At 36.5% G+C, this 1,082,500-nt stretch overlaps 3 protein-coding genes and 1 non-coding gene across 8 annotated transcripts in view; 3 read left to right on the forward strand and 1 right to left on the reverse strand.

Annotated features, from left to right (window-relative positions):
* Positions 1-6,896: 6,896 nt before the first annotated feature.
* On the forward strand, positions 6,897-604,133 carry LOC150101286 (phosphatidylinositol 4-phosphate 5-kinase type-1 alpha-like). 2 transcript variants are annotated; one of them, XM_090401030.1, is made up of 19 exons: positions 6,897-7,572; positions 38,018-38,055; positions 55,190-55,348; positions 100,256-100,386; positions 117,784-117,901; positions 145,440-145,592; positions 153,874-153,933; positions 173,141-173,380; positions 178,999-179,079; positions 243,642-243,711; positions 261,427-261,562; positions 273,562-273,694; positions 326,957-327,044; positions 343,880-343,942; positions 447,393-447,536; positions 461,311-461,542; positions 570,895-571,088; positions 578,946-579,034; positions 603,977-604,133. In XM_090401030.1, the coding sequence occupies exons 1-19, from the start codon at positions 7,470-7,472 to the stop codon at positions 603,977-603,979; spliced, it is 2,235 nt and encodes a 744-aa protein (XP_090257156.1). In that variant the 5' UTR covers positions 6,897-7,469; the 3' UTR covers positions 603,980-604,133. The 2 variants fall into 2 exon arrangements, with proteins under 2 accessions (XP_090257156.1, XP_090257157.1); XM_090401031.1 differs by lacking the exons at positions 570,895-571,088; positions 578,946-579,034; positions 603,977-604,133 and adding an exon at positions 491,810-492,115.
* Positions 547,378-547,484, reverse strand: LOC150101287 (U6 spliceosomal RNA). The gene has a single exon (XR_016549107.1). It is a non-coding gene; the product is annotated as a U6 spliceosomal RNA (small nuclear RNA).
* Positions 604,134-691,141: 87,008 nt separating the features above from the next.
* Positions 691,142-920,090, forward strand: LOC150101288 (COMM domain-containing protein 4). Of its 4 annotated transcripts, none has more exons than XM_090400287.1 (8): positions 691,147-691,440; positions 732,460-732,531; positions 755,753-755,818; positions 770,305-770,344; positions 819,225-819,344; positions 845,183-845,263; positions 901,538-901,714; positions 919,923-920,090. In XM_090400287.1, the coding sequence occupies exons 1-8, from the start codon at positions 691,420-691,422 to the stop codon at positions 919,961-919,963; spliced, it is 618 nt and encodes a 205-aa protein (XP_090256413.1). In that variant the 5' UTR covers positions 691,147-691,419; the 3' UTR covers positions 919,964-920,090. The 4 variants fall into 4 exon arrangements, with proteins under 4 accessions (XP_090256415.1, XP_090256413.1, XP_090256414.1 ...); XM_090400288.1 differs by lacking the exon at positions 691,147-691,440 and adding an exon at positions 691,574-691,711; XM_090400289.1 differs by lacking the exon at positions 755,753-755,818 and having other exon boundaries at positions 691,142-691,440.
* Positions 920,091-1,032,469: 112,379 nt separating this feature from the next.
* The window catches only part of LOC150101289 (uncharacterized), a 144,896-nt gene continuing 94,865 nt past the window's right edge, over positions 1,032,470-1,082,500 (forward strand). Inside the window, exon 1 of the mRNA XM_090400862.1 lies at positions 1,032,470-1,032,731. Within this exon, the coding sequence (XP_090256988.1) occupies positions 1,032,662-1,032,731 (70 nt within the window). The 5' untranslated portion in view covers positions 1,032,470-1,032,661. The remainder of the gene's footprint in view (positions 1,032,732-1,082,500) is intronic.

Below are 1,082,500 nucleotides of genomic sequence, written 5' to 3' on the forward strand. Positions count from 1 at the left end.
ATTCCACTTACAAGAGATTGGGAAGTTCAGGGAGTTAATCGAATGACTGATGAATTCTGCTGAATATGCATCCTAACTTGCCTCAGCATGCTTTACTTGTCAAGTTCTTTTACCTTAAATAGTGCTATGCTGTAGCTGCCCTTCGGGAATTTAGAAAGCTTCGTAACCTGATTAAATCCTATGGTAGCAGTAGCACTGAGAGCTATGATTAAGAAGTTTGAAGAAACTGGATCCCTAGGAGTTAGACCTGGCAGAGGATGGAAAGCAGTGCAGGAAGTGTGAGCATATCGTACACCAAATGCAATTTGTTATACACAAGAAAGGTCAGCACATTGAAAATTGTGAATGTGGTCCAGGGGACCCTGATTCTGACGAATTAAACATTATTTCCTGCGAATTCAATCACTACATTAATTTCTGTGTCTCTCGTTGTTGTTTTAGTTTAATTATTATTATTATTATTATCATTGTAACGAGCCATATATCCAGCTGGAATGAGTAACTCAGCTGTTGCTTACATCATCGAAATGTTAATATTCCATTTTATCTGCCTTTAATGTAATTATCTGCTTGTTTTTGGCTCTGCCAGGGCCAAAATTTTCCCTATCGGCGACATTTGGTGCGAAATCTTTTTTTTTTTGGCGGAAATCATCTTCCCATGCCATCAGAAGCCTGAATATAAAATTTGGTCTCATTCCGTTTATTCATTTTAGCTACAGATGAGCCTCCGAAAAGGGAAACTTCCTTTATGGTCACTCTGTACAAAGATATATACAAAAAAGACCGACAGAAACATAACACACCATAACAACAGAACTATCAAAAAAAAACTACAGTTTCAAATTGGAGTCTGCGCTTTAGTTCTAGCTACATTTATACGCGTGCGTGTGATCTCGCACGAACGCCAGCACGGAATATTAGAGCTATGCGAATCTAAAAATTGTAGCTAAGGTTGTTATTTATGTGGGCAGAATGAAGGGTGATTTCTTTTGTCTTCAGGTTAGGTCTTTCAAATTCATCGTAACATTTGTGAATATTAGAAGTTTGATTCCAGTCTATTTGGTGTTCGGGGCCTTCATCAGAGTTTACAGAGAACAAGACGTGGCTGGCGAGGGTTTTGGCTCGGATTCCATTATAAGAGATGTCTCTTTTGTGTTCTTCAAGATGGAGAAAGATTGATTTATCAGTTTTTCCGTAGTAAGGTTTACTACAACTACAAATAATTCTGGATAGTCCCGGGGACTGAAGATGGTGATGTTTTCTTTTGGCTGACTAAGGATAGATCAGAGTTTTGGTAAAGTAGAGAAGCAAAACACGTTTTGATGTTGAAGTTTCTCAATACTTTTTGGCGGGAAACCATTATTGACAAAGGTCTTTTTGAGGAAATTAAGTTCATTTTGAAACTCTTGGTCGTCTGATAATAAGGATCTAGTCCGATGTGCAAGAGTAGATATAATGCCATATTTCTGTGGAGGGAAGTGGTGAGAGGATGCGTGAAGATATCTATCTGTATGTGTTGGTTTCCTGAAGAATGAAATTTTAATATTATGAGTACTCCTGGTTAGCTTTATGTCTAAAACAGAAAAAACAATTGTTAACTTCTAGTTCAGAGGTGAATTTGATGTTCTGAAGAAAGTTATTTAGATGATCTAAGAAAACATTGAGGTTGTTGGGGCCGAGTTTCCATATAAGAAAAACATCTTATATATCATCAATACAACGAAGCCAGATTTTAGGTTTCAGTGTGGCGGAACAAATTGCTTTTTCTTCCAAGTCTTCGAGCAATATGGGTCAATTCAGGCTACTTCAGATTCGAAGACAAAATATACAAACAAAACACCAGTCTAGCCATAGATAATCCGCATTCCCCGGTGTTAGCAATCATATTTCTCGAAGACTTGGAAGAAAAAGCAATTTTTTCGACGAATCCGTTAGAAGTTAAAAATTGTCTTTCTTTTTCAGACATAAAGCTAACCAGGAGTAATGATAATATTAAAATTTCAATCATCAGGAAACTACACATACAGATAGATATCTTCACGCATCCCCACACCACTTCCCTCCACAGAAATATGACATTATATCTACTCTTGCACATCCGGCCAGATCATGATTATCAGACGACGAAGAGTTTCAAAATGAACTTAAGTTCCTCAAAGAGACTTTTGTCAATAATGGTTTCATGCCAAAAAGTATTGAGAAACTTCTTTTTTACCGTCGTCAACAAACTAATGAAGATTCTACTAACCCCAGAGCTTACATCTCCTTCCTTACATTAGTTCCCTCTCCCCCAAACTGTCTAGAATTTAAAAAAAGTTCGACATCAAAACGTGCTTCTCTGCTTTACCTAAACTCCGATCTATCTTTAGATAGCCAAAATAAAAACATCACCATCTTCAGTCCCCAGCACTATCCAGAATTATTTATAATTGTAGTAAACCTTACTACAGACAAACTGATACACCAATCTTTCTCCATCTTGAAGAACACAAAAGAGACATCACTTATAATTAAATCCGAGCCAGTGCCTTCACCAGCCACGTCTTGTTCTCCGTAAATTCTGATGAAGGCCCCCAACACCATATAGACTGGAATCAAACTTCTAATATTAACAAAAGTTACGATGAATTTCAAAGACATAACCTGTAGTCAAAAGAATCACCCTTGATTCTACCCACATGAATAACAACCTTAGCTACAATTTTCAGATTCACATTGTTCTGTTATTCAGTGCTGGCGTTCTCGCGAGATCACATGCACGCGTGATCTCGCGTGCGTGTGATAAATGTAACTAGAACTAAAGCGCGGACTCCAATTTGAACTTAACTGTAGTTTTTTGATAGCTCTATTGTTGTGGTGTGTGATGTTTCTGTTTGTCTTTTTTGTATATATCTTTGTACTTTGACACCTGACGATGTTGGCTTACTAACGAAACTAGTTGTGTCCGCATTAAACTTTTATTCTTAATTATCTCTGGGATAAAGTTATTAAAATTATTGAACATGTTCATAAACCGAGTCAATTTGCATACAAATATACATATATATATATGCATACAAATATATATTTTACTAATATATATATATATATATATATATATATATATATATATATATATTAGTAAAAATGACTAAATATAAAATTTAAAATTTTTCAGTGTTATAAAATGCTAGTATCATACTTAAGTTCAAGTCTAGTCGCCAACTGGAGGAACATTTTCTAAGCCTTTCTTCGACCGGTTCACCAGTTAGTCGATCTCTGACATGGGCAAGCGGATTTTTCCTCCCAGAAACTCGTTTTTTTTCATCCCGTAAACTCAAGAAAATCGACCGTAGAGATGGCAGCCCTTGTTTGTCCCTCTTCATCGGTGGCTGTTATAATTAATGATAGACATGGGCCAGTTATCTCTGATTGGCTACTGGTGGAGATTGAACTGCCCATTCAGTCTCCAAAAAGCTAGATAGGGTATAAAGGCCTCATTTACTCCCTTTAATGGAATAAAAGGCATTAGCTGATTTTTTTTATATACATACATCTCAAGGCCCACCTTTCCTAATTGGGTTGTGGGGGCAACAGCTGCAAGAGGAACTTCCAATGGTCACGATCCTCTGCCACCAAGCTCAGGTGTTGTCTAGTGGGATTCACAAACGTGTCCATCCAAGGTTTTGGATATAATCTATCCAGCGAGTCCTTGGCCGCTCACCCTCTGCCTTGGCAAAGAGGGCCTGCTGAGGGAGCCTCCCTTGTGGCATTCTGACCAGGTGCCCATACCAACGTAACTGTGATCTGCCAACATGGAGAAGCAGTGGTTGAGTATTGAGAGTTTCCCGAATTGCAGAGCTTCTGACTCTGCCGAGTCCTGTCAGTCCCGCAACCCCTCGAAGGAACCTCATTTCAGCCACTTGGATTCGTTTCCGCATTCTTTTGGTCATTACACAACTCTCATGACCATAGGTGAGGATGGGGGCATAGACGGTATTGAAGACAGCCAGCTTTGCCTTCTGGCTTAAACCCTGTTTCAATACTACCGAACGGCCAGGCTCCAGCAATATTGAGCTTGCTAAGCTAATTCGAGTATCTAGCTCTACGTCCCATTTTCCATCATTCGTGAATATGGACCCAAGGTATTTAAACTTCTCCACCTGCCTCATTGAGACTCCACTTACATATAGAGTGCACTGGGATGGTGAGGCCACAATTGTTTCAGTTTTGGCAGCACTGATCTTCATTCCGGCGTCTGCGCAAACAGCTACAAACCTATCCTGAGTCCACTGGAGGTCATCTGTGGAAGAGCTAAGCAGAACTAGGTCATCTGCAAAAAGCAGACGTCCAATGCTACATCTTCCAATTCTGACACACTCACTGCCTCGGCGCTGTGCCTATCGATCTAGTCCATAAATATTATGAAAAGGATGGGTGATGGAACACACCCTGGCAGAGGCCAATGGAGACTGTGAAAGGTTCAGACTTTGTGCTGTTTACCCCGACGCAAAACTCTGGGCATTCATACATGGACTTGATGGCAGCTAATTGTTGGCCATCCACTCCATACTCCTGTACTGCTTGCCAAAGCTTATCCCGTGGAACCTGGTGATATGCCTTCTCCAAGTCCACAAAACATGTGTAGACATTCTTGGCATATTACCAAGATTTCTCAAATACTTGCCTTAAAGTGAAGATTTGATCACTTGTGCTTCTACCAGGAAGAAAGCCACATAGTTCTTTCTGGAACTTTGACTCAACTATGCTCCTGCACCATCTTTCCAAGCACCTGGCATACACTTTCCCAGGCAGGCTGAGGAGAGAGATGCCACAATAATCACTGCAATCCTTCTGGTCACCATTCTTGAAGACTGGTATCATTATGCCTGTCTGCCATTGCTTTGGTGCTCACCCAGATATCCAAGCAGCCTGACACACTCGAGTCAGCCAGAGAACACCATCTCGATTTAAGGCTTTTAGCATTTCTGCCGAGTTTCATCATCGCCAGCAGCCTTGCCCAATTTTAGCGATTTTATTGCTAAATGGAACTCTTCTGCTGTGAGACTAGTCATTGTCCCGATCTGCACCTCTTGGATGTCTGCAACTGCTCGGCCACCCGGGTTAAGAAGGCTCTCAAAGTATTCCCTCCATCTGTGGAGGATATCCTTCTCGGTTGTTCATTTTCTTTAATATAATTACTCAAAATTGCACCTATGATCTTAAACTAGATGTGCAAACGATAGCAACGTGCAAAATGTGTTTACTGTGCAGGAAAAGTGCAGTAATTTTTAAAATACATGTGCATTCAATAACTAAAACACCTGCCATTCCAAATTAGTTCAGATAAAAAATATATCACACCTGGATGGATGTCTGAACATGCAGAATATTGAATGGTTAGAAGAATAAATATTCTTAAATACTGTGCCATTTCTCCATAACTATTCTTAAATATTTTGTTCTTCCTAATAACTATTCTAATTATGAATAGAATAGTTAATAGAAACATGTAAATAGTTTACTATAAATATTAGTTGGATATAACTGTTAACTGTATCCCTAAATATTCTTGAATATGGTGCTCTTTCTCCCTAACCATCCTATCCCAGTTTATTATTATTATTATTATAGTTATAGAGTAGGTGCCATCCCTTATGATTCATGAGGGATGGCACCTACTCTATAACTCTCCATCTCCACCACTCAACCTCATCCACCAACTGCATCATCTACACCAACGCCATCTACTGTCCATCACCACCACTATTATTTCTCACAGACAATCATAAATATCCATGCCCACAGTGGGATTCAAACCCAGACCCTTTTGGCTTGAGAGTAGGGAGTTTTGTAACAATTAATATTCCATCTACAGAACCTGTAGTAAGAAAGAACATTAATAACTCTATAAATAAAAAAAACAGCTAACGCCTTTTATTCCCTAAAAGGGAGTAGGCAAGGCCTTTACACCCTATTTAGCTTTTGGAGACTGAGTGGGCAGTTCAATCCCACCGTTAGCCAATCAGAGATAGCTGGCCCATGTCTTTCACTAATTAATGCAGCCACTGCAAACAAGTGCCTCCATCTCTTGATGCTTAATCCTAGTAGGATATGTTATTGTCTGAAACAATGTGGATACTTCGGTCGATTTTCTTGTGTTTATTGAAGGTTGCCCGTGCCAGAGATCGACTAACTCGGGAACCGGACGAAGATAGGCTTAGAAAAAGTTCCTCCAGTTGGTGACTAGACTCGAACCTAGGTCTAACTTCGAGCGGCCAAGCGCAGGGATGCAAGCGTCATTATACTGAATAAAAAATTTCACAATGCTAATTATAATCGAAATAATGAATAATACATAAACTATTTCATTTTTTCCCCATATATCGGAATGACATGAAATAGGATTTCAAATTTTCTTCCTAGAATTTTCTCGCGATTAATTTTCCCCGCGATGAATTTTTCACGTGATGAATTGTCTCGAGATGTATTGTCCGGATGCGGTCACTAATATCGTTATCTTTGCACCTGGAAAATATGCCGTCGTTATTTTCTCGTTAAGCATTCCTCTTATCATCGAATCCCCATACAGTACTATCTCTTTTTTCTCCAGTTTCTCGCAGTTTTATGCTTTTCCAATTTGTTTAAGCTTTTGAGTGGACTTATTATTTTTTTAAAAACAGTCAGTAGCTGTCTTTTCTGTATTTAATTATTCTCTAAATTAATTATTTAATTATTCTATGAAAAATATTCTCTACTCTTGGCAGCCCTGCTTGGTCACAAATAGTATTAAAATTATCAAATAGCACGAAAATATCACTAAAAAGGAGTGATATTTTCGTGCTTTGTGGATTTTACAATGATGAAATAATTAATACTCGTGATGGCGAAACTTGTCACGAAGCGTCACACAGATTGGAAGCGCTTTTCGGATGTCGTGATGGAAAGATTTGGCGAATGTGCAGGCATCTTTTATGATGTCTGAAAAATGGTGTTACATGCGAATGATCTATGTTGTAATATATACATAAGATACAATAGGACATTATCCGCATGAATAGATTAACGTATTGCAGTTTTTTTTTTTTCCTAGAAAGCACGACAATTATAATAAACATTTTTATGTTTAGAATTATGTTTTTTTTTTAATTTATTAATTGGCCAACTTTAATTCTGTATAATATCAGAAAGGAATCAATGTTAAATAACATACAGTATATACAAAAACCTACACGGAATTCAATAATTATTTATCATCCAGTTACTTATTACTTATTATCCGATTCTTAAAAGTTCGAGTGTGGTTCGCATGCTGCGCCGTACTCCCCGTAATGTTCTTGTTTAGGTTGAGTTCACTTTTCAAAAATAATTTGCTTTGTTTTTAACATGATATGAAGTATAATCGTTTTGAATGGACTGTTATCACGAAGGGAAAAAAATACATTATAATTTACATCTCATATAATTGGACGTAATCAACGAAATCTTGTATGTCACTTAAAATGGCTTCTATACCCAATGATGGTGATCGTGGGGAAGTAACTTCAGCCTGTGGAGCATTGTCGTCAAAGGAGGAGGATGTTTTGAAACCAGGTAAGATTTTAGCAGATAAATAACAAAATATTCCTTGGTAACTCTCACACAGTGGATTAATTTTTATCGAACCGATATCACATTAGTGAACCTATATTTTAATTAGTTTCTAAACTTTTTGCATAACATGATATTATTTCGCATAACTGGCAATCACAGTCACCGTATTTTGTAATTTACGGTTAGGAATAGACAAGTTTGTTAAATTTTAACATTTGCAGAATTGGCATCATATTCCAAACCTATTTTTAACTCTTCAACTCAATTCTGTGTAGTGGTTATTATAGTGCAGAAGGATGCTGTTTGTGTAACACTATTTCTGACGATGACAAGAAATAGTGTTACATAAACAATGTTATATATGTCAGAAAAATAACAAAATAAATCTTGCATTTATCATAATTTGTGTATAATTTCAAAAGTAAAAATTTATTATAGTTTCAAAACGAAGTGTTTATTTTTATTTTTTGGATAGATTTTTGTTTTGGGAAGGTTTCGGAGGGGGGGGGGGTTCAAAAGGATCAAAATTTTTAGGTTTGGCCATAGCATCAGAAGATCTCATTGTGACTGAGGTGTCATGCTTGCTCCAAGCTGGTATGAGTGACTTTATTCTTCTGACTTGGAAGTTGAAAAGGCATGCAGAAATATCAATAAGGAAGGAATTTATGCAAACTTATAAGGCAGGTAATTAAAAAAGATATAGAAACCAGCTTGAGACAATATGATAATAGATGGAAGAATTTGAAGGAAGAGAAGTCAGTAGTATATGGGAGCTAGTAAAAAATAATGTTACTAAAAAATAGCAAATTGAATATCTTGAGTGAAAAAGATAAAGCAGTTTGTAGTAAAATGGATGACCAAGGAAATCAAACAGGAATTGCAGATGAAGAAGTAAGGAGAGAAAAATATTAAAGGAGTCTATCACTGTGATCCAAGGAGCCTTTTGCTATGGTGGGCAATAGGAGGAGAAATGTTTGTGGATGAATGATCTTGCTGGGTGGAATAGGTTAGGTGACCAATGCAGATTATGTAGTTGAGCTGTTTAATGATCACTTTATTAGGTATGTTTCTTCCTAGTAAAGCTGATTTTATTCCTAGAGGGACATGGAGAATCGAAGGATTAGAAGTGAATGAAGAAAATGCATTCTGAATAAAGAAATAGATGTCAGTAAGGCTAGATGGGATTTGTAGGGAGTGTACTAAGAAACCATTCCATTAACTTGATTGTGTAATGAAAGTCTTGCAATGGGATAAGTTCTTAGGGAATGGAATGAGGGTAGAATTGCAGGTGGCATTGCATAAGGATGGTGGTTCAGATATTCATAGCACAGAATTGGGCAAATGAGGTAATATTATTTATGAAGGCCAGCATAAGAAACATTTTTGCTTTAGTAATCTGGTTTCCTTTTATAATAAAGTAACAATATCAGTAAATGAGTAAGGCATTCACTGTCATTTTTTCTGAATTTTGCAAACATATTTGATATGGTGCTCAATAATAAGTTGTTATTATTAATACGTTACACCTCCAGGGAGTCCAAAGACTCATTGAGGGATTGAGGAAGTTAATACTGCTTGCTTTCAAGTTAAACATTGGAAGAATGATGAGGCATCACACTCTTTGATTGGAAAATAACCGAGTTCAGTTCTCATTGAAAGAGGAATCATATGGCTCTTTTCAATTGAAGGTAAGTTAGCCAATCTCATACAGAGATAGTAGGTCTCCCCTCCCCAGAAACTTTGGTTTTTCATCCTGCATAAAGACAGACTGGCCCTAGCACACCCACTGGCAGTTTAGACAAAATGTAACATTAGTAGCAGTAGATGACACTGTGTGCAGTTGGGATTACTGCATAGTGTATAGATAATGGCATTTGGAGGATATTATTATTATCACATTGTTGATGGAGTTAGCTGACTCATCATGGAAAATTCATTCAACTGACAACATATTGAACTTTAAAATACTTAACAATACCTGCATTCATCACAACATGATCTGGTAATGCATTCTGTTTGATCACGGTTTTCCCTGTAAAAAATGTATTCCTCGCACCCTTCTTCACTGCACTTTTATACACCTTCCAGGGATGGCCTCTGGTTCTTTCCCTTTCACCTGCTACTCTTTTTATAATCCCATCTGTATTAATCAGATGTCTGTGCGCTTCGCAACCATATACCTAGGGAAGGAGTGCCTTATGTTCGATTCCTGTCAGAGACATGAGGAGCTGAAGGATCTTCTTCAGCCATAGCCAAGTTAGCCGGTCTTGGATGTGGGCAGCAGGGTTTTTTCCCCAGTTTATCCAAAACAGGCAAACCGGATCCTTGAACATACAGGATACAACCATAGAACATATAGATGAAGACAGAAGAGGAGATGGTCATCATCTGTCTTAATTCACCACCATTAGATATTCATGGCTCAGCCATGAGTGATCCAATGGTCCATTAAGGACTACGGGAGAGGATAAGATTAATCAGATAAAATCCTCACTGAATTAAACATCTCTATCATATCAATTGAATGTCATTCAGTTGATATGTGGAGATGAGTGGGATGTCTGGAGAGAGAAAAATGGAACTGCTAAGAAAAGAGATGGAAGGGATAAAGACTGAGTTGAAGAGGGTGAATGAAGAGATTAGGAGACTGGAGAGGTTGGCTAGTGTGAGAAGGGTAAGAGAGGAAGGGAGAGAGATGGGGAATAGAGGTAATTGGAGAAAGTTGAGAGAGAGGGAGAGCAGAAGCAAGGGTTATAGAAAATAGAAATGAGAGGAAGGAAGGAGGGAAAATGGGAGAGAAAGGAGAGAGCGATTGGAAACAGTAAGAGTTAAGGACGATGGTGAGAGAAGGATGAATTAATCTGTTTAACATATGAAGTATGGTGTGACGATTACGCTACTCGGCAATAAGGAATGATGGTGGATTCAGCTGCAGTCGTAAGTGGCGTATCACCAAGTCCTCCGCCATTTAAGAACTCTATTATAAACAATATCATAAGGGACTTTGTGGCATGCAGTAATTGCGGCATGTATGCGTCTTGGGAATTAGATATGTGGCTTGTGAAAGAGAGCGGAGAGCGTATGTGCGCAAAATGCAGGCAGTGGGAGGAAATAAGTGCATTCGAAATATCAATATCCGACCTTGCTGCTCCAGGAACGGGGAATGAATGTAAGAAGACAAGTAGTGTGATAGGAGAGAATGAAAAAAATATATATTTGAATGAGAAAATAATAATTGATAGTGTGGAAGGTGTGAGTGACTGTGAAAGTTTAGGAGATGGTTTTGTTTGGGAGAGTGAATTCAGATTAAGAGTGACTGACCTGCAGAGGGAGATAGATGAGCTGAAAGAGGAGGTGGAATGTCTTGTGAATGAGAGCAGAAGTATGAAAGATAAGATTAGGAGAATGGAAGAGATAAATGCAAGCCAAATCAGAGTAAGGGAGATAGAGAGAGAGAATTTTGGGAGTGTTAGAAGAGGAGAGAAAGGAAACAGAAGAGAGGGAATGAGTGATAGGTATGTGGGTGCTAGAAGAAGAGAGAATGGAAACAGTAGAAGAGAGGGAATGAGAGAGAGGTATGGGAATGCTAGCAGACGAGAGGATGGAAACAGTAGGAGAGATGGAATGAGAGAGAGATATGGAGGTGCTAGAAGAGGAAAGAATGGAAACAGTAGGAGAGATGGAATGAGAGAGGTATGGGAATGCTAGAAGACGAGAGGATGAAAACAGTAGGACAGAGGGATATGGAAGTGCTAGAAGTGGAGAAAATGGAAACAGTAGGAGAGAGAGGGAATGAAAGAGGAGGAGAGAATGGAAACAATAGGAGAGAGAGAGAGAGAATGGTAAGTGGTATAATGTATGGCGACTCAATGATCCGTGGTGTTCAAGATAGGATGTGTGAGGAGTGTTTGCCAGGAAGAACAATAGAAAGTGCAGATGTGGTAGCCCTGCAAGAGGATTTGAATAAGCTAGATAGATGGGCAAATGAATGGGGGTGTCAGTTTAATGTGGAAAAATATAATGTCTTGAGGTTTGGGAAACATCGATGGGATGCTGTATACTCTATGGGAGGAGTTATACTGGAGGAAGTAGGGGAGACAAGAGATCTGGGGTTGATGATTGATAGAAACCTGAAGTTTAGGGAACATATTGCAAAAGTGGTGAAGGTAACATAGAGGATTGCTGCAATTATGAGAAGGGCACTGACCTGCAGAGATAAGAGGGTTATCATTTCGTTGTATGAGACCCTGATCAGACCACACTTGGACCATTGTTCTCAGATCTGGTCCCCAGGATTTGAAGACGATAAATTAACTGTGGAAAGGATATAAAGACGGATGACAAAGATGGTTTCAGGACTGTACAAGGATAGTTATGAGGATCGTCTGAGGGAATGTGGACTGCAGAGTTTGGTGGATAGAAGAAGGAGAGGTGATATGATTGAGACTTTTAAACTATTGAGAGGTGGTTACAGGGTTGACACTGGGGAGTTCATTTGCTTGGTTGAACATCAGGAAGGAGTGATGACAAGAGGCCATCCCTGGAAGTTACGAAAGGAAACTGTGAGCAAGAGGGTGAGGAGTGGTTTCTTTGTGTGGAGGGTGGTTGAACCATGGAATGCATTGCCTGATGGAGTGGTGAGAGGAGCGAGAACAGTCAATGAGTTTAAGGAGTGGTATGATAGACTTTGTGTTTCTTGGAAGGGGGGACCTCCCCTCGATGAGTCTTGACAGACTTTATGTTCTTAGGAAGGACCTCCCACGATGAGTCTTTTGACTCCATGGAGGCCTGAATTATAATAATAATAATAATAATTTAGATCAGTAGTTCTCAAACTTTTTCAGACTGCGGCAAACTTGAAAATTGAAATTTTTGTTGCAGTATACCCGTAATCTTTGCTGGACTTTTGTGTAATTAATTGTAAGTTTATAGTATTTTACAGTTTGTACAACATTGACTACTGTACAGTCCTCTGTACTTGTTGATGTAATTATTGTCATATTGTGGATGGTCAATTGGTGGCACCTTAGTTCAGCATTTACAGTAAAATATATTAATGTTACATAAATATTTCAATATTAGGCTGGCGAAAGTTTTCATACAGTGTGGTATGAAAACTTGTGATTTTTTCGTGAGATAATTATAGTGTAGTGTTTAAAAATTTTTATCTTGTGGCACATTGCTTCACCTTGTGGGATATTATAGCACACTTGCACAGTATGTGGCAGCACAGTGCTAAAGACATTACTGCTACCAAGGTCAACTAGGCAAATCGTAGTTCAAGAAATGTCTTGAATGGCAGTGGTGGGTACAGGGCCGAATTTAGACTTGCTGAGGCTCCCTTCTGTTTTAAATTTCATCAGCTGGTCTCAGAAAAATTTCTTAATGATTTCTTGTGAAAACATTCTGAATTTCGTAAAAATCGGTTGACAGTTAATTTATTTTGAAAATGAGCCCTCCCCATTCAAAAATATAGGGCTATTTTTGAATTTCTTTTGATATATTTGAGTTTGTCTTAATGACTTGTGTGAACATTTTGAATTTCATTAAAATCGATTGACAATAATAATCTAATTTGAAAATGAGCCCCCCATTCAAAAATATAAGTGTCTTTTTGAATTAATTTTAATAGATTTGAGTTCATTTTAAAAAGTTATGTGAACATTTTGAATTTCATAAAAATTGCTGGGAAAGAGACCACAAAAGGTGGTCCAGGGGGCCTCCCCCTGGCTAAGGGGAGAGCCAGCCGAACCTTTGTTAGTAATTATAAATATATATTTTTATTTTATATCGATTTTAATGGTGTTTCATTCTTGGGGTGGGGGGGGGGGGAATAAAATAATATTGCATATACATACACTTAACTTTTCAAAATGTATTTTTCTTTTTCAATTTGTTTTTTAATAAATTTTAACTTCACTTGAGAATTGAGAAGACACAGAGAAACAGAGAGCAAACGAATTGGTTGCCATTCACAACAGAAATTAACATTTTAAACTTTTAAAATGTGTTATATTTATTTTTTCTATTTTGGAACTTTGTAGTTTAAATTTTAAAAATAATGTAATCTTTAATTCTTTTGTATTGTTCTATTGTATTATTTTTTTGTATTATTCTACTTTAACTGAGAAAAGGCCCCCTGGGGGCCTTTTCTCAGTTAAAGTAGGGAAAGCCGAAAGACAATGACCTTGGGGCAAGCCCACTTGGAAGGACTATTTAAGATTAAAAGTGGTCAAAAATTATTGGATAGATACTCTTTGAAGTTAGCCGACATTTTAAAAACTCTCAAATAAATGCTTTTGAAAAAAAAAGAAGACAAGGATTTTGTAAATTAATAGAACTTAGGTAGTAAGACAGATAAAGAGGAAGGTTTCTAAATCTATTGAGTGAAGAGGACCAATCGTTCGATGCTGTTGGCACACTCTCCCTCGATGAGTCTTTGGACTCCCTGGAGGTGTCAAATAATAATAATAATAATAATAAAATATCTCAATCACTTTTACAATGCACCAAAATTATTTTAATGTTATATTTTGTATATTTAAAATTATTTGGAAATTATCATCGTGATATGTCTGACTTCATTTGAGTGATTTTTTACGAATATTTTATCAATTTTTATATTTTTTTGTTTTTTTATTTGAGGTCCCGGCAGATTGCGAGGCCCTAAGCTGTAGTTTTTTCAGCTTATACATAAATCCAGCACTGGGTGGGTATATATGCGAGTTGAACTCCTAAGAAGTGTAATGGGCTCAGTAGTTGCGATGGTTAACTATATTAAAACTAGATCAGTTAAGACTAGACTTCTCAAAGTCATGTGTAAGGAAGCAGGAACTCGTAATGAAACGCTAGTCCTTCACATTGACATTCACAGGTTGTCCAAAGGCCAGGTACTCTCTAGATTTTATGAACTGAGGAATGAGTTATTAGAAAATTTTGCTACAGAGATACCTGAATTTGTCACTCTGATTAAAGAGGGACATGGTGTTCAAAAGTTGTGTACCTGGCTGATATTTTTGGATATTTAAACTGCCTTAATGTAAGTATTCATTGGAAGGGAAAAAATCTCTTTATATCAAGTGACAAGCTGAATGGGTTCTTAAAAAAAAAAAAAAAATAAATAAATAAAATAAAATATGGAAGGTGAAAGTTGAAAACAGTGACCTTGAAATGTTTCCCCCCTCACATTTGATGCTGATTCGGAGGTTACTTCCTGCTTGGTTTTTGGCTTATCCTCCAAAACATCTGTTGGTTTTGAAGGATAAACTAAAGTAAATATTTTCCTTCCTTCAGTGTGAATGAATACAATTGCGTCTGCAGTCCCTTTTCCAGTACTACTGCAGACACAAAACATCTATCATTAAAAGAGGCAGATGAGATAGCAGAACTTCAGGCTGATTGAATTTTTTAGCTGAAGTTTAGAGAAAACACTATTTCAGTTCTGGAATTTGGCAAAAAAAAAAGATTTTTTAGTATTATTGGAATATGCCCTATTCACACTAGTACATTTTTTGACAACCTACTTGTGCGAGCAGGGATTTTTCTCATTCATCTCATCTGCTTGGTAATGGGTTGAGTCCACTAAGAAGAAAGGTTCTCCACTTATCACGATCTTTGGCAATCTTGGTCATGACTCTATAGCTGGGCAGATGGGAATTTTCTTTCAGCAACTTTATCCAAGTACTTCTTGGTCTGCGTCTAGGTCTTTTACCTCCTATATATATCCATTCAGAGCTAAATATGGCATAAATATTCTATGAGGGGGGCCATTCTCTGAATGTGACCAAACCACCTCAACTGATGCTTAGTGGTTGTATCTATTATATCATCTGGGAAGTTTAAATCTATTCTGACTTGATCATTGGTCTTGTGTTGCATCCAGTGGGTGTTGTTGATTTATCTGAGGCGTTTCATTTCAGATAAGTTTCTTGATGGTTGTTGAGTTAATCTCCAGGCTCTGAAGCATAAGTAGCTGAGAGGTTGATAATTGTATTATATAATTTTAGTTTTAGACTTGTTGGGATTTTTTTATTTTTCCATATTTTATTTAGTTTATTCATACTGGTCCAACCAAGGTTTGACCTGTGTTTTACTGTTTCCATGTTGTTGAGGTTACTGGAAATGAGACTGCCAAGATAAACATATTTATTAACTTGTTCCAAAGGATGATTTTTGAGATTTATAGAAATATTTTCTTCTTCTTTACCTATATTCATTATTTTTGTTTTATGAAGATTTATTTTCATACCATAGGTTTTACAAGAATCATTTAAGATATTAATAGTTTTTTCTAACTGTGGTTTAAAATCTGCTAGGATAATGATATCATCAGCATATTTGATGTGATTAATGTTGGTGCCATTGATTTTTACACCTGGTTCATCAGCTATGGTTTTACAGACTTCTTCTAGGAAGATGACAAAGAGTTGAGATGAAAGAGGGCAACCCTGCATTACACCTTTCTCAACTTTGAAATCCTTAGTTTTAATATTGTCTGTTTTAACAAAAGCTTTAATGTCTCCATAATAATTTGTAATGTTAAAATATCTGATTCTATTCTTACATTCTTTAAAATAGTGATCAATTTGTTTCCATTAACTGAATCAAAGGCTTGCTTGAAATCTATAAAACAACAGTATATGGGCAGGTTATATTCCCAATATTTTTCTGCTCTATTATTAATTTTGAAGATGTGGATCAATGTGGCCTGAATCCTGCTTGATTTTCTTCTCTGATTTTTTCTGTAAGCACCTGTGTTCTCTTTTGAATAATTCGGATGAATAGTTTATAACTATGACTTAAGTGTTATGGGTTTGTAATTTTCACATATTCTTTTGTCTCCTTTTTTATGAATTGGTATAATAACTCCTATTTTCCAGTCAGTTGGAATTACTCCAATATAAAGAATTTGGTTAAATAATTTCATTAAAAAGTTAATGGCTTCCTTGCCACCATATTTCCATAGTTCTATAGATATTTCATCTTTGCCCATAGCTTTCGAGAGTTTCATTTGGTTCATTGCATTTATAATTTCTGCTGCAGATATGGGTGGTGCATTTTCATATATCATCTTTTCTGTTATACTTTCCTTCTCATGTTCTTTCTGAAATAATGTTTGATAGTAGTCTTTCCAAATTATTTTAATATTTTGTATTGATCCAGTTTCTAGATTGTTTTTATCTTTCATTGTTAGTGGTTTATCTTGTTAAATTATTTTATATCTTAGTTAATTCTTTTATAATTTTATATACAGTTTTTTATCATTTCTTTTATTAGCTTCTTCACACAGTTTTACTTTTTCCTCCAACTAATCATTTTTGGCAGATATCCACATTTTATCGATTTTGTTTTTAAGGTTCTTATGATGTTATATATTTTCTTCTGTATTTTTTATATTTAATATATGCTTTGCTGCTCTTTTTTCTTCTACAGTATTTAAAATTTCAGGGGTTAGCCATTCATGATTTGGTTTTGCTGTTGTTCCAAGTATGTTTCGTGCAGTATTGATAATAATTTTTTTACCTTGATTCCATGTATTTTTTATATTATCATAGGTTAATCATCTGATCTCATTTCCTATTAGTGTTTGATAGTTTTCTTGCACAAATTTTCACTTTCACTTTTGACATGTCCATATTGTTGACAAAAGCTTGTGACTTGCGGTACTTAAATTTTAGTTTTATTTTTGCCACAAGCAGTTCATGGTCAGTGTCGAAATCTGGAATTTTTAAAGTTCTAACATTTTGAACTCATGATTTCCAGTTACTTTTGATTAAAATATAACCAATACAGTTCTTTGTTGTACCATCTGGTGAGGTTCCATGTGTATTTACTTCTAGCAATGTATAAGAAGTATAAGAAACAAGGCAGATGAAATGGTTGCACTAATTGCGTCTGTTCACCCAAAGATTGTCGGAATAAGTGAGACATAGTTAGATGAGGACGACATCCTGACAGGAATAGAGATGGAAGGGTATGATATGTTTCGTGAGGATAGAAGGGGTAAAAAGGGAGGGGGAGTGCTATTGATGATAGAGAAAGAGTTATGTCCATACAAGGTAGAGATGCAAGAGGGAAATAGGGCCAGTGGTTTTGAGGCAGTATGGTGTGAGATAGAGGTGAATAGAATCAAATACTTGGTGGGATGTTGTTATAGACCTGATAATGTGGATGGTGGTGATAGTGAAATGTATAGTCAAATTAGCCAAGCAAATAAGAAAAGGGTGATCATTATGGGTGATTTTAATTATGGCAGTATAGACTGGAATGAAGAGATAGCAACTGGAAGTAAAGAAAATGAGTTTCTGAGGGATAACTACCTCAGACAGTATGTAACAGAAGGCACACGAGGATTAAGAGTCTTGGATTTGGTCATCTCATCAGATGATGTAATTATAAATGAGGTGTCAAATCATCCACCAATTGGTGAAAGTGACCATGAGGTGATTACCTGGGTGGTTGCCAGCAGTGCAAGGACCCCTGTGAGAAAAGGGTATATGTGGAACTACAAGGGGGGGGGGTGATTATGAAGAGCTCAGGAGACAGCTTGCAGGTGTAGCATGGAATGAGGAGATAGCTGAAAAAGAGATCAATGCAGCTTGGGAGATTTTCAAAAACTATCTAGTAGATGCAATGTCCAAATGTATTCCAAGGGTGAGAAGGTTAAATAAGGTAGGTGTGAGATGGATGAATAAAGAGATTAAGCATGCAATACAGAGAAAAAAAGGCATTGTGGAGGCAGCATAAGAGAAGTGGAAGTAACCAATTTCATGAGGTCTATAAAGACCAGGCAAGGAGGGTGAGTTGGTTGGTGAGAGTAGCTAAAGAGAGGTATGAACAGCAGTTAGCTAATGAAGCCAAAAAGAATCCTAGGGAGTTCTTTCGATATGTGCTCATCAAAAGAAAGAATGATTATCGAAGGATGACATTGATTGGAGGAAATGGTATAAAGACAACTGTTGCAGAATGTGTGGTGGAGATACTTAATGAGCAGTTCATAAAGATCTTTCAATCTTGTGAATGTGACTTCATGGAGAAATTGAGAGCAGTTGATGATGGGGAGGAGAGACTGACTGTAAGTGAGCAAGAGGTGTTTGGGGAGTTGAGTAAACTAGATGTAAATAAGGCTGTGGGACTTGATAATATATCACCGCGTATTCTGAAGGAATGTGCCAGAGAGTTGACACCTGCCTTGACATATTTTTTTAATACGAGTCTTGCACTTGTTCAAGTCTCTAAAGAGTGGAAGGAGGGCAAGATTGTGCCACTTCATAAAGGAGGTGATCGAACTCAAGCATCAAACTATAGGCCTATCTGTGTGTCAGGTGTTCTGGTTAAGTTGTTGGAGAAGCTTGTGAGAACTAGGATCCAGAGTTGGGTTGACAACAATGGTATAATCTTTGATGGACAGCATGGATTTGCTAAAGAGAGGTCGTGTTGTAGTAATCTACTTACTTATTACAATAAAGTGACTGTTTCCTTAGACAGAGGAGAAGGATACACAGTAATATACTTGGATTTTGCAAAAGCTTTTGATAGAGTGCCTCATGATAAGTTGACAGTCAAACTAGAGCAGATGGGGTTGGATATTAGATTAGTGCATTGGATTGGAGACTGGCTATCTGATAGGTATCAACAAGTTGTGTATGGGGGTGCAATATCCAGGAAAAGGAAAGTCACTAGTGGAGTGCCTCAGGGATCTGTTTTAGGGACATTACTATTTAACTTGTATATTAATGATATTGGCGAAGATTTGGAATGAGATATTCAGTTGTTTGCGGATGATGCAAAGTTGGGACGAACCATAAAGAGTAGTGAAGATGTTGTGGCCTTGCCAGAAGACTTGAATAAATTGAGTGATTGGGCAAGCAAATGGGGATGTGAGTTCAATTTTGCAAAATGTAAGGTTTTAAAATTTGGAAAACAAAGAAGGGATGCAGAAGTTATGCTTGGTGAGAATATATTGTTGGAGGTAGAGGAAATAAGAGATCTGGGGGTGATAGTGGATAAGGATCTAAAATTTAGGGGACACATCACCAAAATTGTGAAGACAACACAAAGACTTCTGGGAATGATGCGGAGGACACTGACGTGTAGAAGTAGGGAGATTCTTGTTCCATTGTATGAGGCTTTGATTAGGCCACACATGGACTATTGTGCCCAGATTTGGTCACTGGGTTTTCAGAAGGATGAAGAAATGTTGGAAAGGGTCCAAAGGTGACTGACTAAGGTAGTTTCTGACCTCTGGAATGTTGAGTATGAGGAAAGATTGAGAAGATGTAATTTGCAGAGTCTGGTGGAGAGAAGGAAGAGGGGAGATATGATAGAGACCTTCAAGTTGGTAAGGGGTTGTTATAAGATCAATGATGGAGAAGTTCTACAGAGAATAGTGGGATATCAGGGGAGAACCAGAGGTCATCCCTGGAAACTGTATAATGAGGGTGTGAGTAGGGGAGTGAGAGGCAGATTTTTTTCGTGCAGAGTTGTGAATGATTGGAATTCCTTGCCTGAGAGTGTGGTGTCTGCAAGGAGTTTGAGTGTGTTTAAGACACGGTATGATGTTGTGTGTGTGTGTGTGTGTGTGTGTGTGTGTGTGTGTGTGTGTGTGTGTGTGTGTGATAAAAGGACCTCCCAGATGAGTCTTTGTCTCCATGAGGTCTTGGAGAATGATAATTATATTAATTTGTGGGAAGGTCTATGGAAAAAAAGAGTATTGTAGATAAATAGATTATTTGCTTTACAAAATTCTAGTATTCTTTCTCCTCTTTTATTTCTATTGTCCACTCCAAACCTGCCCATCACACCCTTCATGCCTGGGGTGAACTGCCCAATCTTGGTATTAAAATCTCCCATCAATTAATATATCTTTCTTATTAGTCTTGTCTATTAAATGTTGTTACTTATCGTAAAAAATGTTGATTTCTTCATTCTTGTGACTGGCCTGGGGCATAGATTTGAATAATTATGAAGTGAACATATTTCTCTTTACCTTTTAGTCTGATAGCGATCATTCTTGGGCCATGGGGTTCTATGTCCATGACTGGATTTTGTAAACTGTTATTCACTAGGATGGCAATCCTCTGTGTATATTGTTCTTTCTGCCTGAGTAGAATAGTTTTTCCGAATTCAGATTTATAACTCCTTCTCCTGTCCAGTGGGTTTCAGCCAAGCCCATAATGTCCCATTTAATCCTAGCAAGTTCTTTTTTCATCAGGTTTGTTTTCCAGGTTTTAGCAGTGTTCTTATATTTAACGTTAGGAGATGAGAAACTCTATTGACTGAAGTTTACTTGTTCGTCTTATATTAATACATAAAGCTGTCAAAAATATTTAATACCTATTTTATATTTCTTCTTATTTTCCCGTTTTGATAAAAATATTGTTTGTTGTTTTTTCTCACAGCCAGCTAATACAATTTTTTAGCACACTCTTTGATTAACACTGATTTAAGGTATACAGAGTACAGTGCCAGAATAGTGCTTGCCAGGTGGAATGATAATGTGACAGTGAAGAGAGCTGAAAATGTAAAGGAGTTGATAGTAATGGTTGGTATGAATGACTTCAGAGATAGCATAAATTTGTAGCACGAGATTTGAGGTTGATGCTAGGAATATTGCAGCAAAAATATGTCCAAGGAAAGATAATGAGCATGCTGCTTCAGTATGATAACGCAGGCGGGAGGAGAATAACAGGGTGGGCTAGAACAGCATAGTCCAGAAACCTTGCTCTAGAGACCAAACATGAAACTTTTTCAGCCACTTCAGGCCTCCAATAAGCGGGATTGTGGTCTCACACTGGGTGATGAAATTCATCTTCCACTTAAATGAATGAGATGATAGCAAGAATTTGTAGGAAGCAAGATCTGCAACGTGTGAATGCATGGAGTACATTTGAGGTTAGAAGAGAGCCATACACAAGTGAAGGATTACATTTGAATGCAGAATGCTGGCATGGAGAGGTTATTGTTTTCTGGTCAAGTGAATATGTCAGGGAAGGGAAATTAGAAATGCAAGGGTGGAATGTAATAGGGATGGCCTCATGTGGGGATAGTAGCTTGAGAAATGAGAGGTTATACACTACATTGCTGAGCCAGATGGAATATGAGTAGTGTAATAATTGCTATAAGAATACTAACAATAAACTGATTTTTCTGTATAAAAATGCTAGTAGCATTAGGAATAAAGGGAATGAATTTGTGGCATTGGTTGACCCATTTTCTGCAAAGATTGTTGGTACTAATGAAACTTGGTTAACTGAGGAGGATGTTCTAACAGGGATAGAAATCCAAGGATATAGCCTATTTCAATAGAATAGGAAAGATAAACATAGTAGTGGAGTGTTACTCATGATGAGATGAATTTTGCCCTCAGGGTGGAAATAACACTAATGGCTTTGAGAGTACACATTTATAGGACAAGATCTTTAGCAATATTCACTGCAGACCAGTGAATATAACTGATTATATTCCCTGGTCATATCATCAGAATATTTGATTGTGACTGAGATATCATACTTGTTCCCAGTTAGTGATTGTGATCCCTGACTTGGAGGATGAATAGACATGTAGAGGTGTCAAGGCATGAGGAATTTCTGTGGAATTATAAGGTAAGCAACTATCATAGACTTCAAAACCAGCTTGCAGCAGTACAGTGGATGAAAGGGAGTTCAGTAGTACATTGGAAGTAGTACTTAAGAAAAAATAAAATTGTTGACAGCAGTGGCAGATTGTATACTTCAAGTGAAGAAGATAAAGTGATTTGGAATCAAATGGATGAGAAGAGAAATAAAAGTGGAATTACAGATGAAAAAGAGATTATGGAAGACATATGATGAGAGAGGTGGTGAACAATTGTCTGAGGAATATAGTGCTCAATCTAGGAAAGTTGACTGGTACTGTAACTAGAGAAAAATTAGAATATGAGAGGAGACTGGCACTGCAATCCAAGGAGCATACCAAGCAGTTTTTTCATTATGTGGTGAGTAGGAGAAAAAATGATTGTTGATGGATTACCTTGCTGGATGGAGATGGTACTCAAGTAACCAATGCAGATGGCATAGTTTGAGCTGTTTCATGATCACTTTATCAGTGTGTTTCATCCTGGGACAGCAGACTTTATTCCTAGAAGGATAAGGAGTAATGGAGTGTTAGAAGTGAATGAAGAGGATGTACTCTGAATACCGAGTATGCTAAATGTCAATAAGGCAAGGGGGACTAGATGGAATTTCACTACTTGTTTTAAGGGAATGCACTGTGAAACTGACTGTGCCATTAACTTGATTGTTTAATGAAAGGTTCCTGGAAAGTAAGAAGAGGGTAAAATAGTGCTATTTGCATAAAGATGCTGATAGAATGGAGGTATCAAACTACAGGCTTTTGTATTTCTTCTGTGGTTGTTTAAGATTCTGGACAAATTTGTAAGATATGTAATAAGATATGAGATTTGTAAGATCTCATATAGAGAACTGGACAGAGGGCAATATTATTTATGAAAGCCATCATGGATTGTTAATGGGTGCTGTTGTTTTAATAATCTGGTTCCTAATCCTAATTTACCCTCACGTGTAGATCTACACATTTTACCATGTAGGCATGCGGAACTGAAATCCTACAGAATAGGTTGGTTGCTCCTTATTCCTGGAGGTGTCCTGGTGTCCTATGTCTGTAGAAGTGTGTGTTCACGGGGCCAGTTTGCCTGTTCTTGGGGATGAAAAACTCAAGTTTCCGGTCAAAAAAGCCTCCTACCTCCATGTGAGACCAGCTAACTCACTTTTAGTTGAAAGAGACCAGATAAAGGTTCCTTACATGACTGACAAGAATCGAATTCATGTATTTCTGACCAATATTCTGGTTACCTTTTGACAGGATTCTAGATGACAAGTTGGGTTTTAAGTTGCAACATATGGATTTGAATATCAAGTTAGTACATTGGATTGGTAACTGACTTCTGATAGATATCAGCAAGTTGTATATGAGAATGGCACTATCAGGGATCAGGAATGTTAGAAGTGCAGTTCTACAAGGTTTAGTACTGGGACCATTACTGTTCATTCTTGATGTCAGTGATATTATCACGGTACTACAGGGAGATATTCACTTAGGTATTCAGTTAGATGCTCAGATATAATGGAACTACCAACCTGTTATGACTACTGCCACTGTCCTCCTCAATACTGCAGCAAACCTTTGTCTGTTTTCGCAACCTTTGCTGTACATCCTCTGAAATTCAAATTTCTATTCATGATCATCCCAAGGATTCCTAGCTCTCTTCATTTCTTCCAGTATGGATTCGCCAAGAGTAATGAAAAAAAATTCATATCAATATTCATTTTCCCACTTTTCTAGCTTCCCCCATGCAGTCATCATGGGAGACCCACACTAACATCACCACTGTTACTAATAACTCTCCATATCTGCACATCTTCTGTAAAAGAACTGAGTGACATCATGATTATCATCATCAGATCTCCATGGAGTCGAGATGGATCGCTGCAGATTCCACTTTCGCACTCACAGCTCATCATATCTTGACTTAAATGCATTTACTGTCTCTTCACTCACCATACTTTCAACCAGTGCATTCCTATCACCGATCACTCTCCATGCAAAATATACTCCTTGCATCCTCCTTATACAGCTTTTTTTTATTTTATTTTAAACGTTGAGCCCATACACAATGATCAACCTATAGTACATTAGTACCAAATATGGATAGTGGAATGAGAAAGGAGGAACTTGTTCACATTTGATTTAAAAGACTGTGAAGGGATGTTGAGCAGCAGCTGCACGTTCCAACGAGCTTAGTACTAAGTGGAGGAATTATTGATACTATTTCAGATGAACATTTCCCATGGAAATATTTGTAGAATACACATATTGTGTAAACCAAATGTCTTTGTGAAAGTGGGGGGAATGAGTTTGTAAGAGATAGGTCATTAATAAGTCTAATTGCTCTCTTCTGTATTGAGTCAAGCATTTTGAGAGAGCTTTTAGGGACCCACCCTATTTATGAGAGTCAATAGCTGTTCAGGGGTGTAACATCTTGAGCAAAAGAGAAATCCCAGTTTTTTACAAGCTGAGGATGTAATGGTTGTGATGTGTTTATGCTTTCTGCTCCAGGTTTCTGCTTATATTTATGCCATCTCTGCTTACAGAGTTGACCTCTTGTTCTGCCCATCTCCAGACATTCTATGAAAAATATTATCCACATTAATCTGGTAATTATCCCTTACCAACTTATATGTCTTGACCATGTCTCCCTCTTCTTTCTATCTGCTAGGTTGTAATTTGCATTTTCTCAATCTGTCCTCATACTCCACATACCAGACACTAGAACCAACATAGTCAATTGTCTCTGAACCCTCTCCAAGAACTCATCATCCTTTTGATCAGACGACCAAATCTGTGCACAGTAATCAGCTGATCAAAGCTTTGTACAATGGAACCATAACATTCTTACTTCTGCATGTCAGTGTTCTTGCATCATTTCCATAATCCTGATGTGTTGGTTTTCTCATAATTTTAGCAAAATGCCCATGAAATTTCAAGTCTTTACCCACCATCACCCCACCACCACCCAGATCTTTCATCTGCTCTAAGATATCCTTACCAGTCTAAAACTCTACATCCCATCTTTTCTTCCCAAATTATAAAACCTTATACTTTGCTACATTAAACTGACATACCCACACACTCATTCAGACTGTCTACATCTGCTCTACTTCTCGTAACTCTCCCCAACTTGGCATCATCCATAAACAACTACATATCACATTTAAGCCCCTTCCAGTGTAATTTATATAGAAATTAAGCAACAGTGGCCACAAAACAGATCCTAGGGACACACCACTAGTTACTTTCCTCTTCTGAGATCATCATGTATCATCTCCATCCAGGAGGTTGACCACGACGTCTCTCCAACAACTTCATTTTTGCTCCAAGTAATTCTTTGCATTCCTTGTTCCCTCTACCATTCCTTCCAGGACTGCTTTTTTTATAGGCTGTCATGTCTTATCAAATTTTCGAAATATTTGGCCTTTCTTCTTTTGATAGTTTTAAGAAGACTTCTTTTTTCTCCCATCATTTGTAGAACTTCTACATTCATTTTCTTCTGAGTCCATAATACCTTCAGAATTCTTCTTAAAATCCACATCTCAAAAGCTTTAAATTAAAGATGGCAAGAAATTATATTCCTGGTTTAATCCTTTATCTAAGTGTAAGCAAAGTTGGCACCTGAAGTAATTTCATAACTGTGTACATTACTACCATATATGGGTAGTGGGTTGGGAAAGGAGGATCTTGTTTACATTTGATTTAATACTTGTATATAGGCTAATGACTTCACATCACTTGCCTTAGTGTCCCATAATGCAATGCACATATCCTTATGAACATGTGTAATGCTATGGGAAGGGTCACTACCCAGACCAGTTTTGATCTTTACTCTCATCAGTGAGAGCCAGACCAGGAAGTGATACCGAGGTTGAAATAATGATGAATCATATTTCCAAATGCAAGTATTCAAAAGGTGTCACACCTTATTAATGAAATACTCTGGATTAGAAATAGACGTTGAAAGTTTTTTCGCTTGGTTATACTATAAATTAAAAATACCAAGAAATTATATTCTTGGCATCTTTAATTTATAGTATAACAAAGTGAAAAAAATTCTTTCAACATCAAAAGCTTTAATTTTATATTCTGCTTCCTTTAATATGTCCATGTCTCAGCCCTATACAATAGTATTGACCATATATAGTATTTTGCCAACCTTATCCTCATTTTTATGCTCAAATCTTTATCTGTCAGGACATTTTTCATTGTGTTGAATTTCTCTCTAGCTATTTCAATTCTTTTTATTTCTCTTGTACTTCTTCCATCTTCTGTTATTTATTAAGGTGCCAAGATACATAAATTTGTTTACTTACTGAATAGATATGTCATCTATTTTGATATCAATTTTAGGTGTTGTCTTTTCCCCGTTATTGCTATTGTCTTGGTTTAATTGGGATTAAAAAGCAAACTATATTCTTCACTCATGACTCTTACTTTAATAAATTTAGTTTAATCCTTTATCCAAGTGTGTGCAAACAAAGTTTGCGCCTGAAAGTATCTTCAGGACTGGGGTAAAGTGGTACAACACCGGGCAACTTCTTGCAAAGGTGGAGCAAGCTACCAACACTCCTATCTCAGTATCTTTTTTTCATCATATATTTTTTCATCAGACTCTTTGTTGATTAGATTTTCTATATTTTTTGTATTTTCTGCCAACAGAATTGTATTGTCAGCATATCTTAAATTGTTTATGTTCCTTCCTCCTGTTGACACTTCAGTTTCCTTGTATATTTGTTTCTTCAGTATATAAATTAAAGCGTATCGGGGATAGTATACATCCTTGTCATACATCTCTTTAAATTGTAAATTCTTTAGACATCTCATTTAGACATGTCATTGTTAACTCATATTGCTGCTGTTTGTTCCCAGTATAGATTTGTTAACAACCTTATATCTTTTCCATCCATTTCGACTTTATTGAGACATCTGATCAGTTTCATATGGTTGATTGAATCAAAAACTTTGGGGTAATCTACAAAGCATATATAATAGTTATTGCCTCTATTTATTTCTAGATATCCTTCTGTTATTGTTCTTAGAGTGAAAATACTATCTCTTGTTCCATTTTTTTATTTGAATTCAAATTGATTTTCATCTGTTTCCCAGTTGAATTTTCTTTTGTTTCTTTGCAGAATAATTTTTATCAGTAATTTAGTAACATGACTCATGATGCTAATTATTCTATATTCTGAGCATTCTGTAGCATTGTGCATTTTTGGGGGTAGAAGATACTGTCTCAGCTCTTTTGGGAGATTCCCGTGTTATAAATTTGGTTGTATACCATTGTCAAAGCATTTATGCCTATATCATTGAGAGCTCTTAACATTTTGCTGGGATTTCATTGCTTCTTGCTGTTTTCTTGTCATTTAATCCCTTTATTGGATTATGGACTTCACTAGCAAGAATATCAGAACCATCTAGGTTGTTTGTGTTAGGCTTTTCTTCTCTATATTCATAGTACAGTTGCTCTGTGTATTCTTGTCATCTTCCTAGTATTTCCTCCTTATTAATGATAGGTTTACCATCTTGTGATTTTAAGATATTACTCCCCATGCTTTTCCTTTTCTTATATGTTAGTTTATTTATCTTGTTGTATAAGCCTCTTTCTTTGTGTGCATAGCTAGTTCTTTTATCGCTCTGCATTTATCTGTATACCAGGCTTCCTTCACTTTCCTGCATTCTTTTTTTATGAGTTTGTTTATTCTGCAATTATCATTCTGCATTTAGACACATAGCCAAAATTGTGAAGACAACACAAAGGTTTCTGGGAATGATGCAGAAGACTTGACTTGTAGAAGGATTCTTGTTCCATTGTATAAGGCTTTGATTAGGCCACACATAGACTATTGTGCCCAGATTTGGTCACTTGGTTTTCAGGATGAAGAGATGTTGGAAAGGGTCCAGAGGTGCCTGACTAGGTAGTTTCTAACCTCTGGGATGTCGAGTGTGAGGAAAGATTGAGAAGATGCAATTTGCAGAGTCTGATGGACAGGAGGAAGAGAGGAGATATGATAGAGACCTACAAGGTAGTAAGGGGTTGTTATAGGATCAATGCTGGAGAGGTTCTACAGAAAATAGTGGGAGATCAAGGGAGAACCAGAGGTCACCCTCGGAAACTGTATAAAGAGAGTGTGAGTAGGGGGAGTGAGAAGTAAGTTTTTTTCATGCAGAGTTGTGAATGATTGTAATGCCTTGCCTGAGAGTGTGGTGTCTGCAGAGAAGTTGTGTTTAAACCACGGTATGATGAGCTGTGTGTATGATAAAAGGACCTCCCAGATGAGTCTTTGACTCCATGGGGTCTTGGGTAATAATAATAATATTCTCTTATAATCTGGTTTGTTCCTCATCATTCTTCTTTCATTCGTCATGTTGAGTATTTCCTTAGTCATCCATGGTTTCTTTTCAGATTTGTTTATCTTAAGTAATATCTATTTTGATGTTTCTTGGATGTTTGTTCTGAATGCATCTCACTTCTGTTGAGCTCTTTCCTTTGTTACACTTATTACCATGTATATTATTCACATTTTTATTGAATTCAGATGCAAATTTATCTTTTATACTGGCTTCTTTAAGAGTACCATGTCATATTTTAGCTGTCTTGCTCATTTTTTATTTTATTTTTTTAAATTTTAATCTTGCTGTTACCACTACTAGATTATGATCTGAGTTAATGTCTGCTCCTGGATGTCTTTGCTTGTTTGATGAAATTTTTAGATCTGTTCTTTATCATGATGTAGTTGATTTTGTTTCTTGTAGGTCTCAAGGACTCTTCCAAGTTTAAATACTTCTTGGATGGTGTTTGAATATTGTATTAGTTATCACAAGGCAGTTTTCTTCACAAAACTGGATAAGTTTGTCTCCTCTGTCATTTTTGTGAACCATGTCCATAATGTCTCATGCATCTTGAAGTTTTTACTGATCCAACTTTGGCATTGATATCTCCCATTATTAGTAATACATCATCTGATTTTGTTGTGGAAATTGCCTCTTGAACTTGCTTGTAAAATTCATTAATTTCATTCTCTTGGTGTTCTGCAGTAGAGTCACATACTTGAATTATGACTATATTAAAAGGTTTAGCTGCAGTTTTCACCATTATTATTCTATCATTAATGAGCCAGTAACCCAGTATGCAGTTGGGAGTGTTGTTCTTCATCACTATTGCTACAACATTTGTATGTGACTATAATGGAATTATAATGCTTTTTTTTCTTTGAATTTTTCCTGTTTCTTTCTACCTTACTTCACTTAGTTGGATAATCTTATATTTTCATATTTTCCAATTCTTGGAGGAGGTCAAGTTTTCCGGATTGATACAATGTGTTGATATTCCATGATGCTAATCTTAAGATTTTACCTCTGCATCTTAGAAAGGCCTCATCTGTTGATATCCTCCCATTGGGTTTGGAATAGCAACATCATATATTGCACTAGCAATACATTTTCACACTCTTCTTCCTGGTTTTATCTTGGGATGTAATGGTTGCAGGGTTCCCAATCATTACTCCATTGCTTTCCATATTCTTGGTGTCATTCATGGTTGACTATGGGGTATAAGGAAAATGCAGTGAGGACCCTATTTCTTCCACATTATTGTATCTAGGCCACTCCTAACATGTAGTATAGTCACCTTTTGCAACTGCATCTATGTGATGAACAGATGTTGCTTTTGGTACCTCCTCAGGTGTGCACGTACTTAATGGTGGTTTGGCTCACCATGTTATATTGCCATTGTAGGATGGCAATATAACATGGTGAGCTGTAAGTTGAATAATCTTGCCGTGAATTATCCCATCATCCCTGGTAGCAATACTGCTGTTGGTCTGCAACTGCTTATTCATCTGGTTATCTAGCTTATTTTGCAGCTAGCCTTTCTAATTGAAGGCCTTCCCACTATCTGCCACCTGTGGTTGCATTTGGTAGTAGTCTGCTTTGCCCTGAACTGGGATATCACTCCCAAACACACAAACTGCTGATATCTATGAGACAGCTAGTCTCCAATCCAATGCACTGATCTTTCATCCAACTCCATCTCTTTCAATTTAACTACTAGCATGTCATGTAGGCCTTCTAAATATACTACTGTATATGATTTCCCCCTTGTTATCTTGTTGTATTTGTCACTTTTTATAATAAGTAAGCAGATTGCTAAAACATGACCTTCCCTTAGCAAAACCATGCTGTCCATTAAGCGAATTCTGCTGCTCCGAGTTCTGAATCCTTCTCCTCACTAGCTTCTCCAACACCTTAACCACAAATCCAGACAAGCAGATTGGCCTATAATTTGAGGCCCTAGTCATATCAGCCCCACCCCTTTATGAAGCAGAACAATTTTGCTGTCTTTCCACTCCTTTGGAACTTGGAGGACCAACTAAGAATCATGGTAAAAAGGTAAGTGAAAGGTGTTGTTAACTACCTGGAACATTCCCTTAAAACACTCTGCCATACCTCTCTCTCTATGAGAGAGAGGTATGGCAGTGCTAGAAGAGGAGAGAATGGAATGAGCGAGAGGTATGGGAGTGCTACAAGAGGAGAAAATGGAAACAGTAGGAGAGACGGAATGAGAGAGAGAGAGTATGGGAGTGCTACAAGAGGAGAAAATGGAAACAGTAGGAGAGACGGAATGAGAGAGAGAGTATGGCAGTGCTAAAAGAGGAGAGAATGGAATGAGAGAAAGGAATGGGAGTGCTAAAAGAGAAGAAAATGAAAACAGTAGGAGAGAGGGAATGAGAGAGGTATGGGAATGAAAGAAGAGGAGAAAATGGAAACAATAGGAGAAAGGGAATGGTAAGAGGTATAAAGTATGGGGACTCAATGATCTGTGGTGTTCAAGATAGGATGCGTGAGGAGTGTTTGCCAGGAGGAACGATAGAAAGGGTGGCTTTGGCAGTTAAGAGAGGTGAAAGGGTGGATGAGATGATTGTGATGGTTGGAACAAATGACTTGAGTGGTGGTATAAATAGGGCAGCGAGAGATGTGAGATTCTTGCTTGAGGTGGTACGAAAGAAGACACAGAGAGGAAAGATAGTGTGTGTGTGTTGGCCTTGGTATGATAATGACGAACTGAGCAGAAGAGCGGTAATATTGAATGATATAATAGCTAGAATGTGTGATAAGAGAGGACTGGAATATGTGGATGCTTGGAGTGCATTTGAGAACAGAGAGGAATTGTATGCAAGAGACCACTTACATTTGAATGAGAAAGGGCATAGGCATCTGGAGAGATTGCTGTTCTGAAAAAGTTAGTTTGTCTCAGGGAGGATGGTAGCAGGGTTTGCCTCTTGTGGGAATAGGTACTTGGGAGAAGGGGACGACGTCAGGTAACACTGAGCTCAGTGGAGTATAGAGGGGATAATGCTGGGTATAGAAACAGCAGCATTTATATGCTATATACTAATGCCAGGAGTATCCGGAATAAGGGAGAGGAATTGGTGGCGCAGATAGCATCAGCCTGGCCAAAAATTATTGGGATCACTAAGACATTGTTGACAGAAGAGGATATAATAACAGGAATAGAAGTTGCTGGGTACAGCATTTTTCAGCAGGATAGGAAGGGAAAGCATGGTGGTGGAGTACTGCTTATGATAAGTGATGACCTATGACAAAGGCATTTGATAGGGTGCCACATGATAAGCTGATATTTAAGTTGCAGCACATGGGTCTGGATGTCATATTGGTCAACTGGATTCAGGATTGGCTGTCTGATAGGTATCAGAGAGTTGTCTATGGTGGGGCAGTTTCAAGGAAGCAGAGGGTTACAAGTGGGGTCCCACAGGGCTCAGTGTTGGGACCTATATTGTTTAGCCTTTATATCAATGACATTGTCAGTGATATAAAATGTATGGTCTTGAGGTTTAGGAAACATCGATGGGACACTGTATACTCTATGGGAGGAGTTATACTGGAGTAAGTAGGGCAGACAAGAGATCTGCGATTGATGATTGATAGAAACTTGAAATTTAGGGGACATATTGCAGAGGTGGTGAAGGTAACGCAGAGGATTGCTGCAATAATGAGAAGGACACTGACCTGCAGAGATAAAACAGTTATCATTCCATTGTATGAGACCCTGATCAGACCACACTTGGACTATTGTTCTCAGATTTGGTCCCCAGGATTTGAAGGGGATAAATTAACTGTGGAAAGGATACAAAGGCAGATAACAAAGATGGTTTTAGGACTGTACAATGATAGTTATGAGGATCGGCTGAGGGAATGTGGACTGCAGAGTTTGTTGGATAGAAGAAGGAGAGGTGATATGATTGAGACTTTTAAACTGTTGAGAGGTGGTTACAGGGTTGACACTGGGGAGTTCTTTCGCTTGGTTGAACAGCGGGAAGGAGTGATGACAAGAGGCCATCCGTGGAAGTTACGAAAGGAAACTGTGAGCAAGAGGGTGAGGAGTGGTTTCTTTACATGGAGGTTGGTTGAACCATGGAATGCATTGACTGATGGAGTGGTGAGAGTTCGAACGGTCAATGAGTTCAAGGAGTGGTATGATAGACTTTGTGTTTCTTAGGGGGGGGGGATCTCCCCTCGATGAGTCTTGATAGACTTTGTATTTCTTAGGAAGGACCTCCCACGATGAGTCTTTTGACTCCATGGAGGCCTGAATAATAATAATAATGAAAGCACGTGATATACAATCAAGTCCCATGGCCTTGTTAACATTCGGTTTACTCATATACTCATCAAGTTTACCCATTTAACATCAGGTTGCTCATATATATCCTGCTTACTTATCATCAGTAGTTTTTCTCCCATTTCCATTCCGCTCAAGTTCTGCATTATGTTACAATCACAAGGATGGAATACCTTTAATGAACTACTCATATAATACCTTCACTGTATCCTTCTGAGTGTTTATCATTCTCCTATTATCACTGACCAACATCATCCTCTCATAATCATTCTTCCTTCTACTGGCCACATATCAAAAAAAAAAAAAAAAAAAAAAAACTCACTAGGATTTCTTTTAGCCTCATTTGCTAACTGCTGCTCACACCACATTTAGTTGCTTGTTTTTTGTACTACTGATTATTGCCATTCATCTTATGCTGTAGCCATAATTCCTTTTTCTTCCAGATTGCATGCATCATCTCTTCAGTCATCCATTTTATGCCTACCTTATTTAATCTCCTTACCTCTGGAATACACTCAGTCAATGTCTTTGCCAGATAGTTCCTGAGTAGGGACCAAGCAGTATTGATTTTCTTCCCATCTGATTATGGCAAACTCAGAAGGTGGCTTGCGCTGATATCATGCTTCTTATATTATACTTGTCAAGAAATTATGTTCTTAATCCTCATTTAATCCCACAAAAAAAGTTTTTACATGTGAAGTATCTTCATGAGTACTTGTATATAAAGGCTATTGACTTCACATCAATTGCCTCAATATCCCATCCAGAATGCAACAGTCTTCTTTTATGGGAACGGTCACTCTTTCATGTAGCGCGCGCGCACACACACACAAAAAGTTATTTTTGCTTCATCTGAAACACTGTGCCAAACTTCAGCCATAACCTGAGCTCACCAAGAGCAGTATCAGGAAAATCAACCTTGCACCAAGCATCTACACAGACAAAATCTGACAGCATGCCCCCTCCCCCCAAAGAGACCAGGAGGAGCTGTTCTGTTCTCAAGGCAGTTCCCAGATGAACATTATTAAAATGCTATCAGTGGGAGCCAAACCCAAGAAAATACCAAGGTTAAATCAATTCCAAACTCATATAGTTTCTACTATTATTACATGACACCTCCAGAGAGTCCAAGGACTCATTGCGGGAGGGCAATCTACTCCACTTCGCTAAATACATCTGACCCTCTTCATTACTATTTAACTCTCCTACTATGACACTACTACCATCAATGCCATCTACCACCCATCATCAACAACAGTATTTTTTCTGTAAATTGCATGTGTCCTGAAGGCTGATTTGTCTGTGTGCAGGATGAAAAATGTGAGTTTACAGGAGCAAAAACCCTGTTACTTCCATATGAGATTGGCTAACTCACCTTCAATTGAGAAAGCCCATATAATGATTCTCCTCGTCACAACGAGAATCAAACCCAATTCTTTTCCAATCAAAGGGCATATAAGTAGCAAAATGGTCTATCACTGTACTATTAAAATATTCTGAATCAGAAATTGCTGTAAAAAGTTTTCACTTGGTTACAAAGTATATTTTACTTGATAAGAATTTCTATTCTTGTTTAAATCCTTTACCAAAGAATAAGCAAAGTTTGTGTGTGAACTATCTTCATGACTAGTCTTCTTATTCACGACTAAATGTCAAAACTAGTCTGGGTAGTGACCCCCCCATAATGTTTTTGCATTATGGGATACTGAGGTAATTGATGTGAAATCAGTAGTCTTTGTATACAAGTGAACTAGTTATGAAGATGCTTCACACACAAACTTTGCACATGGTAAAGGATTAAAATAATATAATTTCTTGGCAAGTATAATATACTTCATAAACAAGCAAAAACTTTTTTGAAGCTCCACTTATATCCTTTCAGTATCCCAAAACTGATCCCCTGTCGTTATCTACATAAGCCAAAATATTATGACCACCTCTACTTAGTAGTGTGTTGAATCTCCTTTTGCCAAGATAATCTTATGCCCATCTTGGCATTGATTCTAGACATTGAAGGTGTTTTGAGGTATCTGGACCAGCTAGACAAAATAATGTCCCAGAGAGAACCGTTAGCAAATGCTGCATTCCACATGATCCTACAAATGTTCAGTAGGATTCAAATCAGGAGGATTAGCCAGGGAGGTGCACAGAATGTTTGGATATGCTCTTTAAACCATGTGTGCACAATGTGAACTTTGTGAGGTGTAGCAATGTCTTGCTGGAATAGTCCAGATCCATTAGGCCACATTATCATCATGTTTGGAAATACCTGCTTTGAAACAATATCTAGGTAATTCATGTCAGTATGGTGTGTTCAGTGGGGAGGTGAAAAGTGCCAGTGATGTTTATGAAAACAATTGCCATACCAGTATACTGCCACTACTGGCTTGTCTCTTCAAACTGTGAGTTCTGTTTGCAGCTGTTCACTTGCACGGTGGCAAGGTGGAGCAGAACCTTGACTCATCAGACTAGGCAGCTCTCTTCTTGTCATTTAGCATCCACTCACAGTGCTCCAGTGGGTGCCCACCATAGGTGAAAATGTTGATGACGATCAGTTATAATGGGCACATGCACAAGTTTTGAGCCTACTTTTGAGTCTTATCTGTAAGTGTCCATCCTATTGTGTGCTCCAGGCACATATCTCTGTTTACCTGGATGTAGACTGCAGTTAACTGAATTACTGTCAACTGTCAGTCAGCTTGGCTATTACATGCAAAACGATATTTAATTCTAGTGTTCTCCCTTTATTGACACTCTGAGCAGATATCTGCCTGTTTTTAGACCATTTCCACCACATCTTCACTACAGTGGACCTTTAACAGCTCACAATGCTAGTGGTTACTGAGATGCTGCCACCTACCTTCCACCATCCCCTTTCAAACTTCAATGTCTCCTTTTCCTCTATTCCACTGGCTTCATACTCATGAACTGATACATGTGGCCTGTGCAGTGTTTATACAGGGTGGTTCAAAATTCCACGTACAAACTCTGAAGGGAGATAGAGAACATCAAAATCAACCATATTCACATAGGAAAGCATTACCGGAAATGCCACCCAAAAGTGATAGGTGGCACTGTTTGCCAGTGCTCCAGGTAAGCAACTGGGAGCTTCCTCATTCAAGCTTTCGACGTCATATGAAGAACATGTGTCGTTTTACAAACGTTGAGATGGCAGACATGCACCTTGTTTACGGGTTAGCTGACGGTAATGAATGAGCCGCTGTACGAATGTATCGCGAAAGGTATCCAAACAGAGGTGTACCGCATCATCAAATGATTCTGATGCAGATGTTTGTGCATTTGCATCAGAATTTGTGTGACTATAGCTCATTCAAGGATCACAGGCATCATAGTGGGCAGCCATGATCGACGCAAAATTCCACCATGGAAGAGGAGGTGTTGCATGCGATGGACAATAATCCAGAGACAAGCACACATACCGTTGCCTCTGCTATAGGAATATCTTGATCCAGTGTATTGCGTGTTTTGCACTCTGAGTCCTTACATCCATTTCATCTGCAACAGGTCCAGTTAATATTATCCTCGACTTGTGGAATTCGCATAGTGGTTTCTGCAGAAAAGTGCTGTAGACCTGGATTTTCCAACTTGTGTTTTGTTCACGGATGACGCTTCATTTACCTGCGAAGGGGTCTTCAATCACCACAATGCTCATGTGTCGGCAAATGAAAACCCACACGCTGCACGATCACATGCTGCACAACAACGCTACGCCAATAATGTATGGGCAGGTATTGTTGCTGACTGTTTAGTCAGACCATACCTGTTACCACCCCGACTGGACTCCCAGAAGTATCAGACCTTTCTGGAAGAAGTTCTGCCAGATTTACCGAACAATGTTCCAATGACTGTGCGTCGGCAGATGTGGTTCCAACATGATGGGGCTCCAGCCCATTTTGGCATTTCTGTGCATCAGTATTTGGACAGGTCCTTTGGAGCTTGATGGATTGGGTGTGGTGGACCTGTTGCATATCCCCCACACTCAGCTGATTTATCGAGCATTGATTTCTTTCTGTGGGAGACCCTTAAAGCCATGGTGTACAAAACAGCTGTTGCCTCTGACACGGACCTCGTGGCAAGAATTGGCATTGCCGCTGCTCCAGGTATTTTTGAAAATGTACGGCAATAAATGCATCGTTGATGTTAGGCTTGCATCACTGCTAATGGTCGTAACTTTGCGCACCTGATGTGAAACCAAATTACGTATCCAACTACTGTTGAACTGTTCAGTTACGCCTAATAAAGTTTTTTACTCTACTTACTGCCTTTTGTTATTTCTGTATCTTTGTGTCCCTGTTAGTACCTTCTGGTGACATTTCTGGTCATGCTTTCCTATGTGAATATGGTTGATTTTGATGTTCTCTACCTCCCCTCAAAGTTTGTACGTGGAATTTTGATCCACTGTGTGCATGCTTGCATGCATGCATGTGCACCTGTTCTGAGGTATTACATCATTCTTTGTGCTGAAGGATGCATCCATTTGCAGTTATGGAGGTGATTTGAATATTTTGGTTCTTGAGTATGTATATGTGGAAGAGCAGTATCAGTACTCCATATATACAACACTTTGAATATCTGTTAGAAAGCCAGTTTCTAATCCTTGGAATATAATACTAAATCCATATGCTGCAACTTAAATACCAACCATGGAGCACCTTATCCATTGCCTTTGCATAGTCTTGAAAAATGACAGTGTCTTTCCCTCATCCTCTACCCTTACGTTGTTATTAAAGTCAGATAGATTACTAAAAATAAGTGCATCCCTGAATAATATTGCTCTCATCTTCACAACTGCATACACAAGCTTGCACCAGTTTATCCAGAATCTTAATTATCACAGAAGAAACAGAAATTAGTTTACAGGTTTATACTTCCATTTGACAACCATCCTTATTTTCTACATGCAGTCTGCACAGGGGTGCATAGATTGTGTGTGTGGGATTTGCATAAAAAATTAATACTGACAGTTAGTAGAAAAGCATTTTTCAAAAGTATTGATTCAGAAAAATTTTTTTAGATAAGCTTTTTTTTATAGGTAGATAATTGCAGTATTCTAGTTATGTATTTTCATTATTTTTGTTGCATTACTTTAAAATATGCTTTTTTTATTATTTTATATATATATATATATATATATTTATTTATTTATTTATTTTTTATTTTTTCTTCCTCGAGATGAAGAGACCATGAAATCGAGGCCACCTCCTCTGGATGTGAGTAAGATCTTCTGTATTGCTGCATTATAGTAAACTCACAGTACTAATTGTTAGATAGTTAATTTGAAACTTGAGTTTTTTTGTTTTTTTTTTAGCTGTTTAATAAAAATTTGATTTTTTTTCTCTCAACACATCTAGCAGCCAGGATTATCAGTTACTTCCAGTTAAAGTATTTTTTGAATTACAGCATGGCCCATCCTAAACTATATTGTGTTTAGGATGGGATCAGGTGCACTGGGATGGCAAGCGGAAGAGCTATGATTGGCAAAACGTTCTACTTTTCTTTAAACACTGGATTTGCCACACTGAATTGCTTAGATACTTCATTGTGTCTAAAAATTTCTTCATAATGTTGATATGAGTAGATTCCTGGGTCATTGGTGTTCTCAAATAATTTTTAATCAGTTTAAGCTTGGAAAAACTTCTTTCCGCACTTGCTACACTTGTTAGCATAGCGACGCCGCCTACCGCAATATGGCTGAACGAACGCCCTTATTAAGCCACGCCGTGAGACAGGCTGCCTTTATTCTATACCCTGTCGATGCTACTGAATAGATTTATTGTGGGGTTTGTCCCCTTATTAGGAATAGACTTAATATGTAGTGATTTATTTATTTATTATAGCATACTAATATTTGGGTTCGAGTCTACACCAATCAACAACCAATCAACAAGGTGATTGGTTGTTGAATTTTGTGCTCGTGTAAAATTGGTGATTTTTATCTGTTTCATTGTGGTTTTCTATTAGAAAATCAGATTTTTTGTTTTATAGTGTATTAGTGTAGATTTTTGTATTTTTAATGTATTTAGTGTTTTATAACATATTTTTGTTAAGATATTACAATAATAAATATAGTTTCAAGTGGCACCAAAAATGCACAAGAAATATAATGCTAAGAAGAGCAGCAAAGTCAAGAATGAGAAGGCTTGCTTCACTAAGGAGATTCTTGAAGATATTGAGGAGGATCTTGAAAAGAATTAACCTCCAAAATTGCAAAGTCATCACCCACCCATTACCATCAGCCTTGTGGAACCCCATTATTGTGTATGTGATGGAGCAGAGTCTCAAAAAAGGAGGATAACCAGTGACTTTCCCTAGGATTCTGCTATTGGGCTCTTGCTGTCTAATTTATTTATAAATGATATATCTTGTGGACTGACTCTGGATCTTCAAATGTTTGCTGATGATACAAAATTGGGGAGAATTATAAGTGGCACTTCTGATGTTAATTTTCTTCAAGAAGATTTGAATAGACTACTTCCAATCAAGAATCTTCATGTTTGGCATTGAAGCTATCGCTAATCCTTCCTTTCCTTGATCATTATTGCATCATTATTAGTATTTAGGAAAATGTCACTTGTTTTTGTCTTCTTTGTCTCAGTAATGCCAGTTATGTCCATGTGATAATTTTCCAATTCTTCTGCAAGTTCGATTTCCTTTTCATTAATAATCCTTTTATTGATTGTTCTTATCTTCAGTTCTTCTGATGTTGGGTTTATTCTTCATCTAGTTGAGTTGGAGTTTGTTCCAATAACTGACTTTTCAATGTTCATCAGCCAGTTAAACATCAGGGGGGGCCTTGTTTAACTGGTGACACCCCAGCCAGCATGAAATCTCATAATGTTGTACCATCATATGCAATTATGATTTAAGCCAGTAGAGAGTACAATTTGGTCAGCTAAGTCCCAAATCTCATTCTCATTCATTCGGTACCCAGTAGATACCTACTAACAGGGTGCACCATATGAAGGTGAGGATTGGACATAACCCCAGTCGATTTTCCACATTCCTGAAAGACCTGCACATCACCTGAAAGGTGATGTTGTAGGTCTCCTCCTAGTTAATTGGCTTTGACCCTTAAGCGAGCAGGATGTAATAATAATAATTTAAATGCACTTCATCCCAGCATCCAATTAGTGTCATTATTATTATTATTTAGAAATAAATAAGCAATTAGTCTTTTTATATCTTTTAATTCTTTGTCGACAAGATAGTAGCCTACATTTTTCATTTTTTCGAAAGAAGACTTATACAAGTCTTTATATCTATGTTGAATCTCATCACCATCCTTGTCAAAAGGCTGGAACTATTAAAACATTACTACACCATGCCCATTCTTTGTGTTCTTCAGACAAACTGCTACAGAAAGAATTACATCTTAATGACACCTTTTTATCTAATTTTTTTTAAGGATTCTTCATCAAAAGAGCTTTTTATATTTATGAAGAAATAACTCGCATTCCTATTCCTTATATGCATGGCATTAGTGAAGACGTAGTGAAAGTTTTAAAACCTTATTTCAGATGAAAAGGAAGATCTGCTTTTATATGGCTGGAAGAACACAAGTCTTATATTTAATACCATGAACAGGCTTTACTTGCAGAGCATGCTATCGACACTAAACATAGAGTTCAGTGGAACAAGATAAGAGTTCTTTGTAAAAGTAATTTCCTCATAGAATGGCTTTATAAAGAAATGTGTGAAACTTTACTTCACTGTCGTAACTTAAACAGATCCAATGGTCTATGTCTGTCACCTTTGTGGGAGATAATAATTTTTAAATTAGCTAATCTTTCCTAACTTTATTTGGTCTAAATATATATAATTTTTTTTAATAAGTTAGAAAAAATGTTGACCTTTTGTTTAGCTTTGCTTGTTAGGTGGCACTTTTAAAATTATCTGTTAATGTTTAATTGCCCTTCTGTGATCTTGTACTGTTGATGCCTATGATACTTAGGTGAAAATTCTATATTAATAAAGTTTTTTACATGTGTTTTCTTCTGGTTTTGTAATTCTTTTTAGATTTTTTGCATGGAGAATGACGAATGAGTGGAATGGATTGCCAGAATTAGTTCAGTTCCCTGACAGTGAATGTTTAAGGAGAGTATGATATGTTTTGTGTGTATAGTAATAGTAGTTAGTTTGAATCTCTCACGATGAATCTGTGCACTCTACAGTGATTATTATTATTACGTAACACCTCCAGGGAGTCCGAAGACTCATCGAGGGAGGGCACCTACTCTACAACTCTCCGTCTCCACCAACTGCACTAATCCACCAACCACGACTGCCTTCATCATCTACACCAACACCATCTACTGCCGACCACTACTAGTATTTTCACAGACAATCACAAACATCCATGCACACGGCAGAATTCAAGCCCCTGCAACCTTTTGGCTGGAAAGCAGATACACTAACCTCTTGACCAACCAGGTCAGCAGATGCCGTATAATAATAATGATATCAGAGCTTTGTCTTTGCCTTGGTGATCTGCTTTTCAGTCTAAATATTGTATCCTTATTCAGAAACGTTCCTTTTGATGAAACACTTAACTTCTTCATAGTTTTTCTGAAAAAAAAAATTTCAGCCTGTTTGACTTTGTCATTCATTCTAGCTACTTCACATGTCAAAATGAACTTTACCAAGAAATTGAAGAGCCTAGCAATGGGTAGTCCTTTTTTTCCCACACTAGCTAACTACTCCATTGAAAGTTTTGAACAGTGTATATTGAATGGCATCCTTCTTAAGCTGTCCTTATGGTACAGATATGTGGAGGATGTTTTTGTGGCTTTGCATAGGTCCCATACAGACCTACAAGAGTTTGTTAATAAGATCAACAGCTCCACCATCGTATAAAGTTCACTCTTGAGTTGGAAGAGAATAGTTGGATTGCCTTTTTTGATCTCTTATCACTTTGTGAACCAGATGAACCTGAATACTGAGAAGCCTTCACTTCTCAGTATTCAGAAACAAAAACACATAGTGGACTTTACATTTATCCTCTTTCACACCAACATAATTGTCAAAAATCTGGCACCATTAAGATTTTAGTGCATCAAGCACACACTTGTTGCCCCACTGAATTGCTGCTCTCCCAAGAAATAAATCACATCAAGTCCACCTTCCTTACTAATGGTTTTACCAAATCATATGTTGACAAGGTAATAAATAATTATAGAATTTCTTTGTCATTTTCCTCTCATCGAAATAGTGATGCAGAAGTGGGACATCGTGTCCCCATTCACTATGTTAAAAGTGTCTCAGAAGATATAGCCAAAGTACTCAAATCTGTTGGCCTACATAGGTCCTTCCGTCTTATCAACAAGATATCTACTTTTCTAGGCTCAGCTAAAGATAAACATTTTCCTTTAGACCACCCTAGTATGTATCAGATTCTTTGCCAGTGTGGATTATCATATTTTGGCCACACAGGTATATCTGCAGCTGCATTGTGATGAACATTTAGACTATGTTAAGTTCGCTGAGACAGAACAGTTGGGACTTGCAGATCATGCTATCATCAGAACCTTAATTTTCTTCAAGAAAATTAAGGCTCTCCATAAAAGTAATAATCTCTTGGAATGTTTATACTAAGAGACTTGTGAGAACTTGCTGCATTGACCAAATCTAAATAGAAATGATGGACTTAAATTATACCTCTTATGGGAAATAGTTCTTCACAAATTCCAGGATCAACTTTTTTAATTAAAGATAATTAAAGGTAACTAAATAAGAACATATGTGTGTGTGATTTTATTTATTTATTTATTTTTAAAATCTTGTTAGTTATTTTTAATAGAACCTTAATATAATTAGACTGTGATGCTCTACATCATGTACGTGAAGTTTGCACATGTCATTGTTTAATATAATGGTTTCTGTTCTTGTTGTTTAATTTGAATCATACTGAAGATATCCTTGATACTAGGATAAACATTTTATACTAATAAAAATATATACATAAGGTAAATCATTTTATGTTATGTATTAATTATGTGTTATGTTCCTATATGTCATGTTATTACTGCACTGTTGGTCAAAAAATGACTTCTTTGCAAAGTATAACTGGCTAAATTATCAAAATAAGGACTTGGATACAAGACCGTTGTTTCGATATATGCTGCTCTGAAATTCATGAAAACATGTAAATGTTTTTTTAAGGTGCTTTTTAATGGTTGTGATACAGTTTATTGCCCTACAAGCTTGTTCCTAGGTTTTACCTTAGTTATTGGGTTACAATAGTCGATGTGGATGTGCGTTATTGTAAACAATTGGAAAGGAACTCTTGGAGTAGAAAAGAAGATGGGCATGCAGATTTCTAAAGGAATGGCACAACAATGAAGTTGCCTGTTGTGGTGAAAGTAGACAGCAACAGTTTTCCTACATTTCCTACGTTTAAAAAGGAAAATGTAACAATATAGGTAAATACTTTTTTAGTTTTCTTTTTGTATTCTTTAAATCTCCAATTTTTCCTACTAGCAAAGAATGAGCACTGGCACCTATTTGTTTACAAACAAAAAAAAAAAGCACTAGTGCCCGTTATCACTTTGTAGAGGAAATCTGGACTCGTCTGTAAGCACTGTGACCTCATTGGTCTTGCATGCAGTTGATGTGGAGCCTGGTCCATTTTAAAAACATTCTCTTTTGTTGCACAGGGAGTAGGGGCATTCAAACTATCAGTCACCTTGCATACAGACTATCTTTCTGCACACAGTGGAAAGCAGATATGTTCCTGTAGCTGATGTGAGGTCAGATCATAGCTGATTTGGGGTAGCACTCCTGTTTCATCGAGCAGATAATCAGAGGTATCAGTTACCCACTGTGGTTGTAGCCCATGGTCTTCCTTCACCATATCTCTGGAATGCTGTTTGTGACTGTTAGAATTGGTTCCACAGTCTGTGCACCATGCAATGGCTACCTCCCCATTACTTATGCTGTCTTCTAGTTTTACAATGCCTCAATACACGAACTCATCAGTTAAATAATATCTTGTGGCCATATCCAAGAATTTTGCTATCATAAAATATTTTGTTCTCAATCCAGAAGCAAAATGGAAAACCATTCTAAAATGCCTGCTTTTATGCTATGGCTCATTTGCATATACTGCTGACATCGCTTCTCTTTTGTATACGACAGTCAGACTCAGCATCATTTTTTACATAGCGTACAGACTTTGGTGTTGTTTTTTTTTCCCCTTTCCCTCCAAGTTATTGTGATTTTTCTCTTTATTCATTAAATTATGGAAACTGGTGTATAATCTCTGCATGTCTTTCAAACCTCATTTCAAGCTGACTTTCCTTCTGCACTTCCCTAAGAATCCACTTCCTTTCATCTTTGTTCTAGGTTCCCTGTTCTCACAGTTTATCATGTAGTCATACTGGGAGTACCAACATTGACCCAGGTGAACATAAGAAATACATCTGTCACCACCACTGTAGTCAGATCTAGCTGACCATCCCTGCACAGGATCAGATAGACTGTGCATCTTCACAACAAATACACACTTAAAATACTCCATTTAGAACCAGCAGATTTAAAAAACACCAATATTCTAAATAAGAATGGCTGTGTTAAACTTTCCAAAATTTGGGAAGTTTAACACAGCTTTAATTCTTATGCCTCCCAACCCAGCAGCTAAGGCTTGCCAACAGCACCCATAGAGGGGTGCCCCTCTTAGGAGTTTAGCCAAAATTAGCCTAATCTCTTCTCCTTATTGTGTGTGTGTGTGTACGCGCGCGCATGCTGTTAACAATATTAACACGTTCGCTGCCAACCACGAGTATACTTGTATGTCGATTTACCGACCTCGTATGTCAAACACGTATATTAACCCTTAATATATTTACCTTAATTTGGACCCTTGGATTCTGAATAAAGCGGAGAGCATGTCTGGGGGCATGGTAGAAGGGAAATAATTTCAACTAAAATATTGTATATTATATGTGTGCCTCAGATGCCAACTACGAATATACTCGTATGTCGATTACCACCCTCCTATGCCAAGCACGAGATAATCCGTAGTATAACACGTAATTTGTAAATCAATTTAAAACTAATAAAATCGGTAAAAATAAAAACCAATCAATCAATAAAATAAAAAAAACAATTTATTCAAATTAAGAATGGTACATTTTAAAACAATTTTCCACGCACAATGGTGGTTTTTCCTGGCAAACAGGACAATAATAAACGTGTTTTGCGTATTCGTTTGTTTCGTGTACACACACGCCATGGCTTTGTCGGGCGATTCTTTTTTTCTCTTGGTGGTAAAATTTCCAAATAATGAAAATCCCGATTCCTCCTGATATTCTCTGATGCTGTAAGCTCATCCATTCCAACAAAAACTGAGATAAATTGATCTCTAAATTTTAACGTAGTCATTGCATTTCCAGTAATCATGTTATAAAATTTATGCGCATTTTGAATGTATACCTCAAAAATGCGTATTGCCAATTTCTTTGGCCCTCTTATTGTCTTTCGTAAGGTGGAATAGTAAGAAAGCATTTGATCAGAAAGATCAAATGCTTTCTTACTATGACATCCCCAAATTATAATCCCCAACGATGTTTTGTTTTAATTGAAATTTACCATTCTGATTTTGCATTTCAACCATTTCAAATTTGTGCATATTTGAAATGGAAAGAACTTCCCTCTTATCCTTCCATTTGCTGACTACAACAGGACCTCTTCTTTAACAGACAAATTTCCCTTTCTTTAGTTTCTTCTGAATAACACATGGTGGATTGTTTTTCCTATTATTTACCAGCATTCCACACGTACGATTTTCTGTCGGTAAGTGATTCCGTCAGAGCTACAGAATTATAAAAATTGTCCATATGCAATACATAACCCTTTTCTAAATATTCTTCCATCAAGTGGAATATGATATCATGTGTGTGACCCATTTTCGCTAAAGAGGATTCTGATTTTGCTGTATAAATTTTTATTTTTATCACCAAGCCATTTCATTCGCATAGTTCATAGAATTTCATGGCATATTTATGTTTTTTGTTTTTTATGTATTGCCGAAACGCCATTCTATCGCGCCACAACACCATTGACTCATCAATACAAGATTACTCGTAGTTGGCATATGAAACAAAATTCTGTCTGATAACTGAGATAAATTGATCTCTACGAGAGATCAATTTATGATCTCTCGTAGTGCCGGCTACGAGATTACTCGTAGTGACCTTGAAGACGCAAAAAGGGCTTAGCGTGTGGGAACAAACTATGCCTGAGGAGCGTGGCAGCGAACGTTTTAATATTGTATTCCTGAAGATGTCTCTCTGACAGAAACAGAGATGAAATATATGTGTATACTCTAAATGATGAACTTAATGTTGGGAAATTAAAATAATTATTTCTAACACGGTTGTAGTCTCCATAATTTGTCCAAAGTGAATGCTGATCACCGTGTAACACTAAAGGAAAGGATATTTATTTCTCTGTTCTGTATTAATTCGATTAACATTGGCATTGAACCCATGGGCATTGATAATGACAGCTATGGTTCCATAGGACTCTGTGGGAGAGCCATTAATGTATTTTAGTTATAGATATATGTATTATCTGACTGGTTTGCCCTTTTTGTTAGAGGAAATACCTTGCTCGCCTTCCATGAACGCTTCCGTTGCGCCATGACGTCATCGTAGGCAGCTGGCTAGCAACCTTTGAACCTTTGTTCGCACTTAGATTTTACATTCTTACACGGTATAATTTAGACATCAATAATTTTAACAATATAATTCTATTTTGACATACAATTTTCTCCTTAGCTTTACTTCTTTCTAAGGTAATTGTAACAGGTTTTCTTTTATATTTTTCTTAATTAACCAATAGTGCAAGCATTTCTAGCTCAGAATTTTGTTTCTTGTTAAATCTTGAATGAATGACTTTTTTGTTGAAAGAGTCCCCATTCAAGATCTAACAAAGGTCCCTCCTTTTTGTAAAAAAATTTTTCCACCAGAAAATTTTTTCTTACTCTTCCCTCATTTCTCTGGGTATGACTCTTCCATTTTGTCTAGGTCTCAGTGAGTATCTGAGGGGAGGGTCTTGGATCCTCTCTCTGTAATCTGCCCCCCCTTTCCCCCCTTGATTCTCATGGTGGGTATCCTCCCTGAGATTTCTATCTAAGCCTTCTCTATCTCCGGCATGTCTGGAGGTATTCCTCAGTTATATTCTGTTCTTGCTCTTTGTTGTTATCCTTTCCCACAAGTGAGTGATTTCTGGACCAGGTTGTTTTCTTGTTTGTTTTTCTTTCCTTTTCCCCTTCTTGACTTCTTCGTCCACCCCAGATGTTTTCCAGGGAATTGCCTAGACAGACTATCCTATCCAATCTACTCTTATACAACTTCAACCTATCAGAGTGGACGATCAAAGTTTTTCCTTTTTTTCTTGTTTCCTTAATCTTGTAGATGACCAGCAACAGTTTTTCTATTATCTCATAGGGTCCATCAGCACCTCTTCCAAAATTACCTCCTCTCCTCCTTGTTGAGTTCTGTTCCAATAGAACCAGATTTCCCAGATTTAGATCCTTGTTCTCAATCTGTTAGCATACATCCTGGCACGTTGGAAGTATATGTTGCTGGATTGAGCTACTAGTTCGTATGCTAACCTGTTCTCTTGAATAAGATTGTTCAGGTATTGGTCGATGTCTGAGAATCCTGTATCAGCAGTGGAGCATCTGAAATCACTGGGGAAAGGGGACTCAAAACCATATAACACAACTGCAGGGGTCTCCCTGGTGGCAGCGTGGAGGGCTGTCCTGCAGGCAAAGAGTGTGTGTGTGCGAGGTGAGAGTCCCACTCTGAAATCTGTCCCTCTGTCAGCTTAGACAGGGTAAGTTTCAGAGTGTGGTTCATGCTCTCACACATTCCATTCTCTTGGGGGTGATATGGGGGTAGTAAATAGCTTCTTTATCCCCAGTAACTTACAGAGCTGTAGCATCACTTCGGCGGTGAAATTTGTGCCTTGATCCGACAGGAGCGTCTCAGGTGTTCCATATCTCGAAATTATCACTTTGAATAGCTTAATCGCCACAGTCTTCGCCGTCTGATCTTTCATGGCTGTGGCTTCGGGGAATCTGGAGAACATGTCAATTATGACAAGTATATATTTATTCCCCTTTGAGGTAGTGGGGAGTGGTCCTACTATGTCCATAGCCACAGCCTGAAAAGGGCTTGAGGGGAGGGGGAAAGGTTGGAGAGGCACTTTGTCAGTGATGGGTGATTTTTGTTGACATAGATGACATGATGATATGTATGTCTCAATATCACCCTTCATCTCCTTCCATAGATACCTGTCCATCACCCTCTTCCAAGTTCTGTGTATGCCTTGATGGCCAGCTAGGTCCATGTCATGAAAGGTGTACAACCCCCAAGGGATCATGACACTTGGGACAAGAATCCTTTCTCTCCACTTTCCGGTGATGTTTTGATTAGATAACAGAAGGCCATCCTTGTTGATGATATGGAGTCATAGAACCTTTGACTGTGTGATAGAGCCTGTCCTTCTGATAGCCTTTTGTGCATTCCCCCTAAAATTGATAGAGATCCCCCTTCCCTCCTTTTCTCTTTTCTTCCATTACCATCACAGGGTTCATCCCCTCCGTATCTATACAGCTGTTCTCGTTAGGGTTGGGGTCCAGTGATCTGGATAAATAGTCAACTACTACGTTTTTCTTTGCCAGGAATATAACTAACTTCCATGTTGTATTCCTGCATCTCTAGGAACCAACGCACTATCCTCTGATTTTTGTCCTTCATTGAGGAGATGAAGGATAAGGGTTTGTGATCTGATCTGAGGATAATGCACTGTCCCAACAATAAGTATCTGAACTTTCTAAGGCTGCACACGATTGCCAGGGCCTCTCTCTCTCTATAACGGAGTAGTTCTGTTCAGAGGACGACAATCTCCTACTCATAAAGGCAATCGGCCTAAAACTTTCTCCCTCAGTCTGTTCTAAAACAGCGGCAATGGTGTTGCTTGAAGCATCGGCAGCAAGAAAGAATGTCTGTCCCATCTTGGGATGAGTGAGAACCAGTGCTGAAACCAGAGCGTTATTCAAAGCTTGGTGAGCTCTCTGCTGCCCCTCCCTCCATGTGAATTTTACTCCCTTTTTCGTGAGCTTTACTATGGGGTCCATTAACTCAGAGCGATGGAGAAGAAATTTCCTATAGAAATTCACCATTCCCAGATATCTCCTGACTTGTCTAACAGTGGAGGGAGGATTTGCCTCCAAGACAGCACTCACATTCTCCTTGGAAGGTCTTATTCCTGTGCGACTCACTATGTGTCCAAGGTACTTGACCTCCTTTAAAAAAATTTACATTTGGAGCACTTGAGTGACAAGCGGGCTTCTCTCAGTCTTTGTAGAACTCTCAGTAGAATTTCCTTGTGTTCGGCTATTGTGGACGAGTAGATCAGCAAGTCGTTTTGGAAGCACAGGATACCCTTGCCCAATACATCAGATAGCAGGGTGTTCATGAGGCTATGAAAACTCATGGCTGAGTTCTTTGCTCCCTGGGGAAGATGGCACATTTGGTATTTTTGCCATTTAGTAGTGAAGGCAAAATACTGTCTGTCCCGCTTCCTAAGGGGAATTTGGTAGTAGCCAGAGTTTAAATCGAGTTTAGAGAACACCTTTGCTCCCTCCAAGCTGACCAGCAGCTCCTCTATCGTACACATAGGGAAATCAATAGGCGCGGTGACCTTATTAATCTCCCTGAGGTCTAGCACGAACCTTAGATCACCATTGGATTTTTCGACAAGGATAAACGAGCTGTTCCAGTGAGAGTTCGACTTCTCAATAATTCCTGCCCTTTCGTATTCTGCTAAGAGATTATCCAATTTGTCCTGGTGTTTCAGAGGAGTCTTGTACTGCCTTGTATATATAGGAATTTCTGAAGTGACCTGTACGGAGTGCTCCACCACATTTGTGCAGCAGAGGGAAGTGAATCCCTCTGTGAACACTCTGGGGAAATTTTTGTAGCAGGTGTGGAAGAATACTCTAATTTCTTCCTTGACTAGTTTAGAGTGATGCAGATCCATTGCATTGTGTGTGAACCTTTCCTTCCATTCATGATTATTGCTTGGGCTACCTACTTCAACCTTCATGGTTTCATTCACATTGTTTTCCTCCTCGGAGTTGTGACCGGTTCAGAAGGTTCTCCCACAAAGAGAGAGAGAGTTTGGTTTCCGAAGTCACATGCAAAATTTTCAAAAAATCCAGGCCCAGAATAACCTGATTGCTTAGGTCCTCCATCTCAGGTAGCACTAATAGTTCGTGAGTGAGATCTAGGGGAAAACAAGGTATAGATATTTGCGCCTTTACTTTTATTCTGGAGCACAATTCTATCCTTGCTATGCCTATTAGAGTGCGAGGGTTTTCAAGCTCTATGAGATTCTCGGGACTAACGGGATCAAATATTTTAAAGATTGAGTGAGGAACAACCGAAACTTGCGCACCTGTGTCTAATAGAATTTCACATGGTGTTCCCTCAATGAGTCCTCCGACCATGGTCAGGTTTCCTTCATTCTGTGTCTGTGGTGGGGGTGACACTCTGCATCCTAAGTGGTTCATATTTTTTTTCCAACTTTGTGAATGGATCCTCTTTTCTCTTTGAATTTTCTTCCTCTGATTCTCTTGTTATCATTTTCCTCATCTCATGGGCCTGATCCAAGTCTTCCAATACCCTCTCCCTTTCTTTAGCTGCTTTATAACACTCATCTAGGTCCTTTGCCATTCTTACGCAAGTATTCTCTTGAAGTCTGAGCATGAGCCCCGATTGGAATTGTTGGAGTGCCAACCATTCAACATGGGCTTCCCCCTCGGGTGATGTCTTTAATTCGCGAGTGATTGACAATATCCTGTTAAGGAAGTTAGTTACTCCCTCCCCTTTCTCCTGCAAGCACTTGTATAAGTTTTTTAGCATTTGATTATTCCCTTCCCTTTTAGAATATTTGAGGGAGAGTATCTCTCTAAACTCCTCATAGCTTAGGGTCCTTCCTAGAATGGGGTGTGATTGGAAGAATTTCTTTTCTTTCCCTATCAGGGAGCCATGAAGCAATGCTAGAAGTTGGAATTTGCTCCATTTACCCACCCTCCTAAGCTCTTCAGTGTATTTAAAGAACGATCTCACATCGTCTGTGTTTTCTCCAGAGAACTGAGGAAATATCTGTTGAGGGTTTATGGTCCTAAAGAATTCCGAATCAGAAGCTGAATTGTTTGACTGGGAGCTCGACGGAAGAGACATACTTGTACTATTAGTTTACACTGTCTTACAGGTTAAATTTTCAAAGTTCCCTTCCAAAATTTCCTGCTTGCTGTGCATAAGACTAAAGACCACCTCACTGTGATAGGTCAATTTGTTTAAAAAAAATTTTTTTTTTTCAGGACCTAATCACATCCTACCGGCTGCTGTGCCATTGTTATGATCGTGGTGGTTCTTTGTGTTCTATCTTAAATCCTTGTCATACTAACTAAGCCTGAAATCTCTAACTTATCTCTCTGGGGCTGCTTCTCTATTCGGAGCTCTGACAAAATTTATTTATTTTGGCTGCGCCAGCCAGAGTCCTAGTACAGAAGAATTCTTGTACAAAGAAACTTTCCCAGAGTTTAAGTATTACCTAATCTTATTAAAGTATTAAGTGCCTATAGAAACTTCAACATTGCAGTCATGGCCTAAACTTTCTAAACTTTCTTTAATTCCCCCTTATTCACAGGTTCGAACTTTAGTGGTAATTTCGATCTCATGCTCAGACAAACTCAGACTTACATAGAAAAAACATGTTTATTAATTATCACAATTTCATACAATAAACTTTTACATGTCAAGGTATGTCATATCAGAATTCTAATTCATTAGCTGAGCTATAAGGAACACATTAATTGTCAAAATACTCTTTTACATCTATAGATTAAGTAAGCATATATTTATCATGAAACAGTAATTCAGAATTTTAAGTAAAACTTGCTAACAAAGGTAAATTCACATTCAACTAAGTGTTGCATACTCTCAGGCTTTTAGACTACTAGTCCAATATGATTAGATTAACGCGTTACTGAGCACAAAAGTCACTTAAAAGTTCTCTTTCTTCTCAATTAGAAATCTGTTCTTCTCTCTTTGCCCCAATACTAATCGTTACAAGAATAAGGAATTTACTGTATTTTACCAGTGTCCTGAGAGGATATCGCGCTTCTTTTCGTCCTTTGTAGTCAGATGTCTTTCTGCTTTATCGAGTCGTGTCCACGTGGAGGTTACGCTGATCGACGGAAATCGCCATTCCTTGCATTTTGCCGTATATACGCTCGTCTACTGGATCGATATCGTCATCTCGGCCGTCCTTTTTGAGGAACTTATTCAGCTGATTCGCATTGGTAAACTTTTACCGATGGCCCTAGTTGGTGTCTGCCATCAGCTCACTTATAGCATGCCCGACTCCTTCAGCTAGCAACCGGGAAGGAGAATACTTCTGGCACCATCGATTGGTCAGCGCTCTGCTTGTCCACACGAGAAAACGGGAACAGAAAAAACGGGGGGTTCGAACCTGAGTGAACTCGCTTTTTATTCTTCTGTTTAGCACCCTCTTTTTGTAATGGAGGATCTCTCACTGTGCTCTCCTATTCGCCCCTACACGATTGCATCACACTTCTGCTCCTTGAAGAGCGCTCATTTTGCCGAACACGAGTTCGGCTCGCCTTCCATGAACGCTTCCGTTGCACCGTGACGTCATCGTAGGCAGCTAGCTAGGAACCTTTGTTCGCACTTAGATTTTACATTCTTACACGGTATAATTTAGACATCAATAATTTTAACAATATAATTCTATTTTGACATACAATTTTCTCCTCAACTTTACTTCTTTCTAAGGTAATTGTAACAGGTTTTCTTTTATATTTTTCTTAATTAACCAATAGTGCAAGCATTTCTAGCTCAGAATTTTGTTTCTTGTTAAATCTTGAATGAATGACTTTTTTGTTGAAAGAGTCCCCATTCTTAGAACATCAGCCCAACAGCCAAGACTACTACCCAATTTAGCCCACTAGGTGGTACCTTTTAGGACTCTAGGACTGACTTCAGTTGTCTTCAGTCATATTAGTCATAGTGCCTGCATGCATATATCATTAATTTTATGTTCCCTGAAGATGGTAACATAGCATTACCGAAATATAGGAAGTATTAAATAAAGTTTTTTTAATTAATATAACAGTATACGTTGGCTTTCCCTAAAGAATTGACAGTTATGTATCACCAACGTATAAGTTTTTCTACAAGAATTATATGTACACATGCTTAGATATTATTTTTTTTTAAATTGCATGTGTGCCTAGTTCAGTTGATCCCGTTGTTTTTATCTGGCTATTTTGTGACTGTATATAATGAGGGATTCTATTCTTCATATACCTTCATTATTGTTTAATTTTTTTAAATTTCCAGCTGCATTACACTGATGAATCCACGATTTTCTTATTCTTGAGTATTCTTCACTTAGGCAGGTTCTTCTCTTAGTAGCAAAAACTTTCCTTCCACTGTCTTCTGTTCTGAGCCTTCTCTTTCAAGGTTGTGCTGAATCTCCATTCAACATCTCATTGAGCATTGTTTTCCCTTACTCTTCCTCTGGATCTTTTTCCGTCCATTTCTCCTTCAATGCCATCTCTGATGATTCCATTTCCTCTCAGACATGTCCGATCCAGTTTCCCTTTCTTCTTTTTATCCTCTTTAACGGGCTTCTTTCTTCTTCTACTCTTTTTAAGATCTCTTCATTAGTTATTTAATCTGTCCATTTAATTTTTTCCATCTTTCTCCAAATCCACATCTCAAAGCTTTCCAAAATCTTAATTTCTTCTTTCTTCAATGTCCGAGTTTCAGCTGCATAGAGGGCAACACTCCACATATAGCATTTTATTAGTATTTTCTTTAGGTTTCTATCCATTTTACTTTCCTTGCTATTTTCATTACCTTTGTTTTTCTTATGTTTATTTTCATTCCATAATTGATACCAGATTCCAGTAATCTGTTCAACAGATGTTGTAGTCCTGTTTCAGTATTTGATAATAATGCCTTGTCATCTGCATATGTTATTGTAAATATCTGTCTACCTCTAATCTTTATTCCTTCTTCTGAATTCTCCAGTGCTTCTGATCCACAATACTTGAATCAAAATATTTGTAGTTAATCTGTCTCAATTAAATAACTTTTAATAAAGCTCATTTCCAAATTGAAGTTTACTTTCTTCATTATTTACATTTTATGTATGTGGGTGTCGGTTTAGTGTAAGGTCTTGAGGTTTGGGAAACATCGATGAGACACTGCATACTCTATGGGAGGAGTTATACTGGAGGAAGTAGGGGAGACAAGAGTCTGGGGTTGATGATTGATAGAAACCTGAAATTTAGGGGACATATTGCAAAGGTGGTGACGGTAACACAGAGGATTGCTGCAATAATGAGAAGGACGCTGAACTGCAGAGATAAAACAGTCATCATTCCGTTGTATAAGATCCTGATCAGACCACACTTGGACTATTGTTCTCAGATTCGGTCCCTAAGATTTGATGGGGATAAGTTAACTGTGGAAAGGGTACAAAGGCGGATAACAAAGATGGTTTCAGGACTGTACAATGATAGTTATGAGGATCGGCTGAGGGAATGTGGACTGCAGAGTTTGGTGGATGGAAGAAGGAGAGGTGATATGATTGAGACTTTTAAACTGTAGAGAGGTGGTTACAGGATTGACACTGGGGAGTTCTTTCGCTTGGTTGAACAGCGGGACGGAGTGATGACAAGAGGTTATCCCTGGAAGTTACGAAAGGAAACTGTGGGCAAGAGGGTGAGGAGTGGTTTCTTTACATGGAGGGTGGTTGAACCATGGAATGCATTGCCTGATGGAGTGGTGAGAGCGAGAACAGTCAATGAGTTTAAGGAGTGGTATGATAGACTTTGTGTTTCTTAGGAAGGACCTCCCACGATGAGTCTTTTGACTCCATGGAGACCTACAGCAAATATTACTTTTATATATGATCTTCTCTAGTAAGTAGATTAAATGTCTGGGCTAATGAGGCCAGCGTGTTGAAACATTGCTCTCAGATCAATGAATCTCTTCATCAGAAGTATTACGATGTAAATATATGAATATATTTGGAATATGGATATTTTAGGTAGTGCCATACTAAAACGACACACCCAGACTTTGTTACTTCATAAGTTATTGATCATATTCAAAAATTTAAGGTTTCCTAGTGTAAACATTGTTTTCCTACTTTTGGATAAAATATATATTTCTTCTTCTTTTTAATAAACGTTTTTTTTATTTTTTCAATTTCCTTTATTATTTGGTTTTTTAGGTACCAGCAATACATGAATTTTGTCAGAATCATGGTCCCAAAACTCCAGTCACTGCCCCCCAAACACCAGGAATGTCTGGAGAAAAACGGAGGACAGATAAAGAACGTAAAATTGGACATAGGCGTGTTGATGAGGAAGGCCAGATAACGTATAAAAAGGTATGCTCTTAAGATATAACTGATAGTATGGTTATTTCACATATATTTGGTTAACACTTTGTTTAGTCTTCCTGAGATATAGTGTACAGTTCTGTTGGTGATGAGCTATACATGGTGTGTCTGTTAAGTAATGAAATTTAATTTTTTACAGGATAGCCCTTTGAATAAAAGTAACAAACATGTTTATAGTTTTGACTGCTTTAATATGTTGTAATCAGAGGTGCAATTTCCAGTTGGGTGTGTTGGGTAATGCAACAGTTTTTATGTAGCAACCGTTGAAGCGTGTGTGTGTGAGTGGAATGTGTCGGAAGTTGCATCGGAAGTGTGTCTGTTAAGTAATGAAATTTAATTTTTTACAGGATAGCCCTTTGAATAAAAGTAACAAATGTGTTTATAGTTTTGACTGCTTTAGTATGTTGTAATCGCAGGTGCAATTTCCAGTTGGGTGTGTTGGGTGATGAAACAGTTTTTATGTGGCAACCGTTGAAGCATGTGTGTGTGTGGGTGGAATGTGTCGGAAGTTGCATCAAGGTGCTACAGTAGTGTACCAAGACATAAAAAAAAAGTTTATGGTGATGATTAATGGTTGATGGAATATGGATATGATAGGTGAAAGTTTATTATATAATTTCATTTAAATAAATATTAAAAAGAGTTGCTGAAAGGGGACATCCCTGTCGGGACTCCTTGGTTTATCTTTCTTAGATACGATAGTTCATAATTTAATGTTATTGTATTTGATTATTTCCATATATACTTATGATAGCTTTTAGAATATTATTGGTATTTGTCTTTCTTTTAATATGCTAAATAAAGTACTTCTTTTAACTTTATCAAATGCTTTTTCAAAGTCAATGAAAGAAAGTTGATTCCATCAGCAGGAAAGGTCATGGCATCGGTGTTTTCGGATGCTAAAGGCATTTTGTTTATTAATTATCTTGAAAAGGGTAACACAATAACTGGGGAATGTTATTCCGATCTTTTAACCAGACTAGGCATAAAAATTCGTGAGAAAAGACTTAGTTTGCAAAAGAAAAAAAATCATCTTTCATCAGGACAATGCACCTGCCCACAAAGGTGTTTGGGCAGCGGGAAAATTAAGGGATCTACACTATGAATTGTTTTAACATCCACTCTATTCCCCAGATTTGGCTCCCTCTGACTATCTCTTCCCCAAACTAAAACTCTTCCTCGCTGGGTAGTGTCTTTCTTCGAATCAAGAGGTGATTACAGCTGTAGAGAGGTAAGTTGAAGATCTTACCGAGAACCACTACATTGACAGGATAATGGTGCTGGAGCATTGCTGGAATAAATGTATTAGTCTTAAGGGAGATTATGTTGAAAAATAAAAATAATTTTGAAATTATAAATTCGTTTTTTCATTGTTAGGTCAAAAACTTTTCAGACCACCCTCATATTACATTAAAATTTTCAGTTGTCATGGTTTCTTTTAATTTCTTTCTTTCTTTCTTTTTTTTTTTTTTTTGTATCAGTGATTACTGCTATTTGAAATTTTTTTTCCATTTAATATTTGATCTAATTTTATTTTTTTATATGCTGTTCCTCTTACATTCCAGTTTGCTATATGTATTATATTTTATTGTTTACATTTTCGTTTTACCTTTTCCATTCCAGGATTGTTTTCCATAGATTCATTTAAATTTTACCTTTCTCTGTTGTCTTAAAAGTAGATTAATGTTCTCCATGTCTGGTTACTAGCCTGATGATGGATAGTCCAGTGGTAGGGCTGCTTCCTTAAGGCTTCTTATCTAGCCTTCTTCCAAATTTAAACTCGTAGGAGGAATAGGGTATTTGAAGGGGGAAAGGATGGATTTTAGAGGGTGACAAAAAAATGTTCCAGAAATGGAAAGATCCTATAGCCTTTGAGTATTCTAATAGCATAAGGGTCATAAAATAAAAAGAGTTGTCTGATAAGGCCTTACAGAAAAGATTAAAGTGAGTGGATCTTCCTCAAAGTAGAGGAAGATGAGAATAGATCCAGGACCTTGGGAGTGGCACTGCCTTTACAATCAAGATGATTGCAAGGGAAGATGACCCTGTTGATCCACGAGTCATTATTCAATATATTATGACCACACCACCATATCTGGTGGGCTCCCCTATCTGTCACTCAGGGGATGCACTCTCTAGAGGTTATGTCCCCCCCCCCCCCCCCAAAAAAAAAAGAGGGACTCTTTATATCATGTTGTTCCTTGGTATGGGAAACTCTGAAATTTCAGCTCATTTTTAGTTTATTTTTTTAATTTTTTCAATGCATGCATTTATAAATGTATTTAAGTTGGATATCATCATTGCCCATGGGTCCAATGCCTGTTGGTGTCAGATGCTTGTTTCACCATTCTTTGTCATTTCTCTCTGTTAATTGCCAGTAACTCAAATCCTGCAAACTGACTCATTCCACATCAATCGGTCACATCATCTACATCTTGGCCGTCCTCTTCTATTTATACTATTCATTGTACCAAGCATGAAATTTTTTTGATGTTTTTATGTTTATCCTTTCTGCAGATATGTCCAAAAAACTTTAGTTACCTTTGAATGCTGCATTAGATTCCCTTAGCAGTTTGTGATGCCTTTCTTCATTTGTTGCCTTTTGTACCCATCCAGTTTGTAGAATCTATCTATAAAATGCTCTTCTTCTGAAAGTCAATATTCATTTTACAGTAGTCTTTGACTATTACTCACGTCTCACAACCATAAAGAGCACTCGTGAATATGCATGTTTCCAGCAGTCTCATCTTTATGGGAAGGCTCACTGATTTATTTTTTTTTTTATATCTTGTCCATTGGTTTGCTGTTGCTCTTGTTATCTGAGATCTTATCTCTCTTTTTTTTTTTTTTTTTTTTTACAGTCTAAATCATATCGCACCTAGGTAATTGAAGTTCCTAGCCTCTTCCAACTCTTATCCTTTGAACTTTATTTGCTTTTTCATCCTCTTCTCTCTGAATATCATTGTGTTTGATTTATCGATATTCATTATCAGCCCATATCTCTTTAATTCTTCACTACTTCAGCACTATTCTTTCTAGTTCCTCTTGATCTTCTTCAATAATGACTGTGTCATCTGCAAATCATTAATTGTTTGTTTTCATACCTTAAATTGAAATTCTCCTTTATGACATAAAAAGCATGATAAAGATTCTCGGGGATATTTAGTCTCCTTGTCTTCGTGTGTCTCCCTCTTATTGTCTGGAATCATTGTGGCTTGTTATATCCATACTTTTTTAATGAATAGCTGGAGAAAACCACATAAAAAATAAAAACTAGTTTCACATGAACCTGTTGTGTACTTACCTCTTCAAATTGAGACAAAAAACATAGAGATATGTTACAAAGCGATTTCTGAATTACAAATGTTATTTTTTATTTCAACATACGACAGATATTGAGTGAAGTATTTGATTTCATTAAAGTGTTTTTGCTTTTTTATGTGGTTTTCTATGGTTAATTAAAATAGTATGGATACAACAAGCCATGAGAATTTCAACTCTTTAATATGTACTCATGGTTAGTATTATTATTATTACGTGACACCTCCAGGGGCTCAAGGACTCATCGTGGGAGGGCACACTACTCTACTTGGCTAGTGTGCCCTCCCACAATGAGTGGGAGGGCACACTGACCCTCTCCACTACTACTTAATTCTCCAACTACGACACTACTACTACCATCAATGCCATCTATCGCCCATCATCACCAACAATGGTATTTTTTGTCTGTAAATTGCATGTTATGAAGGTCAATTTGTCTGTGTGCAGGATGAAAAATATGATTAGTATATTTTTAATTACTTCCTAAAATTTGAAAGGCTGCATATTAAACAAAAGAGATTTCTAAACAGACCAGATTTTCTCAAGAATACAGAGATAATGACATTACCCTAAGTTTCTAAGAATTTATAATCACTTAAGCACAAAAAATTTAATATTATCTAATAGATAGACTAATTACAATTAAAGCAGAAAACTCAGCTAAAAAACAGAATCTTCTATTACAAAAGAAGTTCACTAATATCTTAAAAAAATAAATTTGATCAACAAACAACATTGCCAGCAAACAAAAATAGTAATCAATCATTATATGAAAAAAAAAACCTATATTGAATTCCTGAAGATTGAGTAGACATCTTCCATATTAGAATGGCAGCAATTCTAATTCAGTCTTAAGCCACTACCTAGAAATATCTCTAAAGCTGAATACAGTGCTTTAAAAGATCTTAGAAAAAATAAAAATATCATAATATTAAAAGATGATAAAGAAAATGCAACCATAATTTTGGTTTCAAATGATTACACAAACAAGATGAATGATCTACTTAACCATGCCAATACAGACAGCTTTCTGTCTGTTTGCCAATATATATATATATATATATATATATATATATATATACACACACACACACACACACACACACACAGCTGGATAATAACCCAGATAGACTAATCACAATAAGACTAATGATTTAATGAGATCTTTGTAACTGGCCCAAAGAAATCAAAAAACAAATTATGTCAAAACATTCCATTATTCCATATATGTATAGCACTTCAATAATCCATGAGATGGGCATTCCACTTAGACTCATAGTGGATGCCAGACATTACCTTTGTAAATATCTGACTAGCCTGCTTTTGCACTACATGTATGGAAAAACTCATTTTATAAAATAATAAAAAAAAAAAAAGGAAAAACTTCTAAAGATTTTATAAAAAAAAATAACATAAAAGATATTAAACTTTAGGCAGATGTTAATAATAAGAATAACTTAATCCCCCAGACATCTTTGCAACTTTGGAAGTAAAAAGCTTATTTACCATCGTTCCAAGAGGAAGAAACAATCTTAATACTAGAAGGCATCTTCCCACCTGATATTGTTAAACTTTTCGAACATTCTCTAGAGAAAACTCTTCAAATTCCAGGAGCCACTATTTTGAAAAGACTGAAAGTTTAGTTATGGGCTGAGCAATTTCTCCATATCTATCTAACCTATACATGGAAAGGTTTGAACAAACAGCTATTGAGAGATTCCATACCAAACCAAGTTTATGGTAAGATATGTGGATATTGTTTTCATCATTTGGCCAGGATCAGAAGAAACTCCCCCCCCCCTTAACTTCGTGAGTTCCTTAACAGTTTAAATCACAAAATCTAATTTACATCAGAAATAGAAAAAAGGTAGATCCATTTCTTTCCTGGACGTTCTCATCTTAGTTGAAGATCATAGTAACCTTACTTTTGAAATATACAGAAAAAAAATTGAATACTGTCAGTATCTACATGCCAGTTCCCACTACCACCACCTCGTACAAAAATGAGACATCATCAAAACCCTTAAAGAGAGGAGAGGAGAGGCATTATGATATGTATTGAAGATAATAAAAAAAAAATGACGATATAGCTTATATTGAAGACATTCTTCAAAAAAAGTGGTTACACATCAGAACTATTAACAACATCTTGAATAAGCCATTGCATGCTTCAAGACAACAGCCCGATGACTACAAGGGTCCAGTTTCTTTACCTTATTTCAAAAATATTACAGAAAAAATAGCAAAAATCTTGCATCATAACTTTAAAGTTGCCATTAGACCTCGACAAAAAGTCTCCATGACTTTAAGATCTCCAAAACAACCTCATTAGCCTGTGAAAATAATATATCTATGTAATATAAATTAAAGATGCCAAGAAATTATATTCTTGGTTTAATCCTTTATCCAAGTATAAGCAAACAAAGTTTGCACCTGAAGTAACTTCAGGACTGGACAACTTGTATATAGAGGCTAATGACTTTGCTTCACGTGCCTTAGTATCCCATAATGCAAAGCACATATCCTTATGGACGTATATAATGCTATGCATTATGGGAAGGGTCACTACTCAGATTGGTTTTGACCTTTATTGAGATCTCATATTTTAAGTCATATTTTAATATATGAGTAGTCAAAAGGTGTCTCACTTTATTACCAAATTTTTCGATAGATATCGCATGTTATCTATACAAAAAAGTCTAAATTCATTAAAAATGAACATGCGCCGTATACATTTGGAAGGTATGAGAGGTAAATCAAATGTAATAACAAAACTAAGATTATTATTACTTATATATACTTATATATATAGAAGTATTATTACTTAATATTTATTGAACATTACACTATTCAAATCCAAAAAATTCTTCATCAGACTCAATATTGAAAGAGTCAATTGCATTAAAAATTTCGTTTGGTATTTCTTCAGCTTTATAATCATTGTCACCGGACACCACTGCATTCCCTTGTGCTTTAATGAAACCATTTCTAACACAGTTTTCACTTACAGCAGTCCAACTTTCTACAATCCATGTAACTATATCTTTATATGATGTTCTTTTCATCTGTCCTGTTTTGTTATATTCATGGATGTCATTAAATTGTTTCTCTTCATAAATCCAAAAACCCAAGATGGGTAGGCCTTGAAATCCTTTTTATTGTTTTGCGCAATTCTTTTCGATTCCTGCAACACACGGACATTAGATATTCTCATACCTTTAGCTCTTTCACTAATAACCCAATCAAATATATTTTTTTCTATGGTTGTCCACAAGCACCTTCTAAACCTTATAGAACGTTCCTCGTATGTAAACATTTCAGGACTGTTTCAGCCTTTTGCCATTCACGATCACTGCTTTCTCCAACACTGAACAATCTACCAGCTTCACAATTCCCTTTTTCCTTTGCTACTTCTATCACTTCAAGCTTGAACTGTGCTGTGTAGGATTTTCTCCTAGAAGTACTTCTGTCTTCCATAGGTAATTCAGATCTAATAACAAAATATAAACAAATAATGATTTGCTTTATGAAATATTTTAAAACAGGATGTATGGAATAATTTTGGGTCACACAAAAAGTCGTAATGTCACAGTGCTCCCCAGTAATGTGAAAATTGTAAAATTTCGAATTAAAAAAATTGACCACTGCTACTAGCAACGCATGTGCTTATAAAGAATTCCTCTGTCCTCTGTCTGTACTTCCTAATATTCTGGATTAGAGATGGGTCTCGCTCCCACAGATGAGATCTCAATAAAAGTCGAAACCGGTCTGAGTGGTGACCCTTCGTATAATGCATAACATTATACATGTCCATAAGGATATGTGCTTTGCATCATCATTATTATTATTATTATTATTACGGGTATCTCCATGGAGTCAGTAGACTCATCGCGGGAGACCCAAACTAGCAAAACAATATCTGTCATATCTCTTCTTGAATTCATTTACAGACGAAGAGCTCACAACTAAGTCAGGCAATGAATTCCACTCATTCACCACCCTCCAGGCAAAAAACCTTGTTCTGACACCTTTGTTAACCACACTCTTCTTTAATTTCCAGAGATGACCTCTTGTTCTTCCATCACTATCACACAGCTGAAACATTTCCCCTGCATCAATCCTATAAAAACCTTTTAGTAATTTGAATGTTTCTATCATATCCCCTCTTCTTCGCCTATCAACCAATATCTGCAATCCACAAGCTCTCAATCTATCAATGTAGGGAGCATTTTTTATATCACTCACCAACTTGGTCACTCTTTTCTGAACCCTCTCCACAGCCTCCTCATCTCCAAGGAATCCAGGTGACCAGACCTGAGCACAGTAATCCAAATGTGGAAGTATCAATGCTTTATAAAGGGGAATAATAACCTCTTTATCTCTGGATGTCAGTGTGTTCCTCAACAACCAAGTAATCCTATGTGCAATCTTGGACACCTTAGCAATGTGTCCTCTGAACTTCATCTCCCTATCTACCAATACCCCTAAGTCCCTAGCCTCATCAATCTCTTAGAGTACCTTTCCATCGATGTAGTACACAGCTGGTAATCTTTTAATCCCAAAATGCATGACTTTACACTTTTCCACATTGAACTGACATCCATTTTCTTTTGCCCATTTTACCAGCTTATTTAAATCCTCCTGCAAACTTTCAACATCAGCTTGATTTTTTATTGCACTACACAACTTTGCATCATCAGCAAACAACTGAATATCTCCCTTTAAGCCGTTTCCTATATCATTTATATACAAATTATGGGATACAAAGGCAAGGGATTATTAAATACTTAAGGAATTGGCAGCATATGCTAGAAATATAAATTAAATCAAACTTTAATATATACTTTCCAATATTTCGGCAACGTCACGTTGCCATCTTCATGGGAACTTAAGATAAAGACACGTGCACATAAGTACTACACAACAGCAAATGAGAAACGAAGCGAGGAAGCTAACATTTTCCTAAAGTCCTAATGGTGCCCCCCTAGCGTGCTATATTAGGTGTTCTTGGCCTTTGGGCTGAAGTTCTCCTGATGTATGTTTCCCAAATTTGGGGCAGTCTCATGCATCCAAATTTGTTGAGGTTTGGCATGTTCCTAAGGGCTGGGGCTGATTCCATGAATAGTCTTTCATATTTGAACTTGCTGTGGTGTATTACTATGGCTTTCTTCCACTTTATTCTGTGACGAGTATCCAGAGCATGGTCTGCAAGCCTAGAGTGGCTGTACTGGTGAAATCGGATGTAGTCCTTGTGTTCTGAGATTTTGATATTTGCTGTCCTTCCTATTTGTCCAAAATAGGATAATTTACAGCTGCAAGGGACCTGGTATACACCAGGTAGGTCTAGAGGAAGTGGTTGGTCTTTAGTGGAGTGGATAAGGGATGCCAATTTTCTATATGGTCTGTAACAAGAGGTCAAGTCACGTTTTTTTAGGATTTTGTTGATTTTTTCCGAGGTGCCTCGGATGTAGTGAATGGTGATGGATTTATAGTAATCTTTTTTGTGAATGGGGGGGGGGGGTTGTGGATAACTGGTTTCAGTATTTTTTTGGGGGGGGGGGGTAGCCATTGGCTGAGAAAATGTTAAGGATGTGATTTAGTTCAATGGTTAGGGCTTTGTCATTTGAACAGATTAGTTTAGCTCTGTTGTGTAGTGTCTTAATAACTCCGTATTGTTATGGGGGGGGGGGGGATTGTTGGTGAATGTATCTGCCTGTATGGGTGGGTTTTCTATAAACCGAGAAAACCAAGGTTCAATCAGGTTGGCTGGTGACTAGTGTGTCTAGGAAAGGGAGGCTATTGTTTTCCTCTTTTCCACATGGCTCGGATATGCTCCTCTCCTTTTTAACACAAACAACCAACACCCTGGAATCAAGTTCACCCTGGAAAAGAGGGGACACCATCAGGACTTTAGGAAAACGTTAGCTTCTTCACTTCGTTTCTCATTTGTGTTGTGTAGTATTTGCGTGCACGTGTCTTTATCTTAAATTCCCATGAAGATGGCAACGTGACGTTGTCGAAATATTGGAAAGTATATATTAAAGTTTGATTTAATTTATATTTCTAGTATATGCTGTAAATTTCTTAATTATTTAATAATCATATTTAACCAGCGTATAAATGTATTTCTATTCTTGTAGAAATCTTCCCTTTCTACAAGAATGAATAAGGCAAATGATGCAAAGTGATTCGTCTCTATATATGAGATGCCCAGTCCTGAAGTTACTTCAGGTGCAAACTTTGCTTACACTTGGATAAAGGATTAAACCAAGAATATAATTTCTTGATGTCTTTAATTTATAGTATAACCAAGTGGAAATACTTCCAACATATATATGTAATATATAAAATCTATTGTAATTGAGGTGTTTATTACATTGGGCACATACATGGCAATCTGGAGAAATCTGTCAAACAAGAACATATCAATGATGTGTAAAAGGAAACTAGCTTATAAATCTGGACTAACTTTTCATAGCAACCAATAAAAACCATCAGGTCAGTTGGCATCTCACAAAAATGCTCTATATAGAATTCACTAAATCAACTCTGGTTGAGAAGAACAATAGAGAATGTGACTATGGCGAATTAAGTGAGGTGAAAGAGTGGATAACCTCATGATATGAATGACTGGAGACAGTGTGAATTGACTAGCAAGAGATTTGATGTTTATACTTTAAGTTGTATTTCAGAAGAGTGTGAGAGGGAAGATATTTTGTTACCTAGATATGATAATGTGGAGATCAGGAGAAGAGCATCAGTAATGAATGGCATGATAGCGAGAATATGTCAAAGGAGAGGTTTGGATTACATGGATGCTTGGAGTGCATTTGAGGATTGAAGAGAGCTATATGTGAGAGATAGACTGTATTAGCTGTTTTGAGTATATATTTGGTATATCTTGTGTCTTTGTACTATGTTACGATAATGAATGATTGTTGCAAGTCTGTTTGATATGTTGTTGCCCAGCCTGTCGCCATTCAAGAACTACATTTTATTTCACATTCCACAAGAACTTCATAAAATTTAGAAGATGGGAACTGCTTGGTGACATATGTCTTGGCACATCTCTTCAGTGGCTTCAGTAGCAGTGTATCAGAAATGTGTGAATGCCGGAAGAGAGATGTGTAGTGTGATCAAGGCTAAGGAAGATGAGCATCATGTGAAAATGAATATATTAGATTTAGAGAATGGCAATGATTGGGTAGGTGAGTATCCAGTGAAAGAGAGATAGAGAAGAAGTGGAATGAATGAAAAATGAGTTTAGAAGTGTGAAAGAAGAGAGTTGGAGACTGGAAAAGCTAACGTGCGTCAAGCGAACAAGGGGGGAGAGAAACAGTAGGAGTACAAGGGAGACGAGAGAAATTTAGAGGAAGGCAAGATAGTGCGTGAGTTAGGGATGGCGAGATGACAGAAAGACAGTTAAGTCAGAGTGCACTTAGATCACTTGTTGGAGGAGATCAATTAAGTGATATTATTATTATTATTAAGGGACACCTCCAGGGAGTCAGGGACTCATCGATGGAGGCCACATACTACACGCACCAGCTATCATACTTATTCTTGAATTCATTCACACTGCTTGCACTCAAAACTTCCATTGGCAATCCATTCCAATCATGCACCACCCTATGAGAGAAAATTCTAGCCCTCACCCCATTCTTAGTAGCATTAATTCTCAGCTTCCATGGATGCCATCTTGGAATCCACACCCTGATGGCTCCCGACTTTTTCCTATGGGGTTACCTGAAGGTAAAAATGTATGTGAACAAACCCCAGACATTCCAACAGTTGAAGGAGAACAATGGAACACACTGTAGAGAAAGCATTGCTCTACCTATCTTTGCATCATCAGCAAATAACTGTATGTCACTTGGCAAATCCTTCCCAATATCATTAGTTGAACAGTCTCTTCTGCATCTGTAACTCTCATGCCATCATGACCATCTTTCATATTTATTCTTTCTTTTACTTGCAGCATATTGATAGAATACTTGTGGGTTATCTTGAGTTCCTTCTGTCACATGTGCTGCTTGAGGAAGTTGTCCTGCAACACTCAGTAAATGCATTTTAATTATTCTCATGAGATTCTACTGCTACCCACTCAATGTTTGGATAATTAAAGTCTCCCATTATGATTACTCTTTTTGTGCTCATCTTTTCTATTTGGTGATTCATTTCTTCATTACTAGCAACCAATCCACCAGGTCTGTAATAACACCCTGCTGTGTAATTGATCTTGTTAGGTTCCTCCTCACACCAGATGGCTTCAAACTCTCTGCCACATGAAATACTGTTAGTAGTATTATAAAATATATGCATGTTTACAAGAATATTATTTAATTTGCCAAATATTTCAGTCTGAATATTACAGACCATCTTCAGTGGCTACATAGGAATAGTTTTAAAAAACAAGGTGGAATAGAACGAGCCGCATGATGTCATATTGCTAAGTATTAAAGGAGTAAACATTTTTTATCAGAGTCATGATTAAATTAAAGATATTAATTCAGAAATTTATGTAATAATCTTAAATAACATTAGACTAATATAGGAAATTAAAAAAAAAAAAGTGTTATCCTGATTCAACTTTCCCAAATTTTTGATACAGATATATAGTCGTTACGATTCAAGTTAGGATGTTGAAGTAAGGCCTCCACACTTTCTTTAAATAAACGTTCAAATTTATAGTGACATCTGTGTAGGAGGAGAGTCTTGGACCAAAGGATGTTGTGGCTTATTTCTATTCCGTGCTGAGCTAATCCAGATTTCTCGGGTTTTTTGGGTTGAAAGGATGATTGATGCTCTTGATTTCTTTTTTCTATAGAGCGTCCAGTTTGTGCAAAGTAGGAAAGATTATATTTTATAATCCTAATGTCAGAAGTATCTTTAAAGAATCAAACTGTTAGTAGTAGTACTATAATCATAGGTCTCAACATTAACTGGATTCAAGTCATCTGACATCATTAGCACCATATCCCCCTCTTCTCCTATCCTCTCTAACCTCCCTAAAAATACTGTACCCTTTACACTCGATACCAGTTAGTATGTCTGTTTCTGATAGCCAGGTCTCACTAATGTCTACAATCTGAGGATCAGCATATTCACTAAGGCAACAAACTCTACCCCTTTGTTTCTGGTACTTTTAGCATTTGTGTACATACACAAATATAGTGCCTTATTAGTGCCGTCATTAACACAGTTATATAACATTGTCACTCTTATCATATTCTTACCATTCCGCCCTTTATAATTTAGTTTCCCTGGCTCTCTGTGATAGATCTCATACCAGTTATTAATTTTTCTAGACTCCTGATACCAAACGTATTCAGGTGTAGGACATTCTCTGTTATACAAATCTAATCTTCCCTCAAACTCACTCCACACATCCAAAAACTCGCATCCATTCCTTCCAAACTGCCTATGCATCGAATCGTTTGCCATCATATCCCTTCTTTTTAATTCATTTTTATCATATCGAAGTAAAATACTGACGATTTTCACTTCCTTACTCTTCACTCTCGCTTCTTCCAACAACCTTTTCATGTCCTCTCTCGTACTGAGAGAGTATGAGAGAGGACATGAAACTTATCGCTAGTTAAGTTGTTGGTACCTACTACAATTATGATCTCATTTATTTTTCTTTTCTGTTTTTGAATTGCTTTCTTTATATTCTTAATTTTCCCTCCAGGAAAACTCTAAGTTATAACTCACTCATCAATAGCATGTTTTATTATAGAGTCACCAGACCAAATAACATCTTTCTTTTTACAAGCAATGTGATTTACCTGATTTCTGTTACTTCTTGACTTACCTGTTTCTGTGCTTTGTTGTTTCTTATTATGCTGCTTAATTTCTTTTTCTCCCCTATGCTCATTTAAACTCCTCTTGACCTTTTGTAATTCCCAAGACATCTCTCTGATGATTTGCTTTATTTTGCTATTCTGCTGTCATTTCCCCTGAGAGCAATCCTCTCTCTCCAGATGCGTACATCTTTCAGGCTCTAGATGCCTACATATGAGAATAGAAATGAGAAGGAGAGACAGAGAAGAGGAGGTAGCCAAGGGGTGGAGAGATGTCAGGAAGGTAGCTGAGAATGCAAGGAGAGAAAGAGAGGACAGAGAGTGAAGGATGCAGATGAAGAAATGAATGGAGCAGTAAGAGGAGTAATGTATGGAGATGCAATGATTCAAGGCCTGCAAAATAGAATTCTAGAAGAGTGTTTGCATGGAGGAATGATAGAGTATGATAGATTACAGCTGTTAAGCAAGGTGAAACAGTGGATGAGATGATTGTGTTGGTGGGTACAAATGACCTGTTACGGGTCAGGTCATTTGTACTCACAATTTGCAATGATTCAAGGCCTTCAAAATAGAATTCTAGAAGAGTTTGCATGGAGGAATGATTACAGTATGTGTGATTACAGCAGTTAAGCAAGATGAAACAGTGGATGAGATGATTGTGATGATGGGTACAAATGACCTGATCCATAACAGGACAATTACCCCATGGACAACCCCCCCCCCTGGACAATAACCCCCTCTGTTTAAACCTCCCATATAAAACAATCCCCGAACATTACCCCCCCCATATAAAAATAAAATTCTTTAAATAAAATTTCCTTGACACAACAAACAATACAAAAAATTATTTGAAAAAATAAATAAAAATTAAAACAAAAATTTATTGGACACAACAAAATATGGATACAAATTTAAAATTATACTAACACCTAATATGCACATTTTAGGATATAGACAGAGAAAAATTAATTCATTTAAAATTTGAATCTTTTACAGGAAATGTAGTTTAATATTATTAATTATGCATTAATACTTAGAAAGTAAGGTTGTATGGTATCCCACGTAGATAGTCCATGATGCTGCGATCATGGTAGCTGCAAACTATGGTAAGAATCTGTGCATTTGAATCAGCATACTTTCTCGGAATTTGTGATGGATGACTGGCCAACATTTGGGCTGCATTTGAATGAGGAAAGATGTAGGCATCTGGAGAGAGGGTTGTTCTCAGGGCAAATGACAGTATTATGCAAAGAAACTGAAGTTGTCAAGATAGATAGAAACAAGGATTGCTAATTGTGGTGATACACTTGGGAGACCTGAGAATGCTAGGGATAGAAGAATAATAGGTATAGAAATACTGACAATTCATTCACGTTTCTTTATATAAATGCCAGGAGTATCAGGAATAAAGGAGATGAATTAGTAGATTTGATAGCCTCAGCCAGTTTAAAGATTATTGGGATCAGTGAAACACGGTTGACAGAACCATGTTTCATTTCTATTCCTGTCAGATACTGACAGGAATAGAAATAGAAAGGTATAGTGTATATTAGTAGGATAGGAAGGACAAACATTGTGGGGGAATATTACTTATGATAAGCGATGAATTGTGTCCTCTCATAGCTGATTTGGAGGGAAATGTAACTAATGATTTTGAGATTATATGATGTGAAGTGGGAAGAATAGGATATTTGCTGAGATGTTGCTATAAGTCAGGGAATACAGAGTATGAAGGATATGTACTAACAGGACACTGACCAGCAGCGATAGAAGAATTGTCGTTTATTTGTATAAAGCCCTGATCAGACCGCATCTACTTTATTTTGTTCAGATTTCGTTGCTGAGATTTGAAGGGGATAAATTAACCTTGGAGGGAGTGCAGAGGCTGATAAAGTATGATATCACTACAGTGTTTGCTGTGAAGATAGACTAAGTACATGCAGACTATAGAGTTTGGTTGATAGAAAAAAAAGTTTATATAATTGAAACATTTTAACTGTTAAGAAGAAAAAGGAGCAAGGACAAGGGTCATCTCTGTTCGTGGGATGCATTGCCTGATAGAGTAGTGTGAGCACAAACTGTGAATAAATTTACGGAATGAAGTGATAAACCTTGAATTGTTTAAGATAGGACTCCTAAGATGAGTCTTATGACTCTAACGAGGTTCTGAATAATAATAATAAAGGATCTACTCGTTACTGAACTAGGATATGAGACAAGGTATGCTATATCTAGCAGTGAACTGTACATGATTTCTCTTTCCTACATTCAGCATGTGTTAAAATAAAAAATAATTCAGAAATCTTTTTATATTATTTGTGTTTTTTGTCGCAGTTTGAAGTAGGTATGTACGAAACTGGTCATTGATTTTATTTAAGTGATTTTACTTTTTTACATAGTTTTATCTAGTTATTAATTAAAAAGAATGTACTCCTTTATCTCACATATGATTTAACATTAAACCATCTTCCTGTACCTTCTTCAGTTTTAACTGGGTAATCACAACCCAAATGTAGACTATATTTGCCGACGTATAAGACGCACCGATGTATAGGACGCACCCCCTTTTTTGTTCACATTTTTTAGGGAAAAAAACTTTATCACTGAATATTATAATGAATTTACAGTATTTCAAATATAAAGTAATACATAGGTCTACTTTCAACAAATACCTAATCTAACTAGGAAAGAGTATCCACCTTTTAATCGTCAAAATCCAGAAATTCATCTCCAGAGCTAAATGAAGAGACACTTGAAACTTCTTCTAAATCAGAATCTGAGTCATCATACAACAAATTGTCCTCTGTACCATCCAGTGCATTACTAATTCCACACTTCTTAAATGATTTAACCACTGTCTCAGTTTTCACAGCATCCCATGTAGCTTTGACCCACTCACAAACTTGCGAAATGCTAGGCCTCTTCCTGATGACATAACCTCAAAATCTGAAGACTGCATCCAGCTGTTCCACCTCTCCTTCATAAATCCCTTAAATAGTTTATTAATACAGACATCTAAAGGTTGAAGCTGACTAGTTAGACCTCCTGGAATTACAGCTGAGTTTTCAATTCCTTGAGTTTATTTGTAACATCGTCTGTTCTGTGAGAATGAAACTGATCCCATACTAGCATGGCAGGCTTCTTCAACAGTCCACCAGTTCGCCTAGACCAAATTTTATCTATCGATAACTTCATTCTTCCTCCATCCATCCAGTCTTTTGCGTGAACATGTACAAACACTCCTTTAAGCAGTTTTTCTTTGGGGTAACATCTTCCTTTTAAAAATCAATAGCGGTGACAGTTTTGTCCCATCAGCATAACAGGATAAAACAACCGTGTAGTGAGTTTTTTCGTGCCCCTAAGTTTTAATAGTAACACTTTTAGTGCCCTTAGAATCGTCAGTTTTGTTTGAGGGCACATCAAAAATCAGCAGAACCTCGTCCATGTTTCCTATTTGCTCATGTTCAAAATTTTCTCGTTTCCTTGCATTAATGACAAATCGATGAAATTCAATCATTTTTTCTTCATATTCAGCTGGCATCTTTTGTGATATTTTTGTTTTAGTCTGCATACATAGCTGGATTCTCTTCATGAATCTTGAACACCATGATGTTCATCCAGTAAAGTTGGCGATCCCTCTATTAGTGGCTATCGCTTTCGCTTGATGAATAATCATTTTTGTAGTGGTCTAAAATCCAAGTATTCAGTTCTGCCTCAAGTTCTGGCCATTTTGCAGTTCCACTTCGTAGGTTATGTTTACTGTTAGTTGCTTTTTTTAAATCCTCTTCCTGATTCCACCAAGTTCTTATCATTTTCTCAGTTTTCTCATCAAATTCAATGTATCTGCGAAATTCGAGATCGTAAAACATTCCTATGGTATCACTGAATAAGGTACAGAGACATCTGCAGGCTGTGCAGTATGTTTCTCAATAAACAGTGCAATTAGAGACAACTGGGATAAAAATGGCACTAACTAATGAATTGCATGCCCCCCCCCCCCCACAGAAAATGCTGTATGACTCAAGCAAAACCATATGTTGCTAGTGCAACATATGGTTTTGTTTGAGTGAATGTGTTAAAACGAAGAAATATATAGTGAATGTGTTTCAGATATTATATAAGAAATTCGGTTGAAGAGAATTAGCATTTCAACTCAACTGTCGGCTTGTCTTTGTCATTTAGTAGCATGATCGTTTGTTAATACCGCACCAATCATATGAATGCGGATGTCTGAAGTTTGAGAAACACTGCTCTATGTAACTGGAATGCTCTCACACACACACCGCAAAGAAGCAATAAAGAAATCGCGTAACTCGGAACAGAGAAAATTTCCAGAAATGAAAATAATAGAAAACTGAGTATCGGTGTATAAGATACACCCTGTTTTTCAGACCTGTTTTCAAAGAAAAAAAAACTGCATCTTATACGCAGGCAAATACGGTAAGTATTGCTTCATATAATGTCCCCCCTTTACACCATGTGACTGTATTGTTTTTGAACAGCTTCTCTCTTGGTACATTGTTATATGCTTTTTTACAGTACTTAAATACACATCCTTGTATTCCCAGGATTTCTCAACCATTTGTCCTAAAGTGAAAATCTGGTCCTGCCAGTTTCTGTGATAATCTCTGATTCCTGTGATAATCTCAGTACTCTTTCCTCCATTTTTAAGCTTTTTCAATAACTATATTGAATATATAATTTTTTTTCAATAACTATATTTGTATATTTTATCACCTTTTATTTATTTTTATTTATATTTTATTTATATTTATTTTCTTTGCTTTTACCAAAGTTTTCGCATGACTTTTGTTTAGCTAGTTGTAAACATTGCTTTGCTTTCTTATATTTTTTCGTCTCTGTTTTATAAGATCACATGCTGTGACTTACTTGCCAGGAACTTTTGATATTCTTTCTTTCTTTCTTTTTTTTTTTTCCCTTGACTGCTTTTGTAACTTTCTTCCTTACTCTGTCATGGAGTTCTGATTTTTCTGGGTTTGCAGACAACCTGACCACATGCCTCTTTGGCTGTCATTCAGTTTTCTTCTGTGTTTGCACTGAATCTCCAAGCTTTGGTTCTTGTTATTCAATCTCTCATTTGAATAATGTTTGTGTATTTGAGTCTACAGTTCACCTGAAAGTTGCTCAACTTTGATTCATTTTAAAACTTTCTTACACTCTTATTTTCAGTGTGAAATTCATTTTTATTCTCTTCAACAGTAAATGTTGATCATTTCCGATTTCAAATCCTCTGCATACTCTTATGTCAGAACAGACATCTAGCTGTACTCCTAGGGACTAAACACATCAAATATAAAGAAATCGTATCAACTACAAACAGCAGTATAAATAGTAACACAGAGGCTCAAGCAGTCAAGATATTTCTACCAAAACGCATTATTACAATAGTCAGTGCATATCACCCAGATAACACAGACATAAATACAGAATTACTTCAACAACTAAGTCAAACAACGTCTGACACAAAGATCCTTTTAGGAGATCTAAATGCCAAAAGCCCAACTTGGGGCTCCCCACAACTAGATTGGAAAGGAGCACAATTAGAAGACATAATTGATGATCTAAACTTTGAGATCATAAACAACAGACAAAATACATATCTGTCAAAAACAGCAGGCATAGAACCAACATTAGACATCACAGCAGTAGACTATGAAACTGCGAGTCTTACCTAGTGGAAAATACTAAAGAATGCCATCAGTGATCATAGACCTATTATCACAACCATAAATTTGCAGTTAGACCAAAAACCACAGACAAAGAGATCTTGGAACTTTAGATAAGCAAATTGGACTAAATACACCCAACTATTAGAAACATATTGCACTGGCACGCCCACTAGTAAAGAACTTGATCAGCAACTACTAGAACTAACTAACAACATATAGAAAGCAGTAAAAAATTCAATTCCCAGAGATCTCAGGAAAAACAATTGTTTTCCATTTTGGAAAGAACACAATATCAGTGCTATGATCACTGAAAGAGATATTATCAACGAACAGCTAAAATAAAATAATACAGAAGACAACAGAAAGAAGTTAAGAGAATTAACTCAAAACATAGAAGATGAAATTTCTAATTGAATGATATATTCACGTAAACACAAGAAAGATATTTATTTAACCAAATATTTCAGTCTGGAAATAGCAGACCATCTTCAGTGGTATTACAAGAACAGTTTAAAAAAATACAAGCTACAATACTAACAATAGATCGTTAAAAATAGAACACGGCGCGTGATGTTATATCACTAAGTATGAAACGGAATATTTTGAAGTAGAGACATGATTGAAAAAAAAAAATTTAACGAGTAATCTTGATTAGACTTTCCCAGATTTTTGATATAGATATACAGTCATTACGATTCAGGTTGGGACGATGGAGCAAGGCCTCCACGCTTTCCTTGAACAAACGTTCGAACCTATAACGGGATCTATGTAAGAGGCGAAACCTGGACCAAAAGATGCTATGGTCAGTTTCAATCCTGTGTTGAGCCAATCCAGACTTTTCGGGTTTGTTGTGAAGAATGGAGGATTGATGTTGGATTCTTTTTTCAAGAGAATGTCCAGTCTGTCCAAAATAGGAGAGATCACAGTTGCAAGGAATTTGATAAACTCCAGGAAGAGATAAAGCCAAGTAGAAGGAACGGCCATGGGAAGTCCTCTTTCTCCAGCTTTAGCCAACTTTTATTTTCCCTCAACCATCTTTTTGGGTAAGATATATAGATGACATCTTTACTATTTGGCCTCACAGCAAAAACTCTTTACCTTCTTTTTTAAATAGTATTAATTCCTTGCATCATCGTATAAAGTTTACTATAGAAATAGAAGAAAACAACCAGTTATCTTTTTTAGACGTTCTCCTCATCCGGTCACCTTAATATTCTTACAACTACAGTATACAGGAAACCAACGTTCACGGGTCGTTATATTCTTAAAGAATCAGCCCATCATCCATGTCAAAAAACAGGAATTATAAAATGCCTCATCAGAAGAGCCAAAACTAATTGTTCTACTTTTGATTATCTACAGAAAGAACTTTCTACTATCCAACAACACATGAAACTCGATGGCTTTTCTGAAAAAAGTACTCAACATCTTCTCAATTCTAATAATCCTCCACAATACAAAAAAGTTTCAATACGTCGAGTGCCTATACGTTATATCTCCGATATTTCAGAACCTATTAAAACTGACCACAGCATCCTTTGGTCCAGGACTCTCCTCTTACATAGATCCTGTTATAGGTTCGAATGTTTGTTCAAGGAAAGCATGGAGGCCTTGCTCCATCGTCCCATTGGTAGAGCCTCTGCTACTAATGGCTCAGTTAAGTAAGTTTGAGCGCGGTTAGTAGTTGGAAGGGGACCAATCGTTCGATGCTGTTGGCACACTCTCCCTCGATGAGTCTTTGGACTCCCTGGAGGTGTCAAATAATAATAATAATAATAATAATAATATCTATATCAAAAATCTGGGAAAGTCTAATCAAGATTACTCGTTAAATTTTTTTTTTTTCAATCATGTCTCTACTTCAAAATATTCCATTTCATACTTAGTGATATAACATCACGCGGAGTGTTCTATTTTTAACGATCTATTGTTAGTATTGTAGCTTGTATTTTTTTAAACTGTTCTTGTAATACCACTGAAGATGGTCTGCTATTTCCAGACCAAAATATTTGGTTAAATAAATATCTTTCTTGTGTTTACATGAATATATCATTCAATCTTATGTCACAAGTATCCTTAAAACAGCAGAAATTTCTAACTGCAAGCAAAAAAAGTGGGAAGAATTCTGCAATAGACTAGATCCAAGAAAACACTCACAACACTGGAACATCATCAGATTATTAAACAACACAACACTTCTGGATACTGACCACTCTTTAAACACAGCAGCAACAAACAAACAGATTGCAAATTTATTTGCCAAACATTACTCCAATGCAAGCAAATACAACAAAGAAGACAAAAAGTGCAGGAAAATTGCAAAACAACTGCTAATACAATCCAGAACCTATCCCTCTGAAGACGTCTTTACTCAGGACCTCACAATGACAGAATTAGAAACAGCAGTTAGTCAAATTGACTCTGACAAATCACCTGGAATTGATCTTATCTTTGGACATATGATTAAAAACATGGGAAAAATAGCCCAAAACTGCCTTCTGAAGATATTTAACACCTCTTGGAATGCAGGTAAACTACCATAAATCTGGAAAACATCAGTCATTATCCCTTTACTAAACCTAACAAAAACCCTAGTGACTATAGCCGCTACAGACCAATCGCTTTGACTAGCACTCTCTGTAAACTAAATGAAACAATAATACATACCAGACTTATGAATTGGCTCTTAAAAAATAACACGATCAACTGCGACCAAACTGAATACAGGTCTCAACACAGTACAGAAGATCAATTATTTTTATCTTTGCCAATCAGTCATAGATGGCTTTGAAAAAAAAACACCAAAGAAGACAACAGCAATATTCTTGGAACAAAATGTTATATTCAGGCAATAACAATCAAGGAAAAGAAGGAGTAGCCATAGTATTCAACACAAAATACGAGGCTAATCTTCTTGAATGGCAGTCAGTCTCAAGTAGAGTAATGTGGGCAAATATGAGAATGGGGAACTGGACAATGAGACTTATTTGTGCCTATGGTCCCACAGAAGGTTCTACTAAGGTAGAAGTGGAGGAATTTTTTGAGGCTTTAGAAAAAGCAACTGACACAATGAAAAAGGAAAAGTTGGTCCTTGTTGGGGATCTAAATAGTAGAGTAGGAAATGATTGTGAGACATACAAAAATATTTTGGGAAAATTTGGAGAAAAGAGCAAAGCTAATAATAATGGCAAATATCTGTTGGATTTCTGCTCAGGACATGGACTGGTTATTACTAACACCATGTTCCAACATAAAAATGTGCACAAATTCACATGGAGAGAAGAGGCAAGGAATAAGAAAAGTCTCACTGACTATTTTATTGTTGATAGTGATGTTTTCTCCCTGGTGCAGGACACCAGAGTGTACAGGGGATTTGAAATTGGAAGGGATCACTATTTAGTCTTGAGCAGGATAAAATTGAATTTCATATTGAAAAGAATAACATGTAAGAAAGTTTTAAAGCGAATAAAAGTTGAGCAGCTCTCAGATGTAAACTGTAGACAAAAATACAGAAATATTATTGAAAAGAAAATGAAAGAGTTTGAGAACAGGAATCAAACCTTGGAGATTCAGTGGCAAACTCTGAAGGAAACATTGATTGATTCTGCCAGAGAGGCATGTGGTGAGGTTGTGTGCAAAGATAAAAAAATCAGAACTCCCTGGTGGACACAGGAAGTTAAAGAGGCAGTGAAGGAAAAGAAGAAAGCATATCAAAAGTTCCTGGCAAATAAGTCAGCTTTTACTCTTACAGAATACAGAGACAAATGTAAGAAAGCTAAACAGTGTGTAAAACTAGCTAAACAAAAGTCATGGGAGGACTTTGGCAAGAATATAGAAAATAAATATCAAGAAGGTGGCAAAATATTCTGGAGGTTGTTGAAGAAGCTTAGGAATGGAGGAAAGAGTGCTGTAAAAGGAATTAGAGATGATAAAGGTGAAATGAAAACAGGAGAAAAAGATATCCTTGAAGTATGGAGTAATTACTTTGAAAAACTGCTAAATGAAACAAGCAGTGATGACAGCACAGTGATAAAAAACACTGACCAGGCATGCAGTCAGGAATACATATCCATACTTGAAGTAGAAAAAGCAATCAAAGGCTTGAAATGTGGAAAGGCAGCAGGAGTAGATGATATTCGACCAGAAATGCTGAAGTATGGTGGTATAAGAGTCTTACAGTGGCTGCACTGCATAGTTCAGAAAGCCTGGACAGAGGGACGAATTCCCGATGATTGGAGTAGAGCTCTCATAGTACCCATATATAAAAAGGGAAATAAAACTGATTGTGAGAATTACAGAGGTATTTCCCTACTGAGTGTTCCTGGCAAGATCTATGCAAGTATACTTGAGAAACAGTTGAGAAGAATTGTGGAAGAAAAGCTTGGTGAAGAACAAGCTGGATTCAGGCCAAATAGAGGCTGTCAGGATCAGATCTTCACTTTACGACAAATAGTCGAGAAAGCATGGGAATATAACAAAGATCTGTATTTAAGTTTTGTCGATTTGGAAAAGGCATATGACAAGGTGCCAAGAGAGAAGCTATTCAATACGCTGCAGTTATATGGTGTCAATGGGGCATTATATCAAGCAATACTTAGTCTTTATTTGAGTTGTGAGTCAGCAGTTAGAATTGAAGGAAGTACAGGAACATGGTTTAATGTTAAATCTGGTGTGAGACAAGGATGTACATTATCCCCTCTGTTATTCATTATCTATATGGATCACATTATGAAGGAATGTGGTATTAAACCTGATATCAAAATTGGAGATGTCAATGTCAGCTCTTTGCTTTATGCAGATGATGTTATACTTCTAAATAAATCCGCTACAAGTCTGCAAGATTCTCTGACTAAATTGAATAACTGTTGTAATAGATATGGTATGAAGGTCAGCAATAAAAAGACAAAGACAATGAAAATAGGCAGAATCATTGAAAATGTCAACTGTGTTGTGAATGGAGAACCTGTGGAACAAGTAAAACATTTCAGCTATTTAGGCACAATTTTTACTGAAGATGGTAAACTAAATATAGAAATAGACAACAGAATCAGCAAAGCTGGTATCGTGGGAAGTCAATTGAATAAATTCATATGGAATAAGAAAGAAATTAGTCGGAACACTAAATTAGCTGTATACAAGACTGTGTTCAAACCAATTTTAACTTATGGATCTGAGAGCTGGGTCAGAAGTAAAACACTTGACCAAAGACTAGAGACCACAGATATGAGAGTCCTGAGAAAGATTAGAGGCGTGAACAGATGGCATCAATGGCAATATCATATTAAAAATGAGGATATTAGGAAAGAACTTGACATTGTCAGCATCCAGGAATGCGTTAGCAGAGCTAATCTCAGATGGTATGGTGACTTAAATAGAATGGGAGAGGAAAGATTAGCAAAACAAGTGTTCTCTGCCAGGTTGGCAGGAAAACGACCCAGAGGAAGACCAAGATATAGGTGGATTGATACGGTACAAAGTGCCTTAGACGATAGAAATATAAGATCTGATAATGTTGGAGTCTTGACAAGTAACAGAGTGATTTGGAGGAAAATTGTAGATAGGAAATTTGTAAAGATGTAATTTTTTCATGTAGTACTGTCATATCCTGTACACCCCTTGAGGGTACATGGCAGGAATTTGATGATGATGATGATATTCTTGGATCTCGTAGCTATCTACAATCACGTCTGGAGACAAAAGTTAATAAAAATTGCATACGATACTGGAATAAGGGGGAATCATTAATTTGGATTTCAGATTTCATAAAAGGAAAAAAAATGAAAGTAAAAGTTAATGGAATTTATTCCAACATGCTTCGAACTTGGGCTGGAGTTCCACAAGGTTCTGTTTTAAGCCCACTCCTATTTCTCATCTATATGAACAATATTCATCCTTACATAATAAATGTCACAAAAATAGCATGCTATGCAGATGATATAGCAGTCAGGCACACAATCAGTAATCCTCAACAATCTGAAAAAGTCCTAAATAATTCAATAAAAGGCTTAGAAAGATGGGCAAAGGAACTTAAACTACAGATAAACCCAGAAAAAACAAATCTGAGTATCTTCTCCTCTGATAGAAAAAATAGACACAATTACAACTGCCAAATCGAAATATATAATACCAAAATAGAAAAAACAGTCTCCAAAATATTTAGGCCTAACCCTAGACGCTGAACTGAGATTTACACTGAACTGAGAAAAACTTGACAGAGTACAATCAAGAGCAGCAAAAATTATCGTATGTGCAGTCTCATCCACAAATAATTTAAAAGCTCAACAAGAGTGTGGGCCTCACATACTAGAAGACAGAAGAAAACTCTCAACAGTTAAATTCACTAACAGAATCAGGAGCCACCAACAGGGATCACATCTCACTCAGGACTTTCGATGCCTGGACAAGAAAATCAAGACTAAAGAGGTCATCTATGTTGCAATATGATCAAGAAATTAGAAAACAGATTGACTTAGAGCATCCATTGAAATAAGCAAAGAACCATTCTTTTCCACTATTCTACCAAAAAAACACAATGATAAACTTAGATCTCCTCAAACCTTGTTCAAAAAAGGATTCACAGCAAGAAAATAAAACGACTAGACACTATACATCACTTAAATAATCCAAACCATGTCATTGCCTACACTGATGGATCATCTCATGAAGGACTCAACCAAGGAGGTTCAGGTTTTTTTTTAACTCTACCTGGAGGCAAGGAAATGTAAATCAAAACCACAGCTGGCAAAATGGCTTCAAACTTCACTTGTGAATTAACAGCCATACAAACAGCTCTCAAATTATATCTCTCAAATCAAAACAGAAGGAATAACCATTCTACAGCGACTCAAAATCTGCACTTGAGGCATTAAAAAATGGAAAAACAAAACTCACACAGGAAATTCATGAACTACTAACAACCTTAAATTTGAAAAAGAAGAACTGCACACTGCATTGGATACCAGCTCATGTAAATATTGAAGGCAATGAAAGAGCAGACCGACTTGACAAAGAAGCAGGATACTTACCTCAAAAATTACACCCACTACCACTAACTGATGCTAACTCCGTTGCCAAAATAAGATTGGTAAAACAAACTATCAAGAAGAAGAATGAAATTAATGAAAATAGAGAAATAACCACAATCATCATCATCAGACTAAGGACGGAACATTTCAAAAACATGAAAATTCAGCCAGACGGTAGTAGGAGTTATGAAACATGCAAGAACTATCCAGGACTTGAATTAACACCTGGCAGCATATTTATTCTTGTCCAGCAATTGCTGCTACTCTACAGAAAACTGACAATAACCCTAGAGAAAAGCTCTATTCCATCAAAGTTCAATAGATTGCCAAAGTAGTTCTACAGATCCATGGTCATATCTAGAAGCTCTTCAGTGGAAATCGACAACAACAACTCTTGTGTCCTGAGTCAGCGAATAAACATCACTATCAACAACAATATAGTCAACGAGACTTTTCTTATTTCTTGCATTTTCTCCTGAATTTGTGAGCATTTTTATGTTCGAACATGGTGAGTAATAACTAGTTGTCTTGAACAGAAATCCAGCAGGTACTTGCTATTATTATCAATGTCTGGTTCTATTTGTCTGGTAATCACTTCCTGCTCTACTGTTCAGATTCCCAACATGGACCAAATTTTCCTTTTTTGTTGTGTCAGCTGCCTTCTCTAATGCCCTGAAAAATTCCTGTGCTTCTTCATTTGAACCTTCTGTGTAACCTAGGCACAAATAAGTTTTATTGTTCACTTCCCCATTCTGATATTTTCCACATCACTACTTGATTTTGCCTGCCATTCAATATGAGAATTCCTAGAAACATTAGGATGATGAAGAGATGGGATCAGTAACAGCATCATATTGAAATTTAAGATATTAGGATGGAACTTGACATTGTTAGAATTCAGGAATGTGTGAGCAGATATATTCTAATGTAGTATGGTCACTTAATCAGAAAAGAAGAGGAAGGGTTAGCAAAACAGGTATAAGATGTCAAGATGGCAGTAATAGATCCTGGAGGAGGACTAATATCTAGGTAGATTGATGCAGTCAGAATTTTCTAGAAAGTAGAAGTATAAATTACGACAATATTGGACAATAGTGTGAGAAGTGGTGGCTTAATTTGAATGAAAATTGTTGATAGGAGATTAGTAATAATGTAAACTTAATCATGTAGTACTTACTGTTATCTACATTGCTTGATAGTACACATCAGATAATTGATAATCTGATGATGGCGAGGCAGTAAGGAATTGCATTTCTTGAAAGAATTACAGTTCTACATTAATTAAATAAGTAGTCTTGTTTGTTTTTTTAGTCTCTTTTTCATATCTGCTACTTTTGTAGTATTTTTATTTATAATTATATGATGTGGTTAACTGTTGTAAAAATGAAGAGTTCATTTAGTAGTGATGAAGAAATGTACAAGCAACTTCAGTTAGTGAACAACAAAAGGGTGATATGGTGGGTGATTTCAATTATGGTGGTATAGATTGGAATGAAGAGATAGCACTTGGGAATAAGGAAAATGAATTTCTTGATTGACAACTATCTCAAGCTTTTTCAATAACTATTTGAATATTTTTCCAGCTGACTTACTTGCTATGAACTTTTGATATGCTTTCTTTCATTCTTTTTTCTTTAAAGGAGATGCAAGGATCAAGAGTTTTAGATCTGATCATTTCATCAGGACATTTCACAGTTTCCTCCAGTTGGTGAGAGTGATCATGAAGTGATCACATGGGTTGTGGCTAACCATATGAAGACTTCTGTGAGGAAAGAATATATGTGGAAATACAAGGGTGGTGATTATAACGAGCTTAGGAGACAGCTTGGAGCTATAGCATGGAATGAAGAGTTGAGCAGTAAGGAAATAAATACTTCTTGGGAACTGACAAAAAAATACACGTCATCATCAGTGTGTGAATATATTCTGAAGGCCAAAAGGCTGAATAAGGTAGATGTAAAATTGATGAACAACGGGATTAAACATGAAATCTGGAAGAAGAAGAAGAAACTTTGGAGGCAACACAAGATGAATAATAGTAATAATCAGTTTCATGAGGAATATAAAGGGCAGGCCAGGAGAGTGACTCAGTTGATAAGGACAACAAAAATGTAGTATGAGCAGAAATTAGCAAATTAGGGCAAGAAAAACTCTTGTGAGTTGTTTCAATATGTAGCAAGTAGAAGGAAGAATGATTATATTAAGATGTTGTTAATGAATGAAAGTGGGAGATTGGTGGCTGCTGCAGAGCACATAGTTGAGGTGTTCAATGAGCATTTCATAAGGTTGATGTTTCATTCTCTGTGTAAAATCAGAAGCAAAGTGTAGAGAATATAATGAGAGAAGACTTAATGGTGAGCAAGCAAGAGGTATTGGGTTGGCAAATAAGTTCGTTAAGTTTATGCATTAGTACAAGTTTACACCGCTTCGCCTGTCGCTATTGTGCAGTTGAAAGGTGACATTTCACGTAATGTTTCAGTGAATTTTCGTTCGGCCTACTTCAGTTGCGTGTGTGTAACATATTTTTAGAAATGGAAGGAAATAAGGTAATTACCGGCATATTTCGCTTTTTTATTTCAAAATAGGCAAACGAGCTGCAGAGTCCCATAAAAAAATATGCAGCGTATATGGGGATGGTGCCTTAACAAAACGCGTATGCCAGAAGTGGTTTCTCAAATTCTGTTTTGGAGATTTCAACTTCAGTGATGCGCCGTTCGCCAGACTGAGGTTGATTCAAGTGTTGTGAAGGATATTGTTGACAAAACTCTGTCACAGTGCGGGAGATTGCTGCAGTACTGAACATATACCATATAAGCGTTGAAAAATATTTGCACAAGCTGGGATATGTTTCAAAACTCAATGTTTGGGTGCCACATGAATTGACTGCTCGCAAATCCATCTGTGATTCGTTGCGTCGTCGCCAAGAAAATGACCCATTTCTGAAGCGGATGATTATGGGAGATAAAAAATGGGTTGTGTATGATAACGTGGTATGTAAAAGATCATGGGGGCACAAGAGTGAACTGCTGCAAACAACCTCGAAAGCAGGATTGCACCCAAAGAAGATCATGCTCTCTGTGTGGTGGGATTATAAAGGTGTTGTCCCCAATGAGGTGTTCCCATCAGGCTGAACGATTGATTCAGCTGTCTATTGCTCACAGCTAACGCGACTGGCCCATGCAATTAGCACAAAATATCCTGAATTGACAAATCAGAAAGGAGTTGTCTTTCACCACGACAATGGCAGACCCCACACATCGTTAACAACCTGGAGTAAATTGTTATGTCTTGGGTGGGATGTTTTGCCATATCCTCCGTATTCACCGGACCTGGCACCTTCCGATTACCACTTATTCCGATCGTTGCAGAATTCTCTAAACGGGAAAACCTTCGCTAATGAGGAGGCTGTCAAAAAACACCTGGATCAGTTTTTCGCCAGTATACCTCAGGAGTTTTATGAACGTCGCATAATGAAGTTGGGGGACAGATGCCAAGAGGTCATTGATAAAGAGGGTCAATATATAACTGACTAGTATGTATCGTATATATTAAATAAAAGAAAATAAAAGAGAAGTCAGAAAAAGACACAGAGAATCATGGGACAAATTTTTTTTAATTTAGTACATGATTTATATAAAATAAGAGCCAAACTATATAAGATTTTTAAACACTTAAATACATATACTAAAGAAAACATAAAATTAAACACTGAATTGAAATTAGAAGAATTTCTAAATTTCTACACAGAATTGTTGACAGATAAATATTTTAAAAAAGACAATTGACAAACATTTAATGAAAATGAAAAGGAAATAACTAAAGAAGAATTAGAAATCAGCCTGAAAGAAACAAGAAGTGGAAAATCACCTGGAGAAGATAAGCTAGGTTCAGAACTATATAAATATGCGGGAACAAGATTCAGAGAAAGACTCCTATTATTCTTAAATAAAATTTATTCAACTGGTAACCCCAATAGAATGGAAAAAAGCAATTGTGATTCCTATCTTTAAAAAAGGTAATAGAGTTGACCCTAAAAACTATAGAGGTATAAGTATACTAAATTCCTGTTACAAAATATATTAGCAGAATTTTAAATAGCAAACTAATGAAATATTCCAAGAACTTTATTTTAGAAGTACAGAATGGATTTAGAAAAGGACGATCATGTCTAGACCCAACCTTTTGCCTAAAATTAATAATAGAGAAAAGAAGAGAATACAATTTAGAAACACATATCGCATTTATTGATAGTATGTCAATAAATATAAAATTTATTGACATATTGTCAAAATGTCAAATGCTTTTAACTATGTCAGAAAGCATTTGACAAAGTTAATAGAAGCATTTTATTTAACATATTAAAAGTAAGACAAATACCAAATAATATTCTAAAAGCTATCATAAGTATATATGAAAATAATCAAATACAAATATGATTAAATCATGAGCTATCATATACAAGAGAGAGAGATAAACCAAGGTGTCTGACAGGGATGTCCCCTCTCAGTAACTCTTTTTAATATTTATCTAAATTAAATAATTATAAAATGGAATAAAAATTTCCATCGAGGTATTAAACTTTCTCCTACTGTGAACTTAAACACTCTCCTTTTTGCCAAAGACCAAATAATAATTACAAATTCTGAAGACAACTCACAGAAAGTTATTTTATTATTATTATTATTATTATTCAGGCCTCCAAGGAGTCAAAAGACTCATCGAGGGAGGTCCTTCCTAAGACATAAAGTCTGTCAAGACTCATCGAGGGGAGGTCCCCCCCCCCTAAGAAACACAAAGTCTATCATACCACTCTTTAAACTCACTGACCGTTCTCGCTCCCACCACTCCATCAGGCAATGCATTCCACGGCTCAACCACCCTCCACACAAAGAAACCACTCCTTACCCTCTTGCTCACAGTTTCCTTTCGTAACTTCCACGGATGGCCTCTTGTCATCACTCCTTCCCGCTGTTCAACCAAGCGAAAGAACTCCCCAGTGTCAACCCTGTAACCACCTCTCAACAGTTTAAAAGTCTCAATCATATCACCTCTCCTTCTTCTATCCAACAAACTCTACAGTCCACATTCTCTCAGCCGATCCTCATAACTATCCTTGTACAGTCCTGAAACCATCTTTGTCATCCGTCTTTGTATCCTTTCCACAGTTAATTTATCCCCTTCAAATCCTGGGGACCAAATCTGAGAACAATAGTCCAAGTGCGGTCTGATCAGAGACTTATACAACGGAATGATAACCCTCTTATCTCTGCAGGTCAGTGTCCTTCTCATAATAGCAGCAATCCTCTGTGTTACCTTCACCACCTTTGCAATATGTCCCCTAAACTTCAGGTTTCTATCAATCATCAACCCCAGATCTCTTGTCTCCCCAACTTCCTCCAGTATAACTCCTCCCATAGAGTATGCAGCATCCCATCGATGTTTCCCAAACCTCAAGACCTTACATTTTGCTGCATTAAACTGACACCCCATTCATTTGCCCATCTATCTAGCTTATTCAAATCCTCTTGCAGGGCTACCACATCTGCACTATTACTAATAATCCTTCCCAGCTTCGCATCATCTGCAAACAACTGAATATCCCCTTGCAATCCACTGGCAATGTCATTGATATAAAGGTTAAACAATATAGGTCCTAGTACTGAGCCCTGTGGGACCCCACTTGTAACCTTCTGTCTCCTTGAAACTGCTCCACCATACACAACTCTCTGATAGCTATCAGGCAGCCAATCCTGAATCCAGTTGACCAATCTGACATCCAGACCCATGTGTTGCAACTTAAATATCAGCTTATCATGTGGCACCCTGTCAAATGCCTTTGCTAAGTCTAAGAAAATTGCAGTATATGCCTTTCCCTCATCTAATGTTCTTGTAACTTTATTATAAAAGGCTAGCATATTGCTAAAACAAGAGCGCCCTTTCACAAATCCATGTTGACTCTCACAGATAACATTACCCTCATCTGCCCAGTGCTGTATACGGTCCCTCACTACTTTCTCCAAGATCTTAACAACTACTGATGACACACAGACTGGTCTATAATTAGACACTTCCAGTCTGTTACCACCCTTATGCAATGGCACTATCTTACCTTCCTTCCATTCCCTGGGCACCTTTGCCAAAGCCAGACTTTCATTGAAAAGCCATGTTAAAGGCACTATCAATTCCCTAGCACATTCTCTCAAAACTCGTGGTGAAATACCATCCAGTCCCACAGCTTTACTGACATCTAGAGTACTTAGTATCTGAAACACGCTCTCCTCCTGTACCTCCAGACCTCGAACCAGTCCTATCCCTCTAGCATTAAAACTGACTCCTCTAGGATGAAATACTCCAATAAAGTGTTCATTGAACAATTCCACTATGTCCTCTGCATCAGTCACTCTATTCCCATTTTTATCCCACAATATCATTCTTCCACAGTCATTTCTCCTCCTACTGGCCACATAGCTAAAAAATTCTCTAGGAATTTCTTTGGATCTTAGGGCCAATCTCCTCTCATATTCCAGTTTTGCTTTCCTTACCACACTAGTCACTCTTCAGGCCTGTGTTTTATATTCCTCATGCATCTCTTCACCTGTCTCCTTATATCTCTTCCATAGCCTCTTTTTCGCATGCAATTCCTGTTTAATATTGTTTGTCATCCACTTTACTCCAAATTGCGTCCTCCTCTTCTTCACTCGTGGTATACAACTTACCATTGCTGATAACAAATATTCTTTCACAATTTCCCACGCACTAGTGATATCCCGGCCTTCCAATTCCTGCCTCCATGAAACTTCCCGAAGTTGACGTCTAAGACTATTATAATCACCTGCCTTATAATTCCACATAAGTTCCCGTCTCTTTGATACTCCTGCATGTCTATTCATTTTCTAAGTCAACACCATATGGTCACTCTCTCCAACTGGTGGGAGAGACATCAACTCAGTTATTATCAACTCTTCTGATGCTATAACCAAATCCAATTTTAGATCTAAATGAGATAGCCAAAGATTATGGTATGATAATATCAATAGAAAAATCAAAAAATATGGCCTTTAAAGGACAAGATCCAGCAAGAACTAAGATAATAATAGATAACAAGATCTTAGAACAGGTGAATTCATCTAACTACCTAGGATGTACGATCACATATGAAAAAGATATAAACGTAAAAATTTTTTACTTTTATATTTTCATATGTGATTATACATCCTAGGACAGGTGAATTAAATTAATTCACCTGTTCAAAGATATTGTTGTCTGTTATTATCTTAGTTCTTGTGGATCTTGTCCTGTAAAGGCCATAGTTTTTGATTTTTCTGTTGATATTATAATACCATAATCTTTGGCTATCTCATTTAGATCTAAAATAACTTTCTGTAAGTTGTCTTCAGAATTTGTAATTACTCATGATTTAATCTTATTTGTATTTGATTATTTTCATATATACTTATGATAGCTTTTAGGATATTATTTGGTATTTGTCTTTCTTTTAATATGTTAAATAAAATGCTTCTTTTAACTTTGTCAAATGCATTTTCAAAGTCAATAAATGCAATATGTGTTTCTAAATTGTATTCTCTTCTTTTCTCTAATATTAATTTTAGGCAAAAGGTTGGGTCTATACATTCATTCTGTTCTTCTAAAATAAAGTTTTCAGAATATTTCATTGGTTTACTATTTAAAATTCTGCTATATATTTTGTAACAGGAATTTAGTATACTGATAACCTGTATAGGTTTTAGGATCAACTCTATTACCTTTTTTAAAGATAGGAATCACAATTGCTTTTTTCCATTCTATTGGGGGGTTACCAGTTGAATAAATTTTATTTAAGAATAATAGGAGTCTTTCTCTGAATCTTGTTCCCGCATATTTATATAGTTCTGAACCTAGCTTATCTTCTCCAGGTGAATTTCCACTTCTTGTTTCTTTCAGGCTGATTTCTAATTCTTCTTTAGTTATTTCCTTTTCATTTTCATTAAATGTTTGCCAGTTGTCTTTTTTAAAATATTTATCTGTCAACAATTCTGTGTAGAAATTTAGAAATTCTAATTTTAATTCAGTGTTTTATTTTTATGTTTTCTTTAGTATCTGCATTTAAGTGTTTCAACATCTTATATACATTGGGTCTTATTTTATATAAATCATGTACTAAATTAGAAAAAATTTGTCCCATGATTCTCTGTGTCTTTTTCTGACTTCTCTTTTATTTTCTTTTATTTAATATATATTATACATACTAGTCAGTAATATATATATATTGACCCTCTTTATCAATGACCTCTTGCCATCTGTCCACCAACTTCGTTATGCCGCATTCATAAAACTCCTGAAGTTTACTGGCGAAAAACTGATCCAGGTGTCTTTTGACAGCCTCCTCATTAGCGAAGGTTTTCCCGTTCAGAGAATTCTGCAACAATCGGAATAAGTGGTAATTGGAAGGTGCCAGGTCTAAAGCCTTTCTTTAGTATACTGACTTCCATATGTGTTAAAATATGGTCAGAGAAGTTAAATACAAGTTTGTTGTCTTGAAGTTAGTCCTTGAATTACAACTTCTTTCATATAGAGTATTAAATTTATTGATTTGCCTTTTTTTTGCTGATTAATGTCTGGCATCACACATGCTCCATGTGTTTGACGTAATGCATCTTTGGAATTTGTATAACATTTAGTACTCATTTATGTTTCTTTCTTGACCTGTTTTAAGTTATTTTTTATCAACTTATGTATGCCTAGATGAAGCCAACAGTCAAGTTGGCGAAATGAGTTCTGCTAAATGTGTTATTAAATTCTTCGGCCAATATATTATTATTATTACATGACATTATTACATTATTATTAGTGGACAGAATGGACTCCCTCCAGGGAGACCAAAGTCTCATCGAGGGAGGGCACCAACTCCACAACTGTCCATCTCCACCACTCAATCCACCAACTGCAACAGATCATAGCTACTTTCATCATTACACCAATGCCATCTACTGCCTACCACCACCACTGATATTTCCATAGACAATCACAAACATCCATGCCCACGGCAGGATTCGAACCTGCAACCTTTTACCTGGAGAGCGGATACGCTATCACTCGGCCAACCACAACACTACTACCATCAACTCCATCTATTGCCCATCATCACCAACAACAGCATTTTCTGTGTGTAAATTGCGTTTGTTTTGAATGCCGATTTATCTGTACATGGGATGAAAAACCTGAGTTTCTGGGAGAAAAAAACCCTGCTACCACCGTATGATATCAGCCAACTCACCTTCAATTGATAAAGCCCATATAAGGAATCTCTTTATCACAACGAGAATTGAACCCAGGCGTTTTCTAATCGAAGGGCACAATGGTCCGCTATTCTTCCAATTGCTCTACGGCAGCTATATCCCAGTCTAATTTTATTATTGAATTCTGTCCACTATTTTGACTGCTGTTTGGATTCTGGTGTGTAATGGTAAATCGAAGTCTCATCCATAGTAATAAATCAATGCACAAAATCAGTTTTATTCTTGATAAAATGGTCCAAGCACCATTCAGAGATTTTCATTCGAGTGCGTTTTTGATCTGGTGTGAGCAAGCACATCACTCATCTTGCGCAAAGCTTTTTCATTTGCAATTCTTCATGCAAAATATATCCTACATGTTCTTTTTGAAATGCCTATAGTCACAGCAATTTCACCTTCTTTCAGTCACCCGTCATCCAATACCATATCATGCACTTGATCAATGATTTCTGGTGTTGTTACACTTTTTCGACGTCCTTCACATGGATCGTCTTCAAAGCTGATATGACCATGTTTAAACTCGACAGCTCATTTTGTAATTGTCAAAAATGAAGAAGAGTACCCATAAACTTTTATGAACTTTGAATGAATTTCTTTCGCTGTTAAACCTTCTTTTACAAAGAATTTTATAACTGCACGATACTCAATTTTATTCATTTCAAGGGATACAGACAACACTCTGCTGAGGTTAAGACTTTTTCTACAAACTTTTTTAAATAACGAAACCTGTGGTGTGATCATAATTTAAAGAAACACACTTATTAACCACAGTGAAAATTATTTAATTGTAAATATTTCATCCTAAGTATCTTAGGACATCATCAGTACAGTAGTTTAAGAAGACTGTTCCATCGCTTCGTCTGTCTTTCGCAAGCCTACATTCTCAGGTCGCTACATTCACAATTCTTCCGCTCATCATCATCCATCTCAGAAATCTGGCATTATTAAATCACTAGTTTCCAGAGCACACAAATTCTGCTCCTCTGAAGAATCTTTAAACCAGGAATTAGAAGAAATCAAAAATACAGCCATCCTAAATGGATGTAATCCTAAAACAACTCAAAAAATCATCAGTCACTTCTCCACACATCAAACCAGACAGGTAGAAGTCCATAGGATTCCCATACCTTACGTCAAAAGGCATCTCCGAACGTCTTTCTAAAATTATGAAGAAATACAATTTTGCCACTACTTACAAACCTGTCAACCAAATTTACTACTTGTTAGCTTCTCCCAAAGACAAACTCTCACCTTTGATGTTGCCTGGCGTTTATGAGATTCCATGCTCATGCAAATTGTCTTACTTTGGACAGTCAGGTAGGTCTGTTCAGAAACGCATCTTGGAACATCAAGACCACATTCGTCTTTTTAAACCACAGAAATCTGGCCTCTCTCTACATGGAATTGAAAATCCAAACCATAGGATCCATTGGGAAAAGTCGAAACTTTAAAAAAAAACGTTTCATTTTCTTGACAAAAAAGCTCTGGAAATACTTTTATTGGGATTATATTGATCAAGTGCATATAACAACAACTAAGTTATACCAACTAGTTTCACCAACTAAGTCTGTCGACATCTTCAGGGTACATAACTGATGTATGGCACTAAAAAGTAAAAAACTGTTACAAACTATAATCAACCGATTCCAATTATATTAAACAAAGAACACAGCGCGTACAATACATTCATAGAGCGTGGATGATATCACTTGTTGTTATTTAGGAACGTTCTATAGTTGGCACTGTAATTCAGTTCTGGCGAGTTGAAGGATCTGATAAGGGTCTTCCAGATCACGGGCAAGATTAGTCCTTGGTTCCTGTTAAGGTTTTGTATACAGCGGGCACCTGTTGTGGCCTCCTTAAAAATTCGGGAGTCGAAGTCCTCCTCCATGTAAGGAATTGTGCTTCTATCCCACTCTATGGTATGGTTCGTTCTTGAGAAATGAAAAGCTAATCCCGATTTTTCTTCTCTGTTATTATTGACGTCACCTATGTGTTCTTTTTGCCTAATTTCAAGGCTCCTTGAAGTTTGGCCAATGTAATTCAAGCCGCACGAGCATGGTATGTTATAAACTCCAGCATATTTGGAGAAAGGATGGCTATCTTTTGGAGATCTTAAGAATTGTCTAATTGTTTCTGTGGGTTTAAAGGCCACTCTTATTTTATGTGGTCTAAGGAGTCTAGCAATCTTATTGGAAACTGTCCCCAAGTATGGAATGACGATGGTAGAAATATAACATACATCATCTTGTTGTCTTTGTCGGGGTTCAGAGAAAAGTATCTTGTGGACGAGTGTTCGTGGAAATCCATTCATGGTAAGGTTGGTGGATATCAGGGATAGTTCTTCCTGGAGGTCTTGTTGATCTGTTGTAAGGAGAGAGGCACTGTTCTTCAACATATGTACAATACTAAGTTTCTGAGAAATGTGGTGTGAGGAAGTGAAATGTAAATAACGTCCTGTATTGGTAGGTTTGCGGTAAGCCCTAGCCCATTCTATTCGCCATCATACCTATCCGAAATATATCTTAATATTTCGTACACAAGAATGGAGAATGTAAACGATATCAAGGACGCCATTCAACAGCTAAACAAAGATATGTCACTTGACATTCTCAAATTCATCCTTAAGAAATTTGATACAGACTATCCTGGTTGCTTGAATCTCTTCACTCAAGTAAATGACACTGAAGATGATGATTTGGACATAGAAGAGGACATTACACCTGTTCTACCTACAAAGATTCCCCGACAGTTCGATTGTTCTCATGAGGAACAATCTAATAAAAGACGCAGAACATCGGGAGGTGAATTGGAAGATAATGTAACAACTCAACAAAATCAGATCTCCCAAGACAGAAAAGAAAAGGTCCCTCCAGTTATCCTTCGAGATAAAGACAAATGGACCTCAGTCTCAAGATCCCTAGGAGAACAAAATATCAATTTTTCCTGGGCAAGAAATACTGAAGAGGGTGTAAAGATCCACCCTACCACTGTCACTGATTATTGCTTGATGACGAAAATGTTTGAAAACTCCAAACTGCCCTTCCACACCTTTGCGCTAGCAAGCGAGAAGAACTTTAAGGTAGTTCTAAGAGGAGTGGCTGAAGGCATCACAACTGATGAGATCACAGCTGACCTCATCAATCAAGGACTGACTCCAACCAAAGTCAGTAGAATGTTAAGGTCAGATAAAACACCAATGCCACTGGTGTTGGTCGTAATCTCCAACACACAAAAAAAGCATCTATGAAGTAACGGACATCTGTAAGCTTAAAATCACAACCGAACCTCTAAGGAAGAAGGCATCGGCAGGGCAGTGCCACAGATGCCAGAGGTTCGGGCATGCCCAAAAACTGTGCAGAGCTGCATATAGATGCCTAAAATGCGGTGAGGGTCATCAAACCAACTCCTGCACCAAACCCAGTTCGACACCTGCCTGTTGTGCCAATTGTAGAGGACCACACCCCTCTAATTACAAGGGTTGCCTTTTCCATCCATAAAACCGTGGATCATTAAGAAGTAACCATGCTCCACCAAGAAATGACACAATGCACATCCAAGCAGTTCGCCCTCCAGATCATATTACCTCACATTCGACAACACAGGAAGGCACTCGACCCTTAACCATGTCCAAATCATATGCCGAAGCGGTAAGAACTCAGACTTCTTCATCGCAAGAGCGAACAAGCTCTAATCTCACATCAGCTTTAACCTCGTCACTTGCAACAATGCTGCATGAATTTAGCAAAGCAAGCACCTCACCATCCTCCAGAAAAAGATTCTACCTAGAAATCCAATCCATATTAACAGCTCTCTATAATGTTTAAAAAATTTAAACCAAATTCTCTCATGATAACAGCATGGAATGCCAATGGCTTAACAAACAAAATTCTTGAGCTGCAAGAATTTGCAAAAAGATACAATCCAGACATAATCTTGATCAGTGAATCCCACCTCAGACCATCAAACAATCCAAAACTAAGAGGTTATATTTTACACAGGACAGACAGACTTAACTCTAGTGGAGGCAGAACAGCTATTTTTATCAAAAATTATTTAAGCCACAACTCGCTGACCAACCCCCAAACTCTAAACCTTGAGGTGATGGGTGTGGAGGTGCACACTAATAACGCTGGCAAACTCAAAATCTACGCAGCGTACAATCCTCCCAGTATTCCACTATTGACAGCAGACTTAGACTCCATCCTTGGCTCCACGGATCCCATAATTATAGCTGGAGACCTTAACTCCAAACATACGGCCTGGTTCAGTTCGTCAATCAACACCAAAGGCTGTACCTTATACAACTACACATTACTCAACTCATCAATAGTAGCTGGACCCACTGAGCCCACCCACTACAGCCCATCAGGAAGTTCTGATGTATTAGACATAGTTATCCTCAGAAACATCAAATATCAATACCAGCTGGAGACAGTAGAAGAGCTTAACTCAGATCATAATCCCATCCTACTCAGGTTAGGACTTCAAGACCAGCTCTCTCCCCATCATTCTTTCATACCATGGGACAAGCTCTCTAAGGTTCTTCCAATCCACATCGGCCCTCCCCCTGTCATTCGTAAAAAAGAAGAAATAGATCAAGCTGTAAACAATTTAACTAGGCAAATCAACACAGCAATAGCATCAGTCACTCAAACCACTGTCTTCCACGCTCCTAACTGGATCCCAGAAGAGATAATGGACCTGATTAGGGCCAAAAACAAGGCCAGAAAGCGATATCACAACACCAGAGCCCCATAGGACAAATCAACCTTAAACACTTTGAACAGACAGGTTCGAGAAGCCCTCCAGGTCCACAGGAACTCCAAATGGGAAACCAAACTGAAGGAAATCAACCCAGAAGATAACTCCATGTGGAAGTTTGTAAAATCTCTTCGTACCAAAAGACAACCACTTCCCCCTTTAAAGACCAATCTTGGAGTTGCACACACAGATGAAGAAAAAAGTAGAAGCCCTAATTGACAATCTGGAAAATCAATGCAGCCCATCTTATGCAAACTTAAATATCAATCTTATTTACAAAGTTCATCGTAAAGTTAGAAATGCACTAAGTCAGCCTAAGGATGATTCAGAAACCATCACCCCCACATCTCCAACAGAAATAATAAATATCATTTCCCATCTGAAGAATAAAAAGGCCCCCGGCCCTGATGGCATTATCAATAGAATAATAAAGCTACTCCCACGGAAAGCCATAATTCATCTAGTTAATATTACCAATTCCATTTTAAGATTCTAATACTTTCTCTCTGATTGGAAAATCGTGGACATTATACCTCTGAAAAAACCTGGTAATAACCCACAACTTCCGCAAAGCTACAGGCCCATCAGTCTTCTTTCCTGTCTTGGCAAAGTAATAGAAAAGGTCATCCTATCAAGACTACAATCAGCAGTGGACCAACAGAAAATAATCCCAAATGAGCAATTTGGGTTTCGCAAAGCTCACAACATGGTGCAACAAATTCACCTACTAACAGAACATATCACTCATGGCTTTAACTGGCACCTTTGTACTGCTGCTGTATTTTTGGATGTTGCCAAGGCCTTTGATAAGGTCTGGCATCAAAGGCCTTATCTTCAAACTAATTGAAAAAACAATATCCCAATTAAACTAGTGAAACTCATATATTCATATATCAATGAAAGATACATGCAAGTAAAACTCAACGGAATTGTTTCTTCAAGGCGCAAAATCCTGGCGGGAGTACCTCAAGGTTCTCTTCTGGCCCCAATACTTTTCACAACTTACATGGCAGATATTCCTCTCAACCCAAAAACAACTACTACGGCTCTTTATGCCGACGACACCGCTATTCTAGCTAGATCGCACAGCCCTCACCTAGCAATCACTAGACTCCAAGAAAGTATCAATGAGCTAGCAAACTGGTTTACCAACTGGAGAATTCAAGTAAACCCCCTCAAAAGCTCAGCCATGATGTTTTCAAGAAGAAAGATCTGCAACAAAGAAGACATCCTGCTCTCTGGTCAAAAGATCACATGGCAATCAGAGACCAAATATCTTGGGGTATTGATGGATAAGAAACTCCTTTTCAACAAACACATCAATCTCATTTGCTCCAAATCTTCCAAAGTCATAGCTCAGCTCTACCCATTGATCAACCGCAAGAGCAAATTGAACCTACATAATAAATTGCTTCTTTACCGGATGGTAATACGTCCAGTCATTACCTACGCCTCACCAGCATGGAGTCACACTTCAAGATCAAACATTTCAAAATTAGAGAATCCAAAACAAATGCCTTAGGATGATCCTGGATGCACCGTGGTTCATCAGAAATTCACAAATTCACCGAGAAACCGGCACTCCATACATCTCCTCCCTTCTTCGTGATCTTACAGAAAAATTCTTCGTGAAGTCAAGTTCACATTCAAACCCACTAATCGTGCAAGCTGTCAATTACAATGAGACCTGATTACTACAAACACAAAAGACCGAAGGCTATTCTTCTCTCAACCGATCATAGCTAACACTACTGCCCTCAGAGGGCGAGCTTAATTGCTCACAAATCTCCCATTCCCAAATAACTCTCATTACAGATAAAGGGGAATATGAAAAGCACTTCTGCTTCACCCATCCTGTCAGTAATGTCAATGGTCAATGGCTGGTATCTCCACTTGGGCCTGGCTCCCACTGAAGAGACCTCAATAAAGATCGAAACTAGTCTGGGTAGTGGCCCTCCCCTTAATGCATAACATTAGGCATATCCGCAAGGAGATGTGTTTTGCATTATGGGAGATACTGAGATAGGAGTGATGGTATCTTGCTCCACCTTTGCAAGGAGTCGTCCTGGTGTTGAACCACCTTATCCCAGTCCTGAAGATACTCTCAGGCACAAACATTGTTTGCTCACACTTGGATAAAGGATTAAACTAAATTTATTATACTCTAACCAAGTGAAAAATAAACTTTCAACAGTTATGAAATTCAGTTTTATCCTGCTCAAGACTAAATAGTGATCACTTCAAATTTCAAATCCTCTGTACACTCTGGTGTCCTACCAGGGAGAAAACCTCACTATCAACAATAACATTGTCAATGAGACTTTTCTTATTCCTTGCCTCTTCTCTCCATATGAATTTGTGCACATTTTTATGTTGGAACATGATGTTAGTAATAACCAGTCCATGTCCTGAGCAGAAATCCAACAGGTATTTGCCATTATTATTAGCTTTGCTCTTTTCTCCAAATTTTCCCAAAATATTTTTGTATGTCTGACAATCATTTCCTACTCTGCTATTTAGATCCCCAACAAGGACCAACTTTTCCTTTTTCATTGTGTCAGTTGCTTTTTCTAAAGCCTCAAAAAATTCCTCCACTTCTACTTTAGTAGAACCTTCTGTGGGACCATAGGCACAAATAAGTCTCATTGTTCAGTTCCTCATTCTCATATTTGCCCACATTACTCTACTTGAGACTGACTGCCATTCAAGAAGATTAGCCTCGTATTTTGTGTTGAATACCATGGCTACTGCTTCTTTTCCTTGATTGTCATTGCCTGAATATAACATTTTGTATTTATTGCTCAGTAATACAAAAAATACAAAAGATCTCACCAGTTTTTGTATTTTTTGTTTCAGCCACCCCTATTATGTCGATCTAGTACTTATCTAATTCCTCAGCTAGCTCCATTTCTTTGCCATTCAGGCTTCTTATGTTGATAGTTGATAGTACTGATCTTGAACTCTGGTGATGTTGAGTTGAGGTGTGTTTGAGGATTTGTTCCACTAGCTGACTTCTTATTGTTTGTCCTGGTTCTCTGACAAAAACAATGGGGGCCTTGTTTAACCGGCAATGTCCCAGCTTGCATGAAATTCTGTCATGTTGTACCATGATTTTATTTGTGGTTTAAGCCAGTAAGAATACAATTTGGTTTTCTAAATCCCTAATTGCCAACCCATCCTTGTTTGTTCAGTATCCAGGTAGTTACCTAACAGGGTGCACTACGAGAAGTTTGGATAACATATAAAACTGTCAAAAAAGCACATCCTTAGATTGCCTAGAGTACCTCGCATAAGTGACACTTATCTTAGCAAGAAAGTAAATATAACTTCAAAAGCTAACAGGAAATCCTAGTGTTCCCCCCCCCCCTTTTAAATGTCTATGTTTAACTGACTCATTGAGGGAGGCCCTAAACATCATGTCAAGAACATTTGCGCAGTATCTATCATACTTTGCTTTGAAACTCATTCACACTCATAGCACCTACAACAGACTCTGGCAACCCATTCCAATCATTTACTACTCTCCAAGCAAAAAACCTAATTCTGACATCTTTGCTAACTACACTCTTACTTAGTTTCATTGGATGGTCCTTAGTTCTCCCACCACCACACCTATTCTGAAAAATTTCCTCTGAATCAATCTTGTAAAATCACCTCAGTAATTTGTATGTCTCAATTATATCACCTCCCCCCCCCCCACATCAACTAGTTTCTGTAATCCACAAATCTTCAACCTGTTCTCATAAGGTTCATTCCATAGACCTGCTACCATTTTTGTCACTCGCCTCTGGATCCTCTCCACTTTCTCCTCATCACCAAGAAACCCTGGCACCCAGATCTGCATGCTGTAGTCAAGATGGGATCTTTTCAAGGCTCAATAAAGAGAAACAAACCTGCTTTTCTCTGCTTGTCAAAGTATTCTTCAGTAACCAAGTGATCTGATGAGCTGCTTTAGCCACTTTTGCTGTGTGCCTACTTAACTTTAACTCAGTTTCCTGGAGTAAAGTTCCATCAATGTGGTTTTTTTTTAATTAGCTCAACCAATATTCTGATTGGTTGAGCTAATTAATTATTAATCTTACTTGGATTTTTTTAATATAAATTTATATTTGCTATTATTCTTTCAATTTAATTTAATTTTATCTTTTACTTTTTTATTTTTCTACTGCAAGTATACATAGCTGAGTGGGGAGGGTTAAGTAATATGTTGCTAGTTGCTTTAATGCAGTAGTTGTATATAGCTATATCCATTCTTCAATATGAACTTAATGTGAAAATTCTACAGTTTTATTATGAATTAAAAAAATTTTTTTTTTAATCTCAAATAGTTGTTGACTCCATAAATTGTGTATTAGTGCTGTTCACCTTGTAATTTCACTGAATGAAAAAAAATTATTCCAGATTTCTCATCAGAGCAGTATCTTAAAACTTTGTATGTTCACTTAAAAGTTGTTCACTATCAGTTTTCATCTCGCACAAATTTATCACTCTTATTTGTTATGCTACTGTTGCATAGTATTTGGTCCAATACAGACAATATTTTACTGACGAGATTAATGTGCCATTTTTCACATCAGTGCAATACTACTGTCTGTGGAGAAGTTGAATTGTGGACTGTACAGGTATCAAAATATGACACTCATTTACAATTCAGGGTGCAGATGTTTCTGAGATGATAAAGATGCATCACACTTCTGTAAAACACATGTAAAATTGTGTATACCTGCCATGATGAAACAGTAGAAGAAGCGTTTATTTTTGTTAATTTAATATGTCTTTTTCTGAGGTTATCTTCATTTGGCTTTGGATGTTGAGACAATTTGCATTGCTTAGACTGTTTATGCAACAGCTATATATATATATATATATTAAAAACATTATTGATGTACATTCATACACACACTGTCTCTCTTACAGTACATGTCTGTCTGCAGTTATCTTTTCTGTAGGATTTGATTTTGGAAGACACATTTTTAGGAGTTACTTTTGATTTTATTAGATTCAAACTACACAGATTATGGGATCTATACAGCTTGGCATTGGGTATGCTGTTGGTAGCCTGGCATCTAAACCAGAAAGAGATCTTCTTATGCAGGATTTTGCTATGGTAGAAACAACAGCATTTACTCGGTAAGCACTATCTGTGTTCTCAATATAATAGTTATTATACATTTAAAGCCATTTTTTAAGTAAACTGTGGAGTTTATTTTACATATTGTTATTTGAACAAATTTTTATTTTGCAAGAAGAGTTAAAATGGAAATATTGCTGATTATCTGACAAGAATGACTTGTAAATGTTAGTTAATATTCCTTTGAACCCTGACCAATCCTATACACCGCAACCCATCTTTGCTTCCCAAATTTTAAAATCTTACACTTTCCAACATTAAACTGACATTCCCACATACTTGCCATTCAGTCTATTTAGGTTCTTTTGCAAAACTGCAACATCTGCTCTTCTTCTCATAACTTTCCCCAAATTTGCATCACCTGCAAACATCTGTATATCACTTTATTATGCTCTTTCCAATGTCATTTACATACAAATTAAACAACAATGGTTCCAAAACAGATCCTACCCTGGGGCATGCCACTGGTGACTTTCCTCTTCTGGGATATTACTTCCTCCATACACAACCTGTCGATACCTATCAGACAGCCGATCTCCAATCCATCACACTAATCTCCTATCCAACCCTATTGGTTCCAATTTAACTATGAGTTTGTCATGTGGCAATCTATTACTGAAAGCCTTTGCAAAACCTAAATATACTACTGTATATGCACTCCCCTTGTTCATTATATTTGTCACCTTGTTATAATAAGTAAGCAGATGCTAAAACATGATCTTCCTTTATCAAAACCATATTGTTCATCAAAGGGAATTCTACTGCTGATATGTCACTAACTTCTCCAATACTTGACCACAACCAAACAAGCATATTTCAAGCCTGTAATTCGAAGCCTCGGTCTTATCATCCCCTTTACGAACTAGAACAATTTTCAACCTTTTCACTCCTTTTGAACTTCGACTAATCTAGGATTCATGTTAAAAATGTATGTTAAAGCTGTTTTTACTCCCTCAAACATTCCCTCAAGACACACTGTGACATACCATCAAGTCTTGCCTTGTTGACATCAGGTTTACTCAGTTGCTCATATATATATCCTGCTCACTCACCAACAGTGGTTCCTTCAACATTCCCACTGCTCTCAAGTTCTGCATTATGTTATAATGCAGAATGGATGGAATACTTTAATGAACTACCCATTAAACACCCACATGGAATACTTTAATGAACTGCCCACAGTATTTATTATCCTCTCATTATCACTGACAACATCATCATCATCATCCTATAATCATTCTTCCTTCTACTGGCCACATATAAAAAAAAACTCTGTATGATTTCTTTTAGGCTCATTTGCAACATGCTGCTCGTTCTGCACTTTTGCTATCTTACTAAGTGAGTCGCCTTCCTTGCTTGCTCTTTGTACTCCCCATGTAACTGATTATCTCCACTCATCTTGTGCTGCTTCCACAATGCCTGTTTCTTCCAGATTGCATGATTCACCTCTTTAGTCATCCATTTTACACCTCTCTCTATGTTCACTGGGCATCTACAGATGCCGTATGGTCACTCCGATGCTCGATGATGTTCCACACCAGGCCTCGCCATGTAGTCCTGTTGTTTGCTTTTCTGGCAGCCTCAACTCTCTGAAGATCAGTCACTCCACACACGCCATCCATCCATCTCATTGATGGTCTACCTCTGCCTCTTTTTCTGGGAACTTTACCTTCTATTACTGTTCTGAGAAGTCCTCCTTCCATCCTTTGTATGTGTCCAAAATATTTTAACTTTCTTCTGTCAATATCCTTAAGGAGCTTTAAAGTTCTACTAATCCTTTCTAACACCTATTCATTTGTATGCCTTTCAGTATGTGATATCCTCAACAGCCTTCTGTAACACCACATCTCAAAAAGCAGATATCCGTTTCTTATCTGACTTATTTAGGTTCCAAGTCTTGCATCCATAAGTCGCTGTTGAAAAAACAACTGCATCTAAAATCCTCAACTTTGTTCCCATGGAGATAGATCCATCCTTCCAGATTTTAGACAGGTCTCTGACTGTTGTTTTAACCATTCCTAACCTTTTTCTGACATCTTCTGAACAGCAATTCTTTACATTAATAATGGATCCCAGGCACTCAAACTTGCTGACTTCCTCAATTCTTTCTCCATTAAGATACACTTGTTTCTCAAGAGCTTCTCTGTTTGTTTTTCCTTTGAGAACCATGATCTTTGTCTTGCTAGAATTGAGTTGAAGTCCTCTGTTATTACTGATCTTGTTAACTTTGTCAAGAATTAGTCCTAGTTCTTCCATGTCATTACAAATTAGTACTGTATCATCAGCGTACCTCAGATTACTGATCAATCTACCTCCTATCGTAATTCCTGTCCTGAGCTCATCCAATGCTTCACGCATGATGTCCTCTGCATATATACTAAACAAGTGAGGAGAAAGTAAACATCCTTGTCTAACTCCTTTTCCAACTTGAAGCCAGTCAGTCAATCCAACACCTGGCTTCTTGCTCCTTATACAAGTTGGCTATCAACCTGATAGTGTTGAGGAAAACCCATTCTTTTCGTTACTTCCCACAGTTTCACATGCTCAACACAGTCAAAAGCTTTAGAGTAGTCTAAGAAACACATTACCAGAGGGAGTCTGAATTCTTTATATTTTACTATGATCTGTCTAAGGCAAAGGATCTGATCTCTGGTGCCCCTACCTTTCCTAAAACCTGCTTGTTCCTTGGGCATCTCTGCCTTAACTTTGGCCTCAATCCTATTTAACATGATCTTTAATAAAATTTTGCTTGCATGAGATATCAAACTAATAGTTCTATAATTCTTGCATGCCTTCTTATCACCTTTCTTGTGTAGTGGTATGAAAACTGACTTCTTCCAGTCTCTAGGCCATGATCCTGTCTCCCATATCCTTGTAATCAATCTATGAAACACTCTTATCCCTCCATCCCCTGTGGCCTTAATTATCTCTGCTGGGATTTTATCTGCATGTGGGACCTTATTGCTGTTGAGCTGCTTAACTGCTCTTTCAACTTCATGCCTAAGTGGAGGAGGTTCCAAATCAAAATTTTCTTGGTGGGAGGACTCCACATTTTCTTTATCCCCTCTGCTGTACAGTTCCTCACAGTATTCTTTCCATCTGTTTTTGATTTCCAACTCTTCTGTTAGTAATGATCCATTCATGTCTTTGATGACATTCAATTTAGGCTTAAACTTGTGCTTTAAGTCACAAACTAAATAAAACATCCTTTTATAATTATGCCGTCTCATCTGGAACTCTATTTCTTCACATTTATTAGTATAGAACTTTTCCTTGTCCTGCTTGCTGGCTCTTCTGATTTCTCTATGTAATCTCTTGTATTCTTCGGTCCCTGTGTCTCTTTGTTTTTTTTCCAACTTCCTTCTTTTGATTAGTTCTCATGTTGAATCTGATATCCATGGGTCTCTTGGTTTTCTTATTGGGCCGAGATACGTCTTCGCTGTATCCTGTATTATCATCTTGACTCCTTCCTAAAGCATTTCTGGTGAGATTTCCTCATTGGTCTCCAAAAAATCATCCAGCTGAGTTGATGTTTCTTCTGTGAATCCACTAGGAATTACTCTAACATCCAATCTAGTGGAATGTGCCTGACCTGGAAGTTTTCGGAGTCTTAGTCTTACTTTGGCTCTTACCAGCTGATGATCTGTACCACAATCTGCTCCAGGACAAGTATGCACATCACAGATGCTTGTCTTCCACCGCTGGAGAGCCAGGATGTAATCAATCTGGTGCCTTGACCTATCAATGTTAGATGTCCAAGTATAGGTCTGTCGTGGATGTTTCTGGAAGCAGGTATTGGTAATAACTAATCTGTTAGCACAGGCAAATTCCAACAGTCCTTCACCATGGGTGTTACGTTCACCCAGACCAAACATGCCACACTTCGGCCTGACTCTCATACTCTTTCCCAGCCTACCAAGTCTCCTAAGATGTACAGTATGTCTCTCCTTGGTAGGCAGTCCAAAACAGTTTGTAAGTTTTCATAGAATTCTTCACTCTTCTTCAGGCCTATCTGTGTGGCCCGAAGAAGAGAGTGAAGAATTCTATGAAAACTTACAAACTGTTTTGGACTGCCTGGTTTTGATACATTGGTAGGCTGAGCCTTAAGTCTAATGGACAGCTCAGGCTTCTTGCCTGAGCTGTCTTCAGTATCACAGCTACCCCATGATGTTTTGCATCACCACCTGAGTAAATAACTAACTTACCATCTTGTCTTTTGAAGTGACCTTCTCCATTCCATCTGGTCTCTGTAATTCCCAAGATGTGAATTTTATACCTATCCATCTCTTTACAGACAATCTCAAGAGTACCAATCTGTAAACCCCGGACATTCCATTTTACACCTACCATATTTAATATCCTGGCCTTTGGAATACACTCAGTCATTGCCTCTGCCAGATACTTGAGTAGAGACCAAGCAGCATTGATTTCCTTTCCACACAATTTCTCATTCCATGGTATTGCTGCAAGCCACCTCCTGAGTTTGCCATAATCACCTGCCTTATAGTTCCATATATAACTCTTTCTCACAAAAAAAAACATGATATCAAAATTGGAGATGTTAATGTCAGCTCTTTGCTTTATGCGGATGATGTTATACTTCTAAATAAATCCGCTACAAGTCTGCAAGATTCTCTGACTAAATTGAATAACTGTTGTAATAGATATGGTATGAAGATCAGCAATAAAAAGACAATGAAAATAGGCAGAATCACTGAAAATGTCAACTGTGTTGTGAATGGAGAACCTGTGGAACAAGTAAAACATTTCAGCTACTTAGGCACGATTTTTAGTGAAGATGATAAATTAAATATATAAATAGACAACAGAATCAACAAAGCTGGAATGGTAGGAAGTCAATTGAATAAATCCATATGAAATAAGAGAGAAATTAGTCGGAACACTAAATTAGCTGTATACAAGACAGTGTTCAAACCAGTTTTAACTTATGGATCTGAGAGCTGGGTGAGAAGTAAAACACTTGACCAAAGACTAGAGACCACAGATATGAGAGTCCTGAGAAAGATTATAGGCGTGAACAGATGGCATCAATGGCAATATCATATTAAAAATGAGGATATTAGGTAAGAACTTGACATTGTCAGCATCCAGGAATGCGTTAGCAGAGCTAATCTCAGGTGGTATGGTCACTTAAAAAATGGGCGAGGAAAGGTTAGCAAAACAAGTGTTCTCTGCCAGGTTGGCAAGAAAACGACTCAAAAGATGACCAAGATATGGGTGGATTGATACAGTAAAAAGTGCCTTAGACGGTAGAAATATAAGATCTGATAATGTTGGAGTTTTGACAAGTAACAGACTGATTTGGAGGAAAATTGTAGATAGGAAGTTAATAATGATGTAAATTTTTCATGTAGTACTATTATATCCTGTACACCCTTTGAGGGTACATGGCAGGAAATTGATGATGACGACTAACTCCGTATCTACAATTTTACTCCAAATCAGTCTGTTACTTGTCAAGACTACAACATTATCAGATTTTATGTTTCTGTTGTCTAAGGCACTTTGTACCGTATCAATCCACCTATATCTTGGTCTTCGTCTGGGTCATTTTCCTGCCAACCTGGCAGAGAACACTCTCCCATTCTGTTTAAGTGACCATACCACCTGAGATTAGCTCTGCTAATGCATTCCTGAATGCTGACAATGTCAAGTTCTTTCCCAATATCTTCATTTTTAATATGATATTGCCATTAATGCCATCTGTTCACGCCTCTAACCTTTCTCGGGACTCTCATATCTGCGGTCTCTAGTCTTTGGTCAAGTGTTTTACTTCTGACCCAGCTCTCAGATCCATAAGTTAAAACTGGTTTGAACACTATCTTGTATATAGCTAATTTAGTGTTCTGACTAATTGCTCTATTATTCCATATGAATTTATTCTATTGACTTCCTACCATACCAGCTTTGTTGATTCTGTTGTCTATTTCCATATTTAATTTAATATCTTCACTAAAAATTGTGCCTAGTAGCTGAAATGTTTTACTTGTTCCACAGGTTTTCAGTTCACAACGCAGTTGATATTTTCAACGATTCTGCCTATTTTCATTGTCTTTGTCTTTTTATTGCTGACCTTCATACCATATCTATTAATACAGTTATTGAATTTAGTCAGGGAATCTTGCAGACTTGTAGCGGATTTATTTAGAAGTATAACATTGTCTGCCTAAAACAAAGAGCTGACATTACCATCTCCAATTTTGATTTCATATTTAATACCTTTTCTTCATAATGTGATCCATATAGATAATGAATAACAGAGGGGATAATGTATATCCTTGTCTACACCAGATTTAACATTAAACCATCTTCCTGTACTTCCTTCAATTCTAACTGCTGACTTACAACTCAAATAAGACTAAATACTACTTGATATAATGCCTCATTGACACCATATAACTGTAGTGTATTGAATAGCTTCTCTCTTGGAACCTTGTCATATGCCTTTTCCAGATCTACAAAACTTAAATACAGATCTTTGTTATATTTCCATGATTTCTCAACTATTTGTCGTAAAGGGAAGATCTTAACTAGACAGCCTCTATTTGGCCTGAATCCAACTTGTTCTTGAGCAACCTTTACTTCCATAATTCCTCTAAACCATTTCTCAAGTATACTTGCATATATCTTACCAGGAACACTCAGTAGGAATAAACCTCTGTAATTGTCACATTCAGTTTTATTTCCCTTTTTATATATGCATACTATGAGAGCTCTACTCCAATCATCGGGAATTTGTCCCTCTGTCCAGGCATTCTGAACTATGCAGTGCAGCCACTGTAAGACTTTTATACTACCATAATTCTGCATTTCTGGTCAAATATCTACTCCTGCTGTCTTTCCACATTTCAAGCCTTTGATGGCTTTTTCTGCTTCAAGTATGGATACGTATTCCTGACTGCATTCCTAGTCAGTGTTTTTTTATCATTGCTTGTTTCATTTAGCAATTTTTTGAAGTAATTACTCCATACTTCAAGGATATCTTTTTGTCCTGTTTTCATGTTACCTTTATCATCTCTAACTCCTTTTACAGCACTCTTTCCTCCATTCCTAAGCTTCTTCAACAACCTCCAGAATATTTTGCCACCTTCTTGATATTTATTTTCTATGTTCTTTCCAAAGTCCTTTCATGACTTTTGTTTAGCTAGTTTTCCACAGTGTTTCACTTTCTTACATTTGTCTCTGTATTTTCTAAAAGCACAAGCTGACTTATTTGCAAAGAACTTTTGATATGCTTTCTTCTTTTCCTTCACTACCTCTTTAACTTTCTGTGCCCACCATGGAGTTCTGATTTTATATCCTTGCAGACAATCTCGCCTCATGCCTCTCTGGCTTTATCAATCAGGGTTTTCTTCAAGGCTTACCACTGCATCTCCAAGGTTTGGTTCCTGTTCTCAAACTCTTTCATTTTTTCTTCAATCATGTTTGTGTATTTTAGTCTACAGTTTCATGTCTGAGAGCTGTTCAACTTTTATTCGCTTTAAAACTTTCTTACATGTTATTCTTTTCAATATGAAATTCAGTTTAACCTGCTCAAGACTAAATAGTGATCACTTGAAATTTCAAATCCTCTGTACACTCTGGTGTCCTGCACCAGGAAGAAAACCTCACTATCAACAATAACATAGTTAATGAGATTTTTCTTATTCCTTGCCTCTTCTCTCCATGTGAATTTGTGCACATTTTTATGTTGGAACATGATGTTAGTAATAACCAGTCCATGTCCTGAGCAGAAATCCAACAGGCATTTGGCATTATTATTAGCTTTTCTCTTTTCTCCAAATTTTTCCAAAATATTTTTGTATGTCTGACAGTCATTTCCTACTCTGCTATTTAGATCCCCAACAAGAACCAACTTGACTTTTCGCTGTTCACCAGGGAACCAGGGCGAACAGCGAAATAATGGAGGCCTTGTTTAACTGGGCGATGCCCCAGCTGGCATGAAATTTTGTCATGTTGTACCATCGTTTTGTATTTTGGTTTAAGCGAATAAGAATACAATTTGGTCATCTAAATCAAAAATTGCCAGCCCATCCTCGTCATTTACCCAACAGAGTGCACCACGAGAAGGTGAGGATTGGGCATTAGGTCAGAAGCTCTGGTCGGTTCCCTGCATTCCTTTAAAGGCTATGTGTAGGTCTTCTCTGTTATACAGCTTTCACCCTTAAGCACCCCAAACTAGCATTGTACAGTCCTGAAATCATCTTTGTTATCTTCCTTTGTACCCTTTCCACAGATAATTTATCCCCTTCAATCCTGTGGACCAAATTTGAGAAAAATAGTCTAAGTGTTATCTGATCATGGATTCATACAACGGAATGATAACTCTTTTATCTATGTAGATCAGCATCCTTCTGAATATTGCAGCAATCCTCTACAGGTGCACAGGTGGTGAGGTTACCTCGCCACCTTTGCAATATTGCCTTTGAATTTCAATTTTCTATCAATCATCACCCCCAGATCTCTTTTCTCTCCTACTTACTCCAGTATAGCCCTTCAAATCAAGTATGCATCCTGCCATCATTGGATCCCAAACTTAAAGACTTTATATTTTCCTGCATTAAACCTACTCCCCCACTTATTTGCCCATCTGTCTGGTTTATTGACATCTTCATGCAGGGCTGTTACATCTGTACTATTAATGATAACCCTTTCCAGCTTCACATCATTTGCAAACAACTGAATATCTCCTTGCAATCGTCATTGCAAGGAGATTGACAATGTCCTCGATATAAAAGTTGAACGATACAAGTACGGGTTACAAGTGGGGGTTCCCTGTGGAACCCCACTTGTAACCTTCTGCTTACCTGATATTGCCCATACACAACTCTGATACCTATCAGACAGCCAATCCAGAATCCATTTGTCTAACCTGACCAAACCCATGTGCTACAACTTAAATATCAGCTTATCATATGGCACCCTGTCAAACGGCATTGCACAATCCAAAAAAGTGGCAGTATATGCCTTTCCCTCATCAATTGCTCTTGTCACTTTATTATAAAAGGCTAGCAAATTACTAAAGATAGAGCGCTCCTTAAGAAATCCATGTTGATTCTCACAGATAACATTACCCTCCTCTGCCCAGTGCTGTATATAATCTCTCACTAATTTCTCCAATACCTAAACAACTACTGATTACACACAAACTGTCCTATTAGGTACTTCCAGTCTGCTACTGCCCTTGTGCAGCAGCACTATCTTACCGTCTTTCCATTCCTTGGGTACCTTTCCCGCAGCCAGACTTTTACTGAAGAGCCAGGTCAATGGGCTGTCAGTTCTTTAGCACATTCTCTCAAAACTCGTGGTGAAATACCATCCAGTATTTACCACAGCTTTACTGATATTCAGAGTACTCAGTATTTGGAACACACTCTTCTTGCACCTCTAAACATTGAAAGTGCCTTATCCCTCTAGTATTAAAACCTTCTTCTCCAGAATGAAATACTCCATTAAAGTGCTCATTGAACAACTCCACTATGTCCTCTGCATCAGTCACTCTATTCCCATTTTTATCCCTCAGTGCCATTCTTCCACAATAATTTCTCCTTCTACTGGCCATATAGCTAAAATAATTCCCTAGGATTTTCTTTGGATCTTAGTGCCAATCTCTTCTCATATTCCAGTTTTGCCTTCCTCACCATACTAGTCACTCCCCTGGCTTGTCTTATATTTTTCGTGTATCTGCCCTCCACCCCTCTCCTTATATCTCTTCCATAACCTCGTTTTTCAACTGGAGTTCCTGTTTGATATTGTTTGTCATCCACTTTACACCAAATTGTGTCCGCTTCTTCGCATGTGGAATACAGCTTACTATTGCTGCTAACAAATATTCCTTCACAATTTTCCAAGCACTAATGATATCCTGGCCTTCCAATTCTTCCCTGCATGGAACTTCCCCTAGTTGATACCTAAGACTATTATACCCACCAGCCTTATGATTCCATATTCCCTTTTCTTTGATACTCCTGCATGTCTTTTCCAAGTCAAAACCACATGGATACTGTCTCCAACTTGGGGGGGGGGGGGAAGAGATGTCATCTCACTGATCAGCTCTTCTGATGCTATGACCAAATCCAAAACTCTTGAACCTCTTGTTCCCTCTATTACATGTTGCCTAAGACAATAGTACCTTTAGAATTATAGAAATTCCATCCCCTTATTACTACATGCATATTCCTCTCCCAGCTTATATTGCTGTAGTTAAAATCTCCCATAACCATCATTCTTCTTGCACTTGCCAAGATCAACTGCCTAAACGTCTCCTGCTCCTCACCCTCTGTGCTCCTTGGTTTGTAGCAACCCCCCCCCCTAAATATCCTGTCTTGGCCACTTGTGCCTCACACTATATTCTTTCAAAACTATTAGTGTCACTGCCATCTAAAGCCTTCACTCTTAGAGGACAAAAGTTATCACTTATCATAAGCAGTACTCCTCCACCACATTTTCCTTTCCTATCCTGTCGAAAAATGCTGTACCCTGCCACTTCAATTCCTGTTATTATATCATCTAATGTCAACCACGTCTTAGATATCCCAATAATCTGTGGCCAAGCTGATGCTATCATCGCCACCAATTCATCTCCTTTATTTCAGATACTCCTGGCATTAGTATAAAGCATAAAAATGTCACTGCTTCTGTACCTGTCATTATCCCCTCTCGAATCCATTGGACTCGGTGTTACTTGATGTCGTACCCTTTCCCCCCAAGCACCCATTCCCACAATGGGTCACTCCTGCTTTCATCCACCATGGGAATTCTGGTTTCCCTGCATTGACACAATGACTCGTTCAGAAAACAGCAATCTCTCCAGATGCCTTTGTCCTTCCTCATTCAAATGCATGCGGTCTCACGCATGCAGTTCCCTTCTATCCTTATATGCCCTCCTAGCATCAACATATTCCAATCCTCTCTTCTGATGCATTCTGGCTATTATGCTATTCAGTATTATTGCTCTTCTGCTCAGCTCGTTACTATCTTGCCTGGGAAACACACACACACACACACACACACACTCTCTCTCTCTCTCTCTCTGTGTTTTCATTTGTACAACCCAAGCAAGAATCTCAGATCTCTTGCCGCGATTTACATTGCCTCTCAAGTCATTTATGCCCACCATCACAATCATTTTATCCATCCTTTCACTCCTCTTAATTGCCCTATCCACACTTTCTATCATCCCTCCAGGCAAACACTCCTCTAGCATCCTATCTTGCACACCCGGATCATCGAGTCTCGATACATCACGCGTCTTACCTCTTTGTTCCCCTACTTACCTGCTGTCTTGGCATCACTGTCTCCCTGGTTCCAACACTCCCTCACATTTTTCTCATTTCTTCTTTCTAATTGTTTCCATTCTCTCCTCTTCTGTCATTCCCATAACTCTCTCTCACTCCCTCTCCTGCTGTTTCTATATTTTCCTCTTCTATCATTCCCCTACCTCTCTCTCATTCCCTCTCTCGCACTGTTTCTATTCTTTCCTCTTCTATCATTTCCCCAAACTCTCTCTTTCACTTCTACTCTGATTTTCCTTGCATTCATCTCTTCCATTCTCCTAATCTCATCTTGTTCACAAGACATTCCACCTCCTCTTCAGCTCTTCTAATCTCTCTCTGCATCTCTACAAGTTAGTCACTCTTACTTGCCATTCATTCTCCCAATCAAGACCATTTCCGAAAACTTCGCAGTCATTCAAGCCTTCCACACTCTTGACTCTTATTTTCTCATTCATATCTCGCTCGTGATTCTCTCCTATCATACTACTCATCTCTCGACATGCATTTCCCATCCCTGACTCAACTAGCCTGGTTGTCGAAATTCATTGATTTCCTCTCATTTTGCACATATATGTACTCCCCCTTTTCTCACCCGTCACATATTCAACTCCTGGGACTCATACATGCAGCAAGCACTGCATGCAAGAAAGTTCTTTATTATGTTACGTATAGTAGAGTTCTTAAATGGCAGAGGACTTGGTGACATGCCATTTGTGATTGCAGCTGGAGCCACCATCATTCCTTACTGCCGAGGAACTACTAAACTAATCATTAATTATTTATAAACTTTATATAAACACTGTATTATATATATATATATATATATATATATATATATATATATAATTCCGATGACTCGAATTTTGAAGACTCGACACTCAGGGTAGCCCCTGAGTTTCAAAATATTTTAAATAACTTGACAAAAACGTTACACAAAAATGTTACAAAAAAAGTTACAAAAAACGTTGCACAAAAATGTTACAGCCGACGTCACATCCGTTGCCAATTTCAGCTTATCATTTTATAATATAGAGTAGATAAGCGCTATATTCAACTATACTAAATAGCAAAAACTTATCTTCTCTTCTGCTGCGTATGTGCCGACTCTGACCTCACCTTCTCTGTAACCCAAAAAATAACAATAATTAACAACGAAACTCCAAAAGCAGAACCACTCAGAACTGCAACCAAAGTGATCACTTCATGGTCACTTTCATCAACTGGAAGAAGATGTGACACTTCATTTACAATATCTTCTGATGAGATAATCATATCCAAGACCCTTGATGTGCATGTGACCTCTGTTATGTACTTCTTAATGTATTTATCCTGTAAAAACTCAATAAATTTTCTTTGGTTCCTGATGCTGTCTCCATTCCATTCTATATTACCATAATTGAAATTGCCCTTAATGATCATCCTTTCCTTATTAGCCAGATCAGTTTGTCTAAACATTTCCTTCACACTGGCTTCCACATCCAGGTCTATAGCAACACCCTACTAAACATTTCATCCTGTCAACTTCCACTTAACACCTTCAAAACAACTCTCACTATTTGCTCCTTGCATCTCCACCCTAGATGGGAACAACTTTTCTGCCATCATCAGTAACATTCCTCATCCCTTTTTGCTTTGTCTTCATGAGAGACTGCGAGGGTGATCTGAAAAGTTTGCAGCCTAACAATGAAAAACGAATTTATAATTACAAAATTATTTTTATTTTTCAATATAATCTCCCTTAAGGCTAATACATTTATTATCCTATCCCTCTAGTGGGTCTCAGTAAGATCTGCAAAATACTCCTCTAAAGCTGGAATCACCTCTTGATTCGAAGAAAAATGCTGACCAGTGAGGAAGAGATAGAAGTGAGAGGGAGCCAAATCTGGGAAATAGGATGGATGTTCCAACAATTCATAGTGCAGATCCCTTAATTTTTCCATTGCCAAAATACCTTTGTGGGCAGGTGCATTGTCCTGATGAAAGATGATTTTTTTCTTCTGCAAACCGGATCTTTTCTCACAAATTTTTTCATCTAGTCTAGTTATCCGATTGGAATAATATCCCCAGTTATTGTTTTACCCTTTTCAAGATAATTAATAAACAAAAGGCCTTTAGCATCCCAAAACACTGATGCCATGGCCTTTCGTGCTGATGGAACCGATTTTGTCTTCTTTGGCGCTGAACAACCGGCTTGTGTCCACTGTTTTGACTGCTGTTTGGATTCTGGTATTGAATCGAAGTCTCATCCATAGTAATAAATCGATGCACAAAATCAGTTTTCTTCTTGTTAAAACGTTCCAAGCACTGTTCACAGATTTTCATGTGAGTGCGTTTTTGAATTGCTATGAGCAAGCACGGCACCCATCTTGCTCAAAGCATTTTCATTTGCAATTCTTCATACAAAATATATCCTACATATTCTTTTGACATGCCTATAGTCTCAACAATTTCACGCTCTTTGACTCGCCGGTCATCCAATAAGATATCGTGCACTTGATCAATGATTTCTGGTGTTCTTCCACTTTTTTTTTTGGACGTCCTTCACCTGGATCATCTTCAAGGCTGATACTGCCATATTTAAACTCGGCAGCCTATTTCTTATTTGTTAAAAATGAAGGAGAATGGTCCCCATATACTTTTATGAACTTGGAATGAATTTCATTTTGTGTTAAACCTTTTTTTATAAAGAATTTTATAACCACACGATACCCAATTTTATCCTTTCTTTTAGTGTTACACGGTGATTAGCATTCATATTAGAAATTATGGATTTTACAACCATGTTATAAATAACTTTTAATTTCCCGACATTTCAATCTTCATATTAAGATCATCATCTGGAGCATATACAAATATACAGAACAAGCTGAGTTACATTACATACAGAAAGCTAGAGCAACAATGATTTGATCATAGGTTATTTTACTGGCATGACCTCTAGTGAAAAAAAAAAATATATATATATATATTTTTAAATTATTTAGAAACTACGTCAAGCTAAATTCTATTTATGATAACATGAATAAACATTCTTTCTTATGGATAGTTTTCTTTCAGTAACAATGATGTCCTATTTTTAGCATTACAATTGTTATTTTTGATTTAGGATCCTGGATTAACTACAGTCCTGTTTATAGTTACTCTTAGAGAGGAAGGTTTCGTGGGTCTAATGTGTGCCTTCCATATGTTTGGGATTTTTAGATCATCACTATTGTTCACATTGGGGTGGTTGATAATAATCTCACAGGCTTCCTTAAATTTGCGTTCATACCATGTTCTGGTCTGATGTAGACAACTAGTGATTTTTCAGTCAATTCTATGTAAGGTGTTCAGGGCATGATCAGAAAGGCCAGCTTCACCATAATTATTATATTTAATGTGTCGTTTATGTTCTTTTTGTCTGATAGGAATTGTGCTTTCTGTTTTCCCTATATAAGGTATGTTACAGGTGCAATAAATATGGTATTCTCCAGGGTGGGCCAGCAGAGGGAGTGGTTCTTTGGATGAGTTGAGTAAGCTTTTTAATTTTGCAGGAGGTTTAAAGGTGGCTTTGAGGTTGTATTTTTGTAGTATTCTGTTTATTTTATCTGATGTCCCTTTAATGTAAGGAATGGTTATAGTTTTTATTTTAGTCTGGTTTGTCTTTGTTTTTTATTGAGGTATTGTAGTGAATTTTGTTAATAGTGTTTTGGCTGTACTCATTTTTTTGAAAAGTATTGCTGATGACTTTAAATTTGTCTTTCAGTGCATATTCACTGGAGCAGATCTTCAGAGTCCTGTTTTTTAGAGTATTAATGATACCTAGTTTTTGTGTTGGGTGGGGGTGGTAGGAGTTTATGTGTATATATTGGCCAGTATGTGTTGGTTTCCAGTAAACAGTGAAGGCCAGAAGTAAGATGTGTGACAAGTGTATCTAGAAACAGAAATGTGTTCTGTTTTTCAATCTCAATTGTGAACTGTATGCGTTTGTGTTGTTTGTTTTAGGTGGCTAAGGAATGTGTCTAGTGTCTGGCAGCCATGGGACCAGATTGCAAAATCATCATCAATGTATCTAAGCCAGACTTTAGGTTTTAAAGGAGTGCAATCTAAAGCATGTTGCTCAAAATGTTCCATATAAAAGTTAGCAATAAGGGAGAATAATGGCGAGCCCATGGCTGTGCCTTTTTTTTTTTCTAGGTAGAAAGCATTTTGCCATACAAAATAACCAGAACGTAATACATGTGCAAAGAGTGCTGTGATATCTGGAGGGAATTTGTTCTGTAGAAGAAGGATTGTGTCATTGATTGGGAGACATTCGTAAAGAGGGCAGAGATTTCAAAACTGACTAGTAAATCATCTTTTTCTAATGTTGTGTCTTTGATAATGCTTATGAAGTGTAGTGTGTTTCTGATATAGGAGGGGGGAATGACGTACCAACTCCTTGAGTGTTACCACTAATTTCTTGGCTAAGTGATAATTTGGGCTATCTATCCCTTGGACTATCGGCAGAGTGGTGTGATTTCTTTGTGTATTTTCGGTAGCCCATAAATTCTTGGGGAATGAGCGTAGTGTGGAAATAGTTTTTTGACCATATCTTCAGGCCATGTAGTTATTGACTTAAGTAGTTTCTCTGTTTTCTTTTTTATTCTATTGGTTGGGTTCTAGTTAGCGAGTTGGTATGTATTATTGTCCAAGACTAGCAGATTCATTTTTTCTAAGTAAGTGGTTCGGTTTAAAATAACAGTGGCACTTCCTTTATCGGCTCTAGTTATTAAAATGTTTGGATTCGATTTTAATGATTTTACCGTTGTTAATTCTTGTTTTGTTAAGTTGCTTGTTATTGTTTTGTTATGATTTAAAATGTTGGCAGTGTCTAAACGTATTTTGTCTGCTATGTTATTTGAGATGAATCTTAAGCCTTTTTTTCAATATTATTAATAAATTCCAGTTTGTTTATCGATCTGGGTACTATCGCAAAATTTAGACCTTCGTTGAGTACTGAGTTTACATCTTTGTTTAAAGCGTGGTTGGATAGGTTGTTGAGGCTATGGTTGAGGCCAAGAACTTTTCAGACCACCCTCGTACATATCCCTCATTTCTGTTCCTCTAAGAATGTCATCCTCTTTCAACTATGTCTCATTTATACCAACAATTTTCAATGCTACAATTTCATTCCCCTTGTGTCATATTCTTGTAGAATTTGTAAACATAGACATTAGCTTGTTTGTCCTACTAATTCCTCTTCTTGGACATGACTCCCCCCCCCCCCCCCCCATCTTTCATCTACTCCTGAAACCATCATCTATATATTTCATTCAGATTCCCCCATCCACCTTGACTTCCCCTGTATCCTTGTCTACTCTGTGTTTCTTCTCTCTCATTCTCTTCACTTGTGCCACTCACCTCTCCATTCACAAACTGCCTACATTACTGTCCTGCTTTTCCACAACACCTCTTGCTTCTCAGGTTGTACATTCACTTCAGGCATTCTTTCTTGCAGCAATAGTTTCTCAAACTGACTCGCATCAAATTCATTCAAATGTATCCCATTCCTTTTATATAGCTCTCTCCATCCTTAAAATTCATCTCACACATTCACAAAGTGAACTTCTTTCTCCTTACACAACTCTGCTAGCATACCATTCATAATCTTCACTCACCTTCTCAACTCATCATTATCATACCTGGGCAATACGCTGACTACCTTACATTCCACACCGTTATCTTTGACTCTCCTTACAGCCTCATGACATCCCTCCTTACATTCTTTTTGTTACCAGTCAAATCATTCATGCCAGCTACCATTATCAACTCTTTTGTTTGCACACTCATTGAAAAATTCATAAAAGAAGAATGTGAAAGTCGTAGAGAACATTGCAGGAATGTGAAGTTGTTTTCTGCTTATGCATGTTATGATATTGAATATATTGCTGGCAAGTATTTTTTTTTTTTAAAGGATGGCTAGTAGGAAGCATATAGAAGTGACTTAAAAATCATAATTAATATTATAGAAAATTCCATTCTTTGCATAATCCGCAGTGTTTTACATTATAATTTTTATTACAGTCAGAAGAAATATGTTTCATTTTTAAAAATTTATGTAGATTTGATTTTCTTTAGTGATGGTACCAACATGACTCCAGCCCATCATTATAGTGATTTCAAATTCAAGGCTTATGCACCAGTTGCCTTTCGTTATTTTCGGGATCTCTTTGGAATACAGCCCGATGATTTTCTTGTAAGTTTGAGAATTTGAGAATTATCTGAAGGTATAAAACTCAGGAATTTTTCTGTGATAATTTATAAATTTTGCTCACTTTAAAAATTACACATATAGACAACTCTTATAGGAAACATCATTTATTATGATATCACCCAATTTTAAGAAACTCTTGAAAAGTTCTAGCCAACACTGCAACATCATTAAAGGAAATTTACTCTTATTATCATTATTATCCTTATAGAGAGTCAAACAACTCATCACAGAAGGGTAATTTTGAGAAACTGTGCCTTACCTATTATATCTCACTCTCTGAATATGTTAACTGAAGCCACTCTCAAATATTCTACCTGTAGTTTATTCCATGCATTCACTAAACGCAATCAGAAGAACTTGGAACAACCTGCATACTTCCTGACACCATCCTCCCTTGGCTTCGAAGGATAACTCCAGGTTCCACTCAAACCTGCAATAACTTAAATATTTCACTTGTGTGTGTGTGTGTTTGTGTATGTGTATATATTTACTGTGATCCTCCCCTTACTAAACTGTATGTTTCTGCCATATCTCTTCCATTCTATATATTATTCACTCTGAAGTTTCCAAAATTTGTCTGCATATATTGAGCAATTCCACAAGTCAATTACCATCTTTATGAAAGCCTGTTGGATCTTCTTGAGAGTCTCCATCTCTTTGGAATCCAGTGGACCACTTTTATGCACAGTACTCCAGATTAGATCTTATCAAAGACTTGTAAAGTGTCCAAATAAATTCATGACCCCCCCCCCCCTTTACAAGTTAGTGTTCTCTTCAATAAGTTTTAAAAGAGGTATACCGTGAGTAGACATATTGATACAAAATTAATAACGGAAAAAAACTCACGTACAAAGATTATTTAATAGTATAATTTTTGCCTGTGTGTCACAGGCATCTTCAGTACATTAAGCTCAAATTAAACAATAACTGACAATTCCAAAAAGCGCCACCTAAGTAGCTGGTGTAAGATAACTAAAAAGGTCAATAACTTGCCTAAAAAATAAAAATAATAAAAAATAATAATAATAAAAAAAAAATAAAATAAAATAAAAATAAATAAATAATAAAAAAAAAATTAATACAATAAAAAGTTAGGAAAGATTAGCTGATTTGTAAAGTAAGTACTATCTCCCATAAAGGGGATAGACGTAATGGGTAACAGCAGTGAGTAATCCTCTTTCTCCTGCTATCTCCAATTTCTTTATGGAACATTTTGAACAACGCATCTTTGACAACATTTCTCCCACACCAACTCATTGGTTCAGATATGTCGATGACATTTTTGCTGTATGGAATGGCTCTTCGGATGAACTTCAACAATTTCTCACTAAGTTAAACGCATTTCATCCTAGGATCAAGTTTACCCTAGAAGTAGAATCAAATAAGCAGTTAGCCTTTTCAGACCAGATCTTCTAATTCTTCGCCAACCAGATGATAACGTACATTTCTCAGTTTATAGAAAGACGACTCATACAGGCCATTATATCCATGCGGAATCTCATCACCATCCCAGTCAAAAGGCAGGAACTATTAAAACACTGGTTCATCGGACCTACTCCTTTTGTTCTACGGACGATCTTTTACTGAAAGAACTACAATACATAACTTCTTCCTTTCTATCTAATGATTATAAGAATTGCTTCATTAAAAGAACTTTGAGTATGTCTTCCTCTTCAAACACAGAGGAAATAACGCGCATTACTATCCCTTATGTACAAGGCATCAGTGAACGTATTGCAAAAGTTTTAAAACCACTGAATATTTTTGTTGCCTTTCGACCGTTTAGAAAAATCTCCACCTTTCTCACTTCTCCTAAGGACAAGTTTCCACGTCTTAATCATCCAGATTTTTACCAGATTCCGTGCTCTTGTGGATTATCTTATTTCGGACAAACGGGAAGATCTGCCTCTATTCGGCTAGAAGAACACCAATCTTATATTGAATACTTTAAACCTGAAAAGTCTGGACTTGCAGAACATGCCATCTTCACTAGACACAGAGTTCATTGGAGAAAGACAAGAGTTCTTCACAAAAGTCAGTTTCTCATGGAACGCCTTTATAAAGAAACATGTGAAACTCTACTTCATTCTCCTAACTTAAACAGATCCGACGGCTTACGTCTATCCCCTTTATTGGAGATAGTACTTTACAAATCAGCTAATCTTTCCTAACTTTTTATTGTATTAATTTTTTTTATTATTTATTTATTTTTATTTTATTTTATTTATTTATTTATTATTATTATTATTTTTTATTTTTATTTATTTATTTATTTTTTATTTTTAGGAAAGTTATTGACCTTTTTAGTTATCTTACACCAGCTACTTAGGTGGTACTTTTTGGAATTGTCAGTTATTGTTTAATTTGAGCTTAATGTACTGAAGATGCCTGTGACACACAGGCAAAAATTATACTATTAAATAATCTTTGTACGTGAGTTTTTTTCCGTTATTAATTTTGTATCGAGTGTTCTCTTCAGCATTGAAGAGAACACTCGATATTATCCAGTGAAATGAACTCGATATTATCCAGTAAAATGCTTTAACCACGTTCGCAATGTCATCCCCAAAATTTTTTCTCTGTTTTTTTCTCTGTTCACCATAAACTAAAGTCTATAGTTTCTTCAGCTACTTGCAACAAATTTCCATTATTATAGTACTCTGCTTGAAATGTCCTTGTTCCCAGTGGATAATTTAGCACTTAAAAAAACCATTAATATCTGCCATTAATATCTGCCCGTATTATTATTTACTTTAAGTCAGTCTACAAAAATTTTAATAGTTGGATATGTCACTTGCTCCAACTTTGCATGATTAGAAAATAACTGGCTTGGTGAAGAACAAGCTGGATTTAGGCCAAATAGAGGCTGTCATGATCAGATCTTCACTTTACGACAAATAGTTGAGAAATCAAGGGAACATAACAAAGATCTGTATTTAAGCTTTTGTAGATCTGGAAAAGGCATATGACAAGGTGCCAAGAGAGATGCTATTCAATACACTACAGTTATATGGTGTCAATGAGGCATTATATCAAGCAGTATTTAGTCTTTATTTGAGTTGTAAGTCAGCAGTTAGAATTGAAGGTAGTTCTGGAAGATGGTTTAATGTTAAATCTGGTGTGAGACAAGGATGTACATTATCCCCTCTGTTATTCATTATCTATATGGATCACATTATGAAGGAAAATGGTATTACATGATATCAAAATTGGAGATGTTAATGTCAGCTCTATGCTTTATACAGACTATGTTATACTTCTAAATAAATTCGCTACAAGTCTGCAAGATTCCCTGACTAAATTGAATAACTGTTGTAATAGATATGGTATGAAGTCCAGCAATAACAAGACAAAGACAATGAAAATAGCCAGAATCATTGAAAATGTCAACTGCGTTGTGAATGGAGAACCTATAGAACGGTAAAACATTTCGGCAACTTAGGCACGATTTTCAGTGAAGATGGTAAGTTAAATCTGGAAATAGACAACAGAATCAACAAAGCTGGTATGGTACGAAGTCAATTGAATAAATGCATATGGAATAAGAGATACAAGACAGTGTTCAAACCAGTTTTAACTTATGGATCTGAGAGCTGGGTCAGAAGTAAAACACTTGACCAAAGACTAGAGACTGCGGATATGAGATTCTTGAGAAAGATTAGGGCATGAACAGATGGCATCAATCGCAATATCATATTAAAAATTAGGATATTAGGAAAGAACTTGATAATGTTAGCATCCAGGAATGCGTTAGCAGAGCTAATCTCAGGCGGTATGGTCATTTAACACGTTCGCTGCCACGCTACTCAGTCATAGTTTGTTCCTGCACGCCAAGCGCTTTTCGCGTCTTCAAGGTCACTACGAGTAATCTCGTAGCCGGCTTATCAGACAGAATTTTGTTTCATACGCCAACTACGAGTAATCTCGTATCACTCCCATCTTCAAGGTCACTACGAGTAATCTCGTAGCCGGCTTATCAGACAGAATTTTGTTTCATACGCCAACTACGAGTAATCTCGTATCACTTCCAGCTATATATTACATGCGCTGATGACGGTGTTTATTGCATCTAGTTCAGTTTTAGTTTCTAGTCTCTAAGAACCTTCAATTTCGCCATGACCAGTAAAAGAAAACTTACTGATATAGAAGTGGAAGCTTATGCTAATATGAGCGATGATGAATTTCATGAAATATTTGGTTCCGATTCCGAAGATGATCCTACAGACGACTCTAGCGGTGACTCCGATGATGAAGAAACTTTTGAAGATGAAGATAGCAACCAGCCAAATGCATCAACATCAACTTATTGGGAAAATTCAGAAGAGGAGCCCACACAATTTGACTTAGTTGAAACTGCAGGTTTTAAAATTGACACTAGAAATTTCAGTATCAAAAGGTTAGTTGAACTTTTCTTTTCTGAAGAATTATACGAGGGATTAACTCACGCTTGGCATACGAGGTTGGTAATCAACATACGAGTATACTCGTAGTTGGCTTGTGAAGCTCATATACGAACTACGAGTATACTCGTAGTTGGCATCTGAGGCACATACACAATATACTATATTTTAGTTGAAATTATTTCTCTTCTACCAAGCCCCCAGACATGCTCTCCGCATTATTCAGAATCCAAGGGTCCAAATTAAGGTAATTATACAAAGGGATAACTCGTGTTTGGCATAGGAGGTCGGTAAATCGACATACGAGTATACTCGTAGTTGGCTTGTGAAGCTCATATACGAACTACGAGTATACTCGTAGTTGGCAGCGAACGTGTTAAACAGAATAGATGAGGAAAGATTAGCAAATCAGGTTGTTCTCTGCCAGATTGGTAGAAAAAACGACCCAGTGGAAGACCAAGATATAGGTGAATTGATACGGTAAAAAGTGCCTTAGACAATAGAAATGTAAGATCTGATAATGTTGGAGTCTTGAAAAGTTACAGACTGATTTGGAGGAAAATTGTAGATAGGAAGTTAGTAATGATGTAAATTTTTCATGTAGTACTATCATAACTTGTACTATCATAACTGAGGGTACATGGCAGGAATTTGATGATGATGATGAAAATAACTGGATATAGCCCAGTTATATATAATCTTGAAAATAACTAGAATGTCTGGTATAATGCAATCTGGAGGGAATAATAATAGTAACAAAAACAGTGAAAAGTGGCTCTTTATACAAATGATATGATAGGTGTGTTAGGGACAAAGGAGATGAATTGGTGACATTGATAGCCTCAGCCTGTTCAAAGATTATTGGGATTAGTGAGACATGGTTGACAGAGGATGACATATTGACAGGCATAGTAGTAGCAGGGTATAGCATATTTCAGCAGGATAGGAAAGGTTGATGCTTTATTGAAGTTGCTTTATTGAAGTATTGCTTATGATAAGTGATGAGTTGTACACTTTCAAAGTGGAAGATTTGAAGGGAATTGGCACTAATGGTTTTGAGAGCATATGGTGTGAGGTGAAGGCAGACAGAGTAGGATATTTAGTGGAACATTGCTTATAAACCTGGGAACACAGAGGGTGAAAAGCAGATGTTTAGGCATAGATGTTTAGTTTATCAAGTTAAAACAACTGATCTGTGGGCGATTGTAACTATAGTATTAATTGGGAAGAGCACATTGCATGGAGTAGTAAGCGAATGAAGTTCTGGAATTCTTGAGGGACAGATGTCTTAGACAACATGTAGAATTAACACAAGGTTCAAGAGTTTTGGATTTGTTCATAGAATTGAAAGGATCTGATTGTAACTGAGATAACATCCCTGCCCCCATTTGGAAAGACTGATCGTGTAGTCTTAACTTCTGGGATGAATAGATATGCAGAAGTATCTAGGAGAAAGAAATTTATGTTGGAATCATAAAATAGGTGATTATAATAATCTTAGAAATCAGCTTGGAGCAGTTCCATGGATGAAAGAATTGGAAGGGCAGGATATCATTAGTGCATAGGAACTAGTGAAGAAATATTTATTAGCAGCAATGTCATGTTGTATACCTGAAGTGAAAAAGAGAAACACAATTTGGTGTAAAGTGGATGATAAATGATATCAAATGGGAGCTGCAGATGAAGATGAGGTTATGAAAGAAGTATAAAGAGAGGGGTGTGGAGCAGATGTATGAACAGTATAAGACTCATGCCAGGAAAGGGACTAGCATGGTAAGGAATGCAAAACTTGGTGATTAACCCTAAGATTCAAGAAAAATCCAAATAAATATTTTCTTATGTGGCCAGTAGAAGGGAAAGCAATTGTGAAAGAATAGCATTGTTAGACAGAAATGTGAGTAGAGTGACTGATGCAGAAGATATAGTGGAGTTGTTTTGTGATCATCTGATGTGGGTATTTCATCCTGGAAAAGAAAGTTTTGTTACTAGAGGTATGGGAGAGGGTTCAAGGTTTAGAAGTGCATGAGGAGTGTGTTTCAAATACTAACTACTCTGGATATAAATGAAATAATGGAACTAGATAGGATTTTGTTATATGTTTTGAGAGAGAGTGTTCTAAACAACTAACAATTCCACTGACTTGGCTTTTCAGTGAGTATCTACTTGTGGAAAAGTTGTGCAAGGATTGGAAGCAGAGAAAGATAGTGCTACATTGAATAAAGGTAGTGGTAGAATGGAAGTGTCAAACTATAGACCAGTTTGTGTTTCTTATGTAGTTAAGATTTTGAAGAAATTGTGAGAGAGCATACACGGCATTGGGCTGATGCTGACGAGGATAATGTTACTTGTGAGGGTCATCATGGATTTGTTAAGCAACACTTATTTTAGCAATCTGATTGCTTTTTGTGATAAAGTGATAGGAGTAGATGATAACAGAAAGGCATATACTGCCATTCTTTTGGATTTTACAAAGACACTCGATAAGCTGATATTTAAGTTACAGCATATGGGTTTAGATGTCAGATTAGTGAATTGGATTGAGGATTGGTAAAAAAGAAACAGAAAGTTACAAGTAGGATTCCACAGGGCTAGAATCTGAATTGTTTCACCTATATATCCATGACATTGTCAATGAAGTGCAAGGGTATATTCAGCTTTTTTGCTGATAATGTGAAGTAGGGAAGGGTTATTAGTAATAGTGTCAATGTTGTAGCCATTCAGGAGGATTTGAATAAGCTGGACAGATAGGCATCAATTTAATTTGACTAAATGGAAGGTCTTGAAATTTGGGATCCATTGATGAGAAACTACATACTCTGTTGTTGGAACTATATTAGAGGAAGTGAAGAAGACGAGGGACCTTTGGATGATGATTAATAAAAACTCGAAGTTTAGGGGGATGCGTTCCAAAGGTTGTGAAAGTAACCCACAAGATTGCTACAGTACTGAGGATGACCTTGACTAGTAGAGATAGAAAAACTGGTGATTCCCTTATATAAAAATCCTTATCACATCACATCTGGATTATTGTGCTCAGGTTTGGTCACAGGAATTTGAAGGAGATAAATTAAACTTGGAAAGGGTCACTAGATAAGAAAAGTGATATCAGCACTGTACCATGTGATGTTATGAGGATAGGTTGGGTGCATGTGGACCACAAAGTTTGGTAGATAGATATGATTGAGGAATTTAAACTGTTAAGTTGTAATTACTAGATTGACACTGGGGAGTTCTTGTGTAAAGGTGTGAGGGACTTCTTTTACTCATTTATCACTTGCCAGATGATGTCCTTGTTTCAACCAGGATTTAACATGCAGAATAGCATCAAATTCTTCTATAGATTTTCCCATTAAATTAATTGTCATTAAATGACTTATTGTCTCTCTTAGTAGAGAATTTCTTTTAACATCAATAATGTTATTCATTGCACTGAACCCTCTGCCAGCTTCAGCAATTACATTCAGAATTCTTTTAGCTCTCAAAATACTATTCGTAATCATCCCCCTTTTGAACACTTGATAAGCTGATATTTAAGTTACAGCATATGGGTTCAGATGTTAGATTGGTGAATTGGATTGGGCATTGGCTATCTGATAGATACTAGAGATTTATATATGAAGGAGTGGTAAAAAGGAAACAGAAAGTTACAAGTAGGATTCCAGAGGGCTTAATACTAGAATCTGAATTAAGTTAACGGGATAATAAATCCCTCATTATTTTAAAGCCGGATACGAAACTCGGAGATAGAAATCTAAGAGTTTCATGCCGAAGAACTATCGGCGAGTCCAAGCATAAGTACAACACTAGGGCAACTTGGAGCAAAGGTGGAGAAAGATCCGTCACTATCCTTAATATTTTTTCATAATGTTTATACGCAGCTCCTAGGAGATGTATTACTGTTTTTCATTATGAGGAGAGGTTACTACCCAGACCGGTTTCGATCTTTATTGAGGTCTCATCAGTGAGTATGTAGACTTGGAATACCAAGGTTTAAGTGAACCGAACTTACATATAATACCCCTACTAACGAATTGCCAGACCGGTGTACCCATATATTATTATTACTACGATAAAGAGCCAAGAGGCTATTTTTCCGGTGGCGTAAATTGAGTTAAGGGGATAATAAATTCCTCATTATTTTAAAGCCGGATACTAAACTCAGAGATCGAAATCTAAGAGTTTCATGCAGAACAATCGGCGAGTCCAAGCGTAAGTCAACACCTGGGTAGTACAACACTAGGGCAACTCGGAGCAAAGAGCAAAAAGGCTATTTTTCCGGTGGCGTAAATTAAGTTAAGGGGATAATAAATCTCTCATTATTTTAAAGCCGGATACGAAACTCGGAGATCGAAATCTAAGAGCAAGTTCCATCACTTCCTTAATATGTTCTCATAATGTAAAACGCAACTCCTAGGAGATGTATTACTGTTTTACATTATGAGGAGAGGTCACTACCCAGACTGGTTTTTGACCTTTATTGAGCTCTCATCAGTCAGTAGGTAGCCCTGGAATACCAAGGTTTAAGTGAACCGAACTTACATGTACCCCTACTAACGAATTGCCAGACCGGTGTACCCATATATTTTTATTACTGCGATAGAGCCAAGAGGCTATTTTTCTGTTGGTGTAAATTAAGTTAAGAGGATAATAATAAATCCCTCATTATTTTAAAGCTGGATCCAAAACTCGGATATCGAAATCTAAGAGTTTCATGCCAAAGAACTATCGGCAAGTCCAAGCATAAGTTAACACCTGGGTAGTACAACACTAGGGCAACTCAGAGCAAAGGCCTAAGAGCTGCATTTTACATTATGTGAAAATATTAAGGACAATGACGGAGTTTGCTCCACCTTTGCTCTGAGGTGCCCTAGTGTTGTACTACCCAGGTATTGACTTACGCTTGGACTCGCCGATAGTTCTTCGGCATGAAACTCTTAGATTTCGGTCTCTGAGTTATGTATCTGGCTTTAAAATAATGAAGGATTTATTATCCCCTTAACTTAATTTACGCTGTCAGAAAAATAGCCTCTTGACTCTTTATCGTAGTAATAATAATATATGGGTACACTGGTCTGGCAATTCGTTAGTAGGAGTATGTGTAAGTTCGGTTCACTTAAACCTTGGTATTCCAGGTCTACCTACTCACTAATGAGACTTCAATAAAGGTCAAAACCGGTCTGGGTAGTGACCTCTCCTCATAATGTAAAATAGTAATACATCTTCTAGGAGCTGCATTTTACATTATGAGAAAATATTAAGGAGAGTGACGGAACTTGCTCCACCTTTGCCCCGAGTTGCCCTAGTGTTGTACTACCCAGGTGTTGACTTACGCGTGAACTCGCCGATAGTTCTTCGGCATGAAACGCTGAGATTTCGATAGAGTTCGATCTCCAAGTTTCGTATCCGACTTTAAAATAATGAGGGATTTATTATCCCCTTAACTTAATTTACACCGCTGGAAAAATAGCATCTTGGCTCTTTATCGTAGAATCTGAATTGTTTCACCTGTATAGTCAGTGAAGTGCAAGGGTATATTCAACTGTTTGCTGATAATGTGAAGTAGGGAAGGGTTATTAGGAATATTGTTGATGTTAAAAGTTGTTTACTGAAACGATGTATTTTATGATTTTATTTAACTGTTTTAGTCTATTTTCACTTTCAGTCCATGGTGCTTCACAAATATCATCCGGCCAAGTTTCAGGATTTAATAAGTTAAAACAATTCAAAAGATAATTATACTTTTCATTGTTATTGTCAAACAACAAATGCATTTTCCTATGTTTTTACCTAAACAATCAAAAAAATTTTCTCTCGAAAATACAATTCGTGTTTTATTAGCTTCAAATGGAATGTTGTACTTTTTCATTTTAATAATATCTTCTGCTTCTTTTTCATATGTTCCTTTATTTAATTTTAAATGTTCAATTTGATTTATTGTCCACCTTATTAATCTGTCAGCTCTAATAACTGAAACATTTCTTTCCTTCAATGCTGTAGAAAATATAGAAATTTCTTCTAGGATGTTGTTTATTAATGCTAAATCTTTCAAAAAGTTTTTGCTTTTAAAATATGAAACTATTCCAATTTCATGATTTTGACTGAAGTGAATATACCAGGCCTCGCATGATTTTCAAACTGCTTTTGCAGTCTTAGCATTACAGGCTGCCCATCAAGGTCCAAATATTCTCCCTATTTTAAGTATTTCAGTTCCAAGTTCCTTAGAAACACTGTTTAATTCTTCATCATCATCCCCAAATTCCTGCCATGTACCCTCAACGGGGTGTATAGGATATGATAGTACTACATGAAAAAAATTACATCATTACTAACTTCCTACCTACAATTTTCCTCCAAATCAGTCTGTTACTTGTCAAGACTCCAACATTATCAGATCTTATATTTCTATCGTCTAAGGCACTTTGTACCGTATCAATCCACCTATATCTTGTTCTTCCTCTGGGTCATTTTGCTGCCAACCTGGCAGAGAACACTTGTTTTGCTAATCAAGTTAGGTAAAAATGTCTGGAGTTTCAGAAAAACTGAAGAAAAATTTCCAGGCGTTTGCATTTGGTATTGTCTAGCTCATCACTTCAAATAACTGGTGTTTATTTGAAGTATGATAATAAACATAAAGTTTATCAAGAAAATGTCTAAAGGTGTTTACTCTTTTTACATCTTTGATTGTATCATCTAGAGACAACTCAATGTGATGAGCTAGACAATACCAAATGCAAACACCTGGAAATTTTGCTTCAGTTTTTCTGAAACTCCAGACTTTTTTATCTAACATTACACTGGCACCATCTGCACAAAATCCGATAAGATGTAAATGTAAATATTTTTCATTAAAACCATGTTTTTCAAGAACCAAAGTTAAAGTTTTAAAAATTATTTGTGATGTTGTTCTTTCTAACTCGACAAGATCGATAAAAACTGCTACGCCATCTTCAAAATCTTGAATTTCAGATTTAAATTAAACTACTAAAATGCTTTTGTGTGAAATAGTTGAAGCTTCATCAATAATAATTGAAATTTTACAACCTGAATATATCAGTTTTATAAAAATATTTCTTATTCTGTAGAGATATACTTTGCAACAAGTGGAACTATAAATCTTGAATGTAATGCATCTCCCAAATCTACGTGTTTTTTTTTGTTTTTAAAGCTATTAAATTTTTAAAATCACTGAATGGCTTATTGTTTTTAATTATGAAATAGACAGCATTAAAAATGTTTACTGTACTGTTTAAGTACTTTTCATTAGTTACATCGAAAGTTTTTGAAATAATTTTTTTTTCTACTGTTTTGATTATTTCTTCTGCTTTTTTGTGTGATGCAGAGTTGTTATGTTCTTTCAATTTTTTTCTGATTGGTGATTGTGAATTTTCTTTGTTTGACCCATGAGCTTTGACAGAACATGATTTCCACTCTACTGAAATGTGTAAATGTTTAGCACTTTCACTCCTCTATGTGGGACACCTGTTTATGGTGGATTGCACCTCCCAGTTATGGTACTGGCCCTTTTCATTCTTCCTGTTTTTCTTTACTTTTCTTCCCGTATTCTTTCTCTACTTTTCTTCCCATATTCTTTCTCTACTTCTCCTGAGTCTTTTTTACTATCCTTTTTTCCAGACCAGCTAATCACTGAACAGCTTCCTCCCACTGTAGACAATGCCCTATATGTTGATGACTTTTACTGGCACTCTGATAATATGAGGGTAATTGACAGCAAGCAATTGATCATGTTTCTCTTTGGGCTCTTAGTAATTGGCTCAGGTTTTCAACAGAAAAAAGTGTTTGTGTACACTTCTATCAAAAGCTCACTCTTCACTCAAATCCTGAATTAAGAATGGGACGAACTGTTATTCCAGTTCTTTGGACTCTTTGACAGAAAACTTACATTTCTGGCACACATTCGTCAACTAAGAGAAAAGTGCAAGAGAGTGTTGAACCTCCTTCGCATCAACTGAGTGGAGTGCTGGTCGATCTTCATTGTTCCGTCTTTATCGTGCACTTATACGTTCAAAGCTGGATTATGGGTTCTACAAGACAGAGTAACCCGTGATGGTTGGATTCCATCCATCATCAGAGTATACAGATAGTATTGGTGCCTTTTACACATCACTCACTCAGTCTTTATGTTGAATCAAATGAACTGGCTCTACCACTTTGACGGAAACAGTTGTCTCTTAACCTGTTAACATGCAAAGATGTCTGTGACAAGTCTTTTGTTTATTGCACTAAAATTGATTTTGACGTATTGAAGACGTTACGAAGTTTGCGTTAATTTCAAACGAATTTAGAGTAAACATTCAAAGACGTCTGTGACACGTATTTTGTTTATTGCACCAAAATTGATTTTGACCTATCGCAGACATTACGAAGTTCGCGTCAATTTCAAACAAATTTAGGGTGTTAGGCAGTGAATATATATGCATATAAGCTCTATTCACTAGTTAGTTTGTGTTGCAATTTATTATCGTCCTTAATATGTCTGCAAATAATTATAATTTGTTAGCCGAAAGTGATATTGAAAGTGGAGAGGACAATTTGGATAAAAACAGCGAGACAAATTTATATCATCTAAGTGTTCGCATTTTTGACTTGTCAAGTGACAATAGCAGTGGAAGTTTAGTTTGAGGCAATTCGTAAAAGTTTGAGACTGATATCGTCTAGTAGCGATGATTCCGATGTAACAGAAAATGAATGGAATTGGCAAGAAAAGGAAAATATTCCTATTATAAAACCATTTTCCTAAATTCCCGGCTTCAATGCAATTGCGTTGTTAAGATTTGGTGCAAATTTAACACTCTGATTTCTTGCCCATGGTTCAAGAACTGATACCTTTGTTGGCTGAGCTGCTGTGTTTCCTGACATTATTATCTCCAACCAGACTCCACCTAATTGCAGCAATTATACAGCAGAGTTACATGCCATTCAGCTTGCATGTGCATATAAAAGAAAACTGCTACCAAAAGTGTATAATATATACAGACTCATTGAGCTCTTTACAGGCTATCTCCACTCCTATGCATAATCCACATCTAATGCTGTATGAGGTGTTACACCTGATGTACAAAATGAAAATCCTTAATTTTGATGATTAGTTTTGCTGAATTCTCAGCCACATTGGAATTAAGGGAAATGAGGCTGCAGATGTAACTGCTAAATCAGCTTATACTTTCTCCACATACTGTTTGACAGTACTACCATATACAGACTACAGACAGTTTATAAGATCAAAGCTAATTGCTCAGTGGCAGTCATCATGACAGGAAGCATTTATAAACAAATTATATGACATTAAGCATTGGCATTCTGGTCAATGTAAAGAGAAGAGAGGAAGTTGTTTTTGCTAGGCTCCGCATAGGTCACAGTCATCTTATGCGTTCCTATTTACTGAAGGATGATGACCCTCCCTTGTGTGAAAAATGCATTACATGTCTCACTATTTGTCATATTCTGGTGGAGTACCAGCAATTTACACAAGAGAAGAAGGAATTTTTACCTATCTAGTCAAGCCATATACACTCAGGCAGATGCTAATAGACTCAGGCAGATTGCATGATTTTTTAATTTTTTACAAAGAATCAATTTGTACAAACACATTTGACTGTAATTTTGTTTATATGTAGATACCGTATTGCTTAACTTAACTTTTGTACATACATGGTATGTGTGAGTTTATATTTTTGACTAATTATGTATTGCTGTAGCCCTTGATCTTGCATATTTGTGTAACCTTGTTGTAATTTTGTTTATATGTGGGTACCACATTACTAAACTTAATTTTTATGCATGCATATTGTATAATAATTGCTTTTTGACTATTTATGTACTGTTGTAATTTTATCTGTATGTAGAATACTGCATTCCTTGTCTTGGTTTGTACATGCATTTTGTTTATTAACTTGTATTGTTGACCATGTACTGCTGTAACTTTTGACCTTGTGTGTTGCTGTGCCCTCTGCAGTATTTCTGTTTATATGTAGATGCTACATTGTGGAACTTAATTTTTGTACATGCATATTGTTTACAGTTTTCTTTAACTGTTTATGTATAGCTGTAACCTTTACTATAGTGCAGTATGACCTTTGTTTTTGTGCCAAATAAACTATGAACCAAACCAAACCTTAGCACTTTCAACATTTAACGATTTTACGTTTGAACACCACTGACATCCCACATTTTCATTGCTAACAATATTAAGCCACTTGTATTTGATTTTAAAATAATTCAGTTGCTTTTCATTCCAAAAATGTAATAAACTGTCACCATCTTGAACTGATTTCTGTGCGGCATCACAAGATGTTTCAGGTTGTTCTGATTGTTGTTGAGTTTCAGAGGTATCATAATTCTCTATTGTTTGGTTCCTAGCAGATGTTTGTAAATGTTTCGCTTGTTCAGAATTCGAAAAATTTTCAGGTTGCTGTTCAGTGTCATTATTGTTTACTTTTTTAGATTTGCTTAAAAAAGTCATCCAAAAAATGCTGCCTTTTAATTCTGAGGGTGAAGCAAAGAAAATTTTTAATAATTGATTATAAATTGAAATTAATTAAAAAATATCGTATTTGAACAGTAAATCTTTTTGCACATATATACCATTATGACACCTGGTCGAGATGTCAGTTTTGAGCATGTTTGAACTTGTTGGCAGTTGAAATTTGAAAGTGTGGGTGTTTGTAAATAATGTAAAAAACACACTGAGTATGTCGCCATGCGAGCAGTCAAATGAAAATGCTGTACTTAGTCACCACTTGTGACTAAGTGCTGATTGTACACACACTGATAAATCGTACTCTGGTGTTCTCAGTGGGTTTTTTCCTTAAATCTATGAATATGCTTTTTTTTCTTTATTTTTATTTATTCGTTTAATTAAATAATGGCATTACAATAAAATTAAATAACACCTTTAACAACCGATATGGAAACTTGAAAATTTTAACTGTATGGAGAACTTTGAAAATTTTAACAACTGGTATGGCTGTACCTACTGGCTGAATATCACCTCTGATATAATTGATGTAAAATCAATACTTCTGCATTTGCTTTTCTACACAATGACCAGTTTGTCCAAAGTAAAGAAAATTATAATCATGCCAAACTTGTTAAATGCCTGGAACTTGTTAAATACCTCCCTTAGAGGAAGGTAACTAAGATGAGAGTTTATTAATTGAAAGAATGTTGGTATTAAGCTATATTTCTTTAAGATACTTGGAATGGGGTCAGAGATGTAAGGTACCAGAACTGTTTGTACAATTTCTTGTTTTCTTGGAGTTAGTGTATAGGAATCGCAGATCTGTTGTAGTTTTTATTTATTTATTATTTTTTCTTTCTTGAGAACCCATTTTTGAGCCTAATATTCTGGATGTTACACTTTGGAGGTCCTGGGTGGGTTGGAACAAATAACATCTGCATCATTTAGTAGATTCTTATATTAAATTATATTAGATTCTTAAAGTTCTCAAACTGTTGTGTATGGCAAATCTAAATGTCTTGCTATAACACATGCATTGCATGAACCTACAGCATTTTCATTTGACTGCTCAAAAGTTGAAGTTGCAGCATCTTCAGTCATTTGCAGAATTCTGATTTGGACCCTCTGCCTGGTTGAACTGTCAAACTGCCTGTCTCTTCAAATTGACAAACCATATGCCACACCGCATTTCATGTCATTCGGCCTTTTTGCAAGTCTTTAGGTATTTGTACTTGTGAAGTGCTGCTCCAGCATTCCCCATTCCTATAGAAACACTTCACAAGCAAGGCATGTTCAGTTAAAGTGAGACTAGTTGCACAAATCTAATGATTATAGAGTCAGTCTTGCTCCTACTGCTTTATGACTCATGAGGTATGCAAAATTCACTATCTTTGCTTGCTCACAGCACCATATTTCTCCTATTGGTCATTTTTTTTTTTTAACTTTTTTTTTTTTTTCTCCCAAAACTTCTACCCTGTGATTGGATTAAGCTACCTACCAATTTTGAGGATGTTTTCTGTACTGGTTCTCCTACATATTGTTCTGAATAGGGATACTTTAATTTGAAACACTCTGTACCATAGATACTAGTCCTGATGGCATCTACTCAGTTGTACTCAAAAATTGCACTCCAGGACTAACATCTGTCCTGTATTGTCTCTACAGTCTTTGTACTTAGCTTATATTTATCTCTGTATCAAGATATATATATATATTTTTTTCACATCCATAGACGATGGTCACTCCTGTACCTCACCCGTCACTGGCATTTGGGAGTGACGTCTTCTGCTAGAATAAGTGGTAGGGTGCAGATTCCCTTTCCACCCAGAGTTTCTAGGACAATCACAAACATTCATGCCCAAGGCGGGATTCGAACCTGCAGCCTCTTGGCTGGAGAGTGGACACGCTAACCACTTGGCCAGCCATGCCGTCCAAGATATTATTATTATTATTATTATTATTATAGAAAAGCTTGGTGAAGAACAAGCTGGATTCAGGCCAAATAGAGGCTGTCAGGATCAGATCTTCACTTTACGACAAATAGTCGAGAAAGCATGGGAATATAACAAAGATCTGTATTTAAGTTTTGTCGATTTGGAAAAGGCATATGACAAGGTGCCAAGAGAGAAGCTATTCAATACGCTGCAGTTATATGGTGTCAATGGGGCATTATTTCAAGCAATACTTAGTCTTTATTTGAGTTGTAAGTCAGCAGTGAGAAATGAAGGAAGTACAGGAAGATGGTTTAATGTTAAATCTGGTGTGAGACAAGGATGTACATTATCCCCTCTGTTATTCATTATCTATATGGATCACATTATGAAGGAATGTGGTATTAAACCTGATATCAAAATTGGAGATGTTAATGTCAGCTCTTTGCTTTATGCAGATAATGTTATACTTCTAAATAAATCCGCTACAAGTCTGCAAGATTCTCTGACTAAATTGAATAGCTGTTGTAATAGATATAGTATGAAGGTCAGCAATAAAAAGACAAAGACAATGAAAATAGGTAGAATCATTGAAAATGTCAACTGTGTTGTGAATGGAGAACCTGTGGAACAAGTAAAACATTTCAGCTACTTAGGCACGATTTTTACTGAAGATGGTAAATTAAATATAGAAATAGACAACAGAATCAGCAAAGCTGGTATGGTGGGAAGTCAATTGAATAAATTCATATGGAATAAGAAAGAAATTAGTCGAAACACTAAATTAGCTGTATACAAGACAGTGTTCAAACCAGTTTTAACTTATGGATCTGAGAGCTGGGTCAGAAGTAAAACACTTGACCAAAGACTAGAGACCGCAGATATGAGAGTCCTGAGAAAGATTAGAGGCGTGAACAGATGGCATCAATGGCAATATCATATTAAAAATGAGGATATTAGGAAAGAACTTGACATTGTCAGCATCCAGGAATGCGTTAGCAGAGCTAATCTCAGGTGATATGGTCACTTAAATAGAATGGGAGAGGAAAGATTAGCAAAACAAGTGTTCTCTGCCAGGTTGGCAGGAAAACGACCCAGAGGAAGACCAAGATATAGGTGGACTGATATGGTACAAAGTGCCTTAGACGATAGAAATATAAGATCTGATAATGTTGGAGTCTTGACAAGTAACAGAGTGATTTGGAGGAAAATTGTAGATAGGAAATTTGTAAAGATGTAATTTTTTCATGTAGTACTGTCATATCCTGTACACCCCTTGAGGGTACATGGCAGGAATTTGATGATGATGATGATAAAAAGTTTGCCCTCATACTGCCAACTGATTACTCTCACCTCAATCCTCTCCAAAATAACGAAGAAAGTTATGATGATGATGATGGTGGTGGTGGTGAAAACTACCTAGAGACCCCAGTGTGGATTTCATCATTCTAGATCTCTAGTGGATCTGTGCCATATAAAGATGCTGAAGTCTGCTCAGTGATTGCTGTCATTTGGTCTAATTTCTACCCTCTGTAACTGGAGCAGCCATCTATCAGCTGTACATAAATAATGACCTACTCTCAATCACCAGTAATCATATTCACAGCTTTGCTAACAATAATGCACTCTTTTCATTGTTCGACATGCTATGCTTACTCTTATCCTGTGTCAGGGTTCCAGAAATATGACATAATCTACTATCCACAAAAAATCTTATATGCACCTAATTTTTGCTTCCTCTGGCCTGATTAGTGTATCTGCTCTCTAACAGGTTGCAGATTCGAATTTCACTGTGGGCATGGATGTTTGTGAATGTCTTCAGGTGGCAGATGAATTTCATTGTCCAGTGTGAAACCACCATCCTGTTTATTGGAGGCCTGAAGTGGCTTGAAAAAGTTCCATGTTTGGTTTCCAGAATACAGTTTCTGGATCAGGTAAAAAATAAAAATCCCCCCCCCTCCAAAAAAAGGAATATATATATATATATATATATATATATATATATATATATATATATATATATGCGTGTGTGTATATATAAAAATCAATTATTAAAATAGAAAAAAAAATCCTTAACCCATCTACTATAGTATCCTATAGTACACGAATGTACTATAGGTTCACAAATAAACCCTTCATGGGTGGAGCTACATGAAAGAAAGAAAAAGGCATCAGCCTACTTTATATAAATGTTGTTATAGGTTATGTTTTAAAAAACTAAATGTTATGAAGAGAAATAATAAAATTCACAAAAACAACGAGAAAATAGGTAGCACTTTCGACATACACTTTGACTTGTCTTTGCAAGATAATTTATTTTTTAAATAACCGTATTTAAAGCCTTTTCATTATGTAAAATGCTCAAGTATTTAATTACACTAAGCTAATTCATGTTATATCCTATTCCCTCAGCCATACAGCTGGTTGGGGTAGTTATATGCTACCATACTGGACTGGTTTGCCTGTTTTGAGGGATGAAAAACTTGAGTTACCAGGAGAAAAAACTCCCCACCTCCATATGAGACCGAGTAACTCACCTTTAGTTGAAAGAGACCAGATAAAGGTTCCTCATGTCACTGATGGGAATCGAACCCAGGTGTTTCCGACCAAAGGGCTTCATCTATACTGAATGAGCTATGGAGGCTTGAATTCATGTTATAAGCTGTGAAAATAATTTTAGGATAATACTATATTATAATTGTGAACTTAAGAGTTTAAAGGTATTTGAAGAATGCGATGTATAGATGTACTACATTATTTGATCGAATTGCGACAGTTTTAATTTTTGCATTGAGAATTACCAATTTCATTAGCTTAATTATTATTTCAATTACTAAATTAATGAAATTATATTGCAAGAAAAGCATCATTAATTCTTTTAAACACTAGATTTGTCTATTAAAAATATCAGGCATACTGTATATACGTGTAAGGTTAATATTGAATTGAATGAATGTGTTAATTTGAGTATAAATTTATTTATTGGAAATGATCACTGTAATTTCATTTAAATGTATTCATGATATGAATAACTTGTTTTGTTTGAAGTATGTGGTATTTAATACTGTTTTATCATGTTGGAGGCTTAATGGATTGTATACAGCATTCAGAAAGGATTAAAACAGAATTTAATACTTCCTATATTTCGTCTCAGTCACCAAGACATCTTCAGGGATTACAAAAAAACTAATGTAACATCTACACAAATACCATACAATACTAAGCCCAATCACATAGGTGACTCTGAAGTCCTATCTAGGTAGAGCGCCCTCTAAGGGCAGTTGTAGGTGGCCTGGAATGTAAGGTGGGATCTCTGATGATAAGTGTTTCCCAAATCTTGGGAAGCTTAATCCAATTGTATTTATTAAGATTTGGTTGATTTCTGAGAGCTGCTGCTGATTCTAAAAATAGCCTCTCTTTTTTAATTTGTTGTGGTGGAGCATGGTGGTTTTTTTCCATGAGATCCTGTGGGTTGTATCCAAGACATGGTCAGCCAGGCCTGATGATCATAGTTGTGATTGCAGATGTATGACTGCAACCACAAACTGTTCCTCCAGGTGAATGGTTGCTGATGTGCCTGTCTGTCCAAAGTATGCCAGCTTGCAGGAACAGGGTACTTCATAAACTGAGAGAGGAGGGAGCTGATGTTTTGTAAAACGGATAAGGGTATCAAGTTTGCGGTGGGGCTTAAATGCTGTGTGTAGGTTGTACTTTTTTAAAATCTTGGCTATTTTTTCCAATGTGCCACCGATGTATTGTATGGTGATGGTGATGGCATTTCTAAACTCTTTCTGAAGAGAAGACTGGGGAATGGGGGGGAACTGATTTTTTTTTAATACTGTGATCTTTTAATACATCCGTGGCACATCGGAAAAAATAGCCAAGATTTTAAAAAAGTTCAACTGACACACAGCATTTAAGCTCCACGGCAAACTTGCTATCCTTATCTGTTCTACAAAAGATCAACTCCCTCCTGAAGATGTCTCAGTGACTGAGACGAAATATAGGAAGTGTTAAATTCTGTTTTAATCCTTTCTGAGTGCTGTATACAATCCATTAAGCCTCCAACATGATGTTCTCACAGCACTTGATCCTCTACACATGGATTCTAATACTGTTTTCAAGTGAAGTGCCATAATGATAACACATAATGGCGGTTAATTTTTCTTGCTTCATAACTGAAATGAAAACTGAAAGTATGACACATATGCATGGAGTGAGAAAAATTAGGATTTCAGATCCAGAAGTAAAACTGTTTTAATAAATTCGTTAAGACTTCTATGATGAAGTAACTTGACAGTGAATGAAATGTTTTAAAATGAAAGAAAAAAAAAAAAAAGTGTAAATTATTCAAATATATTTCAAATGCATTTAGAACAAAGCTGAAAATTCACTTGCCATTTCTCTCTGATAACTTGCCTATGTTTAGTAGACTTCTGGATTTCAGATCTCTCTCTCTGCACCAGCATTACTCTATCCTTTCCTTATATAAACGCATTCCATCGGTAAGTTCCTCAGTCTTCAAGAAACTAGCAGTCTTTTCTGATCACGATGCTACTTTTCACCTATCCAGCTTCTAATTTCGTGCATATCCCAAATCTGTCCATCCTCAGAATACTCTTCACATGTTTGTTGGTAGTGCTGCTGCTCAGAGGAGAGCGATTCAGCTGATAGAATGTCTCCTTCACTGACTCACTTCAGGCACTTTCTCGCTGTTTTGGCTCTATGACCTCTGGAATAGCCATCTTTATGAAGTACTTACAGATGGGTGGTGGTTATTAACAGTATAAACAACTCTCGAAGACAATAAATAAATAATTTATTGAATTTGCTTATATATCACTGGATTTCTAACTAGCTTCTTCAGACCACAAATTACAACTCTGGCAAACACACAACACTCAACCAGGTAGTTGTGGAAACAATTCAAATTATAAGAGGAATTGTCTTATAATCACTTGTCTCCCAGCTCTTTGGCATATTAATGCAAACATACTCGTTGAAGTTGGCGAAGTACTTGATAGTTCATACTGATTCTAAAAATTGTCTCTCAGACCTATAGCAACTTATATCCAGAGCATGGTCTGCCAGTCCTGACTTATCATACAGATTATTGTGGATGTAATTATATGTTCTTCAAGGCAGATGTTAACACATCTTCCAATCTGTCCAAACCATCACTTGAAAAAACTCCAACAGCAGAATACATCCTAGCTGCAACAATGACCTGATTACATAGTAGTGAATTTTAGTCACAGCCGCTTACAGAAGATGCTGTCACTGCCATCAAATGAAGTCAATTTTACCATCACTCCTAGACAAGTGCCTGTGTTAGAAATCACAATCAAATATGATTGTGGTATATACACACTATCTCCCACAGGGGCTAATTGCATTCATTTGTACGTGGTAAGAATTTTGACAAAATCCAAACATCTCAAGAGCAACATTCCACCTAAAGAAATGTTATCTTTAAAAACTCAATAAAAAAAAAAATCATTATAAACAATGTAACATACCTCTGACATTTCAAGTTCCTTAGTGCTGAATAAGAGTTTTTACTCTCTTAAGGTTTCTGCCTGGTCTCTGAAGAGAACCAACCAGTTTGAAACATATAGACAGTTTGGCAGTGTCTATGTCTTTTAAGTAGTCCACACTAAGATAAATTGGGGATGCTTAGGAATGTTTTCCAGCAAGCTCTCTGGTCAACTTATGAAACTTTCATATTTTCTATGTTTGGCTTTGAAGTAATGCTAGATCTAATATCCACTTTGCTTATGTTATTATTATAACCAAAGCAGATTTGGGTGATGTCATTGCTATTATGATTAAAATGGAGTATAATAATTAAAAAAAAAAATGAGCAGTCTTCTTAAAAGCCCATTTACATACTAGATTATAGATCTGGATCCTACCAAATCTCCAAAATAAAAAAATTGTCCAAATTATTGAAAACAGTTACTCATTAGTCTATAGAAATTTCCAGAAAACTAAAACCTTGTCTTACCAAACTATCTTGTATACATATTGGGCACCAAAACTTTATGAAATTAATACCTTCCCTTAGTCAGTAGCATAGCTATAGAAGAGACATATTGCAGCAGCAGAACATGTATGGGAAAGTGGCTGGAGGAAGTAAATTAAGTGAACCGCTCACTTCTGTATATAATCAGGCATTCTGAGAAAGTTTTCAGTGCACCATCCCAAATGTGGGAACAGTATTCTGAAATTGCATGGATTTGTGCTTTATAAAGTGTCAGGAGTGAGCAAGAGAGAAGTACTCTCATGTTTTTTGGAGGCTGAAGAAGCTGTGAGCCTGATGCATTTATGCCAGGATAAATCAGATGTGAGAGTTAACTGAAGGTGAAAAAACTAGTACTGGTTAGCAAAAGGAATATTGTGAAATATGAGATAACGAGCTGCTTGGCCTTTCTTCCTAGAAATGAGAGAAGATTGCATTTTGGTTGGATTAAAATTACCAGATTATTCTCACCCAACTTAAGAATGGAAAGGAGATCAATGTTATAAAATATTTGTTAAAGATGCTCTTGAAGCATAAGTTGACCAATACAAGTTTTGAAAATAAGCAAGAGGAGTAGAGATTACTTGCATCAGCAAAGCAATGAATAGGATTGGATGTCAGGGAGATGAAGATCATTCATCTGGAGATGAACTAGCTGAGGGAGGATATGCATTGCACAGTCACCAGCCTTTAATAAGCCCAAATTCTCCAACCTTCATTAAAACTTATATTCACTTTAATTTTAACTTTAATTAAAGAAATAATCTAAAAGATTCAAACATTCGTGGTTAGCTTTGATATTATTCATTATTTACCACTGTACCATTAACTTTGAGGCCCTTGCATTATTAAGCATTATTTCCATTTTCTGTTGGCATTTTCTACAAACTGGAATTGGCATTGGTAATTCTCCTGTATATCTCTTAAAACATTATGTTGGAGGTTTAATGGATTTTTTACAACACTCAAAAAGAATTAAAATAGAATTTAATACTTCCTATATTTCGTCCTAGTCACTAGGACATCTACGGGGATTACAAAAACAATTAATGTAACATGCACACAAAAACTTACACTACTAAGCCCAACCACGTGGGTGACACTAAAGTCCTATCTAGGTGGAGCGCCCTCTAAGGGCGGTAGTAGGTGGCCTGGAATGTAAGGTGGGACCTCTGGTGATGAGTGTTTCCCAAATCTATGGAAGCTTAATGCAACCGTATTTATTAAGATTTGGTTGGTTTTTGAGAGCTGCTGCTGCTTCTAAGAAAAGTCTCTATTTCTTGAATTTGCTGTGGTGGAGCATGGTGGTTTTCTTCCATGATACTCTGTGGGTGGTGTCCAAAACATGGTCAGCCAAGCCTGAATGGCCATAGTTGTGTTTAACGATGTACGACTTGTGTTCCTCCAGGTGAATGGATGCTGATCTGCCTGTCTGTCCAAAGTACGCAAGCTTACAGGAACAGGGTACTTTGTAAACTCCAGGCAGAGAGAGAGGAGGAAGCTGATCTTTCGTAGAACGGATAAAGGTAGCAAGTTTGCGATAGGGCTTATATGCTGTGTGTAGGTTATACTTTTTTAGTATCTTGGCTATTTTTTCCGAAGTGCCACGGATGTAGGGTATGGTGATGGCATTTTTAAAATCTTGTTGACGGGGAATGGGGGAGGAATTGATTATTTTTTTTTATCTCTCTTAGAAAACGTTTTTCCCTCTGACATCTTAGATCTCTTTTCCTTTGCCATCAACTGTGGGTATTTCTCTTGGAAGAACAAAATCTACAAGCAGATAGAGGGAACCGTCATGGGTTCCCCCCTCTCATCCCCCCTTGCCAATTTCTATATGGAAGATTTCAAAAAACGAGCCATAGACTCAGCCCCACTCAAACCTTCTATCTGGCTAAGATATGTAGATGATATGTTCTCTATTTGGCCTCATGGCCCAGACATGTTAGGCTCCTTCCTCAGTCATCTCAATAGCCTACATCCAAGAATCCAGTTTACTATGGAAAAGGAAAAGAACAATTGTTTACCCTTCCTAGACACCTTAGTCACACGCCTGCCTAATGATACACTTGCCTTCACTGTATACAGAAAACCCACACACACAGGCAGATACATTCACAAACTCTCCCACCACCACCCCTCACAACAATATGGCATCATGAAAACTCTTACCAAGAGAGCCCACAATCTTTGTTCCAGTGGAACCGCCCTCACTACTGAGCTTAACCACATACACAGAACTTTCCGGTCCAATGGCTATAGCGAACACAGTATCAAAAAAATAATCAATGCCTCCCCCATTCCCCGTCCCTCTCGTCAACAAGATTTTAAAAATGCCATCACCATACCCTACATCCGTGGCACTTCGGAAAAAATAGCCAAGATACTAAAAAAGTATAACCTACACACAGCATATGAGCCCTACCACAAACTTGCTACCCTTAACCGTTCTACGAAAGATCAGCTCCCTCCTCTCTCTCTGCCTGGAGTGTACAAAGTACCCTGTTCCCGTAAGCTTGCGTACTTTGGACAAACAGGCAGATCAGCATCCATCCGCCTGGAGGAACACAAGTCGTACATCGTTAAACATAACTATGGCCATTCAGGCTTGGCTGACCATGTTTTGGACACCACCCACAGAGTATCATGGAAGAAACCACCATGCTCCACCACAGCAAATTCAAGAAAGAGAGACTTTTCTTAGAAGCAGCAGCAGCTCTCAAAAACCAACCAAATCTTAATAAATACGGTTGCATTAAGCTTCCGAAGATTTGGGAAACACTTATCACCAGAGTTCCCACCTTACATTCCAGACCACCTACTACCGCCCTTAGAGGGCGCTCCCTAAAAGTGTGGGTGACACTAAAATCCCATCTAGATAGGATTTTAGTGTCACCCACGTGGTTGGGCTTAGTAGTGTAAGTTTTTGTGTGCATGTTACATTAATTGTTTTTGTAATCCCCTTAGATGTCCTAGTGACTAGGACGAAATATAGGAAGTATTAAATTCTATTTTTATTCTTTTTGAGTGTTGTAAAAAATCCATTAAACCTCCAACATAATGTCCTCACAGCACTTAAGCCTCTACACAAGAATCTCTTAAAACGTGGAACAGCTGTTCATCATTCCTCTGCAATTGATCTCCAAACACATATAACAAATTTTCTTCCTGTTTATTTTTTCTTCTAATGCTGTCTTTTAGAACAGATTTCTCTTGCTTTATTTTTCCTAAAGAGCATAGTATGGATCTTCAGATCCAGTGTTATCATTTTTTTTCTTTCTCTTTCTGATTTTTTTGATTTCTTTCTCTTTGATTTTCTGATTGATGTGTCAGTGGAATTGGTAAATAATATGAAATTGATAATTGTGAAAATTAGCAATTATTAATGGAACTTTTTTTAAATAAATTTTTTTTGTGACAGCAAAGATTAATTTGTTGATGGGATAAAATGATCTTGAATAATAATTGAATTATTCTAGTCCTTACTGAGAGCAGTTCAACATCTTATAGTGTACAGAATTATCATTAAAAAAAAAAAAAAACTTTATTTTTCATATACATGCATATACAGAAATAACAAAAATCAGATCACACAAATATCCTATTTGATCAACCTATAAATATAGATATAAAGAGAGGGTCCACCAAGGTGATGTGATCTCTCCAAATCTATTTACCAGCACTTTAGAATATATTCAAAAAAAAAAAAAAAAAAAAAAAATAGACCTAAATGGAGGAATAAGCATAGATGGTGAAAAACTGCAAATCCTTATGTTTGCTGCTGTTTAGTACTGATATCCCACAATCCAAAAGATCTAGAAGAAATGGGTGAAAAAATATACATAAACAATAGTGAGATAGGCTTAGAAATGAATCTAGAAAAAACAAAATGGATTAGAAACATCTACACAAGTGACAGTCACCTATGTATAAATAAGATCTGTATAGAACAAGTTGACTCTTACAATTACTTAGACAAACAATAAAAATGAATAACGATTTATCTGAAGAACTAGTAAAAATAAAGAAAGCTGCATGGCTATCATTTAACAGACTCAAAAAGACACACTTACTGATCCAGATCTTGACATCTCTGTGAAGGCAAAATTATTTAATAGTGACATTCTTCCATCACTCACATATGGATCAGAAACATGGAATACAACAAGAAAAGAAGAAGAGATGCTCAGGATAACTCAGTGTGCAATAAAACATAGGATTTATAACATCAGCAGAATGGAAGATGTTGAGAGAGATCAGGCATAAAAGATATGCTAACTGCAGTATACAAAAGCAAGATGAGATGGGTAAGCCACATATCCAGACTCAGGGATAACAGATGGACATATAGAATACTCAATTGACAACCAAGAATAAACAGAAAACCAGGAAGACCACCTACAAGATGGGAAGACCCATTAGTGAAATCTATGGATATAACATCGAAGAGAGAAGATCGAGATCGTTGAAGGCATCTTTGTGATGATCTGCACTCATGGAGAAATCCTGAACGAAACACAGGTCCATCAAGGTAATACAGGTATAGCTTATTATCTCTTACTTTTTTTTTATTTTTGATGCTAGTTGCATTTTAAAAAGTTAAATTAAGAGATGATACTGGAAATAGTTGTCATTATTGAAGTATGGAAAATTTTTTAGCTTTACTTATGTTTACTTATTATTTTGACAGTTGTCAATCTGTAATGAACCCTTGCGGGAATTAACAAATCCTGGAGCAAGTGGAAGTATATTTTATCTTTCAAATGATGATGAATTTATAATAAAAACTGTGCAATATAAAGAAGCAGAGTTTTTACAGAAACTTCTTCCAGGTTATTATATGGTAAGGATTATTTTAAGAATTGGTTCATTCATTTTCAGGAATTGTTTACATGTAATTTCATTGAATTGACAGGTGTTCACTATACCTGTCAATTCATTAAATGTTTATTATTATTATTACATGATACTTCCAAGGAGATCAAAGACTCATCGAGGGAAGGCACCTACTCTATAACTCTCTACCGGTATGGAAAGGCTTATGTGTTCATTGCACATGTTGATTTGATTTTAATGGTATAGATGTGAACACAGATTGATAAGAAAATAACTATTTATTGACTTAATTGCTAATATTTTGCTGTAATTCTTGTAGCAAGGCTTATACGTTGGTCATACATAACTGATAATTAACTTAAGGAATTTACAATGCATAAAATGGATATTAATTAAATTTCACCAGTACAGCCACTCTGGGCTTGCAGATCATGCCATAGGTACCCGCCATAGAATTCATTGGAAGAAAACTAAAATAATACACTGCAGCAAGTTCAAGTACGAAAGATTATTCATGGAATCATCAGCAACTCTAAAAAACGTTCCAAACCTCAACAAATTTGGGTGCATGAGACTGCCCCAAATTTGGGAGAACTTACATCATGAGAACTTCAGCCCAGCAGCCCAATTAGCCTGCTAGGGGCACCATTAGGACTTTAGGAACAATATTAGTTTCTTGCCTTCTTCCTCATTTGCTTTTGTTAGTGCCTGCATGCACATACCATATTTGTATGTTTGTTCCTGAAGATGGCAACGTGATGTTGCTGAAATATTGAAGGTATTCGTTAAAGTTTCCTTTAATTAATATCCATTTTATGCATTGTAGATTCCTTAAGTTAATTACCAGTTAGATAATATTTCGCTGTTATTCTATCTAGCATCTTCATAGTACACAAAGTTTGTTACAGTAGCGAGATCAGATTAGACATTGCAAAGAAAATTTGTGTTAATGAATCTTGTAGAAGAATGAGTTATATTCAGGTGAAATCCCATTCTCAATGGAATTATAAGAGTCAGATAGTGAAGTATTCTTGGAAATGTAACAATGATATATATTTATTTTAGTTGATCTGGAAAATACATATAATCAAATGGAAAAAAAAAAAAAAGATAAAAACTGAAACAGTAGTTATATGGAGTAAATGGGATATTATTCTGAGCAGTACATGTAATTTTACTTAAGTTGTAAATTAGCGGCTGGAATTGAATGAAGTACACTAAGGTTTGATGTCATATCAGTTATAAGACAAGGATGCATGCTATCCCTGCTGTTATTCGTCATCTATGTATATCACATTATGAAGGAAAGTGGCATTAAACTTGATATCCAAAATTGGAGATAAATTCAGTTCTTTAATTTATGCAAATGATGTTGTATTTCTAAATAAATCCACTGTAGGTTGTCACTATTATTTGGTATGAAAATCATCAATAAAAAGAAAATCTGTGAAAATAGCAGAAAAATGGGAAACATCAGCTGTGTCCATATTATAATGAGTAAAATATTAATGATATTTAAGACAGATGCATTTAATTCCCATCTTCAGTTTTTATTGAAGATACAAGAGATGAATCACAGGTAACATGAAGCTAATGTCTCAAACAAGGCGTCCAAAGGTGCCAAGCCTCCTGGACCACTTACAATACTATGATGATTACAAAACCTAAAAAGCTCCATGGCGGCTCGATCGTTGCCCGGAATAACAAGGATCGCATTGCTTGTTTGGGTGGAGGGCAAACTTCGAAAAATAATTTACAGTCCCCTAAATAACACTCTTTCAAGATATGTTTCCTAAACATAGAAGGACTATCTAAATCCAAAGCCCAAGTCATTGCCAAAGACAAAGCAATTGACGTCTTGGCTCTCCAGGAAACCCATGTGCCTGACACAGTGCTCAATAGACTAAAGATCCCAGGCGTAATTCTCATGTCTTATAACTGCCATCCCAAGCATGGCCTGGCCTTAAGGACATACCCCAACGTGTACCTGATACAGAATACTCCATACTCCAAGTTCAAAATACCACCATCTACAATCTCTACAAACCACCGTTGCAATCCTGGCCTGATCAGATGGACCGGCCACCACCTGCTATCTATGTTGGTGACTTCAACTCTCATCACACCATGTGGGGCTATTCCTCTAACAATTGGGATGGTGATAATCTAGTTAACTGGATGGATACATATAACCTGTATTTGATTTATGATGCCATGCAGGAGGGCACTCTCCACTCAGCCAGATGGAACAGAACCTACACCCCAGATCTGTGCATAGTCACTAAAGACTCTGAAGACCACCTAAATTCTGAAGACCATCCTCAACAAAGCCAACAACCAAAACCATCCTCAATAAATTCCCTAATAGTCAGCATTGTCCTACATTAATAGATACAGGCACATCAATCCCAGTCATTAGTGGAACACCAATCGTTAGATGGAACCTTTGCAGGTCCAACTGGAATGCATTTCAGAAACAAATCGAGCAAACCATTAGAGCAATTCCACCCACTCCTAATTGCTATCCTAGATTTGTTAAACTAATCAAAACTGCAGCCAAAGCCTCTATTCCTAGAGGCTACAGAAAACAATATATCCCATGCTGGAGTAGAGAAACTGAAGAACTTTTAGCCAAATACAAGGAAACTGAAAACCCAACTGTTGCTAAGGAGCTCATAGCAACTCTGGATAAAATGGATCTCATTTTATCCAGAGTTGGAAAAGGAAAGATGGATCTCAATCATCCATGAACTCTATTTCACCACATCTAGCTGGAAAAGCTGGTCACTTCTGTGAATATTAGGTGGGGCAGAACCAACAACAAACAAAACAACAGAGATAACTCCTGATCAAATGGCTAATCATTTATTGAAACCTCCAAGATACGTCCCAGCTCTATCAGGAAAATTGCTGTGCAAACTTCCATCAGACAAATCCTGAGGATGGGACCCGAGCTTCCTGAACTTGTACATCCAGTATCTCGGGAAGAGGTACAGGTAGCCTTCAAACTCACCAAGAATGGCAATGCTGCAGGAGTGAATGGTATCCTCCCTGAGTTTCTAAAACATCTTGGTCAAAAAGGTCAAATATGGCTAGCCGCCCTTTTCTCAGAAATTATAATGACTGGTAAACTACCAAATCTGTGGCAGGAAGCCAAAATAATTGCCATGCCCAAACCAGAGAAAGATCCAAATGATGTGAAAAATCTACGACCTATCTCCTTGTTTTGCTCCACCTTTAAGCTCTTTGAAAGAATTCTCCTTAAAAGAATTTCATCACTCATCGAAAGAGCACTCCCGATTGAACAAGCTGGCTTCAGGCCAGGAAGAAGTTACTGTGACCAGGTACTGGCCCTGACAACACAGATTGAAGCAGGCTTCCAGAAGAAACTGAAATCTGAAGCCACTTTCATTGACCTAACATCAGCTTATGACACAGTCTGGATCAGGAGCCTCCTCCTAAAGCTAGGAAATATAGTAAGGTGCAAAAAAACTTTCCAGTTTTTTTAATCCATTCTCTCCAAAATAAGCAAAAAAAGGAAAAAAAAGCAGGCCCAGATTCTTTCACAACGGTCTCCCACAGGGCTCTGTGCTATTCCCTTTACTTTTTAACATCTACATGTACGACTTTCCACATACCAGCTCAAGCATATATGTACGCTGATGACCTAGTGATCCTACATCAATCTACCTCCTTTGCAAACCTGGAATCAACCTTGAACACAGACCTGAACATCCAGGAAGAGTACTTCAAGCAGTGGTACTTGAAGTCAAATCCAACAAAAACTGTGTCCACAGTATTTCACCTGAACAATGCTGAGGTGATTCGATACCTCAACCTTTCTTTCTGCGGAAAAATGGTACAACTCGAGCCTTACCTGAAATACCTTGGAGTGAGCCTGGACAGAAGCCTAACCTATAAAAGGCACATCACCAACTTATTCAACAAAATTAAAATGAGAAACAATATCATTTCAAGGCTTGCTGGAACAACCTGGGGTTGTGGTGCAGAAGTCCTAAGGTCGTCTGCACTAGCCCTCGCATTCTCTGCAGCAGAATATTGTGCCCCTGTCTGGGAAAGAAGTGCACACACACACTAATATTATAGACACCCAGCTAAACTCTACCATGCACACAATTAGTGGGACATTGAGACGCACCCATCTCTCCTGGCTGCCTGTCCTATGTAACATTGCTCCACCAAACATACGGAGAAGACAAGCCTCGATTAAAGAATTTAATAAAGCAAAGAGCAACCCACTCCTGCTCCTGCACCAGACTCTCATAAATCCACCTGGTCTTCATCTAAAATCTAGAAAGCCTCTCTGGTCCATGGACGAACTCTCTTCAGCTGCCCTGCCATCAACACCTGACATGTGGAGAGAAATACTGGTCCAACAATCTCTCAACAAGCAGCTTCCTGGTAGAAGATCCCTGTGCTCTGCAGCCTGGTTTTGCTCTTCCTAGGAAGATTTGGTCATCAGTCAACAGGATCAGAACTAACCAGGGCAGATGTGGCTACCTACTACATAAATGGGGGCCGTTAGACCATCCTTATTGTGATTGTTCTCCCATGGCCCAGACGATTACTCATATTGTGTACGATTGCCCAAGGCACCAATTTCACGATGGTGGCCTACAAGACATCCACAAGGTGACAGTGATGCCTTGGATTAACTTTCCAGACTGGACATTGATCTGTAGTTGTAATTACTTTTGCTTTTTTTTAAAAATGGAAGACTTCAAAAGCAGTTTGTGCCTTCTATGTAATGAACTTTTACATGTTAAGATTTTCATCATTTGTTTCTGGATATTGTGATTGTACATTTCACTTGCCAGTTTCACAAAGCAATATGCGTAAATAAATAAATAAATTGAAGAAGCAAATTAAATATAGTATTGAATATCAAAATATACAAAGTTGTGAATGAACTGTTCTTCAGAGCCATGAAATAAATGTATTTATTTATTTATTTATTCGTATGGCATGAATAACAAAACATGCAGTACAATACACTTTCACTTTAAAAACATAAAATTAAAAGTCAAAAGTCATTTTAAAAACCAATAAAATTAAATGGTTACATCCATATTGGTCAGAAAGTTCATAGCTTCGGGTGTAGCACTTAAAAAGTCCAATTTGTCTCCTGAATATGCTCTGAGATAACACTGAGTCATAATATGGTCCACAGTTTGTCTTTGAGCTTTACAATCACATTGCGGGGATGGTCATTTACCCCATTTAAAAAGCATGTCCGCACATACACCATGATCAGTTCGTATTCTATTAAGCTGAGTCCAGGATTTTCGTGGGAGGTGTGAGCAAGCATCAAAACTTGTAATTCTTTGAGAGAAAATTTTGTGATGTCATCTGTCTGGCTCTCCCACTGTTCTTGCCACTTTTGCTTCAGGTCAAAGTTAGATAGTAGTAGTAGTAGTTGGGCTAATTGTAGTGGTGGATCTCTTGATCTCAGTCATCGTACACTTAAGTCTGGGAGATCTAAATGTATTGGTAGGGCTGTGTTCTCCAAGATTTTCTTATACTCCTGTAAGAGAGCCTTAGTCCTGCTCAGATTCGGTGGAACAATGTTGCTAAGAGCTGGAAGCCAGTGTGTGGGTGTTGATTTAATTGTGCCAGAAATCAGTCTCATTGTATTATTTAGTTGGCTATCAACAAGTTTAACATGTGTGCTATTTAGCCACACTGGTGAGCAATATTTGGCAACAGAGAAAACTAGACCAAGAGCTGTAATCCGCAGATTATCAGCTGTTGCTCCCCATGTTGTGCCTATTAGTTTTTGTATTATGTTGTTACGGGTTCTTAACTTAGCAGAAACATTTGTTAGGTGTTGCTTGTAAGAGAGTGTGTGGTCCAGGGTTACGCCCAAGTACTTTGGAAACTTAATGTCATAGTAAACATCCTAAAGAAATAAATCTATATGTATATAAATGGAGAAGTGCAATTCAGTCTGTGAAGACTTTTCCAGGTGCAGACTGTGGAACAGACCATGAATTATTAGTGGCTATGATACACGTGAAATTACAGAAAACGAAAACAACACAAATGTCGATCAGATATGATCTTGGAAACATACCAGCTGAATACAATATTAGTATACAGAACAGATTCAACATACTCAATTTGTGTGAAAGAGAACCAGATGAACTATGGGAAAAGATTAAAAGATATAATTAAAACAGAAACAAAGAAGAATTTCCCCAATAGTTTGTAAGAAGAAGGAGAAGAAATTTAAATGGCTGTCAGAAGATGCCATCAAAACTGCTCAGGAAAGGAGGAAAATGAAGGCCACAGGAAAGTTGAAGGAAGTATGGCATTTGAATGCAGAGTTTCAACAACAAGCCAGAAAAGACAAGGAAAAATACTTTAACCAGGAATGCCAACAAATAGAAGACCAGAACAAGAAAGGAAAAACAAGAGATCTTTTCAAAAAGATCAGGGAACTGACAGGGAATTTTAATGCCAAGGTGACATTATTGAAAAGTAAACACAAAGGATATCTTACAGAAGCTGCAGACATCAAAGAGAGATGGAAAGAGTATACAGAATCCTTTACAGAAAGGACTCCAAAATTACTGAGAAATTTGAAGAGCAGGATTATACACAGGAACCAGTACCACTGGAGAGTGAAGTGAGGTGGGCACTGCAACAGCTATCCAGTAAGAATGCACCAGGAGGGGGATGGAATACCTATTGAGCTGCTCAAAGCTCTGGGAGAAGAGGCAGTTAAAATTTTGTACCAGCTCTATGTCAGTGAATTTGGATCACAACTACATGAGCTAGGGAGTGGAAAAAATCAGTTTATATATCTCTATTGAAGAAAGCCGATGTAAGAGAGTGCAAAAATTACAAAACTATAGATCAGATTGCCAATGTGAGATGGATAATAGAAAGAGCACAGGAACATCAAAAGAATGTCTACCTTTGTTTCCTTGACTATAGTAAGGCTTTTGACTCTAGATCATGTGAAACAATGATCTACAGAGTCAAAATGTGTTAAGAACAATGGGAGTAGCAGAGCATTTCGTTATCCTTCGAGGAATCTTTATTATGAACAAGAAGCTACTGTCCAAACAGATTTTCGAGAAACTGAGTATTTCACAATAGGTAAAGAGGTGCAACAAGGATGTATTTTATCTCCGTACCTGTTTAACTTGTACAGTGAATACATTTTAAGAATGGCAGGGCTGGAGGAGTCTTCAGTTGGAATTAAAATTGGTGGAAGAAATATTAATAATTTGAGGTATGCGTGTGATATTACCTTGCTAGCAGAATGCAAAGAAGAAGAATTGGAGGAACTTATTATGAAATTTAAAGAAGAAAGTGCTAAATATGGCCTTAAACTTAACCTCAAAAAGACAAAAGCTATGGCAACATGTGAACTTAATGATTTTGAAGTAGATTGGGAGAAAATGGAAGCAATTAACAATTTTGTGCTCCTAGGATCCCAAATTGATAAAGATAGTTATTGTACTGAAGAATTTAGAAGAAGATTATTACCCAGAAAGAAAGAACAATGACAAATTTAAGCAAGATCTTTAAAGATAAAGATATTAGCCTTGCAACAAAAAATCAGAATCGTGAAAGCAATGGTATTCTCTGTAGTACTGTATGGATGTGAAAGTTGGACCCTGAGAAAGCGTGAAAGAAGTAAGATGGATGCCTTTGTATTATGGGTTTGGAGGTACTTACTAAGAATACCATGCACTGCAAAGCAAACTAATAAATCAGTGATAGACAGAATAAAGCAATATTGCTCCCTCAAAGTTATGATCATCAAGCAAAAATTATCATATTTTGGGCATATTATGCAATCAAATGACAGTCTGGAGAAGATGATGCTTGGTAAAGTTGATGGAAGCAGGAGAAGAGGAAGACCAAGAATTAGATGAGTGGATAGAGTTAAAGAAGCAGCTGGAATGCACTTGGAAACCTCTGAAAGATATGGTCAGGGATAGATCTGAATGGAGAGTGTATGTTCATAGAATCACCAGGAGTCGAAAACAACTCAATGGAACATAACAACAGCAGAACAACAACAACAAAATTTCTTTTAATTGAACCAGTGTTTTGTTTCATTTCTAATGCAGTATTTCGATTGCTTTAGCTTGGAATGTTAAGATGACATTAATTTACTGCAGTTATTTTAATATTTTATTTGATATGTTGAAATATGTAATGCCAGTTAATATACTGTAATTTAACAAAGTTTATAAATATTATTTTCATTTATTTTCATTTTTTTTTCTTTTCATGTTTTTTTTTTGCAGAATTTAAATCAGAACCCTAGAACACTCTTACCCAAATTTTTTGGTCTATACTGTTATCAGGTATGAATTCTTCTGCAATTTGAATTTTTTTTACTTTTACTATATATATTTTATATATATTTATGAAAAAAAAAATTATACAGGTAATATCTGCTTACTGTAATTAATTGGATAATAAAAACATCACAGTAAGTGAATTTCATGATTAGCATATTGTTTTTAATATCATCATCATCATCGTGCGTATCAAGGATTTAGGCCTAGCATGGTCTGTTCCGGCCTTAGAAGTCAACGTTAAATCGTTTAAGAGGACGATCTGGTTTTCTTTTTCATAATGGCTTGTACTTTAAGGCTTGTTTTGGTAATCTTTCTATTTTCATTCTTTGAACATGTTCCATCCATTTATGTTTATATTTTTTAATTTTTTCTATTACTGGTTCTTGGTTTGATTCTTTCATAATTTCTTCGTTTCTTTTGTGATCAAATAGGGCATACTTTGCAATTTTTCTCATAAACTTCATTTCTGCTGTTATTAATCTTTGTCTTTTTGTTTTATTGTCCAGATTTTGCATCCATACATTCAGACTGGTAGGGCTAATGTATTGTATACTTTTAGTGTGGTTTGTTTTTGAATTAGGTTTAGTTTAAATATAGAGTTAATTACACCTGTTATTTTTAAATATTTTGCAATTTTAACGTTTATATCTTTTTCATTTTCATCACCTGTTCTAAGATCTTGTTATTTATTACTATTTTAGTTCTTGCTGGATCTTGTCCTTTAAAGCAGCGCTTCCCAAACTGTGGGCCGCGGCCTCCTTGGGGGCCATAGGTTTTGTTGAGGGGGGGCCGAGAAATAATGAAAACAAATTTAAAATGTTTTAAGACTAAGTAGATTTTTTTATTTTAAAAGAAACGTATTTAACTTTTATTATTTCTTTTTTGTTATTTTTTATATTTTAATGGAAAAATGCACACATTGGTGTTGGTTCACAAACTTTGCTTCCTTATTTCGGCGCTTAATGAATATTAGTAAATATTGCTTATTCATATGTTTCATTTCAAAGCAGTGGTTAATTGTATTTACTTCGAATGCTCTCCAGGGAAGCTCCAAATCTTCCTGTCCCCTTTCATCACGCGTTCGTAATCAGGGACTGTTGATATTGACTTTATATACATATCAAAACTCATTTTATATTATCACTGTCATCCGAGCTAGTTTTCTGTTACCAATAAAAGTTTCGCATATACTTCACACATGAAAAAAAGCTTAAACAAGTTCATTGGAGAGGGCGCTAGTGGGTCAAGCGCTACGGACGTGTTTTGAAGAGCTCCTGATTCAGATAAGTTTTACTAGGAATAATTAAGTATATATGCGTAATTGTTTAAGTAAGAGCGGTTGTAAACATTGTACGCTACCGATATTATTAGTGTGGGGTTTTTTTTTTGCTTAAACTAAATACGAAAACGTATTATAATATTAGACCTAGTAACCTGCAGAGAAAAAAAAAAAAAATGGCAGCGGCATTGTCATTCCATGATTTTAATTTGGATTTCAGTCGGTTCGTTAAGTGTGAGGTCTGTTATATGTATTCCTTCGATTACATAAATGATTTGTGGATGTTTAGTGCGGATGGAAGAAGGGTGTGTGCAAAATGTGACCTGAACGAGGAATTGATGAATGCGAATATGAAGTTGATGACAGAAAATGCTAGTACCGATTGTGTCGTGAGTGCACGTTTGAAAGAGAAGGATGGTGAGCAAGAAAGGTAAAAAAATGTTAAAAAATCAGGAAAAAAGAAAAAGAGCGATTTGATAACCGTTTTAACGGATGTTAAAAGGGACGAAAGTGAGGCGGAAAGAAACGAAATTGAGAGAACGAATGAAAGTAGAAATGGCGTGATGCAGAAATCGCAAGTAAAAAAATCGAAAAAATGAATGATAGCGAAAAAAGAATGACTGATGGCGAAAGTTGGACGCATGTTGGAACGAAAGTACTGAACCAAAGAAAGATGAATGACAGTAAAAGTGAGAAGAATGATAGCGAAAGTTGGACGCATGTTAGTCCGAAAGTACGGAAACAAAGAAAGATATGTGAGAGTGAAAGTGAGAAGAATGATAGTGAAAGTTGGACGCATGTTGGACCGAAAGTACGGAAACAAAGAAGGATGAATGAGAGAGAAAGTGAGAAGAGGGGGTCGAGAGTTAGAAAGTTAGAAAGATTTAATGATAGAGTGAATGTGTCGCGAGGTTTGGAAGGTGAATTGGATTGGATGAAGCAAGAAATGAAATGGATGCGGAATGAAATTAAGAGAATTCAGGTCAAAACTATTAAAATAAATCATGATGGCATGAAAGAGTTAACAAAAGATGAGCAAGTGGCGTTGTATGGCGACTCCATTATTAAAGGTGTGCTAGAGGATAAAATGCACAAGGTATGTTTTCCAGGCGGTAAAATGAGTAGAGTGATTGAGGCATTGAATATGAGGCGGGAACGAGCAAAAGAGTTAATTGTCTTAATTGGTACAAATGATTTGAGAGAGAACAAAGAGCATGTCAAAATGAATGTCAGGAGACTGCTTGGAAAGATAAAGGAGAATAGTGTGACAGGAAGGGTGGTCAGTGTGTTGCCTAGGTATAGGCAACAACACACGATGGGAGTACAGTTTGTTAATGTGTGGAATGAGTTTGAGGGACGAAGTGAGCTGTATGGGAGCGATGGACTGCATTTGAGTGGTTATGGTGTGAGTAGCTTGGAGAGACTGCTGCTGGAAAGTGGAGAAGTGAATAGAGAGAATGAATCAGATCGAGAGGGGAGTGATGTGGAAGAGCAGGAGAGTGAGACAGGAGAGATTGAAGAAGTGGAAATGAATGGGGAAGTGAGTGGTATGAGTATAGAAAATGAGAGAATTGGTGTGCAAGAGGAGCAGGGAAACGGGGAGGCTCAGGGTGGACAGCGATACACAGTGTGAGAAAGGTGGATGCTCCAAGAGGAGGTGAGAGCATGTGTAGGCAGGAAAGTAATGGGATGATCAGGGATCAAAAGGAAACAGATGGAATTGCAAAGGGTTCTAAAATGAAGAGGCAGAAAGGGAAATGGTCCCAGTCCAGCATGGAGAGATCACATCGAGTGAGTGGTATCAGTGGAACTAGCTGTAGATCCAGAAATAAGTTGTTGTGTTTGTATACCAATGCTAGAAGTATAAGAAACAAGGCGGATGAAATGGTTGCACTAATTGCGTCTGTGCACCCAGAGATTGTCGCAATAAGTGAGACATGGTTAGATGAGGAATACATCCTGACAGGAATAGAGATGGAAAGGTATTATGTGTTTCATGAGGATAGAAGGAGTAAAAAGGGAGGGGGAGTGCTATTGATGATAGAGAAAGAGTTATGTCCATACAAGGTAGAGATGCAAGAGGGAAATGGGGCCAGTGGTTTTGAGGCAATATGGTGTGAGATAGAGGTGAATAGAATCAAATACTTGGTGGGATGTTGTTATAGACCTGGTAATGTGGATGGTGGTGATAGTGAAATGTATAGTCAAATAAGCCAAGCAAATAAGAAAAGGGTGATTATTATTATGGGTGATTTTCATTATGGCAATATAGACTGGAATGAAGAGATAGCAACTGGAAGTAAAGAAAATGAGACAGTATGTAACAGAGGGCACACGAGTAATAAGGGTCTTGGATTTGGTCATCTCATCAGAGGATGTAATTATCAATGAGGTATCAAATCATCCACCAATTGGTGAAAGTGACCATGAGGTGATTACTTGGGTGGTTGCCAGCAGTGCAAGGATCCCTGTGAAAAAAGGGTATATGTGGAACTACAAGGGGGGTGATTATGAAGAGCTCAGGAGACAGCTTGCAGGTGTAGCATGGAATGAGGAGTTAGCTGGAAAAGAGATCAATGCAGCTTGGGGGATTTTCAAAAAATATTTAGTGGATGCAATGTCTAAATGTATACCACGGGTGAGAAGGTTAAATAAGGTAGGTGTGTGATGGATGAATAAAGAGATTAAGCATGCAATACAGAGAAAACGGCATTGTGGAGGCAGCATAAGAGAAGTGGAAGTAACCAATTTCATGAGGTCTACAAAGACCAGGCAAGGAGGGTAACTTGGTTGGTGAGAGTAGCTAAAGTGAGGTATGAACAGCAGTTAGCTAATGAAGCTAAAAAGAATCCTAGGGAGTTCTTTCGATATGTACCCAGCAAAAGAAAGAATGATTATGGAAGGATGACATTGATTGGAGGAAATGGTATAAAGACAGCTGTTGCAGAATGTGTGGTGGAGATACTTAATGAGCAGTTCATAAAGATCTTTCAATCTTGTGAATGTGACTTCATGGAGAGATTAAGAGCAGTTGATGATGGGGAGGAGAGACTGACTGTAAGTGAGCAAGAGGTGTTTGGCGAGTTGAGTAAACTAGATGTAAATAAGGCTGTGGGACTTGATAATATATCACTGCGTATTCTGAAGGAATGTGCCAGAGAGTTGACACCTGCCTTGACATATTTTTTTAATATGAGTCTTGTATTTGGTCAAGTCCCTAAAGAGTGGAAGGAGGGCAAGATTGTGCCACTTCATAAAGGAGGTGATCGAACTCAAGCATCAAACTATAAGCCTATCTGTGTGTCAGGTGTTGTGGTTAAGTTGTTGGAGAAGCTTGTGAGAACTAGGATCCAGAGTTGGGTTGACAACAATGGTATAATCTTTGATGGACAGCATGGATTTGCTGAAGGGAGGTCGTGTTGTAGTAATCTACTTACTTATTACAATAAAGTGACTGCTTCCTTGGACAGAGGAGAAGGATACACAGTAATATACTTGGATTTCGCAAAAGCTTTTGATAGAGTACCTCATGATAAGTTGACAGTCAAACTAGAGCAGATGGGGTTGGATATTAGATTAGTGCATTGGATTGGAGACTGGCTATCTGATAGGTATCAACAAGTTGTGTATGGGGGTGCAATATCCAGGAAAAGGAAAGTCACTAGTGGAGTGCCTCAGGGATCTGTTTTAGGGCCATTACTATTTAACTTGTATATTAATGATATTGGCGAAGATTTGAATGGAGATATTCAGTTGTTTGCAGATGATGCAAAGTTGGGACGAACTATGAAGAGTAGAGAAGATGTCATGGCTTTACAAGAAGACTTGAATAAATTGAGTGGTTAGGCACAGGAATGTGGATGTGAGTTCAATGTTGCAAAATGTAAGGTTTTAAAATTTGGAAAACAAAGATGGGATGCAGAATTTATGCTTGGTGAGAATATATTGTTGGAAGTAGAGGAAATAAGAGATCTGGGAGTGATAGTGGATAAGGATCTAAAATTTAGGGGACACATCGCCAAAATTGTGAAGACAACACAAAGAATTCTGGGAATGATGACAAGGACACTGACGTGTAGAAGTAGGGAGATTCTTGTTCCATTGTATAAGGCTTTGATTAGGCCACACATGGACTATTGTGCCCAGATTTGGTCACCTAGTTTTCAGAAGGATGAAGAGATGTTGGAAAGGGTCCAAAGGCGACTGACTAAGGTAGTTTCTGACCTCTGGAATGTCGAGTATGAGGAAAGATTGAAAAGATGTAATTTGCAGAGTCTAGTGGAGAGAAGGAAGAGGGGAGATATGATAGAGACCTACAAGTTGGTAAGGGGTAGTTATAGGATCAATGGTGGAGAAGTTCTACAGAGAATAGTGGGAGTTCAGGGGAGAACCAGAGGTCATCCCTGGAAACTGTATAAAGAGAGTGTGAGTAGGGGAGTGAGAGGCAGGTTTTTTTCGTGCAGAGTTGTGAATGATTGGAATGCCTTGCCTGAGAGTGTGGTATCTGCAAGGAGTTTGAATGTGTTTAAGACCCGGTATGATGAGATGTGTGTGAGATAAAAGGACCTCCTAGATGAGTCTTTGACTCCATGAGGTCTTGTTTAATAATAATAATAATAATAATAATGTGGGGAGATAGTAACTCGCTTGCAGTGGTAAACAACACATCCTCCTTAACAGTCACTATACTGCAGAGGCAATAAAAACAAGTACTTTTATTATGCCAGTGAATAAGGTATGAGCAGTCGGTGTAATATATTTCTCAACAAATAGTGCAATTAGAGACAACTTGGATAAAAACACACTAATTAATGAATCACATGTCCCCTCATACAGAAACTATGCTGTATAGACGGAAACAAAACCATATGTTGCATGTACAATCACAGAGTCTAACTAAAAACTATTGTTATTAATTAGATGTGCATGAGTTCGATTTCCCAAGGCAGCAATAAAATTCAACCGAATGTGTTAAAATTCGTAAAAGTGTTAAAACTAAGTAATATATATATATATAATGAATGTTATGGCAGTTTCACATATGGAATTCGGTTGAAGAGAGTTAGCATTTCAACTCAATTGTCAGTTATACTTTTATCTTTCGGTTGCGCGATCTTTTGTTAATACCGCACCAATCATATGTACGTTTTAATAACCTGCCTTTGCTGTCTGTTTCGCGTTTGGCTTAATTACCGTAAAGGGAGAAAAGTCACAAAAGAGAAAAATGTTCCTGGTCCGAGGATTCCCTTATTCAGGTTATATTCACTAATTTCTTGTTATCAGTGTCTGTGGTGTGCCAGTATCGGTAAGTGGTGATATTATTTGATCTATTCTACGTTAAAAAATTTAACCCTGAGATGGATAAGTGGCTGATAAAAAAAAAAAAAAAAAATTCCTGCGAACAATCAGAAGAAGCAGAAACAGACTAAAAAAAAAAAAAAAAAAAGACAGTATTTCATATTTTACCAGAACAGCCCGCATCGTCTTCAGAACCAAACGGTAAGAGGCAAATAATGTAATATTTGCATTTGATTTTTGCAATATTTGCTGTGCATGTTTTGTATTGAATATAAATACAATAAATATTATAATAATATATCTCTCTATTACGATTTTTTTTCGAGGGGGGCCGTGAAATATGTTAATTTTTCCAAAGGGGGCCCTGACAACCAGAAGTTTGGGAAGCACTGCTTTAAAGGCCATAGTTTTTGAATTTTCTGTTGATATTATCATACCATAATCTTTGGCTATCTTATTTAGATCTAAAATAGCTTTCTGTAAGTAACCTTCAGAATTTGTAATTATTATTTGGTCATCGGCAAAAAGGAGAGTTTAAGTTCACTGTAGGAGAAAGTTTAATTCCTTGATGTAAATTTTTATTCCATTTTATTATTATTTCATTTAAGTAGATATTGAAAAGAGTTGCTGAGAGGGGACATTCCTGTTGGACCCCTTGGTTTATCTCTCTCGTATATGATAGCTCATGATTTAATCTTATTTGTATTTGATTATTTTCATATATACTTTTGATAGCTTTTAGGATGTTATTTGGTATTTGTCTTTCATTTAATATGTTAAGTAATATGTTTCTTTTAACTTTGTGAAATGCGTTTTCAAAGTCAATAAATGCAATATGTGTTTCTAAATTGTATTCTCTTCTTTTCTCTGTTATTAATTTTAGGCAAAAGGCCAGGTCTATACATGATCATCCTTTTCTGAATCCATTCTGTACTTCTAAAATAAAGTTTTCAGAATATTTCATTAGTTTGCTATTTAAAATTCTGCTATATATTTTGTAACAGGAATTTAGTATACTGATACCTCTATAAGTTTTAGGGTCATCTCTATTACATTTTTTAAAGATAGGAATCACAATTGCTTTTTTCCATTCTATCGGGGGAAAACCAGATGAATAAATTTTATTGAAAAATAATAAGTCTTTCTTTGAATCTTGTTCCTGCGTATTTATATAGTTCTGAACATAGCTTATCTTCTCCAGGTGATTTTCCATTTCTTGTTTCTTTCAGGCTGATTTCTAATTCTTGTTTAGTTATTTCCTTTTCATTTTCGTTAATTGTTTGCCAGTTGTCTTTTTTTAAATATTTTTCTGTCCACAATTCTGTGTAGTCATTTAGAAATTCTTCTAATTTCAATTCGGTGTTTAGTTTTATGTTTTCTTTGGTATCTACATTTAAGTGTTTCAAAATCTTATATACATTGGGTCTTACTTTATATAAATCATGTTCTAAATTAGAAACAAATTTGTTCCATGATTCTCTGTCTTTTTCTGACTTCTCTTTTAGCTATGGCTCTTATTTTTTTATATTCTATTTCATCTTCTAATCTTTTACTGCTTAACCATTTGTGATAGGCTTCTTTTTTCTTTTTGATTCTTTCTTTGATTGTATCATCCCAGATTTTCAGTTTTTTCCTTTTATTGAATTTTTTGGTCTTTCCTAAGCTTTCATTTGCTGATGCATTTAGTATCGTTTTTATATGAAGTCAATCTATTTCTATTTCTTCATTTTGTTTTATTTTATCTAGATATTGGTTAATTCTTTCTTTGTTTTATTTTTTTTTATTATAGCCATATTTTATATTTTATTATTATAGCCATTGTACATTTGTGTCATTCAATAGTCGAGTTTTATAAACAAATGTTTCAAATTTTCTTCATGTTCTTGTTACTTGTAGCAATTTAGGTGGTAATCTTAATTTTATTTTAACAAGGAAGTGGTCACTGCTTATTTCACATCCTCTGTGAACTCTAACATCTAGTGAAAATTTGGATGTCTTTTCATTTAATATAAAATAATCCAATATTGATTTCCATCCTCTTGCTGCCCAAGTATATTTATGTATGTCTTTATGTTTATAGAAGGAATTCATTATTTTTAGGTTATTATAAACTACAAAGGCAATCAATTTTTTACCATTCTTGTTTAGAGTATGTTCTCCGTGTATTCCTATATTATTATTAATTTTCGTGTTTCAAATTCTTGCATTTAAGTCTCCTGCTAAAATTACATAATCATTTTTATTTATTTTATTATATATGTTTTGTAGCTGATCATAAAAATCAATATTATCCTGTTTTCGTCCTTCTTCTGGGGCATATAAACCAATTATTGTTAAATAGCCTCTAACTATTTTTATTCTATCATTCTTTCATTCCATAATTTATAATGGTTTAACTGTTTTGAAAGGGAGTTATGAATCCAAATCATGACTCCTGCTTGTGCTCTTTGGTCTCTGTTGACTCCACTGTATATCACATTAAAATTTTCTGTTCTTAGTTCCTTTTAATTTCTTTTTGTTTTCAGTGATTACTGCTATTTTAAAATTTCTTTCATTTAATAGTTGATCTAATTTTATTTCTTTATATGCTATTCCTTTTATATTTCAGTTTGCTATGTGTATGATATTCTGTCATTTCCATTTTTGTTTTACCTTTTCCATTCCGCAGTCATTTTCCATAGATTCAATCCGATTATCTTTTTCTGTCAGCTTACAAGTAGAATTATGTTCTCCATGTCAGGGGACTAGCCTGACGATAGAATAGGTCAGTGGTAGGGCTGCTACCTTAAGGCTTCTTTACTAGCCTTCGTCCAAATTTAAACCCATAGGAGGAATAGGGTATATTGAAGGGGGAAAGAGTAAATTATAGAAGAATTCTAGTAAGGTTTATAGAGAGGGCATAGTTGTAAGGCCAGAAATGAAAAGCCCCCATGGCCCTCAAGTGTCATAAAATAAGAAGAGTTGGCTGATAAGGCCTTATAGGAAAGATTAAAGTAAGTGGATCTTCCTCCAAGTAGAAGAAGACGATAGATCCAGCTAGGGGTCCATGGAGTGCCACTTCCCTTACAATCAAGATGTTTGCTACTTATGGTCCTGTTGGTCCACGAGTCCTTATTCAGTATATTCGGACCATCCCACCATATACACACACACACACACACGGTGGGCTCCCCTATCCGCCACCCAGGGGACATGCTCTCTAGGGGTTACAAGGTCCCCCTGAGAGATGTTTTTTAATATGGATGTAAAAAATAATAAGTCAATGCTACATTGATGACCTTTCTTTTTCAAGAAAATATGTATGCAGAAATAAAACAACTGTAAAATGCACTTGAATAGAAATTTGAAAAGTTCAACAAACATTTAAATGAAAAAATTTATTTTTGGAAGTCCATAAAAAAACATAAAAATAATAGTTAAACACCTACTAACACAGCTATCCATTGCATTTTAATTAAAAACTAAAACTTGAAAAATACTAAATTTGTTTGCAAAACAGTGATTTGTTTACCTTTCTCAGCTTATTTGATATGAAATTTTACATTTAAATCCATTATCTGTTTAGAGTCATTAGTTTTTCCTTTGTTTGAAAATGATTTCTTGTTATCACATTCAATAACTAGGTAACCATTTCACCTATTTAAAAAAAAAAAAAAAACTTATATGTAGAATTATTTCAATTTTTTAAAATAATAATTACTTGAGAGTTTTAAAATCTTCAAGACAGACGAAGCATGCATGTCTGTCTTGAAGATTATATTCTGGGATATAATATATATTCTGGGATAATTGGCATTTTCTTCAACTAAGAAGTTTCTTAATATCCTTTGAGATTTTCTGACTTCTGAAATGTTGTGTGTCCACCTTAACAAAATTAATTTCCATTAACTTTCATGAACAAACTGAACTTCCATGGATGCCCTCATGTTCTCTCCCAACATTCCATATAATGAAAAATTTCACCACTATATCCTATAACACCCATTTGAAAGCTTATAGACTTTTATCATATCACCCTTCTTTCTCTTACTAACCACAGTCTTCAGTCCACACACTTGCAATCTGTCCTCATAATCTGAATTCCATAATCCTGATATAATCTTTGTAACTCTTCTTTGCACAGCTTCTTTATCCCCTTGGAATCCAGGAGATCAAAAAATGTGCACATGTATTCCAGGTGCAGTCTTATCAAGACCTTGTAAGTGAGGCAAAATGACTTCCATATCATTATTGTTGGAAGTTTTTTAACTTGGTTATGCATAAATTAAAGATGCCAAGAAATTATATTCTTGGTTTAATCTGTAAAATCTCTCATGATATTACTTTGTAACTTATGTTCGTTTTTACATATGGTTATACTATAAATTAAAGGTACCAAGAAATTATATACTTTGTTTAATCCTTTATCAAAGTGTAAGCAAACAAAATTTGTGCCTGAAGTATTTTCAGAACTCAGTTCTGAAAATACTTCATGCACAAACTTTGTTTGCTTACACTTGGATAAAAGATTAAACCAAGTATATAATTTCTTGGTATCTTTAATTTATAGTATACTCGAGTGAAAAAAACTTCCAACTATCTCTAATCCAGAGTATTTTGATAATAAAGTGTGACACCTTTTGGATACTCGTATATGAAAATAAGACTTCTGCATTACTTCAACCTTAGTGTCACCTGTAGGTCTGGCTCCCACTCGTGAGACATCAATAAAGGTCAAAACCAGCATTATACATATATAAGGATATGTGCTGCGCATTATGGGATACTAAGGCAAGTGATGTGAAGTCATTATCTTCTATATATGAGTTGCCCCAGTCCTGAAAATACTTCAGGTGCAAACTTTGTTTGCTTACACTTAGATAAAGGATTAAACCAAGTATATAATTTCTTAGTATGTAATTTCATTTTTACATGTTTTTTGTTTAGGAGAATATACTTAAGTAATGTTAATTTTTGACTGAAATAATCTTTTCTGTAATAATATTGTATTGAACCTCTGTTAAAATAATGTGCCGCATGACATCATCATATAAGGCTATTAAGTAATGTTAGATCAGTAAGTCTAATGCTAAGATTAGTGAAGAATTCTGAGAATTTCCAAAGATGCATGAAAGATGCCATCATGTCCAAAGGCCAATACGTGACACTTGCTATGGTTAGAGAATTCCAAAGACACATGAAGAATGACATCAGCATGTCCGAAGGTCAATACATGGCCATTTTCGAGAGACACTCGCATGCGCACGATGGAGGCCCGGGCCTATATATAAGGCAAGTCATGGGAGGGGATTTTGTCTTAAGGAATATTGTGTCGATCGTCTCGATGCAGTATTTTGACACAAAGGAAGGAGCTGTACATCACTGCCATGTTAAGGGTCCTATAAGGCAAGGCATAGTTGACAATCCAAACAAGGAAGAAGTTTAGTGGGAAAACAGGAATGAGTGAGCAAGTGGAAAGAAGAAGACTTACGTGTGAACTAAAGGTTAATGTGAAAGACTGTGCTCAGCAAGAATTGTAAGTAGTTGTAACACTGAACAAGAATGTATGTCAAGTGTCTATGTTTCTGAGATATTGTATATTAATCTTGAATTAGGCTTAACCAAGGTATGCCTTATATTCAGTCAATGCTATGCTAGATTATGAATTAACTTAGAACTAAGGTTAGATTAGAATGAATTGAGACTAGCAAGAGTATTGTAATGACATTGTATATCTTTGTGAATGTGAATCTTTTTGTAAATAATTCCTTTTGTCTTCATTAAATGGTTTGTGAAGAACACATCGGACTGATTCTGTCAGTGCACTATCCTAAAAAATTTGAACTTTCATAAGATAGAAGTTTATGGAATTTATAATTAAGCTATTAGTAAGGCTTAATTTATAATTAAGCCTCACTAGTTTAAAGTAAGGATATATAATAAGGGGGAAATATAAACAATATCTGCTTTGTCTTTGATTTAAGATCTTATACTCTCGCACTCAAAATATAGTCTAACTGGCACCGTCTTAAAACAAATAAATTTATTAGACTATAGAGCATTGGTTCCCAACCGGTGGTACCCTTGGGGGTATGTGCTGGGCCATTCAGAGGTACATGAAAAATAATCAATAATGGCAGATTTTCCACTATTTCCACTATTTTACATTACATTTTACATATTTCTGCTATTTTAAAAACAAGGGGTACAATTTATAGAAATGGGTTTAAGAGGGGTACACAAGTGGAAAAAGGTTGGGAATCACTGCTGTAGAGTGTGGGAGATAAGATATAGTAGTTATACATGTATGGCGGCAGCCGATAGTTAAAATCTTATACTCTCACACTCAAAATATAGTCTAAATGGCAGTCTTAAAACAAATAAATTTATTAGACTATAGAGCATTGGCTCCCAACCGGTGGTACACATACCACTGATTGGTACGTGTAAATATGTGTAATATTATATATTATGGGAAGGGTCAAAACCCAGACCGCTTTCAAACCTTCATTGAGGTCTCATCAGTAGGATCCTGATCCAGAAGTGATACCAAGGTTGAAGTAATGCAGAAATCATATTTCCATATATAAGTAGCCAAAAGGCATCACACCTTTACTAAAATACTCCAGATTAGAGATAGATGTTGTAAGTTTTTTTCACTTGGTTATACTATAAATTAAAGATGCTAAGAAATCATATTCTCAGTTTCATCCTTTATCCAAGTGTAAGCAAACAAAGTTTGTATGTGAATTCACTTCACGACTGTGCTACTTGTATATAGAGGCTAATGTCTTCACATTAATTGCTTTAGTATCCCTGACCCAGAAGTGATACCAAGGTCGAAGTAGTGCGGAAGTCGTATTTCCATATACAGTTAGCCAAAAGGTGTCACCTTATTGCTGAAATAATCTGGATAAAATACAAATAATCCAGTCGTGAAGTGACTTCACGCATAAACTTTGCTTGCTTACGCTTCGATAAAGGATGAAACCGAGAATATAATTTCTTGGTAACTTTAATTTATAGCTGGACAGGTCGAGATGTAGTTGCCAGATTAAGAGAGATACCCTGGTCCTCAGATTGTAGGGTTTGCATGAGGCTGGTTATCTTGCCAAGTAAAAAAAATCCGTAACTCAGATGCTTCAACTGGAAAAGTCATTGGCCAGAAACAGTGAAAATGACCGAGGTTAACAATTAGTTATCTCAGATATTTTAAAAATAATCACTTGGAATATGCAAAGCATAACAACCAAGGAATTAGAATTAGCAAAACAACTAAAAACTAAAATGATTAATATAGCTGTGATGACAGAAGCATAAAAGAAATTAAAGGGAACAAAAGTGAATGAAAGTATAATGAAGTGGACCAGCATACCAGAGCTTGGAAAATGGAGTGGCCATTTTAATTGATAATAAATGAAAAAATAAAATACGATAGCACAATTTTGCAAATGATTGAATTATAACAGTTGAATTGAAAACAAATAGAATCTACTTAAATATCATAGGAGTTTGAAAGTTTTTTAGAGATGCCAAGAAATTACATTCTTGGTTTAATCCTTTATCCAAGTGTAAGCAAATAAAAATTTGTGCATGAATTAACATCACGAGTGGGCTACTTGTATATAGAGGATAATGACTTCACATTAATTGCCTTAATATCCCATAATTTAATGCACATTTCCTTACAGACATGTAGAATGCTATGCATTATGGGAAGGGCCACTACTCAGACCTGTTTCAACTTTTATTGTGGTCTCATTATTGGGAGCTAGACATGTCTATAAGGGTATGTGCATTGCATTATGGGATACTAAGGCCAATAATAAAGGATACTAATGCGAAGTCATTAGCCTCTGTATACAAGTAGCCCAGTTGTGATGTTATTTAATGTGAAAATTTTAATTTCCTTATGCTTGGAAAAAATATTAAACCAGGAATAACATCTTGGCATCTTTAATTTATTATTGCACCTTAAGAAGTTAAAAAAAGAGGACTCTGAACAATTTTATGGGCAACTACAAAAACAGTTATAAAAATATAATAAATATGACTAAATATTAATAGCAAGAGATCGTGATGCTAGAGTTGGAGCATTACCATCAGGTTCGATCCTATGTACTATCTGGCGGCCATCCTGCTGAAAACTGTTTTACACCTGTTCCCTCAAATTTTTGCAGAAACTAGCCCCCTAATTGAAAATGATAACATTGTAATGAGTATGCCCTGCAAGACCATCACCCAAGCTGCAAAGGGGGGGGGGGGGAGAGAAACCAGAGGCCCAACCGTGGGGATGAAACATAGCAGAAGCCATTTCACCTGTCCTACTGGACAATGAAAGACATCTACAACCTAGAGGTCTAGTTGGCATTTCCCCACAACTAGGGAAGATATGCATTTAAGGTGGCAATAATCACCTTGTCAGAGCTCATTTGTGGAAATGGGGCTCTTGCAGGCCATTACCATGGGAAGGTGGGGATGACTTGTGGTATGCATATCTCCACCTGCTCAGGATATACAAAGGTCTTTAAGTGGTACAAGGCACTACTTTTTTTTTTTTTTTTTTTTTTTTTTTGCCTGTTGGCATGGATCAGCTGACCTCCATTAGGGCAACATCTGGTTGATCGCACAATTGTGTTCCATCCCTCGAACTGTCGGCATTCAAAGTTTAAATTCAAATAGTTTGAACCACGAGGTCAGAACTCTAACCTAAATTTCATCATCATCAAATTCCTGGTATGTACCCACATGGGGTACATATTATTATAATAATATCAGGAATTATCAAGTATTATGATAATAGTGCTACATGCAAAAGTTACACCATTACTAACTTCCAATCAGCAATTTTCCTCCAAATTAATCTGATATCTGTCAAGACTCCAAAATTATCAGATCTTATATTTCTATCTTAAAGCATGCTTTAATGTGTCAATCCATCTACATCTTGGTCTTCCTCTGGATCTTTTTCCCGCTAGCCTGGCAAACACTTGTTTTGATAATCTTTCCTCTCCCATTCTGTTTAAGTGACCACCTGAGATTAACTCTACTAACACATTCCTGAATGGTGACAATGGAAAGTTCTTTCCTAATTCATTTTTTTTAATGTGATACTGCCATTGATGTCATCTATTCACTCCACTAATCTTTATCAGAACTGTCATATCAGAGGTCTCCAGTCTTTGATCAAGTGTTTTATTTTTAACCCAGCTCTCAGATCCATAAGTTAAAATTGGTTGGAAAAGTCATCAGATAATGACCTCCTTTGTGACACACACCTAATTTAACATCAAACCATCTTCCTGTACCACCTTCAATTCTAACTGCTCACTTATACCTTAAATAGAGACCATGTATTACTCGATATAATATCCCATTTACACCATGTAACTGTAGTGTTCTGAAGAGTTTTCCTCTTGGCATCTTGTCATATGCTTTTTCCAGATCTACAAAACTTAAATACCAGTCCTTGTTTATATTCCCAAGATTTCTCAGCTATTTGTCTTAAAGTGAAAATCTGATCCTGGCACAACCTCTGTTTGGCCGGAATCCAGCTTGTTCTTCACTAGACTTCCCTTCCACAATGGTTCTTAGCTGTTTCTGAAGTATATTTGCATAAATCTTACCAGGAACACTCACTAATATCTCTGTAATTCTGACATTCAGTTTAAGCCTTTATCTATTATTTATAGATTACTCCAAGGCCTCTGACTGTATGAGGTGGGATATTTTATGGGATATCATGCAAAAATATGGAATACCAAACCATCTAGTAACCCTCATAAAGAACTTATATCAAGGAAATCAAGCAACAGGAACTTTATATATGCTTTCTTCTTTTCTTTGAATGCCTCTTTAACTTCCTGAGTCCTACATTTCATTCGTCTCATTAAACTTTTTTTTATTATTAAAAATTTAAATTTCATAATTTTTCTTTACATGAACTGATAGGCATAGAACAAACTGGTTTCCGAGGAAACTATTCAACAATAGACCAGATTTTCACATTGCACCAACTAGCAGAGCTCAGCTGGGAAGACCATAAAGAACTATATTGTTGTTTTGTGGACTTTAAACAAGCTTTCGATAACATCAACAGAGAAATCCTTAAAGTTCTACTAGAAAAAGCAATAGACAAATATATAATACAGTTTCTGATAAAATATTACTCTAAGACAAATGCAATAATTAAAAAGGACACACTCACAGCAGAACCCAAAGAGATCTAAAAAGGAGTAATGCAAGGATTCCCATTATCCCCGTGCTTATTCAACATATTATTATTATTATTAAACAAGACCTCATGGAGTCAAAGACTCATCTAGGAGGTCCTTTTATCTCACACACATCTCATCATACCGCGTCTTAAACACATTCAAACTCCTTGCAGACACCACACTCTCAGGCAAGGCATTCCAATCATTCACAACTCTGCACGAAAAAAACCTGCCTCTCACTCCCCTACTCACACCCTCTTTATACAGTTTCCAGGGATGACCTCTGGTTCTCCCCTGATCTCCCACTATTCTCTGTAGAACTTCTCCACCATTGATCCTATAACAACCCCTTACCAACTTGTAGGTCTCTATCATATCTCCCCTCTTCCTTCTCTCCACTAGACTCTGCAAATTACATCTTTTCAATCTTTCCTCATACTCGACATTCCAGAGGTCAGAAACTACCTTAGTCAGTCGCCTTTGGACCCTTTCCAACATCTCTTCATCCTTCTGAAAACCAGGTGACCAAATCTGGGCACAATAGTCCATGTGTGGCCTAAAATATCTAGATGAAGTTGTAAAGAAGGCAATAGACAATGAGCCTGGAATCAATGTCAATGGTTTATACATAAATAATATCAATTATGCAGATGATCTCGTCCTTATTGCAAGAATCCCAAATGAACTACAAAGGTTGATAAACAAGCTAAACGAAACCTGTAAAACATATGAAATGACTATAAATATACAAAAGACAAAAGTGATGAAAATAGGGAGGAACAGAACTACCATCTCAGCCACCCTAAACGGAGAACAAGTAGACAACTTCATATATCTTGGATCAAAACTAACAGAAACAATAGAAACTCAGACACAGAATAGCGATAGGATGGACCGCCATGGGAAAATTACAGAAAATCTGGAAAACAAATAAGATATCTAAGCAAGCCAAAATCAAATTATACGAATCAATAATTACACCAACAGTCATCATTGGAGCAGAAGCGTGGACAGTTAAGAAAAGGGAGGAGAAAAAAACTGCTGGCATTTGAAATGAAATGCTTAAGAAAAATAAATAGAACAAGTTGGATAGAAAAGAAAACAAACGGCACAGTCAGACAAGAATTATTGTATAAAAAGACAATAATAGAAAAAATTAGAAAACAACAACTGAGATGGTTTGGCCACACTGTATGCATGAACGCAGACAGACTTCCTAACGTCCTCCTAATCAGTACTTTTCCAACTGAAAAAAGAAGACTCGGAAGACCAAGAATTACCTGGCTGAAATTAATAAAGAACATCTCGGGATGCAGAACATATAAGGAACTTTTTCGAACTGCAAGGAATAGAGAAGACTGGAAGATCCTGTTCAAGAGAAGACTCAACCCGTCTTAGACGGAAGAGAAGAAGAAGAGAATTTTTGTTTCTACTGTATAGCTAAAAATGTATATCTTCTTTCACTATGCGTTATTCTCGCTTCCTATGCAGGGTCCATGTGTTACTTAGATGTGACTTCTTAGTACCACTCCCAACCGACCTGTTGCCTAGACTGCCGCTGGGGGGGGATATATTTTTGACTGTAGTAGTGAATGTTTATGGGGCCGGTTTGCCTGCTTGCGGGATGAAAAACGCCAGATAAACTGGCGGAAAAAACCCTACTGCCCATGCCCAAGACCGGCTAACTTGGCAATGCCTGAGGAAGATCCTCAAATTCCTCATGTCTTCGATGGGAATCGAACCTGGGACACTCCTTCCCCAGGCATATGGTTGCGAAATGCAAAGCCACTAGGCTAACCGCACGGACCATAGTTAAAAATGTATGTAATAATTAAAAAAAGCTTTTTAATTATTTATGTTTTAATGACATATTATTATAACTTCTCCCAATACTCTTACTTGAGAGGGAGTATGTCCGTGTTAAAATTTTTAAAAAGCATATTTGGTTACTGAAAGGTAGGACAACACTGGTGTATGCGATAGTGAGGGTTGACTTGAGTGTGGTTTCGCTTTAATAATAATGACAATGGTGCATTTGTAGTAAACTAAAAATTAATTCTGTATTATTGATTTATACCAATTTATAGAATTAATTAATTCTATAAATTGGTATTCACAAGTAAAACTTTATAAGCATTTATAATCTTAAGGATATTTGATATTAAACTAAACATATTTGGTCGTTTATATAATTCAAATACAAATTTATTTATTAATTACTGACCATTTACGAAAAACAAAATTACATTAGAGCCTACCAGTTTTGGCTTTTTCGGCCGTTTACGGAGACATCTCCGTAAATGCCTTGAAAAAGCCAGACAGTTTGCTGGCGAAACTGGTAGGCTCTAATGTAGTTTTGTTTTTCGTAAATGGTTAGTAATTAATAAGTTTGTATTTGATATTATTTATCATTTAACTTGTTTTTTTTTTTGTTTAGTGTGGAGGCAAAAATGTAAGGTTGGTTGTGATGAATAATTTGGTACCTTCTTCCATTAAAATTCATCAGAAGTATGACTTAAAAGGCTCCACTTTCAAGAGGAAAGCAAGTAAATATGAACGAACAAAAGAATCTCCAACTTTTAAAGATTTAGATTTTATTGACCATCATCCAGATGGAATTCTCTTGGAAGCTGAGACATACATGGCATTGGTAAAAACAATTCATAGAGATTGCAGAGTAAGTATTATAATTATTTATTAGAAATAATAATTTTTAAAATAAAAATGATTACATAATTAGATGTTATCTGGGTTCCGTAGGCAGAGGTCAGTGCATTTTTGACTTGTTGCATGCTAGGATTGGGTAAAGCAGTCGAATACAACACAGTTAAAACTCGGCATGCACTTATTATTTACCAGCTCTAACAATCTGTGGTGTAATGAATATTATGGAACGATTAATTCCCCTTCATTATTAATAAAATTAAATGAATAAAATGTATGATTATAGATATATTATTGTTGTATTTATTATGAGTATATTCCCATTATTAAGATGAATATTATACTTAGCGGACCATGTGATTGTGAGCTCACAGCTAATTCATTTTTTTAATATTGATTTAGTGATATTTTGATAATTACAATGATAAACACAAGTGTGTTTATTTTTTATTGATATATTTATACCATATACAATAGATAAACTATGTTATTGGGGTGCTGATGCAAATGAAAACAATGTCAGCCAAGATCATTCTGTAGGGGTTTTACATGGGGGATTTTGTGTAATATAGGGTGTGTGTGTGTGCGTGCGCTATGGAATCTACTTTTCTTGGAATCAGCAGCAGATTTCTTAAACCAAGCTAATCTTAATAAATATGGATGTACTAAACTTCTTAAGATTTGTGAAACCTTAATCCTTAGGCCTTTCACCCAGCAGCTAGCCTTAGCTGCTGGGTGGGAGGCCTAAGGATTTAAGGCTTTTAGTCTAATTTTTTCTGCTTATTGTTTTTACTTCTTTTTATGTGTGCTTATATGACTTTGAGATTATATCCAATCTGTCTGCTTGAAAACTATTTCGGGTAGAAATAGACCTGTCATATATGGTTTAATGGCTTCTCATTATGTAGTTGTATATATTGCCAGCCTGGTTGGCCGAGTGGTTAGCGTATCTGCTCTCCAGCCAAAAAGCTGCGGATTCGAATCCCACCGCAGGCATGGATGTTTGTGATTGTCTGTGAAAATACTAGTGGTGGTGGTCGGCGGTAGATGGTGTTGGTGTAGATGATGAGGACTGTTGTGGGACAGACATCCATTGACCTCACCCAGCACTCCAGTTCATTCCACAGATGTTCAGTATGGTTGAGATCAGGGTTCTATGGTGACATTCATGTCCATGAACCATGCAGTTACAGCAGCAGCCTTATCACACGAGCATTGTCTTGCTGAAAGAGACAGTGATCACTTCTTTAGAAACAGCCACAAAGTAGGAAGCATTGCATTGTCCAGAATGTCCTGATACTTCTCAGTGTTCAGTGTTGGTGGCACTACAAAGAGAGGTCCAAGGCCAAACCATCACATCACTACCTCTGAATTTCATAGTTGGGGTTATGCATTCTGGTAAGAGGTATTCACCGCACATCTGCCACACCCCTCCATCTGCATGGTAGAGAGTGTAGTGTGATTCGCTGCTCCATAATATGAGCTTTCTAAGCTCCCACATCCCACTGTACATGTTCTTTGCACCACTGAAGACGACGCTGCATTGTTGGTTCTGGTAATGGGGACTTGCATATCGAGGTCCTACCATGGAAGTTCATATTGTGAGCTTCGGTTCTCAATATTTTCGTGCAGATTCACGTTCCAGTTGATGCCTGGAACTCTGCATTGAATGTTTTGACTGACGAATGGTGGTTTTAACATATTTTCCTTTGTAGCATCCTATGGTCAGGTTCGGTAAGTGTTGTAGGTTGTCCACTGCAGATAGCACTTGTGGTTGACACCCTGTGCTTCCATCTCAGTATGGTATCACTGATTGTTGACCTTGGATCACCCAATTTGTCAATAATTTGCCAAACAGATAGACCTGGAACATGGCATCCTATTTTGCAGGCCTGTCTGTATCTTTCCAACTCCATCAGTTCCCTTCTAGCAGCCATTTCACCTAGGCACTGTTGCACTGACTTGGGAACATCATGTTCCTCCAATTTATACTGGCTTCAAACACGTAACTTGTTACATGTCACGATGCACCTTGCCCATGAGGGTGACCATTGACTTCTTTCCAAGCAGTGTATAAACAGATAGAGGAAACAACCATATGCCCTTCCCTCTCTTCCCCTTTAGCCAATTTCTTTATGGAACATTTTGAAAAATATGCCATTTATATACAATTCCCAAACTCAATGATCAGTTCTTTAATGGATGCATTAAAGAACCATATCTCAGAACTCGCCACATGGCTCAGACACATTAGATTCCTTCCTCCTTCACCTCAATAGCCAAAATCATAGAATCCAGTTCACCATAGAAAAAGAAAATGATAATGGCATGCTTTTTCTAGATATTCTAATATCAGGTTTTTGCAGTGGCACCCTTTCTATTCTCAGTTTATAGAAAACCCATCCACTCAGGTAGATACATAAACTTTTCTAGCACCCCCCCCCTTCTCAACAGTATGGTATAAACTAAACCATTCTCAAAAGAGTCTCCAACTTCTGTTCCAGCCAAGCTTCTTTGTCATCTGAACTCTCCTTTATTCTCTAGAACTTCCTAGCCAATGGTTACCATGCTAAAAAGATTAACAAATTGATTTTCTCCTTTCTCTTCACATCCTTCTCATCAAGCAGACTATAGTAATGCTACTACTTACTTATCCACTTTGTGCCTCATGGCTCATAAGGCTGAAATCCATTTCTTTATAATACTTTTGTCTTAAGCCATCAGTTTTGCTTTTCCCCAGGTTTTCCTGCTAGCCATTCTCCTTTAAATTTCCGTCATTCTCTGCCAAGTTAATTTAGGTATTTCTGTTTTCTTTCTAGGATCCATATCAAGGCCATGCTAAGAATCTCCCTGCTGTCCATTCTCAGTGTGTGTTCAAACAATTTCCATCTGCATTATTTCTTCAATGATTCTTTTTCGGACAATCAGCTTATACACTGGTATCCAAAACCTAAGGACAAACTATAAATTATATTACAGAGCCAGGTGGAGTATGAGGAGAGTAATAATGTTATAAGAAGGACAATACACTGGTTTTTCTGTATACAAATGGTAGGAGCATAAGAATTGAAGTGAATGAGATAATGGCCTTGATTGACTAAGGCTCTCCAAAGGAATGATCCATATGGATTTCTTGAGGGACAGTTGTCTTAGGAAGCATGTGGTTAATGGAACATGAGGATTAACAGTTTTGGATTTGGGCATAGCATCAGAGGATCTGATTTTGACTGAGATGACGTTCTTTCCTGCTGTTAGTGAGAGTGACTTTGTTGTCCTGATTGGAGGATGAATACAGTATTAAAGGTATTAAATTTAATACCTCTACTAGATGTAGAGGTATTAAAATGGAAAGAATTCGTGTGGAATTATTAGAAAGGTTCAGCAGTACAGTGAGTGAAAGAATTTGAAGAGGAGTCAATCTTTGTCAATGATATTGTCACAGGACTACATGTCCCTGTAGTCCTGTGATGTGAAGCTTGGGAAAGTTATTAGTAATGCTGCTGATGCTTTGGTTCTTCAAGAGGAATTGAATAGGCTGGAATGGTGGTTAAACAAATGCAGATGTCATTTTAATCTAACTAAATGTAAGGTTTTAAAATCTGGGATCTGTCGATTTAATTCTTCATACTCACTTAGTGGAATTATACTGTAAGAAGTCTATACTATACTGTAAGATTAGCAAAACAAGTGTTCTCTGCCAGGTTTGCAGCAAAACGACCCAGAGGAAGACCAAGATATAGGTGGATTGATACGGTACAAAGTGCCTTAGACGATAGAAATATAAGATCTGATAATGTTGGAGTGATGACAAGTAACAGGCTGATTTGGAGGAAAATTGTAGATAGGAAATTAATAATGATGTAATTTTTTTTTTTCATGTAGTACTATCATATCCTGTACACCCCTTGAGGGTACATGGCAGGAATTTGATGATGATGATACTGTAAGAAGTGGCGGAAGCAAGGGATCTTGGGGTGATTGTGGATAGAGATTTGAAGTTCTGAAAACATACTGCAAAGGTTGTGAAGACATCTCAGAGAATTGCAGCAGTTTTGAGGAGAACATTGACCACCAGAGTGCTCATCTCATTGTATAAATCAGACTACATCTGGATATCTGTGCTCATATTGAGACATTTTAGCTGTTGAAGACTTTTTTTGTCCTGTCACCACTGAGGAAGGAAATTTTTTATATTGTAGAATGAGGGAAAGGAGCAAGAATACAGCCATTCCTGAAAGGTGGTGAGTAAAATAGTAAGAAGTAAGTTTTTTGCATGGAGATTGATAGAAGCATGGAATGCATTACCTGAGAGGGTGATGAATGTGCAGACTATGGATGAGTGGTATGATAGACTTTATGTTGACCTCCCATGATGAATCTTGTGACTCCATGAAGGTCTGGAAGATAATAATAATGATAATTAACCATTGCTTGCATTCTACCTTGTAATTAGCTATCGGTACCACTGATGATGGCTTGAAATATTTATTGTGAAATATATGGCTTTAATTAAAATGTATTACTTATTCCTTGTGTTTTATGTGTTAATTAAAGGAAACCTCTCATTATACAAGTATATTTTAAAGAACAGTGGAATATAAACTGTAAATTTGTATAAGTTGATGACTGATGTACTAGTATGTGAACATGGTGTATGGGAGATGTGAATCTGCTAGATTTAAGGTTACCAGTGGTGTAGTCTATGGATTTGTTCTTGGACTGACAAGAGATATTCAGTTGTTTGCTGGTGATATAAAGACAGGCAAATTAATCAGAGATGCTACAGTCAGATATACAACACCTGCGGAATGATTTGAATAAAGTGAAACTGTGGGCAAATGATAATGACTATCAATTCTATGTTGGTAAGTGTAAAGTCATGTACTTTGGTATGATGAAATATCAAATGGCATATAATATTGGTAAGATTATTCTACAACAAAATGATTGGATTAGAGATCTTGGAGTTATGGTGGATAGAAATTTGAATGTCAGAGGTCACATAGCAAAAATTGCAAATACAACTCAGAGGAGAACTATAATATTGAAACAGTTATTGACATGTAAGAATAGTGATATTCTTACATGTCAACATAATCTGAAGTCATTTTGCCTCATTACAATGCTTTGCTATGACTGCACTTGGACTACTGCATGCAGCCAAGATTGTAAGAATTTATTTCAGAGGACAAAACTGTTAACACTTCAAAAAGTGTTGCAGCATCTCTGATAAGGTGGCCAGTAAAAAATTTCTTTAGAAATGATGTAATAGGGATTTTATACACTACATGAATACTGCTTTGCAACAGTTTTGGAGTTTCAAAACATAAGTTTGCACTATTCTCTTTGCTTGGCACACAAGATGAGAAGTGGAGGTAATACGAAAGTACCTTATTTGTTTTGTAAATTGCGCAAAGAGATGGGAACTATTTTGAAGTGAAAAGAATTGAATGACTATATTAATTACTAAATTATAAGTATCATTAAAAATATTTTGGAAACTTGAATAAGGCAATAAATTTATATATTGAAAGATACAGAATATTTTAGTAGATTGAAACATAGTTCAACACTTAACAAAACATTTAAGTATATTAAAATAAGGTGTTTTATATATTTTTTCTAACATAGGTGTTAGAAAGTTTCAAAATTATGGATTATAGTTTATTATTGGGGATTCATAATCTTGATCATGCAGTGAAGGAAAAGCTGGTAATTATTTTTTATTTATCTTGGACTTTTTAAGATAATTTAGAATATGCATTATATATTGTTACGTCGTTGTTTTCTTAAATATTTTACCTCTATTGTTCTCCTTGTGCCTACTGAGATCTGGCTTCTAAACTGATTTTCTGAGGCCATTTCTCTTTTCGAGCTCTGACGAAATTTATTTGTTTATGCTGCGCCAGTCAGAACTCTAGGATAGAAACTCTTATCTGAAGAAACTTTCCCAGAATTCAAGTAATACCTTATATAGATTAAGTAGTTAGGTAGATTGAGTTCTCAGTATATAGTCATGGCCTTAACAATCTTAAATTTCCTCCTTTTTCCTCTAAACATAGGTTCGATATTTTCGTGAGTGGTAAAATTCAATCTCTTACTCAGACAAACTCCAGGTGTACATGGGAAAACACAATTATTATTTATCTAAGAACATTACAATTTAAACAAACATATAATCAAGCAAATCAAGGTTAATACTAAAATACAAGTAAAGCAGGGTAATAATAATCAAACAGACAGGCTATTCAAATACAAGAGATCTGGGGTTGATGATTGATAGAAACCTGAAGTTTAGGGGACATATTGCAAAGGTGGTGAAGGTAACACAGAGGATTGCTGCTATTATGAGAAGGACACTGACCTGCAGAGATAAGAGGGTTATCATTCCATTGTATAAGTCTCTGATCAGACCACACTTGGACTATTGTTCTCAGATTTGGTCCCCAGGATTTGAAGGGGATAAATTAACTGTGGAAAGGATACAAAGACGGATGACAAAGATGGTTTCAGGACTGTACAAGGATAGTTATGAGGATCGGCTGAGAGAATGTGGACTGCAGAGTTTGTTGGATAGAAGAAGGAGAGGAGAGGTGATATGATTGAGACTTTTAAACTGTTGAGAGGTGGTTACAGGGTTGACACTGGGGAGTTCTTTCACTTGGTTGATCAGCGGGAAGGAGTGATGACAAGAGGCCATCCCTGGAAGTTACGAAAGGAAGCTGTGAGCAAGAGGGTGAGGAGTGGTTTCTTTGTGTGGAGGGTGGTTGAGCCGTGGAATGCATTGCCTGATGGAGTGGTGGGAGCGAGAACGGTCAGTGAGTTTAAAGAGTGGTATGATAGACTTTGTGTTTCTCAGGGGGGACCTCCCCTCAGTGAGTCTTGACAGACTTTATGTCTTAGGAAGGACCTCCCTCGATGAGTCTTTTGACTCCTTGGAGGCCTGAATAATAATAATAATAATATATCACAAACATGAATGTCGGTATAGATTACTGCTACTAACAACCCATACGCATTAAACTTGGTCTAGACAACTTATAAACTTAGACTACCAGTCAAATTCGATTAACATAACACAGGAAACTGTCTCAAAAATCTCTCTCTCTCTCTCCTTTTCTAAACTCTGTCCATTTACATCTTTGACACCAATAGATAACACAAAAGGGAAGATTTGTACATTACCACCTTGTTAGATGATTTCTTGATCCTTCCATCTGTTCTTTGTTATAGATTGTTGCTCTGTACGATGGATTGCCGCCACGTGGGAGTCATGTGCTCGTCTAGAATTAGCCACTTGTTTCTTCTGGGCTTACGAACTTTTTGCGTCAGCGCTTCTAACACGATTTACCTTCAAAGGAATCCTTTGCTGCTTTCTCATCAGGTAGATCCACACCGATGGTCTAAAACTCAAACACTGCCATCATCTCGTGCTATATTTTCTTTGATTCGCATCACTCAGCAATAGGAAACATGCTGCCACTTTGCTGTCTTCACACATCTTGTCGAGTATCAGGCATGCTGATCTGCGCGGGAACTTTGAGCAGGAGACCCACGGGGAGGACACACGCGACCAGGGATCACCACAGAAACCAGGAGAAAACCATAAAAGAAAGCAAAAGGAATATCTTTCTCAACGATGTGAATCCGTTTTAAACCCCATTATAGCGCCCTCTTTCCGCACTCCAAACTTGTCTACGCCGCTCTCCCATTTGCTGTCACCTTCTTGCTGTATGCGCATCGCTTTTTTCAGGGAACACGAATTTCTTGCGCCTTCCACGTATGGTCTAAAACTCACATCGCTCGTTAGATCATCATTGGTGGCCAAACTGCAACCTTTGAACTTTCTCGTTCACATGGTGATATACAACTTTATTCATGGCATATTTTAACATTGATGTTTTTGACAAATTAAGATTCCATCTGTTTTAGACAATAACCTTAAACATAGTACAATTTAATATTTATTTCCTCCTTCTATTTCATTTTAATTTAAGATTCAACCTCTTCTTTTATATTTTAATTCCTTTGTAAGCAAAGTTAATATCTACATCTTCACATATTATGTCTGTTTTGTCAAGAGTACAAGTGTGCTTTTGCTTGATATTGTTCTCTTCTTAAATCTTGAATGGAGCGGTTCTATTCTTGATAGAGCTATCATTCAAGATCTAACAATATATATATATATATATATATATATTCTATTATACATTATTCATACTACATATTAGTTTCATACTTTACTATTGAATGGATTTGTGAATAATGAAAAATAAATAAAAACACACAAAAAAAATCTAAAATTAAAAAAAAACAACTAATAGATAGCCCTTAGTATAATAACGTGTTATAGGTATGCAACTTTTCATGGGTGGGTAGTTCTATGAGATATTAAAAAAAAAAAAAAAAAAAAAAAGTAAACAAATTCTTACATAATGCTTTACAGATGCTGAGAGGAGATCTCCACATAGCTTTTAAAAGAATGCGGAGAACCAACCAGGGCTTCTGACCTAATGTCCACTCCTCACCTCCTCGTGTTGCACTCTGTTGGGTATCTACTTGGATACTGAACGAACGAGGATGGGCTGGCAATTTGGGATTTAGCCAACCAAATTCAATTCTTATTGGCTTAAAGCAGTATACAAAATGATGGTACAGCATAACAAAATTTCATGCCAGCTGGGGCATCATCGGGTTACACAAGTCCCCCACCCCCACCCCGTTGTTTTCGGCAGGGAACCAGAGTGAACAGTGAAAAGTCAGCTACTGGAACAAATCTGAAAACAAACCCCAACTCAACATCACCAGAGTTAAAGATCGGTACTATCAACATAAGAAGCCTGAATGGCAAAGAAATGGAGATAGCTGAGGAATTAGATAAGTACCAAATCGACATAATAGGCATGACTGAAACAAAAAAGACAAAAACTGGTAAGATCTTTGAGCAATAAATACAAAATGCTATATTCAGGCAATAACAATCAAGAAAAAGAAGGAGTATTCAACACATAATACGAGGCTAATCTTCTTGAATGGCAGGCAGTCTCAAGTAGAGTGATGTGGGCAGATATGAGAATGGGGAATTGGACAATGAGACTTATTTGTGCCTATGGTCCCACAGAAGGTTCTACTAAGGTAGAATTGCAGGAATTTTTTAATGCTTTAGAAAAAAAAGCAACTGACACAATGAAAAAGGAAAAGTTGGTCCTTGTTGGGGATCTAATTAGCAGAGTAGGAAATGATTGTAAGACATACAAAAATATTTTGGGAAAATTTGGAGACAAGAGCAAAACTAATAATAATGGCAAATACCTGTTGGATTTCTGCTCAGGACATGGACTGGTTATTACTAACATCATGTTCCAACATAAAAATGTGCACAAATTCACATGGAGAGAAGAGGCAAGGAATAAGAAAAATCTCATTGACTATCAACAATAACATAGTTGATATTATTGTCTTATTATCTTAGACATGTTTTCTCTCTGGTGCAGGACACCAGAGTGTACAGAGGATTTGAAATTTCAAGTGATCACTATTTAGTCTTGAGCAGGTTAAACTGAATTTCATATTGAAAAGAATAACATGTAAGAAAGTTTTAAAGTGAATAAAAGTTGAACAGCTCTCAGACATGAACTGTAGACTAAAATACACAAACACGATTGAAGAAAAAATGAAAGAGTTTGAGAATAGGAACCAAACCTTGGAGATGCAGTGGCAAGCCTTGAAGAAAACCCTGATTGATAAAGCCAGAGAGGCATGAGGTGAGGTTGTCTGCAAGGATATAAAAATCAGAACTTCATGGTGGGCACAGAAAGTTAATAGACAACAGAATCAACAAAGCTGGTATGGTAGTAAGTCAGTTGAATAAATTCATATGGAATAAGAGAGAAATTAATCGGAACACTAAATTAGCTGTATACAAGACAGTGTTCAAACCAATTTTAACTTATGATCTGAGAGCTGGGTCAGAAGTAAAATACTTGACCAAAGACTAGAGACTGCAGATATGAGAGTCCTGAGAAAGATTAGAGGCGTGAACAGATGGCAATATCATATTAAAAACGAGGATATTAGGAAAGAACTTGACATTGTCAGCATCCAGGAATGTGTTAGCAGAGCTAATCTTATGTGGTATGGTCACTTAAACAGAATGGGTTAGGAAAGATTAGCAAAATAGTGTTCTTTACCAGGATGGCAGGAAAACGACCCAGAGGAAGACCAAGATATGGATGGATTGATACAGTACAAAGTGCCTTAGACGATAGAAATATAAGATCTGATAATGTTGGAGTCTTGACAAGTAACAGACCGATTTGGAGGAAAATTGTAGATAGGAAGTTAGTAATGATGTAAATTTTTCATGTAGTACTATCATATCCTGTACACTCCTTGAGGGTACATGTCAGGAATTTGATGATGATGCTTTACAGATGTCCCCTATTTTATAAATTTGTGGGAACATCAAAACACAGTGTGCATGTTGTATAAACATATGTATTATTATTATTATTGTTATTATCTAAGACCTCCAGGCAGTCAAGGACTCATTGAGAGAGGCTATAAATCACTCAAACCAACTGTCATACCTTCCCTTAAATTCATGCACACTAGATACACTCACTACCCCTAAAGTCAGATTATTCCACTCACTCACTGCTCTGTGAGAGAAAAACCTAACTCTTAGCCCTTCTTGACTGTGAACAAACTTAACTTCAATGGATGCCTCTGTGTTCTCTCTCCAACTTCCATATAACAAAAAATTTCATCAGAGCTATCCTGTAATATCAATTCAAAAGTTTGTACACTTCTATCATATCACCCGTTCTGTTTACTGTTAACCAATATGTAATCCACATGATTGCATATTGGTTAATCATAATCTAAATCCCATAATCTGGATAAAATCTTTGTAACTCTTCTTTGCACCCTTTCCACAGCTTCTTTACTTTCTTGGAATCTTGGAGACAAAATCTGCATGCAATAATCCAGGTGTGGTCTTATCAAAGCCTTATAAAGAGGGAAAATGACTCTCTTATCCTTAGATGTGAAAGTTTGCTTCATCTCAATTATCCTCTGAGTTGTATTTGCAGCTTTTGTTATGTGATCTTTAAACTTCAAATTCCTATCCACCAAGATTCCTTACCTCCTCAGTTTCTTGTAGTTTAACTCCGCTAATGTAATATACTGCTGGAAATCTAATCACACCAAAATGCATAAATTTGCACTTACTAACATTAAACTGACAGCCATTTTACCAAATTTATAGCCTATTCAAATCATTTAGTAAGTGTTGGATATCAGTAGCATCCCTGATTGTCCTGCCTATGCATCATAGCCAAACAATTACACATCTGATGTTAGACCCTGCCTGATGTCATTAATGTATAGAGTGAACAATAATGGCCCAAGGACTGAAACCTGAGGTACACCACTGGTCACTTTAAATCTGGCAGATTCACACCCTCCGTGTACCACTTTTTGATATCTGTCTGTCGTCCATCCCCTGATACAAGTCAAGAGTTTATATTGCAATCCCATATTCTCCACTTTATGCAACAACCTTTTGTGTGGTATCCTATCAAATGCCTTAGAAAAATCCAACATTATCATTGTGTATCTATTCCCTTTATCCAACTTTGCTGTAACATTGTTATAAAATATTAGCAAATTGCTAAAACATGAACTTCCTTTAGTAAACCCATGCTGCTGCTTGCAGAGTATAACGTGTTTGTCTACCCATTTCTGTATGAGAGTTTTACCAACTTCTCTATAATCTTTACTACCACACCAGAGATGCTGATAGGTCGGTAGTTAGACACTTCAGTTTTTGCCACCCTTGTACAATGGAACTGTCATACATTCCTTCCATTCCTGTGGTATCATTCCTGAGCTGAGACTCAAGTTATACAAACATGTGAAAGGCATAGCAATTTGGCTGAACATTCCTTTAGCAAATGGGCTGATATTCCTTCTGTCCCTATAGACAAATTCTTATTCAGGTTATGAAACAGCTCTTCAACTTCATTTTCATGAACCTCTTACTCTTCATCCAATGCAGCAGTAGCACTGTGCACCATGTTACATACACCTCAAAGTAAGCACTCATTAACTGAACAATCTCATTAGCTTCCAACACTCGAGTATCATCTGCATTCAATAAAGAAGTTATTCTTCTTCATTCATTCATTCTTTTGCTTGCTGCATTACAATAAAATTCTTTGGGATTGCCTTTTACTTGCATGGCCAATTTCTCTTCATACTCCCATTTAGCTTTTTGCTCAATACTCATTACTTTTCTGGCCTGTGCTTTATGTATTTCATAACTCCTCTCACTCTTATTTTCATTATGTTCTTTCTACATCATCTTCTTGCGGATTTCTTGCTTAATAAGGTTGCAAATCCATTTCACTCTCAACTTATTTATTCTTCAAACACTAGGAATACATTCAGATACCGCCTCATTTAAGCACTTTGTCAAAGATTCCCATGCATTACTGACATTTTTCCCATTCAATAACTGATACCGTTGGACAAAAGATAGTATTCTCCTTAGTTGATCATAATTTCCAGCTTTGTAATTCAGCATTAGTACAATTAGATGCTTCCCAAGAAAGCACAGCATGATCACTGTCACCAACTGTTGGTAAAATAGCCATGTTCTTGACAGATACCTCTTGTGATGCTGTGAGCAAATTCTTGAATGAGTATCTTTGAATGTATATCCATTTTTGAATGGGTTTTGTGTTGGACATTTAGAAAATCTTGTTTGCTGACAAAGCACAGAATCGAGATGAAGTTAGAGTGTAGCTAAGAGTCAAAGAGAGATTGTGATAGAACAGAAGGAAGATGGATACAAGGTTGAAGATGTGATTATGGCAGGACAAGGTGAAGGTATGCATAAAGACAGAGATGAGAGGGATGTGAATGGAAATGACAGTCAGATTCAGGGAAATGGGAGCAGTCAGATTAAAGTGACAGGAAAGTATAATATAGTGATTGTGTTAGAGGAATGGCTTCAAAAAGAATTTGGTTGCTATGCTTCCACACTAATGTAACAGGTCTTGGAACTTAGGGAACTGAGTTTTTTTGCAGTGATTAAGTCAGTATTCTCAATACTGACTCAATCACTGGGGGGGGGGGGGGTATCCAGGTGTAATTGAAACTTAGTTGTGTGAGGATGATGTGCTGTCAGGAACAGAAATGAAAGGATGTAGAAATTTGCAGAAGGAGAGGAAGGTGAAAAGGGAGGAGGAGGCTGGGGAAATATTGTTAATAATAACAAGGGAATTGTATGTACAAAGATGGAAAGTTGAAAATAGTAGATATGAAGATTTTGAATGTGTGTGACATGAAGTTGAAATTTTTAGAGTAGTATGTCTAATTGGATGTAGTTCTAGGCCAGATAATTTAGAGAGCACTGATTGTTTAAATCATTAGGCATATTGGTTGAGCATGTAAAAAGAAGGTAATCCTAATGCAAGATTTTAATTATAAAAAATGTGGATTGAAAAGTATAGTGTATGGGAATGAGGAAAGTAAATTTGTTGAATATCTGAGGATTAACTCTTAAAGAGTATGTACCAGAAGTAACTCGAGGTTCTGGAGTATTAGATTTTGTGATCCTTAAAGCATATGGTTGTTATAAGATATCAATACTGCTGCTGGTTGGTGAGAGTGATCATAAGATACTGATTTGGGAAGTGATGAACAAGAAAGAGTGACTGTCAAAAAGGAATATACACAGTCTTGAAATAAATTCTGTTACAAAACTTCTGCACATCCCTTGCGCTATGCACAGAATTGCATGAGTCCTGTTCCATTAGTGGTGCTTTGTACAGGCAACATTTGCATGTTTATCAGTAGAGAGAGAGAGAGTCGTCTAGCTATACAGATTAACATGCATTGGGGATATTGGTGCTATTACAGCTCTACTGTAACAGCACCAATCACCAGTAGCACTTTGCAAGGTTGGAATGAAGCCACCTGTTTTCAATATGCTAAAAACACTTGGGATCAGTAGGATGTTTGTGTATTGGACTATTAATTGTTATAATGAAACAGAACTGCCATAGAACAGGTCAACCATGCTGCATTAGGAAGCAACAGTTTGTGAGGGCTGTGAATGCACTCCTCCATAATCCTGTGAGAATGCAGAAAGTGATGTGGCAACAGAGAACGATGTCACCTGTACTAACTGATGAAATGATAGCCTGTTGTTGTTCTTCTGGACACTTCCTAACACCACAACTTATGTGACAGAGATTGGTAAAATCCAAGGTACTTCTCCAGCAGTACGTAAACAACAGTTACAGATATATCCTCTTCACAGATGAGAAGATTTTCACAATTGAAGAATTATAGAAAGTTTTTTACCTTGGGTATAATATATGTTAAAGATGCCAAGCTATTTTAAACCTAGTTTTACTCCATTTCCCAAGTAAGCAAACAGACAAATAAGTCAAGTTTGCGCCTGCATGTATTGCAAGTCTAGGTGACCCACAAAGTAGTACAAGTCTAGGCAACTCGTGGTAAAGGTGGAATAAGCTCTGATCACTAACTATTCTTAATATTTACCCTTAATGCAAAGCCCATCTGCTTGAGGAGATGTATGATGCTATGCATTAAAGGCAAGGGGCCACTACCCAGACTGGTTTCGACCTTTATTGAGGTCTCATCAGTGGGAGCCAGGCTTAGAAATACCAAGGTTAAGTAATACAGAGCTTATAAGTATTTTACCAAAACAAGTTACCATAAAGTGCTTTGACCTTATTAAATAAAAATCTCAGGATGAGAGATAGATGTAGAAAGTTTTTTACCTTGGCTATAATATATGTTAAAGATGCCAAGCTATTTTAAACCTGATTTTACTCCATTTCCCAAGTAAGCAAACAGACAGATAAGTCAAGTTTGTGCCTAGACTTGCAATACATGCAGGCACAAACTTGACTTATTTGTCTGTTTGCTTACTTGGGGAAATGGAGTAAAACCAGGTTTAAAATAGCTTGGCATCTTGAACAATTGAAGAGTTGTTTAACCACCAAAAACAATCAGGTATATGCTGTGATGGTCACACAGCATGTGCCATAGTACCCAGGATTCAGAGAGATTATCATCCCCCCCATATCACTGATGGTTTGGTGGGGATGACATATTGGGGGGGGGATATCCAGATTACATTTCTGCTTGAAAGGAGTCAAAACTTCTGCCAAAGTGTATCAAGACACCATGCTGGAACCTGTGGTATGGTCCCTGAAAAACACCTTGTTTCATAGTAGGCAGTGAGCCTTCCAACAGGACTCAGCCTCTGCACAGAAGGCGAGGACGACACAACAGTGGTTGGAGGCGAATGTGCATGACATATCACCATCTGATTGGTTGTCTGGAAGTCCCAATCTGCATTTGTCATATTGTTGTCGGAGCTGCAAGAAACGACACCCCTAGCATCGGCATCCTGAAGGTTGATTTGGAGCGAGCAGTGGCAGCATTACCATTGGATGTTGTATGTGCCACCATCGATATGTGGCCTCACAGACTTCGGGTGTGTGAAGACAAAAGTTAAATATTTCAAACATTGAGTGCTGCTTATATGCATGTTACACCCATGTTCATAGAAACTGCATCACCTTACATAAATATAGTTTTTAGTAGCTAAATAGTCATTTTCATTGGTTTATCATTAGATATTTTGTTGTATTGCATCATCTATCATTCCCATGGGCTTCTGCATAATGTAATAGTTGCTGCTATTTTGTCAGTATTTTTTTATGCTATAAATAGACAGCAAGATCTAGTTTTTGCATATTCGTGCTGAAATTGCTGTGGCCAGTTTCGTGTAGTTAATACCTTGCATATCTACGGTGTCATGCACATCCATCAGGCTTTGAATAGAGATGGCTCTTCCTCTCGTGAAATAGCTAAATGGTGTCCTGTAGTTAATCCACTCTGTTTACAACTGCTGTCGAAAGTGGAGGAAACCGGATCTGCTGAAAGGAAGAAGGGGACAGGAAGAAATTCACTGTCTACACCATGCCAAGATTGAGTTCTAAAGCGGATCTTCCTCAAAAATCACCTTGCGTCATTCGGAGAACTGAAACGGGACTGGGAAGAACAAAGGAGTTGGCATGCTCTGTAGCTGTCAGGAGAAGACTCATTTGACTGGGACTGATAGCCAGACACCTTGAAAAGAAGCTCTTGTTAACCAAAAAAATGAGATTGGCTGAATTAAATTGGTGAGTTGATCATTCCAAATGGACCTCTGATCAGTGGAAAAAAGTAATTTTTTCTAAGAAGAAAAACTTTAACCTGCAGGGTGCCAATGGCAGACAAACAGTTCGAAGATGATCAGGGGAAAAATTCAACCCTGACTGTCTGGTGTCAACAGTCAAATTCTCAGCCACTCAGATGATCTGGGCTGCATTTTATATCATGGTATTGGTTGCTTGCATTTCACAGAAGATTCAGTGAATGCACAAGTCTACCAGAAAATTTTAGAAGAATTGCAACCTGCTATCAGAGACCACTTTACCGTAATGATGAACTGCATCCTTCAGGATGAATCTTCCTCTTGTCGTAGGGCAAAAAGTTTAATGCTATTATAATGTACCATACTAATTGTACCATATTACTAAAATGTATGACACAAATTGCATTTAGTACTCTAAAAAGCTTTAGTTTTTGTTTCAGGTTAATAAGTGGCTTAATGAACACTCAATTCAGGGACTACTGTGGCCAGGAAACAGCCTAGATCTCAACCCCATTGAGAATTTGTGATATCAAATTCTCAATGGGGTTGAGATCTAGGAGCTACAAGAAGCCCTTATAAGGGTATGGAACCATGAAATGACAGTTGTATCCATCAGGAAATTAATTTTGTCAATTCCTTGCTGATGCCAAGCTGTAATAAAGGCAAGAGGAAGGACTCACGAAGTACTAAATAGCAAAAAAAGTGAACTTTTAATTTTGAATGTTAGTAAAACTATGTAGTTGAACTAAATTTTGATACCTGTGAAAATATCACAGGTTTTTCCAGTGAAAATATCACAGGTTTTTCCAGTGAAAATATCACTGTTCACTCTATTTTGAAATATTTGCAAATTGTCAAATTTGTTGTCGTTTCCTAATTATGTCACATCTTATACTAAAAAAGAGCCAAACATTAATCAAAAATAAAAATGTTATATTACTTTCTTCATTACTTGCAACAATTATTGTGTTATAATCCCTTTTCAAATAGGCATTCAAATTTAATTACCAAAAAAAAAATAAAATAAAATAAAATGACTACAGCAGGTGATGCGGTTTCTGTGAACACGAGTGTATATATGTGGTTTGTATGCATTGTTTTCAAGTTGTAACAGTATTTATGGCTTGACTAGCTATATGGAATTTTAACGTAGGTGATTATGAGAAGTTCTGTAGTCAACTAGCATCAGTATGTCAGGTTGATGAGCTGTGCAGGAAATATGTTGACAGAGCAAGAGAATTGAGAATGCAATATCTGACAAGTAATGCCCAACTGCATACAGTAAAATCATGCAAACTATGTTGGAAACAAAGTTATGGAGTGGGTGCAAGACAGTCAGTGGTGATCAAATGCATGAAATGTCACATTTGTAGACTGCTCTTTATACAAGTGTGGAAAAGAAAAAGTACAGTATGAGAGAAGATCAGCCAGTCAGACCAAGGATAATTCAAGGAAATACTTTTTGCTGTATGGCAAGCAACATATGGCAAGGTGAACACTGGTGGATAGATATTGTAGCAGAGTGATCAAACAAAGGATGTAGTGTATATCATATTGGTGTAAATGATACTGTGTATCATGTAGAAGGGAGGTAAGTATTGTGAGAATCAGAGGTATATGACGTGTTGATTGGGTTGGAAATTAATAGGACTACAGGAATGAATGATATCACCACTTTTTTCAGGCGTTTTGCAAAAGAATTAGCTATGCCCTTGACCTGGCTAATTAACGAATCTTGCAATGAGTAAAGTTCTTAAGGATTGGAAAGAAGGCAAATGGCATCACTCCATAGGTATGATTCTGGATCAGAGGTTTCCAGTTATAGGCCAGTCCATATATCTGCAGTTGTAAACAAGGTATTGAAGAGATTGGTTAGGAATAGAATACAGGATTGGATTGATGGACATAGGATTCTTTATGATAGTCAAAATGGGTTTGTAAAGGATAGGTCTTGATTTTTTACTTGCATTTTTTTGATAAGGTAACAAGCATGTCAGATAAGGGAGATTCATATACAGTGATATTCCTCGGTTTTCCAAAAGCATTTGATAGATTATGTCATGACAGGTTGGTGTACTAGCTGCATACAATGGAAATGGATAACAGTGTCTCAAATAATGAGGATAACCATTAGTGTGGCCCAGGGTTCTGTTCTTGGGCACCTGCTTTTTAACTTATCTGTTAATGATATTTCATGTGGATTGACTGAGGATCTTCATTTGTTTTGCTGATAATGCAAAGTTGGGAGAGAATTATAAGTAGCACTGCTGATGTTATTTCCCTTCAGGAAGACTTGAATAGACTTCTGACTTTGACAAAGGAGTGGGGTTGCAGTTTTAATATTAATAAGTGCAAGTTGTTGCATTTTGGAGTTCAGAAATATAAGGCTCTGTTCTATATTGATGGTGCTGTACTGCAGGAAGTGGATGAGATTCAAGATCTGAGAGTGATAGTTGATAAGTTGACTGGAGTTTATAGGGCACATTGCAAGTGTAGCAAGGACTACACACTATATTGCTTCTATGATAAGGAGTTTACTAATATGTTGGGAGAAGGAACAGTTCTGCTGATGTACAAGCACTGGTCAGATACTTGGACTATTTGTGTTCAGATTTAATCAACTACTTTTCATTGTGATGTGGAAACATTAGAGAAGTTCCAGAGAGGAGTGAGCAAGGCAACATCCGAACTCTAGAATGTTGGTTATGCTGAGAGGTTAAAGGAATGTAAATTACACTATTAATATTTATAGGTATGCAAATACTGCCTTGTGAATTTTCCTGCATTGTCAACATCTGTTCTGGACATAGGATTCTTTCTGAAACTTTTCTGGACATAGGATTCTTTATGAAGATTTTCTGGACATAGGATTCTTCTCATCTCATCTACCCAATGCACTGATGCTGACTGGCTACAGATCTTCCTATAATCACCTGCTTTATACTTCCACATATATCAATTTTTTGCAGTAACCTTTTCTTGTTTTACCACTTCCCAAACAAGTACCTTGTGATCACTTTCACCAACTGGCCACAGTGTCAACACCTCATTAACAACTGCATCTTGTGAAGTTATCACCAAATCCAAAACATTAAAGCCTCTAGTTGCTTCACTCACATGCTGCTTAAGATATATCTCTCTCAGAAATTCAACAAACTCGTTCTATTTGTTCCTGTACACTATCTCCTCCTTCCATTCCTGTAATTAAAGTCTCCCATCAGGATCATCTTCTTTTTACATGTCCAACTAATTTGCCTGACATTTCACAATCAGTATTCTCTGCATTCCCTGGCCTATAACGGCATCCTATCAAGATATACTAGCCTGTTAATTTCAACTTCACACCACACAGATTCAAAATCTGTGTATGCACTATCAACTTCCACACTTTGGGGACACAATTCCTCTGCAATCATTAACTGCATCCCCCCCCTTCTTTTCACATATCTCTTCTTGACATCCAAGTTTTACTTATTCCAATTATCTTTGGACATACTGACTCAATCAATGTAACAAACTCAGCTCTCTTGTTTCCAATACTCCATACATTTGTGTAAAATTGTTATATTAACAATCCCCTCTGTCTTTGAGGGCTGCTATACCATACCTCTCTCTTCAGTCTGACCACTCCCATTTCTCTGATCCTGACTCTGATTTCCATTCCTACCTGTCTCATTCTCACCTTTATGCATTCCATCACCTTGTGCTGCTGCTGCATCCACATCTTCAACCTTGTATCCATTTTCCTCCTGTCATACAATCCATTTTCCTCCTGTCATACAATCCATTTAATTGTGCTATCCTGTTTCACAAGTAGACTCTGATCATTTACTTTTTTGACTCTGTGCCTTCTCAGAAAACACTCGCCTTTCTAAATGCACAACACCAGACTCATTCAGATGCAATTCATCAACTTTAAATCATTCCAACTTTCCTTCAAATTCACTCCACAGATTTACAAATTTGAACCTCCTTTGCCTCACACAACTCAGCCATTTTACTATTCATGTCTCTGTCAACATTCTTTTTTTCTCAAACTAAGTCATTTTTGCCCATGACACTAATGTTTATGCCCAATCTTTCCTTTTCTGCAAAATATCAGTTATATGCTTCATTGTTCCACCCAGAAAGCATGTTTTATGCATTTGATTAGCTATCACAATTCTAATGATCAAGTCTCCATACAATGATATATGGCTATCCTTTGACTCTTTCTTTATAGTACTAACTTCCTTTTTCGCATTCTCATCAGCTAATCTCTTCTTTAGATGTTTCATTTCACTTACGCCTGCCTAAGCTCTTCTGGTACCATCCCTACTCTTGTTCCCATTTCTAATCACTCTAATCTATCAAGTCACTTTTCTACTTCAACCACAAACTGCTATGCTACAACAGATTCCCGAAATATCTGGGCATCACTCTGGATAGAACACTATCTTTTAAACCACATCTTATTAACACAGCATCCAAGCTAAAAACAAGAAACAATATACTTAAAAAAACTATGTGGAACAATTTGGGTGCCTCAGCAACAATGCTTCACTGCACTGCTCTTGGCCTCGGTTACTCTACAGCTGAATACTACTTACCCGTATTCAGTGGTGAGCTATGGAAATTTTAACAAAGGGCTCACATCGTCAAGCAAAAAAAAAAAAAAAAAGCCGTATTTCACACAAAAACTTATTAATACAGGTTGTGTACAAATGCCATTCAAAAAGTATGAGGGGACAATCAACCTGTAAAGGCTATAATTTTTAAACAAATATTTCATGATCTAAACATGAAATATTTGCACACAGTCATCTGTGCTAATTTTTTACATAAGAAAAACATTTTTTAACTATCAAAATATACAATAATAAGAATAAAATCTTTTATAATCGCATATGCAATAGTCGTATTTTTTATAAGCAAAATAAATTTGTTTTGTTTGCAATATAAGTTTTTATAACAAGCAATCTATAAATAATAAATATCATCTAAACACAATAATATTGATTTCACGGTATGATATGAACACAGATGGATAAGAAAATAACTATTTATAGATTATTAGCTTCGATTATTAGATTATTTATAGATTATTAGCGAAATATTAGCTTCTAAGTTAACTTAGAAGCTAATATTTTGCTGGTATCCAGTGAAATATTAGCTCCTAAGTTAATAAATATATCCAGCATCTTCAGAGCACACAACACAGTGTTGTGTGCTCTGAAGATGCTGGATATAATACTTATTAACTTAGAAGCTGCTATATTAACACAGAGCACACAACACAGTGTTGTGTGCTCTGAAGATGCAGGATATAATACCAGCGATGTTAGCTCTAAGTTAATAAATAGTTATTTTCTTATCCATCTGTGTTCATATCATACCGTGAAATCTATTGCAACATGTCTGACGAACACATAAGCCTATCCACGCGTACAATAATATTGAAATACGTTATATTTCTCTTTTGTTATTATACTTCAAGTGATAATCAACGGTACCAATTAAGGGGCATTATTTTATAGTCCTATTTATTTATATATGATTACCAAAGTGAATTATTTGTAAAATGGTAACTACAGTAAAACCCCTTTTTTTACACTTTTTAGGGGACTGATGAAAAAAAGTGTAAATAGCAGGAAATGTAAAAAAATCATTAAAAAAGGCTAAAAGATGACTTACTGCTAGTATGTGAGTCTACATACTAGATTACAAAATTTAATAACTGAAAATAAATGAATTTACAATTACTTACATTTATCTGTTTAAAAAAAATCTTTAATTGTTGATTGTTTTTTCTTTTTCTGCACTCTTATAAGTTCCGCCTGCCTCTCCACAGTGTATAAGGCATTAAATGCCCTATCGTCTCCTGATGCACTTGCAATATACCACCTCAAAACAGAGATAGCTTTCATTGCTTCTTTACTAGTAGGGACGGAAGGTTCTTGATCACAGTCTTCTTCAACCACTTCTTCCTCTTCACCAAGGTGGTTGGAAAGGATGTCCTCTACACTTGGTACCATTGATGTGATCATACCAACATCAACATAGTCTTGAAATGAGGAAGACTCATCCATCACATACCAGTTGTTGAGTACTGACATATCTTCTTCCGACCTGTAGTTGTTCATCCTCTTCTCTAAACGTAACTCCTACCTCCCGGAAACAGTTGGATATGGTTTCAGGAGTAATATGCAACCATGCTTTGGCCACATAATGCATGGCATCAAGGATTGATATGGTCATTTGTTTTGGGTCCATACCATTATCATGCATAAACACAGCTTTTTTCAACAAGCATTTTTCTATATTTCTATTTAAATGCATGGATGATGCCCAGATCTAATGGCTGAAGCTCACTTGTACAATTAGGGGGAAAGAACGCTAATCTAATGTTTCTGAGCTGCAGATCTTTAGGGTGTGCAGGACATTTGTCTAGCAGTAGTAGTATTTTGCAGTGATTTGTCCCTATTTTAGCATCCAGAACATGCATAGTGGATGTGAAGATGCTGCTGGTCATCCATACTGTGCTATTGGCATCATACTTAGTAGGCAGATTTTTCACGTTCTTAAAGCATCTTGGCTTTTTAAATTTACCTATTACCAGTGGAGGTAATTTTTCTGATCCATCAGCATTGACCATGAGCAAAACAGTTACCCTCTGCTTGCTGAGTTTTCCACCATGACACTTCTCTCCTTTAAAACACAATGTTTTACTTGGCAGAATGTTATAAAAGAGCCCAGTTTCATCAACATTGAAAATATTTTTTGGTTCATAGTCCTGAATAATAGTCTTTAGTTCATGCTTCCACTGGTTTGCAGTTTCCCCTGCAACACTTACTTTCTCCGCACACTTGATTATACACAATATTGTGATGAGTTTTGAAATGATCAATCCATTCATTTGACGCAGTAAAACCATTAATCCCCAACCTTGCAGCAAATTCAAGGGCTTTCGCTCGAAGTATAGTACCATCGACTGGAATACCCGATGCTCTCGTAGAAACAAACCACTCCTCTGCAAGTTTATCCAATTCATCGTATGTCGATGTCCGGATATATTTTCGTTTTTTTGACAAAGCTCCAGATTGCTTTGCATTGAGTTCAATGCTTGACCTCTTTTTTACTATAGCGTTCAAAGTGGACACGGAGAGACCAAGATCTTTTGCTAATTGAACACGTGTTCTGGCATGCCAATCTACATGTCGCAGAATTGCCATCTTTTCTTCTACCGAAATACATTTTCTGTCTTTTTTCTCCATGTTACTAACACGGATAATCTACCACTGCAACTTGCAAGGAACTATCACATGCTAAATTACTTGCCAGAAATTTTGCAATATCAATTCGTACTGTGATTGAAAAATCACAGTATCACTCATCACTACTGCAAGCGTTTCATTTCCGCCATCACTGTGGTTGAACGCTTGCATCACTACAGCCGAAAGCAATGCCACCTGAGAACAGAAATGCGCAGATTTCCACAGAAATCTATTCGAAAATTGGTATTGCCACCCGAAAAAAAAAAAAAAACCAATCACGGGAAATAATGTCCACATCAAGTTGTTAATGGCAGGAAAACAATATATCGTGAGAATAGGCCTTAATACGGGACCAACGGAAAATGACGTAAATGACAGGAAAACATAAAAACGGGTTTTACTGTATAATATTTTATTTAATAAAATCACTTTGTTAGGTTACCGTATGAGTTTGTTGCTAAATATATTTCAAAAAATTATTATTATTATTATTATTTTTTTTTATTTTATTTATTTTATTTTTTTTTGAAAAATAAAAAAGTAAATAATAAGAACAAGGGACTCGCAAATTTGAGAAAAATTTAACAAAGGGCTCAGGCGAGCCCCTTATAGCTCACCACTGCCCATATGGCTGAACAGCGCCCATGTGTATTTGGTTGATGTCCAGCTTAACACCACTATGCACCTTATTTCTGGAATTGTAAAATCAACCCCAACCTATTGGCTCCCAGTGCTAAACAACATCCTGCCCCCACACATCTGCAGATCCAACTTTCTTCTACATGAATACAGCAAAATTATGGAAATCCGAAATATTCCAATCCATGAAGACATCCCACCCCTAGAAATAAACAGGCTAAAGCCAATCTTAACAGCAAAAAATTTTGCAGAGACAAGTTTCAACATGAAGGCAAAGTGGAAAGAGTCCTGGTGTAACACTTCAACAGGGATCTTCCATGAATTAGTGGACCCAACACAGATACCTTTGGGTTTTGACCTACCTCAGAAAACTTGGTCTGCCCTTAACCGAATCCGCACCAACCATGGCAGATATGCAGACCACCTTTACAAATGGGGCATGATTGCCTCACCCAGGTGCAACTGTGGATCACCCCGCCAGACAATTAATCATATTACAGCAGAATGTGTCCAACGTTCATACAGTGGAAACCTGTCAGACTTCATCCATGCTACACCAAGTGTAGTTGACTGGATAATCAACTTAGACATTCAGTTGTAGCCTATTCTTGAGTGTCTCTTTTATGACCGTATTATGTCTTATTATTGTACATATGTCTATTACTATGTCCATATATATACTAAGGATTAATGTACTGTAACTTTTCATGTGTGAGCCATACGCTAAATAAATAAATAAATACTCAAACAGTCCACCAATCTTTCACATTTTTTGGTGCATATACGAGGGTGGTCTGAAAAGTTCTTGGCCTGACAATGAAAAAACCGACTTTATAATTTCAAAATTATTTTTATTTTTTAACATCAATCTCCCTTAAGACTAATACATTTATTCCAGTGATTCCGGTTCCATTATCCCGTCCCTGTAGTGGTTCTCAGTAAGAGCTGCAAAAAACTCCTCTACAGCTGCAATCTTGATTTGAAGAAAAATGCTGACCAGCGAGGAAGAGTTTTAGTTTTGGGAAGAGATAGAAGTCAGAGGGAGCCAAATCTGGGTGGATAAGGTGGATGTTTCAACAATTCATTGTACAGATTCCTTAATTTTCCCATTGCCAAAACACCTTTGTGGGCAGGTGCATTGTCCTGATGAAAGATGATTTTTTTTCTTCTGCAAACTGGATCTTTTCTCACGAATTTTTTCGTATAATCTGGTTAAGATAGGAATAATATTCCCTTGTTATTGTTTTACCCTTTTCAAGATAATTAATAAACAATATGTCATTAGCATCCCCCAAACGCCAGTGCCATGACCTTTCTTGCTGACGGAACTGACTTTGTTTTCTTTGATGCTGAACAACTGGCTTCTATCCACTGTTTTGATTGCTGTTTTGATTGTGGTGTGTGCATATGTGTAAATTGATGCACAAAATCAGTTTTTTTCTTAAAACTGAGTTTTTTCCTTTTGTTTTATTAGTTGATCATTAATAAATTTAAATAAATTTATAATAAATTAATAAATAAAAGATATACACAAATTGTCAGCAATTTTCACCAGCTATTCTGTCTAGCTTCTTCAGGACAGGTAAACACTATAGTGCCATCATACCTAAAAAAGAAATAAAAAAGAAGAATGGAGTAACACAGTCAAATCAATTAAAATTAAAATTGATGCATAACATAAGCGTGGTGTCTCAGTCAAATGCTTAGAAATTTTCGAAGACATCTCTAATGGCATAAATAGGAACGTTTGCAAATATTCTTGACCGCATGGTTCAAAATAGTTATGACAAGGTTTTTCTAACCAGTAAAAAATTGCAAATTAAAAAAAATTCAATTCACTTTATGAAAGAAAATACAACTCATGAGCAAGTCTCCTGGATGAAAAAGTTATTTTCAATCTTACAAACTACACACATTATCAAAACCAGAATCTGATATACTAAAGAAAGGTCTCAACTTCCCTATCATTCCAGATCACATTCCAAAAATTGTTTCATGAGCAACATAGAAAAGGCACTTTCTTCATTCTCAGAAACAGTAGCAAATGATATCCAATTAAAAAGCACTATCAACCTCCAAACCATCAAAACTTAATATAACTCCTTCTGAGAAGCAAGCCCTCTCAAACCTAAAGAAGAACAAAGATATAATCATCCTAAAGGCAGACAAAGGCAACTCGACAGTTATTTTGACCTCTCAATACTACATAATGAAGATCACTGATTTAGTTTCAGAAATGTCAACCTATCGCATATTAGATGCCGATCCAACTATAAAAAAAATCAAAAAGAGACTAATTTCCTAATATGGAACATGACTAGGTGGCCTTCGGGCTTACAACAAAGTCTGAAATCTCTACACCAACTGAAGGCACGCTTATATGGAGCACCAAAAGTGACAAAATTGGAGTTCCGCTCTGCCCGATCATCGATGATAGAAATTCTCCTACATATCTACTAGCTAAATATCTAGCCGGTTTTTTGAAAGATAACATAAAAAAATCGGATTCTTTTATAAAGTATTCTAATCATTTCACTGAAAAATTAAAAAGCATCACTATCTTAAAAACAGACATACTTGCAAGCCTAGACGTGGTTTCGTTATTCACCAACGTACCTGTTGAAGAAGTTATTAAGATCATAGAAAATCTCTATCCACATGACACAGCTCAGCTTTTTTGCTATTGCCTCAAATCAAATTATTTCAAAGTGAATAATGCAATTTATGAACAACTTGCTGGCTTAGCCATGAGCAGTCCCTTGTCACCTCCCTGCACTGATCTGTTCATGGAAAAACTAGAAACTGACATCCTTTCCAAAGTAAATCCAAAGCCGTTGGTTTGGTCGAGATACATAGATGATGTTTTCATTATTTGGAAAGACATAGAAAATACCTTATTTGATTTCCTTACAAAAATAAATTCCTTCCACCAAAAAATAAAGTTCACGTTAGAGCTGGAAAAGAATAATCAATTGTCTTTTCTAGATACACTAATAAAGAAACAAGAGAATGGACAAATCCAGCTCACAATCTATTGAAAACCTGCAGACACTGGACGTTACCTGCACTTCAAATCGTCTTGCCATTTTGTGCAAAAACTTAGCATAATACATATGCTTAAAAATAGAGCAACCAATATTATCTCAGAAGAAAAAGATCTCCATGATGAACTCACTCTCATATCTCAAACACTAGTAAACAATGGTTACCGAAAAAATATAATCAAAAAGATTCTTCATAGGAACCATCCACAGCAACAACCTCCTGTCACGCAATATACATCGTCCATCGTCATCCCTTATGCAGGCTCAGTTTCAACAAAAATAGCCAAACTCATGAGGTCTTTCAATGCCAGAGTTGCTCTCAAACTTATCAAAACTATACACCACATTTTAAGATCTCCTAAGGTCATTAATGCCTTCTTCAAATATGCAGGTGTATACAACATCCCATGTTCCTGTGGATTAAATTACATAGGCCAAACATCAAGAAGCCTGGAAATTTGAAAAAAAAAAAGAACATATAAGGGACATGAACAACAACAGAACAGACACTTCAGGATTAGCCCATCACTTCTCGATCTCTAACCACACCATCGATTGGGATAATAGCTCCATGCCTTATATAGAAGAAGATTTTCGATGTAGAAACTTCAAAGAAGCTGCAGTTATACTCCGTTCTGGAGAAAATCTAAACAGAAATCAAGGAATGATTCTGAAAGACATCTGGAAAAGCCTAATAAATTCACTTAGCTTACCAGAATTTCATTTCGCCTAAAACTTTACAACACGCTTAATAAACAATGACTGAGACACCACACTCCATGCTTATGATGTTACACGTCAGTTTTAATTTTAATTGATTTGACTGTTACTCCATTCTTCTTTTTTACTAGTAAACGTTATTGTACCGTCATAAAATAGTCAGACAGAATAGCTGGTGAAACTTGTTGACAATTTGTGTATATCTTTTATTTATTAATTATGGTCAACTAATAAACCAAAAGGAAAAAACTCAGTTTTAATGTTAAGTGACCAAATACAAAACAATAATGAACAGTTTTATTTTTGTTAAAATGTTACAAGCACTGTTCAGAGATTTTTCATGCAAGTGCGTTTTTGATCTGCTGTGATCAAGCACGGCACCCATCTTGTGCAAAACTTTTTCATTTGCAATTCTTCATGCAAAATATATCCTACTTGTTCTTTTGAAATGCCTATAGGTTTAGCAATTTCATGCAATTTGACTTGCTGGTCATCCAATACCATATCGTGCACTCGATCAATGATTTCTGGCGGTGTTACACTTTTTGGACGTCCTTCATGTCGATCATCTTCAAGGCCGGTACGACCATGTTTAAACACTCGGCAGCCCATTTTTTAATTGTCGAAAATGAAGGAGAAGAGTGCCCCTAAACTTTTATGAACTTCGAATGCATTTCTTTTGGTGGTAAACTTTCTTTTATGAAGAATTTTATAACCAAACAATACTCAATTTTATCCATTTCAAGGGATACAGACAACACTTTTGCTTCAGACAGCTGTATAAAACAATCTACTTGATAGAATAACTTGCAATTTCACATGTATGCTTATGACAGATGTACCAACGTAGAAAAAAAAATCTTGCAGATATTGTTGCCATCTGTGGCTGAGGCCAAGAACTTTTCAGACTACCCTAGTACAACATAGAAATTTTCACGATGCATCCACTGCAAAAAAATTTAAGGCAGAGCTCGATCTTTGTACCAAAGCCTTCCATGGTGCTGACTTGCATTTCTTTATGGACATCGTTTTCAGAAGCATAATCAGTACAAACAAACAAATAGCAAAATGCAATATAAACGACAAAAAAATTCCAGCAACAACAACAACACTATTGAAAGAAACTTGTTTCCAAACTGGAAAAAAAAAAAAAAAAAAATGCAGCACAATTTGTGATAAAAAGCCACACTATAAACTAATTAAAAACACTTTTTAGCACAACCCAATCTACCACTATGTTCACTCGTGACACTAGTGCCAATACAGGAAATATAGATGGAAATGAGCAGATGTTCAGGCAAATTAGTTCGGCAACTGCAAAGTGAGTGATGATATATGGGACTTCAACTTTAGCCGCAGACTAGACAGATGGAGCAGCATACAGTACATAGGGAACTGAATTATTCCATTTCTTGAGGAACAACTGTCTTAGGCACATTGTGGTGAATCATATATGAGGTTCAAGGATTTTTGGACATGGTCATAGCATTAGAGAAACTGATCGTAATGCATTCGCTGTTCCTTTGTTTGGTGAGCATAACCATGCAGTCCTGACTTAGTGGAAGTATATGCATGTAGAGATATCAAGATGGAAGTAATTTGTGTGGAATTATAACACAGGCAAGTGTTGTATCCTTAGAAATCAGTTTGGAGCAATAAATGGATGAAAGAATTTGAAGGAAAAAGAGGTCAGTGGTGCATGGGAGATAACAAATTATTGTCAGCAATGGCATATTTTATACCTTGATTGAAGATGATAAAGCGATTTGGACTAAAATGACTAAATAATTTAAGCAAAAATTTGTCAATACAAAAGAGATTATTATAAAGAGAGAGGGGGTGGAGAACAATTACATGAGGAATATAAGACTCAGGCTTGGAAGGTGATTTATTATGTAAATTACCTTGCTGACCACAGGAGTTTCCATGTGTGACTCCTTGTTCTCTTCCTTTCTGCCATGGCCTGCACGTCTTTGTCAATCCTCTAAAACTTCTCTAATAATTTATATTAGAGAAGTTTTAGAACTAATCTTTGTAACCCAGAGACCTAGCCTTTCCTCATTGGGAGAATTCAATAGTTCATCCACCTCTGGATCCTCTTAATCACTACCTCATTCCCAAGGAATTCAAGAGACCAAATCTGTATTCAGTGGTGCGGGTGAGATTTTATAAAGGGGAAAAATATCAATAATAACCTCATATCCCTGCTTATCTGTGTTCAACATCAAGTAATCTGACCACCTTTGCAATATGCCTGCTGAATGTTATCTCTCATTGTTTACACTCACCCCCAAAACTCTGGTCTCATAAATTTCCTGTGATCCAGATCCATCAGTACAGTCCACAGATTGGGATCTCTCTATCCTTTCTTCATACTGCTTGTCTATTTAAGTCATCTACAGGATCTGTGCATTTTTTTTTATGTTGCTTCTACCCATGCAAGGTTATTTGCAAACCTATACTCATTGCACACATACATATTTGCTATGTATTTGTGTGTATATGTATATTTGCTATACATATTTGCAAATCCTTAATCCATTCACAGTACAATATGTACTGTGAATGGGTTAAGAATTTTTTTTTCAATTTTTATAAAATAAAAATAAATCAGCTAACACCTTTTATTCCCTTATAGGGAGTAGGCGAGGCCTTTATACCCTATTCAGCTTTTGGAGATTGAGTGGGCAGTTCAATCTCCACCGGTAGCCAATAAGAGATAGCTGGCCCATGTCTATCACTAATTATAGCAGCCACTGATGAAGAGGCTGGCAAACAAGTGCTGACATCTCTTGGTACCTAACCCTAACAAGATATGTTAACGTCTGAAATAATGTGGGTGCTACGGTCAATTTTCTTGAGTTTAAGGGATAAAAAACCCGAGTTTACGGGAGGAAAATTTATCAATTTTATATATTTTTTATATTTTAATTAATTTTTTTTACATAGTCTGGAAACCCTGCTCTAAGAGACCAAACAAAGAACTTTTTTTAACCCACACAAAGGCAACACAAAACCAAGTGAAATACATAGATGAAAGACTAAAGTACTAACTAGGTGGTGCTCTGTGGGCATGCACCTATTGGCAGCCTGTGATATTAACTGATAACTCAAAGTATTAGTATTTCCCATATTTTGGATAGTTTTATTGGAGCTATATTCAAATTAGGCTGATTTTTTGAGAGCGGCAGCAGATTCTATAAACTGTCTTTCTTTTCTAAATACCATTTGATGGAGCATGGTAGTCTTTTTATAATTGATTCTATGAGCTATATCCAAAGCTTGATTGACCAGACCACAGTCATGATTACAGATGTATTTTTTGTTCTTCCATGTGGATGGTGGCTGATCTTCCTACCTGTCCATATTAGGCCAGCTTGCAGAATGGGGAACTGTATATACACCATGAACTGAGAAAGGATGGACTTGTTCCTTAGTGGAGCAGATATGGGTAGCTAGTTTTAAGTGGGATTTTAAAGTAATGTACAGGTTGTATTTCTTCAAGATTCTGGCATTTATTATTATTATTATTATTTTTTTGATGTGCTTCAGACATAGGGGTTGCTGATAACATTACTCAAATCTTCCTGAAGATAGGGAAGAGGATTGGGGAAAAAGATTAATTATTATTTATTTATTTTGAAACTGTTGGAGCTGTAGCCATTAAACAAAAAGTGCAGTGTATATGATTGAGTTCTCCTGTAAGAGAGGCCTCATTAGAACAAATTATAGGCTTACAGGTTAAATTATAGGTTATAGGCTTTGTTGGTTAGTGTTTTAATGATAGCATATTGTTGAGAGTTGGGGTTGGTGGGAAAGTTTATGAATGTATCTGCCTGTGTAAGGTGGTGTACTGTATACTGAAAAGTACAAGTTACCATTAGGTAGGTGGCTGATCAAGGTGTCTAGAAAGCTGGACTATTATTATTTTCCTTTTCCACTGTAAATTGAATTCTTGGGTGAAGACTATTGCGATGATGGAGAAAAGTGTCTAATGTGTCTGGGCCATGAGACCAAATAGAAAATGCATCGGAAGTGCTGAGTCAGGAGGTTATTTTTCAAAATCTTCTATGAAAAAATTGGCAAAGAGGGTGAGATGAGAGACCCCAGTGAATACATTCAAAAAATTGATATATATTTATTTATTTCGCATATAGGGAAAAATGCAAGAAATTATTGAGCAAAACTATATGCAGATTAAGAATTCAGTTAACCAATCCCGAAGACTTCAGGGAACGAGTGTATTGGGCAGTCATCAGTGATGTGATGCATAGTCAACACAGCACGACACACAAAAGGGTAACTGTGAAATTCCCCACAAATGTAATAAGTCGGCACAGCAGCTTTGTCCAGTCCTAAATCTGTTTAGCTGTTTCCAGAGTTGTCGTGGTAGATTGAATTCTGGAAGTTTGATAGTTGGATCTGTGATCATGTACTTGTTTGTAGTTTGTTCCCATGTCTTCACCACCACCACTCCTGGGGACCATCATCTGGCGCCATGTGGGAGATCTGGAGGTAAAGCAGAAAGCTGGAGGTTGAGAGATATGTTGATGTAGAGAAAGTACATGTCATTTTCTTTATTTTTTTGATGGTAGCTTCTTCTCTTCTGAAGCATGGAGGAGTGATGTGGGAAAGAACACGTGACCATGGGACAGGAGTAGATGTGCCTGTCAGCTTGATTATGATGTTGTTCTTGGAAGATATCTTTAACTTAGTTTTTTGCAAATACTTTTGGTAAGGTATACACTATAGTCAACTTTGACACCAAGTAACAAAGAGTTACTTTCACAGATTAGAGTCGTCTTGCAGACGTTTATTTCTAGTTTTCTATGAGCCTACTTATTTCTAGTTTTCTATGAGCCTACTGGTTGTTTATGTTGAAAGCAGAAACAGCAGTTTTGCTGAGATTAAGAGATAGTCTCCAGCTTTCAAAGCGATTTTGTAGTCAGCTCAAATCTTTACTCAGTGTTTCCTCAAGGCCCTGGAAGGTACTCTCTTGGGTCGCAATAGCTATGTGATCAGCATAAGTAAGCTTACCAAAGTTTTTTTCACTTGGTTATACTATAAATCAGCGATTTTCAACCAGTGTGCCGCGAGATTTATGGAAACAAATTAATTGAAAGAAATAATGTCATAATTTGCACATTTATTTATTAGTGTCTGGTCTTCCATTTTCTTGTGTGTGTAAATTAATCAAAATTATGCCTATTATTTTTTGCCAGATCATCAAAAAAATTTAAAGAATATATTTTTAGTGTGCCACAGAATTTTAATAATTAGTCTAGGTGTGCCATGTTATGAAAAAGGTTGAAAATCACTGCTATAAATTAAAGATGTCAAGAAATTATATTCTTGATTTACTCTAAGTGTAAGCAAACATTATTTTCTTGCACTTCGATAAAGAATTATATATCACAGATCTCTTTTCCTGTGCGCTATCCAGAATGGATAGATCTTGAAAGAATAAAATTTATAAACAGATACATGTACCTCTCACCACCCCTATCATATTTTTTTCATGGAAGATTTTGAAAAACAAGCTCTTGATTTTGCCCCTCTCAAGCTTTCTATCTGGTTGAGATATATAAATGATGTGTTTTCTATTTGGCCCCATAGTCCATGCACAGTAGACGCTTTCCTCTGTCACCTTAATAGTCTTCACCCCAGAATCCAGTTTACTATGGAAAAGGAAACTAATAATAGTTCAGCCATTCTAGACATGCCTACCTAATGGTAACCTGACCCACTCACATGGACGGGTATGTTCACAAACTCCCAGAATATGGTATCGTTAAAACACTAACTATAGAGCCTATAACAGAATCCTAAAGAAATACAACCGCTGCAGTACTTTGAATCCCCACTTAAAACCAGTTGCCCTTATCTGTGCCACTAAGGACCGAGTCCATTCTCCTTTGTTCTAATGAGGTCTCTCATTACAGCAGTACTTAATCATATACACCTAACCTTTCTCTGCAATGGCTATGGTTCCCACAGTTAAAAAATAAATTAATTAAAAATAATCAATTCTTTCCTCAGTCTTATATTCAGAAAGATTTTAATAATGCTATCACCATCCTCTATGTCTGAGACATCTAAAAAATAGCCAGAATCCTAAAGAAATACAACCTCTGCAGTACTTTAAAGCCCTACTTAAAACTAGTTACCTTTATCTGTGTCACTATGGACTGAGTTCATTCTCCTAGCTCAGTTCCTGGTATATATCCAGTTCACCATCCAAATGGAAGAACATAAAATATACATCTACAGTCATGACTATGGTCAATCTGGACTTGGAGAACATGCTTTGGATAAGCTCATATAATCAATTGGAAAAAGTTCGCCATGCACCATATCAGTAAATTTAGAAGAGAAAGATTGTTTCTAGAATCTACTGAAGATCTTAAAAGTTAGCCTAATCATTTCTGTTTTTCATTACAGAATTTTCACAATTTCTTTTCAAATATTTGCAAAACATATTTATATATCTAGTATTTGTTTCACTCTTCCATTGAGATCTTCAACAAGAAACCAGTTTTGTTTTTGTTTTTTTTTTATCTCAGCTGTCCTCCTTAATAACTTTAAAAATGTGCAATTTGTTGTTCAGTGAACAGTCTATTGTATAAACAACAAATAGGGACAAATAAGCTACCTTCATTTATCAGTTTTCCTTAATTTTGAAAATTTCCTACATTGCTACTTAAGTTTGCTTGTTATTAAAAATTTTATCTTCGTTTTGTTTTATTTTTAATGGGGTACGCGTAAGGATTGAGAAACCGGTTTGACATTTCTCTTGAAGAGTTGATGTTGTAGTTGTTTGGGACCACTTAACTTTAAATCAGCCTAATTTGAATAAATTAGGCTTTATAAATATGGTTGCATACAACTTCCCAAAATATGGGAAACATTAATACTTTGAGATTCCAGTTGACATCTTAGGCTGCTGACAGGTATCCATAGAGGGTGCTCCACCTAGTTAGAATTCTAGTCTTTTATCCACATGTTTCAGTTAGTTTTGTGTTGCCTTCGTGTGTGTGTGTGTTACGTCTCATTTTGTACTCCTGATGATGTTTCTGTAAATGAGGTGAAACATTGGAACCATTAAATACTATTTTTAATCTTTTCCTAGTGCTGTTTCATTCCATTAAACTTTTATCATGGATAGTAGCAGTATGGCTGGCTAAACCAGATGTATCTTTTCTTTTGTGGTCAACATCTGCAACATGTTCCTTCTTTCACACCTCAAATCCAGGGCTTCTCTGTTCTATGTAACCCAATTCACACAAGTATCAAATCCTATACACTCATGGATATTTGCAGTAAGATGTGCTATTTTTAGGAGACCACAGGAGGGTATGAACAGTTTGAATTGGTTTAAAAGTTACTCTGATGTTGGGATCTTGAAAACAGATGCTGTTTTAATTTATAAGATTCCAGTATATGTTATTGTGATGGTGTCACTTTATTGAATATTCTAGTTATCTGGAGCTGAAGGGTTCCTAAATAAAATCCTTTCAACTGCTTTCTTGGAATAGCCATTGAGAACAAAGAAATTAGAGAGCGTCTGGAGTTCTGTCTTGAGTCGGTGATCATTTTGTATAATAGAAATAGTTCTCTTCTTTAGTTTGTGGATTTCAGCTATGCTTCATTTAGAAGATAACCTGTATTATTATTAACATCTGACCTCTATCAAGGTAGAGACTTATTTTGGGAGGTTCAAACTGTTACACTCAAAACTCATCCAATTAAACTGATTCAATGCGTCTACATTGACAACACACTCATGCAATGCATTCCACTCACCAACCACTCTATATGCAAAGAACTCTACTTCACACTCCTCTGCTTACACCTTCCTTATATAGTTTTCAGCAATGGTCACATGTTCTGTTCCCCTCTCTCATTCTATGAAAAATCTCTTCCATGTCAACTAATAACAATTCCCGACTAACTTATATGTCTCAATCGTGTCCCCCATCTTCTTCCTATTCATGAGGCTTTGCAGTTTGTATTCTCTCAATCTGTCCTCGTACTCCATATTCCAAAGACCACTGACCACCTTTGTGAATCTTCTCTGGACTCTTTCTAACATATCCACATCACCATGAAAACCCAATGACCTCTGCATAGAAATCTCTACATAATAAACCATATGAGACTTGATCAAGGCCTTATACAGTGGCATCATAACCTCTTTATTTCTGCATGTCAGGGTGCTCTGCATCATTGTCATTATCCAATGTGATATCTTCACGACTAGTGCAATGTGGCCCTGAATTTCAGGTCCTTGTCCACTACCACTCCCAGATCTCTCATCTCCTCTATCTCCTTTAAAGTTTCCCACCAAGTGTATATTTTGCATCCTATCATTGCTTACCAAATTCTAAAACCTTACACTTTGCACATTGAACTGATAGTTTCACTTACCTGCCCATTCATACAATCTATTCAAGTCATCCTGTAAGGCCATAAAATCTTCTTGACTCTGCATTGCTCTCCCCAACTTTTGGATCATCTACAAACAGCTGCATATCACCATTTAAACCCATCCTAATATCATTATTATACAAATTGAACAATAATGGACCCTGTGGCACACGACTGGTAACCCTCCTACTTTGGGACACTGCACTCCATTTACAACTTTCTGATATCTGTCTGATGGCCAGTCACCGATCCAACTCGCTAGTCTGTTATCCAGTCCCATTTCTTTCACATGATTTAACAGCTTGTCATGTGGTAGTCTATCAAAAGCTTTTGCAAAATCTAAGTATATCATTGTATATGCCTCTCTCTCTTTGTTTTTTTTAGTTACATAATTAGTAACTGTTATTCAGATTTCTGAAGGAATCTGTTGCAGTCATCCATTTGCAAGGTTCACTGAATAAAAACCAAGGATTGACACTAAGTGATATATGAAAATCTCTCATTAAATATTTCCACATTAGAGATTTAAATTTTGCCAATAATCACCTTAAATGCAGACAGCTAATACATGCCACGTGTTTTTATGTATAGTCTAGCACAAACTTACCTCTTTTTTCATTGTAATGGTTTTTCAGCATTTAATCAACTTTGTGACCTTTGTATTTATATCTGTTTTGATGTGTCTAATCCTGCAGTACTCTTTTAAGTGCCAACTAATCAGTTTATTTAAGTAATGACTAATTAATTCCTTTGTTGGTATGTATCATTTTTAGTCATTAAACTTTCTTTCATCAGAAAATGAACAGGGGTGGCTCGTGCATAGGCACTGCAGGACTACAGCACTCCCAATTTTTCTCGATATATAAATATATTTATTAATTTATTTATATTTGCTTATAATATTTAATTTTATCATCAACAATCCTATACAATACTCTTATTTTGTATAAAAAATAATAAAAATCCATCTTGTAGCACTTAGGAGAGCGAAGGACACTAGCAGCACTGTGTTTACCATAGTGTCATATTGCTATATGCACGTCATAGTGAGATGCGAGCTATTAGTTCGCACGCAGTTCCATTTATATGCAGTTTGCGCCAGTAGTAGAGTGTTTGTAGTGCTTGTTGTGTTTATTCCGTCTCTTTAAATATTTGGACATTACAATTAAAGACATAACATTTGTTATAGTTTTTATTTTAGAACATTATTGGAGTTATTGACAATTATGACCTCAGAATTTTTAAGTAATTTTGAATTATACTAAACTGTATAATTTTATTGATAATAAACAACATTTTTTCATGAAGCAAAACAAGAAGAATATAATTTATTTTTAAGTCATTTTGAATTATACCAAACTGTATAATTTTATTGATAATAAACAATATTTTTTCATGTTAAATTTTTTAAAAATTTTTACCATAATTTTGATATTTTATCCAAACACATATACACTATACTTACAGTGTGTATGTATATTTCGAAAGTTGCAACACCCTCACGATTTCGAGCCACGAGCTTCCACTGAAAATGAACTTTTTCTAGTAGTGCTATTGTAATATCCTGTTGCTGGCTGTCTTCTTATTCAGCGGCATCTGCGTGTGGCAATATACATTCATCTGCTGTTAAAGGAACGAAGTATGATCAAGAGGAAGGTAGTTGAAAAATGAGGGAGGTAGAGAGAGATGTGGGAGAATTATTGGTGAGACAAGGAGTATGTGAACTTTTTGAAGAATCCATTTTTTTTTATATTATTAAAGGTGGGCAGAGAATACTTTGGGAGGGGATGAAAATAGAAATTTTGGGGGAAGGGAAAGGATGCGATGGGATAAGATCAGGGTATGACTCTTACATTTTTTTATCCCATTACATCCTTCCTCTTCCCCTTGCCGCTGAATAAGAAGACAGCCAGCAACATCCTACAAAGGTATGTCTGAATTATTCCTCCTATACATTCTTCATATATCTGTCTATGTAAAACATCAGTAATGCCCTAAAATTTGAGTAAAAAGCCAATGACATTATAAAAGGGACACTCCTAAACAAAAATAGGCTAAATAGCCATAAAAATAATATTTTCTTAGAGGAGTAACATGGGAAATTTCCCAGAAATAATACATGTTTAATTTAAGTCTCAGCTCTGGTCAAGTCTCATAGGAGTGGAAGAAATTCAAAATAGTTATTTTGCATAAAGGCAGCTACAAAGACAGTAGTAGAAAATAGTAGGCCAGTCAGCATTTTGGGAGTGGTGGTAAAAAAGTATTGCAAAAGTAGGCCAAAAACAGAATTCAGGAAGGGATGGATAAAATATGATACTTTCTATAAGGGGCAGTGTGACTCTCTTAAAGGCCAGTTTTGCTTTAGTAAGTTATTAACTTTTTATAATAGAGTAACAGCTGAGTTGGATAAAGGAATTAGCTACATGATGATACTGCTGAATTTTGCAAAGGCATTTGACAGGATGTCACAGGGATTGCTGTTATGCAAATTAGATCAAATGGGAGATAGATATGCAACTGATGATATGATACAAGAGTGACTGACATACAGATATCAAAAGGTAGTGTGTAGTCCAGAAGAAAGCAGGTGACTAGTCGTGTGCCACAAAGCTGTGTGCTTTGACCATTATTGTGTTTTTAAGAAATGTGTCTTTAAGAAAAGGATAAATTGGGTTTAAAAGTTTCTGGTCCATGTAGAATACTGAATAAGATCTCACCTATGACATATAAAATAGTATACAGTAAATGCACACTTCATCTTCAGCTGCTCCCATTTTTATGTGGGGTCGCTATTTTGTCTTCTCCACTGGTTTCTATTGTAGACTGCATCTTTGTTCAGGTTCTTCTCCTTCAGATCTTCCTCTAAATTATCTTTCCACCTCTTGGTCTTCCTCTTCCTTGTATTTCCATCATCATGATACTTTGTCTATCGTATTTTTCATTTTGCCTCATTACATGTCCATACCATCTTAATTGCACTTCTTGTATTTTGTTTATAATTGCAGTCACTTTTACAGTACCTCTGCTGTGTTCATTTCTCACATGATCTTTCCTTTTTATTCCACACAGCCATTGAAGCATCCTCATTTCTGTAGCACTAATCTTGTTTTCATTGGACTTCTTCATAGGCACTGTTTCCATTCCTTATAACAATGTAGGTCTCACTACCATTCTGCATATTTTTCCTTTCAGTTTCACTGGAACTTTTCTATCACACAAAATTCCTGATATTTCTTTCCATTTCTTCCATTCTACCTGAATTCTGTTATTGACTTCCCTTTCCACTTCACCTTGACCTCTCCATTCAGTACCATATATTATTCTTCAATGTGAACATTTTGACCACACACCAGATATTCAATTTTTCTTCTACTAAATCTCAGTCCTCTTTTTCTAATAATCTGTTCCATTTTATCAGCTTTTGTTCAACTTCTTCTGTTGTTTCCATGCACAGTACAATATCGTCTGCATATAACATATACCAAGGTGCTCTCTCTGACTTGCTCTGTCAAAGTATCTATTACTACATATCTATTAATTATCTATTAATTTATTTATTTAATGATAATTAGATATTATTAAATATCTAATTTAATAATATCTAATTAATTGCGAGCACTGTATTGATGTGATGTGATGGGAGACCACATTCCTTATTGAGGCACTTTCTTTTCTCTTAGACTCCTCCATATCTCTTTTCTAGGTACTGTGTCATATGCTTTCTCTAGATATATAAAAATGACTTGTAGTGGCTTTGTCCTTCCATGTGCACTAATAATTTAAAATCATATTATTCTGATAGCATTATTCTGAACTTCTCATATTTTGTTTTATTTACCTAATGAATGTTTCAGGTAAGATTTATGCAAGCATATCTGAGATGAGACTTTGCTGGTGCAATGGTTGTATAATGGACACCATTATAAACAATATGAAACATAATTGCGAGCACTGTATTGATGTGATGTGATGTGATGGGAAACCACATTCCTTATTGAGGCACTTTGACAATCTCATTTTGACCTGGTGTATTTGATCATTGGTTTCATGTACCCATTTGTTATTGAATTAATTTATTTAATTACAGTTTTTGTGGGTGTTTCTTTCACATCTGATATCATACTTCTTTTAACTGAATTGCCTAAATTTTCATCATACATTTTTTTGAGTTATTTCAGCTTTTCTCTTTGTTCCTTAATTAACAGAAACCTGTGTGTGTGTGTGTGTGTGTGTGTGTGTGTGTGTGTGCGCGTGCGCACACATGCCCCTTAATACATACTCAAGTTTGACATAAAATTACATACACTGTGTGTTTTTGTGTATATGTGTGTGTGTGTGTGTGTGTGTGTGTGTGTGTGTGTGTGTGTGTGTGTGTGTGTGTGTCACTGATTACTAATATTAAAATCCTGCTGTGGGCATGGATGCTTGTGATTATCTGCGCAAATACTAGTGTTGGTGGGTGGTAGATGGCGTTAGTATAGTTGCAGTGGTGGAGACAGTTGCAGAGTAGTTGCCCTCCCTTGATTTTTCCTTGAAGGTATCACGTAATAATAAAATAATTAAAAAATAGTGAAATAATTAGACAGGTAATTACTTAAGGCAAAAATACATAGGAAATGTGTATTTACATGATGCAAGAAGAATAAAAACAGTGTTACAAAGTGCATACTTTTTTACTGCCAGCAACATTGACAATATTAGAAAACAAAACAAAACAAAAAAAAACATTTAAGCACCATTTGCAGAGCAAAGTATTCATAAGGTGCAAGTACATGAAAGAAAATAAGCCAATGCATAAAAATATCTTTATATATATATATATATATATATATATATATATATATATATATATATATATATATATATATATATATATATATATGTGCAAACAAATTGGTCATGTATAAGAAACACTTGTAAACACTTGGTCATGTGTTTACAAGTGTTTTTATATATAATGTGCATAATATATACATACTGCTTTTTTTGGGGACAGTATGAAGCGATACGGCACACCTGCACTTTTATTAACAGTAATGTGTGATATATGGATGCAGTACTTTTAGAAAATTTACATTTAATATTCAATAACTTTTTGCACTTTTACTTAGTATGCAAATAAGCTTAGCTATTTAATGAAATTTACATTTTCACTGTGTCTCCTATTTACATATTTACTACTTAAAGCTTTTCTTATATTTGCTACGTAAAAATTTTATTAAAAATTACCATTTTATATACTTGAACAATAAATTTATTCCAGATAAACTTATGTTATGTACTTAATGTTTTTTGGAAGAACAAGTATATAACAGTTTATTCAGAATAATTTATTGTATGAGTACATAAAGAAGTAAAATGTATATGATAATTTGTAATAAAATTTTAATAATTCTATGTTTTTGAAAGAACTAGAAATTATCACACTACGAGATAACAACATCATTAATTAATTTTTTTTTGTTTTACGTCCTTTTTCAGTTTTCCTGCTAGCAAGGAACGAGTACCAACATCTGTTGTTTTAAAAAAATCACAAAAAAAAACATATATTCATATATATTACATTAATAGAATAATAGTGTAAAAAAAAAAAATCAACAGTTGCCTGTTTATAAGTGATCACTGTGAATGAAAAAAAGAAATGTGAGAATGCGAAGGACTTCATATCATCCTTAGAATAGTCTCTTGCAGTTTGAAAGAACTAAGAACTTGAAATGAACAGTTTTTTGTATCATTTCAGAGGATCCTGTGGCTAGAAGAAATGCTTTGTATTCTGTAAATCAGACCTTTCAGATCGAAGAAATGAATTTAATATTGTATAGTCAGTCTAGCTGAGATATTGCAGGAACAATGTATTTGATGAACTCTCTCATTCATTGAGAAAGAAATTTCACTTTGTTGGAAGAATAAAGAAATCTGAAATACTTTAGATATTGGAAAAAGATATTCTCTTTATCTGATAAGGTCTGTCAGTTAGGATAGTAATTATCTAATATATATATATATATATATATATATATATATATATATATATCTATATCTATTGTATATCATGTGTCTGTGATCGAAAGTAACCAAACGAATATCATTGTATCTTCAGCTTAATGATGATCCACTTAACTCCCACTTAATTTACTCTCATGACTGTAGGTGTATAATCTGCCATTACTTCCCTCATACACTCCTTTACCACTTCTCGTGCACTATCAACATCCGCCCCCTGCAGTTTCACATGCCATGGCACCGATCCAGGCAATCTCCTAAGTTTGTCATACTATAATTCTGCATATACTCACTCTTAATTAAAAGTTCCAGATATTTAGCCCCTTCCCAGGTCAAGCCCATATGATCACTCTCACCAGTTGGTAGGAGCAACATGGTCATATTGATTAAAGACAAATTACTAGATCTAGCACTTTCAAGTCTTTAGTATATTCCATTACATGCTATCACAGATAATTATTCCTTAGTAATTGCATAGTAATTGCATAAATTCCATTTCCTTCCTCCCATCTATCCTGTCCTCATTCTAATCTGTGTTCTTATAGTTGAAGTCCCCCATATTAATTACCTGCCCTTCACCCATTAAGCCTATTTGCCAATGCTTACTATCTTCATCATCTTTTCCATTCCCTGGTCTATAGCAGCATTGAACTGTATATTTTGTTCTTCTGGCCTCTATCTCACACCAGATAGCTTCAAATGTGCTATTTTCACTGCTCTGCAGTTGATCTACTACTATCTTTGGTTGCAGTTCATAGGCTATCATCAATAACATTCATCCTCTCCATTCTTTTCTCTATATCCTTCCTTACACACTATATCCTTCACATTCTATCCCACTAATCTTCTGTCAGCCATGTCTCACTAATGCCAATAAACTTTGGCCAGGATGAAATAACAAATGCTCCACATAACTCCCACTTGTTCTGAATGCTCCTGGGATTAATGTACGAGGGTGGTCTGAAAGGTTCTCAGCCTAACAATGAAAAAACGAATTTATAATCTGAAAATTATTTTTATTTTTCAACGTAATCTCCCTTAAGACTAATACATTTATTCCAGCGATGCTTCAGCACTATTATTCCATCCCTGTAGTTCTCAGTAAGATCTACAAAATACTCCTCTACAGCTGCAACCACCACTGATTCGAAGAAAAACGCTGACCAGAGAGGAAGAGTTTTAGTTTTGGGAAGAGATAGAAAGCAGAAGGAGCCGAATCTGGGGAACAGGGTGGATGGTCCAACAATTCATAGTGCAGATCTCTTAATTTTCCCATTGCCAAAAACACATTTGTGGGCAGGTGCATTGTCCTGATGAAAGATGATTTTTTTCTTCTGCAAACCGGATCTTTTCTCACGAATTTTTTCGTCTAGTCTGTTTAAAAGATTAGAATAATATTCCCTGGTTATTGTTTTACCCTTTTCAAGATAATTAATAAACAGAATGCTTTTAGCATCCCAAAACATTGATGCCATGACCTTTCGTGCTGATGGAACCGACTTTTTCTTCTTTGTCGCTGAACAACCGGCTTCTGTCCACTGTTTTGACTGCAGTTTGGATTCTGGTGTGGAATGGTGAATTCAAGTCTCATCCATAGTAATAAATCGATGTGCAAAATCAGTTTTATTTTTGTTAAAACGCTCCAATATTTTTAAACATGGAAATATTCATGAATTATCGTTAATTTTCACATATCGAAATCTTTCAACAATTGGAAAAGAGAATACCGCTGTTTATGACCGATCATAAAAATTGCTTGCAAGCTGATTGCAACGATGGGTGCCGTATCTTCTGTTCTCAAAACTGAAAAAATTAACATCTGTGCTGCAAATGTTAGTGACCAATTAGCAAGGAAGTATAAAGAAATTTTTTCCACTAAAATTGAAGATCAAGGTAGTCTGTATCCGGTTCTCAAATCTAGTAATACTGAATACTTTCTTTGCAAGTTCGTATTGTATGGTGAAAGTTTCGAAACCATAGTGCCGTGATTTTTTAAAAATAATAGGCCTGCAGATTTAAATTTTAATATGAATAAGAGACAAGGGATTTGTTTAATTTTGGTATTAAGAAATCTCTTATTGAAGGTGTTTGTGATGCAACAGATAGTGAGTCATCCACCACCAGCCTACAAAGCGATCTCCAAGATGTACAAAAGGAGGGGAAAACTACCAGCACACATGAGAAAAAAATCTGTATTCACTCATAAGTACTTATAATAATATAAATTTTTGGTGAGCAGAATGGGATGTCAGTGAAAATCAGCACAAATCAATTTAATGATGTTTATGTTTAATCGATGTTTAATTATTAATTAATAATTAATGAACAATTACACTGTCCAACACAATTTTTGCTAACTTTTATATGAGACTTGTTTTTTACTAATTTGGGTGCGCTGATTTCAAATGTTTTGTTTTGCTAGTTTGGGTCTCCCGCGATGAGTCTACTGACTCCATGGAGATACCCGTAATAATAATAATAATAATAATAATATCAAACCCATTTTTCTCTATCACGTCAAGTTTTTCCTCTATAGCATTTTCTTTTTGCTAATTTGTAAGTTTTTGATAGTTTTAAGGAGGCAGTACTATTTAGAGGATCAAAAAATCGATTTTTTAATATTATTTTCTGAAAGTATGTACTTTTAAAAATCTGTTCCTAACTTTTTATCAAGAAATTCGAAAAATTCCCGAAGATATAGGCTATTATTCAAAGTGGTGTATAGATCAGAATCGGAGCGCTCACTGCTCTCGCTTGTTAGTAAACGAATAAATGCGTAAGAACCTGCAACGGCAAGTACTGGCGCTTTGAATGTGTGAGAGTGGCCGATAATTAGATACATAACTACTTAACAATATTCATTAAAAATTACAAGAATATTTATAAAAAAATAATAATTTTACTTACACATGAGTTTCAGGGAATATATTTTTGTTTGTAGCAATTTCTGCTGTGTGTTCTTTTTTGGCAATCCCTTTGAATACTCCAACAGTAGTCGGCCATCATGTGAGAATCCCATCTTCCTTGGTACCGATCTTCCATAGTTTTCAAGTCTTGATGAAATCTTTCACCTTGTTCATCGCTTACAGCACCTAAATTTATCAAGATGACTGTATAGGAAATGAAGCTTTATGCTCATGTTGCAACCTAGGTGCTGGAAATTTTCAAGCATTGTTTCCACTGGATCTTTGTAATTGCACGCTTTTTTGTTTCCAAGAAAATTATTCGCGACCATTGTAAATGAAGTCCAGGCCTCTTTCTCAATTTCGTTCATAGAGTTGATGAAATTTGGGTCTCTCATTAAAGTTCTAATTTGCGGTCTATCAAATACACCGGCTTTAATTTTTTCATAACTAAGTCATGGAAATTTTTCACATATGTATTGGAAACAGTCACCTTGTAAATCTAAAGCTTTAACATACTGCTTCATAAGACCTAGTTTGATGTGTAGAGGTGGAAAAATGATTTTTTCTCTGTCGATTAAAGGTTGATTTATAGCATTCTGTTCTCCAACATTTAAGGATATTCTAAGAGGTCAATGTTTCTGACTCCAGTGTTGGTTTCTAGCTCGACTATCCCAGAAGCATAGAAAACACAGAAACTTTGTATATCCTCTTTGAAAGCCAAGTAAAAAGTTCACCATTTTAAGATCCACACAGATGATCCAATTATGGTCTATATATTTTAATAACTTCAGAACCTTTTTAATGTCCTCATATGTTTCCTTTAATTGGACTGAATAGCCAATAGGAATTGAGCCATATACATTCCCATTGTGTAGTAAGACACACTTGAGACTTCTGCTTGAACTGTCGATCAATAAACGCCACTCATTTGGATGATATTGTACAACACTCATTTCAGTTAGTAAACCTGACACATTGTTACAGTAAACAAACCCACACATGTTTAAAATATTGTACAAGATTACTTTCCCTGCTACGATAAAAAGTTATCTTCGTATCTTGCTCCAGTAAGTTTTTTTCATTTAATCTTGAAGCTAACAATTCCGATGATTCCTTTAATAGGCCCAAATCTTACTAAGTCATTCAATTCCGCTTGAGTAAAACGTTGCGGTCCAGAACTAGAAATTAAATTTTCATTGTCTGAATCAACATCCTGGTCTTGCTCCTCAAGAACATCTGGCATATCCTGATCATGCTCGTTCTCAAGTAAAGGAAGTCCTTTATAAATTGGCACGGCTATTTCATTGGAATGAGCAACTGGCCGAATTGCTGAGTCGAGATTTGGATACACAATTTTTTTCTTATTCTTCTTATTATAACCAGAAGTCTGAACTAAACAAAAATAGCAATCATCTACGTGATTTTTCGGTTCACACCAAATCATTGGAATGCCAAAAGCTAATTTTTGGCGTTTTCCCTTGCTCCACTGTCGTAAATTTTCTACACATGACTTACACACTTTATTTGGAGCCCATGACTTGTCCTGATCTGCAATTTTTACATCAAAGTATGCAAAGTATACTTTCTTAATGAAATCAGTGATATTTGTCCTTTGACTGGGAACAGTAAAGCTGCCACAAATGTAGCAGAAGGAATCTACACTACTTACACAATTTCGAGTAGTAGACATGATGTATTTTCTTCACTGCTGACTAACATGCAATTAACAAAACAAAAAAAACCAGAGACTTTATTGAAACGTTATAAGCGCTCATCATATTTTCACGATCGATTAACAATTGACTGATTTCGATCGTTCTTTGTCCGCTATGACGCATATAGCATTCATTTGTTTTAGGCAGTTGCCATCACCTACTTTTCATCACCTAAATGTATTAGGTCGGTTATCGGCCTCTTTCGTATTCAAAGCGCCAGTACGTGCCGTTGCAGGTTCTTACGCATTTATTCGTTTACTAACAAGCGAGAGCGGTGAGTGCTCCGATTCTGATCTGCACACCACTTTGAATAATAGGCTATATCTTCGGGAAGTTTTCGAATTTCTTGATAAAAAGTTAGGAACAGATTTTTAAAAGTACATACTTTCAGAAAATAATATTAAAAAATCGATTTTTTTGATCCTCTAAATAGTACTGCCTCCTTAAAACTATCAAAAACTTACAAGTTAGCAAAAAGAAAATGCCATAGAGGAAATACCTGACGTGATAGAGAAAAATGGGTTTGATATTTGAAATCAGCGCACCCAAATTAGTAAAAAACAAGTGTCAGATCATAATCAGCAGAAAAAATTTTTTTTTTTGTTGGCCAGTGTTATTAATTAATAAAAATCAGCTAAATTAACAATTAATCAATACATTACAAAATAACCAAGGTGTTCCATGAAAATATCAGGATTTGTGAAGTGTTCTGTCATAGGAAAAGTTGCAGTACTATATCATGCACTTGATCAATGATTTCGGGTGTTTTTACACTTTTTGGACGTCCTTCATGGATCATCTTCAAGACTGGTATGACCATGTTTAAACTTGGCAGTCCATTTCTTAATTGTCAAAAACAAAGGAAAAGAGTGCCCATAAACTTTTATGAACTTCGAATGAATTTCTTTTGGTGTGTTAAACCTTCTTTTACTAAGAATTTTGTAACTGCACAATACTCAATTTTATCCATTTCAAGGGATACATACAAAACAGTTTCGTTTCAGACAGCTGTATAAAACAAACTACTTGATGGAACACCATACAATGACTGCAATTACAACAAGACCTCATCATCGTGAATCTATCGTCACTCACCTTAAGCAAAGAAGCCACGAGTGCTTTAAGTCGAGGGCACAACTTTGCCATAACTCCAAAGCAAGTTCCAAATGCCAAAATAATGGCGTCCATCGAACGAGGAATATACGACCTGCCTCCAACAATAGCTAACAACATACGTTTAGATGTGGCCAACATCCTAATCAAGTCCAAGCCTCCCAAAAATAATATCCCACATAAGAAATTCATTGCTATAAAAGAGCTACACAACAACAGCCAGATTACCATAACAAAATCAGACAAAGGAAATGCAACCGTGATGATGGACACAACTGAATATGAAAACAAACTGCACACACTATTACAAGATCAGTCAACATACAAAATTATAGATCGCAATCCCACCAACACATAAAAGAATAAGGCACGAAAATTATTGAAAAAAGTCGCTTCCTGGCCCAAAGACACAGTTAACAAACTCAAACCTTTCCATATTAAGACACCGAGGATCTATGGAGCACCAAAAATTCATAAGCAAGGCACATTCCTACGCCCAATAGTGGACAGTATAAATAGTCCCACATACAAACTGGCTAGACATTTAGCGAAGCTACTAGCCACTCTCACAAACAATTCTCTCTCCTTTGTCAAAAATTCAGCACACCTAAAAAGCATCTTATAACACTTACCCTAAAAAGCTCAGACTTAATAGTAAGCTTTGACATCACTTCACTATTCACAAATGTACCACTAATAGAAACCCTCAATCTACTGAAGTCACACTTCCCCCCTGATATAGTTGAACTATTCAAATTCACAATACATGCAGGATATTTCACACGGAAAGGGAAAATATACAAACAAATTGATGGGACAGCCATGGGCTCCCCCCTTTCCCCCCTAGCCAACTTTTACATAGAACACCTGGAAACACAAGCAATCAATACAGCCACTCTCAAACCAACACTGTGGCTACGCTATGTTGACGATGTGCTTGCTATTTGGCCACATGGCCCTGAGACATTGAAAACATTCTTAGCACATTTAAATAGCCAACATCCAAAAATCCACTTTACTATGGAACTGGAAGCCAACAACTGTCTGCCCTTCCTGGATACACTCATCACACGTCTCCCAGATGGTTCCTTATCATTTTCAGTTTTTAGAAAACCCACACATACAGGTAGATACTTACACAAACAATCACACCATCATCCTTCTCAACAATATGGCATATTAAAAACGCTAACCCATAGAGCGAGAGCAATCTGTTCCAATGATAAGGCTCTTACTGCTGAACTGACTCACTTATGCCACACCTTCTTGGCCAACGGCTACAATCCACATAAAATAAACAAAATACTAAACACTCCTAAGAAACCCCTCCCACCATCCACCACAGAGAACTATAACAAAACAGTCACCATCCCTTACACTATGTTGGAGGTTTAATGGATTTTTTACAACACTCAGAAAGAATTAAATTAGAATTTAATACTCCTATATTTCGTCTTAGTCACTAGGACATCTACGGGGATTACAAAAACAATTAATGTAACATGCACACAAAAACTTACAATACTAAGCCCAACCATGTGGGTGACACTAAAGTCCTATCTAGGTGGAGCGCCCTCTGAGGGCGGTAGTAGGTGGCCTGGAATGTAAGGTGGGACCTCTGGTGATGAGTGTTTCCCAAATCTTCGGAAGCTTAATGCAACCGTATTTGTTAAGATTTGGTTGGTTTCTGATGCTGATCTGCCTGTCTGTCCAAAGTACGCAAAGTACAGACAGGCAGATCAGCATCCATCTGCCTGGAGGAACACAAGTCGTACATCGTTAAACACAACTATGGCCATTCAGGCTTGGCTGACCATGTTTTGGACACCACCCACAGAGTATCATGGAAGAAAACCACCATGCTCCACCACAGCAAATTCAAGAAAGAGAGACTTTTCTTAGAAGCAGCAGCAGCTCTCAGAAACCAACCAAATCTTAACAAATACAGTTGCATTAAGCTTCCGAAGATTTGGGAAACACTCATCACCAGAGGTCCCACCTTACATTCCAGGCCACCTACTACCGCCCTTAGAGGGCGCTCCACCTAGATAGGACTTTAGTGTCACCCACGTGGTTGGGCTTAGTATTGTAAGTTTTTGTGTGCATGTTACATTAATTGTTTTTGTAATCCCCGTAGATGTCCTAGTGACTAGGACGAAATATAGGAGTATTAAATTCTAATTTAATTCTTTCTGAGTGTTGTAAAAAATCCATTAAACCTCCAACATAATGTCCTCACAGCACTTAAGCCTCTACACAAGCATCCCTTACACATCCGAAAAGATCTCAAGAATTCTCAATAAACATAAACTACGCACTACATTCAGACCATGTAGGAAATTAGCCACCCTCATCCGCTCACCCAAGGACACAGCATTCCTCCTTTATCACATCCAGGAGTCTACCAAGTACCCTGCTCATGCAATCAAGCCTACTACGGTCAAACAGGAAGAACTGTGAACATCCGCATCAGCGAACATAAAAGATACGTCCGGAATTATCATTTTGGGAAGTTGGGCCTAGCAGACCAAGCTCTGGATACCCCTGCACACAGGATCAACTGGAAAAACACAAAAGTACTACACAGAAACCCATATAAATCAGAAAGATTGTTCTTAGAGGCGGCAGAAACCCTAAAACACACTCCAAATCTCAACAAATATGGCTGTATTAACTTGCCGAAGATCTGGGAGACAGTCATATTAAGAAAAAACTAGCACTTTTCTAGGACTCTAGTAATATATGATAGCTTTTTTTTTTTTTTTTTTTCAGATAGAGGCCGCCAAAATCAGGACTCTAGTCTTTGTGTTTCTGCTACAATTTTGTTTAAGTACACCATGTTGTTTTAGTCTCGCGTATTGTGACAAACAGTGTTTTTGTGCTCTGAAGATGCTGGTTATAACACCAGCGAAATATCAGCATTAAGTTAATAAATTAATGATTTACTTAGTTTCTGTGTTCTATTATACCGATAAAATAATAAACAACTTGATGGAATGAATTGCAATTTCACATGGATGCTTATGACAGATGTACCAGAATAGAAAAAAAAAATCTCTCGCCAATAGTGTTTCCATGTATGGCCGAGAATTTTTCAGACCACCCTTGTACATAAAGTGCAAAGTCCCACTATCCTTATTTGGGTTTATTACCAGTGGTACTAACTTAGGGATTTATACACATTCTTATACTTAACTAGCTCACTCATATCTGCATATCCACTCAACAGCTCCCCCCCCCCCCCAAAAAAGCTTTAGTTTTCCTGGTTTTGCACATTCATCTTTCACTTTATTCAACAACACTTTTTCCAGACTCTGAACAAAAATCCATTCGGATGCAAACTATCCTTTTGCCCAACAAACTCACTCACACATCCACAAACTCGACATTCTTCTTTCTGAATAACCTACGTATCAAGTCATTCTCTATTATGGCTCTCTTTAGCTCTACTCTGTCATACCTCTTCAACAGGCTCACTATCTTAGCTCTCTCTTCCTTTCTTTTACTACTCCCAGTAATACTTTTGTGTCCTCTCTCTCATGCCATACTATTCTCCTTTCATATGATTTGTTCCAGCCAAAACGATCAAATTTTTCTCTTTACCCTTTCACTTTTCATCTATTAGCCTCACTAACATCTCTAATTTTTGCACCTGGAAAGCACAATTTTGTCAATTTCTGATCAGTAACACCTCTTATTTGAATCGCCATACAAAACTCTTTCCTTAATTTTTCGTTCTCTCTTAGTCCAGCACATTTCTCTTATCTTGCACTTCTTTCTTTTGAAATCAGCTGATCTACTTCCAGATGTTTCTGCATTCATTGCGGCTTCCTGTGCATCATTCCATAACCAAGCTCTCTCCCTTATTACAGCATACTCTTCATTCTTTACATCTGTCATAATACTATTCTTTTGATCAACGCTTTTACTCTTTCTCTCAGTCATGTCACTTTTAACTTCTCTTTCAATTCTATCTGTTATTACATCACACACACATTTTCACATGTATTCTTAGTTCTGTCCACTACTTCAGTCTCGTGACCTGACTTTTGATCCTCGCTTTCATAGCATTTTTGACACACTTTCCCACCACTATCTCTTTCAAACCATATTCCATTTGCCTTTGATAATGCATACATCTCTTAGACATTGCACAATATGAAGTCCCTTTTGGTTAAATTCTTTACACAGTGATGTCTTGGATTCCATTGTTCTGCTTCACAATGATGCCATGTGCTAATTATGTAACTTACCTTCTAAAAACGACTGTATTAACTATATTTAAAACAAAACTTTTAATTTAAATCTAATTAACCCCACAATACAGTCTAACCTAACACAATTTTTAACTAATATCACTATTTTTTTAAAATTAAACAACTTATCTTTCAGAGCTCTCCATACACAGTCCTGTTGGAATTGGTCACGTTTTAAGAATTACTATGCATCAGCTGCTTGGTGGTCAGTTATCATGCGTTATTTGCCAATTTCAGAAGCATCAGAAATGAAGTTGATAGATTTCAAGCCTTGGTAAATGATATGGGACCAAAAATTACTGACATTAGTGAGTCCTAGCTAAAAGACGATATCCTTATAGGAATAGATTATGGTGGGTACAGTGTATTTAGGGAGTACAGACAGGTTGCAAAAATGTGATTTATTATTACAATTGTACAACTTAATTGTTATCTCCTTTACCATACTCCCCTCCTCTATCTATACACCGTTGCATACGAATTTTCCATTGTTGGAAGCAGTGCTGCAAGTCATCAGGTGCTGTCTGCTTCAGTAGCACTTCCATTTTCTTCTTTACCTGCTTTCTCCTTCACTGACTGAAAATTCCGAACTTGCAGGAGAAGATCATCACATGTGATAAGTCATGGATTTTCCAGTACGATCCAGAAACAAAGAGACAATCAATGCACTGGAAAACTCCCACGTCACCAAGAATGAAAAAATAAGAAAGAGCAAGTCAAAACTGAAGGCAATGCTGATAATTTTAAAAAAATTTTTTTTTTATATCAATGGCGTAATAGTTGAATGGATACCAGAGGGTCAGACAGCTAACCAACATTATTACCTTGAGGTTCTGGCCAAGCTGAGAGATCGGGTCTTTTCCTCCTCACTTGTTCTCTCAGAACGAGTGAAGAACAACACTTGGATACTGCTTTACAGACATTGCACTGTGGGATGGAGCTTTGTCCTGATGGAGAATCCAAGAATCACCTTCCACAGATTGGGTCTCTTCAATAAACGAGTGAGGAAGAATGAGTCTCTTCTTCCTCACTCGTTCTCTCAGCTTGGCCAGAACCTCAAGGTAATAATGTTGTTAACTGTCTGACCCTTTTTCCAAAGTTAAAATCTGTATTGAAGGGCACCCATTTTCAGTCAGTGGATGAGGTAAAGGAGTAAACAACAGCGTCACTGAAGCAGATAACACCTGTAGCATTGCTTCCAACAATCGAAAATTAGTATGCAATGGCATGTAGATAGAAGAGGGGAGTATGTTGAATGGGATAACAATTAAGTTGTACAATTGTAATAATAAATGACATTTTTGCAACCAGTCTCGTTATTAATAGCCACACCTTGTATACACATCTGAAAGCTTCCTTAAGCATTTGGTTCTGCAACATTTTTTGAGGTTGAAGCAAAATTTGATCACATTCTTTGCTCCTTGAAAACTGCCATTTCAGTTGGAGAAGAAAATCATTGAACCACTAAAACGTAATGTTACATAAACACACATCATCCAAGAATGCATCTTCTCAGCTTGCCAGCTGTTGGCATACTGATTCACAAAGCACACTGCTTGCCCCTTATAGCAGAAAGCTGTACTGAACCAGTTTCCTCACACTATTCAAATTCCCCAAATTTTTGGGTAGCATCTCGGTGTCAGTAAATGTAAAGTCATTCACTTCGGCATGATTAGATATCCAATGTCATATTATATTGGTGGGATTAGGCTAGAAGAAACTGATAGGCTAGGGATCTTGGAGTGTTAATAGATAGGAAGTTGAAGTTTAGGGGCCATGTGGCAAAGATAATTGCAATGCTGAAACGAATGTTCACATGTAAAGATAAGGATGTTATTTTACCTCTTTACAAGGCCTTAATAAGACCTCACTTGGGCTACTGTGTGTAGGTCTGGTCTCCTGGCTTCTGTTGTGATTCTGATATATCGAAGAGAGTACAAAGGAAAGTGTTAAAAATGATATCAGGATTGTGGAATACTGATTATGAGGACAGATTGAGAATTTGTAGACTGCAGACACTAGCAAACAGGAGAAAGAGGGGTATTATGATTGAGACTTACAAACTTCTGAAAGGTCATACAGAATTTCAATTTATGGAAGGTGGGGAAAGGACAAGAGGGCATCCTTGGAAGCTCTAGCCCTCACACCGCCAAGTGGGGGGGGGGGGGGTGAGGACTAGATTTTTCTCTCAGAGGGTGGTGCATGATTGGAATGGATTGCCATTGGATGTTGTGAGTGCAAGCAGTGTGAATGAATTCAAGAATAAGTATGATAGCTGGTGTGTGTGTAGTATGTGGCCTCCCTCGATGAGTCTCTGACTCCCTGGAGGTCTCTCTTAATAATAATAATAATAATCTCATATGTGTCTTCTGCAAATGATATGAAACTGGATATGTATATCTGCTGGCGAAGGAAGGCTTCCTGTAAGTAGTAAATGGAAAATTGACTAAGGTGTCAATTACTATGGTATCCAGGAAGGTAGAACTATTGCTAGATTTATGTTCAATGGTGCACTTGATGCAGTTATATAAGAAGTTTATTCTATCCAAAAACTGAAGTAATTATGTTTCAGAGTAAGACCAGATTGTAAATATATCATCAACAAAGCATAGCCAGATATGAGGTTGAGGAAAAATGTTACAAGGTTGACTTTCCAAATGCTCTATGAAGTAATCAGCCAAAGGAGATGAAATAAAATTGCTCATGGTTATTCCTACTATTTGCTGATACAATATGTTCTGCTATGTAAAGTATTCTGCATTAATGGCAGATGAAGCAATTTAACAATATCCTCAGGGAAATCACCTTGTAAAAACGGAAGCATTTCTTTGAGAGGTAGTACGTTTGTAAATAGATAAACCACATTAAAAGACACCATAATTTCAGAGTACAACAAAGAAATATCTTTAATTTTCTCCTTAAAGTCAATATTAATGTAATTTTAATATAAGAGTTGGTTTGGCCAGTGAAGTTTTGAAGAGGATTTGAAAGGTATTTAGTAAAATAAGTTGGAGAATCGAAATAGTCAACTATTGGACATAATGTATAACCTGATTTGTGCACTTTGGGAAGGCCATGGATACGTGTGCGACAAGGATGATGTTGCAATTTTTCAAAGTGGTAGCATCTAAAGAATATGTTTGGTCTAATAAGTTATTTGATTTGTTTATTTGGCTATTTATCTGATAAATAGGCAGTGCACCGAGATAGAAGAATTACAAAATAGGAACAAAACCAGAGAAGCATTCCTGAAAGTGAAAGAACTTAATGGAAAAGCAAAATGTACACAGTCTATTAACACCAAGGACAAAGATGGAAACATAATCATTGATAAGGAAAAGATAAATGGAAGATGGGTGGAGTACTTATCAGATCTCTATGATGATGATAATGGTAACATGTTAGATGATTCATGACATCTTAAGTTAAATGTAACAACAGATACCACTCTACCGACAAGAAAGGAGATAGAACACAATTAAGATTCTTCCTAATAATAAATCCCCTGGGTGTAATAATATCCCAGCTGAGCTGCTGAAAGCTTTGACTGGCAATAACTATTTTGTGGAATCCATTCAGTACATCTATAAAACAATAGAATTACATGAAGTTTTTACAACATCTATCTGCATACCAATTCCAAAGAAAAATAATGCACAAAATTGCAAGGATTACAGAACTGTGAGTCTAATATCCCATACATCTAAAATTATTTTAGACATTGTTACAAAGAAATTGAAAGAGCCTTAATTGGTGAATTGAGTGAACAACAGAAAGGCTTCAGAAGAGGAATGGGAACCATTAATGCTATATAAAGATACTAATATAAAGATCAATTGAAAGAAATAGGAATATTTACATATGCTTCATAGACGTTCATAAGGCGTTTGATTGGGTAAAACATAATAAAACGTTCAATAACTTAGATAAATTAGACATAGAAGATCATGTACTTAATATAATAATCATTATAAAAATGATTTGCACCAAATAGAAAATCCAACCATTTAACTGAGGCTTCCATAGTGAAAATAAACAGAGGTGTTAGACAGGGTTGTATCCTTTCACCAAATCTATTTAATATCTACAGTGAGACAATGACGAAAAAGATTGAAAAACAAAATATAGGAATTAGTATCAATGGTATAAAATACAACAATCTTAGCTATGCTGATGATACCATTCTAATAGTAGAAAACACAAATTAATCAAATTACTGCAGCTACTAATTGAAGAAGGTAAAGAGTTTGGATTAGATATAAATACAAAAAAGACCAAATTTATGAAAATCTCAAAAGAAAACAGATCCGAGCCAGAAATATTCATAAGCAATATGAAAATTGAACATACAACAGAATACAAATATTTAGGCACCTACTTTACTGCAGATGGAAAGCAAGATAAAGAAATAAAAATAAGAACAGCTAAAGATGCATTCTAGAAAAATAAATATCTTCTCAGAAGTTCTGTGGGTATTGAGACAAAAAAAAGAATGATAAGAACATTAGTGTGGCCAGTTTTTACATATGAAGTGAGATCTGGATATTCAAGAGAGTAAGACAATAGATAATGGCCTTTGAAATGTGGTGCTATAGGAGAGCTCTGAAAATCCCATGGACAGAATATGTGACAAATACAGATGTCACATATTCTAATATGTGACATCTGTATTTGTTTTTTTTCTGTCTTTTGTGATTTTGTCTCTGTGTTTTCATTCTCCTGTAGGAGAATGAGAACACAGAGATCTTTATTACAGGAAATGATCAGAGAAAGATGAGATTGGCAGGACATGTACTGAGAGGTTCAGCAGGACAGGATTCGAACAGTTTTAGAAGGAAAAAATATGGGAAAAGGATCAAGAGGCAAAAAATGAAGGACATGGCTTGAAGATATAAGATCATGGACAGGATCACATGGCTATGCATAAAGAAAAAGGAAAGTCACCAACAGAGAGAACTGGAAGGACATGGTGCTGCACCCTCACTGAGGAAGCTACATGAAGAAGAAGAACATCTATTAAAACAGTGGCCTTACCTTTGTTGGTTTTGTGAGGACATTGTTAATGTTTTGGCAAAGGGAATGAAGTGCACGTAGTTGTTCTGATAGTGGAATTTTCAAAGAAGGAGGTTTTGCTTTGTATAACATAGGAGTGCACGCTCTGAGGGTGCTTGTGTGGCAAGAGAAGTAGTGGTGTGTAAAGAGAACTCCAGTTTCAGATAAGTTTTTTTGAAATTATTAATTGTATATAAGTGTGTGTTCATGAGTAAGAGTTGCCATAAAGGTTGTGTGCTTGTAGTGTTATTAATGTGTGGGATATTTTGTCTAAATTTATTTACAAATTTGTTGATAGCTTAGTAACCGGCAAAAGAACGATTGTGGCACCTTTGTCATTGTAGGAACTTAACTTCGACTTCAGTCATTTTGTGAAATGTGAGGTGTGGTACATGTACTTGTTTGATTACATTGATAAATTGTGGATAATTAAGATGGATGGAAGGAGGGGGTGTGTGAAGTGTGAACTGAATGAAGAGTTGATGAGTGCTAATATATTGATGAGAGAAAGTGTTAGTAGTGAGAATGCCATGAAGAGAATGAGTGCTCGTCTGATAGAGAAGGATGGTGTAGAAGAACGTCAAAAAAATGTTAAAAAATTATTGAAAAAGAAAATGAGTGATCCGAAAAACTTAATGGATGGTAAGAAGGAAGAAAGTGATGCAAATATGGCAGAAGGCAATGAAATTGAGAGAATGAATGAAAGCAGAAATAGCGTGATAAAAAAGTTAAAAAGCTTGAAAAATCAAAAGAATGAATGACAGCGAAAGTTTGGTGCAAGGATCGGAAGTACAAAAATTCGTAAGAATGAATGAGAGTGAATGTGTGATGCAAAGTTCGAAAATTTGAAAGAATGAATGACAGAGAAAATGTGACACAAGATTCTTAAGTTGAATTGGTTTGGTTGAGGCAAGAGATGAAATGGATGCAGAATGAAGTTAAGAAAATACGAGAAATGTTCGGGAGAGTGAAAATGAAAACAAATCATGCTGGTATAAAAGAGGTAATGAAAGACCCATGAGTGGTGTGGTATGGTGACTCAATTATTAAAGTGTGTTGGACGAGAGGATGCACAAGGTATGTTTTACTGGAAGTAGAATGAGTAGAGTGATTGATGCATTGGTTATGAGAAGGAAGCGAGCAAAAGAGTTCATAGTTTTAATAGGTACAAATGACTTAAGAAAAAAGAGCATGTCAGATTGGATATCAGGAGGTTGCTTAGAGGGATAAAAGAGAATAGTGTGATAGGAGAGGTAGTAAGTGTGTTACCTAGGTATGACAGTGGTAAGGTGAGGCAGAGAGCAAGGATTATGAATGATTTGTTATCTGAAATGTGAGAGGAGAAAGGAGTGCAATTTGTTAATATGTGGAATGAGTTTGAAGGACAAAGTGAACTAAGAGTGATAGACTGCATTTGAGTGGTTTTGGTGTGAGTCGCTTGGAGAGACTGCTGCTGGAAGGTAGAGAAGTGAGTACAAAGAATGAATCTGATCAAATGGGAAGCGATGTGGAAGAGCAGGAGAGATTGAAGAGGTGGCTATGAATGAGGAAGTGAGTGACATGAGTATAGAGAAGGGTTTGCTAGACGGACAGGGAAATGGGGAGGTTCAGGGTGGACAGGGGAACACAGTGTGAGAAAGGTGGATGCTCCAAGAGGATGTGAATGCATGTGTAGACAGGAAAGGAATGGGATGACTTGGGATCAAGATGAAAAAGTCTTGATCCCAGGAGAAAAGAGGGTTTAAAAATGAATAAGCAGAAAGGGAAATGGCTTCAGTTGATCTTGGAGAAAGCATATCAAATGAATGGTATCAGTGGGGAACTAGCTGTAGATCCTGGAATGAGCTGCTGTGTTTGTATACAAATGCTAGAAGCGTAAGAAGCAAGGTAGATAAAATGGTAGCATTAATTGAGTCTGATCACCCAAAAATTGTTGGAATAAGTGAGACATGGTCGGATGAGGATGACATCCTGACAGCAATAGAGATGAAAGGTATGATGTGTTTCGTGAGGATAGAAAGGGTAAAAAAGGGAGAGGGGAGTGCTGTTGATGATAGAGAAAGAGTTATGTTGATACAAAGTAGAGATGCAAGAGGGAAATAGTGCCAGTGGTTTTGAGGCAGTATGATATGAGATAGAGGTGAATAGAATGAAATGCTTGGTTGGTTTTTGTTATAGACTTGGTAATCTGGACGGTAGTGACTATGAAATGCATAATCAAATTAGCCAAGCAAATAAGAAAAGGGTGATCATTATGGGCAATTTTAATTATGGCAGTATAGACTGGAATAATGAGATAGCAACTGGAAGTAAAGAAAATGAGTTTCTGAGGGACAACTACCTCAGACAGTATGTAACAGAGGGCACACAAGGTTTTAGATTTGATCATCTCATCAGAGGATGTAATTATAAATAAGGTGTACAATCACCCACCAGTTGGTGAGAGTGACCATGGAGTGATTACCTGGGTGGTTGCCAGCAGTGTGAAGACCTCTGTGAGAAAAGGCTATATGTGGAACTACAAGGGGAGGTAATTATGAAGAGCTCAGGAGACAGCTTGCAGGTGTAACATGGAATGAAGAGTTAGCTGGAAAAGAGATCAAGGCAGCTTGGGGGATTTTCAAGAACTATCTAATAGAAGCGATGTCTAAATGTATTCCAAGGTCAGAAGGTTAAATAAGGTAGGTGTGAAATGGATGAATAAAGAGATTAAGCTGCGATACAGAGAAAAAGGGCATTATGGAGGCAGCATAAGAGAAGTGTAATAACTAATTCCATGAGGATTACAAAGATCAGGCAAAGCAGGTGACTTGGTTGGTAAGGGTAGCAAAAGTGAGGTATGAGCAGCAATTAGCTAATGAAGCCAAAAAGAATCCTAGGGAGTTCTTTTGATATGCAGCCTTCTTCTTCTCTTCCGTCTAAGACGGGTTGAGTCTTCTCTTGAGCAGGATCTTCCAGTCTTCTCTATTCCTTGCAGTTCGAAAAAGTTCCTTATATGTTCTGCATTCCGAGATGTTCTTTATTAATTTCATCCAGGTAATTCTTGGTCTTCCAGGTCTTCTTTTTTCAGTTGGAAAAGTATTGATTAAGACGTTAGGAAGTCTGTCTGCATCCATGCGACAGTGTGTCCAAACCATCTCAGTTGTTGTTTTCTAATTTTTTCTATTATTGTCTTTTTATACAATAGTTCTTGTCTGACTGTGATGTTTGTTTTCTTTTCTATCCAACTTGTTCTATTTATTTTTCTTAAGCATTTCAAATGCCAGCAGTTTTTTTCTCCTCCCTTTTCTTAACTGTCCACGCTTCTGCTCCATAGATGACTGTTGGTATAATTATTGCTTCATATAATTTGATTTTGGCTTGTTTAGATATCTTGTTTGTTTTCCAGATTTTCTATAATTTTGCCATGGTGGTCCATCCTATCGCTATTCTGTGTTTGATTGTTTTGAGTTCATCTATTGTTTCTGTTAGTTTTGATCCAAGGTATATGAAGTTGTCTACTTGTTCTTATTGTTCTCCGTTTAGGGGGGCTGAGATGGTAGTTCTGTTCCTCCCTATTTTCATCTCTTTTGTCTTTTGTATATTTATTGTCATGTCATATGTTTTACAGGTTTCATTTAGCTTGTTGATCAACTTTTGTAGTTCATTTGGGGTTCTTGCAAGAAGGACGAGATCATCTGCATATTTGATATTATTTATGTTTAAACCGTTGACATTGATTCCAGGCTCATTGTCTATTGCTTTCTTTACAACTTCTTCTAGATATATGTTGAATAGGCATGGGGATAATGGGCATCCTTGCATTACTCCTTTTTGGATCTCTATGGGTTCTGTTGTGAGTGTGTCCTTTTTAATTATTGCATTTGTCTTAGAGTAATATTTTATCAGAAACTGTATTATATATTTGTCTATTGCTTTTTCTAGTAGAATTTTGAGAAGGATTTCTCTGTTGATGTTATCGAAAGCTTGTTTAAAGTCCACAAAACAACAATATAGTTCTTTATGGTCTTCCCAGCTGAGTTCTGTTAGTTGGTGCAATGTGAAAATTTGGTCTATTGTTGAATAGTTTCCTTGGAAACCAGCTTGTTCTATGCCTATCATTTCTTTGTAGGTGTTTTTTAATCTATTTTGTATAATTCTTATGAATATTTTATAGGTGTGAGGGAGTAAATTGATTGGTCTGTAATTTCTGCAGTCTCTTTTGTCTCCTTTCTTGTATATTGGGATGATCTTTCCAGTTCTCCAGTCATCTGGGATCTCTCCTGTTTGTAGTATTTTATTGAATAGGGTTGTTAAATATTCTATTGATATGCTGCCTCCATATGACCACTGTTCAGTAGGGATAGTATCAATGCCTGGTGCTTTATTGTTTTTCATCTATTTTATTTCGTATCTAACTTCTTCTTGTAAAATTTTTGGGTGATCATTATTTTCTTCTATTGTTGGCATTGTAGTTTTGTTTCCTTGGTGGAAGATAGCCTTAAAATGGTTTGACCAGATTTTTCTTATATATTCAATATTCCCGGTTTCAGTCATCTTGTTGTTCATTATTGTTACTGCTTTTGCTGAGAATTCCTTTGTAATTTCTCTTACAGTATCATGGAAGACTTTTAGGCTGTTTTGTTGGTATGCTTCTTGGCATTTCTTAGCTTTTTCTTCTAACCATTTTTCTTTGGCTTTTTTGCATAGATTATCAACTTTATTTTTTAGTGCTCTGTATTTTTCTCTATTCTCTTCATTGTTTTGTTGGTTTACAAGTATCTTGGCCTCTCTTTTCTCTTCTATGGTAGCTATGATTTCTTGGGTTATCCACTGTTTGTTTATTTTGGGTTTGGAACCTAGAGTGTCTTTTGCAATTGATAACACTGTTTCTTTTCCTTCTTCCCAGAATTTTCCGTTGTTCTGTAAGATGGAGGGTTTTAATTTCAAGCACATCTGTTCTAAAAATCGACTTCTGCTTGAGCTATCTTTTAGTTTTGATAAGTTGATGTTTTTCCTGTTGAATTTTATCTTCACTTTGGCAGTTAATATTTCGTGGCCAGTGTCAAAATCAAAACTTCTTAATGTTCGTACATTATTTACTGATCTTTTCCATTGTTTGTTTATGATAATATAGTCTATGCAGTTCTTTATATTACCATCTGGGGATGTCCATGTATATTTATTATTAGGGCATTGATAGAACAATGTGTTTGTAATCATTAGATCGTTTGCTTTACAGAAGTGGAGTAATTGTTCTCCTCTGTCGTTAAGCTCTCCGTATCCAAATTTCCCCATCACATCTTTTTTGTCTGCTGTGAACTGTCCTATTTTTGCATTAAAATCTCCCATCACTATCATGAGTTCTCTATTTTTGGGATTATCTATTTCCTGTTGTAGTTCTTCATAGAAATTTTCTATTTCTTCCTCTGAATGGTTACTGTCTGGTGCATATATTTGGATTATTTTAATTGTTTGACCTTTTTCTTTTGCTTGAAATTTGGCTGTTATTATTCTAGGGGACACTGGGTTTATTTCAATTACTGAATGTGTAAGTTTCTTTTCAATTAGTAATGCAACTCCTTCTCTGTGTATGTTATATGATATGCAGCCAGCAAAAAAAAAAAAAGAATGATTATGGAAGGATGACATTGATTGGAGAAAATGGTATAAAGACAGCTGTTGAGGAAGATATAGTGGAGATACTTAATGAGCAGTTCATAAAGGTCTTTCAATCTTGTGAATGTGACTTCATGGAGAAATTAAGAGCAGTTGATGATGTGGAGGAGAGATTGACTGTAAGTGAGCAAGAGGTGTATGGGGAGTTGAGCAAACTAGATCTTAATAAGACTGTGGGACTTGATAATATATCACTACATATTTTAAAGGAATGTGTCAGGGAGTTGACATATGCCTTGACATATTTTTTTAATAAGTCTTGCACTGGGTCAAGTTCCTAAGGAGTGGAAGGAGGGTAAGATTGTGCCGCTTCATAAGGGAGGTGATAGAACTCAAGCATAAAATTATAGGCCTATCTGTGTGTCAGTTGTTGTGGTTAAGTTGTTGGAGAAGCTTGTGAGAACTAGGATCCAGAGTTGGGTTGGCAACAATGATATTATCTTTGATGGACAGCATGGATTTGCTAAGGGAGGTAGGTCATGTTTTAGTAATCTACTTACTTATTACAATAAGGTGACTGCTTCCTTGGACTGAGGAGAGGGATACAAAGTAATATACTTAGATTTCGCAAAGGCTTTTGATAGATTACCACACGATAAGTTGATAGTCAAACTAGAGCGGATGGGGTTGGATATTAGATTAGTGTATTGAATCGGAGATTGGCTATCTGATAGGTATTAGCAAGTTGTGTATGGGGGGGGGGGGGAGCAATATCCCAGAAAAAGGTCACTAGTGGTGTGCCTCAGAGGTCTGTTCTAGGGCCATTGCTGTTTAACTTGTATATTAGTGATATTGGCGAAGATTTGGATGGAAATATTCAGTTGTTTGCAGATGATGCAAAGTTGGGACGAACTATGAAGAGTAGAGAAGATGTCATGGCTTTACAAGAAGACTTGAATAAATTGAGTGGTTAGGCACAGGAATGTGGATGCGAATTCAATGTTGCAAAATGTAAGATTTTAAAATTTGGGAAACAAAAATGGGATGCAGAATTTGTGCTTGGTGGGGATATATTGTTGGAGGAAATAAGAGATCTTGAGGTGATAGTGGATAGGACACATTGCCAAAATTGCGAAGACAACACAAAGACTTCTGGGAATGATGTAGAGGACACTGACTTATAGAAGTAGGGAGTTTCTTGTTCCATTGTATAAAGCTTTGATTAAGTCACGCATGGACTACTGTGCCCAGATTTGGTCACCTGGTTTTCAAAAGGATGAAGAGATGTTGGAAAGGATCCAGAGGTGACTGACTAAGGTAGTTTCTGACCTCTGGAATGTTGAATATGAGGAAAGATCGAGAAGATGCAATTTACAGAGTCTAGTGGATAGGAGGAAGAGAGGAGCTATCATAGAGACCTACAAGTTAGTAAGGGGTTTATAGGATCAGTGTTGGAGAGGTTCTACAGAAAATAGTGGGAGATCAAGGGAGAACTAGAGGTCATCTCTGGAAACTGTATAAAGAAGGTGTGAGCAGGGGAGTGAGAAGCAGATTTTTTGCATGCAGAGTTGTGAATGATTGGAATGCCTTACTGGAGAGTTTGCTGTTTACAGAGAATTTGAGTGTGTTTAAAGCACAGTATGTATGATAAGATGACCTCCTAGATGAGTCTTTGACTCCATGTGATCTTGTGTGATAATAATAATATCTATCCTATCCTATCCTATCCTTCTTCTCCATCTAGGATGGGTTGAGTCTCTTCCTAATGAGGGGTTACTGGCCTGTTAATGCAGCCGGTTCGCCACTCCTCTGCTGCATCCCCTAAGAGTGATATTCATGACTATCCGTGTGTGTTCACGGGACCGGTTTGCCTGTTTGTGGGATGAAAAACCCCAGATAAACTGGGGAGAAAAAACCTGCTGTCCATGCCCAAGGCCGACTAACTTGGCTATGGCTGAGGAAGATCCTTATGTCGTCGACAGGAATTAAACCTAGGATACTCCTTCCCCAGGCATATAGTTGCGAAGCACATAGCCATTAGGCTAACCCCCGTCGACATGTTTTTTTTTTTTTTCTACACCTGCCATAAAATCTAAATTAGGTATGCATTAAGATGATAATGCAAAATCTAGATATTTTGCTATCTAGATACTTAACTCTTCATGGATTAATTAGTTCAATTTATAACCCATTTGTTATAGATTGAATAAAGATAGAAATATAAGATCTGATAATGATAATATTGGAGTCTTGACAAGTAATAGACTGATTTGGAGGAAAATTGTAGATAGGAAGTTAGTAATGATGTACATTTTTCATGTAGTACTATCATATCCTGTACACCCCTTGAGGGTACATGTCAGGAATTTGATGATGATGATTGTTATAGATGGCAGTTGAATGACACAAGGGTTTCTTTTTTCTAAAATTTCAAACTTGTAAATCAAGTTTTGGACAGAGTAAACTCCTTGTACAGCTACATCAAGTTCACTATTAAACCCGAATTTAACAACAATCTTCCCTTCATTTGGATACCTTAGTAATCCATGACCAGCAATATTGAATTTTCCATCAACAGGAAACCTTCCTTCACTGGGCAGATATATCCACTCAGCTTCACATCATCATTCATCACACAAGATTATAAGATTACACAAGAAAAGTTTTGTACACAGAGCACCTACAATTTGTTCATCGGACTCCCTGATATCAAAAGAATTAAATAACATATGAATTATATTGTTGTCTAATGAATGAAAAGAAAACACCATCCAGAAAATAATTGAAAATTATGATCCTTTAGCCACACTACAATCAGATGTGATGAAGGCTTCCAGAAAAATAGCAAGGATTCTCCACAAATACAAACAAACAAACCAGCATGAAAGTTATCTTCTTTCTTTCCACCTATTAAAGATAAATGGCCTCCACTATCCTTATCTTTCAAGTACAATGTCCATGTCGACTTTGCTATTTTGGGCAGACTGGCCATTCTGCAAAGATCAGAATCAAAGAACACCAAGATTATATAATATTTCTACAACGAGAACGTTCAGGCCTTACTTCTCATACCATAGATACTAAGCATAGATTTCACTCGATGAGACAGATATTACACTATAGTAGATTTAAATTCGATCACCTATTCCTTTGAAATATGCACAATACTATGTTATTGCCCTAATCTTAACAGAACAGACTGCATACATGACTCCAAGTTTTGGGAAAGTAATCACCATAAATTGTTCATAAAGATTTTATTATTTATTATTATTATTATATTTTTTTTCCCCAGCTGTGATTGGGACACTTGAAAGTGTGACTCATGCTGTTTGAATGTTGAATCATTTAGAATGTTGTAATCAATTCTTTTGCTCTATCCCTGAATGATGCTCATGTCACTAAGTGAAATATATAGATGTTAATAAATTCTAATTTCCCTTACATGTGTTAAACTGTTATTTGAAAGTATCATTGTCTGCTACTCATTTCTGTAAAATGTGTATGTTTATTAAATTACTTAAGGAAATTACAACGTACAAAGGATATAAATTAAATTAGACTTTAATCTATAATTCCAATATTTCTGCAACATCACATTGCCATTTTCACAGGAACTTAAAATAAAGACACGTGCACCCAGGCACTACACACAGTAAATAAGGATGAAGCAGGAAACTGTTGTTTCTCCTAAAAGTCCTGATGATGCCCCCTAGCAGGCTATGTAGGTATTCTTGGCCATTGGGCTGAAGGTCTTCTGATGTAAGTCTCCCAAATATGGGTCTTCAACTGTCCTACTTTTACTTCGTAAACTTTACTGTATAAAAGTTTATTTCATAAACTTTACACATTACTACATAAACTTCAACTGTCCTACTTTAGCCAAACAGACAGGACAGCAAATATCAGAATTTCAGAACATAAGGACTGCATCTGTTTTCACCAGTACAGCCACTCTGGTCTTACAGCCCCTGCTCTGGATACACGCCACAGAATACGTTGGAAATATGTCTCGGTAATACACCGTAGTAAATTCAAATTTGAAAGGCTATTCATGGAATCAGCCCTAAGAAATATGGCAAACCTCAACAAATTTGGTTGCATGAGACTGCCCCATTTTTGGGAGACTTACATCAGAAGACCTTCAGCCCAACGGCCAAGAATACCTACATAGCCCACTAGGGGGGCATCATCAGGACTTTTAGGAGAAACAACAGTTTCCTGCTTCGTCCTCATTTACTGTGTAGTGCCTGCGTGCACGTGTCTTTATTTTAAGTTCCTGTGAAAATGGCCACGTGACATTGCCGAAATATTGGAATTATAGATTAAAATCTAATTTAATGTATATCCTTTGTACGTTGTAATTTCCTTAAGTAATTTAATAAGCATGCATAATCAACGTCTAAGCCTTTCTATGAGAATGTAAAATGTCTAGTTACAGATTTAAAATTTATGCTTACCTGAACCTCACACCAAATGGCCTCAAAGCCATTATCATTACTGCTTTCTTTACATTCTATATTTGAGAGGACACAACTCTTCTGAAATCTTCGTAATGCTTCACTTCATTATCTCTCTTTTTTTGTGTTTTCAAAAAATGCTATAATAATCATATTGTATTCCCATGAATAAGGTTTCTAAATTCTCAACATATTTCAATCTCTGGGAATTGGGAACAGGAAATGGGCTCCCAAGAATGTAAAAAGAGTTATTTTATTTATTCTTCTAATTATCCAAAATTATAACTTTCCATTACTTTGTATTATTTCTGTTTCAAGCTTCTACTGAAGTACAATTTTCTTTGAAAATTAATTCCATTTTTGATTTCTCAGATTGTATTATTTCATTTTTATTTGATATAACATAAAAATCCTCATTATCCTCATATAAATATGAAGTAATACTAAGACAATCTTTATGTTTAAAAACTTGCTGTTTAGTTTCTTTCAAAAGCTTCTTACTCAAAACAGAATTTGGTTTTCCAAATTACAAGAGAGAAATCTAAAAATTCCATTGCTTGTTAGTAGATTTACTCATGATTGTGTATTCTTTAGCTGCATCTCTTATGGGTTTTAAACAATTTAATGTATTTTCAGCATTTTTTTTAATACTTTTCCTTCTCATAAAAATTAGTCAGCCATACTTGCTAATATATTCCAGTGAGTTTTGTAGCCTGTTAATGACTTATAATTATATAATTTCTCTCTTTATTATTTATTTTTTGCAAAATAGAATTTCTTGTTTGAGAATATTTAATCAATTTTAACACTTTTCTTATACTAGATATTGAAGTGGAAATATCATCCTGTAAGGCTTGTTCTCTGTTACAAGAGTCTACTTTTATTACTGTTATTATCCCAAGACCCCCAAGGAGTCAGACTCGTTGGGGTCTTGGGATAATAACACCTAGGAGGTCCCTTTGTCTCACTCACTCACACATACACACACACACATCACATCACGCGCCGTGCCGTAAATACATTCAAATTCTCTGCACACACACCACATTCCTGGGCAGTGCATTTACTCCCTTGCTCACATTTTCCTTATGCAGCTTTCAGGGATGAAATCTTGTTCTCTCCCAATCTCCCACCACTTTATGAAAACCTCTTCAATGTTAATCCAATAACAACCCCTTACCAATTTGTACATCTATATCACCCCTCTTTCTTCTATCTACTCTGTAAATTGCATCTTCTCAACCTTTCTTCATATTCTACATTCCAGGGATCAGAACTATCTTAGTCAGTCATCTCTAGACCCTTTTCAATATCTCTTCATCCTTTTGAAAACCAGGTGACCAAATCTGTGTACAGTAGTCCATTTATGGCCTATTCAACTAAACACTGATCTAAGCACCATATCTAAACTCTAAACATCAATCTAAACACTGATCTCCATACCGTCCTTCAGTATGGGCAAGGATAGCCTAATTACCTTCCATGCAGCCAAAATGCAGTCCAGCCTTTTCTCTTTCAAAAGGTGTCACAGCTCCCCTTCCATCATCCTCAGTACTCAACAACATGAGCTTTCTCTCCTTGGACTGACATTTATCTCCAACCTTTCTTGGCACAAACACATCACATCAATAGCTTCTTCAGTTTCTTAGAAACTATGCATTCTTTTCTGTTCAAGAAACTATATATAAATTCCAAATCTGCTCATCCTTAGAATACTGTACATGCATTAGGGGTGGTGTACCTAAAACCTCCTTAAAAATTCTTGATGCTCTCCGGAGGAGAGCAATTTGGATGCCTCTTCTCTCACAGGCTCACTTCAACCTCTATCTCATAGACTGAGTTTCAGCCTGTGTTTCTTCTATAGGTACTTCCATAGTCGCTATTCCAGTTGAAAAACATCATTCCTCCACTTGCTGTTAAGGCTGTTAAAAAAACAAGCTCAGCTGCTGTCCAACATCCCTTTACAGTGCAACTGTAAACTCATTGAACCTGCTTCTCCTCTTCCTCAGTTATTTTGTCTACCTCTGTCTTTTGGAACAGCCTTCTTCATGAACAGCCTTCTTCATAGAATCTCAATAGGTTTCTTCTATCTCAACACCTCATCTTTCTACACCTCACACATGGCATTGATGTTCTAGAAGTTCTTGTACCTTCTCATGTGTGGGATTATAAAAAAAAAGCCTTATACAGTGGAACCAGGATCTCCTTACTTCTACAAGTCAGCATCCTTTGCATCACTACCAGGATTCTCTGTGTTGTCCTCACAATTTTAGCAATGCATCCTCTAAATTTTAGATTCTTATCCACCATGACCCCAAGATCTTTTATTTCCTCCAACAATATATCCCCACCAAGAGTAAATTCTACATCCCATCTTTGTTTACCAAATTTTAAAACCTTACATTTCGCAACATTGAACTGTTATCCTTACTCCCATGCCCATAATTATATTAGATAATTATATTCAGCCACAAAAAAAGTGATCCATCATCATTGTTCTTCAGATATTTTTTTATAAATAGCATAGCTGAAAATTGATCTCATAGATATGTAGAACTATCCCAGACATTATTTGATGTGATTCTTATCATTCTGTTTTTGGTTTTATTTCCCCAAAATTTTGGCTTTAGGTATAGCCTTGGTATATAATCATTTGGTATAGCCTTGATCAGTTATTTGCCTGCTAGTTTAAATCATAAAATTGAAATTATAAAGATATCAAATTTGTGCTGTGCACTGATTTTCAAAAGAATGTTATTATTTATATTATTAATAATAATAATATATATATATATCTATATTTAAAATTCTTATAGGTATATTATTTATCCATCTCTTTCAGGATCAGAAAACAAAATCTATCAGTGAGCAGAAAGCACATGCAGTTAGTGAAGGTGATATTGCAAGTACTGGTAGGTTAAATTTTAACCTGGTGGCCTGTCATTGCCAAGTGTCTTGATATTCTTTCTATAAACCTAATTTGTTAATGAAAAGCTAGTTAAATATGCATGCATACCTGTAAACATTCTACTTTCCCTGAATTTATACTTCCGAACTCTCACTGAACAACACGTTCTCAAGACTTCTTCTCTTCAAGGATTAGGCATTTGCCTGTTCATGCTTTGCTGGTCTTCCTCTCTCCTTCCCTTTGGTCTGTATCTATCCACCTCTTTTGGTAACTGATATCTTTCCATTTCTCTCTATATTCCTTGATCTTTTCATTTCTTTCTTTCTTTCTTCTTGTAATGGATATACTTTGTATGCTTGTTCTATTTCTTGTTATTTCTTATTTATTTCATTTCTCCATTTTGCTGATATTTCTATTTTAGTGACTACTAAGTAATGATCCTAAAAATTTCACTTCCTCTGTAAAATTGTACGTCTCTCACTTGTGGAGGTTGTTTCTAGTTAGTAAAGATATAAGCAGTTATAGTTCTTGTTACTATGCCATTCCTAGTTTATTTATTTATATTCTTTTTTTTTTTTTTTTTTTTTGAAAAAAGTATTGGTTAGTTTAAAGTAATTGAAAGTACAGACTTCTGTATTATACTTTATTAGTTTTGACTTCTGTATTGAGGTCATCATCAGGAAAACATACTAGCTACATGACACTGCACTATACAAAAGTAAGATGAATCTAAATGTTTGTTAATCATTTACCCTAGCCTGATCTCAGGTGGAAAAAGTAATAATAAAAATAAATAAATAAATAAAAAATGAAACTACATTAAAGAATTTCTAAAGTCCTCTCGTATTGAGATATTCTTCTGTTTGGGGTTGTTCTGGTTGCTATATGGGTTAAAGATGGGTCCTACAAATTCTTGAAATAATTAATCCATTTTTGTTCAGATTTTGGGTGATGTTTCAGCATTTCACAAGCTTCTTTGAATTTTCTTTCAAACCAGATTTTGGTGCCTTTCCAGTCAATTCTGTGGCATATTTGGAGTGCATGGTCTGATAGGCTTGTTTTAGCATAGTGGAGATATTTATGGTGTTTGTGTTAATCTTTTCTGATTGGGATGGTGCATCATCCTCTTTCCCCTATGCAAGGTAGATTATAGGTACATTGAATTTTGTAAACCTCTGGGTGGGCAAAGTATGGAAGAGGATTTTTGGAAGAGTTAAGTAAATAAAGTATATGTATATAAATGCCTAAGTAATTTTTCTGGGGATTTGAAGGTTGTCTTAATATTGTATTTAAGTAGTGTTCTATTTTTTCTGAAATGCCCCTAATGTAAGATATGGCTATGGCATTCTTGTAATCTTTTTTGCTTTTAATGGCATTTTTATGGAGGATCTTGTGAAACTTTTTTTTATTGTAGCTATTTTTTACAAATGTTTAGTTAATAATTTCAAATTCTTGTTTCTGAGCTTGCTCACTGGAGAAAATTGTTAGGGCTCTGTGTTTGAGGGTGCTGATGACTCCTAGTTTTTGTGTTGGATGGTGATATGAATTTTTATGTATGTATTGGCCTGTATGTGTGTAGGTTTGCGGTAGACTGTGAAGGAGAAGTAGCCTGAGGAAATACGTGTGACGAGCGGGTATAGAAAAGGAAGAGCGTTGTTTTCAGTTTCAGTGGTGAATTGGATATGTTTGTTGAGGTGGTTAAGAATGTATTTAATGTGTTTTTTAGTCTGTATTTAATTGAATGTATCACAGCCCTCTTTAAATTAAATTTAAAGAGGGCTGTGATATAGGGTGGAAATATGTTCTGTAAGAGAAGAATATTACTATTCTTCTCTTATAGAACATATTTCCACCTGATATTATGGCCTTCTTTGCCCACTTATTCTCCTCTGTGTATTTCTTGTGGCAAAATAATTTTTACCCACAAAAAGAAGGTACAGCCATGAGCTTACCACTTTCCCCACCAATAGCTAACTTTTACATGGAAGGCTTCAAGCAATGAGCTCTAGATTCGGTCAGCCTAAAGTCTGACTCAAGATATGTTGATGATACTTTCGCCATTTGGCCTCATGGCAGCAAAACATTAAATACATTCCTAATCTATCATACTATCTGCTCTACTAACATTCGCTTTGTTCTTGTCCCCTAACTGCCACTCGCTGTTGAAACACTTAATACACACTCGCTAACCTGTTTCACTCTCCTTCCATGAATTCTTTGATTTTTATGATGAATACATCTCACAGACACTGCACTGTACAAAATCACGGAAATTCAAATCACTTGACAATAATGTCTTCACTGACCTTATTCTACCATTATACTGACAATATCATACTTAAAAAATAAATACATATAAAAAAAAATGTTTACTTGCAAAAATAACTCAGTTAATCTCAGACCCATATAAAACAAATTAACATAACTATTAGCTATTAATAAATAAAACAAATTATGCTAACTAGTTCGAGTAGATCACATAGTAGAAACAGATTAAATTCTACTGCTTGGCCTGGAACTCCATACACCTGGGTGCTTTTAATTGTGTCTCATTCCTACTCTGAGCCTGTTATTGATAATGCAGAAAAATATCAGATAGAGAAATAGGCCTCCACCTGTTGATTAAGGTATGATTTCTATTAGGTTTTGAAATGAGGTCAGTATGTCTTGCTACAAATTCACTTGGTATGTAACCTGTACCAAGGACAGAGAGAGAAGAATTAAACAGTTTATCTAGAATGGAAAGAATAAAATTCCAGACCTTGTGGTTCTATCTCAAGACTATCAGATCCTGGAGATATTTCCTTGTCTGGCATTCTTTATAGGTTGTGGTAACTTCAGATTCTGTAATGGGTCTGTTGTGCCCATCTTGGATATGAACAGGAAAGCCATTAATGTTCCAAGAGTTATAATTTCCCACAGTACTGTTGTCTTGTCTTAAAACAGATTTCTATAGTGTTTTTGAAAGGAGTCAAAGATGCCTTGAGTGGTGGATGTGTCTTCACCATCCACACAGATTTAGGTGATTGTCCTTTCTCCATGAAATTTAGTGAACTGTCTCTTGAAGAATGCAGCTGAAGGGCTATCTGCCTTAACAGACAGCCCTTGTTGTATTATTTTAAAATTTCTTCTTCCACTCTTTTACATTGAAAAACTTCAAAAAATTGTTTTATTTGCATTAATAAATACATAGTTTATGCAGCAATACCTCTTATAATATACTATACTTTTGTACTTTTGCTGAAATGATTTTCATTCTACCAAGCCCCCGGATGTGCTCTCCACTTTATTCACAAGCCAAGGATTCAAATTAACGTGCTTATACTACGGGTTAACTTGTGCTTGGCATTGGAGGTCGGTAATTGACATACGAGTATATTCGTAGTTGACTTGTGAGGCTCATATACCAACTATGAGTTGTAAAATCATGTATTCAAGGAACTTTATTCAAAAACCTCTTGTATACCGATTTTACTGGTAAGCAAAATTCACTAAAAATACTTGTGGATAAATAGAGAAATTTTCATATTTTTAATTTGGAAATAATATTTTTTGTATATTACTGAATATTGTCATCTCAAAGAGTTTTATAAAAGAACAGAAAAATAAGTGCAAGATTAATTGTGTCTAAAAAAACCTCTTAGTCACCGGTAATTCCAGACGGATTAGGGTATTAACAAATGACCTGTAGCAACCTGAAACGACCGAGAAGGGTTGCTGGTGCAGACCACTGAAGTACCAAGGGGCGATGATGTAAGCGAACCCCAAGGTCATCAGAGCCAGATAAATAGCGGGTTGTGATGGCAAAAAAGGGAGTTCAGTGTGGCAATTCAGTTTGGTTCCTGGCAGGGCAGCTCGTGGAGTTCGAGTTCGTCCAGTCCTGTTCCCGGGTCAGCGAGAAGTTTCGAGGTCACATGGGGTTCCGACCAGAAGTTACAGGTTACAGAAGTTGACGAAGTCGTGGAGTCGAGAAGACCTGAAGTTGCGATGTACAGTACGGCAGCAGAGTTTCGATAACATCTTGGGAAATGATTTCTAATCGCCATCGGAGACCTGCGTTCCTGATAGTAAATGTTGAGAAAGCGATGTGATTAAAATAAAGGGTTTTAGAAGAAATTAGATGCCGAGTTTTCATGCTGCCAAGAACCAAATGTTCGCCGATATTAAGAGTAAATCTCATGAAATCTCAGAGATGATATCCATGTGCAGTACTAAAGTCGAACGATAACAGAAGGAGATGATTTCAGGGATCATTCAGAAAAGACCAGACATCTGTTCAAAGTAAAATCTTTCCTTTGTTTACCTAGAAATAAGAAGATTATGACGGTAATTTAATTAAGGGATTTGTTTTATAGTGATACTTGAGGACTTTAGGCCTTATGCTGATAGTTGAGATATTTTGTGTTATGTGAGAGGAGGTCTGGTTAAAAATTTAAGGTGAAACATCGTGTATTCAATGTTATAGCTATTGCCTAAGCCTGCAGAATGTTATGTAAGATTAATCTGAGTATAACCAAGTTTAACGAGAGAAAATTATAGTCATGTGGTCTTACTAGAATTGAATATGATGAGGAACTAAATTGTAGACATAGTCATTACTTGTAATTTGAAGCATAGAAGCTGATTTACTTAGAACTTAAAATTGACCCGTTGTACATTTCATTGATGTTAAATAAATTGTTTTCTTGTTTAAATAACTTGCCCGATTTCTGAGTCCAATGCACTACTCATTAAACTCGAATCTGTGTGAGCCTTAAGGTAGATATTGTAACAACTGCATAACAGAAAATTTAAGGTGCTAGATTTAATTAGAATTAAGAGAGAGGGGTTTCGTGTTTTTTACTGTGTGTTATTCTTTTGTCAACTTAAATCCGAAAGGAAGATTGGCATCTGATATTCCTCGTTTGAAAACAAGAAACAGAGTCTTGAAAATTGGAACTTGTAACGTGAGAACATTATATAAACTATGGAATTTTGACAACACCTTATACAGGAAATAAAAAGACTTAAAGTTGATGGATGGGAATCAGTGAAACAAGATGTCCTAACATGGGAAAACTAGAAAAAGATGGCTTTACATTTGTATATTCTGGTGGAGAGAAGCATGAATATGGAGTGGGTTTCATGATTAAGAAAGACATCTTTAAATCTATAATGGGGCTGTGGCCCATAAACAAAAGAATAATACTTATTAAATTAGCCACAAAGCCTTTTAACATCATAATTATCCAGGTTTATGCCTCTACGATGACTCACAATGATGAAGAAATAGAAGATTTTTATAATAACTTACAAAAATCTATAGAATATGTAAAATCAAATGAAATACTCATAGTGATGGGTGACTTGAATGCAATGGTTGGAGAAGGGGAAGAAAATCCAGTTCTGGGAAAATTTGGACTAGGCGACAGAAATGAAAGAGGTGAGAGATTGATACAATTCTGCATTCAAAACAACTTGTGCATAATGAATACTTTCTTTCAACATCCAAAGCGCAGACTATATACTTGGACAAACCCAGATAACTCTATAAGAAACCAAATAGATTTCATAATGATAAATAATAGATACAAAAATAATATAACCAACATAAAAACATACCCAGGTGCTGATATAGGTTCAGACCATAACCCTGTTGTGTCCACTTTAAAAATTAAGCTTAAAAAACATTTCTAAAAACAATCATACTGAAAGACTTGACTTCACAGCTCTGAATATACCTGATAATATAATGGTGTTTAACTCAGAAATTAGATCATGTAGGATATAAAACAGAAGACAATATACTTTGTAACACAGAGGAAATTGAAAAAAGGTGGTCAAATTTTAGAAGTGCAATATATAAGACAGCTAACGAGGTTATCCCAAAAATTAAATACAATAAGAAAAAACCCTGGATGACTGAATCAGTACTAGAACTTATGAATGAAAGACGAAAAAAGAAAAATACACAACAGTATAGAATACCCAGTAAAATTATAAAAAATGAATGCAGGAAAGCTAAAGACAAGTGGCTAAATGAAAAATGTAAAGAAATAGAGGAACCAGACAAGAAACACAATAGTAAAGAAATGCATAAATCAATCCAAGCCCTGACAAATAAAAAGAAAAATTTCAACCATAATCCTTGTATAAAAGATCAAAATGGAAAAATGCTACTACAGACATAAGATATCATAAAAAGATGGAAAGAATATGGAAAAGAACTGTTTGACTCTGATCGCACAGACGCACCAGATATACAAAATATGGATGGTGAACCAATTACATATGAAGAAATAGAATACGCTCTAAGTCAAATGAAAACAGGTAAAACACCAAGCCCTGATCAGATCCCTGTTGAATTGTTAAAGAAAGTAAATGAAAACACACTTAATGACCAAAAGGTTATTTTTAATAACATCTATGATACAGGATACATCCCTGATGATCTAAGGAAATCCTTCTTTGTCACTATTCCCAAAATTCCAAGAACTTTTGAATGTACAGAATATAGACTAATAAGTTTAACAAGCCATGTTACAAAATTACTACTGAGAATAATCCTAGAAAGAATAAAAGGCACTTTGTCAGTAGGAATAGAAGACACTCAATCAGGTTTTCAAAAAGACAAAGGTACAAGAGAAGGAATCTTCAATTTGAAAACATTATGTGAAAGAAGCCTTGACAACCAGAAAAGCATATATCTTTGTTTTATTGATTACACCAAAGCATTTGATTCAATAGATCACAATAAATTAATACATATCCTACAGAATAATGGGTTAAAAGATCTACGTATAATTACAAATATATACTGGAATCAAATGGCCTCAATAAGATATAAAAATACATATTCTGGCAACTTTTAAATCAAAAAAGAAGTAAGGCAAGGATGTGTCTTATCACCCTTACTGTACAATATAGTGAGCAAGTTTTTAAAAATATTTCAGAACTGAAGGGTGTAAAAGTCGGAGGTAGGAACTTCAACAACTTCAGGTATGCAGATGACACAGTTCTTATAGCTGAATCTGAAGATGATCTTCAAAACGTAATCACAGAAATTTACAACAGAAGCTTAGACATGGGACTAATTATTAACCTAAAGAAAACAAAGTGCATGATTATATCAAAACAACCAATAAATAGAAACTAAACATAACTCTTAACCAAAAGAAAATTGAACAGGTTCAGTCTTTTATATATTTGGGACAAATGTGTACAGACAGAGGAAATTCCCTTAAACAAATAAAAAGAAGAATAGAGATAGCAAGAAAAGTCTACTGATATGAAAACTGTTCTAACATCCAGAGATTAATATAGACACAAGATAAAGATTAATAAAATGCTATATCTGGTCAAGCCGTCTCTCTACAACAGTGAAACTTGGACTCTAAATAAAGAAGCAGAGAAAAAATTAGAAGCTTTCGAAATGTGGACCATCAGAAGAATGTTGAAAATACCATAGACAGAGAAAATGAAAAACGAAGATGTTTTAAAGAAAGAAAAAATGAAAAGAACATTAATGAAAATAATTAAAGAGCGAAAACTTAAATAGTTTAGACATCTAACTAGACAAGAAGGCATTCAGAAATTTATATTAGAAGGGAAATTGGATGGAAAAAGAGGGAGAGGTAGACCCAGGAGAATGTGGTTTGAAGACATTAAGGACTGGACTCGCTTGAATTACCATAAATGTTCCAGAGCAGCAAAGAAAGATAAAGGTTCTGTGACATGGTTGCCAACCTCCTTCTAAGGGATGACACTTGAAGAAGAAGATTCTTTTGGAGGGAGATTCAACTCCTACCCATGAATTTGGTGGCGCAGCTAGAAACTAAATAAATTTTCCAAATTCAGTTGAGAATAAACACCAGTAGGTCAGACAAAGAGATTGGCTTCAGCCTGAGGCAGTTTCTTTGTTCTGTAAGTTTTGCACACACGAGCTTTAATATTTGCTGCCATAAGTCAGAAGTATAATAAGGGTCAAGAAGAGCTTTAAACGAGATGACTATAGTTTTTTTTACAAAAGTGCAGAAGACAAGATATAATTGAAGATTTGATAACATATTTAAAATAGCTACATATTTAACAGAGTATACTCGTAGTTGGCAGCGAATGTGTTAACTAGCCTGGAGAAATCCTCGTGCATTTAATGAGATAATGCAGAAGGGAGATAATATAATTAATGAAGTGTCACTGGTAAGTTTTTAATGTCTCAGTTTTGATTAGCAATATGTCTGATCTCCATACAATTAAAACATTTAGCCTTGGGGCAGTTTTTACCCACAATGGAGATACTGTCTCTGTACTACTCTGGAATAATTCACCATAACTCGAGTTGCACTGATGTTGACAAAATTTGGTACAGGTGTCTTCATATCCATTGTGAAGGTGACCTCACCAGAAAAATAGTTTGGATCTTCTGATATACCCTTTCATATGTCACTGATTTTTATCCCATTTCGAGAAGATCTGGATAAGAATTTCATTACTGTTTTCTGTATATTCCATTGGAAATCTCTCCATTTTTACTCTTTCAACCTGGCTTCCTTCATTACAAGAATTATTGTGCTATCTTGGAATGTAAAACACTGTAGCGTAAATATACGTCGTTTGCACCATTGTAAAATTATATTACTCTTATTTGTTTTTATACTTATTCACAATTCTATACTCAGTATTTTATATAACTTTAAACTCTAATTACTCTACTTATTATACAGTCGTAACTCCGTGTTTTTCTAATCCGTTGCTTAATATTGTCTCTACAGTAATCCTTTTCCTTAACCTTTTGACCATCTCTCTTCTCAAGGTTGTAACTATGGTATTCACGTGCACATAATTTTATAACTCGGGAATTTGGCTTAGGCTAGAGACGAATTCCTTTGTTATAACAGGAAGCGTATTTCAATATTGACTTCTGAAAATTTATTTTTTATTTCGACTGCACCATCAGAAATCGTAGATAAGATTTTAATATCCTTCCTAAAGAAAAACACTTCGCTTAGCATGGAAATATTTCTAACTCTCAACACTCTCAACACACTAACGTAAAACTCTATTCTGCAGTTGTGGCAGACTATCCCCTTAGATCATATAGGTTCGATTTTTATGAACAGTACATTGGTATGCAGGTATAAAGGTTAATACTTGGCACACAAAGTAATTCTGACTCTATACTTCTCATTAACTTTAGCTTAGATCTTAACTTATTCAACCTAGTTCCACAATCTTTCACTATGTACACAGACTATGGTAATAATTGTACCTACATTTAATTCATATACTAGAAATGACCTACAACGCTATACAACAGGCAAGTTTAAACATTCGGTAACAATAAACGCTATCTTATCTCACAACTAAGCAGGTAAAATCTCAATATTTAGCTAATAGCCTTCAGTCCTGAAGTAATATTAACAAACAAATTCACTAGAGCAAGAGCAATCTTTGCTACAATTCCTGCATTTTGTTAATCATATATATATATAGAAGACCTTACTTGATATTAAATCATTTAGTCCACATCAGTAGATCCTTGAGATCATTACCATCTATTTCATCCGATATTTCTTTTCACACACGGCACTTTGTTTTTTCTTGACTTCGATGGGGCACATTTACTGGCAGCAGTCAGCAGACACCTTGGCGGCTTGAAATTCAGAACTCTTATTTCACTGCTTAAACGACCCATCTCACATTTACGGATATCTGTTGGCTGGAATGGGTCCCTTGACCTAGAAATGATGGGACATACAGGAACTGAGAGCTGGAACAGAAAACTGGGTAAAAGCTTGCTTATCCAGCGACGACCATCAATAACAACCTCTCCTGTTTAACCGTCCACTGGCTACCTACGATTGACTTTCTCCGACAAACTCCCACTATGACAACTGACCTTCCCTGACCAAAACGTACTGCGTGACCTCCTAGTGACGACGACCAACGACTTTTGCCTTTGATGTCTCCCCCCTTTAAGGCTGCTCCATATACCTTGAATTTTGCTACCCTTTCATTGCCTTGGGTATTCACATGGGTCTGCACCTGCCACCTTTTTTTGTCGCTTCATTAAGGCGAGAAACCCCGTACATTATTGACTTTCATAAGAGTGATAGCCTTAGGTCTTATTTTTAATCTGTCTGGAATATTTCTTTGTCTTAAACATTCTATTATTACAATTCATTTATACATATTTTTTCTTTGTTCTTTGTTGTTATACAGTAATTCAACAGTTAGATATTTACAAAAATTACAAGCAAATCAATCTAATTTATATTCCTAAGTAAAATCAGTATAGAAAGAATTTAATTAAAAATTTCTGTCTATACAAGATTTTACAGTAGTAGTTTATTCCTTGTTTCTGCATCTTTAACTACAATTAAATATTTCCTACAACTGTATGGTGTGAAAGAATAAATCTTGCTAGCATGAACTATCTCTTTTAAAACCTTGTCACCTATCTTTGGAATTTCAATTCCTAGAGTTTGCACTCTTGAAGGAATTGGAATCATTGAAGTTGTAAGACTGAAAATTAAATAATCCTGTGATATAGAAACAGTTCTACACTTACAGCCAAAATTAATCCCATAATGCAAATATTAACTGCAGTACCATCAATCTTAATATTTACTTATATATTCCAGTGCTAGTAGGAGAGGAGAAAAATTACTAGCACCAGTCCAAAAAATTAGAATATCAAAGTGAAAAGCAATGGAAAGAAAACTATAGTACTTATCTTGCCAAAATCCAAAGTGTCATCAGTGGAAGCCAGACCCAAAAGAGATACCAGGGTTGAATTAATATATTTCCCATATACAACTATTGAAAAGGTGAACATCATATTATTAAAAGACTCTGGATTAGAGCTAGTCGTAGTAAGTTTTTTCGCTTTGTTTTAAGTTAAGTTAAACTTGCCAAGAAATTATATTCTTGTTGGAAGTTTTTTTCCCACTTGGTTAGACTATTATAAATTTAGTTTAATCCTTTATCCAAGTATAACCAAACAAAGTTTGCCCCTGAAGTATCTTCAGGACTGAGGCAACTCATGGTAAAGGTGGACCAATCTCTCATCACTACTTGTCTTAGTATCACCCATAATGCAAAGCACATCTCCTTGCAGACATTAAGGGAAGGGCCACTACTCAGACCGGTTTCAACCTTTATTGAGGTCTTGCCAGTGGGATCCAGACCCAGTGGTGGAGATACCAACTTGTTAGCAATGGAGAAGTTATCTTTACCTATACGAGTTGCCAAAACCGGTTTCAACCTCAATAAAGGTCAAAACCGGTCTGGGTAGTGGCCCTTCCCTTAATACATGGCATTATACATGTCCTCAAGGAGATGTGCTTTGCCTTATGGGAGATACTAAGACAAGGAGTGATGAGAGCTTGGTCCACCTTTACCACGAGTTGTGTCAGTCCTGAAGATACTTCAGGCACAAACTTTGTTTGCTTACACTTGGATAAAGGATTAAATTAATTTATTAGATCAGCTGCGCTACCTTAAGGGTCAGTTGCTGCAGTATCCAGGTATTTGCTTATGCTTGGAATCGGCGAACTTTATATAGTTTCTACTATATTCGGCATGAAACTCTTTGAGTTTCTTATTCGGCTGAGAAACGATATGGGATGTAATATCCCTTAACTTAAACAAGTCATATGTCACCGAATTGAAGCCTTTGGCTCTTCGTATATCTAATAATTTATTAGGACACCTCTCGGCGATACTCATAGAGGGGTTGTAAGTTCTGTTCGCTACAAACTTGATATTAACTAGGTCTACCTACTCACTGATGAGACCTCAATAAAGGTTGAAACTAGTCTGGGTAGTGACCTTCTCTCATAATGTAGAACAGTAATACAGCTCCTAGGAGCTAAGTTCACATTATGGGTAAATATCAAGAATAGTGATTGGAGCTTGCTCCACCTTTGACATGAGTTACCTCAGCTGCACTACCTTAAGGGTCAGTTGCTGCAGTATCCAGGTATTTGCTTACGCTTGGAATCGCAAAACTTTATATAGTTTCTACTATATTCGGCATGAAACTCTTTGAGTTTCTTATTCGGCTGAGAAACGATATGGGATGTAATATCCCTGGAGACTGATTTCTGGGAGAAAAATTCCTGCTACCTTCTTATGAGATCAGCTAACTCATCTTCAAATGAAAAAGCCTATATAAGGATTCCCCTTGTCATGATGAAGATCGAACCCAAATCTTTTCCAATCATTCCCTGCGTCATTAATATACTAACTGAAAAGTAGTGCTTCTTGTACAGAGCCTTGAGACACTCCATAGGTGCTGCCATTCACCTAGATTCCACTCCACTATATACTACTCCCTGATATCTGTCTGTCTTTCAGGCACATTCTCTACCCACCCATGCCACCAGCTTCATATCCATTGTTATTTGTTGCAACTTATCTAATTGTTTTGTATGCAGTATTCCATGCAAATGTATTTTTCACGTCCAGCAGTATCATGGTATCATTATTCCTTTATCTATTTCTGCTATCACTTTATTATAAAATGTGAATAAATTACTAAGGAAGGACCTTTCTTTTACAAAGTGTGGTGAGCCCACTGTACCGTGTCATATTCCTATCCACCCATTCATGAATTTTTTCTTAATCAACTTTTCCAATCTCTCAGGAGTGGTGATGTGTTACAACTAATTGGAGGCCACTTTTATGTAATGGAACTATCGATTTGAAGGCAGATGGTCCAAGATTTTTTGTCCTTTTATAAGTTTGTCCAATGGAACACTCATCCGGTCGGACATTTCGTCCAATCTCAACTTTTCCGGTCAGACATTTCTTACAATCTCAATTTGTCCCATCGATGTCAACTAACTAACCTAACCTAATGTGTGAGGGGATGTTGTATATTGTCTTGCGCTCTTCTCTTTTGTGTCAACTGACTATTATTGCCAGCTGTGTCAACTGACAAATCTACTGCTGTGCTAACTCACTAACCTGACTAACCAATGTGTGAACTAACCTAACCTAACCTAACGTGTGAGGGTGGACTATGCAGATTGTCTTGTGCCCTTCTCTTTTGTGTCAGCTGACTATTATTGACAGCTTTGTCAACTGACTAACCTACTACTGTGCCAACTGACTAACCAATGTGTCAACTAACTAACCTAACCAATGTGTGAGGGTGGATCATGCATATTATCTTGCGCCCTTCTCTTTTGTGTTAACTGACTGTTATTAAAACGTTCGCTGCCACACTACTTCGGCATAGTCTGTTCCCGTATGCCAAGCAATTTCACTTCTTCAAGGTCAGTACGGTAATCTCGTTGCTGGCGGTAAGCGTCATATGAGTATACTCGAAGTTGGCTTGTGCAGAGCATATACCATCTATGAGTATACACAGTTTTGCTGCTCGCTCCACAAGCCAAGCATTTTCACTTCTTCAAGGTCAGTACGGTAATCTCATTGCCCACGGTAAGCGTCATATGAGTATACTCGTAGCTGGCTTGTGTAGCTCATATACCAACTACGAGTATACTCGTAGTTGGCAGCGAACGTGTTAATGATCACAAGTTACTTATAACTCTTTGGACAAATAAGATTGGATGAAATGTCCTACTGGATGAGAAAAGTAATAGACGAAATGTAGGGATTGGATGAGATTTGCATTGGATGAAAATAATTGGACGAAATGCCCTGAAACCGAACTATCGCGCTCTGTTCCACGAAACTTTGCTAGAGCTAAAACTTAGATTAAACAGCTTTGTTAGAGGCACTGCTAGTACTCTTGTACATTCTTGTACAAGAATGTACAAGTACTCCTGGCAACCACTGGTTCATCTATTTGTTGTTCTCACATCAGTTACTAAGTGAGCACATGCAAAGCACTTAGTATTAACTGAATAACTGGACTATTTGTTCTGCTTCTGTCACTTTCTTTCCTTCCATCAGCTTTGATTAGTTTTCCCTCCTCAATCATTCATTTTCTTACTTGATGCATTGTGATAAATCTTGTTTGGATTTATTTTGGCATGCGTAGCTAATTTTCTCTCATAATCCAATTTATCCTTCCTTAACAGTAGTGGCTCATGGCTTGAAATCGTGGGGCTGCTGCAACTTTCAAAATATACATACACGCTGTAAGTACAGTACGTGTTTGGATAAAATATCAAAATTATGGTAAAAATTTAAAAAAAAATGAAACATGAAAAAATATTTGTTTATTATTGATAAAATTATACAGTTTAGTATAATTCAAAATTACTTAAAAATAAAATTGTAAATCCATTCCTTTAATTACAATTAAAGGAATGGATTTACAATTTTTGGGCATTACAATTAAATCCTTTAATTGTAATGTCCAAATATTTAAAGAGACAGAGTAAACACGATAAGCACTACGACACTCTACTACTGGCGCAAACTCTATATAAACAACAGTGGAACTGCGCGATGGACAGTGCCACATTATGCTAATAGCTCGCATCTCACTATGATGTGCATATGCTTGCGCGCATAATAATATCACACTGTGCTAGCGTCCTTCGCCCTCCTAAGTGCTACAAGATAGATTTTTATTATTTTAATACAAAATAAGAGAATTATATAGGATTGTTAATGATAAAATTAAATATTACAAGCAAATATATATAAATTAATAAATATATTTATATATCGAGAAAAAATTGGGGGTGCTGCAGTTCCGCAGTGCCTATTCACAAGTTGCCCTTGTTCCTTACCATACTAATATCCCTTCTTATCTGTGCTTTGAACTGCTCACATGCTTGTTCTGGGCTTGACAAATTAAGCAAAATTCTACTTGGCATGCAAAAAATTTACTCACCCAAGGTCCACATCTTTTTAAATGATTTGTCTCACTGTCAGTAGGAGTTCCATAAACTGTTCAGTGGTGTTGCATCAGTATTTTTTTAAAGTTTAAAAAAAATTTAGTTTTGTCCAGTCTGTAGCTATTTGCCACCTGGCAAAACATCTGCTTACTTGTGACAAGTGCATGAGTGGTCCGATTAAACAAGGCCCCCATTGTTTTCACCAGGGTGAACAGCGAAAAGCCAGCTACTGGAACAAATCTGAAAACACACCCCAACTAAACATCACCAGAGTTAAAGATCAGTACTATCAACATAAGAAGCCTGAATGGCAAAGAAATGGAGCTAGCTGAAGAATTAGATAAGTACCAGATCGACAAAATAGGAGTGACTGAAACAAAAAAAAGACAAAAACTGGTGAGCTCTTTCTGAGTAATAAATGCAAAATGTTATATTCAGGAAATAACAATCAAGGAAAAGGAGTAGCCATAGTATTCAACACAAAATACGAGGCTAATCTTCTTGAATGGCAGGCAGTCTCAAGTAGAGTGATGTGGGCAAATATCAGAATGGGGAATTGAACAATGAAACTTATTTGTGCCTATGGTCCCACAGAAGGTTCTAAAGTAGAAGTGGAGGAATTTTTTGATGCTTTAGAAAAAGCAACTGACACAATGAAAAAGGAAAAGTTAGTCCTTCTTGGGGATCTAAATAGCAGAGTAGGAAATGATTGTGAGACATACAAAAATATTTTGGGAAAATTTGGAGAAAAGAGCAAAGCTAATGATGACAAATATCGTGCATGCTGCTCACCGTTTTTCTTTACATTCTTTTTTTTCCCAGCTCTTGTTTTAAATCACTATCCATCCATTTAACCCCTACTTAGTTTATCCTCTTAACCCTGGTATGTAGATTGATGTTGCTTCTCTCAAACATTTCCTTACTTCCTTTGCAATACTGACATTCTTCATATGTCATGACTCTGCTCTATGCTGCCTCCTCCTGAGTTTGTCTCGATCTCCAGCATTGTAGTTTCAGATAAACTGTTTCTTGTCTGTTTCCACATGTTTAGCAAGTGCTCAGAACAACATTCCCAACTGAGGCAGAGTAGCTACCATAGTTATGGATACATCTTCCTTCTGGTAATGGATATATCAAATTCCACACTCTCAGAATGCTGGACTCTTCCATCGCTATTTATTCAGGTAATTATCCTGTAATAATTTAAGGGATATGAATTGTGTTACCTGTATGAATTCCATTTCCACTTTGCTTTTCTTCCTTCCAAACTATATCCCCATAGTTGTAGTCCCCCATATAAATTGCTCAGCCTGCACTCATTGTGCTAATCTGCCAATGCATGCTACCTGTGTCTTTCTCTGGATCCCTCTGGGTCTATATAGCAACCAATAATATGTTCTAGACTTTTGGCTTCCATCTCACACTAGACAGCCTCAAATGAACATCTGTCTCAGACCTAAAATCCTCCTTAACTTCTATTTTTGTGATTGAAGTTCTTCATATATCATCAGTTGTACCCCTGCTTTCTTATTCCCCCCCTGTCTTCTCTAAAAATACAATACCATTTATGTTTTATCCCTGTAACTCTATCATTTTATGTTAACCAGATCTTGCTGATAATTTTTTCTCAAGCCTGGCTAACCGATGTCAAAACACACATCTCCTTTATTTTAGATATTTCTCACATTCGTATACATCATTTCAACATTCCCTTGGGCCCATAGTTACTCTTGTGTAATGTCATTACCAACCAATTCATTTTGAAACCTAGAAGATTTTACCTGGCCATTCGTGATCATTTATGTACTCACGTGCAATGTCTAGCCAGCCATGGGACAAATAAGTGTGAGTGCACAAATAATAGTGAATCATTAGTTATGTTGCACCACCCTCCCTTCCCAATGCTTCTAGTTTCTCTGATTTTGCACATCCAGTGTTTCACTGAAGAAACTTTAACTTTAGTTATATAAGAAATGAAGAACACTTTCTCCAAATATCTGACTCATAAATGATTCAAATGCCATCCATCTGGCATATACAAGTTCTTTCATCCATCTAATTCACTCCATACATCTATAAACTGCACAATCTTCTCATTTACTCATTAGTAATTATTGTCCTTTTTTCAATTCAGTATTTACTTTCTCGCTCTTTTTTGGTTTCTTCTGACAACTCTTTCATGTCTACTCTCATTGCAATTTTTTCACCTTTCAAATTATTCATGCCTGCCAATACAATCAACTCTCTCATTTCTTCCCTCTGCAGATCAATAGCTTCACTAATAGTTTTGATCTTCACATCTGGGGAAACATCTTTCTTCACATTCTAATTAAGTACAACTGTTATCATAGAATCTCTATACAATACTTTTCACTTTCTTGCTCTTTCATACTTTTTCCCATTCAGTTTTACTTTCATTCTCCCTACTGTGCTACATGCCAGATATTTCTTTTAGTCAGTTCAGCTCATGTTTTATTTTGTGAGCACACTAAGGGTGTTAGGACTGGATTATTTGCTCGGAAGGTGGTGAATGGGTGGAACAGATTGCCAGAGGTGGTTGTGTGAGTGCTTTGTCAATGGGAGAGGTATGATAGGTGTAGTGTGAATAATGGATTTCTACAATAAGTATTCTGTCTCCATATGAAGATACCTGTGCAATAATAATACATTATTAGCAATAATGCAAAATTAATAGTTAGTAACATTCACTAAATGTGAATTTGCTCTTCCTTCTACCTATGATGTTTAGCATGTTCAGGTTTGCCTTTCATATTTATTACTTTCCACAGCATTTCATTTCATAATTCACTGATATCCTATTGGCCAGAATCAGGTGTATATCATGTATATCATGATATACACCTGATTCTGGTGTATATCATGATATACACCAGAATTTCTTTTCTTTTTTTTAATAGGTTCTCAATCACAAAGCTCAGGAACAAATTTAACTCGAAGCAAATCCATAAATAGACAAAGACTAGCAGCCTTTTCAACAGCAATGGAATCAATACAAGCTGAAGCAGAGCCAGTGGATCAAGATGAAAATGTTCCGTTAGTTTTCACAGTTCTTTTCTTAATTGCATAATATTTTATAACTATATTTGCAAATATTTCTCCTAATTCTTCTTCTTATTATTATTATTAAACAAGACCTCATGGAGTCAAAGACTCATCTAGGAGGTCCTTTTATCTCACACACATCTCATCATACCGGGTCTTAAACACATTCAAACTCCTTGCAGACACCACACTCTCAGGCAAGGCATTCCAATCATTCACAACTCTGCACGAAAAAAACCTGCCTCTCACTCCCCTACTCACACCCTCTTTATACAGTTTCCAGGGATGACCTCTGGTTCTCCCCTGATCTCCCACTATTCTCTGTAGAACTTCTCCACCATTGATCCTATAATAACCCCTTACCAACTTGTAGGTCTCTATCATATCTCCCCTCTTCCTTCTCTCCACGAGACTCTGCAAATTACATCTTTTCAATCTTTCCTCATACTCAACATTCCAGAGGTCAGAAACTACCTTAGTCAGTCGCCTTTGGACCCTTTCCAACATCTCTTCATCCTTCTGAAAACCCGGTGACCAAATCTGGGCACAATAGTCCAAGTGTGGCCTAATCAAAGCCTTATACATTGGAACAAGTATCTCCCTACTTCTACATGTCAGTGTCCTCCGCATCATTCCCAGAAGTCTTTGTGTTGTCTTCACAATTTTGGCGATGTGTCCCCTAAATTTTAGATCCTTATCCACTATCACCCCCAGATCTCTTATTTCCTCTACTTCCAACAATATATTCTCACCAAGCATAAATTCTGCATCCCATCTTTGTTTTCCAAATTTTAAAACCTTACATTTTGCAACATTGAACTCACATCCCCATTTGCTTGCCCAATCACTCAATTTATTCAAGTCTTCTTGCAAGGCCACAACATCTTCACTACTCTTTATGGTTCGTCCCAACTTTGCATCATCTTCAAACAACTGAATATCTCCATCCAAATCTTTGCCAATATCATTAATATACAAGTTAAATAGTAATGTCCCTAAAACAGATCCCTGAGGCACTCCACTAGTGACTTTCCTTTTCCTGGATATTGCACCCCCATACACAACTTGTTGATACCTATCAGATAGCCAGTCTCCAATCCAATGCACTAATCTAATATCCAACCCCATCTGCTCTAGTTTGACTGTCAACTTATCATGAGGCACTCTATCAAAAGCTTTTGCAAAATCCAAGTATATTACTGTGTATCCTTCTCCTCTGTCTAAGGAAGCAGTCACTTTATTGTAATAAGTAAGTAGATTACTACAACACGACCTCTCTTTAGCAAATCCATGCTGTCCATCAAAGATTATACCATTGTTGTCAACCCAACTCTGGATCCTAGTTCTCACAAGCTTCTCCAACAACTTAACCAGAACACCTGACACACAGATAGGCCTATAGTTTGATGCTTGAGTTCGATCACCTCCTTTATGAAGTGGCACAATCTTGCCCTCCTTCCACTCTTTAGAGACTTGAACAAGTGCAAGACTTGTATTAAAAAAATATGTGAAGGCAGGTGTCAACTCTCTGGCACATTCCTTCAGAATACGCGGTGATATATTATCAAGTCCCACAGCCTTATTTACATCTAGTTTACTCAACTCCCCAAACACATCTTGCTCACTTACAGTCAGTCTCTCCTCCCCATCATCAACTGCTCTTAATCTCTCCATGAAGTCACATTCACAAGATTGAAAGAAGTCACATTCACAAGATTTATGAACTGCTCATTAAGTATCTCCACCACACATTCTGCAACAGCTGTCTTTATACCATTTCCTCCAATCAATGTCAATGTCATCCTTCCATAATCATTCTTTCTTTTGCTGGCTACATATCGAAAGAACTCCCTAGGATTCTTTTTAGCTTCATTAGTTAACTGCTGTTCATACCTCTCCTTAGCTACTCTCACCAACCAAGTCACTCTCCTTGCCTGGTCTTTGTAGAACTCATGAAATTGGTTACTTCCACTTCTCTTATGCTGCCTCCACAATTCCCTTTTTCTCTGTATTGCATGCTTAATCTCTTTATTCATCCATCTCACACCTACCTTATTTAACCTTCTCACCCGTGGTATACATTTAGACATTGCATCCGCTAAATATTTTTTGAAAATCCTCCAAGCTGCATTGATCTCTTTTCCAGCTAACTCCTCATTCCATGCTACACCTGCAAGCTGTCTCCTGAGCTCTTCATAATCATCCCCCTTGTAGTTCCACATATACCCTTTTTTCACAGGGGTCCTTGCACTGCTGGCAACCACCCAAGTAATCACCTCATGGTCACTTTCACCAATTGGTGGATGATTTGATACCTCATTGATAATTACATCCTCCAATGAGATGACCAAATCCAAGACCCTTAATCCTCTTGTGCCCTCTGTTACATACTGTCTGAGGTAGTTATCCCTCAAAAACTCAAAAAACTCATTTTCTTTACTTCCAGTTGCTATCTCTTCATTCCAGTCTATATTGCCATAATTAAAATCACCCATAATGATCACCCTTTTCTTATTTGCTTGGCTGATTTGACTATACGTTTCACTATCACCACCATCCACATTACCAGGTCTATAACAACATCCCACCAAGTATTTGATTCTATTCACCTCTATCTCACACCATACTGCCTCAAAACCACTGTCCCCATTTCCCTCTTGCATCTCTACCTTGTATGGACATAACTCTTTCTCTATCGTCAATAGCTCCCCCTCCCTTTTTACTCCTTCTATCCTCACGAAACACATCATACCTTTCCATCTCTATTCCTGTCAGGATGTCATCCTCATCTAACCATGTCTCACTTATTCCAACAATCTTTGGGTGCACAGACGCAATTAGAACCATTTCATCCGCCTTGTTTCTTATCCTTCTAGCATTGGTATACAAACACAACTCATTTCTGGATCTACAGCTAGTTCCACTGATACCACTCACTCGATGTGATCTCTCCATGCTGGACTGGGGCCATTTCCCTTTCTGCTTCATTTTAGAACCCTTTGCAATTCCATCTGTTTCCTTTTGATCCCTGATCATCCCATTACTTTCCTGCCTACACATGCTCTCACCTCCTCTTGGAGCATCCACCTTTCTCACGCTGTGTATCCCTGTCCACCCTGAGCCTCCCTGTTTCCCTGCTCCTCTTGCACACCCATTCTCTCATTTTCTATACTCATACCACTCACTTCCCCATTCATTTCCACTCCTTCAATCTCTCCTGTCTTACTCTCCTGCTCTTCCACATCACTCCCCTCTTGATCTGATTCATTCTCTCTATTCACTTCTGCACTTTCCAGCAGCAGTCTCTCCAAGCGACTCACACCATAACCACTCAAATGCAGTCCATCGCTCCCATACAGCTCACTTCGTCCCTCAAACTCATTCCACACATTAACAAACTATTGTTTTATTTATTGTTTTTTTTATCTTCAGTTTCAACAATTGAAACATTTTTAACAAATGATTTTTAGCAAAAATACATAATTAAATGGTAAAATGATTTTCTGAATTAAAAATGATTTTTAGACAAGAAATTAGGTCCATCAGATTCTTTATTCTGGTCATAAGAAATGACCTGAATACAGATGTGGTTGCTGCTGTAGGCCAGAACATATAAAGGAGAAAGTAGATGGCTTGCATTGTCAAATTAGCATAATGAGTGCAGGTTGAATAATTATTATGGTGGACTTCAACTATGTGGATAATCAGGTGGCAGTGAGAAGAGAGGAAGGAAGCGAAGGAAATGATACAGCTGCTAAGAGATAATCATACAACACTTAATGGAGAGATCATGAGTTGGAGTGCTGGATTTGACCATAGCATCAGAGAAATTATCATCATTGTTACACTGGTTACAACACCCCTCCACCTGGGAATGTGACCCGGGAGATCTGGCAGTCTCCCTGGTTCACCTGGGAGATTGCCAGACATGCAGAATTTTCTGTTCAGAAAGGGTATTTGTGGAAATAGAAAAGTGATTATGACGAACTGAGAGATTAGCTTATTGCAGTGACATGATAAGAATTTGGAGAGGGAGGATAGATGTTAGCAGTGCATGGGAAATAGTTTGCAGTGTGAGGAAACCACCATTAAAGTATATACCCAGAATCATCAGGAAGATAAATCAGGTAGTCATCAGTTGTTGAATAGCATAATTAAGCAGGAGTTGCAGTAAAAGAAAATGTTGTGGAGAGGATGTAAAGAAAAAAAGGTTAGCAAGCTCATGAGCACTACATGGCATAGGCAAGAAGGGGTGTCCGGTATGAGTCAATATGTACCAGTATGGGTGATCCAAAGATTTCTTTAGATGCCAAAAGAAGTCTTAGTGAGTTCTTTTGCTGTGTGGCAAATGAAAGGAAGAATAACTATAGAAAGATGACTTAAACAAATTCTCATGGTAGGGAGGTAACAGATGCAAACGAAATAGTTGAGTTACTTGATTGATCATCATTTTGTGAATGTTTAATATTGGGTAGATATTTCAGTGCTAGATGTGATATTTGCTGATGCAGAATTGAGGTTGGTGGACTGTAGGTGTTTAGAATATTGCGGAGCCTGATTGCAAACACAGCCATGGGATTAGGTGACATTATCAAAGCACATGTTACAAGAATGTGCAAGGGAATTGGCACCTCTCTACCAGACTATTTGAGTTCCAGTTCTGGAAGCATACCAAAGGATTGGAAAAAGGACAAAATTGTTATTTTTCCAGTCTGTATAATGGAGACTCCAAGACAAAAGTTACAAATTATAGGCCAGTGAGTTCTCAGGAATGGTCACTTTGGTTTAGGAGAAGTTGGTAAAAGATACAGAAATATGATACTTTATAGGGACAACATGGTTTTGTGAAGGATAGGTCTTGCCTTAGTAGTGTGCTTACTTTTTATAATAAAGTGGCAATTGAGTAGGATAAAGAAAATGGCTGCTCATTGATACTTCTGAAATTTTCTGAAGCATTTTATGATAATTCACATAGAACTGTCTTGCATAAATTGGAGCAAATGGAGATGGATATGAAGCTCATGATCTGGATAAGAGGAGTAGCTGATGGACAGATACTAAAGAATGGTATATGGGAGAATTGCTTCCAGGAGAATGTAGGTATTTAATAGTGCATTTAGTCATCTGCATTCAATTTGTACATCAGTGATACAGAGAATGATTTAAGGAGAAATATTCAGTTGGCTTCCATCAAGGGTCAGCTTTAAGTCCGTTTCTGTTTAACATCGTGATGGAGATCGCGATGGAGGAGGTGAGAGAAGATGCGCCTTGGACAATGTTGTATGCAGATGACATCTTGCTGTGTGCAGATTCAAGAGAAGAAGTGGGAACTAAACTGGAAAGATGGAGAAAAGTACTGGAAGAGAGAGGTATGAGACTGAGCAGAAGTAAGACAAAGAAGAGATGGAGGGAGCTGGTAGAAGAGGACTTGAGGATGAAGAACTTGGATGTGGTGACAGTCCAAGACAGGAGGATGTGGAGGAGACTCATCATCAACAGTGACCCCACTTAAGTAGGAGAAGCTGCAGAAGAAGAAGAATTCAGTTGTTTAATGGATACAAAAGCTCATTTGTTGGCAGTTCATGTTAATTTATTTAATGGTATTAATTCACAACACAAGAATGCGAAGAAAATAAGTAATATTTATTTAACTTATTTGTTGATATTTCCCTGATATCGTATCCATCATCTTGAGAACACAAAAACAGTCATAGCACATGAACAGCAATAATTGAGTTAACAGTAGGACCAGTTGAAAAAAATTGTAATGGACAACACAAGGAACTGAAGTCCTAATTGGTGCCATCTATTGTTGTATAAAGAGAGAGAAAAACGAGTATTAATTTGATCTTAAAATGACTGCCTCCCAGATTTTTGGTAAATTGATCAGCCATACATGTTGAGGCTTGGGAAATGTTTTAAAGCTGCTGCTGATTCTAAAAACAGTCTCTCTCTGACTTAGAATGACTTATATGTAACACTTGTTTTCTTCCATTTGATCCTGTGTTAAGGAGTATCCAAGGCATGGTCTGCTAGTCCTGACTTGCTGTGATGATAGTGCTGAATATATTTATGTTCTCCAAGGCAGAACATAAATACATTCTTCCGTTTCAATAGTTCTTCCTGGAACTGATAAAGGAGATAGAGTTTGTCTTTAGGTGAATGGATGAGAGTTGCTAATTTGATATATGATTTAAATGCAGTGAAGAGTTAATATTTATTAAGCATTTGAGATATCTTTTCGAATGTGCCCTGAATGTATGGGATGATAACAATTTTTCTGTGCACTTGCATATTAGGCGATGAAGGAGGTGTCTTAGGAGCATTATAGCCATCAAACTGAAGAGGATAAGATTGTTAGAAGATGGAAAGAACACTTTGATGAGATTCTAACTGTAGACTAGAAGTTCCATACTTAGTCATTGAATGGTTTGTTGACCGATACATCCAAGGGCTATAGATAAGGTGTAATACCACCAGGAATAATGGCCACATCGGTCTTCATCCAAAAGTTGTTTTGCTATTTCAGTTCTTAAGTGTCTGTGGAAACTATCCGACATGAGGAGAGCAGGGAGTCAAAATAAAGCCCCTGGTAGTTTGTCTCAAACTCTTCAAATTCAATGTTGAGCCATTGTCCATCCACCCTTTTTCTTGAACTCTTGCATGAATTTCAGGGGGAAATTTCTCCTTCGGCATTGTTTTCCTTTTTTATATTATCTATGGAGGCAACTTTCTTCCATCTGCAGTAATTGCGAGTATGATGGTGCATTGCTGTTTTTCGCTTACAGTAGTGCACATTATCATGCTTTTTTCACTTTTTTCTGGTATTGTTGTTTGGTGTGGCATGTCAGAAATATCTGGAACTGCCATAACAACATTCACTTTCTATTTCTGTGTGCAAGGTATATGCAAAACTTTTTAATTTATTTTTTTGTAGAATAAAATCACAGGGACAAAATATATGCAAGGGTGAGTTATATTTGAGTAAATATGGTAATTTGTTTTTTTATTTATTTGTCCAGTATCTCTTGTCCAAAATTTTGATTTTCAGTTTCACGTTCTAGTTCGATAATTTCACTATTCAGATTTTCTCTTTTATATGCCTTCAAGATATTATTTCTATCTTTTTGCTATCTCTTTGTTACTTGTAAGTAACTTAACTTTTTTGTCTCATACTACTTTACTTTTTGTTTAAGGATTGAACGCATGTGTAGCAATTATCTGCTCTAACTTGCCAGTTCTATCTGCTTTAATTTTTTATTCAAGTTCTTTACATATTTCTTCTATCCAGTTTTCCTTCTTTTTTTTTTTTTTTTTGTAATTTTCCTTAATCTTGTTGCTCTGTCTTCGATACTATTCTTTACCTTCTGTAGTCTTCTTTTTCCTTGCTTTATTCCATTTTTCTATTAGAACTAAGTTATTCCATTCACATTTATATATATATAAGCATATTTGACAAAGTAAAAAGATATATACTGTTTGATATATTACAGAGAATAAATATATCTAATATTTTACTACATGCAATATTGAATATATATAAAGATAAATTGTACATATTTGGTCTGATGTATTAAAATAAAGAACTTTTATTATTAAAAGACCAGAAGATAAATGATAAAATATACAAAGAGCCAACAAGTTTCACTAGCCACTGTCTAGCATTATCAAGGCTGAACTGGTGTGAAAACAAATGCATTAAGTTACATTTAAAACATACACTTTAGTAACTGTTAGGCCGTTACATTTGATCATTCGTGTTTGATGGCGTGCATGTGTTCGAATGCTTCAGTCAGAATCCGGTACATGACCACGTGTTGTGTAGTTTTTTGCATATTGTAGTTCTGTTGAACTGAGAGAGATGATGAGATTTTTCCATATGTCTTTAAGAATAATACCTTGATTTCTATTTAAATTATTGCCTGTGCATAGTACCACAGCTGCTTCTTTTAAAGTTCTGTGTCTGTAGTCATTCTCGATGTAAGGCATAGACCTGTTTTTCCAATTTATAACGTGATTTGATGTTGAGAAATGATGAGCTAAACCAGATGTGATGATTCTATTATGATTGAAATCCACCACATGTTCCTTCTGTCTTATTTCAAAACTTCTAGAAGTCTGACCAACGTAAGAAAGGCCACACGTGCATGGAATTTCATATACTCCAGGAAATTTGAAGAAAGGCCTCATCTTTGGGTGATCTTAAGATTTGTCTGATCATGGTAGTTGGTTTAAAAACCACTCTGATGTTATGAGCTTTTAACATTCTCGCCAATTTTGTGGAAACTGAATTAATATATAGAATGACAGCTGTGGACACATATTGGGGCACCGTAACACGTTGTTGGTGGTTGTCTTTAAATAGCCATTTGTTTAAATTGTTAGAAGGGTATCCATTAAGAGATAGAGTGTTAGCTATTAGTGACAGTTCTCTCTGTACATCTGCTTCTTTTGAAATAGACCTTAAGGCTCTATTACAGAGCATGTGAATGACGCTGTGTTTTTGTGATCTATGGTTGGATGAATAATGTAGATATCTACCTGTATCTGTGGGTTTCTTGTAAATGGACAGTTGGATATTGTTATCTTCTCTCCTCACTAGGATGTCAAGAAAAGGAAGTTCTTTGTTATTTTCTAGTTCTATAGTGAATTTGATCTTATTGTGTAGCGAGTTGATTTTGTTTAGAAACACAAGAAGATTTTCCATGGTATCCTTCCAGATGATGAACACGTCATCGACATATCTCCACCAAATTGCCGGTTTTGGTAAAATGGTGGAAAGAATATCCTTTTCAAGTTTTTCCATAAAAAGGTCTGCACATGGTGGTGACAGGGGGCTACCCATGGCTAGACCTTCTGATTCTTTGTATACAGTGTTGTTAAATTTGAAGAAATTTGATTTCAGGCAATGATGAAACAACTGTGTGATGTCTTGAGGGAAAAGATCTTTCAGAATGTTGACTACCTCTACGATCGGTACGTTAGTGAATAAGGACACTACATCAAGACTAGCCATAATGTCCGTTTCTGATATTTTAATACTCTTGATTTTTTCTACAAAATGTTGAGAGTTTTTAATGTAGGTCTCTGTGTGTCTAATTGTTCCTTTCATTAATTTTGCCAGATGCTTTGCTAGTAAGTACGTAGGTGAGGATCTTCCATCAACTATTGGACGAAGAGGTACGTTTTCTTTATGAATCTTGGGAGCTCTATAAAGGCGTGGAGTAATAGGATGTAATGATTTAAGTTGTTTTTTAAGCTCATCCGACCAACTGGTCATAACATCAGAGTGGTTTTTAAACCAACTACCATGATCAGACAAATCTTAAGATCACCCAAAGATGAGGCCTTTCTTCAAATTTCCTGGAGTATATGAAATTCCATGCACGTGTGGCCTTTCTTACGTTGGTCAGACTTCTAGAAGTTTTGAAATAAGACAGAAGGAACATGTGGGGGATTTCAATCATAATAGAATCATCACATCTGGTTTAGCTCATCATTTCTCAACATCAAATCACGTTATAAATTGGAAAAACAGGTCTATGCCTTACATCGAGAATGACTACAGACACAGAACTTTAAAAGAAGCAGCTGTGGTACTATGCACAGGCAATAATTTAAATAGAAATCAAGGTATTATTCTTAAAGACATATGGAAAAATCTCATCATCTCTCTCAGTTCAACAGAACTACAATATGCAAAAAACTACACAACACGTGGTCATGTACCGGATTCTGACTGAAGCATTCGAACACATGCACGCCATCAAACACGAATGATCACATGTAACGGCCTAACAGTTACTAAAGTGTATGTTTTAAATGTAACTTAATGCATTTGTTTTCACACCAGTTCAGCCTTGATAATGCTAGACAGTGGCTAGTGAAACTTGTTGGCTCTTTGTATATTTTATCATTTATCTTCTGGTCTTTTAATAATAAAAGTTCTTTATATATAAAGATAATAAAAAAAAAAAAATAAACGAAGAGTTGTCTGAAAAACAATCTATAAACCAAAGAGTAAGACAGGGATGCCCTCTGCCTCCAACACTTTTCAATATTTACATTAATGAAATATTAATACAGTGGAACACCTTAAACAATCAAGGTATAGAAATTTCATGGAACAACAAAATAAATATGCTATTATATGCAGATGATTAGGTAATAATATCAGATAAGGAAGACAATTTACAAAGAGCAATATATAATTTAAACATTATAGTAGAACAGTGTGGAATGAAAATTCCAAACAGTTATAGATAACTATAGATAAAACTAAAACAATGGCACTTTGTGGACAAACTCCAGTTAGAAGCAAAATAGGTATTAATAATAAAATAATAGAACAGATAAATACTTTCAGTTAGCTTGGATGTGAAATGTCATATGAAGGAGAAAAAGACATAAAATTAAAAACTTCAAAATTTTTACAGATTATAGGCCTGATAAATAGAACACTCAATCCAAATATAGTACAAAAAGAAACACACTTGGAAATATACAATACTTTAGCAGTGCCCACATTATTATATGGCAGTGAAATTTGGGCAATAAACAAACAAGATAAACAAAGAATAAAAACATGTGAAATGAGATTTATGAGAAGAACTGCAAAATGCACATTATTAGATCAAAAAAGGAACAGAAACATTTTAATAGAACTAAAAACAAAATCAATAGAAGAAAAACTAAACAATTATAAACAAAAATGGATTGAACATGTAAACCGAATGGCCAACACCCGACATCCTAAACAAATACTAAAATATAAACCAATTGGAAAGAAAAGGCAGGGTAGGATATTGGATGGATAATGAGACTAGAACAGACCAATATGGTCTATATCTGTAATTAATGTTATGATGATGACATTTATATATAGGGTTTGAAAAATGCACTTGTCTGACATTTCACAAATTTTAGTTGAAAAGTAAAAAAATTAGAAGAGGGAGTTTCAGTTTGATCATCAGTTTAATTGTAAATCCAGTTCTGTGGTGTATTTTATGTATACTTTTTTTTTTTTTTTTTTTTTGTATATTTGCCTGATTTATTGTGAACTAATGGGGCATGCAGGTCATTACAAACACTTTTTCTTTTTTTTTTTGTAATTGATTATTACTGATTTTGTCATAATGGAATATGACCGCTAATAGGGTAGGATACACAAACATCATTTTATCTTTAGAAAGTGCTCTGAGCTACCTCAAAGTAGCCAGCCAATCATGACAAGGTAAAATTAATGATGTAAAATTAAAATCAAGTATCCTTAAAACAACAAGGTAAAATTAGATGTACAGCAGACAGTAGCAGTTCATTTATTTTGTAACTGTGGATGGAATATGCAGGATTTGAGTGAATAAGAAAATTGGGAAAGTTCATTAAGAATTATTACATATTCCTTTTTGAATTTTCTTAAATGATATAATTTTTTTATATTCATTCTATAAATGCAACCTAACTGTACTGATTGGTTTTACACTTGTCACTGCTTTGTGAATGACTGATAACTGAGAAAACATATATTTCATGTTTCCTTAGTTACCTATGATGACACATCACTGATAAAATGTATGAAGTTTTCTTCATGTCTCATAGACTGATAAACATATTAATATATATAAGTAATCAACAGTTTAACTTCAACACTGGTACACATGGTAAAAATTTGTGTGTGTGTGTGTGTGTGTGTGTGTGTGCGCGTGCGCGTGCGTGCAAATTGGCCACAGAACACAAAAATATAATTAGTGGGCTTCACAACAACTGACACCTAGCTGGTAAGCCAGCAGCCTGTTATATATATGATATACTGTAAAAAAAAAAAAAAATCAATATCTGAGATCCCCCCCCCCCCCCTCAAGGCCATTCTGTGATGATAGTCTTTTATATTTGGAATTTCTTTTACTCTGGACATTTTGTTCAGTATTTCTAGACATCATGTTTTTATAAAAGATATTTCTTTCTTATTTTGATAATTTTTCTCTCATTAGACCAGGTGGCATACCAGCTAGAAATTGTAAAGGAGAACGTCTGCTGTTATTTATGGGTATAATTGATATTCTTCAAAGTTACCGATTAAAGAAGAAGTTGGAACATACTTGGAAGTCTATGCTACATGATGGAGTAAGTGTGATATACACACACACTTTTTTTTTGTTGTTGTACTTATTAATTTTTTTTCGGAAATACAGCTTATTTTTCAAAGAAAATAATTTAAAAACAGTAATCAAATGAAGGGACAGTATATTCAGTCTACATAATTATTTATTTCATAAAATTAATGCAAAATATATATACATATATATATATATATATAATTATTATTGTGGATAATAATGATCATTCTTTCATATATATATATATATATAATTTTTTTAGAAAATAGATATCAGGGATATGAGAGAATTGCTACAGTAATCAATAATAAATGCAAAGATAAACATTATTATTATTATTATTATTAAACAAGACCTCATGGAGTCAAAGACTCATCTAGGAGGTCCTTTTATCTTACACACACATCTCATCATACCGTGTCTTAAACACATTCAAACTACTTGCAGACACCACGCTCTCAGGCAAGGCATTCCAATCACTTACAACTCTGCACGAAAAAAACCTGCCTCTCACTCCCTTACTCACACCCTCCTTATACAGTTTCCAGGGATGACCTCTGGTTCTCCCCTGATCTCCCACTATTCTCTGTAGAACTTCTCCACCATTGATCCTATAATAACCCCTTACCAACTTGTAGGTCTCTATCATATCTCCCCTCTTCCTTCTCTCCACGAGACTCTGCAAATTACATCTTTTCAATCTTTCCTCATACTCAACATTCCAGAGGTCAGAAACTACCTTAGTCAGTCGCCTTTGGACCCTTTCCAACATCTCTTCATCCTTCTGAAAACCCGGTGACCAAATCTGGGCACAATAGTCCAAGTGTGGCCTAATCAAAGCCTTATACATTGGAACAAGTATCTCCCTACTTCTACATGTCAGTGTCCTCCGCATCATTCCCAGAAGTCTTTGTGTTGTCTTCACAATTTTGGCGATGTGTCCCCTAAATTTTAGATCCTTATCCACTATCACCCCCAGATCTCTTATTTCCTCTACTTCCAACAATATATTCTCACCAAGCATAAATTCTGCATCCCATCTTTGTTTTCCAAATTTTAAAACCTTACATTTTGCAACATTGAACTCACATCCCCATTTGCTTGCCCAATCACTCAATTTATTCAAGTCTTCTTGCAAGGCCACAACATCTTCACTACTCTTTATGGTTCGTCCCAACTTTGCATCATCTGCAAACATGTGAATAAGATGCAATTTTAGGTGAAGTTATGTGGGCCTGTTTTCAAATATGAAGTCTGCAGTCACTCTAAAGGTACCAGTATTAAAAAGTGGATATTTTTGAGTCATTATAGTGGGCAATTAATATAAAAAAAATCTGGTTCCTATTGTAGACCTAACCACTACAGTTTGAATCCCAGACAATTTTAGGAAATTTGAATAAAGGACAGGGTTAATAATAATGGTAGTCTTCTCAGGATATGAACAAGCTATTGCTACTTCATGTTTCAACATAAAAATGTGCATAAAGAACACAATAGAAAAGTTTTATGTTATTGTAGATAATGATGTTCTCAGTCTAAAATACAAGAGTGTGCAGGTAATTTGAAATGGAAACCATCTTAACTTTCTATAAATGATATTTTAACTCATTAATTATAAAAAATCAAAATTATTTTCCCATTGCTGACAGAAAGGGGTAATGTGTAATGCCCAACACATTGCTGGCATTCACAGCACATTCACTGCACACTCTCTATTCAAAAATATTACTCTTCACTCTCGTCTTCGATACTCCTGTACACAACTTCTGAGAAATGACTCTCATTGTCTTCTCTTCATCCTCTGCTCTATGCATAATCCATTCATTATTAATCTGAAAAAATACTCTCACCAGCTTAAATGTCTTTATCATATCACATCTTTTCTACCTATCCACTAAATTCTGCAATTTACATTTTCCTTATCCTCTCAATTATATTTGACAAGAAATTATATTCTTATTTATACCTAGGTGTAAGCAAACAAAGTTTGTGTGTGAATTACCTTCATGTCTAAACTACTTGTACATAGGACCTGTTGACTTCACTGCAAAAAAACATTATAAGAACAGCCAATTCCCTAGACTGGTTTCAACCTTTATTAAAGTGAAAAAGTAAAAGAAGGTGTTCATCATAGATCTAGAGCAGTATAGGGGTGCAAAAGTGCCCTGAGGGAATTAGGAGAAAGAAAGAAAAGACAGATGGATAATAGGAGGGATAGGGGAAAAAATGCCTCATCACTTTTGTACTTCCATGTATCCAAAGACTATCCTTTTTCCTTCTTCACTAGTTTTATATAGTGAACATCCAAAAGACCAATTGAAATTAAAATCGAGAGATGACTGGTATGAAAATGGTTAGGTTTATCTAAGTTAACTGCCTTTGAGTGTAAAAATGTATATAATGTACCTGAGCCAGCACTAAGGACAAAAAAATGGGAATGGGACATTTAGAATAACGCATCAAGATAAGGGTGGGACAAAGGGATCACTGCATTTCATGTATACTAATGCCAGGAGTATTAGGAACAAGAAAGAAGAATTTTTGGCCTTGATTGGCTCTTCCTGGCCACAGGTTATTGGCATTAGTGAAACATGGCTGACGAAAGATGATATAGTTAGTGGGATAGAATGTGTAGGTTATAATGTGTTTAGGAGGGACAGAGAGAATAAAATGGTGTGAGGGGTGTTATTGATGATAGCTAATGAACTGCAGCCAAGGAGAATTGAAGTTGTATTGCAGGATAGTGAAAGGAGCTCATTTGAGGCTATTTGGTGTGAGATTGAGACTGGCAGAATAAAATATACAGTTGGGTGCTGCTATAGACCAGGTGATGGAATAGATGGTGGAGATAGTATGCATAAACAAATTGATGAAATGAGTGGAAGGAGGGTAATTATTATGGGGGATTTTAATTATGGTAACATTGATTGGAAGGAGGAGAGGACACATGTGAGGAAGGAAATGGATTTTATTCAATTATTAAGGGATAACTATCTGGGACAGCATGTAATTGAAAATACTAGGGGTGTGAGAGTGCTTGACCTGGTAATAGCATCTCACAATTTGCCTGTAATGAATACGACCATGTTGCCACCTATTGGTGAGAGTGATCATAAGGTCTTGACCTGGGAGGTAGCTAAAGGTGTGGAATTTTTGATTAAGACAGGGTATATGTGGAATTACCGTGCTGGCAAGTATTACAAGCTTAGGAGATTGCTTGGATCAGTGCCATGGCATGTACAACTGGAAGGGCTGGACGTCGATAGAGCATGGGAAGTGGTCAAGGAGCATTAACAGGAGGTTTTGGCTGATTGTATATCTAGGATCCGAATAGTAAAACAAGTAGGGGTTAAATGGATGAATAACACTATTAAGCTTGAGCTGCAAAAAAAGAAACAACTGTGGAGGGAATTTAAAGAAAGGGGTGACCTGCAGGCACACGAACGGTATAAAGTGCAGGCCAGAAGGGTAACGAGTGTGGTAAAAACAGCAAAAGCCGATTATGAAAGGAAACTAGCTATGCAAGCAAAAGAGAATCCCAAACAATTCTTTCAATATGCTGCAAGCAAGAAAAAACTGCACATGGCAAAATGATTTTAAGCAATGACGATGGTAAGGAGGTCACTAAACCAGTCGATATAGTGGAGTTACCGAGCACGCACTTTGCAAAAGTATATCATCCAGGTGGTGACATTGAAAAAATGAAGGAGCCATTAGTTTATATGGGAATTGTGATGAATGAAGTGGAGGTGAATAGTCTGTTACAGAACCTTAATGTGAATACATCTGTGGGATTGGATGGTATACCGGCATGGGTCTTGCGTGAAGCGGCTAAGGAATTATTAGTGCCCTTGACCATGTTGTTTAATCTGAGTCTCGGGTCTGGTTTAGTCCCGAAGGCGTGGAAAGAGGGGAAAATAGTTTCACTGCATAAAGGAGGATCCAAGACTATGGTTGCAAATTACCGACCGATCAGCATGTCAGGAGTTGTTGTCAAGGTCTTGGAGAAAGTAGTCGAGAAAAATACAGGAATGGATTGATGAAAATGAGATACTGTACAGGGGACAGCATGGCTTTGTAAAGGGTAGATCATGCCTGAGTAACTTGCTCAAGTTTTATAACAAGGTGACGGCTGAACTGGATAAGGGAAATGGGTTTACAGTGATACTGCTGGACTTCGCAAAGGCATTTGACAGGATACCACATGGAATTCTAATCTGTAAACTACAACATATGGGAATGGATATAGGGTTGGTGAGATGGATAGGTGGGTGGTTGATGGAGAGATATCAAAGAGTGGTTTATTCAGAAGTGGAGTCCAAAAGACGTCCTGTGAATAGTGGGGTGCCGCAGGGTTCTGTTCTTGGACCACTGCTGTTTAATCTGTTCATTAACGATATAGGGAAGGATCTAAGTGGAACAGTTCATTTGTTCGCTGATGATGCAAAGTTGGGGAGGGCGATAGTGAATGCAGAAGATGTCAAAATCTTGCAGGATGACTTAGATAGATTGCAGTTCTGGGCTAAGGAGAATGAATGTCAATTTAATGTGACAAAATGTAAGGTTATGCATTTTGGGGTGAAAAGATTAGCAGCAGTATACCACATGGGTGGAACTGTACTCCAAGAGATTGATGAGGCCAGGGACTTGGGAGTGTTGGTGGATAGGGAGATGAAGTTTAGGGGGCACATTGCGAAAGTAGCTAAATCAGCTCATCAACTCACTTGGTTGTTGAAAAATACCTTAACGAGCAGAGACAAGCAAGTTGTTCTGTACCGAGCCTTGATAAGACCTCATCTTGACTACTGTGCCCAGATTTGGTCACCTCAGTTCCTTCTTGATGGGGAGGAGGTGGAGAGGATCCAGAGGTGAGTGACTAAGATAATAACAGGTCTATGGAATGAACCTTATGAGAACAGGTTGAAGATTTGTTGGTTGCAGAAACTGGTTGATAGGCGGAAAAGGGGAGATATGATTGAGACTTCAAATTGCTAAAAGGATTCTATAAGATTAATTCAGAGGATATTTTTGAGATCAGGACTGGTGGTGGGAGAACTAGGGGACACCTATGGAAGCTGGGCAAGAGTGTGGTTAGCAGTGGTGTTAGAGCTGGGTTCTTTACTTTTAGAGTGGTAAATGAGTGGAATAAGCTGCCAGAGTCTGTTGTGGGTGCTATGACAGTGAGCAAGTTCAAGGCAAGGTGTGACAGATACTGTGAGAATGTTGTATAGTTGTGTGGACATGATGTTTAGGGCCTCCCTCGATGAGTCTAAGGACTCCCTGGAGTAGCCTGAAAATAATAATAATAATAATAATAAAAAAGTTGGTCTTCACTGTCTGAGATTGCTCTCCAGTCATCCTTGGAGTTGCCCATAAGACCACAGTGAACTAAGAGGATAGATCCATGTGAAAAACCTCTCATAATAAAAATAGACAGATTTGTTTGTCCACCTGGTAAATATTGAATAATGTGGAAGGTCTACATTACTTATCCAAAAATTTGGTATCTCCTAGAATGCTTCTTTCTAAACATAAAATTCATAAGACTGAACAATAAATAACTATCAGATTTTAGGGAAAGACAACGTATACTATAATATTAATTGAAAATTTTAATTAATACTTCCTATATTTTGGTAATGTTACATTACCATCTTCAGGGAACATAAAAAATAATATGTGAATGCAGGCACTAACACTAAACAAATTTATTTTTTATGTTCTAAACTTGAGTGTGCGCAGTTAGCCTAGTGGCTGTGCACTTCACAACCATATGCCTCGGAAGTAGTGTCCTAGGTTTGATTCCCATTGGAGACGTAAGGAGCTGAAGGATCTTCCTCAGCCATAGCCAAGTTAGCTGGTCTTGGGCATGGACAGTAGGGTTTTTTCCCCAGTTTATCCTGGGGTTTTTCATCCTGCAAAGCAGGCAAACTGGCCTTGGAAACTCAACACTACAGGACATAGGTTACACCTGGGCATAGGGCTGACCATCTTATCCTGTGAACGGTTTGAGCTCCGATGATTAATAAACCCTCGACACCACAAGGTAAAAAAGGGAAAAGGAAAATGAGATGTTGTAAACTTATTTTTTATGTTCCCTGAAAATGGTAATAACATTCCTGAAATACATTCCTGAAAGTATTAATTAAATTTTTTAATTAATATTGTTGTATATGTTGTCTTTCCCTAAAATCTGACAGATATGAATCACAAACGTATAACTTTATCTACAAGAACTGAACAATAAAATTTCAATAATACAATACTATAAAGAATTTGCATGTCACATTATTGGTTTTCAAACTGTGTTTTTTCCTAACTTTCCATAAATGATATTTTAACTCATTAATTATAAAAAAATCAAAATTCTTTTCCCATTGCTGACAGAAAGGGATAATGTGTAATGCTCAGTACATCGCTGGACATTACACATATTGAAGAAAATATTGTTGCCAGCATTGGCAGACTGTATATATCAAGTGACGAAGTTGGAGTCAAATGGATGACAACAAAAATGAAAGTGGAATTGCAGAAGAAAAAGAGATTATGTAAAATATATATATATAGAGAGAAAGGTGGAGAACAGTTTCATGAGGAATATAAGGCTCAGGCTAGAAAAGTAACTAGCCTTCTTTTTACTCTTTAGCACCCTTCTGCAATCTCACAGTTCAACAGTAAGGTTACTTGAATGGCAGGCAATTTCAAGTAGTGTGATGTGGACAAATATCAGAATGGGGAACTGGACAATGAGACTTATTTTTGCCTATAGCCCCACAGAAGGTTCTACTAAGGTAAAAGTGGAGGAATTTTTTGAGGCTTTAGAGAGCAACTTTAAAGCAACTGACACAATGAAAAAGAAAAGGTTTGTCCTTGTTGGGGATCGAAATAGCGGAGTAGGAAATGATTGTCAGACGCACAAAAATATTTTGGGAAAAATTTGGAGAAAAGTGCAAAACTAATAATAATGACAAATACTTTTTGGATTTCTGCTCAGGACAGGACATGGACTGGTTATTACTAACACCATGTTCCAACATAAAAATGTGCACAAATTCGCATAGAAAGAAGACACAAGGAATAAGAAAAGTCTCATTGAGTATGTTATTGTTGATAGTGATGTTTTCTCTCTGGTGCAGGACACTAGAGTGTACAGAGGATTTGAAATTGGAAGTGATCACCAGTTAATCTTGAGCAGGATAAAATTGAATTTCATATTATTATTATGTGACACCTCCAGGGAGTCTAAAGACTCATCGAGGGAGAGTGTGCCAACGACATCGAACAATTGATCCCTTCCAACTACTGATTGTGCTCAAACTTGTTAACTTTTTGTGTGAACAGAGGCTTTACCAATCAACCAACCTTAGCTGGCATTATTGAAAAGAAGAATATCCAAGAAAGTTTTAAAGCAAATAAAAGTTGAGCAGCTCTCAGATGTGAACTATAGACTGAAATATACAACAATATTCAAGAAAAAATGAAAGAGTTTGAGAACAGGAATCAAACTTGGAGATTCAGTGGCAAGCTCTGAAGAAAGCATTGATTGATTCAGCCAGAGAGGCAAGTGCTGAGGTTGTCTGCAAGGATAGAAAAATTAGAACTCCATGGTGGACACAGGAAGTTAAAGAGGCAGTGAAGGAAAATAAGAAAGCATATGAAATGTTCCTGGCAAATAAGTCAGCTTGTGCTCTTAGAGAATACAGAGACAAATGTAAGAAAGTTAAACACTGTGTAAAACTAGTTAAACAAAAGTCATTGGAAGACTTTGGTAAGAACATAAAAAATAAATATTAAGGTGGCAGCAAGATATTCTGGAGGATGTTGAAGAAGCTCAGAAATGGAGGAAAGAGTGCTGTAAAAAGAATTACAGATGATAAAGGTGACATGAAAACTGGTGAAAAAGATATCCTTGATGTATGGAGTAATTAGAAAAATTTCTTTGAAAAATTGCTAAACAAAACAATCAGTGACAGCACAGTAATAAAAAAACACTGACCAGGCATGCAATCAGGAATACATATCCATATTTGAAGTAGAAAAAAACATCAAAAGCCTGAAATGTGGAAAGGCAGCAGGAGTAGATGATATTCGACCAGAAATGCTCAAGTATGGAGGTATAAAAGTCTTACAGTGGCTGCACTGAATAGTTCAGAAGGCCTGGACGAAGAAAGACGAATTCCATATGATTGAGTAGAGCTTTCATAGTATCCATATATATAAAAAGGAAAATAAATCTGAATGTGAGAATTACAGTGGTATTTCCCTACTGAGTGTTACTGATAAGATTTATGCAAGTATATAATTGAGAAACGGTTGAGAAGGATTGTGGAAGGAAAGCTTGGTAAAGAACAAGCTGGTTTCAGGCCAGATAGAGCTGTCAGGATCAGATTTTCACTTTACGACAAATAGTTGAGAAATCATGGGAATGTAACAAAGATTTGTATTTAAGTTTTGTAGATCTGGAAAAAGCATATGACTAGGTGCAAAGAGAGAGAAGCTATTCAAAACACTACAGTTTTATGGTATCAGTGGGACATTATATCAAGCAATATTTAGTCTTTATTTGAGTTTGTCGGCAGATAGAATTGAAGGAAGTACAGGAAGATGGTTTAATGTTAAATATGGTGCGAGACAAGGATGTACATTATCCCCTGTGTTATTCATTATCTATATGGATCACATTATGAAGGAAAGTGGTATTAAACATGATATCAGAATTGGAGATGTTAATGTCAGGCTCTTTGCTTTATGCGGACGATGTTATACTTCTAAATAAATCCGCTACAAGTCTGCAAGATTCCCTGACTAAATTGAATAACTGTTGTAATAGATATTGTACTAAGGTCAGGAATAACAAGACAAAGACAATGAAAATAGGCAGAAGCGTTGAAAATATCAACTGAATTTTGAATGGGGGAACCTATAGAGCAAGTAAAACATTTCATCTACTTAGGCACGATTTTTAGTGAAGATGGTAAATTAAATATGGAAAGAGACAACAGGATCAACAAAGCTGGTATGATAGTAAGTCAATTGAATAAATTTATATGGAGTACGAGAGAAATTAGTCGAAACACTAAATTAGCTGAATACATGACAGTGTTCAAACCAGTTTTAACTTATGGATCTGAGAGCTGGGTTAGAAGTAAAACACTTGATCAAAGACTAGAGACCGCAGATATGAGAGTCCTGAGAAAGATTGTGGCATGAACAGATGGCATCAATGGCAATATCATATTAAAAATGTGTATATTAGGAAAAACTTGACATCGTTAGCATCCAAGAATGTGTTAGCAGAGCTAATCTTAGGTGGTATGGTCACTTAAACAGAATGGGAGAGGAAAGATTAGCAAAACAAATGTTCTCTGCCAGGTTGGCAGGAAAAAGACCCAGAAGAATGCCAAGATATAGGTGGATTGATATGGTAAAAAAGTGCCTTAGAAGATAGAAATATGAGATCTGCTAATGTTGAAGCCTTGACAGGTAATAGATTGATTTGGAGGAAAATTGTAGATAGGAAGTTAGTAATGATGTAAATTTTTCATGTGGTACTATCATATCCTGTACACCCCTTGAGGGTGTACAGGATATGATAGTACTACATGATGATGATATCAGTTTTTTTTTAATTTGCCTCTGCACCTTCTCCCAGGTCAGTTTATCTCTCTTAAATCCCAGTCTTCATATATAAGCACAGAAAAATGGATTGTCTGATCAGGTTTTATACAATTGAACCACCATGCTTCTGTCCCTGTTGGAATGTAACCCACAACAACCTTTGTGATATGCATCCTAAACTTCAAATTTCTATCAGTCATTACCTCAAGATCCCCTGTCTTATCCACTTTGTCTAATAAAGTTCCACCAACAGAATCTGTAGCTTCTCATTAGTGGATCACCAACTTCAAGACCTTACATTTTGTTGCATTTAACTGATATTCCCATTCTTGTGTCCAGCTGTCCAGCTTATTCAAAACCTCTTGAAGGGTCATCTTCAAGTGTATGTGTAACTAGTAACATTTTCCAGCTTCACATCATCTGCAAACATCTGCACATCCCTTTATAATACACCGACAATGTCATTCATATAAAGGTTAAACAGAAGAAGTCCCAGTACTTAGCTGTATAGAACCCCATTTGTGACGTGCTTCCTTGACACAGCTCCCCCTCATGTACAGTACTTTGGTAAAACAATCAATCGACAATCCAGTTTACTAATGTGATACCTAATCCCATTAATTTATCATCACCTTATTATCTAGATCATCTTATTATGTGGCACTATGTGAAATACCTTTGTGAAATCAAAAAACAAAACAAAAAAAAGCAGTATATGCCTTTTCCTCGTCAACCTTTCTTGTTTATTATAAAAGTCAATCACATTAGTAAAATAAGAGTGCCTCATAGCAAATTCATCCTGACTTCAGAGATAACATTATCCTCATCTGCCCATTGCTGTATACGATCTCTCTCTAATTTCTCTGAAATTATAACATCTACAGAAATACAAATAGGTCTATAGTTTGACACTTCCATTATATCATCATTCCTTATTACATAAGGAATGATGATATAATGGAAGCCTCTTACCCTCATTCTACTATTTGGGCACCTTTTCCATAGCTATACTCTAATTGAAAATTCAGGTCAATACAACTATCAGTGCCTTTGCAAATTCTCTTAAAATGTGTGGCAAAATCCCACACAGTGACATTGCATTATTGATGTTCAGAGTACTTGGCATTTGAAACACAAAACACACACATTTCCTATGCACTTTTTAAACTTTGATCTCTCTTATGTCTCAAGTAATAAAACCCACCTTTCCAGGATGAAATATCCAATAAAGTGATCAATAAGCAACTCCACTGTTTTCTGTATCAGTCACTCGATTCCCATTTTTGTCCAACAATGATTCTTCTGGTAATCTCTCCCCTTACTAGTGAGGTCACAAAGGAATTTCTTAGTATTTTTCTCAGATCACAGGGCTGCGCTGTTCTCATATTCAGGTTTTGTCTTCCTTACTTTCCTGGCATGACTCTTATGTTCCTAATGCAACTACTCACCATCTCTCTCTCTCTCCTCATACTTTTCCCCCCTAATCTCTTTCATCTGCAGTTCCTGTCTTATTTTATTAGTCATGTGCGTTACATCAAATGTTGTTCTCTTTATCACTTGAGGTATATACAACTTGGCATTGCTGCTAATGAATATTTCTTTACTAGTTCCATGTACTGGTGATATATTGCCCTTCCAATGATTCCATCCATGTAAATCTCTCCCCAGCTGATTTTTGCATAAATTCCTTTCTACATGATATTTCTGAATGTTTGTTCATCCACCAAGGGAACTCTGCAGTCATTTTATCCAGCTGGGGGGGGAGGGGTTACAATTTCAGTTACAATCAGATCTTCTGATGCTAGAACAACCAAATCCAAAACTTGACCCTTGAATTACTGCAACTATGAATTCATCTATAGAAAGAATGTCTAAGAAATTTCTTAAGAATTCCTGAGGTTCCCTCACTACTACATGTTGTTTCCTCTTCCCAGTTTATGTTTATTTAGTTAAAATCACCCATGATGATTACTTGTTTTGTACATGCCAAACTCAACTGCCTAAACATCTTCTGCTCTTAACGCTTTGTGTCCCCTAGTTTATAGCAACATCCCACCAAATATCTTGTCCTATCACCATATGCTATCATAACCATTAGTTTTGTTTCCCTCCAAATCCTTCATTCTGAGAGAACTCAGCTCATCACCACCATAAGAAATTCTCTGTCACTGTGTTTGCCCTTCCAATCCTGCCAAAATATGCAAATATGCTATACCCTTCTACACCTATTCCTGTCAGTGTATAATCTTCTGTCAATCATATTTCATTGATTGCAGTAATCTTTGAACCAGCTGAGGATATGAATATGACCAATTCATTTCCTTTATTCCTGATGATCGTGGCATTTCTACAACAAAGAAACATCAATGCATTGTCCATATGGCTATGTTTAGTATTATTTTCTCCAGACTCATTTATACTCTTCAACATACCATACATTCTCCATTTCCCAGGCAACTTACACTTCCGCTCCTGTACACTCTCAGCTCTAGTTTCTATGCTCTCTGACTCTGAGTTGCCTATAGAACAACAATTTCTTCAGATACCTGCATCCTTCCTTGATCGAATGCAATACAACTCTCACACAGGTCTCTTCTATCCTCAAATCCACTGCAATCATCTATGTAATTCCAAACGTGCTCTGCTCCTCGACTCACTTTATCATGTGTGAGTTACACATGCATACTCTTCCCTCTCACGCTCTTCTTCTGTAAAGTCTCAAACATTAACGTCAGATCTCTCACCACTCAGTTCACATTGCATCTTAGGTCATTTGTACCTACCATCACTGTTATCTCATCCACATTTTCATCTCGCTTAATTGCTAAAGTCATGCTCTCTGTTGTTCCTCCAGACAATCTCACACAAGCATTCCTCTGGCTCTGTTTTGAACTCCATGAATTATTGAATCTCCATACATCACACCTCTCACTGATCCTTCCTTCCTTGCTTACCTGCATACCTCACGTTCTCTCTTTTCTCCATCCCTGGCTCTTGCTTGCACTATCTCACATTCCTCTCATTTTCTCTCATTCCCATAACTCTCTCACTCCTACTTTTGTTTGTTTCATATCAGTTAGTTCTTCCCAGTCTCTTAATCACTTTCCTCACTCTTCTTTTTTTCTCATTTTTCATACCTTTCGCTTCTCTCTCAGTTTGTATCTCTCTCTCTCTCTAAGCATCTTATTCTAGTTCAACATTTACCTACAAGGATATGACAGTCAGAACAGGTAAGGTAGGAAAGGCTGGGGAGTATTAGTATTATTAATGATTACAGGTAGAAATACAATTTTATTAATACAGACCAGTATTTTACAATAAACATTTATTAAAACCTACCAGTTTCGCCAGCAAACTGTCTGGCTTTTTCAAGGCATTACGGATATATGAAAGTAAATGCAAATTAAAAGGAACATAAAAAACGTTGTAAACCAAACTAGTATTTATGGTTACACGTTTCGCGTGACAGAGATGGCTTATTGTTCTTATTCATTATCACGCATACGTGTTTGTTGTAGACTTGTAATGTGATTACTGGCTAGCTGTAGTTCAGATTGATTGAGAGAGAGGATCAAGTTTTTCCACGAACTGTTTAGAATTATGCCCTGATTTCTGTTGAGGTTTCTGCCTGTTATTAGTACTATTGCGGCTTCCTTAAATACACAATGCCTGTATTCGTCATCTAGATATGGCATGGAGCTGTTTTGCCAATCTATCGTGTGGTTAGACGTGCAGAAATGATGTGCTAAGCCGGAAGAGATGCTTCTGTTGTGGTTTACATCACCAACATGTTCTTTTTGTCTAATTTCTAAACTTTGTGAAGTTTGTCCGATGTAGGCAAGACCACAGGAGCAGGGAATGTAATATACTCCTGGATATTTGTAGAACGGAACTTTATCTTTTGGAGATCCTAAAACTTGTCTGGTGTTGTTGGTTGGTTTGAAGACCACTCTGATGTTGTGGACTCTTAGTATTCTTGCTATTTGATAAGAAATTGACTTGATGAAAGGTATGACTACAGTAGAAACGTGCTGACGGTGGGATTCTTCTTGTCTGGGGTTGTCATTGTATAGATATTTTTTTATGATGTTTTAAGGATATCCATTTTGTGATAATGTGTTGGCTATTAGTGAGAGTTCATTCTGTGTATCCTCCTCTTCTGATATAAACTTTTTGGCTCTATGTTTCAACATGTGGATAATACTCAGTTTGTGTGACTTGTGATGGTTTGAAGTATAGTGAAGATATCTTCCAGTATCTGTGGGCTTTCTGTAAATGGATAATTTGACACTGTTAGGTTGTTTTTTTTATCAAAATATCTAAAAAATGCAGTTGGTTGTTGTTTTCTACTTCCAGAGTGAATTTTATCTTGCTATGTATTAAGTTGATTTTATCCACAAACATTTTTTAGATATTTTGATAAAAAAACAACCTAACAGTGTCAGATTATCCATTTACAGAAAGCCCACAGATACTGGAAGATATCTTCACTATACTTCAAACCATCACAAGTCACACAAACTGAGTATTATCCACATGTTGAAACATAGAGCCAAAAAGTTTATATCAGAAGAGGAGGATACACAGAATGAACTCTCACTAATAGCCAACACATTATCACAAAATGGATATCCTCAAAACATCATAAAAAAATATCTATACAATGACAACCCCAGACAAGAAGAATCCCACCGTCAGCACGTTTCTACTGTAGTGATACCTTTCATCAAGTCAATTTCTTATCAAATAGCAAGAATACTAAGAGCCCACAACATCAGAGTGGTCTTCAAACCAACCAACAACATCAGACAAGTTTTAGGATCTCCAAAAGATAAAGTTCCGTTCTACAAATATCCAGGAGTATATTACATTCCCTGCTCCTGTGGTCTTGCCTACATCGGACAAACTTCACAAAGTTTAGAAATTAGACAAAAAGAACATGTTGGTGATGTAAACCACAACAGAAGCATCTCTTCCAGCTTAGCACATCATTTCTGCACGTCTAACCACACGATAGATTGGCAAAACAGCTCCATGCCATATCTAGATGATGACTACAGGCATCGTGTATTTAAGGAAGCCACAATAGTACTAATAACCGGTGGAAACCTCAACAGAAATCACGGTATAATTCTAAACAGTTCGTGGAAAAACTTGATCCTCTCTCTCAATCAATCTGAACTACAGCTAGCCAGTAATCACATTACAAGTCTACAACAAACACGCATGCGTGATAATGAATGAGAACAATAAGCCATCTCTGTCACGCGAAACGTGTAACCATGAATACTAGTTTGGTTTACAACGTTTTTTATGTTCCTTTTAATTTGCATTTACTTTCATATCTCCGTAATGCCTTGAAAAAGCCAGACAGTTTGCTGGCGAAACTGGTAGGTTTTAATAAATGTTTATTGTAAAATACTGGTCTGTATTAATAAAATTGTATTTCTATTATAAAAACGACCAAAAATGTATACTTTAAATGATTACAGGTGTGAGAGAAGCAGATGACAGCAAAACAAAATACACAGTTGGGTGCTGCTATAGACCAGGATCATTTAATGATAACTGTGAACTGCATAGACTTATTGATACTATTGCCATCAGTGATTTGAATCTTATTGGCACTACTGCCACAGGGGATTTCAGCCATGAGAATATAGATGGAAGAGAGAAGAAATCATACTTTGAAGTATATGAATGATAATCACCAAGTACAACTAATATTACATTTTGATAATTGACTTATCATAAAAAAAAAATTCTAAATTAGATAAATTTGGAAATTAGATTTTAAGATTATAATTAGAGAAATTATCTAATGTATCTAATAATATATAGGCAGGATTAGTATGGCAAATGCAGAAGTGGAGTATTAGTTATGGAAGGTGTTATGTCCTCTCAGAATGGAGGATTCCAAGGAAAATGTGACGAATGGTGTGAAGTCGAGATTGGCAGGAGATAGTGCTTCAGAAATGGGTGATTTTCAGTTTGTTAATGCCAGTGGTGTGTTCTAGGATGGAGAAAATGTTAAAGACCTACATATAGATTTAACATGGGTAGTTTAGCAGATGGAGATGATTTGTCTGATTGCCGTGATTAAGTGTGTGAATGGCAATTGAAAGCAGAATATGTGAAGAGAGAAATAGAACTGCAGAAAAAGGAGATGGAAGGAATGAAGAGTGAGTTGAGGAGGATGAATGAAGATCTTGGGAGGATAGAGACGTTTGCTAGTGTGAGAGGAACAAGAGTAGGTGTAAAAGAACAGCATCAGAGAGCAAGGAGAGAGGAAGGCAGGAGAATAGGACAGAGAGTAGAAAAGAGGAAATTGCAGAAAGATGAGGGAGTGTGGAAGAAAGGGATAGAGAGGAGAGAGGGAGGAAGAAAAGTGGGAGAGAAAGGAGAGAGAGATTGGAAATAATAAGAGTCAAGTATGCCAGTGAGAGTGGGATGAATGAATCTATTCAGTGTTATATAAATAGATCAGATGATGCAGGGTGTTCACAGGAGTGTATGCCTGGTAGAACAATAGAGAATGTGGCAATGGCAGTAAAGCTGGATGAAAATGTAAGGAGATGATAGTAATGGTTGGGACAAATGACCTGAGATGTTGTGTGATTCAGGCAGCATCAGATTTCAGTATGATGTTGCACTATGTTCAACATCATACTGTCCTGTGCTTATCCTATTTCGGCTTTTCCATAGGTGACGTGGAAGCTCAATCCCTTTCAGATTTTGGTTCGGTAGGATATACTTGTTTAAGTCTGGTGGCAATTTTTCTTTCCAAGTTTCTAGCCATTTTGAAGAGCCATATCCGCTCTGGTGATGACGATACTTTTTTCTTTACGTAGTTTCAGGAGAGCTGTACGTTGGGCATATGATAAATTACTTTTTGGCGGCGAAGTTTTTCATATGCCCAATAATTTATCATATGCCCAACGTACAGCTCTCCTGAAACTACGTAAAGAAAAAAGTATAGTCATCACCAGAGCGGATAAGGATAATGCCACAGTCGTTCTTAATACCAGTGAATACAATCGTAAAATGAACATTATCCTCCGCGATCGCGCTACCTACATCCTGCTAGAACACGACCCCACAAAAACACAAGTTAAGATACTAAAAATCTTACTCAAAAAAGCATCTTCCTAGCCCCCTGACGTCATCAAAAAACTTAAACCTTTCCGCTCCCGTCCCCCCCGAATATACGGTTTACCAAAAATCCACAAACCCAATTCCCCACTTAGGCCTATAGTAGATGCCACCAATGCACCTTGCTATAGACTATCTAAACAGCTGGCCAACTCTCTGATCCCCTTCCTATATAAAAAAACTCGATCCACTTTAAAGCCCTCACAGAAAATTTAACCTTGAATAAGACAGACATATTGGTAAGCTTTGATATCTCCTCTTTGTTTACCAATATTCCCTTAATTGACAACCTTATCTCTCTTAGAAAACGTTTTTTCCTTTGCCATTAACTCTGGGTATTTCTCTTGGAACAACAAAATCTACAAGCAGATAGAGGGAACTGCCATGGGTTTCCCCCCTCTCACCCCCCCTTGCCAATTTCTATATGGAAGATTTCGAAAAACGAACCATAGACTCAGCTCCACTCAAACCTTCTATCTGCTTGTAGATGATGTGTTCTCTATTTGGCCTCATGGCCCAGACACGTTAGACTCCTTCCTCAGTCATCTCAATAGTCTACATCCAAGAATCCAGTTCACTATGGAAAAGGAAAAGAACAATTGTTTACCCTTCCTAGACACCTTGGTCACACGCCTGCCTAATGATACACTTACCTTCACCGTATACAGAAAACCCACACACACAGGCAGATACATTCACAAACTCTCCCACCACCACCACCCCTCTCAACAATATGGCATTATTAAAACCCTTACCAAGAGAGCCCACAATCTTTGTTCCAGTGGAACCGCCCTCACTACTGAGCTTAACCACATACACAGCACTTTCCTCTCCAATGGCTACAGCGATTACAGTATCAAAAAAATAATCAACTCCTCCCCCCATTCCCCATCCTTCTCATCAACAAGATTTTAAAAATGCCATCACCATACCCTACATCCGTGACACATCTGAAAAAATAGCCAAGATACTAAAAAAGTACAGCCTACACACAGCATATAAGCCCTACCGCAAACTTGCTACCCTTATCCGTTCTACGAAAGATCAGCTCCTTCCTCTCTCTCTGCCTGGAGTTTACAAAGTACCCTGTTCCTGTAAGCTGGCGTACTTTGGACAGACAGGCAGATCAGCATCCATCCATCTAGAGGAACACAAGTCGTACATCTTCAAACACAACTATGGCCATTCAGGCTTTGTTGACCATGTTTTGGACACCACCCACAGGGTATCATGGAAGAAAACCACCATGCTCCACCACAGCAAATTCAAGAAAGAGAGACTTTTCTTAGAAGCAGCAGCAGCTCTCAAAAACCAACCAAATCTCAATAAATACGGTTGCATTAAGCTTCCGAAGATTTGGGAAACACTCATCACCAGAGTTCCCACCTTACATTCCAGGCCACCTACTGCTGCCCTTAGAGGGCGCTCTACCTAGATAGGACTTTAGTGTCACCCACGTGGTTGGGCTTAGTATTATTTGTTATTTGTGTTTATGTTACATTAATTTTTTTTGTAATCCCCGTAGATGTCCAAGTGACTAGGATGAAATATAGGAAGTATTAAATTCTATTTTAATTCTTTTTGAGTGTTGTAAAAAATCCATTAAGCCTCCAACATGATGTCCTCACAGCACTTAAGCCTCTACACACGTATGCTAGCAGCATTAGTAATAAAAGAAATGAGTTTGTGTCAATGATTGACTCAGTCTCTGCAAAGGTTGTTTGCATCTGTGAAACTTGCTTAACTGAGGATCTAATAACAGGATAGAAATTGATAGATGTAGCATATTTTGGCCTGATAGAAAAGGTAAATGTGTGGTGGTGGAGTGTTATTCACGATAAGAGATGAATTGTGCGCTCTCAGGGTGGAGACCCTCAGTGGAAATAACACTAATGGCTTTGAAAAAATATGATGTGAAATGAACATTTAGAGGATAAGATATTTAGTGGGATGTTCCTACAGACCAGGGAAGATAGATGGTGATTAGTAGGAAATGTTTAGGCAAATTAGTTTTGCAAGTGCAAAGCAAGTGATCATTATGTGAGACTTCAACTTTAGTGATATAAACTGGGCAGAGAACACAGCATGCAGTAATAAGGGAGCTGAATTTTTGGGGAACAACTGTCTTAGTCAGCAGTACAATGGATAAAAGGATTTAAAGGAAGAGGGATCATTAGTGCATGGAAAATACTTAAGAAAAAATTGTTGAGAACAATGACAGATTGTATACTTTGAGTGAAGAAGATAAAGTAATTTGGAGTCAAATGGATGACAAAACGAATAAAAGAGCAATTTCAGAAGAGATTATCGGAGGCATGTAAAGAGAGATGTGGAGAGTAGTTGTATGATTAATATAAGGCTGAGGCTAGGAAAGTGACTACTATTGCAAGGAGACAAAAATTAAAATATGAGATGAGACTGGGACTGTAATCCAAGGAGTTTTTTTGCTACATGGCGAATAGAAGGAAAAAATGACAGCGAATGGATTATCTTGCTGGGAGGAGATGGATATCGGGTGACCAAAGAATATGATATAGTTGAGCTATTTCATGATCACTTTATTAGATTGTTCCATCCTGATACTACAGGTTTTATTCCTAGAATGATAATGAGGTGGTGAAGTTTTAGAAGTGAAGAAAGAGGATGTATTCTGAATATTGAATACACTAAATGTCAATAAGGCAGGGGTACTAGATGGAAGTTTACCATACATTTTAATGCATATGCTATGGAATTGACCTGACTGTGCTATTAACTTGATTGCTTAAGGAAAGTCATGCAATGGGGCAGATTCTTGGAGAGTGGAAGGAGCGTAAGATAGTACCATTGCTTAAGGGTGGTGGTAGAGTTGAGGTATCAAACTATACACCTGTTTGTATTTCTTCTGTAGTTGTTAAGATTTCAGAGAAATTGGTAAGAACTCATATACAGAATTGGGCAGATAAGGGTAATGTTATTTATGCAGGCCAACATGGATTTGTTAAAGGGCGCTTTTATTTTAATAATCTGGTTACCTTTTACAACAGAGTATCAAAAGCAGTGGATGAAGGTAAGGCATAAACTATCTTTTTTTTTTTTTTTTTTTTTTTTTTTTTTTTTTGACTTTTCCAAGGCATATAACAGAGTGCCTCATGACAAGTTGATTTGTAAGTTGCATCATATGGGTTTGGATATCTGGTTAGTGAATTGGATTGGCTCTTTTAGATTGGATGCTTTTTATTCACTTGGTGGAGTTATACTGGAAGAAGCGGAGGAAGCAATGGATCTCGGGGGTGCACACATGGATAACAAAAATGATAGACTGAGGGCATGTGGACTGCAGAGTTTGGTGGATAGAAGGCAAAGGGATTTGGGGATATGTTCGAGACTTTTAAGCTCTTGAGGGGTTATTATCATATTAACAAAGGAGATTTTTTTCATATAGTAGAATGAGGGATAGAAGCAAGGAAAAGAGGCTAATCCCTTGAAGTTGCAAAAGGAGGTGGTGAGTAAAAGAATAAGTAAGTTTTTTGCATGGAGGAGTGGTAGGAGGATTAATGCATTGCCTGAGAGGGTGGTGAATGTGCAGACTGTGGATGATTTTATGGAGTAGTATGATAGATTTTGTGTTCACTAATGTTGACTTTCCACGATGAGTCTTGTGAAACAGACGTATATATATAATATGTGTCTGTTTCACACATATACACAAAGAATACACACACACAAAGACAAGCTATATTACATTTCAAACAGTGTGCCAAAATGACAATGATTTGATCAACTGTTATTCTACTGGCTTGACTTCTAGTGAGGGGGGAAAAAACTACATCAAAGTTACAGCCTATTTATTACATACCCAGATACCAAATTCAAGTTAGTACTTTTAATATAGCAATAGAGGTTGCCCGATGAATAATTTTACACACGCTGTGTTAAGGCTAAGATCCTGAATTAATAGTTGTAATTATAATTTAAAATAAATTCTTAGAACCAAATGTTATGTCAGTAGAATATGGGCCATTCATATTATTATTATTATTATTGTTGTTATTATTATTATTATTGCTTGACACCTCCAGGGAGACCAAAGACTCTTTGAGGGAGGGCACCTACTCTACAACTCTGTATACACCACTCAATACACCAACCACAATGAACTGTCACCAACGGCATCTACTGCTCACCACGACTACTAGCATTTTCACAGACAATCACAAACATCCATGCCCATAGTGGGAATCAAACCCGCAGCCTTTTGGCTGGAGAGCGGATATGCTAACCATTTGGCCAACCAGACCGGCATAATCTTGGTATTTTTAAAAACTATTATTATTGTTAAGATTAGGGTCATTGATAAGAATTTTATTATTGAATTATTGATTATGCCACCTCTGTTGCTGTATTAAAAGTACGGTATGGCGCAAGAAAAACAGTACTCAATGACTGCAATACGTTATGGAGTAAACAGATGTATGAATTCAAAAATATAATAGCAGAATAACTCACATAAAATTTTATTTAATAGTATAATTTTCACCTCTATATCGCAGGTATTTTCAGTACATTTATAAAGCTTATTGAACAATAACTGACAATTCCAAAGGGCTCCAGTTAAGTAGCTAATGTAAGATAACTAAAAAGGTCAATAAATTTCCTAACTAAAAAAAAATATATACATATATATATATATATATAAATATATAAAAATAGTCGAGTCTAAGGAAATTGTTATGGACCCTCATCATATAAACAGTAACTTTAGTTACAATATACCGGACTCATTCACCTCTACTATCAGATTCTGGCGCACTCGTGAAGTCACATGCCACAGATGCCTAACAGCAGAACTTTAACATGGACTGTAGCTCCAGTTCAAAGTTAACTGAAGTTTATAATAGTCGAAATTTAATGACACAATGTTTCTTTATAGTGATTTTTATTTGCTTTTTGTGTTTCTTAACGCCTGAAGAAGTCAGCCTTCCAATTTATTGACAACACAACGAAACATGTTGTGTTGTGAATAAATTTAATTGTTTGTTCTAACTCTCCGATCTAAGTCAGTTTATAAAAATATGTATATATATATATATATATATATATACACACAATAAAGAGCTAGGAAGGATTATCTGATTTATAAAGTACTATCTACCGTAAAAGGCATAGACGTAAACCATTGGATCTGTTTAAGTTAGGAGAGTGAAGTAAAGTTACACATGTTTCTTTATAAAGCCGTTCTATGAGGAACCGACTTTTGTGAAGGACTCTTGTCTTGTTATAATGAACTCTATGTCTAGTGATGATGGCATGTTCTGCCAGTCCAGACTGCTCAGGTTCAAGATATTGAATATAAGACCGGTGTTCTTATAGTCGAATAGAGGCAGATCTTCAATTTACAATGTCTGAAGGAAATTCTTATTACAGTAATTCAATGCTTTCAGATAAAGGAACATTTCTAAATAAAGAAACAACATCTAAACTGATCATAATATCCGAAATGTTCAAATGAAAATCTGAAATTTTATTTTTGAAATCCAAAGTATTCTTTATAAAAGTATCAGTTCTTCTAGTTGAAGAAGTGAGCAAATTTGATAGGAATTTTATAAATGGGACAACCTATACAATCAACCGCTGGCCTCAACGGAAAACCTGGTTTATGAACTTTTGGAAGACCATACAATCTAGGTGGACGACTGAAGAGTTTTAATTTTTTTTCTTTTAACAGAATAGTGTTAAAAGGTTCAGCTGTTAAAACCGATTCTAGAGTGTTCTTGATGTCCACAATTTCTCTATTTAAGAGAGCTAGAAATTTTTTAGCTTCGTGCAGCTGATAATTTAAAAGAGACCTACCAGCTTTTAAATCAATCCGATGAGCTCTTAAGGACCTAAAAATTTCTTTTATTTTACAGCAGGTAGGAATAATCTGAGCTATCTTACAATGCTTTAGGAATATTATTCTGTTAATGAATTTATCCTTCTTTACCAATACTTTACCGTATCTGGCACATTGTTTGGAAGTAGACTCTCCGTAAAGTCTTGAACTATGTTTTATTAAGGAAATACCATGAGCAGACATATGAATTCAAAAATTTAATAAGGGAATAATTCACGTAAAATATTATTTAATAGTATAATTTTCACCTGTGTTTCACAGCATCTTCAGTATATTTATAAAGCTAATTGAACAATTACCGGCAATCCAAATCGAGTCACCTAAGTAGCTAATGTAAGATAACTAAAAAGGTCAATAAATTTCCTAACTAAAAAAAAAAAAAAAAAAAAAAAATTATATATATACACACAATAAAAATTTAGGAGAGATTAGCTGATTTATAAAGTTCAGAAGTTCAGAAGTATTTGATCCTTATCCCAAAAAACAGCCAACAGGTTACGTTTTGAATGTGCGAAAATTCTTTTTAATGCCAAGCCTCCTTGTCGTAATCTATCTTACTCTGAATTTAAAGTACTGAAATCATTGAATAATAATTTAATTATTATGAAAGCTGACAAAGAGAAGGCTGTAGTTATTCAAGATAGGAAGGAATATGAGAGAAATATGTCTCTATTACTCCGTGACTATTCAACTTATAGGCGCCCCTTACATCAGATCCTACCTGGAGCCAATTGAAGAGACTTAATTCTCTTATAGATAATGTATCTACATGGGATGAAGATCAAAAAAAAAAAAAAAAACTTAAAACCTTCTTTGGTCGTCCACCTAGATTGTATGGTCTTCCGAAAGTTCATAAACCAGGTTTTCTGTTGAGGCCAGTGGTAGGTTGTATAGGTCGTCCCACTTATAACATCTCTATCAAATTTACTTCTTCAACTAGAAGAACTGATACTTTTATAAAGAATACTTTGTATTTCAAAAATAAAATTTCAGATTTTCATTTGGACATTTTAGTTATTATGATCAGTTTAGATGTTGTTTCTTTATTTGCAAATGTTCCTTTATCTGAAAGCATTGAATTACTGTAACAAGAATTTCCTTCAGACATTTTAAAAATATTTGATTTTGTAATACATTCTGGTTATTTTTCCTTTAAAAACAAGTTGTATCAACAAATTGAAGGAACAGCAATGGGACAATTCTCTTTCTCCTGATATCGCCAGCTTTTTTACGGAGCACTTTGAACAATGTATTTTTGACAACATTTCTCCCAGACCTACTCATTGGTTCAGATATGTCGATGACATTTTTGCTATCTGGAATGGCTCTTCTGATGAACTTCAACAGTTACTCTCTAAGTTAAATGCACTTCATCCAAGGATCCAGTTCACCCTAGAAGTAGAAGCAGTTAGCCTTTTTAGATATTTTAATTCTTCGCCAACCAGATGGTAGCTTACATTTCTCAGTCTATAGAAAGAAGACTCATACATGCCATTATATCCATGCTGAATCTCATCACCATCACAGTCAAAAGGCAAGAACTATTAAAACACTAGTTCATTGGGCCTACTCCTTTTGTTCTTCAGACGATCTGTTACAAAAAGAACTGCAATATATTATTTCCTCCTTTTTATTTAATGGATATAAGAATGCCTTCATCAAAATAGCATTGAGTAGTTTGTTAATATGTCTTCCTCTTCAAACACAGAAGAAATAATGCGCATTCCTATCCAGTAGTGAATGTATCGCAAACAATTTAAAACCACTGAATAATTTTGTTGTCTTTCGACCTTTCATAAAAATCTCCATCTTTCTCACTTCTGCAAAGGACAAGCTTCCACATCTTAGTTATCCAGGTGTCTCACAGATTCCTTGCTCGTGTGGAATATCTTAATTCTGACAAACAGGAAGATCTGCCTCTACTTGCTAGAAGAATACCAGTCTTATATTCAATACCTTGAACCTGAGCAGTCTGGACTTGCAGAACATGCCATCATCACTAGACATAGAGTTCATTGGAACAAGACAAGAGTCCTTCACAAAAGTTGGTTCCTCATGGAATGGCTTTATAAAGAAACATGTGAAACTTTACTTCACTCTCTCCTAACTTAAACAGATCTGATGGTTTACTTCTATGCCCTTTATGGTAGATAAATCAGCTAATCTTTCCTAACTTTTTACTGTATATATATTTTTTAGTTAGTTAATGTATTGATGTTTTTAGTTATCTTACATTAGCTACTTGGGTGGCGTCCTTTGGAATGTTCTGAAGATGCCTGCGTTACACAGGTGAAAATTATACTATTAAATAATATCTTACTTGTGTTATTCCGTTATTATATTTTTGAATTCATATGTCTGCTCACTGTATTTCCTTATTAAAACATAAACAGGTGTCGAAGTTCAGTGCTGTTATTTTTTTTCTTACACGATATCATATTAATATGAATTTTGTCTCTGAGGATGTTATAAATAAGATATGGATGTAGCTCTGGTATAGTCCCCCCCCACACACACACACTTGAGGTCAACCAGTTGAATAACATTTGATCAAACCATTGTCGCTTTGGCATGCTGTTTGAAATGCAATATGGGTATAATCTGGATGATGACCTTAACATGAAGACCGAAATGCTGGAAAATTAAAGGGATTATTCTTAACATGGTTGTAGTCTTAATAATTTTGTCAAAAAAGTTAGTCAAAAAAGACTGCGAATAATTGAATGTAAATGTGTGAGACTGTAGGAGTGTAAGCATGTACTAATTATGAAAGAAAAGTGCGATTATGGAAGCAAAAGAAAGGAGGAAGGGAAATGAAATTTAGTGAAAGTGGGAAAATGAAGCGATGGAACCAAACGAGTGGAATTGATACTGCTTGGGATCGACATCATCTGTTCATTGACTCCACAGATTCCATATGGTCACTCCAATGCTTGGTGATGTGCCACACCAGTCTTTGTAATGTGGTCCTGTTGTATGCTTTTCTGGAGGCTTCAGCTCTCTGAAGACCAGTCACTCAACACACACACCATCCATCCATCTCACTGATTTTTTATCCCCTTCCTCTTTTTCCAGGAACTTGACCTCCTATTACTGTTCTGAGAAGTCCTCCTTCTATCCTTTCAATGTGTTCAAAGTATTTTAACGTTCTTCTGTCAATATCCTTAAGTTTTAAGTCCTTAAATACATTGAATTCTATTGATCTTTTTCTAACACCCATTCATTTGTACACCTTTTCAGTATATGATATCCTCAACAGCCTTCTGTAACACCACGTCTCAAAAGCAACTATCCTTTTCTTATCTGACTTCTTTAGGTTCCAAGTCTCACATCCATCAGTTACTGTTGGAAAAACAACTGCATGCAAAATCCTTAACTTTGATCCTGTGGAGATAGATCCATCCTTCCAGATTTTAGATAACTCTCTGAATTTTGTTTTAGCCATTCCTAATCTTCTTTAGATCTTCTGAACAGCAATTCTTTACATTAATAATGGATCTCAGGTACTTGAAGTTGCTGACTTCCTCAATTCTTTCTCCATTAAGATACACTTATTTTTTCGGAAGCTTCCCTGTGTGTATTTCCTTTTATAATAACAGTGGACTTCATCTCAATCCTAGCAAGACAACCATAATCTTTGTCTTGCTATAATTGAGATGAAGTCCACTGTTATTACTGATCTCATTAACTTATTCAAGAATTTGTCCTCATTCTTCCTTGTCATTACAGAGGTACCATCAGCATACCTCAGATTATTGACCAATCTACCACTTATCCTAATTCTTGTCTTGAGCTCATCCAGTGCTTCCCGCATGATGTTCTCAATATAGATCCCCTTTTTAGTGATCGGCACCCCCCTTGAATCTAAAAATAAGTTCTCACACCCCCTTGAAAAATGTGTTTCTATTTCTTTATTTAGGAAATTACATCTATTGGAAGATAATTTATTTATTGAAAAATGAACACTTACATTTTCATATACATACAAATCAATATCTCAATTTTTAATGCTATATTGTTGTTGTTTATTCATAATAATACTTTTGAAGCGAGGCTCCTTTTTTGAAAGCACCACGCATAAGTCATCACTTGCATTTAAGCGATTTCTGGCTTTTGTTTTTATGTGCAAAAGTGATGAAAATCCCATTTCACACAGGTAGGTGGAGCAAATGGTAAAAGTGTCTGCAATGCTGCTTTTGCCAGCTGTGGATAAGGTTCTAACTGTTTACACCAGAATGGTTCTAAGTCCAGTTTTTCAAATTCCATTTGAGTACGTGCATTGGCTCATATTTCAATATGATCATCTTTTATTAAATAGCTGTCGTCCATCGAATCTGGGTCAAATAGATGGATCCAGTATCCATCTCTGAACTTTGCTAATATTTCCCGTAGTAGAGTATTCATGAAATGATTCACTCAATTGTTGGAAGTGTATTGCAATTTCAGGTATAATTATTATTTTCTCATTTTCCAGAACGATGGAATCAAGCAAAGGAAAGTTTGCAAAATTCCCATTTTCAACTCGACATTTCCAAATTTTTAGTTTTTCAATAAATGAAGATAATTTTTCACTAGCTGTTATTATATTCTTACCACATCCTTGCATTGATGTGATTAATTCATTCAGGTGGCTAAATATATCTGCTAAGTAGGCTAGGCGAAGTATTGCTTCTCTTTTTTCAAAAGCTTTAACTAAATCACAGTTTTGGTTAGTAAGAAACTGTATAATTTCCTCGCGCAATTCAAAAACCCTGCTTAGCATGCTGCTCTTGGAAAGCCACCGTACTTCAGTGGGATGAAGACACAGTATGAACAGCACCGATTTCTTCACACCAAGCACGAAAGATACGATGATTAAGCGCTCGTCCTCGGATATACTTCACTAAATTTACTGCAGTAGTTAAGTGTTGTTTTAAATTCTCTGGCAAAGCTTTCGATGCAAGTGCATGACGGTGCAACATGCAATGCGCTATTGTAACTTGCGGGATTTTTGTCTTGATGTATGAAAAAATTCCAGAATTTTTGTCCAACATTGCATGGGCACCATCAGTGCAAATTGAGCCTATCACATTCATTGGTATTTGATGTTTCAAAAAAAAAAGTTTTTAATATGATTGAAAACATCAATTCCTTTTGTCGTCAATTCCAGTGGCTCACAAAATAAAAATTCCTCCAACATTTCTTTTTTCTTAATGTATCGAACAAATACCAACAACTGACTGCAATTATCTACATCGGTTGACTCATCCAGTTGAATACTCAATTTTAGAGGACTGGCTTTGATATCTTCTACTACGTGCAGTAAAATATCAACACTGAGATCTTGAATGCGTGATCGAATCACATCATTCATTAACGGAATCTGCTGAATTTTCCTTTGTGCTTCAGAACCCAATACAATTTTTGCAATTTCGAGTGCACATGGTTTTACCAATTTCTCAGCTATTGTATAACCTTTTGTTTTCTTAGCACACAGATATGCCACTTGATAAGAAGCTTCTAACAAGGGCTTTTGAACTGCCGCAACGTCAAATTTTGTGATAGTACCGCTGGTATCAAATCATGCCTTCTTATACTTCAAGATGTTAAGAGTATGGCCTCCAGATTCACCACCATGCTGATTGTTGAAATGCTTTAACAACTTTGATGGTTTAAGATTGGAGTTTGAAAATATTTTGGAACATAAAATGCATTGTGGTCGTTGCTTACCATCTTTTTCTGTTGTACAAGTGAATCCAAAGCAACATAATCATCTTTCCATTGGCGTTTTTTCGACATAATTAGGGTTACTACAATCATTTTTGAAAATTATGGAGACAACTACCGTGTTTTAGTAAAACTTTAGTTTAATATAACTAAACTCTACATTCGACGTTTCGACCTTTATATCAAGGTCATCTTCTGGAGTATATGTACTATATACAGAGAACAAACTACACTACAATCTATCTGGTTTGTTAAAGTTACTGACCAGCCATTACAATTGTTGGCCTGACCTCTAGTGAAAAAAAAAAAATAAAATAAATAAAATAAAATAGAATGTACATCAACGCTAGAGTCCTATTCTTAATATTATATGTTGGTTTTGTAGAATTACATTGGGCACAACAACAAGTTCTATGTGTGTGTGTATATATATATATATATACATTATGGAAAATACTAAGAATAGTGATCAGAGCTTTACCCACCTTTACAATGAGTTGACCTGTATTGCACCACTTTTAGACTTGAACTATGTTTCAGGTGCAAACTTAACTGTTTGCTTACTTGGGATTAGGAGTAAATTAACCAAGTTTATAAAATTACTTGGTAACCCTAATATATATATATATATATATATATATATATGTTAAGGATACCAAGCTATTTTAAACCTGGTTTTACTCCATATCCCAAGTAAGCAAACAGACAAACAAGTCAAGTTTGTGCCTGCATGTGTTGCAAGTCTAACTGACCCCACACGTAGTGCAAGTCAAGGCAACTCATGGTGAAGGTGGATAAGCTCTGATCACTATTCTTAATATTTACCCTTAATGCAAAGCACATCTCCTGGAGGAGATGTATGATGCTATGTGTTAAAGGCAAGTGGCCACTACCCAGACCGGTTTCAACCTTTATTAAGGTCTCATCAGTGGGAGCCAGTCTTAGAAATACCAAGATTTTAGTAATACAGAGCTTATAAGTATTTTACCAGAACAAGTTACCATGAGGTGTTTTGATCTTATTAAATAAAAATCTCAGGATGAGAGATAGATGTAGTAAGTATTTTACCTTGGGTATAATAAATGTTAAAGATACCAAGCAATTTAAACCTGGTTTTACTCCATTTTCCAAGTAACGAAGAGTTGCCTTGACTTGCACTACGTGTGAGGTCACTCAGACTTGCAATACTTGCAGGCACAAACTTGACTTACTTGTCTGTTTGCTTACTTGGGAAATGGAGTAAAACCAGGTTTAAAATAGCTTGGTATCTTTAATAAATATTTACAATCTGATTATACATGCATATTCCAACCAGTTGGTGTTGAATGGTTTCTAATACTAGCTAGAAGTTGGCTAGAGTCCTGCCTTATGCTGGATCTTATGTATTAGGTAGGCTGAATGTGTGCCATCCAGATTCTTGGAATGTTCATGCTGCCATTGTTGTTGATATTTGGGTGGTTTATCAGAATTTTGCAGGATTCCTTAAATTTCCTTTCGTTCCAGGTTTTTGTATGGTGTAAAGAGCGGGTGCTTTTCCAGTCGATTTGGTGTAAGGTGTTGAGTGCATGATCTGAGAGGCCTGCTTCACCAAAATGGTTATATTTAATGTGTCTTATGTGTTCTTTCTTACGTATAGGGATTGTACGTCCTGTTTCACTAATGAACGTAAGTTACAGGTGCAGTAGATGCAATAGACTCCAGGATGTTCCAAGGGGAGGAGAGGATCCTTAGAGGAATTGAATATGCTTTTAAGTTTAGTAGGTGGCTTAAAGGTAGCAGGTGGCTTTAATGTATGGGATAGCTATGGTTTTACTGTAATCTAGATTCTTTTTTGTTGATGTTTTATGAAGTATTTTTTTGATAGTATTTTTGTTATAGCCATTATTTATGAATCTGTCGCTGATGATTTTTAGTTCTTGCTTCAGGGCTTGCTGGTTAGAGCAAATTGTTATGGCCCTGTTTTTAAGGGTGTTAATGATTCTGTATTTTTGTGATGGGTGGTGGTATGAATTAGCATGTATGTATTGACCCGTGTGTTGGTTTTCGGTAGACCGTGAAGGATAGACTGCCTGATGGGAGATGTGTGACTAGTTTGTCTAGGAATGGGAGCGAGTTCTGATTTTCAATTTCGATGGTAAATTGTATGCATTCATATTGTTTGTTCAGGTTGCTAAGGAATGTGTTTAGTGTTTGTCACCCATGCGGCCAGATAGCGAACACATCATCAAATATCTAAGCCATATTGTAGGTTTTAGAGTGGCGGAATCAAGAGCCCTTTGCTCAACCTTCTTTTTGTAGGTAAAATTTGTTTTCCCACACGAAGTAACCGGACTGTAGTACGTGGGCAAAGAGAGCCATAATGTCGGGTGGAAATTTGTTCTGTAGTAAGAGAATTGTGTCATTGATGGAGACATTTGTGAAAAGGGCAGAAAAGTCAAAACAGACTAATAAGTTGTCTTTGTCGAGTGTTATGTTTTTAATTTTGTTTATAAAGTGTTGTGTGTTCTTTATGTAGGCGGGGGAATGACCTACCAAGTCCATGAGTGTTGACGCTAATTTCTTGGCTAAGTGGTAACTAGGGCTATTTATTCCTTCCACAATAAGGTTGGAGTGGCACATTTTGTTGTGTATTTTTGGGACACCATATTTTCTGGGGGGGGGGGTGCTGGCGTAGTGGGGTATGATTTTTTTAACCATGTCTGGTGGCCAAGTGGTGACGGACTTGAGTAGTTTCTCTGTTTTATTTTTTATCCTGTTTGTTGGGTTATAGTTTACCAGCTTGTAGGTGTTGTTATCGGCTACTAGTTGATTCATCTGAAGTATGTTTGTTGACCTGCCAAGGACGACAGTGGCATTGCCTTTATCCGATTTTGTTATTATTATGTCTTGGTTGGCTTTTACTGATTTTATTGCTGCTAGTTCTGTTTTTGTGAGATTATTATGTATAGTTTTCTTATTGTTAAAGACATTACTAGTTTCTAATCGTATTTTATCGGCTATATTGTTGGGTAGAGACCTGATGCCTCCTTCTATGTGGTAAATGAAGTCCAATTTCTTTATCATTTTAGGTGCTATTGCGTAGTTAAGCCTTTATCCAGTAGCACAAGTTCGCCACTGTTTAATGTGCGGCTTGATAGGTTGATTACATGGTTCTTGCTTGCTGGTGGTTGGTCGCTCTATGTCTCCCTAGTTTGCTGTTCATTGTTGGAGTTGTTTACCAGGGTGGAGATCTCCTGATTGGTTGGATTCTTGTGATTATTATTATTATTACGGGTATCTCCATGGAGTCAGTAGACTCATCGCAGGAGACCCAAACTAGCAAAACAATATCTGTCATATCTCTTCTTCAATTCATTTACAGACGAAGAGCTCACAACTAAGTCAGGCAATGAATTCCACTCATTCACCACCCTCCAGGCAAAAAACCTTGTTCTGACTCTCTTGTTAACCACACTTGTCTTTAATTTCCAGGGATGACCTCTTCTTCTTCCATCACTATCACACAGCTGAGACATTTCCTCTGCATCAATCCTATAAAAATCTTTCAGTAATTTAAACGTTTTTATCATATCCCCTCTTTTCTGCCTATCAACCAACCTTTGCAATCCACAAGCTCTCGATGTAGGGAGCATTTTTTACATCACTCACCAACTTAGTCACTCTTCTCTGAACCCTCTCCACAGCCTCCTCATCTCCAAGGAATCCAAGTGACCAGACCTGAGCACAGTAATCCAAATGTGGAGGTATCAACGGTTTATAAAGGGGAATAATGACCTCTTTATCTCTGGTTGTCAGTGTGTTCCTCAACAACCAAGCAATCCTATGTGCAATCTTGGACACCTTAGCAATGTGTCCCTTGAACATCATCTCCCTATCTACCAACACCCCTAAGTCCATAGCCTCATCAATCTCTTGGAGTACTGTTCCATCAATGTAGTACACAGCTGGTAATCTTTTAATCCCAAAATGCATGACTTTACACTTTTCCACATTGAACTGACATCCATTACCTTTTGCCCATTCTACCAGCTTTTTTAAATCATCCTGCAAACTTTCAACATCAGCTTGATTTTTTATTGCACTACCCAACTTTGCATCATCAGCAAACAACTGAATATCTCCCTTTAAGCCATTTCCTATATCATTTATATACAAATTAAACAACAATGGCCCAAGCATAGAGCCCTGAGGCACACCACTGGTCACCTGCCTCATCCTGGACTCGGTTCCTCTATACACCACCTTATGGTATCTCTCCCTGAGCCATTCTCCTATCCATATCACCAATTTAGTATCCATTCCCATCTGCTCCAATTTGCATAACAGTGTTCCATGGGGTATCCTGTCAAAAGCATTAGCAAAATCTGAACGTGCCACTGTGTAGCCAGTTCCTTTGTCCAAATCAGATGTCATTCTATTATGAAAAGTTAATAGATTGCTAAGGCAGGATCTAGCTTTAACAAAACCATGTTGGCCTCTATAGAGTATCATATCCTGATCCACCCTATGATAAATTTAGTTTAATCCTTTATCCAAGTGTGTGCAAACAAAGTTTGCACCTGAAAGTATCTTCAGGACTGGGGTAAAGTGTTACAACACTGGGCGACTCCTTGCAAAGGTGAAGTAAGCTACCAACACTCCTATCTCAGTATCTCCCATAATGCAAAACACATCTCCTTGCAGATATGTATAATGTTATGCATTAAGGGAAGGGTCGCTACCCAGACTAGTTTCGACCTTTATTGAGGTCTCTTCAGTGGGAGCCAGGCCCAAGTGGAGATACTAAGGCAGAAGCATTAGCAAGGTCATCTCCTCCTATAGGAGCTGCCAAACGGTGTGCCACCTTTTTATTAAATTACTCTGGATTTAGAGAAAGATGTTGAAAGTTTATTTTTCAATTTTCAAACTTTGTTTGCACACACTTGGATAAAAAAATTAAACTAAATTTATTATAGTCTGACCAACTGATCCACCCATTCCTGAATTTTGTCTTTAACCTACTTTTCCAATACTTTTACCACTACTCCTGAGATGGTGATTGGTCTATAATTAACTGCCGCAGTTTTGAGCCATCCTTATGCAAAGGAACCACTTTGCCTAACTTCCATCCCTAGGGACCATACCAGAGTTCAAACTTAAATTAAATATCCAAGTAAGGGGGGGGGGGGGGTTGACAATTTATTTGCACGTTCACGCAACACCCGAGCTGATATTCCATGGAAACCTAGAACAGTGTTTGCATTTAAATTTTGCAATATATTAAATACCTCTGATTTCTTAGCTTCTATTCTCACATTAGTTATTGCTACAGGTACAGAGATATCCTCACTTGGGTGATAGACTTTTGAAAAGTGATCACTCGGTAACTCGACTATTACATCTGATTTTTCACCTCAATACCATCAGCACCCACTAAGGTTATCCTTCCAAAGTCATTCTTCCTTTTACTTGCCACATAGCGGAAGAACTCTTTGGGATTACCCTTGATCTCTTTGGCTAAGGACTTCTGATAATCTGATTTAGCTTTTCTTACTATGCAGGTTACCTTCCTAGATTGAGCCTTGTACTGCTCATGAGTGTACTGATCGCCTTTCTCCTTGTAAATTCTCCATAACATTTTCTTTTTTTGCAGATCAAGCTTGATACTACTGCTCATCCATCTAACGCCTGCCTTGTTTGACTTCCTGACCATGGGGACACAATCTGATATTGCTTTCCTCAGATACCAGCTGATTATATCCCATGCACTGCTAACATCTTTCCCCTGCAATATGTTTTGCCATGGGATGGCTGCAAGCTCACTCCGAAGCTTGTTATAATTGCCTAACCTGTAGTTCCATATATATACCCCTTCTTTACAGAAAAATCCACAGATTTTGCAACTTCCCAAGTCAATACCACATAATCGCTTTCACCAATTGGAGGTAACGAGGACATATGCATATATCCTCTGAACCAATAACCAGGTCCAACACTCTCACACCACGTGTCCCTTCAGTTCTGTGCTGTTTCAGGTAATTATCTCGTAGAAGAGGTACGATCTCCATTTCCTTTTTGCTACGTGATATTTCCTCCATCCAATTGATATCACCATAATTAAAATCCCCCATAATAATCACTAAATCTGCACTCGTTGCACTGATTTGCTGATGCATGAATTCAATATCTCCCCCTGTACTCCCTGGCCTATAGCAGCATCCAACTGTATATTTGGTTGCATTTGTCACTATTTCTCACCAGACCCCATCAAATGAACTCTCATTCACATGTCTATCATCTTGATATACTACTTTCTTTAGCTGCAACACATCAGCTATCATTAAGTGCACCTCCCATTGTTCTATCTTCTCTGTCCTCCCTGAAAATACTGTACCCATCACATTCAATTCCATTGACCACATCTTCTACTGACAGCCAAGTTTCACTAATGCGTACAACTTTTGGTGATATTGCAATGACTTATGCCAAAAATTCTTCTCTCTTATTTCGAATGCTTCTCGCATTGCTATACAAAAATTGCAAATTCCCTCTAGTTCTTCTTGTACCAACTTTAGAACTGATATATGTCACTAATTTCAGTAGTCCCATGCCGATTTTTATCCCCTCTCTTCTGCAATTTATTCTGCGAATAAGGATAAATAAATATACATTCAGTGCTAAAGGTTCTCTCTCTTACACTCAACCTTTTCAATATTTGTTTCCCTGCCCAATTACTTCATCTTGTTCAGAAAACAGTAACTTCTTCAATTGCTTATGTCCTTCCATGTTCAGATGTAGCCCATCTCTAGCATACAACTGTCTTTTTCCTTCAAACACACTCCAAACATCAACAAATTCCAGACCTCTTTTTTTGCACATTCTTGCAATCAAATAATTCATTATCATCGCTCGTCTACTTAACTCGTAATTGTCAAAACGAGGCAACACACACACTATCCTCCCATTGACACTTTTCCTCTTCACAATATCTAACAATGTTCTTAAATCTTTTGCTACCCGATTTATACCACCACTCATTTCATTTGTACCCAACATAACTATCATCTTGTCTGCTTCATGCCCTCTCTTTATTGCTAAAGCTACTCTTTCTATTGTCCCACCAACCAAGCATTCCTCAGGCATACCACTCTCCATACCCTTAATCATAGAATCACCATATATCTTACCACTCTTAAATTCATTGAAGTCCACACAAGCATCACTCATGGACTCATTTTCTACGCTATTCAGCAAGACTCTCCCAGTTTCATTACTCAACGCTCTTTTACTTCCTCCCCCCCCACTCTCATGACATCTTGTTTCTTCTTGACCTCTTGTGGTTTTGTTGACTCCCAATCACTCCCATACTATTTATTACTGCATCATTCAGCAAAGACTCACCCATACGTAATCCTGTTCTAGTTACTTCAGCTAAAGTAATCTCTATAGTCCTAATTTTTCTGTTTAACACATTAAACTCAATTTTAACTTCCAATTCCTCATGCAGAAGATTGTCATTTTTCATTTTCATGAACTCCTGCCGAAGTTCTTCCGCTACGGTCCCGATGTCAGCTTCCATTCCTAAAACCTCCAGCCTATCCCGACACTTCTCACATATGTCGACATTTTCGTTCTTCTCATTTAGCCAGACAGACCATAGATCCTTCACATTCTTCGGCGCATACATTTAGCAGTTTCCGCAATGCATCCATTGCGAAAAATCTAACGCTGAGCCAGCCTTTCGTGTAGAAGTAGAAGTCCTGCGCACCACTGACGTACGTTTCTTGTCGGATGCCATCTTTACACATTGAAGTAGTGAAACAAACGGCAGCGAAAACACAATATATACAACACAGTTCCAAACAATAACACCACTGAACGACACTTGTATCTAACCGATGCACAACTGCAGCTCAATTTGAGATAAAAAGATAGGCAGCCATATTTCGCCATTGTTTCAAACTGTGAAATTTGGCCTTGAGTTTTTCTTTATTATTTCCAGACTATATTTTGCCGAATTGGCAGTAATTTTTTCCAGTATTTGTAGAATATCTGGATTTATATAGCTCAATAGTTCAGATTGCAATTTTGAAACTAAATTTTGAGTTTTTGGTAGGTTTTGGCAGGCTGTTTGTATCTGTTCTCTAAGCATTACTTTCTCTGTGCGGTCATATATATGGGATGCTTAGCAGATGTAAATTTGTTTTTCAACTTGATGCAGATAGGAATAAAGTTATTATCTCTGCATCTCTTTAAAAAGGCCAGTTGATTGATCAGGAGGGAAGTACGTATCTTTAACGTACCGTACCGATTGAACAGCTTGTGGGTATCATTTCCATGGATGATCTGAATCCTTTCTTTTAGGCTTGCGTGGTGATCTGAGTACATTTTTGAAAATTATAGAGACAACTACCGTGTTTTAGTAAAATTTTAGTTTAATATTACTAAACTCTACATTCAATGTTTCGACCTTTATATCAAGGTCATCTTCTGGAGCATATGCACTATATACATAGAACAACCTACACTACAATCTATCTGGTTTAAAGTTACTGACCAACTGTTAGAACAATTGTTGGACTGACCTCTAGTGAAAAAATAATAATAATAATAATAAATAAATAAATAAAATAAAATAGAATATACATCTACATCAATTCTAGAGTCCTATTCTTAATATTATCTGTAGGTTGTAGAATTACGTTGGCACAACAACAAGTCTGTGTGTGTGTGTGTGTGTGTGTATATATATATATATATATATATATATATATATATATACACATGAAAGAATGATCATTAACTAGGTTAACATACATATATTTTAAAAAGAATTGAATGACTAGAACCGAGATTTAAGTAAAAAGGTTTTAATATAAAAACACGACTAGTTTTGGCTTGTACCAGCCTTCATCAGGTGACATTATAAAAGAAAGAAAAAAGAAAAAACACTAAAACACTGAACCTTAAATAAACTATGAACATCATAGAGAGTCTCTATACATAATTGACATTAAATTGTTGTGGTTGTATTTAAAGCTGTTCTTTCATTTGTTGTATTGTTGGGAAAGTACGTGCTAGTAGCATCTTGTGAATGCCAGTACATGATTACAACTGAATGACCATCTGAGAGGTTGTAGCTCAAGTTGTTATTTAGATGAACAGGATTGAAGATGATTTCCCTAGATTTCATGATTTTTCTCTCTAGTTCATCATTGCAACTGAAGATGTTAGTAGATTTTTCGGGTTAGTAGAATTAGCGTCGACACTCAAGGGGTTGGTAGGTCATTCCCCCTCCTACATAAAGAACACACAACACTTTATAAACAAAATTAAAAACATAACACTCGACAAAGACAACTTATTAGTCAGTTTTGACTTTTCTGACCTTTTCACAAATGTCCCCATCAATGACACAATTCTCTTACTACAGAACAAATTTCTGCCCGACATTACGGCTCTCTTTGCCCACGTACTATAGTTCGGTTACTTCGTGTGTCAAAACAAATTTTACCTACAAAAAAGAAGGTACAGCCATGGGCTCCCCACTATCCCCCCCCCCCCCCAATCGCTAACTTTTACATGGAAACTTTTGAGCAAAGGGCTCTTGATTCCGCCACTCTAAAACCTACAATATGGCTTAGATACGTTGACGATGTGTTCGCTATCTGGCCGCATGGGTGACAAACATTAAACACATTCCTTAGCCACCTGAACAAACAAAGGATGAACTCTCTTCAGCTGCCTTACCATCAACTTCTGACATGGGAGAGAACACTTGTCCAGGTCTCCCAACAAATGGCAGCCTGGTTTTGCTCTTCCTAGGAACATTTGGTCATTTGTCAACAGGATCAGAACTAACCAGGGCACATGTGGCTATGTACTACACAAATGGAAACTGTCAGACCACCCTTATTGTGATTTTCACCCCCATAGTCCAGATGATCACTCATTTTGTGAGCCACCAATTTCATGGTAACCTCCAAGACATTCACAAGGTGATGTATGAGGGCCTGGATTGGCTTTCTGGATTAGTTTGACCTATAGCTGCTTTGTATCCTATTTTGCTATAAGAATAAATAAATAAATAAAAACTGCTCTTAAATTTCATGCCTAAGTAGAGGGGAGGTTCCAAAGCAAAATTTTCTTGGTGAGATGGCTCCTCCAGATTTTTGTTATCCACTGTTGTACAGTTCTTCGTAGTATTCCTTCTATCTGTTTTTGATTTCCAATTCTTCTGTTAGTAGTGCTCCATTGTTGTCTTTGGTGATAGTCAATTTGGGCTTAAAACTTGTGCTTTTGGTCACAAACTAAATGAAACATCCTTTTATAATTGTGCTTCCTCATCTGTACTTTTCTCTCTCTTTCACATTTATTAGTATAAAACTTTTCCTTGTCTTGCTTGATGGCTCTTCTGACTTCTTTATGTAATCTCTTATATTCTTCAGTTCCTGTGTCTTTGTTTTTCCAACTGCCTTCTTTCGATTAGTTCCCATGTTGAATCTGATATCCATGGATTTCTTGATCTTCTTATTGGGCTAAAATACTTGGCTCTATCCTGTATTATCACCTTGACTACTTCCCAAGACATTTCTGGAAAGTTCTCCTCACCAGTCTCCAAAAAATCATCCAACCAAGTTGATGATTCTTCTGTGATCTCACTAGGAATTACTCTTAACATCCAGTCTATTGGGATAAGCCTGAGTTGGAAGTTTTTGGAGTCTTAGTCTTACTTTGAATTTTGCTAGCTGATGGTTTGTACACAGGACAGGGATGCTCCAGGACAGGTATGCACATCAGAGATGCTTGTCTTCCACCACTGAAGAGCCAGGATGTAATCAGTCTGGTGCCTTGACCTATCTATGTTAGATGTCCCAGTATAGGTACATCATAGGTGTTTCTGGAAGCAGGTATTGATAATAACTAATCTGTTAGCATGGACCAATTCCAACAGTCTTTCACCACGTGTGTTACGTTCACCCAGACCAAACATGCCACACTCAGGCCTGACTCTCATACTCTTTCCCACTTTTACATTAAAAGTCCTGTAAGATGTAAAGTATGTCTCTCCTTGGTAGGCAGTCCAAAACAGTCTGTAAGTTTTCATGGGACTGACAGAGTGAAATTGCCAAAATTCAAGATTTGAAGAATGATTTGTTCAAAATGAGAAATTAAATGAGGAATATGCATAATGATATTAAGTTTTGTGGAAAGGAATGAAAGAGTGTAAATGGACATAATGAATGAAAGTTGAGAAAGAGAGGAACAATCTCACATTGCTATTCTCAAATGACTTGAGAATAGCAATGTATGTAAATTTCATTGGTGTGGTTAATGAGAAAGAGAGGTCATTCGCAACGTCTGTTTTCCAGAATGGTGAATGAACAAGACAATTGATGGTTTGATTATGAGAAGTAAACAAGCATGAGTTCTTTAGTGATAATTGTGGGAACAAATTATTTGGTTGGAAATAAAGAGAATGTAAAGATGGATATCTGGAGGTTATTGAGGAGAGTGAAAGGTTGTGTGTAGCCAAGGTAACAATGAAAAGTTAAGATGGAAAGTGAGAATCATGAATAGTATGCTGGCAGAGCTGTGCAATGAAGAATAGGTTGCAGTTTGATCATGTATTTGAAGGAAGAATGGATTTGTACAAAACTGAATTGGTGCAAGTCAACTGGAGAGAATGTTGCTAGGAGGAAGTGAAGTGAAAGATCAGGAGAGTAGAACAGATGAAACCAAAGTGCTTGTTAATGGTATTAGCAGTAGTGTGAGAGATCATAGGACAATACGAATGCAAGAGTGACAAGGAAATGGGGATGAATGAGGGAAACAGCATAGTCAAAGTGAATGTTGGAAGTGGTAGTAAATGTGTGTATGGGCATGATCAGCATTAGAATGGAATGATCTGGGATATGAAGGGAACAGATGATTGTGAAAAGATATATAGGTTAAGTGGTGATAAATGCGATTGGACATAGGGGAGGTATGGTTGGGAAATTACAGCCAACAGATGTCATGTCTAGGACTGATTATAGACCTAAAAGCAAACTGCTGTGTTTATTTATGAATGCAAGAAGCAGAAATAAGGAAGATGACATTGTTTCACTGAATGAGTTTATTCACCCAAAAATTATTGGAATAAGTGAAACATGATTAGATGAGAATGATATCTTGATGGGCAATAGAAATGGAAGGGTAGAATGTTCCTGTGAAAGGACAAGAAGGGAAAGCAAGTGCTGCTGATGACAGCAGGGAAATTATGTGCACACAAGGTAGAGATGCAAGAGAGAAATAGTGTTAATGGATTTGAGGCATATAAGTGCAAGGTTAGTTGGATATGTTGCTATAGGTCAGGGAATGTGGAGGGTGGTTGTGATGAAAAAATGTATAAGCAACTAGGGTAGGGTAATCATTATGGGTGATATAATTATGGTAATATAAGTTGGAATGAAGATATAGCATTTGAGAATAATGAAAATGAATTTGTTAAGTTCTTTTGAGAGAGTGATCATGTAATGATTACCTCAGTGGCAGCTAGCCATATGAAGATTTCTGCAATGAAAGGATATATGAAACTACAATATGAGTTATTATTAAAAGATTTGGGCACAGCTTGGATCTATTTCATGGAATAAGAAGTTATGTAGGAAGGAGATAAATGTTGCTTAGGTGTTGACAAAGAGAACTTTAACAGCATCAGTGTCTGGGTGTATTCTGAAGATCAAAAGGCTGAATAAGATAAATGTTAAATGGATGAACAGTTAAGCATGAAATATGGAAAAAAGAAGGAAGCTTGCATTGAATAATGGTAACAGTCAGTTGTGTGAAGGGCACAAAGAGCAGGCCTGGAAGATACCAATTTGGTAAGGATAGCAAAAATGCAGTATGATCAGTTAGCAACCAGGGCAAGGAAAATTGTGGGGAAGTTTTTTCAACATGTGGCAAGTAGAAAGAAGAATGATTATAGATTGAAGATCTTAATGTGTGAAAATAGTAGATTGGTACCTGATGCAGAGAATGTAGTCGAGGTATTCAGTGAGCAATTTATCAGTGTTTTATCCTTATTGGTGCGAAATCTTTAGAAGCTTCGATGTAAAGTGAGGTGAAGACTTACTAGTGAGCAAGCAAGAAATATAAGGATTTAAGTAAACTTGACATCAATATGGCAATATAACTTCATGATATATTGTCATGTGTATTAGCCTTTGCTTGCCTATTTAATAAGTCATGCAACAGCACAAGTCCAAAAGGATTAGAAGGGAGGTAAAATCATTCCACTACACAAAGATGGTGTTAAGGCTAGAAATTATTGGTTGATCTGTATAACTGGAGTTGTGCTTAAGGTGTAGGAAAGTTTGGTGAGAGTTAAGATATAGTAGTGTTTTTCATAACACTAGTATTCTCTGAGATTATCAGCAGATGGGTTAGTTAAAGGGAGGTCATGACAAGGGAGATATATATACAGTAGTATACTTTGATTTTGCAGAGGCTTTGATATATTGCCACTCAACAAATCAGTGACTAAATGGACCACATGTGATTGGATGTTAGATTAGTGAGTTAGATAGATGACTGTCTATAAAATATGTTTCAGTAAGTTGTGTACAGGAGTGCAGTATCCTGAAAGAGGAAAGTCACTAGTATTTGCATCACAGGGGTCTTCTTTTGTGCTATTGTTGTTAAATAAATGAATAAATCTACTAACACCTTTTATTCTCTATAGGAAGTAATCAAAGTCATTTTAGGTCAACTTTTAGACTACTAATGGGGCAGTTCATTCTCCACCAGTAGCCAGTCAGAGATAGCTGGCATAATATTTGCATTTGATTTTTGCAATATTCGCTGTGTATGTTTTGTATTGAATATAAACACAATAAATATTATAATAATATATGTCTATATTATTATGATTTTTTTTCAAGTGGGGCGGTGAAATATTTTAATTTTTCCAAAGGGAAAAATTAAAATTATTTTAATTCCCTGACATCCAGAAGTTTGGGAAGCACTGATCTACACCAATGCCATCTACGCCCACCACCACTAGTAATTTCACAGACAGTCACAAACACCCATGCCCACAGCAGGCTTCGAACCTGCAGCCATTTGGCTGGAAAGCAGATACACTAACCACGCAGCCAACCAGGGCAGCAATATTTACATGAAAGAAAACAAATTCTTATTCGCAAAGCCTCACAAATAAGAGGATACATCATTGGAGGTGCTCTGATCAGCATTAAAAAAATAAGGACTGAGGTTTATTATGACCTGTTAGAACAAAAAATTATGTGGGTTGATGGAATATGCTCTATCCATATTTTTGAGTTAAGGGTCAAAGATGTATAACTGAGAGGTGACCTCCACATAGCCTTTAAAGGAATGTGAAGAACTGGTCAGAGCTTCTGACCTAATGTCCAATCCTCGCCTTCTCGTGGTGCACCCTGTTTAGCATCTACCTGGATACTGAACGAACAAGGATAGGCTGCCAATTTGGGATTTAGCTGATCAAATTGTATTCTTATTGGCTTAAACCACAATATAAAATGATGGTACATCATGACAGAATTTCATGCCAGCTAGGCTGTTGCCCCATTAAACAAGGCTCCCATAGTTTTTCCCAGCAGGGAACCAGGCAAAAACAATGGAGCAAAAGTGAAAAGTCAGTGTTATGTACTTTGTTTTATATATATATGTTGTCTGTCTGTGGTCTGTGTGACTATGTGAATTCCTTATTGTTATATCTCTGTCTTTACTTTAACTTTACAGTTAACATTAAATTTTTTGTATCACTTAATATCAGATATTCGTTTGCCGACAAATTTGTATTGATTAAAGACTGCGCCAGCCAGCAACTAAACTCTGATACATTATCCAAGAATACTTAAAGAAAATGTAGGGATCATGAAGCATGCAGTCGTGGTCCCGATTCTTATACCACTATTGGTTTCCCCCTTAATGCACGGTACGTAAGTTTTTAAACGGTAGCTCAATCCGCAGAAAGGATGACAAACTCATTTGATTGTATATAAAGAAACACATTTATTATGGCACAAAGACAACTATACATGTTAATTAAATCCTTAATCTTAAAAGAGTCTGGGTTCCCTTTACTTAATTAATCACATCCATAATTTCTATGTTATAGTCCCTTACTTGACATAAATTTCTCACTTCTATACGTACATCTATTCTCAGACTCTTATAACTAAGTTACCTAATATTATCACACATGTAATATTGCATATATACACAAGACAACTCAATAATTCTGACATGAACTTCTCTAGGGTAATACTTCTTATTCTTACTTAATCCTCCCTCCAAAATTTTTTAGCTAATATTTAATTACGTTCTGACCATATAATATTACTGTCCTAAATAATGGTCAAAGCTGTATAACTGAGAGGAGACCTCCACATAGCCTTTAAAGGAATGCGGAAAACCGACCAGGGCTTCTGACCTAATGTCCAATCCTCACCTTCTCGTGGTGCACCCTGTTGGGTATCTACTTGGATACTGAATGGACGAGGATGGGCTGGCAATTTGGGATTTAGCCGACCAAATTGTATTCTTATTGGTTAAACCAAAATATAGAATGATGGTACAACATGACAAAATTTCATGCCGGCTGGGGCGTCGCCCGGTTAAACAAGGCCCCCTTTGTTTTCGCCAGGGAACCAGGGCGAACAGCGAAAAGTCAGCTACTGGAACAAATCTGAAAATAAACCCCAACTCAACATCAATAGAGTTAAAGATCGCTACTATCAACGTAAGAAGCCTGAATGGCAAAGAAATGGAGCTAGCTGAGGAATTAGATAAGTACCAGAGCGACATAATAGGGGTGACTGAAACAAAAAAGACCAAAACTGGTGAGATCTTTCTGAGCAATAAATACAAACTGTTATATTCAGGCAATGAAAATAAAGGAAAAGAAGGAGTAGCCATAGTATTCAACACAAAATACGAGGCTAATCTTCTTGAATGGCAGTCAGTCTCGAGTAGAGTAATGTGGGCAAATACGAGAATGGGGAACTGGACAATGAGACTTATTTGTGCCTATGGTCCCACAGAAGGTTCTACTAAGGTAGAAGTGGAGGAATTTTTTGAGGCTTTAGAAAAAGCAACTGACACAATGAAAAATGAAAAGTTGGTCCTTGTTGGGGATCTAAATAGCAGAGTAGGAAATGATTGTGAGACATACAAAAATATTTTGGGAAAATTTGGAGAAAAGAGCAAAGCTAACAATAATGGCAAATATCTGTTGGATTTCTTCTCAGGACATGGACTGGTTATTACTAACACCATGTTCCAACATAAAAATGTGCACAAATTCACATGGAGAGAAGAGGCTAGGAATAAGAAAAGTCTCATTGACTATGTTATTGTTGATAGTGATGTTTTCTCCCTGGTGCAGGACACCAGAGTGTACAGAGGATTTGAAATTGGAAGTGATCACTATTTAGTCTTGAGCAGGATAAAATTGAATTTCATATTGAAAAGAAGAACATGTAAGAAAGTTTAAAAGCGAATAAAAGTTGAGCAGCTCTCAGATTTGAGCTGTAGGCTAAAATACACAAAGATTATTGAAGAAAAAATGAAAGAGTTTGAGAACAGGAATCAAACCTTGGAGATTCAGTGGCAAACTCTGAAGAAAACATTGATTGATTCTGCCAGAGAGGGATGTGGTGAGGTTATCTGTAAGGATAAAAAAATCAGAACTCCCTGGTGGACACAGGAAGTTAAAGAGGCAGTGAAGGAAAAGAAGAAAGCATACCAAAAGTTCCTGTCAAATAAGTCAGCTTGTGCTCTTAGAGAATATAGAGACAAATGCAAGAATGCTAAACACTGTGTAAAACTAGCTAAACAAAAGTCATGGGAGGACTTTGGCAAGAATATAGAAAATAAATATCAAGAAGGTGGCAAAATATTCTGGAGGTTGTTGAAGAAGCTGAAGAATGGAGGAAAGAATGCTATAAAAGGAATTAGAGATGATAAAGGTGACATGAAAACGGGAGAAAAAGATATCCTTGAAGTATTGAGTAATTACTTTGAAAAACTGCTAAATGAAACAAGCAGTGACAGCACAGTGATAAAAAACACTGACCAGGCATGCAGTCAGGAATACATATCCATACTTGAAGTAGAAAAAGCCATCAAAGGCTTGAAATGTGGAAAGGCAGCAGGAGTAGATGATATTCGACCAGAAATGCTGAAGTATGGTGGTATAAGAGTCTTACAGTGGCTGCACTGCATAGTTCAGAAAGCCTGGACAGAGGGACGAATTCCCGATGACTGGAGTAGAGCTCTCATAGTACCCATATATAAAAAGGGAAATAAAACTGCATGTGAGAATTACAGAGGTATTTCCCTACTGAGTGTTCCTGGCAAGATCTATGCAAGTATACTTGAGAAACGGTTGAGAAGAATTGTGGAAGAAAAGCTTGGTGAAGAACAAGCTGGATTCAGGCCAAATAGAGGCTGTCAGGATCAGATCTTCACTTTACGACAAATAGTCGAGAAAGCATGGGAATATACAAAGATCTGTATTTAAGTTTTGTCGATCTGGAAAAGGCATATGACAAGGTGCCAAGAGAGAAGCTATTCAATACGCTGCAGTTATATGGTGTCAATGGGGCATCATATCAAGCAATACTTAGTCTTTATTTGAGTTGTAAGTCAGCAGTTAGAATTGAAGGAAGTACAGGAAGATGGTTTAATGTTAAATCTGGTGTGAGACAAGGATGTACATTATCCCCTCTGTTATTCATTTTCTATATGGATCACATTATGAAGGAAAGTGGTATTAAACATGATATCAAAATCGGAGATGTTAATGTCAGCTCTTTGCTTTATGCAGATGATGTTATACTTCTAAATAAATCTGCTACAAGTCTGCAAGATTCTCTGACTAAATTGAATAGCTGTTGTAATAGATATGGTATGAAGGTCAGCAATAAAAAGACAAAGACAATGAAAATAGGCAGAGTCATTGAAAATGTCAACTGTGTTGTGAGTGGAGAACCTGTGGAAAAAGTAAAACATTTCAGCTATTTAGGCACGATTTTTACTGAAGATGGTAAAATAAATATAGAAATAGACAACAGAATAAGCAAAGCTGGTATGGTGGGAAGTCAATTGAATAAATTCATATGGAATAAGAAAGAAATTAGTCGGAACACTAAATTAGCTGTGTACAAGACAGTGTTCAAACCAGTTTTAACTTATGGATCTGAGAGCTGGATCAGAAGTAAAACACTTGACCAAAGACTAGAGACCACAGATATGAGAGTCCTGAGAAAGGTTATAGGCGTGAACAGATGGCATCAATGGCAATATAATATTAAAAACGAGGATATTAGGAAAGAACTTAAAATTGTCAGCATCCAGGAATGTGTTAGCAGAGCTAATCTCAGGTGGTATGGTCACTTAAACAGAATGGGCGAGGAAAGATTAGCAAAACAAGTGTTTTCTGCCAGGTTGGCAGCAAAACGACCTAGAGGAAGACCAAGATATAGGTGGATTGATACTGTACAAAGTGCTTTAGACAATAGAAATATAAGATCTGATAATGTTGGAGTCTTGACAAGTAACAGACTGATTTGGAGGAAAATTGCAGATAGGAAATTAATAATGATGTAATTTTTTCATGTAGTACTATCATATCCTGTACACCCCTTGAGGGTACATAACAGGAATTTGATGATGATGATGATGATAAATCACACAAGCAGTTTGGGCCTCAGCCTCCTGTTCGCCTGGAGTCTAATATGCTTTCTTCTCAACCGCAGACAAAAGTGTCCAAATTGCAGACTGTTCTTATAGCACCACACGGAAAAAGCATGTTTCCTTAAATTCTGCTTAATTACTCCACGGTTACTTTAATCCAACATTTAACATAAGAAAATCTTACGCTCACCGTTCTTGCCTTGAACTGGATATTCTGGTCTGCTTACAGTATCTTCACTGATGGAGGCCTTGCTATTCCTTTGTTTCCATACGAACCGAAAACACTCATACACAGATTTGAACACTGACGTTGATCTCATCAGTGGCTCTTTCTTCTTATGGATCTGGATACATTGTAGTTGCAGCCTTGGCCCACGTAGCATACATAGCAAGGGGGGATTCTTGCTACATGTGGTGGCAAGCTCTACACAGCTCTCCGACAGGGAACTAGGTGCTGACATGCTTTAGTTATACATATTTACTTGGCAATTTATGCATAATTTCATATTATAATTCATTTACAACTATTCTCTATTAAACTCGTGGGTTATTTTAACACTGTTCAGAGCTTACACACTTGGTATATACATGTTCTTGGGACATTAGTCGGTACATTTCCCATCCGGAGGCATAAGCATGTCCTTATCCACTTCTTTCGAGATAACTTAATGTTGGGTGGGGAAAAAAAGGCGACTCATCATTTTTTTCCAACACCACATCAGCTACTAGAACAAATCCGCCCCAACTTAACATCACCAGAGTTCAAGATTGGTACTATCAACATAAGAAGCCTGAATGGCAAAGAAATGGAGCTGGCTGAGGAATTGGATAAATACAAGATCGACATAATAGGGGTGATTGAAACAAAAAAGACAAAACTGGTGAGATCTTTCTGAGCAATAAATACAAATGTTATATTTAGGGCAATGACAATCAAGGAAAAGAAGGTATAGCCATAGTATTCAACACTAAATACGAGGCTAATCTTTTTGATTGGCAGGCCATATCAAGTAGAGTGATGTGGGAAAATATTAGAATGGGGATCTGGACAATGAGACTTATTTGTGCCTATTGTCCCACAGAAGGTTCTACTGAGGTAGAAGTAGAGGAATGTTTTGAGGCTTTAGAGAAAGCAACTGACACAATGAAAAAAAAAAAGTTGGTCCTTGTTGGGGATCTAAATAGCAGAGTAGGAAATGATTGTCAGACACAAAAATATTTGCGGGAAATTTGAAGAAAAGAGCAGAGCTAATAATAATGGCAAATACCTGTTGGATTTCTGCTCAGGACATGGACTGGTTATTACTAACACAATGTTCCAACATAAAAATGTGCATAAATTCACATGGAGAGAAGAGGCAAGGAATAAGAAAAGTCTCATTGACTGTTTGATTGTTGATAGTGATGTTTTCCCACTGGTGCAGGACACTAGAGTGTACAGAGGATTTGAAATTTGAAGTGATCACCATTTTAGTCTACAATAGATTCACTTCCTTCTGGCCACATTATGAAAGATTCCTTCATAATTTCCTTGGATCTCAGAGCTAACTCTTTTCATAGTGAATAAGGAAGTTTTGCCTTCTTTACCATGCTAGTCACTTTCCTGGCCTGAGTCTTATATTGTTCATGCATCTGATTTCCACCCCCTCGTTGTACTTCTTCCATAACTTCTTTTTTTATCTGCATTTCTTATCTGATGTCATTAGTAATCCACTTTATACCAAATTGTGTTTTGTCTTACACTCAAGGTATACAACTTGGCATTGCTGTTGAAAGTTTATTTTTCACTTGGTTAGACTATAATAAATGTAGTTTAATCCTTTATCCAAGTGTGAGCAAACAAAGTTTGTGCCTGAAAGTATCTTCAGGAGTGGGGTAAGGTGGTACAACACCGGGCAACTTGTTGCAAAGGTGGAGCACACTAACATCACTCCTATCTCAGTATTTACCATAATGCAAAACACATCTCCTTGCTGATATGTATAATGTTATGCATTAAGAGAAGGGCCACTACCCAGGCTAGTTTCGACCTTTATTGAGGTCTCTTCAGTGGGAGCCAGGCACAAGTGGAGATACCAGGTAGAAGCATTAGCAAGGTCATCTCCACCTATAGGAGTTGCCAAACAGTGTGCCACCTTTTTATTAAATTACTCTGGATTTAGAGAAAGATGTTAAAAGTTTATTTTTCACTTGGTTAGACTATAATAAATTTAGTTTAATCCTTTATCCAAGTGTGAGTAAACAAAGTTTGCACCTGAAAGTATCTTCAGGACTGGGGTAAGGTAGTACAACACCGGGCTACTCTCGTTGCAAAGATGGAGCAAGCTAACATCACTCCTATCTCAGTATCTCCCATAATGCAAAACACATCTCCTTGTGGATATGTATAATATTATGCATCTTTCTCTAAATCCAGAGTAATTTAATAAAAAGGTGGCACACCATTTGTTAACTCCTATAGGTGGAGATCATCATCATCATCATACGTATCAAGGATTTAGGCCTAGCGTGGCCTATTCCGGCCTTAGAAGTCAACATGGAATCGTTTAAGAGGACGTCCTGGTTTTCTTTTTCCTAATGGCTTGTACTTTAAGGCTTGTTTTGGTAATCTTTCTGTTTTCATTCTTTGAACGTGTTCCATCCATCTATGTTTATATTTTTTAATTTTTTCAATTACTGGTTCTTGGTTTAGTTCTTTCATAATATCTTCGTTTCTTTTGTGATCAAATAGGGTATACTTTGCAGTTTTTCTCATAAACTTCATTTCTGCTGTTGTTAATCTTTGTTTGTCTTTTTGTTTTATTGTCCAGATTTCGCTTCCATACATTAAGACCGGTAGGGCTAATGTATTGTATACTTTTAGCCTGGTTTGTTTTTGAACTAGGTTTGGTTTAAATATAGAGTTAATTACCCCTGTTATTTTTAAATATTTTGGAATTTTTATGTTTATATCTTTTTCATTTTCATAAGTGATCATACATCCTAGGTAGTTAAATGAATTCACCTGTTCTAAGATCTTGTTATCTAATACTATTTTAGTTCTTGCTGGATCTTGTCCTTTAAAGGCCATAGTTTTTGATTTTTCCATTGATATTATCATACCATAATCTTTGGATATCTCATTTAGATTTAAAATAGCTTTCTGTAAGTTATCTTCAGAATTTGTAATTATTATTTGGTCGTCTGCAAAGAGGAGAGTGTTTAAGTTAACTGTAGGTGAAAGTTTAATTCCTTGATGTAAATTTTTACTCCATTTTATTATTATTTCATTTAAGTAGATATTAAAAAGAGTTGCTGAGAGGGGACATCCCTGTTGGACCCCTTGGTTTATCTCTCTTGTATATGATAGCTCATGATTTAATCTTATTTGTATTTGATTATTTTCATATATACTTGTGACAGCTTTTAGTATATATTATTTGGTATTTGTCTTTCTTTTAATATGTTAAATAATATGTTTCTTTTAACTTTGTCAAATGCTTTTTCAAAGTCAATAAATGCAATATGGGTTTCTAAATTATATTCTCTTCTTTTCTCTATTATTAATTTTAGGCAGAAGGCTGGGTCTATACATGATCGTCCTTTTCTAAATCCATTTTGTACCTCTAGAATAAAGTTTTCGGAATATTTCATTAGTTTGTTATTTAAGATTCTGCTGTATATTTTGTAACATGAATTTAGTATACTGATACCTCTATAGTTTTTAGGGTTCTCTCTATTACCTTTCTTAAAGATAGGAATCACAATTTCTTTTTTCCATTCTATTGGGGGGATACCAGTTGAGTAAATTTTATTTAAAAATAATAAGAGTCTTCCTTTGAATCTTGTTCCTGCGTATTTATATAGTTCTGAACCTAGCTTATCTTCTCCATGTGATTTTCCGTTTCTTGTTTCTTTCAGGCTGATTTCTAATTCTTCTCCAGTTATTTCCTTTTCATTTTCGTTAATTGTTTGCCAGTTGTCTTTTTTAAAATATTTGTCTGTCCACAGTTCTGTGTAGTAATTTAGAAATTCTTCTAATTTCAATTCAGTGTTTAATTTTATGTTTTCTTTGGTATCTGCATTTAGGTGTTTCAAAATCTTATATACATTGGGTCTTATTTTATATAAATCATGTTCTAAATTAGAAACAAATTTATTCCATGATTCTCTATGTCTTTTTCTGACTTCTCTTTTAGCTATGGCTTTTATTCTTTTATATTCTATTTCATCTTCTAATCTTTTACTGCTTAACCATTTGTGATAGGCTTCTTTTTTCTTTTTGATTATTTCTTTGATTGTATCATCCCAGATCTTCAGTTTTTTTCTTTTATTGAGTTTTTTGGTCTTTCCAAAGCTTTCATTTGCTGCTGCATTTAGTATCGTTTTTATATTAAGCCATTCTATTTCTATTTCTTCATTTTGTTTTATTTTATCTAGATACTGGTTAATCCTTTGTTCATATAGCCATTGTACATTTGTGTCATTCAATAGTCTAGTTTTATAAACAAATTTTTCTTTTTCTTTCTGTTCTTGTTACTTGTAGCCATTTAGGTGGTAATCTTAATATTATTTTAACAAGGAAGTGGTCGCTGCTTATTTCATATCCTCTGTGAACTCTAACATCTAGTGAAAATTTTGATGTCTTTTCATTTAATATGAAGTAATCTAATATTGATTTCCATCCTCTTGCTGCCCAAGTATATTTATGTATGTCTTTATGTTTATAGAAGGAATTCATTATTTTTAGGTTATTATAAACTACAAAGTCGATCAATTTTTTACCATTTCTGTTTAGAGTGTGTTCTCCATGTATTCCTATATTATTATTAATTTTCGTGTTTCCAATTCTTGCATTTAAGTCTCCTGATAAAATTATGTAATCATTTTTATTTATTTTATTATATATGTTTTGTAGCTGATTATAAAAATCAATATTATCCTGTTCTCGTCCTTCTTCTGGGGCATATAAACCAATTATTGTTAAATAGCCTCTATCTATTTTTATTCTGGCTTCTATTATTCTTTCATTCCATAATTTATAATGTTTTAACTGTTTTGAAAGGGAGTTATGAATCCAAATCATGACTCCTGCTTGTGCTCTTTGGTCTCTGTCGACTCCACTGTATATCACATATATAGGTGGAGATAACCTTGCTAATGCTTCTGCCTGGTATCTCCACTTGTGCCTGGCTCCCACTGAAGAGACCTCAATAAAGGTCAAAACTAGTCTGGGCAGTGGCCCTTCCCTTAATGCATAACATTATACATATCCGCAAGGAGATGTGTTTTGCATTATGGGAGATACTGAGATAGGAGTGATGTTAGCTTCCTCCATCTTTGCAACGAGTTGCCCGGTGTTGTACCACCTTATCCCAGTCCTGAAGATACTTTCAGACGCAAACTTTGTTTGCTCACACTTGGATAAAGGATTAAATTAAATTTATTATTGGCATTGCTGCTAACAAATCTTTTTTCATTGTATTAAACATATTTTGTTTGTGTAATCCTGTTTGATCTACTAGTTTTGCCAGTCCTTTGGATGTCTGCAGAACTGAACCAGCAAAGGTTGGTCAATTGGTTAGAGCCTCTGCTGTTAATGGCTCACACAAAAAGTTAAGCAAGTTTGAGCACGGTTAGTTGTTGGAAGTGGATCAATCATTCAATGCTGTTGGCACACTTTTCCCTCGATGAGTCTTTGGGCTCCCTGGAGGTGTCAAATAATAATAATTATGAAACTAATTAAGCCTACCCCTCTTCCAAAAAAAAAAATATGCAGATATAACTCTTATTCTTTAAGAAACTGCCATGTGATAGTGTATAAGACATAGTTGGCAATTCTGGTGACTCAAATAACAGTAATAATAATAATAAACCTCCAGATAATACCTGAAAGTTATGAGTCGAAAACCCACTAGGTATATTTTTATAAAATGTGTTTATGGTAAAAAATTGTCATTACTTGATGTTGCATTACCAGTTTCTATTGAAGGCTTATTATTTAGTTCGTGTGTGTGTGTGGGGGGGGGTAGAAAAATATTTTTAGTCTCTATATTTGTATAATACTAATGGTATGAACGAATTATAGATTCCTAACTTTTCATGGGTGTGACTACTTATGCTAACAGGTGCAATAAAAAAAAAAATTTTAAATGGATAGTTTTGCATTTACTGTTTCATTACTGTTATTAAAAGTCATTTATTAAATATAATAATATAATGCTGTCATTTCAGGATACAGTGTCTGTACATAGACCTGGATTTTATGCTCAGAGATTTCAAGATTTTATGGGGAAAATTGTATTCAAAAAGATTCCCTCATGTAAGAAATATTTCACTGGTAATCGCAAAAAAAAAGAAAAAAAAAGTTACTTTGTTGAAATTTTTTTCTGAATCATTCTGAATTAATATCAATTAACCAAAAAAGCTCATGTGGTTTTTCATAATAAAAATTAAACAACTGCAGAAATTTTCAATCGGAATTGCCTATTTTGCATGTGATTGTCTAGTGCCAAAAAAAAAAAAAAAAGAGGTGATAATCGCTTAGAGAAATGTCAGGAGAATATGGAGGGAGTATATCTCCCATAATAGCACTTACTTCTGATTAACTAGTCCTAGCTGTTTCTAAAGTAACACATCCTACACCCACTCGAGTTGTGTTGAGTAGATCTCGGCCTCAATTGTTTGTCCTGCAGCGAGAAACTTGTAGTCGATAATACCAGCTCCATTTCACCACTCCCAAGCATAGTCTTCTGGGAATGAAGCGGTGCCTTTGAAGTGTGCGGTACTTGATCGGTTGGTGACAACAATGATAAGTTTGTTTCCTGTTAGAATACAAGATCCGTTTTTCATTACAAGTGAGCAAGTAATCCAAAAATGGCTCAATTTTATGACATGAAAAAGTGAAGAACAAATTGATAGCCTTTGAAGTTTATTGTCATCTAATAATGCATGTGAGACCTATTTGCTTAGCTTCCATGATTTTCCCACTTGATGCAAGTGTAAACAAATTGTTTCACCATTCCCATTAAACATTTGAGAAAGTTTTTGACATGTTAATGTGGAATTATTTTCAGCAGTGGCACTCAATTCTTCATTATCTTCTCGAATGTGATGCGTCTTCAAGTGATTCATCACCAGAAACAAATGTTTTTAACCATTTCTGTGCAGTATATTCTGCTATTGCACCTTTTCCAAATGAAACTCATATCTTATGAGATGCTTCTGAAGCTTTTGAACCGAGTTTAAATTCATAAACTACCAAAAACCACACAAACATTTTTGGTTATCTAATAACCAAATCAATAGAAACAATAGAAAACAATAGTAACATGAAGGTCCTAAGTAAGAAGGTCCCAAACTTACAATGAAATAGACTTCTTCCTCTCCAACAGAAGATATATAATAAATAATACCGAAGTGCTTAATAGATTTAACACTGGAAGTGACCACAGACTAGTAAGGGCAAAAGTATGGATCAACAAAAAATGGGAACGGAATAAGCTCATAAGAAAAAAGTACAATTTAGTGAATCTACAAAACCTCTACCACAATAAAAGCTGTTATAGAGAATCACTTAAAAAATGAACTGTAAAAGTTAAACACAGCTACTACCATCGATGATGCTAATGAAATATTAACAAAATATATCTTGAATTGTGCACTAGAAATAGGAGGTGTAAAAAAGGCACCAAGGAGAGGAAAAACTAAGACAGGAAACCTTAGATCTGATGAAGAAAAGAAGAGATATGAAAAGAGATTTGAATGACACCAATAAAATAGAATATATGGAAATTTGTAAAAGGATGAAACATGAACTTAGATTGTATAAGACTAGGAAAATTAAAGAAACAATAGAAAACAATAGTAACATGAAGGTCCTAAGACAAACATTATCAGTTGGAACAAAGGAAATAGCTGCTGTAAGAGGAAAAAATGGTGAACTGATAAAAAATAGAGATGCAATAATCAAAAGAATTCAGGAATTTTATACTGAACTTTATGAAGACAAAGACCGGGACATCCAAGAATCATCTATGGATTACTCAAGTGAGGAAGAACATGATGCCCCTGAGATCTTACAAGGTGAAGTGGAAATGGCACTGCGGGAGATGAAGAATGGAAAGTCCCCAGGAGAAGATGGAATTATGGTAGACTTCTTAAAACTGGGAGGAAGCTCTGTCATCAAACAATTGAGTAAACTCTTCAATTAATGTCTAAAACAGAGAAAAATTCCGAAAAATTGGAACAATTCATTTCTAATATTAATTTTTAAAAAGGGCAATAAGGAAGAAATTAAAAACTACAGACCTATAAGCCTACTCCCCACCATATATAAAGTTTTCACAAAAATTATAAATAATAGAATAAAACCTAAACTAGAGGGAATGCAATCCTGTGAACAAGCTGGATTTAGGAAGAATTACAATACTTTAGACCATATTCACACATTTAGACAGCTCATTGAAAAATCAATTGAATACAATAAACCCTTATGTCTGGCCTATATAGACTATGAAAAAGCATTTGATTCAGTTAAAACAACACTAAAAGCACTTGAAACCCAGGGAACTGAGAAACTATATATTGAAACACGAAAACATATTTACAATAATGCAACTTCTGTAATTAAATTATATAAAAACAGTGAAAAGTTCCCAATACAAAAAGGCATCCGGCATGGTGACACCATATCTCCCAAATTATTTATAGCTGCACTAGAGGAAGGCTTTAGAAGCCTTGATTGGGAAACAAAAAGAATAAACATTAATGGAGAAAGGCTGCATCATCTGAAATTTGCAGATGATATTGTCCTGATAGCAGATAATCTTGAAGATCTGGAAGAAAGGCTAAATCAGCTAAACGAAGCCTCCAGAGAAATTGGATTAAAAATAAATAGAGAAAAAACAAAATAATGATGAATAAATACATAAACCATAGAACTATCAAAGTTAAAAACCATGAAATAGAACCAAGAAATTGGCCCAAATATACATACTTCATATGTATATTTGGGCCAATTGTTATCCTTTGAGGAGTGCCAAAGAAAAGAGATTGAATGAAGAATTCACCTTGGATGGATGGCTTATGGGAAAATGAGAGACATATTCAGAAGTGACATCCCTATGAGTCTAAAAAGGAAAGCTTTCGACCAGTGCATACTTCCTGTCTTCCAACATACCTCCTCCAACATATGGAGGAGAAACATGGACTTTAACAGAAGCCCTAAACAAAAAGCTGAGAACAACACAACATCACATGGAAAGAAGTATGCTAAAAATAACATTAAGAGATAGGAAGACAAATATCTGGATAAGATCTCAAACAGGTGTCATGGATATTGTAAAATACATTAAACAGGCTAAGTGGAGATGGGCTGGCCATATTGCCAGATGCAGTGACGGGAGATGGACTAGAAAAACAACAGAGTGGAGAACAATGGATGGAGCAAGACAAAGAGGGAGACCGAGAAGAAGGTGGAGAGATGAACTGGAACAAATTGCAGGAGTGAGATGGATGGGAGAAACAGAAAATTGAGTGATCTGGAAAATCATGGGGGAGACCTTCGTCCAGCAGTGGACAGAACCAGAAGGTCGAAGAAGAAGAAGAATAACTTCTAATGATTCTAAGTTATTAGTATATTTAAGTTCATAATTTTTTTAAAGTTATTAAATTATAGATTTAATAACTTAAATCTGTGTCTTAACTAAATTGCACACGACAATTTAAATAGCAGCCTCAATGCATGTGTAACCAGATACAAGTACAGAAATTGTAAATAGGCCAAGGCTCAATTTTAGCACAAAAAATTATTTTATTTTTTTTTTGGCACCAAAAAAAAAAAAAAAAAAAAAAGAGAGAGAGAGAGACTCATAGAAATCTAACATATGAGTATGTAAAGTAGCTTCACAACTTTTAGAGAATGATTTTATCATCCATTTACACCAAAACAACTACACTAGAGAAGATAGTTCAGTATTGGTGTTATACCAGACCTCCTTGTACTCACAAGAGTTATTGTCATTACCTGGTTAAAACTTAACACATTGAGTTCTAGTGTACTCATCACTTGGCAACTACTGTCTTTAGGAGAAATATTATTATTATTATGGGCTACTCCATGAAGTTCTTAGACTCATCGAGGTAGGATCTAAACATTATTTCAACCATTATCCAACATTTCCGTAGTATCTATCACACTTTGCTTTGAACTCATTCACAGCCATGGCACCCACAACAGACTTTGGCGACCTATTAAATTCATTCACCACTCTCCAAGCAAAAAACTTCTTTCATAAAACACCCTTGCTAACTACACTCTTACTCAGTTTCCAAAGATGGCTCTAGTTCTCCCGCCTGTTCTGAAAATTTTCCTCTGAATTATTCATTTAAAAACTCTTCAGTAATTTGTATGTCTCAGTCATATCACCCCTTTTCTGCCTGTCAGCCAGTTTCTGTAACCCACAAATCTTCAAGCTGTTCTCGTAAGGTTCATTCCATAGACCTGCTACCATCTTGGTCACTTGCCTCTGTATCCTCTCCACCTCTTCCTCATTGCCAAGCCACCCTGGTGACCAGATCTGCACACAGCAGTTAAGATGGGGACTTATCAAGGCTCGATAAAGAGGAATGATGACCTGCTTGTCTCTACTCTTCAAAGTATTCTTTAGTAACCAAGTAATCTGAGGAGCTACTTTAGCCACTTTTCCTATATGCTCTATAAACTTTAACTTCCTATCCATTAACACTCCCAAATCTCTACTTTCGTCAGTTTCCTGGAGTACAGTTCCATCAATGTGGTATACATCTGGTAATGATTTCACCCCAAAACGAATAACTTTACACTTTGCCACATTAAACTGACATCCATTCTCTTTTGCCCAAACTGCCAGTCTATTCAAATCATCCTGCAAAATTTTAACATCATCTGTATTAACTATTGCTCTATGCAATTTTGCATCATAGCAGTCACAGGCCTTCTTCTGGACTGTACTCCTGAAACTACTCTCTAATATCTCTCCATCAACCATCTTCTTATCTACCTCACCAACCTTATATCCATCCCCATGTGCTGCAGTTATCCTGTCAGAAGGCAACTTCTTTTGGCAACTCCTATAGATAAAGATGACCTCTCCATTGCTTCTGCCTTGGTATCTCCACCTCAGGGTCTGGCTCCCACCGACGAGACCTCAATGGGGGTCGAAATCGGTCTGTGTACTGGCCCTTCCCTTAATGCATTGCATCATACGTGTCCACGGGGAGATGTGTTTTTGCATTGTGGGAGATGCTGAGATGGGAGTGATGATAGCTTGGTCCACCTTTGCTTCTAGTTGCCTGGTGTTGCACTACCTTTCCTCAGTCCTGAAGATATTTTCAGGTGCAAACTTTGTTTGCTTGCACTTGGAAAGGGGATTAAACTAAATTTATTATAGTCTAACCAAGCGCAAAATAAACTTTCAACATCTTTTTCTAAATCCAGAGTAATTTAATAATAAGGTGGCACATCTTTTGTCAACTCCTATAGGTAAAGATGACCTCTCCTATTGCTTCTGCCTTGGTATCTTCACCTCAGGGCCTGGCTCCCACTGACGAGACCTCAATGGGGGTCAAAATCGGTCTGGGTAGTGGCTCTTCCCTTAATGTATACGTGTCTGTGGGAAGATGTGTTTTGCATTGTGGGACATGCTGGTATGGGAGTGATGATAGCTTGGTCCACCTTTGCTTCGAGTTGCCTGGTGTTGCACTACCTTTCCTCAGTCCTGAAGATATTTTCGGGCGCAAACTTTATTTGCTCGAACTTGGATAGGGGATTAAACTAAATTTATTATAGTCTAACCAGGTGCAAAATAAACTTTCAACATCCTGTCAGAAGCTTTTGCAAAGTCCAGCAGTGTATCACTGTAAACCCATTACCTTTATCTAACTTGTTTATCTTTTATAGTACAGTGACAGCCGAGTTGGATAAAAGTAATGGTTAAATGGATAAAGGTTAGATAAAGGTCTATTCCTGTATTTTGCTATTGACCAACTTTTCCAGTACCTTTACAAGGTATTATTGGAAACCCTGATGTAACAACTTACTTACTGATCAGCATATTAGCCTCCTTTATTCTATGGAACTATTTTTACCACTTTCCATCTCCTTGGGACTAATCCAGAGACAGATTAAACAACGTGGTCAAAGGCACTGACAATTCCTTAGCACCTTCTCATAAATGTTGAGCTGGTATACCATCAAGGTATACTAGCTTGAGTTTTATTCTGTTTTCACATCAAGTTTCTAATATGCTATGCACTTCTATTTCATTTACCTTGGTTCCCATATAAGCCTTTGCTGCTCTCGTTACTACAATCTCCACCTGCTGGATGATATACTCTTGCAAAGTGTTCATTGAGTAATTCTACTATTTCAACTGATTCAGTTACCTCCCTACCATTGGCATTCATTAAAATCTGCCATAAACATTCTTTCTTTTTCTTGCAGCATATCAAAAGAACTGTTAGGATTTTCATTAGCCTGCACTGCTAATTTCCTTTCATACTCTGCTTTTGCCTTTCTTACTGTGCTGGTTACCCTTCTGACCTTTTTTTTGTACTGCTCATGTGCCTGATGATCAGCCAAGTAATTCCATATATATATATATCCCCCCTCTTAACTAAAAATTCCACACATTTAGCCACTTCTCAGGTCAAGATCACATGTTCAGTCTCTCATCAGTTGGTGACAACGTTGTCATACTGGTTATAGACAAAGCAACATATTGATTATAGCAACAGATTCATGACATTCATTACAGAGCCTCAATTTCCATCTTTTTTATTGGCGAACTTTCGCTAAAAATTACAAATCTGAAATCTCATGACATTAGAGGGCCTTCAAACCCATTAGGAAATCTGTTATGCTTGCCCAAGGACCATAACCCTTTCAGCAAACATCCTGGAGTTTACGATATTCCATGTTCTTGTGGCCTTAATTACATAGGATAAACATTGAGAGTTTAGAAATAAAACAAAAGGAGCATATTGGTGATGACAATAAAAACAGCAAAGACGGCTCAGGCCTGGCATTCCATTTCTCCCACACTCACCACAGCATTGAATGGCATAAGAGTTCCATGCGGTAGTAGAAGAAAACTTCAACTACCGCAACAACAAAGAGACTACAATAGTAATCGACTCAAGGTACTCTAAACAGAAACCAAGGAATGATTTTGTGTGACATTTGGAAGTCATTCATTAGATCTTTAATTTTTCTGCAAACTATCGAAAACACCTGCTAATCAGTGACTAACCATGTGCGGAATCCATGCTCCACGTGTTTCTGTTGTACTTGTATTCTTGTGAAATGGTTTTTTCATCACTGAAAAAACGCAATCGGTGTTTTTTTAGTGATGTATTGATTCGTATTTAACGCTTTTTGTGTATTTGTATTTTCATCCCAACCCAGATGAAGCCATTAACTTAAGCAGTGAAACTAGTAGGATTGTTAAATCTTTACAACCCATAAACCCAGTGTTAGTCATTTTTTAATTACGTTAGTTTTTTTGGCTAAAAATAACAACATACTTATTATATATGTTTATTTTATGCACATATGTGCACACGTCTAACAAGCAACAGACTAACACATGCTGTGAAATGGTAATCTGTTAATCCAGTATCATGCACTGTTACAAAAGGCTTACCTATGCTATAAGGAAGAGGAGACAGTTCACTGATAAGGAAGAAGAGTTCTCAATACAACTGTAACTTCCTCAAGCAGTATGTGACAGAAGGAACTCATGGTCAAAGAGTGAGATTTGATTATAATGTCAGAGAGCATTTCGGTTAAAGATGCAACTATTCTGCTTCTGGTTAGTGACAGTGATCATACGGTAATGACTTGGGAAGTGTGACTAAGTTTATGAATGTTCCACTTAGAAAAGGTTACATGCTGAACTACAAAGCAGGAAATCATGACCAACTGAAGAGTATACTGAGTTCAGTGGAATGGGATCGGTTGCTGGATGGGAAGAAATCAACAGTGCATGGGAAGCATTTAAAAACAGTACTTACATGATGCGATATGAGAATGTATCCTGAGAGTTCATCATCTTCGTATTCCTGCCATGTACCCTCAAGGGGTGTACAGGATATGCTAGTACTACATGAAAAAATTACATCATTACTGACTTCCCATCTACAATTTTCCTCCAAATCAGTCTGTTACTTGTCAAGACTCCAACATTATCAGATCTTATATTTCTATCGTCTAAGGCACTTTGTACCGTATCAGTCCACCTATATCTTGGTCTTCCTCTGGGTCGTTTTCCTGCCAACCTGGCAGAGAACACTTGCTTTGCTAATCTTTTCTCTCCCATTCTATTTAAGTGACCATACCACCTGAGATTAGCTCTGCTAACGCATTCCTGGATGCTGACAATGTCAAGCTCTTTCCCAATATCCTCATTTTTAATATGATATTGCATCGATGCCATCTGTTCACGCCTCTAATCTTTCTCAGGACTCTCATATCTGCGGTCTCTAGTCTTTGGTCAAGAGTTTTACTTCTGACCCAGCTCTGAGATCCATAAGTTAAAACTGGTTTGAACACTGTCTTGTATACAGCTAATTTAGTTTTCCGACTAATTTCTCTCTTATTCCATATGAATTTATTCAATTGACTTCCCACCATACCAGCTTTGCTGATTCTGTTGTTTATTTCCATATTTAATTTACCATCTTCACTAAAAATCGTGCCTAAGTAGCTGAAATGCTTTACTTGTTCCACAGGTTCTCCATTCACAACACAATTGACATTTTCAATGATTCTGCCTATTTTCATTGCCTTTGTCTTTTTTATTGCTGACCTTCATACCATATCTATTACAACAGCTATTCAATTTAGTCAGAGAATCTTGCAGACTTGTAGCGGATTTATTTAGAAGTATAGCATCATCTGCATAAAGCAAAGAGCTGACATTAACATCTCCAATTTTGATATCATGTTTAATACCACTTTCCTTCATAATGTGATCCATATAGATAATGAATAACAGAGGGGATAATGTACATCCTTGTCTCACACCAGATTTAACATTAAACCATCTTCCTGTACTTCAATCAATTCTAACTGCTGACTTACAACTCAAATAAAGACTAAGCATTGCTTGATATAATGCCACCACTGACACCATATAACTGTAGTGTATTGAATAGCTTCTCTCTTGGCACCTTTTCATATGCCTTTTCCAGATCGACAAAACTTAAATACAGATCTTTGTTATATTCCCATGCTTTCTCGACTATTTGTCGTAAAGTGAAGATCTGATCCAGACAGCCTCTACTTGGCAAGAATCCAGCTTGTTCTTCACCAAGCTTTTCTTCCACAATTCTTCTCAACCGTTTCTCAAGTATACTTGCATAGATCTTGCCAGGAACACTCAGTAGGGAAATACCTCTGTAATTCTCACATGCAGTTTTATTTCCCTTTTTATATGTGGGTACTATGAGAGCTCTACTCCAATCATCGGGAATTCGTCCCTCTGTCCAGGCTTTCTGAACTATGCAGTGCAGTCATTGTATGACTTTTTTACCTCCATACTTGAGCATTTCTGATCAAATATCATCTACTCCTGCTACCTTTCCACATTTCAAGCCTTTGATGGCTTTTTCTATTTCAAGTATGGATATGTATTCCTGACTGCATGCCTGTTGAGTGTTTTTTACCACTATGCTATCACTGCTTGTTTCATTTAGCAGTTTCTCAAAGTAATTACTCCATACTTCAAGGATATCTTTTTCTCCCATTTTCATGTCATCTTTATCATCTCTAATTCCTTTTACAGCACTCTTTCCTCTATTTCTAAGCTTCTTCAACAACCTTCAAAATACTTTGCCACCTTCTTGATATTTATTTTCTATGTTCTTGCCAAAGTCCTCCCATGACTTTTCTTTAGCTAGTTTTACACAGTGTTTAGCTTTCTTACATTTGTCTCTGTATTTTCTAAGAGCACAAGCTGACTTATTTGCAAGGAACTTTGGATATGCTTTCTTCTTTTCCTTCACTGCCTCTTTAACTTCCTGTGACTACCAAGAAGTTCTGATTTTTTTTTATCCTTACAGACAACCTCACCACATGCCTCTCTGGCAGAATCAATGAATGTTTTCTTCAGAGTTTGCCACTGAATCTCCAAGGTTTGATTCCTGTTCTCAAACTCTTTCATTTTTTCTTCAATAATCTTTGTGTATTTTAGTCTACAGTTCACATCTGGGAGCTGCTCAGCTTTTATTCGCTTTAAAACTTTTTTACATGTTATTCTTTTCAATATTAAATTCAATTTTATCCTGCTCAAGACGAAATAGTGATTACTTCCAATTTCAAATCCTCTGTACACTCTGGTGTCCTGCACCAGGGAGAAAACATCACTATCAACAATAATATAGTCAATGAGACTTTTCTTATTCCTAGCCTCTTCTCTACATGTGAATTTGTGCACATTTTTATGTTGGAACATGGTGTTAGTAATAACCAGTCCATGTCCTGAGCAGAAATCCAACAGATATTTGCTCTTTTCTCCAAATTTTCCGAAAATATTTTTGTATTTCTCGCAATCATTTCCAACTCTGCTATTTAGATCCCCAACAAGGACCAACTTTTCATTTTTCATTGTGTCAGTTGCTTTTTCTAAAGCCTCAAAAAATTCCTCCACTTCTACCTTAGTAGAACCTTCTGTTGGACCATAAGCACAAATAAGTCTCATTGTTCAGTTTCCCCATTCTCATATTTGCCTACATTACTCTACTCGAGACTGACTGCCATTCAAGAAAATTAGCCTCATATTTTGTGTTGAATACTATGGCTACTCCTTCTTTTCCTTGATTGTCATTGCTTGAATATAACATTTTGTATTTATTGCTCAGAAAGATCTCACCAATTTTGGTCTTTTTTGTTTCAGTCACCCCTATTATGTCAATCCGGTACTTATCTAATTCCTCAGCTAGCTCCATTTCTTTGCCATTCAGGCTTCTTACGTTGATAGTACCGATCTTTAACTCTGGTGGTGTTGAGTTGGGGTTTGTTTTCAGATTTGTTCCAGTAGCTGACTTTTCGCTGTTCGTCCTGGTTCCCTGGCGAAAACAACCGGGGCCTTGTTTAACCGGGCGACGCCCCAGATAGCATGAAATTCTGTCATGTTGTACCATCATTTTTTATTTTGGTTTAACCAATAAGAATACAATTTGGTCGGCTAAATCCCAAATTGCCAGCCCATCCTCGTTCGTTCCATATCCAAGTAGATACCCAACAGGGTGCACCACGAGAAGGTGAGGATTGGACATTAGGTCAGAAGCCCTGGTCGGTTCTCCACATTCCTTTAAAGGCTATGTGGAGGTCTCCTCTCAGTTATACAGCTTTGACCCTTAAGCACCCCCTAGAGGCAGACATAGCTTATAATTTAAATTTAGAAATGCTTATAAACAGTTTTATTGTGCGATATCCCCATAGAGCAAATATTTAATTAATATTATTATGTAATCATTTTACATTAATGTTTATCTTATAATAAAAACAAAATAGCAATTGGAAATTTTCTTATATTTTCTTATAGAAGATATGGATGTGAGTTTTTAGATGTGTTTGATTGCAGAAAAGATTTGTATAAGAATGATGGCCTGCACTTGAATTCATTTGGCATCAGAAGCCTGGAGAAATTAATTCTTGGTATGAGACTTAATGCAGAGAGTCAGGGAAACTAAATCATCAAGGGAGGAATGGGAAAAATGTGTGTGAGAGTTCAGCTATGGTATACAAACGTGATAAAGATATAAATGCCTTTGAACATGGTTATGTATGTGGCGTAGGAATGGAAAAATATGCTTTGGTTCAGACATTTTAAATATGTCTGGAGAGGGAAAAGAGAAAATTCTAGAACAAGACCAAATACATTGCTTATCTAATCATAAGAATAAGCTAGGTCGTAATTTATTATGTCTATACACAAATGCCAGGAGTATTAGAAACAAAGGGGTTGAGTTTGTTGCTTTATTGAATACGATGTGGCTTAAGATTGTTGGCATTAGTGAAACCTGGCTATCAGAATCAGATATGGTAAGTGGGATCAAGTGTAACGGATATAGTATTTTTAGGAATGACAGAAGAAATAGGAGAGGAAGAGTGCTACTTACGATATCAGATGACTTAAGTCCAGTTAGTGTAGAAATACAAGAAAACAATGATGGTAACAATGTCCCATGTAGCGATGAGTTTGAGTCTGTTTGGTGTGAAGTGGAGGTTAACAGAATGAAATATATGGTGGGGTGTTGCTACAGACCTGGCATCTCAGTTGTAGGGAACGAAGAATTGCTTCGCCAAATTAGCCTTATGGGTGACTTTAATTTTCCAGACATTGATTGGGTAGAAGAGAAATCTCATGATCAGAAAGAACAGGAATTTATTGAATTGTTGCAGGATAGCTTTCTCGAGCAGCATGTGAAAGAAGTAACTCGAGGTCAAAGAGTGTTGGATTTGCTCATAGCGTCAGAAGGGAGCTCTGTCAAGAATATAGCTATTTTACCACCAATTAGTGACAGTGATCATACTGTTTTTTCTTGGGAAGTATCTACTTGTATTGAAGCTCCAATTAAATCAAGCTACATGCTGAGTTACAAAGCTGAAAATTATGATCAACTTAGAAGAACATTATCTTTGGTTCCATGGTATCAGTTACTGAATGGAAAAAATTTCAGCAATGCATGGGAATCTTTGAAAAAGTCCTTGAATGAGGCGGTATCTGAATGTATCCCTAGTGTTCGAAGAGTAAATAGGTTGGGTGTGAAATGGATGTGCATCCTTATTAAGCTAGAGATCCACAAGAAGATGATGATGTGGAAAGAGTATCGTGAGAATAAGAGTGAGAGGAGTTATGAAATATATAAAGTTCAGGCCAGAAAAGTAACGAGTATTGTGAGAAAAGCTAAAACGGAGTATGAAAAGAAATTGGCCATGCAAGCTAAAGGCAATCCAAAGGAATTTTATCGTTATGCCTCAAGCAAAAGAAAGAATGAATGTGGAAGAATAACTTTATTGAATGCAAATGGTACACGAGTGTCAGAAGCTAAGGAGATTGCTCAGTTAATGAGTGCTCACCTTGCCAAGATATATCAACCAGATGTATGTAGTATAGTGCACAGTTTTATTGCTACGTTGGATGAAGAGTTAGAGGTTCATAAAAATGAGGTTGAAGAACTTTTGCCTGGATAAGAATTTGTCAATAGGGACAGATGGAATATCTACCCATTTGTCAGCTGAATTGGCTAGGTCTTTTACACATTTGTATAACTTGAGTCTCAGCTCAGGAATGATACCACAGGAATGGAAGGAATGTAATATAGTTCCATTGCACAAGGATAGTGCAAAAACTGATGTGTCTAACTACCGACCTATTAGTATTTCTGGTGTGGTAGTGAATTATTTTAGAGAAGTTAGTAACAACACGCATACAGAAATGGGTAGACAATCATTCTATACTCTACAGGGAACAGCATGGGCTTACTAAAGGAAGGTCATGTTTTATCAATTTGCTCATATTTTATAACAATGTTACGGCCAAGTTGGATAAAGGAAATGGATACACTATGATAATGTTGGATTTTTCTAAGGCATTTGATAGGATACCACACGATAGGCTGTTGCGTAAACTGGAGAATATGGAATTGGAACATAATCTAATGACTTGTATCAGGGGATGGTTAACAGACAGATATCAAATAGTGGGTGTGAATCTGCCAGTTTTAAGATAACCAGTGGTGTACCTCAGGGTTCAGTCTTTGGGCCATTATTGTTCAATCTATACATTAATGACTTCAAGCAGGGTCTGTCGTCAGATTTGCAATTGTTTGCTGATAATGCGAAGATAGGCAGGGCAATCAGGGATGCTACTGATATTCAGCAGTTACAAAATGATTTGAATAGACTGGAAATCTGGGCAAACGAAAATGGCTGTCAGTTTCAGTTTAATGTTAGTAAGTGAAAAGTTATGCACTTTGCCATGATTAGAGATACAGCAGCATCTTATCTTGTAGCATAACAGCGGGGTTGGCTGTCAGTTTCAGTTTAATGTTAGTAAGTGAAAAGTTATGCACTTTGCCATGATTAGAGATACAGCAGCATCTTATCTTGTAGCATAACAGCGGGGTTATGCTACAAGAAACTCAAGAGGCAAGGGATCTTGGTTTATTGGTGGATAAGAATTTAAAGTTCAAAGGTCACATAGCAAAAGTTGCAAATACAACTTGGAGGATAATTTCTATGCTGAAGCGAACCTTGACATGTAAGGATAAGGAAGTAATTTTGCCTCTTTATAAAGCTTTGATAAGACTACACTTGCATTACTGTGTGCAGATTTGGTCTCCTGGATTCCAAGGGGATAAAGAAGCTGTGGAAAGGGTACAAAGAAAAGTTACTAAGATTATATCCTGATTATGGGATTTAGATCATGAGGACAGATTGCAAGTATATGGATTGTAGACTCTGGTTAACAGGAGAAAGAGGGATGACATGATAGAGGTCTATAAACTTTTGAATGGGTGTTATAGCATTTTAAATGATGAAATTTTTCATTATATGGAAGGCAGGGAGAGACCACGAGAGGTATCCATGGAAGTTAAGGTTGTTCTCAGTCAAGAAAGGAGTAAGAGCTAGGTTTTTCTCTCAGAGAGCAGTGAGTGGAATAATATAAGGGAAGGTATGATAGCTGGGTTGGGTAATTTACAGCCTCCCTCGATGAGAAGGACTCATCGAAGAAGGACTCCCTGGAGATCTCAGATAATAATAATAATAATATTTTTGTCTTATAATCCATCAGGGGTGGTATTTAATTGTTTGCCTCAGGGCACGATCTAATCTGGCGTCGGCCCAGACTGCAGTCATTGTGCATTTCATTAGTGTATTTCATGCTGGTAAATACTGTTTCAACAGGCAGAAGGCTGGCAAACATTAGATAAAGAATTAGAGGTGTAGAAAATGTTCCTTGGTTAGACGTTAATGAGGCTGTGGAATGGATGACATATCACCTTGTATTTTAACAAATTTCTAAAAGAGTTAACCATTCCTTTGATCTGGTTATTCAGTGAAGTCTTGCATTGGAAAAGGTTGTTAAGGAGTGGAAAGAAGGTCAAATATTACCACTCAAGTCACATAGTTTTAGGACCAGTTATCAACTAGTCTACATATCTGCAGTTGTGATCAAGATTTTTGAAGAAACTGGTTAGGAATTAGAATAGAGGATTGGGTTGATGGACATCAGATTCTCTGTGACGATCGACATGTGTTTCTGAAAAGCATGTTTGCTTTTATTTTATGATAAAGTGACAGATTTGTTGGATAAGAGAGATACATATTCAGCAGTATTCTTGGACTTTGCAAAGTTAGGTAAAAGGATTTCTGATGTTAATTCTCTACAATAAGATTCTAATAAACTTTTGGCTTGTAAATGAGTGGGGTTGTAATTTTAATATTAATAAATGCAATGTGCTGCATTTCAGGGTGCAGCACCTTGGGATTCGGATTCTTGGGGTGATGATAAATGGTGAACTAAAGCTCCAGTGGCACTTTGCAAGTTTTACAAAGCCTGTACATTGCTGGTGTGATAAGAAGAAGCATTGACATGTATAAGGAGATGCATTTGTGTAAGGTATTGGCTAGACCACATATGGACTATTGTGCTCAAATTTGGTCACCTAGTTTTTATTGTGATCTGTAAACACTAGAGAGAATCCAGAGACAAATGACCAAAGTGATATCAGGACTTTGGTATTTTATCTATGCAGAGCAGTTGGAGGAATGCAGCTTGCAAAATTAGGATGGTAGGAAGAAAAGAGGATGTGATGGAGACCTTGAAGTTAATGAAGGGATTATAAAAAGAGTGGAAGGTGAGATGGGAAGAACAAGAAGCCATCCCTGGAAGTTCATAAAGATGCATTGAAGGGTGTGAGGAGTAGATTTTTTACATAGAGACTGCTTGGTGAGTGGAATGCATTGGAAGAATGTGTTGTTGTGAATGAAGATTGTGTCAATGATTTCAGGGTTCGAGATGATAGACAATTTGATAGTAATGTGTGTCTCCCATAATAACAATAATAAACTCACAAAAAAATCTGTTCTTAAAAACTCTTCTATGTATATTTTTTGCTAATATTGATGTTGTATGCTCACAAATTCTGCATCTAACTTCTAAATAAAACTCATATTTTAGGTGATTCATAGTTCCCACCTTACTTTCTACACTATAAATGTAGAAAGTTTTTAACATTTATTATACCCAAGGTAAAATACTTTCTACATTTATATCTCCTCCTGAGATTTTTATTTAATAAGGTTAAAACACCTTATGGTAACTTGTTCTGGTAAAATACTTATAAGCTCTGTATTACTAAAATCTTGGTATTTCTAGCCTGGCTCCCACTGATGAGACCTCAATAAAGGTCGAAACCGGTCTGGGTAGTGGCCTCTTGCCTTTAATACAAAGCATCATACATCTCCTCCAGGAGATGTGCTTTGCATTAAGGGTAAATATTAAGATTAGTGATCAGAGCTTATTCTACCTTTACCATGAGTTGCCTTGATCTTGCACTACGTACAGGTCAGCTAGACTTGCAACACTTGCAGGCTCAAACTTGACTTGTTTGTCTGTTTGCTTACTTGGGATATGGAGTAAAACCAGGTTTAAAATAGCTTGGTATCTTTAACATATATATTAATTATTATTATTATGGGCTACTCCAAGGAGTTCTTTAATACGTGAAATGTACTAAAGGACTGTATATGAAATGACAAGAAATAGAGAAATTGAATAAAACAATTTTTTTGAAATATTATTATTATATATATATATATATATATATATATTATATTACTGTGTATAAATGCATGGTAATATTTCAAAAAATGTGTTTTATTCAATTTCTCTATTTCTTTTCATTTATTGTATTTATATAAATAGTAAAATTAATTTAAAATAAAAGTGTTATTTGGAGTTACTCTTATCTTATTGCTTTGGTATAATGCTGCTTAATGATTATATGTGTTCTGTATTACTGTGTTTCTGTTTTATAACTTTTTTTTCTTTCTCTAAACTTATTTTCCATAATCTTCACATTTTGTGGGTTACTGTCATCTAGTGGATCTTCCTGAAATCAAAGGACCTCACCGCAAATTTAGAACCTTAGTATCTAGTGTTATAGGTATGAACTTATTATTCCTGGTAATTTGTACCCACTTGAATAGACTTTCTATATAAATTTGTTACTTATTTTTAAGAACAATGCTGTAATGTATTGTGAAGTCATATTGGAATTATTTTATTTTATTTTTTTCATTTTAAGAAACAAGCATCTTTTCAGTCTTAATTTTAAAAAAAATGGAAAAAATTTCATTGAGAAGTACACATAATTAAATTCAGTAAAATTAATATTTTGGTATATATAATTTTATGCATACTTCTCTATGAGACTTCAGTGCCTGTATTAGTATATCTACTTGTTTTCCTTAACATATTAATAAACACAGCTGCTTTCTGTTTATTGCATTTATACAGCTCCTATAGCAAGGCTCTACATTACTCTTATGATATCCATTTGGTCAAGTAATTGGGCAGACATGACACAATAAGTTACCTAGATGTAATTTCTAGTAAAATGTTGGTGGTATAGTGCTCCCCTTCTCCTCAAAAGTATTATAATAGACTCTTATTATAGCAAACATGTGGGAATCACAAAAATAATTTATTGCTGTAAAGAAAGTTCACTATAACATTATGTCTATAGGTTTGGTCTTTGCTTTTTGGCAGTTTATTATAGTGTGTGAGTTTGTCATGAAGTAGTATTGGCTGTATTGAGAGTCCATTGTATAAGTGCTGTTAATGAAGAGAGGGACTTCTGAGTCATGTTATGTCTGTAATCCAGTTCATTCTGCAAATGTGTTATGTGTTATTAGGATCACATCCAGTTGTCTGATGGCAACTCTGACACATTTACTGTTATTCCCCTCAGACCTTGTAATTACAGTCATTACTTTGTTACATAGCCATTATTGTGATGGAAAGTTTAAATGCCACTATCATAAAATTGCAACAATGTAGAATGTGTCTAATTGTCCAGATGATGAATGTAGCACTAACAGTCATGATTCCAGAACTCCAAGCACTATGACCAGTGTAACTAACACACCAAAAGATGTAACCCAACATTATTATGCTGCCACCTTCAAACTTATTGTTGTGATAACACACTTAGGTACAAAGTATTCTCCTGACATCCTCCATACCCAAAAACATTCATATTCATTATACTGAAATACAAGGATTGTTTGAAAAGTTTGGTAATTTCAAATAGACGGCGACACAATTTGTTCATTCATACCAGTGTCAGCACATATCATCTTTTTCATGACCCCTGGCAAAATTTTAGCAGGTGCGATGCATTGTTCTTATTTGGCAAACATTTAAAATGATTGTTTGCATTTTTCATAAAAATGGAGAAAAATTAGTTTAATGCAGTGATAAAACACTTTTATTCGAAGAAGTGGATGGGCGTGCAGAACAAAGCCGAGTTAGATGCAGTTCGTGGGGACTCTGCACCAGCATTGAAGACTATTTATTTTTGGATAAATGAGTTTAAATGTAAGTCCATCGAAGATGAAGCGTGCACTTTGGATGCCTGACTAAGGTCACTATGAAGGAAATGATTGACAAAATCCATAGTCTTATTATGGAAGACTGCCAAGTGAAAGTGCATGAGATTGTTGAGATTGTAGGCATATCAACCGAATGGGTGTATAATATCCTTTACGAAAAATTGCATGTGAAAAAGCTGTGTGCATGATGGGTGACTGTCAATCAAAAATGCATGCGAAAAGACATTTCAACTAGTGTTTGGTGATGTTTAATCACAATTTGCAGGATTTTTTTCATCCATTCATGAGTGTACACGAAACTTGGATCCACCACTACACAGCTGAGGCCAAGCAACAGTCAAAACAGTGGACAGTGCCTGGTGAAAGAGCCCCCAAAAAAAGCGAATATCATTTGGTCAGCTGGGAAGATGATGGGCATTGTTTTTTGGAATTCCCAAGGCATTATCATGATAGACTATTTGGAAAAGGGCAAGACAATAATAGGAGTCTATTGTGCGTCATTGTTGGACTGTTTTAAAGAAGAACTGAAGGAAAAGATCGGCCAAGATTGGCACACAAAAAAAGTGCTCTTTCATCAAGACAATGCACTGTCCCACACATTGGCCATCGCAATGGCAAAATTGCACGAATTGAGGTTTGAAATGGTTCCTCATCACTGTATTCTCCAGACTTGGCCCTGTGTGACTTGTTGTTCCCAAACTTAAAAGTTTGGCTCGGTGGGAAAAAATTTTCTTCGAACGAGGATGTCATCAAAGCTGTCAATGACTATTTTGCACAATTTGACAAATCCTAGATGTGAACAGTAGACTAAAATGCACAAACTTTATTCAAAAAAAAATTAAAGTTTGAGAACAGGGATAAAACCTTTGAGATGCAGTGGCATAATCTGAAGAAAACATTGATTGATTCACCCAGAGAGGCATATGGTGAGGTTGTCTACAAAGATAGAAAAATCAGAACTCCATGGTGGACTCAGTATGTTAAAGATGCAGTCAAGGAAAAGAAGAAAGCATATTGAAAGTTTCTGGCAAGTAAGTTATCTTGTGGTCTTAGAGAATACAGAGGAAAATGTAAAATAACAAAGCAATGTGTAAAACTAGCTAAACAAAAGTCATGGAAAGACTGTAGTAAGAACATAGAAAATAAATATATGTATGAATAAAAAAATATTAAAAAAATTTTTTTTTAAAAATAGGAACGTGACAAAATATTCTGGAGGCTATTGAAAAAGCTTAGAAATGAAGAGAAAAGTACTGTAGAAATCAGAGACGATAAAGGTGACATGAAAACTGCAGATAAAGATTTTCTGGCTGCTTAAGTGAAAGCAGTGGCAGCACTGTAATAGAAAACACTCAACATGAATACAATCAGAAATACATATCCATACTTGAAATGGAAAAAACCCATCAAAAATAAAACATGAAAAGGCAGCTAGAATGGATGATATTCAACCAGAAATGTTCAAATATGGAGGTACAAAGTTTTGTAGTGGCTACACTGCATAATCCAGAACTACTGGTCAGAGGTTCAAATTCTGGTTGAACTTGAGTAGAGTTCTCATAGTACCAATACCATTCTATACCAATAGTACATGGTACCAATCTGTAAAATGGAAATAAAACTGAGCATGAGAATTAGAGAGGTATTTGCCTACTGAGTGTTCTTGGTAAGATTTATGCAAGCATCCTTGAAAAACAGCTAAGAAAAATGGTGGAAGGAAAGCTTTTTGAAGAACAAACTGGATTCAAGAAAAATAGAAGTTGTCAAAATCAGATTTTCATTTTAAGACAAATAGTTGAAAAATCTTGGGAATATAACAAAGATTTGTATTTAAGTTTTGTAGATGTGGAAAATTGATGTGACGAGGTAAAAGGAAAGTGTTACAAAATGTTACACGTTATATGGTATAAATGGGACTTTATATCGAGCACCGCATAGTCCCTGTTTGAGCTGTAGGTCAGCAATTAGAATTGAAGGAGGTACAACAAGATGATTTGATGTTAAATCAGGTGTGTGACAAGGATACACATTATGAAGGAAAGTGGTATCAAACCTGAGATCCAAATTGGTGATGTTAATTTTAGCTCTTTATGCAGATGATGTTAAAATTTGGTGTAAAATGGATGACAAACAATACTAAATAGGAACTGCATGTGAAGAGATTGGCCATAAGATACAAAGAAAATCCTAGGGAATTTTTTACCTATGTGGCCAGTAGGAGGAGAAATGATTGTGGAAGAATGACTTTGTGGAATAAAAATGGGAATAGAAGGACTGATGCAGAGGACATAATGGAATTGTTCAATGAACACTTTATTGGTGCATTTCATCCTGGTGGAGTAAATTTTAATACTAGAAGGATAGGGTAGGTTCGAGGATTACAGGTGCAGGAGGAGAGTGTGTTTCAAATACTGAGTACTCTGGATGTCAGTAAAGCTGTGGGACTGGATGGTATTTCACCACGGGTTTTGAGAGAATCTGCTAAAGAACTAACAGCTCCTTTGACCTAGCTTTCACTGAAAGTCTAGCTACAGGAAAGGTGCCCAGGGAATGGAATGAAGGTAAGATAGTGCCATTGCATAAGGGCAGTAGCAGACTGCCCATATGCAATGACACTATCTTACCTTCAGTAGTTGTTAAGATCTTGAAGAAATTAGTTATGGAGACCATATACAACATTGGGCAGATGAGGATAATGTTATCTGTGAGAGTCAACATAGATTTGTGAAGGGGCGATCTTGTTTTTGTAATATGCTAGTGTTTTATAATAAAGTTGCAAGAGCAGTAGATGAGGGAAAGGCATATACTGCCATATTCTTGGATTTAGCAAAGGCATTTGACAGAGTTCCACATGATAAGCTGATATTTAAGTTGCAGTACATGGATTTGAATGTCAGGTTGGTCAACATTCAGGATTGGCTGTCTGATAGGTATCAGAGAGTTGTGTATGGTGGGGCAGTTTCAAGGAGGCAGAGGGTTACAAGTATGTTACCACAGGGCTCAGTAGTAGGACCTATATTGTTTAATCTTTATATCAATGACATTGTCAGTAGATTGCAGGGGGATATTCAGTTGTTTGCAGATAATGTGAAGCTGGGAAGGGTTATAAGTAATTGTGCAGATGTGGTAGTCCTGCAGGAGGATTTGAATAAGCTAGACTGATGGGCAAATGAATGGGGTTGTCGGTTTAACAGCAAAAATGTAAGATCTTGAGGTTTGGGACACATCGATAGGATGCTGCATACTTTATTGGAGGAGCTATACTGGAGGAAGTAGTTGAGACAAGATCTGGGGTTGACGATTGATAGAAACCTGAAATTCAAGGGACATATTGCAGAGGTGGTGAAGGTAACACAGAGGATTGCTGCAATAATGAGAAGGACGCTGACCTGCAGAGATAAAATAGTTATCATTCTGTTGTATAAGACCCTGATCAGACCACCCTTAGACTATTGTTCTCATATTTGGTCCCCAGGATTTGAATGGGATATATTAACTGTGGAAAGGGTACAAAGGCAAATAAGAAAGACAGTTTCAGTACTGTACAATGTTAGTTATGAGGATCGGCTGAGGGAATGTGGACTGCAGAGTTTGGTGCATAGGAGGAGGAGAGGTGATATGATTGAGACTTTTAAACTGTTGACAGGTGGTAACAGGGTTGACACTGGGGAGTTCTTTCGCTTGGTTGAACAGTGGGAAGGAGTGATGACAAGCGGCCATTCCTGGAAGTTACGAAAGGAAACTGTAAGCAAGAGGGTGAGGAGTGGTTTCTTTGCTTGGAGGGTAGTTGAATCGTGGAATGCATTGCCTGTTACAGTGGTGAGAGCAAGACCGGTCAATGAGTTTAAGCAATGGTATGATAGACTTTGTCTTTCCTGGGAGGAACTTCCCATGATGAGTCTGGATAGACTTGTGTTTCCTAGGAAGGACCTCCTACAATGAGGCTTTTGACTCCTTGGAGGCCTAAATAATAATAATAATATATCTAGTACAAGTCTGCAGATTCCCTGACTAAATTGAATAACTGCTGTAAATTTGGTATGAAAATCAGCAGTAAAAGGACAAAAACATTGAAAATAGGCAGATATATTGAAAACATCAACTGTATTCTGAATGGAAAACCTATAGAACAAACAAATTATTCAGCTATTTAGGCATATTTATTAGTGAAGATGGCAAATTAAATGGAAATAGACAACAAAATTAGCAAAGCTGGTGTGGATAGGAAGTCAGTTATTATTATTATTCTTCAGGCCTCAATGGAGTCAAGAGACTCATCGTCGGTGGTCCTTCCTAGGAAACACGAAGTCTATCATACCACTCCTTTAACTCATTGACCATTCTTGTTCTCACCACTCTATCAGGCAATGTATTCTACAGTTCCACCATCCTTCATGAAAAGAAACCACTCCTCACCCTCTTGCTCACAGCTTCCTTTCGTTACTTCCAGGGATGGCCCCTTGTCATCACCCGTTCCAACTGTTCAACCAAGTGAAAGAACTCCCCATTGCCAATCCTGTAACTGCCTCTCAACAGTTTCAAAGTCTCGATCATATCACTTCTCCTTCTATCCATCAAACTCTGCAGTCCATATTCCTTGAGCTGATCCTCATAACTAACATAGTACAGTCCTGAAACCATTTTTTTGTTATCCCTCTGTATCTTTTCCACAGGTAATTTATCCCCTTAAAATCCTCGGGACCAAATTTGAGAAAAAATAGTCTAAGTGTGGTATGATCAAGGTCTTATACAACAGAATGATAACTATTCTATCTCTGCAGGTCAGCGTCTTTCTTAGTATTGCAGCAATTCTCAGGGTTACCTTCACCACCTTTGCAATATGCAAAACTGAATTTCAGTTTTCTATTGATCATCACTCCCAGATCTCATCTCCCCTGCTTCCTCCAATCTAGTATGCAGCCTCCCATCGATGTATCCCAAACTTCAAGGCTTTACATCTTGCGGCATTTAACCAACGCCTCCATTCATTTCCCCATCTGCTTAGTTTTTATTCAAATCCTCTTTCACGGCCACCACATCGGGGGGGGGGGAAGCTTTATGCATGCATTGGAGGCAAAGTATGAAGCCAGAAGATTGGCTTTTCCTGTGATTGATGATGCAATAGAGCCATTTGGGTATAATTAGGATGGGAATAGTGTTGAACAAAAATTACGATAAGAGACCAAAAGGCTCAGCTGAGGTTTGGACAGGTTGCAAGTTTCCTGTTTTGTGCTCTTTCAGACTCTGTTCTGGAAGCATTAATTATTTAATTAATTAATCTCTGGCTTTGTCAATTTCCTGAAGTAGAGTTCCATCAATGAGATATAATGTTTTCACCTGAAAATGCATAACCTTACACTTTGCTATATTAAACTGACATCCATTGTCTTTGTCCAGACTCTCAGTCTATCCAAATCATCCTGCAAAATTTTAACATCATCTGTATTAACTATTCCTGTATCAAAATTTGCATTATTGGCAAACAACTGAACAGCTCCTCTCAGATCCTTTCCTATATCATTAATGTACAAATTAAACAGTAGTGGCCCCTGAACAGAGCCCTGTGACATGCCACTAGTCACAGGCCTTCTTCTGGACTCTACTCCTGAATAAACTACTCTCTGATATCTCTCCTCTTATCAATTTCATGAACCCTATATATCTATTCCCCATATGCTGCAGTTTACTGATTTGAATTCCATGTGGTATCCTGTCAAAGGCTTTTGCCAAGTCCAGCAATATTACTGTAAATTCATTACCTTTATCCAACTCAGCTGTCATCGTATTATAAAACATGAGCAAGTTACTGAGACATGAGCTATCCTTCACAAAACCATGTTGCTCCTTCCATTCAGTATCCTATTTCCATCCATTCATGTATTTTGCTCTTGACCAACTTCTCTGGTACGTTGTCAACTCCTGATATGCTCATTGGTCAGTAATTTGCAACATCATTCTTGGACCCTCCTTTATGCAATGGAACTATTTTCTCTCCTCTCCATCTCCTTGGGACTTACTCAGAGCTGAGACTTAGATTAAATGTGGTCAAAGGCACTGACAATTCCCTGGAACCTTCACCTAAAACTCGAGCAGGTATGCCATCAAGGTATACCAGCTTGAGTTTAATTTTGTATTCATATCAAGGTTCTGTAATATGCTATGCACCTCCCTTTGCATTTACCTCAGTTCTCTTTAAGTAATGAGATATACGTAATGAGAGAGGCAAAGTTCCCTTTGCCTCTCAAATCTAGGTTTGCAGTCTGCCATTACTTCTCTCAAACACTCCTTTATCACTTCCCATGCACTAAAACTAAAACTTTTCTTCCAGTCCCCTGCAGTTTCACATGTCATGGCACTGATCCAAGCAATCTCCTAGTCATGTAATTCCACATATACGACCTGTTAACTGAAAATTTTACTCATTTAATCACCTCTCAGGTCAAGACCATATGATCGCTCTCACCAGTTGGTGACAACTTGGTCAAATTGGTTATAAACAAATTCTCAGGTGTAGTTACTAGACTGAGCACCCTCAGACCTCTAGTATATTCTATAACTAGATCAAGTTATAGGCATGCTGTCTCAGGTAATTATCCCTTAGTAACTGCATAATTTCCATTTCCTTCCTTCCTTCTCCATCCATCCTATGTTCTCATAGTTCAGATCCCTGATGATAATTACATGCCCTCCATTCATTGAACCTGTTGTCAGAAATTCATTAGTCAGAAATTCAGGATGTGTCCATCCTGAATTTCTGATTAATAGCGGGCCAAATACTATAAAATGGCTCTGTGAATTCTTTTCTGATATATTATTGACTGGCCGACTACCTAGCCAGTTTAAGAAGTCAAAAATAGTTGATATTCTTAAACCTGGAAAACCACCCCAGGAGGCAAAAAGTTACAGACCTATTGCTTTATTGAGTTGCACCTATAAAATGTTAGAGCGCCTTCTGTACAACAGATTGTCCATACCAATTATGCAGCATGTCCCGATTGAGCAAGCTGGTTTTAGAGAAAAACGTGGTTGCTGTGATCAACTGCTCACTTTAACATCATACATAGAAGCTGGATTTCAGAAGCAAGAGAAAACATCAGCTGTCTTCTTGGACCTAACAGCAGCCTATGATACGGTATGGCGTGAAGGTCTTATATACAAATTTCTTAGCATTGTCCCATGTAAACGGACTGCACACTTAATTTCCTCCATACTCACTGAACGTTTCTTTCAAGTTATATTAGGAAATAAAATGTCCCGACAACGAAAACTTAATAATGGTCTTCCACAAGGGTCAGTATTGGCACCCTTACTTTATAACCTATACGCATATGACTTGCCTGCTACCATCTCACGCAAGTTCTGTTATGCTGATGACACTGTAATTGCCATGCGACACAAAAACATGAGTCAGGCTGAAGACGTACTTACAAAAGATCTAAGATCTGAAATTATAGGTGAATATTATAAAAAATGGAGGCTCCAGCTCAATCCAGACAAAACAGAAGTATCAAGCTTTCACCTTAATAATCACATGGCAGATGTCACTTTACATATCTTCTTTGAAGGATGTTTACTACGACACAATAAGTTTCCAAAGTACTTGGGCGTTACCCTGGACTGCACACTCTCCTACAAGCAACACCTAACAAACGTTTCTGCTAAGTTAAGAACCCGTAACAGCATAATTCAAAAACTAATAGGCACTGTGCAGGACTAAGGCTCTCTTACAGGAGTATAAGAAAATCTTGGAGAACACAGCCCTACCAATACATTTAGGGCTCCCAGACTTAAGTGTGCGACGATTGAGATCAAGACATCCATCACTACAATTAGCCCAACTACTACTACATTCTAACTTTGACTTGAAGCAAAAATGGCAAGAACAGTGGGAGAGCCATACAGATGACATCACAAAATTTTCTCTCAATGAATTACAAGAAAGTTTTGATGTTTGCTCACACCTCCCACGAAAATCCTGGACTCAGCTTAAATAGAATACGAAATGGTCATGGTGTATGTGTGGACATGCTTTTTAAATAGGGTAAACGACCATCCCCACATTGTGATTGTGGAGCTCAGAGAAAAACTGTGAACCATATTTTGACTCAGTGTTATCTCAGAGCATATTCAGGAGACAAATTGGACTTTTTAAGTGCTACATCCGAAGCTATGAACTATCTGACCAATATGAATGTAACCTTTTAATTTTATTGGTTTTTAAAATGACTTTTGACTTTTAATTTTATATGTTATTAAAGTGACAGTGTATTGTACTGCATGTTTTGATATTCATGCCATACGAATAAATAAATTGAGCCTGTTTGTTGATGCATAATGAACTCTTTCACTTGACCCTTCTGCACTCTAATAGCCACATTAACATTATTAATTTTTGCACCTGGAAAGCACAGTTTTGTCAATCTCTTGCAGTTGCCACCTCTTATTATAGAATTGCCATACAAGATTCATGCCTTGATTTTTCCTTCTTTCTTAGTGAATCATTCAATTCTCTTCTCTCGCACTTCTTTCTTTCTGGTATCAACTGACCAACCCACCAGACATTTCTGTATTTGTTGTTGCTCCTGCACATAGCTTATTACAGCATGCTCTTCATTCTTTACATCTGTTAAACTACTATTCTTTTGATCAACACTTTGACTCTTTCTCTCAGTCATGTCACTTTTAACCTCTCTTTCAATCCTATCTGCTATTACATCACACGCATTTTCACATGTATTCTCAGTTCTGTCCACCACTTCAATCTTGCGACCTTCATTTAAGGTCACATTATCTGCTCTACTCCTCATAGTTCATCTCAACTTTGTGTCATCTGAAAACAACTGTATATATATATATATATATCCCCATTCAAATCTTCCTCAGTATTATTAACATACAGGTTAAACAACAGTGGCTCTAACTTAGACCCCAGAGGCACACCGCTATGACTTTCCTTTTCCATTATATTAACTCCCCCCCTCCCCATAAACAACTTGTTAATACCTATTAGCCAATCTCCAATCCAATGCACTAGTCTAATATCCTATCCCATTGGTTCTAGTTTGACTATCAATTTATCATGCGGTAATCTATCAAAAAAAACCTTTGTATAGTCTAAGTATACTACTGTGTATCCATCTCCCATGGCTAATGCTGCTGTCCTCTTCTCGTAATAAGTCAATAGATTACTAAAACATGACCTTCCTTTAGCAAATTCGTGTTGTCAATCAAAGATAATGCCATTGTTGTCAACCCAATTCTGAATCCTGATTCTCACCTGCCTTTCCAACACTTCAACCCCAATGCGGGGTTGAGCTACACGGGCCTGTGTAGCTCAGTAGCAGTGGCGTTTGCACTTTACGTGCTTGACCGCACGACGAAAGACTTGAGCTCGAACCTAGTCGCCAAATACAGGAACATTTTATAAGCTTTTCTCGAACAGTTTTTGAGTTAGTTGGTCTCTGGAATGGCAAAAGTTTTGAGAGGGCGCTAGTGGGTCAAGCGCTACGGACGTGTTTTGAAGAGCTCCTGATTCAGATAAGTTTTACTAGGAATAATTAAGTATATATGCGTAATCGTTTAAGTAAGAGCGGCTGTAAACGTTGTATGCTACCGATATTATTAGTTTGGGGTTTTTTTCTTGCTTAAACTAAATACAAAATCGTTAATATTAGACCTAATAACTTGCAGAGAAAAAAAAAAATGGCGGCGGCATTGTCATTCCATGATTTTAATTTGGATTTTAGTCGTTTCGTTAAGTGTGAGGTCTGTTATATGTATTCCTTCGATTACATAAATGATTTGTGGATGTTTAGTGCGGATGGAAGAAGGGTGTGTGCAAAATGTGACCTGAACGAGGAATTGATGAATGCGAATATGAAGTTGATAGGTATTAGTGAAACATGGCTGACTGTAGATGATATAACTAGTGGGATTGAATGTGATGGGTATAGTGTGTTCAGGAATGACAGAGAGAATAAAATGGGGGGAGGAGTATTGTTGATGATAACTGATGAGCTCCAGCCAAGGAGAATAGAAGTTGAATTGCAGGATAGAGAAAAGAGCACATTTGAGGCCATTTGGTGTGAGATTGTGGCTAGCAGAACTAAATATACAATTGGGTGCTGCTATAGACCAGGTGATGGAAAAGATGGTGGTGACAGTATGCACAAGCAAATAGAAGAAATGGGTGGAAGGAGGGTGATTATTATGGGAGATTTCAACTATGGTCGCATTGATTGGAGTGAGGAGAGGACACACGGGAGGAAGGAACTGGATTTTATGCGGTTATTAAGGGATAACTATCTGCGACAGCATGTAATGGAAAATACTAGGGGTCAGAGAGTGCTTGACCTAGTAATTACATCTGAGGATTTGGCTGTAACAAATATGACCACATTGCCACCAATCGGTGAGAGTGATCATAGGGTCTTAACTTGAGAGGTGGCTAAAGGTGTAGAATTTTCAATTAAGACAGGGTACATGTGGAATTATCGGGCTGGAAAGTATGACAAGCTTAGGAGTTTGATTGGTTCAGTGCCATGGCATGTACAACTGCAAGGACTAGAAGTTGATAGTGCATGGGAGGTAGTTAAGAAGTGCTTGCATGAAGCAATGGCTGACTGTATACCTAGAGTCCGAATATTAAATCAAGTAAGGGTTAAATGGATGAATAACACCATTAAGCTTGAGTTGCAAAAAAAGAAACAACTATGGAGGGAATTTAAGGAGAAGGGTGACCGGCAGGCACATGAACGGTATAAAGCACAGGCCAGAAGGGTGACGAGTGTGGTAAGAAAAGCAAAAAAGGATTACGAAAGAACATTGGCCATGCAGGCTAAAGAGAATCCTAAACCGTTTTTTAGATATGTAGCAAGTAAAAGGAAAAATGTACATGGCAGATTGATTTTAAAGAATGCCGATGGTAGGGAGGTAACTGAATCAGTTGAGATAGTTGAGTTACTGAGTGAGCACTTTGCAAAAGTATATCATCCAGGTGGTGACATTGCAGAAACGAATGTACCAGTAGATTATACGGGAATTGTGGTGAATGAAGGGGAGGTGAGTAGTCTATTGCATAACCTCAATGTCAATACATCTGTGGGATTGGATGGTATACCAGCTCGTGTTGTACGAGAAACAGCTAAAGAATTGTCAGTACCCTTGACCATTTTGTTTAATTTGAGTCTCGGGTCTGGGTTAGTCCCGAGCGGGTGGAAAGAGGGGAAAATAGTTCCACTGCATAAAGGTGGTTCCAAGACTGCTGTAGTAAATTACCGACCGATTAGCATATCAGGAATCATTGTCAAGGTCTTAGAGAAAATAGTCAAGAGGAAAATACAAGATTGGATAGAAGAAAATGGGATACTGTATCGGGGACAGCATGGATTTGTGAAGGGTAGGTCATGCCTCAGTAACTTGCTCACGTATTATAACACAGTGACGGCTGAACTGGATAAGGGTAATGGGTTTACGGTGATTCTACTGGACCTTGCCAAGGCCTTTGACAGGATTCCACATGGAATTCTAATCAGTAAATTGCAGCATATGGGAATGGACATAGGGTTGGTGAGATGGATATGAGGGTGGTTAACGGAGAGATATCAGAGAGTGGTTTACTCGGGAGTAGAGTCCACAAGACGGCCTGTGACTAGTGGTGTGCCACAAGGATCTGTTCTTGGACCACTGCTGTTTAATTTGTTCATAAATGATATAGGAAATGATCTGAGAGGAACTGTTCATTTGTTTGCGGATGATGCGAAGTTGGGTAGGGCAATAGTGAATGCAGATGACGTCAAAATTTTGCAGGATGATTTGGATAGATTGGAGGTCTGGGCTAAGGAGAATGGATGTCAGTTTAATGTGGCAAAATGTAAGGTTATGCATTTTGGGGTGAAAAGATTGGCGGCAGTTTACTGCATTGGTGGAACCGTGCTCCAGGAAATTGATGAGGCACGAGATTTAGGAGTGTTGGTAGATAAGGAATTGAAATTTAGGGGACACATTGCAAAAGTGACCAAAACAGCTCATCAAATCACTTGGTTGCTGAAGAATACGATGACAAGCAGAGACAAGCAGGTTATTGTTCCTCTGTATCGAGCCTTGATAAGACCCCATCTAGACTACTGTGCTCAGATTTGGTCACCTAGGTTTCTTCTTGATGGGGAGGAGGTGGAGAGGATCCAGAGGCGAGTGACCAAGATGATAGCAGGTCTGTGGAATGAACCGTATGAGAACAGGTTGAGGATTTGTGGGTTGCAAAAATTGGTTGATAGGCGGAGGAGGGGAGATATGATTGAGACATTCAAATTACTGAAGGGTTTCGTATTAATTGTATTAATTTGTAATGATTTGAGAGAGAACAAAGAGCATGTCAAAATGAATGTCAGGAGACTGCTTGGAAAGATATAAAATTAATTTCTATAAAATTAATTCAAAAGATATTTTTGAGAACAGGGCTGGTTTTGGGAGGACTAGGGGACATGCATGGAAACTGGGCAAAAGTGTAGTTAGTAAAGGTGTTAGAGCTGGGTTCTTTACTTTTAGAGTAGTGAATGAGTGGAATGCGCTCCCTGAGTCTGTGGTGGATGCTGTGACAGTGAATGAGTTTAAGGCGAGGTATGATAGATACTGTATGAATGTCAAATAGTTGTGATGAATATGATTTGGGGCCTCCCTCGATGAGTCCAATGACTCCCTGGAGTTGCCCGTAATAATAGTAATAAAGTGCTAGTACCGATTGTGTCGCGAGTGCACGTTTGAAAGAGAAGGATGGTGAGAAAGACAGGCGAAAAAATGTTAAAAAATCAGAGAAAAAGAAAAAGAGCGATTTGGCAACCGTAACGGATGTTAAAAGGGACGAAAGTGAGGCAGAAAGAAACGAAATTGAGAGAACGAATGAAAGTAGAAATGGCGTGATGCAGAAATCGCAAGTAAAAAAAATCGAAAGAAGGAATGAAAGTGAAAAAAGAATGACTGATGGCGAAAGTTGGACGCATGTTGAAACGAAAGTAGTGAACCAAAGAAAGATGAATGACAGTAAAAGTGAGAAGAATGATAGCGAAAGTTGGACGCATGTTAGTCCGAAAGTACGGAAACAAAGAAAGATATGTGAGAGTGAAAGTGAGAAGAATAATAGTGAAAGTTGGACGTATGTTGGACCGAAAGTACGGAAACAAAGAAGGATGAATGAGAGGGAAAGTGAGAAGAGGGGGTCGAGAGTTAGAAACATAGAAAGATTTAATGATAGAGAGAATGTGTCGCGAGGTTCGGAAGGTGAATTGGATTGGATGAAGCAAGAAATGAAATGGATGCGGAATGAAATTAAGAGAATTCAGGTCAAAACTATTAAAATAAATCATGATGGCATGAAAGAGTTAACAAAAGATGAGCGAGTGGCGTTGTATGGCGAGGTATGTTTTCCAGGCGGTAAAATTAGTAGGGTGATTGAGGCATTGAATATGAGGCGGGAACAAGCAAAAGAGTTAATTGTATTAATTGGTACAAATGATTTGAGAGAGAACAAAGAGCATGTCAAAATGAATGTCAGGAGACTGCTTGGAAAGATAAAGGAGAATAGTGTGACAGGAAGGGTAGTCAGTGTGTTGCCTAGGTATGATTGTGGTGAAATGATGCGGAGAGCAAGGATTATGAATGATATTCTGGCTGAAATGTGTGAGGAGATGGGAGTACAGTTTGTTAATGTGTGGAATGAGTTTGAGGGACAAAGTGAGCTATATGGGCACGGTGGACTGCATTTGAGTGGTTATGGTGTGAGTCGCTTGGAGAGACTGCGAGAAGTGAATAGAGAGAATGAATCAGATCGAGAGGGGAGTGATGTGGAAGAGCAGGAGAGTAAGACAGGAGAGATTGAAGAAGTGGAAATGAATGGGGAAGTGAGTGGTATGAGTATAGAAAATGAGAGAATGGGTGTGCAAGAGGAGCAGGGAAACGGGGAGGCTCAGGGTGGACAGGGATACACGGCGTGAGAAAGGTGGATGCTCCAAGAGGAGGTGAGGGCATGTGTGGGCAGGAAAGTAATGGGATGATCAGGGATCAAAAGGAAACAGATGGAATTGCAAAGGGTTCTAAAATGAGGAAGCAGAAAGGGAAATGGCCCCAGTCCAGCATGGAGAGATCACATCGAGTGAGTGGTATCAGTGGAACTAGCTGTAGATCCAGAAATGAGTTGTTGTGTTTGTATACCAATGCTAGAAGTATAAGAAACAAGGCGGATGAAATGGTTGCACTAATTGCGTCTGTGCACCCAGAGATTGTCGGAATAAGTGAGACATGGTTAGATGAGGATGACATCCTGACAGGAATAGAGATGGAAAGATATGATGTGTTTCGTGAGGATAGAAGGGGTAAAAAGGGAGGGGGAGTGCTATTGATGATAGAGATGCAAGAGGGAAATGGGGCCAGTGGTTTTGAGGCAGTATGGTGTGAGATAGATGTGAATAGAATCAAATACTTGGTGGGATGTTGTTATAGACCTGGTAATGTGGATGGTGGTGATAGTGAATTGTATAGTCAAATAAGCCAAGCAAATAAGAAAAGGGTTATTTTAATAATCACCCATTATGGGTGATTTTAATTATGGCAATATAGACTGGAATGAAGAGATAGCAACTGGAAGTAAAGAAAATGAGTTTCTTTAGTTTTTGAGGGATAACTACCTCAGACAGTATGTAACAGAGGGCACAAGAGGATTAAGGGTCTTGGATTTGGTCCTCTCATCGGAGGATGTAATTATCAATGAGGTATCAAATCATCCACCAATTGGTGAAAGTGACCATGAGGTGATTTCTTGGGTGGTTGCCAGCAGTGCAAGGACCCCTGTGAAAAAAGGGTATATGTGGAACTACAAGGGGGGTGATTATGAAGAGCTCAGGAGACAGCTTGCAAGGGTAGCATGGAATGAGGAGTTAGCTGGAAAAGAGATCAATGCAGCTAGGGGGATTTTCAAAAAATATTTAGTAGATGCAATGTCTAAATGTATACTATGGGTGAGAAGGTTAAATAAGGTAGGTGTGAGATGGATGAATAAAGAGATTAAGCATGCAATACAGAGAAAAAGGGCATTGTGGAGGCAACGTAAGAGAAGTGGAAGTAACCAATTTCATGAGGTCTACAAAGACCAGGCAAGGAGGGTGACTTGTTTGGTGAGAGTAGCTAAAGAGAGGTATGAACAGCAGTTAGGTAATGAAGCTAAAAAGAATCCTAGGGAGTTCTTTCGATATGTAGCCAGCAAAAGAAAGAATGATTATGGAAGGAAGACATTGATTGGAGGAAATGGTATAAAGACAGCTGTTGCAGAATGTGTGGTGGAGATACTTAATGAGCAGTTCATAAAGATCTTTCAATCTTGTGAATGTGACTTCATGGAGAGATTAAGAGCAGTTGATGATGGGGAGGAGAGACTGACTGTAAGTGAGCAAGAGGTGTTTGGGGAGTTGAGTAAACTAGATGTAAATAAGGCTGTGGGACTTGATAATATATCACCGCGTATTCTGAAGGAATGTGCCAGAGAGTTGACACCTGCCTTCACATATTTTTTTAATACGAGTCTTGCGCTCGGTCAAGTCCCTAAAGAGTGGAAGGAGGGCAAGATTGTGCCACTTCATAAAGGAGGTGATCGAACTCAAGCATCAAACTATAGGCCTATCTGTGTGTCAGGTGTTGTGGTTAAGTTTTTGGAGAAGCTTGTGAGAACTAGGATCCAGAGTTGGGTTGACAACAATGGTATAATCTTTGATGGACAGCATGGATTTGCTAAGGGAGGTCGTGTTTTAGTAATCTACTTACTTATTACAATAAAGTGACTGCTTCCTTGGACAGAGGAGAAGGTTACACAGTAATATACTTGGATTTCGCAAAAGCTTTTGATAGAGTACCTCATGATACGTTGACAGTCAAACTAGAGCAGATGGGGTTGGATATTAGATTGGTGCATTGGATTGGAGACTGGCTATCTGATAGGTATCAACAAGTTGTGTATGGGGTGCAATATCCAGGAAAAGGAAAGTCACTAGTGGAGTGCCTCAGGGATCTGTTTTAGGGCCATTACTATTTAATTTGTATATTAATGATATTGGCGAAGATTTGGATGGAGATATTCAGTTGTTTGCAGATGATGCAAAGTTGGGACGAACCATAAAGAGTAGTGAAGATGTTGTAGCCTTGCAAGATGACTTGAATAAATTGAGTGATTGCGCAAGCAAATGGGGATGCGAGTTCAATTGCAAAATGTAAGGTTTTAAAATTTGGAAAACAAAGATGGGATGCAGAATTTATGCTTGGTGAGAATATATTGTTGGAAGTAGAGGAAATAAGAGATCTGGGGGGGTGATAGTGGATAAGGATCTAAAATTTAGGGGACACATCGCCAAAATTGTGAAGACAACACAAAGACTTCTGGGAATGATGTGGAGGACAGTGACGTGTAGAAGTAGGGAGATTCTTGTTCCATTGTATAAGGCTTTGATTAGGCCACACATGGTCTATTGTGCCCAGATTTGGTCACCTGGTTTTCAGAAGGATAAAGAGATGTTGGAAAGGGTCCAAAGGCGACTGACTCTGGAATGTCGAGTATGAGGAAAGATTGAAAAAATGTAATTTGCAAAGTCTAGTGGAGAGAAGGAAGAGGGGAGATATGATAGAGACCTACAAGTTGGTAAGGGGTTGTTATAGGATCAATGGTGGAGAAGTGCTACAGAGAATAGTGGGAGATCAGGGGAGAACCAGAGGTCATCCCTGGAAACTGTATAAAGTGGGTGTGAATAGGAGAGTGAGAGGCAGGTTTTTTTCGTGCAGAGTTGTGAGTGATTGGAATTCCTTGCCTGAGAGTGTGGTGTCTGCAAGGAGTTTGAATGTGTTTAAGACGCGGTATGATGAGATGTGTTTGAGATAAAAGGACCTCCTAGATGAGTGTGACTCCATGAGGTCTTGTTTAGTAATAATAATAATAATAATAATAATAATAATGCCTGGCTCACAGATTGTCTTATAATTTGTTGCTTTAATTCTGCCACCTCTTTTATGAAACAGTACAATGTTGCCTTCCTTCTACGTCTTTGGAACTTGTGAAGGCAGATGTCAACTCCTGACACATTCCCTCAAAATATGTGGTGATATATAGCATCTAGTCACCTGAAGTTTGCTTAATTCCCCATATAGTTCTTCTTTCAGCAGGATGAAAGACTGTTATGAGCTACTCATTAAATATCTCAACTATAATTACTATACTAATGGTGGCAATGGGTTGTAGATGGCATTGGTCTAGATGATGATGGTAGTTGCGGTTCGTAGTAGTTGGTGGAGACATAGAGTTGTAGAGTAGGCGCCCTCCCTCGATGAGTCTTTGGATTCCCTGGAGGTGTCATGTAATAATAATAATCCTCCACAGCAGTTGTCCTTATACCATTTTCTCTAGTCAGTGTCATCCTACCATACTCATTCTTTTTTTGCTGGCTACATGTCGAAAGAACTCCCCGAGGATTTTTTTGGCTTCATTAGCTAACTGCTACTCATATTGAACTTTTGCTACCCTTACCAACTGAGTCATCCTCCTTGCCTGTTCTTTGCATTCCTCAAGGATTTGTTTATTACCACTCCTCTTATGTTGCCTCCACAATGCCTTTTTTCTCTCTAATGCATGCTTAATCTCTTCATTTATCTATTTCACACCTACCTTATTTAACCTTCTGACCTTTGGATTTTATTTAGATATTGCTTCTTCTAGTTAGTTTCTTGAAATTACCCAGGCAGCATCGATCTTCCTTCCACCCAACTCCACATTCCATGCTACAAATGCAAACTGTCTCTTGAGCTTCTCATAATCAGCATCCTTCTATTTCTTCATATATCCTTTCCTCACAGTGGTCCTCATGGCTGGCTGGTTATCACCCAGGGAATCACTTCGTGGTCACTTTCACCAACTGCAAGGAGATTTGACACCTTGTTTATAATTATATCCTTTGAGATGATCAAATCCAAGACCCTCAGTCCTCGTGTTCCCTCTTTTGCATGCAGCCTGAGGTAATATTTCCTAAAAAAACTTGAGAAACAAATTTTCTTTACATTTGGTTGGTATATCATTATCCCAATCTATTTTGCCATAATTAAATTCAGTCATTATCATCACCCTTTTCCTATTTGCTTAGCTAATTTGCTTATACATTTCATCCTCCTTACCCTCCTCATTACCAGGACTATAGCAACATCCGACTAAGTATTTCTTTCTATTCATCTCTATCTCACATCATACTGTCTCAACACCACTGCCATTATTTCTCCATTGCATCTCTTTGTATGGACATAACTTTTTATATCATCAATAGCACTCCACTTACCTTTTGACCCTTTCTGCAAGAAATACATCATTCCCCACCATCTCTATTCCTGTCAGGATGTCATCCTCGTCGAACTGTGTATCACTTTTTCCAACAATTTTTGGGTGAATGAACTCAGTCAATGCAACCATCATGTTTCTGATACCTCTAGCATTCATATACTAAATAACCACTCATTCCTGGATCTATAACGAGTTTCACTGATACCACTTATTACTTGTGACTTCTCCATACATTCCTCTAGTTATTTCTTTTTCTCCTTACTCATCCCAGAAACGTCTTCAAATCCAACTGTTTTCCCTACATCCGAGCTCATCCCTTTCTCTTATTTGTCTATACACACATTCACATCCTCATGGATTATCAATCTTTCTCACGATGTCCATCCTGAGTCTTTCTGTTTCCTGTTTGTCCTGTTTGGAGAAACCACTTCCTTCCAGCAGTGGTTTCTCCAAATGACTCACACTAATATATTTTAGTTAAAACATTTGGGTTTAGATGTCATGTTAGTGAGTTTGTTTGGAAATTGGCTGTGTGATAGATATCAGAGAGTTGTGTAGTTATAGAGCAGTATGAAGAAGGCAGAGGATTACAAGTGGGATTCTGCAGGGCTTAGTACTGTGACATGTATTGTTTAACCTGTGTGTGTGTGTCAGTGACATTGTCAATGGAGTGTAAGGAGATATTAAGTTGTTTACTGATGATGTGAAGTTCATGAGGATTATTAGTAATAGCAAATGTGGTAGCCCTTTGGGAGGATTGGAATAAGCTGGACAGATGGGCATATTAATGGAAATATCAGTTTAATGCAATTAAATGTAACATCTAAAGTTTGGGATCAATCAATTAGAGGATGATTACACTGTTGGTATAGCAGTACTAGAGGAAGTGGAGGAGGCCAGGAACCTTGGGGTGATGATTTTATAAAAACATGAAGTTTAGGGGACCCAGAGATGGTGAGGTATCCCAAAGAAGTGCTGCAATACTGAAAAGGATGCTTAGTAGCAGAGATAAGAAAGTAGTGATTCTGGTGTGTAGGAAGCCCTGATCAGACCTCATCAGGATTACTGTTCTCAGATTTGGGAAATGAGGTGGATAATTTATCCACCTCATTTCCCAGTAAATCGTGTAAAGGATGCAGAAACAGATTAAAGAAAAAAAATGATATCAGGACTGTGCTAGTTATGAGGGTAGGCTGAAGGCAATTGTACTGCAGAGTTTGGTAGATAGAAGAGAAGTGATGTTATTGGGACATTTAAACTGTTAAGAGGTAATTACAGGTGTAGAAAGTATTTTTAACTTGGGTATAGTTATGTTAAAGATACCAAGCAATTTTAAACCTGGTTTTACTCCATTTTTCCCAAGTAAGCAAACAGACAAAATGTCAAGTTTGCGCCTGCAATATATGCAAGACTAGCTGATCCCACAGGTAGTGCAAGACCAAGGCAACTCGTGGTAGAAGTGGAGCAAGCTCTGATCACTAATCTTAATATTTACCCTTAATTCCAAAACACATCTCCAAGAAGGGGATGTATGATGTTTTGTATTAAAGGCAAGGGGGCCCTTGCCTTTAATACAAAAGTTTGCAGGTGCAAACTTGACATTTTGTCTGTTTGCTTACTTGGGAAAAATGGAGTAAAACCAGGTTTAAAATTGCTTGGTATCTTTAACACAGGTAATTACAGGGTTGACATGAGAAGTTCTTTCCTATGGTAGAAGAGGACGAAGGAATGAGGAGAATGGTCCATCCCTGGAAGTGTTACAAAGGGAATTGGTAAGAAGAGGGTGAAGAGTGCCTTTTTTTTTTTTCCCCCATAAATAGTAGTTGTACCATGGATTGCATACTTGATAGGGTAGTGAGAGCATAAATGGTGGAAGAATTTAAGGAATGGTATGATAAATTTTTGTTTAAGGAGGTATGTTGTCTAGGATTGGCATCCCACGAAGAATCTTTCAACTCTGTGGAGTTCTGAATAATAATAATAAACCTAAAACTACAGCTTAAAAAACATTTTACATATCCACCGGAATTTGTAATCTGAATTGAAAATCTAAAAGTATGTAGAAGCAACAAAAATTAAATGAGCAATGAGAAGGATAAACATTATGGATAAACATTAATTTAAAAATCCCACTTTGTTTAAAGTCTAGGTACGTTAAGTACTCGAGATCATAAAATTAGTACACATGTACAATATAGTACATGCATCGAATAGTTGATTTCATTCACTGTATCATTTGTTATCTTCTAATTGAAATAGACAATCATTCTGGCCTGGTTAGCATACCTGTTCTCCAACCAACAGGCTGCGAGTTTGGAACCTGCCACAGGCATGGACGTTTGTGATTGTCTTTAGGCGGGAGTTGAATGTCATGCCTGGTGTGAGACCACTGTCACACTTATTGGAGGCCTGAAGTGGCTTGAAAAAGTTTCATGTTTGGTCTCTAGAGCAGAGTTTGCAGACTATGTAAAAAATTAATGAAAAATACAAAAAAAAAAATATATATATATATAATTGATAAAATGGCAGGGGGGAATATCCCTAGCCTGCCTATGGTACAAAATGTACTATAGCTTAACAAATAGCCTTTTGTTCGGTGGGAGCAACATAAAAAAAAAGAAAAGAAAAAAAATTGACCTGCTATTTTACATGGAGTAAAAACCCAAAGCATACCAAGCTGAAATGAAAAGCAAATCTTTAAAAATAAAATACTTCGAAATGATTTCGGATGGGTAAGAGATAACACAACATTGAAATGGAGAATACAATATCAAGAGGTGTACTAACTGATGAAATTAAAGATTACAGACTGAGATGGCTTGGACATGTGGAGTGAGTGAGGTGAGAACCATTAAAAATAATAGCCCGAGGTCTTCCTGCAAGAAGAAGACCCTTCACAATCTCTTGATGATAACATCCAAAATTTGCTTCTTGAAAATGGGAATCGTAGATTGGAGCAGAAAAACTTAAAACAGAAAAGATTGGAAGAGGATGCTAACCAAGAACCTTAGAGGTTTGATAAGCTGGAAGAAGAACATCTAAATCCCCGGAAGTTATTTAAATATGTAATGAAGAAAGGAGTGAGGAGTAGATTTGTTACATTGCAGTTAGTGAGTGTGGAATGCTTTGCTGAAATGTATTGTGGATGCTGGTAATGTGAATTTGTGCTCAAGGTTCAGTATGGAAGATATGTTGCTGGTGGAGTAGGACTTCTCATGATGAGTTGTTGACATGCAGGTTTGTTGTTGTTGTTAATAATAATAGTACAAATATGTCTGTTTTAAAGAAAACATTGCACTCACCTTGCTTATTTAATCAACAATCTACAAACTTATTTTTGGTCTGTTTTAAAGAATTTTTTCATTTTATCTCTACTGCAGTGTTTCATAAACTTTCAGTACTTGTGTATACCCCTTTTAAAATTTTGTTAAAAACCAGCATATCTCCTTCTCTCAGGTGAAGGCAGTTTGGGAGAAGTTATAATAATATTTCATTCAAACATGAATAATTATAAAGGTATTTATTTTTTTAACATATGTATTATAATGAATTATAAGCATGTGAAATAATTTTGTAAATTAAAGCCTCTGTGGTATGAGGACATGATGAGATTGTCTGAAGAGACATATTTTACTATTAGTGTGGTTTAATATTGGCATTACAATTTCATAATAAATGCATTCTTGGTTATATAAATCCAGTACGCATACAGTAAAATCAAAAATTGTGAAATTTAAATTTTCAATAATAAAAAAAGTTTCAGATGAATGAAACTGTTTCTCTTCAGAAGGAGTTTGGTGAAATCTGGGGAGAAGAACCTTATGACACAAATATGATTAAACATGTATAGATGCATGTATGGTGATGGAAGAACAATCACTGAGGACAGTAACAATTTAAGATGCAAATGATTCCAAAAGTTAGTGGAAAGTTCTGACCTCATGGTTTGAACTATTTGAATTTTAATGCAAACAGTTCATACCATTCAGTTGGAATATTATCATTGAGTCAATCAGAAGCAGTTCCTAACAGAGGTCAGTCAATTCATGCCAGGAGACATTTTGTTTAAAACTGTTTAGGATTTTTTTTTAATTATTGAAGTTAATTATACAATAGACCTGCACCTATCTGGGCAATGCAGTGACAAATATATAAAAGTAATCAAAATGAAAGTGCCTTATATACCTTTTGTATACCACACTTTGGGAAACACTACACTACTGTATGATATTATAATTTAAAATTAAAAACAGTGGTACAGTTACTTTTTATATTTATCAATTAAACAAGATAAGACCATTAAAATTAAAATAATAATAATGCTAAAATTCAGAATCTATAATTTGCTAATTTTTTTCAAAGTGATTTTCTTTTCAAAGTGATTTTCAAAGTTTTCTCCTTTTTTGACATCTCAAAAAAGGAGAAAACACGAAAGTGAGGGAAAGTAATGAAACTGGGAAAGTCATGCTGAATAACATAGAAAATGAGGCCGTAAGTGATGCTTGTTTGGATTTGAATGAAGTTATGAGTGGTACAATATATGGTGATTCTATGATTAAGGGTATGGAAAGCGGTATGCCTGAGGAGTGTTTGGTTGGTTGGTGGAACAATAGAGAGCGTGACTTTAGCAATAAAGAGAGGGCATGATGCAGAAAAGATGATAGTTATGGTGAGTACAAATGATCTGAGTGGTAGTATTAATCGGGTAGCAAAAGATTTAAGAACATTGTTAGATATCGTGAAGAAGAAGAAAAGCGTCACAGGGAGGATAGTGTGTGTGTGTGTGCTGCCTCGTTTTGACAATTATGAGTTAAGCAGACGAGCGATGATAATGAATGATATGATTGCAAGAATATGCAAAAAAAAAAAGGTCTGGAATTTGTTGATGTCTGGAGTGTGTTTGAAGGCAAAAGACAGCTGTATGCAAGAGTTGGGTTGCATCTGAACATGGAAGATCACAAGCGTTTGAAGAAGTTACTGTTTTCTGAACAAGTTGAAATAATTGGGCTAAAATTGAAAAGGTTGAGTGTAAGAAGGAGAAACTTAGTGAATGTATATTTGTTGATGCTTTTTTTTTTAAATAATTTGAAGAATAGAGTGGATAAAAATCGGCATGGGACTACTGAAATTAGTAGAATGTATATCACTTCTAAAGCTGGTACAAGAAGTAAAGGGAATCTGCAATTTTTGTATGCTAATGCAAGAAGCATTGAAAATAAGAGGGAAGAATTTTTGGCATTAGTCAGTGCAATATCACCAAAAGTTGTAGGCATCAGTAGGCAAGGTTACCAGCATCAGTGAATCTTGGCTGTCAACAGAAGATGTGGTTTTTACTGGAATTGAATGTGATAGGTATATAGTATTTTCAGGGAGGATAGAGAAGATAGAACGGGGGGGGGGAGTACTGTTGATGATAGCTGACGAGTTGCAGCCAAAGAAAGTAGTGTATCAAGAGAATAGACGTGTGAATGATAGTTCATTTGAGGCGGTGTGGTGTGAAATAGTGACCAACACAACCAAATATATAGTTGGTTGCTGCTATAGGCCAGGGAGTACAGGGGGTGATATTGAATTCTTGCATCAGCAAATGAGTGCAAGGTTAGCGATTATAATGGGGGATTTTAATTATGGTGATATCATTTGGGAGGAGGAAATATCACATGGCAAAAAGGAAATGGAATTCATACACCGCCTAAGAGATAATTACTTAAAACAGCACATAACTGAAGGGACACTTGGTGTGAGAGTGTTGGACCTGGTCGTTGGGTCAGAGGACATATGCATAAGTAAGGTGTCCTCGTTACCTCCAATTGGTGAGAGCGATCATGTGGTATTGACTTGGGAGGTTGCAAAATTTGTGGATTTCTCTCTTAAGAAGGGGTATATACGGAACTGTAGGTTAGGTAATTATAACAAGCTTCAGAGTAAGCTTAGAACCATCCCATGGCCGAACATATTGCAGCGGAAAGATGTTAGCAGTGCATGTGATAAAATCAGCGGGTATCTGAGGAAGGCAATATCAGAATGTATTCCCATGTAAGACAAAAACAAGGTAGGTATTAGATGGATGAGTAGTGGTATCAGGCTTGATATACAAAAAAAAAAAGAAAATATTATGGAGAATTTACAAGGAGAAAGGTGATCAGTATGCCAATGAGCAGTACAAGGCTCAAGCTAGGAAGGTTACCAGCATAGTAAGAAAAGCTAAATCAGATTACGAGAAGACCTTAGCCAAGGAGATCAAGGGTAATCCCAAAGAGTTCTTCTGCTATGTGGCAAGTAAAAGGAAGAATGACTTTGGAAGGATAACCTTAGTGTGGTGCTGATGGTATTGAGGTGACCAATTCAGAAGTAATAGTAGAATTACTGAGTGATCACTTTTCAAAAGTCTATCACCCAAGTGAGGATATCTCTGTATCTGTAGCAATAACTAATGTGAGAATTGAAGTTAAGAAATCAGAGGTACTTAGTATATTGCAGAATTTAAATGCAAACACCACCGTAGGTTTAGATGGAATATCAGCTCGGGTGTTATGTGAATGTGCAAAGGAAATGTCAACGCCTCTTACTTGGTTATTTAACTTAAGTTTGAACTCTAGTATGGTCCATAGGGAGTGGAAGGAAGGCAAAGTAGTTCCTTTGCATAAAGGTGGCTCTAGGATTGCAGTAGTTAATTACAGACCAATCACCATCTCTGGAGTGGTGGTAAAAGTATTCGAAAAGTTGGTTAAAGACCGAATTCAAAAATGGGTGGATCAGAATATGATACTCTATAGGGGCCAACATGGTTTTGTTAAAGGTCGATCTTGCCTTAGCAATTTATTAACTTTCTATAACAGAATGACATGTGAGTTGGACAGTTGTACTTCTGGATTTCGCTAAGGCTTTTGACAGGATACCCCATGGAATACTGTTGCGCAAATTGGAGCAGATGGGGATGGATACTAAACTGGTGATATGGATAAGAGAATGGCTCAGGGAGAGATACCAGAAAGTGGTGTATGGAGGAGCAGAGTCCAGGATGAGGCAGGTGACCTGCAGTGTGCCTCAGGGCTCTGTGCATGGGCCATTATTGTTTGATTTGTACATTGGAAATAGCTTAAAGGGAGATTCAGTTTTTCCCTGGAAATTAAGGAAAACTGTGGTTAACAAGGGTATGAGAACTAGATTTTTTGCCTGGAGGATGGTGAATGAGTGGATTGCATTGCTTGACTCAGTTGTTAGTTCTTTGTCTGTAAACGAATTCAAGAACAGATATGATAGATATTGTTTTGATAGTTTGGTCTCCTGCAGTGAGTCTACTGACTCCATGGAGATACCTGTAGTAGTAGTGGTAATGATGATAATGATAATAATAATAATAATAATAATAATTACTGGCATTTTTGTAACATTTGGCATTATTAGATACTTTAGATTTTCTTTGCATAATTCCTTACTGTATTTGTGATGAATGACAAGAAATTGTTAAGTTTTGATGAATGAGCATTTGATCAAACAATTCCAAGTCCATTTATGATTTGTGCATCTGTCCATTTTGTATCTGAATTGCTAAGTAACTTTCATTTATTTTAATTGAGATTAATTTTGATTAGCAGCTTCTTTGCTTGTAACAATCATTTTTGTAACATTTGTGTCTGTTTGTTATATGGCTCTGAAAGTGGCTGTACCAGTGGTATAATTGGGCTTCTGTAATATTTGTCCCTTATCTGTGTTGTTAAACTACCACAAAATATCTTGCATATCTTTCAAACTGTTGATAGGAGAAATTTTTGAAAGCTTTTTTGTTAAATATTTTTCTTATCACCTTTTTTCCATTATGACATTTGCCTTTCAGTTGAAAATATTTACTCTCAGATTCTGTATCAGATGTGGGGAAGCAGCAGGCGAGTTTACTAATCTCATAGAGAGAGAGAGAGGTGACATGGTTTCTTCTCTCATAACCTGAATTTTTCATTTTACTAAATAGGCAAACTTGCTAATGAACACATGCATGGACTAGACATAGTCTTGGTTAGTTTGGATGTAATTCTCACCAGCCAGTGTTTTTCCAAATTTATTTGACAAGAAATTATATTCTATTTTTATCTTACCCAAGACTGTGAAAACAAAAATGTACATGACATGTGATATATCTTCATAACTAGGCCACTTGTAAATGGAAAAGTTGATCTCACACTACCTTTTAGGACCTATAAAAATGACATGCATTATTGAAGGTGACTATCCCTAATGGGAAGTGGTGACTGACACCTTTTGCTCTGGTTAGCAAAACCGATTTGATGTGTGGCTCCCCACTTTAAAAGAGCATATTGAATAATGTGGAATCTCAAGAAACAGTGGATTTTGAGGATTTAATTTATTAATTTTCATTGCAGTATTAATTTACTGTTTTGACTTTCTTGAACAAAAAAAAGAAAAAAGAAAACAGATCTAAGTTGGGATTGTTACTTATAAATATTACAACATAAATTCAAATCTTAAAGGCAGACCAAGATCCACATATCATCAATTTTAAAAATTTAAATTTCTTAGCTAAAGTTTAACTATAATGTTAAAAAAGAAGGGGTGGTTTATCTTTATTTAAATTTTTTTTCCTTTTTTCTTTTTTTATTCTTTTCTTTTTTTATTTTTTATGATGAATCATGCTTAAGCAGTTATAACATGATAATATGCAGATTTTTAAATATATATATATTAACACAGTTTGAGTCCCACCTGCAACTTTTTTTATGGCATCTTAATTACAATGTTGTAAACAAATTCATGATGTGGGCGAAGATTTTTTTAATTTTTTCATTTAATTTTTTTTTTTTTCTACCTAGAAATCTGTACAACGGCAGAGATTGTTGCAAGCATTATATGAAGTGTTTTTCAAATAAGAATATGAACCAACAAAACTTAATTTAGAACAACAACAAGTATGAATTGATGCTATCCTAGAGAAACATAATAAAAAGGTGCGTTTCATAACAGTATTCTTGTAGTTACATTCAGGTATCGCAGCAGTTGAATATATAGATAATTTTGACTTATGTGTTGTTGACACTTTATTTATTGTTGTTTTGTAGGATATAATTTTGTCATGTTTCTGATCATTTTACCTAATATTGCAAATAAAAATGAACTCACTTTTATAAAAAAAACTAAATTTTTATAGCTTAACAAATATTAGGACAGATCTCAAATATCAAATTGGATTAAAATCCTTCCAGCAAGCAAGGTTTTCAAGGATGTATGGGGGTGGTGGTAGGGAGGGTTGTAAATTACAGACACTTGTGCATTTTGCAAAATGCACCCAAACACAGTTCTAGGTTGATCTGTTTTCATATCCCATATGCTTGTGTGGACCCCTTGGATGCATCCATGATCATTTTTATATGACAAAGCAATGGTTAAACATGGCCCAAAATTTTTATATATGGTTCTTTTTCAAATCAAAAGTGAAATTTTATATTTCACGGTGAATATTTTTTTACTCTGAATTCCTGTGTGCTTTATTATTTTTTGGGAGAGTCGTTTGCATTGTTTTGCATCTAAAATATACGATTTCATGGACTGAACTACTCGGATTCATCTCCTGTGCCTACATGTACTTATGTATGAATGGATGGAAACTAAGTTCTAAAAGAAAACATTCAAAAGATGGATTGCAATAAACATTATCACATCAGGTTTGAGATCCAAGGCAAAAAAGTAATGTGTAGCTAAATTTATACATCATCAACACAGTGCTAATATTGACCTAAAATGTCATGCCTCTGACTAATTAATATTCATATGCTTTAACTACCAGCTGTGGTCTACACTGAATGAATAATTGCAGTAATTCATCCAAATACATTTCCTAGGAATTTCAAGTAGTAGCACTATCTATTCTTGTGTATTTTTTTTTATTAAACATTGACAGTTGAAATAATACTATTACAAAATATATACAAAAATGCCAGTTGACTTTTAAATTAGTATAGAGAAGTGGTATTGCTCACAACTTATGTAACTTTTTACTGTAAACAAAACAATAAAATCTTTATTCACAAGTGGAAGACTTCGATGCTATTCAATGTGGTAATTCTGGTTATTGTTCTCTCCGAAGACACCACTAACAAATGAAATGCAATAAGTCCTTATAATTAATTTTCTTTATAGTAAACTTGCACATTATTAGTTTTGCTGATGATTTGATGTTCATAGCCAAATCATAAATAGAACTACAGATTATGGTTGGAATACTATTCTGGTATAGATGTTTAGACATTGGTTAATACTCTTGTTGATGTTTAATAATTAACTAACTAAATATGTTTATCTAATTAGATTATAAGCCAAGGCATCTTTATAGGCACAAAGAAAAACTAAACATGTACATATAGGCATATCAACAGGAAGGCATATATAGAGTGATTTCAAAAGGCTGGCTCTTATAGTCCTAACTGGCACCCTCTCTAGGTGCACTGGTGGAATCTTGCTGAAGGTCTCACAGTGATAGTCCCAAATTTTTGGCAGTATGATGCAGCAGATCCCAAGAGCACTCGCTGTGATTTATATTTGTTTCTGTATAAGAGTAGATTTTTTTCACATAGTCTGCTGATCTGTATCTATGGCATGGTCTGCCACTCTGGAAAGGATGTAGTTGCAGATGATGGATATATTTTCCGTGTTCTTCAAGGTGGATATTAGCTGTTCTTCTAGTTTCTCTGAAGTGTTTAAACCTGCCAGAACAAAGGATACTGTAGACACCAGGATGATCAAGATGGTGAGATTGGTTCTTTTGATGAGCCAAAAGGGCAACTAAATTTTTGTTATGGTTTGAAGGAGGTCTGTATGTTATATCTTTTAAGAATGTGTGCAGTTTTTTTTCTTTGGTGTCCCAGATGTAAGGGATGACAATGAATTTTTTGCATTCTGGATTTTAGGTATGGGGGTGGGGTTGGGTTTGGTGGCTAAGTGCAGGATGAGCTAAATGCTGCCCTCTCAAACTCACAATATGGCTACACTATTTAACAGTGTATTTTCCATTTGGCCACATGGTGGAGGTGTATGTCAGAAACATATTTAGCACACTTCAACAGCCAACACCTGAGAATCTGTTTCACATTAAAAAGGATGACTATCTGCCCTTCCTGGACATTCTAATCACCCTCCTTCCCAGGATGGTGATTAGATCCTTATCCTTTGCACACACTTGGATAAAGGATTAAATTAAATTTATTATAGTCTGACCAAGTGAAAAATAAACTTTCAACATCTTTCTCTAAATACAGAGTAATTTAATAAAAAGGTGGCACACCTTTTGGCAGCTCCTATAGGAGGAGATGACCTTGCTAATGCTTCTGCCTGGTATCTCCACTTGGACCTGGCTCCCACTGAAGAGACCTCAATAAAGGTTGAAACTAGTCTGGGTAGTGGCCCTTTCCTTAATGTATAACATTATACATATCCACAAGGAGATGTGTTTTGCATTATGGGAGATACTGAGATAGGAACGTTGGTAGCTTACTCCACCTTTGCAAGGAGTTACCCGGTGTTGTACCACTTTACCGCAGTCCTGAAGATACTTTCAGGCACAAACTTTGTTTGCACACACTTGGATAAAGGATTAAATTAAATTTATTATTATCTTATCCAAAGGATCCTTATCCTTTTCTGTCTAGAGAAAACATACTCACACTATAAGGTACATCCATCATGTTTCACCACTGTCCCTTGAAGGAATATGGTGCTATCATAATCTTTGCTAATTGAGATAGAACAACCCTCTCCACCAAATTTAATGATATTTGTGATGCATTTTTAGCTAATAGTCCCCCCCCCCCTTCACCAAATTAACAGAGATCTATTATCCTCCAAAACCCCAATCCCTCTCTCCCAAAATCCAGAATACAAAAAATCTGTTCTTTCCCCCTATATCTGGTGCGGCTAAGAAAAAACTGCATGCATTCTTAAAAGATATAAGATACAGACCTCCTTCAAGCCATACTAAAAATTAGCTGGCCTTATCTGCTCATCTAAAAATTTACTCACCATCTTGATCATCCTATCCTAGTGTCTACAGTATCCCTTGTTCCTCCAAGCTTGAACACTTCAGACAGACTGGAAGAACGGCTAATGTTCACCTTGAAGAACATATAAAATATATCCATCATCTGCACTACAGCTCTTCTGGGGTGCTAGACCATTACATAGATACAAATCTCACTGAATCCTATGGAACAGTCCCTCTCTTTACATAGAAATAGATACAAATCAGAGCGAGACTGTTCACTTGGAATTTGCTTAATCACTGCAAAATTCTCCAAACCTAAAATTCAGCTGCATTGCAGTGCCAGAAATCTGGGAGACCATCACTGTGAGACCTTTAGCAAGATTCCACCTCACTCTTGAGGGTGCCAGTTAGAACTGTAGGAGCCAGCATTTTGAAGTCAGTCTATGTTTGCCTTCTTGCTTGTGTGCCTGCATGTATGTACTTAGTTTTTTTGTGCCTATAAAGATGTCTTGGTGACCAAGGGGCAAATTATTGGCTTATAACATATTAGCTAAATAAATTTAGTTAGTTAATTATTACTTTTACACATGTTTTCTCTATTAAACATCAGCATGAGAGTTGAAATATCATCAAAAAGAGTCTGAATAATTGTTTAGTATTGACTACAACTAAAACCAAGTAAAAGCAGCCCTCGGTTTATACCTCAGTTCCGTTCCTGAAACAATGGGTGTAAACCGAATCGGCATGAAACAAACCCAATTTTAATAGGAAGTATGAAGTTATGTTCTGTGCAGTCAAAAAATATGCACATGAAGTATGTGTAACATCATTATATTTAAAGCTTTGATAATACATACATATATATTTGTTAAAATAAAATTATTAATAAAGAAAACAAAACAAAATTATATACAAAAAATATGAAACTTCTAAAAGATATTACATATTTCTGTGTTGAAGCTCCTGGTTTCGGATCACCTGCATTTTATTAAAAAAGTATCCAGTGTTAACTGGCTAGATTTTCTTTTTCTTTCATTAAGGAGTTCAGTGTAAGGTCGAATAGAATCGATTACACTCCTTTTTATGTTCGCACTCCGTTCCCAATTGTGGTCCATTTTGCAGAGTTCATCAGTCAATGTCTCTATGCTTGCAAGGATACGCTATAAATCGACCGTTTTCATATCTTTCAGAGGAGCTTCTTCGTTTTCTTTATCCTCCTTTGGATGTTGATTTAATTGTTTGGCTAATTCTTTTAAGTCTTCATTGGAAAGTGGTTTATCATGGCTTTCTAAGACTTCTGTCACATCTTCAACTGTAATATCGTACAATCCCACCTCTCGCGCAAGCTTGGTAACATCTTCAATAACATTCTCCTCTTGCTGTAATTCCTCGAAGTTGTGCATAAATGCTAGAAGAAGTTTTCGCCATGCTCCTTTTAAACACTGCTGACATGTCGTTCCAAGCTGCCTCGATGTTGTTAATGCCCTTCAAAATATCGAATGACCGCCAATCGTCTTTAATAGTTTTTCCCTTAAGTGTCCAAGACTCTTACCATTTCCATAAATGTTATATGGAAGTAATAGTCTTTGAAGATTGATATAATCCCCTGATCCATCAGTTGCAAAAGCGATGTTGTGTTTGGGGCATGCAAACAACTTTGACATCCAATGGTGTTCTTACTTCAGCAAGGTTTTGAGGATGTCCAGGGGCATTATCCAAGAGAAGCAATGCCTTGACTGGCAAATCATTTTCTTTACAGAAGCGAAGCACGGTAGGACAAAAATAATTTGTGTACCAATCTATAAAAACGTCTTGTGTAACCCAAGCTTTCTTGTTCCATTTCCAGTAGACTGGCAGCATGGCTTTTAGACCCTTGAAGGCGCATTGTGTCTGTGAATGGTACACCAACATTGGTTTAAGCTTCAAAGTTCTGGAGACATTTGCACCCAACAAAAGCATAAGTCTATCTTTTGCAGCTTTAAAACTTGGAGTGGAACGCTCTTCGCAGGAAATGAAGGTGTGTGATGGCAATTTTTTCCAGTAGAGCCCAATCTCATCAACATTAAAAATGAGATCAGGAGAATAACTTCCTTGTTCTATACAGTCTTGAAATTCTTTAGGAAAAGCAGCTGCTGCCTCACCACATAACACAAGACTAAGATCCTGACATAGCTTCCTGACAACAGTTGAACTACCTAAAAACCTCCCAGAGACAAGACTTCAACAATGGCTTGCACTATATCCTGAAGATAATGCTGGTATTTCAACAGCCAAACATCTTCCACATGGTGCCCACTTGGACTGGAATACTTGGAAAAGCCTAAACAGACTCCGGACAACAGGACGCTGCAAGCAAAACCTCATCAAATGGGGCTACCTCACTGGCCCAGACAATTGTGAGTGTGGGACAACCCAGTCCATGGAACACCTTCTTTCTTGTCCCTTTCTTCCATCGCCTTGTGCAAAAGAGGACCTTATATCCTGCACAGAAAGAGCAGTTGATTGTGCAAGATACTGGAGGAACATCTGACCATGTTTATTGTATATAAGTTATGTATTGTTTCCTTTTTTTCATATTTAATTATTATTCCTTGTATAATTCACCTACCAAATCTAAGCTAATCTCATTGTAATGTATCCTAATTTGTTGTAAATCATGTTGTACCACTTACTTACTACTGTACTACTTGTGTTTGGATACGAAACAAAATTTGACACATAATTTGACACTGTGGCACTTACTTCGAGACTTAAATCTCATGAACCAACCTTTGCTTCCTAAAAATGTTTCTTCACCTCCATCTGTCTTTTTAAGATCCTCAAAAATTGTGTTTGCTTTCTTTCTCAGTTATAACAGCCTGCATCAGAGGAATGTTTTTCTGATTCAAGTCATCCACCCATATCGATAATAATTTTTCCATTTTTCCATAAAGTTTACCCCTGCTAAAATGTACATGCTTTCCATTTAGTGCTGCTGTACATTGTTGCGTAGACTGTTTTATTCTATCTGCATTTTTCATAATTGTAGTAACAGTCGATGGAGGTAAGTTCATACTTCTACAGACATTAGCACGTGTCTGCCCATCTTCCATTCTTCGAATCGCCTCCATCTTCTTTTCCAGTGTGATTGATTTCCATGCCTTCTTAACACCAAGTTCTGCTAATTTTTCTGCACTTCTATTATCAGACATGGTATGTAATTACGTACTTTATCAATTTAAATACGTATGTACGTAAAAAAATTAAATAGAACAATTAGGTAGATTCAACATTAAAACTAGGTTTGATACATATACATCATAGTAGGTCTTTAAACACTCAAACACTAGAGTGCCTGCTAGCGTCGTTTCTCAGTCAACCACACTATAGTAAGAAAGCACTCGCAGGCAACCAGCGTTATTGTGAATTGGCGTAAATTGAACCGCCGTAAACCGAGGGCTGCCTGTATATGTTTTTTTTTTTTTTTTTTTTTTTTTTTTTTTTTTAAGTTAAGTAGTATATCAGTGGGATTGCATCCAAAATGTGAAAGCTTATATTCAGGAGTAATGATTACCAAAGATGGAACAATAGTTACAGTAATGAAATCAAGAATAGTTGTGACAAAAGAAGCATTTTGGAATACTAAATTACTAATGACTTTACAATAAATAAGCAGATAGGATGATTAAAATCCTATGTGTGGTTAAACATTGAATCATGGATGTGAGATGTGGACATACACAAAATTCATAGTCAGGAAATGTTTGACATATAGTGTTTTAACCACCCAAACAGCCACTGAAATAAAACATGTGCTCATGTATCCATACTGTTTCTATAATATTAAAAGGTTATATTGATTTCAGTAGGCACTTTTCATCCATGTAATTATAGACATATGTACATGTCAGGGCCAGTACCGTTGTTAAGCAAGCATTGAAGATTTCTTAGGAGGAGGAAAAAAAAAAAAAAAAAAACTAATGAAGAGGTGTTGAAATTAACAGGAGTCAAAAGAGCACTTGTGCAAGTCCTAATGAAAAAGTGCAAGATGGCACAGGACACATAAGATGATCATCAGAAAAAAAAAGTTTTTGGAAAACATTGGAAGGTAAATTTAGGGAGAATCCTTGTAGATGAAGAAATTTTTGCATTGATGATTTAAAAAATAGATAAGAGTTGTCATGACACTAAAAGGATAGCAGAGGAACATACACTCTAGCATACCATGATTATTATTATTGTTATTACATAACACCTCCAGGGAGTCCAAGGACTCATCGAGGGAGGTCACCTATTTTACAACTGTCTTCACCACTCAATACACCAACCACAATGAACTGCCACCAACGCCGTCTACCTCTCACCAAGACTACTAGTATTTCACAGACAATCACAAACATCTATGCCCATGGCAGGATTCGAACCCACAGCCTTTTGGCTGGAGAGCAGATACACTAACCACTGGGCCAACCAGGCTGGCTTGATTGATTATTACTTGATTATTGATGGCTTGATGATTACTAACCAAAAAATTGGAGAAGCTACTTGAGAGAGAAATTTGCACAAGTTCTAACAATATCATTTCTCTTCAGCATCTTTATTATTATTAGTGAGGTGCTTAAGGATCAAAATTAGATAACTGGGAGAAGACCTCCAAGTATCCTTTTGAGGAATGCTCAGAGCCAAACAATGATTCTGACCTAATGTCCACTCCTCACCTTTACATGATGCATGCAACCTGTTAGATGCATCCAAAAGAAAAGTTGTTCTAAATGCTACAGTTATCTAATGTAAATGGTACATTATATCAAGTAATACGTACTCTATATTTCAGTTGCAAGTCAGCAGTTACAATTGACAGTGGTCTAGGAAGATGGTTTGATGTTAAGCCAAACCATCTTCCTGTGCTAAATTTAATGTTAGACAAGGGTGCACTTTAACTCTACTGTTATTCATTGTCTATCTGGATCATATTATGAAGAAAGCAGCATTAAATCTAATATCAGAATTGGAGATGCTATACTGCTAAATAAATTCAGCTCATGTGCACAGGATTCCCTGAATAAATTGAATAACTGCAGTAATAAGTTTCGTATAAAATTCAACAATAAGAAAGAAAATGAAAATAGGTAGAAACATTGAAAACATCAACTGCATCCTGAATAGAGAACCAACGTAACAAATAAAACATTTTAGCTATTTAGGCACAATACGTTTTAAAAGAGATATACCATGAGTAGACATATCGATACAAAATTAATAATGGAAAAAAACTCACTTACAAAGATTATTTAATAGTATAATTTTCGCCTGTGTGTCACAGGCATCTTCAGTACATTAAGCTCAAATTAAACAATAACTGAAAATTCCAAAAAGTGCCACCTAAGTAGCTTGTGTAAGATAACTAAAATGGTCAATAAATTTCCTTTAAAAAAAATAAATAAATAAATAAAAATAAAATAATACAATAAAAAGTTAGGAAAGATTAGCTGATTTGTAAAGTACTATCTCCCATAAAGGGGGATAGACGTAATCCGTCAGATCTGTTTAAGTTAGGAAAATGAAGTAGAGTTTCACATGTTTCTTTATAAAGGCATTCCATGAGAAACTGACTTTTGTGAAGACCTCTTGTCTTCCAATGAACTGTGTCTAGTGAAGATGGCATGTTCTGCAAGTCCAGACTTTTCAGGTTTAAAGTATTCAATATAAGATTGGTGTTCTTCTAGCTGAATAGAGACAGATCTTCCCATTTGTCCGAAATAAGATAATCCACACGAGCATGGAATCTGGTAGACACCTGGATGATTAAGATGTGGAAGCTTGTCCTTAGGAGAAGTGAGAAAGGTGGAGATCTTTCTAAATGGTCGAAAGGCAACAAAAATATTCAGTGGTTTTAAAACTTTTGCTATACGTTCACTGATGCCTTGTACATAAGGGATAGTAATGCGTGTTATTTCTTCTGTGTTTGAATAGGAAGACATATTAAAACTACTCAAAGTTCTTTTAATGAAGCAATTCTTATAACCATTAGATAGAAAGGAAGAAGTTATATATTGTAGTTCTTTCTGTAAAAGATCGTCTGAAGAACAAAAGGAGTGGGCCCGATGAACCAGTGTTTGTTACCATCTGAACCAGATGGTAACCTACATTTCTCAGTTTATAGAAAGAAGACTCATACAGGCCATTATATCCATGCGGAATCTCATCACCATCCCAGTCAGAAGGCAGGAACTATTAAAACACTGGTTCATCGTGCCCACTCCTTTTGTTCTTCAGACGATCTTTTACAGAAAGAACTACAATATATAACTTCTTCCTTTCTATCTAATGTTATAAGAATTGCTTCATTAAAAGAACTTTGAGTAGTGTTAATATGTCTTCCTCTTCAAACAGAGAAGAAATAACGCACATTACTATCCCTTATGTACAAGGCATCAGTGAACGTATAGCAAAAGTTTTAAAACCACTGAATATTTTTGTTGCCTTTCGACCGTTTAGAAAAATCTCCCCCTTTCTCACTTCTCCTAAGGACAAGCTTCCACATCTTAATCATCCAGGTGTCTACCAGATTCCATGCTCTTGTGGATTATCTTATTTCGGACAAACGGGAAGATCTGCCTCTATTCGGCTAGAAGAACACCAATCTTATATTGACTACTTTAAACCTGAAAAGTCTGGACTTGCAGAACATGCCATCTTCACTAGACACAGAGTTCATCGGAGAAAGACGAGAGTTCTTCACAAAAGTCAGTTTCTCATGGAACGCCTTTATAAAGAAACATGTGAAACTCTACTTCATTCTCCTAACTTAAACAGATCCGACGGCTTCTGTCTATCTCCCTTTATGGGAGATAGTACTTTACAAATCAGCTAATCTTTCCTAACTTTTTATTGTATTAATTTTTATTTTTATTTTTTATTTATTTATTTTTTTAGGAAATTTATTGACCTTTTTAGTTATCTTACACCAACTACTTAGGTAGCGCTTTTTGGAATTGTCAGTTATTGTTTAATTTGAGCTTAATGTACTGAAGATGCCTGTGACACACAGGCGAAAATTATACTATTAAATAATCTTTGTACGTGAGTTTTTTTCGTTATTAATTTTGTATCGATTTAGGCTCAATTTTCAGTGAAGATGGCAAATTAGATATGAAAATAGATAACAGATTAGCAAAACTGGTATAAGGGAAGTCAATTGAATAAATATATATATATATACAAAATTAGAAAGAAATTAGTCAAAACACAGTACATAGGAGACAGTATTCTCAGACCAATTTTAACTTATGAATCTGAGAGCTGGGTTAGAAATGAAACACTTGATCAAAGATTGGAGAGTAGTTAGGAGAGTTCAGAAAGAAGATTGGGGAGGGGTGAGCATCAGTAGCAATATCATATAAAATAAAGGAGGATGTTAGGAAAGACTTTGACATAGTTATCATTCAGGAATGTGTTAGCAGAGCAAATTTCAGGTGGTGTGGTCACTTAAACAGAATGCGAGAGGAGATGGTTAGCAAAACAAACTTTCTTCACACGATGGTAGGAAAAAGACCCAGAGGATAAACAGTGATATAGGTGGATTAACACAGTAAGAAGTGCCTTAGAAGGCTGAAAATATAAGATCTGATAATATTGGAATCTTGATGAATAACTTTGGAAGAAATTTGTTGCTAAGAATTTAGTGAAGATGTAACTTTTTCAAGTAGTACCATCATAATATCCTGTGTATCCCTATCAGGAATTTGATTATTATTAGTAGTAATAGTAGTAGAATACCGGCTCTTCTAGTGAGTCCATGGACTCATCAAGCAAGATCATATAATATCATGTAATAGGTTTTTATTTATGTCTCTCCTTCAACACATCTGCCAAAGACGCATTGAAAACATCCAACAGTAGCATATGTATCTTAGCCCCTACACTTCTGTTCACTTCTACCTGTACTGTAAAAAGATCAGGTTTTTCTCACTCCTGTCATTGCATATGCACAATTCCATATGCCTAATATTATTTTTATTACCTAACTTCCTGGACTCATTGCAGGAGATCACTATTTTCAGTCTTCGCTTCTTTCACACTATCTAATTGTACATATTCTCTGTACCATCTTGTCTGCCTTTTTGGCAAAAAATTTACTTTCTGAAAAATCCTGATACATCAGTATGAGACCAGCTCACTCATCTTCCTTGAAAAGCCCATATAAAGATTTCTTGCTGCATCATGACAAAAATCGAACAAAGATCTTTTTGAATTAAAGGATGCATGTTCAATAGCACTACAGACAATCAGATATCGTCTTGATTTTCAGTTACTACATATTTTTAGCTGTATTTTTGTAGAAGTCAGATGACCATATGCGATCACATTAGTCCAGATACATTGTTATCAAACCCTTTGAAAGTGGAAGAAGATTAATTTCTTTATTCTTACAAGTTAGTGTTCTCTTCAGCATTGTAGTTATTTATTTAATGGATGACATCTTAGCAGTATGGTTCCTAGACTTTAACTCTGTACATGTTTCAGCTCTGTATCCATTTTAACTTTATACTAAATTAACTCTCTATACGTTACAAAAAGAAATCGTCATCATTGTGTTGTTCTTCAGTCCATGGACTTGTTGGCTGTAGCACCATTCCTGCCATTTGTTCTTCTCTTCAGTGATTCTCTTTATTTCTCCATGTCTTCTTGTTCCCAAATCTTCACATAGTTGTTTGATGAAGTTCATTCTTGGTCTATATTACCCAGAATTTTCCCTTCTGTTACTGATTTAAAGAAATTGTTATGCCTTAGTAGGTGTCCTCTCCACCTGAATCACCTCTTCTTTATGGTCTTCAATACGTTGTTGTTGCTTTTCTTTTCTTTCCAACTCGCTTTCATTAATTGTCTCCAGCCACATCTCGAAGGACTCTAGATATTTCTGATCTTGTTTAAGAAGTGTCTTGTTTCCAATGCCTATAATGTGACTGGCCAGACAAAGGTCTTTACTAGTCTTTTTCTTAGTTCAATGTCAATTTGCTCTGATGTGAGAGTATGTAATATTTATCATAAAATGCTTTTTTTGCCTGTGCAATTTTTGATTTCACTTCTTTTGTGCAATGTGCATCTTCTGTGTTAGATTTTCCCAAGTTTTGAAAGGAAGTTACTTATTTAATAATGAGTTTATCTTCTATTCCGATGTTCACGGTATGGGATTTCTTTCCTATTATCATTGCCTTTGTTTTCGTGAAGTTTATTCTCTTGCCATATTCAGATATCTTGCTATTTATTTCTTTCAGCATTTTCTCCAGTCCATTAGAGCAACTAAGCTTGCTCTAATGGACTGGAGATTATTATTGCTTAGTTGTCTTCAAATTTAATAACATTTACTCTTTTGCCGTTTATCACAATTCCATACTCTTATTTAAAGCTACCCTTATCATTTTGTCTGCAATAATGTTAAAAAGGGTTGAGGAGAGTAGGTATCCTTGTCTTACACCTCTCTCAATTTTAGCTGATTCTGACCATTCCTCATGCAGAGACACTACTGCTGCTGCTTTTTGATGTTTAAACAGTTGCCAGATCAACTTTATTATTTGTTCTTCTACTCCTATCTCTCTCTCTCTCTCAAGAATGGGAAGAGTTTATGCCGTGAGACCGTCAAATGCCTTTTTGTAGTCTGTAAAGCACATATACTAGGTGTCGTCCTTGTTCTGGCATACGACGCCCGAGGTGCCTTAAGGCCAAAATTGCATCTCATCTTCTTTTTCATTCTTTTCTGAAACCAAATTGGTTTTCTTCAAGATAGGTTGCCTGATTTTGATTCCAGTCGATCTTTTATTATTTTTAGGAATATTTTTGATGTATGACTTAGTAAGCTTATTGTTCTGTAGTGGGTACATTCTATTGATTTAAGTCTTTTTAGGGATGGGCACCATCAGAGAGCATAAAAGGTCTTCTGGCCATATTCCTTTCTCAAAAATATCAGTGATCAGTTGGTATACCTTGTCTTTTACCTGTTCACTTGCTTCCTTAATTAGTTTGATTGGTGTTCTATCTATGCCTGGTGCTTTAGTCGTTGCATCGGTTGTGAGTGCATTGTTGAATTTGTCATGAGTAATTTGCATTATATTGTTTATGAGTTTGCCTTTCCTTTCTGGCAGTTGCAGGAGTGGTTTTGTTTCTTTATACAATCCTTGTACATCATATTCTTGCCATCTTTCTTCTTTATCTCAGGGTTTGTTATTGGGTTTTCCTGTTTGTCATTTAGCACAAAAGTGGTTATACTTCTGTGTTTCTGTGTAATATTCTTTATCTTCCTGTAAGTTATATCACTTATCTTCCTAGCTTCTCTATTCTATTTCCTTGGTTGTTGACTGCACCAGTTTTCTTTAGCTTTTCTGCATTCTCTGTCCCCTTCATTTATCAGTTTTTTATGCATCATTTACCCTGCTGTTGTATTAATATTTTTCCATTTTTGTCTTTCTTCCATTTTACTTTCCAGAGTGTGTCATTATCTGTAGTTCCCAGTTCTTTTTCTTGTTTAAACTTGTTTATCTGTTTGTTGGTGCAATCTCTGAATCTTTGTTTAATTTCCTTTTCTTTTCGAATTTCAGATTCCATTTCTTTCTAGTTTTGGGTGTTTTCCATTTTAGTCGGCTTTTCATCGTTACTAGGTTGTGGTCAGATCTTATATCTTCTCCTGGGAAAGATATAGCTTTCTGAACTTGGTTCTAGTACTGCTGTTTTACAATGATATAGTCAGTTTGAAATCTTTTTTTTGTCCCAACGTTTGGTTTCAAACCAGGTGTTGGTGATTATAAGTTTTCTTGTTTACAAAAGTCTGTTAGTCTTTGTCCTCTTTTGTTCCTTGTTCCAAGGCCAATTTCTTCCATTTCTTCTTCTCCAACTGTGATATTTCAGTCTCTCATTATCACTACATTTTCTTTGGTTTTCGCCTTTCTCAATAGTCCTTCGATTTGTTTGTAGATTTCTTCCACTTCATTGTATCCCAATGTTGGCATATATACTTAGATTATTATTATCAGATCCACTGGTTTGGCTGATAATCTTGCCATCGTGACCTTTTACTGATTACCTCTTCTTCCATCAGTGCTTTGGTTACCTGTTTATCCATTAGAAATGCTAGCCTGCCCTGTCCATTTTTGCTACCTGTATGAATTACTCTGTATTCATCATCATCATCATCATCATCAAATTCCTGCCATGTACCCTCAAGGGGTGTACAGGATATGACAGTACTACATGAAAAAATTATATCATTACTAACTTCCTATCTACAATTTTCCTCCAAATCAGTCTGTTACTTGTCAAGACTCCAACATTATCAGATCTTATATTTCTATCGTCTAAAGCACTTTGTAGCGTATCAATCCACCTATATCTTGGTCTTCCTCTGGGTCGTTTTCCTGCCAACCTTGCAGAGAACACTTGTTTTGCTAATCTTTCCTCTCCCATTCTATTTAAGTGACCATACCATCTGAGATTAGCTCTGCTAACGCATTCCTGGATGCTGACAATGTCAAGTTCTTTCCTAATATCCTCATTTTTAATATGATATTGCCATTGATGCCATCTGTTCACGCCTCTAATCTTTCTCAGGACTCTCATATCTGCGGTCTCTAGTCTTTGGTCAAGTGTTTTACTTCTGACCCAGCTCTCAGATCCATAAGTTAAAATTGGTTTGAACACAGTCTTGTATACAGCTAATTTAGTGTTCCGACTAATTTCTTTCTTATTCCATATGAATTTATTCAATTGACTTCCTACCATACCAGCTTTGCTGATTCTGTTGTCTATTTCTATATTTAGTTTACCATCTTCAGTAAAAATTGTGCCTAAGTAGCTGAAATGTTTTACTTGTTCCACAGGTTCTCCATTCACAACACAGTTGACATTTTCAATGATTCTGCCTATTTTCATTGTCTTTGTCTTTTTATTGCTGACCTTCATACCATATCTATTACAACAGCTATTCAATTTAGTCAGAGAATCTTGCAGACTTGTAGCGGATTTATTTAGAAGTATAACATCATCCGCATAAAGCAAAGAGCTGACATTAACATCTCCAATTTTGATATCAGGTTTAATACCACATTCCTTCATAATGTGATCCATATAGATAATGAATAACAGAGGGGATAATGTACATCCTTGTCTCACACCAGATTTAACATTAAACCATCTTCCTGTACTTCCTTCAATTCTAACTGCTGACTCACAACTCAAATAAAGACTAAGTATTGCTTGATATAATGCCCCATTGACACCATATAACTGCAGCGTATTGAATAGCTTCTCTCTTGGCACCTTGTCATATGCCTTTTCCAAATCGACAAAACTTAAATACAGATCTTTGTTATATTCCCATGCTTTCTCGACTATTTGTCGTAAAGTGAAGATCTGATCCTGACAGCCTCTATTTGGCCTTAATCCAGCTTGTTCTTCACCAAGCTTTTCTTCCACAATTCTTCTCAACCGTTTCTCAAGTATACTTGCATAGATCTTGCCAGGAACACTCAGTAGGGAAATACCTCTGTAATTCTCACATTCAGTTTTATTTCCCTTTTTATATATGGGTACTATGAGAGCTCTACTCCAATCATCGGGAATTCGTCCCTCTGTCCAGGCTTTCTGAACTATGCAGTGCAGCCACTGTAAGACTCTTATACCACCATACTTCAGCATTTCTGGTCGAATATCATCTACTCCTGCTGCCTTTCCACATTTCAAGCCTTTGATGGCTTTTTCTACTTCAAGTATAGATATGTATTCCTGACTGCATGCCTGGTCAGTGTTTTTTATCACTGTGCTGTCATCACTGCTTGTTTCATTTAGCAGTTTTTCAAAGTAATTACTCCATACTTCAAGGATATCTTTTTCTCCTGTTTTCATTTCACCTTTATCATCTCTAATTCCTTTTACAGCACTCTTTCCTCCATTCCTAAGCTTCTTCAACAACCTCCAGAATATTTTGCCACCTTCTTGATATTTATTTTCTATATTCTTGCCAAAGTCCACCCATGACTTTTGTTTAGCTAGTTTTACACACTGTTTAGCTTTCTTACATTTGTCTCTGTATTCTGTAAGAGTAAAAGCTGACTTATTTGCCAGGAACTTTTGATATGCTTTCTTCTTTTCCTTCACTGCCTCTTTAACTTCCTGTGTCCACCAGGGAGTTCTGATTTTTTTATCTTTGCACACAACCTCACCACATACCTCTCTGGCAGAATCAATCAATGTTTCCTTCAGAGTTTGCCACTGAATCTCCAAGGTTTGATTCCTGTTCTCAAACTCTGTATTCATCGCTTTGAAACTTTCCTTCATCTTTCCATCTTGTTTCAGTTATTCCTATGATATTTATTATTTTTTTCTCATTTCATTTTTCAAATTCTCCAGCATTCCTGCTCATAGTAGGATGCATGCATTGCATGTGGCTATGTTGATACAAGGATTTCACATGCTAACCTCCTGAGAGTTCTTGTCATCTCTCCTGCTGGGTACTATGCTTGTTGAGGTCACAGTCCCATAGTTGCCAGTTTGCATATCATTTATAGGCATGCTTCTATGTGCTACTTTACTTGAGATTACTAATGAAGTGGTTTCCCCTTGCCTGCTTCGCGTGCAATAACCATCTAACTTGGCTATGTTCACTAGCCATTGTCCTTGTAGAAAGTCTTCTGCCTGCTGAGTGGAGATGATAAGCAGTTGGACTTCTGTTTGGCCCCTCCTCCTCATCTTCTCTGTTGCCAGTCCACCATCATATGAGTACTTTTATGGCAGTACTGGCTTGCCGTAATGTAGTACTGTCCTTGGCCTAATGTGAGGTTTTGAGCGAGATGGTGTTTTCACAGCAGTTCCCATATGCCCTGTTAGTGACTGCCACTGTTGGTATGTGGCTACTTATTTGTCAGGTTTCCCTGCTTATCTTGCATCTAGCCTTTATATCTAAAGGTCACTCTCCTGGGGACACACCTTGTAGCAGTCAGCTCTGCCTAAGGCTCTTCCAGAAACAAATATGTTTTTGTAAGATTATGTTCATCTGTTAATCAGGTATAACTAATGAAAGTATTTTCTTCCTACTTTCATGCCTCTGCTTTTCATTCGGTTTGTTAAAACTTAAAACATAAGCAGCAGCTGTCTGACATCCTTTCACAGTCAAACTACAAACCTTCTGAACCTGCTTCTCCTCTTCCTCTTTATTTCATCTACCTCTGCTCTTCTCTGGATCAGCCTTCTCAATGAGTATTCTTCTAAAACTATAATCTCCAGTTTATCAAGAAAAAATGTAGTAGATGCCTGCTTTTTCACCATGACCTATATATTGCACTAATGCACCACAACTAATGTTCTATCACCTTTTTTTTCTTGTGAGATATACATATATTTATAAGTGTATGTGTGTGTGTGTGATTGCCAAGCTGATGGTGGTCATTCAGGGAATACTTAAAATTGAATTAGTTCAAATAACTAGCCTGAGCTGATTACTAAAAATAATTCTGCCATTTTTGAGCTCATCTTTACCATACTGTCATTTTTCTCTCTTTCTCATTACAATCAAAACTTTCACTTCACCTTAATGCACATCTAGCTTCTCTGACTACTTATAGTCATTATATCACTGACCATCGATTTCTACTTAATTTCAATTTCACATCATTTCAATTGTATAATCCATGCTCAAGATATAAATCCTTTCTCCCATTAAAATTACCTCTACCTCACCATAGTAATACTAATGAGTATTACTATAGTAATACTAAGTAATACATAATACATAGTAATTACAACTGTAGTAATCTACAGTATTTCCATTCCTTGCAAACATGCTGTCATTTTTTTAAAAATGTATTTAACTGACTGCTTTAAAATCTAAAATACAGTCAGTCCTCTGCTTATGACAGGGTTTGATTCCAAAGATCCCATCAGAAGTCATTATATGAATCATAAGTTAAATGCATGCCTGAATGCTAGAATGTGTAAGACTGCTTCTTTATATTTTAAACTCATTTTACTTTTTGTTTATAGTGAATAATACAATGCACAAACTATAACATAAAATTACTTTATACAGTACTCTGCTGTAATAAATAATGAAACTTTACTGTACAGTGATTCTATGCACTTATGTTAAAATAATCAGCCGGAAACACAGGAATAAGAGTAACTCTTCAAATTCTTTGGGTAGTTCATTGGAGAAAGCAGGAGAGGTGAGGCCATCAGCAACAGAATCTTTGTTGAAATTCTCGAATTTCAACAAAGCATTCTGAGGATGGTTTCACCATGCAAAATTTGTGGAAGATCTAGGCTCATCTTCAGGAAGTGACAGCAAGAGTGGACTTTTAAAAATTTGTACATTACATTCAATTTAGTCTCCACAGTTTTCTTTTCTTATTTTCTACATATAATTTTTTTATAACAATCAACTACAGCTTTCATCTTTCGGTCTATTTTGCTAAATCTCTCCTTGTTTGGGGCCCATTTCTCCAAACAACCAAACTGCCTTATTAAATGAGGCAAATTCCTCTGCCCATATTTTCACTAATTTGGGGGGGGGGGGAATTGGCTTCTTGTTCTGCTTTTTTTCTCTCTTCTTGTGGAACTCTTCTGTGTTTCTGGATCTAGGGTTGTGAGTTCTTCTTGCACTAGCTGTTTCTCATCTTTGTTCACCTCTAACGTGAAATCTTCAGCTAGCTGCATTATCTTGTCACCAGTCTCTTGACAAAGGCTTACAAGAATGCATGAACATATATTTTCAGCAGCTTCTTACAAACACCATTGATATACTCTGCTGTCACCTCATTTCATGCTGCATTTACATTCTTTTACAATATAAGATATGATATTCCTTCCAAAAGTCTTTGAAGAAAATTTTTTCACCCTCAGTAGCAGCAATAGCCTGGAAAAAAAAAATTTCACAAATAATATATCTTGATGGTGGCAATAACACCCCAGTCCATGGGTTGCAGGAGTGAGGTGGTTTTCATTGAAATTGTCAATGAGATGGAATGTCATAAATCAAGGACTGTCTGGGAGATAGTAAAAAAAAAGATGAGTATTAAGAGAGGACTTTTTCTGGATGTATCTTTACTGATTCCAGTTTTTAAGGTAAAATTTATTTTCTTTATCATGTTTCTAACTGTAGTTATATTCATAATGCCAGACCAGATCTAACATGTTGTTGGATAGATTGCCGTTATTTAAAGAATTCCTTATTCATAGCATAGTGAAGATATGAAGATGTGGAGGAATGATCTACATTGTTTTGACATGAGATGGTGAACATTGGCTAAAGACAGACAAACCAAAACATTAAGGGCATAAAGGACTTTATATTGGCTTTGAACTTCAAGAACATGTTCCCTCTTTTTGTAATGTTCAATCCCCCTATATTATATCTAAGATTTCGCAGCTCTCCAACAACTCAAAACTTCCAACAAGCAAAATACCCTGATGACATTGACACAGCCTACATAATATTATATTATATATATATACATAATATACACATATGGTGTATATTATATACAACATATTATGGTATACATAATATATACCACAAAATTTTATCCTTTTACTCTAATGACACAGAAATCCCCTTACTCCATCCTGACGTCCTGTAAATCTATTTCATCTTCATCATATGTTTGTGTATTTTATGTTTTTCTTTCAAGATCCTTATTTTTTGATTTTTAGAGAAACCTGTGGCATAGTAAATAGAAATGACTGCCTTTCTCTCTCAAAGATCTGGGAGACTTTTATCTTATGTAAAAAACCATTTATCTTAATAGGTTAATTTGTTATTTTCTATTATTTCCTAGCACGTAGCAACAATTGTATTTTAATAGGTGATCCACTGAATGTTTTGCTTATCCATTCCTATTACTATAACAGACACTGAAGATGTACTATTAATTTTAGTGCGAAATATCTGTCCTTTTACTAATTAAAGATATCACTGTGGTTTTTACATCATCATCATCATCAAATTCCTGCCATGTACCCTCAAGGGGTGTACAGGATATGACAGTACTACATGAAAAAATTACATCATTACTAACTTCCTATCTACAATTTTCCTCCAAATCAGTCTGTTACTTGTCAAGACTCCAACATTATCAGATCTTATATTTCTATCGTCTAAGGCACTTTGTACCGTATCAATCCCCCTATATCTTGGTCTTCCTCTGGGTCGTTTTCCTGCCAACCTGGCAGAGAACACTTGTTTTGCTAATCTTTCCTCTCCCATTCTATTTAAGTGACCATACCATCTGAGATTAGCTCTGCTAACGCATTCCTGGATGCTGACAATGTCAAGTTCTTTCCTAATATCCTCATTTTTAATATGATATTGCCATTGATGCCATCTGTTCACGCCTCTAGTCTTTCTCAGGACTCTCATATCTGCGGTCTCTAGTCTTTGGTCAAGTGTTTTACTTCTGACCCAGCTCTCAGATCCATAAGTTAAAATTGGTTTGAACACAGTTTTGTATACAGCTAATTTAGTGTTCCGACTAATTTCTTTCTTATTCCATATGAATTTATTCAATTGACTTCCCACGATACCAGCTTTGCTGATTCTGTTGTCTATTTCTATATTTAGTTTACCATCTTCAGTAAAAATTGTGCCTAAGTAGCTAAAATGTTTTACTTGTTCCACAGGTTCTCCATTCACAACACAGTTGACATTTTCAATGATTCTGCCTATTTTCATTGTCTTTGTCTTTTTATTGCTGACCTTCATACCATATCTATTACAACAGCTATTCAATTTAGTCAGAGAATCTTGCAGACTTGTAGCGGATTTATTTAGAAGTATAATATCATCCGCATAAAGCAAAGAGCTGACATTAACATCTCCAATTTTGATATCATGTATAATACCACTTTCCTTAATAATGTGATCCATATAGATAATGAATAACAGAGGGGATAATGTACATCCTTGTCTCACACCAGATTTAACATTAAACCATCTTCCTGTACTTCCTTCAATTCTAACTGCTGACTCACAACTCAAATACAGACTAAGCATTGCTTGATATAATGCCCCATTGACACCATATAACTGCAGCGTATTGAATAGCTTCTCTCTTGGCACCTTGTCATATGCCTTTTCCAAATCAACAAAACTTAAATACAGATCTTTGTTATATTCCCATGCTTTCTCGACTATTTGTCGTAAAGTGAAGATCTGATCCTGACAGCCTCTATTTGGCCTGAATCCAGCTTGTTCTTCACCAAGCTTTTCTTCCACAATTCTTCTCAACCGTTTCTCAAGTATACTTCCATAGATCTTGCCAGGAACACTCAGTAGGGAAATACCTCTGTAATTCTCACATTCAGTTTTATTTCCCTTTTTATATATGGGTACTATGAGAGCTCTACTCCAATCATCAGGAATTCGTCCCTCTGTCCAGGCTTTCTGAACTATGCAGTGCAGCCACTGTAAGACTCTTATACCACCATACTTCAGCATTTCTGGTCGAATATCATCTACTCCTGCTGCCTTTCCACATTTCAAGCCTTTGATGGCTTTTTCTACTTCAAGGATGGATATGTATTCCTGACCGCATGCCTGGTCAGTGTTTTTTATCACTGTGCTTTCATCACTGCTTGTTTCATTTAGCAGTTTTTCAAAGTAATTACTCCATACTTCAAGGATATCTTTTTCTCCTGTTTTCATTTCACCTTTATCATCTCTAATTCCTTTTACAGCACTCTTTCCTCCATTCCTAAGCTTCTTCAACAACCTCCAGAATATTTTGCCACCTTCTTGATATTTATTTTCTATATTCTTGCCAAAGTCCTCCCATGACTTTTGTTTAGCTAGTTTTACACACTGTTTAGCTTTCTTACATTTGTCTCTGTATTCTGTAAGAGTAAAAGCTGACTTATTTGCCAGGAACTTTTGATATGCTTTCTTCTTTTCCTTCACTGCCTCTTTAACTTCCTGTGTCCACCAGGGAGTTCTGATTTTTTTATCCTTACAGATAACCTCACCACATCCCTCTCTGGCAGAATCAATCAATGTTTTCTTCAGAGTTTGCCACTGAATCTCCAAGGTTTGATTCCTGTTCTCAAACTCTTTCATTTTTTCTTCAATAATCTTTGTGTATTTTAGCCTACAGCTCAAATCTGAGAGCTGCTCAACTTTTATTCGCTTTTAAACTTTCTTACATGTTCTTCTTTTCAATATGAAATTCAATTTTATCCTGCTCAAGACTAAATAGTGATCACTTCCAATTTCAAATCCTCTGTACACTCTGGTGTCCTGCACCAGGGAGAAAACATCACTATCAACAATAACATAGTCAATGAGACTTTTCTTATTCCTAGCCTCTTCTCTCCATGTGAATTTGTGCACATTTTTATGTTGGAACATGGTGTTAGTAATAACCAGTCCATGTCCTGAGCAGAAATCCAACAGATATTTGCCATTATTATTAGCTTTGCTCTTTTCTCCAAATTTTCCCAAAATATTTTTGTATGTCTCACAATCATTTCCTACTCTACTATTTAGATCCCCAACAAGGACCAACTTTTCCTTTTTCATTGTGTCAGTTGCTTTTTCTAAAGCCTCAAAAAATTCCTCCACTTCTACCTTAGTAGAGCCTTCTGTGGGACCATAGGCACAAATAAGTCTCATTGTCCAGTTCCCCATTCTCATATTTGCCCACATTACTCTACTTGAGACTGACTGCCATTCAAGAAGATTAGCCTCGTATTTTGTGTTGAATACTATGGCTACTCCTTCTTTTCCTTGATTGTTATTGCCTGAATATAACATTTTGTATTTATTGCTCAGAAAGATCTCACAAGTTTTGGTCTTTTTTGTTTCAGTCACCCCTATTATGTCGATCTGGTACTTATCTAATTCCTCAGCTAGCTCCATTTCTTTGCCATTCAGGCTTCTTACGTTGATAGTACCGATCTTTAACTCTGGTGATGTTGAGTTGGGGTTTGTTTTCAGATTTGTTCCAGTAGCTGACTTTTCGCTGTTCGCCCTGGTTCCCTGGCGAAAACAACGGGGGCCTTGTTTAACCGGGCGACGCCCCAGCCGGCATGAAATTTTGTCATGTTGTACCATCATTTTTTATTTTGGTTTAACCAATAAGAATACAATTTGGTCGGCTAAATCCCAAATTGCCAGCCCATCCTCGTTCGTTCAGTATCAAAGTAGATACCCAACAGGGTGCACCACGAGAAGGTGAGGATTGGACATTAGGTCAGAAGCCCTGGTCGGTTCTCCGCATTCCTTTAAAGGCTATGTGGAGGTCTCCTCTCCTATACAGCTTTGACCCTTAAGCACCCCTGTGGTTTTTACATGTTACTTTATTATTTATTATTTAATTTTAAGATACTTACATTCCTTTTTTGCCTTTTTTTATCCTTTGTAGTTTTTACATTCTAGTTTTTGATCTTTTAATAATTCATATTAAATTTTGCAAGTTTTATGGTGTACCAATAATATCACATCATTCATTACCTAATTTATTTTCATCGTTAATAATATCCAATTATTTATTTTTACGCTTTTAAACCCTTTTCATATCTCAGTTTTAAAATTTTAAAAATCAATTTAGCTCCCCTCTTGCTATTTTGCCTATTAATTACCACATTCATTCATCACTATCTGCAATATTCACATCAAATTTCACAGATCGTTATTGTTAAAAGCAAAACAGAGGTAGGCAATATATGCGATCACTTCATAAAATTGTTGTTTTAATTTAATTAAAACATAGGGGTGCTTAAGGGTCAAAGCTATATAACTGAGAGGAGACTTCCACATAGCTTTTAAAGGAATGTGGAGAACTGACCAGGGCTTCTGACTTAATGTCCAATCCTCACCTTCTTGTGGCACACCCTATTAGGTATCTACCTGGATACTGAACAACTGAGGATGGGCTGGCAATTTGGAATTTAGCAGAATTTACCAAATGCATTCTTATTGGCTTAAACCACAATGTGAAATGATGGTTATATCATCATGACAGAATTTCATGCCAGCTGGGGCATTTCCGGGTCCGCATCCCCAATCGAGTAATCAGTGTTGGATCGAAAAATCAGTTACTGAAAACAAAGACAAAAAAATCAACCTCAGGCCTGTAAAGAATGGAATATCAGTTGGTACATCATGGAATGTCCGTACACTCTGGGCAACTGGAAAATTGCAGTTGCTTCAAGAAGAAATGAAGAAGTACAGATGTGATATATTGGGTATTTCAGAAATGAGATGGACATTGTCAGGGGAATCAAATGGTGGAAGAGTTCTCTGGTCAGGAAATGAAAGTAAGCATGAAGCAGGCATAGGTTTCCTGCTAAGTAACAATGCCTGTCAGGCAATGATAGGATACAAACCAGTTAGTGAAAGAATAATGGTTGCAAGATTCAGTGCCCAACCATTTAATATCACAACCATTCAAATTTTAATTTTACAGGGATCGCAAACTAGTAATTGATGAGGTGCTGAAGCAGATATACTCATCATTGGAGGAGACTGGAATGCAAAGATTGGCAAAAATAACACAGGATGGAAAAAGGTTATGCTAAAATTTGGATATGAAAAAAGAAATGAACGTGGAGAGATGCTTCTGGAATTTGCCACGGATAACAACCTGACTATTTGCAATACCAAATTCCAACAAAAAGATTGTCGTAAATGGATGTGGCGCTCCTTCGATGGCAAACACAGGAATATGATCGACCTGATATTAATAGACCAGAAATGGAGAACCTCAGTTCAACAGTGCAGATCATTCTAAGGAGCTGATATTGATTCGGACCACAGTTTAGTGATTGCGAATATAAAACTGAAACAGAAGTACAAAGGAAAGTTCCAAAAAGCTAGAGACATCTCAAAACTAAATGGAGACATGCTAAGAACAGCATATCAGAACATATTGGAAACTAAGCTTAAGATTGCAAGTGAAAAACAAAATATAAATACAAGAGCAGAACGACTACAGTGCTAAAAAAAGCAGTAGAGGAAGTAATTCCTGAAAGAGAAAAGATCAACAAGAAATGGATAACTCAGGAAACCCTAAAATTGGTACAAGAGAAAAGAGAACTGAAACTTAAAAGAGATAATTCAGAGGCAGCAGATGAGTTATACTGTCAAAAATGCAATAAAGTACGGAAAGCAGCAAGATCTGATCAAGCTAAATGGTTTGAGGACCAGTGCAAAGCTATGGAGAACACAAAACTAGAGAGGTCTACAAACTTATAAGAAATGTCAATAGGAAGTGGCAAACAAGATCAGTAGTAATCAAAGATGAAAATGATAAAGTATTAATGGACAAGACAGAAATCATACACATATGGACAAGATATTGCAGTGAACTATATAAAAATCAACTAAATGATACTGCAACAGAAGTAATCAAAGAACTAAAAGCAATTTCTCCACCAGCAGAGATCTTTGAAAATAGCATCTTGGAAGAGAAGGTGAATAAGGCTATAAAACATCTCAAGAACAACAACAGTCCTGGAAATGACAACATAATAGGCGAGATGCTAAAATATGGAGGAGAATCAGTTGTGTAAAAGAAATACATCAGGTATGTAATGAAATATGGAGATCAGGATATGCCCCCCGAAGAGTGGAAAAAATCAGTTTTGGTTGTTCTTCATAAGAAAGGCAGTGCTTTAGATTGCACCAATTACAGAACTACTGCATTAATGAGTCATCTTGGCAAAGTGTTGATGAAAATACTAACAGAACGCCTGAAGGGGCATATGGAGGCACATCTTCCGGATGAGCAAGCCAGATTTCGACACGATCGAAGTACAGTGCAACAAATACTCACACTAAGACTAATAGCAGAGAAAGCTCGAAGAAAGAACAAAACGATATATTGCTGTTTCGTGGACTTCCAAAAAGCATTTGATAATATTGACCAAAATATAACATGGGCTGTCTTGGAATCCTATGGTGTGGACAATAAATTGATCCGCCTACTGAAAGATATAAACAGCCAAGCACAAGCAAAAATCAAGATAGCAGGTGTGACTGGAGATTGGTTTGCCACTAGTCAAGGCACAAGACAAGGGAACCCAATATCACCAATCATCTTCATCACACATCTGGAAAGAACACTAGATAAGATTAAAGAAGAAGGTGGAGGCATTTCAATAAATGGCATGAGAATAAACTACCTCTGCTTTGCAGATGACATCGTCCTGATTGAAGAAGACGTAGCAAGGTTGGAACAGACATTGCAAACACTATACACAGAAGGAAAAAGATAAAGACTAAATGTCAACTTTGAAAAAACAAAAACAGTGATATTCGGACAATAGGAGTTACTGAACAGAGTTACGATAGATAGATTTCAACTGGAAAATGTGGAACACTTCACATATCTTGGATGCCATATGACACATGACTTGGACCCCAAAAAAGAGATAAAAATTAGAATAGCCAGAGCAACAACTATTTTAAAAGCCATGGACAAAATATGGAAGAGCCAAGCTATAAAGATGCAAACTAAACTGCGCATTGTAGAAACCTGTATCTTCAGCAGCATGCTCTATGGATGCAAGGCCTGGGTAATCCTGAGAGAATCTGAAAGGAGGATATTGGCATTTGAGAGGAAGTGCTATAGAAAGATATTGAGAATAAGCTGAATACAACCAAAAGAAAACCTGATTCAAAAAATAAGCAAAAGGAAACTACATCTATTTGGCCATATATGTAGAATGAATGATGAGAGAAAACTAAAAACGCTGCTGTTTGGAATAATTGAAGAAAAGAACAAAAGAGGAAGACCAAACAGAGAATGAGGCGATGACATCGTCAAATGGTGTGGAAACTCTATACACAAACTGAGTCATCTTGCACAAAATAGAATGCAATGGAAGAATCGTATCAAGATGGCAGCAGACACCTACGGGCATTAGACCCATGGTTGTTGATGATGATGGGGCATTTCCTGGTTAAACAAGGTGCCAGTTGTTTTTGCCAGGAAACCAGGGCCAACAATGAAAAGTCGGGTACTGGAACAAATCCTGAATAGTACTATCAACATAAGAAGCCTGAATGGCAAAGAAATGGTGCTGGCTGAGGAATTGAATAAGTACCAGATTGACATAATAGGGATGACTGAAATAAAAAAAACCAAAACTGATGAGATCTTTCTAAGCATTAAATCATCTGTTTTGTATATATATATTCCTGAGCAGAAATCCAAGAGGGATTTGTCATTATTATTAGCTTTGCTCTTTTCTCCAAATTTCCCAAAATATTTTTGAATGTCTGACAATCATTTCCTACTCTGCTATTTAGATCTCCAACAAGGACCAACTTTTCTTTTTTATTGTGTCTGTTGCTTTCTCTAAAGCTTCAAAAACTTCCTCCACTTCTACCTTAGTAGAAACCTTCAGTGGGACCAAAGGCACAAATAAGTCTCTTAGTCCAGTTCCCCCATTCTGATATTTGTCAGCATCACTCTATTTGACATTGCCTGCCATTCAAGAATATTATCCTCATATTTAGTGTTGAATAATATAGCAACTCCTTTTCCCTGAGTGTTATTGCCTTAATATTACAAAATGTTATCTTCAGGCAATAACATTCAGGGAAAAAGAGTAGCTGTATTATTCAACACTAAATATGAGGATAATATTCTTGAATGGCAGGCAGTATCAAGTAGAGTGATGCAGACAAATATCAGAATGGGGAACTGGACAATGAGACTTATTTGTGCATATGGTCCCACAGAAGGTTCTACTAAGGTAGAAGTGCAGGAATTTTTTTGAGGCTTTAGAGAAAGCAACTGACACAATGAAAAAAGAAAAGTTGGTCCTTGTTGGGGATCTAAATAGCAGAATGGGAAATGATTGTTAGACATACAAAAATATTTTGGAAAAATTTGGAGAAAAGCTAATAATAATGGCAAATACCTTGGATTTCTGCTCCGGACATGGACTGGTTATTAATAACACAACTTTCTAACATAAAAATGTGCACAAATTCATATGGAGAGAAGATGCAAGGAATAAGAAAAGTCTCACTGGTGCAGGACGCTAGATTGTACAGAGGATTTGAAATTGGAAGTGATTACCATTTAGTCTTGAGCAGGATAAAATTTAATTTTATATTGAAAAGAAGAACATATAAGAAAGTTTTAAAGCAAATAAAAGTTGAGCAGCTCTCAGATGTAAACCGTAGACTAAAATACACAAACATTATTCAAGAAAAAGTGAAAGAGTTTGAGAACAGGAATCAAACCTTGGAGATTCAATGGCAAGCCCTGAAGAAAATATTAATTGATATCTTCAGGGATTAAATGTCTAAGTAGTGGCCCTTCTCTTAATACATAGCGGTATACGTGTCTGCAAGGAGATGTGCTTTGCATTATGGGAGATACTGAGACAAGGAGTGATGATAGCTTGGTCCACCTTTGCTCCGAGTTGCAAAGGGATGTACCACCTTACCTCAGTACTGAAGATATTTTCAGGCGCAAACTTTATTTGCTTACACTTGGATAAAGGATTAAACTAAATTTATTATAGTCTAACCAAGTGCAAAATAAACTTCAAAATATCCTCATTATACTTAGATATGTTTTAGACATATAAAGCTAAAAACTATTGAAGAGAAGTGTGGTGCAATAATATTTCAGTTAAGTTTTTGGATGTTTACCTTTGGACAAAAGAACATACTAATTGCCATATTACTAAACATTAGGGCAAAGAACTCAGATGTGACTGACACAATCTGTTTGACATCGCATAGCATTTCATTCACTAGAAACAGGGAATGCTGAGAAAAATAATAACTAAAGAGCTGAGAGAGAAAGCTATAGAATTGACAGAGGTAATTGAAGTATGGAATAATTTTTGATTCAGAAATTTGTGGAAAGTTGTTTTCACTTGATTATAAATTAAAGTTGCCAAGAAATTATATTCTTGTTTAATCCTTTACTCAAGTGTAAGCAAACAAAGTTTGCATGTGTGTGTGAAATATCTTCATGACTAGATTACTTGTTTATAAAGCTAATAACTTCACATTAATTGCTTTGTATCCTGCAATAAAAACCACACATTGTTTTGGGAGTGTATAATGCTATGCATAATGGGAAGGCCCACTATCTAGAGTGGTTTCATCAGTGATCTTTCATTATTGAGATCTCATCAGTGTGAGTCAGACCCAGAAGTGAGATACCAAGGTACCAAGTTATGCAGAAGTTATACATTTCTCCATATACAAGTAGTGAAAAGATGTAACACCTTAATATTAAAATTCTCTGGATTAGAGCTGGTGGTGGAAAGTTTTTTTCACTTGGTGCTTTGTATTGTGGGATACTAAGGAATTAATATGAAGTCATTAGCTACTATATAAGTAATCTAGTCATGAAGATACTTCACATGCAAACTTTGTTTGCCTACACTTGGATAAGAATTAAACAAGAATATAATTTCTTGGCATAATAATAATAATAATATAATGGCAAATACCTGTTGGATTTCTGCTAAGGACATAGACTGGTTATTACTAACACAATGTTCCAACATAAAAATATGCACAAATTTACATGGACAGAAGAGACAAGGAATAAGAAAAGTCTCATTGACTATGTTATTTTTGATAGTGATGTTTTCCCACTGGTGCAGGACACTACTAGAGTGTACAGAGGATTTGAAATTGGAAGTGATCACCATTTTAGTTTACAATACATTCACTTCCTTCTGACCACATTATGAAAGATTCCTTCATAATTTCCTTGTATCTCAGAGCTAATCTTCTCATAGTCAAGTTTTACCTTCCTTACCATGCTAGTCACTTTCCTGTCCTGAGTCTTATGTTCATGCATCTGCTTTCCACCATTTATTCTTGAGCAGGATAAAATTGAATTTCATACTGAAAACAAGAACATGTGAGAAAGTTTTAAAGCAAATAAAAGTTTAACAGCTCTCATTTAAACTGTAGACTAAAATATACAGAGATTATTCAAGAAAAAATGAAAGAGTTTGAGAAGAAGAACCAAAACCTTGGAGATTCAGTGGCAAGCTCTGAAGAAAACATTGATTGAGTCAGCCAGAGAGGCAAGTGTTGAGGTTATCTGCAAGGATAGAAAAATCAGAACTCTTTGGTGGACACAGGAAGTTAAAGAGGCATTGAAGGAAAATAAGAAAGCATATCAAAAGTTCCTGCCAAATAAGTCATCTTGTGTTCTTAGATAATACAGAGACAAATGTAAGAAAGCTAAAAACTGTGTAAAACTATTATTATTATTCCTGACACCTCCAAGGAGTCCGAAGACTCATCACGGGAGGACACCTACAACTGTCTCAACCACTACACCGAACCTCTACTACGAATCATCTCCATCAATGCGATCTACCTCCACTAGTATTTTTATGTCTGTAAATTGCATGTGTTCTGAAGGGCTGATTTGTCTGTATGCGGGATGAAAAACCTGAGTTTCTGGGAGGAAAAACCCTGCTACCTCCGTATGAGATCAACTAACTCACCTTCGATTGAAAATTGTCCAGATAAAGATTCCTCCTGTTGCTATGAGAATCGAACTTAGGCTATTTCAATCGAAGGGCGCAATGTACCATCGTTCTTCCAATTGCGCTACGGAGGCACTTAATAGGGTATACTTTGCAGTTTTTCTCATAAACTTCATTTCTGCTGTTATTAATCTTTGTTTGTCTTTTTGTTTTATTGTCCAGATTTCGCTTCCATACATTAAGACTGGTAGGGCTAATGTATTGTATGCTTTTAGTCTGGTTTGTTTTTGAACTAGGTTTGGTTTAAATATAGAGTTAATTACACGTTATTTTTAAATATTTTGCAATTTTCACGTTTATATCTTTTTCATTTTCATGTGTGATCATACATCCTAGGTAGTTAAATGAATTCACCTGTTCTAAGATCTTGTTATCTATTACTATTTTAGTTCTTGCTGGATCTTGTCCTTTATTTCATTTTTTTGTTGAAAAATCAAACATTTCTAGGAATTTCTAGAATTTTTGAGGGACAAATGTCTTAGGCAACATGTAATAGAGGGCACATGAGCTTCAAGAGTTTTGGATTTGGTTATGGCATCAGAAGAGTTGATAATAACTGAGATAACATCTCTCCCACCAGTTGGAGAGAAAGATCATATGGTTTTCACTTGCAGATGAATACATGCAGGAGTATCAAAGAGACGGGAACGTACGTGGAATTATAAGGCAGGTGATTATAATAGTTTAAGACGTCAACTTGGGGAAGTTTCATGGAGGGAGGAATTGAAAAGCCAGGATATCATTAGTACATGCGAAATTATGAAAGAATATTTGTTAACAACAATGGTAAGTTGTATACCATGAGTGAACAAGAGGACACAATTTGGAGTAAAGTGGATGACAAACAATATTAACACGTTCGCTGCCAACTACGAGTATACTCGTAGTGCGTAAACCTGCTTCACAAGCCAGCTACGAATATACTCGTATGACGCTTACCGCCGGGAACGAGATTATTGTAATGACCTTGAAGAAGTGAAAATGGTTGGCTTGTGGGGCTAGCATCAAAACTGTGTATTCTCATGGACCGTATATGCTCTGTACAAGCCAACTACGAGTATACTCGTAGGACGTTTACCTCCGGTAACGAGATTATCGTACTGACCTTAATGAAGTAAAACTGCTCGGCGTAGGGGAACAGACAATGCCAAAGTAGCGTGGCAGCGAACGTGTTAAACAGGAATTGCACGTGAAAAAGAGGCTATGAAAGAGATATAAGGAGACAGTTGAAGAGCAGATGTATGAACAATATAACAAACAAGCCAGGAGAGTGACTAGTATGGTAAGGAAGGTGAAACTGGAATATGAGAAGAGATTGTCCCCAAGATGCAAAGAAAATTCAAGGGAATTTTTAGATATGTGGCCAGTAAGAGGAATAATGACTGTGGAAGAATGATATTGTGGAATAAATGTGGGAATAGAGTGACTGATGCAATAGACATAGTGGAATTGTTCAATGAACACTTTATTGGAGTATTTCATCCTGGATGAGTCAGTTTTAATGCTAGAGGGATTGGGCAGGTTCGAGGTTTAGAGGTATAGGAGGAGAGTGTGTTTCAAATACTGAGTACTCTGGATGTCAGTAAAGCTGTGGGACTGGATGGTATTTCACCACGAGTTTTGAGAGAATGTGCTAGGGAACTGAGAGTGCCTTTGACCTGACTTTTCAATGAAGGTCTGGCTGTGGGAAAGGTGCCCACAGAAGGAAAGTAAGATAGTGCCATTGCATAAGGGCAGTAGCAGACTGGAAGTGTGGAAGGCCAGTTTGTGTGTCATCAGTAGTTAGTAAGATCTTGGAGAAAGTAGTAAAGGACCATATACAGCATTGGGCAGATGAGGTATGAGGGTAATGTTATCTGTGAGAGTCAACATTGATTTGTGAAGGGGCACTCTTGTTTTAGCAATATGCTAGCCTTTTATGATAAAATTACATGAGCATTAGATGATGGAAAGGCATATACTGCCATTTTCTTAGACTTAGCAAAGGCATTTGACAGGGTGCCACATGATAAGCTGATATTTAAGTAGCAGCACATGGGTCTGGATGTCAGATTGGTCAACTGGATTCAGGATTGGCTGTCTGATAGGTATCAGAGAGTTGTGTGTCGTGGGGCAGTTTCAAGGAAGCGGAGGGTTACAAGAAAGGCATATACTGCCATTTTCTTAGACTTAGCAAAGGCATTTGACAGGGTGCCACATGATAAGCTGATATTTAAGTAGCAGCACATGGGTCTGGATGTCAGATTGGTCAACTGGATTCAGGATTGGCTGTCTGATAGGTATCAGAGAGTTGTGTGTCGTGGGGCAGTTTCAAGGAAGCGGAGGGTTACAAGTGGGATCCCATAGGGCTCAGTTCTGGGACCTATATTGTTTAACCTTTATATCAATGACATTATCAGTGGATTGACAGGGGATATTCAGTTGTTTGTGGATTATTAATAATAGTGCAGATGCGCAGCCCTGCAAGAGGATTTGAATAAGCTAGATAGATGGAAATGAATGGGGGTGTCAGTTTAATGCAAGGTCTTGAGGTTTGGGAAACATCGATGGGACACTACATACTCTGTGGGAGGAGTTATACTGGAGGAAGTAGGGGGAGACAAGAGATCTGGGGTTGATGATTGATAGAAACCTGAAATTTAGGGGACATATTGCAAAGGTGGTGAAGGTAACATAGAGGATTGCTGCAATAATGAGAATGACGCTGACCTGCAGAGATAAAACAGTTATCATTCCGTTCTATAAGACCTTGTTCAGACCACACTTGGACTATTGTTCTCAGATTTGGTCCCCAGGATTTGAAGGGGATAAATTAACTGTGGAAAGGGTGCAAAAGGCGGATAACAATGATGGTTTCAGAACTGTACAGTGATAGTTATGAGGATCAGCTGAGGGAATGTGGACTGCAGAGTTTGGTGGATAGAAGAAGGAGAGGTGATATGATTGAGACTTTTAAACTGTTGAGAGGTGGTTACAGGGTTGACACTGGGGAGTTCTTTTGCTTGGTTGAACAGCGGGAAGGCGTGATGACAAGAGGCCATCCCTGGAAGTTACGAAAGGAAACTGTGAGCATAAAGGTGAGGAGTGGTTTCTTTGCATGGAGGGTGGTTGAACCATGGAATGCATTGCCTGATGGAGTGGTAAGAGCAAGAACGGCCAATGAGTTGAAGGAGTGGTATGATAGACTTTGTGTTTTTTTATTTAGGAATGACCTCCCGATGAGTCTTTTGACTCCATGGAGGCCTGAATAATAATAATAATAAATTTCCATAAATCTTATTTTGATTCTTTAATTATATAAACCAAAGTTCTCTTCCAGTTATCCTGTTTGAGGGAGTATCACAAAAGACAGAACCTGTTCTGTTGTGAGTAATGGAGTGCCCAACATATTACATAATCTGTTCTAAATATGCAGGGCAAGAGGGCAGCCAGAGATTGCATGTTCTTCTGTTTCCAGTCTGTAATATATGTCACAGATTGGATCTCCCATGTTAAAGTACCTCTATTCAATTCTTTTTTTTTTTTATGTTCACTCCACACATGAAATGTCACAAGACCTATAACACTACAGTGTTGTGTGTGTGGACAAGTGATTAAGGAGAAAATGTAGCCTGTTGATATGTTTCTTAAAGAGTGGGAGGTTTTCAGTGGGGAAAACAGTATAGGTATAGGGGAGATTGTACCCAAGAATGAAAGAAGTTGATGAGAAATTAGTTTGGTGTGTTCGAAGCTGGACAACGTATGGGTGTTCGGCAGCTGCTCTAGTTCTTCTGTGGTTAGAAGAAAGTGGAGTAATTGTAACAGCCAATTCAGAGGAGCAATGCCCATGAAAGCACTGAAACAGAGCACCTCTGATAAAGTGACTGAATGGAATCTGTGAGAGGAAAGGTCATATTTTAAGCGATTGTCTTCTTCTGAATATCATAAGTATTCTTAGGTCTTCGATGCCCCACCCCAAATGTGGGAATTAATTCCAAATTTGAACAGATCTGAGACTTATAATGTGTTAGGAGTAGAGAAGAAATCCTGAAGTAATGTTTAGATCAGAAAAGAACCCCATAGTTGATCTTGAAAGGAAACTGGACCATTATCAAAAATAATAGTTTTAGGTAGGATTTTTCTTGTGGGCAATGAGGCAGGCTTGAGACTTTTTTGGCATTGAAATTTACTAAGTTGGCCTCATCCCACTTCGGGATGTTGAGGAGGTCCCTGTTCAACTCACTGGTTATGGAAGAGCTTGAGGCATCTAACATTACAGTACTGCAGAGTTTATCAAATGATGAAGAGCACTGTCATCGGCAAAGCTGTAAATTGGATTTGAAGTTAAGGAAAGGAGGTCATTGATGTAAAGGAGGAAGAGTGTGGGTAAGAGCACAGAGCCCTGAAACACTTCAGATATCTGATGAGAGAAAGCCATCCATCAGGCCATGCAATCAGTGACAAGCGAGAAAGCTGGCAATCCAGTCACAGAGTGTAGAAGGGAGGCCATAATGAGATGGCAGTTTGTTCAGGAGGCCTTGGTGCCAGACACAATCAAATGCCTTAGAAATATTGAGAGTTATAATTTCTCCAGATCTTTTCATGGCCTGAGTCCAAAGATGGGTGAGATTATCTAGGAGGTTGACTACAAAACAGCATTGGCAAAATCCATATTGTTGATCACTAATTAAATGATGAGTTTCTAGGTAATGAAGAAGCTGGTTGAGAACTTTCTCCATTAATAATTAATGGGATGATAGTTATATGGCTGACTTTTGTCTTCCTATTTGTGGATGTGGGCTTGCTTCCATACTGTTTGGCAGACCAGTAGAATATGAAATTTTATACCGACGACATAAGATGGGTGTCAGTACTGGAGCACAAGTCCTGAGCACAGTGGAGGAGTACCATCTGGACCAGGAGCCTTATTAGTATCAAGATTAATGAGTATTTTTCTGATGTCCTTTTGGCAAAAGTTCAGAGGAGGCATGAAGTGGGCAGTTTGTGGAAGTACAGGAGGTAATTTGCTTTGGTCATCCAGGCAGAAGTTGTAGGAAAAAACTGATGCCAAGAGGGCCATCTTTTCCTAGGGTGAAGTTACCATAGTGCCATCAGGATGCAAGGGAGGTGGCAATATGAAAGAGCATAAAGCTCTTTCGTATTGCCTGGAGTTTTTAATTTAAGCCATTGAACGTAACCTCTTTTTTTTTTTTTTTTTTTTTTTTTTAATCATTGATGGCAGAGGCATATTTTTTTAAGAACCAAGGCTTGAATACAGGTCAGGGATTTGCAGTGTTAGAGTTAAATTGACAGTTAGGAGAGCAGTAAAGGCAATAAACAAAGGCTGTAAAGCGAACTAAGGAAATCTTGAGCCAGAGCAAATTGAAAAGTGATGATTCCAAGTTAGATTGGGATATCAGATTTTTCATAAAACCACATGTTCTGCTCTTTTTTCAAAATGCATTGTAGGATGTAGTTGGGAGAGTTGAGGTGAACTCTGGTCACAAAAGATGCTAACTGGCACATGCTGTCATGCAGGATGCTTACCTTTCTTAACAGAAAAAAAGATAAAGTATTTGATGTCTGTAACTGGTGATGTATGTCACTGATGTTTGTTTTAATCCCTCAAATGTTGATCAAATGAATATGGAAGTGTTTTTTATTGGAAAAAGTTTTGGTATTATTTTGGGTGAGTTGGGGCATATTTTTATTATTTGTTCAAATTTTTTTCTTATATTTTTCAAATTTTTAGATTTTTTTGTATCTGCAATTACAAAACTTTTTTTCATATTGGAATATATGATCATCATCAAATTCCTGATATGTAACCTCAAGGGGTGTACAGGATATGAGAGTACTACAGGCAAACCTCGCTTAACACGATTAATTAATCCATCAATTAATGCGTGCTAAGTGAAATTGCGTTAAGCAAATACAATAAACAATAGGAATAATTATAATTCATCCATCAGTTAGAGTAAATTTGGAAAAAAAAATTACATTATAAGCTATATTAGAGGATCAAAATCAATTGCTTAAATTTTTATTTAATGTCTAAACATTTGATTGAGCTACTTTTTTACAGAAAAATTAAGTAAAGATGTTAAATCGTGCTCGACTTTTTCATCTTGTCATACAATTTGCGATAGCTGGTGATCGCTTTATCAAGATTTTAGCGGACTTCGAAGCTTCTATTTAGATCTGAAATATATCAGGATCAGCATCAAACAAAATTTCCTTAGCATACTCAATGTGATTGAAAACTAGCTCAAGTTCTTTTGCAGTTAGCTTCTTAGTTGTAATATTCTCATCTTCTTCTTCTTCATATACATGTTGTTCTTCTAGTTGAAGGACATCATTCTCATTTAAATGTCCTGAATAGTAATTGAGCAAGTTTCTCACGTTTTCATTATCCAGTTTATTAAATTCAAGATCCTTTCCATTTGTGCTGCTTTCTTCAATGAAGTTAGATATTGGATTTTGGGCACGATAAACTAACATAGGCTTGCATTTAAAGTCTACTTCTGCATTGCCTCTAAAGTGTAAGATGATCTTTAGATACTTTGTATCCTGGTTGAGATGCTTCAGTTTTAGCTAGGAACGTTTTTGTTGGCATACGCTTTCAAAAGAGGCCAATTTCATTGACTTTGAATATTTGCCGATTGTCATAATCACCCTCCTGAATTATCGTTGGCAGTTCTTCAGGAAACTTGGCTGCAGAATCTTTATCATCACTAATAGATTCCCCAGTTATACTTATGTTATGTAGTCCAGTTCGATATTTAAAATGCTCAAACCATCCTAAATTCGCAGTAAAGCTTTCACATTCCTCTTTCAATTTGATCTCTTTCAATGAAGTAAAAATATTAAGAGCTTTTGTCTGAATATTCCCTGTACTAAGAAGTATTCTTTCTTGGATATAATCCTCAATCCAGAGTGATAGAAGGCGTTCCATCTCGATCGTTAAATGGCTTCTATTTTGGGGGATCTACATGCTTAAAGAAGCAATAGCAACTTTTCCTTGTTTTTTGTATTCTTTGCTCTTATTTAATATAGTCCAAACTGTAGTCTCGCTCTATACAGTGAGATACTCGCTGTCTCTCACACTCATTGTATTACTAATGCCACTTTCATGTCTCTTAATGTCTTCCAGCTTTTCCGTTCCCTGCAGATTGGCTACAAAAAATTTCGCATAGCATAAAAAAATTGCGTTAACTGATTAATCACTCGCTTTTCACTCAATCACGCTATCTAATTATTGCACATCATGTTGGAGGCTTAATGGATTGTATACATCACTCAGAAAGGATTAAAACAAAATTTAATACTTCCTATATTTCGTCTGAGTCACTGAGACATCTTCAGGGATTACAAAAAAACTAATGTAACATCTACACAAATTCCACAGAATACTAAGCCCAACCACATGGGTGACTCTAAAGTCCTATCTAGGTGGAGCTCCCTCTAACAGCCGTTGTAGGTGGCCTGGAATGTAAGATGGGATCTCTGGTGATAAGTGTTTCCCAAATCTTAGGAAGCTTAATGCAACTGTATTTATTAAGATTTGATTGATTTCTGAGAACAACTACTTCTTCTTATGGTGCTATCTTCTATCGAAGGTCAGCGACCATCTTGGTGAACAAACTGCATTTTTGTGTTAATTGGAGCAGTTGTGCACAGCTCTTTCCTGTCCACGTCTTGATGTTGTCAAACCATGGTATTCTTTTTCTTCCTCTAGTTCCTTTGCCATCAATTCTTCATACCAAATAGTTTGTAGAAGTTTGTATTTGCTGTTTCTCCTGATGTGGCAAAGATATGTTTTTCTTTTCTTGATTATTTGTACAAGATCTTTAGCTTTGCCAATGGATTATTTTTTAAGACATCTTCATTGGTAATTTTTTCTGCCCATGATATCTTTAGCATTCTTCTGTATAGTCACATCTCAAAGGCTTCAATTTTCTTGATGGTTGTCGCCTTCAGTGTCCATGTTTCAACTCCATAGAGCAGAATAGACCACACATAGAATTTCAGCATTCGGCATGTTTAGGTCTTGATTGCAGATTAATGTTCTCCTTTTCATGAAGGACTGCCGTGCAACTTCAATCCTTGTCTTTATATCTATTTCAGAATCCCACCTTTCATTAAGCCAGCAACCAAGATATTTATATCTTGACACTTGATCGATATTTTTCCCATTTAGTGTCAGTTTCATTGATGAGGCTGGATGTTTGCTGATGACCATGTATTTTGTCTTGTTGATGTTTATATTTATTCCCATTCTTTGGCTTTCTATGTATACTCTGTCAATGAGATTTTGGAGATCCATAATGTTATCTGTATTTAGCACAGTGTCATCTGCATATTGTAGGTTGTTAACAATCTTTCCATTTATTGTGATTCCCTCTGGACATTCTTCCATTGCCTTTTTAAAGATTACCTCTGCGTATATGTTGAAACAAGAGTGGTGAGAGCACACATCCTTGTCTCACTCCTCTTTTGATGTTAATATCACTGGTGGTAATGTTGTCTAATTGAATGGTAGCTGACTGATTCCAATACAGATTTGTTATTAGTCTAGTGTCTTGTTCGTGTAGCCCTATTTGTTGAAGGACTTCTATTAAGTTAGTGTGTCTGACTTTGTTGAATGCTTTTTCAAAATCTATGAAACACATAAAGACAGATTTCTGTTTTTCTATGCATTTTTGTATCAATACTTGGGTACAGAAAAGGGCCTCTCTAGTATACCAAAACCATTCCGAAAGCCGAATTGTGTTTCACTTAAAGTTTCTTCACTTTTTCTATAAATTCTTCTTCTGCAGCATCTCCCACTTAAGTGGAGTCACTGTTGATAATGAGTCTCCTCCACACCTTCCTATCTTGGGCTGTCACCGCATCCAAGTTCTTTATCCTCAAGCCCTCTTCTACCAGCTCCCTCCATCTCTTCCTTGGCCGCCCACGCTTGCGCCTTCCTTGCACATCTATCTGCATGACCCTTCTTCCCACATATTCGTCTCCTCCCTCCTCATCACATGACCAAACCATCTCAACCTTGCCTCCTATATTTTCTCTCCTAAGTTCATAACTTTCACTGTTCCCCTGACATAGTCATTTCTCAGACGATCCTTTCTGGTCACACCGCACATTCACCTAAGCATTCTCATCTCTGCTACTTCCATCCTGCTGATGTTATTTTTCCTCAGGGCCACAATTTCTATAGCATATGTCATGGCTGGCCTCACTACTGTCCTATAGATTTTGCCTTTCAGATTGATCGGCACCCTCTTATCGCATAACACTCCAGCCATCTCCCTCCAGTTCCTCCAACCCGCTTGTATCCTGCATCCCACTTCCTTTTCAGCTCCTCCATCTGCTTCCACTGTTGAACCTAAGTATCTAAAGTCTCTCACCTTCCTGATGACATTTCCTTCCAGCACCAGATCTGTCTCCTGGCCACCACCCACTGTGCAACACATATACTCTGTCTTACTTCTGCTCAGTCTCATACCTCTCTCTTCCAGTACTTTTCTCCATCTTTCCAGTTTAGTTCCCGTTTCTTCTCTTGAATCTGCACACAGCAAGATGTCATCTACATACAACATTGTCCAAGGCACTTCTTCTCTCACCTCCTCTGTTACCACCTCCATCACAATATTAAACAGAAACAGACTTAATGCTAACCCTTGATGCAAGCCAACTGTTACTTGAAAACTTTCTGTCTGTCCCAGACAGGTCCGAACACTTGTCTTCGCATTTCTGTACATTTCCTGCAACAACCTGACATATTTCTCCAGCACCTTCTTCTCCCTCAGACACCTCCAGACTTCTTGCCTTGGCACTCTATCGTATGCTTTCTCCAGATCAATAAATGGCAGATAAATGAATTCAAGAGAGATATGACAGATATTGTTTTGCTAGTTTGGGTCTCCCACGATGAGTCTACTGACTCCATGGAGATACCCGTAATAATAATAAATGTAGCTCCCTTTGTTTCTCTTGATACTTTACCATCATCTGCCGTAACCCAAAGATAACATCTGTTGTTGATCTACCAGGCATGAAGCCAAATTGTTCCTTTTCAATCTCCACCTCCTTCCTCAATCTACCATCAAGAACCCTTTTTAGGATTTTCATTGTGTGGGACATCAACTTTGTTCCTCTGTAATTTTTACATTTTGTGCATCCCCTTTACCCTTGTAGATGGGGACAAGAGTACTCTCCCTCCATTCCTCGGGTATATTTTCCTGTTGGCAAACTTTCATGAACAGGTCCCACAGCAGGTCAATTCCCTCTTCCCCCAATGCCTTCCATGCCTCCACTGGAATTCTGTCGTGGGCCCACCGATTTTCCATTCCTCATCCTCTTCATGGCCTCCGTCACTTCCACTCTACTGATGTTCTGCACCATCCCCTCAGAAAGCTTCCCATCTCCTCTGTGAGTCCTTGCATTTTCCTCATTCAAAAGTCCCTCAAAGTATATTTTCCATCTGTTTCTTATGTCCACATCCCTCCATAATACTCTTCCTTCAGCATCTTTGATCTGCCTCACATGTAAGATGTCCTTTGCTGCTTTATTTCTACATTTCGCTAGTTGGTAAATTTTTCTCTGTCCTTCCTTTGTTTCTAATTGATCACACAGATCATGATATGCCATGGCCTTCGCCTGTGCCACAAGTCTCTTGGCTTCTTGCTCTCTCTCTCTCTCTCTGTAATTCTTGTTCTATAAATTTCACTTTTTCTATAAATACGATTCTGAATTACTTTCAAAAATATTTTTAATGTTTGGCTCATTCGAATAATAAGTCGAAGTCACCACAGGAATTCGCTTTGGGTTTCTTTGGGATAGTGATAAATGTAGATTTGAGCCAATCTGATGGAAATTCATCACTTTCATATATTTTATTAAATAGTTTTTCAAGAAGTTTGATGTTATCTGGTTCTATTAATTTTAAAATTCTGTTTGCACACTATCTGGTCCACTGGTTTTTCCTGTTTTACTTGATCTTATAGCATTCTCTATTTCACATTTCATGATCGCTGGTCCTTGAATGTTATCTTTTATATTTATAGGCTTCTGTCTAGTATCATTGAAAAGTTCTGTTACATATTTTATCCAATTCTGTGTTTTATTCTCTTCTTCTAGAACTATTTTTCCACTTTCGTCTCTTAGAGACACTGTTTGCTTTTTTCTGAGTTTTCCGGAAATTTTGTTGATTATCTTATACAGATTGAAATTATCGTTTCTTCTGAAGCAGTTAATCTCAGTACATAAATTTTTCATCCAATTTTCCTTGGCTTCTTGTATTTTTTTTCTTGATCATGTTATGTGTTTCTGTATATCTGGCTAGGTCTTTGCTTTTGTACATGCTTCTTATGTCAATAAGAGAGAATCTCATTTGTCATCAATTCCTGTTTTTTTACATTATTCACATAACCTACTTCTTCAATACTTGTTACAATGGCATTCTTTAACACGTTCATTGCCAATCACGCGATATCGCGTGATGCGAGTTCTCACCTGGTGGCCGATCACGTGGTGTCACGTGGACGTCGCTATCAAGTTTCTAAGCGGAATAGTATAGTGGCCACAGCGAAACGGTGCGTAATATTGATATTGGCCACTAGGAAAGGGATCGACTTTCGTGGAGTGGGGATGGCCGCCAGCCATTGTCTATTGTTTATGTTAGCCAGTGCACACAGTGGTGGCTTTCGGACAAGGCGACAACGCGACGATTTTGTTTAGTTATTCATTTAACTAAGCATGCTTGAAGTTTGGTTTTTATTTATTTTGAGTATTGTTTTTGTTTTTTTTTTTTAGTAAGTTCCCTATAAATGTTGATTTTTGATAATTATTTTTTTCTATTGGTACGTTATTTTTAAAAATTCTATGTGATTATAAAAGACTGATAATTAAAGTTATAATTATTATATTTAAATGTTTTTTATTTGTAAAATATATAACTTATTTGACCGAATTACATATCACGCAATATCGCGTAATAGATATTTAGAGTACATAAATCCTATGTACATAATAATAAAAGCATATAAATAATATATTTAACTTATTTTGAGCACAATAAAAACTAAATAAAAAAATTTAAAAAATTTGGCCACCACACGAAATTCCAATTTTCAGCTTGGCAATGAACGTGTTAAGCTATTCCAAAGATATTTCACTATTTTATTTTCTTCTGTGTTAATCTGTTGCAATCGCAGTTTAAGCAGTGTCTTGGCACTTTTATTTATTTTTAGGTCTTTTAGTTTTTCTACATCAATTTTTTTTTTCTTCTTTTGTGATTTTTTAACTGATTTTAATCTAATATGTATTTCTGCAACTATGGGATTGTAGTCTGATGAGAATCTGCTCCAGAATAAGTCTTTGCACTCTTTATACTACTGTGGAATCTTTTATTTATCAGTATGCAATCAATTTTTTGAAATCTCTCTTTTTTGAAACCTCTCTTTTTTGAATTTGCTGTGGTGGGGCATGGTGGTTTTTTCCCCATGAGATCCTGTGGGTTGTATCCAAGACATGGTCAGCCAGGCCTGACTGACCATGGTCGTGGTTGCAGATACATGACTTCTGTTCCTCCAGGCAGGTGGTTGCTGATCTGCCTGTCTGTCCAAAGTACGCCAGCTTGCAGGAACGGGGTATAAACTCCAGGCACTGAGAGGGGAGGGAGCTGATGTTTTGCGGAATGGATAAGGGTAGCAAGTTTTGCAGTGGGGCTTAAATGCTGCGTGTAGGTTGTACTTTTTTAAATTTTATGGCTATTTGTTCCGATGTGCCATGGATGTAGGGTATGGCGATGGCATTTCTAAACTCTTTCTGAAGAGAAGACTGGGGAATTGGGGGAAGAACTGATTATTTTTTTAATACTGTGATCGCTGTAGCCATTGGAGAGGAAAGTATTGCTTATGTGGTCAAGCTCAGTTGTAAGGGTGGTTCCACTGGAACAAAGATTGTGGGCTCTCTTGGTTAGTTTTGATAATGCCATATTGTTGAGAGTTTTTGAATGATGTATCTGCCTGTATGCGTAGGTTTTCTATATACAGTGAAGGAAAGTGTACCGTTATGAAGGTGTGTAATTAAGGTGTCTAGGAAGGGTAAACAATTGTTTTTTTCCTTTTCCATCGTAAACTGGATTCTTGGCTGTTGAGGTGACTGAGGAAGGAGTCTAATGTGTCTAGGCCATGAGGCCAAATAGGGAACACATCATCTACATATCTTAGCCAGATAGAAGGTTTGAGAGGGGCTGAGTCTATGGCTCATTTTTCAAAATCTTCCATATAAAAATTGGTGAGAGGGGGGGGGGAACCATTAAGAATGCCACAGTCATTCTTAATGGGTTACATTCCATTAATTGTAAATAATTAATGGATTGTAAATTCCATTTATTATGGAATTTACAATCCATAATAAATGGAATACAATCTAAAAAAGGAGATTATCCTCCGACATTGCTACATCCCACTGGAACACACCCCACAAAAACAAAAGCTAAAAAATGTAAAACTTAAAAAGGTATCTTCCTGGCCTCCTGACATTATGAAAAAACTCATAACCTTTCTGTTCCTGTGCCCCCAAATATACGGTTTACCAAAAACCCACAAATCCAATTCCCCACTAAGACTTATAGTAGATGCCACTAATGCACCTTGCTACAAACTATCAAAACAGCTGGCCAACTCTCTGACCCCCTCACTGGACTTTCCACTTCCTATATAAAAAACTCTACCCATTTTAAAATCCTAATAGAAAATCTAACCTTAAATAACACAGACATCTTGGTAAGCTTTGACATCTCCTCATTGTTTACCAATATTCCCTTAATTGATACCTTAACACTCTTAGAAAACGTTTTTCCTTCTGACATCTTAGATCTCTTTTCCTTTGCCATCAATTCTGGCTATTTTTCTTGGAAGACAAAACTACAAACAGATAGAGGGAACTGCCATGGGTTCTCCCCCTTCACACACTCTTGCCAATTTTATATGGAAGATTTTGAAAAATGAACCATAGACTCAGCCCCTCTCAAACCTTCTGTCTGGCTGAGATATATAAATGATGTGTTCTCTATTTGGCTTCATGGCCCAGACACATTAGATTCCTTCCTCAGTCACCTCAACAGCCTACATCCAAGAATCCAGTTTATGATGGAAAAGGAAAAAAAAAACAATTGTTTACCCTTCCTAGACACCTTAGTTACATGACTTTCTAACAGTACACTTTCCTTCACTGTATATAGAAAACCCATGCACACAGGCAGATACATCATTCACAAACTCTCCCACTACCCCCTCCTCTCAACAATATGGCATTATCAAAACTCTAACTAAGAGAACCCACAATCTTTGTTCCGGTGGAACTGCCCTTACAACTGAGCTCAACCACATATGCAACACTTTCCTCTCTAATGGCTACAGCGATCACAGTATTAAAAAAATAATCAGTTCTCTCCCAATTCCCCGGTCTTCTCTTCAGAAAGAGTTTAAAAATACCATCACCATACTCTGTATCCGTGGCACGTCGGAAAAAATAGCCAAGAATTTAAAAAAGTACAACCTACACACATGTAAGCCCCACTGCAAACTTGCCACCCTTATCCGTTCTACAAAAGATCAGCTCCCTCCTCTCTCAGTGCCTGGAGTTAATGAAGTACCCTGTTCCTGTAAGCTGGCATACTTTGGACAGAGGCAGATCAGCAACCATCTGCCTGGAGGAACACAAGTCATACATCTGTAGCCACGACTATGGTCAGTCAGGCCTGGCTGACCATGTCTTGGATACAACCCACAGGATCTCATGGAAAAAAACCATGCCCCACAACAGCAAATTCAAAAAAGAGAGGCTGTTTTTAGAATCAACAGCAGCTTTCAGAAATCAACCAAACCTTAATAAATATGGCTACATTAAGCTTCCTAAGATTTGAGAAACACTTGCATTCCGGGCCACGTACACCTGCCCTTAGAGGGCGCTCCACCTAGATAGGAGTTTTGAGTCACCCACGTGGTTGGGCTTAGTATTGTGTGGTATTTGTGTAGATGTTACATTAGTTTTTTTGTAATCCCTGAAGATGTCTTGGTGACTGAGACAAAATATAGGAAGTATTAAATTCTGTTTTAATCCTTTCTGAGTGCTGTATACAATCCATTAAACCTCCAACATGATGTCCTCACAGCACTTAAGCCTCTACACACACACACAGATTATTGCACATAATGAATTCGCATTAAGTGAGATTTTCGTGTATATGACAAACTTACATCATTACTAACATCCTATGTACAGTTTTCCTCCAAATCCTCTTACCTGTCAAGACTCCAATATTATTAGATCTTATATTTCTGTCTTCTACATTACTATATCAATCCACATCTTCCTCTAGGTCTTTTTCCTCCCAACCTTGCAAAGAATACTTGTTTTGCTAATCTTTCCTTTCCCATTATGTTTAAGTGACCATACCACCGGAGATTAGCTCTGCTTACACATTCCTGGGTGCTAACAATGTTAAGTTCTTTCCTAATATCTTCATTTTTAATATGATATTGCCACTGAAGCCACCTGTTCAAATCTCTAGTCTTTGGTCAAATATTTTATTTCTAACCCATCTCTCAGATTGATAAGTTAAAATTGGTTTCAACACACTCTTGTATACAGCTAATTTAGTGTTTTGACTAATTTCTTTCTTATTCCATATAAATTTATTCACTTGACTTCCTACCATACCAGCTTTATTGATTCTGTTGTCTATTTCCATATTTAATTTACCATCTTCACTAAAAATCGTGCCTAAGTTGCTAAAATGTTTTACTTGTTCAATAGGTTCACCATTCATAATGCAGTTGATATTTTCAAATCTTCTGCCTATTTTCAGTGTCTTTGTCTTGTTATTGCTGATCTTCATACCAAATCTATTACAAGAGTTATTCAATTTAGTCATGGAATCTTGCAGACTTGTAACAGATTTATTTAGAAGTATAACATCGTCCGCATAAAGCAAAGAACTGAGATTAACACGCTAATTTTGATTTCAGGTTTAATATCCTTCATAATGTGATCCATATAGATAATAAATAAGAGATGGGATAATGTACATCCTTGTCTAACACCAGATTTAACATAAAACCATCTTCCTGTACTTTCTTCACTTCTAACTGCTGACTTCCGTCTCAAATAAGGGGAGGAGTGTGGAGTGCTTGCCTGGAGGAACAATAGAAAGTGTAGCTATGGCAATTAAGAGGGATGTAAGGGTGGATGAGATGCTTGTGATGGTAGGAATAAATGACTTGAGAGGTAATGTAAATTGGGCAGCGAGAGATATGAGATTCTTGCTTGAGGTAGTATGAAAGAAGATGCAGAGAGGAAAGATAGTGTGTGTGTGTTACCTAGGTATGATTGTAACGAGCTGAGCAGAAGAGCAAAAATATTGAATAACATAATAACTAGAATGTGTCAGAAGAGAGGATTGGAATATGTGGATACTTGAAGAGCGTTTGAGTACAGAGAGGAATTGTATGCGAAAGAACACTTGCATTTCAATGAGGAGGGATGTAAGCATCTGGAGAGATCGCTGTTCTGAACGAGTCAGTGTGTCAATGCAGGGAAACTAGAATGCCCAAGGTGGATGATAGCAGGGGTGACCTCTTGTGGGAAAGGGTCCTTGGGAGAAGGGGACAACATCAGGTAGCACTGAGCCCAGTGGAGTCTATAGGGGAAATGCTGGGTATAGAAATAGTGGCATTTTTATGCTTTATACTAATGGCAGGAGTATCCGGAATAAAGAAGAGGAATTGGTGGCGCTGATAGCATCAGCCTGGCTAAAGATTATTGGGATCACTGAGACATGGTTGACAGAACGGGATATAATAACAGGAATAGAAGTAGCAGGGTACAACATTTTTCGGCAGGATAGAAAGTGAAAGCGTGTTGGTGGAGTACTGCTTATGTCCTCTAAGATTGGAGGCTTTGGAAGGCAGTAACAATAATGATTTTGAAAGCATATGGTGTGAGGTACAGATAGTCAGTACGGAATATTTAGTGGGGTGTTTCTACAAACCAAGGAGCACAGAGGGTGGGGACCAGGAGATGTTTAGACAGTTAAGCTTGGCAAGTGCAAGAAGAATGATTGTTATGGGAAATTTTAACTACAGCAATATAAATTGGGGAGAGGAAGATGTATGTAGCAATAAGGGAATGGAATTTCTAGAATTCTTGAGGGACAAATATCTTAGGCAACATGTAATGGAGGTAACAAGAGGTTCAAGAGTTTTGGATTTGGTCATAGCATCAAAGAGTTGATAATAACTGTGATGACATCTCTCCCACCAGTTGGAGAGAGAGTGACCATGTGGTTTTGACTTGGGAGATAAATAGACATGCAGGAGTATCAAAGAGACAGGAACTTATATGCAATTATAAAGCAGGCGATTATAATAGCCTTAGACATCAACTTCGGGCAGTTTCATGGAGAGAGCACGTGGAAGGCCAGGATATCATTAGTGAATATCATTAGCTTGGAAAATTGTGAAGGAATATTTATTAGTAGCAATAGTAAGCTGTATTCCACAACTGAAGAAGAGGACACAATTTGGATTAAATTGAATGACAAACAATATTAAACAGGAGCTGCATGTGAAGAGCAGATGCATGAAGAATATAAGACACAGGCCAAGAGAGTGACTAGTATGGTAAGGAAGGCAAAACTGGAAAATGAGAAGAGATTGGCCCTAAGATCCAAAGAAAATCCTAGGGCATTTTCAGCCATGTGGCCAGTAGGAGAAGAAATGATTGTGGAAGAATAACATTGTGGGATAAAAATGGGAATAGAGTGACTGATGCAGAGGACATAGCGGAATTGTTCAATGAAAACTTTATTGGTGTATTTCATCCTGGAGGAGTAAATTTTAATACTAGAGGGATAAGTCAGGTTCGAGGTTTAGAAGCGCAGAAGGATAACATGTTCCAAATACTGAGTACTCTGGATGTCAGTAAAGCTGTGGGACGATGGTATTTCACCACGGGTTTTGAGAGTATGTGCAAACCAACTGACAGCTCCTTTCCCCCGGCTTTTCAATGAAAGTCTTCTATGGGAAAAGTGCCCAGGGAATGGAAGAAAGGTAAAATAGTGCCATTGCATAAGGGCGGTAGCAGACTGGAAGTGTCTAATAGGGCGGTTTGTGTGTCATCAGTAGTTGTTAAGATCTTGGAGAAATTGGTTAGGGACCGTATACAACATTGGGCACATGAGGTTAATGTTATCTGTTAGAGTCAACATGGATTTGTGAAGGGGCAATCTTGTTTTAGTAATATGCTAGCCTTTTATAATAAGTTACAAGAACAGTAGATGAGGGAAAGGCATATACTGCCGTTTTCTTCGATTTAGCGAAGGCATTTGACAGGGTACCACATTTGAGCTGATATTTAAGTTGCAGCACATGGGTCAGGATGTTAGATTGGTCAACTGGATTCAGGATTGGCTGTCCGATAGGTATCAGAGAGTTGTGTATGGTGGGTCAGTTTCAAGGAGGCAGAGGGTTAGAAGAGGGTTACAAGTGGGGTCTATATTGTTTATCCTTTATGTCAGTGACATTGTCAGTGGATTACAGGGGGATATTCAGTTGTTTGTAGATGATGTGAAGCTGAGAATGGTTATTAGTAATAGTGCAGATGTTGGTAGTCATGCAAGAGGATTTGAATAAGTTAGACAGATGGGCAAATGAATGGGGGTGTCAGTTTAATGCAGCAAAATGCGAGGTCTTGAGGTTTGGGACACGTCGATGGGACGCTGCGTACTCTATTGAGGAGCAGTACTAGAGGAAGTAGTGGAGAAGAGATCTGTGGTTGATGATTGATAGAAACCTAAAATTCAAGGGACATATTACAAAGATGGTGAAGGTAACACAGAGGATTGCTGCAATAATGAGAAGGACGCTGACCTGCAGAGATAAAAGATTCTAGTAGTAAGACTTATACGTTGGTTAGACATAACTGGTAATTAATTTACGGGATTCACAATGCATATGAAGTATATTAATTAAAGATACTTTAATGAATCACTTCTATATTTCGGCAATGTCACATTGCCACCTTCGGGAACATAAAGATATGGTATGTGCACTAAGGAACTAACAAAGCAAATGAGGAAGAAAGTAATAAACTAATTTTGTTCCTAAAGTCCTAATGGTGCCCTCTTGTGGGCTAATTTGGTAATCTTGGCCGTTGGGCTGAAGTTCTCATAATGAAAGTCTCCCAAATTTGGGGCAGTTTCATGCACCCAAATTTGTTGAGGTTAGGAACGTTTTTTAGAGCTGCTGAAGATTCTTTGAACAATCTTTCGTATTTAAACTTGCTGCGATGGATTATTTTTGTTTTCTTCCAACGAATTTTATGGTGGGTATCTAAGGCATGGTCTGCCAACCCAGAGCGGCTGTACTGGTGAAACCGGATGTAGTCTTGGTGTTCTGAAATCCTGATATTTGTTGTTCTGCCTGTTTGGCCAAAGTAGGACAATTTGCAGCTGCAAGGGACCTGGTATACACCAGGTAGGTCTAGGGGAAGTGGTTGGTCTTTGGTAGAGCGGATAAGGGATGCCAACTTTTTATATGGTCTGTAACAGGAAGTAAGGTCATATTTTTTGAGGATATTAGTTATTTTTTCAGAGGTGCCCTGGATGTAGGGGATAGTGATAGACTTGGTGTAGTCTTTATTGTGGAGGGGGGGAGGGGGGTTGTGGTTATTAGGTTTTAGTATTTTTTGGATTTTCTTGGGGTTATAGCCATTGGCTAAGAAAGTGTTGAGGATGTGGTTTAGTTCAATAGTCAGGGCCTTGTCATCTGAGCATATTAATTTTGCCCTGTTATATAGTGTTTTTATCACCCCATATTGTTGTGAGGGGGGGGGGATTGCTGGTGAATGTATCTGCCAGTGTGGGTGGGTTTTCTGTAAACAGAGAAAACCAAAGATCCATCAAGCTGGCGGGTGATTGAAGTGTCTAGGAAGGGGAGGGTGTTGTTTTCCTCTTTTTCTAAGGTGAACTGGATTCTGGGATGTTGGTTGTTTAAGTGTGTTAGGAAGGAGTGGAGTGTGTCTGAGCCATGTGGCCAAATAGCAAACACATCATCCACATAACGAAGCCAAATAGTGGGTTTTTGTGGGGCGGAGTTTAAGGCTTTCTCTTCAAATGTCTCCATAAAGAAATTGGCCAAGGGTGGGGAAAGTGGTGAACCCATGGCTGTCCCCTCTATCTGTTTGTAGAACTTTCCTTGCCAAACGAAATAGCCTGAGTTCATTGTGAACTGAAATAGGGCTGAGATATCGGGAGGAAACTTGGCTTGGATGAGCTCAAGGGTTTCTTTGAGTGGGACATTAGTGAATAGGGAGGAGACGTCAAAACTGACCATTATGTCAGTGTGTTGGAGTGTGAGGTTTTCTATACTGGCTTTAAAGTGGGCTGAGTTTTTTATGTGTGATGGTGTGTTGCCAGTGTAGTGTGTGAGCGTTTTGGCTAAATGTTTGGCTAATTTATATGTGGGGGAATCAATGCCATCCACTATGGGACGCAATGGCACATTTGGTTTATGTATTTTTGGGAGTCCATATAATCGGGGGGGTCTAGAGTTATAAGGTTTAAGTTTGTTGGTGACTTCCACAGGCCAAGAAGTGACCTTCTTAAGGAGTCTGTGGATAGTTCTAATCTGAGAGTTGGTCGGATTATATTCAATGGGGAGGTAAGTAGTACGGTCTCGTATTAAAGAATTTAGCTTACCTTTGTAGTCTTTTTGATTGAGTACCACAGTGGTGCTTCCCTTATCAGCTTTGGTGATTACTATTTTTTGTTGTTTTTTAATTCTTGTAGGGCTGTATATTCGTTTTTGGATAAGTTGGATTTTGGAGGTTTGGCTTTAGTGAGAACACCGACTACATCCAGTCTCATGTTGTTGGCGATATGGTTAGGCAGGTTGCGAATTCCACGCTCTATTTGGATCATGATTTCTTCAGCAGGTATCCTTTTTGGAGCTAGGGCGAAATTGTGACCACGTGCTGACTACCTGAATTGTGACTACCTGCTGAAGAAATCATGATCCAAATAGAGCGTGGAATTCGCAACCTGCCTAACCATATCGCCAACAACGTGAGACTGGATGTAGTCGGTGTTCTCACTAAAGCCAAACCTCCAAAATCCAACTTATCCAAAAACGAATATACAGCCCTACAAGAATTAAAAAACAACAAAAAAATAGTAATCACCAAAGCTGATAAGGGAAGCGCCACTGTGGTACTCAATCAAAAAGACTACAAAGGTAAGCTAAATTCTTTAATACGAGACCGTACTACTTACCTCCCCATTGAATATAATCCGACCAACTCTCAGATTAGAACTATCCACAGACTCCTTAAGAAGGGTCACTTCTTGGCCTGTGGAAGTCACCAACAAACTTAAACCTTATAACTCTAGACCCCCCCGATTATATGGACTCCCAAAAATACATAAACCAAATGTGCCATTGCGTCCCATAGTGGATGGCATTGATTCCCCCACATATAAATTAGCCAAACATTTAGCCAAAACGCTCACACACTACACTGGCAACACACCATCACACATAAAAAACTCAGCCCACTTTAAAGCCAGTATAGAAAACCTCACACTCCAACACACTGACATAATGGTCAGTTTTGACGTCTCCTCCCTATTCACTAATGTCCCACTCAAAGAAACCCTTGAGCTCATCCAAGCCAAGTTTCCTCCCGATATCTCAGCCCTATTTCAGTTCACAATGAACTCAGGCTATTTCGTTTGGCAAGGAAAGTTCTACAAACAGATAGAGGGGACAGCCATGGGTTCACCACTTTCCCCACCCTTGGCCAATTTCTTTATGGAGACATTTGAAGAGAAAGCCTTAAACTCCGCCCCACAAAAACCCACTATTTGGCTTCGTTATGTGGATGATGTGTTTGCTATTTGGCCACATGGCTCAGACACACTCCACTCCTTCCTAACACACTTAAACAACCAACATCCCAGAATCCAGTTCACCTTAGAAAAAGAGGAAAACAACACCCTCCCCTTCCTAGACACTTCAATCACCCGCCAGCTTGATGGATCTTTGGTTTTCTCTGTTTACAGAAAACCCACCCACACTGGCAGATACATTCACCAGCAATCCCCCCCCCCCACCCTCACAACAATATGGGGTGATAAAAACACTATGTAACAGGGCAAAATTAATCTGCTCAGATGACAAGGCCCTGACTATTGAACTAAACCACATCCTCAACACTTTCTTAGCCAATGGTTATAACCCCAAGAAAATCCAAAAAATACTAAAACCTAATAACCACAACCCCCCTCCCCCCTCCACAATAAAGACTACACCAAGTCTATCACTATCCCCTACATCCAGGGCACCTCTGAAAAAATAACTAATATCCTCAAAAAATATGACCTTACTTCCTGTTACAGACCATATAAAAAGTTGGCATCCCTTATCCGCTCTACCAAAGACCAACCACTTCCCCTAGACCTACCTGGTGTATACCAGGTCCCTTGCAGCTGCAAATTGTCCTACTTTGGCCAAACAGGCAGAACAACAAATATCAGGATTTCAGAACACCAAGACTACATCCGGTTTCACCAGTACAGCCGCTCTGGGTTGGCAGACCATGCCTTAGATACCCACCATAAAATTCGTTGGAAGAAAACAAAAATAATCCATCGCAGCAAGTTTAAATACGAAAGATTGTTCAAAGAATCTTCAGCAGCTCTAAAAAACGTTCCTAACCTCAACAAATTTGGGTGCATGAAACTGCCCCAAATTTGGGAGACTTTCATTATGAGAACTTCAGCCCAACGGCCAAGACTACCAAATTAGCCTGCAAGAGGGCACCATTAGGACTTTAGGAACAGAATTAGTTTATTACTTTCTTCCTCATTTGCTTTGTTAGTTCCTTAGTGCACATACCATATCTTTATGTTCCCGAAGATGGCAATGTGACATTGCCGAAATATAGGAAGTGATTCATTAAAGTATCTTTAATTAATATACTTCATATGCGTTGTGAATTCCGTAAATTAATTACCAGTTAAGAGATAAAAGAGTTGTCATTCCATTGTATAAGACCCTGATCAAACCACACTTAGACTATTGTTCTCAGATTTGGTCCCCACGATTTGAAGGGGATAAATTAACTGTGGAAAGGGTACAGAGGTGGATAACAAAGGCAGTTTCACTACCGTACAATGTTACTAGTTATGATGATCGGCTGAGGGAATGTGTACTGCAGAGTTTGGTTCATAGAAGGAGGAGAGGTGTTATGATTGAGACTTTTAAACTGTTGAGAGATGGTTACAGGGTTGACTCTGGGGAGTTCTTTCGCTTGGTTGAACAGCGGGAAGGAGTGATGACAAGGGGCCATTCCTGGAAGTTATGAAAGGAAACTTTGAGCAAAAGGTTGAGGAGAGGTTTCTTTGCATGGAGGGTAAGAGCGAGAATGGGCAATGAGTTTAAGGAGTTGTATGATAGACTTTGTGTTACCTTGGAGATCCCTCCCACTGATGGAATTGTGTTTCCTAGGAAGGACCTACCGCGATGAGTTTTTTGACTCCTTGGAGACCTAAATAATAATAAAGACTAAATATTGCTTTATATAATGCTCCATTGACACCATACAACTGTAGCATTTTGAATAGCTTTTCTCTTAGCGCCTAGTCATATGCCTTTTCCAGATCTACAAAATTTAAATACAGATCTTTGTTATATTCCCATGATTTCTCAACTGTTTATCTTAAAGTGAAAATCTGAACCTGACAACCTCTATTTGGCCTAAATCCAGCTTGTTCTTCACCAAGCTTCCCTTCCACAATCCTTCTTAACCATTTCTCAATTATATACTTGTACATAAATCTTATCAGGAACACTCAGTAGGGAAATACCTCTGTAATTCTCACATTCTGTTTTATTTCCCTTTTTTATATATGGATACTATGAAACCTCTACTCCAATCATCTTGAATTCGTCCCTCTGTCCAGGCCTTCTGAACTATTTAGTGCAGCCACTGTAAGACTTTTATACCTCCATACTTGAGCATTTCTGGTCGAATATCATCTACTCCAGCTGCCTTTTCCACATTTCAGGATTTAGATGGCTTTTTTTACTTCAAGTATGGATATGTATTTCAGACTGCATACCTCTTGAGTGTTTTTCACTACTGTGCTGTCACTGATTGTTTCGTTTAGCAATTTATTTTTTAAAACAATTACTCCATACCTCAAGGATATCTTTTTTCACCAGTTTTCATGTCACCTTTATCATTTCTAATTCTTTTAACAGCACTATTTCCTCCATTTCTGAGCTTTTTCAACAGCCTCCAGAATATTTTGTCACCTTCTTGATATTTATTTTCTATATTCTTGCCAAAGTCCTCCCATGACTTTTGTTTAGCTAGTTTTACACAGTGTTTAGCTTTCTTACATTTCTCTCTGTATTCTCTGAGAGCACAAGCTGACACTTATTTGCCAGGAACTTTTGATATGCCTTCTTCTTTTCCTTCACTGCCTCTTTAACTACATGTGTCCACCATCAGGGTTCTGATTTTTCTATTCTTGCAAACAACCTCACCACATGCCTCTCTGGCTGAATCAATCAGTGTTTTCTTTGGGATTTGCCACGGACTCTCCAAGGTTTGGTTCCTGTTCTCAAACTCTTTCATTTTTTCTTGAATGATGTTTGTGTATTTTAGTCTACAGTTTACATCTGAGAGCTGCTCAACTTTTATTTGCTTTAAAACTTTCTTACATGTTTTTGTTTTCAGTATGAAATTCAATTTTATCCTGCTCAAGACTAAATTGGGATCACTTCCAATATCAAATCCTGTGTACACTCTATTGTCCTACACCTGTGAGAAAACATCACTATCAACAATAACATAGTCAATGAGACTTTTCTTATTCCCTACCTCTTCTCTTGGATCTGCCTCTTGGCTTCTTTCCCTCCATGGTCCTCCATATCTTAGATGATGTCCAGTTATGCTTCTTTTTCTTCTCTTGTTGATGTGGTTTATGAATGACTACTCTTCTTCAACCCTGTTTAAAACTACTTCATTTGCGTTTTTTACTTCCAACTAATTCTCTTCATCTATAAAATCTACCTTGCTATAAAATAAAACAGGATTGACCATCCCCCTTTAACTTAATTCTCTATTAATTCTTCATCTACCCAGCTATAAAATAAAATGGGATTTACCATCCCCCTTTAACTTAATTCTCTTCATCGTTCTTCCACACCAAGCTCATATGCCTTGAATATTTCAAGCATTCTGGTGTCTTGTTTTGTTAAGGTCCAATTCTCACAACCATATAGTTCTATGCTTCATATGTCTGTTTTTACCAGTCTCTTTTTTAATTGAATGCTGAATCCTTTCCTAATAAAAGTATTATAGATAGGCTTTTTGGCCAAGACTGTTTTTGCTTTTATATCTGATTGACTTCTTCCATCTTCTGTGATGAAACTTCCAAGGTTGTGTTAGGTTGCTATTTATTTCCAAATTCATTTTCATGAGATTCACTTGATTTGTGATTCGCAGTAAAATTTCTTTTATCTTTTCAAAGTAGATTTCAGTTTGTCCTCATTATCAGCAGTAGCTGCTATATTATCTAATCTAAAAATTCCATCTCTGTTAACTCGTTTGCTGCCAACTACGAGTATACTCTTAGTTGGTATATGAGTCTCACAAGCCAGCTACGAATATACTCGCGTGATGCTTACCGCTGGCAATGAGATTAGCCATAAATTTTCACTTCTTCAAGTGAAATTTTCACTTGAAGAAGTGAAAATGCTTGGCTTGTGGAGCTAGCAGCAAAAGTGTGTATACTCATAGATGGTATATAAGCCTCACAAGCCAACTACGAATATACTCGTATGTCGATTACCGCCGGCAACGAGATTACCCATACTGACCTTGAAGAAGTGAAATTTCTTGGCGTACAGGAACGAACTATGCCTGAGTAGTGTGACAGCGAATGTGTTAATTTATGTATGTATTATTATTATTACTACGTGACACCTCCACAGAGTCCACTACATCCAACTAACCATCTTCCCTACTTAATTTCTAACTACAACACTAACCATATACCACCATCACCAGCAGTAGTGTTTTTATCAGTAAATTGGGTCTCATGGTTGATTTGCTTGTGCATGGGAACCCGAGTTTCTTAAGGGAAAAACCCTGCAACCTCCATATGAGATCAGTAACTCACTTTTAACTGAAAAAGTCCACATAAAGAATCCTCTTGTCATGATGAGAATCCAACTCAAGTCTTTTCCAACGGAACAGGGCATTAGCCTATCATTCTTCCAATGGAATATTTTCCAAGAATATTTTATCCTTTTATCTTATTATCCCTTGTCTTATGTATCCTTGCTGTTTTGGTTTTGTTCGTTGTTTCTTTTTTGGATTTCTTGTTGTCTGTAGAAATAAAATATGAGCCTTTTAATCTCTTCAATCTAGCTAATTGAAAATTTTATAATTAAGATTTTAAACATTTGGTTACAGTCAAGACTATCATAAGCTTTCTCCAGGTCAAGAGAAACTATTCAAGTTTTTTATTCTTCTCAAATCATCATTCAATAATTGCTTTAAAAGCAAGGATTGCATCTCCTGTCCCTTATTTCCTGAACCAAAATTGGTCATTGCCAATATATAATCTTCAGTCTTATTTTTAGTAATATTTTCAAAGTTTGTGAAAATAAACTTATTGTTCAGGGATTTTCACACTTGTCTGCATTACTTATTTTAGGAATGGGAATTTATTTTATTTATTCTTATGTCAAAAGGAATACAAAGCAGCTACAGGTCAGGGTCCAGTCCAGAAAGCCAATCCAGGGCCTCATCCGTCACCTCGTGGATGTCCTGGAAGCCACCACCACGAAATTATCGCCTTGGGTAGTCATTCACAATATGAGTAATTGTCTGGGCCACGGGGTAACACTCACGATAAGAGTGGTCTGACATTCTCCATTTATGTAGTAGGTAGCCACATCTGCCCTGGTTAGTTCCGGTCCTGTTGATAGATGACCAAATCTTCCTAGGAAGAGCAGAACCAGGATGCGGAGGAAAGGGATCTTCAACCAGAAAGCCATTTGTTGGAAAATTGTTGGACTAGTGTTCTTTCCACATGATGATGGTAAGGCAGCTGAAGAGAGTTCGTCCATGGAGCAGAGAGGATTTCTTGATTTTAGGCGAAGAGTGGATTTATTAGATTCTTTAATCAAGGCTTGTCTTCTCCGTATATTTGGTGGAGCAATGTTAGATAGGACAGGCAGCCAGGGGAGCAGGGGTGCTTCTCAGTGTCCCACAAATTGTGCATATGGTAGAGTTTAGCTGGATGTCTAAAATGTTAGTGTGCACACTTCTTTACCAAGTGGGAGGCACAGTATTCTGCTACAGAGAATACGAGGGCTAATGCAGATGACCTTAGAACTTCTGCACCACAACCCCAGGTTGTTCCAGCAAGCCTTAAAATTATATTATTTCTCATTTTAATTTTGTTGGACAGGTTGGTGATGTGCCTTTTATAGTCTGCTTCTGTCCAGGCTCACTCCAAGATATTTCGGGTGAGTCTCATGTCCTACCATTTTGCCACAGAAAGAGAGGAGTTGAGGTATCAATTTGCATCTGCATTGTTTAGGTGGAATATTGTGAACACAGGTTTTGTTGGATTTGGCTTCAGGTACCACTGCTTGAAGTACTCTTCCAGGATGTTCAAGGTTTATTCCAGGTTGGCAAAGGAGGTAGATTTGTTTAGGATCGCTAGGTAATCGGTGTACATATATTTGCTTGAGCTGGTATGTGGCAAGTCAGACATGTAGATGTTAAAGAGTAAAGGAACTAACAAAGAGTCCTGTGGGAGACCATTGTGGAAGAATCTGAGGCTGCTCTTTTTTCCACAAATATGGACCCGGATCTTTCTGTTTGAGAGAATGGATTCAAAAAGCTGGAAAGTATTTTTGCACCTTATAATATTGCCTAGCTTTAGGATTAGGCCCCTGATCCAAACTATGTCATAATCTGATGTTAGGTCGATGAAAGCTACTCTGGACTTAAGTTTCTTCTGGCAGCCTGCTTCAATCAGTGTTGTCATGGCCAGGACCTGGTCAGAGAAACTTCTTCCCAGCCCGAAGCCAGCTTGTTCCATCGGAGATGCTCTTTCGATTAGTGGTGAAATTCTTTTAAGGAAAATTCTTTCAAAGAGCTTAAAGGTGGAGCAAAGCAAGGAGATAGATCGTAGATTTTTGACATCATTTGGATCTTTCCCTGGTTTGGCAGTTGTTTTGCCTTCCCACCACAGATTTGGTAGTTTTCCATTGCCATAATTTTTGAGAAAAGGGCAGCCAGCCATGTTTTGACTCCGTTGGCCGAGATGTTTTAGAAATTCTGGGAGGATACCATTCTACTCCTGCAGCCTTGCCATTCTTGGTGAGTTTTAAGGCTTCCTATACCTCTTCCCATGATACTGGGAACCATCTTCAGGTTTTTTCTAATGGAAGATGCTCTCCCTACCTTCCATATAACAAAAAATTTCATTAGTTGATATCCTATAATGCCCATTCAAAAGTTTATAGACCTGTATCATATCACCCTCTTTCTCCTGTTAACTAGCATCTGCAGTCCACATACTGGCAATCTGTCTTCATAATCTTAATCCTATAATCTGGATATAATCTTTGTAACTCTTCTTTGCACCCTTTCCACAGCTTCTTTATCCCCTTGGAATCCTGGGAGACCAAATCTGCACACAATAATCCAGGTGTGGTCTTATCAAAGCCTTATAAACAGGCAAAATGATTTCCTCATCCTTACATTTCAAGGTATGCTTCAACATTGCAATTATCCTCTGAGTTGTATTTGCAACTTTTCTTATGTGACCTTTGAACTTTAAATTCCTATCAGTCTATACACCAAGACCCCTTGCGTTTTCAGTTTCTTGTAGCATACCCCACTAATATAATATGCTGCTGGAACTCTAATCATGCCAAAATGCATAACTTTACACTCACTAACATTAAACTGAAAGCCATTTTTGTTTGCCCAAATTTCCAGTCTGTTCAAATAATTTTGTAGTTGGTGAATATCAGTAGCATCCCTGATTGTTCTGCCTATCTTTGCATCACCTTAAATCTGTCAGATACACACCCACTGTATACCACAATTTGATATATGTCTGTCAACCATCCCCCTGATACAAGTCAAGAGTTTATATTCCAATCCCATATTCTTCAGTTTATGCAACAGCCTTTCGTGTGGTATCCAACAGTATCATAGTGTATCCATTCCCTTTATCCAACTTGGCCATAACGTTGTTATAAAATATGAGCAAATTGCTATAATGTGACCTTCCCCTAGTAAACCCATGCTGTTCCTAGCAGGGTATAGCATGTTTGTCTACCCATTTCTGTATGCGAGTTCTTACGAACTGCTCTAAAATCTTCGCTACCACATCAGAGATACTGATAAGTAGGTAGTTAGACACATCAATTTTTGCACCACCCTTGTACAATGGAACTATCATCCATTCGTGTGGTATCATTCGTGAGTTGAGACTTAAGTTCTACAAACATCTGAAAGGCCTAGCCAATTTGGCTGAACATTCCTTTGTTCAGCCAAATTCCTTAGTCATGGCTGACAGGCTGATATTCCATCTGGCCATATAGATAAATTCTTATCCAGGTTATGCAGTATCTTTTTAGCCTCATTTTCATGAACCTCGAATTCTTCATCCGGTGTAACAATCTCACTAGCTTCCAACACACATTCGATAAAGTTATTTTTCCACATTCATTCTTTCTTTTGCTTGCAGCATAATGATAAAATTCTTTTGGATTGCCTTTAGCTTGCATGGCTAATTTCATTTCGTACTCTGATTTAGCTTTCCGCACAATACTCGTTACTTTTCTGGACTGAGCTTTATATATTTCATAAATCGATATCCGACTTTGTTGCTCCAGGAACGGAGAATAGGAAGACAAGTAGTATGATAGGAGCGAATGAGAAAATAATAGTTGATAGTGTGGAAGATGTGAGTGACTGTGGAAGTTTAGGAGATGGTTTTGTATGGGAGAGTGAATTTAGATTAAGAGTGACTGACCTGCAGAGGGAGATAGATGAGTTGAAAGAGGAGGTGGAATGTCTAGTGAATGAGAGCAGAAGTATGAAAGATAAGATTAGGAGAATGGAAGAGATAAATGCAAGGCAAATCAGAGTAGGAGAGAGAGAGAATTTAAGGAGTATGAGTGAGAGGTATGGGGGTGCTAGAAGAGGAGAGAATGGAAACAGTAGAAGAGAGGGAATGAGAGAGAGGTATGGGAATGCTAGCAGACGAGAGGATGGAAACAGTAGGAGAGACGGAATGAGAGAGAGATATGGAAGTGCTAGAAGAGGAGAGAATGGAAACGGTAGGAGAGATGGAATGAGAGAGAGGTATGGGAATGCTAGAAGACGAGCGGATGGAAACAGTAGTAGGAGAGACAGAATGAGAGAGGGATATGGAAGTGCTAGAAGTGGAGAAAATGGAAACAGTAGGAGAGAGGGAATGTGAGAGATGTATGGGAGTGCTAGAAGAGGAGAGAATGGAAACGGTAGAAGAGAGAGGTATGGGAATGAAAGAAGAGAGAGGTATGGGAATGAAAGAAGAGGAGAGAATGGAAACAATAGGAGCGAAGGAATGGTAAGAGGTATAATGTATGGTGACTCAATGATCCGTGGTGTTCAAGATAGGATGCGTGAGGAGTGTTTGCCAGGAGGAACAATAGAAAGGGTGGCTATGGCAATTAAGAGAGGTGAAAGGGTGGATGAGATGATTGTGATGGTAGGAACGAATGACTTGAGTGGTAATGTAAGTCGGGCAGCGAGAGATATGAGATTTTTGCTTGAGACTGTACGGAAGAAGACAGAGAGAGGAAAAATAGTGTGCGTGTTGCCTAGGTATGATAATGATGAGCTGAGCAGAAGAGCGGTGATATTGAATGGCATAATAGCGAGAATGTGTGACAAGAGACGACTGGTATATGTGGATGCTTGGAGTGCATTTGAGGAAAGAGAGGAGTTGTATGCGAGAGACCGTTTACATTTGAATGAGGAAGGACATAGGCATCTGGAGAGATTGCTGTTCTGAACGAGTCAGTGTGTCCCAGGGAGGATGATAGCAGGGGTGGCCTCTTGTGGGAATGGATACTTGGGAGAAGGGAGACAATGTCAGGTAACACTGAGCCCAGTGGAGTCTAGAAGGGATAAGGCTGGGTATAGAAACAATGGCATTTATATGCTGTATACTAATGCCAGGAGTATCCGGAATAAGGGAGAGGAATTGGTGGCGCAGATAGCATCAGCCTGGCCAAAAATTATTGCGATCACTGAGACGTGGTTGACAGAAGGGGATATAAAAACAGGAATAGAAGTCGCTGGGTATAGCATTTTTCGTCAGGATAGGAGGGGAAAGCGTGGTGGTGGGGTGCTGCTTATGATAAGTGATGACCTATGTCCTCTAAGAGTGGAGAATTTGGAAGGAAGTGAGACAAATGATTTTGAGAGCGTATGATGTGAGCTAGAGGTAGGCAAGACAGGATATTTAGTGGGGTGTTGCTACAGACCCAGGAGCACAGAGGATGGGGACCAGGAGATGTTTAGACAGCTAAGTTTGGCAAGTGCAAGAAGAATGATTGTTATGGGAGATTTTAACTTCAGTAGTATAAATTGGAGAGAGGAACATGCATGTAACAATAGGGGAATGGAATTTCTAGAATTCTTGAGGGACAAATGTCTTAGGCAACATGTAACAGAGGGAACAAGAGGTTCAAAAATTTTGGATTTGGTTATAGCATCAGAAGAGTTGATAATAACTGAGTTGACGTCTCTCCCACCAGTTGGAGAGAGTGACCATATGGTGTTGACATGGAAAATGAATAGACATGCAGGAGTATCAAAGAGACGGGAACTTATGTGGAATTATAAGACAGGTGATTATAATAGTCTTAGACGTCAACTTCGGGAAGTTTCATGGAGGGAGGAATTGGACGGCCGGGATATCACCAGTGCGTGGGAAATTGTGAAAGAATATTTGTTATCAGCAATGGTAAGTTGTATACCACGAGTGAAGAAGAGGGCGCAATTTGGAGTAAAGTGGATGACAAACAACATTAAACAGGAACTGCATGCGAAAAAGAGGCTATGGAAGAGATATAAGGAGACAGGTGAAGAGAGGATGGGTGAAGAATATAAGACACAGGCCAGAAGAGTGACTCGTGTGGTAAGGAAAGCGAAACTGGAATATGAGAGGAGATTGGCCCTAAGATCCAAAGAAAATCCTAGGGAATTTTTTAGCTATGTGGCCAGTAGGAGGAGAAATGACTGTGGAAGAATGATATTGTGGGATAAAAATGGGAATAGAGTGACTGATGCAGAGGACGTAGTGGAATTGTTCAATGAACACTTTATTGGAGTATTTCATCCTAGAGGAGTCAGTTTTAATGCTAGAGGGATAGGACTGGTACGAGGTCTGGAGGTACAGGAGGAGAGTGTGTTTCAGATACTGAGTACTCTGGATGTCAGTAAAGCTGTGGGACTGGATGGTATTTCACCACGAGTTTTGAGAGAATGTGCTAGCGAATTGACAATACCTTTAATGTGGCTTTACAATGAAAGTCTGGCTTTGGCAAAGGTGCCCAGGGAATGGAAGGAAGGTAAGATAGTGCCATTGCATAAGGGTGGTAACAGACTGGAAGTGTCTAATTATAGGCCAGTCTGTGTGTCATCAGTAGTTGTTAAGATCTTGGAGAAAGTAGTGAGGGACCGTGTACAGCATTGGGCAGATGAGGGTAATGTTATCTGTGAGAATCAACATGGATTTGTGAAAGGACGCTCTTGTTTTAGCAATATGCTAGCCTTTTATAATAAAGTTACAAGAGCATTAGATGAGGGAAAGGCATATACTGCAATTTTCTTAGACTTGGCGAAGGCATTTGACAGGGTGCCACATGATAAGCTGATATTTAAGTTGCAGCACATGGGTCTGGATGTCAGATTGGTCAACTGGATTCAGGATTGGCTGTCTGATAGGTATCAGAGAGTTGTGTATGGTGGAGCAGTTTCCAGGAGGCAGAGGGTTACAAGTGGGGTCCCACAGGGCTCAGTACTAGGACCTATATTGTTTAACCTTTATATCAATGACATAGCCAGTGGATTGCAGGGGGATATTCAGTTGTTTGCGGATGATGCGAAGCTGGGAAGGATTATTAGTAATAGCGCAGATGTGGTAGCCCTGCAAGAGGATTTAAATAAGCTAGATAGATGGGCAAGTGAATGGGGGTGTCAGTTTAATGCAGCAAAATGTAAGGTCTTGAGGTTTGGGAAACATCGATGGGATGCTGCATACTCTATGGGAGGAGTTATACTGGAGGAAGTAGGGGAGACAAGAGATCTGTGGTTGATGATTGATAGAAACCTGAAGTTTAGGGGACATATTGCAAAGGTAGTGAAGGTAACACAGAGGATTGCTGCTATTATGAGAAGGACACTGACCTGCAGAGATAAGAGGGTTATCATTCCGTTGTATAAGTCTCTGATCAGACCACACTTGGACTATTGTTCTCAGATTTGGTCCCCAGGATTTGAAGGGGATAAATTAACTGTGGAAAGGATACAAAGACGGATGACAAAGATGGTTTCAGGACTGTACAAGGATAGTTATGAGGATCGGCTGAGAGAATGTGGACTGCAGAGTTTGGCGGATAGAAGAAGGAGAGGTGATATGATTGAGACTTTTAAACTGTTGAGAGGTGGTTACAGGGTTGACACTGGGGAGTTCTTTCGCTTGGTTGATCAGCGGGAAGGAGTGATGACAAGAGGCCATCCCTGGAAGTTACGAAAGGAAACTGTGAGCAAGAGGGTAAGGAGTGGTTTCTTTGTGTGGAGGGTGGTTGAGCCGTGGAATGCATTGTCTGATGGAGTGGTGGGAGCGAGAACGGTCAGTGACTTTAAAGAGTGGTATGATAAACTTTGTGTTTCTCGGGGGGGATCTCCCCTCGATGAGTCTTGACAGACTTTATGTCTTAGGAAGGACCTCCCTCGATGAGTCTTTTGACTCCTTGGAGGCCTGAATAATAATAATAATAATAATAACTCCTCTTGCTCTTATTCTCACAATATTCTTTCTACATCATCTTATTGTGGATCTCTTGCTTTAATAAGGTTGCACATCCATTTCACTCCCAACTTATTGGGAGTGAAAGCACTTAAGCACTTTTTTTTAAAGATTCCCATGGATTACTGACATTTTTCCCATTCAGTAACTGCTACCATGGGACCAAAATTAGTATTCTCCTAAGTTGATCATAATTTCCAGCTTAGTACTTCAGCATGTAACCTGTTTTAATCGGAGCATCAATACAATTAGATACTTCCCAAGAAAGTACTGCATGATTTATTATTATTATTATTATGTGACATCTCCAGAGAGTCCAAGGCCTCATCGAGGGAGGACACCTGCTCTACAACTCTGTCTCCAACACTCAATCCACCAACTACAACTAACTCAGCTACACCAACGCCATCTACTACCCACCACTCCCACTACTATTTCCACAGACAATCATAAACATCCATGCCTAAGTGGGATTCGAACCCGCAGCCTTTTGGCTGGAGAGCAGATACGTTTACCACTCGGCCAACCAGGCTAGCATGACTGTCACCAATAAGTACTTCTTTCAATCTTTCACAAATTTCTTACTTATATACAAGGATGATGCTCTGATGTTTATTTTTTATTATTGTGCTTCTTGTTTTTTTCTGTTGGCTAATTCCTTTGATAATGTTATATGCTTTATTGATTTTTCTGGTTTTGGTTAAATCTTTTATTTCTTTGCACTTCTCTCTGCCATTGTTCTTTTGCTTCTTTCGATTTTCTGTTTATCATATTTTTTAGTTATTTATATTTTTTCACACTTCCTTCATTTGGAGAGATTGTATATTTTTGCTTCTTTCATATATTAGGTTTAAAATACCTTGAGTAATGCATGACTTTTACGTTCACCTATGCAGTTTTTGCTAGGTAATGATCATTATTCTTAAAATGAGTCCACCTTTCTTCTGTTTATAGATTCTATAGTTTTCATCTATTTTTCATTTGGGCTTTTTCCTTGATTCTGTCAGCTATTTAAATTTCAAATTATATTTTAATAAACCACACTGTGGTCACTGTCTACATCAGCTCTAGTGTAACTTTTGCATGACTTTACTTGATTTTTAAATCTATTTCTAATATAATATATTTGATACTTTTCTTATATCCCTTGCATTTTCCAAGTATAACTGCTTCTTTTTGGTACCTCAAAAACCAGGTGATGGCAATTATCATATTAAACTTGTAGCAGAACTCTACAAGTTTAATATGATATCTAAAAGGCTAAAGGCTATCTGCTCTTTCATTTAGGCTTCCAAGTTCATATTTTCTCATCTCTCTACCATCTTTTCCTTCTTCAGTGATGGTATTCCAATCACCCATTACAATGATGCTGTCTTCACTTTAGATTAGTTTCATTAAATTCTTCATTTTACATATACTTTGCCTTATTACATATACTTTACATATAATTGCCTCCATAGTGCAATTGGGAGAACGACGGTACATTGCGCCCTTCGATTGGAATAGGCCTAAGTTTGATTCTCATCGTGACGGGAGGAATCTTTATCTGGACAATTTTCAATCGAAGGTGAGTTAGCCGATCTCAGATGGAGGTAGCAGGGTTTTTCATCCCGCATACAGACAAATCGGCCCTTCAGAACACACGCAATTTACAGACATAGAATACCAGTTGTGGTGGAGGTAGGTAGTAGATGGCATTGATTCGTAGTAGAAGTTTGGTGTAGTGGTTGAGACAGTTGTAGGTGTCCTCCCGCGATGAGCCTGCAGACTCCTTGGAGGTGTCAGGAATAATAATAATAATAATAATACTTTATCATCATTATGGTCACTGGTTGGCATGTAGGTTTGTATTATTACTTGTTCTTTTACTTCAAGTTTTACCATTATCATTCTGCTGCCATATTTTATTAAGTTGATTACTCTTCTTCCCCATTGCTTGCATAATATTACAACTCCATTTTTTGCTGTCTTGTCACCTGAATAAATTATTTTGTAGTCATAACTCCAAAGGTTATCAGTCCTGCTGCATCTCACCTCACTAGTTCCTAGTATGGCTACTTTTAATCTATTTATTTCTCTCTTTAGATTTTATACCTTTCCAATTTGTAAGAGGGGTTTTCACATTCCATGGCCCAGTGAATGAAAACCAGAAAAATCTAATGAATGTACATTATTTTTTCTTGGTTTATGACCCAGGAAGCCTTGTTATTTTATTACCTGGAACACTTAGTAGGAAAATCCCTCTATAATTCTCTTTATTCCCTTTTATATAGATGGGAACTATGACTCCAATCATCTGGAATTCAACCTTGTGACCAGGTCCTCTGAATTATGCAGTGTAGCCACTGCAGAACTTATATACCTCCATATTTTAGCATTTTTGGTCAAATATCATCTACTCCAGCTGCCTTTTCACATTTCAAGTTTTTGACTTTTTTTACCTCAAGTATTGATATATACTCTTCTTTGCATTTCTTTTGAATATTTTTTACTACAGTTCTGTCGCTGCATGTTTCATTTAATAATCTTTCAAAGTAATTTCTCGAGACATGTAGTATTTCCTTATCTTCAGTTTTCATGTTACCTTTATTATATTTGATTCCTTTCACAGTATTTTAACTTATATATTCTTGTCGAAGTCTTCCCATAACTTTTGTTTAGCTACTTTCACATGTAGCTTAGTTCTCTTACATTTTCTCTTTATTCTTTCAAGGCATCTGCTGACTTTTTTTTTGCTAGGAACTTTTGGTAGGCTTACTTCTTCTTCTTCTCCAGGAGTGCTTCTTTAACTACTTGTCTCTACCATGTCATTCTTATTTTTCTTGCCAAGAATCTCACCTTGCCAAGAATCTCACCACAAGCCTTCCTGGCTGAATCAACCAATGTTTTTCAAGAATTTGCCACTAAGATTTGAAGGTTTAATTTTTTTTTTTCAATAATATTTGTATAGTTTGCATAGTCATGACTTCAGTTTACCTCTAAAAGCTGCTCAACTTTAATTCTTTTTTTAAAACTTTCATACCTACTATTCTTTTTGATGTAATATTCATTTTTTATCCTACTTAGCACTAAGTAATGGTCGCTTCCAATTTCATATCCTCTGTACACGCTTGTATCTTGAACCAGCATGAAGATACCACTATCAATAATGGCGTGGCCAATGAGGCTTTCCTTAATTTCTTGTGTCTTCTACGTGAACTTGTGTACATCTTTATGTTGGAAAATAGTGTTAGACTAGTTCATATGCTGAACAGAAATCTAGCAATTACCATTATTATTAGTTTTGCCCTTTTCTCCAAATTTCCCAAAACATCTCTATATGCTTGGTGAGATTCACTTCCTATGTGATGCTTGTTGGAGATCTACAAGCAGCACTTTTTCCATTTTCTTTATGTCATCTGTCTGCTCTAGTGACTCAGAACTACTTCTTTCTTAGGAAATCCTAAGGTGTTGCTACCTTACTAGGATAAAAATAGAACAAGTGGACACTTATTGCATTCATTGTCCAGCAGTAATCTTCTAGAGATTCAGTGCAGCCATTTCTCATTCTTAGTGATTATTTCTCTACAATGGCACACTTCACACTGTTGTCACTTGTAGGTGATCTTCTGCTGATCAGGATGCATGTTGTTGCTGCTTCCATGTCCAGCTGCCTGTAACTTATTTTATTATAGTGGTTACATCTCACATGTTGCATCCTTGTCATCAAAAATATGTTGCTTTTTTGTAGAGATAGCCATGCTACTGAATATCTCACCACTTCCCATTAGTGGATGCCATCCCATTGTCCAAGAATGCTTATTTACAGGTTTCCCTGTTTATCACAGCTAACTTCTCTATCCAGAGGACATTTCCCTTTCCTTCATCCCATGCACTTTGGGATGCATGAAGTTGTGTACTATATTGATGAAACTGAACTGTAGAAAATTGATCGAGGGCAGGGATTTGGAGGTTGCCATGGACAGGGAGTTGAAGTTTAAAGAGCATATTGCAAAGGTAGCCAAAACAGCACATCAGATTATGTGACTGTTGAGGAACACACTGACAAGCAGGGATAAGATGTTTTATTATTCCCTGCTATAAAGGTTTAATAAGGCCACATCTGAATGACTGCACACAGATATGAATGTCTGTGGGATTCAAAAACTAGCTAGCTGAATAAGAGAGGACATGATAGAAGCATACAAGTTATTAAATGAGTTGTATGGGATTCTCTCTAAAGACTTTTTTTTCAGTACATGGCAAGAAGGAAAACAACAAGGTGTCACATCCTGAAAATTGCATATGAATGTGGTTACAAGTGTGTCAGAACTAGATTTTTTGCTTGTGGGATGGTGAATGGATGGAATGAGTTACCAGATCTGGTTTGAGTGCATTGGTGATTGAGTTCAGGAAGAGGTATGAAGGGGGATTGTGTGAACAAGGGTTAGCGTGCATCTCTAACAATGAGTCTTTGACTCCAAGGAAATGTGCAACAAAATATAATTTATAAGGCCTTGATCAGGCTGCATATCGTCAACTGTGCGGACTTGGCCCTTTTCAAGCAGATGAGGCTATACCTGAAAGTTATGATAGGTATAAAAACGTATAAAAAATAGGTATATTTCACGGTATAAAAAGAACACAGATGGTTAAGAAAATAACTATTTATTAACTTAAAAGTTAATATTTCGCTGGTAATATATCCAGCATCTTCAGAGCACACAACACAAAGTTTGTTACAAAGGCAAGACAACCACAATCTGGTGTAACAGTGGGGACAGTATAAGTGATTGCAGTGTGCAACACAAGACTAAAGTCCTAATATGGCGCCATCTAGGTTAAAAAAAAAAAAAAAAGTTTTGAAATAGTAGTCCAAATGATAAAAAATAAAAGTAATAAATATTAATTTGGTCTTAGGATGACTGTCTCCCAAATCTTTGGTAGATTTATGCAGCCATACTTGTTAAGGTTTGGGATATGTTTCAAGGCTTCTGTTGATTCCAGGAACAACCTCTCTGACTTGTAGAAGCTTCTGTGCATTACTTTTGTTTCTTTCCAATTGATCCTGTGTGTAGGGGTATCCAAAGCATGGTCTGCCAGACCCGACTTACCATAGCGAAAGTGTCGGATATATTTTTTGTGTTCACTGAGGCGGATGTCCACATTTCTTCCTGTCTGTCCGTAGTAGGCTTGATGGCAAGAACAGGGCACTTCATAGACACCATGATGTGATAAAGGAGTGCATTTGTCCTTAGGTGAACGGATGAGAGTTGCTAATTTTTTATAAGGTTTAAATACTGTGCGTAATTGGTGTTTGTTAAGCACCCTAGATATCTTTTCAGATGTGCCTTTAATGTATGGAATGGTGATTGTTTTGTTGTAGTCTTCTGTGGTAGATAGAGGGGATTTATGGGTAGCATTTAGTATGTTATCTATTTTACGGGGATTATAACCATTGTTTAAGAAGGCTTGACGTAGGTGAGAAAGTTCAGCAGTGAGAGCAATGTCATTGGAACAGATTGCGCTAGCTCTATGGGTTAGTGTTTTTAAGGTACCATATTGTTGAGAAGGGTGGTGGTGTGATTGTTTGTGTAAGTATCTCCCTGTATGTGTGGGTTTTCTGTAAACAGAAAATGATAAGGAACCTTCTGGAAGACGTGTGATCAGTGTGTCCAAGAAAGGCAGGCAGTCATTGGCTTCTAGTTCCATTGTAAAGTGGATTTTAGGATGCTGGCTATTTAGATGCACTAAAAATGTATTCAATGTGTCTGGGCCATGTGGCCAAATGGCAAACACATCGTCAACATAGCGTAGCCAGAGGCTAGGTTTGAGAGTGGCTGTGTTGATAGCTAATTTTTCCAGATGTTCTATGTAGAAGTTGGCTAAGGGGGCAGAAAGAGGGGAACCCATAGCTGTCCCATCTAACTGTTTGTATATTTTCCCTTTCCATGTAAAATAACCTGCCTGTACTGTGAATTTAAATAGCTGGTATATATCTGGGGGAAATTGTGAATTTAGTAAGTTAAGTGTTTCAGTCAGTGGTACATTAGTGAATAATGAGGTGATATCAAAACTCACCATTAGGTCTGAACTATTTAAGGTGTGGTTTTCTAAAATACTTTTTAGGTGGGTAGAATTTTTAACAAAAGAGGGAGAATTGTTTGTGTAAGTGGTTAGTAATTTTGCTAAATGTTTGGCTAGTTTATATGTAGGACTGTTTATACTATCTACAATAGGAAGTAAAGGTGTACCTTGTTTGTGTATTTTTGCACCATATATTCTGGGTGCTTTAACGTGTATGGGTTTAAGTTTTTTGACAATTTCTTTAGGCCAGGAAGTGATTTTGTTCAGTAACTTGCACACCTTTTTCTTTTGTGAGTTGGTGGGATCTCGATCTATGATTTGATATGTAGACCGGTCTTGGAGCAGTGTATGCATTTTGCTTTCATATTCTGTTGTATCCATAACTACAGTGGCGTTTCCTTTGTCTGATTTGGTTATTGTAATGTGGTTATTATTGCGTAGTTCTTTTAGGGCTATTGTTTCTTTATGTGGGATATTATTTTTGGGAGGCTTAGAATGGATAAGGATATTGGCCACATCTAACCTGATATTATTGGCTATGGCTGGTGGCAAGTCGTGAATCCCACGTTCAACGGAAGCCATTATTTTGGTTTTAGGCACATCTTTTGGAGTAACGGCAAAATTGTGTCCAAGACTTAATGCACTAGTGGCCTCTTTTGATAAGGTTGTCGATGATAGGTTCACAACGACGCCATCTTAATGAAAATGTGGCCGCTGTGTAACATTGCGTTGCTGGAGGATTTCAAATTTTTTCTGGTGTCGGTTTTTAAGTTTAGCAAATTCTTTATTGGCTGTAGAGTCGGAGATTCTATCCAAAATCTCCCATAGCTGCGGGTTCAAAATGTCAGATAATGTGTCACGAAGTACACTGATCGAGAAATTTATTTTTGAAAGTTCTCGGCGAGTAGCATATACCTGTTCCCGTAATAGTGCTAAACTCGCTCTTTTATAAATACATTGGGCTTTGGCCGAGTGAAACTTGTCCCTAATTTTTATACAGTTTGGTATCAATTTGGTATCTCGGCACCTTTTTAAGAAGGCTAACCTGTTCAGTTGCCGCGCCAATTTTACTTTCCACTTACCGTATTGTCGTGTCTTGCATACGATGTTATCTCCGTGAAGAATATTTATATGCGTGGATAGGCTTATGTGTTCGTCAGACATGTTATGATAGGTTTCACGGTATAAAAAGAACACAGATGGTTAAGAAAATAACTATTTATTAACTTAAAAGCTAATATTTCGCTGGTAATATATCCAGCATCTTCAGAGCACACAACACAAAGTTTGTTACAAAGGCAAGACAACCACAATCCGGTGTAACAGTAGGGACAGTATAAGTGATTGCAGCAAGACTCTGTTTTGTGTTGCACGCTGCAATCTGAAAAGATATCAAGCACCCTAGATATCTTTTCAGATGTGCCTTTAATGTATGGGATGGTGATTGTTTTGTTGTAGTCTTCTGTGGTAGATAGAGGGGATTTATGGGTAGCATTTAGTATGTTATATATTTTACTGGGATTTATTTTACATGGAAAGGGAAAATATACAAACATTTAGATGGGACAGCTATGGGTTCAACTCTTTCTCCCCCCTTAGCCAACTTCTACATAGAACATCTGGAAAAATTAGCTATCAACACAGCCACTCTCAAACCTAGCCTCTGGCTACGCTATGTTGACGACGTGTTTGCCATTTGGCCACATGGCCCAGACACATTGAATACATTTTTAGTGCATCTAAATAGCCAGCATCCTAAAATCCACTTTACAATGGAACTAGAAGCCAATGACTGCCTGCCTTTCTTGGACACACTGATCACACGTCTTCCAGAAGGTTCCTTATCATTTTCTGTTTACAGAAAACCCACACATACAGGGAGATACTTACACAAACAATCACACCACCACCCTTCTCAACAATATGGTATCTTAAAAACACTAACCCATAGAGCTAGAGCAATCTGTTCCAATGACATTGCTCTCACTGCTGAACTTTCTCACCTACGTCAAACCTTCTTAAACAATGGTTATAATCCCCGTAAAATAGATAACATACTAAATGCTACCCATAAATCCCCTCTATCTACCACAGAAGACTACAACAAAACAATCACCATTCCATACATTAAAGGCACATCTGAAAAGATATCTAGGGTGCTTAACAAACACCAATTACGCACAGTATTTAAACCTTATAAAAAATTAGCAACTCTCATCCGTTCACTTAAGGACAAATGCACTCCTTTATCACATCCTGGTGTCTATGAAGTGCCCTGTTCTTGCCATCAAGCCTACTACGGACAGACAGGAAGAAATGTGGACATCCGCCTCAGTGAACACAAAAAATATATCCGACACTTTCGCTATGGTAAGTCGGGTCTGGCAGACCATGCTTTGGATACCCCTACACACAGGATCAATTGGAAAGAAACAAAAGTAATGCACAGAAGCTTCTACAAGTCAGAGAGGTTGTTCCTGGAATCAACAGAAGCCTTGAAACATATCCCAAACCTTAACAAGTATGGCTGCATAAATCTACCAAAGATTTGGGAGACAGTCATCCTAAGACCAAATTAATATTTATTACTTTTATTTTTTAACATTTGGACTACTATTTCAAAATTTTTTTTTTTTTTTTTTACCTAGATGGCGCCATATTAGGACTTTAGTCTTGTGTTGCACGCTGCAATCACTTATACTGTCCCCACTGTTACACCAGATTGTGGTTGTCTTGCCTTTGTAACAAACTTTGTGTTGTGTGCTCTGAAGATGCTGGATATATTACCAGCGAAATATTAGCTTTTAAGTTAATAAATAGTTATTTTCTTAACCATCTGTGTTCTTCTTATACCGTAAAACCTATCATAACATGTCTGACGAACACATAAGCCTATGCACGCGTATACCTGAAAGGGTACAATGAAGTTAGACTAAGATGAATTTTGGCTTGCTGGAATGTTAGATGTAATTAAAAGTGGTTGAGGAAATGTAGTTTGTAGGTTCTCAGGGAAAGAAGGAAGAATGGTGGATATTATTGAAACATATAAGTTGATAATTGGTTGTTATTCAATTAATATAGTAGAGATTTTTCATAGAACGGTGGGAGACGAGTGTAGAAAGGCTATCCCTTGAATCTCAGGGTTGTGGAGTCCTTTTAGTAATTGGTGGAAGTAACTGCATGGGAGTGTGGTGAGTGCAGAAACAGTGAATGATTTTATTGCATAGTTTGATCTATGCCAAGTGATGATAGAACCTCACACAGAGAGTTATTTGGCTCCATGGAGATTGACAATAATAAAAAATATCTCTGTTATTTACTTCTTGTAATTTTTTTTTTAATATCACCCTATATTACATTTGTACTATGAGTGGGCTAAACTAAGATTTTTTTTTCTATTTTTTATTAATGTTTTTATTTATTTATACATAGTCCAAAGCCCTGCTCCAGAGACCAAACATGAAACTGTTTCAAGCCACTTCAGGTCTCCAATAAATGAGTCAGTGGTCTCACGATTGGAGATGAAATTCATTTCCCACTTATAAACAGTCACAAACATTCCTGCCCAGAGCAGGATACAAACCTGTAGCCTGTTGGTTGGAGAGTGGATATGCTAATGACTTGGCCAACCAGGACAGCAAATAAACAACTAAATAAATATTTCCTTGGTAATTGAATCTCTGTTTTTTTTTTTTTTTTTTTTTTTTTTTTTTTTTTTTTTTTTTTTTTTTTTAATGTAGCATAAAATTTTTTCAGAGCAAAAGTACTAGAGTACTTTTCACTATCAAAAATGTACTGAATTTATTAATTTTGTTTCTATTTTGAACATAATTCAAAAAATTTATGATCAGATGAGATGTTTGGGATAAATGATTTCATGTAAATCATTAATATCATACATTTCTGTTTATCTAGCTCTGAAGCAGTCTCCTTCTAGGCGTAAAGGGACCTCTGTACGCCACAAGAATTACTTATCAAGTGAAACAGAGGGACAGAAACAAGATATTTCAAGTATAAAGTCACAAGTTGCTGAATTCGACCATTTAGAGCCTAGTGTAGGTAATATTCATATTCTAAATCAAAATAAACCTGTAATACAGTCTAAAAGGTTTTTAATGCATTAGAGAAAGCAACAGTCTTTATCTTGATTGGATATGTGACTAGTTCCCTTGAATTATCTTTGAGAATTATGAGGAAAAAAAAACATTCCTTTTTTTTAATTAAAATTTGTTTAATTTTTCAATGCTAATTTTCGATGTGTTCCTTTTTAGAGGATGTGTCTTGCTTTCTAAAATTGCCAGCTTTATGTCTCATGTAACAAACCAGAAGTAAAGAAAATAGATTTCTTGAGTTTTGTTTTATTTTTTGGGAGGGGGGGGGGACAACTATCTCAGGCAATATGTAACAGAGGACACACGAGGATCGAGGGTTTTGGATTTGATCATCCCATCAGAGGATGTTATAAATGAGATGTCAAATCTCCCTCCAGTTGATCAGGGTGACCATGTTGATTGCCATGGTGGCTGCCAATTATGTGAGGACTTCTGTCAGGAGAGAGTATATGTGGAACTACAAGGCTGGTAATTATGAGAAGCTCAGGAGACAGCTTGCAACTGTAGCATGGAATGAGGAGTCAGGTGGAAAGGACATCAGTGCTGCTTGGGTGATAATCAAGAACTATCTGGTAGAAGCAATATTTGAATGTATTCCAAAGGTCAGAAGGTTAAATAAGGTAGGTGTGAAATGGATGAATGAAGTGATTAAGCATGCAATACGGAGAAAGAAGACATTATGGAGGCAACATAAGATGAGTGGTAGTAATCAATTTCATGAGGAGTAAAGAATGGGTAAGGAGGGTGGCTCGGTTGGTAAGGGTAGCAAAAGTGCAGTATGAGTGACAGTTAGCTAATGAAGGGGAAAAAATCCTATGGAGTTCTTTTGATATGTAACCAGCAAAAAAAAAAAAAAAACAGTGATTTTGAAAGGTAGAAGCTAATGACTGACTTTACATCACTTGCCTTGATATGAAGGGAATACTAAGGCAAGTGATGTGAAGTCATTAGCTTCTATATACAAGTTGTCACAGTCCTGAAAAATACTTCAGGTGCAAAGTTTGTTTGCTTACACTTGGATAAAGGATTAAACCAAGTATATAATTTCTTGGTATCTTTAATTTATGGTATAATCAAGTGAAAAAACTTCCAATAACTATCTCTAATCCAGAGTATTTTAATAATAAGGTGTGAGACCTTTTGGCTACTCGTATATGAAAATATGACATCTGCATTACTTCAACCATACTATCTCCTCTGGGTCTGGCTCCCACTGATGAGACCTCAATAAAGCTTGAAACTGGTCTGGGTAGTGACCCTTCCCATAATGCATAGCATTATACATGTGCATAAGGATATGTGCTTTGCACTATGGGATACTAAGGCAAGTGATGTGAAGTCATTAGCTTCTATATACAAGTACCCCAGTCCTGAAAATACTTCAGGTGCAAAGTTTGTTTGCTTACACTTGGATAAAGGATTAAACCAAGTATATAATTTCTTAGTATCTTTAATTTATACCATTAACAGACAAAGCACTCGCAACTGACTCTGTCAACCCATTTCACTCATTCACAACTCTCAAAGCCAAAAATCTAGTCCTCACACCCTTACTAACCACTCCTTTATTCAACTTTCTTGTTCCGATCCCTTAGAGCCTTCATTTACTAAAGGGAAGTTTTTACTAACAGCTGCATTGAACGAGGGAGATGGATATACAGTAGTATACTTATTTGCAAAGGCTTTTTATAGATTACCACATGATAAGTTGATAGTTAAACTAGAGTGGATGTGTTGGATATTAGGCTAGTGCATTGGATTGGAGATTGGCTATCCGATAGATGCTAGCAAGTTGTACATGGGGGAGAAATGCCCTCAAAGAGGAAAATCAGTAGTGTTGTGGCTCAGGGGTCTGTTTTAGGCCCATTGCTGTTTAACCTGTATGTTAATGATATCCGGGAAAATTTGAAAGGGGATATTCAGTTGTTCGCAGATGATGCAAAGTTGGGATGAACTATAAGGAGTAAAGCAGATGTGTCATTACAAGAAGACTTGAATACATTGAGTGAATGGGCACGAGAGTGGGGATACCAGTTTAGCGTTGCAAAATGTAAGGCTTTAAAATTTGGAAAACAAAGATGGGATGTAGAATTTGCTCTTGGTAGGGATATCTTGTTGGAGGTGAAGAAGGAAATTACAGATGTTGGGGTGGAAAGGATCTAAAATTTAGAGGACACATTGTCAACACAACGAATTTGGTAATGATTCACAAGACACTGGATTGTAGGTGGTTCTTAGATGAGTCTTTTACTTTTTGGGGTCTTAGGATAATAATAATTATAAATTCAGAACCCGGCAGTTCTGTCTTATCATAGATAGTGGAGTAAAATACCATTCTTATGTACATATTTCCTCTTTTTGTTTATATATCAATTCTGCACACTGCTGGTCCTGTTTATAGACACGAGTTAAATGAAAAGGATGCTACTGATATTTTTCTTCATAAACTTGAGGTTGTAGTTGTTTGGGACACTTCACGAGGATGGCTGTTCCTGGAACTAGATGACCAGGAATGGAAAGAAAGTCTGGGGAATAAAAAGGATGTGTTGGGCAATCACTACTTTTATTTTTTTACAAACCATTTATGACTGTCCTCTCATTGGAACACCAATGAAATTCTACAGTACCTGTAGAATAGACATAAAACAAATTCAGATTGTCTGTTGTGAAATAGCAGTTACAGTCGGTCAGGGAAGGAAGAATTGTTGAAGCCAAACTGCCTGCCCTTTCTGAACAGTATTACAAATTTTTGCATAGTCTTGTGCGTTAATTGGGCGTTCTAGGATAGTGTCCAGCATGAGGAGGACTTTAAATAGAAGTTCTCTTCCTCCAGGTTTTCCTTGACTTTGGAGATGATCTAGTGGTTGAACCAGATTAGGAAGAGGTTTTTTGTCATCCAGGCTTTTGTATCCAGTACACAAGCAATATATTCTTGTTATGTTTTCTGATAACTCTTAGATTTTATATGCAGAATATTATGCCAGGATTTGTGATATGGTCTGCTGCATTGCTGCAAACCAGTAGCTTAACAGTTGTTGGAAGTTTTTCCACTTGTTTATACTATAAATTAAAGATTTAGAGAAAGCAACAATCTTTATCTTTATTGGAGATTTGACTGGTTCCATTGAATTTTCTTTGAGAATTATGAGGAAAAAAAACATTCATTTTTTTTAAATTAAAATTTGTTTTTAATTTTCAATGCTAATTCTCAATGTGTTTCTTTTTATAGGATGTATCTTGCTTTCTAAAGTTGCCAGCTTTATGTCTATTATAACAAACTAGAAATAAAGAAAACAGGTTTCTTGAGGTTTTTTTTTTTAGGGGGGGGAACTACCTCAGGCATTATGTAACAGAGGACATATGAGGATTGAGGGTTTTGGATTTGATCATCTCATCAGATGATGTTATGAATTAGATGTCAAATCTCCCTCCAGTTGGTCAGAGTGACCATGAAGTGATTACCATGGTTGTGGAGACCTGACTTTATTTATTGGCGGAACACCCTGGAAAGTTTTTGTTGGTTATTTGAGTTGGAAAATTAAGAGATTACTGTTCTTATAAGAACTTTTAGATGTGTATTTTTACCAATTTTTATTCTTACTTACTGTAATCACAGTGAAATATGTAAGTATATATTTATGTACAAAATACTTTATTTTATTTTGTTTTATTGATGATTATGACTATACTAGCTAAGTTCAAAATTTGATCTACCTGTAACAGAAGACCCTGGCATTCTATGTGGGGGAAATCATTAGTTTTTAAGCTACTTGTTTAAAATGTATAAATCCAGCAGCTGATCCCAGTTATAAAAATAATGGCAAAAGGGGACTTAATGTGTTTAAAATTTTAATACAGTAAACCCTTGCTGAACGTTGGGGTTACACATTAACACATTGCTCGCACGGCAAAATCGCATTCCGCAAAATTAACTTTCTATGGAAAAAAATGTGTTAGGTATAGTTCAAATTAAGAAAGTATGTATGTATAATTTAAACTAACCTAAATATTGTTGTTGTTGTAATTAAAAGGGAAAATGAAACAAATGTTAATTGAAAGGATTTTTATTACTGCTTAATAAGTAGGTACATGATACAATTATTTTTTTAAAAAGCTAGTGATTTTTGCTTGGGACAATGACTGACGCAACTCGCAACTCTTTAAACATTTCGTGGTAAGGAGTGCAGAGTTTTTCAATGCCTTTCATAAATTGTCATCTTCTTTTTTCATTTGGGTCAATCTCCATTGCAAAATCAGACAGTTCCTGTGCCCTTTTTAACAATTCGTTTAACTTCTTGTAAGTTAAAGGTGCTTTATCTCTTCTTCTTTGCTATCGCTGCTTTCATTGTCGACTGGTGTTACAAGATCATCCAATTCTCCATTCGTCATTTCTCGATCATTTTCGATTAATTCTTTGACTTCCCCTTCTTCCATATCTGAAAACCCATCGCTGCCAATTGCTTTTGCAATTTGTATGATTTCTTTGTCTTCATTTTCAATTAATGGAAATCCTTTAAAATTGTTGACAATTTCTGACCAGAGCTGATGCCAGTGTTAGATCCTGAATGAAGGAATCTTGCAAAGAAATCATTCATTCAGAATCTAACATACTAAACTTACTAACAAAGAGAAATACCTGTGCATCAGCTGAAATCAAAAGTGAAACTTCTTCACTTTATGTATAAAATTTGTATTCTTTATTTCATGTACCATATATTTAAGCTGTTGTGATCATATTAAGATTTTATTTAGAGTATGTCTTAAAAGAGGGATAATCTGACTTAATTTAAGCCTCACTTAAGCTGTGTAAAATTAACTGTGAGTCATCAAATAGTTACTAAATAATAATTCTTGGAAGGTATAAAACTACACGTGTACAGCGTAACGCTGGTGGCAGTAACTTAAGCGGAACATATATTGACGCGAATTCTGGGAATACAAGAGCATAACATCGTCGGGAAAAAGCAAGGGATGAACCCAAGGGGTGAAAAGATATGGGTCGTGTGCAAAGGTGACTGAGGAAAAACAGGGCGCTCTATTGAAGAATATTAGGGAACGAGCACCGTATCGGATCTCTCTTGTTATATCATTTTCCTGTTTGGTGGATCGGAAGATAGCAAGATTTGGAGTAAAAGGGGGGGGGGAATGAAGCGTCTGTGCTAAGATAAGATGTCGGACAGCAGGCTTTCTTGAAAATGGAGAAGGATTCTACGCAGAGCTGAAGGTAAAAATTTCCAGTCCTAGCAGAATCAAGCCGTCGCTGAGAAGTTCCATCGAGTTGTTCCTGAAACTCAAAGATTTAAGTCCGTTTTCTGCAGAAATAATGAAGATAGCATAACCCCTATGTTGGCGTATGGACAGCCAATAGTCAAGAAGTAACCAGACGTACACGTGCCGAAAGACACGGAAAAAGTTCAGCAAGGTAAAATGACTCTATTTTGTGTATAAAATTCATTAGAAGAGAGAAGATTGTTTGCGAATGTGAAATTAAGAACAGTATTCTAAAGAACTCTGTGGACAGTCTCTAATTAGAAAGTTAACCTCCTTTGAGAGAGTAAGAAGAATTGTTTGGAAGAGATCTTTTGTAATTGTATGTGATAGGATTAACTTAATGAGATCAGAATTGTGGATTTTAGTAACTGAGTAACATTAGAATGTTTGTTTATATTATCTTATGAATAGCATTACCGAAAGGAATTTTAGTTTAACTTCATATCATTTGCTATCTATCCCAATATGCAGTTATTGTTTCTTTTAGGGTTACACGGTGATCAGCACTCATATTTGTAGATTTAGGGACTCAAAAACACACGTGTTGAACAGATTCTTTTATTAATTACAAATAAAATAAAACTTGACGTTTCGACCTCTATATCGAGGTCATCATCGGAAGAATACAACTGTATGCAGAACCAAGCTACATGCTCATGCTTTCTATACCAGTAAACTAAATCTACGTAGTTAATAAATCTTTTTTTTCTAGCCTGACCTCTAGTGATAAAAAAAAAAAAATATATATATATATATATATATATATATATATATTATAAATAGATAAATGCAACTACAAAAAACTGTTAGAGTCCTCCTGTATTAATATTCTGGATAGTTACAAAATGATTTCTTTCAGTTGCTACTGAATGTTCTAAACACTTCACCAAGTCACCAGGTTGTCTTCTTGTAGTGGGAATTTTTCTAATGCTAGTTTAGGATGTTATATAGGTTGTAGATGGGTCCTCCACATTCTTGAAATGGTGAGGCCATCATTTTTGTTGAGATTTGGGTTGTGTTTGACCGCACCAAAACCTGGTTTGAGAGAAAATTTAAAGAGTCTTGTGAAATGCTCAAACACAACGCAAATCTCAACAAAAATGATGGCCTCACTATTTCAAGAATGTGGAGGACCCATCTACAACCTATATAACATCCTAAACTAGAATTAGAAAAATTCCCACTACAAGAAGACAACCTGGTGACTTGGTGAAGTGTTTAGAACTTTCAGTAGCAACTGAAAGAAATTATTTTGTAACTATCCAGAATATTAATACAGGAGGACTCTAACAGTTTATTGTAGTTGCATTTATCTATTTATAATATATATTCATTATAATATATATATATATATATTTTTTTTTTTTTTTTTTATCACTAGAGGTCAGGCTAGAAAAAAGATTTATTAACTACGTAGATTTAGTTTACTGGTATAGAAAGCATGAGCATGTAGCTTGGTTCTGCATACAGTTGTATTCTTCTGATGATGACCTTGATATAGAGGTCGAAACGTCAAGTTTTATTTTATTTGTAATTAATAAAATAATCTGTTCAACACATGTGTTTTTGAGTCCCTAAATCTACAAATATGAATGCAGTTATTGTGTTTCACATGCTTAATGACCTTTCATTAATTTAGAATATGTTAACCTCTTAACTCGAGTTTCATTTAGTATTGAGTCATAATTGAGTGTATGAATTTTGTATTCTGTTTAGATATTCCAATAAAGTTGTCATATTTACCTGAACCTGAGTCATGCCTAATTACGATTGCAAACTACCACTTATAAAAATAGAACCTATTTTGGTGGGAAGGATTTAGAAAGTAAATATAATTATAGATTTTGGTCACGACTGCAATAATCTGATTCTATACAACAGTGTTAAAGTAAGATATTGTGTAAGAAAGCCTCAGAATCTAGTATTGTCTCCCTGAGTAAAGATCTTTTCTACTATAGGATACTGGCTGGCACAGCATAAAATAAATTTGCCAGTGTCTGAAGAGGAAACAGTCTTAGATATAAATAGATGTAAGCATATTAGGCCATATATCTGAAGAAGTAAAATAGCGAAAGAAAGATAGAATGGGAATATATATAACAGTAAAATACAGAGAAAGTAACAACATAACAATAGAGCAGCTGGTAGGATTTTAATTGAATAAGGTTTTAAATAAGAAAGGATTTAATCAAGAAACAAAAATATAAAGAATAAATCATATAAATAAAATTATTTAACAATGGTGCAGTCGACAGGATATGATTAGGGTCCCTAAAAAATTAAGGTTAATAGGGAATAATCACTGTAAGACCTACTTATAATCACTATAAGTAGGTCTTGGATTCGTATAAGGCAATCAGGCATTTGTTGAAATAACAAAGAGTGTGAAAAGAGGTAATAATTAAGTTTGTGAGATGAAAGCAGGTATGCCTCAACCATCAAGCTCAGATTTAGATGACTCTGAATTCTTTAGGACGATAAATCCTCTACAGGTTTTTCCTCAGTTTTCGGGGGAGGAGTCTGATGACGTTCTGGCATTTTTTGAGTATATAGAAGAACTAAGAAGAATTGGTAGATGGAGTGAGCTCCAACTGCTAATTCTGCTCCGTAGTAAGCTTATCGGGAAGGCAAAGACATACTTTTATTCCTCCCCGTCTTAAAAGAAAATAGAGATTACTATAAGTTTAATGAGGTCCTAAAATCCGAGTTTTCTAAAGTGAGGAATGTGGGACCAAATTTATGGAAGCTCCAGAAGATGGGGCAAAAAGACAAAGAAAGTGTGTCAGACCACAACCGAGTCTTAGCTCTTGCCAATACTTTAAGTGTCTCTGACAAATACCGGCACAATCTTAACTGGGCAGTTTTCCAACATTTTAGGGGGGGGGGGGGAATTGAGACAAGAACTGAAGGAGACAGCATTTGGGAAGGATATAACAAATTTGTAGGAGTGTTTGACAGCAGTAAAACAAAGAGAGCACCTGCTTGGAGACATTTGTCCCACAGCCTCAATTGGGTCCGTCGATGTCATCAGAGAAGAGAAAAACAGCAATATTTATGTGATTAAAGAGGGGAATGATTCCACTTGTGTGAACAATACTGAAAGGAGTCAGGCACATGTGGGAGCATGACTATTAATGATCAAATGAGTGGTGAGAAAGATGGAGAAGGATCAATCATGTGACTGACTATAAGACCAACACCACAAAGGAAGTAGAGCTGTCTGACATTGAAGAAGTATGTTCAATGATTAAACAAGAAGTTGAACTCTTACAACAGCCCATAATGGACTGTCTTGATGCTGCACTTCAGCGGCTGGCAGCAGTAACTGAAGAGACCTCTCAAACAACTATATCTCAAACAGAAGACTGATGAGATGATAAGAAAGGGAGTCGAAAGACTACAACAACCTATTGTGAGCTGTATTGAAACAGCTGGCGGCAGTTACAGAAAAGACTTCAGAATCAACCATACCTCAAAATGAGAAGACCAATAAGATAATGAACAGAAGAGAGCCGCCTAGACATTTCTGTTACAATGAGATTGGGCACATAGCTCGCAACTATTTTAAGAACAAGAGGTTCTCCATGAGAAATAATAGAAATGAGTCGAGGTTTGGGCACCCTCCTCATAATTATGAAGGTAAACCATGGAGAAGAGGGCAGAGGAATCATGAACATCTTAGAGGGTCAAGAATGATAATCATGGGGAACGTACAGGGATGTTATTGTAACATACTGCTAGATACTGGTTCCTGGGCCTCTGTAATTACTGAAGATTATCTTCAAGAAATAAAAGTCCGTGTATGGTGAGGAATTTCTAATCTAAGGAAACTGGTTATCGGGAATCTCTACATCAGAGATATATGTGACAAAGAAGGTTAGAGTAAAATTGTACTTACCTGAATTTAACATGAGTGTTTGGCAAGATTTGTTGGTCCTCTCTAGGACATCTCACCCAGGCTCACAAATCATCTTGGAAATAAGATTTCTGGAGAAGTACAAATTCTCATGCATCTTCTCTTGTAATGAAATGTTCCTTATGGGAAGAAAACGGTCAGATAAAGAGAGAAATAATAATGGAAGGAAAGTTAGGGAATCACATCAGGGCAGAATGCAAACTGAGACTAACATTGTACAAAGTGTACAGGCTAAGAGGGATAATGAAGAATGTATTGATAACTAGACTGATTCTTCATTAACTTCAACATCCAAAGACAACAGCCAGACTGAGACTTAACTCATAACAAACGTCAAAGTAGTAGATGATCAAAGCGTAGAGGAAGGGAAATTAGGGGAAAGTAGTCAGGGAACAATCGCTATGAATGTAATTGAGAGATTTGAAAGATCGAGAGGTTCCTTTAACTATTCAAGGTAGAACAGGAACAGAAGATGCGAAATAAATGTACAATCTAAGCGGCAGTTAATTTATGCCCACTTCTTATGTTTTCTTTTCAAGCTTAGAAGGGTAATAAGTGAGTTATTAGTTTGGGATTTACCTCTTGCTATGAAGGCTGCACACATACTCACAGATTGTGTAAGATTTGTGAATAATTCAAATGAAAATGGAATTAGGTCCAATACATTACAAGATAGCAGTGTAGTCAAATTTAATCGGAAGGATAAGGCACAGAGTGATATAGGATACATGTTAAGTTCAACAGAGATAAGAGAAGGAAGCACAGCCAGTGACAAAAAAAAAGGGTTTGTCCAATCTAGATATGACTTAAGGCCCAGAAAGGATGGAGGGTTCATCCCCAGAGGATTGAGGGAGAAGCAAAAAGAGTTTTTATAAAAGAATTAGAAAATTTTTTTTATAAAAAGAGGGGACCTTTGTTAGATCCTGAATGAAGGAATCTTGCAAAGAAATCATTCATTCAGAATCTAACATGCTAAACTTACTAACAAAGAGAAATACCTACACATCAGCTGAAATCAAAAGTGAAACTTCTTCACTTTATGTATAAAATTTGTATTCTTTATTTCATGGACCATATATTTAAGCTATTATGATCTTATTAAGATTTTATTTAGAGTATGTCTTAAAGAGGGATAATCTGACTTAATTTAAGCCTCACTTAAGCTGTGTAAAATTAACTGTGAGTCATCAAATAGTTACTAAATAATAATTCTTGGAAAGTATAAAACTACACGTGTACAGCGTAACACTGGCGGCAGTAACTTAAGCGGAATGTATATTGACGCGAATTCTGGGAATACAAGAGCATAACATCGTCGGGAAAAAGCAAGGGGTGAACCCAAGGTGTTAAAAGATATGGGTTGTGTGCAAAGGGGACTGAGGAAAAAGAGGGTGCTCCATTGAAGAATATAAGGGGATGAGCGCCATATCGGATCTCTCTTGTAACATTTTCCTGTTTGGTGGCTCGGAAGTTAGTGAGATTTCACATAAAGGGGGGGAGGGATGAAGCGTCTGTGCTAAGATAGGATGTCAGACAGCAGGCTTTCTTAAAAATGGAGAAGGATTCTACGCAGAGCTGAAGGTAAAAATTTCCAGTCCTAGCAGAATCAAGCCGTCGCTGAGAAGTTCTATCGAGTTGTTCCTGAAACTCAAAGGTTTAAGTCCGTTTTTGGCAGAAATAATGAAGATAGCATAACCCCTATGTTGGCGTATGGACAGCCAATAGTCAAGAAGTAACCAGACGTACACATGGTGCCGAAAGACACGGAAAAAGTTCAGTAAGGTAAAATGACTCTATTTTGTGTATAAAATTCATTAGAAGAGAGAAGATTATTTGCGAATGTGAAATTAAGAACAGTATTCTAAAGAACTCTGTGGACAGTCTCTAATTAGAAAGTTAACCTCCTTTGAGAAAGTAAGAAGAATTGTTTGGAAGAGATCTTTTGTAATTGTATGTGATAGGATTAACTTAACGAGATCAGAATTGTGGATTTTAGTAACTGAGTAACATTAGAATGTTTGTTTATATTATCTTATGAATAGCATTACAGAAGGGAATTTTAGTTTAACTTCATATCATTTGCTATCTATCCCAATATGCAGTTATTATGTTTCACATGCTTTACGACCTTTCATTAATTTAGAATATGCTAACTCTTAACTCGAGTTTCATTTAGTATTGAGTCATAATTGAGTGTATGAATTTTGTATTCTGTTTAGATATTCCAATAAAGTTGTCATATTTACCTGAACCTGAGTCATGCCTAATTACGATTGCAAACTACCACTTATAAAAATAGAACCTATTTTGGTGGGAAGGATTTAGAAAGTAAATATAATTATAGATTTTGGTCATGACTGTAATAATCTGAATCTATACAACAGTGTTAAAGTAAGATATTGTGTAAGAAAGCCTCAGAATCTAGTATTGTCTCCCTGAGTAAGGATCTTTTCTACTATAGGACATTGGCTGGCGCAGCATAAAATAAATTTGCCAGTATCCGAAGAGGAAACAGTCTTAGATATAATTAGATGTAAGCATATTAGGCCTTATATCTGAAGAAGTAAAATAGCGATAGAAAGATAGAATGGGAATATATATAACAGTAAAATACAGAGAAAGTAACAACAATAGAGCAGCTGGTAGGATTTTAATTGAATAAAGTTTTAAATAAGAAAGGATTTAATCAAGAAACAAAAATATAAAGAATAAATCATATAAATAAAATTATTTAACACCAGCAAGCATTCAATGTTGATGAATTCACTTGTTCCCCATGTGAGTTTAATAATTTCTCTGCAGTGGCTTATGTTGAATCTCTTTGAAAATGCCATTAGCGTGTTGTGCTTTCCTTCATCTAGTGCTTTATTTGCAGAGGTGTAAACATGCCTGACATAATAAGCTTTGAATGTTTTTATGTTCCCTTGATCCATTGGTTGGATTAAGGAAGTGGTGTTAGGTGGGAGGAATAAAACCTCTACATTTGGATGCAATGTTGTGAGGGCTTCAGCATCATGTCCTGGAACATTATCGAGAATTAGGAGAACTTTAAAGCACAAGTTTTGCTGTTCTAAGTAATGTTTGACTTTTTAAACGAATGAATTTTCAAACCAGTTATTAAAGAGGGCTTTTGTTACCCAAGCTTTTCTATTCCACTTCCACACAACGGGCAATTGCTCAAAATTTTTTCCCTGCAATGCACAAGGCGTTTTTGATCGATAAATGAGCAGAGGCTTGCACTTGAAGTCGCCTGATGCATTTCCACAAAAAAAGCAAAGTGAGTCTATCCTTAAAAGCTTTAAAACCTGGGGCAACCTTTGTGTCTTTGTGATGTAAGTTCGTTGTCCCATTCGCTTATAAAGTAGGCCCGTCTCATCCGCATTGAAAACTTGGACGTAACCCCTCTCTTCAATGAATTTCAAAAATTGGGGTTTGAATTTCTCTGCTGCTTCTTTATCTGTAGAGCCAGCTTCTCCCTGAAGCTTTACACTGTGCAAATTAAAACGACGCTTAAAGTTTTCAAGCCAACCTTTGCTTGCTTGAAAGTAAATTTTCTCTGACGATTGGCCATTTTTATTTAAAACGAAAGAAAACAAATCTAATGCTTTGTTTCAAATAGCAACACCATCTACAACTGAGCTTTTTTCCTTTACTTGATTGTCAATCCAAGCTATTAATATTTTTTCCATCTTTGCCATTTGCGGAATTCTTCTTGAAACTTGAGAAACCTTTGCCGAAGTATCGCCTGAAGCTTTGACACTAGACCGAATCTTTTCTTCATTCTCCCATGTTGTTCTTATGCTTGATTCATTTATAGCTAATTTTTTTCCAAGCCATGAAACAGTACCATTTTTCAACTTATCTAAAATTTCAATTTTCTGAGATAATGTCAAAAGTTTGCGTATTTTTGCGGCTTTATCATCTTTATTCTTCTTCTTAGATGTCATATTGAATTTTTGAAATTAAAAGAAATACAAATGCAAAAGGAGAAGAGGATAAACACTGATAAATCCGTGATTACAGCCCTGCTAACGGGAGTGAAATGATCGCAACTTGACCTGGATCACTCAGCTAGTGGGCAGTGCCAAGCAGAGTTGCTGGCCGACGCTCTGCAGCATGCCATGTATGAATGAAATTTTAGCATGGACAAATTAAATGGAAACAGTTAAGAGATAACGCGTATGTGCAAAATCGCGTTCTGCAAATCTGCACTCGGCAAGGGTTTACTGTACTCCACTGACATGTGGGGGGGGGGGGGGAAGAACAGTAACACTTAGTAATGATTCAGATCCCAACTACAAAAATAAAGGCAAAAGTGGACTTAATGTGTTTAAAATAATTTTATTAGTCCACTGACATTTAGTGATGAGTCAGCGATTCAAAAAAAGTGTCAGATTGCAACTTTTCTATGTAATACTTATACTAATATTTGAGTATTTTAAGCTATTCTCACTTCATATTATGTTATTAAACTATTAACTAATAACATTAAACTATTCTCACTTCATATTATGTTTTTATTTGCATTTTTGAGGACCTACACCACAAGAAAATTCCACATTTGGTGCAGAAAACCAGAGAGATCCATATACCACAAGCACAACAGAAATTCCTAAAAGAGATTCTTCTGTAACAGTTCAGTCCAATCAAGAGAAGTGGAAACATCCTGGTACTGATTATACTGTTAATCTCCGAACTGTTGCAATACGTTCTGCACACTCTCTGGCAAAAGGAAGTGTTGGTTTAGATAAGCCTGAAGAAATCAGGTTACTCATTTTTAATTTTTTATAAATTAGCATTTTATTATGTGATTAAGAGTGGCTTACCATCAAAGTCAACTTTTGTCTCTTTGGTTTTCTAATGTATGTTCATCATCATAATGCTGTGTTTTACTCATAATATTGCAGTATCACTTAAAGAGATGTAATGGACTAATGAAATGAATTTATAATTTGTAAGCTTTTAAATTGCTCAGTGCATTGTCTGTTAATTTAGGGAAAAAAAAACTAAAGGAAGTTTTGATAGTAAATTAATGATATGCCCCTGTAATGCACTTAGTTTCACAGGGCACCTTCTGTATCCACACAGCATAGCATGGAATCATGATTGTTAAATTCAGAATACTCATTCAACTCATTAGATTGTCAGAATATCCTGGATGTAATCCATATCATATTTGTATTTGTGATAATCTGTATCACATATGAAAAATATCACTGCAGAGTATTCTGGACACACTACAGCCAGAGAAGGAGAGAGAGCATGAAATTAATTCTTGACACTAGATAGCTGATGGGATACATAAAACACATTGGCATATTCTTAAGTAATTCACAGATAAAGTTCATATAAGACAATGAAATCATGCAAGTATAAGTAATCTTTTTGATTTTATGGTTATTATAGCCATTTATAATAGGTATTTTCTAGATGTTATCTTATTTATAGAGCTTCATTGAAACTAATCTTGAGCAGCCTTGTTGATTAGGCTCATCCTGGATGATCCTGGCTCATCCTTTCTTCAACATAATGAGGACCTAGACTGCATAGATCCTCTTCTGCTCATTTCTTTCCTTAATTTGCCCCCCCTTCCCTTTTTTTTTTTAAGAAAGTAGATGCACTTTGCTTAATCTTAGTGTTTTGATGTTCATACAGAAGAGGATCTATGCATTGTAGGTCCAATCATTATGTTGAACAGAAGTTGGATATGGCCAAAATAAGTTAATCACTAAGGTACTTGGGTTAGTTGCTCTGAAGCATCATAAATAGATGATAGCTCTAGAAAACACCTTTAAAATCAGTGGATACAATAATTATACAATCAGAAAGATTATATAGACTGGTATGATATCACCTGAAGGATAAAGTGACAGAACTACTGAATCTAGCGTCGCTGTAGCACGTGGCGGTGAATTTGAGCTGTGCAGAAGAAAGTGATTTTTAATCGGTGAATAGTCCGCTCTTTTCCCCGTTTTTCTACGTTTTTGAGTGCTAAATTGTTTCTCTGAATACGAGTGTACTTCAGTGGTTGTTTTTTGGAAGTTAGTTGCTGTCGCGATATAATATATTTTGGTACCGTCGGAATCGAACGCGTAACGGTGGAAGACAAAACGAAGCTAAGTTACTGTATTTAGTTATATTTCATTTTATTTAATTATATTTAGTACTTAAATGTTCTGATGTTTGCACTTTTTTTCCTCTTATTTATTAATTGAATAATTATTAAAGATTAGGGTATAATTTGACAAAACACGTCACAGATAAGTAATGGCACCTGTGCGAAGGAAAATGGCGGCCAGTAATGAAGGTTCGCCATCGTTATCAAAGAATGGTAGCATAAAAGAAATGAGTCAGTGTACTAGCTGTGAAATGTACGCTTTGCGGAGTGCGGTCGGAGTGTGGTTAGATGATAATAAAGGATTGAATGTGTGTAGAAAATGTAGGGAGAATGCGGAATTGAAGTGTATTTCGGATCGTGAGTGTGATATTTTTGTCAACCTTCAGAATGAAGGAAACAGGGATATGACACGAAACGGCAAGGTTGTACATGAAAATTGTGAGAGTGTGAATGTAGAAAGTGTGAATGATTGTATAAATGGTTTCTCAGAGAACAAAAAAGATGAGATAGATGCATTGAGTGAGATTGCGTTGTTGAATAGTGCGATAGAAAGAGCAAAACAGCAGCTAGAGTGCATGAACAAAAGTAGACTGAATGAACCAACCAATAATAAAAGGTATGACAGGAAAAATAGACGTATGAATGTGAACATGAACAAAATGAAGGATAGAGTGCTGTATGGAGACTCGTTAGTAGAGGATTTGACAAAATCGTACCAACCTGGTGCGACCTTAAAGGACGTAACTGCGTCTATTAGAGAGCAAAAGAAAAGGGTGAAAGAAATGATTGTTGTGGCAGGTACGAATGATTTGAAAGGAGATAAAATGGAAATGATAGAAGACCTGAATGAATTGTTTGAGGTAGCAAAAGAAAAGAGTGAGAGAGTTAGAATGATTAGTCTTTTGCCACGGTATGACAGTGAAATTTTTCAAAGGAGGGCTAAAATTGCAAATGACTTTATGCGTGGGTTATGTATGACGAGTGGTGTGGAATTTGTGGATGTGTGGAGTGAGTTTGATGGGCGAAAGGATCTATATAAGATGGATGGCTTGCATTTGAATGGTTACGGTGTAAGAAGACTTGAGAAAGTGTTGCTGAATGTAGTGGATGTGCAAATTCAGGGAAACTAGATTTGTTAAGGGGGGGGGAGTAGAGATACAGTCCTTATGGAGGCAGTTGAATGTAAGAAGGAATATAATATGCCAGAGCAAATAAGGACAACAAATCTGAGTGGGATAGTTAATATAAGGCATCAAGGTAGGGTTGGGGCTAATGGAGGTCTTAAATTCATGTACACTAATACTAGGAGTATTAGGAACAAGAAGGAAGAGTTTTTGGCCATGGTTGGCACTTCCAGACCACAGGTTATAGGTATTAGTGAAACATGGCTGACTGTAGATGATATGACTAGTGGGATTGAATGTGATGGGTATAGTGTGTTCAGGAATGACAGAGAGAATAAAATGGGGGGAGGAGTATTGTTGATGATAGCTGATGAGCTCCAGCCAAGGAGAATAGAAGTTGAATTGCAGGATAGAGAAAAGAGCACATTTGAGGCCATTTGGTGTGAGATTGTGGCTAGCAGAACTAAATATACAATTGGGTGCTGCTATAGACCAGGTGATGGAAAAGATGGTGGTGACAGTATGCACAAGCAAATAGAAGAAATGGGTGGAAGGAGGGTGATTATTATGGAAGATTTCAACTATGGTCGCATTGATTGGAGTGAGGAGAGGACACACGGGAGGAAGGAACTGGATTTTATGCGGTTATTAAGGGATAACTATCTGCGACAGCATGTAATGGAAAATACTAGGGGTCAGAGAGTGCTTGACCTAGTAATTACATCTGAGGATTTGGCTGTAACAAATATGACCACGTTGCCACCAATCGGTGAGAGTGATCATAGGGTCTTAACTTGGGAGGTGGCTAAAGGTGTAGAATTTTCAATTAAGACAGGGTGCATGTGGAATTATCGGGCTGGAAAGTATGACAAGCTTAGGAGTTTGATTGGTTCAGTGCCATAGCATGTACAACTGCAAGGACTAGAAGTTGATAGTGCATGGGAGGTAGTTAAGAAGTGCTTGCATGAAGCAATGGCTGACTGTATACCTAAGAGTCCAAATATTAAATCAAGTAGGGGTTAAATGGATGAATAACACCATTAAGCTTGAGTTGCAAAAAAAAAAGAAACAACTATGGAGGGAATTTAAGGAGAAGGGTGACCGGCAGGCACATGAACGGTATAAAGCACAGGCCAGAAGGGTGACGAGTGTGGTAAGAAAAGCAAAAAAGGATTACGAAAGAACATTGGCCATGCAGGCTAAAGAGAATCCTAAACAGTTTTTTAGATATGTAGCAAGTAAAAGGAAAAATGTACATGGCAGATTGATTTTAAAGAATGCCGATGGTAGGGAGGTAACTGAATCAGTTGAGATAGTTGAGTTACTGAGTGAGCACTTTGCAAAAGTATATCATCCAGGTGGTGACATTGCAGAAACGAATAAACCAGTAGATTATACGGGAATTGTGGTTAATGAAGTGGAGGTGAGTAGTCTATTGCATAACCTCAATGTCAATACATATGTGGGATTGGATAGTATACCAGCTCGTGTTGTACGAGAAGCAGCTAAAGAATTGTCAGTACCCTTGACCATTTTGTTTAATTTGAGTCTCGGGTCTGGGTTAGTCCCGAGTGGGTGGAAAGAGGGGAAAATAGTTCCACTGCATAAAGGTGGTTCCAAGACTGCTGTAGTAAATTACCGACCGATTAGCATATCAGGAATCATTGTCAAGGTCTTAGAGAAAATAGTCAAGAGGAAAATACAAGATTGGATAGAAGAAAATGGGATACTGTATCAGGGACAGCATGGTTTTGTGAAGGGTAGGTCATGCCTCAGTAACTTGCTCACGTATTATAACACAGTGACGGCTGAACTGGATAAGGGTAATGGGTTTACGGTGATTCTACTGGACCTTGCCAAGGCCTTTGACAGGATTCCACATGGAATTCTAATCAGTAAATTGCAGCATATGGGAATGGACATAGGGTTGGTGAGATGGATAGGAGGGTGGTTGACGGAGAGATATCAGAGAGTGGTTTACTCGGGAGTAGAATCCACAAGACGGCCTGTGACTAGTGGTGTGCCACAAGGATCTGTTCTTGGACCACTGCTGTTTAATTTGTTCATAAATGATATAGGAAATGATCTGAGAGGAACAGTTCATTTGTTTGCGGATGATGCGAAGTTGGGTAGGGCAATAGTGAATGCAGATGACGTCAAAATTTTGCAGGATGATTTGGATAGATTGGAGGTCTGGGCTAAGGAGAATGGATGTCAGTTTAATGTGGCAAAATGTAAGGTTATGCATTTTGGGGTGAAAAGATTGGCGGCAGTTTACTGCATTGGTGGAACCGTGCTCCAGGAAATTGATGAGGCATGAGATTTAGGAGTGTTGGTTGATAAGGAATTGAAATTTAGGGGACACATTGCAAAAGTGACCAAAACAGCTCATCAAATCACTTGGTTGCTGAAGAATACGATGACAAGCAGAGACAAGCAGGTTATTGTTCCTCTGTATCGAGCCTTGATAAGACCCCATCTAGACTACTGTGCTCAGATTTGGTCACCTAGGTTTCTTCTTGATGGGGAGGAGGTGGAGAGGATCCAGAGGCGAGTGACCAAGATGATAGCAGGTCTGTGGAATGAAACGTATGAGAACAGGTTGAGGATTTGTGGGTTGCAAAAATTGGTTGATAGGCGGAGGAGGGGAGATATGATTGAGACATTCAAATTACTGAAGGGTTTCTATAAAATTAATTCAGAAGATATTTTTGCGAACAGGGCTGGTTTTGGGAGGACTAGGGGACATCCATGGAAACTGGGCAAAAGTGTAGTTAGTAAAGGTGTTAGAACTGGGTTCTTTACTTTTAGAGTAGTGAATGAGTGGAATGCGCTCCCTGAGTCTGTGGTGGATGCTGTGACAGTGAATGAGTTTAAGGCGAGGTATGATAGATACTGTATGAATGTCAAATAGCTGTGATGAATATGATTTGGGGCCTCCCTCGATGAGTCCAATGACTCCCTGGAGTTGCCCGTAATAATAGTAATAGTAATAATTCTAGACATTTAGAAAATTTTAGAGGATTATCAATATCTTTTGGAGGGCAAAGATTGTGTTGGAAGCTTTACCATGGTGACAGAAAAAAAAAAAAGTTAAGTTTCAGTATAAATTATTAAAATATTTCTTCTAAATTTACAAGGAGTTTTGTCTTGTAAGATAATAATTTTCTGTGAATGGTTTATATTTTGAGGTTTTCGTTGTGTAGAGCACCTTCTCGTGGAGCAACATTTTAGGTATCTACCTGAATACTGAACGAATGAGGATGGGCTGACAAATTGCATTCTTATTGGCTTAGACCACAAATAAGATGATGGTACAGCATGATAGAATTTCATTCCGGCTGGAGCAGTAACCGGTTAAACAAGGCTACCATTGTTTTCGCCAGGGAACCAGGGTGAACAGCAAAAAGTCAGCTACTGGAACAAATCTGAAAACACACCCCAACTCAACATCACCAGAGATCAGGATCAGTACTATCAACATAAGCAGCCTGAATGGCAAAGAAATGGGGCTGACTCAGGAATTGGATAAGTACCAGATCGACATAAAAGGGGTGACAGAAACAAAAACGACAAAAACTGGTGAGATCTTTCTGAGCAATAAATACAAAATGTTATATTCAAGCAATAACAATCATGGAAAAGAAGGAGTAGCTATAGTATTCAACACAAAATACGAGGCTAATCCTCTTGAATGGCAGGCCATATCAAGTAGAGTGATGTGGGCAAATATCAGAATTGGGATCTGGACAATGAGATTTATTTGAACCTATGGTCCCACAGAAGGTTCTACTAAGATATTAGTGGAGGAATTTTTTGAGGCTTTAGAGAAAGCAACTGACAGTGAAAAAGAAAAGTTGGTCCTTGTTTGGTATCTAAATAGAAGATTAGGAAATGATAGTCAAACATGCAAAAACATTTTGGGAAATTTGGAGAAAAGAGCAATGCTAATAATAATGGCAAATAGCTGTTGGATTTCTGCTCAAAACATGTACTGTTTATTACTAATACAATGTTCCAATATAAAAACGTGCATAAATTCACATGGAGAGAAGAGGCAAGAAATAAGAAAAGTCTCATGACTATGTTATTGTTGATGGTGATGTTTTCTCCATTGTGTAGGACACCAGAGCGTACAGAGGATTTGAAATTTGAAGTGATCACTATTTAGTCTTGAGCAGGATAAAATTTAATTTCTTATTGAAAAGAAGAGCGTGTAAGAATGTTTTAAAGCAAGTAAAATTTGAGCAGCTCTCAAATGTGAACTGTAGGCTAAAATACACAAACATTATTCAAGAAAAAAATGAAAGAGTTTCAGAACTGGAACCAAACCTTGGAGATTAAGTGGCAAATCCTGAAGAATACATTGACTGATTCAGCCAGAGAGGCATGTGGGGAGGTTGTCTGTAAGGATAGAAAAGTTAGACCTCCATGGTAGGACTGGAAGTTAAAGAGGCAAAAAATGATTTTTTGCCTCTTTAACTTCAAAAAATCTTTAACTCAAAAAATCATTTTTTGCTGTTATGTAGTACTTGTGTGCACATGTCTTTGTATTAAATTCCCAAGAAGATGGCAACGTGACGTTTGCCGAAATATCGGAAAGTATATATTAAAGTTTATTTAATTTATATTTCTAGTGTACGCTGTCAATTCCTTAATTATTAGTTATCATGTTTAACCAGCGTATAAGCCTCTCTACAAGAATTAAAGAGGCAGTGAAGGAAAAGAAGAAAGCATATCGAAAGTTCCTGGCAAATAAGTCAACTTGTGCTCTTAGAAAATACAGAGGCAAATGTAAGAAAGCTGAACACTGTGTAAATCTAGCTAAATAAAAGTCATATGAAGACTTTGGTAATGGAAAATAAATATCAAGAAGGTGGCAAGATATTCTGGAGGTTATTGAAGAAGCTCAAAATCTATTTCTGAATTCCGAAATGAGTGCCGTAAAAGTAATTAAATATGATAAAGGTGACATGAAAACAGGAGAAAAAGATATCATTGAGGTATGCAGTAATTTCTTTGAAAAACTTGCGAAATGAAACATGCAGTGACAGCACAGTGGTAGAAAATTAAAAAAAAAATAAAATAAAACAATTCAACAACATGCAATCAGGAAGAAAAAACCATCAAAAGCATAAAATATGGAACGCAGCAGGAGTAGATTATATTTGACCAGAAATGATCAAGTATCGAGATATAAAAGTCTTACAGTGGCTGCACTGCATAGTTCAGAAGGTCTGGACAGAAGGAGGAATCCCAGATAATTCCATATACAAAAAGGGAAATAAAACTGAATGTGAGAATTACAGAGGTATTTCCCTACTGAGTGTTCCTGGTAAGATTTATGTATAAGTATACTTGAGAAATTATTGCAGAGGTGAAGCTTGGTGAAGAACAATCTGGATTCAGGCTAAATAGAGGCTGTGAGGATCAGATTTTCACTTTACAAAAAATAATTGAGAAAACATGGGAATATAACAATGATCTGTATTTAAGTTTTGTAGACCTACAAAAGGCATATGACAAGGTGCCAAGAGAGAAGTACAGGAAGATGGATTGATATTAAATCTGGTGTCAGAGAAGATAATGAATAACATTATCCCCTCTGTTATTCATTATCTATATGGATCACATTATGAAGGAAAACGGTTAAACCTGATATCAAAATTGGAGATGTTAATTTCAGTTCTTTAACTTTACTTTATGCAGATGATGTTATACTTTTAAATAAATCCAGTACAAGTCTGAAAGATTCCTGACTAAATTGAATAACTGCTGTAATAAATTTGGTATGAAAAATCAGCAACAACAAGACAAAGACAATGAAAATAAGTAGAAACATTGAAAATATCAACTGCATCATGAATGGGGAACCTATAGAACCTCTCCTGGCATAAACACATCACAACCACTTCATCCTCAACTTCCAAAAAACTAGCATTTCTCTTTCACTCAATACGTTACTTCACCTCTAAACAGTTCTTAACCTTATACAAATCACAAATCTGCCCAGCTATCGAATACAAAGCTATCCTCAATAGAGAGCTTTGTAGTCTTACCAACTCACTCTTCTCACTTTCACATAGATGTTTAGTCTTTGCAATTTGTATATTCTATAAATATTTCCATGGAAAATGTTCATCTGAAACAGGATCGATAATTTTACCACTCTGTACTATAAGCCTTTTGGAAGACATACAGCTGCTGCCCAACATCCTTTCACAGTGTACCTTGAAACCCACAGAACAAGTTTCTTTTCCTCTTCCTTCATTCCTGCTACTGCTGTACTGTGGAACAGTCTTCCCCCTGTTCACTTTATAACACTCAAATTGATGGGGAAAAAAAAATATATAACACTCTTTCCCAACCCATACCCATATACGGTACTAAAGTACTGATGGTTGACTAGCCAACCTCTCATATATGGGCACAACAAAAAAAAAAAAAAAAAAAAGGGTTTGGATATCAGGTGTTAGTGGATTGTATTGGTTATTGGCTCTCTAATGGTTATGTATTATTATTATTATTAAGAGAGACCTCCAGGTAGTCAGGGACTCATTGAGGAAGGCTGCATATTACACACACCAGCTATCATACTTATTCTTGAATTCATTCGCACTGTTTGCCTACCATATCCAATGGGAGTTCATTCCAGTAATGCACCACTCTATGAGAGAAAAATTGAGTCCTCACCATCTTCTTAGTGGAGTTCATTCTCATCTTCCAAGAATGCCCTCTTGTCCTTTCTCCACCCTCCATAAAATGAAACACTCCATCTATTGATATCCCGTATGACCCTTTCAGAAGTTTGTCTCAGTCATATCACCCCTGTTTCTCCTGTTTGCTAGTGGCTGCAGTCTACAAATTCTCAATTTGTCTTCATAATCGATATTCCACAATCCTGATATCATTTTAACATCCTCTTCCCCTTTGCACTCTATCCAATGTATCAGAATAACAACAGAAACCAGGAGCCAGACCTATATACAATAGTCCAAGTGAGGTCATATCAAGACATTGTAAGGAGGCAAAATAACATCCTTATCTTTACATATGAATATTTGTTTTAGCGTTGCAATTATCTTTTGAACTGTATTTGCATTCGTTGCTTCATGGCCCCTGAACTTCATCTTGCTATCTACTAACTCTCCAAGATCCCTAGCGTGATCAGTTTCTTCTAGCATAATCCCACCAATATAATACAACACTGGATATCTAATCACTTGAAAGTGACCGACTTTACATTTACTGACATTGAACTGACATCCATTTTTCTATGCCTGCAATTGAATAACAGTGAACCAAGGACTGATCTTTGTGGTATACCACTGGTTACCTTAACTCTTGCAGACTCACAACCCCCGTATAATACTTTTTGATATCTGTCAGTCAGCCATCCTCTTATCCACTCTAATATTCTATAATCCAACCCCATATTCTCCAATTTATGCAATAGTCTACCATGCTGTTTTCTGGTCAAATTTTAGTCAAAAGCCTTGGCAAAATGCAAAAGTATCATGGTCTATCCATTCCCATTGTCTAATTTAATGGTAACATTGTTATAGAATGTGAACAAGTTGCTAAAACATGACCTTCCCTTAGTAAACTCATGTTGCTCATTGCAGAGTAGAGATTTACTGTCAATCGTTTCCTGAACGTGAGCCCTAACCATTTTTTTTCAAAATCTTCAACACTACTGAGATACTGATTGGTTGATAGTTGATACATCGGTCTTTACACCACCCTTGTGCAATGTAATGGGATTACCATAGATTCTTTCCATTCCTGCAGAATCTTCCCTGTTCTGAGACTCATTAAACAGCCTGATCAAAGGAATAGCCAGTTCAACAGAACACCTGTGGATATCCCATTAGTTCCTATTGCTGAATTCTTATTCAGTTTGCGCAACACCTTTAATACTTCCTTCTCACACACCTGAGATACACCTTCTCATACATCCAGTGAAGTGGTAGCAGCGAGCTCAATGTTGCATACACCAGGTTGATATTTATTATTTAACAAAATGGGCTCATTAGTCGAACAACCTCTTCTGCATCTGTTACCCTCACTCCATCTGCATTTAGAAGAGGTATTCTTTCACATTCATTGTTTCTTTTATTTGTAGCTTATCGATAGAATTTCTTATGAGTTGTCTTTACCATGCAGAGCCAGTTTCTTTTCATACTCAGACTTTGCTTTCTGTATACAACAGTTGTGACTATTCTAGCCTGCCGCTTATAATTTTCATAATAGACATCATTTTTATGCACACGGAATTTCTTCCACATCATCCTTTTCTTACGAATCTCTTGCTTAATAAGATTATACATCCATTTGACTCCTACCCTATTTATTCTTTGAACTCTTGGGATATATTCTGATATTGCATCATTTAAGTGTTGTTTAAATGGCTCCCATGCACTGTCGTTATTCCTCCCATCCAGCAATTGATCCTATTCCACTGAACTCAGTATATGCCTCAATTGGTCATAATTTCCTGCTTTGTAGTTCAGCATGTAATCTTTTCTGAATGGAACATTCATAAACTTAATCCCTTCCCAGGTGTGTACTGCTTGATTACTGTTACTAACCGGAGGCAGAATAGCTGTCTTTAACTGAAACAACTTCTGACGCTATAATCAAAGGTAACACTCTTTAACCTCAAGTTTCTTCTGTCACATGCTACTTGAGGAAGTCTGCAACAGCTCATTAAATTCATTTTCATTCTTCTCATGAGATTTTACTGCTACCCAATCACTGTTTGAATAATTAAAGTCTTCCATTATGATTACTCTTTTTGCCCTCATCTTTTCTATTTGGTGAAGCATTTCTTCATCGCTAGTAACCGATCCACCAGGTCTATAACAACATCCCTCTGTATTGATCTTGTTAGATTCCTCCTCACACCAAATGGTTTCAAACTCACTGCCACATGGAAAACTCTTAATTGTAGTACTACAGTCATAAATTTCAACTGTAACTGGATTCGTGTCATCTGATATCATTAGCAGCACATCCGTATCTCTCCTATAATCTCTATCCTTCCTAAAAATACTGTACCCTTTACGCTTGATACCAGTTAATATGTCTGATTCTGATAGCCCAGTCTCACTAATGCTTAGAATCTGAGGTCGAAACATATTGGCCAAGGCAACAAACTCTACCCCTTTGTTTTTGATGTGGGAGAGCAATATCAGGGAGTAGGAAGGCTACAAGTGGAGTTGCACAGGGTTCAGTCCTGGGACCATTGCCGTTCAATTTTTGTCAATGATATTGTCACAGGACTACAGGGAGATATTCAGTTGTTTGCAGATCATGTGAAGCATGGGAAGCTTATTAGTAATAGTGCTCATGTTTTGACTCTTCAAGAGGATTTGAGTAAGCTGGAGGGTTGGCAAATGTATGGGGATGTCAGTTTTATAAGTTACACCCTCTGTCCAAAAAGAAACTGAACTTTTTGAAAATAGAAGAAACTAGTGGTGCCACGTGTTGTATCTTTTGTTGTCAAAAGCAGCAACCTTCATTAGTGTTGTGTCAACTGTTTATGACATTTGTTTCATTAGAAGCTGAGTTATAGTGCCAAGAGTGACAGTGTTTTACCGAAATGCATCAAATTTTTACCGAAATGCATCAAATGCTTCAAAAAGCATAGGTTGATGAATGCTTATCCTGTACTCAAGTTTATGAGTGGTGTAAGCGATTTCAAAGTGGTCATGACACGCTTGAGGATGACGAAAAACTGGCCATCCAAAAACTGCACCGAGCGAAGTTAACATCCAAAAAGTGCGTGATTTTATCAAAGAAAGCCCAAAATGAAATTGTTCCTGAGATTGATTGAAGATGAATTGGGGATTCCGAAATCAACTGTGCACAATATTTTGACTGAGAGTTTGGGCCTTCGTAAATTGAATTTGCAATTTGTTCCCCACAAGTTGACCGACTACCAAAAAATGTATCAAATTGAACATTGCAAGGACCTCATTAAAACTGCTCGTAAGGATTCAAACTTCCTTGAAGCGATCATTACTGGTGACGAAATGTGGTGTTTTGAGTATGAGCTCGAAACAGGGTGCTGAGTGGAGACCACCAGAAAAGAGGGACATCCGAAAAAAAAAAAAAAGTCGCTTGGAGAAGTCTAAAGTAAAGACAATGCTGATTTGTTTCTAGATTCCAAGGGCATTATCCACAAAGAATTCGTTCCGCCTGGCCAAACGGTCAATGGTGAGTTTTATCTCGAAGTTTTGAAGCGATTGATAGTGAAAATTCGTCACATGTGGCATGAATATCACGATGCAGGCAGCTGGTGCCTTTTGCACGATAATGCACTATCTCATCGTTTGAACATTGTGAGGCAGTTTTTGAGCAAAAACCAAATTTGTGTGTTGGATCACATGCCGTATTCACCTGACTTAGCACCCTGCGACTTCTTTCTCTTTCTCTGATTTCATTTGCCGATGAAAGGAAAGTGATACAACATCATTGAAGACCCCATCAAAAGGCAGTAACCACGATCCTCAACGGTATCTCAGAAAACGATATAAAAAACTCATTTAACGAATTAATTGACTGCGAAAACCGTATCGAAGCTGAGAGAGAGAGTATATTAATTGAAATAAATTATTTGAATAATTATAATTGGCCTGTGTTTTATTTTCTATCAAAAGTTTGGTTTCTTTTTGGACAGAGGGTGTATATAATTTTTTTTTTACATGTGTAAGCTGTGAAACTTGTTTTAATATGTTTGGTGCACATGTTTTTTAAAGCTCTTAATTACAAACCTCTATGGTGTGGAACATTGGAAATTTGTAAGAAGATACAGTAAGGTATATTTGAAGAAAGCAATTCTGCATAATAGAATTGTGCTTCTTGAATGTCACACTGCTGATATTATTCTTAATTTTGTTAAAATTAAAGAAACCATCCAGTTGCTGTGTGGAAGATTCATCCAACAGCAAGCAAGGCATTATTATTAAATTAAATACTTTGAAACAAAGAAACATTTTTATTTAAATAATGCTCAAATTCTTTTGAAAGTACTCTGAAAGACATCTCAATCAAGACCATTTTGAGTTAATTTCTCGTAATTTGCTATCCTCACAGACAAGCACATTTCATTTATTAATGTACATTAATTCGTAAGTTTGAAATATCAGAAGGAATCAATCGCCACAATTTTCAACCAATAACTGAGTCTAACTTCAACAGCGAGGTTATAATTTTAACGAATAGACCACTGACAAATGAACTACATGTTTTGTCTTAAGGTCTCAAATTTGCGTTGTCTCCGTGATATATACCTTACTTACAAATCATGGTAAATGTAGAAAAAGGTATCAGAGAATTATGTGTAGATGAAGCTAATAAATTACATTTTGAGATTGCCCAAATTTTATGCAAAGCAAAACCACCTGCTTTAAATATACCCTTCTCAGAAATATAAGCTCTTTGCTTCCTATGCCAAAACACAAATATTGTCATCATGAAGGCTGATAAAGGTAATGCCACTGTTGTCATGAATACCACTGATTATAATTGTAAAATGAATATCTTATTAAGAGATAAGATATGAATTGTACAAATTAATTCTACAAGAGGCAGTGATATTGCAAAAATGTTAAATCAATAAATAAAATTATTAGACAATACAATTGTGGGATGGCACTACTGTTGAGAAGTTACGAATTCATCATGTCTGTCCACTTCGTCTCTATACAGCTTTCCTAAAATAGAGTCGAAAGACTCATCGTGGGAGGTCCTTCCTAAGAACATAAAGTCTGTCAAGACTCATCGAGGGGAGATCCCCCCCCCCTAAGAAACACAAAGTCTATCATACCACTCCTTAAACTCATCGACCGTTCTCACTCTCACCACTCCATCAGGCAATGCATTCCACGATTCAACCACGCTCCACGCAAAGAAACCACTCCTCACCCTCTTGCTCACAGTTTCCTTTCGTAACTTCCAGGGATGGCCTCTTGTCATAACTCCTTCCCGCTATTCAACCAAGCTAAAGAACTCCCCAGTGTCAACCCTGTAACCACCTCTCAACAGTTTAAAAGTCTCAATCATATCACCTCTCCTTCTCCTATCCACCAAACTCTGCAGTCCACATTCCCTCAGCCGATCCTCATAACTATCCTTATACAGTCCTGAAACCATCTTTGTCATCCGTCTTTGTATCTTTTCCACAGTTAATTTATCCCCTTCAAATCCTGGAGACCAAATCTGAGAACAATAGTCCAAATGTGGTCTGATCAGAGACTTATACAACGGAATGATAACCCTCTTATCTCTGCAGGTCAATGTCCTTCTCATAATTGCAGCAATCCTCTGTGTTACCTTCACCACCTTTGCAATATGTCCCCTAAACTTCAGGTTTCTATCAACCATCAACTCCAGATCTCTTGTCTCCTCTACTTCCTCCAGCATAACTCCTCCCATAGAGTATGCTGCATCCCATCGATGTTTCCCAAACCTCAAGACCTTACATTTTGCTGCATTAAACTGACACACCCATTCATTTGCCTATCTATCTAGCTTATTCAAATCCTCTTGCAGGGCTACCACATCTGCACTATTACTAATAGTCCTTCCTAGCTGTGCATCATCTGCAAACAACTGAATATCCCCTTGCAATCCACTGGCAATGTCATTGATATAAAGGTTAAACAGTATAGGTCCTAGTACTGAGCCCTGTGGGACCCCACTTGTAACCCTCTGATTCCTTGAAACTGCTCCACCATACACAACTCTCTGATACCTATCAGACAGCCAATCCTGAATCCAGTTGACCAATCTGACATCCAGACCCATGTGCTGCAACTTAAATATCAGCTTATCATGTGCCACCCTGTCAAATGCCTTTGCTAAGTCTAAGAAAATTGCAGTATATGCCTTTCCCTCATGTAATGTTCTTGTAACTTTATTATAAAAGACTAGCATATTGCTAAAACAAGACCGCCCTTTCACAAATCCGTGTTGTCTCTCACAGATAACATTACCCTCATCTGCCCAATGTTGTATATGGTCCCTCACTACTTTCTCCAAGATCTTACTAACTACTGATGACACACAGACTGGCTTATAATTAGACACTTCCAGTCTGTTACCATCCTTATGCAATGGCACTATCTTACCTTCCTTCCTTTCCCTGGGCACCTTTGCTGAAGCCAGACTTTCATTGAAAACCCAGGTTAAAGGCACTGTCAGTTCCCTGGCACATTCTCTCAAAACTCGTGGTGAAATACCATCCAGTCCCAAAGTTTTACTGACATCCAGAGAACTCAGTATCTGAAACACACTCTCCTCTAAACCTCGAACCAGCTCTATCCCTCTAGCATTAAAACTGACTCCTCCAGGATGAAATACTCCAATAAAGTGTTCATTGAACAATTCCACTGTGTCCTCTGCTTCAGTCACTCTATTCCCATTTTTATCCCACATTATCTTCCACAGTCATTTCTCCTCCTACTGGCCACATAGCTAAAAAATTCCCTAGGATTTTCTTTGGATCTTAGGGCCAACCTCCTCTCATATTCCAGTTTCACTTTCCGTACCACACTAGTCACTCTTCTGGCCTGTGTCTTATATTCTTCATGCATCCTCTCTTCACCTGTCTCTTTATATCTCTTCCATCGCCTCTTTTTCTCATGCAATTCCTGTTTAATATTGTTTGTCATCCACTTTACCCCAAATTGTGTCCTCTTCTTCACTCGTGGTATACAACTTACCATTGCTGCTAACAAATATTCTTTCACAATTTCCCACGCACTAATGATATCCCGGCCTTCCAATTCCTCCCTCCATGACTTCCCGAAGTTGATGTCTAAGACTATTATAATCACCTGCTTTATAATTCCACATAAGTTCCCGTCTCTTTGATACTCCTGCATGTCTATTCATTTTCCAAGTCAAAACCATATGGTCACTCTCTCCAACTGGTGGGAGAGATGTCATCTCAGTTATTATCAACTCTTCTGATGCTATAACCAAATCCAAAACTCTTGAACCTCTTGTTCCCTCTGTTACATGTTGCCTAAGACATTTGTCCCTCAAGAATTCTAGAAATTCCATTCCCCTATTGCTACATGCATCTTCCTCTCTCCAATTTATACTACTGTGGTTAAAATTCCCCATAACAATCATTCTTCTTGCCCTTGCCAAACTTAGCTGTCTAAACATCTCCTAGTCCCCATCCTCTGTGCTCCTGGGTCTGTAGCAACGCCCTACTAAATATCCTGTCTTGCCTACCTCTACCTCACACCATATGCTCTCAAAATCATTTGTCTCACTGCCTTCCAAATCCTCCACTCTTAGAGGACATAGGTTCTCTTATTCACTTATCATAAGCAGTTCCCCACCACCACGCTTTCCCCTCCTATCCTGACGAAAAATGCTATACCCTGCGACTTCTATTCCTGTTATTATATCCCCTTCTGTCAACTACGTCTCAGTGATCCCAATAATTTTTGGCCAGGCTGATGCTATCTGCGCCACCAATTCCTCTCCCTTATTCCAGATACTTCTGGCATCAGTATAAAACATATAAATGCCATTGTTTCTATACCCAGCATTATCCCTTCTAGACTCCACTGGTCGCAGTGCTACCTGACATCGTCTCCCTTCTCCCAAGTATCCATTCCCACAAGAGGCAACCCCTGCTATCATCCTCCCGTGGGACACACTGACTCGTTCAGAACAGCAATCTCTCCAGATGCCTATGACCTTCCTCATTCAAATGTAAACGGTCTCTCGCATACAATTCCTCTCTTTCCTCAAACGCTCTCCAAGCATTCACATATACCAATCCTCTCTTGTAACACATTCTCGCTATTATGCCATTCAATATCACCGCTCTTCTGCTCAGTTCATCATTATTATACCTTGGCAATACGCACACTATTTTTCCTCTTTCTGTCTTCTTCCGTACAGCCTCAAGCAAAAATCTCATATTTCTCACTGCCCGACTTACATTACCACTCAAATCATTTGTTCCTACCATCACAATCATCTCATCCACCCTTTCACCTCTCTTAATTGCCATAGCCACCCTTTCTATTGTTCCTCCTGGCAAACACTCCTCACGCATCCTATCTTAAACACCACGGATCATTGAGTCGCCATACATTATACCTCTTACCATTCTCTCTCCTATTGTTTCCATTCTCTCCTCTTCTTTCATTCCCATAGGTCTCTCTCATTCCCTCTCTTCTACTGCTATTCTCTCTTCTAGCATTCCCATACCTCTCTCCCCTTCTGTTTCCATTCTCCCCTCTTCTAGCACTCACGTATATCTCTTTCATTCCCTCTCTCTCTCCTACTGTTTCCATTTTCTCCACTTCTAAGCACTTCCATATCCCTCTCTCATTCCTATATTGGAATGTATTGACTCTCCAACTTACTGCTTTGCAAAACCTCTCTGTCATCATCTTTGGAATCACTGGCCATACCAGTTATATCAAAAAATATTTGTCATTTCAAACAGAAAATAAAAGATCTACATTTGTATAATAATGAGATTATGATTTCTTTTGATGTAGTCTCCCTGTTAACATACTATTGCAAGAGACTCTTCAGTTTTTACAATCTGATTTTCCAGAAGACTTTGTCAGCCTATTTAAATTTGCAATCAACTCAGGCTGTTTTATATGGCATAAGTTGTACAAACAAGTAGAAATAAAAGCAGTGGGCCATCCTATCTTACCAGCCTTAGCTGATTATTTCATGGAGCATTTAGAAAAAGAACTTCTTGAGACTATATTCCCTCAGCATCATACATGGTTACATTTTGTTGACAATATACAGTTGAACCTTGAATAATGTTTGAACTGTGCAGATCCACTTATATGCGGCTTTTTATGAATAAATAGATTTGAAATATTTTTTGAGATTTGTGACAATTTGAAGAAACTTGCAGACGAACTGCATATCCTAGAAATATCAAAAAAAAAAAAAAAAAAAAAGAAAAAGTTAGGTATGTTATAAATGCATAAAATATATGTAGCTTCTAGTCTATTTTATCGTTTACTACCATCAAGTTTACACAAATCTACTTTAAAAAGATAAAATTTATCAAAACTTATGCACACAAACACTTACAGACTATACATGGCTACTTACAGTTGAGAGAAATGTAAACAAACATAAAGATGCAGTTAAATCATAAACACATAGAATTAACTGTTATTAATTAATTAGCATAAAATAAAAATTTTATAATGAATCCTTCATTAGTGTATACCTGTAATACCAATCGTTATACCTGTAAATAAATAAATAATTTCTTTTTCATGCTATCTTTTCATTTTTGATGTCTAGTGTTAGTAATACACATAACATCTACAGTATTTGTACCATATAAGACAATATTGATGTATGTTCTGACAGACATACAATTTATCTTGTAAACAGACGATGTGAACTTACGGTATCGATAAATGCATTACAGTACTGTAAATGTATTTTCACTTCCTTATGATTTTCTTTAATAACATTTGCTGTTCTCTAGCTTACTTTATTGTAAGAATATAGTATATATACATACATATATATAAAATATGTGTTAATCGACTGTTTATGTTATCAGTAAGGCTTCTGGTCAACAGTAGGCTTATAGTTTAGTTTGAGGGAGTCAAAAGTTATACATGGATTTTCGAATAATGGAGGTTGTCACCCCTAACTCCCATGTTGTTCAAGGGTCAGCTGTATTTGCAATCTGGTTCCTCACTGAGTCAGAATTACTTCAGTTCCTAGAGAAAATAAACTCCTTGTACCCATATACCCTTTTTTCAGATACCATAATAATTCATAATCACGAGGTCATGTTGAATTTTCGGTTTATCGGAAGCCAATCTTCACTGGCAGATGCATTCACTCATCATTCATTCATCACAAAAAATTTGTATTTGATGGTATTGTACACAAAACTCATGTGATCTGCTCTTCTGATCCCTCGTTAAATGAACTGAATATAATTAGCATGTTTAATGCTAATTATGCATTAAACGAATATTGTACATACAAGACTACATTGATAAAACAAGGACTGTCTGTGAATGATTATGTGATTATGATTATGATGTGTTGAGTAATCTGGTGATATTTTGTATAAGGTGGTAGTGATATTTGAGAAAGGCAATGAATACAGTGATAATGAAACTGAAGAAAATAATGGGAATGGACAGTAATTATGATTTTCATCAAATTCCTGATCAGGAATTTCATAGATATGTATATATCTACGACTCGGAGAGCATCAACATAATAACTCTTACAACAGAACCCGTGCAAGTGCCCTCTCCAATCATTTCCATTTCTCTTCCAACTCTAATTTAGAAGAGCATCAACACCAAATAGACTGGAAGCTTACTACAAATATCCATAAATGCCCTGATGAACTAGAAAGACACAACTTAGAATCAAAAGAAATAGTTCTGGACACCTCACACATGAACAGTAATTTGAGTTATAGCTTACCTGTTTCACACAGTGCAGTAATTCAGTTTTGGCTTTCTTGAGATAGTTCCCACTCACTAATGCCTCACGCTAGATCTGCCACGCGGACGCCAGTTCAAACTTGACTGTTGTTTATATGAGAAGTTCATTTTTTATCTTGCTTGTTTTTCCAGTTTTTTTAGATAGCCGACATCTTCCTCCTGAAGAAGTTGGCATTCCAACGAAACTAGTTGTGTTCTAATTAAAGTTTTTGTCTTATCTCAGTGTATCATCATCATCAAATTGTTGCCATGTACCTTCAAGGGGTGTACAGGATATGATAGCATTACATGAAAAATTTACATCATTACTAACTTCCTATCTACAAATTTTCCTCCAGATCAGTCTGTTACTTGTCAAGACTCCAATATTATCAGATCTTATATTTCTGTCGTCTAAGGCACTTTGTACCGTATCAATCCACCTATATCTTGGTCTTCCTCTGGGTCGTTTTCCTGCCAACCTGGTAGAGAACACTTGTTTTGCCAATCTTTCCTCGCCCATTCTGTTTAAATGACCATACCACCTGAGATTAGCTCTGCTAACGTATTCCTGGATGCCGACAATGTCAAGTTCTTTCCTAATATCCTCATTTTTAATATGATATTGCCATCGATGCCATCTGTTCACGCCTCTAATCTTTCTCAGGACTCTCATATCTGCGGTCTCTAGTCATTGGTCAAGAGTTTTACTTCTGACCCAGCTCTCAGATCCATAAGTTAAAACTGGTTTGAACACTGTCTTGTATACAGCTAATTTAGTGTTCCGACTAATTTCTTTCTTATTCCATATGAATTTATTCAATTGACTTCCTACTCTACCAGCTTTATTGATTCTGTTGTCTATTTCCATATTTAATTTACCATCTTCACTAAAAATTGTGCCTAAGTAGGTGAAATGTTTTACTTGTTCCACAGGTTCTCCGTTCACAATGCAGTTGACATTTTCAACGATTCTACCTATTTTCATTGTCATTGTCTTTTTATTGCTGACCTTCACACCATATCTATTAGAACAGTTATTCAATTTAGTCAAGGAATCTTGCGGACTCGTAGCGGATTTATTGATAACTATTACATCGTCTGCATAAAGCAAAGAGCTGACATTAACATCTCCAATTTTGATATCATGTTTAATAACACTTTCCTTCATAATGTAATCCATATAGATAATGAATAACAGAGGGGATAATGTACATCCTTGTCTCACACCAGATTTAACATTAAACCATCTTCCTGTACTTCCATCAATTCTAACTGCTGACTTACAACTCAAATAAAGACTAAGCATTGCTTGATATAATGCCACCACTGACACCATATAACTGTAGTGTATTGAATAGCTTCTCTCTTGGCACCTTTTCATATGCCTTTTTCAGATCAACAAAACTTAAATACAGATCTTTGTTATATTCCCATGCTTTCTCGACTATTTGTCGTAAAGTGAAGATCTGATACTGACAGCCTCTATTTGGTCTGAATCCAGCTTGTTCTTCACCAAGCTTTTCTTCCACAATTCTTCTCAACCGTTTCTCAAATATACTTGCACAGATCTTGCCAGGAACACTCAGTAGGGAAATACCTCTGTAATTCTCACATTCCGTTTTATTTCCCTTTTTATTATTATTATTATTATTAAAACAAGACCTCATGGAGTCAAAGACTCATCTAGGAGTTCCTTTTATCTTACACACACATCTCATCATACCGTGTCTTAAACACATTCGAACTACTTGCAGACACCACGCTCTCAGGCAAGGCATTCCAATCACTCACAACTCTGCACGAAAAAAACCTGCCTCTCACTCCCTTACTCACACCTTCCTTATACAGTTTCCAGGGATGACCTCTGGTTCTCCCCTGTTCTCCCACTATTCTCTGTAGAACTTCTCCACCATTGATCCTATAACAACCCCTTACCAACTTGTAGGTCTCTATCATATCTCCCCTCTTCCTTCTCTCCACGAGACTCTGCAAATTACATCTTTTCAATCTTTCCTCATACTCAACATTCCCGAGGTCAGAAACTACCTTAGTCATTCGCCTTTGGACCCTTTCCAACATCTCTTCATCCTTCTGAAAACCCGGTGACCAAATCTGGGCACAATAGTCCAAGTGTGGCCTAATCAAAGCCATATACATTGGAACAAGTATCTCCCTACTTCTACATGTCAGTATCCTCCGCATCATTCCCAGAAGTCTTTGTGTTGTCTTCACAATTTTGGCGATGTGTCCCCTAAATTTTAGATCCTTATCCACTATCACCCCCAGATCTCTTATTTCCTTTACTTCCAACAATATATTCTCACCAAGCATAAATTCTGCATCCCATCTTTGTTTTCCAAATTTTAAAACCTTACATTTTGCAACATTGAACTCACATCCCCATTTGCTTGCCCAATCACTCAATTTATTCAAGTCTTCTTGCAAGGCCACAACATCTTCACTACTCTTTATGGTTCGTCCCAACTTTGCATCATCTGCAAACAACTGAATATCTCCATCCAAATCTTCACCAATATCATTAATATATAAGTTAAATAGTAATGGCCCTAAAACAGACTCCTGGGGCACTCCACTAGTGACTTTCCTTTTCCTGGATATTGCACCCCCATACACAACTTGTTGATACCTATCAGATAGCCAGTCTCCAATCCAATGCACTAATCTAATATCCAACCCCATCTGCTCTAGTTTGCCTGTCAACTTATCATGAGGTACTCTATCAAAAGCTTTTGCGAAATCCAAGTATATTACTGTGTATCCTTCTCCTCTGTCCAAGGAAGCAGTCACTTTATTGTAATAAGTAAGTAGATTACTAAAACATGACCTCCCTTTAGCAAATCCATGCTGTCCATCAAAGATTATACCATTGTTGTCAACCCAACTCTGGATCCTAGTTCTCACAATCTTCTCCAACAACTTAACCACAACACCTGACACACAGATAGGCCTATAGTTTGATGCTTGAGTTCGATCACCTCCTTTATGAAGTGGCACAATCTTGCCCTCCTTCCACTCTTTAGGAACTTGACCAAGTGCAAGACTCGTATTAAAAAAATATGTCAGGGCAGGTGTCAACTCTCTAGCACACTCCTTCAGAATACGTGGTGATATATTATCAAGTCCCACAGCCTTATTTACATCTAGTTTACTCAACTCCCCAAACACCTCTTGCTCACTTACAGTCAGTCTCTCCTCCCCATCATCAACTGCTCTTAATCTCTCCATGAAGTCACATTCACAAGATTGAAAGATCTTTATGAATTGCTCATTAAGTATCTCCACAACACATTCTGCAACAGCTGTCTTTATACCATTTCTTCCAATCAATGTCATCCTTCCATAATCATTCTTTCTTTTGCTGGCTACATATCGAAAGAACTCCCTAGGATTCTTTTTGGCTTCATTAGCTAACTGCTGTTCATACCTCTCTTTAGCTACTCTCACCAACCAAGTCACCCTCCTTGCCTGGTCTTTGTAGACCTCATGAAGTTGGTTACTTCCACTTCTCTTATGCTGTCTCCACAATGCCTTTTTTTTCTGTATTGCATGCTTAATCTCTTTATTCATCCATCTCACACCTACCATATTTAACCTTCTCACCCGTGGTATACATTTAGACATTGCATCTACTAAATAGTTTTTGAAAATCCCCCAAGCTGCATTGATCTCTTTTCCAGCTAACTCCTCATTCCATGCTACATCTGCAAGCTGTCTCCTGAGCTCTTCATAATCACCCCCCTTGTAGTTCCACATATACCCTTTTTTCACAGGGGTCCTTGCACTGCTATTATTATTAATTTTTATATATGGGTACTATGAGAGCTCTACTCCAATCATCGGGAATTCGTCTCTCTGTCCAGGCCTTCTGAACTATGCAGTGCAGCCACTGCAAAACTTTTATACCACCATACTTCAGCATTTCTGGTCGAATATCATCTACTCCTGCTGCTTTTCCACATTTGAAGCCTTTGATGACTTTTTTTACTTCAAGTATGAATATGTATTCCTGACTGTATGCAGTGTTTTTGAGTGTTTGAGTTGAGTGTTTTTTACCACTATGCTATCACTGCTTGTTTCATTTAGCGGTTTCTCAAAGTAATTACTCCATACTTCAAGGATATCTTTTTCTCCCATTTTCATGTCATCTTTATCATCTCTAACTCCTTTTACAGTACTCTTTCCTCTATTTCTAAGCTTCTTCAACAACCTTCAAAATACTTTGCCACCTTCTTGATATTTATTTTCTATGTTCTTACCAAAGTCCTCCCATGACTTTTTTTTACCTAGTTTTCTACAGTGTTTAGCTTTCTTACATTTGTCTCTGTATTCTCTAAGAGCACAAGCTGACTTATTTGCCAGGTACTTTTGATATGCTTTCTTCTTTTCCATCACTGCCTCTTTAACTTCCTGTGTCCACTATGGAGTTCTGATTTTTCTATCTTTGCATACAACCTCACCACATGCCTCTCTGGCTGAATCAATCAAGGTTTTCTTCGAGGCTTGCCACTGAATCTCTAAAGTTTGGTTCCTGTTCTCATCATTTTTTCTTCAATAATCTTTGTGTATTTTAGTCTACAGTTCACATCTGAGAGCTGCTCAACTTTTATTTGCTTTAAAACTTTCTTACATGTTATTCTTTTCAATATGAAATTCAATTTTATCCTGCTCAAGACTAAATAGTGATCACTTCCAATTTCAAATGCTCTGTACACTCTGGTGTCCTTGCACAATGGAGAAAACATCACTCTCAACAATAACATAGTCATTGAGACTTTTTTTTATTCCTTGCCTCTTCTCTCCATGTGAATTTGTGCACATTTTTATGTTGGAACACATGGTGTTAGTAATAACCAGTCCATGTCTTGAGTAGAAATTCAACAAATATTTGCCATTATTATTAGCTTTGCTCTTTTCTCCAAATTTTCCCAATTTATTTTTGTATGTCTGACAATCATTTCCTACTCTGCTATTCAGATCCCCAACAAGGACCAACTTTTCCTTTTTCATTGTGTCAGATGGTTTCTCTAAATCTTCAAAAAATGCCTTCACTTCTACCTTAGTAGAACCTTCCGTGGGACCATAGGCTCAAATAAGTCTCATTGTCCAGAATCCCGATTCTGATATTTGCCCATATCACTCTACTTGATATGGCCTACCATTCAAGAAGATTATGCTCGTATTTAGTGTTGAATACTATGGTTACTCCTTCTTTTCCTTGATTGTCATTGCCTGAATATAACATTTTGTATTTATTGCTCAGAAAGATCTCACCAGGTTTTGTCTTTTTTTGTTTCAATCACCCCTATTATTTCGATCTGGTACTTATCTAATTCCTCAGCTAGCCCCATTTCTTTACCATTCAGGCTTCTTATGTTGATAGTACCTATCTTTAACTCTGGTGATGTTGAGTTGGGGTGTTTTTTCAGATTTGTTCCAGTAGCTGACTTTTCGTTGTTCATCCTGGTTCCCTGGTGAAAACAATGGAGGCCTTGTTTAATCGGGCGACGCCTCAGCCGGCATGAAATTTTGTCATATTGTACCATCATTTTGTAATTTGGTTTAAGCCAATTTCGGGGTTCTAGTCAGTAAAATTCTAATGTAAATAAATAAATATATATATATATACAGGTATCCCTTGATATATGTGGTTAATTAATCCCTCGATGGACACTACATATATCAAAATCGCATTATTCAATGTTAAGAATTAATGGGAATAATTTTAATGAATCCTGTAAAATATAAATATTTAAACATCATTTATTTTTTAAGGTTACATGTATTTATATATTTTATTTATAGATATTTGTTACATAAAAACTTATCTAAATATTTATTTTTTATAAAAAAACTTATCCAACGTAAAATGAACACTGGTAGCTTTTTTTCCTCCTCCATGATTTTGCGGTAACAATCAATTTCTTTATCTAAACCGTGACTAACGTTCATGCTTTTCTCTACATTTGGATCTATCTCTAGGATAAGTTCTTTTGCCTTCTCAATTGTCCTAAACAATTCTTCAAGTTCTTTGATAGTGATTTCTTTAGATACATCTTCCATTTCTTTTGTTTCCTTTTCTTCTTCCTCTTCGTATGCCTGTTGATGTTCGATTCCAAGAAGATCTTCATTACTTAGGTCTTTCGAATGTGATTCCAATAATTCCCTTCTGAATTGACATTTTCAAAGCCAAGAGCACTTCCAATCAAAACAATAGTATCGAAAACTTCGTTGACGGGATTAATAGAACTACCAAAATTATTTGCAGATTCAAGCAAAAGATTCTTCCAGACTGCTCTCATACAGTTGGCTGTCACTTCTTCCCAAGACTCGTGAATGTTTTTAACTGCTTGTTTAATATCGTATTTTTTCCAAAATTCCTCTAGAGTGATTGGATCGTCTCCAGTTGTAGCTTGAATTGCCTGGGTGAAAGTTATTCTAATATAGTAAGCCATGATTGCAGAAATGACTACCTGGTCCTTAGGCTGTATCAAAGATGTCGTATTCAGTGGTAAAAATACAACCTGCACATTACTATTTAAATCATTAAGTGAGGTGGAATGACCAAGGGCATTATCCAATACTGAAAGAACTTTGAAAGCTAAATTATTTTCATTGCAGTATTTTTCAACTGTGGGACAAAAATGCAAAGTGAACCATTCTTCAAACAACTGTTTGGTTAGCCATGCCTTTTTATTTGATTCCCATATTACTGGAAGGGATTGTTTACAGCCTTTAAAAGCCCTTGGGTTCATTGTTCGATAAATTAGCATTGACTTTAATTTGAAATCACCTTTGGCATTACCTCCAAGTAAAAGTGTTAAGCTATCTTTGGATGCTTTATAACCAGGTGTGATTTGTTCTTTTCTTGCTAAAAATGTTTTTGTTTGGATTTTCTTCCAAAGCAGGCCAGTTTTGTCTATGTTGAATATTTGACGATCGTCGTACCCATTTTCTTCGAATATTTTCTTTAATTCAGCTGGATATCTGGCTGCAACATCTTTATCAGCACTTGCTGCTTCACCTATTAATTTTACATTTTTCATTCCAGATCGAGATTTGAAATTTTCTAACCAGCCTTTGCTTGAAGTTGCAGTCACATCTTGATGTTTGTTTTCTTTAAGTGTAGAAAAAAAGGCTTAAAGCCTTGAGCCTAAGATTATTGCTGTCGATGGGAATACGCTTCTGATTACAATCTTCTAGCCAGAGAAATAGTAAATCTTCCATTTTGATCATTAATGGGCTTCTATTCCTAGTACACTGCATACTCAAAGATGCAGATGCCACTTTGCCTTGTTCGCGGTACTCAGTCACTTTATTTAAAATGGCTCGTATAGTTGATTTACCAAAGCCTAGAGCTCTTCCGATGTTTGCTTTGCTTTCTCTGTTATCAAACCTTTTAATAATGTCAATTTTAGTATACAAAGTAATAAATTTTCGTTTATTACTCTTTTTCGAGGCCATGGTTACGAAGGGTAATGCTTTACATAGGCCGTAAGCATACACTGTAATACATACTCATGTACGTCTGTATATGGCATGCTCTGCTGATAGATTGAAGCACTGAGACTGAGTTACTAATATTGGAGCACTACTCGTACCACGTGATCTGATCTGTTTCATTGACCAAGTCTAACACTTTGCTTATTTTCAAACTTTTTTGGGCCACACTAATCAAATTTTATACCACATATATCAAGTTTATGGTCACAATAATTTTTTGTGTACTAATCAAAACTGCATTAATCAAGCCGTATATATACCTGTGTGTGTGTGTGTGTGTGTGTGTGTGTGTGTGTGTGTGTGTGTGTGTGTGTGTGTGTGTGTGTGTGTGTGTGTATGACTACTACTATTAACTCGGGGTTGGGATATGTTCATTTTTAATATAAACTGACTATAAACCCGAGAATTATAACAAATTGAGATTTATTTGAAAATGCAACATGTTTTGTCAAGATTGACTTCATCAGGCGTTAAGAACATAGAAAGATATTAAAAGACACTGAAATAAACATTGAGACACTCTAAAGCTATACAATTATAAAGTTATGATATTCGACTGTAAATTACAGTTATTATGAACTTGTGCTATGGTCCATGTTAAAGTTATAAGTGTACAACAATAGAACTTTAACATGGACTATAGCACAAGTTCATAATAACTGTAATTTACAGTCGAATATCATAACTTTATAATTGTATAGCTTTAGAGTGTCTCAATGTTTATTTCAGTGTCTTTTAATATCTTTCTATGTTCTTAACGCCTGATGAAGTCAATCTTGACAAAACATGTTGTGTTTTCAAATAAATCTCAATTTGTTATAATTCTTGGGTTTATAGTCAGTTTATATTAAAAATGAATATATATATCTATAATATGATGATTTTCCAGTGGATAAATATCCCTCCAAATTAGTCTGTCATGCTCCAGTATTGTAGTATCTTATATTTTGATCTTCTAAGGCACTTCTAACATTAGTTCACATCTTGTTCTTGACCTGGATCTTTTTTACCTGACATCTTGGCATCAAACACCTCTCTTCTCCCATTCTGATTAAGTGACTATACCACTTCAAATTTGCTCTGTTCACACATGCTTAAATGACAATATTGACATCTTCCCACCTATTGTCTTCATTTTTAATACAGTTCTGCCATTTGTTCTATTAATGAGCTAGTGATGAACAACACATACTCTCTTTTAGTTCTTATCCTTCCTTCCCTTGGTGTCCACAAACAGGGCTCCGACAGACACGGCTGCCTTTATATGCATATCTTGCCTAGTTGGAGAAATTCCAACTTGGAATCCCCACTGTGGACATGGATGCCTTTAGCTGATAGATAAATTTTATTGCCTTGTGTAATAAGTCATTTACCACTTAAAGGCATTCATGTGGGATTCCGGTAATGGGCTTTTTTCTGGTGAATGATGAAGTGCTGTGTGATATTTCTTCAGATGTTGCGAAACTACCTTCGGTTCCAAATAGCACAAATGGTTTTCAAGTCCAAACCGCCACCTCTGATTTTGTCTTACCAGAAATTAAGGCCTTACTCTCTCTCTCTCTCTCTATGTACAGAAGAACAATAATTTCATTATTACTAAGGCAGATATGAAAAAAGCATTAGTTATTCACAATTGAAACAAATAGTGCCAAAAACTAACTTTAATGCTACATAACTATTCTACATATTGTCCTCTTGCTAATGATCCTATGATGAGCCAGATGACAAAATTAAAAACTCTTGTTGAGAATATCTCTTGTTGGAATGAGGACATCCTCCTCATTTTTATGGACTTTCAAAAGTCCACAAAGCACATATTTCATAACGTTCTGTGGTGGACTGCATTGGCTCTCCTTGCTGTAAAATTGCTAAATACCTTTCTAAATTGCTTTTGGCATTCACAGAAAAGTCCTCTTCATTTAACAAGAAAGAATCTCATTTTGTAGCTGAGCTTCTTTGCTCAGCTGATCTTTTGAGCTTAGATATTGTTACAAATGGATTTCCTTATATGAAACACTCGACTTCCTCAAGTAAGATTTTCCAGCAAAAATTGTCTGCTTTTTAACTTTTTTTCCCCTCATTCTGGCTATTTCCTATGTCAGAATAAACTTCTAACAAATTGTGGATACATCAGTGGGTAGTCCTCTTTCTCTCACACTAGTCACTACTTTATAGAATGATTTTGAGCATTGGATAGTGAATAGTGTCTTTTCTAAACCGTCCTTATGGTACAGATATGCAGATGATGTTTTCACAGTTTTGCATAGTTCCTTTACAAATCTTCGAGAGTTTGTCATTAAGATCAACACTTTCCTACCATCATATCCAGTTCACTCTTGAGGTAGAAGAGAACAATCAGATTGCTGTTTTGGATATCCTTTTACTTCATCAACAGATGGTAGCCTTAATTTCTTGATTTTTAGAAAGAAAACAAATACCAAATTTTGCATTTATGCTCTTCCACACCATCACAATTGTTAAATATCTGGCACCATCAAGACACTGCTACACTGAGCAAATTTTCTATGCTCTGTTGAAATGCTGTTTTCTCGGGAAACAAATGACATCGCATCCACCATCCTTACTAATGGTTTTTATCAAATCTTATGCCAACAAGACCAGTGATAGAGTTTACTGATCATCTGCCTCTCATCCTGATGGCAATACAGAGGTGGTTCTTCATGTTACCATTCTTTATCTTAAAGATCTTTCTGAAGGTATAGCCCAAACTACTTAGATCTGTTGACCTACAAGTATCCTTCTTCCCTATTGACAAGATTTCTACTTTTCTAGGCTCTGCTGAAGATAAACTTCTGTCTTTGGCCCACTCTGGAGTGTATCAAATTCCTTGTCAATGTGGATGATCATATTTTGGCTAAACAGGTAGATCAGCAGCCATACATTGTGATGAATATTTAGACTGTTAAATTGCATGAGCCAGAACATTCAGGATTTGCAGAATGCACTATCACCTCCAGACATTGAATCCTGTGGAAGAAAATTAATGTTATCAAATTCAATTCCTTGCCAGTGTCGATAATTTCTTATTTATTTTTATTTTAAAATCTGTTGTTAAAGTTATTTTATTAGAGCCTTAATGTATTTAGAACATGTCATTCTACATCATGTATGTGCAGTTCCTCCATTTTCATTGCTGAATATACTGCTTTCTGTTCTTTGTTTAATTTGAAAGTCATGATGAAAATGCCTTTGATAGTGAGGCAAAATTTTATGCTAATAAAATATTTCTTAAGTAAAATCCATGTTATGTTTAAGTAGTCAACTTTCATCTGTATCTTGGTAAATACCACCACTGTAATGTGGTTTCTGCAAGCCATCTGCTAGATAGTACATCAGATACAGGAGTGACTGTCTACAGTAATAATGTGTTTTGACTGGATGCTGCCTGATGATCTTGTGAATAATCCTACTATTGCTTGCTCTGCCAGGTCATGCTTGGATTGGAGTCTGGGCACTCTCTATACAGAAGTTAAGTGTGCAAGTTTCTCACCTTGCTAATTGCCCCTGCTGTATAGGTTTCCTGTACTAACTCACCCATGAATAACAGCCAAAAAAAACTAGCATCACCTCAATACTAAAAACACACACACAAAAAAAATGAAAAATACAAAAAATTGCAAAAAAATAACAAAAATATATCATCCAAAATAATACCAGAATTTCATGCAATAAAAAGCACTTCCATTTTGCTAAAATCTTTGGCATCAGTGCAGATATTAGCAGAAATAGCTGATCCAGTTTTGATGCAGGGCACTATTGATGCCCAGCATCAGAACCTGATATGCTATTCCTAACTGAATTCCACTTAGCATCCTTCATATCTATTTTCTACCTCAGCTATCCCATCTACATCTTGTGGAACATGAGCTTTTGTCATATCAGACATTCCTTGCCAAACATTATATGTCTTGGAATTTCTGCATTTCAGTCTGCTCTGTTTCAAGATTTCCTTCATGTTATAGCTTTCATTTGCTGCCTATATTGCCCTCTCTGATCATTTATCTCGAAAAGTTGAGTTCATACAATCTAATTATTCAAACTCTTAAGATTATTTTCATAGGAGACTTTAACATTCATAACACAAACTGGCTCCTCTTTTCTAACTTCACAGATCATCCTGGAAGGAAAGCAGTTTGAATCATTTACTATTATTTGTGAACTAACTCGTAACTGTTAATCTGCCAACCGGAATACTAGATAATCTTCATTCCTTCCAACACTGTAAACCTTTTTTTAACTGGCTCTTCCTGCAGATACACTTCAGATGTTTGCCCTTCTCTTGGCAACTCTGATTATAACCTTATCCACATCTCCTTTTCTACATATCACTATATTCTCAGCCAATTTCAGCATTATCCTCCCCTATGAGAGTACCAAGTAGGATGATCAATAATTTCTATGCTACTTTTTCATTGGCTAATTATTGTTTACACATTCCCAATCCAAAAACCTGCTCTGACAAATATAACTGAAATCATCCTTACTGGAATGAAGGGCTTCATTCCCATATACACCCTCTGTTCAAAAAGAAACCGAACTTTTCAAAAATAGAAGGAACTAGTGGCACCACCTGTTGTATCTTTTTGTTGTCGAAAGCGGCAACCTTCATTAGTGTTGTGTCAATTGTTTATGACATTTGTTTCATTAGAAGCCGAGTTATAGTGCCAAGAGTGACAGTGTGTTTTGACAAACGGTTGGAATATGTTTCAAACAGAGAGCTGCAATTGACTTTTGTGTTAAACTTGGTAAAAGTTTTACCGAAACGCATCAAATGCTTCAAGTTTAACTGGACTGAGTGAAGTTAACATCCAAAATGTGCATGATTTCATCAAAGAAAACCCGAAATCGTCCATGAGATTGATTGAAGATGAATTCCAAAATGGATTCCAAAATCAACTGTGCACAACATTTTGACCAAGAGTTTGGGCCTTCGTGAATTAAATTTGCGATTTGTTCCCCATAAGTTGACCGATGACCAAAAAAATGTATCAAATTGAACACTGCAAGGACCTCATAAAAACCGCTTGTAAGGACTCAAACTTGTGACTTCTTTCTCTTCCCTTGACTTCATTTGCCGATGAAAGGAAAGTGATTCAACACCATTGAAAACATCAAGCGGCAGTATCCCAAAAACTGATATAAAAAACTCATTTAACGAATTAATTGACCGTGCCAAACGCTGTATCGAAGCTGAGGGAGATTATGTTGATTGAAATAAATGATTTGAATAATTATAATTGGCCTGTGTTTTATTTTCTATCAAAAGTTTGGTTTCTTTTTGGGCAGAGGGTATACAGTAATCAGCCAACACTATATACAATCCTAGTTCTCAAATAAAATGTGCCTTTGTAGCCCACGATAAAAATACCATGTTTATTCATTCAGTGGTACAAGTCAAAAACTAGCTTTTCTTGCTACCCTCTCAACAGCCCAAACCAAATAAGAAAATCATTAAGAAATCCAATGCAGACTTCATAAGGTCCTAATGCAGTAAGCTTGTCTCTTGCACAACTAGCATATGAGTCTTCTTGTCCTTTGATGAGGTTGTTGACATAACTTCTACTCTTCCTTGTTTCCATCATCTCACATCTAATAGTGCCATCATAACATTGCCTAAAGACAAAGCAGCACATCTTGACATCACTCTTTTCCTCCAACTCTTGTATGGAAACCTAGGATGAATCACTTTCTGCTATACCACAAACTGGTCATAATTCCTTCTCTTATTTGATGCTAGAGGGATCAGAGAAATACTCCGCAGCCATGATACTAATAAGTCTCGTGGTCTCCAGATGTTATTTCTCTGGTTGTGCTATCATACTTTTGCAAACCTATATCGTCTCTCATCCTCCTGTTCAAACACATCCTCCAAAAATGTTTGCAGTGCATACAATGTTGCACTCAGGACATTAAACCTGAAAAATCTATGTCAGTTGCATTTGATCTTTGCACTGTACAACATGTAGTAAAGATCAAATGAGATCAGCTATTAGAGGTGAACTGTAGACTCAAATACACAACCATTATTCAAGAAAAAATGAAAGAGATTGAAAACAAAAACCAAGTCTTGGAAATTCATTGGCAAACCCTGAAGCACTGATTTAGGCATGTGGTGAGGTAATCTGCAAGGATAGAAAAATCAGAACCCCGTGGTAGACTCAGGAAGCTAAAGAGACAGTCAAGGTAAAAACAAGAAAGCATATTTGGAATTTCATGGCAAGTAAGTCAGCTTGTTCTCTTAGAGAATACACAGAAAAATGTAAGAAAGTGAAACAATGGTAAAACTATGTAAACAATAGTCATGGGAAGACTTTGGTAAGAACATAGGAAATAAATATCAGGAAGGTGGCAAAATATTCTTGAGGCTATTCAAAAAGCTTAGAAATGGAGGAAAGAGTACTACAAAAGGAATGAGAGATGATAAAGGTAACATGAAGACTGCATCAAAAATTATGTCGTCAGATAATGATATTCTGGATGTCTGGAATAATTACTTTGTAATTATAATAATATTTTTTAATACTTCGTAATATTTTTAATATTTTATGCAGACATGGAAACTAAATGAACAGTCGTTTCATTTAGCTTCCATGTCTCTGATCCACATAATAATATGGCCTTAACATTGCAATTGAAAATTTTTATTTTGGTTTTCTTATTTTCAAGATTTCCATATATTATTTTATTTGCTGAAACAGTATTATCTTTTGTCAATCTTTGCATTATATACCTTTCAGTTCCACTTTCAATATCTATATTTTCTCCCAAATACATAAAATTCTTAACTTCTTCTCTAGCATGCTGATTGATTTTGATCTCTTTGTGGCATTTGCTGTTTAGTTTAAGCACTTTTGTTTTGGTCATATTTTAAGACCAATCATTTTAGCTGTTTTATACAGGTCTTTTCATTTTGTTTGTATATCTCTGTATTTTGATGATATCAAAATTTTGTCGTCAACATAATATTCATCTTCTAACTTGTAACACAAGATTTCATTTAATTTCTCTTCTTGTACCTGTAACTTTTTCACAATCCAATCATTTACTATATTAAGCAATGACCCAGAGATTATACAAACCTGCCTTATGCTAGATCTGATCTCAAATCATTCAGATGTCGTTAGCTGCGCAATAACACAACTTTTACTTCTCTTATACATTTCTCTGATCATTCTCACATATTTGTTGGGAATTCCATAATGTTTCTCTGTGAAATTTAGGTATAATGGACTTCTAAATTCTATGCTTTGTTCAGTAATGTTTCTTAAAGTAAAAATGTGATGCACAGTACTCCTATCTTTTCCAAAACCAGCTTGTTCATGCCTTAATATTTTCTCTACTTCATTTTTAAACCTATTTATCATTACTCTACAAAAATTTTTGCAGGTACTAACAGTAGGCTAATTCCCCTCCGATTCTCAATCCAATACTGTTTGGGTACTTTCGGTCTCTAGCACACTGTTAAAGATCAGTCGCAGTTTATCAGCATCAGTTTCTTTAGTTATCTTAAGCATTTCTGTTGCTATATTAACATTGCTTGAAGCCTTTGCACTTTTCATTTTCTCTATTACATTTGTTATTTAATTTTTAGATATACATTCTGATGTTATATTTAAATTTATGATTACAAGTGGTTCTTCGATTGTTGAACTTCTAATCATGTCAGTTATATTGTTGTCTGCATTAAAAATTTCATTAAAGTGTTCTTTCCATCATCTAACACACTTATCCTCTTCAGTTAGCAACAAACTATTTTTATCTCTTATAGTATTTACTTGCTTTTTTCCTTCAGAGCATATTTTCCTTATCTCATACAGTCTTCCAATGCACCCTAATGTTTCAGCCTTTTATGCTTCTTCTGCCAAACTAGCCACATAATTTATTTTATTCTCTCTTGCAAATCGTTAAACTTACTTGCCTTTCTCTCTGTAATTGCTGAAATGAATTTCTTTAGCTCTCTGGGATTAAGCTCTAACAAACATCATTTTAACTTTGTGCCTTTCTTCTATGAGTCTCCAGATCTTGTCAGATAACCAAATGTCATTATTTTTCCCCTTTTTAGCCCAAGCAGTCTCTTGTAACCTCATTATATACCATTTAAAAATTTTTCCATTGCATTTCAATCATGTCTTATGGGCTTTCTATTTTCTCGCCTTCTAGCTTCTAATTTTCCAAAATATGAAATCAATTTTTTATCATAATAGAAAAGGTGTTCTTAATTTCATTCATTTTTAATTTAGACATGTCGTATTTTTTATCCTCCCATTCTGATTTCTAATTTGTTTAACTCCATGCTGGGGTTACTAAGTAGTGATCAGATCCTGCATCAGCTCCTTGCCTTACATTAACATCTAGGAGTGAATGCCTAAAATTACCTTTGATTGCAGTATGATCAATTCGGGCTTTGGTTTTACCATCTGGTGATAACCAAGTCTGTGTATGTCTTTATGCTTAAATAACTTCCTCCTATCACAGAATTATTCATTTCACAAAATGCCATAGGTCACAATTCTCATTTCTCGAAATCCCGTTACCTATTTCTCTCTCATCTTCATTTTCTTTAGCCAACTTGAGCATTCATGTCACCCAGAAGAATAACTATGTCATGTTTCGGTACTTGTTCTGTACATTTTTTAATTTATCATAAAAATTCTCCTTCTCTTTAAGTTCCTTCTCATTCCCATTATTATCCACTCACTTATATGCTTCCAGTTTATCAAGATTTTAGTTGTCTCTGCACTAAGTATAAGTGCCACATTCTTTCATGATTTTCATCCGATCCTGAATACATGCCTTATCCTCTTGCAAACTTAAATAGTGGTAATCATTAATCTTGTAGACCAATTCACTTAACACTTGGTATACTTGTAGGCGTAAACTTCTGTGGCTAATTGGTTCAAAAGACATATTTCGGTGATTACACCACATTTTTTTATTATTCAGTTCTATAAAACACTGAAATAATAGTTCCCGACAAGTTTCGTAAATCGTATGATTTACATCTTCAGGGTGTAAATAGTATAGTTTAAACAAGAGAATTAATAAATACAAATCATAACCGTCTGGCTATTCATAAAACTCAAATAACAGAATGCAGATATATAACGTTATTCATGTTGAACAATACTGGATGATGTCACGTGTGCTTGTTCTCGTTCATACAATCCGAGCTCAGATTGAGGTAGATATTTTATTAGAGCTGACCACACTTGATGGAGAATTAAACCTTGATTTTTATTGCATTGGGTTGGGTTTTTTAGCACATTAGCAGCCTCTTTAAATTTTCTTATATAACTGTTGTTTTCTATGTATGACATCGTCGTTTTTTGCCAGAGTACATCGTGTCCAATGGAAGTGGTATGGAAAGCAAGACCCATTTTTTGTTCTCTTTTGTATTGTACGTCTTTTTGGTGTTCAGCCATGCGTATTTCTCCAGATCTTCCTGTCTGTCCTACTTAGCAAATACCACAAGAGCAATGGATTTTGTAGCCTCCTGGTTTTTTAAGAGGATGATGAAGTGGTTTTGGTGGATGTAGAAATCTTGAGATTTTCTCCATAGGAAGGAAGGCTACTTTTAAGTTGTGTTCGTTCATTAATTTGGCTAGCTTGTCTGTAACATTAATGAACAAACACAACATAAAAGTAGGAAGCGAGATTGCATTTTTGTAATCCTGTTTTATTGTGTTGTTAGGTGGAGGCATTTTAAGGATTCTCTTGATGGTTTTTGTTTCATATCCATTCTGTTGGAGGATTTGTGTTAAGTATTTTAGTTCTTCATTACATCTTTCTTGTGTGCTGGAGATATTGTATGCTCTGTCTCGAAGAGTTTTAATTAAGCTTATTTTTTGTGAAGGATGGTGGTGTGGTTGCATTTAGAAATCTTCCAGTGTTTGTCGGCTTCCTATATACTGAGAAGGAGAGTTTACTTTCTTCATTAACTTCTAATAGAATATCCAGAAAAGGAAGTTTTTTATTTTTTTCTTGTTCTAAAGTGAATTTTATGGTGTTGTGCAAATTGTTGAGATAATCTTTGAAATTGATAAGTTCATCTGTTGTTCCACTGAATATGATGAAAATATCGTCCGTATAGAAAGTACAGCTTTACTATTAAAAAGCAGATTACCTCATAGGAACTTACCTTACAATGAATACGTTTGCCTTAAAAATTTAAAGGATGACAAAAATATTGTCATAATAAAAGCGGATAAAGGCAACGCAACCGTTGTTTTAAATGCTACAGAATATGATAACAAAATGAAAAGTCTCCTGGAAGATACCAACACCTACAAGCCCATAGACAGAGATCCGACTTGGCCTACACACAAAAAAACAAACGATCTAATAAAAAAAGTGCCTCTCTGGACGGAAGATCTTAAAAAATGCTTACAATCAAAACATCCTTTGATACCAAGGATATGTGGTGTTCCAAAGATCCACAAGACAGATATACCTTTAAGACCAATAGTAGATGGAAGAGATTCACCGACTTCCAACTTGGCGAAATACCTCACCAACATGATCTCACAACATATAGGAAAAACATCTTGCTTCACAAAAAATAGTAAACATTTCATAGAAAAAGTGAAAGATATACATATTGGTCCAACAGACATCTTAGCAAGTCTCGACATTATCAGCTTGTTTACAAACGTCTCGAGACAAGAAATTTTGAATCTCCTAGAACAGCGCTTCCCAAACTGTGGGCCGCGGTCCCCTTGGGGACCGTGCGTTTTGTTGAGGGGGGCCGTGAAATAATGAAAACAAATTTCAAATGTTTTAAGACTAAGTGTATTTTTTTTATTTTAAAAGAAACGTATTTAACTTTTATTTCTTTTTTGTTATTTTTTATATTTTAATGGAAAAATTCACACATTGGTGTTGGTTCACAAACTTTGCTTCCTGCGTATTTCGGTGCTTAACGAATAATAGTAAATATTACTTATTCATATGTTTCATTTCAAAGCAGCGGTTAATTGTATTTACTTCGAATGCTCTCCAGGGAAGTTCCAAATCTTTCTGTCCCTTTCATAACACGTTCGTAATCAGGGACTGTTGATATTGACTTTATATACATATCAAAACTCGTTTTATATTATCACTGTCATCCGAGCTAGTTTTCTGTTACCAATAAAAGTTTCGCATATACTTCACACATAAAAAGCTTAAACAAATTCATGAGGGGATATAGTAACTCGCTTGCAGTGGTAAACAACACCCCCTTCCTAAGAGCCACTATACTGCAGAGGCAATAAAAATAAGTACTTTTATTATGCCAGTGAATAAGGTATGAGGAGTCTGTGTAATATATTTCTCAACAAATAGTGCAATTAGAGACAACTGGGATAAAAACACACTAATTAATGAATCACATGTCCCCTTATACAGAAACTATGCTGTATAGACTGAAACAAAACCATATGTTGCATGGGCAAACACAGTATCTAACTAAAAAGTATTGTTATTAATTAGATGTATGTGAGTTCGATTTCCCAAGGCAGCAATAAAATTCAACCGAACGTGTTAAAATTCGTAAAAGTGTTAAAACTAAGTAATATATATATATAATAATGAATGTTATGGCAGTTTCACATATGGAATTCGGTTGAAGAGAGTTAGCATTTCAACTCAATTTTCAGCTATGCTTTTATCTTTCGGTTGCACGATCTTTTGTTAATACCGCACCAATCATATGCACGTTTTAATAAACAGACTGCCTTTGCTGATTGTTTCGCGTTAGGCTTAATTACCGTAAAAGGAGAAAAGTCACAAAAGTGAAAAATGTTCCTGGTCCGGGGGGGGGGGGGGGGATTCCCTTATTCAGGTAATATTCACTAATTTCATGTTATCAGTCTGTGGTGTGCCAGTATTGGTAAGTGATGATGTTATTTGATCTATTCTACGTTAAAAAATTTAACCCTGAGATGAATAAGTGACTGATGAAAAATAAAAAAAAAATCCCGCGAACAATCAGAAGAAGAAGAAACAGATTAAAAAAAAAGGACAGTATTTCATATTTTACCAGAACAGCCCCCATCGTCTTCAGAACCAAACAGTAAGAGGCAAAAAATGTAATATATGCATTTGATTTTTGCAATATTTGCTGTGTATGTTTTGTATTGAATATAAATACATTAAATATTATAATGATATATCTCTATTACGATTTTTTTTTTCGAGGGGGGGGCCGTGAAATATTTTAATTTTTGCAAAGGGGGCCCTGACATCCAGAAGTTTGGGAAGCACTGTCCTAGAAGACCTCTTCCCTCCAGACATCTTGAATCTTTTTAAACATTGTATAAACAATACTTTTTTCACCTATAAAGATAGAATCCGGGAACAAAAAGAAGGGCTGGCTGGGTTCATCATTATCACCGGTATTAGCAAACCTATTTATGGAAAAATTTGAAAACAATGCTCTTAAGAATTACCATAAAAAACCAAAAATATGGCTACGCTATGTGGACGATATTTTCATCATATTCAGTGGAACAACAGATGAACTTATCAATTTCAAAGATTATCTCAACAATTTGCACAACACCATAAAATTCACTTAGAACAAGAAAAAAATAAAAAACTTCCTTTTCTGGATATTCTATTAGAAGTTAATGAAGAAAGTAAACTCTCCTTCTCAGTATATAGGAAGCCAACAAACACTGGAAGATTTCTAAATGCAACCACACCACCATCCTTCACAAAAAATAAGCTTAATTAAAACTCTTCGAGACAGAGCATACAATATCTCCAGCACACAAGAAAGATGTAATGAAGAACTAAAATATTTAACACAAATCCTCCAACAGAATGGATATGAAACAAAAACCATCAAGAGAATCCTTAAAATGCCTCCACCTAACAACACAATAAAACAGGATTACAAAAATGCAATCTCGCTTCCTTATATCAAAAATGTTACAGACAAGCTAGCCAAATTAATGAACAAACACAACATAAAAGTAGCCTTCCTTCCTATGGAGAAAATCTCAAGATTCCTACATCCACCAAAACCACCTCATCATCCTCTTAAAAAACCAGGAGTCTACAAAATCCATTGCTCTTGTGGGATTTGCTACGTAGGACAGATAGGAAGATCTGGAGAAATATGCTTGGCTGAACACCAAAAAGACGTACAATACAAAAGAGAACAAAAAATGGGTCATGCTTTCCATACCACTTCCACTGGACATGATGTACTCTGGCAAAAAACGACGATGTCATACATAGAAAACAACAGTTATATAAGAAAATTTAAAGAAGCTGCTAATATGCTAAAAAAACCCAACCCAATGCAATAAAAATCAAGGTTTAATTCTCCAAGTGTGGTCAGCTCTAATAAAAAATCTACCTCAATCTGAGCTCGGACTGTATGAACGAGAACAAGCACACGTGACATCATCCATCATTGTTCAACGTGAATAACGTTATATATCTGCATTCTGTTATTTGAGTTTTATGAATAGCCAGACGGTTATGATTTGTATTTATTAATTCTCTTGTTTAAACTATACTATTTACCCCCTGAAGATGTAAATCCTACGATTTACGAAACTTGTCGGGAACTATTATTTCAGTGTTTTATAAAACTGAATAATAAAAAAATGTGGTGTAATCACCGAAATATGTCTTTTGAACCTGGTATACTGTTTTTCTTGGGCTCTTGGTTTCCATAATCAGGGAATTTTTATGGGAAAGAGTGAATAGCCCTTTGCTCAACCTTCCTCCTTTATCTGGCTTGGGACCGGTATGGGGAAAGACCCCCTCCCCCCTTCACTGGTGTTTTCTTACTCAGTTCTCCACATTCAAACTAGCACACTCAGAGCACAATTCTTTCTTTCTTTTTTTTTTTTTTTTAATTAAAAAATGAGGGGGAGGGAAGAAAACTGAGTGTGATAATTACAGAAGTATTTTTCTACTGGGTGTTCCTGGTAAGATTTATGCAAGCATACTTGAAAAACAGCTAAGTAAAATTGATGAAGTAAAGTTTGGTGAAGAACAAGCTGGGTCATTATCTGATTTTAACTTTAAGATGAATAGTTGAGAAATCTTGAGAATATAACAAGGACCTGTATATAAGTTTTGTAGATCTAGAAATGGCATATGACAAGGTACCAAGAGGAAAGCTCTTCAAAATGATACAGTTAATAAGGCTAAAGTGAAGCTAAGTAAATGTAACACAGTTTTTTATCGAGCAGTAGCTAGAGGGTTACTGGGCTATTCACTCTTTCCCATAAAAATTCCTTTATTTGAACTTTAAATCAGCAGTTAGAATTGAAGGGGGCATAGAAAGATGGTTTGATTTTAAATCATGTGTATAACAAGGATGCATGCTATCTCCACTCTTATTCATTATCTATGTGGATCACATTATAAAGGGAACTAGTATTTTCCCATATTTTCTCACTCTTTCCCATAAAAATTCCTTTATTTGAACTTTAAATCAGCAGTTAGAATTGAAGAAGGCATAGAAAGATGGTTTGATTTTAAATCATGTGTATAACAAGGGTGCATGCTATCTCCACTCTTATTCATTATCTATGTGGATCACATTATAAAGGGAACTAGTATTAAATGTAATATCAAAATTGGTGATGTTAATCTCAGCTCCTTACTTTATGTAGGTGATGTTATACTTCTAAATAAATCCGGTACAAGTCTGCAAGATTCCATGACTAAATTGAATGACTGTTTTAATAACTTTGGTATGAAAATCAGTAATAAGAAGACAATGAAGTAGACAGAAACATTGAAAACATCAACTGTATCCTGAATGGAGAACCTATAGAACAAGTAAAACATTTCATCTATTTAGGCACAATTTTTAGTGAAGTGGTAAATTAAATATGGAAATAGACAAAAGAATTAATAAATCTGGTATGGTAGAAAATCAGCTGAATAAATTTATATGGAATAAGATAGAAATTTCTCAAAACACTAAATTAGAACTGAGAGGTAGGTTAGAAATAAAACACTTGATCAAAGATTGGAGACCATAGATATAAGAGTTCTGAGAAAGATTAGTGGATTGAACAGATGGCATCAATGGTAATTATATTAAAAATTAAAATATTAGAAAAAAATGACATAATTAGCATCAGGAATATGATGCAATTTCTAATTTCAGATCTAATTTCAGGTGGTATGGCAGTTTAAACAAAATAGAAGTGTTCCTTGACAGAAGGGAGGGATAAAAAAAATCCTCCCTTCTTAGGTGGATTGATCAGTAAAAAGTACTTTAGAAGACAGAAATATATGATCTGATAATATTCGAATGTTGACAGATAACAGGCTAATCTCAAAGAAAATTGTTGATAGGAAATTAGTAATGGTGTAATTTTTCATGTATTACTGTCATAAAATTCTGTACCCCCCCCCCCACCTCCCTTGGGGAGGTGGGGGGGTACAGGATTTTATGACATTTATTTATATCAGAGGAGGAATTTGATGACGATGACTACACAGCATACCACCACCATTTTGTTTCATTCAAAGTAGGCTCCAAAATTCAGTTAAAAAAAAAAAAAGAAAGAAAGAAAAGAAAAGTCACCAACAGATCTGCAATAGCACATTTACCCTACCCTATTAAAAATAAGTCTGCTGAAATGCAGACTTATTTTTAATAGGGTAGGGTAAATGTCAGTAACTGGCAATACTGACTTATTAAGTCAGTATTGCCAGTTACTATGCAAAATGGCACTTATCTTTTTCAGTGCTGTTTGCCAATGGCCTGGTGTAACAGTAATATAGCAGATGGTCGTTATTAAATTATAAAATAAATAAATTAAAAATATTTGAATTTTTTTAATACTTGAGATCCATTCTTTGGAATTCTCAACTCGCTGATCTTTATAGTCAGTGCCCTCATGGGTATGAATCTGAAACATTCTAACTAACCAGTAAACAGTTATAAATGTAGTTCACTTACTCTCCACAACTGACTTTTAATATGAAAGATTGGTTATAGAGAAGGTGAGATTTAACAGTTCCTTACTTTGACAAAATATGAGCTTTGGCCTTTCCAGCTGGTTGTCATCATATCTGATCTGCAAGAACTTAATTTGACATAATCTGAAGACCATACTGAATATACTGAAATGAGTAAAAAAAAAAAAAATAACTAAATTTTATTAGGATTTTCTCAAGCTTTTGCAATTTAGTATTAGTAGTATTTTCAGGCTTCCATATAGACTAACATTATGGATTATTATTGTGCACACTATTTGGTCACCTATTCTGAAGAAACCCTGGAAAGGATCCAGAGATAGGTTTTTAAGGTGTAACATACTCTGGAATGTTGTATATGAGTAGAGAATAAGGAAATGTTTTTAACATTAGTATGGATACTAATACTGAAGGGAGATGAAGTTCATTGCCCAATGTAGACCACCATTCTGGTTACTGGAAACCTGAAGAAGTTTGGAAAAAGTTCCATGTTTGGTCTCTAAAGCAGAGGTTCTGGATTATAAAAATAAATAAATTACGTGTATTAATAAAAATAGGGAAAAAATTCTTGGCCAACCCATGGCGCTGATGCGCTATTAATTTACAATCTTTTTTTGGGTAGATTTCATTATGTATATATTAAAAAAAAAAAAAAAAAAAAAAAAGAGTAGGTTGTGAGATAATCTCAGAAAAAGTGTAAAATTTGTGGTATTGATTGAGAATAATCATATAAATAAAACCTGGTTAACTGAGACTGAAACAAAAACGAAGAGACAGACACGCGCGCGTGAAGTCACCGGGTTACGGTCGAGATACATTCCTGAGAATGTATTTAAGTCAGATTTATATGCAACTCGGATCCCTGATAAACAGCATATATGCGGTAATAATAATAATAATATCCATGTACTATAATAAGTTTCAGAAACTATTGTGCTCTTTCTTTTAATTCAAACAAAGGAACATAAAAACAAACTCATACAAAAAGTTTAGATAGGAGAAATTTCAAACAAGAATATTAAAGGTTAACACACCTAATGTTGCATCAATGTCTTGCTTACTAGAAGGGGCATTTTTGGGGCAAGAAAGTAGGCTGACATTAATCAGAAGAAGATGATGATGGAGAATCAGGATTTCATTCTGTTGCTGGAGGAGGGGAGCTTACCACTGAGGTTGGTTTCTTGAAAAACCCTAGAAAAAGGTATCTAAGGGTTGTTTGTACAGCCTTTTTTCTTTTTTTCATCATAAATGGCCTTGTAGCAGCTAATGGTCTTACTAACTGCATGGTAAACCTTTGGAAATCACTCTGTTAGGATCATCTCCTCATGTTTAGCAAAATCTGCTTCAATGAAACAAAAGACTTCAGCTAATTCTTTTGTCATAAACTTTCTTGGCCATGGATCTTCTGATTCTTCGCATTCTTGTGTTTCTATCAGAAGAGGGCAATGTCGAAGTCATCACCGAAGTCAGAAAAGCTGTGGTGGATAGTAAGTCAATGGCATCATTTTCAATAATGTCCAATTTCAGTGTCACTATCCACCACAGCTTTTCTTACTTCGGCGATGTCGTCTTCTTCTGTGAAGCCGTGAAAATACATTATAGAACTGAGGGCACAGTTTGTTCCACACCCCTTTCATTGTCTTTGATTTTTGTGAGGATGTGATTGCTTCACTTCCTCCCAAGAATCAGCAATGTTTTGAATGGCATCATAGATGTTGTAATTCTTCCAGAACTCTCTCACTGTCATCACATCATTTTCTGTAGCCCTGACTGCTTGCAGGAATGTACGGCGTAAGTGATATTTAATTATTAATTATCCTTATGGAGAGCCCATTTGTAAGTATGGAATGCCATGAGTCGGGTTGTTTGTAACCCAGGGACCGCCTGTGTGTGTGTGTGTGTGTGTGTGTGTGTGTGTGTGTGTGTGTGTGTGTGTGTGTGTGTTTATACACACAATCTACTGAAAGGTTTATGAAGGTGAGAGGGGGGGGTGAATGTTAATGATTGCAGAGGAATTACCTCCTAAGGACGGAAAAATAAGTACATGTGATGACTTTGACCAGTATGGTGTGAGATTGAAATACGAGGGTTATTTCAAAAGTTTGCACACCATACTCCTCAAACACCACTGATAGAAACAAACACCAGATTGGTCACATTACTGTCAAGGGTAGCTTTAAAACTCGCTCACTTTAAAACTCAATCTTTCCATTCTGCCATTTATCACTGTTGCTGAACATCTGAGCAAGTGGGTAATACTTACTGTGATTTATTGGGACCGAAAAAACATTACATTTCATTTCATTATCAGCAAACATTCTTCTTCTATTAAATTACCTGTGAAAGTGAGAACTATAGATGAATATCAGATACTATATCAGGGTCTGATGAAAAATATGAAAGAGGAGTGGTAACCGTAAAAAAAAAAAAAAAAAAAAAAAAAGCTAGATAAATTGGAAGCCCATAAGTGATTGAATAATAATGACTAGATTATAATCATAATGCTAATTAAATTAACCATCATACCAATTTATACACCACCAAGTAATAAGGATCTCAAAGAAAAAGACTTCTTTTATGATAAGTTACATAAGTGGATAGAACACATACTAAAGCATGATGTGATTATTCTTATGAGTGATGAATCTCAAAGTAAGGAAAAAAAATAATGAAGATGAGAGGGCAATAGGTAATGAAGCATGTTGTCATAGAAGTGAGAAATGGTGATTTACAGGTAGCAGTTTGCAAAACGAATAATCTTGTGATAAGAGGAAACTTATTTAAACATAAAGACGTACATAAAATGATATTGCCAAATGATAGAAACAAACACCAGATTGGTCACATTACTATCAAGGGTAGCTTTAAAACTCACTCTTAGATGTAAAAGCAAGGCAGGGAGCTTATGTAGGATCTCATCATTAGTGGTATATAAATTTAAATTAAAACTTAGGAAAGGATTGTAAGAAAATTAAAAATCAAAATAATGGAATGAGGAGGTATGATATGTCTAAGTTAAAAATGAATGAGATACCAGAAAATGAGAAAGTCCAGTTGACATGGACTGTTTTGGTACTAAGAAGTGACAAAATAATACAAAAATTGGTTACCAAACAGGATGTGGGAATTTATAGAGGAAAGGCAGAAATTGAAAATGCCAATTCTCAGAAAACAAGACAACTTCATCTAAGAAATTATAGAAAGAAAAACAAGTTAGGTAAAACAATCAGCAAGAGAAGATAAGAGGAATTATTGGGTTGCATAGCAGAATAAGCACAGAAGGCTTCAGTAAATAAATAGTTTTAATGGAACATGTGTACTAGACATGAAAATAAATTTCATGACTTGCACATGTAGCAACAAAAATTATTTGGAATTTTATTAAAAAAAAAACTCCAATATATTTCATTCACCTTTAAGTAGACATCATCAGAGAGGGGGGGGGGGGAAGAAACTATTCAAACATTCAAAATATGTCATTCATTTCAGAAAAATTAGTATTAATCAAGGTTTTGTAAATAGAGCTCTCACAACCCACTCTTTTCATTTCCTTTTATTAGATGAACTGAATAAAATTAAAACCAATCTGATATGTAATGGATACAACAAGACTGTCATTCACAAATTTATTGATAATTATCATCTTCCTACCAGACTACAATCCAGTGTGAAAAGAATTCCAATACCCTACCTTGCCATTCCATTCACCCACAATTCTGCAAAAATCGACTCCTCACCTCTCTTCACCATACTCTTACATAACTTCCAGGAATAGCCTCTGGATCTTCCTCTCTCACTGTCTGCTCTTTTTATAAAGAGGATTTGGATTAATTAATTTAATTAATCCAAATCCTCTCACAAGATTAAATTTCTCTATCATATCAGCTATTTCCATCCTATCCACGAAATAGCAAGGATTTTTTTGTAAATTCAATCAATACATTTCCTTCAAACCATCCTTCAAAAATGGATGCTGCTAACTGAAAAGGATAAAGTTATTGAAAGATGGAGATTTTATAATAAGATTTTAAATATAGAAAACAATAAAACTGACATGAGTTCATTAATGAAGGACCACCTATAAGTATAGATTTAAATATTATATTAGAAACAATATCTTAAAATGAAAGTATCATTATTACCACATCCCCCATGAAGTCTTCAGACTCATTGTGGAAGGTTCAGTCAACTGATGACATACTTATCATGCTGAATCTTGAAATCCTTAGTGCTCCCTGCATTAACAACATATTCTGATAATGCATTCCATTCACCCATAATTCTCCATGTAAAAATCTACCCCTCACACTTCTCTTTACCACACTGTTAAATAACTTCCAGAAATGACCTCTGGATCTTCCCCTCTCATATTCTATTCTTTTTATAATCCCCTTTGGATTAATCCAATAAAAGCCCCTCACAAACCTAAATGTCTTTATCATATCACCTATTTTCCTCCTATCCACCAAACTCTGCAATCCACATTTCTCCAACATCTCTCCTTCTCCAGAGCCCTGATATCGGCTTAGTCACTCATCTCTGGACCCTCTGCAATGTCTCCACATCACATTGAAAACTAGGTGACCAGATCTGATCACAGTATTCCAAGTGTGGTCTGACCAGTGCTTTATACAGTGGCACAACCACCTCCTCATCCCTAGTGTACTTCTTATCATTGCAGCACTAAGATGTGCAGTCTCTGGAACTCTTGCAATATAACCTCTAAACTTCAGTGTGCTGTCAACCGTCACTACTGGATTTTGAATCTCATCCACTTCCTACAGTACAGGCCATTGATATGGAACACAGTCTTATATTTCTGCACTCCAAAATGCAACACCTTGCACTTATTAATATTAAAAACAACTCTACTCCTTTGTCCAAGTCAAATGTCTGTTAAAATCTTCCTGAAGAGAATTATCATCAACAAACAACAGAAGAGCTTTGCAAGTCCACATGATATATCATTTACAAATAAATAGACAGAACCCTGGAGCACACTATTGGTTACCCTCCTTTTTTGAGCTACTGCTCCATCACAGACAATGCTGGTATCGTTCAGAGATCTGATCTCTGATCCATCTAACCAATATACTATCTATTCCCATCCTCTGCAGCTTGTACATCAACTTATCATGTGGTAATCTATCAAACAGGTTTGCAAAATCCAAGAATTTCACTGTATATGATTCTCCCTTATATAACACACTCGTTACCTTATCAAAAATGCAAGTAAATTACTTAAACAAAACCTACCCTTTACAAATCCATGCTTACATAAGGAAAAAGTGGAAAGGTATGTGACAATAATAATATAGCAATAGAAATGCTTAAAACAAGTAAAGAAATTGCTAGTGATAAATTCCAAGTAAGCATATGCTAACGTGCTAGAGACTGAAAAGATACCCAGAAAATAGAATATGATAATTATAATTTCATAGAAAGGAGATCTGACTAAATGTGAAAATTGGAGGGGAATTAGTTTCTTGTCAATATCCACACAACTTTGTTTTTTATTGTTATTTGTTTTGGAACATTTTTGAATTACAAAGTGGTGAACTCTCATTTAGTGTTGAATCTGTAATTTTAACTTGTATGTTTGCAATAATACTATTGCATGAATGTTTATTTCCTTTTTTTGTCATTAAAAATGCCAGGGTAGCTTTGCATTTAAAATGTAATTTCAACCTATCTAAGTGACACTATTTTTAGTTCTAGTAATTTTAATGTTGATTGCTGGTAGGGTTAAGGATAAACAGAGAGAGAGAGAGAGATGCTTCAGTAAACTTGTATTTTTCTTCAACCCATCCATCCTAGAACGTGTAGAGTCCTCTGGTTAGGGATCATGATGATTAATGCAGCCAGCATGTCACTCATCTGCTGCATCCCATAAGGGCAAATATTTTTTGACTGTAGATCTCATGGGACCAGTTTACATGTTCTGAGGGACAAAAAACCTGAGTTTCCAGAAGAAAAAAAAATCCTCTACCTCTATATAAGACCTGCTAACTCACCATTTGATTGGAAAGACCTAATAACGGTTCCTCATGTCATAGAAGGGATTGGAACCTGGGTCTTTCCACCCAATGGACTTATCTATACAACTGAGCTACAGAGGCCCTGCAGTAAACTTAGGTTTTCATATTGTGTTTTTATCTGTTTTAATTTATTCATATAATGATCTTAAAGAAGCATGTTGGTAACTTCTAATTTTAGAATATATCAGAAACAAACAGACAGATCAATGCATTTGCATTGATATATATTCTTTAGTCATATGATTGTGAAGGGAGAAGTTTCATCCCTGTGTTCAGAACATCACTGCTTCATCAACAATCCATTGCTGAATGCACTAAGCAATCACAGGTGACCACTTGTTTGCTGGGTCATCACTTTCCATAGAGATCTTTTTGTTGAATTACAAACAGTTAACTTTGACAGTAAAGCTAAGTCATATTGGCAATTGAAAATTATGTGTAATATTCCATGGGATGGTGTTCCAATTCGGAATCAGATTTACTCTATCAGGTAAATCTAGAGCCTCCTGAGATTTCTCCTAAAAATTCAAAGATGCTCTTTGGCAGCATTTCTCAAAGTGTGGTCTGGGCCCACTAGTGAGCTGTGAGAGAATTTCATTAGTAAATACTTTTTATTTAATCTTAGTTTGTAAATTTTCAGATGCCATTTAGAATGTGATGTTAAAAATTCTATTAATTAAAAAAGTTTTTATGTAATTTCTTTATTTTCAATATAATACTGTGAATAATGTTTTGGCTACAGGCTGTCTATCTCAGTGACTGCAACGAATAGACCTGAAGAAGCAAGAGGTGATGTGGAGGAGTTGGAGAGGCGAGTAGCATGAGTGAGGTTAATGAGAGAGCAGGAATGCAAGTATATAGTAGTACATAAATTCAGCTGTATTATCATGGTAATGCAGTGGTAAATGCACTGAGAAATCTTATACAAATTTTCCATTTTAAAATATTAAACTTATGTATGTTATGAACAACTACTCTATAGTTTTCCACTTACAAGCAGCATGTGAAGGCTCTGGTGGTAAAATACCTATTGGTAGAGGGTGGTGTATGAGGAATAGTGGGCTGCTGAGTCCACTTAGCAGCCCACTTGCATTCCTGCTGAGCTTACACTGCAGGAATGCAAGATATACAGGGATGTTAGATGCAACACAAGGATGGAAGAAGCAAGAGGTGATGTGGAGGAGTTGGAGAGGCAAGTAGCATGAGTGAGGTTAATGAGAGAGCAGGAATGCAAGTGTATAGTGGTACATAAACTCAGTTATTATAGAACCAAAAATGAGCTGTGATGTTGTTTACAAATCCAAGAAGTAAACGAAATAAGGGGCATGAAATTGTTGCATTCATCGAGTTCATTCACCCCAAAATAGGATAAGTAATGTGTGGATGGATGAAAACAACATCCTGACAGGTATAGAGATGGAGAGGTGATGTTTTTTCTGAAGATAGAAAAGGAGACGAAGGTTGATGGTATCAGAGAAGTTACTTCAAGATGAACATGCAAAGAACAAATAGCAGCAGTGGTTTTATGGCAGTATGGTTAGAGGTTGAGGTGGACAGATTGAAACACTTTGTTGGATGTTGCTAGACCTGGTAATATGGCAGTGAGAAGGAAATGAACATTCAAATTAACCTCGCTAATAAGAAAAAGCTGATTATTATAAGTGATTTTAATTATAGTCATATCAATTAGAATGAAGGAGATAGCATCTAGAGACAAAAAGATTGAATTTCTCAAGTTTTTGATGGTGAGAGACTACTCAGGCAGTGTGTAACAGAGGGTGCACAAGGATCATAGGTCTTGGATTTGTTGAAAGTTTATTTTTCACTTGGTTAGAGTATAATAAATTTAGTTTAATCCTTTATCCAAGTGTGAGCAAACAAAGTTTGCGCCTGAAGTATCTTCAGGACTGGGGTAAGGTGATACAGCACCAGGGCAACTCGTTGCAAAGGTGGAGAAAGCTACCAACACTCCTGTCTCAGTATCTCCTATAATGCAAAACACATCTCCTTGCGGATATGTCTAATGTTATGCATTAAGGGAAGGGCCACTACCCAGACTAGTTTCGACCTTTATTGAGGTAGAATGGGAGTTCATGTCTCTCATCATTGGCCTTTGGAGAATAAAGCATGCTGAGGATCAGCAGACAGTAAAAGAGGAGTATGATATAAGATAGAGTAGGATAGTAGGAGGTAAAAAGAGGCCTCAGTCAACCTGTTTAGCCTTATTGGCTAATTGGTCTGTAACATATAATCTCAATTTACCTGTTCAGAAAAGGTTAAACATAGACTTTTGTCTCTAGTTCTCATATTATTTTATCTAAAGTAATGATTTACTCCAGTATTAATGGAGGTTCTTTTTATGTTACTAGATATAATATCCTTATTTTTATTCCAGGTAAATAATATATATAATTTTTTTTTTTTTTTTAAACAGGATATAAATAATAGGACTTGTTTAAATATTTATTTTAAATCTAAAATAACGGGACTTAAGGTCCGGTAAGTAGGAATGAATAGGAACTTACTGAGGAACTTGTATACCTGGTACCACTGGGACTTAGAATGGGGAAGAGACTGGCCCGGGAGATGCCGCTCACGAGGAGCGGCACCGCCTCGCAGTAAGCCTTCGCCGCCCGGGTTCTCAGCTCTCCCCCCCTTGTTTGGAGTAAAGAAACCGTGCCAGCGAAAGCTTTCTGGCTAGGGGAAACAGAGTGGTTATTCTTTTTCCTGGGGTGGGGGGGAATGGTGGGTTTTTTTTGGGTTCTAAAGAGATATACAGGGCTTGATGCGTCCCTGTATAAGAAAGCATATTATCGGTGGTTTGCAGTATTGATTCACAAATTTAAAGTCTCCTAGTAAGTGCCTTTCTTGTGCAAGAAATTTGTGTAAGTAGAAAAAGAAACCTTTTCTTATTCTTGCATACATTAAATTTGCGTCTCGTACCTGGGATTTTTTCCGTACTTTCCAGATGTGATATTTTAGTACATTGATTAGGAAGATAGTGAACTTTTGGGTTTTTTGGACTGGTGGCGGGAATTGTAGTCGTACTACCTCTTCTACTGTCAGCATGGGGATTCCCAATGCTGTGCTGAGTCTCCGCCAGATGCGTTGGGCTGGTGGGCAAAAATAAAAGAAGTGGTCCACCGTTTCCACGTCCCGGCAGACATCGCAGAATGGGTCGCACGGGTTAGGTACATACCGGGATTTCACCTGTTTCACCGGGAGCCGCCCGTAGGCTATTCTCCAGGCTAGATCCCGATGAAAAGGCTGTCCCCAGCTATTTTTGATGTTTCTGAAGAGAATTTCATTATTTGTACTAAGATTGGGTGTATCACGCCTGGAAAGTTGGAAGAAATCCCAGTATACTGCTTTGGGTTTGTGTGTGAGGATTGCTATTCCTCTGTCTCTGAGTGTTGTGATCGATTTCACTACTGTACGGTACCACTTGGGCACCCCTCTTGCGCGGGGTCCAGCATAATCCGTGATCCCAAAGAGGGGGAGGAAAAGTCCTATAAAATATCTAATTAGTAGGCCAGAAATGTGGTTGGAGTTTAAGGCCTTCCGTACGATTTTGAACGTGTTTGCTTGTAGCAAGCTTCTGTGATCGGGCAGAGCATAACCCCCTTCTTCCTGTTTGAGTTGTAGATATTCTTTCTTTACTTCGCGTTTTCTCCCATTCCAGAAGAAATCCAGGAGTTCTTTTGATAATTTATTTTCTTGTGCCAGTGTGATGCCTGTGATATTGACAGTGTGCATCAGCATTGGGGTGACGATTGTTTTTATTACTGTCGCTCTGCCATAAAAGGAGAAGAAGGTTGGTTTGAACAGCCTTATCCTTTCCCTGCTTGTCTCCTGCAATTTTTGGATTGGTAGTGCTAGGGTGTCTGAAAAGGGCACGCCTAGTATAGTTAGAGGCTGTGTCTGTAGCGTTAAACCGTAGGGAAGTCCAGTGCTATGGAAATTTCCGAAACTTTTGATTTTGGTTTTTTGTGCGTTAACGCGAAGACCACTGACTATGCTGAATTTTTGCAGCGTGTGCAGATAGATATAGATGGACTCAGAGTCTCTGAGTGTAGCCACTACATCGTCTGCATATGCCACTATTTTGCATTGTCTGGAGCCTTGGGGCAGTGGAATACCGTTAATTGCGGGGGTGTTATCAATTCTTTTGATTAGGGGTTCTAATACTAGGGAGAAGAGGAGGGGGCTTAGCGGGCAGCCTTGCCTAACCCCTCTCTTTATGCGGATTGGTTCTGTTAGAAACCCATTATTGAGGTCTCTTCAGTGGGAGCCAGGCCCAAGTTGAGATACCAGGCAGAAGCATTTGCAGGTCATCTCTACCTATCGGAGTTGCCAAATGGTGTGCCACCCTTTTTTAATAAATTACTCTGGATTTAGAGAAAGATGTTGAAAGTTTATTTTTCACTTGGTTAGAGTATAATAAATTTAGTTTAATCCTTTATCCAAGTGTGAGCAAACAAAGTTTGCGCCTGAAGTATCTTCAGGACTGGGGTAAGGTGATACAGCACCAGGGCAACTCGTTGCAAAGGTGGAGAAAGCTACCAACACTCCTGTCTCAGTATCTCCTATAATGCAAAACACATCTCCTTGCGGATATGTCTAATGTTATGCATTAAGGGAAGGGCCACTACCCAGACTAGTCTGCTCCCACTGAAGAGACCTCAATAAAGGTCTAAACTAGTCTGGGTAGTGGCCCTTCCCTTAATGCATAACATTAGACATATCCGCAAGGAGATGTGTTTTGCATTATAGGAGATACTGAGACGGGAGTGTTGGTAGCTTTCTCCACCTTTGCAACGAGTTGCCCTGGTGCTGTATCACCTTACCCCAGTCCTGAAGATACTTCAGGCGCAAACTTTGTTTGCTCACACTTGGATAAAGGATTAAACTAAATTTATTATGGTCTTGGATTTGGTCATCTCATCGGAGGATGTTGTTATAAATAGAGTATCATCTCTAGTTGGTGAGAGTGACCATGAAATTATCACCTGGTTGGTGACCAGACATATGAGGACTTATTTGAGAGAGAGAACCCATATACGAGAAACTCAGGTTTCTCGTATATGTTGGGCCCATATATGGGAGGTTGGCTGGTCAACCTATAGTACGTTAGTACCATATGTGGGTAGTGGGTTGGGAAAGTAGAAACTTGTGTACATTTGATTTTAAAGCCTGTATGTTGTATTCCTTGGGAAATACGTCAGGGGGAAGACTATTCTACAGTACCACAGTAGCAGGGATGAAGGAGGAGGAAAAGAAACTTGTTCTGTGGGTTTCAAGGTGTACTGTGAAAGGATGTCGGGCAGCAGCTGTACATGTTCCAATAGTTAGAGGCTGTGTCTGTAGCGTTAAACCGTAGGGAAGTCCAGTGCTATGGAAATTTCCGAAACTTTTGATTTTGGTTTTTTGTGCGTTAACGCGAAGACCACTGACTATGCTGACTATACACTGACAATGACTATGCGACAGTAATAAAAACAATCGTCACCCCAATGCTGATGCACACTGTCAATATCACAGGCATCACACTGGCACAAGAAAATAAATTATCAAAAGAACTCCTGGATTTCTTCTGGAATGGGAGAAAACGCGAAGTAAAGAAAGAATATCTACAACTCAAACAGGAAGAAGGGGGTTATGCTCTGCCCGATCACAGAAGTGGTACAGAGTGGGGGAATTATTGATGCTGTTTCAGATGAACATTTCCCATGGAAATATTTATAGAATATACAAATTGCAGAGACCAAGTGCCTATGTGAAAGTGAGGGGAGCTAGTTGGTGAGAGATGGGTCATTTATCAGTCTTAATTGCTCTCCTCTGTATTGAGTCAAGCATTTTTAGGGAGCTTTTAGGAGCCCCACTCCAAATGTGAGAACAGTATTCGATAGCTGGGCAGATTTGTGGTTTGTATAAGGTTAACAACTGTTTCGAGGTGAAGGAACGTCTTGAGCGAGAAATCCTAGTTTTTTGGAAGCTGAGGATGCAATGGTTGTGAAGTGTTTATGCCAGGAGAGGCTTGATGTCGGGTAATTCGGAGAAGAAAAATCTCATCTTGTCTAGGAATTTGAGTGTTACAAAAACAATGCTGGGAGAAAATTATTCTTTTTTGTGAGAAATAAGACAATTGGGTTTTACTAGCGTTGAAGTTGACAGGTTATCTGGGCCCCATTGGTGGATGGCTTGAAGGTCAGAATTAAGGGTAGTGGTGGTTTATGTTCTGTGGGTTGAAGTGAGTTGTGTAGAGTAGGGTTTGTCAAATGAAAGAAAGGAGTGCAATGTTCTGTCGTCTGCAAAACTGTGTATTGGGTTAGAGGTCAACTGAAGTAGGTCATTGATATATGAGGGTCAGTGAGAGAACTGAATCTTGGGACCCCAGCATTAGTTGGATGGTGAGAGGATAGGGAGCCTTCTAAGATCACATATAGTGTTTGTCCAGACAGGTAGCTAGCAATCCATCTGCAGAAGTCCTGAGGCAGTTTAAATGATGGGAGTTTGCTTTGTAAGTCTTTGTGCCAGACCCAGTCAAAGGCTTTAGAAATATCAAGTGCAACTACTTGGAATTTGCTGAATTTCTCCATGGCATTTGTCTAGCGATGGGTGATGTATGAGAGTAGATCTCCTGTTGATCGACTTCGATGGAATCCGTTCTGGTGGTCGCTTAATAGCTCGGTACCTTCAAGGTAGAGTAGGTGTTGAGAGTTGATGGTTTTCTCCATCACTTTAGATAGATCTGAAGTGAGTGAGATAGGGCGGTAGTTAGATGACAGTGATTTGTCACCCTTTTTGTGAATGGGTTGAATATAGGCCAGTTTCCAAGCTTTGGAATATATATATATATACGCCGGTGGAGTAAGGGAGTGTGTACAGACAGCATAGGATAGGAGTCAGTTCTAGTGCGCAGACCTTCAGGATAATTGGAGGAATGCCATCAGGGCCAGGAGACTTTTTTGTGTCTAATTTAGACAACAGATTTATGATATCTTTTTGACAAAAGGATACAGGGGGCATTGTATGTTGGGCAGTTGGGCATTCTGGTTGGCATTTGTCATTGTCAGTTATGTGTGCATTGGAGGTTAGCTTTTTCTGTGGGTGATGTTGCATTTGAGCCATCTTGGTATGATAGAGGCAGGAATAGTGTAGGGCTAAAGTTATGACCAATTGCCTTGGCAAGAGACCAAAAGTCCTTGCTGCCATTTGGAGAGGCTGCAAGCTTCCTGCTTTTTGCCTGTTCAAATTCTGTTTCAGAAGCATTGATAATTTTCTTGCATCTGTTTAGGGCTTCAGTATAGGCGTTGAAGGAGGATGGGATTCTTGATTTCAGCCAGTTATGGTATGCCTAATTTTTCATTTGTACAGCCTTGGCACATCTTTTGGGTTTAGTTAGGGGATGGCAGTTCAGAGTAATGTGGGGAATGTATGTTTTCATGCCAGTGGAGATTACTTTTGTGATATGTTCCATTCATTTGTTTGGACTGGAAGACCAGAAACAGTAATCCAACTATCGGAATGAAGTATAGTAGTCTCAGAGACTGTCCAATTTGGCACTGTTATAAGGCCCTGACAGGATCCCAGTGGAGGCACTAGGGAAAGAGGGAATTGACCTGCTGTGGGACCTGTTAATAAAGGTTTGTCAACAGGAAAATATACCCGAGGAATGGAGGGAAAGTACTCTTGTCCCCATCTACAAGAGTAAAGGGGATGCCCAAAGCGTAAGAATTACAGAGGAATATAAAGTTGATGTCCCACACAGTGAAGATCCTAGAGAGGGTTCTTCATGGAAGACTGAGGAATGAGGTGGAGATTGCAAAGGAGCTATTTGGCTTCATGGTCAATCGACGACAGATGCAATCTTTGGGTTATGACAGATGATGGAAAAGTTTCGAGAGAAGCAATGGGAGCTACATCTGGTTTTTATTGATCTGGAGAAAGCTTATGATAGAGTGCCAAGGCAAGAAGTCTGGAGGTGTTTGAGGGAGAAGAAGATACCAGAGAAATATGTCAGGTTGGTGCAGGAGATGTACAGAAATGTGAAGACAAGAGTTCGAACCTGCCTGAGAGAGAGAGAGAGAGACAGAAAGTTTTCCAGCGACAGTTGGCTTGCATCAGCATTAAGTCCATTTTTGTTTAATATTGTGATGTAGGTAGTGACGGAGGAGGTGAGAGAAGATGCTCCTTGGACTATGTTGTATGTAAATGACATCATGCTGTGTGCAGAATCAACAGAAGAAGTGGCAGCTAAACTGGAAAGTTGGGGGAAAGTACTAGAAGAGAGAGGTATGAGACTGAGCAGAGGTAAGACAAAGTATATGTGTTGCAAAGTGGATGGCAGCCAGGAGACAGATCTAGAGCTGGAAGGAAATGTCATCAGGAAGGTCGGTGACTTTAGATACTTAGGTTCAATAATGAAAGAGGATGGTGAGGCTGAGAAGGAAGTGGGATGCAGTATACAAGCAGGATGGAGAAACTGGAGAGAGAGAGAGAGAGATGGCTGGAGTGCTATGCAATAAGAGGGTACCGATCAATCTTAAAGGCAAAATCTACAGGACAGTAGTGAGACCAGCTATGACATATACTATGGAAACTGTGGCCCTGAGGAAAAATAACATCAGCGGGATGGAAGTAGCAGAGATGAGAATGCTTAGGTGGATGTGTGGTGTGACCAGACCAGAAATGATCATCTGAGAAATGATTATGTAAGGGGAACGGTGAAAGTTACGAACTTAGGAACAAAGATACAGGAGACATGGTTGAGATGGTTTGGTCATGTGATGAGGAGAGAGGAAGAGTATGTGGGAAGAAAGTTCATGCAGATGGATGTGCAGGGGGAAGAGGAAGCATGGACGGCCAAAGAAGAGATGGAGGGAGATGATGGAGGAGGACTCGAGAATGAAGAACTTGGATGTGGCTACAGCCCAAGACAGGAGGTTCTGGAGGATACTCACCACAAACAGCGACCCTACTTAAGTGGGAAAAGCTGCAGAAGAAGATAATGCCAAACTACTCTTGTGTGGGATTGACTGTGTAAGCGTTGTTGCATGGGGGAGGAGATGAGCACTAAGTTGTGGTCAGAATTACCCAGGGGGCTCACATATATTCACTACATATTTGGAGGGGTCAGTAGTAAGGAAGAGATCTAGGGTGTTTGAAGAGTGGTTCGGTTTATCTGGTATTCTGGTCGGCTTTTGAACAATTTGTGTAAGGTCATTAGTGATGGCAAATGTTTCAGCATCTCTGCCTGCAGGATCTGTACAACTGGAAGAGGATAGCCAATTGGTGTTATGGACATTAAAATCACCCAGGAGGATGATTTCACTGTTAGGAGAGTGGGACTGGAGAAAATCAACTTTTAGGGAGAGGAAATGAAAGATCTCAGAATGATTGGTGGTATTAGGAGAGCAATAGAGACAGCAGATGAATTTGACTGAGTGGGGAGGGATGGCTTCAGCCAAAGAAGGTCGAAGTTGGGGGATCTAGGTTAGTTACTCTCTGGCGGGGTATGTCAGAGCAGATATATGCACAGATGCCACCCTTGGGTCGAAAGGAGTTAAAGTGTATAGTTAGAAAGGTTGAGATGGATAGTGCTGGAGGAAGGTGAGATTTGGGTTTCTGTTAAAAAGTGTAGGTGGGGTTTGGTGGACTGCAGATGGTTGTGGATGCTATTAAGATTGGAATTGAGGCCACAAATGTTGGTAAAGTGGATATGCAAGGTTCTGTGAGGCATGGATTTGTCACAAGGGTCTTGCACGTTTCCTATGCAGTGCCTGCATACAGGTCTCCTTGCTGGCTACTAGTGGCGACACTTAGTTTTTGCACTAGTTTGGTTTGTTTGTAGTCGATCATCCAACTGTTGTCTCCATTTTGGCATTTTTCTTCTAGTTGTCATCGGAGTTGGCATCTTTGTTCTCTCTGGGTAAAGGTTAAATCAGGTCGAGCACGTATGCACAACTGGGGGCAAATGTCCTTTATCTTGTTGTTTATCGCCGTTATAAATTTGGATGTGTTTGTTGGTGTGTCATAGGTCACTTTCACGAGACGTGGAAAGTTCGTTCCATCCTTTCTTTTGTTTATGGGTCCAAAACGATGGCATTTGACGATACTTTTGGGATCGAAATTGCATTCTCCTGCTAGTTTGCTCACGTCTTCTTTTAAGGATTCACCGTTTTCCATCAGAAAGTTCATGATAATGCCATTGAGTCTCCTATTTTCAGCCTCGAGTGACTCATGTGCCGTTGATTATGGTTTGTTCACAAAGTTCATTAGCTGGCACGGGTGCACTTGCGATCGGGCGCCAGTCGTCGAGTATCTCAAACTTATTTCCAACTTTCTGATTTTGGAGGAGAAAGTATCTGTTGTAGTATTAAGTTGTTGTTCGAGGTTTTCAACTCTCTTGCCTAGGTCTAGTAGCTGTTTTATGGAAGGGAGGCACATCGTAGAAATTCATCTATTTTCGTGCAGGAAGTATGCAGCCAGTTGCAATAGAAATCGCACAACATTCCTTTTCTTCTTTCTTTAACTTCGGTTTCACAGCTGCGGCACTTTGTGATGTCATTTGGTTTGTTTGCGAATGGCGACGCTATGCTGACGGTACTTGAGGTAATCTTCGGTTGTTGGCCTTTGTTGCCGCCATCTTTACTTCTCACGGTAGGCATAGTGCTTTCATGTGGCTGTTTTTAATTGTAAAAAAATAGCTGATTTAATGGACTATGGGTACTTACGAGTTGTGCTGAAGTAATCGGCTCCTTAGTACCCTCTGTTAGTTTACCATTTACTGCTTATTTTGCACAAAAAACACTTGGAATTACGATGAAATGTGGGAGAACAAGTTTAACGTGACTTATTCACAGCCGCCACCTATCTCGAGATGATGCTATATTGTGGAATGAAGAATTTGGTTGGAAAGGAGATTGCTGCTTGGATCCAACTGAAGTACTTTATCACAGACGCAGTGTCTAAAAATGTATTCTATGGAATGAGGTTAAATAAGGTCGTATGAAATGGATGAATGAAGAGGTGAGGCATTCAGTCTGGAAAAAGAAGGCATTATGGTGGAAGCATGAAATGAATGTAATAATCAGTTACATGAGGGAACAGATAATACTAACATCAAAAGAAATTACTCCAGAAACTTACAAAATGCTCTAAATGGTATAATAACAATGAATGAATTACAGGACAAGCTACGAAAATGTGCTGAAAAGTTTTGATAATCACCATTAAGGAATTGAGGTGGAACCATATAACTTACACATTATTCTACATATTCCCCATGAAGTGTTATACAGTTATTACAATGCTGCTGCATCATTTGCAATCCTCTGAGCAAAAAGTCTTTCCCTTGTTGCCCAAACCAGTCCTTAACTGCAGATATAACTTCTTCATCTGGGGTAAATTTTGTTCCTTTCAAGTGTTTCTCTACATTTGAGAATAGGAAGTAGTGATGAGACTAGGTCTGGCAGATAGGTTGTATGAGGCAGACATTGAAAGCCCAAGTTGAGTATTGTCTGTTGGGTTTCATGAGCAGTGTGAGCAGGTGCATCATCCTGCAAAAGCAATATGCCTCTTCTCAGTTTCCCGTGACATTTTTCCTTCAGTACCTCCTTCAGATCTGCTGAATAAACTGCTGCTGTAACAGCCTCACCTGTTTTTGAGGTACTTGGTAAGGATTACACCAGCTATATATATATATCCCAGAAGACCCTTCCCTGCTGACTTTTGGGTTCAGAACTTCTTTGGCTGTGGAGAACCTTTGTGTCTCTACTCCACTCTGTTGACTGTTGCTTTGTCTATGGGTCATAATGATGAAGCTGTGTTTCATCAATAGACACAATATGAGCCAAAAAATTTGCACCTGATTATTCAAAATTACCCAAAATCCCTTGAATGGCAACACACGTTTTCTCTTTTGGTTGGCATTCAAACATTTGGGAACCCACTACACTCAGAGCTTCTGCACACCAGATGTTGATGGATAATGCCCCCCAACTTGTTCCCTGGATATCTCCAGAGTCTTGCAATATTTTTGGCTGGTATTTGTCTATCATCATGGATCATGGCATTGCACTACATCAATGTTTTCAGGTGCGATTGCTGTGGAAGGTCTTCCTGATCTTGGGGCATCTGTTGCCTCAGGGTGCCCAGGTTTAAACTTGGCCTCCCATCTGGCAGCTGTTGGATATATTGGGGCACAGTTCCCTAAAGTCTCACACAAAGTTTGGTAAATCTGTTGCAGACTTTTCTTGCAGCACAAAAAACTTGATGACGGCTTACACCTCTCTGTCTTTGAATTTCTTCAAACCTCTAACGTGTCTTCTTATATATTCTAAAAAAAAGAAGAAATTATTACAGTTTGATGAAACATGGGGTTAAAGGGTTTTAAGATATGTTCTTTCTTGTGCTTATATCAGTTGCTTTAATATCATTTTTGTACTAGGTGTTTATCAGAACTTTTCAGCCCCAATCGTAAGTAAAATAAAAAATGGTAAATCAGCAGGAGAAGATGGGATAAACTCCAAACTGTATAAATTTGCTGGGAAAAAATTTCATCGGAGATTATTAAAATGTTTAAATAATATATATACAAATGGACATATACCAATAGAATGGAATACAAGTATAGTAATACCTGCATACGTGTATGAGGGGCGCACTCAGGCGCTCTGGCTACTGAGTGCACCTAGTGGCAGGTTTTGACAACAAACTGCCATTTTCCTTATTCTGTTATGAGCATTCATCGTCAAGTTACATCCGCTGAAATGAGCTCGTGCACAAGCTGTTCGTCAGATTAGTGACAGTGAAAGAGCTTGAAGAACAATGTGCACATGTGTGAAATTTTGCTGCATACTTAGTAAAAATTTTACAGACATTTCAATTGCTTAACCAGGCATACAGGGATTGATTGGAAAGGCATTGTCCATTATGCATTTGTACCACGTAGTCAGATGGTAAACAAACCAGGAAGTTTTAGCACATTTGAGAAATGCTGTGTGCAAGAAGACGTGTGAATGGGAAAACCAGACTTTAATGTTGCACCACAACAATGCTCATGCGTTGCTGCTCATCCGCAGTTATATGGCAAAACATCAGACATCTGTTGTGCCTCATCCACCCCTGTAGGGTGATTGGGACACAATGGATTCTTCAGAATAAGCCCTAGCAGACTTTCCTGTTTCCAGATTCTTGCGATGTATTCTCTGGACTTATCCCCATCTGACGTTTTCCTGTTTCTCAAACTTAAAACCACTTTGAAAGGACATCGTTTTCAAATCATAGAGGAGATTCAGGAAAATGCGATAAGCGAACTGCAGAAAGTGCATTCCAGGAAGCATTTCAACAATGGAAGAAACATTGGGAACAGTGTATCATCAGTAGAGAAGACTACTTTGAAGGGGGAACAGTGCTTAAAATGTTGTAAAATGAGCAATAAAATCTTTATAGCAAAAGTTTGGTCTTTTTGAACACACCTTGTGTGTGTGTGTGTGTGTGTGTGTGTGTGTGTGTGTGTGTGTGTGTGTGTGTGTGTGTGTGTGTGTGTGTGTGTGTGTGTGTGTGTGTATATATATATATATATATATAAAAAGAGAGAAAAGAAAAACTGCTAATTACAGAAGTATTAGTTTATTGAATACATGTTACAACATATGTAGTAGAATACTTAATGAAAAATTGAAAATATACAGTGAACATGTAATATACATGTAATATTGAAGATATACAAAGATAATAAAATAAAAAGAAAAGAAAAACTATCTGAAAAACAATCCATAAACGATGGAGTAAGACAGGATGCCCTCTGTGTCCCTCCAACACTTTTTAATATTTATAAAAAGAAAAAATTATACCGCATTAATGAAATATTAATGTGGTAGAACACCTGGAATAAAATAAATATGCTATATTTGCAGATGATTTGGTAATAATTATCAGATAAGGAAGACAATTTACAAAGAGCAGTATATGATTTGAACATTGTAGTAAAACAATTTTTGGAATGAAAATATCCATAGATAAAACTAAAACAGTGGTATTTTGTGGACAAACTCAAGTTTGAAGTAGAATAGTTATTAATAATAAAATAATTGAACAGATAAATACATTAATTATCTTGGATGTGAAATATCATAAGTTAAAAAGGCATAAAATTAAAAACTTCACATTTTTTACAAATAAATAAATAGAACACTCAATCCTAATATTGTACAAAAAAAAAAAAAAAAACTTGAAAATATACATTTTAGCAGTACCTACATTATTATATGACACTGGCTTGGATGTGATATTTCTTTGATGTGAAATATCATATGAAAGATAAAAAGACATAAAATTAAGTTTGTCTTTTTAATAAATAAATAGAACACTCAATCCAAATATTGTACGAAAAAAAAAAAAAAAAAACTTGAAAATATACATTTTAGCAGTACCTACATTATTATATGACAGCAAAATCTGGGCAATAAACAAACAAGATAAACAAAGGATAAAGAAGTGAAATGAGATTCATGAGATGAATGGCCAAAATCTAGTATCCTAAACAATTAATAGAATATAAACCAGCTGGAAAGAGAAGGCCAAGTAGACCTCAAAAGAGGATATTGGATGGATAATGAGACTCGAACAGGCATATATTGTCTATATCCATAATTAGCATCATGTTGATGATGAGGAAGAGTACAAAGAACAGGCAAAGTAGCCAACTCAGTTGGTAAAGACTTGGGTTCAATTCTCCTCATGACAAGGGAAATCTTTATATGGACTTTTTCAATTTAAGGTGAGCTAGCCAATCTTATACGGAGATAGCAGAGTTTTTTCTCCCAGAAACTCTGTTTTTTTTTTTATCCCTGGTACAGACAAATTGGCCTTCAGAACACATGCAATTTACAGACAAAAAATACTGTTGTTGGTGATGATGGGCAGTAGGTGGCATTGATGGTAATAGTGTTTTAGTAGGAGAATTAAGTAGTAGTCGTGGAGAGGGTGATACGTATTTAGTGAAGTAGAGTACAGTGCCCTCTCGCAATGAATCTTTTGACTCCCCGTAGGTATCATGTAATAATAATAATAATAAAGGCAGGAAAAGTGTAATATGAGCAGTAGTTAACCAGTGGGGGAAAAAATAATGCATTCTTGTGATATGTCTGTAGCTAGCAGAAAATGAACGATTATGGAAGAATGGTACCAGTTAGCAAAAATAGAAGAGTGGCAGCGCTTTGAATTATAGGCCAACCTGTATATCTGGGGATGTGGAAAAAGTGTTAGAACTTTAGCACTGATGACCAAATTTCAGAATTGGGTTGAAAACAGTATTATTCTTTATTGGACAACATGGGTTTGTTAAAGGAAGATTATCTTTTAGCAATCTCTTCACTAATTTTAATACTGATTATAATAAGGTGACAAATGCATTGGACAAGGAAGATGTATAAAGTGGTATATTTCGATTTTGCAAAGACTTTGGACAGATTGCCACATTGAAGCTGGTAATTAAATTGGAACTGAAAGGGTTAGATAATAAATTTGTGTGTGGGATTGAGATTTGCTGTCCAATTGCTATTAGCAAGTTGGGAATGGATGAGCAGTATTCCAGAATAGGAAAGTCACTACTGGAATTGATGTGAGTGGGGTTTTAAATTCATTGTTGCAAAGTATATGGTTTTAAAATTTGGTATGCAAAAATGGGATGCAGAATATAAAATTGGTGGTATATTGGGGATATATTGGTAGAAGTTGAAGAGTTAAAGCAGCTGAGGATGATGGTGGATAAGGACCCAGTTTTGAGGACACATTGCTAAAATTGTTATAAGCACATCTGCTTATAGTATGATGTGGAGGACACTGACACATACAAATAAGAATTTTATGTTTTCATTATTTAAGTCTTTATCATGCTACATAAATTATTCTGTAGAAATTTAGTCACCTAGTTTTCATAAGGATGAAGAGATATTAGAAAGGACCAGTTGGTTGTTTCTCATCTCTGAAATGTTGAGCGTGAAGATAGATTGAGGAATTTCAGTTTGCAGATTGCATTTTCTCAATCTGTCAAGGAAAGGAAGAAAAGGCTGTTTCCTCCTGTTTAATGATTTTTATATATATATATATAGAATGGGGGAGACAGGGGAGCGAACAATTGGCTATCCCTGATAACTGTATAAGGAGGGTATGAAGAGTAGTGGGTGATTGGAATTCATTGTCTGAGAGCATCTTAAGTGTGGAGACAGTGAATACATTTAAAGTGCAGTATGATATGCTATACTATGTACATAATATAACAGTGGATTCTCCCACAATAAATGTTTTGACTCCATGTGAGGTCTGATTGTGATAATAATAATAAAATAAAGATCTTCAATAGCAGTGTCAGTTATGTTCACCAGCTGGTTGACCCCCCCCCCCCCCCACTCTCCAAACAGGCTGTGAATTTGAATTCTGCCATGAGCATGGATGTTTGTGATTGCATTTAGGTGGGAGATGAATTTCATTGCTTGGTGTAGGCCCACTGCCCTTCTTATTGGAGGCCTAAATTGGCTTGAAAAAGTTCTGTTTTTGGTCTCTAGAGCAAGGTTTCTAGACTATGTGAAAATAAATTTAAAAAATACAATTCTATATAAATAAATACAATTTAAAAAAATCATTTATATATTTATAATTGATAAAAATAGAAAAAACATCTCCTCAGCCCACCCATAGTACAAAATGTATTATAGGTTTGCAAATAAGCTTTCCTGGGTGGGAGCAACATAAAAAAAATTGATTATATTATTATATGGATCAGAGACATGGAAATTGACAGAGAAACAGGAAACTAAATTAAATTGGTTAAATACTTTCACAGTGTTTATGTAAAATATTAAAAATATTTTGGACTAAACATATTTCAAATGATGAATTATAATAAAGAGATAGCAAAAAAAAGTATCACCAGTGAAATAAAAAGTTGCAGATGAATATGAATGGGCATGTGCAGAGAATTGATAGAAGACAGATTTCATGGGTACCTTAGTTTTCAGAAAGAAAGAGGAATGCCTAAACTAACTTGACAGAGAATGACAGAAAAAAGAAAGATGACTGATTGGTAGAGCTGGAGAGCAGCAGAATTAGTTTCAAAAGGGAGGGTTAACTAAAGAAGACATTTCAGACTTTAGTGCATACATTTTCTCAGATTTAAGTGCATTAATTTTATACCTGCCTAATGATACAATATACAGAATGGTCTATGTAAAATGCAGAATATGTAAAAAAATGCTTCTGTGATCATTCCTTTTTAAAGAAAATATATGTTAAAATTAAACAGAGCTGTAAATTACAAACCTTGATTTAGAGGGGGGGGGGAATTAAAACTTTAACAAGTGAAATGTCTGATTTTGGAAACCTGTTTAAAAAAAGAAAGTATGATTAGCACATAAACATGATTATCCATTCCATATAAATAAAATTATTTAAAATTTAAAAAATACTAAGTGACTCTATAGTGCAATTAGAAGAACAATGTGCCTTCCATTGAAAAATACCTCAATTCAATTCTTGTGATCATGATGGGAGGAATCTTTATATGGGCATTTCCTTAAAGGTGAGTTAGCTGACTTCAGGCAGAGGTTCTTTATCCCATAAACTTGGGTTTATCCTCCTGCTTACAGTCAGATTGGCCTTAGTATATGTATAATTTACAGACAAAAAATTTGGTTAGTGGGGGGTAGATGGTGGGTTGCAAAGAGGTATGTGAATTACTACAATGAGTCCTTGGACTCGTTGAAAGTGTCACGTAATAATAACAGCAATAATAAATTAAAACAAAAAATTTTTGGCTGCTGGACGGCTGCCATGTTGTTATGTCATTGTTTTTCCCTATATAATTTAGTTGTTATCTCTTTTATAAAATTTTTCTTTCAATAAGACCTAACTCTTCCAATTTCAACAAACTTTGACTCTTAACTCACTTCTTGTGCACTCCACTCTCATAGGGAAAGCTAATATGTGTCACAGGTCGATTTCTAAAACTTTATCACGTTTTTATTTTAACTACCAAAGGTTATTCCTTAATTAAGAACGAATTCTTTAAAATTTCTATCTGGGACAGCCTCCCTTTCAAGATATTGATGAATTTATTTTTTAAAGCTGCGCCAGCCAATATCCTAGGATAGAAGGGACTCTTATTCAGAGAGACCTTCAGACCTTCCCAGAGCCTTATGCTCATACACATTAAACAAACACTCAACTACGGCCATGTAAAACTCAGCCTGCAGTCGTGACCTCTAATCTAATACAGTATACCTTCTATTCCCTCCTGTTTAGGTTTGAGTTTATGAGTGGTAGTTTGATTTCATATTCAGGCAAGGCATAGGTATAAGAGACAAAACTTTATTGGGACCTTAAAACATTTACAAATATAAAATATCACACACTCAATTAACTCAATATCATGCTAAATCAAACTAAGAGAAACAAGTGGAGGGTCATGGTAGTCGTCTGATTAGGCTTTACTCTGCACCTGACATCGGATCCCCGATGTCGGGTGCAGAGTAATGATCGGCAGCAGATCTATCTGGATCTGCTGCCGATCATTCTCATCTGTTCTGCTGGTTGCAAGGAAATGCTCTGCTGCTTCCTTTCGAAGGGACACTTAGCAAAGGCTCGAAACTATAGATGCCAACATCTCATGTTTGGCACCATTCGGAATCTATCAAGCATCCAAAGGAAAGGGCTCACCGTCCGACATCGTCGTACCACCTTGAATTGATCAAGAACAAGCAGGTTCAAAGGAGACGGGAAAAAAAAAAGCCTCGAGAAATGGTGCGAATCCCCTTTTATTCTCTCTTCCTTGTGCCCTCTTTTCCGCTGTCCTTTTTCACACAGCACTTGTCCTCAGTGCGCCTTGGCTGATCCGTTATGCTCCTTCTCCTCTTCGAGCGCTCTTTTCTAGGAAAGCTAGCTAGAGTCGTCTTAAGGCTTGAAGCAAGGGCTTCAAGCCTTATGCTCAAGCAGGATGGCTCGCACGCGACCTTTGGACTATTCTTTACAACCTTACTTAGCCATTCACTGTATACAGAATGCCTTAATATAACTATAATTAACATACAAAATCCTCTACATAATTTTTGGATAGACAACATTGAATCCTATAAATCTACATAAAGAGGTACATTTATTCTTATACACAGTAAATAATTTCTTTAATTTCTGCTAGAGTAAAAGTTTCTCTTTTAAGTGTTATATTAAACTTGTTAACCACCTTACTGGCCATTATGGATCAAATATGCATCCTCATACGCTTCGTATCCATCATATATTTCAATGTAATATCAATGATATTACAATTTTAATATGCACTTCGCATCCATGGAAATTTGGACATATATATACGTCCTGGCCGGTAGCGTGGTTAAATCCTGAATGAATAGTTTCTTTATAAAAGTTCTTCATTCAGGATCTAACAATGTGCTTATTGTGTGTAAAGGGTTCTAGAAAAGATGAGTGCTTTTTTTGTGAAATAATTGATGATATTGCTTGCATTAAAATACATGTACACTGTTGTTTAGTTTTGGTAACATAGTGTGTCTCATTGATTATTGGCCTTATGAACTTATGACTATTTTTTTTTATTGAAATTCTGAATCTTGCCTTGAGTGAAACACATTGGTAGTACACATGAGATCGTCTCGGCAAATAGCTGGAAAATCAGATGCCATTAGCAATGTAGATTTTTTTTAAATGGTTCGATATCATGAGTACATGTATACATGCCAAACAAAAGATGTATTTTGTGGAAAGACTGAACAGGAGATGAGAGAAGGTGTGGATTTGTAGAAAGTGCGATATGTTATTAGACTAAGAGTTAATGGATGCGAAAAAGACTATAGGAAAGAAAGTAGGATGTGGCAGAACAAGATGTAGTGATACTACAGAATTGATAGAAATTGAAATTGCCAGAATGCAAGATTTGAAGAAAGATTTATTCAAAATGAAAAGAGGAATATACAGTGATATTGGACATTTAGTGGCTAGCCGTATGAAGACTGCTGTGTGGAAAGGATATATGTGGAAGTATTAAGCTGGTGATTATGACAAGCTTAGGAGACATCTTGGAGCTATAGTATGGAATGACAAGTTGAGTGGTAATGAAATAAATCTGCTTGGGAACTGTCAAAGAAACACATAATAGCATCAATGTGTGAATGTATTCTGAAAGCAAATGCTGAATCAGGTAGGTGTAAAATGGATAAATGAGGGGATTGAACATGATATCTGGAAGAAGAAGGCACTTTGGAGGCAGCATAAGATGAATAATGGTAATAATCAGTTACATCAAGAGTATAAAGAGCAGACCAGGAGAGTGACTCAGCAGAATTAGGAATTATTATTATTATCATCATCATCATGTTACACCTCCAAGGAGTCCAAAGACTCATCGAGGGAGAGTGTGCCAACAGCATCGAATGATACAACCCCTTCCAACCACTAACTACGCTCAAATTTGCTTAACTTTTTTGTGAGCCATTAGTAGCAGAGGCTGTAGCAAATTGGGGCAAGAAAAACCCTCGTGAGTTTTTTTAATATCTGGCAAATAGAAAGAAGAATGATTATGGTAATGGATGAAAGTGGGCAATTGGTAACATCTGCAGAGGACATAGTTGAGGTATTCACTCAGCAGTTTATCAGTGTGTTTCACCTCAGTGTGAAATCGGAAGCTCGAGTGTAGAAAATGAAATTAGAGAAGACTTAATGGTGAGTGAGCAAGAGGTATACAAGGAGTTAAAGTAAGTAAATTATTAAAAAAAAAAAGCATAAGTAAGCGAGATGTCAATAAGACTATAAGACTTGATGACATATAACCCTGTGTCTTCAGGGAATGTTCTGAGGAATTAGCATCAGCCTTGTCTTACCTGTTTAACAAAAGTCTTGCAACAGCACAAGTCCCAAAGGAGTAGAAAGAAATCAAAATGGTTCCACTTCACAAAGGTGGTGATAAGGCTAAGGCCAGAAATTACAGGCCAATTTGTATATCTGGAATTATAGTTAAGGTATCGGAGTGGTTGGTGAGAGATAGTATACAAAAATGGGTTGATAACAGTGGTGTTCTTTGTGGTTGTCTAAAGGGAGATCGTGTTTTACCAACTTGCTTATGTAGTATAACAAGGTGATGAATGTATTAGACAAAGGAAATATTTAGATAATTTGTTGATGATAACTGGATGTTGCTATAACATCAAGCAGATGCCAGGTGTCAGGTTCTGAAATTTTTAGACAACAATGGGATGCCAAAGTATACACTTGGCAGGTAAAAATTTTGGAGGAAGTCGAGATAAGAGACCTTGGAGTGGTGGTAGGCAATAATCTGAAGTTCAGAAATCACAGTGTACAAGTTGCGAAGACATCAGATCAGATTATGGTGATGATGCGGAGGACCTTAACTTGTAGAAATAAAGAGGTTCTGGTTCCATTTTATAACACTTTGATCAGGTTTCATGAATTATTGTGCATAGATTTGGTGCCCTGCTTTTCATGGTGATGAGGATATATTGGAGAGGGTCCATAGAATACTGATTAAGATCATAACTGGTTTTGGATGTGGAATTTTAAGAGAAAAGGTTTTAAAAGGTTTTAACTTTTTAAAAATAATTAATTTATACAAGTACATCTGATTATAAATATTTATGTATAGATAATGCATTCGCTACTTTTTTTTAAGTTGGCTTTGTGTACATAACATGCTATTTATTAATTTGTCTCTTTATTACTGCTTATTATTATTACTACCTCGAGTACTGCTGTAACCTTTGGTTTCGCATACAGTATGACCTTTGCAATCCTTGCACCAGTAAACTCCTAATCAAGAGACCAACCAACCATTCTATTCATATATGAATAAACTGTGATGGTGATATATTGTTATTATTATGAACCACTAAGGAACAGCAGATATTGTCTTAGATGGAGGCCAATTTTAGACAACACACTCTATCATATCAGTCATTAAACCAGTTCAATGCCTGCACATTCAACTTCTGATCAGTCAATGGATTCCATTGTCCATCCACTGTCCATGCAAAAAAAGCCACTTATCTTCTACACTCCACCTCCTTTTGCAACTTCCAGCGATGGCCTCTTATTCCTGTTCCTTTTCCTTGCTCTCCTCTACAAAAAATCAATCCTGTAAATATCTCTCAACAGTTTAAATGTGTCAGTCATGTTACCCCTTTGTCTTCTATTCACCAACCTCTCTAGTTTGTATGTCCTCAGTCTATTCTCATAACTTTAGTGGTTAACAAAAATATCAGGACTTCACAATGTAAAGTCCTGATATTTTTGTTATCCACCTCTACTCTCTTCCAAGGCTAATTTATCCTCTTCAAATCCCAGATTTGAGCACAGTAATCTAGAAATGGCCTTATCGGGACTTTATATAATATACATTATATTATATGGTATACTATATACAATAGAATCATCACTCTTTTTATTTCTACTGGTGAAAGATCTTAGTATTGCAGCAATCCTCTGAGTTACCTTCACTACCTTTACAACATGTATAAACTTCATATTTTTCATCAGCTATCACATCACCCAAAGATCCGTATCCACCTTCACTTCTTCTGGTATATAGATCCACTATTAGAGTATTCCCCCCCCCTCACATCATGGATCTTACATTTCAAGCCCTTGCATTTAGTTGCATTAAACTAATATCCCTATTTATTTGCCCATCTGTTCAGTTTATTTAAATCCTTCCTGAAGTGCTGCTACATCAACACTGTTACTATAGTCTGACCACAGAAGCAAGAGCTGTCATTGGCAGACTGCCAAGAAGAGTTAATTCATGTTGAAGGGGAGAAAGTAATAAGGCAATGTATGAATTGGTCACCAACATGCAAAATCATGTGCGTTATATGTAAAATTTTCCAACTGTTATACAAGCAAAATAGTTACCACTTTAAAACCTACAATGATCATAAAAGAGAAGTTAATTTTCTGACGTGTAATAATAAACACTCATTTCACAATACAGATTGATTACCCTATTATTGGAATGGATTCTCCTTCTTTTGACATGCGCAGAAGTGTCTAAGGGTCTCGTATCTGTGGGTGTGCTGTAATAATTGCTGAAATAATTGCTAAAAAATTATTGAATATCTCCCTTCAGTTAAATGACAGTATCATTGACATTGGGGATAAAAAGAAAAGGTCCCAGTACTGTTCCCTGTGGAACCCCACTTGTGACCTTTTCATCGATGCTGTTCCACCATACACAACTCTGATAGATGTCACTAACTTGATATCTAACCTCATGCATTAGAACTTAAATATCAACTTACCATGTGGCACTCTATCAAATGTCTTTGCAAAATCCCAAAGCATAGCAGTATATGCCTTTCCTTCATCAACCACTCTTCTCACTTTATTATAAAAGGCAGGAGAATTACTGAAAAAAGCACATCTCTCAACAAATCCATGCTGATCTTCACTCATAATGTTTCCCTTATCTACCCAATTGTGTATACAATCTCTCACTAATTTCTACAAAATCCTAATATCCACAGAAGAAATACAAACTAGTCTATAGTATAATACCTGCATTCTGCCACTACTCTTGTGCGATGGCATTGTCTTATTCCTCTTCCACTCATTTGGCATTTTCCCAGTAGCTGAACTTTCATTGAACATCCAGATGAATGGAGCTGTCAGTTCCAATGCACATTATCTTAAAACTGGCAGTGAAATCCCATCACCTTCCAGAGTTCTTTGAAACACATTTTCCTCATGCACTTCTAAACCTTCAGCCCCTTTTAAAAATAAAATCTGCATTTTCTGGATGAAATGCCTAATAAAGTGATCATTAACAACCTCCTTTTTCATCTAATAGTGTCAGTTGTCCACATTCATCTCTCTCTCTCCTTCTACTGGCTACATAACGAAAGAATTCATTAAGATTTTCCTTGGACTGTAGTGCTAATCTCTTCTCATTTCATGTCTTCCTTTCTCTGCTAATCACTTCCCTGGCATGAGTTTTATATCCCTCATACATTGCCTCTCCACTTCTTTCTTTGTACTTTTTCAATAACCTCTTTTTCATCTGCAGTTGTTTGATTTTATTAGCCATCAACTTTATACCAAATCATGTTATCTTTTACACTTGAGAAATGCTAGTTGTCATTGCTGTTGATAAATATTTTTCACTACCCCTATACATTGCTGCTATCTGTTCCTTGCACTTCTTCCATCCATGAACTTCCCCTAGCTGATTTCTAAACTTACTATAGTTATCTGCCTTATATCTCCACAAATTCCTTTCTCCCTGATACCTCTGCATGTCTCTTTATCCTCCGAATGAAGACCACATAGTCAATTTGGAGAACAAGACTTGACATCTCAGTTAAATCAGATCCTCTGATAAAAGAACCAAATCTAAAACTCCTGTGTTCCCTCTACTACAATGTTGTTTTAGACATTGTACATCAAGAATTCTATAAATTACATTCCTGTACTGCTGTATTTTTTTTTTTTTTTAATGTTGCTCTCACACGTTAGTGGCAGCACATCTTATAGCAAATAAATGTCATATGCAGTCAGGAGAAGAGTAATTTGTTGATATTGTCCTTAAACTGCTGAAGGTTATAGACCTTTGAAATCTTCATGATAGGCTGTTCCACAAAACTGAGGAGGAAGGAATGAATTCTTTCTTAATGAAAGATGACTTGGAGAAGCAGTTTCATTGAGCAGGCAGGTCAAATGTAAATGAATATTGAGCAGCTGCTTGTCAAGTTCCTGTAGATCTAGCATAATGAATGCCTGTTCTGCCTGTTAAATGTGACTGTGAAAATATTGGCACAGTGAAGAAATTGTCTATGAGAATGTGTCAGTTGTCCACAGATACTGTGAAGGATGTGTCATTAATCAACTGAATTGACCTTTTCTGAACAGCATCAAGAATTTGGGAGGTCTTAGATGCACTACCCCAAACAGGAGAGCAATATGTCAAGGTTGGCTGGATTTGGGATTTATAATAATATTATTGATTATATAGAGAAACCTGTGGAGAATTCTTGACTAAATTTAACACACGTGAACCACAGTAGTAAGTTTTTTATTACGTAAATATTTTGTCCTAGGTATCTCAGGACATCATCAGTACAGTAGAACAATACTAGGAATGACAATAATAAATTTAGTTTAATCCTTTATCCAAGTGTGAGCAAACAAAGTTTGCAGCTGAAAATATCTTCAGGACTGGGGTAAGGTAGTACAACACTGGGCAACTCGTAGCAAAAGTGGACCAAGCTAACATCACTCCTATCTCAGTATCTCCCATAATGAAAAGCATCTCCTTGCGGATATGTACAAGGGCTGTTCAATAAGTAATAAGACTAATTTTACTGTCGCGAAACCACTCATCACAATATTAATTTCTGTGGAATAAAGAAATGTTGCTGTCTGTATTAACAAAAGAGGTTGATAGATGGTATATATGGGCTGATTTGCCAGAGTGTCACGTGACTAAACTCAAGCTTGTTTCGGTGTGCCTACGAGCCGCAACCAGTCGTCGAAATGGAAGCGTCCTTGGAACAGCGTTATGCGATTAAATTTTGTGTGCGTTTGCAAAAATCGGCATCGGACACTTTTAACATGATACGTGAAGCTTTCCACGATGAAGCAATGTCGAGGACAAGTGTTTTTCGCTGGCATAAAACTTTTAAGGAAGGAAGACAAAATGTGGAAGATCTTGAACGTGAGGGAAGACCTTCAACGTCCATCACAGAGACAATGATCAACACAGCAGTGATTATCATCAAGGAGGATCGCAGAATTACAATATGCCAGCTGCATGTTGTGCTGAATATTTCTGTGGGAAGTGTTCACTCAATCATGGCTGAACATTTGGGACTGAAACGTGTTTGTGCCAGATGAATTCCCAAACTCTTGACACCGGAGCAAATGCAGCATCGAGTGGATGTGTGCACAGAATGGAAAGAAAGACTGGAACAAGGCGACAACTTAAAACGTATCATTACAGTAATAATGATACATTTTAAGAAGATGAAGCTTGGTTGTATCACTATGACCCTACAATGAAACAACAAAGCAGTGAATGGAAGCATCCATCTTCGCCTACCCCCCCCCCCCCCCAAGAAAGCAAAAACTGTAAAATCAGCTGGAAAAGTTATGATCATAATGTTTTTTTGACTACGAAGGCATTGTTTACCAACACGCTGTAGAACCCGGGAATACTGTAAACGGCTCATACTATGTGGATGTTTTACGGACAATGGTACAGCACGTCAAAAGGAAGCGTCCATTAATGCAAGGCCACATATTGCTGGTTGTGTAGTGGACGTTTTGCAGAAGAACAACATAGATATCCTACCACACCCTCCATACAGTCCTGATCTCGCACCGTGCGATTTCTGGCTGTTTTCTCAGCTCAAGAAACCACTAAGAGGCCGCCATTTCGAAAGCAACAAAGCATGTGTAAAAGCTGCGGAGGTGGTTTTGAAAGAACTCTCAAAAAACGGACTTCCACATGTGTTTAAGAAGTGGACGCAACGTTGGGACAAATGCATCGCGTCTCATGGTAGTTACTAAGAAAAAGACCATGTAAATGATGACAATTAAAGGTAATCTGTTTTCTGTATAAATATAGTCTTATAACTTATTGAACAGCCTCCGTATAATGTTATGCATTAAGGGAAGGGCCACTACCCAGACTAGTTTCGACCTTTATTGAGGTCTCTCCAGTGGGAGCCAGGCCAAATAGTGGAGATACCAGGCAGAAGCAATGGCGAGGCTTTACCTATAGGAGTTGCCAAAAGGTGTGCCACCTTTTTATTAAATTACTCTGGATTTAGAGAAAGGTGTTGAAAGTTTATTTTTCTCTTGGTAAGACTATAATAAATTTAGTTTAATCCTTTATCCAAGTGTGAGCAAACAAAGTTTGCGCCTGAAAATATCTTCAGGACTGGGGTAAAGTAGTACAACACCGGGCAACTCGTAGCAAAGGTGGACTAAGCTAACATCACTCCTATCTCAGTATCTCCCATAATGCAAAACACATCTGCTGGTGGATATGTATGATGTTATGCATTAAGGGATGTCCTAAGATACCTAGGACAAAATATTTACGTAATAAAAAACCTACTACTGTGGTTCACGTGTGTTAAATTTAGTCAATAATATTATTATTACATAACACTTCCAGGGAGTCCAAAGACTCATCAAGGGAGGGCTCTACAGCTCTCCATCTCCACCTTTCCACTAACCGCAACTACCTTCATCTACACCAACGCTATCTACTGCCGACCAGCACCGCTATTTTCACAAATCACAAACATTCATGCCCACGGCAAGATTCGAACCCGTAACCTTTTGGCTGGAAAGTGGATATGCTAACCACTCAGCCAACAGGCCAGTAATTATTATTATTTGAGATCTCCATATGGTCATTAGACTTATCATGGAAGGCCCATCTTAAACAATCACAACATTAAATTATCATTCCTTAAACTCATTCACTGTTGGTGCTCTCACTACCCTATCAGGTAATGCATTCTAAGGTCCACCCACCCTCAATGCAAAAAAAAGAAGAAAAAATCCACTCTCATTCTCTTTCTCACTACTTCCATTTCATAACTTCTAAGGATTGCCTCTTGCCCTTGATTGACCATATGAAAGAACTTCCTAGTGTCAGTCCTGTAACTGCCTCTCAATAGTTTAAATGTATAAATCATATCACCTCTCCTCCTGTCCACCAAACACTGAAGTCTACATATTCTCAGTCTGTCCTCATAACATTATTTTTGTCATCATCTTTCCACTCTCTTTGAGGTTACTTTATTCCCTTCAAATCCTGATGACCGAATCTGAACAGTCTGGTTTAGTTGATGAATGATCTGGGCTTTATACAATAGAACCACAACTCTTCTATCTTTGCTGGTCAGTTTCCTTCACAGTATCACATCAGTTCTCTGGGTTAACTTTCGCCACCTTTTGCAATATGTTCCTTAAACTTCAAGTTTTTATCAATCATCACCCCAATATCCCTTGCCTCCCCCCACTTCCTCTAGTACAGTTCCTCCAACAGAGTATGCCGCTTCCCATTGATGGATCCCAAACTTCAAGAACTTACGTTTAGTTGTATTAAACTAATCCCCCATTAATTTGCCCATCTCTCCAGCTTATTCAAATTCACCGAAAGGCTATCACGTCGGTACTATTACTAATAACCCTTCCTAGCTTCACATCATCTGCAATTAGTTGAATATCTCCCTTGATACTGCTCCCTTATACACAACTCTGATATCCATCATACAGACAACCCCAATCACTGACCTGATATCCAAACGCATATGTTTTAATTAAACTATCAGTTTATCATGTGGCACCTTGTGAGATGCCTTTGTAAAATACTAAAAAAATAGTAGCATTATATACCTGCCCATCATCTGCCTCTTGTTACTTTATTATAAAATGCAATTAGGTTACTAAACAGCATCAGCAATTAATAAATCCATTCTTACCCTCACAGATAGCATTACACTTCAGCCCAATTCTGTATATGATCTCTCACTGATTTCTCCAAAATCTTAACAACTACAGAAGAAATACAAACTAGTTCTGTAATTTGACACTTCCATTCTACTACCATGCTTACATAATGGGATTATCTTAACCTCTTTTCACTCCTTGTGCACCTTTACTGTAGCCAGACTCTCACTGAAAAGCCAAGTCAACACATCTGTCAATTCCATAGCACGTTCTCTTAAAGCATGTGAGAAAATCCCATCCAGTCCCTTTGCTTTATTGACATCGAAAGTATATGTAACACACTCTCCTCCTGCATTTCCAAACTTTGAACCGTCCCCATCCTTCTAGGAATAAACCTTTTTTTCCAGGATGAAATACCCCAATAAAGTAATCATTAAATAACTCTGCTATGTATTTTGCATCAGTCAGTCCATCTCTCCTGGTTTCAAATCCACCAAAATCACATCGGCACTATTACTAATAACCCTTCCTAGCTTCACATCATCTGCAATCAGTTGAATATCTCCCTTGATACTGCTCCCTTATACAACTCTGATATCCATCATACAGACAACCCCAATCACTGACCTGATATCCAAACGCATATGTTTTAATTAAACTATCAGTTTATCATGTGGCACCTTGTGAGATGCCTTTGTAAAATACTAAAAAAATAGTAGCATTATATTAGATATGTGAAGAGCCAAAGGCTTCAATTCGGCGACATATAACTTGTTTAAGCTAAGGGATATTACATCCCATATAGTTTCTTAGCCGAATAAGAAACTCAAAGAGTTTCATGCCGGGTATAGTAGAAACTATATAAAGTTCGGCGATTCCAAGTGTAAGCAAATACCTGGATACTGCAGCACTGATCCCAAAGGGTAGTGCAAGCTGGGGCAACTCGTGGTAGAAGTGGAGCGAGCTCCGATCACTATTCTTGATATTTGCCCATAATGTGAACTTAGAGTTTCTTATTCGGCTAAGAAACTATATGGGATGTAATATCCCTTAACTTAAACAAGTTATATGTCGCCGAATTGAAGCCTTTGGCTCTTCACATATCTAATAATTTATTAGAGCACCTCACGGCAATACTCGTAGAAGGGGTACAAGTTCTGTTCGCTACAAACTTGATATTAACTAGGTCTGGCTACTCACTGATGAGACCTCAATAAAGGTCGAAACCGGTCTGGGTAGTGACCTTCTCTCATAATGTGAACAAAAATACAGTTCCTAGGAGCTAAGTTCACATTATGGGCAAATATCAAGAATAGTGATCGGAGCTCGCTCCACTTCTACCACGAGTTGCCCCAGCTTGCACTACCCTTTGGGATCAGTGCTGCAGTATCCAGGTATTTGCTTACGCTTGGAATCGCCGAACTTTATATAGTTTCTACTATACTCGGCATGAAACTCTTTGAGTTTCTTATTCGGCTAAGAAACTTCCTAGCTTCACATCATCTGCAATCAGTTGAATATCTCCCTTGTAATACTATCATTCTTGCACAATCATTTCTCCTCTTACCTGCAACTTAATGAATGAATTCCTTCTGATTTTCCTTTGATCTCAGGGCTAAGCACCTCAAAGTAACTAGCATGGTAAGCCATGCTAGTTACTTTCCTAGCCTGAATCTTATATTCCTCATGCAACTGTATACCTCTCCCCTCTTCATATGCTTTCTCCATAGCCTCCTTTTCATCTGCAGTTCCTATATGATCATTGGTCATCCACTTTACACCATATTGTTTCTTTTTTACTCAAAATATACAACTTGCTATTGTTACTAATAAACATTTCTTCATCACTAGTTCTCATGCACTGCTGATATATTTCCCTTTCAATTTTTCCACCTATGGAACTGCCCCAAACTGATTTCTAAGATTATTATAACCACCCATCTTATAATTCCACATAAATTCCTTTCTTCTCGACATCTGTGCATGCCTACTCGTCTCCCATATCAAGGTCACATGGTCACTTTCTTGTTTTTTTTTAATGAATGTTTACTGAGATATTTGTCTCTCAAGAATTCCATAAATATCACATAATAACACATTCCATAAATTCCTTTAATATCACACAAAGTTTCCTCTTCTCAGTTTATATACCGCATTAAAAATATTATTATTATTAACACCAGACCTTCATGGAGCCTAAACACTCATTGTGGGAAGCAAACACACACAAATGCCTATCAAACTGTGCTGTAAACTCATTCACAGTATATCTGTGTTCACCAAATGTCAGGCAAAGAATTCCACTGACCATCTACACTCCATCCAGACCTACTCCTTCTGCCTCTGCTCATACCCTCCTTATTCAATTTCCAGGTAATGTCCCCTTGTTCTATCCCCTTCCCCCATTCTGTGAAAAATTTCTTTCACATTAATCTTCTCACAATTTTTTACCAACTTAAATGTCTCAATCATATCCCCCTCTCTTCCTCCTATTCACAAGACTTTCTTCTATTTGAGAATTTTGCCTTCTGCTCCTTTGAAACTTGTGCTGTTTCAAGACTCTTGTTAAACAGGTAGGCCAAGGCTGAGTCTAACATCCTAGAACATTCCCTCAAGATACGTAGTGATAAATCAAGTCTTACTGACATCTAGCATACTTATTATTATTATTATGGGTGACTCCAAGGAGTCCTTACACTCATCAAGGGAAGCCCTAAACATCATGTCCACACAACTGTTCGACATTCTCACAGTATCTATCATAGCTTGCCTTGAACTCATTCACTGTCATAGCACCCACAACAGACTCTGGCAGCTTATTCCACTCATTTACCACTCTAAAAGTAAAGAACCCAGCTCTAACACCCTTACTAACCACACTCTTGCTTCCATAGATGTCCCCTAGTTCTCCCACCACCAGTTCTGATCTCAAAAATATCCTCTGAATTAATCCTATAGAAACTCTTCAGCAATTTGAATGTCTCAATCATATCTCCTCTTTTCCGCCTATCAACCAATTTCTGCAACCCTCAAATCTTCAACCTGTTCTCATAAGGTTCATTCCATAGACCTGCTATCATCTTGGTCACTCGCCTCTGGATCCTCTCCACCTCCTCGCATCAAGAAGAAACCCAGGTGACCAAATCTGGGCACAGTACTCGAGATGAGGTCTTATCAAGGCTCGGTACAGAGGAACAATAACTTGCTTATCTCTGCTCATCAAAGTATTCTTCAGCAACCAAGTGATTTGATGAGCTGATTTAGCCACTTTTGCAATGTGCCCCTAAACTTCACCTCCCTATCCACCAACACTCCCAAGTCCCTGGTCTCATCAATCTCCTGGAGTACAGTTCCACCAATGTGGTATACTGCTACTAATCTTTTCACCCCAAAATGCATAACCTTACATTTTGTCACATTAAATTGACATCCATTCACCTTAGCCCAGAACTGCAATCTATCCAAGTCGTCCTGCAAGATTTTGACATCTTCTGCATTGACTATTGCCCTACCCAACTTTGCATCATCATCAGCGAACAAATGAACTGTTCCTCTTAGATCCTTCCCTATACCGTTAATGAACAAATTAAAATCAGTGGTCCAAGAACAGCACCCTGTGGCACACCACTAGTCAGAGGCCGTCTTTTGGACTCTCTACTCCTGAATAAACTACTCTCTGATACCTCTCCATCAACCACCCATCCATCCATCCATCACACCAACCCTTTATCCATTCTCATATGTTGCAGTTTAGGGATTAGAATTCCATGCAGTATCCTGTCAAAGGCCTTAGCCAGGTACAGCAGTATCACTGTAAACCCATTACACTTATCCAGTTCAGCTGTCACTGTGTTATAAAACTTGAGCTAGTTACTGAGGCATGATCCACCCTTCACAAAGCCATGCTGTCTCCCCATACAGTATCTCATTTTCACCAATCCATTCCTGTATTTTTCCCTTGACTACTTTCTCTGGGACCTTGACAGCGACTCCTGATATGCTGATTGGTTGGTAATTGGCAACAGTAGTCTTGGATCCTCCTTTATGCAGTGGAACTATTTCCCTCTTTTCACACCTTTGGGACTAAACCAGACCCGAGACTCAGATTAAACAACATGGTAAAGGGCACTGATAATTCTTAAGCTTCACGTAAAACCTGTGCCGGTATACCATCCAATCCCACAGATGGATTCACATTAAGGTTCTGTAATAGACTATTCACCTCCGCTTCATTCACCACAATTCCCATATAAACTAATGGTTCCTTCATTCTTTCAATGTCATCACCTGGATGATATACTCTTGCAAAGTGATCACTCATGAATGCCACTATATCCACTGATTCAGTGACCTCCTTGCCATCAGCATTCCTTAAATTCATTCTGCCGTGTACAGTTTTTCTTTTACTTGCAGCATATTGATAGAACTGTTTGGGATTATCTTTAGCTTGCATAGCTAGTTCCTTTCATAATCCGCTTTTGCTTTTCTTACCACACTCGTCACCCTTCTGGCCTGCAAGTTACCTTTCTCTTTAAATTCCCTCCACAGTTGTTTCTTTTTTTTTTTGCAGCTCAAGCTTAATGGTGTTATTGATCCATTTAAACCCTGCTTGTTTTACTATTAGGACCCTAGGTATACAATCAGCCATAATCTCCTGCAAATGCTCCTTGACCACTTTGCATGCTCTATCGACATCCAGCCTCAGTTTTACATGCCATGGCACTGAACCAAGGAATCTCCTAAGCTTGTCATACTTGCCAGCACGGTAATTCCACATATACCCTGTCTTAATCAAAAATTCTACACCTTTAACCACCTCCCAGGTCAAGAACTTATGATCACTCTCACCAGTAGGTGGCAACATGGTTATATTCATTACAGTCAAATTCTCAGATGCTATTACCAGGTCAAGCACTCTCAAACCCCTATGTTATCCCTTAGTAACTGAATAAAATCCAGTTCCTTCCTCACATGTGTCCTCTCCTCCTTCCAGTCAATGTTACCATAGTTGAAATCCCCCATAATGATTATCCTCCTTCCACTCATTTCATCAATTTGTTTTTGCATACTATCTCCACCATCTATTTCATCACCTGGTCTATAGCAGCACCCAACTGTATATTTTGTTCTGCTAGTCTCAATCTCACACCGAATAGCCTCAAATGAGCTCTTTTCACTATCCTGCGATACAACTTCTAATCTCCTTGGCTGCATTTCATCAGCTATCATCAATAACACTCTCCCCCCCCCTCATTTTATTCTCTCTGTCCCTCCCAAACACACTATAACCACACATTCTATCCCACTAATTATATTATCTTCCGTCTGCCATGTTTCACTAATGCTAATAACCTGTGGCCAGGAAGAGCCAACCAAAGCCAGAAATTCTTCCTTCTCGTTCCTAATACTCCTGGGATTAGTATACATGAAATGCAGAGGTCCTTTTTGTCCCACCTCTATCTTAATGCATTATTCTAACTATTCCGTTCTGATTTCTTGTCCTTAGTACAGGTACATTATATGCATTCTTACACTCAACTGTCTCACTAATGTCTGCCTATCCGCTTCACCCCCCCCCCACCTTGATAGTTCTAGTTTCCCTGGTTCTTCACATCCATTTTCACTTCATTCAGCAACACTTTTTCCAGTCTCCGCACACCAAATCCATTCAAATGCAGGTCATCCTTCTTGTACAAATCCTTTCGCCCATCAAACTCATTCCACACATTCACGAATTCCACACCACACCACATCATCTGCATAACCTGCGCATAAAGTCATTTGCGATTATGGCACTCCTTCTAAACTCCTCTCTGTTGTACCGCAGCAACAGATTCACCATCCTAACTCTGTCACGCTTTTCTTTCGCTACGTTTAACAATACGTTCACGTCCTCTCTCATAAAAAATTTATCTCCTTTCAATTCATTCCTACCCGCCAGAACTATCAATTCTTTGACCCTCTGTTTTTGCACTCTAATACTCTCACTTACATCCTTAAATTTCGCACCCTTTAAGTATTATTATTATTATTATTATTATTATGGGCGACTCCAGGAAGTCCTTAGACTCATTGAGGGAGGCCCTAAACATCATGTCCACACAACTATATGACATTCTCACAGTATCTATCATACCTTGCCTTGAACTCACTCACTGTCATAGCACCCACAATAGACTCTGGCAGCTTATTCCACTCATTTACCACTCTAAAAGTAAAGAACCCAGCTCTAACACCCCTGCTAACCACACTCTTGCCCAGCTCCCATAGGTGTCCCCTAGTTCTCCCACCACCAGTCCTGTTCTCAAAAATATCCTCTGAATTAATCCTATAGAAACCCTTCAGCAATTTGAATGTCTCAATCATATCTCCTCTTTTCCGCCTATCAACCAATTTCTGCAACCCACAAATCTTCAACCTGTTCTCATAAGGTTCATTCCATAGACCTGCTATCATCTTGGTCACTCGCCTCTGGATCCTCTCCACCTCCTCCGCATCAAGAAGAAACCCAGGTGACCAAATCTGGGCACAGTACTCGAGATGAGGTCTTATCAAGGCTCGGTACAGAGGAACAATAACTTGCTTATCTCTGCTCATCAAAGTATTCTTCAGCAACCAAGTGATTTGATGAGCTGATTTAGCCACTTTTGCAATGTGCCCCTAAACTTCATCTCCCTATCCACCAACACTCCCAAGTCCCTGGTCTCATCAATCTCCTGGAGTACAGTTCCACCAATGTGGTATACTGCTGCTAATTTTTTTCACCCCAAAATGCATAACCTTACATTTTGTCACATTAAATTGACATCCATTCACCTGAACCCAGAACTGCAATCTATCCAAGTCGTCCTGCAAGATTTTGACATCTTCTGCATTGACTATCGCCCTACCCAACTTTGCATCATCAGCAAACAAATGAACTGTTCCTCTTAGATCCTTCCCTATATCGTTAATGAACAAATTAAAATCAGTGGTCCAAGAACAGCACCCTGTGGCACACCACTAGTCACAGGCCGTCTTTTGGACTCTACTCCTGAATAAACTACTCTCTGATATCTCTTTATCAACCACCCACCCATCCATCTCACCAACTCTTTATCCATTCTCATATGTTGCAGTTTACGGATTAGAATTCCATGTGGTATCCTGTCAAAGGCCTTAGCCAGGTACAGCAGTATCACTGTAAACCCATTACCCTTATCCAGTTCAGCCATCACTGTGTTATAAATTTTGAGCTAGTTACTGAGGCATGATCTATCCTTCACAAAGCCATGCTGTCTCCCATACAGTATCTCATTTTCACCAATCCATTCCTGTATTTTTCCCTTGACTACTTTCTCTAGGACCTTGACAACGACTCCTGATATGCTGATCGGTCGGAATTTGCAACAGTAGTCTTGGATCCTCCTTTATGCAGTGGAACTATTGTTCCCTCTTTCCACACCTTCTGGACTAAACCAGACCCGAGACGCAGATTAAACAACATGGTCAAGGGCACTGATAATTCTTTAGCCGCTTCACGCAAGACCTGTGCCAGTATATCATCCAATCCCACAGATGTATTCACTTTAAGGTTCTGTAATAGACTATTCACCTCCACTTCATTCATCACAATTCCCACATAAACTAATGGTTTCTTCATTTTTTCAATGTCACCACCTGGATGATATACTTTTCCAAAGTGCTCGCTCAATAACTCCACTATATCGATTGATTCAGTGACCTCCTTACCATTGGCATTCGTTAAAATCATTTTGCTGTGTACAGTTTTTTTCTTGCTTGCAGCATATTGAAAGAACTGTTTGGGATTCTCTTTAGCTTGCATAGCTAGTTTCCTTTCATAATCCGCTTTTGCTTTTTTTACCACACTTGTTACAAAATGTGGAACGCTTCGTGATTTTGCATGTCATCCTTGCACAGGGGCCATGCAAATCTTCTCTGTATCTTTCCAATTTTAGTATATGTACTGCCGAAGCAAATACAAAGTATGATTTAGTTAAACTCTCATCTATCATACCTCTTACTAACGAGTCACCGTACAACACTTTTCCTTCATTTCTGAAATTCTCCCACTCTTATGCTTATTTTTCCTTTCAAACACTTGCTTATTTCCGTTAGCCGAGGCACTCTCGAAAGAGTTTTGCAGGTGCTCCAACTGCTGCTTCCCACTGTGTATTACTCAGCGTAACCGTTCGATCTCACTCCTTACAACTAATTCCTCATTTTTTTCATCATTTAAACCATTTTCTCTCTCTCTGTATGATTACTTTCACTCTCTCTTTGATCACCGCTCTCTTTGCCATCTTGTACAACATCGCAGTTTCCTATCAAGCCACTATTTTCTTTCACATTCTGGCTTTCTTCTACTACAACAATCTCACGACCTGACACATACTTCAATTGCTCATTTTCCTTACACTTTCTGCACAGGCTCCCACCACTATCATTTTCCATCCAAACTCCAGCCTCTATTTGGAAAGCATACATCCCACACACACATCACACTCGACAAACGGCCTTACATTAAAGTCTTTGGCAAAGATGTATTTTTGGACGCCATAATTTTTCGTCGCATTGGCACCATGTGCTACTCTATCAAACGTATCTTTAAAATACTGTTAAATAAAGCAGAATTCACACCAAAATCACACAGACAACAACAAGCTACCAAAATAAACAATACTACACTAAGATTTAAACCAATATTCCAATTTTCACTCAAAATAATACTTAGCTTTCAGGAACCTCTGAAAACACTAAAGGCTTAGAAAAATTTCTTCTAGTTGCTGATTAGATTCGAAACCAAGAAGTCTTCCATCATGCGGTCAAATGCCATATCCACTGAGCTACACAGGCTCCAACAACAACAAAAAAAAATACTAACTAGTTCATGATCCAAACTAATTTAATACTGTAACAAATGCATTACCATCTGATGGTCAACTTAACTCCTCATATACCTCTCTCTCGCTCATCATTAAGTCTTCTCTTGTTTCATTTTATACACTTGAGTTTCTGATTTGATACCGAGGATGAAACACCTCAATGAACTACTCACAAAACATCTCAACTATGTTCTCTGCAGAAACTACCAATTTCCCAAAGTGTGGTCTGATCAGAAAAAAGTATACAACGGAATGATAACCCTTTTATCTCTGCAGGTCAGTGTCCTTCTCATAATTGCAGCAATCCTCTATGTTACCTTCACCACCTTTGCAATATGTCCCCTAAATTTCGGGTTTCTATCAATCATCAACTCCAGATCTCTTGTCTCCCATACTTACTCCAGTGTAACTCCTCCCATAGAGTGTGCAGCATCCCATCGATGTTTCCCAAACCTCAAGACCTTACATTTTGCTGCATTAAACCGAGACCCCCATTCATTTGCCCTTATTCAGCATTTTGACCTTCGGAATAATACATTCAAACATTGATGCTGTTATATATATTTTTTTATCAGTTTTCAAGCAGCGTTTATTTCCTTACTGCTCACCTCCTCATTCCATTCTGCATCTCCAAGCTGTGAGCTAAGTTTGTCATAATCACCAGAATTCTAATTCCACATATATCTTTTCTTCACAGAAGTCTTCATATGGCTAGCCACAATTCATGTAATCACTCTCACCAACTAGTGGGAAGTATGAAACCATACTTACAATTACATTCTCTAATGAAGTGATCAGGTCCCAAACTCTTGATCCTTGCATTTCCTCTCTTACATACTGCTTATGATAGTTGTCTCTCAAGAACTTGAGAAATTAATTTTCCTTATCCCCAAATGCTATCTCTTCATTCTAATCTATACCACCATAATTAAAATCACCCTTTACTTGTTCACTAACCAAAGTTACCAACCTCCATCTCGCACTACACACAGCCTCAAAACCATTGCAGATGAATTATGTGGACATAATTCATCTGCTGTCATCAGCAGTACATCCCAGCTTCTTGTCCTTGCTATCCTCATAAAAAAACACTATATTCCATTTCTGTCCCTGTTATGATATCATCTTCATTCATCCATAGCTAGCATGGTTGGCCAAGTGGTTTGCATACTTCCAACCAACAGGTCATGAATTCCACTTCGGATACGGATGTTTGTGATTGATTGTCTTACCTTACATACTGCTGTAACTTTTGATATGGTGTAGTATGATCTTTGCTGTCCTGGTGCCATTAAAAAAACATAAATCATCATCATTCAACCATGTTTCACTTATTTCAATGATTTTATGGTGAATAAACTTAATCAGTGAAACAATTTCATCTAGCTTATTTCTGATATTCCTGGCATTTGTAAATAAACACTGCAGTTCACTTTTAGATCTATAATCAGCTTTACCCCATAAGACACTTATTGGTTTTGATTTTCACACCATACCTGCCAATGCCTAATCACCATTATAACCACTTAACACATATATCTACTCAGTCTCAACTACTCTACTTGCTTCCCAATCTGTTTCATTTTCATGCTAATCATTCCCATACCTACATTTACTACTACTCCCAACATCCATTCTTCTTATGCCATGTCTCCCTGTCCACCCAGGTTCCCTCCTCCATTTCCCTGTTCTTCTTGCATTCCTGTTCTCTCTTCATTTCTCACACTACTATTGTTTTGTTTTCCCAAGCACTTTGGTCTCTTCAGTAGGACTCTCTTGATCTTTCACTTCACCTCTTACTTCAGATCTCTTGCTTTCATCATACACTTCACTGCCATCTAACCATAGCTCCAGTTCACTCACTCCAAAGCCACTCAAATGCAATCTGTCACGTCTATATAATTTCATTATTCCAAGAAATACATGCTATATGTCCATAAATTGCACTCCCTTCCATCATTCAGCTCTACAGCATACCATTGATGATTCTGACTTTCCATCTCAACTCAACATTGTCATACCTCAGCAACACATTGACACCCTTTCTCACCTTACTGTTATTATTAAGAGAGAGAACTCCACAGAGTCAGGAACTCATTGAGGAATGCCATACTCTTCACACCAGCTGTCATATCTGTTCCTGAATTTATTCACGCTGTTTGCACACATTACATCCAACAGCATTCCATTCCAATCATGCACCACTCTATGAGAGAAATATCTAGCTCTTGTCCCCTTCTTGACAGCATTCATTCTCATCTTCCAAAGATGCCCTTGCTTTTTTCCCCATCCTCCATGAAATGAAAAAATTCCATCTACTGAAATTCTCTATAACCCTTTCAGAAGTTTGTAAGTCTCAATCATATCATCACTCTTTCTCCTATTTGCTAGTGTCTGTAGCCTACAAATTCCCAATCTGTCTTCATAATCCCTATTTCCACAATCCTGATATCATTTTTCACACTCTCTCTCTCTCTTTACTGTATCAGAATCACCATGAAAACCAGGAGACTGGACCTGCGTGCAGTAGTCCAAGTGAGGTCTTATCAAGGCTTTGTAAAGAGCACTTCTTTATCTTTACATGTCAAGGTTCATTTTAGCATTGTAATTCTCTGAGTTGTATTTACAGTCTTTGCTATGTGACACTTGAACTTCAACTTCCTGTTTACTGAAACTCCAAGATCCCTACACCGATCCGTTTCTTCTAGCATAGTGGTGAATTAGCTGGTCTTGTACGGAGGTAGCAGGTTTTTTCAACCAGAAAATCAGGTTTTTTGTCACTCAGAACAGGCAAACTTCCCCGTGAACACATACAGATCTACAGTCATAAAATAATACTAATCCCTCATTGGGAGGGCTCAACTAGTCCTAAGGGTGAGTGCAGGAATGAGGGGAACCCCTTACGAATAAATAAATAAATTCTGCAAGTACTGCATATTAGCAGCACTCCTGATTATCCTACCTATCTTTGCATTATCAGCATCACATGTCAAATCCTTCCCAATGTCATTAATGTACAGATTGAATAACAACAGACCAAGGAATGATCCTTGAGGTCACTACCGGTTACCTTGAATCTTGCAGATTCACCTCCCTATGTACGACTATTTGATATCTGAATGAGAGTTGGCCATCCTCTCATTCATGCCAATAGTTTATAATCCAATCCCTTATTCTCCCATTTATGCAACAGTCTTCCATGCTGTATTCTGTTAAAAGCCTTAGCAAAATCCAACAAAAGTATCATGGTGTATCCATTCCCCTTATCTAACTCAGTGGTAACATTATTGTAGAATGGGAGCAAGTTGCTAAAACATGATCTTCCTTTAGTAAACTGATTCTATTCATTACAATGTACAGATTCTCTGTGAACCCATTTCTGAATGTGAGCTCTAATGAACGTTTCCAAAATCTTCACCACTACCACTCACTCCTGAGATATTGATTGGTCAATAGTTGAATACATCGGTCTTTGCACCACTCTTGTGCAGTGGGATTACCATGCATTCTTTCCACTCCTGTGGGATCTGTCTGTTTTGAGGCTCAAAGTATATAGCCTGGTCAAAGGAATAGCCACTTCACCTGAACACTCTTTTAGCATCCATGCTGATATCCCATCAGTTCTTATTGCAGAATTCTTATTCAGTTTATGTAACAGCTCTAGTACCTCCTCCTCATACACAAGTTTCTTCATACATTGAAGTGGCAGCAGTGAGTTCAATGTTGCATATATCAGGTAATAGCTTTTAGCAAAATGGCTACTCATTAGTTAACAGTCTCTTCTGCATTCAGTAGAGTTATTCTTTCACTCTCTTCGATAACCTCCTGATATCTCCCCTTACATTCTCCTTATGTTCACTTCAATCATGTATCTTCTCAACCCCACTAATTCTCTTGCTTGTTTCCTCCTGTGTCCAAAGCATAAATTATCTTGCTCATTCTCCCTCTTGGATATCAATCCTTATGGAATCTCCATACACTGCTATTCTCAAATCACTCATCATCTCTTGTATCCTTTTTTCTTTCGTTCTATTCTTTTGGACACTTTTGTTTTCACTAAATATATAATATCACTGTGCATATTCCAATTTTCATTTTGAATAACTCTCTCTTCAAATCTTGCATTCTGACAATTTCTCTCTTTGTCGCTCCCGTAGTCTTGCTACCACTCATTCTGACACACCTTACTTCCATTTCCTCAATTATACTTTCTTTCGCTCTCTTATTACTTATTTCCTGTTCTTCCTTCTTGTGTTCTTCCACTCTCTCAGTCATTAGCTTTCATTTTGTTTTAGTTTCTTTCATTGATGCTAACTTTCATTCCATTTCTGTTTCTTTCATTCCTTCAGTCTGTTTCACATTTGTTAACTAAAGTTTATTGTAAAAGTTGTTGTAAAGCTTATTAAAATATCACACTTTCTACAAATCCATACTTTCTCACATCTCATGTTCAGTCTCTTCACAATATACAGTAATTAACAGGTCACAAGAGAAGTATCATATTGAGTGGAAAAGTATGCCTATTTTTTTGAAAGCTGAGGACTATGGAATTGTTATAATTATACAAGAAAAGATTTGGGGTAGGTACGAGTCAATTTGAGAAGAGAGATTTGGTCTTGATTATTGAACTGAGCATTATCAAAAGTAAGTGGAGAAGAACTTAGGTATTTTTTGCAAGAAATGGAAGCAGTGAAGGTGACTGGGTTGTGTTCTTTCAAGTCAAGGATACTGTGGAAATCAGTGTTCAGGGCACTTATTATGAAATGGTCTTGAGATGATTGTGCACTGCAATGCTTTTCATATGAGTGGAGATCACATCATCAGCAAAACTATGAATAGGTTTGCAGTTGAGAAGTCTAGGTCATTTGTATAAATCAAAAAGAGCAAGGGTGAAATGACAGAGCCCTGAGGGACATCTGCATTAGCAGGAAAATCTGAAATGAGAACCATTCTATGTAGGAATTGATCTGAGAGAAAACCGGGCAGTCCAATTACACAAGTTGTAGAGTGTGCCACTAACTAGACCAGAAAAGATACCAAGGTTTGAAATAATGCAAAGGTCATCAAGACAGTCGTGAAGATAGTTAATGCACAAACTATTTTCTTACATGCGAATAAATGATTCAACAAGAATATAATTTCTTTATTATATAAGGACAAAGCCAATCCATATGATGGTAATTTGCTGAGAAGCTCTTGTTTCCAGAGATGGCAATTGTAACTGCAGAGGTTTCTCTGAACCTTTCCATGGAATGAGGTGTTGGATACTGGCCAGTAAATCTCCTGCAGATCCAGATTTCAAAATACATACTGGTGGTCATTAACAGTATGTCGTCACTAATCATGTGCATACAGTGTCTATGCTGCTCTATGCTGTAATTTCCCGTAATGATTATTTGCTCTTCACTCTCCAAACTGACCTATTTAACATATCCCGCTCATTACCCTTGTTGCCTGACCAATTGCAACATCCCACTCAATATTCTATCTTGTCTACAACCTCAAAGTATACATCCTTTCTTTTAGGCTTGCACGGTGATCCGAATGCATTTTTGGAAATTATGGAGACAACTACCGTGTTTGAATAAAAACTTTAGTTTAATATTACTAAAATTTTACAATTCGACGTTTCGACCATTATATCAAGGTCATCTTCTGGAGCGTACAAATATACACAGGAAACAAGCTATACTACAATCATATACTGGTTTGTTAAAGACACTGACTAACCGCTACCACAATTGTTGGCCTGACCTCTGGTGGGAAAAAAAAAAAAAAAAAATTATACATCAACTCTAGAGTCCTATTATTTGTGTTGTCTACTATATACATATATTAACATCATTCCATCCAGTTGGAGTGGAATGGTTTCTAATACTAGCGGATTGGCTAGGGTCCTGACTTATGTTGAATCTTTCATATTAGGTTGGCTGAATGTGTGCCATCCAGATCCTTGGAATTTTCATACCATCTTTATTGTTGATATTTGGGTAGTTTATCAGGATTTTGCAGGATTCTTTAAATTTTCTTTCGTACCATGTTTTTGTGCGGTGTAAGGAGCAGGTGCTTTTCCAGTTGATTTGGTGTAAGGTGTTAAGTGCATGGTCTGAAAGGCCTGCTTCACCATAATGGTTATATTTAATGTGCCTAATGTGTTCTTTCTTGCGTGTAGGGATTGTCCATCCTGTTTCAGCAATGTACTGTAAGTTACAGGTGCAGCGGATGCAATAGGCTCCAGGATGTGCTAATGGGAGGAGAGGATCCTTAGAGGAGCTGAATATGGTTTTAAGTTTAGTGGGTGGTTTAAATGTGGCATTGAGGTTATAATGTTGTAGGATTCTGTTGATTTTTTCTGATAACCCTTTAATGTATGGGATGGCTATGGTTTTACTGTAATCTAGATTCGTTTGTGTTGTGGTTTTATAGAGTATTTTATTGACAGTATTTTTGTTATAGCCATTGTTTATGAATGTGTCACTAATGATTTTTAGTTCTTGTTTCAGGGCTTGCTGGTTAGAGCAAATAGTTGTGGCTCTGTTTTTAAGGGTGTTTATGACTCCATATTTTTGTGCTGGGTGGTGGTATGAATTTGCATGTATGTATTGGCCTGTGTGTATCGGTTTTCGGTAGACCGTGAAGGATAGACTGCCTGAAGGAAGACATGTAACTAGTGTGTCTGGGAACAGGAGCGAATTTTGGTTTTCGATTTCGATGGTATATTGTACGCGTTCGTGTTGTTTGTTTAGGTGGCTGAGGAATGTGTAATATTAAACTAAAGTTTTTATTCAAACACGGTAGTTGTCTCCATAATTTCCAAAAATGAATTCGGATCACCGTGCAAGCCTAAAAGAAAGGTTTCAGATCATCCATGGAAATGAAATACCCACAAGCGCTGCAATCGTTATGGTAAGCTAAAGATTCGTATTTCTCTTGTGATCAATCGACTGGCCTTTTTAAAAAGATGCAGAGACAATAACCTCATTCCGATCTGCATCAGGCTAAAAAAAGAAATTTACATCCTCTAAGGCACTCCGTATCTATGACTGCACAGAAAAAGCAATGCTTAGAGAACAGATCCAAACAGCCCGCCGAAACCTAGCTTCAACACAAAATCTAGTTTCTAAATTACAATCAGAACTATCGAACTATGTTAATCCAGACATTCTACAAACACTTGAAAGAATTACTGACAATTCGGCCAAGCATACCCTGGAAAAGAATAAAGAAAAACTCGAGAAAAAATTCCACAGGTTGAAACAACGGCAAAATATGGCGGCCAATCAGAGGACTTCCTCCCTGAGAAACAACAATGAACAACAAACAAGGGAGACAAGGAGCGACCAACCCCCGACAAGCAAGAACCATGTGATCAACATATCAAGCCACACCCTGAACAACGGCGAACTCACGCTGCTGAATAAAGGACTGAACTAAGCAATAGCGCCAAAAAAGGTAAACAAACTGTATTTTATCTACCATAATGAAAGAGGCATCAGATCCCTACCTAACAACATAGCAGACAAAATACGACTAGAAACCAGTAATGTCCTAAATACTAAGAAAACCATACAGAACAACCTGACTAAAACAGAATTAGCAGCAATTAAATCATTAAAAGCCAAACAAAACATAATAATAACGAAAGCTGATAAAGGCAGTGCCACTGTTGTCCTTGACAGGTCAACATACATACTGCAAATGAACCAACTAGTAGCCGATAACAACACATATAAAATGGTAAATTATAAATTATAACCCAACGAAAAGGATAAAGGACAAAACAGAAAAACTACTAAAGTCCGTCACTTCTTGGCCACCAGACACAGTTAAAAAACTCAAACCCCACTACGCCCGCCCCCCCAGAATATATGGGGTTCCGAAAATACACAAACAAAATGTGCCCCTTCGACCAATAGTGGAAGGAATAGACAGTCCCAATTACCACCTAGCTAAGAAATTAGCGGCAACACTCAAGGAGTTGGTAGGTCATTCCCCCTCCTACATAAAAAACACACAACACTTTATAAACAAAATCAAAAACATAACACTCGACAAAGACGACCTATTAGTCAGTTTTGACGTTTCTGCCCTTTTCACTAATGTCCCCATCAATGACACAATTCTCCTACTACAGAACAAATTTCCGCCCGACATTACGGCCCTCTTTGCCTACGTACTAAAGTCCGGTTACTTCGTGTGGCAAAACAAATTCTACCTACAAAAGGAAGGTACAGCCATGGTACAGCTCACCATTATCCCCCCCCAATCGCGAACTTCTACATGGAAACATTTGAGCAAAGGGCTCTTGATTCCGCCATGCTTCGACCGACAATCTGGCTCAGATACGTTGACAACGTGTTCGTGATCTGGCCGCACGGGCGACAAACACTAAACACATTCCTCAGCCACCTAAACAAACAACACGAACGCATACAATTTACCATCGAAATCGAAAACCAAAATTCACTCCCGTTCCTAGACCCACTAGTTACACGTCTTCCTTCAGGCAATCTATCCTTTACGGTCTACCGAAAACCGACACACACGGGCCAATACATACATGCAAATTCATACCACCACCCAGCACAAAAATATGGAGTCATAAACACCCTTAAAAACAGAGCTACAACTATTTGCTCTAACCAGCAAGCCCTGAAACAAGAACTAAAAATCATTAGTGACACATTCATAAACAATGGCTATAACAAAAATACTGTCAATAAAATACTCTATAAAACCACAACAAAAACGAATCTAGATTACAGTAAAACCATAGCCATCCCATACATTAAAGGGTTATCAGAAAAAATCAACAGAATCCTACAACATTATAACCTCAATGCCACATTTAAACCACCCACTAAACTTAAAACCATATTCAGCTCCTCTAAGGATCCTCTCCTCCCATTAGCACATCCTGGAGCCTATTGCATCTGCTGCACCTGTAACTTACCGTACATTGCTGAAACAGGACGGACAATCCCTACACGCAAGAAAGACCACATTAGACACATTAAATATAACCATTATGGTGAAGCAGGCCTTTCAGACCATGCACTTAACACCTTACACCAAATCAACTGGAAAAGCACCTGCTCCTTACACCGCACAAAAACATGGTACGAAAGAAAATTTAAAGAATCCTGCGAAATCCTGATAAACTACCCAAATATCAACAATAAAGATGGTATGAAAATTCCAAGGATCTGGATGGCACACATTCAGCCAACCTAATATGAAAGATTCAACATAAGTCAGGACCCTAGCCAATCCGCTAGTATTAGAAACCATTCCACTCCAACTGGATGGAATGATGTTAATATATGTATATAGTAGACAACACAAATAATAGGACTCTAGCGTTGATGTATAAATTTTTTTTTTTCACCCGAGGTCAGGCCAACAATTGTGGTAGCGGTTAGTCAGTGTCTTTAACGAACCAGTATGATTGTAGTATAGCTTGTTTCCTGTGTATATTTGTACGCTCCAGAAGATGACCTTGACATAAAGGTCGAAACGTCTAATTGTAAAATTTTAGTAATATTTAACTAAAGTTTTTATTCAAACACGGTAGTTGTCTCCATAATTTCCAAAAATGCACTCAAAGTGTACACTTTCAAAGCTATTATTCCATTTTTTTTACATATTCTCCACTCTGAGAGGACTCAACTCCACCACCCTGTTTACCCTTCCTATCATGCCAAAATATGCTATACCCTTCTACTTCTGTTCCTGTCTTATCAACTGATTCCAACAATCTTTGGACAGCCTGAAGCTATCAGTGCCACCAATTTGCTTTCTTTATTCCTGATACAGCTGTCATTTTTTTATAAAGAAACATCAATGGGTTTGTCACCCTGTTATTAATCCCTCCAGACTCCATATCATCCTGCAATGTACCATACATTCTCCCATATCTCAATTGACTATCCCCCACAGGAGTCCATCCCATACTACATCCACCCTGTATCTCTAGTTTCCCTGCCTTAATACACTCACTTGCCCAGAAAACAAAAGTCTCTCCATATGTCTTCACCCTTCCAGTCCATCTCTTGCATACAACTCTTTTCTATCCCGAAATGCACTCCAAGCATTGCACATATTCCAGCCCTCTCTTTCAGCACATTTTTGCTCTCATATCATTCATTATTGCTGTTCTCCTTAATTCAACATTGTCATAACTGGGCAATATACTTGCTATCTTCCTTCTCACTTTTCTGCTTCACAGGTCCTAACATTAACTTCAAATCTCATGCCATCCAATTCACACATCCTCTCAGATCATTTATGCCAGACATCACTATCATCTTATCCACATTCTCACCTCACTTTAATGTCATAGATACTCTGTTGTTTCTCTATGCATGCACTCTTCTATTCTGCACAATCATTCAGTTTCCATATTACCACCACCCCCTCACTGATCCATTCATTCTTTGCTCATCTGCATCCCTTGCTCTTTCTCTTCCAACACTCCCCTCTCCTTGTTCCTTAACTTATCACCTACCTTCCTTGTATCGCTTTATCCCTTTTTGTATTCTCTGAATTTTCTCAAATTCCATCTCTTTCCCTCATCCCTTCTCCTTCTCTCATATCCATAACTTTCTTTCATATTTCTTGTTCATCTCATATCAGTCAGCCTTTTAGTTCTTCCAATCTCTATTTAACAACAACTCCTTTTTCATGTCTTGCACTTCCTCTTCTAGTATCTCCCTTTCCAAGCATCCTACCCTCATTTGGGATTCGCCGACATTCATTTCACAGTAATCGGCTATTTCATATCTATAGTGGCACTGCCTAATGTCAAATACCTAGCCACTCCATGTTTTACTTCCTCCTCCTCCTTGATCCTACTATTCATAATACTCTAATGGCTGGCACTCGTTTCCATAGCATCACTGTCACTGCCACTGATCCATGAGATACTGATATCTAACTCGCCTTGCTCTTCCCGTTTTCTGCATTATATGTAAACATGTACTCCCTGTCATTTATTGGTTACATTTTTAAATGTAACCGATAAATGCTGCAAGCACAGCATGCCACAAAATCTTATATTATACTTCACAAAATGTAATCTTTAAATGGTGGCAGGCTGGCCAAATCAGTAAACAGAGGTATGGCAACTGCCATAATTAATAAAAGAAATGGTATAACACACAAAACAAAATATTAAAAAAAATTACTTTAAATTCAAAAACTTCCAAATGCAAACACACCACATTCAATCACTTTCAATCTGGGCATAAAATTTATGCTAAAGTTATAAAAAATCACTAGTAATTAATATTAAACTTAGCTTTTATTCTTCACTATGTGTTTGCAACAAGACTAAACCTTGTCCTCTAGCAGTGATCATCCCATATATTGCTTCCTTGTTTTCAAAGTAGAGAGAATCATCAGAGAGAATAAAAGACATAACAACATTCACAAATGACATGTGTCATGTTTTCTACTCATATGTTGGTCACAGCTGAGTAAATAGAAGAGCTTACTGTTTGAGTTCAAAGGACAAATATTAGTTTTTGCCATTCAGTATAGGCTTACATAAATCAGTACCAAAAAATATGAATAGTTAATTATAATTACTTCCCAAAATGTTGAAATAGGCATTCATTCAAGAATGATTAAGATTCAGATGATGTCATAAATTTGCACACATTTCAAGGAAACTGATGATCAAACTTTAATCTGTATGAATGCAGAATGTGGTACATTTGTCTAAATCATGATGAAGGTATTTAATAAACATCAAACAGTGATAGGGATAGTAATTTATTCTGGGTGACTGATTAAATAAATAAATATATATTTCTGTAGTGGTTTGAAGGTGGTGCATAGACTGAACTTGTGAGGATTTAGTTGATAGGCATAGGATTCCTTATGATGGTCAGTCAGTTTGTGACTGCAAGTAAATTCTATTTCAATTTGCTTGCGCTTGCATTTTATTTAATTTGCATTATGAACAAGGGTAGCAAATGATAGAGAATATAAGATGATTATCATATATCAACTTCCTGGGGACCATCCCTGGAAGTTACAAAAGGAAGCTGTGAGCAAGAGGGTGAGGAGTAGTTTCTTTGCATGGAGGGTGGTTGAACCATGGAATGCATTGCCTGATAGAGTGGTGAGAGCAAGAACAGTCAATTAATTCAAGGAGGGTATGATAGACTTTGTGTTTCATAAGAAGGACCTCCCACAACGAGTCTTATGATTCCATGGAAGCCTGAATAATAATAATAATAATTATTTTGAACTGTACATAGAATGCTCTGTGATACGATGAGAATAGATAAGAAGTTAGTCAGGTGGATAACATATCATCAGGGTTGGGGTCAGGAGCAGTTTCCTCACAGAAAAATGGTAGCCAGTGCATGCTACAATATTCTGTTCTAGGGTCCTGCTGCTTACTTTATTTGTTGATATTTTGTGTGGACTGATAGGAGATATTCCATTTCATTTGTTTACTGGTTATGAAAAGTTGGGAAAGTTAATAAGAACTGATGCTCATGTGTTAACTCCTATCAGGCAGTCTATTTAAATAGACTTTTAGCTTAAATATGTGACTGGGATATCATATAAATTAAAGATGCCAAAAATTGTATTCTTGGTTTAATTCTTTAACCAAGTTTAACCTAAGCAAACAATGTTTGCTTAGGTTAAAAAAAGCAAAAAAAAATAATAATAATCCTTTAACCTAAGCAAACAATGTTTGTGCTGAAGTATCTTCATGACTGGGCTACTTGTATATAGAGGTTAATGACTTCACATCACTTTCCTTAGTAATACAATGCATTAAGGGAAGAGCCACTACCCACACCAGTTTGACATTTCTTGACTCTAAAGGATTACTTCTAAACTCATTATCCCTGACCTAAATCACTGCACTACAACAAAATCAGTATTGTTCCACCATGACAGGCAAAAACCTGCCACCGAGTAGAGCCTCTCTATTCCCCAGGAAGTAAACAAACCCAATGACAAGCATTAATAAACATCATCAGCAGGAGCCAGACCCAGAAGAGATATCAAGGTTGAAAAACTTTCTGCATCTATCTTTAATTCGTATATTTCCCATATACAAGTAATCACAAGGTGTCACACCTTATCATGAAAATACTCTGGATTAAAGATAAATGCTGAAAGTTTTTTCACTTGGTTATATCATAAATTAAAGATGCAAAGAAATCATATTCTTGGTTTAATCCTTTAACGAAATATAAGGAAACAAAGTTTGCACGCAAAGTATCTTCATGACTAGGCTACTTGTACAGGGTGCTCAAAATTAAATTATCCCTGCTTAGGGGCTTGTGTTATGCCACCAAGTAATTCAAATGCAGCGAAACTTTGCAGGAATACATTGTGCATCGTGTGGGGGGGGGGGAGGTAGTTCTGAAATTCACTGCAGGGGAGTAATGCATGGTGTACTAGATGTAGTCATTTTATGGTGGTGTGTGTAAGGAGAAAAGCGATACAAACATAACACATTTTTATTCACGGGCTGTACTGTTCAATTTGCTGCTCTTCCCAGTATGCATAAACTGTATCCTTTGCATCAGTCCTGAGCAGCTGTACTCTGCACAATGGCAGAGCACAGCTGATGTTGCACACATGCTGCTATGCACAAACATAACACATTTTTTATTCACCGGCTGTACTGTTCAATTTGTTTCCCTTCTCAGTATGCATAAACTGCATCCTTTGCATCAGTCCTGACCTACTGCGTTCTGCACAGTGGCAGAGCGCAGCTGGTTATGACTGTATGGCTGCATGAATGAAGCTGTATGGCTCTTTCTTTAATAATTACTTTTACATACTGACTGAGCATTTGCTTATGAAAAAAAATTTCTTTGACATTGGATTTCTTTAGTATTGAATGAGAGTTTTTACTCTCTATAGGTTTCTGCCTGGTCTCCAAAGATAACCAACCAGTTCAAAATAGCTATCAGGCCAATGAAACCTTCATCAAATACGCTAATAAAAGGTCACTTGACTGCAGTTGTATTTTTGTAAGCTCTCTGGTCACATTTTTCGAAAAAGTTTGTAGAAACTTTCATAGTTTCTACAAACATTCAACTTTGAAATAACGTTAGATCTTCAATATACACTATTTCTATTTAATTTACATAATTGAAATTAAGCTGTATGGCTTTTTCTTTATTAATTATTATTATTACAAGAGATCTTCACTAAGTCAGGGACTCATTGAGAGAAGCCACATATCACTCATGCCACATCTTCCCTTGAATTAATTCACACTATCTATACTCATGGTCTCCACAGGCAAGCTATTCCAGTCGTGCACCACTCTGTGAGAGAAAAATCTAGCTCTGATCCCTTTCTTGACTGCAGTCATTCTCAGTTTCAGAACTGGATTAATAACAGCAGTATTCCATATGATGGCCAGCATGGGATGTTAGAGGGAAGTCATTCTTTAGCAATCTGGTTACTTATTACAACCAGGTGACAAATTCACTAGTTAAAGGAAATGCATATAGAGTGGTGTACTTGGATTTTTCAAAGGACTGATAAACTGCTACCATATTTTTACATGATGGTAGATAACCATATTTTTCGCCTTATAAGGTGCACAGTTGTATTGGAAGCATCACATTTTTCATGTCTAATTTTTTGAAAAAAAAAAAAAATTCTTTGCAGTATAAGAGACACGAATTATGCATCAAATTTTTCATGTAAATATATATATTTTTTTAAATTTTAATATGTGTTATCCGTTTATTAGATAAAAAAACAATTATTCTTAAAAAAATCATCTTCTTCTTCTGCAGCTTTTCCCACTTAAGTAGGGTTGCTATTTGTAGTGAGTCTCCTCCACAACCTCCTGTCTTGGGATGTAGCCACATCCAAGTTCTTCATCCTCAAGTCCTCCACCCCCCCCCCATCTCCCTCCATCTCTTCTTTGGTCACCCGTGCTTCCTCCTCCCCCCTGCACATCCATCTGCATGACCTTTCTTCCCACATACTCTTCCTCCCTCCTCATCACATGACCAAAATCATCTCAACATTGCCTCCTGTTTCTTTGCTCCTAAGTTCATAACTTTCACCGTTTCCCTTACATAGTCATTTCTCAGACGATCCTTTCTGGTCACATCGCACATCCACCTAAGCATTCTCATCTCTGCTACCTCCATCCTGCTCATGTTAATTTTCCTCAGGGCCACAGTTTCCATAGCATACATCATAGCTGGTCTCACTACAGTCCCGTAGATTTTGCCTTTTAGATTGATCGGCACCCTCTTATTGCATAGCACTCCGGCCATCTCTCTCTCTCTCTCTCCAGTTTCTCCATCCTGCTTGTATACTGCATCCCACTTCCTTCTCAGCCTCACCATCCTCTTTCATTGTTGAACCTAAGTATCTAAAGTCACTGACCTTCCTGATGACATTTCCTTCCAGCTCCAGATCTGTCTCCTGACTGCCATCCACTTTGCAACACATATACTCTGTCTTACTTCTGCTCAGTTTCATACCTCTCTTCCAGTACTTTCCTCCAGTTTTCCAGTTTAGCTGCCACTTCTCTTGATTCTGCACACAGCACAATGTCATCTGCATACAACGTAGTCCAAAGCGTCTCTCACCTCACCACCTCCATCACAATATTAAACAGGAACGGACTTAATGCTGACCCTGGATGCAAGCCAACTGTTGCTGGAAAACTTTCTGTCTCTCCCAGGCAGGTTCGAACTCTTGTCTTCACATTTCTGTACATCTCCTTCACCAACCTGACATATTTCTCCGGTACCTTCTTCTCCCTCAAACACCTCCAGACTTCTTGCCTTGGCACTCTGTCATAAGCTTTCTCCAGATCGATAAAAACCAGATGTAGCTCCCGTTTCTTCTCTCGAAACTTTTCCATCATCTGTCATAACCCAAAGATAGTATCTGTCGTCGATCGACCAGGCATGAAGCGCCAAATTGCTCCTTTGCAATCTCCACCTCCTTCCTCAGTCTTCCATGAATCCTCTCTAGGATTTTCATTGTGTGGGACATCAACTTTATTCCTCTGTAATTCTTACAGTTTTGTGCATCCCCTTTACTCTTGTAGATGGGAACGAGTATTTTCCCTCCATTCCTTGGGTATATTTTCCTGTTGACAAACCTTTATTAACAGGTCCCATAGCAGGTCAATTACCTTTTCCCCCAGTGCCTTCCATGCCTCCACTGGGATCCTGTCAGAACCCACTGATTTTCCATTCTTCATCCTCTTTATGGCCTCCTTCACTTCCACTCTACTAATGTTCTGCACCATCCCCTCATAAGGCTCCCCATCTTCTCTGTGGGTCCTTGCATTTTCTTCATTCAAAAGCCCTTCAATTCTCCATCTCTTTCTTATATCCACATCCCTCCTTAATACCCTTCCTCCAGAGTCTTCCTACGATGTCCTTTGATGCCTTATTTCTACATTTTGCCAATCAATAAATCTTTCTTTGTATTTCCTTTGTTTCTAATTGATCATAAAGGTCTTGATATGCCATGGCCTTTGCCTGTGCAACATCTCTCTTGTCTTCTTGCTTTTTCTCTTTGTACTCCTCTTTCACTCTTGACTCGTCCCACTTCTGCTTTGCCTTCCTCTTAGCCGTCACTGCTTCTTGTACATTATTATTCTACCACCGACCCTCCTCCTGCTCTCTAATCTTTACGGATGTTTCACCCAGCACTCAATTGCACAGCTTAGAATGATTCTTAAACAAATCATTAAAAAGTCTAACATATAATAATGCACACATGCATAAATCATTTCTTTTCGTAAATCTAAAACATCATGATGGCGACCCTTTAAAATCAATGCATTTTTTTTTTTTCTGTGACCAATACTTTTGCTCATTGAATAATCATTGTTATAGATATGCAGCAATCCAATCTTCTTTGATCCATTATCCTAGTGTTTAATTCATTCTCAATTTCTAGCTGTTTTGTTTTCCAGAAATGTGTTTTTTAGAATTTGCTTCTATTAACTGCTCCTTATTTTCTCCAAGTTCATACCATTTTTTCTGTAGGCAGAGGCCCAAAGCGCCACTATGCTGCCTTATTGCTATTCTATTTTGCATACTCAATCACACTACACTTAAACGCAATCATATAGCTATGCCTGTGCTTTGTAAAATCCATGAGTTACAAAAAAAAAAAAAAAATTAAATATAATGTATTGATTACTATTTTAAATGAGTAACCATTAATGACCGTGCAACTATTCAAACTGATTATGCATTACTGAAAAGAGATGATGCACTGTAACTGCACATTCATAAAATGCACACTGGCTTACAGGATGCATCCTAATTTTCAGATAAATTTTAAGTACAAAAATGCATGTCTTATAAGATGAAAAATATGGTAAATTGAAGCAGATTATATTAGATAACAGACTAGTCACTTGGTTAGCTGGTTGGCTATCAGATAAGTATCAGCAGGTTGTGTATGGAGGAGTGGTATCCCAAAAGAGGAAGGTCACTACTGGAGTGCCACAGGGGTCAGTTTTGGAACCATTATTTTTCGACTTATATATTATTGATATTGGGGCCAGCTTAACAGGTGATATGTAGCTGTTTGCTAAAAATGCAAAGCTGGAAAGAACAATGAGAAGCAGAGCAGATGTTGCAGCCATGCAGGAGAATCTCTATGAACTGTGTGAGTGGAGCTATGAGTTTAATATCGCAAAGTGCACATTCTTCAAATTTGGTAAGCAAGGTTGTCATGTAGTGTATATACAATTAATAGGGTAATTTTGAAGGAGGTGTAAGAGATATCTAGAAGTGAAGGTGGGCAGAGACTTGCTAAAACTGTAAGAATCTCACAAAAAATTATGGAAATAAAGACAAGGACATTGGCATTTAGAAGGCAAAGGATTTATGGCTCCCTTGTATATATTGCCTTGATTAGGCTACATGTGAACTGTTGTGTGCAAATTTTTTCAAGGGGGATGAGAATCCAGGGAAGGCGCTCTAAGTTGGTGTTCTGTAGTAAGAAGGTTCACTAGGTCTTACTAATGTGAGAGAGAGATTGAAGGAATGGAATGCAATTTGCAGTGGCTTCTTGTGCTGTTATGTGTCATTCATTTATGAAATGTAATTGTTGAAAACCCTTCCAAGTCCTGCAAGCTGTCTCATCATGGTGGAGGGGTGTGAGATTGAATGGAACAAGCAAAGCATGTTATATGTATTGGTATATGTATATGCTCCTGGTAGAGTCACCCTAGGCATGAGGGTTGTTCCACTTTGTCCAGCTAATAATTACAGATGAAGAAAGGAGATGAATACCGCTTATCCTTAATTATCCACTATTTAGATATGAAAGAAACCTTACAGAATGTCATTGCCAGCTCAATCATCACTTGGACAAACAAGAACCACATGTTATTTTTGGAGGCATCAGGAGAGAGATGATGAAAAACATGCTACTAGTGGCAATGACCTTTCCATGAATATAAAGATATTTAAATGTGAATTTGGTCTGAGAAACCATTTTTTTTATTGGAACATGGAACGTTAGATCATTATATCAATGTAGTCAACTTAAAATTTTGCAACAAGAAGTTGCATGCTATGAATGATCCATCATTGGTGTATGTGAGACAAGATGGCCAGAATCTGAAGAATTAACAACAGAGGAAGGAAATCTCTTTCTTTACTCAGGTACTTCTGAAGGAGGGCAAGAAATAGTTGGTTACTTGATCCAAAAGAATATTAAGTATTCGTGTGTAGAGGCTTAAGTGCTGTGAAGACATCATGTTGGAGGCTTAATGGATTTTTTACGACACTCAGAAAGGATTAAAAAAGAATTTAATACTTCCTATATTTCGTCCTAGTCACTAGGACATCGACGGGGATTACAAAAATAACTAATGTAACATGTACACAAATATCAAACAATACTCAGCCTCAACCACGTGGGTGACACTAAAGTCCTATCTAGGTGGAACGCCCTCTAAGGGCAGTTGTAAGTGTCCTGGAATGTAAGGTGGGACTTCTGGTGATGAGTGTTTCATCACCAGAAGTTTCCCAAATCTTCTGAAGCTTAATGCAACCGTATTTATTAAGGTTTGGTTGAATTTTGAGAGCTGCTGCTGCTTCTAAGAATAGTCTCTCTTTCTTGAATTTGCTGTGATGGAGTATGGTGGTTTTCTTCCATGATATCCTGTGGGTGGTGTCCAAGACATGGTCCGCCAAGCATGAATGACCATAGTTGTGTTTACAGATGTAAGACTTGTGTTCCTCTAGGCGGATGGATGCTGATCTGCCTGTCTGTCCATGTCTTGGACACCACCCACAGAGTATCATGGAAGAAAACCACCATGCTCCATCACAGCAAATTCAAGAAAGAGAGACTATTCTTAGAAGCAGCAGCAGCTCTCAAAATTCAACCAAACCTTAATAAATATGGTTGCATTAAGTTTCCGAAGATTTGGGAAACACTCATCACCAGAAGTCCCACCTTACATTCCAGGCCACTTCCACATGGTTGGGCTGAGTATTGTTTGATATTTGTGTACATGTTACATTAGTTATTTTTGTAATCCCCGTCGATGTCCTAGTGACTAGGACGAAATATAGGAAGTATTAAATTCTTTTTTAATCCTTTCTGAGTGTTGTAAAAAATCCATTAAGCCTCCAACAAGAATATTAAGTACTGTGCCATAGACTCTGAACCTGTGACTTGCAGTAATAAAGTTATGGAGTAAACCACTAAATATATATACTATACAAGTTGTAATAGGTTTCACGGTATGATAAGAACACAGATGGTTAAGAAAATAACTATTTATTAACTTAAAAGCTAATATTTTGCTGGTATTATATCCAGCATCTTCAGAGCACACAACACAAAGTTTGTTATAAATACAAGACAACCACAATCCGGTGTAACAGTTGGGCTAGTTTAATGGATATATTTTTTTATATTAATATAAAAAAATATATCCGAAAAAAATTATATATATTAAAAAATATATATATATATATATCCGACACTTTCGCTATGGTAAGTCGGGTCTGGCAGACCATGCTTTGGATACCCCTGCACCTGTTGGAAAGAAACTAAAGTAATGCACAGAAGCTTCTACAAGTCAGAGAGGTTGTTCCTCGAATCAACAGAAGCCTTAAAACATACTCCAAACCTTAACAAGTATGGCTGTATAATTCTACCAAAGATTTGGGAGACAGTCATCCTAAGACTAAATTAATATTCATTACTTTTATTTTTTAATTTATATTTTTTCAAACTTTCTAAGACTATCATTTGGACTACTATTTCAAAACTTGAAATTTTTTTTGTTTTTTTTTTAACCTAGATAGCGTCATATTAGGACTTTAGTCTTGTGTTGCATGCTGCAATCACTTATACTAGCCCCACTGTTACACTGGATTGTGGTTATCTTGCATTTATAACAAACTTTGTGTTGTGTTCTCTGAAGATGCTGGATATAATACCGGCGAAATATCAGCTTTTAAGTTAATAAATAGTTATTTTCTTAACCATCTGTGTTCTTATCATACCGTGAAACCTATTACAACATATCTGACGAACACATAAGCCTATCCACGCATGTATACTATACAAGTATATGCACCAGTAGTCTCGTGTGATGATGAAGAAGTGGGTCTCTTTTATGACCAAATCAATAACCTGATCTGTGAAAGATCAGGTTATTGATTTGATCCAATAGACTGATTGATCCAATAGATTGATTTGATCCAATAGCCATGCTGCCAGTCTATTGATCCAATAGACTGGCAGAATGGCTTTTAGACCCTTGAAGGCATGTGGTGTCTGTGAATGGTGCACCAACATTGGTATAAACTTCAAAGTTCCGGAGACATTTGCACCCAACAAAAGCGTAAGTCTATCTTTTGCAGCTTTAAAACCTGGAGCGGAACGTTCTTCACAGGAAATGAAGGCACGTGATGGCAATTTTTCCAGTAGAGCCCGGTCTCATCAACATTAAAAATGAGATCAGGAGGATGACTTCCTTGTTCTACACAGTCCTGAAATTCTTTAGGAAAAGCAGCTGCTGTTGCAACATCTGCACTTGCCATCTCACCACATAATTTGACTGTGGCACTTACTTCAAGACTTAAATCTCATGAACCAACCTTTGCTTCCTAAAAATGTTTCTTTACCTCCATCTGCCTTTTAAGATCCTCAAAAATTGTTTTTGCTTTCTCAGTTATAACAGTCTGCATCAGAGGAATGTTTTTCTGATTCAAGTCATCCACCCATATCGATAATCATTTTTCCATTTTTTAATGACGTTTACCCCTGCTAAAACATACATGTTTTGCATTTAGTGCTGTACATTGTTGCGCAGACTGTTTTATTCTATCTGCATTTTTCATAATTGTAACAGTCGATGGAGGTAAGTTCATACTTCTACAGACATTAGCACGTGTCTGCCCATCTTCCATTCTTCGAATCACCTCCATCTTCTTTTCCAGTGTGATTGATTTCCGTGCCTTCTTAACACCGAGTTCTGCTAATTTTTCTGCACTTCTATTATCAGACATGGTATGTAAATACGTACTTTATCAATTTAAATACGTATGCACGTAAAAAAAATTAAACAGAACAATTAGGTAGATTCAACATTAAAACTAGGTTTGATACATATATACATCGTAGTAGGTCGGTAAACACTCAAACATTAGAGTGCCTGCTAGCGTCGTTTCTCAGTCAACCCACTACAGTAAGAAAACACATGCAGGCAACCGCCGTTAATTGAACCGTGTAAACCGAGGGGGGGGGGGGGCTGCCTGTACTAGATCTAGCACTCTCAAATCCCTAGCATATTCCATCATGTGTTATCTCAGGTAATTATTCCTTAATAACAGTATAAATTTGATTTCCTTCCTCCCATGTGTCCTCTCCTCCTTCCAATGTATAATTCTGTTAGTTGAAATCCCCCATAATAATTACCTGCTGTCCACTCATTGAGCTTATTAAAATACTCCGAGTTAGAGATAAATATTGAAAGTTTTTCACTTTATTATACTATAAATTAAAAGATGCCAAGAAATTATATTTTTGGTTTAATCCTTTATCCAAGTATAAGCAAACAATGTTTTCACATGAAGGCAATTGATGTGAAGTCATTAGCCTCTGTGTACAAGTTTTCTTACACTTGGATAAAGGATTAAACCTAGAATATAATTTCTTGGCACCTTTCATTTAATACAAAAAATTGGATAGGTGCTTCAACTACAGAGCTGAAAGCAAAATGTCAGTCAAGAACTGAGGAATATTTCCTGATATCTACTATTTAGTTTTTTGTTTACTATGGGAAGAAGAAGAAGAGGAATTTTTGATGAAGAGGAGAAAGAAATGAAATTAATTATAGGTAAAATATATGGTATACACTGCCTTACCATTACAAGGAACTAATCATAATTGTTGGCTTATCGTCAACAACTGATTTTTGTAATTTTTAATCAACAGTTTCTATTTTAATGTACCTTTCTTACACAAATGTGTTGCTTCTTTTTTTATATTATAGTATATCACAACTAACCATTCAGACAGAATCTGTGGGAAGTGTATTTTCTGAAACTAGTAGTTCAAATACAGCTGGTCTAAGTTCTACTATACGAACAGTTGCATGGACACCACCACTTAGTACAGAGGGTTCTACTCCCACTCATACAGAAGGTACTCCTTCTTTTACAGAATCAAGCTCTAGCGGGGATATAGGTTAGCTTTATTCAAAATCTTATTATATATATTCCTATTCCTCCCACTTTTAATGTTTAACCATGATATATTTGTTTGTTTTTAATGCTGATACCATTAAAATGTGACCCTAATATTTGCATCCCTTGGTACCTTGTTTTAACCATGGGGAGGGGATCTTGTAGTAATGGGAATAGAGATTCCCATTACTACAGTTGAGCAAACTTTTGTACTGATGTGACAAGCAAAGGATTCCACTGCTGCAAAACCTCCTTGCAAAAACTGAAGTGTGGTGAGGTTATCTGTTACAGTTTACACAACATTGGAAAGAATGCTTAGAACTCAGGTCAAGAATGTTACTAATTACTGATAACGGAATGTCAACATTGTGGATTCTTTATTGTACAATGAAACCTGTGGAAAATTCATATGACTAAACAAACACACGTAATAACCACAGTAATAAGTTTTAATAAGTAAATATTTCATCCTAAGTATCAAAGGACATCGTCAATAGAGTTAATAGAAACAACACTAGGAATAACATACAGTTAGGGTGTATGATTACAGTGGAATTCCAATATGCATGCAGTAGCATGTTATAGAATTAAAATATATCTGGAGGGGGGGAAAAATTACATTAAAATAAGATAACACATATAAAATATTATTATTTTACACAATTTTGTATGACAATTTCCCATACTTTAGGAATAGCAAGAACGTCATTACAGTTTAGATTTGGTCTGTGAAGTAGGGCTTCAGCACTTTCTTTATATAAAGATCTATGTAAAAATTTGGTCTTTTTCCAATAGATCCTATGGTTTGGGTTTTCAACCCCATGTTGTGCGAGGCCAGATTTCTGCAGTTTGATAAGATGGATGTGGTCTTGATGTTCCGAAATGCGTTTATGAACAGATCTACCTGTCTGTCCATAGTAAGACAATTTACAGGAGCATGGAACTTCGTACATGCCAGGTCTCATCAGAGGTGAGAGTTTGTCTTTAGGAGAAAGTAACAAGTTATAGTAACATCCAAATTTTTGAAAGACATTCGGAGATGCCTTTGACATAAGGTATGGGAATCCTACAGGCTTGTTCTTGTCTAGGTTGATGTGTGGGGAAGTGACTGATTTTTTGAGTTGTTTTAAGATTATATCCATTTAGTATGGCTGTATTTTTGATTATTTCCAATTCTTTGTTTAGAGATTCTGCAGAGGAGCAGAATCTGTGTGCTCTGGTTACTAATGATTTAATGATGCCAAATTTTTTGAGATGGATGATGAACAGAAGAATTGTGAATGTAGCTACCTGAAAATGTCGGCTTGTGATAGACAGAAGTGGAGATGGAACCATCTTCTTTTCTTTGGATGTGTAAATCCAGAAAGGAGATACCCTGTGGAGATTCTTTTTCTAGCATGAATTTGATGCAAGGATGAAGAAAGTTTATTTTATCTAGAAACAGGTGTAGTTCTTGTTCGGAATGACCCCAGACAGCAACGACGTCATCAACATATCGTAGCCAAATTTTTGGTTTGGGTTTAAATGTGAAAAGTTTTTCTTCATGGTATTCTGGAAACAGGTTGGCTAAGTTTGGTGATAAGGGAGACCCCATTGCTGTTCCTTCCTCTTGCTTGTAAATTTTCTCTTTCCAAGTGAAGTATCCAGACATAATAAAAATTTGAATAATTCAACAATATTGGATGGAAATTTTTGAGTTGATAAGTCTACCATTTTTTTATGGGAAATATTAGTGAAGAGGGAGACGATGTTGAAGCTAATTAGATATGAAAATTAGCTTTGAAAAAAAGTTAATTAGTCAAAATTTGCTTTTTTTAAAAAGCTTCAGCCAAAAATTCAACAGAGTTTCACGCAAAAATAAAAGACATTCAGCTGTTGGAAACTGGCATGCTAATTAGCTTTGACATTATCTCCCTCTTCACTAATATTCCCCATAAGGAAACGGTAGACTAGTTAATTCAAAAATTTCTCACCAACTGGAGGAAGATTAGACACTTCTTTCACAATCACTTCCTCAGATGATATAACCAACTATTAGACTCTTATCCCTTGTGTGCCCTCCATTACATATTGTCTGATGTTGTTGTCCCTTAGAACTTGAGAAATTCATTCTCCTTATTCCCTAATGTTATCTCTTTATTCCAATCAATACTGCCGTAATTGAAATTCATGCTATCTCTCAAATCATTTGTATTCTCCTAACCTTCATTCATTCATTCATAACAATTTCATTTTGCATATTTCAAATTCTTCAATGTCCACACCACCTTTTTTTACTATTCCACTTTGAAAATTTCCTCTATAACACTCTCCACCACTCTTTCTCATTTCTGTTTTCCCTTGCTTTTATCTGTGCATTCTGTCTTGTCTTCCATATGCTTTTCTTTTCTATATGTATCAGTCCTCTAATCTCTTAAAAATTAGTGGATCAAAAACAAAAATAATTTTTAAAAAATGATCCAAGCTTAAAGTAGCTTTTTCTATTTAGAATATACCTAAGCATTAACTTCTACCTGATTATTATAATATGGACATCTCCATGGAGTGTGAAGATTTATTGTGGTGAACACATATTAACTATTTCACTCACATCTGTCTAATAATCACCTCTGGCAACCCATTCCATTCATTTACCACTCTCCAAGTGAAAAATCTTGCTGTCATGCCCTTTCACATTCCTTCACAGTTTTCAGGAGTAACCCTTTGTTTTCTCCCTTCATATCATTAAGAAATTTCTCTGACATCAATCCTATAAAACTCATTCAGTAGAAACCCATTGTTTCTACCATGGTCTTATTTTCTGACTATCATTCAGTTTTTATAACTTACAAATTTTCAGTCTATACTCATCGAAAAGAGCATTCCACAGACTATCACTATCTTGGTGACTTGACTCTGTATTACCTTCAGCACTGTAGTGAAAGTTCTTTTGGGGATTTCTTTTGGCCTGCTTAATTAATATTCCTCTGATAATATTGATTTTTTTTTCTTCAACCAGTTGGTTACCTTCTTGTCTATGCTTTGTACTGCTAATCAGCAAGCTTATTTCATTTCTCCTTATATCCTCCATAGCATTATCTTTCTGTTTACATCTCCTGCTTAATGATGATGCTCAACTTCTGTAGCAATGCAGTCCACTTGTTCCTTCAAACACACTTCGACCTTTTCCTATGTACTGCCTGCTAGCCTCTTTTTTCTGCAGATTCTTATGGTGTGACACTACTCCAAGTCACCTCCTAGATCTGTCATATCACCTGTTTTATAGTTCTGTATATATGCTGTTCTTAATTTTATTATTATTATTTTCCTGAAAGCCATAGAGTCACAAGACTCATCGCGACAGGTCAACACTACTGAATACAAAGTCCTATCACTCAATTTCTTAAAACCACCCACAGTCTGCACGTTCACCACTCTCTCTGGAAATGCATTCCATGCTCCTATCAATCTCCATGTGAAAAACATTTATTAGGATTTTACACATCGCATCCTTTTGCAACTTGCAGGGTTGGCCTCTTGTCCTTCTTCCTTTCTCTCATTCTATATTTTTAATATTACCATATTTTTAATATGGTAATATTAAAAATATCTCCTCGGTGTTAATATGATAATAACCCTTCAACAGCTTAAATATCTCAATCATGTCCCCCTCCTTTGCCTTCTGTCCATCAAACTCTGCATTCCCTCAGTCTACCACATAATCATCCTGACATCATTTTTGTTAACTGCCTCTGTCCAATCTCCCAGGTTATTTCATCAAACTTCATATCCTAGTGGCAAGATCTGCACATAGAAATCCAGATGTACTATGGTGGTCTGAAAAGTTCGCAGCCTATCGCAGCCTAACAATGAAAAAACAAATTTATAATTTCAAAATTATTTTTCAACATAATCTCCCTTAAGACTAATACATTTATTCCAGTGATGCTCCAAAGCCATTATCCCATCCCTGTAGTGGTTCTCAGTAAGATCTGCAAAATACCCCTCTACAGCTGCAATCACCTCTTGATTCTAAGAAAATCACTGACCAATGAGGAAGAGTTTTAGTTTTGTGAAGAGATAGAAGTCAGAGGGAGCCAAATCTGGGGAATAGGTGGATGTTTCAACAATTCATAGGGAAGAACCCTTAATTTTCCCATTGCCAAAACACTTTTATGGGCAGGTGCATTTTCCTTCTGCAAACCAGGTCTTTTCTCACGAATTTTTTCATCTAGTCTGGTTAAAAGATCAGAATAATATTCTCCGGTTATTGTTTTACCCTTTTCAAGATAATTAATAAACAAAATGCCTTTAGCATTCCAAAACACCGATGCCATGACCTTTCCTGCTGATGGAACCGACTTTGTCTTCTTTGGTGCTGAACAGCTGGCTTTTGTCCACTGTTTTGACTGCTTTTTGGATTCTGGTGTAATGGTGAATCCAAGTCTCATCCATAGTAATAAATCGACTTACAAAATTCTTGTTTTTTATTTCTTTATTCTTGTTAAAACGCTCCAAACACTGTTCAGAGATTTTCATACGAGTGTGTTTTTGATCTGCTGTGAGCAAGCACAGCACCCATCTTGCGCAAAGCTTTTTCATATGCAATTTTTCATGCAAAATATATCCTACACATTCTTTTGAAATGCCTATAGTCTCAGCAATTTCACGCATTTTGACTCGCTGGTCATCCAGTACCATATCGTGCACTTGATCAATGATTTCTGGTGGTGTTACACTTTTTGGACGTCCTTCACGTGGATCATCTTCAAGGCTGGTATGGCCATGCTTTAACTCGACAGCCCATTTCTTAATTATCAGAAATGAAAGAGAAGAGTGCCCATCAACTTTTATGAACTTCGAATGAATTTCTTTTCACATTAAATCTTCTTTTACAAAGAATTTTATAACCGCACAATACTTAATTTTATCCATTTCAAGGGCTACAGACAACACTTTTGCTTCTGACAGCTGTATAAAACAAACTACTTGATAGAATGGCTTGCAATTTCACATGGATACTTATGATAGAAGTACCAACTTAGAAAAAAAAAAAATCTTGCCGATAGTGTTGCCATCTATGGTTGAGGCCGAGAACTTTCCAGACTGCCCTCTTAGTCTAGCCCCATCGTATAAAGCTTTATACGATGGGACTAGCACATTTTTATCTTTTGTTATCAATGTTCTCCTTAACATTGCCATAATTTTCTGAGATGTCTTTACAATCTTTGCAATATGTCTGCAGTACTTTAAATCTCTAGCCACAATCACCCCAAGATCCCTTGCTTCCTCCAGTTCTTCCACCATAACTCCAACAAGTAAGTATGATGCATCCTTTCTGTGGATTCCAAATTTTAAAATCATACATTTATTTGCATTAAACCAATATTGCTGTGCACTTGTCCACCTTTTCAGTCTATTCAAATCCTATTAAAGAGCCAAAACATCAGCACTATTCCTAATAACCCACCTTCACATTATCCTGCATATAACTGAACCCTCTCAGTACTGTACTCTGTGGAACCTTCCTACTCCATGATACTGACCTCCACATACAACTCTCTGATATCCACCAGAGAGCTAATCACCAATCCAATCTGTTAATCTGACCCATATGATGCAACTTAAAAATCAGCTTGTTATGTGATTCACTGTCAAATGCATTTGAAAAATACAAAAAAAAAAATGATAATATATGCCTCATCCATTGTGCTTGTTACTCTTTTATAAAAGGTTACCATATTATTAAAATAAGAATGTCCTTTAACAGATCCATGCTGATCTATATAAATAATATTGTCCTCATCTACCCAATTCTGTATACGAGCTCTTACGAATTTCTTCAAAATCTTAACAACTACAGAAGAAAAATAAACAGGCCTATAGTCTGATACCACCATTCTACTGCCACCTTTATGCAATGACACTATTATATCCTCCTTCCACTCTTTGGGAACCTGATTCATTGTAAGACTTTCATTAAACAGCTGAGTTAACAGCACAATCAGTTCCATGGCACTTTCCCTTAAAACACATGGTGAAATTCCATCTAGACCCCCTGTCTTATTGACATTTAGTATACACAGTATTCAGAATATAAATATCTTTATTTACTTTTAACACTTTGCCGCTCATTAGGAATAAAGCCAGAAGCACCAGTATGGAACACTCTAATAAGTTTATCATTAAACAGTTCAACTATGTGATCTGCTTTTGTCACCTGATTCCCATCTCCATCCACTATCATTTTTCATTCTGTTTGCCACATAGCGAAAAGATTCCTTGGGATTCTCCTTGGTCTACTCTCATATTCTAATTTTTCTCCCCTTATAATACTGGTCACTTTCCTACCCCAAGCCTTATATCTCTTATTGCTGTCAACAATTTTTTCTTATGTATCTCCCATGCACTAACAACCTCCTCATCCTTGAAATTCTTTCATCACTTGCACTGCTGCAAGTTGGTTTTAAGTCTATAATAGTTGCCTGCCTTATAATTCTGCATCTTTCTGTTTTGATACCTCTCCATGCCACATAATTCATTCATTCTCCAAGTCAGGATTACATGGTCACAGTCACGTCCTCTAATGCAGTGACCAAATTCAGAACTCTCGATTCTCATGTTCCCTCCATCTCATTTTACCTAAGACAGTTATCCTTCAAGAAATCCAAAAATTCAGTTCCCTTATTACTGCATGCTGTCTCTTCTGCCCAGTTTATATCACTGTAGTTGAAATCCCCCATAAGGATCACTTGCTTTGTGCTTTGCCAAAGTAATTTGCCTAAATGTTTCCTGTTCATCACCATCTATATTCCCTGGTCTGGAGCAATATCCCACTAAATATCTTGTCCTATAACATCCATCGGCCATACACTCTCAAAGCCATTAGTGATATTTTCACTGAGATTCTCACCCTGAGAGCATACAATTCATCAGTCATCATGAGTAACACTCCACCACTACCACCACATTTACCTTCTCTATCCTATTTAAATATGCGACACTGTTTGATTTCTAGTCCTGTTAGAATATCCTCCTCAGTTAACCAAGTTTCACTTATACAAAGAACTTTTGGAGAGACTGAGTGAAATCAATTCCACACACTCATTCCCTTTATTACTAATGCTCCTAGCATATGTATACAGAAAAATCAGTGTATTACTAGCCTTCTTGTAGCCATTATCACTCCTTTCATACTCCACCTGACTCTATAATATAGTGTACACCCTTCATTTCTCAAGCTGCTATCTCTGCTTGAGGCCATCCCTTGAACATTCCACCTGTGAAATTTTAGTTTGCCTCTCCTGACACACACACTCACTTGCAAAGAAAACAACAGTCTCTACATATGTGTACCCTTCTGCATTCAAATGCAATCCATCTCTTGCATACTGGGGCTACATAATGCTGCAGCAACACGCATCTTTTCTCCGACATATCTGCTGCACTATGTCTTACATCAACCTCAAATCTCATTCTAATAAATGTCACATTTTTTAATGAACATGCGGTCTTCATGTTCAGTATTACTTCATACAGCAGAGTTGTCCATGATCTGGGAGATGTTAACTTCATGAAATCACAATTTTTTTTTCAACATAGCCCGTTGCACTTTTATATGCATTCAGATGGTAGAACTGTAGACCTCTATGATGACAACACAGTTTGCCAACAATTTTTTTTTTTTCACCTTTATGTCCTAAATTCAATGAAAAATTAAGCTGAATATAATTACGTGCATTATATTATATTTTGAAATAAAGCTAAATGAAATTAAATATAATTCCATGTTAAACTTTAAGTGCTTAGTTTTTTTCTGATTTTCATTTGCTTATAAAATATCCTACTTAAAATATTTTCCTTGCCATTTGTAATCTAGCATTTCCCCCTACTCCAGTTAAAAGTATAGTGTTTAAAGATAATCAACCTCTCATGGTAGATATGCAACAGTATCATGAAACACAAATGGTATGTTTCTTTCTTTTCTTTTCTTTTCATTTCATTTTTTTTTTTTTTACTTATATCCTTTTATTCATTTTAAGCTTGTTTTTTCTCATTATTTTAAGAAATAAAATAGGTAGAAAATTTTTCATAATTTGAATAGATCTTATATGCTTTAATTACAGAGTGAGTCATTACTTTTCTTAGATTGGAGTCTCATAAATGTATTTCCAGTCATGGATATATATATATATATATATATATATATATATATATATATCAACCCAGAGGATGTAAATCTGCAGTCAGCAATAAATGGATAGTTACAAGTTGTTGAATTCCCAATTATATTTATTAGGTGTATTTTGCACATTTAATAAACACCTATTTAGATTTGTCCCATATCGTTCCATCTGTTCACAAATTATTCCCAGACTCTAACTGGACAAACTTTATTGAAATTGAGTATTTGGAATCCTTATAAAAATTTTTTCGTGCCATCTAAATTTTTGTTTCAGTCATTTGTGATTGTGAACCATTTGCCAGGACACAAAAGGAACAAAACATATGAAAATTGTATATTGCAATAAATCCACCTCTGGGAGAATGTAATTCAATAAAATTTGGGATGAATATACGTATATGTGTGCATGTATATATATATATTCATCCTAAATATATAAATATAATAAATATATATGTTGCACCATCATTTTGTGTTAGTTTAAGGAAATTGATCACCTAAATACCAAATTGCCATCCCATCCTCATATCATGCACTTACTGTGGGAATGCACAATGAGAAGATTAGGATTGGACATAAGATCAAAAAGCTCTGGTCAGTTCTCCATTCCTTAAAATGCTATGTAGAGATCTTCTCCAGTTATCTAGCCTTGATTGTTAAGTGTCCCCTGCATTCTATTTCAGATACATAACAGGATTAGAACAGATAATTTGGAAGAAAATTGAAAATAGGCAGTTAGTAATGATGTAAATTCTTCCTTTATTGGTATCATGTATACCCCCATGAGGGCACATATCATAAATTTGATGATGATAACAAAAATATGCCAATGTTTTTTGGTTTCTGTTTCATTCTAATACTTTTTATTTGCAACATTTATTAATATGATTCATTAATTTATTAATAATTCTAAACTGGCTGGATTAAATTTACATCAAAACTTAATTTGTGGAGTCACTTCAACTCTCATTTCAGTTTGACCATTATTAATATCTAAATTAGGAAAAACAAAATTGCATGTCTGGACTGTCAAAAAGGAGTTCAGTGCTATAATAAATTTAGTTTAATCCTGAAAATCCTGAAAACAAATCTGAAAATAAACCCCAACTCAACATCACCAGAGTTAAAGATCGGTACTATCAACGTAAGAAGCCTGAATGGCAAAGAAATGGAGCTAGCTGAGGAATTAGATAAGTACCAGATTGACATAATAGGGGTGACTGAAACAAAAAAGACCAAAACTGGTGAGATCTTTCTGAGCAATAAATACAAAATGTTATATTCAGGCAATGACAATCAAGGAAAAGAAGGAGTATTCAACACAAAATACGAGGCTAATCTTCTTGAATGGCAGTCAGTCTCAAGTAGAGTAATGTGGGCAAATATGAGAATGGGGAACTGGACAATGAGAATTATTTGTGCCTATGGTCCCACAGAAGGTTCTACTAAGGTAGAAGTGGAGGAATTTTTTGAGGCTTTAGAAAAAGCAACTGACACAATGAAAAATGAAAAGTTGGTCCTTGTTGGGGATCTAAATAGCAGAGTAGGAAATAATTGTGAGACATACAAAAATAAATTGGGAAAATTTGGAGAAAAGAGCAAAGCTAATAATAATGGCAAATATCTGTTGGATTTCTGCTCAGGACATGGACTGGTTATTACTAACACCATGTTCCAACATAAAAATGTGCACAAATTCACATGGAGAGAAGAGGCTAGGAATAAGAAAAGTCTCATTGACTATGTTATTGTTGATAGTGATGTTTTCTCCCTGGTGCAGGACACCAGAGTGTACAGAGAATTTGAAATTGGAAGTGATCACTATTTAGTCTTGAGCAAGATAAAATTGAATTTCATATTGAAAAGAATAACATGTAAGAAAGTTTTAAAGCGAATAAAAGTTGAGCAGCTCTCAGATGTGAGCTGTAGACTAAAATACACAAAGATTATTGAAGAAAAAATGAAAGAGTTTGAGAACAGGAATCAAACCTTGGAGATTCAGTGGCAAACTCTGAAGAAAACATTGATTGATTCTGCCAGAGAGGCATGTGGTGAGGTTGTCTGTAAGGATAAAAAAATCAGAACTCCCTGGTGGACACAGGAAGTTAAAGAGGCAGTGAAGGAAAAGAAGAAAGCATACCAAAAGTTCCTGTCAAATAAGTCAGCTTGTGCTCTTAGAGAATATAGAGACAAATGCAAGAATTCTGTGTAAAACTAGCTAAACAAAAGTCATGGGAGGACTTTGGCAAGAATATAGAAAATAAATATCAAGAAGGTGGCAAAATATTCTGGAGGTTGTTGAAGAAGCTTAAGAATGGAGGAAAGAGTGCTATAAAAGGAATTAGAGATGATAAAGGTGACATGAAAATGGAAGAAAAAGATATCCTTGAAGTATGGAGTAATTACTTTGAAAAACTGCTAAATGAAACAAGCAGTGATGACAGCACAGTGATAAAAAACACTGACCAGGCATGCAGTCAGGAATACATATCCATACTTGAAGTAGAAAAAGCCATCAAAGGCTTGAAATGTGGAAAGGCAGCAGGAGTAGATGATATTCGACCAGAAATGCTCAAGTATGGAGGTATAAGAGTCTTACAGTGGCTGTACTGCGTAGTTCAGAAAGCCTGGACAGAGGGACGAATTCCCGATGATTGGAGTAGAGCTCTCATAGTACCCATATATTAAAAGGGAAATAAAACTGCATGTGAGAATTACAGAGGTATTTCCCTACTGAGTGTTCCTGGCAAGATCTATGCAAGTATACTTGAGAAGCGGTTGAGAAGAATTGTGGAAGAAAAGTTTGGTGAAGAACAAACTGGATTCAGGCCAAATGGAGGCTGTCAGGATCAGATTTTCACTTTACGACAAATAGTCGAGAAAGCATGGGAATATAACAAAGATATGTATTTAAGTTTTGTCGATCTGGAAAAGGCATATGACAAGGTGCCAAGAGAGAAGCTATTCAATACGCTGCAGTTATATGGTGTCAATGGGGCATTATATCAAGCAATACTTATTCTTTATTTGAGTTGTAAGTCAGCAGTTAGAATTGAAGGAAGTACAGGAAGATGGTTTAATGTTAAATCTGGTGTGAGACAAGGATGTACATTATCCCCTCTGTTATTCATTATCTATATGGATCACATTATGAAGGAAAGTGGTATTAAACATGATATCAAAATTGGAGATGTTAATGTCAGCTCTTTGCTTTATGCGGATGATGTTATACTTCTAAATAAATCCGCTACAAGTCTGCAAGATTCTCTGACTAAATTGAATAGCTGTTGTAATAGATATGGTATGAAGGTCAGCAGTATAAAGACAAAAACAATAAAAATAGGCAGAATCATTGAAAATGTCAATTGTGTTGTGAATGGAGAAAACCTGTGGAACAAGAAAAACATTTCAGCTATTTAGGCACGATTTTTACTGAAGATGGTAAATTAAATATAGAAATAGACAACAGAATCAGCAAAGCTGGTATGGTGGGAAGTCAATTGAATAAATTCATATGGAATAAGAGAGAAATTAGTCGTAACACTAAATTAGCTGTGTACAAGACAGTGTTCAAACCAGTTTTAACTTATGGATCTGAGAACTGGGTCAGAAGTAAAACACTTGATCAAAGACTAGAGACCACAGATATGAGAGTCCTGAGAAAGATTATAGGCATGAAAAGATGGCATCAATGGCAGTATCATATTAAAAACGAGGATATTAGGAAAGAACTTGACATTGTCAGCATCCAGGAATGTGTTAGCAGAGCTAATCTCAGGTGGTATGGTTCACTTAAACAGAATGGGCAAGGAAAGATTAGCGAAACAATTGTTCTCTGCCAGGTTGGCAGCAAAACAACCCAGAGGAAGACAAAGATATAGGTGGATTGATACGGTACAAAGTGCTTTAGACGAAAGAAATATATGATCTGATAATGTTGGAGTGTTGACAAGTAACAGACTGATTTGGAGGAAAATTGTAGATAGGAAATTAATAATGTAATTTTTTTCATGTAGTACTATCATATCCTGTACACCCCTTGAGGGTACATGGCAGGAATTTGATGATGATGACGATAGTTTAATCCTTTATCCAAGTGAGAGCAAACAAAGTTTGCACCTGAAAATATCTTCAGGTCTGAATATGGTGTTGTACTGTCTTACCTGGGTAAGTAGTACAACACCTGGCAACTCGTAGCAAAGGTGGAGCAAGCTACCAATACTCCTATCCTAGTACCAACACTCCTATCCTAGTATCTCTCATAATGCAAAATCCATCTCCTTGCGGATATGTATAATGTTATGCATTAAGGGATTGGCCACTACCCAGACTAGTTTCGACCTTTATTGAGGTTCAGTGGGAGCCAGGCCCTGAGTTGGAGATACAAGGCAGAAGCAATAGCAAGGTCATCTTTACCTATAGGAGTTGCCAAAAGGTTTGCCACCTCTTTTTTATTAAATTACTCTGGATTTAGAGAAAGATGTTGAAAGTTTATTTTTCACTTGGTTAGACTATAATAAATTTAGTTTAATCCTTTATCCAAGTGAGAACAAACAAAGTTTGCACCTGAAAATATCTTCAGGACTGAATATGGTGTTGTACTATCTTACCTGGGTAAGTAGTACAACACCAGGCAACTTGTAGCAAAGGTGGAGCAAGCTACCAACTCTCCTATCCCAGTATCTCCCATAATGCAAAACACATCTCCTTGCAGATATGTATGGTGTTATGCATTAAGGGATTGGCCACTACCCAGACTAGTTTCGACCTTTATTGAGGTCTCTTCAGTGCGAGTCAGACCCAGAGTTGGAGATACCAGGCAGAAGCAATAACAAGGAGATGTGTTTTGAGGCCCAGATTAGTTTCGACTTTTATTGAGGTCTCTTCAGTGGGAGCCAGGCCCAGAGTTGGAGATACCAGGCAGAAGCAATAACAAGGAGATTATTATTATTATTATTATTATTGTTCCGGGCAACTCCAAGCATCATGTCAAGATGTTAGATGGCCCTAACATCATGTCAAGAACAACTATTCGACATTCACACAGTATCTATCATACCTTGCCATGAACTCATTCACGGTCGTAGCACCCACAACAGGCTCTGGAAGCTTATTCCACTCATTCACTACTCTCCAAGTAAAAAACCTAGCTCTAACACCCTTGTCAACAACGCTCTTGCCCAGCTTCCATTCATGGACCCTAGTCCTCCCACCACCAGTCATATTTTCAAAAATATCTTCTGGATCAATCTTATAGAAACCCTTCAGTAATTTGAATGACTCAATCATATCACCCCTCCTTCGCCTATCGACCAATTTCTGCAACCCACAAATCTTCAACCTATTCTCATAAGGTTCATTCCACAGACCTGCTATCATCGTGGTCACTCGTCTCTGGATCCTCTCCACTTCCTCCCCATCACGAAGAAACCCTGGTGCCCATAACTGGGCACAGTAGTCCAGATAGGGGCTTATCAAGGCTCAATACAGAGGAACAACAACTTGTTTGTCTCTGCATGTTAAAGTATTTTTCAGAAGCCAAGTGATTTGGTGAGCTGTTTTAGTCACTTTTGCAATGTGCCCCCTAAACTTCATTTCCCTATCCACCAGCACTCCCAAATCCCTGGCCTCTTCAATCTCCTGGAGTACAGTTCCACCAATGCGATATACTGCTGCTATTCTTTTCACCCCGAAGTGCATAACTTTACACTTTGGCACATTAAATTGACATCCATTTTTCCTAGCCCAGTCCTCCAAACTATCCAAATCATCCTGTAAAATTTTGACATCCTGTGCACTCATAATTGCTCTACCCAACTTTGCATCATCAACAAACAAGTGAACACTTCCTCTCAAATCCTTTCCTATATCATTCATGAACAAATTGAAAAGCAGTGGTCCAAGAACAGAGCCCTGTGGCACTCCACTAGTCACAAGCCGTCTTTTAGACTCCACTCCTGAATAAACCACTCTCTGGTATCTCTCCTTCAACCACCCTCCTATCCACCTCACCAACGCTATATCTATCCCCATCTGCTCCAGTTTACTGATTAGGGTTCTATGTGGTATCCTATCAAAAGCCTTGGCAAGGTCCAGTAGTATTACTGTAAGCCCATTACCCCTATCCAGTTCAGCCGTCACTGTGTTATAAAACATGAGCAAGTTACTGAGGCATGATCTACCCTTCACAAAACCATATTGTCCCCCCCCATGCAATATCCTATTTTCATGTATCCAATCCTGTATTCTTTTCTTGACTAATTTCTCTAAGACCATGACAATGATTCCTGATATGCTAATCGGTCGGTAATTTACAACACCAGTCTTGGAACTACCTTTATGCAGTGGAACTATTTTCCCCTCTTTCCACCCCCTCGGGACTAACCCAGACCCGAGACTCAAATTAAACAAAATGGTCAAGGGTACTGACAATTCTTTAGCTGTTTCTCGTACAACACGAGCTGGTATACCATCCAATCCCACAGATGTATTGACATTGAGGTTATGCAATAGACTACTCACCTCCCCTTCATTCACCACAATTCCTATATAATCTACTGGTACATTCGTTTCTGCAATGTCACCACCTGGATGATATATTCTTGCAAAGTGCTCACTCAGTAACTCAACTATATCAACTGATTCAGTTACTTCCCTACCATCGGCATTCTTTAAAATCATTCTGCCATGTACATTTTTCCTTTTAATTGCTACATATCTAAAAAACTGTTTAGGATTCTCTTTAGCCTGCATGGCCAATGTTCTTTCGTAATCCTTTTTTGCTTTTCTTACCACACTCGTTACCCTTCTGGCCTGCGCTTTATACTGTTCGTGTGCCTGCCGTTCACCTTTCTCCTTTAAATTCCCTCCATAGTTGTTTCTTTTTTTGCAGCTCAAGCTTAATGGGTGTTATTCATCCATTTAACCCCTAGTTGATTTATTATCGGACTCTAGGTATACATTCAGCCATTGCTTCATGCAAACACTTCTTAACTACCTCCCATGCACTATCAACTTCTAGTCCTTGCAGTTGTACATGCCATGGCACTGAACCAATCAAACTCCTAAGCTTGTCATACTTTCCAGCCTGATAATTCCATATGTACCCTGTCTTAATTGAAAATTCTACACCTTTAGCCACCTCCCAAGTCCAGACCCGATGATCACTCTCACCAATTGGTGGCAATGTGGTCATATTTGTTACATCCAAATCCTCAGATGTAATTACTAGGTCAAGCACTCTCTGACCCTTAGTATTTTCAATTACATGCTGTCGCAGATAGTTATCCCTTAATAACCGCATAAAATCCATTTCCTTCCTCCCGTGTGTCCTCTCCTCACTTCAATCAATGCGACCATAGTTGAAATCTCCCATAATAATCACCCTCCTTCCACCCATTTCTTCTATTTGCTTGTGCATACTGTCACCACCATCTTTTCCATCACCTGGTCTATAGCAGCACCCAATTGTATATTTAGTTCTGCTAGCCACAATCTCACACCAAATGGCCTCAAATGTGCTCTTTTCTCTATCTTGCAATTTAACTTCTATTCTCCTTGGCTGTAGCTCATCAGCTATCATCAACAATACTCCTCCCACCGTTTTATTCTCCCTGTCATTCCTGAACACACTATACCCATCACATTCAATCCCACTAGCTATATCATCTACAGTCAGCCATGTTTCACTAATACCAATAACCCGTGGTCTGGAAGTGCCAACCATGGCCAAAAACTCTTCCTTCTTGTTCCTAATACTCCTAGCATTAGTGTACATGAATTTATGACCCCCATTAGCCCCAACCCTACCTTGATGCCTTATATTAACTATCCCGCTCTGATTTGTTGTCCTTATTTGCTCAGCATATTATATTCATTCTTACATTCAACTGCCTCCCCAAGGAGATGTGTTTTGAATTATGGGAGATACTGGGATAGGAGCGTTGGTAGCTTGCTCCACTTTTACTACAAGTTGCCTGGTGTTGTACTACTTACCCAGGTAAGATAGTACAACACCATATTCAGTCCTGAAGATATTTTCAGGTGCAAACTTTGTTTGCTCTCACTTGGATAAAGGATTAAACTAAATTTATTATAGTCTAACCAAGTGAAAAATAAACTTTCAACATCTTTCTCTAAATCCAGAGTTCAATGTTATTGTATGTTTCATAAACATGCAATAACTTTGGATACACTTACCAGATTTTTATTTTAAAAAAAGTACCTGCTTTCTACAGTTCTTTGAATAGTGTAAATTTATTATTATTATTATTATTATTAAACAAAACCTCATGGAGTCAAAGACTCATCTAGGAGGTCCTTTTATCTTACACACACATCTCATCATACCGTGTCTTAAACACATTCAAACTACTTGCAGACACCACGCTCTCAGGCAAGGCATTCCAATCACTCACAACTCTGCACGAAAAAAACCTGCCTCTCACTCCCTTACTCACATCCTCCTTATACAATTTCCAGGGATGACCCCTGGTTCTCCCCTGATCTCCCACTATTCTCTGTAGAACTTCTCCACCATTGATCCTATAACAACCCCTTACCAACTTGTAGGTCTCTATCATATCTCCCCTCTTCCTTCTCTCCACGAGACTCTGCAAATTACATCTTTTCAATCTTTCCTCATACTCAACATTCCAGAGGTCAGAAACTACCTTAGTCAGTCGCTTTTGGACCCTTTCCAACATCTCTTCATCCTTCTGAAAACCCGGTGACCAAATCTGGGCACAGTAGTCCAAGTGTGGCCTAATCAAAGCCTTATACATTGGAACAAGTATCTCCCTACTTCTACATGTCAGTGTCCTCCGCATCATTCCCAGAAGTCTTTGTGTTGTCTTCACAATTTTGGCGATGTGTCCCCTAAATTTTAGATCCTTATGCACTATCACCCCCAGATCTCTTATTTCCTCTACTTCCAACAATATATTCTCACCAAGCAAAATTTCTGCATCCCATCTTTGTTTTCCAAATTTTAAAACTTTACATTTTGCGACATTGAACTCACATCCCCATTTGCTTGCCCATCACTCAATTTATTCAAGTCTTCTTGCAAGGCCACAACATCTTCACTACTCTTTATGGTTCGTCCCAACTTTGCATCATCTGCAAACAACTGAATATCTCCATCCAAATCTTCACCAATATCATTAATATATAAGTTAAATAGTAATGGCCCTAAAACAGACCCCTGAGGCACTCCACTAGTGACTTTCCTTTTCCTGGATATTGCACCCCCATACACAACTTGTTGATACCTATCAGATAGCCGGTCTCCAATCCAATGCACTAATCTAATATCCAACCCCATCTGCTCTAGTTTGACTGTCAACTTATCATGAGGTACTCTGTCAAAAGCCTTTGCGAAATCCAAGTATATTACTGTGTATCCTTCTCCTCTGTCCAAGGAAGCAGTCACTTTATTGTAATAAGTAAGTAGATTACTAAAACATGACCTCCCTTTAGCAAATCCATGCTGTCCATCAAAGATTATACCATTGTTGTCAACCCAACTCTGGATCCTAGTTCTCACAAGCTTCTCCAACAACTTAACCACAACACCTGACACACAGATAGGCCTATAGTTATCATAGATATCATGATTGTTCTTATAAAAAAAAAAATTGCATGGAAAATGATGTTTATTTGTAAAACTTTTGTAAAACTGGTCCCCTACAGCAAGATTGGTATGTCATTGAGGGTGTCACTCTCACTGCATGTGGGAAGAGTGGAGGAGGGACAGAATTTGTTTGTGTGGGGGGAACCAGTTTGTGAGTGGTGTGGACAAAATACATTTTGCAATCTTGAAATAAAAAAAAAAATTTCACATAATATGAAAACAGTAACAGAAAGCTTCATGCAACACATCTTATCCCTTTGGAGTTATGTATACATTGTGGTTTCTTTGCAGAGCACATCTAATGGTTTGTCACTTGCTTGCCAGATGGCAGACCAAAAGTATGAAAGGATATTTGAATTCATACTCAATGCAAATTGCATGATGTTGGTATGAACATGTTAAAATGTGAAAAGCATGGAACCATAGAAGGTTCGTTACTGAAAGAATAGAAAAAAGAGGAACTTCGTCAATATTTTTGAAAAGCTTTGATAGGAGTAAATTTAGAAGTTTGGCAATAATTGTAAATGAGTCAGTGTAGTAGGTTAAAAGATTAATGGAGAATGGTGTATAGTTTTTAGATGATTGGAGAAAATTTCATAGATGAAAGGATTGTACGTGACTTATAGACTACAGTTGAATGGATTTGCAGATAGGTTCAGTATCGTAGCTGGATTTTTCGCACCCTTGGCAAATTCGTAACTGAGTACATTTTTTAGTGTGACAGTTTCTGTAAGTGATAAAATATCTTGTCACTGGCACACACTGCTCATGCATGCCATGGGCATTGATAACTGCTCCAATGCCATATCATTCGAATCTTGTCATGTAAGGATAAGGAAGTCATTTTTCCTCTTTGTAAGGCTTTGATAAGACCACACCTGGATTATTGTGTGCAGATTTGGTCTCCCGGGTTCCAAGGGGAGAAAGAAGCTGTTGTAAACTTGCAAAGAAGAGTTACAAAGATTATATCCTGATTTTGGGATTTAGATTATGAGGACAGATTACGAGTATGTGAATTGCAGACTCTAGTTAACAGGAGAAAGAGGGGTAATATGATAGAAGTCTCTAAACTTTTGAATGGTGTTATAAGATATCGATTGATGAAATTTTCCGTTATATGGAAGGTAGGGAGAGAACATGAGGGCATCCATGGACGTTTGTTCACAGTCAAGAAAGAGATAAGAACTAGATTTTTCTCCCAGAGAGCAGGAATGGAATAGTTTGCCATTAATAGTAGTGAGTGCATCTAGTGTGAATGAATTTAAGGGAAGGTATGATAGCTGGTTTGGGTAATTTATAGCCTCCCTTGATGAGTCCCTGACTCCCTGAAGGTCTCAGATAATAATAATAATAATAATAATTTTTACACTACTGGTTAAGTATCTGAAGAAAGTTTTATTCACAGTATTGACGCTTAGGTGCTAGTTTACATTAATTTTGCACTTTAATGAAATAATTTGCAGCACGAAGAGAAATAAGTAAACAACAGGTTTAATTGATTTCAGTATTCTGTCTCAGTGAAAGAGATGTCATCAGGAATACACAAGAAACAATAAGTGGAGGAAATGAGATAGAATAAATAAAGACTAAAGTCTTATGAGGGCTGCCCTCTATGGGTGCTATTGGGCTAGCCTTAGATGGGTAGGAGAATTAAGGTCTTCCAAATTTTAGGAAGTTTGCAACCATATTTATTAAGAAAAACTTGAAAGACTCTTTTTAGAATCTGCAACAAACTTAAATAACTGGCCTAATCTTAATCGATATGTTGGCATTAAACTTCCCAAATTTAGGGAACTTTAATTCTTAGGCCTCCTGCATCTAAGGCTAACCAACAGCACCCATAGAGGATGTCCCTCATAAGACTTTAGTCTTTATTTATTCTGGCCATTTCTTCCACTTTTTTTGTTTGTTTGTTATTATAATTTTAACATTGTATTCCTGATGATGTCTATTTGACTGAGATGCAGTACTGAAATCAATTAATCCTGTTGTTTACTTATTTCTCTTTGTGCTGTAAATTATTCCATTAAAGTGAAGTATGAAAGTTTTGTTCATTAATAAAATGGAAGTGTAAAATCCTGGAAACTAAGCCTATAAGTAGAATAGAAGTAAACGATATGTATAAGTCCCCTTAAAACTAGTAAATGATAAGTGTAAAAATGAGAAAGATTGAAGAATGTTGAAACACAATTTCTCAGTCTGAAATTGGAATGTGACAGTCATTAAAAGATGCAAGAGTACCTGGTTGAAGGGAATATCATGTATACTTAAGTGAATGTTGCAGTGTTATGTATACTAATGCCAGAAACAAGAAACAAAAGTAAGAGGGTTTTGGCTTTCATTAGCTTGACTTGGCCAAAAATTGTACACATTAATAAGACTTTGAAGATGTAAAATGATATTGTCGCAGGGATAGAATGTGTAAAGGAATATTTTATCTTCACAGAATAAGACCACCAAATGAGTATTTGCTAATGACAGCAGAAGAATTGCAGTCAACAAAAGGAGATGTTTAGCAAGAAAACTGAGTTGAGTGATTCAGTGCATTTGAAGCTTTCTGGCATGAGATACAAGTGAATAGGATAAAATAAATAATTGGTTGTTGTCCAGGAGATTCCAAGGGAGATGTGGATGACATGCATTAACAAATTAGCTCACTGAGCACAGGGCAGGAAGTGATTATGGAGGACTTCAACTGTGAGGACATCTCGCAATGAGTCTTCGGACTCCTTTGAGGTGTCACAAATAATAATAATATTCAATTTGTGGGTGTGGTCTTCACTTGGAAGGTTGTAAGCATGTTTTTTTGTTTTTTTTTATGTTGCTTCCACCCATGAAAATTATTTGCATACCTATTGTACATTTGTATCATGGGTGGGTGGGTTAAAGATTCCCCCCACTTTTTATCAGTTTTATGTATTTTTCATTTATTTTGTACATAGTCTGGAAGCCCCCCACTTCAACCCTCCAATAAGTGGGAGATGTGGTTTTATACCATATGATGCAATTCATCTCCCACCTATAGGTTACTAACTGCCTAGCGGTTAGTGTACCAACTTTCTAATCAACAGGCTGCAAGTTCAAATCCTGTCATGTATGTATGTATGTGATTGTCTTTAGGTGAGAGATGATCTTTGTCACCTAGTGTGTCACCACTGCCCTACGTTTTGGAAACCTAAAACGGTTAGTTTTAAAGTTAAAAATGCTTTACGTTTGGTATTTAGAACACTTTCCGGACTATGTGAAAAATAAATTTAAAAAAAAAAATATATATATATATACACACACACACACCGACTTGATTGGATGAGTGGTTAGCATATCCGCTCTCTAGCCAAGAGTCTGCAGGTTTGAATTCCACGTAGGCATGGATGTTTGTGATTATCTTCTCTCAATATGGACTGGGTCACCATGGGAGTAAGTAGACCCAAAACCTCTGCAATGGGAAAGGCCTTCACCCTGCAGTGGGTAGAAAAATAGGCTGTAATTTATATATATATATATATGTGTGTGTGTGGGTGGGTGGGTGGGTGGGTGGTCTGAAAAGTTCTCAGCCTAACAATGAAAATAATTTATAATTTCAAAATTATTTTTATTTTTCAACATAATCTCCCTTAAGACTAATACATTTATTCCAGCGACATTATCCTGTTCCTGTAGTGGTTTTCAGTAAGATCTGCAAAATACCCCTCTACAGTTGCAATCATCTTGATTCGAAGAAAAACTCTGACTAGCAAGAAAGATTTTTAGTTTTGGAAAGAGATAGAAGTCAGTGGGAGACAAATCTGGGGAATAGGGTGGATGTTCCAATAATTTCTAGTGCAGATCCCTTAATTTTCCCATTGCCAAAACACCTTTGTGGGCAGGTGCATTGTCCTGATGAAAGATGATTTTTTCTTCTGCAAACCGGGTCTTTTCTTACGAATTGTTTCATCTAGTCTGGTTAAAAGATTGGAATAATATTCCCTGGTTATTGTTTTACTCTTTTCAAGATAATTAATAAATAAAATGCCTCTAGCATCCCAAAACACCTATGCGATGACCTTGTCTTCTTTGATGCCGAACCCCGCTTTTGTTCACTGTTTTGACTGCTGTTTGAATTCTGGTGTGTACTGGTGAATCCAAGTCTCATCCACAGTAATAAATCAATGCACAAAATCAGTTTTATTCTTGTTGAAATGCTCCAAACACTGTTCAGAGATTTTCATACGAGTGTTTTGATCAGCAAGGCACCCATCTTGTGCAAAGCTTTTTCATTTGCAGTTCTTCATGCAAATATATCCTACACATTCTTGCAAAATGCCTATAGTCTCAGCAATTTCACGCACTTCAATTCACCCATCATCCAATATCATATCGTGCACTGATCAATGATTTATGGTGTAGTTACACTTTTTAGACGTCCTTCACACAGATCATCTTCAAGGCTGGTACAGCTTCATTTAAACTCGGCAGCCTATTTCTTAATTGTTGAAAATGAAGGAGAAGGGTGCCCATAATCTTTTATGAACTTTGAATGAATTTCTTTTGGCATTAAATATTCTTTTACAAAGAATTTTATAACCACATGATACTCAATTTTATCCACTTCAGGGGATATAGACAACGCTTTGGCTTCCAACAGCTGTATAAAAAAACTACTTGATAGAATGACTTGCAATTTCACATGGATGCTTAAGACGAATGTACCAACTTAGAAAAAAAATCTTGCCGATAGTGTTGCCATTTATGGTCGAGGCTGAGAACTATTCAGATCATCTTCGTAAGAGTAGAAAAAGATTAAGAATAAGAGTTGAAAAAAAAAATCCTTATTCTACCAATGATGCTAATGTACCATAGGGTTACAAAAACATTTCATGAGTTGGAGCACCAAAAATAAATAAAACATTACAAAGAGGTATATGTGGAATTATAAAGCTTCTAGTTATGACAGACTCATGAAGCAGCTTGGAGCAGTTTAGTATCATGAGAAACTGTAAGGGCAGGCTGTCTGTAGTGTTTGGAAAATAGCCATAGGATACTTATAAGCAATATTAGATTGCCCAGGTTCAATAGGATAAATTAGATAAGTGATAAATGCATATCACTATTCATGGATCTGCAAAAAAAAATAATACAAAAAATAAAGAATGTGGAATGTGTATGGTTTATCCTTCACCCATTCACGACACTAACATACTTGAGGTTTATAACCATTTGTTGCTGGGAGTCACAGTAATGCAATGAATGATGTGACTGTAATTGACTGGAAGTGTTTGGGTTATGAAGAAATTTCAGCCATTGGATTGAACAAGATACCAGTCTGCTTTTTTATAGATGGGTGTAAGATAAATGGCAGTGCCCTTAACTTCACTGTTTAAGACTTAAATTATAATATTTATATAATTTTATAATTTATTATATTACAGTTTATATTATAATTAAATTATGATAAACACTAAATTATGTTCTTCTTTTAATCATACACCCAAGTGTAAGCAAATAAAGTTTGCTCATGAAGTATCATCACGGCTTGGTTTATTTGAGATCTTCTCAGTTAGAGTTGGACACAGGAAGTTAGTGAAGGAAATCAGTGCAGAAGGAATATATTTTCTATATACTTGTATATGACTAGATAGGAGAAAATGAGAAGACATGCCTACAAGTTGGGTAAGACAGTGGTATAAGGAATATTGGCAATCCGTTTACAGAGTCTGGAAGATAGATCATAGAATGACAGTTTGCTAAGTAGGTCCCTCAGCCAGATCTTATCAAATGTTTTTGAGATGTTGAGAGTGACTACATTAGTTTCTCCAAATTTTTTGATGGCAGAAACGATCATTGTGGTGAATGAGTGGAATTCATTGCCTGACTTTGTTGTGAGCTCTTCATCTGTAAATGAATTCAAGAAGAGATATGACAGATATTGTTTTGCTAGCTTGGGTCTCCCGCGATGAGTCTACTGACTCCATGGAGATACCCGTAATAATAATAATAATAATAATAATAGTAATGGTTTCTGTTATTTGGTCTGAGCAAATATTTGGATCAAGTGAGTTGACGCAGTAGTCAGACCTTGATAAGGAGAAGAAAGCCGTAGAAGTTGAGAACCAAGCTGTAAGAACTGATGCAGTGTTCGGAACATAGGAAAGAGGAATAGTCATGGAGGTTGTCCCATTTGGCACCCTTGTAGTGCCAAAAGGATATGCGACTGAGAACTGGGTGAAAGTTGTTCTATGGCAAAAGCGATTTGTATAAGATTTTGAGCTGTTACCAAGAAGAGAACTGACATCCACAATACATTTGGAAGAGGAGCTTTTTTGGAAGAAATCAAGTGTGTTGGTATTCAATCTGTAAATGAATTCAAGAAGAGATATGACAGATATTGTTTTGCTAGCTTGGGTCTCCCGCGATGAGTCTACTGACTCCATGGAGATACCCGTAATAATAATAATAATAATAATAATAGTAATGGTTTCTGTTATTTGGTCTGAGCAAATATTTGGATCAAGTGAGTTGACGCAGTAGTCAGACCTTGATAAGGAGAAGAAAGCCGTAGAAGTTGAGAACCAAGCTGTAAGAACTGATGCAGTGTTCGGAACATAGGAAAGAGGAATAGTCATGGAGGTTGTCCCATTTGGCACCCTTGTAGTGCCAAAAGGATATGCGACTGAGAACTGGGTGAAAGTTGTTCTATGGCAAAAGCGATTTGTATAAGATTTTGAGCTGTTACCAAGAAGAGAACTGACATCCACAATACATTTGGAAGAGGAGCTTTTTTGGAAGAAATCAAGTGTGTTGGTATTCTCAGTTCTGGTAGGGAGATTGACAATCTGTGTTGGTTGTTGATAATGGTAAACTCCTCAGCATCCTTGCCTGCTTGATCAGTGAAACTACAGAAGGGAAGTCAATTTGAGAGAAAAATGACCTCACAACTAAAGTCTGACCCCAGACCAAACTGGGAGGATTTGAGGTTTTGCAGTCGCTGACATGGGATGTCAGTTCTGGTGAATGTGCAAATCCTGCTCTTGTGAATGAACTGCATAGTGTGTGTGTGTGTGTGTGTGTGTGTGTGTGTGTGTGTGTGTGTGTGTGTGTGTGTGTGTGTGTGTGTGTGTGTGTGTGTGTGTGTAGTTTGGGCAGTTTAGGTGGACAGTGGTTGTTGATGTTGCCAGCTGGGGGGTTGGAATAGAAATTCTTGTTTACATGACTCTACATGATGGTGCACATCATTTATGTTGCTGTTTAGACTACAAATGCTGATAAAGTGGATATATTTTTTTTATAAGAATTAATGTGAAGTTGGTTTTTTTTTTTTAATTTTGTTTTTATAATTTCTTAAAATTGTTTTTTGCAGGAAAAAATTTTATTATCCACGGTGAAATCATTTTCTTCAAATTATAATCCATTGTATATGGAAAGGAAAATATAATAAGGAATGAGGCATGCAGTGAGGAGTGATGGTCCTACCTAACATTCCACCCACACAGAGGGAACTAAGTCTCCTGTTCATACATGGCTTCCAGGTAAAGTTTAACTTTACCTGGAAGCCCATGTTTAACTGTCCAGGTAAACTGTAAAAGTTTCTTTATAGTTTTCCCTGGCAACCAATGTCTTTTGTCTCACTCCAGTTGCAAACTAGCAAAGTAAGCAGCAGCAGGATTTTTTGATAGCTGATTTGGAAGCCTCCAGGTTCATTACTAACCGGTTTGGTCCCATGCACTAACCACCAGCAATTCTGCAGAACTGTTTAACTGCTGTACCCTCAAGTGGGGGAGGGTCTATGTCCCTACAGTGTGATTGGCATGTCAGTACGGGAGCCACTCACACTTCATGTGGAAAGAGGGGGGGTGGAGAAACTGGAATCCTTGTTCTAACAACCAAGCTAGCTGCAAACCACAAGGTGGTGGTATTTTACCAAGTAATGGCAGACATTGGTGGCAGTGCTCGCCAGGTATTGAGTGTACAATAGCACATTGGAAAGACAGCTGGGAGGATCACTATGACAAGGAGGACCTCACAAGGTGGTAATTATTCCCTTTTATAGAACTTTGATCAGACTTTACCGGGAAGTCCATTTTGGCTAGTTTTCATGGTTATGTGTAAATCTTAGAAGTGACATCTGTGTAACTCTCAAAGCTCTGAAATGTGAATTTATGACATTTAATTATGGGAGTAAACTGCAGAGCTTGATAAGAGGAGGAACAATGTGATTGAAGCACATAAATCATTCAGTAGCAATTATTAGACAAATAATGGAGGGGTTTGAATAAACTAGACAAATGGACACATGAATGAGGATGTCAGTTTAATGCAGCAAAATGTAAAGTCTTGAAGTTTGGGATGCATCGATAGGAGGTTCCATACTCAGTTAGAGGAGCTGTACTGGAGGAAGTAGGCGAGATGAGATCTGGGGGTAATGATTGATAGAAGCCTGAAATTCAGTGGACATATCGCAGAGGTGGTGAAGGTAACACAGAGGATTGCTGCAATACTGAGAAGGACGCTGACCTGCAGAGATAAAAGAGTTATCGTTCCATTGTATAAAGTCCTGATCAGACCATACTTAGACTGCTGTTCTCAAATTTTGTCCCCAGGATTTGAAGGATAAATTAACTGTGGAAAGGGTACAGAGGTGGATAACAAAGATGGTTTCAGGACTGTACAATGTTAGTTATGAGGATCAGCTTAGGGAATGTAGACTGCAGAGTTTGGTAGATAGAAATAGCAGAGGGTGATATGATTGAGATTTTTAAGCTGTTGAGAGGTAGTTACAGGGTTAACACTGGGGAGTTCTTTTGCTTGGTGGAACAGTGGGAAGGAGTGATAACAAGGACCCGCCCCCGGAAGTTACAAAAGGAAGCTGTGAGCAAGAGGGTGATGAGTGGTTTCTTTGCATGGAAGGTGGTTGAACTGTGGAATGCATTGCCTGATAGAATGGTGAGAGCAAGAACGGTCAATGAGTTCAGGGAGTGGTATGATAGACTTTGTTTCCTAGGAAACAAACTGTCCAGGTTGAGTCTTTTGACTCCATGGAGTCAAAAGACCTGAATAATAATAATAATAATGTTTGAAAGGATAAAAGAAGTAAGAATAGTATGCCATCTCTGTAACATGCATAACATTGTGATGAATTGGAATGTTTGTTAAGCAGATTTTGTGGTATCATAGAATTTTTTGAGTGTAAAGACTGTGAATTAAGATGTGATATTCTTACCATTTGGCATTTAAGATGAGTTTTTCACAATGAGCCTACTTGTTCTGTGGAGGTTGATTGTATTTTATAAATCATCATCATCATTCTAAGGACTATGGAGAGCTATCTCGTCCCGATCATCCTATATCCAGCCTTCCTCTTTAGTATCTTCTTATAAACACCACTCTAAGAATGTATGTTTTGACCATCCTCTTTTGCTGACAACAATCTTGGCATAATCCATTTGTTATGTTTCTATACATGTCCTAGGAATTTCATCTTTCTTTCTTTCTATGACTGTCTTCTTCAATAATCACTGCTCTTTTATTTTATGCAAAGACCTCCTCACTGTTTTCTCTCTCTCTTTTTCTCTAATAGTGCTTGCCAACAGTGCATTTCAATTATTGCAAATCTTTTCCAGTCTTCTGCTGCTATAGTCCTTCTCAAAACCATATAAGAATGCTTCAAACAAATGATTTTATAAATCTTTTCTGTATGTCTTTACTTATTTGTAACAAATTATCTCTTTTTCTTCAATACTTCTTTTACCATACCAATTCTTTGTATTTCTAACTTCCATCCTCTTGAATAGTTCCTCCAGGGATGTATGAATGATTTTACTTGTTCAATATTCGTAACTCTGATCACTATTTTAACAATCTTATTTTGTTCAGCATTGTTTTAGTTTTTTCCATATTCATCTTAAGTCCATAATTAGATAAAACACCATGTATCTACACTTCACCTTACCCCCCCCCCCTTTATTCCTTATTTTATTGTGATTTCATTGCATTTTCCTTGTAGGGGTTGAAATGCACAATCTTGACTTACACTTTTCTTTTTTTTTTTCCCCTTTATTTGTATCTTTGCTTTCTGGCTAGTATACAGTTGCTTAAATAGTCTTCTATCACTCCTATCAATTCCTGTTTCCTTCATTATTTGAAAATCTTCTATTGTACATCATTGAGTGCCTTTTCCAAATCTGTAATGGCAATGTGAGTAAATTAATTCACTTCAGTTCTTCGGTCTGTTCTGAAGGCTAGTTCCTATACAATTCTGGAATCCAAACTGATCGTGATCTAAATTGCCTCTAGCACAATTGCAAGAATTGACGGTACATTGCACTCTTCACTAGGAAAAGACCTGAGTTTGATTTTTGTCATGATGAGAGGAATTTTTAGGTGGGCTTTTTTCAGTTGAAGATGAGTTAGCTGATCTCGTATTCGAGGTAACAAGTTTTTTTTCTCTCCTGAAATCTCAGGTTTTTCATCCCATTCACAAAAATTGGCCATGAGAACACACACAATTTACAGATAGTATGTGCGAGTGTTGTTATGAGTGGTAAATGTTGCTGTGTGTGTTGATGGTTGTAGCACTGTGTAGTTGGAGGATTAAGTATGGGAGATGGTGAGTTGTTGTGGAATAGTGTATCCTCTCACAATGAATCCAGGTGACTCGTTAGAGGTGTCACTTAATAATAATAAAATAACATTCAATTTTTAATTTTATTCTATGTCATTATTGATTCATGATTGAATAAACAATGTTCAATATTTTTTAGTCTGTTGCATTCCCTTAATTGGGTATTGTTACCATCAAACCTTCATAGAAATCATATATTTTCTGTCTCTATCGATAGATTAACTTAATCAGTTTAAATAAAATGTCTTATGTTACATCTTCCAGATTTTTTTTTTTTATTTCAGTGATATTTCATCTATTCCTGCACTTTTCTAGTTAAGTAATTCATTAATTGCTCTTTTAATTTCTTTATCCAATATCTGTGGTCTGAGACTGCCATTTTCAACTTCATATTCTGTTTCAATAATTTCACTATTAAAATTTTCTCAAGTCTTCAAGATATTCCTTCTATCTCTTTGTTACCAGTAATTTTACTTTTTAGTTTGGAGATTGCAGTCTTGTGCAGCAGTTATTTGATATGTCTTATCAGCTGTTCCTGTTTTAATTATTTTATTCAACTAATTTACAAATGTCTTCTATCTAATTCTCCTTTGCATTTTTGAAATCTTCCTTAATCTTGTTCCTCAGTCTTTGATAGTGTTTTTTTACAATCTTCTTTTTCCTTCAAATCAGTATAATATATTAATAACATGCCATGCTCCTAAATAAAATAAGCACTATGTTATTTTGATTTGAAATTAGGGGAGCTTCATGTAAAACTTCAATAAATAGTATATCATTATTTTTCCTTGCATTATTTAGTTCTTGTATAAAATTAAATATTTCATTTGTAATCCAAGGCTTCCATGGTTGTAATTTTGTAACCCTTGTCCTCCGATCTTTTATTTGATGACTGTCCAGTCTTTCTCACTGTTCATCTCGAGCATGCAATCTGTTTCTTTTTAACTAGTTTTTTTATACATGAGGTTTCATGGTAAATTCTTTTGGCTTGTATAGATTGAATATGTCCTTTGATAGTGTTCCATTTTACAAATATCCAGCTGTGTATAATATTCCATGTACGTGTGGCCTTTCCTACATTGGACAAACTTCAAGAAGCCTCGAAATCAGACAGAAAGAGCATGCTGGGGATGTTAATCATAACAGGATGATTATCTCTGGTTTAGTGCATCACTTTTTAACTTCTAAATACTATAGACTGGGAAAATAGCTCTATGTTCTACATAAACGATGATTTCAGACACCGATTATTCAAAGAAGCAATAGTTGTCCTACGAACAGGCAACAACCTAAACAGAAATCAAGGTGCCATATTGAAAGAGACTTGGAAAAATTTGATCAATTCACTCAGTTTGAATTGATAAAATTCAAACCTTGAACACGCATTATAATCATATAATGCGTGTTCAGGACACTGACTAAAGATTCGCAATACATGCTGACATTGTCACGAGAATGCGTCAACTGAGCTACCTAATAGTCACTAATGGTTTTGTATTCTTTATCCTTTTGTACATTTATCATATTTTTTTTGTGTTACCATTCAAGCCTTGAGAAACTAGACAGTTGCTAGCGAAACTGGTAGGCATTATTGTATGAACATTTATATTAATTAAAAAACCTATGGTCACATAAACAATAATAAGTCTTATATTTTAACACTTCATGACCTTTACATGAATACTTTAAACAATCTAATGAAACACAAAGTACAGTGCCTAGAAAAAGAGAAATGCAGAAAGGCCAAGTTATTGAACCACCTCACATTCCTCAAAAGGTGTAGGGAATTTTCAATCAACCCTAAGTTCTTATTAATCAAAGGACATATTGAACATGAGGTTTCAGTACTTCAATATTCCATTTTCTCCTCCTTACTATGTATTTTCTTATGTTTTATTTTACATTTTTTAATAACAAGTGGTGACTGTATTCCAGCTCCTGGTTAGCTGTACCTTGATTTGAGTTGGTTTCTGTATCGCTTCTTGACTAGTATGTAATCAATCTGGTATTGTGCAACAACTGGTGATTTCCATATAGATCATCTTCATTTTTGTACTTCGAAAAGCATATTACCTAATGTATGGCCATGTTGTTTACAGAAATATTTTTTCTTGCATTTTTCTGCCTAGTACAAATCATAATTTCTTTGCAATTCACTGTCTTCTCCAACATAGCATTAAAGTCGTATGCTATAATTAAACGATATTATTATTCAGAGCCTCCATGGTCTCATTGACATTGTTGGAGGATCATTATCATAATTATGATTGATATGATAATTTTGTGTAATAATATCTACTTTTTTTTATGATATTATTATTTATTTATTATTATTTAGTCGTCTGCCTGTGCCTTTGTAATGTCTTTTTCTTATCAGTCGTAATATCGAGTTTATCGAAATTGCTTAAGCTAGTTCTTTATGCACAAAACTTGTGATAGACTAAAGGGATTAAGAATAATCACTTTCTATAGTCCCCCCCCATTTCTCTCAAGACTAGTAAGCTATTTCACATGCTCAGAGCATAGACTTAGGAAATGTTTCTGGCTGGAACCAATTCCTTAATCTACCTTGCTGTATTTCTCTTGTATTGATCCTTAAAATTTTATTTTTTTTATTTCGACTGCGCCATTAAGGATCGCATAAAAGAGTTGTTTTTATTTCCCTTACATGCAAAGAGAAACATTCAGCTAAGCATGAAATATACCTCTTAAGTTAACTCTAATTCACGCAACTCCTAATTCTTAATATCAGTCAGTCATGGCTATCACTATTCTTTGGTCACCCAGGTTTTATATTTTTATGAGATAGTGCATCGGTAAGGCGAGAACAGGCAAGTTATTAACAAAACAAACATGTTTATTCATTCTAAGACAAATCAGTTACAAAATTTAAACTGCACATCTCAAGTATCTAGTTCAGCCTAATACAACTAGATAACAATGGTGATAATACAAGTCACGTGTGTAATTCTCCATATGGTCATTCAAGCATTTTCTCTTAAGCTTTAAGACAAAAACAGTAAAATTTCACATAAATTTTCAGACACGTGGATAAACTTAAACACACTTTATCTTTAATCATGTTATAAACAGGAAAAATTTAAGGACTTTTAACCACATTCAATTTCTTTGCATTACACAACATTAGCAAATTCCTTAAAACTCTATATAATACTTATTCACATTCAAACAGAAGTACGGCTTTCTGATTACTCTAATATTTTTCTTTGCTAATTGACAATAGAACCAACATTCGTTGCTTAATTTTCAGAATCTAGGAATTAACATAAAACATCTTACTTATAATCTTGCCAGCTCATTACATATAGTCCTAGATCCTAAAGGTATACAGATACGTTCCGCTTCTTCCAAAAAAATAATTTCCGATCGGTTATGGCAGCAATACTACAGTACACACGTAGATCATCGAAGAATCATACAGTAGGACATCTCGAAAAGGCCGTCTCCGCTGCCATCTAACTTCCCATCTTCGTCAAACTCTTTGCTCGTAGGAATGTGACTCTCCCCCATCCTTGGAAAAGCCTTGGCACCACGAATAAAACCTCGAAGCAAGAGCCCTTTGGCCCTCAATTTCTGCCTTTTATCTCACTCTCCTGATCTTGGCCCTTCTTCAAATTAAGTCCCCTGGATTTACTGGAGGGTTTTTCTCTGCCACCCACAATATCATTGAGTTTTGGCAGGAAAACTCGTAATCCGGTGACCTTGTCGATTTTTGCTAGCCTTAGATATATTTGCCTAATCCTGTCTGAGCTTATTTTTTTGTTTTTACAATTTTAGTGGTTCTTACAAAAAATATTCTAACAATTTGTTACCAGATTTAATATAGCAAAGTGAGTTATTACATTAATTTAATTACAAGTATTTTATGTAAATTTAATTTCCCATGTAAAATCAACATAGAAAAAAATTTACTCCTAAATTTTTTCTATATCAGATTTTACAATGGTTAATTATAATAATTATAAAATATTGATTTTAATATTATATGTTAGTTATATATTGTAATCATTTCTTCTTCTTCTTCTTCCTCCTTTCCAGGCTTATAGGCCAAGTGGCCTGTTCCAGACTCAATTCCATCTTTTCAAGGGTCTTCCTCCGCACATTGAGTACCTTTTGGGTGATAATTTAGAATTTCTTTAGGTATTCTGCTTCTATTCATTCTCAGTATGTGTTCTTTCCATTTTTCTCTATAGCAAATAACTGTTTCATTTAGGGAGGTTGTAATTCCAAGTTTTTTTCTGATTTCACTGCTTTTCATTTTGTCCATTGTTGTGACTCCTTCAGTCTGCGCAGAAATTTAATTTTGGATAATTTGTAATAATTTAATTGATTTTAATTAGTTAATTATAAAATAATTAAATATACATTATTTCTATTATTTAATAAACTATTAAAATTAATTTCCTGTACAATTTTGCTCTGTGTATATGTTAACTAATTTCTTCTAGACCTAAATATATTTCTTCTTTTTAGTGAATGCTAACATGATGATGGTGGTGGTGATGATCCTCTTTTTTTTTTTTTATTATTATCATCTTTGGCTGTCTAATAAGTTGATTGTAAGTGTGCCCTGTTTTTTCCTTTGACATTTGTAACTTCAAATTAGTATTTAATAAAAATTTCATCCTTACTGTATTGCATTAGTTTGTATTATGAAGTAATTAATATTGAAAGATCAAATTATACATCAGGCTGTACTTTTTTTTATCCCTTGGGAGCCATTTATTTAAATCCACAGTCTAATTGAAACAGTTTAAAAAAATGAAAAATAAAAAGTTGTATAGATTATTGAGTTGATTCTTGCTTTTTTTTTTATGTGAATTCTACCACAAAAGGTTATAAACCTATTCTACATTTGTACCATCGATAGACTCTTACAAGTATATATTATTTTTATGTCTATTTAGCCTATTTTTGTAAGTATTTTCTTATAAGTATTCGTACAAAATTCTTACAAGTATTTTTAATAACAAACCTCTCAGAAATCAATAGACTCATCTTGGGGATCTCATTTAAACAGTAATGCGTAATATATATATATATATACATACACACACTTTTCAGTTTTTATGATATATTTGGTTTAAAATCCTTTATTCAAGTGTGAGCAAACAAACTGTGTGCCTGAAAATATCTTCAGGACTGGGGTAAGGTAGTACAACACCAGGCAACTTGTAGCAAAGGTGGACCAAGTTAACATCACTCCTATACCTTACCCCAGTCATGAAGATATTTTCAGTCGCAAACTTTGTTTGCTCACACTTGAATAAAGGATTTTAAACCAAATTTATTATACTCTAATCAAGTGAAAAATAAACTTTCAACATCTTCAGTTTTTAGTTTCCTCTTCACCATTTCATAAAGAGCTTGTTATTTTGTAATGCAAGAGGAAAGGAAAAAAAATTATATTAGTTATTAGGGATTTTGTTATAACTTTAAAGTAAATTTCAGCCTAATTTAGTTGTGATTGAGTGTAGTATATTTCTGTTGGGGAAGGTTTTTAAGGTACTTTTCTGTGCATTGTACCATTCCTTTGTATCGATTGTGACCATGTACATACCCAGCCCACTACTGCTGTTCTGAACGAGTCAGTGTGTCCCAGGGAGGATGATAGCAGGGGTGGTCTCTTGAGGGAATGGATACTCGGGAGAAGGGAGATGATATCAGGTAACACTGAGCCCAGTGGAGTCTAGAGGGGATAATGCTGGGTATAGAAACAATGGCATTTATATGCTTTATACTAATGCCAGGAGTATCCGGAATAAGGGAGAGGAATTGGTGGCACAGATAGCATCAGCCTGGCCAAACATTATTGGGATCACTGAGACATGATTGACAGAAGAGGATATAATAACAGGAATAGAAGTCGCTGGGTACAGCATTTTTCGGCAGGATAGGAGGGGAAAGCGTGGTGGTGGGGTACTGCTTATGATAAGTGATGACCTATGTCCTCTAAGAGTGGAGGCTTTGGAAGGCAGTGAGACAAATGATTTTGAGAGCATATGGTGTGAGGTAGAGGTGGGCAAGACAGGATATTTAGTGGGGTGTTGCTACAGACCCAGGAGCACAGAGGATGGGGACCAGGAGATGTTTAGACAGTTAAGTTTGGCAAGTGCAAGAAGAATGATTGTTATGGGAGATTTTAACTGCAGTAGTATAAAGAGAGAGGAAGAAGCATGTAGCAATAGGGGAATGGAATTTCTAGAATTCTTGAGGGACAAATGTCTTAGGCAACATGTAACAGAGGGAACAACAGGTTCAAGAGTTTTGGATTTAGTTATAGCATCAGAAGAGTTGATAATAACTGAGATGACATCTCTCCCACTAGTTGGAGAGAGTGACCGTATGGTTTTGACTTGGAAAATGAATAGACATGCAGGAGTATCAAAGAGACGGGAACTTATGTGGAATTATAATGCAGGTGATTATAATAGTCTTAGATCAACTTCGGGAAGTTTCATGGAGGGAGGAATTGGAAGGCTGGGATATCATTAGTGCGTGGGAAATTGTGAAAGAATATTTGTTAGCAGCAATGGTAAGTTGTATACCACGAGTGAAGAAGAGGACACAATTTGGAGTAAAGTGGATGACAAACAATATTAAACAGGAATTGCATGTGAAAAAGAGGCTGTGGAAGAGATATAAGGAGACAGGTGAAGAGAGGATGCATGAAGAATATAAGACACAGGGCAGAAGAGTGACTAGTGTGGTAAGGAAAGCGAAACTGGAATATGAGAGGAGATTGGCCCTAAGATCCAAAGAAAATCCTACGGAATTTTTAGATATGTGGGAAGTAGGAGGAGAAATGACTGTGGAAGAATGATATTGTGGGATAAAAATGGGAATAGAGTGACTGATGCAGAGGACATAGTAGAATTGTTCAATGAACACTTTATTGGAGTATTTCATCCTGGAGGAGTCAGTTTTAATGCTAGAGGGATAGGGCTGGTTCGAGGTTTAGAGGTACAGGAGGAGAGTATGTTTCAAATACTGAGTACTCTGGATGTCAGTAAAGCTGTGGGACTGGATGGTATTTCACCACAAGTTTTGAGAGAATGTGCTAGGGAACGGACAGTGCCTTTAACCTGGCTTTTCAATGAAAGTCTGGCTTCGGCAGAGGTGCCCAGGGAATGGAAGGAAGGTAAGATAGTGCCATTGCATAAGGGTGGTAACAGACTGGAAGTGTCTAATTATAGGCCAGTTTGTGTGTCATCAGTAGTTGTTAAGATCTTGGAGAAAGTAGTGACGGACCGTATGCAGCATTGGGCAGATGAGGGTAATATTATCTGTGAGAGTCAACATGGATTTGTGAAAGGGCGCTCTTGTTTTAGCAATATGCTAGCCTTTTATAATAAAGTTACAAGAACATTAGATGAGGGAAAGGCATATACTGCAATTTTCTTAGACTTAGCAAAGGCATTTGACAGGGTGCCACATGATAAGCTGATATTTAAGTTGCAGCACATGGGTCTGGATGTCAGATTGGTCAACTGGATTCAGGATTGGCTGTCCAATAGGTATCAGAGAGTTGTGTATGGTGGAGCAGTTTCAAGGAAGCAGAGGGTTAGAAGTGGGGTCCTACAGGGCTTTGTACTAGGACCTATGTTGTTTAACCTTTATATCAATGACATTGCCAGTGGATTGCAAGGGGATATTCAGTTGTTTGCAGATGATGCGAAGCTGGGAAGGAATATTAGTAATAGTGCAGATGTAGTAGCCCTGCAAGAAGATTTGAATAACCTAGATAGGTGGGCAAATGAATGGTGGTGTCAGTTTAATGCAGCAAAATGTAAGGTCTTGAGGTTTGGGAAACATCGATGGGATGCTGCATACTCTATGGGAGGAGTTATACTGGAGGAAGTAGGGGAGACAAGAGATCTGGGGTTGATGATTGATAGAAACCTGAAATTTCAGGGACATATTGCAATGGTGGTGAAGGTAACACAGAGGATTGCTGCAATTATGAGGAGGACACTGACCTGCAGAGATAAAAGGGTTATCATTCCGTTGTATAAGTCTCTGATCAGACCACACTTAGACTATTGTTCTCAGATTTGGTCCCCATGATTTGAAGGGGATAATTTAACTATGGAAAGGGTATAAAGACGGATGACACAGATGGTTTCAGGACTGTACAATTTTGGTTATTAGGATCGGCTGAGGGAATGTGGACTGCAGAGTTTGGTGGATAGAAGAAGGAGAGGTGATATGATTGAGACTTTTAAACTGTTGAGAGGTGGTTACAGGGTTGCCACTGGGGAGTTCTTTCGCTTGGTTGAACAACGGGAAGGAGTGATGACAAGAGGCCGTCCCTGGAAGTTACGAAAGGAAACGGTGAGCAAGAGGGTGAGGAGTGGTTTCTTTGCATGGAGGGTGGTTGAACCGTGGAATGCATTGCCTGATGGAGTGGTGAGAGCAAGAACGGTCAATGAGTTTAAGGAGTGGTATGATAGACTTTGTGTTTCTTAGGGGGGGGGGGGGATCTCCCCTCGATGAGTCTTGACAGACTTTATGTTCTTAGGAAGGACCTCCCATGATAAGTCTTTTGACTCCATGGAGGCTTGAATAATAATAATAATAATAACAACATTGTACAAGATATTGTAGCATAGTGAGTCTGTGGCATGTTCACTATCTGTCATTTGATAATGTGACAATTAAGACATGGGCAAGTGCATATTTGCATGAAATGTAGACAGTGGGAAGAGCTGGGTAATTTCAGTGTCATCAATTCTAGTTTCAGTGGCACTGATGGTGATGCGATGGAAGCAAGTAAGTGCTGGTGTTGAGACAAGGTGGCATGATTGAAGGTGAGTGTGAAATGCAGTGAACTTAACAATAAGTAGTGTGACTGGAAATATGGAGGAACTGACGGACAGCATCAGTTGTTGAAAGTTTTCCCACTTGGTTATATTATAATTTAAAGATGCCAGGAAATTATATTCTTGGTTTCATCCTTTATCCAAGTGTAAGCAATCAAAGTTTGCATATGAAGTAACTTCATGACAGGGTAACTTGTATAATAGAGGCTAATGACTTCACATCAATTGCCTTAGTATCCCATAATGCAATTCGCATATCCTTATCGACATGTATAATGCTGTGCATTGTGGGAAGAGCCACTACCCAGACCGGTTTCGACTTTTATTGCGGTCTCATCAGTGGGAGCCAAACCCAGAATATACAAATAGCCAAAGAGCTTTGGCTACTTGTATATTCTGGTATGTATATTCTTGCTATATACTGGTATGTATATTCTTGACATCTTCAATTTATAATATAGCCATGTGGAAGAACTTTCAAAATCTATCTGTAATCCAGAGTATTTTAATAATAAGGTGTGACTTTTAGCAACTTGTATATGGAAATATGACTTCTGCATTACTTCAACCTTGCTATCACTTCTGAGTCTGGCTCCCACTGATGAGACTGGTTTCAATCTCAATAAAGGTCGAAAGTGGTCTGTGTAGTGGTCCTTCCCATAATGCATAACATTATACATGTCCGCATGGATATGTGCGTTGCATTATTGGATACTAAGGCAATTGATGTGAAGTCATTAGCCTCTATATACGAGTGGCCCTATCATGAAGTTACTTCATATGCAAACTTTGTTTGCTTACACTTGGATAAAGGATGAAACAATAATATAATTTCTTGGCATCTTTAATTTATAGTGTCAACTGTGTCGGGGAATCTTGAGTGAGAATTGGATGCTTGGGGAGGAATATTGATATACCACAAGAAGAAGAAGTGATAACTATGAAAAATGACTTGATTTATAGGAAGGGAGAGATGAGGAAACTTGGATAGCTAAATGATGTTAGATAAACTGCAAGAGGTGTGAGAGAAAGTTATGGAAATGAGAGAAGAAAAAATAATGGAAGAAGCATGAGCAAAGGGATGTTGAGATGAGAGAAGAAGAAAGAATGGGAAAACCAGAAAAAAGAGAATGTCAAGATAGTTCGAAGCAAGGAATGGGAAGATGAGAGGAAGGCAGGTAAGGCAAGGAGTGGGATAGTGTCAGAGTAGAGAGAGAGAGAGAGTGAGAGAGAATACTTTCCTGTATGTCTGTTTTCTATAAACCGAGAAGAAGAAGAAGAATGATGAACTATTTGGCAGTCATGTCATTCTTTCTTAGATGCAATAGTTCATTATCCATGTTTATAGAAAATTGACACATATAAGAAGGAACTTACTTGGGTTTATACAAAAACCGCCTTTTGAAAAAACTAGTTTTCGAATTCCAGTATTTCCAAAAAAACGTTTAAAACAGTTTTCGAGTTTTTACAAAAAAAATATAGATATATATATAATTAAAACAGTAAAAAAAATGTATACTTATTTTAAAATTTTTCAGTTTATTTAATATTTATGGAACTAAAAAAAAAGATATAACAAAATAAAACATACACCATACAAAACCAAAAATAAAAATAAAATAAAATAACTAAAATCTGTACAAAATATAAATTATAAATTTTTATTTCATTTAGTATTTTTCTTCAGGAAATATGATTTCAAAAACATAAAATGTCCACTGAACGATTACTTAATCTTGTTCTTATGGGGAGGAGATGGAGAGGATCCAGAGACGAGTGACCAAGATGATAGCAGGTCTATGGAATGAACTTGATGGGAACAGTTGAAAGTTTATTTTTCAGTTGGTTAGACTATAATAAATTTAGTTTAATCCTTTGTCCAAGTGTGAGCAAACAAAGTTTGCACCTGAAAGTATCTTCAGGACTGGGGTAAGGTGGTACGACACCTGGCAACTCATTGCAAAGGTGGAGCAAGCTAACATCACTCCATCTCAGTATCTCCCATAATGCAAAACACATCTCCTTGTGGATATGTATAATGTTATGCATTAAGGGAAGGGCCACTACCCAGACTAGTTATGACCTTTAATGAGGTCTCTTCAATGGGAGCCAGGCCCAAGTGGAGATACCAGGCAGAAGCATTAGCAAGGTCATCTCTACCTATAGGAGTTGCCAAACAGTGTGCCACCTTTTTATTAAATTATTATGGATTTAGAGATGTTGAAAGTTTATTTTTCACTTGGTTAGACTATAATAAATTTAGTTTAATCCTTTGTCCATGTGTGAGTAAACAAAGTTTGCGCCCGAAAGTATCTTCAGGACTGAGGTAAGGTGGTACAACACCGGGCAACTCGTTGCAAAGGTGGAGCAAGCTAACATACTTTCAGGTGCAAACTTTGTTTGCTCACACTTGGATAATGGATTAAACTAAATTTATTATAGTCTAACCAAGTGAAAAATAAACTTTCAACATCCTTCTCTAAATCCAGAGTAATTTAATAAAAAGGTGGCACACTGTTTGGCAACTCCTATAGATAGAAGTGACCTTGCTAATGCTTCTGGTATCTCCACTTGGGCCTGGCTCCCACTGAAGAGACCTCAATAAAGGTCGAAACTAGTCTGGGTAGTGGCCCTTCCATTAATGCATAACATTATACATATCCACAAGGAGATGTGTTTTGCATTATGGGAGATACTGAGATAGGAGTGCTGTTAGCTTGCTCCACCTTTGCAACGAGTTACCCGGTGTTGTACCACCTTATCCCAGTCCTGAAGATACTTTCAGGCGCAAGCTTTGTTTGCTCACACTTGGATAAAGGATTAAACTAAATTTCTTATCAGAACAGGTTGAAGATTTGTGGGTTACAAAAATTGGTTGATAGGCCGAAAAGGGGTGATATGATTGAGACATTCAAATTACTGAAGGGTTTCTATAAGATTAATTCAGAAGATATTTTTGAGAATAGGACTGGTGGTGGGAGGACTAAAGGCCATACATGGAAGCTGGGCAAGAATGTGGTTAGCAAGGGTGTTAGAGCTAGGTTTTTTACTTGGAGAGTGGTGAATGAGTGGAATAAGCTGCCATAGTCTGTTGTGGGTGCTATGACTGTGAATGAGTTCAAGGCGAGGTATGATAGATACCGTGTGAATGTCGAATAGTTGCTCTTGAAATGATGTTAGGGCCTCCCTTGATGAGTCTGTCGACTCCTTGGAGTTGCCCGAAATAATAATAATAATAATTATTATTCTAGATACAAAATTCCCTGAAATAGAAAACACTCTCTCTCACTACCGAACTTGGTGTTATCATTTTCAGGGCATCAAATAATAAATCTAAATTCTTTGTTCTTTTATTGGTTGCCTCAAATACTGAAAATTCGGCCTTCAGTGTCTTTGGATTTGATATTATGTCTTCAGGTTCCTCAAGAAACCTATGAATTGATTTTTCCATGGCTTCTTTTAGTGCATTGTCCTGGTTATCAATTTCTCCATCTGTGTTATATTCATCATCCAAATCTGTTTTCATACAAGAATTTGAATGTATTCTAGACAATATATTTCCAGATAACTTAATAATATTGAGTTTTGAAGCTAGTGGAAATACACTAGATTTCTTTGTTGAAATGTTTTGTGGATTTTGCAAAGATTGCAAAAGGGTTGCCAATCCAATTTGTCTTCTTTCTTGAATTTGTACTTCTAAAGCATTTAATAATTTGGAACTAATTTTATTCTTTAAATTTTGCTAGACGTACTGGTCCCAACACTTTAAGAATCTCCATGATTTTAGGATATTGAACTTCGTTCCACATATTTATTTATTTCATATCTAAACACAAGTGGTACAGTAGTAAGGAATGGGAAAACATTATTTACAACAAATTAGGATACATTACAAATGAATACGTCTTAAATATGGTAGATGAATTACACAGGAACTAATAAGTAAAATATGTAGAAAACAGAAACTATACATAAGTTATATACAATAAATATAGTCAGATGTTCCTCCAGTATCTTGCACAATCAACTGCTCTTTCTGTGCAGGATATAAGGTCCTCTTTTGTGGAAGGTGATTGAAGAAGGGGACAAGGAAGAAAGTGTTCCATGGACTGGGCTGTCCACACTTACAGTTAACTGGTCCAGTGAGGTAGCCCCATTTGATGAGGTTTTGTTTGCAGCATCCTGTTGTTCGACGGCTGTTGAGGCTTTTCCAAGTATTCCAGTCCAAGTGGGCACTATGTGGAAGATGTTCAGCAATGCAAGCCACTGTTAAAGTCTTGTCTCTGGAGGGGTTTTAGATGGTTCAGCAGTTGCTAGGAAGCTATGTCAGGGTCTTAGTCTTTTGGGCGCTGTCGTCTGGCTGAATAGTGGGTGATATTCATCATTCATTTGTCTGCTTCTTTCATCAGCTGAGAATGCAGATCTTCTAATTTGAAGGAGGTGCAATACCAGTCAAAGTATACAGGTCTCTCAGTGGTGTTTATTTCAGGCGTCCTGTAACGCTGGGTCAAGTTTTTCAGCATGTCAAAATCTGGACCATACCGGGCATGCATATTCAGCAGAAGAATAGCAAAGGGCCAAGGCAGAAGATCTGTGTGTCACCCCCCCCCCCCACGGGCAGCCACAGATGGCCCGGAATTCAAGGTGGGAACCCCGGCAACCAGTGCCTTCCAAACCTCAGGAAGCCCAATGCAACCGTATCCACCCAAGATTTGGCCAATCTCCAAGAGATGCCGCGGACTCCAAAAATAGTCTCCTTCCTGAATCCACTGTGGCAGAGCATGGTAGTCGCTCTCCAAGAGACTCCACGGGCCGCATCCAAGACACCGCCAGCCAGGCCTGACCTACAACAGCCATGGCTGCAGATGCACAACCTGCGCTCCTCCAGGTGGACGGCTGCTGATCCACCCGTCCGTCCAAAGCACTCCAGCCCACAGGAACAGGGCACTTCACAAACTCCAGGCACCGAGAGAAGAGGGAGCCGATCCCCTGCAGAACAGACAAGGGCAGCAAGCCCGCAGTGAGGCCCAAATGCTGTGTGTGTGTGGGGGGGGGGGGGTTGTACCTGTCCAAAATCCCGGCTACCCCCCCCTTCCGATGTGCCACTATTCTTCTTTTTAATTTCAGATCTGCAGCCTGCTTTATTTTTTATTAGTGCTCCAAGATAAACAAACTGTTTAACTTTTTCTAGATCAATTTTGCATTGAGAGTTCTCTTTTTTCCTATCACCATATATTTGGTCTTAGCACTGTTGATTTTCAGTCCACATTTTATGCTCTTCCATGTTAGTGGCTATTAGTACTGTATCATCGACATATCTAAGATTGTTTATTTTTCTTTCCCCAATTGAAATTTCCCCCTTCCAATCATCTGGAGCTTTTCGCATTATATGCTCTCCATAGTTGTTTAATAGATCAGGGGAAAGGATGCAGCCTTTCTCACTCCTTTCTATACTTGGAACCATTCTGACATTTTTTTTTGTCAATTTTCACTGCTGCTGTGTTCTTGTTGTAAAGTTGTTTTATTAAGTGCTCCAAGTGTTCTAGAATTCCCATTTTTCTTAAGATTTTCCATAGAGTATCTCATCTAACCAAATCCACAAAAACACATGAATTCAACATAGGAATGTTGAACTCATGTTTTTTCTATTAGATGTCTCAAATTTGCAATTTAGCCTCTGGTTCCTTTACCAGAGTATATCATACTCTGGTAGAGAATATATACAGAGTATATCCAAGTATATCATATCACTATTTAAAGTTGCTTGCTGTCTGCAGCATCACTAAGCACTCAGTTGATAGGTTCATTGCACCTGTTTCACTTTCTTATCTACCACTTCCTTGTGCAACTTGCAGACAAAGCTGCTTGACCTTGTTTCTTCCCCTTGTTCTTTCCCTGACCTTGTTTGACCTTATCTCTCTGCTTGGCCTTGTTTCTTCCCCTTATCCCTGGTATACATCTGTAAAATAACACAATCACCCTTCTATCTACCAAGTTCTGATGATTGCGTGTTCTTAGTCTATGATCTTAGCAGTATTTTGTAATCCTGAATAATTTTTGTTACACATCTGTACTCTCTCTCTCTCTCTCTCTCTCTTTCTCTCTCTCTCTCTCTCTCTCTATAGTTTCTTCATTTCTTAACTCCTGTTGACTTGATACATGCACAGCAATCCCCATACTAGTTGTGATCAGAGCCATACACTATACAACCATTATTCTTATGTTAATATCTCTCTTTTGCAGCAGTATTCTAGATTGTCTCTTCCACCTTTGTATTTTTACCCTTGAATTCAAATTTCTATCCACCATCATTACAAGATCCCTTGCCTTCTCCACTTCCTGCAATATAGTTCCACCAGCTCAGTATGCATTGGTGCCTTTATCTGCTTCTAAACTTCAAAACATTACAGCTATTGAACTTTTATCCTCATTCTTTTGTCCACCTTTCTCGCTTATTTACAGTGCTTGAAGAATCTTGATTTCATCACTCTTACTAATAATTCACCTCAGCTTCATCATCTGAAATCAACTGAATATTTTCCTTCAATCTAGTGAAAGTATTTGTTGATATAAATGTGGAAGAGTAATAATAAGTACAGAGTTATGTGGAATGCCACTCACACCCTTCCTTTCTTGATACTGTTCTCCCCAGTACACTACTCTTGGAGTTCTCTCATGCTGCCAGTTAACAATTTAGTCTGCCAGCCCAATATCTAAAGCTGCTTAAAGATTCTGAAAACAATCTTTTGTGTGTGTGTGTGTGTGTGTGTGTGTGTGTGTGTGTGTGTGTGTGTGTGTGTGTGTGTTTGCCATTATCCAAGATGGATAATGGCAAATTTGTAGTAATAGAGAATTCTGTACATTTTAGGATGATATAAGTAATGAAGATTGCAGTTTTGTGAGTGAATAAGGATAACTAATTTTACCAAGTCTTGAAATAGGTTCTGTGTTTCCACCTCTCTCACTTCTTCGTGGTACATTGGGACCATCACCTAACTTGGCATTAGTTTTTCCTAGCATCTATCCAACTGGTTTGAAGAAATCTTTTATTCACCCTTTTCCCAAAACATGGAGAAAAAAGTCAACCATCAAACTATTATTTTGTTGTTCTAACCCCAATACTCTGAAAAAGAATTGCCAATTATTTTGCTTCTTGGAAACTCACCAGTTAATTATGATCACCAATATGAGTTAAACTTCTCATTCTACAACAGATTGCCTAGCCATTCTCACCCATCTTTGGATTCAGACTATGGAAAAATTCTGAGAAACTCAAGTGGTTGCTCTTGATATTTCCAAGGCAGTTGATTCAGGCTGACATCGTGGCCATCTTAACAAGCTTCCACCTTCTCTTTTACCAGATTTCTCTTTGGTGGTTCATTGTGCATCGTGGTGTGGATGGTTTTCTTAATCATATTTTTCAACTAAGGCTGGTGTACTAATTCCACATTACTAATTCCTTGAATACTTTCCTAGAAGAATTCATAAGTATTGATAATGAATACAATCTATTTTAGGAGCAGCTGACACTGTAATAAGAAAATCTCACAGGATAATCAAACCTTGGAATACAGAAGATATGTTAACTGTGTGATCAAAGGAGAACCCTAAAATCCACTATTAACAAGAGTGGTGATAGCAAGGGGAAATAATAAGAAACAAAATTAAAACAGCTAAAACCACCTGGATTCTGAATGAATGTGGAAAGACTGAAGAGGAACTACAAAGAAACAACCCTAGAAGTATTTCCAGATGATAAGGAAATTAACAGAAATCCTTACTAACATAAATTGGTCAGTAGAGGATGAAAATGGCAAGCTTTTGACTGGAAAGGATGAAATGTTGCAGCACTGGCATCATTACTCAGCTAACCTTTTCTCATAAGACAGTATTTCTAATAATCAAAACCTTGAAAACATAATACAAATAACATTGGACGAAGAAAACTTCCCTATTTTAAGAGAAATAGAAACAATAGTTCTTTGAATATAACAGGAACTGTTCAGTTATTGCTGATGATGTGAAGTTGGGTTGAGCAATAGTTAATACAGAGGATGTCAAAAGTTTGCACGATGATTTGGATAGATTGGCTAACTGGGCAAAGGAGAATGGATGTCAGTTTAATGTGGCAAAGTGTAAGGTTATATATTTTGGGGTGAAAAGATTACCAGCTGTATACCACATTTGTAGAACTGTACTCCAGGAAATTGACTTTAGAAAGTGTGAATGATAGTATTAATGGTTTTACTGAGAATAAAAAAGATGAGATAGACGCAATGAGTGAGATCGCGTTGTTGAATGGTGCGATACAAAGGGCAAAACAGCAGCTAGAGCGTATGAGCAAAAAGTCGACTGAATGAACCAGCCAATAATAAAAAGTATGATAGGAAAAATAGACGTGTGAGTGTGAACATGAACAAAATGAAGGATAGAGTGCTGTATGGAGACTCGTTAGTACGAGGTGTGATAGTAGAGGATTTGACAAAATCGTACCAACCTGGTGCGACCATAAAGGATGTAACTGAGTCTATTAGAGAGCAAAAGGAAAGGGTGAAAGAAATGATTGTTGTGGCAGGTACGAATGATTTGAAAGAAGACAAAATGGAAATGATAGAAGACCTGAATGAATTGTTTGAGGTAGCAAAAGAAAAGAGTGAGAGAGTTAGAATGATTAGTCTTTTGCCACGGTCTGACAGTGAAATGTTTAAAAGGAGAGCCATAATTGCGAATGACTTTATGCGTGGGTTATGTATGACGAATGGTATGGAATTTGTGGACATGTGGAGTGAGTTCGATGGGCGAAAGGATCTATATAAGATGGATGGCTTGCATTTGAATGGTTACGGTGTAAGAAGACTTGAAAAAGTGTTGCTGAATGTGGTGGATGTGCAAATTCAGGGAAACTAGATTTATTAAGGGGGGGAGTAGATATACAGTCCTTAGGGAGGCAGTTGAATGTAAGAATGAATATAATATGCCCGAGCAAATCAGGACAACAAATCTGAGCGGGATAGTTAATATAAGGCATCAAGGTAGGGTTGGGGCTAATGGGGGTCTTAAATTCATGTACACTAATGCTAGGAGTATTAGGAACAAGAAGGAAGAGTTTTTGGCAATGGTTGGCACTTCCAGACCACAGGTTATTGGTATTAGTGAAACATGGCTGACTGTAGATGATATAGCTAGTGGGATTGAATGTGATGGGTATAGTGTGCTCAGGAATGACAGGGAGAATAAAACGGTGGGAGGAGTATTGTTGATGATAGCTGATGAGCTGCAGCCAAGGAGAATAGAAGTTGAATTGCAGGATAGAGAAAAGAGCACATTTGAGGCCATTTGGTGTGAGATTGTGGCTAGCAGAACTAAATATACAATTGGATGCTGCTATAGACCAGGTGATGGAAAAGATGGTGGTGACAGTATGCACAAGCAAATAGAAGAAATGAGTGGAAGGAGGGTGATTATTATGGGAGATTTCAACTATTGGTTTGGTTGGTTCAGTGCCATGGCATGTACAACTGCAAGGACTAGAAGTCGATAGTGCATGGGAGGTAGTTAAGAAGTGTTTGCCTGAAGCAATGGCTGACTGTATATCTAGAGTCCGAATAATAAATCTACTAGGGGTTAAATGGATGAATAACACCATTAAGCTTGAGCTGCAAAAAAAGAAACAACTATGGAGGGAATTTAAAGGAGAAAGGTGAACGGCAGGCAGACGAACAGTATAAAGCGCAGGCCAGAAGGGTAACGAGTGTGGTAAGAATAGCAAAAAAGGATTACGAAAGAACATTGGCCATGCAGGCTAAAGAGAATCCTGAACAGTTTTTTAGATATGTAATAATTAAAAGGAAAAATGTACATGGCAGAATGATTTTAAAGAATGCCGATGGTAGGGAAGTAACTGAATCAGTTGATATAGTTGAGTTACTGAGTGAGCACTTTGCAAGAATATATCATCCAGGTGGTGACATTGCAGAAACGAATGTACCAGTAGATTATACGGGAATTGTGGTGAATGAAGGGGAGGTGAGTAGTCTATTGCATAACCTCAATGTCAATACATCTGTGGGATTGGATGGTATACCAGCTCGTGTTGTACGAGAAACAGCTAAAGAATTGTCAGTACCCTTGACCATTTTGTTTAATTTGAGTCTCGGGTCTGGGTTAGTCCCGAGGGGGTGGAAAGAGGGGAAAATAGTTCCACTGCATAAAGGTAGTTCCAAGACTGGTGTTGTAAATTACCGACCGATTAGCATATCAGGAATCATTGTCATGGTCTTAGAGAAATTAGTCAAGAAAAGAATACAGAATTGGATAGATGAAAATAGGATATTGTATGGGGGACAACATGGTTTTGTGAAGGGTAGATCATGCCTCAGTAACTTGCTCACGTTTTATAACACAGTGACGGCTGAACTGGATAGGGGTAATGGGTTTACAGTAATACTACTGGACCTTGCCACGGCTTCTGATAGGATACCACATAGAACCGTAATCAGTAAACTGGAGCAGATGGGAATAAATATAGGGTTGGTGAGATGGATAGGAGGGTGGTTGAAGGAGAGATACCAGAGAGTGGTTTATTCAGGAATGGAGTCTAAAAGACGGCTTGTGACTAGTGGAGTGCCACAGGGCTCTGTTCTTGGACCACTGCTTCTCAATTTGTTCATGAATGATATAGGAAAGGATTTGAGAGGAAGTGTTCACTTGTTTGCTGATGATGCAAAGTTGGGTAGAGCAATTGTGAGTGCACTGGATGTCAAAATTTTACAGGATGATTTGGATAGTTTGGAGGCCTGGGCTAGGAAAAATGGATGTCAATTTAATGTGCCAAAGTGTAAGGTTATGTACTTTGGGGTGAAAAGAATAGCAGCAGTATATCGCATTGGTGGAACTATACTCCAGGAGATTGATGAGGCTAGGGATTTGGGAGTGTTGGTGGAAAGGGAATTGAAGTTTAGGGGACACATTGCAAAAGTGACTAAAACAGCTCACCAAATCACTTGGCTTCTGAAAAATACTTTAACATGCAGAGACAAACAAGTTGTTGTTCCTCTGTATCGAGCCTTGATAAGCCCCCATCTGGACTACTGTGCCCAGTTATGGGCACCAAGGTTTCTTCGTGATGGGGAGGAAGTGGAGAGGATCCAGAGACGAGTGACCAAGATGATAGCAGGTCTGTGGAATGAACCTTATGAGAACAGGTTGAAGATTTGTGGGTTGCAGAAATTGGTCGATAGGCGAAGAAGGGGTGATATAATTGAGACATTCAAATTACTGAAGGGTTTCTATAAGATTGATCCAGAAGATATTTTTGAAAATATGACTGGTGGTGGGAGCACTAGGGTCCATGAATGGAAGCTGGGCAAGAGCGTTGTTGACAAGGGTGTTAGAGCTAGGGTTTTTACTTGGAGAGTATTGAATGAGTGGAATAAGCTTCCAGAGTCTGTTGTGGGTGCTACAACCGTGAATGAGTTCATGGCAAGAAATGATAGATACTGTGTGAATGTCGAATAGTTGTTCTTGACATGATGTTAGGGCCTCCCTCGATGAGTCTGTCGACTCCTTGGAGTTGCCCGGAATAATAATAATAATAAAACTTTTGATATGATTTCTTCTTTTCCTTCACTGCCTCTTCAACTTCCTGTGTCCACCATGGAGTCCTGATTTTTCTATCCTTGCAGACAACCTCACCACATGACTCTCTGGCTGAATCAATCAGGGTTTTCTTCAAGGCTTGCCACTGAATCTCCAAGGTTTGGTTCCTGTTCTCAAACTCTTTCATTTTTTCTTCAGTAATCTTTGTGTATGTTAGTCTACAGTTCACATCTGAGAGCTGCTCAACTTTTATTCACTCTAAAACTTTTTTACATGTTATTCTTTTCAATACGAAATTCAATTTTATCCTGCTAAAGACTAAATAGTGATCGCTTCCAATTTCAAATCCTCTGTTCACTCTGGTGTCCTGCACCAGGGAGAAAACATCACTATCAACAATAAAATAGTCAGTGAGACTTTTCTTATTCCTTGCCTCTTCTCTCCATGTGAATTTGTGCAATTTTTATGTTGGAACATGGTGTTAGTAATAACCAGTCCATATCCTGAGCAGAAATCCAACAGGTATTTGCCATTATTATTAGCTTTGCTCTTTTCTCCAAATTTTTCCAAAATATTTTTCTCATCGTCCAGTTCCCCAGTCTCATATTTGCCCACATCACTCTACTTGAGATTGCCTGCTATTCAAGAAGATTAGGCTCGTATTTTGTGTTGAATACTTTGGCTACTCCTTCCTTTCCTTGATTGTCATTGCCTGAATATAACATTTTGTATTTATTGCTCAGAAAGATCTCACCAGTTTTTGTCTTTTTTGTTTCAGTCACCCTTATTATGTCGATCTGGTACTTATCTAATTCCTCAGCTAGCTCTATTTCTTTGCCAATCAAGCTTCTTATGTTGATAGTATACCAATCTTTAACTCTGGTGATGTTGAGTTGGGGTGTGTTTTCAGATTTGTAGGTTTATTTATAGGTTTCTGTCTATTATCATTGAAGGGTTCTGTTACATACTTTATCCAAATCTGTGCTTTGTTCTCTTCTTCTAGAATTAATTTTGCACTTTCATCTTTTAGAGACACTGTTTGCTTTTTTCTGACTTTTCCGGAAATTTCGTTGATTTTCTTATACAGATAATGGTCATGTTTCTTCTGAAGCAGTTCAGTCTCGGTACATAAATTTTTCATCCAATTTTCTTTGCTTCTTTTATTTTTTTCTTGATGATATTATGTGTTTCTGTATATTTGACTAGGTCTTTGTTTTTTGTACATTCTTCGTGTATCAATATTCTGTTTTACATTATTCACACAACCTACTTCTTCAATACTCGTTGTTACGATGGAATTCACTATACGAATCGTGAATTGCACAACTTTTTTTTTTTTCAGTAATACAAGTGGTGCTGCTTTTGGAGTTTAGTTGTTGTTTATATTGTGTTATTTTTGGATTACCGAGAAGGTGAGGTCAGAGTCGGATGCATCTATGCTGGAAGAGAGGAAAAACTTAAGTTTTCGTATTTGGTTATTTAGTGTAGTTGCATATAGTTTATACTTATAGTATCGTGTAAGTAAATTAGCTTTAGTATCTAGCATTTAGTTGTAGTAGTTCCTTGGCACTATTTGGATGATGGTGGTAGCCAAAGCTCCAATTACAAATGGCGTGTTGCGAAGTCCTCCCCCCATTTAAGGACACTCTATTTTGCATAACATAATACAGGATTTTGTGGCATGTGGTGATTGTGGTATGTATGCATCCTGGCAGTTGGATATCTGGCTGGTGAGAGAAGGTGGGAATACATACGTGTGTGAAATGTAGGAAATGGGAGGAAGTTAGTGAATTAGATATTACAATAGCGGACTTTGTTGCATCTGGGGCGGGAGAACCTCAACCTAGCGAAACAAGTAGTGTGATAGAGGGTGAGAATGATGAGCGGAACATGAATGAAAAAATAAGAGTGGGGGAGTGTGGAAGGCTTGAATGATTGTGTAGTTTTCAGAGATTGTCTTGATTGCAAGAGTGGCTAACTTACAAAGATAGACGGATGAGCTGAAAGAGGAGGTGGAATGGCTCAGGTATCAGATGAGAAGTATGAAAGATGAGATTAGGCGAATCAGATTAGGAGTGAGAGAGAGAGAGATGGGAATGATAGAAGAGGTGAGAATAGAAACAGAAGAAGAGAGGGGATGAGAAAGAGTTATGGGAATGATACAAGAGGAGAGAATAGAAACAGTTAAAAAGAGGGAATGAGAGAGAGTTATGGGAATGATAGAAAAGGAGAAGATATAAACAGTAGAAGAGAGGGAATGAGAAGAATGCTAGGGAGTGCTGGAACCAGGGATAGAGTGATGCCAGGACAGCAAGTAAGTAGGGGAACACTGAGAGAGCAGGTTAGAAGAGAGAGTGGGGGGGGGGGGGGATGCAGGTGAGCAATCAAGGAATGGAGTGGTAAGAAGTATGGAGACTCGATGATCTGTGGTGTGCACGATAGGATTCCCGAGGAGTGTTTGCCTGGAGGAATAATAGAAAGTGTGGCTATGGCAATTACGTGGAGTGGAAGGGTGGATGAAATCCTTGTGATGGTGGACACAAATGACTTGAGAGGCAGTGTAAATTGGCTGGCGAGAGATCTGCGATTCATGCTTGAAGTTGTACAAAAGAAAACACAGAGGAAAGTGTGTGTGTGTGTGTTATCCAGGTATGATAATGACGAGCTGAGCAGAAGAGCAGTAATAATGAATAGCATAATAGCCAGAATGTGTCAGAAGAGAGAATTGGAATATGTGGATGTGCTTGGAGGGCATTTGAGGATGGAAAAGATAAGGAGAGAAGTGGATAGCAGATGCATGAAGAATATTATAAGACTCAGGCCAGGAGAGTGACTAATATGGTAAGGAAGGCGAAACTGGAATATGAGAAGAGACTGGCACTAAGATCCAAAGATAATCCTAGGGAATTTTTTAGTTATGTAGTCAGTAGGAGGAGAAATTGTGGAAGAATGATATTGTGGGATAAAATGGGAATAGAGTGACTGATGCAGAGGACATAGTGGAGTTGTTCAATAAACACTTTGTTGGGGTATTTCTTCCTGGAGAAGTAAGCTTTAATACTAGAGGGATAGGGCAGGTTTGAGGGGTTTAGAGGTTCAAGAGGAGAGTGTGTTCCAAATACTGAGTACCTTGGGTGTCAGTAAAGCTGTGGGGCTGGATGGTATTTTGCCACAGGTTTTGAGAGAATTTGTGTGTGTAGAGGCTTAAGTGCTGTGAGGACATCATGTTGGAGGCTTAATGGAATGTATACAGCACTCAGAAAGGATTAACATAGGTTTAATACTTCCTATATTTCGTCCTAGTCACTAGGACATCTTCGGGGATTACAAAAACAACTAATGTAACATGAACACAAATATCATACAATACTAAGCCCAACCATGTGGGTGACACTAAAGTCCTATCTAGGTGGAGCGCCCTCTAAGGGCAGTTGTAGGTGGCCTGGAATGTAAGGTGGGACCTCTGGTGATGAGTGTTTCCCAAATCTTCGGAAGCTTAATGCAACCTTATGTATTAAGAATCAGTTGATTTCTGAGAGCTGCTGCTTCTAAGAATAGTCTCTCTTTCTTGAATTTGCTGTGGTGGAGCATGGTGGTTTTCTTCCAAGAGACCCTGTGGGTGGTGTCCAAGGTTTTGAGAGAATATGCTAAAGAACTGACAGCTCCATTGACCTGGCTTTTCAATGAAAGTCTGACTACAGGAAAGGTACCCAAGGAATGGAAGGAAGGTAAGATAGTGCCATTGCATAAGGAGAGCACACTAGATGTGTCTAACTATAGACCAGTTTGTGTTTCATCAGTAGTTGTTAAGAACTTGGAGAAATTAGTGAGGGACCATATACAGCGTTGAGCATATGAGGGTAATGTTATCTGTGAGAGTCAGCATGGATTTGTTAAGGGGTGTTCTTGCTTTATTAATATAATTGTCTTTTATAATAAAATGACAAGAGCAGTTGATGAGAGAAAGGCATATAAAAAAATATAAAAATAAAAAAAAAGGCATATACTGTCTTTTTTTTTTTTTTGCGAAGGCATCTGGCAGGGTGCCATATGATAAGCTGATATTTAAGTTGCAGCACATGGGTTTAGATGTCAGATTGGTCAACTGGATTCAGGATTGGCTGTCTGATAGGCAGAAGGTTACAAGTGGGGTCTCACAGGGCTCAGTATTAGGACCTGTATTGTTTAACCTTTATATCAATGACATTGTCAGTGGATTGCAGGGGAATATTCAGTTGTTTGTTGATGATGTGAAGCTGGGAAGGGTCATTAGTAATAGCAGATGCAGCAGCTCTGCAAGAGGAACTGAATAAACTTGGCAGATGGGCAAATGAATGGGGGTGTCAGTTTAATGCAGCAAAATGTAAAATCTTGAAGTTTGGGATACATCGATGGGAGGCTGCATACTCGATTGGAGGATTTGTACTGGAGAGTGATGTATTGGGAGTGATGATTTGATAGAAAACTGAAATTCAGGGAACATATTGCAAAGGTGGTGAAGATTTCTGCAATACTGAAAAGGACACTGACCTGCAGAGATAAAAGAGTTATTGTTCCATTGTATAAGAACCTGAAGGGGATTAATTAACTGTGGAAATGGTACAGAGGTGGATAACAAAGATGGTTTCAGGACTGTACAATGTTAGTTATAAGGATCACCTTAGGGAATGTAGACTGCAAAGTTTGGTAGATAGGAGGAGAGGTGATATGATTGAGATTTTTAAACTGTTGAGAGGGAGTTACAGGGTTGTCACTGGAGAGTTCTTCTGCTTTGTGGAACAGTGGGAAAAAGCGATGACAAAGCCATTCCTGGAAGTTGCAAAGGGAAGCTCTGAGCAAGAGGGTGAGAAGTGATTTCTTTGCATGGAAGGTGGTTGAACTGTAGAATGCATTGCCTGATAGAGTGGTGAGAACAAGAATGGTCAATGAGTTCAAGGAGTGGTATGATAGACTTTATGTTTCCTAGGAAGGACCTCCCATGATGATTCTTTTGACTCCATGGAGGCCTGAATAATAATAATTCTTTAAGCCATTCCAAATAGATTCAGTTCTTTCATTTTCTTCTATGTTAATGTCTTGTAATCGAATGTTAAGCTCTGTCTTGACTCTTTTATTTATTTTTGGGTCTTTTAGTTTTTCTACATCAATTTTCTTTTTCTTCTTTTGCAGTTTTTTTTGGCTGATTTTAATCTGAGACATATTTCTGCAACTATGGGATTCTGTTCTAGGATAACTCTTTGCACTCTTTATACTTCTATGGAATCTTTTATTTATCACTATGTAGTCAATTTGATTTCTGACACTATTATGTCGGTTATCTTGAGGCTATTTTCAAGTCTACAGTATTCTAGTGGAAGTTTAAACCAGGTGTTTGCTATTGTAGATCTTCTTCTTGACTGAACTGGACAAGGCGATCTACTCATTCATTTCTGGTGCCTAAGCCATGTTCTACAACAATTTCTCCATCACCCCCTCTGCCTACTTTCACATTGAAGTCATCCATCACTATGTTTATTTCATGTTTCTTTGTTAAATTATCAGTATGTAGTCAATCATGAGAATATCTATCAATATATCCATTGTCTATGAAGAGAGAGTGAAGCAAATTGCTAGTAAGTTGATTTACTGTTTTTATTGGTTTTGTTCAAGAATTGTAATTTTTACCATTGATTATTATGTTGTTTATTATTTTAACGGTATAATAGAACACAGAAACTAAGTAAATAATTAATTTATTAACTTGATGCTGATATTTCGCTGGTGTTATAACCAGCATCTTCAGAGCACAAAAACACTGTTTGTCACAATACGCGAGACTAAAACAACATGGTGTACTTAAACAAAATTGTAGCAGCAACACAAAGACTAGAGTCCTGATTTTGGCGCCCTCTATCTGAAAAAAAAAAAAAAAAAAAAAAAAAACGTTATCATATATTACTAGAGTCCTAGAAAAGTGCTAGTTTTTTCTTAATATGACTGTCTCCCAGATCTTCGGCAAGTTAATACAGCCATATTTGTTGAGATTTGGAGTGTGTTTTAGGGCTTCTGTCGCCTCTAAGAACAATCTCTGATTTATACAGGTTTCTGTTACGGGTTATAACACCACCGAAATATCAGCATCAAGTTAATAAATTAATTATTTACTTAGTTTCTGTGTTCTATTATACCGTTAAAATAATAAATAACATGTTCGACGAACACATAAGTCTGTCCACACGTTTATTGATTATTATATTTGATTAACACGATTTTGATATACATGGTAACATTGGGGGATTAATTAATCGCATTAATCAAGGGATACCTATATACAGTAGTCAGCTATAAGGGGCTCGTGAGGGCCCTTTGTTAAATTTTTCTCAAATTTGCGAGCCCCTTGTTCTTCTTGTTTAATAATCTTGTAGAACTAGAAAATACCACTGTAGAATGTATACATGCTACTTTAAATTCATATGGATTTTCTGATAACTATATAAAAAATCATTTCATTGCATTTTGTTCTGATGGAGCTAGTGTAATGTTAGGAAACAAATCAAGTGTTGCAATCAAACTTCTACAAAAATTTCCAAAAGTTGTGATTTGGCATTACACTCATCATTTACACTTAGCATTAGACAATTCAATAAAAAACATTAAAGAAATAAATCATTTTGAAATATTTATGGATAAATTATATGCTTTTTATCATCAATCACCAAAAAATCAACGAGAATTAAATACGATTTCAAAAGACCTCGGTATCGAAATTTTAAACATCTCCCACATTTATACTAATGCCAGGAGTATCTGGAATAAGGGAGAGGAATTGGTGGCACAGATAGCATCAGCCTGGCTATATTAATGTTATGTTAGGAAAAATGTTATGCTAATGTAATGTTAGGAAACAAATCAAGTGTTGCAATCAAACTTCTACAAAAATTTCCAAAAGTTGTGATTTGGCATTACGCTCATCATTTACACTTAGCATTAGACAATTCAATAAAAAACATTAAAGAAATAAATCATTTTGAAATATTTATGGATAAATTATATGCTTTTTATCATCAATCACCAAAAAATCAACGAGAATTAAATACGATTTCAAAAGACCTCGGTATCGAAATTTTAAACATCTCCCACATTTATACTAATGCCAGGAGTATCTGGAATAAGGGAGAGGAATTGGTGGCACAGATAGCATCAACCTGGCGAAAAATTATTGGGATCACTGAGGTGTGGTTGACAGAAGGGGATATAAGATATAATAACAGGAATAGAAGTCTCTGGGTATAGCATTTTTCGTCAGGATAGGAGGGGAAAGCGTAGTGGTGGGGTACTGCTTATGATAAGTGATGACCTATGACCTCTAAGAGTGGAGGCTTTGGAAGAAGTGAGACAAATGATTTTGAGAGCATATGGTGTGAGGTAGAGGTAGGCAAGACAGGATATTTAGTGGGGTGTTGCTACAGACCCAGGAGCACAGAGGATGGGAACCAGGAGATGTTTAGACAGCTAAGTTTGGCAAGTGCAAGAAGAATGATTGTTATGGGAGATTTTAACTACAGTAGTATAAATTGGAGAGAGGAAGATGCATGTAGCAATATGGGAATGGAATTTCTAGAATTCTTGAGGGACAAATGACTTAGGCAACATGTAACAGAGGGAACAAGAGGTTCAAGAGTTTTGGATTTGGTTATAGCATCAGAAGAGTTGATAATAACTGAGATGACATCTCTCCCACCAGTTGGAGAGAGTGACCATATGGTTTTGACTTGGAAAATGAATAGACATGCAGGAGTATCAAAGAGACGGGAACTTATGTGGAATTATAATGCAGGTGATTATAATAGTCTTAGATCAACTTCGGGAAGTTTCATGGAGGGAGGAATTGGAAGGCCGGGATATCATTAGTGCATGGGAAATTGTGAAAGAATATTTGTTAGCAGCAATGGTAAGTTGTATACCATGAGTGAAGAAGAGGACATAATTTGGAGTAAAGTGGATGACAAACAATATTAAACAGGAATTGCATGTGAAAAAGAGGCTGTGGAAGAGATATAAGGAGACAGGTGAAGAGAGGGGATGCATGAAGAATATAAGACACAGGCCAGAAGAGTGACTAGTGTGGTAAGGAAAGCGAAACTGAAATATGAGAGGAGATACCCTGAGATCCCAAGAAAATCCTAGGGAATTTTTTAGCTATGTGGCCAGTAGGAGGAGAAATGACTGTGGAAGAATGATATTGTGGGATAAAAATGGGAATAGAGTGACTGATGCAGAGGACATAGTGCAATTGTTCAATGAACACTTTATTGGAGTATTTCATCCTAGAGGAGTCAGTTTTAATGCTAGAGGGATAGGGCAGGTTCAAGGTTTAGAGGTACAGGAGGAGAGTGTGTTTCAGATACTGAGTACTCTGGATGTGATGTCAGTAAAGCTTTGGGACTGGATGGTATTTCACCACGAGTTTTGAGAGAATGTGCTATGGAACTGACAGTGCCTTTAACCTGGCTTCGGCAAATATGCCCTGGGAATGGAAGGAAGGTAAGATAGTTCCATTGCATAAGGGTGGTAACAGACTGGAAGTGTCTAATTATAGGCCAGTCTGTGTGTCATCAGTAGTTGTTAAGATCTTGGAGAAAGTAGTGAGGGACCGTATACAGCATTGGGCAGATGAGAGTAACGTTATCTGTGAGAGTCAACATGGATTTGTGAAAGGGCGGTCTTGTTTTAGCAATATGCTAGCCTTTTATAATAAAGTTATAAGAACATTAGATGAGGGAAAGGGAGGTCCCCCCTAAGAAACACAAAGTCTGTCATATCACTCCTTAAACTCATTGACCGTTCTCACTCTCACCACTCCATCAGGCAATGCATTCCATGGTTCAGCAACCCTCCATGCAAAGAAACCACTCCTCACCCTCTTGCTCACAGTTTCCTTTCGTAACTTCCAGGGATGGCCTCTTGTCATCACTCCTTCCCGCTGTTCAACCAAGTGAAAGAACTCCCCAGTGTCAACCCTGTAACCACCTCTCGACAGTTTAAAAGTCTCAATCATATCACCTCTCCTCCTTCCATTCACCAAACTCTGTAGTTCACATTCCCTCAGCCGATCGTTATAACTAACATTGTACAGTCAAACCATCTTTGTTATCCGCCTTTATACCCTTTCTACAGTTAATTTATCCTCTTCTAATCCTGGGGACCAAATCTGAGAACTAAGCGTGCTCTGATCAGAGTCTTATACAACGGAATGATAACCCTTTTATCTCTGCAGGTCAGTGTCCTTCTCATTATTGCAGCAATTCTCTGTGTTATCTTCACAAACTTTGCAATATGTCCCCTAAATTTCAGGTTTCTATCAATCATCAACTTTAGATCTCTTGTCTCCCCTACTTCCTTCAGTATAACTCCTCCCATAGAGTATGCAGTGTCCCATCGATGTTTCCCAAACCTCAAGACCTTACATTTTGCTGCATTAAACCGACACCCCCATTTATTTTGCCCATCTATCTAGCTTATTCAAATCCTCTTGCAGGGCTGCCGCATCTGCACTATTACTAATAATCCTTCTCAGCTTCGCATCATCCGCAAACAACTGAATATCCCCTTGCAATCCATGGACAATGTCATTGATATAAAGGTTAAATATAGGTACCAGTACTGAGCCCTGTGGGACCCCACTTGTAACCCTCTGCTTCCTTGAAACTGCCCCACCATACACAACTCTCAGATACCTATCGGACAGCCAATCCTGAATCCAGTTGACCAATCTGACATTCACACCCATGTGCTGCAACTTAAATATCAGCTTATCATGTGGCACCCTGTCAAATGCCTTCGCTAAGTCTAAGAAAATGGCAGTATATGCCTTACCCCCATCTAATGCTCTTGTAACTTTATCATAAGAGGCTAGCCATATTGCTAAAACAAGAGCGCACCTTCACAAATCCATATTGACTCTCACTGATAACATTACCCTCATCTGCCCAATCCTGTATATGGTCCTTCACTACTTTCTCCAAGATCTTACTAACTACTGATGACACACAAACTGGCTTATAATTAGACCCTTCCAGTGTGCTACTGTCCTTATACAATGGCACTATCTTACCTTCCTTCCATTCCATGGGCACCTTTCTCACAGCCAGTCTTTCATTGAAAAGCCAGGTCAAAGGAGCTGTCTGTTCCTTAGCACATTCTCTCAAAATGCGTGGTGAAATACCATCCAGTCCCACAGCTTTACTGACATCCAGAGTACTCAGTATTTGAAACGCACTCTCCTCCTGTACCTCTAAACCTCGAACCAGCCCTATCCCTCTAGCATTAAAACTGACTCCTCCAGGATGAAATACTCCAATAAAGTGTTCATTGAACAATTCTACTATGTCCTCTGCATCAGTCACTCTATTCCCATTTTTATCCCACAATATCATTCTTCCACAGTCATTTCTCCTCCTACTTCCCACATATCTAAAAATTCCGTAGGATTTTCTTTGGATCTTAGGGCCAATCTCCTCTCATATTCCAGTTTCATCTTCCTTGCCAATGCCCCTTGCCCCCCCCCCCCCTCCAGGTGTGCCACTGGATGCACATATGTGCTATAAGAATCACTGAAGTGTTGTCACAATTTACGATGCAAATGATTATGAAATTTAGCAAATAGTTCAAACAACATGGATCTAACTGTTTGTATTTAAAATATTAATGCAAATGGTTTGACCCACACATTGAATTGCAATCATGTCAGTCAGTATAAAGAAAAATGTGATCGGTATGCCCATGACACGTATATAGTAAGGAAGGCCAAAGCTAATAATGAGAGATAGCTGACTGATGAGGCCAGAATTAATCCTAAAGAGTTCTTTTGCTATGTAACAGGTAAAAGCAGGAATAACTATGGAAGGATGATTTTAAAAAATGCTGATGGTAGGAAAGGTAAGAGAAGCAAGCAAAATAGTTGCAAGGGTATATCATCTAGGTGGTGATATTGCAATGCCATATGTAAACATTGACCAATGGTAGAATTGGAAGTCACATCTCCTCTCACCAAGCTGTTTAATTTAAACTTCAGTTCTGGTAAGATTCCAGTAGAGTGAAAAGAGAGCAAAACAATCACAGCATAAACGAGGCTCCAAGATAGAAATTGCAAATCATAGATCATTCACTGTCTCAGGAGTGATGATTAAGGTATTGGAGAAATTGGTAAAAGTCAGAATTCAAGGCTGGATGGACAGAATTGTGATACTTTGTGTGGACAACATGGTTTTGTGAACGGTTGGTCTTATCTTAGTAATTTACTTACTTTCTGTAATAAAGTAACGGTGCAGCTGGATAGAGGAAATGGTTACTTGGTGATACTGCTAGACTTTGCAAAAACATTTGACAGGATTCCAAATCAAACTCTGTTGCATAAATTGGAGCTAATGGAAATGGATCTGAAACTGGTGATTTGAATTAGAGGATGACTGATGGCCAGATAATCAAAGAATGGTTTATGGAGGAGTTGAATCCAGGAGAAGACAGGTAACTAGTTATGTACTTGATCTTCTGTTGTTTAATTTATACATTAATGATATATCCTAGATGTCTGGAGTAATTACTTTGAAAGACACAAAACAAGCAGTGACAGAACAGTACTAGAAATAGAACATTACTATAGGAAGTAAGCTAATGGAAATATGCATTTGTTTGCTAAGGTTGCAAAACTGGGAAGAGCCATAGTCAGTGAAGATGATGTAGAGATCTTGCAAAATGATTTAAATAAGTTGACATTATGGGCAAATGGCCACCTGTTTAGCATAACTAAGTATAAGGTGATGCACTTTGGTAGGATGAGATCACATGCTGTGTGCTATATTGATGAAACTGAACTGCAAGAAATTGACAAAGTTAGGGACTTGGGGATGATTGTGGACAAGGAATTGAAGGTTGAGAACATTGCAAATGTGGCCAAAACAGCACATGAAATTACATGGTTGTTGAAGAACACACTGACAAACAGGAATAGTGAAGTTATTGTTCCACTTTATAAGGCATTAATAATCTGTCATCTGGATTCCTTCATGATGAAGAAGTGGTGGAGATGATTCAGAGATGAGTGACATAGATTGTGACAGGTCTGGGAAATGCTTCCTATGAGAATAGATTGAAGATCTGTGGACTCCAAAAACTATCTGTTAGGTATAAGAGAAGAGATATTATATAGAAACATATAAGTTGTTATAGGGGTCTTATAGGATTGACACTGATTACTTTTATTACTTTTTTTTTGTACAGTGTAGAAAGGAAGAGACCGAGGGGGTCATCCCTGGAAATTGTGTAAGAGTGTGGTTAACAAGACTATTAGGTCTAGGTGTTTTGCTTGGAGGGTAGTGAACGGGTGGAATGTGTTGCCATAGGTGGGTGAGTTTAAGGAGAGACATGATAGGTATTGTGTGAATAATGGCTAGTGTATCAATGCATTGCAAATGGTCTTCTGACTCCATGGAGGTACCTGTGTAATAATAATAATAATAATATTGTTGTGAGAGAAATGAGAGAGATTTATGAAACTTGATAGCAGATATGTATGAAGTCCTTCACATAGAAAGAAAAACAAACGACTTTGCAAAAGCATTAGATAGAATTTTGTGTAGAACTCTGCTGCATAAATTAGAGCAAATGGGGATGAATTAGAGGATGGCTGATGGACAAATATCGAAGAGTGGTTTATGGAGTAGTCCAGGAAATGTTTATGTAGCACATGGATCAGTCCTTGGTTCTGTGTTGTTTAATTTGTACATCAGTGATATAACGATGTACAAATTAAACCTTTCCTGATGTACTGATTTGTACATCAGGAAATGATCTGATAGGAAATATTTGGTTGATTGCTGATGAAGCAAAACTCAGAAGAGGAATAGTAAATGAAGCTGATGTAGATATCCTATAGGTGACTTACTTTAAATGGACTGGCATTATGGGCAGAGGTGAATGGCTGCCAATTTATTTTGTCCATGTGTAAGGCGATGGAACTGAACTTCAGAAACTGATGAGGACAGGAAATTGGGGTGATTTTGGAGAGGGAGTTCAAGTTTAAAAGGCATATTGCAAAGGTAGCTAAAACATTACAATAGATTATATGATTGTTAAAGAGCATTCTGACAAGCAGGAATAGTGAAGCTTTTGTTCCCCCTTCATAAGGCCACATCTGTACTACTGGGTGCTGATCTGGTCACTTGGATTTCATGGGCATTAAGTGATGGAGAGGATACAGAAGCAAGTGACAAAGACTGTGGCAGGTTGTCTTATGCTCCATATGAGAGTAGACTGCAGGTGTGTGTGGGCTTCAAAAATGAGCTGATAAACTAAAAAGAGGAGACATTATAGAAGCATAAAAGTTATTGAATGGGTTTTATAAACTTGAGACTGAAGGCTATTTTTTCAGTACATGGTAGGAAAGGAGTAAAGGAGGGGTGACTCATGGAAATTGTGTAGGAGTCTATTTAGCAAGCATGTTAGGACTAGATTTTTTTTGCTTGGAGGATTGGTGAATCGTTGGAGTGGGTTGCCAGAGTGCTTCATCAGGGAATGCGTTCAAGGAGAGGCACAATAGGTCTTGCTTGAACAGTGACTAGTGTGTGTGAATAATGGATCTCCTGCAATGAGTCTCTTCTGACTCCAAGGAGATACCAGTATAATAATAATCATGATAGAATAATAATAATAATAATAAAAAAAATCAGCTAATGCTTTTTGTTCCCGCATGGGTAGTAGGTGAGGCCTATTTAGCCTTATCTAACTTTTGGAGACTGAGTAGGCAATTCAATCTCCACTGGTAGCCAATCAGAGATAGCCAGCCCAAGGCTATCACTAATTAATAGGTATGCAGTGAAGAAGGTGGCTAGCAAGTGCCGCCATCTTGTTGTCCCTAACCCTAACACAATATTTTTAAGGTTTGACAACTGATTTTCTTGAGTTTACAGGACGAAAAATCCGAGTTTCTTTCCAGGAGAAAACACCTGCTTGCCCGTGCCAGAGATCAACTAACTCGGGAAGCGGTGGAGAAAAGGCTTAGAATGTCTTCAGTCTTACCCAAGTCTTTTGTTGTCGTAACAGACTTCTGACTCTATGGAGATAATCTAATAATCGTTATGTTAACAAATAGTTAAAAACTTTATATGTGGTACAGTCACTGAAACCCACAACAGATCTGATCTTAGCGGAATGCTGAATTTGCAGATCTTTGGAAGATCGTATAATCTAGGAGGGTGAGCATTCTAACTGAAGACATTATTATTATACGTGCTTCTCCATGGAGTCCAAAGACTCATCACGGGAGACCCAGTCTATCTGCACAATCTATTATATCTCTCCTTGAACCCATTAACAGAAAAAGCACTCACAACTGACTCTGCAACCCATTCCACTCATCCATCACTCTCCGAGCAAAAAACTAGTCCTCACACACCTACTGACCACACCTTTATTCAACTTCAAGGGATGCCTTGTTCTGGTCTCTCTAGCCAAGTGCTAAAACATTTCCCCTGCATCTATTCTATAAAATCCTTTAAGCAACTTAAATGTTTCTATAATATCCCCTCTTTTTCTGCTATCAACCAACTTCTGCAATCCACACACCTTCAATCTATCCTCATAGGGAACATTCCACAGGCCACTCACCATCTTGGTCACTAGCCTCTGAATCTTCTCCACTGCTTCCTCATCCCCAAGAAACCCAGGGGATGAGAATAACAACTTCTTTATCTCTACTTCTTAATGTGTTCTTCAATAGCCAAGTAATCTTATAGTCAACCTTAGTAATATGTCCTCTAAATGTTAACTCTCTCTCTACCATCATCCCTAAATCTCTAACTTCGTCTATTTCCTGAGTACAGTGTCATCAATGTGATATACAGCTTGTAATATATTTACCCCAAAATGCATAACTTTACATTTCTCGACATTAAACTGACACCATTAACTTTTGCCCATACTGACAGCCTATTTAAATCTTCCTGCCAGCCTCCCCACATCGCCTTGATTAACTATTATTCTACCTAATTTCACATCATATCAGCAAACAACTGAATATTTCCTTTCAGGTCATTTCCTATATCATTTATGTACAAATTAAACAGCAATGTTCCCAGCACGGACCTTGTCACTTAGTCACCTGTTTTCGCCTTGATTCTGTTCCTCCATATACCACTTTTTCATATCTAGCCAGCAGCAACCCTCTTATTCACTTAACCAGTGTCACACCCATCCCCATTTGTTCTAATTTGTGTGTGTTCCATGTGGTATTCTGTCAAAAATGCCTTTACAAAATCCAGCAAAATCATCATGTAACCATTTCCTTTATCCAACTCAGCTGTTACTCTATTATAAAAAGTTAGTAAATTACTAAGGCATGACCGACCCTTCACAAAGCCATGTTGACCCTCATACAGTATTATATTTTTTTCTACCTATTCTTGAATTCTCTTTTTTACCAATTTTTCTAGTACTTTTACCACCATGCCTGAGATACTGATTGGTCTATAATTTGCTACTGTAGTCTTAGAACCTCCCTTATGCAAAGGAATAATTTTGCTCTCTAATCACTCCCTTGGAACTCTACCAGAACTGACACTTAAATTAAACAGCTCAGTCAAAGGCACTGCCAGTTCCCTTGCACATTCTCACAGAACCATAACTGATATCCCATCTAATCCCACAGCTGTATTTACATTGAGATTCTGCAATATCCTAAGAATCTCCAATTCATCCCTCTATTCCTACATTAGTATCTGTCACATAGGTTAAAGCAATAACCTCACTAGGAAGATATATGCTTGCAAAGTGGTCACTCAGTAACTCAACTATTTTATCCACTTATGTCTCCTCGTGACCATCATCACTCATTAAGGTTAATCTTCCATAGTTATTCTTCCTCTCACTTGCAAATCTTCCAATGAAAGAACTCTTTGGGATTTTCTTTCACCTGCTTGGCTAAATTCTTCTCATAATCTGATTTTGCCTTCCTTGCTATGCTTGTCACCTTTTTTTGGCCTGAGCCTTGTATTGATCGTGAGTTTGCTGGTCACCTTTCTGTTTTTATACCCTACACAGCATTTTCGATTTCTGCAGATCGTGTTTGATGATATGTCTAACTCTTATCCGATTAACCCTCCTTACCCTAGGTACACAATTTAATTATTGCTTCCTCCAGAAGATCCTTAACTATATCCCATGCAGTGTTTTATGCCATGGTATATTTCAGCTTCTTCTTCTTAAGCATGTCATAATCACTTGCCTTGTAGTTCCATAAATACCCTCTTCTTGATAGAATATTCCTTTATTCCTCAAATAAAGTTAAGACCACATGGTCACTTTCACCAATTGGAGGCAATGTTGTCACCTTGGTTATGGATAGCCCTTCTGATCCTGTGACCAAGTCCAATACTCACCCACCCCTAGTCCCTTCCATCACATGCTGCCTTAAATAATTAACCCTCAGCAAGTGTATAAATTCTGCTTCTTTTCTGCCATGTTCCTTTCTTCCTTCCAGTCTGTGTCTCCATAGTTGAAGTCTCCCATAATAATCACTTGATTTGGTGATGCATGTCTTCCAGATCATCTGTGGAAGATGATCTGGAAGGCATCTTAATAAACTAACAGTAGAATTAGACAAAAGGGGTGATAAGTAGAAAAATCACAAAACAAAACTCTTAGTAAACTATTCTCTCCTTTCTTGTACAACTACTGCTTTGCCTTTGTAAGCTCTGGAGATGATAATATTGTTATTTTTCTTTGGAGTAGAAGTTTCTATTCAGAAAATGATAGATTGTTAGCAGGTACTTTTGCTATGTAAATTATCATGGCAGACTCAAAATGGGTTCTTTTGGCAGTCTTCGAAGGGACAGAACATAGGCCTCTGTCTTAGGCAACTTGTTTGGAGAAACTGAATAGTTATTACCTTTAGATAATACCAGAATTTCATCCTGACTGTATACATAGCCAGATATTTAACAACTAATTCATCCATTATTCATAATGTTGCAAGATGTAGTCATAGCTGACAAGTAAATTAAACTTCTGATTAAGATTGTAATGAGTTAAACCGAAAACTAATTTGTAAGAACACAATGAAATATTGAGAATAATATTGAAAACTTGGTAGAAAACACAGAGGAGAATCTCTAATGTAATTGATGTTAATAAGTAACTGTGCTCATAATTTATATTCTGTGGAGTACTTATACTACAAGAAAAGTCAGATTCCATTAAATCAGCTTTATTATTATTATTATTAAAAAAAAAGGATTTCCTTCCTTTGTACCAAAGCATCCAACAATTTTTGGCTTTCTTGCTCTATATCTCAGGAAGAAATCTCCTGGATTTCTCTTCCTTATGAATATCTGAACAGATTGTAAAAGTTTAAAGACTTCTCAACATCATGTCTTTTCATCCTGCCTGTAAAGTTTCGACTGTGCAATCTGTACCATTACTCTCAAATCTTTTGCTGCCTACACATTGCCTCTCAAGTAGTTTGAGCCAACCATCACTATTGCCTAATCTGTATTTTATATTTTGACCTCTTTTCATGGCCATAGTCAATCTTTCTCATTTTTTCTCTTTCCACAAGCATTTTATCTGTATTCTGATTCATTGAAAATCTCCAGCCATTACACTTTAAACATCTTCATTTATCCATTCCTCTGACATTGACCTCTCTCTCTCTCTCTCTTCATCCCTTATCTGTTTCCATTGTTTTCCCCTTCTCTCTTGAGTGTGAAAGAGATAATCCAGGTTATTGGCACAAATGTTGATATTACCTGCACTAAGTACAATAGTATTCCTCCTTGGCAGATTTGTACTCCATCTCAGCCCCTCCCTTTTTCAACTATAGAAGTCTCATACTCTGTCATCAGTCTAGTTGTAACTGTTTAATGCACTGAGTAGAGCACTTGGATTTCCTACTTGTCTGTACTGACAGTTTGAGACCTGGGACCTCTGTTGGTTGTATTGTTGAGCTGCATGCCATTCTAAAAATGACTACCAGAAATGTGCGATTTATACAGATTCTTTGAGTTCATTGCAGGCTGTCTCCTCTCCTGTATACAATATACAATCCACATTCAGTGCTTTATGATATCCTATATTATTATTATTATTTACATCCTCCACAAAGTGAGCAGACTCATCATGAGAGGTTCATTTTGCTAATGTGTTCCATTCACCCACAATTCCCCATGTAAAAAATCTACTCAAACCTGCACCCTTACATAACTTACATTGAACTCTCCCCCCCCTCACCAACTATTTTTATAATCCCCACCCTCTGGATTAATCTGATAAAAACCCCTTGCTAAGTTATGTCTCCATCATATCACCTCTTTTCCTTCTATCCACCAAACTCTGCAATCTACATTCCTATAACCCTTCTACATAGCCAACATTCCAGAGCCCTAATATCATCTTATTCACTCATCCCTGGACCCTCTCTGATGTTTCCATGTCACAATGAAAACTGAGTGACCAAATTTGAGCACAATACCATAGTTTCCCGTTATCTGTGGATTCACTATCCTCAGTTTCAGTTATCTGCAGTCAACCCTGGTCCAAAAATATTAAATGGAAAATTCTGGAAATAAACAATTTATAATTACATTGGCAAAGTGGTTATTAGATCCAACATTATTTCAAAGTTGAACATTTGTAGAAACTATGAAAGTTTTGTAAGTTGACCTGAGAGCTTTACTTGACTTAAGTAGCTAAGGCAACTAGGGGATGCAAAGGATTGTATTCTTGTAAGCTCTCAGGTCAACTTATAAAACTTTCATGGTTTCTACAAACATTTGGCTTTCAAATAATATTGGGTCTAATATCCCCTTTGCCTATATAATTTTACATCGCCGAAATGAAGCTGTATGGCTCTTTCTTCTAGTAAGAGACAATTCATAAGTTTTAAATTGTGTACCGTTCTGAGTAGTTCTCAGTCATCAGATGACTGTTGTGGTATCGCAGTGCTTGTGTTCGAGTAACCCTTATTTTATTTAATAATGGCCTAAAAGTACAAGAGTAGTGATGCTGGCAATTCAGATATGCCAAAGAGAAGCCGTAAATGCTTCCTTTTAAGTGAAAAAGTGAACGTTCTCGACTTCATAAAATAATAAATAAATAATAATTATAAAATAAAAATATATGATTGAGGTTGGTAAAAGTTATCTGAATTCACATTCAGATAACTTTTATTAGAGTATGTTATAATTGTTCTGTTTGATTATTGGTTATTGTTGTTAATCTCTTACTGTGCCTAATTTATAAATTAAACTTTATCATAGATATATCATAAACTTTATTTAATAATGGCTCTAAAGTGCAAGAGTAGTGATACTGGCAATTCGGATATGCCAAAGAGAAGCCGTAAATTGCTTCCTTTTAAGCGAGAAAGGTGAAAGTTCTCAACTTCATAAAAAATAAAATAAATAATAATTATTAAAAAAAAAAAAAAAAACGTATACTGAGGTAAGCTTCCATTCAGATGACTTTTATTACAGTATGTTATAATTGTTCTATTTTATTATTGTTAATCTCTTACTGTGCCTAATTTATAAATTAAACTTTATCATAGGTATATACATATTATTATTATTATTCGACACCTTCAGGGAGTCCAAAGACTCATCGAGGGAGAGCGTGCCAACAGCATCGAACGATTGGCCCCCTTCCAACTGCGCTCAAACTTAACTGAGCCATTAGTAGCAGAGGCTCTACCAATCGACCAACCTTTGCCGGCATATAGGAAACACATATAGGAAAAAACATAGTATACAATATAGGTTGGGTATTATCCACGGTTTCAGGTATCTGCAGGGGGGGGGGTCTTGTAACGGATCCCCACAGATAAGAGGAAACTACTGTAATCCAAGTGTTGTCTGACAAGTGCTTTATACAGTGGCACAACCACTTCATTATCTCTGCAACACGCCCTCTAAACCATTGCTCCCAAATCTCGAATCTCATCCACTTCCTGCAGCACAGCACCAGCAATATAGTACACAGCCTTAAATTTCCTTACTCCAAAATGCAACACTTTGCACTTATTAAGTTCGAAGGACACGTTCAAAGAATGAAAACAGAAAGATTACCAAAACAAGCCTTAAAGTACAAGCCATTAGGAAAAAGAAAACCAGGACATCCTCTTAAACGATTCGACGATGACTTCTAAGGCCGGAACAGGCCATGCTAGGCCTAAATCCTTGATACACATGATGATGATGATGATGATGATGATGACTTATTAAGTTAAAAATAGCTGGCCTGGTTGGCTGAGTGGTTAGCGTATCCACTCTCCATCCAAAAGGCTGCAGGTTCGAATCCCGCTGTGGGCATGGATGTTTGTGATTATCTGTGAAATTACTAGTGGTGGTGGACAGTAGATGGCATTTATGCAGTTCGATGAGGCCGAGTGGTGAAGATGGAGAGGTGTAGAGCAGGTGCCCTCCATCGATGAGTCTTGGACTCTCTAAAGATGTCAAATAATAATAATATTATTAAAACTATAACTCTACTCCTTTATCCAAGCCAAAAGTATATTCAACTCTTCCTGAAGGGAATTAACATCAACACTGCTACTTATAATTCTCCTCAACTTTGCATCTGGTTGCCAGCAGTGGCCAGCCATGGGTGGTTGCCAGCAGTGCAAGGACCCCTGTGAAAAAAGGGTATATATGGAACTACAAGGGGGGTGATTATGAAAAGCTCAGGAGACAGCTTGCAGGTGTAGCATGGAATGAGGAGTTAGCTGGAAAAGAGATCAATGCAGCTTGGGGAATTTTCAAAAAATATTTAGTGGATGCAATGTCTAAATGTATACCATGGGTGAGAAGGTTAAATAAGGTAGGTGTGAGATGGATGAATAAAGAGATTAAGCATGCAATACAGAGAAAAAGAGCATTGTGGAGGCAGCATAAGAGAAGTGGAAGTATCCAATTTCATGAGGTCTACGAAGACCAGGCAAGGAGGGTGACTTGGTTGGTGAGAGTAGCTAAAGAGAGGTATGAACAGCAGTTAGCTAATGAAGCTAAAAAAGAATCCTAGGGAGTTCTTTCGATATGTAGCCAGCAAAAGAAAAATGATTATGGAAGGATGACATTGATTGGAGGAAATGGTATAAAGACAGCTGTTGCAGAATGTGTGGTGGAGATACTTAATGAGCAGTTCATAAAGATCTTTCAATCTTGTGATTGTGACTTCATGGAGAGATTAAGAGCAGTTGATGATGGGGAGGAGAGACTGACTGTAAGTGAGCAAGAGGTGTTTGGGGAGTTGAGTAAACTAGATGTAAATAAGGCTGTGGGACTTGATAATATATCACCGCGTATTCTGAAGGAATGTGCCAGAGAGTTGACACCTGCCTTGACATATTTTTTTAATACGAGTCTTGCACTTGGTCAAGTCCCTAAAGAGTGGAAGGAGCACAAGATTGTGCCACTTCATAAAGGAGGTGATCAAACTCAAGCATCAAACTATAGGCCTATCTGTGTGTCAGGTGTTGTGGTTAAGTTGTTGGAGAAGCTTGTGAGAACTAGGATCCAGAGTTGGGTTGACAACAATGGTATAATCTTTGATGGACAGCATGGATTTGCTAAACGGAGGTCGTATTTTAGTAATCTACTTACTTATTACAATAAAGTGACTGCTTCCTTGGACAGATGAGAAGGATACACAGTAATATACTTGGATTTTGCAAAAGCTTTTGATAGAGTACCTATGAAAAGGTACTCTATCAAAATTAGTGCATTGGATTAGATTAGATTAGTGCATTGGATTGGAGACTGGCTATCTGATAGGTATCAACAAGTTGTGTATGGGGGTGCAATATCCAGGAAAAGGAAAGTCACTAGTGGAGTGCCTCAGGGATCTGTTTTAGGGCCATTACTATTTAACTTGTATATTAATGATATTGGTGAAGATTTGGATGGAGATATTCAGTTGTTTGCAGATGTCCCAACTTTGCAGATGATGCAAAGTTGGGACGAACCATAAAGAGTAGTGAAGATGTTGTGGCCTTGCAAGAAGACTTGAATAAATTGAGTGATTGGGCAAGCAAATGGGGATGTGAGTTCAATGTTGCAAAATGTAAGGTTTTAAAATTTGGGAAACAAAGATGGGATGCAGAATTTATGCTTGGTGAGAATATATTGTTGGAAGTAGAGGAAATAAGAGATCTGGGAGTGATAGTGGATAAGGATCTAAAATTTAGGGGACACATCGCCAAAATTGTGAAGACAACACAAAGACTTCTGGGAATGATAAGGAGGACACTGACGTGTAGAAGTAGGGAGATTCTTGTTCCATTGTATAAGGCTTTGATTAGGCCACACATGGACTATTGTGCCCAGATTTGGTCACCTGGTTTTCAGAAGGATGAAGAGATGTTGGAAAGGGTCCAAAGGCGACTGACTAAGGTAGTTTCTGACCTCTGGAATGTCGAGTATGAGGAAAGATTGAAAAGACGTAATTTGCAGAGTCTAGTGGAGAGAAGGAAGAGGGGAGATATGATAGAGACCTACAAGTTGGTAAGGGGTTGTTATAGGATCAATGGTGGAGAAGTTCTACAGAGAATAGTGGGAGATCAGGGGAGAACCAGAGGTCATCCCTGGAAACTGTATAAAGAGGGTGTGAGTAGGGGAGTGAGAGGCAGGTTTTTTTCGTGCAGAGTTGTGAACGATTGGAATGCCTTGCCTGAGAGTGTGGTGTCTGCAAGGAGTTTGAATGTGTTTAAGATGCGGTATGATGAGATGTGTTTGAGATAAAAGGACCTCCTAGATGAGTGTGACTCCATGAGGTCTTGTTTAATAATAATAATAATAATCTCCAGTCAGTGGAGATTATTATTATTATATCATTTACAAGATAATATATACATAATAAGATGATATACGTAATATATCATTTACAAGGAAGTTAAACAGACTCAAGAACAGAACCCTGAGCATGCCACTGGTTACCCTCCTTTTTTGAGGCACTGCTTCATCATCATACACTACTTGTTGGTATCTTTCAGAAAGCCAGTCTCCATTCCATCTAACCAGTACACTGTCCATTCCCATCCTTTGCAGGTTCTACACCAACTTATCATGTGGCAATCTCAAATGTTTTTGCAAAGTCCAAGAATATCACTGTATGTGATTTTCTCATATCTAACACATTTTGTTGCCTTATCATGAACTGCAAGTAAATTGCTAAAAATACACCTGTCCTTTAAAAATCCATGCTGATCTTCATAAAGAATCTTATATCCTATTTAAATTATTCATATTTGGTCATAAAATGATTAAAAAACGCAACTTTTTGTGGTTATAAGACCATATACCTTACGTAGATGCTGATTACAGTTACAGAATTTTCAAAGCAACAGCAGTGGTACTACGTACAGGCAATAACCTTAACAGGAATCAAGTTGCTATACTCAAAGATATATGGAAAAATCTGATTAATTCACTCAGTTTGGTGGAACTACAGTACGCGAAAAATCATGTAACGCGTTCTCATACTACACGCATCCATGATACTGACTAAAGAATCTCAACACATGCACGCATTGTCACACGAATGTTTAAACTTAGCTACCTAACAGTTACAAACGTTTCTGTATACTTTCTTATTTTTTGTGTGTACCGGTAGAGCCTTGACAAAGCTGGACAGTAGCTAGCGAAACTAGTCGGCATTTTTATACTAATATATGTATTAATAATAAAAAAAAAAAAAAAAAAAAGTTGCGTTGTTAAGTATTTTATGACCAAATATGAATAATTTAAATAGACAGATGAAACACAAAGTACGGTGCCTAGAGAAAGAGAAATGCAGGAAAGCTAAGTTATTGAACCATCTTACATTTTTAAAGAGGTGCAGAGAATTTTCTATCATCCCAAAGTTCTTAATAGTCAAAGGATATATTCAATCTAAACAAGCCAAAAGAATCTACCACAAAACTTCATTAGCGCTTATTCGAGAAAGGATACAACACATCAGGTATGAACTGAATGTTATTGACCTTAATTGCCGGAATCAGTTTGACGATATTTCAAACAGTTTAGACTACACTACCTGGAACTTTATAGACCACATGATACAACATAGGTACGAAAAAACTTTCCAGCTAAGCAAAGTTAACCAAATTAAAAAAAAATTGAGGAACTATATAAGAAAAAATACCATTCTGATAACAACCTTCCCAGGTGATAGTGATTTTCAACATGTCGAATTACTGCCTTTCCAAACATGAATCCGAAATCTTTAAGAAAGGTTTCAACTTTTCCATCACCCCTAATTTCATTCCAAAAATGGACTTCATTTGTGGAATTGAAAAAGGTCTTCATCCTCTCCCGGAGAATACAGCTAACAACATCAGATTCAAAAGCACGATTATCCTTGCCACAGCAAAACAACCCAAATAGAACACCACTCCATACGATAGGAAGGCTATTCGTAATTTACGAAACAACAAAGAAATAATTACTAAAGCTGACAAGGGGAACTCCACAGTCATTCTTAACTCAAAAGACTATTTCAATAAGATAAACAATCTACTGTCAGACAGTTCCATGTATAAAATATTTAACAAAAATCCGACCATGACGAACTACCACGAAACAAACCTGATCCGAAATATAACTAGTTGGCGTGAAGAATTAAAAAGAAAACTTAAATCCTCACATCCCATAACTCCTCGCCTTTATGGTGCACCCAAAGTGCATAAAGAAGAAGTTACACTACGTCTCCGATTGTTGATGGCAGATCCTACCCTACATACCTATTGGCTAAACACTTTGCCAACTTGCTGAAAGGTAAAATCAGACAAACAGAATCCTATATTAAGAACTCTCAACAATTTGTAGAGAAACTTAAGAACGTTAAGATACCACAAATGGACATAATGGCCAGCCTGGATGTAGTATCCTTTTTTATGAACGTTCCAGTTGAGGAAGTCATTAATATTATTAAAGATCTCTTCCCTAATGACATTACACAGATGTTCAATCACTGCCTAAAAACAAATTTCTTTTTACAGTTTACCAACAATTAGAAGGCCTAGCCATGGGTAGCCCTCTGTCACCTCCTTGTGCAGATCTATTCATGGAGAAATTGGAAAATGAAATTTATACCAACATTTCTTCTAAACCATCGATATGGTGGAGATACGTTGATGATGTTTTCATCATTTGGAAAGGAAACATGGAAAGCCTACATGTGTTTTTAAATAGAATAAACTCACTTCACAACAAAATCAATTTTACTCTAGAAGTTGAGAACAGACAACTACCCTTCCTAGACATACTGGTGTGAAAAGACGAGAATAATTTCAAACTGTCCATATACAGAAAACCTACAGACACTGGACTATGAAATTAAAAGAATAATGTTATCTACATTATTCTTTTAACCATCATAGGTCACACATAGCATCATCCACATGTTATGGAATAGAGCCCAAAAGTTTATTTCCGACGAGGAAGAGGTAAAGACAGAACTATCTCAAAATGGTTTTCCTCCAAACATCATCAACAAATACTTTTATAAAGACAACCTCCAACAACAAGGAACAGTCTCCCCAGTACGTTTCAACAGTAGTCATCCCCTATGTGGGGGCAATCTCTTCTAGAATAGCGAGAATGCTAAAATCTCACAGCATCAGATTGGTATTTAAAGCAACTACTACCATCAGGCAAGTTTTAAGATCTCCTAAAGATAGTGTTCCATTTTTCAAATATCCAGGTGTGTATAAAATTCCATGTACGCGCAGCTTTTCCTACATTGCGCAAACTTCAAGAAGCCTGGAAATCAGACAGAAAGAACATGTGGGAGATGTCAATCACAACAGGACGGTTTCCCCAGGGTTAGCACATCACTTTGTAACTTCTAACCATACGATAGACTGGGAAAATAGCTCTATGCCTTACATAAATGATGATTACAATTACCGAATTTTCAAAGAAGAAGCAACAGTGGTACTACCGACAGGCAATAACCTTAACAGGAGTCAAGGTGCTATACTCAAAGATATATGGAAAATCTGATCAATTCACTCAGTTTGGCGGAACTACAGTATGCGAAAAATCATTTAACGCGTTCTCATACAACACGCATCCATGATACTGACTGAAGAATCTCCACACATGCACGCATTGTCAACGAATGTTCAAACTTAGCTACCTAACATTTACAAACGTTTCTCTATTCTTTATTTTTTGTGTGTACCGGTAGAGCCATGACAAAGCTAGACAGCAGCTAGAGAAACTAGTCGGCGTTTTTATACTAATATATGTATTAATAAAAAACATATGATCTTATAACCACAAAAAGTTGTGTTTTTTGAATCTTATATCCATCAACACAATTTTGTATTATATTCCTAACCAATCTCTTCAACACCTTGACCACAACTGCAACATCGGATGATTCTGAAACTAGTGATTCCGGGAGTAAATAATGATCAGTATGAATCACATTATTATTTTAGATATAGGAATAAGCATTAAAGATTTGTTAAATATTAAAAATATTTTTTTTTTTTAATTTTCAGAGAAAGATGAAACTGATGTTAAAAATATTAATTTTAATTTAAAATGCTAAATATTTTTACGTATTGTTTATGTTAGTATGTTTATTAGTTTTAGTTTCGTAACATGCATTGTCGGCACTTGATGTTGCTCGTTATTGAAATTGTTTTGTGAAAATGAAATGTAAAGAAGTTATAAAAAAAAAAATTGATGTACTTACCATATTTGAATGGTTGTGTTACTTTTAAAAAAATTTATTGTAGTTTAAAATATTAAGTTGGGTTTTATGAAGACATTCTCTTGTCGCTAACGGAGACACCGTGTCAGCCATTGTATTTACTTTCTTGCTTACCAGTTTCAAGGAGTGCGCATGCTCACCGAGAAGTTTGATGTGTGATTGACAGCTGACAAGGAGAGCGTTCGGTATCAGAGTAATGGGTGTAAACAAGACAGCATTCGGGAAGAAATAAGAACAGAGGTCGGCAGATATTTAGATTCAGAGGAACTTAAGTTTTTTTATGAGACAGTCGGAGGAAAATTAATAGTATTTTCCGAAAAAGGAATCGTGGAACTATGAAATTTCCAAGTGGAATAAGTATTGATAAATAAAAGAAAACATTGCTATACATTAATTATAAATAATTATAATGAAGAGCCAAAGGCTTCAATTCGGCGACATGAACTTATTTAAGTTAAGGGATATTATATCCCATATTGTTTCTTAGCCGAATAAGAAACTCAAAGAGTTTCATGCCGAATATAGAAACTATATTATATCCCATATTGTTTCTTAGCCGAATAAGAAACTCAAAGAGTTTCATGCCGAATATAGAAACTATTTTATATCCCATATTGTTTCTTAGCCGAATAAGAAACTCAAAGAGTTTCATGCCGAATATAGAAACTATATAAAGTTCGGCGATTCGAAGCGTAAGCAAATACCTGGATAGTGCACCAACTGACCCTTCAAGGTAGTGCAAGCTGAGGCAACTCATGTAAAAGGTGGAGCAAGCTCTGATCACTATTATTGATATTTACCCATAATGTGAACTTAACTCCTAGGAACTTTATTATTGTTCAACATTATGAGAGAAGGGCACTACCCAGACCAGTTTCGACCTTTTTTGAGGTCTCACCAGTGAGTAGGTAGACCATATTAATACCAAGGACGCAGGCATATATGGCGCAGAGGGTGAAGCTTGACGCTTTTCATATTCCCTGGTGTCTGTTTCGGGAGCAGTGATGGGAGAGATTTGTGAGCTATTTTAGCTCCCCCTGAGTGGGCAGAAGTGGTTATTCGTCGTTGGGTGTTAGGATGGCTTTCGGTCTTTTATGTTTCCAGTGGTCATTTACCGTCATAGTTTCCGGCTTGCTGTATTAGTTGGTTTGGATGCATAGATGTCTTCATAAAGAATTGCTCTGCTAGGGAGCGTAGTAGTGGAGAGATGTAGGGGATATTTATGTCCCAGTGTATCTGGGCGTTCCTGATGAACCACAGGGCGTCCAGAAGCATTCGCAGGCATTTGTTCTCTAGTCTTTGTAGCTTGAGGATGTTTGTCTTGGAGATATGGCTCCAGGCTGGGGTGGCATATATGACTGTGGGACGGATCACTGTCTTGTACAGTAGTATTTTATTTCTTGAGCTTAGTTTGCTGTGTCTGTTGATCAAGGGGTATAGCTGGGCGATAACTTTTGAAGCTTTGGTGCATGTGCTCTTGATGTGGCTGTTGAAGCATAATCGCTTATCGAGAAGTATTCCGAGGTATTTTGCTTCAGTTTTCCAGGGAATTTTAGAGTTGAACAGGGGGATGCTTGTTTTCTTGTAAAGAGTATCGTTGTGCTGTTCTGGGGGTTTAATTGTAGTCGCCAGTCTTTAAACCATTTTTCTAGATTCAGGACGGTGTCTTGTAGTTTTTTTGTAATGAGATGTGGTTGACGTGATCTGGCTAGAATAGCCGAGTCATCTGCATGAAGGGCGATGATGGATGTGAGAGGATTTCGAGGGATGTCTGCCATATTGATGTTGAACAGGATCGGGGCTAGCAGTGATCCTTGAGGAACTCCAGCGAGGATTTTCTGTTGGGTTGAGACTGTTTCATTGATTTTGACTTGCATCCTCCTGTTGGAGAGGTATGATTTGATCAGGTGTATCATGTTTAGTGGAAGGTTAGCGATGATAAGTTTGTAGAGGAGGCCTTGGTGCCAGATCTTATCGAAGGCCTTTGAGATGTCTAGGAAGAAAGCTCCAATGTGTTGATTCCAATTGAATCCTGTGGTGATGTATTCTACCAGTCTATGGATTTGATGGGTGGTGCTGTGATTTTGACGGAAGCCAAATTGTTCTTCTGGAATGATATTTAGTTGGTTGACATGATCTTGGAGTCTGATGAGGATGAGTTTCTCAGCTATTTTCCCTAAATTGGATAGCAGGCTGATAGGACGGTAATTTTCAGGTAGGTGTGGGTCTTTGCCTGGTTTGTGAATTGGGATAATGTCAGCTATTTTCCATGACTGGGGGAAGTGCTGCCATTTGAGGATGGAGTTTATGATGTTTGCCAGATGTGCTATGGCTTTGCGTGGTAGTGCCTTGATGACTTGGTTAGTGATGCCGTCAGGACCTGGGGCGTTTTTGATCTTGAGATGGTTGATGATGTCGATTATTTCGGTAGGTGAGGTAGGCATTATAGGACTTGGATTGACATCGGGACGATTTACTGTGAACCTGACTTTACGATGGATCTTGTATACGTAGCTGATGTTTAGGTTCTCATATGCAGGACTGCATTGTTTCTCTAGGTTTCTTGCTATGGCTTCGGCTTTGTCAGCATCTGTGTATGCAATGTGCTGTTCTGCTTGCAGAGGGGGAGGAGGGATTTGCGCTTGTTCCTGAGGTTGTTTAGGAATTTCCATATAGAATGATCTGCTGTGGAGATGGAGGTGAGCTTGTTGTCCCATTCTTGGTTCCTGTGGTTCTGGAGAGCTTGGACAGATTTGTTTAATCTGTTGAAGGCTGTTTTGTCCCAGGGAGCACGAGCGTTGTGATATCTTTTTCTTTGTCTGTTTTTTCCCTTATTAAGTCCATGATTTCTTCCGGGAGACGATTTTGTTTGTGGGTAATCGTGGATACTGTGGCTGCTGTTATGGCTTTATTGATTTGATTGGTGAGGTTCTTTATTGCCATATCTATTTCTTCCTTGGCTTTTATATGGGGAACGGACCAATGTGTTCTGGTAGCACTTTCTTAAGTTTCTCCGAGATGATGGAGGTTTGGGGGGGGGGGGAGGAGGTCACTGATGATGATAATTCGTTCAGTGCTTGAATGCTGTGCTGGTAATTGATGTTCTGTAGAATGGCGATGTCTAGGATGTCGGCTGTGCCAGTTTGGCTGTGGTGGGTTGGTTCAGTGGGTCCTGTTACGACAGCGTTATTTAATCCTGTGTAGCTGAAGAGGATATGGCCATTTTTATTTGTGGTTCTGCTGTTCCAGGAGGGATGTTTGGAGTTTAAGCCCCCAGCGACAATGATATGGATTCATTTGTGCCTAGTACAGCATCCAAGTCAGAAAATAGCAGGGGAGTTGTAGGCGGCATAGATTTTAAGTCTTCCAGTTGAATTTGTGTGGACTTCGACACTGGTGAGTTCTAGGTTGGGGGGGGGGTGAGTATTCCATTGTGCCTGATGCAGTTCCTGATAAATATGGCTGTACCACCACCTCTGTACTCCAGTCGGTCATTTCTATATACTGTGTAGCCTCTCAGTTTTGGATTGTCTGCAGGTCTTAGATGAGTTTCATTAATTAGGATGACGTCAGGGTTTGTATCTGTGAGAGAATTCTTGAAGCTCCAGTGTCTTGTTTTTTAGGCCATTGGCGTTCCAAGCGGCGATCTGTAGTGAGTCTGGGAGTAATCTAGTTTTATTCATTAACAAGCATTAATAATATGGTTTGAGTTTCTTTTAGAAATCTTTTTGTGGAGTTTGGTGAAGGGTTTGACTTACTGAAGTCTTGAAGCATGTTTGCCAGTTAGGTTGCGATGACTGTTGTCATGTTTGGAAGAATTTGGTCCTGCTGGATATATTTGGATGAGCAGGCTACTTCAGCATATGTCCTGCTTCGACGGTGGCTTTCCAGCTTTCCAGACTGTTGGTATTTTCTATTTCTGAGAGCTGGTATTTTGTTGGATGTCAGGCAACTGGGGAGCCGTCAGCTGTGGTGCCTGTGGGCAGGGTTGAGAGATCTGTTTCCTTTTGTTGTCTGTTTTATTCTTAGGGTAGTGACTGCAGCCTCTGTAGTTTGCTGGGTGGGGGTTCGCGCATTTGGCTGGTGAGGTCCTGGGTTTTGAGCAGGTTGTTGTGGGGTGGTTTTGCCCACATTTGAAGCATTCGTAGTCTGCTCTGCAGAGTTTCTGTGCGTGTCCGTACTTCTGACATCTGTAGCACTGGCCTGACAAGGCTCTTTTCCTTAGTGGTTCTGTTGTGATTTTCAGACCACAGATCGTTGTTAAGTTGTATATGTTCTTGTGTGTGTTGGGTATCTCAACGAGTACTAGGGGCATTGGACTCTTGTCAGCCCGTAGCATTTCGCTATTTGACAAGTGAGAGATCGTGGAGGCAGAGGTCTTCAGTAATTTCCAAACAGTAATACAGCTCCTAGGAGTTAAGTTCACATTATGGGTAAATATCAAGAATAGTGATCGGAGCTTGCTCCACCTTTTACATGAGTTGCCTCAGCTTGCACTACCTTGAAGGGTCAGTTGGTGCACTATCCAGGTATTTGCTTACGCTTCGAATCGCCGAACTTTATATAGTTTCTATATTCGGCTAAGAAACAATATGGGATATAATATCCCTTAACTTAAATAAATTGCTATACATGTTTTAAAAGGAATATTTGAGGAAACTCTAATTGAAAGATTAGTAGTAGATTCCGAAAAGGGAATCATAGAACTGTGAATTTTTTAAAGTGGAAGAGTTAAGACTGTCAATAAGCATTAGTGAATAAAAGAAGAAATTGCTATTTACGTTCTAAAGGAATGTTCGAGGAAACTGATTGGGAAGTTTCATCTGTCTTAAGGACGCTGGATCTAACTATTATTTCTACTGGAAAGGAGACAATTGAGTCAGGAAGAATTAATGTGTGCTACATGAATGATGAGAAAGGATCCTGTGAAAATGAAGAATAAAGTCATCTTCGGAAAAGGGCCTTGACAGAGGGAGAAACTGGCCAAGAACATTTTGTCATTGTGAAAACAAAGTGTTTAGTCTAGTCTTAAGTGTAAGTTTATTTTTAAAAAGGCCTTGGATCCAATTAAATTTGTAGTTAGTTATGTAATAGCACACGAATGGCAGAGTGGAACCAACCGGAAATACGGATAATCATTAGTTTTTTTGAATTAATCCATTTTTAGAAGGGACTCAACGGTCTGTTTTTTAACATTGAAGTCTATGGGAGACCGCTGTGCACATCGCAATGCGTTAGCAGGCGCTTAGTCCTCGTCCACAAGCGGAAGTGAGGGAGATGAAGCGGCTGTTACATCAGGCAGGCGGCACACTGTCGCACCGATATGTAGAGAAGATGGAATATGGCGCCCGCCGATTTTGAAATGGATATTCCTTTACCAGAGGAGCTGAACGTACGTAGGATATAAGGAAAACAGCTATAACACAAATCAGAAGCATTTTTGCTGGATATAAACCACATATAAACCTACTAGTGAAGAACTTAAGAACTAACCTAACCTAACCTAATTATGCAATATGTCTTGCAATTTTCCAAAGGAGTCAAACACCGTCCAAAGCAAGATAGGGATCCTCGGTAAACAAGCCGCGTGTGGTCGGCCGCATATTCGTGCAAACGACCGTATCGTAACCAGAGACATACGGAGACCACGGCCGCTGTCCAACGTGCAGCCGGAGAGAGAGAACCAAGCGTCACAGTGACGTCAACCTGATGTTACTTCCGTTTTATCCCCCTTCTGGTGACCTCTCTTCTGGTAGTGAACGAAGACGAGGTACCCGTTCACGCATTAGTGCGTTCGCTGCGGTTTCCCATGGGCTACCATGTTAAAGAACCGGCCGTTGGAAGGGAAAGAGTCTGATTTTCGAAATGGATTAATTCCCAAACCTGAAACGACCGGGAATTTTAGTAAGTTGCGCTATTCCCACTGAAAGGTAAGAAATAGCATGACATGCTAATTTCGTGTCGAGGCATTCTTTTTCACGCTTTGTCATTGTTTTTGTTTTATTAAATGTTGTATATTGCACAAGGGTTCACACCAATCGGAGTGAATCCTTGTGCAATAAATAAAAGCACTCGGAAATTAAAAATAATTGTTAGAAATAAAGAGATAAATAATACAAATAGACAAAGCGTGAGAAAGATTGTCTCGAATCTAAATTCCGATATTAGCATGGCATGGATTTTGATACCTTTCAGTGAGAATAGCGCAACTTACTAAAATTGGGGCTCGTTTCAGGTTTGGGAATTAATCCATTTCGAAAATCGGACTCTTTCCCTTCAAACCGCTGGTTCTTTAACATGGTAGCCTATGGGAGACCGCAGCGAACGCATTAATACGTGAGCGGGCACCTCGTCTTCGTTCGCTACTGGAAGTGACGCTCGTATCTCTCTCTCTCCGTCGGAGACTAGCATAGCGGAGTGGTCTCCCTATGTGACTCTGGTTACGATCGGTCGCTTGCGTGCATATTCGGCCGAGCACACGCGGAATGTTTGCTTTTTATGGTATTTCACCATACGCGGCCAGGGTGAAAAAGGCTTGCCGCACTTGTGATTTTCGTTTCCGAAAAATAAATAAAAGCACATTGCATCCCTACCCAATCATACATAACTACTTCAATGGACCTGATAAGTCAAAACGTGTAGTGTGCTCTGTGAAACTGTCTTCGCTGCTATATGGCTCTGGAGAAAGTTTTTTAAGAAGAAAAGTCCAATAGTACATTTCGAAACGGCATTCAAGAGAAAGAGATGTTAAAACGAATTGACAGCACAAATTTCTAAGCATTTTAGGCCTCTTATATCTAGCTGGTTTACCTCGCAACAATTGGCAACATTTTTATTCTTATATTGTAAATGAAAATAAACAAACCCTCATGTATTATATTTGCATTTTTTTTCAGCACATAGCATCTGTGATCGTTATATATATATATATATATATATATAGAAAATAATGATGTGCACTTTTCTAAAATCACACAAAGAAAGTACATTATAAATTACTTCATTCTGATAATCTCCACTCAATGAAAGTACCGCATCTTTTCTTATCATTATTATTATCATCATCATTATCTGACATCAGTACAAACAAGAAATGACCGCATATTTATAAAAGATATTTCAGCTAGTTAAGATCGGTGGCAATTTTTGAAATAGCTATGTACTTTTAGTAATAAAATGCATGAGTATGCTCCCTAACCTAAGCGCTTTTCGTTCGTAACAATTGTATTATGAACGATACTGAAAATAATTTTTTTTAACGTCAGCAGATTAATAGGTGGGTCCTTCCTCCATAAAAAAAAGAGAAAAGCTGGATTCTTATGCAAAGGTCCGGTTTCACCATTAGGCGAACTTCTGGGAGCCAGATTTTGCATATTTCGGGGGAAAATTACAACTTTCGAAAAAAATTGATAAAACCTTAATTACTAATTAAAAAACCAAAAATTAACTAAGTCAAGCGGTCCTGCTGCTCGCTGATGATCCTACATAATTTCGCAATTTTTCCCCTGGGTTTCTCAAAATTAAAACTTAAAAAAAAATTACACTCTCTCTACAATGGCTCAGGAACGATTGCATCTGCAATCAATATAGATGAATTAATTCGAAACTGCTTGAGGCTGTTTAATGCGACTTGTGAAGGAATACAACCATTCTTTCTCAATAGCATTGAGAGTAATCTAAGCTTTTATCCTTTACCTCCAGCTGAGAATATTATTTTCTAGTATTTCGGAGACCAAAGTGTTTCCTGGGAAGAGAAGATTATTGTCTAGTGTTTGTGATTATGAAAATATAAAAATTTTTTTTTCCAGTCGCAGTAACATTGTCAGTATTTGATTTTTTTAAGAAACAAACTGCCACTCCACTACTGAATTTGTTTATTATTATATATTTTCTTTTATTAACTGGGAAAAATGTCAACACCCACCCACAAAGAAATACGCCGGAATTCGCCGAAGACAACAATATTCTTGGTATTCTTATTTTAATAAACGTTAAAATGAAAAAATAGATATTGATTACTGTCTAGTGAAAACTTTCAGTAAAAAATTAGAGTAGTTCTCTATAATTCATGGGAGAGAGAGGGGGGGGATAATTGGAAATGTTCATAATTAACATAAATTCTGAATCAGTCTGTGCAGAATATCGCTCATATATTTTCTCCATATCTACGGAGTCTCATATATATCATCGTTTTATATATATACATAGAAGATCGTTATATATATATATATATATATATATATATTTATATATATATATATATATATATATATATTTATATATATATATATATATATATATATATATATATATATATATATATATGTTAAAAATACCAAGCAATTTTAAACATGGTTTTACTCCATTTCCCAAGTAAGCAAACAGACAATAAGGCAGGTTTGCGCCTGCAAATGATGCAACTCTAGCTGATCCTACAGGTAGTGCAAGACCAAGGCAACTCGTGGTAAAGGTGGCATAAGCTCTGATCACTAATCTTAATATTTACCTTTAATGCCAAAACACATCTCCAAGAAGGGGATGCATGATGTTTTGTATTAAAGGCAAGGGGCCACTACCCAGACCGGTTTCGACCTTTATTGAGGTAAATATATATATATATATATATTAGGATAACCAAGCAATTTTATATGCTTGGTTATTTTAGCTCCTAATCCCAAGTGTGCAAACAATTAAGTTTGCGCCTGAAACAAAGTTCAAGTCTAAAGATGGTACAACACCAGGGCAGCTCATTGTAAAGGTGGTTAAAGCTTTGATCACTAGTCTTAGTATTTTCCCATAATGTAAAGCACATCTCACTAGAAGATGTATACTGCAATGCATTATGGGTGGGGTCACTACCCAGACCGGTTTCGACCTTTTTTGAGGTCTCCTCAGTGAGTAGCTAGACCCTAAATATACCAAGGTTTTAGTAATACAAAGCCTTATCAACTTTAATTATATAAGTTGCAACAAGGTGTATTAAGTTTTAATAAAAATCTCTGGAGGAGATATTGATGGGAATAAATTTTTAACTTGGGTATATTGTATATTAGGATAACCAAGCAATTTTATATGCTTGGTTATTTTAGCTCCTAATCCCAAGTGTGCAAACAATTAAGTTTGCGCCTGAAACAAAGTTCAAGTCTAAAGATGGTACAACACCAGGGCAGCTCATTGTAAAGGTGGTTAAAGCTTTGATCACTAGTCTTAGTATTTTCCCATAATGTAAAGCACATCTCACTAGAAGATGTATACTGCAATGCATTATGGGTGGGGTCACTACCCAGACCGGTTTCGACCTTTTTTGAGGTCTCCTCAGTGAGTAGCTAGACCCTAAATACCAAGGTTTTAGTAATACAAAGCCTTATCAACTTTAATTATATAAGTTGCAACAAGGTGTATTAAGTTTTAATAAAAATCTCTGGAGGAGATATTGATGGGAATAAATTTTTAACTTGGGTATATTGTATATTAGGATAACCAAGCAATTTTATATGCTTGGTTATTTTAGCTCCTAATCCCAAGTGTGCAAACAATTAAGTTTGCGCCTGAAACAAAGTTCAAGTCTAAAGATGGTACAACACCAGGGCAGCTCATTGTAAAGGTGGTTAAAGCTTTGATCACTAGTCTTAGTATTTTCCCATAATGTAAAGCACATCTCACTAGAAGATGTATACTGCAATGCATTATGGGTGGGGTCACTACCCAGACCGGTTTCGACCTTTTTTGAGGTCTCCTCAGTGAGTAGCTAGACCCTAAATACCAAGGTTTTAGTAATACAAAGCCTTATCAACTTTAATTATATAAGTTGCAACAAGGTGTATTAAGTTTTAATAAAAATCTCTGGAGGAGATATTGATGGGAATAAATTTTTAACTTGGGTATATTGTATATTAGGATAACCAAGCAATTTTATATGCTTGGTTATTTTAGCTCCTAATCCCAAGTGTGCAAACAATTAAGTTTGCGCCTGAAACAAAGTTCAAGTCTAAAGATGGTACAACACCAGGGCAGCTCATTGTAAAGGTGGTTAAAGCTTTGATCACTAGTCTTAGTATTTTCCCATAATGTAAAGCACATCTCACTAGAAGATGTATACTGCAATGCATTATGGGTGGGGTCACTACCCAGACCGGTTTCGACCTTTTTTGAGGTCTCCTCAGTGAGTAGCTAGACCCTAAATACCAAGGTTTTAGTAATACAAAGCCTTATCAACTTTAATTATATAAGTTGCAACAAGGTGTATTAAGTTTTAATAAAAATCTCTGGAGTTTTATTAAAATTATTATTATTTTATTTTATTTTATTTTATTTTAAAATTTTATTATTTATTCCCATCAATATCTCCTCCAGAGATTTTTATTAAAACTTAATACACCTTGTTGCAACTTATATAATTAAAGTTGATAAGGCTTTGTATTACTAAAACCTTGGTATTTAGGGTCTAGCTACTCACTGAGGAGACCTCAAAAAAGGTCGAAACCGGTCTGGGTAGTGACCCCACCCATAATGCATTGCAGTATACATCTTCTAGTGAGATGTGCTTTACATTATGGGAAAATACTAAGACTAGTGATCAAAGCTTTAACCACCTTTACAATGAGCTGCCCTGGTGTTGTACCATCTTTAGACTTGAACTTTGTTTCAGGCGCAAACTTAATTGTTTGCACACTTGGGATTAGGAGCTAAAATAACCAAGCATATAAAATTGCTTGGTTATCCTAATATACAATATACCCAAGTTAAAAATTTATTCCCATCAATATCTCCTCCAGAGATTTTTATTAAAACTTAATACACCTTGTTGCAACTTATATAATTAAAGTTGATAAGGCTTTGTATTACTAAAACCTTGGTATTTAGGGTCTAGCTACTCACTGAGGAGACCTCAAAAAAGGTCGAAACCGGTCTGGGTAGTGACCCCACCCATAATGCATTGCAGTATACATCTTCTAGTGAGATGTGCTTTACATTATGGGAAAATACTAAGACTAGTGATCAAAGCTTTAACCACCTTTACAATGAGCTGCCCTGGTGTTGTACCATCTTTAGACTTGAACTTTGTTTCAGGCGCAAACTTAATTGTTTGCACACTTGGGATTAGGAGCTAAAATAACCAAGCATATAAAATTGCTTGGTTATCCTAATATACAATATACCCAAGTTAAAAATTTATTCCCATCAATATCTCCTCCAGAGATTTTTATTAAAACTTAATACACCTTGTTGCAACTTATATAATTAAAGTTGATAAGGCTTTGTATTACTAAAACCTTGGTATTTAGGGTCTAGCTACTCACTGAGGAGACCTCAAAAAAGGTCGAAACCGGTCTGGGTAGTGACCCCACCCATAATGCATTGCAGTATACATCTTCTAGTGAGATGTGCTTTACATTATGGGAAAATACTAAGACTAGTGATCAAAGCTTTAACCACCTTTACAATGAGCTGCCCTGGTGTTGTACCATCTTTAGACTTGAACTTTGTTTCAGGCGCAAACTTAATTGTTTGCACACTTGGGATTAGGAGCTAAAATAACCAAGCATATAAAATTGCTTGGTTATCCTAATATACAATATACCCAAGTTAAAAATTTATTCCCATCAATATCTCCTCCAGAGATTTTTATTAAAACTTAATACACCTTGTTGCAACTTATATAATTAAAGTTGATAAGGCTTTGTATTACTAAAACCTTGGTATTTAGGGTCTAGCTACTCACTGAGGAGACCTCAAAAAAGGTCGAAACCGGTCTGGGTAGTGACCCCACCCATAATGCATTGCAGTATACATCTTCTAGTGAGATGTGCTTTACATTATGGGAAAATACTAAGACTAGTGATCAAAGCTTTAACCACCTTTACAATGAGCTGCCCTGGTGTTGTACCATCTTTAGACTTGAACTTTGTTTCAGGCGCAAACTTAATTGTTTGCACACTTGGGATTAGGAGCTAAAATAACCAAGCATATAAAATTGCTTGGTTATCCTAATATACAATATACCCAAGTTAAAAATTTATTCCCATATATATATATATATATATATATTCAGGGCCGCATTTACCATTAGGCGCATGATGCGCAAGCTGGGGGCCTCACTCTTTATGGGGAGGGTGGGGGCACATAGAAAAACCTTACTCCTCACAGAGAACAATTAAAAAAAAGCATAGTTATAGTTGGGAGGACTAGGGGCCATCCATGGAAACTGGATGGCCCCTAGTCCAAGAGAGTGTAGTTAGCAAGGGTGTTAGAACTATGTTTTTTACTCGAAGAGTGGTGAACGAGTGAAATAAGTTGCCAGAGGCTGTTGTGGGTGCCATGACTATCAATGAGTTCACTGTGTGGATGTTGAGTAGTTGTTTAGGGCCTCCCTCGAGTACTCTAAGGACTCCTTGGAGTTGCCCGTAATAAAATAGTTGCAAAATAAAATACTTATTTATAAATATTAAATTCATAATATAAAAATTAGAGGCCGCTGAAAAATTTGTGAGGCCTCCCGCTTCCATTTGAAATACATTATTTTTTCCTTGGAATATAAAGCTAACAAGAACTGCTGTATGTATTCCATGAAATTAATGTATGTAAGTGTACCATTTTTCGCTGGACGTATATACACGTCCAGCAAACCTGGATAATTATTATTTTTAGTTATTAGTGATTATTTTTTTAAATTTTAATATGAACTGATATGAAGCAAATATCTGGATAGTACAACACCAGGGCAACTCATAGTATGGGTGGAGCAGGCTCCGTTCACTATTCTTGGTATTTACCCATAATGTGTCGCCCAGCTCCTAGGAGCTGTATTACTGTTTTTCATTATGAGAGGTCACTACCCAGAATGATTTCAACCTTTACTGAGGTCTCATTAGTGAGTAGGTAGACCTAGATATAATATGAAGGTTTTGTAGCGGAACAAAATGGGATGCAATATCACTTAATTTTAATTATCATTTTATATTATAGAGTGTATGTGTGTGTGTGTGTGTGTGTGTGTGTGTGTGTATATATATATAGAAGAACGATCACAGACATATTTAATGCACGAATTCCCAATTTCAAATGTAACTATTAAATAAGCACTTCGTAGATTAAAATGTGATATTAACAATATATCATGCTCATCGCTCTGTAAATGCTGTTATACAAATGGCCCGCGAAAACGATGACCAAAAGCGCCATCTTACCACAGCTGTTGTATTTACTGCCATCTTCATCCACGTGGTGGTTGCCAGCTGTAGGGAGTTAGTTGCTGTTCGTGATATGTGCGCATTCGTTTTGTAAAAAAATCTAACTTTGTCCTCTCTTACTTAGTATGTGCTGCTTGTATTGGTTATGTTTGGATCTGTATTTAGGAATTGTCCATTGTATGGAAACCGACGCTACCATACAACCCACGACATCCAGCAATCACACCGACGTTGTCTGCGTATGGCGGATACCATGTTCGGCTGCATTTTCCCGCCAGTGACGGAACCGTAACAGTAGCCAAAAATATGGAGTCATGATAGCGTTTGTGTGGTGATAGCAAACATGAAACCATTAACAAAATCATTTTTACTTCATTTCGGTATGCTGGTTTTATTTATATTCTCCTCAGTGCTGCTTGTGCTTGTTAAGTGTTATCGACTACTATTCAACCGACAACATTGCATCGGGCATGGGATATATTTAGTTCAGCCGCATATGCCCTTCCAGCGCCCATAATATTACGAAAGATACGTCAGCTTCTCTAACAGGTTTCATCTGTGGTGACATCCAGCAAAAATGCTTGTTATTTTTGTTATAGCTGTTTTCTTTATATCCTACGTAGGTTCAGTTCCTCTGGTAAAGGAATGTTCGTTTCAAAATCGGCGGGCGCAATTATTCCACTAGCGAGACGCTATCCTCCTCTACACATCGGTGCGTCATTGTAACGTCTGCCTGATGTAACATCCGCGTCAACCCCCCCCCCCCCCCTTCCGATGACGTCACTTTCGTTTGCGAACGAGAACGAGGCGCCTGCTAACGCATCACGACGTGCACAGCGGTCGCCAATAGACTTCCATGTTAAAAAAGGGACAGTTGGAAAGGAAAGAGTCCCTGTTAAAAATTGGATTAATTCAAAATATATGGATTATCCGTTTTGGCGCTTGGTTGCGCTGTGACATTCCACAGGTAAGGTATTGTAATATATTAGGTGTGCTTTTTGGAATTTAGAAGTGCGCATGCTCACCGAGAAGTTTGATGTGTGATTGAAAAAAAAGCTGAAAAGAACAGCATTCGGTATCTGAGTAACGGAGAGTAAACAAGAGGAGTGTTCGGAAAGAAATAAGAACACAGGCCGGCAGATAAGCATCCTTTATGGAACAGCAAGAGTTTTAACAACAACGGAATGATCCTCTACAATTTTGCCTTGAAGAGAAACATTGTTATTGCAGGCCCGATCGAGCCAATACATTACGGAGCGACCGGCAGACCTGATGTTTTTGGATATTGCAATATTTAACAACATTTCTCATCAATTCCAACTTCAAGTGGTTGACGAGCTCAGCTCAGATCACAATCTAGTACTTTTAAGTTTAGGAGGGGCAGTCAGCAATCTTGAATGTAAAATCCATTCTGGCTTATCCGCAGCTTGTTCTATTTCCACCCCAGCTCAAGTAAACTTACTTCCTGAAGAAATCCTTGCTCTAATTAGCCGACGACCAAAAAATGTATCGAACTGAACACTGCAAGGACCTTATTAAAACCGCTCGAAAGACTCAAACGATTGTTACTGGTTACGAAACGTGGTATTTTGTATGAGCCTGAAACAGAGTGATGAGCTGAGACCAGAAGAGGGACATCTGTAAAAAAGTCGCTTGGAGAAGTCAAAAGTAAAGCCAATGCTGATTTGTTTCCAATGGCATTATCCACAAAGAATTCGTTCCGCCTGACCAAACGGTCTGTGATGAGTTTTAACTCGAAATTTTGAGGCGATTGAAAGCGAGAGTTCGTCGCGTATGGCATGAATATCATGATGCAGGCAGCTGGTCACTTTTGCACAATAATACACCATCTCATCGTTCGAACATTGTGAGACAGTTTTTGAGCAAAAATCAAGTTTGTTTGTTTGATCACTCACCGGATTTAGCACCCTGGGACTTCTTTCTCTTCCCCCGACTTTATTTACCGATGAAAGGAAAGCGATACGACACCATCAAAAACGTTCAAGAGGCAGTTACCACGACCACAACAGTATCCAAAGAACCGATATAAAAAACTCATTTAACGAATTAATTGACAGTGCCAAACGCTGTATCGAAGCTGAGGGAGAGTATATTGATTGAAATAAATCATTTGAATAATTATAATTGGCCTGTGTTTTCTTTTCTATCAAAAGTTCGGTTTATTTTTGGACAGAGGGTATACGAGGGTGGTCTGAACGGTTCTCAGCCTCGACCATAAATGGCAACACTATCGGCAAGATTTTTTTTTCTAAATTGGTACATCTGTCATATGCATCCATGTGAAATTGCAAGTCATTCTATAAGCAAAAGTGTTGTCTGTAGCCCTTGAAATGGATAAAATTGAGTATCGTGCTGTTATAAAATTCTTTGTAAAAGAAGGTTTAACGCCAAAAGAAATTCATTCGAAGTTCATAAAAGTTGATGGGCACTCTTCTCCTTCGTTTTCGACAATTAAGAAATGGGCTGTCTAGTTTAACTTGACCTTACCAGCCTTGAAGATAATCCACGTGAAGGACGCCCAAAAAGTGTATCAATACCAGAAATCAATTATCAACTGCACGATACGATATGGTATTGGATGACTGGAGAGTCAAAGTGAATGAAATTGCTGAAACTATAGGCATTTCAAAACAGTGGTGTAGCTAGAGCTTTTTGTTGGCCGGGGAGGGGTCGCTGTGTTTGCTGCCACTCTCAATACACACCAAAAATACTACAAAAAAATCAAAACGACATATAGGGAAATAAATTAAAACACTTTATTTTTGAAGTAAAACTTTAATTTTAACATTCTAAAATGTTATTTTATTTTTCTTGCTTTTCTGTTAGCAAAATCGTCGATGACATTAGTGAAGTCTATTTCAGAGTAGCTAATTCTTAAAAAAAAAAAAAAAAATCAGCTAACGCCTATTTGTTCCCGTATAGACGGGGCCGTTTACCCTATCTGACTTTTGGAGGCTGACTGGGCAGTTCAATCTCCACTAGTAGCCAATCAGAGAGATAGCTGGCCCAGGGCTATCACTGATTCGTCGGTACGCAGTGAAGAAGGTGGCAAGCTAGTGCCGCCATTTCGTGGTCCCTAACACAATATTTTTAATGTCTGAAAATAGTGTGGGTTCGACGGTCGATTTTCTTGAGTTTACGGGAAGAAAAACCCGAGTTTTCGGGAGAAAAAAACCCGTTAGCCCGTGCCAGAGATCGACTAACTCGGGAACCGGTCGAAAAAAAAAAAGGCTTTGAAAAATTTCCTCTAGTCAGCGACTAGATTTGAACCACAAAATCCTTTCTTCGTGCGGTCAAGCGCTGTAGAGTGCAAGTGCCACTTCTACTGAGCTACACACGCAAACTTTTCTCACAAATAGCAACACTTGCATCAATTGTGAGATAGTAGTATTACCATATTTGGAAATCAGTTCTCGAGACTGTATTTTAGAATTAACTGCAAAAAGTTCAAAGTGCTGCCCCACTCCCTCCCAGCTACGCCTCTATTTCAAAAGAACGTGTGGGATATATTTTGCATGAAGAATTGCATATGAAAGAGCTTTGGCAAGATCGGTGCCTTGCTTGCTCACAGCAGATCAAAAACGCACTTACATGAAAATCTCTGAACAGTGCTTGGAACGTTTTAACAAGAATAAAACTGATTTTGTAAGTCGATTTATTACTATAGATGAGATTTGGAATCACCATTACACACCAGAATCCAAATTGCAGTCAAAACGGTGGACAGAAGCCGGGTGTTCAGCACCAAAGAAGACAAAGTCGGTTCCATCGGCAGGAAAGGTCGTGTTTTTGGCCATGTGCATCGGTGGTTTGGGATGCTAAAGGTATTATGTTTATTATCTTGAAAAGTGTGAAACGATAACCGGGGAATATTCCTATCTTTTAATCAGACTAGACGAAAAAATTCATGAGAGACGACCCGGTTTTCAGAAGAACAATAATCATATTTCATCAAGACAATGCACCTGCCCACAAAAGTGTTTTTGCAATGTGAAAATTAAGGGATCTGCACTATGAATTGTTGGAGCATCCACCCTATTCACCAGATTTGGCTCCCTCTGACTTCTATCTCTTCCCAAAACTAAAAGTCCTCGCTGGTCAGCGTTTTTCTACGAATCAAGAGATGATTTCAGCTTTAGAGGGATATTTTGCAGATCTTACTGAGAGACACTACAGGAACGTTATAATGGCGTTGAAAATGACCTTAAGACTAATAAATGTATTAGTCTTAAGGGAGATTATGTTGAAAAATAAAAATAATTTTGAAATAATAAATTCTTTGTTTTTTAATTGTTAGGCCAAGAACGTTTCAGACCACCCTCGTGTGTGTGTAAAGTATTTTTTGAGTATAATAAATGTTAAAGATACCAAGCTATTTTAAACCTGGTTTTACTCCATTTCCCAAGTAAGCAAACAGACAAGTTAGTCAAGTTTGCGCCTGCAAGTATTTCAAGTCTGGGTGATCCCACACGTAGTGCAAGTCAAGGCAACTCGTGGTAAAAGTGGATAAGCTCTGATCACTATTCTTAATATTTAGTGGCCCCTTGCCTTTAATACATGGCATCATACATCTCCTCCAGGAGATGTGCTTTGCATTAAGGGTAAATATTAAGAATAGTGATCAGAGCTTATCCACTTTTACCACGAGTTGCCTTGACTTGCTCTACGTGTGGGGTCACCCAGACTTGCAATACTCGCAGACGCAAACTTGACTTACTTGTCTGTTTGCTTACAAGTTTATAATTTGCTGCTGATAGCACACTGTTCTCTTTCTTATTTGAAATCCTTGTGCTTATATTCATCTATAGGTTTCAATGAACTTTCCTGATATCAGTACTAGTTATCTGAAATGTCGTCTGTTTTCTTGCAAAAAAAGAATTCTTATGTTTGGTTTTGGTATTCCTAAGAGTTTCCAAGAAATACTTGATTAAATACACAATAGATCAATTATGTTGTTTCATGACTGATCTCTCGCCAATTCATTCTACACTGTTTCACATAGGCTTCTAGTTTCTGTTTCCTTAGTTGTTTACAAGTATTTCTACAAGTATCAAACTGGATTGGGTGGCCCAGTGGTTAGTGTATCTCCAGCCAAAACAGTGTGGGTTAAAATCCCACCGAGGGCAAGGATTTTTGTGATTGTGAAAATACAAATGGTGTATTTTTACAAATGGTGTAGGTGATGTGTTCGCTGTAGTTGGCGAATTAAATGGTGGAAATGGAGAGTTGTAGACTAGGTTCCCTCCCTCGACGAGTCTTTGGACTCCTTGGAGGTGTCAGGTAGTAATAATAATAATAATTTCCAAGGCGACCGTTTAGTTTAGTAGAAATGAAGTCAGTAATTCTACATCTTCAAGACTTATAGATCGTCTGTTCAACACTTCTCCAGAACATTATGCTAATATTATGGATAATAATACTGTTAATAATATTAACAGTTTCACTTCTGCTGAATTTATTTCTTCTATCTTGCATCTTTTAAAATCAAGTACTAAGAAGTTTATCTTTTTGACTTGCTTATCGCCAGTACTATTAATTAAAAGGGATATTAAATTAAGACAACTACAGGCTTTTACAACTATAAAGTTTTATAAATAGAACTCCATAAATATTAAATCCTTTAATGCATATTCATTTCATAAAAATTTATTATCTGAGACATCCAGGGAGTCAAAGATTCATTGAAGAAGGTCATAAATCATCTAAAACAGCTGACATACCTTCCCTTAAATTCAGTCACACTACGTGCAGTCACTACCCCTAAAGGTAAACTATACCAGTCAGTCACTGTTCTGTGAGAGAAAAACCTAGCTCTTACCCCTTACTTGACTGCAAATAAATTTAATTTCTATGGATGTCCACATGTTCTCTCCCCACCTTCCACACCTTATATATAACGAAAATTTTCATCAGATGATATCCTATAACACCCATTCAAAAGTTTATAGACCTCTATCATATCATCCCCATTTCTCCTTTGAACCAACGTCTGCAATCCACGCATTCGAAATATCATCATAATCTAAATCCCATGATCCAGGTATAATTTTTGTAACTCTTCCTTGCACCCTTTCCACAGCTTCTTTATCCCCTTGGAACTCAAGAGACCAAATCTGCGCACAATAATTTAGGTGCCTTATCCGAACCTATGAAAGGACCCTTACTTACCCTTCATATCAAGGTTCGCTTCAACATCGCAGTTATCCTCTGAGTTGTATTTGCAACTTTTGCTATGTGACTTTTGAACTTCAAATTCCTATCTACCAATACGTCAAGATCCCTTGCCTCCTCCGTTTCTTGTAGCATAACCCCTCTAATACAATATGCCGCTAGAACTCTAATCACGCCAAAGTGCATAACTTTACACTTACTAACATTAAACTGTCAGCCGTTTTCGTGTGCCCAAATTTCCAGCTTCTTCAAATCATTTTGAACGTGCTGAATAGTGAAATCATCCCTGATTGCTTTGCCTATCATAGCATTATCAGCAAACAATTGCACATCTGTTAGAAATTGTCTGATGTCATTAATGTATAGATTGAACAATAATGGCCCAATGAATGAATCCGGAGGTACACCAGTGGTCACATTAAATCTGGCAGAATCACACCCACTGTATATCACTTTTTGATATCAGTCTTTCAACCATCTCCTGATCCAAGTCGAGCGTTTATATTCTTCAGATTATGCAACAGCCTTTCGTATGATATCCTATCGAAAGCCTTATAAAAATCCAAAATTATCATAGTGTATTCCTTCCCTTTATCCAACTCGCCGTATCTTTGTTATAAAATATGAGCAAATTGCTAAAGCATGACCTTCCTGTAGTAAATTCATTGTGCTTTTGAAGAGTTTAGCATGTTTATCAACCCATTTCTGCATGTGATTCCTTGCCACTTTCTGTAAATATTCAATACCACACCAGACATACTGATAGGTCTGTAGTCGATCAATTTTTGCCTCACCCTTGTACAATGGAACTATCATAAATTTCTTTCATTTCTGTTGTGTCATTGCAGAGCTGGGACACAAGTTCTACAACCATGTTAAAGTCCTAGCCAATTCGGCTGAACATTATTAACATTCCTTTAGCAAACGGGCTAATATTACATCAATCCGAATTTACAAATTCTTATCCAAGTTATGCAACAGCTCTTCAACCTCATTTTCATGAACCTGTAAGACTTCATCCAATGTAGCAGTGTGCACCATGATACATACACCTGGTTAATATATCTTAGCAAAGTGAGCACTCAGTAACAATAATCTCATTAACTTCCGACACTCGAGTACCATCTGCATTGCATAAAATTATTCTTTCACATTCATACTTTCTTTTGCTTGCGGCATTACGATAAAATTCTTTTGATTGTCCTTGCATGTCTAATTTCTTTTCATACTCCAATTTAGCTTTCCCCACAATACTCGTTATTGTTTTTGGACTGAGCTTTATATATTTCATAACCCCACTAGCTCTTATTCTCACAATATTCTTCACACATATTCTTCTTTTTCTTGTCGATATCTTGAATAATAAGATTGCACATTCATTTCACTCCCAACCTATTTATTCTTCGAACACTAGAGATACATCATTTATTAGATACCACATCATTTAAGCACTTCAACGATTCCCATGCATTTCTGACATTTTTCCCACTAAGTAACTGATGCTATGGGACCAAAGATAGTATTCTCCTAAGTTGATCACAATTTTCAGCTTTGTAGTTCATCATGTAACCTGTTTTAATAGGAACATCAATACAATTAGATACTTCCTAAGAAATCACAGCCTGATCACTGTCACTAACTGGTGGTAAAATAGCCATATTCTTAACAGATATCCTTTCTGATGCTATGAGAAAATCCATCATTCTTTGATCTCGAGTTACTTCTTTCACATGCTACTAGAAAGTTGTCTCGCAACAATTCAATAAATTCCCCCTCTTTCTTATCCAGTAAAATTGGTGATGCATTTCTTCATTCCCTGCATCTAAGCCACCAGGACTGTAGCAACAACCCATCATATATTTCATTCTATTAACCTCCACTTCACACCAGATAGACTCAAAGTCACCACTATGTGGGACATTGTCACCATCATTGATTTCTTGTGTTTCTGCCCTAACTGGACTTAAGTCATCTGATATCATTAGTAGTACTTCTCCTTCTCTCCTATCTCTTCTGCTGTTGCTAAAAATAGTATACCCATTACAGTCGATCCCACTTACCATATGTGATTCTGATAGTCAGGTTTCACTAATCCAACAACCCTAAGGCTACATCGTATTGAATAAAGCAACGAAATCGATCCCTTTATTTCTAATGCTCCTGTCATTTGTGTATAGACATAATAAATTATTACCTAGCCTATTCTTATAATTAGATATACAGTCTATTTGGTCTTGTTCTAGAATTTTCTTTTCCCTTTTCAGACATACTTCAAAGGTCCGAACCCAAAGCGTATGTTTTCACCCTTTCGCCACCTTCATAATCATGTTCGAAGACATTCGTATGTTTATCACGTTCGCATACGATAGTTGAACTTTCGGACACATTTTTCTCATTCTTCCGTTGATGATCTAGTTTCCCCGTCTCTCTGCATTCGGTTTCATACAAGAAGTAATGTCTCCAGGCTTCTGATGCCAAATGAATTCAAGTGCAAGCCATCCTTCTTATCTGTTCTGCCGTCAGACACACCCCACACATCTAAAAACTTCCATCAATATCTTCAATATAACCTGCACGTGAAATCATTTGCTATCATTGCCCTCCTTAACTCAGTACTTTCATATCTGGAGAATATTTTCTCTCTCATGTTTCTTTCTTGCTTCTTTTAACAGATCTTTCATATCTTATCTCATACTATAATTATCACTCCTCAAATTATTAGTATTGTATGCCCACACTTCATAGAACCGAGCCTGGCAATGTCCCAAGAATAGTCAATTCATGCTGAAGGGGAGAAAGAAATAAAGGATTTGTGAATTGGACAAAAAAAGAAACGAAATTACATACTTTATACATAAATTTTTCAACTGTTTTACAAGCTAAATAGTTTTCTCTTTAAGAACTAGAATTTCCATAAAAGAAAAGTTAATTTTCCGAAATAATAAATACTCATCCCACGAAACGCATTGATTACCTAAATATCGGCCTGGATTCTATTTCTTCTGACAGGCGCAGAAGCGTCAAAGGCTCTCGCATCTCTGCTAGAACGACCATCTTTTAATTTTTTTTTTTTTTTTTTTGGTTTTCAGTTACGTTTGTGATATTTTTAAGTTTTGCTCCCGGGATATTAGAAGTGGTTGTTCCCTCGGCAAGCGCAAATATTAAGATTGAATCACTATATCACCTCTTTTTTCTTACATTTTACCTGATTTACCATGTTATTAATATTATGATTACCAAGTTCCTTACTTTCCTGCCTGTTCTTGTTCTGATCCATTTTCTTATTTAAGTGTCTCCGTAGCGCAATTGGAACGATGGCACTTTGTGCCCTTTGATTCACCTTCGACTGAATTTTTCAGTTGAAGGCGAGTTAGCGGATCTTATTCGGAGGTAGCAGGGTTTTTACTTCTGGAAACACGGTTTTTCATCTCACATACAGACTAATGGGCCTTTAGGACTTGCAATTCACTCACAAAAAATACTGGTGGTGAGCAGTAGATGGCGTTGATGTAGATGATGCAGACGGAAAGTTGTTGTGTGCATGCCTTCCCTAGATGAGTCTTTGAACTCCCTGGATGTGTCACGAAATGATAATAATAATTATTATTATCGTCTCTAAGTTTCGTCGTACGTTTTTCCACCTTTTCCAATTCTCTGGTAGATTTTCTAAAATAATTCTGAGGATAAGTTGACAAACTTATTCTCGTGTAAATTATCATCATCATTGCAGCAGTACTTTTGTTCATAAGAACAAACGCTCTCCTCAGTAGCAAAAACTTGAGGGTTTTTGAAAACTCATCACAAAAAGGCAATTGTAATGAGTTTTCTGCACCATTCTTAAGAGTAGTAAAAACTAATACTGAAAAAAAGAGAGCCAAAAGGCTTCACTTCGGCGATGCAAAATTATTCAAATTAAGTGGGTATTGAATCCAACATTATTTCAAAGCCGAATAGAGAATTACAAGAGTTTCGTGCCAAATATAGGAACTATGAAAGTTTCGGCGGATCCAAGCGTGAGCAAACCTTTCATGACAGGTGAACTCGTAGTAAATATGGAGTAAGCTCTGATCACTATCCTTAGTATTTCCCATAATGTAAAACACATCTCCTATCTGAGATGTATGATGTTATACATTATGGGGGGGGGGTCACTACCCAGACCGTCGACCTTTCTTGAGGTGTCGTCAGTGGGAGCCAGACCCAGATGTAAATACTCAGGTTGAAGTGATCCAGAACTTACACTTCACAATACGAGTTGCCAAGAAAGGTATCACATCACAAAAGGCACTAAGAATTACTGAAAAAAAGAGAGCCAGAAGGCTTCACTTCGGTGATGCAAAATTATTCAAATGAAGTGGATATTCATTCCAACATTATTTCAAAGCCGAATAGAGAAAAATAGAGAAATAAAAAGTAATAATAATATTTCTGCAATTATGTCATAAAATGCTATATTACGATAACTACTAAAAACTACAATAATATACTAAAATACACTATTGAATCTATGAAAAGAGGCCTGTGTAGCTCAGTAGAAGTGACGCTTGCGTCCTCTGCGCTTGGCCGCTTGAAGTTAGACCTAGTTTCTAGTCTAGTCGCTGACTGGAGGAACTTTTTCTAAGCCTATCTTCGACCGGTTCCCGAGTTAGTCGATCTCTGGCACAGGCAAGCGGGTTTTTCCTCCCGGAAACTCGGGTTTTTCGTCCCGTAAACTCAAGAAAATCGACCTTAGTACCCACATTATTTCAGACAGTGACATATCTTGTTAGGATTAGGTACCAAGAGATGGCAGTACTTGTTTGCCAGCCTCTTCATCGGCGGCTGCTATAATTAGTGATAGACATGGGCCAGCTATCTCTGATTGGCTACCGGTGGAGATTGAACTGCCCACTCAGTCTCCAAAAGCTAGATAGGGTATAAAGGCCTCGCCTACTCCCTATTAGGGAATAAAAAGGCGTTAGTTGATTTTTTTTATTTGAATCTATGAAAACACTTAAGAGATCAACAAAAATCACATCTTTCAGGAGCTTTCTATCAGCACGTCTTTTCCAATGTAATATGCATCATTATATCCAAGAAGTGTAATTAAGAGCGAAGAACAATGAAAAAGTGGACAATGGTGTATAGGTATAAGAGAAGCTGTTGAAGTTGAAGTGATGAGTTTTAAAAAAAATCACACCAAAAATAGCACTGGGTTAATGCTTCAAGCAATTTTACATGAAGGTTTTTTTTAAAATCATTTTAAACCATAAAAATAAAATTAAAAATAAAACCCGATATCTGACCTGTAAAAATTCCCCCTGGCAATTTCAGTGAGGCATCAAGATATTTATATTATTTCATCAAGATATTTATATTATTTCATCAAGATATTTATATTATTTCATCAAGATATTTATATATATATTTTCATGTCATTATGACATGAAAATATAGTTGATTTATATTTTATATTTTGATCAATTACTGCAGTAAGATAGCCCAAACTGATTACAAATATCTCCATAATCAAGTATACAATATACTCTGATTGAAAACAAGTCATTGGGCAGCCCCCCCCCCCTTCCCACGTATTGGTAAGGTGCACTCTGTCATGTAACGAATCAAGAGTTTGTGGCTTGTATAAGTTAGAGGAATATGAGGTTACCAAGTCAGTTCAACTGTGTATGAATGTAATGTCTGCGAGAAAGGAACTGACGAAGTTTGAAAGAAAAGGTGTGTTAGGATGCCTTATTATTGTGAAATTATTGAGAAATTGGGCCACTTTCCAGGTCAATAATCAGTGATATTATACGGAGATGGAGCATTGGGTGTCAACTATAATTGCTACCCGCAGTGGACGAACCTCCACACTCACCGAACGTAACCATCTGCTACGAAAGTGAACAAACTATGAAGGATAATATACATGCAAAAAGCGTCATTCTTCGACCGACGTCTGGAATCCTGGGCCTAAACAGTTCTATCCTACCATGGGTTTTCATGGCAGACCGCAATATGCAATCCCCACATTGCCCTAAACAACATGCAGAGTCGTCTTCATGGCGCAAAGATCGTGTTCAGTTGGCCTGGAAGCTCGGAAAGCTGTGTTGTTCATTGGCATGTATGAAATAAATATGGTGGTCATACTTCCCATTCTGGTAGAGAATGAGATAGAGAGGGTAATAGATGACGAAACAGCAAACATTCTCTTGAATTTTAAAATACCATCCAGCTTCTCGCCAGATCGTCTTGTTGTATGCTTTTCAGGAGGCTTCAGCTCTCAGATGATTAATCCCTTCAGACCCCATCATATATCTCATTGACGGACACCTCTTGCTTCTTTTCTAGGAACTTTGCCTTTTATGCTTTCAATGTGTCCAAATTATTTCATCTTTCTTCTGTCAATATCCATAACGGGTTTTTTTCTCCTGGAAACACGGGGTTTTTCTCCCGTAAATTCAAGAAAATCGGCCATCGAACCTACACCATTTTCAGGCATTAAAATATTGTGTTAGGAACAGGGACGACGAGATGGCGGCACTTGCTAGTTCTTCACTATGTACCGGTTAATTAGTGATAGGCTTGGGCCAGCTATCTCTGATTGGCTACCAGTGGAGATTGAACTGCCCACTCAGTCTCCAAAAGTGAAATAGGGCTAAAACGGCCACCCCTACTCCCTACATGGGAACAAAAATACGTTACCTGATGATTTTATGATTTAAAATGAATAACTAGCCTTAAAGTTTTACTAATACTTTCTGTCACCCATACATTTACCTTTCACCATATGATATCCTCAACCGCATTCTCTAACATCTTATCAAACTTCTTCAGAATCCATGATCCATTAGTTACTGTTGAAAATACAGATGCATCTAAAATCCTCAACTTTCTTCCTGTGAAAACAGATCCATTCTTCTAGATTTTAGACGAATGTTACTGTTGATTTAACCATTAATGAACTTCTGACGTGTTCTGAACAGCAATTCTTCACATAAATAATGGATCCTAGGTACTCCAACTAGCTGACTTTCTCAGTCCTTTTTCCATTAAGGTATACGTTTCTCAGGAGCTTCCCTGTCGGTATTTACTTTCAGAACCATAATCTTTGTTTTGCTACGTTTCAGCTGATATCCTCTGTTCCTGCTGATCTCGGCAACTTTGTTAACAATTTGTCCCATATCATTATATCCATATCATTACAAAGGAGTACTGTATTATCAATATACCTCAGATTACTGATCAATTTACCACCTGTCCTAATTTATGTCTTAAGATCGTCCAATTCTGCAGGCATGATGTATTCAGCATTGATACTAAACGGTGCAGAGAATGCAGGCATCCTTGCCTAACTCCCTTTACAACCGGAAGCCAATTAGTTAATTCAAGACATGTTCTAACCGTATCTTCTTTCTCACTGTACTATTAACCTGATAATGTGTTGAGGAGAACCCATTACTTTCATTGCTCTCCAAAATTTCATATGCTGGAGAAAGTGGAAAGCTTTGGAGTAGTCTATGAAACAAATTACCATAAAGCGTCTAAATACTTTATACTTTTCTATGATCTGTTTAAGGCAGTGTTTCCCAATCTTTTTCGAGCGTGACCTCCGTTTTTAATAGCCAAGTAGGCTACTACTCCTGCTATATTTGCATAAAAAGGCATTTTTAATAGGGTAAAGAAACTTAATATTTAATTAACCTGATATCTAATATTTATTGCGATGGTTGTACTTGCATCTGTGCAACAAGCTTCAAAATTCGCGACTGAGTTGTTAAAACAAACTAAAGGTAGTGACGTCTGTCTGATTTCGCGCCAGTTTGCATTAGAAGGTCCATCGCGGACATTATTGAATTACACGATTGAAAACATGATGGCGTCAGCAAAACATACGGCGTGATGTTCAATTGCGTTAAGTGAGAGACACCTTTACTCGAGGTCAGTATTCGACAATCTATTATTCAAACATCGAGATACCGATTAAAAATGAATTTTTATATTGAATTTTGCATCATAGTGAATCTTTTTTTTTTTTCAGTTTACTATTTGCAACATATAATTTTATTCCAATGATAACACCGCATTTGTATATTTTATTTTTAGAGAGTGAATCAATGTCCACAGCAGCGTAAATTTGAAAAAATATTAAAGGTCCGCCATATCAAATAATTAAAATAATATAAAATGTTTAATATGTATGAACACGTTTCTTTCCCTCAGTTTATCTGGGTTTTTCATCTCGCAAGCAGGCAAACCGGTCCTGTGAACATACACGGATCTACAGCCATAAATACTTAACCCCCCACGAGGGGGATCATCTCCCCTCAATAGGTACGGAGAGAAAATGGAGGGAACTCCATTCGAATAAATAAATAAATAAACTAAGGACCTTTGATATTTTTTAAGTATCCGCAGCGGTGGACCTTAAGTCACTTCCCTTCATTTATCAAAAATGTTAAAACGACTAGTAGAATATTTCAGTATAGCTATATTGAAATAAATAAGTGTTGCATGCCTTCGTGGAGAAATTTCCAATGAAAATAATCGCGGCGACCCCAAGAACTGCGACACTCTCTGCATTACATCTTAGCGTCCTTTAATGCAAGCATAGGAAAGAGTATGAGAGTTAGGCGCTACACTCTGCGACCCCTTTTTGGGGGTCGCGATCATAGGTTTGGAACCCAGGGTCTAAGGCTTTGATTTCTGGTACCCTGAGATTGACCTCAATCCTATTTAGAATCACCTTTAGTAATAAAACCTTTTTATGAATGGAACCAAAACCGACTTCTTCCAATTTATAGGCCATGATGTTTTCTCCTATATCCTTGTAATTAATCTGTGGAACACTTTTATTCATCCGTTTCCCGTAGTCATAATTAATTCTGCTGGGATTTCATCTTCACCCTGAGCGTTATTACTATTAAGTCGTTTCTGCTATTTCAACCATTTGCTTCGAGTGGAAGAGGTTCTAAATCGATTTTCCTGGTGCCACAGCTAACCCAACTCGCATACTGTTTCCTACGCTTGCATTTAAAGGACGCTAAGATGTAATGCACAGTAGCGAACAAATTAATCCGATCACTCACATTTTTAAGAAAATTTTTGAAATTAGCTAGAAAATAATAATTGAAATCCAACTTTACCTAAAAATTTATTTGTGCCCCTCTGTTCTCAGTAATTCACTAATTCGCTTAGGCATGGATTCTACCAATGCAGTTCACATTTTTCTTATTTCTGCATCGCGAAAAGTTACTTTTATAATGGATTGTATCAAGTTATCTTTTGTATCACAATTTAATTTTCCAAGTCTTTTTTTCACTATTGCGCGCAAATTTTCTATTGGGTTAATGTCACGAGAGTTACTTGGTCACTGAAGCAATTGTTTTGATTTTTTATGAACTCTTTCACTTTTTTTGAAGTGTGGAATGATGCCAGATCCTGTTGGAAGAGCTCTTTGTATTTGTGGATCTGTGGGACCATTCTTTTCTCAATTAATTTTGTCTATTGGTCACTTTTCATCATACAATCAACAGGTCCAAGTGATCGTGGACCATCATGTGTAAAACAACCCCAGAACATCTCTTTAGCTGGGTGTGTATATGATGTTGTGAAAGGTGGGCAGGAAAAGTCTTCTCAGTTGCTGATTTGCGACTATAAGTTACTCGCTTTCTTTGGACAAAGAAATCGTTCTCATTTGAGAATATGACCTTTTTCCACTTCTCGTCAGTCCACTTTTTCTACACTTTTGCTCTCTGGAACCACTTTTTCTGCAGAGCCTTCATCAACACTTGTTTGTATTTTGTTCTGTTGGCAGTCTTGCCTGCTTCCTGCCAGGAGAAAAGGTAATTGTCTCCCTAAATCTCTTTAAAATCGCATTAACAGTACCCAAACGAATACTACACATTAACAGTTTGTCTTTGAGGCATGGATGAGTGATGGGAAAGAATACATATTTTTGAACACTTCCTTGGAGATGTACCCATTTTATAGCTACAAGAAATGAATAAAACACTATGAATGTCAATTTGGTTACACGATCAAAATGCACAACACTACTAATAAGCATCGTAGAGACAGTTAAAACACACACACAGCACTCAACCAAAATAGTGAACTAAAACCAAAATTGAAAAATAATAAACCGAAACTAAAACCACAATTATTGCGAAACGAAACAAAACTAATAAAAAATAAAAAAAAACGCGACGAAAATTCGGCTTCTTCAGATTAATTTGTTCGCTACTCTAAATTTCTGCTTGGTAGGCAGTCCAATGAAGTCTGCATGTTTTCGTAGCATTCTTCACTCTCTCTCTCTCTCTCTCATTGACACATTGGTAAGATAGGCGTAAGTCTAATATTCAATATCATGTCATTAACAGGATAATAACCAAGAACTGCCCCTGCCTTAACTGTTTTCAGTATCACAGCAATCCCATGATGCTTTGATTCACTTTCTGAATAAACAACTAGCTTACCATCCTGTCTTTTGATGTGACCATCTCCATTCCATCTGGTCTGTGTAATTCCCATGATATAAATTTTATACCTGCCATCTCTTTACAGACAATATCAAGGGTACCCATCTGTAGACTCCGTACATTCCATTTGTCAGTGTATAATTTCCCTCTGAGATTAATCTCATGTATTCTGTATTTTGTTCACAATATGACTGAAATTTGTTGAAGACTGTGATATACTTCTCGAAAATTATTCTCTGCCGAAGTCCTGAAATCAGGTCTGATTATTCTGAGCGACGTCCGATGCAGTATGTAATGTATTATAAAAAAAAAAAAAAATCAGCTAACGCCTTATTATTCCCGTATATACAGGAAGTAGGCGAGGCTGTTTTTAGCCCTATCTAACTTTTTAGAGACTGAGTGGGCAATTCAATCTCTACTAGTACCCAATCAGAGATAGCTGGCCCAAGGTTATCATTAATTAAGCGGCACGCAGTGAAGAGAGACCGCTCTACAGGTGCCGCCATCTCGTGGTCCCTAACCCCGACACTCGTATTTAAATGTATGAAATAATGTGGGTTCTACGGTCGATTTTCTTGAGTTTACGGGACGGAAAACCCGAGTTTTAGGGAGAAAAAACCCGCTTGCCCATGCCAGAGGAACAGCGATATTAGCATTTTGTAGCGTAGTCATTTCAAGAAAAAAAAAAGTGGTAGGTTTTGTAGGCCATTTCAGCAAATCTCTAGAGGCTTTTGTATGAATTCATTCCTCGTTGATCAGGGGAGTACGAACTTCAGCCTACTAGGTGAGGTAGACTTCCACTGCATAAGATGAAATGAAATAGCAAAATAGGAACGATTCACACCTAGCTCTTGAATATTCTAATGGCATTGGATGAAAGAACAAGAACAAGAGACAGAAAGAAAGAAAAGAAAGTAGAGAGAGAGAGAGAGAGAGAGAGAGAGAGTCTACAGATAACATAACAGCTGTAAGTTTACATAAAGTGATGTGTGGACCTGCAATAGGTACATCAGGCTGTCCTCTCCTGTACTACTACAATGAACCCTTGAGTGGTACAATATCAAAATTATTTAACGTCGAAAATGTATATTATTGATATCGCAATATATGAAAATATCAACAACAAAGAACAGAAGAAAAAAAAAGATATAGAGCTCTGGCAATAGAAAGTGGCTGACTATGTGGTATAGAGACCAAACTCATCCTAATTATTATTGGTGAAGAAGGTACAATTTCAAAGACGCTATCCAACTATTTACAAGAATTAAGTATCAACGACTTAACCACGTATGGGCTATAAAAACGGCATTAATTGGAACAGTTCAATATTTCACGACGCTAGCGAATGGACTATTCTTAGATTCTTTGGTGGAATCTGAAATATCTGTATTATAACTAGTAAAATTGTTTGAATGATATATTGTTTTGGCTGTGTCTCCACTGTGTGAATAAAGTAATTATAATATAAAAACCTTTCCACCTATGAAGATATGATCAGAAATTAGCAATTTGCTATTCTTTAAAAAATCATGGGTAAGCTACCCCAACAGTTTCTTTGGGATATAAAATTATTAGGGATTATTTATTTTATAGGAAGATATAAGCAAGATATTTCCTTTTGTACAGAGTGCAGTCGAACTTCACATCACTTTAGTATGGTATGTCAAAAATAATTTAGTGATTCTTCCCATAGTGGCATGTGTTATGGGAGTAACACTGTCCAGACCAGCTTCGACCATTATTGATATCTCCTTCATAGGAAGTAGACCAATTAGGTTATTAAGAACCCAATGTTGTATGGCAAAATTTATAATAATAATGATAATAATTTTTTTAATGATAATTTTTTTTTATTGATTGCTAAAATATTTACACATACAATAAAAAACGAGCCAATAAAAAACCAAGCCCGAGAATGTTCAAAGAAATAGCTGAAGGGTACACATATATAATGAAACACTCAGATACCGAAAACTTACTGACAATCAAACCAAGAAAACTATATAAAACATTAAGTCAAGTGACATTCCCGCCTCCCCAACACAGGGAAATAAGAAAAGGAGAAATTAGGCTAAGTCCGGTGCTTAACAAAGTTTTCCGACTTCCAATATCACCATAATACAAAACATTCTTCTATAGTACATCATGCCTGTCTCCCCACAAAAATGTGGTGTGTAAAAAAAAAAAAAAAAAAAAAAATCCCATTACAAGGCCCAGCGAAGTGTCATTTCTGTCCCAACCCAGAAACAATATATCATATTATGATGTTCTGTAGCAAAACGTCCACAGTATATGGAACACCATACAGAAACATAAGACACAACCATTCTCTGAAAACACATTATTTTGGTTGGAAGACCAAAAAATGAAAAATAAAAACAGAAATAATAATCATAATAATAACAATGTATGCAATATGGTCCCACAGATGTGACAAAATACACGGAAGAGACACCAGACCAGACATACTAGCAAAAATTAACAATTATTTAAAGGAAATTATCATAAACACTACACAAACCGAAATCATAACAACACAGCAATGGAAGAAACTCGGCCTAATTGAAGAAGGAGAAGAAGAAGGAAAAATAAAACTTATACCGATTATGGAACCCCCGTAGTTAGTGGTAAACAATAATGATAACCCACTATCTGAACAAAAAGCATAATCCCAGACAAAGGTGCTATTAACGTAGGCCTATTCGCCACAATGAGAGGAATAATGACAACAAGATATCAAATCTAATAAAAAAAATAATAATAAATAAATAAATTAAAAAAAGAAAGAAAGAAAAAATAAATAAAATAAATATATATATATATATATATATATATATATATATATATATATATATATATATATATATAAAATAATAATTAAAATAAATAAATAAATAAAAGTTCAAAAAAATAATAAAAATATTAATAATAATATATAGGTACGCCTATATATAAGGGATAAGGATGTTATATATATGTATATATCTAATTGTGTAAGGGGGGGGGGGGGGGAGAATGGAAATTTAAATAGCAAATTACTCCTTAAGATAAGTCAATACTATTCTAGTAATAAATATGTAGATTAAGATATATTACCACAAATATGTATATGTTCTTGTATATACAGACACAAGGACGGTAGAAATGTCAATTGTAAGAAATGCAGATAACATAAGTTCATAACATGATAATAACCCAAAATGTTAATAGGATATATTATCCATTTATAGACCTGTAACTAATTCTGCAATTCAGAAAACTTTGTATATAAGAATTACAGATTTACCTCTTAAGTTAAGCAAACGATATAATGTTAAAGCAAGATGGAATTCATTTTTGTAAAAATAAGAGTGCCTACAAAAAAATAAAATCTGCATGAGATATAGAGATACTACCAAAATATATGCATATATAAATGTAAATAAAAACATAAGCAATGTATGTATTTTAAGAATAAGATGTGCATTAAATTAAGTTAATAAAATAATCATCCAAAATACGTGAACAAAGATATAAAATGAAGATATATGTAAAAGGAATTGTACATATGGAAAATGTCAATGCTAACATATATATGTATGTATATGTATGTATATATATATGTATATATGTATGTGGATGTATATGGAAATATATATATAAACGAGAATAGACTGATCTGATAATGGAACTTATAAATAGACTGAAATCACTATGTAACATATACCAACAAAAAAAACAGCTCAAACAATTCATAGGACAATAAGAAAAACAGAAATTGAGCACGTTACATGTTGTATCTTATTTAAACAGTGATTGTAAAACAGGTGTCATAAGTATATTGTAACGAGTAAATGAAAATGCCTAATAGAATTAGCAGCCTATGTACAAATTGTAAATAGCTGTATATATATTTATTTTTAAATGTACACAGCTGCTGTTGTTGATACAAATAAACTCAGTACAAGTGGCGTTTGTCCTCTACAGCGCTTGACCGCACGAAGAAAGGATTTGGTGGTTCAAATCTAGTCGCCGACTAGAGGAACTTTTTCTAAGCCTTTTTCGGCCAGTTCCCGAGTTAGTCGATCTCTGGCACGGGCTAGCGGGTTTTTTCTCCCGGAAACTCGGGTTTTTCGTCCTATAAACTCAAGAAAATCGACCGTAGAACTCACACTATTTTCAGACATTAAAAATATTGTGTTAGAGTTAGAGACCACGATGTGGCGGCACTAGCTTGCCGCCTTCTTCACTGCGTCCCGATGAATCAGTGATAGCCATGGGCCAGTTATCTCTCTGATTGGCTACCAGTGGAGATTGAACTGCCCACTCAGTTTCCAAACGTTAGATAGGGTAAACGGCCTTGCCTACTCCCTATACGGGAACAATAGGCGGTAGCTGATTTTTTTTTCATTAAAAAAAATATATATATACAATCCATGGATAAATGACGATATACTAAATAAAAGAAAATCTATGGAAAAAACTTAAAAAGTCACCCATTAACACACATTTACAAACTTTATACAAAAACAAAATAAATCAACTAACAACAAAAATTCGTAGGGAAAAAAGACGCTACTACTTCCAAAAATTCATGGAATATAACGACAACATTAAGCATACATGGGATACACTCAACGAATTAGTAACTCGAAAAAAGAAAACTTCAGCACAAGATTTTATTGCAAAAAGCTTCGGTCAGGACACAAACCAAAAGGAACTAGCAGATTCATTCAACTATGCTTTCGCAAACAATATCACACAACTCAAAAAAGACAAACTACCAACGATCGATAAAAAACTACCGACACAAAGTCAACAACAAACGATGTATTTCCCACCCGTAACAAAACAGGAACTGAAAGAAGCACTCCTACGACTAAAACCAAAGACCACTCCAGGAATAGAAAAAATAGGACTCACAGACCTTATAAAACACTTTGAAAAAATAAATTCAATACTTTTGAAACTCGTGAACATAATATTCGACAAAGGCATTATTCCACAAAAAAATAAAAACTGCAGTAATTACGCCAATATACAAACATAGCAAAAGAAACGATACTCAGAACTACAGACTAATAGCTACACTACCAGTCATTTCAAAAATTCTAGAAAAAATAACACACACCAGACTACAAAACTATTTACAGAAGTACAACATCATCTCACAAGACCAATACGGCTTTCAGAAAACAAAAAGCACCATCACATTATTAGAAGACATCACCGACGCAATAAACAAAACTCTCGATAAAAACTTACGCCGTCCTTATACTTCTTGACTTAACCAAAGCATTTGATACACTTGAACATGACTTGTCACCAAACTATATTCAATAGCTATAACAGGAACACTGCATACATGGTTAAGGAACTACATCTCAAACAGAAGAGTAACAAAAATAGGTACATGTCACAGCCGGGGTATACAAATAAAACACAGAGTCCTTCAAGGCGGCATGTTATCACCCACTCTATTTAACATATATATATTAACGATGTTCATAACATGCCCAAAAGAATCAAATATTTCAGTACGCAGATGACATCGCACTATTAGCAATCCACACAGACATCAACACGGCTTTCTGCAGAGCACAACAAGACCTAAAGGAAATTACTACATACTTCTACCAAAATTGTAATCAACGGCAGAAAATTGCAGATATTGATAATACACAATCCAAGAATCATGCACCCCGCACCACTATCAACACACTGTCACACATATACCTCTGCATTAACACGTGCATTGCCAATCACGCGATATCGCGCGATGCGAGGTCTCACCAAACGGCCGATCACGCGTTATCGCGTGGACGTCGCTAACTAAATAAAAAATTTAAAAAAAATTGGCCACCACACGAAATTCCAATTTTCAGCTTGGCAATGAAAGTGTTAACAACAAAAAAAACCTGCCAATGTCCCAAAATAAACCTGTAATACATGTAAACTACCTCGGTCTCTATATAGATCCCCACCTTAAATGGACAATACATATAGAATACCTACATATCAAAATCCAGATCATCGCAGCAAAACTCTTCCAAGTTAAAGACATTATTCATCCAACATAAAAAAAAAAAACTCCTTATCACGGTATCTACGAATCCCTACTCAGATACGGAATAACAGTCTATGCAAACACATCAAACAGCCACCTAACAAAATTAGAAACATTACACAGGAAAATCATGTCAACAGTGATCTGGACATCTTACACGCAACCACCAATATCCGACAAGCACATTGCGATACACAGAATTCTGAGAATTAAAAACCTGAAACACTACATGACATTAACAAGGAATTACTTCAACATGACCTATCGAAACAACAGAGACACATATCGTATAACACGACCCACAACCTCTGTTTACTTTCCTACAGCCTTCAACAATGCATATGGTCATTTTGTGAGATCACATCAGATACACACGAAATCCACAACCTACCAAGAAATTTAAAACACATAGATAACCACAGAACATTAAAACACTTACTCTGGAAAATATACCAACAAAGTTAATATACCATTAACACTAATATACACATCACAAATCATAAAAGGTTTTAGTTGTAGGATTGCTTCTATCAGTTCCTGTTTTGTTATGGGTGGAAAATACATCGTTTGTTGTTGACTTTGTGTCGGAAGTTTTTTGTTGATCGCTGGTAGTTTGTCTTTTTTGAGTTGTGTGATGTTGTTTGTAAAAGCATGATTGAATGAGTCTGCTAATTCCTCTTGGTTTGTGTCCTGACGGAAGCTTTTTGCAATAAAATCTTGTGCTGAAGTTTTCTTTTTTCGAGTTACTAATTCGTTGAGTGTATCCCATGTTTGCTTAATGTTGTCGTTATATTCCATGAATTTTTGGGAGTAGTAATATCTTTTTGCCCTACGAATTTTTGTTGTTAGTTGATTTATTTTGTTTTTGTATAAGGTTTGTAAATGTGTGTTAATGGGTGTAGGTTTTGTTGCTTTTTTGTATATTTCTGTGAACTTTAGTTGAAAATTTTCGTATAATGTTACAGGATCGTTTATTTTAAGTAGGGAATTCCAGTCTACATTTTTTAATGGTTATCGACAATGCTCTTTAGTATGATCGAGTTTTGTCAATTTTTGTGGTGGTGGGAGGTAGGGGTAGGAAACGTAATAAACCGAAGTTGAGACAAAGTATTGATCGGCAATTTTTCCGTTAATTACTGATGATGTATGGATGGCCCGTATGTTGATATGATCAATGCATGATTGTGTTAGTGAGTTATTGAGTATTTCTTCTCTTGTTGGGGAGTTAATGGTAGGGTTTATGTTGTACTGACTTAGTATATCAAGATATGTGTTAATAATAATAATAATAATAATAATAATAATAATAATAATAATAATAATAATAATAATAATCTAACACCTTAATAATGCTCTTACATTCCTTTTATTCCCCAAGAAAACCTTATCTAAATTTTGGAGGCTAAAGAATAATCACCCTCCATCGATCAGGGGACAGCTGTTTTAAACCAGCAGTGATACTAAATGGCATTCGATGATGAGAGTATGGCAGACACATGTTGCTAACTATTGATCCCTAACATTATTACAATGCATTATTGCTGAAATACATTGCTGAGTTTTTGAGGCGAACAATCTTCGTTGCTTGGAGAAAAACCCGTTCTCCCCTGCCACAGATCGACTAACTCAGCAACCGGTGTGAAGGCTTAGAAAACGTTCTTCTAGTCGGTGACTAAAATCGAACTCACCACCCGCTTTTGTCGGTCGGTGTAGCGCTGAGGAGCGCAAACACCACTTCCTCTCGATATATTTTATTAAACCAATAAGAAATAAATACAAAGTAATTAAAATAAATACATCATATATATTCATATGATTTAACCTCCTTAAGCATATTACTATTCGTTACATCTAATCCATTTTGTGAATTTATTTTTCTTAGTGACATTTTTCTTTATTTTATTTTATTTTATTTTATTTTTATTTTATTTATTTTTCTTATGTGACACCTCCAGTTCTCCCTGGAGGTGTCACATAATAATAATAATTATTATTTACATTCAGGATTTAACTTTTAATACCTTTGTTTTGTTAGCTATTTTAACACGACATTATTTGATTACACATTTTGATTTCTTAAAGTTCACACTTAGTATTCCAGAATTGTCTTGTTAACTAATGCTCTCTCTCTCTCTCTCTTTCTCTCACGCACGCACGCACGCACACACACACACACACGCACACACACACACACACACACACACACACACACACACACACACACACACACACACACACACTCGCACGCACGCACGCACGCACGCACGCACGCACGCACACACACACACACACACACACGCACACACACACACACACACACACACACACACACACACACACACACACACACACACACACACACACACACACACACACACACACACACACAAAATTTCCACTGAGCTACACAGGCTCCATGCAGGTTTAATAATAATTATTATTATTAAAGATACCAAGAAATTTTATACTTGGTTTAATCCATTATTCAAACGTAAGCACAGACAAAGTTTAATTATTACGCTGACCTAGCTATCTGAGTGGTTAGCGTATCTGCTCTCTTAGGCTGCGGGTTAGAATCCTGCTGTGGGCATGGATGTCTATGAAAATACTAGTGGTGAGAGATAGATGGCGGTGATAGTGGATTGCGTGTTGGAGACAGAGCTGTGGAGTAAGCCCTCTCTCGATGAGTTTTTGGAGTCCCTAGAGTTGTCACGTAATAGTTAAACTTTATTAAAACTATTATTAAACTTTGTTCAATAAATACTCAGAATAAGTGTAGCTCAGTTGATGTGCCGTTGCGGTTGACCACACGAAGGAAGACTTCTTGGTTTCGATTCTAGTCGACGACTAGAAGAAATTTTTCTAAGCCTTTTTGCTATCGGTTCCAGAGTTAATCGATCTCTGACACGTGCAAGTGGGTTTTTTCTCCCGGAAACTCGGATTGTTCGTCTCGTAAACTCAAGAAAATCGACCGTAGAACCCACATTATTTCAGACATTTAATATGAGTGTTAGGGTTAGGGAACCACGAGATGGCGGCACTTGTTGAACCGTCTCTCTTCACTGCGTGCCGCTTAATTAGTGATAGCCTTAGGCAAGCTCTGATTGGGTACCCGTGGAGATTGAACTGCCCACTCAGTCTCCAAAAGTTAGATAGGGCTAAAACCAGGGCCGTCCCTAGGAATTTTACTGCCCCGTGCAGTAGCATATTTTGCCGCCCCTTCCCCCTTATATTTCGTATAGTTTATGCGAATTTTGCCGCCCCAAAAAAATTTGCTGCCCCGTGCAAATACACGTCTTGCATCGTCGGTAGAGCCGGCCTGGCTAAAACGCCTCGCCTACTCCCTATACGGGCATAAAAAGGGGTTAGCTGATTTTTTTAATTTTTATTTTTTAAAGTTTGTTTAATAATAATTAAACAAATTTGATTATTATTAATTATTAATATTATAATTATTATAATAATATAATATAAAAATATATAATTATAATAATTATTATAATTATTATTGTGATAACACGCAAGCTTATCTGAAGGAAGATATAGACGAAATAGACATTTTAATACTGACTGAAGTATCTACGACAAACGAAGAGGCATCCTCCTACCAAATGCCACACTTCCAACAACACAAACACTGCAGACAAACAAAACGAGGCGGTGGTATTATAATATTTACCAAACATAAACTAAAAGTAACGGAAATAAACTATAAATTAGAATACGCAGAAAACAAATGCATCGAAATTAAAAACATCAAACAAGAAAACTCCCTGATATTAAACGCAATATACAGACCACCGAACTTAAGCACCACAAAATTCCTAGAAGAACTAAACAGATGGCTTTCAGCCATGAAATTAGGCACCTCAAAATACTTTCTAATAATAGGAGACATTAATATAAACATTATTAACATAAATAACAACACAGAACAATACCTAGACCTATTATCGGAATATAACATAACCCCATCCATACAGTCGTATACACGAGAAGGGATATTCGGAAACACAACAACCTCAACCTGCATTGATCATATAAATATAAGGGCCTTTCCAAACAGCCACACAGCAGCCGTCATAACATGCAAACTGGCAGACCATTATTTCACAGCATTGCAGTTACACACTGAACCAGAATCCATAAAATCACTGAGACTACAAAACAGTATCATAGCATTGTAAACGAAGCAATAGTGAACGATGAAATCAGAAAAACAGACTGGATGCAGATAGCATCTTTAGACTCTGCTGAAGCTGTATATAATAATCTTAAACTTACATTTAACAAAATATATAACAAAGAATTAACAAAAATAAAAATACGCGCCCAAACGAAACAAAATCCATGGATAACAGACAACATACTAACAGACATACACAGAAAAGATGCCCTATGGAAACAACTTAAGAAGTCGCCGAACAATATCGCTTTAAAAGATCAATACAAAAGAAAACGGAATCTCCTAACAACCCAGATTAGAGCGGCAAAAAGAAACTATTACAGCAACAAATTAACAACAGCTCAGAATGACATAAAGGAAACCTGGCAACTGATTAATGAAATTTTGGACAATATACACAGAACCACTGCCTCAGAAACAATAAAACACAGCTTTGCCTGCGATTCCAAATCCCTCAAACAGTTGGCAAACAACTTTAATCAGCACTTCGTGAACTCTGTCCGAAAGCTACAAGAAACAACATTTTCTCACACAAACGAACATTCTCCACTAGGTCCACGAGCAACCCAGTCGATGTGGTTCCCCACAGTAACAAAAGAAGAACTATCACTGGCAATTCAACAAATGAATCCTAACAAAGGACCGGGGTTAGACGGAATCAGACCAAAAGACATCAAGAAACACTCAACTGACCTACTTCCAGTTATACAAAAACTGTTAAATAAAATCTTCGAAACGGGACACATACCTGAAACACTGAAGACTGCATTAATCACACCCATACACAAACAGGGAAAAAGAAACATAATAAGTAATTACAGACCTATCGCCACGCTGTCGGTAATCAACCAAATCATGGAGCGCATTGTACATCAGAAACTCTCCAGATACGTTGAAAAATTTCAAATCATATCCAAAACACAATATGGCTTTCAAAAAAATGAAGGAACAGCAACACTCCTGGAAGATTTCACAGATCTAATAAACGCTGCATTGGATAAAAACAAAATAACATTAGTGGTATTCATTGACCTAACAAAAGCATTTGACACACTAACACATAAAACCTTGTTAACGAAACTTACCCATATCGGAATTGGAGGTCATCTACACCAGTAGTGTAAAGCATACACGAAAAACAGAAAGCACATCACACGTATAGGATCAGCACACAGCAAAGAGGTACATGTAACCTGTGGAGTACCGCAAGGAGCTGTCCTATCTCCCATTCTATTTAACATATACGACATAAGCCAACTCCCCCTAAAAAGTAAAATCTTCCAGTATGCAGATGACATGGCCATAGTATCCATTCACTACAATGCAAATATCGCTTACACAAATATGGAACACGACATCAATCAAATCACTAACTGGTTAACCGAAAACGGCATATATATAAACCCTGGAAAAACAAAGCTAATGATATTCAAAAACCCCCAAACCCTGCCCAAAGAAACTAAATATCTCACTATCAAACATTCATCCTCCTATACACAATGTGCAGAACCTAAAACCACAAACATCACACAGGTGAAAACAACACGCTATCGCGGACTTCACTTCGATGCTGATCAAAGTTGGAATAGCCATACAAACTACCTACATACCAAGCTTAGGATAATAGCAAGCAAATTTTACAGATTAAAAGATATTGCCCCAACGCACATAAAAATACTAATCTATAAAGCATTATGTGAAAACATTTTAAGATATGCAATCACATCATACGCATTCTGCATAGACTACAGACTTAACAGGCTACAATGGTTGCAAGATAAAATGATAAAACTGATATTCTGGGAACAACCCACTCTTATGCAGGAAGCACGGACAAAAGACAAAATATTTAAGGTGAAACACATGCCTCTACACAGTCATGATAAAACACTAATACAGCCCAACATATAGAGTAACCAGAATAACATATCAAATAACAAGACCACAGTCAACAAACTACATAACATATAAGTACAACAATCACAACGGCAAAGCCATCCGAAACTTCTACGTACCTGACATGATAAACAAACTACCGTTCGACAACAGAAACCTAGGATCATACAGAGAGCTGAAACAGGCACTATATAAATATTATAGCGAGAATGAAAATTAGAGCAATTCCTGTTTCTCTCTCCCCTACCACACATGCACACACACGCAAACCTAGGACAACCCCCCCTCTCAAAAACTATCACTACAAGAACACAAAGAAACAAACACACCATGTCTAAATCCCACCCTATTTGCACAAAAAAAAAAGTTAAACTGTAATAGCAGTCGAAGTCTTCCAAGCACGTACCAACAAACAGTAAAATCAGCACCTGGCTTGTGACCAGTATGGGAACATAACCACGAAACCACCACCCTCTATCATCTATTATTTTCCTCAGATAAGCTCTGCTAAGCTTCGGGGAAGAAAATTATTAACTTGCTACTAACGACTCAGTTAAGTAAGTTTGAGCGCGGTTAGTAGTTGGAAGGGAACCAATCGTTCGATGCTGTTGGCACACTCTCCCCGATGAGTCTCTGGACTCCCTGGAGGTGTCAAATAATAATAATAAAAATAATAAAATATTATATATATATATATACTGACATTGAAAAAATGAAGGAACCATTAGTTTATACGGGAATAGTGATGAATGAAGTGGAGGTGACTAGTCTATTACAGAACCTTAATGTGAACACATCTGTGGGATTGGATGGTATACTGGCATGGGTCTTGCGTGAAGCGGTTAAAGAATTATCAGTGCCCTTGACCACGTTGTTTAATCTGAGTCTCAGGTCTGGCTTAGTCCCGAAGGTGTGGAAAGAGGGGAAAATAGTTTCACTGCATGAAGGAGGATCCAAGACTACGGTTGCAAATTACCAACCGATCAGCATATCAGGAGTCGTTGTCAAGGTCTTAGAGAAAGTAGTCAAGGGCAAAATTCAGGAATGGATTGATGAAAACGAGATACTGTACAGGGGACAGCATGGCTTTGTGAAGGGTAGATCATGCTTCAGTAACTTGCTCAAGTTTTATAACAAGGTGATGGCTGAACTGGATAAGGGAAATGGATTTACAGTGATACTGCTGGACCTGGCAAAGGCGTTTGACAGGATACCACATGGAATACTAATCCGTAAACTACAACATATGGGAATGGATATAGGGTTGGTGAGGTGGATGGGTGGTTGGTTGATGGAGAGATATCAAAGAGTAGTTTATTCAGGAGTAGAGTCCAAAAGACGGCCTGTGACTAGTGGTGTACCTCAGGGTTCTGTTCTTGTACCACTGCTGTTTAATCTGTTCATTAACGATATAGGGAAGGATCTAAGTGGAACAATTCATTTGTTCGCTGATGATGCAAAGTTGGGTAGGGCAATAGTGAATGCAGAAGATGTCAAAGTCTTGCAGGATGACTTAGATAGATTGGAGTTCTGGGCTAAGGAGAATGGATGTCAATTTAATGTGACAAAATGTAAGGTTATGCATTTTGGGGTGAAAAGATTAGCAGCAGTATACCACATTGGTGGAACTGTACTCCAAGAGATTGATGAGGCCAGGGACTTGGGAGTGTTGGTGGATAGGGAGATGAAGTTTTGGGGGCACACTGCAAAAGTAGCTAAATCAGCTCATCAACTCACTTGATTGTTGAAAAATACCTTGACGAGCAGAGACTAGCAAGTTATTGTACCTCTGTACCGAGCCTTGATAAGACCTCATCTCGACTACTGTGCCCAGATTTGGTCACCTCGGTTCCTTCTTGATGGGGAGGAGGTGGAGAGGATCCAGAGGCGAGTGACTAAGATGATAACAGGTCTGGTCTATGGAATGAACCATATGAGAACAGGTTGAAGATTTGTGGGTTGCAGAAACTAGTTGATAGGCGGAAGAGGGGAGATATGATTAAGACATTCAAATTGCTAAAGGGATTCTATAGGATTAATTCAGAGGATATTTTTGAGATCAGGAATGGTGGTGGGAGAACTAGGGGACACCTATGGAAGCTGGGCAAGCGTGTGGTTAGCAGGGGTGTTAGAGCTGGGTTCTTTACTTTTAGAGTGGTAAATGAGTGGAATAAGCTGCCAGAGTCCGTTGTGGGTGCTATGACAGTGAACGAGTTCAAGACAAAGTATGATAGATACTGTGAGTATGTAATCGCATAGTTGGGTGGACATGATGTTTAGGGCCTCCCTCGATGAGTCTAAGGACTCCTGGAGTCGCCCCAAATAATAATAATAATAATAATAATAATATATAATTACTACAGCAACTATGCATGCAATTCATCTGAGACATAAAAAAAAAAATAAATAAATAAAATAAATAAATTATTATTATTATTATTATTATTATTTCGGGCGACTCCAGGAGTCCTTAGACTCATCGATGGAGGCCCTAAACATCATGTCCATCTAACTATGCGATTACATTCTAGATTCTAAATTCAAAATTCTGTATAATTCTTATTGTAAATATTAGAAGAACATGTGTTGTAAATACATCACGGGGTGTCCTCCCGTGATGAGTCTTCGGACTCCTTGGAGTTGTCAGGAATAATAATAATAATAATAAATACTTAATATAGAGGCAAAAAGTATTTTGTAAAAAAAATTTCTAATTGAAATCCAATGTAGAAAATGTAGCATTTTGTGCTGAATTCGCTAAAATTATAAGTTGCAATGTCACTCAAGATGTTCATTGTAAGTATAAATATTTTAGCAGATCAATGAAAATATTATCATATCAAAAAAAAAATTATTAATAGTATTTTTTAATTTATTTTTTAAATTAAACGTTTTTTAGATTCTCCTATCTGATGAGAGTTGTTCACGTAGGAAGCGAGGATTTTATTTTGTTGATATTATTATTATTATTTTTGTTTGTTTTTGTTCCTTGGTGGTGTAGATCTGTGCAAGAAGGAGGCGAAGCTAATTCTATTCTTTGTCACTATACCTCTCTTTCGGAAGTATGGTATGCTTTCAAATCTTTATTGCAAATTTCTCCAGTATGGGAGAACCCACAGTCTTTAATCTACTATGGATTCGTTTTTATTATATGAATAAAGTTTTAATCAGTATTATTGCATGGCAGCCTCTATGGAGTTCAAAGACTCATCGCGGGAATCCCCATTAATCATTATTCCCACAATGTTTAAATTAAATGCTAAAGGCCTACAGTGACTGTGACCTGCTTCATTTAGTTTTGGGATAATGTTGACATATTTTGAGCCAAACCTTTTGGTTACTTTTTCGTTCTTTATATGTACCTCCCTCGATGAGTGCTGTAAATCCCTGTAGGAGCCTGCATAATAGTAATACAAACTTTGTAAACTAGTACAGTAACTATCGTTGTTTCTGTATATTTCATAAAACAACAATGATATCGCTCTTTATTTATGGATAATAGCATATAATGGTGAAGGTTATGAAAGAGACTAACAATGAGAAAAGTCAGTGTTTTTTTGTTTTTTTTCCCTTCTGGTATTGGTGATTCAGGATGCCTGTTTGTGTCCTGTGAGAGCTCATAGCAGAGAAGGATAACTGTACCTTTCATTAGGTTTTGGCTATATTATGTTATCCTTGGCAAGGCATTATATTCTTTACCCAGGCATAAGCAAACAAAATTTGCCTGTGAAGTATTTTCATGACTAGGATACTTGTATCAATCAGTATGAAAGCTAGACATTCTGATTTTTGGACAGAAGAAACCTGATCACATCATAGTTTGATTTCTTCATATTGAAAATAACTAAAGCAGTACTTTTTGAAACTGTAGTCAGCCCACCTGGTTAACTGAGTGGTTAGCATATCTGCTCTCCGACCAAAAGGCTGCTGGTTCGAATCCTGCCGTGGGGATGGATATTTGTGACTGTGAAAATATTAGTGTTGTTGATGGTGGGCATTAGATGTTGGTGTAGATGATGTGGTTCATTGTAGTTGGTGGATGGAGTGGTGAAAACTGAGAGTTGTAGAGTAGGTGCCCTTCCTCGATGAGTCTTTGGACTCGCTGGAGATGTCAGGTAATAATAATAATATATAGATCATTGACTTCAAATTAGTTGCTTTGGTATCCCATAAGGCAAAAACATTACCTTAAGGATCGCTACTGAGACTGGTTTCGACCTTTATTGGGGTACTGTTGAAGTATGGGATATATATCCAAAGTGATCTTCAAGGTCACTCTAAATTTTATTGATGACCTGAAAGGATTATTGATCCCAGCAGTGTCACTGAGGTCTGCTCAGTGACAGTCCAAAACCTACCACCAAGCAGAACTGTTGTACACTCAGAAAGCAAGCCCAAAGATAGCTCTAGACCCAAGAAGATACAGAGGTTAAATTAATGCAGAAATCATATATTCTGTATACAAGTAATGGTGTATCACCATATTTTTATATACTCCACATTGAGAAGATAGTTGTAGAAATTTTATTTGTTGTATAATAAGGTATATATTATACCTGACAAGAACCAAACTTGTTTAATTTTTATCTGAGTAAGTGTGAAGTATCAATGATACCTGTATATTGAGGCTGTATGGTTGCATCAGACATATTATGGCTGTTAATTATCATCTGCAGTGCAGTCAGTTTTGTAGGATGATGAATATATAGGAGAAATAACAGGATAACTTATGTTTGGTTGAAATTCCTTTATAAAGATCTATTATGTCCTAGAAAATTCAAACTCAAGTCTTTCTAATCAGAGAACATCATTATTGAGAGCTCTGAAGGTACCACCCTGGTGAGTGGCTCAGCTGTACTAGTTTCCTTCTTTCTAATTTTTTTGCACTGAATGTTAGAAGGTTTTTAGCTTTATATATCAAGGAGAAGGAAAAAAAAAAAAACACTTGCTCAGCCCTTCAACAGAGAACTTAGCTAAAATGAAGGCTTGTGTTGGCTTTCATCCCTCTGTGTTATTCACTCACTTGCATATCAATCAGTATGAAAGCTAGGCATTTAATTTTAGGACAGAAGGAACTTGACCACATCATCATAGTTTGATTTCTCCATACTGAAAATAACTAAAGCAGCACTTTTTGAAACTGTACTCTGCAAATGCATACATAACTATGATAAAGTTTCATTTATAAATTAGGCACAGTAAGAGATGAACAACAATAACTAATAATAAAATAGAACAATTAATACACCATACTGTAATAAAAGTTATCTGAATGTGAATGGAATCTTAGCAACCTCAGCATACATTATTTTATTATTTTGAAGTTGAGAACTTTCACCTTTTCACTTAAAAGGAAGCACTTTATGGTTTCTCTTTGGCATATCTGAATTGGCAGTTCACTACTCTTGTGCTTTAGGGCCATTATTAAGTAAAATAGGGGTTACTTGAACACAAGTATAGCAATATTGTGAAATTTGATATAATAACTGAGAACTACTCAGAACGGTGCAATTTAAAACTTACGAATTGTTTATTGCTGGAATTTTCCATTTAATATTTTTGGACAGCTACTAAGTGACTAACAGGTGGGTAACGTATACGGTACAGCATGGATATGCTGGTGAAAGGGGTGACGTCCCAGGCGGGATGGTGTGAGATTTCATCATGTTACTCAGAACGGCACTCAATTTAAAACTTATAAATTGTTTATTACTAAAAGAAAGCCATACGGCTTCATTTCAGCAGTGTAAAATTACGTAGGCAAAGTGGTTACTAGATCCAACATTATTTCAAAGCCGAATGTTTGTAGAAACTATAAAAGTTTTGTAAGTTGACTTGAGAGCTTATGAGAATACAATCCTCGGCATTCCCGGGTTGCTTTAGCTGCACTATGCACCACTTAAAGTAGTGTGTACTGCAAGCTACATACCTAATATTTTTGGACTAGAGTTGACTGTGGATAATGGAAACTGCAGATAGCGAACCTGCGGATAAGGGGGAGAGGAACTACGGTATTTATTTGCATGTATTTATTCTTATAATTGATTTTGCTGAGTTGCAGCGTTCAAAACTCCTAGAAACCTAGGTGTCGAGTTTGCTTTTAGCATTCTAAAAACCTTCTTCCTGCACCACTATCGACTAGCTGAAATTGGCAGAGTGAGAGAGGGGAAAAGGCTTGCAAATAATGTTTCCATAATGAAATGAAATGAAATCATATCTTCACATATGCTTATGTGGCTAATCTGCTACAAAGTAAAACAGTGCACAAGATTAAAAATGACTAACACTCTCAAATCAGTAATCATTGGTCAAAACAGCACAAATACTTGTGCACCTGCATGTACAAGTGTTTGTTCTGTTTTGAAACTAAATCTAGATTATACTTGCTCATAGAAGTTCTCCAGTATGCTGTTTTGTGATAATGAACATACACTCAATGTGTATACAAAACATTTGCAGATAGCAGATTATATTCCAGAACTAGCAAAGAAATGCTTTGCATTTTTCTTAATCTTAATCTGGAACTTGAGGGAGTTCATTATTAACAAGATCTTTAGATCTTGTTAATAATGAACCCTTTTTTTGGTATGATATTTTGAAAATATTTGCAAAAAAATTACATGCCAAAGCAATTAATGCTGTTACCAGTGAACTGTTTTTGCAAACTTAATTGAAAAATAACAGTTTAAATATTCTGTGGTCTTCGATATTGATACTGCAAATTTGTTTTTTGAATTACTAGTTCACGTGTTTAGCAAACCTACTTCACGATTTGGTTTAATGAGGTTTCGTGTCATATGATTTCTTCAGATTATAATCAAAAGTTACTAGACTCTCTAGTAACACTAAATTTAGACCCTTAGAAAAAAATACATATGCTTCTTGAATTGCCTATTATTGCTTCCTGTAGGGGTGACAGGAGTATCACTAACAATAATGATGATCTTGTAGTGCAATTACAATGATGGCACAATTTACAGAAAACTTGGATCAAATCCCATTTAGAAAACAGAATCTTTATTTCTCTTTTTATCATCATCAGACTTCCATGGAGTCCAAGGACTCATCACTGACCCACACACAGTCTGATTGTCACGTGACAGTCGGACTGTGTGCATGGCACAGAATACATTTAATGCACAGAATGACAATCATTCTGTGCCTTAAATGCATTCACCGTACATGGGCACTGTCAGACAGTGCATTGAAATCACAAACAACTCTCTCTCTCTATACTAAAATGCTCTCCTTACCTCTCTGTTCACACCCTCCTTCTATATCTTCCAAGGATAGCTCTCCCCATTGTATGATAAACTTATTCACATTGAGCTAGTAATAGCCTCTTACCAGCTTATGTCTCAATCATAATCTCCCCTTTCAGTTCATCAATGTGCAAATTTCATTCCTTCAGTGTGTTTTTATTATTATCATCATTGTTTGACACCTTCAGGATGTCCAATGGCTTATTGAGGGAGGACACCTCTCTTTTGTTATTATTATTATTCAGGCCTCCATGGAGTCAAAAGACTCATCGCAGGAGGTCCTTCCTAGGAAACACAAAGTCTACCGTGCCACTCCTTGAACTCATCGACTGTTCTCGTTCCCACCACTCTATCAGGCACTGTATTCCACGAGTCAACCACCCTCCTTGCAAAGAAACCACTCCAAACCCTCTTGCTCACAGCTTCCTTTTGTAACTTCCAGGGATGGCTCCTTGTCATCACTCCTTCCCACTGTTCAACCGAGTGAAAGACCTCCTCAGTGTCAACCCTGTAACCACCTCTCAACAGTTTAAAAATTTTGCTGGCCTGCTTGGCCGAGTGGTTAGCGTATCTGCTCTCCAGCCGAACGGCTGCGGGTTCGAATCCTGCCATGGGCATTGATGTTTGTGATTGTGGAAATACTAGTGGCGGCAGATGGCATTGATGAAGATGATGAAGGTAGTTGCAGTTGGTGGAGATGGAGAGTTGTAGAGTAGGACCCCCCCCCCTCCCTCGACGAGTCTTTGGACTCCCTGGAGGTGTTCTATAATAATAATAAAAAAATCTTAATCATATCACCCCTCTTCTATTTCCATCTACCAAACTCTGCAGTCCACATTCCCTCAACCGATCCTCATAACTAACATTGTACAGTCCTAAAACCATCTTTGTTATCCGCCTCTGTACCCTTTCCACAGTTAATTTATCCCCTTCAAATCCTGAGAACCAAATTTGATAACAATAGGCTAAGTGTGGTCTTATCAGGGTGTTATACAACGGAATGATAACTCTTTTATCTCTGCAAGTCAGCATCCTTCTCAGTATTGCAGCAATCCTCTGTGTTAACTTCACCACCTTTGCAATATGTCCACTGAATTTCAGGTTTCTATCAATCATCAACCCCAGATCTCTTGTCTCCTCTACTTCTTCCAGTACAACTCCTCCAATAGAGTATGAAGTGTCCTATCGATGTGTCCCAAACCTCAAGACCTTACACTTTGTTCCGTTAAACTGACACCCCATTCATTTAACCATCTAGTTTATTCAAATCCTCTTGCAGGGCTACCACATCTGCACTATTACTAATAACCTTTCCCAGCTTCACATCATCCACAAACAACTGAACATTCCCATTGCCGGGACCCCACTTGTAACCTTTTTGCCTCATTGATATTGCCCTACCATTCAGCCATACCCTATCATACAACTCTCTGCTACCTATCAGACAGCCAATACTGAATCAAATTCTAACGTGACATCCAAAACTATGTGCTGCAACTTAAACATCAACTTATCATGTGGCACCCTGTCAAATGTCTTTGCTAAATCCAAGAAAATGGCAGTATATGTCTTTCCCCTCATCAACTGCTCTTGTAAGTTTATTATAAAAGGCTAGTATATGGATATTATTTCCTGGAAAACCCCCATGTTACTCCTCTTAAACTATTATATTTACGGCTATTTTGCCTGCTTCTGTTTAGGAGTGCCCCTGTTTAAATGTCATTGGCTTTTTTACTTACGGATTCTTAGGGCATTGTAGATGTGTATTTACAAATAAATATATGTAGCATAAAGGAAGAGAAATTTACACTTACCTTTTTCTGGGTGTTGTGGCTTTTCTTCTTTCTGCGATGTTCAAACCACTGTGTGTGTGTGTGTGTGTGTGTGAGGAGGGTTAGGCAATGTGGGAGAATTAAAAGAAATGGAAAAAACCCAGGTTTTTTGAATAATATATATATTATATTATTAGGGATGGGCAGAGTGTTTTTTTATATTTATATAGAGTGGGAAAGGGTGAATGGGTTCAAAATAGCAACTGATTTTGAGAGGGGGAGAAGGAGGTTGATGGGGTGTGGTCCGTTTCGACTATGCTTGGTCGTCATCTGAACATGAGGAAGTGGATGCTATGTCAGGTCGGGTAGGTGTTTCTGCTTTTGAAGTGTTTGTGTTACTGCCTATTGGTCGGGGTTGTGACCTCAGTTTTATGTTGTGAAGCTTCAAAACCTCAGAGATTATGTAGGGCCTGTGGACGTTTATAGAGTTCTCGTCACATTTTATGGCTATTGTTTCCAATATTCTAAGCATTGTTTCATTGTCTTGTCTGTCTATTATGATGGCCTTGTCGATCTGCAGGGTATGTTTTTTGTTCAAGGGCATGAACAGCTATTTCCGTTTTTCCTGTGTTGTGTGTTTGATTTTTCTTTTTGATGTTGCGTTTTTTAGTGTTTAAATGTTCTGGAAAAGGGATGTTACAATCGCGGAAGTGTTCTTGTAGTCTTGCCCATAAAGACCTGATGGTGGAACCCATGTAGGTGCCTAACCCCCCCCAACATACGCACAGTAGTTTGAACATCACAGAAAGAAGAAAAGCCACAACACCCAGAAAAGGCTAGTATATTACTAAAACAAGAGCACCCCTTTTTCTCCAGGATGAAATACTCCAATAAAGTGCTCATTGAACAACTGCACTATGGTCTGTCTGCATCAGTCACTCTATTCCCATTTTTATCCCCCAATATCCTCCACAATCATTTCTCCTCCTACTGGCCACATAGCTAAAAAATTCCCTAGGATTTTCTTTGGATCTTAGGGCCAATCTCTTCTCATATTCCAGTTTTGCCTTCCTTAGTCATACTAGTCATTCTCCTGGCCTGTGTCCTATATTCTTCATGCATCTGCTCTTCATCTTTCTCTTTATATCTCTTCCATAGCCTCTTTTTTGCATGCAGTTCCTGTTTAATATTGTTTGTCATCCACTTTACATCAAATTGTGTCCTCTTCTTCACTTGTGGAATACAGCTTACTGTTGCTGCTAACAAATATTCCTTCACAATTTCCCAAGCACTAATGATATCCCAGCTTTCCAATTCCTTCTCCCATGAAACTTTCCCAAGTTGGTATCTAAGGCTATTGTAATCACTTACCTTATAATTCCACATGTTCCTATCTCTTTGATACTCCTGCATGTCTATTCATCTTCCAAGTGAAAACCATATGGTCACTCTCTCGAACTGGGAGTGGGGAAAAGATGTCATCTCAGTTATTATCAGCTCTTCTGATGCAATGATGAAATCCCAAACTTTAACTCTTGAACCTATAGTTCCCTCTATTACATGTTGCCTAAGTTATTTGTCCTTCAAGAATTCTAGAAATTCCATTCCCTTATTACTACATGCATTTTCCTCTTCCCAGCTTGTACTGCTCTAGTTAAAATCTCCCATAATAATGATTCTTCTTGCACTTGCCAAGCTCAACTGTCTAAACATCTCCGGGTCCCCACCCTCTGTACTCCTTGGTTTGTAACAACACCCTGCTGAATATCCTGTCTTGCCCACCTCTACCTCACCCCATATGCTTTCAAAATCATTAGTGTCACTGCCTTCCAAAGCCTCCACTCTTAGAGGACATAAGTTGTCACTTATCATAAAAATGCCACTGTTTTTATACCTAGCATTATCCTCTCTAGACTCCACTGGGCTCAGCGTTACCTGATGTCACCCCCTTCTCCCAAGCACCCATTCCCACAGGAGACCACTCTTGCTACCAACCACCCTGGGTATTCTAGTTTCCCTGCATTGACACACTGACTTACTCAGAAAACAGCCATCTCTACATGTCCTTTCTCATTCAAATGCAAGCGGTCTCTCTCATACAATTCCTTTCTGTCCTCAAAGGCCCTCCAAGCATCCATATATTCCAATCCTCTCTTCTGACACATTCTAGCTATTATGCTACTTAATATTATTGCTCTTCTGCTCAGCTCGTCACTATCATACCTAGGCAACACGCCCATCATCTTTCCTCTCTGCATTTTCTTTTGTACTACCTCAAGCAAGAATCTCATATCGCTCACGCCTAATTTACATCGCCACTCAAGTCGTTCGTTTCCACCATCACCATCCACCCTTTCACCCTTCTTAATTGCCATAGTGACTCTTTCTATTGTTCTTCCAGGCAAATACTCCTCATGCATCCTATCTTGCACACCACAGATTATTGAGTCCCCATTCATCACATCTCTTGCCACCGTGTTCGTCTATTGCTCACCTGCATCCCTCTCTCTCTCTCCTCTAACATTTTCTGTCTGTGTTCCCCTACTTAACTGCCTTCCTGACATCACTCTAGCTCTGGTTCCAGCGTTCCCTCAGTAACTTGCTGCCATTTTATAATACATGATGACTGAGTTGAATAAAGGTATTGGGTTTACAGATAGTGCTGAACTTTGACAGGATACCACATGAAATTCTAATAAATGAACTACAGCACACTACAGAAAATATAGGGTTGGTGAGGTGGATACGAGGGTGGTTGATGGAGAGATATCAGAGAGAGTAGGTATTGAGTTTGCTGAGGAGTAGAGTCCAGAAGAAGGCCTGCGACTAATGGTATGCCGCAGGGCTCTGTTCTTGAGCTGCTACTGAACAATCCCGCTCAGATCCTTTCCTATATCATTAATTTGTACATTAATGATATAGGAAAGGATCTGAACAGGATTGTTCAGTTGTTTGCCGATGAAAATTGGTAAGAGCAATATTTAATACAGATGACGATAAAATTTTGCAGGATGATCTAAATAGACTGGTAGTCTGGGTAAAGGAGAATGAACATCAGTTTAATGTGGCCATGGGTAAGGTTATGCTTGAGGTGAAAAGATTACCAGCTGTATAACACATTGATGGAACTGTACTCCAGGAAACTGATGAAGTCAGAGAATTTGGAGTGTTAGTTGATAGGCACATAGCAAAAGTGGCTAAAGCAGCTCAACCACAGATGACAGAACTCTTGACACTTATGTGCATGGCAGAGGAAGGTGAATTCATTTCGATAATAGGGTAATCAAAGCAAAAAAACACTGAGTGTTTTTATTACGCATTGGAAAATTAGCTTTTCTTTTATGAACATTCTAGTTCATAATAAATTAATTTGGAGGAAAATTGTTGATAGATTAATAGCACTGTAAACTTAATATGTAGTGCTGTCACAGTAGCTTTACACCCCTTGAGGGTATATCAGGAAATTGATGACAATGCAACATAAGTATGACAGAATTCGATTGATTATTACTATTTTACCACCTCACCAACCCTATATCCATCCCAGTGTGCTGTAGTTCGTTTATTAGAATTCCATGTAGTATCCTGTCAAAGTTCAGCACTATCACAGTAAACCCAATACCTTTATTCAACTCAGTCATGACTGTATTGTAAAATGTGAGACAGAAATTTATACATACAACATTAATAATTACCAAACCTACAACTTATGTAGACCAAACAAAAGAGGAGGTGGCATCGTGGCATTTATTGTGGAATCGTGGAACAGTTAATATCTGCCATACAATGTGACTGAAAAACAAACTCATTTTGAACATGCAGAAACACAAATTTTGGAAATCACAAATAGACATGGTATCAAATACACAATAAACATAATATACAGACCCCCAGATAATAATGCACTCAGCTTTCTTCATGAGTTAGAAGCATGGCTAAGTGGATTCAAACCCCGTACAACACATAGGCTCATCCTAAAGGAGACATTAATATAAATACTCTTGACCACGCTTCAACCACTAACACATACCTTGATATACTAAGTCAGTAGAATATAAACCCTACCATTAACTCCCCAACAAGAGAAGAAGAAATACTCAACAGTCACTAACATAATCATGCATTGATCATATCAACATATGTATGGATAGGCTCCCATCCATACATATACATCATCAGTAATTAACGTCAAAATTGCTGATCAGTACTTTGTCCAAACTTCGTTTTATTACGTTACCACCCCCCCACTCCACCACCACAAAAGTTGACAAAACTCGATCGTATTAAAGAGCATTGTCGACAACCATGTAAAAAAACACAGACTGGAATTACCTACTTAAAATAAATGATCCTGTAACATTATATGAGAATTTTCAAATAAAGTTCACAGAAATATGCAACAAAGCCTACACAAACGAGATGACAAACAGACAACAATCCATGGATAAATGGCGACATACTAAATAGTATTACTGTAAAAGAAAATCTACAGAAAAAACTAAAAAATCACCCAATAACACACACATTTACAAACCTTATACAAAAACACAAGAAATCAACTAACAACAAAAATTTGTAGGGCAAAAAGACATTACTACTTCCAAAAATTCATGGAATATAATGACAACATGAAACAAACATGGACTCAATGAATTAGTAACTCAAAATAAGAAAACTTCAGCACAAGATTTTATTGCAAAAAGTTTCAGGCAGGATACAAACCAAGAGGAACTAGCAGACTCATTCAACCCTTCACAAACAGTATCACACAACTTAAAAAACACAATCTACCAATGATCAACAAAAACCTACCGACACTAAGTCAACGACAAACAATGCATTTTCCATCCGTAACAAAACAGGAATTGAAAGAAGCACTCCTACAACTAAAACCAAAGACCACTCCAGCAATAGACAAAACAAGACTCACAGACCTTGTAACACACTTTGAACAAATAAATCCAATATTTTTGAGACTTGTGAACATAATATTCGACACTGGCATTATTATTACGCCAATTTACAAACATGGTAAAAGAAATGATACTCAGAACTACAGACTAATAGCTACCCTACCAGTCATTTCAAAAATTCTAGAAAAAATAACACACACCAGACTACGAAACTATTTACAGAAGTACGAAATCATCTCACAAAACCAATACGGCTTTCAGAAAACAAAAAGCACCATCACATTATTAGAAGACATCACCAACGCAATAAACAAAACTCTCGACAAAAACAAGTATGCCGTCCTTATACTTCTTGACTTAACCAAAGCATTTGATACACTTGAACATGACATACTACTCATCGAACTATACTCAATAACTATAAGAGGAACACTGCATACGTGGTTAAGGAACTACCTCTCAAACAGAAGAGTAACAAAAATAGGTACACGTCACAGCCAGGGTATACAAATAAAACATGGTGTCCCTCAAGGCGGCATGTTATCACCCACTCTATTTAACATATATATTAACGATGTTCATAACATTGCCATAAGAATCAAATATTTCAGAACGCAGATGACACTGCACTACTAGCAATCCACACAGACATCAACACAGCTCTCTGCAGAGCACAACAAGACCTAAATGAAATCACTACATACTTCTACCAAAACGCAATTGTAATCAACGGCAGAAAATTGCAGTGGTTGATAATACACAATCCAAGAATCATGCGTCCCGCACCACTATCAACACACTGTCACACATATACCTCTGCATTAACAACAAAAAAACCTGCCAATGTCCCAAAATCAAACCTGTAACACATGCAAAATACCTTGGTCTCTACATAGGTTGCCACCTTAAATGGACAAAACATATAGAATACCTACATACCAAACTCCGGATCATCGCAGCAACACTCTTCCAAGTAAAAGGCATTATTTCATCTAACATAAAAAAAAATTCATATATATTACGATATCTGGTAATCCTTACTCAGATATGGTATGAAAGTCTATGCAAACACATCAAAAAGCCACCTAACAAAATTAGAAATATTACATATGAAAATTGTGTCAACAGTGATTTGGGCACTTTACACGCAACAAATATCCGACCAGCACATGGCGATACACAGAATCATGAGCATAAAAAATCTGAAACACTACATAACATTAATAAGGAATTACTTCAACATCACCTATCGAAACAACAGAGACACATATCATATAACACGCCCTACAACAACTCGCTACATCCCTACACCCTTCAACAATTCATACGGTTCTTTTGTGAGATCACATCAGATGCCCACGCTACTCAACAATCTACCAAGAAATTTAAAACACATAGATAACTACAGAGCATTAAAACACGAACTCTGGAAAAAATGCCAACAAAGTTAATATTCCATTAACACTAATGTACACATTACAAATCACCAGCATCCAATGCCAATATCCTATCCATAAACAGTAACAACAACATAAATAGTGAAGGCTAGTCCCACTCTCTTCATAAAAGCTGATCCAAGCTTCGAAGTAGGTGGGATTAATCCGTCTCAATCATCTACATGTAATCCACATAATCAAAGACTGCAGATTATGTAACAAAACAGTCAGTAAGGTGTATAACAATGATGAAGATACTGATAACATTATAAAGATAAGCTCTGCGAAGCTTCGAGGAAGAAGCCACCCAAAGAAACAATCAAATATTATAAACAATTTAATAAAAAATGAATCATTGTAAATTTAAACGAATCGTTGTAAATATGAATGTGAATAAAGTTGTAAAACACATTGTTAATATCATTATTTATGCAATTTAAATGAGATATTTTCCTAGCATTCTGTACTGAATATATGTATGTAACTTATCTGAGACATTATCATATTATTATTATCCATTATTCAAAAATACTGTGCATACTTCATTGCTAATATTAGAACATATGTTGTAAATATAGATGCAAAAAAGTATTATCATAATTTTAATTCAAATGCAATGTAGAAAAAAAATCACATGTGCAGCACTACGTGCTGAATTTTGTAAAAATTGCAAGTTGGAATGTCACTAAAGATGATTATTGTAATCGTGTAAACATTTTAGAAATCAACATACTTATTCTAAAAATGTTTCATTAATATAAAAAATCTTTTTTATCTATTGTAAATATAGTATTTCAAATATATTAGTGAAATTGCAAAAAAATGCAGCATTCTTATTATAATTTATATATGTGTATATATTTGTACTTAATCTGAATTATATATTTGTAAATACTCTATATATGTATATATGAAAGACAATAAACTTATTCTATTCTAAAAAAAAAAAAATATTGTTATTATGGGCTACTACATGGAGTCCTTAGACTCATCAAGGGAGGTCCAAAACGTCATGCCAAGCACTCCAACATTTGCACAGTGTCTATCATACTTTGCTCTGAACTCATTCATAGTCATGGCACACACACAACAGACCAATTTGCTTGTATAACAGTTGGAAAATTTTACATATAAAGAAAGTGATTTCGCATGTTGGTGACAAATTCGTACATCCCTTATTCATTTCTTCCCTTCAACATGAATTGACTCTTCATGGCAGAATGCAAAGAAGAGTCAATTCAACATGAATTGACTCTTCTTTGCATTCTGCCATGTACGGTTCTCTCAGCTGTGGGCAGACTATATTTGGTTACCGAAGAATATTTTGACGAGCAGTCAAAGTATTTTCATATTTTACTGAGCCTTGATAAGACACAGTCTTGACTGCTGAATGCAGATCTGGTCACCTGTGTTTCTTTGTGATAAGGAAGCCGATGGTAGCAGGTCAACGGAATGAATCTTATGAGAACAGGTTGAAGATTTGTGGGTTACAGAATTTGGTTGACAGAGAGGAAAAAAGGCAAATATGATTGAGACATACAAATTATTGAAAGGTTTTTATGATATTAATATAGAGGAAATTTTCAGAACAGGTCTTGTGGTGGAAGAACTAGGGGCCATCCTTGGAAAGTGAGCAAGAGTATAGTTGGAGGGTGTTAGAACTAGATTTTTTGCATGGAGATTAGTGAATGAGTGGAGTAGGTTGCAGCCTGTTGTGTGTGTGTGCCATGACTGTGAATGAGTTCAGAGCAAAGTATGATAGATACTCTGCAAATGTTGGAGAGTGCTTGGCATGACGTTTTGTACCTCCCTCGATGAGTCTATGGACTCCATGTAGTAGCCCATAATAATAATAATCAATTGAATTCTGTGATGATGCTTCTGTTGCATTGTCATCAATTTCTTGATATACCCTCAAGGGGTGTTAAGCTACTATGACAGCACTACACGATTAAGTTTACAGTGCTATTAATCTATCAACAATTTTCCTCCAAATTAATTTATTACTTGTCAGCACTTCAATATTGTCATATTCAACATTTTGTTCTTCTAATGTACTTCTGACTGAATCAATCTACTTAGACCTTGGACTTCCTCTCGATCTTTTCCCCACCATCTTGGCATCAAACACCCATTTTGCTAACCGTTCCTCTCGCAATCTATTTAAGTGACAATACCACTAAGGTTAGCCCTGTTCACACATTCTCGAATGCAAACAATGCCGAGTTCCTTCCTTCCTAATATCTTCATTTTTAATATGATTCTGCCATTGCTGCCGTCTGTTTTGTTGTTGTTATGTGCTATCCAGTCGTTTAAAACTCTTGGTGATCTTGTGAACAAAAGCCCTCCATCCAACTGGGCCATTTTTCAAGTTGATAGGTTCTTTTATCTTGTCTATCCAACTGTTTTTAAATTTTCCTCTTCTGATTCCTTTTTGTCTTCCCCAACAAAACTGCTTTTTCCAGTGATTCATCAGCTAGTGTTAAGTCCCCGTTTTTCTGTGTTTTATCTTTAATCTTTACTATTTAACATTAAGCTTGTATCTTTTTCTCAGACTTCGGTTGCCAACAAGTTTGTATAGATTAAAGACTGCGCCAGCCGGCAACTAAATTCTGATACATTATCCAATAATACTAAAAGAAAATGTAGGGATCAAGAAGTATGCAGTCGTGGTCCCTATTCTCATATCACTATTGGTTTCCCCTTTAAATGCATGGTACGAAATTTTCCAAATGGTAATTCAAATCCATAGAAGATATGACAAACTCAATTGATTATGTAAAAAGAAACACATTTATTATTCCACAAAGACAAGTATACATGTTATTTAAATTCTTAACCTTAAAAGAGTCTGGGTTCCCCTTACTTAATTAAACACATTTAAACTTCTGCACTATGATCTCTTACTGGGCATAAATTCCTCACTTCTGTACATATATCTATCCTCAGACTCTCACAATTAAGTTACCTGATAATATCATACATGAAACATTACATATAAACACTGGACAATTCAATAAATCTGACATGTAATTCTCTAGGACAATAGTACTTATTTCTACTTAATTCTCTTCCCCAAAATATCTGTTAACATTCAATTACTTTCTGAACATATGACATTACTTTTCTTAAATCACTTAAACAGTTCGGAGCTCGGCCTCCTGTTCGGCTGGGGCCTAATATGTTTTCTTCTTAACAGTAGACACAAGTGTCCAAATTGCAGACTGTTCTCATGGCACAACACGTAAATAGCCTGTGTTCTTAACTTCTGTTTCTTTACTCCACAGATACTTTAATCCTACATTAATATAAGAAAATCTTCGCTTACCGTTCTTGCTTTGACTAGGTATTCTGATCTGTTCACTGTACCTCCTCTGATGGTGGGCTTTGTTCCTTTGTTCTACACGAACCGAAAGCACTCATGCACAGACCTGTACGCTGACGTAGATTTCATCAGCGGCTCTTTCTCCTTATGTGTTGAACACATTGTAGTTGCAGCTTTGACCGATGTAACATGCATAGCAAGGGGAGAACCTTGCTACACGTGGCGGCAAGCTCTACATAGCTCTCCTACGGGAAACTTGGTGCCGACGAAACTCGGAGACAAGACACAAGCGATAAGAGATAAGAGAAAAGAGATAAGAGAGCGATTCAAACTCCCACCAAAACTTTTATACTCTGAAGCAGCTCCCTCACTCAGCGGTGTCGTCACGCATACGGCGGCAGCCGATTGGACGCCGTGACTACAAACTGTCTTTACATGCCTTAAACTTGTACTTAGCTTATACATATTTATTTGTTAATACTACATGACTTTCTACTTTAATTCATTCACAATTACTATCTCAATAAACATATGGGCTATCTTAACAGTGTTTAGAATTTACACATCTGGTTATTTACATTTTCATGGGACATTATTCGGTACATTTCCCATCAGGAGGCATAAGCATGTCCTTATCCCTTCCTTCTGAGGTAACGTAACATTGAGTGGGAAAAAGGGATGACTCATCACTTTTTCCCGACACAACACTAGCATAATATATCCAAATTACATCAACTTCTGTTTAGTGATCATTGCCTCCAAGGAGCATTCTGTCTTTATATATCCTCTGAAACCTTATTGGTCAGTCTTGCAGCCCATGGGATTTTTAATTGTCTCCTCCACACCCAGTATTCAGATGATTCAATTCTCTTTCTGTTTCTTTTCTTAATAATCCAGTTTTCACATCTATACTACTGGGAAATACCATTCTTTTACAATTCTAACTTTTGTTGCCTTACTCACACCTCTCATTCATAATTTTTGTCAGGTTTAACATAGTTCCTCCCCACCTCCCCATGGCTATCCTTCTTTTAATTTCATCTTCACATTTACTATCATTTTTGATTCTGGACCCTAGCAAATCACGACTTTCAACGATTTCTGTTTTATCTCCCTCTATTATAAATTCATTTAAATTGCCAGAAGCTATCACTTTTATTTTTCTGATATTTAAGTTAAGCCAAGCTTTGTTACTTTCCTGCTTCACCAATAGAATCAAGCACTCCAGATCTTCCTTAATTTCTGCTATAAGGGTTGTATCATCTGCATATCTTAAATTATTTATTTTTCTGCCACCAATCGTAAGCCATCCTACAGTGGGGTTTGGATAACCTCATCAATTTCACTGCTAATAAAACCTAGTTCTGTCCTATTTCCCATAAAAAAACAAACAAAAAAAAACATTTTTTCCCAACCCAGTATCCTTTTTGACGATGCCCAAATTTCCAGACAGTTTGAGATCTCTCTTCTTGGAATTAACATCACATCAACCCTCTCCTGGCTTGATCAAACACCAGGCACCTCATTGCAAAGGTGGAGAAACCTTTGCAACTCGTTGCAAAGGTTGCACTACCTTACCCCAGTCCTGAAGATACTTTCAGGCGCAAACTTTGTTTGCTCACACTTGGATAAAGGATTAAACTAAACTTATTATAGTCTAACCAAGTGAAAAATAAACTCTCAACATCTTTCTCTGAATCTGGAGTAATTTAATAATAAGGTTGTACACCCTATGGCAACTCCTATAGGTTAGGATGACCTCTCATTGCTTCTGCCTTTGTATCTCCACTACTGGGCCTGACTCCCACTGACGAGACCTCAATAAAGGTCGAAACCGGTATGGGTAGTGGCCCTTGCCTTAATGCATAGCATTACACATATCCGCAAGGAGATGTGCTTTGCATTATGGGAGATACTGAGATAGGAGTAATGAGAGCTTTCTCCACCTTTGCAACGAGTTGCCTGGTGTTGCACTACCTTACCTCAGTGCTGAAGATACTTTCAGGTGCAAACTTTGTTTGCTCACACTAGGATAAAAAGGATTAAACTAAACTTATTATATTCCTCCTCTCAGTACTAAGCTCGTTGGAACATGTGCAGCTGCTGCTGCTCAACATCTCTTCACAGTACACCTAGAAACAAACAGAACAAGTTTCTTTTCATCTGCTGTACTGTGGAACAGCTGTATTGTATACAAAGAAAGGGATACAATTTAGTCATTTAAATCAAATGTAGACAAGTTCCTCCTTTCCCAACCCACTACTCATACACAGTACTAATGTACTATAGGTTGATCAACCAACCTCTTGTGTATGGGCACAACATAAAAAAAAAATAGTAATAATAATTACCTAAGTTACCATTCTCATAATATATTCACTATAAATATTAAAAAAAAAAAAATAGGTCACCAGTTTATAACCCTACTGCACTGCTTTTTCCACTTGAACATTGTGGAAAATTTCTCCAAAGACTGTTTTTGGAGCTTCTTCATTGTCATCCAGCTCTCTTATCAAGAGAATTAGATGCTCGAGTATTTCCATTGATCTCGTTACAATCTGCAGTCTATTGCAATCCAAAGCTTTCTTATAATCAATAAAGCAAATGAATACTTTGTTTTGAAATTCTCTTATTCTTTCCATAATCCATCTCATGTCTGCTATCTGGTCTCTAGTTCTTTTACTTCTTTTAAGCCTGCTTTCTAGTCACATATGGCTCCAGCCTTTGTTGGATCACATTCAGCATAATGTACTTGCATGTGAAATTAAAGCGATGGTTCTATAATTCTCACAATCTGTGGGATTTGAATTTTTCGGAATTGGAATGAATACTCATGTTTTCCAACCTCTAAGTCAGTTTATTTTCTTTCAAACCTGTTGACAAGTACCTGTCGTTATATTCACTATATCATCCCAGCTGCTCTCAATAATAATTATTATTATTATTTTCTGAGACCTCCAGGGAGGCTGTAAATTACCCAACCCAGCTAATCATCTTCCCTTAAATTCATTTACACTAGATGCACTCACTACCCCTAAGGGCAAATTATTCCACTCACTCACTGCTCTCTGGGAGAAAAACCTAGCTCTTACTCCTTTCTTGACTGCGAACAAACTTAACTTCCATGGATACCCCCGTGTTCTCTCTCAGCCTTCCATATAACGAAAAATTTCATCATTTGAAATGCTGTAATACCCATTCAAAAGTTTATAGACCTCTATCATATCACTCCTCTTTCTCCTGTTAACCAGAGTCTGCAATCCACATACTCGCAATCTTGCAATTATACTGACACTCCATCTCCAGGAGCTTTTCCTTTTTTGGCAGCTGTTCCATTGCTGATATCACTTCTCTTTTCATTATCGTTTCTCAGCAAATTCTCGCCTTTTAAATTCTCCTTCAATATTAATATCTTTCTTGTACAAATCCTCTACATACTCTTTCCATCTTTTTTTTCCATTTTTCTTCTTCCATCAAACTTTTTCCGAATTACTTTCTGCAACTCCTACTCTTGGAATAAACTTCCCTGTAACCTCATTTATCTTTCTAAACAGATCTCTTGTTTTACCTATAATGTTACTTTTTTAAATTCCCTTGCAGTTTTTTTAGATGCTTTTCCTTACCTTTCCTAGCCTGTCTCTAGAAATCTGCACTCAATTGTCTAATCCAGGGTTTCTCAAACTTCAGATATCTGCGTATCCCTTCTTAAATTTTCATTATTACCAAGTACCCCCTTATCAAAATAATAATAATAATAATAATAAACAAATAAAGTATATTTCATTGTAAATGTCTTTTATTATTTATTTATATGTTCATGTAAACAAAAAATATGATTTATTTTAATAGAACAAAATTTGGAATAGGTTCCTTTTCATTTCCCGTCCATGAAAATCCACATTTCAAGTAATTCATATCATACTTACGAAGATTTTTCATCTTCTTCCTAGTTGGTTCTCTAGAGATGTCCGACGACACACTCTTATCAATTTCTTTTGATCTAGATACAATATCAATGTTTTCTTGTTGCTTACATCTACTTGTATTTGCTATATTGCTCTCTTTTGTGAGTTTTATAAATCCAATCTTTAACCAATGATCCATACTTAAGAATTTGAAAGCTAAAAAAAATTACCATATTTACTCGAATATAACTCGCACTTTAGTATTCCTTTTTGTGAGCAGTCTCCTATCCACATCACTAGGGCTTTTCCATCTTCACTTTTATAATGTCTCTTGTATACGATGATAACTTGACACCAGATTTCTAATGGCCTCTTCAGTTTTCTTAATCGTTCTCATGGTATCTTCGTTCAATCCAAAATATTTCCTTAAGGATGATGAATCTTCTTCAGCTGCTAAATGATCTAAAATGTGGATCTTAGTTTTTAAAGAAATAGCTTTTCTTTTCTTCTTCTTCTGTCTAACTGAATTATCTGGAACTGAATTAGCCGGCAAAGGTTGGTTGATTGGTAGAGCCTCTGCTTCTCATGGCTCAGTTAAGTAAGTTTGAGTGCGGTTAGTAGTTGGAAGGGGACCAATCGTTCGATGCTATTGGCACACTCTCCCTCGATGAGTCTTTGTACTCCCTGGAGGTGTCTAATAATAATAATAATAATTGTGAGTAATGGGATAATGTTATGAAAATATCTGAGAATAATCAATAATTAATTTTACTAATTTGATATTATACATACAAAACTTTGAAATTTAATACATACCTGTATAACTACAATTAAGTTTCTTTTATATTATTACTGCTTAATGACATTGGCTGGTAATACTAAGCATATAATTGCATTATTAAATGTGAACAAATCATATATATATGTACTGTATATGTATATTTTCATTATTATTATTATTATTATTATTATGTAACACCTCCAAGGAGTCCAGACTCATCCAGGGAAGGCAGGTGTACAGCTTTCTATCTCCACCACTCAGTCCACCAACTACAATGAACCGCAACTACCATCATCTACACCAATGCTATCTACTGCCCATCATCACTAGTATTTTTACAGACAATCACAAACATCCATGCCTACAGCGGATTCGAACCTGCAGCCTTTTGGCTGGAGAGTGGATATGCTGACCACTCAGCCAACTAGGCTGGCGTTTTAGATTACTTTATCACATAGCAAAACATAACAAATTCTATTGCATGAACAAAACACAAAATGTGTAAACATAATTATAATGGAAATACTCTTTTTTAACAGAACTAAATTCCAGAAATTTCAAAAATAAGCACAATTTGAACTGTGTTAAATCAAAATATACCATGTAAAAATAGAATTGCTTTTGTTTTCTAAACCATGTTATTTTGAAATTGTGTAAAAAGAGAATTAGCTCTATTCTCTCATACTCTATCAATATTGGCATATGAACAATGCTGTAACACAAACTTGCAAATAACACATATTTCTATGCTCTTCCCTAAAGATTACAACATATATGGTAAGCAACATTACTACTTATAACTAATTATATATATATATATATATATATGTTAAAGATACCAAGCAATTTTAAACCTGGTTTTACTCCATTTTTCCAAGTGAGCAAACAGACAAAATGTCAAGTTTGCGCCTGCAATTGATGCAAGACTAGCTGATCCCACAGGTAGTGCAAGACCAAGGCAACTCATGGTAAAGGTGGAGCAAGCTCTGATCACTAATCTTAATATTTACCCTTAATGCCAAAACACATCTCCAAGAAGGGGATGTATGATGTTTTGTATTAAAGGTAAGGGGCCACTACCTTATAAGTATTTTACCAAAACATTTTGGTAAAATACTTATAAGCTCTGCATTACTAAATCTTGGTATTTCTAGCCTGGCTCCCACTGATGAGACCTCAATAAAGGTCGAAACCGGTCTGGGTAGTGGCCCCTTGCCTTTAATACAAAACATCATACATCCCCTTCTTTGAGATGTGTTTTGGCATTAAGGGTAAATATTAAGATTAGTGATCAGAGCTTGCTCCACCTTTACCACGAGTTGCCTTGGTCTTGCACTACCTGTGGGATCAGCTAGTCTTGCATCAATTGCAGGCGCAAACTTGACATTTTGTCTGTTTGCTCACTTGGGAAAAATGGAGTAAAACCAGGTTTAAAATTGCTTGGTATCTTTAACATAATTATACCCAAGTTAAAAATACTTTCTATATATATATATATATATATATACTGTATATGTATATTTTTAGATTACTTTATCACATGACAAACGCATTTTTCATTAAATAAAATTTTCACTAAGCATATATAAAACTAAAAGACAAATATAATAAGCAAAACATTTATGTGAGAATTTTACAATGGCTTAGTATTTCTTTGAAAAAAAAGAAAATCTTAAAATTTTTTTCTAAGAATTTAACATTTATCAACCTTAATTTGCGAGTTATTACTTCCTTGAGATGGTTTGATAAATCAAAATCTCTATTGCAAATATGTGCAAAATTATTCATATCTCTTCCAGAGCCCTTTATGAAAATAAATACATTTTATTCAGCTCTGTAGATTTATCATTTGTTACTGCAAAGTCTTCACTAGCAGTTTCAGAAGCTTGGTTATCTTCATTAACAGTATCTAAGTTAGAAGATGTAGTTTCTTTAATATTTTTTGAATCTCCATATACACACTTATGATAATCTGACATTAACTCTTCTAAAGTATAACTATTTTCATGATCTGAATTGTCATATTGCTTATTTTTATTATCTTCTTTCTCTTAGAGAACTTAGGTTTAGACTCATGCACATAACTATTTGATCTTTTTGTAATTATTATGGCTTTGCCACCTTGAAATTTCTGAAGAATTTGATTGATATCTTGTTTTATTACTATAAAACTTCGCTTTCTTATTATTTAGGCCAGGAAAACCTTCATCCTTGAATATTCTGTTTAAATTATCTTCTAAGCATACTAAACTGTCATTTGTTAACAGGTATAATCTTAACCCATCGGAATGTACAATTAGTATTTTAGTTTAATTTTTTTTAATATTACAGGAGATAATTTTTTTTAAATATCCTATAAGTAACTGAAGCCTCCCCCCCCCCAATTTACCACCCTTTCTAAGATTAATCTTATTATCTAAAAGTGCTGAATCACCAGGACTAAGATTCTTATATATTCTGAATCTATTTATGGATTCATTTATGGCTTGTGTTTTATGGACTAAGTCTACTAGTTTCTGCTACAAGCTCATGAACAAATGAATTTCTTTCTACTATATCCTCAAGATATTTATCAATATCGGAGAAACCTGAGTTAATATGTGTAGATCTTAACTCATTTGGAAAGTTAGGATCTAAACCATATAGTACAAAAGCAGATTTTTCTTTAATAGCAGAGTGAACTGCTGTCCAACAAGCAAAGAGTGATTTTAGTAAGTAATTTTGTATTTATATTTTGTCTAAGTTAAGGGATATTACATCACATATTGTTTCACCGAATTGAAGCCTTTGGCTCTTCATATAATTAATAATTTATTAGGACACCTTCTTGGCAATTCTCATAGTAGGGTATATGTAAGTTCTGTTTGCTATTAACTTTGTATTTCTAGGTCTACCTACTCACTGATGAGACCTCAATAAAGGTTGAAACCGGTCTGGGTAGTGACCTTCTCTCACTCATAATGTAGAACAGTAATACAGCTCCTAGGAGCTGGGTTTCACATTATGGGGAAATATCAAGAATAGTGATCGGAGCTTGCTCCACTCTTACCATGAGTTGCCTCAGTGTTGCACTCCCTAAAGGGTCAGTTGTAACACTATCCAGGTATTTGCTTAAGCTTGGACTCGCTGAACTTTATATATTTACTATATTTGGCATGAAACTCTTTGAGTTTCTTATTCGGCTATGAAACAATATGGGATGTAATATGTCGCCAAATTGAAGCCTTTGGCTCTTCATATAATTAATAATTTATATTTTGTATTTTAAAATTTACAGAAGATAATTTTTTTAATATCCTATAAGTAACTGAAGCCTCCCCCCCCCCCCCCAATTTACCACCCTTTCTAAGATTAATCTTATTATCTGAAAGTACTGAATCACCAGGACTAAGATTCTTATATTTTCTGAATCTATTTATAAATGCTTGCGTTTTATGGAAACTAAGTTTACTAGTTTCTGCTACAAGCTCATGAACAAATGAATTTCTTTCTACTATATCCTCAAGGTATTTATCAATATCGGAGAAACCCGAGTTAGTATGTGTAAATCTTAATTCATTTGGAAAGTTAGGATTAAAACCATGTACAAAAGCAGGTTTTTCTTTAATAGCAGAATGAATTGCTGTCCAGTGTAGTGAAGAATAATTTTACTAAGTAAGAATTCCAATTTGATAATTTACCGTTAGCTAGTTTAGAAAGTGTGTGTTTTAAAGTCTTATTTAACCTTTCACACATTCCATTACTTTGAGGATGAATAGGGTGTAGTAAAAAGCTTCTTTATATTTAATAACTTACATAATTGCAACATTAGTTTTGAAAAAGTTCACTGAAGAAGGTGTCTGAGTAGTAAGTTGTACTGAATGCTCAGCTGCATTAGTACTAGACATAGGCCCAATAACTTCAGTGAAAACTATGTTAAAGATACCAAGCAATTTTAAACCTGGTTTTACTCCATTTTTCCCAAGTAAGCAAACAGACAAAAATGTCAAGTTTGCACCTGCAAGTGATGCAAGACAAGCTGATCCTACAGGTAGTGCAAGAGCAGGGCAACTCGTGGTAGAAGTGGAACAAGCTCCGTATTTTTACCTTGGGTATAATTATGTTAAAGATACCAAGCAATTTTAATACTTTCTACATTTAGATCTCCTCCTGAGATTTTTATTTAATAAGGTTAGAACACCTTATGGTAATTTGTTTTGGTAAAATACTTACAAGCTCTGTATTACTAAATCTTGGTATTTCTAGCCTAGCTCCCACTGATGAGACCTCAATAAAGGTCGAAACTGGTCTGGGTAGTGGCCCCTTGCCTTTAATACAAAACATCATACATCCCCTTATTGGAGATGTGTTTTGGCATTAAGGGTAAATATTAAGATTAGTGATCGGAGCTTGTTCCACTTCTACCACGGGTTGCCCTGGTCTTGCACTACCTGTAGGATCAGCTTGTCTTGCATCACTTGCAGGCGCAAACTTGACATTTTGTCTGTTTGCTTACTTGGGAAAAATGGAGTAAAACCAGGTTTAAAATTGCTTGGTATCTTTAACATAATTATACCCAAGGTAAAAATACTTTCTACCTTCAGTGAAAACATTAGGGAATAACTGAAAGCAGATTCAAATATTGGTTTGTAATAATTGGAATGTTATTATATTCTTCAGTATCCAGGATAACAGTGAAGTTATCTTTATCTGCAGGTAGAATTATTATATCTTTGTTATTTTGTAGTTTTTTTTTTATTGCTTGACATTCTGCTGGAGAGAGATTGTCTGTAGGGGAAGTTTCACATTGTTCATAATAAAAATTGATTCCATGTGGAGAAAATTAGCTTCTTGAGTAGGAAGGAAAGAGGTAGCCTTTTCAATTTTAGTAACAGCTCCTTTGAAATGGATTTTGGCGATATCATGAAATTAAAGCCCTTATAAATACGGGCTTTAATTCTTTTCAACATTTGAAAGTTGTAACAAGATTTGTTTATGATAATTTTATCAGGAGAGAGTTGCAACTTTGATTTAGATGATTTTTCCTGTTCTTGCTTTATTGCTTCGAATTTTTTAATTTATTTTATTTGGTTGTTATTTTGAGTCTTGGAAGCTTGTAATTCAATCGTCTCTTTGATAGGTTTCCAAGTGTCGCTGTCTCAAGTATGTTCAAAGTATATAAATAAATAATAGTTCCACATGTGTGGGAACTACAAGGGCTCTATTGCAAAACTTTTATACCCCATATTTCAGCAATACTGGTTGAATATTATCTATTCCAGTTGCCTTTCCACCTTTCAGGCTTTGATTCTTCAAGTATCAATATGTACTCCTGTCGGTATTATTACTGTTGAATATTTTTTACTGTTGTTCTGTCACTTCTTTTTTTTTTTCATTTAACAAAATAATTACTCCAAATATCCAGAATATCTTTCAGTTTGTTTTCATGTCACCTTTAACATCTCTGATTCCTTTTACTGCACTCTTTCCTTCATTTATAAGCTTTTTCAATAGCATCAAGAACATTTTGCAACCTTTCTGATATTTATTTTCTATATTCTTACCGTCTTCCCATGAATTTTGTTTGTCTACTTTTACATATAGCTTAGCTTTTACATTTTTCTCTGTATTCTTTTAGGGCATCTACCAACTTATTTGCTGGGAACTTTCAGTATGCTTTCTTGTCAAAGAATTGCATCTTTAACTTCGTGGGTCCACCATGGCATTCTCATTTTTCTAACCTTGCACCCAACTTCACTACATGCCTCCCTAGGTGAATCAATCAGTATTTGCCAGCCTGATTGGCCAAGTGGTTAGCATATCTGCTCTCCAGCCATAAAGGCTATGGGTTCAAATCCTGCCATGGGCATGGATGTTTGTTGATTGTCTATGAAAATACTAATGGTGGTAGTGGACAGTAGATGGCATTGGTGTAGATGATGAAGTTCACTGTAGTTGGTGGAAATGGAGAGTTGTAGAATAGGTGCCCTCCCTCAATGAGTCTTTGGACTCCCTGGAGGTATCACATAATAATAATAATAATAAAAATAAAATAATGTATTAAATAATAATTAAGGGGATACAAATCCCTTGTTGTTCAACTGCCAGTAAGCAAAACTCTAAGATCGAGAACTACGAATCTATGAGTTTCATATATACCAAAAAACTATCGGCGAATCCAAGTGTAAATGACCACTTGGTAGTACAATACCAAAATACAACTTGGTGTTGTACTTTGTCAGTTGAACAACAAGGGATTTGTATCCCCTTAATTATTATTATTAAGGATGCCAAAAAAATAGCCATTTGTCTTTCAATTTATGTTATAATATACAAACACACCTTTATGGCATTCGTATAGTAAAGGTATGTAAGTTCTTTTCACTTAAACCTTGTTATCTTCCAGGTCTACCTACTTACTGATGAGACCTCAAAAAAGGTTGAAACCGGTCTGGGTAGTGACCTCTCCTCATAATGTAATTGCAGTATTACATCCCCTAGGAGCTGTGTTTTTACATCATGAGAAAATATCAATGATAGTGAGGGAGCTTGCTCCACCTTTGCTTCGAGTTGCCTTGGTGTTGTACTACCAAGTGGTCATTTCATTTGGATTCGCTGATAGTTTTTTGGTATATATGAAACTCATAGATTTGTAGTTCTCGATCTTAGAGTTTTGCTTACTGGCAGTTGAACAACAAGGGATTTGTATCCCTTTAATTATTATTAAGGATGCCAGAAAAATAGCTGTTTGGCTTTCAATTTATGTTATAATGTATTAAATAGTTTCTTTTCACAGTTGTCAACTTTATTGCATTTTCTACTAGGATTTCTTTTATTTTCATTAAATTTTCCTTTTCTTCCATGTTTATTGTTTCAATTTCAAGCAGTTCATCTTGTCTGGCTTCAGAAACATCAGAGTATACATTTAAATCTTGCATCTCAAGACTAGATTGCTTATTAAGACAATATTCCAATCCACAAATCGAAATAGTGCCATCTGAGAAATTATTGGCCTGGTTGGCCAAGTGGCCACTCTCTAGCCAAAAGGCTGCGGGTTGGAATCCCTTTGTGGGCATGGATGTTTGTGACTGTCTGTGAAAATATTAGTGGTGATGGGTAGTAGATGTGTTGGTGGATTTGAGTGGTGGAGACAGAGTTGTAGAGTAGGTACCCTCCCTCGATGAGTCTTCGAACTTCCTGGAGGTGTCATATAAAATAATAATAAAATAATAACTTGTATATTTGGATTAGAAGTCTTTGGAAGAACAATTAATTTGTGAGAAACATTCAAAGGAAATGTAAAGAATTTATCTTTTTAGGAGAAGAAATTTTAGTTTCAGAAAACCTATTAATTTAATTGGATATTTCAGTCTTTTAATATCATTAAGAATAAAATTTTAATTTTATTAAAAAGTGACCAAGAAATAAGAGAAATATGTGCTGCTGTATTTAATGAAATTTCACAAGGTATATTTTCAATAAAGCTCTGTAAAACTGTCAAAGGTTTATCATTACTGATATGTGAGAGTGTAGCAATATCAGTTTGATGATTTGATTTGAATTAGAAACTAACTTATTATTACTTTGAGCTGTGAAATATCTGTAGGTAAGTTGTTTTTGCTAACACTATATTTGAATTATATTTCATTCCAACATTTGAATTTATCTTATCCTTAGATTTATTTCCTCTAGGATTAAACTTAGTCCTACTAAAACAGTTTTTAGATATGTGACCTAACATATTACAATTATAACACCTAGGAATAAACTCTGAACATAAGTTACCTTCATAACTCTGCTACTAGTAAATTCTTTCTTGTGGTTATATTTATTATTATTTATTATTACGTGACACCTTCAGTGAGTCCACAGACTCATCAAGGGAGGGTACCTACTCTACAGCTCTCTGTCTCCACCAACTACAACTAATCACAACTACACCAACGCCATCTATTGTCCACCACCACTAGTATTTCCACAGACAATCACAAACATCCATGCCCACGGCGGGATTCGAACCCGCAGCCTTTTGGCTGGAGAGAGAATACGCTAACCACTCGGCCAACCAGACTGGCAAAAAATTGGCAGCCTATTTTTCTACCCATTGCAGGAGGGTTTGGGTCTATGGATGTTTGTGACCCAGTCCATATTGGAGAAGACAATCACAAACATCCATGCCTACACGGGATTCGAACCCGCAGCCTCTTGGCTGGAGAGCAGATATGCTAACCACTCATCCAATCAGTCCTGCAAATATATCAGTTACTTTAATATTATTTTTGTTCTAGGTGTTTATCAGAACTTTCCAGACCCCCCCCCCCCCCCCCCCCCTTACTTTTATGTTGGGCCCATATATGAGAGGTTGGCTGGTCAACCTATAGGTACTTTAGTACCGTTTATGGGTAGTGGGTTGGGAAAGGAGAAACTTGTTGACATTCGATTTAAAAGCCTGTGTATTTTATTCCTTGGGAAATACATCAGGGGAAAGACTGTTCCACTGTACAGCAGTAGCAGGGATGAAGGAGGAGGAAAAGAAACTTGTCCTGTGGGTTTCAAGGTGTACTGTGAAATGATGTTGGGGGGGGGCAGCTGTACATGTTCCATTGGGCTTATTACAGAGTGGGGGAATTATTGATGCTTTTTCAGATGAACATTTTCCATGGAAATATTTATAGAATATACAAATTGCAGAGACTAAACATCTATGTGAAAGTGAGGGGGAGTGAGTTGGTAAGAGATGGGTCATTTATCAGTCTAATTTGTTTAGAATTACTTGTTTAGAATCAGATTCAGTATCATTAGACAACCTATCTGATTTACTAGGAGAGTTACTATTTATATTAAAATCAGCTAATATTTTAAATACCTTTTCTTGACTTTCTAATATAGATTTTTACTGTTTTTCTGTTTTCTCTTTAACGAAAGCTTTAAGGTTGTATTATTATTAACATCTGACCTCAATGGAGTCAGAGGCTCATCATGGGAGGTACACTGCACATAATGCTCATCCAACCATGCTTTAAACTGATTATTGTGTCTACATTCACAACACACTCAGGCAATGCATTCCACTCACAAACTGCTCTCCATGCAAAGAACCTGCTTCTCACTACTCTGCTCACACCCTCCTTATACAGTTTCCAGTGATAGCTTCTTGTTCTAACATCTCTCCCATTCTATGAAAAATCTCTTCCATGTTGTTGTGACGACTCCTTTCTGTCGTGTTCTAAATCTATCTAGTTTCAAGTCACTTTTATGAATAATACAACTAATTACGAAATGATCACTGATCCAAAAGTAGGGAAATTTATATTTATACTGCGCCACCCTATTCTTAGATTAGTCTATATAAATAGTAGGATCAGTTCTAAATTAAGTTAACAGTCATCTCATTAGGCCGAATCATCAATTATCATTTTTACTTTATCATTTTTATTTTTATTTTACCGCAAGATTCGAATGTTTATGAACGGTGCAATAATAAGGAATTCAGGCAAACACAATATTTAGATCAACAAAACAAAACATTTAATATATGATATGGTTAACAAATACAAGAACTCTATTTTAAAATGGAACTATACAATTAACTTAACACTTCTTCTTAGGTCACTGATGCTAATTCAATGTTCTAACTTTCATATACTATTCACAGTCTCAAAAACAAATCTTCTTATCTCAAGTTAATATAACAATTTCACATCTTATTCAGTCTTCACAAATCTATCAGCTCAATGTTTATATTCACAGCAGGGGCAATAAACTACGTAAGCTATATTCCAAGCAAATATATTCCCGGACCTTGAGCATCGGAGGTATATTACAGTTAATGCTAGAATAGAGAAACTTATACAACTACTCTTACCAGACAAATTCTTCAATACATCAAATTATTGAGAGAGCACTTATGAATTAACTTAATTAACATTAGCGGAACACACATAACAAATAATCTCCATAGTTTAAACTGTATTACTGTAAGTCGCACTTCACTATTCCAAACAACAGTAATTAGGTACTAATATCTTTTCCTGTTCACTTTTCTCCAAGTAACCAATATAACCTTTTCCTAGGGCAACATAGAATTTAATCGTAATCCAGATTAACTGGAACTAATCAGAATTTTCGCATTGACTGTCCAGTTTCCTTTTATCTGATTACGGCATCAACCTTTCTTCATAACAACAGCAGATTTCGCTTATGACATTAAACTTTATGTTTCACTACTTATAGGTTCACTTCCGAACACTATACTCATAAATCTCTGCCCTGAGGATTTTATAATCTTGGTTCCGCAAAACTCTCTCCTCACTCCTTAATAATATTTCTTCTCTATCTTTCTATATATGACCTTCACTCCCACCTTACGTTCGAACGCCACGCTCTACTCCACTCGTGGTTGTTTACGCGTGCATCTCCATGACAACAGACTGCACGTAAACATTTCGCTAATGTAATGTATGGTCTAATATTATTCATGAGTGATTACATAACATTAAATATTTCACAAATAAAAACAACAGAATATTTAAGCTACTTCTTTAACTTTTTGATTACGTATACAGTTAAATATAAATTAACACTTTACGTTACACCACATATATTTAGTTATACAAAATTCTGAACATATTATTATTTTATAAACTAATAATTTATAAATACATTTCGCTAATGTAATGTATGGTCTAATATTATTCATGAGTGATTACATAACATTAAATATTTCACAAATAAAAACAACAGAATATTTAAGCTACTTCTTTAACTTTTTGATTACGTATACAGTTAAATATAAATTAACACTTTACGTTACACCACATATATTTAGTTATACAAAATTCTGAACATATTATTATTTTATAAACTAATAATAGGTCAAGTTTTGAATAAATATTTAATTAGTAATTCTTAATTAAGGAATAATAAACAATTTTATATAAACCATGATTAATATTTAATAAGCCATGTTAAATGTGAATGAAAAATAATAAATTACATAACATAGCTTCATTCACAATTTAACAATGTCAACCTGATAAGTTTATACGTCTCAATGATATTCCCCCTCCCCTCCTCCTATTCATGAGGCTCTGCAGTTTACATTCTCTCAATCTGTCCTCATACTCCACATTCCAAAGACCACTGACCACGTTTGTGAATCTTCTCTGGATCCTTTCCAACATATCCTCTCACCATGAAAACCTGGCATCGTAGCCTCTTTATTTCTGCATGCCAGGGTTCTCCACTTCATTCCCATTATCTGATGTGACATCTTCACAACTTGTGCAGTGTGACCCCTGAATTTCAGGTCCTTGTCCACCACCACTTCCAGATCTCTCATCTCCTCTATTTCCTTTAAAGTTTCCCCACAAAGTGTATACTTTGCATCCTATCATTGCTTATCAAATCTCAAAACCTTACACTTTGCAAGATTGAATTGACAGTTCCACTTTGCCCATTCATGCAATCTATTTAAGTCCTTCTGTAAGGCCATAAGACTCTGCATTGCTGTTCCCAATTTTGCATCATCTGCAAACAGCTGCATATCACTAGTTAAAGCCTTCACAATATCATTAACAATCAAATTGAACAACAATGGTCCCAAAACTGACCCCTGCAGTACACGACTAGTGACCTTCCAGTACTGCACCTCCAGTTACAACTTGGTGATAATTTCTGATCTGACAGCCAGTCACCAACTCAGAAGTCTGTTATCCAATCCCATCTGTTTCAATTTATTTAACAGCTTATCATGTGACAGTCTATCAAAAGCTTTTGTAAAATCCAATTACACCACTGTATATGCATCTCTCCTATCCAAGGTATTTGTCACCTTGTTATAGTACATAAGAAATGACTGTGGAAGAATGATATTGTGGGATAAAAATGGGAATAGAGTGACTGATGCAGAGGACATAGTGGAATTGTTCAATGAACACTTTATTGGAGTATTTCATCCTAGAGGAGTCAGTTTTAATGCTAGAGGGATAGGACTGGTACGAGGTCTGGAGGTACAGGAGGAGAGTGTGTTTCAGATACTGAGTACTCTGGATGTCAGTAAAGCTGTGGGATTGGATGGTATTTCACCACGAGTTTTGAGAGAATGTGCTAGCGAATTGACAATACCTTCAACGTGGCTTTACAATGAAAGTCTGGCTTTGGCAAAGGTGCCCAGGGAATGGAAGGAAGGTAAGATAGTGCCATTGCATAAGGGTGGTAACAGACTGGAAGTGTCTAATTATAGGCCAGTCTGTGTGTCATCAGTAGTTGTTAAGATCTTGGAGAAAGTAGTGAGGGACCGTGTACAGCATTGGGCAGATGAGGGTAATGTTATCTGTGAGAATCAACATGGATTTGTGAAAGGACGCTCTTGTTTTAGCAATATGCTAGCCTTTTATAATAAAGTTACAAGAGCATTAGATGAGGGAAAGGCATATACTGCAATTTTCTTAGACTTGGCGAAGGCATTTGACAGGGTGCCACATGATAAGCTGATATTTAAGTTGCAGCACATGGGTCTGGATGTCAGATTGGTCAACTGGATTCAGGATTGGCTGTCTGATAGGTATCAGAGAGTTGTGTATGGTGGAGCAGTTTCCAGGAGGCAGAGGGTTACAAGTGGGGTCCCACAGGGCTCAGTACTAGGACCTATATTGTTTAACCTTTATATCAATGACATAGCCAGTGGATTGCAGGGGGATATTCAGTTGTTTGCGGATGATGCGAAGCTGGGAAGGATTATTAGTAATAGCGCAGATGTGGTAGCCCTGCAAGAGGATTTAAATAAGCTAGATAGATGGGCAAATGAATGGGGGTGTCAGTTTAATGCAGCAAAATGTAAGGTCTTGAGGTTTGGGAAACATCGATGGGATGCTGCATACTCTATGGGAGGAGTTATACTGGAGGAAGTAGGGGAGACAAGAGATCTGGGGTTGATGATTGATAGAAACCTGAAGTTTAGGGGACATATTGCAAAGGTAGTGAAGGTAACACAGAGGATTGCTGCTATTATGAGAAGGACACTGACCTGCAAAGATAAGAGGGTTATCATTCCGTTGTATAAGTCTCTGATCAGACCACACTTGGACTATTGTTCTCAGATTTGGTCCCCAGGATTTGAAGGGGATAAATTAACTGTGGAAAGGATACAAAGACGGATGACAAAGATGGTTTCAGGACTGTACAAGGATAGTTATGAGGATCGGCTGAGAGAATGTGGACTGCAGAGTTTGGCGGATAGAAGGAGGAGAGGTGATATGATTGAGACTTTTAAACTGTTGAGAGGTGGTTACAGGGTTGACACTGGGGAGTTCTTTCACTTGGTTGATCAGCGGGAAGGAGTGATGACAAGAGGCCATCCCTGGAAGTTACGAAAGGAAACTGTGAGCAAGAGGGTAAGGAGTGGTTTCTTTGTGTGGAGGGTGGTTGAGCCGTGGAATGCATTGCCTGATGGAGTGGTGGGAGCGAGAACGGTCAGTGACTTTAAAGAGTGGTATGATAAACTTTGTGTTTCTCAGGGGGGGATCTCCCCTCGATGAGTCTTAACAGACTTTATGTCTTAGGAAGGACCTCCCTCGATGAGTCTTTTGACTCCTTGGAGGTCTGAATAATAATAATAATAATAATAATAATAATAATAATAATAAGTAAGTTAGTAAAACATGATTTCCCTTTAACAAACCCATGCTGATAACCACAGAGAATACTGCTGTTATCAACCCATTTCTGTATCCTTCTCATCCTACTTTTCAAGAGAATTAGTGGTGGTTGTGGGGACAAATGATCGAAGTGGACGTAAGGAGCATGTGAGGGTGAATATCAGGAACCTATCAATATCTTCCAGATATTCGCCCTAACAATGTAGCAGGAAAGGTTGTTAGTGTGTTGCCGAGATATGACAAAGATGAGTTGAGACAAAGAGCAAAAATCATGAATGGTATGCTAGTGTAGCTGTGTGAGGAGAAGGAAGTACAGTTTGTGGATGTATGGCATGTGTTGGCATGTAATTCATGAGATTCTATTAATTTTGCTTGCTGTTTTTTTGACATTAACTTCCATAGTTTGTTTTGAATCCTTAGAATTTTCTTAACATTTCTCTCCTTTTTAATTAACTGAGTTTATTTTATTTTTTAAAATAAACTAGATTACATTAAAATTGTAACATTCCATACATTAAAGAGATATCAGATAAAATAAACAGAATACTACAGAAATACCTTAATGCCACCTTTAAACCTCCTGCAAAATTAAAGAACTTATTAAACTTACTCAAGGATCCATTTCCTCTGCACCACCCTGGAGTATACCATATTCATTGCACCTGTAATTTGCCCTATATAGGTGAAACAGGGCAATCAATTCCTATTCAGAAATAGGAACATAAATGGCACATTAAATTTAATAGCTATGGTAAATCTGGCCTTTCTGATCAGGATCTGAATAATCTACATAGAATTGTTGTATCACATCAAAATGTGGTATGAACGTAAATTTAAGGAGGCCTGTGAAATTCTTATCAACCACCTTGATCTTAACAATAATTATGGTCTAAAAATCCCAAGAATTTGGAAGGCACATATTCTACCCATATAACCTTTTTATCCAAGAGTTAATTATAAATACGACTGCAAGTAATCCAGGATCTTAACTCTAATATTAAAACTCTCATGTTGAATTAGGACACCATTTTTGCTGCAATAAAACTATCTCTATGAATTTGCTCTCTGATAATGTTATAAATTGAATATAGCTTTGATGTAGTTTTTTTTTTTTTTCACTAGCGGTCAGGCCCAGGCCAGTGGAATAACCGTTGATCAAATCTTTATCTCTTTGGCATACTGTTTGAAATTTAATATAGCTTGTCTCTGTATATATATGTATATGTGTCTACTCCAGATGATGACCTTAATGTGAAGGTCGAAACGTTTTGAAATTAAAGTAACTATTTCTAACATGGTTGTAGTCTCCATAATTTGTCTAAAATGAATGCTGATCACTGTGTAACACTAAAGGAAAGGAGAGGTATGACAATGATGAATTGAGATGTAGTGCCAGAATTATTATTACTCCATGGAGTCAGTAGACTCATCACAAGAGATCCAAACTAGCAAAACAATATCTGTCCTATCTCTTCTTGAATTCATTTACAGACGAAGAACTTACAAACCAAGTCGGGCAATGAATTCCACTCATTCACCACCCTCCAGGCAAAAAACCTTGTTCTCACACTCTTGTTAACTCTCACACTCTTTAATTTCCAGGGATGACCTCTTGTTCTTCCATCACTAATACACAGCTGAAACATTTCCCCTGCATCAATCCTATAAAAACCTTTAAGTAATTTAAATGTTTCTATCATATCCCATCTTCTCCTCCTATCAAACAACCTCTGCAATCCACAAGCTCTCAATCTATCAATGTAGGGAGCATTTTTTTACATCACTCACCAACTTAGCCACTCTTCTCTGAACCCTCTCCACAGCCTCCTCTCTAAGGAATCCAGGTGACCAGACCTGAGCACAGTAATCCAAATGTGGAAGTATCAACGCTTTATAAAAGGGAATAATAACCTCTTTATCTCTGGATGTCAGTGTGTTCCTCAACAACCAAGTAATCCTATGTGCAATCTTGAACACCTTAGCAATGTGTCCCCTGAATGTCATCTCCCTATCTACCAACACCTCTAAGTCCCTAGCCTCATCAATCTCTTGGAGTACTGTTCCATCAGTGTAGTACACAGCTGGTAATCTTTTAATCCCAAAATGCACGACTTTCCACTTTTCCACATTGAACTGACATCCATTACCTTTTGCCCATTCTACCAGCTTATTTAAATCATCCTGCAAACTTTCAACATCAGCTTGATGTTGAAAATTGCACTATCCAACTTTGCATCATCAGCATACAACTGAATATCTCCCTTTAAGCCATTTCCTATATCATTTACATACAAATTAAATAACAATGGCCCAAGCACAGAGCCCTGAGGCACACCACTGGTCACCTGCCTCATCCTGGACTCTGCTCCTCCATACGCCACCTTCTGGTATCTCTCCCTGAGTCATTCTCCTATCCATATCACCAATTTAGTATCCATTCTCATCTGCTCCAATTTGCGTAACAGTGTTCCATGGGGTATCCTGTCAAAGGCCTTAGCAAAATCTGGAAGTATCACTGTGTAGCCAGTTCCTTTGTCCGCCTCAGATGTCATTCTATTATAAAAAGTTAATAGATTGCTAAGGCAGGATTTAGCTTTAACAAAACCATGTTGGCCTCTATAGAGTATCATATCCTGATCCACCCATTCTTGAATTTTGTCTTTAACCAACTTTTCCAATACTTTTACCAATACTCCTGAGATGGTGATTGGTCTGTAATTAACTGCTGCAGTTTTAGAGCCACCTTTATGCAAAGGAACCACTTTGCCTAACTTCCACTACCTAGGTACCATACCAGAGTTCAAACTTAAGTTAAATATCCAAGTAAGGGGGGTTGACAATTCCTCTGCACATTCACGCAACCCGAGCTGATATTCCATCTAAACCTACAGTAGTGTTTGCATTTAAATTTTGCAATATATTAAATACCTCTGATTTCTTAACCTCAATTCTCACATTAGTTATTGTTACAGGTATAGAGATATCCTCACTTGGGTGATAGACTTTGGAAAAGTGATCACTCAGTAACTTGACTATTACCTCTGATTTTGTCACCTCAATACCATCAGCACCCACTAAAGTTATCCTTCCGATGTCATTCTTCCTTTTACTTGCCACATATCGGAAGAACTCTTTGGGATTACCCTTGATTTCATTGGCTAAGGTCTTCTCATAATCTGATTTAGCTTTTCTTACTATGTGGGTTACCTTCCTAGCTTGAGCCTAGGAATTACAAATGGTATGCTAGCAGAGCTGTGGAGGAGAAGGGAGTACAGTTGTGGATGTACGGCATGTGTTTGAGGGAAGAATGAAATTATACAGGCTTGATGGGGTTGTATTTGAATCACCCACCTTCAAGGTAGAAGATGGGTGCCTCCATAAATGACTGCTAGTATGGATTCCGTCGTTGCCGATCAGCAGGAGATCTGCTCACATATGTCACCCATCTGTGGATAAATGCAATGGAGAAGTTTAGCGAATCTGGAATGGTTGCACTTGATATCTCCAAAACTTTTGACTGGGTCTGGCACGAAGGTTTACTAAGCAAACTACCATCATTTGATCTGTCTCTGTTGAATTGCCAGCTTTCTATCTGGACACACACTGTGTGTGATGGTGAATGGTTCCTTGTCCTATCACCATTCAACTAATGCCTGGGTTCCACAAGGTTCTGTCCTCTCACCAACCCTCTTGCTGCTATATATCAGTGACCTACTTCAGTTGATCTCCCACCCAATACACAGTTTTGGGTGTATTGGGTAGGAGGTCTCCCTTTCATTTGATAAACCTTACTCTACACAACTCACCTCTACCTACAGAACATCGATCACCATCACCACCCTCAATTCTGATCTCCGAGTCATCCTCCAATGGGGGTTCAGATAACCTCATCAATTTCAATGCTAGTAAAACCCAGTTATGTCCTATTTCTCATAAAAAAAAAGAACCATTTTTTTCCCAGTATTCTTTTTGATGATACCGATTCTAGACAATTTGAGATTTCTCTTTTTGGAATTACCCTGACATCAAACCTCTCCTGGCATAAACATATCACAAAAAAAAAAAAAAAAAAAATCTGAACAGCTGTTAACATCATACAAATCACAAATCCACTCAGCCAGTTGAATACTGCTCTCACATATGGGATGGGGCCCCTAAAAGCTCCATCAAAAAGCTTGACTCAATACAGAGGAGACCAATTACTTATTAATCATCCATCTTTTGCCAACTCACTCCTCCCACTTTTGCACTGACATTTATTTTCTGCAATACGTATATTCTACAAATATTTCCATGGGAAATGCTCATCTGAAATAACATCAATAATTCCTGCACTTAGTACTAAGCTCATTGGAACATGTGCAGCTGCTGCTCAACATCCCCTCACAATGCACCTTAAAACAAACAGAACAAGTTTCTTTTTCTCTTCCTTCATCCCTGTAACTGCTATATTGTGGAACAGTCTTCTCCCTGTTGTGTTTCCCAAGGAATACAATATATAGTCTTTCAAATCAAATGTAAACAAGTTCCTCTTTTCCCAACCCACTACCCAGATACGATACTAATGAACTATATAGGTTGATCAACCAACCTCTCATGTATGGGCTCAACATGAAAAAGAAATAATAAAAAATCTTGGAGATATCAAATTTTTGACCAGATGGTGTAGGCCACCCATGTTATGCAATATTTACCAGATGGAGATAAAATTTGACCTGTTCTTGCTATGAGAGGTTTTTTAAATAGTTCCATCCTCTTAATTCAATGTGGTCTTATAGTCATTTGCAGGGATGACTAGAGAGCAATCCCAGGCAGAGAAGGCCAACTCAAGGAGGTTAACTCAGATAAGGCTAACCATCTGGGTATCAGCCATCTTTGCACTTTAGTTTTAATTGGTCTTTTTGTTGTTCATCTATATGAGATTGAGATTTCTCCTAATACTATCATGCTCTCTTGTACCTCTATACTAACTACTGTAGGTCTATGATGAGCACCCCTTTACTTTTTCACCTCAATAAATGTCAAAACTAGTCATTATGGGCCTTCCCATAATGCATAGCATTATACATCTCTGCAAGGCTTGAGTTGCATTATGGGATACTAAAGCAAGTGATGTGAGGCCTTTATCCACTATATACAAGTTGCCCAGTCGTGAAGTACTTCATGCGCAAACTTTGTTTCCTTACACTTTGATTAAACCAAGAATGTAATTTTTTGGCATCTTTAATTTATAAATAAGTGAAGATATCCAGAACAGTAATAAAATAGATGCTGCAGAGGAAATTTTCATATGGCCAAGTGAAACTACAGAACTTTTAGCTGAATGCTGTGTTCAGTTTGTTTTGTAAAGTGTGTAATGTTATTAGTCAATATTGGATTTACCTGTGAAAGTCAGAGTATGAGAGAATATTATTGAGCTCATTTATGTATTTCCTAGAATGGCCATTTAATGATTTGTATGTATTGAGAAGTTAGAAATTACTTCATTACTTTAATTCTATAAGGAAAGTCAGATCTCCTTAAAGAGATAAAGTAGATTATTTATTATTGAGAATTGTATTTATTGTAAATGATTATATGTTTACAGTAAATATTTTAAAATGTTTATAATTGAGCTTCATTCTTTAGAACATAACATGTTGATCCTGAAGTCAATGCACCATCTGCACGATCACAGATACAAATCTGAAACATTCTAACCAACAAAAACAAATATTGGTATTTTACTCCATGACCCTCTTTAATATATGGGTTGGATTTAGGTGCACAATAACATACTTGGAGCAAATCAAGCTCATTAAAATATAACAAACTGAAGGTCAAAAGGTGCAATACAGTATATGTGTCAAATGGGTGAATGCCGAGATTTAACACAGAATCTGAAGAAGGCACTGTGGCAACACTTTAAAATGAATAATGGCAATAATCAGTTGCACGAAGAGTGTAGTTAGCAGGCCAGGATGGTAACTCAATTGGTAGAAATAGCAAAAGTGTAGAAATTTACAAATCAGGCTAAGAAAAATTCTGGGAATGTTTCTAATATGTGCAAGTGGAAGGAAGAATGAGTATAGTAAATTGATGTTAATGGCTTAAATGGTAGATTGGTAACTGGCTGTAGAGGACATTTTTGAGGTATTCAGTGAGTAATTCATCAGGGTGTTTCCTTCACATCGGCGTGAAATCACTAGAATCTCAAATGTAGAGGAAATGAAGATAGCTTACTTGTGAGTAAACAGGAGGTATATGCAGAAATAAATAAGTTTGATGTCAATAAGGCAATAGGATTTGATGACATATTAATAGAGTTGGCTGTAGCCTTGGCATACCCATCTAAGTCTTGCAACAGCATAGATCCCAAGGGAGTGGAAAGAAGGTAAAATTGTTCTCCTTCTCAAAGGTTGGTGGTTACAAATTATAGTCCAATTTGTATATCTGGAATTGTGGCAAGTATTTGAGAGGTTAGTGACAGCTGGGATACAGAAATAAATTGATAACAGCAGTTATCCATTGTATAAGGCTTGATATGAATTATTGTACACAGATTTCGTCACCTGGTTATCATGGTGATGAGGATATATTAGAAAGGGTCTAGAGAAGAATCACTACGATGGTAATCTTAGTGATTCTTCCATGGGAGAATTCTTCCATAGTGATTCTTCCATGGGAAGATGGTATAATATTATCATAATAATTAGTCATAAATTATAGAAAGTATTTACTGTGTAGTAGAATCTGTTTATTTGTGTTGTTAATGTACTTTAACAAGTACTCTGCTATCTTACAGAGATTTAGATTCTGTGGAGACTTGGACTGTCCGGATTGGGTTCTTGCAGAAATAACAACATTAGCAAGGATTGTAAGTATAAAAGCAAACGTTCCGTTTACATGTTTAATGATGGCATGCATGAATTGTGCTATAAATTATTATTATTATAAGAGACTTTCAGGGAGTCATGGACTCATCAGGGAAGCCACATATCATCACTCACATTGCTTTATTCAAAAGAATGAATTTGAGAGAATCTGAATTGTCTTTGGAGGTGATGAATGCTATCTACATTCACCTCCAAAGGCAAGCCATTCCAGTCATTCACTGCTAGATGAGAGAAAAATCTTGCTCTCAACCCTTTCTTGACTGCATTTATTCTCAACCTCAATGCCCTCTCATCCCTTTGCCATTCTCAAAACAACAATTTTCGTCTATTGGTATCTTGTATGATCCTTTCAGATGTTTGTCTTTATCACCCCCTCCTTCTCTTGTTTGCTAGTTTCTATAGCTCATAAATTCTCAGTCTGGCCTCATAACCTACATTCTTCTTTAACACTCTTCTTTGCATCCCTTCCATTGTATCTGCATCACCTCAGAAACCAGAAGACTAGACCGATGCATGATAGTCCAGATGAGGCCATATCAAAGAAGCCATTCTGCCTCTTGTAAAGAGGTAGAATAACTTCCTTTTCTTGACATGTCAGTGCTTGTTTCAGCATTGTAATTAATCTCTGAGTCTTTGCTATATGGATCCTGAACTTCACCTTCCTATCTACTATAACTCAAAGATTCCTAGCCTGATCAGTTTCTTCTTGCATAATCTGACTAATATAATACACCATTAGATATCTTAACACATCAAAGTGCATAACTCTACTTTTACTAACATTCAACTGATAGTCATTTTCACATGCCCACAATTCTAGCTTATTCAAATCATTCTGCAAATATTGCATGTCACTTGCATTCCTGATTATCCTATCTTTGCATCATCAGCAAATAGCAGAATATCTGTCAAATCCTTCAAAAATTTCTTATATCTATCAGATAAGTTCCTCTCACTAACTTATATGTTACAGTCATATCTCCTCTCTCCTATCTACCAAGCTCTGCAGACCACATTCCTTCAGTTTCTCCTCATACTCAACATTCCAGTCCTAAGACAATCTTAGTTATTTGCCTTTTCACTCTGATATGTTTCCTTATTGCTAATATAGCCAGGTGACTAGGTCTTTGCACATAAATCTATATATATAAAAACAACTGTCCTGATTTGACTGATCATCAATGCCCAGCCCATACCCCTGAACCTAGAAACATGAAATTCGGGAAGTATATTCCTTCCATCCACTAAGAAGGGATTTTTAGAAATTCGGTCCCTAAGGGGGTGAAAAGGGGTAAAATGTTTTTTCATGGATTCCTCAATATCTCTTAGGCTCAATGAGATATCGATTTGGTTTATGTTTACAAAGGTTACCTATACATATGCTTAAAAACATAATTCAGAATTTTGCCCTAATCAACCCCTGATGGGGCAAATCTAGATTTGGGGGTGAATTATAAAACCCTTTGTATCTCCTGTGTTTGTTGAGTTATAACATTCTTTTTTGGCATATAGGTGTTTTTAAAATCTTTAGAAAGTGTTTTAATGTTTTTTTAAAATTTCATCCCTAAAGGGCTAAAAAGGGGTATTTTTTATTCAAAAGAGAATGTTTCTCTGGTGATCCCCTAACAGTTTTTTGTAGACTTATCTATATCTTTATAAAAATGAAACAGCGAAGCTAAGAAACTTAAAAAAAAACAAATAAAAAACCGACTTCAAAAAAAAAAAAAAAAGAAAAGAAGAACGGACAAAAAGAACTAAAAAGTGAAAAATAATCCTTTATTAAATATATGAATTAAAATTTTTTGAGGTTGGTGCCAGATTTAACGCAAACAAATTAACTCTGTACAAAGTATAGTTCACAAGCTATATGTACTTATACTAATAAAAAAGTATGTGTATTGGAAGTTACGTATCATTACTTCATACATTCAGTAATAAGAAATATGTTTATTCTTGATGAAAGTACACGTATCTTATTTTGTGTAGTTACACCTGTATCTGCTAAATGGGCGAGTAGACATGTAGCAGTATGTTAGCAGCATAGGTGACAGAGCTCTCGCAAGAGAAGTTGTGACTTGTGTTAATAAGTGTGAGTGACTGAGGGGCTAAATCCTTGGATGCATATGAGTATTCTGTGAATAATTACAGGTAACCCTCGTATAACGCGGATGTTAGGTTCCATAGAAATGCTGCGTTATATAAATCGTGTTATACGAGACTTAGATCACATAGAAAAAGTAGGGTTAGGTTCCGAAATCACTTTTTTTTTTAAATTATATAAACAACAATGACATATCCAACAAAAACAATATTTTTATTTAATTCAGGTAATTCAAGTAAGTTAAGAAAACATAAACTATGAGACAAATACGTAGCATAAAATTATAAAAATTACAAAAGTACATAAATTTCATTGCATATAATGCATAAATGTTTTAGACACAATAAAATAAAGCGCATATTTTAATCGTCATCACTGTCTTCAGAAATAACATTTCATAGATGTTCTTTAAGTGGCCGGAGGTCGACACCACTTGAAATCTCTTGGACATCATTTGTATAATTCTCATTGCATACTTCGGCTGGTTTAGTCATCAAGAAGTCAGTAATAAGACTTTGCTCTCCACTATGCTGCAATTTTTTATTCTTCTTCTTCTGCAGCTTCTCCCACTTAAGTGGGGTCACTGTTCATGATGAGTCTCCTCCACATCCTCCTGTCTTAGGCTGTCACCACATCCAAGTTCTTCATCCTCAAGTCCTCTTCTATCAGCTCCCTCCATCTCTTCTTTGGCCACCCATGCTTCCTCCTTCCTTGCACATCCATCTGTATGACCCTTCTTCCCACATATTCGTCTCCTCCCTCCTCATCACATGACCAAACCATCTCAACCTTGCCTCCTATATTTTCTCTCCTAAGTTCATAACTTTCACTGTTCCCCTGACATAGTCATTTTTCAGACGATCCTTTCTGGTTACACCGTACATCCACCTAAGCATTCTCATCTCTGCTACTTCCATCCTGCTGATGTTATTTTTCCTCAGGGCCACAGTTTCTATAGCATACGTCATAGCTGGCCTCACTACTGTCCTATAGATTTTGCCTTTCAGATTGATCGGCACCCTCTTATCACATAACACTCCAGCCATCTCCCTCCAGTTCCTCCAACCCGCTTGTATCCTGCATCCCATTTCCTTCTCAGCTCCTCCATCTTCTTCCACTGTTGAACCTAAGTATCCAAAGTCCCTCACCTTCCTGATGACATTTCCTTCCAGCTCCAGATCTGTCTCCTGGCTGCCGCCCACTGTGCAACACATATACTCTTACTTCTGCTCAGTCTCATACTTCTCTCTTCCAGTACTTTTCTCTATCTTTCCAGTTTAGTTCCCGTTTCTTCTCTTGAATCTGCACACAGCAAGATGTCATCTGCATACAACATTGTCCAAGGTGCATCTTCTCTCATCTCCTCCATCACCACCTCAATGTTAAACAGATGTTAAACAGAAACGGACTTAATGCTGAACCCTTGATGCAAGCTAACTGTTACTTGAAAACTTTCTGTCTGTCCCAGACAGGTCTGAACACTTGTCTTCACATTTCTGTACATCTCCCGCACCAACCTGACATATTTCTCCGGAACCTTCTCCCTCAGACACCATCAGACTTCTTGGCTTGGCACTCTATCGTATGCTTTCTCCAGATCAATAAATGCCAGATGTAGCTCCCGTTATTTCTCTCGAAACTTTTCCATCATCTGCCGTAACCCAAAGATAGCATCTGTTGTTGATCTACCAGGCATGAAGCCAAATTGTTCCTTTGCAATCTCCACCTCCTTCCTCAATCTTCCATCAAGAACCCTTTCTAGGATTTTCATTGTATGGGACATCAACTTTATTCCTCTGTAATTTTTACAATCTTGTGCATCCCTTTTACCCCTGTAGATGTGGACAAGAGTACTCTCCCTCTGTACCTCGGGTATATTTTCCTGTTGGCAAACTTTCACAAACAGGTCCCACAGTAGGTCAATTCCCTCTTCCCCCCAGTGCCTTCCATGCCTCAACTGGAATCCTGTCGGGGCGCACCAATTTTCCATTCATCATCCTCTTCATGGCCTCCGTCACTTCCACTCTACTGATGTTCTGCACCATCCCCTCAGAACGCTTCCCATCTTCTCTGTGATTCCTTGCATTTTCCTCATTCAAAAGTCCCTCAAAGTATATTCTCCATCTGTTTCTTATGTCCACCTCCCTCCATAATACTCTTCCTTCAGTGTCTTTGATCTGCCTCACATGTAAGATGTTCTTTGCTGCTTTATTTCTACATTTTGCTAGTTTCTAATTTTTCTCTGTCCTTCCTTTGTTTCTAATTGATCATACAGATCTTGATATGCCATGGCCTTCGCCTGTGCCACAACTCTCTTGGCTTCTTGCTTTCTCTCTCTGTGCACTTCTCTGTCCTCTTCCACTCTTGACTCATCCCATTTCTGCTTTGCCTTCCTCTTAGCTGTCACTGCCACTTGTATATTATTATTATTCCACCACCAACCCTCCTTCTACTCTCTAATCTTTCCAGATGTCTCACCAAGCACCTTGATTGCACAGCTCAGGATTACTTTTGAATTATGTTTCCACCAATCTTTTACAGTTTCCAGTCCATCTGAAATCCTCTCTAACACCCTCTCCCTAAAACGATTCCTTACACTCTCTTCTTTTAAGCGAAACCACTTAATTGTCTTCATCCCATGGCTTCCAGAGGTTCTTATCTTCGATCTTATTTTAAAGTCTGCGCACAGTAGTCGGTGTTACTGTGCTACTTGATCTTGGAATTACTTGACAATTTGTCACAACTGTAAGAGGTTTTCTTCTAGTCAAAATGTAGTCAATTTGTGAACTGTTGTTACCACTCCTAAATGTTATCAAATGTTCTTCCCTCTTGTAGAAAAACGAGTTCACAATTGCCAGATCAAACGCTATTGCAGAGTCCACAACCCTCTCCCTCCTTCCTGGTTCATCATTCCCACTTCGTGGCCACCATGCACCCTTTCACAGTTTCTATTCTGTCTCCCTATGTGTCTGTTCAAGTCTCCTCCGACAATCACCATCTCGTTTTTTTTCCAGTTTCCTCATTTCTTCATCTAACATGTTCCAGAACTCATCTTTCTCCTCTGCTGTACAGCCAACTTGCGGGGCATATACACATTATACGACTGCCCGCTCTTCTCCAGGACCCAATTTCATTCGCATGATCCTGTCATTCCTTCTACCCACTTCCAGTACTTCGCCCTTCATTCTGCCCCACACCACAATTCCTACACCATTTCTTCCCTCGTTATTCGCTCGAGAGTAGAACAATTTATATCCATCTCCCAGTTCTTTTGCCTTCCCCCCCCTTCCACCTTGTCTCCTGCACACACAAAATGTCCAACTTCCTCTTCCTCATCATGTCTGCCACCTCTCTTCCCCTTCCAGTCATGCTTCCAACATTCAGTGTTCCCACCCGCAACATCCTCTTCACCTGCTGGGCTCGCTTCTTTAACTGCACCCGCCTTGATGCGGTAGCCCTCGTCTACTTCTTGCAGCTGTAGGGCAATGTGGCTGCGTGTCACTTAAGGGGTATGCCCTATCCCTTATATCATTTTCTCTTTGACTCATATCATAGCTAGAGCTGGCAGTGAAGTTTTACGACCGGATGCCCTTCCTGACATCAACCTTCGCCATTTATCTGGGCTTGGGACCAGCACCTATTGAGGCTAGCTTGCTTCCTTCGGTGGCTGCATAAGATGAAATGACTTAGCAAGATAGGAAAGATTCACCCCTAGCCCTCGAATACTCTAATAGCATCAGGGGGAAGGAGCAAGGAGAGGAGAAAGAAGCAAAGAAAGAAGAGGCGAGACCAGTCTACATTCCACTACAGAATAATGTAACATGTATATTACATCAGCATCTCGTACCTCTGGTTTGCCATGCCAGTACTCACTAAAGTGAACCCTTGCTGCAATTTTTTATTAAGTTCATAATATGGCGCTAGACAAATATCCAATTGTCTCGTGAATTTTCCCGAGCGCTCCATTGAGGGATTATTATCCGTAAAATAACTTCCTAACTTTCTTGCTAAGTCCAATCCATCTGCTAATTTCTTTAAACTGAATTCTTTAATGGATTCATCACAATCAAAATCTCGCCATTTAGTTCGACACCATCTATTGTACCAGTTCCTCTTCATTTAAATCTGTTTCTCCATCGAGTAATTCACTAATTTTGTTTTCAGCCATATCGCAAAAGTCCTCTTCACGAAAAATGTGTGCGACGTTTATTATACGACGTAGCTTGGCATCCACTGGAGGTACGAAATTTTGTTCCAGAACGGCTTCAGGCCATATTTTTTTCCAGCAAGCATTCAGCGTAGAGGGTTGTAATTCCTTAATGGACAGAGAAATAATTTTTACACAATTCATTATTGAAAACTCTTTCCACACTTGAGGCAGTGTCATGTTTGGATTAGATTCCATTTTTTCCAAATTTAATTGAAACGTTCGCCAAATATAATATGACTTAAATGTTGATATTATTCCTTGGTCGAGGGGTTGAATAAGTGAAGTAGTATTAGGCGGCAAAAAAGTTATTTTAATATTCGAATGGCTTAAATTTGTTGTTTGACCTGGTGCATTATCTAAAATTAGTAGAATTTTCAAGTCCATATTCTTTTTCTTTGTGTAACTTTCTACATCGGGTACAAAACACTTGAAAAACCAATTTTCAAACATGCTAATGTAACCCATGCCTTTTTGTTGGCCCGCCAATAAACAGGTAGGGTTGACTTGTCGAGCCATTTCATCACATGAGGATTTGCAGATCGGTTAATAAGCATTGGTTTTGTCATGCAATCACCTAATGCATTACTACAAAACAGTAGAGTAATTCTATCTTTGGAAACTTTGAATCCAGGAGCTGATCTTTCATTTTACAAAATATAGGTACGTTTTGCATTTTTTTCCAATATAACTCAGATGCATCTGCATTGAACACCTGGTCTGCACTGTAACCACCTTCTTTAATGATTTTTAAAAGTTATGCTGGGTATTTCTGGGCAGCTTCAACGTCTGCTGATGCTGATTCTGCCTGAATTTAAGATTATACAAAGAAAACCGCTTTTTAAAGTTTTCGAACCAATCCTTACTGGCACGAAATCCATGCTGAGAGATTTCTTCTGAAGAATCTTAATCGAGTTCTTTTAAATGTTTATTAACTTTGAGAGCTTTTTGCTTAATAAGGTGTCCATCCAAAGGAATTTTCTTTTGAGTGCAATCTTCTATCCAAATCATTAGAAATTTCAATAAATTTAGTTTAATCCTTTCTTCAAGTGTGAGCAAATAAAGTTTGCACCTGAAAGTATCTTCAGGACTGGGGTAAGATGGTATAACACCGGGCAACTCGTTGCAAAAGGTCGAGCAAGCTAACATCACTCCTATCTCAGTATCTCCCATAATGCAAAACACATCTCCTAGCGGATATGTATAATGTTATGCATTAAGGGAAGGGCCACTACCCAGACTAGTTTTGACCTATATTGAGGTCTCTTCAGTGGGAGCAAAGCCCAAATCGAAATACCAGGCAGAAGCATTAGCAAGGTCATCTCTACCTATAGGAGTTGCCAAACGGTGTGCCACCTTTTTATTAAATTACTCTGGATTAGAGAAAGATTTTGAAAGTTTATTTTTCACTTGGTTAGACTATAATAAATCTAGTTTAATCCTTTATCCAAGTGTGAGCAATACATTTCCGCTAGGAGATGTGTTTTGCATTATGAGAGATACTGAGATAGAAGTGATGTTAGCTTGCTCCACGTTTGCAACGAGTTGCTCGGTGTTGTACCACCTTACCCCAGTCCTGAAGATACATTCAGGCACAAACTTTGTTTGCTCACACTTGGATAAAGGATTAAACTAAATTTGTTATAGTCTAACCAAGTGAAAAATAAACTTTCAACATCTTTCTCTAAATCCAGAGCAATTTAATAAAAAGGTGGCACACCGTTTGGCAATTCCTATAGGTAGAGATGACCTTGTTAATGCTTCTGCCTGGTATCTCCACTTGGGCCTGGCTCCCACTAAAGAGACCTCAATAAAGGTTGAAACGAGTCTGGGTAGTGGCCCTTCCCTTAATGCATAACATTATACATATCCGCTAGGAGATGTGTTTTGCATTATGAGAGATACTGAGATAGGAGTGATGTAACTTGCTCCACCTTTGCAACGAGTTGCCTGATGTTGTACCACCTTACCTGGTGGTACAATACCAGGTCGATGGTAAGTGCAAAGTGCGTTGCTCGTGTTCGCAATATTCTAATAGAAAACACGGAGAAATTTCTACAGACTATAATAAATTTAGTTTGATACTTTCAGGTGCAAACTTTGTTTGCTCACACTTGGATAAAGGATTAAACTAAATTTATTATAGTCTGTAGAAATTTCTCCATTTTTTTCTATTAGAATATTGCAAACACGAGCAACGCGCTTTGCATTTACCGTCGACCCAGCAATAACACTTTCTCAGATTTTATTTTCATTTTGTTTGATTGTTCGAATTGTTGATTCATTTAAATTCAGAGTCCTCGCAACAACTCCTGGGTTTTCTCCATTTTCAACCGATCCAAGATTTTAATTTTTTCTTCGAGAGAAATGAATTTCCTCTTCAATTTTGGTTTTTTTCCCTTTCGTTGCAGTTTTAGTGGCCATTACAATAAAAATAAACTTTTACATAAAAAAAGCATTACATATTTATGTAACTCACCAAAAAATAAACTGCTCAGCTTGAGAATAACACACTTATGATTTTAAATGCGCTTTCCTGGCAGAAAACGAAGACAATTTTCAACAATAAACACTTTATACAATAAACCCTAGATGGCAAACCTATGGCACTTGTGCCAGAGGTGGCACGTCTGAGAATTTTGCTGGCATGTCAACGATTTACAGGTGATTCCTTTTATACACTTATAAATTATTCAAGTTTTTTTTTTAATTGTTACAATACATACAAGCTGAATTTTGTTTTACACAAAACAGCAGCTATAAACGTGCATATGATTGGTGTGGTATTAACAAAAGATCGCGTGACCCGAAGACAGAAGCAACCGACAAGTGTTGAGTTGAAATGCTAATTCTTTTCAATCGAATTCCATAACATGTAAAACTGTCATAACCACATTCACTATTTTAACACATTCACAACAGAGTGTCATTTATCGTTCCGATGACCTTTCATTACTGACTAGCTCAACTCACACAAACGTTTCAACCCTTGGTTGAATTTTATGGCTTCTTGGCAGGCGAACTCACACATTCATTATATGGCATGTTTCAATTCTTGGTAGTCTTTTATTTCAAGCTGGTCTTTGTGATCTGTCATAGTGACATCAAGAATTTCAAATGCAATAAAACAGACACTTATTTCATAATTGAAAAATTGGACAATAGTTTTTAGTTACTGTGTTTTGGTGCAACATATGGTTTTGCTTAAGTCTATACAGCATACTTTCTGTGAGAGGGGACATGTGATTTATTAGTTAGCGCCATTTTTATTCCATCTGTCTCTAATTGCACTATTTGTTGAGAATGACACAGACTGCAAAAGCCTCTGTACCGTATCTTATTCAGTGATACAATAAAACTAAATTCGATAGTTATAACTACTTGCTTGATATAGGCAGATACAAATTTAATGAAGATAAAATTTGATTTTTAAGTCCCGCGGTGAAAAATATAAAAAAATAAATAAATAAAGGGTTACTAGAAATTGTAGACCACGTTATTTCGAAACCGTGTTGAACAAGGGATACTACAATTTGTAGACTGCGTTATATTGAAACCGCATTGTATAAGTACCGCGTTATACGAGGGTTACCTGTATTTTTTCTTAGGACTACTTCATGTTTCAGTTATTGTTCCATACTTCTGAATCAGTTGTTTTCAGAACTTTTAGTAATATTTGACAACAATTAAATAGGTTATCGTGTAATTGAAAATTTGTGTAATTAGTTTGCGTTAAATTTGGCACTGGTTCCAAAAAGTTTAAATTCATATATTTAATGAGTCTTTGACTTCATGAGATCTTGGGGTAATAATAATAATAATATATTTAATAATAGATTATTTTTCACTTTTTAGTACACTTTGTCCCTTCTCTTTTTTTATATATATTTTTTAAGACAGTATAGCAATTGAGTTTTTAAATGTTAATGGGGAGATGGTCCTCACACTATTGTTTCCATCACAGGAGTCAGAGCCTGCCTGTTCCAGTCCTTCTCCTATTTCATGTATGATACTCAGCTAATAGCTAGGGATGTGCATAAGCTAATTGTGAGGCACGTGGTGGACAATTGGGAGGAGTTCTCCATCATGTCCCATGATAGTGAGGGGGACAACTACACCAGCTCTGCTGAGTACCTCACTCACATGTCCCAATCTTTCACATATGATGCTAGCTGGTGGCGGTTGGGAAGTTGTTCGAGTTCATCTTCGATGTTTACTGCAGTGGTGAGCTCTATGAGAATGAGAGTCTCGGTGCTGAAGATCACCCTGTGAGGAGGCTATGTTTTGTGCAGGACCTTGGCAATTTCGATGCGCACCTGCCCCTTGAACCTGAAGGTGTCCACCACACTACCCCTCCCTCAGCTCAATTCTGCCTCGCACCTCTCACAGCCATCACCTCTTCCTGTCCCCAAGAAGGCTCCTGGTAAATGTCTTGCCAGATACACTGACGATAAAAGGAGGAAGCAACTTAAGGATGCGGCAAGGAAATATGTGCAGAGTAATCCTGTGGTGCACCTTGCTGCATTGGCCAAGTACCAACAAAATAACTCCAAGGTGCAGAGCAGCGGTGGCCAGGTACCAGCAAGATCAACCTGAGGTGCACAGAGTGGCAGTCTTGATATGAGCAAAGCAATTCTGGAAGACAAGTAGAAAGGTGATCACTTCTGTGGAAGGTCAAAGTTCACTCAGGCATAGCATATGATCCTGATGTAGCTTATGAGGCAGACAGCACTGTAGCTGTCCACTTCATGGACCGGTTTGGAAGTAAAATAGCTGCTTTAACATGACATCATTTGGGGGCCAAGCGAGTTCTACATGACAGCTTCATACCGACCTTCAAAGTTCAGGGGAAGGTGTATCACTTGGTAGGAAGCCTGCTGCCAGCACCTCAACAGACAGCCCAATTCCTGCAAATCTATTTCGTGGGTGAGGACGAAAGGGAAGTGTGCTTGAGGGATTGGTCAAACAACTTCATAGGATGCTACACAACATCAACAGCTACATAAAGGACCTGAAAACCACCCTGGACAGGGTACCTCCTACCTGCAAGAAGTTTGAAGTCATCATCCATGCAGATAGAAAGCCTGCTGACACTCATGGATGTTGCTTCAACACACCAACAGCAAATAAGATTACTCTGGTGATTGTTGGTCAGCAATTTGAGCAGTGAGACATCATGCTGCAGATCCACACTATGGCACATCAGTGAAATCCACTGGTCATACGACGCCCTGCAATACCTGCTCTTATTCTGCCATGGCAAGGATGGGTACTCTATTCCCCTGCCTCAGTGCGACCAGGCAAGGGGGAGGTCATCCACATGGTGTACTTCCACTCGCTCTTCAGTCTGTTTTTGGTTGACATGTATACCGAAATAGAGACTGAGAGGTCGAACTACTTTAGGAACAACCAGGTGTAGTACTTCACCTCCAACAACTTGGCCAAGAAGCTCAGCAACCCTTCTCAGACTTTCTCTTGGCTTTCTTTGAGCTATGCTGATAATTTTACAAAAACCTTCGTGTATGATGAAGTCTCTTCTTACTTTGTGTAGAAGAATAACAAGTTCATGAGAAGGAAGCGGGGAAAGTAATAAATGTCAATAAATCCTGTAATAAATGTCAATAGCTGTCCAGGATTGAAGAAGGACCACTTGCTGAGAAGAGTGTATACCATCCACTGAAACAGCACCGAGTGCTATCATCTCTGCCTGCTGCTACATGAGATTTGAGGCCCAATATCCTTTTCAGAGCTGAAGACGCCCAGATTCCAGTCTAATGCAAGGCATTAGGTGTGCTGGAGGATGATAAGCACTGGGATACTACCTTGGAGGAAGCTGCGGGAGCTCTTCACATTGACATTGGTGTTCTGTCAACTCTCAGATCCTTTGAGTCTTTGGGAGAAGTACAAAGACAGTCTCTCAGCAGACATCGCTTGGCAGGTGGAGAGGGAGTTGCAAGGCAGTGTGTAGCAGGTGATGAACGAGGTGTACAACAGATGCCTAGTGCTGATTGAGGACGCAGTGTTAGCTTTTGGAGGACAGGGCTTGCCACAGTATGGTCTGCCTCAGCCAACAAGGTCTGGAAGTGACAGATGGGTTCACTGACAGATGAGTAGCTTGCTGTCTATTGGCAGGTCCTTAGCAGCATTGAGTCAGGTGATGAGCAGGTCTTTTTCCTGGATGCTCCTTTGGTACTGGGAAGACCTTCCTCATCAACTTGCTCCTGGCAAAGGTAAGGAGTGATCGTGGCATTGCATTGGCTGTTGCCTCCTCTGGCATGGCTGCTATGCTGTTGGATGGAAGCAAGACAGCCCACATTGCCTTCAAGCTTCCCCTCAACCTCATCCATGCAAAAACACCCCTGTGCAGCATCTCAAAACACAGCAACATTGCCCAAGTGCTGCAGGACTGTAAGCTCATTGTTTGGGATGAGAGCACCATGGTGCACAAGAGGAGGGGGTTTAAGTCACTGAGCATAATCCTCAAAGATATCAGGGGAAACAATGGAGTGATGGGAGGAGTCACCATGCTGCTGACTTGAGACTTCTGGCAGACTTTTCCAGTAGTGCCAAGGGGAACTCGAGCTGACGAGTTTAAGACATGTGTCAAGGCATTGTATCAATGGCTTCTCATCTGGAAACTCTCTCTCTCTCAGGAAGAACATGAGGGTCCACTTGAGAGGCGATATCTTCGCTGGGCAATTCTCTGAGCTACTCAAAATTGGGGATGGAGAATATCCTGATTCCGAGGGAAAGGTGACCATCCCTGCACGGCTGGGCTCAGTAGTGACAATCCTAGCAGACCTCGCAGCCAGGATATATCCTAATATCGCCAGTATCAAGGAGAAGTCCATGGACTGGCTGTGCGAGTGTGCCATTCTGACCCCCCAAGAATGACAAGGCTGTCATCATTAATGACACTCTACTTAACTCGTTTGAAGGGGTAGAATAGAGTACAGGTTCTGTGAACTCGGTGGTGCAAACGGATGATGCAGTCCACTACCCCGTGGAGTTCCTCAACACTTTCAACCCTCCTTGCTTCCCAGCTCACAAGCTTCTCCTCAAAGTGGGGGCTCCAGTGATGTTGCTGCGAAACCTCTACTCGCCCAAACTCTGCAATGGCACCAGGCTGCAAGTGAAGGCCCTCCACAGGAACGTGATCGCGGCCACAGTGTTCACCGGCTGTGCTCAGGGGGAGTCAGTGTTCATACCATCAGAGTACCCCTTTGAGTTCAAGAGGCTGCAGTTCCCCCTCAAGGTCTGCTTTGCTATGATCATCAACAAGTTACAGGGGCAGTCACTGAAGGTGGCAGGGATTGAATTGAGGGAGGACTGCTTCTCACATGGGCAGTTCTATGTGGCCTGCTCCATAGTGAGCTCTCCCAGCATCGTGGTGATCTTAGCACCTGAGGGGTGAACCACCAATGTAGTCTACAAAGAGGACCTTAAGTAGAGAAAAAAAGGTCGTGGTTATTTTTCCTGTTATTTTTTTACTACAATCTTCTCTTTTTTATTTCTTCATCAAATGTTATATTTTGAATTTCACTTCATTGTTTTTCTGCATCAACATGCTTTGCATTATTCAAACTATAATACTTTATTAGTTTTCATTTACTTTTGCAAACACACCTTTGCGAAGCATGGGTACTATGCTATTATATCACAAAACCAATTCAGAAAACAAAAATTACAATTAATAAAACAAAATGTTATATACCCAGAAGTATTATAATTTGATTGTTTTTAAATAACAAGCATCTGTAAATTTCGAATTCTATGTATAAATGTCCAAAAATATAATGTGAGGTATCAAATTAAAGGAAATTTCAACCTGAATGTGGTGTTGGTCATGTCATTTGATGGAACCATGACTTTTAATAATTACAGGGTGTTGCCTAACATGGGGTAGTTGTGCTAAATTTAAATTGTTCATTCCAATCAAAGGAAAGTTTATTGGAGTCAAAATCGATTTATAGTAGTTAAATACCATAGTGAAGCACATATATAGATAGATAGATAGATATATCTATGCAGCAGCTTAGCATTATTCCATTGAATCCTGTGGTTAGTGTTTTCAATTCCATGTTATGCAAGGTCAGATTTATGAGGTTTGATGAGACAGATGCGGTTCTTATGTTCAGAGATATGTTTATTTATAGATCTTCCTGTTTGCTGATAGTAAGACACTTTACATGAACATGGGACTCTGTATATGTCAGGTAACATCATTGGTGAGAGTTTATATAGGACCGCTGATACTAAAAAAAAAAAACAAAAACGGATAAATGTAGGATTCTTGGAAAATGGAGCGAAATATACACAAACCAGAGAAATATACATAACATGGGCAACAAATTTTACGAGATGATTTGCTGCTCCATCAAAAGATATTTATTCCTGCCATTCTCTGCCTCCTTGTAAGTTTTTTTTAATTATGCCATCATAAATTCACTTAATTTTGTCTAGACTTTATAGGATCGTGCTATTTGCTCTACCCAGCATACTTATAGGACATATATCACAAATGTTAATTATTAATAATTCGTTTACCATTAATGAAAGTATTTCTACTCACACTTATTCTTTCTTTTCATTTCCTATTCTAACATGTCTTATAAATGATGATTCACGTATTTTCATCTTTGAGTATTTCAAATATATATATATATCCTTCCGTTGATTTCTAATAAATCTTAAACAGATTGTTTCCCCACTCTACGCAGAAGTATTCAAAGTTATCCTGCAATTAATTGCATTGGACCAATTAAGATGAGTGCTGATGCACTATGCACTCTCAAAACTTTCATACATCGATAAAAATGCAATCATACGGTCATGGGAAACTGCAGAGGGAAGGGGGAAAATGGGATCCCCGGGCTCTAGTAAAAAATTCCACAAATTATAATCGTAAAAGTGATTGAGATATGTAACCTTATGTCTTATAACCTTATATGTAAGCTTTGTCTGTCTTAAAATTTTATTATGAATTGGCCTATTTCGGCCCATGGCAGGGTAGCCATACAATACGTGTTTTATTGCAGCAATAAAACACATTTTCCTGTTTTTGATTCATCTTTTTCTGATTCGTGAACAGCGAGACCAGTTCGTTTGCCCTCTGTGTCTAGTGTAAATTGTAAATTTATAGTGAAACAAATTTAAACAAAAAAATACATTTTTAAAAGGTAAGTGTATGTAATTTAATATTATTTTACTTGTTAGTTTTATGATATTTTTGCTTTTAAACTGAAATAATTTAATTTAGGATTTTGGGATTAATTAATTAGTCGATTTTTAATAAAATATGCCGGTCAATTTTTTTATATATGAAATTGTGCTAAAACTGTATTAATTCTGAATACTTTTTTTTTCCAAGAATTAAAGATCATTAAAATCGTTGTAAAATGAAAATAATGCACTGTATTTATAGTTTACATTAATAAATAATAATTACATAAAAAATGCTAAAAGACGTTTATTGATGTAATTATTTGTCTCCAAGCTCCCCCCCCGGAAAATTTTCTGACAGCACACGCAACTGAAATGGGCATGTGATGCCACTGGAAGCTACATATATATTTCTGTACATTATGGGAATGGTCACTACCTACATTGATTTTGACCTTTGAGGTCCTAATTTTGGTAACTAGTAAAATATTCTGCTACTGATTCCTCTGACACCAGCACCCTTGGCAACTGCAGCAATGCAGTTGAGGGAAAGTGACAAGAGGGGGTCGAGAGTTAGAAAGATTTAATGATAGAGAGAATGTGTCATGAGATTCGGAAAGTGAATTGGATTGGATGAGGCAAGAAATGAAATGGATGCGGAATGAAATTAAGAGAATTCGGGTCAAAACTATTAAAATACATCATGATGGTATGAAAGAGTTAATGAAAGATGAGCAATTGGCGTTTTATGGCGACTCCTTTATTAAAGGTGTGCTAGAAGATAGAATGCATAAGGTATGTTTTCCAGGCGGTAAAATGAGTAGAGTGATTGAGGCATTAGATACGAGGCAAGAGCGAGCAAAAGAGTTGATAGTATTAATTGGTACAAATGATTTGAGAGAGAAAAAGAGCATGTCAGAATGAATATCAGGTGGCTGCTTGGAAAGATAAAAGAGAATAGTGCGACAGGAAGGGTGGTCAGTGTGTTGCAATGAGGCGGAGAGCAAGGATTATGAATGATATTCTGGCTGAAATGTGTGAGGAGATGGGAGTACAGTTTGTAATGTGTGGAATGAGTTTGAGGGACGAAGTGAGCTGTATGGGAGCAATGGATTTGAGTGGTTATGGTGTGAGTCGCTTGGAGAGACTGCTGCTGGAAGGTAGAGAAGTGAATAGAGAGACTGAATCAGATCGAGAGGGGAGTGATGTGGAAGAGCAGGAGAGTAAGACAGGAGAGATTGAAGAAGCGGATATGAATGGGGAAGTGAGTGGTATGAGTATAGAAAATGAGAGAATGGGTGTGCAAGAGGAGCAGGGAAATGGGGAGGCTCAGGGTGGACAGGAATACACAGCGTGAGAAAGGTGGATGCTCCAAGAGGAGGTGAGAGCATGTGTAGGCAGAAAAGAAATGGGATGACCAGGGATCAAGAGGAAACAGATGGAATTGAAAAGGGTTCTAAAATGAAGAAGCAGAAAGGGAAATGGCCCCCAGTCCAGCATGGAGAGATCACATCGAGTGAGTGGTATCAGTGGAACTAGCTGTAGATCCAGAAATGAGCTGTTGTGTTTGTATACCAATGCTAGAAGTATAAGAAACAATGCGGATGAAATGGTTGCACTAATTGCGTCTGTTCACCCAAAGATTGTCGGAATAAGTGAGACATGGTTAGATGAGGACGACATCCTGACAGGAATAGAGATGGAAGGGTATGATATGTTTCATGAGTATAGAAGGGGTAAAAAGAGAGGGGGGAGTGCTATTGATGATAGAAAAAGAGTTATGTCCATACAAGGTAAAGATGCAAGAGGGAAATAGGGCCAGTGGTTTTGAGGCAGTATGGTGTGAGATAGAGGTAAATAGAATCAAATACTTGGTGGAATGTTGTTATAGACCTGGTAATGTGGATGGTGGTGATAGCAAAATGTATAGTCAAATTAGCCAAGCAAATAAGAAAAGGGTGATCATTATGGGTGATTTTCATTATGGCAATATAGACTGGAATGAAGAGATAGCAACTGGAAGTAAAGAAAATGAGACAGTATGTAACAGAGGGCACACGAGTATTAAGGGTCTTGGATTTGGTCATCTCATCAGAGGATGTAATTATAAATGAGGTGTCAAATCATCCACCAATCGGTGAAAGTGACCATGAGGTGATTACCTGTGTGGTTGCCAGCAGTGCAAGGACCCCCTGTGAGAAAAGGGTATATGTGGAACTACAAGGGGGGGTGATTATGAAGAGCTCAGGAGACAGCTTATGGGTGTAGCATGGAATGAGGAGTTAGCTGGAAAAGAGATCAATGCAGCTTGGAAGATTTTCAAAAACTATCTAATAGATGCAATGTCTAAATGTATTCCAAGGGTGAGAAGGTTAAATAAGGTAGGTGTGAGATGGATGAATAAAGAGATTAAGCATGCGGTACAGAGAAACAGGGCATTGTGGAGGCAGCATAAGAGAAGTGGAAGTAACCAATTTCATGAGGTCTACAAAGACCAGGCAAGGAGTGTGACTTGGTTGGTGAGAGTACCTCTCTTTAGCTACTGAACAGCAGTTAGCCAATGAAGCCAAAAAGAATCCTAGGGAGTTCTTTCGATATGTAGCCGGCAAAAGAAAGAATGATTATGGAAGGATGACATTGATTGGAGGAAATGGTATAAAGACAGCTGTTGTAGATACTTAATGAGCAGTTCATAAAGATCTTTCAATCTTGTGAATGTGATTTCATGGAGAGATTGAGAGCAGTTGATGATGAGGAGGAGAGACTGACTGGAAGTGAGTAAGAAGTGTTTGGGGAGTTGAGTAAACTAGATGTAAATAAGGCTATGGGACTTGATAATATATCACTGCATATTCTGAAGGAATGTGCCAGAGAGTTGGCACCTGCCTTGACATATTTTTTTAATACGTGTCTTGCACTTGGTCAGGTTCCTAAAGAGTGGAAGGATGGCAAGATTGTGCCACTTCATAAAGGAGGTGATCGAACTCAAGCATCAAACTATAGGCCTATCTGTGTGTCAGGTGTTGTGGTTAGGTTGTTGGAGAAGCTTTTGAGAACTAGGATCCAGAGTTGGCTAGACAACAATGGTATAATCTTTGATGAACAGCATGGATTTGCTAAAGGGAGGTCATGTTTTAGTAATCTACTTACTTATTACAATAAAGTGACTGCTTCCTACAGTAATATACTTGGATTTCGCAAAAGCTTTTGATAGAGTACCTCATGATAAGTTGACAGTCAAACTAGAGCAGATGGGGTTGGATATTAGATTGGTGCATTGGATTGGAGACTGGCTATCTGATAGGTATCAACAAGTTGTGTATGGGGTGCGATATCCAGGAAAAGGAAAGTCACTAGTGGAGCGCCTCAAGGGTCTGTTTTAGCGCCATTGCTATTTAACTTTTATATTAATGATATTGGCAAAGATTTGGATGGAGATATTCAGTTGTTTGCAGATGATGCAAAGTTGGGACGAATCATAAAGAGTAGTGAAGATGTTGTGCCCTTGCAAGAAGACTTGAATAAATTGAGTGATTGGGCAAGCAAATGGGGATTGAGTTCAATGTTTTAAAATGTAAGGTTTTAAAATTTGGAAAACAAAGATGGGATGCAGAATTTATGCTTGGTGAGAATATATTGTTGGAGGTAGAGGAAATAAGAGATCTGGGGGTGATAGTGGATAAGGATCTAAAATTTATGGGACACATCGCCAACATTTTGAAGACAACACAAAGACTTCTGGGAATGATGTGGAGGACACTGACGTGTTCTTGTTCCATTGTATAAGGCTTTGATTAGGCCGCACATGGACTATTGTGCCCAGATTTGGTCACTGGGTTTTCAGAAGGATGAAGAGATGTTGGAAAGGGTCCAATGGCGGCTGACTAAGGTAGTTTCTGACCTCTGGAATGTTGACTATGAGGAAAGATTGAGAAGATGTAATTTGCAGAGTCTGGTGGAGAGAAGGAAGACGGGATATGTGATAGAGACCTACAAGTTGGTAAGGGGTTGTTATAAGATCAATGGTGGAGAAGTTCTACAGAGAATAGTGGGAGATCAGGGGAGAACCAGAGGTCCCTGGAAACTGTATAAAGAGGGTGTGAGTAGGGGAGTGATTGTCAGGTTTATTCGTGCAGAGTGGTGAATGATTGGAATGCCTTGCCTGAGAGTGTGGTGTCTGCAAGGAGTTTGAATGTGTTTAAGACACAGTATGATGAGATATGTGTGTGTGATAAAAGGACCTCCCAGATGAGTCTTTGACTCCATGAGGTCTTGGGTAATAATAATAATAATAATGCTAAAATGTTCATATGTAATGTCTGAATGAATATTTAAAGAATCTAGTTAAAGAAATTAGTTATACCCTATCAGGTTTTTCAACCCACATGCAGGGAAATCAGCCAAACATACACAGTTTACAGACAAAAAATACTTTTAGTGGGGGGCAATAGATGGTATTGTGTGTTGATTTCAGTTAGGTTGTTGTGTAGTTGAAGGATTAAGTGGGAGAGATTGTGAGTTGTTTTTAATGGAGTAGAATGCCCTCCAATGATGAGTCCTTTGACTTCTTGGAGGTGTCATGTAATAATAACAATAACAATGACACACACACACACACACACATATATATATATCTCAATATACGTACTCAAGGATCAACAAATATTCTTTCCCACTGGCCTGTAGCAAGTAGAATTTGCCAGCTGGCAAGTAGTTGCTGACTGGGCAAAATAGAATATTTTTTATTTAATAAAAAACAAAAAAAAACTTCTAAACATTTTTTTTTTTAACTTTAGGAAAACAGAAGTTTTTTTAAGAAAGATTACAAGCAATACTGCCATAATAACTTCTTCTTTGATGGATATGGTATATTACTGTTACTAGTGCATTATCTTTATCATGATTAAAGAAAATCATATTGTTCTTCTCTTTGTAGGCAGACATCATAGTTGATGCTTGTGCAATTACTTATCTTCATAAAATCCTTTGAAAGAGGTTTTGTTTGATGAAGATAATAAAATCTAAGAAAAGAACAGACCTATGCTATGCTTAGAGAATCATATGACAGTATCTTGCAATGGAACTATCATTTGATTATTTGAATCAGAATATGCAGTTGATAAGTGGTATTTTTCTTGAAATATGCGTAATTTAAAATATCACAAGAAAAATTAATGTAGTAAATTATATTTCCCTAAAAATCAACATCCACCTTATTTTCACCAAAGCAGACAAGGGAAAATGCTACAATGGTCATGGATTTGGCAAATTACAAAAAGAAAAATTTCTCTTTTACTACAAGATCATGAACTTGTAGTAAAAGTTGCTAACAAGATTCATTCAACTTATGCTCTTGTTGCCTGTTTGTGAGGTTATGATCCAGAAACTGGGTCATAACCCCCACAAACAGGCAATTTAAGAAAATAAATTCCCTTTTATCTGAAGTTATAAGTTTAGACGCAAAAACCATAGAAAAGCTTGAAACGTATTTTCCAAGAACACCTAGGTTCTATGTTTTACCAAAGATCCATAAAAAAAGACACTCCGCTCTGTCCAGTTGTAGACTGTATCGATTCACCTACATATCACATAGCCAAATTTTTAGCAAATCTACTGAAATCAGATATTGGAAGGTCTCACTCGTTTATAAAAAATTCTTTGAATTTCACAGAGAAATTGAAAAATGTTTCCAAACTGATCTTATGGCAACTTTCAATGTATAATCCTTATTTACAAACATACCTCTCAAGGAGACATTGCAGCTACTTTCTGAACATTCCTACAAGATATAGTAAAACTATTTGAATTTGTGATGCATTCTGGATACTTTGTTTGTCAAAACAAATTCTAAAACCAAGTGGAAAGAACTACCGTGGGAAGTCCACTTTCCCCTGCTCTAGCTAAATTTATTTAGAACATCTAGAAGACATCCATGCACCCTCAACATTCATTTTGGGTTCAATATATTGACAACATATATTGTGTGGCCTCACAATATAGAAACTCTACCAGTGTTTTTAGTTACTATAAATATTTTACATCATCATCATGCTTGTCAAGGATTTAGGCCTAGAGTGGTCTGTTTTGGCCTTAGAAGTCATCATTGAATCTCTTGATGATGTGGCAAATTACGAGAAGAACTTCTAGATGTTCTTCTCATCCACTCACCATCAGGTGATTTAACCACGTTTTTATTGAAAGCTCGCTTTCACTGGAGATCTTCACAATCTTCACACCATCCTTCTCAAAAGACAAGAATCATAAAGGCCTTTAATTTGATGAGCTAAGGCTAATTGTTCAACTCCTCATCAATTACAGGAAGAATTCTCAAATATCAAACAATATATGTACTTAAATAGCTTCTCAGAAAGGACTACACAACATCTGTTTGACTCCTACAAACCTGACCTAAACAATAAGGAAACAGTACGTCGAGTTCCAGTCCCATACATTTTTGGCGTTTGAGAACCGATTTCCAGAATTATAAAGAAATGTGATTTAGTAGCTACTTTTATACACATCGATAAACTCTTAACTTATTTCCCCTCATCAAAAGATAAATGCTCTCTCAGGTGTATGCCAAGTTCCTTGTGACTGGCATCTATAATACTTTGGACAAACTGTGGACACTCAATAGAAAAGAGATACAAGAACATCAATCATATATTTTCTGCAGGAAATCTGATAAATCTGGATTGGCTCAACACAGAGTAGACATAGACCACAACATTCTTTGGTTTCAAACATGTCTACTATATCTCTGTCAATACAAATTTGAATGTTTATTTAAGGAGAGTGCTGAAGCCTTGCTTCACTGCCTGAACTTGAATCGGAATGACTACCTATCTTGATCAAAAATATGGGAAAGTCTGATTAGAATAACACATCATTAATTATTTTTTTTTAATACTGTTATGAGTTAACCTTTTCTTCAGATAGAACATAATGTTGCTAGAAATATAACATCATTTGGCTCTCATTTTTTTCAAATAAATGCATTGTTTGCATCCTACCTTGTATCAATTGTTTTTTGCCACTGAAGATGGTCTGTAATTTTCAGACTGAAATATATGGCCTTATAATAAATTTTTACATTTACTTTGTGTTAAATAATTCATAAAACTATGGCACAAGTTTCTCTAAAAAAAGACATTTTAAGCTAGTTACAGAAAACTTGGGTTAACATCTTCAGATTACAAAAGAAATTGTTTTGAGTAAATTGAGTAAGAATCACACACAACTGGAAAGGAAACAAACAAGCAAAAAAAGCTAAAATTTGTCAGACAGTGGATGAAAATTTTCATCCACTGTCTATATTTTTTATTCAGTTTGTCAATTATGTAACTTTTTATTCTATATTTGTTATTCAATCAAATAGTTATAAATTTTGTAAATTTAAGATATTTAAGATATCTAAAGTACAACTAGTTATGTGCTGATTTAAAAAAAAAAGTAAAAAAAAAATGAATGTTTAGAAGGCATTTATGTTATGTTATTTAAAATATTTGAATGCATTGTATAAAGCTTGACATTATTTATTGACTAATCTTTGTTGCTTTCTTGATTTTTCAAATCTTTAATCAGAGTAGAAACTTAAATATCTGACATGATATTTAACTGTGATCCTAATTATATTTATTTCATTTCTGTTATTAAAATTATCCATTATATATCTGATTACACACATTTCTAAAACTTCAGTTAATTTTATTTTATTATATATATTTTTAAGACATCAGTAAAAATGAAGTTGCTGTGCTCTCAAGTTACAAATGACATACTTGGTAAAGCTATTGATGTAAGTATTGTGACAACACCATTTAAGGATTGTACTTTTTAAATTACTTTGCTCTCTGTTATGTAGAACTGTTGTTTCATGAAAGTAACTATCTTGAATTAATTACTCAGCAACAACGGAAAAAAAAAATGCACCTCCAGCTAAGTGTAATCAGGAAAACTTGACAACAACAACAAAAAAATGATTATAACATTGCTTTTCTAGGTGGACACAATATTTATGTGTAGTGAATTTCTTGTACTCATTGACATGCATTTTTCTGTTCATTAATAAAGTTTATTGTATGTCAATAAAGAATCTGTATGAGAAATCTGAAAGTGTAGTACGACTGGAGGACACCTTAAACAACTGGTTCCACACAGAGAGCGGAGTAACACGGGGATGCAATCTGTCACCAAACCTGTTCAATCCTACACTGGAAGAAACAACCAATAAGGCCTTAAACAGTGAAGACTCTGGAATTCAAATATATGGGGAAAATGTAACAAATTTAAAATTTGCAGACGACATTGCATTACTTGCAAGCACAGAAGAAAATCTACAGCACATTTTTGATAAAATAAAGGAGGAGTGTATAAAATCTGGATTAACCATAAATATAGACAAAACAAAAATTATGCAGATAGGAAAAAGAAGCACCAATCTGAAAATTGAAATTGATAGTAAAAATCTAGACAGGTAGAAAACTTCACCTATCTTGGAGGAGTTATTGAGTACAATAGCGAAATTATAAAAGATATAAACAGACGAATCAGTCACATCCCAAACTTTTGGACGACTTAATAAAATATGGAAGTCAAGAGACATCAGACAAATAACAAAAGTAAGAATCTATGAAACAATTGTCTCCCAATACTCCTCTATGGAAGTGAATGCTGGAATCTCAAAAAGGCTGAAGAGAACAATTATTAGTTACTGAAATGGGTTGGTTAAGAAGATTACTTGGAGTGTCTCTGCTGGATCGACTAAGAAATGAAGACATAAGGAAACGACTAAAACAAGAAATAACAATAATAGACAAAATCCAAGAAAGAAGACTATGATGGTTTTGCCATGTGACCAAAATGGGAACAGGAAGACTACTATCTAAAGCCCTGAATATAACGATGGAAGGTAAAAGATCCAAAGGATGGCTCAGAATTAGATGGATAGACAAAATAAAAGAGGACCTGAAAACCAAATCACAACAAGTGACACCAAACTGGACAGAATTGTTCATACTCTTCTGGGACAGACAGAAGTGGAAAGAGTTCATTCGGCCTCATCATCATCCACATAGGTGATGGAAGAGAGAAGAAGAAGATTGTATGTCATTAACAACAAATTATATGATAAAAGGCCTAGAAATATAAAAATATATTATACATATATTAGTTGCATTTCTTGCTTTCAGTGGGCAGATTTTTAGGCAGAGCTAAGAATCGGTGCTACCAAACCTAAGAATATCATATTATTATTTCTTGGCCATCTCCATTAAGTTAAACGTTCAGTGTGGGATGTTCACATAATATCTGCCATAATTCTCATTGAACTCATTCATTGATGAAGCACTCATAGCCATCTCTGGCAACCCATCTAGTCCTAGCACTTTACTGACCACAGTCTTATACAGTTTCACTTCTTTCATGTTCTCTCTTATTCATCTATCAGCTAGTTTTTTTGAGGCTTAATGACATTCAGTATATTTTCATGAGGAGTCTTTCATAGACCTGCCACAATCTTATATAGGGAGATTAGTTACAAATTAAATTAAACTTGCAAAAAAATTATATTCCTGTTTAATCCTTTACCCAAGTGTAAGCAAGCAAACATTGCACATGAAGTATTTTCAGGATAATGCAAAACACACTTCTTCACAGATGAATATATTGCTATGCATTCAGGGAAGAGTCACTACCCAGACTGTGGTTTTGACCTTTCTTGAAGTCTCATCAGTTTCTTGAAGCCACACACAGAGATGCCAAGGTTAAATTAACACAGAAATCATATATTTCTCATATACAATTAATAAAAAGGTTTATGACCTTATTTTCAAAATTCTCTTTAATCTTTAAAATTAGAGATAGGGTTAGGAAAATTTTTCGTATGTTTACAAATGAAATTAAAATAGTTCCTCCATAGTGCAGTTGGAAGAATGATGATACATAGCACCTCTTTGATTAGAAAAGGACTGCGTTCAATTCTTGTCATGATGAGAGGAATCTTTATATGAACTTTTTCAATTGAAGGTGAGTTAGCTGATCTCATATGGAGGTAGCAAGGTTTTTTCTCCCTGAAACTTGGATTTTTCATCTTACTTACAGGCAAATTGTCCATCAGAACACATGTAATTTACAGACAAAAAATACTGTTGGCAATGGTGATGTGTGGTAGATGGCATTGCTGGTAGTTGTGTGTAGTAGTAGAGATGGTGAGATGTATGTAGCAGAGTTGAGAAGTAGATGAGTAGAGAAGAGAAAAGTGCCCTCCTGTGATGAGTCCTTGGACTCCTTGAAGGTGTCATGTAATAATAATAATAAAAATATTAAACTTGTCAAGAAATTATATTCTTGATTAATCCTTTATCCAAGTGTAAGCAAGCAAAGTTTGCATATGAAATGTACTCATGACTAAGCTACTTGTATATAGAAGTTGATAATTTCATGTTATCAGAACTTGCCTTAGTACTGCAAAGTACACATCCTTTTTGCATGTGTATGATGACATGCATTATGAAAAAAATCACTACCCAGACTGATTTTGACCTTTATTTAGGTCTTTTCAACAGGAGCTAGTCTCAGAAGACCAAGCTTGAATTAATGTAGGTGTCATATATTTTGTTTGCTTACACTTGGAAAAAGGGTTAAACAAAAATATATAATTTCTTGGCAAGTTTAATTTAATTTGTAAACATGAAAAAACTTTCTATATTTATCCATAATCCAGAAAATTTTAATAATAAGGTGATGTATTATTTTACTACTTGAACATGAGAAATATGATACTTCTGCATTATCCCACCTTGGTATCTCTTTTAGGTTTGCCTCCTACTGAGGAGAGCTCAATAAAGGTTGTAACTGGTGTGGGTAGTAACTCTTTCCATTAAGCAACCAAGGCAATTGATAGGAAGTCATCAACCTCTATATATAAGTAGCCTAGTCCTGAAGAAAGTTAATGCACAAACTTTTCTTACACTTGGATAATTAAACAAGAATATAATTTCTTGGTAAGTTTAATTTGTTTCTATTTCAGATTTGTCTGGTTAACTGTATAATGAGCAGTACAAAGCACAGGCCAGAAGGATAAATAGTGCGGTAAGACAGGCAGAAGCCGAGTATGAAAGGAAATTAGCAGTGCAGGCAAAAGGTAATCCAAAAAATAATTCTTTCATTTTGCTGCAAGTAAAAGGAAGAATGTTTATGGCAGAATGATTTTAATGAATGCCAATGGTAGGGGAGGTAACTGAATCAGTCGAATTGGTAGAATTGCTAAGTGAACACTTTGCAAGAGTATATCATCCAGGTGGAGATATTGCAGTAACAAGAGAGGCAAAGAGTTATGTGGGAACTGAGATAAATGAAATGGAGGTGCACAGCATATTACAGACCTTAATGTGAATACAACTTTGGAATTGGATAGTATACCAGCTCAAGTTTTATATAAAGATGCTATGGAATTGTTGGTGTCTTTGACCACATTGATTATTCTAAGTCTTGGCTCTGGGCTAGTCCCAAGGGGTTGGAAAGAGGGGAAAATAGTACCATTGTATAAAGGAATCTTGAAGACTAATGTAGCAAATTACGGACTGATCAGCATATCAGTAGTCGTCAAGGTACTGGAGAAGTTGGTCAAGAGCAAAATACAGAAATGGATAGACAGAAATGGGATACTGTATGAGGGCAACATGGTTTTGTGAAGAGTAGGTCATGCCTCAGTAACTTGCTCACATTTTGTAATACAGTGACAGCTGAGTTGGATAAAGTTAATGGAGTGAGAGTGATACTGCTGAAAGAATATCACATGAAATTCTAGTGAATAAAACTGCAGATGGATATAGTGCTGGTGAGATGGATAAGAGGGTGGTTGATGAAGAAATATTAGAGAGTAGTTTAGTCCAGAAGAAGGCCTGTGATATAGTGGTGTGCCACAGGGATCTGTTCTTGGGCCGTTACTATTTAATTTGCACATTAATGATATAGGAAAGGATCCGAGAGGGACTATTCAGTTGTTTGCTGATGAAAATTAGGTAGAGCAATATTTAATACAGATGATGTTAAAATTTTGCATGATGATTTGGATAGACTGGTAGTCTGGACAAAGGAGAATGGATATCAGTTTAATGTGGCAAATTGTAAGGTTATGGGATAAAAACATTACCAGCTGTATACCACATTTTGGGATAAAAACATTACCAGCTGTATACCACATTTATAGAACTGTACTCCAGGAAATTGACGAAGCAAGAGATTTGGGAGTGTTAGTGGATAGGGAGTTAAGAGTTCATAGGGCACTTAACAAAAGTGGCTAAAGCAGCTCATCGGATTACTTAGTTTACTGGAGAATACTTTAATGAGCAGAGACAAGCAGATTATTATTCCTCTTTATTGAGTTTTGATAAGACCCAATCTTGGTTACAGCATGCAGATCTTGTCACCTGGGTTTCTTGGTGATGAGGAAGAAAGAGGTTGGGCGGATCCAGAGGCAACTGACCAAGATAGTATCAGGTTTGCGGAATGAACCTTACGGGAATCTTGAGGAACAATGGAGAAAGTGACTGTGGCAATGAAGTAAGGTGAAAGTTTTACATGAGATAATAGGGTGGGTACAAATGACTTGAAAGGTAGTATGAATTTGGTGGCATGAGATCTAAGGTTGTATAGCAGATGAAGAGGTGGCCTGTTGTTTAAATAGTCACTTGTGGCATAATGCAGAGTTTAATAGAGTTTGGATGGAATAAGATTAGATATAGACTACTGAGAATGCATTAATGTTTCTTTATACAAATGCCAGGAGTATCAGAAATAAATTAGATCAGTTGTGGCCTTGATAGAATCAGCCTGTGCAAAGATTATTGGGATCACTGAAACATGATTGATGTAGGAAGATATACTGACATGAATAGAGGTAGGTAAGTATAGCATGTCAGCGGGATAGGCACATGTGGTGGTGGGGTATTGTTGTGATAAGTGATGAGATTTGTCCTCTCAGAGTAGGGAAATGGCATTAATGGTTTTGAGAGCATATGGTGTGAGGTGGATATGACAGAATATTTATTTGATGTTGCTATAAGCCAGTCGACACATAGGTTGAAGAGCAGAAAATGTTTAAGCAGTTGAGTTTAGCAGCTGCAAAGTGGTTATTATAAGAGATTTTAATTATATCATTATAAATTGGAAGAAGAGACAGCATGTTGTTGTAAGAGAATGGAATTTCTGGAATTCTTAAGGGTCAAATGCGTTAGGCAACATGCAATAGAAGGATAATAAGGTTCAAAAGTTTTGAATTGGGTCCTTGCATCAGAGGATCTGATTGTAACTAGGATGTCATCCCAATCCTGGGTGGTTGAAAGTGACCATGTGAAATAATAAGACAATGTGATTATGATAATCTTAGAAATCAGCTTTTTGCAGTTCCATGGATGGAATGATTAGAAGGGTGAGATATTACTAGTGCTAGTTCCCATGCACTAGCATGTGAAGAAATGCTTATTGGCAACAATGGCAAGTTGTATACCTCGAATGAAAAAGAAAACATGATTTGGTATAAAGTGGATGACTAATGATATCAAATAGGAATTGCAGATCAAAAAAATGCCGTGGAAAATCTGTTAGGAGAGGGGAGGAGAGCTGTTGCAGCTTAAGCCAGGAAAGTGACTAGCATGATAAGGAAGGCAAAATTTGAACATGAGAGGAGATTATCCCTAAGAACCAAGGATAATCTGAAGGAATTCTTTCATTATGTGGCTAGTAGGAGTAGAAGAGATTGTGGAAAAACGACATTGTTATTATTCATGACACCTCCAAGGAGTTCGAAGACTCATCGCGGGAGGACACCTATGTACAACTCTCCACCACTACACCGAACCTCTACCACGAATCAATAACATCAGCGCCATCCACCGAACACCACCACAGCTAGTATTTTTTGTCTGTAAATTGCGTGTGTTCTGAAGGGCCGATTTTGTCTGTATGCGAGATGAAAAACCCAAGTTTCTGGGAGAAAAAAATCCTGCTACCTCCGTATGAGATCGGCTAACTCACCTTCGATTGAAAAAGTCCATATAAAGATTCTTCCCGTCATGACGAGAATCGAACTTAGGCCTTTTCCAATTGAAGGGCACAACATACGTTCGTTCTTCCAATTGCGCTACGGAAGCGCTTATGCAAAAATGAGACTGATGCAGGCAACGTAGTGGAGTTGTTTAATGATCACTTTGTTGAAATATTTCTGGAAATATAAGTTCTATTACTAGATGGATAAAGTTTTAGAAGTGCATGAGAAGAACGTTTGAAATACTAAGTATTCTGGATGCCATTAGGAGATGGGATTTTACCACATGGTTTTAATAGAATGTGCTGAGGAACTGACAGCTCTGTTCCACATCTGCCTATGAGGAAGGTGTCCAAGTGATGGAAGGAGGGTAAAATTATGTCATTGCATAAGGGTTGTGGTGGAATGGAAGTATTAGATTATAGATCCATTTTTATATCTTCTGTAAGTTGTTAAGATTTTGGAGCATTTATTGAGAGATCAAATACAGCATTGGGCAAGGAAATATTATCCCAGAGGGTCAGCATGAATTTGTTAATAGGTACTCTTGTTTTAGTAGTGTGATTGCCTTTTAGAATTAAGCCACAAGAGTGGTTGATGAGGGAAAGACATATCTTCTCTACCATACATACAGTTCCTAACAGTATTCTTTCCATTGTTTTTTTTTTTTCTAGTACTGCTCCATTCCTGTCTTTGATGACATCTACTGGCATTTGACAGGATGCCATGATGGGCCTATAGGTCCAGCGTCTAACAAAAACGTCAAAGCCTTACGTCTAATATCCAATATCTTGTCATTAACAGGATTATATTCAAGAAAAGCTCTTGCTTGAACTTTTCTCAGTACTACAGCTACCCCCATGATGCTTTGAGTCACCTCCTGAATAAACAAGTAGCTTACCATTCTGTGTTTTGAAATGACCTTCTCCATTCCATCTTAGTAATTTCTGGGATATCAGTTTTATACTTCCCATCTCTTTACAGATAATATCAATATAATATATAATTTATGTAAGCCTATGTAAAGCTCTCTTCTAAGGTTAGTCCCATACTTTCTGTATTGCTCATTCATAGTAACACAGACTTGTTTTAAAGACCGTGATATACTTCTCGAACAGGACCCTCTGCCCAAGCCCTGAAAATGGCTTTGAGTATTCTGTGTGACAACCGATGCAGCATGAGATGTACAGGATATTCACAAATGTTTATAATTATTATAACTCTTCATTATAATATATTATAAAACTTCCTAATTATAATATATTATAACTCTTCAGTGGATATTTGAAATGGAACACAAAGTTAGACTTCAATGCATAACATATAGAAAAAAGTCGACGAACAACTTTAACATGTGCACCACCGGCAACAAGTCTAGGGGTGTAATGTCTGGTGACCTCGGTGGGACCATGGGATTGGACCATCTCTGCCAATCAAGCGATTTGGGAATTCTTGATTAAGGCGATTGCGAACATCACAAGACCAATGAGGGGAGACTCCGTCCTGTTGAAAGATAACATTTGATTGCATCTCCTGTAGCTGGGGAATGGCATAATTATTGAGCATGTCTAAGTACACATTCCCATTAATTTCTTTTTCAAGAAAGAAGAGAGGGTCAATTACTTGATCATGCATTAGTCCACACCACACATTGAGTTTTGGACTAGCTCGAATGTGTTCTCTTATGGCATGTGGGTTTTCAGATCCCCAGATCCTTACATTGTGTCTGTTGACTACCCCACTCACGTGAAATGTTGCCTCATCAGAGAAACAAACACGCTGCAAAAAATCATCATCAACATCGATGCAGTTCAAAATGAGGTTAGCAAATTCTTCACGCCTTGTACGATCATCTTGCTTTATCTCCTGACAATTTGGACTTTGTACGTAAACATTTAAAATTAAAATTATGCAAACGTTGCACTTTAACTGGAGATTTTGTGTCTGCTAGCCTTAGAACACATCGAGCTTTTTCCTGTACTGAAGCCATTTTTAAAGAAAATCAGCAGCAGCTCTCCTGGTGGCAAAAGCAGTATACTGAAGATACCAGTATGGAAACTTTGAGTGCCCAAGTTTACCTGCAACAAAATTTATTCAGTTAGTTTCATTGTTAAAATATTATAGCCAGTTGAAATCAGGATAAACATTCGTGGACACCCTGTATTATAAGGTACAAACATTTTAAGATTTTGGAGTGAAATTACTGCAAGAAAAAAGTGGTAGGGTTGCAGAGGCCCTTTCCGCACATCTGTGGAGTTTTGTTCCCACTTCAACCCATGCTGGCCAAGTGGGTTTGGACTTCGGCCTACTAGGTGAAGTAAATACCTGGAAGAGAATGCAGACTCCTACTGTGTAAGATGAAAAGAAATAGTGCACTAGGAAAGATTCATACTCTAATAGCACTGGAGGGAAGGAGCATGAAGAAAAGAAGGAAGGATAGGCATGTCCAGTGGTGCACTCAGGATTTAATCTTGGGATGGGGTGGGGAGCGAGCACTCAAGATTTAATCTTGGGGGGCCGAGTTGAGTAGACAATTTGAGAATAGACACTACACATTGCATACGACTTATGACTGAGCATGTGCAGTGATCACCAATACATGAAACCCGTGATCTCCTCTGGCCTGGCTCGGGCAAACGAAGTAGCACTTGGTCTGCCTAAGCACTAACCCATTTGCCTTACATTCACAGTGGCTGTGATTCCTGAGAGCTATAGGGTATTCCCACTTTATGTGACTGCTAATGCATAAGTAGTATAGAAATAGAAGACACGACACAACATAAATAAAAAAACGAATTTTAATTAGGAAAAGATTTCTGGAAAATTTTCTAGTGTTTTTTTCCCTTTTTCTTTTTTTTTTGCCTCCCCCTTCCCCAGGTGTGCCACTGGACCAATCTGCATATTAAGAGACAAAATGGGGAATGTGATTTTCAGCATTGCAATTTTTCTTATATGGTCCTTGTTCAACTTCTTCTCTATAAAACTCCAAGATCTTGGAGTTTTAAAACTTCAAGAGCTTAGCCTTGTTAGATCCTTCTAGCCTAATCCTGCCAATACAATATGCCATTCTCATTACAAAGTGCATAACTTTACATTTACTAGCATTGAAAAGCAATTTTCACATACTAATGGTTCCAGCTTATTAAGATCATTCTTCCAGTTCTGAATGTCAGTCACATTCCTGAGTATCTTGCATATGTTTACATCATTAGCAATGAGCTGTATGTCTCTTGTCAAATCCTTCCTGTTGTCATTAATGTAAAGATTGAATAACAGTGGACCAAGGATTGGTACACCTGTGGCAAACAACTGTTCACTTTAAATCCTGCAGACTCACATCTCCCATACACAATTTTTTGATAATTTAGTCAGCTGTCTCCTCTTATCCAGAATAATAATTTGTAATGAAATCCTATATCCTCCAAATAATGCAACAGCCTTCTATGACACAGTATCTTTTCAAAAGTTTTTGCTAAAAATTATCATGGTTTATCCATTCCTTGTCAAGCTCATCTTTATTATTATTATAAATTGTGAGCATATTACCCAAACGTGACCTTTCCTTGGTACACCCTTGCTATTGTTATGTCTATTTATATGGCCAAATTATGTCTCTTCCTTCCCTTATCTCACTTCTTATATGTGCTCTAATCTTTACTCTTAACTTGGAGCCGTATTTTCCTATAAAGATATGGTCCATGGATTGAAAGCAAAGAAATTCCCACCAGACAATGGCAATTCCTTTGTTTCTGAGCTAATGCTGGCTCTCTCTCTCTTCAGACTCAGGGAAAATTTCTATTTTTGCTGCGCCACCCTAAGTTCTAGATTTTCAAATAGTGAAGAATCAAAGAACCAGTACCGAGCTCTGAACTGTATCCTTAATTTCTGAATCTTATATAAAATAACTCAAGTCTCAAATTTATCCCTATCTCAGTCTACAGTCGTGACCTCCCTTCCAAAATGCCTCCCGCTGTGGTTCGATTTTTATGGGGGGGGGGGGGTGCAGTAGAAAAATGATTTCAGGCAAGGCAATTGTTAAATCAAAAGAAAACATTTAATTATGCACTAAATAAATTACAAGTCATGGATAACTCATACATACGTTTACTTCAATATCAATTTCAGATAAATCATAAGCACTCAATCTCTCTAATTCTATTTTTAACAAGCTTAGGTATCAGATCCACGTTGCACTCGAACAAAGGTGAGACAAAGGCTAATGACTCAATACTGTTAACTCTGTCATGCACTAACTTCAATGTCAATTTCAGATAAATCATAAGCACTCAATTTCTCTAATTCTGTCTTAACAAGCACAGGTATCAAATCCACATAACACTCAAACAAAGGTTAATGTTTAAAATACAAAGATTAATGACACAATTCTGCTAAGGTTATGCACTTCACAGATGTTTAGGTCATGCTCTAATTTCTACATTCATGTCTTGGAATTTAGTCTGTCTTTCTAAACTAGGTATCTAGAGTCCTTACGTGAAATCACAATATTCTAGACCTAAACGTTCTATTAAAAGTTACAATCACTCTTTCTGCACACTTTCATTGAACAAAGAAAAGGTTTCTACGTTTACCACTCAGTTGGGAACTGCTGGAAAATCATACGCATCTCGATACAGCTTCACTTTCAGATTTGTTCCTGGTTCTATTCGACCCGCTGTTTCCTTCTCATCAGATTCGGGCTAGATGAATTTCGGACAATGAAGACACGTGCTTGCTGCTCACTTTTCACCAGGTTTAAGCAAAGCTCGGCTGTCTATATGTATATATATGTATACCGGACCTCAACTCCGCTGGACGAACTTTCTATCAGCAGATTCTCAAGGACTGCTCGGCACTCTTCCTCACTTGTGGCTCGACGCTTCTCCCAAGAAACCGGGACGAACATCGGCTCATGGAGAATATGACTCCCGCAAGAGCAGACGAATGACCGGCAAGGCACTCTGGCAGAGGATCCGACGAACGAGAGAAAAAAGTTCCGGTCCGGCGCTGCATTGCCTTTTTAAGTTCCGTGCCCCTACACTTCCGTACTACGTCATCTCCCTTTCTTTCCTTGCTTATGTCAAAGTGCAACTCCCATCACTAGTGCCACATTCTCCCCTAGTAATCTCTGGTGGTGGTGATGGGGGGGGGTTAGTCACGTGCCTTCCCCTCACGGTCAACGCGTACTCTGGCGCACATGCATTGCCCCTGGCAATTGATCTTTGATCCGTTAGACCTTCACTCAGTAGTGCACAAATACTCATGCTATTTTTAGCAAAGCTTAGGCAGTGGATTTAATCACAACAAAATACATTATAATATTAAGGGATAAATAACAGAATTCTAAAATTATTAACTTGTCTAGCACCTTTACATTTAATTTTTCCTGCTTGACATATTAGTATGTACAAAGTTTTAAAATGCATGCTAAGCTCTGAAGAAATTATGTTAACCACTTTTAGTTTTATTCAGAACTTAACACTATTCAACGTATAGTATAGATTCTGTGTTAACCCATTTCCGTATATAATCTCTTATCAACTTTTCCAAAATCTTCACCACTCCAAAGATACTAATAATTTTGTAGTTAGATACATCAGTCAGCAAGAATTATCCTGCAGTACTAATTCTGCAAGAACTATCCTGCATTTTTTCCATTCCTGTTGAATCCTCTCTGTGCTGAGGCTCAAGTTATATATACTTATGATATACTTTTATAATTTAGAAGTATAAAATGGATTTAGAAAAGGTCGATCATGTATAGACCCAACTTTTTGCCTAAAATTAATAATAGAGAAAAGAAGAGAATATGATTTAGAAACTCATATTACATTTATTGACTTTGAAAAAGCATTTGATAAAGTTAAAAGAAGTATTTTATTTAATATATTAAAAGATAGACAAATACTAAATAATATTCTAAAAGCTATCATAAGTATGTACGAAAAGAATCAAATACAAATAAGATTAAATTATGAACTATCATTTCCGAAAGAGATAAACCAAAGTCTGACAGGGATGTCCCGTTTCAGCAACTCTTTTTAATGTTTATTTAAATGATTTTATAATAAAATGGAATAAAAATTTCCAGTAAGGTATTAAACTTTCTCCTACTGTGACCTTAAGCACTCTCCTTTTTGCTGATGATTAAATAATAATTACAATTTCTGAAGATAACTTACAGAGAGATATTTTAAATTTAAATGAAATAGCCAAAGATTATGAAATGATAATATCAACAGAAAAATCAAAAACAATGACCTTTAAAGGAAAAGATCCAATAAAAATTAAAATAGTAATAGATAACAAAATTTTAGACCAAGTGAATTCATTTTACTACCTAGGATGTATAATTGTATTTTTATTGGCTTAAACCAAAATACAAAATGATGGTACAACATGACAAATTTTCATGCCGGCTGGAGCGTCTCTCAGTTAAACAAGGCCCCTGTTGTTTTTGCCAGGGAACCAGGGAGAATAGCAAAAAGTCAGCTACTGGAACAAATCTGAAAACACACCCCAACTCAACATCAGCAGAGTTAAAGATTGGTACTATCAACATAAGAAGCCTGAATGGCAAAGAATGAATGAAGCCTGAATGGCAAAGATGGTACACCGACATTGGTTGAAGCTTCAAATTTCTGCAGACAATTGCACCCAACAAAAGCATAAGTCTATCTTTTACATCTTTAAAACCTGGAGCGGAACGTTCTTCACAGGAAATGAAGGTGCGTGATGGCAATTTTTTCCAGTAGAGCCCAGTCTCATCAACATTAAAAATGAGATCAGGAGGGTAACTTCCTTGTTCTACACAGTCTTGAAATTCTTTCGGAAAAGCAGCTCCCGCTGCAACATCAGCACTTGCCGTCTCACCACATAATTTGACACTATGGCACTTACTTTGGGACTTAAATCTCATGAACCAACCCTTGCTTCCTAAAAATGTTTCTTTACCTCCATCTGTCTTTTTAAGATCCTCAAAAATTGTTTTTGCTTTCTCAGTTAAAACATTTCAGAGGAATGTTTTTCTGATTCGAGTCATCCACCCATAATAATAATTTTTCCATTTTTTCATGAAGTTTACCCCTGCTATAACTTCCATGTTTTGCATTTAGTACTGCCGTAGATTGTTGCACAGACTGTTTTATTCTATCTGCATTTTTCATAATTGTAGTAACAGTCGATGGAGGCAAGTTCATACTTCTACAGACATTAGCACGTGTCTGCCCATCTTTCATTCTTCAAATCACCTCCATCTTCTTTTCAAGTGTGATTGATTTCTGTGCCTTCTTAACACCAAGTTCTGCTAACTTTTCTGCACTTCTATTATCAGACATGGTATGTAATTACGTACTTTATCAACTTAAATACGTATGTGCGTAAAAAAAATGAAATAGGACAACTACCATATTTTCTGGTGTATAAGACGCACTTTTTTACCTTAAAAATTCATCTTAAAAATGGGGTGCATCTTATATAATGAAGGTAAACATTGTTTCCTCTTTTCAAAGTCATACGCACTCCCTTTTATGTTCCAAGATCTTTGTAGGCGGTTAATGGTGCAATCAAATTGATGCGTGACCTTCATGTGACTTCTAGTGCGTCATTGGCTAAGAACAGGGAGTCCCTATTCAAGTTTCGTAATATCTTATCCGAGTAATCAGTTACCGATGTTTATTAGTATTGAGTTGACGTGTTCAGTTTGATATTTCCCCGTAGATTTTAGTGATGGAAAAAAACAGGCGACATTCATGTACTTCAAGTTACAAATTGCAGGTTGTAAAATATGCGGAAGAACACAGGAATAGGGAAGCTGAAAGACATTTTGGACCTCCGCCTACAGAAAAAATGAGTTTAGGTTTTTTCCAGAAAATTGTATTAAATTTCTTGGGTGCGTCTTATACATAGGAGCGTCTTATACACTGGAAAATACAGTAGGTAGATTCAACATTAAAACTAGGTTCGATACATATACATTGTAGTAGCTCGGTAAACATTCAAACACTAGAGTGCTTGCTAGCGTCATTTCTCAGTCAGACCATACTACAATAAGAAAACGCGTACAGGCATCTAGCGTTATTGTGAATCAGCATAAACTGAACCGTCGTAAACCGAGGGCTGCTTGTATTCCACTTTTATTTAATTTTGAATTTATTTGCAAGTTTGCAAAATATTAATTTTTATTCTACTTTTGTCAGCATGCTTATATATATATTTTTTTTTTTTGTTCTTTTTTATAGTATTATAAAGTGAGCAAGCTGACTTTAGATGCAAAATATGGTAAGTTGAAAAAAAAAATTGAATTTTTATATGCATCACTTGTACACATGATAGGCTGCAGAACATAGCAAATCAATACTATGTGGAGGTGGAGGTCAAGAGAAAAGTAGTTTGTTGATATTCCTGTTGAAGAGTTGTAAGTTGTACTTTTTTGGGAATACCTCATTTTTTTGGGTGGGGAGGAGCTATTCTCAGAATTGAAATAGATGGAATTAAGGATTGAATGAGAGTAGCAGATTCTGTGAATCAGCAATTGAACTATAAAAGGATGTTAAGTTGCTGGAGTCCTTAGACTCATTGAGGGAGGCCCTAAACATCATGTTAAGAACTATCCAACATTTGCTCAGCATCTATCATACTTTGCTTTGAACTCATTTACGGTCATGTCAGTCTCTGGTAACCTATTCACTCGTTCACTACTCTCCAAGCAAAAAACCCAGTTCTAACACGCTTGTTAACTACACTCTTACTCAGTTTCCAGGGAAGCCCACTAGATCTTCCACCATAAGACCTGTTCTGAAAAATTTCCTCTGAATTAATCTTGTAAAAATCCCTCAGTAATTTGTTTGTTTCAATCATGCAAGGACCCCTGTGAAAAAAGGGTATATGTGGAACTACAAGGGGGGGGGGTTAATTATGAAGAGCTCAGGAGACAGCTTGCAGGTGTAGCATGGAATGAGGAGTTAGCTGGAAAAGAGATCAATGCAGCTTGGGGGATTTTCAAAAAATATTTAGTAGATGCAATGTCTAAATGTATACCATGGGTGAGAAGGTTAAATAAGGTAGGTGTGAGATGGATGAATAAGGAGATTAAGCATGCAATACAGAGAAAAAGGGCACTGTGGAGGCAGCATAAGAGAAGTGGAAGTAACCAATTTCATGAGGTCTACAAAGACCAGGCAAGGAGGGTGACTTGGTTGGTGAGAGTAGCTAAAGAGAGGTAGGAACAGCAGTTAGCTAATGAAGCCAAAAAGAATCCTAGGGAGTTCTTTCGATATGTAGCCAGCAAAAGAAAGAATGATTATGGAAGGATGACATTGATTGGAGGAAATGGTATAAAGACAGCTGTTGCAGAATGTGTGGTGGAGATACATAATGAGCAGTTCATAAAAATCTTTCAATCTTGTGAATGTGACTTCATGGAGAGATTAAGAGCAGTTGATGATGGGGAGGAGAGACTGACTGTAAGTGAGCAAGAGGTGTTTGGGGAGTTGAGTAAACTAGATGTAAATAAGGCTGTGGGACTTGATAATATATCACCGCGTATTCTGAAGGAATGTGCCAGAGAGTTGACACCTGCCTTGACATATTTTTTTAACATGAGTCTTGCACTTGGTCAAGTCCCTAAAGAGTGGAAGGAGGGCAAGATTGTGCCACTTTATAAAGGAGGTGATCGAACTCAAGCATCAAGCTATAGGCCTATCTGTGTGTCAGGTGTTGTGGTTAGGTTGTTGGAGAAGCTTTTGAGAACTAGGATCCAGAGTTGGGTTGACAACAATAGTATAATCTTTGATGGACAGCATGGATTTGCTAAAGGGAGGTCATGTTTTAGTAATCTACTTACTTATTACAATAAAGTGACTGCTTCCTTGGACAGAGGAGAAGGATACACAGTAATATACTTGGATTTCGCAAAAGCTTTTGATAGAGTACCTCATGATAAGTTGACAGTCAAACTAGAGCAGATGGTGTTGGATATTAGATTAGTGCATTGGATTGGAGACTGGCTATCTGATAGGTATCAACAAGTTGTGTATGGGGTGCAATATCCAGGAAAAGGAAAGTCACTAGTGGAGTGCCTCAGGGATCTGTTTTAGGGCCATTACTATTTAACTTGTATATTAATGATATTGGCGAAGATTTGGATGGAGATATTCAGTTGTTTGCAGATGATGCAAAGTTGGGACGAACCATAAAGAGTAGTGAAGATGTTGTGGCCTTGCAAGAAGACTTGAATAAAGTGAGTGATTGGGCAAGCAAATGGGGATGTGAGTTCAATGTTGCAAAATGTAAGGTTTTAAAATTTGGAAAACAAAGATGGGATGCAGAATTTATGCTTGGTGAGAATATATTGTTGGAAGTAGAGGAAATAAGAGATCTGGGGGTGATAGTGGATAAGGATCTAAAATTTAGGGGACACATCGCCAAAATTGTGAAGACAACACAAAGACTTCTGGGAATGATGCGGAGGACACTGACGTGTAAAAGTAGGGAGATTCTTGTTCCATTGTATAAGGCTTTGATTAGGCCACACATGGACTATTCTGCCCAGATTTGGTCACCTGGTTTTCAGAAGGATGAAGAGATGTTGGAAAGGGTCCAAAGGCGACTGACTAAGGTAGTTTCTGACCTGGAATGTCGAGTATGAGGAAAGATTGAAAAGAGGTAATTTGCAGAGTCTAGTGGAGAGAAGGAAGATGGGGGATATGATAGAGACCTACAAGTTGGTAAGGGGTTGTTATAGGATCAATGGGAGAAGTTCTACAGAGAATAGTGGGAGATCAGGGGAGAACCAGAGGTCATCCCTGGAAACTGTATAAAGAGGGTGTGAGTAGGGGAGTGAGAGGCAGTTTTTTTTCGTGCAGAGTTGTGAGTGATTGGAATGCCTTGCCTGAGAGTGTGGTGTCTGCAAGGAGTTTGAATGTGTTTAAGAAGCAGTATGATGAGATGTGTGTGAGATAAAAGGACTTCCTAGATGAATCTTTGACTCCATGAGGTCTTGTTTAATAATAATAATAATAATATCACCCCTTTTCCACCTATCAACCAGTTTCTGTAACCCACAAATCTTGAACTTGTTCTCGTAAGGTTCATTCCATAGACCCGCTACCATCTTGGTCACTCACCTCTGGATCCTCTCCACCTCCTCCTCATCATCATCACCAAGAAACCCTGCCATCCAGATGTGCATGCAGTAGTCAAGATGGGCTCTATCAAGGCTCAATAAAGAGGAAGAATGACCTGCTCGTCTCTGCTCGTCAAAGTATTCTTTAGTAACTAAGAAATCTGATGAGTTGCTTTACCCACTTTTACTATGTGCTTCCTCCCCTAAACTTTAACTCCTTATCCACTAACACTCCCAAGTCTCTAGCTTCATCAATTTCCTGAAGTAGTTCCACCAATGTGGTATACAGCTGGTAATCTTTTCATCCGAAAATGCATAACTTTACACTTTGCTACATTAAACTGACATCCATTTTCTTTGCCCGGACGGCCAGTCTATCCAAATCATCCTGCAAAATTTTAACATCATCTGTATTAATTAATCCTATATCCAGCTTTGCATTATCGGCAAACAACTGAACAGTTCCTCTCAGATCCTTTTCTATATTATTAATGTACAAATTAAACAGTAGCGGCCCCCGAACAGAGCCCTGTGGCATACCACTAGTTATAGGTCTTCTTCTGGACTCTACTCCTGAATAAACTACTCTCTGATATCTCTCCATTAGCCAACTTCTTATTCAGGAGTAGAGTCCTGAAGAAGGCCTGTGACTTGTGGCATACAAAAGGGCTCTGTTCAGGGGCTGTTTTGTGAAGTGTATGCCATGCCTCGGTAACTTGCTCACGTTTTATAATACAGTGACTGCTGAGTTGGATAAAGATAATGGGTTTACAGTGATACTACAGTTTACTGATCAGAATTCCATGTAGTATCCTCTCAAAGGCTTTAGCAAAGTCCTGCACTATCACTGTAAACCCATTACCTTTATCCAACTTGGCTGTCACTATATTATAAAACATGAGCAAGTTACCGAGACATGACCTACCCTTCACAAAACCATACTGCCCTCCATACAGTATCCCATTTCCATCTACCTATTCCTGTATTTTACTCTTGACCAACTTCTCCAATATTCTGACAACTCCTGATATGCTGATCATTCCTTAATTTGCTACATCAATCTTGGAGCCTTCTTTATGCAATGGAACTATTTTGTCATCTTTCCACTCCCTTAGGACTAATCCAGAACTGAGACTTAGATTAAACAATATGATCAAGGGCAGTGACAATTTTCTCACCACTTCATGTAAAACTCAAGCTGGTAAGCTTGAGTTTTATCATCCAATTCCACAGCTGTATTCATATTAAGGTTCTGTAATGCTATGCACCTCCATTTCATTTACCTCAGTTCCCATATAAGTTTTGACTCTCTTGTTCCTGCAATATCACCACCTGGATGATATACTCTTGTAAAGTGTTCACTTAGTAATTTTACTATTTGACTGATTCAGTTACCTCTCTACCATCAGCATTCATTAAATCCATTCTGCCATATACATTCTCTCTTACTTGCAGCATATTGAAAGAATTATTTGGGATTATCTTTAGCTTGCATTGCTACCTTCCTTTTATACTCTGCTTTCGCCTTTCTTACCACACTAGTTACCCTTCTGGCTTGTGCAGTTCATGTGCCTGCTGGTCACCTTTCTCTCTAAATTTCCTCTGCAATTGTTTCTTTTTTTTGCAGCTCCAGATGAATGATGATATTCATCCATTTAACTCCCACTTTATTTACTCTCCTGACTCTAGGTATGCAGTCTGTCATTACTTCCCTCAGGCACTCCTATACTACTTCTCATGCGCTAACAACATGTAAAACTGCTCTTATAGTATTACATGCCATGGCACTGATCCAAGCAATCTCCTTAGCTTGTCTTACTTACCAGCCCTGTAATTTCACATATAACTTCTTATCTGAAAATTTCACACATTTAGCCATCTCCCAGATCAAGACCACATGGTCACTTTCACCAATTGTGGCAACATGGTCATATTCATTATAGACAAATTCTCAGATGCAATTACTAGATCATGCACTCTCGAACCCTTAGTATATTCCATCACACTCTCTCTCAGGTAGTTATCTCTTAATAACTGCATAAATTCCATTTCCATCCTCCCATGTTTCCTCTCCTCCTTCAGTCTGTGTTCCCATAGTTGAAATTTCCCATAATAATTACTTGTCCTCCAGTCATTGAGTTTATTTGCTGATGCATACTATTTCCATCCCCTGGTCTGTAGCATCATCCAACTGTATATTTTGTTCTGCTGTCCTCTATCTCACACCAGATAGCCAGCCTCAAATGTGTTAATTTCACTGTCCTGCAGTTGAACTTCTACTCTCTTTTGTTGCAGTTCATCGGGTATCATCAATAACACCCCTCCATTTTTTTTTCTCTATACTTCTTGAACACACTGTACCCTTCACGTTGTATCCCACTAAATATATCATTTTCTGTAGAAAGTTTTTTACCTTCGGTATACTATATGTTAAAGATACCAAGTAATTTTATACACTTTGTTTTAATCCTTTTTCCCAAGTAAGCAAACAGACAAGTCAGTCAAGTTTTGCACCTGAACATAGTTCAGATCTGAGGTAACTCCTGGTGAAGGTTGAGTAAGCTCTGATCATTTTTCCTTAGTATCTCCCCCTTAATGCAAAGCACATCCCCTTTCGGAGATTAACAGCTGGGCAGATGAAAGGTAATATCTTCAGAAAATAAATAAATACACAAACCAATGTGTACCATTGTTTGGGGAAACATTAATAAATGTGTGTGAATTAAATATTTATTATATCCTATTGAAATTACTATGCACTATAACCTTTCATTCTTTCTTTTCTAATTTTCTTATTTTTATTTGCATATGTAAAGTTTTTAAACTATAAAAATTTAATTGTTTTGGCTGGAACCAATGACCTGAGAGGTGAGAAGTATTGTATGACGTAGGATCTGAAAAAGTTATTGAAAGAAGCGAAAAAGAAGAGCAAAAATGTGAAGATTGTGAGTCTGCTGCCAGTATGATAGAGGCAAACTGAGGAGGGTGATGATAATAACTAATGAATAAATATACAGGTTGTGAAGAAGGACTGATGTAGAGTTTGTGGATGACCTATGGCCTGAGTTTGATGGATGGAAAGATTTGTACAATGATGATGGTCTGCACTTAAATGAATTGAGTTAGGTGTTTAGAGAGAGGGAGAGTGAGCTTTGTTCACTTAAGCGGTGCTTAAGGATCAAAGTTGTATAACTGAGAGGAGACCTCCACATAGCCTTTAAAGGAATGCGGAGAACCGACCAGGGCTTCTGACCTAATGTCTAATCCTCACCTTCTCGTGGTGCAGCCTGTTGGGTATCTACCTCACCCCAAAAACGGGGTGCCTTGTGAAAACAAGGGGCCCCCCGTTGTTTTCACCAGGGTGAACAGCGAAAATTCAGCTACTGGAACAAATCTGAAAGCACACCCCAACTCAACATCACCAGAGATCAAGATCAGTACTATCAACATAAGCAGCCTGAATGGCAAAGAAATGGAGCTGACTGAGGAATTGGATAAGTATCGACATAAAAGGAGTGACTGAAACAAAAAAGACAAAAACTGGTGAGATCTTTCTGAGCAATGAACAAAATGTTATATTCAGGCAATGACAATCAAGGAAAAGAAGGAGTAGCCATAGTATTCAATACAAAATACAAGGCTAATCTTCTTGAATGGCAGGCAGTGTCAAGTAGAGTGATTTGGGCAAATATCAGAATGGGGAACTGGACAATGAGACTTATTTGTGCCTATGGTCCCACAGAAGGTTCTACTAAGGTAGAAGTTGAGGAATTTTTTGAGGCTCTAGAGAAAGCTACTGAACACAATGAAAAAGGAAAAGTTGGTCCTTGTTGGGGATCTAAATAGCAGAGTAGGAAGTGATTATCAGACATACAAATATGTTTTGGGAAAATATGATTTGGAGAAAAGAGCAAAGCTAATAATAATAGCAAATACCTGTTGGATTTCTGCTCAGGACATGGACTGGTTATTACTAACACCATGTTCCAACATAAAAATGTGCACAAATTCACATGGAAAGAAGAGGCAAGGAATAAGAAAAGTCTCATTGACTATGCTATTTTTGATAATGAAGTTTTCTCCCTGGTGCAGGACACCAGGAGTGTACAGAGGATTTGAAATTGGGAGTGATCACTATTTAGTCTTGAGCAGAATAAAATTGAATTTCGTATTGAAAAGAATAATATGTAAGAAAGTTTTAAAGCAAATAAAAGTTGAGCAGCTCTCAGATGTGAACTGTAGACTAAAATACACAAAGATTATTGAAGAAAAAATGAAAGAGGTTGAGAACAGCAACGAAAACTTAGAAATTCAGTGGCAAGCCTTGATGAAAAACACTGATTGATTCAGATAGAGAGGCATGTGGTGAGGTTGTCTCAAGGATAGAAAAATCAGAAATCCATGGTGGACACAGGAAGTTGAAGAGGCAGTGAAGGAAAAGAAGAACGCATCTCAAAATTACCTGGCAAATAATTCAGCTTGTGCTCTTAGAGAATACAGACACAAATATAAGAAAGCAAAACACTGTGTAAAACTAGCTAAAAGTCATGGGAAGACTTTGGCAAGACCATAGAAAATAAATATCAAAAAGGTGGCAAAATATTCTAGAGGTTGTTGAATAAGCTATGAAATGGAGGAAAGAGTGCTGTAAAAGAAATTAGAGATGATAAAGGTGACATGAAAAAACGGGAGAAAAAGATATCTGAAGGATGAAGAGATGTTGGAAAGGGTCCAATGGAGCTGACTAAGTTTGTTTCTGACCTCTGGAATGTCGAGTATGAGGAAAGATTGAGAAGATGTAATTCGCAGAGTCTGGTGGACAGGAGGAAGTGGGAAGATATGATAGAGACCAACAAGTTGGTAAGGGGTTGTTATAGGATCAATGCTGGAGAAGTTTTACAGAGAATAGTGGGAGATCAGGGAAGAACCAGAGGTCATCCCTGGAAACTGTATAAAGACGGTGTGAGTAGGGGAGTGAGAGGCAGGTTTTTTTCGTGCAGGGTTGTGATTGGAATGCCTTGCCTGAGAATGTGGTGTCTGCAAAGAGTTTGAATGTGTTTAAAACACGGTATGATGAGCTGTGTGTGTGTGATAAAAGGACCTCCCAGATGAGTCTTTGACTCCATGAGGTCTTGGAGTGGTAATAATAATAATATCCTTGAAGTATGGAGTAATTACTTTGTAAAATTGCTAAACGAAACAAGCAGTGATGGCACAGTGGTAAAAAACACTCAACAGGCTTACAGTCTGGAATATATATCCATACGCGGATATATATTCCAGACTGTAGAAAAAGCCATCAAAGGCTTGAAATGTGGAAAGGCAGCAGGAGTAGATGATGTTCGACCAGAAATGCTGAAGTATGGTGGTATAAATGTCTTACAGTGGCTGCACTGCATAGTTCAGAAGGCCTGGAGAGAGGGGAGAATTCCCGATGATTGGAGTAGAGATCTCATAGTACCCATATATAAAAAAGAGAAATAAAACTGAATGTGATAATTACAGAGGTATTTCCCTACTGAGTGTTCCTGTTAAGATTTATGCAAGTATAATTGAGAAACGGTTGAGAAGAATTGTGGAAGAAAAGCTTGGTAAAGAACAACCTGGATTTAGGCCAAATAGAGGCTGTGAGGATCAGATCTTCACTTTACGACAAATAGTTGAGAAATCATGGGAATATAACAAAGATCTGTATTTAAGTTTTGTCGATCTGGAAAAGGCGTATGACAAGGTGCCAGCTATTCAAGGCGCTACAGTTATGTAACAATATGCTGTTATTTGGTTTTATTGTTTTAATATCATTACTCTATCTTTATTCTTTACAGCAGTGTGCACCTTTTCTCTTGTAACCTTTCTCACTTATTCTACTGCGTACTATGTTTATCCACCTTCCTTATTTACTAGTTGTATGCCTATGAACACTTTAAAATTTATTTGTAATACTGCACCACCAGTATTATTTATATATGTCTGGTAGATCTCTTTCTCTCCCTCTCTTATTAGCATGAGTTCCTTCAACAAAGTTTATATAAACAATTGTGGTTCTTAAATACTTGAACTGCACTTTTATTACCATGGTTGTTTCCTGCTCAGAAGTCCGATTTTTTTTGGGAACAGTGCAGTTGTAAAATAAAAATCTGGCAGCACTCTATTTGCATATAAATAAAACACATTTAATTACAATAATAACAAAGTACATTAAATAAGTGATAGGGAGGTTACTCTCTCTACCTATCCTTTAGACTTTTAGCTTAAAGAAGCAAACTTTCCCTTTTCAATACTAAATGACTATACAATATAATTACACTATTACTTCTCTGTTAAAAAAAAATCAAATTGCAGAGACTAATTTACTCATAAAGAGATTAGCTAGCTATGGCAAGTTATCTTACAATTTATATTCCAGTTAACAACAAATCAGAGGACTCTAGAGATTAGCTATTTCTTATCAGTCCATCTATGACATATCTCCTAGATTACAAAAAGAATGTACATTAAAGATTGAACTTACAGAGGCTCTTTGTCACACATTCTTTGAAAGGTTCTGCATTAAAGTTTCTATGCCTTTTTCTTTCCTCAGGCCTTTGCTTTCATCTGGAGAGTCTTGCTTCAAGGGGGTTCGTCGGATTACTGGTGGGCCTTGGACTGCAATTTTTTCGGTATTCAAAAGGCTCAGGCAAAAAGTTTCAGCATACAGGCTTGAAGATTGTTCTGTGGCATTTGACTCCGGTTGACTTCCCATGGCAAAAGGACATCCAATACTCTTGGCTCAGGTTCGTCATAACTTCTGGTTCTCTGAGGAGAGGAAGGCCCCAGTGCAGATCCCCTCCGCTCTGGTTCCGACTATCCTCTGCTGTGGTCCCAACTGCCTCTCTCTTTAGTAACTGGGGCCTTCCTCTCCTCTTTTGCCGATGACTGCCTCCCGATGTTCAGCTCAGTCCCTTTTTATTTTCCTGTTCTCCAACCTTGCACTAAGTGTTGTAAACCATGAAGAAAATCAGCATTTCTCCTTGATCCTTTTGATAAGGCTGGCGCGTTCTTTCTTCTCGTCTGTGCACTCTTTTTCTTTGTTTTGTCGGGCAGTGGAAACTTTTCTGAAACCAGCGGATCTCTTTGATACAAACTCCGAAGATGTTTATGTTCAGATCCCACAACCTCCTCTTACACACACTTTATCGAAAACAACTTTCTTGTGCTCTTTATACATAGCTATCATACAAAGTAAACAACTTTTACACACACTTAATAGTAAACAAGTTTCTTGTGATCTTTATACATAGCTGTTACATAAGGTTCCAATGGCAAAGCATTGCCTTTGTTTTTGACATTCTAGGAACTTTTAGTTAAAGGAGTAAATACAATTAATTCCCATAGGATTACTTACAAAAATATCTAGCATAAAAAACCTAGAAATAAACAAGGTTATTTACAGTTCTCATGAGATTTGACCTATGTAAAAATTGATGTAAAGCGCTTTCGTATTTTTAAGCTACATCGAGTTTTTACAGTTATAGTTATATGGTGTGAATGGGGCATTATATCAAGCAATACTTAGTCTTTATTTGAGTTGTAACTCAGCTGTTAGGATTGAAGGAAGTACAGGAAGATGTTTAATGTTAAATCTGGCGTTAGACAAGGACGTACCTTATCCCCTCTGTTATTCATTATCTATATGGATCACATTATGAAGGGAAGTGGTATTAAACATGATATCAAAATTGGAGATATTAATGTCAGCTCTTTGCTTTATGCAGAAGGTGTTATACTTCTAAATAAATCTGCTACAAGTCTGCAAAATTCCCTTACTAAATTGATGTTGTAATAGATATGGTATGAAGGTCAGCAATAAAAAGACAATGAAAATAGGTAGAATCATTGAAAATGTCAACTGCGTTGTGAATGGAGAACTTGTGGAACAAGTAAAACATTTCAGCTGCTTAGGCATGATTTTTAGTGAAGATGGTAAATTAAATATGGAAATAGACAACAGAATCAACAAAGCTGGTATGGTAGGAAGTCAATTGAATAAATTCATATGGAATAAGAGAGAAATTAGTCGGAACATTAAATTAGCTGTATACAAGACAGTGTTCAAACCATTTTTACCTTTTGGATCTGAGAACTGGGTCAGAAGTAAAACACTTGACCAAAGACTAGAGACTGCAGATATGAGAGTCCTGAGAAAGATTAGAGACATGAACAGATGACATTGATGGCAATATCATATTAAAAATGAGGATATTAGGAAAGAACTTGACATTGTCAGCATCCAGGAATGCATTAGCAGAGCTAATCTCAGGTGGTATGGTCACTTAAACAGAATGGGACAACACAACACCTACCAAATATTAAATTACAATCCCAATCAACGCAACAAAAAGAAAACTACTGAACTACTTAAATCATTTAACACATGGCCGGAAGAAACAATTAAAAAATTAATACTGCAGTATGCCTGCAAACCCAGAATTTATGGCCTGCCAAATGTACACAAAACTGACACTCCATTACGTCCAATTGTGGAAGGAATCGACGGTGCGAATTACTACTTAGCCAAAAAATTAGCGGTCACACTCAAGGAATTGGTTGGTCATTTTCTTTCCTACTTAAAAAATACACAACAATTCATAAACAAAATTAAAAACATTACACTCAACGACCTAGATCTATTAGTCAGCTTTGACATAACTTCCCTTTTCACCAATGTCCCAATCAATGATACTATCTTACTCTTACAGAACATATTTCCACACGACATGACAGCCCTCTTTGCCCACATACTCTGCTCCAGATATTTCGTGTGGCAAAACAATTTTTACCTTCAAAAAGAGGGTACAGCCATGGGCTCACCACTCCCCCCCCAATAGCGAACTTTTATATGGAAGACTTTGAACCACGAGCTCTAGAATCGGCGTGCCTAAAGCCAATAATTTGGCTCAGATACGTCGACGATATTTTCGCCATTTGGCCCCACAGCCACGAAGCACTAGATACATTCTTTAGCCATGAACAAACAACAGAAATGCATCCAATTCACCATTGAAATAGAAAAAAACAACTCTCTTCCTTTCCTAGACACACTTGCTACACGTCTTCCTTCAGGCTGTCTCTCCTTCTCAGTTTACCGCAAACCTACACACACAGGCCAGTACATACATGAAACTTCTTATCACCACCCAACACAAAAACTTGGGGTCATAAGCACCCTTAAACACAGAGCTCAAACTATTTGTTGAAATGAACAAACTCTTAACCATGAATATGAGACCATCAAACATACCTTTATAAAATTGGATACAGTATAAAAACCATTCACAAGATCCTCCACAAAGATACCACTAATAACAAAAAAAGATTTCAAGAATGCTATTGCTATACCATATGTTAGAGGCATTTCAGAAAAAATAGACAGAACACTACACAATTACAACATCAAAACCACCTTTAAACCCCCGACAAAATTAAGACACCTACTCAGTTCTTCCAAGGATCCTCTGCCACACCTAGCCCACCTAGGGGTTTACAAAATACATTGCACATATAACATACCATACATAGGGGAAACACGGCGAACCATCCCAATCAGGAAAGATGAACACAAACGACACATAAAATACCTCCATTTGGAAAAACCGGCCTTTCTGATGACGCACTCCAAACATACCACAGAATTGATTGGAAAGGTACCAAGTCCCTACACCGCACCAAAACCTGGTTCGAGCAGAAATTCAAGGAAGCATGTGAAATGCTCAAACATGATCCGAATCTGAATAAAAATGATGGTCTAACCATTCCAAGAATGTGGAGGACCCATCTGCAACCTTCATAGCAACCACAAAGAAAAATCTCAATACAAGAAGACTTGGTGAAGTGTGTTTTTTCTGATGATGACCTCAATACAGGGGTCGAAACGTCAAGTTATTATTTTATTATTAATCAGTAAAATAATCTTTTCAACACGTGTGTTTTGTTGTCCCTAAATTCATAAATATGAACATTTTATTTTATTTTTATTAATTTTTATATTTTTTTATTTTTATTTATTTTTTACATACTATTAAATTCCCACTCTAGAGACCAAACATTGAACTTTTTCAAGCCACTTCAGGCCTCCAGAAAGCAGGGCAGTGATCAACACTGGGTAATAAAACTTATCTCCTGCCTAAAGACAGTCAAAAATATTCGTGCCAACAGCCTGTTAGTTAGAAAGCAGATACACTAATCACTGGCTAACCAGGCCAGCAAAAAACTTGTAATGGCTGAGAATCAAACCTAGTCAACTGTTCTGAAGGCAGCTTTGCTAACTATTATACCACAATCACTCACATCATAACAATGAAGTTATCCCATATCCTTATTGTTATGATTAGAAAATATATGTATGAATCTTAGCAAAAAATCAGAGTAAACATTTTGAGCTTCTCTCCCCATCATGTTCTGTAATATTCAGAATTTAAATATTCTCTGAATATTTAAACCCAGAAAAAAAAAATTAGGTAAAAGAAATTTCATGTTTTAAAGAAGTGAATTGCCAAGTTATGATGCAGTAGTAAACTTCATGATTTACATATTGTATGATGGTCTTAATAATTATTATCATCATCACATCAACTTCTATGGAGTCAATAATATCCTTAAAATCCTTAATGTTCCTTGCATTCACAACATACATTTATTTTATAATAAATTTAGTTTAATCCTTTATCCAAGTGCAAGCAAACAAAGTTTGCACCTGAAAATGTCTAAGGACTTAGGTAATGTGATGCAACTCGTAGCAAAGGTGGACCAAGTTCTCATCACTCCTTATCTCAGCATCTCCCATAATGCAAAGCGCATCTCCTTGAGTTTTAAAAGAGGTAAACCGTGAGTAGACATAACTATACAAATAACGGAAAAACTCGCGTAGAAATATTATTTAATAGTATAATTTTCGCCTGTGTGTCACAGGCATCTTCAGTACAATTAGGCACAAAAATTAAACACTAACTGACAATTCCAAAAAGCGCCACCTAAGTAGCTGGTGTAAGATAACTAAAAAGGTCAATAACTTTCCTAAAAAAAAAAAAAAAAAAAATTAATACAATAAAAAGTTAGGAAAGATTAGCTGATTTGTAAAGTACTATCTCCCATAAAGGGGATAGACGTAAGCCGTCGGATCTGTTTAAGTTAGGAGAATGAAGTAGAGTTTCACATGCTTCTTTATAAAGGCGTTCCATGAGAAACTGACTTTTGTGAAGAACTCTTGTCTTTCTCCAATGAACTCTGTGTCTAGTGAAGATGGCATGTTCTGCAAGTCCAGACTTTTCAGGTTTAAAGTATTCAATATAAGATTGGTGTTCTTCTAGCCGAATGGAGGCAGATCTTCCCGTTTGTCCGAAATAACATAATCCACAATGGCGCTTTTTGGAATTGTCAGTTAGTGTTTAATTTTTGTGCCTAATTGTACTGAAGATGCCTGTGACACACAGGCGAAAATTATACTATTAAATAATATTTCTACGTGAGTTTTTCCGTTATTTATTTGTATAGTTATCTCCTTGAGGACATGTATACTGCTATGCATTAAGGGAAGGACCACTACCCAGACCAGTTTCGACCTTTATTGAGGTCTCGTCAGAGGGAGGCAGACCCAGTGGTGATACTAAGGCAGAAGCAATGGAGAGGTCATATTTATTTATTTATTAGATATGGTTAGACTATTTATTATAGTTTAACCAAGTGCAAAATAAACTTCCAATATCTTTCTCTAAATCCAGAGTAATTTTATAATAAGGTGGTACACCGGTTTGCAACTCGTATGGGTAAATATGACCTCTCCATTACTTCTGCCTTAGTATCATCACTGGGTCTGCCTCCCACTGATGAGACCTCAATAAAGGTTGAAACCAGTCTGGATAGTGGCCCTTCCCTTAATGCATATCAGTATGCATGTCTGCAAGGAGATGTGCTTCAAATTATTGGGAGATGTTGAGACAAGGAGTGAAGAGCTTGGTCCACCTTTGCTACGAGTTGCCAAGGGATATACCACCTTACCTCAGTCCTGAAGATATTTTCAGGCTCAAACTTTGTTTGCTTACACTTGGATAAAGGATTAAACTAAATTTATTATAGTCTAAGCAAGTGCAAAATAAACTTCCAATACATTTATTTTAAATGCATTCTTGAATGAATGTTTCTCAAAAGATATAAACACAAGAAAAAAATATAATTACAGAAATAATAATAATAAATAAAGAAAGATAGAGAAAAACAAAAGAAAAAGGAAGTAAAAGTAGTTCATACACTTCTGTTAACCTCTGTACACTTCTGTTAAAAGATTGCTGTCAAATTCCACTCTACATGACTATTTGTGAATGTCTCTGAATATCCGAGTAACAAAATATTTTCACTTGTGGAAGACTACTGCTCTGTTTTGCTGCATTTTTGATCTTTAGACTAGACAATGCAACATTTATCTGTGGAGGGTAAATGCTACATTGGTATTAACATGATCTGGAGGCTATTTAAAAATGCTCTTAGAAATGGAAGGAAGAGGACTTACCTCAGTCCTGAAGCAATCAAAATTAATAAAAATAAAATAATAAAGGTCCTGAATACAAGTATATTCTGGATATCTGGAGCAAAATTGTCAAGGAAATAAGCAGTGATGGAACATGCTGAAATCGAGGAAAAATACATTCATGAAATGTCTTTCCTTATTGGAGACGGAAAAAACTGTGAGAAATAAGATACTTGAGATAAGAGACTAAATAACATATAGTGAATTCTGTGCTTTCTGAACTTCAATTAACTAAGTGCATTGTATAACCAAATTAAACATTTTAGAGCAGCCTAGTTTTGTGTTTTGCACCAGAGGTGCAATGTCCCTGATGTTGGTGTGAAGTGTTTGTGTATGTAGACTGTTTATGGGTGGACTGATAATTGCAACTCTGCTTTTTAATATGAATAGTTTTTAATTTTTATCTCTATATTAGAAGTGTTCCTGTTACACCATACTTCAGTACGTTTGAAGAAAACCAATGTGAAATATTTTTTATTATGCTTTCGATGTTGAATTTAATACTGTTTTATTTCTAGTATAGAATAGTTTTGGTTTATAAATAAAAAATCTGCTGATGTTTCACTTTCAGACACTACTCTTCTATAAATAATGCTGTCCTTAAAAACACGAAAAGTATCAAGATCTGCCAATTAATCATACACCTAAGCAATTGAATTAATCTTTCTTTTTTTTTTTTTATCTTATATATATTAAACAATATATTCATTCCAAGTGAATGATTTTTGCAACTGTTTATGAATAAGCAAGCAAAAGGGAGAAAAAAAATAGAAGTAATGTTTTGTGAGTGAAAGGGGTATATTTAGAAAATACACATTCTGTGTTATTCACATGGGGAATAACACAGATTGAAAAATTACCAAATCTTTGCAAAATTAAATTTCTTTGGTACGAATAATGATACTTACTGACAAACTGACATGAGCAGTTTAAATTCATGTCAAATGCTTAAATGCAAATAAATAAAATCAAACAGCAGGCAATACACATGCAAATAAAATAAAATGAACAGCAGGCAATACACATGCAAATAAAATAAAATTTATGCTTGACTGAAACTTATATTTTCAGCAGTCTAAATAAACCCATCGGTCTATGTGATTAGCCGAGTGGTTAAGTGCTCTGCAACCATATGCCTGGGAAAGGAGTGTCCTACATTCGATTATTGTCGCTGACATGAGGAGCTAAGGATCTTTCTCAGACATAGCCAAATTAGCCGGTCTTGGGTGTGGACCGCAGGGTTTTTCTCCACAGTTTATCTGGGGTTTTTCCTCCTGCAAAGCAGGCAAACCAGTCTTAAGAACACGATGCTCACGGACATTTGCGCATGGTTGAGCGTGGGGGGGGGTTAATGATTCCACACTCGTAGTGAGTTATGAAACCCAAAAATGGGAGGCAGAGGCCCTACATGGGGCTGTAGTACTAAAGAAGAAGAAGAAATAAACTCATCATCATTTATATATTGCATAATGAGAGGCATAAATGCATTTTAAGCAGACAATAGTAATACATTGCCATTTTATATATATTCAGAGGCCCTACATGGGGCTGTAGTACTAAAGAAGAAGAAGAAATAAACTCATCATCATTTATATATTGCATAATGAGAGGCATAAATGCATTTTAAGCAGACAATAGTAATACATTGCCATTTTATATATATTTAGGGGGTGCTTAAGGGTCAAAGCTGTATAACTGAGAGGAGACCTCCACATAGCCTTTAAAGGAATGTGGAGAACCGACCAGGGCTTCTGACCTAATGTCCAATCCTCACCTTCTCGTGGTGCACCCTGTTGGGTATCTACCTGGATACTGAACGAACGAGGATTGGCTAGCAATTTGGGATTTAGCCGACCAAATTATATTCCTATTGGTTAAACCAAAATACAAAATGATGGTACAACATGACAAAATTTCATGCTGGCTGGGGCGTCACCCGGTTAACCAAGGCCCCTGTTATTTTTGCCAGGGAACCCGGGTGAACAGCGAAAAGTCAGCTACTGGAACAAATCTGAAAACACACCCCAACTCAACATCACCAGAGTTAAAGATCGGTACTATCAACATAAGAAGCCTGAATGGCAAAGAAATGGAGCTAGTGAAGGAATTAGATAAGTACCAGATCGACATAATACCGGTGACTGAAACAAAAAAGACAAAAACTGGTGAGATCTTTCTGAGCAATGAACAAAATGTTATATTCAGGCAATGACAATCAAGGAAAAGGAGTAGCCATAGTATTCAATACAAAATACGAGGCTAATCTTCTTGAATGGCAGTCAGTCTCAAGTAGAGTAATGTGGGCAAATATGAGAATGGGGAACTGGACAATGAGACTTATTTGTGCCTATGGTCCCACAGAAGGTTCTATTAAGGTAGAAATTGAGGAATTTTTTGAGGCTCTAGAGAAAGCTACTGAACACAATGAAAAAGGAAAAGTTGGTCCTTGTTGGGGATCTAAATAGCAGAGTAGGAAGTGATTGTCAGACATACAAATATGTTTTGGGAAAATATGATTTGGAGAAAAGAGCAAAGCTAATAATAATGGCAAATACCTGTTGGATTTCTGCTCAGGACATGGACTGGTTATTACTAACACCATGTTCCAAGATAAAAATGTGCACAAATTCACATGGAGAGAAGAGGCAAGGAATAAGAAAAGTCTCATTGACTATGTTATTGTTGATAGTGATGTTTTCTCCCTGGTGCAGGACACCAGAGTGTACAGAGGATTTGAAATTGGAAGTGATCACTATTTAGTCTTGAGCAGGATAAAATTGAATTTCGTATTGAAAAGAATAACATGTAAGAAAGTTTTAAAGCGAATAAAAGTTGAGCAGCTCTCAGATGTGAACTCACTAAAATACACAAAGATTATTGAAGAAAAAATGAAAGAATTTGAGAACAGGAAACAAACCGTGGAGATTCAGTGGCAAGCCCTGAAGAAAGCCCTGATTGATTCAGCTAGAGAGGCATGTGGTGAAGTTGTCTGCAAGGATAGAAAAATTACAACTCCATGGTGGACACAGGAAGTTAAAGAGGCAGTGAAGGAAAAGAAGAAAGCATATCAAAAGTTTCTGGCAAATAAGTCAGCTTGCGCTCTTAGAGAATACAGAGACAAATGTAAGAAAGCTAGCTAAACTAGCTAAACAAAAGTCATGGTAGGACTTTGGCAAGAACATAGAAAATAAATATCAAGAAGGTGGCAAAATATTCTGGAGGTTGTTGAAGAAACTTAGGAATGGAGGAAAGAGTGCTGTAAAATGAGTTAGAGATGATAAAGGTGAAATGAAAACGGGAGAAAAAGATATCCTTGAAGTATGGAGTAATTACTTTGAAAAGTTGGAAAATGAAACAAGCAGTGATAGCACAGTGGTAGAAAACACTGACCAGGCATGCACTCAGGAATACATATCCATACTTGAAGTAGAAAAAGCCATCAAAGGCTTGAAATGTGGAAAAGCAGCAGGAGTAGAGTAGAATAATTGGAGTAGAGCTCTCATTGTACCTATATATAAAAAAGGGAAATAAAACTGAATGTGAGAATTACAAAGGTATATCCCTATTGAGTGTTCCTGGCAAGATATATGCAAGTATACTTGAGAAACGGTTGAGAAGAATTGTGGAAGAAAAGCTTGGTGAAGAACAAGCTGGATTTAGGTCAAATAGAGGCTGTCGGGATCAGATCTTAACTTTACGACAAATAGTGCAGAAATCATGGGAATATAACAAAGATCTGTATTTAAGTTTTGTCGATTTGGAAAAGGCATATGACAAGGTGCCAAGAGAGAAACTATTCAATATGCTACAGTTATATGGTGTCAATGGGGCATTATATCAAGCAATACTTAGTCTTTATTTGAGTTGTAAGTCAGCAGTTAGAATCGAAGGAAGTACAGGAAGATGGTCTAATGTTAAATCTGGTACTGAGACAAGGATGTACATTATCCCCTCTATTATTCATTATCTATATGGATCACATTATGAATTAAAGTGATATTAAACATGATATCAAGATTGGAGATGTTAATATGAGCTCCTTGCTTTATGTGGACGATGTTATTCTTCTAAATAAATCCACTACAAGTCCTCAAGATTCCCTGACTAAATTGAATAACTGTTGTAATAGGTATGGTATGAAGTCCAGCAATAACAAGACAATGAAAATAGGCAGAATCATTGAAAATGTCAACTGCATTGTGAATGGAGAACCTATAGAACAGTAAAACATTTCAGCGACTTAGGCACGATCTTCAGTGAAGATGGTAAGTTAAATATGGAAATAGACAACAGAATCAACAAAGCTGGTATGGTATGAAGTCAATTGAATAAATTCATATGGAATAAGAGAGAAATTAGTCGGAACACTAAATTAGCTGTGTACAAGACAGTGTTCAAACCAGTTTTAACTTATGGATCTGAGAGCTGGGTCAGAAGTAAAATACTTGACCAAAGACTAGAGACCGCAGATATGAGAGTCCTGTGAAAGATTAGAGGCGTGAACAGATGGCATCAATGGCAATATCATATTAAAAACGAGAATATTAGGAAAGAACTTGACATTGTCAGCATCCAGGAATGCGTTAACTCTGCTAACGCATTCCTGGATGCTGACAATGTCAAGTTCTCAGGTGGTATGGTCACTTTAACAGAATGAACGAGGAAAGATTAGCAAAACAAGTGTTCTCTGCCAAGTTGGCAGGAAAACGACCTAGAAGAAGACCAAGATATAGGTGGATTGAAACGGTACAAAGTGCCTTAGATGAGAAATATAAAATCTGGTAATGTTGGAATCTTGACAAGTAACAGACTGATTTGGAGGAAAATTGTAGATAGGAAGTTGGTAATGATGTAAATTTTTCATGTAGTACAGTAATATTCTGTACACCCCTTGAGGGTACATGGCAGGAATTTTATATTATGACAATCATGGTGATATTTTTATTCTCCTTTTGTGTGATTTCACTTGATCTACATTAAATCATGATCTCACCAGGATGACTCATCAAAAAGTAGTCGATTTTTAACATGTCAGACAGGTAAATATTAGTGAAACAAAAACTAACTTCATGATAATATGGATTCACACAGTGAGATTCCTCTGAGACATGAACGAATAAATATTTTTCATTTATTTCAATAAACTCTGACTCAACATCTAGAAGATGAATAAACCCAATAATATGACTTGCACTGGGTTGAATTATAAAGGCATGGAAAGAGGGCAAGATTGTGCTGCATTATAAGGGAGGTGATAGAACTCAAGCATCAAATTATAGGCCGATCTGTTTGTCAGATGTTGTGACTAATGTGTTGGGAAGGCTGGTGAGAGCCTGGATCCAGAATTGGGTTGACAACAATGGTATTATCTTTGATGGATAGCATGGATTTGCTCAAGGGAGGTCATGTTTTATTAATCTACTTATTTATTACAATAAGGTGACAGTTTCATTGGACAGAAGAGAGGGATATATACAGTAGTATACTTAGATTTTGTAAAGGCTTTTGATAGATTTGGGTTTAGAGATGCAGGAGGAGAGTGTGTTCCACATACTGAGTACTCTGGATGTAACTAAAGCTGTGGGACTGGATGGTATTTCACCACGAGTTTTGAGAGAATTTGCTAAGGAACTGACAGTGCCCTTGACCTGGCTTTTCAATGAAAGTCTGGCTGCGGGAAAGGTGCACAGGGAATGGAAGGAAGGTAAGATAGTGCCATTGCATAAGGGTGGTAGCAGACTGGAAGTGTCTAATTATAGGCCAGTTTGTGTGTCATCAGTAGTTAGCAAGATCTTGAAGTAAGTAGTAAGGGACCTTGTACAGCATTGGGCAGATGAGGGTAATGTTATCAGTGAGAGTCAACATGGATTTGTGAAAGGGCGCTTTTGTTTTAGCAATATGCTAGCCTTTTATGATAAAGTTACAAGAGCATTAGATGAGGGAAAGGCATATACGGCCATTTTCCTAGACTTAGCAAAGGCATTTGACACGCCGCCACATGATAAGCCGATATTCAAGTTGCAGCACATGGGTCTGGATGTCAGATTGGTCAACTGGATTCATGATTGGCTGTCTGATTGGTATCAGAGAGAGTTGTGTATGATGGAGCAATATCAAAGAGGCAGAAGGTTACAAGTGGGGTTCCACAGGGCTCAGTACTGGACCTATATTGTTTAATCTTTATATCAATGACATTGTCCGTGGATTGCAAGGGGATATTTGGTTGTTTGCGGATGATGCGAAGCTGGGAAGGGTTATTGGTAATAGTGCAGATGTGGTAGCCTTGCAAGAGGATTTGAATAACCTAGATAGATGGGCAAACAAATTGGGGTGTCAGTTTAATGCAGCAAAATGTAATGTCTTGAGGTTTGGGACACATCGATGGGACGCTGCATACTCTATGGGAGGAGTTAAACTGGAGGAAGTAGGAGAGATAAGAGATCTGGGTTTAATGATTGATAGAAACCTGAAATTTAGGGGACATATTACAAAGGTAGTGAAGGTAACACAGAGGATTGCTGCAATAATGAGAAGCTGACCTGCAGAGATAAAATAGTTATCATTCCGTTGAATAAGACTCTGATCAGACCACACTTAGACTATTGTTCTCAGATCTGGTTCCCAAGATTTGAAGGGGATAAATTAACTGTGGAAAGGGTACAAAGGCAGATAACAAAGATGGTGTCGGGACTGTACGGTGTTAGTTATGAGGATCGGCTGAGGGAGTGTGGACTGCAGAGTTTGATGGATAGAAGGAGGAGGGGTGATATGATTGAGACTTTTAAACTGTTGAGAGGTGGTTACAGGGTTGACACTGGGGAGTTCTTTTGCTTGGTTAAACAGCGGGAAGCAGTCATGACAAGGGCCATCCCTGGAAGTTACAAAAGGAAACTGTGGGAAAGATGGTGAGGAGTGGTTTCTTTGTATGGAGGGTGGTTGAACCATGGAATGCATTGCCTAATGGAGTGGTGAGAGCGAGAATGGTCGATGCATTTAAGGAGTGGTATGATAGACTTTGTGTTTCCTAGCAGGGACCTCCCTTGACGAGTCATGATCGACTTGTGTTTCTTAGAAAGGACCTCCCTGGATGAGTGTTTTGACTCCATGGAGGCCTGAATAATAATAATAATAGATTACCACGCGATAAGCTGATTGTTAAACTAGAGCAGATGGGGTTGGATATTAGATTAGTGCATTGGTTCGGAGACTGGCTATCTGATAGGTATCAGCAAGTTGTGTATGGGGGAGCAATATCCCAGAAGAGGAAAGTCACTAGTAGTGTGCCTCAGGGGTCTGTTTTAGGGCCATCGCTGTTTAACCTTTATGTCAGCATTTCTCAACCTTTCTAAGCCCAAGGACCAGTAAAATGCTTAAAACAATTCTACTGACCACTAAGTTATGTAATTTTTTTTTAAATGTATGTGGGGATTACCTACATATACATATATTACATTTACATATTTACTTACAATATTTAAATATTACATTTACATATACAACATTTTACATATACATATTACATTTACAAATACAGGGTGTTCGGGATAAATTTGACAGTTTCGTAAGGAAAAAGAAAATCTTCTTTGTATCTATTAAATTTAATGAATTGACAAAAAAACATTCAAGGCAGAGTTAATTACAATACTATCAACAAGATTTACTCAAAATAACCACCATTAGCATCGATCACAGCTTCAATTCTGCTTCGGAATCTCGAACAAGCTGATGCTACAGTCTCCCTGGGAAGGGCCGCAAAAACTGTTTTAATTTTATCCATTAACTGGGCTTTTGTATTACTGGAAGTGAGATTGGTGTCTTTTTCAACTGCGCCCCATACAAAATAATCCATGGGGTTAAGGTCTGGGGAGTTTGGAGGCCAAATATTTGGACTGGTGAAGTCGTAGAAATTTTCAGACAACCATTTTTGACTTTTCCCAGAGGTGTGGCAAGGGGCCGGATCCTGCTGCCATACATACGGCCTACCATTGGCTACCCTTGTTATCCAGGGCTTGACTACAGTTAGCAATTCCACGAACAAAGCCCGAATTCCAATGCCAGGGTTCTTCAACACCTGTTCCTGCAGATTTGCGAGGAATTCTGCTGTACGAACGCAATCAGATCGTCTGCTAGGGATCTTTCTTCTTGCTACATCCTCGTAGTCACCATTGCAAGTCTCTAGTTCATGCCTGATTGTTTTTACTGTATTCAGGGAGCATTGGGCAGCAGTCGTAATATCCTTATTTTGATGGCGGGCACGAATCATCATGATACAAGTTATTCTCTTCCATGATTCAGGTGGGTACCAGCTATCCATCCTTTCTGACATCTTGTATATGAATGAAGAAGGGTCCAAACTTTTAAATGAAGAGAAGTGTGTGTTAATACATGTAACTTACGGAAAAATATAATTAATTATAAATATGTCAAATTTATCCCGAACACCCTGTACATATTACATTTACATATTGCATATACAACATTTTACGTATAAATAAACATTTACAAATACATATGGAAACATAATTAAGTTGGAAGTAAATTATTAAAAGTATATCATCACTGAACAAGGTTTTAATTTTTATTAAACAAATAAAGGTATCAGTTTCCTTTATTATACCAAACTGTATAATAGTCACTTAAATAAAAGAGCCAATAGGATTCAGTTCGTCGATGTAACATTATTTAAATTAAGCGGATATTAAATCCCACATTATTTCAAAGCCAAATAAGAAACTCAAAGATCAGAATCAAAGAGTTTCATGCCGAATATAGTAAACTATTAAAGTTTCGGTGGATTGTTGCGTAAGTTAAAGCACATAGTTCAACAATAGGGCAGCTCGGTGTAAAGGTGGGTAAAGTCTGATCACTATTCTTAGTATTACCTATAATGTAAAACATCTCCTAGGAGATGTATGATATTATACCTTATGGTGGAAGGTCACTACCCAGACTGGTTTCAACCTTTATTGAGGTCTCATCAGATACTGACGTTATAGCGAAAAGAACTTATGTACTTTGCTATACGAGTTGTCAAAAAGGTGTACCCATAAATCACTTAATCACTTTACATTATGTGTAATACTGAGAATAGTGATCAAAATTTTACCTTTGCACAGAGTTTCCCTAGTGTTGAACTATGTGCTTTAGCTTATGCTACAATCCGCCAAAACTTTTATAGTTTACTATATTTGGCATGAAACTCATTGATTCTGATCTTCGAGTTTCCTATTCGGCTTTGAAATAATGTGAGATTTAATATCCCCTTAATTTAAATAATGTTACATCGCCGAAGTGAAGCCTATTGGCTCTTTTATTTAAGTGATTTATGGGTGCACCTTTTTGACAACTCGTATAGCAAAGTACATAATTTCTTTTCCCTATAACGTCAGTATTACCTGGTCTACGTGCTCACTGATGACAGCTCAGTAAAGGTTGAAACCAGTCTGGGTAGTGACCTTCCACCATAATGTATAACATCGTACATCTCCTAGGAGATGTGTTTTACATTATGGGTAATACTTAGAATAGTGATCAGAACTTTACCCACCTTTGCACCGACTTGCCCTAGTGTGGAACTTCATGCTTTAAGCTTATGCTACAATCCACCGAAACTTTTATAGTTTACTATATTCGCATGAAACTCTTTGATTCCGATCTTTGAGTAGCTTATTCTGCTTTGAAATAATGTGGGATATCCTCTTAATTTAAATACTGTATAATAGTTTCTGATTTGCTCTGGGCAAATGAGTGGATATGTCAGCGCTGTCCCGCGGAAATCCCCATTCATCTGCCCACAGCAACTTTTATGTTTTTTATGTTATCCCCATTCATCTGTCCATTTTCATGAAGCTGGCCCCACAACTTTTATCTTCGTGCGCTCTCTGATTCGAGCTACGACATGTAGACTGTTCCATTCACTAAGTGCGTTGTGAGACGAGGGAAAAATATTGTTCTCATCTTCCTCCATTCATCATAATACTGAATACGAACTTGACATCCATGGATTCCATCATGGATGACATCCTTGTCCTGTCGAAACCAGCCCCTGCATATACCCAAAAATTTCACTCAGAACCAGTGGCGGCTTGTGGCTTCAAATCATGGGGGGGGGGGGTACTGCAACTTTTGAAATATACATTATACATACACACTGTAAGTACAGTGCATACATGTTTGGATAAAATATCAAAATTATGGTAAAAATTAAAAAAAAAAAATCAAACATGAAAAAATATTGTTTCTTATCGATAAAATTATACAGTTTGGTATAATTCAAAATTACTTAAAAATAAAACCCATTATAATAACCCCAATAATGTTCTAAAATAAAAACTATAACAAATGCTATGTCTTTAATTGTAATGTTCAAATATTTAAAGAGATGGAGTAAACCCGATAAGCACTATGAACACTCTACTACTGGCGCAAACTGCGTATAAACAGCGATAGATATTGCCGCATTACACATCTCATCATACTCTCATCTCATTATGACATGCATATGCTTGCACGCGTAGCAATATGACACTGTGGTAAACACAGTACTGTTAGTGTCCTTCGCCCTCCTAAGTGCCACAAGATGAATTGTTATTATTTTTTATACAAAATAAGAGAATTGTATAGGATTGTTGATGATAAAATTAAATATTACATGCAAATATAAATAAATTAATAAATATATTTATATATCCAGAAAAATTGAGGGTGTTGCAGTTCCGCAGTGCCTATGCACGAGCCGCCCCTGCTCAGAACATCTCAAAGCCATTAATGTCCCCCCCCCCCCCCACAATTTCGGCCGATACGAATCGCCTTATTTCCCTGAGGAGTTTTGCATGACCAGCAAAAAATTTAAGACATCCTGTTATGTGAGGTCATTATTCCCGATATCTATAAACAGTCCAACACACGATGTCAGTCGCAAAGTGCCATCCACGTGGTCAGGCGCATTTTCCTGCCAGCGACCGTTTGCCATATATACCGTACGTATGTGATTTGTACTAATTGTGTTATGATGGTGGTTTTATATCTGTCCTGTTTTATCCAGAGGCATAACAGTGGTCATCATAAATTTGGCGGATTCATTAATCATGCGGTGGTTTTATTTATATCTGTCCTGTGTGCTGCTTGTATTCATTATGCTGTGATGCATGTTTCTGTACAATCCATGACCGTACGGATGTTGTTGTCTTGGCTGCATCTTCCTGTAAGTGACCGTATGAGATACGGAACTTCACTAAACGGGACGTGGGCAGCTATCCTCACCAGCAGAACTTACCATGACGTCACTTTACGTAACTTTCATTTCATCCCCGATTTTGGAAATGGATTAATTCCAAAACCGTAATGAGAATAATCGGAAACTGTAGTCCAAATAAATATGATATAATTATGTTACTACTTACTTTTAATGAGATGGTTCAGCTTCTTGACCTTTGCTAGTGTGTGTGTGTGTGTGTGTGCGTGCGTGCAAATCAAAGATCTGCGCCCACACACACACACACACACACACACACACACTAAAATGATTTCTATATTTTGTTTTTATTTGAAGGAGTGATGAAAATCCTTTCTCACAAAGATAGGTTGTAGAAAACATGACAATTTTCAGTGCTTCAGATAATTTGGGAAATTCACTTCTCACTGAAGGCGAGATCCAGAATCGAGCCAAACCAATATCATGGAATTGCGTTTTAAGCCCACTGTCACTTGAAAGGTCAGTTAACTGTTTTTTTTTTCGATAACGAAAGGTCGTTCTCATGACTATAAGCCTGAAATAGATCTCAAACCCACAGAAATTTCTTATAAAAGTTATTCGGAAAATATGTTTCAAAATTCTGTTTCACAAATGCTTTCTAGAAACTCAGAATTAACAAAAGGATCATTTTCCACTAAAAAGGATTCCAATGTTGGAAAAGGTGCCGATTATCTGTCTTTTACATAACTAATGCACAACACCATTTTTTTTTTTTTTCTCGAATGCCTTTATTTTATTGAGGCATCAAGAATAGTTAAAGAATTTCCCTGAAGGGAGAGATCTAGTTAACATAGTTTCGAAAAAAAATGTCTGAAAGGTAGGATAGTGTTGATAATCATGCTTCGTCAACAAGGATTGATGCAAAATTAGAAATGTTCGTTTACAAACAATCAAACTTTGTGTCTTAATTGAAATAAGCTGAAATAAGCTTGTTAGTACTTTGCCCCTGGAAATCCAGTGAATTTCAGAATGAAGCAAAAGTTGTATATATTCACTGTCCATTTCATCTCAGAATACTGAAAATAACCTGTTATTTAGCAGTCGAGCCTTAATAAAATTAACTAGCTTTATAGCATAGTATAGCTGTTTTAAATTCTGGTGGCATTCCTTTGGAGGCCAGCCTTTCCTTATATATGAAACAATATACCTGATTCATATCCGCAGCCACTTCCTTGACCATAGAAACAACCCCCAATCATGTCTGCCTGTAAGGGCTCGAGCTCCATCCGAACAGAAGCCCATGCATTTTTCCCACTGGATCCCATTGTGCATTATGTAATTATTTTAGAGTTTGAAATATTTCTTCTCCAGTTGTTTGGGATGACAAACTTGTACAAAACAGAATATTGTCATGAATGTTATTATCATGCTCATATCTTACATGGCATATTAACTCCACATCATTTGTAACATCAGTAGTCTCGTCTATTTGTAACACCTAATAAGGGCTTTTCTTAACTCTTTCGATTAACTGAGATTCTACATCACTTGCCATATCATTAATTCTGCGACCTACAGTGTCATTGAAAGAGGAGTCAAATCAACATCTTTTAGTAACTTGTTGCCAAACATAGTTTTTACCACATCTTTTATAGCTGGAAGTAGTAAATTTTCCCTGATAGAATGAGGTTTCCCTGTTTTCACTATGCACAAAATTAAGAGATAGATACTTCCATTGCCTTGCTAATTAATCGAACCCATAGCCAAAACTACATCTTTTCCATGATTTAATATCACTAAGCATCGCTGAAATTGGCTTTTTTTTTTCTTTTTCAATTTGCTTATTTTTCACATCACAATGTTTAGTTTCTAAATGTCGGAGTTTCGCAGGTTTCAAGCACTCGTTCGACAACACTTCATAACACAAAACACATTGAGGTTTCTGTTCATTTTCATCTCCACACCAAGTAAACCCGAATTCCAAATATGAACTGTTATATTTCCTATTGTATTTTTTCTTTGAACTGCTTGTTTCTTCTACTTTAATAGTGTCAGATTTACTCGTCGTTACAACACTTGTATCACAATTAGGGTTAGCATCACCTGTTTCATTTGCTCTTAATTTCAAAGTCCTAGTTCTGAGCCACTTTTCCATTATTAAAAAACGTTTCCGAAAAATATATACATATATAAATACTGGGGGTTAACTCATGATACACTTTGTCCAAGTATCATTTAGCACTTCTAAAGTATACATACTGAGCCTTGGTTGAAGGAGGAAAACTTTCAGTAATAAAAATCAATAAACAACAAGCAATTGGTTGAAATGTGGATAACACATGTTCACTTCAAATCTGACAAAACAGCAAAGGAAGGCGGAAGCCATAAAACTATATTGTTGTTCACTTCGCCCCTCTTATTACTCATCATTCTGCCGCTGCAAATTATTATAGTGCCAGAATGAGAGTAATAAAAGAGGGGTGAAGTGAACAACAATATAGTTTTATTGCTTCCATCTTTGAACATTCTGATGCTATTTTTTTTTTTAAGTCTCCATTTGATTTCAATAATTTTTACTTATTCAATTTTAATTTGTTTGGATAATTAAAAAATATATATTTATTTAATTAATTTAAGTCTGCCTGTGGACCACAGATTGACAAACACTGCTGTATGTTAATGGTATTTGCGAAGATTTGGATGAGGATATTCAATTGTTTGCAGATGATGCAAACTTGGGACAGACTATGAAGAGTGGAGAAGATGTGAATTTACAAGAAGTCTTAAATAGATTGAGTGAATGGCATGGGAATGCCATTTCAGTGTTTCAAAATGTAAGTTTTAAAATTTGTGAAATAAAGATGGGATGTAGAATTTATGCTTGGTGGGGATATATTGTTGAGGTGGAGGAAGTAAGAGATCTTGGGCTGATAGTGGATAAGGTTCTGAAATTTAGAGGACACATTACCAAAATTGTGAATAAACCAACGAATTCTGGGAATGATGTGCAGGACACTGACCTGTAGAAGGAGATTCATTGTATAAGGCTCTGATTAGGCCACATATGGACTACTGTGCACAGATTTCGTCACCAGATTTTCTGAAGGACGAAGAGATGTTGGAAAGGGTCCAGAGTCAACTGACTAAGGTAGTTTCTAATCTCTGGAATGTCGAATATGAGGAACGGTTGGGAAGATGCAATTTACAGAGTCTAGTGGATAGGAGGAAGAGAGGAAATATGATAGAGACCTACAAGTTAGTAAGGGGTTGTTATAGGATCATTGTTGAAGAGGTTTTACAGAAAACAGTGGTAGATCAGGGGAAATCTAGATGTCATCCCTGGAAGCTGTATGAGGAGGATGTGAGCATGGGAGTGAGAATCAGGTTTTTTTTTTTGCATGCAGAGTTATGAATGAGTAGAATGCCTTGACTGAGACGGTGGTGTCTGCATAGAATTGGAGTGTGTTTAAGGTGCAGTATGATGAGCTGTGTGTATAACAAAAGGACCTCCTACATGGGTCTTTGACTCCATGGGAGTCTTTAGAATAATCTTCTTCTTCTTCTTTTTAGCCATTTTCTGTCCACTGCTGGACAAAGGCCTCCTCCTCCAGTTTCTTCCACCTTTCTCTGTTCTTGGCGATGGTTGACCAATTTTTCTCAACAAAATTTGACAATTCATCACTCTACCATTTTTAGGCCTCGGCCTCGTTTTCCTTCTTTTGGAATCCAGTTTGTTAGTATGGTATTCCATTGCTCATCTTCTCTTCTGAATAGATGTCCAGTTCATTTCCATTTTAGTCACTTGTGGTGAAGAATGATGTCAGTGATACAAGTCTGGCTTCTTATCAAGGTGTTTTGCTTCTTATCTTTTAACGTGATGTCTAACATCAGCCTCTAAATTTTTCTTTGATTTGTTGCTAATTTATTTGTCAGTACTTTTGTTTAGAGACCAAGTTTCACAACCAAATGTGATGACCAGAAGTATACACTGGTTAAATGTCTTCTATTTTAAACTATCAGACATTATTGTTTTGAAAAATGGTTTTCAATTATGTAAATCAAGTGGATATTTAATCCAGCATTATTTCAAAAGCCGAATGTAGAAGCTATGAAAGTTTCGTAAAAAAAAATTAAGAGAGATAAAAACTCTCTTTTAGTGCTAAGGAACTTGAAGTGTTGGAGAGGTGTATTTTTCATAAGCGAAAAGAAAGTTTTTTTTTAAGGTTTCTGCCTGGTCTCTGAAGAGAACCAACCAGTTTGAAACAGATGTCAGGCCAGTGAAACCTGATCAAAATGGACCAATAAAAGGTGAATATATGGATGCTTGGACAAGTGCTCATGTCATCTGTATGGTCTGCACTAGGGTGACTCGTAAATGCCAGTGAGTGTATTCGTGCAGAGTATTCTGGTAAACTCTCTGGTCAACTTTTTTACGAAGCTTTCATAGTTTATACATTCGACTTTGAAATAATGCTGGATTTAATATCCACTTGATTTATATAATTTTGCATCACCAAACTGAAGCCTTTTTGGCTCTTTATTTTAGTAAATGCTTTTCAGTTTTCTGAATGCACTCCAGGCAAGTTGGACTCTTCTATTTATTACTTTTTGGAGTCCACAGTTTAGATCAGTGAGATGACCTAAGTATGTATATGAAGGGACTCTTTTCAAGAAATTGTTTTCTATTATTATGTTTTATGGTGTTACAAAATAATTAAACATGATTTTAGTTTTTTCTCTGTTTATTTTATCATTATGCTGCAAGTAAAAGAAAGAATGAACGTGGAAGAATAACTATTGAATGCAGATGGTACTGAGGTGGCGGAAACTAATGAGATGGTTCAGTTAATGAGGGCTCACTTTGCTAAGATATATCAACCAGGTGTATGTAACATGGTGCACAGTATTACTGCTGCATTGGATGAAGAGTTAGAGGTTCATAAAAATGAGGTTGAAGAGCTGTTGCATAAACTGGATAAGAATTTGTCTATAGGGGACAGATGAAATATCAGCCCGTTTGCTAAAGGAATGTTCATCTGAATTGGCTACACCTTTCACATGGTTGTATAACTTGAGTCTCATCTCAGGAATGATACCACAAGAATGAAAAGAATGTATGATAGTTCCATTGTATAAGGGTGGTACTGATAGGTCGTGATAATGTGGTAGTGAAGGTTTTAGAAAGTTAGTAAGAATTCGAATACAGAAATGGGTAGGCAAACATGCTGCACTTTGCAAGGAACAGAATGGATTTACTAAAGTAAGGTCATGTTTTAGCCATTTGCTCATATTTTTTAACGATGTTACCACCATGTTGCATAAAGGGAATGGATTCTCCAGTTTATGCAACAGCCTTAGAAAAATCCAACATAATGTTGGATTTTTCTAAGGCTGTTGCATAAACTGGAGAATATGTGATTGGAATATAAATTCTTGCCTTTGATCAGGGGATGGTTGACAGACAGATATCAAAAAGTGGTATACAGTTGGTGTGCATCTGCCAGATTTCAGGTGAACAGTGTTGTACCTCAGGGTTCAGTCCTTGGGCCATTATTGTTTAGTCTATACATTAATGACATCAGGAAGTATCTAACATCAGATGTTTAATTGTTTGCCGATGATGAAAAGATAGGCAGGGTAATCAGGGATGTTACTGATATTCAGCAATTACAAAATGATTTGAATAGACTGGAAATTTTTGCAAATGAAAATGGCCATCAGTTTAATGTTAGTAAGTATAAAGTTATGCACTTTGGCATAACTTTATACTTACTACAAGAAACTGAAGAAGCAAGGGATGTTGGCGTATTAGTGGATAGGAATTTAAAGTTCAAAGGCCACATAGCAAAAGTTGCAAATACAACTCGGAGGATAATTGCGATGTTGAAGCTAACCTTTACATGTAAGGATAAGGAAGTCATTTTGCCTCTTTATAAGGCTTTGATAAGACCACACCTGGATTATTATGTGCAGATATTGTCTCCCAGGTTCCAAGGGGATAAAGAAGCTGTGGATAGGTTGTAAAGAAGAGTTGCAAAGATTATATCTGAATTATGAGATTTAGATTATGAGAAAGAGTGCGACTATGTGGCTTGCAGACTCTGGTTAACAGGAGAATGACGGGTGTATGATAGAGATCTATAAATTTTTGAATGGGTGTTATAGGTTATCATTATTATTATTATGTGACACCTCCAGGGAGTCCATAGACTCATCGAGGGAGAGTGTGCCAACAGCATTGAACGATTGATTGCCTTCCAACTACTAACTGCTCTCAAACTTGCTTAACTTTTTGCATGAGCCATTAGTAGCAGAGGATCTACCAATCGACCAATATCAACTAATGAAATTTTTCGTTATATTGAAGGTGGAGAGAGAATATGAGGGCATCCATGAAAGTTAAGTTTGTTCACAGTCAAGAAAGGGGTAAGAGCTAGGTTTTCTCTCAGAGAGCAGTGAATGAGTGGAATAATTTGCCATTAATGGCAGTGCGTGCATCTAGTGTGAATGAATTTAAGGGAAGGTATGGTAGCTGGTTTGGGTGATTTATAGCCTCCCTCGACGAGTCCTAGACTCCCTGGAGGTCTAATATAATAATAATAATAATTATTATTATGTAACACCTCCAGGGAGTCCATAGACTCATCGAGGGAGGGCACCTACTCTACAATTCTTCACCAACTGCAACTAACTGCAACTACACCAATGCCATCTACTGCCTACCACCACTAGTACTTCCACAGACAATCACAAACATCCATGTCCATGGTGGGATTCAAACCCGTATGATGATTATAATATGGGTTTGAACATTTATAATATAATAATACATACACACATACATCTTCAAGGTCCACCTATCCTAATTGGGTTGTAGGAGCAACAGCTGCAAGAGGAACTTCCAATGGTCACGATCCTCTGCCACCAAGCTCAGGTGGGATTCCCAAACGTGTCCACCCAAGGTTTTGGATATAATCTATCCACCGAGTCATTGGCCTTCCACGTGGCCTCCCACTCTCTGGCTTGGCAAAGAGGGCCTGCCGAGGGAGCCTTTCTTGTGGCATTCTGATCAGGTGCCTGTACCAATGTAACTGTGATCTCTCAACACGAGAAGCAGCGGTTGAGTATTGAGGGTTTCCAAAATTGCAGAGCTACTGACTCTGTCGAGTCTTGTCAGCCCCGCAATCGCTCGAAGGAACCTCATTTCAGCCACTTGGATTCGTGTCCTAATTCTTTCGGTCATTACCCAACTCTCATGACCATAGGTGAGGATGGGGACATAGACTGTATTGAAAACAGATAGCTTTGCCTTCTGGCTTAACTCCCGCTTCAATACTACCAAACGGCCAAGCTCCCACAATATTGAGCTTGCTAAGCCAATTGGAGTATCTAGCTCTACGTCCCATTTTCCATCATGCGTGAATATGGACCCAAGGTATTTAAACATCTCCACCTGCCTTTCATTGGGACTTATGTACATGTAGAGTGCACTGGGATGGTTGTCTTGAGACCACAAATGTTTCGGTTTTGGCCACACTGATCTTCATTCCGGTGTCTGCACAAACAGCTACAAACCCATCCAGGGTCCACTGGAGGTTCATCTGTGAAAGAGCTAAGCAGAACTAGGTCATCTGCAAAAAGCAGACGTCCAATGCTACATCTTCCAATTCTGACACACTCACTGCCTCGGCTGTGCCTATCAATCCAGTCCATAAATATTATGAAAAGGAGGGGTGACAGAACACACCCTTGGCAGAGGCCAACGGAGACTGTGAAAGGTTCAGACTTTGTGCTGTTTACCCTGACACAAAACTCTGGGCATTCATACAGGGACTTGATGGTAGCTAATAGTTGGCCATCCACTCCATACTCCTGTACTATTTGTCAAAGCTTATCCCGAGGAACCCAGTCATATGCCTTCTTAATATAATATAATATAATAATAATAATAATAATTTTTAGATCAGCTTTTCTGCTTTCATGATATAGGTCTTCTATTATTATATTGAGATCTTTTTGAGTGTTTGGAAAAATTATGATATTATCTGCATATCTTAGGTATGTTAAGTTTCTGTTATTAATTTTAATACCAAGGCTTCTCCAGTTTATATAATCAGTAATAATAATAATACAAGAGTGTACAGATTATTTGAAATTAGAAGTGACCATGATTTAGTGCTTCTAAAGTAAGTTAAAGTTAAAGATGAATATCACATTGAAAAGAACAGTATTTAAGAATGTTTTAAAAAGAATTACAGATGAGCAACTTTTACAGGTAAACTATAGACTCAGCCATACAAATGTTATTGAAGAATAAACAGTTCAAAAACAAGAACCAAAGCTTGAAGTGTCAGTGGGAAATTCTGAAGAAAACATTGATTTATTAAGCTTGGGAAGTAAGTGGTGAAGTTATCTGCAAGAACAGAAAAATAAGAACACCTGGGGGACACAGGTGCTTTTAGATGCTCTAAAACAGGGATCGGCAACCTGTGGGCCACATGCGGCCCAAATGTGTATTTTTGGTGGCCCATAAAAGGTTGACCATACTTACATGGCAAGTTGAATTATTTAAATAATACATTTTATAATATGAATAATAAATGAAAAATAATTTTATACTTATAGTTTGTGATATGGTCGTGCAATTTGGTGCGATCGACCACGTGATCGTGAGTGGGGATAACAAATGCGACTTCATCCGATGACAACCGAGATTTTGTCGCGCTTTTGCAATCGCTTTCCCTGGTCCATCTTTTAATATAATTCAATGATTCAATAACATCAACTATTATTTACAGATATATAGTTATTAAAAATCATTTCAAAAATGTTTTAAGAAAATGTAAAATTACAGATGAAGGAAGAAGTTTTAATGATGCTGTTATGAAAACATAAGTGTTGATGTTATGAAAGAATATAATATCAGACGTCATTACGAGAATCAACATGAAAGCCAATAGAAGGATTTGAACTGTGAACTTTGAAAAAATCAAATGAATAAATTACAAGTTTCTTTGACTGCTCAGCGAAACATATTTAAGATGCAAAGTATTCATAATGAATCCGTTGTTCGTGCTACACTTGCAGCCCAATTATTAAAAATAAAAGTTGAATGTGGCCCTTGAGTCTGAAATCTGGTCATGAGGTTGCCGACCCCTGCTCTAGAAGAATACAGAGAAAAATATAGGAGAGCTAAGCTATATGTACAAGTAGCTAAACAAAAAGTATGGGAAGATTTGGTAAGAATATTGGAAATTAATATCATGAAGTTGGCAAATCTTCTGGATACTATTGAAACAGCTCTGAAATAGAGGAAACAGTACTGTAAAAGGAATCAAAGATGATAAAGGGGACGTGAAAACTGAAGATAAGGATATCCTAGAATGCCTGAAGTAATTACTTTGAAAGACTGTTAAAAGAAACATGTCTCATGTTGTGTTTGTTGTGCAACTGTAAATGTATGCTTATTCTATTTCCTTATATCTTTCTGCGATCTATATTTATCTTTGCTCTATACATAATCCTTTCTGTATACTGCATTAATACAACTCTTTCTGTTCTCATTTACTCCACCTTCCGTATTCTATATTCTTATACCTGAGAGCACTAGAAATTTATTTTCATTAATGGCTGCGCCACTAGTGATCTCTTCATGGTATAAGAAACAGTAATACTTCCAGTAGGTCTCTGTCTAACATAAACCCTTTCTCAATGATTAATATACAGTCGTGACTTTCATGCACTTCTCATCATACCTATCATTTAACCTCCCACTTACAGGATCGAGTTTATTTGGAAACAATGCATTGCATATTAAAGATCAGGCAGTACTCCTTGAATATATAACAAGCATGTTTATTTTAATAAGATTTGAATATGCAATTCATACAATAGGAAATTGCTTCTTCTAATTTCAGTTTATGCTAGGCTCTATATGACAAAACTTCTATAGCAATTTCTTGCAATTATGCAACAGATTTTACAAGAATCACTGCAACAAAATTTATAACTCCTAGTTTAACCACGCTACTGGCCAGGACGTATATATCCATCCAAGTAAACATGGATGCGAAGTGCATATTAAAATTGTAATTCATTGATATTACATTGAAATATATGATGGATACGAAGCGTATGAGAAGGATACGTTTTGATATTTGATCCATAATGGCCGGTAAGGTGTTAAGCTAACAATTATAGAACAAACTTCTATAGCAACTTTCTGCAAATATGCAGCAAATACTTTAGCATTCACTGCAATCAATAATTAACACTTCTAGCCTAATTCCTTCTTAGGAAATTATTATGCTCTGGTCTATACACCTACAAATTCCAACTATTAACTTGCATCAATTACCCTCAGACTATGTCTATCTTAGCAATATAAACTTAGCAGTCCATCTAAGAAAGTTTTCTTACATCACAAACAATATAATATGTAATAAACAACTTGCATAAGTTCTTTGTCCCTTTAGTGCACTTCTTCACAGTTCATTTCAGAGTCCTTAGGTTCTTCTCTGTCTCGGATTTTGGATTTCCTTAAAGAATCTTGGAGCACCAGCATCTCATCTGGAATGGTTGGCAAGGTCTGGAACGCGATTTCCCGATGTCTTGAAACTCAGGTGAAACAACTTGCATAAGTTCTTCGTCCCTTTAGTGCACTTCTTCACAGTTCATTTCAGAGTCCTTAGGTTCTTCTCTGTCTCGGATTTTGGATTTCCTTAAAGAATCTTGGAGCACCAGCGTCTCATCTGGAATGGTTGGCAAGGTCTGGAACGCGATTTCCCGATGTCTTGAAACTCAGGTGAAGGGGTTCAATGATTGGATCATATGCAGATTCGTCTAAGCAGCAAATCATTCTGGTCCAGCGTGTCTACTCTCTCTGTGGCTAATCGCTTCTGGTGACCATCCGTCTCAATGTCATCTGATATCTGGATGACTTGCGGTGGATCAACCTCCTTCTCCTCTTTACCTCCTTTTGATCCCTAGCTGAAAAAATGTTGATTTCGATGGTCAAAGATCCATGCCTTATATTCATCCTTCCCCGGAACCCTGGATGAAGGATTGAGATCCCTCGAACATTTCCCCATGACTCTCTTGATCTTCTACTAACGCCGACTTCTCTTTCTTCTCTTAAGTGCATTTTTAATCTGTTTTACTGGACTGCGGAACTATGCTTGATTCATGCTGCCCTCTTTGACCACTGACCTTGAAGGTAGTCTTAGACTGAGTTTGTAAACAAAAGGGGTTCTCTTACACTTTAATCAGAGCACTAACATCAAAAAATATTCCGATGGCAAAGCATTGCCCTTGACTTTAGCATTTAGACATCTTTTGTTTATACAAGAGAGTAAGCTAATTTCCTTGGGCTTTATACATAGGCTTTTAGTATCATATTTACAGGAACAAACAAAGTTATTTTAGTAAGCTTTCTAGATGTGACGTCTGTAAAAGTCGATGCAAAAGCCTTGAGAATTTTCACTGCATCAAATTTTACACATGCAGAGTAATACAAAATTTTCATGAAGAAGAAGAAGAATGCAAAGAGGAGTAAATATCACTACTTGAGGCAGAAAAAAACCATAAAAAACTTGAAATGTGGAAAGGCTTAAATATGAAGATATGAATTTGTAGTGGCGACACTGCATGATTGAGAGGGCTTGGTCAGAAGGTCATATTCCAGGTGATTAGAGTAGAGCTCTCATAGTTCCCATTTGTGAAAAAGGGAATAAAGCTGAATGTGAGAATTACAGAGGAATTTCTGTACTAAGTGTTCCAGCTAAGATTTATGCAACTTGGAGAAGAACAAGTTGGATTTAGACTAAATAGAGGTGGTCAACATCAGATTTTCATTTTATGACAATGAGATGAGAAATCATGTGAAAATGACAAGGATCTGTACTTAAGTTTTATAGATCTGGAATAGGCATAATATGATAAGGTGCTTAGTGAAAAGCCTTTAACATAATACAGTTATATGGGGAAATCGAACATTATACAGCATAATACACAGTCCCTATTTAAGTTGTCAGTCAGAAGTTAGAATTGACAGAAATATGGGAAGATGGTTTGATATAAAACTAGGAGTAAGAAAAGGATGCACATTATCTTCACTCTTACTCATCTTCTCTATATGGATCACATTATGAAAGAAAGTGGCATTAAACCTGATATTAAACTTTGCTTTATGCAGATGATATTCTCCTAAACACATCCAGTGTAAGTCTCCAGGGTTCTCTAACTAAATTTTCTAACAGCTTGACCTGAAAATTAGCAATAAAAAGACCAAAACAGTGTAAATAGACAGGAACATAGATAACTTCAGCTGCATTCTCAGTGGAGAACTTATAGAACAAATAAAATATTTCATTTATTTAGGCCCAGTTTTTAAGTAAAGATGGCAAATTAAATTTGGAAATAGACGACAGAATAAACAAAGCTGGTATGGTGGGGAGCCAGTAGAATAAATTTATATTGAATAAGAGAGAAATTAGCCAAAACAATCAAACTAGCAGTATACAAAACAGTGTTTAAACTGGTTTTATGTTATGGATCTGAGAGCTGGGTTAGAAATAGAGCACTTGATCAGAGACTAGAGATATGAGTTCTGAGAAAAATTATGGAAATTAACAGATGACATCAATGCAGAATCATATTAAAAATGAAGATATTAGAAAGCAACTTGACATTGTTAGCATTCAAGAATGTGTAAACAGAGGTAATCTAAGGTGGCATGTCAATTTAAGTATAATGAGTGAGGAGAGGTTAGCAAAATATTTTTATACAGATTCTTATATGAGTTGGAGTGTGTGCTATGTGAAGGCAGTGTTTTTTTGACTTGATTTACTTAAGATATGTTAAATTTTTTATCTTGGATTACTTTGGCACACTTTGTTTGGAGAACAGTTTAGCTATTTTGGTTAAACATTTACACAGTGTGGAAAAAATATAGAATTTTCATCTAATGTACATGGACATTATTTGTGAGAGAGGAGAAAATCAGTTAACTACATTCAAAATATGAATCGCAATATATGAGTAAGGTTCATATGCAGGTTAGTTGACAGAAAAATGATCCATTAGAGTTTGGATATTTTCTGTAACAGAACATTAAATAACCTTATTATTATTTATCTTAATTAAAAAAAAAAAAAATAAATGGTTATTAACTTTTAATGGCAGTCACTTCCCTGCACTTCGAAAAACTGGCAAACAATCAGAGCTTTTAGGTGGAATGATTTTGTAGGGTTTCACATTGCAAGAAACATGCTATCAAATTTGAATCTGCAGGTATTATTACTATTATTATTATTACTATTATTACGGGCAACTCCACGGAGTCATTGGACTCATCGAGGGAGGCCCCAAATCATATTCATCACAACTATTTGACATTCATACAGTATCTATCATACCTCGCCTTAAACTCATTCACTGTCACAGCATCCACCACAGACTCAGGGAGCGCATTCCACTCATTCACTACTCTAAAAGTAAAGAACCCAGCTCTAACACCTTTACTAACCACACTTTTGCCCAGTTTCCATGGATGTCCCCTAGTCCTCCCACAACCAGCCCTGTTCTCAAAAATATCTTCTGAATTAATTTTATAGAAACCCTTCAGTAATTTGAATGTCTCAATCATATCTCCCCTCCTCCGTCTATCAACCAATTTTTGCAACCCACAAATCCTCAACCTGTTCTCATACGGTTCATTCCACAGACCTGCTATCATCTTGGTCACTCGCCTCTGGATCCTCTCCACCTCCTCCCCATCAAGAAGAAACCTAGGTGACCAAATCTGAGCACAGTAGTCTAGATGGGGTCTTATCAAGGCTCGATACAGAGGAACAATAACCTGCTTGTCTCTGCTTGTCATCATATTCTTCAGCAACCAAGTGATTTGATGAGCTGTTTTGGTCACTTTTGCAATGTGTCCCCTAAATTTCAATTCCTTATCTACCAACACTCCTAAATCTTGTGCCTCATCAATTTCCTGGAGCACGGTTCCACCAATGCAGTAAACTGCCGCCAATCTTTTCACCCCAAAATGCATAACCTTACATTTTGCCACATTAAACTGACATCCATTCTCCTTAGCCCAGACCTCCAATCTATCCAAATCATCCTGCAAAATTTTGACGTCATCTGCATTCACTATTGCCCTACCCAACTTCACATCATCTGCAAACAAACGAACTCATATCTATCATTTATGAACAAATTAAACAGCAGTGGACCAAGAACAGATCCTTGTGGCACACCACTAGTCATAGGCCGTCTTGTGGACTCTACTCCCGAGTAAACCACTCTCTGATATCTCTCCGTCAACCACCCTCCTATCCATCTCACCAACCCTATGTCCATTCCCATATGCTGCAATTTACTGATTAGAATTCCATGTGGAATCCTGTCAAAGGCCTTGGCAAGGTCCAGTAGAATCACCGTAAACCCATTACCCTTATCCAGTTCAGCCGTCACTGTGTTATAATACGTGAGCAAGTTACTGAGGCATGACCTACCCTTCACAAATCCATGCTGTCCCCGATACAGTATCCCATTTTCTTCTATCCAATCTTGTATTTTCCTCTTGACTATTTTCTCTAAGACCTTGACAATGATTCCTGATATGCTAATCGGTCGGTAATTTACTACAGCAGTCTTGGAACCACCTTTATGCAGTGGAACTATTTTCCCCTCTTTCCACCCACTCGGGACTAACCCAGACCCGAGACTCAAATTAAACAAAATGGTCAAGGGTACTGACAATTCTTTAGCTGCTTCTCGTACAACACGAGCTGGTATACCATCCAATCCCACAGATGTATTGACATTGAGGTTATGCAATAGACTACTCACCTCCACTTCATTAACCACAATTCCCGTATAATCTACTGGTTTATTCGTTTCTGCAATGTCACCACCTGGATGATATACTTTTGCAAAGTGCTCACTCAGTAACTCAACTATCTCAACTGATTCAGTTACCTCCCTACCATCGGCATTCTTTAAAATCAATCTGCCATGTACATTTTTCCTTTTACTTGCTACATATCTAAAAAACTGTTTAGGATTCTCTTTAGCCTGCATGGCCAATGTTCTTTCGTAATCCTTTTTTGCTTTTCTTACCACACTCGTCACCCTTCTGGCCTGTGCTTTATACTGTTCATGTGCCTGCCGGTCACCCTTCTCCTTAAATTCCCTCCATAGTTGTTTCTTTTTTTGCAACTCAAGCTTAATGGTGTTATTCATCCATTTAACCCCTACTTGATTTATTATTCGGACTCTAGGTATACAGTCAGCCATTGCTTCATGCAAGCACTTCTTAACTACCTCCCATGCATTATCAACTTCTAGTCCTTGCAGTTGTACATGCCATGGCACTGAACCAATCAAACTCCTAAGCTTGTCATACTTTCCAGCCCGATAATTCCACATGTACCCTGTCTTAATTGAAAATTCTACACCTTTAGCCACCTCCCAAGTTAAGACCCTATGATCACTCTCACCGATTGGTGGCAATGTGGTCATATTTGTTACAGCCAAATCCTCAGATGTAATTACTAGGTCAAGCACTCTCTGACTCCTAGTATTTTCCATTACATGCTGTCGCAGATAGTTATCCCTTAATAACCGCATAAAATCCAGTTCCTTCCTCCCGTGTGTCCTCTCCTCACTCCAATCAATGCGACCATAGTTGAAATCTCCCATAATAATTGCCCTCCTTCCACCCATTTCTTCTATTTGCTTGTGCATACTGTCACCACCATCTTTTCCATCACCTGGTCTATAGCAGCACCCAAATGAAAAATATTGGTCTGCTTAAAGAGAACTCTGTGTCTAGTATTAGTGGCATGGGCATCAAGACTTCTTGGATTCTAAAAATATAATGATCCTAATTGTCTTGAATTTTAATCTTAGCAGAACAGCCATTCCATCCAGAGTAACGAAGTTGACGCGAACTGGTACTTAATAGACACTTGGTAAGAAAATGTGGTAATTTGTTCTTGGTCATTAGTAGAAAAGAAGACAACTTCCAAGCTAGTTTGAAAGTCTAGATTGTACTTGTGAAGGATTCCTGCTATCTGGAGAGCAACATGTTTACAGAAAAGGAAAAAATTAATAAATAATAAATAAAGAAAAATTATATAAGTGTACATATAAATTGCAACCAACTGCTATGGATAGTGGCCAATAAAAGCTGAAAAATTGCTTAAAGTCCTAAAGTCAGATTTTTGGGATTTTTATGCCACCATTATTGTTAAGATTAGGGTGGTTAATCAAAATTTCAGGCTTCTTTAAATTTCTGTTCATACCAGGTTTTTAATGTGTTGTTTGTGCTCTTTTTTATGGATACCAGCAGGTGAAATGGATGCAGAAGTTTTATTTCATTATTTATTCTGCACAGAACTTTTTTTTGTTTTATAGGTTTTAAAAGGGTTACTTTTGTCGTTTTTTGTATTTTTTATTTATTATTATTTTTTTTAACCACAGTATTGCTATTGTTTATTATGTTATCTTTTTGACAGTTGGTATTATGTGTTGGAAAGTTACAAATCAGAGGCAAGTAGCAGGGTTGAAGAACTTGTGAATGTACCTCCCACATATGAGGTGCCAAGGTTTACTGTACTTGAAAAGAAGAGTAAACAGCAGCACCTCTTATGTTGGGAAGCCTCCTGATATGTTACCATCATGTTTGATCTGCCCATAATGGCTAATAATAATATTAAAAAAAAAATCAGCTGGTGCATATCATTCCCCTACAGCAGGTAAGCGAGGCTGTTTTAGCTCTATCTAACTTCTGGAGACTAAGTGAGCAGTTGAGTCTCCATTGGTAGCCAATCAAGGATTGCTGGCCGAAGACTGTCACTAATTTTAAGTGGTATCCATTGAAGAGATGGCTAACAAGTGCTGCCATCTTGCAGTCCCTAACCATAACACAATATTTTTAATATCTAAAATAATGTGGGTTCTACAGCCGATTTTCTTGAGTTTACAGGACGAAAAGCCTGAGTTTCTGGGAGAAAACACTCTCTTGCCCATTCCAGAGATCAACTAACTTGGGAACCAGTGTAAGAAAGGCCTCAGCAAAAGTTCCTCTAGTCAGTGGCTAGAATCAAACCTCGAACGCTCCTTCTTCAGGCAGCCTAGCGCTGAGGAGAGTGCAAACACCACTTCCACTGAACTCCCAAGCTCATATAAAAATATAATTATTAATTTCCAAACTGCTGATGTACGTCTCCCAAATTTGGGGCAGTCTCATGCAACCAAATTTGTTGAGGTTTGTCATGTTTCTCAGGGCTCCTGATTCCATGAAAAGTCTTTCAAATTTGAACTTGTTAAGGTGTATTATTGTGGCTATACTGGTGAAAACGGATGTAGTCCTTGTATTCTGATATTCGTTGTCCTGCCTGTTTGGCCAAAGTAGGATAGCTTACAGCTGCAAGGGACCTGGTATACACTAGGTTGGTCTAAGGGAAGTGGTTGGTCTTTAGTGGAGCAGATAAGAGATGCCAATTTTCTATATGGTCTGTAACAAGACGTCAAGTCATGTTTTTTTAAGATTTAGGTAATTTTTTCCGAGGTGCTTCGGATGTAGGGAATGGTGATGGATTTAGAGTAATCCTTGTTGTGAAAGGGGGGTGGAGGGTTGGGGTTTACTGGTTTCAATATTTTTTGGATTTTTTTGAAGGGTAGCCATTGGCTGAGAAAGTATTTAGGATGTGATTTAGTTCAGTAGTTAGGGCATTGTCATTTGAACAGATTAGTTTAGCCCTGTTGTATAGTGTCTTAATAATTTCATATTGTTGCGAGTTGGGGGGAATTGTTGGTGAATGCATCTGCCTGTATGGGTGGATTTTCTATAAACTGAGAAAACCAAGGTTCCATTAGGTTGGCAGATGACTAGTGTGTCTAGGAAAGGGAGGATGTTGTTTTCCTCTTTTTCCAGGGTGAACTTGATTCTGGGGGTGTTGGTTGTTTAAGTGTGTTAAGAAGGAGAGGAGTGTGTCAGAGCCATGTGGCCAAATAGCAGACACATCATCAACATAGCAGAGCCATATGATTGGTTTTTGTGGGGCAGAGTTTAAGGCTTTCTCTTCAAAAGTCTCCGTAACGAAGTTGGCCAAGGGTGGGGAGAGTGGTGAACCCATGACTGTCCCCTCTATATGTTTGTAGAATTTTCCCTGCCAAACGGAATAGCCTGAGTTCATTGTGAACTGGCTGAGATATCGGGAGTAAATTTAGCTTGGATTAGCTCTAAGGTTTCCTTGAGTGGGACATTTTGAATAAGGAGGAGACATCAAAACTGACCATTATGTCAGTATGTTGGAGTGTAAGGTTTTCTATGCTGGCTTTGAAGTGCGCTGAGTTTTTTATGTGTGATGGTGTGTTGCCAGTATAGTGTGTGAGTACTTTGGTCAAATGTTGAGCTAATTTGTATGTGGGGAAATCAATGCCATCCACTATGGGACATAATGGCACATTTTCTTTATGTATTTTTGGGAGTCCGTACATATGGGGGGAGGGGTATAGAGTTAAACGGTTTTAATTTGATAGTAGCTTCTACAGGTCAAGAAGTGACCTTCTTAAGGAGCCAATGGAGTTTTCTGATTTGTGAGTTGGTGGGATTGTATTCAATATGGAGGTAAGTAGCCGATCTAATAATAGAGTATTAAGCTTACTTGTGTAGTCCGTTTGGTTGAGTACTACGGTGGCGTTTCCCTTATCTGCTTTGGTGATTACTCTTTCTTTGTTTTTCTTCATTTCCTGCAGAGCTTTATATTCACTATTGGATATGTTGGTTTTTGGTGGTCTTGCTTTAGTGAGAACACAAGCTACATCGAGTCTAATATTGTTGGTGATGTGGTTTGGGAGGTGGCGGATCCCGCATTCAATCTGGATCATTATATCCTCGGCCGGCATTTTTCTGAGAGCAATGCCGAAGTTGTGGCCACGTGAAAGAGCGATGAGTACTGCAGGCTTCAACGTAACTGAAGAAAGGTTGACTACTACAGTGTTGGTTGGAAGTTTTGGTTCGGCAGTCGAGTTCTTTTTTAATTTCTCAGATTTCTTGATATGTCGACCCCGTATTTTCTCAAATTCTTTATCTGCCATAGTGCATGAGACGTCATATAAAATTGACCAAAGCTCGTGATTTAACATGTTGGAAAGCTCTTCTTCAAGCGCCTGAATAGCTTTGTTTGCTTCAGCTAGGAGAACGCACTTGGCGACAATTTGTTTCCGTAGCAGAGCCTGCTTGCACATGTCTTTATTTTAAGTTCCTTTGAAGATGGCAACATGACGTTGTTGAAATATTGGATTCTTGTGATTGTAACATAATGCAGAACTTGAGAGAGCAGTGGGGAATGGGAGAGGAACCACTGATTGTGAGGAAGTAGGTGTATGAGGAATTGAGTACACTTGATGTCAACAAGGCCATGGGACTTGATGGTATATCACCGAATGTCTTGAGGGAATGTTCCAGGGAGTTAACAGTACCTTTAACATACATTTTCAACATGAGTTTTAGATTAGCCTAAGTCTCAATGGAAAGATGCCAAAATTGTTCTGTTTCATAAAGGAGGTGATAAAACTAAGGTTTCAAAAGTGTTGAGAAGATAGTGAGGAAAAAATTCAGAACTGGGTGAACAGCATTAGAATTCTATTTAAGGGTTTGCTAAAGCAAGATCGTGTTTTAGCAGTCTGCTTACTTATTATAACAAAGTGACTAATATGTTGGACAAGGAGCTGCATATACAGTAGTATATACTTAGGACAACAGATATCATTGGAACAAAATATCATGGACGAAATTAAAAGATACATGATGCTTGAGTGGAAAACATTTGGAAAATTACGTTCAGTATTCAAAAGCCAACTACCATTATGCCCGAAGAGAAAAGTTTTTAACCAGTGTATTCTTCCTATATTGACATATGGCTGTGAAACATGGACACTAGATGCAAAGGAAATTCAAAAATTAAGAACAACAGAATTTAGTATGGAAAGAAGTATGCTAGGCTTTCGATAGATTAACACATGACAAACTAGTAGTTAAGTTGAAACAGATGGGGTTGGATTGGAAATTGGCTGTCTGATAGGTATCAACAGGTTGTGTATGGGGGATTGATATCCCAGAAGGGAGACGTCACCACTGGTGTGTAGCCCAGAGGTCTGTTTTGGAGCCATTGATGATAAATTTGTATATAAATGATATTCTAAAGGACTTAAATGGTAATATACAATTGTTTGCAGATGCAAATTTGAGGACTGATATGAGAAGTGGAGCAGATGTTGTAGCTTTGGAAGAGGACCTAAATAGACAGTCTGAATGGGCAAGCATGTGGGGATGTCAGTTTAATGTTGCAAATATAAGGTTTTAAAATTTGGGAAGCAAAGATGGGATGCATAGTATAGGATTGGTGTGAATATTTTGGAGGAGATGAAGGATTTGGGGTCCTGATGGATAGGGACTTGAAATTTCGTGGACATTTTGCTAAAATTGTTAGGATGACACAACAGATTATGGGAATGATGCAGAGAACACTGACATGTAGAAGTATGTAGAAGGATGTTTTGATTCCATTGTACAAGACTTTGATCAAGCCTAATATTGATTTGGTCGCCAGGTGCACAGATTTGGTCGCCAGGTTTTCAAAAGGATAATGAGATGTTGAGAAGGTCCAGAGACAATTGACTAAAGTGGTCTCTGGGATGTGAAATATGAGGACAGATTGATAGAATGCAAATTACATGAAGAGACACATGATTGAGATATATAAGTTGGTAATGTGCAATTACCTGATTAGCGTGGATGTGATTTTTCATAGAACATCTGGAGACAGGAGGAGAATGAGATCCCATCCCTGGAAGCTGTATAAGGTGGGTGTAAGTAAGGGGGGTGAGGAGTAAATTTTTTGTATTGAGAGTGGTGGGTGATTGGAATACATTGCTTTGGTGAGTACAGGGACAGTGAGTGCATTTAAGTCGAGGTACAATGAGCTGTGTATGTGAGAGTGGGACCTCTCATGGAGGTCTGTTAATAATAATAGTAATCTAAATGTTTCTATCATACACCCCTTTTTTGCCTATCAACTAACTTTGCATTCCACAGACCACTCACCATCTTGGTCACTCATAAAATAAAAAGCCAAAAGGCTTCAGTTCAGCAATGCAAAATTATATAAGCAAAGTGGATATTAGATCCAGCATTATTTCAAAGCCAAATGTAGAAACTATGAAAGTTTTTGCACGTTTTGCAAACTGAAGCCTTTTGGCTCTTTATTTTAGTAATTACTTTTATGCACCAACCGAGAGTTTTCTTATAAAAAATGCATTTCTGTGACATTTCAAGTTATGTAGTACTGAATGAGAGTGTTTGCTCTCTTGAGGTTATGCCTGGTCTCTGAAGAGAATCAACCAGTTCGAAACAGCTGTCATGTCAATGAAACCTTATCAAAATGGACTAATAACCTTGGCAGTGCCTATGTCTTTTAAGTAGTCCACACTAAGGCAACTCAGGGATACTGAGGAATATATTCTTGCAAGAATACATTCACACAGTCAGTAAGTATTCACAATATCCTTTGGTTGGAAAGATCTAGTTCGAACCTTATCTAAGATGTGAAGAACCATTACAAAGGCTTTTCACTTGAAGGTGAGTTAGCTAGTCTGATATGCAGGTGTCAGTGTTTCCCCTTCTGCAAACTTAGGTTTTTCATTCTGCAGAACAAGCAGATTGATCAGAACATGTACAATGAACAGATAATACACCTCATAGCCTCTGTTGCTTTGGTCATAATCCAAATAACACAATACTTTTTTATACAATAATCTTATCAAAGTACATTACTCATTCATTCATTGATTGTTTTAAAGATTTATCATTATTTCTTTATCACTTAAGGATTTATTTGTTATGTAATTTCATACTAGATTATGCAGTTCACTCTCACTATAGAAAACTCATAGGGTCACTGAGATTGTTTTCTATTCACTATAGAAATTATCTGTAGGTGGGTAGTTAGCTATAGTGAATTTCTGTGTGAATAGCAATGTACCTGTTAGGTTTTAGTTAGGATTCTGTTGGTAGTTTGTTTAAAGTGGTATTTACTACAGTGAGTGAGCACTGTATGAATTTAATTTTGTTAATGTCTATTTAAAAACTGTGATCAACAGCTGACATTTCTAAATATAGTAGATAACCTTTGCACTGATCTGTAATTTTTAAAATAATTTCACCTTTTAACTAATGAGATTTTACACCTTTGGAAAATTTTAGATATTGGAGATGCAAAAGCTAGTATTGCTGTATTAGCCTTCATTCTTTCTAGTGCTGCTAAACATAATATTGATGAAGAGTCATTATCCAGTGAATTGCAGCAACTTGGGCTGCCCAAAGGTAAGATATAGTTTAATAACTGTGATTATTTTACAAAACATTAAAAACTTTCTTTTTATTATTTGATATAAAGAGATTAGCAAAACAAGTGTTCTCTGCCAGGTTGGCAGGAAAACGACCCAGAGGAAGACCAAGATATAGGTGGATTGATACGGTACAAAGTGCCTTAGACGATAGAAATATAAGATCTGATAATGTTGGGGTCTTGACAAGTAACAGACTGATTTGGAGGAAAATTGTAGATAGGAAGTTAGTAATGATGTAATTTTTTTCATGTAGTACTGTCATATCCTGTACACCCCTTGAGGGTACATGGCAGGAATTTGATGATGATGATGATGATGAAAGAGATAAGCAAATCTTTTATGTTATGGAGCACCCTAGTTCAGAACATGTCTTTTTGACTGCAATGCTATTTTTTAATTAACTTCATTAAATTTTTATTTTATTTTTATCATATATATTGTCTACCTTTGTTGTACTTTTGCAATGATGATTTTTGAAATGTGGAGTGAAGATTGTGGATGGTGATGAACAAGTAAGTAAAATAATAAGGCAAAGCTCCATTATTTTACCTATTAGTAATACTCATACACATTCATACTCGTTCATCACCATCTGAAATCTCCACTCCACATTTCAAACATCATTATTGCCTAAAATACAATAATTTTAGGCAAAATATATATATATATATGATCAATTCTTTTAATTTTAATTTTAATTAAAAAATAGAGTTGTAGGCAAATGACACATTCTGATCTAGAGTTTTCCCACAACATAATTGCTTTTTTTTTTATATCAAAGATTACAAAAGGAGCAACATGAACTATAAGTTCAGATATAAAATAAATTTACTTTCTTTTTATTATTTTGTCAAAAGTAGAGAAATTAGCCATGGTTGTAGTTATATAAAAATAAATAAAATAAAAATTTTTATAATCAGCCATTGCTTAGTCACATGTCCTTTCCTTATTGAAGTCTTTATGGCTAGTCACCAACAAGAGCAGAAATGGCATGCCATTCATATTAATGTTCTGTGATGCTTTAATCAAATCCAAAATCCTCGATCTTCATTTATCCAATTTCATACTAATGTAGCTGTTTCTCAAGAAAGTCAAGAAATTCATTTTCCTTGCTCTCAGATTTCCTCGCTCTTCCTCATCCTTAATGATCGTTCTATATTTATTAAACCAGTATGGCTAAACATTTCACTCTCTAAACACATTATTTGCACATCTTCATCATCTCACTAAATATCTGATCAGGTCTTGCTTCACCCTATATAGACTCAAAATTGATGCTCTCTCTAGTTTATTTCTCTTTTCTTTGGTCTGTTTTTGTAACTCTCTCTAAGTTTCTATACATTCAGCAATGAAATAAGGACAGATTTACAATATTCCCTATTTCTATTCATTTGTAATCACCTCTAAGTTGAGATTTTTCTTATTGTATCTTCTCTTCATTTGAATCTGTGTGCATCTTTATGCTAGAATTTGATATTATTGATAACTAGATGAATCTGACCTGTATTTTGCTTCTTTGTTTTAGTGACACAAATTATAGTAACATGCCTTTAACAGAAATCCAGTCGTCACTTGTTATTATTATTATTAGCTTTGCTCTTTTCTCTAAAATATCCCAACATTTCTGAATGTTTGGTATTCATTTTCTATTTTGCTATTTACATCTCCAACAAGGTACCAACTTTTTCTGTTGCCTTTTCTAATGACTTGAAAAATAAAATTCCTCCATTTAAGTAAAATCTTACTCCATTAAAATTCTTCTGCTAAATCAGATTATGAGAGAAATTAGCTAAGTAGGCCAAAGGAAATCCTAAAGAGTTCTTTTGCTAATATCAGAATGGGGAACTGGACAATGAGACTTATTTGTGCATATGGTCCCACAGAAAGTTCTACTAAGGTAGATGTGGAGGAATTTTTTGAGGCTTTAGAGAAAGCAACTGTGACACATTGAAAAAGAAAAAGTTGGTTCTTGTTGGGGATCTAAATAGCAGAGTAGGAAATGATTGTCAGACATACAAAAATATTTTGGGAAAATTTGGAGAAAAGAGCAAAGCTAATAATAATGGCAAATACCTATTGGATTTCTGCTCAGGACATGGACTGGTTATTACTAACCCCATGTTCCAACATAAAAATGTGCACATGGAGAGAAGAGGCAAGGAATAAGAAAGTCTCATTAACTATATTATTGTCGATAAGGATGTTTTTTCCCTGGTGCAGGACACCAGAGGGTACAGAGGATTTGAAATTGGGAGTGATCACTATTTAATCTTGAGCAGGATAAAATTGAATCTCATTTTGAAAAGAAGAACTTGTAAGAAAGTTTTAAAGCGAATAAAAGTTGAGCAGCTCTCAGATGTGAACTGTAGACTAAAATACACAAAGATTATTGAATAAAAAATGAAAAGAGTTTGAGAACAGGAACCAAACCTTGGAGAGTCAGTTGCAAGCCTTGATTCAGCCAGAGAGACTGATGCGGTTGCCTGCAAGTATAGAAAAATCAGATCTCCATGGTGGACACAGGAAGTTAAAGAGGCAGTGAAGGAAAAAGAAGAAAGCATATCAAAAGTTCCTGGCAAATAAGTCAGCTAGTGCTCTTAGAAAATAAAGAAACAAATGTAAGAAAGCTAAACACTGTGTAAAACTAGCTAAACAGAAGTCATGGGAAAACTTGGGTAAGAACATAGAAAATAAATATCAAGAAGGGGGCAAGATATTCTGGAGGTTGTTGAAGAAGCTCAGAAATGGATGAAAGAGTGTTGTAAAAGGAATTATAGATGTATAAAAGTGACATGAAAACTGTAGAAAAAGGTATCCTTGAAGTATGGAGTAATTACTTCAAAATATTGCTAAATGAAGCAGTGAAAGCACAGTGGTAAAAAAACACTCAACATGCATGCTGAGAGTGTTTTTTTATGGATATGTCAGGAATACATATCCATACTTGAAGTAGAAAAATCCATCAAAGGCTTGAAATGTGGAAAGGCATCAGGGGTAGATGATATTTGACCAGAAATGCTGAAGTATGAAGGTATAAAAGTCTTACAGTGGCTGCACTGCATAGTTCAAAAGGCCTGGACAGAGGGATGAATTCCCGATGATCATCGGAGTAGAGCTCTCATAGTACCCATATATAAAAAGGGAAATAAAACTGAATGTGAAAATTACAGAGGTATTTCCTTACTGAGTGTTCCTTGTAAGATTTATGCAAGTATGCTTGAGAAACGGTTGAGAAGAATTGGGAAGAACAAGCTGGATTCAGGCCAAATAGAGGTTGTCAGGATCAGATCTTCACTTTATGACAAATAGTTGAGAAATCATGAGAATATAGCAAAGATCTGTATTTAAGTTTTGTAGATCTGGAAAAGGCTTATGACAAGGTGCCAAGAGAGAAGCCATTCGAAACGCTACAGTTATATAGTGTCAATAGGGCATTATATGAAGCAATACTTAGTCTTTATTTAAGTTGTAAGTCAGCAGTTAGAATTGAAGGAAGTATAGGAAAATGGCTTAATGTTAAATCTGGTGTCAGAGAAGGATGTACATTATTCCCTCTGTTATTCATTATCTATATGGACCAGATTATGAAGGAAAATGGTATTAAACTTGATATCAAATTGGAGATGTTAATGTCTGCTCTTTGCTTTATGCAGATGATATTGTACTTCTAAATAAATATGCTACAAGTCTGCAAGATTCCCTGACTAAATTGAATAACTGTTATAATAGATATGGTATGAAGGTCAGCAATAACAAGACAAAGACAATGGAAATAGACAGAAGCATTGAAAATGTCAACTGCATTGTGAATGGAGAACCTGTTGAATAAGTAAAACATTTCAGCTAGTCAGGCACGATATTTAGTGAAGATGAAAAATTAAATGTGGAAATAGACAACAGAATCAACAATGCTGGCATGGTTGGAAGTCAGTTGAATAAATTCATATGGAATAAGACTGAAATTAGTTGGAACACTAAATTAGCTGTATACAAGACAGTGTTCAAACCAGTTTTAACTTATGGATCTGAGAGCTGGTTCAATAGTAAAACACTTGACCAAAGACTAGAAACAGCAGATATGAGAGTCCTGAGAAAGATTGGGGTCACGAACAAATGACATCAATGGCAATATAATATTAAAAACGAGGATATTAGGAAAGAACTTGAAATTGTCTGCATCCAGGAATGTGTTAGTAGAGCTAATCTCAGGTGGTATGGGCACTTAAACAGATTGGGTGATGAAAGATTAGCAAAACATGTGTTCTCTGCCAGGTTGGCAGGAAAATGACCCAGAAGGACCAAGAGATAGGTGGATTGATAAAGTAATAAGTGCCTTAGAAGATAGAAATATAAGATCTAATAATGTTGGAGTCTTGACAAGTAACAGACTGATTTGGAGAAAATTGTAGATAGGAAGTTAGTAACGATGTAAATTTTTCATGTAGTACTATCATATTCTGTATACCCTTTGAGGTACATGACAGGAATTTGATGATGACTTACAAGCACAATTTATGATGAAGAAAGAGAAACTGAAATAAATTATAACCATAGAAAACAAAAAAGGCATTAAAATAATGAAATGAAATGAACTGAACAAATGTCAATAATTATGTTGATGACTTACAGAGATCATCATTATGTGCTACTGGAGAGTGCTTTTATGAATAGCTTAGTGTAGCATTTACAAAAATCTGGATGCTGTAGTCAGCTATAATGCAGCTAAGAAATGTGTTGATCTATATATCTCTCTCTGGCCTGAGAGATCAACACCTAAGGAAGGTGTTGATCTCTCGGACCAGATGAGATGTTATTATTTCACTCTGAGAGAGACCATCAACTGGTAAAGATCTGCCATTGAATTACTCTTTGGAACATCTCTTGTGAACATGTGGATTATTCACAAAAAAAAAAAAAAAAAAATCAAACCAGCTTCAAAGGAAATCTTTCTGTTCTGGAATTCTGGGAGATAATCATGAAAAAAAAAAAAAAAATAGATATCTTTGTGAATCCAGCCTGTTCTAAAGAGTTATGAGCCTTCAGGTGATTATTGATTCTTTCTTTGATAATATAGATATGATTTTGCTTGCATTGGACATTAAGGCTCTTGCTTTATGGTTTTTCACACTACATGGTACGTCCTTTTTTTATGGATTGGTATAAAGATTGGCATCACCCTGTCCATTGGCAGATGCCACCTAAATTTGGTTGCATAATCTTAGCATTAATTCATTCCTTGCTCTTTCCATGCTCTTTATCAGTTAATTATTATAGATTTTATATTATAAAAAATTAAAGATTATCTTTGTATACATTCCATCATTATCTGCTGCTTCCAGTTTTCATATTTTTGATAGCTAGTTTCATCTGAGGATGAGAAGTTAATTTTTGTGTCAAACATTCATTATCTATTATATCTGATTTTTATTTCTTTTTTGTATGGATCCTCACAGTAGTCTTTCCATTTCTCTAAAATTTCTCTTTTTTCGATTAGGAGGTGCCTATCTTTTTCTTCTATGTTAAAGTTTTTTTGCCTTGAAACTATTAAGAGAGTGCTTTATTTTTGAAAAGAGAAACTTGGTTTCATCACTGTCTGCATGGGACTCTATCTCCTCACATGTTTTTTGGATATATGTGTTTTTATCCTTTCTACAAGATTTATCTATTTCTTTACTGATTTCTTTGTAATACTTTCTATTGCTTTCATTGGTTGGTCCCCTTGGTTTAATTTCTTTCTAAAGTTAATCAGGCAAAATATTTCTGTTGAAAGAGGCTTAGTAATTTTCTTTCTACTTGTTTTTGGGATATAATGATTTACTGTTTCGGTGAAGATCATCTTTGCCCCTGGTTCCGTACTTCACCTGCTGTGGCATTTTCTATGTGTTGTCTTACATGTTAAAAAAAAAAAATGAAAGAATTAAAAAAAGAAAAAAGAGTCCTCGTGGAATCTTTTTTGCTTTCATTCTTATACATATAGAATTTTCATGTATATAAGAACCTACATACATTTATGATGTAAAAAGATATATGCTGATCATCAGTATTTAAAATTATTAGAAAACAAAGTGAAATATCATAAGCTACTGTTCAACCTCTCAAATTAACTGTATCTTGCATGTCAACTGACTTCTGGTACCATTATTAGGACATTAAATTGCCTTCCTGATGTGTTCAGATGGAAGGTAGATTACTGTATAAATAAAATCATAGGAATAACAATCATTACAGATGGGCATAATTTTTTAAATTATGCCCATCATAAATGCAAGCATGCATGTCTAGAGTTTTTAGGATCACATGTAATTGCTCTACTCCAACTTCCCATGATGAGGCTCTTGACTCCATGGCAGTCTGATGATGACAATAATAAATTCTGGCTAAAAATTGCACAGCTGTTCTGCATTCTTCTTACCCCTTTTTTCTTTTTCATAAACTTGTCATCTAAGAAAATAAGATTTGATGACATTATTACAGTTTAATAAAGATTTAGTCCACTGTGGTGTGTTTAAAGTGCAGTACATTTTTATAAATGTTTTCATGGATGGAATAAATGCTGAACTAATATCATGTTGTAAGAGAATTACTTTGCAAGTCAGTGCTATATGTTAGAGAAAGCAATACAATCTAGAAATTATGGAAAGTCATAGTTGTCATGGGTGCATTTGATATTGAATAATTTTGAGGGTGTTACTATATATATGCTGGCCTGGTTGGCCGAGTGGTTAGCGTACCCGCTCTCCAGCCAAAAGGGCTGCAGGTTCGAATCCTGCCATGGACATGAATGTTTGTGATTGTCTGTGGAAATACTAGTGGTGGTGGGCAGTAGATGGCGTTGGTGTAGTTGTGGTTAGAATGAGTTGTAGAGTAGGTGCCCTCCCTCAATGAGTCTTTGGACTCCCTGGAGGTGTCATATAATAATAATAATAATAATAATAAATCATTGTGTACAATTAATTGTACAAGATAATTTGCTGCTCTATCAGCCCACATGTACTCTTGGCATCCCCCTACATGAATCATCTGATCAACATTATTATTATTATTATTATTCCCAAGACCTCATGGAGTCAAAGACTCATCTGGGAGGTCCTTTTTCACACACACACACAGCTCATCATACCGTGCCTTGAACACATTCAAACTCCTTGCAGACACCACATTCTCAGGCAAGACATTCCAATCATTCACAACTCTGCATGAAAAAAACCTGCCCCTCACTCCCCTACTCACACCCTCTTTATACAGTTTCCAGGGATGACCTCTGATTCTCCCTCGATCTCCCATTATTTTTTGTAGAACTTCTCCAGCATTGATCCTATAACAACCCCTTACCAACTTGTAGGTCTCTATCATATCTCCCCCTCTTCCTGCTGTCCACCAGACTCTGCAGATTACATCTTCTCAATCTTTCCTTATACTCGACATTCTAGAGGTCAGAAACTACCTTAGTCAATCACCTTTGTACCCTTTCCAGCATCTCTTCATCCTTCTGAAAACCTGGTGACCAAATCTGGGCACAATAGTCCGTGTGTGGCCTAATCAGAGCCTTATACAATGGAACAAGAATCTCCCTACTTCTACATGTCAGTGTCCTCTGCATCATTCCCAGAAGCCTTTGTGTTGTCTTCACAATTTTGGCTATGTGTCCCCTAAATTTCAGATCCTTGTCCACTATCACCCCCAGATCTCTTATTTCTTCCACCTCCACAATATATCCTCACCAAGCATAAATTCTGCATCCCATCTTTGTTTTCCAAATTTTAAAACCTTACATTTTGCAACATTGAACTCGCATCTCCATTTCCGTGCCCAATCACTCAATTTATTCAAGTCTTCTTGTAAGGCCACAACATCTTCACTACTCTTCATGGTTCATCCCAACTTTGCATCATCTGCAAACAACTGAATATCTCCATCCAAATCTTCACCTATATCGTTAATATACAAGTTAAACAGTAATGGCCCCAAAACAGACCCCTGTGGCACTCCACTAGTGACTTTCCATTTCCTGGATATCGCTCCCCCATACACAACTTGTTGTTACCTATCAGATAGCTAGTCTCCAATCCAATGAACTAATCTAATATCCAACCCCATATGCTCTAGTTTGACTATCAATTTATCATGAAGTATTCTATCAAAAGCCTTTGCAAAATCTTAGTTAATTGGATAAGCTTTTCCCTGTTGAAAGTTTATTTTTCACTAGGTTAGACTATGATAAATTTAGTTGAATCCTTTATCCCAGTGAGAGCAAACAAAGTTTGCGCCTGAAAATATCTTCAGGACTGAATATAGTGTTGTACTATCTTACCTGGGTAAATAGTACAACACCAGGCAACTCGTAGCAAAGGTGGAGCAAGCTACCAAACTCCTATCCCAGTATCTCCCATAATGCAAAACACATCTCCTTGTGGATATGTATATTGTTATGCATTAAGGGATTGGCCGCTACCCAGACTAGTTTCGACCTTTATTGAGGTCTCTTCAGTAGGAGCCAGGAACACATATAACCAGAGTTATCTCCAGTAGGAACACATATAACCCAGAGTTGGAGATACCAGGCAGAAGCAGTAGCAAGATCATGGGAGATACTGGGATAGGAGTGTTGGTAGCTTGCTCCACCTTTGCTATGAGTTGCCTGGTGTTGTACTACTTACCCAGGTAAGATAGTACAACACTATATTCAGTCCTGAAGATATTTTCAGGCATAAACTTTGTTTGCTCTCACTGGAATAAAGGATTAAACTAAATTTATCAAAGCTTTTCCCTATAACTGTTTATTGAGCTACCAGTCATATACAGCCTCTTTATTTCAAACCTCTCCTCATATGTTTTTTTTTTTAAATTATGCCCATCATAAATACAGGTATGCATATCTAGAGTTTCTAGGATCACATGTAATTGCTGTACTCCAACAACTTATTGAGCACACACATATAATATCGTAACTGTAAATGATTAGTAATTCATTTGCCTGTAATGAAAGTATTTTTATTCACTCCTGTTCTTCCTTGCATTTATATTTGCCATTCTCACCTCATTACTGTTGGTTCGTGTATTTACACCTTTCAGCAATTTGAATATAGCCTTCTTCTTAGTTATTGTTTTCTAAATCCTGAAACAAACATATTCCCCCCCCCCACACACACACACAGACTCTGTGCAGATTTAGTTACAGTTGACGAATCTACCACAATATGTGGCAGATTGCCTACCAGTATGCAAATTGTGGTAAGGCAAGATCTTTCCTCTTGCCTTGCGACAAGGTTAAGGCTGCCTCCAGTTCTTCTTGACCAAACATTAATAAAAGGCAAATATACAGTCTCCTCAGGCAGGTCTCATGTTTTATAAATAGTACAAGAGCCAAGGCAACTCCAATTTCAAGGAGTATTCTCATAAACTCTCTCGTCTATTCTTGAAAGTTTCTAAGTTTCTATACATTTGGCTATGAAATAAGGATTGATTTAAAACATCCCTATTTCTTTTAATTTACATTCCTGAAATAAAGCCTTTTAAGCTTTTTTTTTTTTTTCCCAATAAATATCAGTGAATACAGTAGTGGGATTGGACAGAATGTTTGTCCATGTGCTATGTGAATGAACAAGAGAACTGATTATGTCTCTGATGAAGTTATTTTAGCTATGTGTCTGCTCCAGCAAGGGTCCAAGAAAGTGGGAGGGGAATAAGATAGTACCATTACACAAAGGTGGCTCCAAAATATAAAAAGCACTAATTATAGAGCAATTAGTGTCTTGGGAGTGGTGATTATTTAATGATAAGTTACATATCTCATGATATGTAACTTATCATGTTTGCTTTTACATTATTATTATTATTATTATTATTATTCAGGCCTCCAAGGAGTCAAAAGACTCTTCGAGGGAGGTCCTTCCTAAGACATAAAGTCTGTCAAGACTCATCGAGGGGAGGTCCCCCCCCCTGAGAAACACAAAGTCTATCATACCACTCTTTAAACTCACTGACCGTTCTCGCTCCCACCACTCCATCAGGCAGTGCATTCCACGGCTCAACCACCCTCCACACAAAGAAACCACTCCTTACCCTCTTGCTCACAGTTTCCTTTCGTAACTTCCAGGGATGGCCTCTTGTCATCACTCCTTCCCGCTGTTTAACCAAGCGAAAGAACTCCCCAGTGTCAACCCTGTAATCACCTCTCAACAGTTTAAAAGTCTCAATCATATCACCTCTCCTTCTTCTATCCACCAAACTCTGCAGTCCACATTCTCTCAGCCGATCCTCATAACTATCCTTGTACAGTCCTGAAACCATCTTTGTCATCCGTCTTTGTATCCTTTCCACAATTAATTTATCCCCTTCAAATCCTGGGGACCAAATCTGAGAACAATAGTCCAAGTGTGGTCTGATCAGAGACTTATACAACGGAATGATAACCCTCTAATTGAAATTATTATTATAATTACGGCTGTTATAGCCTGTTTTTGTTTAGGAGTGTCCCTTATTTTAAATACATTGGCTATAATTACTCAAAAAAGGGTATATACATTTTAGGGCATTATGGGTGAGTATAGAAGGCAATTATAGTAGTATAAAAGAGGTGGAAAAATTTTGTACATACCTTGTTTTAATACTAGGATGTCTTTCAATTCCATGATCCTGCTGAAGGTTGTTTATTTATAACGGGGGGGGGTTGACGCGGGAAAAATAAATTTGGAAATCCGGTTTTGTATTACTAATATATATATAAATATATATATATATATATATATTTTTTTTTTATTGTGTTTAAGGGCTTTTGGGGGGGGGGGGAGAGAAGGGGAAGGGTTTACTTATGGGGAAACTGGCAAGGGAGAACGTTAACGGAGTGCGGACATTTCGGTTGACTGACCATCATCGGAACATTTTTGGAATGAGTGTATGGCTATGTCATGACTGCAAGTTGAAGCTGCCAATTAAGGGCATTTGTTGTCACTAAATGGCCAGAGGCGTGGCTTAATTTGTAAGTTCTGGATCGTCCAACATTCGGAAATTAGGTAGGGGCGGTGGACGTTGATTGAATTTTCATCACATTTTATGGCAGTAGTTTCGAATATTTTAAGCATCGTTTCGTTGTCTTGTTTGTCTATGATTATGGCCTTGCCGATTTGGGGGATATGTTTCAGTTCAAGGGCATGAGCTGCAATTTCTGTCTTCCCTGTACTCTGTGTACCTTGCTTTTACATGTTTTTGTAAGGAGATTGTGCTTAGAGAAATGTCAATTTTTGTCTGTAGTAATCTAGTACTTGTAAAAACTTAAATATAGGCCTTTGTTATGATAATGTGATGCATAACATCATTATGTTATGCTGTTAACCCATGCCCATGTATGGCAGATCCTAAAACAATTTTATTTAGAACAATTAGAAGTTGCAAATAAAAAAGGCTTAAAATATCAAGAAAGACAAAAAAATAATGAGTACAGTACTACTTTAAAGCGTGACAACACGCACTGCTAGAAAAGAGGATTATATTTAAAAGATATATTTACAGGAATATCGCACAGCTGGGAAAGATTATTAGTAATAGTGCAGATGTGGTAGCCCTGTAAGAGGATTTGAATAAGCTAGATAGATTGGCAAATGAATGGGGGTATCGGTTTAATGCAGCAAAATGTAAGGTCTTGAGGTTTGGGACACATCGATGGGATGCTGCATACTCTGTGGGAGGAGTTATACTGGAGGAAGTAGGAGAGACAAGAGATCTGGGGTTGATGATTGATAGAAACCTGAAATTTAGGGGACATATTGCAAAGGTGGTGAAGGTAACACAGAGGATTGCTGCAGTAAATGAGAAGGACACTGACCTGCAGAGATAAAAGGGTTATCATTCCGTTGTATAAGACTCTGATCAGACCACGCTTAGTTCTCAGATTTGGTCTCCAGAATTTGAAGGGGAGAAATTAACTGTGGAAAGGGTACAAAGGCAGATAACAAAGATGGTTTCTGGACTGTACAATGTTAGTTCACATTTGTGAACTAACATTGTTCAGAATGTGAACTGCAGAGTTTGATGAATAGAAGAAGGAGAGGTGATATGATTGAGACTTTTAAACTGTTGAAAGGTGGTTACAGGGTTGACACTGGAGAGTTCTTTCGCTTGGTTGAATAGTGGGAAGGAGTGATGACAAGAGGCCATCCCTGGAAGTTACGAAAGGAAACCGTGAGAAAGAGGGTGAGGAGTGGTTTCTTTGCATGAAGGGTGGTTGAAACATGGAATGCATTGCCTGATGGAGTGGCAAGAGCGAGAACGGTCAATGAGTTTATTGTGTGGTATGATAGACTTTGTGTTTCTTAGGAAGGACCTTCCACAATGAGTCTTTTGACTCCATAGAGACCTGGATAATAATAATAATAAACAAAAATAAGTATGATGTCAGCATGTCTGTCCGAAGGTCAATACACGGCAATATATTTAATTGTTTTGAGAGATGCATGCATACAATGGAAGTCTGGGCCTTTATTAGACGGAATGTTGAGAAATACTTTGTCTTAGGGTTTTCACCTTCTCTTACGTAAGGTGAGCTGTCAGTAATTGAAAGAGAAGCGTCATAGGTTCTCAGTTCTCAGTTATCCTCTACCTGGGTCTACTGCCATGAGAAGTATTATGTCGTTCGCCTCACTAGGAAAAGGGCTACACATTGCCACCATGTTAAGGGTCCTAAAGGGTATAGAATAATCAACTACTTGGATAAAGAAGAAGTTTGGCTGGAAATCAAGAAAGCCTGCAAAAGGAAAGAAGGACAAAGAGGAGCACTTATGTGTGAATGAAAGATTCGTGTAAAAAGGTGGTGCTGAACGAGAATAGTAGAAATGTATGTGATAATTCTGAACCAGAATTTACATCAAGTGTGTCTGTTTATGGGTATAATAACATAATGTAAATGATATTGAATTAAGCTTACTCAAGGTATGCTTTATTGGCGGTTTGTGTATATATGAGTGGAAGGATATTCGAGATTGTGATTTTGCTTTAAAGGAAAAGAAAATTAGAACTAAGTTTGTATCAGGAAGTATTGAAAATAACAAAATAATTGTAATGCAGTTTAAGTGATCAGCAATCAAGCCACAACTAATTAAAAGTAAAGATTAACATTAGTGAGGAATGCTAACAATATCTGCTTTGACTTTAATTTAAAAATCGTATATTCTCACACTCAATACATAGTCTAACTGGTGCAGTCGTAAAACAAATAAATTTGCTAGACTATAGATCATGAGGATATGGAATCTAGTAGAAATAAATAAATAAATGGTGGTAGTCAGTAGTTGAGGCAGTTGACCATTCACAAAAATTTGTGAAGTTTTAAGTAATGAACAAATAAAGACAAAGCAGGATAAAGAAATACGTAATAAAGAAATATAACAATGGTATTGGAAAAGTTGCTTAAAGGTAGAATTCAGGAATGGATGGATAGGAATATGCTACTCTGTGGTCAGCATAACTTAATGCAGGAACTTACCTTTGTGAAAGGTAGATCGTGCATTAATAATTTACTCACATTTTTTAATAGAGTGATCATGGAATTGTTTAAGGGAAATGACTACATCATTATACTGCTGGACTTTGCAAAGGTATTTGACAGAGTACTGCACAAAAAAGGTATTACAATAGTTGGCATAAATGGGAATGGATATGAAGGCCATGGATGGAGTGACTGACAGAACAGAGAGTGGTATATGATGGAGGGTGCAGAATCTATGAGAGTGACTAGTGGAGTACTACTTCAAGGCTCTATGCTACTCTTTGTATATTAATTATATAGAAAATGATTTAATGGGGATATTCAGTTATTTACTGATGATACAAAACTGAAGAGGGCAGCATCTTTCAGGATGGTTTAAATAAATTGGAAGTGTGGATGAAAGATGTTTTTCATCAATTTAATGTTGCAAAACATATGATTATATGTTTGATGATGGAACATATGATGGAGAGATATCAGAGAGTAGTTTACTCAGGAGTAGAGTCCAAAAGACGGCCTGTGACTAGTGGTGTGCCACAGGGTTCTGTTCTTGCATCACTACTGTTCAATTTGTTCATTAACGATATAGGGATGGATCTGAGAGTAACGGTTCATTTGTTCACTGATGATGCAAAGTTGGGTAGGGCAATAGTGAATGCAGAAGATGTCAAAATTTTGCAGGATGATTTGGATAGATTGGAGGTCTGGACTAAGGAGATTGGATGTCAATTTAATGTGGCAAAATGTAAGGTTATGCATTTTGGGGTGAAAAGATTAGCAGCAGTATATCACATTGGTGGAACTGTACTCCAGGAGATTGATGAGGCCAGGGACTTGGGAGTGTTGATGGATAGGGAGTTGAAGTTTAGGGGGCACATTGCAAAAGTGGCTAAATCAACTCATCAAATCACTTCGATGCTGAAGAATACTTTGACAAGCAGCAAGTTATTGTTCCTCTGTATCGAGCCTTGATAAGACCCCATCTCGACTACTGTGTTCAGATTTGGTCACCTAGGTTTCTTCTTGATGGGGAAGAGGTTGAGAGGATTCAAAGGTGAACCAAGATGATAGCAGGTCTAAGGAATGAACCTTATGAGAACAGGTTGAAGATTTGTGGGTTGCAAAAATTGGTTGATAGGCGGAAAAGGGGAGATATGATTGAGACATTCAAATTGCTGAAGGGTTTCTATAGGATTAATTCAGAGGATATTTTTGAGAACAGGACTGGTGGTGGGAGGACTAGGGGACATCCATGGAAGCCGGGCAAGAGTGTAAAGTTAGTAAAGGTATTAGAGCTAGTAAACAAGTTAGTAAAGGTGTTAGAGCTAGTTTTTTTACTTTTAGAGTGGTGAATGAGTGGAATAAGCTGCCAGAGTCTGTTGTGGGTGCTATGACAGTGAATGAGTTCAAGGCAAAGTACGATAGATACTATGTGATTGTCGAATTGTTGTGATGGGCATGATGTTTAGGGCCTTCCTTGATGAGTCTAAGGACTCCTTGGAGTCGCCCGTAATAATAATAATTATGCACTTCTGATTGAAAAGATTACACACCATTTAATCTTTTCATTACATAATTACATTGATGATTCTAACTGCATGTAACTGATGAGGCTAGAACTCCAGAAAGCCCACTTGCACAAGCAAGTTAACAGGTAGTGAGTGAATTTTCAGCCACATTCTTAAATGCTTTCAAAATATATTATTTTCTTTGCAAAATTTACTTTCTTTTTTTTTTTTTTTTGATCATAGGTGGCTGTCAATGAATTTATTAAAGAAATTTTATTTCTACCCTGGAAATAAAACTCATGGTTCCGAAATCTTTAATTTGAACACTATAGCATTCCCTTTTAAAGAGTTGCATAAACACTTGCAATTTTAATCCTTCCCTTTAGTGTTACATGGGCACAAAATTTCTGTCAGAAAAAAAGAACATAAACGACACATTAAATATAATAACTATGGTCAAGTTGGTCTTTCTGATAATGCCCTGAACATTTTACATATAATTGACTGGAAAAGCACTTGTTGTTTGCATCACACCAAAACATGGTATGAACATAAATTTAAGGAGGCCTATGAGATTCTTATCAATCACCCTAATCTTAACAGTAACGATGGTCTAAAAATCCCAAGCATATGGAAGGCACATATTCTACCCACTTAACCTTTCTCCCTAAGAGTTAATTTTAAATAGAACCATAAGGATCCTAAATCAAATATAACAATTGCCACGTTAAATTAAGACATAATTTTCACTATCACAAAACTGTCTATATTAAAGAATGTTTTTCTGATGTTGTCTTAAACATAGCTTTGATGTAGTTAATTTATTTTATTTCATTTATTTATTGTAATTTTATTTTATTTTCACTAGAGGTCAGGCCAATAGAATGACTGTTGATCAAATCATTGTGTCTTCAGCATACTATGCGAAATGTAATTTAGCTTGTCTCTCTATATATATGTGTATACTCCAGATGATGACCTTAATATGAAGGTTGAACATTGGGAAATGAAAATAATTATTTATAACACGTTGTAGAGTCCATAATTTGTGGAAAATGGAAATGAAACCCAATTTTAGTTGCAAGTTTCCCCTAAACAACTACGAAAAATGAACAACCATTAAAAACTCAACCTGCTGTATCTTCTGTCCCAAGCTGTCCAGTTGTCAGTGTCACAACATAACAATTGATAACTTTTAAATAGAAATGCTTAAGGGGCAAAGCTGTATAACAAGACGAATACCTCCATGTTGCCTTTTAAGGAATATAGAGAACCAACCAGGGCTTCTGACCTAATGTTCAAACCTCATCTTCTTGTTGTGCACTCTGTTAGGTATCTACCTGGATACTGAATGAACAAGGATGGGCTGGCAATTTAGGATTTAGCTGACTAAAACTAAATTGTATTCTTATTGGCTTAAACTACAATCTAAAATGTTGGTACAACATGACAGAATTTCATATTGACTGGGATGTCACCTGGTTAAGCGAGGCCCTGGTTGTTTTTGTCAGGGAACTAGCACACTGCGAAAGTCAGCTACTGGAACAAATCCTGGAACACATCCCACCTCAGCATTAGTAGACCTCAAGATTGGTACTGTCAATGTATGAAGCATCAATGGAAAAGAAATGGAATTAGCTGAAGAATTGAAGAGTACCAGATTGACATAATAGCTGTGACTGAAACAAAGAAGACAAAAATAGGCGAGATCTTTCTATGCAAAATGTTATATTTAGGCAATGACAATCAGGGAAAACAGGGTATAGCTATAGTATTCAACACTAAAATATGAGGATAGTCTTCTTGAATGGCAGCTAATATCAAGTAGGGTGATGTGGGAAAATGTCAGAAATGGGGAACTGAACAATGAGACTTATATGTGCTTATGGTCCCACAGAAGGTTCTACCAAGGAAGAAATGGAGGAATTTTTTGAGGGATTAAAGAAGGCAGCTGGTACAATGAAAAAGGAAAAGTTGGTCCTTGTTAGAGATCTAAAAGAGTAGAAAATGATTACTAGACATATAGAAATGCTTTGAGAAAATTCAGAGAAAAGCACAAAGTTAACATGTTCGCTGCCAACTACGAGTATACTCGCAGTTCGTATATGAGCTACACCAGCCAGCTACGAGTATACTCGTATATCACTTACCGCCGGCAACGAGATTACCGTACTGACCTTGAAGAAGTGAAAATGCTTGGCTTGTGGAGCTAGCAGCAAAACTGTGTATAGTCATAGATGGTATATGCTCTGCACAAGCCAACTACGAGTATACTTGTATGATGCTTACTGCCGGCAACGAGATTACTGTACTGACCTTGAAGAAGTGAAATTGCTCAGCCTACAGGAACAGACTATGCCGAAGTAGCATGGCAGCGAACGTATTAATAATAATAGTAAATGCTTGCTGGATTTCTGTTCAGGACATGGATCAGTTATTACTAATGCCATGTTCCAACATAAAAAAGTGCACAAATTCACAAGGAGAGAAGATGCAAGAAATAAGCAAATTCTCGTTGACTATGTTATTATAGTTGATAATGATTTTTCCCACTGGTTCAGGACACAAGAGTATACAGAGGATTTGAAATAGGAAGTGAACACTCATTTTAAGCAGGATAAAGTTGAATTTCATATTGAAATGAAGAGTGTGTAAGAAAGTTTTAAAACGAATCTATTTGAGCAGCTTTCAGAGGTGAACTGTAGAGTCAAATCTCCAAAGTTTGGTTTCTTGTTTTCAAACTCTTTCATTTTTTCTTCAATGATGTTTGTATATTTGACTAGCAAATATACAAACACATTCAATATACAAATATACAAATTCAATGGCAAACTCTGAAGACAACATTGATTCATTCAGCCAGAGAGGCATATGGTGGTTGTCTATAAGGATAGAAAAATCAGAACTCCATGGTGGATTCAGGAGGTTAAAGCTGCAGTCAAGGAAAAGAAGAAAGAATATGGAAAGTTCCTGGAAAGTAAGTCAACTTGTGCTCTTAGAGAATACAGAGAAAAATGTAAGAAAATGAAGCACTGTGTAAAACTAGCTAAACAAAAGTTATGGGAAGATTTTAGTAAGAACATAGAAAATAAATATAAGGAAGGTCCAAAATATTCTACAAGTTATTGAAAAAGGTTAGAAATGGAGGAAAAAGTACTGTAAAAGGAATCAGAGATGATAAAGGTGACATGAAAACTGAAGATAAACATATTCTAGATGCTTGGAGTAATTACTTTGAAAGACTGCTAAATGAAACAAGCAGTGTCAGCATCGTAGAAAATTCCCAACAGGAATACCATCAGGAACACACATCCATACTTGAAGTAGAGAAAAAGTCATCAAAAATCTGAAATGTGGAAAGGCAGCTTGACAGCGGCCTCATTGCATAATTCAGAAGACCTGGTCAGCGGTCGAATTCCAGATGACTGTAGCAGCATTCTCATAATACCATTTATAAAAAAGGAAAATAAAACTGAATGTAAGAATTTCAGAGATATTTCCCTGCTGCATGTTTCCTGGTAAGACAGATGCACATATACTTGAGAAAGTATACTTGCAATGCAATTGTGGAAGGGAAGCTTGGTGAAGAACAAGCTGGATTCATGCTGAATAGAGGTGGTCAGGATCAGATTTTCACTTTAAGAACAAATAGTTGAGAAATGTAGAGAATATAACAGGATTTATATATAAGTTTTGTTGATCTTCAGTTATACTTCAAAATACTTCAGTTATATGGCATAAATAGGACATTATATCAAGCAATACGTAGTCTCTATTTAAGCTGTAGAGTCAGTTAGAATCAAAAGAAGTACAGGAAGATAGATGTTAAATCAGGTGTGTGATGAGGGTGCACATTATCTCCATTGTTATTCATTATCTATGAGGGTGTGCTGAAAAGTTATGATAATCACCATGAAGTAATTGAGGTAGAATCATGTGGCTTACACATTATTCTGCATATTCCCCATGAAGTGTTATACACTTGTTACAATGCTGCATCATCATTTGCAGTCCTCTGAGAAAAAAAGTTTTTCTCTTTTTGCTTTTTGATATTTTGTTATTCTAATTTATTTATCTTTATACTTTATTCTAATTAGCTGTGTGCGATTTCTCTCAATCAGAATCTTCCTTGTTTATGTTAATATGTACTATGTTTATCTACCCTTCGCACTACGAGTCTTATGCCTAAGATACTAGAAAATTTATTTAAATGAGACTGCGCCACCAATATCTTTAATTAGCATAAAACTCAATAATACGGCCATTAGATTTCTCTCTCTCTAACACAATTTTCTTCAATAAAACTTTACACAAACAGTCGTGGTCTATTCTTTAACTTTGTATATAAGTTTTATTTACAAAGTTTAAGAAACTTTATGCTTCGGCCAACTCACTTCATTTCCCACTCGCAAGTCCGATTTATTTAGAAACAGTGCAGCTGTAAATAAGCAATCAGGCAACACTCTTTTAACAAAAAAATCAAATCACATTTTATTTACATTACTATGAAATATACACGAATTTAAACATTAGGGAGATTGCTTTCTTTATCCATGTATAAAAATTCTTTAGCATAAATTAGAACCTCTTTACTTCAGCATTAATTAATCTCTTTAACTCAAAAACTTATTTACTCTCTGCTTACAGTTTCAATTTATTAAACTCCTAGTTTACTGCAAAGAGGTTAGAGTTAGAAAATAAGGGGATAAACATCCTTTGTTGTTTTATAGCCAGTAAGCGAAACTAAAGATCGATAACTACGATCTATATAAGTTTCATGCCAAAAAACTATCGGCGAAGGCAATTCGAAGTAAAGGTGGAGCAAGCTCCCTCACTATTCTTGATATTTTCTCATAATCTAAAACACAGCTCCTAGGAGATGTAATACTGTCATTACATTATGAGGAGAGGTCACTACCCAGACCGGTTTCAACCTTTTTTGAGGTCTCATCAGTGAGTAGGTAGACCTGGAAGATATCAAAGCTTAGTGAAAAGAACTTACATACCTTCACTATACGAATGCCATAAAGGTGTAATTATATTTTAGTTAAGATGAAAAGCCAATTGGCTAGTTTTCTGGCACCTTAATATAGAAAAGTGTGGGTAGTGACCTCTCCTCATAATGTAATGACAGTATTACATCTCCTAGGAGCTGTGTTTTACATTATGAGAAAATATCAAGAATAGTGAGGGAGCTTGCTCCACCTTTACTTCGAATTGCCTTCGCCGATAGTTTTTCGGCATGAAACTTATATAGATCGTAGTTATCGATCTTTAGTTTCGCTTACTGGCTATAAAACAACAAAGGATGTTTATCCCCTTATTTTCTATATTAAGGTACCAGAAAACTAGCCATTTGGCTTTTTATCTTAACTGAGGTTAGAGTTACTTTTTCAAATTTGATATCAACTTCCAACATGTCAATTGGTTCTCTTAAGGACATTTCTTATCATTATTAAACAAAAATCTTAAATGTCCTTCTACAACAACTATAGGAGGGAATAAATACAAAAGTATGTAACTTACAAAGGCTCTGTATTGCACATTCAGTTAAAAGTCTTTCACTAAAAGTTCTATGGCAATTCTTTCATCTCAGATTCGAGCTTCCTTCAGGAAATTTGGCTTCAGTAGTATCTCATCGAAAAAATAGCGGGCTGTAAACTCGTACAGCTCCGGCAAAAGGTTGCTTTCCCATGGCGAAAAGAAAAACTTCCAAGCGAAGGTGCTTAGGGTAATTTGCCTCGCCTTTTCTCCTCTTCTTGGGCTCTCCGAAAATGCCTGGACGACTGCGGCTTTTGTCTGCTGTCTCGAAATAGTTCCAATCTGCCGTCTTGAAAAGTTTCCAGTCTTGGACAGGAAACTTTTCTCCGGCGATTGGAACTTCTCCTTTTGGCAATTTTAAGCTCTGTCTCTGCAACTGCTGGAAGCTCTCTATCTCTCTGGCGACGTCTGGAACCGGGCAGCTCTTTTCTCTAGTGACTTTTGGATCCAGGAAGCCCTCTCTCTGGTGACATCTGGAACCGGGCAGCCTCCCTATGCTTTGCTCTGTTTTTAATTATGCCTTCTCTGAGACCTCGCACGAAGTTTGTAACCCCCGAAGAATTCGGCATGATTCTTTTATCTTTCTGTTGATTGTGATTTGCCGGCCATCGGAAAGTTGTTTGAACCTTTCTGACTGACTTTGGAGGTGTTTATGTGCAGAGCTTGTAAGTCTTTCTCATACACACAAAGTGTATAAACAACCTTTCTTATGCTGCCAGGTAGATCTATTACATACAGCTCCTGCGGCAAAAACATTGCCTTTGTTATTAACACTCTAACATATTCTTATTAAAGTAGTATATACAGTTAATTTCCAAAGGGCTATTTACAAAAACATCTAGTACAAAATATACAGAGACAAACAAGGTTTAATTTTACATCATTCTTATGGGACTTGACCTAAGTAAAAAATCTGTGTAATGTGCTTTGGAATATTTAAACTTCAATCGAGTTTTTACAGCCCCTTATAAAGTATCACAATTTTGTTCATCTAGTTTTACCAACTTTTACCACCTTCACCACCACTCCTGATATACTGATTATTAGCCTGTGATTTTATACTTCTGTCTCGAAGCCTCCTTTATGCTGTGGCTATTTTGCCCTCTTTCCGCTCCATTAGAGTCTTACCAGAACTGAGGCTTAAATTAAACCTCTTGGTCATGCACATTCTCATAACAGACAGACCAATATGCCTCATAATCCCATGACTGTGCTCACAGTAAGGTTCTGCAACATCCTAAACACCTCTGTTTCTTCCATCTCTATATTCGCATGAGTCAGTGACACATCCGGCATTACTGTATCACACCCAAGATGATACACCTTTGCAAAATGATTACTTAGTAACTTAACTATTTGATTGCTTTTGTTACTTCCTTATCATCAACACTTTTTCAAGTCATCCTTCCATAATCATTCCTTCTTTTACTTGTCACATAGCAAAAGAAATCTTAGGACTTTGTTTCTATTGAACTCATCAGCTAACTTCCTCTCATAATTAAGTTTGGCCTTCCTTACCATACATGTAACCCTCCTTGCCTGTGCCTTGTACTGTTAATGGGATGTTGATAATTTTTTTTATACTCCCTCCACAACCTTTTCTTTATCTGCAACTCCTTCTCATCATCAAATTCCTGCCATGTACCCTCAAGGGATGTACAGGATATGATAGTACTACATAAAAATTTACGTCATTACTAACTTCCTATCTATAATTTTCCTCCACATGAGTCTGTTACCTGTCAAGACTCCAACATTATCAGATCTTCTAAGGCACTTTTTACTGTATCAATCCACGTATATCTTGGTCTTCTTCTGGATCTTTTTCCTGCCAACCTGGCAGAGAACATTTGTTTTGCTAATCTCTCCTCTCCCAATCTGTTTAAGTAACCATATCACCTGAGATTAGCTCTGCTAATGCATTCCTGGATGCTGACAATGTCAAGTTCTTTCCTAATATCTTTGTATTTTTAATATGATATTGCCATGATGGTACAACATGATGGCGCAACCCCCTTCTGAATAATGTTATTCATTCATCTCACTCCTACTTTATTTTTCTTCCTGACTCTTGGTATGTACAGTCTGATACTGCTTTCCTTAACAACCCCCTTGAAAACCTCCTATGCACCACTAACATTTCTCCCCTCCAAGTTCTCATGCCATGGCACTGTTGAAAGCAGACTCCTCAGCTTGTGTTAATCTCAGCTTTTGTAATTTCACATATTCCTTAAGAAAAAATTCTATATGTCTGGTAGTTCCCCAGGACAAGACCACATGTTAGCTTTCCCCAAGTGGGGACATTGTGTTAGTTATTGATTAGTTACTGATATGTTTTCTGATGCTATGACCAGATCCCAACACTCTCAGACCTCTTATCCTCTCTATTACATTCTGTCTCAGGTAATTATCTCTTAGCAACTCTATAAATTCCATTTCCTTTCTTCCTTGTGACCATTACTTCTCCCATTACTTTTCATTGCACACACTCACTTAATTTGTTACTAAATAATTTATCATTCTCATTCATTATCCTGTTCAAATCCTCCATCCCCATACATTCTATTCCATAAAAGACATTGGACCATATCAAAATGCTGCTATGTAAACTATACATATTAGTCAGAATTTCAAAAATATAAACTATATTCCAGTCATTTAAAAATTTCACTTCCTTTGTCTCAGGAGAACCTGTACAGCACATTTACTCCATATGCTTCTATCAGTTATATTTGGGTACAACATGATGGCAACCCCTTCTGAATAATGTTATAAAGAAGGCACACTTCCTATGAGACTGACCACACTTATCTGTTAAGTCTTGATACTCACTTAAACTTGAAATCGTAGACAAACCAGATGTATCATCATATATCTCATAAATGCTTCATTGTTTATATGAATCAAATACACTAGGTGAAATAGTAGATACATTAGAATATGTGAAATGGTATACATAATCCTTTGTTGCATACTTGGCATCAGGTGCAAAAGGTGACATCACAAATATACAGGATTATGATGATCTTAAGTAATCTGAACTAACTTGTGTTGCAACTACAGAAGAATCAGTAGGTTTTGATGTCTTCTCAAAACTAGGAAATAAAGAATTATTGTCATCAGGACATAAGATTGACTGAAGATTGATTGAATGAGTATTGACTGAAGCATCAGGAACTGGAAGGGGCAACACTAGTAAGGATAGATTCACTTGACAGCTGATCTTCATCAAACAAGGCAAGACCTCCTGGAGGTTGAGTAGATGGCCATACTCATTAAGCACCTCTGATTTCTTGTCACTTGAGATGTCAAATGATTTTTTTCAAATATTCACCTAGCTCTATTCAACTAAGTGGGATGAAACCAATATTTCCAGATGCTTAAGTCCTGACAACTTCTGACTAACATCATCTATATCAGATCATTGGAGCACCCAGGGAGAGGGCCAAGGGGCACTGGCTCCCCCAAAAGAAAAAGGAAAAAAAACAAGACTAGAAAATTTTCCAAAAATCTTTTCCTAATGAAATTTATTATTATTATTATTATTTTTTTTTTATTTCTGTTGTGTCGTGTCTTCTCTTTCTATACTACTGTACTTATGAATTAGCGGTCGCATAAGGTGGGAATACCCTCTAGCTCTCGAGAATCACGGCTCGAGAAACAACAGCGGGAAGGAGTCATGACAAGGGGCCATCCCTGGAAGTTACAAAAGGAAACTGTGGGAAAGAGGGTGAGGAGTGGTTTCTTTGCATGGAGGGTGGTTGAACCATGGAATGCATTGCCTGATGGAGTGGTGAGAGTGAGAACGGTCAATGCATTTAAGGAGTGGTATGATAGACTTTGTGTTTTCTAGGAGGGACCTCCCTTGAGGCTTGATAGACTTGTGTTTCTTAGAAAGGACCTCCCATGATGAGTGTTTTGACTCCATGGAGGTCTGAATAATAATAATAATAAACACACACACACACACTCACTCACTCACTCACTCACTCACTCACACACACACACACACACACACACACACACACACACACACACACACACACACACACACACACACACACACACACAGCAAAGTCTATTTCCGATGTCTGCTTATAACTCGAAAACGAACTGACTGATTTTAATTATTTTTTCACCAATAGATAGAGGATGTTTCAAAGATGATTTATGTGCATTTTCATCGATGATGTACACTTCCAGATTATGGAACTGTGATTATTATTATTGACTACCTGGAGGTCTCTGATGATTATAATGATAATAATAATAATATTCAATTATTTATTAAATTAAATGAATGACTTCAGCATCATTTATTTTTTTATATCAATCATTCAGTTTTACATCAAATAGTTCATACATATTTGCATTAAAAAAATCACTTTTGTTGAATTACTTCACAGGTGCATAGAGGAAGCTATGGTTAAAAGCAAATGGTTGTTTGTTTTAACCTCTTTGGTCATCATCAGTTTAGTTTAAAATTATTTACAGTGCAGTCCAGAAAGAAGACAAGTGAATTTGAGAATAAGAAATTCATAAAGGAAGCAGAAATCATTAACATTATTTGAAAAGCATGAAATTTTTAGCCTTCAGGAATTTAATGAAATTGATGGAACCTTCTCTTAAGTTTCATTTGTCCCAGTCTGTGCTAAGCACCTTCTTAAAGACTGCTCAAAAAGTTCATGTTACATTATGGAGTTCAAACTATTTCCAGGATTGTAATCCCAATTCATGATGCTGAGCCTCTATGAAATTAGGGTTTGTTTTACAACATTTTGCTTAGTAGATTTCCAGGAACCAGTTAGATTGTAAATGTGGAGGTTGGTTGTTGTATATAAACTTTTTTATTTGGAAGTAAAAGTAGCAGCTGTAATGTTGTAAATCTCATGCCCTCTCTAGAACTGTATGTTTATGTCAACAAGATGTGGAATTTTATCAGATTACTGATGCATTTAGGCACACTAGTCACACATCTAAAGTCCACTGTGTAGAGACCCTAAAAGCACCATTGAAATTTTTTTTGACTGCCCCGTAGTTAACATCTAAAAAAATATGTTAATTGCAGCAAACAGATAATATATATATTTTTTTAAAATATATTTATTTTTCACAAATTACAGTCTAGAGTTCTCAAACTGACTTATTGTGCTAGTGAGTTAGGTAAGCTTTTGTTAATCATTGACTGTTCTTATTTATCCAGTCTGTAAAATTTTAAATGTTTTTATGTAATTCAGTAATCTGCAAGTGATTATTCATGTTTATCTGTGATTTGAATTTCAGAGCATGCATCAGCATTATGTAAAGTTTTTGCTGAAAAATATTATGATATTCAACAACAGCTACGGAAAGAAAGTTTGAAATGTAAGATATCTCAAAGTTTATAATTTTAATTAGAAAAGTAAAATTTGTCTTCAAGTGAATACTTCAGTCATACACATTTCAGCTGTTTGCAGTGACACGATCACAACAAACACTAATATTGTTAATCATCTTATTAGTTCAGGTCAAGTGTTAATAACATGTAAAATTTCAGTATGCAAAACTAAATTTTTAAGTGATGGGATCACATAAAGTTGAATTATTATTATTAAGAGAGAGACCTCCAGGGAGTCAGAGACTCATCGAGGGAGGCCACATACTAAACACACCAGCTATCATACGTATTCTTGAATTCATTCACACTGCTTGCACTCACAACATCCAATGGCAATCCATTCCAATCACGCACCACCCTATGAGAGAAAAATCTAGCTCTCACCCCCTTCTTAGCAGCATTCATTCTTAGCTTCCAAGGATGCCTTCTTGTCCTTTCCCTGCCCTCCATAAATTGAAAAATTCCATCAATTGAAATCCCTTTCAGAAGTTTGTAAGACTCAATCATATCACCCCTCTTTCTCCTGTTTGCTAGTGTCTGCACTCTACAAATTCTCAATCTGTCTTCATAATCAGTATTCCACAATCCTGATATCATTTTTAACACTCTCCTTTGCAATCTCTCCAATATATCAGAATTACAACGGAAACATGGAGACCAGACCTGCACACAATAGTCAAAGTGAGGTCTTATGAAGGCCTTGTTAAAGAGGCAAAATGACATCCTTATCTTTACATGTGAATGTTCATTTAACATTGCAATAATCTTTTGAGTTGTATTTGCAATCTTTGCCGCATGACTTCTGAACTTCAACTTCCTATCTACTAACACTCCAAGATCCCTAGTCTCATCAGTTTCTTCAAGCATTGGGACCAAGAGATGTTTAGACAGTTAAGTTTGGCAGACAGAAGAATGATTGTTATGGGAGATTTTAACTACAGTAGTATAAATTGGAGAGAGGAAGATGCATGTAGCAATAGGGGAATGGAATTTCTAGCATTCTTGAGGGACAAATGTCTTAGGCAACATGTAACAGAGGGAACAAGAGGTTCAAGAGTTTTGGATTTGGTTATAGCATCAGAAGAGTTGATAATAACTGAGATGACATCTTTCCCACCAGTTGGAGAGAGTGCCCATATGGTTTTGACTTGGAAAATGAATAGACATGCAGGAGTATCAAAGAGACAGGAACGTATGTGGAATTATAAAGCAGGTGATTATAATAGTCTTAGACGTCGACTTCGGGAAGTTTCATGGAGGGAGGAATTGGAAGGTCGGGATATCATTAGTGCGTGGGAAATTGTGAAAGAATATTTGTTAGCAGCAACAGTAAGCTGTATTCCACAAGTGAAGAAGGAGAGGACACAATTTGATGTAAAGTGGATGACAAACAATATTAAACAGGAACTGCATGCAAAAAAAGGCTATGGAAGAGATATAAGGAGACAGATGAAGAGCAGATGCATGAAGAATATAAGACACAGGCCAGAAGAGTGACTAGTATGGTAAGGAAGGTGAAGCTGGAATATGAGAGGAAATTAGCCCTAAGATCCAAAGAAAATCCTAGGGAATTTTTTAGCTATGTGGCCAGTAAGAGGAGAAATGACTAAGGAAGAATGATATTGTGGGATAAAAATGGGAATAGAGTGACTGATGCAGATGACATAGTAGAATTGTTCAATGACCACTTTATTGGAGTATTTCATCCTAGAGGAGTCAGTTTTAATGCTAGAGGGATAGGGAAGTTTCAAGGTTTAGAGGTACAGGAGGAGAGTGTGTTTCAAATACTGAGTACTCTAGATGTCAGTAAAGCTGTAGGACTGGATGGTATTTCACCACGAGTTTTGAGAGAATGTGCTAGGAAACTGACAGTGCGTTTGACCTGGCTTTTCAATGAAAGTCTGGCTACTGGAAAGGTGCCCATGAAATGGAAGGAAGGTAAGATAGTGCCATTGCATAAGGGCGGTAGCAGACTGGAAGTGTCTAATTATAGACCAGTTTGTGTGTCATCAGTAGTTAGTAAGATCTTGGAGAAAGTAGTGAAGGACCATATACATCATTGGGCAGATGAGGGTAATGTTATCTTTGAGAGTCAACATGGATTTGTGAAAGGGTGCTCTTGTTTTAGCAATATGCTAGCCTTTTATAATAAAGTTACAAGAACATTAGATGAGGGAAAGGCATGTACTGCAATTTTCTTAGATTTAGCAAAGGCATTTGACAGGGTGCCACATGATAAGCTGATATTTAAGTAGCAGCACATGGGTCTGGATGTCAGATTGGTCAACTGGATTCAGGATTGGCTGTCCGATAGGTATCAGCGAATTGTGTATGGTTGAGCAGTTTCAAGGAGGCAGAGGGTTACAAGTGGGGTCCCACAGGGCTTAGTACTAGGACCTATATTGTTTAACCTTTATATCAATGACATTGCCAGTGGATTGCAAGGGGATATTCAGTTGTTTGCGGATGATGCGAAGCTGGGAAGGATTATTAGTAATAGTGCAGATGTGGTAGCCCTGCAAGAGGATTTGAATAAGCTAGATAGATGGTCAAATGAATGGGGGTGTCAGTTTAATGCGGCAAAATGTAAGGTCTTGAGGTTTGGGAAACATCGATGGGATGCTGCATACTCTATGGGAGGAGTTATACTGGAGGAAGTAGGGTAGACAAGAGATCTGGGATTGATGATTGATAGAAACCTGAAATTTAGGGGACATATTGCAAAGTTTGTGAAGGTAACACAGAGGATTGCTACAATTATGAGAAGGATACTGACCTGCAGAGATAAAAGAGTTATCATTCAGTTGCATAAGTCTCTGATCAGACCACACTTAGACAATTGTTCTCGGATTTGGTCCCCAGAATTTGAAGGGGATAAATTAACTGTGGAAAGGGTATAAAGACGGATGACAAAGATGGTTTCAGGACTGTACAATTTTGGTTATGAGAATCGGCTGAGGGAATGTAGACCGCAGAGTTTGTTGGATAGAACAAGGAGAGGTGATATGATTGAGACTTTTAAACTGTTGAGAGGTGGTTACAGGGTTGACACTGAGGAGTTCTTTCGCTTGGTTGAACAGCGGGAAGGAGTGATGACAAGAGGCCATCCCTTTAAGTTATGAAAGGAAACTGTGAGCAAGAGGGTGAGAAGTGGTTTCTTTGAATGGAGGTTGAACCGTGGAATGCATTGCCGGATGGAGTGGTGAGAGCGAGAACAGTCAATGAGTTTAAGGACTGGTATGATAGATTTTGTGTTTCTTAGGGGGGGGGGGACCTCCCCTCGATGAGTCTTGACAGACTTTATGTTATGAGGGACCTCCCACGATGAGTGTCTTTTGACTCCCCTGAATAATAATAATAATAATAATAATAAATAATAATCCCACCAATATAGTACGACATTGGATATCTATTCACACCGAAGTGAATGACTTTACATTTACTGACATTGAACTGACATCCATTTTCTGTGCCCACAATTCCAGTCTATTCATATCATTCTGCAAATGCTGCATATCAGTACCATTCCTGATTACCTTACCTATCTTTGCATCATCAACAAATAGCTGTGTGTCGCTTGTCAAATCCTTCCCGATATCATTAATTAATGATAAAATAAAAATAAAAATAAAACATTTATTTATTATTATTATTTGATTATTATTTATTATTGTCGTATCTCTATATGTTGTTTAGATTTTTAATCGCTGCAGGTTGTCCATTCAGCGTAAAAAACATCAATGTATAGTTCTACAACATTTAAATGAGTAAATACTTCACAGACCCCCCGTGGCTCCTTATCAGTTTTGTCAGAACTTATCCGGATGTACGGAATAATGGGATGAAACATTTTCGTTCCATCAAAAATACAAATAAACTGTGTGCCTACATTTCCAAGAATACTAAATAATTACAGGGATACTTCTTAAGAACTGAGTGGCTTACCAGATTATAGGATTACCAGGAATAGGTACCCTTTCACTCGATGCCCCTAATGCAGTTTCTAGTAAGTTTGCAATATAACACTTTTACTTAGTGTCCTTTTGCATTTTCTATTAGATATTTTGCGTGGCATTTGAATTTTTGTTGTGAAAACGTCCTCAGCAATTGTATCGTCAGTTTGCCAGAATAAAAGGGTGATCCATCTTCCACATATTCACCGTAGACATACAATTCATTCGCAAGGTAAGCATTCATACGCATTTATGATCATATCGGTGGTTACTTATCTGCCCATATAATTTACTAGTTAATTTAGTACTATGACAAAGCTTGAATATAAAATTAATAATAAATTTATTTTTTAACAGATCTATTAGCATGGAATTTTCACTGACACAGAAAGGAAACCAAGTTCTACTGTACCAAGGATATGAATATACCAAGTATAGGGGAAAACGAGAGTGGAATAATTATCTGGAGATGCAGAGTCTGCTTTGCCACCAAATGCAGGGCATTCTTGAGGACACAGGAAGAAAATATCATTGGAGAGGTTCCACAACACTGCCATAATTCTAATCCTCAAAAAGCACAGGCAAACATTTTAAAGGCTAGGATGAAGCAAAACATGAAGTCAGTTGGTGCAACTCCGAGGAATGTTGTGGGAAATATTTTATCAGAAGTGAATAGGGATGTTTTGGAACATTTACGAAAGCAATCCTCACTCACGTGAAGTCTTTTTAAACATGAAGGAACTACTTATATTCCCAATCCAGCTACAACTGATTTTCCTATCCCAGAGAAGTATGCTGACCTCATTTTGTATGATACAGGAGCTGATGACCCAGAAAGAATATTGGCAATTGGGAATGATGATCTGTTCTCAGAATTAAACAAGGATGTCATTTACGGAGACGGAACATTTGGTAAAGCACCTAGCATATTTTTTCAGCTGTATACATGGCATGCTAAGATTGGCAGTTCATATCCTCCATGTATTTATTTTCTTTTGCAAAAAAAGAATATGGATACATACAACAGAATGTTTACCATATTGCAACAACTGGTGCCCAATATAACACCCCAAAAGATTCTGCTGGACTTTGAAAAAGCATGTATGTCTGCTACTCAAGTTGCTTTTCCACATACAGAAGTAAAAGGGTGCTACTTTCACCTTTGCCAGAGTGTTAATAGGAAGATCAACAGTGTTGGCTTAAAGGAAGTGTACGAATCTGATATTGACATGAAGTTGAAACTGAAGTCCCTACTTGCTCTCTCCTTTGTGCCAATAACAGATGTAAGAATCGTCTTTGACCAACTAGCTGCCACATTTCCAGATGAGGATAACTACAATGAAGTTCTCACATATTTCTACTCAACCTACATCGAAGGAGTTGCAGGAAGATCACCTCTCTTTCCAATTAGAATATGGAGTCATTTTGAGGCTGCTGCTGAGAGATGTCCTAAGACTACAAATTGTTGTGAAGTTTTTCACAACGCCTTAAACTCATTGTTTCATTGTAGTCACCCAAGCATTTGGAACCTATTAGATGGATTAAGACGAGATATAGCTTGCCAGCAATTATTATTAGCCAATGCCCATACAGGTCGCCCAGAAGTCAGAAAAAAGAGGTATGAGATCCTTAGTAATCAAGTGGCAATAGTTGTGCAGGAATATCAAAATCAAGAAGATAAATTGAGGTTTTTATGCCGAATGGCCAGCCTGCAGTGATTAAATTTTTTTTTTATATATATTTCTTTTATATTTTGTTTTATATAGATATTTCATTGATAAATAGATACGACATATCGAGATACGACACAAATAAATGTTTTATTTTTTCCCCTGTTCTGCAGTGATTAAATTTTTTTTTATATATATTTTTTTTTATATTTTGTTTTATATAGATATTTCATTGATAAATAGATACGACATATCAAGATACGACACAAATAAATGTTTTATTTTTTCCCCTGTTCTGCAGTGATTACATTTTTTTTTATATATATTTCTTTATTTCTTTTATATTTTGTTTTATATAGATATTTCATTAATAAATAGATATGACATATCGAGATACGACACAAATAAATGTTTTATTTTTTCCCTTGTTCCGCAGTGATTACATTTTTTTTTTTATAAATTTCTTTTATATTTTGTTTTATAAAATATTTAAAAGGGAGAGATAAAGCTGTTTGTTCCAATGATACAGCTATTCTGTACATCTTTTGTTTTATATAGATATTTCATTAATAAATAGATACGACATATCGAAATACGACACAAATAAATGTTTTATTTTTTCCCCTGTTCTGTTTTGTCATAATCCTGTTTTGTCACTGTTTTCTTTTTCCTCACTGTTCCGTTTCTTCATGTTCTGTTTCTTCCGGTCACCTATGCAACAGTCTACCATGTTGTATTCTGTCAAAAGCCTTAGCAAAATTCAACAATATCATGGTGTATCCATTCCCCTTGTCTAGTTGAATGGTAACATTATTATAAAATGTGAGACATGAAATGAGAGACATGAAAAACATTTGTGTAAAATGAATACACATATTACTCAGAAAATATATTATAAAAGTATCCCTTTCCTATTGATAAAACTCCTATAAAACTCATGATTTTTAGAATTAAAAAATCATTAAAATCCATTGTAATGCTTGATTTTGAAATTGCTGGTTATGCCTCTGTTATCCAGTGATAAAGGAGATAATCTGAGAGACATGAAAGTTGCAAGATGTTTGGAAATGTCGAGGAAGGGATAGAATTTCACACCAGACTCTGTGGAGCCTATCTCAGTCACTTGTAACATAATGATCCTGAAGGAACTGTATAGCTTTGCAGTTAACCAGCACTGGCTGATTTTTGAAGCAGTATATAATGAACCTGCTGCATATATGTTGATTTTCTGTGACTGTTTAGCCAGTGTGACCTTATAACCAGTGATACCGAATTTCACCAGACACAGCAGAATCTTGTGTTTTTCAATTAAACGCTTTTATGTGTGGAGCACAGATTACTTGGATGGTAACCAATGATATGATTATTTGGTTTAGCTGTACTTAAGTTATTTTTCATAACATATCTACAACTGGTCCAAACATGCCCTCATTATTTTGATTTAAAATTAACAACAAACATATTGATAATCTTTGAAGTTTGTTTTTTTAATTGTGAGAGTATGTGTCCTTTTAATGCTTCAGAGACTTATGTATGGGGAACACGTTAAAATTAATGTCTGGTATATTTATCACCTGGAGACTTGAACAAAATCATGATCACTAATTTTGTGTGCATTGTAGCACATGTCTAAAAAGAGAATGAAATAAAATTATTTGATGTTACAGTAACTATGTTAAGAACAAGTAAGCTAACAGTCAGTAACAAGGAACATTTAAAATAGTTGAGTAGTGTTGCATATGTGTGCAATTCACAATGTATTATGATGTCTAGCAGTGTAATGCATGTAATGTCAGAGATTTGTGTGCTGGGTTTTGATGAAACAAGGTTAGACCTTTAATGTGATAATTCCTTATTTCTTGTTACATCAGGGTTCCTTAACATTTCGTATGATTCCTCTGAATGCCCTAAAGAAAAATTATGATCATTATATGCTATTTCTGTATATGTTGCTGCAGAGGATTTGTCTCTGTTGGATGTGAAGTTAGTCCTAATTTATGTTTTCTTACTTCTCTACATTCTTCATATATTCTAACAGGAATCTCTCTCTCTCTCTCTCAAATGGCCTATTTATTCCACACAGCACATTCCACATGAAGAAATGAATTTGTATACCCCAGGTTTTTGAGTAATGGATGGGGAGGTCTTAATTTTGCTTAAACAGGAGAATGCCACCTTTATTTCCTGTTGTCACAATATTTTTAAGATCATTTGTGTGATGGTTGGATTTAACAGAGTGATACTTCTTCTTTTGTATTCTTGTTTTTATTGACTTTTAGATTTTAAGATGTTATCTGCCATTTTTTTAAATTATAACCATTTTGCTGAAAAATGAGGCTGAGATGTTTAAATTCTCTTGGTTTTTCTTATATTATGTATCTGTGCTGGAGTTTTATGACTTATTTTCTATGATGGTGGGAAGATGTTGCATGGAATCTTTCTGTGTACTAAGAGCAGAAATCATAGGACTACTACAAAAACTATTTCCCCAATGCTGTGATATTATTTAAACACTTCATCAACAACACATTCTTCCAGTTCCAGGATAATGGAAAGAGGGCTTAGTGATGTATTTGTCACCAATCTGTTCATGTTTGAGAAACGGGCCATAGAATTATAATATGTTACTAAACCTTTGGCTCTGCCACATGGATGGAATTCATCTTTAGGCTTGGCTTGACAGAACAATTATAGGACTGACAGTCATCTTAAAAACATTCATCTTCTCATAAAGTTCATCACTGCTGAATTAGAAAATAATGGATCCCTACTTTTTTTTTTTAAGATAATTTGTCTATGTCTGATTAGAAAAAACTGTTCAGTCTACAGAAAGACTTACGCAAACAGAAAGCTCCCATAATCATATGCCACAGAAAACAGGTATTATGAAAAACTTGCACGATGTCATGTAGACATCTCCAGTAGTGCAGAAAAAGAAACCATAAACTGAAACACTTTAGTCTCATCCTTCCATGAAACATTTATAATTAAGAAATTGTAGAGAGTATCATAAAAGAACTGATAGTCAGGATAAAATAGGAATATAAAGAAGCAGTATTGATTCCTTACATCTAGTCTGTCATAGAAAAAAATCTCCAAGATTTTAACACCAAGGAATAAAAGTGGCATTATCCTATTTAAAAGTCTTAAGTTCCCATCTTTAAAAACATTCCCTATGCAAAAAAATTAGGAGTATATATACATAATAATTTCTTTGTGTGGAATGTGCTATGTGGGACAAACAAGTCATTCAAGAGAGAGAGAGAGAGAGAGAGAGAGAGAGAGATATGCTTGTCATATCAAGGACAAATGAAAAGAAAACAGCTTAAATCAGGACTAGCTGTACATACAACAGAGACAGTCATGAAGTACTGTGTCAGAACACAGGAATGGCCTATATGATGATTTTCAAGTTTCACTACAGGTTATAATTCAAATGACTGGCTTTATTCAAGAATGATTGGAAATGTTAAGAAACACCAGCTAACATAACCAGAAACAGTGAGTTAATATTATTATATGATTATCTCCATGGAGTTCAGAAGACTCATCATGGGAGATCCAAGCAGGCCTTTATACACACAATATCTGTCACACCTCTCCTTAAACTCATTCCCTGTCAGGGCACTCACAACTAATTCTGGCAAACCATTCCACTCATTCATTACTCTCCAAATAAAAAATCTAGGCCATGCACCTTTGCTAGCTAGATGAGTTCCAAAATTGATCCCTTGTTCTCTCTCTCTCTCTCTCTATTCATAATGTATTGAAAAATGTCTTTTGTGTCAAATAACATCCTTTTAATAACTTCTGTCATGTTTCCCCTATTACTTAAACTTTGCAATCCACACACCTTCAACATGTCTTCATGGGTAGCATTCCACAGACCTATTACCAGCTTCATCACTTGTCTCTCTGAATTCTCTCTACCACCTCGTCCTGATTCTCAAGAAACCCTGGGGACAAAGCCTGCTAACAATAAAGATAGGGATAATAACTTCCCTATCTTTATTGTTAGCCCATTTTTAAATGTCAAAGTAATCTTTTGATCTGTTTTCCAATTCTCTTTCCAATTTTTGCCGTATGCTCTCAGAACTTCAGCTCTCTGTTGGCCACTATTCCCCAGCCTCATCATCTTCCTGCATTCCAGTAATGTGCAACATGTAATTTTTAAACCCAGAGTTCATAATTTTGCATTTTGCAACATTAAATTGATAACCATTCCTCTTTGTCCACAATGCCCATTTATTTAAATCATACTGCAGGATATTTGCTTTATACATCCAGATATCGCCATTCTATGATTAAGGGTAAGGAGAGTGGTATGCATGAGGAGTGCTTGTCTGGTGGGACAATAGAAAGAGTGGCTTTAGCAATAAAGAGAGGGCATGAAGCAGACAAGATGATAGTTATGGTGGGTACAAATGACCTGAGTGGTGGTATAAATCGGGTAGGAAAAGATTTAAGAACATTGTTAGATATTGTGAAGAGGAAAAGTGTCAATGGGAGGATAGTGTGTGTGCTGCCTCGTTTTGACAATTACGAGTTAAGTAGAGGAGCGATGATAATGAATGATATGATTGCAAGAATGTGCAAAAAAGAGGTCTGAAATTTGTTGATATTTGGAGTGTGTTTGAAGGAAAAAGACAGTTGTATGCTAGAGATGGGCTGCATCTGAACATGGAAGCACATAAGCGATTGAAGAAGTTACTGTCTTCTGAACAAGTTGAAGTAATTGGGCAGGGAAACTAATATTGAAAAGGTTGAGTGTAAGAGAGAGAAACTTTAGCACTGATTGTATATTTATTGATCCTTATTCGCAGAATAAATTGCAGAAGAGAGGGGATGAAAATCGGCATGGGACAACTGAAATTAGTGACATATATCAGTTCTAAAGCTGGTACAAGATCTAGAGGGAATCTGCAATTTTTGTATACCAATGCAAGAAGCATTCGAAATAAGAGAGAAGATTTTTGGCATTAGTCAGTGCAATCTCACCAAAAGTTGTAAGCATCAGTGAAACTTGGCTGTCAGTAGAATATGTGGTCACTGGAACTGAATGTGATGGGTACAGTATTTTCAGGGAGGATAGAAAAGATAGAACAGGGGGAGGAGTACTGTTGATGATAGCTGATGTGTTGCAGCCAAAGAAAGTAGTATATCAAGATGATAGACATGAATGAGAGATCATTTGAGGCAGTCTGGTGTGAGTTAATGACCAATGCAACCAAATATACAGTTGGATGCTGCTATAGGGCAGGGAGTACAGGGGGGGGGGATATTGAATTCATGCATCAGCAAATTAGTGCAGGTTTAGTGATTATTATGGGGGATTTTAATTATGGTGATGCAAATTGGAAGGAGAAAATATCACATAACAAAAAAGGAAATGGAGTTCATACATCGTCTACGAGATAATTCCTTGAAACAGCACATAACTGAAGGGACACGTGGTGCGAGAGTGTTGGACCTGGTTATTGGTTCAGAGGATATATGCATATGTCCTCGTTACCTCCAATTGGTGAAAGTGATTATGTGGTATTGACTTGGGAGGTTGCAAAATCTGTGGATTTTTCTGTTAAGAAGGGGTATATATGGAACTCCAGGTTAGGCAATTATAACAAGCTTCGGAGTGAGCTTGCAGCCATCCCATGGCAGAACATATTGCAGGGAAAAGATATTAGCAGTGCATGGGATAAAATCAGCGGGTATCTGAGGAAAGCAATATCAGATTGTGTCCCCATGGTTGGTCAGGAAGTCAAACAAGGCAGGCGTTGGATGAGCAGTAGTATCAAGCTTGACCTGCAAAAAAAGAAAATGTTATGGAGAATTTACAAGGAGAAAGGCAATCAGTACACCCATGAGCAGTACACGGCTCAAGCTAGGAAGGTTACCAGCATAGTAAGAAAAGCTAAATCGGATTATGAAAAGACCTTATTTGAAATCACTTTTCAAAAGTCTATCACCCAAGTGAGGATATCTCTGTACCTGCAGCAATAACTAATGGGAGAATTGAAGCTAAGAAATCAGAGGTATTTAATATATTGCAAAATTTAAATGCAAACACTGCTGTAGGCTTAGATGGAATATCAGCTCGGGCGTTGCGTGAATGTGCAAATGAATTGTCAACCCCTCTTACTTGGATATTTAATTTAAGTTTGAACACTCTGGTATAGTCCCTAGGGAGTGGAAGTTAGGCAAAGTGGTTCCTTTGCATAAGGGTGGCTCTAAAACTGCGGTAGTTAATTATAGACCAATCACCATCTCAGGAGTAGTGGTAAAAGTATTGGAAAAGTTGGTTAAAGACAAAATTCAAGAATGGGTGGATCAGGATATGATACTCTATAGAGGCCAACATGGTTTTGTTAAAGGTAGATCCTGCCTTAGCAATCTATTAACTTTTCATAATAGAATGACATCTGAGTTGGACAAAGGAACTGGCTATGCAGTGGTACTTCTGGATTTTGCTAAGGCTTTTGAGAGGATACCCCATGGAACACTGTTACGCAGATTGGAGCTGATGGGAATGGATACTAAATTGGTGATATGGATAGGAGAATGGCTCAGGGAGAGATACCAGAAGATGGTGTATGGAGGAGCCGAGTCCAGGATGAAGCAGGTGACCAGTGTTGTGCCTCTGGGCTCTGTGCTTGGGCCATTGTTGTTTAATTTGTATATAAATGATATAGGAAATGGCTTACAGGGAGATATTCATTTGTTTGCTGATGATGCAAAGTTGGGTAGCGCAATAAAAAATCAAGCTGATGTTGAAAGTTTGCAAGATGATTTAAATAAGCTGGTAGAATGGGCAAAAGGTAATGGATGTCAGTTCAGTGTGGAAAAGTGGAAAGTCATGCATTTTGGGATTAAAAGATTACCAGCTGTGTACTACATTGATGGAACAGTACTCCAAGAGATTGATGAGGCTAGGGACTTAGGGTTGTTGGTAGATAGGGAGATGAAGTTCAGAGGACACATTGCTAAGGTGTACAAGATTGCACATAGAATTACACACTGACATCCAGAGATAAAGAGGTTATTATTTCCCTTTATAAAGCTTTGATACTTCCACATTTGGATTACTGTGCTCAGGTCTGGTCACCTGGATTCCTTGGAGATGAGGAGGCTGTGGAGAGGGTTCAGAGAAGAGTGACTAAGTTGGTAAGTGATGTAAAAAATGCTCCCTACATTGATAGATTGAGAGCTTGTGGATTGCAGAGGTTGGTTGATAGGTGGAGAAGAGGGGATATGATAGAAACATTTAAATTACTGAACGGTTTTTATAGGATTGATGCAGGGGAAATGTTTCAGCTGTGTGATAGTGATGGAAGAACAAGAGGTCATCCCTGGAAATTAAAGAAGAGTGTGGTTAACAAGGGTGTCAGAACAAGGTTTTTTGCCTGGAGGGTGGTGAATGAGTGGAATTCATTGCCTGACTTAGTTGTGAGCTCTTCGTCTGTAAATGAATTCAAGAAGAGATATGACAGATATTGTTTTGCTAGTTTGGGTCTTCCGCGATGGGTCTACTGACTCCATGGAGATACCCGTAATAATAATAATATCCTTTATCCCTCTTTTCCTACCCAGTTTTGCATCAGCAAACTGAATATCCCCACTTAACTCATTCCCTATATTATTAATATATAAATTAAAAAGTAATGGTCTTGAGACGCTGCACTAGTCTCCTAGATTCCACTCCACCATTTGCTACAACTGTTGCAGTGGCTATCTTTACAATTCTTTAAATGCTTTTGCAAAGTTCACCAGTATCATGATGTAGCCATTTCCATTATTTAATTCTTCTAACAATCTCTTATAAAATATGAGTAAATTACTAAAGTAGGAACTACCTTTTACAATGCTGTTCTGTTTACCATAGAGTATTGTATTCCAATCCACCCTTTGTTGGATTAGGTCTTTAACAAATATTTCCAATAATTAACCGCATTCTTGAGATATTAATTGGACTGTAATTTGTTACGTCTGTCATGGAGCCATCTTTATGTAATGGAACTATCTGAACCTCTTTCCATTCTCTTGGAACCTTCCCAGCTGAGACTTTGATTAAACAGTTTCATTACAGCCAATTCACTTTTACACAAATAGTAAGTTTCTGTGGTGTTTTAGCAGTTCTGTAGATAGCTTCTGGTACTGAGACCACAGGTTTTATGATAAATAATGAGTTTAATAAATAACCCTACAACTTTTGTAAGTTTGATGACTTATGAAATTTGTAGGGTTATATTATGGGTTATAATTAAATTATGTAGAGTTATAGTTGTCTGTGTTCCAAACTACTGTTGCATTTCCTCTGTCTGAAGTTTGTCTAATAAACCTGAAGTTTGACTATAGATGCAGTCTTCAAAGTCTTTTGTAAGATGGTGTACTCTCTTTATTACTCAAAGAAACTAAAGTACCACATAGAAACATACCAAAATTGGAGTTAACAGCTCTTTAAGAATTATGACCAGATAAAAGCATCATCAAATTCCTGCCTTTAGCCTCAAAGGGGATGTACAGGATATGATAGTACTTAATGAAAAATTTGCATAATTACTAACTTCCTATCTACAATTTCCCTCCAGATCAGTTTGTTACCTGCCAAGACTCCAGCATTATCAGATCTTATATTTCTGTCTTCTAAGGCACTTTATATCATATCAGTCCACCTCTTGGTCTTCCTCTGGGTCTTTTTTCTGCCAAACTGGCAGGGAACACTTGTTTTACTAATCTTTCTTCTCCCATTCTGTTTTAAGTGATCATACCACCAGAGATTAGCTCTGCTGACACATTCCTGGATGCTGACAAATTCAAGTTCTTTCCTAATATCCTTTTTTTAATATGATATTGCCATTGATGCCATCTGTTCATGGCCGTAATCTTTCTCAGGACTCATATCTGTGGTCTCTAGTCTTTGGTCAAGTGTTTTACTTCTGACACAGCTCTCAGATCCCTAAGTTAAAATTGGTGTGAACACTGTCTTGTATACAGCTAATTTAGTGTTCTGACTAATTTCTCTCTTATTCCATATGAATTTATTCAATTGACTTCCTACCATACCAGAATTGTTGATTCTGTTGTCTATTTCCATATTTAATTTACCATCTTCACTAAAAATCGTGCCTAAGTAGCTGAAAATTTTCACTTGTTCTATAGGTTCTCCATTCACAATGCGGTTGATATTTGCAATTCTTCTGCCTATTTTCATTGTCTTTGTCTTGTTATTGCTGACCTTAATTCCATATCTATTACAACAGTTATTCAATTTAGTCAAGGAATCTTGCAGACTTGTAGCATATTTATTTAGAAGTATAACATCGTGTGCATAAAGCAAAGAGCTGACATTAACATTTCCAATTTTGATATCAGGTTCAATTCCACTTTCCTTCATAATATGATCCATATAGATAATGAATAACAAAGGAGATAATGTACATCCTTGTCTGACACCAGATTTAACATTAAACCATCTTCCTGTACTTCCTTCAATTCTAAATGCTGAATTACAACTCAAATAAAGAATAAGTATTGCTTGATATAATGCTCAATTGACACCATATAACTGTAGTGTATTGAATAGCTTCTCTCTTGGAACCTTGTTATATGCCTTTTCCAAATCGACAAAACTTAAATACGGATCTTTGTTATATTCCCATGCTTTCTCAACTATTTGTCGTAAAGTGAAGATCTGATCCTGACAGCCTCTATTTGGCCTGAATCCAGCTTGTTTTCTTCACCAAGCTTTTCTTCCACAATTCTTCTCAACTGTTTATCAAGTATACTTGCATAGATCTTGCCAGGAACACTCAGTAGGGAAATACCTCTGTAATTCTCGCATTCAGTTTTATTTCCCTTTTTATATATGGGTACTATGAGAGCTCTACTCCAATCATCGGGAATTCGTCCCACTGTCCAGGCTTACTGAACTATGCAGTGCAGCCACTGTAAGACTCTTATACCACCATACTTCAGCATTTCTGGTCGAATATCATCTACTCCAGCTGCCTTTCCATATTTCAAGCCTTTGATGGCTTTTTCTACTTCAAGTATGGATATGTATTCCTGAGTGCATGCCTGGTCAGTGTTTTTTACCACTGTGCTATCACTGCTTGTTTCATTTAGCAACTTTTCAAAGTAATTACTCCATACTTCAAAGTTATCTTTTTCTCCCGTTTTCATTTCACCTTTAACATCTCTAATTCCTTTTACAGCACTCTTTTTTCCATTGCTGAGTTTCTTCAACAACCTCCATATCTTGCCACCTTCTTGATATTTATGTTCTATGTTCTTACCAACGTCTTCCCATTACTTTTGTTTAGCTAGTTTTACACAATGTTTAGTTTTCTTACATTTGTCTCTGTATTCTCTAAGAGCATAAGCTGACTTATTTGCCAGGAATGTTTGATATGCTTTCTTCTTTTCCTTTACTGCCTCTTTATCTTCCTATATCCACCATGGAGATCTGATTTTTCTATCGTTGCAGGCAACCTCACCGGCCTCTCTGGCTGAATCAATCAGTGTTTTTTTCAGGGCTAGTCACTGAATCTCCAAGGTTTGGTTCCTGTTCTCAAACTCTTTAATTTTTTTCTTGAATAATGTTTGGGTATTTTAGTCTACAGTTCATATCTGAGAGCTGCTCAACTTTTATTTGCTTTAAAACTTTCTTTTATGTTCTGCTTTTCAATATGAAATTCAGTTTCATCCTGCTCAAGACGAAATGGTGATCACTTCCAATTTCACATCCTTTGTACGCTCTGGTGTCCTGTACCATGGAGAAAGTATCGCTATTAACAATAACATAGTCAATCAGACTTTTCTTATTCCTTGCCTCTTCTCTCCATGTGAATTTGTGCATATTTTATGTTGAAACATTGTGAGAGTAATAGCCAGTCAATGTCCTGAGCAAAAATCCAACAGGTATTTGCCATTATTTTTAGCTTTGCTCTTTTCTCCAAGTTTTCCCAAAATATTTTTGTATGTCTTACAATCATTTCATACTTTGCTATTTAGATCCCCAACGAAGACCAACTTTTCCTTTTCCATTGTGTCAGTTGCTTTCTCTAAAGCTTCAAAAAATGCCTCCACTTCTACCTTAGTAGAACCTTCTGTGGGACCATAGGCACAAATAAGTCTCATTGTCCAGTTTCCCATTTTGATATTGGCCCATATCACTCTACTTGCAATTTCTTGCCATTCAAGAAGATTAACCTCGTATTTAGTGTTGAATACTACGGTTACTCCTTCTTTTCCTTGATTGTCATTGCCTGAATATAATATTTTGTATTTATTGCTCAGAAAGATCTCACCAGTTTTTGTCTTTTTTGTTTCAGTCACCCCTATTATGTCAATTTGTTATTTATCTAATTCCTCAGCTAGCTCCATTTCTTTGCCATTCAGGATTCTTATGTTGATAGTGTCGATCTTGAATTCTGGTGATGTTGAGTTGTGGTGTGTTTTAAGATTTGTTCTACTAGCGAACTTTTCGCTCTTTGCCCTGGTTCCCTGGTGAAAACAACGTGCCCTTGTTTAACCAGGCGATGTGAAATTCTGTCATGTTATACCATCATTTCATATTTTGGTTTAAGCCAATAGGAATACAATTTGGTCGTCTAAATCCTAAATTGCCAGCTCATCCTCGTTCGTTCAATATCCAGTATTCAATATCATGGTGCACTTTGTTAGGTTCAAACCTAACAAAGTGCACCATGAGAAGGTGAGGATTGGACATTAATTAGGTCAGAAGCTCTGGTCGGTTCTCTGTATTCCTTTAAAGGCTGTGTGGAGGTCTCCTCCCAGTTATACAACTTTTGACCCTTAAGCACCCCCAGATAAAAACATAGTAATAGTTAAGGCAAACAAAGGAAATGCAGCAGTGGTTATGAACACAGATACATATGTAAGAAAAATTAACATCTTATAAGAAGATTCTAACACCTACTTATCCTTAGACCAGGATCTCGCATGGCATACACATAGTAAAACTAATGACTTGTTCAAAAAGTTACCAAATTGGCCAGAAGAATTAAAAAAAAATCCTTATCATCTAAACATGTTTTAGTTGCAAAAATCGATGGAGCACCAGAAATACACAAAACAGATATTCTGTTATGCCCAATAGTAGATGGGAAAGATTCCCCGACATCCAACCTGGCAAAGTATATGTCGTGACTGGTAGCTTCATACATAAGAATGACAGAATCATGTGCAAAGAATAGCTTATATTTTACTAAAAAGATAAAAGATTTAAATATAGAGCCTTCTGACATTTTAGAAAGTTTAGATACGGTCAGTCTTTTCACCAACGTACCTTCTGATGACACAGGATCTTCTTGTAAACTTTTTCTTACCAGACACAGTAAAACTATTCATGCTCTGTAAGACTGTTCATACCATCATTCATTACAAAAGATAGGCATTATCAAAATATTACATGATAGAGCATATAGGATATCTAATACATCAATTAACAGGGTTGAAAAACTGCATTACATGAGGCATAACCTTGCCCTTACTGGTTATGAACCCAAGAGGATCAACAAAATTCTTAATACACTGCCGACAACTCCTTTATTTAAACACAATTTTAAGAATGTAATCATGCCTACCTTACAGCAAGAATGTTACAAATTGGCAAAGTTGCTTCATGAGTACAACAGTAAAGTTGTTGTTTTTTTTTTATCATTGCGTAAAATCTCCAGATTCATTGCTCTTGTGGCCTTGCTATGTAGGCTAGATGGGAAAGTCAGGGAAGATCTGCATGTCTGAACATGTAAGAGACATCGACAAAAGAAGACAACATAAATCAGGTTTGGCATGCCATACAACTACCACAGGCCATTACACTGTTTTAGCGACAAACAAAAATGCCTTATATTGATCATAATTGTTTTACAAAGGAAGCTTCTGAAAGGCTGGGAATGACTACACAGTGCAACAAAAATCAAGGTTTAATCGTACAGCAAGTTTGGTCTGCTTTCATTAAAAATCTGACTGCTTTGAACCTAGGATATGAAACACAAAGCTACAGAATGTGACAACAGTAACTAGCATTATTCCAACATGGTAATTAATTTAATGTTTTTATTCTGGTTATTTATTTATATGTACCAATTGTGGAATTCTGATAACATCTAATATGTGTAATTAATTGTTTCTAGTCTCTTTTCTGTACAACTTTTGCTAATACCCCTGATCATGTAAGTCTGACGACTTATGAAACTTGTAGCATTATATTTTATTAAACTCCTTATTTATCTTAAAACATGTGGTCTCAATACCGGAAGCTGTCTACAAAATTCACTTTTACATTCTCATGGAAACCCTGTAACCCCTAGAGAGCGCGTCCCCTGTGTGGCGGATAGGGGAGCCCACCGTGCGTGCATGTGTGTGTGTGGTGGGGGTGGTCCGAATATACTGAATAAGGACTTGTGGACTAACAGGGCCATAAGGGACAATCATCTTGATTGTAAAGGAAGCGGCACTCCCATGGACCTAGCTGGATCTATCCTCTCCTTCTTCTACTTTGAGGAAGATCCACTTACTTTAATCTTTCCTATAAGGAGGCCTTATCAGCCAACTCTTCTTATTTTACGACCCTTATGCTATTAGAGTACTCGAGGGCCATGGGGTCTTTTCATTTCTGGCCTTACAACTATGCCCTCTCTATAAATCTCACTATAATTCTTCTGTAATCTACTCTTTCCCCTTCGATATACCATATTCCTCTTATGGGTTTAAATTCGGACAAAGGCTAGTTCAGAAGCCTTAAGGTAGCAGCCCTACCACTGAACTATTCCATCGTCAGGCTAGTCCCCTGACATGGAGAACATAATTCTACTTGTAAGCTGACAGAAAAAGATAATCGGATTGAATCTATGGGAAACGACAAAATATAATACACATAGCAAACTGGAATGTAAGAGGAATAGCATATAAAGAAATAGAATTAGACCAATTATTAAATGAAAGTAATTTTAAAATAGCAGTAATCACTGAAACAAAAAAGAAATAAAAAGGAACTACGAGAACCGAAAATTTTAATGTGATGTACAGTGGAGTCGACAGAGACCAAAGAGCACAAGCATGAGTCATGATTTGCATTCATAACTCCCTTTCAAAACAGTTAAAACATTACAAATTATGGAAGGGGTGCTTAAGGGTCAAAGCTGTATAACTGAGAGGAGACCTCCACATAGCCTTTAAAGGAATGTGGAGAACCGACCAGGGCTTCTGACCTAATGTCCAATCCTCACCTTCTCGTGGTGCACCCTATTGGGTATCTACTTGGATACTGAACGAACGAGGATGGGTTGGCAATTTGGGATTTAGCCGACCAAATTGTATTCTTATTGGTTAAACCAAAATAAAAAATGATGGTACAACATGACAAAATTTCATGCCGACTGGGGCGTCACCCGGTTAAACAAGGCCCCCGTTGTTTTCGCCAGGGAACCAGGGCGAACAGCGAAAAGTCAGCTACTGGAACAAATCTGAAAACAAACCCCAACTGAACATCATCAGAGTTAAAGATCGGTACTATCACCATAAGAAGCCTGAATGGCAAAGAAATGGGCTAGCTGAGGATTAGATAAGTACCAGATCGACATAATAGGGGTGACTGAAACAAAAAAGACAAAAACTGGTGAGATCTTTCTGAGCAATAAATACAAAATGTTATATTCAGGCAATGACAATCGAAGAAAAGAAGGAGTAGCCATAGTATACACCACAAAATACGAGGCTAATCTTCTTGAATGGCAGGCAGTGTAAAGTAGAGTGATTTGGGCAAATATCAAAATGGGGAACTGAACAATGAGACTTATTTGTGCCTATGGTCCCACAGAAGGTTCTACTAAGGTAGAAGTGGAGGAATTTTTTGAGGCTTTAGAAAAAGCAACTGACACAATGAAAAAGGAAAAGTTGGTCCTTGTTGGGGATCTAAATAGCAGAGTAAGAAATGATTGTGAGGCATACAAAAATATTTTGGGAAAATTTGGAGAAAAGAGCAAAGCTAATAATAATGGCAAATATCTGTTAGATTTCTGCTCAGGACATGGACTGGTTATTACTAACACCATGTTCCAACATAAAAATGTGCACAAATTCACATGGAGAGAAGAGGCTAGGAACAAGAAAAGTCTCATTGACTATGTTATTGTTGATAGTGATGTTTTCTCCCTGGTGCAGGACGCCAGAGTGTACAGAGGATTTGAAATTGGAAGTGATCACTATTTAGTCTTGAGCAGGATAAAATTGAATTTCATATTGAAAAGAAATGTAAGATGTAAGAAAATGTAACATGTAAGAAAGTTTTAAAGCGAATAAAAGTTGAGCAGCTCTCAGATATGAACTGTAGACTAAAATACACAAAGATTATTGAAGAAAAAATGAAAGAGTTCGAGAACAGCAACCAAACCTTGGAGATGCAGTGGCAAACTCTGAAGAAAACATTGATTGATTCTGCCAGAGAGGCATGTGGTGAGGTTGTCTGCAAGGATAAAAAAATGAGAACTCCCTGGTGGACACAGGAAGTAAAGAGGCAGTGAAAGAAAAGAAGAAAGCATATCAAAAGTTCCTGTCAAATAAGTCAGCTTATGCTCTTAGAGAATACAGAGACAAATGTAAGAAAACTAAACATTGTGTAAAACTAGCTAAACAAAAGTAATGGGAAGACTTTGGTAAGAACATAGAACATAAATATCAAGAAGGTGGCAAGATATGGAGGTTGTTGAAGAAACTCAGCAATGGAAGAAAGAGTGCTGTAAAAGGAATTAGAGATGTTAAAGGTGAAATGAAAACGGGAGAAAAAGATAACTTTGAAGTATGGAGTAATTACTTTGAAAAGTTGCTAAATGAAACAAGCAGTGATAGCACAGTGGTAAAAAACACTGACCAGGCATGCACTCAGGAATACATATCCATACTTGAAGTAGAAAAAGCCATCAAAGGCTTGAAATGTGGAAAGGCAGCTGGAGTAGATGATATTCGACCAGAAATGCTGAAGTATGGTGGTATAAGAGTCTTACAGTGGCTGCACTGCATAGTCCAGATAGCCTGGACAGAGGGACGAATTCCTGATGATTGGAGTAGAGCTCTCCAATCATCAGGTATTTTCCTACTGAGTGTTCCTGGCAAGATTATGCAAGTATACTTGAGAAACGGTTGAGAAGAATTGTGGAAGAAAAGCTTGGTGAAGAACAAGCTGGATTCAGGCCAAACAGAGGCTTGTCAGGATCAGATTTTCACTTTATGACAAATAGTCGTGAAAGCATGGGAATATAACAAAGATCTGTATTTAAGTTTTGTCGATTTGGAAAAGGCATATGACAATGTGCCAAGAGAGAAGCTATTCAATACGCTGCAGTTATATGGTGTCAATGGGGCATTATATCAAGCTATACTTAGTCTTTATTTGAGTTGTAAGTCAGCAGTTAGAATTAAAGGAAGTACAGGAAGATGGTTTAATGTTAAATCTGGTGTGAGACAAGGATGTACATTATCCCCTCTGTTATTCATTATCTATATGGATCACATTATGAAGGAAAGTGGTATTAAACATGATATCAAAATTGGAGATGTTAATGTCACCTCTTTGCTTTATGCGGATGATGTTATACTTCTAAATAAATCCACTACAAGTCTGCAAGATTCTCTGACTAAATTGAATAACTGTTGTAAAAGATATGGTATGAAGGTCAGCAATAAAAAGACAGAGACGATGAAAATAGGCAGGCAGAATCATTGAAAATGTCAACTGTGTTGTGAATGGAGACCCTGTGGAAGAAGTAAAACATTTCAGCTACTTAGGCACGATTTTTACTGAAGATTGTAAATTAAATATAGAAATAGACAACAGAATCAGCAAAGCTGGTATGGTGGGAAGTCAATTGAATAAATTCATATGGAATAAGAGAGAAATTAGTCGGAACACTAAATTAGCTGTATACAAGACAGTGTTCAAACCAGTTTTAACTTATGGATCTGAGAGCTGGGTCAGAAGTAAAACACTTGACCAAAGACTAGAGACCGCAGATATGAGAGTCCTGAGAAAGATTATAGGCATGAACAGATGGCATCAATGGCAATATCATATTAAAAACGAGGATATTAGGAAAGAACTTGACATAGTCAGCATCCAGGAATGCGTTAGCAGAGCTAATCTCAGTTGGTATGGTCACTTAAACAGAATGGGCAAGGAAAGATTAGCAAAGCAAGTGTTCTCTGCCAGGTTGGCAGCAAAACGACCCAGAGGAAGACCAAAATATAGGTGGAGTGATACGGTACAAAGTGCCTTAGACGGTAGAAATATAAGATCTGATAATGTTGGAGTCTTGACAAGTAACAGACTGATTTGGAGGAAAATTGTAGATAGGGAGTTAGTAATGATGTAGTTTTTTTCATGTAGTACTATCATATCCTGTACACCCCTTGAGGGTACATGGCAGGAATTTGATGATGATGATGTTGATAAATTATGGAATGAAAGAATAATAGAAGCTAGAATAAAAATAGATACAGGCTATTTAACAATAATTGGTTTATATGCCCCAAAAGAAGAAGTGAACAGGCTAATATTTATTTTTATAATCAGCTACAAAACATATATAATAAAATAAATAAAAATGATTACATAATTTTAGCAGGAGACTTAAATGCAAGAATTGGAAACACGAAAATTAATAATAATATAGGAATACATTGAGAACATACTCTAAACAGGAATGGTGAAAATTGGTCAACTTTGTAGTTTATAATAACCTAAAAATAATGAATTCCTTCTATAAACATAAAGACATACATAAGTATACTTGGGCAGCAAGAGGATGGAGATCAATATTAGATTACTTCATATTAAATGAAAAGACATCAAAATTTTCATTAGATGTTAGAGTCATAGAGGATATGAAATAAGCAGTGACCACTTCCTTGTCAAAATAAAATTAAGATTATCACCTAAATGGCTACAAGTAACATGAACAGAAAGAAAAAGAAAAATTTGTTTATAAAACTAGACTATTGAATGATACAAATGTACAATGGCTATTTGAACAAAGAATTAACGAATATCTAGATAAAATAAAACAAAATGAAGAAATAGAAATAGAATGGCTTAATATAAAAACGATACTAAATGCAACAGGAAATGAAAGCTTAGGAAAGACCAAAAAATTCAATAAAAGGAAAAAACTGAAGATCTGGGATGATACAATCAAAGAAATAATCAAAATGAAAAAAGAAGCCTATCATAAATGTGTAAGCAGTAAAAGATTAGAAGATGAAATAGAATATAAAAGAATAACAGCCATAGCTAAAAGAGAAGTCAGTAAAAGACATAGAGAATCATGGAAGAAATTTGTTTCTAATTTAGAACATGATTTATATAAAGTAAGACCCAATGTATACAAGATTTTGAAACACTTAAATGCAGATACCAAAGAAAACATAAAACTAAACACCAAATTGAAATTAGAAGAATTTCTAAATTACTACACAGAATTGTGGACAGACAAATATTTAAAAAAAGACAACTGCAAACAATTAACAAAAATGAAAAGGAAATAACTAAAGAAGAATTAGAAATCAGCCTGAAAGAAACAAGAAACAGAAAATCACCTGGAGAAGATAAGCTAGGTTTAGAACTATATAAATACGCAGGAACAAGATTCAAAGAAAGACTCTTATTATTTTTAAATAAAATTTACTCAACTGGTATCCCCCCAATGGAATGGAAAAAAGCAATTGTGATTCCTATCTTTAAAAAAGGTAATAGAGATGACCCTAAAAACTATAGTATACTAAATTCCTGTTACAAAATATATAGCAGAATCTTAAATGGCAAACTAATGAAATATTCCGAAAACTTTATTTCAGAAGTACAGAATGGATTTAGAAAAGGACGATCATGTATAGACCCGGCCTTTTGCCTAAAATTAATAACAGAGAAAAGAAGTGAATACAATTTAGAAACACATATTGTATTTATTGACTTTGAAAAGCATTTGACAAAGTTAAAAGAAATATATTATTTAACATATTAAAAGAAAGACAAATACCAAATAATATCCTAAAAGCTATCACAAGTATATATGAAAATAATCAAATACAAATAAAATTAAATCACGAGCTATCATATATGAGAGAGATAAACCAAGGGGTCTGATAGGGATGTCCCCTCTCAGCAACTCTTTTTAATATCTACTTAAATTAAATAATAATAAAATGGAATAAAAATCTACATCAAGGAATTAAACTTTCTCCTACAATAAACTTAAACACTCTCCTCTTTGCCGATGACCAATAATAATTACAAATTCTGAAGATAACTTACAGAAAGCTATTTTAGATCTAAATGAGATATCCAAAGATTATGGTATGATAATATCGACATAAACGATTTTTTTTTTAATATCGACAGAAAAATCAAAAACTATGGCCTTTAAAGGACAAGATCCAGCATGAACTAAAATAATAATAGATAACAAGATCTTAGAACAGGTGAATTCATTTAACTACCTAGGATGTATGATCACATATGAAAATGAAAAAGATATAAACGTAAAAATTGCAAAATATTTAAAAATAGCAGGTGTAATTAATTCTATATTTAAACCAAACCTAGTTCAAAAACAAACCAGGCTAAAAGTATGCAATACATTAGCCCTACCAGTCTTAATGTATGGAAGCGAAATCTGGACAATAAAACAAAAAGACAAACAAAGAATAGTAACAGCAGAAATGAAGTTTATGAGAAAAACTGCAGAGTATACCCTATTTGATCACAAAAGAAATGAAGAAATTATGAAAGAATTAAACCAACAACCAGTAATAGAAAAAATTAAAAAATATAAACATAAATGGATGGAACATGTTCAAAGAATGAAAACAGAAAGATTACCGAAACAAGCCTTAAAGTACAAGCCATTAGGTAAAAGAAAACCAGGACGTCCTCTTAAATGATTCAACGGTGACTTCTAAGGCCGGAATAGGCCATGCTAGGCCTAAATCCTTGATACGCATGATGATGATGATGATGACTTTTACATTCTCATAGGACAGAAGCCAACATGCAATTCAGTTTTACTGTTGTCTTCACACTAATATTTTTCAATATGCTGAGAGTACCTCCTGTTTGTCTACCTCAATTCTCATGCCATTTTCTACATCAGCAATTGCAAAGTCACCACCAAAGTGATCCCTCAGCAATTCAACTTTTTATTTTGCTTCTGTCAACTTCTTGCCATTGGCATTAATTAAAGTCATAATTCCATAATCTTAATCTTCAATAACCCTACATCCTGTCCTATTCTTTCGATCTTCCTTGAAAATAAAATACCCTTTACATTCTGTTCCTGCAGCTGTAACATTTTCTGTCAACCAGATCTTGCTGATGCAAATAATTTTTGGGATATGTCAAGCTGACCAATTCGAAAAACTCCCATTCTTCATTGCTGGCATTCATACACATTGTATCAGTATCTCCTTAGATGCCAAGTTATCTGTGCATAACATAATGTCATTATCTTAAAACCAACCCATTCAGATTTGGAACTGGTGAAATTGCATTTGTCATTACATAATCATTTTGTATGCACACTTATTTATCCCAGGGTTTTTATACCATGTTTTTATACCCAGGGTATTTATACCATGTCGAACAAATGCAGAAGTCATATATTTCTCATATACAAGGAGAAAAGGTGTCTCACCTTGTTATTAAATTACTCTGAATCAAACTGATGTTGAAAGTTTTTGCAAATATAAATTGGTTATAAATTGAAATGAAAATGCCAAGAAATTATATTCTTGTTTAATCCTTTATCCAAGTGCAAGCAAGCAAAGTTTGTGTGTGAAGTAGTGTCATGACTGGGCTACTTGTATATAGAAGAGGCTAATGATTTCATATTAATTGCCTTAGTATCCCACAATGCAAAGCATGCTTCTTTTCAGGTATGTATAAAGCTATGCATTATGGGCAGGACTACTACCCAAGACTGGTTTTGACCTGTATTGAGATCTCATTGGTTGGAGCCAGACCCGGAAGAGATACTAGGTTGATACATTGTTTGAAAGTTTTTTCACTTGGCTATATTATAAATTATAGGTGCCATGAAATTATATTCTTGGCATCTTTAATTTATGGCTCTTAAACAAGCAATGTGGGTTATTTTAACACTGATTAAACACCCGGAATAGGCCACCTTTTTGAGAATCCATATAGCTCTTCTGTTTTCAAAATCCTGACTCCAACCAGATGGGCATCCACAATAAGCCCTTTATCCAACTCCAAATGACCCTTTGTTTTTCCATTGTGATCAACATTATTGACAGTTACTGAACAGCAGCATTATGAAAGAGTTGCCTAGAACATGCAAAATACTTGGTGATGACCAAGTATTTTGCATGTATGCTGCATAAGTGATGTTTCCGTATTTCTGCATACAGAAATACGGAAACATACAGTAGTTGATATCTGTATGACTTCTGCATTACTTCAACTTTGGTATCTCTTCTTGGCCTGACTCCCACTGATCTTCTTCTTGAGTATTCTGCAATTGAGCAGGTTCTTCTTTTAGTAGCAAAAACTTTCCTTCCAATCTCCTCTGTTCTGAGCCTTCTCTTTCAAGGTTGTGTACCTGTCTCCATTCAGCATGTCATCTAGCATTGTTTTCCTTACTCTTCCTCTGGGTCTTTTTCAGTCTGTTTTTCGTTCAATGGCATCTCTGATGATTCCATTCCCTCTCAGAATATGTCCGATCCAGTTTCCCTTGCTTCTCTTTATCCTCCTTAACAGACTTCTTTCTTCTTCTACTCTTTTAAATAGACCTCTTCATTAGGTATTTTATCTGTCCATTTGATTTTTTCCATCCTTCTCCAAATCCACATCTCAAATCTTTCCAAAATCTTAATTTCTTCAATGTCCAAGTTTCAGCAGCATAGAGGGCAACACTCCACACATAACATTTTATTAGTCTTTTCTTTAGGTTTCTATCCATTTTACTTCTGAATAAATTCCATTTTCTATTAACGGCATCTCTTCCCATCACTATTCTTGCTTTTATGTCACTTTTACTTCTTCCATCACTGCTAAAATAACACTTCCTAGCTATTTAAATGTCTTTACTTGATTCAATTTTTCCCCATTTATTCTGATATCCATATTTGCCTCTTTCCTTGCTATTTTCATTACCTTTGTTTTTCTGATGTTAATTTTCATTCCATAATTGATACAGGATTTCAGTAATCTGTTCAACAGATATTGTAGTCCTGTTTCAGTATTTGATGATAATGCCTTGTCATCTGCGTATCTTATTGCAAATATCTGTCGACCTCCAATCGTTATACCTTCTTCCGAATTCTCCAGTGCTTCTTTTAACATTGCTTGGGAATACATGTTAAACAAAATTGGTGACAGAGAACAGCATTATCTTACTCCTCATCCAGTGATACCTGGTTCTGTTGTACCATATATGTCTCTCACCATGGCACTTTGTCCCATATATAGTGAAATAATTAGCCTTCTGTCTTTCCAATCTTTTCCATTACTTCCACCATCTTATCCCATTTTACCAAGTCAAAAGCTTTCTTCAAAATCTATATAACAGATATTAACTTCTTTATTCACTTCCAGACTTCTTTCACTTACTATTCTTAACAGTCCAATCGCATCTCTTGTTCCCCTACCCTTCTTGAAACCAAACTGATCTTCTCCAAGAAATTCTTCCACTTTAGATGCAATTCTTCGTGTTAAGATTCTCATAAGTATTTTTGATGTATGGGAAATGAGGCCTTTTGTTCTAAAATCCTTGCAGTTCACTGCATTACTTTTCTTTGGTATTGGTATAAATATTAAGGTCATGAAATCTTTTGGTAGTTCTCCTTTGTTATAAATTAAATTTATTATTTTGGTTATTTCTTCAGTTCCTTTCTTCTGGAGTTGTTTCAGGAATTCTGCAGGTATTTCATCTATTCCTTCTGCCTTTTCACATTTTAGTTCTTTAATGGCCATTTCTATTTCTGTCTTCAAAATCTCTGGGCTTAGATCATCTTCATTTACCTTCTTTATATCTTCTAATGGCAACTCATTTGGTCTATTTTCTTTGTCAAATATATCTCCCTTCCATCTCATTAGGATTTTATCTTCTTCAGTTATGATTTCTCCATTCTTATTTTCTATGCCTCTAGCTCGAATTCCATTTCTCTTGTGATTCATGCTTCTTGCTTTTTCATATAAAAGATCATACCTTCCCACTCTCTCATAATTTTCCATTTCTTCACATTGTTTTATAAGCCAATCTTCTGTACTTCTTTCTGCTTCCCTTCTCAATTTGTCATACAGGGTTCTGTATTGTATTTTCCCTTCTGAGGTGTCTTTATTTTTCCATTTTCTTCTTTCTTCCATCAGAGAAATCTTCTCATTAGTTATCCAAGTTTTTTTTTTTTATTCTTTTAGCTCTTACATATCCAATTTCTTCTTTTGCAGTCTTCTTTATTTTCTCTTTAACTTGTTCCCATTTCTTTTCTGGATCTTCAGTTTTGACAAAACTTGTTTCCTCTGATTCTTTGTCCAATCTATTTCCGGATTCCTTGGTATTTTTTAATTTCTCTAAGTTCCATTTTTTCCTTTTCATATCTTCTTTTATTTTCTTTAGTTTCACATTTATTTTTATGAATAGTAGGTTGTGGTCAGAGTTGTGGATCAGCTCCAGGATATGTGCATGCATTTTTTTTTTATACTATTCTTGTATCTTTGCTTTACTATAATGTAATCAATTTGTATCTCCTGGTTTTTTTCTATGTGTATAGTCTTCTCTTAGATTTTTTAAACCAAGTATTCGTAATTATTCGCTTATTTTCTTTACAGAATTCCACTAACCTTTCCCCTCTCTCATTTCTCTGACCTAGTCTGTATCTTCCTACTACACTTCCAATCTCCTATTATAATCATATGGTCTTTTCTTTTTTCTTCCTTAATTAGTTCTTGTAATTGTTTGTACATTTCCTCTATTTCCTCATCTGAATGGTCACTTGTTGGCATATATATATATATATATATATACCTGCATTATTGTTATGTCCACTGGTTCAGCCTTCAATTTTACCATCATAATCCTGTCATTCAGACAGTTTATGCTAATGATGCTCTTTGCTGTTCTTTTATTAAAAACAAGTGCAACTCCTTTTTCTGTTTTATCTCCACCTGAGTAAATTACTCTTACTTCGTCACTATAAAAATCACCTATTCCTTCCCACCTGACTTCACAGAGCCCTATGATATCAATTTTTCCTTTGTTCATTTCTTGTTTGAGATTTTCTAATTTTCCACATCTGCTCATTGTTCTCACATTGATAAGACCTCAATAAAGGTTGAAATGAGTCTGGGTAGTGACTCTTCCCATGATGCATATTATGGGAAGAGTCACTTTTATTATGAAGTTTGTCTGGGAAATTCCAAACTTTTGAATTATCATGCCAACAAGCACCACTAGCTGCATGCTTCATATGGTGTAATCTGGTGGCAACATTGGAAACAGCCTAGCAAAAACTGCAACATGATATCTTAGTTATTCTATTATGTCTGTTACAACATATATTTGGTGCATCTGGCAATTTTTTGTTGTGTTTAAAATGAGTGATTTTCAGGATCATTGAAGTTTTGTGTCAAATTGGGAAAATCTTTCACAGACATTCGAAATGTTAAAAACAGCATTTGTGAATGAGGCTTTAGGCTGGACTCAAATGCATGAGTGATGGAAATGTTTCAAAAATGACTGAACTTCAACTGACAATGATCCCCATTCAGGATGACTATCAACATCAAAAATTGATGCAAATGTTGCAACAAAAGTTGATGAAGTTATCCATTCTAACTGCTGTTCATGAGGTAGCTGAAGAAATTAACTTTTCAGAAACTGCCTGTCATGAGATTCTTATGCAAAATTTAGGCATGCATTGTATTTCAGAATGCAAGGCACAAATTTCAGGAAATTTGTGCCTTGCCTTTTGACTGATGATCAAAAAGATATTCAAGTTAATGTGAGCTAAGAGTTTTTCAGTCATGCTTACAAAGAAGGAAAACTTTTTAAAAAAACAGCATTATTGGGGATGAGACGTGGATTTATGAATTTTGATGTTGAATGATTTATGACGTTGAAACAAAAGCTCAGTTGTCACAGTTGGTGTCACTACCTTAAAAAAGTGAGACCAGTGCAGTCAAATGTCAAAGTGATAACATTTTTTTTTTATTCTGAGTTCATTGTTCACCATGAATTTCTTTATGGACAAGGAGTATTAATAATGATAATAATTGAATGATGATACACGGCCGTGAGTCCCCTTTATGGGGAGGTACGGCACTATCTCAGTCCCCCCAAATTTTATCCGGGCTCCAGAACCGGCATAGCTGACGAATCAGACCTATGGCTGGGTCAGTATTCCTGACTGTAATCCGTGTGTGTTCACTGGACAGGTTTGCCTGCTTGCAGGATGAAAAACCCCAGATAAACTGGTGGAAAAAACCCTGCTGTCCACACCCAAGACCGGCTAACTTTGCTGTGGCTGAGGAAGATCCTTAAGCTCCTCACGTCATCAATGAATTGAACCTAGGACAACTCTTTCCCCAGGCATATGGTTGCAAAGTGCATAGCCACTAGGCTAACCGTGCTGACACAAGGAGTATTATCGTGAGGTAATGCAGTGTCTTCAATGAGGCCACCAGACAAAAAGTGCCAATGCTTGGAGTGAAAACCAATGGATACTCCATCATGACAATGTACCCGCACACACATCTAATCCATCAATTTTTGGCAAAACACAAAACAACGGTCATTCCATAGTCTGCTTACTTGCCTGACTTGACACCAGCAGACTTTTATTTTATTCCCCAAACTGAAATTGGCATTGAAAGGCCTTTTGAGTTGATTGACTTGATAAAGAAAAAATTGCTTGTGGAACTGCAGTACCCCAAATGAAGTGTTTCCTGAAATGTTTCAAAGGATGGAAGAAGTGCCGGCAGCAGTGCATATAAAGGGGAGGAGAGTACTTTGAAGATAACAAGGCCAAATAACTTCTAAGTTAGACAGGAAGGGGGGGGGGTGGAAATAGCTAGGGATAATGAAATATCTCTGTCCATTGCTTGGGACAGCAGACAAAACATTGCTATAATACAGTGTGTTTTTCTCATTCTGATCTTTTGCCCCTATTCATGCAGCAATTATCCAGTTAACTCACTGGAACATCTCTTTAATTAACATATTACACTATATATGAGTTCCCTTTCTTTATGTGTTGTGTTCGAACTGTTAGCTTATTTTTATTTTAAAAGCTGAGGACTTTTCTCATTCTGATCTTTTGCCCCTATGTTCATGCAGCAATTATCCAGTTAACTCACTGGAACATCTCTTTAATTAACATATTACACTATATATGAGTTCCCTTTCTTTATGATCTGTTGTGTTCGAACTGTTAGTCTATTTTTATTTTAAAAGCTGAGGAATTTCCTGGACTAACCTCGTAAGGCAATTAATGTGAAGTCATTAGCCCCTTCTATATACAATTAGCCTAGTCATGAAGATACTTCACACACAAACTTTGTCTGCTTACACAATAGGATTAAGGATTAAACAAGAATATAATTTCTTGATATTTAATTTATAACCAATTTACATTTAAAAGAAGTTTCAACAACTAGCTCTGATTCAAAGTATTTTAACAATAAGGTTATACCTTTTCACTCCTTGTATATGGGAAATATATGACTTCTGCATTACTTCAACCTTGGTACTTGGTCTAGTAATGTCTTTACAAACACACACCCGAAAAGATGTGTGCTTTGTATTATGGGATATTATGGCAATTAATGTGATGCCATCAGCCTGTTCTATATCAAGTAGCCTAGTCATGAAGATACTTCATGTACAAACTTTGTTTACTTACTCTTGGATAAAGGATTAAAGAAGAATATAATTTCTTTGCATCTTAAATTTAATTTATAATCAAGTGAAAAAAATTTCAATAGTCTTTACTATCGTATTCTTATTTTTGGCTCAATCATCAACGTTTCTTATCTTCTCTCATTGCATATTTCTCACTTTTCAAATCATTCATGCCAGTCAAAATAATTAATTCTTTCACTTCTCTCTGGAAACCGAATATAATTAATTCTTTCACTTCTCTAACATCCTCATACCTGGGAAACATGCTTTCATCACTTTCTCATTAAATATGCATCTTATCATTCAATTTCCATATATCACACTTTCATACTGTTCGGAATGATTTTTTCTTACTTTCCTACTGTACCACATGCAATCATTTTTCCAGTCTCTCTAGCTATTTCTCTAGCTTGTCATGTGAAGGATCCATGTAAGTGTGCTATTTCTCTCACTGTGATATCATTATCCACATTGCCTTTAGCTACTTCTTTCATACTCTCATTCATATTTTGTCCACAATTATTCACTTCTTCCTCATTCCCTATAACACTTTCACTATCCTGCCTTACATGATTAATATTAGTTACTTCATTCTCCCACTTTCTGCCCAACTTGCATTTGTTCTTCCGTGTAAAACATTTTAGATTCACTTTTGGGAATGTGTACATTGAACACACACACTACATCTTGCAAAATCCCTCTTGCTTTCCTTGTATGCATTGGTGCCAACAAAAATGCTTACGATATTGCATATTATAATTTGCAAAAAATTTTACCAAGGCTAATTGGGAAAAATTTTCTGTTGAGCTATATAAAAATATTAGGTTGATGCTGCCTCAAGTTGGAAATTATGCCAGATTTTTGAAAATGATTAGATCCACAGAAAAATAACACATCTCATGAAGATCTTGTATAGAATATATACTGGAAATCTTAAGGAAATATGTAAGAAACGACTACCAAGAGAACAGACGTGGCTGAACTTCAGACACTCATTCGGAAGGCATGGAGTTTTAAAAAAAAAAAACTAGGTGGCTTCTTAGATCCTCTCCAATTCAAAGCTGAAGTTACCCCAAATCAAATATCCAGTTATCTAATCAGAATGTCTAGAGTCAAGTCAGATCATCAACATTGTAAATTTTTACAGGATAAATTATCTATTTTGAAAAGACAGACTGTCTGACTCTCCCAGTATATCTTTACCAGTCACTGAAGAAGAGTTTATGATTACTGTTCATCCCAGAATTTTTAATCCATTCCAGTAAAACGATGATCAAGCGGCTAGCTAATTTCTTCACAAATGTTTTAAACAGAGGTAGATTACCAGTAAAGTTTAAATAGGCCAAAATCATAGCCATTTTGAAACCAGGGAAGCCTGCTGATCAACAAGAAAGCTATAGGCCAATATCTTTTCTTAACATTTGCAATCAGTTGATGTAAGACTTATTTATTATAGAGTAAGCACTTTGATCGTCAGTACTCTTCCACATGATCAAGCTGGTTTTAGACTGCACCAAAATTGGGAGGCCCACATTCTTGTACTTACTGCATACATCAAAGCACGATTTGAGAAGAACTTAAAAACTAGAACTGTCTTCATAGACCTTCTGGACCTTATGACACAGTCTGGAGAAAGGGAATAATTTACAAGTTCCTGAAAATTACAAAATGAGACAAGATGACTCACCTACTAAACAAGATGCAATCTGATAGGATCATCCAGGTGGTGATGTGTAATGAGAGTAGCAAAGTTAGAAGATGAAATAATGAAATTCCCTAAGGAACTGTGGATCAGATTTTCACTTTACGACAAATAGTTAAGAAATTGTGGGAATATAACAAAGATCTGTATTTAAGTTTTGTAGGCCTGCAAAAGGCATATAACAAGGTGCCAAGAAAAAAGCAATTCAAAACACTTCAGTTATATGGTGTCAGTGGGGCATTATATCAAGCAACAATTAGTCTTTATTTGACTGGTAAGTCATCAGTTAGAATTGAAGGAAGTACAGGAAGATGGTTTAATGTTAAATCTGGTGTCAGACAAGGATATACATTATTATTATTATTATTATTATTATTATTCAGGCCTCCATGGAGTCAAAAGACTCATCGTGGGAGGTCCTTCCTAAGAACATAAAGTCTGTCAAGACTCATTGAGGGGAGGTTCCCCCCTAAGAAACACAAAGTCTATCATACCACTCCTTAAACTCATTGACCGTCCTCGACCTCACCATTATCTATATGGATCACATTATAAAGGAAAGCGGTATTAAATCTGATATCAAAATTGGAGATGTTAATTATTATTATTATGGGCAACTCCAGGGAGTCCTTAGACTCATCGAGGGAGGCCCCAAATCATGTTCATCACAACTATCCACATTCACACAGTATCTATTATACTGTTGTGTCGGAAAAAGTGATGAGTCATCCCTTTTTCCCACCCAACATTACGTTACCTCAGAAGGAAGGGATAAGGACATGCTTATGCCTCCGGATGGGAAATGTACCAAATAATGTCCCAAGAAAATGTAAATATCAAGATGTGTAAATTCCAAACATTGTTAAGATAGCTCATACGTTTATTAAGATAACAATTGTGAATGAATTAAAGTAGAAAGTTATGTAATATTAACAAATAAATATGTATAAGCTAAGTACAAGTTTTAAGACGTGAAGACAGTTCGTAGCCATGGCGTCCAATTGGCTGCCGCCGTATGCGTGACGACACCGCCAAGTGAGGGAGCTGTTCCGGAGTATAAAAGTTTCGGCGGGAGTTCAAATCGATCTCTTACCTCTTATCGCTTGTGTCTCATCTCTGAGTATCGTCGGCACCAAGTTTCCCATGGGAGAGCTATGTAGAGCTTGCCGCCACGTGTAGCAAGAATTTCCCCTTGCTATGCATGTTACATCGGTCAAAGCTGCAACTGCAATGTGTTCAAACACATTAGGAGAAAGAGCCGCTGATGAAATCCACGTCAGCGTACAGATCTGTGCATGAGTGCTTTCGGTTTGTGTAGAACAAAGGAAAAAGGGAACAAAGCCCGCCATCAGAGGAGGTACAGTGAACAGATCAGAATACCTATTCAAAGCAAGAACGGTAAGCGAAGATTTTCTTATATTAATGTAGGATTAAAGTATCCGTGGAGTAAAGAAACAGAGGTTAAGAACACACGCTATTTACGTGTTGTGCCATAAGAATAGTCTGCAATTTGGACACTTGTGTCTACTGTTAAGAAAAAAACATATTATTCTCCAGCCGAACAGGAGGCCGAGCTCCGGACTGTTTAAGCGATTTAAGTAAAGTAATGTCATATGATCGGAAAGTAATCGAGTGTTAACAGATATTTTGGGGGAGAGAATTAAGTAGAAATAAGTACTATTGTCCTAAAGAATTACATGTCAGATTTATTGAATTGTCTAGTGTTTATATGTAATGTTTCATGTATGATATTATCAGGTAACTTAATTGTGAGAATCTGAGGATAGATATATGTACAGAAGTGAGGAATTTATGCCCAGTAAGAGATCATAGTGCAGAAGTTTAAATGTGTTTAATTAAGTAAGGGGAACTCAGACTCTTAAGATTCAGAATTTAAATAACATGTATACTTGTCCTTGTGTAGTAATAAATGTGTTTCTTTTTGTATAATCAATTGAGTTTGTCATATCTTCTGCGGATTTGAATTACCATTTGGAAAATATCGTACTGTGCATTTAAGGGAGAAACCATTAGTGATATGTGAATAGGGACCATGACTGCATATATCTTGATCCCTACAATTTTCTTTAAGTATTTTAGATAGTGCATCAGAATTTAGTTGCTGGCTGGCGCAGTCTTAAATCTATACAAATTTGTCGGCAACCGAAATCTGAGAATAAGAGATACAAAGTTTAATGTTAACTGAAAGCTAAAGTAATTAAAGAAAAAGAAAATAAAGATAAAACCACAAAAGAGGGGATATAACAATACCTCGCATTAAACTCATTCACTGTCACAGCATTCACCACAGACTCTGGCAGCCCATTCCACTCATTCACCACTCTAAAAGTAAAGAACCCAGCTCTAACACCCTTACTAACCAAACTTTTGCCCAGTTTCCATGGATGTCCCCTAGTCCTCCCACAACCAGCCCTGTTCTCAAAAATATCTTCTGAATTAATTTTATAGAAACCCTTCAGTAATTTGAATGTCTCAATCATATCTCCCCTTCTCCACCTATTAACCAATTTCTGCAACCCAAAAATCCTCAACCTGTTCTCATAAGGTTCATTGCACAGACCCTATCATCTTGGTCACTCGCCTCTGGATCCTCTCAACCTCCTCCCCATCAAGAAGAAACCTAGGTGACCAAATCTGGGTACAGTAGTCGAGATGGGGTCTTATCAAGGCTCGATACAGAGGAACAATAACATGCTTGTCTCTGCTCGTCAGCAACCAAGTGATTTGATGAGCTGATTTGGCCACTTTTGCAATGTGCCCCCTAAACTTCAACTCCTTATCCACCAACACTCCTAAATCTCGTGCGTCATGAATTTCCTGGAGTACAGTTCCACCACTGTAGTAAACTGCTGCTAATCTTTTCACCCCAAAATGTATAACCTTACATTTTGCTATAGTAAATCGACATCCATTCTCCTTAGCCCAGACCTCCAATCTATCCAAATCATCCTGCAAAATTTTGATATCATCTGCATTCACTAGGGGTGCTTAAGACTCAAAGCTGTATAACTGAGAGGAGATCTCCACGTAGCCTTTAAAGGAATGCGGAGAACCAACCAGGGCTTCTGACCTAATGTCCAATCCTCACCTGCATTCACTATTGCCCTACCCAACTTTGCATCATCTGCAAACAAATGAACTGTTCCTCTCAGATCCTTTCCTATATCATTAATGAACAAATTAAACAGCAGTGGTCCAAGAACAGATCCTTGTGGCACACCACTAGTTACAGGCCATCTTTTGGACTCTACTCCTGAATAAACCACTCTCTGATATCTCTCCGTCAACCACCCTCCTAGCCATCTCACCAATCCTATATCCATCCCCATATGCTGCATTTTACTGATTAGAATTCAATGTGGTATCCTGTCAAAGGCTTTAGGAAGGTCCAGTAGAATCACTGTAAACCCATTACCCTTATCGAGTTGAGCCGTCACTGTGTTATAACACGTGAGCAAGTTACTGAGGCATGACCTGCCCTTCACAAAACCATGCTGTCCCCGATACAGTATCCTATTTTCATCTATCCAATCTTGTATTTTCCTTATTTTTTTCTCCAAGTCCTTGATAACGATTCCTGTTATGTTGATTGGCCGGTAATTTTCAACAGCAGCCTTGGAACCACCTTTATGCAGCGGAACTATTTTCCCCTCTTTCCACCCCCCACCCCCTTGGGACTGACCCAGGCCCGAGGCTCAAATTAAACAAAATGGTCAAGGGCACTGACAATTCTTTAGCCGTTTCACGTACGACACGAGCTGGTATACCATCGAATCCCACAGATGTATTGACATTGAGGTCCTGTAATAGACTATTTACATCTACTTCATTCATCACAATTCTAGTATAAGCTGTTGGTTCTTCCATTCCACCTGGATGATATACTCTTGCAAAGTGCTTGCTCAGTAATTCCACTATATTGACTGATTCGGTTACCTCCCTACCCTCAGCATTTTTTTAAAATCATTCTGCCATGAACATATTTCCTTTTACTTGCAACATATTGAAAAAACTGTTTGAGATTCTCTTTAGCCTGCATGGCCAATATTCTTTCATAATCTGCTTTTGCTTTTCTTACCACCCTTGTTACCTTTCTGACCTGAGCTTTATACTGTTCCTAAACCTGCAGGTCACCTTTCTCCTTAAATTCCCTCCACAATTGTTTCTTTAATTGCAACTCAAGCTTAATGGTGTTATTCATCCATTTAACCCCTACTTGATTTATTATTCGGACTCTTGGTTTTTAATCATATATCCAGAGATAAGATCAGTTGCGGGTGATTTGTCATGGTCAATTTATTATTACCCCAAGACTTCATGGGGTAATAATTTGATTAATTGCTGTTTCTAATTCTGTTATTCTGAGGTTCTGAGTAAAGATGTATTCAGAAGGATAGCTTCTGGATTGTACTAGCAGATGTTTTGCAATTTTCCTGCACTTTTTGTTTTCTTTGTTGTATTGCAGCTTGCTTGTATTGGAGTAATGTTTGGCAAGTAAATTAGCAATTGGTTTGTTTGTTGATGTTGTATTGGTTCCCGAGGAGACTGTGTTTGAAGAGTGATCAGTATCCAGAAGTGTTACATTGTTTAATTATATCATGATGTTATGTTCCAGTGTTGTGAGTGTTTTCTTGGATCTAGGCTATTGCAGAATTTTTCCCACTTTTTTTGCTTGCAGTTAGAAATTTCATCTTCTATGTTTTGAGTTAATTCTCTTAACTTCTTTCTGTTGTCTTCTGTATTATTTTGTTTTAACTGTTCATTGATAATATCTCTTTCTGTGATCATAGCATTGATGTTATGATCTTTCCAAAATGGAACCCAGTTATTTTTCCTGAGTCTTCTGGGAATTGAATTTTTTGCAGCTCTATGTATGTTGTTAGTTCTAGTAGTTGCTAATCAAGTTCTTTGGTAGTGGGTGTGCTAGTGCAATATCTTTCTAATAGTTGTGTGTATTTAGGCCAATTTGCTTTTCTTAAGTTCCAAGATCTCTTTGTCTGTGGTTTTTGGTCTAACTGCAAATTTAAGGTTGTGATAATAGGTCTATGATCATTGATGGCATTCTGTAGTATTTTCCACTGCAAATGTAAGACTCGCAGTTTCATAATCTACTGCTGTGATGTCTGATGCTGATTCTGTTCCTGTTGTTTTTGACAGATATGTATTTTGCTTGTTGTTTATGATCTCAAGGTTTAGATCATCAGTTGTGTCTTCTGTTTGTGCTCCTTTCCGATCTAGTTGTGGGGAGCCCCAAGTTGTGCTTTTGGTGTTTAGATCTCCTGAAAGGATTTTTGTATCTGATGTTGTTTGACTTAGTTGTTGAATTAGTTCTGTATTTATATCTGTGTTATCTGGGTGGTATGCATTGATTATTGTAATAATGCATTTTGTAGAAATATCTTGACTGCTTGAGCCTCTGTGTTACGATTTATACTGCTGTTTGTAGTTGATATGATTTCTTCATATTTACTGCATTTGGTCCATAGGAGTATAGCTAGATCTCCTCCAGAACGATCTGGTCTACCTTTCCTTAATGTTGAATAGCCTTTGATTTGAAGCTTCAGATTCTGATTTAGTTTCGTTTCTTGTAAGCAGCATGCAATGTGGATGTTAGTTTTGTATAAAATGTTCTTATATCTTTTTTTGAGTGCTGTTGATATTTAGCTGAAGAATTGTTACATCCTGAATGAAGAACTTTTAAAAGGAAATAATTCATTCAGGATTTAACAAGTCAGAAAAATCAGCTGAGAGAAAAAACTTATACTCGAGCAGATGAAATAAGTTTTGTAGGCTTGCAAAAGGCAAGGTGCCAAGAAAAAAGCAATTCAAAACACTTCAGTTATATGGTGTCAGTGGGGCATTATATCAAGCAATAATAGTCTTTATTTGACTGATAAGTCAGCAGTTAGAATTGAAGGAAGTACAGGAAGATGGTTTAATGTTAAATCTGGTGTCAGACAAGGTGTACATTATCTATATGGATCACATTATAAAGGAAAGCGGTATTAAATCTGATATCAAAATTGGAGATGTTAATTATTATTATTATGGGCAACTCCAGGGAGTCCTTAGACTTATCTAGGGAGGCCCTAAATCATGTTCATCACAACTATCCACATTCACAGAGTATCTATCATACCTTGCATTAAACTCATTCACTGTCACAGCATCCACCACAGACCCAGGTCAGCCCATTCCACTCATTCACCACTCTAAAAGTAAAGAACCCAGCTCTAACACCCTTACTAACCACAATTTTGACCAGTTTCCATGGATGTCCCCTAGTCCTCCCACAACCAGGCCTGTTCTCAAAAATATCTTCTGAATTAATTTTATAGAAACCCTTCAGTAATTTGAATGTCTCAATCATATCTCCCCTCCTCCGCCTATCAACCAATTTCTGCAACCCACAAATCCTCAACCTGTTCTCATTAGGTTCATTGCACAGACCTGCTATCATCTTGGTCACTCACCTCTGGATCCTCTCAACCTCCTCCCCATCAAGAAGAAACCTAGGTGACAAATCTGGGCACAGTTTTCGAGATGGGTCTTATCAAGGCTCGATACAGAGGAACAATAACCTGCTTGTCTCTGCTTGTTAACGTATTCTTCAGCAACCAAGTGATTTGATGAGCTGATTTGGCCACTTTTGCAATGTGCTCCCTAAACTTCAACTCCTTATCCACCAACACTCCTAAATCTCGTGCCTCATGAATTTCCTGGAATACAGTTCCACCAATGTAGTAAACTGCTGCTAATCTTTTCATCCCAAAATGTATAACCTTACATTTTGCCACATTAAATTGACATCCATTCTCCTTAGCCCAATCTATTGAAATAATCTTGCAAAATTTTGACATCATGTGCATTCACTATTGCTCTTCCCAACTTTGCATCATCCGCAAACAAATGAACTGTTCCTCTGAGATCCTTTCCTATATTATTAATGAACAAATTAAACAGCAGTGGTCCAAGAACAGATCCTTATGGCACACCGCTGGTCATAGGCCGTCTTGTGGACTCTACTCCTGAATAAACCACTCTCTGATATCTCTCCATCAACAACCCTCCTATCCATGTTTTACTCTCTGAAAACAGTGTAGGTCCTGCTATCAATTTTCTTGAGTTTATGGGGCATAAACAAAGGTTGGTCGATTGATAGAGCCTCTGCTACTAATGGCTTGCAAAAAGTTAAGCAAGTTTGAGAGTGGTTAGTAGTTGGAAGGGGTTCAATCGTACGATGCTGTTGGCACACTCTCCCTCGTTGAGTCTTTGGACTCCCTGGAGATGTCACATAATAATAATAATAATAATAAACCTAAGTATTGTTTAACCTTTATATCAATGACATAGCCAGTGGATTGCAGGGGGGTATTCAGTTGTTTGCAGATGATGCGAAGCTGGGAAGGATTATTAGTAATAGTGCAGATGTGGTAGCCCTGCAAGAGGATTTAAATAAGCTAGATAGATGGGCAAATGAATGGGGGTGTCAGTTTAATGCAGCAAAATGTAAGGTCTTGAGGTTTGGGAAACATCGATGGGATGCTGCATACTCTATGGGAGGAGTTATACTGGAGGAAGTAGGGGAGACAAGAGATCTGGGGTTGATGATTGATAGAAACCTGAAGTTTAGGGGACATGTTGCAAAGGTGGTGAAGGTAACACAGAGGATTGCTGCTATTATGAGAAGGACACTGACCTGCAGAGATAAGAGGGTTATCATTCCGTTGTATAAGTCTCTGATCAGACCACACTTGGACTATTGTTCTCAGATTTGGTCCCCAGGATTTGAAGGGGATAAATTAACTGTGGAAAGGATACAAAGACGGATGACAAAGATGGTTTCAGGACTGTACAAGGATAGTTATGAGGATCGGCTGAGAGAATGTGGACTGCAGAGTTTGGTGGATAGAAGAAGGAGAGGTGATATGATTGAGACTTTTAAACTGTTGAGAGGTGGTTACAGGGTTGACACTGGGGAGTTCTTTCGCTTGGTTGATCAGCGGGAAGGAGTGATGACAAGAGGCCCTCCCTGGAAGTTACGAAAGGAAACTGTGAGCAAGAGGGTAAGGAGTGGTTTCTTTGTGTGGAGAGTGGTTGAGCCGTGGAATGCATTGCCTGATGGAGTGGTGGGAGCGAGAATGGTCAGTGAGTTTAAAGAGTGGTATGACAGACTTTGTGTTTCTCAGGGGGGGGACCTCCCCTCAGTGAGTCTTGACAGACTTTATGTCTTAGGAAGGACCTCCCTCGATGAGTCTTTTGACTCCTTGGAGGCCTGAATAATAATAATAATAATAAAGTTTACAGGAGAAAACGCTTGCCTGTGCCAGAGATTGACGAACTTGAAAAAAAGGCTTAGTAAAATTTCCTCTGGTTGGCAACTAGAAATCAGGTACTCTGAATTACATAAGGTTCCAAGAAGTCTAGAATTGATATTTATATGAATGAACTGTGATGAATTGTGTCATAGCATGGTGTTTTTAGGTGATGGCATTAATTTCTATTAATACTTTTTCTGCAACCACTTTTAATTATGTTAAGAAAAAACTTTAATGGTTTGTTCATAACACCATTAAAGTTCTTATAACAAAAACATCATGACCATTAATATTTCATTATTAATAACATTAATGGTTTATTAATAATGAAAAACTGAATGTTTTAATTCAATATTTCGCCTAACAGTAACTGAAGCATTGTTAAGGATCACATGGTAAACAAAGTAATTTGAAAATGAAATTAGAATGTCAAGCAAGCAAGTATTCACACTTTGGACTATATGCACTGGACACAATCAAAAGTGGCCAGGTTTTTTTTTTTTTTTTTTTTTTTTTTTTTTTTTTTTTTGTTTAATAAACACAGAATTACAGTCTGCCACATGTTTGGAAGTTTTTTACATTCGTATGTGTTTAAACCAGGAGTGTTCTGTAATACACAATGACAGACAGATTCCCAAAATAATCATTCAGTTTGTAGAAAGTTTTACCACTGGGTTAAAAACGTATATTGTATTTGCAAAAAATTATATTATTTTAGTCCTTTACCCAAGCATAAAAAAGCAGTTTGTGCATGAAGTTCCTTTGAGAAGTTTTGTATATATATATACGAGGGGGCAGGGGTCTGGAAAGTTCTGATAAACACCTAGAACAAAAATGATATTAAAGCAACTTATATAACCACAAAAATGAACATATGGGTATAAGATATATTGATATATCCATATGAGATGTATGCATATAAGATATATCCTTGTATGTTACCTTCATAACCCTGCTACTGGTATGTTCTTTCTTGTGGTTATATCAGTTGCTTTAATATCATTTTTGTTCTAGGTGTTTATCAGAACTTTTCAGACTCCCTCTCATACATGTATACATAGGCTGTTGACTTCGCATCAGTTGCCTCAGTATCCCATAATGCAAAAACATTATGGAAAGGTCATTTTGCTTACACTTGGATAAGGATTTAAACAAGAATATAATTTCTTGTCAATTATAATATACTTTTTAACCCAGTGGTACTGTCCGACCACAGAGGCGAGAGCTGTCGTTGGCAGACTGCCAGGATGAGTCAGTTCATTTTGAAGGGGATAAAGAAATAAGGTGATGTACGAATTGTTCACCAACACGCGAAATCACTTGCTTTATACATAAAATTTTCCAACTCTTATACAAACAAAATAGTTACCACTTTAAAAACTACAATGATCATGAAAGAGAAGTTAATTTTCTTACGTGTAATAATAAACAACTCATCCCACAATATGGATCGATTACCCTATTATCGGAATGGATTCTCCTTCTTTTGACATGCACAGAAGTGTCGAAGGGTCTCACATTTGTGTGCATACAGTAAAAACTTTGTACAACTGTCTCTTATCCCTAGTATTTAATAATATGGTGTGGCACCAGTTGGAATATGATTTCTGCATTGATTTGGAGGAAGTGTTTTTTAGTGAGAGTTTGGAATTCCAAAACCTAGAGATGTTGGGGGGAGGGGGAAGCAATCAATCATGTGTCTATCCACCCCTCTGACAAATGAGAATGAGTGCAGGAATGATTGTGAGGAGCTGAATACAGTTTCCCAGGTTTTGAATCTGAATAGTCAGATAATGACATATTTTTCAGACAATGAGATGCACCCCAAATTTATGAGGCAATTTTTACAAAATATATATTATTATATAAAATATTTACAAACCTTAAATTTCATTTATTATTGCCATAACTTGTACCAGCAGCAATAAATTTAGTTTAATCCTTTATCCCAGTGAGAGCAAACAAAGTTTGAGCCTGAAAATATCTTCAGGACTGAATATAGTGTTGCACTATCTATATTCAGTCCTGAAGATATTTTCAGGTGCAAACTTTGTTTGCTCTCACTGGGATAAAGGATTAAACTAAATTTATTACAGTCTAACCTAGTGAAAAATAAACTTTCAACTTGTACCAGCAGAATTCAGTTCATCTTCACTCATCTTGTTACTGTCACTTTTTGTATTGTCTGAACTACTGTTATTACTCTCTTCAAAAACTTAGTCATCTTCAGTACCATCCATCACATTACTTATGCCACATTTTTTAAAAGACTTAATAATCATCTTGTCTGTTCAAAACCGCATATGCTCGTCCACTAACCTAATCAGGGATTCCCCCATATGCAGCAAGACATGTGTTTGGCTCACATCGAAAATGTGGGAATTCAAGACTTACCTGGTATCACCTACCTTTGGACAATAACACACCCCAATTCTAAGTCGATTTCTCTACATGAAGAGGTGCATCTTATGGTCCAAAAAATATGGTATCAGAAATAAAGTAGAGGAGTCATTGGCATTAGTCAGCTTGACTTGGCCAAAAATGATTGTCATCAGCGAGACCTGATTGTTTGAGAATGATGATGTAGTTACAGGAATAGAATGTAATGGATATTGTATTTTCAGAGAAAATAGATGAAATACGGCAGGAAGAAGGGTATTATGAATGAAAGCTTTAAAACTTTAACCAACAAAAATAGAAGTTAAGGAAGATTGTAGATGTGATGGAAATGGTTCATTTGAGGCTGTCTAGTGTGAGATAGAGGCCAATAGGACAAAATAAATTGTTAGTTGCTGCTATAGATCTGGGGTCCAGAAAAAGATGTGGATGACATGCATTGGCACATTAGCACAATGAGTGCAGGCCAAGTAATTATCTTGGGAGACTTCAACTATGGGGAAGGGCAGATGGCAAAATGAAAATGGAATTTTTACAGTTTTAACTTCGGTTTTAAAACTATGTGGGATTTAATATCCCCTTAATTTATATAATGTTTTCATTGCCAAAATGAAGCTTATTAGCTCTTTATATTTAAGTAACTTAATCGTTGCACCTGTTTGGAAATTCGCATCGCAGAGTATATAAGTTCTTTTCGCTATACACTTCGGTATTAGGTCTAGCTACTCACTGATGAAGCCTCAAAAAAGGCTGAAACTGGTCTGGGTAGTGACCTCCCTACCATAATGTAATAACTGCATACATTTCCTAGGAAATGTGCTTTTACATTATGGAAAATACCTAAGAATAGCGATCAGAATTTACCGACTTTGCTGCAAGACTTCCGGTATTGCACTACGTGCTAGGGTCACTTGCATTTGCTCATGCCAGTGGTCTCCAATACTTTATAGTTTACTATATTCGGCAAGAAACTCTCTGATTCCAATCTTTGAGTTTCTTATTCAGTTTTAAAACTATGTGGGATTTAATATCCCCTTAATTTAAATAATGTTTTCATTGCCGAAATGAAGCTTATTAGCTCTTTATACGTAAGTAATTTTTACAGTTATTACTAAGGGATAATTACCTGAAATGTGATTGAGGGGACCAAAGGTTTAAGAGTGTTGGATCTGGTAATAGCATCAGAAGATCTGTCTATGACTACTCTTTCTTTTAAGATATGATGGTCAGCATTCTTAGTGAAGAATTTATGGAGACACAAACACACATGTTGGAGTAGTTACTTTACTTATAATTATGAAAATAACCCTTGATGTTTTGACTTTTGTCTCGAGATCATCATCAGGAAAACATGCATATGTACATACAGGGCTGCATTTATACTTTTTTAGACCCTAGGCGCAACATTATAATGAGGCCCCAAAAGAACAAGTCTATTTCAGTTAATGAAATTCATATGCATTTTTTTTTAGCTGATTGAAAATAAAAGTCAACATTTCCATAATAACTAATTTTAATAAACTAAAAATAACACAACATTGGTATATAAATCAGTAAATCAGTTCACATTTAAATTAAAAAAGAAAAAATAATAACTAAAATATTTTTTTTTCTGGCTTTGGTTTTAGCAAATATATCTAAATGATATCATAATTAATCGAGTCTATTACATCTGATTCATTGCATAATGACGACAGGTCATTTGTTTTATTTTGGTGCAAGTTGCTTCTTAAATTATTTATTCGTTTCAACACTGAAAATGGGTGTTCAGCACTTGCATTTGAAATAGGCATCCTCAAAAATATTTTTAGAATTGTTTTTACGTTCAGAAAAGCAGACCTTAACCCATTGTTTATAAATTTGTACATATTTTAATTGAAAATTTTCTTCCTTTATCATTATTAAAAATTGCTTAACTTCGATAAATTTTTCTGAATCAATATCAGCCCCATAAGATTGTAAAATTTTGTTAATACTATCCTTGTACTTGTCTTGAGCTATATCTTTATTCAAAAAAAATGCCAAACATATCTGTCTAAATAGCTTTTTACTCTTTCATTCATTTCCAAAATTAGCTTATCACAAAGACATTAAAAGTATTAACAATGAAAATTTCTTTCCCGTGTAATATACGAGTAATCTCATCGTTAGATTGTGAAATTTCGTGAGACATTTTTTTCCCCGTTTTTTAAACTTTCCTTTCCATCTTTAAATTTTGTCTGATCTGTTAATAAATTCGCTTCTTCATTTACAGCAGCAAAACTATTTCTTATATCTAAAATAAAATCAACTAAAGATTGCAACAAATCATTACCTAAAAACAAATCCATATCGGGATCTTGTAGAGATTTACTAGTAGCATTTATTTGTTGTAAAATTTTGTCCCACATAACCGTTAAAATTGCTGTTTACGAATTGTCAAAATGATCAGCCAGTGATGAGCTCTAATTTAGAAATAGGTTTTTCATGAGGAGAAATGGATGTTTCAAGTAATACTTCTTTAATTTGTTTATATCCACGGTTTCAAAGCAATACAGTGTCAGATCTTGTGGTCCACCTCGTTTCGCTTAATCTTTTAACTGTTAAAGTTTTTTTTTCTAAATGTTTAAGGAGTATACTCCATCTTCTTGTTGAAGATGAAAAGTAATTATATACGTTTTGAATAAAACAAAAATACTGCACTGCTTTCGGACAAGATTCGGCCGCATAGTTGCCAGTTCAATTTTAATGGATCAAAATTTCATCCACATTCTACTTTTTATAATGCAATTACCCCCTTCGCCGTTAATCCCTGAAAGGTGATTTTAGAGCCATTAAGGGATTAATTGTAGTGGAACAACCTTTGACTTTAAGTGTACTGTGTTACTTGGAATTTCCTTTACTATCCTACGATATTTGATTTTTTTTCCCTTTTCCTGCACAATTATTGTGTCTTTTCCCAAAAATAAAAATGAATAAAGAATAAATTCATTACTATTTCACATGCGCGAAAATAATCAATCCTGAAATGACCAGAGATCAGCCTTTGCAATGAATCTATTTAGTAATAGTAAATTTGCTGCCTTTTATTCTTCAAATCAGTGTCACAGAACAAGACAACTTTATAATAATGATCCAAGAGGCTATTTTTCCTGCGACATAAATTAAGTTTAAGGGAGATAGTAAATCTCGTATTATTCTAGAGCCGGGCACGAAACTCATCCATCGAAGTTTAAGGGAGATAGTAAATCCCATATTATTCTACAGCCAGCTACAAAACTCTGATCGAAATCCATCGATGGATTTCGATCCGAGTTTCGTACCCAGCTGTAGAATAATACGGGATTTACTATCTCCCTTAAACACAACTTTATGTTCTTTCACTTTACTAACAATATAGAAGAATTTTTTTTTTCATGAATTTTCAAATGTTTGTTTCATTTAAAATATTGTGTCAAATATTTATATTTTTTAAATAACATTTATTGAAATAAATGTTATTTAAAATATCAAATGATGTTAAACTGCATTACTCGGCGTTTCCGATTGTGAGTCTTTTTAATATAAAAAAAAATTATATCCCACAGTATTTCATCTGGAACTCAATTACATAACTGATTTAAATTTCTACTGGTTTGAAAGCTTTCAGACAGTATTCAAAATCTGTTACTTCCGTTTACCGTTTTAACAAAAAAATAAAATAAAGCAATAATATTCTTGTGCTGTCAAAGCTTCTAATTCTGTACTATTTTTTTGCAATCTAAAATCAGTTGTTCAGTGGTCTGCTGAAATTTCAGTAGTGTTATTTTTGTTATTTATTTATTTTTTTCTTAATTCTAAATATTACTACATCTTCGAAATACTCCATAATAAACCTCTTAGCTGGAGGAAAAGCTAAACTTAGATTATCTCACTGCTATTGAGAAAGACAAGAGAGAAAGCTTCCCCAGAAATCACACTAAATTGACTAGCTGTAGAGCAGAATACATCAAGAATGTCTTGTTTCGTGTTCCATTCTTGATTACAGACATCCTAACACAGAAATACTGATATCTTTTACAGGCTGATACAATAATCATACCAAAATGATTTCTTAATTTATAGTGATCAGTTTCATTTTTATTATCAAATCCAGGTGTCTACGAAGTACCCTGCTCATGTAAGCAAGCCTATTACAGTCAAACAGGAAGAACTGTAAACATCCGCATCAACGAACACAAAAGATACATCCGGTATTATCACTATGGCAAGTCGGGCTTAGCAGACCATGCTCTGGATACCCCTGCACACAGGACCAACTGGAAGAACACAAAAGTACTACACAGAAGCTCTTACAAGTCGGAGAGATTGTTCTTAGAGGCAACAGAAGCCCTGAAACACACTCCAAATCTCAACAAATAGAGCTGTATAAATTTGCCTAAAATCTGGGAGACAGTCATCTTAAGAAAAAACTAGTACCGGTTTTTTTCTCTGTTTAGGACTAGTCTTATGTGATAGCTGTTTTTTTTTTTTTTTTTTTTTTTCCAGATAGAGTTTCTATCTGATAAAATCAGGACTCTAGTCTGTGTTGCTGCTACAATTTTGTTTAACTAGTCCGTTGATTACACCATGTTGTTATAGTCTTGCGTATTGTGACAAACTGTGTTTCTATGCTCTGAAGATGCTGGTTATAACACCAGCGAAACATCAGCAATAAGTTAATAAATTAATTATTTACTTTGTTCTAATATATACCGTTAAAAAAATAAACAACATGCATATGTACAGAGCACAAGCTACATTACACAAAAGTAAGATAAATCGAAATATTTTACTAATCATTTACCCTAGCCTCAACTCTGGAAAAAAAATTATAATGAAAAAAAAATAATAGATAAATATACATAAAAATATAAATTAACAAAATAATTTTTTTTATACATATCAGTATACATATAATATGCAGATAAAAATATGCAAAACAAAGACACCACTACAACTGATAGTTGAAGGAATCGATTATCAGTTGTAGTGATAATCAGCTCTGACCAACGGCATCTATCACGACCACCACCACTAGTATTTCCACGGACAAAGGGATGTGGTACTAGTGAGCTAAGCGCTGTGGATGTGTCTAAGAAGAGCTCCTGATTGAGATAAGTTATTCTAGGAATAATTAAGTATATATGCATAATTGTTTGAGTAAGAGTGGCTGTAAATGTTGTGCGCTACTGGTATTATCAGTGTGGGGGATTTTTCTTGCCTAAACTTAATTACGAAAACATTATTATAGACCTAGTAACCTGCAGGGAAACAAAATGGCGGCAGCATTGTCATTCCATGATTTTAATTTAGATTTCAGTCATTTCGTTAAGTGTGAGGTCTGTTATATGTATTCCTTCGATTACATAAATGATTTGTGGATGTTTAGCGCGGACAGAAGAAGAGTGTGTGTGTGCGCGAAGTGTTACCTGAACGAGGAACTGATGAATGCAAATATGAAATTGATGACAGAAAGTGTTAGTAATGAGAATGTCGCGGGGAACATGAGTTCACGTTTGAAAGAGAAGGATGGTGAGAAAGAGAGGCGTAAAAATGTTAAAAAATCAGTTTTGAAAACCGTAACGGATGTTAAAAGGGACGAAAGTGAGGCAAGAGTGGTGGAAGGAAACGAAATCCAGAGAATGAAGGAAACTAGAAATGGCGTGATGCAGAAATCGAAAGTGAAAAAAATTGAAAGAATGAATTATGGCGAAAGTTGGACGCATGTTGGACTGAAAGTACTGAAACAAAGAAGGTTGAATGAGAGTGAAAGTGAGAAGAATGATAGAGAAAGTCGGATGCATGATAGACCAAAAGTACGGAAACAAAGAAAGATAAATGAGAGTGAAAGTGAAAAGAATGATAGCGAAAGTAGGATGTATGTTGGACCGAAAGTACGGAAATGAAGAAGGACGAATGAGAGAGAAAGTGAGAAGAGGGGATTGAGAGTTAGAAAGATTTAATCATAGATAGAATGTGTCGCGAGATTCAGAAGTTGAATTGGATTGGATGAGGCAAGAAATGAAATGGATGCAGAATGAAATTAAGAGAATTCAGGTCAAAACTATTAAAATAAATCATGATGGCATGAAAGAGTTAACGAAAGATGAGCAAGTGGCATTGTATGGCGAATCCATTATTAAAGGTGTGCTAGAGGATAGAATGCACAAGGTATGTTTTCCAGGCAGTAAAATGAATAGAGTGATTGAGGCATTGGATATGAGGTGGGAGCGAGCAAAAGAGTTAATTGTATTAATTGGTACAAATGATTTGAGATAGATAAGGAGCATGTCAGAATGTATATCAGGAGGCTGCTTGGAAGGATAAAAGAGAATAGTGTGACAGGAAGGGCAGTCAGTGTGTTGCCTAGGTATGATTGTGGTGAAATGAGGCGGAGAGCAAGGATTATGAATGATATGCTGACTGAAATGTGTGAGGAGATGGGAGTACAGTTTGTTAATGTGTGGAATGTGTTTGAGGGATGAAGTGAGCTGTATGGGAGCGATGGACTGCATTTGAGTGGTTATGGTGTGAGTCGCTTGGAGAGACTGCTGCTGGAAGGTAGAGAAGTGAATAGAGAGAATGAATCAGATCGAGAGGGGAGTGATATGGAAGAGCAGGAGAGTAAGATAGGAGAGATTGAAGAACTGGATATGAATGGGGAAGTGAGTGGTATGAGTATAGAAAATGAGAGAATGTGTGTGCAAGAGGAGCAGGAAAACGGGGAGGCTCAGGGTGGATAGGGGTACACAGCGTGAGAAAGGTGGATGCTCCAAGAGGTGGTGAGAGCATGTGTAGGCAGGAAAGGAATGGGATGACCAGGATTCAAGAAGAAATAGTTGGAATTGAAAAAGGTTCTAAAATGAAGAAGCAGAAAGGGAAATGGCCCCAGTCTAGCATGAAGAGATCACAACGAATGAGTGATATCAGTGGAACTAGCTGTAGATCCAGAAATGAGCTGTTGTGTTTGTATACCGATGCTAGAACTATAAGAAACAAGGCAGATGAAATGGTTGCACTAATTGCGTCTGTTCACCCAAAGATTGTCGGAATAAGTGAGACATGGTTAGATGAGGATGACATCCTGACAGGAATAGAGATGGAAGGGTATGATATGTTTCGTGAGAATAGAAGGGGTAAAAAAGGAGGGGGAGTGCTATTGATGATAGAGAAAGAGTTATGTCCATGAGATGCAAGAGGGAAATAGGGCCAGTGGTTTTGAGGCAGTATGGTGTGAGATAGAGGTGAATAGAATCAAATACTTGGTAGGATGTTGTAATAGACCTGGTAATGCGAATGGTGGTGATAGTGAAATGTATAGTCAAATTAGCCAAGCAAATAAGAAAAGGTGATCATTATGGGTGATTTTAATTATGGCAATATAGACTGGAATGACGAGATATCAACTGGAAGTAAAGAAAATGAGTTTCTTGAGTTTTTGAGGGATAACTACTTCAGACAGTATATAACAGAGGGCACACGAGGATTAAGGGTCTTGGATTTGGTCATCTCATCAGAGGATGTAATTATAAATGAGGTGTCAAATCATCCACCAATTGGTGAGAGTGACCATGAGGTGTTTACCTGGGTGGTTGCCAGCAGTGCAAGGACCCCTGTGAGAAAAGGGTATATGTGGAACTACAAGGGGGGTGATTATGAAGAGCTCAGGAGACAGCTTGCGGGTGTAGCGTGGAATGAGGAGTTAGCTGGAAAAGAGATCAATGCAGCTTGTGGGGGTTTCAAAAACTATCTAGTAGATGCAATGTCTAAATGTATTCCAAGGGTGAGAAGGTTAAATAAGGTAGGTGTGAGATGGATGAATAAAGAGATTAAGTATGCGATACAGAGAAAAAGGGCATTGTGGAGGGAGCATAAGAGAAGTGGAAGTAACCAATTTCTTGAGGTCTACAAAGACCAGGCAAGGAGGGTTGGTGAGAGTAGCTAAAGAGAGGTATGAACAACAGTTAGCCAATGAAACTAAAAAGAATCCCAGGGAGTTCTTTCGATATGTAGCCAGCAAAAGAAAGAATGATTATGGAAGGATGACATTGATTGGAGGAAATGGTATAAAGACAGCTGTTGCAGAATGTGTGGTGGAGATACTTAATGAGCAGTTCATAAAGATCTTTCAATCTTGTGAATGTGACTTCATGGAGAGATTGAGAACAGTTGACGATGGGGAGGAGAGACTGACTGTAAGTGAGCAAGAGGTGTTTGGGGAGTTGAGTAAACTAGATGTAAATAAGGCTGTGGGACTTGATAATATATCACCGTGTATTCTGAAGGAATGTGCCAGGGAGTTAACACCTGCCTTGATATATTTTTTTAACATAAGTCTTGTACTTGTTCAGCTTCTAAGGAGTGGAAAGCGGGCAAGATTGTGCCACTTCATAAAGGCGGTGATCGAACTCGAGCATCAAACTATAGGCCTATCTGTGTGTCAGGTGTTGTGGTTAAGTTGTTGGAGAAGCTTGTGAGAACTAGCATCCTGAGTTGGGTTGACAACAGTGGTATAATCTTTCATGGACAGCATGGATTTGCTAAAGGGAGGTCATGTTTTAGTAATCTACTTACTTATTACAATAAAGTGACTGCTTCCTTGGACAGAGGAGAAGGATACACAGTAATATACTTGGATTTTGCAAAAGCTTTTGATAGGGTACCTCATGATAAGTTGACAGTCAAACTATAGCAGATGGGGTTGGCAAAGTTACTATTTAACTTGTATATTAATGATATTTGCGAAGATTTGGATGGAGATATTCAGTTGTTTGCAGATGATTCAAAGTTGGGACGAACCATAAAGAGTAGTGAAGATGTTGTGGCCTTGCAAGAAGACTTGAATAAATTGAGTGATTGGCACGGAAATGGGGATGTGAGTTCAATGTTGCAAAATGTAAGGTTTTAAAATTTGGAAAACAAAGATGGGATGCAGAATTTATGCTTGGTGAAAATATATTGTTGGAGGTAGAGGAAATAAGAGATCTGGGGGTGATAATGGATAAGTATTTAAAATTTAGGGATCATGTCACCAAAATTGTGAAGACAGCACAAAGGCTTCTGGGAATGATGCGGAGGACACTGACTTTTAGAAGTGGAGAGATTTTTGTTCCGTTGTATAAGGCTTTGATTAGGCCACACATGGACTATTGTGCCCAGATTTGGTCACCGGGTTTTCAGAAGGATGAAGAGATGTTGGAAAGGGTCCAAAGGCGACTGACTAAGGTAGTTTCTGACCTCTGGAATGTTGAGTATGAGGAAAGATTGAGAAGATGTAATTTGCAGAGTCTGGTGGAGAGAAGGAAGAGAGGAGATATGATAGAGACCTACAAGTTGGTAAGGGGTTGTTATAAGATCAACGGTGGAGAAGTTCTACAGAGAATAGTGGGAGAACCAGAGGTCATCCCTGGAAACTGTATAAAGATGGTGTGAGTAGGGAAGTGAGAGGCAGGGTTTTTTCGTGCAGAGTTGTGAATGTGTGAATGTGAGTGTGTTTAAGACACTTTATGATGAGATGTGTGTGTGATAAAAGGACCTCCCAGATGAGTCTTTGACTCCATGAGGTCTTGGGGTAATAATAATAATCACAAACATCCATGCCCACGCCGGGATTCGAACCCGCAGCCTTATCGCTGGGGAGCGAATACGCTAACCACTCGGTTGGTTAGCATATCATATGAAAATATTATATGTGTTGATGAAGTTTTCACCATTTGGAACCATAGCCACGAAACATTAAATACATTCCTAAGCCACCAGAAGAAACAGGCAAGCATATCCACTTTACCATTGAGATTGAAAACAATAACTCTCTTCCTTTTCTAGACACACCTGTTGCTCATCTTCCCTCAGGCTCCCTTTCATTCAGTCTACTGCAAACCTATACACAGGTTTGCATTTGCCTATATACACAGGCAAACATAAAAATTCATACTGCCATCCAACACAAAAACTAGGGGGTCATCAGCAATCTCAAAATAGAACCATAACACTTTGCTCCAGTGAGCAGGCACTGAACAAAGAATATGAAATTATTAGCCAAATGTTTATAAAAAATAACTACAACAACAACAAAAAAAAGATCACAAGATATAGTATGGCTAAAAGCAAAAAAGATTATAAGAATGCCATAGATATACCATACATTAGCGGAATATCAGAAAAAAACAAGTAGAACGCTATGTAAATAAAAGATTAAGGCATTCTTCAAACCTGCAAAATTAAGAAGTATACTCTGCTCATCCAAAGGATCCCATTCCCTACCTTGTCCACCCAGAAGTTTACAAAATTCTGTGCCAGCAACCTATATCTTACTTTTGTGTAATGTAATGTAGTTTTTGTTCTCTGCATATGTCTTCCTGATGATGACCTCAATATAGAAGTCAAAATGTCAAGTTATTTCTTAATAATAAGTAAAGTAATTACTCGAACTCTACCTGCAAGCAGGGAAAATGACCATGTAGTCTTATCCTGGAAAGTTGCTGAACATGTGGAATTTTCAGTCAACAAAGGGTTTATGTAGAACTACAAATCTGGCAATTATGACAAACTTAGGTGGCAACTTGTAGTAGTGCCATGCATAAGGAAACTACATGGAATGAATGTTATTTCTGCATGGGAAGTGGTCAGGGATTGTTTGTTTGAAGCAGTATCAGACTCATACTCAGTGTCAGAAGGATTAACCGAGTATAGATTAAGTGGATGAGTAGCAATATAAAGCAGAAACGCTGCAAAAAAAAAAAAAGCAGCATTGTGGAAGGAATATCATATTGCTAATGAGCATGCTCGTGAGCAATATACGATACACTATCCAACACTGTCTACTAATCCAACCAGGCTATCTTACTATCATGTAATCTAAAAATTACACATAATATTCAGGATGACTCAAAGGAAGTCAAAACATGGCTTTCTCTTAAATAAGAAAATATTCATCTTTTTAAGAGATGATGTTTGCATGAAATATATAAAATTGTCAGAATTGGATGAAACTGTTAAGTTATTGATTATGATTCAAACTTATGCTTCCAGTTACTGAAATAATACATGTTCAGAAATTGTAAGCATATTTTCTGGACTTTTTGAAATCAGAAAATAATTAGTGCACTGTGGATACGTTTTTGAACATTCAGTAAATTAAGACAGTGGTTTATCAAAAAATAAACTTTAAAATATACTACTAGTGTATGTGTCTCAAGTAAATAAATGTTTATAATATTACAAAGTGAAGTGTGAAATGCTATGATCCTTAAAACATTTTTTGATTTCAGTAACCGAGTTGGAGAATGTTAATTGGCGAGTGGACTTTATCCTGTGGTCCAGTCTTCTAGCTGAAGTTAATGATCCAGAAATTCAGATGAATCTGAGGGTGAAAGATCATACTTCATTACACTTAAATGCCTACAGTTTCAATTTAACTCCAGAAAAATTTGGGATTTTTTTGCATGGTATGTAATAATTTCATTGTTAGCAAAATCTGTTAGAGAAAATTTAAAGCTAAACTTGTTTATTACTTACTTCTCTCCTCTGAATGGGACAAAAAGAAATTCCATTAAGTGCAATGCAAGTTCATTTCAAAAAAATATCTTCTGAAAGTACATTACCCAAGTTATAACTCTGTGAACTTTGTATTTTCAAATTCCTGCAGTATAATTTCACATTTTTGATTTTGATCAATCATTTTTCTATAAAATATCATGCAAATGTAACTATGATTCCTTTCTAATATTCCTTTCTATATCTTATTAATGAAAAACAAAAGCATAGGTGTATAAAACATCTGAAACCACTTCCTTCTTCGAATACTTTTTCTGCTTAGAAAAGCAGAAGTTGAAATGCGTTTCTTAAAGTAAATGTGATAAAAATTTCCTGATAGACTTGAAGATAAGAGTGTTATCACTTTTTTTTTGTGAGTAATTTTAAAATGGCAAATATGATTAAGAATTAATAATGAATAGAAAAGCTTTGTGAAAATGGAGCTACCTCCAGTTTTTTTTTTTTTTTTCAATCTAGAAGGACAGTAAATCTAATAGCTTTAAAATTGCTAATTAAAGTTTATTTCTGTAAGATATATTGGCATGAAAACATACCTGGCTCTTCTTTGAAGAAAGTTTTGTAGATGCTCCAAATTTCATTATTTAAAGGATTTTTTTTTAATGTTTTTAAGATCTCTATGGATTCATATGACTCCTTACTGTGGAGACCCTTCTTAAACAATACAAAGTCTGTCATGCCACTCCATAAACCAATTCACCATCTCATCAGGCAATGCTCAACTGCCCTCCAATGCAAAAATATCCACTCCTTGATATTTCTGCATAACCCCTCAAGAATGACAAAAATTCTAATCCCCTACTAATATATGCTACTTCCTCCCAATTTAAACTGTTATAGTTAAAATCTCCCATAATAATCACATACTTTTCACTTGCTAAATGGAACTACCTAAGCATGATATTGGTCAGGGAGGCCAATATCATCATCAGTTAAATATCTTGTCCTTCAAACCTCCACTTCACACCATACACTTTCAAAACTATCATTGCCATTGTTTTCCAAATTCCCCCTGACATTATGACATTATGATTCCCTGACATTATGAGAGAGAGCTGAACTCATCATTTATCATAAGTAACACTTCGCCACTCTGTCTGCCCTTCCTATTCTGCCAAAATATGCTATATCCTTTTACTTCTGTTCTTCTCAGGAGGTCATCTTCTAGCAACCACATTTCACTGATTCTAATAACCTTTTTGAGAGACTGAGGCTACCAGTCCCACATTAATGCATTGCTACCTTTTCTATACCTATTATTCTTCTCTCGAGACTCCAATTTTCCCATCTCACAAGTGACTATCCCTACAAAAGGACACCCCTGCTACCAGCAACTCTAATTTCACTGCCGTAACATACTCACTTACCTAAGAACAACAATTTCTCCATATGCCTTTGCCCTTACATGTTCAAATACAGTCCATCTCTTTCATACAGCTCTCTTCTGTCCTCAAATGCATTCACGTATTCCAGACCTCTCTTTCAACATATTTCTCACTGTCATGTCATTTATTATTGTTATTCAGCTCCTCAGTTCTGCATTACCATATCTAATCAAAACACTATCTTCCCTCTCACATGTTTCTGTTGCACACTTTGTAACAGCAACCTCGAATCTCTCTCTCACCACTCAATTCATTCTGCCTCATTTGGATCATTTGTACCAACCATCATTATTTTATCATAGACATTCTCTTGCTTTATTGCCATAGACACACCCTCCATCATTCTTCCTGTCAAGCAGTCCTCTAATATTCTGTTCTGCAAAATTATTGAATCTCCATCCATACATGACTCTTGATTGAACACTCTCTCGCCCCCCTTTGTTTTCTTACTTATCATCTACCCTCCTCTCATCTCTTTCCCGTGCTTCTGTATTCTCTTGACTTTCTCTGATTTGCCCATTTTCTCTCCCTTTATCTCATTCCTATAACTTTTAGTCACACTTTTTCATCTCACATCGTTAGATCACGATCCAACACAAATTAAAAAAACAAAACACAAGTTAAAAAATTAAAAACTTACTTAAAACTCAATAGCAAAATTCCTCTGTAATTCTCACCAAATGTGAGAATTACAGAGGAATTATTTCCTTTTTTATAGATGAGTACTATGAACACTCAACTGGAATTCGACCCTCTGACCAGGCCATCTGAATTATGCAGTGTAGCTACTGTCAAACTTTTATACCTCCATATTTGAACACTTCTTGTTGAATACTCCAGCTACCTTTCCACATTTCAGGTTTTTTGATAGCTTTTTCTACTTCAAGTATTGATATATATATATATATATATATATACATACATACATACACACACACACATTCCTGTCGAGCATTTTTTACCACGATACTGTCGCTGCTTGTTTCATTTAGCAATCTTTCAAAGTAATTACTCCAGACATCTTGAATATCTTCATATTCATCACCTCTGATAAAGATAAATGACATCACATTTATATGATATCTTTATCATGTAAAGGTGATGTCACCTTTATCATCTCTGATTCCCTTTACAGTGCTCATTCCTGTAATTCTGAGCTTTTGTTTTTTCAATAGCCTCCAAAATATTTTGCCAGAATTTCCTGGGATTTATTTTCTATGTTCCTACTGAAATCTTCCCATGACTTTTGTTTAGCTAGTTTTACATGGTACTTCCACTACAAGCTGACTTATTTGCAGGAACTTTCATTATGCTTTCTTCTTTTCTTTCACTGCCTCTTTAAATTCCTGAGTCCACCATAGAGTTCTGATTTTTCTATCCTCACCACATGCATTTCTGGCTGAATCAATCAATGTTGTCTTCAGGGTTTGCAATTGAAAATCCAAAGTTTGGTTTTTATTTTCAAACTCTTTCATTTTTTCTTCAATGATGTTTGTGCATTTGAGGCTACAGTTCACCTCTGAAAGCTGCTCAACTTTGATTCATTTTAAAACTTACACATTCTTCTTTTCAATATGAAAGGCCGGCCTGTTTGGCCGAGTCGTTAGCATATCCGCTCTCCAGCCAAAAGGCTGTGGGTTCGAATCCTGCCGTGGGCATGGATGTTTGTGATTATCTGTGGAAATACTAGTGGTGGTGGTGGTATGTGGTAGATGCCGTTGGTGTAGTTGCGGTTAGTTGTAGTTAGTGAAGAGTTGTAGAGTAGGCGCCCTCCCTCGATGAGTTTTTTGATTCCCTGGAGGTGTTACGTAATAATAATAATAATAAATTCAGTTTTATCCTGCTCAAAACTAAACAGTGATCACTTGATATTTCAAATTCTCTGTATACTTTTGTCCTGAACCACTGGGAAAACATCTCTATCAGTGAGACTTTTCTTATTCCTTGCATCTTCTCTCCATGTAAATTTGTGCACATTTTTATGCTGGAACATGTTGTTAGTAATAATTAGTCCATGTCTTGAGCAGAAATCTAACAGGTACTTACAATTATTATTAGCTTTGCTCTTTTCTCCAAATTTCACCAAAACATTTCTATATGTCTGGTAATCATTTTCTACTCTGCTGATTAGATCTCCAACAGGGACTAAGTTTTCCTCTTTTGTTGCATCAGTTGCTTTCTCTAATGCTTGAAAAATTCCATTACTTCTTCCTTAGTAGAGCCTTCTGTGGGACCATAGGCTTAAAAAAGATTCATTGTTCAGTTTCCCATTCTGATATTAGCTCACATCACTCTGCTTGATATTGCCTGCCATTCTAGAAGATTATCCTCATATGTATTAAATACTATAGCTACTCTTTCTTTTCCTTGATTGTCATTGCCTGAATATAACATCATGTATTTGTTGATTTGAAAAATCTTACCTATTTTTGTTTCTTGTGTTGACTTGGTACTTATTCAGTTTTTCTGTTAGTTCCATTTCTTTTCCATTGATGTTTCTTATGTTGATGGTACAATCTTGATTTCTGCTGACACTGAGTTGGGATGTGTTCCAGTTGCTGACTTTTAGCTGTTCATCCTGGTTCTCGTTGTTTAAATGAATGATGCTCCAGCTGGTATGAAATTCTGTCATGTTGCACTATCATTTTCCATTATAGTTTAAGCCAGTAAGAATACAATTTGTTCAGCTAAATCCCAAATTGCCAGCCCAATATCGTTCATTCAGTATCCAGGTAGATGCCTAACAGGGTGCACCACAGGTTTGGACATTAGGTTAGAAGCACTGGTTGGGTGTCTGTATTCCTTAAAAGGCTATGTGGAGGTCTCCTCCCAGTTATCTAGATTTGAACTTTAAGCACCTCCTGTTATGACTTTTGACGTATAAATTTTCAATCTATTAGGACATCTGACAACCTTATTACATTTCCACCTTCATGGAATCCAGCACTCTTCATGGCAGGTTTTCTAAGGTAGAGTATCAGCTATTTACATCATAACCAATTATTTGCACTTAATATCCAAATAATAGTAATGATTTTTAGGGATGATTTCACTATGTTCTTCACACAATGGATGAGTGTGTTCTGAAAAGTTCTCGACCATAGATTGTCAAGATTTTTTTTTTTTTTTTCTAAGTTGGTACATCTGTCATAAGCATCCATGTGAAATTGCAAGTCATTCTATCAAGTAGTTTATTTTATACAGCTGTCTGAAGCAAAACTGTTGTCTGTATCCCTTGAAATGGATAAAATTGAGTATCATGTGGTTATAAAATTCTTTGTAAAAGAAGGTTTAACACCAAAAGAAATTCATTCGAAGTTCATAAACGTTTATGGGCACTCTTCTCCTTCGTTTTCTATAATGAAGAAATGGGCTGCCGAGTTTAAACATGGCTGTACTAGCTTTGAAGATGATCCATGTGAAGGACATCCAAAAAATATAACAACACCAGAAATCATTGATCAAGTGCACGATATGTTGTCGGATGACCAGCAAGTCAAAGTGCTTGAAATTGCCGAGACTATAGGCATTTCAAAAGAACATGTAGGATATATTTTGCATGAAGAATTGCATATGAGAAAGCTTTGTGCGAGATGGATGCCTCGCTTGCTCACAGCAGATCAAAAAAATGCACTCACCTGAAAATCCCTGAACAGTGCTTGGAGCGTCTTAACAAGAATAAAACTGATTTTGTGCATTGATTTATTACTATGGATGAGACTTGGATTCACCATTATACACCAGAATCCAAACAACAGTCAAAACAGTGGACAGAAGCCAGTTGTTAGTGTCAAAGAAGACAAAGTCGGTTCATCAGCAGGAAGGGTCATGGCATTGGTGTTTTGGGATGCTAAAGGTATTTTATTATCGTGACAAGGGTAAAACATTAACCGGGGAATATTATTCCGATCTTTTAACCAGACTAGACAAAAAAATTTGTGAAAAAAGACCTGGTTTGCAGAAGAAAAAAAATTATCTTCAATCGGGACAATGCACCTGCCCACAAAAGTGTTTGGGCAGTGGGAAAATTAAGGGATATGCACTATGAATTATTGGAACATCCACCCTATTCCCCAAATTAGGCTCTCTCTCTCTGACTTCTGTCTCTTCCCAAAACTAAAACTCTTTCTTGCTGGGCAGCGTTTTTCTTCTAATCAAGAGGTGATTGCAATTGTAGAGGGATATTTTGCAGATCTTACTGAGAACCACTACAGGGATGGGATAATGGTACTGGAGCACCACTGGAATAAATATATTAGTCTTAAGACAGATTATGTTGAAAAATAAAAAATAATTTCGAAATTATAAATTCGTTTTTTTTCGGATGCAATTTGAAGAGCTCCCGATTCAGATAAGTTTTACTAGGAATAATTAAGTATATATGCGTAATTGTTTGAGTAAGAGCGACTGTAAATGTTGTGCGCTACCGGTATTATTAGTGTGGGGGATTTTTCTTGCCTAAACTAAATTACGAAATCGTTATTATTAGACCTAGTAACCTGCAGAGAGAAAAAATAATATGGTGGCGGCATTGTCATTCCATGATTTTAATTTAGATTTCAGTCATTTCGTTAAGTGTGAGGTCTGTTATATGTATTCCTTCGATTACATAAATGATTTGTGGATGTTTAGTGCGGATGGAAGAAGGGTGTGTGCGAAGTATGACCTGAACGAGGAACTGATGAATGCAAATATGAAATTGATGACAGAAAGTGTTAGTACCGATTGTGTCGCGAGTCACATTTGAAAGAGAAGGATGGTGAGAAAGAGAGGGGAAAATACGTTAAAAAATCAGGAAAAAAGAAAAAGAGCGATTTGAAAACCGTAACAGATGTTAAAAGGGACGAAGGTGAGGCGGAAAGAAACGAAATTGAGAGTACGAATGAAAGTAGAAATGGCGTGATGCAGAAATCGCAAGTGAAAAAAATCGAAAGAATAAATGATAGCGAAAAAAGAATGAATGATGGCGAAAGTTGGACTGAAAGTACTGAAACAAAGAAAGATGAGTGACAGTAAAAGTGAGAAGAATGATAGAGAAAGTTGGATGCATGTTAGTCCAAAAGTACAGAAACAAAGAAAGATAAATGAGAGTGAAAGTGAAAAGAATGATAGTGAAAGTTGGATGTATGTTGGATCGAAAGTACGAAACAAAGAAGGATGAATGAGAGGGAAAGTGAGAAGAGGGGGTGTCGAGAGTTAGAAAGTTAGGATAGAGAGAATGTGTCGCGAGATTCGGAAAGTGAATTGGATTGGAGGCTGCTTGGAAAGATAAAAGAGAATAGTGTGACAGGAAGGGTAGTCAGTGTGTTGCCTAGGTATGATTTTGGTGAAATGAGACGGAGAGCAAGGATTATGAATGATATTCTGGCTGAAATGTGTGAGGAGATGGGAGTACAGTTTGTTAATGTGTGGAATGAGTTTGAGGGACAAAGTGAGCTGTATGGGAGCGATGGACTGCATTTGAGTGGTTATGGTGTGAGTCACTTGGAGAGACTGCTGCTGGAAGGTAGAGAAGTTAATTAGATCAAGAGGGGAGTGATGTGGAAGAGCAGGAGAGATTGAAGAAGTGAATATGAATGGGGAAGTGAGTGGTATGAGTATAGAAAATGAGAGAATGGGTGTGCAAGAGGAGCAGGGAAACAGGGAGGCTCAGGGTGGACAGGGGTACACAGCGTGAGAAAGGTGGATGCTCCAAGAGGAGGTGAGAGCATGTGTAGGCAGGAAAGAAATGGGATGAACAGGAATCAAGAGGAAACAGATGGAATTGCAAAGGGTTCTAAAATGAAGAAGCAGAAAGGGAAATGGCCCCAGTCCAGCATGGAGAGATCACATCGAGTGAGTGGTATCAGTGGAACTAGCTGTAGATCCAGAAATGAGCTTTGTGTTTGTATACCGATGCTAGAAGTATAAGAAACAAGGTGGATGAAATGGTTGCACTAATTGCGTCTGTTCACCCAAAGATTGTCGGAATAAGTGAGACATGGTTAGATGAGGACGACATCCTGACAGGAATAGAGATGGAAAGGTATGATGTGTTTTGTGAGGATGGAAGGGGTAAAAAGGGAGGGGGGGGAGTGCTATTGATGATAGAGAAAGAGTTATGTCCATACAAGGTAGAGATGCAAGAGGGAAATAGGGCCAGTGGTTTTGAGGCAGTATGGTGTGAGATAGAGGTGAATAGAATCAAATACTTGGTGGGATGTTGTTATAGACCTGGTAATGTGGATGGTGGTGATAGTGAAATGTATAGTCAAATAAGCCAAACAAATAAGAAAAGGGTGATCATTATGGGTGATTTTAATTATGGCAATAGACTGAAATGAAGAGATAGCAACTGGAAGTAAAGAAAATGAGTTTCTTGAGTTTTTGAGGGATAATTACCTCAGACAGTACGTAACAGAGGGCACACGAGGATTAAGGGTCTTGGATTTGGTCATCTCATCAGAGGATGTAATTATAAATGAGGTGTCAAATCATCCACGAATTGGTGCAAGTAACCATGAGGTGATTACCTGGGTGGTTGCGAGCAGTGCAAGGACCTCTGTGAAAAAAGGGTATATGTGGAACTACAATGGGGGGGGTGATTATGAAGAGCTCAGGAGACAGCTTGCAAGGGTATATGTGGAACTACAAGGGGGGGGGTGATTAAGAAGAGCTCAGGAGACAGCTTGCAGGTGTAGCATGGAATGAGAAGTTAGCTGGAAAACAGATCAATGCAGCAGCTTGGGGGATTTTCAAAAACTATTTAGTAGACGCAATGTCTTAATGTATTCCATGGGTGAGAAGGTTAAATAAGGTAGGTGTGAGATGGATGAATAAATAGATTAAGCATGCGATACAGAGAAAAAGGGCATTGTGGAGGGAGCATAAGAGAAGTGGAAGTAACCAATTTCATGAGGTCTACAAAGACCAGGCAAGGAAGGTTACTTGGTTGGTCACCCTCCTTGCCTATTCTCCCTAGCATCCAAAAAGAATCCTAAGGAGTTCTTTCGATATGTAGCCAGCAAAAGAAAGAATGATTATGGAAGGATGACATTGATTGGAGGAAATGGTATAAAGACAGCTGTTGCAGAATGTGTGGTGGAGATACTTAATGTGCAGTTCATAAAGATCTTTCAATCTTGTGAATGTGACTTCATGGAGAGATTGAGATCAGTTGACGATGGGGAGGAGAGACTGACTGTAAGTGAGCAAGAGGTGTTTGGGGAGTTGAGTAAACTAGATATAAATAAGGCCATGGGACTTGATAATATATCACCGCATATTCTGAAGGAATGTGCCAGAGAGTTGACACCTGCCTTGTCATATTTTTTTAATACGAGTCTTGCATTTGGTCAAGTTCCTAAAGAGTGAAAGGAGGGCAAGATTGTGCCACTTCATAAAGGAGGTGATCGAACTCAAGCATCAGGCTATAGGCCTATCTCTGTGTCAGGTGTTGTGGTTAAGTTGTTAGAGAAGCTTGTGAGAACTAGGATCCAGAGTTGGGTTGACAATAATGGTATAATCTTTGATGGACAGCATGGATTTGTTAAAGGGAGGTCATATTTTAGTAATCTACTTACTTATTACAATAATGTGACTGCTTCCTTGGACAGAGGAGAAGTATACACAGTAATATACTTGGATTTTGCAAAAGCTTTTGATAGAGTACCTCATGATAAGTTGACAGTCAAACTAGAGCAGATGGGGTTGGATATTATTGCATTGTTGCATTGGATTGGGGTCTGGCTATCTGATAGGTATCAACAAGTTGTGTATGGGGGTGTGATATCCAGGAAAAGGAAAGTCACTAGTGGAGTGCCTGAGGGGTCTGTTTTAGCACCATTACTATTTAACTTGTTTATTAATGATATTGGCGAAGATTTGGATGGAGATATTCAGTTGTTTGCAGATGATGCAAAGTTGGGAAGAACCATAAAGAGTAGTGAAGATGTTGTTTAACCATAAAGAGTAGTGAAGATGTTGTAGCCTTGCAAGATGACTTGAATAAATTGAGTGATTGGCATGTAAATGGGGATGCGAGTTCAATGTTGCAAAATGTAAGGTTTTAAAATTTGGAAAACAAAGATGGGATGCAGAATTTATTCTTGGTGAAAATATATTGTTGGAAGTAGAGGAAATAAGAGATCTGGGGGTGATAGTGGATAAGGATCTAAAATTTAGGGGACACATCGCCAAAATTGTGAAGACAACACAAAGACTTCTAGGAATGGTGCAGAGGACACTGACGAGTAGAAGTATGGAGATTCTTGTTCCATTGTATAAAGCTTTGATTAGGCCACACATGGACTATTGTGCCCAGATTTGGTCACCGGGTTTTCAGAAGGATGAAGAGATGTTGGAAAGGGTCCAAAGGCAGTTTCTGACCTCTGGAATGTTGAGTATGAGGAAAGATTGAGAAGATGTAATTTGCAGAGTCTCTTGGAGAGAAGGAAGAGGGGGAGATATGATAGAGACCTACAAGTGGTAAGGAGTTGTTATAAGATCAATGGTGGAGACGTGCTACAGGGAATAGTGGGAGATCAGGGGTGAACCAGAAGTCATCCCTGGAAACTGTATAAAGAGGGTGTGAGTAGGTGAGTGAGAGGCAGGTTTTTTTCATGCAGAGTTGTGACTGATTGGAATGCATTGCCTGAAAGTGGTGTCTGCAAGGAGTTTGAGTGTGTTTAAGACACGGTATGATGAGATGTGTGTGTGTGTGTGTGATAAAAGGACCTTCCAGATGAGTCTTTGATTTCATGAGGTCTTGTTTAATAATAATAATAATATTTCATTGTCCACCCAGACTGAAGTACAGTAAACTCTTTATTATCTAAACCTCAATTAACTGAGCATGTCATATAACCAAATTACTTATTTCAAAACAGCTTTTCCATTTTTTGCCACTAGTGGCATGATGCTTCGATATTGGTTATGATTCATGTTATTGGTTATTTTTTCTATATGTAGAATTGCAACTTTTCACTTATTATTATTTTTTTTTTGAACATGATTAGTTTTTAATTTCCCTTCTTATATTAGAAGTGTTCTAATTAAAGCATATTGCAAGAAGTTTAAAATGCATGTGCAGCATTTTTTATTTCATTTATACTTTTTATGTTAAACACAGTGCATAAGCAACTAAGTCAGTATACCCGAGAGCAGTAAGTTTGGAGGGTGGCAAATACTAAAACCCTCAAACATTAATAACTGGATATTGTTTTTTAAGAGATACTTGTGCCGTGAGAGGTCTCTTTTAATTAATACAAAAAATACAAGGAATAAGTGATACTGTTTATTTATGCCTATATATTTCAGCCTGAATATTAATGGCCATCATCAGTATCAATGATAGTTAATTACTAGGTAGAACATCAACAATGGTGGATTGATTTGAAAAATTAATAGCTGTATGATGTTATGCATAAAACAACACAATGGTATAACTGAAGAAATATTGCAATATTAATTATTCATTAGCTACTTAAAAAAAATTATAACCTCATTAATGGACAACTCAGAAAACTGAACTCATTATTAGATAAAGTTGTAAGCTTTGATGGAGACATCATAGAAAAACTTGAAACTTATTTTGCTTGAACCCTTAGGTTCTGTGGTTTACCTGAGATACATAAGAATGTATGCAGGTCAACAACTGAACAAAGACATTCCTCTTTGTTCAGTTGTTAACTTGCATACATTCATCTACTTACGAAATAGCCAAATTTTTAGCACACCTATTGAAAGCTCAGATTGGTAACTCCTGCTCATTCATAAAAAATTCTCCTGATTTTCTAGATAAAGTGAAAAATGTTTTTCTACAGCCCACTGATATGACAGTTAGCTTCCTTCTTGAGGGTACATCTACTTTCAGAAACATTTCCACGGGATATAGTGAAATTATTCGACTTTGTTATGCACTCTGGATATTTTATTTAGAACATTTAGAAGACATTTATTTGCTCATCATACACCCTCAGCCTTCATTTTGGGTTTGTTATATACTGTAGATAATGTTTTTGCTACCTGGCCCTGTAATGAATAAACATTGCCTCCTTTTTTTTTATCTAATATAAACAATCTACATCCACAAATTAAATTTACTATGGAAATGGAAAAAAAGACAAGTTATCGTTTTTAGATATTTCACTTCTCTCCTCACCATCAGGTGAATTAATTACTTTCATTTATCGAAATCCAACTTGCACTGGGCGCTACATTCAACAGCAACCTGCTCACCAGCCATTATAGAAGACTGGAATTATAAAAACTTCATTACAATGTGTTCATGCTATTTGTTCTATACTTTAGCTGTTACAGTAGGAACTCTTAAAAATCAAATGACATATGAAACTCAATGGCTTCTCGGAAAGGACCACACAACATCTTTTTAATTCCTATAATCCTAGCTCGGGGTGTATGGAGAGGTAGCACCTTAGTATCGATGTCAGCTGCTGATCTCAGGGTCAGGATGTTGGGCTCTGGTCCTCACATACACTCAACTCTCACTTATGGCTCCAAGAAGTTGGTAGTGCACACTAGCGGCCACACCGTGGTAAACCGCCTCGGCTGGCGGCTTAACTAAGTGAGAGTATCAGCAGTATAGAATGCTGTAAATAGGGAATGTCACCCTTCATGTGCACGAAGTCTGGAATGCCCAAGATGGCAGAAGAATCAACACTGACTGATCAATGGCATCAACGGCATGACAGCAAGATGTGTGGCACATAGAGGGCACACTCCTGACATCTAAGGAACTTGTGCCCAGCTGTCGTGGAAGAGATCGGAGCCTCACCACATATTTATCCATTGTCAACCATGAAACACACCATGTCACAATATGAAGTTAGAGATGTGGTTGTGACCCCTGCAACCATCAGCTCTTGTAGCTACAGGGAAGAAGAGCTTGAAACTGGGAATTGTAAGACAAGAACTACTAAGCTAGTGTATGAAGATAATATCCCAAACCCTCCAGGGAGGATATTCTCAGATGTCCCTTGTCTGAAAACCAGAAGCAATCTCTTGAAAATAGTAACATGGAACGTCTGAACACTCTATGAAGCAGGCAAATTAGATAACCTACTCCAGGAATTAGAAGTGATGAAGGCCAATATTGCAGGTATCAGTGAAGTGAGGTGGACAGCAGGCATAATAAGAAGAAAAAATCACACTATAATCTACTCTGGCAGTGACTTACACCTTAATGGAGTAGCGCTTGTCCTAAGTAATAGAATTGCAAAATCTCTACAGGGATATTGGCCCATAAATGACAGAATCATAACAGCCAAAATAACTGCACAACCATTCAACCTGTATATTATCCAAGCATATGCACCAACCCAAGATCATCCAGATAAAGAGTTGGAACAGTTTTATGAAGACATCCAAACTGCAATCTCCAGTGCTAAGTCAGATGATGTTATTATAATGATGAGCAACCTAAATGCAAAAGTTGGCTCAGAAAAAATCTCATTTTGCGTGGGAAACCAAGGGCTTGGGATCAGAAATGAAAGAGGTGAAAGATTAATTCAATTCTGTGAAACCAATGACCTAATAATTGCCAACACACTGTTTAAACATCCTCCCAGAAGACTATATACCTGGAAAAGCCCTGGGGACATCTATAGAAACCAAATTGACTATATAATAATAAGCAAAAGATTCCAAAATGCAATAACAAAAACATATCCTGGAGCAGACATAGGATCGGACCACAACCCAGTGATTGCAAAAATCAAAATAAAACTCAAGATACCAAGCCAACCATTCATAAGAGAAACTTATAATTCAGACTCACTTAACAACCAAGAAGTTAGACTGCTTTATAAAAGAATTCACAACTCACACAGAAAATAGAACACCAATTGATGAAATTAACATGAACTGGCAAACATTCAAGAATAGCATCAATGAAGCAGCCAAAAATACACTCCCACAATTAAAAAGAAAAAGGAATAAACCTTGGATGAATGAAAAAATACTGACGTTGATGGAACAAAGAAAAAAGTTAAAGAACAAACCTGAATATAAAAGCATGAATAAAGAAATAAAGAAAGAGTACAGGAAAGCCAAAGAGGAATGGATTAAATATAAATGTATAGATATAGAAAACCTTTATAGAAAACACAGAAAAGATCAGAGAAATGACAAGTAAGACAAATACAGCAAACCATGCAAGTGTCATTAGAGACTCAAGAGACCATATTCTAATGGATAAAAAAGAAATCATGGAAAGATGGATTGAATACACAAGGAAATTATATGAACAACAAAGAAATGATATACCTGAACAGACTGATTTAGGACCATCCATTTTACTGTATGAAGTTGAAAATGCCGTCAAAAAACTAAAACCACATAAAGAATATATAACATCTTGGCAGAATGGTTGAGCTCTCGATGAAGGAGGACTGAAATTTCTAACAAAATTATGCAATAAAATATAAGAAACCTGATTTCTACCCAAAGATATTAATCACTCAATTTTTGTTCCAATTCCTCCAAAAAAAACAAAAGCTACAAGATGTGAAGAGTTCAGGATAATCAGCCTCATCAGTCAAGTATCAAAAGTCCTCCTATACGTTATTCTTGAAAGAAATAAAAGAAAAATAAACATAGAAATAAATGATACACAAAGTGGCTTCAAGGAAAATGTAGGTACAAGAGAAGGTATTTTTAACGTCATAACCATCATAGAAAGATATCTAGAAAAACAAAAAGATGTGTACCTCTGCTTCATAGATTACAAAAAGGCATTCAACAATATCCAACATGAACAATTAATTGAAATCCTTTCAAAAATAAGCATGGATGGAAAAGACAGGCTATTAACTAATTTTTACTGGGAACAGACTGCATCTTTGAGAGAGACCTCAGAAGAATTCCCAGTTCAGAAAGGTGTGAGACAAGACTGTGTCTTTTCTCTGATTCTCTTTAACCTGTACACAGAAGAAATATTTAATAAAATTAGTAACCTCAAAGGAATCACTGTAGGGGGCATAAATATTAATAACCTAAGATATGCCGATGACATGGTTCTTCTAGCTGAAAACAAATATGACCTCAAAACTCTTATAGATGAAACCCTCAAGTATAGCAAACAGTATGGCCTCAGTTTCAACTTTAAAAAGACAAAAATCATGATAATTTCAAGAGAAAAGAAAATACCAAAAATATGCATCGATATAAAAGGAAATAAATTAGAACAGGTGCAAAAATACATATACCTCGGACACTTGATCACAGAGAATGGCAGGACAGAAGATGAAATTGGAAAAAGGATTGAAATTGCAAGGTCAACTTTCAACAGCATGAAAAATCTAATAACATCTAGAGAATTAAATCTGAAAACAAGACTAAGAATCTCCAAATGCTACATATGGTCTACATTATTATATGGAGTAGAGACATGGACACTCTCCAAACTGAGTGTGAAAAAACTGGAGGCCTTTGAAATGTGGATGCTGCGAAGAATTATGAGAATATCATGGAAAGACAAAAAGACAAATGAAGAGATACTAGAGATGGCAGGCATAAACAGGAGCCTGATGAAAGAAATTAAAAAAGAGAAAAGTCAGATATTTTGGACATATTCTGAGACATAACTGCCTACAAAGGACACTTCTCGAAGGAACTGTTGAGGGAAAGAGGAAGACAAAGACTAGAGTGGATGAAAAATATAGAAGACTGGACTTATCTCTCATATGAGGAATGCAGCAGAGAGGCACAGAATAGGACATGGTGGAGACACATGGTAGTCAATCTCCTGGAGGGAGAAGACACCTGACAGGAGGAATCCTAGCTCAAATAACAAGGAAACTTTCAGGTTCCAATTCCTTATATTTCTGGCATTTCAGAACCCATTTTCAGAATTCTTATGAAATGCAATTTAGTGGCTACTTTTTTCTTCCTGTCAACAAATTATTATCATGGTTTTCATCTTCCAAAGAAAAACAGTCTCCTCTAGCCATGGCTTGCGGAAACGGGCCTGCATTGCAGGCGGTTGCCACTACAAGGTGGGTGCTGTTTCAAAGTGTTAGTATGAAGTTTCATTCTTTCTTTAAATTTTTGTAAATGAATTAAGTAATAATAATTACGTAAGTCAATATAATTGTTGCAAATTTACATATTCTGCATAAAAATAGATCAGATTTTCTCCCACTAAGATTGTCATGAATGTGCCTTCTTAGGCAGTAAGTGCACTGCTTTGCTCGGCCCTGTGCAACGACCCTATCCCGTAATGTATTTTCCATGGGAAAACTATAGCAGTCCGTTTCACCCCCAATGGCTCAGAGTATGATTCACTTACTCTCGTTAATCGAACAGTATTCGTAAGACAGTGGTGAAATAAAGACGAAATAATGTTCTTACATTTGGCGTTTAAAATCTGCTTATTTGTACTTGTAAACCGTTCCTCTTGGTAAGTATTATTATTAATTATATCATCAATTACCTGTTGTAATTATGGAGTTTTTATAAAGGTTTTATTTTTATTTTTCTTCTAATAACTTCAAATATAGAGCTGACCATTATTTTTTTTTTTCAAAAGTTATTTTGTAACCCAAAAAAATTATTATATTATTTATTACTGTAAAAATTTGAAATCTAATTTCTTAAATTTCAGTTTATTTTCAAAAATAAATTAAACAAATGGATATGAAGAAAAAGTTATCCGGTGCAAAAAAATCGAAAACGAAAAGCTGCAAAAGAACCGCTGTCTCAAAAACAACCAGAGCTCTTAATACTTTTCTTAAAAAAATTAAAAATTCTTCTGATGTTACAGACCAGCAAAACAAACCAGAAATGGATGTTGACAAATCCAGGTCATCCACAAGCTCTTTTAATGATGTAATCAGTGAAGAAGAAAGTCAAACGCAGTAATTAATCCCCCAACCAGCCACGACGTCTATAGACGTCCAGCTAAATCTGGATACAAAGCTCTAACACCCATTGAATAACATGGATAAGAAGTGCAATTTGGTGTCACTATTTCATCCACATCGGCCAGTAGGGAGGTTAAATGAGAAACACTTGGAACAAGTAACTGACAAGAGAGACAAGTCATTCATTTCTGAAAATTTAGAAGGTATAGGCAAATGGCCAAAAATTAATATTAAATTACGAGTAGTTTTAACTTAAATGAGTCCTACTCAAAAGAAAAATATACAGTATCCAAGAGATATCAATGGACATAAATTTAGTGATATTTATTATAACAGAAGAATGGAAAATGGACAGACCATTTTGAGAACATGGCTAATTTATTCTGAATCTTTAAATTCTGTTTTCTGCTTTTGTTGTAAGCTTTTTTCATCTGTTGAATCTAGCAGTCTCTTAGAAGGGTACAATGATTGGGGAAATTTATCTAAAACTTTACACAGACATGAGACAAGTTCAATTCACATGAAAAATTTCTTAAAATGGAAAGAATTAAATAAAAAAGTTAAAAAACAAAAGTACTTTTTGAAAATGTTATATGTGAAAACTTAGACATTGAGAATATTATAAATAAGTTTGTTAATATCAAAACTAGGAAATTTAAATTTTAATTAATAAAATGTTTTCAAGAACAAATGTGTAATTTAATTTTGTTCTTGTAAATTCTTTCCACATGATTATGACAAAAATAAAAATAAATAAATAAATTGCCATTTGTTTGGGGGTGCCCATTTCAGCTTTGTAAGCTGGCAATGTCCAGCCTAGTGCTGGCCCTGCCTCTAGCTCTCCCTCGTGTCTACCAAGTTCCTTATGACTGTCATCATTCATATTTTGGACAAACTAGACATTCAGTAGAAAAGAGATTACAAGAACACCAATTTTATATTAGCAACAGGAAATCTGGCTTGGCACATCACAGAATAGATACAGATTACAATATGCCATGGTCTGAAACACACTTACTTCATCGATGTTGGTATAAATTTGAATGTTTGTTTAAAGAAAGTGCTAAGACCGTACTTTACCATCCAAACTTAAATCAGAACAACTGTCTCTCTCTCTCTATCTAAGTTATGGGAAAGTCTTATTCTAATCATACATCACTATTTTTTTTTTTTTAAATAGCTAATGAATAATTAATGCTACAATATTCTCTCGGCTACATTATTACATTGTTTTATGTATAACTTGTATATAACTATGTTTTATGTATATGTATAACTATGTTTTATGTATGTATAACTTCACAAGGCTCTTACTTTTTAAAATCAATCCATTGTTTGCATTCTACCTTTCCTTTCCTTTAGTGTTTCGTGGTGATCAGCATTTATTTCAGACAAATTATGGAGACTAGAACCATGTTATAAATAATTACTTTAATTTCCTGATGTTTCGACCTTCATATTAAGGTCATCAAAGGAATATACACATTTATATACAGAGACAAGCTATATTACATTTCACCGAGTATTCCAGAGAGACAATGATTTTATCAACGGTTATTCTACTGGCCTGACCTCCATTAAAAAAAAAAAAAAATTAATAAAATAAATAAATAAACAATTTTTTTGTTTTTGATAAAACAACAAAATAAATTTATTTTTGCATTATGAATTGCATTGGAGCTGTTCTTGTTTGGCATAATTATAATATACATACAGTATATATATATATATATATATGAAGATATTTGCTATTTTTTTTATAGCAGAATTAATTTTATTTTTTAATTTTAAACTATAAAGAGTTTAAATGTATGAAATTGCAATACATAAAGATTTTTTTTTTCTTTCCTTTCTAGAGTTGAAACAAGTATATTGCATAATGGAAGCAGTTGTTTGATGCAAATTGTAATAAAAATACTTTTTATAAACTTCACGGAGTTATGTAATTCTTGATATTTTGTTGTTGTTTATAATAATCCAAGAACTAAAAAAAAAATAAATAAAGCAAATTGATAGTGCAATAACTCACTGTGTATTTGAATGAAAAGCAGCTTGTTATCGTTTATTTACAATTATTACAAATTTCTGTTTAAAGTAATATATTTTTGAAGGGATTTTGTGTTGGAAATGTTTTGGGATCCTTCTTGTTTACAAGCAGTGAAGTATGATGCAATAGATAGTAGTTCGAAGATTAGAGAATGATTGGAGTAAATACTTTCTATTCTTTTTAGCTTGAAAACATAAAACATATGTGCAATAATACAATAATAACTCTTTGTATATAATATATATATATAGAGAGAGAGATTGTCTGTAAATAAAAATAATTCATTTACTCTAGAGTAGCTTTTGTTTCTTTGATTAGAATATATTGAAATCAGAGATGTGATGAACTAACCTGTGTGAGAATACAGTTTCAATAAGCAAGCTATATATAGGTTTTGAGTTTCCAAATGCACTGCACCAGTATATCACAAATGGGATCTCTTAATACATCAGTCAAAAACATATTCCTGCAGTGGATGGCAGTTACCCATGATGCACCTTTTTCAAAGATACTAATCCTCTTTGCAGCTTTTTAGCACTAGTTACTACTTCTATTTTGAATCTTTCTATTGTGATGTCTTTGCCTTTCACAGAAACATCTCAAGCTAGCTTCGTGAAATTGACTGGAAGGGCAAAAAAATCCTGTTCTTTTCCTCTTCATTCAGTTACTAAAGAAAGGATGGAATGTGATTTTAACATCATCTAAAAATTGTCACTGAGAAGGAACACGTTGAAAGATTTTGAAGTTCTATTCAGACTCAACAGTATTCTATCATGCCACTGTTTTGTCTGTCTTTTATTCAGGTGACAGTTAGTACGAAGACAGAATTTTGTTTGATGATTATTAGATTTTAAGAATGCTATAGCAACAGTGGTTCACATTTATAATTACCATCAACATTATCACAAAACAGGAAAGTAATTCTCTCCTTTGTTTGCCACTTTGAACACAGGTGAATGGCATTCTTCTCTTTAGGAATGAAGTCATATTGGATATTTTTTTTCCACTAAAGTACTGTTCATAGGAATTGTGTGAAACCCTTTTACCTCATCCTTGACATTTTTTATTTTTTTAAATTCAGTAGAAAACTGAATTCTTCTTTTGCATGCACATTCTGCAGAAGTCTTGATGTTAATTTTTGCACACCAATTTTGTACTGGCTAAAACTTAATTCATATTTATAAATAAAATAATTGGAAACTTAATTTAGTATTAAACACTTGTTTTATTTTTTTAAATTTTTATAAATTTGAGATTTGACATGTAAATATTAAATGTTGATTTTTTTTTCTAAATAATAAAACTGATACATTATTACATATTCAAATATAAAGAACCTTTTTAAAAACATTTCAACTGAAGGTAAGTTACTGTACTCATGTGGAGGAAGGGTATATCATAGACATGTGATAGGTGTTTTTACATCACTGAAGTGAAGCCTTTTAGCTCTTTATTTTAGTAATTACTTTGACGCACTGACTGAGAGTTCGATTACAGAAAATCCATTTTTCTGACATTTCAAGTTCTGCTCTCTTAAGGTTTCTTTCCCTTGGGAGAATAATTTGTATCTCTGGGGGCTCGGTATTTTCTGGCATGACTTCTATTGGAGCCATGTCAGTGAATGCTTTTCCCTGGAATATGAGTGGCTCGGCTCAGTGGTGAGCATGTTACTGAGTGGCACAAATGCTGAGTTGGATGATTCTTCAGTCACTCATTTAGAGTAGTGTGGGAGTTGCCTAATTTTTAGTGAGACCATTACTTACACAATGCCTGGCCTCTGAAGAGAACTGGCTTGAAACAGCTGTCAGGCCATAAGTTAAAGATACTAAGAAATTATAATCTTGGTTTAATCCTTTATCCAAGTATAAGCAAACAAGTTTGTGCCTGAACTATATTTACAACTGGTTTGACCAGATTGAGGTATCATCAATGGGAGCTAGACCCAGAGGTGATACCAAGGTTGCAGTAATACATTAGCCAGGTGCTATCAGCCCGGGGGGACTTTTGGCCTCAAGCACCACGTGTTGCCACTGGGCACGGTCCTCTGCAACTGTCTGCCACGTTCTGGACTCCAGCCCGACAGCCTGCAGGTCTTCCTTCTCCTGATCTGCCCATCTCTTTCGGTCTCCCTGACTGGGGTTGGGCCTCCCACACTTTGTCTTGCAGTCCTTTCGGGGCCCATACGGTACAGGTGCCCCAGCCACTGAAGATGCCGGGCTCGCAGCTCCATCAAGATGTCTGCCGAGTTGTATAAAGCATGTATGGCAGCATTGGACCGCCTCCTCCAGACTCCGTCTGCCATGACCCCCTCCATAGATACGTCGTAGCATCTTGTTCTCGAATACTCTCAGGTGATTGGCTTGTCTCGGTGTGAGAGTCCATGTTTTAGCACCGTAGAGGAGAACAGGCCTGATCAAACTCTTGTATAGTCCCACCTTTATAGTCCAAGACAGGAAGCGCGAGGCGAAAAGGGGACGTACCTGATAATAGGCCACATTCGCAACACTTACCCGACTGGACATCAGCTTCAACTTTGTTGTCTTCAGTCACGAAAGAACCCAAGTACCTAAATACCTCCACCCTCTCAAACTGTGCAGCTCCCTCTGGATCTTGAGCAGTATGGCGACTCATAAAAAGGTATTTTGTCTTCTCGGCATTTATTTTTAGGCCAACTTCTGCAGCTTCTTTAATAGCAGTAACCAATGCCACTATGTCATCCCGTTGATGCACCATAACGTTCAAGTCGTCAGCGTAGCCAAGAATCCTAACTTGCATCTCCAAGTCGACTCCACCTGCCACTTGCTATGTGTTTCTAATTACATTTTCCAACACTAGATTGAAGAGAATCGGAGAAAGCCCATTCACCCTGCTTCACACCGGTCTGTACTTGAAACAGGTCCGAAAGGTCACCTTCTGCTTTCACTCTTGCTCTCGAACCAGCTACGCACACCTGCGCCATTTTTCGGAGTTTTCGTGAAATTCCCAGCTCTTCTAACGCCTGCCATATTTTTGGGCGTATCATTGAGTCATAGGCTTTAGAAAAGTCTGAAAATATGAACTTCCCGGTTATATTCCCAGCACTTTTCAAAAACTTGGCGCAGCGTGAAGAGTTGGTCTATTGTAGAACGGTTCCTCCTGAAGCCTGTCTGGTAGTCACCAAGGCACTCTTCTGCATATGGTGTGAGGCACATTAGCATGATGTTAGACAGCACCTTGTAGCCAGTCAACAGCAGTGAGATGTCCCTATAGTTGCTGCATTCAGCCTTATCTCCTTTCTTATATACTGGGGTGATCAGCGACTCCTTCCACTCATCTGGCAGCCGTTCTTCTTGCCAGATCATCAAGATGAGCCAGTGCAGCTGCTCCAGCAGGCATGCGGATAGCACGAGTAATTCGCTAAATGTCGATTCTTCAATAAATGGTTCAGCAGTTTGATGAGGAGTATAATCCTCTGATATTGACATTCCAGCATTGACATTCAGCAAGTTCGCAAAATATCTACACCACCGAGCGAGAGTATCTTTTGAGTTTAATAGATTTCCACTCTCATCTCTTATGGGTGCCGCTTGTGCCTGGGCACCTCGCATGGCCTTGATTGTCCGGTATACGAGTTGCCAAAGAATAATAAGATGCGACACCTTATTATTCTAATAATAAGGTGTCACACCTTATTAGAATACTCTGGATTAGCGATGGTTGTTGATGCTTGGTTATACTATAACTTCGTTATAGTATAACCTTCGTTATAGATCCTGATTCTTCGTTATAGAAGAATCAGGATGGGGAACTCGTATATATATAAAGCTAATAACCTCACATTACTGAACAGAGTTATGATAGATTTCAACTGGAAAATGTGGAACACTTCACATATCTTGGATGCCACATGACTTGGACCCCAAAAAAGAGAGAAAAATTAGAATAGCCAGAGCAACAACTATTTTAAAAGCCATGGATAAAATATGGAAGAGCCGAGCTATAAAGATGCAAACTAAACTGCATTGTAGAAACCTGTATCTTCAGCAGCATGCTCAATGGATGCGAGGCCTGGGTACTCCTGAGAATCTGAAAGGAGGATATTGGTATTTGAGAGGAAATGCTATAGAAAGATCTCGAGAATAAGCTGGATACAGAAAGTGAACAATGAGAAAATCTACAGATGAATGCAACCAAAAGATAACCTGATCCAGAAAATAATCAAAATGAAACTACATCTATTTGGCCATATATGTAGAATGAATGATGAGAGAAAATTAAAAAACGTTGCTGTTTGGAATGAATGAGGGAAAGAACAAAAGAGGAAGACCAGACAGAGAATGGGGCGATGACTTCGTCAGATGGTGTGGAAACTCTATACACAAATTGAGTCATTTGCACAAAACAGAATGCAATTGAAGAATCATATGGCAGCAGACACCTACGGGCATTGGACCCATGGTTGTTAATGATGATGAATAACTTCACATCACTTGCCTTAAAAGTATCCCATAATGAAAAGCCCATATCCTTGGAGACTTGTATAATGCAACATTATACATTTGTATAATGCTGCATATACAAATAAGTAAAAACAAGGCAGACTCACATTATATGGCATGTTAGTCCAATTCGGCAGTAGAAGTTTATTTAAAGTTAGACTTTGTGATCTGTCTTAACGACATCAAAAATTTCAAGTGCAATCAAACAAATTCGTATTTCATGTAACTGAAAAATTGGGCAATAGTTTTTAGTTAGATACTATTTGTCGTTGCAACATATGGTTTTGCTTGAGCCTATATAGCATAGTTTCTGTGGGAGGGGAATGTGATTCATTAGTTAGTGCCATTTTTATTCCAGTTGTCTCTAATTGCACTACTTGTTGAGAAATATATTACACAGACTGCAGATGTCTCTGTACCTTATTCAGTAATACAATAAAACTACTCGTTTTTCTTGCATCTGAAGTGGAAGTTGGGGAGCGTTTGTTTACTGTGGAGAGTGAATTACTATTGCCTCGACTTGTTTAATTTTTTTTTGTGCAAGGTATATGCGAAACGTTTTAATTTTTTTTTCCGTAAAGTAAAATCTGCGGTGCTAGTTATACGCAAGAATGAGTTATATAAATACGAGTAAATTAGGTATGGGAACAACAATATATTCACAGTAAATCTGAGAAATATCCTATATTAAAAAAGATATATTTCGGTGATTACACAACATTTTTTATTATTCAGTTATACAGAATACTGGAATAATAGTTCCCGAAAAGTTTCGTAAATCGTAGGATTTACATCTTCAGGTGGTGAATAGTATAACTTGAAGTTTAAACAAGAGAATTAATAAATACAAATCATAACCATCTGGCTATTCATAAAACTCAAATAACAGAATGCAGATATAAAACGTTATTGATGTTGAACAATACTGGATGATGTCACGTGTTCTGGTTCTCGTTCATACAGTCCGAGCTCAGATTGAGGTAGATTTTTTATTAGAGCTGACTACACTTGATGGAGAATTAAACCTTGATTTTTATTGCATTGGGTTGAGTTTTTTAGCATATTAGCAGCTTCTTTAAATTTTCTTATATAACTTGTTTAATATGTATGACATCGTCGTTTTTTGCCAGAGTACATCGTGTCCAGTGGAAGTGGTATGGAAGGCAAGACCCGTTTTTTGTTCTCTTTTGTATTGTATGTCTTTTAGGTGGTCAGCCATGCATATTTCTCCAGATCTTCATGTCTGTCCTACGTAGCAAATCCCGCAAAAGCAATGGATTTTGTAGACTCCTGGTTTATTAAGAGGTTGATGAGGTGGTTTTGGTGGATGTAGGAATCTTGAGATTTTTTCCATATGAAGGAAGGCTACTTTTATGTCGTGTTTGTTCATTAATTTGGCTAGCTTATCTGTAACGTTTTTGATATGAGGAAGCGAGATTGCGTTTTTGTAATCCTGTTTTAATGTGTTGTTAGTTGGAGGCATTTTAGGGATTCTCTTTGATGGTTTTAGTTTCACATCCATTCTGTTGGAGGATTTGTGTTAAGTATTTTAGTTCTTCATTACATCTTTGTTGTGTGCTGGAGATATTGTATGCTCTGTCTCGAAGAGTTTTAATTAAGCTTATTTTTTGTGAAGGTGTGAGATGGCATTTAGAAATCTTCCAGTGTTTGTCGGCTTCCTATATACTGAGAAGGAGAGTTTACTTTCTTCATTAACTTCTAATAGAATATCCAGAAAAGGAAGTTTTTTATTTTCTTCTTGTTCTAAAGTGAATTTTATGGTGGTGTAAAATTTCAGCCATATGCATGGCTGAACACCAAAAAGATGTACAATGCAAAAGAGAACAAAAAATGGATCTTGCTTTCCATACCACTTCCACTGGACACGATGTACTCTGGCAAAAAACGATGTCATACATAGAAAACATCAGTTATATAAGAAAATTTAAAGAAGCTGCTAATATGCTAAAAACCCAGCCCAATGCAATAAAAATCAAGGTTTAATTCTCCATGAAGTGTGGTCAGTTCTAATAAAAAATCTACCTCAATCTGAGCTCAAACTCTATGAACCAGAAAAAGAACACGTGACATTGTCACGTGTTCTTTTTCTCGTGCTTTTCGTTAGCTTTTGATTTCTTGAAAAATGAAAAGCTAACCCCAATTTTTCTTCTCTATTATTATCGACATCACTTATGTGTTCTTTTTTCCCAATTTCAAGGCTCCTTAAAGTTTGGCCGATGTAATTCAAGCCGCACGAGCAGGGTATGTTATAAACTCCAGCATATTTGGAGAAAGGATGGCTATCTTTTGGAGATCTTAAGAATTGTCTAATCGTTTCTGTGGGTTTAAAGGACGCTCTTATTTTATGTGGTCTAAGGAGTCTAGCAATCTTATTGGAAACTCCCTAAGTATGGAATGACAATTGTAGAAATATAACGTACATCATGTTGTCTTTGTTGGGGTACAGAGTAAAGTATCTTGTGGACGAGTCTTCGAGGAAATCCATTCATGGTAAGGTTGGTGGATATCAGGGATAGTTCTTCTTGGAGGTCTTGTTGATCTGTTGTAAGGAGAGAGGCATGGTTCTTCAACATGTGTTCAATACTAAGTTTTTGAGAAATGTGGCAGGAAGTGAAATGTAAAAGAGTGGGATAGAAGCACAATTCCTTACATGGAGGAGGACTTCTGCTTCCGAATTTTTAAGGAGGCCACAACAGTTGCCCGCTGTATACAAAACCTTAACAAGAACCAAGGACTAATCTTGCGCGTGATCTGGAAGACCCTTATCAGATCCTTCAACTCGCCAGAACTGAATTATAGTGCCAACTATAGAATGTTCCTAAATAACAAGTGATATCATCCACGCTCTATGAATGTATTGTACACGCTCTGTTCTTAGTTTAATGTAACTGGAATCGGTTGATTATAGTTTGTAACAGTTTTTTACTTTTTAGTGCCTTACATCAGTTATGTTCTCTGAAGATGCCAACGGCCTTAGTTGGTGAAACTAGTTGGTATAACTTAGTTGTTTATTATATCCACTTGATCAATATAATCCCATTAAAAGTCTTTCCAGAGCTTTTTGGTCAAAAAAATTAAACGTTTTTTAGCCTCACTTGTTATGTTTAAAAAAAAAAGATTAACTTTTTTCCAGAATGGGACAACTTGGAACTATCGAGGTTTTCTGAATATTCCAAATTGTTGATTTTAACATAATCACAGCACAAAATACACAAACACAAGATCTGAAATGCAGTTGACTCTTTTTTCATTATAGGTTACTGGTGCTAACATATATTCACAGTACAAAAACACACAACACATAGGAATTGAAAGATATTTCTGTAAATAACCAGAAAATCTAGTTGACTACTTAATTTAGATTACTATCCGAATGGTTCTCTGTATTAATTCCTACCCACAGTTGCTCATGCTATATTTTCCCAAGCTTGGTGTGAAAGTACGCGCCGTTTTATTGAGGGTATGTGTTATTTCCTGGTTCGAATTCAGAGTGCTGTTAGAGTATGGAATTCTGACAAGTGAAATGATTTTTTTTTTTCAAATTGAATGGTTATTTTCTCCATTTTACTTTTAAAATTCAGTTTAACTACATATTCTAACAGAATAACTGAGCAAAACAAATAAATAAATAAAATATATGTGAATTTATTTTCAAAAACTGTAGATTTCTCATTAAGTCTTATTCTTAAAGCTATGTCTCTTATCCGGTTGCCAAGTTGTTGTACCTAGGTGAGAAATAGTGTGTTTAGGTTGGAACTCTTCCTTCCCGTGGGAAATTGTTGGTGTAGTAAATTAATGCTTATATTTGATTTTATTTTTTTAAACCAATATGGCTATTAACTATACCTTCGATTCCTTGTGCTCTTAACCTATTTCTGTAACTGGAATTTATTTATTTTATTCATTTTTTCTTTAGCATTAGTAATATTTAGTAATAGATATGAGACAAAAAAAGGTTTTGAACTCTCCACAGCATTTTCTTTCAGAAACTTCTTTTGCCAGCACAACCAATAAATAGTTATTTCTTATTATTTCAAATGAATATTAGCTCTGTAATATATATACTTTGTTAATTTCTATGTTACCTTTTATTTGACTGTAATATTATTAACAAATTGTATTTACTGAATCTAACATACAGAAATTAAATTAAGTGAAAAATACAATATATTTTTTACTTAATTCATCAGCGTTTTCAAACTTTTGAAATTCATTCACATATTGTTTTCATCATTTGGTATCATTTAAATGAAGAACGGGTCTGGCTATTAAGTTCGTTAATGGTTTTTGATTTTTCTCTTCCAATGGTATTTTTTGATATATGCATATTGATTCACTTGTTATCTGCATGCTGCGATACCTTTTTATTTTTTTGTCACTTTTCAGGTGAAATATTCTCCACTAAAATTTTGCCATTAATTTAATACCCAATTCCTTTTGCTTCCAAGAGCTGACACAGTTTCTTGAAATATTTGAGGATTTGCATGAACAACACTTTTAATTCACTGAGTGGAATTTCAAAAAAAAAGTCTGGTTAGTTTGTGGCATGAAATTTCACAAGGAAAAAAAATGTCATGGTCTTACTTAAATTTGTATAACACATCAATGACACCCAATTTGTTCATTTAAATTTACACATTTTATTTGAGCGAAATATTATTTATGAATTGTATTTACTGAATCTAACATACAGAAAATAAATAAAGTGAAAAATACAATCTATTTTTTGTACCTTATTCTTATTGATAAATTTGCGCTGTTGTTCAAAGGTTCTTCCCATGCTTGTGGAATTGCCATCATGTGGTTTTTGACAATGTGACTCTCATCTGAGAGTTAATTTTCATTTGGTGATTTTTGGGAATTTATTACTGTAGTAAAATTAAGGGGTGCATATTTGTTTTTTTTAAACCAATACATATATTTCATTATGTTTCATTATATTAAAAACAATCTTTCATTATGTTTCCAAAAGCATTTAAAAGTACACATTATGTTTTCATGTTTTGGGCATTCAATTTCATTTAAATCAAGAACAGGTCTCCCTATTAACCTCGTTAATGTTTTTGATTTTTCTCTTCATTTAGCGAGTAATATTTGATATTTGCATGTTGATTCTATCATCCAATTTCTTAGTTTGTCCAGAGATAGTGAACCAATTTCTCACTTCAGCTGATGGTTATATTTTATTAACCAAGAATTCTGATTTTTAACTCTTTCAGGTAATTCTTTCCAACTACAAGGTGATTTTGTCAGTGCATATCTTACAATAATTCCATCAGAAATACAAATTTCTTTAGGAAATAAATTTGAAGTCTTATTCAAAAGAAATTGTACATCAATTAATTCGTATTTTTCACCAACTTCACCAAAGATTTTGCATATTTGTTTTCCTTCATTCTTCTTACATTACTTCATTTGTCACCACAAATAAATAGTTATTTAATATTATTATTATTTCACTGATTGTTAGCTCTGATCTTATATTTTATGTTAACTTTCTTATTAGGTCCCCATCTTGGCATTTCAGAATATAACACTCACCCAGGTCCATTTCAAAGTCAACTCTTCTTTGCAAGTAGCCGAGGATATCAGACCACTTCTTGCATAACTTTTCTCAAGGGGTCCTGGATAAATACATCACAATGTACGTGTCTTTTAAAATAATAATTGGTTTCCATCCTTTTAGAGCTACATGAAGAGTTTTGTCTCATGCTATTTTCCTGAAGAAAGAAAATTTCAATGACTTTTGTGGCTCACCCATTATTTTGCATTACTTTACTGGACACAGAACACCACAACACAATATGATAGGTGCACCGCCTGAATAAATTTGCCGTAACTGCAAAGACACTTGACTTGTTTGTTTTTCCTTATAGTATTGTTTACCTGACCCTTACCCCTGACTGTTTCTTTTAAAAATGAAACTTGCATGCAGATGATTCATGGACATGTTTCTACATGCTCTTGATTATGATGTTGATGTGAGATTATCTTACTTTGAGTCATCATAGGGCAAATCTTATCTCTATTGGTCGAAGGGTATTCTATATTATTTGTCCTTATTATGTTAAGTATTTTATCCTCAAAAAGTGTTTTTGATGTTAGTCCACGTGACTAGTTCTCTCACTCATATTTCCGAAATTGTTGGGATGGGGAAAAAATAGCATTAGGTGGTGGAAGTGAAAAGGTAATCAAGAGGGTGACATAGGTCTTCCCTGCCATGCTCCCCCACTCCATCCCCTAACCCCCATCACCCCCACTTCTCCCCCTCTCCACCACATGATGCAAGCTCATCTCCACTAGCCTGAGCAGACATCTTCTGGTGGAGAGGGGGATGATGGAGTCAAGTGTCTTTGTGTTTGCAGTTACAGCAAATTCATTCAGGCAGTGCAGCTATCGTATTGTGTTGTGGTGTTTTGTGTCTAATAAAGTGAAGTAAAATAATGGGTGAGCCACAAAAGTCATTGAAATTTTCTTTCTTCAGGAAAACAGCACGAGACAAAACTCTTCACAGCTTCAAATGGATGGAAACTGATTATTATTTTAGAAGACACATACATTGTGATGTATTTATCCAGGACCCCTTGAGAAAAGTTATGCAAGAAGTGATCTGATATCCTCAGCTATTTGCAAAGAAGAGTTGAGTACGACATGGACCTCGGTGAGTGTTATATTTTGAAATGCCAAGATGGGGAACTAATACTTGATGATACAGGAGCTCATGGAAGTAAAGTTTTCTCTATTAGTTGTGAAGAAGCTGAGTGATTTTCACCAAAAATGTATGACATTGATAATCATTTACTTTTTTGGAAACTGAATTTCCAGCAATTCGTATCATGGGGATAATTATCGCTAATCATCTAAATTCATCAATGGTAAAATTAGACCTTCAAGATTTTATTCAATTTGATAAAGATTCTTTATTTTGGGATATTTATGTACATTTTACAAAAACTGCTTGTGTATATCTGGTGACAAAAGACTACACAGGAAGCTTAACGAGATATGGTGTCATTTCAAGACTGATGCAATATCAAATGTATGGAGGTGTACTTACTATGGTATCTACTCTAAAAACTCTTTTGCATGACCAACTATTTTGATGTAATGTAGCGAAGAAACATTGAGTAATGAAAATTTTCGTTATTTGAACTCTGGAAAATGTTAAGAGTGTAAATTAAATGTGAAATATTTTTAGGTAATTACAAGTTTGGAATTTTTTTCTTTGTACATGATAATATTTCAGCAAAATAAAATATGCATTTGTAAAACTTAAATGAACAAAGATGTGTGTTGCTGTGTTTTCTACAGTGAAATATTTACTCAGTTATTCAGTTTGGAATTTGATATTTAAATCCATAACTTTATACCTTAATGCAATTCTGTTTAATTATTGTAAAAAAATCACTACTGTGAAATTAATGCCAGGAATGTGGGGAAAAAACAAGGGAGGAAACATATCCTGTAATTAATTATTTTAGAAAAATTGTCTAATGCTACCTATTTGACATTGCTTGAGTTATCTGTAAACCTTTCATTCACATACTCGAAAATCCGACCTGTTAGAATTTGGTGGATTTATAGAGAGACAGCAGATAATTTAATTCAAAAACGTGACTTAAACTCTTAAAAAGTTTGGTATAGAAAAAGGTTTGTATTCTCCAGATAACACAAATACAAATTTATCTTTCCCCACACAAAGTAAGATAAAAACACATTAACAGTATATCCAGCAGCATGGGAAAACGTCATTGAGTCATCTGCACGAAAGGTTCATTTTTGAAGGAATGGTCAGGGTAGGGCATGGTAAGGCTAAACAGTACTATAAGAAAAAACCATAGAGTCAAGTGACTTTGAACTTAAGGCAATGGTTCATCCACTGCAGCTGCTGTATTGTGTTGTGTTTTGTCTGGTAAAGTAAAAATAATGGGTGAGCCACAAAATTCTTTGAAAGTTTCTTTGCAAAAAGTTCTAATTGTTTAGAATTTTGTAACAGAAAGTTAACATAAAATATAAGATCGGAACTAATAATCAGTGAAATAATAACTATTTATTTGTGGTGCCATATGAAGTAATATAAGAAGAATGAAGGAAAACATGAAAAATTGACAGTGGATGAAAAATATGAATTTTCAGTTATCATTGGTATAATTGATTGTCAATTTCTTTCGAATAAGGCTTCAAATTTATTTCCTAAAGAAATTTGTATTTCTGATGGAATTATTTTAAGATATGCATTGACAAAATCACCTTGTACTTGGAATGAATTACCCGAAAGAGTTAAAAAAAACAGAAATCTTGGTTAATAAAATATAACCATCAGCTGAAGTGGGAAATTGGTTCACTATTTCTGGACAAACCAAGAAATTGGATGATAGAATCAACATGCAAATATTAAAAAATTTGCTTGCCAAAGGAAGAGAAAAATCAAAAACATTAACAAGTTTAATAGGGAGGCCTGTTCTTGATTTAAATGAAATTGGATGCCCAAAACGTGAAAACATGCCGTATACTTTTATATGTTTTTGGAAACATAGCAATGGGTTTTGTGCATTTAACGATGCTCAGAAATATATCTATTGGTTTCAAAAAAATAAATATGCAACCCTTAATTTTGCTACAGTAATAAATTTGCAATGATCACAAAATGAAAATAAACTTTCAGATGAGAGTCACATTGTCAAAAACAATATGATGGCAATTCTGCAAGCATGGGAAGAACCTTTGAACAACAGCACAAATTTAACAATAAGATTAAGGGAAAAAAAAAATATTGTATTTTTCACTTTATTTATTTTCTGTATGTTAGATTCAGTACACACTGTAAATAATATTTCACTCAAATAAAATGTGTAAATTTAAATGTACAAATTGGGTGTCATTGATATGTTATACAAATTTAAGTAAGACCATTTTTTTGCCTTGTGAAATTTCATGCCACAAACTAACCAGAGACTTTTTTTTTGGAAAATCCACTCAGTGAATTAAAAGTCTTATTTGTTCATGCAATCCCTCAAATATTTCAAGAAACTGTGTCAACTCTTGGAAGCAAAAGGAATCTGGGATTAAATTAATAGCCAGAATTTTAGTGGATAATATTTCACCTGAAAAGTGATAATTTTGTTATTATATCTCCAACAGACTAGAAAAAACATGTAGATACCTCCAACAGACTAGAAAAAACAGTCGCACTTAAAGTATGACTGTTAGAATTTGGTTATTTTACAGAGAGACATTAGTTATTTTAAACCAACACGTTACTAAAACTCTTAAAAATATTGCTGTGGAAAAAAGGTAGTGTGCAGATAAAATCAAGAGATTTGAGTGTGAGTCGAAACTTATTTCACAACATTACCACACAAACATAGTGTTGGGGGAATTAAAAACAGAAACCAAAGCAAATAATTGAATTGCAGTTTTGTGAATAAAGTACAAATGAACTGAAAAGTGACAATTTTGTTGCTACATCTGTAGATACCTTTACCAGACTAGAAAAAATAGTCGTACCTAATTCTAACAATACGACTGTTAGAATGTGGTTATTTACAGAGAGACATTAGATATTTTAACCACAAACCGGCCATTAAATATCAAATACGCATCCTCAAAAGCTTCGTATCCATCATCAATTTCAATGTAATATCAATGGTATTACAATTTTAATATGCACTTTGCATCCATAGTAATGTGGATGTATATATATGTCCTGGCTGGCATCGTGGTTAACCCATCAAGTTACTAAACTCTTAAAAAGTTTGTTGTAGAAAATAAAAGGGTATCATAGCATGCAGATAACAAGTGAATCAACATGAAAATATCAAATAATACTCACCATTGAAAGAGAAAAACCAAAAAATCTTAACGAACTTAATAGCTAGATCCATTTTTCATTTAAATGATACCAAATGATGAAAACAATATGGGCAGGAATTTCAAAACTTTGAAAAACTTTTTGATGAATTTCTTGCTTGCTGTTATCAGAAATAGTTATTTGAAGGTGAACATTTTATTTTTCTTAAATTTTTTGATGGTTGATATTGTTGCATATTGTTTTCAAGAAATATGGTACTCCTGATTTCAGACGTGTGTTAAGTTTAATGTCTTAATTTTTGTTTAGTTAGGAATGCAAAAAAACCTTGTTTGTCTCATTTTTGTTACTTAACTTACTAATGTTAACGAAAGAAAAATAAATAAATTTCAGTTACATAAGTAAGTTCAGAGTTTTGGAATTAAAGTGTGACTGTTAGCATTTGGTGATTTAATATTTGAGCAATATAAAATATAATATATGCATTTGTAATTTAATGAGCAGAGATGTATGCTGTTGTTGCATTTTCCAAAGTGAAACTTGACTCAGTTATTCTGATTACAAATTGATATATAAATTCATAACATTATACCTTAATGCAATTCTGTTTAACTATTGTAAAAAAATTGCATCATTTGTCAGTCACTGGCAGATCTTAGTCATGTTGAATTAATGGAAAATTGTTGCCTCTACAAAAACCATAGTTCAACAGCCAAGAATGATCTGTTTTTATCGTGGTATTCTTCAAAGAATACCACAATACATCTGTGAAAGGAAGTGATTAATGATACCAATGTTGCCATGGTGTCTGAAAGAGAGTGAAAACCAAATGAGCAGAAATGAGTCAGACATCTTCAAGATAAATGAACATCAGTGCAAATGCCCCAGTCAGAAAAGTTCACAAGTAGGCTCAACAAAAAGCAAAGAGAAATGACACAGTTTAAGATAACACATTTGAATGTGTTATCTTAAACTGTGTCATTTTATATTCATTAAACTTTATTTTAATGAACATAAAATTAATTTTGTGTCATTAAACTGTTACACATACAGTGTATGGGGAAAAGAAATTCACACAATTTATTTATTGATTAGAATTATATGTATTGGTTTAAAAAACTGGGGAAACTGATATCCTGTTATTAATTATTTTAGAAAATTGTCTAATGCTACCTATTGACAATGTTTGAATTATCTGTAAACATTTTGTTCACATGCTCAAACTCCGAACTGATAATACCACGCAAACCATCAAAGGGAGGATGTGAGTTATGAAAAAGGTGAAGTTTGGATTGTCATGTAGGAAGTATTATCAAACCCTCAAGTAAGACCAGGAGAATTCCAAGCCCCCAGTCAGAAAAGTTCACAAGTAGGGACAACAAATTGGCTAAGGGAAATGACACAGTACCACCATGAGTGAAGGAAAAGAATGAAGTGCATACATATTAACCTATAAGGAAAAAGAGTCAACTGCATTTCAGACCTTGTGTTTTGTGCTGTGAATATATGTTAAAAATCAACAATTTGGAATAGTCAGAAAACCTCAATAGTTCCAAGATGTCCCTATTAATTTATTTTTAAAATACCGTTTGGTTTTTCTCTTGACTATAAACTAAAAATACCAATAGTCAAAAATTTTGTAAAAAAAGGTAACTTTAATTAGCAAAAGTAATGAAATTTAAGATCTTAATGTAGACAAATCAAAATATTTGGATGAGTTATGAATATGAGAAAAAAGTGTTTGTTTAATGGACACCAGTATATAATTAAATTATTCAGAAAAGCCTAAACTCTGCTGCCATTTTGACTTTACTCTACTCTATGAATTCCCATATTATTTAACAGGAAAGAAATACCTCAAACTATATTGGAAAATTAGTCCTTCCATCTATAGGCAACCAAACACAAAACTTGAAGACAATGATGGATGTGTGTCATCCTGGGAAAATTCCAAGATATCTTATCTCAAAAATTGCCCACAATTCCATAGGCAAACCAAAACACCACATGATGTCACAGAGACATATGTTCCCCAGAAATTTCCAAACACATGACATCACGATTCCTTATCTCTAAAACACCCACAATGCTTTCCAAAAATTTCCAAACACATGACATCACGATTCCTTATCTCTAAAACACCCACAAAGCTATACGTGAACCAAACACACAACACATGATATCCCTGACAGAAGGGGGTGGGCCTGCGAAATTCCAAACATTTCACACTCTATCTTATCACTATCCATCACCCATAATGCCATACACAAACCATTTACTTCTCTACAAATCATAACACACATCGACGACACGGACTTTGCTTCCTCCATTCACCCTACCCCTGTTTGGTTTAAATTGTCCCACCAATCACAACACGAATCCTTACCACTAATAACTTCCTTTTCCATTCAACACAATAATGTCACTTATTTACAACTAACAAATTATGTCACTTATCTTCATCTGATAATAACACACATCCACAACACGATTCCTTATCTTATCTTGATCTTGTTCAGAGTGCCCCGCCAATCACGACACGAATTCCATACGCGAACAAAACAAACAACGTGACATGATACACACACAGATGTTTCCCTGAAAAATTCCGAACATTCCAAATTCATGACATCACACACACAATGATGCCATTTTCAGAACAACCAATCACGTCACGATTCCTTATTTTATCTTGATCTTGATCTGGTCAGAAGTGATCGGACTACTACTGGCTTCATCTATACTGATTGAGCTACAGAGCTCTTAGAAGTAAGATTGCAGGTGTGTGCTATATCGACAATAAGCCTGAGTGGTATAAGTTTTGCAGACCTCGATTTAAAGTTCTATGCCGAGAATCTCTTCTCAGTTATTTGCCGAATCGGAGAACACTGGCTCGATTCACTTTAAACTGGCTGTAAGAATTTTTCTTTTGTTTGATTCTACTCTTACAAAATTCACGGCACTAAAACAATCAACTGCACTGTCAATTTGGAATGAGCTGTCAGGGTGAGTCACCTTTGTACACGACAGAACATTGACACCGGTTAAAATATGAGTAACACTTTGGCATCTAAACTCAAGAAATGCACGTTACGAGAATGCATAAAGTGCTCGTACAGTATATAGATGGGTTGCATGTAGTCTCAGAAGAATGTTAGTTTCGTGGAGGAAAAGGATTCGTTTCACGGAAGCAGAAAAGAAGACCCATCCACTACAAGAGTAACACTTTGGCATCTAAACTCAAGAAATGCACGTTACGAGAATGCATAAAGTGCTCGTACAGTATATAGATGGGTTGCATGTAGTCTCAGAAGGATGTTAGTTTCGTGGAGGAAAAGGATTCGTTTCACGGAAGCAGAAAAGAAGACCCATCCACTACAAGCCAACAATGTTCTCTTCAGTGGACGACTCGACATAATACCCAAATCAAATAGAAGCAACTCCAGAAAACTGTAGTAATCTATTGTTATCAATAAAAAATAATCAGTATTGGAACTTAGAAGAGAATATTGATCCTTTTACCGAAATCAGGAAGATTTATTTAACTGAAATTTTTAAGGAATCCCGTCTCAGGTCTTCATATCAAATGCTGTATAACACCAATGCACTTTTCCTGTATATAATTTTAATAAAGATAAATGGGTAGATTGCAGGAAATAACCAATCCCCCTTTCCTTGAGGGGTGAAAAACAATCCGAAATTCTGTCCATTTTTCGTTACCAAGAAATGTTCCACCTTACTGTCGACGTGGTTGAATGCCCCTTCACGGCATACTGGAAAGCGAGATAATCCTTACTCGTGTGTCCGAACTTATTTGTATGTATCCCCAGTGTGTTCCACATGCGCTTACCTGAATTTAAAGATGAAACTAGTTTCTTCTAGAAGGGGGGGGGGAGGGTAGGAATCTTGTTTCTTCATAAGAGCGACTAACTTTGGAATTACCTGAGAAGTTCAGAGAAAGTTGCTTCATTCCGTGACGAATACGTTATTCTGCGTAAAGAATCGAATCTAAAGCGATCTTTTACTGCATAATAAGCATAAAAGAAGTAACCAAGACGAAGGCAGGTTAAATGAAGGCTTTATGACTTTCACAGCCTGGATGAGCTTTTTCTCTTATGTTATACATAATTAGCTTTGCGCTTCAATTCAGTGCTTGGAATAATTTCCACGTTATAACTTATATAGTATATTAGGTGGTATGTGCGTTCGAAGTGTTTCCAGCCTGGATTCGATTTCCTGTTCTCTCTTTGAAGAGTTCAAGTTAACAATTCAGTGTAATCATTGACTTTGAACTAAAAAAGAAATGGAATGCAGAATGTGAAAATCACGTTACTGTATTTTCATTTGTGCTCGTTTTCTTCCTCTTAAGGATAAGTAGCATTATGCATATGACTGGGGGAGACTGGAATTATGGTCGAAGCACATACGGCTATGACACCAGTGTATTATACTGGAATACTAATATTGGAGGAATAAAATCCTCCTCTCTGAATGAGACCAGCTAACTCACTTTCAGTTGAAAAGTCTTGATAAAGGTTCTTCTCTTCCTAGATGGGATCCGAACCAAGATATTTCGAATGAAGATAATCATTGATACTGACGACTATGGGACTATGTTAGCAACAAATATGAATTATTTTCCCATGACGCAAAGCATTTTTCCAATGAGAGAACAGAAATGCAAGTCATTGACAAAGAATTTAATCTTGTTTGACCGATACAATTTTTACTTCAATTTAATTTCCATTTGCGAACGAGTTAAATGCAGCTAGGAAACCTATAACCAGGTAACAAAAAAAAAAAAAAAAAAAGAAAGAAAGAAAGAAATTAGAAGCTTTCGTTGCTAACTTTGTTTACCCCCATTGTTACCGAATAAGCTCTAACAAGATTTGGTTCAAATCTTGCTGCACAATGATGTTCCTTTAGGTGTGGTAAATGAATTCATTTCTATAATGAGGCCCTACCTGGCTTTATGAAACTTCCTTCAGGTCTCAAATTGCATTTTGGTTGTTAGAACAGTAGGTTTCCAGAATGTATGTCTTAGCTCATCTATGTTACTCATGTCCTCTAAGTTTAGTTTACATCCTTTCATGAGTAGGAATTACATCTACAAAAAATTTCTCCAATTAAACCACTTCAATGTCGACTAACATGACTGCATTTCAATCCAAATGGGTTTTTCTCGAAGATGACGTAGAACAGTACAGTATTTGTAACGCTCTAAAATGTTAGCATCTTCAAGACATGATCGATGGAGACGCAATGGACCATCATTCTCATGTCCATGCCATCCTTGTCGAGGTTGTTTCAACAGATAACGTGGTGGGACATCACCAGTAATAACGTAAGTATCGCTAATAACCTGGACCCTGGGTATATTAATTATTTTGGTGCATTAGAAAGACGGCTGCATAACTCGTTACTTCAGAATCAATTTCTACAGTCTTTATTCCGTCAATATGCAAGAAAATGAAAGGTGAAATCGCTTATCATCGGAGCCTGAATGTTAAAAAATTACAAAATTATCCATTTTTGGTTAGTTTCAGTTAATATCCGGAATTCGTTTAAAATCCAGGAAATAAATTCCCTTGCACTTTAAATGAAAACACCCCTTCCGTTTATTGCCCCTATGAAACCAAGATTAGTTTCTTCATAAATTTCCGACACAACAGGGAGAATGACTTCCTAAGCAAATTGTACTATCACGATGTGTCATTGCAACAATCTCAGTACCACTCAGATACGCTGATGGTTTTCCAGCTTTGTAGTGTCATCAAATTTTAAGAGGTTTCTGGTAGCCGCTGGAAAAAATATATATAAAGTTTAAAACCTTGGTGTAGCAAAACAGTGGCAGCTGGTGGCTTGAAATCGTAGGGGTGCTGCAACTTTCGAAATGTACATACACACTGTAAGTACAGTGTATACGTGCTTGGATAAAATATCAAAATTATGGTAAAAATTTAAAAAAAAGTTAAACATGAAAAAATATTGTTTATTATCGATAAAATTATACAGTTCGGTATAATTCAAAATTACTTTAAAATAACATATATTCTTTGTTTGTTTCATGAAAAAATATTGTTTATTATCAATAAAATTATACAGTTTAGTATAATTCCAATGTAAAAATAAAATCCATTCTTCTTTTTGTTTGTTTCGAGTAAAAAGGTCAATAACGTTTTCCTTGATGTTTGTGTGACTGTTGAAGAATTTTTTTTCTCCTTTGAAATCATCGCAAGTGCATTTAACCTACCCTGATTCATAGCGTCCCTCAAAAATGCTTTTATTCTCTTTAATGTTGAAAAACAGCGTTCAGACTCTGATGTAGTCATAGGAATTGTCAAGAGAATTTTTATCAATACAGTTATTTCACTAAGAACACAATCTAAATTATTTTCTGTTATAAATTTTAACAAGTCAATTAATTTACAATAATCATGTAGAATACTGTAGAATATTCGAAGTTCAGCTTCAAGTTTTTCTTTGTTGATTATGGGATATATCGTGCTTACTCCGTAAACACTGATTTTACGTTCGTGGTACTTATCGTGTTTACTCCGTAAAGACGATAAGCACTACAAACACTCTACTACTGGCGCAAACTGCATATAAACAACAGTGGAACTGCGCGACGAACAGTGCCGCATTACGCTAATAGCTGGCATCTCACTATGACGTTCATGTGATTGCGCGCATAGCAATATGACACTGTGACAAACACAGTGCTGTTTGCGTCCTCCGCCCTCCTAAGTGCTACAAGATGGATTTTTATTATTATTTTTTATACAAAATAAGAGAATTGTATAGGATTGTTGATGATAAAATTAAATATTACAAGCAAATATAAATAAATTAATAAATATATTTGAATATCGAGAAAAATTGGGGGTGTTGCAGTTCCATAATACCTATGCACGAGCCGCCCCTGGGTGTCTTTAATGCGTATAAATGAGCTTTTGCCTAGTATTGAAGGAAATTTAATACTATTCATGTTTTAAACCCAGATATAATTCTACGTAAAGCAGCCGCATGTTGAAGTGGGTTTCTTTTATTAGTTTAGTCATAATTGAGAACGAACTTAAAAATTGCAAGTGCAGTATGTAAGGCTGACACAGGAGGGAATAGGATCGACTTCCTTACAACAATAAATGGAATCGAAATAAAAGAAAGCCTTCATTTTGATAACGAAGACTCGAGTCATTTGCCTTTAAAGTGCAAATGTAAATTTCGATCCCTAATAGAGGATCTGAAAGTGAAATAGAGAAATGTTTAGCCTTTGCATTGAATAAAATGCGAAAGTTAGAACAGATATAGAGGCAAAACAAGTTAATCTTCTCAATGTTGAAAGCAAGTTCTGTTAATCAGACTCATTTATTGTAATGCTCTTAAGGAACAGGATGTGAAATAACTACTATATTTGTGAAAAATGTCACGTTCTAGATAGATGTTTGAGAAACAAGAGCAACATTCGATCTTGTGACCATTCAAACTTACTTTCATGATCTGTATAAGTTAAAAACAATGATCCCACACTGAACCATCCAGAAAGTCTCTTGGGAGCTGCTGAAATTAAGTTCTGTTTTAAATTTCAAATGATTTTAAACTGTGGAGGATTATTTAGAATAATGGGTATGATCTTGCTGCATTATGCAGATGATTATGACGCTCATTACTCGGAGAAATGTCCTTTGCAACGCAACAGCTTAAAATTTTTCATGTCGGTAGCTAAAAAATCATGGACGATATCGATACGATTCAATATGAGTTCATCCATACACTGTAGTAAGACAGCGAAAACGGCAAACTGAAACGTCGATTTGCAGAAACTTTACCGGCATATATAAATGCAACACTCAACTTTACAATATTAAGGATGTCGATATGATGACCTATCTGCTTTTGTGAACGATATGTCTTTGATAAAAAGTGGCAATTTTGCAACATTGAATTTAATGAAAGTAACGAATATGACAAAAAAAAAAGCTTACTAGAGAAAATACACGCATGAGAATGCGAATAATATTAACAAAGATCGACAATTGAATCAGAAAGACGATTGACAGCGACAATGGAAACTGTATGCGATATTTTAATTTTCACATGCCACTGCTTTAAAATATTAAATTCAGATTTTAAGACATGGAACATTCAATGGCGTCTTCAACTAAAATGTATCGTTTTTACTTTATTCTGCATCTATATGCCGGAGATTAAATGACAACACTTACTCATCAGTGATTGTTATCGAGTATCGAACAATTTAGATTTTACCAGACAATAATGGCACGCATTATTGTTTAGATGCACAGTTGTCTCTAGCAAGGAAATTCTATTGGAACTGAAATTTTTGACTGTATGAACTGTTTATTCCTTCAACGTTTAGAGCCTTCCAACTATAAAAAGGTACACAGTAAGGAAACAGTTGCTAGTGTTGTTTATTACTTAGGAAGTAATATAACTGATTAAAATGCTCTAAGATTGTCAACTTTAGCTTACGAAAATATCAGACAATCTGCATTATTTAAATATTCGCGATAATTGGAAGTTTCTTTAATAGATAGCCTTGGTTATAGTATATAAATTATGAGTGGTGTGTGTGTGTGTATGTATCAATGATATATATATATATATATATATATATATATATATATATATATATATATATATATATATATATATATATATATATATATATATATCAGTCGCGTAATTAGAGGGGGTGAGGAGGGGGAGGTCCGCCACTTTCAACCTTTTTGAACTTTTCAGTTAATTCTACGTAAAATACAGTCCCGAGAACTCAGTTCCAAATATTGTAAGACTACTGCGAATTTTCCTCACAATTGCTGTAAGTGTTGCTAGTTGTGTGAGGAGTTTTTCTAAGTAAAATTTGATTAAGAATTACCTACATTACTATGAAACAGACTTCGCCAATGCCATCGACGATTTTACTAACAGAAAAGCAAGGAAACTAACATTTTAGAATGTTGAAATTAAAGTTTTACTTCAAAATTAAACAGTGTTTTAATTATTTCCCTATACGTCGTTTTGATTTTTCGTAGAATTTTTGGTGTGTATCGAGAGAGGCGGCAACAGCTCTGGCTACGCCACTGGTTATAGCAGATATAGTGATGCACTCTTGTTGGCGTTTTTGCAGTGAGAAGAAATACTTTGTGGGTACATCTGCGAAGTTAATGTGTTTGCGTCGTGATCCAGAGTGCAGTTTTTTTTGTGTATGGTGACTTCTAGGGACTGGTATTCTTCAGATTCCGGATGATGCAATTGTGCAGATTTTTTAAGGACTGAATGCTTATTCAAATTCCTCTGGTGGCTATATTTTTGGGTAAATACTCTAAGTTTGGATTTAAAGAGTCGGAAATTGATTGGGAAGTACGTATATCTCTGATGAGAGTTTCGATATAGATTTTGGAGGTTCTTAGTTATTCTGCATCCTGTAGTAGGCTGTTGTTAAATATCCAGTATGTTTCTTCTTTGTGTCGGTTTTTCCAGGAATGCAAATGCTCAGAAGGATGGAATCATGGTCTGATGCATGAGATTGGTGGTATGTGACTCTCCTGATGTAGGGTATTGTGTGCATAGATGTGCAGTATCTATCGAGCCGTGCCTGGTATAGGATACTGGTAGGACCACCTTTGGCCTCCAGGAGAACACTTTCTCATGTGGGTGCAAGTCTCTGAAGGTATCAGTCAGCTCGTAGTCATTTATTACATCCTGGAGAAGCTGACCTAGTGAGTGTCGATGTTCTTGGCATTGTTGTCTGTCCGTTGCAGAATCCAGAGTGCAGTTAAAATCCCCTGCCAGTGTGAGGTGGTCATTGATTTTGCTGAGGTGGTTTCGGACGAATTCTAGTACCTGCACTGCAAGCTGTTCGCTTTGTGGCATGTATATATTAATAATATGTATTTTCTTTCCTGTCTGAGTTGTAATGAGTGCATATATTGCACACCCAGGAAAGGTATCGATTATTCCTAATTTTAGAGCGCTGTTTTGGTGAATTCCAATGCTGACTCTTGATCCATGAAGTTATATGGCAGGACAGTGGTGCATGGTATAAGGCCAGTTCTTCCAGTATTGATCTGAAGCTTTGCTGTTGCAATGGAAGTTAGTTTCCTGCAGCATAACTATTTCTGACCGGTGGGCAAGGATATGGTGCAGGACGAGTCTGTTTCGCAGTGGTGTGGCACATCCTCTAGCGTTTAGTAGCTTTTAGTGAGAGAAGGTTTACTGAGGTGCTCATTATTATTTTTTTTTTTTGGTGCGGTAATCCTCACTTCCGTAAAGGAAGTGAGGATTACCGCTGCCGCTGGAATTCAAGACCATTGATCAGGTAGTATAATCTTTTCCTGAGATTGATGGTTTTTCTTCCTTTTTCCTGCAAGAAGGGTTCTTAATTCTTCCAGCTGGGTGATAAAGCCACTAATGTCGTTGATGTAGTCATATGCCGTCAGCAGTTTTTGTGAAGAGCCTCGAACTTTTTTAAGAAAGGTTCTGCAGCTGCTCATTTGCAAGTGGGCCTTCAGTGTGAGGAAGACCTGCATTTCCAGTTCCTCTTCATCATCTGAGGACTCAAGAAGCTTGATCACTTCATCTCCCCCCCCCTACAGGCTGTTGGGAGGGTTCTGGAATGTTTGGAGGCAAAGATTCCCTGTTGCAGCTGCGCTGGTTCGTCTTTGGCTGTTTTTCCGTTTTTGTTTCTTGCTCCTCTTCGTTATTTTTATCTTTATCAGAGTTAGTTAGTTGTCTGTTTCCTTTTCTCTAGGACTGCTTTTAATCGATGTTGGTGGAGTTTCTTCCGGAAGTTCGGTTTTCGTTAGTGTCACCACTTGAATTTGTCTCCTCAGTATTCGACTGAGAGTTGTTTCCATGAGACTTTTGTTGTTTGTTATGAATGCTCTGTTTTTTGGGGTTGACTGTTTGCTACTTCTGGTTCTCTGATCCGCTAGGGTTGGTAGTATTGTTAACCGGTTTCTCATTTCTGGGTATATACGGGTATAACTTCCTTACAGACCTTCTTCATGGCAGTAGAAGCATTGAGTAGCGACAGTAATATAAAAGGTGCAGGACACTCCATATATTTCTGTGTTGATTATTTTAAGTATGGAGCCGATTGTGTTGTCGCCAAAGTGTATTACAGCCTGTCTTCTAAAGCTCTTGATGTGAGCGAATTCAGGCCTAGTTGTAGAGGTTCGTAGCATTCGGATTTTACCTGTCACTGAGCCGTATTTTGACAGTAATCCGCGAAGTATTTGATGGCTTATTTACGGTGGGACATTTGACACTGTTACTTTTGTGGGAGCTAGCGCAATTGTTGAGGCATTCACATGGCATGCTCCGATGTTTATTCCCTTTTCAATTAATGTCTCAGACCAAGATACATTGTTAAAGTACATTTGTATGGTTCTGGCAACTCTTGAAATGTGAGTTATTTTTTTGCTGGAACATGTTGCACTACTGCGTCTAGGTACTTTTCTAGTGGGGTTTTTTCGATTGCGAAAATTACTATTCCATTGTCTCGGGAAACGCGGTTGGTTAGCTGTACGTTTGCACGCGCGGTGGTCATCGTCCCATGTAGAAATTCGGCAGAGGTATTAGCTGCAATGTTCGCATAAGAGGAAGAGAGTACTGACCTTTGTCCGTTGTTGTCCGAGGGGATGATGAGACCGATGTCTTTTCTTTCTCTGGAGCTGTGGCTGTCGTCTTTTCCTTGATTACCGGAATCTTGCGACCTTGGACTGCTGAGCTCGGGCGTGCACCGGCTGGTGGTGACATACTGGCATTGCTTCGGGTGAATCCAGGGAAACGTAAGCTATCACAATTTCCCGGCACTGAAGGGCATACCGTTGTAACAAAGGAACGATGAAAAATTTAAATAACTTTGCCTAGCTTCGCAAATTTAAAAAACTAATTTTATAACGAGATCAGGTGCTCACGATTATGCAGGTATTAAACTTGAGGTTGATTGAAGTATTAGACCGCACAATACAGGTAACCCTCGTATAACACGGATGTTAGGTTTCACGGAAATGACGCGTTATATAAATCGCGTTATGCGAGACTCAGATCACATAGAAAAAGTAGGCATACCTACTTTTGGGTTAAGTTCCGAAATCGTTTTTTTTTTTTAAATTATATAAACAAGAATGATATATCCAACAAAAAATATTTTTATTTAATTGAGGTAGTTCATGTAAGTTAAGAAAACATATAAACTATGAAACAAAATACATGGTATAAACTTATAAAAATACAAATTGTATGTAAACTTCATTGCCCATAATGCATAAATATTTCAGGCAAAATAAAATGAAATGCATATTTTCATCGTCATTACGTGAAACTCTTGGACATCATTCGTATAATTCTCATTGCATACTTCGGCTGGTTTAGTTATCAAGAAGTCAGTAATAAGACCTTGCTTACCACTATGCTGCAATTTTTTATTAAGTTCATAATACGGAGCTGAACAAATATCCAATTGGCTTGTGAATTATCTGGAGCACTCCAGTGAGAGATCATTATCCATAAAATAACTTTCTTGCCAAGTTCAATCCGTCTGCTAATTTATTTAAACTGAATTCTTTAACGGATTCATCATAATCAAAATATTCGGCAGAACTTTCCTCGCCATTTGGTTCGACGTCATCTTTTAATTTATCAGTTCCTCCTAATTTAAATCTATTTCCTCATCAATTAATTCACTAATTTCGTTTTCAACCATATCGCAAATGCCTTCTAAGTGGCTATTACTATAAAAATAAATTTTTTACATTAAAAAACGTTACCAGAAAATAAAGTGCTCAGCTTGAGATTAACACACACTTATGATTTTTAATGCGCTTTCCTGATAGAAAACGAAGACAATTTTCAACCATAAACACTTTACACGATAAACAATTGACGTATATGCATGCTAAAGGGTGTGTCCCATATTATAAATTCGCTATTTATAACTACATGAGGGATACGGGCAGACGCAAATTTAACGAAGATAAAATTTGATTCTTAAGTTGCGCGGTGAAAATCATATGAAAAAATAAAGGGTTACTACAATTTGTAGACCATGTTTTATCGAAACGCGTTACCGCGTTGAACAAGGTTACTACAATTTGTAGACCGCGTTATATCGAAATCGCGTTCTATAAGTACCGCGTTATACAAGGGTTACCTGTATTCAACTTTAGGCAGGACGACCTTGGACACGTCCACTCTCTTCCGCGCCGCGAGATAGATATTCTTATATAAAATTATTCGATAGTTTTGTTCGTTAGTCTAGGATTTCACTGGAATGACTTCTTTCCACTGGGAATGGTGGATGAGACTACTTAATGATGATGCAGTATGATTTTTTGAAAATAAAAAAGTAAATTTAAATTTTCCACAATTTCTTTCGAACGGATTTCATTATGTTACTTGAAATATTGATTAGAAACTAAAGTGACATCAGTGTAACCAGTAAAACAAGTAATTTAACTTGTTTTACTGGTTAGTTCAAATAAGTAGAAATAACCAGTTTTGATGGATGTGTGTATATACATGTAAGACATATCTGGAAATCAACGAATGAATTTCTTCATTATATTCCTGTTAACTTCCAGTGGAAGTTAATCAAAAATATAATGAAGAAATTAATTCGTTAATTAGCAGAGTTTTCTTAACTTACTACCCTTGCCTGAAGCTGATTTACTTGGCAGAAAGATTTACTCAAATCTCAGCACAAATAACATTTTAACCTAAATAATATTTTTATAATATTAATCTTATTGCAGTTATTTTAAATACGGTCATAATAACAGCAATACAGAATTTCTTAGATCTTTCTAAAAGGAGAAGGAAAACAACACAACAACAACAACAACAACAACAACAAAAAACAGTGAAAACCGAAGCAATATTCTTATTTCTACTGATATAAGAGGTATATAAAAGGATGAGATAAGAACATTTCCAATGCAATTTGAGGGTTTTATTCTCCATTAGTTAAATTAAATACTGCACAGCGTTGAGTATTTGAAATTCAGTTCAGTTAGAATAAGTCTGGTTCCAGGTAGGGCATACTGTTTGCACACAGCTAAATATTGCTATTAGCTTAGGTTCGTTTCAAGGATCACACAGCTAATGAGGAATAATCTGGCCTCAGTAGAAAATTAGGAAGGAGAAACTCATCTGTAGACACTTGCAGTACAAAATGTAATAGCTTTACGTTTATAAAGATATCGAGTAATAATTCATATATTTTGTCATAGTTTAATATTTGTCATATTTTTAATATTTAAATTTTAATTTTTAAATTTGTCATATATTTTGCGTACAATACTGGAATTCAAATCTAGAAGGTTAATAACACATTTTTACTCATTAGTGGTATCCCAAATAGTGCATTCGTTATGAAACGAAAGAGGCATCAACATGAAGTGGTCTTCACTTTATACGACTACAATACTCATTTGATAAGAAAAGGAAAGACAAGCTAAACAACCATCAAGCGAGAGTAGAATAAGTAGTTTGGATGAAGTGATGAAAAAGAGATGGCTAATTGCATAAATGTTCATTTTGGTGATCTAGTTGCCACTACAGGATTCAACGGTGACTTTTTAGGCCAGAACAGGCCACTCTAGGCCTAAATCCTCGATAGGTATGATGATGAATTGCTACAGGCAAACAACTAATACAGAATACATACTGTTAGGTTGGACACAACTAACATAATATATGTAATGTTGTTTATTAATTTATTTGTTGTGATTTTGTATATAATTGATAATTTGATTAACTTACTTTAGTGTTTTAAACCATTACTATTGGATGAGGCAAAGTAAAATTTGGTAATATCACAAATTTTGTAATAATAAAATAATGTATAGTGGTTAGTCAGGACGTTAAATTTTGCGTTTTTTTTTAAATACCCAGATAGTAAATAATCAAACACAATGACTCTTCTATAAAGCATTTTGTTTCATACAGCTAGATATAAGCACGTATGGAGGATGTGTGAATATGCATATCAGATTGAGAGGCAGGTAATTAAAGAAAAATGTGATCTAGCCATACATCCTACAAATTCTAGCAACCAATTATCAGTGCATAGAATCGAGGGGATTATTTCCATTGTACTTCACTCTGGACTGGCACGAACTTATTAAATGGATCGCTGTGACAAACACGTGGCTGCTGTACAAAGTCCAGTGTCCATTCTTTGACTCCTCCCTGCCTCCTTGTTCCATTTTCTCTGGTTTCCGGTGTACTGTCCTTACTCCTTCCTGATGAATCGATTAACAGATAAGAATTTGCTCCATTGCTGAAATATTAATTTTTCTTTGTGTAGAAGAAATCTATAATCACATTCTGTAAACAAGCATTTATCACAATGTCCAAACGAGGGTCCACACATCTTACTGAATAAGCGACATTACAGCAACCAACGTTACACATGGTATTTTTTCAATGTTCCCAAATAGCCCTATAAAGTTACGCTCGGCTCAAGAGAATAAAATAATTTGAAACAACTTAAAAGCTTTAACATATTTATTTATACATATTTACCTTAATATTTATCAAACGGAAGTGGCTGCAAGTTATAACACTGCACCACTTTATAAATTCTTTGGATGCCTTTCACTATCTCAACTACATATTCAATGGACATTCGCCTATGGAATCGGCAAAAACGGTAACACAACCATAGATGCAAAACAGCGATTCATCATTAGCTAATAGACAAAGGTGTTTTCATAAAGAAAACGTACATCTATTATTAAAAGATCTGCGTTTTCTTTATGAACATCTTCAAAATAGCAAACTGAAAATTTTATAAAAATGTAAATTAAAATAATTCAAACGTCCCGAAAACAAGGATATCTTAATTTAAACTATACAGTATAAATATTTACAATAAACTAAACTATTACTGTCAGAATTGCATAGGAAACTACAACCTTTGATCAAACTACAATAAATGTAATAAATGTATGGATAGAACTAAAAAAAATGAACTGTCAATGACGTAAACAAAAATAGTATGCCAGAGAATACAAAAGAGAATTAGGAATTAAACGTCATCAGATGTCGTTACCATTTTACCTATTATAATATAAAACATACACAGAGAAAGAGGGAGAGAAACAAATAAATACAAGTTATGGTGCACATGTCAAACAGTATTTAATGAATTCATAGCAAATTACATAAAAATATTCTTAAACGAAAAGATAATTAGCTATCCTTATCTTACTGCGTATACACATAGGGAGCGTAACTTGACTCACTTGCCAAGTATAAGTAAGAATTATAGTAATAGAGTGCAAGTGAGAATTATAACCTCCCTATAGCTGAAGTATAACTGAATATAAAGCTATTCAGTTATCCCTGCATGTATACTATATAGATAAGGAATATAAAAAAAATACAAATAAATAAATAATAATAATAATGATAAATAAAATACTCAACAGGTATAAGGTGTCATGCAAATATTTGTTGATATCATAACATAAGTGAAAATTTAAGAATTATAACGTCCCAAAGATAAAGATATTTAGCTATCCATATCCTAGTACGCACGTAACCTAAAAACACTCAACTAACAAGTATAGAGTGTAATGCAAATATTTGTTAGTGACACAGAGTATATGTAAGAATTATCTAATGCAAGAGTTAGATATTTAGCATCGCTATCTTGATGTCTTTATACATACGGAAGGTAACCTAAATACACCCACTTAATAAGGGATCATGCATATATTTCTTCATATCGTAACACAGTAAGAGTTCATAAGAGTTAACATCCATATGTATATATACAGACTAAGATATTTAGCCATCCATTATTTAGTGTCAATATACATACACAGACAACTTAAATATGCTCATTTACCAAATATACTTGCCAAGCAAATATTTTCTAATATAATAACACAGTACATTGTATGTAAGAATTATAACGTGCTGAAGGTAAGGATATTTAGCTATCTTTATTTTAGTCTGTATATATACATACGGAGCGTAACCTAAATACTCACTTAACAATTATAAGGTGTCATGCAAATATTTGATATCGTAATAAGTGGAACATGTAAGAATTGTAACGTCCCAAAGGTAAAGATATTTAGCTATCCTTATCTTAGTGTGCTTATGTACATAGGGAGAGAAACCTAAATACTCACTTAACAATCATAAGGTGTCATGCACATATTTCTTGATATCGTAACATATGTGAAACATGTAAGAATTCTTCTTCTTCTCTCTCATAGTCCTAAATGGACCGTTGGGGCATTCATGGCTGGTAGATGATGTTCTTTGTTATCCTCCTCAAATCATCTCGATCTCTTGTTCTTGATGTCAGTTGAGAAAGAGAGGAATCTGTCCGTTTTTTTTTGATGTTGTCAGTCCCATTTTAATCAAGGTCGGCCCACTCAGCGTGCTTCCTAAATTGAGAATGTAAACAAGTTCACATTCTCAATTTGTTTATTGTCGATTTGTATCTTTAAATGTCTAAGTTTAGATGGAATTTCGGTATTAATGTAATCGTGATTTTGATGATTTGTATCCAAATTTTAGATGTCTCTATGTAAGCTTTAATGGTATTTTAATAAAATTTTGCATTTGAAATAAAAAAAAATGAAACGTTATTAGTAATAATGTATGTTTAAAAGGCGTTTTCCGTATGTCTGTTGCTCATGACAGTTTTATTGAACATTTAACTAAAGAAAGGAGTGACACATTTTTGCTAAAAAAAAGAGAAGCAAACTGAGTTCAAGATTGTTTTTGGAATAGTAATAAGTAGCTTTTATTAAAATAGAAAAAAAAAGTTGGTATATGCTAGCATCAAACATTTCTTTAGACGTTTCTCCAGAACTGTTTTCGAAATAGCTGACACAAATGGGACTGATATGTTATAACATTTCAGTCACGTGCAGGTTTACAAAATATAAAAGAAGAACCACTGAAATATGTAATTTCCCCTTATCTACCTTTCATTTCTATGACAACGTTAGAAGAAAATATTTTGCAGACAGCCGAATTACCTGAAAGACCGCATGCCTCTCTCTCTCTCTCCACTGTCATTTAACAGTGTAGTTCAGTGTAGTTTATGTGAGTGTGCCGTGCCCACTCTCTGACGCAAGTTACGCATTCACATTAAACATAATCATTAATTCATAAAACGATTTTTATAAATAAATATAAATATAAATAAAATATAAATAAAAATTCACTTTCAATGCCCAGTTTTGTTGAAATTTGCTGGCTTATGAAAATGGATATGACGCCAACCTTCCGTCACACTTACAGATCTTCTTATTTTGATGAACTACAATTATCACTACATTCTGATGCAATAACGAAGACCGAATATTTACAACAAGAATACTCACTGCTATACTGTTATTATTATTATTTGTTATTATTTATTATGACGATCTTGTAAGTGGAATAGTTCGTTGCGATGAAAATGATTCAGGGAGAATCAAATTTGAGCTGTAATTTTGGCGCTAGTAATTCTCATTCTCAAGAAAAATAATTCAATGTTGACAGACGGTTTTGGCTTGTGTCAAATTCATTACAGCATATTGCTTATTAGCACCGAATGTGTGGTTTGAATGTATACTTTTATATGTAATGTGTATGACGTAATTTTGTTTTCTCGACGGTTGTGATGTCATACTGCTATGACTTCGCATCACTCCCGTATTCCACTTTTAAAATCAAATAGACCGTTGCATTTAAATACGATACGTGCTCCCAAGTTCGAGCTTTTAGTCTGAAACTACATAGTGGTGTCTGACAGAAGCGATGAATACCCGAGCCAACTCATCTTCCTCTTTTATTCCGCTCCTCTGCTCTTCGGGATCGCCAATCACAAAGCTTCTCCGAAGAAAGCAATCTCCAGCTGTGCAAGAAACTTTCTCCTACTCCTGTCACACACACACACACACACACACACACACACACACACACACACACACACACACACACACACACACACACACACACACACACACACACACACACAGTTCTCTCATAAAGCGTTAAGTGTATGAGAATTTTCGTGTTTTGAGTTGATATTAGCAAAATAGTAGAAATGCTGCCACCTCCTTATGAGACTAACTAATTCACCTTCAGTTGAAAAGCGCTGCTAAAGATTCTTCGCTTCACAGATGGGATTCGAACTTAAGCCTTTCCAACCAAAGGGCACCCTCGAAATCGACTGAGCTACGGAACTCATCAACGAAAATGAGTAAACCATATTGCATTTAACGCATTTGAAGATGGAAAAAAATAAATTCACGTATTTTAAAGAGATACTGTACTGCATATTAATACATGTAGTGTAAAGAACTGGCTATTACCTTAGGCATATCTTAGTGAACATGTGCTTTTTATAGAAAGAACTGTAAAGTTGACAGACGCTTCCCTGGCCAACGAGGAGCTTCCACTGTACAGCAACTACATATTGCTTGACATCACTCTATAGCTACTGTCGCGAAGAAAGAAAAATGTTTTTTTTTTGTCTTTTTTTTGCATTAAAGAAATATACACAGTAACGGCTAAAAATGAAAGTTCAAATATTCTAAATCTACAGAACGATACCAATGTACACCAAGATGAAATTAGACCATTCCTAGAGCACTAGAAACCTGGCTAATAAGAATAAATAACAAGCTATAGTTGATTATAGCAGGAGACACTAACATTAACACCCGAAATATTGTCCAACTTTCGCTTAACAGCAACGTTATATCTTATCTGAAGAAGAAAGGGTAAATGAAAATATTGTACAATCCTGCATAGCCACATTAATGTCGTATCAAGAGCTAACAGATTAATATACAACTATTAAACAAAACTAGTAGACCACTACTTGACATCATTACACATCCCAGTACTAAAATGTGTACTGGTGTAAACGAAGCTTTATTTCCATACCCAGAATCGTGTATTTACCATTTAAAAAAAGTAATAGATGAGATCATGGTAGATAAAGAAATTTGACGACTGCATGGCATCTTATAATGCAATTGTAAAATTTGGAAGAAACGTATTAATCTTTCGTCACATGAATGCGTTGGTTATACGAGAAAGCAATCCAGAAAACAACGATTATAACAACTAAGGATTCACCTCTATGGCTAAAGATGATATGTTACTCAAAACCGACCAATTACTGAATCAGATAGAAAAACAATAATTCAAAATAACCTCCACACAAATCATAACTAAAAATGGAATGCAAAAAGAAATGCGCCTAATTATTATTATTATTAATAAGAAGTAATCATTACACAATAAAATAAAAACGAATGAAGGAAAAATGAACGAACATGAGAATGAGCGAAACGCTCCAAAACATCATCGCAAACGGCATCAGTAACAGTAATCCATAAGAAGAGCAGACAAATTTCAAGAAACGAATTACAAACTTAAGGATGACTCGACTCGACTGTGGAGAACCAACGTTATTAGACACGAAACAAAATCTTTAGTTTCCTAAGAGAAAACAAAAAGATTTCGATATGGCTATCTCAAAAATTAATTTTAAAACATTCCCTGGATTGATCACAAATTATTAAACGATTTTTAATCATTTGTGATCAATCAAATTGCTAACTGGTTGATTGATGGTTCATTGGCGCAAGAAGATGGTCACTGCTCCATGTCAAAGGTTGCAGCTGTACACAAGGAACTAATAAATAATCGTGAAGATAATTTTTATTCTTACTACGGAACTGACCGAACTAACGAACGTTTGTTCGTTCTTTCTTTCGTGCGCGCGCGATAATTCATCAAGCTCAGTTACTATCTAACGCAGAAAAATTCTGATTCAATTCGTAATTCAAAGAGAGGCGTGAACAAAAAATTGCGCAATGAAAAGTTGAAAGTTAACCCTAAAAACAAACAAAAAAAAATACTTGCGTTCCTCCAAGGTCGACTAAGTGTGAAAAAAAGTGTTGCCATTCGGCGAGGACATTGGAACCTACAATGACCTTTCCGTTGTTTCAGACTCTTCCATTTCCATTAACATGGAATTTCGGTAGGGGATGCGTGGGCCTCTCATACTAGAAGCATAAATAAAGTTTCTAAAATTTATTTCATAATACTGAATATATAAATAGATATCGCTGTAATAAATAGATATTTTAAGTAACATATCAATAGATATTCGTAGGGATATTCTGTAGATTAAATATATTTATAATCACCTCTTTGCTTTGATCGTAATGTGTTTCCTGATATTTCCTAATACTTTAAGTAATTCTAAACTAAGTCTCAGTGCACGCGAAAATATCATTAACGTGAAAAACTACGAGGAGGTGAAAAGACGGCTCCTAACATTGCAATCTTGCTAAGCTACTCGCGTGTTAAGCCCCGTCGCATCCTGTCATCTCGTGTCGCAAACAAGATTTCTTTTGGATACAGGAAAGAAAAAGAAAGAAAATATTAATGCAGCAGAGTGAATCTCGTTTTTACTTTTACTTTTAACGACTCTCACAAAGTTCTCTGAAAACATTTTAATATTCCAATAATGGCATCGAAAAAAAAAATAAAAAAAGACATTGATTTCATGCTTCCAACAAGTAGAACTAAAAACAAAACAAACAATAAGACAAAAACTTTTCTCGCGTTGTGTGAACCGGTTGCAAAAAACATCCAAAACACACACATATATATATATATGTTAAAGATACCAAGCAATTTTAAACCTGGTTTTACTCCATTTTTCCCAAGTGAGCAAACAGACAAAATGTCAAGTTTGCGCCTGCAATTTATGCAAGACTAGCTGATCCCACAGGTAGTGCAAGACCAAGGCAACTCGTGGTAGAAGTGGAACAAGCTCTGATCAGTAATCTTAATATTTACCCTTAATGCCAAAACACATCTCCAAGAAGGGGATGTATGATGTTTTGTATTAAAGGCAAGGGGCCACTACCCAGACCCGTTTCGACCTTTATGGAGGTCTCATCAGTGGGGAGCCAGGCTAGAAATACCAAGATTTAGTAATGCAGAGCTTGTAAGTATTTTACCAAAACGAGTTACCATAAGGTGTTATAACCTTATTAAATAAAAATCTCAAGTCTCAATACACACACACACACACACACACACACACACACACACACACACACACACACACACACACACACACACACACACACACACACACACACACACACACACACACACACACACACACACACGTATGTATTCAAGATACCAAGTAATTTTATATAAATTTGGTTTTAATCCTATTTCCCTAGCAAGCAGACAAGAAAGTCAAGTTTGCGCCTGCAAGTAGTGCAAGTCCAAGGCAACTCTTTGTAGAGGTGGATAAAGCTCTGATCACTTTTCTTAGTATTTTCCCTTTAATGTAAACCACACCCCCTTGTGATTCATGATGCTATGCATTAAAGACAATGGTCACAACCCATACCGGTTTCGACCGTTATTGAGGTCTCGTCTGTGGGAGCCAGACCTGAAAATGCTAAGGATGAAGTAATGCAGAGCTCATATGTATTTTACCAAAACAAGTTGCCATAAGGTGCTGGGGCATTATAAATATAAAATCTCAGGATGAGAGATAGATGTAGAAAATTATTTAACTTAGGTATATTATGTATTCAAGATTCCAAGAAAATTACTTGGTATCTTGAATGCATAATATACCCAAGTAAAAAAAATTTCTACACACACACATATATACTGTATATAGCATATATATATATATAAAGTTCATTTTTAAGAAACAAAATTTTATCATAAAAATAAAAAATTCTTAGAATGATCAATATTAAAATAAATAAGGCCGGATACACCGACCTTACAATACAAAAATTTAAAAAAATTCTGTATTACTGCTTCTTTGATCAGTCGGCTGTTGACAATTTTGCAGCGAGAGCAGGCTAAATATTTGCCTGCAGATTGTTGTGTCTACTGCAGTCTATCTAAAGTGATACGGTTACCATGCACAGAAACGAATTTTTGTACAAAACAATTGTTGCTAGTTAACCAGTCATATGGTACGCACCTCAGTAGGCTAGTAACAGTAGCTCAGTGCAGACTATTATTTCGTCTCTGTGTCGTGTTTTGTAATAAGTTCTCGTGGGTATAAAATAGAAAGGGAATCAAAAATTAAAAATAAGTTATCCGCTGCACAAAACCGTAAGCGTCATGCTGCGAAAGAAGCAGATATTAAGAAACAAACTGAGGCTCTTAATAAATTTGTTAAAATATTAAAATATTTTGATGCAGATTGTAACCAACTCGATACATCAGAAACCAGAGTTGAAGAACCGTGCACATCATCCATTTGCATGAAAGTACTATTGCAACTATTGAACAAGATAACAAGACGCATGATTTAAGTGAAAAACAGTTAAGAGAAGATTTAGTTATAGTTGACCACGAAACTAACACATTGTTAGTCTTTGTAAATTTAGAAGATCCAGGTGAATGGGGAAATATTGATGAAAAATTACGAGTAGTTTTAATTGAAATGGGCCTGTTCAAAAGAATAATATAATGTATTCCAGAGATACATATGGTCGTAAATTTAGCGACATATATTATAATAGAAAAATGGAGAACGGGGATCTCGTGCCAAGAACATGGCTCATTTATTTCGTAACTTTAAATTCTGTTTTTTGCTTTTGTTGCAAACTTTTCGCACCTACTGAATCAAGTAGTCTTGTGGAAGGTTATAACGAGTGGAGAAATGTAAGTACAACTTTGCATAGACATGAGATTAGTTTAACTCACATGAAAAATTTCTTAAAATGGAAGGAACTTGATAAAAATTTAAAAAACAACAGTACTCTTGATTGCCAGATGCAAAGCATGTATGAGATGGAAAAGAAACATTGGACAAGTGTTTTAGAACACTTGACTGAAATTATAAAATTCCTTGGTAGCCAAAATTTAGCTTTTCACGGATCATCTGATAAATTATATGAAAGGAATAACGGCTGTTTTTAAAATTAGTTGAACTGTTTGCGAAATTTGATCCCGTTATGGAAAATAATGTTGAAAGGGTCCTGCAACGAAACAATAGAGTACACTATTTGAGTAAAGACAGTCAAAATGAAATATTGGAAACTTTAACGCAATCAGGGATACAATTTTATTATCAATTCGAAAATCTAGATATTATTCCATAATTTTAGACAGCACACCTGATACAAGTAAAACAGAACAATTGACCATTACTATTCGCTTTGTTTCCTGTGACAATGGAATTGTCAAGATCAGGAAAAACTTTTTAGGAGGTAGTTTATGTGCAACAATAATGGAAGAACTGGAAAAATGGAACATTCCTATTGAAGACATGCGAGGTCAAGGGTATGATGCGAGGTCAAGGACAATGGGGCAAATATGAAACGGAAAAAATATGGGCTTCAAAATTTGCTTTTGAACAAAAATCCTCGAGCTTTTTACGTGCCATGTGCTGCTGATACTCTAAATTTAATCATCAACGATGCAGCCAAAGTGAATGAAAATACAATTAGTTTCTTTGCAATTATTCAAGAAATATAAAATTTCTTTTCATTCTCTTACAAACGTTGGGCAATCCTTTTAAAGTTCGTAAAAAATTTAACATTCAAACAGCCATCAGAAACGCGATAGGAAAGTAAAATTAATGCAATCCGCCCTCTACGATATCCGTTAGGAGAAATTTACGATGCGCTTTTTGAAATTTTAAATAATGAAAATTTTAATAAAGAAACTCAGAATGAAGCACAAACATTATGTGCTAAAATAAAAGCCTACAAATTTATTTTCTCTCTTATAACTTGGTGTGATTTACTTAACAGAATAAACCCTGTGAGTAACATGCTTCAAAACAAAAATATGAACATTACACTTGCTTTAGAATCTATCGAAAACTTAAAAATATTCTTTGATCAGATACAAATTTTAAAGAAGTTCTGAAAATGGCAAAAGAACTGAGTGAGGAGGTGGATGAAGAACAAGAATTTAAAACTGGTACGGAAGTTCGAAGGAAGACACGACAATTTGACTACGAGCGTCATGACGAAACACCACAATCGCCAGAAGATAAATTCAGAGTGAATTTAAATGTGTTTTATACACTTCTAGATGTTGCAATGTGTTCGTTAAGAGAACGTTTTGAACAACTAACCACATATTATGATAATTTCAATTTATTTTATAGTTACTACAAATTAATAACGAAGATTTACGAAACAATCGTGATGATTTAGAGATTCTCTTGAAGGACGACGACAATAAAGACGTAAATGCAATAGAACTATATGAAAAATTATGTGTTTTCCGGGATATTTTTCGATAGAATAATTTAAGTATTCAAAAACCTTTCGATATTCTTAATTTTATTGTGTCCAATAATTTACTTTCCTTAACTTTTCAATTGCTTTAAGAATACTATTAATCTTACCTGTTAGTGTAACGAGTGGTGAACGTTCTTTTCCAAGTTGAAATTGATTAAAACTGCTTAGAACAAGTATGTCACAAAAAAAAAAAGAAGAAAAGAAACTTGTTAGTTTGGCGTTAATAGCTATTGAAAATGATATATGTGCGAAATTAGACGTTAAGACCATTATTTCTAATTTTGTAAATATGAAATCAAAAACCCCAAAATTTTAATTAAAAAAATTTGAAGTATATTTATGTAATTTAATATACTTTTGGTTATTCTGTAAAGATTTTATTTTTTGAATACTTTCCATGTTTTCTCATCTATCATGAGTTTCTTTTATTTTCCTAAAAGATAGTTCCACTTATAAAAAATTAATTTGTACAAGTTACTAAGAATTTTTTAAACTTTAGTTCAAATAAATTTTAACTTTAATTAAAATTCATTTTAATTTTGAAAGCGATTCGTATCGGTGAGAAGGCTATAATCCCTGTATCGTTATATTCAACGATTAAAGTGAAGTGGCTTTATCAAAATTTGCTTTAAATTTTGAGAATTTTTTGAATATTCGGGTATATAACTATTATCCTGCCTAGTCAACACCCCCGGTTCGTTACATTTAGCGAACCAACGTGTGGCTGTTCTGCCAAAATTTATTTAAGAAATTTCAAATAATTTAAATTTTTATTATCGTAAAAGAATCACACACGCCCGGATCGTTACAGGGGCGCTTAGATAGAAATTGCATGCGGGCGGCAAAGACCCTAGCGCCGGCACTGGGTAGCTAGATGGATTGGTGAGAAGGAGAAGTTCCTCCTCACAGCCATTCACTATTAGCAAAAGCCTCTTAACTGATTCGAAATAGCTTTATTTGTTTCTTTTCATTTTCATAATTTGATTCCCATACAGGGGGGGGGGGGCTCGTGTATAGGCACTGTGGAACTGCAGCACCCCAAATTTTTCTCGATATATAAATATATTTATTAATTTATTTATATTTGCTCGTAATATTTAATTTTATCATCAAGAATCCCATACAATTATCTTATTTTGTATAAAAAATAATAAAAATCCATCTTGTAGCACTGGAGGGCGAAGGATGCTAGCAGCACTGTGTTTACCACATTGTCATATCGCTGTGCGCGCAAGTATTTGCACGTCATAGTGAGATGCGAGCTATTAGCGTAATGCGGCACTGTCCGTCGCGCAATTCCACTGTTGTTTATGTGCAGTTTGCGCCACTAGTAGAGTGTTTGTAGTGCTTATCGTGTTTACTCCGTCTCTTTAAATATTTGGACATTACAATTAAAGGATTTATTTGTAATGTCCAAAAATTGTAAATAGATTCCTTTAATTACAATTAAAGCAATGGATTTAATTTTTAAGTAATTTTGAATTATACCAAACTGTATAATTTTATCGATAATAAACAATAATCTTTTTATGTTTATTTATTTTTTTTAATTTTTACCATAATTTTGAAATTTTATCCAAACACGTATACACTGTCCTTACAGTGTGTTTGTATATTTCGAAAGTTGCATCACCCGCACGCTTTCAAGCCGAGCCGCCACTGTTCCAACCGTTTCCATACAAAATCTTTCATGTCCACACTGTTAAAATAAAAAAAAGATTGTAATAATATACTTGAAACACAAAATCTTATTAAACACAAGTGAAACTTATAGTTTTTAAAACCGAACTAATATGTGTAGGTTAAAATAAAGAACCAAATTTTATTTTCACTGGATTAAGTGGATCTGCTCAACTTTTCATTTATTCCTTAATTCTTACAATTAATTATTACTTTTTTTTAATGAATTAAACAATATCTAATAAAGAATCTGTTCTTTGAAATGAAGGATAGCGAAACCAAGTCGAAATCAGATATTACATAAATACATTTTTTTTTATATTATTATATACTGTAATCCATCGTTATCTGAAGGGTTACTTTTCAAAAAAAATGGCGTTTAAAAATTGAAAAGCCAATAGCGATGTTTGCGATCATTATCATGCAGGTTGCAATGCTTAAAATTTAAAAGAAAACTTGCACCAAATTTGCCGATAGATGTACACAGATGTACAAATAGATGTACAAAGGTTTCTAATGAAGAAATTAGAAACCTTTGTTTCTAATTTCCTTAGAAAACTTAATTAGAAACCTTTTTGTAGATATACGTAAACTAATTTTGTAGATATACGTAAACTGCGTTAGTGACTAACGTCACTAACGCAGCATTAGAGACGTTTATATGCTTAGCCACTTGTTCTAGGCAACTATTTAAGAATGCTGCTGGTCAAGTAATCGTTAATAACGTGGATCACAATGGGGAAAAAAGAAAACAAAGAAACTTCAGGAGTTCGATAAAGGGCTTATTGTTGGTGCCCGCATGGCTGGAGCCACGATTTTGAAAACAGCAGAGCTGACTGGTTTCTTATTAGGTTAAACATTCCCGAAATCAGAGGAAAAATAACTCACATTGCTTATCTGATTGGTCGGGTACACTTTCGTTAAATGCGTCGTTCGGTCGACAACGAAATCGCCGTCGTCTAAGAGGGCTTGTAAGGATAAACGAAAGCTGTACACGACCCATATATCCCAACTATATGCAGGGAAATGAAGATGATCTGTATTGGCAAGTCGTATGCATGTATGGAAACAGAACCGGCGCTAAGGTTTTTGCCGCCCGCATGCAATTTCTATCTAAGCACCCCTGTAACGATCCGGGCGTGTGGGGTTCTTTTACGATAATAAAAATTTAAATTATTTGAAATTTCTTAAATAAATATTGACAGAACAGCCACAAGTTGGTTCGCTAAATGTAACGAACCGGGGGTGTTGACTAGGCAGGATAATAGTTATAAACCCGAATATTCAAAAAATTCTCAAAATTTAAAGCAAATTTTGATAAAGCCACTTCACTTTAATCGTTGAATATAACGATACAGGGATTATAGTCTTCTCACCGATCCGAATAGCTAACAAAATTAAAATGAATTTTAATTAAAGTTAAAATTTATTTAAACTAAAGTTTAAAAAATTCTTGCATCTTACAAGTTACTAAATTCTTAGTAACTTGTAAAAATTGTTTAATAATTTTTATGAGTGGAACTATCTTTTAGGAAAATAAACAGAAAATAAATTAAATTATATAAATATACTTGAAATTTTTTTAATTAAAAATTTAGGGTTTTTGATTTCGAAAATATTCACAAAATTAGAAATAATGGTCTTAACCTCTAATTCCGCACATATAGCATTTTCAATAGCTATTAACGCCAAACTAACAAGCCTTTTTTGTGACATACTTGTTCTTAAGTAGGTTTTAATCAATTTCAACTTGGAAAAGGAACGTTCACCGCTCGCTACACTAACAGGTAACGTTAAAAGTATTCTTAAAGCAATTGAAAAGTTAGGGATAGATAAATTATTTGACACAATAAAATAAAGAATATCTGAAGGGTTTGAACATTTAAATTATCTTTTCGAAAAATATCCCGGAAAGCACATAACTCGTCATATAGTTATATACTTGAAATTTTTTTAATTAAAAATTTAGGGTTTTTGATTTCATATTCACAAAATTAGAAATAATGGTCCTAACCTCTAATTCCGCACATATTGCATTTTCAGTAGCTATTAACGCCAAACTAACAAGCCTTTTTTGTGACATACTTGTTCTTAAGTAGGTTTTGATCAATTTCGACTTGGAAAAGGAACGTTCATTTCGACTGTCTTTACTCAAATAGTGTACTCTATTGTTTTGTTGCAGGGCCCTTTCAACATGATTTTTCATAACGGGATCAAACTTCGCAAACAGTTCGACTAATTTTAAAAAAATTGCCATTATTTCTTTCATATAATTTATCAGATGATCCTCGAAAAGCTAAATTTTGGCTTCCAAGGAATTTTATAATTTCAATCAATTTCTATTGCATTTACGTCTTTATTGTCGACTTCCTTCAAGAGAATCTCTAAATCATCACAATTTTTTCTTAAATCTTCCTTATTAATTTGTAGTAATCTATACAAGAAATTGAAATTATCATAATATGTTTTTAGTTGTTCAAAACGTTCTATTAACGAACACATTGCAACGTGTAGAAGTGTATAAAACACATTCACTCTAAATTTATCTTCTGGCGATTGTGGCGTTTCGTTATGACGCTCGTACTCAAATTGTCGTTTCTTCTTTCGTCGTTGAATTTCCGTACCAGTTTTAAATTCTTGTTCTCCATCCACCTCCTCACTCAGTTCTTTTGCCATTTTTAGAACTTCTTTAAAATTTATATCTGATCTATAGGCTTGTAAGAATATTTTTAAGTTTTCGATAAATTCTAAAGCAAGTGTAATGTTCATATTTTTGTCTTGAAGCATTTTACTCACAGGGTTTATTCTGTTAAGTAAATCATGCCAAATTATAAGAGAGCAAATAAATTTGTAGTCCTTTATTTTAACACATAATGTTTGTGCTTCATTCTGAGTTTCTTTATTAAAATTTTCATTATTTAAAATTTCAAAAAGCGCATCGTAAATTTCTCCTAACGGATATCGTAGAGGGCGGATTGCATTAATTTTACTTTCCTATCGCGTTTCTAATGGCTGTTTGAATGTTAAATTTTTACGAACTTTAAAAGGATTGCCCAACGTTTGTAAGAGAATGAAAAGAAATTTTATATTTCTTGAATAATTGCAAAGAAACTAATTGTATCTGCATTCACTTTGGCTGCATCGTTGATGATTAAATTTAGAGTATCAGCAGCACATGGCACGTAAAAAGCTCGAGGATTTTTGTTCAAAAGCAAATTTTAAAGCCCATATTTTTTCCGTTTCATATTTGCCCCATTGTCCTTGACCTCTCATGTCTTCAATGGGAATGTTCCATTTTTCCAGTTGTTCCAATAACTGTTGCACATAAACTACCTCCTGAAAAGTTTTTCCTGATCTTGACAATTCCATTGTAGCAGGAAACAAAGCGAATAATAATGGTCAATTGTTCTGTTTTACTTGTATCAGGTGTGCTGTGTAAAATTATGGAATAATATATCAGTGGATGTGGCGTTCGCACACCACCGCGCTTTGCCGCACGAAGGAAGACTTGGTTTCAAGTCTAGTCGGCGACTAGAGGAAATTTTTCTAAGCCTTTTTTCGACCGGTTCCCGAGTTAGTCGATCTCTGGCACGGGCAAGCAGTTTTTTCCTCCCGGAAACTAGGGTTTTTCGTCCTGTAAACTCAAGAAAATCTACCATAGAACCCACATTATTTCGGACATCAAATATATTGTGTTAGGGTTAGGGACCACGAGATGGCGGCACATTTGAGCCGTCTCTCTTCACTGCATACCGCTAAATTAGTGATAGCCTTGGGCCATCCGTCTCTGTTTGGGTACCAGTGGAGATTGAACTGCCCTCTCAGTCTCCAAAAGTTAGATAGGGCTAAATGGCCTCGCCTACTCCCTTATACGGGAATAAAAAGGCGTTAGCTGATTTTTTTTTTAAAATAAAATTGTATCCCTGACTGCGTTAAAGTTTCCAATATTTCATTTCGACTGTCTTTACTCAAATAGTGTACTCTATTGTTTCGTTGCAGGGCCGCTATTTCAACATGATTTTTCATAACGGGATCAAACTTCGCAAACAGTTCGACTAATTTTAAAAAAATTGCCATTATTCCTTTCATATAATTTATCAGATGATCCGTGAAAAGCTAAATTTTGGCTACCAAGGAATTTTATAATTTCAATCAAGCATTCTAAAACACTCGTCCAATGTTTCTTTTCCATCTCATACATGCTTTATGTCTGGCAATCAAGAGTACTGTTGTTTTTTAAATTTTTATCAAGATCCTTCCATTTTAAGAAATTTTTCATGTGAGTTAAACTAATCTCATGTCTATGCTAAGTTGTACTTACATTTCTCCAATCATTATAACCTTCCACAAGACTACTTGATTCAGTAGGTGAGAAAAGTTTGCAACAAAAGCAAAAAACAGAATTTAAAGTTACGAAATAAATGAGCCATGTTCTTGGCACGATATCGCCGTTCTCCATTTTTCTATTATAATACGTGTCGCCAAATTTACGACCATATTTATCTCTGGAATACATTATATTATTCTTTTGAACAGGCCCATTTCAATTAAAACTACTCGTAATTTTTCATCAATATTTCCCCATTCACCTTGACTTCTAAATTTACAGAGACTTACAATGTGTTAGTTTCGTGGTCAACTACAACTAAATCTTCTCCTAACTTTTTTCACTTAAATCATGCATCTTGTTATCTTGTTAAATAGTTGCAATAGTACTTTCATACAAATGGATGATTTGCACTGTTCTTCAACTCTGATTTCTGATGTATAGAGTTGGTTACAATCAGCATCAAAATATTTTAATATTTTAACAAATTTATTAAGAGCCTCAGTTTGTTTCTTAATATCTGCTTCTTTCGCAGCATGACGCTTACTATTTTGTGCAGCGGATAACTTATTTTTAATTTTTGATTCCCTTTCTGTTTTATACCCACAAGAAATTATTACACAAAACGACACAGAGACGAAATAATAGTCTGCACTGAGCTACTGTCAGTAGCTCAGTGCAGACTATTATATCTTACTGAGATGCGTACCATATGACTGGTTAACTAACTACAAATGTTTTGTACGAAAATTCATTTCTGCGCATAAAATAACTGTTTACCGTTTCACTTTAGATAGACTGCAGTAGACACAACATTCTGCAGGCAAGCATTTAGCCTGCTCGCGCTGCAAAACTGTAAACAGCCGGTTGATCAAAGTTGCCGTAATATACAATTTTTTAAAAATTTTATTCGGTGTATCCGGCTTAATTTATTTCCATATTGATCATTCTAAAAATTTTTTGTTTTTATGATAAAAATTGTGTTTGTTAAAAATGAACTTATGAACCGTGACCCGGCGACGGCGCCCCCTTCGTAGCGGCGCCCGCATACTCTGAATGTCCACTTCTGCTGGTCCTATATGGAAATCACTGATTTCTGCAAAGAACCAGAATGTTCGTCTAGAGCAGGGATGGGCAAACTGCAGCTCGTGAGACGCATGCTGCTTCCAAAGTTACTCTTTGCGGCTCCCGAGACAATATTGGTTTTCATTGCCATTTTTTCTAAACTTTTATATTAATAATCTATAGTAATACAGTATGTACCAATATTAGAATATTTTATTTCGTAAATGCTTTAAAGATATGTAAAAAACTTATATTTTGAAACTTGACATTTTTAGCTTTTAAATGGTAACGGCCAAATAGGTTGTTAATGTTGATTTTATATCGTATTTGGTTGGTAATAAGTGTTTCGACATTTTATGGCCTCTGTCGCTCCCGCCAAAATTAGTTCCAAAAGTGACTACTATGATCGCTGCATTACCCACCGTCTCTGTTGCCCGGACTTGCGTCATCACTCTTCATGCAGTACTCACAGGTTACGCGTTTGTGTTGGTAACGGAACATAACTAGTGAATTTTAGTGTAGATAAGTACTTTTCTGATTAATAAATAATTAAGATTGATTTTAGTGAAAGTTATAAAACCCTTGTTTAAAATGACTGAGCAACAGAAGGGTAAAACGGAAATACGAACAACTGAAACAATACGAAGGACTGTTTCAGTAAACTGAAACAATACGAAGGAAACTTACAAAAACTTTATAGTGATTTTGAGAATGGGTTTGAGAAACTAAAAAAAGTTAAAGCCATGCTTCAAATTTCTTGTGAATATTTTTTGATTGATGTCGTCAACGATGGATGTCTTGTTGTTGTTGCAACTTTTACCGCGGATGTTTCTTCAATAGAGACAGGGCTTATTGAGCTGCAGGAAGATGTGGGTTTGAAGCTAGTACATAAAAGCTCTTTTGTAACTGACTTTTGGAAACAAACTCTCAAAAAACTTCTCTATGTTTTTGGGACAGTTTACTGCTGTGAATCTCTCTTCTCTGTAAACAAATTTCTCAAGTCAAAAGATCGTACTACCCTCACTCACAGCCACCTCACCGACCTTCTTAGAACTGCTTTGACATCCTACCAGCCAGATTTTAAACTATTAACAGCACAAATTAAGAATCAATCAAAGCCTTCAACGAGTAGCGATTAAACATATTCTTCTTTGGTGAGTTGGACTACTATATAGTTGTATTTTTTATTATTTATAAATACAATTTTAAAATAATATTTTCTGCCGATCTTGAACATTGAAAAAATGTATTATATGCGGCTCTTATTACCGAAGAACTTGCTCACCGTCTAGAGTATTATCACAAACACCGTGACTGGACGCTGAAAAAATATCATGTGGTCTGACGAATTACAGTACACCTTGTTCCGACGGTAAGCAGAGAGTTTGGTTTGGTTAGGTTATTTGTTCTCTTGATACGGAACATGAACCCAGATATTGTTAGAAGGTCTGGTGTCCTGAATGTCAAAATTCAGCATTGCAGGGTGGACTTGATCTGAACATTGTTGCCGATCAAGTCCATCCTGTAATGTTGGCTTTTCATTCATCAGGTGTTTCATGGACGACAGTGCTACTGTCCATCGTGCAAGAATTTTCCGCATTGGTTCAGCGAGCATGACAGTGACTTCCACTATTTTCCCTGGAAACAACAAAGAGCCCGAATCTGAATCTCATTGAAAGCGTATAGGACATATGTTAAGACATAATAAAGACAGATCTGGGAGTCACGATTTCTATGAAATCTCAGCCAGTTAAAGGACTGTCTGGTGAACGTATGGTATGTTGTAGTCGTAGATGCAATGCAGCACATTGTTGAATCTGTGCCAAATGGTAGACGTGCTCAAATTCGGGCTTAAGGAAGTCTAATACGATATTGAATAAAAGTTACTAATTCAGTGACCGATGTATAGTGAAATATACATAGGCAATTTTTATTTATTTATTTATTTTTTTAAAATCAATTGGATTTGAACACTGAAGCTACACACATGTTAAGTACATGTTAACATTCCGTTTGTTTGTGATTGCATTTCTGGTAATTTCTTTCTTTTTTTTATTATAAAAATACCTTTTGTTTGTTTGTTTGTTTAATTTTTTCTTTTTAATATTTCATTTACTTGAGAAGAGTTCCATGAAAATTCAACATAAAACAGTTAATCGAAAGACAGTTTATCGAATGCAATTCATCGAAAAAGCAATTCTCTGAATAAGCAATTCATCGAACGACAATTTAACAATTGCAATTCGTGGAAAAGCAAACTCATCGAACGACAATTCGTCGAAAATGCAATTCATCGAAAAAACAATTCACCGAAAATATTTCAATGAAGTTTTTCGCAATTCATCGAAAAGTCATTTTTATTGCAGACTATTGTATAAAGGTGTTCGGTAACTTCTAACTTACTCAAGATACAGACAACGTTATGGAAGTGGTCATTGAAACGTAGTAATTATTTTGTCGCATTTTAGAACATATTATGTATGTAATATGTTTCATTGTGTTTCATATGTTTCATACTTCTTCATTGTGCAGATAGCAATTTATCTATAGAGAACAAATTTCATTCCTCCAAATTTTGTCACAATAACACTAATCACACAGAATTGAAAAATTTAATATATATCTAAATTGTAAAATTTCATTAAATTTCATACAGTCAGTGCAGAATTGTTAATATCATTTCGAAACTTTCAGAAAATGTTGTTATAAAAGTGACCCATTTGAAACTAAAACTGAACCGTGCGGACATATTCTTCTACCGACAACCTTTTCGAATTCCGCTAGAGTCAGAGAGTATTGTAATACATAAATTTGACAAGATGTTTCTTCGTAGCCCCGAATACAGCTGAACTGAAAACTGGATCCGTTCGATAATTTTTTGTAAAAGTTACAAATACCGATTCTGAGTAAAATTCATCCCATAATAATTGATGTACTGACGTCGCATAATAATAATGATGGAACGTCCGTAGCTCAGTTAGTATAAACGAAGCCCTTTAGTTAGAAAGAAATGGGTTGGAATCCCATGTTTGACGACAATAATTTTTATCATTCCTCTTCAACTGAAGGTAAGTTATCAGGCCTAATACAGCGATGGCTGGTCTTTTTCTCCGGGAAACAGGCAAATCATTCCAATAAACACACACACACACACACACACACACACACACACACACACACATATATATATATATATATATGTGTGTGTGTGTATACAGACATATATGTGTGTGTGTGTATACATGGTGTGTATACAGACATGAAACTGTATATAATTATTCCTTAGCAAAGTAATATTGCTCTCCACCTAATCATTAGGATGAGGAGGATGAGGGAGAAGAGCATTGATCATTATATTACTACTACAAATAATAATATTGCACGTGCTACTACGAATAAATAATAATACACCTACCGTTAATAATAATAATTTTTTTAACGCAGTTTATTATCTTTTAAAGAAATTACAGGCGTTTTGTTACATGTTATTAAAGTTATTATGATTACAACGATATAATATTATAATTAATGTTAAAATTAATAGTAATCATAATAAAACAATTTACAGTTACTGTTTTACATTTAAAACAGTTAAACAGCTATTTTTGTTTTCATTTTGTCATTTATATTTTAATTTTAGAATTCATTTTTATTCAAAATTTTATTCAAAATTCACAAAAACACATTACATTTGTATAAACATGCAATAGATAATGCTATATGCATTTATTTCACTTTCACTTTTCATCATAATAATTAACATTAAAAAAATCGACAGCAACAACAATGAAGAATGAGACTTTACATTTTTACAACTTTACAATTCTGTACTAATCACGTGTTCAATTCGGTACATCACTTTTTCTTATCATTACCTCTCAGAGAATGACATATATTTTATAATATTTAGGCAACAGCACTATAATTTCTTAAGTTCACTTTTCACTCTTTATAATTTGCACAATGTGGAATTCACATATCAGAATAATAACGATCACAGTAATCGTTTGCAAATATAGTTAACAGTTACACAAGGCATATACTATGATTACATGCTACATTTTAAACTTTTCCTAAAGAAGGTCCACCCTCCACAGCTGGTGATGAACTGATCGAAGATTAGCATATGCTATTTATGTTTGATATTTTTTATGGGTGGAAAGCAGACGTTGGATGCTGGTGGTTTGTGAAATGAAAATAGGTGAGTGCTATATTAATTGTGTTGGTATAGCTTCCACAGTTCGTGTTTTAATGTTCTGTAATTGTCTGTGTTTTAAATTTTGTGGAACGTTGTTCAGTAGCGTGGGTATGAGATGCGATCTCACTGCAGAACACTGAGTGGTTGAAGAGTTGGGGTGTAAAGAGTTGTGGTGGGTCGTGTTATGCGATACGTGTCTCTTTGTTATGATAGGTGTTGTTGAAGTAATTTCTTAGTAACATTATTGTGTTTCAAATTTTTATGCTCAGGATTTTATGACTCGTCATGTAGGGTTCGGTTATTGGCTGCTGTATGTATGTGGGGGCTCCAAATGACTTGAAATAATTTTCCGATGTAATGTTTCTATTTTCGCTAGATGGCCGTTTGATGTGTTAGCATAGATTGCTATGCCATACCCGAGTAGCGATTCGCAGATTCCGTGATATAGAAATTTTCTTACATTATATGGAATCATGTCTTTTACCTAGAAACGTTTTGCTGCAATGTTGTGGAGTTTAGTATGTACAGCAGGTATTCCATGTGTTTTGTTCATTTCTATGTAAAGGCAAGGTATTTCAAGGTATTTCTGCATGTGTTACGGGTGTGATTTTGGGACAATGGCAGCTATTTTGTTGTTAATGCAGTGGTATGTGGTAATGCAGTGGCAATAATAATAATAATAATAATAATAATAATAATAATAATAATAATAATTTTTCTGTAATAACATTTTTTTTGTCTCTTCAGTTAGTCATCTGATTTTGCCTCCGTTATAATCGGATATGTCGTAGGTGGCTGCCAACACACGAGGAATGGAGGTGTATTGAATTGGTTTTACGTTGCTAGGTTGATTCTGAAAAGCAGCACATTTTAAGTGTAGAATCCTACTGCATTTCATACAGGTTATTCAATTTCTGTCGGACGATAAATCTTCCAAGCATTTGATACACTTCATGACCTAGCTTGATTCCCTTGAGCAATTGTGGCGTGATTGTAAAGATGGCGACGTCCTTTGTTCTTCGCTTGTTGTTGACTGCAGTCCTCCCTGTTCACTTTACAATACTTCAAAATTTGGTGTCTTCTTACCCGATTTCGGTGAATTTTATATCACTGTCTTCAGCCTGACTGGTAGAGTTACTTGGCAACACTTTCAAATTAAACACAGGAGTTGGAACCACTTTAAAACTCTAAAAAAAGGGGAGGCAGCAATATCACTGTGCACCTGATCATCTATACAGCGTCCTCTTTTTTTTTTTATTGTTCTTTCAAATATTTACATATATACAATGATCTTCTGTTCAGTATATTATTTTACAAGGTTCAGCACTTTGTGCTACATATAACGAGATTTAAATAGTAATGATGATAACAGTTTTTTATATATATAACAATCATAATAATAATTTACAATTATATTGTTCAGAGTTACATAAGTTGTATTATATTACATGTTGTGGTTTACTTTTTTTTTTTCAAGTTTGAAAAGGTGTGATTATACAACACTATTTACACATATGCAATCTAAATATTATGGTGTCCTTATTTTCACAAACATATGGTGTAAACTCATGATTTACTTTTAAAATAATTTTTTTTACATTGCATACATTTGTAACAGTTATTATATACATTACATACATTTGTTACAATTATTATATACATTACATTCATTTGTTTACGTATGATACATTACTTACATTTGTTTAGATGTGATATTTACATTATGTACATTGGTTTACATATAATACATACATTGGTTTTCATGTGATACGTACATTACATGCATTTGGTTACATATGATACATCTTGGATGAGAACTAATATTTTTTCCTTTCATCCTTGGAACTTATATGTAAGCTTATCTGAGGATGACACCATTTGCTTATTATGTATTGTTTTTTTTTTTTTGCTGTGATAGGATGCTACAAAATCTATGATTCAGAAATTCAAGCGCGCGCACTCACACGCACGCACGCGCACACACGCACGCACGCACGCACACACACACACACACACACACACACACACACACACACACACACACACACACACACACACACACACACACACACACACACACACACACACACACACACACACACACACACACACACACACACACACACACACACACACACACACACACACACACACACACACACACACACACACACACTAACTTGGAATGTAACTGGAAGCCTGAGCGAATATATTGTGTTTCATTAATTTTGTATGGTATTTTGAGTGCGTGTTTCTTGTTCGTAGTATGTCCTTAGAGCTCTTTTCAGGCTATTGTAGTTTGTAAGGTTTCTGTATTAAAAAGATAATTTGTTAATCATGTCTGGGATGTAGAAGTTTCGCGTGGCCTTTCCGTAGTGATTATTGTATTTATATGTGATAAAATTAGTAGTCTGCGGTCTTGTTATACGGTATGTATTTCTAACTGTCCTGTAGTTGGCATCGAAATAATGTTTTAGCAAGGCTGCATGGTGACATAAATGTTTTGCTGTCAGTATTTTGTGTTCTGCCATTGCAATGTTTATAAGGTCGTTATTTACTCTTTGTTCCCAAAAGATCAGTTTTGTCATTTTGTACTGTAGCGACATTAATCTATTTAATTTGTAAGGTGCACAGAAAGCATACGTTATTATAGCGTATCTTAGTATATTTTAGCATAGTGCTTTGTATATTAGTGTTTTTAGGCGTATGGGAATTATGTCTTTTAATCTGTAGAGTTTGCCAGTTATTGTTCGGAGTTTGTTGTGTAGATGTTTTATATGGCTATTCTAGTTCATATCTGCATCGAGGTAAATTCCAAGGTATCGTATTGTTTCAACCTGAGTAACTGTAGTGGTTTTGCTGTTCTGTTTATTTTTTGTGTTGGAAAGTGGATGTTGGATGGTTATATATTTGTTATCAACTGGTCGAGTCAGTGGATTTCTGAATATCATTAGTTTTGTCTTTTCTGAGTTTAGGTGTATGGAGTTTTTCGTGAGCCAGTCTATGATCAGATTTATATCATGTTGCATATTTGTTTGGGCTATACTTGCGTTATTATGGGTGGATATTATTGCTGCATCGTCTGCGTATTGGAATATGTTACCTTTGAGTGGTAACTGATTAATATCGTCCGTGTAACTGTTGAATAGAGTCGGGAAGAGTACAGCTCCTTGTGGTACACCACAGGTTACTGGTAGCTCTCTGCTTCGGTTTGATCCGATACATGTGATATGCTTTCTTTTTTGGAGGTAGTTTGTAAACCACCTGTGAAGAGGCCCGTCTATTCCAGCATGCCTCAGCTTTTCTAACAAGGTTTGATGCGTAAGTGTATCGAATGCTTTGGTTAGATCTATAAAGACTACCATGGCTATTTTGTTTTCGTCTAAGGCGGTATTAATTACGTCTGTAAAGTCTTCCAGGAGAGATGTTGTTCCCTTATTTTTCTGAAAACCATATTGTGTTTTGGGGATAATATGAAAGATCTCAGTGTATGCTGTGAGTTTCTTCAGTATGATCCGCTCTCCATAATTTGATTGATAATTGGTAATATTGCTATGGGTCTGTAATTGTTGATTAAATTTCTTTTTCCATGTTTGTATATGGGTGTAATTATGGCCGTCTTTAGCATACTTGGTATCTGTCCTGTTTTAAATATTTTATTTATCAGTTTTAGTAGGATAGGACTTAAACTAGTTGCATGTTGCTTTATATCTCTAGGTCTGATACCATCTATTCCTGGGCCTTTGTTTGGTTTGATTTGATGTATTGCTGAGAGAAGTTCTCTTTCTTTTATGGTTGGGAACCATAATGTCTGTTTTGATCGCGGTCCAAGCGGAGGGTCTCGTTTTGTGATTGGGGGAATATTTCTGTGAAGTTCTTGGATGGAGTCTGCAAAGTATTGGTTAAAGTCATTTGCTAGTTGTTGGATAGGTTTAGCGTCTTTCATGAAGCTGTGTTTTATGGTTTCGGAGGCAGTGGTGTTGGGAACAGAATCTAGCATCTCATTAATCAGATGCCAGGTTTGTTTAATGTTGTTTTATGCGGAGTTTAGTTTGTCTCTGTAGTAGCTTCTTTTTGCATTTCTGATTTGTGTTGTAAGGCGATTCCTTGTTATCTTATATTCAGTTTTTAAAGTTGCGTTATTTGGATATCGCTTTAATTCTTTCCATAAAGCGTTCTTTCTGTGTATTTCTAGGATTAAGTTTTGTGTTATCCAAGGATTTTGTGTTGTTTTTGATCGAATTCGGACTTTCTTTGTAGCATTCTTATATATTTCCTCCAGTGTGAGTTTAATGTTGTTGTATAAGATATCTGCTGAATCTGATGCCATGTGTTCCCAGTCTGTTTTTCTTATTTCGTGGTTGACTATTTCTTCGTCTATTATTGTTTTCTCTCGTTTTTCTTCTGTGGGACATTGCATGGGTATTGTCTTGGTATGCAGGTTTAGAGAGGTGAAGTAATGGTCTGCTACTTTGCACTTTATGACTAATGCAGTGTAACTATTTGGTGATGCTCGGACGTTTATATGGTCTAGACTAGCGCTTCCCAAACTGTAGGCGCGGCCCCCTTGGGGGCCGTAGGTTTTGTTATGGGGAGCCGTGAAATAATGAAAACAAATTTAAAATGTTTTAAGACTAAGTAGATTTTTTTCTTTTAAAAGAAACGTATTTAACTTTTATTATTTCTTTTTTGTTATTTTTTATATTTTAATGGAAAAATTCACGCATTGCTGTTGGTTCACAAACTTTGCTTACTGCGTATTTCGGCGCTAAATGAATATTAATAAATATTGCTTATTTATATGTTTCATTTCAAAGCAGTGGTTAATTGTATTTACTTCGAATGCTCTCCAGGGAAGCTCCAAATCTTCCTGTCCCTTTCATCACGCGTTCATAATCAGGGACTGTTGATATTGACTTTATATACATATCAAAACTCGTTTTATATTATCACTATCATCCGAGCTTGTTTTCTGTTACCAATAAAAGTTTTGCATATACTTCTCACATGAAAAAAGCTTAAACAAGTTCATGTGGGGAGATAGTAACTCGCTTGCACTGGTAAACAACACGCCCTCCCTAACACCCACTATACTGCAGAGGCAATAAAAACAAGTACTTTTATTATGCCAATGAATAAAGTATGAGGAGTCTGTGTAATATATTTCTCAACAAATAGTGCAATTAGAGACAACTGGGATAAAAACACTAATCAATGAATCAGATGTCCCCCTCATACAGAAACTATGCTGTATAGACTGAAACAAAACTACACGTTGCATGGGCAAACAGAGCATCTAACTAAAGCTATCGTTATTAATTAGATGGTGTGAGTTTGATTTCCCAAGGCAGCAATAAAATTCAACCGAACATGTTAAAATTCTTAAAAGTGTTAAAACTAAGTAATATATATATATATATATATATATATATATATATATATATATATATATATATATATACATACATACATATATATATATATATATATATATATATATATATATATATATATATATATATATATATATATATATATATATATATATATATATATATATATATATATATATATATATATATATATATATATATGGTATTAGTTTCACATATGGAATTCGGTTGAAGAGAGTTAGCATTTCAACTCAATTGTCAGCTATGCTTTTGTCTTTCGGTTGCGCGATCTTTTGTTAATACTGCACCAATCATATGCACGTTTTAATAACCTGCCTTTGCTGTCTGTTTCGCGTTAGGCTTAATTACCTTAAAGGGTGAAAAGTCACAAAAGAGAAAAATGTTCCTGGTCCGGGGATTCCCTTATTCAGGTAATATTCACTAATTTCATGTTATCAGTCTGTGGTGTGCCAGTATCGGTAAGTGGTGATATTATTTGATCTATTCTACCGTTAAAAATTTAACCCTGAGATGGATAAGTGGCTGATAAAAAAATAAAAAAAATTCCCACGAACAATCAGAAGAAGCAGAAACAGACTCAAAAAAGGACAGTATTTCATATTTTACCAGAAACAGCCCGCATCGTCTTCAGAACCAAACGGTAAGAGGCAAAAAATGTAATATATGCATTTGATTTTTGCAATATTCACTGTGTATGTTTTGTATTGAATATAAATACAATAAATATTTTAATAATATATCTCTCTATTACGATTTTTTTTCGAGGGGGGGGGGGCGTAAAATATTTTAATTTTTGCAAAGAGGGCCCTGACATCCAGAAGTTTGGGAAGCACTGGTCTAGACAGGAGGCAGTGATAGTATTTCCGAATATTTCTTCTCTAGTACATGATGTTATTGTTGGTATTAGATTGTACATGGATAGTGTGTCTAGGTATTGTACAGTGTTGTTCTGGTTTTCATTTGCAATATTTATGTTTATGTCGTCAATTATCATTAGGTGTTTGGTTGAGCATATTTTTTGGCTTGAAAGCCAGCAATTGAGTTCGTGTAAGAATTTTATCATGTTTAGGTTTGGTGGCCTGTAAATAGCATTTAGTATTATGGGATGCTGTGTATTCGTGGTATTAATGATTTCGAGGCAGAGGGTTTCAGCATGCTCAAACTGATAGGCCATTTCTTTTGCTATTAATTTTTGTTTCATAAATATTAATATTCCACCCCCTCTTCTTTTTTGGCGACATGATCTATGTTGTTGGAAGCCTGGAATTTGGAAAGCAGTCGCTTCGTCATTAGTTATGGATACTTCTGTAAGAATCAATATATCAATAATATCAGTATGTATGTAATTAACTTGTATGTAATTCCTCAGATAAGCCTGCAATAATAACCAATGTTTTCAGATGCTTCTGATGTTAATATGCAGGATTGAGAGACCTCTTGCTTGTACTATGTTTTGTTTCCATGCATCAAGAGATTCGAAAGTACAATTACTGATGTAGTCTGGTGTAATTACATCTATCTGATGGTTCACATTCATTTTTGTTGTGTTGAGATCTTCTTATTGAACTAAGTTGGAGTCTTTTGTTTCACTCTGGCAACCTGTCTATATCTTCCGATCTTTTTATTTGTATAGACTTTGAAGTCTGTGACTTTCTCAAGAATATTTTGCCGTCTTTGATACATAAAAATTGATACTTTTTTCTGTTTTTTTCCTTTCTTGCTTTGTACAAAAGATTCTGATTGAAAGGTGTTAAAGGTGTCTTGCGATGCATTTAAATCCTTGACTACTGGTTTTTTCAGGCTGCTGGCTTTTATGAGATTGTCTCTTGTAGCCTTGCTTGTCAGACGAACTATGACTGGTGCCGGTGGTGGCGAACCTTGTTTTCTGTTCTTCCTGGGGAACCGATTTATGGTCTGAATATCTTTATACTGTAGGGGGATGTCAATTGCATGGCCTAACTTTAGAACTACGTCTCTGAGATTTTCTGTGGATTCGGTTTCTGGAAGACCGTTTATGACAAGGTCTTCTTTATGTTGTTGTTGGTTTAAAACTTCGTATTGTTTCAGGGTATTAAATTCTTGACGGAGTTCCGATGTGTCTTTTATCAATTTGTGCTGCCTCTCAGTTAATGCGTTAATGCTGGTTTTAATGTCTTTTACCGTTTGTAAAACTTCTTCGACTTTTGAATTATTAAATTGAACAAACTCTTCATATTCGCTAATTTTTTTTGTTATTTCTTTATTCTGTTTATCAAATAGTTCTTGGAAAAGATCTACCAAGCTGGCTTTTATATTTTCTATACCTTTTTCTAGTAATAAATTAACGGAACTCAAATTATAAGACTCACCGGTGTTTTGTTGTCTGTTCAGTTCATCGTCCGATTCTGCCTCCGGCGTAATCAGTTGCGTCGTGGGTGGTGGCGTTTCTTTGTTCTCTCTACAGTTTAGGCACTTCCATTCTTCTCGTTTGGCATTGGATTTGCGTTGCAAGGTTGTTTCAGAAAGTCCGGAACATGTAAAGTGAAGATTCCTATGGCATTTCCTGCAGGTTATGTAACATCCGTCGGACGGCAATTCCATCTGACACTTGTTGCACTTCATGACTCTCCTTTCTTCCTTTGGACAGCTGCAAAGATGACGACGTCCTTTGTTCTGTACTCGTTAGCAACCGCGGTGTGCGCTTCAATTTTTAGCACACTCAGATTTTGGATTCCACTTGGCCGATTTCGATGAATTACATGTCACTGTCTTCAGCGTGACAAGTAGAGTTTCTTTATGACACTTTTAAATTAAAAACAGGAGTTAGAACCACATTAAAACTATAAAAACGGGACCAGCGATACGACCATCCAACCGTTCGTATGCCTACACAGCGCCATCTAATACTACTACTACTACTACTACTACTACTACTACTACTACTACTAATAATAATAATAATAATATATTTTTTTATTCATCTCTCAAATATTTACATATATACAATTATCGTCTTGATTAACATTCAGTATATTATTCTACGAGGTACAGCACTAAGTGCTACATACAATGAAATTTCAAAAATAATGGTCATAACAGTTTTTTTGCTATCTTTTAAAATAACAATCACAGTAATAATTTACGATTATGTAGTTCAGAGTTACACAAGTTATATAACATTACATGTAGTTTACTATTTTTTTAAAGTTTCAGAAAGATTATACAACAGTATTTACACATTTTCAATTAAAATATTATATTTCCTATTTATCACAGACATATAATGTAAACTCATTATTTACATATTTTTTTAATAATAAGAATAATTTATTACATTATTTTTTTCGTTTCATAGTAATATTATATTAATGATATTATCACATAATATACAGTATTGTTGGATCCTACTTCTTAATTTATACCTTGGATCCGACATGTTAGTCACTATGATGTTCTTAAACAAAATTATAAGTTGCTAGTTGATTTAATTCAATATAGAGAAAATTTATATTTATAGACTGCGCCACTCTATATCTGAATTAGTTCAAGAATTGAAGAAAAACCAACTATCAACTCTTTTGTATGATGTTATTATATATACTGGCCGAGTATATTTAACCTACTTAATTTTCCCGCTTTGGTTCGAATATTTTATGAATGGTGCAGTAAAAAAGATTCAGGCAAAATACAACTTTTCATTAACAAAAACAAACATTTAATTTTAAAATCATAAATTTTACACTTAACTTCAAATCAGTAATTAAGATATCACAATCACTTCAGCTTTTCCGATAAGTACAATCAAACTCTGACAAGATAAATCTGTTATCTCTATATCACAGTCTTTTTATAGTTCCTTGAGTTCCAAATATAATAAAAATTGCAGTAATACCTCTTCATAAAGAGACACTTTTAATTTTACGCTTCTTTTAATTCTCCGCGATAGTTACTGTTAACATCAGGGAATTCTAAGATGAAACTCACACACTTCTCTGAACAGAAATATTAAAGTTGGAATAATCTTACCGTTAATCTTCTTCCTTCATCAACATACACACAAACACTTTTTATAACTAAACACTTTTAACAATAAACAGCACTCATTAAAATAAATCTTCTAGCATTAACTGAATTAATTTACGGGCACAATACATATAATCAGATGTTCCTGTATGAAGCACTACTGATTACTCTTGAATTAGGGCAATACACAATAATTCTTTAACTTGGGGTTTTATATGTACAGATGTTCATTCTTCCGGCATTCAAATAATTCTTTAGGCACTATAATTCTAAACACCGCTATCATTAAACACAACCCTGTTGCCTCTATTTATTCTCTAGTTACTTCTTACTATGCTTCACGTTTCAGTGTATCCTTGAAAGGTCGGTCCTGAGAATAAATCTCAACTAAAGTATCGCTAGTCATTCAGTAGTCACTCAGCTATCTTCCGTTGCTTTATTTGTTATTCAGAAACTTACTAGCTAACTGCTTCTCAACTTGTAGACTTTATTTAGTTGCTTGAGTGACTTGCCGCCTCGCTATTATCGCACTGTGATTGCCGAATGCCCGATTCCAACCTAATGCCAATCCTTCTCTCTCTAATAAATCTCTAATGCTCTAATCCCCTAATGCTTTTTTTAGTAACTAGTAACATTACTGGCTTAACGGGTGAAGCAAAAGCTTTTCATATTCCCGGCTATCTTAACAGAGACTGTGAGTGGAAAGAGTTTATGAGCTATATTGCTCGCTCTGATTGGGCTAGGAGATTAATCCTCAATGAGGGGATTTAGGATGGCTTTAGGTCTTTTGTGGTTAGAATAGTCCGTTGCATCATAGTCAGCGGCCAGTTGGATCAGTCTGTTAGGATGCACACTTGCCTTTGAAAAGAATTTGGTTGCTATAGTCTGCATGAAGGTGTAAATATAGGGGATCTCCGTGTCGCGGTGCAGTTGGACAGTTCGGATGAACCATGGAGCGCCCAGGATCATTCTAAGACACTTGTTCTGAATGCGTTGTAATTTAATGATATTTGAGTTTGAAGTATGGCTCCAGGCCGGTGAGGCATAAGGTATTGGACGAACCATCAGTTTGTATATGAGAAGTTTGATTCTGGTGCTCAGTTTGCTGTTTCTGTTTATTAGCGGATAGAGCTGGGCTATGGTTTTGGATGTGTTTGCACAGAGAGTCTTGATATGGGAGTTGAAAGTCAGTTTACTGTCCATTACTACACCAAGGTACTTGATCTCTGTTTTCCACTGAATTTTTGTGTTAAAGAGGAGAATATCTTCTTTGGGAAGCAATGATCTTCTAGAGAATAAGACGGCTACGCTCTTCTGAGGATTCACCTGGAGACGCCATTTGGCAAAATATTGCTCTATTTGCAGTAGGTTTTCTTGCAGTTTCTTGATGGCTAAGTGAGGTTTTAATGATCTGGCCAATATCGCTGTGTCATCAGCGTAAAGAGCTTTAATTGAAGATAATGGGTTGTGTGGTATATCATGCAGGTATAAGGAGAATATAGGATTGGTGCTAGTAAGGACCCTTGTGGAACTCCAGCCCAGATGTGTTTCTGTGAGGACACCACTCCACTTAGTCTCACTTGCATGCGCCTATCGCAGAGGTACGTCTTTAAGAGTTGAATGATTCCGATTGGGATACCGGATGATATAAGCTTGTATACTAAACCATAATGCCAAACCTTGTCAAATGCACTGGCTAAGTCGAGGAAAACAGCCCCAGTGCATTGGCGCCAGTTAAAACCTGTGATGATATGTTCCACCAATCTGTGTATTTGTTGTGTGGTACTATGCAACTGTCTGAAACCAAACTGCTCCTCAGGCAGGATGTTTAACAGGAGTACAGAATCTTGAAGCCTAGTAAGAATTACCTTTTCAGCTATTTTTCCGAGATTAGAAATGAGACTGATTGGTCTGTAATTCTGTGGCAGAGTGGGATCCTTTCCAGGTTTATGAATTGGAACAATGTACGCCAATTTCCAGTAGGAAGGGAAATACTTGTAGTGAAGTATGGAGTTGATTATGTTTGCCAAATGAACAATAGCTTTGCGAGGTAGAAGTTTTATAACTTTGTTGGAGATGCCGTCGGGTCCAGGAGCCTTTTTATTTTTGAATTTCTGAATAATAGCATATATTTCAGCAGGTGAGGTGGTTGTGATTTGAGTAGAATGTCTGGGAGCAGACTTGAGTGAATATCTGACATTACGGTGTATCTTGTAGATATGACTAATGTCAAGGTGACCGTATGCGGGTTTGCATTGATTTTCAAGATGATTCGCTATTGCCTCAGCTTTATCAGCATCGGTGTGGATGAGACCTGAATCTGTTTGCAGAGGGGGAAGAGGTTTATTTTTGTTCTTGATCTTTCGGATAAGATTCCATACAGAGTGGCTGTCAGCGGAGATGGAGGTCAGTTTTTCTTCCCAGAGTTGAGTTCTATGAGCTGCGAGTGCATCTCTCACTGCAGAATTTAACCTATTTAAGATCCGTTTATCTTGTGGCGCCCTAGTGTTATGGTATCTTTTTCTAGCTTTATTTTTTCCCTAATCAGATTCATAGTATCTTCAGGCAGGTGGTTGGACTTGTGGGTGGTTGCAGGGGTAGTAACTGCTGTAGAGGCTGCTGTAATCTGTTCTGTTAGATTTTTGACAGCTATGTCAATTTTCTCTTTTGATTTAATGATGGGAACAGGTCCAATATATTTCGGGAGCATCTTGGAGAGCCTTTCCCAAGGAATAAATGAGTGAGGGGATGGGGATGATTTTTCAAGATTTCCTAATTTTAACCGTATTGGATTATGATCTGATGATAAATCATTGATTGTTATTAGATTGTATTGGAGTCTGATGTGCTGCAGTATCGCTATGTCCAATACATCGGCCCTACCATAGGTGTTGTGATGGGTGGGATCAGCAGGGCCTATTACGTGGAGGTTGTTGAAATCAGCATAGTTCTGTAGTATCTGTCCATTTTTGTTAGTGGAGTGGCTATTCCAGGTAGAATGCTTGGCATTTAAATCACCTGCCACAATGGTAGGCTCTCCAGTGTCAAATATGGCGTTCAAATCAGAAGGTAGTAGTGCTTTTTGTGGTGGATGGTATGCTGCAAAAATTTTTAATTTGCCTACTGAGCTCGTGAGAATCTCGATGCCAGTGATCTCAAGATTGGAGGTAGTAGGAATGTTTATGGAGTGATGAGAGATAAAATTTTTGATGAAAATTGCCGTGCCTCCACCTCTGTGGGTTGATCTGTCAGTTCTATACGACTGATATCCATAGATTTTGGGATTGTCTGCTGGTCTTAGATGCGTTTCATTTATTAGCAGAAGATCTGGCCGATGTCTGTGGGCAAAATTTTGGAGTTCTAGGATCTTATTTCTTAAGCCGTTTGCATTCCAGGCTATTATCTCTAGGGCTTCTGGTTTTAATTTTTTACCGTTCATTAGTGAGCGCTGAAATGATGACTTGAGTATCTTTTAGAAATCTGTTAGTAGAACTTTGTGAAGGATTAGATCTGCTGAAATCTAATAGCATATTTGCCAGGGACGCGGTAATGATAGCTGTCATATTTGGGCGTGATGTTGACTGTTCTAGGGATGTCTGTTTAGGGCGGGTTACATCCGCATATGTCCTGGGCTGCCAGCTTAGAGTCGTTTTTTGAGGGACCTCAGTTTTCAACAGATCGGCTTCTGAGTTTTTATTCTGTACTTTAGGAGGCTGTGAAGTAGCCGCAGATGTAGGCGAGCTGATGGAAGGAGAGAATGGTCCCTCTTCAGATTTCCTGTTACGTGGATTGTACAAACATCCTCTGTAGTTGGATGTGTGAGGACCGCCACAATTGGCACATTTAGCCGGGTTAGATTTTGATTTAGAACAGGTGTTGGTTGGGTGACCAACCCCACACTTCAAACATTTAAATTCGGCCCTACACATTTTCTGGGCATGCCCAAACTTTTGACATCTATAGCATTGCCCAGTAGAAGCTCTCTTCCTTAACGGTTCTACCGAGATTTTTAATCCACAGATGGTTGTCAAGTCATATATGTGTTTATAGGTTTGACTGATCTCGATCAGCACTAATGGCATTGGAGTCTTGTCCCTCCTGGTCATCCTGCTGACCTTGATTGGTGGTAAATCACTTGAGTGCAGGTCTGTGATGATTTCATCGGTGGAGACATCCTCAGGCACGCCTCTAATCACAACCTTGAGATTTTTTTCCGAACCGAGTGAGAAAGTATGGTACTGAATTCCTCTGGAATTTAGTTCTGCTGTTAACCTACGATAGTCTGTGACAGTTTTAGGGTGAATTTTTACACCATCTGTTTTTCTTTGCATTGTTATATGAGATCTTTAGGTTGTTCATTATGCTCTTTAGAGTCATCCATTTGTTCTTCTCACGCAGGATAATCGGGGGGATCTTTTCCCTTGCGGAGGTAGGTGAGTCTGGGGCAGAGCCATCTTCCATGACATCTATAATTGGTGTTTCGGAGGTCACAGTTTTGCGCTTTTTGCTTGCGCGAACCTCCTGGAAATCAGTGTGGTCAGTACGGGAATGATCTTCAGCCGTTGTGGTTTTTTCAGTAGCGTTGTCTTGGAGTAGTTCAAGAAGTTGAACGTCGTCCGTATCAACTTCTTGGATTTCATGAACTACTACCTTACCTGGCCATTTTGTGTGTAGCAGATTTCCAATATGCTTGAAAATAGCCAGGAGCTGTTTGAAGGTGAGTTCCTCGTAAGGCAGGTCTGTGGTTGGACCCGCGTTTTGTTCTGGAGAACAGGACATGCTTTCCATTTCTATCTACCGTATTGTGATAATAGGCAGTTTCTAAAATAATAACTGATGCAATGAAACAATGGCGATGCTGATGGCAGTAGGCCTAGCGTATCGCCGTTGCTTCGGAAAAAAGGTTAACTTACCTACTGAATTAGTTTTTATGAGCCTATACAAGAACCAAACCGGTTGACTATACCAGTAGGACTATTCACTGTCAGTAAAAATATTTGTTGAGTTCATTAAATCACATTTTATATCAAATATCAGAATCGCGAATCAAATGTATGAGCACTAGGCAAAACCGGCGAATGATGCAACAACTCATGCTTTTTTTTCCAGCGTTCCTCCTTTTTATATCCATTTTTCCCGCCTAAATTCTTCTCGAGATCTCTTTAACTTTCCAGTAAACTTTCAGCATTTTCAATAGACCTCCTCTTCACGTTCTGTTCCAATTCTCGCGCTCGCTTACTTACATGCGTCTCCATGACAACAAAACAAAACATAAATAAAATTGAGCTATTACATAACGTTAAACTTTCACAAACAGGAATAAATAGAGAATATTTACATTTCACATAATGCGCAGTTAAATTATCAAATACAAGTTCTTATAATATTGACATAACAATAAATAAAATAACTTATTAATATTTAATACAGTCTTTTCATTATTCATACATATATCTTTGATTATATAATTAAATATTAGACAATAAGGTAGTTATATGAATATTAAATTTTAAAATAAGTTATATACATTAAATAATATTTACAAATGTAGCCATTGTGATGGAAGATCATGTTGGATTCTGAACCAAATAATAATTACTCTAATCTTTACATAATCAGAATCCAACAAAGGCTTACTCTTCCTTTGAAAAATTTTTCTTTAAAGAAAAATTTTTCACACCAGACTCACGAGTGGAGAAATTTGACTCCTTATCTCCCTTCCAAGATCTTAGACAGCACTTAGTCTGAACATGATTAAATTTCTGATTACAGTCTATGTATTTACCTTTCTGCACTTCTTCACTTAAGTTCTTGTTTTTTCTATCATAGGGAGAATTTTGATTGCTACACTTATAATGTGATATTGTCCTTTCAGGGTAGAAGTTCTGTTCTCTGTTACTAACTTTTATCCTCAGTTGTCTATCATGTTGGTAATTTGTTTCTTTTGTCCTAGTTCTGTTATATAGACTAGTCACCCTGGCACAATTTACCTCAACTGTTATTTGTTCCTTATTGATAACTTCAGGTTCAGGTTTGGCTATTAGTTGTTGAGAATGTTCATCAGTATTACATTTTGATTTTGGTAGATAAGGCATAACAGACTGTGTATTAATATCCTCCATAGTTGGTTCAGTTACAGACAGCGCCACTTTATTTGGGGCAAATCCTTTCTCAAGTATATGAAACCTTTCTCTCTGCCTCCTTGTTCTATTATGCATATAATTGCCATTTGTTCTCACACTTATTTTCCTGCCCATTAGGCATACTTCCCTTTTAAAAAAATCACAGGAGAACTGATATCTTTCTAAGAAATTTGTTCCTAATATGATGTGGGAGCTTATGTCAGCGGTTGAGGGGATGATAAGTAAGTCCTTCCAGACACTTAGCTTAAATTCTGGTAGGTAGATTCTTGCTCGAATCTTTTCATACGCTACGAAGTTTGAATCTGAAAGAGAAGTAATTTTTACAGGTTGTCTAAGTTTGGCAATATTATTCCTTAATTTATTACTTAAATTAAGGGGATATTAAATCCCACATAGTTTTAAAACCGAATAAGAAACTCAAAGATTGGAATCAGAGAGTTTCTAGAAACTCTCTGATTCATTGCCGAAATGAAACGTTTTCATTGCCGAAATGAAGCTTATTAGCTCTTTATACTTAAGTAACTTAATGGTTGCACCTGTTTGGAAAACTCGTTCGCAGAGTATATAAGTTCTTTTCGCTATACACTTTGGTATTAGGTCTAGCTACTCGCTGATGAAGCCTCAAAAAAGGCTGAAACCGGTCTGGGTAGTGACCTCCCTCCATAATGTAATAACAGCATATATTTTCTAGGAAATGTGTTTTTACATTATGGAAAATACCTAAGAATAGCGATCTGAACTTTCCTCCACCTTTGCAACGAGTTGCCCTGGTATTGTACTACGTACTAGGGTCACTTGCATTGGCTAACGCTAGTGTCGCCGATACTTTATAGTTTTACTATATTCGGCTAGAAACTCTCTGATTCCAATCTTTGAGTTTTTTATACGGTTTTAAAACTATGTGGGATTTAATATCCCCTTAATTTAAGTAATGTTTTCATTGCCGAAATGAAGCTTATTAGCTCTTTATACTTAAATTCCTTAATTTATGTTTCATACTTTGGAGATAGTCCTTTCTAATAGTTGAAGCATTACATCCTGTATCTAATAAAATATTACACTTAGAACCTAGGATTTCTCCTCTAATTCTCATCAATTGTTCATTAGATCCTTGGTGTTTCTGCATTCTATTATATCCTCTGTGGGGTATGTGTCCATACTTTGAATTCCAGCCTTTGTTAGAGTAATTTCTTTTGTCAAGAAAACAGTTTCTAGCAAGGTGTCCAACTTTATTGCAACTATAGCATTTGGGAGGATCTCTATGTTTTCTCTCCATCTGAGGTTGAGATAAAATGATATCTGTTGTTTAATATTTTGTAGTCCTAGTAACAACTCACTTATATTTGCCAAAATAGGTTGATTTTGTCTTTCTAATTCCAATTTAATTCTTTCATCAACCTTATCCGTTGTGGGGTTTTGGTTTTCTTTAGACTGTAGAGTGAATGTTGTCAATTGCTTCATCACTTTATTAAGGCTATCCATAATAGGTTGATTCAATTTCTCAAATTCCTGGTGAATTAAGCTCTGTACATCTTCCATCAACTTCTTGTTGGTTCGATATTCATTCACAGTCATGTGACTAACACTAATAGGACTTGCTCCAGTATCTTTTCTTTTCTCCTCTTCCTTATTATTCTTTTCAACTTCCGACTCCTGCCGACTGCGCCATTTTGTTGGATCCTACTTCTTAATTTACACCTTGGATCCGACATGTTAGTCACTATGATGTTCTTAAACAAAATTATAATATACTGACCGGTTTGTTACATTTCTGCATTTGATTATAAGGATTACATGTAGATGGGTGAAGCAAGTTATTCCCACCTACTTCGAAGCTTGGGTTAGCTTTTATGAAGAGAGTGGGATTTAGCCTTCACTATTTATGTTGTTGTTACTGTTTATGCATGGGCTGTAGGCATTGGATGCTAGTGATTTATGATGTGTATATTAGTGTTAATGGTGTATTAACTTTGTTGGTATATTTTCCAGAGTTGGTGTTTTAATGTTCTGTAGTTATCTACGTGTTTTAACTTTCTTGGTAGGTTGTTGAGCTGCGTTGGTATCTGATGTGATCTCACAGAAGAACCATACGAGTTGTTGAAGGGTGTAGGGATGTAAAGAGTTGTTGTAGGTCGTGTTATACGATATGTGTGTCTGTTGTTTCGATAAGTGATATTGAAGTAATTCCTTATTAATGTTATGTAGTGTTTCAGGTGTTTAAAGCTCAGGATTCTGTGTGTCGCCATGTGCTGGTCAGATATTGGTTGTTGCGTATAAGGTATTCAAATCGCTGTTGACACAGTTTTCCTGTGTAATGTTTCTAATTTTGTTAGGTGGTTGTTTAATGTGTTTGCATAGACTATTATACCGTATCTGAATTGGGATTCGCAGATACCGTGATATAGGAGTTTTTTTTATGTTAGATTTAGTATTTAGTTAAAGTATTGGTTAAAGTAATTTGCTAGTTGTCGGATAGGTTTTGCATCTTTCATGAAGCTGTGTTTTATGGTTTCAGAGGCGCTGGTGTTGTAAGAAATGTAGCATCTCGTTGATCAGATGCCAGATTTGTTTCATGTTGTTTTGTGAAGAGGTTAATTTGTCCATGTAGTAGTTTCTTTTCGCATTTCTTATTTGTGTTGTAAGGCGATTCCTTGTTATCTTATATTCCGTTTTTAAAACTGTGTTATTTAGATATCGCTTTAATTGTTTCCTTTGAGCGTCCTTTCAGTGTATTTCTAAGATTAAGTTTTGTGTTATCCAAGGATTTTCGGTTGTTCTTGAACGAATTCTGACTTTCTTTTCAGATTTCTTATATATTTCCTCCAGTGTGAGTTTAATGGTGTTGTATAAGGTATCTGTTGAATCTAGTGATATCATGTGTACCCAATCGGTTTCCATTGAGCGTCCTTTCAGTGTATTTCTAGGATTAAGTTGTGGTTATTTCGTGGTTGACTATTTCTTCGTCTATTATTGTTTTCTGTTGCTTTTCATATGTGATGTGTTGCATGGATATTGTGTTAGTGTGTGGCTTTAGAGCCGCGAAGAAATGAATTGCTATTTTGCACTTTATGACTGATGCAGTGTAACTGTGTGCTGGTGCTTGGATGTTTATATGATCTAGTCAGGAACTAGGGCAATGTTTTGTGTTATCCAAGGATTTTGGCTTTTATTTTAACGAATTCTGACTTTCTTTGCAGATTTCTTATATATTTCATCCAGTGAGAATTTAATGTTGTTGTATAAGGTATCAATCGGGTGATACAGTCGATTTTTCTTATTTCATGGTTGACTTTCTTCATCTATTATTTTTTGTGTTGCTTTTCATATCTTAGTGTGCAGGTTTAGAGGCTTGAAGTAATGGTCTGCTACTTTGCACTTTATGACTGCTGCGGGGTAACTATTTGGTGGTGCCCGAATGTTTTAATGATTTAAGCAAGAACCAGTGATAGCATTTCCGCCTATTTTGTTATGGTTGATGTTATTGTTACTCTGATGTTATGGTTGGTATTAGGTTATTCATAGATAGCGTATCTAGATATTGTACAGTGTTGTTATGGTTTTCGTTTGCAATATATAGTTTATATCACCGATTATCAATAGGTGTTCAGTTGTGCAATTGAGTTCGTGCAAGAATTTTATCATGTTTAAGTTTGGCGGCCTGTAAATGGCATTTAGTATTAAGGAGTGCTGTCAAATGGCGGTATTAATGATTTCAATTCAAAGGATTTCAGTATGCTAAAACTGATAAACAGTTTCATTTGCTATTAATTTATGTTCTATAAATAGTAATGTTCCACCCGATCTTTTTGTTTGGCGGCAGGATCTATATTTTTGAAAGCCTGGAATCTGGAAGGCAGTTGCTTCATCATTAGTAACGGATACTTCTGTTAGGAACAATGTGTCAATAACACCGGTGTAATTCTTTACATATGCCTGAAATATTAACCAGTGTTTTCGAATGCTTCTGAGATTAATATTATGCAGGATGGACTTCGTGTTTGTACTCTGTGTTGTTTCATACATCGTCAGTCAAAAATAAAATTGCTGATATACTCTGGTGTTATTGCATCTGTCTGATGCAAAAATACATTCATTTTTGTTGTGCAGAGCACTTCATTTAGATATAATGGAGTCTTTTGTTTCCACTGTGGCAGACGATCTACGTATTCCGAGCTTTTGATTTGTATCGAATTTGAAGTTTGTAACTTCCTCAAAATATTGTAGCATCTCTGATCCACAAAAATTGGTAATTTTGTTTCTGTTTTTGATTTTTAGCTCGTTAAAACAAATGATGGTTGAAATGTGTTAAATACTGCAATAGGACAATTGGTGAGTTCTCATAATGATGCGGTCAAGTCCGTGGTAACTGGTTTTTTTCCGTCTGTTGGTTTTTATGAAATTTTCTCTTGTGGACTTGCTTGTAAGGTGAACTATGACTGACGCGGGGTCGCTGTAAGGCTTGTTTTCTGCCCTTCCTGGAAATTGGATTTATGGTCTGAATGTCGTTATGATGTAGGGGGATGTCAATTACATCTCCTATTTGTCTGAGATTTTCCATGGATGCAGTTCAGGAAGATGTTTTATGACAAGATCTTCATTATATTGCTTCCGGTTTAAAAGTTCGTATTGTACGTTTGTGGAGTCAAGTTCTTGATGGAGTTCGGAGGTCTATTTTATCAAATTATGTTGCCTGTCAGTTAGTATGTTAAAACTAATTTTCAGGTCTTTTACTGTTTGCAAGACTTTTTCCACTACTGCATTATTATATTTAACAAAATGCTCATATTTACTAAATTTCTTTGTTATTTCTTCATTCTGCTTTTCAAAGAGTTCTTGGAAAAGATATACTAAGATGGCTTTTATAGTCTCAAAAACTGATTTCTAATAGTATATGTAATGATTTGAAATTGTAGGACTGACACTTTTTTTGCCTATTCAGTTCGTCATCTGGTTTTGCCTCCGGTATAATCAGCTGCGCCGGAGGAGGCAACTTTCGTTGTTCTTCCTACTGTATCGGAACATACATTCCTCGCGATTTGCAATGGATTTAGGTTGCCAGGTTGTTTCTGAAAGGAAGAAAGATGTAAAGTGAAGATTCCTAAGGCATTTTTACAGGTTAATATGATTTCTATCAGGCAATAGATCCTTCAAGCACTTGTTGAACTTCATGACTCACCTTTCTTCCCTTGAGTGACTGTAAAGATGGCGACGTGCTTTGTTCTTCCCTCTTTGGTCTCCATGGTTCACACTTTGTTCATTTTTCAGCATTCAAAATTTGGATTCCACATGGTGGATTTCGTTGAATTATATATCATTGTATTCAACGTGACAAGCTGAATTACTTTGCAACACTTTTAGATTATTATTATTATCATACAGAGTATTTACATATGTACAATTAAGACATATTACATTTTCTGCTCTATATAAATTCTGTACACAGATTAGAGTACCTTATTTCTTTTTAATATTTCATCTTTGAATATAAATACACATAATTACTTTTTCACATCAGCACAATCATTTATTATTATACACCACATTATCATATACGAGTACATTACAATAATTTGCACTCTATAATTATGAGGATTAGTTGAATGAGGCGGGTTCATCCCACCTACTTCGAAGCTAGGGTTTGCTTTTATGAAGAGATTGGGATTAGCCTTCACGCTGTGTGTTATTTGCTACTGCTTATGGATGGAATGTAGGCGTTAGATGCTGGTGTTTTTTAATGTGCATATAAGTGTTAATGCTATATTAACTGTTATAGTTTCCAGAGATCGTGTTTTAATGTTCTGTAGTTGTCTATGTAAGTTGCAGAAGGGTCTAGGGATGTTGTTGGATCGTATATCCTTGTTCCGAATCCGACATCTTGTTGTAACGTACTCTTATTAATAAAATCAATTAATTGCTAATTGATCACTAATCCAAATGTAGGGAAATTTATATTTATACTGCGCCACCTTATATTTAGATTAGTCTATATAAAATAGCAGAATCAATTTTCAATTAAATTAGCAGTCTTCTTACTCATTCAGGCCGAATTTAATACTTTTCAGTTGTGGCTCCCGCAAGGTTCGAATTATTTATGAACGGTGCAATAAAAAAGAATCAGGCAAACACAATATTGAAATTAACAAAACAAAACATTTAATATAAGGTTATATGACAAATACATGAATTCCACTTCTAAAATAAGACATTACAATCAAGTTAGTACATCAAGTCAAATCATTCATATTAATTCAGCCTTCAAGATCTTCACATACAAGTTTCACAGCTTTCTCTATTACAATATTCCTTATTCAGATCAATATAACAGAAATTTTCGTTTAATTAGTTTGCCCATATCTCTCAGTTATACTCCATACTTAACTCTCAGCAGGTACTTATCATATCATTGAATACAGCAGATATTATTTCAAGGCAAATTATTTTTAACTTCTAACTTCGGCGATATGCCACAGTAAATGTTGGAATAAGCGAAATGGAACTATCACTGAAATCTTCATACACAGAAACAAATAAAATATGACTGTCCTTACCGGAATTTATCTTCAGCACGTCAGATTTAATGTGAGCACATCTTCAAACTATATCTATTACACCCATGGAACACATTTAAAAGAATTCTTCAAGGTCATAACTAGACAATTATTTGTCGCGCTTCACAATTCTCGACTGGAACTATAGGACAGATTGATATCTTTGTTTACTACTTCACAACAAATTAAGCTCCGTACAATTCTTCCGAAAAGCAATATAGAAATAAGTAGTAATTCTAAGCTAACTGGATCTATTCCGAATCCTTCATTAACCTTCCAGTCCTTTAATTATCCAAATACGGCACCAAATCCCTATTAATGCCACTGCTGATTTTACTTTCAGCTATCTACAAGTTTTCACTTCGTCTTTGCATACTTTTAAATACTACTTTCTTGAATTCCTGCCCTTCAGTCCTTTTTATTTACTTTCACCCCCTTGCTTATATCCTTCCTTCTTCCCGCTTCAAAACTTCTCTTTTCTTTACTCTTATATTACCACTCATATATTTTTCTTCTCTCCTCGTTATAGAAGCTCACGGTCTACCCACGCGCGTTCCATTTTATATCTCTCTCCATGGCAACGAACAAAGCGTAAACATTCGCGTTAATGTTACATAAAGCTATACTTTTACATTGAGTAATGAAAAACATTAATAAAATATTACAGTTACTTAATTTTCTCTTTCATTTCATTTACAATTAATAATAATAAAATATATATTACAGTATATATATAAGGTACATTAAATTATATACATATAATTTCTCATAATATTATTGAAGGAATAAAGCAAATAAGATAAATGATATTTATCACTGGGTCTTTCCAATAGTAAAATATACATTAAAATTATTTAATCAAATAATAGCTGATGAAATTCAGGAATAATACATTAAAAATGATTCTTAAGCAAGGGATTAACAAATAATTTTTAAACAAGTCATGCTTAATATATGATAGGTTATGTTAAATGTGAATGAAGAACAAAATATACATAAAAATTTCATTCACAGTTTAACAATGTAGAGAGTAGTTGGGGTTCCTGTTATGCGACATGTTTTTCTTATGTCTCTTGTTACGATAGGAATACTGAAGTAATTCCTTAGTAACATTAGGCAGTGTTTCAGATTTTTAATGCTGAGGATTTTGTGTATCGCCAAAAGCGGTTCGGATATCGGCTGTTGTTATAAGGTCTCCAAATCACTGTTGACACAATTTTCTCATGTAATAGTTCTAGTTTTGTCAGGTGACTGTTTGATGCGTTTCCGTAGACCGTTCTACCGTATCTCAGTATAGATTCGCAAATACCGTGATATAGGAGTTTCTTTAAGTTAGATTGAATCATGTCATTTACTTGGAAGAGTTTTGCTGTGATGATGCGAAGTTTAGTATGTAGGTGTTCTATATGCTTTGTCTATTTAAGATGGCAATCTACGTAAACGCCAAGGTATTTTTCATGTGTTACGGGTTTGATTTCTGAGCATTGGAAGGCATTTTTGTTTTTAATGCAGCGGTATGTGCGACCGTGAAGCGAAAGTGGTCCGGGGCGCATGATTCTCGGATTATTGCTGCCTACATACTTGTTGCCGTTGTTTACAATTGAGTTTTGGCAGAAGTATGTTGTGATTTCATTTAGGTCGTATTGTGCTTTGGAGAGAGCCATGTTGATGTCTGTCTGGGCTGATAATAGCGCGGTGTCATTGACATACTGATATATTTGACTTCGTGTGGTGAGGTTTGACCGTCGTTAATGTATATGTTGAATAGAGTAGGTTAGGGTAATATGGCGTCTTGTGGGACTCCGTGTTTTATTTGTAATATGCGCTGGAATATATGCCAATTTTTGTTAGTTGTGTTCTGTTTGAGAGATAGCAATAAAATGTCATGTTGAAATATATCAAAAATCATTAGGTATAAGGAGAGCGACGTTTTTTAATAGAGAGTTATATTTAGCGTCGGCAACATTCTCTAATAAAGTGATGAGATGTTTTGTTTTCTGGAAGCCATATTGGTTTTGTGAGATGATGTACTTCTGTAAACAGTTCTGTAGTCCGGTGTGTGTTATTTGTTTTCCAAGAATTTTGGACAGGTTAGCTATTGGTCTGTAGTTCTGTGTATCATTTCTTTTAGCATGTTTGAAATCGCTGTAATTATCGCAGTTTTTATTTGTTGTGGAATAATACCAATGACAAATATTATGTTTTCGAATCTCAGAAGTATAGGATTTATTTATGCAAAGTGTATTAAAAGTCTGTGAGTCTTATTTTGTCTTTTCCTAGAGTGGTCTTCGTATTTCGCTGTAAGAGCGCTTTCTTTAAGAGCAGTTCCTATTTTGGTACTGTTGGAAAATACATGATTTGCTGTTCACTTTGTTTTGGAAATGTTTTGTTGATCGTTGGTAGCTTATCTTTTTTGAGTTGTCTGATATTGTTTGTGAAGGCGTGCTTGAATGGGTCTGGTAGTTTTTGGTTTTTATCCTGACAGAAGATTTTTGCAATAATATCTTGTGCTGAAGTTTTACTTTTTTCGAGTTACTAATTCGTTGAGTGTAGCCCATGTTTGCTTCACATTGTCATTGTATTCCATAAATTTTTGGAAGCAGTAGTGTCTTTTTGCTCTCAGAATTTTTGTTGTTAGTTGATTTCTTGTGTTTTTATATAATCTTTGTAGTTGAGTGTTAATGGGTGACTTTTTTAGTATTTTCCATAGATTTTCCTTTACAATAATAGTATTTAGAATGTCAACATTTATCCATGGATTATTGTCTGTTTGTCATTTCTGTTTTTTAGGATTTGTTGCTTTTTTTGTATATTTTTGTGAACTTTAGTTGGAAATTCTCATAGAATGTCACGTAATCATTTATTTTAAGTCGGCAATAGAGGATGAGGAATGGAAAAGCGGTGGGCCCCGACAGAATTCCAGTGGAGGCGTGGAAGGCACTGGGGGAGGAGGGAATTGACCTTCTGTGGGACCTGTTCATGAAAGTTTGCCAACAGGAAAATATACCCGAGGAATGGAGGGAGAGTACTCTTGTTCCCATCTACAAGGGTAAAGGGGTTGCACAAGACTGTAAAAATTACAGAGGAATAAAGTTGATGTCCCACACAATGAAGATCCTAGAAAGGGTTCTTGATGGTAGATTGAGGGAGGAGGTGGAGATTGCAAAGCAACAATTTGGCTTCATGCCTGGTAGATCAACAACAGATGCTATCTTTGGGTTACGACAGATGATGGAAAAATATCGAGAGAAACTAAGGGAGCTACATCTAGTATTTATTGATCTGGAGAAAGCATACGATAGAGTGCCAAGGCAAGAAGTCTGGAGGTGTCTGAGGGAGAAGAAGGTGCCGGAGAAATATGTCAGGTTGGTGCGGGAGATGTACAGAAATGTGAAAACAAGTGTTCGGACCTGTTTGGGACAGACAGAAAGTTTTCAAGTAACAGTTGGCTTGCATCAAGGGTCAGCATTAAGTCGGTTTCTGTTTAATATTGTGATGGAGGTGGTAACAGAGGAGGTGAGAGAAGATGCACCTTGGACAATGTTGTATGCAGATGACATCTTGCTGTGTGTAGATTCAAGAGAAGAAGCGGAAACTAAACTGAAAAGATGGAGAAAAGTACTGGAAGAGAGAGGTATGAGACTGAGCAGAAGTAAGACAGAGTATATGTGTTGCGCAGTGGGCGGTGGCCAGGAGACAGATCTGGAGCTGGAAGGAAATGTCATCAGGAAGGTGAGAGACTTTAGATACTTAGGTTCAACAGTGGAAGAAGATGGAGGAGCTGAGAAGGAAGTGGGATGCAGGATACAAGCAGGTTGGAGGAACTGGAGGAAGATGGCTGGAGTGTTATGCGATAAGAGGGTGCCGATCAATCTGAAAGGCAAAATTTATAGGACAGTAGTGAGGCCAGCTATGACATATACTATAGAAACTGTGGCCCTGAGGAAAAATAACATTAGCAGGATGGAAGTAGCAGAGATGAGAATGCTTAGGTGAATGTGCGGTGTGACCAGAAAGGATCATCTGAGAAATGACTATGTCAGGGGAACAGTGAAAGTTACGAACTTAGGAGCGAAAATACAGGAGGCAAGGTTGAGATGGTTTGGTCATGTGATGAGGAGGGAGGACGAATATGTGGGAAGAAGGGTCATGCAGATGGATGTGCAAGGAAGGCGGAAGCGTGGGCGGCCAAAGAAGAGATGGAGGGAGCTGGTAGAAGAGGACTTGAAGATGAAGAACTTGGATGTGGTGACAGCCCAAGACAGGAAGGTGTGGAGGAGACTCATAACAAACAGTGACCCCACTTAAGTGGGAGAAGCTGCAGAAGAAGAAGAAGAATTCCAGTAAGTATTTTTTATAAGGCTGTCGACAATGCCCTTTAATATAATGGAGTTTGGTAGAGTTTTGCAGCATTGTGGGGATGAGAATTGGCGTAATGAAACGAAGCAGAGTAGTGATCGGGGATTTTTGTGTTATAAATAAGTCTCATTTTCCAGTTCCTTATTCGGATATTTGGCCACATCATTCTACTTGAGACTGCCTGCCATTCAAGAAGATTAGCCTCGTATTTATTGTTGATTAATGGCTACCCCTTCTTTTCCTTGATCGCGATCGCCTGAATATAACATTTTGTATTTATTGCTCAGAAAGATCTCACCACCAGTTTTTGCCTTTTTTGTTTCAGTCACTCCTGTTATGTAGATCTATATATATATATATCCTATATATATATATCCTATATATATATATATATATATATATATATATATAGGATATATATATATAGGATATATATATATATATCCTATATATATATAACTACTATATATATATATATATGTAGTAGTTTCTTTTTTCGCATTTCTTATTTGCCTTGTAAGGTGATTCCTTGTTTTTACATTCTCGGTTTTTTTAAAGCTGCGTTATTTCGATATCGCTTTAATTGTTTCCACATAATGCCCTTTCTGTGTTTATCTAGGATTAAGTTCTGCATTATTCAAGGGTTGTGTCTTGTTTTGGAACGAATTCTGACTTTCTTTGCAGCTTTCTTATATATTTCCTCCAGTGTGAGTTTAATGTTGTTGTATAAGTTGAATCTGGTGATGTCATGTGTTTTTAGTCGATTTTTCGTATATCGTGGTTGACTATTTCTTCGTCTGTTATTGTGTTTTGTTGCTTTTCATATGTGGAGCATTGCATGGATATTTTCTTAATGTGCAGATTTAGAGTGGTCTGCTGTTTTGCCCTTTATGGCTGCTGTGTAACTATTTGGTGGTGCCCGAATGTTTATATGATCTAGTCAGTAATTAGCGATAGTAATTCTGATCGTTTCTTCTCTAGTACATGATGTTATTATTATTATTATTATTAGGTTATACGTGGATAGCGTGTCTAGGTATTATACAGTGTTGTTCTGATTTATATTTATGTCGCCGATTATCATTAGGTATTCAGTTGAGCATAATTCTTGACGTGAAAGCCAGCATTGAATTCGTGCAAGATTTTTTTTATCACGTTTAAGTTTGTTGGCCTGTAAATAGCATTTAGTATTATGAGATGCAGTCGATGGGCGGTTGTTGTTGTTGTCTTGTCCTTTGAAGAGTCTTAGATGTTTCCGTGTGCTCCTTGTACTGCTTTGGCTATGTTTGTGATTTTGTTTGTATAGAGCTGTTGTCAGGATTAGGATCTATTTCTTGCAAGGCTGCTGTAATTGCTGGGCAGGTAAGGATGGGAGTGGGTGTCAGTTCAGTATTGGGGTGGTATTAAGTGGTATTAAACCTGATATCAAAATTGGAAATGTTAATGTCATTTCTTTGCTTCTGCAAAGAGCTTATATTCTGTTACAACCAATATATTATTACACCGATGTAATTCTTCAGATATGCCTAAAGCAATATAAAGCATTAACCAATGTTTTCTGATGCTTCTGATATTAATATGCAGGATGGAGAGACCTTTAGTTGGTATTGTGTGTTATTTCTATGCATCGAGCGATTGAAAAGATACAATTACTAATTAGGAGTCTTTTGTTTCAATGTGGTAGCCTATCTATATCTTCCGAACTTTTGATTTGTAACGACTTTGAAGTTTGTGACTCCCTCAAAAATATCTTGCTGTCTCTGATCCTCAAAAATTGATAATTTTTTTCTGTTTTTGCTTTTCTTGCTTGGCAGAATAGATCCTGGGTAAATGGTGTTAAACACTCAGATAGAAAGATTGGTGTATTGTCTTGCGATGTGTTTAAGACCTTGGCAAATGATGTTTTTAGTCTGCTGGCTTTTGAGACTGTCTCTTGGGGACTTGCTTGTACGATGAACTATAACTGGTGCGGATCGAGGCAAGTCTTGTTTTTTGATCTTCCTGGAAATCCGATTTATGGACTGAATGTCATTATGCTTTAGGGGGATATCAATTGCATGGCGTAATTTTAAACTACGTCTCTGAGATTTTCTATGGATGCAGTTTCAGGAAGACCGTTTATGACATGCTACTGATTTAAAGTTCGTATTTTAGTTTTAAGGAATTACATTCTTGACGGAGTTCGAATGTCTCTTTCATCAAATTGTGTTGCCTGTCAGTTATTACGATAATACTGGTTTTTAATGTCTTTTACCGTTTGAAGGCCATTTTCACTACTAAATTTTTGGACAAGGTCTTCTAAGCTGGCTTTTATAGTCTCTAAACCGTTTTCTAGTAGTTAAAGATTTCGCATTGTAGGACTCACCTGTATATTTTTGCGTGTTCGGTTAGAAAAATCATCCTCTGATTTTTCCTCCGGTATAATTAGCTGCGCCGTAGATGGCAGCGTTTCTTTTTTCTCCCTGCAGTATAACCACTCCCATTCCTAGCATTTTGCATTGGATTGCCAGGTTGTTTCTGAAATGCCGGAACATGTAAAGTGAAGATTTCTAAGGTATTTTCTACAGGTTATATGATTTCCGTCGGACGATAAATCCTTCAGGCACTTGTTGCACTTCAAGACTCACCTTTCCTCCCATGAGTAACTGTAGTATGACTGTAAAGATGTCCTTTGTTCTTCACTCGTTGGTGAGCACAGTGCATAATGTTCAATTTTCAGCACTCAAAATTTGGATTCTACTTAGCTGATTTCGGTGAATTATATACCGCTGTCTTCATTGTGCCAAGTAGAATTATTTTGCAACACTTTTAATAAGAAACATGAGTTATAACCACTTTAAAACTATAAAAACGGGATCAGCGATATCACCGTGTGATAATATATATATATATATATATTTCACTATTTATGTTGTTACTGTTTATGCATGGGATGTAGGCATTGGATACTCGTGATTTGTGATGTGTATATTAGTGTTAATGGTATATTAACCTTGATGGTATATTTTCCCAGAGTTCATGTTTTAATATTCTGTAGTTATCTATGTGTTTTAAATTTCTTGGTAGGTTGTTGAGCTGCGTTGGTATCTGATGTGATCTCACAGAAGAACCATACGAGTTGTTGAAGGGTGTAGGGATGTAAAGAGTTGTAGGTCGTGTTATACGATATGTATCACTGTTGTTTCAATAGGTGATGTTGAAGTAATTCCTTATTAATGTTATGTAGTGTTTCGGATTTTTAATGCTCAGAATTCTGTGTATCGCCATGTGCTGGTGGGATATTGGTTGTTGCTATAAGGTGTCCAAATCACTGTTGACACAGTTTTCCTATGATATATTTCTAATTTTGTTAAGTGGCTGTGTGATGTGTTTGCATAGACTGTTATACCGTATCTGAGTAGGGATTCGCAGATACCGTGATATAGGAGTTTTTTATGTTAGATTTAGTATTTAGTTAAAGTATTGGTTAAAGTAATTTGCTAGTTGTTGGATAGGTTTTGCGTCTTTCATGAAGCTGTGTTTTATAGTTTCAGAGACGGTGTGTTGGGAGCACAATCTAGCATCTCGTTAATCAGATGCCAGGTTTGTTTCATGTTGTTTTGTGCAGAGGTTAATTTGTCCCTGTAGTAGTTTCTTCTTGCATTTCTTATTTGTGTTGTAAGGCGATTCCTTGTTATCTTATATTCAGTTTTTAAAACTGTGTTATTTGGATATCGCTTTAATTGTTTCCATTGAGCGCCCTTTCTGTGTATTTCTAGGATTAAGTTTTGTGTTATCCAAGGATTTTCGGTTGTTCTTGAACGAATTCTGACTTTCTTTGCATCTTTCTTATATATTTCCTGCAGTTTGAGTTTAATATTGATGTATTAGATATCTGATGCCACGTGTTCCCAGTCGGTTTTTCTTATTTCGTGGTTGACGATTTCTTCGTCTATTATTGTTTTGTGTTGCTTTTCTTCTGTGGAGCATTGCATGGATATTGTCTTAGTGTGCAGGTTTAGAACAGTGAAGTAATGGTCTGCTACTTTGCACTTTATGACCGATGCAGTGTAACTGTTTGGTGGTGCTCGGATATTTATGTGATCTAGACAGGAGGCAGTGATAGTATTTCCGAATATTTCTTCTCTAGTACGTGAGGTTATTGTTGGTATTAGGTTATACATGATAGCGTGTCTAGGTATTGTACAGTGCTGTTCTGGTTTTCGTTTGCAATATTTATGTTTATGTCGCCTATTATCATTAGGTATTCGGTTGAGCATATTTCTTAGCTTGAAAGCCAGCAATTGATTTCGTTCAAAAATTTTATCATGTTTAAGTTTGGTGGCCTGTAAATAGAATTTAGTATTATTGGATTCTGTCTATTAGTGGTATTAGTGATTTCGATGCAAAGGTATTCAGCATGCTCAAACTGATAGACAGTTTCTTTTGCCATGAATTTATATTCGATAAATATTAATATTCCACCCCCTATTTTTCTTTGGAAGCCTGGAATTTGGGAAAGCAGTCGCTTCGTCATTAGTTATGGATACTTCTGTAACGACCAATATATTAATAATACCGGTGTATTTCCTCATATAAGCCTGTAACAATAACCAATGTTTTCGGATGCTTCTGATGTTAATATGCAAGATTGAGAGACCTCTCGCTTGTACTGTGTGTTGTTTCCATGCATCAAGCGATTCGAAAGTACAATTGCTGATGTATTCTGGTGTAATTACATCTATCTGATGTTTCACATTCATTTTTGTTGTGTTGAGGTCTTCTTTATGCACTAATTTGGAGTCTTTTGTTTCACTCTGGCAGCCTATATAATAATATATTTTTATTTATTTTATTTTATTTTATTTTATTATTTCTCAGATACATTACATACATTATATGAACACAATTATGCATAACAAATACTTTGTCGTACATAAAGGTTTTTTTGAATAATAATAATAATAACAATAACTGTTTAAACTAAACATATTTTGGTCGTTTATATAATTCAAATACAAACTTATTTATTAATTACTGACCATTTACGAAAAACAAACCACATTAGATTAAACTACGTTTTTTATGTTCCTTATAATTTGCATTTACTAGTTTTCATGACTCCGTAACGCCTTGAAAAAGCCAGACAGTTTGCTAGCGAAACTGGTAGGCTATAATGCAGTTTTGGTTTTCGTAAATGGTCAATAATTAATAAATAAGTTTGTATTTGAATAACAATAACTGTTTACAGCGTATATTATTTTAATATTCATAATGATGATTATTACAGATGTTTCTTTGCAATTTTACACTCTATATATACAACATCAATGGATATAATCACTCTAATATTGCATACTTTTGTTACAGTTATTACATACATTACATGCATTTGGTTACATATGATTCATCATGGACGAGAACTAATTTCTTTGCATTCATCCTCGAAGCTTATATGTAAGCTTATCTGAGGATGACACCAGTTGGTTATTATTTATTGTTTTTTTTTTTTTTTTTGCTGTGTTGAAAAGCTACGAAATCTATGATTGAGAAATTCGCGCCCGCTAACACACACGCACAATAATAATAATAATAATAATACTTTATTTATCATTTTTTATAATAATAATAATAATAATAATAATAATAATAATAATAATAATAATAATAATAATAATTTTATTTATTTATTTATTTATTTATTTTTTAAATATTTTATTATGTCTCAGTATAAATTACATACAATTATAATATTTACAATATTTACAATAAGGTTTATACAAAATTTTTGAATTTAGAATATAATAATAATAATAATAATAATAACTTTTTTTTTATTTTTATTTTTTTTTTTTTTATAAACGACTTATTTATTTTTACAATGAAAATGATAAGGTTTACTATCACACAGAGTATCTGCACACACACACAATGCAAAACATACTATCTTTTCTGTAGAGTACGAAAATTCGATATACAAAATGCAGAGTACATTTTATAAATATGAATATACATTTTTTTAAACTAGCTAAATATGGATTGGCACCAATGTCCACACTATTCACGATACAATGCAGTAATGCAACATACACACACAATTCAATAATAAAAATAATAATTTTTTTTTTTTTTTTACATTTTATTATGTCTCAGTATAAGTTACATACAATAGTAATATTTACAGTATTTACAATAAGGATTTTACAGAATTTTTTTTTTTTTTTTTTTTATGTCTCAGATGAATTGCATACATAGTTGCTGTAGTAATTATATGTATATAATATTTATAACGCCTTATAAGTGTGTATAACAGATACTTGCAAGTTAGTAATTTTCTTCCTCGAAGCTTAGCAGAGCTTATCTGAGGAAGATAATAGATGACAGAGTGTGGTGGTTTCATGGTTGTGTTCCTATAGTGGTCACAAGCCAGGTGTTGATTTTACTGTTTGTTGGTATGTGCTTGAAAGACTTCGAGTGCTATTACAGTTTAACTTTCTTTTCTTTTTTTTTGTGCAAATAGGGTTGGATTTAGGGTTGGAACACAATGAAACAAACACATGGTGTGTTTGTTTCATTGTGTTCTTGTAGTGATAGTTTTTTGAGAGGGGGGAGTTGTCGTAGGTTTGTGTGTGTGTGTATGTGGGGTGGGGGAGAGAGAAAGAGGAATTGCTCTAATTTTCATTCTTGCTATAATATTTATATAGTGCCTGTTTCAGCTCTCTGTATGTTCCTAGGTTTCTGTTGTCGAACGGCAGTTAGTTTATCATGTCAGGTACGTAGAAGTTTCGGGTGGCTTTGCCGTTGTGATTGTTGTACTTATATGTTATGTAGTTTGTTGACTGTGGTCTTGTTATTTGATATGTTGTTCTGGTTACTCTATATGTTGGGCTTTAGTAGTGTTTTAACATGACTGTGTAGTGGCGTAAGTGTTTCACCTTAAATATTTTGTGTTTTGTCCGTGCTTCCTGCATAAGAGTGAGTTGTCCCCAAAATATCGGTTTTATCATTTTATCTTGCAACCATTGTAGCCTGTTAAGTCTGTGGTCTGCGCAGAATGCGTATGATGTGATTGCATATCTTAAAATGTTTTCACATAATGCTTTATAGATTAGTATTTTTATGTGGGTTGGGGCAATGTCTTTTAATCTGTATAGTTTGCTTGCTATTATCTTAAGCTTGGTATGTAGGTAGTTTGTATGGCTATTCCAACTTTGAACTGCATCGAAGTGAAGTCCAAGGTAGCGTGTTGTTTTCACCTGTGTGATGGTTGTGATTTTAGGTTCTGCACTTTGTGTATAGGAGGATGAATGTTTGATAGTGAGATATTTAGTTTCTATGGGCAGGGTTTGGGGGTTTTTGAATATCATTATCTTTGTTTTTCCAGGATTTATATATATGCCGTTTTCGGTTAACCAGTTAGTGATTTGATTGATGTCGTGTTGCATATTTTTGTAAGCGATTTTTGCAGTGTTGTGAATGGATACTATGGCAGTGTCGTCTGCATACTGGAAGATTTTACTTTTTCGGGGGAGTTGGCTTATGTCGTGTGTGTATATGTTAAATAGAATGGGAGATAGGACAGCTCCTTGTGGTACTCCACAGGTTACATGTACCTCTTAGCTGTGTGCTGATCCTATACGTGTGATATGCTTTCTGTTTTTCGTGTATGCTTTAAACCACTGGAGTAGACGACCTCCAATTCCGATATGGGTAAGTTTCGTTAACAAGGTTTTATGTGTTAGTGTGTCAAATGCTTTTGTTAGGTCAATGAATACCACTATTTTTATTCTGTTTTTATCCAATGCAGCGTTTATTAGATCTGTGAAATCTTCCAGGAGTGTTGCTGTTCCTTTATTTTTTTGAAAGCCATATTGTGTTTTGGGTATGATTTGAAATTTTTCAACGTATGTAGAGAGTTTCTGATGTACAATGCGCTCCATGATTTGGTTGATTACAGGCAGCGTGGCGATAGGTCTGTAATTACTTATTATGTTTCTTTTTCCCTGTTTGTGAATGGGTGTGATTAATGCAGTCTTCAGTGTTTCAGGTATGTGTCCCGTTTCGAAGATTTTATTTAACAGTTTTTGTATAACTGGAAGTAGGTCGGTTGAGTGTTTCTTGATGTCTTTTGGTCTGATTCCGTCTATCCCCGGTCCTTTGTTAGGATTAATTTGTTGAATTGCCAGTGATAGTTCTTCTTTTGTTACTGTGGGGGAACCACATCGACTGGGTTGCTCGTGGACCTAGTGGAGAATGTTCGTATGTGTGAGGAAAGGTTGTTTCTTGTAGCTTTTGGACAGAGTTCACGAAGTGCTGATTAAAGTTGTTTGCCAACTGTTTGAGGGATTTGGGGTCGCAGGCATAGCTGTGTTTTATTGTTTCTGTGGCAGTGGTTCTGTGTATATTGTCCAGCATTTCATTAATCAGGTGCCAGGTTTCCTTTATGTCATTCTGTGCTGTTGTTAATTTGTTGCTGTAATAGTTTCTTTTTGCCGTTCGAATCTGGGTTGTTAGGAGATTCCGTTTTCTTTTGTATTCAGCTTTTAAAGCGATATTGTTCGGTGACTTCTTAAGTTGTTTCCATAGGGCATCTTTTCTTTGTATGTCTGTTAGTATGTTGTCTGTTATCCATGGATTTTGTTTCGTTTTGGGGGCGTATTTTTATTTTTAAGGCTTTGTTGTATATTTTGTTAAATGCAAGTTTAAGATTATATACAGCTTCAGCAGAGTCTAAAGATGCTATCTGCATCCAGTCTGTTTTTCTGATTTCATCGTTCACTATTGCTTCGTTTACAATGCTATGATACTGTTTTGTAGTCTCAGTGATTTTTATGAGTTCTGGTTCATTGTGTAACTGCAATGCTGTGAAATAATGGTCTGCTAGTTTGCATGTTATGACGGCTGCTGTGTGGCTGTTTGGAGGGGCCCTTATATTTATATGATCAATGCAGGTTGAGGTTGTTGTGTTTCCGACTATCTCTTCTCGTGTATACGACTGTATGGATGGGGTAATGTTATATGCCGATAATATGTCTAGGTATTGTTCTGTGTTGTTATTTATGTTCCTAATGTTTATATTAATGTCTCCTATTATTATCAAGTATTTTGAGGAGCCTACTTTCGTGGCTGAAAGCCATCTGTTTAGTTCTTCTAGGAATTTTGTGGTGCTTAGGTTGGGTGGTCTGTATATAATAATGATAATAATAATAATAATAATAATAATAATAATAATAATAATAATTTTTTTTATTTTTATTTTTTTTTATTTTATAAACGACTTATTTGTTTTTGTTTTTACAATGAAAATGATAAGGTTTACTATCACACAGCGTATCTGCCCACACACAATGAAAAACATATCATCTTTTCTGTACAGTAAGAAAATTCGATATATAAAATGCAGAGTACATTTTATAAATATGAATATACATTTTTTTAAACTAGCTAAATATGGATTGGCACCAATGTGCACACAATTCACGATACAATGCAGTAATGCAGCATACACACACAATTCAATAATAATAATAATAATTTTTTTTTTTTTTTATTATGTCTCAGTATAAGTTACATACAATAATAATATTTACAGTATTTACAATAAGGATTATACAGAATTTTTTTTTTTTTTTTTTTTTATATATCTCAGATGAATTGCATACATAGTTGCTGTAGTAATTATATGTATATAATATTTATAACGCATTACAAGTGTGTATAACAGATACTTGCAAGTTAGTAATTTTCTTCCTCGAAGCTTAGCAGAGCTTATCTGAGGAAGATAACAGATGACAGAGTGTGGTGGTTTCATGGTTGTGTTCCTATAGTGGTCACAAGCCAGGTGTTGATTTTCTGTTTGTTGGCACGTGCTTGAAAGACTTCGACTGCTATTACAGTTTAACTTTTTTTTTTTTTTTGTGAAAATAGGGTTGGATTTAGACATGTATTGGTAGTCTTGTAGTGGTAGTTTTTTGAGAGGGGGGGGTTGTCGTAGGTTTGTGTGTGTGTGTGTATGTGTGGTGGGGAGGGAGAAACAGGAATTGCTCTAATTTTCGTTCTCGCTATAATATTTATATAGTGCCTGTTTTAGCTCTCTGTATGTTCCTAGGTTTCTGTTGTCGAACGGCAGTTTGTTTATCATGTCAGGTACGTAGAAGTTTCGGGTGGATTTGACGTGGTGATTGTTGTACTTATATGTTATGTAGTTTGTTGACTGTGGTCTTCTTATTTGATAAGTTGTTCTGGTTACTCTATATGTTGGGCTGTAGTAGTGTTTTAACATGACTGTGTAGTGGCGTAAGTGTTTCACCTTAAATATTTTGTGTTTTGTCCATGCTTCCTGCATAAGAGTGGGTTGTTCCCAGAATATCAGTTTTATCATTTTATCTTGCAACCATTGTAGCCTGTTAAGTCTGTAGTCTGCGCAGAATGCGTGTGATGTGATTGCATATCTTAAAATGTTTTCACATAATGCTTTATAGATTAGTATTTTTATGTGGGTTGGGGCAATGTCTTTTAATCTGTATAGTTTGCTTGATATTATCCTAAGCTTGGTATGTAGGTAGTTTGTATGGCTATTTCAACTTTGATCTGAATCGAAGTGAAGTCCAAGGTAGCGTGTTGTTTTCACCTGTGTGATGGTTGTGATTTTAGGTTCTGCACTTTGTGTATTGGAGGATGAATGTTTGACAGTGAGATATTTAGTTTCTATGGGCAGGGTTTGGGGGTTTTTGAATATCATTAGCTTTGTTTTTCCAGGGTTTATATATATGCCGTTTTCGGTTAACCAGTTAGTGATTTGATTGATGTCGTGTTGCATATTTTTGTAAGCGATTTTTGCAGTGTTGTGAATGGATACTACGGCAGTGTCGTCTGCATACTGGAAGATTTTACTTTTTAGGGGGAGTTGGCTTATGTCGTGTGTGTATATGTTAAATAGAATGGGAGATAGGACAGCTCCTTGCGGTACTCCACAGGTTACTTGTACCCCTTTGCTGTGTGGTGATCCTATACATGTGATGTGCTTTCTGTTTTTCGTGTGTGCTTTAAACCATTGGAGTAGACGACCTCCAATTCCGATATGGGTAAGTTTCGTTAACAAGGTTTTATGTGTTAGTGTGTCAAATGCTTTTGTTAGGTCAATGAATACCACTAATGTTATTCTGTTTTTATCCAATGCATCGTTTATTAGATCTGTGAAGTCTTCCAGGAGTGTTGCTGTTCCTTTATTTTTTTGAAAGCCATATTGTGTTTTGGGTATGATTTGAAATTTTTCAACGTATGTAGAGAGTTTCTGATGTACAATGAGCTCCTTGATTTGGTTGATTACAGGCAGCGTGGCGATAGGTCTGTAATTACTTATTATGTTTCTTTTTCCCTGTTTGTGTATGGGTGTGATTAATGCAGTCTTCAGTGTTTCAGGTATGTGTCCCGTTTCGAAGATTTTATTTAACAGTTTTTGTATAACTGGAAGTAGGTCGGTTGAGTGTTTCTTGATGTCTTTTGGTCTGATTCCGTCTATCCCCGGTCCTTTGTTAGGATTAATTTGTTGAATTGCCAGTGATAGTTCTTCTTTTGTTACTGTGGGGAACCACATCGACTGGGTTGCTCGTGGACCTAGTGGAGAATATTCGTATGTGTGAGGAAAGGTTGTTTCTTGTAGCTTTTGGACAGAGTTCACGAAGTACTGATTAAAGCTGTTTGCCAACTGTTTGAGGGATTTGGGATCGCAGGCAAAGCTGTGTTTTATTGTTTCTGTGGCAGTGGTTCTGTGTATATTGTCCAGCATTTCATTAATCAGGTGCCAGGTTTCTTTTATGTCGTTCTGTGCTGTTGTTAATTTGTTGCTGTAATAGTTTCTTTTTGCCGTTCGAATCTGGGTTGTTAGGAGATTCCGTTTTCTTTTGTATTCAGCTTTTAAAGCGATATTGTTCGGTGACTTCTTAAGTTGTTTCCATAGGGCATCTTTTCTTTGTATATCTGTTAGTATGTTGTCTGTTATCCATGGATTTTGTTTCGTTTGGGGGCGTATTTTTATTTTTGTTAATGCTTTGTTGCATATTTTGTTAAATGCAAGTTTAAGATTATTATATACAGCTTCAGCAGAGTCTAAAGATGCTATCTGCATCTAGTCTGTTTTTCTGATTTCATCGTTCACTATTGCTTCGGTTACAATGCTATGATACTCTTTTGTAGTCTCAGTGATTTTTATGGGTTCTGGTTCAGTGTGTAACTGCAATGCTGTGAAATAATGGTCTGCTAGTTTGCATGTTATGACGGCTGCTGTGTGGCTGTTTGGAGGGGCCCTTATATTTATATGATCAATGCAGGTTGAGGTTGTTGTGTTTCCGACTATCTCTTCTCGTGTATACGACTGTATGGATGGGGTTATGTTATATGCCGATAATAGGTCTAGGTGTTGTTCTGTGTTGTTATTTATGTTCCTAATGTTTATATTAATGTCTCCTATTATTATCAAGTATTTTGAGGTGCCTAATTTCGTGGCTGAAAGCCATCTGTTTAGTTCTTCTAGGAATTTTGTGGTGCTTAAGTTGGGTGGTCTGTATATTGCGTTTAATATCAGGGAGTATATCAGGGAATAATAATAATAATAATAATAATAATAATAATAATAATAATAATAATAATAATAATAATAATAATAATAATAATAATAATAATAATAATAATAATAATAATAATAATAATAATAATAATAATACTTTATTTATCATCATAAATAGTATTTACATATATACAATAAAGTATACTTTTATACTTTCTGTTCAGTACATCATGTAGGGTACAGTGATTTTTAAAATAATATAAATGTACATAATTTGTGTTTTCAATATCAATATCATAGCTTATTATTATACAGCTTATTTACATATACACAATTTTTTTTTAAATATCAGTATCTTCCTTATTGTTATACACCTTACTGACTGTTATGTTACATAATCTGCATTCTTTGATTATATGGATTACGTGTAGATGAGTGAGGCAAGTTAATCCCACCAACTTCGAAGCTTGGGTTAGCTTTTATGAAGAGAGTGGGATTTAGCGTTCATTATTTATGTTGTTGTTACTGTTTATGTATGGGATGTAGGCATTGGATGCTAGTGATTTGATGTATATTAGTGTTAATGGTATCATAGCTTTGTTGGTATATTTTCCAGAGTTCGTGTTTTAGTGTTCTGTAGTTATCTATGTGTTTTAAATTTCTTGGTAGGTTGTCGAGTGGGTATCTGATGTGATCTCACAAAAGAACCGTATGAGTTGTTGAAGGGTGTAGGGATGTAAAGAGTTGTCGTAGGTCGTGTTATACGATATGTGTCTCTGTTGTTTCGATAGGTAATGGTAAAGTCCTTGTTAATGTTATGTAGTGTTTCAGGTGTTTAATGCTCAGGATTCTGTGTGTCGCCATGTGCTGGTCGGATAGATATTGGTTGTTGCGTGTAAGGTGTCCAAATCACTGTTGACACAATTTTCCTGTGTAATGTTTCTAAATTTTGTTACGTGGCTGTTTGATGTGTTTGTATAGACTGTTATACTTTATCTGAGTAGAGATTCGCAGATACCGTGATATAGGAGTTTTTTTTTTATGTTGGATGGAACAATGTCTTTAATTTGAAAGAGTTTTGCTGCGATGATCCGGAGTTTGGTGTGTAGGTATTCTATATATTTTGTCCATTTAAGGTGGGAATCTATATAGAGACCGAGGTATTTTACATGTGTTACAGGTTTGATTTCGGAACATTGACAGGTATTTTTGTTGTTAATACAGCGGCATATGTGACAGTGTATCGACAGTGATGCGGGGCGTATGATTCTTGGGTTGTGTATTATTAACATCTGTATTTTGGTGCCGTTGATTACAATTGTGTTTTGGTAAAAGTATGTAGTGATTTCATTTAGGTCTTATTGTGCTTTGCAGAGAGCTGTGTTAATGTCTGTGTGGATTGCTAGTAATGCTGTGTCATCTGCGTATTGAAATATTTGACTTCTTATGGATATGTTATGGACATCGTTAATGTATATGTTGAATAGAGTGGGTGATAATATGGCACCTTAAGGTACACCGTGTTTTACTTGTATACTCCGACTTTGACATGTACCTATTTTTGTTACTTGTGTTCTGTTTGAGAGGTAGTTCTTGAATCATATATGCAGTGTTCCTCTTATACCTATTGAGTATAGTTTGGTGAGTAGTATGTCAAATGCTTTGGTTAAGTCAAGCAGTATAAGGATGTCGTACTAGCTTTTGCCGAGAGTTTTGTTTATTGTGTCGGAGATGTCTTCTAATAAAGTAATGGTGCTTTTTGTTTTCTAAGCCGTATTGGTTTTGTGAGATGAAGTTGTAGTTCTCTAAATAGTTCTGTAGTCTGGTGTGTGTGTTATTTTTTCTAGAATTTTTGAAATGACTGGTACGGTAGCTATTCGTCTGTCGTTCTGAGCATCGATTCTTTTACTTATTTGTTAATTGGCGTAACTATTGCAGTTTATCGTTGTTGTGGAATAAATCCAGTGTCGAATATTATGTTCAAGGGTCTCAAACATATTGGATATATTTGTTCAAATTGTGTTTTAAGGTCTGTGAGTCTTATTTTTTCTATTCCTGGAGTGGTCTTTGGTTTTATTTGTAAGAGTGCTTCTTTCAGTTGCCGTTTTGTTACTGGTGGAAAATACATCGTTTGTTGTTGACTTTGTTTCGGTAGTTTTTTGTAGATCGTTGGTAGTTTGTCTTTTTAGAGTTGTGTGATGTTGTTCCTCTTGGTTTGTGTCCTGACTGAAGCTTTTTGCATTAAAATCTTGTGTTGAAGTTTTCTTTTTTCGAGTAACTAATTCGTTGATTGTAGCCCATGTTTGTTTCATGGTGTCGTTATATTCCACGAATTTTTGGAAGTAGTAGTGTCTTTTTTGCCCTAAGAATTTTTGTTGTTAGTTGATTTCTTGTGTTTTTCTATAAGGTTTATAAATGTGTGTTACTGGGCGACTCTTTGAGTTTTTTCCATAGATTTTCTTTTAGTAATACTATTTAGTATGTTGTCATTTATTCATGGATTATTGTCTGTTTTTCGTCTCGTTTGTGTGGGCTTTATTGCTTTTTTTTATATTTCGGTGAACTGTAGGTGAAAATTCTCGTATAATATTACATGATCATTTATTTTAAGCAGGCAGTTCCAGTCTGTATTTTTTACGTGGTTATTGACAATGCTCTTTAAAATGATCGAGTTTTGTTGACTTTGTGGTGGTGGGAAAAGGGTAGGTAGCGTAATCAAAAAGTTGAGGCAAAGTAGTGACCGGCAATTTTGACGTTAATTACTGATGATGTATATGTATGGATGGGAGCCCGTATGTTGATGTGATCAGTGCATGATTGTGTTAGTGAGTTATTGAGTATTTGTTCTCTTGTTGTCTTTTTAGAATTGTGTGATGGTAGGGTTTATGTTGTACTGACTTAGTATATCAAGATATGTGTTAGTGGTTGAAGAAGCGTGGTCAAGAGTATTTGTGTTAATGTCTCCTATTAGGATGAGCCTGTGTATTGTACGGGGTTCGATGCCGCTTAGCCATTCTTCTAATTCATGAAGAAAGCTGAGTGGATTATTATCTGGGGATCTGTATATTGTGTTTATTGTGTATTTGATACTGTGTTTGTGACTATTTGAGATTTCTAAAATTAGTGTTTCCGCACAGGGACGCATTTACCATTAGGCGCATGAAACGCAACCTCACTGTCTATGGGGGCCATATTTTAAAACGTTACTCCTCACAAAGAACAATAAAAAACAGCATAGGTATAGTTTCAAAATAAAATACTTATTTTTAACTATTAAATTCATAATCTAAAAACTAGAGGCCGCTGAAAATTTTGTGAGGCCGCTGAAAATTTTGTGAGGCCTCCTGCCTTCATTTGAAATACATTGTTCTTTCCTTAGAATATACAACTAATAGGAACTCCTGTATTCATGTATGTAAGCTTACTATTTCTTTGCTGGACGTATATACACGTCCAGCAAACCTGGATAATATTCTGTCCACCTGCTGAAAGAACATGAATAAGAAGTATAGTTTCACCATCATGTCCATTAGAAGTGGCAATAATCCTTCACGCTGTAAAGAACACTTAACTAGATTACTTGGCGTACGTAGTAGCTACGTTCAGTTGCCTACTGCAAAGAAACGCAGTTATTTGCTGTTTGCTCGGTAACCGAAATCTAAGTTATATCAGACTAAATACCTTTAAGTTATATTCATTTTGCTGCTTGTTTTTATCGTATAATTACAGTTTTTAATGTAAGCGCAAAATAAGAAATCCTTTCATACTTTCTTCACTTCGTATTGTATCACTTTGGAAGATCAATGTCACTATCAATTATTTTGCTAATTAATTTAATCGCCAATACATTTTCAAATTCTTCCAGAACTTGATTGAAGATAATTATTTTTGTCAAACAATTATTTTATAAATTCATGAGAATCCGAATCTAAAAATGAATACAGTCTTCATCTGTTCCAAATTAAGTTTCCTATTTTATTCACAATCTTAGTTCGAAGGTTAGCTCACAGATTGCGCGAAGGTTCGCACTTTTAAATTTTGCTTTATAGAGAATCATTTGTAAATCTTGAATCATATCATTTCAATTTTCTTGGTTCCCCCCCTAATCACTCACTACAAATCAAAATAAACGGCAGTTATGAAGTCAACTGCTATGTACATATATTCGGCTAATTTCGATATTATGCGGCAGTTTTGAAATAGCGATATATTCCCTACAGTTTATCTTTCGAAACATGTGTAGGTGCATGCGTCAAAATGAAATTTTATTTCCATAATTTTCATTACAGAATTAATTCGCCTTTAATGGCTAACTCCCTCCTCCCAAAATTATCACACACACACACACACACACACACACACACACACACACACACACACACACACACACACACACACACACACACACACACACACACACACACACACACACACACACACACACACACACACACACACACACACACACACACACACACACACACACACACACACACACACACACACACACACACACACACACAGTACTGCTAGATAACATATGTGTACTTTCTTTTTGTTTGAATTCGTTATTTTTCCAAAGTAATTGTACTGTTGCAGTTTTAAGCAAAAGACAAAGGTGAAGAATCTCTGATAAAAATACCATCAGATATAAATTTTTCATATTAAAAAGACTCACAATCGGAAACCCCGAGTAATGCAGTTTAACATCATTTATTGCTCATTAAAAAAAAAAAATTCGAAATGTGCTACCCATCTAATTTTGTTTTGCAAGGAAAGAAAGCAAAATGTCATATTTATTTCAATAAATGTTATTTAAAAAATATAAATATTTGACATAATATTTCCAATGCAAACAAACGTTTTGATTATTTATTTTCGCACATGTGAAATTCGTTTTTATTTGGGAAGAGACACAATAAGTAAATTGTGCAGCAAAAAAGGGTCAAATATCGTAGGACAGTAAAGAAATTCTAAGTAATACAGTGCACATAAAGACAATAATTCGTTAACGGCGGGGGGGGGGATAATTGCATTTTAAGAGATACAATACTGATGAAGTTTCATCAACATAGCATCATACATGTCCGCAAGGAAATGTGCTTTGCATTAGGGGAAAATTCTAAGGAAAGTGATCAGAGCTTACTCCACCTTTACAACGAGTTGCCTAGTGTTACACTGCGTGCAGCCGCAAACTTGATTTACTTGTCTGTTTGCTTACTTGGGAAAAAGGATTAAAAATCGAACTTATAAATTTGCTTGGTATCTTTAGCATATATATATATATATATATATATATATGTTAAAGATACCAAGCAAATTTATAAGCTAGGTTTTTACCTATATATATATATATATATATATATATATATATATATAAATTCAGTGTTAAAGATACCAAGAACTTTTTTTACTTGTTTTTCATCCTTTTCCCAAGTAAGCAAAACAAAGTGTTTTGCGCGTGAAATATATTCACGTCTCAGCTACTTGTATATAGAGGCTAATGGCATGACATGTATCCCATAATGCAAAGCACACACCCTTTCTGGAGTGTATGATGCATTGCATAATGGGAAGGGTTACTACGTGGACCGGTTTCTACCTTTATTGAGGTCTCATCAGTGGGAGCCAGACCAGGGACAGATACCAAGGCTGAAGTCATGCAGAAGTCTTGATGCATCACCTTTCGAGAAGTGATGTTTTTTTTTTTTGTTGTTGTTTTATATTGTTTATTTTTAGGGGCACCATACTTATAACAAAATTCAAAATTGTTCTTAGCCTTTACAACTGATGTTAACCAATGAATTAAGAATAACGGACGAACTGGTTAATAATGGCGAATTAGTAGGTGACAATCGATAGTTCACAGGAATATTACTGATTAAGTGAGAGAGAGAGAGAGAGAGAGAGAGAGAGAGAGAGAGAGAGAGAGAGAGAGAGAGAGAGAGAGAGACATTTCTGTTTTAACCCTTAGCAGCTGCATTGTATCGTGTTTAGTGGCAAGGATAGGCGAGATATTTATTAGCTGTTGTTATTATTACCAATTGCTCTCAATGGTCTCTTTCAAGACAGTGATTAACAGCCGTAGCAGTGTTTTCTGAGTATTTGTGTAATGATCTCCTTTAATGGTTCGTGAACTACCAGACAGATACGCTGTCGCCGAGGTCCAGCTAACTGCAGCTGATTAAACCATAAAATGATCTTATAGAATCAGAAACAGCTAGTGAGCGCGAGGGAGAAAAGATTATGTAAGTGGAAAATTCTTACTACCTGAGACTGGTAATGCAACGAACTGTCATCGAAGGCAGAAACGTACTGTGCACCATTAAAACTGGAATGTCTCGTATAATCAGATGCATTAACGAACTCATTTACATAACAGATTACTTATTCACTTGTCAACTTTGGATTTTTATGATGTGTTAGACTATCATGATTTACCAGAATAAATTCACGCACATTAAGCACAGCTATTAGAAGAGATAAAAATCCGAATTACTTTGTGCAGCAGTATTTATTATTGCAATAAGCCATTACTCTACAGATTTAGCTTAAACGCGCTTCCTACTTTCCGAACAAAACATTACATGTTGAAATAAAATACTCTATATTTATCTTTATAAAGGAATGAGAAATACGGATATGTAATCGAATAAGAATTCTTGTTGCTGGAACGAGGAGAGTGCCGAACTTTCCATATATGTATCTGATCAGAAGCAACGGCAACGTTCTTAAGTCGCTTCCCACATTAATATCGAAATTCTACAGTTAAACGATCCTGATAGTTCATTCCAATCGCCATTTTCACCTGAGCTTTTGAGTAGGTAATCAGTCTCAATTTCCATGACAACTGGTTCTTTTATTTTTTTGAAAACAAAAAAAAAAGAAACAAAAAAACTTCCATGTTTATTGACGGAGTAAGAAATCCATCTTCATCAGCATTCACCTATGCTCAAGGAAATTCGATCGTTTTCATTATCTCCGCGACTCGTTTCATCTTTATAAATATGGATGCAAGTTTTCGTGTTACCGTCTTTTATTACAGCCAGAGTTTCAAAATAATTAACAAAAGCACTTATATTTATAAGTATCCGAAAAGTTTTTTTCGGATACTTATAAATATACAAATGTTAATATTAAAAATAAACCGGATAACGATACGGACAGTATATGAAATATTGTTTTAAAAATGCATACAATAGAGGTGGAAATCCAACAAAATATTAACAGATCTGTTAATATCTTAATATTCGATAATTTCAAATCCTCTGGAAATACAGTGTTTCATTATTCTAAATGCTTTCTGTTTACTCCAGTTATGATAAATCATAAGATGAATTATTTACTTTATGTGAAGATAATATGAATTATTTACTTTATTTATTTTTGTGAAGGAAAATACTCTATATCTATCTCAGTGGCGTAGCTAGAGCTTTTGCCGTCTCGGTGGTCCCTGAGTTTGCCGCCCTTCTCAACACACACCAAAAATACTACAAAAAGCCAAAATGACATAGAGGGAAATAAATTAAACCACTATGTTTATTTTTGAAGTAAAACTTTAACTTCAACACTGTAAAAAGTTATGTTTCTTCTGTTAGCAAAATCGTCGATGACATTGGCGAAGTCTATTTCATAGTAATGTAGGTAATTCTTAATCAATTTTATTTAGAAAAACTCCTCTCACAACTAGCAACACTTAAAGCAATTGTGAGGGAATTCGCAATAGTATTACAATATTTGGAAATGAGTTCTCGAGACTGTATTTTAGAATTAACTGCAAAAGTTCAAAAAGGTTCAAAGTGCCGCGGGAGGTTGACCCCCCCCCTAGCTACGCGACTGATCTATCTCACTACTTATGCTTATAAATTCTTACTGCTTCCGAACCAAAGAACTTAATCGCTGATCCCTTTTCCACAGTCTCATCACATGCACGCACGCACACATACACACGCACGCAGCACACATACACACGCACGCAGCACACATACACGCACACACACACACACACACACACACACACACACACACACACACACACACACACACACACACACACACACACACACACACACACACACACACACACACACACACACACACACACACACACACACACACACACACACACACACACACACACAGGAAACCTTCGAGATAGTGATTGACCTCACACTTTTCTAAAGACACTTCAATGCTAACTGTTTCTCCTCAAGAATTACAACATGCAGCTTTTCATAAGGAATATTAATGGCTTCTGCTCTTTCGCTCTCGCTGTCTATACATGGCACCCAACTTCACTAATGTTCTGCAGTCGCTTATGTTTAACACCGATATAAAATAACCAAAGTAACAAAAAAGATCTGACAGTTCAGAAATTGGAAAACTCAGCAGATACAGTACTTCAGCTAAATGATTAAGAGCCGGAATACAATACAGTGATGGAAAAGTCGGTACATTTAAAGAAAGATGAGAAACATATAATTTCAAAGAAATTCTGGGAGCATAACAGATCAACACAGTGAATAACTTATATTCAGTTATCTTGTATCAAAACTCAAAGTCAATGAGTTAATAAGTCAACAGCCGTTCCATAATGTGGTATTAGTGGACTGTTTGGAGAACATTTCGTTGTGTGAGCACCATTTCCAAGAAGGAATGAATAAATAAGAATTGAAAAAAAAGATTAGTAAAACCAACATAGATTTTTTGGAAAACATGTTTAATTTGCTACATTTTTTTTGTTTCCAGAATGGCCCTGTATGTATGCATATTATATTTTTCTGTGCTTTCGTAAAGTTAAAAATAAAACATTTTGTTTAGAAATTTATGTTTTATCAAATAAAAAAAAATTGTCCATTCGAGTGATTAGATTACTTCCTCTCCAACCAGCAGGCTGCGGGTTCGAATCCCGTCGTAGCGCATGGACATTTTTGATGGACTTTACACGAGAGCTGAATTTCATCGCCCGGTTTAAGATGGAACCGCTTATTAAATGCCTGAATTGGCTTGAAAAAGTTCCATGTTTGGTCTCTAGAGTAGGGTTTCAAGACTGTGTAAAAAATTAGATTAAAAATACAATGTTTATAGAACGCGGTTTCGATATAAGACGGTCTACAAACTGTAGTAACCCTTTATCTTTTCATATATTTTTTACCGAGCCACTAAAAAATCTAATTTTATCTTCGTTAAATTTTGCGTCTGCCGTCATGCAGTTATAAGTACCGAATTTATATTAGGGGAAATATTCTTCAGCATGCATGTACGTCAATTGTTTGCCGTATAAAGTGTTTATGGTTGAAAATTGTCTTCGTGTTTTCTTGCGAAAGCGCATTAAAAATCATAAATGTGTTAATCTCAAGCTGAGCACTTGTTTTGATGATTTGATGAGTTACACACATAATTAATATGTAATGCTTTTTTTATCTAAAAAATTAATTTTTATAGTTATGGCCACTTAGACGGCCTTTGCGATATGTTGAAAACGAAATTGGTGAATTAATTGGTGAGGAAATAGATTTAAATAAGGAGGAACTGGTAAATTAATAGATGACGTCGAACCAAATGGCGGAGAAAGTTCTGCCGAAGATTCTGATTGTGATGAATCCGTTAAAGAATTCAATTTAAAGAAATTAGCTGAAGGATTGGGCTTGGCAAGAAAGTTAGGAAGTTATTTTACGGATAATGATCCCTCAATGGAGCGCTCCAGAAAATTCACAAGACAATTGGATATTTGTTTAGCTCCGTATTATGAACTTAATAAAAAAGTGCAGCATAGTGGTATGCAAAGTCTTATTACTGATTTCTTGATAATAAACCAGCCGAAGTATGCAAAGAGAATTATACAAATGATGTCCAAGAGATTTCAAGTGATGACGACGTCTGACCACTCGTAAATAAAGAACGTCTACAAAATGTTATTTTTGAAGACGGTGATGACGATTAAAATATGCACTTTATTTTATTTTGTCTAAAACATTTATGCATTATGTGCAATGAAGTTTACGCACAATTTGTAATTTTTATAATTTTATACTTTGTATTTCTTTCATAGTTTATATGTTTCTTCACTTACATGAATTACCTGAATTAAATTAAAAAATATTTCTGTTGGATATGTCATTGTTGTTTATATAATTAAAAAAAACGATTTCGAAACATAATCATACTTTTTTATGTGATCTGAGTCTCGCATAACGCGATTTATATAACGCGGCATTTCTGTGGAACCTAACATCAGCGTTATACGAGGGTTACCTCTGTGTGTGTGTATATATATATATATATATATATATATATATATATATATATAAACACTTCAGCTATTCATCGCAGACGAGTGGGAGAACGCATTTGTCGAGTCCAGGGCATCACATTAAAAAAAAAGCTACACCTTGGAATAAGAATTCCTATATAACTACATGAAGGCCTTTTATGAATCGATTGCGAATTTGATAAATATGCTGATTAATAAAATTTATTGCGATATGAAAGATTCAACTTCCTGCATTTGCTGTCTGATTTGAAGAAAATGTTGCCTTTCCAGCCTTAAACTCAGTTATAACGAGCATTCTTTATAATGAAGTTTTCTTTGCCATTGTGAACAACATTTGTTCCATTAAACAATATTTTAATGGAATTCAGCTGTAAATTATTGTGAACCAGCAATTTCATTCGAGAGCTTTTCTCTAGGCCGGATAAATATTAATAATCGAAATATTAAATATTATTAATATTAAAAATATTAATAATCGAAGAATTCGTTCTCATAAAAAAATATATATATATATAAAAAAAATGGAAATCTTATAATTTTAATACACTTAGTATTAAAATTTCAATTTTAATACTAAGTGTTAAAATTGAAATAATAAATAGTAACTGCGAATGACATGCCTTAAAGATGCTAAGAGCAAACTACTTGCAATTTCCCAATCTTTTCCATGACATTTATTCGAAAGTAGTAATACAAGCGAAACGATCTCCTGTTGTTTATCGATAGATGCGATACTGACGATCGTTTTTTAGTTGAGAGGGGTCTCAAAGCAGAAGAGCAGTAGGATGCTAATTTATTTCCCATTACGACAGAAAGAATCGAAGTCGGTGAAGTGAACGATCATTGGATGGCAACATTTTTTTTAGAAACGCCTTAAATGCGAGATAATTTTCAGGCTCCAAACAGACAGCAATATAAGAGCACAGCAGTCAAACCTTCCGTATAATCGAAGAAATGTCATTAGGAATAGAAGGATTTTAACAGCTAGTTTGAACGGGATTTTTCTGATCTCCTTCTGGCGAAAAAGTAAAAGGGAAATTGAATGTGGTGTGCTTGGAATGGTGGGAGGACATTTATCAAAATTATAATGAAAAGAAAATCCAGAATTGATGTTTTCTGGAGGTAACGATGCAATAGACCCATCCGAGTGCAGGAGAGGTAAAAGGGGTTGGGACAAAAGCGATGGCGAATAGTTTAGCCATCGCTTTCGACTAGAAAGCATGACTACTATTTGGTCATTGGTGAAAGTTTTCCGCATTTATCCATTTCAAAACCAGTTTTGGATGTGCTATGATTTTGCTGGCAGCTAATTCGGATTTGGTCTAAAAAAAAATGAAAGTGGAGATTTTTTCGATGAAAGCAAATCGCAATATACCCCGTTCTCTTGCATAGCCGCGGACACTCTTGGAAAATAAAAGCTTATATGAACAACTAAATTTTAGATTGGAATGGCGAATAAGTATTTCCATACGATAAAATTGCTCCAATGATACGTTCGGTGGAAACGGTTTAACAAAGAAGAGAAAACAACAATCCAACCAAGAAAATGAGTCATAGATGTCATTAATATTATTTCGCTTCGCAATAACAGACATGTGGATGGAATGACTACGCGACTAATATCGCATGCATGAAAAATAAAAACAGCACTGCATTGCCTGCAGCAGTGTTTCCCAAAGTATGGTGTTCCATAGAGTACGCGAAAGGTCTTTTTTTTGGGGGGGGGGGGACCAGGCATTTTTTAATTTAAATTTTGGTTACTTCTTTATTTAGATTTTTAATTTTATGTTTCTGTAGCCGAAATATGGCAGATAAGTCTATTCCATAATTAATTTAATTAATCGTGCTGTCACGATTGCGTTCCAACCAGTTCGAATTGTTTGTTAAAAGTTTAAATTCAAATAATTCAACCAATGGAGTTGGAACTCTTGGATAAATTTCAGCGTCATCATATGTTGAAATGCAACAGTCCTCACCATCCATCCACTGCTCAAAATAACAATGTTGAACCAAAGTTCACCAAACTAAATTCTTCCCAAGAAATATAATTTCATTCATCGAATTAAACTTTTTATTTCTTACTGAAAATTTAATTTTTATAATTTTTGTTTATATTCTATGTACATTGGATTCCTATACCTAAACATACAGTATGTTGAGCAGAGCAGGTGATAATACCGTGTAATGTAGGACTACATGTTTTCTCTGAGTAATCCTGATGGAATTTGTGCCTGTCCTGGTCACTTGTATTCTGTTCGAAAGATACTTACTCAACCAGGCATGCAGCTCTTATTCCGATTGAGTATAGCTTAGTCAGCAGCATATTCTATTCGAGGTTCCAAAAGCTTCGGTTAAGTCAGGAAATACTTTACTTGGAAAGAAGTCAACGGACACCATAGTGCGAGGAACTAATGGAAATGGCACTCACCTCAATAAGAAGTAGTGAAAAACTTCCTTTCAATGCGATAAAATGTGGGTCTCACAATTACACGAAAGCGATCAATGAGAATTTTGGACAATTACATACTCTATGCGTAATGACGTCTTGGAATTTTAGTTATGAAATAATACAGTGTTTAGGAGTGTCAGAAGTATAGGACTCATTAGTTCTAAGTAAGTTAAAAAGGTCTGTGAGTGTTATTTTGTTTAATCCTGGAGCGGACTTTGGTTTTAGCTGTGAAAGAGCATCCTTCAGTTCATGTTTTGTTACAGGTGGAAAATCCATGGTTTACTATGCGTAATTAATTTTTTGATGATCGTTGTTATATTATTTATTTATTTTGAGTTTTATGATATTATTTATGAAGGCGTAGTTGAATGAGTCTGGTAGTTTGTTTTGTTTCAATTCTGATTGAAGCTTTTTATGATAAAATCGTGGGCTAAAGTTTTCTTTTCTTGCGTTAGTCGTTAAGTGTAGCCATTGTTCGCTTCGTGTTGGCATTGTTAATCGTAAATGTTTAAAAATAGTATCTTTCTGCCCTATGAAGGGCAGAAAGATACACAAGAAATCAATTTTTTAGTTGATTTCTTGTGTTTTTGCATAACGTTAGCAGAAGAGTGTTGTTTGGTGACGTTTTTTTATATAGATTTTCTTTCACTGTTTAGATTAATTCTGTTCAGAATGTCGCCATTGATCCACGGGTTATTTTCTTTATGTGGCTTCGTTTGCGCGTTTTGCACTTTTGCATATTTCTGTGAACATTAGTTGAAAGATTTCGTGTAAAGTTACAATGCTGTTTTTTTTGAGTTAAAGCCAAAACTGTTAAATAAAATATTTGAAACGGGGCTCATACCTGAAATACTAAAGACTGCATTAATAACTTTCATACATAAACATGCAAAAAAGAAACATTATAAGTAATTACAGACCCATCGCCACATTGTCTGTAATCAACCAAATTATGGAGCGCATTGTGTGTCGCGAACTCTCCACATACATGGAAAATTTCCACATCATCCCCAAAACGCAATTAGGTTTTCAGAAAAATAAAGGAACAGCAACATCCATGAAAAATTTCACAGACCTAATAAACGCGGTATTAGATAAAAATAGAATAGCATTAGCCGTTTTCATTAACCTAACAAAAGCGCTCGACCACTGACTCACAAAAACGTGTTGAACATATTAACACATATCGGAATTGGAGGTCGTCTACTCCAATGGTTCAAAGCATACATGAAAAACAGAAAGCACATCAAACGTGTAGGTTCAGCCACAGCATTGAGCTACCTGTGGAGTACCGCAGAGCTGTTCTTTCTATCCCCATTCCCCCCCCCCCCACACGATATTAGCCATCTTCCCTAAGCACCTTCCCTAATCACACACACACACACACACACACACACACACACACACACACACACACACACACACATATATATATATATATACTGGGGGATACGCCCCCCCCCCCCTCGGCGCCTACAGCGCCCAATCCCCCGTGTTCCTTGAATTCTGATGACTCGAATTTTGAAAACTCGAAAGGGGGGTTTCCGTCCCCTTGGCGCCTACGGCGTCCAACCCCCACGAGTTCCAGACTGGTAGGCCGGTTCTCCTTGAATTCTGATGACTCGAATTTTGAAGACTCGACACTCAGAGAAGCCCCTGAGTTTCAAAACGTTTCAAAAAACGTGACATACAAATGTGACATACGCATTTTGCATTTGATGTAGACTACAAACTTAACAAAATTCAATTATTGTAAAATAAAATGGTAAAACTGACATTCTGGGAACAAAGAGAAGAGCACACACTCATACAAGCAGCAAGATCAGAATACAAAAATTTAAGATGAAACACTTTTAAAATTTAAGATGTCACTATAGAGTCGTGCTGAAGCATTACTTCAGTCCAAATACAGAGTAACCAGAAGAACATTATCAGATATCAAGACCACAAACTACATAACATATAAGTATAATAATCGCTACGAAAATGCCACCCGAAACTTCTACGTACCTGACATGATAAACAAACTGCCATTCGACGATAGAAACCGAGGGACCTACTGAGCGCTGAAACAGGCGCTATATAAATATTATAGCGAGACTGAAAAGTAGAGAGAAATTACCCCCCCCCCCCCCCCCCACGCACACACACACGGTAAACAGCGCTATTTTACCCCGGGTTTCTGAATGGAAATAGGAAGAAGAGGAAAGCTGTTCTAACCATCGCATAATAAGTTTCATCGTCAGTAACAAAAATTTAAACGGAATAGACAACAAAAACCACCGCATTAACATCAAATACTTCACCAATAAAACCAACCTAGAGAAATTTATAAAAGCATTAAAAAGAGAATTTTCACTCTTAATCTCAGAACATCACTTTAATGCGAACAGCGAAAAACAGCTCAGCTTAGAAAAAACCTAGCCATTTGGGCATCGGCACAAAGCGATATAGATTTCCTTGCTTCTGCATTCTCATCAGGTCTGAAAAAATCAAGCGATCAAACACTCAGAACAACCAAGAAGCTAAACATCGATGGAAGAAAATCAGTACCGTGATGAAACGACGAACTAACAGTCCTAAGAAAACGTGTTAACGCACTCAGACGATTATACCAAAGAACATACAATAACCAAGATTTACGAGAGAGAGAGCAGAAGACAGAACTACTATAAAGCCAAATACAGCTTTCAGTCCAAAATTACAAACGCGAAAAACGAATCATGGAAAAAATTTTGTACAGTTTCAACCGCATCGAATCCTTGGAATTGCATATATAAATTAGCAGCAAACAAGAACAAGACAATAACTATATTATCAACTATCAAGAAAACAGACGGCACCTACACTTAGCAGAAACTTAGCAGAAACTGCCGCTATTATGATAGAGAAGTTTATTCCCGATGACGATGAATCAACAGATGAAGAAATCCACAAAACGTGCAGACAAAGAATGGAAATAGATATAGACTTTCCTGACGACGTCTCATTTGCAACTAATGAAATCTAGTCAATAATAAGATCAAGCAGCAACATACTCTTAACAGCGTTTCTCGAATTCCTCGAATTCATAACAACAGTTTACAACAAATGTAAAAAGAGGACGATTTCCTTCAATGTGGAAACACTCAAAAATTATACCTATAATCAAACCAGGAAAAGAAACATCCGACAAAATTAACAAATACAGACCAATCAGCCTCATAAACGTTGCCGGTAAGGTGCTAGAAAAACTTATAATAAACCAAATAATGCACCACGTCTACTCAAGAAACTTATTAAGCAGCAATCAATACGCATTCAGACCTCAGTCTAGCACAGTAGACGCAATTATGGAAGTGAAAGGGTTCGCAGAACACAGTCTACAGCAAAACAAAGATCTCCCTCGATGTATGTACAAGGAGCCTTCGATGCTGCTTGGTGGCCAGCCTTGATTAATAGATATCAAATTAATCGATTTAAAATGCCCTAAAAACTTACTCAACCTTACAAAAAATTATTTTTCAGACAGAAGAGCAACTACGACACTAAAAACCACAACTATAACGAAAAAAGTCAAACGAGGCTGCCCGCAAGGTTCCTGCTGTGGGCCAGGTTTCTGGAACATCCGGTACAACTCGCTTTTAAGACTCTCTGTCACCACTGAAACAAAAATCATAGCCTTCGCCGATTATGCGATGATAATGATTCGGAGACGCGACGGCTTACAGTTAGAAATAACGGTCAACGAAGAACTCTTTAAAATTGCAGAGTGGGCACGCGAGAAGAAAGTGACCTTCAATAGCACCAAGTCTAAAGTGCTCCACATCTCACGAAAAATATCAAAACTACCGGTAACAGTCTTCCTAAACAGAGAAGTTTTCGAGGTAGCCAGTGAGCTAAAATATCTAGGAGTAACAAGAGACGAAAAATTCACCTTCAATAAGCTCATCTCATAAGATGCCGAAAAAACTTACAAATAGTAAACCTTCTAGCTAAGTCGGCAAGAATTAAATGGGGATTAGGCCAAAGTGCGCTGAAAACGATATATACCGGTGCTATACTACCACTGATATCTTATGCTGCACCTGCCTGGAAACATTCACTAAAATCAAAGATAAACCGACAAAAACTAAACAGAGTTCAACGCCTTATAGCCATACGCATAATCAAAGGATACAGGACAATATCTTTCGAGGCAGCTTGCGTTATTGAAGCTCTAACACCAATCTGCCTGAAAATACAAGAATTATCTCTTATATATGAAGTCACTTCCGGAAGATATATCGAAAGTTACAAAATCGAACCAAATTGCTATGAACGTCCTCTTCACTGCAGTAAGTGGTCTCACCCAGCAAAGAAAACAAATATTAAGGAGAAGGAAAGTGACGAATTCCAAATATACACTGACGGAAGCAAAACCGAAAGGAACGCCAGTTGTTCGTTCACTGAATACAACAGACAGTCCATAATACAAGAAAGCTGAACTAGACCGCATCCGCTCTGTTCCAGCAACCAAGCAGAACAACTTGCTATAGTTCAGTCACTCACATATCTCCAGGAATTAGAACTCAACACCTCTCAGCAAAAGACAGTAACAATCTACAGCGATAGTAGAAGCACTATAGACGGCATAAAAAAAAAGAACACCCATATTGCATTGATAGAACAGACAAGAAATCTGGTTCGAAATCTCACTCTAGAGGGATGGGAAATCAATTTCTGCTGGGTGAAAGCGCATACTGGAATAGCAGGAAACGAGAGAGCGGATCAGTTGGCTAAAGCAGCAGCTAGAAACGAACGGCTAGAAACAAGTTTCCAGAAATTCGCGAAATCTGCAATAAAAACACTTGCAGAACAGAAAAGCCTAGACATGTGGAAAGAAGAATGGAAAACATCAAAAAAGGGATCAACAACAAAAGAATTCTTTCCTAGCATCAGAAACAGACTCCGGCTGAAAAGACACGCCATTTCTCCAGGTTTAACCACGCTACTAACGGGACACTGAAAACTAAGACACTACCTTCACAGATTCCATATCCTGGAATCACCATCGTGCATTTGCAGTCCACACCTTCAACAGACTGTTGACCAGATACTTTACGACTGTCAGCTATTGGACTCCATCCGGATGCCCCTAATACAACATGTCATCACTTCCGGAGACAAGTAGCCAGTGTCAAGACAGACTTATCGAAAATTATTACATAGAATTAACTAAATTTGCTAATAAAATAAATTTCCAGTCCCTGTGATCTAACATAAATACTGTTATTATGTTATGTGAATTATACTGTATAGTGTTAATATATATAAAAATCTAAATGTAAATATGAAAATTAATACAATAAATAGAAATGTTAATCAGTACTTATAAGCTGCATGTAATATAAGCATTGTAATGCAATGGAACATATAGGAATAAATTATCTCCCTTGGTAGGGTTACTATTGGAAGGAAAATGAAACACACACACACACACACACACACACACACACACACACACACACACACACACACACACACACACACACACACACACACACACACACACACACACACACACACACACACACACACACACACACACACACACACACACACACACACACACACACACACACACACACACACAAACCTGTAACAAACCCCTGTGATACATCATTATAAGGACACAAATACGCCACATCCAGACCCCCCCCCCCCTTCAAAAAGGTTAAACCGTGGTCATGCAGTGGTAGTCTGTTGGGGCATGTAAACCTCTACAAGTTAAATATATATATATATATATATATATATATACATACTGTATATATATATATATATATATATATATGAAAGAATGATCATTAACTCGGTTACCAGACATATTTTTTAAAAAGAATTGAATGACTAGAACCGAGATTTAAGTTAAAAGGTTATAATATAAAAACACGACTAGGTTCGGCTTGTAACAGCCTTCATCAGGTGACCTTATAAAAGAAAGAAAAAAACACTAAAACACTGAAGCTTAAATAAACTATGACCATCATAGAGAGTCTCTATACATAATTGACATTAAATCGTTGTATTTAAAGCTGTTCTTTAGTTTGTTGTATTGTTGGGAAAGTACGTGCTAAGTACATGATTACAGCTGAATATCTGGGATGTTGTAGCTCAAGTTATTATTGAAGGATTATAGAGGATTGAATATGATTTCCCTAGATTCCTCGATTTTTCTCTCTAGTTCATCATTGCAACGGAAGATGTTAGTAGATTTTTCCCAGCAGACTTTGTGACTTTGGTTTTCATCATTAGGATTAGCCGAGAAAAGGATATGACTTGATAATGGACTGGCTCGCTGTCTCTTATAAGTAATGTCCCTCATGTGTTCTTCCATACGCAATTAATAATGCGTATGGAAGAACACATGAGGAATATCACAATCACACAATATTTTATATACACCAGGGTATTTGAAATGATGATGACAAAGTTTCAGGTGACTTATTAAGAAACAGATCTTTAGAAGTGGAGTGAACAAGGTTCTGATATTGTATTTTCTTAGAACTATTGCTAATGTATGTGAAACTGTACTTATGTAAGGAATAGATATATTGCCTTTGAATCTATTTGTTTCTTCAGAGCGATGTCTAGGAGGATTAAGAAGGAATCTTTCAATGATTCTGTTGGAATATCCATTAACTTTGAAAGAAGTTTCGAGATGTTTTTTTTTTTTCTGTAAGAAGTTTATTTGGGTCATCCAGAAGAGAAATTGGAATAATTTCCACCTTGGGACATAGAGCCCGTTCTCTTCTGGATGACCCAAATACGAATTCGAAGTTCAAAAACTTTTATGAACTTCGAATGAATTTCTTTTGGCGTTAAACCTTCTTTAACAAAGAATTTTATAACCGCACGATACTCAATTTTATCCATTTCAAGGTATACAGACAATACGTTTGCTTTAGACAGCTGTATAAAACAAACTACTCAATAGATTTGACTTGCAATTTCACATGGATGCTTACGACAGATGTACCAACTTAGAAAAAAAATATATACCTATTATATATGCAATTTATCTATCAATACTTCATAGATAAATTTCCAAGTATATACATATAAACAGTTAAATCTGCCCCTGGAGCTTGTGTCCGGTAATAAACCAAAACGAAATCACCGGCATCCGTTATCCTCCTCAGACAAATTGTGCAGAAGCTATGAGGAAGAAAGCAGAAATGCCACCCAAACAAACAAGCAAACAAATATAATTCTATACCCGAATTTTTGAAGAGAAGTAAAATATCTGTATTAAATACAGTCTAAATATTGTTGAAAAAAAAAACCCAATAAAGATAAAATACAGAAAAATTATCTATATTAATACAAAATCATTCCATTATTATTATTAATACTACTGAACTGTGAGTTGTATTACTTCATTGTCTAGTGAATTGTATGCAAATTCATGCAAATCTATATGTAAATACGGTGGATAAATATTTAATTAGTTTTTTTGCTTTTAAGTTGCAAGATGGGAACAGCCCACACTTATGCAGGAAGTAGGGACAAAACACAAAATATTTAAGGTGAAAGTGGCACTTATGCCACTACACAGTCATATTAAAACATTACTACAGCCCAACCTATAGAGCAACCAGAACAGCATATCGAATATCAAGACCACAGTCAACAAACTACATAACATATAAGTACAGCAATCACTACTGCAAAGCCACCCGAAACCTCTATGTACCTGACATGATAAACAAACTGCCGTTCGACGACAGAAACCTAGGAACATACAGAGAGCTGAAACAGGTGCTATGTAAATGTTATAGCGAGAATGAAAATTAGAGCAATTCCTGTTTCTCTCTCCCCCCACACGCACGCACGCACGCACGCACGCACGCACACACACACACACACACACACACACACACACACACACACACACACACACACACACACACACACACACACACACACACACACACACACACACACACACACACACACACACACACACACACACACAAACCTATGACAAACCCCCTTCTCAAAAACCATCACTACAAGAACACAAAGAAACAAACACACCATGTCTAAATCATAAAAAAAAAAAGAAAGTTAAACTGTAATAGCAGTTGAAGTCCTCCAAGCACGTACCAACCAACAAACAGTAAAATCAACATCTGGCTTGCGACCAGTATAGAAACATAACCATGAAACCACCACCACCATCTATCATCTATTATCTTGCTCAGATAAGCTCTGCTAAGCTTCGAGGAAGAAATGAGAAATGCCTCCCAAAGAAAGAATATAATACATTATGCAGAAAAAAAATATTATTTAAAAATATTATTAACTTGCAAGTATCTGATCTATGTATGTAATTTATCGGAGACAGTAAAACGTTTAAACGTTATATATATATATATATATATATATATATATATATATATATATATATATATATATATATATATATATATATATATATATATATATATATATATATATATATATATATATATAACGTTTAAATTATATTATTATTATTATTATTATTATAATTATTCATTATACACAAAATTCTGTAGCATCTTCATTGTGAAGGTTAGAAGAACATGTGTAATAAATACATAACATAGAGGCAAAAAGTATTATTAAAAATTTAATTTAAATCCAATGTAGAAATTGAACCACATGCTGAATTTTGTGAAAATATAAGTTGGAATGTCATTCAAGATGATTATTGTATATGTGTAAATATTTTAGAAATCAGTAAAAATTATTATTATTATTCAATTTAAGTTGAATTAATAGTAAACAACATACATGTTGTTGTAAATGGTGTTGGTGACGCACTCCTGTTTAGAAGAAAATCAACGATGCATCACTTAAAGGTAGGATCTGTATTTTTATTTTATTTTATTTTATTGTTGCTTAGTTCTTCTGTTACAATAGATAGGAAGATGCTGAAACCGTTGTTGAAGTTTCGAAGTTGATGAGTGACTTAGTTAATCGGAGAAAAAGAGGGGAGTATTGAAACGATTGAGAACTTTTTTAGTAGAATCATTCTATTACTTTAAATGTCTGCTTTTGAATTTGCCTACTAGTTTTTCCTAGACATTTTATTTGTCCGGAAATGTTTTCTATTACATAAAACATTATGTTATAGCACTCTTGGTAAGAAATTGCCATGGTTTTCGACTACTAATAAAGAGTAATTTAATTAAATTATTATTTCTTGTGGTTTATCAAAGAACAAGAGGTTGTAATCTATGTATCAATATTTAAGATTTCTCTAAACAGAGAACAGATTAATTTTATGCAATCGTATTCAGAATATACCAGTCAGGTATTTCATTGTCAATACCACAATATTTACTGAAGGGGCGGGGGGGGGGAATTAGAAGGAAGAAAACAGGAGATATTTGATCACAAATTGAAATGTTTCTTTCTGGGAATGTGCAGAGACCTTTATTGGTATAAAACTACTGACGGAGAAGAAAAAAGAAAAAAAAAAACATCATTCCTTCGAATGCAAATCTCATTTGACATTTATTTTTAGGAATGTTCGTGACTTTTTCTCTTCTGTTCTCTCTCTTTTTTTTTGTTTAATTATAACCGTTGCTCTTTATTGACGTGGAGTAGGCGGCTGAGCGATCGCATACGTAGCCAATGGTAACGGATATAAGATATCTCACTCCTCAACAGGTTTGCATGTTAACCAATGACGGACGTCAGACAGCGGGAGTAATGCAATGACTCTTCATTCACTACTTCGCATTAAATATTTGTCGAAGAATCTCGTCGCACACTCTGATAGTTTTCGCTGAAGCAGAAGAGTACCATCTGAAAGGTAGGGGGAATCTTCGCGTGACCAGAAGACGCTTCGAATCGCGGATACCTTTCTACCGAAAAAGAATCGACATCACGATAGCTTAGATCTAGAGATGCCTCCGGTCAATGGCGTGATATTGTTTTTCACTCTTTATTTTGCAGTGACAATTGAGATGGGCAAAGGTAAGTAATGGAGCGTTAATTACGAGGTTCGGAAAAATTATTACGATCTGTCCTTTTTAAAATTCATTTTATTTTATCTTTTAGATTTTATTAAATTCAAATATTAATTTACGGATATAGATAAACGTATTTAAATTATGAAGGAAACTTTTAAGAATATAAATGGATTTTATTGTTTCTATATTTATCGAGTTTTCTTACTGATGAATTTTCTTTTATGATCTTCTCACTCACCTATCGTATATTACGATATTGGTGGGTTATATAATCCGGAAATCGAATTCCGGACATGAAGCATGGTAATTTTTCAAACCATTTCACTCCTGCAATAAGATCAGTGATGTTTCACTCCAGGTGACGAAATTCATCTGAGAAGCAAGGTATTAAAATACTAGAATGTCACGAGCACTGTTCCTCTTCACAGAATTCAGACATTCTCCTACTGATGCTTTAATTCGGTTAAAATCAATGGCCACTTGGTCGAGTGGATATTTTATCAATGGATGTGGGTCGAATTCCACTGTGACATGGATGTTTGTGCAGTTTTTATTTAGGTGGCACACGGTTTTCGTTCCCCAATGCGAGACCAAAACAACGCTGCTTATTGAAGGCCTGAAGTGGATTGAAAGAGTTTCATTTTTGTTTTCTATAGCAGCGATCTTGAATTTTCTAACACGTGTTTTTTTAATGCGTGGAATTCACATAAGAAAGATTTGTTATTATTATTAAGAAAGATAGAAGAATTATTGCATACAAATAAATTGTCCCCCATAATTATAATGGCATTTGGTTAACAAGATCTGGGTTCATATATTTTCTGAAATGAGAACTGAAACCTGACCTTTGACCCTGCAAAATTTCCTTGGCAAAGCTATTAGAAAAAAAAAAAGAGGTTTCGATGAACACATTTTCTATCACCAGGACCAATCTTGTGGAAATGATGTTATATGAGGCAATTAAGAAATCATTTACAATTTGAAAAGATACTCAAACGTAGGCTTTAGATATATGATATTAATCTGGAATGAGAAAGAAATATTTTTTATGGAGACAATAATTTGTTTCAGTAATTTGGAAACTTGGTTTTCTCAAATTTATCATATCTGATGTGTGCACCCTGATCGCTCAGTAAAAAATGCATCCATTCTTTCAGTAAAAAAAACGTATCTGTAATACAAAACTTTTCCCCTAAAACTTCAAATTTCAAAGTACGTTTTAATTTGAGCTGAAGACATAAAGTATGTTAAGGGTAATGTATCAAGTAGAAATGAGCATAGCAATGAGGCTGGATGTTGCTTGTCTGCGAAAGTAGCATGTTGAGCAAAAAAATATCACTTCCGAGGAAAAGGAAATGAGTTTTGAGATAAGCTCGAGGGTAAAGAAAAAAAAAGCATTCTCAGCGCCAATTACACCTACGACACTGGGAAATTGACTTGTCGTGAATTTTGATTTTTAGATCTACACAACCGATTTTCATTACTTGGCATTTGGGATTTTGCAGCTCTTGCTCGTCAGTCGATGGCACAAAGATGTAGAATGTTTTTCTCCCGAAAACTCGAATTTTTCATCCCGAAATCAGACAGGAGAACAGAATCAACTGGATTTTTTTTTCTGAGCATGATTGTGAATTCCTCAAATTATAAGGTTTGATTTCTTGCAACAGACCCAATTTCTCGCCACAGATGCAAAATTTCATCAGCTCCTACAATATGTGGATCTTAATATTTTTAGTCATTAATATGAACCACTGAAGCTTATTACTGTATCTCCGTCAGCGGCGATGATGAATATATCCCTACTGAGGCTCCACTGAGCTACATAAAACCACACTGATTGAGTCGCTTCTAAAAATGTTGAAGACTAGAAGAAGAAGATGATAGGTGTGTGTGTGTGTGTGTGTGTGTGTGTGTGTGTGTGTGTGTGTGTGTGTGTGTGTGTGTGTGTGTGTGTGTGTGTGTGTGTGTGTGTGATGGTAAGGACAATACAATATTAAAAGCTGACTTGAAGAGTATAACATTTCTTTACACTAATACACGAAGCTTAAATAATAATTTTCACTGGTTTATATTAGAAATGAAGAGCTAATACTTAACAGTGTCGCCAGAAGAGACCGTTCGAAAAGAAGAGGAGCAGTGTAAGGAATGAAACCTAATGTATGAAACTGACAGCTCATTAAGTTTAAAAATATGGAACGATTTTGAAATAGTGTAGTTCTTGATAACCATAGAGACAGTAGGCGGTAAACTGAAAACTGGAGTATGGTGACAAAATGGAGAAACTAGCGATGGCATCACGGATCACTTATTCAGCAAGTTAAAAAAGTTATGGGAGAAGACTTAATACCCGGAATATTATAAATGCTTTGCTTCCCCTTCCCCTTTCTAATTTTAATATCGGTGTTCTTGAATGGTAGCACGAAATAGCTATAAATGGAATGGTTGGCGTGATTAGCGAAGAGGATAGCATTTTCATCCTCCACCAATAGGCAATCAGTTCAAAACCAACTGTGAAATTAAAGTGAATATTTGCGAAGGAATTTAGGCAGTAGAAGACCGCTAAAAGACATCTTGCATGAATGCTTCTTGCCGATTTATCCAGTTTGCTGAATAAAAAATCTGAGATTCTTAGAGGAATTATTTTACCACTTTCATATGACGCAGTCATTGCAGGTATCACTTTGAAAGACCTCTATGACAGAGGAAAATTTTAATGATTATCCTGCGATTTCTGTATTATTCTTCATGTATTATGTAATATACACCGGATTAGAAACCTTCATGCAGATTTGGACTTTAGATTGAAAACGGTGCTTATTATAACATTTTCTAAAGTGATTTCACTTTATGTTCTGCCCAAAAGAAAACACATCAATAGTTATCGAGAGACTGAAGGTCGATATACCAACTCTAATAATTTCAAAAACATTTTCCTGTACTTTAATATCGGCCATAGCATGCGTTAGCAGCCAACGTGTAGCCATGCCCTCTGCATGAAGCAAAGATGGCAGCAACAAAACAGAACGACGACAAAGCGCTACGAGTCTCGCTGACGCAGATGGAACTCTTGTAGCTTTAAAATGCCAAAGTTGCGAACTAGACATTAAGGATAAGAAAAAGAGTTTACTTTGCAATTTTTGTTGCCAGTAGACTCATGCCAATTGTGCCAAAATCGAAGAACCGGTACTCAAACTACTAAACATCCTCAGCCAGCCATTTGCTATACCCGTGCCCCGTTTAACAACACCCAAACCTCCACATGTGCATGGCTAGCCTAGAAAAGCACCTTGTGCTTGACAAGACCTTATCCCGGGAAACTAACGCAATGAAAAAAAAGCTCGAAGCAGTCCACGATCAGCATCTCGAAGGTAATTCCAACCGCAGACAACTCCAGCTAGCTTCGCGATATCATTGCTTCATTAGTCCAAGATACGATCGAGACAGAAAATAAGAAGTACGACGCCATTCTCCTGAACTGCCATTCGGAAGCTGACACATCGCTAAATGCAAGTACGTTTTCGACCCCAAGAAAATCATTAGGTGTCACCGTTTAGGCCCACGATCTCAGGGAGAGATGGAACGAACTTCCGCGCTTAATATAAAGTGATCTACGATACCTCGACAAGCTGATCGGCGTTCATATCGGCTGTGAACAGCAAATTAGAAGGCATTTCGTTCATTTCAGAAGCGAGATTTGCGCATATGCTCGCTCCGATATATCATGCCAGAGGGTATCCAAACTGGAATGTTCATATTTTGACCTCCTTTGGGTAGACATCACCTTACCCCATTCACGTGCTCCTAATGCCAACAACCACCTTGAACTCTTCAATCATCTTCCCTTAAATGTTGATTTTCTCTAATCCCACTCTCTAGACAGTGAAAGGAACTTCCTCAGGGACTTCAATGCCCGCAACTCTAACTGCCCGCTTCCAACTGCACAGATCAAGCAGGTAAAGAGGCAGAGACCTTTCAAATCACAAAAGATCTGATACAAATTGTCCCCATACCCACCAGAATACCGGACATCCCAACCGTTCCACACACACACACACACACACACACACACACACACACACACACACACACACACACACACACACACACACACACACACACACACACACACACACACACACACACACACACGCACGCACACACACACACACACACACACACACACACACACACACACACACACACACACACACACACACACACACACACACACACACACACACACACACACACACACACACACACACACACACACACACACACACACACACACACACACACACACACACACACAGGAACCTCTTCCTCACCAGTGACCCATCCAAGTACATTGTGAATGTTGTCTGCCCTCTAGGCATCTCAGACCACAATGCAGTGTAGATCTCTTCCTCCATGGAACAAAGCATGCACAAACATTCGCATCCACGCGTTTTATGGCATTACAAGTAAGGTAAGCCATGTGTTACGATCTTCGCAACTTCTACTCCTCATTTCCTTGGTAAGAATACTATTTCCGATCACCTGAACCAAACCTTTGTGCAGAAAGAATCACCGAAAGAATACTCAATGGCAATACCAAATTCATGTGTTGTCTCCACCACTTTCCTAAAGTCAACACCACACTAAACTCTTCAATCATTTCCCCTTAAATTTTGAATTTCTCAAATCCTACTCTCCAAACAGTGAAATCATATTCCTTGGGGACTTCAATATCCACAACACTAGCCAATTACCGCTTCTAACTGCACAGATCAAGCAGGTAGAAAGGCCGAGAATCCCAGTGTATTCCCTGATACACATTAAATTCTCATCCCTATCTAAGTCATGGTTCTCTCACAGGCGTGCCAAGGCTGTACAATAGAAGTGTCCGACATACCACACAATGGCTTGTATCGAAAATTCCATCTTCATATACAGCCCAAACCAAAGCAAGGAATAGCTGTAAGCAAATTATCACATCAAAAATTGATTTTGGCAGCGTTAAGGAAGGAAACTTGCATCCTGCCCAAACAACAGGCTTGCCTTCTTAGTTCTAGCCAAAGCCATTCTTCGTTATTCCCCCTAACACTACTACCATCATTATTACACCCAGAATGGTATTATAGCACCATCACTCATAGAAAAAGCCAACCTTCTGGCTTTCTACTTGTCCTCCAATTTTTGCAAAGCTGATCATGGTAAATGTCCCCTAACCATTCCAAACTTTACCCAACCAATGCTGAATGCCGCATTTCATCTTTCACAGGAGAAAGACATCAGAAAAACATTTGCTTGAACTGATACCAAAACATCTCCTGGCTCTAATGGCATTTCTCCAATTGTTCTAAAGGTTTGAGCCACAGAGCTGACTCCCACGTTATGCCGTATATTTACACTTGCTTATTCCACTGGTATCTATCGTGCAGTCTGGAAACCAGCCCATATACAACCTATTCCTGAAAAAGGTGACAAATCCTTATCTTCAAACTACGCCCACTTTCTCTCACGTCAATCCTTTCTAAAGTAATGGAAAGAACCATTAGTGCCCAACTCCTACACTACCTTGGAGACTCTCATCTAATAAATGACCGACAGTATGGATTTCATCACGGTTGATCAACAGGAGATCTTTTAACCTACATCACATATCTCTGAACAAACACCTTTGAAAGGATTGGCGAATTTCAAGTGGTTGCTCTTCATAACTCCATAGCTTTTGACCGAGGTTGGCACGAAGGCCCATTGAAAAAACTCGCATCATTCAGTATTCTCCCTGACTTCCGCAATTGGGTAGCCAGCTTATTGGCCAAACACTCACTTTGAGTGATGATGGATGGCCCATTATCATTTATGTATACAACTACTGCTGCTGGGGGTTCCACAAGGCTCTGTTTTCTCGCCCACTCCTTTCTATGCATGAACGATCTACTCCAGCTGACTGCCAATACAGTACTCAGTTTTGCTGCACTCCTGTTTTTTGTTTGACAAACCTGCAAAGTACAAATCACTACAACCTACAGAAATCTAATCACTACTAATTTAAATTCCGATATTCAAAGCAAAAGCATTCATCAATGGGTTTGGATAACACATTATCAACTTCAATACCAGCAAAATATAGCTCTGCATTACTCCCACGGAAAAAAAAAAAAACTTCTTCAAAACAATACTCAAATTACATCTAATCTGCCTTGGCATAATCATAAACTATTGTCTTCTTTGCATCCAAAAATTAGGCTTTCTATTTCACTCAAGGCATGACACTAACGCTGAACAGCTCTTAACCCTAAACAAATCACAAATCTGCTCGATGATTGAATATTGCTCTCATGTCTGGGGTGGTGCCCATAAGAGCTCCATGAAAATACTGGATTCCATACAGAAAAGAACAGTTAGATTGATTGACGACCCCTCTCTCTCTCTCACACAGATACACTCCACTCACTTTCGTAAAGGCATTCAGTCTCTGCAGCTTGCATCTTCCATAAATATTTCTACGGCTATTGTTCACCAGGGTTGGCATCAGTAATTCCCTCACTCTCTTGCAAATCTGCCAATGCATGCAGCAGCTAACGAACACCCTCTCAAAACCCACTGAATAAATTTCTCCTCTTCTTTATTTCTTCCACTGATGCTCTCTGGAATAATATTCCACCACATGCCTTTACCAAGGAATACAACCCACAGCTTTTCAGATCAAATGTGAATAAGTTCCTTATCGCCCATTCACGATACTAACGTACTACAGGTTGACCAACCTCTCGTGAGTTGGCTCATCTTAAAAAAAGAACCACATGATTGAACCACATTGACTAAATTGCCCATGTTCCTAGTGGAGAATATTTCTTTGTGTGAGCGAAGAATGTTTCCTCCCGTCTTTGGATAGAGTCACAAAGTTCTGATTAAAATTATTTGCCAACTGTTTCAGGGAATCGCAGCTCATAAGAAAAGCTATGTCTTATCGTTTCTGAGGCAGTGGCTCTGTGTGTATTGTCTAGCATTTCATTGACCATGTGCCGAGTTTACGTTATGTCGCTCTTAGATGCAGTTAATTTGTTTCTATAATAGCTTCGTTTTGCGTTTCTAATCTGCTGTGTTCAGTAATTCCGTTTTCTTTTGTACTCAGCTTGTATTGGTTAGGCGACCATCTAAGTTGTTTCCACACGGCATATTTTCTTTACATATCTATGAATATGTTTTCTGTTATCCATGGTTTCTGTCTGGTTTGGAAGCTCATTTTTCTTTTTTTTTTGTTATTGGTTTGTTATACATTTTCTTAAATTTAAGTTTAAGATTAATATATACGAGGGTGGTCTGAAAAGTTCTCGGCCTTACAATGACAAAACGAATTTATAATTTCAAAATTATTTTTTATTTTTCAAGATAATCTCCCCTAAGACTAACGATGCCCCAGCGCCATTATCCGGTCCCTGTAGAGGTTCGTAATAAGAGGTGATTTCGAATCAAGAGGTGATTGCAGCTGCAAAATACCCTTTCACAGCTGCAATCACCTCTTGATTCGAAGAAAAATGCAGACCAGCGAGGAAAAGGTTTAGTTTTGACAAGAGACAGAAGTCAGTGGGAGCCAAATCGGGAGAATAGGGTGGTTGCTCCAACAATTCATAGTGCAGATCCCTAAGTTTTCCCATTTGGGCAACTGGGAAAATGCACTGGGAAAATTTCAACAGGCGTATTGTCCTGTTGAAAGATGATTTTCTTTTCTGCAAACTGGGACTTTTCTCAAGAATTTTTTCGTCTAGTCTGGATAAAATATCGGAATAATATTCTCCGGTTATTATTTATACCCTTTTCGAGATAATACCTACATACATACATACATACATAGCTCATGACAAAAACATGATGTTAAAAAAGAGAATCATGATGTCATTATATATATTAACAGAATTGAAGAATTTAAAATATTTTAAGTAAAAACTTCGAAGGGAAACACAGATCTAATCCAAGAAGTTGGAAAATTAAAATAAGAGTTAAAAGTAAAAGTCTTAATATGTTATAATAAGGAAAAGAAACATATACTGTATATCATTATAAATTCAGATCTAAGTTCGTAATCCAGGTCACAGCTTCAGGAGCCGCTTGTAAAAAGTCATTCCAGTCATTCTGATAAGCACGGAAGATGCATTCTGTTACAATATGTTGCCTAGTCTGTCGTGGAGCACCACAGTCACATTCTGGAGATGTCTGTCTGTTCCATTTATAGAGAGTATCTCCACATAGGCCATGATTTGTCCGAATTCTATTTAGTACCGTCCATGTTTTGCGAGGTAGATCTGATCCTGTGATGATTTGGTCACCTTTAAAGATGATCAAATCATCACAGGCAAATGTTCTTTCGTATTTTCCTTCCATGTTTCTTCCCACTTTGATAAAGGGTTAAAATTATTTAGCACTAGTTCTTCTTCTGCTTGTAGTGATGGATGGCGAGATTTCAATCTATTGACGTTGAGAGTTGGGAAATCCTGATGAATAGGTAGGTTCGGATTACCAGAAAGTTTTTGGAATTCACGGACTAAATAATTTAATGTACGTAGTTCTGTAGGAATAATGCCTGCTAAAAGAGGTAACCAACATGTTGGGGCCGATCTGTTGGAGCCTGTAATTAATCTTAAGGTATTGTTCAATTGAGAATTGATAATCCTTGTGAGGGCTATTTAGCCACACAGGAGGACAATATTCAACACTTGAGAATACTAAAGCAAGGGCTGTTTTCCGAAGAGTAGAGGCTCTAGAACACCAGGTAGTGCCACAGAGTCTCTGTAGGATATTATTACGTGTCCTTAGTTTATATGCCAAGTTTGAAAGATGTTGCCGGAATGTGAGAGAACGGTCAAGTGTGGCTTCAAATACTTAAGGAATGTGTTATATGGAAGTATAGTGTTGTTCAATTAAATTTTTAGTTTCACATCTGCCAAGTTATTATTTAGATGAAAACAATATATTACTGTTTTGCTCCTATTTAAACAGAGTCTCCATCTTTTAAAATATTCATCCAGAATAGTTAAGTCAACTTTTAGAATTTCTTCTGTACGACTTATGCACTTATGCTGTGTAGTTAATGCTATATCATCGGCATAACAAAATTTTCTTGACGTAGTGACGGGAAGATCAGATATATACAGATTGACTAATAACGGAGATAAAACAGATCCCTGTGGCAGTCCATTATTTAACTTCCTTTCGCTGCTAGTTTTATTACCTATAGTCACTATAAATCTTCTATCTCTTAGCATATTGTTAATAATATGGACTATTGTTTTACATGGGATAATTTTATATAATTTATACAGAAGGCCTTGTCTTGTCGAAGGCTGTTGACAAATCAATAAATGCTGCTGATGTTTTTAAACCTTTTTGAAAACCAGCTTCTATGTGAGTTACCAAAGAGAGAACCTGGTCACAACACCCACGATTTGGTCTGAAGCCAGCTTGTTCTATTGGGACATTTTTAAAAATTGTGGAACTTATTCTATTATAAATAAGTCTTTCAAAGAGCTTATAACAACAACCGAGGAGAGTAATAGGTCGGTAACTTTCTGGTTTATGATTAGGCTTACCAGGCTTTAAAACTGAAAGTACTTTTGCTTTTTTAAAAATAGTGGGAAGTTTACCAGTTGTAAGAATGTCAGTATAGAACTTTGTTAACCATAATCTTGCATTTCTTCCCAGATTAATCAAAAATTCTGGATGAATGTCATCAAAACCAGGAGCCTTAGCAGGCTTTAATTCCTTTAAGGCTGCTTCAACTTCTTGCTGCGTAAAAGTCTTGCTGCAAAATTTGAAGTTATAGGTGAAGACTTGCTAAATTCTTTTAATTTTCTCTTTATATATCGTATGCTTTTTATTGTTTCGGATACATGATATATTAACAATATGTATAGCTAGATGATCTGGGGTGATTCTTGGTTGTTCTTTAATCAAAGGAGCAATACCACCTAGTTTCCTAAGAATGCTCCAAGCTTTACGGCTGGAATGAGTAAAGTCTATACCTTCAAACTGTATTTACTCATTTTTTCCTTAGGGTATATTCAAGTTTTCTAGGAGTCCGTCTGCTGTTTTTGGGTCATTGTTTATCTGATATTCATTATAAAGTAATTCACATTCTTCACTCCAGCCATGTATATAGTTATGTCTAATACCTCTAGGAATACTTTTCTTGGCAGCAAGCAGGACTATACCTATAAAACGATGAAAATTACTACTTATTGGAGAGATCCAGCGAATACATTTGTCAGGTTCATTTGCGTATTTATTCCAGTCAGCCCTTTTAAAATTCCAGCGAGAGATAGGCTTTGATCTTACGAATGGAATGGAAATGCCAATGTCAATTAATACCGGTCTATGTTGACTATGAGGAAAGTCAGTTAAGACCCTTCTCAGATTTTGCATAGGGTGACCTGAATTATTTTTGCTCAAAATACATAAATCAGGGTTATTGTCTCTTTTCCAGACCGCAGATCTAAAAGTGCCTTTGTCTTTGGCATCAAAGACTAAGTGAAGATTATTTAGTTCGATCCAATCAACAGGTTTTTCGCCACATTCGATGTTTCGAGCATAATTCCACTGTTCATGGTGACTATTAAAGTCCCCAATATAGATTGCGGGATGTTCAGCAATTGGAATAATTTTTTCCAGCCAAGGTGATCCAGGTGGCTTATAAATATTCGTAATTGTAATATATTGAACTTTTATCACTACTGTATGTATGTTTTCTACAATATTTTGAGATAGAAGAAAAACTTATTTAAGACGATTTTGCACATATGTTGCTATTCCATATACTTCATGATAAGTTGCACCAATAGCAGTGTAACCTGGAATGCGACCTCTTTTAAAGAGCTGTTCAGGATCAGCAGCACGTGTTTCCTGGACAGCAATCACATCAGCATTGTTGGTTAACAATAATTTCGATAAATAATCGCATTTGGCTTTGCTAATAGATTCAATATTTAATTGACAAATACGTAGTGTGGGGCCAGTGTTTCTAAATTCTGGTTTCTGGAAGTCACTATATTCAATAAATTGAGTAGACATCATGAAATCGGCCAGGAGATCCTTAGGATGGACTGGCTGCCTATCGCTGTTGCTCATTTAGCACCACCCAGGGGACACGTATAGCTTTAGGATCACTATGGACGCGAGCAACTTTGTCCCCCAATTAATAAATAAAATGCCTTTAGCATACCAAAAAAACCGATGCCATGATCATTCCTGCTGAGGGAACCTACTTTGTCTTCTTTGGCGCTGAAAAATCGACTTCTATCCACTGTTTTGACTGCTATTTGGATTCTAGTGTATAATGAATCCAAGTCTCATCCATAGTAATACATCGACGCACAAAATCAGTTTTATTCTTGTTAAAACGCTCCAAGCACTGTTCAGAGATTTTCATGCGAGTACGTTTTTGATCTGCTGTGAGCAAGCGCGGCACCATCTTGCGGAAAACCTTTTCATTTGCAATTCTCCATGCAAAATATATCCTACACGTTCTTTTAAAAGCCTATAGTCTCAGAAATTTGACGCACTCTGACTCGCCAGTCATCCAATACCATATCGTGCATTTGATGAATGATTTCTGGTGTTGTTATATGTTTTGGAAGTCCTTCACTTGAAGGACTTCCAAAAGGTGTAACAACACCAGAAATAAACTTTATCCTTAAACTTTAAGGCTAGTATGGCCATATTTAAACTTGGCAGCCCATTTCTTAATTATCGAAAACGAAGGAGAAGAGTGTCCATAAACTTTTATGAACTTTGAATGAATTTCTTTTGGCGTTAAACCTTCTTTAACAAAGAATTTTATAACCGCACGATACTCAATTTTATCCATTTTAAGGGATACAGACAGCACGTTTGCTTCGGACAACTCTATGAAACAAACTACTTGATAGAATGACTTGCAATTTCGCTTAGATGCTTAGGATAGATGTGCCAAGGTAGAAAAAAATCTTGCCGATAGTGTTGACATCTATGGTCGAGGCCAAGAAGTTTTTCAGACCATCCTCGTATAGTGCCAGTGGAGTCTGAACAAGCTACTGTATATGAACCAGCCTATTTTTCAGATTTACTCTTTACTTACTTTTACTATTTATATACTATTGTTTCGTAAATACTATACTAAATAAATTCATAAATACTGTCTTTTACACGTTATGAAGGCATAACGTGCAAACGACGACATATAGCTGTTTAGTGAACCATATATTAATGTGGTCAACATAGGGTGAGGTGATTGTGATTTCGACTATCTGTTCTCTTGTATATGACCATACGGTCGTATACAAGAGAACAGATAGTCGTCTTGTGTTGTTAGTTTTGTTCCTAATGTTTATATTTATGCCACCTATTATTATCAGGTATTTTGATATTCGTTCATCTCTAGTAGAAAGCCATCTATTTAATTTACCAGAAAGTTTATGCTTAAATTTGGGCGATCTGTAGATTACGTTTAATATCAAGGAGTTTTCTTGTTTGATATATTTCACTTCTAGTGATATATTTTTCGCATATTATAGTTTATAGTTTATTTGTATTGCTTCTAATTTGTGCTTGCTAAATACTTTTTATTGCATTCCCTCGTTTAGTTTGTCTAGAGTGTTTGTGTTGTTAAAATTTTGGCATTTCGTAAATGGTTGTCTCTTCGTTTGTTGTGGATACTTCCCTTGATACTAAATATATCTGTGTTATCCAGATTTTCTGAATGCTCCTGGTGTTCAAATGTAAAATATATAGTCCTTTTTGGGAGGCAGTTCCTTGTTCCATTTTGTTATCGAGTTTAGAATGTGGCAACTGTCATGTTACGGGGTAATTAGATCTGCTTGGCTGTCTGCGTTCATGTATGTTGGTATGTCGTTCCCTTCTTTAAGATTCATCACTGTTCCTTTTAATGTGGCAGCCTGTTCGGATCTTCTAAGGATTTTACTCTGAGTAGTTTTGCATATTGTGTCTTTTTAAGGAATATTTTGCTGTCTCTTTTCCATATAAACTGATAATTGTTTTCCATTTTTACTTTCCTTGTATGGTAGAATAGTTTCTGATAATATGGTTTAAGTATGCAGATTAGGGTGTGTCATGAGTACCATTCATAGCTTTGGTTTTTTTTTTTTCTTTTCTCCTGGAAGCTTTTTTTTTAAGTTATCTTTCGCGGGCTTTTAGTGAGTCGCACTAAGATGGGGGAGAGTGGGGAAACCTCTTTTTCTTTTTTGTGGTAATCGAAGAACCGAGGATATCTTTTAGTTCCATGAGAGTGCGAGTTTTCTGGCTTAGTTGAACTACCATGTCTTTTAAATGTTCAGTCGCAATTTCTGGGAGACCATTATTGCTGTTGCTGAGTTAAGAGTTCGTATTTTTGTTACAGAGAATTTAGTTCCTGCAGTAGGTTTGTCTCTTTAAATAAATAATGCTGTCTTTCCATTAGCAACACCTCTTCTACAGAACTGCTTTTAAATTTAATAAACTCCTGATATGGTTAAATTTTTCCATAATTTTTGCGATATGATTTTCAAATAGATCTGAAACAAATATGAATAAGCAATCTCTTATTTTTGTAGTCTCTTTTCTAGTAATGGATTTAAAATGGGCTTACTTGAATTTCCGTTATTGTACTCCGTATTCTTCATTACTAGTGCGGTGGATTGCTGCGGTTGTTTACTGCCTGCCATTGAAGGCGGCATCGTCGCTTTGTTATCCCTACAGAGTGGGTACTTCCACTCGTCATGCTTCACATTCAGTTTTCGCTGCCATGTAGCCTCGGACAATCCCAAATAGAGAAAATGCATATTTATCTGGCGGTTTCTGAAGGCTATGTGGTTTTCTTCCTCCGTTAATTCTTCCTGGCATTCGTAGCACTTCATCTTCTTTTTCTTTTTTGAGACATTACAAAGCATCCAAGTTTGCACTTTATTCATTCACAAAAAGAGATTTCTTCAAATACAATTCGCTACCACCCCTTGCTCGTGATTTGAAAATTTGAACGTGTACTTGTTTTCTACTGGAAATCGTCAGTCATACAAATTGCCAGAAGCTGATTCGTCTGCGTGTGCAGTTGTAATATTCAGAAATATTGTTCGTTCATAGGTATTGAACACTAGTGTATATCGATATGCACAGGTAGGAATGCTATGGTTAGGCTGGTATCAGAAGAGCGCAAGCGACATGATATTTTATGAAACATTTCAGATTCAGAAGAAGGCGCGTAGCTACTAGTTTGACAAATTACCAGTAACCATGCTTTGATACTATGGTTATGTACTTCATTTGTATAAGCTCGTATATCGCAACCAATGAAAATTATAACACAAAAAATTGCTGATTTTTAAATATGCTGCTTAAAAGCATCATGAATGGTGCACTAAATTAATCAGCCGAACTACGCAATTGGTACTTGTTGGTGGATTGGGTGGAGGAAACAGAGCTGTAGGGCAGGTGTCCTTATTCGATGGGTCTTTGGACTCCATGGAGGTGTCTAATAATTTATTTTTATTTATTTTTATTATTTTTTTAAATTATTTCTCAGATAAATTACATACATTATATGAAGACAATTATGCATAACAAATACTTTCTCATACTTAAAGTTTGTTTTTTTTTAAATCAGCTGACGCCTTTTTATTCCCGTATACGGAGAGTAGGCGAAGCCATTCAGCCCTATCTAACTTTTGGAGACTGAGTGGGCAGTTCAATCTCCACTGGTACCCAATCAGAGATAGATGGCCCAAGGCTATCACTAATTAAGCAGTACACAGTGAAGAGAGACGGCTCAAATGTGCCGCTATCTCGTGTTCCCTAACCCTAACACAATATATTTAATGTCTGAAATAATGTGGGTTCTAAGGTCGATTTTCTTGAGTTTACGTAACGATAAACCCGAGTTTCCGGGAGGAAAATCCCACTTGCCCGTGCCAGAGATCGACTAACTCGGGAACCGGTCGAAAAAAGGCTTAGAAAAATTACCTCTAGTCGCCGACTAGACTCGAAACCAAGTCTTCCTTCGTGTTGTTTACAACATATATTATTATAACATTCATAATGATGATTATTACAGATGTTTCTTTGCAATTTTACACTCTATAAATACAATATCAATGGATATAATCATTCTATATTGCATACTTTTGTTACAGTTATTACATACATTTGATTACATATGATACATTACTTACAATTGTTTATATATGATACATTACTTACATTTGTATACATATGATACTTACTTTACATACATTTTTTTACATATAATACATACATTAAATACTTTGGTTTACATGTGATACTTACATTACGTACATTTGTTTACATATAATACACACATTACATACATTGGTTTTCTTGTGATATGTACATTACATGCATTTTGTTACATATGATACATCTTGTATGAGAACTAATTTCTTTGCTTTCTGGTGAAGAGTGTTTCCCAAATCTTCGGAAGCTTAATGCAACCATATTTATTAAAGTTTGGTTGAATTTTGAGAGCTGCTGCTGCTTCTAAGAAAAGTCTCTCTTTCTTGAATTTGCTGTGATGGAGAATGGTGGTTTTCTTCCATGATACCCTGTGGGTGGTGTCCAAGACATGGTCCGCCAAGCCTGAATGACTATAGTTGTGTTTACAGATGTAAGACTTGTACTCCTCTAGGCGGATGGATGCTGATCTGCCTGTCTGTCCAAAGCACGCCAGCTTACAGGAACAGTGTACTTTGTAAACTTCAGGCAGAGAGAGAGGAGGGAGCTGATCTTTAGTAGAACGGATAAGGGTAGCAAGTTTGCGGTGGGGCTTATATGCTGTGTGTAGGTTATACTTTTTTAGTATCTTGGCTATTTTTTCCGAAGTGCCACGGATGTAGGGTATGGTGATGGCATTTTTAAATTCTTGTTGACGAGAAGGACGGAGAATGGGGGAGGAACTGATTATTTTTTTTGATACTGTGATCGCTGTAGCCATTGGAGAGGAAAGTGTTGTGTATGTGGTTAAGCTCAGTAGTGAGGGCGGTTCCACTGGAACAAAGATTGTGAGCTCTACTGGTAAGAGTTTTAATAATGCCATATTGTTGAGAGGGGTGGTGGTGGGAGAGTTTGTGAATGTATCTGCCTGTGTGTGTGGGTTTTCTGCATACAGTGAAGGCAAGTGTATCATTAGGCAGGCGTGTGACTAAGGTGTCTAGGAAGGGTAAACAATTGTTCTTTTCCTTTTCCATAGTAAACTGGATTCTTGAATGTAGGCTATTGAGATGACTGAGGAAGGAGTCAAACGTGTCTGGGCCATGAGGCCAAATAGAGAACACATCATCTACATATCTTAGCCAGATAGAAGGTTTGAGTGGGGCTGAGTCTATGGCTCGTTTTTCGAAATCTTCCATATAGAAATTAGCAAGAGGGGGAGAGAGGGGGGAACCCATGGTGGTTCCCTCTATCTGCTTGTAGATTTTGTTCTTCCAAGAAAAATACCCAGAGTTAATGGCAAAGGAAAAGAGATCTAAGATGTAAAATATAATAAAATCTAAGATGGGTATTTTTCTTGGAAGAACAAAATCTACAAGCAGATTATGTTTATCTTGTATTTGACACTATGTTTGTCGTTATTTATGGTTTCCATTACTGGTGTTTCGGCATGTTCCAAACGAGTTTGTTTTTCCGTTGCGTTGTACTTTTTTTTGATAAATGCCGTGATTCTGCTTCCTCTTTCGTTTGGTCTACATAAGGTGTATGACTGGTAGTTATTGATGTTGTTATGCTTCTGTATAATTTATTTCAACATCAATCAGGATTAGTACGTCTATGTTTGTAAAGTTGAGCAGTGTTAACATATAAGCCAGTGTTTCTTGACACTTCTTATGTTTGTGTGTGTGAGGGCTAAGTCAGTATTTGTGGAAATATAGTCCATCCATTTCTTCAAAGAATCAAAGATTTTGAAATTTATATTTTCTGATTGGATATGTTCGACCAGACTTGGTATCTCCATGCTATAATTTTTGGACATAATTTTAAATATTGCTCTTGAGGATAAGGAGAGATAATATGCTTTATTGATTGACTGATTAGGTCGGATTCTCTTGCAATTATTTAAACTTCTCTATACAATACTTTTTTTTGGAATAATAATAATTTTTTCTATTATTATCATGCAGATAATAATAAAGTATTATGATTATTATATATTATTATGCGTTTACAAAATATATTGTTCTGTTTTTTTTTTTTTTTTTTTTATAAAAGTGAAATTCATATAAATATTTTTGGCAGAATGGGATTACAATTATACAACAAATAACAATAACAATAAAAATAATTACAATTTTCTTTTTAATGTACTTAAGCGCTGTAACTACGGCAATTAAATATAATAAATGGATTTTTTTCCTTTGTGTTGATCACGTTTGAGATGTAATGTCTCAGCTTGCGTCCTCGAAGCTTTTTACTAAGCTTATGTGAGGACGACACTGGTTAGTTATAGTTTATTGGTTTGATTGCTGTGTTGGAAGTAGATAGATGTTTGATAGATCTGATATTCTCTACTACCGTAGGATGAGAAATTCATTCATACGCACAGTCAGAAACTCGCGCACGCACGCACGCACGCACGTAAGCACGCACACGCACACACGCACGCGCACGCACACACACGCACACACGCACACACGCACGCACACGCGCACGCACACACACACACACACACACACACACACACACACACACACACACACACACACACACACACACACACACACACACACACACACACACACACACACACACACACACACAAATAATTTGGAATGTCATGACGCGTCAATGAACTGGTACGCTTGAACTAATATATTGCGTTTCATTAGGTTTGTAAGGTGCGTATTTCTTGTTCATAGTATGTTCTTAAGGATGTATTCAGGAGACTGCAGTTTGTAAGGTTCCTGTATTCAAAAGGTAGTTTATTTAACTTAACTTGTCAGAGATGTAGAAGTTTCGAGTGGCCTTTCAGTAGTGATTGTCAGATTTATATGTGATATAATTAGTTGTCTGAGATCTTGTTATACGGTATGTATTTCTGACTCCTGTAGGTGGCATTGAAATAATATTTCAGCATAGCTGTAGCTGCATAGTGACATAGGTGTCTTGCTGTTAGTATTTTGTATTCTGACATTTCTGTCTCTGTACAAAGCCGGTATTGTCTCTTTGTTCCCAAAAGATAAGTTTTATCATTTTGTGCTGTAATGATATTAATCTATTTAATTTGTAGTGTGTACAGAATGCATAGATTGTTATAGCGTATCTTAGTATACTTTGGCATAATTAGTGTTTTCACGCGTTTGAGAACGATGTATTTAACCTGTGCAGTTTGCCAGTTATTGTTCGAAGGTTGTTTTGTAGATGGTTTATGTGGCTATTCCAGTTCATATGTGCATCGAAATAAATACAATGGTATCACATTGTTTCAACTTGAGTGATGATAATGGTTTTATTGCGCTGTGTGTTTTTTATGTTGATGGTTAAATATATATTTTCAACTGGTTGAGTCAGTGGATTTCTGAATAATATTAATTTTGTCTTGTAAGGGTTTAAGTATGTGGAAGTTTTGGTGAGTCATTGAATGAGCAGTTTTATGTCATGCTGCATATTTGTTTGGGACATGCTGCATATTTGTTTGGGACATGCTTGCGTTATTATGGATGAATATTATAGCTATATCGTCTGCATATTGGATGATCTTGCCTTTGAGAGGTAGGCAGTGAAGTTTTTTTTAGAGTTTGGTAGTGAACAGCTCTCTGTGGCAATCCACCGGCTAGTCGTAACTCTGCGGGTTGACCCGATAGGTGTGGTCTGTTTTGTATTTTGAATGTAGTTTCTAAACCACCTACGCAGAGGCTAAATTATTCCAACATGTCATTGCTTTTCTAATAAGGTTTGATATTTGAGTGAGTCAGATTCCTTAGTCAAATCCCAAATCTCAATACCATAACACTTTTGTTTTTATCTAAGGCGGTGTTATTTGTGTCTGTTAAACCTTTCAAGAGAGATGTTGTTCCCTTATTTTTCTGAAAACCATATTGTGTTTTGGGGATAATATGAAAGATCTCAGTGTATGCTGTGAGTTTCTTCAGTATGATCCGCTCTATAATTTGATTGATAATCGGTAGTGTTGCTATGGATCTGTAATTATTGATTAAATTTCTTTTTCCGTCTTTGTATATGAGTGTGATTATGGCCTTCTTCAACATACTTGGTTTTGTATGCTATTAAATATTTCATTTTTTAATTTCAGTAGGATAGGCTTACGCTAGTTGCGTGTTGCTTGATATCCTTAGGTCTTATATATCATCTATGCCTTGGCCTTTGTTTGGTTTGATTTGGTGTATTGCAGAGAGAAGATCTACTTCTTTCATGGTTGGGATGTCTTTTGCGTGTGTTCCAGATATCGGAGGTTTATTTGTCTGTAATTCTTGGCTGGAGTCGACAAAGTTTTGGTTAAAATCATTTGCTGGTTGTTGGATGGATTTAGCGTCTTTCGTGAAGCTGTGTTTTATAGGGGCGGTGGTATTGGGAGCACAATCTAGCATCTCGTTGATCAGATGTCCGTTTCTTTAATGTTATTTTCTGCAGAGGTTAATTTGTCCATGTAGTAGTTTCTTTTCGCATTTCTTATTTGTGTTGTAAGGCGAATCCTTGTTATCTTATATTTAGTTTTTAAAGCTGTGTTATTTGGATATCTATTTAATTGTTTCCATAGGATGTCCTTTCTATGTATATCTAGAATTATGACTTTCTTTGACTCTCACTGAATATTTCATTCAGTGGGAGTTTTTGTTGTATGAGGTATCTAATGAATTTGGTCACGCCATGTGTTTCCAGTCGATTTTTCTTATTTCGTGGTTGACTACAGTATTTCTTCGTCTATTATTGTTTTGTATTGCTTTTCATATGTATAGCATTGCATCGATATTGTCTTAGTGTACAGGTTTAGAGCCGTGAGGTAGTTAGTGGTCTGCTACTTTGCACTTTATGACTGCTGCAGTGTAAGTATTTCGCGGTGCCCGAATGTTTATATGATCGAAACAAGAAGCAGTGATAGTATTTCCGACTATTTCTTCTATTTCTTCATGATAGTATATAAATGTTTTTTTTTTTCCCGTTAACGCGTAGAGGCAACTACACGCGCCCACAGACTACCACTGCTTGAACACGGTTTAACATTTTTGCAAGGACTAATCCAAAGTGTAAGCAAACAAAGTTTGCGCCTGAAGTATCTTCAGGACTGAAGCTGAAGATACTTCAAGCGAAAACTTTGTTTGCTTACACTTGAATAAAGGATTAAACTAAATTTATTATAGTGAATTTTCTTAGGGCAACTTCAGATAATTTTGAATTCGGTTGAAGTGAATGAGCATTTCAACTCAACAATCGTCGGTTTTGCATGTTTCGTTGTATCACGAGATCTTTTGTTAACACCTCACCAATCATATGTATTGAAATGAAGGAACCAGACAGTACAGGAAATGTCGGAGTGAGAGCATTGATTTCTACTCGATCTTGGATTGGCGGGGATGGATTAAGACCATCATTAGAGCTATTGTGCAACTGGATTTTGAGAGCGTAGGACATAATTTCACCAGAAATAATTAATTTAATTTCAGAAGCATTGTCGCTAAAAAATTCAAATTTATCGCGTGATGAAGGTGAGCGGCTGATCGTGTAAATAACATTGATAATTAAAATTTAAATGCATTCATTTTATAAACGTTGTGCGCAATTATAAATTACAATAAATAATTTGGATTTAATTGTCATTGTCAATTTCGTTTTTTCCTGAAAATTTACTTTCCGAAAATCCAAGCATACATTTCCACCACGATTTTTAACTGTAATTTGGGGGGGAAAAGTACGCGTTATATTAGATTAAATACGATACTCTGTGGGTTGGACTGAAGTAATGTTTTAGTATGACTGTGTAGTGGCATGCGTGTTTCACGCTAAATATTTTGTCTCTGTCCTTGCTGCCTGTAAAAGTGTGGGTTGTTCTCTTTGTTTCCATAATATTAGCTTTACTATTTTATTTTGCAACGAGTGTAATATGCTATGTGAGCAGTCTGCGCAGAATGCATATGATGTATTGAGTATTTTAAAATGGTGGAGAATAATGCTTTAGAGATTAGTATTTTTATGTGAGTCGGAGCAATGTCTTTTAATTGATATAGTTCGCTTGCTATTATCCTGAGTTTATTGTGTAGGTAGTTTGTATGACTAATCCAACTTTGATCGGCATCGAAGTGATGTCCGAGATAACTGTTGTTTTCACCTGTGTGATGTGGTTGTGGTTTTGGGATCAGAGTTTTCTATATAGGAGATTGACTTTCAGATAGTGAGATATTTAATTTCTATGGGTAGGATCTGGGGGTTTTTGAACATCATTAGCTTTGTGTTTTCATGGTTTCTATATATGCCGTTTTCAGTTAGCCAGTTAGTAATTTTATTGATCTTGAGTTACATATTTCTGTAAGCGATATTTGCGTTGTTGTGAATGGATACTATGGCTGTGTTATCTGCGTATGTGAAGACTTTCCTTTTTTAGGGGAAGATGGCTAACATTGTGTGTGTGTGTGTGTGTGTGTGTGTGTGTGTGTTGAACCGAATGGGAGATAGAATAGCTCCTTGTGGTACTCCACAGATTTCCTGTACCTATTTGCTCTTCTTCGATCTTCGTCGATCCTACACGTGTGATGTGCTTTCTGTTTTTCATGTATGGTTTCAGCCATTGGAGTAGACCACCTCCGATTCCGATATGTGCTATTTTTTCAACAAGGTTAGTGTGTTAGTGTGTCAAATGCTTTTCTTAGGTCAATCAAAAGGTCTAATGCTTTCTGTGTTTCTCTAATGCTCGTTTATTTTTCAGGTCTGCGAAATCTTACAGGTGTATTGCTGTTCGTTAATTTTTTTGAAAGCAATATATTATGTGTTTGGGATGACTCGGAATTTTTCAATGTATGTGGAGAGTTTGCGATACACAATGCATTCCATGATTTGGTTGATTACAGACAATGTGGCGATGGGTCTGTAAGTAATAATAATGTTTCTTCTTCCATGTTTATGTATGGGAGTGACTTCTTTTGTTACTGTGGGGAACCACATTGACTGCGTTGTTCGTGGTCTAGCAGAGAATATTTCTTTCTGTGAGAGGAGAATGTTTCCTGCAGTTTTTAAACAGAGTTCGCGAAGTGCTGATTAAAGTTGTTTGCCAACTGTTTGAGGGATTTAGGCTCACAAGCGAAGTTGTGTTTTGCTGTTTCTGAGGCAGTGGTTTTGTGTGTGTGTGTTGTCCAGCATTTCATTGATCAGGTGCCAGGTTTCCTTTATATCGTTCTGAGATGTTGTTCATTTGTTTCAATAATAGTTCCTTTTTGCAGTTCTAATCTGTGTTGTTAAGAGATTCTGTTTTCTTTGTATTCAGCTTGTAAAGCGGTTCTGTTAGGTAATCTCTTAAATTGTTTCCACAGGGTATCTTTTCTTTGTATGTCTGTTAATATGTTGTTTGTTATCCATGGATTCAGTCTGGTTTGGGAACGTATTTTTATTTTTGTTAATGCTTTGTTATATATTTTTTTAAATGTACTTTTAAGTGGTAAGACGTATATACAGCATTAGCAGAGTTAAAAATCTGCATCCAGTCGGGTTTTCTGATTTCCTCGTTTACTATAGTTTCATTTATGATGCTATTATACTATTTTGTAGTCTTAATGAGTTTTAGGGGTTCCGGTTCAGTATATAACTGTAGTACTGTGACATAATGGTCTGCCACTTTATAGATTCTGATGGCCACTGTATCGCTGTTTGGAAAGGCACGTGTATTTAATCTGGTCAATACAAGATGAGGTGATTGTATTTTCGACTACCTCTTCTCGTGTATACGATTGTATGGATGGGTTATGTTATATGCTGATAAGAGGTCTAGTTATTGTGCTGTGTTGTTATTTATGTTAATAATGTTCATATTCAATTCACATATTATTATCAGGTATTTTCTGGGGCCTTCTTTCATGGCAGAAAACCATCTGATTTAATTCATCGTTTTTTCATCGTTTTCATATAAAATCAGGTTTATAAAAGACAAAAAAAAACAGAAAAAACAAACAAATATAATTTTAGTAATTAAGTATGTTTGAGTATGTATGTGTGTGCTTATGTCTTACCTAAATTAAAGGAATGGAAATTACACATTAATGAATATGAGTTCCCTCCCCTTCGATCCAATAATAATAATGTTAGATTAGATTACATGCATGAATAGCGTAATGTGATTTATCGAACGAAAATGATATATTTATGAAAACGATTTTGATACTAATATTCGCAGGCAATGGGTGATGAGGTAAAATAATCCATTGACTTCATAGCTTCAGTTAGGTTTTCTGAATTCAGTTGGATTAACGATTAATAAACTTTTTTTTTTCTGGTTCTTAATATGTTTTATGTGAAATGTATGTTATCTGTTGCAGTTCTAAATGTGCTCATACAATTTCCATAGTTCGGCTTTTAATATTCTGTAATTGTTCTGATGTTTTACCTTATATTGGAAATTGTTGAGTAATGTGTGTACAAGATGCTCCCTCATGGTTACTACATACAAATTTCTATTAATGCCTGGTTGAGAAGAGGGCGTGTTTGGTCTGGTTATGCAGTACGTTTTTCGTTATTGTAGTAAGCTCTGTTGAAATAGTGTCCTAGTAACAGTATGTAGTGTCTTAGATTCTTTATACTCAGCTGTTTTCTCATTAGGGGTTTGGTTATTTCCTGGTGTGCTCCAATGCACCGTTGAAACGATTCTTTGGTGAGATTTTCTAAGTTTTGATAAGTGACTGTTTGCTGTGTTTGTATAGAGAGTTATACAATACCTTAGTGTCGTTCCACAAATTCCATGATATATGATTATTTTAATACTTAGGTTGGCTTCATATCTTTTGCTTTGAAGAGTTTGCAGCATTAGTATGTGGTTTGTTTTGGAGATATTCTATGTGTTTAGTCCACTTAAGTTATTGACGATGTATAAACGACGGTATTTAGCATGTGTTACATGTGTTAATAATAATAATAATAATAATAATAATAATAATAATAATAATAATAATAATAATAATAATAATAATAATGAATCTCTCTTGTACTTGTTAATGTCATTTAGCAATGTTTCTAATTCTTGTAGGAAGCTGAGAGGGTTTCTATTTGGGGATTTGCATATTGTGTTTATCATGTATTTGTTGTTGTAGTTAGTTAGTCAAGATTTCCAAATGCAACGTTTCTGCTTGTTCGAAAGTGGTTATGGTTTCGGTCATTCTGAGCATTTCATTTACAAATACGATTATACCACCTCCTCTTTTTTGTGGCCTGCATAATATGCAGCATTAGTAATTGTTAATGTTATAGTAGACACTTTTTTTATCACATATAGAAACTTGGGTCTAGGTTAGAAAATCGATATATGTCAGAAAACTATTGAGCAAGGTTGATAGTGTAAGCCGGTATTGTTTTATGCTTCTCATGTTTGTGTCTAGTATGGTGAGATTAGAATTTGTATAAACGTTATCTATTCAATTATTTAAAGATTTGAATACAACACAGTTAACATGTTCCTGTTAAATATGTGAATATGTTTGCTGGGATTCATTGTAGCCATATTAGTGTGAGAAAATAGTGTAAAACGTGCTCTTTATAGGGTGGAAAAGGGGAAGATTAAATACTTCATTGAAAGACTAGTTAGATCAGTTACATGAAATTACTTGCATTCCAGTATTCTCGTCTTGTTGATAAAGACCTGAGAATCTTTAGTGCATATAAACTTATAGTTTTTTTTTTCTGTTTTTGCTCACCTTGTTTGGTACAACAGGTTTTTGTAATGTGGGATGCAGTGTTCTGTTATGTAGATTGAAGTTTAGGATTTCCTGTTATTAAAAACTAACGTTGTTGGCTTTACCTTCTTGCTCGCAGATAGGATGCAATCTCTGAGGCGTGAATCAGGCGATTACAGGTGGTGGTCTCTCATTATTTCGTTGTTGTCCTCGATTTACAAAGGCGATGTCTGTGATTGTGACCAGTACACTGCTTGCTGTGCAATGGATTATATTAGGGAGTTTAGATCTTCTGATCCTCCTATATGCAGTTATTTTTTTTTTTCGTTCTTTCTGCGACATTTTCCATTTGAGATTTGAGATTTTTTCACTATCTTAATGAACTCTTCGTTCTCGCGCTTAAGAATTTGCTGCTGTTATTACTGCCAAGAGATCAGATTTAATAGCGCACTGTTCGAAGCACTTCTTTCATGTTTAATTGTTGTATTGTAAATACAACAATTAAACTTAATTGTTAAAAAATAATACAACTCCAAATTCCTAATCGTTAACTTTTTAGTTGATTTGCTCCGTGTCGGAATTAAGTATTTCTTCTACCGCGTTTTTAAAGGAATCGAAATAATCGATTACATTGAGTTCAGGAATTGATTACCTTGCAGTATTTTGCTGCTTTTGCCTGAGGATTGGTTTTTGCATCAGATTTTATCGGCATTTTGTCAGAATCATTCGGTGCATTCAGTTCTAGGTGCTTTCTGAAGTAAAAAAAAACACATGTTCTTCTAATATTAACAATGAAGATTATACAGAATTTTTTATATAATAAATAACTAATATAATACTTTTTTGTCCTCATTCTCATTAATATTTTTTTAAAATATTTTTTATTACATATGATACAACATTACATACATTTTATTACATGTGATACATACATTACATACATTTTATTACATGTGATACGTACATGACTTGCGTTTGATTACATATGGTACATACTTTTTTTTTTTTAAATCTTGGAAGAGATGTAATTTCTCAAACTTCATCCTCAAAGCTTATTTGTAAACTTATCTGAGGATGATACCAGTTAATTATTATTTATTGGTTTGTTTGCTGTGTTGGGAAGCTAAGAAATCAAATCTATGTTTAATAGGTTTGATTTCCACTGTTGTAGTTTGTAAGGTTTCTGTATTCAAAAGGTAATTTGTTTATCATGTCTGGGAGGTAGAAGTTTCGCGTGGCCTTTACGTAGTGAATATTGTATTTATATGTGATATAATTAGTAGTCTGCGGTCTTGTTATACGGTATGTATTTCTAACTGTCCTGTAGTTGGCATCGAAATAATGTTTTAGTAAAGCTGCATAGTGACATGAATATTTTAATAATAATAAATTTTAGCTTTGTTATAAGTTATACGCATCTACATTTTAATCCTATGAACAGTGAAACTTTACAATTTTACGACCTTACAATTCTGTTCTAACCATCTGTACAATTCGGTACTTTTTTGTATAATTTTACTTTCACTTCATATTACCTCTCAGAAAAAAGACATATTTTATAATATTTAGGCCAGAGTACTGTAATTTCTTACTTTACTCTCTTCACTCTTAATATATTTCTAATTTGCACAATGTGGAATTCATATAACAGAATAATACCAATCAGAGTAATCGTATGCAAATATAGTTCACAGTTGTACAAGGTGGATAATATGATTACATGCTCTAACTTCCAGTTCATTATATATATATATATATATATATATATATATATATATATCTTTTTTTTAAATTAAATTAAATTTGTATTTATTTATTTATTTTTTTAAAGTTTGACAAAGTGTTATCACTGTCGCATGGATATTTACATTAAGACTATTCACATTTATTTTCGGTTTAGTACAGAATATTATATAATAACAATGAAAATAATAATAATAATTATCATCATTATCATTATTGTTATCAGTCAAGGGATTGTGGCTTGGAATTTAATTGTGGATAATGAGGAGCCCCCAACTTTGAAGTTAGGGTTAGCTTTTATGAAGAGAGTGGGATTAGCATACACTATTTATGCTTGGTATTCTTATGGGTGGAAAGCAGGCATCGGATGCTGGTGGTTTGTGAAGTGAAAATAGGTGTGAGTGCTATATTAATTGTGTTGGTATAGTTCATGTTTTCATGAACAGCATTCATTCGTGTAGTTCATGAGCAGCAGTTCATATTTTAACGTTCTGTAATTGTCTATGTGTTTTAAATTTTTGGTAGGTTGTTGAGTAGCATGGATATAAGATGTGATCTCACTGCAGAACCGTATGAGTTGTTGAAAGAGCTAGGGATGTGGTGGGTTGTGGTATGAGATTCGCATCTCTGTTGTTTCGATAGGTCTTGTTGAAGTAATTCCTTAATAACATTAAGTAGTGTTTCAGCTTTTTTATGCTCAGGATTTTGTGCATCGCCATAAAGGGTTCGGTTATTTGCTGTTGTATGTGAGGCCTCCATATCACTGTTGAAATAATTTTTCGATGTAATATTTACGCTAGATCGCTGTCTGATGTGTTTGCGTAGACAGTTAATATGTACCTGAGTAGCTATTCACAAATACCGTGATATAGGAGTTTTCTTACTTTATATGGAATCGTGTCTTTTACTTGGAAAAGTTTTACTGCAATGATGCGGAGTTTAGTATGTAGGTATTCTATATGTTTTGTCCATTTACAGTGACTCTCTATGTAAAGGTCGATGTATTTTGTATGTGTTACGGGTGTAATTTCGGGACACTGGCAGCTATTTTTGTTGTTAATGCAGAAGTATGCGTTGTGGCGACACTAGTGCCGAACACAAGACTCTCGGATTATGTACAATTAAAATCTGCGTTTTAGTGCTATTCGTGATAAATGATTTTTGGTAGAAGTAAGTTGTAATTTCATATAGGTCTTGTTGTGCGCAGATAGGTGTGTGTTTGTGGACTGCTAGCAGCGCGGTGTCGTCTGCTTAATGTTATGTTTTACTTTGTGTGGCCAATTTGAGAACGTCGTTAATGTATGTGTTGAACAAGGTGAGTGATAATATAACGCCTTGTGAACTGCGTGTTTTATCTGAATAGTCCGGCTTTAACGTGTTCCTATTTTTGTTGTTAATGTTCTGTTTGAGAGATAGTTCCTGAACCAGGTATGCAGTATTCCACTTATTCCAATTGAATGTAGTTTGGTCTGCAGTATGCCACGTTGAAGTGTATCAAAAGCATTAGTTAAGTCAATACGTATAAAATTAGCCAATTTATTATTTTTTTATTGGAGCTAAGTTTATGGTTCAGCAATATCTTCTAATAAGGTGAGTAAGCGTTTTGTTTCTTGGAAGCCGTATTGGTATTGGGAGATAATGTTGTACTTCTGTAAATAATTCTGTAGTCAGATGTGTGCTATTTTTTCTAGAAATTTTGAAATGACAGGTAGGTTAACTATTGGTCTGTAGTTCTGTGTATTGTTTCTTTTGCCATGTTTGTAAACTGGCGTAATTATCGCAGTTTTTAGTTGTTGTGGAATAATACCAGTGTCGAATATTATGTTAACGAGTCTCAGAAGTATTGGGTTTATTTGTTAAAAGTGTGTTTAAAGGTCTATGAATCTTATTTTGTCTATTCCTGGAGTCGTCCTTGCTTTTAGTTGTAAAAGTGCTTCCTTCAGTTCCTATTTTGTTACTGGTGGAAAATTCATGACTTACTAACTTTATGTTGGTAATGTTTTGTTGATCGTTGGAAAATTTCTTTTTTGAATTGTGTGATATTGTTTGTGAAGGACTAGTTGAATAAATTTGCTATTTACTTTTCGTTCATAAACTGAACAAAGCTTTTTGCGATAAAATCTTTTGGTGAAGTTTTCTTTTTACGAGGTAGTAATTCGGTAAGGGTAGCCCATATTTGCTTCATATTGTCATTATATTCCGTAAATTTTTGGAAGCAGCAGTGTCTTTTTGTCCCACGAATTTTTGTTGTTAATTTATTTCTTGTGTTTTTGTATAATGTTTGTAAATGAGTATTACTGGGTGGCTTCTTTAGTTTTTTTCATAGATTTTCTTCATCATCATAACACTAATTACGGGTATAGACCATATTGGTCTGCGGTCACATTATCCATCCAATATCCTTTTTTTAGGTCTACCCTGTCCTCTCTTTCCAGTTGGCTTATATTTTAGTATTTGATTTGGATGTCGTGTGTTGGCCATTTGGTTTACATGTTCAATCCACTTTTGTTTATAATTGTTTAGGTTTTCTTCTATTGATTTTGTTTTTAGTTCTTTTAAGATGTCTTTGTTCCTTTTTTGATATAATAATGTGTATTTTGCAGTTATTCTCATAAATCTCATTTCACTTGTTTTTATTCTTTGTTTATCTTGTTCGTTTATTGCCCAAATTTCACTGCCATATAATAATGTGGGCACTGCTAAAGTATTGTATATTTTCAAGCGTTTCTTTTTGTACTATATTTGGGTTGAGTGTTCTATTTATCAGGCCTATAATCTGTAAAAAGTTTGAAGTTTTTAATTTTATGCCTTTTTCTCCCTCATATGATATTCCACATCCAAGATACCTGAAAGTATTTATCTCTTCTATTATTTTATTATTAATAACTATTTTGCTTCTAACTGGAGTTTGTCCAAAAAATGCAATGGTTTTAGTTTTATCTGTGGAAATTTTCATTCCAAATTGTTCTACTATAATGTTTAAATTATATATTGCTCTTTGTAAATTATCTTCCTTATCTGATATTATCAGACAAGGAAGATAATTAAGGTGTTCCACTGTATTAATATTTCATTAATGTAATATTAATGAAATATTAAATTAAATATTTATCAGGCCTATAATCTGTAAAAATTTTGAAGTTTTTAATATTGAAAAGTGTTGGAGACAGAGGGCATTTGTGTCTTACTCCATGGTTTATAGATTGTTTTTCAGACGTTTTATTTATTTTTATTTCATTATCTTTATATATATTCAACATTGCATGTAGTAAAATATTAGGTATATTTATTCTTTGTAATATAAACAAACAGTAAGTATATATCTTTTTACTTTGTCAAATGCTCTTTCGTAATCTATAAACAAAAGATGAGTTTCCAAATTAAATTCTCTTCTATTTTCTATAAGTAGTTTTAAACAGAAAGCTGCATCCATTGTAGAGTATCCTTTTCTAAATCCATTTTGACATTCTAATGATCTTGTTTCACTGTGTGTTTTTAGTTCTTCATTAAGTATTCTGCTATATATTTTGTAGCATGTGTTCAATAAACTAATACCTCTGTAGTTAGCAGGTTTTGGTTAAATCCCTTTTTTAAATATATGTATTACTATGCTTGTATTTCATTCTATTGGTATTTGTCCATTTGTATATATTTTATTTAAGAATTTTAGTAATCTTGATGAAAGTTTTTTCTGGCAAATTTATACAGTTCGGAGTTTATTCCAACTTCTCCTGCTGATTTATCATTATTTTAAAAATTTTACTTAGGTTTTCCTTTAATTCTTTCATTGTTATCATATCATTTTAAGGTAATTTGTAAGTTTCTGGTATATTTCTGTGAACATTAGTTGCAAGTGCTCGTATAAAGTTAAAGGGTCATTTACTTTGAGTAGGCAATTCCAGCCTGTATTTTTATAAGGCTGTCGACAATGCTCTTTAATATGCTGTGATGGAGTTTTATAGTTTTGCGATGTTGTGGGGAGGAGGAAGTGGCGTTCTGGAACGAAGCTTTGACAAAGTAGTGATCGGGGATTTTGGTGTTCATTACTGATGAGGTATATATATATATATATATATATATATATATATATATATATATATATATATATATATATATATATATATATATATATATATATATATATATATATATATATATACTGATGTTTTTCTATATGTTTCGTATATCAAGGTAGTGGTTGAAGAAGCATGGTGTAGAGTATTTATGTTAATGTCTCCTAATAGGATGAGCCAATGTGTTGTACTGGGTTCAATGCCTCTTAGATGTGCTTCTAATTCGTGCAGAAAGCTGAGTGGATTTTTATCTGGGGTTTTGTATATTATGTTTGTCATGTATTTCACACTATGTTTGTTGTTATTTGTGATTTCCAATATTACTGATTCCGCATGTTCGAAATGAGTTTGTTTTTCCGTCACGATAAATTTTTGTTTGATAAATGTCACGATGCCGCCTACCTTTTGTTTAGTCTATATTATGTGTAGGACTGGTAGTTATTGATGTTGTATGCATAAGCAGTATGATCAAAATTATTGTCAAAAGCAAAGTACAGATGCAAAAATAAATTAATAATAATAAATAAATAAAAATAAAATAATAATAATAGATAAATAAAAATAAAGTGATAATGATAAATAAATAAATAAATATAAAAATAAATTAATAAATAAAAATAAATAAAATTAATTATTTACCTTTGATTACATTTTACTTCGAGAAGTATGCAAGTAGTTTAACGTGCTGTTCTAATCTACGTCGATTAGCGCAGCACGTTAATATTTTTTTTTAATGTCAAATAATACTTTATTAGCTGTCTAATCAGTGCCGGTGCCTAGTCTTTTTCTTGTGTGTGCGATTAATGTTCGGCGCCTTTCCAAAAAAGATTTTTTTTTGAATAAAGTGTGAATAAAACTAACAGGAAATGAAAAACAAATGAAAACCGCTTTACAGTATAATGTTACCTACGGATTAGTCCTGCTTATACAATTTTGTTTTACACGGAACTCAACAATTAATCATAAGTTGATTTATGATACATCAAAAAATAAAGAAGAACTATTTTAGGTATATTTTCGTAAATTTTAATAAAAAATTACAGTGATATAATCGGGTCTAGGACAAAATTTGAGAATTTATTTGTTCGTTTCCGGGAAGATCTGAAGGGGTCCGAACGGAAGACGACGTACATTCATAATTATATGTGCCATTCTGTACCATTCGTTGTTCGTTTAAACTCTTATCTCATATTTTTTGACATCTTTTAGGCGCCTTTTCTTCTGAGGCGCCTGTGTATATTGCACACTTCGCACACGCCACCAGCCGGCCCTGTGTCTAATAAATTACATACGTATACATACAATCTAATTATACATACAATTTATGTAATACATATAATACACATATTTATATAATACATATAATGCTCTTATTTATATAATACATACAATTTAAGAGATAATACAACAATTTTTCACATGTGGTTCAATTCAGATTCCAATTTATCTCATACTTTTTACAGTGCTCAAGTCATATAGCACAGCAATTTGTGTGTTATTAGTAGTAATAACGATTTTTGTAATAGTTTACAATCATACGGAAAGTTATTTGGTCCTTTTCATTAAAATTGAAACAAACTATTTGATTTTTCAGACCATGGATTAAATAAACATTTATACAAATCGTCTACTTGTTTCGCTAGCTATAACTGTCTAGCTTTGTCAAGACCAGGAAGGTAATGCTAGTATTAAATGACAAAAAAAAAAAAAAAGAATAAAGTAATGGTTTAAAAACAGGTAGACAAATTGGAGAGTGCGTGACATCCCCCGCATTAGGCATGAAGACTTAGTTATTGTTATTAAGTCGCGTTTTATAATTCTTCGCGTAATTTAGTTCCGTTAAACTTAATGAATTTAACAGATTTTCCACGTCTTTTAATATTATTCCCTGGTTTCTATTGAGATTATTTCCTGTTCGTAGGACTACTGCAGCTTTTTTAAAGGTTCTACATCTAAAATCATCTTCTATATGTGGCATGGAACTGCTATTCCAATCTATTGCATGGTTTGAAGTTGAGAAATGATGTGCTAACCCCGAGGTGTCTGTTATGTTATGATTGACATCTCCGACATGTTCCTTCTTTCGAATTTCTAGGCTTCTTGAAGTTTGGCGTGTGTAGACACGTACATGGTATGCTATAAACACCTGCGTATTTGTAGAAAGCGACGCTATCCTTAGTGGATCTTAATAACTGTCTTGTAGTTGTGGTAGGTTTAAAAACAACTCTGATGTTAAAAGGTCTCATTATTCTTGCTATTTTGGTGGACACTGATCCAGCATAAGGTATGACGATGGAAGATACGTACTGGGTCGTCCGAGGTTGTTGCTGGAGGTAGTTTCTATAGAGAATTTGGTTGATTATATTTTGAGGATAACCATTTTGCGATAGTTTTTGATATAAGGGAAAGCTCAGCAAGTACGTCTGTTTCCTCTGTGATGGTATTTTTTAACTAGTACATCTAAAAAAGGGTAACTAATGATTGTTTTCCAATTCTAATGTGAATTTAATTTTACGATGGAAGGAGTTAATTTTTTGGAGGAACTCAATTAAGGTATCTTCCTTATCTTTCCAGATAATGAACACATCATCAACATATCTCCACCAGACTGATAGGTTTGGATTTATTTTTGCTAGGATCTCATTTTCTAATTTTTCCATGAACAGGTTCGCACACAGTGGTGCAACAGCGAACTACCCATGGCTAACGCAAAATGGTTATCCTCAAAGTATAATTACCAAAATTCTCTATAGAAAAAACCTCCAGCAACAACCTCGGACGACCCAGTACGTATCTTCCATCGTCATACCTTATGCTGGATCAGTGTCCACCAAAATAGCAAGAATAATGAGACCTTTTAACATCAGAGTTGTTTTTAAACCGCCCGCAACTACAAGACAGTTATTAAGATCCACTAAGGATAGCGTCGCTTTCTAGAAATACGCAGGCGTTTATAGCATACCATGTACGTGTGGACTTACCCTACACACGCCAAGCTTCAAGAAGCCTAGAAATTCGAAAGAAGGAACATGTCGGAGATGTGAATCATAACAGAACAGACACCTCAGGGTTAGCACATCATTTCTCAACTTCAAACCATTCAATAGATTGGCATAGCCCATATAGAAGAGGATTTTAGAATGTAGAACCTTTAAAGAAGCTGCAGTAGTCCTACGAACAGGAAATAATCTCAATAGAAACCAGGTAATAATATTAAAGGACGTGGAAAAATCTGTTAAATTCATTAAGTTTAACGGAACTAAATTTCGCGAAAAATTATAAAACGCGACTTAATAACAATAACGAAGTCTTCACGTCTTATGCGTGTACTGTCATGCGTGCACTCTAATCTGTCTAACTGTTTTTAAACCGTTACTTCATTATTTTGTTTTTTTTGCATTTAATACTAGCTTTACCTTCCTAGTTTTGACAAAGCTAGACAGTTACAGCTAGAGAAACTAGTAGACGATTTGTATAAATGTTTATTAAATCCATAGTCTGAAAAATCAAATAGTTTTTTTCAATTTTAGTTTACAATCAGTTATAGTTCAGTTACACAGGATAGATTACACGATTATCTATCTATTTATATAATTTTTTTTCCTGTTCAGAATGCTAGGAAAATATCGTATTTAAATTGCATACGTAATATTAACAATGTATTTACATCTTTTTTCACTTACATATTTATGGTGATCCATTTAAATTTACAATGGTTCACTTTTTATTAAATCTATTATAATATTTACTTGTTTCTTTGGGTGGCATTTCTGATTTCTATCTCAGAGCTTTGCAGAGTTTATCTGAGGAAGATAATAGATGGCGGTGGTTTCGTGTTTTTATTTCTATAACCGTCTCAAGCTAGGCGTTGATTTTACTGTTTGTAGGTAGGTGCTTAGAAGACCACTACTTCTGCACGGTTTAAGTTTTTTTTGCAAGTAAGGTTGGATTTGGGTATGTTGGCGTCCTTATAATGGTGTTTTTTTGAGAGGAGTTTGCTATAGGTTTTGTGTGTGGTTTCGTGTTTTTATGTGTGCGTGTGTGCGTGCATACCTGCGTGTGTGTGTGTGTGTGTGTGACTGAGAGAAAGAGAGAGAAGATTTCTCTAACTTTCATTCTCACTATAATATTTATATAACGCTTGTTTCAGCTCCTTGTAGGTCCCTAGATTTCTGTCTTCGAACGGCAGTTTGTTTATCATGTCAGGTACGTAGAAGTTTCAGGTGGCTTTTCCATTATGATTATTGTACTTGTATGTTAGGTAGCTTGTTGACTGTAGTCTTGTTATCTGGTATTGTTCTGGTTACTCTGTAGGTTTGACTGAAGTAGTGTTTTAACATGACTATGTAGTGGCATAAGTGTTTCAACGTAAATAATTTGTGATCTGTCTATGCTGCCCGCATAAGTGTGGGTTGTTCCCAGAATATTACTTCTGGCATTTTATTTTGCAACCATTGTAGCCTGTTAAGTCTGTAGTCTGCGCAGAATGCGTATGATGTGATTGCGTATTTAAAATATTTTCACATAATGATTTATAAATTAGTATTTTTGTGTGTGTCGGGGTAATATCTTTCAATCGATATAGTTTGCCCGCTATTATCCTTAGTTTGTTGTGTAGGTAGTTTATATGGATATTCCAACTTTGATCAGCATCGAAGTGAAGTTCGATACAGCGTGTTATTTTCATCTGTGTGATGTTTGTGGTTTTAGGATCGGCGCTTTGTGTATAGGAGGATGGATGTCATATAGTGAGATATTTCGTTTCTATGGGTAGGGTTTGGAGGTTTTTGAATATCATTAGCTTTGTTTTCCCAGGGTTTATATATATGCCGTTTTCGGTTAGCCAGTTAGTGATTTGATTGACGTCGTGTTGCATATTTGTGTAAGCGATATTTGCGTTGTTGTGAATGGATACTATGGCTGTGTCGTCTGCATACTGGAAGATTTTACTTTTTACGGGAAGATGGCTTATGTCGTGTGTGTGTATATGTTAAATAGAATGGGAGACAGGACAGCTCCTTGCAGTACTCCACAGGTTATCGGTAACTCTTTGCTGTACGCTGATCCTATACGTGTGATGTGCTTACTGTTTTTCATGTATGCTTTAAACAACTGGATTAGGCGACCTCCGATTCCGATATGTGTTAGTTTTACAAGGTTTTGTGTTAGTGTGTCAAATGCTTTTGTTAGGTTAATGAAAACGACTAATGCTATTTTTTTTTATCCAATGAAGCGTATATTAGGTCTGTGAAATCTTCCAGGAGTGTTGCTGTTCCTTTATTTTTTTGAAAACCATATTGTGATGTGGGTATGATTTGAAATGATTAACGTATGTGGAGAGGTTTCAAAGCACGATGCGCTCCATGATTTGGTTTATTACAGACAATGTGGCGATGGGGCTGTAATTATTATAATGTTTCATTTTCCATATTTATGTATGGGTGTGACTAATGCAGTCTTTAGTGTTTTTTCAGATATATGTTTCGTTTCAAAGATTCTATTTAACAGTTTTAGTATAACTGGACATAATTGGATGAGTGTTTCTTGATAGCTTTTGGACAGACACTCTATTTGTGGTCCTTTGTTAGGGTTAATTTGTTGAATTGCAAGTGATAGTTCTTCTTTTGTTACTGTGTGGAACCACATCTACTGAGTTGCTTGTGGACTTAGCGGAGAATTTTTTTTTGTGTGAGGGAAGGTTGTTTCTTGTAGTTTTTGGACAGAGTTCACGATGTGTTGATTAAAGTTGTTGACAACTGTTTCAGGGATTTGGGGTCGCAAGCAAAGTTATTATTCCTGATACCTCCAAGGAGTCCGAAGACTCATCGTGGGAGGACATCTACAATTCTCTCTGCACCTAACCTCTACTACGAATCATCTCCATCAACGCCATCTACCGCCCACTTCCAACACAACCACAACTAGTAATTTTTGTCTGTAAATTGCGTGTGTTCTGATGGGCCGATTTGTATGTATGCGGGATGAAAAACCCGAGTTTCCGGGAGAAAAACCCTGCTACCTCCATATGAGATCGGCTAACTCACCTTCGATTGAGTTAGCCGTTTTGTTTTTTTGTTGTGTTTTATTGTTTCTGAGGCAGTGGTTCTGTGCGTATTTTCCAGCATTTCATTAATCAGGTGCCAGGTTTCCTTTATATCGTTCTGAGCTGTTGCTAATTTGTTTCTGTAGTAATTTCTTTTAGCTGTTCTAATTTCTGATGTTAAGAAATCCCGTTTTCTTTTGTATTCAGCTTGTTAAACGATATTGTTTGGCGACTTCTTAAGTTGTTTCCATAGGGCATTTTTTCTTTGTATGTCAATTAATATGTTGTCTGTTATCCATGGATTCTGTTTAGTTTGGGAGTGTATTTTTATTGATGTTAATGCTTTGTTATATGCAAGTCTAAGAATATTATATACAGCATCAGCAGAGACTAAAGATGCTATCTGCATTCAGTCTGTTTTTCTGATTTCGTCGTTTACCATTGCTTCGTTTAGGATGCTATAATACTGTTTTGTAGTCTCAGTGGGTTTTATGGGTTCTGATTCTGTGTGTAATTGTAATGCTGTGAAATAATGGTCTGCCAGTTTGCACGTTATGACGGCTGTTGTGTGGCTGTTTGGAGGGGAGCCGTACATTTATATAGTCAATGCAGGATGAGGTGGTTGGATTTCCGAATCTCTTCTCGTGTATATGACTGTATGGATGGTGTTATGTTATATGCTGATAAAAGGTCTAGGTATTATTCTGTGTCGTTATTTATGTTCCTAATGTATATATTCATGTCATCTATTCTTATCAAGTATTCCGAGGCGCCCTTTTCCGTGGTTAAAAGCCATCTGTTTAGTTCATCTAGAAAATTTCTGGTGCTTAAGTTGGGTGGTCTGTATATTGCGTTTAATATCAAGGAGTTTTCTTGTTTGATGTTTATAATTTCGATGCATATGTTTTCTGCGTATTATAATTTATAGTTTATTTCTTACTTCTAATTTATGTTTGGTAAATATTAGTATACCACCGCCTCGTTTAGTTTGTCTGCAGTGTTTGTGTTGTTGGAAGTTTGGCATTTGGTAGATGGTTGCCTCTTCGTTTATGTAGATATTTTAGTAAGTATTAAAATGTATGTGTTGTTCCTTCAGATAAGCTTGCAGGGTCAACTAGTATTTTTGAATGCTCCTGATGTTGATGTGGAGAATAGACAGTTCTCTTTTGGGGACAGTCACTTGTTTCCATTCTGTTATCGATTTCAGAATGTAGCATTTGTCATGTTCCGCGGCGATTACATCTGCTTTGTGGTCTACGTTCATGCGGATTGGCATGTTTCATCTTGTGTCTATTTAAGGAATATTTTGCTGTCTCTTATCCATATAAACTGGTAATTTTTTTCTGTTTTAACTTTCTTGTTTAGTAGAATAGTTTATGATAACATGGCGTTAAGTATTCGGACAAGTATATTGGCGTGGGCTCCATTCAGATCCTTGACTACTGATTTTTTATAACCCTGCTAGCTTTTATAAGTGTAATATTTGTTGATCTGTTAGTGAGTCGCACCACGGAGGACGGGGATTACTTTCTTTTTTCCTTTTTTGTGGTAACCGATGTACTGACTGGATATCTTTTGATTCTTTGGGAGCGCCAAATTTTTGGCTTAGTTGTATTACGGTGTCTTTTAGATGTTCCATAACAATTTCTGGGAGACCACCTATGAGGAGATCATTTTTATACTGCTGTTGGTTTAAGAGTTAGTAGTGTTGCTTTTAAGAGTTTAGTTCTTGTCGTAGTTCCGTTGTCTCTTTAATTAAATTATGCTGTCTTTCCGTTAGCTCTTTAACGCAGTTTTTAATTTCTCTAATGGTCTGTAATACGTCCTCTACCGAGCTATTATTAAATTTAATAAATTCCTCATATTGGTTGAATTTTTCTGTAATTTCTACGGTGTGTTTTTCAAAAAATTGATTAAACTGTCTTTTAGGTTTTATAATCTATTTTCAAGTACTGCATTCATAGTTGGCTCACCTTGGTTTTTGTTGTTGTTGTATTCTTTGTTTTTCATTTCTTCTACTTTTTATTGCCTCGCTAGTTGTTTTCCGCCTGCGGTTGTTTATCTGCGTTGGCTGTTTCTTGCCTGCGGTTGAAGGCGATATTCCTTTGTTTTTTCTACAATGTGATCACTTGCACTCATCATGCTTCGCGTTTGATTTACGCTGCCAAGTGGTCTCGAACAGTCCCAAACATAGAAAATGTATGTTTCTCTGGCAGTTCCTGCATGTTATGTGGTTTACGTCCCCCATTAAGTCTTCCTGGCGCAAACAATTAAGTTTGTGCCTGAAACAAAGTTCAAGTCTAAAGATGTTACAACACCAGGGCAACTCATTGTAAAGGTGGGTAAAGTTCTGATCACTATTCTTAGTATTTTCCATAATGTAAAGCAAATCTCACTAGAAGATGTATACTGCAATGCATTATGGGTGGGGTCACTATCCAAATATTATAATATTATATTATATATAATATATGATATATGATATATATAATATATGATATATGATATATATAATATACAGTAAATAATATATTATATATGATATATATAATATATGATATATGATATATATAATATACAGTAAATAATATATTATATATATATATAATATATATATATATATATATATATATATTATATATATTTTATATATATATATATATGTATTATATATATATATATGTATTATATATATATATATATATATATATATATATATATATATATATATATATATATATATATATATATATATATATATATATATATATATATATATATATATATATATATAATACATATGTATGTATATATATGTAGAAAGTTTTTTACCTTGGGTATAATATATGTTAAAGATACCAAGTTATTTTAAATATAAACCTGGTTTTATTTACTCCATTTCCCAAGTAAGCCAACAGACAAGTCAGTCAAGTTTGCACCCTGCAAGTGTTGCAATTCTAGCTGATCCTGTACGTAGTGCAAGACCAAGGCAACTCGTGGGAAAGGTAGATTAAGCTCTGATCACTATTCTTAATATTTACCCTTAATGCAACGCACATAGCATCATACATCTACATACATCATACATAGCATCATACATCTACATACATCATACATAGCATCATACATCTCATCCAGGAGATGTGCTTTGCATTAAGAGTGAATATTAAGAATAGTGATCAGAGCTTATTTTACCTTTACCACGAGTTGCCTTGGTCGTGCACTACGTACAGGATCAGCTAGACTTGCAACACTTGCAGGTGCAAACTTAACTGACTTGTCTGTGTGCTTGCTTGGGAAATGGAGAAAATAAAACCAGGTTTATATTTAAAATATTTAATCAAATAAGTAAATATTAAAATATTTAATCAAATGTAGAAAATTTTACAAAAAGTTTCTACATTTGATTTCAGTAAAAATTTTTAATAACACTCTTTGCCTCTGTATTGTGCATTTACAATGCGTGTTCTAATATTAACAGTGATGATTATACAGAATTTTATTTTATTTTTATAGGGTTTGGTGTGTGTGTGTGGTGTGTAGTGTGTGTGTGTGTGCGAGAGAGAGAGAGAGAAACAGGAATTAATTTTCTTTCTCGCTATAATATTTATATAGCGCCTGTTTCACCTCTCTGTATGTCCCTAGGTTTCTGTCGTCGAACGGCAGCTTGTTTATCATGTCAGGTACGTAGAAGTTTCGGGTGGCTTTGCCATTGTGATCGTTGTATTTATATGTTATATAGTTTGTTGACTGTGGTCCTGTTATCTGATATGATGTTCTGGTTACTCTATAGGTTGGGCTGTAGTAGTGTTTTAACATGATTGTGTAGTGGCATAAGTGTTTCACCTTAAATATTTTGTGTTGTGTTCAATGCTACCTGCATAAGTTTGGGTTGTTCGCAGAATATCAGTTATACCATTTTATCTTACATCCATTGTAACCTGTTAAGTCTGTAGTCTGCACAGATTGCATAGGATGTGAATTTATATCTTAAAATATTTTCACGTAATGCTTTAGAGATTAGTATTTTTATGTGTGTCGGGGCTATGTCTTTTAATCGGAATAGTTTGCTTGCTATTATCCTAAGCTTGGTGTGTAGTTAGGTTATATGGCTATTCCAACTTTGATCAGCATCGAAGTGAAGTCCGAGATAGTGTGTTGTTTTCACCTGTGTGATGGTTGTGGTTTTGCATATTTGTGTATGCGATATTTGCGTTGTTGTGAATGGATACTATGGCCGTGTCGTCTGCATACTGGAAGATTTTACTTTTTAATTGAAGAGGGCTTATGTCGTGTGTGTATATGTAAAATAGAATAATCATAGAACAATATGTTAAATAAAACTTTTTTTTTTATTCATCTCTCAAATATTTACATATATACAATTATCGTCTTGAGTAACATTTGTAAATTATTTTACGATCTTCAGAAAAAAGTGCTACATATAATGAAATTTCAATAATAATGATGATAACATAGTTTTTTGCTATCTTTTAAAATAACAATCACAGTAATAATTTACAATTATATAGTTCAGGGTTACACAAGTTATATAATATTATATGTAGTTTAACTTTTTTTTTTTCAAAGTTAGAGAAAGAGTGATTATATAACAGTATTTACACATGTGCAATTAAAATATTACTTTTCCTATTTCTCACAAACATACAATGTAAATTCATTATTTACATATTTTTGTAATAATAAGAATGATTTATTATATTACGTTTTTCATATTTGATGGTAATATTATATTAATGATATAATATTACCATGATACTGAATATTATCACATAATATTCAGTATCATCAGTGTCTTCTTTATTGTTATGTAATTTACTGACTGCTTTGTTACATTTCTGCATTTGATTATAAGGATAACGTGTAGATCAGTGAGGCAAGTTAATCCCACCTACTTCGAAGCTTGGGTTAACTTTTATGAAGAGAGTGGGATTTAGCCTTCACTATTTGTGTTGTTGTTACTGTTTATGCATGGGCTGTAGGCATTGAATACTGGTGATATGTGATGTGTATATTAGTGTTAATGTTGAGTTAACTTTGTTGGTATATTTTCTAGAGTTCGTTTTTTTAATGTTCTGTAGTTATCTATGTGTTTTAAGTTTCTTGGTAAGTTGTTGAGTCGCATTGGTATCTGATGTGATCTCACAGAAGAATCGTGAGTTATTGAAGGGTGTAGGGAAGTAGAGAGTTGTTGTAGGTCGTGTTATACGAGGTATGTGTCTGTTGTTTCGATAGGTGATGTTGAAGTAATTCCTTGTTAATATTATGTAGTGTTTCAGGTGTTTAATGTTCAGGATTCTGTGTGTCGCCATGTGCTGGTCAGATATTGGTTGTTGCGTATAAGGTATTCAAATCGCTGTTGACACAGTTTTCCTGTGTAATGTTTCTAATTTTGTTAGGTGGTTGTTTGATGTCTTTGCATAGACTATTATACCATATCTGAATAGCGATTCGCAGATACCGTGATATAGGAGTTTTTTTTTATGTTGAATGGAATAATGTCTTTTCCTTTGAAGAGTTTTGCTGCGATGATCCGGAGTTTGGTATGTAGTTATTCTATATGTTTTGCCCATTTAAGGTGGCAATATACAAAGATACCAAGGAATACATGTCTTACAGGTTTGATTTCGGGATATTTGCAGGTGTTTTGGTTGTTATTGCAACGGAATGTGTGGCAGCATATGTGTCACAGTGCATGCAGCGTTTGTGTGATAGCAGTGCAGGGCGCATGATTCTTGGGTTGTGTATTATCAACATCTGTGTTTTGGTGCCGTTGATTAGAATTGCGTTTTGGTGGAAGTATGTTGTGATTTCATTTAGGTTTTGTTGTGCTTTGCACATAGCCGTTTTGATGTCTGTGTGGATTGCTAGTAGTGCGGTGTCATCTGTGCACTGAAATATATGACTTCTTATGGCCATGTTATGAACATCATTAATGTATATATTGAATAGTGTGGGTGATAATATGGCGCCTTGAGGAACACCATGCTTTATTTGTATACCTCTGCTGTACCAATTTACCTGTACATATTTTTGTTATTTGTGTCCTGTTTGAGAGGTAGTTCCTGAACCATGTATGCAGTGTTCCTCTTATACCTATTGAGTATAATTTAGTGAGGAGTATGTCATGTTCAAGTGTATCAAATGCTTTGGTGATGTCCAACAGTATAAGGACCGCGTACTTGTTTTTGTCGGGAGCTTTGTTTATTGTGTCGGCGATCTCTTCTAATAAAGTGATGGTGCTTTTTGTTTTGTGAAAGCCGTATTGGTTTTGTGAGATGATGCTGAACTTCTGTAAATAGTCCTGTAGGCTGGTGTGCGTTATTTTTTCTAGAATTTTTGAGATGATTGGTAGGGTAGTTCTGGGTCTGCAGTTCTGGGTATCGTTTCTTTTAGCATGTTTGTATATTGGCGTAATTATTGCAGTTTTTAGTTATTGTGGAATAATGCTCGTGTCGAATATTACGTTCACAAATCTCAAAAGTATTGGATTTATTTGTTCAAAATGTGTTAAAAGGTCTGTGAGTCTTTTTTTTGTCTATTTCTGGATTGGTCTTTGGTTTAAGTTGTAGGAGTGCATCTTTCAGTTCCTGTTTTGTTACGGGTGGAAAATACATCGTTTGTTGTTGACTTTTTGTCAGTTGTTTTTCGTTCATCGTTGGTAGTTCGTCTTTTTTGAGTTGTGTGATGTTGTTTGTGAAAGCATGGTTGAATGAGTCTGCTAGTTCCTCTTGGTTTGTGTCTTGACCAAAGCTTTTGCAATAAAATCTTGAGCTCAAGTTTTCTTTTTTCGAGTTACTAATTCGTTGAGTGTAGCCCATGTTTGCTTAATGTTATCTTTGAATTCCAGGAATTTTTGGAAGTAGTGGTGTCTTTTTTGCCCTACGAATTTTTGTTGTTAGTTGATTTCTTGTGTTTTTGTGTAAGGTGTGTAAATGTGTGTTACTAGGTGACTTTTTGATTTTTTCCATAGATTTTCGTTTACAGTAATACTATTTATTCTGTCGTCATTTATCCATGAATTGTTGTCTGTTTGTCGCCTTGTTTTTGTAGGCTTTGTTGCTTTTTTTGCAAATTTGATATTAATTACTAATGATGTATATGTATGGATGGGAGCCCGTATGCTGATATGATCAACGCATGATTGTGTTAGTGAGTTATTGAGTATTTTTTCTCTTGTTGGGGAGGTAATGGTAGGGTTTATGTTGTGCTGACTTAGTATATCAAGATATGTGTTAGTGGTTGAAGAAGCGTGGTCAAGAGTATTTGTGTTAATGTCTCCTATTAGGATGAGCCTGTGCGTTGTACGAGGTTCAATGCCGCTTAGCATGCTTCTAACTCATGAAGAAAGCTGAGTGGATTATTATCTGGGGGTCTATATATTGTGTTTATTGTGTATTTGATGCTGTTGTGGCTATTTGTCATTTCCAAAATTAGTGTTTACTCCTGTTCGAAATGAGTTGTTTTTCAGTCACGTATTTTTCTTTGATAAATCCACGATGCCACCTCCTGTTTTGTTTGATCTACATAAGTTGTAAGTTTGGTAATTATTTACGTTGTATGCGTAAATTTCTGTGTCGTTTATTGCAACTTCTGTCAGTATTAGAACATCTATGTTTATCATGGTATAGTTGAGCTGTCAATGTAAGAGCGTTTTTTTATACTTCTTATGCTTGTGTGTACGATAGTGAAGTTGGTATTGGTTGAAATGTTGTCTGACCATTTCTTCAAAGAGTCAAAGACCTTCAAGTTTATTTTGTCTGACTGGTAATGTTCTCCTGTGTTTGTGATTTCTAATCTTGTTCTTAAGGATGTGAAAAGTTAGTGTTTTATATTGGTAGGCTGTGTAAGTCGGATTCAATTGTAAGTATGTATATTCGAGTGATTTCATTCTTTCTCATAAATATCCGTGAATTCGTTGTCCACAGGAACGTGTAGTTTTTCTCTGTTCTTGGCTTCCTTGCTTGATATAAAAGATTTTTTTGAAGTACGGAGTCCAGTGTTCCGTTATATAGATTGGTGTTGGGAGTTTCTTGTCAGTTAGGATCGTTGTTCTCGGCCTAGTTTTCTTGTTTGCTGCACGAATGTCGTCTCTCTCAGACGTCTTTTGGTAAAACGAGCGATGATTTGTGGTGCTCTCTCTTTGTTTTGTTGTGGGCCTCGGTGAATAGAGGTGTCTGCGGTTGCGATTTGAATCCCGATTTTGCTGCCGATCAGTCTTCTGTATTTCCTTTTGTTATTCCCTCAATTTTTAGTTATTTTTTCTTTCATTATGTAGCATGTGCTCCATTTGACTCTTGAGTGTGTTTACCTCTTTCCGCAGTTCTTCATTCTCGCGCTTGAGTGTTTATTGTGTTTCAATCGCTACCGTTAATTTTGTCTTTATAAGAACAATAATACTTTTTTTTTTAAATTTTTGATAGTAATAATAGTAATTTATTCATTGCTAAAATATTTAGACATACAATAAACATCTTGAGTGACATCGCAACTTACGATTTTACAGAATTCAGCACTTAGTGCTGAATTCTGGAAAATTTCTACATTGATTTCAACAATGTAGAAAATTTCATCAATGTAGAAATTTCTACATTGAATTTCTACATTTTTGCAATTTCTACATCGATTTCAACTAAAATTTTTAACAGTACTTTTTTTCTCTATATTATATATTTACAACACATGTTCTTCTAATGTTAACCATGAAGATTATTCAGAATTTTTTTGCATAATAATTTTTTTTGTTTATATAATTTTTTAATTATAAGAATAATTTATTGCATTATTTTTTCATGTTACATAAGAGTATTATATTAATGATATTATCACATAATAATCAGTATCTCCAGTATCTTCTTTATTGTTGTATACTTTACTAACTATTTTATTACATTATCTGCTTCTTGGGTTATAAGGATTAAGTGTGGTTGAGTGAGGCTAGTTAATCCCACCTACTTCGAAGCTTGGGTTAGCTTTTATGAAGAGAGTGGCATTTAGGCTTCACAATCTACGTTGTTGCTATTGTTTATGTATGGGATGTTGGCATTGGATGCTTGTGATGTGTATATTAGTGTTAATGGTATATTAACTTTGTTGGTATATTTTCCAGAGTTCGTGTTTTAATGTTCTGTAGTTATCTATGTGATTTAAATTTCTTGGTAGGTTGTTGAGTTGCGATGTGTATCTGATGTGATCTCACAGGATGAGAGTTGTTGTAGGTTGTGTTATACGATATGTGTCCCTCTTGTTTCGACAGGTGATCTTGAAGTAATTCCTTGTTAATGTCATGTAGTGTTTCAGGTTTTTAATGTTCAGTATTCTGTGTATCACGATGTGCTTGTCGGATATTGGTTGCTGCGCGTAAGGTGTCCAGATCACTGTTGACAAGATTTTCCTGTGTAATGTTTCTATTTTGTTAGGTGGCTGTTTGATGTGTTTGCGTAGACTGTTATTCCGTATCTGAGTAGGCATTCGCAGATACCGTGATATTGGAGTTTTTTTTTTATATTTTGGATGGAATAATCTCTTTAACTGGAAAGAGTTTTGCTACGATGATCCGGAGTTTGGTGTGTAGGTATTCTATATGTTTTGTCCATTTAAGGTGGGAATCAATATAGAGACCGAGGTATTTTGCATGTGAACAGGTTTGGTTTCGGAACATTGGCAGGTATTTTTATTGTTAATGCAGCAGTATGTGTGACAGTGTATCTACAGTGATGCGGGGCGTATGATTCTTTGGTTGTGTATTATCAACATCTGTAAGTTTATTTTTCACTTTGATAGACTATAATAAATTTAGTTCAAACCTTTATCCAAGTGTGAGCAAACAAAGATTGCGCCTGAAAGTATCTTGAGAACTGGGGTAAGGTAGTACAACATCGGGCAACTCGTTGCAAAGGTGGAGCAAGCTAACATCACTCCTATCTCAGTATCTCCCATAATGCAAAACACATTTTGCGGATATGTATAATGAGATTAGCTTGCTCCACCTTTGCAACGAGTTGCCCGATGTTGTACTACCTTATCCCAGTCCTGAAGATACTTTCAGGCGCAAACTATGTTTGCTCACACTTGGATAAAGGATTAAACTAAATTTATTATTATCAACATCTGTGTTTTGGTGCCGTTGATTACAATTGCGTTTTGGTGGAAGTATGTTGTGATTTCATTTAGGTCTTGTTGTGCTTTGGAGAGAGCCGTGTTGATGTCTCTGTGGATTGTTAGTAGTGCGGTGTCATCTGCGTACTGAAATATTTGACTTCTTATGGATATGTTATGAACATCGCTAATGTATATGTTGAATACAGTGGGTGATAATATGGCATCTTGAGGTACACCGTGTTTCATTTTTATACCCCAACTGTGATATGTACCTATCTTTGTTGCTCGTGTTCTGTTTGAGAGGTAGTTCTTGAACCGTGTATTCAGTGTTCTTCTTATACCTATTCAGTATAGTTTAATGAGTAGTATGTTATGTTACTACCTTAAATACTTTTGGACCTTGGTTAGGCCCAACAGTATAAGGACGGCGTACTTGTTTTTGTCGAGAGTTTTGTTTATTGTGTCGGCGATGTCTTCTAATAAAGTGATGGTGTTTTTTGTTTTCTGAAAGCAGTATTGGTTTTGTGAGATGATGTTGTACTTCTGTAAATAGTTCTGTAGTCTGGTTTGTGTTATTTTTTCTAGAAGTTTTGAGTTGATTGGTAGGGTAGATATTGGTCTGTAGTTCTGAGTATGGTTTCTTTTGCCGTGTTTGTATATTGGAGTAATTACGGCAGTTTTTAGTTGTTGTGGAATAATGCCTGTGTCGAATATTATGTTCACGAGTTTCAAAAGTATTGGACTTATGTTTTCAAAGTGTGTTATAAGGTCTGCAAGTCTTATTTTGTCTATTCCTGGAGTGGGTTTAGTGCTTTTCTTCGGTTTTAGTTGTAAGAGTGCTTCTTTCAGTACCTGCTTTTGTACGGGTTGAAAATACATCGTTTGTTGTTGACTTTGTGTCGGAAGTTTTTTCTTGATGGTAGTTTGTCTTTTTTGAGTTGTGTGATATTGTTTGTGAAAGCATGGTTGAATCAGTCTGCTAGTTCCTCTTGGTTTGTGTCCTGACCGAAGCTTTTTGCAATAAAATCTTGTGTTGAAGTTTTCTTTTTTCGGGTTACTAATTCGTTGAGTGTAGCAAATGTTTGCTTAATGTTATCGTTATATTCTATGAATTTTTGGAAGTAGTAGCGTCTTTTTGCTCTACGAATTTTTGTTATTAGTTGATTTCTTGTGTTTTTGTATAAGGTTTGTAAATGTGTGTTACTGGGTGACCTTTTAAGTTTTTTGCATAGATTTTCTTTTAAAATAATTCTGTCGTCATTTATCCATGGATTGTTGTCTGTTTGTCGCCTTGTTTGTGTAGGCTTTGTTGCGATTTTGCATATTTCTGTGAACTTTAGTCGAAAATTCTCGTATAATGTTATGGGATCGTTTATTTTAAGTAGGGAATTCCAGTCTGTATTTTTTACTTGGTTATCGACAATGCTCTTTAGTATGATCGAGGTTTGTCGACTTTTATGGCGGTTGGTTGTATGTGTGTGTGTGTGTGGGGGGTAGTTAACGTATAAAAGGAAGTTGAGATGATCGGCAATTTTGACATTAATTACTGATGATGATATGATCGTATGTTGATATGATCAATTCATGATTGTGTTAGGGAGTTAATAAGTATTTCTTGTCTTGTTGAGGAGTTAACGGTAAGGTGTAAGTTGTACTGACTTAGTATATCAAGATATGTGTCAGTGGTCGAAGAAGTTTGGTCAAGAGTATTTGCGTTAATATCTCCTATTAGGATGAACCTGTGTGTTGTACGGGGTTCGATACCTATTAGCCATGTTTCTAATTCGTTAAGTCAGCTGAGTGGATTATTATCTAGGGGTCTGTATATTGTGTTTATTGTGTATTTGATACTGTTGTGACTATTTGTGATTTCCAAAATTAGTGTTTCCGCATGTTCGAAATGAGTTTGTTTTTCAGTCACATTGTATTCTTCTTTGATAAATGCCACCTCTTCTTTTGTTTGGTCTACATAATATGTCGGTTTGGTAATTGTTTGTGTTGTTTGCATAAATTTCTGTGTCGTTTATTGCAACTTCGGTCAGTATTACAGCATATATGTTTATCATGATATAATTGAGCTGTGTTATCAATGTAAGCCAGTGTTTTTTTATACTTCTTATGTTTGTGTGTATGATAGTGAAGTTGGTATTGGTGGAAATGTTGTCTGACCATTTCGTCAAAGAGTCAAAGACATTCAAGTTCATGTTGTCTGACTGGATATGTTCGCCTAAGTTTGAGATCTCCATTATTGTTTTTAAGTGATTTCTAATCTTGTTCTTAAGGATGTGAAAAGTTAAGGTTTTATGTTGGTAGGCTGTGTAAGTCGGAGTCACTTCTAATTATGTATACTCGAGTGTTTTCATTCTTTCTAATAAATATCTGGGAATTCTTTGTCCACAAGAACTTGTAGGTTTTCTTTGTTTTTGTCTTCCTTGCTTGCTATAAACGATTTTTTGAAGTATGGAGTCCAGTATTCCGTTATATAGATTGATGTTGGGAGTTTCTTATCAGTTAGGATCGTTGTTGTCGGCCTTGTTTTCTTGCTTGCTGTAAGAATGGAGTCTCTCAGATTTCTGTTGGTAAAACGAGCGATGACTGGTGGCGGTTTCTCTTTTTTTTTGTGGGCCTCGGTTAATTGAGATGATATCTGTGGTTGCGATTTGAATTGCAATTTTGCTGCCGATCAGTTGCATTATGTCTTAAGTCTTCTGTATTTTCTTTCGTTATTCCCTCTATTTGACACACAATAACTTGGAATGTATTGATGCGTCGCTGAAGACTGCGTCGCCTTAGAGCTCAACAAACAATTTAAATATTACATAACTAGAAACAGACTTGTCAAATACGTTAAATAAAGAATTGCTACAATTAATTACAACTGTCTCAAAGAATTCAGGAAAAAAAATAGTGTTCTACATAATAAATACCGTAACCTATTAAACCGATCAAA

The sequence above is a fragment of the Typopeltis vanoorti genome, chromosome 11 (genome assembly GCF_054136105.1).
Source record: "Typopeltis vanoorti isolate ZY-2024b chromosome 11, IOZ_Tvanoo_1.0, whole genome shotgun sequence".
Classification (NCBI taxonomy): Eukaryota; Metazoa; Arthropoda; class Arachnida; order Uropygi; family Thelyphonidae; genus Typopeltis; species Typopeltis vanoorti.

What these genes read in the sequence shown, in the direction of transcription:
- LOC150101288 (XM_090400287.1), top strand. Translation starts at nt 691,420, where the DNA reads ATGTCACTCAAGATGTTCATT. An exon ending in TGTCACTCAAGATGTTCATT is followed by an intron (nt 691,441 to 732,459) that starts GTAAGTATAAAT and finishes GCTATCTTACAG; the next exon opens with AGATTTAGATTCTGTGGAGA. An exon ending in ATTTGGGATTTTTTTGCATG is followed by an intron (nt 901,715 to 919,922) that starts GTATGTAATAAT and finishes TTTCCTTTCTAG; the next exon opens with AGTTGAAACAAGTATATTGC.
- LOC150101286 (XM_090401030.1), top strand. Translation starts at nt 7,470, where the DNA reads ATGTCACTTAAAATGGCTTCTATACCCAATGATGGTGATCGTGGGGAA. An exon ending in CCATTTAGAGCCTAGTGTAG is followed by an intron (nt 447,537 to 461,310) that starts GTAATATTCATA and finishes TGCATTTTTGAG; the next exon opens with GACCTACACCACAAGAAAAT. An exon ending in GATAAGCCTGAAGAAATCAG is followed by an intron (nt 461,543 to 570,894) that starts GTTACTCATTTT and finishes TTTATATTATAG; the next exon opens with TATATCACAACTAACCATTC.